At 43.1% G+C, this 1,153,433-nt stretch overlaps 3 protein-coding genes across 9 annotated transcripts; 2 read left to right on the top strand and 1 right to left on the bottom strand.

The window, feature by feature from the left end:
- Positions 1-236,709: 236,709 nt before the first annotated feature.
- KCND2 (potassium voltage-gated channel subfamily D member 2) lies at positions 236,710-760,557 on the top strand. Of its 2 annotated transcripts, XM_068272712.1 has the most exons (7): positions 236,710-237,980; positions 672,015-672,177; positions 680,493-680,579; positions 714,564-714,647; positions 716,901-716,960; positions 756,360-756,607; positions 759,725-760,557. In XM_068272712.1, exons 1-7 carry the CDS (start codon positions 236,866-236,868, stop codon positions 759,900-759,902), a joined length of 1,935 nt encoding a protein of 644 aa, XP_068128813.1. In that variant the 5' UTR covers positions 236,710-236,865; the 3' UTR covers positions 759,903-760,557. The 2 variants fall into 2 exon arrangements, with proteins under 2 accessions (XP_068128813.1, XP_068128814.1); XM_068272713.1 differs by lacking the exon at positions 716,901-716,960.
- A 45,763-nt stretch (positions 760,558-806,320) lies between these two features.
- On the bottom strand, positions 806,321-1,116,816 carry TSPAN12 (tetraspanin 12). 6 transcript variants are annotated; one of them, XM_068276411.1, is made up of 12 exons: positions 1,116,723-1,116,816; positions 1,062,485-1,062,621; positions 1,062,318-1,062,395; positions 1,054,126-1,054,392; positions 1,048,584-1,048,700; positions 984,749-984,889; positions 955,711-955,793; positions 949,429-949,564; positions 892,387-892,461; positions 866,450-866,557; positions 834,539-834,682; positions 806,321-817,051 (listed from the first exon to the last, which is right to left on the bottom strand). In XM_068276411.1, the coding sequence occupies exons 6-12, from the start codon at positions 984,812-984,814 to the stop codon at positions 816,749-816,751; spliced, it is 915 nt and encodes a 304-aa protein (XP_068132512.1). In that variant the 5' UTR covers positions 984,815-984,889; positions 1,048,584-1,048,700; positions 1,054,126-1,054,392; positions 1,062,318-1,062,395; positions 1,062,485-1,062,621; positions 1,116,723-1,116,816; the 3' UTR covers positions 806,321-816,748. The 6 variants fall into 6 exon arrangements, with proteins under 6 accessions (XP_068132512.1, XP_068132513.1, XP_068132511.1 ...); XM_068276412.1 differs by lacking the exons at positions 1,048,584-1,048,700; positions 1,054,126-1,054,392; XM_068276410.1 differs by lacking the exons at positions 1,048,584-1,048,700; positions 1,054,126-1,054,392; positions 1,062,318-1,062,395; positions 1,062,485-1,062,621; positions 1,116,723-1,116,816 and adding an exon at positions 991,502-991,675.
- ING3 (inhibitor of growth family member 3) lies at positions 1,116,318-1,151,317 on the top strand. Its single transcript, XM_068276409.1, has 12 exons — positions 1,116,318-1,116,470; positions 1,116,605-1,116,676; positions 1,125,746-1,125,846; positions 1,132,572-1,132,637; positions 1,134,009-1,134,105; positions 1,142,677-1,142,748; positions 1,142,824-1,142,943; positions 1,143,802-1,143,968; positions 1,144,122-1,144,312; positions 1,146,735-1,146,930; positions 1,149,545-1,149,583; positions 1,151,139-1,151,317. The coding sequence occupies exons 1-12, from the start codon at positions 1,116,443-1,116,445 to the stop codon at positions 1,151,253-1,151,255; spliced, it is 1,266 nt and encodes a 421-aa protein (XP_068132510.1). The 5' UTR covers positions 1,116,318-1,116,442; the 3' UTR covers positions 1,151,256-1,151,317.
- Positions 1,151,318-1,153,433: the final 2,116 nt, after the last annotated feature.

Here is a 1,153,433-nt window from a genome sequence, read left to right as displayed (position 1 = left end):
AACCGAAACTGGCCTGCAAACCATCATTAGGCAGAAATTGCAGATGTCAATGTCAGTATACATGTAAGGCTTGGTGGTGTATTCTCCACAGTCAGCATGCAACGCATGAGCTGGCGTCGAGGAGGTACACACACCAGCACAAGGAAACAGGCTATCCCTAGTATAGTGGAGGGGAGGACTGACTCCAATAGGAAATTGTGGCGCACAGAGCCAGTGCAGATCTGACAGCCACAAACAATGCTTTCGTTATAACGTCTCAGCGCAAAGTAGCGCTGAGCGCATAAACCAGAACTGAGGAGATCAGGACAGGTAGACAGAATGAACGCTTGCTAGCTAGCGGCTACTTAGCGACAGCAAGCGTCCAAGACCAGACAGACTGGAATGAGGCAGCCAATGCGTTGCGGCGATGGCGTGCCTCACAAAGACAGGACAGGATAGTCAGGTAATAGCAGGATCGAGATAGATGAACGTAACACAGATAAATATACAATAAGTATGTTTTCCTAGCGTATTACAATTACAGCTATCAATGAAACTATTTGTAACGTCTGACTAACATATGTATATATCGGCAATGAACCGATATATGACATAAGCAGGAACGCTGACTAGGACTGGAGTAATACAGGGAACATGACTCAGAAGGATTCGCTATCTCTTCGCAGAGATGAACGCAATCCACAAACAGTAACAGAACAGGATTCAGAAGGATTCGTTATCTCTTCACAGAGATGAACGCAATCCACAAACAGGAACAGAACAGGATTCAGAAGGATTCGTTATCTCTTCGCAGAGATGAACGCAATCCACAAACAGGACCAGGAACAGGATTCAGAAGGATTCGTTATCTCCTCGCAGAGATGAACGCATTCCACGAACAGGACCAGGAGCAGTGTAACTACCTCAGCACGGGTGGTCACGGTACGCGCAACCTACCAAAACGTGCTGGAAAGCTGACTAACTGCACACAGGATATAAACAGTTCATGTACGTATACCTCAGCGACACTGATGTATCAACGTAACACAAATACAAGGAAAATAATAAACGTGCTGGTATGCATATATATGGGCAATGAACCAATATATGATGCAAAACCAGCAAAGTATCTTTAGAACAAGAAACACGATCGGGGCTGAAGCGACAGCAAGACTGGCTTACACTGAAGCTATGAAAACCCAAGGAAACCCTGCAGGAAGCAGATCTTTATACTGAGGTCATCCAATGGGAGCAGACATGCAGATTCCCACACAGGTGAATGATAATCAGTCACAAGCTGACAGCAGGGAAAGGCAGACAAAGCTATGCAGCTTGCATGGAAATAGATCAGAACTGCCTGAGCTGCAGCACTACTGCTTCCAGCAATACCTGCTGCAGCAGCGATCATTACAGTACCCCCGCCCTTAAAAGCGGATTCCAGACGCTTTTCAAAACTGAAATTCCCAACAAAACAGTCTGACTGATAATTCATGATGACCGGGACAGCCCGGCAAGACCGAATTCCAGAATCAGTCCCCACAAGACTGGACCCATCAGAACCAGAACCTATAGAACCATGTCCATCAGTACTACAAGCCCCAGTGTGACACCCATCAGAACCATGATTTCCAGAAGAAAGCCCTCCGAAACTCCCTGAGCGATACCCACCGCCTTCCAGGAACCGTTCAGAAACGCCAAAGCCTTTGCAATGCCCACCGGTACTGTCTTTACCAACACAAAACCCACTGTTGAACCAGTCCAAGGCACCAGGACAAGTTTTCTCAGAGACCTCCCAGAACACCTTGAAGCTCCAAAGAGATCCCCATAGGTCAGAATGCCCCTTAGGCTCACATGGAGAACTATCAAGAACCCCTATGGAACCTAGGGCAATTCCCGAGTCAGGGCCACAAGGACAAACGTCAATATCAGGGCTTTCAGGGACCAGAACCATCTCTGGGCATGCAGGCAGACTGGCAACATCAGAACATGTTCCCACTAAGGAAGCATCAGAGCACGCTAACACCTTAAACACACTTGGGCATTCTGGCACACAAAGAACATCTGGGCACACTGGCACAAGAGAAACCTCTGGGCATGTCAAGGAACTGTGAGCCTCAGGGTCAGCCAAGACAGGACCAAAACCAGGACTGGCCAAAAAAAAATCATCATGACTAGACTTCGCAACTACTGGATTTTTACACGAGAATGCAGGATCAGACTTAGATGTCGCTGATTCCAGCAAAGTCAGTAACAAATCAGATTCAGGGGCACTAACAAGACAGGACAAATCTTCTGATGTATGCACTGAACCAGATAGGGACTCCACAACTACCTCTGGACTAGACAGAGACTCATCTAATACACTGGATTGGAGCTCATGAGGCGCTGCAGAACAAGTCAGTATTGCAGCAGCCCCCACTGGACTAGGCAAAACTGAGGAATTCCCTGGACAGGAAGGGGACTCTGGAACCTCTGCCACAGCGGCCAGAGAACCAGAATCTTTCAGGATACAGGGCTGGGTTTCAGGAACACTCATCAGACCGGACTGAAATTCTGAGATTTCTATTATTTTGACCAGAGAATCAGAATTATCCATGTTACAGGGCAAGACTTCTGAAACATTCAGAGGACAGGGCTGGAGTTCCTCGGCTGTTACAACACTGGAGAGGGACTCAACATTAGTTAAATCAGACTGTGTACAGGGCAAGGTATCTAACACAATTGCTGACGAGGACAATATTTCAATGGCTTCTGCTTTGCTGGGCAGAAATTCACCAAGTTTTATTAGAGCAGACTGTAATTCCAAAACAGCTGCTAGACAAGTGAATATTACTGCAACACCAACTGAGGTAAGCAGTGCCTCAGACCCTTCTGCTAGAGGGTTTGAAATATCCAAAGTACTGGGTGAAGCATAAGACTCTGCGACCACAGCTTCACTGGACAGGATCACTGAACAGTCCATATTGCAGGGCAAAACCATGGAAGCACCTGCTGGACAGCATAATGATTCTGTGACCTGAGTTTCATTTGAGAGATCTACTGCACAATTCATGGTACAGGGCAAATTTACTGGAAGATTTTCTGTACAAGGTAATAATTCTGCGATTTCAGGTTCACATAGCAGATGCTCTGAGCTATTCATGAAACTAGAGCGAGGTGTAGAAACAGGAAGATCAAGACACAATGTTTGCGCATCTGAATCACCATTCATTTGTAAAATTGGAAAATTCAGATGCCGGGGTTCTGATGTTTCTAGACAGGATTGCTGGGACTCGGAAACAGATGTAGTGCATCTATTGGCATCTGCTGAATCAGACAGGAGTTGAACTTTATTAACACAGGTAATTTCTGCAGAAGTGTTTGCAGAGACAGGCAAGATTTTTCTGGTGTCTGTTTCACTGAACAAAGAGTCATGAGTACTGGCTAGGCTGGACTCGGAAGTCAGCAGGACCTCTGGATTCTCTGCTGAGAAATTTGCGCAGGGCAAGGTTAAGAATGTATCAGTGGCTTCTGTTTTACTGGTAAGTAACACTGAGTTATCCATGGTACAGGGTGGAATTGCAGGAACTTCAATTTCACACAGAAAGAGCTCCGAATCACCTGCTGAATCAGCCAAAGGTGCTGAAGCAGGCGGGTCAGAATGCCAAATTTGCGAATTCGGAGTCACATAAAAATCATCCAAAATCAGTTCCCACACATCAATCAATGGAGCCACAAAGTCATACTCACACACACCAGTTTTTATTAGGTTATAGGCAGACTTAATGCATGCATTCAATACTAATTCACTTTTTCACTGTAAAATTGACAAAATGAACTTGAATCATTCTTCCATTCATTGACCAGAGCTTCCATCTCTCCTTTCTCAAATGGAGGATTCCAAGCATACTTAACAGGCAGATCATGGTTTGCAGATATGATTGTAGCAGGGACATATATTGGGTTAATTAGCAGGTGATTGGCAGATTCCTTATTCCTAAGAATCTCCAATACCTGTAGCAAGTGCTGAACTGTAGTGTATGCAAACTTTCCTTGCTTCACAAATAAGTTGATTTGTTCAATACTCTGTAATATATCCTCATAATCATACTCAGATAATTCTTTTAAACAAAAATCTTTATTTTCCCTAGCCAGGGAGGAAAGTTCATTAGTAGTTTCATAAGTCCATTTAACTCCCCTGAAAGACAATTGCATTTCATTATCTGTTAATGGCAGAATCTCATTATAGGTCTCAGTCGCTAAGGATAACGACTCTGCAGATCGGACACGTTTCTTAGAGCGTTTGCGTTTGGCCTTAGACCCTGCTGTTTTTGGTGATTTATTCAAGGCTGCAGGAAAATTATCAGTAACACTTTCTGCTTGCTGAACATTTTTGCAAGCAATTGAAGGAGTAGCTGATTGGCCTGCTGCCAGGAGTTCATTAAGAGGAAAAGGCAATGGATCTATGCGCAACCAGTTATGGATCACAAACGCTAGAAATTCCAGCGGTCTCTCTTTCAAATCGGAATGATTGAGAACATCAAATGCCCACTGGAATAATTCCCCTTTAAACAAAATATAACTTAGTTGGAGTGCCCAGGTTGAAACAGGAGTTGCTTGGAGATCAGGATTGGTCAGGAACCTGGCACATACAGAGAAAAACTCATTTTCTGTTTCAGAGCTAAGTTCTTCAAATTTCTTAAAGGAACAGGAACCATAATTAACAGTGTCATACTTTCTGGGAATCCCCCCCACAATGGGGATTGGTAATGGGGTTTTCATAATGTAAGGCTTGGTGGTGTATTCTCCACAGTCAGCATGCAACGCATGAGCTGGCGTGGAGGAGGTACACACACCAGCACAAGGAAACAGGCTATCCCTAGTATAGTGGAGGGGAGGACTGACTCCAATAGGAGATTGTGGCGCACAGAGCCGGTGCAGATCTGACAGCCACAAACAATGCTTTCGTTATAACGTCTCAGCGCAAAGTAGCGCTGAGCGCATAAACCAGAACTGAGGAGATCAGGACAGGTAGACAGAATGAACGCTTGCTAGCTAGCGGCTACTTAGCGACAGCAAGCGTCCAAGACCAGACAGACTGGAATGAGGCAGCCAATGCGTTGCGGCGATGGCGTGCCTCACAAAGACAGGACAGGATAGTCAGGTAATAGCAGGATCGAGATAGATGAACGTAACACAGATAAATATACAATAAGTATGTTTTCCTAGCGTATTACAATTACAGCTATCAATGAAACTATTTGTAACGTCTGACTAACATATGTATATATCGGCAATGAACCGATATATGACATAAGCAGGAACGCTGACTAGGACTGGAGTAATACAGGGAACAGGACTCAGAAGGATTCGCTATCTCTTCGCAGAGATGAACGCAATCCACAAACAGTAACAGAACAGGATTCAGAAGGATTCGTTATCTCTTCGCAGAGATGAACGCAATCCACAAACAGGAACAGAACAGGATTCAGAAGGATTCGTTATCTCTTCGCAGAGATGAACGCAATCCACAAACAGGACCAGGAACAGGATTCAGAAGGATTTGTTATCTCCTCGCAGAGATGAACGCAATCCACGAACAGGACCAGGAGCAGTGTAACTACCTCAGCACGGGTGGTCACGGTACGCGCAACCTACCAAAACGTGCTGGAAAGCTGACTAACTGCACACAGGATATAAACAGTTCATGTACGTATACATCACCGACACTGATGTATCAACGTAACACAAATACAAGGAAAATAATAAACGTGCTGGTATGCATATATTTGGGCAATGAACCAATATATGATGCAAAACCAGCAAAGTATCTTTAGAACAAGAAACACGATCGGGGCTGAAGCGACAGCAAGACTGGCTTACACTGAAGCTATGAAAACCCAAGGAAACCCTGCAGGAAGCAGATCTTTATACTGAGGTCATCCAATGGGAGCAGACATGCAGATTCGCACACAGGTGAATGATAATCAGTCACAAGCTGACAGCAGGGAAAGGCAGACAAAGCTATGCAGCTTGCATGGAAATAGATCAGAACTGCCTGAGCTGCAGCACTACTGCTTCCAGCAATACCTGCTGCAGCAGCGATCATTACAATACATTGGTATATACATACATACATACCAAGGCATGAGCAGCACAAACCAAATTTTATGCAATGCATGCACACAGCACTGGAGATCCCCAGTCTCCATAACAAATATAAAAATACAAAGGGGCTGCAGCACACAACAGGAAAACAGTGACAGGGGCTCTTGGTTATGCTTTAACGTGCTTAAGCTCATCAACTGCGCCAAAGTGTCCCCAAACTCACCAGGAGCTCTCTGTGCTTCAGGCATACACACAGCTCAGAACAGCTCACTAGAAGAATTTAATATATAATAAAAAGCAGCTTGATTAAAATGAAATGGCAGCTTTCAGAGCAGATAAACTGTACTTTGGAAACCTGTAATTTGTAAACAGACAATATTATTTGTGCACAAACACAAATATGATAACTATATTAGTAATAAAAAATAGGAAGACACATTTTTATTAAATGATATGTCAGAGTTTTGACCACTTTAACGATAATATTTTCCAGCTAAGAGCAATAACCCAAAGTACCAAACAAAGTGAGACATAGTAAACCCTTCTCTATGATCATGGTACAGTATTTGGTGCAAAGGTAAGACCTGTATAGGGGAGAGTGAGACCTGCTTTGAAGGAAGTCTCTCAAGGTTAACTTTTAGTTGAGCTCATTAAGCTTACCCACAAAATGTGGATGATGAGCCCTTTATTTGACATCCCCTAAAACATAACAGTAAAACTTGCAGAAATATTTTATGCAGTTTGTCCAGCATGCAGTACCACTGAGTAAAGACTTTAAGCATAGTATCACTCAAAGCTGCCCTTTTAGATGCTTTTTTCATGTTAACATTGATCTCATGCCACTGAGCAAGATCCATCTCAAGCCACAGTTCAGACTCCCAATCCGACATGCTTTTAGTTTTAGTCTCCACCATTATTCCCTTAATATAGGTATAAAGAAGAGAGATAATACTTCTAGGAGGTTACTCAGAAGAGATACAGGCTCTCATGGAAGGTACGATTAGATGTAATATGATGGGAAGAGTGCTTTAAGCAAAAGTGTCTAATATGACAATACCAGTAATGTTCTGTAAATGGAACCTGCCTATTAAACCTAATGAGCAAAACGTCTAAAAACGTATCACCGATCCACAAGTTATTTGATCAATCACCAATGAAAACTTGAGCTATCCAGGAAAACCAGTGGGGAACTCTGCATGTCCTATAAAGGAGAGTTTAGGGGCCAGTGCAGATTTAAATTGAAATTTACCTTAGTATTTGCGGTACATCTGGAGCGAGTCTTCCATTATAACGTTCAGATTTTAATATGTTTAATACTGTATATGAAGAATTTAGATAAGGGAGGGTCTGTATATTGTAAGGTTAACTGATAGGGCTTCGAATTGGATCCAAGAAATTTTCAATTCAGGTTTAAACCAATGCAAGGTGTGAGCTAGACTAGCATCTAGCAAATAAGACCATAGATGAGTTGCTGTCACCTTTCCCTTTGCAATCGCTCTACAGAGGTGGATCGGGACTCCCTGTGACGTCACGACGTCGATGACGTCACGACGTCGATGACGTCACGACGTTCGTCGCCATGGCGACGGGGAAGCCCTCAAGGCAAGCCCTCAAGCCCTCAAGGCTTTCCTTATGGGCAAGCGCCGCCTGTGGCGATCAGACGCTACGGGGGGATGCCGCAGGGGGGGAAGCATGTAGCTAGCGCTAGGCTAGCTACATGCGAAAAAAAAAAAAAAGTTGAAAAAACCTACCGCCATACCGCAAGGGAGGTTAAAGAAGATCTGTGGTGAATTTACAGCACATTAAAATAAATTGTGGGGGGCGTGGTCAACATGGCGACCTGAGCAGACGTGCTGTGAGGAGCTCCGCTGCCTGGCTTTATTTCTTGCTACCCATACTGCTTGAACACAGCTAAATACCTCCCCAAACACACTTCATAGTGTCGGCGATATCCTTGACTGCAAACTGGAGGACTGGTCTGCTCCACCGCCGGAGGGCTCTGCGGAAACTGGCTCTGCCTCCCCCGACCCGGACGTTGCAGCAGGCCCTATCCGGGACAAGCAAGCACCAGCGCGTTACCATTCGTACGAAGCTCCAGCTATGTCTCAACTTTCCAAGCAGAATAAGGAGAAAGGGGACAAAACCAAACATCCTGAGCAGTCACTACCTACTCCCTCTGCAGCCAAATCGAAGGGCAAAGACGACATAGAAGCGGATCCCAATATGGCGGATGATGAGCAGGCGCCGCTTCCACCATATGTGAATACCATCATGGAAGCTATACAATCCTGCCAAACGGCCCTTACCTTAAAAATAGATCACCTAGATGCAGGCATGGGTCTGCTCCGACAAGATATGTCTACTATCCGAGATAGAATGAGCACAGTGGAAAGGCGCACCTCAGACACGGAGGATACGGTACGCGCACATGGCGCGGATATCCCAATAATGCAGCGCAGCATTAAAAGCCTAGAGGAGAAAGCTGTGGACTCCGAAAATAGGAATCGGCGGAATAACCTCCGTCTCCTCGGCCTTCCGGAGGGCAGCGAATGTAAAGATGTGCCCGACTTCGTAGAAAAGCTACTGAGACGTCTTCTTCCCGAAGATACCTTTTCCTCATTATTTGTCATAGAACGGGCCCATAGAGTCACCAACAAGAGGAACCCGCCGGGCGCACCACCTCGTGCTCTTATTTTCAAGGTTCTCAATTATAGAGACCGGGACAGCATTCTGGCAGCTGCAAGGAGGGTTGGAGACCTGCTATTTGAAAACCAGCGTCTAATGCTATTTCCAGATTTTACTGCCGAAACGCAGAAACAACGCCGATCCTATGCACAGGTCAAAACCAAGCTACGTGACCATAACATATCGTATGCTATGATGTTCCCGGCAAAGCTTAGGGTCGAGTACGAAGGAGAAACCAAATTCTTTGAAACGCTCGGAGCTGCCCAAGCCTGGATATAGACTTTGCCTGCCATCTAATCGGCCTCTCCTCTTCTGCTATTAACTGTGAGTAAGGTGCCTTCAAGATGCTGCTTACCTTTACTTCAGAGCCCCGTAGCCTATGGCCTTCTATATACTGACTGTTCTCCCCCAATAAGCCATTATAGTATTTACATCCTGTGCCTTCTCCCTTCTGGGGGTCAATCCTTCTGCTATATTCTGTCTGGCCAGGGGCGTAGCAATAGGGGGTGCAGAGGTAGCGACCGCATCGGGGCCCTTGGCCCAAAGGGGCCCCGAGGGGCCCTCCATCAACTACAGTATTAGCTTCCTATTGGTCCTGTGCTTATAATAATCACTTCTATGGATACTTTGGATAGTGGTAAACATTAACAAACTGTTCCCCATCCCCTTCTTGCACCTCTGACACTGTAGTTGCCATTGGCAGGTTTTGGTGCGCCCTATCAATTGCTATGTATAGAGTGCTTGGGGGGCCCCACTGTAAAACTTGCATCGGGGCCCAGAGCTCCTTAGCTACGCCACTTTGTCTGGCCCTCATGGCTCAGTATTGGTACAACTATATGGTATCCGGCTCAAGAAACTTTTCACGTTCTTCCCTTGTTTATATTTTTCTTTTTTCTCTTCGATCTGCAGTTTTGAGGACAAAATGTGTGTTTTGGGACTTTTGTGATTCCCTTTGTGACAGCCTGCTAGTTTTGCCTGCTCATATGTCCACATTAAGTATATAACATTTGGTCCTATACATGTATATTTACATATCTGATTTTACCTGCCTCCTGTTGTTTAATAAGTACTCCTTAGCTCTGAACTGTCTCCTACATACTCACTGTAGCTATGCTGTTGGTATAATAAGGCTGCCGATGTTATATTACTACTGATGTGCCCTTACTATCAACAAAATCCTTCTTACTATTGTCATGGCATATAGGTGCTTTGCTCTGTGCACTGCTCCGGGCTGATATTTTTGAGACACATTTAGTTTTTATAGTATGATCGACAATGTAGACTGACATGGTCACTCATTATGTTAACTTAATTCTCCCCAATAATTGTTCGCGCGCGCGCCATTTCTCATAACGGCCTTTCACTTAACCGCCCACATACTTTCCTTGCTAGACCTATGCCCCGCCCGCATCCTTTCGGTCCCATCAGCCTGGTGCAATGCTGTCAGTAATGTGATGGATTATATATGTCCGTATTGGGTACATCTCTGTATGGGGTGCAGTGAGATACAACTAGTGAGGAGATATAGGTGCACAGCGTTCCACGCTGGTGTACAACACGAATATATATACCTCTGTTCAAAATGCAGTAGATTTCAATAATCTTGTGGATCAAGGGCCTTGCCTGCACTCCTCAACACTCCTTAATGCTGTCCAAACTATATGAGTGCCATTTACCGGAGTAACACTCGCCCCGCCCCTCTCTCTCTGGTCAGGATTTTATGTTTCCCAGGGAAACCGCACAAAGACCCTGTAAACAATACTGTGTATTGGTGTCGTTTTTTAATATATCACGTTGTAGTGTGGATTGTGTCGCTGACAGCATGCCTAGCATTACTATTTACCCAACATCCAGGTTTGGAATATCGCCACACCTCTATAAGGATTGCGTTTGGTATATTTAAACTACTCGATATTCTACAAAGATCTCCTTCTACTACCATGACGTTGCTATGTGCTACTTGTTCATATGATATGGCTGTCCGCGACGCAAGACACTTGGGGAATATGACAGACTGTGTCCTGCTACTATTGTTAAGTCTATGAGGAATGGGAGCTGTGAAGGAACATATAATTCCTCCTTGATGCTGTGGGGCTGCACTGGTGGGGTATGGCCAGCGGGGGTCACTATGTAATGTAAAATATATAGAGGGCAAAATGCTGGAAGTGCAGAACGAATGTAATTACCCTGTTTCACTGTTGGCAATCTGACACAATAATTCTTATTAATTCAATAATTCTTTAATTAATCCTAATGGATCAACTGGTTATTATTCTATATGTAATGGTTTCAGAACCAGCTTACGTCAACATGCTAAAGGTCTCATCCCAGAGTTCTTATTAGCACTTTCAGACCACATAAGGAATAATACCTTAGCTCTCTATGCCCCAAATTCCGCACAGATTTGACTGCTCACTGTCGGTACTTGCCGGTGCAGCCGCTCTCCTCCTCTATCCCATCTTGCAGCAATAAGATATTTAACTGCAGGTACATGATATAAATAACCTGAGTGCAATCTATACTTAATATGAGGTTCAGATATTAGGTGGGGGTATGGCACTTTACTGGCGGGCTTGTTCACTCAATGTTTCGTATTGTTCAAACACGTTTAAGAATGTACCCCCGTCTCACTTGGTGACGGGTGCCCGGGTAGCGGCCCTCCTCACTCAGTCCGCTTCCCCTCAGAGGTGACTAGTTTAGTTTAGTAGGAACTACATTAATCTGTGTGTGGTTCAGTTACCTCTGCAACCGTTGGTGTCAGTTAGGGTGCAGACATTCTCTTCCAGATGGTTATGGTAAGAGGTGTAGGGTGGGGGGTTCTTGGGGTTTTGTTTCTGTCTCTTTCTCTGTCCTCCTCTCTTTCTGACTCTGGACTCTTCCCCCGGACAGGTCCTGTTTGCTTATTGCTCACACTACTTGATGGATATATACGTAAAATGTTTCTACATATAGTATCAGCACTAATTTTATTAAATGGACACACTTAAGTGTATTTGTTGGAACACAAGGGGATTGGGCTCAAAAATTAAAAGATCCTTAGTCTTTAACTACTTAAAACAATACACGCCGCATATTTGTATTTTACTGGAAACGCACTTGATAGGTAACAAGGTTTTAGCACTTAGGCGTCCATGGGTATCACAACACTACCACTCCACGTTTTCTTCTTATTCTAGAGGAGTCTCAATACTTATCCACAAATCTGTCCCGATACGGATCTTAGACTCATGTTGTGATGAACAGGGACGCTTCGTTCTACTCAATTTTGAACTTTACGGTCTTGAATATATCTTAGCAGGCCTATACGTACCTCCGCCAGTCAACAAACAACTTCTCTATGATGTTGTAGCTAAATCCTCCAGGTGGCATGGTGACAGACTTATCATAATGGGTGATTTTAACCTCACCATGGATCCTCTGTTAGACAGAACTAGTGGCTCTGCTAGAGACGGTTGTGACCTTAAGACCTGGGCTGAGGGGAACCATTTGCAGGACCTGTGGAGATGGAAACACCCTAACAGCAAGGACTATACCTGCTTTTCCTTGGCACATCGTTCTATGTCCCGTATAGACTTAGCCTTTGCTACTCCTTCTATATTAGCCCAAGTACTTGCCATAGAGATGCTTCCCTCAGGCATATCTGACCATGCTCCCATCTCACTTACATTAGTGATCTCTACCAAACCTAAGGATAGATTATGGAGAATTTCCCGATTTTACATTAATGAACCACACATCCAGCCACAAATCTCTTATGCTTTACGCAACTACTGGGAGGTTAACACGGGGTCAGCCTCTGAAATCACTATTTGGGATGCAGGTAAAGCGGTTGTTAGAGGGCAGTATATGACAGAACTTAAAGCATTTAAAGCTAATGCTAGAGCACATGTATTAAGCCTTGAAAATCAAGCTAGAGAGGCTGAGAGTATTTTTACACAGGATAACTCCTCCGACAACTGGAGATCCTGGAAACAACTGATTAGGCAATGGAGACTCGCTCAAATATCTTTAACCAAAAGTGCCCTCTTGCATCAAACACAACGCATATTTGAATACGGTGACAAAAATAGCAAACTATTAGCCTGGCTCTCTAAAGACTCAAGTGCCCCTTCAGCTATTCCAACTATTCTTGATGGCAATAATATTTTATTGGTGGACCCTGAACATATAAATAACGCTTTTAAGACCTTTTATAAGACCCTGTATTCAACCAGAGCCCGATATACCAATGAGGAACTAGGTAACTACTTGAACAATATAGATATACCGTCCCTGTCTGAACAAAACAGCTCAGCTCTTGATCAGCCTATTTCTATCGAAGAAGTCCAGGATGCCATAACAGATCTCAAACCTAATAAGACCCCAGGTTCTGATGGTCTCCCTTCTGAATTTTATCAATGTTACTCTGATCTTTTAGCCCCCAAATTATGTTCACTATTTAACACTGTGTTAGAGGGTCGCCCCTTACCGGAGTCATTCTCAGAAGCAATTATAATTCTCATTCCCAAGCCTGGGAAGGATCCGACACAATGCGGCTCATATAGGCCAATTTCATTACTCAATACTGACGCCAAAATTCTAGCAAAGATCCTTGCTAATAGAATTAAGCCAATTATAACCACGCTAATACATGGCGATCAATCTGGCTTTATGCCTAATAAAGGCACACAGACATTAATCTGCGTAGGCTTTTTACTCATATTTCTTTGGCCTCCTCGGTGTCCGACCACAGGGTGGTCGCCTCGCTGGACACCGAGAAGGCCTTCGATTCAGTCGAGTGGCCCTATTTGTGGGAGATCCTGAGCAGGTTTGGCTTCGGCACCAAGTATATTAAATGGATTCAGGCCCTATACCTGTCGCCTAAGGCTAGAATACGCACAGGAAACACTATCTTAAAACCCTTTCAATTATACCGGGGTACCCGCCAGGGATGCCCACTCTCCCCATACCTTTTTGCTCTGGCAATTGAGCCCATGGCCATCCTTATTCGTGATTCTGGTCGAGTCCAGGGCATTCAAGTAGGTAGTATCGAGGAAAGAATATCGCTATATGCGGATGATACCCTGTTATATTTAAATGATCCAGAAAAAGCCTTAGTATCAGCCCTTGATATTATCACAACGTTTGGCTCGTTCTCCGGACTCAGGATCAACCAGGATAAGTCTGTCATCATGCCCCTGGATAATTCTCAACCCCAACCCTTAGGATGCCCATTACAATGGGTTTCTCAGTTTAAATACTTGGGGATACTGGTAACTAGCTGTGTTCAGGACTATTTTCACCTCAATATCAAGCCAGTTGTAAATGCCTTTCGTAGGAAATCCCAGACCTGGAAACGATTACCACTCTCCCTTATCGGGAAAATAAATATATTTAAAATGATTTTTCTACCAAAGTTTCTCTATGTTATACGTAACTCACCAATCTTAATTTCCAAAAAGTTTTTTTAAAAATCTTCACTCCTTAATATCTACATTTATTTGAGCAGGACAGGTCCCAAAAATTGCTCTTAATACCCTACAATTGTCTACAGATCAAGGTGGTCTTGCCCTTCCCAACATGCAATTATATTATTATGCTGCAATTTTGGTCACAGCTCGTTGGTGGTTCGCCCAAGACAGTTACAATCCCGCAGTCGTGACTGAGGCGGCCCGCCTGGGATCCTATGAAAGGCTCACTGTGCTACCATACAGAGGCACCACAAATGATGAACGCTGCACAGCACCTATGCAAACAGTATGTAAGGTCTGGGCAGAGGCAAACAAATTTATTGGAGCTGGTGAGCATATCTCGCCATACACTCCTATCTGGGAGAACCCTAACTTACCTCACTTTACTCAAATCCCTGACCCTAGGGTGTGGGCTAAAGCAGGAATTAAAAATTTACAGCATATTACTCATGATGGATTATTGATACCATTCAACGACCTGAAACAAATGTTTCCCATCACGAACAGGATGTTTTTTCGCTATCTACAGATCCGACATGCCTTTTCGACACAATTTCCTAATGGTGCTCCTGACCTTGTACTTACCGACCTTGAAAGTATTCTGCTAACACAACACCTTGAGAAGCCCCTATCAGTTATCTATTCAGCTTTATTAGCTAAAAATAATGGGAAAATACTCCGGTGTCAAGAAAAATGGAATCTTGATATCACAGGCTTGGATGATACTGATTGGGAAGATATACTAGAGGACTTTGTGAAAACTCCTATCTCAGCTAGGGATAGATTAATTCAGGTCAAATTTCTTCATAGAACTTATCTTACCCCTGTGCGAATGCATACTATATGTGATTCCAATAGTGTAATTTGCCAAAAATGCTCTTCCGAAAATGGCACCTTTCTGCACATGTTCTGGGGGTGTAGTAAAATCCAGTCCTTTTGGACCAATGTTTTTACTATTATTAATGAAATTCTGGAATCTCACTATGAAATGACTCCTGCTCTGGTATTACTGGGCTTATTTGAAGATCAGACATGCAGTAAATCTGTACAATATCTAGTCCGTATGTTATGCTTCTATGCACGCAAAGAAATACTAAGGGTTTGGAAAGGTAATACTCTACCATCTATTAGCTATTGGAAGCGCACCATTAATAATGCCCTCCCTTTGTATCAGATGACATATAAAAATCGCAACTGCCCACAACGCTTTACTAAAATATGGGCACCATGGTACAATAAAGTTACAACGGCCGGTACCGTTATGGAGCAATAATTCGCAGTAATCCTGCACTATGTCGTTTGGGAATGTGAACTGTGAGCACGTTTATGAGTTGTCCGGGGTTGGGCTCAGAGTCTCCTCTTTCCCTTTCTTTCTTTCTTTCCTTCCTTTCTCTATTTTCTTTATATTTATTCCCCCTTTCTTCGCTCAACTTCCTCCTCTCTTCAGGCGTTGCTCTCCTACACCATATACTTATGCTATAATGTTATATATTCATGGCGCAAAGGCCAGATCTGTGCTTCTCACTCTTAACTTGGCCTGGTGGCGTCACCTTATACGTATATAATATAATATACTGCATTATGTTAATAACTTCTTGTATTTTTGCGGATATGACACTGGGAATGTGTTACTTAACTAACTGTAGTCTCCTACCTGTAGGGGCACAACGCTACCTTTCTCTGTAATGTGTTTTTGTGTTTTTAAAAATAAAATTGATCTGTTAAAAAAAAAAAAAAAAAAAATTGTATAGAGAAAAGGGCTGCTACACATGCACTCACAGAGCAATGGGAGCAGAGAGTCTTGACCAACATCAGATTGCACACAAAGAAAATCCCGCTGCACCAATGAGTAAGGTGAAAAATTGAAAAAATCTTTATTCCAAATCCAGCATCTCTGCATACAGGTAAAAGGCTCATGCGTATCGGAGCAGGAATGGCTCCTTAATCATAGCTCTTAATCATGAGCTATGATTAAAGAGCCATTCCTGCCACATTAAAATAAACATATTACTGTTTCCCCCATTATTCCCCCTATTCTTTTCTCCTATTTTTGCCGCTCCCCGCTGCCAATAAATAACTTAATTAATAAAATATAATTTTTAAACCTTTGGGCAAGATGGCTGCAATTTAAAGTGCTTCCAGGTCAGTACACAGTCTCCCTGTATGGTTGTGCACAAGAGATGAGCTGAGCTGAAGCCACAAGAGGCAGATCTCCCTCCCCCTGCTGTCTGGAGCTTGCAAAAAGGTCAGGGATGACTCATCAGATGACGTGCAGCAGGGGGAGGGGGAGGCCAATAGCAGGGAGGAACAGCTGCTAGACTGTCTGCCACTTCCTGCAGCACAATATTTGTCTAACTAGACGAATAATTAGAAAGGAGTAGGAGAGAGACAGCACAGCTGTTTCTACATGAGACAGGGAAAAAAAAGATTAGTACTTATGAAAGGAACATATCTCTTCATTTAAATTGCATTTTTAAAAAGGGCCACAGAACCCCTTTAAACAATTCCAGTTGCCTGGCAGCCCTGCTGGTCTATTTCGCTGCAGTAGTTTCTGAATCATATCAGGAAACAAGTATGCAGATAATCTTGTCAGATCTGACAATAATGTCAGAAATACCTTATATTCTACATGCTTGTTCAGAGTCTATGGCTAAAAGTATTAGAGGCAGAGGATCAGCCAGGCTGCCCAGCAATTGGTATTGTTTAAAAGTAATGAAATGTGGCAGCCCCCATATCCCTCTCATTACAGTTGTCAGTGAATGCCTTTATTCAATTTAATGGTCAAAGATAGGGGCTCTAGTGCTATAGCAAAAGGAAGGGGTGAAAGGGGATACCCCAGACGGAAACCTCGGCCTAGTTGAATGTGATCATACCCCAGGAAGCTCCATGCAAGTTATAGGATTATTCATACTCAATCACTACACCTGTTATGAATGTAACATATCCTGAATAGATGAGTTCAACCTTTTTAGATATGTTCTAGGCCTCAGTGGCATTGCAGTATTATTGACAAAAGTTAGCTTCCTAACTATACAGTACATGTTTTCAGTGTCTACAAAGAACACATTGTACATGTGTGCTCGTGTACTGTGTGTAAAATGAAGCAGACATAGCGTGTCTCTCTTCCTCCTGTGTCAGAATGTCAGACAGGCATATCCAGTAACCTTAAGTTCACTATTCACAAAGCCCTTTAAATTATCAGCACTGTTATTCAGAGATACATTTTCCACTGAGCTCCATCAGTTCTTAGCCTATTTCTTATCTTAATTTGATTCATTGCCTGGTGGCAGTCATGCATAGTCTGAAAAATTAGCTGTTTTCTTCACAATACTTTTGGGTGACAGAGGGATTACCTTTGTTTAGTCTCACATTTCGGAGTCTAGACAAGGCAAGTCTACTATGTTTCAACAATGCTAATATTAATAATGCATTATCTTTGGATCATTACCTATATGACTTAAACATTAAAACAGGCTGTTCACCCTATCAGACAATGCACTCCTGAGAAATCAATATAGTATTTCACCTGTAAAGGCATCAGTGTTTTGATCTCAGTCGTTGATGTACAATATAAACAAAGGCTGATGACACCTTTGCTGAAGTGGCTTTCCTGCATTAACGCCATGCACAAGTTACAGAAGCCCATTACAAATCACCATAACCACTATGCCCAATTATGAGACGTGTAAAGTGCACAGCCATGAATTAGGCTTGCAAAGAAAAATATATGCTGCAGTTAATTTGTTTTATAGTAATTGTGTTAGGCGCCTTTGATCAAATACAAAATGTGATTAACATTTTCCTGACCTAGTGAGGGTAAGGAAACCCTTATAAATGGAGTTAGGTGACCAGTGAGAAATATTAATCATTTACCAACCAATTTAAAACTTGGTACAGTACGCGTATCATATCTGTGGCTGTCAATATACACAACAAGAAAATAAAAATAAGGTGTGGGTTTCACAGGTCCACAATCCGCAACAATGGGATTTAAAAAAACTCAGATTTTTATTCTAAGCCTAAAATTTGCCAGTAGGTGTAATAAATAAATAAATAAATATAAAAGTCCATGTGTCAACATAGTCAATATCAAAGATTAGCCTGACGCGTGTTTCACAGCCTTTTAACTGGCCGCTTCTTCAGAGGCGAAGTGCTAACATTTCTGGGGTTGTGGCAACAGGTGTTAAATACATAGCATGTATAATAAATTGTACATCTAGGATTTGATATGCATCAGGCATCCTTTTTGTCTGGTCAGACCATAAGTAAATACAGTACAATGTCGGCCAAAATTGGTCACTGAGTAGGCGTATGAAAGCCCAAAATAAGCATGGGATTAGAAATAGCTAAGGACCATCAGAGCGTAGATGGCTGAATAATCACTCTTCTGACTTTCTGGCATTGCTGAATAGAATACCAAATTTATTGTACCCTGTCAATATATGCTTTAAAGTGCCCATTCAGCAACCTCCACCTGCCTAGTGCCAATACTGACCTTCCAATCAGTCTGAAGCCATGATAGGCTATAAGTTAGATGGAAGGCATGGCTTCAGCTGACCAGTGACACACCTTACTGAATGCCCATGTGACACAATGGGCTCAATTCACCAAACTTCTCATAAATGACTTATTTATCACCTTATTAATAAAAAATAACCTTTCAGCACATTTACAAGCAAAATAATCATTCAAAGTAAGTTGTTTCTGATTAACTTAATTTCAGTATTACTTTTTTTACCTTAATTTTATTATATTTTTGCTCTTTTGGAGCTTAAAAATGTGATATAGATAAGGTGAAAACTGAGGAAAACAGGGTGAAAATCTTTGTGAATCATACCCAATGAGAGCTATTTCAACCTGACTGAGCCAAAACCTACCTATATATTTTAGAAAGCAGTCAGGCGTTCAGGAATATTTTTAACAAACAATAAAGAGTTGTTTATTGTTACGGACAGACATGTAAAGGCTGGTTTTTAGACTGACCTACTTAGGAGATTGTAAGCTAGAAAAAAGGAATTTATAGAGTCAAAGAATAGGTGTAAGAAAAAATGCTTTTTCCACAATGTCACTTTACGGGACTATGACCCTTTCCAAATATGTGTACTGCATTGTGTTTTGTTCTAAAATCTGCAACATGGAAAGGTTTATGATGAGAAACACCTTGGTGTGGGTCAGGGAAATAAAAGATTTTTTTATATTTCATTTCTTATAAGATGACATACAAATGTGTGTGTTTTGTTGTTTGGAAGTGCTCTCAGGTGCACTCTGGGAAGAAAAGAAAATAATGAAAAAGATGCCAGTTTCATTTTAGATTGGCAATTACATCACTTGGAAGTTCACTATTGGTATTGCTATTGGTGTCGGTACTAATGTAAACAGCTAATGGAGTAAAGGAGTAAATGCTTTGCTTTATCAACTAAGAGAATAACAATGTTTAGAATTATTTATACAACTTTATCATAAAAATAGATTTGCCATCTTGAATTAGTACTTTTAAAGGCTACTTCCAGTATTTTTTTGTTAAGTTTTAGTGTAAAAAGGGTTAGAGATTTTTTTTTCTCTTTTTGAGTGGTGAAGAAAGGAGGGGCATAGAAAATAAGCGGTGATAAACTTACCTGTAGATACCTGACTGAAGGAAAATGGGCTTGTTTGTTTTGGTAAACAGAACACTTTTCACTTCTTCTAGGTTTTATACAAGCCAAATTTTGGGCGACTATAACAAATTGGCCTAACTGATATACATGGATTATCTAGCTTCCACAGCATTTCTAAACTTGCTACACATTTTGAATAGCTCAGATTCTAGTATACAGGCATTTATAGGTTTTTGTAACTCTGGCACTTCTAACAAAATTAGAAGTTTTATGTTTAATGGCAATGTATGTAAAATATTTGATGCATGCAACTATTAAATAAGAATATTATGGATATTAGAGAAAAGGATAAAAATCCTCTAAGTAGCACCAGCAACATTGAATCAAAATATATTTATAGATCATTAAAAAAATTCATTCATTTTTGAAAGCATTGATTCATGGAAGCAAACATATTGTTTACAGCCTGTACTTAAATGGGCTTATCTGCCATCTCTGCCATTGGCAGTCATGCGACACAAGGGATATCAAATTACAACTAGTGATTAGACACAAATGAGGGGGAAATACACAGGCTAAACTCTTTAAATATATATAGGGGGCATTTCTGTTATGTTTCCCTTGTGTCCTGTGCAAGCGTTCAGGTTCACTTTAACCTCCTTGCCGGTTATCCCGAACTCAATTCGGGGTAACCTGCGCAGGAGGATTTCTCAGGCCCCGCTGGGCTGATTTGCAGAATTTTTTTTTTGTTACAAGCAGCTAGCACTTTGCTAGCTGCTTGTAACTTCCGATCGCCGCCGCTCGCCGCCGATCCGCCACAATCCGCCGCACCGAGTCGCTCCCCCCCGCCCCAGACCCCTGCGCTGCCTGGCCAATCAGTGCCAGGCAGCGTTGTGGGGCGGATCAGGATTCCCTATGATGTCCCGACGTCCATGACGTCGGTGACGTCATCCCGCCCCATCGCCATGGCGACCGGGGAAGCCCTGCAGGAAATCCCGTTCTGAACGGGATTTCCTGCTTACTTTGATCGCCGAAGGCGATCGGAGTGGGTGGGGGGATGCCGCCGCTCAGCGGCTATCATGTAGTGAGCCCTAGGCTCGCTACATGATTTAAAAAAAAAACTAAAAAAAAAAACTCCTGCGCTGCCTCCTTGCCGGAGGAATTGAACCAGCAAGGAGGTTAACAAGCATTTCACAACTCAAGGTTGCTTCATCAGAGGCTGAAATATTCAATTCCACTTCACAACCAGCATCCCATTAAACCCCAACCCTATGTGGGGTTAAGATAAATGTCTCATCCTGTATGTGAACAGTATGAGGTGCCTGTGTGCACCAATTTGAGATGGAACCTCGCGTGCCACTATTCTCTGCTACCTTGTACCAGAAGTAACTGCATTCCAAGTTTTCTATTCATGATTAAATAAAGATTTTTAGAAGACATATGTGATAAGAAGAGGTGGTCAATTACGTACTGATAATTCCATCTTAATGCAACTTGTCTTGGCTAATCCTAATTTGCTAGGATGTGCATTTGATCGGCCCAAAGTTAAACTGCAACATCATCATCATTATGTCATTAACCATTTCTAGTGATCAGCTCCAGATCACTAAGTTATCTACAATCCAGTCATGTTAGGATAGAGTGAGGCTTGGATTCTGGACTGGAGCACTTGCAGTGTCAATAGGGAGGACGGAGTTCTGTTCTATCCAGAAATCTGTCCATAATTCTGCCATTGAAATATGATTGGTACAGTTATATTAAAATATTCAGAGTACTTACATATTATAGATAGTTAGCTAAACTAAACATCACATTTTTGTTGTTTTTATTTCCATATGCTTAAGTACTGTAGTTTTCCATGTTAGAACTTTTTCTTTTTAATCACAAAGCATGTACAACTGCTGTGTTCATCTGACACCAGTCTTCCTGCAAGAGAATCATAGGCACATCTGAAACTTGTCTCAAATAAGCAGCCGATCAGATGACATTTTGTAACCAAAGCTAGACAACCTTGACACTGAACTGTGAGAAAGTATAAATGGTTACAGTCTGACAATGGACCTTTATTCTATCTAATTAGTAATACATTGATGTTAATTTATACTGCAAGCATAAATGAGAACATCTGTTTGGTTTATCAGATGATCATGTAACCTCTTATCAGGCTGCCTACTGTATATTAAGGATGCCAGGTTATCATCTATAACCTTTTTGGTGGCTCTAATTGGCTAAAGAAGAAAACAGGGAAATAAAAATGACTTGTGGCTGATTTATTAAATGGTGATGCAGTCATTATTAACTCTATTTAGTTAATAATGCAAATATTTTTTCATTAGTGGAATAATGTATAATTCCACTGTGTTTTTGAGGGATTAATAAGCAATCCAGTTACTAAGAGATCTCTCACTGAAACGGAAAAATCAAAGCAAATATATTGCAGAACAGCAAAATCATATAAATGAGATGGGATTAATTAGAAACAGTTATGGAAACACAACAGTTGCCATAAGATGTTAAAGAAAGAAATTAGTCAGCTGGATCAGTGGTTCATTTCAATCACCAAATGTTCCCTCGGGGCTCATCAGCTCATCCAAGCACCAGCAACATGTAATAATTAGCTTTTACTGGCATCCCACATGTTACAGCCCACTCCCTACACATTCTACTGTAATGAAGAAGCCTACATGGTGGGTACTGTGACCACTGACCAATGGATAAATATGAGCCTCAACCCATTAGATGTGTGACCTGCATTGAAATAGTGCACCTTATCTGGAAATAGTTTGACTTGCAGAAGGTATTAGCATGCTCCACAGTTCCCAGAGAGCTAGCTGGTTTCTAGACTGTTTATCATTGTTCAAGGATAACACAACTGACACAATGAGAAAGATATGAATGTGGACTTGTGGGTAACTGTATGCACATGGTTCTTTGCATATCAAAGGGCTATGAACCCCAAATTTCACCTAGGGTATTTTTAGATCATTTCCTGCTTGGAATCTAAATAGACCCTGGATGGAAGTTCAGAAAGTAGACCAAACTGGCAACCACACTTTGTTTGTAGTCTATGAATGTGCTGTTAGTTTTTAATTTTAGAAGTGCCCAGATGTTTCCAATTAAAGGGTGTTATTTGAAAGTACCAAACACTGGGAATCTGGAGTGCCACATACATAAAATGACCCGTTGCAGGTAGAAATGCTTTGGGCAGACTTCGGATATCATGTACCTCAAAATAACAGAAATGCTAGGCTATTCCGTATTCATATTCCCTTATATGTAAAAGCTGGTTGTACCAACTGCTTACATGTACTTTCATGTACCTTTGAGGAATTCTAGCCTACTGTCTATTGCAGAACTGCAATACAGTGTCACGTCACTTTAGGCATACCATACAATTTTAATTTATTTTTTTTTCAGTTGTAAAACAAGCATTGATTTTACTATTGGACAGCATTGCTTTTTGTCTTGAAGGAAGCATGTTTAATTATATAAGCAGAAGATAGTTCTTAGAATATTCTGCTGGAATATTTGGTTATGGCTATTGGCTAGGATAAGCAGTTTAGGTAGGCAGGAAACACTTTGAAAGAATAACCTTGTTACAAGTCTCTATATGGATAATAATAATGGCTTTCACTGCGGTTGAGCAATGATTAATTTATCTCAAATTTTTCCTCATCTCTTTAGGAATGTCTTTTGATGGTAACAAAGCTTTCTTATAGAATCTTTATAGGAGGATCCGAAATATAGTTAGGTTTACATTCAACAGGGCTTGCTGCATTGAAAAATCTCTGTTTTCTACAAGTTGCATCCAATTATTAATTTTGTTCCTTTAACTGCAACGGAGCGGCTGCTAAAACCTTTTTGTTTTCATTTTGGTCAGTGTGTGAAAGTGTTGAATTGTGAGGTTTTTGCTCTGACTTCCTCTTCTTGATTATCCTGTCATCACAACCAGAAACAAGGAAAATTGTATCCGTAAAGACACATTATTTCATATTATTTTATCTAATTACTTAGTTCCTCTTACCTGTCATTGGATAATAAGAAGATATGATAAAAAAAAATCTGACATAGATTTTTCCTCATGACACATGTTGCCTGGATTTCCACTATGAAGCTAATAAAATAATCATTTAAAACCTTTGTTATTTGAGTTCCCTTTGTCAAAACAGAAACCAAAGGCTGATACACATCACACAGCTGTGCCATGTAGCTCAGCCATTCTCTTGGCAGCTTGACATTGATTTGCCATACACATTCATAGAACAGAGTGGGGTTTAAAGAAAAACTGAAGTGAGAGGTATATGGAGGCTTCCATAGTCATTTCCTTTTAATCAATACTAGTTGCCCGGCAGCCTTGCTGGTCTATTTGGCTGCTGTAGAGTCTAATCAACACCAGAAACAAGCATGCAACTAATCTTGTCAGATCTGACAATAATGTCAGAAACACCTGACATGCTGCATGCATGTTCAGGGTCTATGGCTAAAAGCGTTGGAGGCAGAGGATCAGCAGGACAGCCAGGCAACTGGTATTGCTTGAAAGGAAATAAATATGGCTGCCTCCATTTGCTTCTCACTACAGTTGTCCTTTAAGCAGCAGCTTGTTTAGAAACATCTTTCAAAAGCAGCATTTCCACGCAGCACCATCTTTGATGCAAGTGTATTCCTTTTATTTTTAGTTCAGTTGCCAGCTGTGCATTTGTTAATAACACGGCTAAGTGTTGAGAAATGTGTAGTACCATGTTTTACCCAATGGTGGCACTGTTTTCACTTTATGTTGAATATAATTTCTTATGGGCACTAGCAGGTGCAGGTGCAGTTTCCGGCTCTTGCTTAACCGCTTCTGCCGCTCGGACGTGAAGCTTACGTCCGGGCGGCTGCTCTGCTGAAGTGCCGTGCTTCGGCATGATCCCGCGCGCGATCGCGGGCGCGCCCCCGTGGTGTCCCCCGGTAGCCCTGGGATCAGTGATCGGGAACAGAAAAACCGAAGCGCTCTTACAAGAGGCTTCAGTTTTTCTGCCCAGAAAAATGTCTGCATCCCCCTTGTACTTCTGCTTAGCGAGAAGTACAAGGAGGGAAAACAAGAATGAAGGTGGCCATCTTGCGGCCAAATAGCAAAACTACATCTACATATTTTTTACATTAAAATTTACACATATTACAACATTAAAAATTAACTGTTTATGTCCCACACCAAAATATTACCCAAATAAAATTTTTAATGAAAAAAAAAATCACAATTTAAAAAAAAAAAAGACATAAATAGTTACCTAAGGGTCTGAACTTTTTAAATATGCATTTGAAGGGGGTATACTACAAACATTTTTTAAATTATAAGCTTGTAAATAGTGATGGACGCAAAACGGAAACAATGCACCTTTATTTCCAAATAAAATATTGGCGCCATGCATTGTGATAGGGACAAAATTTAAATGGTATAATAACTGAGACAAACAGCCAAATAAAATACATAGGTTTTAATTATGGTAGCGTGGATTATTTTAAAGCTATAATGACCGAAAACTGAGAAATAATGAATTTTTTCCATTTTTTTCTTATTAATCCTGTTAAAATGCATTTATAAACAAATAATTCTTAGCAAAATGTACCACCCAAAGAAAGCCTAATTAGTGGCGGAAAAAACAAGATATAGATCAATAAATTGTGAAAAGTAGTGATAAAGGTATTAGCGAATGAATGGGAGGTGAAAATTGCTCTGATGCATAAGGTGAAAAATCCCAGCAGGCTGAAATGTTTAAAGAGAACCCGAGGTGGGGTTCTGACAATGCGATCCACATACAGAGGCTGGGTCTGCCTATACTGCCCAGCCTCTGTTGCTATTTTAATCCCCCCTAAGCCCTCCCTGCGCTCTGCTATCCCCCATAAATCACAGTTTATCAGATTATTCATTTGAATAATCTGATATATTCAATCAGATTATTCAGATGAAAAAAGAGAAAGCTGATAGGCCCAACTGAACCTGAACAGTTGCATTATTGACCGTTTCCTTAACCTTTTGAGGACCGACACAAGTAAAGCCGCACTTGTGGCTGCTCTAGGCTGATGTAGCGTAGGATTTACGCCACCCACCATTTTTGATCCCGACACGATCATGAGTAACTGAGAGGGGAGATTAAGCTGTCATATGGCAGCTGACATCTCCCCTTACAGACCAGTAGCCATCGCATATAGCTCCTGGTCACGTGATCACTAAGATCGCCAGCAGATCGTAGTGATCCCTGTTACTGATGCGGCGGTAGGGGGGGGGGGGAGAAGAGGATCTACTCACCTTCCTGCCATTCTCCCGATGATCGGCGCTCCCCTCCACTCTGGCCGGCATCACCGGTTGCTCTGATGTAAGTGCCGGGACCCGGCGTGGTGTCGTCATCAAGCCACGACCCGAAACTTAGTGTCAGTATGAGCGGGGATGCCAGCCAGAGTGGAGGGGTCCACAACGGCTCATCACTGGAGCCTGAGAGGTGAGTAAAGGCTGCTGCATACAGGGGGGACACCTGGCCAAACAGAGGACACGCTGCCCAGCTAGTCACAGTGGGGTGCAGGCTGCCTGACCCCCCCCCTCATGCAAAATTGCCTGGTCCTTAAGGGGGGGTTAGGCAGCCAGTCCCCGAATGGTTAAAGAACGGATTGTTCTGTTTTGTATAATTCTTCATAGATATGATCATAACTGGTGGATATATGATTGCAAGTTGGATTCTTTAGTGGTATGGATGAATTAAATACAATCTCTTTTTACAATCTGAATGATCTTATTGAAAAATACGATTGTTCACTAAAAATTTGACCATTAATGGGCCTCTTAAAGTTACATGTCATTCTAACCTCCTCTCCTCCTGTTCTGAATCTCTGGCCGCATATCCCATAACCTGTTTCCTTACTCTGACCAGCCTTGTTTCTGCACTGCTCATCATAGGTTGTACCCTGAATCATTATCACTGTATAAAGTGTCTATATATTACTGCATTTAGTTATCACTAGGGATGATCAATGACATACAGATGTTTACGAGTTGATGCAAAGTTATGCAAATATCTATGCAAATATATGCAGCTTGAAAATGGACCAAACAGTTTCAAATTGGGTTCGAATTGATTGGTCCATTTTCAAACTGCCTATATTTGCATAAAAAAATGCATGGATTTGGAATTATTTGCATCTCATTGATCATCCCTAGTTCATCCCTAGCATGATAGTTACTGTTTACAGAGAGGCTGTACTTGTGGTGATGCTTTGTCATTTAACTATTGCTTGCTTTGTCTCATTCCAGCTCCTGCACATCTGCATTATTTCACCTATTTCTGTGTCTGAGGTTTTCTGTATATCTTGAAATGCAATCTAAATTCGCTCCTAAAAATAAGATCATTGCTTCATTCAGTTAAAACAACAAGATCAGGCAGCTATAATCTTGTGTCTATGGATAATTAAACAAAAACAAGCTAACACTTATATTCCGAGTCAATACTCAAAGAAAGGCACAGTAAGACAGCAAGTTCATTGTTGCAACCTCAAGATATTTCTTCCAACTTCATTCAGGCATGACTTGATGTAATGCATTCTCTTCTTTACAATGCTACTGTTTACTCATCTAGGAGCCTTAGGTGAAGTGTTCACCTCTTTTAAAGTTGACATTTTGGAGGTACAAATACATTTTGCATGGACTGATGGTTAATAACCTTTACTCAAATGTCCTGTTGTTTATTTAATATGAAAAGCCTTAGCCCTTGAATGTGCGCTTACTATATTTTTTTACATACACATAACTTTTTGGAGCTGGTATATAACATAGGTCTTAAATTCCAATGATTCTAACCTTTCATTAATAATGTGAATCGACACAGTTCATCAATTTTTACAAACTGAGGGGTATGTCACTGCCTTTCTTAGGTCAAAAGTGTAAAATTCTTCTAGTGGTATTCAAACAATATTTTCCAGCATGTGCCCTATGTCTTTAGGCAAGTGTCAAATGCATAGTCACTATGCCATAGTGGTAGTAGATTTTTTTTTCTTTATCAGTGCTCTATTCCATCTTTTAGAATATGAATTGTGATCAGCCTGCCAGCTGCGAACAGAGCTGGCAGGCTGTTAAAAAAGCCATTTAACATTTGTACAGTGCTGCGATCTAGCGCAGCGCTGTACTAGGAAGAGGGTCCCTTGGCTGTTCCTGTGATTGGCTCTCAATCTAATCCCTTTCATAGGCCGATGCCTATGAGAGGATATTGTAGTGATTGGATCTCAGGAGGAGGGATGAAATAAAAAAAAAAAAATAGCAGTTTTTATTAAGAGAAAAAAAATAACAATAACGACTATGTGGTCAGGGGGGATACCAGAAGGGCCTAATCTCCCAAATCTATACACTACTCATTACCAAATCGGGATCCTGGATATCAGACCACCATTACATGACAAAATGGTCAACCTCACTTTCTACAGTGATATCTATGGAAGACTGGGAAGAGATTTGGGAAAATGCCAAACATTCTTCCATATGCACACAAATTAAGGAGAATATTTACAAAATTATTTACCGCTGGTACCTCACCCCTGAAAAATTATCAAAAATTTACCCGGGTACATAAGATTTGTGTTGGAGAGGCTGTAATAACAAAGGCACTTTAGAACACATATTCTGGAACTGCCCCTGTCTACTCCCTTTTTGGAATGGAGTTCAGGAACTCATTATCTCCACAACTGGTGTTACAGTCCCAATAGACCCTCTATATATGATACTAGGCAAACCAATCCCAGAAGTGAATAGACATGTGAATCGCCTAATCACCCATATACTAACTGCCTCTAGGCTAACTATTGCCTCAGCCTGGAAAAACATTGCCCCTCCAAACATCTCTGAAGTCATCCTCAAAGTCAACTGGACTAGGTCCATGGAGCAACTTACAGCCTCACTCAGGGACAATGAACGCAATTTTCATAAAATCTGGGATTCATGGCCCTATACATCACCTATTTATCACCCCCCTTGACCACATAAAATTGTCTTCCTTAACCTACCAACATTAGGCCTTTACCTACCTACCTACTTGCCCAAGCTGTCCAATACCTCTCAAAAGTATTGGCTAACCTTTGTGAAACTATGCAACTCCATACACAGGACCACTATTTTTTCTATTCCTGCTCTATACCTGGTTATCTCTCTTTACCCCTTTCCTTTCCTCACTACTCCTACATATACCTTTCTAACTGCTCTTCTTAATTACAACTTAATACTACTCTGGACGCAGGTCTACTCAGATACTTCAACTGTTTGATTTTTCTGTGGTTATAAGAAAGTAGATATACTAAGCTTGTTGTCTTTACCCTTTTGTCTAGTAACAACATAAGGATCCCTCCGCCTATAATCCAACTATGAGATGTCTGTACCGTCTGTAAACATAATATTGCTCATCCATATGTTTTACTTGACCTTTGAACTGTGTCCATTGATCCTCCTGAAATTCCTTTTGATTGTTGTTTTTTTCTTTAAAACTTATTAAAAACAGTATAACAAAAAAAAATAATGACAACAGTGCCCAAGTGTATGCACCTGCCTTATTTTATTTAAACAATTATTGCGCACTTTCGGTAAATCCAATAAACTTCATTTCACTTCTCAAAAAAACAAACAAAAAAAACCCAAAAACAATAAAATGAAAGAAAAATTGGCATCGCAGCAGCAATCAGATCCCACTATCAGAAAACCCTGTTGGTAGGAAGAAAAGGAGGTAAAATTCATTTGGCTGTTAAGTTGTATGGCCGAGTAATAAACTGTTAAAGCTGCAGAGTGCTGAATTCTTAAACATCGCCTGGTCACTAGGGGGATGTAAACCTGTGGTCCTCAAGAGGATATAAAACAATTAAACACAGCTTAAAATGGAGACTCACCTCTCCTGAAGAAAAAGTCAATGGTGACTTGATTTAAACTAGATTATTTATTTATACCAAAAAACAAGGGCATGACAATGCATTTTGCGGGCTTTACCCGCTTCCTCAGGTCAGTGATACCTAAAAGCAAGTAATGGTTGAGTAGAAAACAAGAGTGGAGGTGCATGCAATTTAATTGTAGTGTGTTGCATGTGGTGGTGCATAATAAGTGTGTATGGTGTGTACTGAAAACTATGACACAGAATGCCACCAACATAATGTCAAGTAAAACATATAACTGCAACTTGACCCCCAAATATATGTGTATAACCTAATAGTGAGCCATTCACCACCAGCAGACATAAACATGGAGATGGTTAGCAGCACCTGGTTATCGCTTACTGGGGGCATGATTCCAGCACATGTGTGAGACAAAAGTTCATGTGATTTGTGTCAAGATGCCCCTTTTCATTCTGGTAGCCAAAAGTTGTTGTAGGAATAGGTACGTTGCATATGTACTTTCCCCATTCCTCTCAGTGTTGTGTTGTTTTTACCTTGTCCCTTTTTCTTTTTACTCTTTCCTTATATTTATTTTTTTGTTATCTAACATTATTGTGAATGATTTTCCTTTCATGCTGTTATCCAGTGCTATTCACAGGGGCGCTTCTAGCCATCTTGGCACTCCAGGCGAGAAAACCTGTGGTGCCCCTCCCCCACCCCCCATGGTGACCTGACATGCTCCCCCATCCTCCCCCTTGTGGTTCCTCCCTATGAAAATAATCGTGATGCGGCTGCGTTTCACTGGAAAATAATCGTAATTCAGCTGCCACCCTGCTCTGCATGCCACAGACCCCGCGGGCTGAGTCTTAGGTTTGAACATTGGTTAGGGCAAAACCTGCATGGAGTTACTATCTTCCCCAGGAATTCATTTAGGCACTTCATATTCCCCAACATCCCTAAAACACACAACTGGTTTCTCCCAAAACAATCCTATATTGAAAATATTAGACTTTAACTATGGTGGGATTAGATTGTGAGCTCCTCTGAGGACAGTCAGTAACATGACTATGTACTCTGTAATGTGCTGCAGAAGATGTCAGTGCTATATAAATACATAATAATAATATGGTAGGACATTAGACTATGCCTATGGTAGGATTAGAGTGTGAGCTCCTCTGAGGACAGTCAGTGACATGACTATGTACTCTGTAATGTGCTGCAGAGGATGTCAGTGCTATATAAATACATAATAATATGGTAGGACATTAGGCTATGACTATGGTGGGATCAGATTGTGAGCTCCTCTGAGGACAGTCAGTAACATGACTATGTACTCTGTAATGTGCTGCAGAAGATGTCAGTGCTATATAAATACATAATAATAATATGGTAGGACATTAAACTGTGACTATGGTAGGATTAGAGTGTGAGCTCCTCTGAGGACAGTCAGTGACATGACTATGTACTCTGTAATGTGCTGCAGAAGATGTCAGTGCTATATAAATACATAATATTAATATGGTAGGACATTACACTATGACTATGGTAGGATTAGAGTGTGAGCTCCTCTGAGGACAGTCAGTGACATGACTAGGTACTCTGTAATGTGCTGCAGGAGATGTCACTGCTATATAAATACATAATAATAATATGGTAGGACATTACACTATGACTATGGTGCGATTAGATTGTGAGCTCCTCTGAGGACAGTCAGTAACATGACTATGTACTCTGTAATGTGCTGCAGGAGATGTCAGTGCTACATAAATACATAATATTAATATGGTAGGACATTACACTATGACTATGGTAGGATTAGAGCGTGAGCTCCTCTGAGGACAGTCAGTGACATGACTATGTACTCTGTAATGTGCTGCAGGAGATGTCAGTGCTATATAAATACATAATAATAATATGGTAGGACATTGCACTATGACTATGGTGCGATTAGATTGTGAGCTCCTCTGAGGACAGTCAGTAACATGACTATGTACTCTATAATGTGCTGCAGAAGATGTCAGTTCTATATAAATACATAATAATAATAATAATAATATGGTAGGACATTAGACTATGCCTATGGTAGGATTAGAGTATGAGCTCCTCTGAGGACAGTCAGTGACATGACTATGTACTCTGTAATGTGCTGCAGAAGATGTCAGTGCTATATAAATACATACTAATAATATGGTAGGGCATTAGATTATGACTATGGTAGGATTAGAGTGTGAGCTCCTCTGAGGACAGTCAGTGACATGACTATGTACTCTGTAATGTGCTGCCGAGGATGTCAGTGCTATATAAATACATAATAATAATATGGTAGGACATTAGGCTATGACTATGGTAAAATTAGATTGTGAGTTCCTCTGAGGACAGTCAGTGACATGACTATGTACTCTGTAAAGTGCTGCAGAAGATGTCAGTGCTATAACAAAACTTAATTATCACTTGTATATGAACAATTATCCATTATTGTACCTTTGTAAGAACCTTATAAACCATTGTGAGATCTACAATTACCAGCATTTCTTTGTGAAGATGAACTATAATTCCATACATGACACATACATAATCACAGTAGGACATGATGGTACCTGTAGTTCCCCAGTGTGCACTGCAGTCTATGATTTGGTCAAAGAATAGGCAGCCTGATCAGCATCTTATACAGCAAGTCACTCTATTCACATCCTGACCTCTGATGACCTGGTCTCCTGCTGTGCTTCCCCCTCCCTGAGCTGCAGCCAGAATTTAACCTTTTGTGTGCTCAATCAGTGACTAAAGCTTTTCATTTAGCTAGCAGTCCTGCTATTCACACATTACCTTATCAGTCTGGAAGCCATCACATTCAGGTGATCGGGTCTGGTGAGGATATAAAAATGTCCCTAGTGCTGCAAAGTCAGTGCCCAGTAACGTAACTGTCTGGGGATTGATTTTCGCTAGCTGGAGCTCTGCACTCCTGGCATGTCTTTCATGCCTTGTTATTACCTCCTCCAACAGACATGCTCTTCTGCTGTGTTTACGTTTCCTCTTTGGCACAGGGAGGGGCGGGAGCCTCCAGCAGTCACACAGACACTCTAGATCTGGAGATAACACCAACATTAGGGAATGCCATACAAAGTGTTGTAGACAAAAGTTTGTAGATTCCTTATTTGAGGCTGAGCAGTAGAGGCTTTCATTAGAACTTTTTATCTCCGTTCCCTGAGTTTTCAGCCTCTAAGGACAGGAAAAATAAACTTTTTTTCCCTCAAAGCCAAGCCGCCCTGCAATAAATCTGGCGCTCTAGGCAATTAGCTGGTCAGCTGGTCTCTAGGAGCACCTCTGGCTATTCAAATTTCAGTTTATAAAATGCTGTACTTTGGTGGGTTTTGGCCAACCAGTACCTGTTTATTTTATTACTTTCCAAGCTGTCACTTTGTTTACCTCTAACAGACCGCCTCCATGCCATGGTAGTCAATCAGTGCTTCCATAGAGGAGCCAGGTAGGGGAACCTGCTGGCAGTGCGCTATTTATGGTATCCCCATAGGGCAGAGGTCAGGAACCTTTTTGGCTGAGAGAGCCATAAACGCCACATATTTTAAAATGTATTTCCCTGAGAGACATACAATATGTTTCAAACTGGGACAGTGTGCATGCGCAGCAGAAACTGGGACAGTGTGCATGCGCAGCAGAAACTGGGACAGTGTGCATGTGCAGCAGAGGGCTGTCCTTGTTGCCATGGTGTTGTGTATACAGCTCATTCACCAGGTAGCGGAAGTGTCAGACACGTCTTCAGCTTCTCTTGGGTTTCAGCAACATCAGCAATTTCCCAGAGAGCCAGACAGGCAGGGCCGGATTTACACTTTTCACCACCCTAGGCCCAACTTTCATCAAGTGCCCCTTGCATGTCTAAATAGGACTTGCACATACAGTAGCAGAGCATATGATTAAATACATCACAGAACATGAGATGGTGATGCGGTGGGCTGTGGTAAGTATATTTTCAGAGATCACAATCCAAATAAGTAAACTTATTCACATTGCTTAAAATGGTCCCAAATCAATAATACATTTCTTTTTACTAGGCAAGTCATAATAGCTTACTAATAGCTCTCCCAAATGACCACACTTTTATTGAATTTACTATTTTGCTAGTAGCCCAAAGTAAAACTAAACTTCAGGTAGGAAAGATGGCCAGTAAAATCAATGTCTGTGACTAACGGAAAACTGCACCACAAAGGATGTTGAGGAGCAATTAGTGAGTATTGGAGGATTCCAAAATGAGGTATCAGCAAAATATTTCACTGCTGTTACACTGTGAAAGGTTTAATGCATACCTTAATGAAAATGTCCCCCAAAGTTTTCAAATTTAAAAAAAGTGGGAGGCATTTAAAACACACTTCCAGACATACCCCCTTGTCACACTATATTAAGATAGCATGCATAAAATGCATGGGTTGGTAATTCTAACCATGCTGGTCCTTTTTTGCTCACTGCTTCATATTAGCATCTGGAAATAAGCAACTTCAGTTTAGAGGATGGAATTAAAGTAAACCTGCAGTGAGAACACTAACGGCAGATTTGATACTTACCTTTGTTATAGAGGAAAGGTTGTGGATAGCATAGAGCCTCTGTCTGGCCTGTCATTCTAGCGCTGTCCTCTGGTAAAGCTATTCATGACATTCGGTGGAACAGCTCTCCGGAACTACTTGTGTCCCTGATTAGGTCCAAGGATGAGCGCAACCCTCTGCACATGTGCAAGTCCAGCCCTGCACATGTGCAAGACCAGCCCCGCACATGGGCAGTGGTGATGCCCTCGTCCTCTGAACTAATCTGGGACAGAACTAGTTCCAAAAATCTATTCGGTGGAATACCTCTAACGGAGAATGTTGCTGGAATGATGAGCTGGACGGAGGAATGGGAAGGCTCTATGTTATTCAGAGCATTCCGTATACTTCAGTAAGTATAAAGCCTGAAGCACTTTTTCTCACTTCAGATTAGGCTCTAAAAATGTTTTGAGTAGTTAGAGACATATTTACAGTACATAGATCTGCACATAAGTCCTGGAAGAGACACATATGAGACAGAAAGACAAAGGATTTGGTTCCAAAAAAGGGACAGCTGGGACTTGTGTTCCCTTACAAAAAACTTTTAAAGTGAACTGAGCAACTAAATTATCTGTAATAATAATAATTCTATTATTTTATATAGCGCCTTTCTCCTGTCGGACTCAAAGCGCTTGTGAGGCAGCCACCAGAGTGCACTCAGTAGGCAGTAGCAGTGTTAGCCTTACCCAAAAACTCCTTACTGCATAGGTGCTGACTTACTAAATAGGAAAAGCCAAGTTTTGAACCCTAGTCTCCTATGTCAGAGGCAGAGGTCTTAAAGACAACTATTGCGAGAGGTATGCGGAGGCTGCCAAATTTATTTCCTTTTAAGCAATGCCAGTTGCTTGGCTGTCCTGCTGATCCTCTGCCTCTAATACTTTTAGCCATAGACCCTAAACAAGCATGCAGCAGATCAGGTGCTCTGACTTAAGTCTGAATGGATTAGCTGCATGCTTGTTTAAGTTGGGTGATTCAGACACTATTGCAGTCAAAGAGAACAAGACAGCCAGGCAACTGGTATTGTTTAAAAGGAAATAAACATGGCAGTCTCCACATACCTCTCGCTACGGTTGTTCTTTGATCATTACACTATCCAGACACTTAATAAACACTAACCAACTCTTGTACCTATGGGATCCACCATCTTCTCCACAGACTGACCGCACAGTGCTGCATTTTCTTTTTCCCAGCAAAGTCAATTGTGTGTGCCTGCTGCATTGCATGCTGGGAGATGTAGTCTTTGGATGCAAGAACATCTCTAGACTCACAACCAAGGACTACATCTCCCAGCACGCATTGCGGTGCGTGTACACCATTGCTGGGAAAATTAAAATGTATCACTGTGGGGTCAGTCTGTGGAAAAGAATGAAGATCTCATAGGAAGAACAGGCCAGCGAACAAACCCTAAATAATCCATTAGTTTTGGAAGTTCAAAAACAGATAGCAAACACTAGTTTTGCAATATAACACACACAACATTGTTTTATAACATAATTGTAGAAAAAAAAATCCCATAGTTTTGCAGACTCACAAGCATGGACTATGACACTGGCAGCAAGTGGTGACCTGAACACTGCATGTCAGGCAGACACAGCCAGCTGCTTCCCTTCCCCCGTGGCAGCGTGTACTGGATGCTCAGCAATGTGTGCTATGAGGGTGCAGACACAGAGCAGCCTTCCTGTCAGATGCTATGTGAGAAGAGAAAAGGAGACGGCCCGGGACTTCAAGAGAATGTTTGGTGGGAGAAGAAGAGGACTGACACTGTGCAATAAAGGCAGAGCTGCACTCCAGAACAGCAATAAAGCCAGAAAAAATTCATCACCTTAACAGAGCAGCTGTTCTACAACTTCCAATCTTTGCTCGCTGACTGTGACGGTCATCCTCTCTCTTTCATCTCCCGCCCTGCTATCAGCCCCTCCCTCAGTGTCAGAGTGGAGGCAAGGGGCGGAACGAACACACTGCATGCATGAGAGACCCGAGGAAGAAGAGGACAGCACTGCATAGATTAGGCAATTATTGAACAGCTGTAACATCGCCCCAGCTGAAGCCCCGCCCTAGTCCTGGGCCTCCTAGGCCTGCCCACAAATCCGGCCATGCAGACAGGAGAAATACCAGCTAACAGCTTGTACTTTGATTGGCCCCTATTGGGCCAATCAAAGTGCGGAGATCTCATCCTACAAAGTCAGTGGACCTGACAGGGTCCAGAGTGGGACAATTGAAGCAGCTGTTCCTTTTGGGGGGAGTGCAAGTAAGTTAGCAGTGCACGGTACAGCAGTAGCGTGCCTACTTTGAAAATTTCACTTGCGATGCCACAATAAGCTGCACTGCTTGAGCAGTGTAGCTTAGTGAATCAACCCCTACTGATTTGTCTGTGAGACAGATGTAGCTATCAAAAGAGCCACACCTGGCTCCCGAGCCATAGGTTGCCTACCCCTGCCATAGGAGATATCAGAGACTGACCACATTTGATGGTATTTTCAAACCCAAACGTTTGTTATTTTGTTTGTTTTTTTCTTTCTTTCTTTCTTATTCTTTTTTTTTCCTTTTAGCACTTAGCTCTAACAATTGATATCAGAAGGCGCCACTTTTCCTGTGAGAGGTTGGTTGGAATTCATGGGCAGTCATGTTTGCTGTCCCCTTAAAAAACACTATTTTTCCCTTTAATAACTCCAATGCTTTTGACTTTGCAAAAATCAAAATTTTATCTATAGATTTTCATGAAATCATTTGTAAAATGAATCTGGGCAATTTCACCCATCTTTTCTCGGAGTGTTCACAGCAGTTTCTAGAGAAAATGGTTGTTTCTAATGTGTGACCTGGATGACAGATCTACACGGAAGCCTAATGCTTTCAACATTTTTCATCTCAGCATGAGCTTTTGTCAGCCTTTTCTTGGCCAGCAAATGTAGTCAAAATCCAATTTTCTTCACCCTGTCTGTCTCTCCATCTCTCTCTCTCTCTCTCCCTCTCACCGGAGACACAGGGAGGGAGAGTGCTGCAAACAAAGCACGCATTTCACTTAAACCTATTTCACTGTCCTCTGTTTTCTTCTAAAGTGAACCTAAAGCCAAGGAAAAAAAATAAGATTAACTCACCTGGGACTTCCCTCAGCCCCCTGCAGCCGATCGGTGCCCTCGCAGCCCCGCTCCGATGGTCCAGGACCCGCCGGCGAACACTTCCGGTTTGGCCATCACCGGCCGACAGGCATGGGAACGCGAGTGATTGTTCGCGTTCCCAGCCTGCATATCACCCCCTATGCTGCTATTGCGGCCTCACTCGCGTTCCCATGCCTGTCGGCCGATGACGGCCAAACCGGAAGTGTTCGCCGGCGGGTCCTGGACCATTGGAGCGGGGCTGCGAGGGCACCGATCGGCTGCAGGGGGCTGAGGGAAGTCCCAGGTGAGTTAATCTCATTTTTTTTCCTTGGCTTTAGGTTCACTTTAAATCTACTATTTGGCATACAAAAATTTTTTTTAATGAAATGTCAGGGCTGCATCAGCAAAGAAGCTTGTCTTTAACATGATAGGTGGTTAAGAAACCAATTAACCGTTGAATATAACACAGCAAACTTTTCTATCACATCATTATTAAACTCCTTTGCATGGAAGAAATGTGTAGCCTTCTATATAGATACTCATGTATTAAAATAAATTCCAAGTGCAAATAATCCAACATTATGCCAGCTTACTAGTGATTATTTCCCATAATATGGTTCTATTATCCATAAACTGTATCCTCACAGTTCTCTTTTTGTGTATCTTTCAGATATGCTATTGCTTACAGCTTTGGTGTTAATGCTTACATTTCCTGTTGTTTCTTACATCTGCACATTGCTGAAGCCTATGCACATTTTATGGATTTTTGTTCATTATATATAGTGGAATAATTAAACTTCTGTATCTGAAGTGAGAGGAATATGGAGGATGCCATCTTCATTCTCTAAAAAAACAATGTCAGTTGCCTGACTTCTGTAATGATGTGCTGCTTCTTACACTTAAAGAGAAACTCCGACCAAGAATTGAACTTTATCCCAATCAGTAGCTGATACCCCCTTTTACATGAGAAATCTATTCCTTTTTTACAAACAGACCATCAGAGGGCGCTCTATGGCTGATATTGTGATGAAACCCCTCCCACAAAGAAATTCTGAGTATGTACTCTGTGAATCTTGCTGCATTGTGGGAAATAGCTGTTTACAGCTGTTTCCAACTGCCAAAAAAGCATGCAGCAGCTACATCACCTGCCAACAGTAAAAATGTCACCATGTAATAAATGTCAGAATGTAAATCAGGGATTTAAAAGATTTGACAATGGGCAAACACTGACGAAATCATTTATACATAATTATTGTAAAAATGAAGCACTTTTTTTATTACATTATTTTCACTGGAGTTCCTCTTTAAACTAGTACCGACTGCACTGGCTGCATGCTTGTTGCAGGTGTGTGACTCAAACACAACTAAAGCCAAAAGCTCAGCATGACAGCCAGGTAACTGGCATTGTTTATAAGGGAAGTGTGAGCAACAGAAAACACACACACAGAGACTTCACCCCATGAGTCTCTCTCTCATATCTAGCAGTACAACCAAGGAAGGTGTCACCAATAAAACTTTGTATGAACACAAAAATAAAATAAAAACCCACTGGAGCTTAACCCCCTACTGGACAACATATTCCATTTATTGATGTTATCTAGCTGATTTACAGACACAATATACAAACACATGGTGTAACTTAAAGTATAATGGCTTAAAGGAAGTAGGAGTGCAATGTTTCTGCCTCCTCGCCCACATTGTGGCACCCCATATAGACAGGCTGTTGAAGTACGGGAAAGTGATGCCACCATGTGGTCAGAGGGAGACAGATGGGGGTGGAGGTGGCCTCTACATCTATTACAAGCTCCAGTGACTATGCAGTCTTGTTTGCATGGAGCTTACAACTAGAGGATATTCCACCATGCAAACAGGGAAGAGAACACTGTTGCAACTGTCAGTTATTACAGTCATATGCCCTTATTTAATTCATTTTTTTTCTCCTGAGTTTTCACCTAGGTGATATTTTCACATTGTGTCAATAAAATGCCATTTAAGCCTCCAGCAAGCAAGAAAATACTCCGAATAATTTTCACGGTATTTGCTCACCTACTTTTTGGTACTTTTCAGTTGCAGAGTGCTGGAAAGTTAACAAAAGGTGAAAAAATATCTCCTAGGAGAAAACTTAGGAGAAAGAGTAAATTGAATAAGGGCCAATGTGTTACATGGGGTCATGTTTATTTTAGTAAGTTTAGTAAGTTTAACCTCACTAGAAGCATTTGGTCCTATCATGCCAGAAAATTAGAGATTAAGGTGGTCAAACATTTATCACAGATAATCGTACAACTACAAAATCCTATATAATAATAGGCAACTGTCTATAGGCGTACAGCAGGGACAGTTGTCTCTGTGTAGCTGGGTCCGTGCTTTTTGCTACTGCGCATGTGCGCAGCACGGATCCAGCCACACAGAGACAGGAGGACAGGGATGGGGCCAGGGAGCCAGGCGGGCATGTGAGCGGGCAGCCGGGTGTGCGGCGGGTGCGCACGCACGTGTGCGGTGGGTGCGCGCGTGCGCAGTACATGCGGCGGGCGGCAGCGAAAAACACCGACCCTAGACACAGACCTCAAATGGGCTTGGGTCTGCTAGTATAATATAAAACCATGAAATCCTGTGTACATTTTTATAAATGATTATGGGCCTGATCCAATTAACTTTTTCATCTTTTGTTTAAAGTACCTTTTCAGCACTCTACAATTAGAAAAGTGCCAGAAAGTAGTGAAAAAGTATTGTGAACATTTTTCTTAATATTTTCTTGCATGCTGACGGCTTCAAAGGCATTTTATTGCTAAGGTATGAAAATATCACCTAGGAGAAAACTTGGAGAAAAAGTAAATTGGATCGGGCTTAATGTGTGTTTAAAATGGTTTAAAGTGTTTGTGCATTTTCCAGAATAACAAGTTTTTTGCTTGTCTTTGAAATGAAACAAATTCCCTCTCCAGATGGATTTCAGACACTCAATTTGGCCACTCCAAGCTCCGTGTACTTTCTATAGTGACAGGAAATCTAAATTAGATTGAAAAGCAGGGCAGCAGTGTTGCGTAGCATGGAGCACTACAAAGGCACAAAGAGCAGGGTTCCCAATAAATAGTAAATCTGAGGGTGCACTGTAGGGTATCAGTCTTTATTCCCCAAATGGTAATTTAGACAGGAAGCATGGATTGTTGGTCAGATTGAGCCATTATTTGCTTATAAATGGCCAGCCTCAGAATCCCCTCTACGCTTGCCTGCATTTAAGGTATTATAGAAAGTTGGCTTTTTCTTGCTTTAATGTACCTTTTAAAATCAAATCCTATTAGAAGCTTCTACTGAAATACAGTCTTCGAGCAATTTGGATTTCAGCAGCAGAAACTGTAAGCAATTTCAGAGCTAGTAAACCATATCACTGAATATGAGGAAATAAGAGAAGTAGATATTCAATTAAATCTTGACAAAACCTCTAAAGCCTTAACAGGTATTCTTGCAATAAAATGTATTATTATGCCTTTCAATATCTTAGCTTTCATTTTGTTAAGCCCGAGTATTTACAATACATTAACTACTGCATTATAGTTAAGGCATAGTTTACATTCATTTAATGGAATATTATTTTGAATTAATCTTGGCTAAAGTTTTGGTAAAGTTCCATGATACCGTAGTTTCTGTAAAATAAAAAAAAAGAAATCTGCCTGCTGCAGTAGTTCATAGATTCTCAGGGACTGATAGCTGCCTGCTTACATCTAAGACACTCTCTCTTTAGTTACCTGGGTATGAAGGGGGAAGAGTATAGTTCTGTCCTCTGAAATCATGCCTACCTACTGATGGACATGTCATCAGGCTTCATATTGAGGCTAGGTCCCCACTACACTGAATTGCCAATGTGAACAGCTCCAGCAGTTCCGATGTATGGTCTGCTGTGTCCATCCACTTCTGTCTGGTATTTACTGGTGTCTGTCAAACAGCAAGAAAGACCATAGCGGACATGTCCATGTTTCCCCTTGGTGTCTGGAAAATGTGTAAAGGAAGGGACTTTGGACTCTGCTACTGCAATGGAGACTGTGGGTGAGTCCAAATTGGACAGGTCTGAATGGATCCTATAAATAAAATTTCAATCAAAATAAACAGAGGTGCCAATGGATGGATCTAAGGGTGGACTTACCTCTCCACAGGAATGATACTAACAGTTATTTTCATGATGTTTATTCAAAAATAAATCAAATTCCAACACAAGGCACAATATTGGCTTTTTGGAGATACTCTTGTTTTGAAATTTGCCTGATGAAGCTGGGTCACCCAGTGAAATGCACTGCACTTTGTCAGGTATCAATCTTTTTGAATAAACGTTGTGAAAACCACTTAGTGGCAACTGTCTGGATGGTAAGTCCATCCTTACCTCCCAATTTTACATAGTTGTAATTATCTTTTATTCGTTGATCCCTGATCTTAATTTTCAAATGCTGGTGCAGGGTTTTTCCCTTGTTTAGCACCACAGAAAGTGACTTTTTAAGCCTGAATGGCATTGAGCTTATTTTCCCCACCTTCCTGTACAGTCGTGACCTATTGTGGTGGCCCTATTTTTGTGAGTATAATTTGCTCTTCTCTAACATCTACTTGCATTTGAGATACTACACTATATTGGATCTCCGTTTTACCTGTATTTGTTTTTCTATAGATAAAATAGTATCTGTCGATGAGTCCATTTTGATTGTTGGTGTAAATTGCAGAAAATGGTCTGTATTTGGGCGTACAAATGTTCTGGCCATCTGTAATTTGGATGCAAGGAGAAGCTGAGAGATAGCTCTCCCTGCCCTAAGTAATCTTGGGGGAATATAACAAATACATTCCCCTACTGATTACCTAATTTGTCCTTTGGGCCACGTAATTTGTGGTCTGGCTATTGCCTTCACCCGAATTGCAGTAATTGTGTAGCAATTCCGCTAGCACTGCTGTAGCCGTAATTAACATAACAGTCTATGGTGGTGCCAAAATTAGGCGCAGTGTGGTGAAAATATCTGACTCATGTACACCTTGTGTGAGGTGTAAGAATGCTACTGGGGATTGCAGAGGATAAAATGAGGGTCACACAATCTTTTTTATTTTGCAAATGCCAAAATGTTTTTTATTATAAAAATTTATAGTACTGAATGTGCATAGTGTACTGTATAAAGTGCATTAACCTCGGTTTTAAGAATTATTGCTTCATATGGCAAGGGCATATAAAAAGATCATTTTACTTTTACCCATCCTGCTGCTATGGTCCTACTCATATTAGATGTGGTGGCTGGGTGTATTATTATGGTTTTCCTGTGCAACAGTCCAGTGCAGACCTTAAGATCCATCGGACACCTTCAGAACCATTTGTCTTTTTAGAAGAAGATACAATCTAGAAAAAAATATAACGTCCGTGGCTTTGCATACTCTGCAGTATCTCTACAAATGCACATCAAACCTACATTTCTTTAGACACATTTTATTTTAACATACAAAGGTTTACAATACATCAAGATGCAATACAAGACAATATTTATTCATTTACAGTTGCTTTACAAGGTTGCAGAGAATGTTTTGCTATCAAACATTAGACTCAAATAATATGACTCTTCTGTCTTCATTTCACAATGACTTTGGCTAAAAGCCTTAGTTTTTTTCTCTGGGATTTGTGATGGTTGCTAAGGATGCATTGAGGAGTGTCATTATTCACATAATTTTTATATTTGATGCAGTTGTTCCAGAGAAAAGTTCTTTGGATAAGTCCGTTTCAAGATCCAGAGAGCTATGATTAAAGTAAGAAGTGTGAGTTTCTTCCTCTGCATAGCTCTATCAGCTGATGCATCTCCGCCCTCTACTTCCTCTTGTGGAATACAAGGAGGAGGTGGGCACAGTCAGCTTTTGGCTTACAGAAAAGGAATAGCTGGTGCCCCCACCCCCTCAGCTCTTTCCCTGACTACCTTCTGTAAGTGAAGTTTGGAAAGAAGAAGGATTTTGGAGATCTCCCAGACTTGCCATTCTCTCAAACACCAACAGAAAACCTAGGTGAAAGGTTAAACACCACATTTAGGCATAGAGAGTTGGATGGTTGTGCTGCATGGGCAATGTGTAAGAGAGCAACCCTCTCATTTGCTAAGCTACAAGTAAACAGATGACTGCTCTCCTACATGCCACCACCCAGCCTGACCTTCTAGCTCTCTATACTTAAAAGTGGTATTTAACCTTTCACCTGGGTTTCCTGTTGGTTCATTTAACTAATTGCTCAGAAACATTCCAGCTGAGGACTCTGATTGGTCAACTATGGCAACTCTGATGTAGTATTACCCAAATAAGCTGTGCAAATGTTTGCAGCTTGATAATGAACCAATCAAAAGCCACCATGGCGCAATTCGATTAGTCCATTATCAAGCTGCATACATTTGCATACACATATTGCATAATCATATTTCAGCTCTGAATTATTTGCATGTCATTGACCATCCCTATAAACCAGCAGTTCTGTATTAAGAGAGGCAAAGCCACATGATCTGCATACTTCTACCTACTCTCCTGAAGTGATGTATTATGGGTATTACATTTCAGACAAGTGGAAGTGGTCTTTTTGATTGTAAGCTCACAAGGGCAGGGCTCTCTTAGGGCCTGTTCACACTTAATATCGCAGAACGTTTTGCGGGAGTGATTTTCCCGCGATTAGCACGGAAAAATCACTGGACACTGAGGCGGTTTTGCTATGCACGCTAATCACGATCGCTAATCGCGGAACGCTCGTCGCCGGCAAACCGCTGCATGCAGCACTGTTGCGGTTATCGCTTACCGCAACCTCGGCAGTGAGAACACTGCCACTCGCTACATTGTGTAGTGGTTCTTGCAGAACCACTAGCGGTTTGCCGTGAGCGGGAATCGCGCGATTCACGCTCAGGTGAGAACGGGCCCTTACCCTTTTGCGTCTTGGAACTTGTTATTCATTTTGTGTCTTGGAATTTGTTATACATTTTATCAATCATGTTAAATTTGCCACAGTAATTACCAATTGTGTATTTAGTATCAGTGTCTACAGTACATTTGTTGTACTATATACAGTACCATTGTCTGTATTATTATGTAACCCATGTTAGTTTCTTACTTTGATCAGTACCACAGAATATGTTAGTGCTTTGTAAATTATTAATAATAATAATAATAATAATAATAACATACAATCACTTTTGTTTTAAGAAGAAATACATTTTATGGGAATGTTTTGAACGAACATAAGAAGAGATTGCCCAGAAAAATCTTATTTCTCAGTTCTGGAATTAATCCATAGCATTTTCAAATTGCAATACACTGCACTCTGAATCAAAATGAACATCTTTTAACCAAACGCAGAAACATCTGTATAACTCAATAAACAAAACAAGGAAGATCACCGCTTCGTATCTCTAATGATTTTAGGAATTATGAGACTGTGATGGGTTTGAGGCTCAGTTATTAAATCATTGTAATGCAGAATGAATACTGATGATATTGAAGGTGTCCTCTATATTGCATATAACTGGATTTGCATATTTTCTCTGCAGATAATTGCTTTACAATGTAATATCAAGTCCTGAAATTTCTGGTGAAATCTGTTTCAGATAAGTGCATTTAAATGTAAAACTAAAGGGAATTTTACTTTTCAGCACTTTAGTACTGAAGTTTTCTACTTAGTTCATTGTCTCCATTTGATACAAGTGATTTGTAATTCACAGCTCCTTTGTTGTGCTGGGAAATCTTATTAAACCAGTTGTGGATGAGAGAAAGGAAGACATAACAGCTCACTGTATTGCTGTTTTCGATCTTGCACTTATTTCCATCTAATTATTTTGGATGCTAAAGTCATAATGTAAGCAATTCCAATCAAATAACTAAGGAAAAAAAAGGAAAACTAGCACCATCAGCTTTGTTCTTTCAGATGCCATTTATTGTTAGCGTGCAGGATGTAAATGCAGATCTGATTTACTTACATTTTCAAGAGCTAAATAGCAGGTTATCCTTCCTGCAAACCTGGTCTGGATTTATTAAGCACATAGTGGTTAGATCTCTCGCCTTGCAGTGCTGGGTCACCGGTTCAAATTCCAGTTAGGACTCTATCTGCACAAAGTTTGTATGTTCTCCCCGTGTCTGGGCAGTCCAGGTAGGTAACTGGGAGGGAAGAGGTAACCCACAAAATTGGAAGCTCTGTGTTCAACAAAAAAACAGTTAACCTAATGTCGGTATTTTTTTTCCTTGAGGTAAGAAATATTTCTACTATTTCTTTGATCATCCATATTCCAATTTTGGGGGCACCTCTTCACCAGCTGCATATACAGCTGTGCCTTGCCAGCAGTTATCTTTCCCAACAAAAAACATTAGCAGACCACCCCTTACCATGACCCAATGATTGCTCAGCCATTGCTTTGGTGAAGGGGGTGGAAAAGAAGGAGCAGGGAGCCCGTACATCTATCAGACCTGATGTTTCCCAATGAGTGAGTGGTGCAAGGTGGAAAGCAGTAAGATGAGCAATATCAGATAGGCACTGGTCATTTACCACATCTAATAATGTATGGCCAGTACAATATAGGCCTGCTTTAGACATAGTGATATATTTCAGAAAATATAAATTCTTAGGCAAGCAAAATCATTGTAATAGTTGCTTTTCTGATCAAAATTACATTTTAAACCTGCCACATACTGCAAATGATTTATTTTATGATAATCTAAAGGTTCACTTGCTATTGATTGTTTTAGGAGTGTGTCTTATCATTACTGAACAAAAGCGTTAGATCAGGCAACATCTTCAAATAGACATCTACATATCAAATAATGGACAACTGAGTTATATTTTATGGCTTATTTTGCTATTTCATAAGTAAAGAGAAACTCCTTTCCTGAAACTTTCCTGCAGAAATGGACTTCAGTGACCTTGTCAGAATATTGACTCTTCCTCACTTTACAAACATTTGTTTTATTTTTTGCCAACTTTTCTGTCCCTGCTGGAGAGATAGCCACTTTGTGTCAGGGCAGGAAGTTCTCCTGGATAGGTACACAGACAGCCATAAAAAAACATTTCTACATTATTCACAAGATATTTTTTTTCTGTATCTTGGATTTGAGTAGTTCATCAAAATCACATCAATGACAATACACAGAAATATTTAAAATTTCTGACAGTAAGGTATGAAATCGACTAATAATATATTTACATGAGATGTTCTGGTTAGATTTACATAACTGAAATCAATCAGACCACAAACCACAGACCACACAGGAGCAAAGCGATGATCAATTAGAAACATCTCTCTGTTCTCAAAACCAGCTGTGACCAGTGACCACAATGTCCATAGAGTTCAAATGAAATGGTTTCCCAAACAATGCTGGCCATGCATGTTTCACTTATGCCTGTTCAATAACACTTTCAGTCTCATACAATTATTGCATCTATGCAACTTGAAACGTCTACTTTAAGAATAATAGAATTATTGTGAGATGTTTCTTTACATCAAAATTTGATCATAATAACAAATTAGCAAACTGGAAAATTTAGAGCAAATTAATATCACTGATCTAGTAAGAAACTTCAGATGATTATTAGAAGTTATTCTGTGTTTTAAAACTGATCTAAGAAGACTGCATTAAAATCTATGTGGGGCAGACAAACATTTTCCCATGAAAATGTCATGAATTCTGCAGAAATAATAACACTTTTCACATTACTACATTTATAAAAATGGGGATCATCTGAAGAAGAGCTCCGCTTTTTAGCATAACCACCAAGTTTGCCGTACCAATGCTTTACCACTTTTTACTGGAGCTTTAGTGACAACCAATTTAAAAAGTGGCAGTGGGACATAATCACCACTTAATATGGGGTCCACAGTGCTTGCCATAGTGTTAAATGTAGCTGGGAACAAAGGAGAATGGTGATGGTTGTCTCAAACCTTCTTTGCCACATTTACCACAGATCAATACTTTTGAAATCAGTGGTATCTGGCAGCATTAAATGCCAGTAGATCAGGCATGGGCAAACTTGGCCCTCCAGCTATTACAAAACTACAAGTCCCACAATGCATTTTCCTTTATGAGTCATGACTGGGGCTATCAGACTCCTGCATTGCATTGTGGGACTTGTAGTTCCTAAACAGCTAGAGGGCCTAGTTTGCCCATGCCTGCAGTAGATTGTACAACATCACTACTTTTCAAATAATGTTCACAGCTAGGACTAATGGTCACAAGTGGAAAATGGTTGTTTTGCCATTAGTGGTACATGTCAATGGAGCTTCTGATTATCATTTTAAGGTAATTACTGAACGCTTTTTTTCTTCACCATTTGAAGCCTGATCAGCATTCAACAAAAATCAAAACCTGTTATTTTATGTATGGTGTAATATAAAGTATGTAAAAGTATGGTGTAATAATTCCATAACTGCTGCACAGCAAGCTCTCCCAGCTACACATACCTGAATCCATCTGCAAATGGATAACCGATTTCTTAATTGACAGAAGACAGCGTGTTAGACTTGGTAAACTCACATCAAGCTCTCTGACAGTCAGTACTGGTGCACCCCAGGGCTGTGTGCTTTCCCCACTGCTGTACTCACTTTACACCAATGACTGCATCTCCACAGATCCATCTGTTAAGGTTCTCAAGTTTGCAGACGACGCAACAGTTGATGGTCTTATACAAAACGGGGATGAGTCTGCATACAGGCATGTGGTGGGACAGCTTTCCTCCTGGTGCAGCAACAACAACTTGGAACTAAATGCTCTAAAAACTATGGAGATGATAATAGACTTTAGCAGATCTTCCCCCCCAGCACCTCCCCTTAACCATAAATGGATCCACAATAACCCAAGTAGAGTCATTCAAGTTTCTTGGGTCCACGATCTCAAACGACTTAAAATGGGACAACAACACTGCCAGTAGTCTGCCACTATTGTCAAGAAAGCGCAACAGAGAATGTACCATCTACGGCAGCTGAAAAAATTTGGCCTACCTCAAAATCTAATGGTGCAGTTCTACACTGCAATCATCGAATCCACCATAACATCATCTATGACTGTATGGTTCGGCTCCTGCTCAGCATTAGAAAAGGGGAGGCTGCAGCGCATCATCCGATCAGCAGAAAGGATAATTGGCTGTAACTTACCTTCCCTGCAGGATCTTTACGCTAGTAGGTGCAGAAAGAGAGCAACCAAAATTGCCTCTGACCCCTCTCACCCAGCTCACCCCATCTTCCAGCGCATGCCTTCAGGAGTAAGATTCCGGTCAATCGCTACCAAAACCTCTAGACACAGGAACAGCTTTTTTCCTCATTCGGTAGCCATACTTAATGCTGAACCACGTTAGAGCTGCTAGGACTGAAAGTAATCAGCACAGAACTAAACATGAACAATTCTCACATTGCTTATGACCACTATACTTATAATGTCCTTAACTTGTAATATGCACACTGTCTGTCCTTGTATTGTTTTTGTTTGTGTTTGTTAAGCAACTGCCAAGACAAATTCCTTGTAGGTGCAAACTTACTTGGCGAAAATAAATTGATTCTTATTCTGATTCTAATAATAGTGGCAATGCGGCAAAAACGTAGCAATCTTGGTTCAGGTCAATTCTCTTTATAGAGCCTACATGTAGCCAGAATAAGCAAGAAGGTCAAGTGATTGTAAATCAGGCGCGTAGCTAGAGGGGGTCGGGGTAGGACAAGTGCTCCCGGGTGCCGGGTCCCCAAGGGCGCCCAGCTGAGCTGCAGTGGATTTTTTTTTGGGAGGGGAGCAGCGCAGTGGAGGGAAAGCTATGGGCACAGTGGGGAAGGGCGGACGTCTCCCCCCCCCTTCCCTCACCTTAGGGGGCTCTCCCTCACTCGCTCTCCCCTCCAGAAGTAATGTCCGGGTGGCTGGCGCAGCGGGCGGGATTTACCTCCGTCTCACTCCAGTGCCGGAAGTTCGGGTGCCGCAGCTGCTGCCCTGGTCTGGACCAGACCAGAGTAGTGGCAAATCCATTCCGCACTGCGACGAGACGGAGGTACATTCCGCCGCTGCCAGCCACCCGGACATTACTTCTGGAGGGGAGAGCGAGCGAGGGAGAGCCCCCTAAGGTGAGGGAAGGGGGGAGACGTCCGCCCTTCCCGACTGTGCCCATAGCTTTCCCTCCACTGCGCTGCTCCCCTCCTGCTGGGGGGACACCTGGCTACCTATTCTGGGACATATACCCCTGACTACATATACTGGGACATATACCCCTGCCTACATGTACTGGGCACATATACCCCTGCCTACATATACTGCGCACATATACACCTGCCTACATATACTGGGCACATATACCCCTGACTACAAATACTGGGCACATATACCCCTGGCTACATACACTGGGGACATATACCCCTGGCTACATATACTGGGCACATATACACCTGCCTACATATAAGTGGGCACATATACCCCTGACTACATATACTGGGCACATATACCCCTGTCTACATATACTGGGCACATATACCTCTGGCTACATATACTGCGCACATATACACCTGCCTACATATACTGGGCACATATACCCCTGACTACAAATACTGGGCACATATACCCCTGGCTACATACACTGGGGACATATACCCCTGGCTACATATACTGGGCACATATACACCTGCCTACATATAAGTGGGCACATATACCCCTGACTACATATACTGGGCACATATACCCCTGTCTACATATACTGGGCACATATACCTCTGGCTACATATACTGCGCACATATACACCTGCCTACATATACTGGGCACATATACCCCTGACTACAAATACTGGGCACATATACCCCTGGCTACATACACTGGGGACATATACCCCTGGCTACATATACTGGGCATATATACACCTGCCTACATATAAGTGGGCACATATACCCCTGACTACATATACTGGGCACATATACCCCTGGCTACATATACTGGGCACATATACCTCTGGCTACATATACTGGGCACATATACCTCTGGCTACATATACTGGGGACCTATACCTCTGGCTACATATACTGGGCACATATACCTCTGGCTACATATACTGGGAACATATACCCCTGGCTACATATACTGGGGACATATACTCCTGGCTACATATACTGGGCACATATGCCTCTGGCTACATATACTGGGGACATATACCCCTGCCTACTTATACTGGGCACATATACCCCTGGCTATGTATACTGGGCACATATACCTCTGGCTACATATACTGGGCACATATACCTCTGGCTACATATACTGGGGACATATACCTCTGGCTACATATACTGGGCACATATACCTCTGGCTACATATACTGGGAACATATACCCCTGGCTACATATACTGGGGACATATACCCTGACTACATATACTGGGGACATATACCCCGGCTACATATACTGGGCACATATACCCCTGCCTACATATATTGGGGACATATACACCTGCCTACATATACCCCTGCCTACATATACTGGGCACATATACCCCTGACTACATATACTGGGCACATATTATACCCCTGGCTACATATACTGGGCACATATACCCCTGGCTACATATACTGGGCACATATACACCTGCCTACATATACTGGGCACATATACACCTGCCTACATATACTGGGACATATACCCCTGCCTACATATACTGGGCACATATACCCCTGCCTACATATACTGGGCACATATACCCCTGCCTACATATACTGGGCACATATACACCTGCCTACATATACTGGGACATGTACCCCTGCCTACATATACTGGGCACATATACCCCTGCCTACATATACTGGGCACATATACCCCTGCCTACATATACTGGGGACATATACACCTGCCTACAAATACCCCTGCCTAAATATACACCTGCCTACATATACCCCTCACTACATATACTGGGCACATATTATACCCCTGGCTACATATACTGGGCACATATACCCCTGGCTACATATACTGGGCACATATACCCCTGGCTACATATACTGGGGACATATACATCTGGCTACATATACTGGGCACATATACCCCTGCCTACATATACTAGGCACATATATCCCTGCCTACATATACTGGGCACATATACCCCTGCCTACATATACTGGGCACATATACATCTGCCTACATATACTGGGACATATACCCCTGCCTACATATACTGGGCACATATACCCCTGACTACATATACTGGGCACATATACCCCTGACTACATATACTAGGCACATATACCCCTGTCTATGTATACTGGGCACATATACCCCTGCCTACATATACTGGGGACATATACACCTGCCTACATATACCCCTGCCTACATATACTGGGCACATATACACCTGACTACATATACTGGGCACATATTATACCCCTGGCTACATATAATGGGCACATATACCCCTGGCTACATATACTGGGCACATATAACCCTGACTACATATACTGGCCACATATACACCTGGCTTCATATACTGGGCACATATACCCCTGGCTACCTGTTCTGTAGACAGCTCTACCCCTGGCTAGCTGTTCTGGGGACATCTATACCGCTGGCCACCTATTCTGGGGACATCTATACTGCTGACCACCTATTCTGGGGACACCTATAGACCTGGGGCTACCTATTTTTGGGGAACCACTGCTGTTAGATTGAGTGTATTTTGGGGAACTACTGCCAGGTGAGAGGTGTCTACCATATTAAGGGGGCATTCTGCCTATTTATATGAAATGCTGTCTATTTATGTGCCTCATGACTGCTACATTTGTCTTGTTGGGGGCCTCATGGTTACTGAATTTGTCTTGTTGGGGGCCTCATAATTTTTTGGGGGCCTCATGATCGCTGAATTTGTCTTGTTGGGGGCCTCATGATTGCTGAATTTGTCTTGTTGGGGGCCTCATGGTTACTGAATTTGTCTTGTTGGGGGCCTCATGATTTGTTGGGGGCCTCATGATCGCTGAATTTGTCTTGTTGGGGGCCTCATAATTGCTGAATTTGTCTTGTTGGGGGCCTCATGATTGCTAAATTTGTCTTGTTGGGGGCCTCATGATTGCTGAGTGGGTCATGTTGGGGGCCTCATGATTGCTTATGATTGTTGAATTTGTCTTGATGGGGGGGGGGGGGCTCATGATAGCTTAATTTGTCTTGGAACATGCTGGAAGGTGCATACTGAGGGAGGGTGGGTGAGTGTGAGCCTGCTAACTTCCTGCACATTTGGCTCCACCCATAACCACGCCCACATTTATTATGTGGCCACGCCCCTTTTGGCGCGGAGCGCATTAATAGTCTTTGTCCGCGGGCGCTGAAAGCCCTAGCTATGCCTCTGTTGTAAATGTTACAGCAGCCTTGTGTTAAGCTGAAAAAAAAAACAAAAATCTGTTAAACTATAGGTTTTCTACACGGCACTTCCTATCAGATTTTTCTTTACAGTTAAAAGTAAAAATGTGCAATAAAATATACATTTTGTATGAAAGAGCTCTGTTTGCTTAATATTATCCACCATTCTCAGACATATACTGTATATGACTAATGTCAAGTGCACAAATAAAAGTACTAATGTACTGCAATAGCGGATTACTACTATTGAAACACTTTAATAGTATACCATGAAAGTGGACATTATCATTGAATTCAATGAAATACAAAATACACACTAATTCAGGGAATAACTGCCACTACCTCTGTTTTCTGAGACAGAGAAACTCACTAACTGGCTGTGAAGAAACGCGGAAAAGCCGCCTCATGGACGCAAGATGAGGCGGCTGTGTCCGCGGCTGGCATAGCGGAACGCGGAGAAACGCATAGGCCTGCTTCTCTCAGTAAGACAGGATGCGGAGGAAACGCCGCACGCTTAGACAGCGTGGCGGCAGATTCCGCCTCCCATACAGCAACAACATTACAACACATGACTGGTGTGGCTGGGACTGATAGTCCACACTGGTTTAGGAGGACGCGTCCACGCGCAGAGAGGCAGGGCCTTTATGGCAGTCAGAGGAGGGTCAGCTGACCAGGCCGGTCAGCTGACAACTGCAACAACTTTCATTGGTCCAGCACTTAAGGGAGGTGCTGGAGAGCATTGGTGTATATATACTGGGTGCTGGTCATTCCTCTGGTGTCTGGCGTTGCGATCACTACGTGGTAGCACTCAGGCCTTGTCTGTATCTGTGTTCTAGCATAGTTTCCAAAGGTGTTGACGATCACGGACCTCACACCTTAGCATTAGGAATATTGAACTGTATTGTAACGATTGTGGAACTTTCTCCGTGATCAGCGCACAACGCGTGCGCTGACACGGCGGAAATCCTCCACAAGCGTATAATTGCAGGAACCCAGCAAAAGGTGCTACGCACCCATAGAGGAAAATTCCTGTCGGCAGATGGCGCTGAGGAGTGCAGAGGAACCAATCCTCTGTACCTTCACAAATGCCAGACAGGAATTGTACGAAGCGCAGAACACAATCACAAGGGAAGCGATTGCGAATGAGAATGAGCAAAGGGACAGGTTGTATGTGTGTGCGCCAATCTAGTCGCCACCCTGCGACAGCGCACACACAACAGCAGATACAAAACAGAAACGCAACCGCAAGAAAGGCGATTGCCAAAAGTGACACAAGGCAGATCAGAACAGAATACGAGGATAGCAAAGGCACAGCAAATCATACAATAAGGAGATACGGAAAATAACAAACGCTAACTGAACGCCAACACCGCACTCATTCGCAACAGTGCACGCATTCATGCGCGGTCTCCACGTGATAAGCACAATAGAGACAAGCACGCCTAACTAACCATCGACAGACAAACATGTAACAGAGGACGTGAGCGCTTGCTTAATGGTTACCTCACCGAGCCTCCAGCAAGCGTTCGTAGCTGACAAGACAGACACACGAAAATAAGGACAAGCGAGAGATAGGATCCACAGCTCTAGCGAAAGTGGCTAGCGCGATCCAAGAAGACAGAACAGAAGGATCCACAGCGCTAGCGCAAGATGCTAGTGCGATCCAGGTACAGAGTAGCAGAACAGAAGGATCCACAGCACTAGCGCTAGGCGAGTGTGATCCAGACAGACAGAGTAGCAGAACAGAAGGATCCACAGCACTAGTGAAGGTGGCTAGCGTGATCCAAGGAGACAGAACAGAAGGATCCACAGTGCTAGCGCAAGATGCTAGTGCGATCCAAGTGAGACAGATCAGAAGAGATAGCTGGTAGCAACCGCTGCACCAGCTATACTCCAAGAACAGAGATCAGAACCATTTCCTGTCAACCACCGTTGGGACAGGACAATAGCAACAGAACAAACAAACAGATAAGCAATCCTAACTGCACTAAGGAAACCTGCCAAGTGCAGTTTTCCAGGAATTACTCTAAGCTGATCTTCAAACAGAGAGTAAGGCTGACACCCCTCCACGAGTGTTACACAGGACTAAATCCTTATGATCACCGCCGCATTGTGGGAAACACATAGTACTTATAGTACACGCCTCCAATGAATGTGGCCAGGCAATTTGAATGACAACGTACGCAAATTCCTCAGCAAGCACAAGCTGCAAAACTGACAGAAGCTCTCCTTTCCAGAGTCCTGCAGCATGCAAACCTAAACAATGGTCAAAAAGCTGCCTGCCTGCACAGGCAGCTGAGCAGATCATTACAGTACCCCCCCCCCCCCCCCTCCAAGGTCGAATTCCAGACGACCCTCAAAACTGCTATTAGCAAAAGACTCTAACCGAAGACTCATGAAGGTCCACCCGAAACCGACCTCATCGGAAACAGAAGCCACCGAAACATGCCCATCAGCACTACAAGTCTCAGCGTAACACCCATCAGGACTGTGGATACTAGAAAAGAAGCCATCGACACCCTCCAGACAATACCCACCACCTTCCAAGGAGCGTCCGAAAATACCAAATCTGCCACAAAACCTGTTCGAAGTGTCTCTTTCAAAACAAAAGCCGCTGTTGATCGTATTCAGGGTACCAAGCAAAACTTCTCTCGGAATCTCCCAGAATGCCTTGAAGCTCCGCAGAGATTCCAAGAAGCCAGAACACTCACCAGACTCACATGGAGAGCTACCAAGCACCCCCATGGAACCTATGACAGTTCCAGATTCAGAATGAGCAGGACACCCATCAAGATCAGGACTTTCAGGGACCACTTCTGGGCATGCAAGCAGGCAGGTTAAATCAGAACATGTCTCCACCGAGGAAGCATCTGAATACACTGGTAACCGAGGCACACTTGGGCTTTCTGGGTCACAGAGCACACTGGGGTACACCAGCACAGGAGAAACCTCAGGACACGTCGGGGAACTGCCAACCTCAGAGTCCGGCATGACCAGACCAAAAGCAGGACCGGGCAGAAAATCATCACGAGTAGAGGTCACAGGTACTGGTATTTCAAAAGAAGACTCGGTCTCAGGCTTAGAGATCACAATGACTGTAATGGTATCTGACAGAAATTCATCATTGACTACCCATGGCTGAAGCTCCACCAGAGCTGAAAAGGTAGCCAGCAAGGCAGCAATGCCTACGGAAGAGGGCAACACCTCAGAAGGACTTGGGGGGCAGGAGACATCTCCTACAAGTTCTGCACCCTTTGGGAGGAACTCGCAGACCTCCAGAACATCAAACAAGACCTCAGGAACATCATTTTCCAGGTTTTCTAAGAAGGATTCTGAACTATCCATGTTACAGGGCTGAGCATTAAATACCTCCTGCAGGCAGGGCAGATGTCCCAGGAATGGTTCCACCATAACCTGAGACTGAACTTCATCATAATTAGCGGGATGTACAAGAATATTTACTGGAACACACACTGACTCCCTAACTTCATTCTCACTGTACCCAGAACTCTGTGTGGCAGTCAAACTAGCTTGTAACTCCAAAACTGCAGAAAAACAGGTGAGTATAGTGGCAATACCTAGACGAGCCTCTAGGGACACTGCAGGGGATTCTAAGTAAGGCCACATTGACTCATCCAGAGTACAGGGTGCAGAATCAGCACTTCCCTCAGAGCAAGAAAGGGGCTCACAAACGTCAGTGTGAAAGGAAAACATGTTTTCATTCATGGTACAGGGCAGGTTCAGAGAAAGCGTCTCTGAATAAGGTAAAGAAGGTTCAGCATCAGATTCGCAAAACCGAAGCGCTGTCTCACTCTTAGATTCGGCTAACAATGTCGAATCCGAGGAACCAGAACGCAAAACCTGCGAATCAAAATTCACTTTAGGTTGTGAAACTGACGCTTCCATAGCGCAAACCTCCGCGATCTGCGGAGCAGACTGCAAGGCATCTAGGACCGAAACACTGGAGCAATTGTCCCCAGGCAACGGGCCCTTACAGGTGTGAACAGGGTGAGACAGAGACTCATCTGTAGAAGAAATAGCGACATCAACAGGATAAACTTTATTAGGCATATTAATTTTACTTTTGACGCTGCATAGTCGAGAAATTTTCCCCATAGCAGGGTCACAGACGGAAGATCTCAAAGGTCTGTTTCTAAATGACAAAGGATCCCACACCTCCTTGAGGAAACCTGCAGACTCATGCCGATCACAATCTGCAGGAACATCCGAGAAACAGGCATCAGATCGCACAGATTCAAACTGCACACTGTCAGGAGCGAATCCTTCAGAATTCGCACAGGAATCAACCACAGCGGCACACTCATTCATTTCAGATTGCACAAAGTCAAGACTCACATGCTTTACCCCAGAAAGGCAGGAACAATCATCCGAGAACGATGTCTTTTTATTGGAATCAATCGGTTGGTGTGTGTGCAACTCATCCAAAATGGTTTGCCAAACATAGATCACCAGATCCACATCATTCTTGTCACATTCATCGGAATCAATCAGAAGGTACATAGAATCGAGACAATTATTCAAGACATCTTCGCTTTTTGCGATGTAAAAATCGCAAAAGGCTTTCCAATCAAAATCGAATTCCTCCAGCAAGGCCCCAACATCCCAGGAAGCAAATGGGGGTTCAAACAGGCCAGTATCCAGATAATCTCCATAGGGGTGGAGTTCAGGAACAAGAACAGATTTTTTAACTGCTTTAATATAGTGTGCGATCCTACCTATAGCAGGATCCACATAAGCTTTGGATTGGGGCAAAAAAGCCGGAGACGGAACAACATCATTATAAACATCAATAGGGAGTGTTTTATTCCGATGCTTGCGTTTTTTAGTTTTTCTCTTTTTAGCCACTTTGCATGTCTGCTGTTTAAAACCTGAAGTGGCAACAGACACATTGAACTGATTGTCATACTGAAAAGTTTTGCATGGAAGGGAAAGATCAGCTGACTTATCAGCAGCTACACATTCAATCAGAGCAGGTGGTAAGCCAGGCAGTTTAAACCAGTGAGAGAATATCACTGCAAGCAACTGATACAGATGAGATTACCATTCCAAGAATTGTTTTTTAGCACATCATATGCCCAGGTGAACAAATCGTCTTTTAAGAGCACATAGGCAAACTGAAGAGCCGACGTAGACGGATCAGTAATCTGAAAGGTGGGATTCAGACAAAACCTCACACATTCAGAAAGAAATACCGCTTTGGTCTCTGAGTTTAGCCTTTTAAAGCTCTTAAAGACACAGGACCCAAACTCGACAAAATCGTACAAATCAGAAATTCCGTCTACACTGGGGTTTTGAGTTGGGCTGGTCATACTGTAACGATTGTGGAACTTTCTCCGTGATCAGCGCACCACGCGTGCGCTGACACGGCGGAAATCCTCCACAAGCGTATAATTGTAGGAACCCAGCAAAAGGTGCTACGCACCCGTAGAGGGAAATTCCTGTCGGCAGATGGCGCTGAGGAGTGCAGAGGAACCAATCCTCTGTACCTCCACAAATGCCAGACAGGAATTGTAAGAAGCGCAGAACGCAATCGCAAGTGAAGCGATTGCGAATGAGAACGAGCAAAGGGACAGGTTGTATGTGTGTGCGCCAATCTAGTCGCCACCCCGCGGCAGCGCACACACAACAGCAGATACGAAACAGAAACGCAACCGCAAGAAAGGCGATTGCCAAAAGTGACACAAGGCAGATCAGAACAGAATACGAGGATAGCAAAGGCACAGCAAATCATACAATAAGGAGATACGGAAAATAACAAACGCTAACTGAACGCCAACACCGCACTCATTCGCAACAGTGCACGCGTTCATGCGCGGTCTCCATGTGATAAGCACAATAGAGACAAGCACGCCTAACTAACCATCGACAGACAAACATGTAACAGAGGACGCGAGTGCTTGCTTAACGGTTACCTCACCGAGCCTCCAGCAAGCGTTCGTAGCTGACAAGACAGACACACGAAAACAAGGACAAGCGAGAGATAGGATCCACAGCACTAGCGAAAGTGGCTAGCGCGATCCGAAGAAGACAGAACAGAAGGATCCACAGCGCTAGCGCAAGATGCTAGTGCGATCCAGGTACAGAGTAGCAGAACAGAAGGATCCACAGCACTAGCGCTAGGCGAGTGCGATCCAGACAGACAGAGTAGCAGAACAGAAGGATCCACAGCACTAGTGAAAGTGGCTAGCGCGATCCAGGTACAGAGTAGCAGAACAGAAGGATCCACAGCACTAGCGGAAAGTGGCTAGTGCGATCCAAGGAGACAGAACAGAAGGATCCACAGCGCTAGCGCAAGATTCTAGTGCGATCCAAGTGAGACAGATCAGAAGAGATAGCTGGTAGCAACTGCTGCACCAGCTATACTCCAAGAACAGAGATCAGAACCATTTCCTGTCGACCACCGTTGGGACAGGACAATAGCAACAGAACAAACAAACAGATAAGCAATCCTAACTGCACTAAGGAAACCTGCCTAGTGCAGTTTTCCAGGAATTAATCTAAGCTGATCTTCAAACAGAGAGTAAGGCTGACACCCCTCCACGAGTGTTACACAGGACTAAATCCTTATGATCACCCCCGCATTGTGGGAAACACATAGTACTTAAAGTACACGCCTCCAATGAATGTGGCCAGGCAATTTGCATGACAACGTATGCCAATTCCTCAGCAAGCACAAGCTGCAAAACTGACAGAAGCTCTCCTTTCCAGAGTCCTGCAGCATGCAAACCTAAACAATGGTCAAAAAGCTGCCTGCCTGCACAGGCAGCTGAGCAGATCATTACATGTATTATTTGTTATGACCTTCTGCCTGCCTGACTATCCTCCTGAACTCTGATTATGTACCTTGCTATTTCTGATATCCTGTTGCCAAACTCTGCTCGTTCCTGGACTCTGTATTTGCCTCCTGATTCTGTACCCTGCTATTCTGATACTCCGTTGCCAAACTCTGCCTGTTCATTGGATTCCGTATCTGTCTCCTGATTCTGTACTTTATCTGTCTGTGTGTTTACGACCTGGCTTGCCCGACCTTGAGAACTAGCCTTACTGTCAGAGGCAGTTCCCAGATCTGTTAGTGACATCCTCCCTCTGGTGTCACTCACACTCTGTCCTTCCTACCTTCAGCCTAGCTCCTCCCCCCGGGAGAGTCTAGGCCTACGGACGGAACATTCCTTTTGTGTACTCAAAGTATTACTGTTGCATTAACACTCACTCGTTACTCAGGTGTCCAGAGGTTAGAATATATATCTGATTATCGGTGATACTGCAGATCACCAATAATCGGGTATATTCTGCATTCTCGGTGATACTGCAGTTCACCGGTAATCAGACCCTCTCTGTGTTACACCGATCATTACACTGGCTATTTCTCGACCTGCAAATAAAACGGTTAAAACACGCTGTATTCTGTCTAGATATCAACAATAGTAGTGACTCCTCAGAGACCTGAGTTCAGTTTCTGTGTATGCTGAATAATAGGGTAGCGGAACAGTGAATGACTTCACGGGCAATATAAATAATTCATATATACAGACAATTATTAAAATCAACAATTATTGAAACAGTAACATGCCACCGTATCCAGAGAAGTCCTCCTCAGATGGGAACCCCTGGTCAGCCCCAAGCCTGCATAGTGCTCTGCCCTGTGGGATACTTTCACCACCCACGCCAAATTCCTTGTCTCCAAGCGGGCACCGAACAAACGCCGCTGCCACAGAGGTAGGAGGGCGGGGGCCCAGGCCCGACTCAAAAGAAAAGGTCTGCGCACTCCCGTCCCTGCCATCATATTAGCCAACGTCTGCTCACTCCCAAACAAACTGGACAAGCTGCTCCTCCTACTAGGCAGCAAACCCCGGATCGGCAAAAACACCCCTGTTCTCTGTTTTATCAAGACCTGGCTGGGTGACAGCACCCCCGACAACTCCCTACATGTACCGGGCTATAACCTTCTCAGAGCTGACCGTGATGTAGCCCTCTCTGGAAAAACGAGAGGGGGGGGGGGCATCTGCTTCTACATCAACACCTCCTGGTGCTCTAACATTACCACTCTCAACAAAACCTGCACCCCTGATGTCGGGTTTCTAGCCATCAACTGCAGGCCTCAATACTCCCCCAGAGAATTATCTTCCCTTGTCCTCATCGGAGTCTACATCCCTCCCGACGCATGCTCCAGGACTGCCTTGCAAACCCTCAGGGACTGTATCTCGGGGTGGGAAACTGCCCTTCCGGAGGCCCAGTTTATCATCCTGGGTGACTTTAACAAGATGAACCTGCGACATGAGATGCCCCGATACAAGCAGAACATAACCTGCCCTACCAGAAACTGCAACACCCTGGACCACTGCTACACGGTCCACAAGAACGCTTACAAGGCCTCCCAGGGTGCCCCCCTGGGAAACTCTGACCACAACACAGTCCACCTGATTCTCACTTGCAGGAGGCTCCTGGAGACCTCAAAGCCCACCATCAAAACAACCAAAAAATGTACAGCCGAGGCAAAAATGGAGCTGCAAGCTTGCTTTGACACCACCGACTGGTCGACCCTCGAGACACCCTCCCTTGATGAATGGGCCGAAAATGTCACCTCCTACATTCGCTTCTGTGAGGAAACGTGCATCCCATCCAAGACTTTCAGGGTCTTCCCCAATAACAAGCCCTGGTTCAACAACAAGCTCCGCCGGCTTCGGAAATGCAAGGAGGAAGCGCACAGGTCTGGTTCACCTGAGGAGTACAGGGAGGCCAGGTACACCCTGAAGAGAAAGCTGCGATCAGCAAAGAGGGCTTACTCCGAGAAGCTGGGGCTCTGCCTCCAGTCTACCAACACACGGGAGGCTTGGAAGGACCTGAGGGCGGCCACGAACTTCAAACCCATTCCTCAACCGGTGACCCCAAGTCTTCGACTAGCAGAGGAGCTCAATGAGTTCTACTGCAGGTTCGAGTGACAACCCACCCAGCTTGCGGACCGTACAGCCACTGACCCCCCCTTGGGTGAATCTGGCACCCTGGCTCCTGCTGCCGTCCATGAAACCGAGGTACTCCGGCTCCTCCGCAAGCTGAATCCCAGGAAGTTTTCTGGCCCAGACGGAGTGTCGTCAATCTGCCTGAGAAACTGTGCCGATCAGTTAGCCCCCGTGCTCTCCTCCTTATTCAAGCAGTAACTATCAGATGGCATAGTCCCCTCCTGTTTTAAGAGGTCTAAAATTGTACCAGTCCCAAAAAACAGGCAGCACTGAGCACAACAACTTCCGACCGGTGGCCCTAACCTCTAACATCATGAAGCTGCTGGAGTGACTGGTCCTTGCCCACCTGAAAAGGTTCACGGACGCCCACCTTGACCCACTCCAATTTGCATATAGGGCAAACAGATCTGTGGAGGACGCCATCATTGCCAGCTTGGCGTATGTCACAGAGCACCTAGACAACCCTGCTTCCTATGCTAGGCTACTGTTCCTAGACTTTAGCTCAGCGTTCAACACGATCTGCCTAGACATCCTGCTCACAAACCTGACGCAGCTTGGGGTGGATCCCACCCTCCTGGCATGGATCAGGCACTTCCTGACGAACAGAACGCAATAGGTGAGGCTGGGAAACTGCTACTCCAGCGTAAGAATCACCAACACTGGGGCTCCAGAAGGCTGTGTACTGTCACCGCTATTGTTCTCCCTCTATACCAACCACTGCATATCATCCGCGGACTCTGTAAAAGTCATCAAATTTGCGGACGATACCACTATCATTGGCCTAATTGGCAGCAACGGGAAACACAAATACCGCAGCGAAGTCGAGAGAATCTGCAACTGGTGTGAAGACAACAACCTTGTACTCAACACAGCAAAGACGGTTGAACTAGTCGTAGACTTCAGGAGGAACCCTCCCCCCCTCCCACCTGTCCTCATTGGGGGAACAGAAGTCTCAAGGGTGTCATCGGTACGGTTCCTCGGCACGACTCTCACAAATGACCTGAAATGGGTGCAGAATACCACCAAAGTTCAGAAGAAGTCGCAGCAGAGGTTATTCTTCCTGCGCCAGCTGAAGCGCTTCGGCATGCCCCAGAAACTGCTAACAAGTTTCTACACTGCCACCATAGAGTCCATCCTCTGCTCCTCAGTCATTGTCTGGTACGCGGGCGCAACGGCCAGTGACAAGCACAAACTTCAGAGAGTCATAACGGATGCAGAAAAGATCATCGGGTCTTCTCTTCCAACCCTTGATCTCCTCCACTCCGCTAGGATGATAAGGAGAGCCACCATGATCTCCCGAGACCCCTCCCACCCAGGCAGTCGCTACTTCGAGCTCCTCCCGTTGGGCCGCCGCTACAGGTCCTTAACATCCAAAACCACCAAGCGGGACAACTCCTTCTTCCCCCAAGCGGTTCGGCTGCTTAACTCCAACCCTCCCCCGACAAGGCCCGTCCACTAGCTTGCCCTGGCGGGGTCGGGCAGCTAGCTTTTGCCCGTTTGCCTGCCTGGTCCCCACTGCCCGGGCCACTGTCGCTGTCTTTATCACCACTGTATCATCACTACCCATGCACTGTCAGTAGCAGCTCTATTGGACTTACTGTTGCCTCAGAACTGTTTCACCTGAAAGCACATCTATATCACTACTGCATTTCTGTACTTGTATCATTGTTAACTGTGTGTTTGCGCAACTGTCCTCTGTCCTCATACTATGTCTATGAAATGTGTACCACAACCGATTCCGAGTATAGCTCTGCTGTACTTGGCGAAATAAAGTGATTCTGATTCTGAAGTAGGTGCCTCCAGTATAGGTTAGATAGGTAGGCGCCCCACAGTATAGATTAGATAGGTAGGTGCCCTGCAGTATACATTAGATAGGTAGGTGCCCTGCAGTATAGATTAGATAGGAGCCTGCAGTATAGATTAGATAGGTAGGTGCCCTGCAGTATAGATTAGACAGGTAGGTGCTCTGCAGTATAGATTAGACAGGTAGGTGCCCTGGCCTGCAGTACAGATTAGATAGGTAGGTACCCTGCAGTATAGATTAGATAGGTACCTGCAGTATAGATTAGTTAGGTAGGTACCCCGCAGTATATATTAGATAGGTGCCTTCAGTATAGATTAGATAGGCAGGTGCTCTGCAGTACAGATTAGATAGGTGTCTGCAGTATAAATTAGATAGATAGGTGCCAGCCTGCAGTATAGATTAGATAGGAAGGTGGCTGCAGTATAGATTAGATAGGTAGGTGCCTGCAGTATAGATTAGATAGGTAGGTGCCAGCCTGCAGTATAGATTAGATAGGTGCCTGCAGTATAGATTAGATAGGTAGGTGCCCTGCAGTACAGATTAGATAGGTGCCTGCAGTATAAATTAGATAGATAGGTGCCAGCCTGCAGTATAGATTAGATAGGTGCCTGCAGTATAGATTAGATAGGTAGGTGCCTGCAGTATAGATTAGATAGGTGCCTGCAGTATAGATTAGATAGGTAGGTGCCTGCAGTATAGATTAGATAGGTGCCTGCAGTATAGATTAGATAGGTAGGTGCCCTGCAGTACAGATTAGATAGGTGCCTGCAGTATAAATTAGATAGATAGGTGCCAGCCTGCAGTATAGATTAGATAGGAAGGTGGCTGCAGTATAGATTAGATAGGTAGGTGCCTGCAGTATAGATTAGATAGGTAGGTGCCAGCCTGCAGTATAGATTAGATAGGTGCCTGCAGTATAGATTAGATAGGTAGGTGCCCTGCGGTACAGATTAGATAGGTGCCTGCAGTATAAATTAGATAGATAGGTGCCAGCCTGCAGTATAGATTAGATAGGTGCCTGCAGTATAGATTAGATAGGTAGGTGCCTGCAGTATAGATTAGATAGGTGCCTGCAGTATAGATTAGATAGGTAGGTGCCTGCAGTATAGATTAGATAGGTGCCTGCAGTATAGATTAGATAGGTAGGTGCCCTGCAGTACAGATTAGATAGGTGCCTGCAGTATAAATTAGATAGATAGGTGCCAGCCTGCAGTATAGATTAGATAGGTAGGTGCCTGCAGTATAGATTAGATAGGTACCTGCAGTATAGATTAGATAGGTAGGTGCCTGCAGCATAGATTAGATAGGTGCCTGCAGTATAGATTAGATAGGAAGGTGCCTGCAGTATAGATTAGATAGGTGCCTGCAGTATAGATTAGATAGATAGGTGCCAGCCTGCAGTATAGATTAGATATATGCCAGCCTGCAGTATAGATTAGATAGGAAAGTGCCTGCAGTATAGATTAGATAGGTGCCTGCAGTATAGATTAGATAGGTAGGTGCCCCGCAGTACAGGTTAGATATGAACGTGGCTGCAGCGGTAGGGAGAGCGGGCATAGTAGTTAAAACTCACATGTCTTCCTCCGATCCTCACAGCTACCATCTATTTCCTCTCCCAGCATCTGTGTATTGGTAACAGCGCCCCCTGTGGTGACATGCGGTCATGTCATCATAGGGGGCACTGGTAGAGGAAATAGATGGTAGCTGTGAGGATGGTAGCTGTGAGGATCGGAGGAAGACACGTGATTTTTAACTACTATGCCCGCTCTCCCCACAGGTGCAGAGGGTGCGGGGCCTCTTCAGGTGCGGGGCCTGGGGCGATTGCCCCACTTGCCACTCCAAAGGCCGGCTCTGTTTGCTATATTTATTTCATTATTTGTGTCATTTTATTTGCAGCTGCTACAATTTACACAAAATACCAGTTATTTTGATCAAGCCAAATAAGGGTTATATCTTTGCTGGTTATATCTTTTTAATATTGCACCTACAAAAATCATTATGAATGTCATTTATATCTTTGTCAATAAATGCAGCTTCAACCATCACAGAGAATACCTACCAGTTATTTCTTTATAAAATTGTGGTTACAACGGTCTCACTGAATATGACAGCTACAATGATCACGCCTAATACTGCTTATATCATTTTCAGCTACAACAATCTCACTGAATACCATGGTTAAGGTTAGGCATCATTATGGGGGGGTTAAGGCTAGGTGCCAGAGGAATTAAGGTTAAGGTTAGGATTAGAGTTATATTCTAATAGCAGCTACATCCAGTGCCCTTTGTAAAAAGAATCATACTCATTGGCTACAAACAAAAGCCCTTTCAAACAAATTCATGTTTATCGCTATAACCAGCACCCTTTTATATATAAAATCATGTTTATCGACTACATCTGACGCCCTTTTATAAATGCAATCACATTCATCAGCTAAATCCAGTGCCCTTTTAGAACTGAAAACACGCTTATCGGTTACATCTGTTAACTTTTCCAGGCACCCTTTGTACATGTACACTAGGTACCACGGGGTGGGGGTGCGGGGTTAATAGTTAGGCACCACCGGGGGGGTGTTAGGTTAAGGTTAGGCATAGGTAGGGGGAGGGTTAAGGGTCAGTTCTGTGTGGATTAGGATTAGGTTAAATCATAGTAAAATATTAGTAAAGATTACCAATATTTTACTATCTGTATTAAATAGTAGAACATCTGTAATTTTACCGATATTCTACTATCGCCAATCCCCTGCACCTTTTTTTCCAGGTGTCTTTATTGTATGGATGCCTCGTGGTTACTTACTTAAGAGTACAGCATCAGCAGCCATGTGACACCCATGGATACATTGTAATCACACATTTGTAAGAGCGTCACAAGCCTGGAAAACAATGTAATTCCAGGAAGAAATGGTTCTGAAAATAGAATTTTATGTACCAATAAAGAACTAGTAACATAATATATTCAGTCATGGCACACCTATTATTATCTAAATGCTTTTCTGTGTTCACCTGGAATTGAGTTTTAGTAGATTTTTATTGATAATCCATGCAGTCTTTGTTTCTTGAATCATGTAACATTGTTTTAGCTTTCTCTATTTTAAAATGTCTGTGTAAAAATCAACAAAAGGTATTTAGAAACAAATTCCTATTGAGGTTTTAAAGTCAGTGATTATTTTAATGGAGTCATAATGTTTCAGTTTTAAAATTCATTGTTTACATTAGCATAGTAAAAAGCAATTGATGACTTGAAGCATAAGTCTATTATACAATTATATTGAATATAAGGTTTTTTTTTTTAAACCGTGACTTTGCACTACTTATTTCTAAGCTGAGAACTTTATGAAGGAACACAGACCATTGACTGCAAAGGGTTCATTTATGTGTGTAACAACATCATTCAGGACAAAAGCTAAAGAACCACTTATTTTTTTCTGGCCTCTTAGACATAAAAACAATTTCATCACTGGGGTTGATCTAAGATGGAACATATGTTTTCAGCTAGAAATTTCTGAAGAACAGTGGTTACAAATAATAGCTAAACTAAATTGCACAGCGGAGAATTGATGAGAAAAGACCTTCAAAATGCAGTCTTTCAGATGTACCAACTCCAAACAATGCATCCCTTAGGACATAATAACCTTTCTTTGCTGTTCACATTTTGAACCTATTTTTCTTTGCACAGTTCTGAGCATAATAAGCAGATTGCGACAATGACTTTAAAACTGTGTGCTCTACTTTCTGGTAACTGCAGGAGAAGCCTATATTACTTTCTTTCTTTGTGTCTATCTTTAGAGTCAGCACAACATATTTATATTCATACTAGTATTCTGAAGTGTTGAATTTGTGTATTTTTATAGCGTTTGTAGATTGTATCATAATGTTAAATGATGAATTATATTTACTCTGTGTGTTTCAACATATCTCAGGATGGGCAAAGACCTGCTGGTCACAGTTTAGTAAGATGGAGAAAGAGTGCAAGTACAAGAAAAGCACACGTTTGCATAATTGTTATCAACGTCATCTCATGGAGATCAGTCCAAGGAAGGAACACAATAACTAAAGACTCATACACATGTATGAGGACTGTCCCCAGCAGGGATCCCTCAGCTGACAGCATGGAGCAGAGGCTGTACAGACACATCACTAGCCAACAGGCTAGCAATGAATTCTGCTGCTATGCAAGGGGAGGAGGGTCGATGGAGCAGCACATCATGGAGTGACACACAACAGGCAGGATGAGTGTGGAAAACAACAGTCGATCCACCATGCAGTTCATTTGCTAATTTGCTAATGGAGATGAAGATCTGCTACACACACAATAGATTTTTAGTAGAGGTGGCCAGTCAGAGAGAAACCTCTAGCATGTATACAAAACTTAAAGGGATTCTGTAGGGGGAACCTGAGGAGAAAAACCGCCACTTACCTGAGGCTTCTATCTGCCCCATGTAGAAGTAATGTCCCACGCCGTCCTCCTCCAATCCGCCGTTCCCCGCCGCCAGCAACGGGCAATTATTTGTCTGACATAGCCGAATAATGCGTGCTGCTGTTCGCATCATCAGAAGCTTACTGCGCAGGTGCAGTGCAAAGTCTTCTTGTACTGTGCCCGAGCAGTAAGCTTCTGATGACGCGGGCGGAAGTGAGCAGGCCACGGCTAAGGCCATGCAGGAGCAGTTGGACGGCGCGCCGCGCTAGAACGGGGCCGGCAGCTTGGAACTGCGGATCGGAGGAGGACGGCATGGGACATTACTGTTACAGGGGGCTGATAGAAGGCCCAGGTAAGTGGCAGTTTTTATCCTCAGCCCCCCCCCCCCACAGAACCCCTTTAAGTTTCAGGTGGTCAGGTGGACTACTCTTAAGGGGTAAATTCTCAGTGCTGCCTGTTCTTGATGTACATATTGCACTGCAAGGCAATACCAAATTGCCTCATCCTATACATATATTAAAGGTAATTCCAACACTGTAGATCTGGAGTAAAACTGCTTACATCACTTATTCACACCTTCCTGATGGTCCATTTGTGCTGCAAATGAGCAATGACTGGAAAGTATAATGGTAAAAGACATACTACCTTTGACACAACAGATACAGTTTGAATCCTGGCGGAGCTGGAACCTAAGGAATTCTTGGACAGGACTTCCTAATGTTCCAGAGTAGCCTACTGACTGAGTGTGAGTGTGCATTTAGTGGCTGCAGCTCTTTGTGTCCCATAGCAGAAAAAGTAATGGTGTTTAGACTTATAGGTCCATATGCAATTCACTTTTTCACATGAGTTTTCTCCTAAGAGACAATTTTTCATCTTCGATTTAAAATAACTTTCCAGCACTTTTCAACACAAAAAGTACCAAAAAGTAGGTTAAAGGGTAATGTCAAAATTATATTTTCTTGCTTTCTGGTGGCTCAAAAAGGCATTTTATTGACAAGTTTATAAATATCACCTGGGTGAAAACTCAAGAGAAAAAGTTAATTGCATATGGTCCATAACATCCTTTACTTATACACACACAGAGAGACTTCTGAGCATGATGAGCAATTTCACACACATCTAGCTATAATATCTATAATATCTTTGTAAATCTTATTCCAAGCATGTTGACTTGATGGATGGATGACTAGTTATGATGTCACTGGCTCAGACCTTTTCCATGGTCAATGCCCCTTGAATGTGACACCATCCATGTAAGAAGGATGCCCCAGGGTGACCTACTGTGAGTGTCTATAGTGATTGAAGCTTTCAAAGTATTTTGAGTCTAACAGGAGAGTGAATAGTGCTATGCAAGTATAAATGCTTAGACTTAAAGCCAGCTTTATTTACAACAGATGTTAACACACATACATTTACATTTTACACTTATCCTACTATGCTACAATCTGTGCACTCGTATCCTTGTTAGGGCTACATCCCTATAGAATGCAAAACTGTAAAGTACTGCAGTACTTCTAGGCAGGGATCACACTTGTCAAAATGGCATGCCTTTTCCCCATGCGACTTAGCATTTGTACTTAAAGTGGACCTCCAGTGAATACCACATAAGTTACAGTCAACTGCTGTGTCTTTTTGTAAATCACCTTCGAGACTGTGCACTGGCTTCATGCACATAGCCCCGCCCCTCACTGAAAAAAACTCAATTTGTTTTTCCAGCTACAGAAAATAATATTTTAGTGTGTGAGTGTTGGGGGAGCGAGGGTTTACTCACCGGAAGTTGACAGGCATGCAGGCCTGGGGGTGATTTACAAAAAGAAGACATGGCAGGTGATTATAACTTTATAGAAGACGAGAACCCAGAAAATTTGTGATATTTAATACAGGTATGCTTTAAAAACAATGTAGGTCAATGCGATTTTTCACACCTAAATGCAAATTTGGCATGTGAGAAAAGAAAACTCAGAGCAGAGCAGGATAATTTCCCATTGACAATCATTAGCTACTATAAAACAGAAGAAATTAAATAATCAGCACCAACACACTAATAAAATAGATTGTAGCTGAGGAAAGACATATTGTCCAAAATCCAGAGTAGATCAGTAGAAAATGTCAGTGCAGATCCAATATAAAAGTTCAAATATACCTCAGTTCACTGGCATATCACAATTCCCCACTTGCATCAGTTTAAAAGTGACATCCACCACCACCAGTAAAAAGATCAAGCCTTACCAAGCACAAACAACTCACCTTATAAGGTTGTTTAATGAGCACAGGAATAATCTTCACAGGCAATGGAATACTCTCCAATCCTTTCAGTAAGGAATATAAAAGGATCACAATGATGTAATAGCATGACCACATCAAAAAGCTGTTGTCTCAAATGTAGCCATAAAAAACATAAGGGCAGTATCTCAGTGTAAGCTGCTTTTATTGTATGGCATTAAAATAACAAGTAAAACCGTCAAGAAGTAAAAAGTATTAGACACTTACATACGGGGCCTAAGCACTGGGTACCCAGAATTAAATAGTGTGTTTGTATGATAGCCCACAGTGAAAAAGAAGTCAATGGAGCTCATTGTCTACTTCCCAACCGGTTTCGCAAGATTGCATCTTCAGGGGAAGGGGATGGGCTCAAAGGAGCAAAATAATCTTTTTTTCTTTTCCGCTATTTGTCAATCCAGATTATAAACAAGGAAAAGGGGCATTTAAAAGTTAACTGTAGAATTGATATAAAATGGGAAATCCACACTAATTGATATTATATGCAGATGTTTAAAGGGTACCTGAAGTCAGAAAAAAGTCTTCCCACACCTCCCTCCCCTGTAACCCTTGTTACAATATTCAACATTGTCAAATATTGTTCGTGGCCATTCTCCCCTCTGTGTGCAAGCGTAGCTGCACAGCACAGTATTGCCCACGCCTACGCAGTAGCATGGAGCCGTTCTTGTACTGTTTTTATCCATGCAGAAGCCGCTCTGTGCTACTGCACAGGTGCAAACCTTACTGGAGCCTGTGCAGTAAAACTATACTCCCCTCCATAAATGAATTAAAGAGGAACTTCAGCCTAAACAAACATACTGTCATTAAGTTACATTAGTTATGTTAATTAAAATAGATAGGTAATATAATCTCTTACCCACCCTGTTTTAAAAGAACAGGCGGCAAATGTTTAATTTCATGAGGGCAGCCATCTTTTTGGATGGAAGGAGGTGACAGGGAGAATGAGACACAGTTCCAACTGTCCTGTGTGCTGATCACCCCTTGGTAATAATATATTTGGGAGTGAGCTTTTTTACAGGCAAAAGAGAAAAACCTTTAAGTCCTTTTTAGGGTGATCCACTTCACCCACAGTAGAATTTGTATGCATAGAAAGGACCATAAAAAACAAACAAATTGCAACAGTCTTAAGGTACAAAAAAAATCACAAAAAATCTTTATTTGACATAAATACACGGTATTTCCATAAAAATCTCTGTAAGGAGCTCCTTATTTGAATAGAAGTATCCAAAAACAGGGATAGAGTTAGCAATCTATGCTTAATACATTCAATTTTGGGCAACGACACGCTCGTTTCGGGCACACAAACGCCCTTCATCAGGCCACTGTATAAAGCACAATCTAAAAAAGAACAAAAGGTATGCATTAAAACCATTAACATAATGTAATAAAGATTCTGGCACCTTACAGTAGATACCACCGAAAATAGAAAGAAGTGTGTGGTGTGCATTGCACCAAGGCCCCAAATAAGGGGTCTTCACACCACTAGAAAATACAGGGTAAGTGTGAGGAAAAATAGGCAAAATAAGGGGTCAGAAAGCATTCAAAGGGCAGATGTGGCACATCTCACATTGACCGGTGAATACTGTTCAGGCCACTCAGTCACCAAAGCAAAAAGTTCTCTGTGATAGCAACAATCACACTGGGCCGGTAAATATTGGTCCAGATGTCGCACCTATTTTAGAAAAGGAGTGTATGCCAAACAGAATGAAGTACAGCAGTACAGTAGAATAGATATATAATAAATTGAGAACAAACCTATAGACCCTGTGGATAAAACATGGTAGGAGCATCAAAGAAAAAATGGACAAACCATCTGCACCAACCAGATGGGAACTGCACCTAATAGGGAACAGAGGATGTTAAGAGGCCCTACCAATGTCTGCAAACAGAACCCAATGCACCACAATAAATAATATAAATCCCAGGTCCTGTCAAAAAGCCACTAAGTAGTATGACTACTAGCAGTACAGCCATATATAGCACTATAACACAGCAGTATACAACGTGAGTCCCAGGTCCTAACATAAAGACACTAGACAGCATAGCTGTTGGCCCATAGAGTAAGAGGTCACAGCCCCTGATTCCATCCAAACAATTCCCATACAAAAATGACAGTTACCATAAATAATGACAATTCACTTAGAAAGGCCATATCCAGCATCAAAATATTATAATGGACCGCTTAATAAATTTCAACACAAGGTCTAGCAAGAAGCAGGGTCTATATACTCCTTAAATTTAGACATCATGGCTAACCAAAAAAGACACTGCGTATACAACCACTATGGCCTCAATTCACGGAGCTTTATCAAACACTTTATCAAACGTTTGATAATTTACCTCATGGGTAAAATCTAATTTTGAATTCACTAAGGTGTAATAGATTTATCAAATGTTTTATCGATGAAATGATCAATAAATCTATAACACCTTAGTGAATTCAAAATTAGATTTTACCCATGAGGAAAATTATCAAACGTTTGATAAAGTGTTTGATAAAGCTTTGTGAATTGAGGCCAATATCTATAAGGTAAATCCATAGCGACATAAAGAAGCCATACTTACAATCCAGATGGTCTGCAAATATTCAGCCTGCTATAGTAGGAGTGCAGTAAAGAATGGCGTCCATCCTGTTTAAATACGCGCTCCCGGCGTCTCATCTGAGATCCTGCGCATGTCAGGAAGTCTTTGGGGCCGTCCTAGAAGTCATTGGATGCGCCCAGCGTGTTCGTAACCAGGCTGGAGCGCAAACCCGGAAGTCCGCATCAGCAAACTGGAAGTCCGCGTCGGCATTGGCCTAGGTGGAAGGCGCTGTGCCAATCAGGAGAGATCCTTCCGGGTTTTCATAATCGCGCCTAGCGTGTATTTATAACCACGCTAGAGCGCAGGTCCCATGTTAACTACAAGGATGACGCCGATAGCGTCATCACTTCTGGCCATACAGTGAAGAGTGTGCGTCCAGCGTAACCACGCTGGAACGCACAATACCAGAAATAGAGGCCCCTCGGTGTATATGAATAACAAAATGCTGAGGAAAAAGAAGGTAATGCCTATTCAATATAGAGCATAAGATCTATTGTAGACAAAAAATACATCTATTAAATATAAATATAGATCTATCAGTACCATTGAGTTTATTACAGACAGAAGGTAGTGCAGGGTGGGGACCCCCAACATTCCACATACCTTTCAGTGATGTTCCCCCATGTCCATCAAAAACAGGGAATGTACTCTTAAAGGGACGAGGCCTATGGTCAAAAGAAGGAGGAAAAAAAGAAGTAAATAAACCCTGCTATAATATTATCTGTGGAAATCGGTAACTCACTTTCAATTTCAATAAAAAATCTCTTTAAGAAAAAACCCAACAACATTCTGGCTAATTTGAAAGCTGGTTCCTAGATACCCACATAAGAGATATGGGTAGAGGTAGAGGCATGTACTACAGGCCTTTGGTGGAGTGTTGGAGCTGAAAAGACCACTTAGGATAAGTGTACCTTATAAGTATATATACAGTACATATATATATATATAGAGAGAGAGAGAGAGAGAGAGAGAGAGAGAGAGAGAGAGAGAGAGAGAGAGAGAGAGAGAGAGAAAGAGAGAGAGAGAGAGAGAGAGAGAGAGAGAGGGGGAGCGCGCATTTGAAAATGTACCTAGAATCCAGAAACTCATATTGCAGAATGAAGTACTTTTTGCCAGCATTCCTATATACCTAATCTGATAATTTTACGTGTACAAATTATTTTAAACTAGATTGTGATAATACATTTAAAATTACTTATCCAAGGAAAATGAAAGGACTGACCTGCAACCTTTGTGCTGGCATTTTCAATCAATAATGCACATCTTGGTATTAGCAGACATGAAAATCATTAGCTATAAAAATGCATAATTTGCCCACAGCAAAAGATAAATTGAATACTGCTGCTTTCTGCTGAAATAATGTAGACATCGTTCAAGAATTTACTTTTAAATATAAAACTTGAGTGACTGTGCACAGTAAATCTATGGCTAAGACAGAAGTATAGCAAAGTAAAGTGAGCAAGTATTTAAAGTGTACCCGAGGCAGAGCGGGGGGGGGGTAGATGGGGCATATAGGCATGTTCCCTGCTGTAAGACATGCCTCGGTGTCCTCTCTGCCCCCCCTGCTCTCTGTCCCCGTGTCCCCGCCCCCAAATCCACCAAGCTTGTTGGTAGACTAACAGGGGTAGGGGCATCCCTTACAGGTGAGGCACTCTTGGAAAATGCCCCCTCTGGCAATAGGAACACAGCTTCCCCAGCTCTCAATAGCCCTACACTGCCTCTCCCCCATCCCTTCCTTGCCTCACCCCTGCCTTTCTGTGCTCTGTGATGAGAAACACAGAGCCAGAGCTGCAGCATCGTGACCATGGCCATATTTTTCCTGCAAAACAAAACAGTGGATTGGGATCGTCAGGGAGCGACGGTACTGTACAGTACCTGATTCAGCTAGCTTTTTTTTAAACAATTCTTTGCTGTCTTGAGCTCACTTTAAACAGCCATCCTCAATAACTGGCATCACAGTTTCTTATTCCATTCCAATCCCTGAAACACTCCACCAAGTCTTACTTTAATGTAAGCCAGAATCATATTTTCAAACATTAATTTAGCATAAGGCAGAATACTATACAGCCTTTCCACCTTCTCCACAGATCTCACTTAATAAATGAGGCTGAAGGCAACCATGAAAGATTATGTTACATCAGGATTTCCAGGTAAGTACAGTACCCTTAGAAACGCCTTCCTTTTACACAGTGGGCTAGCTCACAGTCAGGTGAAGTCTGTAGAAAATATCCACCTCCTTTTCTATCCACCCGACTATGAACTGCCCATGGGAGGAAGCATGATCAGATTAGTAGGAAGAGTGGGTATGCTCAGTGTTCTCCAGTGAACTTCCACAATGGGAAGCTCTGATCTGACAGGATTTTTTGCAGCTTTGTTGTTTAGGAGGACTGCAGAGGTTGCACCCAGACCTAAACACCTTATGCACTAAACAAATAAGTGTACTTTCATTAGGAATAATCATATCTACCCATGCAGCTAAGAACTTTTTGTAAAAAAAAATAAAAAAACAACAACTTTATTCTGCCTCAACTACACACACTTGACAATGTGATGCCATCTCGATCCTCTGTACTTATACAGAGGCTACAACAAGCTCATGTTGCGGTGACAAAGCTAATGTTAAGTACTTAAAGTGTAGACTTCAAGTAATATACATATAATGTAGATTTCAAGTATACCAATATGAATTATCAGTAAATTGTGAATACCAATAATTTAATGTCAGCTTTGCAATATTCCTTTTGTGGGTATTTCCAGTACTTTCCCCCATCAATTATCTCTCACTACGCTATCCCATTCTTCTTTCTGATACCAAACCCCCAACCTTCTCCCACAATCCCCTCCCTACTCCTAACTCCAATTACAATCCCAATATGAACCTCTTCTGAGGTCTAACCTTCCCCTAAAGTAAACTGTTTCTCAAAAACCAACCCAACACTCTTAACCTTAGTCTTTAGATATAAGGTTCACCTACCGTATCCCTAAACCCATCCCTCTTAAAATGGCTCCCAACCCTAACCAATTCTTATCATCTACAGTCTTTACTCCCAACACAAAATCTATGCACTAGGCACCAAAAGCATGTTATACTTTACAGTGCTGACTATTGGCTACAGTGTATCATTTGGGTAGTGGTGCATGGCTGTTGTATAGCCAATTTCTTTACTTACAGCTATATAATAGCCGAGCTTAGACACCCAGATAATACGCTGTAGTTGATAGCTGTCACTTAACCATATAGTAGCCAAGAGTCGGCACAGACCTATAAAGATAATAAAAAAGCACTCCTCAAAGGCAAGAATAACACCCTAGCAGACGATAGCAGGCAATGTGCATAACACAATTGGCTGCTATGTCACTATATCCACTGCCCTGCATTTTGTTGGACTAGACACAGACTGAAAATGCATGAGCAAGAGTTCAATGCCTTGCTATGGGCCAGTTTGTAAGGGTAGGAACACACTAGGTAGAATCACATGTTTTTTCCATAGCACATAGTGAAAAACGCATATGCAATTCTGCCTAGTGTGTTCCTACCCTAAAAGTTTTTTCTTACAAACTCTGTGGTAATCTGAGCACACTAGAGGTGAAAAGGAATGGCTCTTTTTTATTATTGTGTGTGTGTGGGTTTAGTTTTCCCATTTTGTGGGGTGGAGGGAGGGCTGTTTGTGGAAAATGTATTATTTACTCTTATTACTTATTTTCGCAATGCTTTCTTGTTAGATTAACAGAGCTAAGTAAATCCTAGCTGTCTTAAGGCCCATACCCACTGCACAATTTCCACAATGATTTTTCTGACGACCGGTGATTTTTTGAGCGATGAGCCATCGTTTCCACGATCTCACAACGTGGGTACAGGTGCGCCATCACGCAAACATCATTTAGCGTCATGCGACAATAATGACCATCACGATGGATGGCAAAGTAACACGATTGCTTAACTTACCATTCGTGCCAGTCGTGTAACCTCGTGTAGCGCCGCGTGACATTGTCCACAGGAAGATTGATCATCATGGGGGACGTCCATGGATCCATCTTCTTGGGTCGTTGCGGTGAGTGTGTAGCTTTAGATTTACTTAAAAACTAATGTTTATCCTTATTGGTTTGATGTGACTTTAAAACTCCCTGCCACACAGTCTGCTTAATTCTTTATTCCAAATCGGTTTTGTAGGATCACTTATGAGTTCTGGCCAGGTGAAGCCTTCATAAATCCGTCCCTTTACATTTTTACATTTTTTCTAAATATCTCCATACCAAAATGTTATAATTGATTTTATAATGAATTTCTTTGCATTTATATTTCTTACCTTGGCACAAATTAATTCACTAGAAAATACATCTTAATTGTAATGAATAAACCGTTAGATTTAGATTTAAATACTTGACATTTTGACCTCTAACCAAACTGTATTTTCTCTAAGTGATTCAAAACTGCCAGTGCGCATTTCCAGCTGAGCTACTCTTACACTATTGGCCAGATGGCTATAGAATCTAAATACTTTGCCTTTAAAGATGAATGTGGATATTGCTCCAAAGGAACACCAGCTTCCTAACTGCTGTTTATAAATCTATTTAAATTTCACCAAGCAAAACAAATATAGAGAAAAACTATAAATAGTATCCCATAACGGCTGAACCTGAGTCATAAATGTGTAATAAATTTCAAGTAGCACTAAAAAGTCTTCCATTTGGGGATGCTTGAGTAATTACTTGTCTTATTTACTGTGCTGTGCTTAATTCCACAAGAGATAGCAGCAATTTATATAAGATATCATAAAAGCAGATTAAATAAGGCAAACTACTGAAATAAACTTACAAATTTAAGGTAAAAAGGAAAGTCCAATACACTAAAGTATCTCCTATTTTTAATCTGAAATAGCAGGCTTCTGTACATTACCCCACACAGTATTAATTTATTCACATTTGCAGTTCCTTTTTTCGAAACAAAATGCCATAAATATCATTGCTCATGTTGTCCACTCCAGATTTACCAAGCCAAACAAAAACAAAGATGTAAATAGACACTGATTATGTTTGTGTTTTGTACTACATTATATGGGGAGTCGTAAGGAAGACTAATGTTCTACTAATGTTGTATACAAACAGGCTTGCATTGGCTCAGGTCAATTTGAAACAATTGAGTTTGGTCGTGAACCTCTGTTTTTTTTCCGTGTGTGTGTGTGTGTGTGTGTGTGCGCGCATACTGTATATATATATATATATATATATATATATATATATATATATATATACTGTATTTTTAGGAATATAAGACGCACTTTTTCTTCCCCAAAACTGGGGGGAAAAAGTGGGTGCGTCTTATATTCTAAAGGTGCGGTATTTTGGCCCCCATGATATACTTACCGGATCCTGCCGCCGCAATCCTCTTCTCCTGTGGTAATCCAAGGGTCCCAGCTGTCATCCGAGGGTCCCAGCCGCCATCCAGGACCATGCTTGTTTAGTATTCCAGCCGCCGGCTCCTCTTCGCTGCAGTTCCCGTAGGCAGACTGCAGCCTTTCTGTGTAGCCTCTCTGCCGATCCGCCGACATCCTCCATAGTTACGGCGTCTTCTTCCTGGTTACAGTGCCCTCTACTCTGTGACGAGCGGCGCACGTGTAACGCATGACGTCAGGCGCACGTGTACCGCTCGTCACACAGTAGGGGGCACTGTAACCAGGAAGAAGACGCCGTAACTATGGAGGATGTTGGCAGATCGGCAGCGTGGGTACACAGCTAAGCTGCAGTGGAGGATGCATGGAGGATGTCTGCGCATCAGCAACAAGATTGATGCCCAGAAGAAGTCGCTTCTGCTGCAAATTGCGACGTCATCTGGTGCGGGTGGTGCTCGGTCTTTCCTCCTTTCCCTCATTCGGTAAAAGCCTTTACTTTAATCACGGCAGCCTGGGGTTGCTCTTTTGCTCACACAGTTTATTCCTTTGATGTGGGTAACGTTCGTTTTCCGATTCCTCCTTTCTCACGCTGTGAGGTCTGTTCATTTCACACTCAGCAGCCTTGGGCTGCTTTCTTCATTGCACAGTGTCACTATTTTTTGTACAGCAGAAGGAAATGGCAGCGCTTCCAAACAGACGCTGCACCTGAATTGACTACCTGCACAAGTATGCAGAGCTATTTGTTGGTTTGGATTGCCATTACTTTACGGTTTCTCTTCTATGCACTTTATTTTTGGTACCTTTGCTTTAAATTGCACATTAGCACGCTTTGCACTTTTGGTTTTTCCATTTTACTGGACTTATCAACTGAATATTTATTGTTATTTATTTTGCACTGGCTCTTTGTGCATTATTGTTCAGGTATATGTCAGGATGAGACGCCCGTGCACCATAGACACACCTAGGTTTATGGTAGTTTATTTTTTAATTTTCCAGATTTTTGCCCTCTAAAACTAGGTGCGTCTTATATGCCGGAGCGTCTTATATTCCGAAAAATACGGTATATATATATATAAATATATATATCTATCTATATATATATCTATCTATATATATATATATATATATATATATTTCAAATATATTGTACATTGCTATAAAAAATATAGATTAATTAATTCATCTCTGTACCTATTATATTTTTGAATTGTGTGAAGTTACCTTTAGTACTTGAAGAAAACCTATACACACATGAACCATAAAAACGATTAATACAATATCTAGTGCCACAGACGTACTTTGGCACCTGATTTAGGATTTTAGGCAATCTACCACATAAGCAGCAGCTGGATAGTGTACTGGTTAATGCTGTTGCCTTTGGTGTAGGGTTCAATCTTTAACCAGGGTTTGAAACCCGACTCAAGCCAAATGTAAAACAGTAAGGAGTATTTGAGCAAAGCTCCCTAATACTCCTGGTTGCCTGTGGAGGGTGCCATTAATTAGACTGCAACTCTAAGGCAACTTTAGTCTAATCAGCAGAAAAGCATGATATACATGTTATATATCTTGTCGTCATAAGGAAGGGATCAGAAATATACAAGGCAAGAGTTCACAGCACAGATTTAATCTCTACTGAAGAAATGTAAGCAGATTTTTTTTTCTTTTTCTTTTTACAAAACAAAGTAAAAGAAGAGATAAGCAAAAGAGAGGAAACATGATCCTCTTACACTGTCAGTGTGGTATAGAAAAAGTGGCTCATGCAGTATGAGAGGAATCATGTTTACCACTGGTGTGCAGAGCTAGAGGGGTATTTTTTATTCCCTTAGTTGAAGACACACCACTTCTTTCCTTATATAATCCGAGCATTTGTATAGATTTTTTCTCCTGTCAGACTCAAAGCGCTCAAGATACCCAAGTTTATCCAGACCGCTTAGGGCCCTTTTTCACACTGAAAATCCCTGCCAAATCCCCACCATTTTGCTGCAGCTCCATTTGGAATTCTTATGAAGGATCGATGCTTGTTCCCCGAACAAGAATTGCAAATGCAATTATGCAAAATTTTGCAACAATTTTCAGTATGAAACATAGTGTCACATAGTGTTTTTCTCTGCTATTTCTGTATTATAATACCGTATGCTACTGATGTTAAAGGCTCGACATCTCAGCACTCATACCTCCTACACACTCCAAATTTTGAGTGTAGGGTGTGGACCCCCAAATGACTTCTGTTCCAAATTGCAGCCCCCTAACTTGCTGGTTGCCAAGATAGGGCATATCGATGCTTGTGAACTAATGGGGCTTGGGGGATGTAATATGAGTGCTAAGATATCCAGCCTTTAATATCAGAATATGCAAATCGGGAATAAGGTGCATGTGATGTCATTACCCACAAGGCTCTGCATCAGTATGCTGAATGTTAAATTTCATTTCCTGCAGGACTTATTCCCCCTATGAGAACTAGGTTTTCCCGGATAAACTTGCCATTATCTTCACACTGGTGGTGAGATCATTTCCACGTTACAGATCCTCTTTAATCTAACCAGTACAAAAAAAAAGCTTATGTATACCTTACATTTTTCATGGAAACTAGGTCCCACAAGCATAATAAATGTCATCAAACTTCTAGCTTCACATCAAAAATAATCCTATTAATGAAGTACAATAGAAATGCATGTTTGGCACTCAGTAAAAATGACCAGGGGATGATCTGCCGTGCCGTCAGATCATCCCCTGGTCACCCGACCCTTACACACCCCATCACGATCTTCAACTTCAGGTTTGATGATTCATGCATATGTTGAACAAAAAACTGTTTGTTCCATAAACGTGGCTTAAGGCATGAATAAAGCAGTTAAAGAGGCAGTTCCTGGACTACCTTGATGTACTATAATCCTATTAATGCCAGTTGATTCCAACCGGAATGTGTGCCAATCAGAGCATTCTACCCATGGTAAAAATATGAATAAATACACAATGCAATGCTGCTATGAACTAAATTGTAAATGCTTTATAATTATTTGTTCCCAATGCTAATCATTTTGCTACAATGGTTATTGGGTGTGTCACAAGATAGCAGAGTGGTTTTTGATGGACTGTGAACTAGTTACATTTGGGTTTTACTGTTAAAGTAGGTAAGTGTGACTGGCATAAACAATTCTCTGATGGTGCTCAAGTTGTCTTCCTTTGCCTTGTGTTAGATTCAAAAACATTTATTGTAATCAATAATAGTCATACAAGGTAGACATGTGATACACTTTTAGCTACATCAGTATGCGTTTGGGTAACAACAGTATACATTGTTAAAATCCTGGTTCCATATAATAGGAATCAAAATATGCCTAGATATGTTCATTTGAATCTAATCTTCATTTATATAAAGCTTAACATTGATTTTTTTGATCTAAAAAAATCCCAGCAGGAGATCAATCACAACGTACAATTACATAGCACAAATGAACGCATGATAAGGACAACCATGGATCATGTTCACTATATTGAAAGAGACGTAGCTTAACATCATCATTTTATTTTCACACTAAACCATAAAGAAAGTATAGCCTAATCCGGTTCCTGTTACAGTATCAGTCCTGCAACGCCCCTAGAACAATTATGTTCCAGCCAAGGGGGTACATGCTATTTAGGCATCGGACAGTTGGGTGCAGGGTGAACCAAATGATGGCTCTCCCTGCTGCCGCAAAACTCCCCGGTGGCGTTAAATATTATGCCTCCTCTGAGTTTTAGCAACTTGGAGGGATATGTAAATCGGAGTCTGCCGATTGCTGGATACCTAAATTATTCTTACGCAGGGCCCTCAGCATAGCATTGCTGCTATGACGATGCCCAGCTTCAGAGCTCTGCACTGAGTGCCACATGCCAAAATGAACTGCTTCATAGCTAAGGTCTCCAGACTATCTTGAAATGTGCAGTGTTTTTAGTGCATCTAAGTACTGACTTTGTGCTTGTTGTAACACATTATTTCAACATAATGGGCCTGATTCACAAAGCGGTGTAAACTTTTTCGCGGACTTTTGCGCGCACAATTTGCCACGATTCGCGCGATCGCAGACTTTTGCGCGCGCAATTTGCGGCAAATTGCACGCGCAAAAGTCCGCGATCGCGCGGATCGCGGCAAATTATGCGCGCAAAAGTCCGCGAAAAAGTTTGCACCGCTTTGTGAATCAGGCCCAATGTCTTACTTTATGTAAAATGGCAATACATTTACACACAAAGGATGGTAAGAAAGCATCATTTAATAACAGTGTTCAGTATACAAAGGTAATCCCCAAAATAAAGAGGAACTGAAGACCAACATCACTGCTGCATTCCAGACTATAACTGCCTAGATGCGACTGCCTTAAGCGTTGCACAAAATTCTATTGTTTCTGCTTGTTCAATGCAGGGGGAGGATGGCCTGCTCTCTCGCTTCACACTTTATACTATTACTAGCCGACCCGTGGCGTAGCATACGCGGCATAAGAGGGTAGAGGGCAGGAAGGGGGTATTGGGCACAGCGGCGGGGAGGGGGTTGGACCCCCCCTGCTTAAGCACAGTAGCAGCCACCACTGTTAGTAAGAGGCAGCGGGCGGGGATGACTCACCTCTTCCATGTTCCATCGTGCGTTCCACTGTCATCACTTCCTGCAATGCCGCACACTGTATTGGTGTAATTTGCCTTTTTAAAACAGAAGGAAATCTGCAATAATTCAGCTATAAGTGAACATTTGTGGTTACCCACAATGCACTGCTAAGTATGCAAATTACCCCTTTTCCCCCTTGGTAAGCTAAGCAAGCATATAGCTTTAAATTTTACACAGTCATATCAAACCCACATGTAAGACAGCCAGTTTCAGACTTTTAGTCCTCATCAGTACATGGCAGGGATTGATGTGGCTGTATGAGATATGGATTGGACAAGTACAACAGAGTAACCAAGCAGCTTAGGGTGACTCAAACCTCTCAGAATGTATAGGGGGATAAAAGGGACCAAAAAGCACTCCTACTAAAAAAAGCAAAGCTTGGTGTAATTTGCCTTCCTAAAACAGAAGCAAATATGCAATAATTCAGCTATAAATGAACGTTTTTGATACCCATAAAACACTGCTACTAAATATGCAAATAATTCCTTTTCACCCTTAATAAGCCAAGCAAGCATCCAGAACCACTGGTGTATAGCAATCCTATAGCTTTAAATTTTACACAGTCATATCAAACCCAGATATGACAGCTGGTTTCAGACTTTTGATCCTCATCTGTACATGGCAAGGATTGATATGGCTGAATGAGATAGGGCTTGGACCAGTACAACAGAGTAACCAAGCAGCTTAGGGTGACCCAAACCACTCGGAATGTATATGGGGATAAAAGGGACCAAAAAGACCTCCTACTAAAAAAAGCAAAGCTTGGTGTAATTTGCCTTCCTAAAACAGAAGTAAATATGCAATAATTCAGCTATAAGTGAACATTTGTCGTTACCCACAATGCACTGCTACTAAATATGCAAATAATTCCTTTTCACTCTTAGCAAGCCAAGCAAGCATCCAGAACCACTCATGTATAGCAAGCCTATAGCTTTTTGAATTTTGGACAGCCATATAAAATCCAGATGTGACAGCCTGTTTCAGACTTTTGGTCCTCATCTGTAGTGTACATGGCAAGGATTGATATGGCTGTATGAGATAGGGCTTGGACCAGTACAACAGAGTAACCAAGCAGCTCTGGGTGACCCACACCACTCGGAATGTATAGGTGGATAAAAGGGACCAAAAAGACCTACTAAAAAAGAAATCAAAGCTTGGTGTAATTTGCCTTCTTAAAACAGAAGAAATTCTGCAATAATTCAGCTATAAGTGAACATTTGCGATTACCCACAATGCACAGCTACTAAATATGCAAATTATTCCTTTTCACCCTTGGTAAGTCAAGCAAACCCATAGCTTTAAGTTTTACACAGTCACAGCAAACCCACATGTGATAGCCTATTTCAGATGTTTGGTCTGCATCAGTACATAGCAGGGATTGATATGGCTGTATGAGATAGGGCTTGGACCAGTACAACAGAGTAACCAAGCTGCTCAGGGTGACCCAAACTACTAAGAATGTATAAGAGTATAAAATAGACCAAAAAGCCCTCCTACTAAAAAAAACCAAAGCTTGGTGTAATTTTCCTTCTTAAAACAGAAGCAAATCTTCAATAATTCAGCTATAAGTGAACATTTGTGGTTACCCACAATGCACTGCTACTGAATATGCAAATTATCCCTCTTTGCCCTTAGTTTGATATGACACTACTTCTTTTTCTTGCTTGGACCAGCCCCTTCTTCTTGCTTGGACCGGCCCTGGGGGCAGGGCGCTACTTCTTCTTCTTGCTTGAAGGTTGAGGCATTTACTCTATTATATATATAGATTCAGCAGGGAACAGGCTTTATAAAAGCAGAAATTTCTAAAACATTGCCACTATGCTATTGTCTTCTGGCACCTTGACCTTTGTATAAAGCTGTATTTCCATTTTTTCATGTCATCATCAAAACATAATTGTAAATTTCATCTGGTTATAGTCTTACACATTTTTATCTTCACATTTCATGAACAATTGTTTTCAAAGCAAAGTGAATAATTGTTTTTGACATTTTAAAAGTGGACATCTAAATAATAGTTACCACCCTCTTTCATCCTGTTCCCGCCACAATATAACCGAATGAAGAAAAAACGTAAAACTCAACTAAACCCAACATTCAACAAAACACATTCTCAAAGCAATTGTGTTGATTTATGTAAATGATTTCCTTAAGAGCTAAATAGTTTACATTGAAAAACTCATGCTATAGCTCTCCTTGCATGCAGCTGTGCATCTATTTATGTAGGTTGAATTTTCATGGAATTGTTACTGAGGTCTTTTATCAAATCCGAATGCTGCCTCTTTGAAGTACCATATTTTTTGGACCATAAGACGCTCCGGACCATAAGACACACCTAGGTTTAGGGGATAAAAACCAGGGGAAAAAATACTAAACCTGGTGCATCCATGGTGCAGGGGCATCTTATGGATCTTCTCCCCTCCCCAATTAATATGCCCCCCTTGTACCTCCTGTGTCCCTGTGTCCCCTAAGTGTACCATTAGTGTCTCCCTTGTGTCCTCCTCTGTCCCTGTGTCTTCATATGTGCTCCTTGTGTCCACTTAAATGCCCCTGTGTACTCTTATGTGCCCCGTGTCATCTAAAGTGCTCTCTGTGTCCTCTTAAGTGCCCACCATGTTCACTAAAGTGCCCCCCTGTGTGCTTTTAGGTGCCCATGTGTGCTTTTAGGTGCCCCGTGTGTTCTTAGTTGCCCCCTGTGTGTTCTTAAGTGCCCCTTGTACTCATATGTCCCCCTGTGATACTTCTTCTTACCTCTTCTGTCTCAGGCACCTGTGGGGGTTTTGCAGTCTGTGGAGGGGCTTGCAGGATCGTAATCTGTTTATGTTATCCCGCGGCTGTCCCGGCCCTCTGTATAGGTGTGTTTCTGCCCCCAAATGCCGCCCCCCGCCCGGGTCCTCCTCTGCCCTGTCCCCTCTGACGCCGTGGCTTACCGCTGGATGATAGCGATGAACAGCGGTAATCCTCGATGTTAACAGCCGCCGGGCACGATGCAGAAGCCTCTCTGCCTTCACTTCCACTTACATCACCAAAGCAGAAGTTAAGGCAGAGAGGCTTCCGCATCATGCCCGGATTACCCAGCGGCTGTTAACACCAAGGATTACCGTTGTTCATCGCTATCATCCTGCGGTAAGCCGCAGCCTTCCCACTCTCCACATAACCTTTAGAGAGGCGGGGAAAGGAATCAGAGGGGACCGGGCAGAGGAGGACCCGGGCGGGGGGCAGCGTTTGGGGGCGGGAACACACCTATACAGAGGGCCGGGACTGCCGCGGGATAACATGAACAGATTACAATCCTGCAAGCCCCTCCACAGACTGCAAACCCCCATAGGTGCCTTAGATAGATGGGAGGACAGAACAGCCACAGGAACTCGAGATTTTAAGGCGGGGACAACTTGTGCTGGACAGAATTTGCAACATTCGGACCATAAGACGCAGACACTTTCCCCCCCCCCCCATGTTTGGGGAAGAAAAAGTGTGTCTTATGGTCCACAAATATGGTGGATCTTCCAAGTGCAGTGAGCATTGTCAAAAGACAAAGATAACATTTATATTGCGCTTTTCTCCTGGCGGACTCAAAACACCAGAGCTGCAGCCACTAGGATGCGCTCTATAAGCAGTCAGCTCCCACTCAGAGTAAATTTAACTAACCATGAATTCTTCTACAGCAGTCTGATTTGTGTAAAGATGACTAGAATGTTCGTCCAGTTGGGCTTAAGTGGTTAAGGTGCATACATATACACAATCACTGTCACATGCAGGAATTAATCCCTCAATCCCTCAGATGACAGTTTGGGGCTGAGTGCTGTACAGATGCATTGTTAACATACAGGCTAGTGATTTGTTAAAGAGAAGGGAGGAGGGGTAACAGCTAGGCACTTGACAAAGTAGCTTCTGCTGGGCAGTGTGGAGAGGGGAACAATGCGCTTAGAGGTCAGCTGGGCATCAATTCTACAAAAGTCCTGGAATGCCAGATCTTTATGCAGCTTCGGAAGAAAAATGAGCACTAGATCCTCAGCTGAGATGATCCTTGATGGCCACCTCAGCTGAGTGTCATTTAGCTTGTGTTTCTAGCTTTCATTTGATCTGAATGAAAAAACATTGCTGATAACAAAAATGCATTGAAAAGTTACTTCTCTTTGCTTGTAGCTGAATGAAGCAGGTTGCATGTCACACTGAAGTGGATTCTATGCAGTCTTTAAAGTTATGAGAGCACATGGAGGTTATATATATATATATATATATATATATATATATATATATATATATATATATATATATATATATATTATTGCTACTACACATATATAATTACTTATCCCAGAAGTTTATTTTCAGTTGCTTTTATAGAACACTATGACAAAAATAAAAGATCTTAAGTCACATTGCAATAAATATTCATCAATTCGATCAATATTCGATCAATATCAGTATTCAACCAATTGATCAAATACACATCTGTGGGCTCTTGGGAAGCTGTGGACCACTCGTGTCCCCGAGTGCTTCCGAAGATGGGCAGCTCCATACCGCACATGCATAAGTGCTCATGGTAATTCTTGTTCTCTATACATTAATTATGTACATTGTTTCATTATGCGTACAAGCCATATTAACATCCAAACAATCCATCGTTTGTCCTGATAACAGCCAAAGTATCCTAAAAAGCTATTGGCAAATTTGTATCTTTTAACCTCCTTAGCAGTAACCCCAAGCCTGACTCAGGGTAGCTGCCGGGAGATCTATGCAGAGCATAACGCACAGCGGGCATTTCAACTCATCTCCCCTGGCATCCAGCCGATGGCAGCCATTCTTCTTCCTGCCTTTGGAGGCTCTGGATCCCTCTGGTGAGATCACGTCTGTCGTCATGATGATAGCCAGTAGTCTCACTATGGGGTTACAGCATCACCCAGAGGACGGAGGGAAAACTGCAGAGCTGGATCCCAGGAAGGTAAGTAAGTGCAGGGGCTGCTGCAGTCTCTCTGGGGGTATGATTTTTTTCTTGCTTTTTGGGTCTAAAAGCACATGAAAAAAATTGTACCGCTTTTAGACCCTAAAATCAGGAAGGAATCATACCGCTACATAGAAGTACTCTAAATCAATGGCTGTGTTATCACAGCTGGCATACAGAAACATAAAGAAATGGCTTCCATGGCTCAGTCCATTTCCCTCAAGAATTGTCTTACTTTTTTGATATTTGGAACTATCTTTTTTAAATAAGACTTGTCAGATTTCACCTTAAAGAGTAACTGTCAGGCTGCAGAAGCTAATTTAAACCTCTATTCTCCTGTGTTAAACAGTTTAGAAGGAAGCCCAAAAGCAATTAGTGAAGATAAAAATCTCAGTTACCTTTGATGTGTGCTTATCAGCAAGTCTGTTATTCTTAAGAAGACGCAAGCCGCATATTACTGCAAAGCATTCTGGGGCTCTCCCCTCGGCTGCTAATGAGACCTTACAGCAGCTTGTAATCGCGTAGCACTGATAAATCTCAGGCAGACTACACTGCAGGAGTCAGCTATTGTTCCTAGCCACATGGCTCATTAATATTCACTGCACACTGTGTTATTTAGTACAAGCTTATCTGTGATCAGGAAGCAGGCAGGACATGACGACACATTTGACAGAAAAACATGGAGCCTGCCATGAGCTGTCAGGAGCATCTATCTCTGCATATACTATATACAAATTCTGTGAAGTACAAACGTGGACAGTGAAATGCATATGTAATGTAAGTACAGCCAATCTTTAGCTACTGATATATGTGTTTATTTTCTCTGAGACCTTATACCTAACAGCTCCTCTTTAAGCTAAAATCGAGAAAAAAACTCAAATCTTTGCTTGACTTTCTGGCTACAAATGATGCATTGCAAACCCATTCTTTTAATACTGGTGTAATACCAGTCATTCACTTTCATCCCATCCTAAGAAAAAAGAGAGAAACTGATTTCTACAATGGCTTTTGAAAGGAAGATAATTACACAGCTTAAACTTTGCTTTGCTTTAAAATATAGTTTATATTTCATCATTTTATGGTCCATATTTACAGCATTCTACCATTTAATTTTGTTTCCATAGCCTCATGATGACTCATTCGGAAGATTCTCATATAAAAGGTTGCACTCTGGAATTTATATGAAGCACATCATCTACAAATCTGTTAACATTCTATCTTTTCTCCTGAAATTGAAATTCTTTATTGGAGTTAGAAAAGCTGTGGTATTCTGAAAGTTCCCCATGTACTGTCGGTTGGATATAGCAATAAATTAATAATCTCCCTGTGGAGTCAAATGAACACTCTCTAAATATCATTCTATCTTCTCTCTGAACAATAAAGATTGAATGAGAATGGTACGTGTTTCCATTGTTCATTCATAATGCTGAAATGTACATTGTGTAAAATAGTATTATACAAGCTAAACTGCGGGATCCATTTGGCATGCTGTGTTCTTATGGCACATTTACTATGTGTGAACAACATTTCCTAAACTTGAGGATGACTAGGAACAGTTTAAAATTCAAACAATGCAATTATGCAATCAAGTCAATGTACTGATTTGGGGAAACAAAATCCATGAGTAATATATTGTGATAGAGATTCTTTTTTGAGCATATTTTTTATTTAGGTAAGTGTAGGATACATCTAATTTCTGTCTTCCATTAGCAGAAAATGTACATATCTATCTATCCATCTATCTATCCATCCATCCATCTATCTCTTTCGGATATACAGTATATATATATATATATATATATATATATATATATATATATATATATGTATATATTGTAACATCCGTAAAGATGGCGGCTGCGGGCAGGCAGGATGCCTCCGCAGCCGCCTTGCCTTGTCACTCAGGGGCTCTGCCTGTACCTCTGGCATCTAGTACGCCGAGGACAGGTCTGTCTTTTACACATGGAGCTGCTGTATGGTGCGGGAGCGCGCGGAGACAGGACCTTTATGCGGGGAGGAACGTCAGCTGACCAGCTGGTCGACTGACGTCAGAGGTGACTCACGGCGCTCCGGATTGGCTGATTGGAGTGGGCGCAGCCGTGGGGTCTCCTCTGCTTCAAAAACCTTCGTTGTTCACTCGCAACTTGTCTGCTGTTGTGAATACTTATGTGCTAGCACTCATACCTTAGATAGTATCCGGTGTGCTTTGATCTGGGAGGAAACCAGGGATTTCACACAAGACTAGGATATTATTATACTGTATATTGATATATTGTGTATGACTCTTGCTACCATCTGACTCTGCTCTTTGATTACCGTTCCTGTACTTCTGCCTATCTGACTCTGTTACTGAACCCTGCCTGATACCTTACCATTCTCTTGCCTGTCAATTCTGTGCTGTGTCTGCCCGCTCGTTACTGACCTTTGCCTGTCTGACCTCTCTACTCACCAGTAGTATTGGGCGAACACCTGGATGTTCGGGTTCGGGAAAGTTCGCCGAACATGGTCACAATGTTCGGCATGTTCGGGCCGAACCCCGAATTCCTCGAACATCCCGCTTTTGGGGGCCCTATGGGGTCGCAGGCATAAGGGGGGAGCATGCCCCGATCGCGGGGGGGGGGGGGCGGAAATTCCCCCCACCCCCTCCGCTAGCGCTCCCCCCTCTGTCCGCTTCCCCATACAAAAGTTTCAGGAAGTACCGGTCCGGTGGTAGTGGGTGGCTGGCAGTGGGCGGCACTGTGAAGTGAGTGACTGAGGAGGAGGAGTCCGGAGAGTGACGCGTTGAGGGAGGCCGGGCAGCGGGCGGTTCAGCAGTAGTACGGTACTACTGCTGAACCGCCCGCTGCCCGGCCTCCCTCAACGCGTCACTCTCCGGACTCCTCCTCCTCAGTCACTCACTTCACAGTGCCGCCCACTGCCAGCCACCCACTACCACCGGACCGGTACTTCCTGAAACTTTTGTATGGGGAAGCGGGCAGAGGGGGGAGCGCTAGCGGAGGGGGTGGGGGGAATTTCCGACCCCCCCCCCCCCGCGATCGGGGCATGCTCCCCCCTTATGCCTGCGACCCCATAGGGGGGCAGTATTCGGCCGAACAGGGCCCTGTTCGGCCGAACAGGGGCCCTGTTCGGCCCTGTTCGGCGGCCATTTAGTAGTTCGGGCGAACCCGAACTTAAAAGGCCGAACACCATCAGGTGTTCGGCCGAACGCGAACATCACCCGAACAGGGTGATGTTCTGCAGAACCCGAACAGTGGCGAACACTGTTCGCCCAACACTACTCACCAGTGAGCCCTTGTCACTGGTGAGGTGCTCTTCTGACAGAACCCACCAGCTCCTCTGGTGAGGTACAGCCAAACTGTCAGTTATTGTTACTGTTAGTACTCGCCAGCTCCTCTGGTGAAGAGAAGTCTAACTAATCAGTTACTGTGTTCTTATTATACCCACCAGCTCCTCTGGTGAGGTTCTGCCACTCATTCTGTTACTGTTGCACCAAGCATTACATATCTTGTTGGTCATTTGCTATACTTGTATTATTGGTAATACTGCAGATCACCACATAATCAGGTATAACGTCTGTATTATTGGTGATTCTGCAGACCACAAATAATCAGACATCGGTGCAGACCAGAAAAAATGTCTATGGATATACTGTGCAATCATGTCGAGATTCTGATCTCGGCCGTTAACCACTTGACGCTTGCGGTTAACACCCAGCAGTCTTGGATAGGTCAATTATCTGAGGAGGTGCGCATCAGTCAAGCACTAGATGCATCAGTATTATCCCCTCTAGTCTCTGAGCTCAGAATGCCTTTCCCGGAAAGGTTTTCTGGACATAGGGCCGATTTTCGGAACTTTAAAAATTGGTGCCTATCTTACTTTGAGTTATGTCCGGATACACCAGGATCTGAAAGTCCCAGAGTGGTATTTATTAAATCATTATTATCTGGAGATTTGCAGTCTTGGGCCTATAGTCTCCCAGTTAACCATGCAGACTTAGAATCTGTCCAGGAATTTTTTAAAGCAATTGCTGTTATTTACAATGATTTAATTATAACTGCAGAAAGGAAACTCAAGACCCTTAGACAGAGATATAATACTGTTGAAACTTACGCCACTGAGTTTAGAAGATGGGCAGTATCAACTAGATGAGGGCAGTATGATTTACTTGACTGTTTTGTATCAGGGTTATCAGATGCAGTTGTTGAGTTAATGTTAGCTCATCCGGAGCCCAGGACTTTGGATGAAGCAATTTCTTTAGCCATTAGGATTGATCGGCAAGTCCGATACCACAAGCAGACCCGCAGTAAAGACTCAAAGAGACTCCCCGTTAAGACTTGTTATGCTCTTTCTCCTTCTCAGGGGGAGCCGATGCAAGTTCCTCAGGGTAGACTCTCTAAAGAGCAGAGACGGGTGCATGGGGTAGAGACAGAGTGTGTGGTCCCAAACAGTCACATTAAGGCAGAGGACTTATGTCGTTCTGTGATAATCTGCAACGTCACTCTAGGTGACCCAGGTTGACCTGTAGGGGATAGTCGCTTACTCCTTCCTTGCTCACTATGTGGGAAGATCAGGTTCAGACCACTCAAGCCTTTATAGACTCAGGCTCTGCGGCCAATTTTATGGATTATGATTTCGCAGTAAAGTTTGGCTTCCCTCTCACGTCTCTGGAACCTCAGCTCGTTGTCACTGCAGTGGATGATTCACCACTGCAGGGGAAGCGATCTCTCTCTCAAACTCCTGTATTGTTATGTCGGATTGGGGTTCTGCATAAAGAACAAATACAATTTCTGGTCATTAAGATGATTACCTCCACTGTGATACTTGGTATGCCATGGCTCCAGGAGCACTCTCCTCAGATCGACTGGGCTTCCGGACAGTTTTTATCATGGTCCCCTTATTGTCAGCATCATTGTTTGGAGAAAGTAAAGATATGTGCTACCAAGGTTCAAGTGGAGGGGTTGACTACTCACTATTTTGAATTTGCTGATGTGTTTTGCCCTAAGGCTGCAGACAAGCTTCCTCCTCATCGGGATTTTGACTGTCCCATTGAGTTGAGATCAGGTTGCATGACCCCTAGGGGTCATTTATATAATCTTTCCAGACCTGAGAAACTTGCCATGCAGGAATACATTAAAGAAAATTTGGCCAAAGGTTTCATCCGTCCTTCTAGGTCCCCAGACGGGGCAGGTTTCTTTTTCGTACAGAAAAAGGATGGTGGCCTACGACCATGCATAGACTACAGAGGTCTGAATAAGATTACGATAAAGAATCGTTACCCTCTCCCTCTGATTGATGATTTGTTCGCTCAGATTACCGATGCTGGTGTTTTTACCAAGCTCGATCTCCGAGGGGCATACAATCTGATCCGCATAAGAGAGGGTTACGAGTGGGAAACGGCATTCAACACGCCTGACGGGCACTATGAGTATCGTGTCATGCCCTTCGGGTTGTGCAACGCACCCGCCGTCTTCCAAGAGCTCATTAATGAGGTTTTCAGAGAAGTCCTCGGGCGATTTGTTCTCGTGTATTTAGATGATATACTCATTTTTTCATCCAATTTGTCGGAACACAGAAAACATGTGAAGTACGTTTTGAAAAAATTGAGACAGAACTCTCTATATGCCAAGATTGAGAAATGTCTTTTCGAAGTTTCAGAGGTTCCTTTTTTGGGGTACATTATCTCCACCTCGGGATTATCTATGGACCCAAAAAAGGTATCAGCGGTCCTGGAGTAGCCACAGCCTTTGGGGTTGAAAGCACTTCAACGATTCTTAGGTTTTGCCAATTACTACAGGAGGTTCATTAGGGGGTTTTCTTCCGTGATTTCACCCCTTACGGAGCTTACTAAGAAGGGAGCCGATACTTACAATTGGTCATCAAAGGCACAAGCTGCCTTTTCTTCACTAAAGCAATTGTTTTGCTCCGCCCCTATTCTGAGGCATGTGGATGTGTCCCTTCCATTCATAGTAGAAGTGGACGCCTCAGAAGTAGGGGTGGGGGCTGTACTGTCTCGGCACTCCGGGCTTTAGGGCAGGTTGCACCTGTGTGCATTCTTCTCCCGGAAATTTTCTCCCGCCAAGATAAATTATGACATTGGGAATCGAGAATTGTGGCCATCAAACTCGCGTTTGAGGAGTGGCGACACTGGCTTGAAGGTGCTGAACATACTATTACAGTCTATACTGATCACAAAAATTTAGAATATATTGAAGGCGCAAAGCGACTCAATCCCAGACAGGCCCGCTGGTCTTTATTCTTTGCTAGATTCAGGTTGATTATAACGTATAGGCCAGGTAATAAAAATATTAAAGCTGATGCTTTGTCTAGATGTTTTGAGCCTGAGACAGTACAGCCCGTCACTCCGGCAGGCATCCTGCCCGAGAAAGTGGTCCTTGCTACTGCAATAATTCGGGAGAATTCAGACTCCACTTTTCAAAGTCAGCAGAAAGATAAGAGACAGTCTGAAGAATGGCATGTGGTACCCAGTGACGTCATGTGGGCCCTGCCGTCCAGAATGAGAAGGTGTAACGATCAGTGTCAGCAAGAACAGATTTTCTGATTATTGGTGATCTGCAGTATCACCAATTATACAGATGTTACACCTGATTATGTGGTGATCTGCAAAATCACCAATAATGCAAGTATAGCAAGACACAGGACACCCAGGTGTAAGATAAGTGTTTGGTGCAACAGTAAATATAATTAGAGATACCCACTAACCCAGAGGAGCTGGTAGAAGGAGGTATCTCTAAAGAACACTGTAATCAGTACTCCAGCAGGCTGGAGAGACAGATGAGTTAGTGATAGGTTCATCCGAGGAGCGGGTGATGCACAGTAAGACAATGTATACTGATCACTCGTGGAGCGAGTGATTCAGACTGTACTGCAGCAGGTGATCCCCTGAGGGGCTAGAGATCCAAACAGAACCGTAGTAACTAGTCACCTGAGGAGCAGGTGATTAAGACTGTACTGCAGCTATCAACCTGAGGAGCAGGTGATTCAGACTATACTGCAGCTATCAACCTGAAGAGCAGGTGATAACTAAACTGAGAACTGAGAAGCTCACTGGTGAGGGCAGAAGAGTCAGACAAGCAGGTTCGGTAACACACGGACAGATACAGTACAAAGGCAGAAGACGGAATCAGAGTGAGGGATAAGCTAAGTCGGCAACTGGATCAGATAGGCAAAGGCACAGGATCACAAGACAGAAGAGTAGTCAAGGCTAGCGGAGGGTCATAACAAATAATACAATTCAATTAGTACTTTAAGCTATCAACAGAATCTGGCTAAGTGTGGATTCCCAGCTCCTGCTGGTTCTAGCACACTTTCGGATCTGACTAAGGGTCTGAGTGCTAACACGTAGCATATGCAACAGCAGACAAGGAACAACTGACAGGCATGTCCTATATATACTGGGAGCACTCCTTAGCACTGCCCCAGTCACTCAGCCAATCAGGATCAGTGTTGGAGTCAGCTGACCGGCTGATCATCTGACTCCCCTTCTGCTTGCATAAAGATTCTGTCTGTGCGCACGCGTGCGTGCGTAGACCTCAGTCTATGTGCGACTGAGGGACCAGGCAAAGTTCCATCATGTGACAGCGCGGCGAAGGACGCTGGCTGAGACACGGGGACAGACGCAATGCCACTCAGCGCTGCGGCGGCCTCCTCCTCGTTCACCATAGCTCCAGGCACAATTCCATCATGTACTCGCGCGGCGGAAACCGCCGGCTGAGACGCGGAGATAGCCGCCATGCCGCTCCCTGTTGCAGTGGCATCTCCGCTATGCATTACAGAAGGGTTAAAACTTCTCATACGTGTCCAGTTAAGAATGTGGTACAGGGGGATCCCTCTCCCGCCCTCCCCAGGATGTTGGATACAGAAATATCTAGGGAAGGGATGCTGGACAGACCTGATGAGACGTGTCCGGAGTCCACGCCTCGAGGGGGGGGGGGTACTGTAACATCTGTAAAGATGGCGGCTGCGGGCATTCAGGATGCCTCCGCAGCCACCTTGCCTTGCCACTCAGGTGCTTTGCCCGTACCTCTGGCGTCTAGTACACCGAGGACGGGTCTATCTTTTACACATGGAGCTGCTGTATGGCGCGGACGCGCGCGGAGACAGGACCTTTATGCGGGGAGGAACGTCAGCTGACCAGCTGGTCGGCTGACGTCAGAGGTGACTCACGGCGCTCCGGATTGGCTGATTGGAGTGGGCTGATTGGAGTGGGCTCTCCCACCGTGGGGTCTCCTCTGCTTCAAAAGCCTTCGTTGTTCACTCGCAACTTGTCTGCTGTTGCGAATACTTATGTGCTAGCGCTCAGACCTTAGATAGTATCTGGTGTGATTTGATCTGGGAGGAAACCAGGGATTTCACACAAGACTAGGATATTATTATACTGTATATTGATATATTGTGTATGACTCTTGCTACCATCTGACTCTGCTCTTTGATTACCGTTCCTGTACTTCTGCCTATCTGACTCTGTTACTGAACCCTGCCTGATACCTTACCATTCTCTTGCCTGTCAATTCTGTGCTGTGTCTGCCCGCTCGTTACTGACCTTTGCCTGTCTGACCTCTCTACTCACCAGTAGTATTGGGCGAACACCTGGATGTTCGGGTTCGGGAAAGTTCGCCGAACATGGTCACAATGTTCGGCATGTTAGGGCCGAACCCCGAATTCCTCGAACATCCCGCTTTTGGGGGCCCTATGGGGTCGCAGGCATAAGGGGGGAGCATGCCCCGATCGCGGGGGGGGGGTCGGAAATTCCCCCCACCCCCTCCGCTAGCGCTCCCCCCTCTGTCCGCTTCCCCATACAAAAGTTTCAGGAAGTACCGGTCCGGTGGTAGTGGGTGGCTGGCAGTGGGCGGCACTGTGAAGTGAGTGACTGAGGAGGAGGAGTCCGGAGAGTGACGCGTTGAGGGAGGCCGGGCAGCGGGCGGTTCAGCAGTCTTTGATTACCATTCCTGTACTTCTGCCTATCTGACTCTGTTATTGAACCCTGCCTGATACCTTACCATTCTCTTGCCTGTCGATTCTGTACTGTGTCTGCCCGCTCGTTACTGACCTTTGCCTGTCTGACCTCTCTACTCACCAGTGAGCCCTTGTCACTGGTGAGGTGCTCTTCTGACAGAACCCACCTGCTCCTCTGGTAAGGTACAGCCAAACTGTCAGTTATTGTTACTGTTAGTACTCGCCAGCTCCTCTGGTGAGGTGAAGTCTAACTAATCAGTTACTGTGTTCTTATTATACCCACCAGCTCCTCTGGTGAGGTTCTGCCACTCATTCTGTTACTGTTGCACCAAGCATTACATATCTTGTTGGTCATTTGCTATACTTGTATTATTGGTGATACTGCAGATCACCACATAATCAGGTATAACGTCTGTATTATTGGTGATTCTGCAGATCACAAATAATCAGACATCTGTGTGCTACACCAATATTCGTTACATATATATATATATATATATATATATATATATATACACATATATATATATGTATACAGTGCTGCCCATAATTATTCATATCCCTGGCAAATTTTGACTTAAAGTTACTTTTATTCAACCGACAAGTAATTTTTTGACGGGAAATGACAGGTGTCTCCCAAAAGATAATAGGGCGATGTACAAGAGGCATTATTGTGGAAAAAAAATTCTCAGCTTTTATTTACATTTGAGCAAAAAGTGTCCAGTTCAAAATTATTCATGCCCTTCATAAACTGTCACTTTCTGTGGGAAAATCCAAAGTTCTATACCATTCCATATAGTCCAAGCTGTTCTAAAGCAGCCTAATTACCCTTAATAATTGGGAACAGCTGTTGTAATCAACTCAACAGGTGAAAAACAGCAGCTCTCTGCAGTTGGTTTGTGGACCGTTTGTGGACCGTCATGGCTAAGACAAAGGAGCTCAGTGAGCACCTGCAGCTGCACATTTTGGCTGCTCACAAGTTAGTAAAGGGCTACAAGGCCATTTCTAAATGTTTTCAAGTTCTAGTGGCTACAGTGCAAGGTATTATTAAAAAATACAAGGGGCTTGATTCACAAAGCGGTGCTAACCTACTTAGCACGTCTAAAGTCTTTAGACGTGCTAACCAGGGTGCTAAGTAGGTTAGCACCGGATTTCTCAATTGATTAACTTACTTAGCAGCCTGGTTAGCACGTCAAAAGACTTTAGACGTGCTAAGTAGGTTAGCACCGCATAGTGAATCAAGCCCAAGATGTTCCGCACTGTTGAAAATCAGGACGTGGTTGGAAGCCAAAAGTGACACCTGTGCTGGCCAGGAGGATAGTGAGAGAGGTGAAAAAGAATCCAATGATCACCACCAAAGCCATCCTGGTGAGTCTGGGCTCTGCTGGTGGCAATGTCTCAAGGCAAACAATCCAATGGACACTGCACACTGCTGGGTTCCAAGGATGCAGGCCAAGGAGCATTCTTTCTCCAGATAAGGCACACAAAAGTTCGCTTGGCCTTTGCAATTGCTCATCTGGACAAAGAAGAAAACTTCCGGTCTTTTGTGTTATGGTCATGTGAAACAAAAAAATTGAATTGTTTGGTCACAATGGTGTTTCCTTCATTTGGCGTAAAAAAGGAGAAGCCTTCAGTCCAAAAAACACTATTCCCACTGTCAAACATGGTAGTGGGAACCTATGCTTTGGGGGTGTTTTTCAGCCAATGTACCAGGGAACCTAATCACAGTAAACAGCACCATGAAAAAAGAGCAATACATGAGGATTCTCAACAACATCATCATAAGGCAGTCTGCAGAGAAACCTGGCCTTGGCCAACAGTGGACATTTCAGCATGACAATGACCCCAAACACACTGCAAAAGAGGTGAAGAAGTGGTTAGCAGACAACAATATTAATGTTTTGGACTGCCCAGTCAGAGTCCTGACTTGAATACAATTGAAAATCAGTGGAAGGAGCTAAATATCAGGGTGATGGCAGAGGACCCTCCAACCTGAAAGATTTGGAGCTCATTGAGAAAGATGAATGGGCAAAAATACCTGTGGAGACATGCAAAAAGCTAGTCTGCAATTATAGGAAGTGTTTGTTTGCTATAATAGCCAATAAAGGCTTTTCTATTGATTATTGAGAAGGGTATGAATAATCTTGGACAGGACAGTTTTTTCTCAAATGTAAATAAAAGCTGAGAAATGTTTTTCCCACACTAATGCCTCTTGTACATCGTCTTAATATCTTTTGGGAGACACCTATATAATTTCCCGTCAAAAAATTACTAGCTGGTTGAATAAAATTAACAGAGCAAAGAAAAGCCACAGACACTATCTCCCTGACAGGATCCAGGCATTGTCCATACCTATCAGCCATACTTTTGGATGCCCTGTAGTATGCTCTTTTAAGGGTAACAGACATCAATGGTATGTTTTGGAACGGCTGTTTCTTTCTCAAGCATGTCAGTACCTTAACCACTTGAGGACCTAGGGCTTTCTACCCCTTAAAGAGAAACTCCGACCAAGAATTGAACTTTATCCCAATCAGTAGCTGATACCCACTTTTACATGAAAAATATAATGATTTTCACAAACAGACCATCAGGGGGCGCTGTATGACTGATTTTGTGCTGAAACCCCTCCCACAAGAGGCTCTGGTACCGTACGGTACTCTGGGCAAACTGCCACAATGTAACAATGACACACACAGGAAATGGCTGTTTATAGCTGTCTGTTAAAGCCAGAACAGCTACATAATCTGCCCACAGTAACAATGTCACCATGTAATACATGTCAGAATGTGAATCTAGGAGAGGAAAGATTTTACAATGAGCAAACTCTGACTAAATCATGTATACATAATTATTGTAAAAATTAAGCAACTTTTTATATTAAATTATTTTCACTGGAGTTCCTCTTTAAGGACCGGCCGCTTTTTTTCCATTCAGACCACTGCAGCTTTCACGGTTTATTGCTCGCTCATACAACCTACCACCTAAATGAATTTTGGCTCCTTTTCTTCTCACTAATAAAGCTTTCTTTTGCTGCTATTTGATTGCTCCTGCGATTTTTACTTTTTATTATATTCACCAAAAAAGACATGAATTTTGGCAAAAAAATGATTTTTTTAACTTTCTGTGCTGACAGTTTTCAAATAAAGTAAAATTTCTGTATACATGCAGCGCGAAAAATGTGGACAAACATGTTTTGGATAAAAAAAAACCCATTCAGCGTATATTTATTGGTTTGGGTAAAAGTTATAGCGTTTACAAACTATGGTGCAAAAAGTGAATTTTCCCATTTTCAAGCATCTATGACTTTTCTGACCCCCTGTCATGTTTCATGAGGGGCTAGAATTCCAGGATAGTATAAATACCCCCCAAATGACCCCATTTTGGAAAGAAGACATCCCAAAGTATTCACTGAGAGGCATAGTGAGTTCATAGAAGATATTAATTTTTGTCACAAGTAAGCGGAAAATGACACTTTGTAACAAAAAAAAAAAAAAAAAAAGTTTCCATTTCTTCTAACTTACGACAAAAAAAAATGAAATCTGCCACAGACTCACCATGCCCCTCTCTGAATACCTTGAAGGGTCTACTTTCCAAAATGGGGTCATTTGTGGGGTGTGTTTACTGTCCTGACATTTTGGGGGGTGCTAAATTGTAAGCACCCCTGTAAAGCCTAAAGGTGCTCATTGGACTTTGGACCCCTTACCGCAGTTAGGCTGCAAAAAAGTGCCACACATGTGGTATTGTCGTACTCAGGAGAAGTAGTACAATGTGTTTTGAGGTGTATTTTTGCACATACCCATGCTGGGTGGGAGAAATATCTCTGTAAATGACATTTTTTTATTTTTTTTTACACACAATTGTCCATTTACAGAGTTATTTCTCCCACCCAGCATGGGTATGTGTAAAAATACACCCCAAAACACATTGTACTACTTCTCCCGAGTACGGCGATACCACATGTGTGGCACTTTTTTGCACCCTAACTGCGCTAAAGGGCCCAAAGTCCAATGAGCACCTTTAGGCTTTCACAGGTCATTTTGCGGAATTTGATTTCCAGACTACTCCTCACGGTTTAGGGCCCCTAAAATGCCAGGGCAGTATAGGAACCCCACAAATGACCCCATTTTAGAAAGAAGAGACCCCAAGGTATTCCGTTAGTAGCATAGCGAGTTCATAGAAGATTTTATTTTTTGTCAAAAGTTAGCGGAAAATTGATTTTTATTGTTTTTTTCACAAAGTGTCATTTTCCACTAACTTGTGACAAAAAATAAAATCTTCTATGAACTCACCATACTCCTAACGGAATACCTTGGGGTGTCTTCTTTCTAAAATGGGGTCACTTGTGGGGTTCCTATACTGCCCTGGCATTTTAGGGGCCCTAAACCGTGAGGAGTAGTCTGGAAATCAAATTCCGCAAAATGACCTGTGAAAGCCTAAAGGTGCTCATTGGACTTTGGGCCCTTTAGCGCAGTTAGGGTGCAAAAAAGTGCCACACATGTGGTATCGCCGTACTCGGGAGAAGTAGTACAATGTGTTTTGGGGTGTATTTTTACACATACCCATGCTGGGTGGGAGAAATACCTCTGTAAATGACAATCTTTTGATTTTTTTACACACAATTGTCCATTTACAGAGATATTTCTCCCACCCAGCATGGGTATGTGTAAAAATTCACCACAAAACACATTGTACTACTTCTCCCGAGTACGGTGATACCACATGTGTGGCACTTTTTTGCACCCTAACTGCGCTAAAGGGCCCAAAGTCCAATGAGCACCTTTAGGCTTTCACAGGTCATTTTGCGGAATTTGATTTCCAGACTACTCCTCACGGTTTAGGGCCCCTAAAATGCCAGGGCAGTATAGGAACCCCACAAATGACCCTATTTTAGAAAGAAGACACCCCAAGGTATTCCGTTAGGAGTATGGTGAGTTCATAGAAGATTTTATTTTTTGTCACAAGTTAGTGGAAAATGACACTTTGTGAAAAAAACAATAAAAATCAATTTTTCGCTAACTTTTGACAAAAAATAAAATCTTCTATGAACTCACCATACTCCTAACGGAATACCTTGGGGTGTCTTCTTTCTAAAATGGGGTCATTTGTGGGGTTCCTATACTGCCCTGGCATTTTAGGGGCCCTAAGCCGTGAGGAGGAGTCTGGAAATCAAATTCCGCAAAATGACCTGTGAAATCCTAAAGGTGCTCATTGGACTTTGGGCCCTGTAGCGCAGTTAGGGTGCAAAAAAGTGCCACACATGTGGTATCGCCGTACTCGGGAGAAGTAGTACAATGTGTTTTGGGGTGTATTTTTACACATACCCATGCTGGGTGGGAGAAATAACTCTGTAAATGGACAATTGTGTGTAAAAAAATCAAAAGATTGTCATTTACAGAGGTATTTCTCCCACCCAGCATGGGTATGTGTAAAAATACACCCCAAAACACATTGTACTACTTCTCCCGAGTACGGCGATACCACATGTGTGGCACTTTTTTGCACCCTAACTGCTCTAAGGGGCCCAGAGTCCAATGAGTACCTTTAGGCTTTACAGGGGTGCTCACAATTTAGCACCCCGCCCACTTGCCAGGACAGTTAACAAACCCCACAAATGACCCCATTTTGGAAAGAATACACAACAAGGTATTCCATGAGGGTAATGGTGAGGTCATTGAAAATTTTATTTTTTGTCACAAGTAAACGGAAAATGACACTTTGTTAAAAAAATAAATAAAAAAAAATTCTGCTAACTTGTGACAAAAACTAAAATCTTTTATGAACTCACCGTGCACCTCACATAATACTTTAGGGTGTCCTCTTTCCAAAATGGGGTCATTTGTGGAGTCTGTCCTGGCATTTTAGGGTCTCTGCAATCATTACATGTATGGCCAGTATTAGGAGTTTCTGCTATACTCCTTATATTGGGTATACAAGTAATGCACTCTGGGCTGAAAGGAAAAATGAACGGCAAACATACCTTGCTCCACATCAATGGCAGTGATAACCTCAGGAGAGAGACACCCCGTGCCACCCTGCACTCAGGGTGAGCCACCAACTTATGTGACTGGGCCTCAGAACTTTAGTATACAGCATTATGCCTGTAGGATACAGCAATATGCCTGCCAATAGAGATGACTCTGTGTGGCATTAAAGCATCATCATAGGCCCAAATCACATATAAACCGGGGGTGTCCACACTCAAGGGAAATTCAAACATGCCGTCTTATATCGCCAACCCAGGACAGATCAGCAATATCAAGCATGGAAACCGATCCTTCTTCCCACTTTTATGCTTACCCGTTTGGTCTTCAAGCTTACCTCTCCTCTCCCTGCGACAATGTGCGAAAGACCACCGAGTGTGTGCCTACTCCTGTGTCTGGAGTTCCCTAGGTTCTAATAGTGTACCTGCTCGTGGTACCTCTCAAAACACTGCCCTACGCATAGGCCAGGCTGGTCAGGACAGCGGGGACAATAATAAACGGTGTCACTCCTTGTTCCAGCCCTGCTGCAGACACGGCAACGTTTTCTTCGGATGCGTTGACCTGGGGCACACGGAAGCTGATAGGCGTAATGCCTTCCATGCAGTCGGCTAGTTGCATCTGGGGGGGGGGCCCTGGCACCACCTGGATACAGGATGTCCAGAATGATCTGTTCCTGAAATTGGAGGAAAGATCCAGTTCTCCCAGCCTTACTGTAGAGAACAAAGCTGTTGTAAACCGCCAATTGAATCAGATAAAAAGACACTTTCTTATACCAGCGTCTTGTTTTCCGGGTAACTAAATAGGGCGCTAACCTCTGGTCATTGAAGTCCACCCCTCCCATGTTGACATTATATTCGTGGACGACAAGGGGCTTTTCAATGACCGCAGTTGCCCGTTGAATTTGGACAGTCGTGTCTGTGTGAATGGTGGACAGAAAGTAAACGTCCCTCTTGTCCCTCCATTTCACCGCGAGCAGGTCTTCAGTACGCAAGGCGGCCCTCTGCCCCCGTTCAAGTCTGGTGGTAACGAGCCGTTGGGGGAAGCCCTGGCGACTAGGCCGCGCAGTGCCACAGCATCGGATTCCTTCTAACTTTAAGTGCTGAAAGAGGGCCACACTTGTGTAATAATTGTCCACAAAAAGATGGTACCCCTTCTGGAACAAGGGTGACACCAAGTCCCACACAACCTTTCCACTGCTCCCCAGGTAGTCAGGGCATCCGACCGGCTCCAATTTTGAGTCTTTTCCCTCATAGACCCTAAAACGACATGTATAGCCTGTGGCCCTTTCACAGAGCTTATACAGTTTCACCCCATAGCGGGCGCGCTTGCTTGGGATGTACTGTTTGATGCCAAGGCGCCCGGTAAAGCGTAAGAGGGACTCGTCTACGCAGATGTTCTGTTCAGGGATATAAGCATCTGCAAATGTTGAGGACAGGTGGTCTATGAGGGGCCGAATTTTGTGGAGCCGGTCATAAGCAGGGTCTCCCCTTTGATGACAGGTTTTGTCGTCGTTGAAGTGCAGGAAGCGCAGGATGGACTCAAATCGTGTCCTGGACATGGCAGCAGGGTACAAGGGAACATGATGTACTGGGTTCGTAGACCAATACGCCCGCAATACATTTTGTTTCATTAGTCCCAAGTGAAGGATAAGGGCCAAAAAGATTTTAATGTCGGAAACTTGGACTGGTTTCCACCCGAAAGGCTGGGCATACATGCTCTCCGGGTGCTCGGTGATGAATTGTGTGGCTTTACGATTGGTCTCAACCACAATTAAGTCCAGGAGAACCTGGGTGATGAACAGCTGCAAAAAGTCTAGGGCCGTTCCTAGATGAGCTGTCGCCACCTGGACTCCAGACTGGGCGGTGAAAGGGGGCACTACGGGTGCGGCGGAATCAGGGGATTGCCAATCTGGTTGTGCCAGCACCTCTGGGAGTCTATGGGTACTACGGGCCCGTCTTCTTCTTGGTGGCTGCGACGGGGGTACTACTGCACTTGCCACCGTACCAGTTTCCACTTCCATGCTGACGCTCACCACTTCGCCAGGGTCTACGGAAGCACTGGCACTAAGTCCAGGAGATGCTGCGCTGCTGGTGCCTGCCTCACCAAGAAAACTATCAACAGCACTAGCACCACCCTGCTGCCCTTGAGGCGGATCCTGCGCCACCTGCGGTCTAACGACTTGGGGTCTGGTACGCCTGGCTCTAGCCGGGACCATAGCCTCGTCATCAGTATCGGTCAGGGAACCACTGCTTTCTACAGGTTCAAATTCGGACCCGGAAGATTCGACGGATGATTCTTCCCAAAAGAACTCATCCGACTGGTCCATGTACCTGTATACCTCGTCATCGGAAAGCCCCCTTCTTGCCATTTTGGATTGCTAAATTTATGGGGTTTTCCTCCGAGACTACCCAGAAAAAAAGAGCACCTACCTAGCAAAAAGGGAGTATTTGAGAGGTATTGGGGTTGGTGGGAAGTGGGGTCTCAGAGGCAATCAAACAATCACGGGACAATCAAATACAATTACAGCACAATCGACTCCAATCACAGCCCAATCAAATCTGATGCACTCGGAAGGTGATGGGGGGAGGGTGGGATTGGGTGTGGCGGGAAGTGGGGTCTCAGGCAATCAAACAATCACGGGGCAATCGAAGTCGATCACGGGACAATCAAATACAATTACAGCACAATCGACTCCAATCACAGCACAAGCAAATCTGATGCACTCGGAAGGTGATGGGGGGAGGGTGGGATTGGGTGTGGCGGGAAGTGGGGTCTCAGGCAATCAAACAATCACGGGGCAATCGAAGTCGATCACGGGACAATCAAATACAATTACAGCACAATCGACTCCAATCACAGCACAAGCAAATCTGATGCACTCGGAAGGTGGTGGTTGAAGGTGGTGGGGGGGAGGGTGGGGTTGGGTGTGGTGGGGGGGAGGGTGGGGTTGGGTGTGGCGGGAAGTGGGGTCTCAGGCAATCAAACAATCACGGGGCAATCGAAGCCGATCACGGGACAATCAAATACAATTACAGCACAATTGAATACAAGCGCAGCACAATCGAATACAAGCGCAGCACAGTCAAATACAATGCACTTGGACGGTGATTAGGGGGGGGGTCTGAGGGCGATTTGAGGGGGTGGGGGGTTGATCAGGAGCCTGCACGGGGCAGACTGAGTCCTGATCTGATGAGAGGCAGACACAGGGGGTTACTGATCAAAGATCAGTTAGTGATTGCTGGGGAGGACAGATGTAAACAAACAGCAGGGGATGTAATCAGAAGGGGGGTATGAGGGCAATCGAGGGCCTGGGCAGGTGATCGGTTACCCCCGCGGGGCAGTTAGGGTCTGCTCTGATGGGTGGGGGTGCTGAGGGCTGATGGACAGGTGATAGACAGGTGATCAGAGGGGGATCAGAGGGGGATCAGAGGGTAATGTAGCTGTATACAGATGTATACAGTATACAGGGGGGTAGTCTGGGATGGGGTGTGGGGTGATCTAAAGGTAGGGGGGGGGGATCAGGGGTGACTAGGAGGCAGTTAGGGACCTAAACTAAGGGGCAGCGTCGCTAGTTAGTGGCAGGTGGGGGGGTGGGGGTTTTACAGGGGTGCAAGGGTGCTAGGCAGGGGTCTGCTGGGGTGATCAGGGGGGGTAGGAAGGCTGGGGTGGGTGATCAGGGAGGCTGAGGGCAAAAAAAAACAGTGTGTTTGTATCACTTACAAGTGCTTCCTCCTCGCTGGTGGTCTCTGCAACAATGAGACCACGAGGCGAGGAGGAAGCACGTATAAGGCACTTTGTTTACCTAACAAAGTGCCTTATACGCATTGATTGGCTGCATTTGCGGATTCCTCCGCTCGCCGGCTCTGCTAAGTGGCCGGCGAGCGGAGACAAAATGCTACTGTAACGATCCCGGGCGGAGGATCGCGTCACGGATGACGCGATCGCTCCGCCCATGCCCTTTAATGGACTGCCGCCTCTGTGGGTGAGGCCGTCCTGAAGGGCTCCACTTCCCCACCGCCCCTGTGTAGTGGGCGGTCGGGAAGTGGTTAAGGCTAGATGCACAGCGGTCAATGAGTGTAAGTTTCAGTGGGGACTGGACATAGACTTTGATACAAAGCCTGCATGCAGCAAGTTAGAACAGTTACAATGCAGTCCTGTGAACAGCGCCATAGAGTTGTATGTAGGGTGGCCACTTGCAGAACCCCAAAAAGGAGGACATCACACCCTGAAAAGGAGGACATCGTACCGAGGACAGTGGCGCACAATAGTCCACATGGTGGAGGGCCGGCCGACCACAAAATGCAGTCTTATTGGCAGCATATTTCCCCACAAATGCAATGAGATTGGCAACAGATTTCCCCACAAATGCAATCTTATTGGCATGGCAGCAGATTTCTCCACAAATGCAACGAGAATTGGCAACAGATTTCCCCACAAATGCAATCTTATTGGCATGGCAGCAGATTTCTCCACAAATGCAACGAGAATTGGCAACAGATTTCCCCACAAATGCAATCTTATTGGCAGGCTGGCAGGCAGCACAGCAATTCCCTCACCTGAGTCTCTCTCTGGCTGGGTCTGGGTGGAAGCCTGGAGGGAGGAGGATATAGGCAGTGGCTCTGCCTCGCCCTCTGGAGTGGAGTGGAGGAGGATGTCGGACGGTCGGTCGGGCGGCGGCGGCACTAACACACTGCTGTGCAGCCTGGGCCTGGCTTTCTCGGGTCGGGTGACGGGTCGGGTGGGCGGCCACAGCACTCAAACACTGAGCTGGATTGGCTGCGTGCGTGCGTAAGCGCGTATTTATTGGCTGCGCCTGTGCGTCAGCTCCTCCCCCGCCAAGCGTCGTGACTGAGGTCAGGTGGGCTGGCTGCCTGTCTCCCGATTGGGCTGCGCCGACGTCTACGTGTGACGTCAGGCACAGCCACAGAAGCGGGCAGGGGGACGGCGGAAAGGAGGACATCTGCCTGTCCGTCCTTGCCTTGCGCCGGACGGAGGACCAGGGGTCCAAAAACCGGACTGTCCGGCGCAAATCCGGACGGATGGCCACCCTAGTTGTATGGGAAGTGAGTTGACATGCTGAAGTATTCTGCAACACAAATAAGCTCTGTGAACTAGCTCTGACTAACAACTTGCATCTGTCTAGTATTTATACATCGGGCCAGCGGTCAATAACGACCTCCTCCAATAGAATGAGATTATTGCCTTCATCCAATCAGAAAAAAAGTAAAAAAAGAGAATCAGGGTGGACCTGATGACAAACTATTAGGGATGGGACGAATCCACAATTTTTTCGAATCCGAATCCGAATCTGAAAAGGTTCTCGAATATCTCGAACCTTTCGAATCCCGAATCTAACGAATCCTGCACATTGTGCGATCCGTGGTATAGTTGCCCGCAGTATAGGTAGCGAGGTAAAGGTGCCTTCAGTATAGCTAGCTAGGTAGGGGTGCCTTCAATATTGGTAGCTTTAAGTATAGGTAGCAAGGTATAGGGGCCTGCAGTATAGGTAGAAAGGTATATGGGCCTTCAGTATAGGTAGCAGGGTATATGGGCCTTCAGTATAGGTAGCAGGGTATATGGGCCTTCAGTATAGGTAACAGGGTATATAGAGGCCTTAATTATAGGTAGGTATGTAGGTAGGTATAGGGGCCTTTAGGTAGGTAAAGGGACCTTCAGTATAGGTAGCAGGTTATAGGGCCTTAAGTATAGGTAGGTATGTAGGTAGGTATAGGGGCCTTTAGGTAGGTAGGTATAGGGGCCTTTAGGTAGGTAGGTAGGTAGGTAGGTAGGTAGGTAGGTACGTATAGGGGGCCTTTAGGTAGGTATAGTGGCCTTTAGGTAGGTATAGTGGCCTGTAGGTAGGTAGGTATAATGGCCAGTAGGTAGGTAGGTATAGTGTCCTGTAGGTAGGTAGGTAGTTAAAGGGACCTTCAGTATAGGTAGCAGGGTATAGGGCCTTAAGTATAGGTAGGTATGTAGGTAGGTAAGTATAGGGGCCTTTAGGTAGGTAGGTATAGGGGCCTTTAGGTAGGTAGGCACGTATAGGGGGCCTTTAAGTAGGTAGGTAGGTATAGAGGCCTGTAGGTAGGTATAGGGGCCTTTAGGTAGGTAGGTAGGTAGGTAGGTAGGTACGTATAGGGGCCTTTAGGTAGGTAGGTAGGTATAGGGGCCTTTAGGTAGGTAGGTAGGTAGGTAGGTACGTATAGGGGGCCTTTAGGTAGGTATAGTGGCCTGTAGGTAGGTAGGTATAGTGGCCAGTAGGTAGGTATAGTGTCCTGTAGGTAGGTAGGTAGTTAAAGGGACCTTCAGTATAGGTAGCAGGGTATAGGGCCTTAAGTATAGGTAGGTATGTAGGTATAGGGGCCTTTAGGTAGGTAGGTAGGTATAGGGGCCTTTAGGTAGGTAGGTAGGTAGGTAGGTAGGTAGGTATAGGGGCCTTTAGGTAGGTAGGCACGTATAGGGGGCCTTTAGGTAGGTATAGGGGCCTTTAGGTAGGTAGGTAGGTAGGTAGGTATAGGGGCCTTTAGGTAGGTAGGCACGTATAGGGGCCTTTAGGTAGGTATAGTGGCCTGTAGGTAGGTAGGTATAGTGGCCAGTAGGTAGGTATAGTGTCCTGTAGGTAGGTAGGTAGTTAAAGGGACCTTCAGTATAGGTAGCAGGGTATAGGGCCTTAAGTATAGGTAGGTATGTAGGTATAGGGGCCTTTAGGTAGGTAGGTAGGTATAGGGGCCTTTAGGTAGGTAGGTAGGTAGGTAGGTAGGTAGGTATAGGGGCCTTTAGGTAGGTAGGCACGTATAGGGGGCCTTTAGGTAGGTATAGGGGCCTTTAGGTAGGTAGGTAGGTAGGTAGGTATAGGGGCCTTTAGGTAGGTAGGCACGTATAGGGGCCTTTAGGTAGGTATAGGGGCCTTTAGGTAGGTAGGTAGGTACATATAGGGGGCTTTTAGGTAGGTATAGGGGCCTGTAGGTAGGTAGGTATAGTGGTAGGTAGGTAGGTAGGTACGTATCCTTTAGGTAGGTATAGGGGCCTGTAGGTAGGTAGGTATAGTGGCCGGTAGGTACGTATAGGGGGCCTTTAGGTAGGTATAGGGGTAGGTAGGTAGGTAGGTAGGTAGGTGTCGCTCCCCCCCGTGCCTCCTCCCCCCCGTGCCTCCTCCGCTCACCCCCACGGCCTCCTCCGTCCCCCGTGCCTCCTCGCTCACCCCTGCATAAGTATCAACTCACCTGTCCAGTGGAGCGCAGAGCGGCAGACCTCGTCATTACTTCTCGGTTCCCTCTAGTGGCCGGACCGGCTTTTACTGATGACGTCATTGTAAAAGCCGTCACTAGAGGGAACCAGGAAGTGAGCGAGAGGTCTGCCGCTCTGCGCTCCACTGGACAGGTGAGTTGATACAATGTATGCGGGCGGGCGGAGGAGGCATGGGGCGGGCGGAGGAGGACGAGTGCGAGCGGCAGATGCGCGGCGATGCAGCGTCGGGATTCGGCGGATTCGCAAAGTGGAAAATGGCGTCGGGATTCGAATCCACGAATCTCGAATATTTACCAATATTCGAGGGATTTGTGGATTCGCCGGATTCGTCGTCCCATCCCTACAAACTATGCATGAGGTCCTCACCACAAGCTGACATGGCTTTATGGGAGGCGACCAGGATCTGAGAGTTGCTGAGATAAACATGGGTACATATAGAACCAAGCCTAGTTAGCACTTGCCTGTGTTCACTTTTTATTTTTGGCATTGGGATTTTGGGAGGAAAATGAAGTGCTCAGAGGAAACCCACACAGACACAGGGAGAACATACAAACTCCATGCAGCTGGTGTCCTGGCTATGGTTTCGAACTCGGCGCCCAGCGCTGCAGGGAAAGAGTGCTATCGACATTACTCCCATAGTAAACAAGCTAAAGTGTGTGCTGACCCTTGACCTAAGTGATTTTTAAACTATTCCCTTGTTTCCTACAGCTTCTAGTTTGGATATCACTTTTGTAATCCAGTGAAGTAGAAGACTCCTAGATATCACTTTTGATTGTCTCTTCTGCTTTTCCTTATAAAGCTCATATTGGCTCTTTAGCTATTGTGTGAACAAAGGCCCTGACCTGCTAATGTTTGAGAACACTGAGGAACATAAGTAATCTAGCAAACCCGGACTACTGTTTTAAAAATTGACTGCTATTAGGAGGCATAAGTCTGCAACTCGCAGTAAGAACATATCAGATCATCCTGAGGATTGCTGAAAAATTAATTAAATATCAGGCATGCTATTTTAGTCATGTGGAGCACAAAGTGGTTTAATACATCCAGGTAGTTCTGGATTTATTACAAAAAGTTCATATTACAGGTCCATGTATGCTACGGCAATTACACCTATTAGTAATCTTTCTGTTGATCTGATGTGACCCAAGTAAGGGTTGCCCACCACAAAGCAGACAGTTAAAAAAAATGCAGTCCATATTCACTGCATCACAGTCTCTCCTCTGCTCTCCAAAACCTTAGTAAACGGGGGTCATTCAGCCAAATGCCTGTTTTTTGGCAGCTATTTTAAAACAGAGATAAAAGAAGTGATGTAAGTATGTTCTATTATTGCTCAGGACTTAATATAAACCTAAAGCGAAAGAAAATAGATACTAACTTCCCTATGGAGAGGGAAGGCTCTGGATAGCATAGAGTCTTCTCCGCCCTTCTCCATCCCATTGTTCCAGCGTCATCTTCTGGTAAAATTCTTCAAACTGCTAGGTCGAATACCTCTTTTTCCTTCCGGGGCAGCTTTCGTTAGCACTTGTGGACCGTATTGCATAAGCACAAGCCCGGGCTCACACATGCGCTATCTTCGGAAACACTGGGGGCTGTGAGTACTTCTGCAGGCTACCCAGGAGGGACAAAGAGGTATTTGGTTACTGAACTTCACCCTGGTGGCACTGGAATGATGGGACAGATTGAGGACCGGAAAGCGATGCGCTGTGCCTTTAGCCCAGCGGCATCATGACCCCAGGCGAGTTCTCACGAACTCCCAAGTGTAGTGGGGTAGATAAGGGGTTAATGTTAGGGGCGGGAGAGCTAGCTGAGTGAGAGGGCTATGGTGCTGGAGCTAGCTCAGTGCAGGAAGTTAGGAGGGGCTTCTGGGGGTTGGTCTCAACCTCCGTGGTTGGCAGTCTGAGCAAACGTGAGTTTGCTCTGCTGCCTGGGTTAGCTTAGGTTAGTTTATTTTCCATAGTGTAGGGTTCAGGATGGCCGAGCAGGACTTAGCGGACATGGCGCGCCGCTTACAGGCTGCTGTGGCTCAGATGGGTGAAGGCTGGCTGCAGGGATTGTTTGCAGCCGCCGCTGCTGAAGGAGATGGAGGCGGGGCAGCGAGCGGGCGGCCTAAAAGAACCCGCAAGTCAACTGAGCGGCTCTCCCCATTACCGCCGGTGTCCAGGCAGAGGCAGGGGGAGAGGCCAGCATTGGTGCAGGCTGGCGGAAGCAGTGGCGGGAGTCCAGCAGGAGGCCGGGTAAGTGTTCAGGTGACAGGGGGGAACAGGGCACAGAACACCGCCGTTCAGGCGGGCAAAAAGGGGGCAGGAAAGGGAAGAAGAAAGGCGCCCAACATTGCGGCCGCTCCCAAAATGGCGCCCGGGAACAGAGCAGCGCGAGGGGAGCAGCTCCAGGATTGCAGGGCGGGCAGGCTGTGGGTGGGATAGCACAGGGGGCTCTCTGGCAGGGCAATGGCTGGCAGTGTGGCTGCATAGGATCCAGGCAGTGTGGGGGGTGGGACAGCTCATTTGGCTGCTGTAGGATCTGTGGCCCTGCAGGCAGCCAGCTTTCAACAGGGGATGACAGGGGGACAAGCAGTTTGGTCAGATGGGGCTGGGAAAGGGGGGTTGGTAGTGGGGGGTCAGCTGGGCCCAATACCCTTAACAGGAGGGGTGGTAAACCCACAGGCAGTACAACTGGGGGGTTGTCAACAGGTGCATCAGGGCAGTGGCCGGCGCTGGGGGGCCTTTTTATGTTGGCCCAAGGTTCAGGGGGACTTTTTCTTCAGCCAGTAGGGGCAGAGGCAGGGGCAGGAGTGTCAGCACCTCTTTTTAACAGGGGAGGCCCGGGGGCGGAGGCTTTATGGGAGCTGGAGGGCTCAAAGTGGTAGGGGGCGGGGTTGATGGGTGGGGTTCAGGTGACTGCTGGGGGGGAGCAGGGATTCTACGGACACCAGTGCTGGTCCTGTCGTTTCTCTTCCACAGGTGGATTTCACAGGTGCAGGACGTGGAAGGATGCCAATACCCTCCGCGGCACTGGGCCCACCTTCTTCCTTGGATTCCGTGAGCAGCGGATCTGGGGTTTCGGTTTCGGTTTTGGCATCAGGCGGCAGGACAAACACACCTGCGCGTCAAGCTGGTGAGTTACCACTTTCTACTTTGAACATGACACAGGGGTCAGAGGGCTTGGGTCCTGACCTGGGGGGACAAGGGGTACAAGATTTGCTTCAGGGTGTTCGCTCCATTTTAGAATGTATGGGGGCGAGGAATGCTACATCAATGGAGGGAAGTGGGTCCCTGGAGTCGGTTTGGGGTGTGGAGGCACCAGTGGTTGCCAATACTGGGGGGATGTTTCCTCGCAGGTCACCGCTGGTTCAGGATCAGGGGAGGTTGGCGAGGAGGCAGCAGAGGCGTCCCTGGCTGGGGATGGGGCTGGTAAGTCGGGAAAGGCAGTTCCGAATCGATTTCTGATTTAGCGAAGGGGCATGCGAATACCTGTTATGAAGGCCCCTTGGGATCCCATCTGAAGCAAGAGGTACGGGCTAAAATTTGGAGGAGGGAGTATTGAGAATTTGGATATTTTTACTTTGTTACCTCTGGAGCGTTTTAACATCGACAGATGGGTTAAGGGAATGGAACATAGGAAGAAGGAGGATGAGGACCGTAGGAAGTTTCGTCTTATATCTAGGACTTTTGGCAACTAGCTGCAGGCGTATACGATCATGGCCAGTTTTATCGAGGAAAAGTCACCGGAGAAATGTTCAGCATTATTTGGCTACTTAGACACGATATGGGAGGCGCACTGGGTGTATGGGGGTATGTCCTGGCTACGCTATGACGAGCAATTTCGTCAGCGTATGTCCATGCAACCTGATCTGGATTGGGGGCATAAAGACATTGGGATTTGGCTGAGGAAATGAACTCGAGAGGGGGGCTGTACACCAATGCACCTACATTACAGCTCTTTCCAGTGGCCCCGGCCTCAGCTAGTGCTGGGGCCTCCAGCCCGGGGAGACGTGGGGTGTGCTGGGCTTACAATGAATTGCAGTGTAAATTTGCGGGGGGCTGTAGATTTAAAGGGGAACTGAAGAGAGAGGTATATGGAGGCTGTCATGCTTATTTCCTTTTAATCAATACCAGTTGCCTGGCAGCCCTGCTGGTCTATTTCTCTGCAGTAGTATCTGATTAAAACCAGAAACAAGCATGCAGCTAGTCTTGTCAGATCAGACTTATAAGTCTGAACCACTGAAACACCTGATCTGCTGCATGCTTGTTCAGGGGCTATGGCTAATAGTATTAGAGGCAGAGGATCAGCAGGGCTGCCAGGCAACTGGTATTGTCTAAACGGAAATAAACATGACAGCCTCCATATACCTCTCTCTTCAGTTCCCCTTTAAACAAGAATGTTCCTTCTGCAGTGGTAGCCACCCAGCCTTTAAATGTTTATGCAAGTCCAGAGGCTCGGGCCCCCAGAGGCGGCCAGGAGATGGTACTGGTAAAAGGGAAGGTGCCGGTGAGGGTAGAAGTGATGGCCCCGTGGCTAGATCGATACAGTGACAAGGGGGCTGCAGACACTTTGAGGCGAGGGTTTTTAGAGGGGTTCAGGATACCATCGGCCACTCCCGGGGCTATAGTTTGTATCAAAAATTTGAAATTGGCCAGGGAACATGTGGCGGTGGTCAGGGATAAGGTTAAGAAGGAAGTGGGACTGGGGCGGATGTTTGGTCCCTTTTCGGCACCCCCGGTTTCAGGTTTAATGGTATCACCTTTGGGGGTGGTTCCTAAGAAAGAACCGGGCAAGTTCAGGATGATTCATCACCTGTCCTACCCAAAAGGGGGATCTGTGAATGATTGATCGAGAACTGTCATCAGTGCACTATACGTCTTTTAATACTGCCCTGGACATGGTGCGGCAGGCAGGGCAGGGGGCGTTGATGGTTAAGACAGATATTGAGTCTGCCTTCCGCCTGCTGCCCGTCCATCCGGAGAGCATGAGGCTGCTTGGCTGCTTTTTTGAAGGGGGTTTTTATATTGATGACTGTCTGCCGATGGGGTGTTCCATTTCATGCTCACTGTTCGAGATGTTTAGTTCCTTTCTGGAGTGTGTTGTCAAGCAGAGAACGGGGGTCATGGCCATCAGTCATTACTTGGACAATTTATTTTGTGTTGGGCCGGGGGGTTCGTGAGTGTGTGAGCTGGCGCTGCGGTGTATGCTGGAGGCTTTTAAGGACTTTGGGGTGCCGGTGGCGGAAGAAAAAACGGAGGGCCCAGCGTCGGTTAAGAAGTTTTTGGGCATAAAGATCGACACGGTTGAACGGGTGTGCAGGCTCCCTCAAGACAAGCTAGAGGGACTGCTGGGGGACATTATGAGAGCGCTGGGGGCGCGTAAGGTGATGCTGAAGCACCTGTAGTTGCTATTGGGCAAGCTCAATTTCACTTGCTGGGCGCTGCCTATGGGGAGGATTTTTTCACGGCAATTGTCCTTGGCTACATGCGGGGTGACTGAACCACATCATTTCATTAGGCTTACTCGCGAACACAGAGCAGCCTAGGAGGTTTGGAGGGAATTTTTAGGTCAGTACAATGGTCTAGCTAACTGGCTGGATCCATGGAGAGACATGGAGAGTATGGAGTTAATTATGCGTCGTGATCCATTGGTTTTGTCGCCTTTTTGGGGGGAAGGTGTTGCGTGCAGCGATGGCCCTCGGAGTGGTTACAGGGAGAAATTGAATCTGGCTTTCTTAGAAGTTTTTCCGTTATGGGTCGCAGTGGAGATTTGGGGACATGAATTGTCTAAGAAGGCAGTTCGTTTCAATATGTTAGTTTAAGCGATTAATTCCCTCACGGTGTCATCAGTCCCGGTAATCAAGGTGTTGCGGCCTTTTTTTTTAGCCTGTTTGAAGTTCAACATTCATTTCAGAGCTGTGCCTGAACATGTGCCAGGTGTTAACAACGAGATTGCTGATGCGTTACCTCATTTCCAGTGGGACCGTTTCTGGAGCCTGGCACTGGAGGCACGATGGACGGGGGAACTGTGCCCAGCGTTTGTATGGAACATTCTGTAGGGTTGATGTGGTCTTGGATTCAGAAGTCGGTGGCTCCAAGGACCTGGACGGCTTACAACAAAGTATGGGCTGAATGGTTTGCGTGGCAGCAGCAGTGGTCATTACACGACTCTGAAGGGGTCTCTCCATGTACGTTGGACAAAAAGGTCGCAGCATTGGCTTTTTTGGCAAAATTGCACAGGTGGGTAGATTTCACTAAAGGGTTTGTTGTGCAGCAGGCTTTAAAGGGCTGGAGAAAGGCGCATAGGTCAGTGGAAAAACGGCGGCCGGTTACGTGGGATATTTTACGGGGTCTTTTTCGGGAACTCCCGGGGGTGTGTGTCGGAAGATGAGGTTGTTCTTTTCAGGATGGCGTTTGCGTTAGCTTTTTATGCAGCATTGCGGGTTGGCGAGCTTGTACGTGCATCTAAAAGAGGGAATGGGGGTTTGAATAGGGACAACGTGTGGGAGCACCAGGAGGTTTTGTTCGTGAGGGTTCAACGGTCCAAGACGGATGAGTCGGGCAAGGGGGCACAGCTGGCCTTGTTCCTGTGGCATGGAGAGGATGTGGTATGGAGGAGTTATTTAGCAGTTTGGGGTGGGAGGGCTTGTTTAGTGTAGAATATTTAGCGGGTGCGTGAGTGTATAAGGCTGCTGGGTCAAGCAATGCACTGTGCCTTTAGCCCAGCGGCATCATGACCCCAGGCGAGTTCTCACAAACTCCCTGTGAGAAAACGCGGAAAAGCCGCCGCGTGTGCTCAGAACAAGGCAGCTGATTCCGCATCCAACGCGGCGGTTTGCACGCATAGGCCTACATCTGCCAGTATGGCTGAACGCGGAGAAACCGCCGCATGCCCTGATAGCGGTGCGGCTGGTTCCGTGTCCAGCGCGGCGGGTGGTACGCAAGACATGTCTGGTGTGGCTGGGACTGATAGTCCACACAGGCTCAGAAGGACGCGCTCGCGCGCTGAGAGGCAGAACTTTTATGACAGCCAGAAGGGAGTCAGCTGACCAAACCGGTCAGCTGACGATTCAACCAGTTCCCATTGGTCCAGCACTTAGGGGAAGAGCGCTGGGCTATATATACTGGGTGCTGGTCATTCACTGGTGGTCTGCCATTGCGATCACTACGTGGAAGCACTCAGACCTTATTGTCAGAATCTGTGTTATCATTCTGTTATACTTCAGACTAGTTCCAGGGTGCTGATGATCAAGGACCTCACACCCAAGATTAGGGAATTGTGTTATCATTCTGTTATACTTCAGACTAGTTCCAGGGTGTTGATGATCAAGGACCTCACACCCAAGATTAGAGACGTGTGTTACCATTCTGTTATACTTCAGACTAGTTCCAGGGTGTTGATGATCACGGACCTCACACCCAAGACTAGGGACTCGTGTTACCATTCTGTTATATGTCAGACTAGTTCCAGGGTGTTGATGATCACGGAGCTCACACCCAAGACTAGGCATTGTTGATTATCTGATATGACTTTCTGCTTTCCTGACCACTCTTCTGTTCACTGATTCGGTACTTCGCTATATCTGATACTCTGTTGCCAAACCCTGCTTGCCTCAGGATTACCGAATCAGTCTCCTGTCTTTGTACTTTGTATGTCCGTGTGTTGCCGACCTGGCTTGTCCGACCTTGAGAGCTATCTCCTCAGTTAAGAGATAGTTCACAGATCAGTCAGTGACATCCTCCTATTAGTGTCACTCACGCTCTGGTCCTTTCCTCTCCCAGTCTGACTCCTCCCTGCGGGAGATTCTCAGGCTGCTGAAAGGTACTCATACTCTAGCAGTATTCCTTACTGCCTTAGTACCTGTCCTCCTGATATTGTTCTCAAAGTATTACTGTTGTACCAAACACTCATATCTCTCAGTTGTCCAGAGGTTAGTAATATATCTGATTATCGGTGATACTGCAGATCATCAATAATCAGGTATATATCTGTATTTTTGGTGATACTGCAGATCACCAATAGTCAGATCGTCTCTGTGTTACACCGATCGTTACACTCCCAAGTCTAGTGGGGAAGATAAGGGGTTAATGTTAGGGGCGGGAGAGCTAGCTGAGTGACAGGGCTATGGGGGCTGGAGCTAGCTTAGTTCAGGAAGTTAGGAGGGGCTTCGGAGGTTGGTCACAACCTCCGTGGATGGCAGTCTGAGTAAACGTCCCACCCACCTGCCCTTTAGTTTAATATATAGTAAGGTTGGGAAGGGGTTGGCTGTTTTTTTTTGTTTTTCAGTTAGAGCCAAAGGTTTGTCGCCTTTTCGGGTGGTGGGAGACAAGCGTTTGCTAGGTGGGAGTAAGTTTACCCGGGTTAGGCAGGCCATTGTGGTCAGAGCTTTTAGTAATTGTTTTCTTCTCTTTTAGATGTCACAGCTACGGCGGCGGTTCCCTTCTGCTGGGAAGGGTGGCAAGTAAGACTGAGGGGTCTAAATGCTAATTGGGGTTTTGAACGAAATAAATGGACGATTTGGAAAAATTAAGGTACGGGGTTATTTTGTTATTTAAAGGAGGAGCATGGCATGTAAGCCCACGGAACTCCCGGGCCAGGTAACACGGCTGGGAGTTTGGTTGTATGCACAAGTGGATGGTCACAATTTTTGGGGTGCCCTCGGTCGCCACCCTAGTAGAAGTGGGGGATGAAGATTGGATTCTTCGAGCACTTTATTTGATGATTGCTATTTAAATTGTATTTAAACTGTTCATTGGTTAATGTTATTTGTTGATGTGTTCAGCTGTGTCCGACTATTAAAGTGTCCCTCCAAATGACATCATAGAGTTTCTAGTATTCATTTAGTATGTGGGTGTAGTGGAGAATGGTCGGTCATGGCTGCTATATATAAAAAAAAAAAAATGGGTTCTTTGTTGGGAAGAAATATTTGTGGGAGGAGGGGTTGTTTAGTGTAAGGATATTTAGTGGGTGCGTGAGTGTATAAGGCTGCTGGGTCATGGCTCTATGCTTTCCAGAGCCTTCACTCTTCATAGGTAAGTATCTAACTATATCAGCTTCAATCCAGCACAGCTCTTTTATGCAAATCATCTTTATTGTATCACAAATATAAAAAAGTTACATTAAAATGCTGCATAAGTGGCCACTTGTGCATAATTTTTAATGTAACTTTTTTATACTTGTGATACAATAAAGAGGATTTTTGTAAAAGACCTGTGCTAAATTGAAGCTGATAATACATCTAGTCCCACTGATACACAGGCAAAGCCGTGCACACTCAAATACCCTGGTCATTTGAGTGCTGCCCCATTCTCTGTTTGGACGACTAGTATTATTATTAGTTATTGGATTTATATAGTGCCAACATATTATGCAGCACTGTCAAATACATAGAAATACAGACAATGATAACAGGGGTGACCTACAGCACAATCCAGGTAATAGACAATAGATGCAACAATACAGCTAATAAGCAATAAGATACCTAATACAATACAGGGAGTAATAACATGCCTGATCATACACTGGAGTGGTAGTGCTAATAAAGAAGTTCACATATCTTGGGTAGGGTGTACATCAAGTATGATACACAAGGGGAGAGGGCCCTGCCAAAGGCTTACAATCTAGAGGGAAAGGTGGTGACATGAAAGGAGGGGGGTGCATCAAGATGTTCTCAGCAGAGAGAGAGTTAGGACAGCATCAAAGGCGCGGTAAGCCTCCTTGAAGAAGTGAGTTTTGAGTGTTTTTTTGAAGGTGGTGAAGGAGGAGGCAAGCCTGACGGGCAGTGAAAGAGAGTTCCACAGGATGGGGCAGTTCTAGTGAAGTCCTGTAGTCGTACGTGGGAGTGCAAGATGCGAGGGGTGGTTAGGAGGAGGTTGTTGGAGGAGCAAAGTGGGCGGCCAGGTGTGTATCTGCTGACCAGGTCAGAGATGTAGGTCGGACAGGACTTGTGTATAGATTTGTATGCCAAACATAGGACGCTTCAGCTTCAATTCGCTTCAGCTGATTCTGAAGCGAATTGGAAAGCAGTGAAGGGATTAAGCATAGGGGAGTCGTGGAGCCAGAGTGGTGGGAGGAGTAGATTAGTCTGGCTGCTGCGTTCATGATGGATTGTAGGGGGGAATGCGATTTTGAGGAAGGCCTGACAGGAGAGTGTTGCAGTAGTCCAGGCGGGAGATGATGAGGGCATGGGCAAGGAGTTTGGCAGTGTCTGGTATCAGGAAAGGCTGGATCTTGGAGATGTTGCGTAAATGGGAATTGCAGGCCTTAGCAATGGTTTGGATGTGGGGGTTGAAGGAGAGGGCCGAGTCCAGGGTGACACCCAGGCAGCGGGCTTGTGTGGTTGTGACTGGGGCGGGAAGATTAGGAGTTCAGTCTTATCCAGGTTTAACTTCAGGAACCTGGCAGAAATCCAAGATGAGATAGCTGAGAGGCAGGATTATACCTTCTCCATGGTGGTGGTCGAGAGGTCCATGGTGTGGAGGTAGATCTTTGTGTTATCTGCATATAGGTGATAGTTGAAGCCCAGAGAGGAGATATGTTTGCCGATGGAGGCGGTGTGAATTGAGAACAGCAGGAGACCAAAAACAGAGCCTTGGGGACCACAGCTTAAAGGGGGGTGGTGGTTGAGGAGGAACCATTGAAGGAGGTATTAAAGGAGTGATTAGAACCATGGCGGAGAACCATGCTAGGGCATGGTCTTGGATACCCACAGATTGCAGGGATTGGAGAAGCAGGGAAATATCAACAGTGTCAAATGCTGATGAGAGGTCTAGGAGGAGGAGGATGGTGTATTTTCCTTCGGCCTTGGCGAGCGTGAGGTCATTGACGACCTTGGTAAGTGAGTCTTGGTGGAGTGGGCTGGCCGAAATCCTGACTGTGGGGGTTAAACTGAGAGTTGGAGCCAAGGTAATGGGTCGTACGTTAGTGGACTAGACGCTCCAGGAGTTTAGATGCAAAAGGGGGGAGTGAAATAGGGCGGTAGCTGGATGGGAGTGAAGGGTCTAGTGAGGGTTTTGTTCAGTAGGGGACATGGCCGTCGCTAAAAGTAAGGCAAAAGGGGAAGCTGCCCCTAGGCCCCAGAGTCCCTGGGGGCCCCCTTTGCCAGCCAAAGAAGATGTTCTGGCTGTAGCAGCCGCCGGATGCTTTGGCCGGCTGCTGCCTGCTCAGGGTGTGTGGTCTGCCAGGGCTGGATGCCGTTGTGGGCGATAATGGTAATGTGAGTCGGGGAGCGGAGGGCACACATAACTGATTACTCCGGGTGTCCTGGTTCCTTGGCTGGCTGTGTTACATACACACAGCCAGTCATAGTGCAGCACCCCCATGTGATGCAGGCATAAACGTCACAGCTGTGCGTCCATGCCTGTGAGGAGGGAAACATGCTGTTAGTGCTGGCTGCGGCTGGAAGGAATCCAATGTGCCTGCCTGTACTGGTGAGTCAGGCTAATTCCTCTCTCTCTCCGTTTTGGTGGGGGGTGGGAGGGAGGGTTTTCAAAAGAAGCTGATAACTTGTTACAAAGTGTCACTTCTGCTGCCACTCGCATTCCATTAACCCCTTCCGAGCTACACGGAGCTCTGTCTCTTCTAATGCATTCCATTAACCCTTCCAGCAGTTGTGGGGGCTCTAATAATGATTTTCTGTCTGTGCTACATGATACAGTGCATACCTTTAACCCATCCAGTGCTGCACTGGACTATATACATTATATACTGTCTGTGCTGCATCTTACACATTCCATTAACCCTGCCAGTGCTTGCTGGAGCTCTATTGATTGCATACCATTGCTTCTACATTCCATTAACCCTTCCAGTTCTGAATAGGTTACATACTGTCTCTGCTGCAAACTGTGCATTCCATTAAAGTGAAACGTAAGCCAGAAAAAAAAATGAGTTTTACTCACCTGGGGCTTCTACCAGCTAGTGTTGAGCGAACAGTGTTCGCCACTGTTCCGGTTCTGCAGAACATCACCCTGTTCGGGTGATGTTCGAGTTCGGCCGAACACCTAATGGTGTTCGGCCAAACTGTTCAGCCATATGGCCGAACTAAGAGCGCATGGCCGAACGTTCCCCGAACGTTCGGCTAGCGCTGTGATTGGCCGAACGTGTCACGTGGTTCGGACCCGAATGCTCTCTGATTGGCCGAACGGGTCATGTGGTTCGGGTAAATAAATACCCGGTCCACGTCATTTCTCCGCCATTTGTCTGTGGGTTTAGCTTTGGGTAGGCAGGCAGGGTAGTTCTCTCTCCAGCCAGGCTAGCCAGGGTCCCCCGGTCATTGTGTCGCTGCTGGGAATAGTAGTACACCGCTCACCCACACTATATAGCATTGTGTTTACTGCCACTCTGTGTCTCTCTGCTGGGAACAGTAGTACACCGCTCACCCTGTATAGCATTGTGCTCTGTGTCGCTGCTGGGAATAGTAGTACACCGCTCACCCACACTATATAGCATTGTGTTTACTGCCACTCTGTGTGTCTGCTGGGAATAGTAGTACACCGCTCAGCCACACTATATAGCATTGTGTTTACTGCCACTCTGTGTGTCTGCTGGGAACAGTAGTACACCGCTCACCCTGTATAGCATTGTGCTCTGTGTCGCTGCTGGGAATAGCAGTACACCGCTCAGCCACACTATATAGCATTGTGTTTACTGCCACTCTGTGTGTCTGCTGGGAACAGTAGTACACCGCTCACCCTGTATAGCATTGTGCTCTGTGTCGCTGCTGGGAATAGTAGTACACCGCTCACCCACACTATATAGCATTGTGTTTACTGCCACTTTGTGTGTCTGCTGGGAATAGTAGTACACCGCTCAGCCACACTATATAGCATTGTGTTTACTGCCACTCTGTGTGTCTGCTGGGAATAGTAGTACACTGCTCAGCCACACTATATAGCATTGTGTTTACTGCCACTCTGTGTGTCTGCTGGGAATAGTAGTACACCGCTCAGCCACACTATATAGCATTGTGTTTACTGCCACTCTGTGTGTCTGCTGGGAACAGTAGTACACCGCTCACCCTGTATAGCATTGTGCTCTGTGTCGCTGCTGGGAATAGTAGTACACCGCTCACCCACACTATATAGCATTGTGTTTACTGCCACTCTGTGTGTCTGCTGGGAATAGTAGTACACCGCTCAGCCACACTATATAGCATTGTGTTTATTGCCACTCTGTGTGTCTGCTGGGAACAGTAGTACACCGCTCACCCTGTATAGCATTGTGCTCTGTGTCGCTGCTGGGAATAGTAGTACACCGCTCACCCACACTATATAGCATTGTGTTTACTGCCACTCTGTGTGTCTGCTGGGAATAGTAGTACACCGCTCAGCCACACTATATAGCATTGTGTTTACTGCCACTCTGTGTGTCTGCTGGGAACAGTAGTACACCGCTCACCCTGTATAGCATTGTGCTCTGTGTCGCTGCTGGGAATAGTAGTACACCGCTCACCCACACTATATAGCATTGAGTTTACTGCCACTCTGTGTGTCTGCTGGGAACAGTAGTACACCGCTCAGCCACACTTTATAGCATTGTGTTTACTGCCACTCTGTGTGTCTGCTGGGAACAGTAGTACACCGCTCACCCTGTATAGCATTGTGCTCTGTGTCGCTGCTGGGAATAGTAGTACACCGCTCACCCACACTATATAGCATTGAGTTTACTGCCACTCTGTGTGTCTGCTGGGAACAGTAGTACACCGCTCACCCTGTATAGCATTGTGCTCTGTGTCGCTGCTGGGAATAGTAGTACACCGCTCACCCACACTATATAGCATTGTATTTACTGCCACTCTGTGTGTCTGCTGGGAATAGTAGTACACCGCTTAGCCGCACTATATAGCATTGTGTTTACTGCCACTCTGTGTCTCTGCTGGGAACAGTAGTACACCGCTCACCCGCCACTGTATAGCATTTCTGTACTGCCACTGTCAGTCAGCGTGTACTTTTACGGATAAGTGAAATGAAGAAGAGATTCTGTGAAAGAGGGAGGGGCAAGGGAAGAGGTGTTTCCCCTGACGGTTCACGTACAGGCCACAGTGGAGCACCGAAGAAAACCCACTCAAAACCGCCCATGTTGTCCAGGAAATCAACCCTCACAAATCCAAAAGAACAGGACCAGATAATTAATTGGATGACCTCTCAAGCGTCCAGCAGTGGGTTAAGCAGCACCAGCACATCACGCACGAGGTCCGAGTCCTCAGCCAGTTACAAGGAGCCAGTGGGCACAAAGCTGACACAACCGGCAGTGACACCACGCACACAACTGCCAAATAACCAGTCCGAAGAATTTCCTCAGGACACAATGGGGTATTCGCAGGAGCTATTCCCAGCCCAACAAACTTCCACCTTTCAAAGGTCAATGGAACAGCCAGAAATTTTGTGCCCGGATTCACAACCATTGACTGTGGGAAATGCACCGCGCACTGAAATGCAAGGCGAGTCCGAGGAGGACTCGGAAACCCAAATCCCAGAGCAAGTTGGGCAGGAGGGGTTTCAATTGCAGGAGGTCGGCCGAGAAGATCTTGAAGACGACGTTGGAGTGTGCTGCGCAGAGGTTGTTGTGGGGAGCTCTACTCCACGGCGGTGGCCCACAATCACATATGACGAGTTTGAGGAGATGGAAGAGGAGGAGGGTATGGACAATGTTGACAGAGACCCAGATTTTTTATGTGAAGGAGAACATCGCCGTCATAGCAGCAGCACAGATGAGTCTGTTGAAGAACCCACTGCTGCACGAGTTCGCCTTGTGCCACAAGGTAGGCGGCGCGAAATTTCAGGCACCACAAGCGTGGAAGTTCAAGTGAGACAAAAAAGAGGCGCAAACAGATATCGCCAGCAAGGCAGGTGCTCCAAAGTCTGGCCTTTCTTTGAAGACTGCAGTGAGGATGGTACCATGGTGATTTGCAAGGTGTGCAAGACCCGCCTGAGCAGGGGGAAACATATTAACAACCTCTCCACCACCAGCATGACCCGCCACATGGTATCCAAACATCCCACTCTGTGGCCGCCAGGACAGGGTACCAGCAGCAACACTGCCTCCCTTGGGGTCACCAGACTCACCACCAGACCCTCCTCAGCAGCAGCAGTAGCCCAGCCATTGCGTGGTTCACAACAACATTCACAAACATTAGACGACGCTGACACTGTCACTTTCCGGAATAGTGCTCTTGAGGTCTCCCAGTCATCAAACACAACAACCAACAGCCGTTCAGTGTGCAGCCCTACGGTTCAGTTGTCTGTCTCGGAGATGCTTGAGCGCAAGAGGAAACTGCCAGCAAATGACCCCCGGGCCGTGGCACTAACAGCCAGCATAGCCAAGCTTCTGGCCTGCGAAATGCTGCCATATCGAGTGGTGGAGACAAACAGCTTCAAGGGCATGATGTCAGTGGCCATCCCACGTTACGTGGTTCCCAGCCGCTACCACTTTGCGCGCTCTGCAGTGCCTGAGTTGCATGAGCACGTGGTCAGCAAAATAACCCGAAGCTTGAAGAATGCCATTGCCTGCAAGGTTCACCTCACCACTGACACCTGGACGAGTGCGTTCGGCCAGGGTCGATACATCTCCCTTACCGCGCACTGGGTGAACCTTGTGGAGCCTGGCAGCGATTCCTCACCTGCTATGGCGCGGGTGTTGCCCACTCCGTAAACAGCTGCACCGCCGTCCCTCCCACTGGATAACAACAGCAGCACCTACCTCTCTGACTCCTTCTCCTCCAATGCATCTCAAAGCTGTACCTCATCCGGAAACGCTTACCCAGCAGCAGTCGGATCATGGAAGCAGTGCAGCACAGCTGTTGGCATGCATCAGCAAGCGTTGCTGAAGCTGATCTGCCTTGGGGATAAGCAGCACACAGGGGAGGAAATTTGGAGGGGAATAAAGGAACAGACGGATTTGTGGCTGGCACCGCTGGACCTGAAACCGGGCATGGTTGTGTGTGATAATGGGAGTAATCTCATTCGCGCTTTAAGGTTGGCTAAGCTGACACACATCCCTTGCCTGGCGCACGTGATGAACCTAGTAGTTCAGCGGTTCCTGAGGACATACCCAGGCGTGGCCGATCTTCTGTTGAAGGTGCGACGAGTGGCCAAACATTGCAGAAATTCCAGTACTGCTTCGGGGGCACTCGCCAAGATGCAGGAGCGCTTCAATCTCCCCCACCATCGCTTGCTGTGTGATGTCCCTACGCGCTGGAATTCTACGCTGCGCATGCTAGCCCGCTTTTGCGAGCAGAAGAGTGCAGTGGTCCAGTACATGACGGCGCAGTACCGAGGCGCATCCGGACAGCTGCCAAGCTTCTGTGGATCCGATTGGGCCAACATGTTGGACCTCTGCCAAGTCCTCCAAAATTTTGAGCTATCCACGTTGCTTGTGAGCAGTGACAACTCTTCAGTCAGCATTACCATACCACTGCTGTGTTTACTGAAGAAGTCAATGTTGAAAATCAAGGAAACAGCTGTCATGATGCAACTGGGGGAATCTGAAGGAGAAAACGATCAGCGTGATGGTACCAACATCAGGCCATCCGCCTCAGGAAACGCTGGCCCCAGCAGCTATGACGAAGAAGAGGAGGAGGAACAGCTGGAGTTGGAGCAGGAATTTCATGCCACCACTGACGTGGGCCAGAGCGGTGCACGTTGGACTTCCACAATTCAGCGCGAATGGTCAGCAGAAGCAGACCAGGAAGAAGGTGACGACTATGATGCATCACAACAACTATCACAACGCTCACAAGAGGATGATGAGGATTCTGGCAGGACTCTGACACACATGGCTCAATTCATGCTAGACTGCATTGAACGCGACCCACGCATTGTGCGCATTCTGGACAACACCAATTACTGGGTTTATACCCTTCTGGATCCACAGTACAAACACAATATTCCAAAACTGCTTGAAGAAAGAGTCAGACAGGTCAAAATGGAAGAATACCAGCAGGCCCTTGTGGAGACTTTAGAGAGGAGATTGACATCCTCCCCCTCCTCTAGCCAGTTGTACGCCGACAGACTGACTTCCGCAAACCCAGGACGACCAGGAGGGCAGCAAACAACACAAGCCGCAGCTAGTGCCCAAAAGGGAATGGTATCGGCAGTGTGCTTGGAGTGGGAAAATTTTCTGACACCCATGCAGCAGCAGCCCACAGAACAGCAAGCATGCAGATCCACCTCCAACACCGATCGCCTGGAGAAGATGGTCAAGGACTACATGTCAGATGGCGTAGCTGTGCTGAACAATCCATCTGCACCCTTCAACTATTGGGTATCGAAGCTAGACACCTGGCACGAACTGGCAATGTACGCAATAGAGGTGCTGGCTTGCCCGACAGCCAGCGTTATGTCGGAACGCTGTTTCAGTGCTGCCGGAGGCATCGTCACAGATCGGCGTATCCACCTCTCCACAGAAAATGCAGACCGTCTGACTCAAATTAAAATAAATCAATCCTGGATTGGAAACGACTATGCAACACTCCTGGACCCCAACCAAGTAACATGAACAATGACCATCTGTAATGGGTTAGCGTTTCCGGTCCCTGTTTATTGAACCTCTTATCTGTATTACATTTATGACTGCATGGCGGCAAAAAGCATGCTATCCGCACGCTTCTTGTCCTCATGCAAGGCCTGGGTTGTTGTGTCTGAAAGCGTGGCCTTCTCCTCCTGTGCCTCCTCCTGTTCCATCACGTGTGCTGCTGCTGGGTTAGCGTTGCCGGTCCCCGTTTATGGAACCTCTTATCTTTCTTACATTTATGACTGCATGGCGGCAAAATGCATGCTATCCGCACGCTTCTTCTTGTCCTCATGCAAGGCCTGGGTTGTTGTGTCTGAAAGCGTGGCCTTCTCCTCCTGCGCCTCCTCCTGTTCCATCACGTGTGCTGCTGCTGGGTTAGCGTTGCCGGTCCCTGTTTATGGAACCTCTTATCTTTATTACATTTATGACTGCATGGCGGCAAAAAGCATGCTATCCGCACGCTTCTTCTTGTCCTCATGCAAGGCCTGGGTTGTTGTGTCTGAAAGCGTGGCCTTCTCCTCCTGCGCCTCCTCCTGTTCCATCACGTGTGCTGCTGCTGGGTTAGCGTTGCCGGTCCCTGTTTATGGAACCTCTTATTTTTATTACATTTATGACTGCATGGCGGCAAAAAGCATGCTATCCGCACGCTTCTTCTTGTCCTCATGCAAGGCCTGGGTTGTTGTGTCTCAAAGCGTGGCCTTCTCCTCCTGCGCCTCCTCCTGTTCCATCACGTGTGCTGCTGCTGGGTTAGCGTTGCCGGTCCCTGTTTATGGAACCTCTTATCTTTATTACATTTATGACTGCATGGCGGCAAAAAGCATGCTATCCGCACGCTTCTTCTTGTCCTTATGCAAGGCCTGGGTTGTTGTGTCTCAAAGCGTGGCCTTCTCCTCCTGCGCCTCCTCCTGTTCCATCACGTGTGCTGCTGCTGGGTTAGCGTTGCCGGTCCTGTTTATGGAACCTCTTATCTTTATTACATTTATGACTGCATGGCGGCAAAAAGCATGCTATCCGCACGCTTCTTCTTGTCCTCATGCAAGGCCTGGGTTGTTGTGTCTGAAAGCGTGGCCTTCTCCTGCGCCTCCTCCTGTTCCATCACTTGTGCTGCTGCTGGGTTAGCGTTGCCGGTCCCTGTTTATGGAACCTCTTATCTTTATTACATTTATGACTGCATGGCGGCAAAAAGCATGCTATCCGCACGCTTCTTGTCCTCATGCAAGGCCTGGGTTGTTGTGTCTGAAAGCGTGGCCTTTCTCGTCCTGCGCCTCCTCCTGTTCCATCACGTGTGCTGCTGCTGGGTTAGCGTTGCCGATCCCTGTTTATGGAACCTCTTATCTTTATTACATTTATGACTGCATGGCGGCAAAAAGCATGCTATCCGCACGCTTCTTCTTGTCCTCATGCAAGGCCTGGGTTGTTGTGTCTCAAAGCGTGGCCTTCTCCTCCTGCGCCTCCTCCTGTTCCATCACGTGTGCTGCTGCTGGGTTAGCGTTGCCGGTCCCTGTTTATGGAACCTCTTATTTTTATTACATTTATGACTGCATGGCGGCAAAAAGCATGCTATCCGCACGCTTCTTCTTGTCCTCATGCAAGGCCTGGGTTGTTGTGTCTGAAAGCGTGGCCTTCTCCTCCTGCGCCTCCTCCTGTTCCATCACGTGTGCTGCTGCTGGGTTAGCGTTGCCGGTCCCTGTTTATGGAACCTCTTATCTTTATTACATTTATGACTGCATGGCGGCAAAAAGCATGCTATCCGCACGCTTCTTGTCCTCATGCAAGGCCTGGGTTGTTGTGTCTGAAAGCGTGGCCTTCTCCTCCTGCGCCTCCTCCTGTTCCATCACGTGTGCTGCTGCTGGGTTAGCGTTGCCGGTCCCTGTTTATGGAACCTCTTATCTTTATTACATTTATGACTGCATGGCGGCAAAAAGCATGCTATCCGCACGCTTCTTCTTGTCCTCATGCAAGGCCTGTGTTGTTGTGTCTCAAAGCGTGGCCTTCTCCTCCTGCTCCTCCTCCTGTTCCATCACGTGTGCTGCTGCTGGGTTAGCGTTGCCGGTCCCTGTTTATGGAACCTCTTATCTTTATTACATTTATGACTGCATGGCGGCAAAATGCATGCTACCTGTGCAAAGAAAACAGACATTTCCCGCATTAAAAAGACAGTTTTCCCTTTGAAACTTTAAAATCGATTTTCTCAAAAACTATAAGCTCTTTTTGCTAAAAAATTTTTTTCCTCTTGTACCCACTCCCAAGGTGCAAATACCCTGTAAATTTGGGGTATGTAGCATGTAAGGAGGCTTTACAAAGCACGAAAGTTTGGGTCCCCATTGACTTCCATTATGTTCAGAGTTCGGCGCGAACACCCGAACATCGCGGCCATGTTCGGCGAACGTTCGCGAACCCGAACATCCAGGGGTTCGCCCAACACTACTACCAGCCTACTGCAGCAGTCCTGTGCCCTCGCAGGCACTCACTAATCCTCTGGTCCCCCGCTGCCAGCTAGCTTCGTTTTTGCCGACAGGCCCGTCAGGACTGGCCATGCGTAGCAGTTTCCGCATTCCCGACTACAATTAGCGCTATTGCGGGCCGCAACGCTTACAAAAATACGCGTTGCTGCATATCTACGCGTTCGTAATGAGGCAACGTGTATTTTAGCGCTAATTGCAGTCGGGAAAAGCTACGCGTGGACGTGCCTGTCGGCAAAAACGAAACTAGCTGGCAGCGGGGGACCAGAGGATTAGTGAGTGGCTGCGAGGGCCCAGGACTGCTGCAGGGGGCTGGTAGAAGCCCCAGGTGAGTAAAACTCATTTTTTCTTTACTGGGTTAAGTGTCCCTTTAAAGGTAATATTCAGACTGTTTAAAGAAAAAAAGTCTACTTACCCGGGTCTTCCTCCAGCCCCTGGCAGCCGCTATGTCCCATGCCGCAGCTCCGCTCTAAGCTGCTGGCTCCCGGTCCGCTCCGGTGCAGAGGTCAATCTCACCAGGTCGTCCTCTACTGCACCTGCGTGAGGGCTGCTGTCAATCAAGTCCATGTTGTCTGGAGTGTACTGCGCAGGCTCAGTATTTCTGCGCAGTACACTCCGGACAACGTGGACTTGATTGACAGCGGCCCTCGTGCAGGCGCAGTAGAGGATGACCTGGCGAGGTCAGACTCTGCATCGGAGCGGATCAGGAGCCAGCAGCTTAGAGCAGAGCTGTGGCATGAGACATAGCGGCTGCCAGGGGCTGGAGGAAGCCACGGGTAAGTAGATTTTTTTTCTTTAAACATCCTGGAAATTACCTTTAACCTCCCTGGCATTCAATTGTGATAAAAAAAAATTTAAAACTTTTTTTTCCTGTAACTTGCCAAAATGTGTCAAGCAAGGGTCTAGTATACAGTGCAGGAGAGTATTGATGTGTATGCACGTTTATACTGATCACAGCATGTTTTTATGGACGGATAGATCTGTCCATACCGCAGCCCATTAAAGGAGGCTCTAAATATATGACTTGCTAAAGTGTAGTCTTCTGCATGGGTCTGTCTGTGTCTCTGTGAAAAGAATCTTTCCACCTTGGCTCCCCTGCAGTGGACTTTGTTGGGGGGGGTTGATGGCAGGGGGCCCCTTAGATTAAGTGTTGCCCTGGGGCCCCACTGTAGCTTTGTAGGGGAAATACAGTGGCCTGATTGAAGTCAGAGGGGAATGTGCCCGTGGAGAGGGAGAGTTTAAAAAGAGAGGTGAGGAGGACTGGAGCCAGAACAGGTAAGTGTGGACAGAGGCATTTGGATGGCACAGAGTCTAGGGGGATGGAGGTGGCAGGAAAAGTGGCTAGGAGGCAGATGACTTCATTCTCTGTGACAGGAGTGAAGGCGGTGAGTGGTGGGTGGGGTGGAGGAAAGGGATGCGGGGGGGGGGGAGTGGTGGAGTGGAAGAAGGAGATTTCTCGTCGGATGCTGGCTATTTTGACGGTAAAGTGGGTGGACAGATCAGTGGCTGAGGAGGCGGAGGTGGGGGTACGAGTAGTGGGGCTAAGAGGGAGTTGAAGGTGGCGAAGAGGCACTGAGGGCTGAAGGCTTGGGATCTGATCAGGGCAACAAAGTAATTTTTTTGGCATCAGTTAATGCAGAGTAGAACAGCTGCAGGTTGGCTTTGTACTCCAATAGGTCGGAGTTGAGGTGGGATTTCCTCCATTTGCGTTCATAGGCTTGTGTTTGTTTCTGGAGGTTACGAGTGTGTGTGTGTTGTGCCAGGGCTGGAGGCTGATGGGACGGCTGGGGCAGAATATGGGTGGCAGATGGGTGGAGCAGCAATGTCTAGGGCTGTTGAAAGGGCCTGGTTTTATTGGGCAACAGCATGGTTTGGGCAGGTAAGGTTGGGCAGAGTGGATGCAAGGGAGTGGAGGGAGTTGGCAAGTGCAGTAGGGTGTAGGTTACTCAGATCTCTCTGCCAACGACCTGACGGTGGTGGCAGGTGGGGAGAGCAGGATAGGCAGATGTGAAAGTGAGAAGTTGATGGTCGTAGAGGGGAAAGGTGTGATGTTCAGGGCGGCGGATTTTGAGAGAATGAGGTCGAGAGTGCAACCATTGTGGTGGGTGGGGGAATTGGTGTGTTGGGAGACACCAAGGTAACTAGTTAGAGAGAGTAGTTAAGAGGCAGCGGGGGAGTAGGGATTGTCCGTGGGAATGTTGAAGTCCCCAAGGATGATGGTGGGGAGGTCAGAGGAGAGGATGTGTGGGAGCCAAGAGGCTAGGTTTCCCAGGAATTGTGTAGTGGAGGTGGATGGGGGGGCAGTAAAGGGCTGCGATGACTGCTGGAAGGTGATGGTAGAGGCGGATAACATGGGTCTCAAAGGAGGTAACGTTTAAGGAGGGGGAGGAAAGTGCAGGATGGGGAGAGGAGCAGACTCGCCCCTCCCCAGACCTGTTGTCTGGTCTGGGGGTGTGACTAAGGTGAAGGCCCCCATAGGAGAGGGCCCCTGCTGCAGCAAAGTCAGAGGGGGTGAGCCATGTCTCTGTGAGGGCAAGGAGAGTGAGGGAATTGGAGAGGAAAAGGTTGTGGATTTCAGTGAGTTTATTGCGGACTGATCTAGCCTTCCAGAGGCCACAGGAGAGAGGGATGGTGTGGTGTGAGAGGTCTGGATGAGAATGAGGGAGGAGAGAGAGTGAATGTGGGTGTGGGAAGGATTTGTGAGGGAGATGGAGAGGAGTTTAGGGCGGGGGATGCAGGGGGTCAGTGATAGAGTGGTGTGGGTGTTGCAAGGGGGTGGAGGGCAGAGTGGGAGGCTAGGATAGAGTGGGATGGGGTTGGCAGGCGAGGGCATGGGGTGGGATGTGAGCAGGTGGTGGAGGCGCAGTGGGGGGCTTGAATTAGATAAGGTGACTTTAGTGAGGAATATGTGGTGAAGGAGCGGGTGGAGGAAGAGCATATTGTAATATGGAGGTAGAGTATGGGGAGGAAAAGGAGTGCAGAAAGGTGGAGGAGACATAGAGTTTGAGAATAGGGAAGGATAGTTTGTGTATATATTTTTTCTTTGCTTCAGGTTTATTTCCAGCATGAGTACACTAATACTTTAAAGTTCTTATCATTAATAATTACTAGATAAAACCCAAGGGGAATTAATTTCCAGTATTTTAGTAAGACATTTAGATAGTTAATTACATGATCACCATAACCATATAAAATTTGGTACGTCTGCAAATTAAATAAATGTTGAATTTTCTGGAAACATTTATATTGAATGACAGGCTGAATGACAAATGATATATCAGCAGCAACTCCTGATTATTTTCCATTTGCAATTTAGAACTTTGGCAAGTTTAATTCATCACTCTGGGTGATCTCTGCTTAGATAATGCCGGCTTTGTCTTTCTAACCAACCAAGTACTTCACACTTTGAGTGTAATAAACAATGTCTGTTAAACTCACACTGCCATAGTCTGCTGTCAGGATTACACTTTTATGATAAAATCCCTGCCTTAAACTAACACATTATTCTGCTCAGAAAGTCATTCATCAAAAACTGCTAAAGGTTAACAAGGACATTTTTCAAATTCAAATCAATTAAGGTTTAGCTCACTTTTTAGCTTTTTGTTAGCTGCCGGTGTTACTCTTTTGAATAATAAGACTTCACACATACAGGCTGATTTACTAAGCGTTTTCACAGCAGGAAAGGAATGGAAAATATTGTAATTAAGTTATTCAGTAAACTTGGCTTGGATTTAATAAAAATTGCCTGCTGTGAAGTGGTAAAAGCTCATAACTCTTGCCTGTATCATATCAGACCATTGTGAGGCTTATTGAAAACTAGAAAAGTCTTAACTCACTTTAAAAGCAGCAGTGGAGTATTGTGCCGTGATACCAGTAAAAGAAAGACATTTTGAATCATACCATTTGTTGGCTTACTTAGAAGTAAAAGGAGTAAGCTTTTGGCTATGAAGCCTTCTTCAGACTTGATTCCTGTATACTGACATCTTTTAGAACACACAGCTTATATACACTAGATATTAAAATGAGATACATTGTTTTGCAAACATAAAACAGAAGTTTACCTTCTAAAAACAAAAGGCACCCGCGATCACCCAGGCTGGAGTGAGCCCTGAGGTGTCCCTCAATGCCCAGACAATCAACCAATCCCAGTTAGGACTCGACCCTCAATGGATAATCATCCAAAAGTTTTTATTGCATAATACTTGCGGTGGTACAAAGCATAAAAAATACTGTTTTTTATGCTTTGTACCACCACAAGTATTATGCAATAAAAACTTTTGGATGATTATCCATTGAGGGTTGAGTCCTAACTGGGATTAGTTGATTGTCTGGACATTTGAAGGGAGGATTGATGGACTCCCCACCATAACTATTATTCCCAGAGGTGGGCATATACACTTTGTGATACAGTGTCACACAATGTACCACCGCCGAACATGCAAATCATCTCCCTGCTATCCCCGACAGCCAAACACTGGCTAAATCTGTAACTCTGCCATCTTGGTGTTTCAAGTCCTACCCCGTAGAGCTATATCAATTCTCTTACTTTAAAATCAATGTATGTGTCTTCATTCCTGCTTTAAAACATAACTTCAGAGACTTCTGGTTGCGGTGCCCAGGAGAAAGGACCGATGTAGCAGCTCTCCGCAAGTAAGGCGGTACTCTCTCCTCCACTCTGCCCGATATTGACCACCCTTGTGAAACCTTGGCGAAACCTGTGGAGGGCTCTAGGTGCAGGGAGAGCCGGCAAATGGATCTGTACCTCACCCGATCTTTGGCTAAAGGCGAGAGCAGCCAGACCACGAGAGAGACTAAGATTAGAGATGGGCCGAACAGTTCGCCAGTGAATGGTTCCAGGCGAACTTTGGGTGGTTCGCGATCGCCGGCGAAGGCAAACATTTGCGGAAGTTCGGTTCGCCCCCATTATGCTCAATTATGGTCAACTTTGACCCTCTACATCACAGTCAGCAGGCACATTGTCGCCAATCAGACTACACTCACTCCTGGATCCCCCCTTATAAAAGGCAAGGTTCTCTGGCCGTTTTACTCACTCGTCTGCCTATAGTAATTATTTTACAGCAAGGCCCTAATGACACTTTCTCTTAAGAGGCTATGACCACCGATTGGCCCATGTGGTAAAGCAAGGTGTAAAAAATAAAGTACACCTAGCAGAGGATGGAAGACAAGATTCTCCTCCGGAGGAGGAAGGAGGGGAGGGGAATTACACTTCCTGATAGATGTATACACATGTAAGATGTTGTAAAGCAGTTTAGGCCTGCAATTCAACATTCAATGTGATTTCTGACCTTAAAACAGTTTTTTGCATAAAATCTAGATTTTTTATTGAGACTTTTGAGGTGTATCCCACTCAAGCATGTCTCCGTCCAGGTATTAGACCCCTTGAAACATCTTTTCCATCATTTTTCTAGCCAGCATAATTTTTTCTAAATTTTCAAGTTCGCCTCTCCATTGAAGTCTATTGCGGTTTGCGAAATTTTGCCCGAACCGACCTTTTGCGGTAGGTTCGCGAACCTAAAATCTGAGGTTCGACCCATCTCTAACTAAGATGGCGGAGAAAGATGAAGGCGAAAAGAGCAAGGAATCGGAGCAGGACTGGCCAGAAGCTTCACCTGAGATGACAGCTTCACTGCAGGTAGACTATGAAAGGCTAGCAAAGTCGATGGTGAATACGCTATCCCCCGATCTTACTGCAATTATAGAAAAGTCTATCTGCAGCACTATTGGAGACTTTACTGCAGAACTCTCCTCCTGTGTGCGCACGGTGACAAATGCAGAGCAAAGGATCTCTGCCTGCGAAGATGAGATTGGTAAAATTAATATGAGATTAAAAGACATCATTAGACAAAACTCTGACTATGCTGAGAAATTAAAGGATCTTGAGAATAGATCTAGATTAAATAATCTACAAATTGTAGGAGTGGCAGAATCTGTTACCTCGGGTCCATTAAAGGAACTTTGTGAATGTACCTTATCACAATTATTGAGACTGCCCGGTAAATGTAAACTAGAATGGGCTTACAGGATAGGTCCCCCAAGAGGTGGTAAAATGGATGCCAGACCCAGAGCCACGATACAGCAAGAAAGCTGCCATTTTGGGGGTGTACAAAGCCATGAGAAATAAATTGATTTATAATGGGTCGCAGTTGTTACTATTCCAAGACTTCTCTGCTAATGTGACTCAAAAAAGAAAATTGTTCAGCCCAGTTTGCTCAGAATTTTATGAACGTTATATCAGATTTGCATTATTATACCCGGCTATTTTGAAAGTGATGGATTGAGATAACAAACCACATTTGTTCAAGTCACCAGAGGATGCACGGGCATATTTTAAGGAATTGCAGGTTAGAGGAAGCTCTAACAGGAGCGGGCCAACAGACAGCAGATTCAAGAACAGCGCCGACGGCAAAATGGAGCTCACAATTCGATCACTAACGACCAGGAGCCAGATGAGTGACAAACTTGAGTCTATCTTGGCCAAATCTAGAGGGGGAGGTCTGACTTTATATACGTTTCATTTTCACCTTTTTATGGCGGAGTTAGGTGTGGAGGGAAAGTTGCTGGGAGGATAGGTGGTGGTCCTAATGGGAAGAAGAGGAGTCACAAACTAGATGGGGACATATGTTTTCCATGGATGGACAAAACGATGGTACTGTTCTACTTGTTTTTTTTCTTATGGTCCTGTTGACCGTGGTATTATTTCTGTTGCAGTGGGAGTGGCGGATCTGTCATGTTCACTGAACTTAAATGTATGTCTAATACAGGTTTGCTTAGTTTATTGTAACGTAGCCCTTTATTCTCATTATATATCTCAGGTATGGTACACATAGTAATGTGGAATGTGAAGGGGCTGAGGTGTCAAGGTAAAAGATCTATGATATTGAAACATTTAAAGTTATTAAAAGCAGATATTGCTCTATTACAGGAGTCTCATCTATCTGAAGCCCAATATATGTACATTAAAAAGCTCTAAGTCAAAATATGTATGGGATCTCCAGCTGTAGGGCGTAAAGCAGGAGTTTTGACTTTAATTAGCAAAAAATTAGACTGCAAAGTTATATCTCATACATGTGATGATGATGGGCGATTGTGTATAATGGTTTTGAAAATCGGTGGGAACATTATGACACTTGTGAATCTATATGGCATTGGTCCAAATCAAGATAATAACCAAATTCTATCAATCCCTAAGTTCAAACCTAATACAAGGGGGCTTACTCTAATTTAATAGTTGGTGGGGATTTTAACTGTGTAGCTAATATTGCTGAAGGTAGACACCTTAAAAATCCGCCCACAACTCAACCAGGAAAGAGAGACAGGATGATAGCTGACCTATTGAGAATACATCAATTGACTGATGTAAGGAGGCACCTGCACCCTGATGACAGAGACTTTATACACTATTCTCTGGTTCACCTTACAATGTCCTGTATAGATTATTTGTTGATAGACCATTCCAGTTTTACCTGTTCAGTGCACCTACGTGACCGCACACAGTGTTATTTTATATATCAGTAACTGCATACCTGTTCAGGGTACCTGTGTGTGTGACAGCTTCACATTTGTAATACTAGCCCATGCATACCTGTTCACTGCACCTGTGTGACCACACGCTGTTTTATATACCAGTCCGTGCATACCTGTTACCTGCACCTATGCGACAGCTGCACATTGTATTGTAATACCAGTCACTGCATACAAGTCACTGCACCTGTGACACTGCACATTGTATTAGTCAAGTCAGTACATACCTTTCACTTCATCCCCCCGATATGGACAAAACAACAGGCAGAGCCAGAGGCAGACCCAGAGGCAGGCCACCCGGCAGGTCTGTTCAAGGTCGTGCTGACGTGATTTTGTGCAGCCCTGGACCAAAGTACAGTGCCATTAACTCACAAGATTGTCAGGACGTGGTTGACTATTTAACACAGAACACCTCATCTTCAGCAGCCACCAGCGCTATTCCAAGCACCACATCCGCTACATTTGACACATAGGAGTTATTATTTGGTGGGGAATTCACTGATTCACAGCCATTATTGTTACAACAAGATGAAGGCGCTAAGCAAGTTACACCACCTCATATGTCTGAGTTAGGCGACACTATGGACGTAAGGTGTGAGGAGGAGGATGATGAAGTACCTGCAGTTGGTGCAGTTTTGGAGGTGTCTGATACAAGTGAAGCTGGGGAGGATGATTATGATGATGATGATGATTATTATGATATGGATGTCACGTGGGTTCCCAATAGAGGAGATGAACAGAGGGACAGTTCAGAGGGGGAGTCAGAGAGGAGTAGGAGGAGACCAGTTGCTGAAAGAAGCAGGGGGAGCTCGTTGTCAGAAACAGCTGGTGGCAGTGTCCGGCCAACATGCCCTTCAACGTCAGCTGCTGACGCCACCATAATGCCATCACCCCAGGGCTCAGTGGTGTGGAAATTTTTTTGTGAGTCTGCCTCAGATGAGAACAATGCCATCTGTTCTCTCTGCCACCAAAAATTGAGTCGTAGAAAGGCCAACACCCGTGTAGGGACAACTGCCTTACGAAGGCACATGGAGAAAAGGCACAAACTGCAACGGGAAGACCACCTGAGGAAAAGCAGCACACAAAAGCAAAGCCACCCTCCTTCTCCTCTTTCTCCTTCAGGTGCATCATCTTCAGCCGCTTTCTCCCTTGCACCTTCACAGCCACCCTCCTTCACTCTGCCTCTCACCTTGAGCAGTTCCTGCTCCTCTGCCCACAGCAGCAGTCAGGTGTCCATGAGGGAAATCTTTGAGCAGAAGAAGCCAATGTCTGCCAGTCACCCCCTTGCCCGGCGTCTGACAGCTGGCTTGATGGAACTGTTAGCTCGCCAGCTGTTACCATACAAGCTGGTGGACTCTGAGCCCTTCCGAAAATGTGTGGCCATTGAGACACCGCAGTGGAAGATACCAGGCCGCAATTATTTTTCAAAACAGGCGATACCCAAACTGTACCATGAAGTTGAAAGACAAGTGGTGTCATCCTTGGCACACAGCGTTGGGTCAAGGGTCCATCTGACCATGGATGCCTTGTCTGCCAAGCATAGTCAGGGCAGGTACATTACTTACACAGCCCATTGGGTCAACCTGGTGACCGCTGGAAAGCAGGGAGTACGTGGCGTCACAGCGGACCTAGTTGTGACACCTCCATGGCTTGCAGGCAGGCCTGCAGCCACCTCCTCTCCTTCTCCTCCTACTCCTCCTGCTACATCCTCTTCTCTGTCATCCTCCTCCTCCTCCTTGGCTGAGTGGCAGTGCTACTCTACTGGTGCTGCGATCTCCTCTCCAGCTACACAGCCCCAGCTCCCCAGGGCCTATGCTGCATGCCAGGTACAACAGTGTCACGCCATATTAGACATGTCTTGCCTCAAAGCGGAGAGTCAAACTGAAGCAGCTCTCCTGGTTGCTCTTAACAAACAGGTGGATCAGTGGCTGACGCCGCTCCAACTGGAGATCGGCAACTAGGTGTGTGACAATGGCAGCAATCTTGTTTCGGCTTTGAATTTGGGAAGGTTGACACATGTACCCTGCATGGCACATGTGCTGAATCTAATAATCCAGAGATTTGTGTGTAAGTTCCCAGGCTTGCAGGATGTCCTGAAGCAGTGCAGGAAGGTGTGTGGGCATTTCAGGCGGTCTTACACGGCCATGGCATGCTTGGCCAATATTCAGCAGAGAAACAACTTGCCGGTGAGGCTCTTGATTTGCAATAGCCCGACTCGCTGGAATTCAACGCTCCTGATGTTTAATCGCCTGCTACAACAGGAGAAAGCCGTCAACCAGTATCTCTACAACTACAGTACAAGGACATGCTCTGGGGAGATGGGGATGTTCTGGCCGAAGTACTGGACACTCATGCGAAATGCCTGCAGGCTCATGTGGTCATTTGAGGAGGTGACAAACATGGTGAGTCGCAGGAAAAGCGTAATCAGCGACTTGATCTCATATGCTTTCTTCCTGGAACGTGCCGTGCATAGAGTGGTGGACCAAGCTGTGGAGGAGCGTGAACAGGAAAAGTTCCAGGAGGAAGCGTTGTGGGATCAATTCTCATCAGAACCAGATGTTTCCTCAACACCTGCGGCAGCACAGAGGGGGGAGGAGGAGGAAGAGTCGTGTGGGAAGGAGGAGTCAGACTCGGATGATGAGGAAGGTGTTTCTTTGGAGGAGGAGGTGGCGGCAGAAGAACTACCCTCAGCAGGCGTCGCAGGGGGCTTGTGCTGCTCAAAGTTCCCGTGGTATTGTGTGTGGCGGGGAGAGGAGGAGGACTTACCTGACGTCACTGAGGAAGAGCAAGAGGAGATGGATAGTACGTCTGCATCCAACTTTGTGCAGATCGCAGCTTTCATGCTGTCCAGCCTGTTGAGGGACCTCCCGTATAAAAAAACTCAAGGGGAATGACCTGTACTGGGTGGCCACGCTACTAGACCCTCGGTATAAGCACAAAGTGGCGGAGATGTTACCAACTCACCTGAAGGCAGAAAGGATGCAGCACTTGCAGAACAAGCTGGCTACTATGATTTACAGTGCATTTAAAGGAGATGTCACAGCACATCGGAATACAGGTACCACTGCCAGTAATTCTTCTCCCATGTCCACGCAGGCAAAGACAGGACGCTTCAGCGATCTCATGGGGATGTCGGACATGCGGACATTCTTTAGTCCAACTCCTTGCCTTCGCCCTTCCGGATCCACCCTTCACCAATGCCTTGACCGGCAGGTAGCCGACTACCTGTCCTTGAGTCTGGATGTAGACGATGAACCCTTGGACTACTGGGCGCGCAGGCTTGACCTGTGGCCAGAGCTGTCACAATTTGCCATCCGACTTCTGTCTTGCCCTGCCTCAAGCTGTCAGAAAGGACCTTCAGTGCATCTGGAGGCATTGTCACTGAGAACAGAAGTCGTCTAGGTCAAAAAAGTGTTCAGTACCTCACCTTTATCAAAGTGAATGAGGCATGGATCCCGGAGGGCTACTGTCCGCCCGGAGACTAAGTCAGTCCTCACACACAGCATCTCTGCCTGCACGCCGTGTGACTGCCTGCCCCAAGACTAAGTCGATCCCCACGCAGCATCTCTGCCTGCAGCCTGCAGGCTGCTTGACTGCCTTCTCCGCCACCACCAACAGGGTCCAGGACTCCAGACGGATTCCGGAATTTTTTGACACTCTATAAACAGAAAAACAGCAATTTAACCATGTAACCCGCATAACCCGCCTGTGAAGAAAGTAAAGATATTCGTTAGGCCCTAGACATAAAATGCAGAAATAGCAGGACTTATACATTTTTAGCTGTAATTGTCATGTTAATAAACTAAGCAGGTGTTCCGATTAAGCTAATCAGACTAAAGTAATATCGGCAATAAGTCTGACAGGCAACGTGTTGAGAAGATAATAATATAGCAAATAAAAAAAAAAAAAAAAAAACATCCCACACAGACCAACTTGGGGTGGGGAACTGAGGCATAGTGTGTGCAGAAAAGAATCGTTATCAAACCTTTGACAGGGAGTAAACCGGGATTAGAATCTAAGGCAGATCCAGGTAAGAGGTATAGGTCAACAAAGGGATTGCAATGGGCAGGAGACCCTGTAAACCTCGCAGAGTTCAGTCATCCTCAGATTGGTCTTGGTTCTGGTCACTAGCTTGAGTTTGTTTAGGCCTGGCGTCCTCTTCCTGGCCTGTTTGGGATTGGGTCATCTCAGAGTTGCAGCTTTGAGAGGTGGTGGCAGAGTCCAGTCCCGGGATCAGGCAGATACCTTCCCATGGAGGGATCTTCAGAGTGGGTAGGCCCAAATCTGAACAGAATTCCCCAAGTCCAGCCGAGTTGCGGAGTAAAAACATCTTGCCATTAGTAAAGACTGACAGAGCGAACGGGAATCTCCAGCGGTAGGTTAGGCCTTTATCTTTTAAAGCTTTTAGCAGCAGTTGGAGAGCTCTCCTTTTAGATAGAGTAATAAGAGATAGGTCCTGGTACAGATGGATAGGATGATCATTAAACAGGATCTCTTCCTGGGTTCTGGAAGCACCGGCGTACCTACCGGGGATGCGACTCCCTCAGCCGCAGGGGGGCCCGGGGCTGCTCTGGGGCCCGCTCACTGTGCGTGGGGGTAGCGCTGCTCTGGACCCCCCAGCAAGGTGCTCAACTGGCCGCAGCGTCCAATAGACGCTGCGCCAGTTCATTCCCCGCAGCCCCGCTCCAGCAGCCTGCATAGTCTCTGGCAGGCAGAGCAGGGCTACGGCAAGATGGCCGCCGAAGAAGCCCTACACTGGAGACTATTTGTGTCTCTAGTACAGAGCTTCGGCAGCCATCTTGCCGTAGCCCTGCACTCTGCCTGTCAGCACGGGAGATGTGCTGCAGGAGGACTCGGGGAGCTGCGAGCCAGATGCCGGGAGAGGAGACGACTTCTGTCAGGTAAGTGAATTGTTTTTTTTTCACAGGTGCATTTTTTTTTCTAGTGTCTGCTGCCTACATTGTGATTTTCAGGTGTCTGCTGCACACATTATGATTTTCTGGTGTCTGCTGCCTACATTGTGATTTTCAGGTGTCTGCTGCACACATTATGATTTTCTGGTGTCTGCTGCCTACATTGTGATTTTCAGGTGTCTGCTGCCCACATTACGATTTTCTGGTCACTGCTGCCCACATTGCGATTTTCTGGTGTCTGCTGCCCACATTACGATTGTCTGGTGAATGCTGTCCACGTTACAATTTTCTGGTGACTGCTGCTTACGTTACGATTTTCTGGTGACTGGTGCCCACATTACGATTTTCTGGTGAACTCTGCCCACATTACGATTTTCTGGTGAACTCTGCCCACATTATGATTTTCTAAAGGCCCACATTACGATTTTCTGGTGAACTCTGCCCACATTACGATTTTCTGGCCCACATTACGATTGTCTGGTAAAATGCTGCCCACTTTACAATTAATTTACAGTGAAACGCTGCCCCATTACGATTATTTGGCACCTATGGGGGGGGGGGGGCCCATCCAAATATTTGCAGGGGGGCCCAGTGATTTCTAGTTACGCCCCTGTCTGGAAGCCTGCATGATTTCCTCCTTAAGAGGAAAAGATTCTAGGCAACAGATAATGTCTCTCGGTTTCTCAGATTCAATATTGCGGGGTTTCAAGGCTCTGTGAGCTCTGACAAAGTTTATCTCATCTTCCGGAGGCCTTTCGAGTAAATCATTAAAGATGGCCGACAGCGCCTTTTTAATGCTCTCAGCCGCTACCGATTCTGGCACTCCTCTCACCCTAATGTTATTTCTTCTGCCCCTATTATCAAGATCTTCCAGGTGTGTAGAGTGAGCAGAAAGCAGGGCATTGTGTGACACAGCTGTCTGGTGGAGGACGGAAATCTGCGCATCTCTTTTGGTGCCCGCAGCTTCTAGTGTGTGCATGCGTCCACCTAGGGCTACCACTTCAGTGCGGACTTCCGCAATGGCGGCGTGTAATGAAGATTTGATATCTTCTGCCATCGCCCGGATATCAGCGAGGGTCGGAGGCTGTTGTTGGTGTTCACCCACCTTTGAGCCGTGAGGAGGAGAGGTCTCGGAGGCAGAAGGAGCGGCTTTGGCGTCTTTCTCCTTCGCCGGCGCCATCTTGGCTGGCTGAGTTGCGCTTTTCTGAGATCTAAAGATCTCCGGAACGACTCTTCCTTGTTGCGACGTAGGAAGTTTGGAGTCTGTGAGGGAGCACTGGGAGCTTCTGGTGCTTCTCATAGCAGTTGGGGGCCAAAACGAAGCTTAGAAATACAGCTACAGACGGGTTCTGCGCGGGAGCTCTGGTTCAGGCAGCCATCTCCTTACGGCGTCAAGCCACGCCCGGATTCCGGAATTTTTAAAGGGAAGGTTCAGGGATGCTGTGAAAAAAATAAAAATCCAAATCCACTTACCTGGGGCTTCCTCCAGCCTGTGGCAGGCAGGAGGTGCCCTCGTTGCGGCTCCGCAGGCTCCCGGTCTCCTCCGGTGGCGCGCCCGACCTGGCCAGGCCGGCTGCCAGGTCGGGCTCTTCTGCGCTCCAATGTGCGGCTCACTGGTGCGCGCTGATGTCATCGGACGTCCTCCGGGCTGTACTGCGCAGGCTCAGAACTACTGAGCCTGCGCAGAACAGCCCGGAGGACGTCCGATGACGTCAGCGCGCACCAGTGAGCCGCACATTGGAGCGCAGAAGAGCCCGATCTGGCAGCCGGCCTGGCCAGGTCGGGCGCGCCACCGGAGGAGACCGGGAGCCTGCGGAGCCGCGACGAGGGCACCTCCTGCCTGCCACGGGCTGGAGGAAGCCCCAGGTAAGTGGATTTGGATTTTTGTTTTTTTCTCAGCATCCCTGAACCTTCTCTTTAAGGTCGCTATAATAATTTTTCTGGTGCGTGTACATGCCTGCCTAATTTTTCTGGCTTCACTGTGGCTGCAACAACAAATCAAAAGGCATATACATGAAGGCTTGCATATCACAATGAAGCAATGACCACCGGCTATATGAGTGTCTCGGGGGTGGGGGGGGCTTGGGCACTGAAGCAATGACCGCCGGCTATATGAGTGTCTCGGTGGGGGGGGGCACACCTAAGATAATAAGGTCGTTGCTTCATTGTGGGCAGGCCAAATTCAATCAGCTGGACAGTCACTGTTGTTCTGTCATTGAGCTACCTCAGCCCAGCAACCATATGGGCTTGAAAACCGATATCGCCTGCACTCTCGCCATGGTGCGCAACAGTCCAGCACGGCTGTCACTACACAAACAGGTGTTTGCAGGGCGTTACACAGTGAGTTTGGTCTGTCAGTGTGAAGCAGTACACTAATTACACTACCTCATTGATGTATACACATGCCAGATGTTTTAAAGCACTTTAGGCCTCCAATTTAGCAATAAAATGTGATTTCTGCCTTTAAAACGCTGCTGTGCGTCAAATCCAGATTTTTCCCAGGGACTTTTGGCATGTATCCCACTCCGCCATGCCCCCGTCCAGGTGTTAGACCCCTTGAAACGTCTTTTCCATCATTTTTGTGGCCAGCATAAATGTTTCTAGTTTTCAAAGTTCGCCTCCCCATTGAAGTCTATTAGCGGTTCGCAAGTTCGCGCGAACTTTTGCGGAAGTTCGCGTTCGAGGTTCGCGAACCAAAAATCGAAGGTTGGAGCCATCTCTATATCTGGTTATATTTTAATCCTCCTTGCACTAAATTCTTGAATACACCTTACTCAGCTGAGTACTTCTTGCGTCATTCAGCTTCATACCTCTCTGTCCATCTTACCTCATTACCCCAAATCCCTCTCTGTTGGTTTTTCCTAATTATTCTTCTGTCCTTTCTGTGCCTACTGCTAGTGCTTACTGCTTAAGGTGCGTACACACATGCGACTATAGTCGTTTGTAACGATCGTTCCCCGATCTTTACCAACGACGATCGTTACAAAAAACGAACCAACGACTATTAAGGCAAACGACGAACGAGTCAAATCGCTACAAAACAAAGTTCTGTCTTGGCGGATTTTTACCACCGACGATCGTTAGCAAAAGTGGTACATCGTTGGAAACGATCGTTCGTACCAGGCTGGACATGCGCATTTCACTTTTTCTCCAAGGAACTTTACAATTTTATGCGCAGGCGCAATAAGTGCTTTTACGTGGTGTAACGTTCGTTCTAACGATGTGATCGTTACACACTTTTTACAACTAACTTTACTTCGGTCGTTCTTTCGTCAATTAAAAGATCGTTCGTCGTTGACAACGAACGATCGTTGTCGCATGTGTGTACGTAGCATTAGACATACCTCAGTCCTCTCTGTACCATTTACCTCATTTGACATCGCTTCTCTGTACACCAAATGCCTTTTTATACCTTAGCTATGTATCAGAGCTAATTATATCACAAGTGTCTCTTTACTGGATTATAGAGGTGGTCAATGAGATGCAAATAATTCCAAGTTGATGCAAATTTAAATTTTTGTTTTGCTATTTTTTAATGCTAATGTAATGCGAATATGCAATGCTTTTGATCTGTGCCTGGAGATGTTAGCTGTCAAATGGCAGCTGAATCTATGTACACAACTGTAGCAGGCACGCAGGGCACAAAAAATTCACGTCCTATCAGCATAGGTAATAGTTAATAAGTAAGAAAGATAGAGATTTAATTTGATTTAATTTGCAGCAGTACTCAAGTGATTAAACACATATGATTGAGCCTGCTTGAAAATATTCCTAGCAGTGGTTTTGGTATTCCAGATATACTGTTATATGCCTTGTAGTCTGATATTGGTATGGGAGCAAGAATGTTTTGCTTCTTGTCCTCATGGAGATAGATTTAGGAATCTGAAAGCTTTTTTTTTTGTCTTTAATATTATTCACTATGTGCTTTTCAGCTAGGTTATATTTTAGCAGAATGCAAGCACAGCTCATTTTTATTCAATTAGGGAAAACCTGTTAATTTTTTTTTTTCAGATGAAGAACTGCAGAGGGGAAATCAAATATGTTTTTGTATATTGGATATGTCCGTCTGTGCATTATAATTACCAATTCCAATTTTAATTAGGAAATTCAAAGTGACTCATTGAGTTTACAAAAGGGCTATGAAGAGAATCAATCTAGCGCCCAGAGAAAATTGAAGTAATTATTAAAAGCAAAAAAAGTATGAGGTTTATTAGAAGTAATCTTCTGTTGATTTCAATTTGAGAATTAGGTTTTGCTTTGCATTCAGTACTGGTTTACAGCTGCTTCCTTGTAGCCTTTTTATGTAAGGATGTATTAGTGGAACTTGGCTGTCTACCTGCAATGCTCTGTATAGTTTTTTTATGCATTAGCCCTACTAGTGTGCTTGTGTGCTATGTGCTTGTCTGTGTGTGTTTCTCTGTGTGTGTCTGCACAGTAGTGTGTTTCATGTATGGAAGGAATGTTTAATCACGTCATATGTAGGGGGTAATGTGTATTGCATTTCATGTGACGGATGTAACATTTGGCAAATATGATGAGTCGGAGGTAGCGTTTGTCACATTTCATGTGTCAGAGGTATCGTTTGCAGAACGGTGGCGTAGTGGTTAGCGCTCTCGCCTTGCAACGCTGGGCCCCTGGTTCGAATCCCAGCCAGGTCAACATCTGCAAGGAGTTTGTATGTTCTCCCCGTGTCTGTGTGGGTATCCTCCGGGCCCTCCGGTTTCCTCCCACATCCCAAAAACATACAGATAAGTCAATTGGCTTCCCCCCTAAATTGTCCCTGGACTACAATACATACACTACACAATATAGACATATACACAAAGAAGGTGGCGCTACACAATTCCGCTGTATAAGCATAAACCACAAAAAAGATAATAGCAGTAAAAAGTCCACATCTGCAGAGGGGTGAGAGTATGATAACTTCTTAGCTGCCTCTATCCTCCACCAGCACCCGGTGAACAGAAACTCACCAGAAACAAAGACCGTCACTCAGGTCTAATAGCGCTTTGGGACACTCCAGGCCGTCCTCCACCACACCGATCTGCTGTAGGTCACCACCAGATGCCAGACTCTTCCCTTCACATTAGATGCCGATCTCCATATAGGAATTACCTCAAAGCAAATGCCTCATATAGTGTAAAACCAATGACATTTATTTGTATATAAAAAAAGATTTGCACTCAAAAATTCCGTTCTTTAAAATACAGCGCAGAATTTTTTATACGGGCTCTCCCCCGTTTTGGTGGGCCCCGGCTGGCACTTGTAGTCCTTCTGCTGAAGTGGCATGCACTACCAAAGTTCCTCAGCTTAGGATGCCGCTCTGCCCTCGTGGTTCAGCTGTTTCCGCATCAGTGACCCCGCCTTACATGTTTCGTCATTGCTGACTCATCAGAAGCAGATCGGTGTGGTGGGGGATGGCCCGGAGTGTCCCAAAGCGCTATTAGACCTGAGTGAAGGTCTTTGTTTCTGATGAGTGTCTGTTCACCGGGTGCTGGTGGAGGATAGAGGCAGCTAAGAAGTTATCATACTCTCACCCCTCTGCAGATGTGGACTTTTTACTGCTATTATCTTTTTTGTAGTTTATGCTCATACAGTGGAATTGTGTAGCGCCACCTTCTTTGTGTGTATCAGGTTTTATAGGAAAGAAGGGGCTGCTCCAATTGTGTTGTGGACTCTGAAGTGAATCCATGTGGGAAGTGGTGTAGCGCTATACTCCTTATACATAGGACAATATAGACATATGTCTATGGTAGGGACTAGATTGTGAGCTCCTCCGAGGGACAGTTAGTGACAAGACTATATATTCTGTACAGTGCTGCGAAAGATGTTGGCGCTATATAAATACTAAATAATAATAATAATAATAATGATAATTTCATGTGTCAGAGCTAATGTTTGCCACATTCCATGTATCGGAGGTAACATTTGCCCCATTTCATGTGTCGTTTGCTACATTTCATGTATCATAGGTAACATTTGTCACATTTCATGTGGCGGAGACTCAGAGGTATTGTTTGCCACAGGCAGTAGTGGTGTCAAGCTGTGGGCACAGTTCAGCACCACTGTGTGAATGGTCCTTAAAGTTAATTGCAAAGTACTAAAATCATATATAGCCATACAGAAATGTTCAGTCAAAACTAAAGAACTTGAAGAACATCAAAACTTCTGATGGATTTTTTAAGATTTTAGAAAAACTGTAGTAGAAACAAAATACTCTAAGCTAAGTAAACTGCTTCTTTCCCAATCTGAATCACTTCTCTGGTCCCATTCACAATACAGGGAATCACAAATTACTCAGATTTGAAAAGTATTTTCAACTTTTGTCAGGAGTATTCATTGCTGCCTCTCTATGGACATCTTGTCAGCTCTACAGTCAGCTGATAAGTGTTCTGAAAGCACTCCAGCTTGTTGATTACCAGACCCTGAACTACTGACCTGCTCCACAGTGTTAACCCTAGACCCGCTAAAGGAAAATGTTTTCATTGTCTGATTCTAGGGCTCTAGCTGTCAGAACTGTACAATCCTTTAACATATTCAGCAGCAATATGGTAGAGATCAAGGCCACATTGTTATGCTCTTGCAATAAGTAGTACGGGAAGAATGCTGTCAAAAGCTTGTCACTCAGTATGCAAAAAGGTAGAATATTTTGAATTAGTATGATACAATTTCTTGGCTAATGTTAAAGATTCAAAGGATAAGCATTCAGCACATAGTGGACACCTCTTGAATATATATATATATATATATATATATATATATATATATATATATATATATATATATATATATATATATATATATATATATATATATATATACAGTATATATCCAATTTAAGGTCTCATCCAAATTGAAAACGTTTTGCTTTAAGTGATGGCTAATACAAAAAACAAATTTGAGCTAAAAAAAAAAAAAGTATTAGTGATAATTGCACTTGTTTCTGTAGTCAAGTAGCCTAGGTTCTCCAAAAGCAATTCAAACAATAGTTTGCAAAAGAGGTGTAGCATTGGAAAGCTGTGCACTATATGTCCATCTTCCAAGCAATAATAACACATAGAAGTGGTAAAACTGCTGCCAGGCAGATACAGTAAGTCACAATCTTATTGAAACAGTTTCCCTCGAGTACTGCCTTAGATGAGGAAAGTGCTTCCAAAAGGGGCAGTGGTAATAAAAGTCTAAGTATAGAAAAAATATAGTTCTCCATGAGGTTTATGCACTCTATTAAATGATATTGTATTTTAACTATTGATACTATTAACTATTAATACTTTAAATTCATAATTGTCCACTTTATGAATAATAAAATCCTTGTATTGAAGCTCATATTTTCAAACATTCAATAACAATCTTCAAACACCATCTCAGACACAAATGCTCTCCTAGATCTATGCAGATCATTTACATCTTTCTGTAAGCTCCTTTATCAGCTAATGTCAAATAAATCACATGCAAAAAAACCTGATTCAAAGCGCAGACGCTCTCCACTTCCTGCACAACAAATCTCCAAATCTCTTGTTTTGTGCTACAGGGTGCTTAATAGGGAATTAATATGGCACCCTACATATCTCTGGTTATAGGGCCACTTGAAGAAATAGAAATGAAAAAAAAGAAGAAATCATCTTTCATGGGTCACTGTTGAAATCCCAGGATCCTTGAAGATGGGTATAGGCAGGTGTGCTTGTCTAATCATACAAAGCAAAGCATCATACAGTTCTTTTGGGGTACTAGTAAAGCAGGTATATCAGAGTGGAGAAATAATGCAGAACCCCTGATCTCTATGCTCATTCTGGGCAGAGGCGTGAGTATAGGAGGAACCTACCCTGCGGGATCTCCCCCTAGTGGGGGTCACTCACAAACGTCTTATCCTGCCTCCTTTCGATACAGGGGCTGCCCCTCTAGATCTAGTGCTGTTGTGGCCAATGGCCATACTTGTTATGAGTGCTGGTTACATGCTGGTCACACCTGTTTTACAATTCATAGTGGGGCCTTCTGGTCATGTGGGTCACTATGGGGAAAGGGGTTTTAAGAACCGGGGAATGACGACACACAGGAAGCAGGGAGACTTGCCGCTTCCCGATTGGTTGAAGCAGAGTGTGCGTCACTTCCGGGGGCGGAGCCTATGTGCCGGAACGCCGCGGTCGCGAGCCTGGGGGCGTTGCGAACTGCCGAGAGGTGGTAAGTGAGGCTATTTAATGCTGTACATCACTTAGGTCTAATTGTTCCTTATACTTTGCCTCTGAAGAAGCTTTCTTAGCGAAACAGCTGTCAGGCATCCCCTCACCCCCACTGTATACCCCGCTGTGTCTGTACACCGTGGATTAAAGGTACCTTCTTTTCTACTGCAGCAGTGCCTCGGCTCTCTTCACTTCACATGATTTAGCACCTTACCAGGGGTGCCCCGAGGAGGCCAAGCATGCCCCCATGAAACGTGGAGCCGCATAAACAGGGCTCCAAGCCCTCTCACTGCTCAGAGACCATGTAACTGCACCCCGGGGGGGAGATAGGTAACTATCCTTGGGGAGACGGCTGTGAGTGGCTCCTCCTGGCACTGGCCATGCTTGGGGGGGTCGCCTGCACTTCTCAATCTCCCCCCCCTTCCCGGGTGCAGCTACAGGGTCTCTGAACAGTGAGAGGGCTTGGAGACCTGTTTATGCTGCTCTCCGTTTCATGGGGGCGGGGGCTCTTCCGGGGCACCCTTGACAAGGTGCTAAATCTTGCGCTGACTATTCCTCGCAGGGCTAAATTTTGCGGTGTAATTAGTAAGACCCTTCATATTCAGGCAAGCAAAAGCAAATGCGAGTTTGCATGAGCAATGCCTCTTGCATAAGCCAATTAGGCCAAATTTGCAAGAGTAGATATGTCAGGTTTCACTTTGTGTTTGATGCACACATCCTTCTGTGTTGAAAAGTATACATTGTTTAAAAGGAAATAATTACAGCAGTCTCTATATACCTCTCACTACAAAAACACTTTAATTATAAAAAAGCAATATTTACTTTTATATATTTTTATGTGAACATTAATAAGTCTTTCCAGTAAATCATTTTATTTCATACACTTCAGCTTATTACATTTAATTACCTCTAAAATCATTATCTGCTTTTTAGCATTGACAAGAAAAGTAATAGCAATTGTGCTACTTTGCCATGAGCACAAACTTTCTCTTTATTTAACAATGGGCTCTAGCAATGCTACTTGATGCCTGGTGAGAAAATGGCAGTATATACATGTAAAGGCATGCTGTGCACATGTGCTGTAATCTAAGACTTGGACTTGGACATTTTTGTCATGGCTTTGTAATAATACATAAGAGCAGAGACACAATATTGATTAATATTTATATTTTCTTGTTTTGCAGTGTTCTCAACTTGGATTTAAATTAACAATATGAGAAAAACACAGCAAAAGCACCGTACCAGATTGCATGTAGAGATATAGTAAAAAATAAGGGAATAACAAAAAAGCTAATGAAAATCAGTGATTGAGGTGCATGAGAAAGAATAATACATTTAAAGAAATGTATAGTATATAGGATAATATATCCTGAATTTTCAGTTACTGATTTGTGCATACTGGACCAGAGATGGGCCGAACGGTTCGCCGGCGAACGGTTACAGGCGAACCTTGGGTGGTTCGCCTTCGCCGGGGAAGGCGAACTTTCCCGGAAGTTCGATTCGCCCCATAATGCTCTATGAGGGTCAACTTTGACCCTCTGCATCACAGTCAGCAGGCACATTGTAGCCAATCCGGCTACAGTTAGCCTTGGATGCCCACCCCCCCTTATATAAGGCAGGCTCCGGCAGCCATTAGCCTCACTCGTGTGCCTGCTAGAGACAGACTAGGGACAGCTGCTGCAGACTTGTTCTCCTAGGGACAGATTAGTCAGGCTCTTGCCTTCTTAGCTTGCTCCTAGATGAATCTTATTGCTGTAATAGCACACCAGAACAGCTCTTTTCAAAGCTAATCCTGCTCGTGTGATAATTTTTTTTTCCTGTGTTTGAAACTGACACTTGTGTTGCTTAGACAGAATTGCTAATTCATACTGTGTGTCCCACTGCCAGCAGCAGCAGCAGCACATTCAGTGACTACCTGTGTGTGTGACACTTGTGTTGCTTAGACAGCATTGCTAATTCATACTGTGTGTGTCCCACTGCCAGCAGCCCAGCAGCAGCAGCACATTCAGTGACTACCTCTGTGTGTGACAGGGAGCTGCACATTGTACTACTCAGTACTGCATTTACCTACTACTAGTACCTGTTGTGTTTAGTTAACCCACCTCATCACTGCATACACCTACGTTTGTGTTGAGTGAACCCACCTCGCTGCACATAACTACCTTTTGTGTTAAGTGAACTCGCCTCACTGCATATAACTACCTTTGTGTTGAGTGAACTCACCTCACTGCATATCTACCTTTTGTGTTTAGTGAACTCACCTCACTACATATAACTACTCACCTGACTGCATCTAACTACCTTTTGTGTTGAGTGAACTCACCTCACTGCATATCTACCTTTTGTGTTCAGGGAACCCACCTCACTGCATATACCTACCTTTGGGTTGAGTGAACTCACCTCTGTGCATATAACTACCTTTTGTGTTCAGTGAACTCACCTCACTGCATACCTACCTTTTGTGTTGAGTGAACTTACCTTACTGCATATAACTACCTTAGTGTTGAGTGAACTCACCTCTCACTGCATATCTACCTTTTGTGTTCAGTGAACCCACCTCACTGCATCTACCTACCTTTGTGTTGAGTGAACTCACCTCACTGCATATCTACCTTTTGTGTTCAGTGAACCCACCTCACTGGATCTACCTACCTTTGTGTTCAGTGAACTCACCTCACTGCATCTACCTACCTTTGGGTTGAGTGAACTCACCTCACTGCATATAACTACCTCTGTGTTGAGTGAACTCACCTCTGTGCATATAACTACCTTTTGTGTTCAGTGAACTCACCTCACTGCATATCTACCTTTTGTGTTGAGTGAACTTACCTCACTGCATATAACTACCTTTGTGTTGAGTGAACTCACCTCACTGCATATCTACCTTTTGTGTTCAGTGAACCCAAAAGGCATGTACATGTGCCCATCCCCCTTCGTGATCATTACCTTGCTGCGATGAAGGGGCTTGCGTATCACAATAAAACAATGACCGCCGGCTATAGGAGTGTCTCGGGTGGGGGTGGCACACCAAAGATAATAAGGTCGTTGCTTCATTGTGGTCAGACCAAATTTGATCAGCTGGACAGTCACTGTACTGTCATTCAGCTACATCAGCCGGGCGACCATATGGGCTGTAAAGCCACCGTCACCTGCACTCTCGTCATGGTGCGCACCAGTCCAGCACAGCCGTCACTACACAAACGGCTGTTTGCAGTCACTGCATACCTTTCACTGCATCTGTGACTGCACATTGTATTATACCTGGCAGTCAGTGCATACCTTGCACTTGAATGGGTGGCAGACTTGCCCTCAATAACGGTTTAAGGATTTAAAGTTGATTCATTACAATTAGGGCCTCAAAAAGTCCTCCTGAGTCCTCTATTGTTATTTTTGGTCACTACCTCGGGGCGGGCATTCCTGCCTGCTGCCCTCCTTGCCTGGATGTGTGTTGGTAGCTGTTTGTTAGGCTACAACTCTGGACCGGAATCGCACCTGGAAGGGTTCCCCCGCCATTAGCTATGGTCAGTGGTCACAATGGCAGACTTGACCTCCATAACAGATTCTCGCCGGAGACCAACCTGGTGAATCGCAGTGAAGGCACCATCAGACTTGCCCTCCATAACGGATTCCCGTTAACCTCTTGACGACCAGCTAACGCCGATTGGCGTAAACTGGTCGTCTGAGGGTTTCCATGGAAACGGCCGCTCGAGCGGCCTTTCCATGTCCGTTCACGGAGGGTGTCTCCGTGAACAGCCGGAGAGCTGCCGATCGTGGCTTGCCGGCAAAATGTAAACACGCGGGGAAGAAATCAGCGCCGTAAGGCAGATCAGCGATCCCCGGCCTCTGATTGGCCGGGGATCGCCGGCCTATGATAGGCTGAAGCCTATCCTTCAATGCGCAGGATGGATATCCGTCCTGCGCAGCTCACAGGGGGAGGGAGAGGGAGGGAGAGGGACGGAACGCAGAGAACGCTGCAGAGGGGGGCTTTGAAGAGCCCCCCCCGCAAAGCGCAGCAAGCCGGCAGCGATCAGACCCCCCCAGCAGGACATCCCCCTAGTGGGGAAAAAAGGGGGTAAGTCTGATCGCCCTGGCATAATCCTGATCTGTGCTGCGGGCTGGAGAGCCCACGCAGCACAGATCAGACAGAAATCCACTGGTCGTCAAGTGGTTAAAGGATTTAAAGTCAATTCATTTAGAAAACAGCAGGGCCTCCCGAGTCCCGTATTGTTATTTTTGGTCACTACCTCAGGGCGGACATGCCTGCTTGCTGCCCTCCTTGCCTGGATGTGTGCTGATAGCTGTTTCTTAGGCTCCAACTCCGGAACGCAATAGAAACCGGATTCCCCGGCCATTACCCGTGGTCAGTCACCATGGTACTGAGACTAAAGTACCATCTACAGTTTCACACAATTGAAAAAAATGGCAAACTTGCCCTCCATAAAACATTCTTGGCAAATGCTTTCGACTTGGTTTGTCTTCCGCTGAGTCAAGGGTCCATCTGACCACAGATGCCTGGTCTGCAAAGCACGGTCAGGGAAGGTACAGCATGGGTCTCAGCAGGCTCCCACTTCGGGCCGGAATCCAACCTTGATTCCCCGGCCATTACCCATGGTGACAATGGCAGACTTGCCCTCCATAACGGATTCCCGTTAAAGGACTTAAAGTCAATTAATTTCGAAAACAGCAGGGCCTCCCGAGTCCCGTATTGTTATTTTTGGTCACTACCTCGGGGTGGGCATGCCTGCTGCCCTCCTTGCAATGGATGTGTGGTGGTAGCCGACCGTTTGTGACTGGAATCACACCAGGGAGGGTTCCCCCGCCATTACTATTGGTCACAATGGCAGACTTGTCCTCCATAATAGATTCTCGTTGCAGGTACTGAACAGCAAGTAGAAAATGTAATGTAAAAAAAAAAAGATGTAAGCTTTAACAATGGTAGAAAAAGAACCATCGAAAGTTGATAAGGCAGACAGACATTACCTAACCAGACATCACTGAGTGAGGAAGAGCAATCCTCACCATGGTGCGCAGTAGTCCAGCACGGCCGTCACTACACAAACAACTGTTTGCGGTGCATTACACAGTGAGTTTGGTGTGTCAGTGTGCAGCAGTACTCTAATTACACTCCCTGATTGATGTATACACATGCAAGATGTTTTAAAGCACGTTAGGCCTGCAATTTAGCATTCAATGTGATTTCTGCCCCTAAAACGCTGCTTTGCGTTCAATCCAGATTTTTCCCCGGGACTTTTGGCGTCTATCCCGCTCCGCCATGCCCCCCTCCAGATGTTAGACCCCTTGAAACATCATTTCCATCAGTTTTGTGGCCAGCATAATTTTTTCTATTTTTCAAAGTTCGCCTCCCCATTGAAGTCTATGGCGGTTCGCGAACTTTTTCGCGAACTGAACCTTCCGCGGAAGTTCACAAACCCGATTCGCAAACCTAAAATCGGAGGTTCGGCCCATCACTATACTGGACGTGCAGTGAGAATAACCAGATTACATTTAAACAAGCCAATCCTGATAGTATGGTGAAAAACGGCAGAGGATACTGTAAGCAAACAGCAAAGTGAAGAGGAAACCGTGCGACATAAAAGTAATATCGCAGTGCCTCCATAAGAAGCAGGCGTACCTGCGACGTGCACCAAGGCGCTCTGGGGAACCATTGGCAAGCTCGTCTGTAAGTAATCTTCCCTTACTCTTATCTCACACTAATTCCTATTCACTTTGCTGTTTGCTTACAGTATTCTTTGGCATTTTTTACCATACTTTTAGTATTGGTTTGTTTACATGTAATCCGGTTATTCTCAAGACACACAAGTAGTACTTCCTGCATTTCTTCTAAATCATTAAGCCTCCCCATTCCCAAAATGTACCATAGTTACATTTATTGGCTTCTTGTTGTTTAGACTGCTAGAAAAACATTAAATTGTATATTGGGTCCCCCAAGTATTATTTTATATTTTACCAGAGTTACTCTTTAACTGGGTACCATGTAAAGCAAATCTACAGGTGTCCATGTAAAAATTCGGTAATGTGGGTGCAAAGTATTAAAGTTATTTTAATGTATATTGAGATTCAAATAATAGTTAAGCATAATAAATTACTTTTATGGTTGCTGTCTAATGCTACACTTCCTCCCTACCATAGGCTCTCACACCAACCCTCACTATCTACACCTAACACTAACCCCCCTATCTACACCTAACATTAACCCCCTATCTATGCCCAACTCTAAATCCTCCTACCTACACCTAAAACTAATCATGAGCACCGCACCAATGCTTCTCCATTACAGCCAATAACAGGAGTGGGCTATAGATATATATACTGTTATTGATGCACTCTTACAATCTGGAAGTCAACTATACAGTAGCTACACCCTTGTGCCAATGTTCACACCCACTGCATTATAGCACAATTTTGGCTATATGATAGGATGATAGGAACCAGCAAATTCTGTTGCCGGAATTCACGGATTCCATCAGTGTTAAATTCCGTCGCTATGAAAATTCCGCCGGGTCCGCTTTAAGCATGCTACTTTTTCTATTGGATTGATCATAATGGTACATGCTAGGCTGGCTTTAGCATGTAGTGTGGTTGGTGGTCTAGGGTGGTAAGTCAGATACCTACTACACACTGAGACCTGGGGTCAATTCCTGGCCAAGGTATGTAAGCTGGCTTTTGAAAAAGTACAAATCCTTAACGTGGACCCAAATTAAAAATACAAGATTTCAGAAATAAAATCTATTTTCTAAATTATAATAATAAATAGCAGTCTTTTTTCAGCTGCATGATTACAAATATAAAATATTTTACATTTATTGGAGGAAACCCTCCCTTCCTTTCAAATTGCCTGGACAAAATCAGGCAAACTGGTGAAGTAGGTGGTGTCCGGCAATGGAGTAATTGCTAATGGCTGCCCCCAGTATAATCCTAGTTATGAAAAGAGAAGGGTAAAAAGCATGCACTGAAATGCTCATACGCTTGAAGGAGTATTTATTTATCTTTGTATGTGTCAGAGTGGTGCAACTAAATATTTTTAATTTAAAAAAATGTTTGGTTTGGGTCCACTTTAAGCATGCTACTTTTTCTATTGGATTGATCATAATGGTACATGCTAGGCTGGCTTTAGCATGTAGTGTGGTTGGTGGTCTAGGGGGTAAGACAGATACCTACTACACACTGGGACCTGGGTTCAATTTCCAGCCATGGTATGTAAGCTGGCTTTTGAAAAACTGCAATTCCCTACAAGATGATGAATGATACAAGAGGATGGATGAGTGAAAGAGTGAGAGTTTTGTGTTTTCTCGGAAAAAAAAACATTACCACGGAATTCCGTTTGAGAGGTGTGGCAATTCCGTTCCGACTGCCGGAATCAGAATTGACCTAATTCCGTCCGGAATCACGGAATTAACAATTCCGCGGAATCCAGCGAGCATTAATAGCTAAACCCCGCCATCAAAATTATGCACTTGGCATGTTATAGCTGCAAAATATCAAATGCAATTAATAGTGGCACCCACATTTTGTGGGCCACCATCCTTCTCACGCTTCTTGGCCTGTAGACAATATGGTAACAGCAGTTACTATAGTTATCTAAGCTTTTCAATTGTGGGCACTTTTTCCTTAGTTTTCTATTTTTGTTATAACTAGGATGTGAACAAGCAAAGTGTGTAACAAAAAGAAAACCAAACCTAAAGTGGAACACTTGATAAGAAAGTTTTCAGTTTAGTTTTCGATTTAGCTCTGTACATTGTGTTAATGGCAAATCTTATTTAAGCTTGCTTACATGGAAGCCAATAAAACATATGTATGCAAAGAGACAAAGTGGAGGGTGAACATTCGCCTGGAACAAAAAAACACAGAGACCCCGGGAGTCCAAATGGTGCAGAATGTCACAAATGATAGAAGAATCAAAAAAATATAAACAGAGGGTACTCACAAAGGGAGGTTGCAAAGGGGCAGCCAACTACTTCAGTCAGGTGGAGAGATCAATAAACCCGACTCAACCCAGGGGTCCAGGCTAGCCGGAGATGGTCGCGCTCTTCGAGAAAAAGCCCCTAGGGGCCCATAAACAGGGTCCCAGTGCATCCCCTACCTTAAGCTGAGGGGGCATACAATGCACAATAGGATAAAAATGCACCCAGAAAATGACAAAATGAATAAGTTTGAGGTAGCGTTCCTCAATGAGAGCTCCTAACACAGTGAGGCACTTGATTTGGCCTGAGGAAGTGGGCAGGGACCGACAAAATGCATTTGCCAGTGCTATTAAAGTTTATTTGTATATGAATTTGTCTTCATTGAGGTAAGCCACTTCAAACCTTATTTATTTTATTGTTTTAATTTTTTTTTATCATTTTCTGGGTGTATTTTAACCCTGTGTGTGCATATGTATGCAAAACACAGTTATGATAATGGTTGCTAACAGAGACTGATTAAAAGGCAACTGAAGCAAGAGGGATATGGAGGCTGAAATATTTATTTCCTTTCTAACATACACATTGCCTGGCTATCCTGCTGATCCTCTGCCTCTAATACTTTTAGCCATAGACCCTGAACAAGCATGCAGCAGATCAGGTGTGTCTGACATTATTGTCAAATCTGACAAGATTATCTGCATGCCTGTTTCTGGTGTGATTCAGACACTTCAGCAGCCAAATAGATCAGCAGGGCTGCCAGGCAACTGGTATTGTTTAAAAGGAAATAAATATGGCAGCCTCCATATTCTTCTCACTTCAGTTACCCTTTAAGAGGATCCAATTTTGCTGACAGTCACTAATCCTGGACCGGAATAGACTACTGGACTACTACCAGAGTCATTCCTCTAGGTTCCAGGTTGGCAAAGAAGTGCAATATCAGTTTCCATCTATTTTACTAATTTATAGCAAAGTTAATTTTGTTTTGTTTTTTGTTGAATATTAGCTTTCTAGTTTGGGTCTGAAAAGTATTTTATTGATGGTATAAAAATGTCCTGTTAGAAAACCCAGGAGAAAAGGTTATTGAATGTGTGCTGTGGAATCCCAGTCATGCCCTATGTCATCAAGATGCACAACTAGAAAAATCAATTTGTTGGCATGTGTTTCCCTGGTGCCTGTGGAAATAGCAGTCCAAAGAAAGGTCACACATTAATTGTGTGAGAGTCGACACACAGTGATCAAAAATTAGTTCTGTCAATACTCTCCCTACCACAGAAGCCAACAAGCCTAACTCCCAATCCCATAGGATCGTGGTCTGCAAATGGAGACTCATCAAGGAACTCGTTTTTAATGCTGGTAGACCTCAGTCACCTGTCTTTACTACTTCCAGCTCCCAGCAGTAATATGGGAAGGTTATACACTATGGCCTCGATTCATAAAAGTGCTGTCGAGCGGGGAAAGACGAGCGGTGAAACACCGCTGTCGGTATTTCCGCCTTCAGGGTGGTAATTCATAAAAATTTTGCTACTTGTGACAGGCGTGCGGAGATATTCCGCTGTAGGCAGGCGTTAGGCTGTCGGGAGACATGCGGAAACAGGAGAAGCAGGCAGAGTCCCTCCGTGCGGTGTTCTCTCTGCAGCTGCTTGGGAGGTCTGTCCCATTCACTGCACTGTATTCCGCACGCTTCTCACCACATCAGAGGTAGCGGTAATACCCGTCCGCATACCGCTACCTCTAATCTTTATGAATTGACACTTGTTACTTTTGCTATGATAATCACCGAGCAAGGCGGTGATTGATCACTCTGCTCGCGAATGTCGGCTTTTCATGCGGAAAAAGCCTTTATGAATACATATTTTGCTGTGTGGTCGGTAAAGTGAGCGGTTTTCTGCATTTCCGAATGCGGGATTGCTTTATGAATCGAGGCCAATGTGTCCACTCCCCAACCTTCAAAGAGGTCTTTTCCAGGACTTTTATCCATTTTCGAAGGCCAAAAGGTTTTACCATTGTGAGGGATCAGCTGCAAATGGTGAGTACTCAGCGGGAGATAGCAGCACAGACAGGTGTAGTTTCCCAAACAAACCAGAGTTTATTGGACAGCAGGCTTCTTAAACAGCAGTCTTTTGGCAGTTTGTAAAGTACAGTTCAAATGAAAAACAAAACGGCCAGTCCAGGCCAGCAGCTTACATTCAGCTTTCAATATCAGGAATACCCCAAACTCCACGTGCAGCCTGTACTTTCTCTCCAGAGCAAACTAGCTTCCTGAAACCAAACGTGAAGTCTTTCCCAGCAGACTCTCAGACCTTGCTGGTCACACCCTCTCTCTCTCCTCCTACTCCAGCCTTTCAAAGCTGCTCTGTTAACCCTGTGTGAGCCTTCTCCAGCAGAAGCCCACATACACAGAGCAATCGATCCACCCAGGATCTGGCGACCAGATGCGCCCGCCCACTCTGCATCTGGTCAGCTCCGGACCCAAGTAAGGTTTTTAACATCTGTTCATGTGACAGACAGCCAAAACCTTTTCTTCCGGAGCTGCTACTGGATGTAGCGTCTGATCCCAGGTGGAATGTACTTCCCATCCAACACAACCTGGGACAAATCGATTACCTCCTGGGTATCGACTTTGTCACATACTCCTGCCCTCTGTTCGATCCCGTGGGATCGGACACAGTCTGCGGCAAGACAGAATGCCCTTGATAGAGCATCTGCATTGCCATGCAGTCTTCCAGCTCTGTGCTCCACAGAAAAATTAAAGGGCTGTAATGCCAGAAACCAGCGCGTTACCCTTGCATTTTTCTCTTTGTTTTGAGACATCCATGTGAGAGGAGCATGGTCGGTAATGAGGCGAAAGCGACGGCCTAAGAGATAGTACCGCAGAGCCTCGAGTGCTCACTTGATGGCCAGACACTCCCGCTCCACGATACTATATCTTTCTTCGGCTGCGGTCAGCCTTCGACTCAGATACTCAACTGGGTGCTCCTCTCCATTGATGATTTGGGATAGGACTGCTCCTAACCCCACAGCTGAAGCATCTGTCTGTACCAGAAACTCTTTTTTAAAATCAGGCGTGATCAAGACTGGACCCCTGCACAATGCCTCCTTAAGACCTTGAAAGGCTTCTTCAGCCTCCTGTCCCCATGCACCCATGGAGGAACTTTTCCCTTTTGTGAGGTTTGTAATGTGAGTGGTCAAAGTGGCAAAATTTGGAATGAACCTCCTATAATAGCCCACCAAACCTAAGAAGGTCCTGACCTGCTTTTTCGTGGTAGGCCTAGGCCAGTCCCTTATGGCCTCCACTTTCTGCACTTGGGGCTTAATCAGACCTCTCCCAATTGTGTACCCCAGGTAACGAGCCTCCTCCAACCCTACTGCACACTTCTTGGGGTTCGCTGTCAGCCCCGCCTTTCTAATGGCATCCAGGACCGCCTGGACTTTCGGAAGGTGGCTTTCCCAATCTGTACTGAAGACGACCACGTCGTCCAAATAAGCCGCAGCATACCGCTGATGCGGCCTGAGGATCTTGTCCATCATCCTTTGAAAGGTGGCTGGGGCCCCTTGCAACCCAAACGGCATCCTGACATACTGAAACATCCCTTGGGGAGTCGAAAAGGCTGTCTTCTCCTTGGCTGATTCAGATAAGGGCACCTGCCAATATCCCCGGGTCAGATCTAAGGTGGTGACATATCTTGCGGGGCCCAGCCTTTCGACTAACTCATTTACCCTTGGCATAGGGTAGGCATCAAATTTTGACTCCTCATTCAATTTTCTGAAGTCATTACAGAAACGAATGGATCCGTCAGGCTTCGGAACTAGAACTATGGGGCTATTCCATTCGCTGTTGGACTCCTCAATAACCCCCAGTTCCAGCATCCTTTCTACTTCCCCTGCTATGGCCTGTCTGCGAGCTTCAGGTATTCTATAAGGTTTAAGGCGGACCTGTACATGGGGCTCAGTCACAACATCATGCCTGATGACTTGGGTACAACCCGGAAGTTCCGAGAACACCTCTCGATTCCGTAAGAGGAACTCTCGGACCTCCCGTTTCTGTGAAACAGACAGCGCCTCAGCCACCTGTATCAGCTCTATTCCACCCTTGGTGGATTCTTGAGTAACCTGGGAAGCTGCAAGGGCCACCCTCTCTTTCCAGGGTTTCAGTAAATTCACATGGTATATCTGTTCTGGCTTCCTCCGGCCAGGTTGGTAAACTCGGTAATTCACCTCCCCGACCTTTTCAATAATCTCATATGGTCCTTGCCACTTAGCCAAAAACTTGCTTTCAACCGTGGGAACCAACACCAGGACCCGGTCCCCAGGACTGAAAGCTCGCACCTTTGCTGACTTATTATAAACACGAGACTGCGCCTCCTGGGCATGTTGCAAATGCTCTCTGACTAAAGGCATCACTGCTGCAATCCTATCTTGCATACCAGACACATGTTCAACAATACTTCTGTAGGGGGTGGCCTCTTGCTCCCAGGTTTCTTTGGCTATATCCAGGATTCCCCGTGGGCATCGCCCATACAACAACTCAAACAGCGAAAAACCTGTGGAAGACTGAGGGACCTCCCGAATTGCAAACATTAAGTAGGGCAAAAGGCAATCCCAATCTTTGCCATCCTTGTCCACTACTTTCTTTAACATATTTTTTAAGGTTTTGTTGAATCTTTCCACAAGCCCGTCCGTTTGAGGGTGGTACATAGTGTTGGGCGAACAGTGTTCGCCACTGTTCGGGTTCTGCAGAACATCACCCTGTTCGGGTGATGTTCGAGTTCGGCCGAACACCTGATGGTGTTCGGCCTTTTAAGTTTGGGTTCGCCCCGAACTACTAAATGGCCGCGAACAGGGCCGAACAGGGCCCCTGTTCGGCCGAACAGGGCCCTGTTCGGCCGAATACTGCCCCCCTATGGGGTCGCAGGCATAAGGGGGGAGCATGCCCCAATCGCGGGGGGGGGGTCGGAAATTCCCCCCACCCCCTCTGCTAGCGCTCCCCCCTCTGCCCGCTACCCCATACAAAAGTTTAATGAAGTAAAACAGTACCGGTCTGGTGGTAGTGGGTGGCTGGCAGTGGGCGGCACTGTTTAGTGAGTGACTGAGGAGGAGGAGTCTGGAGAGTGACGCGTTGAGGGAGGCCGGGCAGCGGGCGGTTCAGCAGTAGTACCGTACTACTGCTGAACCGCCCGCTGCCCGGCCTCCCTCAACGCGTCACTCTCCGGACTCCTCCTCCTCAGTCACTCACTAAACAGTGCCGCCCACTGCCAGCCACCCACTACCACCAGACCGGTACTGTTTTACTTCATTAAACTTTTGTATGGGGAAGCGAGTGGAGGGGGTGGGGGGAATTTCTGACCCCCCCGCGATCGGGGCATGCTCCCCCCTTATGCCTGCGACCCCATAGGGCCCCCAAAAGCGGGATGTTCGGGGTTCGGGGTTCGGCCCGAACATGCCGAACATCGCGGCCATGTTCGGCGAACTTTCCCGAACCCGAACATCCAGGTGTTCGCCCAACACTAGTGGTACACTGAAGTACGAATCTGATCGATCTTCATCAGTTTACACACTTCTTTCATCAATTTAGACATAAATGGGGTACCCTGGTCTGTCAAAATCTCCTTTGGCAAACCTAATCTGGTGAACATGTGGAACAACTCACGTGCAATCACTTTAGACGACGTATTTCTCAGGGGAACCGCTTCTGGGTAGCGAGTGGCATAGTCCACTACCACCAGAATGTATTGGTGACCGCGCGCTGATCGAATCAATGGCCCCACTAGGTCCATGGCTATCCTTTCGAAGGGAACTTCGATAATGGGCAAGGGGATGAGCGGACTTCGAAAATGGGGAGCCGGAGCACATCTTTGGCATTCGGGACAGGATTCACAGTAAGCTTTTACATCTCCATGTACCCCAGGCCAAAAGAATCGCTGCAGGACTAGGTCCCTAGTTTTTTCGGTACCCAAATGTCCCCCCAGGGCATGTTTGTGTGCTAGGTCTAGGACCAATGTGCGATATGACTTGGGGACCACGAGTAGTGTTGGGCGAACAGTGTTCGCCACTGTTCGGGTTCTGCAGAACATCACCCTGTTCGGGTGATGTTCGAGTTCGGCTGAACACCTGACGGTGCTCGGCCAAACCGTTCGGCCACATGGCCGAACTAAGAGCGCATGGCCGAACGTTCCCCGAACGTTCGACTAGCGCTGTGATTGGCCGAACGGGTCAAGTGGTTCGGGCCCGAACGCGCTCTGATTGGCCGAACGGTCACGTGGTTCGGGTAAATAAATACCCGAACCACGTCATATCTCCGCCATTTCTCTGTGGGTTTAGCTTTGGGTAGGCAGGCAGGGTAGTTCGCTCTCCAGTCACGCTAGCCAGGGTCCCCCCAGTCATTGTGTGTCGCTGCTGGGAACAGTAGTACACCGCTCGCTCAGCCACACTATATATATAGCATTGTTTACTGCCACTGTGTACCTCGCTCAGCCACGCTATATATAGCATTGTGTTTTCTGACACTCTGTGTACACGGCTTAGCCTGACTATATAGCATTGTGTGTACTGCCACTGTGCACCTCGCTCAGCCACGCTATATATAGCATTGTGTTTTCTGACACTCTGTGTACACGGCTTAGCCTGACTATATAGCATTGTGTGTACTGCCACTGTGCACCTCGCTCAGCCACGCTATATATAGCATTGTGTTTACTGCCACTCTGTGTACACCGCTCAGCCAGACTATATACCATTGTTTACTGACACTCTGTGTACACCGCTCAGCCAGACTATATACCATTGTTTACTGACACTCTGTGTACACGGCTCAGCCTGACTATATAGCATTGTGTGTACTGCCACTGTGCACCTCGCTCAGCCACGCTATATATAGCATTGTGTTTACTGCCACTCTGTGTACACGGCTTAGCCTGACTATATAGCATTGTGTGTACTGCCACTGTGCACCTCGCTCAGCCACGCTATATATAGCATTGTGTTTACTGCCACTCTGTGTACACGGCTTAGCCTGACTATATAGCATTGTGTGTACTGCCACTGTGCACCTCGCTCAGCCACGCTATATATAGCATTGTGTTTACTGCCACTCTGTGTACACCGCTCAGCCAGACTATATACCATTGTTTACTGACACTCTGTGTACACCGCTCAGCCAGACTATATACCATTGTTTACTGACACTCTGTGTACACGGCTCAGCCTGACTATATTGCATTGTGTGTACTGCCACTGTGTACCTCGCTCAGCCACGCTATATATAGCATTGTTTACTGACACTCTGTGTACACCGCTCAGCCAGACTATATAGCATTGTGTGTACTGCCACTCTGTGTACACGGCTCAGCCAGACTATATATCATTGTGTGTACTGCCACTCTGTGTACACCGCTCAGCCAGACTATATAGCATTGTGTGTACTGCCACTCTGTGTACACCGCTCAGCCAGACTATATACCATTGTTTACTGACACTCTGTGTACACCGCTCAGCCAGACTATATACCATTGTTTACTGACACTGTGTGTACACCGCTCAGCCAGACTATATAGCATTGTGTGTACTGCCACTGTGTACCTCGCTCAGCCACGCTATATATAGCATTGTTTACTGACAGTCTGTGTACACGGCTCAGCCAGACTATATAGAATTGTGTACTGCCACTCTGTGTACACCGCTCTGCCAGACTATATAGCATTGTGTGTACTGCCACTCTGTGTACACCGCTCAGCCAGACTATATAGCATTGTGTTTACTTCCACTCTGTGTCTGCTGGGCCTGGGAACAGTAGTACACCGCTCACCTACCACTGTATAGCATTGTGCTCTGTGTCGCTGCTGGGAATAGTGGTACACCGCTCACCCGCCACTGTATAGCATTGTGCTCTGTGTCGCTGCTGGGAATAGTGGTACTGTATAGCATTTCTGTACTGCCACTGTACTGCTGCCAGTCAGCGTGTACTGTAAGGATAAGTGAAATGAGGAAGAAATCCGGTGAAAGAGGAAGGGGCAAGGGAAGAGGTGTTTCCCCTGACGGTTCACATACAGGCCACAGGGGAGCACCCAAGAAAACCCACTCAATACCGCCCATGTTGTCCAGGACAACAACCCTCACAGATCCAAAAGAACAGGACCAGATAATTACTTGGATGACCTCTCAAGCGTCCAGCAGTGGGTTAAGCAGCACCAGCACATCACGCACGAGGTCCGAGTCCTCAGCCAGTTACAAGGAGCCAGTGGGCACAAAGCTGACACAACCGGCAGCGACACCACGCACACAACTGCCAGATAACCAGTCCGATGAATTACCTCAGGACACAATGGGGTATTCGCAGGAGCTATTCCCAGCCCAACAAACTTCCACCTTTCAAAGGTCAATGGAGGAACAGCCAGAAATGTTGTGCCCGGATTCACAACCATTAACTGTGGGAAATGCACCGCGCACTGAAATACAAGGCGAGTCCGAGGAGGACTCGGAAACCCAAATCCCAGAGCAAGTTGGGCAGGAGGGGTTGCAATTGCAGGAGGTCGGCCGACAAGATCTGGAAGACGACGTTGGAGTGAGCTGCGCAGAGGTTGTTCTGGGGAGCTCTACTCCACGGCGGCGGCCCCCCACAATGACAAATGACGAGTTTGAGGAGATGGAAGAGGAGGGTATGGACAATGTGGACATAGACCCAGATTTTGTTTGTGAACAAGAACATCGCCGTCGTAGCAGCAGCACAGATGAGTCTGTTGAAGAACCCACTGCTGCACGAATTCGCCTTGTGCCACAAGGTAGGCGGCGCGCAATTTCAGGCACCACAAGCGTGGAAGTTCAAGTGAGAGGCAAAAGAGGAGCAAACAGAAATCGCCAGCAAGGAGGCAGGTGCTCCAAAGTCTGGGCTTTCTTTGAAGACTGCACTGAGGATGTTACCATGGCGATTTGCAAGGTGTGCAAGACCCGCCTGAGCAGGGGGAAAAGTATTAACAACCTCTCCACCACCAGCATGAGCCGCCACATGCTATCCAAACATCCCACTCTGTGGGCAAACGCGGCAGGACAGGGTACCAGCAACACTGCCTCCCTTGGGTTCACCAGACTCACCACCAGACCCGCCTCAGCAGCAGCAGTAGCCCAGCCATTGCGTGGTTCATAACATTCACAAACATCAGACGACGCTGACACTGTCACTTTCCGGAGTAGTGCTCTTGAGGTCTCCCAGTGTTCATCAAACACAACAACCAACAGCCCTTCCGTGTGCAGCGCTACGGTTCAGTTGTCTGTGTCGGAGATGTTTGAGCGCAAGAGGAAATTGCCAGCAAATGACCCCCGGGCCGTGGCAGTAACAGCCAGCATAGCCAAGCTTCTGGCCTGCGAAATGCTGCCATATCGAGTGGTGGAGACAAACAGCTTCAAGGGCATGATGTCAGTGGCCATCCCACGTTACGTGGTTCCCAGCCGCTACCACTTTGCGCGCTCTGCAGTGCCTGAGTTGCATGAGCACGTGGTCAGCAAAATAACCCGAAGCTTGAAGAATGCCGTTGCCTGCAAGGTTCACCTCACCACTGACACTTGGACGAGTGCGTTCGGACAGGGTCGATACATCTCCCTTACCGCGCACTGGGTGAACCTTGTGGAGCCTGGCAGCGATTCCTCACCTGCTACGGCGCGGGTGTTGCCCACGCCACAAACAGCTGCACCGCCGTCCCTCCCACTGGATAACAACAGCAGCACCTACCTCTCTGACTCCTTCTCCTCCAACGCATCTCAAAGCTGTACCTCATCCGGAAACGCTAACCCAGCAGCAGTAGGATCGTGGAAGCAGTGCAGCACAGCTGTTGGCATGCGTCAGCAAGCGTTGCTGAAGCTGATCTGCCTTGGGGATAAGCAGCACACAGGGGAGGAAATTTGGAAGGGAATAAAGGAACAGACGGATTTGTGGCTGGCACCGCTGGACCTGAAACCGGGCATGGTTGTGTGTGATAATGGGAGTAATCTCATTCGCGCTTTAAGGTTGGCTAAGCTGACACACATCCCTTGCCTGGCGCACGTGATGAACCTAGTAGTTCAGCGGTTCCTGAGGACATACCCAGGCGTGGCCGATCTTCTGTTGAAGGTGCGTCGAGTGGCCAAACATTGTAGAAATTCCAGTACTGCTTCGGGGGCACTCGCCAAGATGCAGGAGCGCTTCAATCTCCCCCACCATCGCTTGCTGTGTGATGTCCCTACGCGCTGGAATTCTACGCTGCACATGCTAGCACGCTTTTGCGAGCAGAAGAGTGCAGTGGTCCAGTACATGACGGCGCAGTACCAAGGCGCATCCGGACAGCTGCCAAGCTTCTGTGGATCTGATTGGGCCAACATGTTGGACCTCTGCCAAGTCCTCCAAAATTTTGAGCAATCCACGTTGCTTATGAGCAGTGACAACTCTTCAGTCAGCATTACCATACCACTGCTGTGTTTACTGAAGAGGTCAATGTTGAAAATCAAGGAAACAGCTGTCATGATGCAACTGGGGGAATCTGAAGGAGAAAACGATCAGCGTGATGGTACCAACATCAGGCCATCCGCCTCAGGGAACGCTGGCCCCAGCAGCTATGACGAAGAAGAGGAGGAGGAACAGCTGGAGTTGGAACAGGAATTTCATGCCACCACTGACGAGGGCCAGAGCGGTGCACGTTGGACTTCCACAATTCAGCGCGAATGGTCAGCAGAAGCAGACCAGGAGGAAGGTGATGACTATGATGCATCACAACAACTATCACAACGCTCACAAGAGAATGATGAGGATTCTGGTAGGACTCTGGCACACATGGCTCAATTCATGCTAGACTGCATTGAACGCGACCCACGCATTGTGCGCATTCTGGACAACACCAATTACTGGGTTTATACCCTTCTGGATCCACGGTACAAACACAATGTTCCAAAACTGCTTGAAGAAAGAGTCAGACAGGTCAAAATGGAAGAATACCAGCAGGCCCTTGTGGAGACTTTAGAGAGGAGATTGACATCCTCCCCCTCCTCTAGCCAGTTGTACGCCGACAGACTGACTTCCGCAAACCCAGGACGACCAGGAGGGCAGCAAACAACGCAAGCCGCAGCTAGTGCCCAAAAGGGAATGGTATCGGCAGTGTCCTTGGAGTGGGAAAATTTTCTGACACCCATGCAGCAGCAGCCCACTGAACAGCAAGCGTGCAGATCCACCTCCAACACCGATCGCCTGGAGAAGATGGTCAAGGACTACATGTCAGATGACGTAGCTGTGTCGAACAATCCATCTGCACCCTTCAACTATTGGGTATCGAAGCTAGACACCTGGCACGAACTGGCAATGTACGCAATAGAGGTGCTGGCTTGCCCGGCAGCCAGCGTTATGTCGGAACGCTGTTTCAGTGCTGCCGGAGGCATCGTCACAGATCGGCGTATCCGCCTCTCCACAGAAAATGCAGACCGTCTGACTCAAATTAAAATGAATCAATCCTGGATTGGAAATGACTACGCAACACTCCAGGACCCCAACCAAGTAATATGACCAATGAACATCAGGGATGGTGTAGCGTTTCCGGTCCCTGTTTATTGAACCTCTCATCTGTATTACATTTATGACTGCATGGCGGCAAAAAGCATTGCTGCTATATCCGCACGCTTTTTGTCCTCATGCAAGGCCTGGGTTGTTGTGTCTCAAAAAGCATGGCCTTCTCCTCCTGCGCCTCCTCCTGTTCCATCACGTCTGCTGCTGCTGGGTTAGCGTTGCCGCGTGGTCCCTGTTTATTGAACCACTTATCTTTATTACATTTATGACTGCATGGCGGTACAAAGCATGCTATCCGCACGCTTTTTGTCCTCATGCAAGGCCTGGGTTGTTGTGTCTCAAAAAGCATGGCCTTCTCCTCCTGTGCCTGCTCCTGTTCCATCACGTGTGCTGCTGCTGCTGCTGGGTTAGCGTTGCCGGTCCCTGTTTATGGAACCTCTTATATGTATTACATGTATGACTGCATGGCGGTACAAAGCATGCTATCCGCACGCTTTTTGTCTTCATGCAAGGCCTGGGTTGTTGTGTCTCACAAAGCGTGGCCTTCTCCTCCTGCGCCTCCTCCTGTTCCATCACGTCTGCTGCTGCTGGGTTAGCGTTGCCGCGTGGTCCCTGTTTATTGAACCACTTATCTTTATTACATTTATGACTGCATGGCGGTACAAAGCATGCTATCCGCACGCTTCTTGTCCTCATGCAAGGCCTGGGTTGTTGTGTCTCACAAAGCGTGGCCTTCTCCTCCTGCGCCTCCTCCTGTTCCATCACGTCTGCTGCTGCTGGGTTAGCGTTGCCGCGTGGTCCCTGTTTATTGAACCACTTATCTTTATTACATTTATGACTGCATGGCGGTACCTCATGCAAGGCCTGGGTTGTTGTGTCTCACAAAGCGTGGCCTTCTCCTCCTGCGCCTCCTCCTGTTCCATCACGTCTGCTGCTGCTGGGTTAGCGTTGCCGCGTGGTCCCTGTTTATTGAACCACTTATCTTTATTACATTTATGACTGCATGGCGGTACAAAGCATGCTATCCGCACGCTTCTTGTCCTCATGCAAGGCCTGGGTTGTTGTGTCTCATAAAGCGTGGCCTTCTCCTCCTGCGCCTCCTCCTGTTCCATCACGTCTGCTGCTGCTGCTGGGTTAGCGTTGCCGCGTGGTCCCTGTTTATTGAACCACTTATCTTTATTACATTTATGACTGCATGGCGGTACAAAGCATGCTATCCGCACGCTTCTTGTCCTCATGCAAGGCCTGGGTTGTTGTGTCTCACAAAGCGTGGCCTTCACCTCCTGCGCCTCCTCCTGTTCCATCACGTCTGCTGCTGCTGGGTTAGCGTTGCCGCGTGGTCCCTGTTTATTGAACCACTTATCTTTATTACATTTATGACTGCATGGCGGTACAAAGCATGCTATCCGCACGCTTCTTGTCCTCATGCAAGGCCTGGGTTGTTGTGTCTCACAAAGCGTGGCCTTCTCCTCCTGCGCCACCCTCCTCCTGTTCCATCACGTGTGCTGCTGCTGGGTTAGCGTTACCGGTCCCTTTTCCTGGAACCTCTTATATGTATTACATTTATGACTGCATGCCGACAAAAAGCATGTTACCTGTGCAAAGAAAACAGACATTTCCCGCATTTAAAAGACAGTTTTCCCTTTGAAACTTTAAAATCGATTTTCTCAAAAATTATAAGCTCTTTTTGCTAAAAAATTTTTCCTCTTGTACCCACTCCCAAGGTATGTAGCATGTAAGGAGGCTTTACAAAGCACAAAAGTTCGGGTCCCCATTGACTTCCATTATGTTCGGAGTTCGGGTCGAACACCCGAACATCGCGGCCATGTTCGGCCTGTTCGGCCCGAACCCGAACATCTAGATGTTCGCCCAACACTAACCACGAGTTGTTCCACAACCTCACCCTGAAGTTTACAAACCTGGTACAGCAAGTCTGATTGTACCGCCAAATGAGGAAATGCTTTCTCAGCCCCGACCACTTGGGGTTCACCGTTCAACACCTTGACATTTTCCCACGCTTTTGCCAGCGTAGGATCCCTTAGCTGGGCCGTCCCAAAGTTATCCAGAGAAACCTCCAGCTCTGGTAGGACCGAGCCCTCAGAGGTCTCCGGGGATAACTCAGAGTCCCCAGCAAACACCTCCAAGGGAGAAAACATTTCATTACCATCAATGTCTGTATTATTTTTAGATTCCAGCTCTCTTGAGCCTCCACAGTTATCCCCTTCCCACAAGTTCCAGAACAGTGGAAAGTCCCTCCCCAGAATGACACTATGTGCCAAGTTCGGGCTCACCACTATTTCCTTAGTGGCAGGTCCACAGTTTGTTTCAATGGTGAGAAGGGCGGTGGGGTATTGTTTAGAGTCCCCATGAACACATTGTACTGTGACCCGACGATTCCCCAGCCAGGCCGGGTCCACTAAACTGGAATGCACCAGGGTCACCAAGCTACCAAAGTCTAAGAGAGCCTGGACAGTTTTTCCAGCAATTTTTACCACCGCCAGATGAGAGTCACAGCTTGCGATATACACAGGTCGTGCAAACAAGGACCTGCGACGAGTGTAATCGCACTCCATGGGTTCAACTGCCTGAGGACAGTTAGCAGCAATATGTCCCCACTCTTTACATTGCCAACATTGTACCGGGGATCGACTTCTTACCATTGTGCCTGGTCGACCTCGGCCTGCAGAGCTTGGCTCACTGACCACACCCCCCACAAAGTCAGCTTTTGTCTTACCAGTTCCCTGGGGTGCTGCCAGTCTCCGGGTAGCTGAGCGCTGTCCTGTGGCCCAAGCCAGAGTCCTCTGCAGCCAGATAATGTTCCAGCAGCGCAATGAGTTCATCAGCTGACTGTGGATCTGCATGACTCACCCACCTTCGCAAAGCCGGCAGTAGGGAGCGCAAGAAGCGGTCAATGGTAACTCTTTCTACGACCTCCGGAGCTGTTAACTTCTCAGGTTCCAACCACTTCTTTACCAAGTGGATTAGATCGTGCATCTGGGACCTTGGAGAGCATCCGGCTGAATAGGACCACTGGTAAACACGCTGGGCTTGCACAGCCGGGGTGACACCAAGTCTACGCAGGATCTCCTCCTTCAGCTTGTCGTGGTCTTTAGCATCCTCTAGGGCAAGGTCGAAGTAGGCCTTTTGAGCATCCCCAGTCAGGAATGGCGCTACCAATCCTGCCCATTGCGTTTTAGGCCAGGCTTCCCTCTCCGCTGTCCTCTCAAAGGTATGGAGGAACGCCTCGACGTCATCATGAGGAGTCAGCTTCTGCAAGAAGTGGCTTGCGCGGATGGTGCCTCCACTGCCAGGTACAAGCAGCTGTCCCTCTTGGTTCCGAGCCACAAGTTGTTGCACCAACTCACTCACTGCTTTCCTGTCAGCCTCAGCAGTCTGACGATCGGCCTCCGCAGCTGTAGCCAGACTCTCACACAGGGCCACCGCTTGCTGCTGTACTGCCTCTGTATGTTGTTGCAGGGCTGTGTTCGTTTTCCGCTGCTCAGCATTAGCCTGTTGCAAGGCCGCATTCGCCAACACCAGCTGCTTCACCATTTCATCCATGCTGCTGTTCAAACTTTTAAATCTTGCGCCAAACACACTGTCGCTGTAGGCATGCTAAGTTGCCCGCATCCGAGCACCAATTGTGAGGGATCAGCTGCAAATGGTGAGTACTCAGCGGGAGATAGCAGCACAGACAGGTGTAGTTTCCAAAACAAACCAGAGTTTATTGGACAGCAGGCTTCTTAAACAGCAGTCTTTTGGCAGTTTGTAAAGTACAGTTCAAATGAAAAACAAAACAGCCAGTCCAGGCCAGCAGCTTACATTCAGCTTTCAATATCAGGAATACCCCAAACTCCACGTGCAGCCTGCACTTTCTCTCCAGAGCAAACTAGCTTCCTGAAACCAAACGTGAAGTCTTTCCCAGCAGACTCTCAGACCTTGCTGGTCACACCCTCTCTCTCTCCTCCTACTCCAGCCTTTCAAAGCTGCTCTGTTAACCCTGTGTGAGCCTTCTCCAGCAGAAGCCCACATACACAGAGCAATCGATCCACCCAGGATGTGGCGACCAGATGCGCCCGCCCACTCCGCATCTGGTCAGCTCCGGACCCAAGTAAGGTTTTTAACCTCTGTCCATGTGACAGACAGCCAAAACCTTTTCTTCCGGAGCTGCTACTGGATGTAGCGTCTGATCCCAGGTGGAATGTACCTCCCATCCAACACAACCTGGGACAAATCGATTACCTCCTGGGTATCGACTTTGTCACACCATGTAAACAATCCCAACACAAAGAGCAGATGATTAAACCTTCATATGTTCCATCAGATGTTATTAGTAAGTAAAAGTGATGGTAAAACATAAAATACTTGCTAATTAATGCAAGACGCCTTACAAATAAAATTAAGGAACTTAAAGAACATCTATCAAAGAAACAGTTTTTCTGTAAAACCCACATTCCTATAGAGATTTTAACCAGCAACATTAAAATGCTTTTCAGAGGTCTCTCAGCACAGCCTGAGTGAAAGAAATTAGCTTTGTTTACCCAGCTGAATGTAACAATTGTGTTGGCATCAGGGGGAGAGGAGGCAAAGCTGTAATATGTAGCTAGGTTACACTTCTCCGTGGCTGTAAACTGTTTACATTAGACTTCGTGGCAGAGAGAAAGACACACACAGACAGGCACGCATACAGAGCTGCGTGTGATGATTATTTACACACATTTGAAGCTACATTTCTCCTTTCTATAATTCTGAATTCTTTTCCTTACAGTTTTACAGCTAGTGATGGCTGTCTCTGTGTGTTGGGTGTCCTGGGTACAGTCCTCCCAATAATGCCCACAGTGACTGCTCTCTGTAATTTTTTCTTCACACAAATGAAAAGATGAAAAAAAGCCCTTGTATTGCTATTTGCTAGTAATTACTGGAAATATATGTGGCATTTAGAATTTTAGCTAACTTTGATAATTGTCCTTTAAGTTGCTGAAGAGAGATGAAGACTATGATATAATAGAATATTGTATGATATGGTAAGATATACAGATGGATCATAGATTTGACTAAAAGGTAAATTTGTTAGGATATGGTGCATTTAGAAAAGACAGATTAAACAGAAAAGGTGGATGGATTTGTCTCATTATTAAAACTTCATTCTCACCTGTTATGAACAATGAAGGGGCTGACGAGAGAGTCTGTGTTTGGTTAAAAATTGATACTGGAAGTAAGAAATATCATTTGCTTATAGGGGCATGTTACAAGCCACCATATATAAATGACACTGATGTAGTACCATTACTGAAGAACAAAGGCTTTTTCTCGATGCTCCCATGTTTGAGGTAGTTAGTAAGGTAGTTTTAAGGCAGTTAATAAATTGGTAAAAAGGAAAAGCCCTGGCCCAGAAGGCTTCCCAGCCTAATTGCATAAGTGGGAATTGTATACTGTAGGAATGCATTTGCGCTTTTTCTGATGATTCATAAAAATGTTTTTATTAATTTTTTTTATGAAAACATGGACATTGCAAGAAAATCGCATAGCAGCATGTTTGGGAGGCAGTTTTGTTGTACTCCGATCCTTTTAGTAGAAGACCAAATGCTCATAAAATGCAGCAGGTTGGATGTTTGCACTTGGGTCTTGTCAGATCGCACTAATGTTAACGTATCAATGTGATTTACATTATGTTGGTATCCTTGCTTTTTGAGCATTGCAAATTATTTGAAAATAATGTTCAGTGGAAAATGAGCCAAACACAAGCACTTTTAAATAAAATCAAGAAACAGTATATAAGGCATCTGGATAATATGGCATCACCCCAGGGTAATAAAGTAATTGAGCTAGTTATTGATAGGCCACTTAACCTTATTTTCGGTGACTCTTTCAAGTGGCAGCCAAATAAAAATTGTAATACTGGCCAGGCACGTCGCTAGTCAAAAAGATTTACAACACGTGCCACAAACTTTTTGTGGGGTTCCCCGAATGTCCCTGTGATGATCGCTGCTGCAGCAGCTGTTGCTGGAAGTAGTAGTGCTGCAGCTCAGGCAGTTCTGATCTATTTCCATGCAAGCTGCATAGCTTTGTCTGTCTTTCCCTGCTGTCAGCTTGTGACTGATTATCATTCACCTGTGTGGGAATCTGCATGTCTGCTCCCATTGGATGACCTCAGTATAAAGATCTGCTTCCTGCAGGGTTTCCTTGGGTTTTCATAGCTTCAGTTTAAGCCCGTCTTGCTGTCGCTTCAGCCCCCGATCGTGTTTCTTGTTCTAAAGATACTTTGCTGGTTTTGCATCATATATTGGTTCATTGCCAATATATATGCATACCAGCACGTTTATTATTTTCCTTGTATTCGTGTTACGTTGATACATCAGTGTCGCTGATATATACGTACACGAACTGTTTATTTCCTGTGTTCAGTTAGTCAGTTTTCCAGCACGTTTTGGTAGTTTGCGCGTACCGTGAGCACCCGTGCTGAGCTAGTTATCCTGTTCCTGGTCCTGTTTGTGGATTGCGTTCATCTCTGCGAAGAGATAACGAATCCTTCTGAATCCTGTTCTGTTACTGTTTGTGGATTGCGTTCATCTCTGCGAAGAGATAGCGAATCCTTCTGAGTCCTGTTCCCTGTATTACTCCAGTCCTAGTCAGCGTTCCTGCTTATGTCATATATCGGTTCATTGCCGATATATACATATGTTAGTCAGACGTTACAAATAGTTTCATTGATAGCTGTAATTGTAATACGCTAGGAAAACATACTTATTGTATATTTATCTGTGTTACGTTCATCTATCTCGATACTGCTATTTCCTGACTATCCTGTCCTGTCTTTGTGAGGCACTCCATCGCCGCAACGCATTGGCTGCCTCATTCCAGTCTGTCTGGTTTTGGACGCTTGCTGTCGCTAAGTAGCCGCTAGCTAGCAAGCGTTCATTCTGTCTACCTGTCCTGATCTCCTCAGTTCTGGTTTATGCGCTCAGCGCTACTTTGCGCTGAGACGTTATAACGAAAGCATTGTTTGTGGCTGTCAGATCTGCACCGGCTCTGTGCGCCACAATCTCCTATTGGAGTCAGTCCTCCCCTCCACTATACTAGGGATAGCCTGTTTCTTTGTGCTAGTGTGTGTACCTCCTCCACGTCAGCTCATGCGTTGCATGCTGACTGTGGAGAATACACCACCAAGCCTTACATTATGAAAACCCCATTACCAATCCCCATTGTGGGGGGGATTCCCAGAAAGTATGACACAGTTAATTATGGTTCCTGTTCCTTTAAGAAATTTGAAGAACTTAACCCTGAAACAGAAAATGAGTTTTTCTCTGAATGTGCCAGGTTCCTGGCCAATCCCGATCTCCAAGCGACTCCTGTTTCAACCTGGGCACTCCAGCTAGTTTATATTTTGTTTAAAGGGCAATTGCTTCAGTGGGCATGTGATGTTCTCAATCATTCCGATTTGAATGAGAGACCGCTGGAATTTCTAGCGTTTGTGATCCATAACTGGTTGCGCATAGATCCATTGCCTTTTCCTCTAAATGAACTCCTGGCAGCAGGCCAATCAGCTGCTCCTTCAATTGTTTGCAAAAATGATCAGCAAGCAGAGAGTGTTCCTGATAATTTTCCTGCAGCCTTGAATAAATCACCAAAAACAGCAGGGAAAACAGCAGGGTCTAAGGCAAAACGCAAACGTTCTAAGAAACGTGTCCGATCTGCAGAGTCGTTATCCTTAGCGACTGAGACCTATAATGAGATTCTGCCATTAACAGATAATGAAATGCAATTGTCTTTCAGGGGAGTTAAATGGACTTATGAAACTATTAATGAACTTTCATCACTGGCTAGGGAAAATAAAGATTTTTGTTTAAAAGAATTATCTGAGTATGATTATGAGGAGATATTACAGAGTATTGAACAAATCAACTTATTTGTGAAGCAAGGAAAGTTTGCATACACTACAGTTCAACACTTGCTACAGGTATTAGAGATTCTTAAGAATAAGGAATCTGCCAATCACCTGCTAATTAACCCAATATATGTCCCTGCCACAATCATATCTGCAAACTGTGATCTGCCTGTTAAGTATGCTTGGAATCCTCCATTTGAGAAAGGAGAGATGGAAGCCCTGGTCAATGAATGGAAGAATGATTCAAGTTCATTTTGTCAATTTTACAGTGCAAAAAGTGAATTAGTATTGAATGCATGCATTAAGTCTGCCTATAACCTAATAAAAACTGGTGTGTGTGGGTATGACTTTGTGGCTCCATTGATCGATGTGTGGAAAATGATTTTGGATGATTTTTATGTGATTCAATCAGTTGATACCATTGAAGACACACTGTCAATTGGAGACTGTCCCACTTCTCCAGTTACTGAGTCCCTGCCATGTCTTGTGAATGTTCCTGTAACTCCACCCTGTACCATGGATAACTCAGTGTTACTTCCCAGTAAAACAGAAGCCACTGATACTTTCTTAACTTTGCCCTGCACAAATTTCTCAGCAGAGAATCCAGAGGTCCTGCTGACTTCTGAGTCCAGCCTAGCCAGTACTCATGAGTCTTTGTTCAGTGAAACAGACACCAGAAAAATCTTGCCTGTCTCTGCAAACACTTCTGCAGAAATTACCCGTGTTAATAAAGTTCAACTCCTGTCTGATCCAGCAGATGCCAATAGATGCACTACATCAGTTTCCGAGTCCCAGCAATCCTGTCCAGAAACCTCAGAACCCCAGCATCTGAATTTTCCAATTTTACAATTGAATGGTGATTCAGATGCGCAAACATTGTGTCTTGATTTTCCTGTTTCTACACCTCGCTCTAGGTTCGTGAATAGCTCAGAGCATCTGCTCTGTGAACCTGAAATCGCAGAATTATTACCTTGTTCAGAAAATGTTCCAATAAATTTGCCCTGTACCATGAATTGTGCAGTAGATCTCTCCAATGAAACTCAGGTCACAGAATCATTATGCTGTCCAGCAGGTGCTTCCATGGTTTTGCCCTGCAATATGGACTGTTCAGTGATCCTGTCCAGTGAAGCTGTGGTCGCAGAGTCTTATGCTTCACCCAGTACTTTGGATATTTCAAACCCTCTAGCAGAAGGGTCTGAGGCACTGCTTACCTCAGTTGGTGTTGCAGTAATATTCACTTGTCTAGCAGCTGTTTTGGAATTACAGTCTGCTCTAATAAAACTTGGTGAATTTCTGCCCAGCAAAGCAGAAGCCATTGAAATATTGTCCTCGTCAGCAATTGTGTTAGATACCTTGCCCTGTACACAGTCTGATTTAACCAATGTTGAGTCCCTCTCCAGTGTTGTAACAGCCAAGGAACTCCAGCCCTGTCCTCTGAATGTTTCAGAAGTCTTGCCCTGTAACATGGATAATTCTGATTCTCTGGTCAAAATAATAGAAATCTCAGAATTTCAGTCCGGTCTGATGAGTGTTCCTGAAACCCAGCCCTGTATCCTGAAAGATTCTGGTTCTCTGGCCGCTGTGGCAGAGGTTCCAGAGTCCCCTTCCTGTCCAGGGAATTCCTCAGTTTTGCCTAGTCCAGTGGGGGCTGCTGCAATACTGACTTGTTCTGCAGCGCCTCATGAGCTCCAATCCAGTGTATTAAATGAGTCTCTGTCCAGTCCAGAGGTAGTTGTGGAGTCCCTATCTGGTTCAGTGCATACATCAGAAGATTTGTCCTGTCTTGTTAGTGCCCCTGAATCTGATTTGTTACTGACTTTGCTGGAACCAGCGACATCTAAGTCTGATCCAGCATTCTCGTGTAAAAGTCCAGTAGTTGCGAAGTTTAGTCATGATGATTTTTTTTTGGCCAGTCCTGGTTTTGGTCCTGTCTTGGCTGACCCTGAGGCTCACAGTTCCTTGACATGCCCAGAGGTTTCTCTTGTGCCGGTGTGCCCAGATGTTCCTGGTGCCAGAATGCCCAAGTGTGTTTAAGGTGTTAGCGTGCTCTGATGCTTCCTTAGTGGGAACACGTTCTGATGTTGCCAGTCTGCCTGCATGCCCAGAGATGGTTCTGGTCCCTGAAAGCCCTGATATTGATGTTTGTCCTTGTGGCCCTGACTCGGGAATTGCCCTAGGTTCCATAGGGGTTCTTGATAGTTCTCCATGTGAGCCTAAGGGGCATTCTGACCTATGGGGATCTCTTTGGAGCTTCAAGGTGTTCTGGGAGGTCTCTGAGAAAACTTGTCCTGGTGCCTTGGACTGGTTCAACAGTGGGTTTTGTGTTGGTAAAGACAGTACCGGTGGGCATTGCAAAGGCTTTGGCGTTTCTGAACGGTTCCTGGAAGGCGGTGGGTATCGCTCAGGGAATTTCGGAGGGCTTTCTTCTGGAAATCATGGTTCTGATGGGTGTCACATTGGGGCTTGTAGTACTGATGGGCATGGTTCTGTAGGTTCTGGTTCTGATGGGTCCAGTCTTGTGGGGACTGATTCTGGAATTCGGTCTTGCCGGGCTGTCCCGGTCATCATGAATTATCAGTCGGACTGTTTTGTTGGGAATTTCAGTTTTGAAAAGCGACTGGAATCCGCTTTTAAGGGCGGGGGTACTGTGACGATCGCTGCTGCAGCAGCTGTTGCTGGAAGTAGTAGTGCTGCAGCTCAGGCAGTTCTGATCTATTTCCATGCAAGCTGCATAGCTTTGTCTGTCTTTCCCTGCTGTCAGCTTGTGACTGATTATCATTCACCTGTGTGGGAATCTGCATGTCTGCTCCCATTGGATGACCTCAGTATAAAGATCTGCTTCCTGCAGGGTTTCCTTGGGTTTTCATAGCTTCAGTTTAAGCCCGTCTTGCTGTCGCTTCAGCCCCCGATCGTGTTTCTTGTTCTAAAGATACTTTGCTGGTTTTGCATCATATATTGGTTCATTGCCAATATATATGCATACCAGCACGTTTATTATTTTCCTTGTATTCGTGTTACGTTGATACATCAGTGTCGCTGATATATACGTACACGAACTGTTTATTTCCTGTGTTCAGTTAGTCAGTTTTCCAGCACGTTTTGGTAGTTTGCGCGTACCGTGAGCACCCGTGCTGAGCTAGTTATCCTGTTCCTGGTCCTGTTTGTGGATTGCGTTCATCTCTGCGAAGAGATAACGAATCCTTCTGAATCCTGTTCTGTTACTGTTTGTGGATTGCGTTCATCTCTGCGAAGAGATAGCGAATCCTTCTGAGTCCTGTTCCCTGTATTACTCCAGTCCTAGTCAGCGTTCCTGCTTATGTCATATATCGGTTCATTGCCAATATATACATATGTTAGTCAGACGTTACAAATAGTTTCATTGATAGCTGTAATTGTAATACGCTAGGAAAACATACTTATTGTATATTTATCTGTGTTACGTTCATCTATCTCGATACTGCTATTTCCTGACTATCCTGTCCTGTTTTTGTGAGGCACGCCATCGCCGCAACGCATTGGCTGCCTCATTCCAGTCATTAGCGTTTTTTTCTGGATTGGACCCGGAACGTATACTGTACACACAGAATGGCTGTGAAGGGATCCAATGTTAACCTAAGGATCCATTCACATGCATCCATTGGTACGGATACGTTCCGTACGTTCCGGTCCACGGATCTAAAAAGTGCTGCAGGCCCTAATTTTCCAGACCATTCTGCCTAGCGGTACAGATCCAGACAAAAAATACTGCAGCATTGGGGCAATGGGAAATGGAATATTTCTTCACACTAGTGAAGAAACGGACCGTTCCACAGGGGATGGAGGCATGGGCCGACGCGAATCTAGTGACGGAAGGGTGAGGGGAGGGTGTAGCAGCCAGGCGGGTGGGTGAGGGAGGGTTTATACATACCTTATTTTCAGTAGTAGCCGGCGGTAGAGGTTTCCGTCTTCTCCCGTGTCATGTGACTACATGACGCGTCATGTGACTAGTCACATGACATGCTGTGTAGTCACAGCGGAAGAAGAGGAAGCCAGGCCATGGATTGAGCCATCCGGATCCGGTGAAGCGGAGACCGGATCCGCTCACTGGATCCTTTTGGCTCAGAATGCCAATGTGAACCGGGCCTTAGGTCCGGGGATCGGAACGTATGAAACGTATCTTTACCAACGACGCATGTGAATGGATCCAAAGGTTAACATTGGATCCATTCATATCCGTTCCGTTTTTACAGTATACGTTCCGGTTCCGATCAGCAAAAAACGCTAATGTGAACCGGGCCTTAGGCTCCCTGTACACTGCGTGCGATTCCGATTTTAATCGTTGTTTACATGTGATTCCGATTTTTAATCGTTACTGCATGCTGCGTTTTTTCAGCATTTTTCTGTTGATAGCATTTAGGGAAAATCGGAATTTCAAATCGGAATCGCAAATCGGATTTGCTGGGTGCCTGTCCTTGACTGTCCTTTGCCTGTCCTTGACTTTGCATTTGCCTGTTGATTTAGCCCAATATCAGACTATCTATTTCTGGCATTCTTGACTCTTCTTGCTGTCTATATACTAAGTGCATATCCAGCTGCATGCATATAACAATTGCATTTATAATCCTACTCCAGTCCTAAATAGTTATTTTTTCAGGAATTTTATTCAATGGTAAACATCTACCTTTACATTTTGTCTGTCTTATGTAAATTAGAGCAGTTTTTAAAAATGTTTTTTAGCTCTCACACAGGCAAATCTTGAACTTCTGAACTGTTTCCTGCACACAGAGATGTTTCTTAGCCACAAAGAGTTCTATCACCAGTTCAAACTTCTGTTGAGTGGAGCACAGACAGAGCACACTAAGGACATCGCAGCCTGCAGCTTTGGAAGTCTGTGCTGCACAAAGTAGTTGGTGAAAGGACTCTTGACCAGGTAATGTACTATCTGACATCAACTTACCAGGGAGGCTTATACAAGCTCCGCCACGTATGCTTCAGGCAGGGAACACACTTGACAGTTTTCGTATGCGTTTTCTGCACAGAAAAACTGAGAACTCATGTTAGTCAATGGGCTAGTTTACACCTAATGTGTTATTTGCGCGCAGAAAAAATACTGACATTCTGCATCATGATTCTTATGCAGGAGAACGGAGCAATAGCATATGTGGTCAGTAAAAGAGCCAGGCTCTTCTACTGACCACATATGCTATTGCTCCGTTGTTATTGCCTGATGACGCGGGATCAAACTTGCGAAACGCGTTGCATATTTGGAGTTCATAAATAAAATATATTGACTGTGTTTACTACAGTCGTTGTGTGTCTACTTGGAGGAGGTAAGTCCACCACTACCTCCTCTATTTACCAAGAATTTGTTTTTTAAGCTCATTTAGCTTCTTTTATCCTTTTGGCGCCTCTGTTCTCCTGCATAATATTTAGTCCACCCTGGGTGGAGGGTTGAACCCCCTTTTTCTCATCTACAGAGAGCGACTTCTTATTCCTGAGTGGGGTCAGGAAAATATCCCCACCTGCCTTTACAGTGGTTGCCTAATGGTAACCCTGGTTTGTGATATTATAATATAAATAATTTGACTCACGTTGAACCCATTAGGGTAAAAAGTGCTGGAATCTATTTTATCTATGGTTTTTGACATTTTGGTCACTCTTTTATTGAGGTAGTTACCATATATCACCATGTGCAAGCACTACTCATTATATTTATTACCCACATCTTCTTTTCAGAAACACAAATATGGTAAGAGTTACTTATCCTTATTCTATGCTCACTATGGAGTCTAAGAATATATTGACTTCTTTGACTCCATGGATATGGAAGTCAAATGACACTTTAAACAATAATAGGATACCAAAGCAAAAGCACAAATTCTTAAGAAGTTTTTAAACTCACTGCACTAGCTGCCTCATCAAATAATGAACTATGGTCCACCCATAAAGTTTGCTTTGATGTGAATTTATCAGCATAGGGCACAAAGTCAAAATCCTTAGCATGCAAAAAATATCAGAGCTTACACATCAATTTCAGCAACTAGAGAGACAAAATAAAAATGTTCCTCTCCCCAGAGAAGTTAACTCAAATAAAAGAAATAAGACACCAATTATTTATTTTAACAATCCAGGCAGAGGAAAAATTGCTGAGCCGTAGCAGAGTTATATTTTATGGTTCCTCTAGTAAAGCATCCACAATGTTTGCCTGAAGACTCAAGTTTTCAGATGACACCCACAATATATATCAAATACAAACTCATTCAGGATGATACACCACTTGTCCAAAACAAAAACGTCAGACTCTTCACGATTTTATTCAATACCTATAGAAGAAATCATATAAAAAAAGATAACATTTAAAGGGGTTCTTTACATCTTTCTAAAACTTAAAAAAAAGTTTCAGCATTACAGTAGAACCTTGTTTTCAGAGCCATTTCAAGACACAAGCCCCCCCGGGGGCAAAGTCAAACCTGGGGTCCGCCATGCCTTCAGCTAAATATTATTATTGTATTGTAAAGTGACCTTTTTAACAAAACTTTATAACATCTTGGCAGGTAAATAAATCTGGAATTTGGAGAGCATTAAATAGAGACCCATCTATGTATGTATTTTATGAATATTGAATACTTACCAAGAGAAGATATTTTAGATTAACACCTCTATTAACACTTCCTATTTCCCCAGAACAATTAGGATTTATATACTCACACCAACTTATAGGAAGAGATTTTCATTTCCCTATTAAACTAACACACTGAAAGAGCTTGTAATACATTCTTACAAGAGCATACAGCTAGTGCTTCAGACAATTATGGTTTTGCAGATCCTTTTTGAAGTTAACAGCTTTATAAGCACAATCTACAGCCAAAGTTAAGCACTTTTCGCAGTTTCCTTTGACAATTACAATCAAGGCTGCTTGCTTTCTTCTCTGTTTGTGTTGGCCAAACAGCTGTTAAAAAAAGAAATACAGCTAAATTGAAATATGAAAAGCTACCAATACAAAACCACTACATTCAAATCATGCTTATAAACTAACAGTCTTTTACCTTTTCTTGCTAATCCTCTACTGAGCTTCCTGGACCTGAGTCTCACTGGTCTCATCTAGAAATCAGGCTTTAAAAAAAAAAATCAGTTGACACTATTTACCAAACTATTGAACTTTTCCTTATCACTAACATAGGTTATTCCTTCATCCTTAACAGGCCTGCAGTTCTTTTCTTTACCTGTGGTAGTACCTGAATTGTGAACTGTTTGGAACTTTCACCACCTGCCAGCAGATGTCTTTCTGCTATTTGCAACCCTTAGCAGACACACCTGCATATCCCCTATTTATAGACTGGATTTCCACCCGCCAAGTGCTAAACAATCCTGTAGCCTTCCCTGAGTGCTGCTGAACAATAGTTCCTATGCCATTGCACCTTTTCCTGACACATACAGTATTAGGCCCGGTTCACAGTAGCGTTCTGAGCCAAAAGGATCCGATGAGCGGATCCAGTCTCTGCTTCACCGGATCCGGATGGCTCAGTCCATGGCCCAGTTCACATAGTGAAAACGGATTTGATCAATGATTGATCGGATCCGTTTTCACTCAGCAAATACATACCTAATCTTCCGTAGCAGTCGACAGTAGAGGCTTCCTCTTCTTCCACTATGACTACACAGCGCATCATGTGACTAGTCACATGACACGTCAAGTAGTCACATGACGCAGAAGAAGATGGAAGCCTCTACCGCCGGCTTCTATGGAAGATTAGGTATATATAAACCCTCCCTCACCCACCCGCCTGGCTGCTGCACCCTCCCCTCACCCTCCCGTCGTTAGATTTGCATCGGCACATGCTCCCCATCCCCTGCTATTGTGAAGAAATGTTCCGTTTTACATTGCCCCAATGCTGCTGCATTTTTTGTCTGGATCCATTCCGCTGGGCAGAAAATTAGGGCCTGCAGCAATTTTTAGGCTCGGTACACATTAGCGTTTTTTTTCTGGATTGGACCCGGAACGTATACTGTACAAACGGAATGGCTGTGAAGGGATCCAATGTTAACCTAAGGATCCATTCACATGCATCCATTGGTACGGATACGTTCCGTACGTTCCGGTCCACGGATCTACAAAGTGCTGCAGGCCCAAATTTTCCAGACCATTCTGCCTAGCGGTACAGATCCAGACAAAAAATACTGCAGCATTGGGGCAATGGGAAATGGAATATTTCTTCACACTAGTGAAGAAACGGACCGTTCCACAGGGGATGGAGGCATGGGCCGACGCGAATCTAGTGACGGGAGGGTGAGGGGAGGGTGTAGCAGCCAGGCGGGTGGGTGAGGGAGGGTTTATACATACCTTATTTTCAGTAGTAGCCGGCGGTAGAGGTTTCCGTCTTCTCCCGTGTCATGTGACTACATGACGCGTCATGTGACTAGTCACATGACATGCTGTGTAGTCACAGCGGAAGAAGAGGAAGCCAGGCCATGGATTGAGCCATCCGGATCCGGTGAAGCGGAGACCGGATCCGCTCACTGGATCCTTTTGGCTCAGAATGCCAATGTGAACCGGGCCTTAGGTCCGGGGATCGGAACGTATGAAACGTATCTTTACCAACGACGCATGTGAATGGATCCAAAGGTTAACATTGGATCCATTCATATCCGTTCCGTTTTTACAGTATACGTTCCGGTTCCGATCAGCAAAAAACGCTAATGTGAACCGGGCCTTAGGCTCCCTGTACACTGCGTGCGATTCCGATTTTAATCGTTGTTTACATGTGATTCCGATTTTTAATCGTTACTGCATGCTGCGTTTTTTCAGCATTTTTCTGTTGATAGCATTTAGGGAAAATCGGAATTTCAAATCGGAATCGCAAATCGGATTTGCTGGGTGCCTGTCCTTGACTGTCCTTTGCCTGTCCTTGACTTTGCATTTGCCTGTTGATTTAGCCCAATATCAGACTATCTATTTCTGGCATTCTTGACTCTTCTTGCTGTCTATATACTAAGTGCATATCCAGCTGCATGCATATAACAATTGCATTTATAATCCTACTCCAGTCCTAAATAGTTATTTTTTCAGGAATTTTATTCAATGGTAAACATCTACCTTTACATTTTGTCTGTCTTATGTAAATTAGAGCAGTTTTTAAAAATGTTTTTTAGCTCTCACACAGGCAAATCTTGAACTTCTGAACTGTTTCCTGCACACAGAGATGTTTCTTAGCCACAAAGAGTTCTATCACCAGTTCAAACTTCTGTTGAGTGGAGCACAGACAGAGCACACTAAGGACATCGCAGCCTGCAGCTTTGGAAGTCTGTGCTGCACAAAGTAGTTGGTGAAAGGACTCTTGACCAGGTAATGTACTATCTGACATCAACTTACCAGGGAGGCTTATACAAGCTCCGCCACGTATGCTTCAGGCAGGGAACACACTTGACAGTTTTCGTATGCGTTTTCTGCACAGAAAAACTGAGAACTCATGTTAGTCAATGGGCTAGTTTACACCTAATGTGTTATTTGCGCGCAGAAAAAATACTGACATTCTGCATCATGATTCTTATGCAGGAGAACGGAGCAATAGCATATGTGGTCAGTAAAAGAGCCAGGCTCTTCTACTGACCACATATGCTATTGCTCCGTTGTTATTGCCTGATGACGCGGGATCAAACTTGCGAAACGCGTTGCATATTTGGAGTTCATAAATAAAATATATTGACTGTGTTTACTACAGTCGTTGTGTGTCTACTTGGAGGAGGTAAGTCCACCACTACCTCCTCTATTTACCAAGAATTTGTTTTTTAAGCTCATTTAGCTTCTTTTATCCTTTTGGCGCCTCTGTTCTCCTGCATAATATTTAGTCCACCCTGGGTGGAGGGTTGAACCCCCTTTTTCTCATCTACAGAGAGCGACTTCTTATTCCTGAGTGGGGTCAGGAAAATATCCCCACCTGCCTTTACAGTGGTTGCCTAATGGTAACCCTGGTTTGTGAGTATTAATATTTACTCTATCTAGTAACCATTTACCAGTACATATTACACTATTGGGGCTCTTGGTGTTCCTTGTTTGCATCATGATTCTGCACATTTTGTCAGTTTTCTGTATCAATAACATTAGCTGCTGTGAAAAAATTTGCACGTTTTTCTGCATAGAAACACACTTGGTGTGCAGAAAACATACGCAGAAAAATGCGTGCAGAAAACTAAAAGACAAGTGTGTTCCCTGCCTCAAGGTACCAGAAAAAAAAATTCTGATTAAAGCTGTGATTTATAATATACTATTGGCTTTCTAACTAGAACTATGTTCTGTAACTTCGAAATCAAAAGCACAAGATGATTTTATATAAATAAAAAAATATCTAAAATAGCAGTAATGCCATTTAAATAATATTCTTCTGATTTGTCCTCTGTATAAGGAAAATAATTATCCAGACAGAAATTTTAGATGTAAAAGTTGAAAATGGGTAGTCATTTATTCTGCAAGTTATTCTGATATATAATTATTCTTAAAGAAAAGCAGCAACGGTGGAAAATGTGACTTAGCGTGTAGAGTTAGAAGAAATAATGATGGACTGTACTCTTCTATACCCTGAAGACTTAATTTATATGAATATAGTACGTCGCTATGGAGATCCACACTTCCCAATTTGTGACTTTAAATGATACAGGATTTATTCCTAAGCAGTTCTGAGATACAAAAGATGTGATTAGTTGCAAATGCATTAAAATGGTTAATTTAGTAGCCGTGCTGCTGTTACTCTTTGTCTCTTATTAAGTAACGACCTTAACTGGGTTTTAGTGGCACAACAGCCATTCTTGGAGTATTTTGCATAACAGATTTTTTTTTTTTCATAGGATAAAAGAGGAACTGCATCCAATACATGCTAAAATAAAGCCATCATACGTAATTGTAATGATCCGCTCAGCTGGATGCACTGGCAGACAGCTGTTTGACCATTCCTCTAGTCTGTGGGCTGCAGGTCTCTGCAAGAGAGACCTGTTTTTCCATTACAAGTTTCTGGTCTGTTCTGCTGCTATGGAATTTTCATACACTCGTTATGCAAATCCCTTACCTGCCTCCTTTGATGACTGGCAGTATAAAGAGCCATGTTTCCCAGAGTCCTTTGCTGGTCATAAGAGTTAGTTCCTGTGTAACACTCGCCTGGAGTGTCAGCCTTGCTCTTTGTTTGAAGATTAGCCTAGAGTAATTCCTGGAACTGCACTAGGCAGTTTCTCTAGTGCAGTTAGGATTGCATATCTGTTTTGTTTGTTTGTTGCGATTGTTCTGTCCCAGCGGTGGTCGACAGGAAGTCGTTCTGATCTTTGTTCTTGGAGTCTAGCTGGAGCAGCGGTTGCTACCAGCTATCTCCTCTATCTGTCTTGCCTGGATCACACTCGCCAAGCGCTAGTGCTGTGGATCCTATCTCTCACTTATTCCTGTCTTTGTGTATCTGTCTTGTCTGCTACGAACGCTTGCTGGAGGCTCGGTGAGGTAACCGTTAAGCAAGCGCTCGCGTCCTCTGTTTCATGTTTGTCTGTCGGTGGTTAGTTAGGCGTGCTTGTCTCTGTTGTGCTTATCACGCGGGGACCGCGCATAAATGCGTGCACTGTTGCGAATGAGTGCGGTGTTCGTGTTTAGTTAGCGTTTGTTATTTTCCTTATCTCCTCATTGTATGATTTGCTGTGCCTTTGCTACTCTCGTGCTCTGCCTTGCTGTAGCCTTGTGTCACCTCTGGCAATCGCCTCTCTCGCGATTGCGTTCCTACTTCATATCTGCTGTTGTGTATGCACCGTTGCGGGTTGGCGACTAGTTTGGTGCACACACATACAATCTGTCCCTGTACTCATTCTCTTTCGCAATCGCTTCTCTTGCGATTGCGTTCTTACTTGGTTTCCTTTGTTGTATGTCCGCCGTCGCAGGGTGGCGGCTAGATTGGTGGACATACATACATCCCTCATCTGTGCTTATTCAGTCTTGTGTCGCTGTTAGCAATCGTCATCTCTGGCGATTGCCTTCTCTCCTGTTCTTCATGGTTGTGTGTGCACTGTCACGGGTTGGCGACTAGATTGGTGCACACACATACCCTCTGTCGCTTTGCTCTCTCTCCTTCAGGGCTATTTTGCCCTGCGTTTCTTCCCTTCGTGCAATTCCTGTCTTGCGTCTGTGGCAGGGCAGAGGAGCTGTTCCTCTGCACTCCACAGCTCCACCTGCCGACAGGAATTTCCCTCTACAGGTGCATTGCACCTTTTGCTGGGTTCCCTCAAAATTACACGCTTGTGGAGGATTTCCGCAGTGTCAGCGGACGTCTTGTGCGCTGATCACGGAGAGAATTCCACAATCGTTACAGTAATCTATTGAAAGCAAGATGCATAAAGCAATGAAAAAGAAGTTCTGTTCAGTTGACATTTACCAGTAACCTGTTTTCCTAAAACACAAAGAATAGAGTCTACTTCCTGTCAGCTGTTTCGCTACAGAGACCAAATGAAACATTTGTCTTCCCATCACTGTGAATTGTACAGATGTTAGGTAGTATCTGAAACAATAACTGTAGGGCAGACACTGCGGTAGCAGCTAAAGCAAGCTAACGCTGTGCAATCATTACAGAGAGGGAACATTGTGTTATGCAATAAATATTTCACATTGTGCTTTGGGTCTATTTCAGCTAGATGACATTTTCCTTACCTTGTACACCATTCAAGTTACTGTGAAATTTAATGATAGAAGCAATAATATTCCAGCGTCTAAAAAAATCCATGCGCCGGTGCATATCATTTAGTGTCCATTCACATGTGTAGGCTCCACAGGCACTATTTTTAGGTTCAAGCCCCCACACTTAAATAGTGCTAAGAAGACATGAACCCTGGTTTTTAATATAATATGCATGTAAAATGCACAGAAAATGCACATACATTTAAAACACAAAGATATGAAAAAGGTGACCCTTTGACTCTTCCATAAATATGGATGAATGAGATGATTCCACAAAACTGATTCCACAGAGAAATAGGTGTTCTAGGTATGGTGGGTATTCAGATGAATATTTAATTACACCATGAACTGCATTCCAAGTGGAGTTGCATACTGAGGCTGTTACCTTAAAGTGAACCTCCGAACTAAAAATCGACTCAGCAGCACTGAAAAGGCCTGGTGTTTCTTTAACAGTTTCACAGCATCAGAACTTTGTTTCTCTTATCCAAGCCTCATTTTTAGCTGCACAGAAGAAAACTGCCCGGGCTTTTTTCCCCTGATGCTGTGCAAAGCATGATGGGATTTCTGATGTTGTTGCTCTCGTTCTGCTGTTTTGGTGCAAATTTTTTTTTTTTACATTTTGAATTTGACATTTGAAGCCTAGCGTGTGCAGCTGGGAGGGGTTATCAGGTCACAGGACAGTTGGAACTGTGTCTCCTGCTCCTTGTCACCTCCTTTGTCACCTCCTTTCAACCAAAAAGATGGCTGCCCCCATGACAAAGATGGCAGCCCCCATAAATCACAAACATTTGCCTGTTCTTTTAAAACAGGGTGGGTAAAAAATTATATTACCTATCTATTCTAATTAACATAACTAATGTAACTTAATGACAGTATGTTTGTTTAGGCTGAAGTTCCCCTTTAAAGAGGAATACCAGTTAAAATAATGTAATAAAAAAGTGCTTTATTTTTACAATAATTATGTATAAATGATTTAGTCAGTGTTTGCCCATTGTAAAATCTTTTAAATGCCTGATTTACATTCTGACATTTATTACATGGTGACATTTTTACTGTTGGCAGGTGATGTAGCTGCTGCATGGTTTTTGGGCAGTTGGAAACAGCTGTAAACAGCTATTTCCCACAATGCAGCAAGGTTCCCAGACAGGAAACTGCCAGGAGTACGTACTCAAGAGTTTCTTGTGGGAGGGGTTTCACCACAATATCAATCATACAGCGCCCCTGATGGTCTGTTTGTGAAAAGGAATAGATTTCTCATGTAAAAGGGGGTATGAGCTACTGATTGGGATAAAGTTCAATTCTTGGTCGGAGTTTCTCTTTTAGTTACCGTTTAGATACTCGGATACAAGTCAACCCTGTGTATAAGTCGACCCCAATATTTGACCCTCATAAGCTGGAATTTTTCAATCACTCATGTATAAGTCTATCCAGCAAAGTTAATGGCTGCACATGGGGATTAATGGATGCATTGCATAAAGTATTGTAGTCATTAACCTCTCCTGAAACCCCAAGTACAGCCAATAACTCCTCCAGGACACACATTCAGCCATTAACCCTCTTCCTGTAGCTCCCTCTTCCCCTCCACCATCACCAAACACATGCTGCCTGCAACTTCCCCATACCCATGCTGCTTGTACAGTAATTCCTCCTTTCCTCCCACCCACCATCACTCAAAGGGGTCGCTGTCTCCATTTCACCCCTCCTTCCCACCATCACCAAAACACTTGGTGCCTGTAATTCACCCCTCCCTCCCACCCACCATCACCCAAAGGGAGCCCCTGTCTCCATTTCCCACCTCCCTCCCACCATCACCCAAGCACTTGATGCCTGTGTAATTCATCTCAAAGGGGGCTGCCTGTCTCCAATTCCTCTTCGCTCTGTGTAATCCTGTGAAAAGTGATTCCTGCAGTGACAAGCTGTCAACCACCCTCTGTGTGCGCAGCTGCCTTTCTTTTCCCTTCACTCACTCTGGTCTCCTTGCTTTAGCGTAGCACCGTCTTCTGACATCGGGAGGCGGGGCTATGATAAAGCACTGAGACAAGCGCAAGTGAAGGAAGAAGAGGACGCTGCGAACGCTGTTGGAAGGGAGGTGATGGCTACCGCTGCGGGAATCACTTTGCCTAAGATTACACAGAGTGAGGAGGACATTGAGACGGATGGCTCCCTTTGGGTGATGGTGGGTGGGAGGGGGGAAAGCACACTGGCATATTAGCTATAAGTTGGGAAATGTAGGACTACTCATGTATAAGTCCCCCCCCCCCCTCCCCCCTACACTTTTATACTTTGAGTCAGTCCTAAATTTCTCGACTTTTAGCTGAGTATATACGGTATGTGAGTCCAAACTGTCAATCAATGTTTTCAAGCATCACATTTCTGACATCATAAACAGTACTAAAGGAATAGGGCAAGTAACATCAACCGACAATACAATGTCAATAAGAATATATGTGCAGAAGGACTCATAAAAATATAGTCAAATTGAAAAAAGAAAAGAAGATCTTGTAAAGATACCACACCGCTCACTGTAGTAATGAATATAGACTATTATTAAGTTATTAATACCAAAAATTAGAATAATAACAATGAAAAACAAGGTACATGAGGATCAGCAGAATAGTCATAATATAAATATGTGATAATGATAATAATATATCTACCAAATAATCCCCCAACCTGAAAAGAGGCTATCCTGGTGGCAAGATAAGCAGAATACAATATAACAATATAGTGTATGGTAGTAGAGCTTCCAATAAAGTGCAATAAAATAAAATAAAAGTGGATATAGTGCATAATAAGGCAAAGTGTGCACTGAGTCACAAACCAAAAGACCAGGTTGATGAAGTAGAAAAAGTGTGCAATAAAAATGTGAATTGAACACCAATGGTGACCAAATGACAAATGGTAAAGCACGTGATGTGCAGATTTATTTGTCTTTGGTTTGCAGTATATTTTGTTTCTCATGTAAATTATTTGCAGGTTTAGCTATGCTTGACAAATGTTGCAGATTGTTGCAATGGGTTGTCCAAGTAAAATATAAGTTATATAAAAAATGTTTTTTTCTTTATTACAAATAATGTGTCCTTTATCGTTGGCCAACAAGCACATCCACCTATATAATAGGATATTACTGTGTCAAAAATATAAACAAAACGTTTAAAAATTTCTAAACGTATCAAAATTATGTGCCACCTGCTATATGTGCTGGTACCTATCACAAGAAACATTTTAAAATATTTCAATGTATCCAAAGATGATAGTTTTACTATGCTTAACAATTTGATGTGTGCAGTTTTTCTCTTATGCATCTTTCTCTTTATTATGTTATAACATTGAAGTTTTTTTTTTCTTCCGCCATAGGCTAGTATTGTTTCTCCACCAGAAAAAAATTAAAGAGGCTCAGGTGGCATTTTAAAAACTTTATAGCAGTTTCCTGTTTGTAAACTGTCAAAGGGTACATAAAAATGGATAGTGAAATATGCCAACCTAAACAAAGCGATTATTTTGAAAGTACAGCACTTTTTTACTGACAAAGTTGTGTACAGGTTTTACATCACAGTCTGTGAGGCAAACATTTCTGCTAATCGAGCTTGTTCCTGTTTACTAATGAAACAGCACTGTACTAGTTTTCAAAATGAAGTGGTTACCTTAAAGTTGTTATTTCTTTTGAGAGCACTGGCATGTTTCTTGAAATTAGCAGAAATGTTTGCCCCTTATGCTGGAAATACACGGTTCGTTTCTGCCGTGCATTTCTGCTCTCGGTCGTTTTTGCCGCTCGATTCTGCAGTCTATTCTCTTACCTTCCTCTCATTTTTCTTATCTTTTTCCATTCATTTCAATCAGAAATGAAGCGGCAAACGTATCGAAAGGGAGATCGGACATGTCGAAAATTATCTATCGAACCATCTAATCAGCTAAAAAAATGAACCATGTATTCCCAGCATTAGATTGTAAGCCTTTGGCAGGATCCTCCCTTCTCTAGTGTATGCTATATGATTATGTGCTCCTTTCCTATGACCACCTCATACTTGTAGCCCAAATTGCATGATCATGTATTTTGTACCGTTTGCCTTCTATAACTTTGTCCTATGTTGCATAACCTTATATAGTTATATAGTTATTTGGGTTGAAAAAAGACATACGTCCATCGAGTTCAACCAGAGAACAAAGTACAACACCAGCCTGCTCCCTCACATATCCCTGTTGATCCAGAGGAAGGTGAAAAACCCTTACAAGGCATGGTCCAATTAGCCCCAAAAGGGACAAAAATTCCTTCCTGACTCCAGATGGCAATCAGATAAAATCCCTAGATCAACATCATTAGGCATTACCTAGTAATTGCAGACATGGATGTCTTTCAATGAAAGGAAAGCATCTAAGCCCCCTTTAAATGCAAGTATAGAGTTTGCCATAACTACTTCCTGTGGCAATGCATTCCACATCTTAATCACTCTTACTGTAAAGAACCCTTTCCTAAATAAATGGCTTAAACGTTTTTCCTCCATGCGCAGATCATGTCCTCTAGTCCTTTGAGAAGACCTAGGGACAAAAAGCTCATCCGCCAAGCTTTTATATTGCCCTCTGATGTATTTATACATGTTAATTAGATCCCCTCTAAGTCTTTTCTCTAGATTAAATAAACCCAGTTTATCTAACCTTTCTTGGTAAGTGAGACCTTCCATCCCATGTATCAATTTTGTTGCTCGTCTCTGCACCTGCTCTAAAACTGCAATATCTTTCCTGTAATGTGGTGCCCAGAACTGAATTCCATATTCCAGATGTGGCCTTACTAGAGAGTTAAACAGGGGCAATATTATGCTAGCATCTCGAGGTTTTATTTCCCTTTTAATGCATCCCAAAATTTTGTTAGCTTTAGCTGCAGAGGCTTGGCATTGAGTGCGATTATTTAACTTGTTGTGGATGAGTACTCCTAAGTTCTTCTCCAAGTTTGATGTCCCCAACTGTATCCCATTTATTTTGTATGCTGCTAGACCATTGGTACGACCAAAATGCATAACTTTACATTTTTTAACTTTTTTTTGAATTTCATCTGCCATTTATGTTCCCATATAGCCATCCTATCCAGATCATGTTGCAATATGTCCCTATCTTCCTGAGAGTTGATGATTCTGCACAATTTTGTATCATCTGCAAAAATAGCAACACTGGTCACTACTGAATCTACTAGGTCATTAATAAATAAATTGAAGAGCACTGGACCCAGTACAGACCCCTGTGGGACCCCACTGCTAACAGTCTCCCATTTTGAGTATGATCCATTGACCACAACTCTTTGTTTTCTGTCCATTAGCCAGTTCCCTATCCATGCACACAGACTCTACCCCAGTCCTTGCATCCTCAACTTTTGCACCAGACTTTGTGGGGAACAGTATCGAAGGTCTTTTCAAAGTCCAAGCATATCACATCTACAGCATTCCCAAAATCCACATTAGCGTTCACTACCTCATAAAAGCTGAGCATGTTAGTCAAACAGGACCTGTCTTTAGTAAACCCATGTTGATGCTAAGAAATAAGATTGTTTTCTACTATGAAGTCATGTATAGTATCTCTTAGTAACCCCTCAAATAGTTTGCATATAACTGATGTTAAGCTCGCAGGTCTATAATTTCCTGGATCTGATTTTTTGCCCTTCTTAAATAATGGGAAAACGTGGGCTGTACACCAATCCACTGGGACTCTGCCAGTTGAAAGAGGGTCACAAAAGATAAGATAAAGGGGTTTATCTATAACTGAACTTAATTCCCTTAGGACCCGAGGATACATGCCATCCGGGCCAGGTGCCTTGTCTATTTTTAATTTATTTTGTCTTGCCTTCACTTCTTCCTGCGTTAAGTATTTAAAGAGAAACTCCAATCTAGAATTGAACTTTATCCCAATCAGTAGCTGATACCCCAATGTGCATGAGAAATATAATGATTTTCACAAACAGACCATCAGAGAGGTAAGGCAGAGTTATTAAATGCTTTCTTTGCTTCTGTCTTCACAAGGGAAACATCACAGTTGCAAATTATAGAGGCAGAAGAGTCTCAATCTTCCAACTGTAATATTAAAGAGGAACTCCAGTGAAAATAATGTAGTAAAAAAAGTGCTTCATTTTTTACCATAATTATGTATAAATGATTTAGTCTGTGTTTGCTCATTGTAAAATCTTTCCTCTCCCAGATTCACATTCTGACATGTATTACATGGTGACATTGTTACTGTGGGCAGGTTATGTAGCTGCTCCTAGCTGTTTTGGCTGTTAGAGACAGCTGTAAACAGCTAATTCCTGTCTGTGAACATTGTTACATTGTGGCAGTTTGCCCAGAGTACCGTGGTACTCAGAGCTTCTTGTGGGAGGGGTTTCAGCACAAAATCAGTCATACAGCGCCCCCTGATGGTCTGTTTGTGAAAATCATTATATATCTCATGTAAAAGGGGGTATCAGCTACTGATTGGGATAAAGTTCAAATCTAGGTTGGAGTTTCTCTTTAAGACTAGGTTCACAGTGAGAGTTGAGTTGCGTTCCCTGTAACAGCAGTAAAGCAATGGAATTTAAAAGCATCGCTGCACATTATCCACCGGTTGTGCTGCATACAGTGAAACATACAGTCAATGAAAAGTATGCTTCACTGCACTGTTAACATGGGCATTGTGATACCGAAATCCATCAGACTACAGGGCAAAGGCTGCACTTTGAACATCACAATGCGGCCGTTACAACACACCACAATGGCCCACTGTGAACCTAGCCTAAAGATGGACCCCCAGAGTTCATTTTTTGTTTTTTTTATTATTATTAATTTTTTAGATAAGAAAAAGGTTGATTTACCAGGGTTGGAGAACAGCAGAAATGGTCGCAGAAATGCAACTATTTTTAGCTTGAATGCTAATTCAATGTAAATTGTATGCAGCTTGGCTTATTTGCATCTCATTGACCATCTTTAGACAACAATGGATAACAATTGCAGTAAGTCCTCTTTTCCATAGACAGTTAAACTGTGTGCTCAGCAAGCAGTTACCAGGCAGCAGTGAGCAGTTATCAGGAAGCAGCAAGCAGTTTCCAGGCAGCAGCAGGCAGTTGTGAGAGTTTGAGAGGCATCTCACTGCCTATCAACAGTCCATGGAAAAGAGGCCTTATGCAGTTGACCTGCTATGTGTAAAAGGTTTTGGCCATTGATATGATCATATAAGAAAATAGTGGTGGTTCTTAAAAGTAAATTAACCTATTTCGGACCAAAGTCTTTGGTCCCTTTAAGGACCAGAGGCTTTTTTTTGTTCCTCATTTCCTGATCATTGTGATTGGCTCACAGTGATCAGGAATCAGGAGGTCAGGAGCCAATGAAAATTGCTCCTGACCGATGCATGGAACTCCTAAGTCTTTAGACAGCAGAAATCTGTGCCAGCGGGGAGGCACTATTGCATCCCTTGCTCGGGAACCACCGGCGTTAAAACAATGCTGCATCAGGCTTAGGCAGCCTCAAGTGTGGCGTAGTTGTTTTAACTATCAGTGGTCTGGAGTCATTTAATGGGAGGGTGAGTACAGTTGTGCACAGTTATACAGTATCTGCCGTTGCTTCTTTGTGTATCTCTCTGTTTATCAGTTTGTCTCTGTTTATCTCTATCATATCACATCTATGATAGAATTTATAAAACTAGGATTCAGCAGAGATGTGCAGTGATAGTGCAGAGTGGAGGGGAAATAAACATTATTATTATTATTATTATGTATTTATATAGCGCCGACATCTTCCGCAGTGCTGTACAGAGTATGTATAGTCCTGTCACTAACTGTCCCTCAGTAGCTCACAATCTAGTCACTACCATAGTCATATGTCTATGTATGTATTGTGTAGTGCATGTATATTTTAGTCTAGGGCCAATTAAGGGGAAGCCAAATTAACTTAACTGTATATTTTTGGGATGTGGGAGGAAACCGGAGTGCCTGGAGGAAACTAACACAGACACGGAGAGAACATACAAACTCCTTGCATACATATAGAAGCATTAAAATATACACTATTTAAAGTGGATCCGAGGTGAACTTTTACACATTGCGTAATTGTGTTCCTTTCCTAATGTTTATAGGGCATTCCTCAAGCCAAATAGTTTTTTGTTTTTGTTTTAATACTCTAATTCCCTATAAACTAAAAAAGCCTCACCCACAGGTTTTCAGAGAGCCTTGGCAGTAGCAAGGGCTCATGGGAGCTCAGTCTGGGCAGGAGGAGGGGGAGGTGTTACTAGCCATTGATTTCAGAGGCAGAGGGGGGGAGGGAGGAGGAGAGGGGATTAGGCTGATGGCCCAAGATGCAGATAAGCCTGCCACTGTGTAATGTTTACAAACATCATGGCTGCTGCCATTGTATCACATGAATAAATAATCATATTCTATTAAAACTGTTTGAAGCTAGATTTGCTGTGTAAACCATCTAAACTTTAGATAAGATATATAGACAAGTTACTTGTTATAGTTAGTTTTTCATCTCGGATCCGCTTTAAGCAGTGATAACTGATAAACTGATAAAACAACAAAGCACTTAAAGCGGATCCGAGATGAAAAACTAACTATAACAAATAACTTGTCTAACGTTTTGCTAGTTTACACAGCATATCTAGCTGCAAACAGCTTTAAAAGTGTATGATTATTTATTGCTGTGGTACAATGGGCTTGATTCATAAAGCATTTGGACGAGCACAACAGCTTCGGACGTGCAAACTAGGGTGCTAAGTAGTTTGCACATCTAAAGCTGTTACAGATCACGCGCAAAGTTTAGCGCTGCACGGTGCGCGCGAAACATCGCACCGTTCACGTGCTGAATACGCTTAGCATGCGAACAGTGTAATGTTTCGCGCGCACCATGTGACATTTCACACACACCGCGCAGCGCTAAAATTTGCATGCGCAAACTTTTGTGCATGTATTAGTGCGCAAAGTGGCCATTTTTCGCGTCCTAAGTGCCTTTTCACTGGCATGCTAACACTTAGCACCCTTTAGTGAATCAAGGCAAATGAGGGCAGCCAGGTTCTGTTTGTTACATTGTCACAGGCCTGAGGGCTGGAGATGCTATTAGCATGCCTGTGTGTAAATTTAGTCCCCTCTCCTTCTCCCTCCTTCCCTCTGCCTCTGAAATCAATGGCTAGTAACCTTATCCTCCTCTTGCCTGGACTGAGCTCGCATAAGCCCCTGCTAGCTGGGACTGAGTGCCAAGGCTCTCTGAAAAGCTGTGGACTAGGCTTGTTTAGTTTATAAGGAATTAGAGTGTTAAACAAAACAAAACAAGTATTTGGCTTGAGGAATGCCCTATAAACTATATGAAAGGAACACAATTATGCAATAAGTAAAAGTTTATCTCGGATCCACTTTAAACAATAATCAATCAAACCCAAAGTAAGGGCAGGATCACATTGCAAGCTCATCTCTAATCACCAGTGAGTTGAAAAGTGCTTGCTTATGTAATGTGTGTAATCACATTGCTCAGGTGAGAATGCACATAGCCTTACATTAGGAAGAGCTTTTTTTAATCACTGGTGCTTAGAGTAGAGCTGGTACTGTGAACCAGCAGTAACTGTTGCATTTCATGGTTAAAGTGTATTTACCTTGATTTTTTTTCTTCTTCCTCTGCCTTTAAATAGTCCAATTATAGAATATCTGACAAATACTTGCAACAGATTGCATTCATAGTTATTAGCTAATGTGAAAAGTGCATGTCAAAACCTGGGCTGGACTGTGATGTGTGATCCACACAGGGTGCCATACATGCATCCAAAGAAGAGGTCACCAGCCCCATCCTAAACGTTTTCATGATGCCGCCTTCTGCTTAACAGGAGCTACAAACATTCTTTTTGAAAAGCTGTCTACCTGCTGAGCCCAGCTCTTAAAGCTGTGGCGAGCTTTTCTTTCATTTTCGACATTGCTCTTTAATTGCTCCATAAAACATCCCTTACTCAATGTGATCTGATTTGCTCTATGCCAGCACTTAACAGACTGTCAGTGTGAACCAGTGTGAAGCTGCTGGAAGCCAGCAGTACAGAGGAAAATGCGAGCATAGTCACGCGCTGCACTGGAAGCAGGGTTAGCAGGTGGCTGGATTTTAAGAGGTGAAGTTTTGTGTCCCATGGGGAAGCATCGCTGTTGCACAGTTCAGTGTGACCTGACAGTTGTCATTTAGTCTGAAAAAATGCTGTATACAAAGAATGCTTTCAAAAATGGAGGTGTTAAAGGGCCACTATCGCAAAACAATAGTATGTTTCTTCCAGAGTAAAATGAGCTATAAATGACTTTTCTCCTATGTTGCTCTCACTTACAGTAGGTAGTAGAAATCAGTCAGTACTGACAGGTTTTGGGCTAGCCCATATATTCCTGGGGGATTCTCACCATGGCCTTTATTCTTTATAAAGATACTCCCTGAAAATTGGATTTATACAAAGATGCTGGCCAGCCTCCCTGCTCCAAGTACACTTTTTTGGCAGTTGGACAGAGCTACCTGCCATTCACTAAGTGCTTTTGAAAGTAACGAAAATTCTGAGAACCCACTATGAGGAGATGGGCTAGTCCAAAACCTGTAGGTGACAGCAACATAGGAAAAAAGTTATTTATGTCTCACTTTACTCTGAAAGAAATGAGCTTCGTATTTGTATGTGTTTACATGTATTTAAAATGGTTTGTTTTTCATTATAGTGGTCATTTAATCATTTATTTTCATCAATTAACAAAATGCAGTGAATGAACAAAAGAGAAATCTACCATATTTTTTGGTGTATAAGACGCTCCTGAATATAAGATGCACCTAAGTTTAGAGGGCAAAAAACAGGGGAAGAATATATATATTTAATAAACCTGGTGCATCCATGTTCCAGGAGATGTTCTCCCCAAGTCATTGTCCTCCTGTGTCCCTTTTTGTCCCTCTGTGTCCTTCTTTGCTCCTTCTGTGTAGCCCACTGTGCCCCCTTCTGTCCCCCTGTGTCCTCCTGTTTGTCCAACTGTGTCCTTCTTTGCCCCCTTATATCTCCCTGTGTCCTCCTCCGGTCCCTTGGTGTATCCCCCTATGACCTCCTTTGCCACTGTGTGTCTTTTTCTGTTCCCCCGTGTTGTCCTTCAGTCCCCCATGTGCCCCCTCATGTTTTCCTGTGTCATCCTCCAGTCCCCATCCCCCCCCCCTCCACTCCCCATGTGTAAAAACAATAGTGGCAGTGCGGCTCACCTCATCCAGCAATTTTAGTGGCAAGCGCAGACCTCTCATCTCATAATTTTTTGAATTGGTAACAATAAACTAATAATACTTATATTTCTGAAAGCATCCTTTATTTACAGAATTTTTTCACACCTGCTTGAGACTTTTGCACAGTACTGTATAAATGAAATGAAATGCATTGCAGGAGTAAGAGCAGCACAGTGTAATTTCAGTAAATGCATAATATGAATCATAACCTAAAGAACACACAATTTCTGAATCTGAATATAACACGTGGCAATTGAGAAACCTATCGGGAGGAGATGACTTTCTCCATGTGTTAGAATCATAACCTAGGCAGTCTCTGACTGCATTTTAGATAGGGTTCATCTGATCTAGGAACTATTTCTCGTAACCGCACAAAAAAACTATTTTAGTCTCTCCCTGCAGCAATACACATTTCATACCAGTGGCGGTAATCTTCGTCAGTAAGCTCTTCCTCTCCCCAGTGTCTGCCATTGTACGTCCCTCCATTCCTCAATACAAGGAGTCGTAAGCTGCTGGATCACACATAAGAAAACACAGCAGTGCAAGTGGAGGTACAAGCTGATCAGATGGCTTTTGATGATTATCTGTAGTGCCCAAAGGAACTGACATAAACACAAAAATATCATGCAAATGCCTTGCAGATGCTGTCCCTGCTGTGCACTATACCCATATAACCCGTCTGCCTTCACGTTTCAGTAACAAAAATATATATATTCAATCCTGCAAAGTATTTTGTTATCAGGTTATTCCTGTTCAAGCAAGAAACTTGAAAGCACATTAACAGACCTGTGACTCCAGACACCTTCTCACAAGGGCTATGATGGAAAAGATCTTTCATTATATAGCTCACTTCAACTTTTCATATTTAAGCCCCTGCTCCTTTTATTGTTAGTTGTTGCTCTACCTTTGTGGATTGCGTGCATATATAGGCACAGATGATGGCTTTGAAGGCTGTATGCTAACATGTTTATTCCTGGGGGTTATGGCACACTTTTACTCCAGTCTGCCTAAGCAGCTGAATATTCCTCATCGGGCCCTTGACAGATGACAGGACATGTAGTAACGTCCACCATAATTACATTAGTCATAAAATTACTGATGATATTGGAAATGGCTTGTATAATCTCCCTTCTGTGGAGAAATGGTGTGTGCTTTTTATCTACCGGCAAATTACATTTTATCTAAAACTCAAATTTAGTACTTAAACTTGGAAAAATAGTTGTCATGTTAATATCATTCTGCAATAGCAAAAGCGGCCTCAGACGTTTGTTATCATCCAAACAAGACTGCAATTATAAGGGAGCTTTCATCAGAGCTGTAAAATGTTGATGAGTTCCTCTGCATATTGTCAACTTCCCTCATCACAAAGCAATATTGTGTCTGGCAAATATCCAAGTCCTCAGTGACAAGTGTACACTTCTGGGTTCAGCTGTGTGTCAGGCGCTGCCTCCTGGAAATTCAGACTTAGCAGTTTCGACGCTCGCGAATTACAGCCGTACGTGTCCTTGTTTTAAGTTTCCTTATTTATAAACCAGGAATAAATAAATGTATTCTATTTTTGCCAAGTGAAAAATTAGCATCTATGGACACAAAGTTTTTCTCCTGTCCGCTCTCTCACCTCTAAGGTAAACATATAGCATATTTGGTGGAAAACAACATTTTTTTAAATTATTATTAAATAAAATCACAGTTATGTGCCCATAAAAGACCTCATGTCCAGTGTATATAAGCTGTGTGTTTTATCATCTTGTTAATATACAGGAACAAAGTCTGAAGAAGGCTTATTAGCCGAAAGCTTACTTTTTATTTGCCTATAAGTTAGCCAATTAATGGTATCATCCTGATTCAAAACTTCTTGCTTTTAGAAGACCTCAGCAAAGCTCTTTTGTGCATTTTTCTAGTTCTAAAATGAAAAGGCTGTCAGTAGGAGGTGTGTCTGTGGTAGGGTTCGCAGTTAGGGCCCGTTCTAGCAGGTGATTATGGCTAATCATCGAAGCTCTAGCGATTTTTAAAATGCTAACGCAATACTAACTAATGGTAGTGATCTCACTGCTGCTATTGCCGTTGATCACGGGCGATTTGCAATTAGCGGCAATCGCAAAACGAGGTGCCTGCAGCATTTTTCCTTTATTCTAGAGCAATCATGATACAGCGCTTAAAAAGCTATAATTGTGATCGTCCAAAATCACCCACTCTTAGCGCTGCCGTTTTGTGCTTTTAAGTGAGAATGGGCCCTTAGAACCTCCCTCCAAGAGTGGACAACATCGCTAACCACATGATCCGTGCAAGGGAAAGTGAATTAACGGGCACCTGAAGTGAGAGGAATATGGAGGGGGCTGTATTGGTTTCCTATCAAACAAATACAAGTTACCTGACTGTCCTGCTGATCCATTTGGCTGCAGTAGTGTGTGAATCACACACCTGAAACAAGCATGCAGCTTATCCAGTCTGACCTCAGTCAGAAACAGCTGATCTACATGCTTGTTCAGGGTCTATATCTAAATGCAATAACAAAAACAATCTTGCTCTCAAAAACATTTTCAAAAATGTTTCACTTTAGTTTGTCAATGCTATTAGTTTTCCTCTGCTCCTTTTTATTTTGCTCTGTAATCCAGTACAGTATAAGACTGAGCTTAAATAGTTAATGATTGTTTATTAACTAAAGGTGCATACACATGTTTTACTTAATGTGGCCAAGGTGGCCGTCTGTGGCTGCCTAAGCTGAGAACTGAACATGTGTACAGGTGTTCCCCCGGAATGCTGGATCTTTAAATGACAGCGACCCCCTGAGTGCACTTTTCCCCTCCTTACCCCTCTCCCCAAAAGCCACTCTATCATTCATCTTGCACCCTCATCCCTCCCCACAGAAACAGACACATCATTCTGGTATAGCAGAACGTGTCCTCTGTGTCCCTATTCGCGCAGGAAAAAACTGTGCATGTGACTGTTATTAACTAAGGGAAAAATTGTTAAAAAGTAACTGTTAATCCAACTGATGTAACCTCCTTTATCTTGTGTACCTTCTAAAACTCCTAAACAGTGGCATACCTAGGGAATTGGACACCCGCTGCTGATAATTTACAGACACCCCCCCTCCCCCCACACACACACACACACACACACACACACACAAAACAACCATTTAAAAAAAAAAAAAAATTATAGGAGGGTTGACTTGTTGAGGCGCCAAGTGTATCGCTGCAAATTTTGGGGCATTTTGAGGGAAAAGGAGTCAGGATGTGGACGAAGCTAACAGTTATGAAACTCTGTACTCTATATAGTGCAGCAGGAGATGTCAGTGCTATACAAATACACAATAATAATATGGTAGGACATTAGACTATGACTATGGTATGATTAGATTATGAGCTCCTCTGAAGACAGTCAGAAAAGGCGGACATACAAAATATGGGGATTGTGGAAAAGTGAGGGAAAAACACAAACAGGTCCGGGAGCCCAATCTGGTGCAATATCGTTAGTTGGTATGTGTATGAAAAAAAGGCAAAAGAGTATATACTCACAAACGTGGGTTGCAGCAAGGCAACCACTTGTATTCACAGGTGGAGAAAAACCGTCCCCACTCGGTCTTTTGCTTCCAAGACGGTCGCTGCTCCTGATAAAAACGATTTTTTCATCGAGAAGCTCGACTAGATCACCCTCGATATAGGGTATATATGAGGGAAAGCAACTATGTTCTATACCCTCTACAGGCACTTGTACTGATCTGAGGAAGCAGCTGTGAGCCGAGAAACGCGTTGTCAAAGTGCACCAATAATAAAAAACCGAATGCTTAACCGTAAACTTCGACTTGCTTTTATATTCTGCCAAACATCTATGAGGTAGGACAATTTTATTATCCCATACTTTATAGTGATTGGATTAGTTACCACTTGATATCTCGATATAGTACTATTTTATACCATGATGCTACATAGACCGGGCGCCTCCTACCCACTCTAGACAAAATAGAGGGATGCATAGGAGGGGGGATAAAGAGGTAGAGGCACAAGACAGAGAGCCTTGTGGGAGAGAAGAAATGGAAGGACTGCAGATATCACCAGTGCTGTTTGGCAGGGACATGCTGTTAAAAGCAGCCACTAAAATTTGAAAAGAGGAAAGAGTCATGGGGGAAGACAGCAGGGTGGGAGGGGGAGCTGGAAAAAGAGATACGATTACCTGCAACTCTGCAATCAAGCTAATCTAAATTGCCTGGAGCTTGCTTTTCTGCTTACAACACAAGTCGACTGTCAGCACCTGTATCACAGGCTTCTGCAACAGCAGACTGCCCTGCATTATTGATTACTTACTCTGATCAGGAAAAATAATCTATAGTCTAGGGTACTCTGGTATTACAGCAGCCAGTGCACATGACTACTAATGACAGGCGCAACTTCTGAAGAACTAACCACATCCTGACACCTCTCCCTGCTAATGTCCCAGCTGCAGCACAGCAATCATTCTCTCTACTCACTCATTCTCTCTGCACATTTATTCACTGCAGGCTGTGTGTAGAGAGCGAAAAAAGGTACCAGGTGGAAGAACAAAGTGACTGAGCACCACAGCGGCACCCCTAGCCATGGCTACACCCGTTGCTGTGAGCACCCGCAGCTTTACGGTAGGTACGCCACTGCTCCTAAAAGATGTACAGCTTTATTGTGACAGCGCTTACCAAGTACCCCTGTTGTGGGTAACATCAACTTTGAAATCCTTGACATCCTCGACATACATTTGTTAGGTGTGTTTCATAATTGTGTATGAATGCTTTCCAAACATTCCATGGGCTCGATTCACAAAGCGGTGCTAACCCAGTTAGAGATTTAGGCATGATAACCATTGCACCACGCTGGTGAAAAGCCAGTTTAGGCGTGATAAGTTTAGGTGTGATAAGTTTAGGCAAGCTAAGTTTAGATAAGTGTAGATAGCGTGCAAAGTCCCACACACAAAGCAGCGCCATTAAACTCTATGCGAAGTGCACCAGACTTTGCTAGCGCAAAACTTTTGATCAGCTGTGCACTGCGGTGCTAATGCAGTTGGTGCTTAAACTTATCATGCCTAAACTTATCCCACCTAAACTTATCATGCCTAAACTTATCACACCTAAACTTATCCCACCTAAACTTATCATGCCTAAACTGAGTTTAGGCGTGATAAAGGGCTTTTCACCAGCGTGCTAACTGTTAGCACCGCTTTGTGAATCAGGCCCCATGTTTGTTAACTTAACAGAATACTTATTCATATTTGCTTTGGTATAATTTATATTTCTTTAATCTCAAAACGTATGATAATGAATTGACTGAAACAAGTTCACCCAAGCACAAGTACCGCTGGGATGCATGCACCATATACTAACAAGGAAACATTCTTAGATGCTTTTCCATTATCCGCATGCCATTTCCTGTGTCACACGGATTGAAAATAAATGATGAAGCAACGTATTTATTTACAAAGGCAACACTATAAGTTAACATTTTTAAATTAACTTTTAGGGAGCCACATAGAGGAAAAAGAGGAACAGAAAGCTATAGGCATTAGAAATGAAGGATTATTATTATTATAAATTACTCATTTATAATTATAAAGTGTAAGAGTGGGGACAGTTCTATAAAGAACAACTTTAGGAAATCCTTGCCTCTTGTTACCAAAAACCTGTATTTTATGGATGACTGTGTCAGATTTCCCAGCTGACAGCTGATGGCACGCATGAAATGTGAGCAGCCCAAATCTTGGCTCCTTGTGGTTGTTCTTCCTAGTTTAGTTCATGGCTTAGTGCTGTGAATTTCATGTGTGCGTGAAGCAGCACTGGCTCCTAACAGACTACAGAAAAGACCTTAGCGGACATAGGCTAAATACATTTTTTATCATTTATTTTCACTCTGCTATATAAACAACCGACACAGGAAGTGGCATCTAAATATTGTATCAGTAACCTTAGTGGACCCAAATTAAAAATACAAGATTTCAGAAATAAAATCTATTTTCTAAATTATAATAATAAATAGCAGCCTTTTTTCAGCTGCATGATGACTAATATAAAATATTTTACATTTATTGGAGGAACCCCTCCCTTCCTTTCATATTGCCGGGACAGAATCCGGCAGATTGGTGGAGGAGATAAAAAACAAAAACAAAACACAGGCTGCTACTGATGATGTCACAGGGGAGGTGATCTCAGCTTGTGTGATATTTCACATAGGCGACGCCCCTGTGAGGGAGGGTAGCTGATGACTAACACACCCATGACCTATAACCTCCTACTAAGCTCAGAAGTAATGGCTGCCACCTGTATAACCCTAGTTATGAAAAGAGAAGGGTGAAAAGCATGCACTGAAATGCTCATAGGCTTAAAGGAGTGTTTATTTATTTTTGTATGTGTCAGAGTGGTGCAACTAAATATTTTGAAGTAAAAAAATGTTTGGTTTGGGTCCGCTTTAATATGGGGTTACAAATGTTTTGACTACCGGTCTTGTACAATTGTTGCTGTGCTCTGAAACTCTGACATAACATTCAATAAAAATGTGTTTTCCTACTTTTTATTACTCATACAGTTATCATATTTGCTTTTGTGCACACATAATATTGTCTGTCTACAAATTAGAAGTTTTGTGTTGTGAAGTGTAGTTTTTCTTACCCTGAAATCTGGCATTTTATTCTTTTTCTATTATAACTGTGTAACGATTGTGGAATTCTCTCCGTGATCAGCGCACAAGACATGTGCGCTGACACTGCAGAAATCCTCCACAAACGTATAATTTGCGGAAACCCAGCAGAAGGTGCAATGCACCTGTAGAGGGAAATTCCTGTCGACAGGGGGAGCTGTGGAGTGCAGAGGAACAGCTCCCCTGCCCTATCACACACGCCAGACAGGAATTGCACGAAGGGACGGAACGCAATCGCAAGAGAGGCGATTGAGAATGAGCACAGAGACAGATTGTATGTGTGTGCACCAAACTAGTCGCCAACCAGCGACGGTGCACACACCACAGCAGATATGAAGTAGGAACGCGATCGCGAGAGGTGCGATCGCCAGACGTGACACAAGGTTACAGCAAGGCAGAGCACGAGAGTAGCAAAGGCACAGCAAATCATACAATGAGGAGATACGGAAAATAACAAACGCTAGCTAAACGCGAACCCCGCACTCATTCGCAACAGTGCACGCGTTTATGCGCGGTCTCCACGTGATAAGCACAATAGAGACAAACACGCCTAACTAACCACCGACAGACAAACATGAAACAGAGGACGCGAGCGCTTGCTTAACGGTTACCTCACCGAGCCTCCAGCAAGCGTTCGTAGCAGACAAGACAGACACATGAAAACATGAATAAGCGAACAATAGGATCCACAGCACTAGCGAAAGTGGCTAGCGCGATCCAGGAAGACAGAACAGAAGGACCCACAGCACTAGCGCAGGATGCTAGTGCGATCCAGGTACAGAGTAGCAGAACAGAAGGATCCACAGCACTAGCGCAGGATGCTAGTGCGATCCAGGTACAGAGTAGCAGAACAGAAGGATCCACAGCACTAGCGCAGGATGCTAGTGCGATCCAGGTACAGAGTAGCAGAACAGAAGGATCCACAGCACTAGCGCAGGATGCTAGTGCGATCCAGGTACAGAGTAGCAGAAAAGAAGGATCCACAGCACTAGCGCAAGATGCTAGTGCGATCCAGGGAAACAGATCAGAAGGGGCTACCAGTAACAACCGCTGTTCCGGTTAGCACCCAGACACACAGAACGATTTCCTGTCGACCACCGCTGGGACAGGACAATCGCAACAGACAAACAAAACAGATAAGCAATCCTAACTGCACTAAGGAAACCTGCCCAGTGCAGTTTCCAGGGATTACTCTAAGCTGATATTCAAACAATGAGCAAGGCTGACACTCTCCAGAGTGTTTCACAGGAGGAATCCTTATGACCAGCGAAGGTCTGTGATATCACATGGTATATATAGAGCAGGCCTACAAGGGATGTGGCTAGGCAATTTGCATGACAAACGTATGCAAATTCCTCAGCAACAGCAAGCTGAAAAACTGACAAAAGGTCTCTCTTCCAGAGACCTGCAGAATGCAGACCTGAACAATGGTCAAAAAGCTGAGCAGATCATTACAGTACCCCCCCCTCCAGGGTCGAATTCCAGACGACCCTTAAAACTGCTATTAGCAAAAGACTCCAACCGCAGACTCATGAAGGTCGGGACAGCCCGACAAGGTCCAATTCCAGAGTCAGTCCACCCGAAACCGACCTCATCGGAAGCAGAAGCCACCGAAACATGCCCATCAGTACTGCAAGTCTCAGTGTAACACCCATCAGGACTGTGAATGCCAGAGAAGAAGCCATTGACACCCTCCAGACCATACTCACCACCTTCCAAGGAGCGTCCAAAGACACCATACCTGCCACAATACCTGTTCGAAGTGTCTCTTTCAAAACAAAACCCACTGTTGATCTTATCCAGGGTACCAAGCAAAATTTCTCCCGGAATCTCCCAAAACCCTTTGGAGCCCTGCAGAGATCCCAAGAGGCCAGAACGCTCACCAGACTCACATGGAGAACCGCCAAGAACCCCTATGGAACCAATGATTATTCTGGATTCAGAATTATCCAGACACCCATCAAGATCAGGACTTTCCGGGACCACTTCTGGGCATGCGACCAGGCAGGCCATATCAGAGCATGTCTCCACTGAGGAAGCATCTGAGTATGCTGGTAACCGAGGCACACTTGGGCTTTCTAGGTCACAGAGCACACTGGGGTACACCAGCACAGGAGAAACCTCAGGACATGTTGGGGAACTACCAACCTCAGAGTCCGATACGAGGAAACCAAAACCAGGACCGGGCATAAATTCATCACGAGTAGGGGCCACAGGCACTGGTCTTTCAAAAGAAGACTCGGACTAAAATTCAGAAATTTCTGTGACTGCAAAATCATCATTGACTACACAGGCGTGAAGCTCCATCAGAGCTGCAAAGGTAGTCAGCACAACAGCAATGCCTACTGAAGTGGGCAACTCCTCAGAAAGACTTGGGGGGCAGGAGACATCTCCTACAAGTTCTGCACCCTTTGGGAGGAACTCGGAGGTCTCCAGGCAATCAGACAAGACCTCAGGAACATCATTTTTCAAGTATTCTGAGAAGGATTCTGAACTATCCATGTTACAGGGCAAAACTGGAACTTTATTTTGTGAACAGGGCAGATGTCCCAGGGAAGGTTCCACCATAAACTGAGACTGAATTTCATCATCATGAGCGGAACGTACATGAATATTTACTGGAACACACACTGACTCCCTAACTTTAATCTCGCTGCACCCAGAATTCTGCGTAGCAGTCAAACTAGCTTGCAACTCCAAAACTGCAGGAAAACAGGTGAGTATAGTGGCAATACCTAGACGAGCCTCTAGGGACACTGCAGGAGACTCTAAACAAGGCCATCTTAACTCATCCAGAGTACAGGGTGCAGAATCAGCATTTTCCTCAGAACAAGAAAGGGACTCACAAATGTGATTGGACATCATATTGTTATTCATGGAACAGGGCAGGCTCAGAGAAACTTTCTCTAGACTCAGCCAAGATGTTTCAGAGTCAGATTCGCAAAACCGAAGCGCTGTCTCACTCTTAGATTCGGCTAACAATGTCAAATCCGAGGAGCCAGAACGCAAAACCTGCGAATCAAAAATCGCTTTAGGTTGTGAAACTGATGCTTCCATAGCGCAAACTTCCGCGATCTGCGGGGCAGACTGTAAGGTGTTCAGGACAGAAACACTGGAGTAATTGTCACCAGGCAACGGGCCCTTACAGGGGTGAGACAAAGACGCATCTGCAGTAGAAATAGCGACAACATCAGGAAAAACTTTATTAGACATATTAATTTTACTTTTGATGCTGCAAAATTTAGGAATTTTCCCCATGGCAGGATCACAGATGGAAGATCTTAAAGATCTGTCTCTAAATGACAAGGGGTCCCACATATCCTTGAGAAAACTGGCACATTCATGCTGATCACAATCTGCAGAAACATCAGAGAAACAGGCATCAGATCGCACAGATTTAAACTGCACGCAGTCAGGAGAGAATCCTCCAGGATTCACACAGGAATCAACCACAGTGGCGCACCCACTCACTTCAGATCGCACAATGTCACGACTCACATGCTTTGTCCCCGAAAGGCAGGAACAATCATCCGACAACGATGTCTCTTTATTGGAATCAATTGGTTGGTGTGTGTGCAACTCATCCAAAATCGTCTGCCATACATAAATCATCAGATCCACATCACCCTTGTCACATTCATCGGAATCAATCAATAGGTACATAGAATCGAGACAATCATTCAAGACATATTCGCTTTTTGCGATGTAAAAATCGCAAAAGGCTTTCCAATCAAAATCAAATTCCTCCATCAAGGCCCCAATGTCCCATGAGGCAAATGGAGGTTCAAAAAGGCCAGTATCCAGATAATCTCCATATGGGTGGAGTTCAGGAACAAGAACAGATTTTTTAACTGCTTTAATATAGTGTGCGATCCTACCTATAGTAGGATCCACATAAGCTTTGGATTGAGGCAAAAAACCAGGAGACAGATCAACATCATGGTAAACATCATTATCATACTGAATGGTTTTGCATGGAAGGGAAAGATCAGCTGACTTATCAGCAGCTACACATTCAATCAGAGCAGGTGGTAAGCCAGGCAGTCCAAACCAGTGAGAGAATATCACTGCAAGAAACTGATACAGATTATCATTCCAAGAATTGTTTTTTAGCACATCATACGCCCAGGTGAACAAATTGTCTTTTAAGAGCACATAGGCAAACTGAAGAGCCGACGTAGACGGATCAGCACTCTGAAAGGTGGGATCCAGGCAAAACCTCACACATTCAGAGAGAAATTCCGCTTTGGTCTCTGAGTTTAGCCTTTTAAAGCTCTTAAAGACACAGGACCCATACTCGACAAAATCGTACAAATCATAAATTCCCTCTACACTGGGAATTTTGGTTGGGCTGGTCATACTGTAACGATTGTGGAATTCTCTCCGTGATCAGCGCACAAGACATGTGCGCTGACACTGCAGAAATCCTCCACAAACATATAATTTGCGGAAACCCAGCAAAAGGTGCAATGCACCTGTAGAGGGAAATTCCTGTTTACAGGGGGAGCTGTGGAGTGCAGAGGAACAGCTCCTCTGCCCTACCACACACGCCAGACAGGAATTGCATGAAGGGACGGAACGCAATCGCAAGAGAGGCGATTGAGAATGAGCACAGAGACAGATTGTATGTGTGTGCACCAAACTAGTCGCCAACCCACGATGGTGCACACACCACAGCAGATATGAAGTAGGAACGCGATCGCGAGAGGTGCGATCGCCAGACGTGACACAAGGTTACAGCAAGGCAGAGCACGAGAGTAGCAAAGGCACAGCAAATCATACAATGAGGAGATACGGAAAATAACAAACGCTAGCTAAACGCGAACACCGCACTCATTTGCAACAGTGCACGCGTTTATGCGCGGTCTCCACGTGATAAGCACAATAGAGACAAACACGCCTAACTAACCACCGACAGACAAACATGAAACAGAGGACGCGAGCGCTTGCTTAACGGTTACCTCACCGAGCCTCCAGCAAGCGTTCGTAGCAGACAAGACAGACACATGAAAACATGAATAAGCGAACAATAGGATCCACAGCACTAGCGAAAGTGGCTAGCGCGATCCAGGAAGACAGAACAGAAGGACCCACAGCACTAGCGCAGGATGCTAGTGCGATCCAGGTACAGAGTAGCAGAACAGAAGGATCCACAGCACTAGCGCAGGATGCTAGTGCGATCCAGTACAGAGTAGCAGAACAGAAGGATCCACAGCACTAGCACAGGATGCTAGTGCGATCCAGGTACAGAGTAGCAGAAAAGAAGGATCCACAGCACTAGCGCAAGATGCTAGTGCGATCCAGGGAAACAGATCAGAAGGGGCTACCAGTAACAACCGCTGTTCCGGTTAGCACCCAGACACACAGAACGATTTCCTGTCGACCACCGCTGGGACAGGACAATCGCAACAGACAAACAAAACAGATAAGCAATCCTAACTGCACTAAGGAAACCTGCCCAGTGCAGTTTCCAGGGATTACTCTAAGCTGATATTCAAACAATGAGCAAGGCTGACACTCTCCAGAGTGTTTCACAGGAGGAATCCTTATGACCAGCGAAGGTCTGTGATATCACATGGTATATATAGAGCAGGCCTACAAGGTATGTGGCTAGGCAATTTGCATGACAAACGTATGCAAATTCCTCAGCAACAGCAAGCTGAAAAACTGACAAAAGGTCTCTCTTCCAGAGACCTGCAGAATGCAGACCTGAACAATGGTCAAAAAGCTGAGCAGATCATTACAGTACCCCCCCCCCCCCCTCCAGGGTCGAATTCCAGACGACCCTTAAAACTGCTATTAGCAAAAGACTCCAACCGCAGACTCATGAAGGTCGGGACAGCCCGACAAGGTCCAATTCCAGAGTCAGTCCACCCGAAACCGACCTCATCGGAAGCAGAAGCCACCGAAACATGCCCATCAGTACTGCAAGTCTCAGTGTAACACCCATCAGGACTGTGAATGCCAGAGAAGAAGCCATTGACACCCTCCAGACCATACTCACCACCTTCCAAGGAGCGTCCAAAGACACCATACCTGCCACAATACCTGTTCGAAGTGTCTCTTTCAAAACAAAACCCACTGTTGATCTTATCCAGGGTACCAAGCAAAATTTCTCCCGGAATCTCCCAAAACCCTTTGGAGCCCTGCAGAGATCCCAAGAGGCCAGAACGCTCACCAGACTCACATGGAGAACCGCCAAGAACCCCTATGGAACCAATGATTATTCTGGATTCAGAATTACCCAGACACCCATCAAGATCAGGACTTTCCGGGACCACTTCTGGGCATGCGACCAGGCAGGCCATATCAGAGCATGTCTCCACTGAGGAAGCATCTGAGTATGCTGGTAACCGAGGCACACTTGGGCTTTCTAGGTCACAGAGCACACTGGGGTACACCAGCACAGGAGAAACCTCAGGACATGTTGGGGAACTACCAACCTCAGAGTCCGATACGAGGAAACCAAAACCAGGACCGGGCATAAATTCATCACGAGTAGGGGCCACAGGCACTGGTCTTTCAAAAGAAGACTCGGACTAAAATTCAGAAATTTCTGTGACTGCAAAATCATCATTGACTACACAGGCGTGAAGCTCCATCAGAGCTGCAAAGGTAGTCAGCACAACAGCAATGCCTACTGAAGTGGGCAACTCCTCAGAAAGACTTGGGGGGCAGGAGACATCTCCTACAAGTTCTGCACCCTTTGGGAGGAACTCGGAGGTCTCCAGGCAATCAGACAAGACCTCAGGAACATCATTTTTCAAGTATTCTGAGAAGGATTCTGAACTATCCATGTTACAGGGCAAAACTGGAACTTTATTTTGTGAACAGGGCAGATGTCCCAGGGAAGGTTCCACCATAAACTGAGACTGAATTTCATCATCATGAGCGGAACGTACATGAATATTTACTGGAACACACACTGACTCCCTAACTTTAATCTCGCTGCACCCAGAATTCTGCGTAGCAGTCAAACTAGCTTGCAACTCCAAAACTGCAGGAAAACAGGTGAGTATAGTGGCAATACCTAGACGAGCCTCTAGGGACACTGCAGGAGACTCTAAACAAGGCCATCTTAACTCATCCAGAGTACAGGGTGCAGAATCAGCATTTTCCTCAGAACAAGAAAGGGACTCACAAATGTGATTGGACATCATATTGTTATTCATGGAACAGGGCAGGCTCAGAGAAACTTTCTCTAGACCCAGCCAAGATGTTTCAGAGTCAGATTCGCAAAACCGAAGCGCTGTCTCACTCTTAGATTCGGCTAACAATGTCAAATCCGAGGAGCCAGAACGCAAAACCTGCGAATCAAAAATCGCTTTAGGTTGTGAAACTGATGCTTCCATAGCGCAAACTTCCGCGATCTGCGGGGCAGACTATAAGGTGTTCAGGACAGAAACACTGGAGTAATTGTCACCAGGCAACGGGCCCTTACAGGTGTGAACAGGGTGAGACAAAGACGCATCTGCAGTAGAAATAGCGACAACATCAGGAAAAACTTTATTAGACATATTAATTTTACTTTTGATGCTGCAACATTTAGGAATTTTCCCCATGGCAGGATCACAGATGGAAGATCTTAAAGATCTGTCTCTAAATGACAAGGGGTCCCACATATCCTTGAGAAAACTGGCACATTCATGCTGATCACAATCTGCAGAAACATCAGAGAAACAGGCATCAGATCGCACAGATTTAAACTGCACGCAGTCAGGAGAGAATCCTCCAGGATTCGCACAGGAATCAACCACAGTGGCGCACCCACTCACTTCAGATCGCACAATGTCACGACTCACATGCTTTACCCCCGAAAGGCAGGAACAATCATCCGACAACGATGTCTCTTTATTGGAATCAATTGGTTGGTGTGTGTGCAACTCATCCAAAATCGTCTGCCATACATAAATCATCAGATCCACATCACCCTCGTCACATTCATCGGAATCAATCAATAGGTACATAGAATCGAGACAATCATTCAAGACATCTTCGCTTTTTGCGATGTAAAAATCGCAAAAGGCTTTCCAATCAAAATCAAATTCCTCCATCAAGGCCCCAATGTCCCATGAGGCAAATGGAGGTTCAAAAAGGCCAGTATCCAGATAATCTCCATATGGGTGGAGTTCAGGAACAAGAACAGATTTTTTAACTGCTTTAATATAGTGTGCGATCCTACCTATAGTAGGATCCACATAAGCTTTGGATTGAGGCAAAAAACCAGGAGACAGATCAACATCATGGTAAACATCATTATCATACTGAATGGTTTTGCATGGAAGGGAAAGATCAGCTGACTTATCAGCAGCTACACATTCAATCAGAGCAGGTGGTAAGCCAGGCAGTCCAAACCAGTGAGAGAATATCACTGCAAGAAACTGATACAGATTATCATTCCAAGAATTGTTTTTTAGCACATCATACGCCCAGGTGAACAAATTGTCTTTTAAGAGCACATAGGCAAACTGAAGAGCCGACGTAGACGGATCAGCACTCTGAAAGGTGGGATCCAGGCAAAACCTCACACATTCAGAGAGAAATTCCGCTTTGGTCTCTGAGTTTAGCCTTTTAAAGCTCTTAAAGACACAGGACCCATACTCGACAAAATCGTACAAATCATAAATTCCCTCTACACTGGGAATTTTGGTTGGGCTGGTCATACTGTAACGATTGTGGAATTCTCTCCGTGATCAGCGCACAAGACATGTGCGCTGACACTGCAGAAATCCTCCACAAACGTATAATTTGCGGAAACCCAGCAAAAGGTGCAGTGCACCTGTAGAGGGAAATTCCTGTTTACAGGGGGAGCTGTGGAGTGCAGAGGAACAGCTCCTCTGCCCTACCACACACGCCAGACAGGAATTGCATGAAGGGACGGAACGCAATCGCAAGAGAGGCGATTGAGAATGAGCACAGAGACAGATTGTATGTGTGTGCACCAAACTAGTCGCCAACCCACGATGGTGCACACACCACAGCAGATATGAAGTAGGAATGCGATCGCGAGAGGTGCGATCGCCAGACGTGACACAAGGTTACAGCAAGGCAGAGCACGAGAGTAGCAAAGGCACAGCAAATCATACAATGAGGAGATACGGAAAATAACAAACGCTAGCTAAACGCGAACACCGCACTCATTTGCAACAGTGCACGCGTTTATGCGCGGTCTCCACGTGATAAGCACAATAGAGACAAACACGCCTAACTAACCACCGACAGACAAACATGAAACAGAGGACGCGAGCGCTTGCTTAACGGTTACCTCGCCGAGCCTCCAGCAAGCGTTCGTAGCAGACAAGACAGACACACGAAAACATGAATAAGCGAACAATAGGATCCACAGCACTAGCGAAAGTGGCTAGCGCGTTCCAGGAAGACAGAACAGAAGGACCCACAGCACTAGCGCAGGATGCTAGTGCGATCCAGGTACAGTTGCAGAACAGAAGGATCCACAGCAATAGCGCCGGATGCTAGTGCGATCCAGGTACAGAGTAGCAGAACAGAAGGATCCACAGCAATAGCGCAGGATGCTAGTGCGATCCAGGTACAGAGTAGCAGAACAGAAGGATCCACAGCACTAGCGCAGGATGCTAGTGCGATCCAGGTACAGAGTAGCAGAACAGAAGGATCCACAGCACTAGCGCAAGATGCTAGTGCGATCCAGGGAAACAGATCAGAAGGGGCTACCAGTAACAACCGCTGTTCCGGTTAGCACCCAGACACACAGAACGATTTCCTGTCGACCACCGCCGGGACAGGACAATCGCAACAGACAAACAAAACAGATAAGCAATCCTAACTGCACTAAGGAAACCTGCCCAGTGCAGTTTCCAGGGATTACTCTAAGCTGATATTCAAACAATGAGCAAGGCTGACACTCTCCAGAGTGTTTCACAGGAGGAATCCTTATGACCAGCGAAGGTCTGTGATATCACATGGTATATATAGAGCAGGCCTACAAGGGATGTGGCTAGGCAATTTGCATGACAAACGTATGCAAATTCCTCAGCAACAGCAAGCTGAAAAACTGACAAAAGGTCTCTCTTCCAGAGACCTGCAGAATGCAGACCTGAACAATGGTCAAAAAGCTGCCTGCCTGCACAGGCAGCTGAGCAGATCATTACAAACTGCTTTTTATTATATATTAGCTGATGGCCTTGCAAATTTTGATTGGTTTTGTAGGCTCCACCCACTTTTCTGAATATTAATCCCAGTCACCCAGTGATCATCTGTGCAAAGTTTGAGAATGCTGCCATTAACAGTGTAAGAATGGCGGCAGTTTACATTTTCCCATTGAAATCTGTATTTGTCTCCGCCCAATTTTTGGTTATGGGGATAAAAAGTATCCTATGTGTTATATCAGGTAATGTACTATGTGTGTGCCAAATTTCATTCAAATCCGTTCAGCCATTGTTGCGTGATTGAGTAACAAACATCCAAACTTTTCAGTTTATAATACTAGTAGGATTAAAATCTTCTAATAAGCTATTCTGAATTATGTGTGTGCCTGAAGCAGAGGCAGTTTCTCAGAGAGTGTTTGTTTACATTCCAGCGTTTATACATTTGTGTTTAACACGTAAAAAAGATACTGTTATCTCCAGTTTGGATGTGGATTTGAAGCTGAATAGCAGAAGAAAGTGCTTTGTTTAACCATTTCAGTGATGTCCTGTTAGAATTTTTTTCTGGGATAGTAGCTTTCAAGCTGTGAGGAATATTTTAGAGCAAAGTAGAAATGCTGGCTTTCAGACCACTTTAAAGGACTTCTGAGGACTTCTGGAGTTTAGCATCCCATCTCCCCACCACAAGCACCATTCAGGTGCAATTATAATGCAAATGCAGCCAATTTACAGTGTTTACAACACCAAACATGCTGCCACTTGACACATGTTGGAGTAACTCCACGGCAGGAAAACTGCAACATGTCGTGTATGTCGAAGCACAGCCACACTCAGATATGACTTCCTAGAGGGCCATCTGTCCACTGCTGGTATCGAGCACTAACAAGCATCCGGCCAGTGCACAAGTGTATTTGACAGGCAGTGTATTCACCACCTTCAACTGCCCGTCTGAAAGAGGACTTAGGTGTAGTGTCGAGTCAGGCACTAGGTAAGTCTAAAGGCTGGCTACTGCTGCACCTGGTAGCAAAGCTTTTAAAATCATTTTTCCACTAATCAATTATCTAATCAGACCCCTTGAGCCACTTGTACACAGGTGTACACATTAACTAATACTTTAAAATTAATTTGTTATTTGAATAAAATGCAGTGTAATATGTTGCCTGCAAGCATCATACACCATGTTCCAAATTATTATGGAAGTTGTGTTTAAGTGTCATAAAGATTAAATATTGTATTTTTTAATTAAACTCATGGATGGTATTGTATCTCAGGTCTCTTTCAATCACTGAAATCAATCTGGGACACCTGTGATAATTAGTTTGTCAGGTAAGCCCAATTAAAAGAAGCACTTTTAAGGAAAAATATAATGATCAACGGAGATGCAAAGCCTTGGAACAACAGATACTCCAATCATTTTGCCTGAGGAAGCTTGTTTCTTTAACAAAACACGTCGCAATTGGAGTCTTTTTTTTGAATGTGAATATAAGTTGTTTTATCAAACTAGACTTATTGAGTCTGACTAATACCTCCCTTTTAATCAGCAATTAGTGTATTTTATCCTATGTTTTATCCCCAGTTTCTACACTATAGAGTGCGCCTTCTTAACCTCATTGGGCCAGATCTTATCTCCGCACCTGCCTATAAAGTGATCGCCTTTGTGGTAAGCCATGTTTGTGAGTATTATTCTTTTTAAGCCTATGTTCAATGTTACCTATTAATAATACATACTATACTATATTGGGCTCTCAGTTTCTTGACCCCAATTTTTGTTCTAATTCTAAAGTAGGATGGTCCTCATTATTAAGAAGACCACCATTTCCAAGCAATATGAAAAAAGAAAAAAGAAGAAGGATCTCTCTGCTGCCGAAAAGCATGAAATAGTTGAATGCCTTGGACAAGATATGAAAACCTTAGATATTTAAAGAAAACTTAAGCGTGATCATTTTACTGTTAAAAAAATTGTGGCGAACTCAGAGCACACATGGGTTCATGCAGATAAAGGAAAAGTGAGACAGGTTTCTGCCAGACAAATACATCGGATTAAGAGAGTGGATGCTAAAATGCCATTATAAAGCAGCAAACAGATATTTGAAGCTGCTGGTGCCTCTGGAGCCCTAAACATTAATGTGCAGGATCCTCTAGAGAATTGCAGCTATACATAAACCTTATATTTGGCCATCCTAACCAGCTTTTACAAGCAGAAATGGCTAAAGTGGGCCCAGATCTACATGAAGACAGTCCTATTTACTGGCGAGTGCCATGCAACCCTGGAAGGTCCAGATGGATGGAGTGCTGCAACATCAGCAAAGAGGTGAAAAACTCATGTTTTGAGTCGGAATCAGGGGGAGAGAGTTGGCCAGTCCCTTTAGGGTCCCTGAAGGTGTGAAAATGACCTCTGAAAAGTATGTGGAGTTTCTAACTGACCACTTTCTTTCATGGTACAAAAACAAAAACCAAGCTTTCTGTGACTAAAATATCTCCATGAATGACAATGCAACATCTCATGCTGCAAGGAATGATCGTTGGCTGCTATCTGCATAAAAGGAGAGAAACTCATAATGTGGTGCCCATCCTCCCTGGACCTCAATCGTATTGAGAAACTTCGGAGCATCCTCAAGCAAAATTTCTATAAGGGTGGGAGCCAGTTTACATCCAAACTGCAGCCCTGGGAGGCTATTCTGACATTCTGCAAAGAAATTCAAGCAGAAACTCTACAAAAACTCACACATTTAATGGATGCAAGAATTGTGAAGCTGCTATCAAATAAGGGGTCATATATTAAGGTAATCTTGATTGAAATAGCTTTTGGTCGCAGTAAATATTGACTTCCTTATGCTGCAAATTCAACAAATCACCATTTTCAGCTCTTTACAACCTATAAAATGTTTTAAAACGCTGTTGTGCAGGCACGTGCACCGGGGGGTGCTCTAGGTGCCCAGGCACCCCCTTTTTAAAACCTTCAAAAAAAGGCCCCTCTCGCCGCGCAAAATAAGCTCCGCCCCGACTGTGCTAAGCCCCGCCCATCCGCTGGAAGCCCCGCCCCGCCTGGGACACTTTCCAGTGAAGAGGCTCAGACAGGAATCCTAGTGTGGCATAGTGTGGCATACTGACCTCCCCCTCCACCTAGGACCCATACTGACCTCTACCTCCCCCAGCACCCATAGTGTCCTCTCCCTCCACCTAGTTCCCAGTGACCACTCCCTCCCCTAGCACTCACAGTGACCTCTCCCTCCACCTAGGACCCATACTGAACTCTCCCTCCCCAGTACCCACAGTGACATCTCCCTTCACTAGCACTCACAGCGACCTCTCCCTCCACCTAGGACCCATACTGACCTCTCCCTCCCCAGTACCCACAGTGACATCTCCCTTCACCTAGCACCCACAGTGACCTCTCCCTCCATCTAGCACCCACAGTGACCTCTCTCGACTCTTACCCAGCACCCACAGTGACCTTTCCCTCCATCTAGCACCCACAGTGACCTCTCCCTCCACCTAGCACCCACAGTGACCTCTCCCTCCACCTAGGACCCATAGTGACCTCTCCCTCCCCAGCACCCACAGTGACCTCTCCCTCTACCTAGCACCCACAGTGACCTCTCCCTCCCCCAGCACCCACAGTGACCTCTCCCTTTACCTAGCACCCGCAGTGACCTCTCCCTCCCCAGCTCTAGCAGTGATCCTGCCTACCCCAGCACCCACACTGACCTATCCTTCCCCCAGCACCCACACTGATTTTCCCTCCCCCAGTGGCTATCCTCCTGTCCTCTGCAGCACCCTCAGGGACATCCCATCCCAAAAGCAGCACCTACAGTGACCTCTCCCATTGCCAGCGCCCACAGTGGCCTCTCCCAACACCCAGCATCAACTCCATCCTCCAGTAACCACACTGACTTCTCCCAGCACCCACAGTGGCCTATCCTTCCCCCAGCACCCTCACTGACCTCTACCTCCCTTAGCAGCAACTATGCCATTCATAGCAGCACCCATAGTGACAAGACAAGACAAGACACATAACATTTATATTGCGCTTTTCTCCTGGCGGACTAAAAGCGCCAGAGCTGCAGCCACTAGGGCGCGCTCTATAGGCAGTAGCAGTGTTAGAGAAACTTGCCTAAGGTCTCCTACTGAATAGGTGCTGGCTTACTGAACAGGCAGAGCCGAGATTCAAACCCTGGTCTCCTGTGTCAGAGGCAGAGCCCTTAACCATTACACCATCCACCCCCTGCACCCACAATGACCTCTACCTCCCGAGACCCACAGTGATCTCCCCCAAAGAACCCACAGTGACCTCCCTTTCCTCCAGCACCCATACTGACCTCTACCTTCCACAGCACCCACAGTTACTTCTCCCCCCAGCACCGACAATGACCTACCCTTCCCCCATCAACCACACTGACCTCTACCTCCCCCAGCAATCACACTGACCTCTACCTACCCTAGCAGCAACTATGCTATTCATATCAGTACCCACAGTGACCTCCCACCCCCTGCACCCACAACAATCCCACCAATATTCAGCACCCATATTACACTCAACCAGTAACCCCCACTATAGCAAGCACCCAGTACTTGCACCAAGCACCCTGCACCCAATACTCACATCCGGCCTCAATATGGCACTTAGTACTTGCATCAAACAGCCACATGACACCCAATACCTGCACCCCTTCACCCTATAGCTGGCACCCAGTACTCACACCTACATGGCACATTACTTGCACCCAGCTCCGACATGTCACTCACTACTCACACCTGCAAACAGCCTCCACATGGCACCCACTCACATAACCAGTACTAGCACCCGAAGTACCTGCACTCAGAACCCACGTGACACACAATGCCCACCCAGAGCTAGCACCCAGTGCAGGCATGGCACCAACTATTTGCACCTATGTGATACCCAGTGCCTGCACCCAACACCCACATGTTTCAGCTGCAGCAGTTCCAGTTGCACTAAGCCTCCACTTGGTGCCCAGCACCCATACCAAGCACTCACATATGACATCCAGTACTTGCACCCAGAACTCACAAGGGACTGAGTAGCTGCAATCAACACCTACATGATGGTTGATACACACCCATACAGCCAGAATCCACATGACACCCTGTGCCAGTACCCAGAACCCACATGGCACCCAGCATCTGCCTTTAGCACCCACATGACAACAAATACCCCTAGCCAGCACCCATCACCCATATGTCACCATATACTCACTCCCAGTACCCACTTGGCACTCAGTATTTGCACCTAAGACCCACATACCCCCATAATCAACAACCACATGGCACAGTACTCACACATCACCGAGTTCCAAAGCCATTACATGCACCTAGTACCCGTCCATGGCCAGCACTCAAATAGCACCCAGTACCCATCCTTGGTCGAACCCATATGAGACTCAGTACTCTCCCATGGCACACATCCAGACCACACATGGCACTCCCTACTCACTCATGTCCAACACTCACATGGCTCCCTGTACCAATTAGCACTCACATGGCACCCACTATTGTTTATCACCATCTGCTACTCATTCAGCACCCAATACTGCATAGCACCCACTGCAAATAAACACCCAATACAAACTGGACCTTGGTACCCACAGCAGCTTGACACAGACTTTACTTTGGCATCTCGGCACCCACTGCAACTTAGCAAAAGTGAACCTTTGCGTCTTACCATCTACTGCATCTGGGCACCCACTGCACCTTGGCACTTACTGCAGTTTTGCATCTACTAATGCTTAGCAACCACTGCATATTGGTAACCTTTTCTTTGCCTGAAAAGAGGTTTGGGTGCTGATCAAGAGGGTCAGAGGTCCCAGTAATGAAAGGTGAGTCCGTGCCTCCACTGTGGGCTCCACTGTGCCCACTCTAACCCACTAACAGTGGGCGCCTATCACTGCTGATTTGAGGGTGGTAGCACCAAAAGAGTTGGTTGGAAGGAGACACAAAGTCTGCCTGATACTGCTATAAAGGTGTGTGTGGGGGGGGGGGGGGAGGGGGAGGTAAGACTGCCTTATGCTTTCTGGAGAGGGGGTATTACATACACAATTTAGCACGATTTATCGATTTCAAATTTGAGCACCACACCCTTGAGGATCCTCTGCACGGCCCTGCCCCTTCCTGCAGCACCCACACTGACCTCTACTTTTCCCATCAGCCACCCCTTCCCCTCATAGCTGGCACCCAGTACTCACACTCATATGACACCAAGAATCTGCACCCAGGCGTAAAATTGCACCCAGTACTCACACCTGCACACAACCCCCACTATCTGCACCAAGCACCCACTTAACCCGCACCCAAAGTACCTGCATTCAAAACCCATGTGATGCCCAAAGCCCACCCATAGCCAGCACCCAGTACAGGCATGGCGCCAAGTATTCGCACCCATGTCACATCCAGTACCTGTTTCCAGCACCCACATGACATCGAGTACATGCATCCAAATCTTACATGGCACTAAGTATTTGCAATTAACACCCGCATGACACTCGATACCCAACCATAGCCAGAACCCACATGACACTCAGCACTTACACCCAGAACTCACATGGCACTAAGTACTTGCAATCAACACCCGCATGGCACTCGATACACAACCATAGCCAGAACCCACATGACACTCAGTACTTACACCCAGAACCCACATGGCACCCATCATCTGCATTCAGCAGCATGACAATCAATACCCCCCTAGCCAGAAACGAGGAGGGGGGGGGCACGCAGGGGAAGGCATTGCCAGGCCCCTTTTTTAAATTTGAGCACCCCCCACTTAAGGACCCTCTGCACGGCCCTGCTGTTGTGCATAATAATTTGGAACAGTAAATTTTACGCTTTTTATTGTTGCATGACCTGATTACCAGGTTCACAAATTCCCGGGCGCCTTTATTCTGTGGTCACATAGTGTAAGCAGTGGCTGTATAATGTATTGCTTAAAAGCACCACCTCTGATCTAGGAGATCAGGGTTTAAACCCTTGCTGAAGCCAATACCTATTCAGTAAGGAGCCCTTGAGTAACTCCCTAACACTGCAGGGTGGTCTATTTAGCATGCTCTCTCAAGCGCTTTGAGTCCAACAGGAGAAAAGCGCTATACAAATGTTAGCATTATTATTCTTATTATTATTCATTCTATGTATGCACAGCTTCCATCTGAATACTGTATGCAGTTGTGCTGGAGCCCAGCCCAACTGTATTGCAGAATTCTGTGAGTCAAAACTAATTGCATCCTATTTACGTACTTTATACTTTCCTAAAGCACATACAATTCTCAAAAAACATTTCTCTAAAAAAATTATACTAACACCAATCTGACTGTGCAAGCTAGGGATGCTCATTCGGATTCCGCGGAAATGCAATTTCCGCATCGAAATTCAGAAATCGGTAATACAAGTGCGGTAGGTGGATTTTCGCGGAAATGGTCAATTGCACATAGAAGTATCATTACAACATCACTACATTTTCATGAAACCTAAAGTACATTGCACATATGAAAATATACACTGGATCAGAGGCCATGACTTACCTCTTCCTGATAAATATGAATGGGCAAGTGTACCCAGGCCATGCACAGCATCCCCTCCTTCATGGCTGTTGCCTAGGCAGCACTGATTAAGCAATCAACACCCTTTTGTGCTGGATTATAACGTTGTGGCCAATCACAAGCCTGAATTTCCTCTGATTAGGCAGTGATTGCTTAATCAGATCCACTCAAGAGGCAGCAACAAAGAACGCACTGAAATGCTCATTGGGTGACCAGAGGCCTTAGACTGGTAGCACACCTTTTTTTAACTACTGCTATGGGGTCTCTTTTTCTTTTATATGTCAGCTGATTTGACGTTACCATGGATCTATGGTGATTGTAGGGGATTCATAACACAAACAGGCGTTTTAAAGACCCCAGTTGGCATTCCTTGAAAATTGGGTGAATCATAAGTTCTTAGAGAGATTAATGTATGTCATATTTTAAGATAAATCTACTTGCTGAAATATGTATTGGAATGGTGAGCATAGCAGCCTTAAAGGTTAAGTAGCTCATAAAACATATAAACCTTACTCACAAACCTATTTGCATAGCAATACAAGGATACTTAATACAAATGTATCTGAAGGCAGAAAAAATATTTCAAGAATGATTGAAGGTCATTGAGGCTCTCATCTGAGAAAATAGTCACAAAATCTATAGGAAGCGTGATGAGTGGAGCATTGTCATTATTATTATGGAATGTGCAAGTGATGGCAGCCAACACACAAAGCATACTCTTCACCTCACAGGCATGAGTAATGGAGCACATTACATAGCTAAAATGTCAGTGCATGTTTTGTGTGTGTGTGGAGATGGCCATTAAGATGCTAACATCTTTCAGCTGATGCTAGTTGTTTGTACATGTATGTACAGTTTTATAGATTTGGACACATCATATACAATAGCTGATAGTTTTTATTGGTCTGATTTCAAGCTGCCTCAACATGAACATACATTTAGCATCAACTCAAAGTATTTAGCAACTCATTAACCATCTCATTGCATCTCTTTGTGTGTACCTAATCAGCAAAGACCTTGAAAGTACCTCCTTAATATCTTGGATATTCTTCTCCAGCCATCAAAACAGCTTTGTCTCTTTAAAGAGACTCTGTAAAAGTGTCAGCCTTATTTCTTCTATCCTATAAGTTCCTATATCTGTTCTAATGTGGTTTGGATTACTGCAGCCTTCTGTAGTTGCACAGTCTCTGTAATTTATCTAACTTCTTTACTTTGTCAGGCTTTGTCGACACAGAGAGGAATCTACTGCCTCTGCTGTGATAGGGAGACGTTATGTATGCCCTCTGCACGCCCCCTGCAGGCTCTGTGTGTGTGCTTTGTTTATCCTTCACAGACAGGTCTCTGCTCTCTGTTTCAGCTTGTCATGCTGAGAAACTGTGAGAATCCCTGACAGGAGTGCAGATAATTCACAATGTAATAAAAACTTGTAGTATACTGTGACATGATATATATATATACACATACATCACTTCCTGGTTAGCGGCCATGTTTTTGTTTGTAAACACTACCTAAAACTGGCGATTAAAAGCCAGGATTGCAGCTGGAAACGACAAAGAGGGATCCAGGAGATCACAGTGACTTGATTGGTATGTTTTTTTATTGTACAAATCGGACAGTACAGATTATCTTTAAAGTAAGGACTCCATAAGATGTGTGAAGGTGTCATGTGGGTGTGCATGAAAAAAGGGTCTGGAAGAGCCCACAGTAGAAAATGGGTAAAATTGATGGACTACTTTAAAACCGGTCAAATTTTTGCTACTTTCTGGAAGTGACAGCATAATAAGAGAAAAGCAATTTAATATGTGTTTTACTCTCAGACAAATGTGTGTATTGTGTGTACATAATTTACATTTTACAATTTTTCATGATAGGGTTCCTTAAAAGTAAATGGGAACCTAAAAAAACAACAACAACCAGATACTTACCTAAGGAGAGGGAAGGCTCTGGGTCTGATAAAGTATTCCCGCTCCTCTCACAGTCCATGCATTCCAGTGCTGGCTTCCCCGGTAGCAGTAGTCAACTAATTTGTAAAATACTACTCTCTGTCACCGAATGAGGGGCCCGTCTTCAGAAGTTCTCGGGCTCCTGAAGACGGGCCCCTCCGTACTGGGCCTACAGTAGCGCACTCTTGCGCATTTTTTAAGATTTCCATTAGCTTTAACTACCAGGGAACCACACAGCAGAACTGAACACCAACATTTTGAGCAGGCCATTAGGTCTAATCAAACAAAGAGCTATGTCCAGTGATAAGGTTAATCAGAGCAATTAAGAAGCAGCTAGGGTTAAAACCATGTTTTTGGATAATCCGATCAAAGGGTGATTGCTCAAAATGCAGAAATACTTTTGTTTTGCATAGCAGAGGTGTTACCACTACAAGTGTGGCCAGCATGACCCACCAGACAGCTGCAGGGACTGATACCCCTATTTTTATGCCTCTGATGCCTAGGGCACCAAAACTGCTAGAAACACCCAAGCTTGTCTTAATATTTAATCAATTACTGGCATTAACCAAGAGTAAATTCTAGCCTCAGCCAGCAACTACCATTTCGCGCCGTATAAGACGCTCCGGCATATAAGACGCACCCAGGTTTAGAGGGCAAAAACCAGGGAAAAAAAATATAAACTAAACCTGGTGCGTCCATATTTCAGGAGCGTCTTGTACATGACCTCCCCCAAATGGTGCCCTCCTGTGTCCCCATGTCTCCCCCAGGTGTCCTCCTGTCACCCCCAGTTGTCCTCCTGTACCCCCATGTGTCAGTGCTGTACCCCCAAGTGTCCTCCTGTCCCTCCCAAGTGTCCTCCTGTCCCCCCCAAGTGTCCTCCCAAGTGTCCTCCTGTACCCCCAAGTGTCCTGTCCCCCCAAGTATCCTGTCCCCCCAAGTGTCCTCCTGTCCTACCCAAGTGTCCTCCTGTACCCTCCAAGTGTCCTCCTGCCCCCCCAAGTGTCCTCCCAAATGTGCTCCTGTCCCCCCCCCCAAGTGTCCTCCTGTCCCCCCCCCAAGTGTCCTCCTGTCCCCCCCAAGTGTCCTCCTGTCCCCCCAAGTGTCCTGTCTCCCCAAATGTCCTCCTGTACCCCCCAAGTGTCCTCCTGTACCCCCAAGTGTCCTCCTGCCCCCCCAAGTGTCCCCCAGTGTCCTCCCAAATGTCCTCCTGTCCCCCCCAAGTGTCTTCCCAAAGTGCTCCTGGCCCCCCGAGTGTCCTCCCGAGTGCCCTCCTCACTGTGTATCCCACTGTGAGTCCCCCCCCCCCTGTCGCTGGGTCCCCCCCTCTGTCGCTGGGTCCCCCCCCTGTGTCGCCGGGTCCCCCCCTCTGTGAGAAGCGGCAGCGTCAGAAGCTTACCTCCTCCATCTTGCCCGCGGCGACTGAAGGCCTCCGGCACCTGTGGGCGGCTTCCTCTAGTGCCGGCTTGTAATGACGCGTCATTGATGACGCGTCATTACAAGCCGGCACTAGAGGAAGCCGCCCACAGGAGCCGGAGGTCTTCAATCGCCGCGGGCAAGATGGAGGAGGTAAGCTTCTGACGCTGCCGCTTCTCACACAGGGGGACCCGGCGACACAGGGGGGGGTGACCCGGCGACACAGGGGGAGGTGGAGACAAGCGGGGAGGACTCACAGCGGCAAGGCAGGGAATACCCGATGGCGTCGGGTCGGCGGTTTGTATCGGCGGGCGTCCGTAAGTCGGGGATTCCCTGCCTTTGCCGTATAAGACGCAGGGACTTTTTCTCCCCATTTTTTGGGGAGAAAAAGTGCGTCTTATACGGCGGAAAATACGGTAAATGTCTCTCGGCAGGGCTTATTTATACAGCTGGTCATATTATTCAGTGGTTAAATTGTCCTTTTTAGCTTTGGATGCAGTGGCAAAGGGTTAGAACACCTCTAACTGCACTTGTTTAAGGCCCGGTTCACTGTGTAACACAAAGAGAATGCAGAAGTGGTGCAGAAGTGGTGTAGCAGTGGCACACTTATGTTCTGCATTGCATTGTACTAGATGTGACAGGCTGGTTCAAAGGGAGCATCCAGCGCATACATAAAGTAAAGGCATCTGGAAAAATGGGTGCAGGGGATTGCCGCTAGTAGAATGTTGCTAAAATTAGCAATATTCTACTGATGGATTGTGATTGTAAATATTTTAAAATATTACCAATATTTTACTATGACTAAACCTAACAGTAATTTCACATAGAATTCTCCCTCTACTGGTTCCTAACCCTAAGACTCACTATGGTGGTGCCTAAAACTTAAGATCACCCCCTCGCGTTTTTACCTAAACCTAAAACTACCCCGGTGGTGCCTAACCCTAAGAACCCCCCTGGCAGTGCCGAACCCTAAGACCCCCCCTGGTGGTACCTACCCTACACCCCCACTGTGGCACCTAACTCTACCCCACCTCCCAAACCTTAATCCCCCCCAATGCAAAATAGCAAGATGCGGCAAAGTAGTTACAATTGGATGCACGCAGGCACCCAATAGAATTGTGGGCGCCAGGGGTTTGTGGAAATGCCGCGATTTGCATTTCCGCAAACCCCGGCACCCGCAAATCCATCAGGAGTCTCCAGGTGTGGAAATTTGCTCTGCTTACCGGTAATCAGGCGCCTCCATGCACCCAAATGTAACTTCTTTGCATCACTATAAAAGCCATGATTTGCTGCAAAAACGATACATTTAATATGCACCTGCAGGGTCCTGATAGTGCCCGCCACCATGTGCCCAAATTTCTGTTGGTTCGTCGAAAATCACAGCTTTTATACTAGGTGCCTATGGTGGCGCAGTTTTTACCATAAGGATCCCTGCACCCTTTTTACCTGATTTGGTATCCAGCTTGCTCAGACATGTAACAATAACGACAATAAAAATGCAAATTAGATGCTAATACATTTTTTAGTATCTAAAATTAAGATTATTTCCCGGAGTCTGAGTTTCTAAAAATAAAAGCTTTTGGCTAGAGTTCCAATTTAAATACGAGTCTGGTTTCTACAGATTTGCTGATCATTATTAGACATCACTATGTATCATACTGAATACGCCCTTGAGCTTTAAAAAAAAGAAAATATGATCTGAGTTGTGTAAAGAATTCTAAATAACTATTTTTTTGTTTAATAAAAACACACACAGCTTATAAATAAGACAACAATAGATGTTTTTCGGTCCAGTTCTATCAACAGTAAACAGCACATGCCTAGAGGCACAGACGGCCAGTCCACTTGTTGCGCTCTTTCCCCAAACTTGCCAGTAGTGAGGAATGCTGAGCGTGAGCTGCTCGGCTGCTTTACCCTGCTGCCCCATCTAGCGGCCGCTCTGCCAGCACACTGCGTGCTACTACCGTATTCCCAGACAGTTATCAGTCTGAAGGCGAGGCGCATCATTCTGAAAGATAGCAACACATAAACCACGCAGCTGAAAAAAGTGGGCGTCTAAAATCCAAGCTGCTGTAACATTCCATTTCCTACAGCAAGCAGAGAGGGGACTTGGCTGCAGTGCTTTGTACAGAGACAGCCCTCTGCAAAGCATGGCTACAGCGTGCTCTAACATGCATCCTATCTGTAGCAGCGCCAACATATATAATAAAGTCAAGATAGTGCTTATACTATCCTCTCCTCCTCTCTGATCCCCTCCTGCATCATTCAGCCAGAGCATGTCTCATTTGCAGAGAGCATCCATCACTTTCCCTCTGCAGCTCGCAGAGCAGTAAACTCAGTAACCAGCCAGGAATATCCTCGGATTCTAACAGAAGTAGCAGCCAGGATGCCATAAATAAGATAATATAGACAATAAATGGGTTGCTATGGTGACTATCAGTAAAAGCCGCATGATCCACGCCTAGAAGCTAGAATAAACGAGTCTAATAGTAATAGAAGTATGCAGCGATAAGGGACACAGTCAGAGAGTCACTACGATCCTAGTAGCAGGCAGCAGCGAGCCTGTGATGCTGCTGAGTCTGACAAGCAGACAGGAGGCATATCAGGGAGAAGAGACAGGAGGCATATCAGGGAGAAGAGGAAGCACTACAGTGGCTGCTGCTGCACTCCGAGTGACATGCATAAAAAGGCAGAGAGTGAGGACCTAGCTGGAGGAAAACGTGCTTTCTCCCCCTGGCTTGCTTTTTGCTGAGCTAGCTGTAATGAAGAGGAATTGAGGTGCTTTGAACCCTGTTGCTAAGCCTGTCCCGCTATATGCCTCTTCCTGGAAAGAGCTGCTACTGCTACAGAGGATACTGCAGCAGCTGTGATATTAACGTGATGCTGCTGCCAATATTGCCACTGCCAGAGATAAATATTCTCTGACAAAGGAAATTATTTACTGACATCTTGAAAATACAGCTCTTATGCCAGAATATATATATATATTTTTTTTTGTGGGAAATGTGTTTTTAGTTTAAAAATGTAACAAAGGAAGATAAGTAATGGCATTGCAATAGTACAGCTGTAACATCCACTTAGTGTAGTCTTTTGCTATAAATAGAACAATTATTATTATTTTGCATTTATTTAGTGCTGGCATCTTCAGCAGCACTTTACATAGTATATAGTCTTGTCACTAACTGTCTCTAGAGTTGCTCACAATCTAATCCCTACTATAGTCATATGTCCATAACAGTCTATGGTTAGTGTTTAGTGGGAAAGCCAATTAACGTATCTGTTTTTGGGATGTGGTAGGAAACCATAGTGCTTGGAGGAAACCCACACAGACATGGGGAGAACATACAAACTCCTTGCAGATAGTGCTCTGGCAGGGATTTGAACTGAGGATCTGATGCTGTAAGGTGAGAGAGAAGCATGGCCGCACTGCCCATGTGTGAGTATGACTGCGCTTGCGCAGTGGCTTGAAGCAGCTCACCAGTACTGGATTCATGCTACTGCAAAGGAGTGGCTGTATTTGCACATGTGCAGTAGGGCTGAACTTATATGCAGAAGTGAGTTTCCTATAAGGAATAGTATAAGCTGCAACAACGGGCTCAGTTTAATGGTATAATTGTCAATAACCTCCGTTTTATCAATATAATTAAAAAAATTTCACTTTCAAAACTTCTCAAATGCAGAACATTAAATCATTTCATTTAAAATGTTGGAGAAAAAAAGTAAAGTACACTTCATCACCATAAGAGAGTAGATAAGTGGTGCTGTAGTGGATAGCACAATCACCTTGCAGCACCAGGTCCCGGTTCAAATCCCAACCAGAAAAATATCTGCGTGGAATTTGTGTGCTATCCCCATGTCTGTATGGGTTTCCACCGGCACTCTTAGTTTCACCTCCATCACAAAAACATACATATAAGTTAATTGGCTTCCCGTTTAAATCGGTCATGGACTCTGTTGAACATGTGACTATGACATTGACTGGATTGTGAGTCCCTCTGTGGGACAGCTAATGACAAAACTATATACTCTGCAAAGGGCTGAGGAAGATGATGACACTACATAAATACTAAATAATAATGTCTGAGGAAAATGTGTGACATTCAACCAGACAAAAAGTCTAATCATAGTGATATTTCAAACACTGTGATTAATAATTCACATACTAAGGGCTAAAATAGATCTAAATACTGTTCAGCAATGTAGGTTCTTTTTTGACGATTGTGAAATAATCGTGTTAATATCAATAAGGTGGCAGTTTACAATTGATATGGGATCAAATACTTTACAATCATTTACACAGAAGAAAAATTGAATACTCTTTGTACTTCCTTGTCAATTATACGGCAAACTTGGCTGCTGGTTTGTGAGAATCTTACTCGTCACTTTTGGGTGCTCATCCCTACTAGCAATACACAGGTAGATTATGGTCTGATATGTCTAGCCAATCAATTCCGGTTCGATGAGAATTGGATGGGATAGTGATCAATTTCTAACATGCAAGACAAGTTCAATTCTTAGTGTGCAGCAGTGCTGAGCTGCTCGATTCAGTGCAAAAAACAATTGAACCCAGACCACTAATAGGCAAACGCACGGGGGGATTACATCTGCCCAGAATCCCCTCTCAGACCAGGGCCAGTGCAGTGTCTGGGGATGGGGGGACAGGCACAAGTTAAGACACCACAATATCTACAGGCATCCTGCAGCTCACAGCACTGCCCCCTTTCTTTCCCTGCTACAACTGACTTTGTATGGAGCAGCATCGTGTGTACAGAGCATGGAGCAGGAGTGTGTGTACAGAGCATGGAGCAGCAGTGTGTGTACAGAGCATGGAGCAGCAGCTTGTGTACAGAGCATGGAGCAGCAGCGTGTGTTCAGAGCATGGAGCAGCAGCTTGTGTACAGAGCATGGAGCAGCAGTGTGTGTCCAGAGCAGAGTCGTATCTAGAGGGGTGAAGGTGTGGCTCATGCCATGGGTGCCACACAACCATGGGCGCCATGCCTGCTCTTGTGCTGTGCCCAATGTCTGCGCCCATGACGCCCCATAATTTAGACCTCAGATCAGATTCTGTTATCTGGGGAACATTGCTACTAAATGTATGTATATAGGGCACACTTGGCTTATTGTTAGAAAAGAGGACAGAGAGGGAATAGGAAGAGATATTTCCAAAAAAGTAACTCCAGCAGTATCCTGAGCCAAAAACTACAGGCAACCATAACACATGTATGAGGTAAATGATTCTGTTTCTAGAGGAGAAGGGGGAAATGACTGGGGGGGGGGGGGGGAGAGGCAATATAAAAATATAAATGTTTGCCATAGGCTATATATTACCCAGATATGCCCCTGGTCCAGAGCATGGAGCAGCAGTGTGTGTACAGAGAATGGAGCAGCAGTGTAAACTTAACAGAGTCAGGTATGAGCACAGCTATGTGCCCTGCTGTGTGAATGCTTCACTTTCCCCTTCATTAGCAATGTCCTCATTATCTGTATCCAAACTGCTCCTGATCGATCCCATTGTCCGTCAGTCAGAGGGGAAATTGCATTATGTGTACCCAGCATGATGTCCTACCATATTATTATACTGTATTGTGCGTGGCTGAGGGAGAACTTTCAGGAATACCCCCCTTTAAAATCTTGGATTTGCCCTGCCACTCTTAGAGATTTCCGATCACAATTTTGCTTGATAAACAGCACAAATCAATCAAAACTCAATAGATTGGACATGTAGGAGCAATAGTTTACTGGCACATTTAGCCTAAGTTCACAGTGGGACATTTGCAGTTGCACCTTATAAAGTCTTATAACGCTGCTTACCGCTCTGCAATGATAAGTCTATGCGACGTTTAAAGTGTGGTGTTAGTGTTGTGTTGTAAATGTTGCGTTATGGTAAAGCACTGCCTTACTTCTAAACTCACAAATTAACAGATACAGGGAAGCATACTTTTCAATACCTGTATGCTTCACTGTACCTACTGTATGTGATGTTACCGCTGTGTTAATGTGCATTACGACTTTTTTGTTGCGTTGTGTTGTAATTTTGCGTTGCAATGTTAAGATCGTATCACAACGCAGCGTCCCGCGTGAACTTAGCCTGCATCAAAGTTATTGAAATTGCCACAAATTGCTTTAGGCTAAGTGGTGTTGCAGTGCAACCTAACAGAGGCATTTTAGCACATGCCTATGCGGTATATCTATGTAATGTCTTCTACCTGTCTAACTTTTTAGGCATGTCTAACTCAGGGGTGGTAAAATAAAATCTAATTTAGTTCAGAAATGACTGGAGCTAATTGTAGACATCACAAAAAGAACTGCAAGGCTTTTGAGCAGAGCAGATTGTCTAAATGATGATGCTACCATGGAAGAAAAGTTAACTACAGATGTGCCTGCTTGGCATCATTCAATCTTTCCTTGCTAGAAAGCTACACCTGTGTGGACAGGTCATAGTCTAGTCATTGCAGCCCCCAGCCTGTGTCTAGCTGGGAAAAAAGGGAGGGGGAGGCTCGAGATCACTCTACAAGCTGAGCTAAAGTGAAAGGAGGAGGGGAGGGGGAGGAGGTAGGAGGGAGAGAAACACAGTGTGTCTCTGTGCGCGTGTAATTCCTTATCTCTGTAGTAGAGCATTGCTGCAGCAAGCTTGTTTTTACGGACCCTATGAGTTACTTACGGACCACACAGACAGGGGAAATAAATCACTTTATTTACGGACTGTCCATAAATTTACTGACGGTTGGCAACACTGGCTACTGCTGTGGATTCTTTATACTTGTTGCTGAGCTTCTGTCCAGCTCAGCCTGGATTGCTTTCCAGCCAGGGTTGTGAATTGCACTTATTTGGCTCCATATGCAAGGATGCTCTGGTGCTCCAGGCTTCCTGCAACTGGCCACCTGCTTCACCCTCGCAGAGGTACGTAGCTTTCCTGCATAAACATTCCATTTGGATGAATTGGTGCAGTTCTTGCATGCAAGCCTCTGTGCACCTGGACAAGTCATGATAACATTTCTAAGCAGAAACTACAGGAAAGGGATGGCATCCGGGATTGTGCCGAGGAACTTAGTGGTCATGTAATTGTGTTAGACATTCACGATACAGATGGATTTCCTATAGTATAAGGACAAGGCATAGGCATGTGTGAAGTGACTGCCACTGTGAGACTTAAGAGACAAGAGCTAGGTGACAGAATATTGCATGCAGACAGCGCAGATCTTTCACCGTTGCTGATGTACAGTAGCTGAGAGAGGTGCAGCTAAGCCAGCAACACATGGTATGCTTCATCCTATATTGCATAATGAGCATCCTACAGACTACTCCTGCCTAAAACAAGGGGATACAGATGAGGACGTGGAACTTCCCAGCAATTATCTGATCAAACAGCATCTGTAGCACCATCTTTTGGAGCAAACTTTGAGAAGTATTTGCCAAGCAGTGCAACACAGTAGACTTAGAACTCCCTTAGAATTTGACATCCCAGATAAAGAACTGCGAGCAATCACTCACCGCAAATATGGCTGCAGGAGTGGCAGCATGGCTCCCTTTTGCACGGGCTGCTGCTATTGGCTGGATGCCAGTGGCTTCAGCTCCTATGCCACCGCCACCAAGAGGTGAGAGAAAGAGGTCCCAAGACACCTTGATTGTGCTAAATGTTAGTGGATCACGCTTTCAGACATGGCGGAACACGCTAGAACGTTACCCAGATACTTTGCTTGGCAGCACAGAAAAAGACTTCTTCTTCAATCAGGACACTGGCGAGTATTTCTTTGATAGAGACCCAGACATTTTCCGCAATATTCTAAACTTTTACCGTACAGGTAAACTTCACTACCCTCGCCATGAATGCATCGCAGCGTACGATGAAGAGTTGGCTTTCTTTGGTATTATCCCAGAAATTATTGGTGACTGTTGTTATGAGGAGTACAAGGACCGCCGAAGGGAGAATGCAGAGAGACTATTGGATGACGCGGACAGTGAAAATTCGGCAGAGGGGCCGCTGCCCCCTATGTCCCTTCGTCAGAAAATGTGGCGAGCTTTTGAGAATCCACATACCAGTACACTAGCCTTGGTGTTTTACTATGTGACTGGCTTCTTCATTGCTGTTTCAGTCATTGCCAATGTAGTGGAGACAGTACCATGTGGTACGATGCCAGGCTCCATGCGGGAATTACCCTGTGGGGAACGTTATCTTGTGGCTTTCTCCTGTTTGGATACGGCATGTGTCATGATATTTACACTGGAGTACTTGTTACGATTGATGGCTGCACCCAGTCGCTACCGCTTTGCCCGAAGTGTCATGAGCATAATTGATGTGGTGGCAATCATGCCTTACTACATAGGTCTTGTGATGACAAACAATGAGGAGGTTAGTGGGGCATTTGTTACACTGAGGGTGTTTCGCGTATTTCGTATCTTTAAATTTTCCCGCCACTCGCAAGGCCTACGGATCTTGGGCTATACACTTAAGAGCTGTGCCTCAGAGCTGGGCTTTCTGCTATTCTCCCTTACCATGGCTATCATTATCTTTGCTACAGTAATGTTTTATGCTGAAAAGGGATCTATGAACAGCAGATTCACTAGTATACCCGCGGCATTCTGGTACACCATCGTCACCATGACAACATTGGGGTAAGTCTCACCCTTTGGAATGTGTGGATCTGGTTTCTGTACTATGGCATTGAAATTATTTATTTATTAATGGATGTCTTTAAAATAGGCCAACATGGCTTTGGGAAGGTTTTTAATAACTTAAAGTACTGTATTCTGTAATCTCTATCCCTGTTTTGTTTTAATTGTAAATCACTTATCCTCAACATGACTCCACCCATGTCATACATCTGATTCCATTGGCTGTGTGGCAAACGTAGATATTTATTATGAAAAGAAGTTGACATGCGCATAAGGCCAAGAATGAACTGGCAGTGGTGCATCGATAGGTGATGCAGAGGTTCCGACTGTACGAGGGCTCCTGAACCACAGATGCCCACCAAAGACCCTACTTCAACCGTCCTGAATTAGCTCTTTATTGGTGCTATGCTGGTAATGATGACTTCTGTGTGTGCTTTGAATAGCGGAATAATCAACAAATTTCTCCTCTGTCCGCTTACAGTTCTATGTCCCATGTAACGATTTTTATGTATAACGTATCCTTAAAGGGAAACCCAAGGTAAGAGGGAAGTGGAGGCTGCCATTTTTATTTCCTTTTAAACAATACCAGTTGCCTAGCAGTCCTCCTGATCCTCTTCTTCTAATAGTTTTAGCCATAAACCCTAAACAAGCATGCAGCACATGAGGTACACTGACTCAGCTGACTCAGATTTTACTGGATTAGCCATATGCCAGTTCCAGGGTTTTGACTCTACTACATGCTACACTTCATATGCCAGAAGATCAAGAGGGCTGCCAGGCAACTGGCATTGTTTACAAGGCAATAAATATGTCAGCCTCCATATCTCTCTCCCCGTGGGTTCCCTTTAAGGGGGCCCAATGTAAAACTTGCACTAGGGCCCAGAACTCCTTAGCTATGCCGCTGTTTATTGGTTGAGTACTTGTCCAAACAACATAGAATTGCTGTTTTCTTTCTTATGCATATATATTTCTGTAAAAGTGAGTACAAGTAACCATCAAATATCATAATCATTCTTACCATTCAGGTTTGTATGGTTTGCAGATAATACTGTAATAACAGTTTAACAAACTCTGATCTATGATGCTCGTCATTCAGGCACAGCACGAGTGTATGGCTGCGTGCTTTGCTTATGAGAAACTAGATGTGGTTTGATATAACCCCTGTTTTATTTGTTAAGCTCATAGAGTCAATTACTACTAAATACAGGCTGGCCACCTGCAGAATGCAGTGCATTGTTGAGCATTGATATAAAGTGCGCTGTTTTACATCGAGCCTTTTATTGATGCACAGAGGAGGCTTTTTACAGCAGCCTTCCTTCCGGAGGTTATTCACATGCAAAGTGACAGTGCTTTTTTTCTGATAAACTTGTTCATTGTGATTGACAGCTGAGTAGACAGGCATTATAGAGCTCTCAAAGTACTCATTGAGTGCTGATATAAAGGGAATCCAGCAGACCCCTTAGTAATTACTTATTAAGTAAAAGGAAATAAGGTATCTGATGAATTGCACTGAGTTTTATTTCTGTAGGAAGCTAAGGGAAGACTTATCTCAGACAAGGTGTAGAGCCCACAGGAAACAAAGAGTCTCCTTCTTTTTCCAGACTTTACTGGGAGCAGAGCTGGATTTATACTTGTGTTCCCAAGGCCAACTTTCTCCTGTTGACTGCCTTCCATGTTCAGCCTTCCCTTCCTTTCTAAGAAACACAGCTGTCCCTTCTGTTGGAAACATCATCCCCATTTGCGGAAACATCTCTCCGTCCACTTGCAGCTGCACGTTCTATGTGCATCCTGCATGGACAGCAGCCCCTCTCTTCCATAAGCAGCCCCAGCTCCAACTTCTGGACTTTCTTTGCTAATTTTATTACTATTTTTAACATGGTTTTTCAGGCTACAGCAACCCTCCTCCATGTTCAATTCTCCCCTTCCCCTGCACCAAACAGAATTAGCTTCCTTAACACCAGCCCATTGGCGATGGTAAGCAGGCGCTCGTGCGCATGCATGCACGTGTACTTGCACGCCCGCTTCCCCGGTGCACCCGCGGGCATATTTTCATCATCTGCTAATGCAAAACGATAGTTTTAAAGCATCTGTTTTGCACTGAAAAGTGCAAAAACTGGACATTTTAAAACATCCATTTTGCATTAGCCATGCAAGGTGCCCATTAACAAAACAATATTTTCATCAGATGTGATCATTGGATTAGATTTGCAGGATTGAAAGTAATCAGAAGGTAATTACCAATTGTTCACATAAACCGGACTTTTACTCTTCAGAAACGATTGCAAAATACAACATTTCCATCATTAGCATTTTCTATTCCATTTGACCATAGAATTATTTTACATTGATTTTCTCCACATACTGCATGGTTTTCTGTAAAAATCTGATCGAAATATTGCATCTGTGGAAAATGGGTACCTTAAGCCTGTGTGTCCTTGGCAGAAGTCTGCTTGGAGAAAGGTGTAACCTGGTTTCCATAGACAGTTTCAAAAAGTTCATAAGTGGCTTAAGGCTTTGTTCACACATAAATCTGCAAATTTCTGGCCCATTCCTGTCCTGTCAGTTTTGCATCAGTTTTCTACTGCTATTCCATAGCTAGGGCAACACAACTAAGTCATGCATTATACAAACATTTTGCTCAGCTACACTTGAGCAACTGTTTCTATGGCACAGGGAGGATGGCTTGACATATGTTGGAGCGGGATCACTGGGATCGAATCTGCTGTCACATCGTTCCCGCTACACGCTAAATTTCGATCTATTTCGTCCGATCCCGTCGATTGCTCCGTGTGGAAAATTACCGCCGATCGCCCGCGGGTAGGGAGCGCGTCGCTAACGGCGTTCGAGTGCCCGACGACCGACGCAATAGAGCGGCAATACATTACCTGCGCCGCCGGCGCGACTGCCCCGGTCACTGCTGCTCCGTCTCCACTCTGGTCTGGTCTCCGGGTCCGGCATGCTTCACTTCCTCCTGCCCGGCAGGAAGTTTAAACAGTAGAGGGCACTCTACAGTTTAAACTTCCTGCCGGGCAGGAGGAAGTGAAGCATCCCGGACCCGGAGACCAGACTAGAGCAGAGACGGAGCGGTGACCGGGGGCAATCGCGCCGGCGCAGCAGGTAATGTGATTGTGAACGGTTTTAGGCTGAAATCGGTTCACAATTTGTTTGCAGTAAAGGTAGCCATACGATCCCTCTCTGATCAGATTCGATCAGAGAGGGATCTATCTGTTGGTCGAATCTGATGGCAAATCGACCAGTGTATGGCTATCTTAAGGCTACACACTGGTCAGTTGAATGCAGGCCCATAGAATTGTATGGTCAGTGAGTTGACATGACCAACTCACTGTTGTTTGCCAGATCTAACCTGTGGATTAATCTGCCCAACTATCAGGCAGGTTAGAAGGTGTGTACAAGTCTTTTGAACAACTTTATTGTTTTTGAAAGTGGACATGTTGTGAAGTTTGTCATTTAGCTTGCACATATAGAATTTAAAGGGAACCAGAGATGAACGTAGACCTAGAAAATGAAAAAGCTTTTATACATACCTGGGGCTTCCTCCAGCCCCATACGCGCTGATCGATCCCACGCCGCCGTCCTCCACTGCCTGCATCTACGAGAACCGGCTCCCGACGCTGATGTCATCGGAGCCAGGCTACGCAGGAGAAGTGCGCCCTCTACGTATCTCTCCATACACTGCTGCAGAGATACGCAAAGAGCGCACTTCCCTTACGCTCAGACTGACTCCGACTGACGGCAGAGCGGGGAGCCGGTTCTCTTAGCTGCGGGCAGCGGAGGACGGCGGCATGGGATTGATCAGCGCATATGGGGCTAGAGGAAGCCCCAGGTATGTATAAAATGTTTTTCATGTTCAGCTCTGAGTCCCTTTAAGTGAGTTGGTTGTTTAGTTGGTTGGCGTGTGTGTACGTACTTGTCAGGTAAACAACTTGTTATGTGGTTGGTCAGGTTGTGCTATTGGTTGTGCATTAAGTTGAACATATGTATGAGCCTTTAGCTAGCTAGGATGGAGTTGCTTATCTGATTAATCTGTTATCAAAGTAGCCGGATAGCACCATAAGCTTTCTTCTGTTAACACCCCCTAGGCCAGGAGCTGACTTCACCAGTGGGCATGATGTTTGCTGGGGGTTGTATAGTTTGCTGGACCCTTTTGTAACACATCTTACACTGCACAATGGCTTAGGGCAGTGTTCCCCAACCCTGTCCTCAAGGCCCACCAACAGTGCATGTTTTCTGGAAATCCACAGAGGTAATTAATCAGCTCTGCGGAGACACTAATGACCTCACCTGTGAATGTTTGTGGTTTCCTGCAAAACATGTACTGTTGGTGGGCCTTGAGGACAGGGTTGGGGAACTCTGGCTTAGGGCACTGTTAACTAGAACACAAAATACACTGCTTTCTGTAGAATAAATGTGAAATGATCTCTAGTCCACATCTTAGTGCTTTTTCCAGTTCACCTGCTTAGTAATTTACAAAGTCATGGGATAGGCATGAGAGCTAGGAGTGCTATTGTACTTAAAATAAAGTTCTCTAATTAATAATGCAATATGCCTCATAAAGTGCAAGCTGCTTTTGTTTACACTACAAAAAATTGAGTCATTAGCACACACTCATTGTTTATAGATACTGTAGTGTGAACACTTCAAAAGAATGATGACAATGAGCATGAGAAGTCAACCATCATGTACTAAATAAGTGGAATGACAAGCTTTTAGTAAAAAAGTGGAATAAAATAAAAAGAGATGTACAGTGTATTGTTGCCCAGGGCCTCAATTTAGGACATTTTAAGTACCATTGGGTATGACCAAAAATGGCTGCGTTTCTGTTATTGTATATTCCTCTACCGGCATTATAGAATCAGACTATAATGTTGATAAGTGCGGAGCAGTGGTGTAGTAAATGGCACTCTGCTTGCTGTGCTTGGATCCCCAGTTCAGATTAGGGCCATGATGCAATCTGCAGGGAGTCTGTATGTTCTCCATGTGTTATGTGGGTTTACTCTGGGTACTCTGATTTCCACCCACATCCCAAAACCCTACAGATAAATAAGTTGGCCTCCCATTGGTTATAGACTAAAGTAGGAACATAAGACAATAACTGGCTGGGGTAGGGATTAGATTGTGAGCTCATCTGAGGGACGTTTAGTGGCCTGACTATATGCTCTATGTAAAAGCGCTGCAGAAGATGTCAGTGCTATATAAATACATAGTAATAAGGAAGTAGTCAGAATATTTCAGGATATCAAGAAGATACCAATGACAGGTAGATTTTGGCAGACCAACAAATAAGATCAGATATTTATTTTCCTTGCTGATAAATTATTATTATTTTCAAGGGAAAACGCTTTCCCAAGATGTCAGTAGCTGTTTTTTTTTATCCTTACATCTGGCTATGTCAGGATATCTATGGCCAACTTCAGCTCTATGACACATGATTCTGATGATGTTTTATCTGGCAGGATGAATGGCATTGCAGCTTAACACATTCATGATTAAATTATAATTGCACAGCAGTTTTCGGTTAACAGCTGATAAAATGTGACTTGTATGAAAAATATATGGGCATAAATATTTACATGGGTAAATGGGCATCATAATGTGTAATTGTATTTGTCATGTGAGAGATGGATATTGAGATCAGTGCTATCATGAATCATCATGCTCATAATCAATTTTACTTGACATGAAACACAAGTTCAGTGGATTTGTTTTGTAAGTGCAAATTTAAAGGGAACCTAAACTGAGAAAGATAATGATTTTCCTTTTAAAATAATACCAGTTGCCTGACTCTCCTGCTCATCCTGTGTCTCTAATATGTTTAGCCACAGCCCCTGAACAAGCATGCAGATCAGGTGCTCTGACTGAAGTCAGACTGGATTAGCTGCATGCTTGTTTCAGGTGTGTGATTCAGCCACTACTGCAGCAAATAGATCAGCAGAACTGCCAGGCAGCTGGTATTGTTTAAAAGGAAACATCCTTACCCCTCTCAATTAAAGCTACGTACAGACATGCGATAACGATCGTTCGTAAGCAACGACGAACGATCAATTAAGGAGAGAAATGAAAAGGTCGTTAGTAAAGAGGTGTTGAAAGTGGGAAACGATCAGATCGTTTCCGAACGAACGATGCGGAAGTGACGAACGTATGATACAGCGCATCTAGTATGCTAAACGTTATTCAGATCAATGAACCCGGAACGAACGTCATTGTTAATGGCCAGTAGGAAAGAGGAAGTTGCGTACATATATATATATATATATATATATATATATATATATATATATATATACACACACAGGGAGAGAGAGATATAGATAGATATATCTCTATCTATGTCAACATATATCTATATATCTCTATACATCTATCTACATCTATATATATATATATATATATCTATATACATCTCTCTGTCTCTCTCTCTCTGTCTGCGCATGTACGGTACTTAACGAACGATCGTTTTTGTAACGATCAGCATACACACGTACTTTTGCTAACGATCGTCGTTACAAAAAATCCGCCAGGACGGATTTCCAGTTTGCAACGACTTCAGTCGCTGATCGTTACCCTTAACGATCGTTAGCGGTTATTTTGTAACGATCGTCGTTATAAACGATCGTTAGTCGTTCGTTACCAACGACTTTAGTCGCATGTCTGTATGCCCCTTAAGGTTCCATTTAACTATTTCTGACTCTCTACATTATGTACGGGAAAATGTAATTTTCACACAAAAAAAACCTCTACAATTACCACACAAGACGGTTCGCAATTAAATGTCTTTATTTGTTACTTTTCCAATTCAGTGTGTGGAGATATATATATATATATATATATATATATATATATAAATAAATATATATATATATATATATATATATATATATATATATATATATATATATATATATATATATATATAATATGTATTGAAAGCTGTCAAAAGGCTGTGGTTCAAATTTTGGAAACCATGCCAACTGTGCACTGTTTGTATACAAAATTTCCCAGACCTGCTTTCTCTCTGTCTGTTTCATTAGCTTACTGCTTTACCAGAAGTATTAGGAAAGTAAGGAGTAAAATTTCAGGCATTTCATGTCTATGGCCCAGTGCACACCGATCGGTTTTGGATGCGATCCGCCGGCCGCATCTGCCTGTAAAACCGCTTGGCTAATGTATTTCAATGGGATGGTGCACACCGGCAGTTTGAGGTTTGTAGCAAACCGCAAACGTGCCTCCTGCTGCACGTTGGCGATTTGCAGAAGCGTTTCTGCTTCAATGTAAAGTATAGAAAAAACGCAAACCGCTCTAAAAAACGCTAGATCAGAGCGGTTTTCCAGGAGTTTTTGTTACAGAAGCTGTTCAGTAACAACTTTTACTGTAACAGTATTAGTAATCTGCTACCCAAAAACGCTCCCAAAACCGCTAGGTATGTTTAGAAATCCTCTCTAAACATACCTAGAATCGCTCTGAAATCAGCTCCAAAAACCGCTAGCGTTTTGTGGATCTGCTAGCGGTTTTGGTGTGCACTTGGCCTGTATCATACAGTTCAAAATAACCCACTCAGAGGACTGCCCTCGCCTCCTCACCTGACTTGTAATGAAACTAGTCCTAAGTTTAACTGAACTCAGGTGGTTGTAATCAGGATGGTGATGCAGAGACCAGAAGTTGAGTATGATGCACCATATGGAGCTAGGGATAGCATATGCCATTTTTCTTTAATGAATGATGAAATGGTGTAGGTTTTTCCTGTGTTCAAATTCATGTGACATTTTAAGGTTCCTAAAAATAGTGCGAGTTGGTAATAATTAGACTTAAGTTGGGATCGATGTTGAGTCTCGCTACATGTCGATACTGTACCAGGATGGTTGAAGAGCATTAACCTCGCAGGCGTTATTGACGGTTATGCACATCAATACTCTCCTGCACTGTATACTAGACCCTTGCTTGACACATTTTGGCAAGTTACAGGAAAAAAAAGTTAATGAAAATGAATTGGGTCACTTTTTGCACAGAAATCCTGGGGAAATTGAACGTCAGGGAGGTTAAGGGTTTTTTGCGAAAAAAAAAATGCCTTTATGTATTTTATGTATTTTTTTTTTAAAGTACAGTATTGCCCAAATGAGGGCACACATTATTAGGTGTGTACAAGCATTTCAACTCTCTTACGATGCTTTATTTTTGGTGATGCATTTTTATAGGCAGATGCTGGGTACATTGATGGGGGCTGCATGCCTCCATTTGGGTGGTAGAAGCACTGGATGGTTTATACCTTGGATTCATATTCGTGTTGGATCAACTTATTGTTATAGTTGATGTACTGGTGATGTGGAGGCGTAGTATGATAAAGGTGACTTTATTTACTGATGAGCTCAAATCTATTCATCTCAATGTAAGAATGAACTATACCTGAAGTGAAAGAACTTTTGTTTTTATGTTTAATTTTTTCTAAATGTGGATATATTTTAACTACATCCTGCCATCTGAAGCTAATAGTGCCAGTTGTCCTGCAGGTGCACTACTCCTGCACCAGCACACACACAGAGTACACAAAGAACATAGTTCACCAAACGCTGTTGCAGCAAGAAGCTGCATTGAAGCTTTAGGAGGTAACACGTTTTTCAGACAGAGCCATTTATCTCTGCCCAAAACATGTTGTGTGGCCCTGTGTTCAGTTTGTAATTTTGTTTATCTACTATGATACTCTTGGTAAAAGGAACGGTTAATAAGGTATAGTCCAGTTGCCTGTGTGTGGTATGTAAAAATGTGAAAGATGCGATGTGCGTTAAATCTTTTATCAACCATAGTTCAATTGAGTTATGTATACGATCAGCTGCCAGAGTGATGAGAGGTACCTTGGAAAGATAAAAAGGACACTGAAGATTCTGATTTTAGATTACCTTCATGATATTAAAAATAGTAACATTAAGAGCCCACTTGCATGCACTTCATTGACAGTCTAACTTTAAAAAGAACCTGAGGCAGTTACTTGGGGGGCAGATGGGACACAGAAGCATGTTCTCTGCCCCACAACGCTGCTCTCTGCACCCCCACTGCCTCGTTATAGCCCCCCAAAATTAGTGACAATATTTGTCGCTATTTTGTAGGGTAAATACAGGAGAGGGATTTCCTGCTCAAAATGCCCGGTAGGGGCGTTCCTGCAGGGTTTCCGGAGCTGCCATCGGGCAGCTCTCTCTCCCTGGTCATGCCACCTGTTGCTCCCCCACCTCCCTGCATGCTGGAAGAGAGAGATCTCTCTTGTTCCAGCATTGTGACCCAGAGGTCACAAAAGTGAAAGTGGGCCAGTGCAGCCCACAGGAGCAGCAGAGAGCAGCAGTTTTGGCGGCTACCTGATCTGCTCAGCCCCCCGAATCAGGTAGCATATATTTTTTTTTTGTATGAGCCCACCTGAGGCTCTATTTAAGTTTAAAGGTATTTATAGATTGAATCCTCCTCCAAAATAAAAGTTGCTTAATTTCCCCTTGCGAATAGCTCTACTGCTACTGTTAACTACCAGGTAAAATGTTACCATATTATGATCGCTATTTCCTGAGTGTGCTCCAGTGGAATAGAGCAGGGAGTTCACCACACCACCACCCAGCTACAGATGGCCTTAACAGCTGACCTGATCTCAACTAAAAAGGAAAAGAAAAATCAAACTTTTAAGGTTTCTTCACTAGCCGCCTTACATACTTCCTTGTGTAGTTTGTGTTCTGAAGAAATCTCTGATCTACTCTGTTATTCCTGTGCTTCCTACTAGCCGATATGCAGACACACCAATGTCATCATCTGACCCCTACACCTACACAGAGGTTTGAGCACAGTCCTATTGTAGGAGATATTGACCACAACTGTCAAAATATTTGACTCCTGTCTGTGATGGGTGACCTGTGTTGCTTTACAGATAGATCAGTTTACTAATCAGCCAACAGGGAGAATTAAGGCAGCATGTTTTTTACTATTCTTTTTTTTATTCCATAAGAGTGTAGGTTAGCATTGAGGTTTCATTCAGACTATAACCGCAAATTGTGGAAATGCATTAGGACTGACAGCACATCTTAATCAATAGGCTTTTCCATATTATATGTGGTTCCATTTGCATATGAAAAAGTGACAGCTTGCTGCATTTTTCTTACAGTTTTAAATTCAGTGTATAGTCAAGTGCCTGGAAATATGTCTACTTAAATGTGTACAAATTGGTTAAAAAAGTGCATAAATTGTGTGCATTTTCATAACTGATAAGTGTGAGTGTAGCCTACTTCTTGTGGTTTTCTCTTTTTGCTAGTGAAGGTAGATGTGCCTTCATTCATTAAAGCACACTTTGCCATTTGTCTGTTTTCTTATTTATAATCTTAAGATTTTCTGCTTCATGTTTGTGGGGGGATAGGAAGCATGTGGCTCTGTGTCCTGCATTTTCCTTCCTCCTTCCTCTCTGCATCTGATGTTAGTAGCATGAAAGACACCCCTGAGTGTTCACCTAGCTGAATAAGATCCATAACCCTTCTTGTTTCATTAGACACTTGTCTTCCTTTTATGAATCCTACTTGGTCTTCCTTGACTTGGTAGGGAATGACACTGCTCAGCCTATTTGCTGGCAGTTTAGCATATCATTTGATATCTGTATTCAATAAAGACATAGGTAATTAAAGGTTAGGGGGGGATCTTTTCCTCCTTTTTCTCTATGGTGACTGTATAAGCTTGTAACATTTATTTAGAAGCTATTACTTCATGTCTTATATGGGTAATAATTTATTAAGATATAGCATCCATACTAGAATAATTTAGACTCTTTTTCTACAGACCTTTTGACACTCTTTGGATTGAACAAAGATTGAACAAAAATAGGTACTCATCATTTTCTTACACACATAATGAAAACAATATTAGGTAGAACAGATAACTACTTATCACTACTAACACATAAGGGCCCATATGCAATTAACTTTTTCACCTGAGTTTTCTCCTGGGAGATATTTCATCTTGATTTGCAAAAACTTTCCAGCACTTTTCAACTAAAAAAGTACCAAAAAGTAGGCGAAAAGTACTATCAACATTTTTTTAAAATATTTTCTTGCTTTCTGATGGTTTAAAAGGCATTTTATTGACATGTTTAAAAATAACACCTAGGAGAAAACTCAGGAAAAAAAAGTGAATTGCATATGGGCCAAGGTAACTAGCACAGCTTGGAAAATCTATAAGCAAAAAATAAATAGTGAAGGCTAGACAAACATGCCCATACAATGGCTACAATTCCTTATACTGGATTTAAAATAGCTCCCTGGTTCAAACAGGACTTAAGTATTTTCATCAACTCCTTGAACCGGAGAAAGTAAAATCCTCTCAAGTACAATTTCACCAAACACACATTTTTTAATTAGTCTGTCATTTTATTAAATCTCTCTTGATAAATAACGTATCTATTCATAAAGGGATAATACATCTGTCTCCCTGCAGTTTAAAGAGTTTGAAGGACTCTTTTCACTATAATACACACTGAACATTTCAAATGTTTCCAAAACATGTTTTTTGAAGAAATGGGAGAAAGAAATCCACAGGGAATACTCTGACAAGCAAGGTTTTTTTATTCCTTAACTAACCTTTCTTACTGTATTAGTCACCGGTAATTGAGTCAGAAATTTTTAATGAGATGGTACTACCATGGGCGACGGTACACTGGGGCACGCTGGGGCATTGCCCCAGGCCCAGGAATCACTGTGCCCCCCCCCCCCAAGTGCCCCCCCCTCCCTGCTCAGTGGTGAGGATATCTGTAAAGGACAAGGGGGAAAAGGAAGGGAAGGGGGAGAGCGCACTCAATAGACAATTTGAGAAAACTGTTATCCAACCGTGGAATAATCTCACCTGAGATTCTTGCCGATTAGCCCATATGGGTTGGTCGGCTGAAGAGCTTTTGTCCCACTCAGAACCGGGGACCAGGTCTTTCCAGCGATCTTCCTCTACAAGATGTACTGGCACATATGCTACTCCGTCCACTAAACGACGACGAAAGTGGACTATTTGGCAAGAGTCTCAGGTGAGATTATTCCACGGTTGCCTAACCAGTTTTCTCAAATTGTCTATTGAGTGCGCTCTTCCCCTCCCCTTCCTTTTCCCCCTTGTCCTTTACAAATGTCTTCACCACCCAGAGTGGCTTTTAAAGGAGCAGCACCAACTAACATACTTTGTCTATACTTTACATCGGTATTGCCAAGATCGCTCCCTCTGTCGAGTACAGAGGTCAAACAACCCTTCCCCCCCCCCCCCCCCCTGCTCAGTAACACACAGTTAAATGTTTTCAGGCTCCAGCAGCATTCACTGAACAGGATAGGGTCTGCAAAAAACTTTCCATGTAGGCATTATAGAAACCAAGGGTCTTAAATATTTGCCATAAATACCTCACAATCCTTGCTAGATCACTTGTATCTATTAATGTATCTAGATGACACTTACATTTGCAAACAAATCTCTCTACCTCCTTCTGATTGTATGTTCTAACATTGTCAGTCAACAGGAATAGAGTCTAAAGAAGGCTAGCTGAAAGATTACTGTTTTAGCTTTAAATTAGCCAATAAAGTAGAGCTTGTATTTTACAGAAAGGAAGTTTTGAATCGGGATAGCAAGTAAAAATTAAAGGATGCCAGCAAACTAGCCAAGTACATCTGTATGTAACTTTTCTTCAGTAATAGCACCATCATTTGGACAATCTGCTCGGCTCAAAAGCCTCTAAGTTCTGTTTGTGATGTTTACATTTGGTTCCTATCATTGCTAAACTAGTTAGCCTTAATTTTATCACCTGTATTTGGCAAAAAATATCTAAAGCTCGCCATACTAACATAACATTGATTTTGATCACTCAAATGGGCCCCACCAGCCAGCCATCATGTCCCCACAAAAAAAATGGAGCTTAATCCACCACTGGGTATTACACACCTTGGAAATTGTCTTTAATATCTGATACACAATCAGATAGGGCTAGAGAAATTGCTCTCAAAAATGTACACTTATACACATCTGATGGAGTTGTCCTTATATTAAAAGGGTATGGCAACAGTATTTTAGCTTTATTATTAAAATCTGAGGAACAGTGAGAGTGAGTAAAGATGAAAATGGTTATAACACTTTTCAGTATAAACCTTAACTCACTTATAGAACCACACAGATGTTATTTGCTAGCAACAAAGTGTGCCATTTTATGACATGGGAATGTTGCAAAGGTTCCGATTTTTAGAAGAAATTATTCAGATAAAAGGCCAAATTCATCAATAGTGTACGAGAGGAAAATTTTAGACGATTTCTAGAAATCATGCAGAACTGTCTCAGACATTTTAAGAAGGTGCGATTACCTTCTAAAATTGTTCTAAAGCAGGAGAAGATAAGAATTCTCAGAATTGGTGCAGTCTGTGAGAGAATCCTCTGAGTGAGGTAAGATGTACTGTGGCAGCTTTAATACAGAAAAAGGAGACTCACAATAGTATTTAAATGGGAAAACAACAGTGGCCAGAGATCTTCTTAGGGTAGAATGCACTGGATAATGTCAATCAGTCCAGATACTCCTGTTTTCATAAAAATATATCATAGTATAGTTGCTGTTTGTGAAAGAGAACTTTAATTCAGGTATTTTTGGAATTCAACTTATATAGTACAAGCTGACAGTGCATCCCCCAGTGTAGCAGCTTTGCACAAGTTTTAGAAGTGATATCAACCACTTCTTATCTTTTCAACAGATTTGAACTGGTTTTGTACTGTTCTAGCTGTAGGACATTTTCTAAAAATTCATGCAAAAGTAGCGAAACTCTTCTTATTATGTAAGTAGAGAATTTACTCTCAGATTACAATACTCATCAAATGTAGAAAATAATGAGAAAAAAACTATCGTAATTGCTTTGATGACTCTGGCCCAGTGAACTTATCTTTAAATGTGAGCGAATATTTGCCAACCTTTATAGTAATGTGGACCAATTCTACAAGAAATGGGAAATTTGAGATAAGGTTTAATAAAAATCAACTATGTTGCAGATTCTTGTTGAATTTGTTGAATTGGACTCATAAAGTTATGATGGTGTGAGAATCCGCTCAGCTGCCTGCGCAGGCAGGCAGCCTTTTGACCATTGTTTAGGTTTGCATGCTGCAGGACTCTGGAAAGGAGACCTTCTGTCAGTTTTGCAGCTTGTGTTGCTGAGGAATTTGCATACATTAGTCATGCAAATCCCTTACCTGCCTTCTTTTGATGACTGGCACTATAAAAGCATTCTGCTCCCAGAATGCTTTGCTGGACATTTCCCTTTCATGGTCTGTTCCTGATGGACACTCCTGGAGTGTCAGCCATTCTCGTTTGTTAAAGTTATCTTAGTGTAATTCGTGGGAATGCACTAGGCAGTTTCCCTAGTGCAGTTAGGATTGCATTATCTGTTTTGCCTGTTCCGTCTGTCATGTGTTTGGATCGCACAAGCCCTAGCGTTAGAGGAGGTGGATCCTTCTGGTCTGAATCTGGGAGTTAACCTTGGCTGCGGTCGCTATCGGTTACTCCTTCTGTCTGTCGTGTGCTTGGATCACACTGCTCTGGCGGAAGAGCAGTGGGTCTTTTCTCAAACTTGGTTCGCACTGGCTCTGACAGTAAGAGCAGTGGTTCCTGTGTGACCTTTTCCTGTTGTTTGTTTGTCTGTTTGTTTACGCTTGCTGGTGCCTGCGGTAAGGCAACCGTGTAGCAAGCGTGTCTGTGTGGTGTCTGTCTTGTTTTGGTTAGTTAGGGCAGCACGCTTGTCCCCGGGTGCTTAACGCGAAGGGACCGTGCGTAAACGCGTTCACTATTGCGAATGAGTGCGGTGGACGCGTTTAGCTAGCGTTTGTTATTTTTCTTATCTTCTCATTGTGTGATTTTCTGTGCCTTTGCTACCCTTGTGCGCTGTCCTGCTCTGTCTTGTGTCTCTATCGGCAATCGCCAATCTTGCGATTGCGTTCCCACTTTGTTTCCGCTGTTGTGTGTTCACTGTCGCTGGGTGGCGGCTAGTTTGGTGCACACACATACATCCTGTCCCTGTGCTCTTTCTCTTTAAGGGCTCTTCAGCCCCGTTTGTCGGGTTATGTACAATTCCCATCTGGCATCTGTGGCTGTGCAGCGGTGGTGTTCGCCTGCTCTCCACAGCGCCATCTGCCGGTGGGAATTGCCCTCTGCGGGTGCATAGCACCTAGCCTGGGTTTCCCAAAATTATACGCTGGTGGAGGGTTTTCGTTGTGTCAGTGCGCGTCTTGTGCGCTGACCACGAAAATGACCCCGCCACCGTTACAGATGGATACATATTTTGCTGTTAATTATGTAAGTTGTTAAAAGGCATAGGTAGCAGATTGAAATTACTTATATTCATTGATTTTTCTCCTTTCTTTTTCATTGGAGAAGTTTTCTTTTCTTTCTTTTTTCTTTTTTAGCTAGAGAACTAAGTTATACAGTTGTTTTTTCTCTTTTGTTTTAAATAATAAAAGCACATAGAATTCCATACTATAGACTTATGATATAATATAGAAGAGTGCTTGTTTGGTTGAAAATGGTCATATGTTGAAATCTGTACACATAAAATAATGTCTCTGTGTAACGCAAAATACCACTTATTAAAATGTTTGAAAAACACAAACAAAGGATTTAAACACATGGTCACTTTAAATGTGACTGAATAACTTCACTGCTACAAACAGGTTATAAGACTAGCTACTTTGTGCATCAGTTCTGAGCGTCAAGAACAAAGTAGCATTTACATAAGGCTGTGCAACCTACAGAGCCGCATTCAGTCTTTTCTGCATCGCTGAACAGGCATTAATCATAGTTTTTCATGTATACAGTAGAACTGCTCCACCTTCTAAACTTGCAGAGTTCTGTACAGACATGTATGCTGTCAGAGCAGCACTGATGCGCTTTTCTGCAAGTTACAGAGTACGCTCAGATTTGATCTTATTTTAAATGCACATTGCCCTTTACATTAGCGGAAGCTTTTTACTCTGTGATAGGAAGATTATATCTGTGCTAGACTCTGTAATTTCCAGAAGCTGGAGCAGCACCACTGTATCAATGATTAATGCTCCCTTAGCCATTGAGGGAAGAGTGAAGGCACCGAGCCGTAAAGCTGCCCGTGACGATGGAATAAAGTTAATTTGGAGATAGAAAGTTCTGATAATCACGTAGATCGAACTTCAGCTTTATGAATCTCAAAGCTTTCTGTCCCCTCTCTCTTCTGTATGCAGCCAGGTCTTGCACTGTACAGATTGTTCCACCTGCTTACCTCTTTCCTTCTGTACAACAGTACACTTCCAAAATTTACCAAACTGAGTACATCACTCACTTGCAGTGACACGATGCCATCAGAATATAAGAATATATAATGTTTGTAATAATACATAATGAGTGTCATGCTTTTTGTTTGTAGTGGTGTCATGAGAGTTTTATAAGTAGGATTTGACTGAATTATGCTGTGCTGAGCTTAACTGTTTGATATTTCATTCTGTAGCGAATACATTTTTTTCATAGTAAAAATTCCAAACATTTTGAGGTGACACGAGGGCTGGATTACTGATGTATGTACTGATATATGTTTTTATTTCCCATATGCACATGGCATTAGGTATGTGTCGATCTCATACTGGAGGTTCTCTTTAAAACAAAACTGACATGCAATCTTTTATGCTACTGTGAATGAGGGATACTCATTTCAGACTTATTAGATGTGGTGACTGGCATTCCTCTTCAATTTTTTTTACACTTACAGTATGATGATGGCAAATTTGCATTCATTGAAAATGCAGAAAGATTTGTGCGGTGCATATCGGTATACGTACATTGAAAGTATCTTGCTGTTAGCTGCTACCTTGTTCCTCTAAATCATTGGTTCCAGCAGAAATGAATTTCCATGTTTAATCTTTTAATAAAGGTACTGAGGAGGGAATAGTAGGGATTAAATGCTTTGACTTGATAAACATAAACAGGAAGATAACATTTTGTCCAGCTGATAGCTGGCTCATGGCTCCTTTTACTCCATTTCCTGTTGCAATAAAAGTTTAACTGTATTGGAAAAAAAGCTGTCCAATAAAGCTCTATCCCTATCCCAGCCCCACCCACATGAGACATTCTAGAAGCAGGTAAGCCTCCTCCATCCACTGAGAGAGAGGTATTTTTTAGAGAAACAGCAGCACATCCTATCTCTGCATATCTGCCAGGTGAGTTAAAGGGGTTCTTTCGCGAACAAAAGTAGGCAGTTAAAAAATGTGACAGATGACAGGTTTTGGACCAGTCCAACTTTTTAAGGGGGATTCTCGGGGCTTTCTTTGTTTTCAACAGCATTTCCTGAACAGCAGTTTAACTGCCAAAATAGCAAGATACCAGCCGGCCTCCCTAATCACTTGCACACTATTATGTCAGTTAGATTTTGCAACTGTTGTGCCTACTTTTTTCGCGAAAGAACCCCTTTAAAGCTGCTATAGTTAAATCATCAGTATAACTGCCAGAGTATGTTTACAGAGATTAGAACAACGTGGGTTTGATGTCCTAATGTAAAGAATGGTAAATAGTTGGTAGTGTCTCCTACTCCAAAATAAAAACATAGCAAAACAGAGCAAGGACTGCTAATGAAGGTATCAACATATCACATAGGTATATTATAAGTTCCTACACCTCTGTACACTCATCCATGTTTATCTTAGAGACTTTTACCCCACTTCAGGTTTACTTTAAGGTTAGACATCAGTAAGATGTTAATATTATGGCAGAAGTTAAAGTTAGGTGTCAGGAAAAGGTTAACATTAAGGCAGAAAGTTAGGGTTAAGTTTAAGGATGGGTTTAACAGTAAAGAGCAGCAGAGTATGCTTAGGCTTCTGGTATGCTAGGATGACTGGGAGGAGCGCCAAAATCAATAATTACAATGGCATTGCAAAACCAAAATACTTGAGTCCTGGTAAGCCCTAAGCTGGTCCTGAACTAAAAGGGGCCTTAAGGAGCAATGGTTGCTCTTGTTTGCTGTTAACACAATTTTCTAATTACAGTTTAACAAGCTCCCTGTAAAGAACAGTTGTGTTCTGGCTACCCATAAAACTGGACACATTAAGTGAGAGTTTCACATATCCAGTCTTTGAAGTAAAAGAAACCTTAGACATGACGCTTTGCTCAACTCTACTGGCTGATAATGACCAGTTTAGTCAAGCATAAGCCCTGTGTTAATTGCCTACCACACTTCAAGAACAATTGATAATCAGGCAAGACTTGATCTGCAGGAGAATATTTTTTTTTTCCCATCTCGCCTATATGGTAATTTCAGCCAACACTGAGAGGGTGATTTACTACTGCTGCGTATACATTGATAGCTTGTCATGGGGAAAAGATCCTCAGATTTATTGCTTAAGAGGGCCTGCGAGTGTGTTGCCAGAGGCATGGGATGTCATTTCAGGGATTCACAAAGTGATTCTTGGACGTTGTTACAGAGCTGTAAGTTTAGGTGACAGCTGCAGTGATTGCCAGCTAATAGCTGGGGATGCTGCTATTTAAAAGTGTTCTTTGTCAGGGAAAGTGTTGTCATCATCATCCTTGCAGATTAGGTGGTGAGAAAGACAAGCCCAGTGATTGTGAGGCTTGACCATCTAACCAGCCCACATGGCTTTTGCAGCATAGCTGAACTGATCTAAAAAGTTGCTAACACCATATACTGGTTTGTATCCTTAGTTACAGATACCTCTGTAGAAGTGTCAATTTCCCCCAGTTCCCCCTGTACTGGGCCCAGCCCTGCTAGTAGATCCCCCCAACTGGATCCTAGTCATCCAGGTCGATGCATGAGCTCTTGTGAACTGGGCATGTGCAAGTTCACAAACTACTCATACCCAGTGCACAGGAATGAATGCATCTAAACTGGACACGTGGAGCTCTCTACCCCATGCCCAAAGATTGCAAGTGCTCATGCATCAGCATTTGTTTTCAGTGAGCATGCATGGAAGAGAACTGTGCAGGCCCAGTTTAGATGCTCCCTACACACCATCTAGGGCAATTCATGGTCAAGTGTCAGGAGAAGAGACGCTAGACCAATGGAAGGGGGGGACATAGATGGAAATGTTAGGTAGGTGATAATATAAACCAGTGTATATGGTTTGCAATGTTTTAGATTCCATTTTAAAATTGCTTTAGCATTAGAGGATACATTGCAATCCAGAATTATTTGCATCTCATTGATGATTTTTAGCTACCAGTAGTAGAGCTGTAGTCTGAAAAACAAAAAGAAGCTACAACTCCCCTGTATCCGTATATTTCTAACTGCATCTCCCCAATGGCAGGGCAGCTGAAGAAACGGGTGTGTTTTCTTTTTTTCAGATTTTCTGAGAGTCTGTCAGACTAAAATGCTTAAATAATAGGTCATAGGCATATATATGAGTATGGGTAGATCAAGAGGAGAAAGCTGAATGCAGTCTTAACCTTGACTGGATGCAATGCACTTTAATTTTTTTTTTTGTCTTATTTAATAAAGATCACAGAAAGGTTTGTAATGAGCATGCTGCTGTTTTAGAGGCATTATATGTTGCTTAGGAAAATTAGATACAACTTTAAAAATAAAATCAATGTGCCAAAATCCTTTTCTACTTATCAGGCAAAAAAAAGACATATTTTGGGCCAAGTGCCCATCAGCAAATGTAAAAAAAAAATTGGCAGATGCAGTTGTAGGTAAAAGCTGCCTGAAGTGATCACTTTTTGTAAAATGCTTTGTAATGGTGAAAATGTGCATTAATGAGTAAGATAAAATAAGAGGTGGGCAGCTCTCATGCAGGTTGCTCAAATGACATGTTATACATTATACACCACTGTCTAATCTGAGAGGGATATGTTACAAGCCATTACTGTCACAATTACAATCCAGTGTAGCAGTAGATACTGTGTCAGTGTATAGGTCTTTCTGATAAGCAGAAAGCACACATACATTTATTTTCATGATACACGAGGACCTGTACACCTGCAGCATCATCCATATACTGTATGTATTGTCCAGGGATTTATACATAGAAATGGACATTTCAGTGTATTGTGCAGTATTGTGATTACATTCTTAAATCAGAACTATAGTGAAACCGAGAAAAAAATCCAGCCCGTAATAATGATATACAGTGAAATGATTATCTTTCTATTCCAATATGCAACCAGCTAAGCATTCCTTAAATTTACAGTAAACTTTGCCAACATAGCAACAGTGCTCCATCCTTGGTCCCAAAGTAATTTATTGCACAAAGCAGTCAATGAGCTTGATTCACTAAAGGTACCATGCACAAACAGCGAGGGTTAATATTAGCAAATGAACGCTATGCGTGGTCCTGTCAGCATAGCGTGCACTCTTAACTTACGTGTGATCCTTCCTACTGCTGTGCGATGTGCTGGTAGCGAGACCACGATATTTCACTAGCGCAGCCGCTAATAGGGTAATTAATTAATAGCTGCTGCGCTAGTGAAGTATCATGGTCGCGCTCCCAGCACATCATGCGGCAGTAGGAAGGACCGTGCGTAAGTTAAGAGTGCACGCTACACTGATAGGACTGCGCATAGCATGCGCTCGGTGTATCTTTAGTGAATCAAGCTCTTTGTTCCTTATTTTCACCACCTACACTAATGCACTGACTAGAAGCAAACATTGACATTTTCACCTGTACATTTTAATTGGACATATGTCGGTAGAAGAATATGTTTTATGCGCACCTAAAAACAAACTAAGCGAGCTTCAGAGACAAAAAACAAAAGACCGAGAGCCCAAATGGTGTGGTATTTCAAGGCAATATAGACACAATTTAATCGAAACAGATTTATACTCACAAACATGGGTTGCCCCTAGGCAACCACTCCATATGCAGGTGGGGAGAATTAGAACCTGACCCCACTCAGGTATAAGATGTCGCTCTCTGTATAGAAAATTAGGAAAAATCCTTGCCACCACAGGTGGACTGCATTCTGATTAGGATAAGGACCAGAGGCGCCAAAAAGAGTAAAACAATACTACGTTAAAAAAAACTTGGGGGGAGACGTACTCACCACCCTTTCAACAGACCAAAAGCCAATGGAAACCACAATATTTGGTCAAAAAATTCAACAATTTATTAGTACTCCCAGGTGCTACGCGTTTCACGGGATTATCCCGCTTCCTCAGGCAATCAGACAGGAGCACAAGCTACAAAAGATACAAAACAATAACATACATAAATAAAGGACCCCAAATGCTTGTAATAATTTAAATAATTCAACACAAGAGTCAAAGCTTCACAGAATAAGGTGCAAATCATAGTGCAAGCATGTAGCTTAAATACATGATCATTGGAAATCATTTGAACATCAGTATAGACAAGTGTTCCAAAGATACACCTTCAAAGCATCAAAAGCACCTACATCTGCTTTGAAGGTGTATCTTTGGAACACTTGTCTATACTGATGTTCAAATGATGTCCAATGATCATGTATTTAAGCTACATGCTTGCACTATGATTTGCACCTTATTCTGTGAAGCTTTGACTCTTGTGTTGAATTATTTACATTATTACAAGCATTTGGGGTCCTTTATTTATGTATGTTATTGTTTTGTATCTTTTGTAGCTTGTGCTCCTGTCTGATTGCCTGAGGAAGCGGGATAATCCCGTGAAACGCGTAGCACCTGGGAGTACTAATAAATTGTTGAATTTTTTGACCAAATATTGTGGTTTCCATTGGCTTTTGGTCTGTTGAAAGGGTGGTGAGTACGTCTCCCCCCAAGTTTTTTTTAACGTAGTATTGTTTTACTCTTTTTGGCGCCTCTGGTCCTTATCCTAATCAAACTAAGCGAGCTGCACACTGAAAAATATCATCAATGTTCTGCTGTTGCGGTGCACTAATATAAACTTACAGAGGACCAGCTAATGTCATGCTGTAGAAAATCTTGCTTTTGGCAATGTTCCTCCTACCTTGTGGGAATGTTTGGGTAATATCAGACCATAGATTTCTGACTATTTAAAGATACCTTTTTCCTCCTGTTAGGTGCCTGCATGTAGCTTTAGTCACCATCAAATTCAGCCAGGACAGTTTCTAGGATAAATTGCACCCAGGGCGAGGCTATAAAAATTGTGACACCCCCCCACCCCCGTGGACTAGCGAACCCTAACTCTTTTTAAGGACAGTCACTCAGCCACAGGTCACAAGCAGATCTGCCTACTTACTAGTGACCAGCCGCCCATCCAGGAGGAAGCAGGGACCAGGAAAACACACAGGCGAAAAGATCCTGGAAAGCTGACCCCTCCATGGGCGACGCGCACTGACAGCCTGCAGTACCGCTACAGGACATCAGGTGTTATCACGCAGTGGTTACGTGATGATGACCTGACGTCTGACGCAGGCAGCCTAGGAGGAGTCAAAGAAGGTGATCACGCTGGTAATCTTCTTTTTCCTTTTGGCTGCACCGCGTATCACTAGCTCCCTAGCGGTTATGTCCTTTTGCCTGCGCCCTCCTTCTTCTACTTGCCAGTCTGTGCCCAGGGCGGTCGCCCTGCCTGCACTGCCCAAGAAACGGCCCTGAATTCACCAACCTAATATTAATACTTACAATGATGGTCTGATATGAAGCAGGTATTTTTGGTACACTGACACCTGTCCCTTCTCAGCGCCTCCATAGACCACAACGTAATTTTGTAAATTTGTCTTTGGTGAGGGCTCTCAACCATAAGATGGCCGAGCTCACAAAGTGGTGCGGGGAGCTGCAGGGATGGGTGCATGGATTGGTAATACATTTGGCTAGAGTGTTGCCAAATTCATATAGCGGCGATATGGTAAGTTAGTGAGAAGAGATAGGAATGAAGTTTGGTTGTAATATAGCAGTGGTTTTAAGGAGGATGCGTTATGGCTCTGGTAAGAAAGGTTAGTGTTTGGCATGGAGAGGGGTAGATCAGTGTTAGGAGTGGAGAGGGAGGCTAGTGTTAGAAGTGAAGAAGGGAAGGTTAGTGTTAGAATAGGAGTAAGAGTTTGTGGCGATATTATTATCATAAATATTCTGCGCCAAACTTCCTAGCATCTACAGCATATGTACACAGTCACATTTTACCCAGACAAACTTCGTTAAATGTTTGCTTACTGACACCAGACAATTTTTTATTATGGTAAATCCAGTTATGCTTTAAAAAAATCCTCTATGTCCTATAATCTTATCTATTCCAGAAGAACCTTAATAAATAAGGTTTTCAGTTTGATTCTAAAATATATGCAGCAAAATGTTAGGTTTTATTGCAAGAAACCAAGATTAGCAGCACCACTCTTGAAGAAATAACTCTTTATTGAGACACGTAATGAAAATCACGTCAGTAAAAATGGACTTAGACAAAGGTTTTATTGCAGGAATTTAGGGTCCTGAATTTTTTGAAGCAAATATTGTCATTTTCATTTTTTGTCTATGTACATCTGTGAATGACTAGAAAAAGACAATCACTGGGCATCTCCCAAAAACATAAAAAATCTCAGTTAATGACAGACATAAAAAAAGATCTGTGAATTTAATGAGCTTGTCTAGGTTTATTTGAAGGCCACAAAGGGCCAAGTCTAGGGTTTAAGCACTTCTATGAGTAGTTATGATTGATCTGACTGTTGCTTAAACTGCGCAAAATGGCGCAGGGAAATTTGGGCGCACCATGTGCTGCCATAGGCTGTAATGTGAATTATGGCTATAGTGGCGCTCCGACAGTAATTTGGGCGCCATCAGTAATTTGGGCGGGTGAGTGCACTGCGCATGCGTATGATGTCTTCCGCATGACGTAATGCCATCATGCACAGAGCGCTCCCAGACATGGGCACGCACTTTAGGGCGCACGCAGCCTGGCCAGCGCCTGCGCAGTAGTGCCAGACTCCAGCAACCAGGAAGAGGCTTCCGGAGGGGCATTTAGGTAAACTGTGGGGGCAGAGAGGAGAATGTTTCTCTAGGTTTTCATATCTGGTATCCTTTAAAGACACTTGTTTATATTTGTGAAAAAAAAATCTATGTACCACCTTCTGATGTTCAAATGTACTTACTGTATGCTGCGCATTCTAACATTTTGTCAGGTTACAGGAATGGGGTGCTTTTCCACTAGCAGTGCTTTGTGATCCGATTTTGATCGCTAGCAGATCGCAAAAGGCTAGATACTAACTAAACTTATGGAAACCACACATGGATGTTTCCATTAGTGCGATGCATTTGCAATTACATTTTTCGCGCCACAACCCAGCAATTCAAAAATCATTTCCTGCCTGTTTCTTTCTCCCATTGCAAATAGCAAACCCCCTGCAATCACCCCATATACCCGCTAGATCACGGCAGAATCACGGTGGAAAATGGGAAACAGCGTGATCATGATCCTCAGTGGAAAGCAGCTTGTTACAGGTGTAGGAGTAGCCATACTGCTTGCTATTACTGTTATTGTAGCGTGTACTGTAATTGTGACGTTGCTATAACTAAGGTTGGGTCATGACATATTAGCACTTTGTAGCAGAGATTTTCAGCTAGCTCCATTACATTTATACACAACCTGGTATTGAGTCATAAGTTTGCCGCACATATCAGAAAAAACATTTGCAGGAAAGTTTCTCAGGGATGTTGTAGCTGCCACACTTATACCACATAGCCCTATCTGCTTTTTAAGTTTAAATTGGACCTCTATTGTAAATTCCAAAGTGAAAAAAAAAATCCAGAATGAAACTTATTTTGACTGTTCACCCTCTTTTTTTACCCAATGCAGCAACAGCTGACTACTTCATTAATCAACAGGGAATCATTGTGGCAGGTTTGGAATGCAACATACTTTGGCTGGAATTGCACTACTTCTCTCTTCACCTCTCTTCTGAAATAGGATGGCTCAGTGGCACAGGTAGAAGCAGAGTACCCTTCAGGCCATATCTGATGACACAATCTCATAGCAGTCTTTGCAAAGGCAGAAAACTGCCAGAAAGAGGGCATGGCTATGCAACAAAACCTGGATTCAATGGCACAAGTGGTCAGTTTTTATACATGTTTTTCCTTCTACTCTGTTATAACTTCTGCTGCTGTAATTATAAAGTGGGCATTTTACGAAGATCCAATTTAACAAACATAAGGTCTTGCAATCGGAGTGTCGGCCCACTTGTCCATATTTGATGTCTGGTCATGGCAGCACAAGAAGGCTGTACCTGTCTATACAATCTACACACACTACTTTCAATCCAGCAAATAATTAAGCGTAAAATACCCTTCAATACTGTGTAAAGCTGTTTAAAGCAGATCTTCGGACTAAATGAAAAATCCTGCAGCCTCCCTGTAAATGAAAGCTATAAATACCCAAGGAACCTTATCCCGCGAAGTCGTCCCAAAGACCCCAACTTCCAGCGCTTGACTTCACGAAAGAAGGCTCCTCGGGTAACCATGACTTTCTTTTACAGGGAGGCTTCAGGATTTTTCATTTAGTCCGAAGATCATTTTAAGCACATTCATTTTTCTGAATGCTTTATGAATACGGGGCTGTAAGCATACCTATTTACAATTAGACAAACAGTAGTCTGAGGTTGTGGTTTTTAAATAATTGCTGTAGACACTGCTGCAAAACCTGCTCTTACGATCTCTGCTTGCTAACATCAGTTACCTTACAGAACAAACCTTTTTTACAAGCTGATTGCTTCTAAATAAATGTTGAATGGAGGATAACATAAATGAGGGCAAAAAGGCTAACACGATGTTTACTTAACAGAGAAAAAGAATGTAACTCCATAATCAGAGGCAACATTTACATACTCATGCTTTATGGACAGTATATCATGTGCTGCACTGAAGTAATCACAGTTGCTGTCCAGGGTGCTGAAATTGAGCCACACACTGTAATTTACAGTCCTTGTAATGATCATTTACAGCAAGCATTGTTTCTCTGTAATGCATGATTACAGTGACTAAATCAATGCTGTTAGAACATACCCTTGATTAAATAGTGTATAATTTAAAAACTAAGTAAATGTACAGGTCATACAAAAAAAAAAAAAAGCTTCTTCTTTTTTGTTTTACAGTAGAGACAATTCTGTACTATTTTCAGAATCAGAATCATGTTTATTTTGCCAAGTACAACAGAGTTGTACGCGGAATTGGTTTTGGCACAAGCAGGGTCGGTGATGGTACAGTCACATAAAAGTGGATACAGTAGATAGGCAATAGTTACAGAGTATATACAGTGCGTACAGGTACATGCAAATACGTACAGTAGATGCATACATATATACAGTGGTACATTGCATATATAGGCATAGAATGAAGGCATAGACAGGAAGATACATATAAGATGGACCCAGGGGAAAGACCAGGGGGGTAATCCGCTGCCATCTAGGCACTCAAAACGCTTTGTAGCGTGTACAATTTTCTTGTATTGCTTCTAAATGGAGTAAATATAAATACCTTACTAAGTTCTATGCCAAATGCATGCACATGGGTAAAAGTACTTAACAAGAAAATTCAATTCATATGTCATTTGATTACTAAGGAGAGGGTCTTTTTATGAACTCCTCAGACTGGAAATGTACTTAAAGAAGCTAAAGCTGATCTATTTCCTTATTCAGCCTAATCAATACATGCTGACTGAGGGGAGTTGAGGAATTTAAATCAAATGCCAATTCATATTAAAGATCACTTGCGTTTTAGTCATTGTACTTTTCTTTCGAAATATTGAAGGACAAAATTATGATTCCTAAAATGCCTCTGTAGAGTGGACCATTTGATGGTGTGTGTGTGTGTGTGTGTGTGTGTGTGTGTGTGTGTGTGTGTGTGTGTATGTGTGTGTCTAAATAGATTCTGTTACAGTGTACAGTCGAATCTCGTTATAGGAAACTCTGATATAGTAAACCTCTGACTAAAGTAAACTCTGTCTTCGGGTCCCAACAATGTCTCTGTATGAATATACAATGTATGATGATTCCTGATATAATAAACTTCTTCTGATATAGTAAACCACTTGGCCAGGTCCCTCGGAGTTTACTATAAAGACAATATACTGTATTAACATTTAAAGCTGAGCATATACTGTACATCCAATTACTGTTGCCTATCGGGGATCGTGAAATGATCAAATGGTGAAAATTCAAGGCCCGATGGTGCACAGATGCCTAACCTTTACGCTATGGGGGGGGGGGGGAGGGGTGGATCAGCCTCATTTGCCACTATGGAGTGGATTGCCATTGACGGGGGGGGGGGGGGTCAGAGGGTGATGAGAGGAACAATGTGATTGAGGCTGCTCAGGCCTTAACCACTTGCCGACCGTGCACTCATAACGCGCGTCAGCAAAGTGGTAGCTGCAGGACCAGCGATGCAGATCTGCGTCGCAGGCTGCAGGCTAATTAATCAGGAAACAGCTGCTCGCACGAGCGGCTGTTTCCTGTCATTTCATGGCGGGGGGCTCCGTGAATAGCCTGCGGGCTGCCGATCGCAGCTCGCAGGCTAAATGTAAACACAAGCGTAAATAATCCGCTTTGTTTACATTTTTACAACGCTGCTACAGTAGCAGCGTTGTAGTAGATCAGTGATCCCCGGCCAATCAACGGCTGTCACATGACAGCGGGGAGCCTGTTAGAGGCTGCACAGGACAGTTCCGTTCCTGTGCAGCCTCCGATCTCTCGGGCAGGGAGGGAGAAGAGGGAGAATCTTGCGGTGGAGATGGCTTTGAGGTGCCCCCCCGCCACCCACAGCATGCAGGAGCGATCAGACCCCCCCAGCACATCATCCCCCTAGTGGGATAAAAAGGGGGGGCGATCTGGTCGCTCTGCCTGTCATTTGATCTGTGCTGGGGGCTGTAGAGCCCACCCAGCACAGATCTGAAAAAACAGCGCTGGTCCTTAAGGGGGGTAAAGGCTGGGTCCTCAAGTGGTTAAAGTACACCTGAACTCTTGCACAGGACACAAGGAACACAGAGAGAAATGCACCCTGCATGTTTTTAGAGAGAAGAGCCTGTCTAATTCTCTTCATCTTCAAGTAATCACAAGTTTAATTTGATCTCTCAGCTGTATCGGCACAGAAATTTGCAGTCCTCAGCAGACACAGCTAATATGTAAACTCAGGATGTTATCCCTTTGTCTGCTTCCATGAAAGCAGGAAGTAGACGTACTGCGGATTTATTGCAGGAGTTCTGTAAACTGTAACAAAGAAATGTTTTTCTTTAAAGGTTATTATGCTGGTACTTATCTTTTAGAGCAGAGAGGAAGTTCTGGCTTCAGGTCCGCTGTAAGTGACATTAAGTGGTTGCTGTACACCTATTAGAGTAACAAACAATACTCAGCTGAAGTGGTTGTTATCGTCCATTTTGGACACATTTTTCTAGTGTGTATGTAGCTTTAAACTCATAAAAATGCATTTTTCCTTTATGCAAACAATGGCAAGAGCATACTTGCCATTTCTGTCACCCAAGGATCTGGGCTCGATCCCTAATTCGAGCTACATGATTCAGCTAGACCATACCTCGGCAATCAAGTTTATAAAATGTGGTGGACTCTTTGGCAGGTAAAACCTAGTTTTTTTACTTTATTAAAGCGGATCTGAGATGAAAAACTATAACAAGTAACTTGTAGAAGCTTTCCAGAGGTGCCAATAGAATAAAAGTCACTTAAACGAGCTTAAAACCGATGGGGCAGTGGTGGGCCTATCCCATCCATGCGGACAAAGCAAACAAAGGAAGGACTGTGGCATCAACAGTCAAACAACAATTTATTTATACTCCACAGTAAAAATAGGCAACGCGTTTCACGGGCTCAATCCCGCTTCATCAGGCCAATGAAAAAGGAGCATACAGCTTAACAGCATCAAAACCACACTGAGCGCCTCTGTCACTGAGGCAGAGGCGCTCAGTGTGGTTTTGATGCTGTTAAGCTGTATGCTCCTTTTTCATTGGCCTGATGAAGCGGGATTGAGCCCGTGAAACGCGTTGCCTATTTTTACTGTGGAGTATAAATAAATTGTTGTTTGACTGTTGATGCCACAGTCCTTCCTTTGTTTGCTTTGTCCGCATGGATGGGATAGGCCCACCACTGCCCCATCGGTTTTAAGCTCGTTTAAGTGACTTTTATTCTATTGGCGCCTCTGGAAAGCTTCTACATATTGCTAAGTCCACCCTTGGTGGAGGGTTGTACCCATCTTCTTCCCATCTACAGAGAGCGACTTTTAATCCTGAGTGGGGTCAGGTTAATCTCCCCACCTGCCTTCACAGTGGTTGCCTAATGGTAACCCTGGTTTGTGAGTATTAAATTGTTATATTACTCATTATTAATTATCATCTATACAATATCACACTATTGGGCTCTTGGTGTCCCCCCTCCCTTTATAACAAGTAACTTGTCTATACATCTTATCTAAAGTTTAGATAGTTTGCACAGCAAATCTATTTGCAAACAGCTTCAACAGTATATGATTATTTCTTCCTGTGATACAATGACAGCAGCCATGTTCTGCTTGTCACATTACACAGGAAAGCTTGCCTGCATCTCCACCCCTCAGCCTGTGAAAACTTCACACCCTACTCCTCCTCCCCTCTGCCTCTGAAATCTCTGGCTAGTAAGGCTTCTTCCTCCTGCCCAGACTGAGCTCCCATAAGCCCTTGCTACATGGCTCTCAGAGTGCCAAGGCGCTGGAGAAGCTGTGAGTGAGGCTTGTTTTTTGTATAAAACAAAGAAAAGTATTTGGCTTGAGGTATGCCCTGTAAACTATATGAAAAGAAAACGACTATGCAATAAGTAAAAGTTCTCAGATCCACATCAAACCTACAAGGATTAGTAGAATTTTGATGAAACGGTAAATCTGGGCGCCGCACAGCACAGGGGATTTGGGTGCCACCATAGGCTGTAATATGAATTATTGTTATAGTGGTGCTCACTGTTTAATTTGGGCACCGGCAACAACCGGAGCCTGAATTGTGATGAAAACAGTGTCATTTTGAAATAAAGGTGACAGGGAAGTTTGGCAATAGGACTACAGTAAGGCAATATATTAAAAAATAGGCAGAACAGTCTGTTGAGGAAGTGCCTTCATTTACCATGCGCCCAAATTTCCTGTGGCCTTTTAATATGTATGCAGGTTTTGAATTTTGAGAGAGCCACATTCTCAAGGTAATGTGCACTTTGTAGTTATAGTACCATCAGTTTGTGACTATGCCCAGTAAAGGTATGTTTCTTTTTTTTTTTAGGAAGGGGGGATATCTATCTTAGAGGAAGGGGGATGAGATAAAATTAATGGAATTGCATTTTCAGGTTTGACTCAATAGAATACCACAGAATAAGAGTATGTAAGCATTAAAATTGTTATAGCAGTTATGAAAATACAGCATGTATTCATTGTGCTAACTATATGTGTAGAGGTTAAGACAGACAAACAAACTTACACTATTTTATTATGTGTGTGAGTGTGTGTGTGTTTGTTTGTGTGTGTGTGTAGAATCTCTCTCACACACACACACACACACTGTATATTTTACAAGCAGGGTATATTTTCTGAACAGATTTTCTCTTTGAAACCAACACGCAGAGCCAGTAATGACAGTGACAGCAATTTTAGGTTCATATTATTATACAGACGTGAAAACTATAGGATGCCTGCTGAAAAAAAAGCAATATATGTTACCACCTGTTTCAAATGGCAGCGTGTCTAGAATATTCTAGTGTGACTGGAATGAAATAAATGTCTGCTTCAACAAAACTCTAAATCTAAATGGTAAAATGCCGAGATGACAATCATAATTTGGCAGAAGTGGTTTGCTTGCAGGATAAGATTGACTATTTTCAATGAATCTGATACTTTTCATTTTAAAATAGTCTCCTAAAATAAACTGTTACATAGGAAAAGATTGTGCTGTGTATGACTAGCCAACACAACTGAACCTGCAGAACATGATATACAGCATATAGCATTCCTCAAACCAGTCTGTAGAGAACTGTAGAGAAATAATGGCCCTTTTTCAATTCATTTTTTCCTCCTAAGTTTTCTCCAAGGAGATAATTTTTAATATTCTGTTTAAAATAACTCTCCAGCACTTTTCAGTTGAAAAAGTACCCAAAAGTAGGGGAAAAGGTTCTGCTTAAAAACTTGTAAGTATTTTCTTGCTTGCTGGTGGCTTAAAAGGCATTTTATTGATCAGTAAAGACAAAAGGGAAAAAAACTATTGCAGCCCCAATAGTGTATTACCGTTGACTTAACCACTATTGTTAGAAAACGTAATGTTACTCACAAGTGTGGGTTGCCGAGTCTAGGCAACCACTAATCTTGCATGCGGGGAATTTTGGCCTGTCCTCTAAGGCTAAGAAGTCACTCTCTGTAGAAGAAAGAAGGTGTTCACACCCATCCAACCAGTGGATCCAAGTATAATCGAGGTAGATACAGAGGCGCCAAAAGGATAAAAAAGGCCGTACAATACAATAATAAAATAGGGGGTCATGGATTACCTACCACCCCAGAGAAGACAAATTGCAATTGTTCAAAATTTAAACAATTTATTCTTGCTCACAAAACACATTTTAAACAATTGCAATTTGATACAGCAGGCCATACACTATGGCTATCATTCATAGAAGTGCTGTCGGAAAATGAAATCCGTGCGGGGAAACACCACTGACGGTATCTCAGCCTTCTGGGTGGTCATTCATAAAAATGTTGCCTGTTGCGGTAGGAGTGCGGAGATTTCCCGCTGTAGGCTGTCGGTAGGCATGCGGAAACAGGAGAAGCTGGCCGAGTCCCTCCATGTGGTGTTCTCTCTGCTGGTGCTTGGGAGGTCTGTCCCATTCACTTACATGTACTCCGCATGCCTATTGCTACCTCCAGGGGAGCGGTAATCCCCATCCACATACCGCCTGCGTTTCCGCATGGAATCACCGCATAATGTGGTAATTTATTGCTCTGCTCGGGAAAGTCCGCTTCGCATGCGGAAACAGCCTTTATGAATACACATTTTTCTCAGTGCTCGGTAAAGTCGGCTGTTTTTAGCATTTCCGCATGCAGAAATGCTTTATGAATGATAGCCTATGCAAATTCTTTTGCCCAGTAAAACATTTTATTAGACAAAAACATCTAATTGGGCAAGCATTGCAGTGGATATTTGGATTTGCAATTGACATTACGATCATCATTGTGATCGTAATACAGAACTGCAATGTTGGTTCTTGGTGATGTTGATTGTAATGTCAATCGCAGTGAAGATTAAAAACACAGTTATGTAGTGTATAGCTGCTTTAGATTATATAGGAAGCAGAAGTGACACATGATTATGTGATTGTTACAAGCCAGAGAATAGCACACTGATCACATGCTTCTTCATGATGACTCATTTTGGACCAAATGCATGAAGTATATGAGAGGATCATGCTTTCAGTTTCTGTGCTAGTAACCAGTCAGAGGCCCATATGCAATTAACTTTTTTTCCCCAAGTTGTCTCCTAGGAGATAATGTTTCATCTTCTATTTAAACGACCTTTTCAGAACTTAACACATGAAAAAGTACTAAAATGTAGGTGAAAAAGTACTTATTTTGAGTGTTTTCTTGCTTGCTGGTTGTTTAAAAAGCAGTTTATTTACCTTTTGAAAATATCACCTAGGAGAAAACTAAGAAGAACCAGTTAATTGCCTATGCGCCAACTTCTCATTTTCCTGTTATAAGAGCACGTCAGAAAAAGGAAGGGAGGTACTGATTCATTGCTATAAGAGGAACTGAAAATGTTCTCTTCTTACATACAGTATACATTTCCCTGATTATCTTTACTATTTACTTTTATGGCAAATTATCACACGTATGAAGCGTATGAGCATAGAATACTTTATTCTCCTCTTCTAGGAATTTGCCAGTGTTCCCTTTACATGTTTTAACAGTAACAAGAACATTGGTTGTTGGTTGTTGTACATGTATTAACAGTGACAAGAAGGGAGGAGGTGATTGGTTGCTGTACATGTATTAAAGTTGACCTGAACTCTTGCACAGGACACAAAGGAAACATAACAGAAATGCACCCTGTATGTAAAGAGTTTAGCCTGTGTAATTCCCCCCCGTGTAACAAGACTGCCTATGGCAGAGAAGCAGAGAAGCCCATTTGAAAGCACAGGCTGTAAACAATATGTCTGCTTCCATGAATCAGGAAGTAGAAACACTGCAGAATTATTTTAGGATTTGTATCAGCTGTAACAAAGAAATGTTTTTGTTTAAAGGTTATTATGCTGCTGTGTATCTTTTAAAGCAGAGAGGAGTTCTGAGTTCAGGTCCGCTTTAACAGTGTCAAGAAGGGAGGAAGTGATTGGTAGCTATACATGTTTTAACAGTAACATGAAGGGAGGTGGTGATTGGTTGCTGGAAGAAGAGAACCTGTTTATTATCACATTCTTCATAAAGTATGTGAGGCCTTATAAGCTTAAAGTCAACCTGAGATGGGCAGTGTAGAAAAAATATACATATCTGGGGCTTCCTCCAGCCCCCTCCAGGCTAATCACTCCCTGACTGTACTCTTCCACCTCCTGGTTCTTAGGCAATTCACCCTGGTAAGTCCTCTAGCCTGGGTCTTACTGATCATGCGTGGCCCGGCCGCGCAGGCCCCCCCCCCCACGATCGGAGTACTACTATGCAGGCGCAGAATGCTCCCTGCTACGGGAGAATGTCGGGGGGCACACATGGAAAGATTGCACATGTGTGACTGGACAACTTTTCGGGGTCAGTTGAAGAAAAAATATCGGAGGCGGAGGTGGACAGCGAAGGGAACGAATAGCCTGCATGGGGCAGGAGAAACCCCAGGTATGTACATTTTTTCCCCACTGCCCACCTCAGGTACCCTTTAACCATTTTAACCCATGGGTATTTTCACCTTATGAACAAGAGGAATTTTCACATTTCAATGCTCCTCCCATTCATTCCCCAATAACTTTATCACTACTTATCACAACGAAACGGCTTTCTTTGGGTGGTACATTATGCTAAGACTTATTTTATTCTAAATACATTATGATGGTAATAAGAAAAAAAAATTTAAAAATTATTATTTCTTAGTTTTCAGCCATTATAGTTTTAAAATAATACATGTTACCCTAATTAAAGTGTACCAAAGCTCAGTAAAAGGAAAAAAAATTATACATACCTGGGGCTTCCTCCAGCGCCAACCGCTTGGATTGCTCCAACGCCGGTCGGAGCCAGTCTGGCATAAGAGAAGTGCACCCTCTACGTATCTTCACTGCTGGAGAGATACGCAAAGAGCGCACTTCTCTTGCGTAGACTGGCTCCGACTGACGGAAGTGCGGGGACCCGGTACCGGAGCTGCAGATGTTGGAGGACGGTGGGGTAGGAGTGATCTGAGCAGATGGGGCTGGAGATAGCCCTAGGTATGTACACATTTTTTCCTTTTTCTGAACTCTGAGTCCCTTTAAAATCCACACATTTTATTTGGCCATTTGTCTCAGTTATTGCAATGTTAAAATTATATGCCTAGTATAATGTATAGTGACAATATTTTATTTGAAAATAAAGGTGAATTTTTTCAGTTTTAGTTACATCACTAATTTTAAGCCCATAATTTTACAATAATATGCCCTCTTGACATACATATTAAAAAAAATGTATTCCCTAAAGTCAGTAGGTGTAATTTTACTATTTGGCTACAAGATGTCCCTGCTGAGTACTTCCTATTAGCATACAATAAGGAAGTAATGTGTTGCTACATTGTAACTAGGGAAGTGAGGCAGGCATCAATGGATGCCTGCGATCACGGTGGCCTAGAGGGGAGATTAATGAATGGAAACTTTGTTCCCATTCATAAATCTAATGATCGGCTATGGTAAGTGGGAGAAATCGGCGAGTGGGAGGAAGCACAACAGCTCTATTTAAGAATGGATGCTGTTTTTGAAATAAAACTGTTCATTCTCGGCAGACATGTATGGATTGGCTCAGGCCGCACGATCGCGTGCACAGCCCCCCAAGCTGCCGCTGCGGATGTGAGACTCATGTCCCGACGGCAGAAATGGTTAATGTGTACCTGCCTTTGAAAATCTAAGGAGGCTGTCATGTCATCTCTTTCTTAAAAAAAAAAAAACTAGCTTCTTGGTGGAACTACTAAAGTGCTAAAACCTCTGGCTATAGGAATATAAACTCTGGAAAGTATGTATGTTTTTGAAACACACCACACACATACAAATAAGAGAGTTTTTGCTATATTTTATCAATACATTTTGGATAAACTGAATATTTACATCCATGATTCTTCAGCTGGTAAAAATGGTATACAGAAAATCATACAGTTTTGTATGCAGTTATGCATATCATGCACTGTATTTTTGCAAACTGTTGTGTTTATGATATTTTATGTACGGAATTACTTAGTTCCGTTTCCATGCTTGTGATTTCAAGCTTGTGTTTAATACATACGATAAAGCACTAGTAAATATATGGAAGGAATGTGCTTAGGAATGGAACATGTCTTTGTGTAAAAAATGCAATTACTCATCAGTGCTGATACAGACACTAATAGATGGATGCTGTGTAAGCTCCAAGGACTGGAGACCGTGACAGTTTTGTAGGCCATTTAATGAGTTGTAGCTTTGAGGCATGCATTGCTTTACCAAGTTGTTGAACAGATAAATAGAAAATAACCGGTTTCTTTGCAAAATTGTAAATAATATGAGACAAGGACGTCATGTGTACCGATAAGTGAAAGATATACTTGCATAAAACCAACTCTCATCTGTGAAACGTAGACAGATGCAAATGCAGAAGCAGTTTTCAGATTTGAGAGTTCTTATATACATCTATTTTTTTTAGGAGAAATGTATTGCATATATAATCATGTTGACTGGATGGTGTACTGCACATTGTGTTTTTTAGTTCTGCAGGAAGAGAGATCCTGCCAGATGTATTAATATCTATCTGCTATTAGGCTCCAGAAGTTTTCAACTCTGATCCGGCTGATTAGAATACGGATTGCTAAAAGCTTATGGATTTAGCGCTTGTATGAATGCTCCTAAAGTGAGTACTTTTTCATAAAAACCCAGCATAAGGGTTGGGACCCACTAGCACGTTTTTGGTAGCGTTTTGGGATCACCAACAATTCCCGAAAACGCTTTGCTAATGAAAGTGAGTGGTGCGGAAGCCACTAGTGTGAATGTTATTGGGGTAATCGCAATCACAGGACATGTAGCATTTTGAGCCTGTTTGTGCTCAATGCTAAGTATATAAGTGCTGCAAAATCACTTTTGCAAAGAGATTTTGCAGCGCTTTGGGGGATTCCCATTTCAATAAACTTTATAATACTCATCTGGATTACCTGTGTCCAGCTTTAGCCCTGCCACCTAAAGGAAAAGGTCATAGGCACTTCTCTGATTGGTCATAGGGAAGCACCTATCATCTCTTATTTTAGAGGGTGGGATGACAAATGGAGGTTTGACACCTGGTAAGTATAATAAAGTTTTGTTTAAAAAAAAGTGGGAATCGCTAATCGGAAGCGCTGTTCAGTTTACTGTGCAATGCTTCTAAGCATCGGGGAATCGTGAGCGCAATAAAATTCGAAATCACTGTACACAGCGCTGCAGCAATTTGAAAGCGCTGCAGCATTTCCTAGTGAGTTCCAGGCCTTAGGGTTTATTATCCTTAAAGCATTGTTTTTCAGGGTGTTTGATCGGGATAGAGTTTCAAACCCTTGCAATCTAAGGACTTGTTTTTACATTACTACACAAGTGGCCACAGGACACCTCAGTGCCAGTAAACGGGACAGCACTGCACTGCGGACCAACATACATGAAGTGGTGCAATATTTCAATGCACTGCACGGCCCATAAGTGGGAATCTATGCAATTCTGAAGTCCTTGCACACTGCATACTATGTGTTGCTTAAATTCGCACAGAAATGCATAGAGTGGAAATAAGCCCTAATTGCAGATTGCATTAGCATTTCAAGGATCATTTATGTTCCACACTGTTCTCCAACCTTTTGAGGAGGTTAGTAAATCAAGCTCACAGTGTCACGCCGAGAGTGCCATTTCTAATGTCATATTGGTATGTTCTTGAAAAAATAAGTCCATTTGCAGCTAATGGCGAAAATCTAAGATTATTGATATGTGACTCTTGCTAGCTGTGATGATTTTTTTTTTATACAGATTCATTTAGCACTCTGCTCAGAATACGCATCTTTCCTTTCTGACATATGTGCTCTAAGTGGTCGCTGCATACAGTGCTCTCTCACTGTAGTCTGCTGCTTTTGATGCACCATTCTCTAAAATCAATAGCATTAAATTAGCCATAACAAATGTGAATAGGATCACAAGGTCTAGGGAGTAGCAGCAGACAGGTCTTCACTCACTAGCATCAGACGTATTTAATAACACAGTACAAAGAGCAATGACGGCAATGTGAAAAGTTCAGTAATCAGTAGAAGCCATTCCAATTTCAGCAGTGATCACATTAATTATTATAGATTGGATGTTCAGGTAGTAACAAATTATTAAAGGTGCATTTTACTGTTCGCAGGTCCCTTTTGTAACAGGATGCATTTTCTCGTACATGTTAAATGATGGTAAATCAAGACATTGGACCTATTCAATTAACTATTCTCACGGGAGATGTTTCACACCTCATCAACAAAATACTTTTCAAGCCCCCAGCAAGCAAGAAAATTATCAAAATTATCAGAATTTGGCATTCGATTGTAACCTACGTTTAACTATTTTTTAAATTAATAAATGCTGAAAATGTATTTTGTAGATAAGATTAAAAATGTATCACCTGGGAGAAATGTTGATAGAGTAAGGAACAATGACCTTTTTTAAATTCCTTTTTTCTCCTATGTTTTTTCATAAGTCATTTAAATGCCTTTTAATGGAATACTATCGATTCACATATTTTTTTTCAATTGACACAGGAATTGTTTGGGAAGTGCTGCTAAGTACTGGTTAAGTAGCAACCTCTTTGTTTACTGTTATCAAAATACTTTCAAACTTTACTGATGCCAAAACTGATGGCTGACTGAGCCATGAGGAGAGGGGAAATTCCCCTCACACTTGATCAGTTAACTCTATGTGTAACTCTGTGTGTGAGAAAGCTCCCAACAGCTGCAGCTTCTGTGTCCTGTGTTTCTGACTGAAATGTCTGTAGAGAGCAGAGGAAATGTAACTAATTGTCACAGCTTTTCATACTGTTTTTGCTTTCAGAGTTTGATATGTTTGATATTTGCTTTCTGTAGTCTGATATGCAACTCTGGCTGTGCATTGAAGCAGACACCCCTTCTGCAATTGATTTGTCCCAATATAGCTAAATCCTACCATCAATAAATTACAACTTTTGCCTCTGATATTTAACATGAAAAGTAGGAAATTGTTTACACAGCTACTTAGACATTATTTGTACAATGTCATTTTAGAACACTTGGGTATCGATAGTATTCCTTTAAATCCACACTAGCAAGCTAGAAAATACACAGAATAATTCTAAGAGTACTTTATCACCTACTTTTTTGCACTCTTTCAATGGTGGAGTGCTCGAAAGTTATTTTGAACAGAAGATGAAAAATTATTTCCCAGGACAAAGGGGGGGAGGGGGTGATACAAACCTGGGGCTTCCTCCAGCTCCCTCCAGGTTTATCGATCCCTGGCAGTCCTCCTCCTCATTGGATCTTCCGCAATTGGCCCCGGAGGCTGGAGGAAGCACTGGCTATGTATACCCCCCCTTCCTTCGTCTCAGGTACACTTTAAGCCCCACAGACTTTTTCTCAGCCTTTTCATATTAGGTCTGATTCAGTACAGCAGAGAAATGTTTGCTGAGTGAAATGTGAGGCTTGGTTCACACAGGCTTGGTTCCTGTCCTGTAAGGCTCGGTTCACATTATGCTGTTTTCAGCCTACGTTCCGCTCCGATGAGCGGAACGCAGCAGTCACAGCAATCCTTTTCCTATGGGAAAGTTCACATTGCTATGTTTCCGTTCCATTCCGTTCCCTGCGTTCCGCTCATCGGAGCAGACGTTCCCGACATGTCGGGACCTTGCGTTACCACTCCGCTCATAGAGCGGAATGCAATCATATGGGCGGATGCGTGCTAATGTGAACCCGGCCTAAGGCTTGGTTCCTGTCCTGTCAGTTTGGCATCAGTTTTGTATGTGTTTCTGTGTTCACACATAAATCTGTACATTTCCAGTCTGGTCCTGTCCTGTCAGTTTTGTATCAGTTTTGTGTGTGCTTTTATGACCTTGTTCACACTTAAAAGGTGTACATTTCCAGTCAGGTCCAGTCCTGTCAGTTTTTGTATCAGTTTTGTATGTGTTTCTATGGCTGTGTTAGCACATAAAAAAGTGTACATTTCTGGTCCAGTCAGGTAAAACTGATAGAACACTGATGCAAAACTGACAGGACAGAACTGGACCAGACCAGAAGTGTGCAGATTTATGTGTGAATCAGGCCAAACTGATAGAAAACAGATGCAAAACTGACAGGACAGGACAGTACTGGAAACGGACTGGAAATGTGCAGATTTATGTGTGAAACAGGCCTTAGTGTGGAGAACATCAGAATCAGAATCACCTTTATTTCTCCAAGTATGCTATTAACATACCCAGAATTGTTTGTGGTTTACAGAGCAATGACAGTTGGACACAAGACAGACATAGCATTTACAATATGAGCGCTAACATAGAGACAAGCATGGAAAAGGATGGAGGCATGGGGAGCATACAATAAGGCCTAGTGCACACCAGAGCGTTTCCGCAGCGGTTTGCGATCCGCCTGCGGGAGCGGATCCGCTAGGCTAGGGTAATGTATTTCAATGGGCTGGTGCACACCAGAGCGGGAGGCGTTTTGCAGAAACGCATACTCCCGGGCTGCAGCAGATTTTAGATTGCGGATGCGTTTCTGCCTCAATGTTAAGTATAGGAAAAACGCAAACCGCTCTGAAAAACGGCACTTCAGAGCGGTTTGCCAGGCGGTTTTTGTCACAGTAGCTGTTCAGTAACAGCTTTACTGTAACAATACATGAAATCTACTATACCAAAACCGCTACACAAAACCGCAAAACGCTAGCTGAAACGCTGCAGAAAAAGAAGAAAAAGCATTTCAAAATCTGCTAGCATTTTGCGGATCTGCTAGCGGTTTTTGGTGTGCACCAGGCCTTAGAGCATAGAGCAAAACACAATAAGGCCTGGTGCACACCAAAAACCGCTAGCAGATCCGCAAAATGCTAGCAGATTTTGAAACGCTTTTTCTTATTTTTCTGCAGCGTTTCAGCTAGCGTTTTGCGGTTTTGTGTAGCGTTTTTGGTGTAGTAGATTTCATGTATTGTTACAGTAAAGCTGTTACTGAACAGCTACTGTAACAAAAAACGCCTGGCAAACCGCTCTGAAGTGCCGTTTTTCAGAGCGGTTTGCGTTTTTCCTATACTTAACATTGAGGCAGAAACGCATCCGCAATCCAAAATCTGCTGCAGCCCGGGAGTATGCGTTTCTGCAAAACGCCACCCGCTCTGGTGTGCACCACCCCATTGAAATGCATTACCCTAGCAGATCCGCACCCGCAAGCAGATCGCAAACCGCAGCGGAAACGCTCCGGTGTGCACTAGGCCTAAGAGCATGTAAAGATACCAGCATGTAAAGAGACAATTAGAGCATATTGACAATTAATAAGCTTAGAAGTTCAGCATGGGCGTCTAGGGAATGGTATTGTCCAAGGGGCTAGGTTTCTGCGGGGGGCTGACCCGGCGGCAGGGCTGGAGTTCAAAAGGAGGAATGCCTGGAAAAAAAAGGTGCTCCTGCAGTTCTGGAGGGGATGGTTCTGTAGCCTCTGCCGGGTGTGAGGGGTCATGTGAGATCCTGGTGGCCCTTATTCTCATTCTAGTAGTATGGAGGAGATCTAGAGGTGGCAGGGGGGCATCAATGATCTTTTCTGCTGTTTTAATTGGAGTTTGTACTTGTCACTGGCAGTACAACTTGGGCATCAGGTTTTGAGGCATTCTGATTTTTTTACACACACACACACACACACACACACACACACACACACACACACACACACACACACACCTGCTGATGCTACTGTACCGAGAGCTATTGCCCCCATTTTATAAAGCATTCAATTCTTTATCCAGAGACATGTTTATAGGCCTGTTTTGTTTTATTAATGGAATATTTACCCAAATAAAATGCTGCTTAAATGACTCTGTTGCCTGGTTATAATGTTTATGAAGCCAACTTTAGACATCATCATGGCATTTAAATTAAAGAGAATATAACATTTGCTCAGATGAGCCTGCTTGCATTCATTCTCAAAATAGCACAAGTTGTTGGAATGTCTGTCTAATACACGCAAAATGTATGCACTAATTATGTTGTATAAAAACATTAATTGCAAGGAGCTGCAATTTCAGATTTGGAATCCACAATGTTATGCACAGCTGTGCATAATTAGTATTCACAGTGACTCATCCATGAACCAGATAGCCATGTAATAAACTCAAGATCAAATAATGATTTGTTAACAAGCATATCAAATCTGTATTATTATTATCATCACCAGCTTTTTTTTTTTTTTTAATATTCAGAGCATATTTGTGATGCACATTTGTGAAGAAGAACAAATAATTGAAAGTCTCTTTGTATTTCCTTTCTGCTGTGCGTAGCTGTGGCCTGTGGGATTTTAGGCTGACCTGTGGCATGAGCATGCTTTCCAGTGCTTGCCAGCACTTAACTGCTCACTCAGTTGAACAGTATTAGCAGTAATGTCCCTCTCCCGTTCCTAATGGAGCGCATGAAGAGTGAGCCACCTCAGCTGTTTAGAAGGCCAGTGCTAAAGGCTTTGTTTTACTATGAACCTCTGTTCTGACTGCCTAAGCTCTTATGGCTGCAATTTACTTTGGCTGTATTTTATTTACTGTATACCATATTACTTCTGCACAACGTTCGCTTTACTGAGTGAGTCATTCAGCTTGATTCACTAAATGGTAACGCGCTCGTCAGCGCGAGTTAATTTTATTGAGCGCACACAACGCGCAGTCCTGTCAGCATAGCGTGCACTCTTAAAGTGATCCCAACTCACATGAAGAGAGGGAAGCCTCAGGATCCTATTGAGGCTTCCCTCAGTGGTCTTATGTTAATTGTCCCTGAGCCCGAAGCTCTCCTCATCAGGGCCGTGCAGCTCCTCTTCTTGCTGCGTGGCTACGCAGTGGTGCTAATGCTAGTAGTGCAAGCACTGCTGCGCATGCGCATTAGCACGAAGCCCATGGCTCCGGCTTACTGCAGTGGCAGGCTCGCACAACTACGCTACAAGAAGAGTAGCTGCATGGCCCCAATATGATTAGCGACAATGCCTTGTCCCTAATCTTAACATTGTTTGAAAGGAAATAAATATGGCAGCCTCCATATCACTCTCACCTGATGGGAACCTGTAAAAAAAAATCAAGCAGATACTTACCTAAAGATAGGGAAGGCTCTGGGTTAAATGGATCCTTCCTGCTCCTCTCAAAGATCCCTTGTTCCAGTGCTGTCTCCCCCTATAGCAGTGTTCTACTGATGGATTGAATACTGCTCTCCCTACCACCGCAGCAGGATTCGGAAGTCTTTGGAAGCCTGAGTGCTCCCAAACATGAGTGGCTCCGTACTGAGGCTGTGCATGCGCAGTATGGAGCCACCCATCTTCAGGAACACTCAGCTCCCAAAGATTTCTGAAGCCTCCTCCGGCGGGGGATTCAAACAGCGCTGCAACAAGGGGACCATGAGAGGAGTGGAAAGGCTCTCTAGGACCCAGAACCTTCCCTCTCTTTAGGTAAGTATCTGTTTGATTTTTTTTTAACAGGTTCCCATAAGCTTTAAGGAGGGGGTTAGTGTTAGTGCCAATAGTAAAAAAAAATTGGTGGTATACCATTACCAATACTTTAAATATCAGCAGTACCAAGCTCCCAGGTGAATGAGTGCCTTGCCAATGCATACCAGCAATTGCTGGGGTTGATTTATGATATTTCATAGTTCACTTACTTTTTAATTACATTTACCATGAAATGTTAACAATACTGTAACAGCAGGATTTATGACAAATGCAGGCACCATCTCAATATATTGAGTCTCATGTATATAAAAATTCTAGGAAGAAGACCTGCTTGTGATGACCATAATAAACAATATTATTCTCCATTCCTGTGTTCATATCTATATGCAACACAGTTATAGATCATGTCATGTCTGAGGCTGATGACCTCATTAATTGACCTTCCCAACAAGAATTTATTGCTGTGCAAATCCAATCTGGAACTGCTCTTCTTTTACATATACAACAGTTTGCCGTCATTAAAACACCTTAGAGAAAATGGGCTCCTGTTCAAGTGTGCTCTGGATTAACATTAGTGAGATCAGCTGCTGGCAAACAACCTGCATCCCTGTTTCCATGTACTGTCTGGAAGGTGCTGAAACCTTGATACAGGTGATCCCCTGTATAAACAGCTGAACTAGGACTCACCAGAGCTGGCTGCCAGGCAAAAAAAATGGTTAACCCTTTCAGTGCTTGTGCAGGAGGCAATTATTCCCATGTTCAAAATACACACTTTACAATTTAAGATAATTTGGTTGAACTTTTATTTTGAGCTGCTCAGAAAACATATTTTTGGGCGTATTGGCGTGAACAAGGTTATATTATTAGTGCATGTGCTTACATTGGAAAGAATTCCCTCCCCCCTTCTGTGTCAGTGGCACCAAGTAAGTCTAGGATGAAAGAAAATGAAAGTCAACAATGTATCCAGGGGTGTAACTAGAGGGGAGTAGCCTCCGCGATCCAGGGGTGTAATTAGAGGGGAGCAGCCTCCGCGATCCAGGGGTGTAACTAGAGGGGAGCAGCCTCCGCGATCCAGGGGTGTAACTAGAGGAAAGCAGCCTCCGTGATCCAGGGGTGTAACTAGAGGGGAGCAGCCTCCGCGATCCAGGGGTGTAACTAGAGGGAAGCAGCCTCCGCGATCCAGGGATGTAACTAGATGGGAGCAGCCTCCGCGATCCAGGGGTGTAACTAGAGGGGAGCAGCCTCCGCGATCTAGGGGTGTAATTAGAGGGGAGCAGCCTCCGCGATCCAGGGGTGTAACTAGAGGGGAACAGCCTCCGCGGTCCAGGGGTGTAACTAGAGGGGGGCAGCCTCCGTGATACAGGGGTGTAACTAGAGGAGAGCAGCCTCCGCGATCCAGGGGTGTAATTAGAGGGGAGCAGCCTCCGCGATCCAGGGGTGTAATTAGAGGGGAGCAGCCTCCGCGATCCAGGGGTGTAACCAGAGGGGAGCAGCCTCCACGATCCAGGGGTGTAACTAGAGGGAAGCAGCCTCCGCGATCCAGGGATGTAACTAGAGGGGAGCAGCCTCCGCGATCCAGGGGTGTAACTAGAGGGGAGCAGCCTCCGCGATCCAGGGGTGTAATTAGAGGGGAGCAGCCTCCGCGATCCAGGGGTGCAACTAGAGGGGAGCAGTCTCCGCGATCCAGGGGTGTGACTAGAAGGGAGCAGCCTCCGCGATCGAGGGGTGTAATTAGAGGGGAGCAGCCTCCGCGATCCAGGGGTGGAACTAGAGGGGAGCAGCCTCCGTGATCCAGGGGTGTAACTAGAGGGAGAGCAGCCTCAGTGACTGCAGGGGGGCCCAGAGGTGTGAGGATGCCCCAGCTACTAACCTACCCTCCCTCTGATACTCCAGATCAGGTGTTTCTGTGGCTACACATGTTATGGGAGCGAAGATTGTGATTGCCACACTTGTTTTACGATCCTTATATAATGGGCTTCCAGGCTGAGAGGGTCACCAAGGGGTTGCAAAGGAAGGTATGTGAACATTAAAGGGCTCCCATCAAAGTTTTGCAGGGGGGCCCCATGATTTGTAGTTATCCCCCTGAATGGATCTATCACTCTTACACAGTGTACAAAAATGCTGTTTCAGAAAAGATTTACTGGTACTTAAAGGACCTCTGTCGCGAAAATCGTAAAATTTTAAATATATGTAAACATATACAAATAAGAAGTGCGTTTCTTCCAGAGTAAAATAAGCCATAAACAACTTTTCTCCTATGTTGCTGTCACTTACAGTAAGTAGTAGAAATCTGACATTACAGACAGATTGTGGACTAGCCCATCTTCTCATGAGGGGGTTCTCAGGGTTTTCTTTATTTTTAAAAGCACTTAGTGAATGGCAATTGCTCCGTCCAACTGCCAAAATAGTGTGCAGCAAGCAGGGAATGTCTAAATCTTTTTTAGGGAATGTCTTTATAAAGAATAAAGGCCATGCTGAGAATCCCATATGGAGAGACTAGCCCAAAATCTGTCAGTAATGTCAGATTTCTAATACTTACTGTAAGTGACAGCAACATAGGAGAAAAGTAATTTATGGCTCATTTTACTCTGGAAAAAAATAACTTCTTATTTGTATGTGTTTTAAATTCTAAAACTTTTGCGACAGTTCCTCTTTAAAGGGACCCTGAGCAGGTGACAAAAGCAGAATTTACACTTACCTGGGGCTTCCTCCAGCCCACCGTAGGCCGCAAGGTCCCCGGTGTCCTCCTGGCTCCTTCCCTGGTCTCGGTCCCGGCTCCGGGTTACACGCCGACTTCAGCCAGAAGTCTTCAGGTCTGCTTCCCGCTGCGGATGATCGCGTCATCATACCAGCCGGTGTGAGGGTCCTGCACATGCGCCGTTCTCTAAGATTGCACTTCTCTAAGGACTCTCGCGCTGGCCGGCGTGATAATGCGTAGCTGGAGTAATGCCGCAATCGTCCGCAGTGGGAAGCAGGCCTTACTTCTTCAGGCCAAAGTCATCATGTAACTGGAGCTGGGACTGGGACCAGGAAAGGAGCCAGGAGGACGCTGGGGGACCTTGCAGCCTACGGTGGGCTGGAAGAGGCCCCAGGTAAGTGTAAATTCTGTTTTTTTTTTACTTGTTCAGGGTCCCTTTATGTCTTGCCAGGGCAGAGGTTTTGGAAACTGTGATAGCTACAATGTAAGCCCCAGTAGCATCCTAATCCCTCTGCAGTTTATCCAAAACTTAAAAAAATACAGGAACTGGAGTCTGGCTTTATTCAGCACATTGGAATTTACCTAAAAACAGTATTATGTTTTGGTAGGAGACAGTGTTCTTGATATACAGTATTGTCTCATGTTGAAGTGTGCGGGGCCATGAGCGTTGCTATAATACTTATATTATAGGTATTCAGCACTGACTGAGGCAGGTCCTCAAACAATAATGTTTTGCATATTTTATACATATAAAATTACTGGACTTATTGGGCACTTTTAAATGACTCATTACTTCACTGGTGTACGCTTCAAGTAGTCAAGCTACCAAAGACTGAAACTAAGAAACTCTGGTCTAAAAGACAGATATAGATTTTGAAAGCCCATGCACAAATTGGTGTTTACTTAATGCATAGAAGCTGATTTAAAATTCCATTACGAGACATGGATATACATTAATTTATAGTGCACGTTCAGCAATACCTATTTAGTTAGCATAATCAATTTGTACTGACAAGCTGCTTAATATTTGAGCTAATTTTATCGACCAATGTGGTATTTACCATTAGATTTACAAAAGCGGATTCTCAAGTGGGCATTTATTGTTTGATTTTATGTGCACCTTTAAAAAAATCTAGTAACAACTTAACATGTAGTGAATAAATTAGCCAAACTACAATTAAAACTGTGTGCATAAATCATCAGCCATATACTATACATATATATATGTATGTATTTCTGAAATTATATATGGAATCTGACTTTTTTGTGTGCAATCTTACAATTTTTTTGTGATATGAGGGACTGCCTAAAATATCAATTCAAAAGTATAATCACTCAGTTTACGCTTTTACTACATGAATTTGGTGAGGTTGTACAAAAAAAGATTGTATCATTAGTGCTCAGTTTTAAGGGCCATACCACCATTATCTCCAGCCACTCCCTAACACCTCACAAGCATCACAGCAGCTGTCAGCGGTTTGTTTGAGCAGTCAGTTATGGTTGTCAGCCACTTCAGTGACAAGTATGGAAGCTCAAAAGATTGACTCATTTTACTTTAATTTGGGAAACTAGATCAGTATTAGGTAGCCTTTGTGTACCTAAACCCCTCCAATCCTAGATTGTAATATTAGGTAGCCTATGTACCCCTCATCTCCTCTACTAGATAGCATTAGGTGGTTTTTGGGCCCCCTTATCACCACTAGGATAGGAGTACTAGGTAGCCTTTGTGTGCCTTCACCTCTATCCTCCCCCGAGATAGAAGTAGTATTAAATAGCCTATCCCCTTCAAAACTACGGCAGTTCTCTACCCCAAGCAGAATATGCAGCAGTGGAGCTGGGGAGTAACTCACTTGCCCCATGTTTTTCTCATTTGGCTGCTATAGTGATCCCTATCTTACTGCTTTAACTCCCATTTCTTTTTGGAACCTATTTATAGAAAGACAGATTGCTCAGTTTGCTTGCTCTGTGGATTTGTAATGTTAAAAGACCTCTACCTTTTCTCACTGCACCAGACACATTCAATATAATGAATAAATGAATATTCTAAATGTACTTTTAGGCACCTTCATTGAGTGAAGTGCCCTCTCGTGGCCACATGTGGAAAAGTTGATGTTAAGCATATCTGAATTGAGATGGCTGTGTGGAGTCTGCCATCTTTGTTACTTTTTTTTTCTATAAGGAAAGTTACCTGATTGTCATGATGGCCTTTTGACTTTAGTGGCTTCTGAGTCATACTTCTGCAATCAACATGCCTTCAGCTACATCAGATCTGTATGCTAGTTCTGGGTATGTGATTCACAAAGTATTTAAAGTGCAATTTCAGTATTTATAAAAAATAAGCTAATGCCAACTTCCATATTCATTTTACTTAAAGAGTAACTGTTAGGCAAAAAAAGCAAATTTCAATCTCTGTTCTCCTGTGTTAAACAGTTTAGAAGGTAGCTAAAAAGGCAATCATGAAGTTAAAAATCTCTCTTACTTTTTATTTGGCTGAATAGCATTCCTCTGTATTCCTAAGGTCCTAAGGAGGCCCCCAGGCCGCATAACAGATGGTGCAAAGCATTCTGGGGCTGCTTCTTCTGCCTACTGGCCTCCCTGGTCCTCCCATTAATTTCCCTATCCCGCTCTAATTCTTTAATGCAGCCTGATTGGCTGCCTTCTCTCTTCCTCCCGGTTTCCTCTCCCACCCTTCTGTGCATCAAGGTTTCCGTAGGTGAACCTGCGGAAGGATCCTCCGCAGAAACAGTCTCCCATGTCTGCCCAACCCCCCTCCCGACCTCCCGCAGAAGCAGGCTCCCATGTCTGCCCGATCCCCCGCAGAAGCAGGCTCCCATGTCTGCGTGACCCCCCTCCCGCAGAAGCAGGCTTCCATGTCTGCCTGACCCCCTACCGCAGAAGCATGCTCCGATGTCTGCCCGACCTCCCCCCCTCCCAAGGAAACAGGCGCAGATGGCTATAACGAAGCCCCCCTTAAACATGCGGATGTCTGCCCGATTCCAAAAAGCTTGCACCGAGAGAGAGAGCGGGAGCAGAGTACATGTCCACACAGCACCGCCACCACAGAGCAGCCGAGGAGTCACAGCAGGAGAGAGAGATGCACGGTGATGCACAGAGCAGGAGAGAGAATCACGAGAGGGAGAGAGAGATACACGGTCGACAGTGTTGCAGTGCATCTCTCTCTCTCCTGCTTGTGATTCTCTCTCTCCTGCTCTGTGCATCGCCGTGCATCTCTCTCTCCTGCTGTGACTCCTCGACTGCTCTGCGGTGGCAGCGATGTGTGGACATGTACTCTGCTCCCACTCTCTCTCTCTCTCGGTGCAAGCTTTTGGGAATCGGGCAGACATCCGCACATGTTTGAGGGGGGCTTTGTTATAGCCATCTGCGCCTGTTTCCTTGGGAGGGGGGGAGGTCGGGCAGAAATCGGAGCCTGTTACTGAGGGGGAGGGCAGACATGGGAGCCTGTTTCTGGGGGGGGGTCGTTATAGCCATATGCGCCTGTTTCCTTGGGGGGGTCGGGCAGAAATCGGAGCCTGTTTCTGAGGGGGAGGGCAGACATGGGAGCCTGTTTCTGGGGGGGTCGTTATAGCCATATGCGCCTGTTTCTTTGGGGGGGGGGCAGGCAGACATCCACACATGTTTGGAGGGGAAGGGGGTACGTTATAGACATCTGTGCCTGGTGGGAGTGTCTGAGGGCTGGGAGTTGGGAGGGCTAATGCATACTAAATCAGGGGGAAGAGTGGAAGCAGGGAAAGGGAGGATATTACATCACGATTGGCTTCAGACACAGACAGACAAAGATGGAACCTGTTAGGAACTGTCAGGAACATAAATCTCTGTATATACTATATAAAAATGGACTGAAATCAAAACGTGGACAGTGCAATGCATATAATGTGTAAGTACAGACAGTATTTATCTACTGATATATGTGTTTTTTGTCTTTGAGACCCTATAGCTAACAGCTCCTCTTTAAAGAGAATCTGTACTCTATTCTTACACTAAAAAGCATACTATTCTATCCCTTATTTTCTCCTGTGCCCCTCTGTGCTGTGTCTGCCACTCTATGCTGCAATCCTGGCTTGTAATTAACAGTTTTAGGCAGTGTTTACAAACAAACTAACCAGTGTGTGAGTCATAGAGAGTGTGCAGGGGGCCTGCAGAGGGTGTGTATCGCTTCTATCCAATCACAAGCAGCCCTGCACATTCCACACATTCAAGCCTTAGCCCGACAGACACGACAGAGGAAAGGAGATAAGATTTATTACAGAGACAGTGCAATTAGGAAAGGCTGCAGTAAGCCAGAGCACATTAGAACAGGCATAGGAACTTATAGGATAGAAGAACTAAGGCTGAAAAATTTGTTACAGAGTCTCTTTAAAGGACCACTCCAGTGAAAATAAAAAGCAGTTAAAAAAATCTGACCGAACCGACAGGGTTTGAACTAGTCTGATTTTCTCTATTTTCAAAGCACTTGCTTAATGACAGTTGCAAAGTCTAACTGACAAAATAGTGTGCAAGTGAATAGGGAGGCTGGCTGGTATCTTACTGTTTTGACAGTTAAACTGCCGTTCAGGAAATGCTTTTGAAAACAAAGAAAACCCTGAGAATTCCGCATGAGGAGATGGACTAAACCTGTCCAAAACCTGTGAATTCTGTCATATTTTAATTGCTTACTTTTTTCGCTAGAGTAGTCCTTTAAAAAGCTTTATTACACACTAAGCGTATTCCAAACTGTATTTAGAGTTGGTCACAAAGAGTTGATCTCTCAACAGCCCACAGTGAAGCTTAGTGGTGTCAGGTGGTCAGATATGTGCTAGCAAAGCACTGTATCATGCTAAAGGATGACTTTGCAGAATCACGTTATACAAGAGATGTGTAGATGACATGTGACAGACCCTTCTTAAGGGAGAATCCCTGTGAGTGCTGCATCATATATGGAAACCCATTTCAACAGAGCAGAGCTGAAGGTGATGGTGTATGCTGAATTTGTAAACTTTTCCTGCTTCTGGCTGCAATTCTATTCAGCCAAATGACAGCATTCGGTAACACCATATGTGTCAGTATTTGACATGGGGTGGTGTTCTCAGTCAGCAAAAAATATGACTTGTGTCATCTGAGCATGGCCATGGCCACATTCAGATGTAATTTCATAGTCCCACCTTTCCAACCCCCATGCAAAACGCCAGCAATCACCCTGCACATGCATTGGAGCAGCTGACAAGTGGTGGATTCACTCCCTTCAGTCTCCTGTGCAAAAGGGGTCTAAGTCTGTATTGTAAACATCACTTCTGTATAAATAGAAATAGAAAAATAGAAATAGAAAGCAAATGTGCAGAAATGCAAAGTTCTTAATGCTTTACCCTTTCATAAATAAGCTCCCTAATTGGCCACTAATGATCCAATCTTTTTCATCCAATCTTACCATTTATATGTAATATAAGGGACAGCCTATAGTATTCATTCAATATATTCACTCAGTTTACTCTTCTACTACATAGATTTGGTAAGATTGGATGAAAAAGATTGGATCATTAGTGGCCACCCTAAAGGTGGCCACACACCATACAATTTTTATATATCTGTTCAATTTAAGAATTGCAATACATTTTTCTGACTGATTGTAACATTTCAAAAATATGACCAATGTACCACACACCTATGTTCAATTTTTTCCTCAATTATGATAAAAATGATTGGAAACGCAGAGAAAATTGCTAGGGTGTGTATATTAATAAATTAACAATCCAACACACACCACAAAATATTAGTAGAAACTGAAGAAAAATATCTGGCATTCCGGATCGATTTAAATAGAAAAAATGGGAAATCTGATCGGATTTTTCAATCGAATGAAAAAAAAAGCTTTTGATTTTTTTGAGAGATACGATCATTTTTATTGAATTACTGTAAAATCGGATCATTTTATTGTATCGTGTGTGGCCACCTTAAGACTTCAGATGACTATATCACTGTCACAACATTCTAGTTTCACCGCTAATAACTTCTGACTGTATTTTTCTCATTGTTATGTTTCTGTTCAGATTTATGTAATGTCTGCTCTATGGCCTTATACAACGCAGGCACTCCCCTGGCTTCACAATGCTCAGTCAGTGGAACATTAGAGGACATCAGTGGAAATGCAGTGTGTGTAGCAAATCAGCATGAAGTAAATACTTCTCTAACTGCTGCTGTCTGTGGAGTCATTTAGACTCGGTAAATTCCATTGCTCCCAAGGTCAAATGTAACTTTTAAGGGTTCAGGAATGTTTGCACGCCGGCATTTAACATCTAATGTAGATCCACTGTAGAAATAGTCTTTATATGCAAAACAAAACAATCCGAGTCCAAACAAGGGACTGAGATCTAATTTGTTAAAGGATTTTTTTAAAAAAAAAACATTGAATAAATATGACAGTGACGAGTTTACCTTGCTTCTCGGTATAATTGTGCTTGGCTGTAATGTATTTAATGTTTATCTAATTGTGTTCAAGATTCATCTTGCAACAATAGGTTCCATGTCCCTCCAGCTGCTGGAACAATTTCAGGTGTCTGCTGCTGGTAAATTCCACACAGCATGCTTTAAAACTCTGTTTTGTTTTGACTTTGCACAACAGCACCTGCTTCCAGGTGTCACTTAGTCTTCCTCACCTGATACCTGAAAAGAGCACTCTTCTAAATTGAATATGGCCTTTGAAATGCAGTATCATTAATTAAAGTTTCATTGGGTTTTGTGACAGTAAAAAGGCTGGTGTTCATGGACATCTGCTACATCAACACACTGGAGGTTTTGGACTGACAATAATTTAAACTTCATATAAAAGGACTTTTTGCTTAGTCTTTAAAGCGCTGAAGCTTTTTAATGGAAACTTTAATTAAATAGCAGTTTTATGAGCTTTACCTTAATCTTTCAGCTAAGCACTAGTGAGTTGTCAATAATGATTCTCAGTTAACACATGGTATTAATAAATATTTAAAGAAAGTGGACTTATTGCTATAAATAAAGAACAACTAACAGTAAGGCTGTAGTGTACGTAAACTTACTATACATAAAGGTTAAGTAAACTAAACAGTAAGTGTAATGATCAGTGGCGTATCTGATGATCAGAATGTGCTCTATCAGAACAGTAGTCAGTATTTTATTCAGAGTGTGATCACAGGTGTATTGGTGCACAGTAATATCAGGAGTACTCCTAAAGTGATAGCCCTTAGTGGCTGGGGCTATCACTATACAGAGAGTGGTCGTACAAGCGAGGTCGGCAACGGGTCGGTCAGTAGCGGTACAGAATCATCAGGCAAATCGAAGTCGGTATACAGGCAAAGGTCGGCAGCAGATCAGATTGGCAGAAGTACAGAATCGTAAGGCAGAGAGAGTGATCAAAGGTCCAAGCAAGAAGTCATACACAGAAATATCAATACAATATAAATAACAATAATGCTAAGCTATGTGTGGATCCCCGGGGTCCTGCCGGATCAAACACACCAGGATCTGACTAAGGTCTGAGCGCTATCACTGTGAAGTATTCGCAACAACAGACTAAGAGCAAATGACAAGCAGGTACTAATATACTGTGGACCATACGAACAGCGCTGCCCAGAAGCCTAGCCAATCAGAGAGCAGGCAAGTGTCAGCTGACCACCAGGTCAGCTGACACGTCTTCTAACTGAATAAGTGCGGCAGCGATCCGCGTGCACGTGAGCCTGACGCTCACCCACAACCTCACACAGACCGGACCTCCCTCATGCCGGCAGGAGGCCCGGAGATGCCGAGACCAGATGCGGAAGCGGCGGCTGCGCCGCTATCCGCATCAGAGGCCGGCATGGCAGCCTGCATGACAGTAAGTCTGTATAAAATGCATATGTATTATTTTGTATGATGACCAGTTGCTGGGTTTCCCTTTGTGCCTGTGGTACGTGGTGATAAAGATGCAGGAAACCCCCTCCAGCAGCAAACACACCTCCACTGATATCATCTTCCAGCTTCTCCACCAATGCAGGTATGGATCCAAAATCATCAAATTTCATTTGAAATAGTGATGAACATTGAATCAATATACACTGATAACACAAGGAAGATCTGCATAATGTTATGCAGGTCTCCCTTGGGTCCACAGCTCTGACTCATTAACGCATGGGCTTCTCAAGACTGACCACAGAGGGTAGCCTATGGTATGGTACCAGGTCATTAGCAGTTCCTCCAAGCCTGCTAAGATGAGGCCTTTATAGATTTGACATGTTTTTCCAGTACATCCCACAGTTAGTCAAATAGATTCAGGATTTATATTTAGGAGGATTGAGAGCTAGAAAAAGTTGGAGGCCAAATAAAATAATTGCTTAATGAGACCAGGCTACCTTCTTCCATTGCTTCATTGACCTGTTCTGATGCCCAGCTATTGCTTGTAAGTGTTTTTGAAAACAGGTAGGAGTCAACATGGTTATACTAACTGGTCTTTGGCTACACAGCTTCATATGCAACAAGCTGCAATGTATTGTATGTGCTAACACCTTTTCCAGAAGTTCGTGCCACAGCAGTTCTCTTGTTGGATCAGACCAGACTGGCTAGCTTTTGCTCTGTGTGTGAGCCTTGGGTGCCCATGGCATGATACTGTCACCAGTTGTCCTTTCTTGAACCACTTTTGGGTGGTACTATCCACAATGAGTACAGAGAACACCCCTAAAGATCTGTTATTTTTAATGTGTAGCAAACTCAGTCTGGCCATCTTCAAAGTTGCTTTGATCCTTAAAGCGGGATTGTCACCATAAAAATAAAATTTCAACAGCAACTGGTCTGAGTGTATTAAGTGATAAAGATGCTAATCCTGCATTCAAAACTTTCAAAACTTTTTCTGGAGTTATCACATACCTTAGGAGCACTAGCCCTTTAATTGCCATTGCCATCGGCTGGCAAAACAGTTGCATGCTGGGGGTCTTTTTATCTGTAATATATTCCTCCTCTTTCCTTTATTTTCCCCTCCTTCTAATGATATAAGACAGTGCACTTCCTAGTATAGACCTCGATGGGAGTGCCTGAAGACTCTGGGAAGAGGGCAGGCAACGAATACACAATTAGCAAGAGGAGAAAAAAGAGTGAGGGACGAAATGATGTCAGGATTACCTTCATTCAAAGGTAACCAAGATGGAAACCGTCTAGAATAGGATTCTCTGCTTTTCATTTAGAAAATCCACAGGAATCATAACGTGGACAGTGCAATACATCTGTTATATAAGTAGAACTAGTATTTAATACATCTGTTATATAAGTAGAACTAGTATTTATCTACTTATATATGTGTTTTTATTTCTAGGTTAGCATGGGTGTCACTTGTTCTTTAAAGGGAACCTGAAGCGAGTAAAATTATTTAAAATAAACACATGACGTAGCTGCAAATGAATATTACACACTTACCTTATCGTCAGTTCCTCTCAGAAGCTCACTTGCTTCTTACAGTGATTATTTCCAGTTCTGACAATATTTTGTCAGAACTGAAATATACCAGTTGCTGTCAGTTATATATCAGCAGCTGTCAGTTGCAACTGAATGTGCAAGGTAATGTCCATGTTTCCCTATGGCTCAAGTGGGTGATATTACAGTTCAACAGTGTGCTGACCAGGAAGCTGTTATGGGGTAATGACCAGTTTTAAAATGGAGGACGGAGAATTCCATTGATCACAGTGACAAATGGGACACAGGAGAGAAGAAAGAGATTGAGGAGTAGACTACAGGAGGTAAGTATGACTTGTGTATGGTTATTTTTACTTTTAATTTTTAGTTCAGGTTCTCTTTAAGCTTGCCCATTTCTTCTGCTTGCAACAATCACCTTCAAAAACTAACCGTTCACCTGTTGCCTAATTGATCTTACTTCTTGACATGTGCTATAGTAAAAAGATGAATGGTCGTTGTAATTCACTATATCTTGTATAAGATATGGTATATCTTGCATAAGTATTCAATGCCTTGGACATTTTGTAGTGTTACTGCTGGAATTAGATTCACTTAATTAGAACATCCACCGTGTGGTCTAAACAGCAAGTTTAACCAGTGGTGTAGCAGTAGGTTGCAACTGACCAGAGTGGCCCACTAGGGGCCCTTTTTCATCCATCTTTTTAGCTTTTCATTGATGCTGTGCGTGTAATGAACACCTCTATGTGTGCATTGACTGGTAGTAATCCTCTGCAATCTGTTTCCTTAGTCTTATTACATGTCTGTGACACTGCAGCTGTCCTTGGGAGGTTTTGGAGCTCCATATCAATACAGTTGTTGAGGCCCTATGTAAAACTCACACTGGGGCCCCAAAACTTTGTTACACCACTGCATTTAACTATTTCAAAGACCACAAGTTTATCAAAAAAAAAAAAAAAAGATTTCTTTTTAACACATAATCATTCCATTGAGCCAGTACTTGCGATAGAATCACCTTTGTAATAAAATCTAGCTGCAAGACTTTTGAAGCCAGTCTCTCTCATCTCTTCACATCCAGGTACTGAAAGCTTTGCCCAATCTTCAATCATTACTGACCCAAATCTGATAACATGTATTAAAAAATTCAAGGGGTAGGTATGAATATGTATCCAATGATTAGATAGATAGATAGATAGATAGATAGATAGATAGATAGATAGATAGATAGATAGATAGATAGATAGATAGATAGATAGATAGATATGGCTAGAGTGGAGAATTACAATCTCAGATAGATTTTGAAGTTAAAATGGATCAGTTCCTTACTATGCCATCATCATGTCAATAGCAAGAGAATGGATGAGAATGCCTCTTACATTGTTGCAGTCATCTAACATGAGAGTATTTAGGGCTGGGCAAATGCTATGAGTCAGGTAGCCATTGTGTCTAAAGGTTTGACTGACTGACACTTCTCTATTGTGGGCTGTGTACCATTTGCTTAGATGAAAAGCAATATCTATTTGGACTAAGCTAAAAACGCCAGCATTAGAGAAGAATGGATTTTAATCTGATTGCGACACCTCTTCTGAACACAAGCCAAATGTCAGTCATGCTATATCATGATCAGTTTCTTGCCACTGCCACAGCATCACACACATTTATACTCAGCTGAATACGTGCACTAAAAAGCAATCACATTGTAATAGAAACCAGTCTCCTGCCAGATTTGACTGAGGCAGGAACCTGATAGTCGTGCATTCTATTCCTGTGTTGTGTACAGTATCTCTCGTTAAGGCTTTCACGCTGCAAATTTCAGAGGATAGATGAGGTTTCACTGTTTTCACCAAGGATATTCCGCTGGTTTCTGTATAGGTGATTTAGATGCCATCTGAATGTGAACATTCCATTTAGGATGATCCAGTAGTGATAGGAGTGGGTTACAATTGACTTTTTTTTTGTATTTAAATGTTTCCTTTATTCATAAGCATACAAACTCTGCTGGGCAGATATTCTCAGAACATAACCACCATAAAATCAGCATTATAGAATACAAAAATAATAAAGTAAGAAGTTACAGGCAAGAAAGTGCACAAACAACATTGTAATTCCAAGGGTCCTAAGCGTTCTCAAATCTTGGCAGTGTGCAAACGTTGCTTTGTAGTTAAGGACCAATTAGAGAACATCTCCATCCACATCTAAAGTGATCAATAGAAGGGAGAGGAAAGAAGTGTTGCCATTTTAAGTACATTACAGGCATAATACTAGCAATTGATGTTATATTTTAATAGAATGTTGTAATAACATATTTTAGTTTTTGCAATATAAATATGTAAAATACTTTGTACTTTCCTTGATTGCTGCTGGTCTCTATAAATACAGATTTCCAGTTGCTGCTCACTTCCTCCCCCACCCCCTAAGTCTGTATCCCACCCCCTTCAAGCTCATGAATAGCTTGGGAAGGAGGAGGAGGGTGACTGTATCACATGGCCTACAGAAAAGAAAGAGTTTGTGGAAATACCATACCAGAGGGTGTTGATAAGTTCTTGGCTTCACCCAGAAAGAGGAGAGCCAGAATTATGGAATCACGTATTTATTCAAAGTATTCTCCCCTGAGACTGGCACACTTGGTACAACATAGTTGCAACTTTTCTAGACCGTTCAAATAAAAGCTAGTTTGGTTGTGCCTTAAACTAGCTCTCAACAGCATATTTGACATCAAAAATGTCCTCAGAACATTTCCTCTTCAGGTGTTTCTTCAAGTTCAGGAACAGATATTAATCTAGAGGGGCCAGATCAGGTTAGTAGGGGGGTGTTGGATCATTTGGAAACCCAGGGTGTTCAATTTGGCAGCCACAATGTTGGCGGCATACGCAGGTGCATTCTCCTACAAAAAAGGGATCCCTTTGGTCAACTTTCCACTGTGTTTTGTCTTAATTGCCTCTGCCACCCAGTCCAGGAGGTTAGCATAACACAGTTCAGTGATACTATAGCCCTGAGGTAGGTAGTCCAACAATAGAATACCAGCTTTGTCCCAGTAAATTATGACTTCTTTACGCCGATTTCTGGGACATTGGAGGGTCTGCTTATAATTCAGTTCTATGTATTATAATAGTTTTCATCTCTTTTAGCCCCTCATAGTAACAGACAAGGGGTCATAAATGTCCCTTTCTAAATTTTTACTTGGGTGGATTAGCTTTTTAGTTAAATTAGGAGACCAAATAGCATCACAATACTATTATCCCTACCTTATCTCTTTGAGTACTGGAGGAGCGGTAAGGCCTTGGTCCTAAATATTGGTGGGGTGGGATGCAAGGGAGATGTCTGCTCCACTACCATCAATGCTAAAAAGAATGTGGGATGGTATTGTTCAAGGGGTGTGGCCTTCCTGGTTTTATGAGTGTTTCGCTTACCATTTGTGTCTGGGAAAATGTTTATAAAACATCTCTGCATTTTGTAACATGCAAAGCAAGTTGCTTACCAGTGCTGCAGATCAATTCAGTGAATGATCACTGCACTTGGAATTACATAATACATTCCTGACCTGCCATAGTGGGCATTCGTGATTCGTTTTTTGTTTGATCTGCAATGGGTATTTTTTCCCATCATTATTAACATATCACCCCATACCAGTATACTATTGTTGGTCCCCACTTGTTTTACAACTCTGCTAGTAAAATTGATGTCTTTATAATTGTGTTCGCTACCTTTCTGTGTAATAGTAACAGATGCATATTTGCTGTAAGCAAGAGATCTATTATATGTTTCTCTTTATAAGATCCTTAACTGCTTCTGCGGTAGTTAAACCTTGAAAAGGAACATTACCTATGCAATATTGATACATGTAATAAAAAAATCTTTACAGGCGAAAAAAACCCAGAGGGAGGAACTTATCAAACATTCATGATGCACACAAGTTTTTATTTACTGAATTGATTCAGCTGAGAATGCTTAGACTTCAGAGAGAACAGAACAGAGAGAGCTTTACTGGTTGTAAAGCTGAAACGAACCATTTGAGAGTACTCTTGTTTAAACTTGTAATACCAGAGAGGAATGATGAATGGTGTCTGAGAGATTCTCTGCATCTAAATGAATGCTAATATATCCACAGAAATGATGAGCTGGTACAGTCTGTATCTGATGTTGCCGGTTTTGTTGCCGTGTCTACCAGTTAGTGTTGGGCGAACACCTGGATGTTCGGGTTCGGGCCGAACAGGCCGAACATGGGCCAGATGTTCGGCATGTTCGGCCCGAACGCCGAACTCAATGGGAGTCAATGGGACCCCCGAACATGCCCATTTTGGGGGCCCCATGGGGTCGCAGGCATAAGGGGGGAGCATGCCCCGGTCGCGGGGGGGGGGTCGGAAATTCCCCCCACCCCCTCCGCTAGCGCTCCCCCCTCTGCCCGCTTCCCCATACAAAAAGTTTGAAACAAGTTCAATAGTACCTGGGCTGGTGGCACTGGCTGGCAGTGGAGTGAGGAGGAGGAGGAGTCCGAGTAGCAGAGTGACGTTGAGGCCGGGCAGCGAGCGGTTCAGCGCTAGTACCCTTGTGGTACTTCCGCCCTTTATCTGACCTCACGTCCTCTGCGTGATGACGCATACGAGGGTACGCGTGATGCGTACCCTCGTATGCAGAGGACGTGAGGTCAGAGAAAGGGCGGAAGTACCACAAGGGTACTAGCGCTGAACCGCCCGCTGCCCGGCCTCAACGTCACTCTGCTACTCGGACTCCTCCTCCTCCTCACTCCACTGCCAGCCAGTGCCACCAGCCCAGGTACTATTGAACTTGTTTCAAACTTTTTGTATGGGGAAGCGGGCAGAGGGGGGAGCGCTAGCGGAGGGGGTGGGGGGAATTTCCGACCCCCCCGCGATCGGGGCATGCTCCCCCCTTATGCCTGCGACCCCATGGGGGGCAGTATTCGGCCGAACAGGGCCCTGTTCGGCCGAACAGGGGCCCTGTTCGGCCATGCATTCAGTAGTTCGGCGAACCCCGAACAGTTTGGCCGAACACCACCAGGTGTTCGGCCGAACTCGAACATCACCCGAACAGGGTGATGTTCTGCAGAACCCGAACAGTGGCGAACACTGTTCGCCCAACACTACTACCAGTCAGTTGTCCCTATTAAAAACTGATTAAATTTATTACTGGATTCAACACTAGGCAGCATAATGAACATGATTTTTTCTGTCAGCAAAATTCTCAGAAACACTTATACAAAATTGAAACGTATGCATCTATGTAATTCTAACATCTTTTGCAGTTCTTTACAGAGGAAAGATGGCCACACACATTATAAGTTGTTTGTTTGATATTACCCCAATTTGATTAAAACGGTTGTACTGGGAAATCAATTTTTTTAGTTTTTGATCGAGAAATCTGATCGCATTTTCAGGTTTCTCAATTTTTTGAGATTGGATGTGTTGGAAAATTTAGACAACTTTACCAAAAAGTGTATTGTGTGTGATGGATTGTCAAATTGGATTCAATCAGAATAAATTATAAATTGTATGATTTAGTATATGCCAAATTTTTGTATAAACAACAAAAAGGATGGAATAATGGAAGAAAGAGTGTGTGTATGTGTATATAAAGAAAAGATGGATAATAAAAAGAAATCATTTTGTGTTTGTAGCAAAATAAAGTGTGGTAAATGCAGTTGTAAGTAGCAATGTGGTGTTCAGTGGTAATTGTAATGCTAAACAGCAATCACATGTGATATTGATAAATATAGAGATGGAAAATGGTGATGTCACAGTGGAAAATGTAGTTCTATGGAAATGCAAAATGATCAAAAGTTGATTATTGAGTGAAAGGTTACCATGCATGAGAGTTTTCTAACCAACCAACTTTTTTGCCGACATTGTGTCAAAAATTGAATTAAAAAAATTGTAAACTGTGTGGCCACTTTACAATCGATGTCACTAACTTACAATGTAATCACTACCATAGCCAAATGTATCTATAATAATTAAAGGATAATTAGAGGAATCAATTAACTTATCGGTACTTATCAGTAACTTATGAGTACATTTTCGGCATGTGGAAGGAAATTGAAGCCCCCGGAGGAAGCCTACACAAAAAAGAGAGAACATACACACTCCAGGGGACATTTCATGCCAGGATGTGAAATTATCTTCACACTTTGTGCAGACCACTGTCAACCTTATGAACAATGTTGCTTATATCTGCCTGAGCTCAAGGACATATTGCACAAATAGACCCTAAAAGTTGGGATTCAAGGGGATCTGAAATCTGAAGACCATTAAAGGAAGCTTCAGGCAATATAGAAAAGAATGAGATCTACTTACCCGAGGCTTCCTCCAGCCTCTGGCAGCCATCTTGTGCCCTCACCACAGCTCCGGTGTCCCCTCCATTGAAGATGCCGACCTCTCCAGGTCGGGATCTACTGTGCCTGCATCAGAGCAACTCGCGGTCGAACTGATGTGGTTCAGAGTGTACATATGGACTGCCAGGGGCTGGAGCAAGGTAAGTAGATCTCATTTTCTCTATATTGCCTGATGTTTCCTTTAAAGTCAATGGAGCAGACTGGTATCTGAAGGAAAAACTACAGCAGCAAAATGAACCAAAAGGGCATGTGAAGCCCAGTACATCTGAAGATTATAGTGCTGTTGAAGAAAACACAAAATATGCGCAATGCTGTGCAGGGGTGCTTTGGGGCTTTAAAGCAGATGGAGGAAAGACACAAATGCATGGGCATTCATGTTTTACATAATTATAATAGATTACATTAAGTAATCATCAAGGCCCATTAATGGGATATTAGCCACCTCTGCAGTATTGGCACCCCTGAGCATATTCCTAGTGTATATAGTAATAAGTCGGGTCCTAGTCTAAAATAATCTTTGCAACCCAGTGATAAAATTGTGCACAGCAACCTTATTTAATATTTGACATACCCAAGAAAGTAATTTGTCAGCTACTCTTATCTCCAGAGTATCTCCTTCTGCTTGGATTCGGGTCAGGCAAGGTAAACGCAATGCACAATCCCTCTAGGTAAAATCTAACAGGCATCATTACTATGTATAGCCATATAGCACTTAATATTCAAGCATCACTAATCAAACCCTTTAAGGGCTAACATCATTGCTATAATGAGCACTTCTAAGCTAGAAACTCCAGGAAAGAGGTTTTACAAGTAGAATCTCTTGCAGAGATATAAGAAGTACAATGATATACAATATGTATCCATTTTCTCTCATGCACAATGTATTAGAAAATCTTCCTTAAAAGAAACTCAAAATTAAACTTTATTAACTAACTTGCTGAATCAGTATGATGCTATTAGAAGAACAGTATTTCCCACATTTTGTTCTACTTGTGATAGGGTGAGAAAATAAATGCATGCTATAGCCAGAGCATCATTTATTACTTCTGTAATATGTGAAAAACAGAACTGTAATTATATGAAGTTAAGTATAATAAATCTATAAGGATACCAATTTTGAACCTTAATTCTGGTTTAGGGGAGCATGGTGGCATAGCGGTTACCACTCTTGCCTTGCATCGCTGGGTCACCGGTTCACATCTCAGCCAGGGCAAGGCGTTTGTATATTCTTCCTGTGTCTGCATGGGATTTCCCGGGCACTCCGCTTTTCTGGCTTCCCTCTAAAAAAAGATTGTCCCTAGACTACAGTACATTCACTATAAAATACATACATAGACATATGACTATGGTACGGATTAGATTGTGAGCCCCTCTGAGGGACAGTTAGTAACAAGACTATATATACTCTGTAAAGCTGCAGAAGATGTCGGCGCTATATAAATACTAAATAATAATAATAAATATAAATACTAAATAATAATAATAATGATAAATAGTGTCAGAAATGCTTCTTATATCTATATGATGCTGTTTATTGATATGTAATCCTGCATCCCTGTGATGTTTAGCCTTGGCTATAATTTCATGCAGCCATTTGCCCCAAAGCACTCTGAGAGATCTTAAAGGACTTACGATGCGAAGTGACAAAAAAAGTTATGTACCTCATTGCAATATTAGACCTCATGGCAGATGATCAGCTCCTTCCTTGTACTGTCTGGCGCTCTGTTTGCTTAATCCACGCTCCACTACAGCCCCCGACCCTCCCCAGGGCTGCCTTATCTCATGGTGATTATAATCGCCGCTTTAAAAATCCAGGGCCTGCGCAGCCTGCCAGCTGCTATTGTGGCTGCGCAGGTTTCCAGCCCTGTCTGCGGCCCGTCCTCACTCCAAGCGCTTTGCTATACGTCATGTGGACGTGCCCACATGATCGCCCACATGACTAATTGATGTTCAAGTCAGCCGCGCCCCCTCAGCAGACACAAACAGCGCTGAGCCAGCAGGGAACGTCCCCGATGGCTCAACGCTGCTCGTCTCTGCTTACTTTACAGAGGGAAAAAAACATTCTACAGTGATTCATTTTGCCAGCAGAAAAGATGGTGGCCTCTGTGATCAATTGAACAATGTAAATTGAGGTGAGGTAAGGTTTTGAGATGATCCAGCAATGCCAAAATCATCTCTTAGGTATTGTAAAAAAAATAGCAATTTTGTTCATTTCATTAAGTTGTATACTGTAAATTTCTCCTTCAAAACTTCTGTAGTGATGATTGAGCACTTAAATCATCAAGATTGTAAAAGAAGTAAAGCTATGAGTAGGGTTTCAAGGTGACACATTAAAACTAGATAAACATGACATGCACATACAGGTAAATCTTTACTCTAGACCAGGCCCATGTTAATACCGCACAATCAAATAATTTGCACCTATAAGCTGCAGTGTAATGGGGTAAACTAAATTAGGCTTTTATGATTGTTCTGCACTTTGTATATTAAATAGAAAGCTGCTGTTTTTATTTTATAGGTTGTCTAGCTTTAGATCTGGATCTCTTTATTACACATTTTAAGAGTGATAAATGATATATAAAGTGAGGCCTAGAATAGGAGAGAGGGAGGGCTAGAGGAGAGAGGGAAACATAAGAAAAATAAATCAGGAACAGCGAAGCAAGAAGGTAATAAGAGAAGACAATGGAGAAAGAGAATGCGCACAAAAATCAGCACACTATGATTATGCCAGGAAAGTTAAAAGTATCCTCTTTTATGCCTGTGCATGCACCCAACACTTAACTCTGTTTCTGCCAGAGGTTTCTCTGTACAGTACAGCTAACTTCAAATTAACCCTTTCTCTGCAGAGCTACTTTGCACATTATGCCATTTTTTATTGTTCAAGCACTATGAACTTTATTCTTTCACTGCCTTCACAGCTACACTACATTTTACCATTTTCTGGCTCTCCTGACCCTTTTCATTCTACCCGTTCTCTCAGGCCGCTCCAATATTTACACCTCTTTCCCCATCTCCCATTGGTGATTGATACAGCCCGGGGACCCATGTATCAGGGATCATGTAACAAGTATCCCCCACTTATAACATGTGTGGCCATAACAACATCGGATCTGGAGGATGGACTCCTGTATCAAAAAGGAAAGAAGGTAAGTAATTGGGGCACCCCACAGTTGTGGGCCTTCTATGGTTGCTCCCCCTATAGGTACACTCTTGCCTTCTGTGCTGGTGTACTTTAACTCTGTCCTAAACATAACATCCTCAAGCTATTCTAACTTGGGCTATGTTCAGTAGACACAAACTTCCTAGCAACATACAGTTGTGGGACTTCTGTGGTTGCAGGGGATGCTCCCCCTATAGGTACATCCTTGCCTTCTGTGCTGGTGTACTTTATCTCTGTCCTAAACATAACATCCTCCCGTTATTCTAACTTGGGCTATGATCAGTAGACACAAACTTCCAAGCAACATAGTATGAAAGGAAGATTGATAGTAAGACCACTTAAGGCTTAGTAAAGTCTTTACTTTTTTGTAAAAACATATGAATACATTGAGCTGTGCAGATTTCCTTAGTTTGTCTAATGCAATAGCTCCCAGCCTTTCTTTTTTCTTCTTCTTGTTCTGCAGTTTTTCCAGTATGGTATATAGTGGGCCTGAATTACTAAGGGCAGCAACAAATAGCATATCCTAATGTAGGAACCTGAGACTTATGACTTAGAAAAGTTAAGAAGTAAACTATGTTATTTTTATTGCAAGAGTGTCATATAGAAAGCACGGCATATCAGTCAGGCATCCTTTTCAAGCGATGAGTTGTCCTCAAAATTACTCTTTTGAAGGACAACCCACCCCTCTTCTTTATTGGGTATCCCCCAGGACTTTAAATTATTGATCCCTAATCTAACAAGGAGGATTCTTTGTCTGGCTTAACTAGCCTTATAGGAGAATTAAATAAAAAAAATAATATTGCTGGTGATATGATGATATAAATGAAGGAAACCTTTCATAGGAATTAACGTTCCCTTACTATGATGGGTTATGTAGTTGAATATCTAAAAATTGGGGATTTGCCATGAAACTGCAGCACATATGCTCAAAGTGCTCACTATGTAGTTGAATATTCAGAAATCTCTGATTGTACATTTTTTTTATCACTTTTATTAGTTCTAACCAAAGTTCAGTATTGTCAAGATATTTTCCCTTTGTAGAGCTGGAGAAGACTGGAAAATTGTGAAAATTAAGTGGATCAGACTCAATAAGTCTCCATCCATCCAACACAAGCCTGCAAATCCATGCATGTTTTCTCTCAAACAATATTTCATTTTGAAAGACACTCTTTCTTCAACTACAGGATCTTCTCAAAAAATTAACATATTGTGATAAAGTTCATTATTTTCTGTAATGTACTGATAAACATTAGACTTTCATATATTTTAGATTAAAATACACACAACTGAAGTAGTTCAAGCCTTTTATTGTTTAAATATTGATGATTTTGGCATACAGCTCATGAAAACCCAAATTTCCTATCTCAAAAAATTAGCATATTTCATCCGACCAATAAAAGAAAAGTGTTTTTAAAACAAAAAAAGTCAACCTTCAAATAATTATGTTCAGTTATGCACTCAATACTTGGTTGGGAATCCTTTTGCAGAAATGACTGCTTCAATGCGGCGTGGCATGGAGGCAATCAGCCTGTGGCACTTCTCAGGTGTTATGGAGGCCCAGGATGCTTCGATAGCGGCCTTAAGGTCATCCAGAGTGTTGGGTCTTGCGTCTCTCAACTTTCTCTTCACAATATCCCACAGATTCTCTATGGGGTTCAGGTCAGGAGAGTTGGCAGGCCAATTGAGCACAGTAATACCATGGTCAGTAAACCATTTAGCAGTGGTTTTGGCACTGTGAGCAGGTGCCAGGTCGTGCTGCAAAATGAAATCTTCATCTCCATAAAGCTTTTCAGCAGATGGAAGCATGAAGTGCTCCAAAATCTCCTGATAGCTAGCTGCATTGACCCTGCCCTTGATAAAACACAGTGGACCAACACCAGCAACTGACATGGCACCCCAGACCATCACTGACTGTGGGTACTTGACACTGGACTTCAGGCATTTTGGCATTTCCCTCTCCCCAGTCTTCCTTCAGACTCTGGCACCTTGATTTGCGAATGACATGTAAAAGTTGCTTTCATCCGAGAAAAGTACTTTGGACCACTGAGCAACAGTCCAGTGCTGCTTCTCTGTAGCCCAGGTCAGGCGCTTCTGCCGCTGTTTCTGGTTCAAAAGTGGGTTCATGCTTCCATCTGCTGAAAATCTTTATGGATATGAAGATTTCATTTTTCTGCATGACCTGGCACCTGCTCACAGTGCCAAAACCACTGGTGAATGGTTTACTGACCATGGTATTACTGTGCTCAATTGGCCTGCCAACTCTCCTGACCTGAACCCCATAGAGAATCTGTGGGATATTGTAAAGAGAAAGTTGAGAGACACAAGACCCAACACTCTGGATGACCTTAAGGCCGCTATCGAAGCATCCTGGGCCTCCATAACACCTGAGAAGTGCCATAGGCTGATTGCCTCCATGCCACGCAGCATTGAAGCAGTCATCTCTGCAAAAGGATTCCCGACCAAGTATTGAGTGCATAACTGAGCATAATTATTTGAAGGTTGACTTTTTTTGTTTTAAAAACACTTTTCTTTTATTGGCCAGATGAAATATGCTAATTTTTTGAGATAGGAAATTTGGGTTTTCATGAGCTGTATGCCAAAATCCTCAATATTAAAACAATAAAAGGCTTTAACTACTCCAGTTGTGTGTATTTGAAGCTAAAATATATGAAAGTCTAATGCTTATCAGTACATTACAGAAAATAATGAACTTTATCACAATATGCTAATTTTTTTAGAAGATCCTGTATAGTGTTTTTCCTCAGTGAATGTTAAATGAAACCTTTTACTTGCTTGGTTGTCATCCAATAACCTAAGCCCTAGTGGCCTAGTGGCCAAATTATTCACCTAAGAGAGGCTAGCCTTTTTATCATATTTACTAGTATCTGACATGACACATCAACTGCATATAAATAGATTTTTAGATAATTCCTTTATAAGACTTTAAGCATGACAGCTACTAGCCAGTAGGGAATCGTTTCTATCTGTAGGTTTTTTTTTATCAGATCTGTCTTAAGCTTGCCATTTTAAGAATAACACCCACATCCAAAAGTGTAAATTACTGGATGTACATCGCTGTAAAGTGAATTTCATTATTTTAGGCTCAATTAAAGAAAAAAAATCAGTCTTAAAAAAAAAAATCAGTCTTTTTCCAGTCCTAAAACAACATGTAATTTATGTATTTACTAAATATTTTAATAACATGTTTTATAGATGGAATCTCCTAAACTAATATTGCACTAATGTGAAGCATAAAGATATTAGCCAAAGATGAAGCATTCGCATATCAGGTTCTCATTAGGACTTCTGTCACCTTAAAAGAAATCTGTTTTGACTTCATCATAGTTGGATTGTAAGCACAGTTGTATTAAGGATGGGAAAAAACTCACAAAGTTATCCCCCAAGCTCATCAGACCTCCGCAAGTCTAATTTCGTTGGCTTTAAGTGCATTTCCATACATAAACTGGCAATGTCTAACCTGACTTGAAGGTTGATTGTACAAGTCTCTTCCCTAAGCACAATAGGCCTGATCTAATTCACTTTTTCTTCTAAGTTTTCTCCTGTGGGATAATTTTTCCTCTCCTATTTAAAATAACTTTTTCACTCTGCAATTGTAAAAGTACCACTATCACGCTAGGTGCTATGTGGACCAATACACAATATCAGCTGGCTGCAGTACGGTGAGCTAGGCAGAATCGGAGTCGGTAACAGGCTAGGGTCATACACGTTAGATCAGATGGCTGCAGTACAAAGGGCTAGGCAGAATCAGAGTCGGTAACAGGCTAAGGTCATACACGTTAGATCAGATGGCTGCAGTACAGAGGGCTAGGCAAGAGGGTGGTCAGTAAAGCTAAGGTCGTATCTAAGTCAGTCTGGCAGTCGCATTGAAATACAATAATGAAAGTCACATTGAAATACAATATGATTATCATGGAGTGATAAAGTGCCCAGCAAAACCAGCGTACTGATTGCTATCATGGGCATGAGCAACTGAATGAACAGAGCTTATATACAGGTGGGAAAGATCACAGACCAGCCCAGAAAAGGAACTGGCCAATAAGCAAAAGTTTCAGCAGAAAAGTGTCAGCTGACCAGTGTGTCAGCTGGCACCCACTAGACCAGCCTCCTCAACTGCTCTGGGACAGGCGCGTCCCCCTGGGGAGGCTGGAGGAACGTACATGCTGAGTCACAGCTGCAGGGGTGCTGGGGATGCCGCTGCAGAAATCGGAAGAGGAAGCTTCCTGCAGCAGCCCGGTGCTGCCTGAACCCTTGCTGAAACCATTAGCAGGTAAGAGCGTTAAAAGCACAAAGTAGGTGAAAATGTACTGTCAAAAGTATTATTTTCTTGCTTGCTGGTGGCTTAAAAGGTATTTTATTTATAAGGTGAAAATATCACCTATGAGAAAAAGTGAATTGGATCAGACCCAATGGGTTAAAAAAATCTGTGTATATCACCAAAGGTTCAAAACAACCCACAAACTAATGGTCTGCTGAAGTTTTCAGGTCTTCATGAACCTTTGGAAGGTTATACAAGAAAGACACTCTTAATTTTTTCAGAGCTGGATCCCATGTGTGTTCTGGATAAATATTAGCCCCTTTTTCTCTTGCAAATATGATCTCAAATTCCTTAACAGATGGTATAATTTCCTGCATTGATTTTCAAAGAACTTGTGGTCTCAACCTCCAACATTTTCATCCTAAGGTGGATGAGAACAGGAGACATTAAAATCTAGTGTATCATCAAAAGAAAAAAAACTGTATATATATATATATATATATATATATATATATATATATATATATATATATATATATATATATATATATATATATTCAAGACTCAAAGAGACTCTGAAGCGAGTCTAAATTTACTTTTTTAACAGGCAGTCATGTAAATCAGTATAATCCCTGCTAAAACGCTGATATCCCGCGGCAAAGCGAGGGGTCTTTACCACCCAACCCCCCCCCCCCCCCTGCAAAATCTACGACATTCTTGGTCGTGGATTTTGCTGCTCATGGAGGCAGAGCTATGAGCTGTAGCTCTGCCTCCATGCGCGTCAATCGCCTGCCCGGATCTCTGCCTCTCCCCCACCCCTCTCTGTGAAGACAGATTGAGAGGGGCGGGGAGAGGTGACGATCAGTGGGGATTGACGTGCTGAGAGGCAGAGCTACAGGGCTTAGCTCTGCCTCTTCAGGAAGTGCTCCCCCGAGCTTACAGAGGGGATTTGGGGGGTAAAGACCCCTCATTTTGCTGCGGGATAGCGGCGTTTTATCAGGGATTATACTGATTAACGTGACTGCATGTTAAAAAAGTAAATTTAGACTCGCTTCAGAGTCTCTTTAATAACTGCACAATTAATAAGTTGAAAGAATTAATTGGCAAGATTAGACACCAAAATTTTAGAGGTGATGGAAAGGATTATTAGCAAATCTAGTTCACATGTGAAGCCTAATTCTTTAAGATAAATAACAAGCACCCATATTTATCAAGAATGGGAGGAAACTTCATTATCCAGAGCTGGTGATTCAGGTGATTCAGAAGCAGAGCAAGGCTCTCATAGTTTTCTACTACACAGTGTTCATGTAACTGGAGAATTTGGAGGAGGCAGCTGCATGTTGTTGTTGTCGTTGGACTTAAATATTAAACTGATTACAAGTTTGACTCAATCTAATCCATAAAATGATTCAATTTACATTATAGCAGGACACAGATAATCTACACTTTTGGAATGTGAGTGTTATTCCCAAAAATTGTGAGTATTAGATGAACCTATCCAAAAAAACATAATGAAACAATTATCTGCTGGCTACTACCTGTCATCCTTAAAGCCACTTAAAGGGATTAACTAACAGCCAATTCATTTGTACTGGAAGGGTTACTTTGGTTGACACTAGATATGATAAACGGGCTAACTTAAGTAAATAATTTAATGCTAGGGGTTATGATATTGAGGTATATAAGTTGATGGCAAAGCAAGTAAAATGCTTGAATTATTAGTCACTGAGAGTTAAAATAAAGAATTTATATTAGAAGAAAGGATGACTTTTAGAACTGTTTTTGTCATTATATGACAGTAGTGCTGCATGGAGTTGCTACATTATGTTGAATGGGTGATGACCTTTCAAGTTTTATCAAAACCTAGTAAGGCCCCTCCTATCCAGAATGTTTTGGTCTCCTCCAGCCTTTGTGTATGAAAAAGACAAAGGCCTTGGTAGTAACTTGTTTAGATTTGATACAAAGAATACAAGTAAACAGACAATTTCTGATGACCCCAATGATTAAACAGTTTAATGCCCGAGCTGTAAAAATTGTTCAAGCATTATACACAAAGACTGCATACAAGGACTGCTATTCCTATTAAAGTTCTCTTTAATCTTCCATCACCAGCATTATATATTTTATTAAATGCCCCTGTAGGATTGGTTATGTTGGACAAACATCCCTTCCTGTTAGATTTAAGGTCAGTAAGGATAAAAGCTCTGTGATCACATTTAAACTCAATTATTTTATAAACAAAGGGTGGTGGGGAATTTGATTCCCAGCACTTTTCTGAATGTCATCATTATGTCTGCATCAGCCATTTAAAATGGTGTGTGTTTGAAAGGGTATACTGTATTGGATCCCAAAGTGGTCTTATATTATAGTGAGATCTGTGAGATAAATAGAGCACATAGAAATCTAGCAGACTAAATGGTGAGTATAATTTTAAATGTTTTTAGTAATGTTCTTACCCCTACATTTCAGCACGGTGGCGCAGTGGTTAGCGCTCTCGCCTTGCAGCGCTGGGTCCCCGGTTCGAATCCCAGCCAGGGCACTATCTGCAAAGAGTTTGTATGTTCTCTCCGTGTCTGCGTGGGTTTCCTCCGGGCTCTCCGGTTTCCTCCCACATTCCAAAAACATACAGATAAGTTAATTGGCTCCCCCTAAAATTGGCCCTAGACTACAGTACTTACACTACATAATATAGACATATGGCTATGGTAGGGACTAGATTGTGAGCTCCTTTGAGGGACAGTTAGTGACAAGACAATATATATATATATATATACACACACACACTGTACAGCGCTGCGTAATATGTCGGCGCTATATAAATACTAAATAATAATAATAATAATTTCAGATTATCCCAGTCCCAGATACATTTGTGTCACCATTTAATAGCAGACTATTAGTTCTTGTTGGAATAACTATACTGTAATACTATACTGACAGATGTCCTGGGGGTGCCAGCCATCATACTAATGTGCAGCACTCATATCTTCCTTAAGGGTATCGACTGTGGTTGTGTGCAGTCCACGCTGTTTCTCTAAACGTTAGTCCAGTCCAGTCTTGCTGAATCAATTATATCTACTTGAATTTCCTTTTTTGTTTTGTAACATTAAACATTTGGAACATTTCATTATGAAACCATGATCTTTTTATGTATCATTAGCCTCACTATTCATTGAACTCATTGCTAGGTGAAGACTCCCTCCCCACCATCTCCCTACCCCCCCCCCCCCCCGCGCTTCTCACGGGTATCAGGATCAAGTAGCATTCTGGGAAAAACCCCGCACAGGCTCCCAGAATCGCAATGCATTTTTAATGCTGGTGGTAGCCTGGGTTTGATGCAGCAACCCATTTATTAAAAATGTTAAAAAATGGTATAGGAGTAGCTAGGTAGTATTGTTTTTCTATTTATAATGCTGTGGGTGTAATATGGTCAAAGTTGCTTTTTCGTTTAGTTCCTCTTTCAGAGTTAAAGTCTACTGCTGAGTTTGATGCAGTTTTTGCTTTTTTAAATTACCTGGCTTAAAAGCACATCTTTTTTTAGATCTTTATAAAAGTAATAATTTCATAAATACGGCCTCTGTCACCTGAGCCTAGTCTCCTTTTGGAGTTTTATTAGGCTATAGATCAATGTAAAAGACTACACTGCTTCCACGCACCATTTGCAAAATGTATTGTCTGATTTGTATTCTAGTTCTACCAGTCTTTAGAGATAGGCAAAGTAACGTGACAGAAATTGCCTATGTTTCTCATTGTGAAATAGAGAAGAATATAAAAATCATTTGGATTGTCACTGTCTTTTTCACGAGAAAAAGACATACTAATGTGCTCTTATGCATCTTCTGCGGTGGGATACTAAATGTTCAAACGACTACAACTTACTTTGAGTTACATTAATCAGGTGTAGGTTTAAGTGTAACCATTAAGGGTAACAAAATAAAGGTAATTAATGACACACCTGAACTAGAAGTTCTGGGTGCAGTATGAAAGAATCAGAACCAGTCAGTGTATTACTGCTGTTCCAGTTACAGTGAATTTTGTCTTTTTTTGTACCTGTGACATCAATGTCTCCAACTTGGGTGAATGATTTTATTCAAGGAAAAAAGGGGAGTGGCATTTGCCCAAACCTGACTTTTTTCTAGTAAAGTATTAAAAGGTACCAATTGTCTGCCCTATTGCAATAATGCCTATATTTAGTTCCTATATAAACACATCTGAGACCTTACATATCTATAATCGTATAGATTCATGAAAAAAAGAAAGTAAACTCTATTTCACTATTAAAGTGAGGGGATTAAAAAAAATATATATATACATACCTGGGTCTTCCTCCTGCCCCCTCCAGGCCGATCTCTTCCTCCCCAACCCTTCTGCACCACCTGCATCCTCTGAAAATTAGCCCTGAAAGACCATCACCCGGGGTCAGGTGGTGCAGGTGCAGTCTGGCCACGTGCGCTCCTCCACCGCACTCCTGTGCCCGGGAGCGTTCTGCACTTGCCTACTGGTACAGGGGGCCGTAAATGCGAAGTACGCCCCAGACAAAAGGACTTCCTGGGCTGAATTGCAGAGGATCCAGGTGGCACAGGAGTATGGCGAGGGAGTGATGAGCCTAGAGGGGACTAAAGGAATCCCCAGGTATGTAATTTTTTTAAATCCCTCCTGTCTCAGGTTTCCTTTAATGGTATATGAGTTGACATCATAGGAAACAATCTGGTCTTTAGCAGATTCTAACATTAGTTGAATCTAACCTCAGGTGTTGAATAATATGCAGCCCATTCCACAGTGGCATTATTTATTTTTAAAAAATGAAGCTAAAATAGAGAAGTAATGTTTGAAACACGAAGTATACCCCATGATTCAATTGCTTGTTGAGCTTGTCATGTCACCTTTGCCAGTAATAACTTGAGGTAATCATTTTCTGTATGATTTTATTAGTCCCTCGTATTATAGTGATGTAATTTTGGCTGACTCTTCTTTACTGCATTGCTTTAGTAAACTGGGGTGTGCAGGCTTTCAGGAATGAAGGTCCTGCCACAGCATTTTGATTAGGTTGAACTCTAGACAGAGCTATTGCAACACCTTAATTGTTCTGGCTTTTTTTTCAGCAATTGGCCCCATTTCCATTAATATATAAACACTTTTTTTTTCATTGAAAGTGCAATCCCTATGTGCTGTTTCCACTGTATGTAAATGTTAGTATATAAAATAACTTAAAGAAGGTTGCTTTTTTTCCGGGCACTGCAAGCATTTTTTTTTTGCTTGACCAACATTATACAATCTAAGCTCATGCATAGGAGAACAAGAATTGTCAAACCCATCTACTCAAGTACCTCACGGTTCCATTCCCAGTTTTGTCTTCGCCCCATATCAAAAGTCAGTCTGCTTTAAGTGTACTCTGCTAAACTAACATTTATTAAAGTCAATGGGAATCGTGTTTTTCTTTTTTTTTTTAAAGCCAGATCCTTCCCAAGGAAAGGAAACACTCTAGGTCATACAGAGCCTTCCCTCTCCTCTTCCGGAGTCCTGGTTGCAGCGTCCGCTCCCCCGTTTAAATTCCCCACCACGGGGGGCTTTGGAAGTCTTCGGGAGCCGAGTCCTTCCGAAGACAGGCGGCTCCATACTGTGCACAAGTGAGTGCATGAGAGAGGACGCTCGCACGTGCGCAGTATGGAGTGGCCCATTTCTGAGAGCACTTGGGCTCCCAAAGACTTTCAAAGTCTGCCTTCAGCCGCAGACACTGCTATGGGGGATCCTGCGCTGGAACAGGAACTGGGAGAGAAAAGGAAAGGCTCTATAGGACCCAGAGCCTTCCCTCTTCTTAGGTAAGTATCTGGCTTTTCTTAATGGTTCCCATTGACTTTAAGAAGACATTTAATAATTAGCCCCACATTGTTGTATGATAATATTCCATTTTAAGCACTATTCATTTTTCTCCCCCTTGAGAACCCCCCTCCCCCACTAAAACAGCTTGTACATTGTATGCACTGTACACCTACCCTGTATCTGCCCTTTGCCAACCTGACCACAACTTTCTGTGCTCCCTGTAAATTCCCCCTGCATCACCCATGACTGTCTGAAAGCTTCGCTGACAAATTTGTGATCAGTACATCATGTTTATGAACGTTCTGAATAGTGTTTGTGTCCAGGAAGCAAGAGCAGCAATCTCAGAAAAAGAGGGAGCAATTATCAAACTTGTTATACGGATTAGACAAGTAGTTGTGGGCAGTAAAATGCTCACAAGGTTTCCCAGTGGAGCGTGAGAGGCAAAATTGATTAGCGAACCTCAAAAGTAGCTGTATTTGTAGAAAGCAGAAGTCATGTTGGTTCTTTAATGCTCATTTATAAAAGCTTAAGTTATTGCTGTGGGGTTTGCAGGGAGAAGGGCGAGGCAGGTGAAAGCTGACAGGGCAGCACAGTGAGGATAGTGGGTATGCTGACTGCTGGCAAAGTCAAAGCAAATGGAAACAACAGACAACTAGAAGTTTATCAGATGTTTTTAGTGGTGCATAACAATTACAATCATTAATCAGGGGAAAATTTGCTGCAGGTTTAGTAGTTTTGTTTTATAGGTTAATTTGTCCTTTAAAGAAAAAAAGGCAAAACAAGAACATTTCAAGAGTAAAGCTAACCGATTATGTAATTGCTTCTCTTGCCACCGATAAACTAGGCATTATCCCCATAAATATTGCACGCTTGTGTGGCATACCTTACCTAGTGTTTGTATAAACAATGTGTTATAAAGATTAATGATGATAAAGTGTTACGCTATGAAATAAATGTATTACATTAATGGTGAGGATCACTATTATGTGGGCAACAGAGATTTTAAAGTGTTCATTTGTTATTTTTCACAGTAGTGATTAATTTTCTTAAAAGAGACTAATATGTTCCCATTACCCATGCTACTGACAAATCCACTATGCAGAAGTAGGTAGCAGTCCCATCTATTCTCATCTGCAGGTTACAAGCACTAAGGCAACAACTGATGCATATTTGTCTTCAATAGAAGAGATGTGTTGCTAGGTTAGTAATCAGGGAGGGAGTTATATTCTATGACCTGCAAACATGAAAGGCAGGCAGTTAAACTGAATTTTCATAATGTCTCCAGGCAGAAGACCTCTAGCACATGACACAGCTGTCTTGTTTAATGCTCTGAAAGGGAAGAGACAAGACAGCACACCTAACCCACAAACATAAAGACATTTACAAATCAATGTTGGAATATAAAATAAGGATAACAGAGGGTACTTTGACTAAGCGTTACAATGGTTTGCGAACACTGTGCCCTCCCACTTATATGTTGATGTACTGCATTATGTATGAATAACGGGGGGTGCAGAACTTCACTTGACTGCATTGTTGTGTTTTATTCGGCTTATGTTGTTTGTCAGAACTGCAGCAGATTGCCTGCTGTGTTTTATGCTGTCTTCTGACTTTTTTCATTGCAAATGAATGCATGGAAACATTTAGTTGATATAACAAGAAAGGCTGTATGAAGAGCACTGAAACATTTGTATAATATCGCACGATTAGCAGGCGTTTACCCCTAATTGTTGGTGATTGCTAGCGCTTTTTAAAGCGCTAGCGCAATGTTAACCACTTTAAGACTGCGTCACGCCGATGGGCGTGAACGCGGTGGCTCCCCCAGGACCGCCTAATGCCGATCGGCGTAAAGTCCTGCGGGAGTGTTCTGCAGGGGATCGCGTGTGCCGATGTGCGTGCATCCCCTCTTGGATCACAGAGCTCTGCTCCGCCTTCAGTCTGCCAGCGGCGATCGCTGCTCAGAGACTGTTAGACGGCTAAACTGCTGTCTTTTATGGCTGTACAGTGCTGCAGTCTAAGGCAGCACTGTATTGGGGACAGCCGTGTGACACAGCTATCCCCTCCAGAGGCTCAGCGGTGATCGGCTGTCATAGGCTGAAGCAAGGGGAAAAAAACACACATTTATTACAAAAATAATAATAAAAATATTTACAATAAAATAAACAAACATCCTGGGAGCGATCTTTGCCCACCAACAGAGAGCTCTGTTGGTGGGCAGAAAAGGGGGGGGGATCACTTGTGTGCTGTGTTGTGCGGCCCTGCAGCGAGCCCTTAAAGTTGCAGCGTCTCATTTACAGAAAAATGGCCTGGTCTTTAGGAGGGTTTAACACCTGCGGTCCTCAAGTGGTTAACTATATGGCAGTGATGTCACTGCTACGATCGCCAGCGATTCACAATTAGCGCTAGACGCAATTAGCGCTACATGCACCATTTTTTCCTGATTGCAATGTATTTCAATCACGAACTGCAATCGCTCAAACAACGCATAAATGGCCAGTGATTGTTACGTGTTATTCCCATAAAAATTGCTGACGCAAAAGCACTGATCACTATCTTTTTGCGTTTGTAATTCTGAATGGGCCCTTAGGGTTTGTGTGCGCAGACCATTGAGTCCAATTTCAGGCAGTAGTTACATTCTGAGAACTGTACATACAGTATATGCCCGTTTGGCTTCCATGTACTGCTCTATGTAAAGGAGATAGGGAGGTCTCTCCAGCAGCACTCTGCTGTGTGAACTTTCTTAAAGTTCATGCAGGAACAAAACATATCAGGTGAGGTGATCTGTACTAAAAGATTGACGAAGAGTTGAAACGATCTAGGATGATTGTTTTGGCCAAGGAAAATATAAAGATCTGACTGTGCATGCACCACATGCATTTCTATAAATACTAGTTTTTTTATATTCCTTTACATGTACATTTTCACACATTTTCTGTGCACTTTTAGGAGCTCTTATAATTTTTACAGTTAATGACAGGAGCTCTATCAGAAATGTGTTACTTCGATAAAATATACACCAGAATGCAATGTGGTACAATTCTCTACCACTTTTAAAAGCAGATTGTGAGCCAGTCAAGTGAATAAAGTACTGCATTGCATTTCAAAACATAGCTTTTATTGGCATTATCTGCAGAAATGTGACCCATTATCGATGAATGCCACACTCAGTATTGCCCTGTATGGCTTTTTGTAATAAGTGACCTGGCTGGTAATGACCTGTTGTGTATAGGGTTATTTGTACAACACACACAGAATACTCTGACAAACTACTAAGATAGAACTTATAGATCCATCCACCAATTAATGCAACCTTGTACCATGACCTTATTTGTCTCTGTCTGATCCTAACGCTAGACAGTGTGCACTTTAATGTAATTCTGCTGCCTAGCTGGGAATACGCTGTAGTTCCAGCTTTTGGAGCAGCATCTACAATTGGGGCACATTTTTGGTCCATGCAGTTGTAACTGAATGTCATTTTTCTTGTTAGAATGTATTTTTCTAAGTTTTAAAGATACTTTGCAGGAAATCATTTATTTTTTAATTTGGTCCTTTTGAGATTTGTTGTTTGAAAACCCTAAATCCAAAGACTTAAATGATAACTGTGTTTGTTATGAAGAACATAGTCTCAAAAATGTCCCCCTCTGCCTCTGGAATGCCTGCACCTTGAGTTTTAAATGACGCTGTCCCTTTCTCCCTCACTAAGATGCGCTAACTCACCATGGCGTCAATTCACCAGAGGTTACCAACCTATTTATCTCTTGGGAGGTAATTTACCTACTGTGATATCTCCAAATAGCAATTCTCCAGAAGTATAGGGGAAAATATCGACAGAGAGAAATGCAAGAGATAAATGTGAGATAAGTATGAGATAAATAAGTGATAGTTAGTAGTTCGTTTTTCTCCAAATCACAATTCACCAGGGAAGAAAGGGGGTGTGGCCATTCGTTATTTTTTCATCTCTTTAGCCCCTGAATGAACCTGGAGATATCGTGGTTTTCACACAGCAGCTGCTGCTGTGGAAGATGGAGCCTTTTGAGCTTACTCTGTTAGGCCTGGTGCACACCAAAAACCGCTAGCAGATCCGCAAAATGCTCGCAGATTTTGAAACGCTTTTTATTATTTTTCTGTAACGTTTCAGCTAGCATTTTGCGGTTTTGTGAAGCGTTTTTGGTGTAGTAGATTTCATGTATTGTTACAGTAAAGCTGTTACTGAACAGCTACTGTAACAAAAACCGCCTGGCAAACCGCTCTGAAGTGCCGTTTTTCAGAGCGGTTTGCGTTTTTCCTATACTTAACACCTCCGCAATCCAAAATCTGCAGCAGCCCGGGAGTATGCGTTTCTGCAAAACGCCTCCCGCTCTGGTGTGCACCAACCCATTGAAATACATTACCCAAGCGTATCCGCAGCCGCAAGCGGATCGCAAAACGCAGCCGAACCGCTCTGGTGTGCACTAGGCCTTAGAGCTTGCTTCTATTATGAGGAGACGAAGGCGCATAAGGAGGGTCTGTTTAATCGCCCCTCGTATTTTTCGTGAGAGAACAGTTCTTGATAATTTTACTGAGACAGAGGTGGTGAAGAAGTTCAGACTCACTCGTCGTGATATGATTTATGATATGATCCGGCAGTAAAAGGCGGGAATACTCTGGTCACGTAGTGGTAAAACTCCACCTCCTACCCACAATGCTTCACTTTCAAGTTTACAGAGAGGAAAAGTATCCCATGTAAATCATTAATACCGATTACCTAACTCTCTGCTTTCTCACACTTTCCTCATGCATATCTCTCCATTATCCCCTGCTATCGAACATTTTTCTCTCTGTCCTCTCACACTGGTGAATTGACTCCAGAGTGTTAAAATACCTCATGAGATAAACTACCTACCTTTTTTCTCTTAGTAAATCCTCTCTGGTGAATTGACGCCCATCTCTAGCTATGTTATATTGGTGACAGGTTTTGTGGGACTCCATCTTCAGTCATTCTGGTATGGTTCTTGAAGGAAATACAGAACTGCATGCCATGCCACATACCCAAAACCCCCGTCATAACAAATCCAGCTCATTCATACGCCAATCCTCTGCATGGCTACGATGTTATGCCCAAAGTTGTGATTGGGGTTTGATATAGAGGCGGTTATGAAAGAATACTAAATGTAATGGGAAGTATGGCACCACCACGTATGGTTTAGATGGTACAAATGTTGCACGAGGGCCCTTTTACACTTCATGTGGTGCCTGGCATCACACAGAAATGTGGTATCCCCCTTAGAAGTAATTATAGCCCTATGGGGGTATCAAGTTAAACGTGGTGTGGCGCTGAAGTGCGTCATGCAAGGTGAGACATACGTTCATTGGAACCGTTGCGGTGCGATTGAATTACTGTCATACCGAAACAGAAAGCATCAAGTGTAAAAGGTGCCTGAGAAGTAACAATTGAAAGTAGACCATAAAAATGGATATGATTGGTCTGTATTTTGAAAAAAAGGGCTGAGCGGGAGATGGGATGGTTATGCACTTCCCCATGAGGGCTGTTCATTAAATGATTATGAATTACTGTGTTGATTGGCTGCTATAAAATGCATTGATGTGTGTAAGAAAGTTGTGAGGAGATCAGTGGATATTACTAGGTAGCTTGAAAAATGCCAGGAGCTAGTGTTGGGCGAACAGTGTTCGCCACTGTTCGGGTTCTGCAGAACATCACCCTGTTCGGGTGATGTTCGAGTTCGGCCGAACACCTGACGGTGCTCGGCCAAACCGTTCGGCCATATGGCCGAACTAAGAGCGCATGGCCGAACGTTCCCCGAACGTTCGGCTAGCGCTGTGATTGGCCGAACGGGTCACGTGGTTCGGACCCGAACGCGCTCTGATTGGCCGAACTGTCACGTGGTTCGGGTAAATAAATACCCGAACCACGTCATATCTCCGCCATTTGTCTGTGGGTTTAGCTTTGGGTAGGCAGGCAGGGTAGTTCGCGCTCCAGCCACGCTAGCCAGGGTCCCCCCCAGTCATTGTGTGTCGCTGCTGGGAATAGTAGTACACCGCTCGCTCAGCATTCTGTTTACTGCCACTCTGTGTACCTCGCTCAGCCACACTATATAGCATTCTGTTTACTGCCACTCTGTGTCTGCTGGGAATAGTAGTACACCGCTTGCTCAGCCACACTATATAGCATTCTGTTTACTGCCACTCTGTGTACCTCGCTCAGCCACACTATATAGCATTCTGTTTACTGCCACTCTGTGTCTGCTGGGAATAGTGGTACACCGCTCGCTCAGCCACACTATATAGCATTCTGTTCACTGTTCTGTGTCTGCTTGGAATAGTGGTACACCGCTCGTTCAGCCACACTATATAGCATTCTGTGTACTGTTCTGTGTCTGCTGGGAACAGTAGTACACCGCTCGTTCAGCCACACTATATAGCATTCTGTGTACTGTTCTGTGTCTGCTGGGAACAGTAGTACACCGCTCGCTCAGCCACACTATATAGCATTCTGTTCACTGTTCTGTGTCTGCTGGGAATAGTGGTACACCGCTCGCTCAGCCACACTATATAGCATTCTGTTTACTGTTCTGTGTCTGCTGGGAATAGTGGTACACCGCTCGCTCATCCACACTATATAGCATTCTGTTCACTGTTCTGTGTCTGCTGGGAATAGTGGTACACCGCTCGCTCAGCCACACTATATAGCATTCTGTTCACTGTTCTGTGTCTGCTGGGAATAGTGGTACACCGCTCGCTCAGCCACACTATATAGCATTCTGTTCACTGTTCTGTGTCTGCTGGGAATAGTGGTACACCGCTCGCTCAGCCACACTATATAGCATTCTGTTTACTGTTCTGTGTCTGCTGGGAACAGTAGTACACCGCTCGCTCAGCCAGAGTATATAGCATTGTGTTTACTGCCACTCTGTGTACACCGCTCAGCCAGACTATATACCATTGTTTACTGACACTCTGTGTACACCACTCAGCCACACTATATACCATTGTTTACTGACACTCTGTGTACACCGCTCAGCCAGACTATATACCATTGTTTACTGCCACTCTGATTCTGCTGGGAACAGTAGTACACCGCTCGCTCAGCCAGACTATATACCATTGTTTACTGACACTATATAGCAGACTATATAGCATTGTGTGTACACCGCTCAGCCAGACTATATACCATTGTTTACTGACACTCTGTGTACACCGCTCAGCCAGACTATATACCATTGTTTACTGCCACTCTGATTCTGCTGGGAACAGTAGTACACCGCTCGCTCAGCCAGACTATATAGCATTGTGTTTACTGCCACTCTGTGTACACCGCTCAGCCACACTATATAGCATTGCGTACTCTGCCAGTCAGTGTGTATATTGCTGGGATCAGTAATACTCCACTCACCGTCAACCACTATATGAGCTCAACATGAGTTCCCCAGAGACCTCCGCTGTGAGCAGCACTCCCAACAACAGCAACAGCCAACGCCCCACGCAAGCTATAACATCCACCCCAGCAGCCAGTGGTCAGCAGCAGCCCTCCCCGGAGGAGAACGTTGTGTCCATCAGTCCGTCGCCAGAGCGATTAATGAGGGCTGCCATTGAGGAGATGATGGGGCCTGATGTGGAGGAGGAGGTCTGGCTCAGGCCAGCATCCCAAGTTAATGTTGAGGACGATGAGGGGTCTGTGTCTGGGGATGTTGGGGTGGCAGAGGTGGTGGGTGGGTCAGACTCAGGAGAAGAGTTGTATGATGAGGATGATGATCGGGACCATCTGTATGTGCCTCAGAGTCCGACCCCGGAAAACATGTTGTATCGTGTGTTTAGGTACTAAAATCTGCGTTCCCTCCCAGTAGTGTTGGGCGAACAGTGTTTGCCACTGTTTGGGTTCTGCAGAACATCACCCTGTTCGGGGTGACTATATAGCAGACTATATAGCATTGTGTTTAATGCCACTCTGTGTACACGGCTCAGCCACACTATATAGCATTGTGTTTACTTCCACTCTGTGTCTGCTGGGAACAGTAGTACACCGCTCACCCGCCACTGTATAGCATTGTGCTCTGTGTCACTGCTGACAATAGTGGTACACCGCTCACCCACCACTGTATAGCATTTCTGTACTGCCACTGTACTGCTGCCAGTCAGCGTGTACTTTAAGGATAAGTGAAATGAGGAAGAAATCCGGTGAAAGAGGGAGGGGCAAGGGAAGAGGTGTTTCCCCTGACGGTTCACGTACAGGCCACAGGGGAGCACCCAAGAAAACCCACTCAATACTGCCCATGTTGTCCAGGACAACAACCCTCACAGATCCAAAAGAACAGGACCAGATAATTACTTGGATGACCTCTCAAGCGTCCAGCAGTGGGTTAAGCAGCACCAGCACATCACGCACGAGGTCCGAGTCCTCAGCCAGTTAAAGTCTGGGCTTTCTTTGAAGACTGCACTGAGGATGTTACCATGGCGATTTGCAAGGTGTGCAAGACCCGCCTGAGCAGGGGGAAAAGTATTAACAACCTCTCCACCACCAGCATGAGCCGCCACATTCTATCCAAACATCCCACTCTGTGGGCAAACGCGGCAGGACAGGGTACCACCAGCAACACTGCCTCCCTTGGGTTCACCAGACTCACCACCAGACCCGCCTCAGCAGCAGCAGTAGCCCAGCCATTGCGTGGTTCACAACATTCACAAACATCAGACGATGCTGACACTGTCACTTTCCGGACTAGTGCTCTTGAGGTCTCCCAGTGTTCATCAAACACAACAACCAACAGCCCTTCGGTGTGCAGCGCTACGGTTGAGTTGTCTGTTTCTGAGATGTTTGAGCACAAGAGGAAATTGCCAGCAAATGACCCCCGGGCCGTGGCAGTAACAGCCAGCCAGCATAGCCAAGCTTCTGGCCTGCGAAATGCTGCCATATCGAGTGGTGGAGACAAACAGCTTCAAGGGCATGATGTCAGTGGCCATCCCACGTTACGTGGTTCCCAGCCGCTACCACTTTGCGCGCTCTGCAGTGCCTGAGTTGCATGAGCACGTGGTCAGCTAAATAACCCGAAGCTTGAAGAATGCCGTTGCCTGCAAGGTTCACCTCACCACTGACACCTGGACGAGTGCGTTCGGCCAGGGTCGATACATCTCCCTTACCGCGCACTGGGTGAACCTTGTGGAGCCTGGCAGCGATTCCTCACCTGCTACGGCGCGGGTGTTGCCCACGCCGCAAACAGCTGGATAACAACAGCAGCACCTACCTCTCTGACTCCTTCTCCTCCAACGCATCTCAAAGCTGTACCTCATCCGGAAATGCTAACCCAGCACCAGCAGCAGTAGGATCGTGGAAGCAGTGCAGCACAGCTGTTGGCATGCGTCAGCAAGCGTTGCTGAAGCTGATCTGCCTTGGGGATAAGCAGCACACAGGGGAGGAAATTTGGAGGGGAATAAAGGAACAGACGGATTTGTGGCTGGCACCGCTGGACCTGAAACCGGGCATGAAGCTAGACACCTGGCACGAACTGGCAATGTACGCAATAGAGGTGCTGGCTTGCCCGGCAGCCAGCGTTATGTCGGAACGCTGTTTCAGTGCTGCCGGAGGCATCATCACAGATCGGCGTATCCGCCTCTCCACAGAAAATGCAGACCGTCTGACTCAAATTAAAATGAATCAATCCTGGATTGGAAACGACTACGCAACACTCCTGGACCCCAACCAAGTAACATGACCGATGAACATCTGGGATGGTTTAGCGTTTCCGGTCCCTGTTTATTGAACCTCTCATCTGTATTACATTTATGACTGCATGGCGGCAAAAAGCATTGCTGCTATATCCGCACGCTTTTTGTCCTCATGCAAGGCCTGGGTTGTTGTGTCTCACAAAGCGTGGCCTTCTCCTCCTGCGCCTCCTCCTGTTCCATCACGTGTGCTGCTGCTGCTGCTGGGTTACCGTTGCCGCGTGGTCCCTGTTTATTGAACCTCTTATCTTTATTACATTTATGACTACATGGCGGTACAAAGCATGCTATCCGCACGCTTTTTGTCCTCATGCAAGGCCTGGGTTGTTGTGTCTCACAAAGCGTGGCCTTCTCCTCCTGCGCCTCCTCCTGTTCCATCACGTGTGCTGCTGCTGGGTTAGCGTTGCCGCGTGGTCCCTGTTTATTGAACCACTTATCTTTATTACATTTATGACTGCATGGTGGTACAAAGCATGCTATCCGCACGCTTCTTGTCCTCATGCAAGGCCTGGGTTGTTGTGTCTCAAAGCGTGGCCTTCTCCTCCTGCGCCACCCTCCTCCTGTTCCATCACGTGTGCTGCTGCTGGGTTAGCATTACCGGTCCCTTTTCCTGGAACCTCTTATATGTATTACATTTATGACTGCATGCCGACAAAAAGCATGTTACCTGTGCAAAGAAAACAGACATTTCCCGCATTTAAAAGACAGTTTTCCCTTTGAAACTTTAAAATCGATTTTCTCAAAAACTATAAGCTCTTTTTGCTAAATTTTTTTTTCCTCTTGTACCCACTCCCAAGGTGCACATACCCTGTAAATTTGGGGTATGTAGCATATAAGGAGGCTTTACAAAGCACAAAAGTTCGGGTCCCCATTGACTTCCATTATGTTCGGAGTTCGGGTCGAACACCCGAACATCGCGGCCATGTTCGGCCTGTTCGGCCCGAACCCGAACATCTAGATGTTCGCCCAACACTACCAGGAGCCCCCAACTCCACATACAACTGTACTCCATTCACAGTACCCCCCACTACTGCAGCATTATGGTGGTTTTACCCTGGTCCCTTTTCTATAGACCACCTGCCATTGAAAGTATTATATACATTTTCCCATTTGATTTGCCTCCATTATCTGTGCCTTTATTATATGACCACACCATTACAGTGCTCAGATACTTGTGCTCCATGTGCTCTTCATTACATGTGCTGACATCCCTGTGTCCGATTATATGTACTTCAACGCTTCTCCAAATAGTATGGTATGCAGATTACTGGCAGAGAATAAATAGTTACCTTTTCCTCCTTCTCTACATCTGATCCAGTTTTGTGCCTTTTCTTTTATTTGACATTGTGGCGATGTCACACAGCAATCAGTCATGTGACTGCCAAGATTGTAAAGAGAAAAGATATATATATTTAAATCTCATGTCCCCTTTCTGAAGTCTCTGATGATGGCACAATCCCTGGATATATAGTGAGAGGTACATATGGCCACCACTGCTACACTACTCACTACAGCTTCCCCCCAGCCACCATCCAGTGCACTTCCAGTAACTATGAGGCACATGACTGGTGCTGCTTCCAGGATTTCCATAGTCAAACTGACAACAGTATCGCCCGGCAGATCAAACTTTACACTTAAAATAAGGAATTCAATTAACTCCTGAAACTACAGTAGCTGGCATGCATCTCCAATACACATGCAGTTACTAGGCGACGTCCTCCCTCGCTCAGCGCTCGTATTCTGTGCTGAGGGGGCGCGGCTGGCTTGAAGTAAAGTCAGTCATGTGGGCGGTCATGTGGTGACGCCCACATGATGTATAACTCAGTGTACAGAGTGACCATGTGCTGCGAGCAGGGCTGTAATCCTGCGCAGCCGCGTCCATTTGAACCATGCAGGCAGAGGATTTTTAAAGCGGCAATTCTAATCATCCTGAGATAAGGCGACCCTGGGCTGGCACTATCTGAATGCCACGATTGTGTGCAACAAGTAGGCAAACTAGCTGGCATCTTTGCATGGGTCCTCTAAAGGGAGTGATTTTGAAAAAAAATAAAGTCAATTTTGAGAATCCTCCATGAAGAGATGGACTAGTTAAAAACTTGTCAGAGCTATCAGATGAATAATATCTACTGTAAGGGGCAGCATCATAGGAAAATTGTTTACAGTGTATTATACACTGGCACAAATGTAAATCTTATAAATGTGTACACGTGTATTTTACAGTTTTAAACTTTTTGCGACAGTGGTCCTTTAATAATGCTGTGTGATCTCCTTCCCTTCCCTGTAAGTAATGACATGGCAGGAAGTGAGTCTTTACTTCCAATAGGGATAATGGTAGCAGTAAAATGTACTGACTGTTTCATAGTCCATCTGAAGAAAATAAATAAGCTTTTTGTATAGCCTTACTTGCCATGATAAGTGGGAAAAATCCTTGGCAATCTTACAGGTTTCTTTAGGTAGGCTGACCAGGCGTCCTCTTTTGCCCGGACAGGTCCACTTTTTATGACCTGTCCGGGCCGTCCTCCCGGATTATTGAAATGTCCGGGTGTCTGAACACAGAGGGAGCCGAGCTGCTTTGTTCAGTGTGTGAGTCAGGCACAGACTGGCCAGGGGAGAAGGGGGGCAATCTCCCCCCAGGCAGCCTTTCATTCAGTGATTTAGGGCAGGTCTGGTGTATTCAGGTTTGTTGTGGTAAGGTAATGTGAAACACAAGGCTAGCTGATAAAAGCTTGTAAATATACACAGCATGCTGCAGAGCTTGCCTGGAGGGTCCCTGGGCAAATATCTGTCTGGTCTCTCCCCATTGTTATAATGACTGCATGTGTGGATAAGGGGTTAAAAAAGTTGAAAAGTTTTTGACAGTCCCTAGACTCCAGGAGGGCTGCTTTCTGACTTGTGTGAGAGACTGGCAGAGCCTCCTGTATTCCTGCACTTCATCATAAACGCCTTTGTTAGCTTGAATTAACCCCAAAGTGTTCAGTTAAATCACTGAGATATCCAGCTTTCAGTATGGGCAAATAAATGGCAAAACGTTCAGTACAGCATGTTTAACTTGTCTTTTCTCAGCAGTTACAGTTTTAGGTTGAACAGAAGACATACTGCCATCCAGTTCAGCCAGAATACTAAATCATTGTGCTTAACTAGCATGGTTTTTAAAGTCTTCTTTGGAGTTCTTACCATGATTGTCATTTGTCACCTGCCTGTGTGATTTTATTGCATTTTGTGGGGAAATCTTCTGCGAATCTGATTGCATTTTGTGGTCGGTCGGGCGGCCGGCCCTTCACCACCATGTGGTCTGGAAAAAAAAAACGGCCCTCCATGCCCGCGAAGTTGGACAGCACACTGCTAAGGTCTTGTATATTTGGCCCCACCCATGACCACGCCCACATGCTGTTGTGATCGTCCTCTTTTTTGGAAATCAAAATATGGTCACCCTACTTTAGGTCTGCATATGATGCCTGATGTCACATTGCGCATGCCAGTGAACTGGGCAGTAGGGAGAACAAAGATGCAGCACATCACAATAGCTGCTCCTGCACAAGTCCTGGCGGCGTTCATTTCTATTCTCCCTTCAGGCCGCCATGGACCGGGGGAGAAAGACGTAATTTGGCTTTCAGCTTTAGCTGGCAGCCAAATTATGCTGTTTTGATAGTCATTTTGGCTCTGTCTTTTGACGCCGCCCACATTACTGTCAGAGCGCTACTTTATCTGTAATTCCTATTAAAGCCTATGGCAGCGCTGAAATCTCCAGTGATGCTTTTAGTTGCTTCGATGAGGAGAGGGTGGGGAGCAGCAAAGCTGGTAATATGATACTTACCATTTCTGTACATTTATAGAGGTACTATAATGGACAGCACTGAAATAGAATGGAGAATGTATTATAGGTAGCACTATTATGGGAACAATATAACGAATGCCAGTCTAACACTGAGGATAAATGTCATTGCAATGGTCTTTGACTGGCAGGACATTAGCAAACTATCAGGAGTGCAGTGAGAGGAGAAACTTGTTCTGTCACATTTCACGGGCAGTAAACACAACGGGATGGAATATATAAATAATTGTTATATGTTGGGCAAAGGTCTTGGTGTTCGCTGGAAAGTGTCAGTCCCACTGTACAGAGATACAAATGACCTTGTACACGGATTACGCTTAAGTAAGATATGTGCTTCATTAGCATATTTAGATGTGTAATTAACACGTCCATCTCCTGTCCAAATCACCTTGTCAAATAGAATATTTTTCACACCATTATACAGCTGCGGGGGTTTAGTGACTACTGCAGCCATTGGCACTGTGCAGCAGATTCTAGCTGGGGGAAGAGGAGATTTAACTAGCTTAAAAAAAAAGCCCTTTCATGAAAATATGGCATAGAGGTTAATGACAAAATGCTAATTTTGATAACTGGTATCCCGTACAGCTTCATAATATGTATCTCACTTGTTAAGTATGCTTATCATGAGAGTGTTTCATAACCATCCATCATTTAGTCATTTCCTCACTAAATGATGCTTAATACATGTGCAGTAAGTGTCAGTGACTCCTGCTCATGCATGATTTAGCTGCAGATGTGGTTTAGCCATACACCTTGGCTCTGACATCTAGCTAATAGCCACACAACCTATCCAGTGACCTAAACAAACCCATTTTTATGGTCCCCACATGTGTACTCTAATTGCCTAATCGTTTACGCTGAACATTTTTTTCCCCTCTCATGATTAACCTTTGGAATTAGAATTTTACTTTAAATGTTCTACTAAATTGGAAAGCCTCCTTTCAAATGACCCATTAATGGAATTAGTTCTTTGCCACAAGAGCCTATACACATTACAAGTGCCCACAAGAAATTCTGTACGGCCTCTCCCAGTAGGCCCATTTCCCAACCTACACAAGAAATCAACCAGTTGGAAACAACTGACTAACTACAATGTTTGCATGCAAATATGCTAATTTGTATTAGCCTCATAAACATTCATAACGCTGTCCCCGGCAGTTGAAATTGGGTAAATAGATTTTAACACTGAGCATTGCGACATTTGTTGCAGTTGCAGAAGTAAGGAAATAATAATTGTTATCATTGTGTCATTCACTTTATAACCAGTGTTGTTGCACTGGACTCCTGTATACTTGTTAAGTGTCATGTTTTGATATTTAGTATATGCTGCTTATCAGGTCTGTTCATTTAGTAGCTTTCATTTGCTTAAAGGAACACTATTAAACTAAGTGTTCTAAAATGACAATGTACAAATAATGTCTAAGTAGCTGTGTAAACATTTTCCTACTTTTCATGTTAAATATCAGAGGCAAAGGCTTTAATTTGTAGGGCTTGATTCACAAAAGAGTGCTAACTGATAGCACGGCCGTTTTCGCATGAATGTTCGCGTTTCGCGCAATCGTGAATTTTTGCACGGAACAATAAAGTTTTCACTCACAAATGATATTGAAAACATTATCGTTTCATGCAAAAATTCGCAATCACGCGAAAAGTGAAAATTCCCGTGAAAACGGCCGTGCTATCAGTTAGCACTCTTTTGTGAAGCAAGCCCATTGTGTGTAGATTTTAGCTACGTTTGGAATGTCTCATTAGCATAAGAGAATCTCTGCAGTCTGACATGCTAAGAACAGTTTAATATTGAAGCAACAAACACAATTGCTAACTCCCAGCTTGAGCAATGTCCTGCCTGTATCTGGTCAGCAGACGCCAGTCAGCCAATCAGGTGTACTATTATACACCCTTTGCCTGCTGTACCAAATCTAGCAGGAATTGCATAAATTAGCATTCAGGTGGGAGGCTTCGGTTGGACGCAGTCGTAGATTGCATCAGTTACAGGGACGCCCCGTGTAGGCACATCTCCCACACGGTCCCCTCCCTAACCACTCACCTGTCAACCGCATCCTGGAAGCTGCAAAAAAGAAATTGAAAATCACAAACACTGGTCCGCACGACAGCCGGGGGCCCCAGTCTCTCTCACTGGCTGTGGCCCCCAAACCACCATGCGATACCTAGAGGGAAGTATGTGCAAGCTCTGGATCACTCACCTCCAGGGAACTCACCCCCACTGCCTCTAAACTGAATGCTAACTGCAACAAACACAATTGCTAACTCCCAGCTAGAGCAATTTCCTGCCTTCATCTGGTCAGCAGACGCCAGTCAGCCAATCAGGTGTACTATTATACACCCTTTGCCTGCTGTACCAAATCTAGGAGGAATTGCATAAATAAGCATTCAGGTGGGAGGCTTCGGTTGGATGCAATCGTAGATTGCCTCGGTTAGTAGTAGTTCTGCGCCTGCGCAGTACCGTCCTGATGATGTCAGAGAGACCACGTGACCCACGCGGTGGAGCGCAGAAGAAGCCGACCCAGAACCCAACCTGGCAAGGTCGGCTGCGCCAGCAGAGAAGACCGGAAGCCACCGGAGCTGCGGCGAGGGCACAGGACGGCTGCCACGGGCTGGAGGAAGCCCCAGGTAAGTGGATCTTTTTTTTTTATTTATTAGCTTGGATCACTCCTTTAAGCAAAAAAATCTATTTCTTTCGTGTTACATTGCTTATAGCAGTGCTGTCCAACTGGCGGCCCGCGGGCCGCATCCGGCCCGCCAGGCCACCTGCTGCAGCCCGCTCGTGTCCCTGGGATGCAGGCATGGCTTGCGCTATCGGCGCCATGCCTGCTCCCTCGTATTGTGGCCTCCTGTGTCCCCGCTGGCCTCTCCTATGTCCCCCCGCTGCCGCTGCCTTACAGATCAGACCTCACAGATCGCGGCGACTGAGGTAAACAGAGGGCGCATGGTACCTGCACGGAGTACGTCACATGCGGAAGTGAATCATTAGTCACTTCCGCATGTGACGTTCTGCCGCGCGGGTGTCATGCGCGCGCTCTGCTTGCCGCGATCTGTGAGGTCTGATCTGTGAGGCAGCAGCGGCATCGTCAGCGGGGACACCGGAGAGGCCAGCGGGGACACCGGAGAGGCCAGCGGGGACACCGAGGTAACGGGCTCGTTACTGGTGGGGGCACCTGTCACTAGCTGGGGGGGCTCCTGACACTATCTAACTGGGGGAGGCACCTGTCACTATCTAGCTGGGGGGGGGCACCTGTCACTATCTAAGTGGGGGGCACCTGTCACTATCTAAGTGGGGGGCACCTGTCACTATCTAAGTGGGGGGCACCTGTCACTATCTAGCTCGGGGGGGGCACCTGTCACTATCTAAGTGGGGGGCACCTGTCACTATCTAAGTGGGGGGCACCTGTCACTATCTAGCTGAGGGGGGGCACCTGTCACTATCTAAGTGGGGGGCACCTGTCACTATCTAAGTGGGGGGCACCTGTCACTATCTAAGTGGGGGGCACCTGTCACTATCTAGCTGGGGGGGGGCACCTGTCACTATCTAAGTGGGGGGCACCTGTCACTATCTAAGTGGGGGGCACCTGTCACTATCTAGCTGGGGGGGGGCACCTGTCACTATCTAAGTGGGGGGCACCTGTCACTATCTAAGTGGGGGGCACCTGTCACTATCTAGCTGGGGGGGCACCTGTCACTATCTAAGTGGGGGGGGCACCTGTCACTATCTAAGTGGGGGGCACCTGTCACTATCTAAGTGAGGGGCACCTGTCACTATCTAGCTGGGGGGGTGCTCCTGTCACTATCTAGCCTGGGGGGGTGCTCCTGTCACTATCTAGCCTGGGGGGGGCTCCTGTCACTATCTAGCTGGGGGGACACCTGTCACTACCTCAACTGGGGGGACACCTGTCACCTGGCATTTCAGCCCACACATCATCCCCAATCCGGCCCAAAACACAATTGCCAGGCACAGCAGCCAGTAGAGGAGAATTTAGAAGCCAGGTGAGAGGTGTCTACCATATTAAAGGGGCATTCTGCTTATTTATGTGAAATGCTGTCTATTTATGTGCCTCATGACTGCTGAATTTGTCGTGTTGGGGGCCTCATGATTGCTGAATTTGTCTTGTTGGGGGCCTCATGATTTGTTGGGGGCATCACGATTGCTGAATTTGTCTTGTTGGGGGCCTCTAGATTGCTGAATGTGTCTTGTTGGGGGCCTCATGATTGCTAAATTTGTCTTGTTGGGGGCATCATGATTGCTGAATTTGTCTTGTTGGGGGCCTCATGATTTGTTGGGGGCCTCATGATTGCTGAATTTGTCTTGTTGGGGGTCACATGATTGCGAACTGTGAGACTATGGAAAAGCTGAATCGTCATCATGAGACAATAGCATTAAACCTACTTTTTTAGCTTTTTAAAACGGAAAATAAAACTGGGAGGTTCTAAAAAAAAAACCACATTTTTCAGGAGTAGGATGGATGAAATTGTTTATCTTCACAGTTTATTTTCAACTTGGATTTTCCATAATGTTCATGTATGAGTTAAAACGTTTGTATGTAGTTTAAATTGCTGTTGCCACTTTGCGATAAGTGACTTTTGGGTTGCAGTTTGGACACTCGGCCTCCAAAAGGTTCACCACCTAATCTAATGTCCCACATTGCTAAGTTCATGTAAATTTGTCTCCACCCGTGGCCACACCTGCATTCTGATCCATGGCCAGACCCATTTTTCGGCGCGGCGCGCATAATGGACCCCTCATGTTTTCTGGCGCGCGTAACTTCACCATTATTTTAAATTGCATTTTGTGAAAAGTGCTGCCAATCTAATTATCCTTTAATTGCATTTTTTCCGGGGGGGGGGGGGGCTCTATCAAGAACCTTCGGCCCTCCACCATGGGGTCTGAAAAAAAAATGGCCCTCCATGCCCATGAAGTTGGACAGCACTGGCTTATAGCATCCATTAAGCATAGTAATGTCAGCTCCAGTTCATGGAGCCCTGCAAAAACAACAAAAACAAAAACATTCTGTTGCTTACAGTCAGTGCCCCTGTCAGCCAGAACTTACCTTCTTTATCTACCTCTCTGCGCATCAAAGGAAAATCTCCTGATAGAGGAAGAGCACAGAGTGGCACAGGAGCAAGATAAGGCTCCAGTGGAAGTGAAAGTGAGTACATTAACCATTTCAAGCACATTTGAAAACTAAAGTTCTGTTCTTCAATGTTATTAAACAGAGGGAAATTGCATGGAGTAGAAGGAAAGATTTTACTTTTGGGTGGATTTTACTTAGTATTGTTAATAGTGACTGAAGGAATTTTGTCAGGTTCCAATAAAATACTTTTGTAATAGTTTAGGGAAGGGTTAAGTTTCCTGTTAACTTTTCCAACTGCTGTTAGCTGTTGAAGAGATTCCCCACCCCCTGTGGTGTCATTAAGAAAAAAGACAACAGTAAGGCTTGATTCACACATAAAAAGGTGTCCAGTCCTGTCAGTTTTGTATCAGTTGTGCATGTGTTTCTATGGCTGTGTTCACACATAAATCTGTACATTGCCTGTCCAGTCCTGTCAGTTTTGGATAAGTTATGCATGTGTCTATGGCTTGGTTCACACATAAAAGGTGTACAGTTCCGGTCCAGTCCTGTCCTATCAGTTTTGGATAAGTTATGTATGTGTTGCTATGGCTTGGTTTACACATAAAAGGTGTACAGTTCCGGTCCAGTCTTGTCCTGTGAGTTTTGTATCAGTTTTGTATGTGTTTCTATGCATATGTTCACACATAAAAGGTGTACAATTCTGGTCATCAGGTAAAACTGATGGAAAATTGATGCAAAACTGACAGGACAGAACTGGAATAGAGTGGACTGGAAATGTATAGGTTTATGTGTGAAGTGTAAACCAAGCCTAAAGACTATAAAGAGGTTGGCTGGTGTTACACTTGTATTTGTTCTAGAATCAGAGACATTCTAGTGCCCACCCCTATACTGTTATCATCATGCCACAAGTTTACTCCACCTTGCATTGCCTGCACTCAGTTTCAATTTGCCCCAACCTGACACACCTTCACTGATTCTCTTTCTGGAAGATGGATTTCAAGACAAGGATAACTGTAACTGGAAGCCAGCTATTAGCACCTGCTTAAGATAGCAGGTGGGCTGGGTTCCCACATAAAACGTGTACAGTTCTGTTCCTGTCCTGTCTGTATTTAGCGGTTTGCATCAGTTTTGTTGTCCGTTTTCTATGGCTGGGTTCACACATACAGTGTGTACAGTTCTATTCCGGTCCTGTCAGTTTTCATCAGTTATGTATCAGTTTTCTATGGCTAAATTCACACATACGTCTACAGTTCTGTTTCAGCCCCGTCCTGTCAGTTTTGTGTCAGTTTTCAATAGCTAGGTTCACACATACAGGCCCATATGTCAATTTACTTTTTCTCCTGAGTTTTTTTCTACAAAATCATTTTTAAACTTCTTTTTAAAATAACTTTTTAGCACTTTGCAATTGAAAAAGTAAGTAGATGCCAATGTACTATCAAAATCATTTTGAGTATTTTTTCACTTGCTGGTAGTTGAAAAAGCATTTTATTTACGACAAGTGAAAATATCAAGCCAACAATATGCCATACAGGACTCGACCCAAATAGGACTCGACCCAAATAGAGGATATTATTCCATGATGCGGAGGTACAACATAATTAACCCTTTCCAGTGAGTGTTTTATAAAACACAAGATCAAAACACTTTTGAGAGTGTTAACTTTGTTACCACTTTTTGTAGAGAGTCGGTATTGTTGAGAGACACAATCTATACGTTCTGGCCGGTGATTGAGAGCGATCCCCAACTCGCCCCGATGTTCAGGACCCCACCGAGATTCGTTTACAGGAAGGGTAAGTCCCTTGGAGATTACCTGGTAAGAGCCGATTTGGGTACACCTAGGGGGGCCACCCAGAGATTCTTTGGTACACCAAAAGTAGGGACATTCCCATGTCTGCATTGTCAGCACTGTAACAGTATCATCAGGGACCCTGAGGTGCGACATCCACGTACAGGTGCCCCCATTGCCCTTAAAGATTATGCCACGTGCGACACGAAAGGGGTGGTATATTTAGTTAAGTGCCCTTGCGGCCTTGGCTATATGGGCCAGACCACAAGGGAAATAAAAAGTAGACTCAACGAACACAAGAATAACATTCAGTGTTTGAAAAAAGTTAAGGAAGGAGAGTCAGACACTACCAAAATAGCCCCTATAGCTCGACATTTTGTCGAGTCCAGACATAACGCCAGCCAATTCAGATGGCTGATATTGGAAGTAGTCCAACCCCAAGAAGGTAGATCCCACATTAATACCCTTCTCAAATGTGAGGCCTGGTGGATGGAGCGATTGGGGACTCAATCTCCTGGTGGCCTTAACGAGGATTTTAGTCTCAGATGTTTTCATTGACAGGTATGGCCAGACTTTTCTCCCTGGAAAGGGTTAATTATTTTGTAAGCATGTGCCCGCCCCCCAATTGTTGGATGTGGTGTGTTTTCTGTTTGTCTATAACTTTGATGATTTTGTAGAGGAGTGTAAGCACTTGAGAAAGGGCTTCTGCTCGAAACGTTGTGCTATTTGCAGGGCCGGATTTACAGTTCAGGAGCCTATAGGCACAGAATTTTTGGCGCCCTAAGCTCCGTCCTCAGCACAGGCCACACCCTCTTTTTGACACGAAGAATTTTCGTCCCTCCAACCCCTAATAAGCAAGGCCAGTGTAAAGTTTAATCCCAAGAAACTATGGGGGGGAAGTGGGGGTGTTTCCTCTTTTCCACCATGTAAATAGCAGAGCACAAATAACTTTTCAAAGTCTGAGTTCTCTGCTCTCCTGTTCACTATACCCATTCAGCATGCAGCAATGTTCCTACATAGGCCCCAGTGTCACATGATATGCATTTGGGACCCTGATGGAGAAACGCAGCTGCTCCCTGAATGGCGGCAGTGAAGAAAAGACAAGAGGACCTGGAGTTGGTATTTATGCTTTGCTACTTGGATGTGGGGAAAGAGGTGGGCACCCTCAGTCATCAGGCCCCTCTGTAGTCACAGGAATAGTGGGTGCTATAAATTCATCATTGCCTGTCTGCGAGCTAGTAACACCTGCTGCTTATTAAACCTGACTGTGGCCTAGGCAACAATCCCCTCACCTGTCTTTAGAAAGTACAGGGTGGTGCATGAAAGACCAACCCAACTGCCTGTCATGAGTGTGGGTATACAACAAACGCTGGCTGGTCTGTACCTGTGCGCCTCTTTCCTGCTATTATTGAAGCCTGTATCAGCTGCATTTGCATATAAGAACGTACAGCATACAGCAGCAAATACAGGCATCACAAGCTTCAAGAAAGTCTGATTGGGCCACTCACAACTGGAATTAAGCGAGACGTGCTTGGGGACCGGCCAGTGTCTGCCCGTTAACTTGCACATGTGACAGGTAGCAGGGCCGGTCTTTTGCACCACCCTATATATAGCCCGCATGCAGCCTAGACAACCCACCCCCCCCCCCCCCATTAAGCCTACCTCCTATGGACTCTCCCCTCCCACACTAAACTGAAGAAAAAAATGGCCAGTTACTTACCTGGGGCTTCTTTCAGTCCCTGGTCCCTCACCATCATTCAGCACTGTGACGTTCCTCCGCTGTCCCTCTATGAAAGCTGGGTGGGTCGCCCAGTCGCTGGCTACCGCACATGCATGGAACTCACTTCCCTGATCGCGCACCCATAGCCGGGATCGACCCTGTGCGGGCCAGAGTGGCTGAAGGGTGCAGTGCCGAATGACAGCGAGGACCAAGAAGGACTTAAGAGGTTAGAAAAAGCCCCAGGTAAGTAACTGGCCTCTTTTTTTTTTTTTTTCTTTACAGTGAGAGGACATCCGAGGTGAACATCAAAATCTATTTTTTACTCACCTGGGGCTTCTTCCAGCCCTGAAGAGCAGTCTCAGTCCCTCACTACAGCCCGGGCCTCCTAGGTGTCCCTGTTGGCCGTCCGCAATTATGCCGACCTGCTGGCTGGTCAGATCTTCTGCGTCCACGTCATCTGGCGCATACTGCGCACAACTACTGTACGGGCGCAGTACGCGCCAGATGACATGGACATGAGGGCACAAGTGTCCGCGCAGGTGTAGAAGAGCTGACCCGCCGGCAGGTCACGATCCTTATGGCTAGCCAGCAGGGACACCTAGGAGGACAGGGTCCATGGAGAGGGACTGAGACTGCTCTTCAGGGCTGGAAGAAGCCCCAGGTGAGTAAAAAATAGATTTTAATGTTCACTTCGGAAGTACTTTAAAGTTTCCTTTAAAAACACATACACACACACTCTGAGACACACATACTGACACACACTCTGAGCCACTCACACAGAGCCACTCACACTGACATATACACACTCTGAGACACACACACACACACACACACACACACAAACACATAGGGCCTGATTCACAAAGCGGTGCTAACAGTTAGCACGCTAGTGAAAAGCCCTTTATCACGCCTAAACTCTGTTTAGGCATGATAAGTTTAGGTGTGATAAGTGTAGGTGTGATAAGTTTAGGCATAAGTTTAGGTGTGATAAGTTTTTAGGCGTGATAAGTTTAAGCACCAACTGGGTTAGCACCGCAGTGCAAAGCTGATCAAAAGTTTTGCGCTAGCAAAGTCTGGTGCACATTGCATAGAGTTTAATGGTGCTGCTTTGCGTGCGGGACTTTGCGCGCGATCTAAACTTATCTAAACTTAACATGCCTAAACTTAACATGCCTAAACTTATCATGCCTAAACTTATAATGCCTAAACTGAGTTTAGGCATGATAAAAAGGGTTATCACGCCTAAAGTCTTTAACTGGGTTATCACCGCTTTGTGAATCGAGCCCATACACTGAGGCACACATACTGACACACAATCTAAACCACTCACACAGAGCCACTGACACACACTGACACATACAAACACACTGAACCACACACACTGACACATACACACAAACACATACACTGAGACACACATACTGACACACACCCTGAGCCACTCACACTGACACATACACACTCTGACACACACACACACACACACACACACACACACACACACACACACACACACTGAGCCACACACACTGACACACAATCTAAGACACAATCTGAGATACACACAGACACACTCTGAGACACACACTGACACAGATACGTCTGAGACACACACTGACACATACATGCATTCATTCACACATACATACGCTCTCCCTCCCTGCAGACAATCCAGCAGCTAGCTAAGTGAAGTTGAAGAAATACTACACCACGTGCAGCTTTGAACTTCCTTCCCAGCGGCAGCAGGTTATGATCTCCCTCCTGGAACCACTGAAGCACGAAGCCCTTTTCAAGCTTGAAATATTCCACTCCGAATTCCAGGGAGGGAGACAACAGCATCCTCTACTACGTCTCAGCAAACATACTCGCTTACCTATCTCCCGACAGCTGAAGTCCGAAGTGTGCACGCCCTCCCCACCCCCCTCGCAGGGGTCAGATGCACTGCAGTGACTGATGATGAGCAGGAACACAGCAGGCGGATATAGAGCGGGGCAGAAGTACTGGGTGGCTGAGCGCAGTTGTAACCAGCGGGCCTATGCAGATTGACGCAAGAGCGCTGCCAATGCCATTGCGTGTAGGACAGTTGCAATTGAAAAGATAAGTGATTCACTACTACCCTGCCGCCTTTGTAGCACATGGCGCCTGTAGGCACGTGCCTACAGTGCCTAGTGGTAAATCCGGCCCTGGCTATTTGTATGTTGTACCTCCACATCATGAATTAAGCAAGTCTTTGGATAAATATCCTCTATTTGGGTCGAGTCCTGTATGGCATATTGTTGGCTTGGACTGTATTCTGGAGGAATGATGGACTTCTCACCTAACTAGGACTCCCCATAATATATTCCTACACATCCCTGAGGCTAGTGGACTAATTAGTAAGTGAAAGTATCACCCAGGAGAAAACTCAGGAGAAAAAGTTATATGCATATGGGTCTGTATGTGTATAGCAGGGCCGGTTCTAGACTTTTTGCTGCCTGAGGCAAACTTGTGAGGATGCATTCCCCCCCCCCCCACACACACACACACGCACACGATTTGGATTGATTGCACAGCACCCTCCAATTGCTTCCCCATCTCTCTTGCCTCCCCCCTCCTCACTCACTGTCAGACTCCTCAGTCCTCACACAGCACAACAAGCTGCTTTTCCCCAATGATGACCTCTTCACCTTGCCCTCCTCTTGCTTCTCCTCCTACTCTGATTGGATGCTGTTAGTGTAAACATAGTACACCCATGCTGCCCCTATAATCTTTGCGCCTGATGCAAATGTTTTACCTTGCCTCATGAGAGAATCGGCCCTGGTGTATATAGTTCTGTCAGGTAAAACTGATATAAAATTCATGCAAAACTGATGGAAACTAATAGGACTGGACAGGACAGGACTGGAACAGAGCTGTCCATCTTTTATGTGTGAGGCCAGCCTAACTATAAATTTCAATGGGAATGCAGATTTTGAATTTTATGTTGAAATGCTGTTGGAGCAAAGAAAAAAAAAGACAGTTTTCCCTTTTAGAATTTTATTGTGGAGCCCAGTCACTTATTCAGCTCCTGGATTCCCTAGTGTGTCAATGGGTTAAAAGAACACGTTGCCTGACGGGAAGCATTTAGTTATTGAAAACCGTCGTGTTTGATTTGTCGGTCAAAGTTATAAATAAAGTTAGGTGCTTTAGCGTTAATTTAATGGCTCTCTCTTCTCACTGACAGATTATGTGAATCTCCTGTACTGTTTTTGGCAATCTTTCCTAAGTCTATTACTCAAAGGCTTGTGGCCTGTTCAATAGGAAGCATTAACCTCCCTGGCGGTAAGCCCGAGCTGAGCTCGGGCTATGCCGCCGGGAGGCACCGCTCAGGCCCCGCTGGGCCGATTTGCATAATTTTTTTTTTGCTACACGCAGCTAGCACTTTGCTAGCTGCGTGTAGCATCTGATCGCCGCCGCTACCCGCCGATCCGCCGCAATTCCTCTCGCCGCGGCCGCCCCCCCCCCCCCCCCCAGACCCCGTGCGCTGCCTGGCCAATCAGTGCCAGGCAGCGCTATGGGGCAGATCGGAGTCCCCTCTGACGTCACGACGTTGATGACGTCGGTGACGTCATCCCGCCCGTCGCCATGGCGACGGGGGAAGCCCTCCAGGAGATCCCGTTCTTTGAACGGGATCTCCTGATCTCCGATCGCCGGAGGCGATCGGAGGGGCTGGGGGGATGCCGCTGAGCAGCGGCTATCATGTAGCGAGACTTTGTCTCGCTACATGAAAAAAAAAAATTAAAAAAAAAGATTTGCTGCCCCCTGGCGGATTTTTTGCAAACCGCCAGGGGGGTTAAAATGTTGTTGAACCTCAGTGGTATGATTATTATTAATTATAGATCTGTGAGAACTCAGTTTAAATAAAACATTTTCAAGGAATATTTCCTACCAGTGATATCTGTGCAACAGGTAAAAAAAACAAACAATTGTTCAAAACGGAGGTGCCAGAAAAGGATAAAATAGTTTAAAACCATTTAAAAAAGGAGAGGCAGTGGTGGACTTACCTCCCACAAGTAGATACACAATCAGTTATTCACTGAAAAATATCTTTATTAAAATAGACTCCAGTGTAATAGCAACGTGTTTCACTGGTTACATCAGGCCTCATCAGGCAGTATATGGAGCTTGTAAAGATCCAGACCAGGTATAAGTGCCTCTGGAGGTGCTCATACCTGGTGCCTCCCAGTGCACTATACATTACCTGTCCGCGGCCACTGCTTGTCATCCGCTGGCTCCCTCCATCGTCCATACACGCGCCCCACATGGTTGCATAGTAACGTGGGGCGCATGTATGAATGGCGTCAGGAGTCTGGAGCAAGCAGGAGCCGCAAACAGGTAATGTATAGAGTTCACTGGGCCCTGAGGGGCACATTAAACATTATGGGGGACAGCGTTGGGGGTTTAATTGCGCTCATCATTGGTTCCAATATCACTCACCGTTACCACCACGCACCTGATCGAGCAAGTCTGCCCTACATCTTGCAGCATATCCGACCGATTAATGCGACCAATTTCATCCCGAAATTGGTCACAGTGTCAGTCAGCCACGCACTTGGCGGCACCAATTTTCATCCAATTCTGATTATAATATAAATTGGATGGACGATCGGCCACCAAGTCGCCTGATGTATGGCCACCTTTAGCTTACCATCTGGATTGTGCAGCTTCCTTTAATGTTAATCTTCCTTTTCTATACTTCTCTATTATAATAGCAGTACACTATTGTACTGTTAGCTATAAGTAAAAGCAAGAAGTTTTGCATCGGGATGATACCATTTATTTGCTAGCTTAAAAGAATGAGAGTAATCTTTCGGCTCTCATTCTTTTAAAGTACTACTGTAGGGGGGTAGGGTGGTAGGGGGAAAAAGAGTTGAACTTACTTGGGGCTTCTAATGGTATCCCACAGACGTCCTGTGCCCATGCAGCCACTCACCAATTGCTTCAGTCCCTGCCTCCGATTCACTTCTGAAATTTCCTACTTTAAAGTCGGAAAACCACTGCTCCTGCGCAGCCATGTCCAAGCTCCCGATGACGTCTCCGGGAGTGTACTGTGCAGGCCCAGTCTGCTTCTGCGCACGGACACGGCCGTGCAGGTGCAGTGGTTTTTCAACTTTAAAGTCAGAAATTTCGTAAGTGAACCGGAGGCGCGTGGGCGCAGGACCTCTGTGGGGGACCATTATAAGTCCCACGTAAGTTCAACTATTTTTCTCCCTACCCCCTACAGTAGTCCTTTAAGTTAGCCAATAAATGGTATCATCCTGATTCAAAACTTCTTGTTGTCTCTATAATAAGGAAGAACTTAATTAAAACTTGACTTTAATCTACCCATAGTGTGGAAAACACACAATTGCAAATTGTAATTCTTTGCCTTAGTACAGCCATGCTAACTAGGTCAGAGTTCCTCAACCCTGGCCTCAAGGCCCACCAACAGTGCATGTTTTGCAGAAAACCACAAACATTCACAGGTGTGGTAATTAGAGTCTCTTAACTACCTTTGAACATGCACTGTTGGTGGGCCTTGAGGACAGGGTTGAGGAACACTGCACTTGGTAGAAGGTGATATATATATATATATATACACAGTGGTATTCGAAAGTTTGGCCAACCTTGTGAATTTTCATGATGTTCCTGTATAAATCGTTGGTTGCTACAATACAAAATGACATGAGTCAATATATTATATAGGAGACATACACAGTGATTTTTGAGAAGTGAAATGAAGTTTATTGGATCTACAGAAAGTGTGCAATAATTGTTTAACCACCCTGGTGTTCTATTAATTGGGGCCGTGCGTGGCTTTTTTTTTTTTTTTATTGATTTCCCCCCAAGTCCCCCGACACTGCCCCCCCGCGATATTTACCTGGGGGAATATGTATAAAAGAGCGGCGATCAGGGGATCAGAGCGGGCCAGCGGCGATTGAAGGGGTGATGTAGCTAGCCAAGTGCTAGCTACACCCCCTCCGAAAATTTGGTAAAATAGACCCTCCAGGGCCTGAGAAATCCACCGCGGCGGTAATGGATGAGCTGAGCTGGTCATTACCGCCAAGGTCGTTAATTAAACAAAATTAGGCAGGTGCATAAATTTGGGCACCATAAAAAGGAAATGAAATCAATATTTGCTAGATCCTCCTTTTGCAGAAATTCCAGCCTCTAAACGCTTCCTGTAGGTTCCAGTGAGAGTCTGGATTCTGGTTGAATCTAGTTTGGACCAATCCTCTTTACAAAACATGTCTAGTTCATTAAGGTTTGATGGCTTCCGAGCATGGACAGCTCTCTTTAACTCACACCACAGATTTTCAATTATATTCAGGTCTGGGGACTGAGATGGCAATTCCAGAACGATGTACTTATTCCCTGCACTGGCCACACAGCCCACAGCATTAAGGAACCACCATCATATTTTACTGTAGATAGCAGGTGTTTTTCTTGGAATGCTGTTTTCTTTTTCCTCCATGCATAACACCTCTTGTTATGCCTAAATAACTCAATTTTAGTTTCATCAGTCAACAGCACCTTATTCCAAAATGAAGCTGGCTTGTCCAAATGTGCTTTGGCATACCTCAAGTGGCTCTGTTTGTGCTGTGGCCGGAGAAAAGGCTTCCTCTGCATCACTCTCGCATACAGCATCTCCTTGTGTAAAGTGTGCCAAATGGTTCAACGATGCACAGTGACTTTATCTGCAGCAAGATGATGTTGTAGGTCTTTGGTGCTGGTCTGTGGGTTGACTCCGACTGTTCTCACCATTCATCGCTTCTGTCTATAAGAGATTTTTCTTGGTCTGACACTTCGAGCCTTAACTTGAACTGAGCATGTGGTCTTTCATTTCCTCAATATGTTCCTAACTGTGGAAACAGACAGCTGAATTCTGAGACAGCTTTCTGTATCCTTCCCCTAAACTATGATGGTGAACAATCTTTGTCTTCAGGTCATTTGAGAGTTGTTTTGAGACCCCCATGTTGCTACTCTTCAGAGAAAATTAAAAGAGAAGGGAAACTTACAACTGACCCCGCTTAAATACTCTTTCTCATAATTGAATTTCCTATGTATGTAGATCAGGAGTCACTGAGCTTACCAAGCCAATTTGAGTTCCAATAATTAGTTCTAAAGGTTTTGGAATTAATAAAATGACAACAGTGCCCAATATGCACCTGCCTAATTTTATTTAAACAATTATTGTGCACTTTCTGTAAATCCAATAACATTTTTCGTAATAAAGTAGTACATTTTCACTTCTCAAATATCGCTGTATGTGTCTTCTTTATTATATATTTAACTGACATTTTGTATCGTAACAACCAACGATTTATACAGGAAAATCATGATGATTAACAGCGTTGCCCAAACTTTTGCATCCCACTGTATGTATGTATGTATGTATGTATGTATATATATTGCAGTGATTATTGCAGCTTGGATCTCAGCAGAGTGTTCATCTTCAATATTGTTGATTTAATGACTGTCTATTCCATCATCTCCATGGTGTGTAGACTAAGTGTGAGCCTCATCATATTTGAATTTACTGCTGGCATTGCCCATTGGTCCATTGGTCTGGACCAATAGTAATACTAGGCTTCAAACTTAAATAGGCCCAACAGGAAATTCTAATAAATTCAAGTGGAGCTTATATTGAATACTTTTATCAGTCCAGAACGGGCTAACTAGAACCCCCTCGAAGACTATTAAAATATGCTAATGCCGGGGCTTTCACTGAGTTTACAGTGATAAAAGCAAGGATTGTTGCACATTCCCAAGTGTGCTACCCTAGCTTTAAGAACTACGATGTATATACCTAAAAGAATAACTGTAAGGCTATACCACTATTATCTGAAAGTATAAATCAATGTTGTATTATTTACAGTACAGTACATACATGAAATATCTCTTGACAGTATAGATCAATTATAAAAGATAATGCTGACCATATTTTCCTTTAAAATCATTGCCAAAATATATTAACAGAAATAGTAAAGTCATCCTCACTCTTATAGAGAAACCCATAAAAAATTGTAGTGCCTGAACAATAAATGAATATAATGTAAAGCAATAAATCATAAATCAATACACATAAAATACTTGAAAGCCAGTTTTTAATTTCATTTTTAATGATACCTACTTTTCCTATTTACCAGCATGGAAGTGACTGTTTGGGGTGACCTGACTGCACCATATCCCATGACGAAAATACTTTAACAAGGGGACGAGCATTGCTGTTTTTTCTTGTTTGGGATTTATAAACGATCAGTGCCAGCTCAATAAATGTGTCAGTGCTTTTAGGCACGATCCGTGTAAAAACGAATCTATGGCACAGATAATGGCAAGACATCATTTTTTCATCAGTGACCCTCTGTTCCATTAGAGTAGTCAATTCGTCGGTCCGGGAAAATTGCAGCAGACCCAAGCTTGTGGTCCGTTTGGCGGAACGTGCCGAACAGATCCATTTGAACGGACCAATGTGAACAGATCCATTGGTTCACATTGGATCTGTTTACATCCATTCATGAAGAGGAAAGTTTACTATCTTTAAAACGTTCTTAGTACTGGTGGTGGAAATTGCATGTTGCCATTATATGCATAGACATTGCAGGAAGCGGAATTAAATTAGATTTTTATAAAATGGGTAAGCTAACACCTGGGATGTGTATGTGCAGGTTAGCAAAATGACCTTGGCTGATAAATTCTATTTCAACAAATTGAGTCATTATCATTTATATAATTACATGCTTCTGAATTTCAGCCTGTTACAGCTCCATCAGTAATGTACCAGGGAAATTCAAATCAAAACCACTTGGGCAACTGTCACGAATTTTGTCTTACAGGCAGGATTTTTTTCTTTCTTTCCTAACCTCACTACATAGTATGATTAATTCCCTGAATTAGAATGTTAGCAGCATGCTGTGCTTGTAATTGTAACTGTCAATAGCTTTAGCTTAAAGCAGTGTTTCCAAAACCAATCCTGAAGGACCGCTTGCAGGTCATGCTTGCAAGCTTCTTCCCAAAATCACAGATGACATGTTTACTTAAAGTGGTATGAATGGACTTGAGTTACGATTTTACATCTGTCTCTGTTCTATTGTCATGTAGCCAGTTGGAGAATATCATCATGGTGTTGTTCTTTATGTGAAAAGCTAATAAAAACTTTTTGGAAAAAAAAAATGGTATGGATGAATACATATGTGAAGGTTATTACTACCCCGTGTGCATTAAAGTTTAGAATGTTCCCCTCCAAAAAAATAGATTTCAGTTTTAGATAATGTGGTTAGAACTTAATTTGAAGTTTTCTTGTTTCCTTGTCGTGAAGAATTTATTTCACTTCCTGTACAGACAATGACAGAGAAAGCAACAAATAAAACTTTTGCAGAAAAGTTAGAATCACTGACAATATTTTTGAAAATGTCCCTCATTACCTGTCTGCAGAATTAGCAGTTGCCAGCCCAAGGCCATTGAACCTGTAGGGGCTCCTACCTTAGAGGTGTCACTAAAAGGTGTGTGAGTGCAGTACGCACCAGGTGTCACTATCGGGGGAGGGGGGGGGGCACCTCGAATTTGCAGAGTGCACAGCACATCATAATCTCACTTGTCCAGCCAGTTTACAGATTATGGATCATCTTTTAATATTTGTGCCCTTCTGGTGCAGTCCAATGAGTCCACCATATATCGGGTCTTACAAGCAGTATAGAGTCAGGTATTCCTGCTCTTGGATTATGCCCTTATCTAATTTTTTTAGTACTGACAGCAGGATTGTATTCGTTATTGATGATTGCCATTGATTGCTGTTGCTTGATATTCTTCAGCTGCTTTATTCACAACTGCATTTTTACAGATGTAACAGGGGCAGCTATAATTATGACCTAAGTACTGTACTTAAGTTTACATTTGCCAGTGTAAAATTTTATCTGCCATTTAAAAGGCAATGTTGCCATTTTATCAAGGTCTGTCTAATATGTTCCCATTCTGCTAAATTTTCATATCTCTACATAATGTAATGTTATCAGAAATGTATTACATTCTTTTCTCCAGTTAAAGAGGCATTTAGTAGAACTTAATAAATTATTCAGTATACTCATTTTTACCTCAGCTATTCTGGTTTCAGCGTAAGAAATGTTTTTACATATTGTTGTATATTTGCAAGAAACCCCACCCTCCCAGTGATAGGTCGCCTTGCCTATGATGCCATGCAACTTACTGCCCTAAAGAACTCTGAGAGATCTTATGTTATTTCTTCAAATTCCACAGTGATTCACATTGCAGCAATAAAGATTATGTGTCACTGATTGATGAAGATTGATTATGATTTAAGAACGTAGTTCAGAGTGGACAAACATTGACCTAACAATTTATAAATGAATATTATTATTACACAAAAAAAAAAAAAAGCTGCATCAGATTTTGTTTGCCATGATGTGGAGAGGGAAGAGGGGTGACTTCTGAATCTCCACAGGGCCGAAGCAAATTCAATAAACTAGCTTTACTTACCACTCTGGCCCTTGCCGCAGCTCTGGTCTTCTCTCCCCTCCCTTTGCCTGGCTCTGAAGTATCAGCGTCTTCTGCGCATGCATGGGCGTAAGTAGCACTAGTTTATTAATTCGCCTGACATATCCTTTAAAGAGAGTCTGAAGTGAGAATAAATCTCGCTTCAGACCTCATAGATAGCAGGGGCATGTGTGCCCCTGCTAAACCGCCGCTATCCCGCGGCTTAACGGGGGTCCCTTCACCCCCAAATCCCCTCCGTAAAGCGGGGGAGCGCTTCCGCATTGGGGCAGGGCTAACCGCCTCTCCCCCGCCCCTCTCAGTCTTCCTTCACTGAGAGGGGCGGGGAGAGGCGGCGATGTGCGTCTGATAGACGCGACTGGAGGCAGGGCTGCAGCCGTTAGCCCTGCCTCCAGGAAGGGAAGATTTACGACCAAGACTACGACCAAGTCTTGCGGGGGTGGGTTTGGGGGTTAAGGGACCCCCGTTTAGCGGCGCGATAGCGGCGGTTTAGCAGGGGCACACATGCCCCTGCTAAGTATGAGCTCTGAAGCGAGATTTATTCTCGCTTCAGAGTCTCTTTAAACGTCCCTTGTGGAGGTGCAGTGTTTCACAACAATTTTATACTGTAACTGTGAAAACTTTTTCAAGATGATCTGGGTCCCGTTTCCACAGAGGAGTAAATGTACACACTTTCCTTACACTCATTTAGAGTAGAACCATTTTTAAGTAAACTATCCATGAAAGCATAGAAGGATATACATTCATGTGCCTTATGTTTATGTTCATTTTTTGTCTATTGCCAAGAAATTGGATGTATTCCAGAAAATAAAGAACATTTGGACATTTAGCAACTGTCCAGCCTGTTATGGTTGGGATTTGGAAAAGGATTTCAATGCTTTAAGCCCTCTCTCTCTTATCAGTATATTTCCAACAGAAAGAGAGCAGAGCAGTGGTGCACAAAATATTAGTCAGCCTGCAGAGTGTATCATAAATTATATTTTTATGAAGATTAATCTTGTGTCTGATGGTATTTTCTCTCAGGTTGCTGATATAATTTGAAACAGACAAATATATTCATATATACCACAGAGTGTGAGAAAATAACTGATCATTTTCTGGCTGGAAGGGCGCAGTAATGGTAAATATATGCAGATGGAGCTTAAAAGTCATTGTTGCTGCTGTTTTATGTGCATGCTAAAATTCATGTGGTCGGTTTCAAGGAACAAACACTCATTTGTGATTAAAAAAAAAATGAAAGCCTGCATGTTTTTGCATATTCATAGTGTTTGTCTGCTTTGTACCCTGCAGACAGGCACTCGCTTTACTTTGGGGGAGTTACATTAATATAGGTGCAAAAAAAAACTGGACTAAAGCGTAGCATAACATTTGGCCAGAGCAACCAATTAGAATCCTTGCTTTTTTGCCACATGAAACCTGCTTGGTTTACAGAGGGTCATTTTTTTGCCATTTGTGTTAAAAAGCAAGATTGCCCACGGACATCGCATGAAAGTTATTTTTAGCAGTCTTTGCTATGGTTTATTATGATCTAGGCGAGCAAAAATCATTATCACTTTACAAACTCATAAGTGCTGAGAGACTCACAGCATACCAGCTGTGGAAATGCAGTTCATTCAGGATACAGAATCTGTCCCTTAACTACTCCGCATCTAGCGGCTGTTTTCTCCTTATGGACAAGAGTACTTGTTGCTATGTGTTGTTGATTATTTGTTTATGATGTCTTGGCTATTTAATCAGCAATAACTTTATCACCTAAGTAATATATATATTTGGCACAAACTAGACTTTCTTTTGGCAATATTTTCTCCCATCATTTATTTTCTATGCATTTTAACTACCTAACGACTGCGTTATGGTGATGGGCGTGAACACGGCGGCAGCCTCAGGTCCACCTAACGCCAATTGTCATCAAGTCCTGGGGTGGGGTTTTGCAGGAGATCGCACTTACCAATGCCCATGCATCTCTGCTTGAATGACGGAGCTCTGCTCCGACATCAGTCTCCCAGCAGTGATCACCACTAGAAGACTGTTAGACGGCGATTTACATGGTACAGCGCTGCGATCTACCGCATCGCTGTATTGGAGACAGCCGTGTCACTCGGCTGCCCCCTGGGGAGACTCATAGAGCAATCAGCTCTCATAGGCTGATGTCTATGAGAGCTGATCACTGGGATTGGTTGCGGGAGAGGGAGGGATGGTTAGGAAAGTAAATTAAAGAAAAATTACATTTTTTACTAAAAAATAATAACAATAATATTTGTTTTAAAAAAAACCCATCTCAGCAGCGATCAGAGCCCACCAACAGAAAGCTCTGTTGGTGGGCAGAAACGGGGGGGGGAGGAAATCACTTGTGTGCTGAGTTGTACGGCCCTGCAGTTATAAAATAAAAAGTGGTTTGGTTATAGGAGAAAATGTAACTTATTTTTCATTGTAACCACCCCTTGTTTCATTCTCAATGCGTCACCTCTATTATGGTGTCACTATTACCACCCCCATTACACCATATTGTATGTTTTTTTTAGTGCCCCATTATAGTGTCTACTTTTATATAGTAACCTCCCATTTATATCACCCCCTATAGTGTCCCTTATTTTTGTGCCCCTGTACAGTGGCCCCATGTTGTGTGGCCTTTCTTGTGTTCCCTATGATGTGCACACTCTGTGCTGTGGCTTCTCTTCCTTATCCTGTTCACCGGTGGTCTTAAGTCCCCCTATGGTGGCCCTCTTCCTCCTCATGCAGAGATCATCAGTCAGAAGCATACTGAGTAAGTATCATCTCACCTCCCTGTGACAGTGACAATCAGGGTGCTTCATGCTTGTGCTTTAACTAGCCTCCTCTTGTAATGACATCATCAGGCCAGAACCCGGTATGAACAGCTGGAAAATGCTAGCTGCAGTGGGAGACACAACAGAAATGCATTTGTCAATGGAATGAAGAAAAGATGACGACATACATACCTAGCCTCACTTCCATGTTGCCAGTATCTGTGGGGGGAAGAGGAGGGGTGAGGGGAATATTGGACACTACGGAGTGCTGCCATGAGTGATGTGGTTGTTGCCCTTGCAGATGTATGGTTACATAATTCTGCCTAGACAGGTGGCAGAAAAGACATAAATATTTTGCAGTGCTACGTGGCTAAACTAAGGATTTAGTATACAAGAACATGGAAGACTGTGTGTAACTGCATACACCACAGAGAGTGTCCTATATACTGATACTAGCCCTGTAGCCTGTATAATGTCAGATAGAAGTCTACACATAAACCTACTTAGAGCAATCACAGTGAGTCAGATAGGGTATAATTACCGATCGTTTAGGGTCATAAGCTTATACTCCAGTTCCACCATACACACACCATTGTTAGTGCTATGGCAAAGCTTACCAATGTGACAGCAATATTATCAAGTCTGGGTGGAGAGAGCACTTGATCTAACCTTTTGTTTATTTAATTTTTTTTTAAGCTGGTATGAAGAAGATGAGCCTAGGTTTTTGTATTCTTCTTAAATCCAAACAAAGGTTACAAACCGTTGCCATCATACAACAGATAGCATTTTAATTTACCCAGGCCAGGTTTGCTGGATGTCCCATGTGCTCCCCTGTTTTGTTTCTGTCTTTAAGCCTCATCTACACGTGTAGATGAGGCGGCTTCCCCGCTCGCCGCGCGTGCGCCAGAATCAATACCCGCTCGATTCTCGCTCGTCCCCGCGCCGCGACGCTTATCTTCCGCTCGATTCCCTGCCATTGTCCCCTCGCGGGGAGCGAGCAGGGAATCGGCGGTGGGGAGATCCGTCCTGTCGGATCTTATCAATCGAGCCGCATCAGCAGCTCGATTGATAAGGAACATCGCCGCCGCATCTACGCGTGTAGATGTGGCTTTAGAGACCCTTTAAGGGTACCTTAACTGAGAGGGATATGGATGTTTTCTTTTAAACAATACCAGTTACTTGTCAGTCCTGCTGATCTCTTTGGCTGCGGTAGTGGCTGAATCAAACACCTGAAATAAGCATGCATCTAATCCAGTCTGACTTCAGTCAGAGCACCTGATCTGCATGCTTGTTGACGGGCTGTGGCTAAAAGAATTAGAGATACAGGATCAGCAGGAGAGTCAGGCAACTGGTATTATTTTAAAAGGAAAAATCCATATCCTTCTCAGTTTAGGTTCCCTTTAATGAATTAGACCCATTATCTCATTATGTTTCTGACAAAACAAATAACATTTTTATTTATCCATCCAAACTTTAAGCACAGCCATAACTGTGATGCTGGAACTATTTTCACAGTAGACAAGATCACAAAACTATCCAGTCGGCAAAATATGCTTTTTTAGTTAGCTTTAATAAAATGTTTCACGTTTCAGGTGGGCATTGGTAAGAGTTGAAATGTTGCTGAGATTAAACATTTCTGGACTTAATATAAGTCAAGCAGAAGACTTGAAAAGTCTTGCCTTATTTCTCGAGTTTACCAAGATTTAATAAAAGTCAGTCCAGTGCTATAATATAAAGTTTGGGTTTAAAATCTGTAGCAGCATAAGAAAAATTCATGGGAAGTTTCATATGAAATATAGATGAATGAGGGTAGTGCTGTCTGTGTTCCTGTTGTGCAACTATCTTGATCTGCTGGGTAGTAAACTTAAACAAGTCAGTGTACAGGGCAGTTTCTAGGCTAAATTGCACCCAGGGCGAGGTTGTAAAAATTGCGCCCCCTCCCCCCCCCCCACCCCGTGGACTCGAGAACCCTTACTGTTAGGAACAGAAACACAGCCACAGGTCACAAGTAGATCTGCCTGCTTTCTAGTGACCAGCCGCTCATCCAGGAGGAAGCAGGAAAACACCCAGGCGAGGAGAGCCCGGAAAGCTGACTCCTCCATGGGTGCCGCGCACTCACAGCCTGCAGTACCGCTACAAGACATCAGGTGTCATCACGTGGTGGTGACATGATGATGTCTTGACGTCTGACGCAGGCAGCCTAGGAGGAGTCAGGGAAGGTGATCGCGCTGGTAATCTTCTTTCTTCTTCCATTTGGCTGCACCGTGCATCACCAGCTCACTAGCGGTAATGTCCTTCTGCCTGCGCCCCCCTTCATCTACTTGCTGGTCTGCGCCCAGTGCGGTCGCCCTGCCCGCACTGTCCAAGAAACTGCCCTGTCAGTGTATGTTTCATTCCTTCAGTCAACATATGTCAGACAAAGCTGAATATTTCAAGTTACAGTTTCCTGTTGTTTCAATTTCAGTTTGAAGGTTGTAGCTTCTATATATTCACAAACTTAGGCAAATCTTCCTGCTGATAATTATACTTATACATCAAGTGTTTGGCATATCCAAGCATTCACTTTAATGTGACTGAGTGGTTATAGCAGACAAGGCAGGTATCACTTATCTCTAGAAAATCAGCACTAGTTCCCTGATCTATCATGTTGAGCAAAAATATAATATAATTAAAGTAAGAAAAGTAATATTGAAATGAAGTTAATCGGGAACAACTTACTTTGAGTGATTATTTTGTTTATAAATGTGCTGAATGGTTATTTTTATCAATTAGGTAAGACATTTATGAGAAGTTTTGTGACTAGAGGTGAAAGCACTCCCACAGTGTGATATCAGGGCCTTTACCCTGACAGTTTGCTGTCTGTGAACCTCGTTGCATTGTGGGAAATGATGGTTGTTTCCAAATGCTAAGCAGTAGTATCTCCCTCTGTGCATAGAACTTTGAGTACATGAACATTCCACAGAGATCACCTGGCAGAACTAAAGATGTCATCACCTGTGATACATTTCAGAATGTAAATCAGGGAGGGAAAAAAGTGTACAATGGACAAACACTGACTAAGTAATTTATAAATGACTATTGTAAAAAAAAAAAAAAAAGCAATTTTATTACAGCTTGGCCCTGGTTAGCGAACAAGATAGGGACTGTAGGTTAATTCTTAACCAGAATCTGTCTACTGTGCCATGTCTGTCCCCTGTACCTTCTCTATGCCCCCATGTGCCTCCAGTGTTAGAGGAAAATGATGGAGGGGATCGTGAATTACGGGCACCTGACAAGGTGTGGTCACCCCGTAATGCAAAGGGACATCACTGGCACATGGACATCCATGGTGAGAGTCTGCTGCCCTCACTCCAGTGGGACTCAATCGCTGTTGGCCATGGCGTTTGTGCTAGGCAGCACCCTGTGATTTAAGGTGTGCATGCCTATGAGATGCAATTTATCAAATCAATTTTGGTAAGTTCAATGTATGTGTTGCGTTTTGAATAAAAACTAACTGCATTTAATTATCAGAATGCTCCTTTCTCTTTTTCCTCTATCCTCTTTTCAAAGATTGCCTGACAGCTGAGCTTAGGCTCTGCAGGAGATTGTGACCACTTTTACAGCCTTAACCTACTGCTGATAGTGCAAGATTCAGGGGCGGATTTAGTGCAAGGCCAACCTAAGCCATGGCCTAGGGCATTACAGGAGCAAAGGCACCAAAGCAGCAGGCTAAACTGGTGCAGCATTTGCAAGCAATGCAGGGAGATCAGGTGAGTGCCTGACCATGGTACTCTACTGCTAGCCGCCTGTGCAGCAGCCACCCTGCTCTCTGTGCACGTTTGCATTGTGGCCGGCGGCTATGGACTTGGGCAGCATTGGAGACGGAAAGGAAGAGGAAGGCTCTGCCCTGGAGACTAGCAGAGAAATGAGTGACACTAATGGCTGCTGTGGTGTGAAGGAAAGCTGGCTACCTATACTGAAAGGGGGGAAGGCTTCTATAATGAAGGGGTGCGGCTGATGACAGTGGCCTTGGGCAGTTAAGAGTACAAATCTGGCCCTGGCAAGATTGCACTTTAAACTGTCCTACGGTGTCTTACTCTGTGTCGCCTGTGTTTGCTCATGCTTTCAGTGTTCCCATCCCCCCACCCCCGACAGAGTCACCTCTGTTCCCCTGTGCCCTCAGTGTACTGTAGCAAGATGTCAATTTACCAGTTTTAAACCCATTATTTCTTTGAATTTTTTAAATTGATTTTCTCAAATACTACAACACTTTTACACATGTGCTGGGACTTGCTGTGTATACAGTTTATATTTACAGGTACATCTTATTGCTTGCATGCTACATAAAGTCCCAGATTAGTCATAGTGAACACAGATTTGGCTTAAAGCACAATTAACCGATGAAAAAAAACCTTGATTTTTACTTACCTGGGGCTTTTCCAACCACCCTAGTCTTTGAGATCCCTCATTACCTCCGATGTAATGCTGTCACTCCAATTAAAGTGTCCAACTCGGCTGAGTCGCGCACTACAGCGCATACGTTGTCCCGGCCCCGGCCTTCTCGCTCCCACTCTCATAGCTGGGAGTTTTATAAATTCTCTTATATTTATCATATTTATTTAAAAATGATTTAATTATTTTTTTTCCCATTATAAAATCTTACCTCACCCTGATTTACATTTTTACATTTATCAGAGATGACAATATCTTTACTGCTGGCAAGGTAAATCACTGTAGGATGTTCCGATGTCCCAGAGGCCTGGGAAGAAGGATGCACAACATCATAGCTATCAATCATAGGTAACAATAGAAGGTTGGGGTTGCTTACTAATATATAGATACTATATCATTCTATAGTTCTGGCACTTCACATGGTTTCGAATAAACATTTCTGATGCTGAAATCAGGAAAATTAAAGGATACCGAAAATGAGAGGGATATGAAGGATGCTATATTTATTTCCATTTCAAGAATTTAAATTGCCCGTCTGTCCTTTTGATCCTCTGCCTCTAATCTTTTTAGCCATAGACCCTGAAAAAGCATGCAGATCAGATATCTGATGGATTTTCGGCATGCTTGTTTAAGGTGGGTGATTCAGACAGTACTGATACATGAAAGATCAGCAGAATACCAGACACAGGTATTGTGTAAAAGAACATAAATGTGTCAGTACCCATTTCCATCTCTCTCACTTCATGTGTCCTTTAAGGTAAAATGGTATCCTGAATAATGTATGCTCTACTATGTCATTCCAGTTACTCTTTAATTCTTTATCCACTATGAAGTCAGTGACTATAGTAGGTATATACGGTATCTCAGCACACCATCTAACAGTGCTTGCATGGATCTGTAAGAGATGTTTGTAGTGGAATGCTTATACTACAATTCCAACACTGTGGAGTCGGAAAAACATTTCCCAAGCTGTGTCATCTGTGGAGAGTGGCTCTAATAAAGGAAAGCTATAACTACACTAGATGGTGGATATCTGTCAGATTGACATGCAACATGTGGGGAGATGAGGGCACCTGTAAGGTACTAAGCAGCATTACATAGATATTCCTAATCTGTGTAAACAGACACTGACACATTTCAGGGGGTTGATCAATACACAAAGCTAATTTTTTTTTCAGCTTTTATAGTTCATTCTATAGTTCTGGTACTTCACATGGTTTCAAATATTATTAATTTCTTTACACATGGACTCCCTGTGTTGACTTAGAAATGGTTGCTGTAACCATCCCGAGTTAGTATTAAGTCCTAGCAATGCTTGATCTACCACAGTGCAGAATGTATAACAATACTTAGAAGAGAAAAAAAATTCCCTGGAAGGTTGTTTGTTAAATTTTTCCTACATTTCTTTCATTTAATATAGCCCGACTCTTGTCAAAATAGTTACGGAAGCCCTTCCCACTTCCATTTAATAGTGATATTTACTCCAGGAGCAGCTTTGTGCAGGAATTCAGCCATGACTCAGCTAACATGGTCACTGTGCATGTGTGTGTCTCACCCCTCCAAAGAAATGTTTCATCCTTGGCCATTAGATGCAGAGACTGAGTGGGCAGCGTCAGAGCCGCCACATAACCACTATCACTGTTTGATCGTTACAGGAAGCTGCTCCCGATATACCATTTCAGGGATGATTATTTAACGAGTAACCTGGAGCTTCCCTACAGTTTTTCCCAGAATTAGACTAAAGTTTACCTACCTGAAAAAATAGATAAAACATAATAGCCTCAAAGCAAAATCTACCAAGCATATTCAATTTGACATTTATAATAATTGAACATATAAGTAATGACTTAAATCCTAATTTTCTGCTGAAATAGGAAGTTTTTCTTTACTAGGAAGGAAGCTGCTACTAGTCAGTGCACAGGTCACATGTCAGGTCAAGCTGTGATAGTGTCCTATTGATTTTTCTTTCATCGCATGCCTTGTAGCAGTGCAGTGTTCATGATGTGGCATGGAAGCCTTTCTGTGCTATCTTTACTGCTGCTTGTGCTGCTGGCTTGTTTCCTTTATTACAGACATTACAAATTGAATATTCCCAGTATCTTTCCGATGCAGAATTCTAACCTTAAAAACATTTATTGTGGTCATCCTAAGTTACCACTCTGGGCCTGATCCAATTCACTTTATCTCCTAGGTTTTTTCCGAGGTGAATTTTACACATTTTATCAATAAAATGCATTTTAAGCCACCAGCATGTAAGAAAATACACAGAATAATTTTAACAGTACTTTTTCACCTACTTTTTGCTACTTTTTAAATAACAGAGCGCTGCAAAGTTATTTAAACAGAAGATGAAAAATTATCTCCTAGGAGAAAACTCTTGAGAAAAAGTGAATTAGATTAGGACCTATATTTTTTTCATTTCTTTTGTAGAGAGATTATAGAGTTTGTTTCTTTCCCTGAGTAGAATTTGTTTTTGCTCAATCTGTAATTTTATGTCGCCATTTTCTGAGCATTTATTTATCCAATCCAACCTTTCAAAGGCCATTACCAGTGAGAGATGATCTATCCTTCCTTTCAGTTCCTATGTCCCAATATCCACCACAATTTAAATCCTATGTGGCATATCCCTGATCATCCTTGGGAGACTTTGGCCCATATGCAATTAACTCTTCTACTGAGTTTTCACCTAAGTGATATTTTCACACATTGTTAATAAAATGCATTTTAAATCAGCAATAAAATACTCAAAATAATTTTCATAGTACTTTTTTACCGACTTTTTGGTACTTTTTTAATAGTAAAGTGCTGAAGTTATTTTAAAGAGAATATTGAAAATAATCTCCTAATAGAAAACTCAGGAGAAAACGTTATTTGAATAGGGGACTTTCTTATGTGTTGTTTCAGCACTCTGTTACCAGGCCCTCTGTTACCAAGAGTGCAAGGTATAGGGATTGGAGGAGTGAGGGCAGAAGAACCAACAGTACCTCACTAGGTAAGAAACAGACAAAAGGGGAATTGGCCACTCACCTAATTATTTAATTACTCACAGTTCCTACCTGGCCTTTAGCCCCACTGCAGCAGATAATAAGACAGGTGCAAAGCTGTCTAGGAAGACATCGGCTCATGCACAATCACCTTCTCCGTGCTGCTAAGAGAGAGATTAAATCTCTGTGGCCATAAATACATAACTAGAGAACTGGAGAGTCTCATGATCAATTCCTGCCTAGTTTCTCCCTGCTTAGTATGCAATTAAGTGTTAACTCCTCCAACATCTTCCTTAGTGTGTTTGTAAAAAAAATAAAAATAAAAAGATCAGTTAGAAGTGGCAGGGCGATGAGTACACATGGGTTGCAGTGGTGGCCAAAAACGGCTAATCTCTCTTCGCAGTGGAAGGAGGTGGGCCGGATTAGCTGATCTCCGGGAAGCTACTGGATGTATTTTTCTAGAAGCCAGAAGAGTACATTCAGTATACTTATTGCGTACAAATGTGGAAGAAAAGAACATTGGTACATTGCCAATTCATTCAAATTTACTATCATATGAACAAAAACATTTGAGTCTGAAGTAGGGTTTTAATTTACTACTGTCTCTTTGCACACCGTGAATTCATTATTAAAAGCTCTCAACTTTTGGCATACAGAGAAAGAGGAAATGCTGTCTGTGATTGAATACTAGTATCAATACTTGTTACTTTTATAACAGTCATCCATAGGATAAAACTTTGCTGACATCACCAGCCTCCACAATTCCTCCAAAGAAGCTCCTAAGATTGATGAGCTGTTCACTCCATCATGACCTGCATCAGCCCTTCTGGTGCTTGTTAGAATGGAAACACAATTACCGGCAGACCTAGTACAATTTCAGAGCCCTCTTCAGTACTATATAATTCCAACCCTCAGAAAATATATTGTTGGACTCATTTTTAAAGCTACTGAAATAAAAGACACAGATGAGGGCTCAAAGTGGATTTTTACTTTTATTAAGAATTTGCTGTAATATACTGTATAGCAATGCTACACAGTTAATTTTATGTTATTAAATTAATCTTTCCAGTTTAGCTTACAAATTTTCTAAAATTTACAGGAAAATCAAATGTTTATCTATTTATTTTTTAGCCATCATAACAGCACTTTTCATATATATATATATATATATATATATCAGTGTCTATAAGTTAGAGTCTGTGATATCTATCCGATAGGATGTGGTCAGTTGGAGTCTAGGGTGTATTCTAGCTCTACCAGCATCTTAATGCTGCATATGCCGCAGGAGAAGTTTCACTACAATACTTCCATTCTCGTGTGGAATTCTACTCCAGAATCACACGTCTCCGGTATAAATGTGACCCATAAGCTGGCAGAGATAACATCAATCCTTATTTCACTTACACTAACAACAAATTAGAGCATAAAAATGTTATATAATTGGTATAAGAAGGAGGCGATTACAATATACATCTAAGGCTCTTTTCCCACCTACTCTGTTGCAACACACAAAATCCAATGCAGAACCAATGATAGCGCTATGGGGCTATCACATTGCTCACAGTAGTTGTGATCGCTTCCATCAGTGCAATGCAAAAGATACTCGTCTTGTGATTCAGGACAACGTGCTGGCAGTGAGGCTTAATGTAAGCCTCACTGTATGCTCCTGCCGCACCAGTAAGGTGTAATGACACTTTTTGTAACCATTGCTGTGCGATTGAAGAACAATTACATCACGGCAGAAAGCAAGAAGTGTGAAAGAGGCCTAAGGAGTATCCATCCACAACTATTATACTCAATGGTGGGTGACTGACAGGAAATCCAACAAAAGTCCAGAAAACATTTAAGGGAACTATTGAGTTCAACATACAGTAGATCAGGGATGTCAAACCAGTCCTTTGAGGGTCAAGGTCATCACACATTTTTGACACAGCTCAAATTAATTGATGGGTCTGAATCAGAAAAGGAGTGGTCCATCAGATAGAACACATTCCACATTTAATGCTGTTCTGCTACAAATGTTTTTGTGGTAGTAGATTGTATGTTGTAAATAATCTTTTAGAACAAAGAGGAAAGGCTGAGTTTCATACCACTTTAAAGTTACATCAATCAACTATAATATGGTTCCACAAAAGCTTGTGTAATAGCAATATAATGTCCATTTTCACTGACTCTCCGTGTACACACACATTCATATTCTTAAGTAGTTTGATCTTATAAGGATCATAGTTCATAAGCTCCTACAAAGATTGAAAATGTAATTGAAATGATTAATAAATTACAACTTTTGATTAATTATTAAGGCATCTTAAAACTGATCAAAAGATCATGCCAACATTGATAAGGTATAATTTGCAGTAGTTGACATGGAAAATCTTCGTTAATTCTCACTCTCGCCTAACGTGGCCATATGACAAACTTGCTTACCAATTTTGTTAGACTCTCACTAAAGGTACACCATACCATTTTTTCTTTCGATTTTTTTAAGTTCAATTAACCACTTCACGATAGCCGCATGTACAAATGGCGGCCGGGAAGTGGAACCCGCAAGGACCGCCGCATGTACAAATGGCGGCGGTCCTTGTACGGGCATGGGCGGAGCGATCGCGTCATTCGTGACGCGATCCTCCGCCGGGGACTGGCTCCGCCCCCCTCGCGCTGTAACCCGCCAGCCGTTCGGAAGCGCCGGCGGGTTACTAGCACCCGGATCGCCGCATACAAAGTGTATAATACACTTTGTAATGTGAATTGGGGTGATCGCTCCACCGTGCCTCGACAGACAGTGCTGGACCACAGGCAGCCCGACCCAGTCAATGTAGAACAAATGGAAGGTCCGCAACGATGTCTCCACGAGTAAACTTTATTTAGGACATATCCTTAAACAGCCAAAACTGAGCAGCTGACATGTTTCGGACCAAAGTCCTTAATCATAGCTGCTTTACAGAACTTGGTGTCAGACTTAAAAAGAGGAAAGAGGAGCAATTGAGGGTGGGGCCGGAGTCGCCCCAAAAGGGGGAGGAACAAATTTCAGTTCCAACTCCACCCATGCTCCCTACCTTACCAATCTTTTAAAACATATGTAGAAAGTATATATAAGATCAGACATCAAAGTTAAAAGTTAAAAATATGTATGTATAAGGAGCAAGACCAATTTTATAGCAATCCTAGGCGATACATACTAATAACATCAAATCACACCACTGCACATTGGTACATAAGAAGGAAATGTAGAACAAATGCAACAGCCTATTTTAAAATGGTGTGACAAAGGTGAGAATCACAGAGTGGACAAACCAATCACAGGGATCCCTAACCTGTAACTAAGGCTACATCCCATCTGGCATTGAGTCCCTGGGGAGTCCTAGTTCCCAGACGGAAAATCCAAAAAGCTTCTCGTTTGCGGATCATCACCTCTATATCTCCTCCTCTTACTGGCAGAAAAATTCTCTCTATGCCCTGAAAAGAGAAGCCGGACATATCACCATGATGAACCGTGCGATAATGCTTGGCCACATTCGATATATTGGAGGTGGCCCACCCTGCCCCCAAATAATGTTCTGAGATGCGGGCCTTTAGGGGTCTGGTAGTGCACCCTACATACTGCAGAGCGCAAATGCCACAGGTCACCAGATAAATCACATTCCTGGTGTTGCAATTAATGAAGTGCTTCATCTGGGACCTGTGACCATTAGCCAGAGATTCAATGCATTTTGTCCTCCTATGCAGAACACAATAGTTGCAAGAGGGAAGGGCACATTTGAAAGAGCCCTTCATGGACAACCAGGTGGCGGAGCCGGTCCGAGAGCGGAAGAGGCTAGGAGAGAGGATACTGCCTAGTGTTGGAGCCCGTCGGCTTGCAAAACCTACACCTTTTTGTATATAGGGTCGCAAATCTTTGTCTCCCTCTAAGATAGGAAGATATTTGGTAATGACCTGTCTGACTTTCTGAAATTCCGAGCTGAAAGTCGTGACAAATATGGGCTTTTCGCCATGGTCCCGATCGGCTGCGTGACCTCGTATTAAACGTTCCCTGGGGATTGACTCGGCCTGTTTTCTACCTTCCATGATGGTCCATTTTGGATACCCCCTTTCCCGTAAACGCTGTTCCACCACCTGGAACTCCATTTCAAGAGCCGCATCTACCGAGCAATTCCGGCGCGCCCTAATGAACTCGCCCACCGGGATGGCTCGAATAGTATGCGGCGGGTGACAACTCCTCGCCTGCAAAGTGGAGTTCCCTGCACACTCCTTCCTGTAAGTCCTGGTCACAATCCCACCCACTTCAAGGTTTCCACTCAGAGATAAATCAAGATAGTTTATGGTGGTAGGATGCCAGGTATGGGTAAACTCCAGATTGCAGGAGTTGCTATTGAGATAGCACAACACTAGGCAGTATCCTCTCTCCTAGCCTCTTCCGCTCTCGGACCGGCTCCGCCACCTGGTTGTCCATGAAGGGCTCTTTCAAATGTGCCCTTCCCTCTTGCAACTATTGTGTTCTGCATAGGAGGACAAAATGCATTGAATCTCTGGATAATGGTCACAGGTCCCAGATGAAGCACTTCATTAATTGCAACACCAGGAATGTGATTTATCTGGTGACGCTGTGGCATTTGCGCTCTGCAGTATGTAGGGTGCACTATCAGACCCCTAAAGGCCCGCATCTCAGAACATTATTTGGGGGCAGGGTGGGCCACCTCCAATATATCGAATGTGGCCAAGCATTATCGCACGGTTCATCATGGTGATATGTCCGGCTTCTCTTTTCAGGGCATAGAGAGAATTTTTCTGCCAGTAAGAGGAGGAGATATAGAGGCGATGATCCGCAAACAAGAAGCTTTTTGGATTTTCCGTCTGGGAACTAGGACTCCCCAGGGACTCAATGCCAGATGGGATGTAGCCTTAGTTACAGGTTAGGGATCCCTGTGATTGGTTTGTCCACTCTGTAATTCTCACCTTTGTCACACCATTTTAAAATAGGCTGTTGCATTTGTTCTACATTTCCTTCTTATGTACCAATGTGCAGTTGTGTGATTCGATGTTATTAGCATGTATCACCTAGGATTGCTATAAAATTGGTCTTGCTCCTTATACATACATATTTTTAACTTTTAACTTTGATGTCTGATCTTATATATACTTTCTACATATGTTTTAAAAGATTGGTAAGGTAGGGAGCATGGGTGGAGTTGGAACTGAAATTTGTTCCTCCCCTTTTTGGGGCGACTCCGGCCCCACCCTCAATTGCTCCTCTTTCCTCTTTTTAAGTCTGACACCAAGTTCTGTAAAGCAGCTATGATTAAGGACTTTGGTCCGAAACATGTCAGCTGCTCAGTTTTGGCTGTTTAAGGATATGTCCTAAATAAAGTTTACTCATGGAGACATCGTTGCGGACCTTCCATTTGTTCTACTTTGTAATGTATAAGTGTCCGAGGGACCACCAGGGCAGGCTGCAGCCACCCTAGTCTGCACCCAAGCACACTGATTCCCCCCCCCCCCTGCCCCCTGATCGCCAACAGCAACCCTCAGACCCCCCCTGCCCACCCCCCAGACCACTGTTTACACTCAGTCACCCCCCTAATCACCCATCCATAACTCCCTGTCACTATCTGTCAACGCTATTTTTTTTTATGCCCTAAATTGCCCCCTGCTCCCTCCTGATCACCCCCCACCCTCAGATTCTCCCCAGACCCCCCTCCTGTGCACTGTATGCATCTATCCCCCTGATCACCTGTCAATCACCTGTCAATCACCTGTCAATCACCCGTCAATCACCCATCAATCACCCCCTGTCACTGCCACCCATCAATCAGCCCCTAACCTGCCCCTTGCGGGCAATCTGATCACCCACCCACACCAATAGATCGCCCGCAGATCTGATGTCAGATCACCTCCCAAGTGCAGTGCTTACATCTGTTCTCTACCCTAAACACCCACTAATTACCCATCAATCACCCATCAATCACCCCCTATCACCACCTGTCACTGTTACCCATCAGATCAGACCCTAATCTGCCCCTTGCGGGCACCCAATCACCCGCCTACACGCTCAGATTGCCCTCAGACCCCCCCCTTATCAATTCACCAGTGCAATATTTACATCTGTTCTTCCCTGTAATAACCCACTGATCACCTGTCAATCACCTGTCAATCACCCATCAATCACCCCCTGTCACTGCCACCCATCAATCACCCCCTGTCACTGCCACCCATCAATCAGCCCCTAACATGCCCCTTGCGGGCAATCTGATCACCCACCCACACCAATAGATCGCCCGCAGATCCGACGTCAGATCACCTCCCAAGTGCAGTGTTTACATCTGTTCTCTACCCTAAACACCCACTAATTACCCATCAATCACCCATCAATCACCCCCTATCACCACCTGTCACTGTTACCCATCAGATCAGACCCTAATCTGCCCCTTGCGGGCACCCAATCACCCGCCTACATTTTATTTTTTGTCACAAGTTAGCGGAAAATGACACTTTGTGAAAAAAAAAACAATTAAAATCAATTTCCGCTAGCTTGTGATAAAAAAAAAAAAAAATCTTCTATGAACTCACCATACTCCTAACGGAATACTTTGGGGTGTCTTCTTTCTAAAATGGGGTCATTAGTGGGGTTCTTATACTGCCCAGGCATTTTAGGGGCCCTAAACCGTGAGGAGTAGTCTTGAAACAAAAATGACCTGTGAAATCCTAAAGGTACTCATTGGACTTTGGGCCCCTTAGCGCAGTTAGGGTGCAAAAAAGTGCCACACATGTGGTATCGCCGTACTCAGGAGAAGTAGTATAATATGTTTTGGGGTGTATTTTTACACATACCCATGCTGAGTGGGAGAAATATCTCTGTAAATGGACAATTGTGTGTAAAAAAAATCAAACAATTGTCATTTGCAGAGATATTTCTCCCACCTAGCATGGGTATGTGTAAAAATACACCCCAAAACACATTATACTACTTCTCCTGAGTACGGCAATACCACATGTGTGGCACTTTTATGCAGCCTAACTGCGCTAAGGGGCCCAAAGTCCAATGAGCACCTTTAGGCTTTACAGGGGTGCTTACAATTAGCACCCCCCAAAATGCCAGGACAGTAAATACACCCCACAAATGACCCCATTTTGGAAAGTAGACACTTCAAGGTATTCAGAGAGGAGCATAGTGAGTCCGTGGCAGATTTCATTTTTTTTTTACGCAAGCTAGAAGAAATGGAAACTTTTTTTTTTCCTTTTTTTTGTCACAAAGTGTCATTTTCCGCTAACTTGTGACAAAAAATAAAATCTTCTATGAACTCACCATGCCTCTCAGTGAATACTTTGGGATGTCTTCTTTCCAAAATGGGGTCATTTGGGGGGTATTTATACTATCCGGGAATTCTAGCCCCTCGTGAAACATGACAGGTGGTCAGAAAAGTCATAGATGCTTCAAAATAGGAAAAATCACTTTTTGCACCATAGTTTGTAAACGCTATAATTTTTACCCAAACCAATCAATATAGGCTGAATGGGTTTTTTTTTAATTAAAAACATGTTTGTCCACATTTTTCGTGCTGCATGTATACAGAAATTTTACTTTATTTGAAAAATGCCAGCACAGAAAGTATAAAAAAATCATTTTTTGACAAAATTCATGTCTTTTTTGATGAATATAATAAAAAGTAAAAATCGCAGCAGCAATCAAATAGCACCAAAAGAAAGCTTTATTAGTGACAAGAAAAGGAGCCAAAATTCATTTAGGTGGTAGGTTGTAAAGAGCGAGAAATAAACCGTGAAAGCTGCAGTGGTCTGAATGGAAAAAAAGGGTCTGGTCCTTAAGGGGGGGTAAAGCCCACGGTCCTCAAGTGGTTAATATTCTTGACTGATTGTATTGTTTGAAAAGACAATTGAATCCACCACCATACACTGTTCAATTTTTTTCAAAAATGTATCAGAATTTTCCAACATGACTGATAGATCAAAAGTTTCAAAATTTGTGAAAATCCAAGCAAATTTTTCATTTGAAAAAAACAATTCCATTTCATGGTTCTATACCAGTGATGGCTAACCTTGACACTCCAGCTGTGGTAGAACTACAAGTCCCATGAGGCATTGCAATATTCTGACAGCTCTAAGCATAACTTGGGGAGGAGGAGGCATGATGGGATTTGTAGTTTTGTCACAGCTTGAGTGCCAGTGTTATCCATCACTGTTCTATACAATCAATTGTGTTTATATAAATACAGGATAATAAAAACGTATTGGGCAAATTGTGTATGGACAATTCAAGTGAGAACAGGGCAGATTCGCTGTGAGATTTGCACAACAGCTTTAGGAATTTTAACATTTCCAAGATCAAACAATTACATCCAATAACAGGCTGTTAAATTTTAGCTTGGCGACATTGAAATTCATGCTGCCCCATTTCTGTGACTGCTATTATACTGAAATGTTGTATGTACAGAAGCTGCAAGGCAAAGCAAATTACCATTGCAGAGAAAGTGCTTACAATATGTCACACTTTCATGGTATGAGTTTTAATATGTTCTTGTCAAGTTGTTGATCAGTAATGTGTTTGCTGAGCAGCACCATTTGGAAATTCTCAGGAAATCAGTTTTGCATTGCTGCATACTGGAATATTGTACGATATGACTGATTTGTTTCTAAACTGTATGATGTATATTAAAATGTTTTGTGAAGACTTGCTTACTTGTTTACAGAAAACAGGAAGGGGCGTGAGGGGAATGCAAAGGAGCAATAAATAAGTATACTTATGAAAACCCACTAATACAACCCGCAAAGGTCATGAATGCATGCCCCCAACCTTACTCCCACCACCTTCCTTTTTCCCAGCGTAAAGTGTACTTAAAAATAGAATGAACTGATTTGCAGATTTTTTTTTAAGATTTTAAAAAAAAAAAGGTTTTTCAATAATAATAAAAATCTACAGTCAAACAGAAAAACGGATTTGAGAATGCAAAATACAAAATGACATATTGCTGACAATTTAAACTCTATTTTATTCAAAAGGCAAAATAGGAAATTTTGAATCTGAAAAACGTTATTGTTTTATGACAAATCTATTCTAATTCTAAATAAGATGCCAACAATGCGTTTAAAAAAAGTTGGGGCAGAAGCAATGAATCACTGGAAAAGTTGTATAAAGCATTGAAAAAAAGCTAGTAAGTTAGGTGGCAAAAGGTCAGCCTGAGCATTTGGGGAGGGCTGTACCAATCTGTGAAATACTTAACATGGAAATAGTGCAAAGATTTGAAGATAAAATTCAGGGAGCACTAGTGGATCAGAGTCTGACTTCTGCCCCGCGCCTGCATCACTCCATATTTAAACTAGCGCTCCCTGTCTCTCTCTTAAAGGCACCCCAGATCTCAAATATCATCAGACTGGCACATATTTGACCTGAAGAAGCGGCTTACATCGTGAAATGCATTGCCCAAGTGCTTAAACAAAATTCTGGAACCTTTTTACTTAAAGCGGAATATAACCCTGCATTTTAACTTTGCTCTAAAATATTATTTACAGCATATTGTATGCAAAAAGCATTTTTTTTTTACTAGACCAGCATTGGAAGGGTTAAACACAGAGGTTTAAAGGTCCGTGGAGAGATATGCAGAAGTTCAGATAGATACATTCTATTTAGTTACATGTATCTATTGATAAATGTTACACACTCTTTGGCTGTCCTCCAAGCTCCTTTTCAGTCAGAGAGATGAGTCACATTCAACACTTAGATACATTTATGTAAACAAAATGTATCTATTTCAGCTTCGGATGCGTCTGCAGAAATCTCCAGGAACGTTAAAGCCCTGTGTAACCCTTCTAATGCTGGTCTAGTAAAAAAAAAATGCCGGTTGCCAATAATATACTGTAAATAATGTTTTAAAAAAAAGTTGAAAGGCAGGGTTATATTCCCTTTTTTTTAAGGTAGATTGAGGATTTTCTTACCTCATACTGATAACTATAATTTTACTTTTTGGGTGCCTCCTGAACTTGTTTCCTGTCTATCTTCTACACCCTACACTGGTAGGGTGGTAGGGTACTTGCCCCACAACTTGGCTGTGGGGTGAATCTTTTTGGAGCAGTGACTGAAACTTCCTTCTGAAAGGATGAGTGGGGGCGGTACTTCTCCAAATGCCTATATGAGTGGTTGCCTCTGGAAGCAACCCATATTTGTGATTATATTTCTATCATCACACCTATTTTACCCATTACCAGGCAATATTATGCCAGAGCGGGCTGTCGCTTTCCCTGTGTCTTTTTTTCTCTGCTAGTACTAATTAGGCAGCTAGTGGCTTTCATTCGCTAGCATGGATTTCAATTGTTGAGTGAGGGATGATTTGCATATTAGAAGAATTATCCCACATTCACAATGAGCAACCTCAGTGGCATATTACATTGCCTTCCCCATCTTCGTTCTTAATGCAGGATACAAAAGTACAACAGATACTACCGGGACAAATGAAGATCCATAGGTGGTTATTTTGCCCTTTGATAGAAACCGTATTTAGAGCCATTGCGTCACAGTGTCAGCTGTTTATTTTCTATGTAGTGCCAGCCCTTAAAAATATTTCCAGATATATAAAACATGTATTACAATATATATAAAAGCAGCAGACAAACCCCTTGACTCTAAAAGCCAGAAGAAATAAAACTCCTTTCCAAATTGGGCTGGTCCAAGAGAATGACCCACACTAAGAATAATATGCTATGATACCCGCACCTAAAGCATTCCTACAGTATATATATCATTTTTATTAATTTTGTAATTTAGTCTATTGATTTTGGTAGATTTAAGAATGAGTTCTATTACCATATTTTTTGGTCTGCTGTGAAGGCTGGTCTTGGTGCTGCTTACCATTATATGCTTCCTACAGATTTGAATAATTTTATTTGGCTTTCTGTCTATACAAAACAAATTGGAATATTTATGTCTATCAATATTTCTTTGTAACACTAATGGAAATCCTATGATATAATTTTGTATCCCTTACTCCTAGAAAACTAAAAGCTATTTACACTCCAGAAACAAAGATAATGATCTGTCTTTTTGCTACTTTCTACTCCAACATATTGACCGCCTGCCTTTGAGGTCTTTGTGAGTAATATCCCCTAGGAGACCTCATTAACATTTTGACATTGTTCATGTGTTCTTGTTCAAATCAATAAGCCCAAATACATATTCACAACAAGTTATTTTAAATGGATCAAAAGCCACTTGAAGATGAGGTATACAAGTCAATTTGAATGTGTTACCCTGTAGTAGGATGTGAAATGCATAACATAACTTAATAAAAGGGGATCTAATTTTTCAAATATAATCTCTGTGTAATTTAATCTTTATTCAGTCTATCTGTGTCAATCCTTAAAGGGAACCAGAGGCCCCAGAAAAAAGCTTTTATACATACCTGGGGCTTCCTCCAGCCCCATACACACGGATCGCTCCCATGCCGCTGTCCTCTGCTGCCTGGATCCGCCAGTACCGGGTCCCGTCATGGCCGCCAGTCGGCCAGTCGGCCGGCTGACGCGGCCAATAGTCCGCATCACACGGAGCTCCCTCCATGTATGTACGCGTGAGGCTGCCTACTGCGCAGCCTCAGGCGTAAGGGTATGGAGGGAGCCCCTGTGATGCGGACAATTGGGCGCGTCCGCCGGAAGTGACGGGACCCGGTACCGCCGATCCAGGAAGCGGAGGATGGCGGCGTGGGAGCGATCCAGGCTTATGGGGCTGGAAGAAGTCCCAGGCATATATAAAAGCTTCTTCTTTTTTTTTATTACGTTCCTCTCTGGTTCCCTTTATACAGTGTTTCTCAAGCCTTATCTTGAGGAATGATTTTTAGAGCACTTGTATAACCTTACAGGCAGGCCACGTGTGCTAATTAGTAACACTGTAAAAGTAGTACATAGATTAACTCACCTGTTATTCTCATAGAAGTGGTTGAAGACATGACATGCCAGTTGTTCCCTAGGGATCTTTGCTACATTGCTCTAAGGCATGCTGCAAAGCAAAAATACTTTCCAAAAACATAGAACCTGTATTGTTCTTTGTAATTTTTTTTGGTTAGTGTTAAACTTGTAATAACATCATTGAAAATCTTACGTTCGTTAGCAGCAGGAGGAGTTCTCTAGAGACTTTATCTTGCCTTCAAGAAGTTCTTGCTAACCTACTTTTGCTCATTTGACCTTTAGAGACTTCTGATACCAGGAGAACCCTTTAATTGGCGCTGTCCTTTTCTGAGCATAGGCAGATGCTGTAATCAATGGCTTCTTGTACTGAGTTTCCAATAACTTATTCAGAAACAAGGCCTTGGTTATTCTGTCTATTTATACACTGAACAGGCCACTCTGATTAGAAGATTCTCTTGCTTGTATGAGTGATACATTTGTCAGTATCTGCAACATGAAAAAGACAGATTGCAAAACAGGACTGGCAGTAATAGAATGCATGAAGTATAGTATGAACATAAGATTGTTAAGAAAAAAAAATACTGGTGTATATTCATTTTGTGGACTTTAACAAATGCTGATTTTAAGATATGTGTATGTTTATTTTTTATTTTTTTTTGAGAAGGCAAAAGAAAATGTAAGCTGGGCACCAGCCAAATACCTTTATTTCCACGTCTTTGCATACAGCAGACAAAAGGCTTGCAGAGTGTGCAATACAATCCAAGGGGGTGGGTGCGGAGTCAGGAGCAGCACTAGAGTCGTTGTGCCTTCCTACGAACTCTTGCTCATGTGCTTGATAATTGATGTTTTGGTTTAAAACATCTAAAATGTTGTTACATGTCATTTGATAAAGTACAACAGAAACAGGAAACACTAGGTAAAAACAGAAGCAAAGTGCGTATTTAAAATCTCAGCTTTAGCTCGATCATCGACAATTGTGTTCCCTAATTGATCTTCCAAAAGTCCAATATTCTCAGCCTTCTTTCTGTTTAAAGGTAGGAAGGAGGAAGCCCCAAGTAAGTGAAATTTTTGAATTTAGGTTACTGCTCAGGGTCCTTTTACATTTATATATTTACATAAATATATATTTGTACCTATAATAACTAATATTACAAAGGCTTGATAGTTCTAGTTTATATATCGAGGGGGATGGATACAAGTAATTGATGCTAACAAGTGAAGTTGCTGTGCTACACTCACGTGAATGGGCCTGCATGGTGAAAGTGATGTTTATTGGTGCAAAAGTTTGAGGGTGTTGTGCTCAAGTTAGGTTTTTAGCTAATATTCTATTGATTCTGCATTCAGATATAACATATTTGGTAAAATAGTGTATCACAGTCTTTCTAGCAATTTTTGGACAATAGTGGTTGAAAATAATGAAAATAATTACCTATCATAACTTATGAGATTTTATCCTAGCTACACAGGAAGCTGGAGAATATTTATTTATATTAATATAAATATTAAAAAGATTGTCTCTTATTACTGGGGCAAATTTGCTCTTGGGATTTCCTCTAATGATAGGCAGTCAAGCTCCCTCCACATCCCCTATTGGCCACGTCACATCCCCCATAGACCCCTATAGTAGTGGAGTTAAGTGACTCATTGGCCATAAACCCTCCTGTGTCTGCACTAGAAGTAATAGTGAGCAGCAACTTTGCCATAACTCCCCACTACAAGACAACATGATCATGTGGTTGCCTTTTCTTTCTTAAAAATTTGGTTTATTGGGGTCACATTTGACTAATAATATTTGGGCTATCTGAATAGTGGAGAGGGGAGTGGTAAGCTGGCAATTTGGGAGCCGCCAATCGGCACTAATGTTAATTCGAGGCAAGTGGATGCCCAGGCAGGAATTTTGGCGCCCAGTAAAATCTACGGTCAATAATATTGTTAACCATATACTGTATGTTATTCTTAAAGTAGTAACTTTGATATTTTCGTTTTTTTGCAGCAGGAGGGGCAGTTAAGTTTAGGTATCAGGAAGGAGCATTGCACTGGGGGGGGGGGGGTGTTAAGTTAGGCACAAGGAAGAGGCTTTGCACTGGGAGGGGGTCAAGATTAGGCGTCGGGAAGGGGAGTTTTAAGGTTAGGCATCGGGGGGGAGGGGTACTTAGGTTTAGGCTTTGAAAAGGAGGAGTTCTGTGTGAGAGTAGGGTTAGGTTTAGCTGTAATAGTAAAATATCGGTGATGTCATTACACGAATATAAAATGCTACTGATAGTCTACTACTGGCTGTATCTTGTCTTCAAAATTTCCTGATGCCTTTATTTCACGTATGCAGTGGAAGAAGGAATTAGTATTATAAACCTTGAAGATGGACAGGGGATTTTGAGAAAGTTTTTCTTTGCAGTTACAAAACCACTTATTCACAAAGCTTTTAACAATCCTAATTATAGTCCAATATGACCCAAGCAAAAGATGTAAACATTTGCCACCTATTAGTAGTTTTTATACATTTAGGCCAGGTTTGCAGTTTGCAAGGTTTCACTTACATTCACTTACATTCTCCAGTACTCTCCAGCCTGAGAAAACTTAGTAACACGGTATTTCATTTTTCTGCTTAGTAAAATATCAATGTACTTGAAATTCTTTTCAGAGCGAAACAGCAAGTTTGGGCACACCATAGGTGCCTATGTATATATCGGCAGAGTCCCCCTGAAGTGTAGCAGTGTAGGAGAAAGATAACAGTGTAATGCTGGAAATACACGGCTCAATTCTGAGCCATTTAGATGGTTCAATAGATATTTTCCGACATGTCCAATCTCCCGCTCAATCGTTTCCGCGCTCAATTCCACATTGAGAACAATGAAAAAAAGATAAGAAAAACGAGCAGAAGATAAGAGAATCGCCTGCAGAATTGAGCGGGAGAATCGAGTGTCAAAATTGAGCCGTGTATGCCCAGCATAAATCTGTAGGTAGGCATTGATAGAGGAGGATTGGTGTGAGAATTGGGGTACAGAGGGGCATAGCTGATTATTGGTAACATTAATGGTATTCTACTATAGTGGATAGTACAATATAAGTAACATTACCGAGATTGTGCAATAGAGAATAATAAAATATCAGTAAAATCACCTATATTATATTACTGCTATTTTGCACCCATTGTTCCTTGTGCCTCTTTTGCATAGATGCTTTTCAGAGTACACGTGGTTAGTCATTAGCATTTTTCCTGGTTCTTTCTGAATCCTTTGTAGTTAATTAGAGAAGTAAGTCACAAGTGAAAACCATCCATGGGGCCATATCTCCAAAGCCCTTTAGCAAGGCACCTTCTCTGCATGGGCACAGCCTACAACAGGGAGATCAGAGAGCTCCACATCAGTCAGCATTTCCCAATAGTTGGGGGTTAGCTGGAAACAGCTGTTGTATCTATCTTGATGTATTTGTGACTGGCAGTCACCATAGTATTACTCTATGCTAGTGCCAATGTGAAAGCTATAGTTCAAGGTGTCACATGTCATTTTCGACATAAATAATGCAAAACATAATATTTCCTATTATGGAAAGGAGAGGGATGAGGTCAGATGTAGTTTAACATATGCTTTCAGCTGTTGAAACTATGTCTGCTCCAAGGGAATCATGTTATGAATTTTAATATAACTGCCAGGTTATTGTGCTGTATCAGCTTTCTTTTACCAAGATTAAAATATATGTATGGAAATTGTTTCCTTTTAATATGCATTAGCTTGGTGGATTAGTATAACTGATCAGAACAGGATGAGAAATGCTCGCATATGAGAAAATAGATGCAAGGGTGTTGTATATAAATAGCACATTTTTCATTTTACTTTAAATATCTAGCTTATCTTCAAACTGCTCATAAGAGAACATTGACCTATTTGTATTAGTCTGTCAAAGACATGGAGATTGGGAATACATGCAGTATTTATGAAATGCATGTTACAATGACAAGATATAAGCAGTTCCAGAACCATTATGGCATCCTCAATGCCTCGGGAAGTCTGTGTATATGGGGCCAAGATTTATTTATTTTGTTTAAATTCTGATTGCAGATTATTTATTTTTATCGGTTTTTAACCAAAATCAATTTAGATTTGGTTTAGCGAAATAGATATCTTAGTGAGAACTACCGGAATCTGTCCTTACACCTTACATCAGTCCCTATGCCCCAAACTACCTCCGCAATCTTCACCTTCTGTGTCCTGTCCCCACTTGAACAGGAGGCAAGTAGCGTCTACCAGACTTCGGTTACACCCAGGCCTTAATGAACAAGGTATAGGGACTGAAGGCTGTAAGGCAGTGGCACCACCAGTAACCACTAAGCAATGATACAGGCAAGTAACATAGTCATGCAGTTCCAAATCATACACAGATAATGACTGTCTACAATCGTGACTGGAGACCAGGGTTTGAATCTCAGCTCACCCTGTTCAGTAAGCCAGCACCTGTTCAGTGAGGAGACCTTGGGCAAAACTCCCTAACACTGCTGCTGCCTACTGAGCACGTCCTAGTTGCTGCTGCTCTGGCGCTTTGAATCCATCAGGAGAGAAGTGCAATATATATGTTGTCATGTCTTGTATTCAATCTCGTAGTCAGCAAGCGAAAGATCAGACGGGTACAAGGAGAATTGTCAGACAGGCAATAGTCAGTCCAAGCAGCAGAGAATAGGATAGTCAGTATGCAGGCAAAGGTGCAAGCAAAATATCAGACAAGTAATAGGAAGCTTAAAGAGGAACTCCAGTGAAAGTAATGTAAAAAAAATGTGCTTTATTTTTACAATAATTATGTATAATTATGTATAAATGATTTAGTCAGTGTTTGCCCATTGTAAAATCTTTCCTGTCCCTTATTTACATTTGACATTTATCACATGATGACATTTTTATTGCTGGCATGTGATGTCAATGGAAGGAGATGCTGCTTGCTTTTTTGGCAGTTGGAAACAGCTGTAAACAGCTATTCCCACAATGCAATGAGGGTCACAGACAGGAAACTGTCAGAACCATGGTCCTGACATTACACTGTGGGTGGGGTTTCACCACAATATTAGCCATACAGACTCCTCTGATGATCCATTTGAGAAAAGGAGAAGATTTCTCAAGGGAAAGGTGGAATCAGCTACTGATTGGGATGAAGTTCAATTCTGGGTCACAGTTTCTCTTTAAGCAAGTAATGCCCAGCAGATAGCTCTACCATCTTAATTCTATCACAGGCCCTGCCACTGAGCTACTGCACCATCCAACCTTATATATTCCAGGCCTCCAATCAGGATGCCCCAGTGCAATAGTCATCCAATGGACTCAGGATAGTCAGTCACTTCCCTGTTTGTGGATGGTGACTGGAAATTGGCATTGTTTTTCTTTTTAAAACGGCTATTTAACGGATACCCAAAGTGACATGTGACATGATGAGATAGACATGTGTATGTACAGTGCCAAGCAGACAAATAACTATGCTGTTTTCCTTTTTTTTTTCTCTGCCTGAAATAGTTAAATATCAGGTATTTAAGTGGCTGACTCAGTCCTGACTCAGACAGGAAGTGACTACAATGTCACCCTCAATGATAAGAAATTCCCCTTTTTATCTCTTTCCTGCTCTCAGTCTCTCAGAAGCCATTTTCTGCTAGGAAAATGTTTTATAGTTGGAATTTCTCATCCGTGAGGGTCACACTGTAGTCACTTCCTGTCTGAGTCAGGACTGAGTCAGCCACTTACATACCTGATATTTAACTCTTTCAGACAGAGAAAGAAAAAAAAGGAAGACAGCATAGTTATTTGTGTGTTAGGCACTGTACATACACATGTCTATCGCATCATATCACATGTCGCTTCGGGTATCCTTTAAGTATACAGCACATGACACGAGGAAAATCTACCTAAGTTAAGCACAGAGGTATGTTCATACTGGCAACACATGCCTCTGTGCCTCATTCTCAAAGATCCCAACATCATTCTTTGAAAAATCAGATTTTAGTCTTAAGTCAAATTTTCAGCTAGGAATAGGGAGACCCTCTGAAAGGGAGTGGATGGGGCAGGGAATGGGAGGGTAATAGGAGGGAACATCGCTAAAAGACTACCTCTACCTGTCTAAAAATGTGATTTTAGCCAAAAGTCAAAATTTACACGGTGTGATTATGGAGATCAGGGGGAATGAAAATGGATAATGCACAGAGGTGTTTTGATCCATCATCAACATACCTTTGTGTTTACCTTATGCTTGGAATACACGGTTTATTTCTGCTGCTCGATTCTCAGCTCGTTTTTCTTATCTTTTTACATTCACTTCTATCAGAAATCGAGTGGGAAAAGATCGAATGGGAGATCGGACACGTTGGAAATGATCTATCGAGTCATCTATAGAGATGGCCCGAACGGTTCGCCGGCGAACTTCCGGGGTTCACGATCGCGGAGAACCGCGAACTTCTCCGGACGTTCGATTCGCCCCCATAGTACATCATTAGGGTCAACTTTGACCCTCTACATCACAGTCAGCAGGCACATTGTAGCCAATCAGGCTACACTCCCTCTGGAGGCCCTCCCCCCATTATAAAATTCAGGCAGCGTCAGGCATTGGACTCACTCGTGTGCCTGCAGTAATTAGAGAAGGGAGAGTTCCTGCAGACTCTCATAGGGAAAGCTTAGTTAGGCTCTTGTAGGCTTGTTAGCTTGCTCCTTGCTGATTCTTATTGCTAAAAAAGCACCCGCAACAGCTCTTTTGAGGGCTAATCTTGTTCTTGTGATCTATTTTTTTTTTTTGTGGCCCACTTGCATTATATTTATATACAGCCCTGTCAGTCAGTCACAGCTGGCCTTTGGGCCCTTAATTCCTACTGTGCCACTGCCAGGCCCAGCACATTCAGTGACTACCTGTGTGTGTGACAGGCAGCTGCACATTTGTAATCCCAATCACTGCACCTGTTCACTGTTTAGTCCACCTACCTACTTATATGAGCGCACGCATTGTTAATACCACCAGTCATTGCATCTGTTCACGGTACATGTGTGTGTGGTAGGTGCACATTTGTAATACCCAGCAGCACTGCATATACCTACCTGTTGTTCAGTGCACCCACCTACCCAGGTGAGCGCACGCAGTGTGATATTTAATACCACCAGTCACTGTATCTGTTCACGGTACGTGTGTGTGACAGGTGCACATTTGTAATACCCATCACTGCATATACCTACCTGTTGTTCAGTGCACCCACCTACCTACGTGAGCGCACGCAGTGTGATATACAACTCTGTGCATACCTGTTCACTGCACCTGTGTAACAGTACATTGTATTAGTCAAGTCAGTGCATACCTTTCACTTCATCCCCCCCAATATGGACAAAACAAAAGGTGAGCCAAAGGCAGGCCACCTGGCAGGTCTGTTTGAGGTTGCGCTGTCGTGATTTCGTGCGGCCCGCGACCAAAGTACAGTGTTCAGAAGAAACCACGTGCCATCAACCCCCAATATTGTCAGGACGTAGTTGACTATTTAACACAGAACACCTCATCTTTCTCAGCTTCCGCACGGAAGCGTGACATATCTTCCTCCTCCTGCTCTGATTCTGACACCCCACCTAACACTGTCGGCCGCCACCACCAAAGTGCCATCACCCCAGGGCTCAGCGGTGTGGACATTTTTTTGTGTGTCTGCCTCAGATGAGAGCAATGCCATCTCTACTCTCTGCCACTGACAATTGAGCCGTGGAAAGACCAAGACCCACGTAGGGACAACTTCCTTACGAAGGCACATGATTACAAAGCACAAACTGCAATGGGATGACCACCTGAGGAAAAGCAGCACACAAAAGCAAAGCCACACACCACAGTGGAAGATACCAGGCCGCAGTTTTTTTTCAAAAAAGGCGATACCTAAACTGTACCATGATGTTGAAAGGCAAGTGGTGACATCTCTGGCACACAGCGTTGGGTCAAGGGTCCATCTGACCATGGATGCCTGGTCTGCAAAGCACACTCAGGACTGCCCGAAGACTAAGTCAGTTCCCACACACAGCATCTCTGCCTGCACGCCGTGTGACTGCCTGCCCCAAGACTAAGTCGGTCCCCACACAGCATTTCTGCCTGCAGGCAGCTTGACTGCCTTCTCCGCCACCACCAACAGGGTCCAGGACTTCAGGAGGATTCCTGAATTTTTAAGGCCGCTGCTAGCAGCGGCCGCTATAATAATTTTTCTGGTGTGTGCCCATGCCTGCCTAATTTTTCTGCCTGCACTGCAGCTGCAACAACAAAACAAAAGGCATGTACATGTGTCAATTCCCCTTCATGATCGTTACATTGCCGTGGTGAAGGAGCTTGCGTACCACAATGAAGCATTGACCGCCGGCTATATGAGTGTCTCGGGGTGGGGGGCACACCCAAGATAATAAGGTCGTTGCTTCATTGTGGACAGACCAAATTCGATCAGCTGGACAATCACTGTTGTTCTGTCATTGAGCTACCTCAGCCTGGCGACCATATGGGCTTGAAAACCGCTATCGCCTGCACCCTCGCCATGGTGCGCACCAGTCCAGCATGGCCGTCACAACACAAACAGCTGTTTGCGGTGCATTACACAGTGAGTTTGGTGAGTCAGTGTGAAGCAGTACTCTAATTACACTCCCTGATTGATGTATACACATGCAAAATGTTTTAAAGCACTTTAGGCCTCCAATTTAGCATGCAATGTGATTTCTGCCTTTAAAACGCTGCTTTGCGTCAAATCCAGATTTTTCCCTGGGACTTTTGGCGTCTATCTCACTCATCCATGCAAAAACTCAGATGTTAGACCCCTTGAAATACATTTTCCATGACTTTTGTGGCCAGCATAAATGTTTCTAGTTTCCAAAGGTGGCCTCCCCATTGAAGTCTATTGCGGTTCGCGAAAGTTCGCAAGGTCGCGAACGTTTGCAGAGGTTCGCGAACCTAAAATCGGAGTTTCGGGCCATCTCTAGTCATCTATCTGCGGCAGAAATTAACTGTGTATTCCCAGCATTAAATAGCTTTTCCTGGGGGGAAAAGTGTGCTTTAAGTGGAAAATGTGTGAAGCTCTCACTTAGGTCAGAACATAGCTGGGGTTGCTGTGAGTAAATTTGTGATTTTAGGGTTGTAGTCATGTGCAGCATCCACAGAGAGATTATTTTAACCCAGGCTATTCAGAGTTTATGAAATATACATTCCTTCTGTGTGTGTTGCACATCATTGCAACAACAAAAGCTGTAATTTTTTTAATGTTTTCAGCAATTCATTACACTGTGTTCTGATAAATTCTAAGGGAGGAGGGGAGAGCAAACTTTTTCTACCTGATAACTGACGATTAAAAAAAAAAGGAAAAGGAAAAAAAAGCCCCAATTTGCTGTTGCTCTCCTTCTTCAATTTTTGTAAATCACACCCTTCTGCTTCTGCATGACATAATCGATGCAAGTCATTTCATGAACAGGCTGTTCTGTCTTTTTATTTGTTGGCTTATGGCCAACCTTATTAGCACAGTACATGTTCTAGGTGAAATGGTTATTCCAAACAAATATAAACACTTGATTTGAGTAAACACAAGGTAATTACATTGTAAACGCAAACATGTATTCACTATATTACTATTAAAAACCATGTACAGTATATTAAATTGCCTTATACTAAAGCCTTATTCACACACTACAAATGTGCCTTATTCACACTACAATAGTAAAAAAGTAGATATATAAATACATACATGTTTGTGTGCATATGTCTTTGCTATTCTGTGCACTGCAATGTGTTTCTGTGTGTGCTTTTGCACATCTGAGTATATTTGTATATGTACTGTGACGTTCTATTCTCTAAAGAAAAGGTTACAAACCATTAAAATAAAGATGTGTGCCTAAAACAGGTGCACCTGCTACAGGATTACCCTTGGACTTTCACTGGCATGGTCTGTGTAAGTGCCACTCAACAAATTGCATACTTCTGTGTGATAATAGATTGCACAGCTACACACAGCACAAGTGGGACTCATCTATGGACTTTCAAATATCCTTACAGATTGCACTCCAGGCGCAGCCCACTGAAACAGATGGCACTGCGCACAGGGCAGCATAGTGATGTCATGGATTGCGCTTTTAGCTTGGAATGTTGAGGTCCCACTCCCAGGTTGCAGTCTGGGCCAGGACACTATCTGCAGGAAGTGGGTGTGTTCTCTTCATGTCTGTATGGATTTCCTCCTGACACTCTGGTTTCCTTCCATATCCCAAAAACCTACTAATAAGTTATTTGGTTTCCCTCAAATTTGATGTTAGTCTATGATTGGAATGTTAGACTCTGTAAAGTGCTGTGGGAGATGTCAGTAGTGTATAAATACATAATAATAATCTAAGAGTGAACAAGCCCTAAGTGGTGCTATCAGCTGTGGCACTTTGTTCTGTGCTCTGCTAAAAGCCATCATGCATAAACGCAGAAGCATATGCTTGTGGCCATTTCCCATTAGAGACAGCTTTAAGCTGAAGCTCTGTTAAAATATCTTTTAAAACGTATTACTCATTCCATTTTATTGTACACTGAGATAAAGTATAAAGCATGAAAAATAAAGTTAGTTGACAGGAAGCTGAAAAAGAAGAGTTAAAGTGCTAAAACATTAGGGGAGTAATAAAGACCATGGGGATGCTCTGACAGAATGAGCTGCAGTAGAAATGTTTTTTTTTTTCTTCATTACTGGACCTTTGACACACACAGCTTTTTTTTTCTTCCCCCCCCCCTCCCTTTTATCATCAAATGTATAAAATAATATTTCAACACATAACTTTGTCTTTGTCTGGGATTTCACAATGCCCTCAGTGAAACTAGATGTTAGTAGCCCCCCGCCCCGCCCCCCCCCCCCCCCCCCCGGTATTGATGACCCTTGCTGGTGAAGATTTCCCCTAGATATTAGTATTTGAGTCAGATTAGTACTACCCAATAGTATTTGGTAGCCAGATGTGCCCCCAGTATTAACTAGTTTCTCCCACTATATGTAGCCAGATGTGCCTATATAATTATGTAACCCTCCAGTATTGGTAGCTAGATGTGCCGCCAGTACAACAGTATTGGGTAGCCCCCTCAGTATAGATAGAAGATGTGCCTCTTCTCTGTATAGGTAGCCATATGTGCCTCAGTATTAGGTAAACCCCTAGTATAGGTAGCCAGATGTGCCTCAGTATTAGGTAGACCCCTAGTATAGGTAGCCAGATGTGCCCCCTCAGTGTAAGCAGCAGATGTCCCCCAGTTTTAGGTAGGCACCCAGTATAGGCAACCAGGCCACCAGTATAGGGAGCAGATGTGCCCACCAGTCTTAAGGTAGCCAGCTGTGCTCCCAGTATTTAGTAGCCCTTTTCCCCTCTTTGTCCCCCAGTATTAAATCGTTTCCTCAAGTAAAGGTAGCAAATAAGCCTCCTCCCCAGTGCCACCACCAGTGCATAGTCACGAGCTGGAGCATGAGAGGTTACTCAACTCTCAACATTCAGCAACAGTGACTCTCTATCTAGCATTCCCTCCATTCCGACAGTAGTATTGCTCCTCATGAGATAGACCAATATGTGCCAGACGGTCACATAAGGAGTGACACCTGTAGCCATGGAGATGGAACGCTGGACGAGTGGCTGGTAGAGAGTTTCTGTCAATGGATGCCGAGAGATGAGTAACGTCTCGCTCCTGCATGGGGGAGGTAACACTCGGCTCTGACTATGTGACTCCTTAAGCAGGTCAAAGGCTGTCCCTCATTAAATATACTGTATAGTGCTGACATACAGAGTTCTGTACGTTGAAGAAATTAAGTCACTAACTGTCCTACAGGAGAGATCATATAAGTTCAAGGATATATAGTAAAAAGTATTTTTGAAGAGACAAAGAAGTTTCAAGATGATCTTAAATTTTAAACGTATTAAAAAGTTATTTTGTAAAAACAGAGTTCACAAATCTTCAAGCGAATTCATCTTTGCAAACAACATCCCATTATCAAGTACAAAAGACATATGTTGAAATATGCAATTGTTTGAAAAGGCGACAACGTCGACTTGTTTCGGAGTAACCTTCTTCAGGCCTTCACAAACAATTGTAATCTGTAACATACAGGACAATAATTGGGATGGGTACCATCTGGACAAAATCAAGCCAGGAAACACCACTTAGACTACCATTGGACACAGCACACAGGCAAGATGCACCAATGGTACCCGTCCCAATTATTGTCCTGTATATCACAGATTACTATTGTTTGTGAAGGCCTGAAGAAGGTTACTCCGAAAAAAGTCAACGTTGTCACGTTGTCACCTTTTTAAACAGTTGCATATTTCAACATATGTCTTTGGTACTTGATAATGGGATGTTGTTTGCAAAGATGAATTCGCTGGAAGATTTGTGAACTCTATTTTTACAAAATAACTTTTTGATACATTAAAATGTGAGATCATCTTGAAACTTCTTTGTGTCTTCAAAAATACTTTTACTATATATCCTTGTATATTATTGGTGTTGTGGCGCACCATTGAGGATATGGTTTTTGGTCTCCCAATTTTTCCAATTCCATAGGAGAGATCACCAATCAGGGGGCCAGATTTATCAAGAGTGTCTGAGACAAAATATTAGTAGGTTTTTAGAAATCCGTGCAGAACTGTCTCGGGCATCTTAAGAAATCATTAGATGTGTAGTGCAGATTCCTTCTAAAACTGTTCTAAAATAGGAGGAGCTCGGAGGAGTCTCTCAGACAGTGCAGTGTGTGAGGCGAATTCCTGTTTCTGAGGTAACCAACACACCTGCTGTATTGATAGCAGCAGGCTCTGAGGAGGAATTCAGCAGGGGGAGGAGCAAATCACAAATCATGTCTAGTCTGCACTTTGCAATCATGGCTAGCCTGCAGTTCTACATCTGTAGAACTGCTATCAAGCACTTCTTATTCTGCGCCAGTTTAGGGATGGATTTGCACTTTTCTTAACTGTAGTGCAGCTCTAGAAATTCATGCTACATTGCCACTATTACCTAGGATTTAAGAAGGTTCTTATTATCATGCAGAACTGTTCTCCCTGCTGGTTAGAACAGATTAAGAAGAAAAAACTGTCGGTAATGCATTAATAAATCTCTCCCAGGGTCTCTACAGTGTGATTTAGGATAGAACATAACCTTCCAGTATTATTTGGTATGTGATAGGAAACCTACACAAACATAATAACGAGAACATAACGACTTGTTTTTACCCATTAGCAGAGAGTCTTTAATAAATGTTACCCTGGTTTGTAGGATTGCTTAGGTTCTCCAGTCTTCTATTGCTTCTTAAGACCCCATGTTCTCCAGCTCAGTCAGACTCATTGCCTTTCTATGTGTACAATTTTATGTATAAAAAAAAATCATTATACCATGCTGAAAACATACATTTCTTAATTCACCAAGCTCAGTTTAGAAAACAAAAAGAAGTTAAATGAGAGGCATGTTCACAATAATTAGACTTGTAAAGGATAATGGGTACCAAATACTGGTGCATTAAATATATATGATAGTATTTGTAACGATTGCGGAATCGTCTCCGTGGTCAGCGCACCAGACGTGCGCTGACGCGGCGGATTTCCTCCACAAGCGTATAATTGAGGACACCCAGGCTAGGTGCTATGCACCTGCAGAGGGAAATTCCTGTCGGCAGGTGGAGCTGTGGAGTGCAGAGGAACAGCTCCTCTGCCCTACCACACACGCCAGACAGGAATTGTATGAAGGGAAGAAACGCAATCGCAAGAGAAGCGATTGAGAGTGAGCACAGAGACAGATTGTGTGTGTGTGCATAAAATTAGTCGCCAACCCGCGACTGTGCACACACCACAGCAGATAAGAAGCAGGAACACGATCGCGAGAGGTGCGATCGCCAGACGTGACACAAGGTTACAGCAAGGCGGAGCACGAGAGTAGCAAAGGCACAGCAAATAATACAATAAGGAGATACGGAAAATAACAAATGCTAGCTAACCGCGAACACCGCACTCATTCGCAACAGTGCACGCGGTTATGCGCGGTCTCCACGTGATAAGCACAATAGAGACAAGCACGCCTAACTAACCATTAACAGACAAACATGAAACAGAGGACGCGAGCGCTTGCTTAACGGTTACCTCACCGAGCCTCCAGCAAGCGCAGCAGACAAGACAGACACACGAAAACAGGGATAAGCGACAGAAGGATCCCCAGCGCTAGCTAAAAGTGGCTAGCGCGATCCCAGAAGACAGAACAGAAGGATCCCCAGCGCTAGCGAAAAGTAGCTAGCGTGATCCCAGGAGACAGAGTAGCAGAACAGAAGGATCCCCAGCGCTAGCGAAAAGTGGCTAGTGCGATCCCAGAAGACAGAACAGAAGGATCCCCAACGCTAGCGCTAGGGCAAGTGCGATCCAAACACACGGCAGACAGAACAGATGAGGTAGGCAGAAACAACCGCTGTTCCAACCGACACTCCAGACTCAATCAGAAGGATTCACAGCCGCTAACGCTAGGGCTTGTGCGATCCAAACACAAGACAGACGGAACAGGCAATACAGATAATACAACCTGACTGGGCTAGAAGGGGAGCCTAAAGCAACCCCCAGGAATTAACTATACTAGATAGCAATGGCTGACACTCCAGCAGTGTCCATCAGGAACAGACCATGGAAGGGAAATGTCCAGCAAAGCATTCTGAGAGCAGAATGCTTTTATAGTGCTAGTCATCAAAAGAAGGCAGGTAACGGATTTGCATGACTAATGTATGCAAATTCCTCAGCAACACAAGCTGCAGAACTGACAGAAAGTCTCTCTTAAAGAGACCTGCAGAATGCAGACGTGAACAGTGGTCAAAACGCTGCCTGTCTGCACAGGCAGCTGAGCAGATTCTCACAGTACCCCCCCCCTTCTAGGGTCGAATTCTAGACGACCCTCAAAACCGATATCTCCAAACCATTCTAACAGAAGACTCATGAAGGTCGGGGCAGCCCGACAAGGTCCAATTCCAGAGTCAGTCCACCCGAAACCGACCTCATCGGAAACAGAAGCCACCGAAACATGCCCATCAGTACTACCAGTCTCAGTATAACACCCATCAGGACTGTGAACACACAGAAATATCTAGTGAAACTAACTCTGGCTTTCTGAGTTTCGTTTCACTGCAGGGAAATTCCTCCATAGCAGTCAAACCAGACTGCAATTCCAAAATAGCAGAGAAACAGGTAACAATGGTTGCAATACCTAGACGAGCCTCTAGGGACACTGCAGGACATTTTAAACAAGGTAATATTGACTCATCCAGATTACTGGGTGGAGAGTCAGTACTTACTTCAGAATCAGACTCGCAAATGTCAATGTGAGTGGACATAATGTCTTTATTCATGATACAGGGCAGGCTCAGAGACACCTTCTCTGGACAGAGCAAAGGTGCTTCAGTATCAGGTTTACAAAACCAAAGTGCTGTCTCACTCTTAGACTCGGCTAACGATGTTGAATCCGAGGAGACAGAACGCAAAATTTGCGAATCCACAATCGCTTTAGGTTGCGAAACCGAACACTCCAAAGACAGGGATTCTGAGGTCTCCAGGCTGGATTGCTGGATCTCAGAAACGCCAGCTGACAATGTATCTTTACAAACGTCACCTGAATGACGTACACGTCATTCATTCAGAATCATTTTCCACATACAAATCAGCGGACTCACAAAGTCAAATTCACACCCCTTTTTTTCTCTTAAGGCGGAAGCATAACTTATACATGCTCTCAAGACAGATTCACTTCTGGCAATGTAGTACTCACAAAACGACTCTGAATCGTTCTCCAATTCATACACCAACGCTTCGAGCTGTTTTTTCTGGAACGGGGGCTCCCATTCACACCTGACTAGGTCTGAGCATTCATACTGAACAATGTTAGGGGAAGTTGTGACAACAACATGAGGAATCATATTAATTTTACTCTTGAAACTGCATCGTTTGGGAACTTTCCCCATAGCGAGATCATAGATGGAGGATCTTAAAGTAGTACTGAGAGAAGATCTGTTTTTACATGACAAGGGATCCCACAAATCATTGACAAAGCTGACACACTCACGCCGATCACAATCGACAGGAACATCTGAGAAACCGGCATCAGATCGCACAGATTTAACCTCTAAACAAACGGGAGAAACTCCATCAGAATTCACGCAGGTGTCCACAGTCAAGGCACACCCATTCATTTCAGGTCGCACAGTGTCCAAACTCACTTGCTTTACCCCAGAAAGACAGGAATAATCATGTGACAATGGTGTCTCTTTATTGGAAATAATTGGTTGGTGTGTGTGCAATTCGTCCAAAATAGTCTGCCACACATAAATCACCAGATCCACATCACACTCATCACATTCATCAGAATCGATCAAAAGGTACATAGAGTCGAGACAATCATTCAGGTCATCCGTGCTCTTTGCGATATAAAAATCGCAAAAGGCTTTCCAATCGAAATCAAACTCTTCCAACAAGGCCCCAATCTCCCATGAGGCAAATGGCGGTTCAAACAACCCAGTATCTAGGTAATCTCCATATGGGTTGGGGTCAGGAACGAGGACAGACTTTTTAAATGCTTTAATGTAGTGTGCGATCCTACCTATAATAGGATCCACATATGCCTTTGCCTCAGGCAATGACATCTGAACAAAATCGAAGGTTCCCTCTGCCCTGGGGATTTTGGTTGGGCTGGACATTCTGTAACGATTGCGGAATCGTCTCCGTGGTCAGCGCACCAGACGTGCGCTGACGCGGCGGATTTCCTCCACAAGCGTATAATTGAGGACACCCAGGCTAGGTGCTATGCACCTGCAGAGGGAAATTCCTGTCGGCAGGTGGAGCTGTGGAGTGCAGAGGAACAGCTCCTCTGCCCTACCACACACGCCAGACAGGAATTGTATGAAGGGAAGAAACGCAATCGCAAGAGAAGCGATTGAGAGTGAGCACAGAGACAGATTGTGTGTGTGTGCATAAAATTAGTCGCCAACCCGCGACTGTGCACACACCACAGCAGATAAGAAGCAGGAACACGATCGCGAGAGGTGCGATCGCCAGACGTGACACAAGGTTACAGCAAGGCGGAGCACGAGAGTAGCAAAGGCACAGCAAATAATACAATAAGGAGATACGGAAAATAACAAATGCTAGCTAACCGCGAACACCGCACTCATTCGCAACAGTGCACGCGGTTATGCGCGGTCTCCACGTGATAAGCACAATAGAGACAAGCACGCCTAACTAACCATTAACAGACAAACATGAAACAGAGGACGCGAGCGCTTGCTTAACGGTTACCTCACCGAGCCTCCAGCAAGCGCAGCAGACAAGACAGACACACGAAAACAGGGATAAGCGACAGAAGGATCCCCAGCGCTAGCTAAAAGTGGCTAGCGCGATCCCAGAAGACAGAACAGAAGGATCCCCAGCGCTAGCGAAAAGTAGCTAGCGTGATCCCAGGAGACAGAGTAGCAGAACAGAAGGATCCCCAGCGCTAGCGAAAAGTGGCTAGTGCGATCCCAGAAGACAGAACAGAAGGATCCCCAACGCTAGCGAAAAGTAGCTAGCGTGATCCCAGGAGACAGAACAGAAGGATCGCCAGCACTAGCGCTAGGGCAAGTGCGATCCAAACACACGGCAGACAGAACAGATGAGGTAGGCAGAAACAACCACTGTTCCAACCTACACTCCAGACTCAATCAGAAGGATCCACAGCCGCTAACGCTAGGGCTTGTGCGATCCAAACACAAGACAGACGGAACAGGCAAAACAGATAATACAACCTGACTGGGCTAGAAGGGGAGCCTAAAGCAACCCCCAGGAATTAACTATACTAGATAGCAATGGCTGACACTCCAGCAGTGTCCATCAGGAACAGACCATGGAAGGGAAATGTCCAGCAAAGCATTCTGAGAGCAGAATGCTTTTATAGTGCTAGTCATCAAAAGAAGGCAGGTAACGGATTTGCATGACTAATGTATGCAAATTCCTCAGCAACACAAGCTGCAGAACTGACAGAAAGTCTCTCTTAAAGAGACCTGCAGAATGCAGACGTGAACAGTGGTCAAAACGCTGCCTGTCTGCACAGGCAGCTGAGCAGATTCTCACAGTATTCTTGGATAAAATGATAAATGAACACATCCTTTGAATAACCACACTATGAAAGGACGAAGAACGTGCCAACGTTATCATAAATGAATAAAACGAAAGTCATCAAATGATGGGATAAAACCTATTTTTGCTTTTAGTGAAGGTCAAATAAAAAAATGTGATCGCATTTACAAAAAGGCTGATGCGTGTGAAGACTATATTGGCTTTATAGCCATGGTCATAAAAGAGACTGCTTAGATATTTCCCAGCATAGCTAACATATAAAGTAACGGGTGAAATCAATTGATCTGTCCAAGGAAATTAGTATATGGAAAGAGAAGAGATATATCATGCAATCTATGCAATTCTTGTAAATGAGAAATCCTGAATATGCCGTACATCTCACTGACTTTCATACCCCTCCTTTTTACAATAAATCTGTAGCTCACAGTATTTTCCAATGAAATTCAAGGCTGTAAATAATCGGTGGGTGGTACCGTACTGAACATTAACGTTTGATCAAAACAATTCACAGGAATCATTATTTCACAGTGATAAACAATATTTAACAGTTATTCAGGGCAAAATGATCCATAAAAGGTTTTATGTCTGAAGAAAAAAAAGACTTTGAAACCAGAAAGTAGGCAAGTACAAATCCAGAAATAAATACTGCGTGACCACATTAATAGACCATGGATTTTGTAATTCTTAAATATGGTCTAAGGGCCTGAAGACACTAGCACACTTCTGCAATGTGTATCAGTCTGGAACACTAATATGTTGCTGAAAATTGGACAGAGGCACGTTTGATCATTTTTGAATGAGCTGGAAATGTCTGTTCTAATTAGTGCTACGCAAAGGTAAAATAGATCATCACTGTGCATGTGTTTCTAAAGGCCTATACGCACTACGCTATTTTCCCAATTATTTTTCCGGCCACAGTCAATTTTTGAGTGGCGAGAGATCGTTTCCACAATCTCGCAACATGGGTACAGGCGTGCGATCACGTGAATGATGTTTAGCCGCACACAGTGATAACAACTTTCACAGCAAATAGGATCTTTAAGACTCCTTGTGACTCTGCACAAAGTACCGCAATCGATTGATTTCCCATTCCCGCTCGTCGTGTGACGTTGCGTATACCTATTGACCAGAAAATGGATCGTGGAATTCTCATCATCAGGGGGACGTCGCTGAATATATCTTCCTCCTTTGGGAGGTGAGTATATAGCTTAAGACAGCCTTGCCCAACCTACGGCCCGCGGGCCATTTGTGGCCCGCGAAGCCAGTTTCTGTGGCCCGCGCGGTGTCTGCCTGCCCGGGGAGAGGATCGGGTGGTATTGCGGTATTGCGTAGTATCAGCACTCGGCGGGACGCGCATACACCAGCGTGTGCTCGTATTCATATCAGCCTAATTCCTACTGGAGGAAGGTTCCTGGAGTAACCAATGAGCGAGGCTTTCTAACTATCCCAGCGCTACCCGGGGCTGAATACGAGTGCACGCTGGTGTATGCGCATCCCGCCGAGTGCCATACTACGCAATACCACCTGATCCTCTCCTCCTCCGCAGGACACCGCGGGCAGACACCGGGGCACACGCTGTGACAGCCCCCTCAGCCCCACACAGAGCTGACAGCCTCCTCAGCCCCACACAGAGCTGACAGCCTCCTCAGCCCCACACAGAGCTGACAGCCTCCTCAGCCAGCACACTACAGGCCACTCTGATACCATTGCTGCATTAATCTGCCCTGTGCATACACCCAGGTACCGTGCTGGACTCTGATACCATTGCTGCATTAATCTGCCCTGTGCATACACCCAGGTACCGTACTGGACTCTGATACCATTGCTCCATTCATCTGCCACAAACTTCTCATTAAAAAAATGTGCATCAAATGGTGAGTACAACAATTCTTATATTGTCGTTTTCTTTCCATTTCCAACGCCATGTTAACTGTTACTAGAAAAACGTTAAAAGTTTTACATCGAAATTTTGTATGCATGTGTTACGGCCCTCGAGATTTTTCTTGATTTGAAGTTCGGCCCTCGGGCCAAAAAAGGTTGAGCACCACTGGCTTAAGACATGTTGGTGTGTATAGATAGACAGATAGACCGCTTCAATTCCCCACAATCAATCCCTTCCACAGGGCAGCAAGAGTGAGGACCTGTGTGTCTTAAATGCCTCCGCTGCCAGCCTGTCTTTTGGAATTGACCAATAAAGAATCCTGGAATGCGGGCTTCTGTACCTGTTTTGGTAAAGTGCGTGTTCCTTTTAGAGATGGCTCAAACCTCCGATTTTCGGTTCGTGAAGCTCGAACGTTAACTTTTCGCACTTTGCGCGAACTTTTCAAACCGCAATAGGCTTCAATGGGGAGGCGAACTTCGAAAACTAGAAACATTTATGCTGGCTACAAAAGTGATGAAAAAGATGCTTCAAGGGGTCTAACATCTGAGTTTTTGCATGGATGAGTAAGATAGATGCCAAAAGTCCCCGGGGAAAAATCTGGATTTGACACACAGCAGCGTTTTAAGGGCAGAAATCACATTGCATGCTAAATTGGAGGCCTAAAGTGCTTTAAAACATCTTGCATGTGTATACATCAATCAGGGAGTGTAATTAGTGCACTACTTCAAACTGACAGACCAAACTCACTGTGTAACGCACCCCACTCAGCAGTTTGTGTAGTGACAGCCGTGCTGCTAGCAGCGGCCTTAAAAATTCAGGAATCCACCTGGAGTCCTGGACCCTGTTGGTGGCGGCGGAGAAGGCAGTCAAGCAGCCTGCAGGCAGAGATGCTGTGTGGGGAGCGACTTAGTCTTGGGGCAGGCAGTCACACGGCGTGCAGGCAGAGATGCTGTGTGTGAGGACGGACTTAGTCTTCGGGCAGGTCTGACCGTGCTTTGCAGACCACATGGTCAGATGGACCCTTGACCCAACGCTGTGTGCCAGAGATGAAACCCCTTGCCTTTCAACATCATGGTACAGTTTGGGTATCTCCTTTTTTGAGAAATAATTGCGGCCTGGTATCTTGCACTGCAGTGTGCGGCTTTGCTTTTGTGTGCTGCTTTTCCTCAGGTGGTCATCCCATTGCAGTTTGTGCTTTGTCATCATGTGCCTTCGCAAGGAAGTTGTCCCTACGCAGGTCTTGGTCTTTCCACGGCTCAATTTTTGGTGGCAGAGAGTACAGATAGCATTGCTCTCATCTGAGGCAGACACGCAAAAAAATTTCCACACCGCTGAGCCCTAGGGTGATGGCACTTTGGTGGTGGCGGCCGACTGAGTGTTAAGTGGGGGGCCAGAATCAGAGCAGGAGGAGGAAGATAAGTCATGGTTCCATGCGGAAGCTGAGGAAGATGAGGTGTTCTGTGGTAAATAGTCAACTACGTCCTGACAATCTTGGGGGTTGATGGCACGCGCCTTCTGAACACTGTACTTTGGTCCAGGGCCGCACGAAATCACGACAGCACAACCTTGAACAGACCTGCTGGGTGGCCTGCCTCTACTTGTTTTGCCCATATTGGGGGGATGAAGTGAAAGGTATGTACTGACTTGACTAATACAATGTGCAGTCACACAGGTGCAGTGAACAGGCATGTAGTGACTGGTATCAATACAATGTGCAGCTGTCACACACACAGGTACTGTGAACAGGTGCAGTGACTGGTGGTATATAACACTGCGTGCACTCACGTAGGTAGGTGTACTGAACAGGTGGGTATGCAGTGATTGGTATTACAAATGTGCAGCTGTCACACACACAGGTACCGCGAACAGGTGCAGTGACTGACTGGTATGTAACACTGTGTGCGCTCATGTAGGTAGGTAGGTGCACTGAGCAGGTGGGTATGCAGTGATTGGTATTACAAATGTGCAGCTGTCACACACACAGGTACTGTGAACAGGTGCAGCGACTGACTAGTATATAACACTGTATGCGCTCACGTAGGTAGCTAGGTGAACTGAACAGGTGGGTATGCAGTGATTGTTATTACAGTAGGTAGTAGGTAGTAGAAATCTGACAGAAGCGACAGGTTTTGGACTAGTCCATCTCTTCATAGGGGATTTTTTAGCAAGGCTTTTATTCTTTATAAAGAGATTCCCTAAAAAAGATTTAAACAATTATGCTGGCCAGCTTCCCTGCTCGCTACACAATTTTTTGCCAGTGGGACAGAGCAACTGCCATTCACTAAGTGCTTTTGAAAATAAGTAAATCCCTGAGAATCCCCCATAAAGCGTTGGTCTAGTCCAAAACCTGTCGCTTCTGTCAGATTTCTACTCGCCATAGTGCCCCTTTAAATGAGATTAAACAATTAAAGGTGCCAATTTAGGTACTTTTGCCAGTTTTAGTTTATTTAACAACAGTTACATACAAACCATATTTGCCCACGTTTGTATGTTTATAGTTTACTATTTTCACTGTTCTATTAAATAATGTACCATAATACAAAATTAAACTGAAATACAAATGTTTAATATTTCCAACTGAAATCATGGTTTACTTTAGTGTGTGAGATTCAGCCCTGCAGCAAAGTGTAATTAAACTCTGCTAACTATGTAATGAGTGAGTGCTGAGCATTCCTAATACAGAGAGGCTTGTGAGGCAAAGGCAATTTGCTCCCCAGAGTTAATCTCACCTTTGGCGCTTTTGTTTTGCTGTCTGGTATTTTAGACTTTTAAACTTTTCAATCTCATAACTGCAAAAGGCTATTTAATTAGATGAAATATGCACATCAATACAAACAGCTTGTTTTACTATTTATGGGATTGGAGAAGGAAATCCTATAGTTGGCAATGTTTATTCTTCTGTTTGTAATAGCATGCAAGGTTGTTTTATCATTCTTTATGACATTTTCATAAAATGTCCCTGCAAGCTCAGTCGTAAAACAACTCAGTACTGTACTATTATTAAGGATGAGGGGCTCCTCCCCACCTGTGTGTGCACCCGTGAAGGTGAACATAGCATTATAGGAGAACCCTGACATCACACTGTGGGAGGGGTTTCACCACAATATCAACCATACAGATCTCTCTGATGATCCGTTTGAGAAAAGGAAAAGATTTCTCATGGGAAAGGGGGATTAGGATGAAGTTCAATCCTTGGTTATGGTTTCTCTTTAAAGCTTCATAATACGGACTTTAACTACCTAAAGACCGCCCCACGCCAATGTGTGTGGACGCAGCGGCAGCCCCAGGACCGCCTAACGCCAATTGGCGTCAAGTCCTGGGGCTCTGATTTGCATGAGATCGCGCGCAGGATGCGCACCCATCTCTTGCTTGGGGGCAGAGCTCTGCCCCCTCTTCAGTCTCCAAGCGGTGATTGCCGCTCGGAAGACTGTTAGACGGGTGAAACCCTGTCTTTCTGTTAGTGCAGTGCTGCGATCAGCAGCAGCGCTATACTGGGGACAGCCGTGCGACACGGCTGTCCCCCTGGGGAACAAGAGAGCGATCGGCTCTCATAGGCTGAAGCCTATGACAGCCGATCGCGTCATTGGCTGGCTGGGAGGAGGGAGGGAGTGAGCAGGGGGACGGCACAAACAAAAGCAGTATATTTTATTAAAAAAACTGCATAAATATTTATATTAAAAAAAACAAACACGAGGGCGATCAGACCCCACCAACAGAGAGCTCTGTTGGTGGGGAGAAAAGGGAGGGGGGGAATCACTTGTGTGCTGAGTTGTACAGGCCTGCAGCTATGCCTTAAAGCTGCAGTGGCCCATTTGGTAAAAATTACCCTGGTCTTGAGGGGGGTTTACCACTGCAGTCCTCAAGTGGTTAAGATAATGTATCTCCTTGTTTTGTATCAGTTTTACAGTATCTTATTGTGCCTACCTACATACTGTAACTCTCATGGTTAATATGGAAGAGAAGCTTTTTCTTTTGATTCAGTTGCCTGTAAAACTCATAACCGGGTATAAATCCATCTACAGTATTTATTGTTTCTGAAACTGTCTGTCAAGTATTACAGGAGGGATGACAACGTTCCAGAGAAGTAGTCTGACTGTACTGTAGATTTGACCGTTTGGAAAATATTACAAACTAATACCTTTTTGAAGAAAAAATACCGGCCGAACATTTCTCTTTTGCAATAGGCAGGTGAAATACAAAAATATCATTTTAAAGAAAAAATGTGCTTTGAACTTAGTAGCTTGTTATGGGATATAAAGTGACATTCAAGGTCAGTGTCAGTGTATGGATAGTCTAGTCACCCTCTCTGTCTTCTTTTGAGAGTAAGCTGCCCAGCTCTTTTGTCAGTTTCAAGAGTTCCGGGGGGGGGGGGGGGTGTTATATAAACACTAGAGAAGAGCTTGCAAAAATAAGTTTTGTGGGTTTTTTTGCGAGTGTTAATTGAGTGTTTGCAAATGTTTTGCAATCATGCAATCATGGGAATTTTTTCAAAGATGCATCCCTTGCTACACTGTTGACTTCAGTCAATTTTTGTGCAAACTCTCACCTTTGTGAAAATGTTGGTAAATTGAACATGGACATATTTGCTCATCACTAGTCTTGCATACGTTGGCATTTCTAAGCAGATGTATTCTAACATAATATCTCTACATATTTTCGGTTTGGCAATACATTTGCCTTCTGCAGCAGTTTTAGAATGGTACAAATCTAATATTATGAAGAAATGCAGGTTTCGGTCCCATATAGGTGGACTTACCTCCTCAAATGATGGACAATCGAGATTGTTCAAATCGCAAATAACAATTTATTTTGGCACTCCGCAACGCGTTTCGCAGGTATAACACGCTTCATCAGGCAAGGAGTACAAGCTAAAAATCAAGCATACAAACCATAAACAATATACAATAAACAAAACACGACCCTAAGAGCTTGCCATCATAATACAAAAAGTAAAAATGACATATGTCTGTCACAGAAGGGGCGATCTGCTGTGACAGGAGACGTGTAAATACCAAGGGCCTGATTTACCAAAGTTAGTGATGATTGCAAAAAACGCTTAGCGCGAAAAAATCGCGCCAAGCGTTAGCAAATCAGGCCCCATGTGTAATGAGGAATGCGACCAAAGTAGTAGACTTTCGCGCTAAGCGTTTTTTGCACGCGCATACATTTGCGCGCGCTGCGTTTGCGCGGGGTGCGTCTTCTTGGATGCGCGGGGCCCAATACGGGTCTATGGGCTTTGCGTGTCCGGGGCGGCGCATTGCGTCGGGGCGCCCGCGATAGCTCTCGCGGTTGTTTGGAGGAGCAAAGAAACAATTAGACATGCAAAGCGGCTTATCGTCCTTTGGTAAATCAGGCCCTTGGTATTATACCTGTACTCCTCCTTTTTAGTTGTTTTTAGATCATTTTAACCTGCCTGGCGCCTCTGTCCAAATTTGCACAGTATATAGTCCACCTTGGGTGGAGGGGACTGTCCCCTTCTTTCTATCTACAGAGAGCGACTTCTTAAACCTGAGTGGGGTCAGGTTCTAATACTCCCCACCTGCATTTCAAGTGGTTGCCTATGTGGTAACCCGTGTTTGTGAGTATATCCACATCTGTTAATTATTTCGCCAACAATTGTTAGACTTACTGCACTATATTGGGCTCTCGGTTTTTCTTTTTGTTTTAAGTGTTTCGGTCCCATATGATCATACTGTTCATCAGTTTTGTTCAGACACTCACTAGATTACTCCTGTAATTCTAGACAATACAATGAGTTAGTGATGATTGTATAGTGATTTATAAATATGCACAAGACACAAAAAAGCGAGTGAACCCTGCCCTTGCAAGCTTACAATTAAAAGTACAAATTACCATACAATATAAACCTGGGAAGCACTGATTGGTCCACCAAAAAAAAATAATATAGGAGGGTATCCTGACATTTTGTATGAACAGCAACAGTTCTATGTACAGTATAGTGTAACGGTAAGAGGTTACATGGAGAACTTTGCAAAGGTCCTTGTTCTAGTGGTGCAGATCATATGGCGATGGAAGTATTTCTAGGATCCCAAGAAATTAGAGCTCAACAAAACTACACTACCCAACAGAACTATTGCAACTGACTGGCTGCATTCTGCTTGCCTAATATAATTCTCTCAAAAAATGAAGGCTAATCAGTTATGCACATCTTGACCAAAATGCCAATTGAAATTTAAACAGGAAAGATGATAGTTGACTAAGGCTCAACACACACCTGAAACTTAATGGACAAGCAACCGCACAACATGATCAGCCGCACAACAAGTACAGACACACACTGATCAACTAAACAACCAACTCATTTAAATATATACATACTGTGTGCCCACCAACATGTCTGCATTCAAAAACAATGAGTTGTTCAAGCTACTTGTACACACGTGGCAAACCTGCACAATAGCTGGGCAAGTTGATCCTCCGGTTGAATAGGGCAAACCGCCTGTTATCAGTTGGATGTCTTGTCTTTTGCCAGAATGCACATGCTCAACTATCATCCAACAGACCAAGCTTAGATGATAACTGGGCGGAATAGTTGCACATGTGTTCAAGCCTTAGTGCACATGGTGAGCAGCAAAGGATTGACTGCTATTGGAGAAGTAAAAGGTAGGGGGCCGTTATCAGAGGTAGGGAAGAAGACCTTCCTCTCCCTCCAGGCCCACCAGCAGCAGTGAGATGTTCCCACAGTACTTATTTTGTACAGATTTTCATATTGATTCTTCTTGTTGCATCTCATGAACTGCTTATCAGTTCAGCATTTTGCTTTTCTTTAGTGTAACCCTGTTAATGCTTTTTTTTTTCATTATAAGCTCATATTATGTTGCATATTTTCCTATAGATTCACTTTGCAGAAAGCTTTTTGCACATGATTAGACGATTGCAGTGAATATGAATTACCTTATTTGCACTTAATCTATAGTAAGTCACCTCTAAGGCGGTTAGAGAGAGCTCTTCTATACTCAGGTTGGGAGTGTGGAGAAGATATTATCTCAAAAGCTTACATTTTTCATCTTTTGAGATAGCCAATAAATTGTATCATCTTCCTAAACCTTTTGATTTATAGTAAAGTGTTTAACAGGTTTAGAAAGGTGATTAATGAGGGGCGCTGCTTCCGTATCAGTGATATATTGGGGTTGTCAATCCGTTGACAATACTGTATTTTCCCCACCTATAACCATCTTCCTCCTGCTGCTTACCTACACTACATAAAAAGGTCTCTATATAAAATCACTTGAAGGTGCGCTGGACATATATGGTGCTATACTGCCCCTGATTTAATGCGGGTATGCTAGATCTAAAGAGGACACTTACGGTAATATTTTTGCAATCAATAAAATATTTTATCAAAGGGAGATGCTATATTGAGCACTAAAACGCTATCATATACTTAAACATGATTCACTTGCACTCCTATACACTCACTCTAGAGCATACTGGTTCCCTTTTAAAAATAATGAAAACATTGTATATATCAAAAATAGAATGACAATAAAAAATATGTATTAAAAAATATAAAACATTTCATATATGTATAAGTATCACGAAGGGTGCCTTCTCATAGTCTGTATCCCAGACCCTCCTCACAATATGTATATATATATGTATCTCGATGACAGTTCCAGTGGGTATATATCATCCAGAAGGTCCCTTTTATCTCTGGTCTTATTAAGATAAAATCATATACTCTCACCAGCCTATTGGTCCTGGAGCCGTCCTTCCCGGAGGGATACGTCCTGAGTATAAGTGAGTCTCTTTACAACACCCTCGGTGTCTCGGGTGTTCTCCTCGCTGTATGTGCCAAACTGCAGCTCTCACAGTCGTGGATATTCCGCTGCTGCCCAACTTTGCCGACTCCGGATGGCTTCTGGACTTCCGATCCCCAGTGATGAGGTCACTTCCCTTAGTGCATCTCACTGTGCTGAGCAAAGCAGCTTGATGCATTCAAAGTCATTAAAGAGACTCTGAAGTCTCGTTTTTTTACCTTGTTTTTTCATATAATCCTGTTGTACATGAATGTCCCACTAGATTCGCCAAATCCCCTTGGCAGATGAATGATTTATTCCTGTGTAATAGACCAGCAAAGTTCTACGACTTTGCTGGTCGCAGATTGTGCTGCCCTGGCTCGCTTTCTGGAGAGGCTGAGCTTTGAGCTGTAGCTCAGCCTCTCCGCAATCAATCTCCGCGGATCTCTGCCTACTCCCCGCCCCTCTCAGTGAAGGAAGACTGAGAGGGGCGGGGGAGAGGCGGCGATCAGTGGGGATTGACTGTGGAGGAGGCAGAGCTACAGCTCAGAGCTCTACTCCTCCAGGAAATAAAGCCCTGTGAAGCTGGGATGTTTGCAGGGCTGTTACACAGGAATAAATTATTTATCTGCCGCGAATCTAGTGGGACATTCGTGTACAACAGGGTTATATGAAAAAACAAGGTAAAAAAACGAGACTTCAGAGTCTCTTTAAGAGAAAAAAAAGAAAGTTAGAATTATGAAAGAGGATGGGTTTATTTTATTTATTTATTTATTTATTGCAACAGATGGTTTAAATACATTTAGTATAAAATATTAAGGGCTGATTTGAAAAAGCATATTTCTATCCTTGTATGTTTGAAATTTTTAAGTAGATGATCATGGATTGTATTTCTTACAAGAAAAAATATAGCTATTTTTGTGAGGTTGTAAAAAATGTCTATCAAAGACATGTATTTTTCCTCCTAAGAGATCATTTTTCATCTTGTTTTAAAATAATTTTTCATCACTCTGCAATTGAAAATGTACTAAAAGTAGGTGAAAAAAAAGACTGTCAAAATTAGCCTGAGTATTCTCTTGCTTGCTGGTGGCTTAAAAGGCACTTTATTGATAAGGTGTGAAAATATCACCTATGAGAAAACTCAGGAGAAAAAAATAGTTGCATATGGGGCTATATATCTAAAATGTGATGTGATGCATTTACACCAGAGGTACTAACACTGCTTTGTGGTTGTAGTGATATAAATTACAATGCCCCAGGACTCTGGAGCAATGGAACAGTGGAAACATTTTCTGTAGAGTGTTCAGCCATGCTCCACTATCTTGCCATCAGAAAGTCAAATCAGTGTTTGGTAACTGCTTGGATAATACTTGTCTCTCTGCATAGTACTAACTGTAAAGTTTAATGGTAGAGAATTTCTGATTGGCAGTTGCTTTTCCTGGTTTCACTAACTCCTTAAAGAGAAACTCCGACCAAGAATTGAACTTTATCCCAATCAGTAGCTGATACCCACTTTTACATGAAAAATATAATGATTTTCACAAACAGACCATCAGGGGGCGCTGTATGACTGATTTTGTGCTGAAACCCCTCCCACAAGAGGCTCTGGTACCGTACGGTACTCTGGGCAAACTGCCACAATGTAACAATGACACACACAGGAAATGGCTGTTTATAGCTGTCTGTTAAAGCCAGAACAGCTACATAATCTGCCCACAGTAACAATGTCACCATGTAATACATGTCAGAATGTGAATCTGGGAGAGGAAAGATTTTACAATGAGCAAACACTGACTAAATCATGTATACATAATTATTGTAAAAATTAAGCACCTTTTTATATTAAATTATTTTCACTGGAGTTCCTCTTTAAATGACAACTGAAGTTAGAAAAATATTGAGGCTGCCATATTATTTCCTTTTAAACAATACCAGTTGCCTGGCAGCCATGCTGATCTATTTGGCTGCAGTGGTGTCTAAACCATACCTAAAACAAGCATGTTGTCAATCTTGTCAGATCTGACAATAATGTCAGAAACACCTGATCTGCTGCATGCTTGTTCAGGGTCTACGGCTAAAAGTATAAGAGGCAGAGGATCAGCAGGAAAGCCAGGCAACTGTTATTGCTTAAAAGGAATCAAATATGGCAGCCTCCATATACAGTGGGATGCGAACGTTTGGGCAACCTTGTTAATTGTCATGATTTTCCTGTATAAATCGTTGGTTGTAACAATACAAAGTGTGCAATAATTGTTTAAATAAAATTAAATAAAATTAGGCAGGGGTCATTTTATTGATTCCAAAACCTTTAGAGCTAATTATTGGAACTCATATTGGCTTGGTAAGCTCAGTGACCCATGACCTACATACACAGGTGAATCCAATTATGGGAAAGAGTATTTAAGGGGGTCAATTGTAAGTTTCCCTCCTCTTTTAATTTTCTCTAAAGGTTAGCAACACAGGGTCTCAAAACAACTCTCAAATGACCTGAAGAGAAAGCTTGTTCACCATCATAGTTTAAAGGAAGGATGCAGAAAGCTGTCTCAGAGATTTCAGTTGTCTGTTTCCACATTTAGGAACATATTGAGGAAACGGAAGACCACGGGCTCAGTTCAAGTTAAAGGGATACTATCGATTTACATGTGTTTTTTAACCTCAGTTTGAGAGAGTTGCTGAAGTGCTGGTAAATAATGATGTATACATTTTATTTGCTTATCTTTTTTGTTTACTGTAACAAATTCCTTTCACTCTAAACTGACGGCACTGTCTGCTCATTTCTGACGGGAGAGTTAATGAGGGGAGTTTCCCTCACAGTGTAGTTATCTCTGTGTAACTGTGTGTCAGAGAGCTCTCAAAAGAAGCTGCATGTTTATAAGCTGTCTGCAAGAGAGCAGAGGAAATGTAGCTTGTTTTGAATGTGTAACTTGTCTGTGACAGCACAGCTTTTCATATATTTTTTGGCTTTCAGGAAAAAATACTGTGTAGTGTGATATGCAAAAAACAACACTGGCTGTGCGTTGAAACAGACACCCCTTTGCGACTGATTTGTCCCAATAGAGCTAAACCCTGCACACAGTTAATTAAAGCTTTTGCCTCTGATATTTAACATGAAAAATAGGAAAATGTTTACACAGCTACTTAGACATTATTTGTACATTGCCATTTTATAACACTTGGGTATTGATAGTATTCCTTTAAGTTTGAAGTGGCAGATCAAGAAAAAGCTCAAATAAACAAATGGTGAAAACAGTCAAGTCAACCCACAGACCAGCACCAAAGACCTACAACATCATCTTGCTGCAGATGGAGTCGCTGTGCATCGTTGAACCATTAGGCGCACTGTACACAAGGAGCTGCTGTATGCAAGAGTGATGCAGAGGCAGCCTTTTTGCCGCCCACAGTACAAACAGAGCCGATTGAGCAAGCCCGTTTCTAGGGCCATGCAGGCCGTGTGGCCGCCCTGAGCGTTGAGGGAGGGGGGGCCATGTTCCAATCACCAGTCACTAGCCGCTGGTCTCTCCTGCATAGCCACAAATACACATTATACTTCCTGTTTAGCAGGAAGTAAAGTGTGTATCAGCGGCTCTGCTGAGGGGGAGACCAGCGGCTATTGACCGGCAATTGGAACGCAGGCAGGTGAGTTGCGCTCTACATTGCTTCCTGCTGCGCATTACTCTGCATCAGAGGTGGGAACACGAAGGGCGGCCCGGGAGAGGAAGGGAGGGAGAGGTCGGGCTGCTCTCCCCGTGGCTGACTACCCCCTCCATTATGGGGGGAGGAGGGTACCTACCTATGTAGCCTATACTGGGGACAGCTACCTATCTAACCTATACTGGGGGTACTTACCTATCTAGCTTATACTGGGGGCAGCTACCTATCTATCCTATACTGGGGAACCTACCTATCTAACCTATACTGGGGGAAGCTACCTATCTAACCTATACTGGGGGCACCTACCTATCTAGCCTATACTGGGGGAACTTACCTATCTAACCTATACTGGGGCAGCTACCTATCTAACCTATACTGGGGGCACCTACCTATCCTATACTGGGGGGCACCTACCTATCTAACTTATAATGCATGCACCTACCTATCTAACCTATACTGGGGCAGCTACCTATCTAACCTATACTGGGAGTACCTACCTATATAACCTATACTGGGGGCAGCTAACTAGCTAGCCTATACTGGGGGCAACTATTCTGGCTACCTATATTGGAGGCAACCACCTAGCTATCCTATACTGGGGACACCTACTTATCTAATCTGTACTGGGGGCTCCTACCTATCTAGCCTATACTGGGGGCACCTACCTATCCAACTTATACTGGGGGCACCTACCTATCCAACTTATACTGGGGCACCTACCTATCTAACCTGTACTGGGGCACCTACCTATCTAACCTATATTGGGGCAGCTACCTATCTAGCCTATACTAGGGGCACCTAACTGGGGATACCTACCTATCTAGCCTATACTGCAGGCACTTACATAGCTAACCTATACTGGGGGTGCCTACCTAGCTAGCCTATACTGGGGTTAACTATTCTGGCTACCTATATTGGAGGCACCCACCTAGCTAACCTGTACTGGGGGCACATACCTATCTAACCTATAGCGGGGACACTTGACTATCTAACCTATACTGGGGCAACTATACTGACTAACCTATTCTTGGGGGACCTATAGCTGGCTACCTATACCGGGACACCTATGCCTGGCTACCTATACTGGGGGGACTTAGAGCTGGCTACCTATACTGAGTGCAACTAGACCTGGCTAACCTATACTGCAGGCACCTATACCTGGCTCCATGGGGGGGGGGTCACACTTTTTACACCCTCGCTCTGGGTGTATTTTTTTGCCTAGAAACTGCCCTGCGATTGAGGTATGATAAAGCACATTTGAACAAGCCAGCTTCATTTTGGAATAAGGTGCTGTAGACTGATGAAACTAAAATTGATAAAATTGAGTTATGTGGGCATAACAAGGGGCATTATGCATGGAGGAAAAAGAACACAGCATTAAAAGAAAAACATCTGCTGCCTACAGTAAAATGTGGTGGTTCCGTCATGCTGTGGGGCTGTGTGGCCAGTGCAGGGACTGGGAATCTTGTCAAAGTTGAAGGATGCATGGATTCCACTCAATATCAGCAGATTCTGGAGACCAATGTCCAGGAATCAATGACAAAGCTGAAGCTGCGCTGGGGCTGGATCTTTCAACAAGACAACAACCCTAGACACTGCTCAAAATCCACTAAGGCATTCATGCAGAGGAACAAGTACAACATTCTAGAATGGCCATCTCAGTCCCCAGACCTGAATATAATTGAAAATTTGTGGTGTGAGTTAAAGAGAGCTGTCCATGCTCGGAAGCCATCAAACCTGAATGAACTAGAGATGATTTGTAAAGAGGAATGGTCCAAAATACCTTCAACCGGAATCCAGACTCTCATTGGAACCTACAGGAAGCGTTTAGAGCAAAGGTGTCCACACTTTTTAAGCTTGTGAGCTACTTTTAAAAATTAGCAAGTCAAAGTGATCTACCTATGTACAATTTTAGGAGCACCCTTCCATATACAGAATGGAAAATGTAGTGTGGTCGGGATCTACCATGAAGGCCTTCGCAGTCTACCGGTAGATCGCGATCTCCCTAATGGGCACCCCTGGTTTAGAGGCTGTAATTTCTGCAAAAGGAGGATCTACTAAATATTGATTTCATTTCTTTTTTGTGTGGACCAAATGTTTGCACCTGCCTAATTTTGTTTAAAACAATTATTGCACACTTTCTGTAAATCCAATAAACTTCATTTTACTTCTCAAATATCAGTGTGTGTGTCTCCTATATGATATATTTAACTGACATTTTTTATTGTAACAACCATCGATTTATACATGGAAATCATGACAATTAACAAGGTTGCCCAAACTTTCGTATCCCACTGTACCTCTCATTTCAAATGTGCTTTAAATCCCAGTGTAGAGAGTTGCATGCTCCCAACAGTTTAGGGTAGGACATTTTTGTTGTACTCTCCAATACTCCGATTTACAGAGCAAGGTCCATGGAGACATTATTTACGGAGTATGAAATGGAATGATCTGTTGTGTTTGCACAGATCTAGGACCTTAACACCATTGTACACATTTAGGTTGAATTGGTGCACCAACTTTAGATCAGTCCCTATATCCCAGCATCAGCACCAGATATGAAGTATACCTTTGTATCTCATTGAAAAAAATCTGAAATAAATACATAAAGGTTTCATGTTTGTATGTTTACACATACTTCTGCCCACAAGGTGGCTATTAATGATATTCTCAGACACATCCCTGACCAAAGATACTGTATAAGTCTTCTGGACGCTGACAGAAAGAATAGATGGGATCAGCTGACAAAATATTGGCCTTAACCTCCTTGCCAGTTATCCCGAGCTCAGCTCGGGGTAACCTGCGGAGGAGGATTTCTCAGGCCCCGCTGGGCCGATTTCTATCAAATAAAAAGGAGCATACGCAGCCGGCACTTTGCCAGCCGCGTGTGCTACCTGATCGCCGCCGCAGCGCGGCGATCCGCCGCGTGCACCAGTGAAAGAGGGTCCCCCCAGCCGCCCGATCCCAGCGCAGCCGGAACAAACAGTTCCGGCCAGCGCTAAAGGCTGGATCGGAGGCGGCAGACGTCAGGACGTCGGCTGACGTCCATGACGTCACTCCGCTCGTCGCCATGGCGACAAGGAAAGTAAAACAAGGAAGGCCGCTCATTGCGGCCTTACTTGTTACTTCCAATCGCCGGAGGCGATCAGAAGTGTGCATACGGAGCGCCCTCTAGTGGGCTTTCATGCAGCCAACTTTCAGTTGGCTGCATGAAATAGTTTTTTTTTATTTAAAAAAAACCCTCCCGCAGACGCCCTGGCGATCTTAACAGAACGCCAGGGAGGTTAATGTGCAAGTCATGTTTAAAAAATAATTTCTTTTTGGCCAGAAGCTATAAAATAATCTAAAGAGAATCTGAACTGAATTGTATGAAGTTGCATAAGGTTGCTATATTGCATAGTTTTTACTAATAAGAGTGCTACATCTTTCTTTCTGTCACTATTTAGTAATTCACACACTTTATAAGCCTTTACCCGGTGCTCTCCCTATTGCTTAAAGGACACCCGAGGTGACTATAAACTAATGAAATAAATGATTGTATCTATTTTGCTTCTCCTAAAAAGGACTTTTTAAGATATTCCACAGTTTTATTTTATGTTTAAATCTACTTTTAACTGTTTTATTGTTTTTGCTCAATGACACATTCATTGAAGTATGACAGAGCTACAATCTATGAACTATTGAACATTTTTATCTCTTTCCTTCTCTTAGAAGCCATTTTCTGCTAGTAAAATGTTTTATAGTTTGAATTTCTTATCAGTGAGGGTCACATTGTAGTCACTTCCTGACTGAGTCAGGAGTGAGTCAGCCACTTAAATAACTGATATTTAACTCGTTCAGGCAGAGAAGGAAAAAAAGGAACACAATAGTTATTTGTGTGCTAGCCACTGTACATACCCATGTCTATCTCATCATGTCACATGTCACCTCGGGTATCCTTTAAAACACTTCAACACAAATGGTAGAAAGGACATGTTGGAATAATATACAGCTGACTAAATGAACTTTCACTTGTTTATGGATTAACATATCCTTCCTATTTGGGGAGATTTTAATCAAGACCAACCACAACAATGTATAATGGTTCTCTATAAATGATCAGATGATCAGTAGGATCTTTGCTTTAAATATGTTATTCTGTCTCAATGCAGTGATTTGCAGGATTATCCAATCTACACAGACACAGCAAAATGAATCACAGCAACATTGATAATACTTATCTCCTTGCTTTTATAGTTTTCCCATTTACCATCCAGTTGTTTCCTAGTGAAACAAAGTAATTTGTTGTAAGTGACTGTCTACCTGCATCTATGAGTATCTCAAAGCGACTATGAATTAAACTTTCCTTTTCCTGAGACTATCGCTGCCAGGATATACTGTATACCTAAATAATGTCATTTTACTTGTGCACAACATTCCTTTCTATTCAGAGTTGCAGAAATTTTTGTTACCTCTCTTGCATTGGGCTTCCTTCTTGCTTTTTGAAAATGTTGAAATTACCATATCTGTAGAGGTGATCTTCCATAATATACACAATATTTAACAGCTGATCTAATGTTATAGCTGCCTTTGGGTGCTCAATTGTTTCTGAAACACCACAATTCTTAGTTCTAGAATTGCAATGGAGCATCCCAACCACACCTTCCCATGGCATTACACCCTTCCTCCTTAATTGTCCTGGTGTAGTCAAAGCACACCGCTCACCCACTAACAGCAATTGTTGTTCTGCGTACCTGGCTGTTGGAAGCCACAGCCTCATGATTTGCCCTATCTTCCATGTTCTCCTCCCCTCTTCATTAAACTGTACATACAGTTCAACTATAGCTATTCGACTATAGCATTGCATCAGTGTTTGTGCCTGAACTGTTGCTTTAACGATCACAGTACAATTGCTAAGGGTGATAGTTATTGTGCGTGTATATGCACCCCAATGCTCTTTACTTCCCTGATGACCTCAGCATTGGGGTAGAGGGAAAAGGAAACTTGTATTAATAGATGGAGAACATCAGCCAAACCCTTTGTGGAGCGGTCTTAAGGTATGTACACACATCCAACTTTTTCGAACAACTTGACATCCAACTTGTCATTTGAAGGACAAGTTAGATGTGTGTACGCGCTGTCGAGCCACTGATAACAGCCGGTTTGCCCAATCCTCTTAGCGGATCCATTGGACCAACTGTCGTTCAAACGACTGTTAGGTCCGTACATGTGTACAAACGACTCTTAGTCATTTGTCCAACATTCAAACAACAAATCGTTTGATCAGTCATTTAATCTAATCTATTGTTCTATCCAGTCCATTGTCCATTATCAAGTTGGTTCAATGACATGTAAATTAGGTAAATTAGCATATCAGCCACTTTGTTAGTCATGATGTCTGAATGACTTGCTGTTTGCACTACAAGTTGTTCAAACAACAAGTCGGACGACAAGTTGTTTGAAAAAGTTGGACGTGTGTATGCACCTTTATGGTTGTAACCACATTCCTAGTCCACTAGCTCTCCTAACAGACATTTGTTTGCACTTGTTGAGTATAGCAAGGCTAAGGGAGACTTCACTGAAAAAATGGCCTCTCTAGTGAAGGGAACCGGTGGCAAGCAAACAAAGGTTACTGTTTGGAACCACATTTGTTAGCAATATACCGGTAGTTATTGCGTTTAAGTATGCTTTAACTCATGTGCTGGAAATAATGTTGCTGAAGTCATAGATAATAAGCCGCGCTGTCTAGCTGACATTGTGTATTTTTCAGCTTCAAATGTTTTTTCTTGTGATGTTCCTTACATAGAATTCAGGCCTATTATTTCTTGATGTTAGAAGCTCCATTCATTCATATAACGGCATTGTCTGAGTAACTGCACAGGTGTGAAAATCTGTTTTGCTTTAAAATCCTTTCTTCTTGCATTAAAATAATTGCTACTATGCCATTTGTGTCCTTACATAACTTTCTTCATTGTTAAAACTGTCCTTCATTGAAGTGCGCGTAGCTGCCTTTGCTTTTAAGATATATTTTTTTGTCTGTCTAAACTTTAGATGGTATGTTATCTATAACATATTAATTCGGCATTCATTTGCATTTGAAAGGCTCACAGATGTGTCCTCACAATGTCTCTTTGGAATAAAACTAGGGCACTGGCGGTGACTAGCTTCTGAAAAGCATATCCAAATAGAGGACTCATAAAAAAAGCCTGATCCAAAAGAGAGATGATTGCAAAATCAATAGATCTTCCCAGTGGTGAGATAGAAGCATAAAACCCCATGGAGACCATTCCTGTTTTACATTTTAAACATCAGAGTCGATTCTAGGAAGGGCTTTTTCATTATTAGATTTATTTATCTTTATAACTGGGATGTTAGTTATTCCCCAGTGGTAACTTTAGTTTAACATCAAATGCAGAACAAGATTAATCATGTTGTTGCTCCGTAACAAAGAGTCTAAGTCCAATTTAGCATTTTTTTCCCTTCCTCACTAATTGAAGTAGTGACAGCACTGATATTTAAAGCTTTCATGCAACAGCCCTGTTCAATTATGCAGTAAAGCTCACATTTTCTTACTAAGTATTTTAGAGAAGCTAGTGGTATCTATAGTTTGTTTTGGAATGCAAAAGAACAAAGTGACAGATACAATTATTTTGTTAATGGCTCTTCATAATAAAAGAAAACCCTTGTGCCTCTTAATAATTATCAGAGGCATGCAAAATTATTGAGTTTTTTTTCTCATTTCCTAGTGTTGTAATTGTTTGTCATCAGAGAAATTGCATGCTACAGCCTGCCCATCACATGCATGTCTGCCTATTTTATCTTTTTACATTCATAGTTGAGAGGGCTACAAATAGGGAGCCATTCATGGACGGAAGGGGGGGGGGGGGGAGGCTGCCACTCAAGGAATCTGTATATAAAATAGGGGGACTGCTGCACATGGAAGCTGGACATGGCTGAGGGGGCGGCACCTAGAATGGGAAGGGGGCTGGTGCTTTATACATAAATAATAATCATCATCATCAGCTGCTATTTAGGGAAGAAGGGGCTACATGTGTAAGATCCACAACAAGCTGGTGTAGGGGAGGTAAAAGTGTAAATTCAGACTTGACTTAAACCTGTAGTTAAACAAGAAAAGTTTTCACTGAAATCATGAAAGTGACCCTGAGCAGTGGCTAAAAAATGAATTCGGGACATACCTGCTGTTCAGGAAATGCTGTTGAAAACAAAGAAAACCCTGAGAATCCCCATGAGGAAATGGATAGTGGTCCTTTAAAGAGAACCTGTAACAAAAAAAAGTTCCCCTGGGGGGTACTCACCTAGGGAGGGAGAAGCCTCAGGGTCCCAATGAGGCTTCCCACTACCCTTTAGCTGCAGGCAGTGCAGCGCTGGCTCCCCTGAAGTGGCCTGGAATCCTCCCTCGACAAGCCTGACAAGCGACCTAATTTATTTACCTTTCCGGGCTCCAGCAGGGGCGCTGTTGCGGCCCTCCGCATGGAGATAGGCGAAAATAGCAGATCTCTGTCGGGTCCGCTCTACTGCGCAGGCACAGGAGACTTGCGTCTGCGCAGTAGAGCGGCCTGACAGCGATCAGCTATTTCCGCCTATCTCCGAGCGGAGAGCCAATACTGCGCCTGCGCTGGAGCCAGGAAGGTAAATATTTACATCTCTGCTGTTCGGGGAGCTTTATTGCCGCCGCCGTGGGACTGAGGAGGACGGTGGAAGCCTCAATAGGATCCGGAGGCTTCCCCCACCTGAGGTGAGGATCCCCAGGGGAGTTTTTTTTCATTACAGGTTTTCTTTAAGTAAAAAAAAAAAGATTTTAACTTACCTGGGGCTTCTTCCAGCCCTCTGGACTCCTACTGTGCCCACAACCAGGGCCAGATTTGTACTCTTTACTGCCCTAGGCCACTGTCACCAGCCGCCCCCCCCCCCCCCTTCAGAAAGTAACAAGGTGACCCCTACCCCTTCCCACTAGTATAGGTAGCCTGATTACCCCCCCAGTATAGGTAGCCAGATGACTCCTCCCCCTTTCCCTCCAGTATAGGTAACCAGATGACCCCTCCCCCTTCCCTCTAGTATATGTAGTCAGATGACTCCTACCCCCTTTCCCTCCAGTATAGGTAGCCAGATGACTCTCTTGATCCCTGACCCCCCCCCCCCCTTCAGTGTAGGTAGCCAGTTCGCCTTCACAACGCAGCAGCCTTCTGTGTCACTCATTTCTCCGCTCATCTCCAGTGCAGAAGCTTCTTCTTCCTTACCGTTTCCAATGCTGCCCAAGTCCATAGCCGCCGGCCACAATGCAAACGTGCACAGAGAGCAAGGTGGCTGCTGCACAGGCAGCTAGCAGGAGAGTGCCATGGTCAGGCACTCGCCTGAGCTCCCTGCATTGCATTTGCAAGCTTTCAAATGCTGCACCAGTTTAGCCTGCTGCTTTGGTGCCCTTCCTTCTGTAGTGCCCTAGGCCATGGCCTAGGTTGGCCTAGGCCTAAATCCGGCCCTGCCCACAACGTCCTCCTGCTCCCCACTGGCCAGCGGCAGCAACCCCTGCAAAGAGTCCAGAGGGCTAAAAGAAGACCCAGGTAAGTTACAATCTTTGGAGGGGGGGGGGGGGGCCTTAAAGAGAACCTGAACTGAAAATTACAAGTCAAAATAAACATACTGTAAATGCGTCATACTTACCTCTTGTGTAGTCTACTTCACAATCTTTTTCTCCTCTCCTGCGTCCTGTTTGTCCACTGTGATCAATGAAATTATCTGTCCTCCATCTTGAAAATGGCCATTACCCCATAGCAGCTTCCTGGTCAGCACACTGTTAAACTGTAATATCGACCACTTGAGCCATAGGAAAACATAGACATTACCTTGCACATTCAGTTGTAACTGACAGCAGCTGATATATAACTGACAGCAACTGGTATATTTCATTAATATGTATATTAACTAGTTATAAATAAAGCACATTCAGGTTTTAAGGACTTATTAGTTATATTTTTTTAAAATCTGCATGGGCTACTTTACATTGTTATAAGGATGATAGCTTATGGTCATTAGTGTTGAACAGAACATTTTTCTAATGCACACATCTGCACTAGCCCAGCTTGCGAATGGCTTACTAGTACCGGCAATTGATAAATGCTAGCTTCCAATTAGTTACGTAAACATATTCAATGAGTCTTGCCTGACTCACTACAGTGTTGGCATGGTGTAGAGATGCCTGCCATGGCTTTTCTGTGAAGCAAGGATGATGATGGGCAGTTTCCAGCAGGTAGGGTGGGCAAGAAATCAATGGGGTCGGGCATCATTGTTGCTAAAGATCAGGTGCAATGGACCTTTCCATTATATTGGTAAAACACCTAGCTTTTTGGCCAAAATGAAGAGTCATCTGGGGTTTGTACGTAGCTTTAGGCAATGTCCCGATACTATATCAGCAGCTAGTGCCTTCCATTTGCTAAAATATCTTCCAGTTTTATAATCAGTGGAGATCTGCATGTTGGGACAACTCTTATTACTAATGGTCAGTAGCAGAGTTGGCTAATAAATAAAGCAATTAAAGAGGTGGGGAGGCACCCCCTTATTAGCCATATGATGACCTCCTCTCCTTCCCTACAACATAAAAAACTTCCTTTTTGAAAAACCACTCATCTACTCAGCCTAGCTCCTAATGCCGCAGATGGCTTTTTACTAGTCTGCCACTTTTGCACTCAGTAAAACCTCCCTTATAGCACAGTATGTGGTTAGCCCTATCCCCTACGCCAACTTTTGACCTGCTGTTAACATAAACCAGTCAGAGGCTGGCATAGTGTAAATCACCACATCACACAGATAAAAGCAAGGAGTTTTGAATCAGGATGATACCACTTATTAGTTAACCTATGTTGGCTAACACAGCACAACATTCTACAGCTATCACACAGATAAAAGGATGTTTTAACTGCTTGCCAACCGCGTCACGCCAATGGGCGTGGCCGCAGCGGCAGCCTGAGGACCAGCTAACGCCGATTGGCGTAAAGTCCTGGGGCAGCAGTTTGCAGGAGATCGCACGCAGGCTGCGCACGCATCTCCTGCTTGGAGGGTGGAGCGGAGCTCCGTCTTCAGTCTCCGAGCGGCGATCGCCGCTCGGAAGACTGTTACACGGTGAAACCGCCGTGTATTTACATGTACAGCGTTGCGATCAGCAGCAGCGCTGTACTGGGGACAGCCGTGTCACACGGCTGTCCCCTAGGGGGACAAGAGAGCGATCGGCTTTCATAGGCAGAAGCCTATGACAGCCAATCCCCATAATTGGCTGGCTGGTGGGAGGGAGGGAGGGATAGATTTTAAAGAAACAGTTTTTAAAAAACAAACAAACAAACAAACAATAATGTTTATTGAAAAAAAATAAACATGGGGGGGAGCGATCAGACCCCACCAACAGAAAGCTCTGTTGGTGGGGAGAAAGGGGGGGGGAATCACTTGTGTGGAGAGTTGTACGGCCCTGCAGCTTGGCCTTAAAGCTGCAGTGGCCAATTTCACTGAAATTAGCCAGGTCACTAGGGGTGTTTAACACCATGGTCCTCAAGATGTTAAAGTGATGAGGGCTATGGAAGCTGCCAAAGTTATTTCCTTTTAAATAATGCTGTCTTGCTGATGCTGTTCCTCTAATACTTTTAGCCATTGACCCAGATCAAGTACGCAAATCAGATGATCTGACTAAAGCCTTACCACATCAGCAATGTGAAGCCAAAAAGATCAGAACAGCCAGGAAACTAGTATTTTTAAAAGGAAATAAACATGTCAGACTCCGTACCCCATTTAATATAGGGTCACCTTAATGTACACTGGTGCAGCAGGACAGAAAATAAGAGAAAAGCCATTTCTTGCATTAGTAGCTATGTTCAGTAGGTGAATGGCTTTTTCAGTAGGAATCTTCTGCAACACATAAAGAAGACAGAGACAGAACTGTTGTTGTGCTGTTTTGTGTCAAAGTGGGTTTAGAAATGTGTAGTAATCATAATAATGTGTGGTGTGGACCATGTGTTTGGGTTTTGTGAGACTATTAGTTTTAATAGTATGGATTATAAATTGGCAAGCACTATGCCAATTATATATCCAATTTAATGACGTTTTTATTGACACCTCTAGCAGTTGAAAGGTCATCATTTAGCATATGTACAGACGTGCTGTCTTGTGGCTATTTTATAGCCTGAAAACCGAGAAAGAGTGGATTTGACTGGTGTATACTTCCCAAAACAGCTCCATTCGTTTTCAGTACACCACCATCAATATTATAATTTAACATTTAGCTTAACTGCTTTGTTCTTTATTTTATTTCATTCCGTTGGTCCAGTGACCTCTTCGCCACCTTTTCCCAAGCAAATACAATATTTAATAGTGGCCTGCAATAGTTATTGCTATAGTTGAAATCTGAAAAGGCCAGTGGCTTAGTTTATAGTTCTACCAACTTTAAAACACTGTGTTCTGGAAAATTAATCTCTTTACAGTGTTATTGAGGCCTTCATGCTTTTTCTGCTTTGTTCATTTATTGAAAAATGTGTTTTGTTACTTTAGGTATTACTAGCCGCAACAAATTATGGCATTCTTTATATTCACCTTTATATTATATCTACGTTCCTGGAGGAGTACAGTGCTTGGTACTTGGGTGAGAAAATGAAGGATGGGGCTTTTTAGGGGATTTTCATAATATCTATATATAAATCATCAATTATACCAATATAATCATCTAACAGTATTTTTATTATTTCTATGCACAGACAGCTTGTCAATACCAGATTCTACTGGTGCTTTCCATATTCAAGGAGTATACACATGTACATCTTCCAGTGCGGTGTATGCGATTACGTGCACAATATGCCTGGACAGAGTTCTATACATTGAGGAAACTAATCAAACTAATCAAACAGTGTAGAAGAGGCTAAATATGCACCGCTACCCACAAAAGGAAGGACATCCCCTATAGGACTACATTTTAAAAAACGTGCCCACAGCATAAGGAACCTGAAAATTACCATTCTACGGGGAAATTTTAAATCTGGGAAAGAATGGCAGACATTTGAATGCAAGTCCATAAAAAAGTTTCATATTTTTAACTAAGGCTTGAACAGAAATCCTGAGTTCATGATTACATATGAATCTTAACACCATTCGGCCTGTGTCCTAACAGACTTGTGCAGATAGACTGGCTGATTTTTTAACACTTCTGAATCTATATATTGCCTATTGGTGCTCTCTGGCTGAGACCAAAAGCTTTGTACTCTCCACCCAAAGGGTCCATCGATGTTTCCTTGATTATAGTCGTTAAGCGACACTTCTTCCTGCTTGTGATGTCACGCGACTACACAATGGTCATGAACGGGAAGTAAGCGATCGTGGCACTTGCACGGAGTCGTCTTGAATCTTAACAATCCGATCCGCTGTGTCTGTTACTTCAAGATGCGCAATCACCAAAGGGAACAACATCGTTTAACATGCTTATGTTAAACGATATTCCCCAATGTCGGGTAACATTGCCGCAAATATCGCCACGTGGGTACTTACCTTTAGTTAAAAGAAAGGAAAAACACACAATCGAGAGTCCCCAATAGTGTGTTATTGATGATAAAGGAATGCCAAAGTAGCAGCAAATAGAAATATACTCGCAAGTATGGGTTGCCGGGTTCAGGCAACCACTCAAAGCACTTTTGGGGATATTAGGCCTGTCCCCACTCAGGCTAAAAAGTCGCTTTCTGTAGAAGGAAAGAACATCACCCATCTACCAGGCGGAAAACAATAATTGCAATGGAAACAGAGGCGCCAGCAGAGTAAAAATTGATCATAGGTAAACACAGATAAAAGTTGGGTAGCAAGCGTGGACTTACCTCCCCAGAGGCGCTGTACTTGGCTACACAACTTCTGAGTTACTCCTATCTGTATTATTGCCTGACGAAGCTGGTTAGAGACCCACGAAACATGTTGCATTTGTTCTGGAGTACAAATTAAATCTTGTTTAAACCATACATAGTGGTTGTGTTTGGTTTTGGGGAGGTAAGTCCACCCTTGCCCCCCAACTTTTATCTGTTTTTACCTATGATCAATTTTTTTTGCTGGTTCCTCTGTTTCCATTGCACTTACCTTTAGTTTTTTATTGTTTGTTTTCACTTGTATTGGGTTCAATAAACGTAAGCTCCTATGAGGTCTTTTACATTTCAAAGGAGCTAAGGCTGTGTGACATGGTGTCAGATTGCTGAATAAGTCTATGGAATCATAAATAAGTTTCTGTATGTTACATTCACTTTTGTAACAAATGTCAATTCTAGGTAATTTTGCATTTCATCTAAAGACATTTTTTGTAGTTTTAAATCTACTATTATATTAAAGGAGAGTATATGAAACAGTAGATGCTGTGCATAAAAGGTAATAGCTGCTGCAATCTGAATACCCTATTGTAGGCTGGTGAATGCATACTACATTTAGGTCCTAGATGAAAAAAAATAAATGCATATGTGACTAAATGTAGTATGCCTTCACCAGCCTACAACAGGGTATTCAGATTGCAGCAGCAATTACTTTTTATGCACAGCATCTACTGTTTCATATTCTCTCCTTTAATGTAACTATATTTTTATTATATTTAATGTAACTATATAGCTATGTAAACTGGTTTGTTTTTCCTAGAGGAAAAACAAGAAGAACGGACACAACAGTCGAAGAACAGCCACACTTTCAGCAATCAAAATAAGCACAAAAGCTAACTGCAAGTTTCTCCTAGGCGATTATTTCACAACTTGTAAATAAAATGCATTTAAAAGCAAGCAAGACAATGCTCAAAATAATTTTGATAGTACTTTTTCAACTACTTTTTGGTATTTGCAATTAAAACAGTACCAAAAAGTAGTTGAAAAAGAACTATCAAAATTATTTTGAGCATTGTCTTGCTTGCTTTTAAATGCATTTTATTTACAAGTTGTGAAATAATCGCCTAGGAGAAACTTGTGGTTAGCTTTTGTGCTTACTTTGATTGCTGAAAGTGTGGCTGTTCTTCGACTGTTGTGTCCGTTCTTCTTGTTTTTCCTCTAGGAAAAACAAATCAGTTTACATAGCTATATAGTAAAACACAAGCATGTAGTAGCACTAGCAAATACATTCTCAGCTCATAATTGGCTGTTTAAAAATGGTTCCTAAATGCAAAACAAGATATTTAGAGTGACCTTTGTTCCCTTTACTCCGCATATTCTCACCTTCTGCCTGCTTGTTATAGAGGAATTCTTATCATTATGTCAAACTGAAAATCTTCTTGTGAGACAACTGTCAGTGTCAGTATCCATGGATTTCCCCTATGAATAGTAATATTTAAAAAGGTCTGCTTGGTAACTGACCCTCTTGCTTGACCGTGAGAAGCACAAACTCTCACACATACCTGCAACATGCAGAGTGTAATACACGAGTGTGAAAACAAAACAATTCCTCACACTGTCAATTATTTAAAAAAGAAAATATATAGTTTTAAAATAGGCTGTATGCATTTACTTGGACCATGTGATGAAAAGAACCAGAATTGCAGATACATTATTACACTTCACAGAATGGAATACATTGGTATATTAGGTCTGTAATATTAATATGCATCTATACATAGAATACCATGGGGACTAAGCAATGACCCTGGACCTTTCCACCTTCTTCTGGAGCTAAGGTAATTGGAGCATGTCTGTCATTTTGTCATCCTGAAATACTATTTTTGCGCATTTGCTTTTAGCAGTATCATCAAGATCCATTGGCTACAAAAATGATAACTCCATCATATTCTTTTTTTTTTCTTAGAAGTGGCCTGACATTTTCACTAGTCACTTTCTAACATGCAAGGTAAATCTTATTTTATTTAATAGGTAGATAGATACATGAATAGACAGATAGCGATAGATAGACAGATAGATAGATTTGGTGTTGGCATTTGTACTAGGAACTAGGAGGGGGAGGTTAATTTTAGGCACTTGAAGGGGGGGGACAAGTGTTAGATATTAGGTGGGGGGGTAAGTTTTGGGCACTAGGAGAGGGCTTACTGATAGGCATTGGGTTGGGGGATTAGTTGATTCCAGTAATGCCTTTAATGACTAACTGCACAAAGTTTATTGCAAGCATTTGAAACATTACGTTTCTTCTTTAGGCATTTTACAGAACTGGATCAGAACTGTCATATTTGCAAATCCATTCCTATATGATTGAATTTTTTACAAATTTTAACTTGCAATCTTGCCACGTGTTTATTGCATTTATTATATTGCAAAGGGGAAAAAAATGGAAAAAATTACATAGAACTGTGTTTGGCATTTGATTTTTTTTGTTTTGCACTCCCATTAATTTTACTTCACATTCATTTGAGGGGGGGGGGGGGGGGATATTCATAACGAGAACAGCAATGGAAATGGCACTCCGAAGTGGCTACTTCTTAGCGTGAGGTAGAGATGGTACTTGAGAGGGGAAGAAAAATGTATGTTTAACTATTCCAGCTGCACAGATGTAAGTCTCACGTCCGCAGCGGGTTCTGTTACAGCCGCAGGGACATAAGGGTCACGTGCAGTTTTCGGGGCTACGCATGTGATCGTATGGGCAGAAGCCCGCAATCCCGACGGTCCCGGCGACAGGGGATTGGTGGCAGGGGACAATAGTCCACTGAGCCAATCTGTACTTGTCTGGCGAGAATGATCAGAGTTTTTGTTCAAAAACAGTGATAATTCTCAAATGGTGCTGCTGTGTTCCCTCCCACTCACTCTTTCACACCGCTCCCGCTGTCGATTGTTAGATTAATGAATGGGAACTTTGTTCACATTCATGCTTCTCCCCTCTAGGTCCCCGTGATTACCGGCATCAATGAGATGCCAGTGCCACTTTTGAAGTAACACAGCAATGCATTACTTCCTGTTTAGCGTACTTATTGTACGCAATAGAAAATAATGCATGAAGACATCTTGTGGCAGAATAGTAAAATTACACCTACAGACATTAAATAAAATATTGTCACCATACATTGTACTAAGTGCTAGGAATATAATTTAAATGTTACAATAACCGGGACAAATGGGCAAATAAAATGTGTGGGTTTTATCCACAGTTTTACGTTTTATTTTAAAACTATAATGGCCAAAAACTGATAAATAATTAATTTTTTCATTTTGTTTCCTTATTATTCCCATTAAAATGCATTTAGAATAAAATAATACTTAGTATAATGTACCTCCCAAAGAAAGCCTAATTGGTGGTGAAAAAAACAAGGTATTGATCATTTTGTTGTGATAAGTAGTGATAAAGTTATTGGGGAATGAAAGGGAGAAGCGCTGAAATGTGGAAATTCCTCTCGTCCATAAGGTAAAAACAACCTGTGGGCTGAAGTGGTTAGAGGGGTTTTAAAGAAAAATTAGAAGAGCCATTTGCTATTATTCTATATGTGTTCTTAGACAGGAAGTCATCTGTTTTTGGGAAAGTATCACGCTGTATATTATTATAATTATTATTTTTGTTATTATTATTTATTGTATTTATAAAGTGTCAACATATTACGCAGTGCTGGACAATAAATAGGGATACATACAATGTAAACAAGAGGTGACAGACAGAGAGGTAGCAAACAGTTATACAACATAGCACAAGGTTATAAATGCAAACGGTATAAGATGCTTGATCATGTGATTTTACAGAGACCCAGCAATTCAAGTTCGAGTTTGTCCATGGGAAGGGTGTCATAGCTGGGGTTGCAAGATCAAGAAGGACACACTAAGGGGGGGGGGGGGGGCTGGAGGGAAGGAGACCCTGCCAAGGGCTTACAATCTTAAAGTGGATCGTAGGTGAACTTTTACTCATTGCATAATTGTGTTCCTTTCCTATTGTTTACAGGGCATTCCTCAAGCCAAATACTTTTTTGTTTTTGTTTTAATACTCTAAGTCCCTATAAACTAAATAAACCACACCCACAGGTTTTCAGAGAGCCTTGGCAGTAGCAAGGGCTCATGGGAGCTCAGTCTGGGCAGGAGGAGGAGGTGTTACTAGCCATTGATTTCAGAGGCAGAGGGGAGGAGGGAGGAGGGGGAATTAGTTTTTTTTTAACAGGCTGAGTGCTCAAGATACAGATAAGCCTGCCTCTGTGTAATGTTTACAAACAACATGGCTGCTGTCATTGTATCACAGGAAGAAATAATAATTTTCTATTAAAGCTGTTTGCAGCTAGATATGCTGTTTAAACTATCTAAACTTTAGATAAGATATATACACAAGTTACCTGTTATAGTTAGTTTTTCATCTTGGTTCCACTTTAAGTATAATGCCATTAGTACTTTACTACTGAAGTGTATTTTTGCCTTTCATTTATGTGAGAAATTTATTATAAGCTATCTTAAATAAACAATCTCGAATAATAGGTAACAGCCTTGTAATCGACTGGATACATTTTGCTCAATGTGAATTTTGAAGCTGTAAACGACTAGATAAAATCCGTCATTAACTACTGGAAACTGTTTTGTTTTTTTACAGTGATTTATGCCTCAGTCATCACAAATTCCCATACACATACCTTCCAAACTAAAAGAATTTTGGAAATCAAACTACATTTGTTTCGCTTAGAGACTCGCACATTTATTAAATACGTTTCAGGAGTCGAATAAGCTGTGAAATATGCTGAAACTTGAAGTTGAGTTTATGAAGAAAAATGGTAAAAGTACTGTTTGAGCTACATTATGCTGTGAGTGAGTTGCAATATGTTTGCTGGCTAAAAGTTGTCACTTCACATAAAGCAACTTTAAATTCTTTTTGCTGTGAAATGGTGTAAACACACTTTGAAATGCTTCTCATTATTTAATATTTGGTTTGATGGTTTGCCAACGGTACACAAAGCAATGGACATTTCAGCAAAGGCATTTTGCAAATCTAAAGCAAAATCTAGTTATAGTAGGAATTGCTGTGATTTCTAGTGCTTTTACTTTCCCCCGTGAATATATTTTAGAAATCTTTTCTAGTACGATGCTGTCACAGTTTGTTTTTGTCAAAGAAAAAATGTACTTTTCTTATGGAAGCAATATAAATAACAGGATTTTACTCTTTGCATACAAGGTTAAAAGTTTCACACACTCTACATTAAAATATTTGAGGAGTTTTTTTCTGCAGAACAGAGGACTCTATTTACTAAGTTCTCCAGGCTGAAGATCATTAGAGATCAGAACTAATCCGGATAACTTTGCTGAATTTATTAAAAGTATCTGTAATTAGATAGTAGAAGCTTGCAATCCTTTCTCAGGTCATTGGATCATAGTGACAACAGCATAAAGATTACTGAATTGTATGGCAGCAGTCGCGTAGGTGCACCCACTGTAAAAACTTTAGTTCACCCTGGATTTATGTTTAAAAACATTCTTTCTGCAGATCTGAGCTACTGAGAAGTTTTTGTTTTTAAAGTGGCTACAGTTTAGGCTAGATGTATATAACCGACAAAACCACAAATCGAACAAGGCAAATCCTAATAGCAATCAGGTTGATAAGTCCTGATGAAGATGGCCAGTTCAATAGAAACATGTAGGCACTGAGCCACTCCCAAAATGATTCTACACAGCAGGGATATTACCATTCTGATGCTTGTATGTATGAGGTTAGCAGACAGCAATGTTTTCTGCAATACCTCCTCATTTTATCAGCTGGAGGTAACTGATGGGATTGGGAAGAAATAGGTGAGAGTTGCCAGCCAGAGCCATATCAATGTAAGATCTCATAAGTTTCCCATTTAAAGAATGGTAAGCTGGTATATGCAACCTGTCCTGAGGAGGGTGATAAGTGGATTTGCACCACTGTTTGGCTTATGTTTTTACCACATGCACAGTGGAACTTATATTGTGGATAATGTCCTACTGATGAGAAATGGACTAGATGAACTAAAAGGAATATTTTTTTTCTTGTGAAGGCATTTATAGCAAGCTATAACACAAGTATTTTTTTTCTTGGAATAATTTATATGACATAGACCATTTTTTGTGTATCCTCGACTTATATAAAGGGACTTTACTTGAATGTGTGATGGTGTGTTTGGTAAAGAGATTTTCCTGTTCATCATATCTAAATATAATTAATGATAATTTTGAATGAAATGCTACTTTGAATAGACTGAAGTGGAAGTATGCCAGCTTTTTGAAATGCATTTCCTGCACTAAAATAGTAAAAAAATGTGCGTTTAGTTTTCGTTTTTCCTAATGTTATGGTATGAAGGATTTTGTATGTGAAGTCCTATAATTGTGGAGTACAGATGTGATATACTTTCACCTGGTACTACACACAACACCTGGTACTACTCACAACATACTCATCTATGGCAGTTTGTGCTACATTTTACATTTAAATAGGCCTCCTCCAACTGGAATTGCTCATAAAGGGTGCAGATCAACTTATTTATGAACATATTAATGCCAATTACTAAATTTTTAGATCAGAAATATGCTTGTAAGAAAAAAATCAAGACCTCTCTGATGTGTGGGAGAATAATGACTAAAAACAGGGTTTTGTTGTGATCAAGAAAGGTAGTAATTCTTGTATAATAGTTGATATCATTTAAAAACATTAAATACCAGCAAGGGGTACAGTATAATGTTTAACATAGCTATAGTAACATACAAAATCTTTGCTAGTTACGATGTAGTAACATATTAAATATTTGCTAGTTACAGTGAAAATGCTCTTGGTGCATCACTCAATATTTTTAAATACACATGCTGCACTGCTCGTATTGTGAGAAAGCATGACATGGATGGTGACATATAGGGAATTATGAACATGCATGTAAGCAATACCTACCAGAGTGTTTTCCCTTTTTGGGGAGCATAGCATCCTCCCCTCCCTGATACGGCCACTTTTCTGAAGCTTAGTTCCAGTCAGCCCTAGCTTCTCAAACCAAAGTACATACGAAAAGCACTGGCACCAAAAATGCAGCAGGGATGGATCACGCCACACCTGGGCTTACCTGCAGCATGCTCCAATGACATCCACGTTTGCAATCCAAAACGATGATAGAGAGATGGGCACATCTGCATAAAAACCCTTTATTGTGGCTGGGTGGACACAGTGGTTACATTAGTGGGGGCCCTAGCTTCTATAGGCTAATTTAATCAGCATGTGTACAAGTAGCCTGTGCGTCCAAGCAATAGCAGCTGCAAGCATTGCTTAGGCATCTGAGAGTGAAAATAACCACACACCCCACTTTGCTACTAAAAATTGGGATAGAAACTATGAGATTAGCAGGGCAATGCGGAACTAGTCGCCAACACTAACCCTGCTGAAAATATGTTTAATGTAATCATTTTTAATGTAAAACAATGACATGGCTAAATAGCTGTAAATTGTGTTGTGCAATAAATTAATTGTCCTGGTAATGTTCATTATATTTTTCAGTTAGGATAAAAGGAAAGTTACAGCCATTATTGAAGTTTACTAGGGTGGAGTGGCCAAGTGCTCAGCAATCTTTGTTTGCAGCATTTAAGTCTAAGATTCAAGTACCAGCCAGGTCTCTACCTTCATTCACGTTTACTGCATGATTCACAAAAAAACAATTCCTAGGATGTGGTAGGGAATGGATATTAAACCATGAGCTCTGCTAAGGGGTAGTTAGTGATGTGACATGTTCAGTGTTCTCAGCAAAAGCATTGAGGAAAAGTGCTGTTCTACACAAATGCATAATAATAATAATTTTCATAACACTTTGATTGTGGTACTTTTTATTCAGAGGTCTGGGACAATTTTATTCCTCTTTTTCAGTTAGTCTGTATGTAAGAGATTGTTAAGTATAGTAGAGCAGCTTACAGTTCCAAGTCTATAATTTTCTGGTTTGTCTGCTAGGTTCTTATAAGTAAGGCACTGGCTATGTTCCAATCCTTCAATACTACAGCACTTATAAGCAAACTATTAATTATTTTGACAGTTCCTTTAAGGTCTTGGATAAATCCCTATCATTCAGGAAAGCTTCCTGATCAGCTTTCACTTGAGCATAGCTAGCTGGTTCATATCACTTATATGCAGTACATGTTAATACATTGTCTGTTTCCTATACCATAAATCCCCAATAAAGTGATGATTTGTCAAATACCTTATGTGAAGCTCCCACACTGCATTACCGATTTACCCTATCATGACCAGGGCTTATACACATTTTGCAGACCAGAGCATTTTTCCCCTGAATTTTGGACCTTAAAGGACCACTATCGCGAAAATCATAAAATTTAAAATACATATAAACTCATACAAATAAGAAGTACGTTTCTTCTAGAGTAAAGGAGATCGCAAAGGCCACCAACAGACCAGCCCAACTATTCCGCACAATTGATAGACTATGTAATCCATCCTGTCTAAAACCCACTATAACTCCCTCAAAGGAGCTATGTGAGAAATTTGCTTGCTACTTTGCTGACAAAGTATCTTCTATTCGGTTCGGTCTCTTATTCAGTCCACAGCACCCAAGACTCATGGAACTAATGGAAATAGCTGCAAAAACAACCTAACACCCTGGACTGACTTCAAAAGTATTAGTGAGGAAGAGATCTCAGACATCCTCTGTCGTCTCCGCCAGACAACCTGCGACCTGGACCCTGGACCAACTAAACATATGCTGAAATGCCCTGACCTGCTTGGTCCTGCATTTCACAAAATAGTAAATTGCTCTCTGCAAGCAGGGAGGTCTCCTACCTCTCTAAAAGAAGGAATCATCAAGCCCCTTCTTAAAAAACCTTCCATGGATCCAGATGCTATGAGCAGCTACAGACCTGTCTCCAACCTCCCCTTCTTAGGTAAAGTTATTGAAAAGGCTGTCTATCTGCAACTTGAAACCAGGCTGTCAGTAAACAACATCCTGGACCCTCTACAATCTGGCTTTAAGAAACACCACAGCTGTGAAACAGCCCTCATCCAAGTCTGCAACGATCTGCTCATGGCAAGGGACAGAGGGGAATGTTGGATCTCTCAGCGGCTTTTGATACAGTTGACCATGAAATCCTGCTTAACAGACTGCAGGAGTACTGTGGCATCAGTGGATCAGTCCTCCAGTGGTTCAGATCATTCCTGACTGACAGAACACAGAGAGTATCCCTAGGACCTATAATGTCCAAACCTGCACCTCTACAATTCGGAGTGCCGCAAGGATCAATCCTATCCCCTCTGCTGTTTGCAATCTACATGTTGCCACTCGGTACACTTATCCAACGACATGGCCTGACGTACCATTGCTACGCCGATGACACACAGCTATACCTGTCCTTCAAACCTGGTGGAACAGACCCTACCCCAAAAATAAACTCTTGCTTAGCTGAGCTTCAGGCATGGATGAATGATAACTGGTTGAAACTGAATGCTGACAAAACTGAGGTCCTGTTTGTCCAAAGCCAGTGCTCACCATCAAAACAGCTCTATCCTAAAGCAACACCAATTAGGATTGGGAATTCAGACATAAACAGCTCCAACCTTGTGCGCAGCCTTGGCGTACTAATCGATGGGGAATTGAGTTTCAGAAACCAAATTTAATCTGTAGTTAAATCTTCCTTCTTTCATCTGAAGATCATCGCAAAGATTAAACATCTGATTCCCCCAGAGGATCTTCCAACTCTAGTCCACGCCTTCATCACATCACGGCTGGACTACTGCAATGCCCTTTATGCTGGCCTCCCCAAAAAGGACCTGCGTCGCCTGCAATTAGTGCAGAATGCTGCTGCCAGATTGCTAACAAACCAGCCTCGCCACTGTCACATTACACCGATCCTTCGCTCACTGCACTGGCTACCAGTAGAATGGAGAATACTCTTCAAGATTGGACTGCTGACATTCAAATCTCTGCACAATCTGGGCCCTGGATACATGAAGGACTTTCTGAAGCCGCACCACACCTCTCACAACCTCAGATCAGCAAGTTCTATAAACTTGGTCACTCCCAGAGTGCACCTCAAAAAATCTGGAGACAGAGCCTTCTGTCATGCTGCCCCTACTCTTTGGAACTCCCTACCACACCCAGTAAAGACAGCACCATCCCTGGAGCTATTCAAATCCAGACTGAAAAGCCACCTGTTTAGCCTGGCATTTCCAGATTTATAAAATTCTTCCTCTGTACCACGATGGTCGGAGCCATGCTTATGCGCTTTGAGTCCCACGGGAGAAAAGCGCTTTACAAATGTTATTTGTTGTTGTTGTTATAAATTATTTTTCAATTATGTTGCTGTCACGTACAGTAGGTAGTAGAAATCTGACACCACCGAGAGGTTTTGAACTAGTCTATCTCATCATGGGGGATGCTCAGCAAGGCTTTTATTTTTTATAAAGACATTCCCTGAAAAGGATTTATACAATGATGCTGGCCAGCCTCCCTGCTTGCTGTATACTTGTTTGGCAGTTGGGCAGAGCAACTGCCATTCACTAAGTGCTTTTGAAAATAAACAAAACCCTGAGAATCCCCCATAAGGAGATGGGCTCGTCCAAAACCTGTCCGTTCTGCCAGTTTCTGCTACCTACTGTATATGACAGCAATATAGGAGAAAAGTAATTTACGGCTCATTTTACTCTGGAAGAAATATATTTCTTATTTGTATGTGTTTACATGTATTTTAAATGTTATGATTTTCGTGATAGTGGTCCCTTAATTATGCAGGAACAGCTTGCTTTAAAAGGAACCAAACATCTTTATTTACTGGAGTAATTATTTTGTCTAAAAAAGAGACTCCAAAAGCAAAAATAAATAATATTAAAGCACGACTTCAGACAATTTTTTTTCATTCTTATTAAACATTATTTTATATAATTTAGGCAAGTGCCTTTGTATGCCTTAATCCCCTCTTTCTTGTCCTGGGCATAAAACAGCTGGATCCAGAAAACAGGCATTTCAGCAGTGAAAATATCTCTGGCCATTGGTGTTCATTCATTTTAATGGAGCAATAAAGACAGTTGAGCCAAAACCTCCTTAGTGCCTGTTCTCATCAGCAAAGCAGAAGGTTTGAAGATTACACAATAGTTACCGTATTTTTCGGACCATAAGACGCTCCAGACCATAAGACACACCTAGGTTTAGAGGGCAAAAATCAGGGGAAAAAAGAATACCAAACCTGGGGCATCCATGGTGCAGGGGCATCTTGTGGATCTTCTTCTCCCCTCAATTATTATGTCCCCCTTGTACCTCTTGTGTCCCCTTTGTTCCTTTAGTGTCTCCCTCTCTCCCCCCCTTGTGCCTTCCTCTGTCTCCCTGTGTGATTTATGTCTCCTGTGTCCTCTTAAATGCCCCCATCTGTCCTCTTAAGTGCCCTGTATCTTCTTGCGTGCCCCCTGTTTACTCACATGAGCCCCCTGTGTCCTCACATGTGCCCCCTGTGTCCTCACATGTGCCCCCTGTGTCCTCACATGTGCCCCCTGTGTCCTCACATGTGCCCCCTGTGTCCTCACATGTGCTCATATGTGCCCCCTGTGTCCTCACATGTGCCCCCTGTGTCCTCACATGTGCCCCCTGTGTCCTCACATGTGCTCATATGTGCCCCCTGTGTCCTCACATGTGCCCCCTGTGTCCTCACATGTGCCCCCTGTGTCCTCACATGTGCTGCCTGTATCCTCACATGTGCCCCCTGTGTCCTCACACGTGCTCATATGTGCCCCCTGTGTCCTCACATGTGCCCCCTGTGTTCTCACATGTGCCCCCTGTGTCCTCACATGTGCCCCCTGTGTCCTCACATGTGCTCATATGTGCCCCCTGTGTCCTCACATGTGCCCCCTGTGTCCTCACATGTGCCCCCTGTGTCCTCACATGTGCTCACATGTGCCCCCTGTGTCCTCATATGTTCCCCCCACATGCCCCGTGTCTTCAGTTGTCCCCCGTGTCCTCTTATGTTCCAGCCTGTGTCCCCGGGCAATTACCTCTAAGAGGTCACGTTTCCATGTGTAATCTTGTACCCGCTCGTAGCCCGCTGACTCATCCCCCTCCAGCTCCTGTCCCCGTGGATCTGGTCGGCGCTGTGCAGGCTGGGGCTTACCGCTAAGTGACGGTACAGTGCGGTGATGTGAAGCGGAAAGCCGCCGGGTGGTCCATGCGTGCAGCCGATCCTCTCTCGCCCTTCACTTCCGCGTTGGTGACGTATGCAGAAGTGAAGGGCGAGAGAGGATCGGCTGCACGCATGGACCACCCGGCGGCTTTCCACTTCACATCGCCGCACTGTACCATCACTTAGCGGTAAGCCCCATCCTGCACAGCGCCGACCAGATCCACGGGGACAGGATCCGGAGGGGGACGAGTCAGCGGGCTACAAGTGGGCACAAGATTACACATGGAAACGCGACCTCTTAGAGGTAATTGCCCGGGGACACAGGCTGGAACATAAGAGGACACGGGGACAACTGAAGACACGGGGTATGTGGGGGGAACATGCAAAGTAGTGCAACTACTGCGGGGACATAGGCGGGGACATTACACATAAGGTGTTTGCCGCGGGGACACATAAGAGCGCCAGGAAATTAAGTTACAGTGCGGGCATTTCTACTTGGCATCTAGCATCCGGACCATAAGACGCAGGCACTTTTCCCCCCCCCCATGTTTGGGGGAGAAAAAGTGCGTCTTATGGTCCAAAAAATACGGTAATATAATTTAGGCCCTGTTTATTTTGGATGACTCCAACAAGTCCAGAGCTAACAGACAAAAACTATACATAGATCACTGAATGTTTGCTATGGCCCCCGTGATCTCACTGCAGTGGTTAAGATAGCATCACTGAAGAGGAAAAATCACCCAGGTGCTTTTACTAATGCACAATGACCTTATATAAATAAAGTGCCTGTTCACATATACGTAGTCAAGCCACATTGCTACGATAACAACAGCCCTCTGGTGCCCTGGATATACACCCAATGAACTAATCCAGGTGTTGCACACAGATTTCAATGTTATTTCAGGTGAAATGTCACTCACGTTGCTAAAGTATCAACTATGGGTGTCATAGGGAAAATCACAATTTATTAGATGTTAAAATGGTATGGGCTTCAGCTACTGGGCCAAGTGGCAGCATTTTGGATACGATGCAGTTTGTAAACTGTTGTGGTTAAAGTTGCACAGGAGTACTGACATTAGGCTTGCACTGACTGGCAGAGGGTTGCCTTCTCCTATGTGTAATGTATTGAACCCCACTCCCTTGCCTCCAAAATCCCCAGAATGAGTCCCCAGTACGAATGAAAAAAAATCATTGTACAGTAGAGTTCCAGTTATCCGGGACTCTACCAACCAGCAGTCTCAACCAACTGGCTATTAGGGGCCTTTCTCACTTTTCAGAGCAGTGTGCAGTGTAAACCACTTAAAAAAGCTCTGTGCACCAGTCCTGCTCCATTCTACAGTTGCCTGCTGCTCTGCTGCATCCTCGTATGGTTCCTCATGTTTCACCTGACCCACATTGGCCCCATGCATGACATATATCAAGCATCAGGCAACCCCTGCCTGTGATGCTTACTATACACATAACCAATTTCAGAGTGTTGCAGCAGGTGCCTCTGAATTTAATGGCTTGAAAAAGCCCACATAACATAGCTAAACTACTGTACTTGTTTATGTATATTATTAGTACATCAGACTGGCTAAAAGCTCTTACAGAAGCTTCCAAAAATACTCTGGAATGAAAACTCTTAACGCAAACCAATGCAGTTAATGTGGATACCAATACTTTATCTTCATCTGGGTGGCACCATAGGGTAGTGCTCAATGTACAGCTGCAGCACTTCACTAACTTCACTACAGAAAAGTTGAATGCTGGCTCACAATTCATTCACTATATTCAGTAGCCTGCACTTGGCTGTATAATAGCCAAAAGCCAGTGCATAAATCAAGTACATAATAAAGGAATCAATGAAAAGTGAGCATTGGTTAAAAGGATACTTAAGTGAAAATAAAAAATGATTTTTACTCACTTGGGGCTTCCCTCAGCCCCCTGCAGCTGTTCGGTGCCCTCACAGCCCCGCTCCGATCCTTCTCTTCCCGCCGGCGGCTACTTCCGGGTTTGGCGACAGCCACCGACAGGCTGGGAACGCGAGTGATTCTTCGCGTTCCCAGCCACAATATATCGCCCCCTATGCTGCTATTGCGGCAAGAAGGCAATAGCAGCATAGGGGGCGATATATTGTGGCTGGGAACGTGAAGAATCACTCGCATTCCCAGCCTGTCGGCGGCTGTCGCCGAACACAGAAGTAGCCTCCGGCGGAGACAGAAGGATCGGAGCAAGGCTGCGAGGGCACCGGACAGCTGCAGGGGGCTGAGGGAAGCCCCAGGTGAGTAAAAATCATTTTTTTATTTTCACTTAAGTATCCCTTTAAGGTTAGGCATTATTTTATAGGGTTAGTCTTAGGGGAGGTTAGGATTAGGGGGTTATAATTAGGTTTTCTGTAAGAAAGACTCAGGTCTTTGCTTTAGGTAAGTTAGGTAAGGACAGTTAGTATTAGGCGGGGGGGGGGGAGGAGGAGGGGGTTAGCATTAGAATAACATAACAAAAGCCCAACTAAAGTATCATCACTAAGGGGAATATCGGAAAGTACACTTTACTAATATTATACTGTAGCTACTGCACAGCACCCAAGATAACAGGTGCCTATAAAAAACATACACACTATAAACTAGAAAGTTACATTTGTTTTATTTTTGCAGCAGCTTAATGAGCAGTGATGAGCGAAAATGCAAATATTCTTTTCGCCAAAAATTACGCCCGAATATTTTAGCGTTTATTTTCACCTAAATTGCACAGCCCCCTTACAAGCTAGAATCACCAAATTAGCAGAGCATGTTAAGGAGAACAGTGGGTATAAGGAGAAAAAATAATTTTTCAAAAAGACCTTATAATTTTGGAGAAAATCAATTTTAAAGTTACGATAGGAAAAAAGTATACATTTATGTTATTTTTTTTTGTTAAACGCCTCAATATACATAGTGATTTGAATAAAAAAAATTATTATATGAACTGCACGTGTCAGTATTATTATAGTGCCAGGGGAGCAGCGGCTCGGTCAGAGTGACCATCTCCCCCATAAGTCAGGTCCAGGAGAAGCAGGCAATGTACACATCCCATAAAATGACAATGGTGGGGGGAGCAGCAGCTCGATCAAAGTGTCCATTACCCCCATAAGTCAGGAGAAGCAGGCAGTGTACATATCCCGTAAATTGACAGTGGCGGGGGGGGCTCAGCAGCTTGGTCTGTGTGACCATCACCCGCATAAGTCAGGAGAAGCTAGCAGTGTACAAATAAAAAAAAACATCGGCTTGGACACAGCAACCATGCTTGAGGCCCCATTCACACTAGAGCATTTTGCCGGTGATTTCGGCAAAATGCTCAAACGCTAGTGCTTTTGAAAGCACTAGTGTATTGAAACCCTATGGGCCCGTTCTTACTTGGGCGATTTACTCTAATCGCCAAAATCGCGAAACACAAACACGTCGCCTGCACCATTTTCCGGCGATTTCCCGGCGATCACGTTTCAGTGCTATAGAAGCGCTAAACGCGATCGTGGAAAAATCCCCGCAGTGTTCAGTGATTTTTCTGCTGAAAAATCACTCACACAGGTTTTGCGCTTTCAAGTGTGAATGGAGCCTGAAGGACAGCTGTAGTGGGGGAAATGGAGGCTGCCAAATGTAATTCTTTTAAAACAAAACCAGTTGCTTGGCAGCCCTGCAGGTCTATTTGGCTGCAGTAGTATTTGAATCAAACCAGAAACAAGCATGCAGCTAATCTTGTCAGAAATCTGACACAAATATTAGAAACACCTGATCTGCTGCATGCTTGTTCAGGGTCTACGGCTAAAAGTATTAATGGTAGAGTATCAGCAAGATAGCCAGGGAACTGGTATTGCTAAAAAGGAAATAAACATGGCAGCCTCCATATACCTCTCAATACAGTTGTCCTTAAAGGACAACTGTAGCAAGATGAATATGGAGGCTGTCATATTTATTTTCTTTGAAACAATACCAGATGCCTGGCTATCTTCCTAATCCTCTGCCTCTAATACTTTTATCCATAGACCCGGAACAAGCATGCAGCAGATCAGGTGTTTCTGACATTATTTTCAGATCTGACAAGATTAGCTGCATGTATGTTTCTGGTGTGATTCAGACACTACTGCAGCCACATTGATCTGCAGGACAGCCGAGCAACTGGTATTGCTTAAATGGAAATAAGTATGGCAGCCTCCATATACCTCTCACTACAGTTCTCCTTTAAAAAATATTTTTGTTTTAGAATACAACTACAAACCAGCCTGCTGTAGCTTGTATTTGTGGAGATTTTCAAACCACAAACACACAGTAGACTGCAAATAAATGAGCAGTAGCTAGCTGTGGCGTAGCTAAGAAGCTGTGGGCCCAGTGCAAGTTTTGCATTGGGGCCCTCCAAGCTCTCTATGCATAACAATTGATACGCCACACCAAAACCAAACGAGGACAACCACAGTGTCAGAGGTGCAAGAAAGGGATGGGAAACAGCGTGTTAATGATCACTGCTATTCTAATCATCTGTAGAAGTGAATATTATCAGCATAGGACCAATAAAGAGCTAATACTGTGGTTGAGGGTGGGCCCCTCTATCCCAAGGGCCCCGATGCGGTTGCTACCTCTGCACCCCCTATTGCTACGCCCCTGGTTGCTAGCTAAGCTCTCTCTACTCCTATCACATCCACTAACTCTTCCCAACAGAGGCTGGTGTGTCAGAGAGCTAGTCTTCTCAGGGGGCTGTCTGTTGTCTGATTGGTTGTAGTTATATGGTTCCTGAGTCAATTCTGCAGCTAAGAATCATGGGAGACCTAATATGGGGAGAGAAGACATTACTTCCTATCACATTTCGAATTTTCATGCTAAGCACATGTCAAATATAGCAGTTATTTTTTTAAATGAAGTATTTGGGCCAAAATATGGCACCAACCTTCCCTTTAAATTTCGCTATTGGGCAAAAATGCGAAAATTAAAGCTAATTTTCGCGAAAAATTCGGCGAAAGCGAAAACGGGACTTTCGATGCGAAAATTACTTTGGTGAAAATTCGCAAGCAACACTGTTAATGAGTTGTACTTTGGTTAGGTACACTGTGTAAAGCCCTCTATTTTTTATGCCAAGCAAGATGTGGAACCTGACTGCAGATGGTAACCCATAGTTTCTTTAGATTACCACATTTATCAGAACTGTTTAAAAGGAACTTGGATTACTTTGAACTCCACAACAAGTGGGCACCTTCAAATCATTGTGTAACATAAAACTATGTTCAGGTCCTGTTTTCTGCCTAGAATTGCTCACGGCAATGTGCTGCAGCTACGAAACACATCATACATTCATATTTGACAAAACCAAGGTCAGACACACTGTGAAAAGGGAAAGAGGACTATAAGCTATGATAATTTAAACATCTGATTAAAATATATTTTTGTAACAGTACAGCACTTCCCTGCTGAATTTCTAAAAAGTCGATTCTTGTAACAACAAGGTGTCCGGAACCTTAGAGAGCAGGTTGTGACAGGATAAGGTGATTTATTGGTCATAATAAATCCAGCTCTGATGTCTGTAAAACAGAAGAAAAGCATACTTTATGTTCATAAGCCTTTCATCCTGGACTGAACTTAAAATCAGCTAAGTGCAGTTTAGAGGCAACACTGTGTGCAAATAAGTGAATAGATACCTAGCACTCTGCCTGGCCTGGCTCTGGCTATTTTAATAATATCTAAAACGGTAGGGCTTTCAGGTCTGGAACAACGATGGGGAGAAGTTTTGTCCAGGATTGCTATTGCATGCTAAAAACATCATAAACTATATCCCCAAATGATTTCTGTCCCTGTAGACATATCCAGCCCTGCTTTGTATTAGAAAATCACAGCCGAGGTGCACGGAGAGATAAACAGACCAAGCAGCATGACAGAGGACTGCTGTTTATCAGAGGTAGGGGGTCCATTGACTGACTGGGATCTATTGTGACTCTGTATCTTATACTTAAATGGTACTTAACCTTAGTTAATGGTACAAACCATTTATATGTTACTCAACATAACGCGTTTAACAGTGTAAGTGCAGAGGTGACTGCGAGTCATAAGTAGAACTTAACTTTATGCACAGCCTGTCAGGATGAGGCAAAACAATTAATTTATGCTGGCAGGTTGTAAGCATGTTAAGTGTCAGAGATGGATAGATAGCAGGCATGTAATGAGGTCATACTGTTGCATTTGCACATTCTCATTAGAGCACAGCCAATAGTTTGACATTTGTCTTGACTTATTTGCAGGCAATCTTTTAAGTGTTCATTTGCTGAGTGTTTGAATTAACGAACTTCACACGCACACAAGAGGTTCAACCACATGACAGATTTTAATTGTTTGCTAGAATGTCATGTTTAACCCTTTGTTGACAACTCTCTGCTAACAGACAGCCACCTTCTAAGCCAAATGCACATTTTCTTGTGGTTTCCTCCTGGATAATGCGGGGAACACATGGTTCTTTTTTTGAGCCATTTAGATGGCTCGATAGATCATTTCTGACTTGTCCGATCTCCCGCTCAATCGTTTCGCCACTCGATTTGTGATAGCAGTGAATGGAAAAAGATAAGAAAAATGAGCGGAAGATAAGAGAATCGACTGCAGAATCGAGCAGCAAAATGATCGAACAAGAGAATCGAGCAGCAAAAACGAGCCGTGTATGCTCAGCATTACAAGTTTACAAGTAGTACAACAGGACCACTAAAGGAGGACATCACACTGGGCCGTTTCATAACTGATGTAGCAGATTACAGTATCATTTGTAAAGACTAGGTAATATAAGGACACCTGTGAAATGATAGTGTGGATGCAAAGCTCAAATCAGTTTAAGATCTCTTGACCAAAACCATCTTGAAAAACTCTGAGATCAATACATGATTTTCTCTTTAAAAGTAAAAAAGGGTGAAGCAGTGATCAGGTTGCAAAAAGTTGAATTCAGTACTGTGAACAGTTATGAGCAATATTTTTCTTATTATCCGCTGATGTGACTGATTTGACCACTGTTATATCCTTGTTTTAATGGGAAGATAAGAACAGTTCCCACTTCCCAGTTTCCTAGTTAGTTATAATGATTTGACACTACAAAAAGGCTTTGTTGAAGTTGACATTTTTTTTCCTTTTATTACTTGGAAAATTCTTTAGTTTTTTTAACTTTACTTTACTGTGATGTGAGACACATCTGAATCCCTCTAGCCATCCCATTCACGGCTATAGGGAATTGGATGCCTGGCGCGTTTAACTGAAGCATGGTATCTAATTTGTTTCACATATCCAAATTGGATGACATCCTATTGATTTCAATGGGCTGTGATTACCAATCCAATTTTGCATGCATGGAAATGGGCCCTTAAGGTTTTGGCAATGATTTAACACTTGGGCTGTGGGCTGTGATTTTAATGTCTGCTGAAACAGGCTGCCCCATCATTGTAGTAGCCTGGCTTTGATGAGGGAAGGGTACATACACCTCTCATCCTGTCTTTGGGGAAGGGTATGGAAGTTACAAGTATAGCCTTTGCACCGTGGTTGGGTTGTCATAGTGAGCACAGCTAACCTGCGGCTCAGTCTCTGCCCTATCCTTCCTTCTGGGAAATGTGTGGCCCACGGATGGTGATAGTGTCTGGGCAGCAGAGAGGAGTTCATGATGAGGAGGAGCAACACAGCTGCTAAGAGATTCTGAAAGCTGAGGATCCCTTTCTGTTGAGTACTTGGGGGAGTTTGATGGAATTTTATATAAGTCTTTAAACATAATGGAATATTTTTTGGGGGAACAGACAAGATAATTTTTGGATTATTAGTTCAGTTATTTTCCAAGAGTATACTGTTATAATGTAATAAAAGTAAATATGTAATGAACACATCAATTTGTGCCATACAAAAACACTAAGTAATTAAAAGTACAGTGGAACATATGATCTTCAGTATTGTAGCATACAGCTGTGGTTATTCATGTATGCATTTCTGTACATAGCTGAAAATTTTGCAAATGGGATACAGCGAATAGTATAGTCACTTTTTCTAAAACTAAATCTGAGTTTTAGTCATGCTCTCATTTAGGTCTTTCTTTCATAAATATTGCTATAGTACTAGAATGCCAGCAGTTGTAGTATTATAGTGACACATTCCTCTGTAAATTATTATCATTTAAGCACATTTTGGTTAGCGTGGTCATGCATTAGGATCTCTGGCAAGTTGTTGATCTTGTCTTTGTCAGTACTGCATGCACCTCCTGTCCTGGTGACATGTGACATGCAGGGATCTAATGTGAACTTTTGAGTGTCATATGGGCTTATAATTGAGGGACACCAAGTGCAGGAAGGGCAACCTGACAGGTGATGCAACTCTTCTTCATTCAAAAAGAAAACAAACATGGCTGTCACTGTCACTACCATTTTCTTTTCTTGTGATGCCTGTCATTGATAGACACCCATGGGACACAGGCAGCAATTAAATTTGATGTAGGCTCTAACTCGTTTCCATTCCAACTTTACCATTCCATCCAAAATGAAATAGATGTTCTGGAGTTGATTTCTCAGAATAAGGATAATATGGTGTGTATGAAAACAAGCACCTATCTGTTCTCCATTTATTTCCATTTCCACTTCATATGTAGATTTTTATTTATTTTTTTTGCTTTAATGATCAGCTTAGTGTATTACAGTATTTTATCAAAGTGAGATAAGTAACTGACTACAACAGGGGTGCCTCTAGCCATTTTGTCACTCCAGGCAAGAAAACCTGTGCCCCCCCCCCCCCCCCTCACCCCAATGACAATAATCGTAATGCGGCAGCGTTTCACCAGGAAATAACCGTAATGCGGCAATGTTTCACCACAAAATAACTGTAAAACGACAGTGTTTCACCAGAAAATACATTTAAGAAAGAAAGTTTATGTAAGGAAAAAGGCACACAGGGGACATAGGGAGTCACAGGGGGACAGAAGGAGGCACGAAGGTCGGAAGAAGTTAGAGGACAGAAGGAGGCACAAGGGGACAGAAAGAGGCACACAGAGGGGCATAATGAGGCACAATGGGGGACAAAAGAAGGCACAATGGGGGGCAAAAAGAGACACAAAAGAGGACAGAAGGAGGCACAGGTGGACAGAAGGAGGTACACAGAGGGGCAGCGGGAGGTACAGGGGGACAGGAGAAGGCATGATGGCCAGAAGGAGGCACAAAAAAGGACAGAAGCAGGGACTGAAGGAGGCCCACAGGGGGACAGAAGGAGGCACAAAGTGGGGCCAGAAGGAGGCACAAAGTGGGGCTGGAGGCGGCACAATGGGGACAGATTGAGGCACAAAGGGGGACAAAAGGAGGCACAGGAGGAAAGAAGGAGGCACAGGAGGACTGAAGGAGGCATACGGGACAGAAGGAGGCACAATGGGGGACAAAAAAAAGCACAAAGGGGAGCATAAGGAAGCACAGGGAGACAGTAGGAGGCACAAAGGAGGACAGAAGTATGCACAAAGGGGGACAGAAGTAGGCACAAAAGGGGACAGAAGATGGCAGACGGCGATGTAAGGAGGCACAGAGAGACAAAAAGAGGCAGAGGGGGACAGAAAGAGACACAGGGAGACAAAGTGGCACAGAAGGAGGCACAGGGGGACAGAGGAAGGCACAGTGGACAGAGGTGGCACATGGAGACAGAAGCAGGCACAAAGGGAGACAGAAGGAGGCAGAGTGGGAATGAAAGAGGAACGGGGGCAGAGGTAGCACAAGGGGACAAATAAAGGCAAAGGGGCATAAGGAGGCACAGGGGGACAGAAGGAGGCACAAAGGGGAAAAGAAGGAGGCAGAGGTGGCACAGGGGGACTGAAGGAGGCACATGGAGACAGAAGGAGGCACAAAGGGACAGCAGGAAAAACAGAGGGTCAGACATTGTACAAGGAACTGAAGGAGGCACAAGGAGACAAAAGGAGGCACAAAAGGGACAGAAGGAGGCACAAAAGGGGAAAGAAGGATGCACAAGGCACACAGGTGGCAGCTGCCTCCAACTTACGCTAAGTAGATGTAGCAGAAGCAAGTAATAGAACACCCATGGGGCGGGGTTTAGTACAGGGGTGGGGTCTAATTTGGTGCAGGGATTAATCCAGCAACATGGCACCCCCAGGACCAATGGCACTCCAGGCAATGGCCTGTACTGCCTATGCCTAGAGGCTCCCCTGGCTCCCCTATACTTACATTTATTAAAGTAGAAAATCCATTAATGTATGATCTTGAGTACTAATTTACTATGTGCAGTCCTTGGTGTCACTATCTAGAACAATATTAACTATGTCGGCTCAGCTGCAGTATTACATGTATAATGTTATTATTCTTATTTTGCATTTAACATTTGCATCTGTCAGCATCTTCTTTGGGGCTGTACAACCGAGAATAGAGTGCATTTAGTTGTATACATTTATAATGATGGGGTACTACACAGTTAAGTAGGTCGGCTAATAAATTGTACAAAGAAGTTAAAAAAATGTACCCACATTAGCCCACAGCAATGGGGCACACTAAAGAGCCCTGCCATTTTGAACTTACTATATAGTGTAAGGGGTTATGGAATGTGCACAAGTGTGGTTGATTAGAGTGTCCTAGGTAAGATACCTCTGTGTGTTGTCCATCCCTCTCTTCGTTTCCCTTGGTCTCCATAATCACTCCTTTAGATTTTGGGGTAAAATCAGTTTTCTAAAAACAGCAAATTTGTGCGCCTGCTTGGAAATTTGGATACCACTGTAGAACCCAGGAGGTGAACAAAGCACAGAGGTATGTGGATACAGCATGAACATACTGTACCTTTGTGCTTGTCTTAGCTTGTCTTAGCTAGCTTGGGTCAGGTATTCTTAAAGGAATACTATCGCTGTATGCATTTATTTTTAAATGCTGTATGTTGTAGCACACATTAGGGCAAGTACTAGGAGCAATTTGATTCCTCACACAGCTGTTCCTCTCAGCTGTAAAATCCTCCGTCAGATTTGGCGTCAGTGTTGGATACAAAATGTATCTAATACTGAGCTCCCAGAGGGCTAGACCATGTCTCTGCACAGGGGAGTTGCTATCAACTCTTTAGTTTATAGTTTAATTATCACCTTGCTGAAAGAATCTTGTTGATATGGTGGTAAGGGGTTAAAGATTCTAGCAATGTGTGTTTATTATCTTAGCTTCTCTTTACTGATAAAGATACTAATAATGCTAATTGTAGACAGTGGTCTGCCCCTCTCAGCAGCTTGTAAAGTGGATGCAGCCTGGAGTGAATGCCTCAAGCAGGCAGCCAGTCTGAGTGTAAACACAGACTCCTGGTATAGCTAGTTATATTCCAGCAATATTCCAGCTCATTTAGTTACCTGTTACCACCTCAGATCAGCCTACTTCTCATGTCTGCTGCATGCTGTGAGTGACACAGTGAAATATATTTGTGAGCTGTGTGACAGAGTAACCAAGCAGCTCAGGGTGACCCAAACTACTATGAGCTGTGTGAGAAATGAATTTTTAAGCAGGGATAGCGAGAGAGAGACCTGGGTGAATACATAAAGTGCCCCTAGCACTAGTGGTAATGTGTACACTAATATAGAGTATTAAAAAAAAAGTCGTTTCAATCGATAGTATTCCTTTAATTAAAAGGAGTGAGAGAAAGGAAAAAAAACAACTATGAGGTAGGTTGAAGATTTTAGAAGCATGTACTGTCTAGCCAAAGAGCCACTGAACAACTTTTACCTACTGTCCAGTGCCTGTGACAAAATGAGAGAGCCTATATAGGCTGTTGTCTTAGGCAAACATACAGTCAGTGAAATCCCATTCAGTTCTAATATATTATTACATGCAAATCAGATGGACAGTGAGCAGTTCCCCTAAGCTGGATGAAATCTGTAGGAACTTAGTTTCATAATTCTCTAACTTGCAGAGTTTTGGATCCACATATTCAAGGCTTGAGTCTTGCTATGCTTAGTCTTCAGTATCTGGTTTTGGTTTACGTGCTTCAATATAAGTCTGACCTAGGCGTCCTTATATCTTACTAAAGAAAACGTTGTCCACTGTAATATTTGATTCCTCACATCATAGTACAGGAAATGTATGAACAGTGAATACCCATTTAATAATAATATAGTGGGTAAAAAAAAGAAAATCGGCAAAGAAGAGTGGGTTGACACTGTTGTTAGGCCGTTCTCATTGTAAACTATTTGCTTGAGCTGTCTATTCTGTGTCATTATTGGACTAGCTGATGATGATCTCCCAGGCAACCTACAATTCTGTCAAAATGCTCAGCTCATCTTCCTGTGCTGAGATAATTGCAGGCTGCATTCAGGAAAAGGTGTCTCAGTAGGCTACCTTTGGTAAAACAATCTGTTCTCCTTTGCAAGACTATGAGAGGAATCTAATTCTCCTCCCAAACCATTTTATACAAGCTATGGACTGCAAGAGGATGTGTCAGCACCAAGTAGCAGACCTTGTGTTACACACAGTGCATGTGGTGTGAAAAGTGATTGTCGATAAATAAAGAGTTCTAATTGTTACTATCTCCAAGCCAGTGGTGCAGTCTAAAATATCTTTATTTCAGTTTTTATTTCCCCATATTAGCTTATATGACATCATCACAGCAATTGGATGTGTTAACTTTCAGTGCAGATTCAACTTTCATAATAAAATTGGCATAAACAAGTTGTTTGACAGACAGTAATCTTGAATATCACCTGTGTTGTATCCTTAGCAACAGAACTATATTCCCTGTGTTTGAAATACTGTTGCCATGAGACTGTCCAAAAACATCTACCTTGCTGCAAGAGTAATTAGTTGTACAGGCGGAGCCTTTATTACTCACTCACCACCTGTCAACTGAACCCATTCACCTGCTAGCTGCTTGCTAGCGCTGGGCACGGGTGGTGGACAGGTGGCACTCCCTGTGGAGTGGCATCTGAGCATGGTGGGTGCCGTCCTCAGACACAGCATGAGACAATTTTTTTACTATCAGGTAATGCCACTGCATGTAAAGTGTGCCATGTGTGGTGCTACCAAATGCTGCTATTCAGCTGACAGTAGAATGGCAGCTGAATGGCGCTTGTGCCCAGAAGCCAGGCAGCTGAACTGCCCGGCAAATGAGCAGTTCAGACACCCATTGAAAAGAAGTCTAAGAAGAAATGTGGAATGATTGTGTTTTATATGCATGTGTCCCTTACAATATTTACCCTTACAATATTTAGGGTAAAAAAAAATGTACATATATTTTTCACTGTTTTTTTTTTAACAGTTTCCAAATAATGCATGTTGCAGATATATAATATACTAAAATTGTAAATGCATGCAATAGTTAAACATTCTTATGTTCTGCTTTATGTCAGTGTGTCTAAATGATAAAACATTAGTATAATAGCATATATCAACCCCCTACCAGTCTTCACTACATAAAAGAATCATTGTTTTTTAGAAAGGATAAAAGATTTCTCATAAGGCAGAATTCTTATTATTTCAATTATTTCCCATGGCATCAGACTACACTGGCCTGGTTATAGTAAATGTAAAGTAAGTAAATATGTAAAATTGTCAGAAATAAAGTATTTCATTTTATTGTGCAAGTGCAGAGGAAAACATTATAATCATCAGTTTATTATTACTGTATATATCTGTAGTGATTTCTTTGTGTATTATTCTACAAAGATTTGAACTATATAAATCGTTTTACATGCCCCAACTGTGCATCTAGAACTACTGGAATATGGCATAGATACAGTTTCAAAGTGCCTAGAATAATGGTACATCAATAAACTGTTCTGTGGGTAGGGCAACAACATATTAAAGTGGGCATGAGCTCTTGCAAAGAACAAACTGAAAAGTGTTCATTTCTCATAGAAATGCTGTACAAATTAGCTGCACTGAGCTGTATTTGTTTATTTAGCTACAGTTGAGTGTAATAAGTGTGTAATCAGTAGGCATGACTCACAGCACCTTGGTGTTAGCTGTACAGGAAAAGACGGTACATTTTCAGGGCTTTTTGGAGGATTTCTGTGCATTGTAACAAAATATTTTTTTCCCATGATTGTTTTCTTACTGTGCCTAATATTTTAGAGCATAGAGGAAGTTCTGAGCTCAGATCAACGTTAAGGAAGAAAAAAATCTAACCCCAAAACAACAAACTTGAAATAATAATGCACACATTTTTTTTGTTAAAAGGGCTACCCCACACACAATGTAGGCTCTTTTAATAAAATTTATTGCATTATCATTTCAAGCTAATTGTTTTGGGGTTAGATATTTTTCTACCTTAATATGACATAAATTATAATCTTAAAGGGAAACTGAGGTGAGAGGGATATGGAGGCTGACACGTTTATTTTCTTTTAAAGAGGAGCTGCCAGCCATACTATCTCAGAAGAAAACACATATATAAGTAGATTAATACTTGCTCTACTTACATAACATATGTATTGCACTGTCCATGTTTTGATTTTAGTGATTTTTCTACAGTAAAAAAACAGAAAATCCTTCTTAGCATTTCCCATTTTAAGTGTGGCTGTTTTGAAGCCAATCATGATGTCATTTCCTGCCCTACTCTCCTCTGCCTGATTTGCCCGCCCTTCACTATAGAAAGTGCATTGTCTCAGCATGAGAAATATTGGCCAATCAGAGAGGAACAGAGGTGTGGGAGGGGAACAGGAGGGAAAGAGGCTTCAGGCTGCATTAGTTAAGTCTGAGGGAAAATAGAGAAGAAAAAAAGGACAACCCAGCATGCCCTGCAACTTCATTTTTGTGTACCAAATTTTGTGTGTACCAAATAAGAGTCAGGTAAACTGGGGAATGATCATTTATCAACAAGAAAAGTAATAGTGATTTTAACTTTTAAATTGCCTGGTTAGCATCCTTATTACTTGTTTACTAGATAAAAATAAAGAGTTGATTTTTTATTTTATGCCGACAGTTACACTTTAAACAATTCACATTGCCTGGCTGTCCTGCTGATCCTCTGTCTCTAATATTAGCCATAGACCCTGAACAAGCATGCAGATCTAAATCTGGCAAGATGAACTGCATGCCTGCTTCAGGTGTGTGATGCCGACCCTACTGACCAGGAAACTGGTATAGTCTTAAAGGAAATAAATATGGCAGCTTCCATACGTCTCACACCTCCGGTTTCTTTTTAACCTCTCCAGCGGTATTGACAGATATACACGTCAATACAAAAAATGCTGTGAACAGTATTGACGTGCATATACGTCAATACTCATCTGCACTGTTTACTAGACCTTTGCTTGACACATTTTGGCAAGTTACAGGAAAAAAAAAGGTTATGAAAATTAATTTGATCACCTTTTGCACAGAAATCCTGGGGAAATTGAATGCTAGGGAGGTTTTTAATAGCACTGTGGAAAAACAAACAAACAGTAAAATGTAAAATATGTATGTACACACAAATATAATAAGTACATTTGTCCCTAAGTTAAATGCACTGTATATGACTTTATTTTGTATGTAGCCATATGAACTGGTACATCTCCTCATGGGTGATTCTTAAGACAGGGATTGTTAATCGCAAAATTAGTTGGATGCATGTCAGAAGTAAAAATAACAGTACTTAAAGTCCAATAAAAACTTTCTAAAACATTCTCTAGATCCTTCAAAATTACTTTAGAAATGCATGTGAGAAACAAACACCTTAGTCTTAAGATCCATTAAAAACTTAAGAAATATGACTCTGGAGAAAGCAACTCCTGCATAAAAAAGGAATGGCAAGAGTCAAGAACCCTCTAAAGTAAAGCTTACAGTTTTAACACAGATAAGAAAAAGCTTACATATTTGCTGCTGCAGCTCACCACAGTCTTTTTACTATGGCCAGAAATGGAATACAAGAATAGACTTTTTGGAAAACTGCATTTTTCTATCTTGGTCAGTGTTTTATCTCTGTTTCTCTATACAAACTGTACAAGGTGGACCTTTTTATCTTACAGGGAATATGGAAGAGTAAAATGTTTCATAATTGCGTAATCAATTATTGGATGACAGGCGTCGTTTCATAGCTACATTCTCTGCCTATCACTTGCAGTATGAAATTAGCATGTCATTTTCATTAGTCCCCAGTTGATCATTTAGATAATAGTCCAGAAAATGATGTAAAGAGAAGACAGTTTAATCTTCTTTACAGCATTTCATATTGAGCATCACATAGCATATGTCACGTTTCCTATAGAATAAAATTGCTGCAACAAAACAAAGCAAAATCAGTAAAGGTGCCCATACACTCGTCAGATTGGCAGCAGATAGATAAGAAATGCATCTGATGATCTATCTGATGCGTTTTTAGAACATTTTTTACCAGGATGGAATTCCAATAGATTTCAGTTTGAAATCTATTGGAATTCTATCTGATGGCATTTTTTTGCAATCAGATTTCCATTAAGGCAAATGCAAACTGATAAGCAATCTCATCAGATCGACCTAAATTTTCCATCCTGCCAGCTCGATGGAAATCCATCGAAATCGATCGAAATCGGCCATCGATCGGTCGATTGGCCAACCGATTTGCAAACGATCAATCGATCGATCGATCGGGATCGATCGGTCGGCCAGAAAATCGGCTGAGTGTATGGGCCCCTTAACTCACCTTATAATCTGAAGCATGTAGGTATATACTACAAACGGTCAATATAGGTGGGTGGAATAAAAAGGCTGCCTGTGTCTCAGGAACATTGTTGTTTTCCTGTAAAATACCTTTTCCTAAGCTGCCTTTGATATGAAGATCAAAATAATAGAACAATTTAATGCTAATTCCCATGTGACTTGTATTTCGTCGAAATTCTCTGTGCGGTGATTGCATGGTCTAGTTAACAGATACATCCTCACCTCTTCTCTGATTGTTGCAAAGTTATTAAGGACCCAATCACTTGCAGAATATAACTGATGAAAAGTCATGATGGTTATAGAAATGATAATTTTTATTAGAAGGATGGTAGCATTCAAAAATTGGCAACTGTATCCACAGTGAGGTACACAATTGTAAAACAATAACAAAAAAGGCCATAATTGGCATGATTAAAATCAAACTAATTATGCCAGAAAATCAGAGTAGTCTGCTTTCCACCATGGGCAAAATGTTCCATGCTGGTCCCTGAACTGTTCTTAGTTTTAATAACATGGGCATTTCCTCTCATACAAGGCCACTCAATTGTATTATTTTGATTGACAATGCATTTAAAAACTCAACAAGGGATTTCTGGCAGAAGAGCACTTCATATAAATGCAAACCATTGGCAATACACTATATATTAGTACAAAGTAAAAAAACAACAAAAAAACAGTTCAATTAATCACAAAGTACCGGATATTGTACCACACAACACTGAATAATCAGTATGAGAAAAAAAATGGCATATGCAAGCAAAACATGAGTTTCTACGTTTAACCACTTGCCGACCGCACACTCATAACGTGCGTCGGCAAAGTGGCAGCTGCAGGACCAGCGACGCAGTACTGCGTCGCCAGCTGCAGCCTAATTAATCAGGAAGCAGCCGCTCGTACGAGCGGCTGCTTCCTGTCAAATCACGGCGGGGGGCTCCGTGAATAGCCTGCGAGCCGCCATCGGAAATAATCCGCTTTGTTTACATTTGTACGGCGCTGCTGCGCAGCAGCGCCGTAAGGCAGATCGGCGATCCCCGGCCAATCAGCGGCCGGGGATCGCCGCCATGTGACAGGGGACGTCCTGTCACTGGCTGCACAGGACGGATAGCCGTCCTGTGCAGCCCCGATCACCGGGGGAGGCAGCAGGTAGGAGAGGGAGGGGGGAATTTCGCCGCGGAGGGGGGCTTTGAGGTGCCCCCCCCGCCACCCACAGCAGGCAGGAGAGATCAGACCCCCCCAGCACATCATCCCCATAGGGGGGAAAAAAGGGGGGCAATCTGATCTCCCTGCCTGCACCCTGATCTGTGCTGGGGGCTGCAGAGCCCACCCAGCACAGATCAATCAAACCAGCGCTGGTCCTTAAGGGGGGGGTAAAGGGTGGGTCCTCAAGTGGTTAATAGCATGAGTGAATGGATTAGAAGTTCCACAGTGAATTCAATTGCCTTGAAGTGATTTCTGTAAACAATAAGTCATCAACTGATCGTAAACTAGTTGTGCCGCCTGAGGCAGTATATCTATGCCCTGCAGGACTTCATCTTAAGTGCCAGGGGTATAGATTTACGTACCTCGCCAGGATCGCCCTTAGTGGTGAACAGGTTTAACTAATTAGCTGCACACCTAAATAAAAAATAAATAAAAATAAAATTATATATATATATATATATATATATATATATATATATATATATATATATATATATATATAATTAAAGAAAATCACAGAAAGGTACATACCTTTGATATAACCAATATCATTAAAACACAGATGGCAAGGACTGAGTGGTGGAAATCTGTGATGGAGCGGAGTAAAGTGAGAGCAGAGTGCTGCCACTGTTCACAGCACCTGAGCCCCTGCCAACTATTCTGACGTCATAGTTCCTTACATGCCTTTTCAGCTACTGGGTCCTGTAAATGCAATTTAGCACAGATTAATTTTATTGTTGAATACATATGTGCATGTTCAGGGGCCCATCTTGACTTATTTGTTTTTCAGTGTTCACCAATCACAATCTTTAGTCTGTTTTTGGTCTTACATAGTAAATCATGCAGATTTACTCACACCCAATTTGGCTGGTTGATTTATGGGGTTTATCATTGTGATAGAAACTGGTGGGCTCTGCTTAGTTTTTCCGTTTTGAGTACCGTAATTTAAATTTATATTGAACTTTTCTCCTGGAGGACTCAAAGCACCTGAGCTGCAGTCTTGCCCTGGGAGTCTTACCTTAGGTCTCCTACTGAATAGGTGCTTACTGAATGGCTTACTGAACAGGAAGAGCCAACATTTGAACCCAGGCCTCCTGTGTCAGAGGAAGAGCCCTTAAAGATACATTGAAGTGAAAAAAATATGATATAATAATTTGTATGTGTTGTACAGCTAAGGAATAAAACATTAGGAGCAGAGACATAAGTCCAATATTGTTTCCAGTATAGGAAGAGTTAAGAAGTTCCAGTTGTTATCTATGCAAAAGAGCCATTGAGCTACACAACTTTCAAAGTCGCAGAGACAAGGGCGTAGGGCCCGTGGTCGCAGCGGTCGCCTTGGCGACCGGGCCCGGCTCCTGAGGAGGCGGGGGAGGGGCCCGGGGGGCCCATCTCCGTTTGGAGGGCCATGCGCCCGTTCGCGCTGGTAGGAGGGAGCCGCAGCCGCGGGGAGGGCAGCCCGACCTCTTCCTCCCTTCCTCTCCCCGGGGCCCCCCCTCAGATGCAGAGTAAGCGGCTAACGGAAGCGCTATAGGCAGAACTCACCTCCCTGCGTTCCACTCGCCGCTGATCTCCTCTCTGGCTGGCTCTGCATAGATGTTGTTACACACGCAGCTTCCGGCTAAACAGGAAGCTGCGTGTGTAAGCATCTATGCAGAGCCAGCCAGAGAGGAGATCAGCGGCGATTGGAACCAGGGACGGAGGTGAGTTCTGCCTATAGCGCTTCCGTTAGCCGCTTACTCTGCATCTGAGGGGGGGCCCCGGGGAGAGGAAGGGAGGGAGAGGTCGGGCTGCCCTCCCCGCGGCTGCGGCCCCCCCCCTCCATTATGGGGACGGGCAGCTACCTAATCTATCCTGGGGGGCAGCTACCTAATCTATCCTGGGGGGCACCTACCTAATCTAACCTATACTGGGGGGCAGCTACCTAATCTATCCTGGGGGGCACCTACCTAATCTAACCTAATCCTGGGGGGCAGCTACCTAATCTAACCTATACTGGGGGGCACCTACCTAATCTATCCTGGGGGCAGCTACCTAATCTATCCTGGGGGGCACCTACCTAATCTAACCTAATCCTGGGGGGCAGCTACCTAATCTAACTTATACTGGGGGGCACCTACCTAATCTATCCTGGGGGGCAGCTACCTAATCTATTCTGGGGGGCAGCTACCTAATCTAACCTATACTGGGAGGCACCTACCTAATCTATCCTGGGGGCAGCTACCTAATCTATCCTGGGGGGCAGCTACCTAATCTAACCTAATCCTGGGGGGCAGCTACCTAATCTAACCTATACTGGGGGGCACCTACCTAATCTATCCTGGGGGCAGCTACCTAATCTATCCTGGGGGGCACCTACCTAATCTAACCTAATCCTGGGGGGCAGCTACCTAATCTAACCTATACTGGGGGGCACCTACCTAATCTATCCTGGGGGGCAGCTACCTAATCTATTCTGGGGGGCAGCTACCTAATCTAACCTATACTGGGAGGCACCTACCTAATCTATCCTGGGGGCACCTACCTAATCTATCCTGGGGGCAGCTACCTAATCTATCCTGGGGGGCACCTACCTAATCTAACCTAATCCTGGGGGGCAGCTACCTAATCTAACCTATACTGGGGGGCACCTACCTAATCTATCCTGGGGGGCAGCTACCTAATCTATTCTGGGGGGCAGCTACCTAATCTAACCTATACTGGGAGGCACCTACCTAATCTATCCTGGGGGCAGCTACCTAATCTATCCTGGAGGGCAGCTACCTAATCTAACCTAATCCTGGGGGGCAGCTACCTAATCTATCCTGGGGGGCAGCTACCTAATCTAACCTAATCCTGGAGGGCAGCTACCTAATCTATCCTGGGGGGCACCTACCTATTCTAACCTAATCCTGGGGGGCAGCTATCTAATCTATCCTGGGGGGCAGCTACCTAATCTATCCTGGGGGGCAGCTACCTAATCTATCCTGGGGGGAAGCTACCTAATCTATCCTGGGGGCAGCTACCTCATCTAACCTATACTGGGGGGCACCTACCTAATCTATCCTGGGGGCAGCTACCTAATCTATCCTGGGGGGCAGCTACCTAATCTAACCTATACTGGGGGGCAGCTACCTAATCTAACCTATACTAGGGGGCACCGACCTAATCTAATTTATACTGGGGGCACCTACCTATCTAACCTATACTGGGGGCACTTACTTATCTAACCTGTATTGGGGGCACCTAGCTAGCCTATACAGGTGGCAACTAAACTGGCTACCTATATTGGAGGCACCTACCTAACTAACCTATACTGGGGGCACCTACCTATCTAACCTACGCTGGGGGCAACTATTCTGGCTACCTATATTAGAGGCACCCACCTAGCTAACCTGTACTGGGGGCACCTATCTATCTAACTTTAGAAATTATGCAAGCTGTGACAGCGCTCCTCTTTCCTTATAGTGCAACCTGCAAGATCAAAATCTCAACATAGTGCATTACTGCAAGATTAAAATTCATCCACTCAGAACACCCAGTGCAAATCGTGTTTCACTCGTGAGTCAATCTTTGTGCGATCAGTCATGCGCCCCTTATAAATTACAGGCTCACCAGATGTTAGCCACCTCAGTTCTCAGGTGGGTCTTGCGCATAATTCAATGTTACCACTCAGGCACTTTAAAATTTCCAATGGCTTTAATCCGCTGTTTTCCACTTAAAAAATCACAATAAAATAGACATAGTGTAAAACCCTAAAAACAATTGGCCAATGCCCTGCGCTATATCGCACTCACATGAGTAAATATTTCAAAAGCATATCAGGCTACAGAGAGCCTTACGGTGTCACCTCCACAGTGGTTCCGGCGTCCCGTTTCCACTACGGCGCATCCGCTGTATGTAATGCTCCCGGCCGGCTCTCGAATCCCCGTCTGCTACCAGTGACGTCAGGCGCTCCAGGCTCCGCCTTACGCGTTTCGTCCGCAAGGACTCATCAGAGGCTGACGTCACTGGAGCGTCCGACGTCTTTTGTATCCAAAGTTTCCTACGCTGAACCACCGCGACCCCTCGGTCGCCCTGGCCGCGTCATTGGTTTCTCTCTGCTGGAACGCATACTCGGCGGCCATTTTCACGCATGCCTGAAAGGAAGCTTAAATGCTTCCATAGAAGCTGTTCACGGATCCGTATCTGTTTCATGCAATGGGTCTCTGGTGCCCTCCATAATGGATTTACACCCTCTAGTGGCTCTCCCTGGTATCAATTAGTTTTACTCAGGCTAAATTCTACACCTCCTCTCACTGAATATATTAAACTTCAACCAATTTCTCCTAGATAGTTTCCTAAAGCCCCTTACTGGCCACCAGCAACCCCCTTGCATGAAAACCTTTTCACATGGAAGTGTCCCCTTGGCCTCTCAATTAGTTACCTTCAATTGTCAATCAGTGCTAGTTTTCTAATGCATGACTATCGCATCTCTATTAAACAACATTATATTTGCAACTGTGCCCTTAAATGCCCTCGTTTACATGTGTACCATCCCCAGATGGTCACCCACGGGGGAGAAGCCTGCAGCCAAGGGCTGTTAATCCCTGTGCCCCTAAATCCATATACCCCAACATACCCCTTTTACATGTCTTAGTGCATGTGCCCCTCTCCTAGTGTATTCTAACACTGCAGGATTCTCAGCACACTGTTATATTATTGCTATAATACCCCATCTACCCTATAATTTCTTCACCTTACCCAGATCCTATTACCTGGGAATTTTTTACAAATCATTGGTTATAAAACAGTTTAAATCAAATTCCACGTTCAAACCCCCCGGTGTCATACTTTTTAAATTATATATCCACCGTCCCTCTGCTTGTGATATATCCCTCACTAAACTGGATCCTCTCCACCTCTTGACATGGGCCTCTATTCCCATAAATTTTAAGCCTGTGGGGTTACATCCATGCACCAAACGAAAATGGTTTGACACACTATGTGTTGCCAAACCCTTCTTTATGTTGGCTACATGCTCCCCAATCCTTTTATGTAATTTTCTAGTCGTCCGGCCTACATATTCCATGTCACAGGGGCATTTCAACAGATATATTACCCCTGTTGTATTGCATGTGATACACTGTTTTAGTGTCATCACTTGTCCAGTGTTATTTGCCGTGAAGGTTATTCCTCTTTGAGGCATGGCCTCTTTGCATCCTCTACACTTACGACATGGAAAGAAGCCTTTTTGGCCAAGCATGTCCCCTGTTTTTACTTGGGGTGGGTTCACAAAGCTTGGTACTAATTTAGATTTCAAATTGGGGGCTCTTTTGTATATAAACCCTGGTCTCTCAGGTATGACCTTTTTCAAGCTCCCATCCAGTTGCAGGATGTTCCAATGCTTCCTGATTATGTTTTCTACGTCCTTATATTGGCCATTATAGTTTAATAACATGTCAAACTCCCTATTTCTCTGAGTTTGTTGCTCTTTATGTTTTGTTATCAACAAATCCTTCCTATTCATATTTGCCACCTGCTCCACTTGTGTATTGAGGGCATCTTGGTCATACCCCTTCTCTATAAATCTTTGCACTATGATTTGGCTCTGGCTCCTAAAGGTTTCAATCTCAGAGCAATTTCGCCTTATCCGCATTAGTTGTCCCTTGGGGATGTTTTCAAGCCACTTTCTATGGTGGCAACTTCCTAGTGGGATATACCCATTTTTATCCGTGGTTTTGAAAAAAGTTTCTGTACTTAGAACATTATCTTTTTTCTTTATGACCAAGTCTAGAAATTCCACCTGGTCATATGATTTATTAAAAGAGATTTTAACGGAGTTCCAATGATTGTTTATTTTATTGCAAAAACTCTCTAGGAGCTCTTCTGGTCCCCTCCATATGAAAAATAGGTCGTCAATGAACCGATTCCATGTAACCACATACTGCGCTCCCTCTATTGATAAGAGCTGTTGTTCCCATTTGGCCATATATATGTTAGCCACTGACGGTGCAAATTTTGCCCCCATGGCACATCCAGTTTGTTGGACATAGAATACATTTTCGTACCAGAAATAATTGTGCTCCAATGCATATCTGAGAAGTTCCATAATGAACTCTATTTGTTTAATTCTTAGATCCCCCTGTTGCACCAAAGCCTCTTCCACAGCTTGCATCCCATCCTGATGTGGAATGACAGTATATAGGGACGTAACGTCCCCTGTTACTAATATGTCATCTTTTTCCATCCCTACATCTTTTATTTTTTGCAGTAGATGTTTCGTGTCTTTCAATAAGTAAGGTAATTGCCCCACAATAGTTTGGAGGAATATATCAATGTATTCCCCCACCCTTTGGGTGAGCGACCCCACCCCACTCACAATGGGTCTGCCTGGGGGATTCTGTGTGTCTTTATGAATCTTAGGATTACAATAAATGACCGGTATTCGCGGATTAGTAGGCAATAGATACCGCAGTTCATTGGTGGAAATTATAGTTTCCTTTTCCCCTTGTATCAATATATTTTTTAGGTCTTTTTTATATTCAAATGTGGGGTCCTTTTTCAGCCTTTTGTAAGTTGACTCATCACCCAAGAGTCTCAGCATCTCTTTGTTATATTGCTGGGAATTCATTATCACCAATCCCCCCCCCTTATCAGCTGGTTTTAATATTAAATCCTTGTTTTCCGCTAATTCAAGGACCTGCTGATTAATCTGGCTGGAGTTTTTTAGCTTTCTTATCTCCAGTTTCTCCAAATCTTGGAGTATGGCCCGCTTAAACGTATCAATAGTACTTTCCTTGGAGGAATCCTGTGGATTGAACAGAGATCTGTTTTTCAGATTTGTATGGACATATTTTTGGGGAATGACATTAATTCTAGTATTAGGACCCTCCCGATTCAAAAAATATTTCTTCTGTGTAAGTCTCCTAGCATATTTGTTAATGTCCAAATATGTTCCAAACTTGTTTAACCTGTTTGGAGGTGCATAATTCAGTCCCTTGTCCAAGAGTTTCAATTGTGGTTTGGTAAGTTGGACACCACTTATGTTAAATATTCCCCCAGTTTTTATTTCCTTCTTCTTTTGTTGCTCTCTCCTTCCACCCCTTGTCCCTCTCCTGTTCTTTTTTCTCCCCCCTCCCACTCCTCTTCTTGGTACATATATGGGTGTTTCCATCTGGTTCTTTGACTCATCCCTAAAAAACGATCATTATATTCATTTAAACTGTCATATCTATTAGATATGGGGATTCCTTCATAATTCTGCTCATAATTTCTATTCCCTTCATGTGTGGGACCTTCCCCTTTCCTTTGCCTCAGGTTATAGAAATTTTCACCAAACCTCCCACGATTATGTGGATACTTAGGGGGGATTAACTTTTTGGGGGTTCTATATGTCTTGGCATGGCCTTTACTTGGTGACCCCCCCCATGCTCCATATTGAATTTCCCCCTCATAGTCTTCCCATTCATTCTCAACATCATCCTCCTGAGGGGCATCTCTTTCCTCCTCTGGGTTTGGGTGTCTCTCCCGGGTATCTTGGCTGGCCCTTTCTTGGGGCTTTGATGCTTTATTACCTCCTGTATCTTTTGTACCGCCCTCCGCTCCTTGTATATTTTGCGTTTTTATACCTGGACCATTTTGCCACTTATAAGCTGTGTTTTGTTTATATTCCCCCCAATCCCTGAGAAATCTCTTCTGTCTAATTTCTATAATTTCTTGCTCATTTTTTATTAATTTACCCGTGAGTTCCTCCATATGTTTTTTGTATATATCCTTTTCTTTAAATGGCTCCATGGCTACTTTCAACTGGTCAATCTCACCCTCTAATCTTTCTAGTCTAGATTGTTTTCGTTTTGCCAAGATTTTTAATAAATTTACCCCACTTTGATTTAAGAATTCCCCCATCTCTTTATCATTTGCTTCATTATTTTCCCCATCATTAATGAGGAGATCCCATCTATATCTTTTGTGGACTATATCCTCCTCTATGTATCTATTGAGACTGGCGTGCTCCCACCAGGCCACCTGTTCCTTTAACATAAGATTGTGCAGACTTCTGAAATTCCCCTCCAGGCTTTCTGTTCTAGCTTTAGTTGGATCCTTAGAAAAAATACCTGCTACATTTAGAGATGACCTGTTTCTTAATGAAAATGCGTCCATGATCTCTTTATGTTACCCCTGCCCACCTATTACTGCAGAGTCTCACAGTTTCCGCTCCCCCTAACACAAGACACTACAATATCACAATTTTTACAATTTTTCAATGGGGGCTGCAATCAATGGATCGTGGATTTATCCTCACAACAATTATAATGATACAGACTGCGCCCACCGTAAGTCAACCACAGAAAAGTCTTTTAAATGTCCTCTATCAACCAAACCAGAGTGTTCGCTATCAAAATCCACCGGATTGTCTTTAGAAATTATGCAAGCTGTGACAGCGCTCCTCTTTCCTTATAGTGCAACCTGCAAGATCAAAATCTCAACATAGTGCATTACTGCAAGATTAAAATTCATCCACTCAGAACACCCAGTGCAAATCGTGTTTCACTCGTGAGTCAATCTTTGTGCGATCAGTCATGCGCCCCTTATAAATTACAGGCTCACCAGATGTTAGCCACCTCAGTTCTCAGGTGGGTCTTGCGCATAATTCAATGTTACCACTCAGGCACTTTAAAATTTCCAATGGCTTTAATCCGCTGTTTTCCACTTAAAAAATCACAATAAAATAGACATAGTGTAAAACCCTAAAAACAATTGGCCAATGCCCTGCGCTATATCGCACTCACATGAGTAAATATTTCAAAAGCATATCAGGCTACAGAGAGCCTTACGGTGTCACCTCCACAGTGGTTCCGGCGTCCCGTTTCCACTACGGCGCATCCGCTGTATGTAATGCTCCCGGCCGGCTCTCGAATCCCCGTCTGCTACCAGTGACGTCAGGCGCTCCAGGCTCCGCCTTACGCGTTTCGTCCGCAAGGACTCATCAGAGGCTGACGTCACTGGAGCGTCCGACGTCTTTTGTATCCAAAGTTTCCTACGCTGAACCACCGCGACCCCTCGGTCGCCCTGGCCGCGTCATTGGTTTCTCTCTGCTGGAACGCATACTCGGCGGCCATTTTCACGCATGCCTGAAAGGAAGCTTAAATGCTTCCATAGAAGCTGTTCACGGATCCGTATCTGTTTCATGCAATGGGTCTCTGGTGCCCTCCATAATGGATTTACACCCTCTAGTGGCTCTCCCTGGTATCAATTAGTTTTACTCAGGCTAAATTCTACACCTCCTCTCACTGAATATATTAAACTTCAACCAATTTCTCCTAGATAGTTTCCTAAAGCCCCTTACTGGCCACCAGCAACCCCCTTGCATGAAAACCTTTTCACATGGAAGTGTCCCCTTGGCCTCTCAATTAGTTACCTTCAATTGTCAATCAGTGCTAGTTTTCTAATGCATGACTATCGCATCTCTATTAAACAACATTATATTTGCAACTGTGCCCTTAAATGCCCTCGTTTACATGTGTACCATCCCCAGATGGTCACCCACGGGGGAGAAGCCTGCAGCCAAGGGCTGTTAATCCCTGTGCCCCTAAATCCATATACCCCAACATACCCCTTTTACATGTCTTAGTGCATGTGCCCCTCTCCTAGTGTATTCTAACACTGCAGGATTCTCAGCACACTGTTATATTATTGCTATAATGCAATAATGCATCGTTTGGTGCATGGATGTAACCCCACAGGCTTAAAATTTATGGGAATAGAGGCCCATGTCAAGAGGTGGAGAGGATCCAGTTTTAGTGAGGGATATATCACAAGCAGAGGGACGGTGGATATATAATTTAAAAAGTATGACACCGGGGGGTTTGAACGTGGAATTTGATTTAAACTGTTTTATAACCAATGATTTGTAAAAAATTCCCAGGTAATAGGATCTGGGTAAGGTGAAGAAATTATAGGGTAGATGGGGTATTATAGCAATAATATAACAGTGTGCTGAGAATCCTGCAGTGTTAGAATACACTAGGAGAGGGGCACATGCACTAAGACATGTAAAAGGGGTATGTTGGGGTATATGGATTTAGGGGCACAGGGATTAACAGCCCTTGGCTGCAGGCTTCTCCCCCGTGGGTGACCATCTGGGGATGGTACACATGTAAACGAGGGCATTTAAGGGCACAGTTGCAAATATAATGTTGTTTAATAGAGATGCGATAGTCATGCATTAGAAAACTAGCACTGATTGACAATTGAAGGTAACTAATTGAGAGGCCAAGGGGACACTTCCATGTGAAAAGGTTTTCATGCAAGGGGGTTGCTGGTGGCCAGTAAGGGGCTTTAGGAAACTATCTAGGAGAAATTGGTTGAAGTTTAATATATTCAGTGAGAGGAGGTGTAGAATTTAGCCTGAGTAAAACTAATTGATACCAGGGAGAGCCACTAGAGGGTGTAAATCCATTATGGAGGGCACCAGAGACCCATTGCATGAAACAGATACGGATCCGTGAACAGCTTCTATGGAAGCATTTAAGCTTCCTTTCAGGCATGCGTGAAAATGGCCGCCGAGTATGCGTTCCAGCAGAGAGAAACCAATGACGCGGCCAGGGCGACCGAGGGGTCGCGGTGGTTCAGCGTAGGAAACTTTGGATACAAAAGACGTCGGACGCTCCAGTGACGTCAGCCTCTGATGAGTCCTTGCGGACGAAACGCGTAAGGCGGAGCCTGGAGCGCCTGACGTCACTGGTAGCAGACGGGGATTCGAGAGCCGGCCGGGAGCATTACATACAGCGGATGCGCCGTAGTGGAAACGGGACGCCGGAACCACTGTGGAGGTGACACCGTAAGGCTCTCTGTAGCCTGATATGCTTTTGAAATATTTACTCATGTGAGTGCGATATAGCGCAGGGCATTGGCCAATTGTTTTTAGGGTTTTACACTATGTCTATTTTATTGTGATTTTTTAAGTGGAAAACAGCGGATTAAAGCCATTGGAAATTTTAAAGTGCCTGAGTGGTAACATTGAATTATGCGCAAGACCCACCTGAGAACTGAGGTGGCTAACATCTGGTGAGCCTGTAATTTATAAGGGGCGCATGACTGATCGCACAAAGATTGACTCACGAGTGAAACACGATTTGCACTGGGTGTTCTGAGTGGATGAATTTTAATCTTGCAGTAATGCACTATGTTGAGATTTTGATCTTGCAGGTTGCACTATAAGGAAAGAGGAGCGCTGTCACAGCTTGCATAATTTCTAAAGACAATCCGGTGGATTTTGATAGCGAACACTCTGGTTTGGTTGATAGAGGACATTTAAAAGACTTTTCTGTGGTTGACTTACGGTGGGCGCAGTCTGTATCATTATAATTGTTGTGAGGATAAATCCACGATCCATTGATTGCAGCCCCCATTGAAAAATTGTAAAAATTGTGATATTGTAGTGTCTTGTGTTAGGGGGAGCGGAAACTGTGAGACTCTGCAGTAATAGGTGGGCAGGGGTAACATAAAGAGATCATGGACGCATTTTCATTAAGAAACAGGTCATCTCTAAATGTAGCAGGTATTTTTTCTAAGGATCCAACTAAAGCTAGAACAGAAAGCCTGGAGGGGAATTTCAGAAGTCTGCACAATCTTATGTTAAAGGAACAGGTGGCCTGGTGGGAGCACGCCAGTCTCAATAGATACATAGAGGAGGATATAGTCCCCAAAAGATATAGATGGGATCTCCTCATTAATGATGGGGAAAATAATGAAGCAAATGATAAAGAGATGGGGGAATTCTTAAATCAAAGTGGGGTAAATTTATTAAAAATCTTGGCAAAACGAAAACAATCTAGACTAGAAAGATTAGAGGGTGAGATTGACCAGTTGAAAGTAGCCATGGAGCCATTTAAAGAAAAGGATATATACAAAAAACATATGGAGGAACTCACGGGTAAATTAATAAAAAATGAGCAAGAAATTATAGAAATTAGACAGAAGAGATTTCTCAGGGATTGGGGGGAATATAAACAAAACACAGCTTATAAGTGGCAAAATGGTCCAGGTATAAAAACGCAAAATATACAAGGAGCGGAGGGCGGTACAAAAGATACAGGAGGTAATAAAGCATCAAAGCCCCAAGAAAGGGCCAGCCAAGATACCCGGGAGAGACACCCAAACCCAGAGGAGGAAAGAGATGCCCCTCAGGAGGATGATGTTGAGAATGAATGGGAAGACTATGAGGGGGAAATTCAATATGGAGCATGGGGGGGGTCACCAAGTAAAGGCCATGCCAAGACATATAGAACCCCCAAAAAGTTAATCCCCCCTAAGTATCCACATAATCGTGGGAGGTTTGGTGAAAATTTCTATAACCTGAGGCAAAGGAAAGGGGAAGGTCCCACACATGAAGGGAATAGAAATTATGAGCAGAATTATGAAGGAATCCCCATATCTAATAGATATGACAGTTTAAATGAATATAATGATCGTTTTTTAGGGATGAGTCAAAGAACCAGATGGAAACACCCATATATGTACCAAGAAGAGGAGTGGGAGGGGGGAGAAAAAAGAACAGGAGAGGGACAAGGGGTGGAAGGAGAGAGCAACAAAAGAAGAAGGAAATAAGAAATAAAAACTGGGGGAATATTTAACATAAGTGGTGTCCAACTTACCAAACCACAATTGAAACTCTTGGACAAGGGACTGAATTATGCACCTCCAAACAGGTTAAACAAGTTTGGAACATATTTGGACATTAACAAATATGCTAGGAGACTTACACAGAAGAAATATTTTTTGAATCGGGAGGGTCCTAATACTAGAATTAATGTCATTCCCCAAAAATATGTCCATACAAATCTGAAAAACAGATCTCTGTTCAATCCACAGGATTCCTCCAAGGAAAGTACTATTGATACGTTTAAGCGGGCCATACTCCAAGATTTGGAGAAACTGGAGATAAGAAAGCTAAAAAACTCCAGCCAGATTAATCAGCAGGTCCTTGAATTAGCGGAAAACAAGGATTTAATATTAAAACCAGCTGATAAGGGGGGGGGATTGGTGATAATGAATTCCCAGCAATATAACAAAGAGATGCTGAGACTCTTGGGTGATGAGTCAACTTACAAAAGGCTGAAAAAGGACCCCACATTTGAATATAAAAAAGACCTAAAAAATATATTGATACAAGGGGAAAAGGAAACTATAATTTCCACCAATGAACTGCGGTATCTATTGCCTACTAATCCGCGAATACCGGTCATTTATTGTAATCCTAAGATTCATAAAGACACACAGAATCCCCCAGGCAGACCCATTGTGAGTGGGGTGGGGTCGCTCACCCAAAGGGTGGGGGAATACATTGATATATTCCTCCAAACTATTGTGGGGCAATTACCTTACTTATTGAAAGACACGAAACATCTACTGCAAAAAATAAAAGATGTAGGGATGGAAAAAGATGACATATTAGTAACAGGGGACGTTACGTCCCTATATACTGTCATTCCACATCAGGATGGGATGCAAGCTGTGGAAGAGGCTTTGGTGCAACAGGGGGATCTAAGAATTAAACAAATAGAGTTCATTATGGAACTTCTCAGATATGCATTGGAGCACAATTATTTCTGGTACGAAAATGTATTCTATGTCCAACAAACTGGATGTGCCATGGGGGCAAAATTTGCACCGTCAGTGGCTAACATATATATGGCCAAATGGGAACAACAGCTCTTATCAATAGAGGGAGCGCAGTATGTGGTTACATGGAATCGGTTCATTGACGACCTATTTTTCATATGGAGGGGACCAGAAGAGCTCCTAGAGAGTTTTTGCAATAAAATAAACAATCATTGGAACTCCGTTAAAATCTCTTTTAATAAATCATATGACCAGGTGGAATTTCTAGACTTGGTCATAAAGAAAAAAGATAATGTTCTAAGTACAGAAACTTTTTTCAAAACCACGGATAAAAATGGGTATATCCCACTAGGAAGTTGCCACCATAGAAAGTGGCTTGAAAACATCCCCAAGGGACAACTAATGCGGATAAGGTGAAATTGCTCTGAGATTGAAACCTTTAGGAGCCAGAGCCAAATCATAGTGCAAAGATTTATAGAGAAGGGGTATGACCAAGATGCCCTCAATACACAAGTGGAGCAGGTGGCAAATATGAATAGGAAGGATTTGTTGATAACAAAACATAAAGAGCAACAAACTCAGAGAAATAGGGAGTTTGACATGTTATTAAACTATAATGGCCAATATAAGGACGTAGAAAACATAATCAGGAAGCATTGGAACATCCTGCAACTGGATGGGAGCTTGAAAAAGGTCATACCTGAGAGACCAGGGTTTATATACAAAAGAGCCCCCAATTTGAAATCTAAATTAGTACCAAGCTTTGTGAACCCACCCCAAGTAAAAACAGGGGACATGCTTGGCCAAAAAGGCTTCTTTCCATGTCGTAAGTGTAGAGGATGCAAAGAGGCCATGCCTCAAAGAGGAATAACCTTCACGGCAAATAACACTGGACAAGTGATGACACTAAAACAGTGTATCACATGCAATACAACAGGGGTAATATATCTGTTTAAATGCCCCTGTGACATGGAATATGTAGGCCGGACGACTAGAAAATTACATAAAAGGATTGGGGAGCATGTAGCCAACATAAAGAAGGGTTTGGCAACACATAGTGTGTCAAACCATTTTCGTTTGGTGCATGGATGTAACCCCACAGGCTTAAAATTTATGGGAATAGAGGCCCATGTCAAGAGGTGGAGAGGATCCAGTTTAGTGAGGGATATATCACAAGCAGAGGGACGGTGGATATATAATTTAAAAAGTATGACACCGGGGGGTTTGAACGTGGAATTTGATTTAAACTGTTTTATAACCAATGATTTGTAAAAAATTCCCAGGTAATAGGATCTGGGTAAGGTGAAGAAATTATAGGGTAGATGGGGTATTATAGCAATAATATAACAGTGTGCTGAGAATCCTGCAGTGTTAGAATACACTAGGAGAGGGGCACATGCACTAAGACATGTAAAAGGGGTATGTTGGGGTATATGGATTTAGGGGCACAGGGATTAACAGCCCTTGGCTGCAGGCTTCTCCCCCGTGGGTGACCATCTGGGGATGGTACACATGTAAACGAGGGCATTTAAGGGCACAGTTGCAAATATAATGTTGTTTAATAGAGATGCGATAGTCATGCATTAGAAAACTAGCACTGATTGACAATTGAAGGTAACTAATTGAGAGGCCAAGGGGACACTTCCATGTGAAAAGGTTTTCATGCAAGGGGGTTGCTGGTGGCCAGTAAGGGGCTTTAGGAAACTATCTAGGAGAAATTGGTTGAAGTTTAATATATTCAGTGAGAGGAGGTGTAGAATTTAGCCTGAGTAAAACTAATTGATACCAGGGAGAGCCACTAGAGGGTGTAAATCCATTATGGAGGGCACCAGAGACCCATTGCATGAAACAGATACGGATCCGTGAACAGCTTCTATGGAAGCATTTAAGCTTCCTTTCAGGCATGCGTGAAAATGGCCGCCGAGTATGCGTTCCAGCAGAGAGAAACCAATGACGCGGCCAGGGCGACCGAGGGGTCGCGGTGGTTCAGCGTAGGAAACTTTGGATACAAAAGACGTCGGACGCTCCAGTGACGTCAGCCTCTGATGAGTCCTTGCGGACGAAACGCGTAAGGCGGAGCCTGGAGCGCCTGACGTCACTGGTAGCAGACGGGGATTCGAGAGCCGGCCGGGAGCATTACATACAGCGGATGCGCCGTAGTGGAAACGGGACGCCGGAACCACTGTGGAGGTGACACCGTAAGGCTCTCTGTAGCCTGATATGCTTTTGAAATATTTACTCATGTGAGTGCGATATAGCGCAGGGCATTGGCCAATTGTTTTTAGGGTTTTACACTATGTCTATTTTATTGTGATTTTTTAAGTGGAAAACAGCGGATTAAAGCCATTGGAAATTTTAAAGTGCCTGAGTGGTAACATTGAATTATGCGCAAGACCCACCTGAGAACTGAGGTGGCTAACATCTGGTGAGCCTGTAATTTATAAGGGGCGCATGACTGATCGCACAAAGATTGACTCACGAGTGAAACACGATTTGCACTGGGTGTTCTGAGTGGATGAATTTTAATCTTGCAGTAATGCACTATGTTGAGATTTTGATCTTGCAGGTTGCACTATAAGGAAAGAGGAGCGCTGTCACAGCTTGCATAATTTCTAAAGACAATCCGGTGGATTTTGATAGCGAACACTCTGGTTTGGTTGATAGAGGACATTTAAAAGACTTTTCTGTGGTTGACTTACGGTGGGCGCAGTCTGTATCATTATAAATATCTATCTAACTTATACCGGCGGCGCCTGCCTATCTCACCTATACCGGGGGCAACTATACTGGCTTACCTATGCCTGACTACCTATACTGGGGGTACCTATAGCTGGCTATAGGGATTTTGATATGTGTGTGCATCCGTCGGGTGTTGTCGGGGGAGGGGGGGCTGTTGTTGCCGGGGGGGGGGGGGGCCCACATCCAGATTCCGCATCGGGGCCCAGAGGTTTGTAGCTACGCCACTGCGCAGAGAGGTCTGTCCTCTGAAGGTTTCTATCTCAAGTGTCTGGCACTGTATTGTATTTTTCCTGCAGAGCACAGGTCAAAAGTTCACTTGCCTGCTCTGTAAAATTGTTTAGAATGCTGAGTAATGTGTAAACTGCCAATATTTGAGAATGATGCAAAGTTATAAAAAAAAGAAAAAAAAAACTATATAACTGAAAATAAAAATATGAGTATTTTCTTTGCTACTAATGTTCTAGTAATTATCCGTACTACACAACCAATTCATTATATCATAATTTTTTTTTTCACTTCAGTGTCTTTTTAACCAGTACACTGTTCAGCCACTATCTTTATTCATAGTAATTTTACAGTGCCACACAAACTGTTTAAGGTCAGCTGTTTGTCACAGTGAAAGAATAGGTTGTGCCCCTTTCCAGACCCTCCCTGACTACCTTACGTGGGTAATAATGGGATAGTGGAAACTCAGAACTATTGACATCCACCTGGATTTGAGCCTAGTTAGGCCAATTTGTTCAATAAGTGCCACAGTAAAAAGCACAACGTTTTGGTTTATCCAACCTTCCTCAAGTGCTTGGTCAGATAGACCGAATTGTTGTGCTTTTAACTGTGACACTTATTCAATAAATTGATGTAACTAGGCCCAAATCCCCAGCCGCTTCTTTCATTTGATCTGAAATTTCTAGCTTTGGTGGATCCGGGTGTTGACTGGCTTGACTCGCCTGGTATTTCATAATTTTCAGGTTACAGCACTGAAGATCCTTTGTATAACTGCAAAAATGTTTTCAGGCATCAGGAACATTTTAATTTCACAAATATCATTAGCCATAAATTGATATCAGTTAACATTTATTTTAGTTTGCATGATTTGTTTGAAACATGTGGTAACAATGACTACTATCTTTATCACAATAGTAATGTCTATGAGTCACAATAGCACCTAATTATATTTTAATAGGTTGTCAGGATTTGTCAAAAGATTGTTTAATGTATTTAAACACAAACTGACAGTTTCAATTCATTTGCAAATTGTACTGAAAAAAAGAGGCAAATTTTAGGTATGAGCATTTTTGTCTCTTTAGGATTTTTCCGTCTCTCAGCAGAAATGCAGATGATGAATGTGGGGGAAAGGCTTCATCACTCCTTGAGTTTAAACGTTACTGCTTAGTTTTGATGATCAGTGCAGTTATGTTAATCGAAAATACATACTTAAAAGAATTTTCATCCTCTAAAGCATTCTTTCGTTTCAGTAATATAATATTTTAACAATCTGTACGCAGTAGGCTTCTCAATAAATTATTGAAGTCATTTTTCACATCACCAACATTGTGTATCTCTACATGAGGAGAAACAACAAAAGATTTTTGTTTTGCAAATAGAGAGACTATAAAGTGTTGTGAATTCCTTGATTTTTAGTTGTTACCGTACTACAAGATGAGCGAAAGTCATCTTAGGTATCGGGTCACTCAGGCTTAGTGATGCTCAAATACCCCTTTTTAAAATTCGAGTTTGGTCGAATTCGAATAGTAAATTATTCAAGGTCAGTCGAATATTCGAGTCGAATAATTTTTACTATTCGATTCGACCTCGGACTTCGAGCTCACTATTCGAGTCGGTATTCGAGCTAACTATTCGAGCTGACTATTCGAATTGGCCTTAAATAGCTTCCAACACTTGTTTTGAGGGTGAATGATGCAAGAAACATCTTTTTTTCCAAGTAACAACAGCAAGTGATTATGTGGGGATGTTCCTTTAAAAAAAAATGTGGAAAGAGAAGTTGTGTCCTTAATTTTGTTCAGTAGTGTTACTGTATATACTTGTTCTTCTTCTTCTTTATCTTTCTTCTTCTTCTTCTCGATCTTCTTCTTCTATATCTTCTTCTTCTTCTTCTATATTGTCTTCTTCATCATCTTCTTCTTCTTCATCTTCTTCTTCTTCTTCTTCTTCTTCATCTTCTTCTTCTTCATCTTCATCTTCTTCTTCTTCTTCATCTTCTTCATCTTCTTCTTCTTCTTCTTCTTCATCTTCATCTTCTTCTTCTTCTTCTTCTTCTTCTTCTTCTTCTTCTTCTTCTTCTTCTTCTTCTTCTTCTTCTTCTTCTTCTTCTTCTTCTTCTTCTTCTTCTTCTTCATCATCTTCTTCTTCTTCTTCTTCTTCTTCTTCTTCATCTTCTTCATCTTCTTCATCATCTTCTTCATCTTCTTCTTCTTCTTCTTCATCTTCTTCTTCTTCTTCATCTTCTTCTTCTTCATCTTCTTCATCTTCTTCATCTTCTTCTTCTTTTTCATCTTCTTCTTCATCATCTTCTTCATCTTCTTCTTCATCTTCTTCTTCATCTTCATCTTCTCCTTCTTTTTCAATATCGTCTTCTTCTTCTTCACGTATTTCTCTTTTCAATTTTTTTTTTAAAGAAATGCAGCTATTTTTGAGCGTAACAAATAGCTGGTGGGCGCACGCATGTTGGAAGCGCCATTGTATGTGCTCCCTGGCAGTGGAAACACAAAGACAGCAGGAGGTAAATTCAGCAGCAGGAGGAGGAGGATGAGTGTGTGGCAGCAGGCAGTCAATGAGGCAGGCAGCTCGCCGTGACATAATAGCCCTGGTACCTAGCGGTGATACCAGGGCTGTAAATAAACACAACAGGAGGTCCCAGACAGCGGTCGTGCAGCCCACATTGTGTCCAATACACAACTGGGACAACACAGTTTTCAACCCGGGCACCTCAGAAAAATTAAACCTTTTTTTTTTTTTAATGGTTTGTTTGGTTTTGGTTTTGCAACCAATATAGCTATTGTTTGACGTAATAGCTGGTGGCAGAGTGGCAGCAGAAGGTAATTCTGTGTACCCTGGCAGTGGGAAACACAGACAGACAGCAGCAGCAGGAGGAGGAATGGAGGAGTAGGCGAGCAGCTATTGTTTGACGTAATAGCTGGTGGCAGAGTGGCAGCAGAAGGTAAATCATCTGTGTACCCTGGCAGTGGGAAACACAGACAGACAGCAGCAGCAGGAGGAGGAATGGAGGAGTAGGCGAGCAGCTATTGTTTGACGTAATAGCTGGTGGCAGAGTGGCAGCAGAAGGTAAATCATCTGTGTACCCTGGCAGTGGGAAACACAGACAGACAGCAGCAGCAGCAGCAGGAGGAGGTATGGAGGAGCAGTGTGAGTGTGGCAGCAGGTAGGCAGCGTGACATAATAGCCCTGGTACCTAGCGGTGATACCAGGGCTGTAAATAAACACAACAGGAGGTCCCAGACAGCGGTCGTGCAGCCCACATTGTGTCCAATACACAACTGGGACAACACAGTTTTCAACCCGGGCACCTCAGAAAAATTAAACCTTTTTTTTTTTTTTAATGGTTTGTTTGGTTTTGGTTTTGCAACCAATATAGCTATTGTTTGACGTAATAGCTGGTGGCAGAGTGGCAGCAGAAGGTAATTCTGTGTACCCTGGCAGTGGGAAACACAGACAGACAGCAGCAGCAGGAGGAGGAATGGAGGAGTAGGCGAGCAGCTATTGTTTGACGTAATAGCTGGTGGCAGAGTGGCAGCAGAAGGTAATTCTGTGTACCCTGGCAGTGGGAAACACAGACAGACAGCAGCAGCAGGAGGAGGAATGGAGGAGTAGGCGAGCAGCTATTGTTTGACGTAATAGCTGGTGGCAGAGTGGCAGCAGAAGGTAAATCATCTGTGTACCCTGGCAGTGGGAAACACAGACAGACAGCAGCAGCAGCAGCAGGAGGAGGTATGGAGGAGTAGTGTGAGTGTGGCAGCAGGTAGGCAGCGTGACATAATAGCCCTGGTACCTAGCGGTGATACCAGGGCTGTAAATAAACACAACAGGAGGTCCCAGACAGCGGTCGTGCAGCCCACATTGTGTCCAATACACAACTGGGACAACACAGTTTTCAACCCGGGCACCTCAGAAAAATTAAACCTTTTTTTTTTTTTTTTTTAATGGTTTGTTTGGTTTTGGTTTTGCAACCAATATAGCTATTGTTTGACGTAATAGCTGGTGGCAGAGTGGCAGCAGAAGAAGGTAATTCTGTGTACCCTGGCAGTGGGAAACACAGACAGACAGCAACAGCAGCAGGAGGAATGGAGGAGTAATGTGAGCAGCTATTGTTTGACGTAATAGCTGGTGGCAGAGTGGCAGCAGAAGGTAAATCATCTGTGTAGTGTACCCTGGCAGTGGGAAACACAGACAGACAGCAGCAGCAGCAGCAGGAGGAGGTATGGAGGAGTAGTGTGAGTGTGGCAGCAGGTAGGCAGCGTGACATAATAGCCCTGGTACCTAGCGGTGATACCAGGGCTGTAAATAAACACAACAGGAGGTCCCAGACAGCGGTTGTGCAGCCCACATTGTGTCCAATACACAACTGGGACAACACAGTTTTCAACCCGGGCACCTCAGAAAAATTAAACCTTTTTTTTTTTTTTATGGTTTTTTGGTTTTTGGTTTTGCAACCAATATAGCTATTGTTTGACGTAATAGCTGGTGGCAGAGTGGCAGCAGAAGACGGTAATTCTGTGTACCCTGGCAGTGGGAAACACAGACAGACAGCAGAAGGGCAGTACACAGCAGCCCACTGTAGGTGTAAAATGTGTGGCTGCAGGCGACGTAATAGTCAAAGTGAACCAGGCTGGCTTAGTGAGCAGGAGCCAGGAGGTGGTAAAGGGTGGTAAGTAGTGTTGGGCGAACAGTGTTCGCCACTGTTCGGGTTCTGCAGAACATCACCCTGTTCGGGTGATGTTCGAGTTCGGCCGAACACCTGGTGGTGTTCGGCCAAACTGTTCGGGGTTCGCCCGAACTGCAGAATGCATGGCCGAACATGGCCGAACAGGGCCCCTGTTCGGCCGAACAGGGCCCTGTTCGGCCGAATACTGCCCCCCTATGCCCCCTATGGGGTCGCAGGCATAAGGGGGGAGCATGCCCCGATCGCGGGGGGGGGGGGTCGGAAATTCCCCCCACCCCCTCCGCTAGCGCTCCCCCCTCTGCCCGCTTCCCCATACAAAAAGTTTGAAACAAGTTCAATAGTACCTGGCTGGTGGCACTGGCTGGCAGTGGAGTGAGGAGGAGTCCGAGTAGCAGAGTGACGTTGAGGCCGGGCAGTGGGCGGTTCAGCGCTAGTACCCTTGTGGTACTTCCGCCCTTTCTCTGACCTCACGTCCTCTGCATACGAGGGTACGCATCACGCGTACCCTCGTATGCGTCATCACGCAGAGGACGTGAGGTCAGAGAAAGGGCGGAAGTACCACAAGGGTACTAGCGCTGAACCGCCCGCTGCCCGGCCTCAACGTCACTCTGCTACTCGGACTCCTCCTCCTCCTCACTCCACTGCCAGCCAGTGCCACCAGCCAGGTACTATTGAACTTGTTTCAAACTTTTTGCATGGAGAAGCGGGCAGAGGGGGGAGCGCTAGCGGAGGGGGTGGGGGGAATTTCCGACCCCCCCCCCGCGACCGGGGCATGCTCCCCCCTTATGCCTGCGACCCCATAGGGCCCCCAAAATGGGCATGTTCGGGGGTCCCATTGACTCCCATTGAGTTCGGCGTTCGGGCCGAACATGCCGAACATCTGGCCCATGTTCGGCCTGTTCGGCCCGAACCCGAACATCCAGGTGTTCGCCCAACACTAGTGGTAAGGCACATTAGCGATGGTTCCGGCAGCCAGTTCATGTCCCCCTCTCGCCGACAACAGGGGCCAGGAACTCGCCTTCCACCCACGCCTGGTTCATCTTGAGAAACGTCAGTCTGTCCACAGACTTGTGAGACAGACGTGAGCGTTTCTCGGTGACCACGCCACCAGCTGCACTGAAGCAGCGCTCGGACAGCACGCTGGAAGGGGGGCAGGACAGCACTTCCAGGGCGTACTGTGCCAGCTCGCTCCAGATCTCCATGCGCTTGACCCAATACTCCATGGGATCAACAGGGGCATCGCTGTCAAGCCCGCTGTACGACCCCATGTAGTCAGCCACCATGCGGGTCAGGCGCTGGCTGTGACCGGAGGAGGATGCTGCTGCATGCATCTCCTCTCTAGTCACTGCTGCCGGAGCCTCTACAGTCCTGTAGAGCTCGTGGCTGAGAGACAGCAGGTCTGTGGGGCGCTTGCTGCTGCTGGATGCAGGCACCTGCTGCTGCCTCTGTGCTGGCTGCTGGACAGTGGGGGTGGAAGGCTGGGGGAAGGCTTCCTCCAAGCGCTCAACAAGGGCCTGCTGCAAGCTCCTTATTTGTTGCGCTGGGTCTCCTCCTGCAGGCGGCAGGAACTGGCTCAACTTCCCCTTGAGGCGTGGGTCCAACATCATGCTGATCCAGATGTCCTCCCTCTGCTTCATCTGGATCACCCTGGGGTCCCTGCGCAGGCACGTCAGCATGTGCGCTGCCATTGGGAAGAGGCGGGCCACGTCTGCTGGCACATCGACGTCAGTGCTGTCCTCATCCTCCTCCTCTGCCGCCTCATCCTCTCTCCACCCCCGCACCAACTCAGCTGCGCTGTGCTGATCCCCCTCATCAGCAGCCAGGTCAGGGACCTCCACCAAGTCCTCCTCCTCCTCCCCCTCAGAGGTGGACTGCGCAGCTGGTTGCCGCTCCTGCTGGTCCAAGGCTGCCGCTCCCTGTTCCAGCAAAGCATCGAGGGCCCTGTTCAGCAGAGAAACCAGGGGCACCCACTCGCAGACCATAGCATGGTCCCTGCTCACCATGTTTGTGGCCTGCAGGAAGGGAGCCAGCACTAAGCACACCTGCTGCATGTGCCTCCAGTCATCATCGGGGACGATGGACGGGATGTTGCTGGTCTTGTCCCTTCTCTGAGCTGCGGAAACAGTGGCCAGGGCAAGGTACTGTTTGACAGCGTGCCTCTGTTCAACCAGATGCTCCAACATCGCCAGGGTGGAGTTCCAGCGAGTCGGAACGTCAAGGATCAGCCGATGGCGTGGCAGATCCAGCTCCTTTTGCACGTCTTCCAGGCTCGCACAGGCTGCAGCCGAGCGCCGGAAGTGACGCACAACATTCCTTGCCGTTTCCAGCAGTTCGCCCATCCCCTGGTAGGTGCGCAGGAACTTCTGCACCACCAGGTTCAGCACGTGGGCAAGACAGGGGATGTGGGTCAGGTTTCCCCTGTCTATTGCGGCAACCAGATTGGCCCCATTGTCGGCCACCACCTCTCCGACTCTGAGGCCTCTGGGGGTCAGCCAAATCCTCTCCTGCTCCTGGAGTTTGGCCAACACATGGGTTGCCGTCAGCTTGGTCTTCCCAAGGCTGACCAAGTGCAGCAGCGCTTGGCAGTGGCGGGCCTTCACGCTGCTGCTGAGGTGGGGGGTTTGGCCAGGTGTGCCGGAGGATGGCAGAGGATCGGAGGAACCTGCTGCAGTTCCCCTGAGCCTGCGGGGTGGCACCACCCACTGTGTTGCTGCTGCTGCTGTGCCCGCTGCTGCTCTCCCATCCTCACCCCCTTCCACCAAGCTGACCCAGTGGACAGTGAAGGACAGGTAGCGGCCTGTCCCGAAGCGGCTGCTCCAGGAGTCCATGGTGACGTGGACCCTTTCACCAACCGCGTGCTCCAGCCCTCGCTCCACATTGGCCATCACAAAGCGGTGCAGTGCAGGAATGGCCTTGCGGGCAAAGAAGTGTCTGCTGGGGAGCTGCCAGTCTGGGGCTGCGCAAGCAAGCAGCGCACGAATGTCGCTCCCCTCCTGCACGAGCGTGTACGGCAGGAGTTGGGAGCACATGGCCCGTGCCAGCAAGCCGTTCAGCTGCCGCACGCGACGGCTGCTGGGAGGCAGAGCCCTAACCACCCCCTGGAAGGACTCGCTCAAAAGGCTCTGGCGTGGCCTTTTGCTGACACGGGAATCAGTAGACACAGCAGAGGAGGCCACTGAGGACTGGCTGCCAGAACAGGCCTCAGTGTCGGCGGCAGGAGTTGCAGAGGGGGGAGGAGCAGTGCGTTTCCGCACTCCTGCTGGTGCTGCTGGAGGAGCAGGAGGGCGGGTGGCTGCTGTTGCTGCTGCTGCTGCTGAAGGCTGTGCAGTGATGGGTGTGGTGCCACTGCCAGCAGCAGATGCCTTCAGCCTCTGGAACTCCTCATGCTGGTGGAAATGTTTAGCCGCAAGGTGGTTGATGAGCGAGCTGGTGCTGAACTTTAAGGGGTCTGCACCTCTGCTCAACTTCCGCTGACAGTGGTTGCAAGTGGCGTACTTGCTGTACACAGTGGGCATGGTGAAAAACCGCCAGATTGGTGACAGAAACTTCCCCCTACGGCATGGAAGCGCTGCTGCCTGTCTCCCTGTGGTGGTTGGGGGGGGGGCTTGGGTGCGGCTGGTGGTGGTACTGGCTGATGCTGCTGCTGCTGCTGCTGAGCCTGAGACACCAGCAGGCTGTGGGACGCTGCCAATGCTTGCAATGATGCGCCTCCTTGCAAGGCCCACAAGCGCATCCTCCTCCTCCTCCTCAGAGCTGCTGAGGACGACATCCCCTGGAGGTGGTGGCACCCAGTCTCTGTCTGTCACCGGGTCATCATCATCCTCCCCCTCCTGAAACATGTCCTGCTGGGATGAGGACCCCCCAAACTCCTCTCCTGATGCATGGATGGGCTGCTTGACTGTCGCCACAGTCTTGCTGTCCAATCCCTCATCCCCCAAAGTGCCCATCAGCATCTCCTCCTCAAGATCGCCAACAACAGCAGACAATTTACTCATGATGCCTGGGGTCAAAAGACTGCTGAATGACAGGTCGGCGAGTGACGGTGAACTGGCCTCCTCCCCAGACCCTGCTGGGCGGCTGCTGCGAACAGGGGTGGTGGTGGTGGTGGTGGTGGTGGTGAGGGTGGAGGCCTCGGATGCAGAGCTGATGGCGGGCTGCTCATCCTCCGTCATGAGTTGCACCACAGTGTCTGCATCCTTTTCCTCAATGGGACGTTTCCGACCCGGCTGGAGGAAAATGGGAGCAGGTGCTACACGCTGCTGCTGCTGTGTCTCTGCAGCGTGAGTTGCAGATGCTCCTGCTGGGCGGCGCCCAAGGCGTCCACGGCCAGTGGCTATGGGAGGAATGTTAGCCACTGACGCTGCTGCTGCTGCTGCGGAACTGTGCATGGTGGCGCGCCCACGGCCGCGGCTTGCCACAATGCTGCTCCCTCTCCTCCTGATTCCCTTGCTGCCCTTCCCCTTGCCCAAACCGCGCTGGCTGCCACTTCCAGACATCTTAAATGTTTTGGGCGTATAGACAAAAGTTTTGTAAAAGGGCGGGTGAAAAGTGGGGTACTTTAATGGAGTGGGTTGGTTGGTGAGGTGACTGAGTGAGTGTCCCCTAGTACAGTAAGTAAGTAGTAACAGTCAGGAAGTACAACTAGCAGTTACAATAATCAGTAGTAATCACAAGTAAATTTAGTGTGTGTACACTCAGACAGTGAGTGCACGCACGCAGGAGCTAGTAGCCTATGGACAGTGACTGAGTGTCCTAGACTCCTAGTACAGTAAGAGTAAGTAGTAACAGTAAGTAGAACTAACTAATTACGATAATCAATCAGCGATCAGAAGGAAATAGAGTGTGTGTTGTGTGTGTACACTCAGACAGTGAGTGCACGCACGCAGGAGCTAGTAGCCTATGGACAGTGACTGAGTGTCCTAGACTCCTAGTACAGTAAGAGTAAGTAGTAACAGTAAGTAGAACTAACTAATTACGATAATCAATCAGCGATCAGAAGGAAATAGAGTGTGTGTTGTGTGTGTACACTCAGACAGTGAGTGCATGCACGCAGGAGCTAGTAGCCTATGAACACAGTGACTGAGTGTCCTAGACTCCTAGTACAGTAAGAGTAAGTAGTAACAGTAAGTAGAACTAACTAATTACAATAATCAATCAGCGATCAGAAGGAAATGGAGTGTGGGTGTGTGTACACTCAGACAGTGAGTGCACGCACGCAGGAGCTAGTAGCCTATGAACACAGTGACTGAGTGTCCTAGACTCCTAGTACAGTAAGAGTAAGTAGTAACAGTAAGTAGAACTAACTAATTACAATAATCAATCAGCGATCAGAAGGAAATGGAGTGTGGGTGTGTGTACACTCAGACAGTGAGTGCACGCACGCAGGAGCTAGTAGCCTATGAACACAGTGACTGAGTGTCCTAGACTCCTAGTACAGTAAGAGTAAGTAGTAACAGTAAGTAGAACTAACTAATTACAATAATCAATCAGCGATCAGAAGGAAATGGAGTGTGGGTGTGTGTACACTCAGACAGTGAGTGCACGCACGCAGGAGCTAGTAGCCTATGAACACAGTGACTGAGTGTCCTAGACTCCTAGTACAGTAAGAGTAAGTAGTAACAGTAAGTAGAACTAACTAATTACAATAATCAATCAGCGATCAGAAGGAAATGGAGTGTGGGTGTGTGTACACTCAGACAGTGAGTGCACGCACGCAGGAGCTAGTAGCCTATGAACACAGTGACTGAGTGTCCTAGACTCCTAGTACAGTAAGAGTAAGTAGTAACAGTAAGTAGAACTAACTAATTACAATAATCAATCAGCGATCAGAAGGAAATAGAGTGTGGGTGGTGTGTGTACACTCAGACAGTGAGTGCACGCACGCAGGAGCTAGTAGCCTATGAACACAGTGATTGAGTGTCCTAGACTCCTAGTACAGTAAGAGTAAGTAGTAACAGTAAGTAGAACTAACTAATTACGATAATCAATCAGCGATCAGAAGGAAATAGAGTGTGTGTTGTGTGTGTACACTCAGACAGTGAGTGCACGCACGCAGGAGCTAGTAGCCTATGAACACAGTGACTGAGTGTCCTAGACTCCTAGTACAGTAAGAGTAAGTAGTAACAGTAAGTAGAACTAACTAATTACAATAATCAATCAGCGATCAGAAGGAAATGGAGTGTGGGTGTGTGTACACTCAGACAGTGAGTGCACGCACGCAGGAGCTAGTAGCCTATGAACACAGTGACTGAGTGTCCTAGACTCCTAGTACAGTAAGAGTAAGTAGTAACAGTAAGTAGAACTAACTAATTACAATAATCAATCAGCGATCAGAAGGAAATAGAGTGTGGGTGGTGTGTGTACACTCAGACAGTGAGTGACCGCACGCAGGAGCTAGTAGCCTATGGACAGTGACTGAGTGTCCTAGACTCCTAGTACAGTAAGAGTAAGTAGTAACAGTAAGTACAACTAACTAATTACAATAATCAATCAGCGATCAGAAGGAAATGGAGTGTGGGTGTGTGTACACTCAGACAGTGAGTGCACGCACGCAGGAGCTAGTAGCCTATGAACACAGTGACTGAGTGTCCTAGACTCCTAGTACAGTAAGAGTAAGTAGTAACAGTAAGTAGAACTAACTAATTACAATAATCAATCAGCGATCAGAAGGAAATAGAGTGTGGGTGGTGTGTGTACACTCAGACAGTGAGTGACCGCACGCAGGAGCTAGTAGCCTATGGACAGTGACTGAGTGTCCTAGACTCCTAGTACAGTAAGAGTAAGTAGTAACAGTAAGTACAACTAACTAATTACGATAATCAATCAGCGATCAGAAGGAAATGGAGTGTGGGTGTGTGTACACTCAGACAGTGAGTGCACGCACGCAGGAGCTAGTAGCCTATGGACAGTGACTGAGTGTCCTAGACTCCTAGTACAGTAAGAGTAAGTAGTAACAGTAAGTAGAACTAACTAATTACTATAATCAATCAGCGATCAGAAGGAAATAGAGTGTGTGTTGTGTGTGTACACTCAGACAGTGAGTGCAGTGCGCACACGCAGGAGCTAGTAGCCTATATGAACAGTGACAGTGAGTGTCCCTACGGGTACAGTAAGAGTAAGTAGTAAGTAAGTACAACTAACTAACGATAATCTATCAGTAATCAGAAGGAAATAGAGTGTGTGTACACACAGACAGTGAGTGAGTGCACACACGCAGGAGCTAGCTAGTAGCCTATAAACAGTGACAGTCAGTGAGTGTCCTACTCCTAGTACAGTATAACTACAATACTATTAGTAAAGGACAGCAGAAATACTGGTATAGATGAGAGAAATAAACAGAGGACAGCTGCCCACAGAGGCAAGGCCCCCCTGAGGCCTAAACCTGTAAGCTTGCAGCAGCTGCCTGTCTCTAATGTAACACACAAGCTACTAACTAAAATACAATGTCTATCTAACTAACAACAATATAGGTGTATATGGCAGGTGTAGGTGAGCAAAAACGCTAGGTAAATGATCACAATAGAGCACTTGCTAAGCCAAAGCACAAAGGAGCAACTCTCTCTCTGTACAAGTCTCAGGCAAGCATGGAGAAACGGAACATGGCGGCCGCTATTTATAGGGTAGGGGCTGGCCAGGGTCCCCCTCTGTGATTGGCTGCCGTCAGAGGGCCTGGGAGCCCTCTGATTGGCTCTAAGGACATCAATCTGGGCTATGACGCTATTCGAGCTCGGTACCGAGCTCGAATAGCGCCGGGTTGCTCGAATAGCTCGAATAGTGAATGGGCTATTCGAGTGTACTCGGATAGCCCATTCGAATAGCTCCAGCTATTCGGAGCTCGAATACCGAGCTCGAATAGCTGAAAAAGAGCTCGAATATTCGAGCTACTCGAATATTCGAGCTCTGCTGAGCACCACTGCAGGCTTCAACAGGGCTGGGGAACATTGGAAGTCCTAAATGAACCCGCAGACCTGACTTATCTTCTTGGTTTTGCTTGAAAATTAAGTTCTTGCTTTAGGCATGTCTATGTGACTGTAGTACCACTCCAACAAGTTCTTTGATCACTCATTCAGCAACACTTACTAGGATCTGATATGTGCCAGAAGAGAGTCGCAAACCATTTGCGCCAACTAGGCAATCATTTTCATTTAGTTCAAGCCAGGTTTGCAGGATCACTTACTTTATGGTCTCCAACTCTAAAGAACATTATCAAAGCCAAAGTATATTCCAAATGAAATGAGGAAAAGAGTCTGCTAAATTCTGCAAATAAGCTGAAAGTTCAACTTTACACTGTGCTATTCCAGTTCAGAAACTATTGATGAATTATCTGACAACGTATCAATCCTTGAAGCTGACATGTATTATCAGTAATCATTACACTTCCAAATCTAATGAGGCCATTGCAAAGTTTTTGTTCAGCCCAGGGGAGTTGACACTCATTGTAAGAGAGAAAACTGCCTGGTCAAATTTCACATCATTCTACTTAAGACAATAAATTGATTTGTGTTTTAATGACGCATGCTTATTGCACAACAAATCCACTCAACACATGTAATATTATGTTTGTGTATTTCATTGGTTGTGATAGATCCTTGACTAACTATGGAAATGTTAGCTACTAAGGGTAAATTAAAAAGCCAGATTCCCTTTCTGAAACTTATTTATATCATTTGAAACTTTCAACCTTGCAAATGAATTTTGCATTTGTGAAAATCATTATGACAAGTGACCCATTAATGAATATTGCATGGGTGTATTTGGGCTCCCCCTGCCTCTGCTGCCATTGGATCTATTATGATATGGAGTCAGGCCCCTCAGATTAAATAATTTGATCCCCACTGGCACAATGCTGCACCGTGTAATCAGGCTGGCATGTCTGCATTGGAAGGCGGAGCTACAGCATGTGAACCACTGCCAGTCCCCTACTAATAGACGGGTCACCGCACTGGCTTCTCCAGGCACATTACAAAGAGGTCACCCACATCTTTCCTGCACACTGGATGAAAAAGTAAGTGCTGAGGGGAGGATGGCATGGGGATCTCAAAATTGATATTGGAAAAGGTTAAACATGTAGCTCTACAGTGGTCAATCAGACCATTTAACATGTATAATCATATTTGTAACAAGACTGCTACACTCAAGCTATGTGCATGGCTTTCCTCCTTAAGGGCTGATTCACATTACAAGAGCTTTTTAAGCGCTAGTGAATAGAAAAGCTGTTGTTAATGCAATGCTATAGGTTTTTTTTCAAAATCACATTGCTACAGTGTGAACACTCACATAGGATAACATTAGCAGGAGCTTTTAAAATCACAAAGCGCTCAGAAAAGCTCTTGTAGTGTGAACAAGCCCTTAAAGCGGATCCGAGATGAAAAACTAAATATAACAAGTGACTTGTCTATATATCTTATCTAAAGTTTAGATAGTTTACACAGCAAATCTATCTTCAAACCGCTTCAACAGTATATTAATATTTTTTCCTGTGATACAATGGGAGCAGACATGTTTTCTGCTTGTCACTATTACACAATTACACACAGGCAAGCTTATCTGTATCTAGGCATGCTAATCTGCATATTCTGTGAAAACTCCACTCTTATCTCCTCCATTACGCAGGAAACTGATCTGTATCTGCACTGCAGCTCACAGATTGTGAAAACTCTGCCTCTGAAGTCTATAGCTAGTAACACCTTTTTCACCTGCCTAGACTGAAATCCCACAATCCCTTGCAAGCGCCAAGGCACTATGGAGAAGCTGTGGGTGTGGCTTGATTCGTTTATAGGAAATTAGAGTATTAAAACAAAACAAAACAAGTATTTGGCTTGAGGAGTGCCCTATAAACTATATGTAAGGAACACAATTATGCAAGGAGTAAAAGTTCATCTCGGATCCACTTTAAGTGACTTCTTAGTGTTTTTTTATAAACCATGGACATGAATGAGATGTAAAAAAGCTTTGCACTACATTCTGACAGACCAGCACCACCAGTCAAACATTTGATTTGTATCTTTTGCCTATAAATATGCATTCATTAAGAGGACACCTCAAGGTCATCTGAACATAGAAACTTTCACTCAGACCGTCAGATTATTTATGCATTGGCACCAGTTAATTAATAGCTAAAGATGACTTAAAGGGTTTGTTTGTCAATATTATCACCAGATCTGAAAAATATTTAAAATTTTTATGTATTTATTTTTTACTTTTCTTTCCTTTCACATAAAACTCTAGCAGATCCCTGCAAGCTACACAGGTGGCTGTCTGTTTTCCAGCTTGAATTGTAAAATAAAATGCCTGATTTACCGTAGTCTATGCTGTTTTGTTCGTCTGTCTATGCATATCATTTAGTTTAAACTGCAAGATTATTACATTAAATTCCACCTTCTAAAAAAATAGTTTCAACTGATATCTGGGCAGGTTGTTTTGTAATTTTATGTTATGAAAAATCATTTTTTTCTATTGTAGTTTTTAGCCAGTGTAAAAGTATACAAAATTGGTCAGAATCTTCATTAAAATATTTTGCAACAATAAAATCTGTACTTTTTAAACAGAGTAACTGTAGTCAAAATAACATTATGAATAAAATTGCTAATTTTTTTACAGTAATAATTTTTACATTATTTAGACAGTGTTTGCCCATTGTAAAATCTTTCCTCTACCTGATTTACTTTCTCAAATTTATCACAAACATCAACATCTTAAGTACTGGAAGGTGATCTCTGCAGAATGTTTGTTTACTGAGAGTTCTAAAGCCAATAGAAAAGGTCTCTTTTTGGGGGGGAGGGTCCATATAATAGCCTAGGCTAAGCATCAGTGGGAGGGCAGGGCTACATACCAATAGACATCTATAGGAACTGTTTCTGAAGCTAAAACCTGGATATTTCATGTAAAAGTGAGTATCGTGAATAATTTACTGCATTCTACTATATGTTGTTACTGTTCAGTACTCCTCAGTTCAGTTACTCCTCAGTGGTTCTCCTGTCCTTGTATGAGTCTTTAAAGTCGACTTCCAGGAATAAATGTTTTTAAAGCAAATCTGAAGTGAAACGATCACTTCTGGTTTTAGACTTTCAGTACTTACTGTATGTAGAGGAAAGGCTCTGGAAACCATAGAGCCTTTCCAGTCCTCGCTCCGTTCCGCCGTTCCTGTGCTGTCCCGAGTGGAAGCAACTGCTTTTTCTAGGACCTGCTAGGTCAAATAACTGTTTGGCACTCCATGCATCCATGCAGCACATGAATAAGCTAAGATGAGCCCATGTGCAGTATGGATGCACTCATCTACAGAACAACTCAGGGATACAAGTAGTTCTGAAGGCTGCACCAGAAGGGCCAAAGAGCTATTCAATCTAGCAGGTCAAATATCTTCCACCACAGGGACGACGACAAGATGGATCAGAAAGGCTCTGCGGTATTCAGAGCCTTCACTCTACATAGATATGTGTAAAAACTGAAATTAATTTTTCACTTCAGAGTCCCTTTAACTAACCCCCCCAACTAACCTAACAATGTACATATATATATCCTACTATTGATCAGGGACTTAATCTGATAGTAGAATATCAGTAAGTTTTACCAATATTTTACTATCACTAAACTTAACCCTTTCTCATTTGAACCTTCTCTTTATCAATGGCGAACCCTAACTTCCCCTCCCTCCCCCATCGCAGTATCTGGCAATATTTAGCACCCAACCCTACCTTATTCTCAAACTAACCTTCCCTATATGGATGCCTAACACTAACCTACCCCTAACCCTGCCACAATCTCCACTGAGATCAGCAGCATCTCCTTAACTGCTAAAAATACTCCCTCTAATATTTTTGCCACCAATCATTGCTGCGACAATGGGGGTTTAATGTGACAGGTTCTGGATTACAAGCACCATGCAAACATCAAATGTCAATCAAATTGCCACTGCTGATTCATGATGACTCCTGCCATGTGGCGCAAGATAAGTGGATGTGGGAGTGGAGGTGGGTGCATGGGCGCTAAAAGAACCTAATGACAGCTTTTTTGCAGCTCTGTAGGATGCTTGGTCACATTGTTGTCCCCAGCTAATTATATTTATTGGGAGCTGCAGGTACCTAAATTGCCCTCTGGTAATTAACATTGCGGTCTATGCTTTGATAACATTGGCACTGGCTTTTTCTTCCACCCCCTCTCCAATTCTCACCTATGGGAGTTTAGTGGTCATGTCTCTCAACCATCAGGGTGGACACTGGATAGCTACAATCCTCAAAACCACTTCAGCTCTGATCAGCACTGACCCTCCCACAGACATCCCAGCAATCCTCGTCCAATCAGACATTGCTACCAGACCTTCCCCTTTTCTGCCACCACAGAAAAGTTAGACGCTACAGTTATTGTAGGAATAGCTTTTAACTTATAAAATATATTTGGTATATAGTCAGCAATATATTCAAATACATTAGTGCAGATGTTAGTAACACATAGAAATTAATCACTTTGCTGAAGTCAGATTGTTAACTGAACTTGTGTTTTGCCTCTTATCCCAGTGTTTTGCTCTTTTTTGAATAAACCAAATGGGGTTTTCAAAATACATTTTTTCTTTTATTCTTTTTTTTTTATAATCTAATTATGTTATTTTCTAGTGTGAAGACTATAAATGCTATCATCCATGAAAGTGTGGAGAAGAATAATACCTTGGACATATCATGGCTCTTTCTTTGCTAGAGAATATCATTTTGAATTATTCCGCAGGCAAGTCATAGGATTCTAAGTATATCAACAGGCATCTGTCAGAGCATTAAACGTTTTTTGAATATGCTCTGATTTTCAAGAATTCTGTGTTGTGATTGCTGTGAATAATTGGAGCCTTATTAGCCTAAAGAGAACCCATGTTCTGTGCCAAGCTGTCTAGATAGAATAAAACTGAAGTTGTTGCTTTTTTTCAAACTGTGGATTGATGTATGTTTGCACTTAAAGTGAAGTTCCACTTGTTTTGAATACAAGGCAAATTCCTCAGGTCAGCTCTTTGAAGATTTTAACCACTTCACCACTCATTAGTTTTACCCCCTGACCACCAGAGCAATTTTCACCTTTCAGCACTCCTTCCATTCATTCGTCTATAACGTTATCGTTACTTATCGCAATGACATGAACTATATCTTGTTTTTTCCGCCACCAATTAGGCTTTCTTTAGGTGGGACATTATGCCAAGAATTATTTTATTCTAAATGTGTTTTAATGGGAAAATAGGAAAACATTTGGGAAAAAATGTATTATTTTTCAGTTTTCGGCCATTATAGTTTTTAAATAATGCATGCTACTGTAATTAAAACTCATGAAATGTATTTGCCCTTTTGTCCTGGTTATAAAACCGTTTAAATTATGTCCCTATCACAATGTTTGGCGCCAATATTTTATTTGGAAATAAAGGTGCATTTTTTTCAGTTTTGCGTCCATCCCTAATTACAAACCCATAGTTTATAAAGTAACAGTGTTGTACCCTCCTGACATAAATATTTAAAAAGTTCAGTCCCTGAGGTAACTATTTATGTATTTTTTTTTATTGTACATTTAAAAAAAAATTGAATTAAAAAAAAAAAAAAATTGGGAGTGTGGGAGGTAATGAGTTAATTTTTTGTGTAAAAGTAATTTATTTGTATGTGAAAAATGTTTAGGGTGTAGTTTTACTATTTGGCCACAAGATGGCCACAGTAACTTTTTGTTTAATGCGACCTCCAAGAGTCCTTCCGGACTCTTGGAGGAAGTACTAGGAGGCTGGGTAAGTGTTTTTCTTTTTCACAATGATCGCGCTGCTCATCGGAGAGCAGCGGATCATTGCGGGGCTTAGATCAACGAACGGGAATGGATTTTCCCGTTCATTGATCTCCGGGCGAGCGGCGTGTTTACGAGCGGCGGGCGGCGTGTTTACGAGCGGGAGCGCGAGCAGCGGCGGGAGTGAGCAAAGTACGGATGGAAAAAGGGACGGAGAAATCCGTACGGGCGGGGGTAAAGTAGTTAAGGAATATCCATAGAACCTTACATGAAAGTACATTGTATTCAAAGCTCTTTACCATACAATCTTACCAGCTTAGCAGCAAGTGCTGCTAGGAAAAAAAAGTATCTGCTGGCTCCAACAAGTCCTGGTGTTTGGTATGTTCCTTTCTTTTTCTGTAGCCCAGTATTGACCCTTCCTGCCCATGCCTTTAAATTAAACCTGAGATGAAATGAGGGAAAAGTTTTATACATACTTGGGGCTTCCTCCAGCCCCCTCCACGCAGATCGCTCCCTAGCAGCCATCTAAAGCCTTCTGGATCCTCCGGTAGGAGCCCTATTATCTTCAGCCAGTCGGACGTACTGCACATGCGTGGCCTGGCTGTGTGCAAGTTCCAATAAAGAAACTTGCATTATGTTCATATGCAAACACATTTTATCTCCAGGGCTAATTCTAACTACAGAATCTGAGTTTACTAATTAGAGTGCTTAAACAATACCTTTGTATGAACTAAAAAAATCATGTAATTTTATCACAAATTCACAAATTCAAGGAGGCAGTGTTAGGTATGGTGGGTGTGGTAGCTGCTTTGTACCCCTTGTATTGCATCATCCCACTGTTCTTATTGCAAGTCTAGTTATGTATTCTTCTGCTACAGTGGAGGAGAGCTATGCTCATGTTCAAGACTTGGACGGTTCTAGCCAGCATGGGGCCCTAGGCAAAAATGACATGCCCTAGCACCCCCAATTCCCAAATGTATTGCAGCATTAGGTGCTCAAGCCTCCTCCCCAAGATAGTAGTATAAAGTGGTCCATTTGTACCTCCCCCGCACCAATGAGCTTGTCTCATGGGCACCTGCAGAGTACTCCCAGCAGAGCAAGCTCACCTGTCTGGTCAGCAGGCTCCCTCCTTAAGTCTGTGTCCTTCTGTCTTCATCTTCACAGGCACATCACCTCCATAACTCAGTGGCATCTACATACTCATGTACTTTTCCCGAACATCCAGCTATGGCCTACTCTTGGCAACAGGCCCACTTTAGATAAATTTGCAACACTTTTTATATATTAGGCCCATTATAAGTAAATGTGTGCTTTATCAAAGGTATCTTCACATTTATGCTACAAAGCCTAAGACTACATTTTATGATGCCCATCTTGAGCCTATAAGTTCTTATTTGCATTGGGAAAGGCTAAGAGCAATGTTAGTCTCTGAAATGGATATTAGGTACATCTTAACTCCTTTCACACTAGAGCATCGGGGTACTCTCCCCCAATGCAGTGGCCATTAACCTCTATGAGATAGAACACGCAAAGGAAGTGCTTCGATTGACGCAAACTTTGCAGTACAAGCAGTACAGCACAGCACACGATTGCATTGGAGTCAATAGGTAGCGGTACAATGCACATGCGCATATCGATGAAGTTGTGTGGCGCATTTCCTGTCCGAAAGTGTGCATGTGACTGAGGGGTTAGACGTAAGTGACGACTGATATCACTTGCACACATGTTCAGGGGGCATGAGGTTTACCTGAAAGCACTATCTGCCGCAGGGAAATATCTACATGCAATGGTGTGGTGTGATGCGCTGTGGTAGGCTCTTCTGCTATTCGCAAAACTGCACCACACTAACGAGTCTAAGGAGAATTACAGGTTTACTGTGGCTATTGCATTACAATGTCAGAGAAGTAATTGGGGTCAGATTAATTACATTTACCATAATTACCATATGTTTCAGAAATTGATTTATTTGAGATGAGGAGTGTCCTTTTGACCAACCATTTATAACCATGTATATATGATAAAAACTTGCTTGAATAACTACTTACAGCTCTAAAATAAATGCACATCGATGCTCCCTGTAAACATATGCTGCATAACTAAAAGCAGGAGAGGCTTTTCCCCAAAAAATGCGTATATTTGCATTTCATCCTAATTTACCGCTAAATGCTTGTTCAGTAAGAAGGAATGAAATGCCTTAATGGTCATTTGGCCATTTATCGAGGAAAGTGTGGTCACTCTGCCATCTGACCTGTCGAACGTCTAACAGTAATATATTATAGCTGTTACTTCCATCTCTATATTAAAGTAATTCTTGTTAATACTCATGTCCAAATTGAAACCTAAGATTTCCTTGCGCTAAGACACACAACTGCATAAAATAGGCAGTGTAGTGTCAGTAACACCATGTGTGCTGTTCAAATAATCAAGCTTGGACAGAGTCTATGCTAGGATGCAAAAATGATGTGCTTTTTCAAATAGAGAAGCAACATCAGGCATGAACAAAGGCAATACAGCACCTTCCTTCCTGCTTTAGAAATAGTAACGTAGAGATCACTCAGCATAGACTAAATAGTTGAAGATATGGCTAGGTGGAGATTCAGAGATCTTAATTTTTTCTTCTAGGTGACCACATTAAAAGTTAAATGTAATTATAACTTCAAACTTGACTTGCAAACCCACAATACTTCTTTTTGCCATTTAGAAAATCTGCAAAGTTTTGGATTGGTTGATACATTTAGAGAATATATATCTGTGTAGCTTATTGAATGACTAGAACATATGTGCATCTTAGCACATAAAGCATCTTTGGTGGAGTAAAGGGCTCAGGAAATGTGTGCACATCAAGATATTAAGAATGTAAGCATCAGGTCATGAAGCTTGGAAGGAAGAAGGATGTGTGTAAGGCTGGTGAGGGGATTTGAAGGTGGCTGAGCATCAGGCATTTGAAAATATTAAAAAAGTAAAAGTGCTAAAAGCTGTAGAAATTAGGAAGTGGGTGGAAGTGAGGCAGATTAGATGAGTAAAAGGCAGATGTAAGTCATGGAGGTGCGTGTATGCATTGAACAGATGAATGCACTGGTTGGGAATTGTATTCAACAGGTGAATGAATTAAATAGTGAGCAGGTGTCAGAGAGGGCAATGGATTAGGTGGTGGGTAGCCATCAGGTAGATGAGGATATCATGACATGACTGGAGGTGAGGCAAGGGCAAAAGGTATTGGGAGGATGCCAGTCAGATGAAATAATGTATCACATCATCATTTCACCTGATTGTATCCTTCCTAATACATTTGTCCTTGCCTTACCTCCAATCATGTCACGGTGGGCCATCATGCAGAAGCGGGAACTAGACGTTAGGTGAGGTAAGGCAGATGAGGGTATTAGGAGGTGGGTTGAGATAAGATGGGTGATAGGGATGGTAGTTGAGTTACTATCACTTAGGTGAGGACATTAGGAGAGTAGTGGGGGTTGGATGGTGGTAAGGCAGGTGAGAGAATGTAGTGGTAGGTGGTATTAAGAAAAAGAAAAGATTGACGGGGTAAAGAGTTAATGTGGGTGGATAGGAGATAGTTGGTTATCAGTCAAGTGAGAAAATGTAGGTGCATATGCATCAGGAAGGTGAGAGCATTATAATGAGTGTGGTTAGATGAGGCGGTAAAAAGGTTGGTGGGAGTGAGACAGTTATTGGTATTCGGAAATATATTTGTAGTTGTGACAATTTGTCTGTACTGTGGCGGTGGCCACTTTTGTGTTGGCCTCGCTGAGTGCTAGCAAGTGCCAGGTTGGTGCACAGGAGCAGCTGACAGGTTGGTGAATATACCGCCTTCAGCCTCCCTTGTGAAAGAGGCATTATAGATCATTTCTTAAAGGTTATTTTGGTTACAATCTTTAGTAAGCTCCCCTCAGTGCTGAGTGGAAATGATATTAGTCAGTGTAATAAGAAGTTCCTGAGTTATTTTTATTTTCACAGCAATCATCACAAATTGTAACGCAACAGAGTTTTATCATTATTTTTCTTCTTTAATGGATACTTTTTCCATTCAGTCTTTTTAATATAACTAGTTACGAAAAGTGCATCATTAGCATTTTTTTGCTGTTTTACTTCTGGCATTTCGGTAGAAACTGAGCCATAAAGAAGGTGAGAAAATAGGATTATGGAAATAGAGCAGAATTTCCAATTATATATTTCTATTGGCAACCAGACACATATGTGGTATTAATTTAACAGACTTCAAACACCTGTTCATGAATTTTTCCTCCCAGCTATTTTCTGACTTTAGGATGCCTCTTGCAATACTATTAATACTTTCTGTTCTATTGGATAAATCTGCACAATATCCGTCTCAAAAATATAGAAACTTCTATTACTAAAAGTGCTAACTTTAGATTTTGGTCTTGGGCTGTATGATGCATCACTTTTCTTTATAACAGCAAAAGATCTAATAACGTGAATCTCTGTAATTTTAGCTGCATGCAGAGTGCAATTGTTAGTCTTGTTTTACAGGCAAAATGATGTCACATTCAAGTAGCACAAGTTGGAGATATTTAATAAAGCAATGTGGCAAAGCTTTACTTGCCCATAATAACATTGCACTTAGATACTTGTAGGAATTACTGCCTTTTGCTACCCCAGAATAGCCTGCACAGCACATTGTTGTCTATGTTGTGACTTCACCCATCCCTGAAGCCGATTGGAGTTTGTACAATGGGACACAGCACTAAGCTTCCACACCAGAGGCAGGACTCAACTGAATGGTAACCTGCCCATTGCTCAAATTGCATTCTCAGTGTGTTAAACATTGGTAAGATAGGCTCATCGCTGTGCCCAGTTTTAAGCTTTCATGTCCAGCACAGCTTTAGAGTGTGCATGGCTCTCATGCTGTAGGTAGAAACTCTCCAATGAAGAAACAAACCCTAACTGACCCACTGCTTCAAAATCCCCCAATATTTTATTTTAAACCTAACCCTATGCACACACTAGCCCTCCTTCTATCAATGCCTAACCACCTCAACTGATGCCTGTTTAACCCTAACTATCCCCACCCCCCAATGCCTAACCCTAATTGACACTCCTCTACCACGATCCACAGCGATGTTTGCACCACCTTCACGGTTAAAATTACTCTCGCCTCTGCTATTTGTTGGGCAACCGTAGCGCCCAAATTCTCCTCTAGACACTGCTATAGCCACAATTAATATTGCAATCTATGCATTGCCCATTTTACCATAGTGCCGTCTGCACCCAAATTAACTGTTTCAACAAAAAATAACTTTTAGAACTATTACCTTGAAAAAAAACATAGCTTGATTTGAACATATGAATTGGGCCCAGTAATATGTCTATGGTAATTTAATGTTCATTATGTAACTATCATACAGGTTCAAGCAATTTTAAGGAATTTAATGGCCATATTACCTCAGATTTTTTTATGTTTGAATCCAAAGACTTTTAGAAAGTAGGAACTAAATTATAATATGGGCAGCACGGTGGCGTAGTGGTTAGCGCTCTTGCCTTGCAAGCGATGGGTCCCCGGTTCGAATCCCATCCAGGTCAACATCTGCAAGGAGTTTGTATGTTCTCCCCGTGTCTGCGTGGGTTTCCTCCGGGTACTCCGGTTTCCTCCCACACCCCCAAAAACATACAGATAGGTTAATTGGCATCCCCCAAAATTGGTCCTAGACCACGATACATACACCACACTAGACATATGACTATGGTAGGGATTAGATTGTGAGCTCCTCTGAGGGACAGTTAGTGACAAGACAATATACTCTATAAAGTGCTGCGGAAGATGTCGGCGCTATATAAATACTAAATAATAATATTTAATAATAATAATTCAGTTTTTACTTAGACCCACAGTCTGGTCATTGACTGAGTTTACCACATTTGTCTTTGTCTTAAAGAAGATCTTCATCCAATACTATGAAGGGGTGTAGTTACAGGGTCATGCCTTGGTTATAGTTGGGCAGTGGAAGCAGAAAGTAGTAGAGGTGTCTTTATTCAGAGCTTACAGCAACGTGTAGTTACGTTGCCAAACAGCTAAATCAGGAGAGAAAATATTAGTGAGAATGAGTGAAGCAAGAAAGTCTGAGAATAGGGTCTGCTTTAAATTGCAGAGGTATCTTTATGGAAGTCTAAGACAAGTTGGGAAGGGGGGGAGCCAAAACAAGATAAAGACACATTAGGGATAAGAAACTTGTGGTTATAGATGGAAAACACCAAGTTGTGGCAGTAGGTGAGGGTGAAAAATGTAAAGGGAACAAGATGCAGAGTTTGCCTATATATGGTATGTAATGCAGGGGTCGAGTGGGGCGTGGACGCGGGTGAACGGCGTTCACTTACTATTTCCGCAGCATGGACGCCGTCCACCCTGGCGTGTGGAAGGGAGCAGCGCAGAGAAGAGGGAGAGCTGTGTGGACGGTGGAGAAGGGGGGCCATCCCCCCCTTTCCCTCACCTTAGGGTGCTCTCCCTCCCTTGCTGTCCCCTCCAGAAGTAACGTGCGGGCAGCCGGCAGCGGGCGGGACTTACCTCTCCTCATTCCAGCGGCGGATCTGCGTGCCGCTGCTCTGGTCTGGACCAGACCAGACTTGCGGCAGTGGAGTGCTCGCGCCGGAACGAGGAGAGGTAAGTCCCGCCCGCTGCCGGCTGCCCGCACGTTACTTGTGGAGGGGATAGCGAGGGAGGGAGAGCACCCTAAGGTGAGGGAAGGGGGGGAGATGGCCCCCTCTTCTCCACCGGCCACACAGCTCTCCCTCTTCTCTGCTCCCCTCCTGCTGGGGGGACACCTGACTACCTATTCTGGGGAAATATACCCCTGCCTACATATATACTGGGCACATATACCCTTTGACTACATATACTGGGCACATATACCCCCTGACTACATATACTGGGCACATATACCCCCTGACTACATATACTGGGCACATATACCCCTGGCTATATATACTGGGGCACATATACCCCTACCTACATATATACTGGGCACATATACCCCCTGATTACATATCCTGGGCACATATACCCCCTGACTACATATACTGGGCACATATACCCTTTGACTACATATACTGGGCACATATACCCCCTGACTACATATACTGGGCACATATACCCCTGGCTATATATACTGGGGCACATATACTCCTACCTACATATATACTGGGCACATATACCCCCTGATTACATATCCTGGGCACATATACCCCCTGACTACATATACTGGGCACATATACCACCTGACTACATATACTGGGCACATATACCCCTGGCTATAAATACTGGGGCACATATACCCCTGACTACATATACTGGGCACATATACCCCTGGCTATATATACTGGGGCACATATACCCCTGCCTACATATACTGGGCACATATACCCCCTGACTACATATACTGGGCACATATACCCCTTGACTAGATATACTGGGCACATATACCCCTTGACTACATATACTGGGCACATATACCTCCTGACTACATATACTGGGCACATATACCCCTAGCTATATATACTGGGCACATATACCCCTGACTACATATACTGGGCACATATACCCCCTGACTACATATACTGGGCACATATACCCCTGGCTATATATACTGGGCACATATACCCCTGCCTACATATATACTGGGCACATATACCCCTGGCTATATATACTGGGCACATATACCCCTGCCTACATATATACTGGGCACATATACCCCCTGACTACATATACTGGGCACATATACCACCTGACTACATATAATGGGCACATATACTCCCTGACTACATATACTGGGCACATATTCCCCTGGCTATATATACTGGGGCACATATACCCCTGACTACATGTATACTGGGCACATATACCCCTGCCAACACATACTGGGGACACATACTCCTGGCTACATATACTGGGCACATATACCCCTGGCTTCATATACTGGACACCTATACCTTTGGCTACATATACTGGGGACTACTAAACCCCTGACTACATATACTGGGCACATATACCCCTGGCTACATATACTAGGCAACTATACCTCTGGCTACATATACTGGGGACTACTATACTCATGGCTACTTATACTGGGGACACCTATAGACCTGGCTACCTATGCTGGGGGTACCTATTTTGGGGGAACAGCTGTCAGATTATCTGCATTTTTGTGGAACCGCTGTTATGTATTTTGGGGAACAGCTGCCAAATTATGTGTATGTTAGGGGAATGGCTGCTGCCAGATTACGTGTATTTTGGGGAACTGCTGCCAGATTGTGTATGTTTGGGGGACCACTACTGCCAGATTATATGTCTTTTCGGTGTTACGTGTATTTTGGGTCATCCGCTGCCAGGTTTCGCGTATTTTGGGGAACTGCTTCCAAATTATGTGTATGTTGGGGGAACTGCTGCTGCCACATTGTCTATTTTAGGGGAACCACTTCCATATTATCTGTATTTTGGAGGAACTTCTACCAGATTATGTGTCTTTTTGGTGAAATGCTGTCAGATTACATCTTTTTTTGGGGGATACACTACGGCAGAGCTCAAACTTCCTCGGCAGACCTTTTACATCATTGCTAAGGTCATGTATATTTGGCCCCACCCATAACCACGCCCACGTTATGCTTGACCAAGCCCATGTTATGCTTGACCACGCCCATTTTTGGCGCAGGGGTTTTCCAAGTGAGTCTACTCACTTCTTTTCCCAGGACTAGACTCCTGATGTAATGGCTATAATGGTATGTAAGGCTGTGTATGTTTTACATTAGACTAAAGAATCTGAAGAGAGAAAGCAATTTGGATGAGACAAGGTGGATAGGAGTCACCATGGATTGAGGCAGAAAAGTAATGGGAGAGAATAAGTGGGGACCAAGAAGCAAAGTTTTCACAGATTGGAAGAAGGGGAAAGAGGTTAGTAGACAGCATCACATCTGAAGCTACCAGGTAGCTAAGTCAAGCTTCTAGTATTTGATTTCTCTTATCAGGACATTTTTATCTATAGCACAAGTACTACCACCTTATGTTTGCCATATACTGGTACTTTTCCGTAAGTTTGATGAAGATTCAACAATCCAGTCTCCTGAAGCGATGCATCATAATAGCCTGCAATTTTGATTTTAAAAGGTAGTTATGTCATTTAAAGTGCTTTTAGAGCAATGCTTTTAGGTTTCATTGTAGCCTTATTGTGTATAAAGGGTTTAGATTGGTTTTAACAAAGTTTACCTTGTTTTACCTGGGTACACGGAGTACAAAAACTAATTTAACAAATTGAGTCGCTGAAAATCAGAGAAAGAAAAAAACAGTTTGATTCAAGCTTTGTTAATCTAAGAATGCAAGTAAACTGATTAAAATGTCAATGTTATTGTTACATATATTTGCTTCTGAGTAGGATGTAATTTGTTTTGATCATAAAAAACAATCACAGTGAGTCATTGTGATTTGTCTGTACTGTGTGACATCATAAGGAAAATTTTGAGTAATTAAGTAATGTGTAATTTTTTGTTGCATGCACAAGGAATTGACATTCATTCCTGAATAAGTTGATTTGTGCTGAAATTGCAGTAAAGCTAGTATTTTTTACTTTTAGCTAATCATCATCATCAGTTTTTTGCAATTTATTTATTTTTTTTGCTGATAAGGTACAGCATTAGGAATAGTGGTCAAAGTATGTTTAAATATGTGCTGTAAATAGCCATAAACATATCAAACAGTATACATTTGAAATGATTTTTATAATAATAACACTAAGCAGATTTTAGAAACAGAATATTCTGATTTTGTTTTTGTTTCATTTATTTTTATCATATTAGACTGAAAACATTCTGTACAACATTTGCATAGAAATGTTACAGTTAATATGTCTTTTAGATTTTTTTTGTACTATACAATTTTTTGTTTAACACTAAAAGTGAATTTTTACGCAGGTTGGTGTAGATTGACTGAATTTACAATGCTTGTTTATCATGTTACACTTTGATTGGAGTTAATTGTTGGTTGGTTTTAATTATACATCACAGGCATTGTACTGGAGAAAATCCAAAGATTGGATCATCTTGGAGTGTAATTTACTGAAACAGTTTCCGGGCAAAATGCCACACTAAAGTACATTTGATACAATTGCAATTAAAAAACAGGAGATTTCTTACAATATTTTAACCTGGAATAGAAAAGACTGTTACATGATACTTATTACTTTGGTTGGTTTCACTTCTCTGTCGTACAATAAATCTTTTTTTTTTTTGTTCACTATTTGCCATTAGAGATGAGTAATGGGATCTGCACAGATCAAGATCATACAGAGATAGGCCTGATTTGGGGAAGGGGATGTTGCTGAATATTAGCCATTCAGGCATTCATTTTGCTGGACCTGGACATAGGCTTTTTATATAAAGCTGTTGTGTCATGCCCTTACCCTTGCGGATTAAGCACGCAGTTCTATTTTTAGGGTTAAAACTCATTTGGTTGTTTTTTTTAAATGTTGCTATTTTTGTCAATACCTGCTATCCATATATTTCATCTGTATCATATCAGGTCTTAAACCAAATTGGTTTAGTTATGTATCCTTGCTCTCCATAAATCTGTAAAAGTAGAGAGTGGAGAAAGGCTCCCATGAACATTTTGATACAGTACAAGGCTGTTAATATTGTTTCCCAACTGGACCTAGAGATTGATATGTGGAATCAATGACAGTGTCAGGGAACAGACATGCGGTAAACATGGATTTTTGAGGTACAGGGTTGTCTGTAACACCTTATAAGGCAGTGTAACCAATTAACAACCAATGTAATGTAATGGCCATCGGACGATTGTACTAAAGGGTAAGATGTAAATTATTGCACCCACCTTTTCCGCCTGCTTTATCATCAGGTCAGACCTCCCTCCCACACACCCTCACTCCTCTTACTGCAGTTTTTCATACAGCAGTATGTTCTGCTAACCTTCCATCTTGCATCATTGGATTTTCCACTGCCAATAAAGCAAGCTTGAAGCTTTAGACAAGTGCCCTAGATAGGTTATTTTGTAGTGATGTTGACTCCTGTGGATTTACAAATAGTAATGAACATGTCCTCAGAAGGTGCACACAACAGAATCAAGGTGGGAAGTTGTTATTTTACGTGATAGTTGCCTTTAATGTACACAAATTTTCTCTCATGTCCTCTAAGTGACCGGCTCCCTAGTTTTCCCTCTTCTTTGTTTGACTTGAAGAATTAGATGTACTCATGCCCTTTTGGTAAATAGCAATAGTGTAAACTAGGATCTTCTAGTATGATATTCAGTGCTATATTAATAATTAAATAGAAATTAGCAGTAATATGTACGTTCATTATTTTTGGGAATACAGCAACATAAAAAAAAAAAAACATGAGAAAAGCAAACAATCTTACTTTAAAGAGATACTGTAGGGGGGTCGGGGGAAAATGAGCTGAACTTACCCGAGGCTTCTAATGGTCCCCCGCAGACATCCTGTGTTGGCGCAGCCACTCGCCAATGCTCCGGCCCCGCCTCCAGTTCACTTCTGGAATTTCTGACTTTAAAGTCAGAAAACTACTGCGCCTGCGTTGCCATGTCCTCGCTCCCGCTGATGTCACCAGGAGTGTACTGCGCAGACACAGACCATACTGGGCCTGCGCTGTGCGCTCTTGATGACATCAGCGGGATCGAGGACACGGCAACGCAGGCGCAGTGGTTTTCTGACTTTAAAGTCAGAAATTCCAGAAGTGAACTGGAGGCGGGGCCGGAGCAGCGGTGAGTGGCTGCGCCAACACAGGATGTCTGCGGGGGACCGTTAGAAGCCCCGGGTAAGTTCAACTCATTTTCCCCTGACCCACCTACAGTATCCCTTTAAGGGCTCCAGATGGGTTAAACATTGATGTTTTATGTTCCTGCCTCACTATTTTGTGTTAATCAGTCCAGTGTTACTTTAAAAGCAACTGAGAGCTGTGTATTAAGGTTGAATAACAAAAGTTCAAGCTTTCTTATGAATCACAAATGAGATTTATGACACCCCATAGTGATACATAATTAGATCCATTATTGGGAGATGCTGAGCTTAGAACAAATATAGCAGCCCCTCTCAGAACAACTGGCTAATTAGAGCATGGTTCAAAGTCAACTAAGGCCTCCTTTCTAGTGTATTTTTTGAAAACCGATAATTGTGTTCAATTTACCACTGAGCACTGTTACTCTATAATATTCACCAGTGCAGCCTATATTGCAATTGGTCATACAGTTTTATGTCTTCTTAATTTAATGTGTAATCAAGTGAAATCAATCTACAATACAACCCTGGGATTTTAAAATGTTACTGTATGACCGAGTCATGATGACATTTATCCTAAGTGTCACACACTTAGCCAGAGCTTCTCTCCGAAATGGAATGATCTGTTAATAAGTGTGAATGTAATTCCTTAAACCTTATATCACCTACATCTTATCTTAAAAGGCAGACTATTAGATCACCCAGTGTGTGTGAACCCAGGCTTTAAAAGAAATGCATGACTAATCCTCGATCTGTGCATCACAGTTTATAAACAGCATTAACTATTTTTCTAATCGTTACAAAAGTTAAAAAGATATATGCATGATAAAAATAAATTTTCAATCCATGAGTGAGATTTAAAGTGGACCCAAATTAAAAATACAAGATTTCAGAAATAAAATCCATTTTCTAACTTATAATAATAAATAGCGGCCTTTTTTCAGCTGCATGATGGCAAAATATAAAATATTTTACATTTATTGGAGGAACCCCTCCCTTCCTTTCATACAGAAAAACATAATCTGGCAGACTGGTGGAGGAGATAAAAAAACAAAAACAAAACACAGGTCATTACTGATGATGTCACAGGGGAGGTGATCTCAACTTGTGTAAGATTTCACATAGATGACGCCCCTGTGAGGGAGGGTAGTTGATGACAAACACACCCATGATCTAAAACCTCATACTAAACTCAGAAGTAATGGCTGCCACCTGTATAACCCTAGTTATGAAAAGAGAAGGGTCAAAAGCATGCACTGAAATGCTCATAGGCTTGAAGGAGTGTTTATTTATCTTTGTATGTGTCAGAGTGGTGCAACTAAATATTTAGAATTAAAAAAATGTTTGGTTTGGCTCCGCTTTAAGGTAGCCATGCAACAGATCATGGCAACCATACTGACCATCGGATAGATCCCTCTCTGATTGAATACGATCATAGAGGGATCTATTACATGTCCATACACTGCAGACAAATGTCCAATAGATTTCAGCATGAAATCTAGTAGCATGTCTATTAGCATTTTCTCCCAACTAATCTGTGTATAAATGCATCAAAAATTCTGTACTCTTGTTTTCAACAGTAACTCAATAAAAAACACTGCATCAGCAATGTAATAAATTGCACACCACTACATACAAAGCACAGGTAAAGAAACACAGTACCAGACATTCAGGTCCATTAAGTTAAAAAGATATGAGTAGGATAATATATGCTAAATGCAATACAGCTGTCACCTAAAATTCAGTAAAGGTTCAAATCCAAGCAAATTTATCACACTCTTTCACATCACCATGATCTTGATTCATAAGTGAGTAGTTTGAATTTATTAGGTTTCTATACATAAATCATAAGAGGATTTACCATATGTTTTTGGAGAAAAAAAATGGGGAGAAAAAGTCCCCGCGTCTTATAGACCGAATACAGGGAGTCCCTGACTTATGATCATTCGCCATTAGGAACTGCAGACCAGCCGCATGTCGGGCACTCCCTGCACTCCCATTGTCCCCCTTTGTGTCTGCCTCCATGTCTCTTTTTATGTCTGCCTCCGTGTCCCCCAGTGTCTGCCTCTGTGTCCCCCAGAGTCTGCTCCCTGTGTGTGCTGTAATTAACAGCAGTAGCCACCCTTACCACTCACTGAGGAACACTGAATGACACTGGGGGACAGTAGGAAGACACTGGGGGACAGGAGGTGGACACTGGATGATACTGGGGGACAGGAGGAGGACACTGGGTGACACTGAGGGACAGGAGGAGGACACTGAGTGATACTGAGGGACAGGAGGAGGACACTAGGGGACAGGAGGAGGACACTGGATGATACTGGGGGACAGGAGGAGGACACTAGGTGACAGGAGGAGGACACTGGGGACACTGGATGACACTGGGGACAGGTGGAGGACAATTAACATACTAGGACTTGTAGTAAAGTGCAAAACTCAGGTGTTTTAGCTTCTGCTAGGTTCACAGTGGTCAGTTGCATAAAGCACGCATTATAATGAGTGTGAACTGAAATGGAGACTTGACATAGACTTTAATACAAAAGCTGCATGTAGCGAGTTAGAATGACGTGATCAGTTACAATGCAGTACTGTGAACAGGCCCATAGAATTGCATGGGCAGTGAATTGATCTGAAAAATTATTCTGCACTAAAACTGAGCATTGTGAACTAGGTTTTCAACATTAAAGGACCACTACAACAAAAAAAGTAAGCAGTTAAAATCTGACAAAACTGACAGGTTTTGCCCTAGTCCATCTCCTCGTGGGGGATTTTCAGGGTTTTCTTTGTTTTCAAAAGCATTTTCTGAATGGCAGTTGCTAAGTCTAACTGCCTCAATAGTGCGGAAGTGAGTAGTGAATAGGGAGGCTGTTGGGCAATTAGAAAACCCTGAGAATCCCCAATGGGGTCCAAAACTTGTCAGCTCTATCAGATTTCAACAGCTTACTTTTTCACTATAGTGGTCCTTTAAGGATGAGATTCATTTGAGTAGACTTTCAAGGCTGAAATGGATGGGTAGGATAACTGAAGAGATGAATTTGTGATGGCTCAGGCCAGCTTCGGTGGCCGCACTGCACCGCCAAAAACAGGCCTTCGGGGAGTACCGCATTAGCACGTGGTAATCCCCGTCTGGCATCCGGCCATGCAGGAATTGGCGCTCACTTCCTGTTCGGCAATTGATGACCTGTGCGGAAGTGTATTGTTGGGGCAGTATTTTTAAATACACGCACGTTGCCATAGACTTGCATGACTTCCGGTCCGACGCAGATTGCCACAGGTCACCGTAGGAGCCCCACGGTAACGTTGGTATAGAAGTACGTTAGAACACTTCCAGCACAGCATACCGCAATGTGAGGAGTGAGAACTCTACCCTTAGAATTTCATTAGGCTGCTTTGGGCTGTGGTAAATATACTGCACCCCCTCAGTGTGAAAAGGCCCTAGGAGAAGCAGATGCTGATAGGAAAGCTTAGTCTGCTTGTCCATGAAGTCACTTAAAGCAGACCTGAACTCAGAACCTCCTCTCTGCTCTAAAAGATACACAACAGCATAATAACCTTTAAACAAAAAAAAAAAAACATTTCTTTGTTACAGCTGATACAAATCCTAAAATAAATCTGTACTGTTTCTACTTCCTAACTCATGGAAGCAGATATATTGTTAACAGCCTGTGCTTTCAAATGAGCTTATCTGCCATCTCTGCCGTGGCACTCATGTGACATGGGAGAGATCAAATTACAAGTTGTGATTAGACACACATGAGGGGGAATTAAAAAGGCTAAACTTTCTAAATACACCCTGTATGTATTTAGAAAGTTTAGCCTTTTTAATTCCCCCTCATGTGTGTCTAATCACAACTTTATCTGTTTTCCTTCTCATTTGCAAGAGTTCAGGTCCACTTTAAGGCCTAGTAATTAAGATTTTTCCAAACTGAAAAACTTTTGCTCCTAAACACTAGTGATGGGCGAACATCCAGATGTTCGGGTTCGGCAGGGTTCGGCCGAACATGCCCCCGATATTCGGCATGTTCGGGCCGAACCCCGAACCCAACCTGAACATGTCCCTTTGGGGCCCCTATAGGGTCCCAGCATAAAGGGAGAGCATGCCCCGAGCGCGGGGGGAGGGGGGGGCGGAAATGCACCCCACCCCTCCCCGCTAAGCTCTCCCTTCTGCTGGACCCTATAAAATTAAATCTAAGTCCCCCGAAGGTACCTTGCAGGCTGGCAGGAGAAGGGCAGGAAGCGGGCAGCCAGAGAGCATAGGCGCTAGTACCATCTGATACTTCCGCCCTCTCTCTGACGCACTTCCTGTTTACATTTGTAAGTCACGTCAAGAGAGAGCAGAAGTACAGCGATGACGCGTACAAGGGTACGCGTCATCTACATGATGACACGTACCCTCGTATGCGTCATCGCGGTACTCCTGCTGTCTCTTGACGCGACTTACAAAAGTAAACAGGAAGTGCGTCAGAGAGAGGGCGGAAGTACCAGATGGCACTAGCGCCTATGCTCTCCAGCTGCCCGCTTCCTGCCCTCCTCCTGCCAGCCTGCAAGGTACCTTCGGGGGACTTAGATTTAATTTTATAGGGTCCAGCAGAAGGGAGAGCTTAGCGGGGAGGGGTGGGGGGCATTTCCAACCCCCCCCCCCGCGCTCGGGGCATGCTCTCCCTTTATGCTGGGACCCTATAGGGGGCTATGTTCGGCCGAACAAAGAAGGCCTGTTTGGGTTCGGGCAGCATGGCCGAGCACCATCCCGAACACCATGAGGTGTTCGGGGGGTGCCGAACCGAACCCGAACAGGCCAAAATCCGGGCGAACCCGAACAGTGGCGAACACGGTTCGCCCATCACTACTAAACACCTGTACTACACCAGTATTTATTGTTTTTTTAGTTAGTTAGCTTGTATTTTGATTTTAGTCAGTGTGACAGTCAGATTCAGAGTCAGTTCTGCAGCTGCTAGGCTAGGCTAAGGCCTGTGCACAGGCTGGGCCTGCTGCCAGCCTTAGCTACAGTGTAGCTTGTAGGTTATCAGGGATTAGATTACTGTACTTCTACTAGTCTTATTTTGTGTGTAGTTAGTTGTTAGAGAGAGTACTACTACTGTGTTAGCTTCATTTACTACAGATAGTTACTGCAGTGCTGCTGTTAGAGTCAGTCAGTTTGTGACAGATAGACAGTTAGTGTGTGCTCCTGTCACTCTGTCAGTTGAAGTTCTACTAGTACTACTACAACTAGTCTACTACTACCAGTTATATATAGTTGATTTGTATTGAGTTAGCTTACTTTTATTGCAGTGCTGTTACAGTGTGACAGATAGACAGACAGTTAGTGTGTCAGTGTGTGCTACTCTGCTGTCATTCCATTAGTTGAAGTTCTACTACTGCTACTATCTACTAGTACTACTGATTTGAATAAAGTACAAGTACCCCACTTCATTTGGGTACATATAGAGTTGTACTATGTCTGCTGGCACTGCCAGTCGGGGGAGGGGCAGCATGAAAAGCAAGGACAAGAGGAGAGGGAGCAGCATTACCGCTACCGTTGGCAGGTCTGCCGCGTCAGTGTCCATTCCGCCGCTAGCCACTGGCTGTGGACGCACTGGATGCCCAGCTGTTAGAGGGAGTCACATTGCAGAGGTGCAGCAGCGCGTAGTGGCCATTTTCCAGCAGGGTCGATGGCGCACATTGGAGGAGAAAGACGCCGAGCCTGTGATGGAGCTGATGGTGGATGAGCAGGCCACCACCAGTGGTACAACAGAGATCTCTACCCATCACACAGAACAAATCTTCTGCTGCCAGTCTGCCAATGTCACCAGCTATTACGCCACTACAATAGCTGTATTTTGTTGGAAAAAAAACCTGTTTAATGTTTTTGAGATGTCTGGGCTGAAAACTGTGATGTCCCAGTTGTGCATTGGACACAATGTGGGCTGCATGACCGCTGTCTGGAACCTCCTAATTTACAGCCATTTCGATTCGAATCCAGATATCTGGATTTATCCAGATTTTTTACTATCTGGATCTGGAACTGGAACAACCCAGATATCAAAAAGAGGTATCCAGATATCTGGATTTATCCAGATTTTTTACTATCTGGATCTGGAACAACCCAGATATCAAAAAGAGGTATCCGAGCACCACTACTAGTATCAGACTATGGTTTAAATACTAGGGAATTAGAAGTTGTGTGACTGTAGTCCTATGCAGAGATCTGAAGTGAGAACTGGTGTTAATAAAGCCATGACAGTCTGACTTAATTAAAATACATTTCTGCTGTTGGATTAATGCTAATTCAGTAACCCCACTACAGTTCAATGTGTGCCAGGTAAGGCTTGCAAAGTTTTTTTGTTACCAAATAACAGAGAAGGCAAAATGTACAGAATCATTTTGGCTGTTTGGTAATCTCTAATTAAGGATAATCTTTGTAAGGCTTAAAAAGTTTCTACTAAAAGACTTAACAGAACTATTCAATCTGGAAATAATCACCGATTTAAAAAAAAAAAACACAATTACTTTCTATATCTGTCCTGCAGCTGAGCAAATAAGAATCCTTGTTAAATTCAGGCCTCATTCACAGTGGGACATTGCGTTGTAGCGACGTTAAAGTCACAACACAGCATTACAACGCAACGCAATAAAAAGGTGGTAACGCATATTAACATTGCGTCACCGTCGCATACAGTAGGTACAGTAAATCATACAGGCAATGAAAAGTATGCTTTTCTGTACCGGGTAAACTGTGCATTTAGAGGTAACGCACTGCGTTACCATAACACTACACGTTACAATGCGATGCCAACGTCACACTGTAAACGTCCCATAGGATTAGCATTGCAGTGCGGTAAGCTGCGTTATAAGAGTTTATAAGGCAGCTCCGCAACGTCCCACTGTGAATGATGCCTCCCTGTACATTTTTTTTATCTTTGCTTCATTAAATTACTATACATATTAATTATTAATTTTCTGGTACTGTAAAGTAAAATGCAGCAAGTATCGATATTCATAAACCAATGATTGTGTTTTTTTTTCATTTCCTTATTCCCATTGCTTCTACTTGGTATTAATTTATTAGATCCATATTTCATATTTGTCTATGGTAAAATATTTAGTGGACCAGTGAATGCTCACATCATTTATTGACATTATTGTTTGTGGGGTATGTGGTTACCTATGTTTCCCGAGTGAAGTGAAAAAAAAAAACTAGCTTTGACATTTGTGCAAGAATCAGATGACTTTCACCAAAGCAGTATATTTTAACTGACCTTTTTCCTGGCAGTTAATGCAGAAAAACTGTGAAAACTAATGAGCAGAAAAACTGAATGTATAAAATTGAAATACTGTGCAAGACAAATATTAAACTTTGAACAAAGTACTGAATTTTTAAAGTTTGGAAATATATGCGTATTTGCCATTTTAAAAGTCCAAAACTACTTGCATGGCTCGATACCAAGATCTGAAGGTGTTTCCAAAGCAGTTTATCAGATCCTTTTGTTTTCAGCTTTACCTAGAAAAAAAGTCAGTTGCAACATAATGGTTATAGAGTCATTTTTTTTTAAAGTATACGTATCTATTAACATTTCAGTAAATCCACACAAAATTGCAAATTTCAGAATGGCTGGATGAATATTAGAATATAATTGCCCCCTTTTACTGCAAAGAAATGTACAGGTTATACTTTGTTGTAGAGAAGTTTTTCCAAGACACTGCAGTTACTGATGTGTGGTAGGAATTGTTCTTTCATGGTTTGCAGTTACTATGATGACTTACCTTAATGTTTTGAAAGTTTAAATTATTGAATAACTAATGCAAAAGATTGGAGAAGCAATCCTTTAAAATATTTGACTGCCTGCTTTTGGAGCTGCAGTCAAGTGGTGCACGCATGATGGGAATGTCCTAGAATGTGTCATATTTGAATACACACATACCAGATCATTTACACAAACCTGGGAGAGGTGATATCCAAAACCCTACTTGCTCAAAATGCCTCAAGGTATTCTAATAACTCACATTTTTACTGCAGTAATGCAGATGTTGGCAGCTAATTGGAAAACCAATATAATATGCTTTGATGAGGTCAAGCTACTGGCCAGACACTATGTTTGTATTTTTTTTTTATTTTATTTTTTTTGGGGGGGGGAGCTGAGAGGGAGCCCACTAACATTTTACTTTTATTTCCATTTTTATTTATATTTTACTTTTGTTTACTTTTGCTAATTCCATAAAATTAGATAAGCACAATAAGTGGGAATAATCTTGATGGAGCTGTCCAGATCCTTAAGTATTAGAGCCCACGTGTGTCACTATTTGTGCAATAAAATTAAGCCTTGAATTTTGGGGGTTAGTTGCTTTCAGGACACAGGCAGCACTTCGCAATTCATATGCTTCGTTTGTCTTTGTTTTTCTACTTCTTAGTTTTAAAACGTAACCATACATGATATAACATCATTAAGCATTGTGAGTCATCGTTTAGTTAAGGTTAAATTCAATTTGTTTTCTTTATTTAGTTTTTATCTATATATATCTTGGTGCAAATTTTCTACTAGGCATATGCAAGTAACCTTTTCTTTCATGGCAGAGTCAATAACATCTCATTTAAATACATTCTGCAATGTAGAAAAGGTTACAGACAAAAATGTATAAAAAAGATGACATTTTACCGTGTTGCCAGAAACTTCATTGCTTCTTTTATGAACAAAAGAACAATGTGGAGGTTCACATATTCAAAATACAAAACATGTTTTAAAAATACATGAGAGCTTGAATGCAACACAAATGATTTGGGATTCAGTACAAGTTCAGTTGAACACGAAATGAAATTAAATTTCACCTTACATTAATTTTTAAAGGTCACACAAAAAGCTTTTCTGCTGCATGAACTGTGCCAACATTATTTAAATATCTTCAAAGGATTTGATTTGTTAGAATAAAATAGCTGTGTAAGAAGGAATATATAAAGCCCCCAAAACGCCCTGAATAGACTGCCAAATTTTCAGTGATATTTTAAACTTAGATACGCATCTCCCGTCAGTTTTCAAACCTGTAAGAGCAAGAAAATCATCACAATCACTTAGAGGAACCACAAATAACAGATGCCAAAAGACATATCCGAATGTTATCTTTTGTATTACCTCTTATTTCACATACCCTTTGCCATTTGTAATCATTCCTCTCAGTAATAGTGCTTTTAAAGGGAATCTGAAGTGAAAAAAAAAAGTATGATATAACAATTTGTATGTAGTACAGCTAAGAAATAGAACATTAGTAGCACAGATATGAGTCTCATTTTGTTTCCAGTAAGTGAAGAGTTAAGAAACTTCAGTTGTTATCTATAAAAAAAAGCATCTCCGAGCTTTCCAACCAACTTAGTCAGAGAGCTCAGAGAAGATAGCACTTTTTTTCTGAAGCATTTATCTTAACCTGCCTTTCACTGTTTCTTGTTTGTTTAAGGTTTTACTGCGTGAAAGTTCATAAGGTCATTAGCTCTGCTCTGTTTCATAGTTTAAAATACAGAGTGTAGCTTGTAAACTGCAAATATTAGAGAATGATGCAATGTTATAAAAACAAAGCTATATAACTGAAAATAAAGATATGAGACTATTTTCTTTGCTATTAATGTTCTATTAATCATGTGTACTACACATACAATCATTACTTTTTTTACGCTTCAGTGTCACTTTAAACAACTAAAATTACCATGCTGTTCAACCAGTACTGCATTGTTAGCTTTATGAGAATAAATATAAATATGCTAACACTTCCATCACATTAAAAGAGAACGCCCCCTAATTAATTTCTGTTATTATAGTTATTTTCAACTTTTTTAAGTTTCTATGAATCCCGTTCTAGGTGGGAACTGGTATAGGAATTGAATGGGTTGACAATAGAACAGAAAACTCTCACTCCAGTATTAGCTTAATGTCACCTGTTTTGTTTGTTAAATCTGTGTAATTTAGAATTGTAGTCTTATTGAAATCACATTTTTATTCACTATCACTAATAGTTACCCTAAGGCCCGGTTCACATTCGTGTTCGCTGTCCGGATTCGCCTGATTGGATCCGGACCGTATACTGTACAAACGGAACGTACGTTCCGCATAGCAATGTAAAGTCTATGCGGACATTCACACGCGTCCGTTCTGTACAGAACGGAGCCGGATCGGATCCGGACACTTTTCCAACATGCGCTATTTTTCGGGTCCGGTCATCCGGCCAACGCACCCGGTCCGGATCCTGACCCGAACATGCGGCCATGCTGTGCGATGAGAAACGTATGTTTCTCATCACACTGGCAATAGGACTGGATGCTTCCAGCACCGGTCCTATGCCACTTGGGGGGCCCGGACTACACGCCGGTATCCCCCATGCTTGCGGTGCCTTTCTGGCACTGCAATGTATCTAGTTCCGGCTACTTTATTGTAGCCGGAACTGATACATTCCTGATCCGCAACTGGTGGCAACTTGTGGCCACCGCAGAGACCCGTATGGTCTCTTTGCGGCCCCCGGACCCCGGACACTTGCAGACTCGAACTGCAAGTGTGAACGGGGCCTAACCGTTATAGGATAGCTGAGTTCCTTGCTTCTCTCTTCAACTTTTGTTTTTAATAGTAGTATTCATTAAATGAAGTAAGGTTAAGGCATGTTGCTTGGAAGGAAAGCTTTGGCAAGTATGGACAAGATACTAAAGGATAGAGATGTCAATTTGCAAACATAGATCAGGATAGGTATGGTCTTCTCAGTAGTAACTTATGGCTGTTAAAGTTGGACTATACATAAGCTCATGCATAGAAACATTGATGCTTTTGAACTGTGGGTGTGAAGAAAGCCATTGAGAGTTCCTTGGACTGCTAGAAGATCTAAACAGTTAACACTTAAGTGTTGGTCAAGTGTTAGTCTTTACTAGAAGGGCTGATACTACTATTAAAACTGAAACACTATGGTCACATATTGAGAAGACAAGATTTTTGGGAGAAATCCTTGGTGCTTGGAAAAATTGAGGAAAAAAAAGAAGAGGCCGACAGTGGCTAAAGGGGCCTATACACTGGTTGATTTCAGCCAAAATCAATCGATCGATTTGTGGCCAATTTTGATCAATTTTGATTGATTTGATCTATCTGACAGGATGGAAAATCTATGTCGATCTGCTGCTGGCAGCAGATCGATGTCCCATAGAGTTGCATTGGATGTAATGGTCTAATAATGCATTTAGATTGATTTCCAATATATTTGCAATAGATTTCCTTCTGAAATCTATTGGAAATCTGTTCCTAGTGTGTGGCACACATCAGATAGATTCCTGTCAGATTCGACTTGACAGGCATCTGACAGAAATCTATCTGACGTTCAAATCTGCTGCAAATCTATAAGTGTATGGCCACCTTAAAACGGATAGATGGCATATGTAAAGCTATGAACATGCCTATGTGACAGCTGAAAGAAGCAGTGATTGACAGAGACATCTGTCGTGCAGAAGTACATATGCTCATGAAGAGTTGGAGTAGACTGAAAGAACACAACTCCTGACCCTAATTTTGTAATTGAAAGTGTAATTACAACATAATCCAGTGCTTTCAATGTATTAGCTGTGATTCATAAGACATTTACTAATGATAAACCTTTCATATGACAGGAAAATAACTGATGACTGGTTCAAGGTAATTTTTTCAATGCATTTTGGTTGAAATCCAAGTATTGAGGGACATGTGTGCTGAACTGCAGCTGGAATCTGTGAATTAACGTTTTGATTTGATGCACTGATTCTGCTGGATTTTATTTTGTTTGTTAGTTTTTTACTGAAGACTGACTACACTTTGCACTAGACTAACTACACTTTGCAGTGATGATTGGAGTTAAATAATATTTTTGTTCAATGAACTAACAGAAGATAATAATAATAATAATAATAATCCGAACATTTGTATAGCGCTTTTCTCCTGATGGACTCAAAGCGCTCAAGAGCTGCAGCCACTGGGACGCACTCAAGAGGCCATCCTGCAGTGTTAGGGAGTCTTGCCCTTGAACTCCTTACTGAATAGGTACTTGACCTAACCAGGATTCGAACCCTGGTCTCCCATGTCAAAGGCAGAGCCCTTAACCAGTACACTATCTAGCCCATTCTTTCCAGAATAATGTATGGTGTTGCATGGACTCTGAAATTTCCATCTCATGCTGCCGTTTGAGTTGAGTGTGAACTATGTTACCTTACTCCCACCTTACACCCGCAAGTTATAGCTTATTCTTCTCACTCTGCCTTCTGCCATCATGCAAACGTAGCCCCACTTATGTATATTTCTGGCACACTTTGCTCTCGAAGGGGCAATCGTGATAAATGAGAAGCCAAATAGAAAAAGTTTATTTTTAAGCTGGATTTTCTACCATGTAATAAGCTCCTTTCATTAAACATAGATTTACTGTAAAATGGTATTATTTAGAATATTGTTATCTAGGGGGTTTCATATTCTTGTCCAGAGATAAGTATCCCGAGGATGACAAGGATTTACAGCACTATTCAGAATAACAATACATGTTTTTTGTTTTTTGTGTATGACCTTCAGCTTATCTACCAGATAAAGTTTGGAAATAAATCAGCTTTGGTTTATGTTACTCTGCTGCCCTGCTACTTTCAATGTTTGGGCAATATTGTCAGAATAAGAATTATGGTGTGTTGTCAAATGTTTTCACTTTCTTTCACAGTTTGATTTGTATTTGTTTTTTATGTGATTCATATAACACAGTCTGCATCAGTCATTCTCCACTTGCACTGTAGATACCTTAAATTTCCTTAGCTCTCCTCTATTTGCTGTTACTTTTTCATAGAAGTGAGTCTTGGATAATGGACATTTCATTTATTGAAGTTCTCACACATCTTCAACAGGCAGATTTAAGGGTGCCAATTTCCATCTTTTCTAAGTCAAACAAATGGTATTGAGATGCCCTTGAGGTATTTCTACTGCATTGACATTCTGGGGGTTGAAATCTGTAAAGATAAATTTTTTTTGCAAAATAGTTACATACGTTTACCAAAAGTAACATACAGCACTGCATCACATCTTGTCTATGCTTCCTATGCTTCCTAGTATCTAAATCAAATTTAGTCAGTCATTAAAAATAACAATCAAATAGATATAGTCTATGTGTCTCAGTCAAGTATCATAAATGAGTTGGGGAGGCAAAAGGCTACCATTGCTTTTATTGTTTACTATTGTATTGGTAGTTCTTGTTTTAACGCAATACAAATTATATTTTTTTCTGAGTGTTCTTTTACAATTTGTGAAATGATTAGTGTGACACCCACCGCACTCTGAAATTGTGGACAAATTTTAGCAAACATATTGCCCTTGTTATTGATTCGACTATATGTCACAAGAAATATGGCACCCGTGATGGTCTAGCATCTATGGTATTAAAGAGGTAGTGTAGTGAAAATGTAATGAATAAAATTACTTTTTTTTACATTATTTATAATTTTTTTAATCAGTGTTTGCCCTTTGCAAAAGCTTTTCTCACCCTGATTTCTGATGTATTTCTGATGCTGAAACCAGGAGAATAAACGTAAAAGTGGGTATCCTGGTTAATTTACTGCATGTTACTATATATTACTACACTATCTCTTCAGTGCCTATATTTTCCTGTAGATATGAAGTTTATTGGCATAGTCAAAATTTGTTGTGTATTACCTAATGCTATATACATGTTATTTTGAAATGCTAGTGGAGTGTAGAGATGGCATGAACGGTTCGCCGGCGAGCGGTTCCCGGCAAACTTTCATGGTTCGTGTCCGCGAAGAACCGCAAACTTTTCCGGAAGTTCGATTCGCCCCCATAGTGCATCATTAGGGTCAACTTTGACCCTTTACATCACAGTCAGCTGGCACATTGTAGCCAATCAGGCTACACTCCCTCCTGAAGCCCCCCCCCCACCCTTATAAAAGGCAGGCAGCATCAGGCATTGGACTCACTCATGTGCCTGCAGTAATTAGAGAAGGGAGAGCTGCTGTGCAGAGACCTATAGGGAAAGCTTAGTTAGGCACTTGTAGGCTTCTTAGCTTGCTCCTTGCTAAAAAAAAAAAAACCCTCAGCAGCTCTTTTGAGAGCTAATCTTGTTCTTGTGATCTATTTTTTTCTGTGTGTGTGTGTGTCCCACAGACACTTGTGTTGCATAGACAGCCTTGGTAATTCCTACTGTGTGTGCCACTGCCAGGCCCAGCACATTCAGTGCCTACCTGTGTGTGTGACAGGTGCATATTGTAATACCCATCACTGCATATACCTACCTGTTGTTCACTTCAGTGCACCTACCTACCTACGGGAGTGCACACAGTGTCGCTGTGCCTGTCCGGTACCTGTCTGTGTGTGACAGGTGCACATTGTAATACCCATCACTGCATATACCTAACTGTTGTTCACAGTGCACCCACCAAGCTACGTGAGCGCACGCAGTGTCACTGTGCCTGTCCGGTACCTGTCTATGTGTGACAGGTGCACATCATAATACCCATCACTGCATATACCTACCTGTTGTTCACAGTGCACCCACCCACCTACGTGAGCACACGCAGTGTCACTGTGCCTGTCCGGTACCTGTCTGTGTGTGACAGGTGCACATTATAATACCCATCACTTAATATACCTACCTGTTGTTCACTTCAGTGCACCCACCCACCTACGTGAGTGCACGCAGTGTCACTGTGCCTGTCTGGTACCTGTCTGTGTGTGACAGGTGCACATTATATTACCCATCACTGCATATACCTACTTTTTGTTCACTTCAGTGGAAGTGCACCCACCTACCTACATGAGCGCACGCAGTGTGATATTTAATTCCACCAGTCACTGTACCTGTTCATGGTATGTGTGTGTGACAGGTGCACATTTGTAATACCCATCACTGCATATACCTACCTGTTGTTCAGTGCACCCACCTACCTACATGAGCGCACACATTGGGATATTTAATACCACCAGTCACTGTACCTGTTCAGGGTATGTGTGTGTGACAGGTGCACATTTGTATTACCCATCACTGCATATACCTACCTGTTGTGTTCATTGCACCCACCTACCTACGTGAGTGCACGCAGTGTGATATACCACTCCGTGCATACAGTGTGATATACCACTCCGTGCATACCTGTTAACTGCACCAGTGTGACTGCACATTGTATTAGTCAAGTCAGTGCATACCTTTCACTTCATCCCCCCGATATGGACAAAACGGACAAAACAGGTAGAGGCAGAAGTAGAGGCAGACCCAGAGGAAGGCCACCCGGGATGGTCTATGTGAGGTTGTGCTGATGTGATTTTGTGTGGCCCTGGACCAAAGTACAGTGCTCAGAAGAAGGCACGTCCCATCAACACGTCCCCCTGGTCTGCCAAGCACGGTCAGGGCAGGTACATTACTTACACAGCCCATTGGGTCAACCTGGTGACTGCTGGCAAGCAGGGAGTACGTGGCTGTGCAGCGGACCTAGTGACACCTCCACGGCTTGCAGGCAGGCCTGCTGCCAACTCCTCTCCTCCTGCTACATCCTCTTTGCTGTCGTCCTTCTTCTCCTTGGCTGAGTGGCAGTTCCACCTTACTGGTGCTGCGATCTCCTCTCCATCTACACAGCCCCAGCCCCTGTATAAAAAAACTGAAGAGGAATGAGCTGTACTGGGTAGCCACGCTACTAGACCCTCGGTATAGGCGCAAATTGGCGGAGATGTTTCCAAATCACCAGAAGGCAGAAAGGATGCAGCACTTGCAGAACAAGCTGGCAACTATGCTTTACAATGCGTTTAAGGGTGATTTCCCAGCACAACGCAATAAAGGTACCACTGCCAGTAATCCTCTCCCATGAGAGACAGTCTGCAGCAGCTTGCCCTTCTCTAATTACTGCAGGCACACGAGTGAGTGTAATGGCCGGCGCTCCCTGCCTTATATATGGGGGGAGTGGCTCCAGGAGTGAGTGTAGCCTGATTGGCTACAATGTGCCTGCTGACTGTGATGTAGAGGGTCAAAGTTGACCATAATGGAGCATTATGGGGATGAACCGAACTTCCGGGAAACACCCAAAGTTTGCCTGGAACCGTTCGCCGGCGAACCATTTGGGGCCATCTCTACTCAGAGACTTCAGGGGGCTGGAGGAAGCCCCAGGCAAGTAAATCTGCAGTATTTTTTTATCCTTATGTATCCTTTAAGCCATGTAGATCTTCATGGTATCTACTCAACCAGTAACTAAGTTCATGTGCCCTCAAATTAAATTGAGTGGCATATGCTCAGCAGTATCTCCTATATCCTTAATACAATTTTCATGACTACTGTTTATGCCCTCCTTCAGCTAAATAACACCTTTTTTTGAGATAGCACTGGTTGCTATTTAGTTAGGAGCTATCGGGTACTGCAGTGCTGTATGTAAGGTTGCAAGCTTCTTTAAGTTCAGATGGAATTGTCTTTGAGTTGGAACAATGCTGCAATAGCTGGAAGCCGAATTACATCATTCCCCACTATCCACGTGGACCTAGAGGGGGAATAATATTTAACGCCGCTGGGAACTTGTGCAGCAGCAGGATGAGCCATACTGGCTGTATCCTGCGCCCAAGTCTCCCGGCGGCGAATTCTCTCGGATGCTTGGAGTTGCCCTCCACCCCAACCCTAGGGCCCTGGGGCTGGACTCCCTCTATAATTCATTCTAGCTGTACTACACATACAATTCATTATTTCATAAGTTTATTTTCACTTCAGATTCCCTTTAACGTATCCCTGAACATGAAACTGAAGTACCTACTTTTGGGTCTCTTGGATCTCTCTTTGTCAAAAACGCAAAGTACAACAATACAATCCTTACTATTCTTTGTTAATTATAACTTATTGCAATTATGATAAACGTCCGGCCAAGTAGGACTGAATTACTTATGTGCACAAAGATTAAGGACCTGTTTCCACTATGTGCAAATTTGCAATGCGAATTTTTTGCATTGAAAATGTAACCAATGAATGTCAATGGAGTAATTTCCGTTGAATGTGCATTTTCGCATGCGGTACCATGCAGAAAAAATATGGATGGCATGTTGCCGATTTCTGGACCACACTTCTGTTTCTCACGTAATGATTGTAAGACGCATACAAAAATGTGCATTAAAATTCCCATTAAAACACGAAAATTAGCATACAGGAAAAACATATGCAAAATGTAATATCCTAGTGGAAATATTTTTACTAAGAGGGTGTATCAGAATAGGAAGAGTGCACAAAAGTCTTATAAAACATTGAATCAATTAATCTTCTTCTGTAACTTTATTTTGGTTATTCTCACAGTTTTAGGATGTCTGTATGGCTACACATGGACCAAATGTTTGGGCTGTTTAGATTATAACAATGTTAAGACAATGTGGGCTGTCAACCTGCAGTGCCAATTTCCTCATCATTTGTGAGGAAGGTGAATTGTTCCTTCTGTATATTGAACTGTAAAACTCAACAATGCAAACTTTAAAAAATAAAATAAAGAATATGTACTTGTCTGGTATATTTTGACCCATTTTTGGCATCCAGCTATAATCCTTGTTTTTTACTTGGTTCTATTTTTACATTTGCACAAATCAGTTATATAAACAGAGGCCCAAGCAAAATCCACTGAATGCAAACTAGTTGGTGGAAAGAATAATCTTTTGCATGCTGGCGTTACACACTATCAGTTATTTAGAAGAGAAAAACTGCATATGTTTTTTTATATCAGTGAAATGCAGGTCACTGCTATCAATTTCCACCACACTCTATTGGTGGAGATTATTTATGGTCTTTTTCTCACAATGTAATTGATTTGAGATGCAATCAAGATGTTGCATTTTTTCCCATGCTATTCATATTGTGCTATGTCACATTCTTTTCTCTGAGTCTAATAAATCTTGTTATGTACACATGTACCCGCAACTCCTTGCAAAATGTCCAGGAACAAAAATGGCTAAGGTATATAGAAAGAGTGATCAAAACCTATTTTATATTCAATTTACAGCGGGACAGAACTCAGCACTCACAGGGTGACTCCATCCAAAACGTTTTATTTTAGTTTTGAATAGGCTGAAGATTTTATACGCGCTTTTGATGATCTGTGCCACCATTGAGGACATTTTTCCTTACTTGACAGGAAGTTTATGAAAAATTTTTTTTATGAAAACATTTGGAATGAAGCCCCTTTTCCGCTATCAGCGTTTTGCAGATCACAAAACGCTAGATATAGTCAAACTAATGTAATCCATTGGCGAATATTTCCATTTGCGACATTATTTTTCCCCAATTGCAACCACCGTCTTGCTGCATTTTTGCTGCACAAAGCTTCTATACAAACTGCAAAGCAATAGTTTCACTAGGTGATTTCATAGTGATTTGGCAATCCAAATTATTTACCCATTGGGTTTGTTTTATCGCCTAATGGAAATTGGAAAAGCACTGCAATTGCGCCATACACCTGACAGGTCACAGTGGAACCCTGGCAGAATTGTGGGAGTGGAAACCGAAAGAAACACAATCACATTGCAGCTTCTTACTGGCAAAGGTGTACGTATATGTACACTGCCGGTGAGCTGGACGCAGACTGAACCAAATGACAGTTCACCCTGCTGCCGCTGAAATCCCTGGCAGCGTAAAATACTATTCCCCCTATGAGTCGTCGCAACTCGGAGGGAGAAGTATTTCCGGGTCCGGCACTCACTGAAGCCCCAAATTACCCTTACGTGCCCCATGCAGTATAACATTACTGCTATGAGCATCGTGCACTGAAACCGCCTGTTTCATGGAAAAGGGCCCTGAAAAAATCTGAGAGATAATTTCCTTCTTCATACTGCTAAAAAAAAGCATTTGTCTGACGTTCCACTAACTTGAATCATAAAGGCATTTTTGTTTCTGTTGCTTCTTCATCTGTCCACGTTATTGCAGCTTAAATATTACAGAAGGCTCATGTTGATCTCTGAATATTCTATGCTCCCACATCCTCCTATTTGATGTTAAGACAAAATCTGCTTTTCTCTCCAGCTTGTTATTGACAATGTGAGAGCACTGTAGTGCATCATTTGATTGGAAAATTAGTACAAAGCATACATTTCCTGTATTATTCATGGTATTGTTTCAGAAGCAGTGATTCAGATACTGTGGAGTGGCTTTTGAGAAGCAGATGTGTTATCCTTTCATACAGTTTTCATTAGCAGGCTAGATAAGATAAGACCAATGTTATCCAACCGGGGATTGTATAATATTTCCTCTTGAATGTTGGTGTAAATTGAAAAACATGCCTCTGTAATCAAATAATCCTTTACATGGTTTTATCCATTAAGGTTATTCTTATGTGAATACTAAATGAAGGCATCCAATCTAACATCTGCTGAAAGCAAACTTGAAAGTTGCTGAAAGCAAAGTTGAAAGGAAAATGTAAGGTACCATTGTGGACTTATATTAAATATGGTACTTGCCTTGCAGTTGTGCTGGTCCTCTTTAACCTCTTTGCATCCAGACCTTGTTTCCCCCTTATGAACCAGAGCAGTTTTTACATTTTAGACATGTCCCTATTTAATTAGCTATAACTTTATCCCTTCTTATGACACCTAAATGAAATATATATTGTTTTTTTCATGACAAACTAGGCTTTCATTGTATGGCATTTTTTCCCTTAAATAATTCTGTTTTCTATGCATTTTAACTGGAAAAAGAGGGAAACATAGAAAAAACACATTATTTCTCAGTTTACCTATTCCAGTTTAAAAATAAAAAGCACTACTGTAGATAAAAAAACACAATTTTTTTCGGCTATTTCTACCATTTATCACAAAACTTAGATTAGGTTCCTGTCACAATTTATGGTGAAGATATTTGTTTCTGAAATAATGCTACAGTGTGTATTTTTCACTATGAACTGAGAATATAAAAGTATTTTTAATGGTAAAAATCAATCTTATTGTTTCAAGGAACATATATTCCTTTTCACCAATTAGTGCTGCATCAGAGTGCCAGAGGCTTTGCACAGGAACAAGCCCAATCGTTCACAGCTGTGCTTCAGCTACAATACATATATTTCTCAAAAGCTGCCCCCACTCTCTGGAACACCCTTCCACCACCCATCAGACTTGCTCCCTCTTTCAACTCATTCAAGCAAGCCCTCAAAACCCACCTCTTTATGATGGCCTACCCACCTTACTACCACACAGTAACTCTCTACTAAATATTTAAAAGCCCCACCTAGTGTTTCCACCCCACCCTTTAGATTGTAAGCCTCTGGCAGGGTCCTCCATTCCCTAGTGTAATCTACAGGATCATGTACTCCTGTCCTATGACAGCCTGTACTTGTATTACTGGGCCTACCTAACCAGCCCATATTGCATGATCATGTATTTTGTACAATTTGCATGTATAACTTTGTTCTATGTTGTATAACCTTGTTATGTCTGTCATCCTTATATCATTGTATATATTTATTGTCCAGCGCTGCGTAATATGTTGGCGCTTTATAAATTCAATAAATAATAATAATATATTTACATCCTCGTGGCTTAGATGAAGTCACAGAGGACATAGATTTCTGTAGTGGTGGATAAAGTGGTTAATACCTTGTGAATCATTAACTGTAGTGACTACAGAAGCCAGTGCATCAGCATGACAGCCAATCAGCATGAAAACAAAAGAAAAAAAATGGCAGCCATGACTTTGTTCTTATTGCAGTTAATGAAGTCCTGTGATCTCGTATAAATGGATACTAATAAAATGTTTGATAAAATCTGATTAAGTAGTTCCCCTTGATAACCACCGTTTGGCACCAGCGATCCAATGACTGCAATTTGTATCTCACCAAGCATAGTTCATACAGCTGCAGCTTGTTCTCCAAGTCAGTCAATATTTATATTTATTGCATCCGTCTGCATGAGTTCACAATGCACAGTGTTCAGCCTGGTTACAAAGGCTGCGAGGCAGAAAACACAGATAAGCAGAATGTACATCAGCTCTAAATTATTATTATTATGTTTTTATATAGCACCAGCATATTCCGCAGCACTTTACACAGGACAATAAGATGACAAGGGGAACGTAGGTGCAACCAAAAAATGTACAGCTGAATTTCAAGCAGCACAAGTATTGCAACAAAAACAGTAAACATTAAGAGGGTGACCCTGCCCTTGCGAGCTTACAATCTAAAGGTTAGTGGGAGGACACTAAATAGCTAAGTCAATACAATTTTTCCCAACCTATAAACTATGGCTACCTCTTTTATACAGAAAACTTTCCAGCTTCACAAGTGTTAAGTAGGCCCACCCTACTAAAGGGGGGCTGTGGGTATGGGCCAGCTGTCCATCACATCAGGAGCTTTCTATTGGCTTCCATGAGAATGTGACAGACAGCATGCCTACTTCCGGTCCGAGAACACCAAGTCATATTTGGTTTCTTCCAGGTTTCTGGGAAGCTTATGCTGATTTTTTCATGCTTTTATTGTTTAAACTTCTAGTCCCTGACAGTGCCAGGAATGATGTTTCCTTAGAATACGTCTTAAGGGAGAACTCTGAATATAGTCTTCTTCTGAAAACCTGGTTCTTAAAGTAACTAAAGGTCTAATGAAAGATGACCAGCACCGGCTGTTTCTTTAAGAAAGCGGGATTTTATTCACTCCAAGTATGAATAAATATAGCTCCGGACGCCGTTTCGAACGGGAACACCGTTCTTTGTCAAGTGAATAGCTATTCACTTGACAAAGAACGGTGTTCCCGTTCGAAACGGCGTCCGTTGTGTGGGCGGACCTGGCTGCAATGGGGGCTTCTTCTACTGCCATGTAGGACCCTTCCTATTTGCATGCATCTAAGAGCTTTCTACATTGGAGCTATAAGTACATCTTGAATATCTTTGGATGTCTGGAGCTATATTTATTCATACTTGGAGTGAATAAAATCCCGCTTTCTTAAAGAAACAGCCGGTGCTGGTCATCTTTCATTGGACTACATTAAGTTGGTGTCAGCCGCACTGACTAGACCGTGCACGGCTTACGGGCGGTTTTGGTGTGCTGTCTAAGAAGATTGAGAGAGAGTAACTAAAGGTCTTAAATTGCAAGAGCCTTGCAGATTCTTAGTATTCACTTATACCATACTGGAATAAATGTACAATGAAACATACAATAGGTACATAGAAAAATACTATTGCACCTGAGCTCTTTAATGCTTACACTTCTTTAATATAAAAAATGACTTAAAATATAGTATCATAAATGTACATATAAAAATGAGTATCCACAAGCACGCAATGGTTCCTCAGACCAACGATAGAACTCCCAGTTCTTGCAAACCTATTCAAAACAATAACGAGGCTTATTGAGGACTTTTTGTGCTATTAGGCACTAATTGCGTATTTTTATAATATTCATATGTTTTGATGGATTTTATATTTGATCTATGAAGTTCATGAACTCCAATGTGTTATCAAGTTGCCAATAAGGACACTAAGGACGGCCTCAGTATTATTCTATGTATTGCTGGTACTATTGATGGGCTAAGGAACACTACCCCATTTCTTTTTGCAGCCTAATTATAATTCAATTTACACTGTACTGCTTAGCGCTGCAATCTTTTATATGAGAATATACAATAGGTACACTAAACTACATTAAAGGAAGATACCATTGTTGACTTTCTTTTGAAAATGCTACCAGCTCTCTGGCTGTTGTGCTGATCCACTGCCCCTAGTACCTTCTGATTAACCAACCCTGGGCAATTACACAAATCACTTATTGCGACTCCATTTTTGCTCCATTTTTTCCACTTTTTGTAGGCATTTAATTCATGTTACTGAAGCCAAAAGATAGGTAAACTGTGAAAGAAACTGGCATATCTTAAAACAGAAAAAATAGAAACCTTCATATTTCTCTCAGTACATGAACTCTTTAATTAGCATTCAGTACTAATGTAGCCATTTTGGTCATATGGCTTTCTGCCAATCAGATAGTTAGGCTACTTCACTTTATCAAAGATTTTTGGTGATGGAAAGGAGTCTCTGTGCTAGATAAATCAATAGATATGTAAAGTATATGGACTTAGAGGCTTCAGTGTAAAATTAACCCTCCTGGCGGTTTGCTAAAAATCCGCCAGGGGGCAGCAAATCCGTTTTAAAAAAAAAATAAATTTCTTTTTCATGTAGCGATCGGAGATCAGGAGATCTTTGAACGGGATCTCCTGGAGGGCTTCCCCCGTGGCGACGGGCGGGATGATGTCACCGATGTCATCGACGTTGTGACGTCAAAGGGGACTCCGATCCACCCCACAGCGCTGCCTGGCACTGATTGGCCAGGCAGCGCACGGGGTCTGGGGGGGAGCGGCCGCGGCGCGACGAATAGCGGCAGATTGGCGGGTAGTGGCGGCGATCGCATTGCACACGCAGCTAGCAAAGTGCTAGCTGCGTGTAGCAAAAAAAAAATTATGCAAATCGGCCCAGCGGGGCCTGAGCGGTGCTTTCCGGTGGCATAGCCCGTGCTCAGCACGGGCTTACCGCCAGGAAGGTTAATCTACAAAAAACGGATTAGAGATAAACAGGCCCATTGAATTACATTGGTCGTACGTTCTAATGTCAAATGTGCATGCTTTTTCCTGCATGCAGCTTCACAAGTGTTAACCGTGACTAGGGATGATCATTGAAATGAAAATATTTATGTAAATTTGTATGTAAATTTATGCAGCTCAAAATGAGCCAACCAATTTAAACCTGGGTGGGACTTGATTGGTCTATTTACAAGATGAATACATTTGCATACAAATTTACATAATCCTGCATGAGCTCGGAAATATTTGCATCTTATTGATCATCCCTAACCCTAACTGAAGATGTGTTTTAGCAGTCCTCAATGGCAAAAAGTCTATACACAGACAAGACAAAAGTAGGCTGCATAAAATATTATTTTTTGATCTGTGTAATCTTCTAGGAAAATAGACAACCAAAATACACAAGCAACATAAAAGAACTGCCTGATTCAGTAGACATTTCTCCTGAGTTTTTTCCAGGGGAAGTTTTCTCATCTTATTTAAAAAATGCATTTTCAGAGCTTTGCAGGTAAGAAGTATAAAAAGATAGGAAGAAAAGAAATATTTGATACTTTGATGCACACAGCAATGTTACTGGTACTAGAAGTAGGGGGCAGAGCACATTACCCTATTAGCGCAATGTGCTTTGGAGGTTATGTGCACGTTACTATGGTAGCCAGTATTACACTTGTGGCGTACTGAGTGTTACCATAGCAGCACTCATAGGGGTGTGCCCGCTGCCATTGCTGCCCGCTGCTGTTCTCTTTGTGCATCAGGCACATTTAACTTTTATGTTGGATATTTTAGCTTATGCACTTTTTGTTTGATGGGCGCTAAAAATATCCTTTATTTATATTTGTAAGATATAAAACCTCTTCTGTGAAAAATTAGAGAAGAAAATAACTGAACCAGGGGCCAACAAAAATGAACTGCAGTCTATCTGCATGTAGGGTGCTTGATGATTGTCATTTGTACATACATTTTTTATTTTTTAATCAATTGAGCTGTGGCAGTTTTTAAGTGTGTAGGTAAATTTATTTAATGAAGTCAAGACATTTTTAATACCGAGAAACCATGAAGATGTCATCCTTCCGTAGCCAGTCAGACATGATGGAAATAAATGCACAAGATGTCGTTGAAGTGCTAAGTGATTGTTAAACGCCTTTAACCTGCGTTACTTGAGCATAACATTCTTGATGTGGAAAAATAAATAAATTTCAGCAAGGGAAATCTTTTGTCCCTAATGGGCAAATTAGCTTCTTGTATGTGCTGTTCATCTGGATGTGAAACACCTGGAGGGGCAAATTCTGACATGTTTATTTGTTACACTTTTTATAACATTTTAGAGCTGCAAGGCTTTGCTTTGAAATGAAATCAATCTTACATAAATGTTTAAAAACCTGAATAATCTTTGCGTTGACCTAGCAATGCTATCCGTGCCAGTGCTGGATATTACAGGTTTTTATGTGCACATTTGCACAGCATAATTACAAATAATAGGGAATTATAGTTATGCGGCAGTTATAGTTACATAGATGTATCACAGTGGTATTGCTATTTTGCATTTTGCACTTGGCACTCTCACTGTGATACTGGTTGCCAGTTCGGTGCATTCAGACACCTGGAAGTTTAACAGAATTTGCCTAGTTATTATTGTTCATGCAGAGTCCATATCATAAACATTTGCTACACGGCTAACAGCACAATTAGATATGTTGGAAAATTTATGAGCAGAGATAGTTGCTCATCTTTTGTGTTGTGAACTATAAATCTTTGGAATTGTTCCCTGGAAGCTATGCTACACAGGTGGAACTTTTTCATTTTTGAAAAGTTTCCAGCATTTATCATGATAACAAATGTTCCAGGCTAGTTCTCCTTCATTTTAATATTTTCCTTGCCCCAGAGTATCAGCAGCTACGCACAGAATAAGTGTGATGGGAGCCACCGCCAGTGGTGTTGGAGAGAAGATTTCCTATTATACGGTTTGCAAGAGCAAAGCAAAAATGTATTATCTGTAAAAGTACATTTTATTCATTTGTGCATTTATAATAGGACATCTATCGGGAAAAATATATTTTTTTCTAACTGTATATATTTGTATATTATTATGAAGTACACAAAACTTTGTTTAAAAAAAGTTCTGGCTCCATTACTTACAGTAATTTTATTGCATTTCCAGTGGAAATAATCAAACCACTAGGGATGGTTAAAAGCTGTTTAGATAAACTGCTTCATAATTTATTACATTTATGATGTTATAAGTATCTTGAAAAATATGTTCACCAGTTGTTAACATTTGGGGGGGGGGGGGAATAATTACTGTTCCTAAGAACCTTGAACTTTAAGGACCTTCACCTCCTCATCCCAGAAATGTGATTATTGATAGGCACTGCAGTTGTATGATACAGGGGTTTGAGGAGATGTTTTCCATGGTGCACATCTAGCTCTCTGCATAGCCTTGTAGTGATCTATTCCTCTCTTAGTCATCTTTAAGGCTAAGATGAGAGGCAACTGTGCGACACAGAATCTCCTCTCCCCTTCATGCAGTGCATTTGCAATGTCCATCATTAATCAATCTGTTGGGAGAGGGAGGTAAGGGTCCATATAAAGTTCACAGTCCTCTGAAATAGAGGTTCTCCTACTACAAAAGAATAGTTTATATAAGGGATTTTGCAGTCTTCTCGACATAAATGCCAAAAATATATAGATGGTGAGCCTACATTTTTTTCCAGAATTGATTGGAGCATCTGTTCAGTTGGATACTGCCATATGCTGTAGCTGGCAACAAAGATGAAGGACACTGACTATCAATTATGATTAGTAGCTAAGTTTAGCTGTTTTTCTAATATTAGTGTTTGGAGGATAGGGTAGTGGAGGTTTATAAGATTTATGAGTTAAATTAGGGTTAGGTGCCAGGAAGGGGTTCACCTTGGGTAAGAAGGTCATAGTTAGGAATCTGGAAGCCCCAGCTCAAGCCAGTATGTAAAACAGTAAAGAGTCTTTGGCAAGGCTCCCTAGTGATCCTGGTTGCCCATGGAGCATGCCCTAAGTGGCTGTAGCCCTGAAGCACTTTGAGTCCACCAGGACAAAAGCACGATGTAAATGTTATGTGTCTTGTCTTGTGTCTACTTTATTGCTGTGGGGGAAGATTAAGGTTAGGAATTAGGAAGGGTTTCACTTTGGGGCAGGTTAGAGTTTGGAGTCAGGGAGAGGATAATTAAGGATTAGACAATCAACAGACAGGATTGACAGAAATTACAAAAGAAAAGCCACAAAGCCGATAACAGAATCCAGGCAATGACACTTAAATATTGCTATCATCAGTCTCAGGTGGTGCCCAACACAAGTGGTACAACAAACATATGCACTGTCTTTAACCGGTTCAGCACCACAGTGTCGAAAACCTCATGCATCCGAGCAACGTTCACCTCCCATTCATTCGCCAATAACTTTATTGCTACTTATCACAATTAATTGATCTGTATCTTGTTTTTTCCGCCACTAATTAGGCTTTTTTTGGGTAGTACATTTTGCTAAGAATTATTTTTTTCTAAATCAATTTTAACAGGAAGATTAAGAAAGAAATGAAAAAAAATCATTATTTCTCAGTTTTTGGCCCTTATAGTTTGAAATTACTATACGCTACCGTAATTAAAACTCATGTATTTTATTTGCTCATCTGTCCAGGTTATTACACCATTTAAGTGATGTCACTATCACAATTCACGGCGCCGATATTTTATTTAGAAGTAAAGGTGCATTTTTTCAATTTGTGTCCATCACTATTTATAAGCTTATAATTTAAAATAATATAATAACATACTCTCTTGACATGCATATTTAAAAATATCAGACCCTTGGGTAACTATTTATGTTGTTTTTGTTTTTTTTTATTGTATTTTTTTAATTTATTTTTTTATAAAAAAAATGTATTTGGGTAATTTGTGGTGTGGGAGGGAAACAGCTAATTTTACATGTAAAATAATTTAATTGCTTAATAAAAAAATGTATGTGGGTGCATCCAGGAACTAAAAAGAAGAAGGTGAAGTTTCCTGGGACAGAAATACAGCGCTCTCTGAATAGAAAGCGTCAGTATTTCTCCGGGGGACTTAGATCGGTGAATGGGCGTGGCGGCAGCAGAGCCTATCTGGACGAGTAAGTTCGTCCAGAAAGGCCGAACTGGTTAAAGTACAAAATCATTTCATGCTTAGTTGCATAGTAAGTTTGGTTAACTTTGTGTGTATTCTCCAAATAGTTCTAAAAATGAACAAGCACTCTTGTTAATTGAAATGTGTTCTCTATACAAAAAGCATGCTTGTAGTTCACAGCAAGTCAGTGGGATGCAAAAACACAATCTACTCCCAAAAACTTCACTGGCACTGGTAGTTCTACATCAATATGGACAGGTGCACAGCTGCATCCAAGCATGGAATTTTGGAACTGACATTTTCTATAATTTTATTTATTTTTTGCTTTTTGGACTGTTAGTATAAAAACACAGAAACACACAGTGCTGGGGATTTACTAAATTAGACAGTCAATGTTGGGAAGGGAAAATATGTGGTTTTTTTTGTTTTTTGTTCAAACATAATCCTGTTCAGTGATTTTTTTTTATTTTCACAATCCCAAAGCATGATTACATGTTTTGAACTGAATACATCTCAACCTCACACCACACTTTGGAGTTAATAAAGTACTCCTCTGCACTGCAGTATTTACTTGCTCAGAATTGTCAAAAACAGCTTCAGGGTAATTTATGATTTAAAATGTAGAATTCAATTAACTCGAATGGCTGGTGTGAACATTGGCTAGGGCTTAAAAAACTATATATATATATATATATATATATATATATATATATATATATATATATATATACATATATATATACACTCAGAAAATCCGTCCCGCATAAATATTGGTATCTTAGAAAGTATACAGTAACTGGAACATAATCAATGTCTAAGTCAAACACACACCATCTTTGGTTATTTTTGACCCCATTTTATATTATATATATTTTATATAATCTGGCAGGCAGCACGGTGGCATAATGGTCAGCACACTCACACTCACCTTTTAGCACTGCATCCCTGGTTTGGAACACTATCTTCACGGAGTTTGTATGTTATTTCCATCTGCATGGGTTTCCTCCAGCAGTCCAATTCCCTCCCACAACCCAAAAGCATAAAGATACGTTAATTGGCTTCCCCCTAAATTGGCCCTAGACTATGATACATACACTACACGATACATGCATAGACATAGGACGATGGTAGGGATTCGATTGTCAGCTCTTCTGAGGGGCAGTTAAAGAAAACCTGTAACGACAAAATGTTCCCCTGGGGGGTACTCACCTCAGTAGGAGGAAGCCTCCGGATCCTATCGAGGCTTCCCCCATCCTCCTGTGTCTAACGGCGGTCTCGCTCTGGCTCTCCGAACAGCGGGGATGTAAATATTTACCTTCCCGGCTCCAGCGCAGGCGCAGTATCGGCTCTCTGCTCTAAGATAGGCGGAAATAGCTTATCGCTGTCGGCCCGGTCTACTGCGCAGGCATAAGTCTCCTGCGACCTGCGTATTAGAGCTGACCTGACAGAGATCGGCTATTTTCACCTATCTCCGTGCAACAGCGCCGCCGTTGGAGCCAGGGAAGGTAAATATAGCAAGCCAGTCAGGCTTGTCGAGCGTGGATTGCAGGAGACTTTGGGGGAGCCAGCATTGGGACCCTGAGGCTTCCCCCTACCGAGGTGAGTACCCCCCAGGGGAACTTTTTTTTGTTACAGAGATTCTTTGAGGGACAAGAATATATACTGCGTACAGCGCTGCGGACGATATCAGCACTATATAAAAGTCAAATAATAATATTATGTCCAGTCTTTATTTCATCAGTTTTGGTACAAGTTCACTAAAATTTTCAAGGTTTTAGCTGCACTTAGTTTATATATATAACTACAGATATTAAGTGTATTGTCAGATATTAAGTGTATTTCTTCAAAATTTTAAATTTTAGCAAATTACCTCAACCAGTAATTTCAAAATGGGTGGATCCTGTTTACTTGCAGCTGACGCTTGTGTTAGCATTAATACTAGTAGTGATAACTCATGAGGAGAAAACTGATAACACAAGATTAGATACAACATTTTTATTACACTTTTAGGATAGGAAAAAAGAGAAAAAGTAATTCTATTTCAACACAATGGCCTCAATTCACTAAGCTTTATCAAGCGCTCTATCGAACGTTTGATAATTTACCTCATGGGTAAAATCAAATTTTGAATTCAATAAGATGTAATATATTTAGTGAATATTTTATCGATAAAATGTTCAATAGATCTATAACACTTTAGTGAATTCAAAATTAGATTTTACCCATGAGGTAAATTATCAAACGTTTGATAAAGTGTTTGATAAAGCTTAGTGAATTGAGGCCAATGTGTTTACATACCAAAAAAAAATTCACAAAACACGTTCTGACTGAAAAGCAACGAGGAAAAAAGGAATTGTTTGGGAAGTGCTGCTAAGTACTGGTGTATTCATTTTAGTAGCAACTTCTTTGTTTACTGTTAGCAAAATACATTCAAACTTTACTGACGCCAAAACTGACCGCTGACTGAGCCATGAGGAGAGGGGAAATTCCCCTCACACTTAATCAGTGAACTCTATGTGTAGCTCTGTGTGTGACAGAGAAAGAGAGCTCCCAACAGCTGCAACTCCTGTGTCCTGTGTTTCTGACTGAAGTGTCTGAAGAGAGCAGAGGAAATGTAACTAATTCTCACAGCTTTTTCATACTGTTTTTGCTTTCAGAGTTTGATATGTTTGATATTTGCTTTCTGTAGTCTGATATGCAACTCTGGCTGTGCATTGAAGCAGACACCCCTTCTGCAATTGATTTGTCCCAATATAGCTAAATCCTACCCTCAATAAAATTACAGCTTTTGCCTCTGATATTTAACATGAAAAGTAGGAAAATGTTTACACAGCTACTTAGACATTATTTGCACACTGTCATTTTAGAACACTTGGGTATCGATAGTATTCCTTTAAAGATTTGATGTATCCCATGCTCTTATACCTTAATTTGTTTCATTGTGGTCACTTAGTGTACTTCTTATGTGAGTTATTAGTATTCTGTTTTAGCCTCCAGTCCCAGAGGGCAAATGCAAAAGAGTGACCCTTAGAATCTAGATTTCAACTAGTAAGGGAGCAATCCCAAGGCTTTCCCCTCCAAAACCTTTTAAAATGTATTTACATGCTCTTATTCTGCTTTCATTTTAGGACGTTTTAATGTCATAGTTGTAAGTGCCTGTTTGCACTGACCGCAGTACAGAATGGTGCACACCGTTCCATTCCACCTGTTACTTGCCACTGCCCGCGTTTCTCTCTTCAGTGACTTGGCATTGGTTACACTACCTCTGATGTATCAAAATTTATCTGCATGCATTTTCGAGCTGTGGGGATGGATGGCTCCTTTTACTTGTACTGAACAAGGCCATTCTGCTCCATACTCCACCACTTGTCTGGTCTAAAAATTCTAATAAAATATGTGCAGCTGAAACAGTTTATTGCTGGAAAATTGGTAAACAGTTTATTTATCATTTGGATACACATGGAATAATGTCCTGTGCTTTAACCAATTAGGAAGGACAGTGATTAGAATGAAATTCACAGTTTATATCCTTTAAAAAAATTGCACCTGCAAAGAATAGATAAGTCAGTCACATTCTCAGCGTTTAAAAATTCTCAAGGAAAGTAATCAGAAACTGACTGGAGAGGCACTTTAGAAAAGTCTTCTCCAGTTAATAGCATTTGGAGGGCTCTTCTTTGCTGGCACTTTTGTTTTTACTCTGGATCGAATGTGATGTTCTGCTAAATTGCAAAATAGTTTCTAGTGCAAAAAAAAACATATTTGATTAGACATTTATCAAGCACAGGTGCACCAAAATCAGATGCGTTCTGGTGATCATACAAATGCCAATCTAATCATTCAATCTATCATTACGTACTTCGGTCACCCCAAAACAATATTTGATGATATACACACAGTTCAATCAATATTTTCTACCAGTGTCAATCAAGTTTTGAACAATGTATTAATCATTCCATGTCAAATCATAATTTCAATTTTGATTGATAGCTGTCCAAATTCAACTGATTGTTATCAGGGGCGTAACTAGAGGAGAGCAGCCCTTGTGATCACAGGCGGGCCCAGAGGTGTGGGGGGCCTAAACTACTAACCTTCCCTTCCTCCGATACAGGGCATTATACTTCAGATCAGGTTTTTTGTGGCTTTACTTAAGGGTATGAAGATCATAATGGCCACACTTGTTTTATGACCTTTGTGAGATGGGCCCCTAAGCCGCAAAGGGCACCAAGAGGAGGCAAGGGAAGTGGTGTCAACATTGGGGGGCTCATCAAAGATTTGCTGGGGGGCCACATGGATTGTAGTTATGCCACTGAGTTGAGTTAAACAACTGCATTATTTTGCATACTGCATATTGTGAGTGAGATTGATACTAAAGAAAGCAGTGTTTTGTTCAGTTTGGACAAGTTTTATTCTGAAGCATTACATTTTCTGAGCAACTGAGGAGAAAAGATTATGAATCAAAATGCACTGTTACATGATGTCTGGCCCACGCTGCTCCTGTTTTGTACCCCTTGCTGTACAAAACAATTGATCTCTCTCGAGTGTCTAGGTAGTGAAAATCTTTTTTTCAAGCCTTTAGTTCTTGTCCAAAACTATTTGAGAAAATATATACATATATTTTTTGTACTTGTCTGGGCTTAAAGAAATAAATATTAAACATTATGCTGAAGTATACATTTGAATTTATCTCTAGCCTAGAAGCAAGTTAATAAATAATTCAGAACCAAATCTCTGCCATCCCGAGAAAATATTACAAACTGAATTTGAACAATGTATTGAATGATGTGAGTTACTGAGAGAAAGTAGAACCATAAATTAATCAGTTGAGTTAAAAACAAAGTCAATCATTCTGAGATCCTGAAGCACAAACTGTTCCACTAAAACATATTGATTTTATTTTTCATGTATGTTTCAACATTGAGAAAACAGCAATAGAAGAAATATGTTGTTTGGAGTTTGCTTTGTACTTGTGGACATCCAGCTAGACAAGGTAATGTCATGTATCGGCAGTGGCTCTTGTGTTCTGCATTCATTGATTCTTCCTTTCAGAACAGTCAGAGTAGACGTAACATTACAGCACAGTCCATGTGGAGATGCCAAAAACATTGGCCGTCTAAAATAATTTACATTATTGATGTGAGTTTGTATGTCTGCTACTAGATAGAGCAACAATCATTGATTTAACCACTTCACCTCGAAGGATTGTTTCCCTTAAAAAAAAAACAGAGCAGTTTTCACCTGTCAGCGCTCCTTCCATTCATTCACCTATAACTTTATTACTACTTATCGCAACGAAACAATCTATATCTTGGGTTTTTTTCGCCACTGATTAGGCTTTCTTTGGGGGGGGGGTTTACTTTTTGCTAAGTTTATCGTAAGAGAAACAGAGGCGCCAGCAGGATAAAAGGTAATAAAAATTTTAAAATTTGCTGGGAGGCAGTGGTGGACTTACCTCCGGAAGGCAGACTCAAAATACTGTCTGAATTAAACAAATAAATTTATTATTGGTACCCCAAGAGGCAACGCGTTTCGCAGGCACAGCCCGCTTCATCAGGCAATAAGATAGGGGACAAACAGTAGCTCGTCAGTAGCACGAATGGCACCTCTGTTTGTCCCCTATCTTATTGCCTGATGAAGCAGGCTGTGCCTGCGAAACGCGTTGCACCTTTTGGGGTACCAATAATAAATTTATTTGTTTAATTCAGACAGTATTTTGAGTCTGCCTTCCGGAGGTAAGTCCACCACTGCCTCCCAGCAAATTTTAAAATTTTTATTACCTTTTATCCTGCTGGCGCCTCTGTTTCTCTTACGATAATACTGTGTCCACCCCTGGTGGAGGGGTGACCTACCCCTACTTTCCTGATTTACAGAGAGCGACATCTTAATTCTGAGTGAGGACAGGTCTAATCTCCTCACCTGCATCTACAGTGGTTGCCTAAGAGGTAACCCATGTTTGTGAGTATATTCATCTCACACTTACATTTATCCACTGTTTCCAACACATACTACACTATATTGGGCTCTCGGTGTCTCCTATTTATACTTTTTGCTAAGAATTATTTTTATTCGAACTCGGTTTTAACGGAAATAATAAGAAGCAAAGTTGAAAAAAATCATTATTTCTGTTTTCGGCCATTATAGTTTTAAAATAAAACATGCTACCGTAATTAAAACCCACACATTGTATTTGCCCATTTGTCCCGGCGCCAATATTTTAGTTAGAAATAAAGGTGCATTTTTTCAGTTTTGCGTCTATCCCTAATTACAAGCCCATAATTTATAAAGTAATTGTAGTATACAGTCTTTATATACATATTGTATGTAAATGTTCAGTCCCTAAGGTACCTATTTATGTATTTTTTTTATTACAGAGAAAGCAAATGATAATTTGCATATTCAGCAGTGATGCATTGTGGGAGACATCATAGGCTCACTCCAACCTGAATTATTGCAAATTCCTTCTGTTTTAAGAAGGCAGACTAGTGTTTTGCTTAACATTTTAGTAAGAGGGCTTTTGGTCCTTTGTAACCCCTTACACACTCCAATGAATTCTGGGTCACCATGAGCTTGCTGGGTAGTCTGAAACTAAAAGAGAAATACAGACATAAACAGTGATTTTTCTTTAAACATATACTCCTGACATCTTCCTACAAGTCAAACTCTGAATGATGTTGCCTGCAGTGCCATCAAATTTGACCCACAAGTCCCTTTCCCCACTTGCATTATGTTTGATCTTTGAGCACCTGCCAGGCTGCTAATAGGAAGGGCTAATGCTGAGCATTAAAACTATAAGGAGAGAGGTAGGGGCTGCATAGAGGATAGAGATGTGAGGGGCTATTTGTTGGGGGAGAGATATGAGGGGCTGCATGGATGGGGAGAGATGTGAGGGGCTGCATGGATGGGGAGAGATGTGAGGGGCTATTTGTACGGGGAGAGATATGAGGGGCTGCATGGATGGGGAGAGATGTGAGGGGCTGCATGGAGGAGGATAGATGTAAGGGGCTGCATGGACTGCATGGAGGGGGAGAGATGTGAGGGGCTGCATGGAGGAGGAGAGCTGTAAGGGGCTGCATGGAGGGGGAGAGATATGAGGGGCTGCATGGAGGGGGAGAGATATGAAAAGCTTTGTGGAGATGAAGATTTCATTTTTCAGCACGACCTGGCACCTGCTCACAGTGCCAAAACCACTGGTAAATGGTTTACTGACCATGGTATCACTGTGCTCAATTGGCCTGCCAACTCTCCTGACCTGAACCCCATAGAGAATCTGTGGGATATTGTGAAGTGAAAGTTGAGAGACGCAAGACCCAACACTCTGGATGAGCTTTAGGCCGCTATCGAAGCATCCTGGGCCTCCATAACACCTGAGCAGTGGCACAGGCTGATTGCCTCCATGCCACGCCGCATTGAAGCAGTCATTTCTGCAAAAGGATTCCCGACCAAGTATTGAGTGCATAACTGAACATAATTATTTGAAGGTTGACTTTTTTTGTTTTAAAAACACTTTTCTTTTATTGGTCGGATGAAATATGCTAATTTTTTGAGATAGGAAATTTGGGTTTTCATGAGCTGTGTGCCAAAATCATCAATATTAAAACAATAAAAGGCTTGAACTACTTCAGTTGTGTGTATTTGAATCTAAAATATATGAAAGTCTAATGTTTATCAGTACATTACAGAAAATAATGAACTTTATCACAATATGCTAATTTTTTTTAGAAGATCCTGTATGTATATATATATATATATATTTATTTATTTAGTTATGTATGTAAGACCAAAAAACTTCCTACTGAGGAAGAGAGGAAAAGAGGAATGTTATTCCAAAAGATGAATTATCCCTGTAAAAAAGGGGACAGTTGAGATGTACACTTTATTTTTGCTTAAAGGGAACCTGAAGTGAGATGTATGTGGCGACTAGGGATGATCAATGAGATGCATATTTTTCCGAAATCATGCAATTTTTTATGCAAATATATGCAGTTTGAAAATGGACCAATCAATTTAAACCCAGGTTTAAATTGATTGGTCCATTTTCAAGCTGCGTATATTTGCATACAAATTTGCATACATTTGCATAAACTTGGGACAATTTGCATATCTGTGATCATCTCTAGTGGCGACATAGTTCTTTAATTTCAAACAATACCAGGTGCCTGGCTTTTCTGCTGATCCTCTGCCTCTAATACAGTACTTATCCCAGTACTTATCAGCAGGACTGCCATACAACTGGTGTTGTTTAAAAGGACATAAAAGTGGTAGCCTCCACATCCTTTTCCGGATCCTTTTAATTGATCAACTGCTCAGGAAACTGTGAGATCAAAACCACTGCACATGGAGATGTGTATGCATAGAAAATGATATATGTTAGCAGATCTTTGAGACCTTCTAACTGCTATTTGCAGCCAACAATACCCTATGCTCAGTAAAAATAGTCCCAACATCTCCCAGTGTATTTTATTGCTGCTTTGAGTTAGCAGGCATCGCCATGGTCTCCACTGATCTTGCTGCTGTCTGTTTAGGTAATGTGGATAGTAACCACACCTGTGTATACAGGACATCATCATCTAAGAATCAAAATAAATCTATTGAATTCACACCGCTTGAAAATGACTAGTAGGGCAGCGAAGCAAATAACATTACCTCATGCAACAGAGACTGCCAGGCAGCCACTTGTGTATCTGATTTCTCATCAGCAGTAGTTATTTGTCTCTTTCATGCCAATTACAATAGGTTTGCTGAGAAACAGACTGTTTGCAAAAAAAAATACACACGAAAAAAAATTCACATAGGAGAAACATGTACCTGTTAGAAAGAATGACTTAACGGGAAAAAGGAGATAAACAGAGCTTAACCATATATGTGCTTATCAAACATGCTCTTTTTGTCATATTAACTTGTGTCAGGTATTAGAGGTTAGAAAGACAAACTGACTACAAGAAAAATGGATCAGAATAATACTCATTATCATTATCTGATTTACTATCCGGCAGGATGGGGCTGTACAATGAGGAGGTGGGTTGTAGAAAAAAAGCAGATAGATTCCCTGTTGGATGAGTTGAGCAGCAATTTCATTTGTACAGTTCTGGAGAGGATCAAGGAAAGAAATAGGGCCTAGACAGGCATCAAAAAGGCTAAAAACAGAAGTAACCTCTCAGTTCCCCAGGGCCAGAGGCATCCATCATGGTGTTCCAAGCCCAAGATCATGTCTAAGCAGTGAGATGTTAATGAGACATAAAATCTGGGGAGGAAGAGATCCAGGGAATTTGTTTTCAGTGCCCCTTAAAGTTGTAGCAAGCTGTTCCATGGATTTAGTCCAGGTAATTTTAAGCATGATCTTGGGCAATGCTGGTGGGGCCACATCCTTCCATCGAAAAGCAATAGCTAACTGAGTGGCCATCAAAATATGTGTGACCAGATGCATGGTATGCTTGTTAAAATCTGGAAGGGGTTTGCCCAGCAACATAATGAGTGGCTCTAGGGGAACAGAACAGCCAGAAACTGTCAGAATGAGACGTTGAACTTCAACCATAGGGGTAAGATCAATGGGCAGCACCAAAACATGTGTACCAGAGTACCTTTATTGCAGCATCCCCTCTAACAAAGGTCAGGGGTATCAGGGTATATTTTAGACAGTGTGTAAGGAAACGCGGAAAAGCCGGGTTTGCACGCAGCAGTGTGCGTCTGGTGTGACTAGGTCTGTTAGTTCACACAGATTCAGGAATACGCGCGCGCGCGCTGAGAGGCAGAACATTTATGACAGCCAAGGAAGGATCAGCTGACCAAGCGGGTCAGCTGACCTCAGAGCAAGTGACTATTGGTCAATCACTGATGGGTGGCGCCGGAGAGCGCTGCTCTATATATAGTTACTGTTGCTCAGTCTCAAATTGTCTGCCGTTGCGAACACTACGTGAAAGCACTTAGACCTTAGTCAGATCCTACAGTGTGTTTGAACCAGGAGGAGCTGGGAATTCACACTGAGCCAGATTACTTCTGTTTATCATTGTGTTATTATTCAGACTAGTTCCAGGGTGTCGAGACCATGGACCTCACACCCAAGATTAGGGAACTTGTGTTATCATTGTGCTATTATTCAGACTAGTTCCAGGGTGTCGAGACCACGGACCTCACACCCAAGACTAGGGATACTGTGTACCATCTTAGTATACCCCAGACTAGTTCCAGGGTGAAGAGACCACGGACCTCGCACCCAAGACTAGACACTGTTTGATATCTGTTATGACCTACTGCTTTCCTGACTATCCCTCTGCTCTCTGATTCGGTACCTACGCATATATGATTGTCTGTTGCCAACCCTGCCTGCCTTGGATGCCGAATCAGCTTACTGCTTACTGTCTCTGTACCTTATCTGTCTGTGTGTTGCCGACCTGGCTTGCCCGACCTCGAGAGCTATCTCTCTCCTTTTAGAGATAGTCTCCAGACCTGCTAGTGACATCCACCTTCAGGTGTCACTCACTCACAGGTCCCTCCTACCTTCAGTCTGGGACTCTACCCCTTTGGAGGTCTCAGGCTGCTGGAAGGCTCTTGTACTTTTCAAAAGACAGTATCGCCCATACTGCCAAAAAACCACCTGCTCCTCGGGTTGTTTTACTCAAAGTCATTACTGTTGCACCAAACACTCACACTATTTAGGTGTCCAGAGGTTAGTTATACTTGGATTATCGGTGATTCTGCAGATCACCAATAATCAGATTCTCTCTGTGTGCTGACACCGATCATTACACAGTGCTTATGGAATTAAATACCATCAATACAGAATGTCATATGTATTTTCTTGTATTTGTACATACACTGAGGAGTGTTTAGCATTTTCCCAGATATCCTCAGTAGATATGGCATCAGAAGAGCTTTTCACATTTTGACATATAAGGGTGAGTTGAGGTCACACAGTACCTGACTTGCTATGTAGCAGAGTATATATTTGGATAATAAGATCTTTTTGATTTCCCCTATGATCACACAGATATTCAAAAGAGGTGAGGGAGGAGATAAATGTGGCCTCCCTCCGGCTTCTCCGTTCTTTGCTACCCCCTCCCAAGTAATATGGCCGGCCGCGCTCTTCTGCACATGCACGGCTTATCCATGCACACACCCCCGTTGTGCTCCCGCAGCCAGGAGTGTTCTGCACCTGCACAGTAGTGCTGCCATATAGACCCCCTTCACCCTTATATTTTGCCTCCTCTCCCTACATTCCAAAGCCTTATGTGCCATGCAAAGAGTATAGTATGCTGCAAAGTGATTGGTAGGAGATGAATCAGCGTGATCAGGCTGGTCGGCACCATCTTGGATCCCGGGAGAGTGGACAAAGCGATCCATGGCGCCCGTCTGAGGAGCTGTTTTGCCGCTTCCTTTTGCAGACATCTGAGGCAGGAGGGAACTGGCAACAAGTCCCCGTAAGAGTCGCACTGTGGAAGCTGTGTGTGGTTAAACAGTGGAAACAATGGGCCGGAAGCTCTGTTCCTAAGTGGCCATCTTAGATCCCCTATGCATGCACCTAGTAAGTATCTATTTTTTAATCTAATTTTCACTTCAGGTACACTTTAAATGAAGGTAAATCTTAGGCTATACACCAGTCCATTGGCACTGTACCACTTGCAAGAGAGTCACAAAAGTAATTTGTCAATAACAAAACTTAGTGCTCTTAATACACTAATGTTTTTGTATTCCTTTCACTAAAGATTTCCTTTAGTGCATCAGTTACACACATGGGGAATCCAAACTGAGAGAAAACTCTAAAGGGGTGAATATCCTATCCTGAAATTGAGTTAGTAGCTACTTCATGAACACAATTGAGTACATTATTAAACAGAAGTGTATTTTATTTCACTTTTTGAGTTCTAGCTCTTCCCGATGTAGTTTTTCAGATGTTGTAGATATTTTGGTGAAATAGTTTAAATTTACAGCAGTTTAATGTGTGATTATACAGGTCAATACGTTCTTGTCTACCATATTGATTAATCCTGTGGCTTTACTACTTATGGGGTCAGTGACCTGGAACAACTATGCATCTTGAGATTTCAGTCTTTTCTGGCAGAATGCCTGGGTCAATGGCTTACTGGAGGGGATTTACAGAATGGCATGCAAAATAAACAGCAATGGAGTAAACTTGTGTTCACATCAGGCATTTAAAGAAAAGAAGGGAAATCAATATGGAAGATGTCTGTAATGATCTGCTCTGCTGTCTGCACAGGCAGACAGCTTTTTGACCATTTGTTAGGTCTGAGTGCTGCAGGTCCCTGGAAAAGAGACCTGTCTCCACTCTGCAAGTTGCAGAGTTGCTGTTCTGGTGATGAATTTGCATCCACTTTTTATGCAAATTGCTTAGCTGCTTCCTCTGATGGCTTGCAGTATAAATACCATTTCCTCCCAGAATTCCTTACTGGTCATGATGGTTTGTTCCTGCTAACTTACCTGGAGTCTCAGCCCTTTGCTTACTGTTTGCTTATATTGCTATCTTAGAGTAGTTCCTTGGGAGTGCCCTAGCATTCCTGTTAGCATAGTCAGGTTGTTTGTTACCTGTATTGCTTTGTACTGTCTATCTGTTGCGATTGTCTTGTCGCCAGCGGCGGTCGACTGGAAATCGTTCTGTCTGTTGGGATCACATTCGCCCTAGTGGTAGAGGCAGTGGTCCCTTCTGTACTCTGTCTGGGAGTGTAGCCAGAGCAGCGGTTGCTACTGGTTTCTCCATCTGTCTGTCTGTTTGGATCGCATTCGCCCTAGCGGTAGAGGCGGTGGTTCCTTCTGTATTCTGCCTTAGGAGTGTAGCCAGAGCAGGGGTTGCTACTGGCTGCTGTATCTGTCTGTCTGTGTGGAACGAACTCCTCGGTGAGGTAACCGTTTAGCAAGCGTTCACGTTCCCTTTTGTTTTTCGTGCTTCTTTGGTTAGTCAGGGTTGGTACACTTTGTCGCTATTGCGCTTCTCGTGTGGCGACCTTGCCGCGCACGCGCTTTGTCGCTATTGCGCTTAACGTGTGGTGACCGCGTTTAGTTAGTCCTGTCTGCTCCTGTGTGTTGGATTACTGTTTGTTATCAGTTCTGTCTTTATTCTGTTCCTTTGCTCTGCATTACTCAGTCTGGTGTCGCTATTAGCAATCGCCATTCTTGCGATTGCGTTCCCACTTGGTTTTCATTGTTGTCTGTTCACCGTCGCCGGGTGGTGACTAGATTGGTAGACACACATACATTCTGTCTCTGTGCTCTCTCTCTCTCTCTCTCTCTCTTTCTCCAAGGGCTATCTTGCCCTATATTGCTTCACCTCGTACAATTCCCATCTGGCATCTGTGGCAGTGCAGAGGGTTTATTCCTCTGCACTCCACAGCTCCATCTGCTGGTGGGAATTTCCCTCTACAGGTGCATAGCACCATAGCTGGGTTCTGTTATTTTATACGCTTGTGGAGGATTTCCGCAGTGTCAGCGAGCATCTTGTGCGCTGGCCGCTGAAATAATTCCTCAATCGTTACAATGTCTACTTTATTCACTCTTAAACATGTTAGCTGCCTGACTGTCAAGCTGGCCTTATGACTTCTGTTGATTTGGGAGAAAAAAAATACATAGAACAAGCATGACGTTGGTAGACAAAGGCTAATAGCAAACCAGTGTCCAACCTGATACAGTGTCTACTGAGGTTAAGACAGCATTCTCTGCAGACTTATCACCTTTATAAGTACTTGTTTTAGTTTGTTTTTTAAGTCTGTAAAATATGGGGGCATTTATTTTATCTACCCAAACTTCTTGTTATGGAAGTGCAAGCAGTGACCATAGCCACACCTATGTCCACACACATCACCATACTTCCATCTTTGTACTGGAGCATTGGTTGTCCTAAAGGTAGATGGCTGGTCATATGCTTGTACTCACCTGGGTAGGGGCATTGCTTTGTGGGACATGCTTCATTGGCCCATCTGACTATTAGATAGTCTGCTCCAATGCAGAGACTGATATTTGGCATAGAGGGAGATCAGGTGGCGTGGCAACAACAACCCTATTATCTGTTACATGGGTTACATAGTTACTTGGGTTGAAAAAAGAAATACGTCCATCGAGTTCAACCATGGAACATTCCTGTTTAGTTCTAAGAACTAAACAGGAATACTTAGCAAATATCATGGGGGAAAATATTTTTTTCTTATTTCAACCAAATAGAGACAAAAGTGCATACAAATGTTTGCATTATTATGCAGAAGGTAATTGAATACTGATATTATGGTGCTTATATAATGACACACAGCCTAACCCTTGTTGTCGCCCCCCTCCTTTGCATTCTCTGCTATCCTTTGTTTTTTTAGCTCTCTGAAACCTTACTGTATGTACAGAGCTACACACAGTGACACATATGTTATTTACTAGTTCTAGCTGAAACTCTGATTGTCATGTCCCTCCACACTATACATTATTTTTGCGGCTGCCCTCGGCTCCAGGCATGTTAAATTTCTATTTTAAAACTTGCATAAATACCCAAGATATCCGCGACCCTGGGAGAGTACTTCAGGGGCATAGCAGTGTTATTACAGACGTGCACGAGAGGACATCAACCTTGGGCATGCACTATATGCCCTCTCATGCGCAGCTCTCTTGTGGTCCTTCCTGAGAGACGCAAATAGGGTCAACTGCTCCAATGAATAGCGCGCACACGTAGGAAATGATGTCAGGGATGATGTGCAGTCTGTGGGCGTAAGTAGGCAGAGTGGGGGTAGAACAGCGGCAACAGCTGTGCCTCTTCCTTTAGTTTTAATATTCAACTTTTAGGACAAAAAAAATTAGCAGAGAGAATCCTGGACAAATCGGCAAATGAAAGAGAAGGACACCTACACATATTGGTATGTCTGAATTAAAGTAGCACACCTAAATAGGAGTTTTTTAATTGAAAAAAAAATTGATGCAGTTCTACTTTAAGGCCATGAACTTTTTGTAAATTGGTTCTGTTATTCCTAGTTACGCCTCTACTTTAAAGAAAACCTGAACTGAAAATTAAAAGTCAAAATAAACATACACAAGTCATACTTACTTTCCATGTAGTCTACTCCTCAGTGTCTTTCTCCTGTCCCGCGTCCTGTTTGTTCACTATGATCAAGGGAATTTTCCGTCCTCCATTTTGAAAATGGCCATTACCCATAACAGCTTTCTGGTCAGCACACAGTTAAACTGTAACATCGCCCACTTGAGCCATAGGGAAACATGGACATTACCTGGTACATCAGTTTTCCTCTCAGCTATAACTGACAGCAACTGATATTTTACTGACAGCAACTGATATATTTCAGATCTGACAAAATGTTGTCAGAACTGGAAGGGATAATTGTCAGAAGAAAATGGTGAGCTTCTGAGAGGAACTGATGGCAAGGTAACTACGTAATGTTCATTTGAAGTTACCTCATGTATTTATTTTAAATATTTTTACTCAGTACAGGTTCTCTTTAAGCTTTCTTATTTTTTCATTCTGTGGGTAAGAGTTTGTAAAACTATGTTTTATTATTATTATTTTGTAGCCACCATTTAAATCATCCCAATTAGTGTTTAATAAGCTATGACAAAACATGCTACATTTCTCATATGTTCCTGAACAATTTCTTAACAGGGGCTTGATATATTGATGTTAACCAGAATCATTTCAGTTGTCACTACTTGACAATGTACTGTCTAGAATTCTGTATAATTTTTTAGGTCAAACAACTTCAGCAAGTGAGCAGGCAGTAAATTTGTAATTTGTTACTGCTGTAAGGACAAAATGGGCTACTGCTTAATTGAGGATTCACTTTCAAGTCAAACATTTTCACCTCACTAAGCTCAGAACATGTACTATAAAATCGTAAGTCATTTTCCTACAGCCTGTGAACATCAATCGTTTTTTTTTTTGTTTTTTTTTTTTAATTTTAGGTAATATCCCAGAAATGTCTTTTCAGAGAATAGTTGAAATGGATTTTTTGAGCCATTTGCCAGTAGTGTTTCTTGTTTTTCTACCACTTTTGGGGGAGACTTTAATGTAGTAATGTAACGAGATTGTTGCAATGGGACTGGGTAAAAACATGCAGCCACTAATGCATGTAGTTATGTTTTCAAGCATAACAACTGTTGCTTGAAGCCTGTACTGAATTAGAGTAGTAGTAAATGAATAGCAGCCAGTGGCATGGAATGTCAAGAAGACATGGTACCAGCTTCTATGTATTAGTTCATTTAGAAAATGGGCCTAATCTTTAAAAATCATGGAAATCGGAAATCAGTAAAAGACAAGAGTGATGCATGTGACTCATGCTGGCAGATTTGGAACTTACCGTGTGTTTTCAGCCATCACTGCTTTTCCTGTTTTGTTCAGTTTGTTAAGCCTATTGTATGGAACGTATCATGATCCACAAAGCACAATGTTCTATGCATTGCACATAAACCATTTTTGCACTATTTTATATTTCCTGGCCCCCTGGATTGTGTAATGCTGTTTTTATACTCTAATCTCAGGTGCTGCTGGCCTAAGCGAACAAGTACAGTATGATTCTGCAACCAGAAATAACATTTAATTGTTTAATTCTGACAACATCCCTGTCTTTTGTTTTGCCTTCTCCAAATAAGATACATTACCAGGAGGCCCTGTATTAAATAGGTTACATAAATTAAGTAGAGTACATTAATCCCAGTTCACTAGTTGAAATGGTTCTGGGTAAATTGCAGATTTGTGTATGTTTTGTTTTGCTGTTGTTATTGTCCTTTCTGGTGCTCATTGCTCAATATATGTGTAACTTTGCTTGGTTACTGTGCTGCTAACTTTTAGATTTCTCATTAGACTCTTGTGATGAAATAGGATGTACAGTATATTCTTGTAGTTGTCATGTATTTGTTTGCATCGTTCCAGAAGAATATCAACAATAAAAGATAAGGAACGCTTAGCTATTTAGTGATTGTTTTACCCAAATGCATGGTGAGCTGTTCTGCGACAATACAACAACTTGAAAACATGAGGATCACAGGCTACTACATATAACAATAATCACTTTATTGACACAATCGATCAAAAACCCCTACAAAAATCCCTGTTAAAAACAGACACACGGCTATGTAAAGTAACCTTCCATGTCACACACACCAATCACAATTGGCCAATGTCAGTCCAATGACTATATGTCCTCATCAGGACTTCAGTTGTAATGGTCGACTAACGGCTCAAAAGACTACGTAATGGTCGACTAACGGCTCAAAAGGACTACGGCTGTGTTACAACAAGCTCTGGAATGCTGAATCACAGTTCCATGAACCTTGCAATTTGCGAAGATGACAAGAGCGCACATAAAGTTTGTACATAAGGAGCTCTGCCCGCAGGGGCTCTCTCCACCTGCACTGCTCCCTGCACACAAGTCCCCGCTGTCATGCGGTTTGGACTTGATTCCATGCTGTGCATACTAGCTCTCTCCCATGCAGGCTCAGAACGGAGGGGGAGTGAGAGTGAGGGGTATGTTAGACACCTCCGTGTGTCTGTTTTTAACAGGGATTTTTGTAGGTGTTTTTGATCAATTGTGTCAATAAAGTGATTATTGTTATATGTAGAAGTCTGTGGTCCTCATGTTTTCAAATAGTTACAGAAGAAACAGATCACAGAAAGGTAACGTTTAGATTTTTAGTTTCATATTAAAAGTTCAGGTAGTAACCCCAGGAATTTGATTTTACCTGATCATGCATAAAATGAAAATACTTCTGTATGGGCAGTGATATGTTCTTAAATGGTTTAAATAAAACCATGTCTGACCAGTAAAGAAGGTCATCTATTAAATATTACTGGGCAAATTATATATTTGTCTTTTGGAATATATTATGTGCATGAATAATGCTTTGTTCGGTCATCTGGAGATTTATCTAAACTCTCTGTATGATTTCTTGCATTTACTGCACTGTATCTGTGCTCAGATGATTAACCGAATTGCCTGCTCATTTGGGGTCATGATAAGGTCAGTGTCTGGTATAAAGGAAATCTGTCCACATATAGAGCACATCATCCTTTGAGCTTCCTTTCGTTTTATTGATAATGTTATTATGACTCTAACACAAAGTAACAATGCCCACTTAATCTTAATTCCAAGGAAACAAATTGGAGGCCTTGCTATAGTTGGAAGAGCTTTTTACTGTCAACAAATAGAAGTGAGTTCCCAGCCACAAAAAGAAGACCTAACCATGTTCAGTTGGATTACATAGCAGATGGCATGTAGATGATATATACTATAGCTGAACAGTTATGGCGCATGACAATATTTTCTGAATACCTGCTGAGTAAATTTAGGGGGCAGTTTATAACATTAAGCAAAGTAAGCAGTTTTGCGTTTATAAAGCAGTGATATGTATTATTGCTGGCAGAAGTGCCCTGCTTAAAGCGGACCTAAAGTGGAAAAATTATTTCCACACTGTCAGCACAGTCCACAGGAGCTATAATAGAGTTATAATAGAGTTGCATGAATAAATGTTTAACCACTTTACCCCCACGCGTACGGATTTCTCGGCCCCTTTTTTCCCTCCTAAAAAACCAGGGACGGAGAAATCCGTACCTTCCGCGCTACCGCCGCTGTCCGCGCTCCCGCTGCTCGTGCGAGCGCACCCGCCGCTCGTGCACGCCGCCGTCCGCTCGCCCGGAGATCAATGAACGGGAAAATCCATTCCCGTTCGTTGATCTAAGCCCCCGCAATGATCTGCTGCTTCTTTCAGAAACAGCGAGATCATTGTGATTTGGCCAGCCTCCTACTGCTTCCTGTAAGCGTCCTTCCGGACGCTTACAGGTCGCATGTAAACAAACACTCTGTGGCCATCTTGTGGCCAAATAGTAAACTACACCCTAAAAGCATTTTACATATACAAACATTACATTTACACAATAAATTAACTCATTACCTCCCACACTCCCCAATTTTTATTTTATTTTTTGTAATTAAAAAAAAAAAAAATACAATAAAAAAAAACATAAATAGTTACCTTAGGGACTGAACTTTTTAAATATTTATGTCAAGAGGGTATAACACTGTTACTTTATAAACTGCGGGCTTGTAATTAGGGATGGATGCAAAACTGAAAAAAATGCACCTTTATTTCCAAATAAAATATTGTCGCCAAACATTGTGATAGGGACATAATTTAAATGGTTTTATAACCGGGACAAATGGGTTAATACATTTCATGGGTTTTAATTACAGTAGCATGCTTTATTTAAAAACTATAATGGCCGAAAACTGAAAAATAATAATTTTTTCCCACATTTTTTCCTATTTCCCCATTAAAACACATTTAGAATAAAATAATTCTTGGCATAATGTCCCACCTAAAGAAAGCCTAATTGGTGGCGAAAAAAACAAGATATAGTTCATTTCATTGGGATAAGTAATAATAAAGTTATAGACGAATGAATGGAAGGCGCGCTGAAAGGTGAAAATTGCTCTGGTGGTCAGGGGGTAAAACCCCTCAGTGGTGAAGTGGTTAAAAACTGACCTTTTGTTCCAGAAAATACAGGTTTTTCTGTTTAGCCAGGCCCCCTTCTGAAAATCTGCCACAACTGTTTTCTGCCATTGTAAAGACCATAGAAGGGTGAGAGGTAGCTCGTAGATCGGCCCAGGTAGGTTGTGTGCCACTGAGCCAGTCAATCAAAGAGAGGAAGGGTGAAGAGAAAAGGAGTGTAGTCCTAACTACAGCATTCTTAGTGACAGATGCACAGTGGCAAAGCAGGTGGTTTTGGCACCAAGCACTGGCCGTGTGGCACCTGAGTTGGGCGCTGCTGTAGCAGTAATGCCATAGTCCACAGCCCATGCTCAGGTAATTTGGGGTTTCAGCGATCGACGGAACTACTTCTCCCTCTGAGTTGCTTACTTTTAATTTTGTTTACTTGTTTACTTTTAATTTTGGGCCTGGAAACATATTCAAAGCCAGCAATGCAGTTTCATACCTGACTATTTTGTTTAGCTGACATAGGATCTGAAAATAAACAAAAACATCATGTGAAACTTATATCTGAATGATGTGTTGATGTGATATACCACTTAAATTGCCCACTAAGAGCAGAAATCCAATTTTACAACAAACCAGTGCTTCTAATGCAGACCTTTATATTCACTTTAAAAATGCAAATATATTGTTTACTTGTAGAATAAGACATTTTGGGGTTTCTAATGATTATAGTGAAAGCGTCTTCCATTACAGGAATGTTGTGGTACAGTGTGGTGGTCAGGGGTACTTCAACAATTATTGCTGCTTCTGTTGTGAATATGTCACCTGCCTTCACCTCACATCCCCTTATCCCAAATGTATACATTTGGAGGTAAGCAGACGTATCAGTGTTATATCATTACTTATTAATGTGTGCTATTGATGTGTCTTGTTTGTGTTACCATAAGACATTTTATATGTTTTCTATACGTTTATAGAAATATAAAAAGTTCTTTCAACCAGCATAAGATACGTTTTATTCAAAACACCATGTAATACACAACAATGTAATAAAAAATTAGTAAAATAAATTGAATCCAAAAATGACACATAAATAGCCTATGTCAGCTACCTGAACTCCTCAACTAGCGTAACATAATGATTGTTTTCAATGTTTAAAGGATATCAGATAAAAAAAAAACGTTGACTCCAAAAGAGTACATACAATCATCTGCTCTGGCATCTAGTCCAGAACTGCATCCTACAGTCCCAGTGCAAGGCTCTGTTTCTCTCCACAATCCTTCCTATACTATACTCTGACCACCAGTAGTGGAGACCTTTGAATCGGAAATACTATCTACTGCGCGTGCGCAGTTAAATTCTGGGTGCTGCTTTTGCCACACTCCCGTCTTCACCTGATCTGGATGCAGTATCGCCTCTCCTCTTGGTTACCCTTACCCTCTAACAACGTGAAAGAAATATTAAAGGCATAATAAAGATTTTCAGTTCGTTTTGCTGCTTGAAAGTCTAAGCAGCACGTAGTCAAATACAATTGAAATGAATAAAAACCCTATCACAGTATAAGCTGTTCTAAAACCGGTATTAGCTTCTGTCTAAGCAACAATAAACAAGAAGATCTTATAAAGATTATCACATAATTAGTGGAAACGTTAAATGGGCATTACTTTAGCACCTTTCTCCTGTTATTTAGATAGCTTAATATTAACTTATCAACTCAAGCTGGACTTGCACAGGCTGATAAAGGTAATGACATAGCTGATTACAGTACTGCTCACTGAATGGCTAAGCTAAGCAACAGTTGTAATGGAGCCAATCTAAACACAGCTTGTGATGCTAACAATCTAAACAGCTCATTTTAAATTTATCTTGCAGAGAGACTTTCTAAATTGTCAGAGACATTATTTCTATATTATTCTATAGTTCCCATTTTATCAGAATAAAACATTTAAAGTGGTAATCCCATTACTTCAGAAGTCTAGTTACATTTATTTTTGGTGAGATTTTGTAGTCTTCACAATTTATTGAAACAGATTCAGGTCATTCATGGATAGGCTATTAGTAAATTAAGTTTTCTGTTTAATGTCAAATGTAAGGTCATTGATCTTGGCCATGTTTATGGCATAGCACCATATAAAGTAAATTAAATAGATGGGATTTGTGGTACGGGCCCATATGCTTTTTCTCCTGAGATAATTGTACAACTTTTTTAAATACATTTTCAGAACTCTGCAATTGAAAAAGTACCCAAAAATAGGTGAAAACACACAATTAAAATTATTTTTAGTATTTTCTCGCTTGAGGTTTTCAAGGCATTTTATTGACAAGGGCCCATATGCAATTGATTTTTTCCTCCTGAGTTTTCTCCAAGGAGATCATTTTTCATTTTCTATTTAGAATAGCTTTTTAGCATTTTGCAATGTAAAAAGTACCAAAAAGTAGGGGGGAAGTACTATTAGAACTATTTTAGATATTTTCTTGCTTGCTGATGGTTTACATGCATTCTACTGACTAATGCAACAAGGGCTATCCCTCATCACTGCTCCTGTTTACCGTATTTTCCGCCATATAAGACGCACTTTTTCTCCCCCCAGAATGGGGAGAAAAAGTCCCTGCGTCTTATACAGCAAATGCAGAGAATCCACGACTTATGAACGCCTGCAGATACGAACCGCCGCCACGTTGGGGATTCCCTCCACTGGCTCCCTGTGTGGTCCGCTCCCCCTTCCCCGTGTAAATAGTCTGGTGGGCGGCATGTATGTATAGAGTGGCCCCCAGATCACTGCCTGGCTCCCCATGCGTCAGCTTGCCCAATCTCCTCTCCCCGCATCTGTGCGCTCACCCCCGCTGATGTGTCCACACTCACCCCCCCCGCTGATGTCCACCCACCCCCCACTGCTGCTGATGTCCGCTCACCCCCTGCCTGATGTGTCAGCTCACCCCCCCCCCCCCCCGCGCTGATGTGTCAGCTCACCCCCCGCTGCCGCTGATGTCCGCTCACCCCCCGCTGCCGCTGATGTCCGCTAACCCCCCGCCTTATGTGTACGCTCACCCCCCGCGCTGATGTGTCTGCTCACCCCCCCCCCCCCCCCCGCTGCCGCTGATGTCCGCTCACCCCCACTGCCGCTGATGTCCGCTCACCCCCGCTGATGTGTCTGCTCCCCGCCGGGTGTCAGGCTCAGCATGGCGGCAGTCTTACTCACTTTAGCTGCTCTCCAGGAATGCAGACCTGGTCTCCTCTCTCGCCGCCCCTCTAGTGATGGCTTCTATGATGCGCGTAATTGATAAAGCCATCACTAGAGGGGTGACGAGAGGAGACCAGGTCTGCATTCCCGGAGAGCAGCTAAAGTGAGTAAGACTGCCGCTATGCTGAGCCTGACACCCGGCAGGGAGCAGACACTTCAGCGAGGGGTGAGCGGACATCAGCGGCAGCGGGGGGTGAGCGGACATCAGCACGGGGGGGTGGGTGAGCGGACATCAGCGGCAGCGGGTGGCGAGCGGACATAAGCAGCAGTGGGGGGTGAGAGGACATCAGCGTGGGGGGGGGGGGGTGAGCAGACCTCAGCGGCAGCAGGGGGTGAGCAGACATCAGCGCAGGGGGGGTGGTGAGCGGACATCAGCGGAAGCGGGGAGTGAGCGCACAGATGCGGGGAGAGGAGATTGGGCAAGCTGACGCATGTGGAGCCAGGCAGTGATCTCGGGGGCCACTCTATACATACATGCCGCCCGCCAGACTATTTACACTGGGAGGGGGGAGCGGACCACACAGGGAGCTGGGGTCATTATGCTGTTGCTGATCTTTTAGAGCAGAGAGGAAGTTTTGAGCTCAGATTGCTGCACCATTTCTCTGGGAAGACTGAAGGGCTAGAATATGGACAATGTCAGTCCGAGGCTGGGCTTCCCTGCCTGCTGGTGCACAAACTAAGAGGGGATCCTACGTGACACTGCTGTATTACCAGGGGAGTTTCCTATTCTGACGTCACTCGCAGTCAGTACATAACACCATTCTGCAAGATCCAGGACATGGGGGCATCTGAGAGCACATGGGGACACCTATTGCAACACTGGGGACACCTATGGGCTCATGGGGGACACTGGTACCACCTAAGGGCACATGGGGACACCTGAGGACTACACTGAGGACACCTAAGGGCATATGGAGGACACTGAGGGCACATATTATACACTTGGGGGCCACACTGGGAATACCTAAGGGCTCATATGGGCCACACTGGGAACACCCAAGGGCACACGGGGGACACCTGAGGACACCTAAGGGCACATGGGAGACACTGAGGACACATACGTGACACCTAAGGGGGCAACACTGAGGGCACATGGGGGACACTGAGGGCACATGGGGACACTGACAGCACATGGGGGACTCCTGAGGACATTAATTGGGGTAGAACACCTACAAGACGCTCCTGGAATATAGATGCGCCAGGTTTACTATGAATTCTTTTTTTTCCCTGGTTTTTGCCCTCAAAACCTGGGTGCGTCTTATATTCCGGAGCGTCTTATACGGCGAAAAATACGGGTATCTTCCTTATGGAACCACTTACATCCCAGATCAGAGCGTCTCAAAAATCAAGGGACTACAGGTATCGAACAGACAGTATAAAATAGAATGCCCTTTATACTACTCTTAACCAACCAGTTAATTTACCTTCCTAATCTATATCAGACTCTCAAAATATTTGGAAGACACTCCAGTTCAAAAAATAATTATTCTAAGTCAAGGGCCATGAATACAACAGGTAGTGCACTCCTTGCACTATCTTTAGTATACATAGGACCTTCAACAAAAATAGGTAAAAATAAACTGAGTAGATAAAAATAATGAGAAAGAGACTGAAGTGACAGTCTCGATACAAATGATCTGGGGGAATTCTGGACGGATAATTCCTTGATCCTTGGTCAGTGCAAGCCTGCTCAAAACCAGTTATAAACTGCTAATGTAGTGGTACTTACTTAAAGAGGAACTCCAGTGAAAATAATGTAATAAAAAAGTGCTTCATTTTTACAATAATTATGTATAAATGAGTTAGTCAGTGTTTGTCCATTGTAAAATCTTTTAAAGCCCTGATTTACATGCTGACATTTATCACATGGTGACATTTTTACTGCTGGCAGGTGATGTAGCTGCTGCTTGCTTTTTTGGCAGTTGGAAACAGCTGTAAACAGCTATTTTCCACAATGCAACAAGGTTCACAGACAGGAAAGTGCCAGGACCATGGTCCTCAGAGTTTCTTGTGGGAGGGGTTTCACCACAATATCAGCCATACAGAGCCCCCTGATGATCCGTTTGTGAAAAGGAATGGATTTCGCATGTAAAAGGGGGTATCAGCTACTGATTGGGATGAAGTTCAATTCTTAATGATGGTTTCTCTTTAAATTCAGCTAGCCAGATTGCTTTACGGGGCTTGCTTTAGGCATCCTGGAACACTTGAAGTAAAGCATTTAATAAATTCAAGAACAGATTGGGATTTCATTATATTGTTATTTGTATACCTGTGTTACTCCCTTGTTTGACTTTGAAAATTAAAAAAAAAACTATTGAAACTAAACTTAATGAAATACAGTTGTGAAAATCAGACTTGCAGAATGACTTTGGGGTAGCCTGTATAGTGTTGCAACTGCTTATTTTACGTACTGGGTAATGCCAATAGTAACAATATTGATGGTATATAGTTACCAATATTGTACTATAAGGTAATTATAACTGACCTCCCCCCACCCTATCCCCTCACTTTATGGAACACTCATGCCTACCCATAATCATTTCATCTAACCTCCATCACCTAATGCTAACTCTCCTACACCTTCACCTAACCTTAACCTTATTTCCCATCAGCAAGGCATTTGGCTATACAATGGGCAAGGCCTGGCTATGTGATTCCCAATAGCTGAGCACTGGATATGGCTGGTGATCTGCTACATTGCAGCTGAGTGCTGGTACTCAAACTAACCACTACAGGGCTGCTCAAGTCCAAAACCGGGAAACATCCGGATAGTTCTATCCGGATATCTCCCAGTAAACCTGTGCGGGGGTCAATCTTACCTGTCTGACGTCTTCTTCGGTCTGTCCCTCAGCACCTCTCACGATGCGCTCCAAGCGGCGGTCACGTGATTACTAACACTTCCTCCTTCCGGGTTGAAGGAGGAAGTGTTTGTAATCACGTGACACGTGTGGAGCGCATCGTGGGAGGTGCCGAGGGATGACCAAAGAAGATGTCAGACCGGTAAGATTGACCCCCTCCGCACAGGTTTACTGGGAGATATCCGGATAGCAACTATCCGGATGTCTCCCGGTTTTGGATTTGAGCAGCCCTACTAACCACTCTGCACTAATAGCCAACACTTGGCTACACTGTAGCAGAGCACTAGTTATAAAACACAAAATAAGCATCTGGCAACCCGTAGTCACAAATATACCATACATTATAATCTGTGGTGACGCCTAGGGTAGCTGTCAAGTGGTATACTGAAGTCACCAGTTATAAATTGGGGTATTGGTGAGCAATAAGTCAAGTAACCCTACTCAATATCAAGTAGCTTCAGTTCAAGAAAGGAACATTAGGGATGCATAAAAAGGGAAGTAAAGATATGACATAAGGTCTTACTTACAAAGAAATGCTAGACCGATAGAGCTAATTTAGCTTGAAAAGGAGACACAATGGAAATTATACAATTAATACCAATAAATACATTGAAAGGATCTACAAAATCTTGACCTGTGTATGGAGAAACGATTTACCACTTCTTTAGAAAAGGCTTTTTAGATTAAGATAGCCTATTTTACTACATAATGTAGTTATGACATATTCTGTATTTTGCATTTAACATGTGCATGCAGGGCCGGATTTGTATTTTTTACCACCCTAGGCCACTGTCACCAGCCGCCCCCCTTCAGTATAGGTAGCGAGATGACCCCTCCCACCTTCCCTCTAATATAGGTAGCCAGATGACCCCCCAGTATAGGTAGCCAGATTACCCTCCCCCCTTTCCCTCCAGTATAGGTAGCCAAATTACCCTTCCCTCTAGTACATGTAGCCAGATGACTCCTCCCCACCTTTCCCTCCAGTATAGGTAGCCAGATGACTCCCTTAATCCCTCCTTTTACTACCCTCCCACCTTTCAGTATAGGTAGCCAGCTCACCTTCACACTGCAGCAGCCATCAGTGTCACTCATTTCTCTGCTTTTCTCCAGTGCAGAAGCTCTTCCTCTTCTTTTCTGTCTCCAATGCTGCCCAAGTCCATAGCCGCTGCCCACAATGCAAACGTACACAGAGAACAAGGTTGCCACAGCACAGGTGGCTAGCAGCAGAGTACCACGGTCAGGCACTTGCTCGATCTCCCTGCATTGCAGAATTTGCAAGCTTGCAAATGCTGCACCAGTTTAGCCTGCTGCTTTGGTGCCCTTCCTCCTGTGGTGCCCTAGGCCATGGCCTAGGTGGCCTTGGCCTAAATCCGGCCCTGTGTGCATGGATGTTCTTCTTACTTACCTTCTTTTTTCTTGTGCCTTTTTCTTAACCACTTCACCCCAAAGCGGTTTTTACCGTAATGGAGAAGAGCGATTTTCACCTTTTAGTGCTCATCCCTTTCATTTGCCAATAGCTTAATCACTACTAATCACAATGAAATGATCTATATCTTGTTTTTTCCACCACCGATTAGGCTTTTTGGGGTTTGATATTTGTTTTCAGTAATTACTTTATTTTCTATGCATTTTAAAGTGAAAAACAAGGAAAAAATTAAAAAATTCACTATTTCTCCAATTTCATCTACTATAGTTTTAATATAAACTCTGCTACTGTACATAAAACTCACACATTTTATCTGCCTATTTGTCCTGGTTATCACAAATTTAATTATGTCCCTAGAACAAAGTATGGTGACAATATATTATTTGGAAAGAAAGGTGTATTTTTTCTATGGTGTTTTTTTTTCTCACTAATTTCACGTGCATGCGCACGGGAATGCATGTGCACGTGCATGGGAACGCACATGCGGGAGCACGCATGTGCATGCGCACAGCGGCAGCAGCACTGTTTGACTGATAAAAACATCCTGGAGCCATTAAGAGGCTCTAGCAGAACGTTTTTATAAGTCTGGTTGTCATTAAGTGGTTAAAGTAAAGAGATGCTGAAGAAATTTATCTTGATGGGCATACAATTTTTTTCAGTCTGTATAACTAAAATGTAATATGTATAATAGTGCAGCATACAGAACCATACGTGCTCAATAATTTCCAAAGACAGCAAAGTATTTAAAGATTTTGTTTATTTTTAACTCTCACTAATACTCCTTGACTCAGAAATAGAAATTAATACTTAGTTAAATATACTTTTTTTCCTTAAAGTGTTAATTAACATTACAATCACACAGATATTGCAGTAGCAATGCTTCAATTGTGTTTTAGTGAAAATAACTTCTGAAATTCAAAAATCTCATGTGTACTACCATTTATATGAAGTTGTGAGAAAGCTTTTGGTTTTTTTTTTAGCTTATTTGGGTTTCCGTGGTGAAAGAGACCTTAGTACCAGACACTGTTTCCAAATGGTTTTCTAAGACTACAAGATATGCTTCTACACGTGTTCAGATATTTATTTTGTAAGCAGTGCTTCAGCAGTGCAGAGTAGCAAGGCGGTATTGTCCAGGCCTTTCCATAGGAAAATATTAAGCCTTTTTTTTTTTTTTTTTTTTGTCAGGTTAAAGTTACATAACCTACCAAGGACAACCCTATAATAGATGCTACAAAATCAACAATCCTAATCAGAATACACTCTGCATTCAACTATCTACACTGCTTATTTTCGAGATGGACATCAGTGTAAAAATAGTGCTGTACTCTTAAATGTAAACAGCCAAAAGACATACCTTTTGTTATATTGCATTCCTTTTGAATTATTTACTCCCACAAACGTAATATTTTATTGAATATATTTTCTTTGTTTCTTTCTCTCTGCTCCCTATGCTGTCTCATGTATTGACATGAATGGCAATCTGCATTGATTCAACACTTATAAATGTTTTTCTTAGATGTTTTCCAATCATACCAAGTAGTTTATACAAAGTACTCTATAGGAACTGTGCCTTCTGTTATTTGTATCTGTTTTTTTTGGAAACACAATGGCATATAGCTAATATTACTCTCTTTTGTCAACATTTATCTGCCTCTCACTGAAGTGGTTAAGATCTAGCTACGATCTTGAAGTGCTGGGAAGTTGCAGCCATTGATCAATGTTGCTGACAACAGATGGCCTCAATTATAGATTCAACAAGATAGAGGAACCTTAACAACTCTGTCGGTTGACCTCGTATACATCATACATTTTTATAGCGTCAGTGGCTGATTTTAGTGAAAGTGCATGGACTGACTTTGGAGAGCTAACAGCAGATTTAATGTGATCATTCTTTGCTGAATTTTCCAAAGTTTCCATTTCTGTAATCACTGTTATTTATTGCTTTCTACATAAAAGAAAGTGCTATTTAGGTTTCAAAATGTAACTTTAGCTGAGGTTTGAAGGATTATTGGAAGACCATAACAATAAATATGATTCGTTACCTTTAATCTTCAGCGCTGGAATTTAGGTCCATAAATTGGAAGGCTTTTGCTACATACAAAAAGACTGTCAGTTCATCTCTTAGCTGCAAAAAAAAGTATACATTTCATCACTTTATTTTATGAGTCCTAATCACAGGTTTGGAAATTTCAAAACTTGAGATTGAAAGAAGGGCTTTGATTTTTTTTTTACTCATAAAATGTGTTCCGAGAGATTTGTATTTGGATTTTAAAGTTTTACATGTTAAGGCGATTATGGATTATTACCAGAGTAGAGAACATTGAGTCTGTGCTTTATCAAGTAAAAGTTAATTTGGATGCACCTGTCCTGGAGGAGTAGAGAAAATATATGTGGCCTATAGTCCGGCAGGGTAAGCTGCAGGTTTACAGTAATAGCTTCCTTTAGGAAATGATAAATTGATCACTATGGTTGAGTGAACTAATCCTGAAGGACAGGAGGTTAATCCTGCTGTCATTAGAAGAGGTTTGCCCCACAATTTTCAGAGCGATTGTAAAGTGATTTAAGCTTTTATCCAACCTTGGAAACCCAGTTTCACTTCTCACACCTATTCCTTCTTCACCCAAGTGTAACTAACATGAGGACACATTTGGTGACTGTTTTCTGGAAAGTGTGGCTATATAGCTAAAACTATTGTACCATCATCCCCTTTTCATTTATGGCCTATAATGTCCGAGTATTTATTAATAATTAGTTACCAACCATAGCAGGGGTATGTGATATTTTTTCCTTTAGGTACAATGCATGCCTGAGGATCCTGATAGCATTACAGTTTTGTGGACAGGGAGGATAGGTTGTTTAGTTTATAAGATTCCTCAATCAAAGCTTAAAGCCTCATCTGCACGCGTAGATGAGGCTCTGATCCGGCGGCTCGATTAGCCGCCGGATCGCCTCTTCCGTGTTTTCTCCAGCTTTGTCTATGGTAGTATTGCCAAAAAATAGTAATAATTCTGCTTCATTAGCTTACAAGCCCTGGCAATGTTTTCAGACCACAGATAGCTCTGAAATTATCATTTTCTCTTAACTATCCTTAATAATAGCTGTCTACCTGTGCATGTATACTGCCTTGAACTCTCAAATACCAATGACACTCTTTCTAACCTTTAAAGTAGATCTGAACTCAGAACATCCTCTCTGCTCTAAAATATACACAACAGCATAGTAACAGCTGATACAAATCATAAAATAAATCTGCACTGTATCTACTTCCTGATTCATGGAAGCAGACATATTGATAACATCCTGTGCTTTCATTTGCGTTTATCTGCCATCTCTTTCATGGCAGTCAGCTGACCCAGGGGAGTGATCAAATTACAACTTGTGATAAGGCACAAATGAGAGGGAATTAAACATGCTAAACTCTCTACATACAGGGTGCATTGCTCTATGTTTTCCTTCTGTCCTGTGCTAGATTTCAGGTCCACTAAGCATTATCTTGCCACTGAGATGTAACCATGACTCTGTGTTGTCATGTTAGTGTGCTGTAGCTATGTGATATGGTCTCACAGAAAAAAATCTGTCTAATGTAGTAAAACAAGAAGACAACATTCATTAGGATTTTGTATGCCATTCTATATGTCAACAAGATTCTTAGAGGGGTGATAATTTATCCTGGCAATGGGTTTACTGTCAGCTTTGGTTATCTATTGAAGGTATATTGACCACACCAATGTTTGCTTTTTTAGTCAAATGTATGATATTTGATTTACTCGTCTAGCTAATAATTTGTACACCATATTTATCTCAATCACTCAATAAGTTCAATCATGCAATGGCCCCAATATGCAAGTAACTTTGGCCCATATGCAATTGCCTTTTACACCTAAGTTTTCTCCTAAGTGATATTTTCACAACTTGTCACAAAATGTCTTTTAAGCCACTAACAAGCAAGAAAATACTCAAAATAAATTTGATAGTACTTTTTCACCAACTTTTGGGTACTTTTTCAATTGTAAAATGCTGAAAATTTAGTTTAAAGAGAAGATGAAAACTATCTCCTAGGAGATAACTCAGGTGAAAAAGTTAATTGCATATGGCCCTTTTTCTCCTGAGTTTTCTCCTAGGTGATATTTTTAAACTTGTCCGTAAAATGTCTTTTAAGCCACCAGAAAGCAAGAACATACTCAAACAGTACTTTTTGGTACTTTTTCAGTTGAAAGGTGCTGGAAAGTTATTTTAAATATTAGATGAAAATGTATGTCCAAGGAGAAAACTCAGGAGAAAAAGTTAATTGCATATGGACCAATCAGTCAGTTTACTGAAAAGAAACAGGTACCAGCCCAGCACTAAAACCACTTATTTTGCATCATGAACTCCTGTATCAGCATCAGTTTCAACAATGCTACATGCTCCATTAAGTTGCAAATGAGTCTGAAAAGATTTTAAGGTAGCATAATTTTTATGGAGGAACAGCTATTCCTTAATGCATATTAGGCCTATATCTACTTATGAGGGTGAAAAACAAAAGAAAACATTTTTATAGGTATCTTTTAATAAGTTAGAGAATGAAGGGAAAATTCTTTGAAGAGTAAATCATATAGAACTTTGGCTTATTATCTGAAAATGTCTCTTCCCTAAATGGCTATTCTATACTTTGTTTCATATAAACATAAGTTCAAATGCTTGCCATTTTATTAGAACATAAAATGGAACAGGAGTTGTTTCATAGTTTATTTGTAAAGCAAATAAATCTGTTCTTTTTACAGTGTTTTTTTATGGATTTTAAACTTGGTTATCTACATATGCCTTAAGTGCGTATAAACATGTTTTGATGAAATTTGTTGTCTTATACTAGCTTGCAAGTTAATGTGTACTTACCCTTGATAGTAACAGCTATTTCTTTCTAAAACTTACCACTCTTTCCAATATATTATTTTAATTTGACTGCACACTGGAATATTTTAAAAAGCATTACATATTATGCAATTTTGCATAATAATTTCCCATGACACATGACCCTCTAGACTAATTTTCCTACCCCATTTCTAATCTTCTTAATTACTTGTCAAGCAGTATATTAATTCAGGTGCATGTGGCTATATAATTTACTAAAACATAGTTAAAATAATTAGTTCTGGCTTAACATAAATACAGTTGATCGCTTGGTGTTCTAATATTGTGCAATCAGTTAGCTAATAGTATTGAAATTAAACACCCAATTAACTTACATGAAGCAGTAACATGAGCATGGTTATTAGTATTCAAACTCTCATGCATGATTACTCTACTGTTAAGTGGAATGTGGAATATGTTAATTTTAGAAAACGTTATATACCAAATTAATATAAATATTAATATAATAATAGAAGTAATGCTAAGTAACATCACTTGAGGCCCAAAACAAAATCATCATTCTATTCAAATTAAGTACTTTGTAGCGATCTTTTATCACAGATTTTCTAATATGTAACTGATAAAAAAAAATTACAATTTGACACAAAAAGCATTCAATTTGTGCTCTTATCAAGTTCTTTAAAAACCATAATCTTAACTGAAAACACTTGAAAGGACTGTACAGTGTTTTTTATTTTAATATATACAGTAAGTACTTATGGTGTTTTAGATAAAAAAATAAAAACACTTAAAGGTTTTTGTTTTGTTTTGATTTTTTTATTTTGGAGCACATCTCTACTGGGTGAGGAATTCTTTTTACAGTAATAATAGCTCTAAAATCATAACATTAAAGACTACATACATGGTAAACGAAAACCAGAATCATTAGTTCTGTTATCTTATCTTTATTACAATACTTCTGTAACGCTTGGTGGTGTATTCTCCACAGTCAGCATGCAACGCATGAGCTGGCGTGGAGGAGGTACACACACTAGCACCAGGAAACAGGCTATCCCTAGTATAGTGGAGGGGAGGACTGACTCCAATAGGAGATTGTGGCGCACAGAGCCGGTGCAGATCTGACAGCCACAAACAATGCTTACGTTATAACGTCTCAGCGCAAAGTAGCGCTGAGCGCACAAACCAGAACTGAGGAGATCAGGACAGGTAGACAGAATGAACGCTTGCCAGCTAGCGGCTACTTAGCAACAGCAAGCGTCCAAAACCAGACAGACTGGAATGAGGCAGCCAATGCGATGCGGCGATGGCGTGCCTCACAAAGACAGGACAGGACAGTCAGAAAATAGCAGGATTAAGATAGATGAACGTAACACAGATAAATATACAATAAGTATGTTTTCCTAGCGTATTACAATTACAGCTATCAATGAAACTATTTGTAACTTCTGACTAACATATGTATATATCGGCAATGAACCGATATATGACATAAGCAGGAACGCTGACTAGGACTGGAGTAATACAGGGGACAGGACTCAGAAGGATTCGCTATTTCTTCGCAGAGATGAACGCAATCCACAAACGGTAACAGAACAGGATTCAGAAGGATTCGTTATCTCTTCGCAGAGATGAACGCAATCCACAAACAGTAACAGAACAGGATTCAGAAGGATTCGTTATCTCTTCGCAGAGCTGAACGCAATCCACAAACAGAACCAGGAGCAGGGTAACTACCTCAGCACGGGTGGTCACGGTACGCGCAACCTACCAAAACGTACTGGAAAGCTGACTAACTGCACACAGGATATAAACAGTTCGTGTACGTATACATCAGCGACACTGATGTATTAACGTAACACAAATACAAGGAAAATAATAAACGTGCTGGTATGCATATATATTGGCAATGAACCAATATATGATGCAAAGACCAGCAAAGTATCTTTATAACAAGAAACACGATCGGGGGCTAAAGCGACAGCAAGACAGGCTTAAGCTGAAGCTATGAAAACCCAAGGAAACCCTGCAGGAAGCAGATCTTAATACTGAGGTCATCCAATGGGAGCAGACATGCAGATTCCCACACAGGTGAATGATAATCAGTCACAAGCTGACAGCAGGGAAAGACAGACAAAGCTATGCAACTTGCATGGAAATAGATCAGAACTGCCTGAGCTGCAGCACTACTACTTCCAGTAATAGCTGCTGCAGCAGCGATCATTACAACTTCCAATTAAGGCCTTTTACAAATTACTAAGCTTACCAGTAAAACTTAATACTTGTTGCATTACCTTATTGAACTCAGTCCTGACTTTTTGTCCCGCAGTATAGTTCGTCATTGTTAGCTAGCATGTAAATTGTATATTTAGTCTAATTTGTCTCAAATTGCATAATTTCAGGATGCCACCATTGCTGCCTTGCATTTTCAGATCTGCTTTTCTGCTTTATAACCAGTGTTCAAGAAGTTTTTTTCCCCAAACAATGGATGGATTGCATCATGTGCATATGACAATTATTACACAACTGCTTTATGCATGATCTAATAGATTATATAGCACCAGTAGCATTACAAGAAATCCATTTTCACAATTAAAATATTATTTTAGAACAGAAAATGTGTCACTTGCTGTACCCAGTCTTCTGTTCATCACATTCTTGCATATGAACTAGATGAAATATTGGCTGTTTGTGCCTGTCAATGGCATAATGTACAGTGAGCATGCATGAAGATATTGCTCAGAAGGTGAAGTCATGGGTAAAATAGTAAGTGGTATTACACCCTGCTTTACTGTTGTATTCCTGAAAATTACTTATTGCCATATTTATTTTTGTGTATTTTTGAATATTGCTTCCCACCACTTTAGTAGCTTTGAAGGATGTAATTTTCCTCTGTAACTAGCATTCTAAGTATCTAATTCGTTGGGCACTTATATACATATAGCTACAAAGGAAAATAACATGTATTTTAGCATCCATTATCCCAGAGATTGGTGATTACCAGTGGTTCTCTCGACATAATTCCCAGAGACATTAATTTTAATGAAAAGCCAATGAGCTACACAAGGAGAATTGCAATGATAAAAATAATGCATTTATTTAGTTGCAGCCCATGGTGATTGGAATCACTGCCCTGCTTGGCCAGCTGCTATCCCTGCCAGGGCGTAGATTTCAATCAGTCACAATGTGCGGCCTCATCGTTTTTGTTGTTCACACTGCTGTTCTGTCACTGCAGCTAACTCGCTCTTCATGCTGGCAGCAGAGCGCTGTATCTCGGTCAGGAGGCAATTTCATTGGCTCTTGACCCCGTGATTACTGAGAGCCAAAAACAGTGATCATGGATCCATTTTTAGAAAACAAAAGTCTCTGGTCCTTAAGGGGCCTTAAGGGGCCAGAGACTGCCAGTATTATCCAGTTCAGCCTTCAGTCTTCTTTCACCTTATGCATCCGAGCAATTTTCACCTCCCATTTATTCGCCAATAACTTTATCACTACTTAACATAATGAATTGATCTATATTTAGCTTTTTCTGCCACCAATTAGGCTTTCTTTGGGTGGTACATTTTGCTAAAAAAAAACAAAAAAACAGGAATATTAAGAAAAAAATGGAAAAAAATCATAATTTCTCAGTTTTCGGCCAGTATAGCTTTAAAATAATACAATCTACCATAATTAAAACCCACATATTTTATTTGCCCTGTTATTACACCATTTAAATTATGTCCCTGTCACAATGTATGGTGCCAATATTTTATTTGGAAATAAAGGTTTGTTTTTTCAGTTTTGCGTCCATCACTATTTACAAGCTTACAATTAAAAAATAATAGTAATCTACACTCTTGACATGCATATTAACCACTTAAGCCTATCTGGACGAGTATTTTTGTCCAGAGAGGCACAGCTAAAGGCAAACTGGATGAGAATCCTCGTCCAGTTTTCAAACAGCGGTACCGCCGGGTTGCACGGGCCGCAGCCCGTGCACCCCAGCGGTTTTCCATGCCGGTGATTGGGGAGGAGAAAGAAAGCTTCTCTGAACCAATCGCAATGCCTGTGATGAAAGGACATGACCTCAATCAGAGGTCATGTCCATTCATAAAAATGTAACTTTTTTTTTTACTTTGTTAACATTATAACACTGCCTTGAAAACCAAGTAGTGTTTATCGCCATCTAGTGGCAAAAAGTGAAATTACCCTGCACAGATTTTGTATTAAAAAACAAACAAACCAGTAAATACCTACCACATAGATATAAAAAAAGATAAGTCTCTAAGGCAACTATTAATGGATTTTTCTTTTTGTAATATTTTAAATTTGCTTGGTAACTGGGGGAGGTGGGAGGGGGTTTTGGAAGTGATTTAATTATATTAGTTTTAGTAGATAAGGGCTTACAATTGATGGAACACAAAAATAAACCACAGGAAAAAAATACACCTTTATTTCCAAATATTATATTGTTGCCATACATTGTACTAGGAACATAATTTAAATGTTGTGATAGCTGGGACTAATGGGCAAATGCAATGGGTGGGTTTTATTTATAGTAGCATTGCTTATTTTAAAACTATAGGGGGTGGAATTGGAGAAATAGTGTATTTTTCTTTTTTTGTGTGTGTATTTGCCTTCAAAATGCATAGAAAATAAAGTAATTACTGAAAACAATTAAAGCTCACAAAAACTTTAATTTGTGGCGAAAAAACCAAGATATAGATCATTTACATGTGATGAGTAGTGATAAAGTTATTGGGAAATGAATGGGAGGAGTGCTGACAGGGGGAAATTGCTTTTGTCCTGAAGGTGAAAACACCTGTGGGCTGAAGTGGTTAAAAAAGTTCAGACCATTAGTTAACTATTTGTTGTTTTTTCTTATTGTAACATTTTTCTTTAAATTAAAATTTTTATTTTGGTATTTTTTGGGAGTGTGGGAGGTAAACAGTAACTTTTAAATGTAATTGTGTGTTTAATTAAAAAAAAATGTATGTAGATGTAGTTTTACTATTGGCCACAAAATAGCCTCAGTCAAAAATGTTTTCCTGTAAGTGAGCGCTCTCACTTACAGGAAGTGAAGGGAGGACGTGAAACTTTTTTTTTCTTTAGAAAGATCTCGGCTTCTAATAGAAGCCATTGGTCTTTCTAATGGGGACTTAGATCAATGAATGGGAACTGCGGCATGGGAGCACGTGGACGTGCGCGTGATCGGCCACGGGAACGTGCAGCAGCGTGGCAGCACCCTTTTTGGACGTAGCAGCAATGACCAAACGGCTAAAGTGGTTAAAGTGGTTAAAAATAAAGAAAACAAATCTGAAGATGAGAAATTGTTTTGGTAAAAGAGAAAAAAAAAGATTGTTCCAATCCCTCTTTTATCCATAATTTCCATAATTTCACTTTCCAAGTGAAATTGCCTTAAATTGTTCAAACAGGTAGAAAATTAAGTGCTTTACATGTTTTATTGATGCCTACATATTCATCACAAGCTTTGTGCTTTGCCAACACATCTCAAACATCAGCCTTTCACTTCCTGAGCATGTGTACAGGCAAGCATCTTCCCGCTGGATCTTAAATAAGCTTTTCATTTGTGAGGCATTATCTAGTAAACATAAAAATAAAAATTAAGTTGAAGTAGTGTGATGCCTGATACTATTCAGGAAGGGTATGTACACGTGTTTGGGTTCAGGTTTAATTCCTTATGGCAGCATTATTTTATTTTAAATACTTTGTTGAACAGTTGATTCATCTAGAAAAACAACATTTAAAATAATAATAATAATTGTATTCATTTTAACTTAAATACATTGCTATTTTATGTTTTATGAACACAATCACAGGTGAGCAGTAATGCTTACAAAATCATATTATAGAATACTGGGGATACCCCTAATTAGTGCTAACATTACAGGGTTGGGCAAGTAAAGCATGGTCCAGTGTTCATCGTGGAGCAGATATGCTACATTTACTTTTGTTTGGTTCTGATCCAGTTCTATATAATGCCTGATGAAGAAACGTAATGTTTCAAAAGCTTGCAATAATCCATGTACATGTATTCATTAAAGATATGACTTAAATCAAAGTTTGTTGGTTTGATGTTTGTATATTATAGGGTTAGGCAACAGATAATGGGCCTGATGCTATTCCAGGTGATAAGTAGCTTGCAGATGCGAGCTACTTATCACCTTGTCATCGCACGAGGATTACCGGCAAATCATATTGCCAGTTTCACTCGTGCGATGGGCGATCGTTAGGGAGCATTACTCAGGCGAAAGCCTGAGCGATGCTCCCTATTCCCGGGCGATGGGGAGCGAGGTTTACCCTGTGGTGCTGTCCATCAGCACCACGGCCTCGCTCCCCACACATGCGCACAACCCGCCGAACATCCGCCGCCATCTTCCGCCGCTGCATCTGGGGGTCTCCTTTAATACCCCCAGATGCAGCAGCGATGTCGTGCGTTAGCATCTTTAGACCTGCTTTTTGCAGGTCTAAGCTAACGCTCATGTCTGCCGGGAAGCATCGCTTCCCGGAGGCATGCAAAGTGTAATAGGATAGGGTGTAAGGAACTTGCTGGGCGATAATATCGCCCAAGCGAGTTCTTTTAGCACCCTGCCTAGGGCTAAATGCAATTGGATCAGGCGACTTTATAGTTGCCTGATTATCGGACTCACCAGCGTTTAACACTGGCGAGTCTGACAATTGCATCAGGCCCGTTGGCTTGCTAGGTTTGTGGGAAAATGATTTTAGTCAAATTAAAGTGAACCTGACCTCAGAACTCCTCTCTGCTCTAAAAGATAAACAACAGCACAATAACCTTTAAAAAAACATGTATTTGTTACAGCTGATGTAAATCCTAAAATACATTTGCACAGTTTTTACTTCCTGATTCATGGAAGCAGACATATTGTTTATAGCCTGTGCTTTCAAATTGGCTTATTATTATTATTATTATTATTTATATAGCTCCGACATATTACGCAGCGCTGTACAGTGTATATATATATATCTTGTAAGCTTATCTGCTTATCTGTCACAGGCAGTCATGTGACACAGGGAAGGATCAAATTACAACTTGTGATTAGACACAAATAAGGGGGAATTAAACAGGATAAACTCTCTAAACACATTCAGGGTGCATTTCTCTACGTTTTCCTTCTGTCCTGTGCAAGAGTTCAGGTCCACTTTAACTAAACTAAAGGTAAAATGAAACTGACACATTTTAAGTATTTAAAAAGCAATAGCATTAAGCAACAAAGTAACATCAAACATTACCAAAGCTGAGAAAATTGATACAATTCAAAAGGGGCTGAAGTGGATAAAATGAATTTAAAACATTAGTGTTCACATGGGCATCAAATAGTATATAAAACTTGACCTGGAAATTGAAAAAAAAAATCTACAGTATGTAACATATAAGCTTAATGCTGTTAATGCTAATGAGGCACACAATGAGGTTGATGTATGCCTCTTTCACATGGGAGGCTAAACTGTATGTTTTTCAGGCAGTTCAGGCTGCCAGCCATGAGCTTCTTGCTGCTGCAATTTTATGCAGCCAAATGACAGCAGTTGTAGCCCTACATGTCATGGGCCTCAATTCACTAAGCAGTTTAGACTAGTCTACGGATGGTTTTTAGTCTACTGATGGTTTGGTCAGTTGAATCAAAGGGGAATTCACTATTACCGAATGTTTTAGACCTGTTTTTAGACCTGGTCTAAAATGTTTGGTAAAGCATGGGAAATGATCAAAAGATGCAATTTACAAACGAGTAGCTTTGACTGGCATCCTTCTCCTTTGATGAGCTCTCCTCTGGATACAATTAAACTCCTGCATAATTAATTCAAAAGGTTCCATCCTCACACCTAAAATACCTCACAGAATTACTTAACTGACAGATATCAGCTGGTCTAATCTGTCAGAAAAAGTGGGCGTGTTTACTCGTTTGCCTTTGTGAATTACATCTGTTGATCATTTCCCCTGCTTTACTGACCTAATTACTGATTGTTTTAGACCATGTCTAAAAACAGTTCTAAAACATTACACCAAACCATCAGTAGACAAAAAAACCATCTGTAGACTAGTCTAAACTGCTTAGTGAATTGAGGCCATTGTTTGATAAGTTATGATGTTACCCAGGGGTAAAAAATAGTGGCATGTCGTGTCTAGGCATTGCCATGGCTGTGCTCCAATGTGGCTCTATATGGGGGACACCTCTCTACTGCCCATGCTGAGTGCTGTCAAGCAACAGCCCAATATGTGGTAACAGCTGACAGGTGGTTAAGTCACCGCCTCCAGCCTCCCTAGCTTAGGCAAGAGATTGCACATTGATCCCTCACTTTAGTGCTGCTCAGATCACCTAAGCTTTAGACAAGCAGCAGCAGGGATGCAAAAACACAAGCTGAACTGGAAAACTGAGCAGATGTGTGCATATTTCCCTACTAAGTTGCTGACAATTGTGTTATATTAATGTGTATAACTTTATATTGGTCGGTGACCTTTTTGACATACCTATTAGCAAACGTAGTGTGTGAAAAACGTGGGGCTCTACCAACTATACCAATATACTGTACATGGTCCATGAGATTGGAGGGCAGTCTGCAAATGGGGCCATCAACCCTCCTCCCCCTTTGTAAATTATCCTCATATAATATGTTCAAATAGCTTATACCCCCTTTATGCTGGAGTGAAGAGGTGAGGATACCTTCCCTTATACAATAGAGGTAGGCTGTAGCAGGACTTATACTGGAGTCGTTTTAATAATCAAGGGATCCCCAAATGGCTGACTCCCTCCCAGGTGAATAGGTCCAGGGAATCATGTTTAACCACCCTACCTATGTCTAGAAAGTAATTAAAAGAAACTTGATTTAACATGAAACACAGCAATTAAATGGTTCTTAAAATAATACTTCAGTATGTTGTTCTTATGTACTATTCTAGTTTCAACTGTTTCCTTCTTTCTTCCTCTGTATATTTCGGTGTACTGTTTGATTTTTGCCCTTCTATTCTATACAGCAGACCCATTCCCTGCTTTCTGCCCCAGAAAATAATAAGAAATATGAATTGTTATTTTAATACATATTTAATTGTTTTGTTTCATTTCAAAAAGATTTACTTCTACCACTTCCAAATAAATAGATAGGTGGTAAAAAAGTACCTCCTTTGATTATTTACTTAAGAGGTGTAGACATGAAGGGGTTCCCTTACAATTAAAAGAGAAGGTAGTTGTTTCACCTTTCCCAAGTTGGCTCCTTGTCCATAATACTGAACAAAGGAAATGTGCTGCCCTTGTACGGCAGATTGTGTATTCTTCTTCCATTGTATAGACCATACGAGTTGGTATAGCTAAGGAAGCAGAGCCCCAAGTATATAACCTTCTAGGGGACCAAGGTGTTAAAGGGGTTTGGAAAGTGATGGTAGGACGTGGTCCATGGTCATTTTTGTTAAATTTCTAATTAAAACTTTTAAACATTTTGTTTCAAAAAATATTTTAACACTTGTTAAGCACTTGTATGATATTTACTTTATTGGCCTCATGACAGGCACGTCATGTTGAATTTAAGATACATTTGCATACACCAACTTTCAGCATATGCACCTTAACAGTACTGTTGAACATCACCCTCAGTAAATTAACTGCTCATCTTACCACTAAAGCACAGTATGTATTCAGAGCACTAGCGTAGGTGTGACCATAAAAAAGATATCAGAAAGTAGTCTTCAGTCACATTGAGCTAGTGCTATTAAAGGGTACCCAAAGTGTAAAACGGCATAATAAACTAAACTTGGGTATGTGTACAGTCTCTGGTGTGATTTACCTTCTTAAAACAGAGGGAAATTTGCAATAATTCAGCTTTGCAGCCTTGCAAAAATTTACAAAAATTTACTTCTGTTTTAAGAAGGCAAATCACACCAAGCATTGCTTATTAGTAGGAGGGCTTGTTGGTTTCTTTTAGCCCCCCATACATTTCTCGTGGTTTGGGTCACTCCGAGCTGCTTGGTAACTCTGTTGTACAGTCTCTGAATATGAATCTGTAAGCCAGAAGATAAGGAACTGGAAGATAAATCTTTATTGACTTGACATGATAGATGGCCATACACAACCCCACTGATTCTCCTGATCAGTCAGATTTTAAATGTACATCTTCCATGTACAATCCTGAAGTAGATCACAAAGTATTTGTATTGACACTAAACTAAATATACTACTATACTTGAGTACAGGGACGGATTTACCATAAGGCACTGTAGGCCTACAGGCGCCTTTAAATAAGATAGGCGGATCTCCTCCCCCCTATTTACCCTTCCTGGTGTGCAGTCTGCAGAAACTAAGCGCCTCGCATGGTATAAGAGGTGGAGCCCTGTGCCATGTCCCAGTGTTAGGATGCCCATCAGGTCTCCCCTCCGGATGTCCTCTTCTCTGCAGCAACAGTTCTGTCCCCACCGTTAGCCGCAGCACCAGACATCCCATTACGCAGCCTGAATCATGTGCTCAAGTTCAGAAGCATCAACTCAGGAGTGACGAACATGGCCAGATTTCTGTGCCAGGAGGGCTTGGGGGTCTGGCTCCCTAGAGCCCACACAGCTCCGCACATGATCTGGAGACGGCTGTGCACAGGAAAGAGGGCAGAGCTGTTCGGCCCTCAGTCTATAGCAGGCAGCACATGGATAGAAGTTGAAACCCTGCAAGCCTCACTCACCTCCATCCCCTCCTTCCTGCTCCAGATATCGGCAGCATTAGCGGAGCTGAGGACAAGTAACAGCGTCAGGTCAGCTGCTCTATGATTTACAGTAGATATGTGTATGATGGTGCATACGCTGTCTCCCGTGATACTCACTGCCTTATTCTGATCAGCGTATATGCTGATCAGGATGATTAATCAATAGCGCAGACAGTGCAGTTTTGCAGAGCTCAGTGATGCACATTGTCACATGCTGCTGCCTTCTGTTAATTGATGTCTATAGTGAGGGGGAGCAGAGACAGGCACTGTGTGAGCTCCGCACAAGTTAGATCAGAAGATAACTTGCATGCTTCCTGGTCTCCCCTCTCTCCCCCTCCCATCATGTGGCTTACTGTTTGGCTCTGCATCTCCAGGCAGAGGGTTATGGTGGCAGGATTTCTCTCAACATGTCCCTGCCAAATATAGCTGGTGAGATATCTCCTCTTCCCCTTAGTCTGTCTCCCCTGTTCCTCTACTTCTTTAATCCCTCTTCTATATTTTCTCCCTTGCGTTCTCTCTTTCCTGGTCCCCTCTTATGTTTCCCATACTTCTCACTCACACATCTCTCTATGTCCCCCCCCCCCCATCCTTTACCCTTTTGTCCATTGTCATTGTCTCTAATCAGCCCCCCAACCTCAATAAAAAGAAGGGAAAAATGTAAATATTCTACTGTATGCAGCATTGATCCCACTGGCTTCTTTTCCCACTTCCTGCAATTGCGGCGTATATCCTCTGGGAACAGAGAGCAGTTGTGAGAAGAATCGCACTAGCCGAGAAAAAAATAGGCACGCACTAGTGGGAAATGACCATCGCAATTTACACGTAAATCACGGTGCTCTAGTGATAGGCAAACAGCTGCGATCCGCTTTCTCAAGCGTATCGCAGCTAGTGAAAAAGGGCCCTAATTCCTACCATAGTCATTGCCTAATTCCCTACCTACTATAGTATGTATTTATATAGCACTGACATCAGCACTTTACAGAATACATAGTCATGTCACTGACTGACCTCAGTGGAGTTCACAATCTAATCCCTACCACAGTCATAGTCTAATGTCCTTCCATATTATTATTGTGTATTTATATAGCACTGACATCTTCTGCAGCACTTTACAAAGCACATAGTCATGTCACTGACTGACCTCAGATGAGCTCACAATCTAATTCTACCATAGTCCTAGACTTATGTCCTACCATATTATTATTATTATTATTATTATTATTATTATTATTATTATTATTATTATTATTATTATGTATTTATATATCACTGGCATCTTCTGCAGCACTTTACAGAGTACATAATCATATAGTTTGACTGTCCTCAGAGGAGCTCACTCAGGAATAATTTTTATCTTCCACAGCACTTTACAGAGTATATAGTCATACCACTGCATGTCCTCAGAGGAGGTTACAATCTAATCCTACCATAATCATAGTCTAAGGTCTATTTTAGGGGGAGCCACAATCTAATCCTATCATAGTCATAGGATAATGTACTATCATATTATTATTATTATGTATTTATCTAGTGCTGACATCGACAGCACTTTACAGAGTACATAGTCATGTCACTGACTGTCCTCAAAGAAGCTCACAATATAATCCCTACCCTAGTCATAGTCTAATGTCCCACCATATTATGTATTTATATAGCTCTGACATCCTCTGCAGTATGTTAGAGTACATAGTCATGTGACTGTCCTAAATCAATTTAATCTGATCACTAACCCTAACCTGGTACTTAATTTTATCCATTTTCCCATAACTGGACATAGGTGCACATAGTGGACCTTGGGCAGGAAAAAAATACAAATACGGCCCTGGTGGGGTTTTTATTTAATAGGTAAAGGGGTGTGGCTTGTGCTGAGGGGCGGGACTTAGGCTGCCAGAACTTCTGTGCCTATAGACTCCTGAGCTGTAAATCCAGCCCTGCTTGAGTAACTACTAAGAGATTAAACAAAATTGCCAATAGCTTCTCTGATTGGGGCACAGGTACCTCTTGCAACCCTCAGTCTATGTATTCACAGTTCCCATTGCTGTAAGGCAGACTCTGAAGCAGCAGTTAAAATGTAAAACATAATTTTACAGTTAAACATACATAACAGAAAGAGAACATATAACTTCCAGGTCTTGACATTGATTTTACGGGTGAACCATTGCTGTTTGCATTAATTTATAACTACAAATTCCATAGGAATATTGATGCATAATAAAATCTTTGCATAGTATCCTTGCAATTTCTTGTTCTAATACTGATTTGGATCAGTATACATTCTTGGTTTTGACAGCAATCTGGTATAGTTCACTAAATATTGTATTGTATACTGTAATGGTAGGCCCTATTTGAATTGAAACAATTAAATTAGAAAAAAAAATCTGGGCTTTCTATGATAAAGCTTGTTAAATCAATATCCTCTTGTATGCATCATCATCCTAAAAATGTGTCATGCATACATATTAAGGAGGTCTTCTTTTAACAATGTTAGAGAGTTAACCATGTGCAGAAATGATCTTCACTCCTTTGCATATGTTACCTTGGTTCAGTTTGGCAGCAGTTTACCCAAATGTGTTCCAATGATAAGGTTTATCATTATTCAGGAGTCATATTTACAATCCCACTGTAATAAAAGGGGGGCAGCAAAAAATACATGGAAAGAGTAAAGACAGATGCAAGATCATCAAGAAAACGAAAGTATTACCCATACCTAGTGGTAGAATGTCCTTGAATGGTTTTATATAAAATGTATGCAAGGGAATGCTACAGAGCAGTGAGAGCACAGGCAGAAAACGCTGAGTGGGATCTTCATCACTGCAATAATACGAATAATACTTTTGGCAGGACTCAGAGGCAGAAGATGGCTACTAAAGGTGGTCCAGGCAAGGAGAACCATTGAAACAGTAATAGGGTCAGATTTACCCATGGTATAGATTATTAAATGAACCTTAATCTAGCGTTTCAATGTTAAATAAAAGGAGCTTTGCCCTTACCCATGGTGGAGGAATCTACGGCTTGAATAAGTCACTGGACTGAGACAGTTTCTTAATTTTCTTGTTCTAATGTTTGCCCATTGTAAATAGCCTCTGATTAAAAGTTGTTATGTAAAAATAGTGGGGCTCCCTTAAACAAATGACTTCTTGATTCTTAAGAACATAAGGTAGAACTCTACAGTGAATCATTTTATTTGAGCTCAAACTAGAACTGTTCTTCTATACTGATATAAAATACCATTTTACTTTGGTTTGAAAAATGTTTCATTAAAATCAAAAACTGTTCAGTGGCAGTTGAAATGTTTTCAGAACAACTTCCCACAATAAAAACTTAATGCAACTTAAGATTTATCATTGCAGTTTTCAATAATATTTTAACCTTGTGTGATGCCAACATACAAAATATTTCCTTTTTTATCACTGCAGTAGTAATGTTTCAGAAAAAATATTTTTCTATTTCCTACTTAAAAGCGACATCTTACTTACATATGTCACAAATAGACGTAATGCAAATAGAAATGAATAGCAACAGAAATGGGGCAAATGTTGCATACTGATCCAAATCAAATGAACATGCTATAATTGCAAGCTTGTGATTTGAGCAGTATACAAAATATGAAAGCTTGTTAACAAGTGAACTTTGCAGTATGAAGTTTACAGTAATAACATACACTCCTAAATGATTTACTATATTAGATGTTTGATTTCATAAAAGCATTCTGAATACTTTATAAATACTAGAACCATTTCAATTTATATTATTGATCAGAAAGGCCATTTCTATTCAGACTGACGGTGGCTATGCTGGTAGCATGTTTCCTATAGATTTTTACTGTATGGAGTAGTACAACCCTAGTGGCTGGCATGTGAAGGGATGTTAAAAGATGCACAGGAAAACCTAGGCAAGTGATGAATATCAATCAGATATTGAATGTTTATCACATCTAAATCCCATCTAATAGTATATGGTGGGAATAGTATATCAGTGGGCATAGATAGATTAATACAGTAGACGGATGGATAGATAGATAGATAGATAGATAGATAGATAGATAGATAGATAGATAGATAGATAGATAGATAGATAGATAGTAGGGATGGTCATTACGATGCAAATCATTCCCAACTGACTCAGAATTATTCTCATTTTTATGCAAATGTATGCAACTTCAAAATGGACCAGTAGACTTTTACCCCAGTGGGATTTGATTGGTACATATTCAAGCTGCATACATTTGCACCTGAAATTTGCACACTTGGAACTTGGAATTATTTGCATTACATTGACCATCCCAGATAGATAGATAGATTGATAGATAGATAGATAGATAGATAGATAATTCACTGACAGGTTTCTTGCAATGCAGAGGATATTTTAAGGCCAGTGTATGTGAAAATAGAAATGGATTATGAGGTATATATATATATATATATATATATATATATATATATATATATATATATATATATATATACACTCACCTAAAAGATTATTAGGAACACCTGTTCAATTTCTCATTAATACAATTATCTAATCAACCAATCAGGTGGCAGTTGCTGCAATGCATTTAGGGGTGTGGTCCTGGTCAAGACAGTCTCCTGAACTCCAAACTGAATGTCAGAATGGGAAAGCGTGGCATGGTTGTTGGTGCCAGATGGGCCGGTCTGAGTATTTAACAATCTGCTCAGTTACTGGGATTTTCACGCACAACCATTTCTAGGGTTTACAAAGAATGGTGTGAGAAGGGAAAAACATCCAGTATGTGGCAGTCCTGTGGGCAAAAATACCGTGTTGATGCTAGAGGTCAGAGGAGAATGGGCCGACTGATTCAAACTGATAGAAGAGCAACGCTGACTGAAATAACCACTCGTTACAACCGAGGTATGCAGCAAAGCATTTGTGAAGCCACAACATGCACAACCTTGAGGCAGATGGGCAACAACAGCAGAAGACCCCACCGGGTACCACTCATCGTTCTCCACTACAAATAGGAAAAAGAGGCTACAGTTTGCACAAGCTCAACCAAATTTGACAGTTGAAGACTGGAAAAATGTTGCCTGGTCTGATGAGTCTTGATAGAGTCAGAATTTGGCGTAAACAGAATGAGAACATGGATCTATCATGCCTTGTTACCACTGTGCAGAATGGTGGTGGTGTAATGGTGTGGGGCATGTTTGTTTTCTCTGCACACTTTAGGCCCCTTAGTGCCAATTGGGCATCGTTAAATGCCACGGGCTACCTGAGCATTGTTTCTGACCATGTCCATCCCTTCATGACCGCCATGTACCCATCCTCTGATGGCTACATCCAGCAGGATAATGCACCATGTCACAAAGCTCGAATCATTTCAAATTGGTTTCTTGAACATGACAATAAGTTCAATGTACTAAAATGGCCCCCACAGTCACCAGATCTCAACCCAATAGAGCATCTTTGGGATATGTTGGAACGGGAGCTTGTTACCCTGGATGTGCATCCCACAAATCTCCATCAACTGCAAGATGCTATCCTATTAATATGAGCCAACATTTCTAAAGAGCACCTTGTTGAATCAATGCCACATAGAATTAAAGGAACTCCGAGCAGTGCCTGTGGGTATGCCTTTAAGCATACCCACAAGTAATCAATTATATCCTCACACCTACCGGCATGATGTTTGTAATTCCCCCTGGGTTCGTTGTATTTTATTGCATTGTGCTGAATGGAGCTGCCGACACTGGGGAAAGTGTCGTCCTGTGTAATACAATGCCGAATAAGGAATCCAAGATGGCGGGCGTGATTTCGATCACGAAAATAGCGAAAATGAAAAGGCGTAGGGCGGTTTGTATATTAATGGAAAGAGGAGAAAGAGAGCTTCAAAATGGTATGCATCTTTCCATAGTTACTGCACTGCTCGGAGTCCCTTTAAGGCAGTTCTGAAGGCGAAAGGGGGTCAAACACTGTATTAGTATGGTTTTCCTAATAATACTTTAGGTGAGTGTGTGTGTATATATATATATATATTCATCACTGGTGGACTGCATGCCAAACACTGTTGTCGGCTAACTGAAACCATTTCCGTTTCAACTAAGCATAAGGAGTTTAGTCAGTTTTAGCAGTATTAAATTGTTTATGGGTTTTGATCTGCTTAAGATAGTCTTTTGAATCTATACTGAATTAAAAAGAGTGAACGCAGCTTGTGTTTGCAAGAAATAAATCAATAGGTGTTAATGCGAGAAGCCTGACATGCAAGTGTTTGCAAGAGTAAAGTAAAGCCTATTAAATGCAAATTATTAACTAAAATTTATGGTAATGTGAGAAAATATAAAATATTGATAAAGTGGATGAAGAACAATGAGCAGTCTGTGTACATTTTTAAGTTATGTTTGATCAGTATCCTACACATTATTGCTTAGCTTTGTACATTATTGATGCATGAGGTTGCTTTTGTTTTGTGTCGAACATTTGGTGAGTAGACCTTAATCACCTTTATTGCTGTGTTCTTGGTGATTTAAAGCCCATACAGCATCCATGTTTTATTGCTAATGCCATCTTTATCTTTTATTGAAAACTAGATATAAAGTTGGTTTCCCACTACACGTTTTCACTGCTTTTAAACCCCAGAAAGCACGTATCCTAACCAATTCCCATGCCTGAAAATGCTTTATAGTTTATTTATTTCAGGCACATTGGTGTCATGCATTCCTGTATAATGTTTTTTTCAAGGAGTACTTTCATAATATATCAAGCTGACAGTAAGGATTGATCCTTTATGGTTAAATGGAAAGGGCAAGAAGTCAGTATTGTTTTCAACCTACAGAATGTACTTAAATCTTTTCAAGGTGTTTGGGTCTGCTTTTGTCAAACTTTTCTTCAACTAACCATAAAATCTTTACTTCATCACAAACACAAGAAGAATCTGAAAATGTGTGATTGTATTTTTGAAATACTCAATAAAAAAAAATACACACAAAAAAAAACATGTAGGCAACTTTAGTAAAATCATTATATCAGAAGTTGCTTGTTTACTTGAGTTTGTCAGATTAATTCTTATTCAGTTGCAGGACACCTGGTACACACTGACAAATGGTGTCAAAGACCCTCTCCCCTGTTGTGGGATGGTTGTTTAAGTTTAACATAGGTCACTTTCACCCCACTTTTCACCCAGTTTTATTTTCTTTTTAAAAGGTGCACATCACCATCCTCTGCAGTGTGTCCATTCTGCTAAAGATTTAGGTAGATTGCAAACAGTGTTGCTCGACAATTTTGAGTGATTTTCACATCGCTAAATGGCATTTTTTATTTCAAGAAAATGTTTGCATAAATACATTGTATTTATGCAATATCGCAAAAATACATGAAAACATAATTTTTACCATGAAAACGCAAAAATCGTTATTTTTACTGTGGAAACGCAAAAAAAAATGTGTTTAACGCAAAAAATGAGAAAAATCACAAACCTAGTACAAAATGATTTTTAATGGCATTTTCGTTCGAAAGTGGAATTTAACATTATTTTCGCAATAATGTATGCAAAAAGGATCTCTGCATTTTCGCTCATCACTGATTGCAAATTGCTAAAGTATGGAGCTGGCCTTCCAGTATTGTGCCAATGCCATTACTCAGGGTTTTCTGGACATCCCAATGTACACATCTGTGCTTTACTTGTACATAAGACTGTATGCACCAAGTTGGAGCAGCATATGTGGAGGACTGCGAGAATGGTTACAAACAATCCACAGATCTCCTCCAATGTGCTAAGGAAAAAGGTGCAAATAATTTAAGTGTAGTTTCCTCTTAACCTGTTCACCACTAAGGGTTTTTTCCCCTTATGGACCAGAGCAATTTTCATCTTTCAGCACTCATTCATTCTCCAATAACTTTACCGAAAACTGACAACTCACCGAAAGAAAGGAGTACCAGGGAAATGTACATACACCACTGTAGTCCTTTTGGATAACCCTATGGGCACGTTAAAAAGCGTGTAACTTTTTTACTTTAATTCATTAAAAACTAATGAAATAGATGGAATCCCAGTCAGACCAGACACTAGCCTTATTTAACCAAATAGCTGTTGTTTCTCTCTGTGGTCTGCACCCCTGCAGAGCTGCAGCATTAAACAATTGGTGGAGCAAATGAGTGACAGAGCGTGACCAATCAGTACATAGAGGCACAGGGCAGAGTAAGGCTCAAACCCCTTAAAGGGCCAGCCCCTGAAAGGCAAGTGGAAAGAGATGATGGTAGGGGGCGGAGCCGCGGCCAAGCTCAATGTTATTTGCAGTAGCCACCAGCGGGCCAAGTTTTATTGAGCTGCAGGCCAAATTTTGCCCACAGGCCAGAGTTTGACACCTATGGTATATAACTAATTAAAAGTCCTTATTTGCAAGAGTAACCATAATATACCTTCATGACATACATATTGAAAAGGTTCCTAACGTAACTATTTATGTAATTTTTTTAAAATTTCTTTCAATTGTCACTTTTTTAATTACAAGTAGTTTTTTTTTTTTTTGGGGGGGGGGGGGGTGGTTCCTGAAGGGGGGGAGGGTAAAGGGTTAGATAACGGAAGATTTTACTTATTTTTATGTATGAGATGTAATTTTATTATTTTGCTACTAGATGTCCCCCCACTTTATATTACACAAGGAACAGTTAGTGTGTGCATTTGTGTACTTTACTTTCACTTCCAATGACCACAAGCATCTCATTAATGCTCCTGATCATTGATCATAGGCCTTTTGATCAGTGAATGGGAACATGCATTCTTGTTCACCTATCAGTGTACTAATGGGTGGTGACCTGAACACGCGTGGGAGCATGTGGGGGCGTGCGCAGGAGCGCATGCAGTGGCAATCGCAGTGAGATACATATATCTACACCCCTGGTGCTAAGATGAAGTCTCCGAGGGTGTAGATATACTGTACTATTTTCATTAAATATTCAATAAATATTTCTCATAGAAATCACAAAAGTGTCTTGTGACATGTCTTGTTATTGGCAAATTGGTATAAAAAAAACCTGTTAACTGTGTTTAGAAGAATGTAGTTTGATGAAATGCTTGGTAATCATGAATGTTGCCATGCAAGTCAGGAGCAGGATTCTGTGGAAATGTACTATATTAAAGTCAAGTCCACAAAAATGTTGCCTAATGTCAAGGGCAAGGGGTTCAGTGGACTGATAAGAGCACCCAGTGAAAAATTCACATACATGCTTTTTTCCCGGGCTCGCATCTCATCAAACTCTGCAGTTCCACTAAACAAAACAGGAACTACAGTTAAAGTATCCTGGTGTGCTTTCCAGTGGTTCATTTTTTGGAGCAATAATAATCTTCAGAATAAAAATGTATTCCTTTTGGGGTGTCTGGCAGTAAGGGGGACTTCCAGGTTTCAAAATAGATCTGGCACAGTACTCACCTTCATACTCATATGAATGGGTGTTTAAGGTGTGGATGAACTGGTTCTACTATCCCGACAATACCAGCCTGCATTGGGAATAAGGGGTTAAAAAATGAGAAGGGGCTTTGTTGTGTTTACTTTTTATTGAAAACAATATTATCTTATTTTTCTGCTAAATGCAAATGCAAACAACCCAAAAAATTCTATGCTTAAAAGTGCATTTAAATGTACCTCAGCACATTCCAAACCGCATCTAAATAAACACATTGCATTTTTGTATTTTTGTATTTTTTTTATTTGAACAACATGCCTGTAGTGTATCCTAACTTGAGAATGCTTCCAATCAGTTGTACACTATCAGAGCGAACACATACTTTCACAGTCACATGCATCCTGGTTTACAGGTTAGCAACCCAAACTTCATTCTGAACAATTGTGCATTCACAAACTTCTGTGCCCAGCCACTGTCTACTTTCTCTTGCAGGGGTGGATCTAACTAGTATTATCAAAATAGTCAGAGACTATTCTCGGTGGTAGCAAGAGCTCTCTCCTTTGTTATATTGTGCAGCTTTTTATTTTGAACTATTCAAACTTATTTTATGTGATAAAGAAAAAAACCCAGCATATTTCACCTATTGTCTAAAAAGATGTGCATATTCTTGACAAACATTCTTGACGCTGCAGAGTGCTTAGTGATTTTGCCACACAAGTCATGCCTGGCTGGTGGTTTGCTTTTAACATATATTTATAACTGAAGTACAGTAGGGAGGCACCTTGAATTGAACCATCAACCCTTACTAATATGCCAGTGATTTGTTGCTGGGTATTGGCCCAGAATAACACTGTGCTGTGAAAGAGTACGCTAGGTTTCCCAGTAAAGAAAAGCATAAATTATTAATCAATGAAAATGAATAATTTACAGTGACAGGTTCTGACCTTGGTAAACCTGGTCACAACCTATACCACCACTGTTGAAATCTGTCCATGAGAATTAGATTTCCAAAGCAAATTTTCAGGAGTGTCAGCAGAGATTAATAGAAGTTGTATACACATTATGAAAAGCTGCGGGTGGTAGAAACACTTCAACTAGGATGTTGTATAATCATCGACATACAAAAATAAAAAGGTGAAAAAACAGATCAATTTGGAGTATTTGGCAGCAAGGGCTTGCTAGAACCCAGTATAAGCAACATTTCATTAAAAGGCATCTGTATTGATTTCCATAGAATTTGCATGTCATTATATTGCACGGCAGGAAAGGTTATATGTCTACAATTACGACACGTAATTGAAATTTGTGACCTTCATTAGTTTTGTGAACTTCGGAATATTCTTCTTCTTTGTTTTTCAATACAGGCCTAATGGAAGGAAATAAATCCACTACCTGTTTTCACCTGAATTCCTCTGACCTAAATACTTGTCTGTCAAAAAAGTAGCAGGAACATTTATTTGCCACAGGTTCAAGTTTATACATTTTGTAATATTTTTTGTGAAAAGAGAGAACGTTTAAGGCCGTATTTCTTTTTTTATGCTAATGTTTTGAGAAAAATGCATGTTACTTTTCAACAAACCTTTTTTTCTGCATGATAAATATACATAGTTCACATACTTTTTTTTACTGCATTATGTAAATGTAACGTGTGTTTCTTGCTGTATGTATTATATATAATTATAAACAAAAATAAGTAATCAGCAGTGTTGAACTGAGCTAGAACAAGTAGAAAGTGCTATTGTAAGTGGCTGTATTGTCCTGTAGAAAATTAAAACTGGTCCCTGCTTCACATTACTCTCTGATAAAGCATAGGAAATGCATCATTACCTCAACATTTGTGCCCTCAAACCTCATCATTTCATTTTATCACAAAGAACAGAATTCTCTCCAGAACAGTAAATAACCAAAATTGTATAAAATAGTGCAAATCAACCAGTGTGGGGCTGATGATAGATAATGCATTGAAGTGCCTAGACGCATCTTAGCAAACTGTACTATTTTAAGTGTTGATGCTCTTTGAATTAAAAGATTTTCAATATGTTTTCTCCATCAAATGGGAGCATGTGTTTTGAGTGCATGTAATTGAAGAATTAAACAAATGATCATAAAAGACAACATACATCAGTATTATTATAAAAAAAATATTTAATAATAATACTTTCTTCACAGAAAACAAATACATAATATACCTGGATGCTAACCACACAATCAGAATTGTATGCCTTTGTGGTTAGCATCCAGGTATAGTACTTCTTGAATTCCGTTCAACTATATCCTACATTAGAATTATCCAGATTTTCTAGGTGAGGTAGCCATGCACTGTTATGCCAAGTGTTCCCAGTCATCAGGTTCACAATTAACTTCCATGCAGAACATGGTCAAAGTGTATCCAACATGCCAACAAAGCACTCCACAAACAGAAGGACATTGAAAAACACTTTCAAGATGCTTGTAAAATACTTCCTAATTGATAGCTAATCGCTCCAATATTTAAGCTGGGGATGCTTAAAGCTAATAGCAAAACATTAGAGTGGTTGATGACCACTGAGCATTGCAGGTGGAAGTTAATTGACAGCTGCCAATCATGCCATTTCTTAAACACTGCAGTCTGTCTCATTGTGGAATTAGTTTACTATTCAAAATATAACAATTGGTAAGTAGTTCCATGCTTGCCAACATGACAATTTATTATTTAGGCCTTCCATTATAATGACCACAGCCCAACAGTCTGACAAACACAGTCATAGTTTCAATCTCCCTACCAGGTCTTGTCCTGATGATTACTCATTTTTCCTAATTCCTCCATGGCAGCACACGTGGGTAGTTGCTCTGCCCCTACTACCTGAACTTCCCACAGTTCCTACATATTTTATACCTGCAGGAAAGTGGGCAGCTCAGACAAAGCACAAATCTTTTTTGTTATGAAATGTTGTGTCTAAAATCCTCAAGTAATGCAAATTTCAATTGATTAATTAATACGTTTGCAGTGGGTAAATTAACTAGCAGCTAGTGGTTATGATGATCTAATTTTTTTTACCTTGGTCAATAGAGATTTCCATGTCAGGGAATGTTTTGCTTATCACTAGATTAGAGTACCCCAAACATCACTGATCATTATGATAAGTGTCACACAGCATCTGTGAGTCAGGATGAATGCTCCACTGGGTGACACATATAAATTCAAGTAAGCGCTTGATGATGTGGACAGGGAAAATATCTTGAAAATAATGAAAATGTGTCCCTATTGGAGCTATATGAATCTTCTGTACATCTTACAGATCTGCCTACTTATCTACTGGTTTACATGGTTCCCAAGTCTGCAAAGGGGAGATGTTGTGTAGTTTAAAGAAAACATAAGGTTTAACACCGGAGCAAAGCAGTTGAAAAGGAAAAGTTTTATTTAACAAATCTTGTGGAAGACTGCAAATTCTGGAGGCTGCTGTGAAAAGCTAACCCAACTGTTTAATCAGACTGCTAGATAGCGTATTTTCCTTCCTATTCCAATTTTAGTCCCTGAAGTGTATTAAGCTGACATTTCCCTAGAATGAACCTTCCTTGGTTTGTAGCATTTCTGAATAGGAAGTGCTGATTAAAGCAAACTTCTCTCAAACCCTGGCAATAAACCATATAATATAAATACAGAATGAAAGCTAGCTTCAGCGACAACTTATTATTATTATTATTATTATTATTATTATTATTATTTACTTTGGTATTGCTTTAAAGCATGCTAACATTTTGTAAATCAGTTCTCATATGTTCAAATTTGTGTCATTTTAGGAGGTAGGGACTTAATATCATTTAGGCTGCATTGGTAATTTGGATTTAGTTCTTGGGGATGGGGGCAAGGGGGGTGTCACAGGAGCCCTAGTGGTCAGACTGCGAAATGCCTTCCAAACGGTGCCAGCGCACGGATCGTGCGAACTCTGGTCGCAGTCAATGCGTAGGAACCGTTGGGAACTGGCTGCAGACAAACCAGAAGGGAGCCTGTGGGGTTACGGAAATACAACTTACACACTATTTCAGGGTATATCAGCCACCACCACTGGTATGGGCCAGTGGACCCTACCGACAGACTGACTGACTGATCCTGCAAATAAAATGGTTAAAACACGCTGTATTCTGTCTAGATATCAACAATAGTAGTAGCGTCTCTCCAGAGACCTGGGATCAGTTTCTGTGTATGGCTGAAAAGCAGGGTAGCGGCCAGTGAATGACTTTGATAAAGTCTTTTATTCACGGCAATATAAATAATTAATATATACAGACAATTATTAAAATCAACAATTATTAAAACAGTAATAGCCAGTATGAAATAAAAAAAAGGAGAAAATACTTAGGGTTTGTGGAAATATGTCCGAAAACTTGTAGAGTTCCTTTTGTTCAGTTTCAGCAAAGTTTAAAATCCAAGCAAAATGGAAAACATACTTTGTTTCAGTTCAGACAAGATGTCCGATCAAGATGGCGCTAGCCATGTGTCCTTTGTTTCAGTTCAGACAAGATGGTCGATCAAGATGGCCACTAGCCATGTGTCCTCTGGCTAGCCCCAGACAGCTCTCATATAGATGGAATGTGGAGGACTGAAGGAGTGGTCCCTTGCAAACACTTTTGAACAATGCCCACCTTTGGGTGGGGCCTCAAGTACAGCCCAGGGGTTGGACAAGGGCGGTGAGCTCCCTGGAGGGGTGCTCTATGCCCACCAAATATGACATTTGCCATATCACGGCTTACGCTTTCCGCACACACATGACCATCACATATTCATATTTCTCAGACTAGGCCAGTTCATATGATACCAAACTTGGGCATGTTTGCATGCCCGGTTAAAAAACGGTCGAATCCCCCGAGTTCTGGTTATGCCAGTGGCCCCAATTTAATATCAAAATACTCACAAGATCCGGACCAGCAGAATGATATAACTTTCACATTTCTCACCTGAACGGTATTGCTTAAACATGCTCAAAATCCTAAACTCCATGCTTTCTTATTCTGCCTATATGGCTCCGGCCAGTCTGGGGGGGAAAGCAGGTTTTGAATAGCCCTCTGCTGGGATTAGCTTCCTGAAGGCAAGGGTTTGTTCCTGCTCATTAGCATATCAAAAGAGCCATCCTGCAGTTAAGCTGATGCTATCTCTCTGCTGAGAAAAGACTGTAGATGCTCCTACACAATCAATCCAGATTCTATTGATCTGAAGCGCAATCAATGCAGAGAGTCGAGTGCAATCGCTTTTTCTTCACGGGCGGTTCCAGGACGCGTCTGCGGCCCCGCAACCGTCCGTGACGGGGGGGGGGGGGGGATGAATTACTCAATCAGCTAGCAAATCCCAAAGTTGAGGTTGATGGGAGACAAAGACCATATCAATTGTATCTGCATTTTTCTTGAGTTCATGGGTGGAGAGTGTACATAAAAAATGTGGGCATCCAGAAAAGCTGATAGTATTTAACAATATTTTACTATTAAAATTTAAAATGATAGTAAAATATCGGTATTACATACTGATATTTTACTACAACTAAACATCAGCCTATTCTCACACTGAACCTTCCCTCTACTAATGCCTACACTTAATCACCCCCCAAGGCTAACCTTAACCACCCACCCATCGCAGCTAACCTTAACCATCCCCCCACCCTAACTCTCCAACTGTTCCCACTGCCATAATAAAAAGAACCCCCTGCCAGCAAAATGCCCTCCATGGCTAACCCTAACTACCCACCCTCATGGCTAACCTTAACCATCCCCACCACCACAATAAAAAGCACTTTCATTTTCTGGGTGCACTAATTTCTCCTCCTTACAGATAATTCAATGGGAGTCTATGGTGGTGCCCAAATTTTTGCCACTAGTGGGCACCCACATTTCCTGTCTATGGGTGGAAATGCTCAAAAGTATAACAAGTATTAGAATTGTTAAGAAAGAAAGGAAGAGGTTGTCTTACATTTCCTTATGAAAAAGCTAGTCATATAATAGCTTATAGAAAGTTTTATTGTGCAATGAAAATACTACGCGTGTCACAGGTTTACAAGGCATGCCAGGCAAAATGGCTTATTGACTGGAAGAAGCCGGGTAAACCTGTGAATTTTTGCCTGGTGTGCCTTGGGTTGGCTGCACTGTGCAAGGAATCAGCACCTCTACTAGGAACTCGTTACTTTCACAATGCACACACTGCAGCTACCAGGTACAAATTGACCAGAATAAACACGGTAAACCTGTGAAACATGTTTTATTTCCATTGTGCAATAAAACTTTCTATAAGTCATTATGCGACTGACTCTTTCATCAGGCGAGGAAAGCCATCCTCTTTCTCTCCTTTTTAACACAGGGTGTATGGCTAAAAGCACAAGAGTTAGAGTGGATCCGAGATGAAAAACTAATTATAACAAGTATCTTGTCTATACATCTTATCTAAAGTTTAGAGAGTTTACACAGCAAATCTAGCTGCAAACAGCTTCAACAGTATATGATTATTTCTTCCTGTGATACAATGAGAGCAGCCATTTTCTGCTTGTCATCACACAGGCAAGCTGCTCTGCATTTCCACCCCTCAGCCTGTAAAAACTCCACTCCTCTCTCCTCCCCGCTCTGCCCCCTTGCCTCTGACATCTCTGGCTGGCAATGCCTCTTTCTCCTCCCTAGACTGAGCTCCCATGAGCACTTGCTACATGGGACTCAGAATCCCTAGGCACTGGAGGAGATGTGGGCGAAGTTTGTTTAGCTTTGTAGGGAATTAGGGTATTAAAACAAACAAAAAAAGGGTTTGGCTTGAAGAATGCCCTATAAACTATATGTAAGGGGCACAATTATGAAATGTGTAAACGTCTATCTCTGATTCACTTTAAGGTATCAGAAGGATAGATGGGCAAGTGGTATCATTTAAAAATAAATAAATATGAGAGCCTACATATCCCTTTCATTTCAGGTGTCCTTTAAGGCAATCTTAGATTTTTGTATCTCTCTTGAAGCTTGTAAGAGTACAACCTGTGATTCTCTGTGCCTTTAATCATTAATAACTTGTTTCTTTGATATTTACATACCGGTTCGATAGATATGGCCACATAAAATGTTTCCATTTATCCTGTTAAATCAGCTGAATCTTTTCAGACTTTGGCATTAACCTGAAAAAGACTAATCCCTTAATGCTGTATCTGGATGTCGACACTTCTTTGAACTTTTGTAATGATCCTTTAAATCAAGTTTCAGTAATCGTTAGATTCCTATTTTATTTAGAGCAGCGTCTTTACGCTCTCATCCTTGAGGCCTCCCCACAGGCCAGATTTTTAGAACGGCCAAATCAAATTACTTTACTTTAAACATAATTAGATTTGAGTGTATGCAAATTGGTGTCTCACAGAGATGCACTTAAGACCTGGCCTGCCTTGACACCCTAGGGCATTCAATTGACAAAATGTGCAGCATTTAGTAAAAGGATTCTACAGTACTTTACTTGTTAGGAGGTAGCTGAATCCATTTATATCAAATTTGTTGCTGTTCCCAGGGTTCTTCACTTTTCACGCGTGAATAAGCATCCTAAAAGCACAGACAATGCAATACAAAAATGACATCCCATTCAGCATTCATTGTTTGTAGCAATGTAGATAAATGATAGGCCTTGCACTTGACAAATACTGTTTACTGTTTCTCTTTGCTAAGCAACTTGTTGGTAGCTCCTGCCTCTGTTTGTTTGACGCTTTCTTTTTTTTCGAAATAAAGAAATCATTCAGTTTTAGAAAGTAAGTGGCGCGTGGAGAAATCATGCAAAATTGCTATTGCTTTGCATGAAGCATCATTTAAAGATGTTTTTGAAGCAATTTTTAGTATGATATTTACTTTTACTGAGTTTAGTTATAACAGGGATATGGTGGCTGCCATATTTATTTCCTTTTTTTAACAATACCAGCTGCCTGGCATCTTGCTGATCTTGTATGCATCAGTAGTATGTGAATAACATACCTGAAACATAAATGCAGTAAATCCAGTCAAAGTTCAGTCAAGCATCTGATCTGCATGACTGTTCAGGGTCTATGGCTAAAAGTATTACAGGCAGAGCATCAGAAGGACAGCCAGGCAATGTGTATTGATTAAAAGGAAAGAAATATGCCAGCTTCCATATCCCTTTCACTTCAGGTGTCATCTAAGCAAGTCAGTATTAAATATAACCTATGGATTTGTTACATTTACCACCAGAATGCAGCAGGCTGAGCCCCAGAAACTCCAAGCTGAAAAGTAGAATAATGTAGTTAATGGCTGCTGTGAGATCAGACTACCTGACAATGCAGAATACTGACTAATTTATCTCAGGGAATATTCAGTTTTCTATCCACCAAAAGCATTATTAGAGCTGGAAAAGAAGAGAGGAGGCAGGCACTTCTGCTGTCTGGCAATGTACATTTTATTCAATCAGTTGTCCAATGTACAGCAACCAATGAGCAGCAAAGAGGTGAGCAGCAGGTGGGTGACTGTTGGGGATATATTTGAGCAGCATCCTATATGACATTTATAATGGATGCAAACTGAAATGACAAGATAATTTTAAGAACTTTAACCACTTACTGCACCTTGTGCAGTGTATGTACGCCCTGGGAAACTTCAGCTGAAGTCCCAGGGACGTAGATATTGCCACTGCGCACTCCCGATAGCTTCCATGCGTGTTCTCACAACCGATCGTTAGATGGGAGATGAATGAATGGGAACGCAGTTCCTGTTCATTAATCTAAGTCCCTGTGTGAATGATCGCCATTCCCCAGTTTCTCTGGCTCTTATTTGGTACATCTGCCACACAAAGGAAGTTGCAGGGCATGCTGGGTTTTCTTTTTTTTTATTCTTTACTTTCCCCTCAGATTTAACTAATGCAACCTGATTGTCTGGAGCCTCTTTCCCTCCTGTTTTCCCCTCCCACACCTCTGTTCCTCTCTGATTGGCCAATATTTCTCAATGCACTTTCTACTGCAGACCTGGGTGGGAGTGTCTGAAGATGGGCAATGATACACAGACAAAGTAAGGGAGGAAATTATGTCAGGATTGGCTTCAAGATAGACACAGACAAAATGAAAATCCTAAGAAGGATTTTATCTTTTTTTACTATAGAAAAATCACTAAAATCAAAATGTGGACAGTGCAATATATATGTTATAAAAGTAGAGCAAGTATTTATCTACTTACTGTATATATGTGTTTTTTTTTCCTGAGAGTGCCAGCTCCACTTTAACATTACTAATGGCAACTTGAAGGCTTTCTACAACCAACTTGAGGGAAAGTATGAAGTGTATTCTATTTTCAAAGCTGACTGGCTGCTACAATCTTAAAGAGAACCTGTACTGAGTAAAATTATTTAAAATAAACACATGAGGTAACTTCAAATGAACATTACATAGTTACCTTGCCATCAGTTCCTCTCAGAAGCTCACCATTTTCTTCTTACAGTGATCCCTTCCAGTTCTGACAACATTTTGTCAGAACTGAAATATATCAGTTGCTGTCAGTTATATATCAGTTGCAGTCAGTTACAGCTGAGAGGAGAACTGATGAGTCTATGTTTCCCTATGGCTCAAGTCGGCGATATTACAGTTTAACTGTGTGCAGACCAGGAAGCTGTTATGGGGTAATGGCCATTTTCAAAATGGAGGACGGAGAATTCCATTGATCACAGTGGACAAACAGGACGCAGGAGAGGAAAAATAGATTGAGGAGTAGACTACACAGGAGGTAAGTATGACTTGTGTATGTTTATTTTGTCTTTATATTTTCAGTTCAGGTTTTCTTTAAACAACCTTTCCAGGAAGTATGTAAAAAAACTTTTACAACCCGGACCTGATAGTTCTTCAGATTTCTTAATAATAACATCTCTTGGTGGACTTCCAACTAACCGACTAACACCGCTCAATTCTGTACTGAACTCTGCTGCTCGACTCATTCATCTCTCCTCTCGCTCTTCCTCTGCTGACCCTCTCTGTCAAGCTCTTCACTGGCTACCAATAAATGAGAGGATTCAGTTCAAACTCTTAACCATAACCTACAAAGCTCTCCACAATCTCTCTCCCCTGTACATCTCCTCACTAGTCTCCAGATACCAACCCAACCGCAATCTCAGATCTGCGCACGAGCTTCTTCTGTCCTCTTCTACAATTACCTCCTCACATTCACGTGTACAAGACTTCTCACGTGCCTCACCCCTCCTCTGGAATGCCCTTCCACAACACATCCGCCACTCTCCCACCTTTGAAATCTTTAAACGCTCCCTCAAAACCCACCTTTTCCGACAAGCATATTCTCTAGCTTAGGCCATGCATCCACTAAATAACCTAATTACGCACTGCCTGTACATATACTGTATACTTCCCCCACCTCTTGTTTCCACCCCATTCCTTTAGATTGTAAGCTCGCAAGGGCAGGGCTCTCACCCTTTTGTGTCATGGAATGTTATTAATTCAATTGCTTGCACACTGTTAGAAATTTATACATTTTAGTCATCCTGTTAAATCAAATTGTAATCAGCAGTGCTGTATCTTGTATCAGTGTTCATATTTTCATGTATATCATTGTCTGTATCATTATGTATCCCTTGTTTGTTTTCTTACATTGTACAGCGCCACGGAATATGTTGGCGCTTTATAAATAAATAATAATAATAATAATAATAATCATAATAAAAACAAAACTTTGTTTAAAGTACTTATCGGGAAACTAAATCCACAGTAATAGGCTTGCAGAAACACTATACTATAGAGCAATCAAGTCTTTAGAAGAAGAAAACAGCATCACCACCTACCTCATTTTGAGGCTCGTTGGACACAGGGCAATTTATTGCCAGTGTGTTTGCAGTTTTGAGTTGGTGGGACCCTCATAAATTGCTCAGTTCCACAAGCATACATGGGGATGATAGAGGTTTGAGTCATGTAACAGCAGTTTTCAGGTTAGGACTTTTAGCACTAAATTATGCACCTGCATTTAAAAAGCTATACTTATTGAAAGGTAAGAAAAAGACACCGAGAGCCCAATATGGTGTAGTATGCTTAGGACAATAGTGAATAATGTAATGTGAGAAGGTTATACTCACAAACAAGGGTTACCGCTGAGGCAACCACTGTGAATGCAGGTGAGGAGATTAGACCTGTCCTCACTCAGGGTTAAGAAGTCGCTCTCCGTAGATAGAAGAAAGGTAGCGGTGGGTCCCCCTTCCACCAGGGGTGGACACTAAAATGACTTTGATGAACAGAGGCGCCAGCAGAATAAAAACAATAATTAAAAGTTTTAAAATATGCTGGGGAGGCAGTGGTGGACTTACCTCCGAAAGCAGACTAGACTACTTGTCTGACATAAATAAACACTTTATTAGTACCCCAATAGATGCAACGCGTTTCGCAGGACCAAGCCCGCTTCATCAGGCAATAAAACAGGGGACAAAACAGTAGCTCTCAGGTAGCACATATAGCGCCTCTGTGACCCAAAGTCACTTATTGAAAGAGATGAATTTCACATTTTAAATTTAAAATTATATTCTTGCTCAGAGTTCAGCATTAACCCTGAACTGAAAATGAAAAGTAAAAATAACCATACACAGGTCATACTTAACTCCTGTGTAGTCTACTCCTCAATCTCTTTCTCCTCTCCTGCATCCTGTTTGTCCACTAATATCAATGGAATTCTCCGTCCTCCACTTTAAAAATGGCCATTACCCCATAACAGCTTCCTGGACAGCACACTGTTAAACTGTTAAACCCACTTGAGCCATAGGGAAACATGGACATTAGGGCCCGTTTCTACTAGGAGCGATGCGGCTGCATAGCCGCATTGCACCGCGGGAGTATTGAAACACATGCGGAAGTGATGCGGCCGGCGGCGGAAGTGATGCGATGCGGCTACGTAGCCGCATTTGCATCATTTAGTAGTGGAAACCCGCCCTTACCTTGCACATTAAGTTGTAACTGACAGTTGCTGATATTTTTCAGTTCTGACAATATATTGTCAGAACTGGAAGGGATCACTGTAAAAAGAAAATGGTGAACTTCTGAGAGGGACTGACAGTGAGGTTAGTATGTAATATTCATTTGCAGCTACATCATGTGTTTATTTTAAATAATTTTACTCGCTTCAGGTTCCCTTTAAGGATCACTGTCGTGAAAATCTTAAAATTTAAAATATATATAAACACACTGGCCTCAATTCACTAAGCTTTATCAAACACTTTATCGAACGTTTGATAATTTACCTCATGAGTAAAATCTGATTTTGAATTGACTAAGGTGTTACAGATTTATCAAATTTTTTATCGATAAAATGTTTAATAAATCTATAACTCCTTAGTGATTTCAAAATCAGATTTTACTCATGAGGTAAATTATCAAACGTTTGATAAAGTGTTTGATAAAGCTTAGTGAACTGAGGCCAATCAAATAAGAAGTATGTTTCATAAAGTGTAAAATGAGCCACAAATTGCAGTTCTTCTATGCTGCTGGCACAGTAAGCAGTAGACATCTGACACTACCGATAGGTTTTGGGCTAGTCCATCTCTCCATAGGAGATTCTCAGCATGGCCTTTAAATCTTTTTCAGGAGTGTCTTTATAAAAAAAAATACAATGATGTTGGTCAGCCTCCCTGATCACCGTACACTTTTTTGGTAGTTGGACGGAGCAACTGCCATTCACTACATGCTTTTGAAAATAAAGAAATCCCTGAGAATTCCCCATGAGGAGATGGGCTAGTCCAAAACCTGTCAGATTTGTTAGATTCCCTACTACTTACTGTAAGTGACAGCCACATAGAAGAATAGGAGAAAGTAATGTATTGCTCATTTTAGTCTGGGTGAAATGCATTTCTTATCTGTATATGTTTACATATATTTTAACCTCTTGCCGACCGCGTCACGCCGGTGGGCGTGGCCGCGGCGGCAGCCCCAGGACTGCCTAACGCCAATTGGCGTAAAGTCCTGGGGCTCTGTTTTGCAGGAGATCGCGCGCAGGCTGCGCGCGCATCTCCTGCTTGGGGGGCGGAGCTCTGCCCCGCCTTCAGTCTCCGAGCGGCTATTGCCGCTCGGGAGACTGTTAGACGGCGCTATCGCCGTCTATTTACTCTGTGCAGCGCTGCGATCAGCAGCAGCGCTGCACTGGGGACAGCCATGTGACACGGCTGTCACCCTGGGGGACAAGAGAGCGATCGGCTCTCATAGGCAGAAGCCTATGACAGCCGATCGCCGTAATTGGCCGGCTGTGGGGAGGGAGGGAGCGAGGGAGGGAAGGGATTTAAAGGAAAAGGTTTTTTTTTTTTTAAAAAGCGGCAACACAAACATTTATTAAAAAAAAAATAAACATGGGGGGAGCGATCAGACCCCACCAACAGAGAGCTCTGTTGGTGGGAAGAAAAGGGGGGGGGGAATCACTCGTGTGCTATGTTGTGCGGCCCTGCAGCTTGGCCTTAAAGCTGCAGTGGCCTTTTAAACTAAAAATTGCCTGGTCACTAGGGGGGTTTAGCCCTGCAGTCCTCAAGAGGTTAAAGAGACACTGAAGCGAAACAAAAATTATGATATAATGGTTGTGTAGTAAGGATAATTACTAGAACATTAGTATCAAAGAAAATATTCTCATATTTTTATTTTCAGTTATATAGAGTTTTTTATAACATTGCACCATTTTCTAATATTTGCAGTTTACACACCACCACACAGCATTCCAAAACATTTTACAGAGCAGGCAAATTAAAGAGGAACTGTAACCTCCTTCACTACTCACTGCCTGTGAGTACATCATGTCCACTTTATAGGTATTTCCTCTCATTGAAGTAAGATTTAAGAGTATTTTTCACTTTAAGGCTGAGGCCCCGCCCACCAGTTGGCTCCCATCCGCGGATGTATATTAATTAGCCCTACTCTGCAGTGCCTTATGGGTAGTGACATTTAGAAACGTCTCAAGAAGCTACTGGTGTTTTTTTTTGTTTTTGTTTTTTAGTAAACTGACAGCTGTGCAGCTTTGACTGCACGAGCTGATCACACACACACACTGATCCTTTCTGTGAGGCTTTGAACAGGGGCACCTCCAGGCTCCCAGCAGGACAAGCTTCTGCTTTGGGCCTCACTTAGAGAAGGGCCTCGGGACCTCCCTGACCTCACACACTGTCACAGCGACAAGTTACTCCTTCTCTGGCTGTGATCTGGGGGGAACTGCTGCTTGCTTACACATCAGGGCTGGTGGGGCAGCAGGCAGCATCTCTAATCTTTACAGCTGGCCTGGCCTGGTGTGCTCAAAGTCCTTGAAGGTGGCCGCTGGATCCTTGGCTAAGCCCCGCCCCCAGCAGTGTGCAGTAGCATACTTTTGTTGTTCACTAAGGCCAGAGTCCCCGGCATTGGGTGAGAGAGTTCCTGATCCTCCCACCTGCAGGCTCAGTCCTAACTGGCTGCTGTTCCTCCCTAGAGTTCTCTGAATGGAGTCCTCCACAGCCTTGGCTGCACTTTCGGAGCCAAGGAAAAGAGGCAGCCAGGCAAGAGGAGGAGAAGTAGTACTGTGAGAGTGTGTGTGAGTGAATCAATGTGTGTCTGCAGTGGATGTATGTGTGTACAGTGCGTGCATTTGTGTGCGCTGGCAGGTGCAGAGAGCCCAGTCAGCACCCTACCAATTTAATACTAAAAATTGCACAAAAAAGCTCCGCCCCCCACCCGCGGGAAGCTCTGCCCATTTCCTGGACCACTTAGGGAGTGGAGAGGTGTCCCATTAGGAATTCGAAGGTACCCTGACAAGACAAACCTCCAGACTCAGGTCACCTGTCCAATGCTCAAATTTGCCCCAGGAAACGTCCTGGCCTCCAGACTCTTCGGCCCAATGGTCCCACTTTTGCTGGGATACGTCCTGGATTCGGGGTCCCCGTCCTGGGTTGATTAGCGTCCTGGGTCATTGGCTGCGTGCCCCAGCCTCCTCCACCCTGCCCCGGTCTCTTCCACCCTCCGATCAGCCCTCCTCCACCTCCCAATCATCTCTCCAGCTCAGGATACAACACAACATCCCACGTACCTGTCTGACAGCCCCCCATGCTGTTTGATTGTGTGTCACGCTGACTAGGTTAGCAGCAGCCAGGCCATGAGGGGACGGAGCCATTGGGATAGAGAAGAAAATGCTGGGGCACCCTTCCAGCAAGCCAGGTCAAGAAGCAAGACAAAGAGGAAGGTGAGGACCCCATACCCAGTGTCACCCTTCCCACTAAATGTTACTACCCCACCACCCAGTGTTACCCTCGCCACTCAGTGTCTTCTTCCTCCTTCACACAATGTCACCCTCCCTACTTGGTGTCACCCTCTTCCCCACCCAGTGTCACTCTCCCCACTAAGTGCCATCCTCCCCACCCAGTGTTACCCAGCTACTCACTTAGTGTCCCCCTCCTCCCCTCCCACACAGTGTCACCCTCCGTACTCAGTGTTACCCTCTTCCCCACTAAGTGTTACCCTCCTCCCTACCCATTGTCCTCTTCACCCACCCAGTGTTACCTTCTTCACCCACCCAGTGTTCCCCTCCCCCCACCCAGCGTCACCCTCCCCACTCAGTGTCATCCTCCCCCTATTCTGTGTTCACCCTCCTCCTCACCCAGTGTCACCCTCCCAGAAGCACCTAGTGTTGTCTTACCATTCCACTCAGCAGTTCCAACCCACCCCACCCAGTGGGGGGAGCATTTAATGCATTGATGTCAGGTAATATTTTCTGCATTTAAAATATGTAGGGTAATGTACAGTTTTTTGTATTCCACATGTGTCAGAGATACCATTTGTCACATTTCATGTTTGCTGCATTTCATGTTTGGGAGGCAACATTTACTGCATTTCAACATGTGGGAGGTAATGTTTATCGCCATTCCTGTTTGCTACATTTAATGTACTGGCGGCAACAGTGGTTGCATTTCAAGTGTCAGAGGTAAAAGTGGTTGCATTTCAAGTGTTGTAGGTAACGGTGGTTGCATTTCAAGTGTCGGAGGTAATAGTGGTTGCATTTCAAGTGTCGGAGGTAATAATGGTTGCATTTCAAGTGTTGTAAGGTAACAGTGGTTGCATTTCAAGTGTTGGAAGGTAACAGTGGTTGCATTTCAAGTGTTGGAAGGTAACAATTGTTAAATTTCAAGTGTTGGAAGGTAACGGTTGTTAAATTTCAAGTGTCGGAAGGTAACGGTTATTGAATTCAGCCCACACGTGGTGATTATCGTCTTCCTCCCAGGCATCGTCGCATTGGTAACAGCTCCCCCTGTGATGACGTAGCGGCATGTCATCACTGGGGGCGCTATTATTAACGCATGCTGCCAGGGAAGAAGAAGATAGTCGCCGCATGTGGGCTGAAGAAAGGCAAGTTGTTACTGCCCGCTCTCTCCCGCTGCTGCAGCTCTACTGGAGACACCTATTCCTATACTGGAGGCACCTATACTGGGGGAAACTATACTTGCTACCTATACTGGATGCACCTATACTGGGGGCAACTATACTAGCCACCTATATTAGAGGCACCTACATGGCTAGCCATTTAGTATTTATATAGTGTCAACATCTTCCGCAGTGCTGTACAGAGTATATTGTCTTGTCACTTAACTGTCCCTCAGAGGGACTCACAATATAATCCCTACTATAGTCATATCTCTATGTATGTATCGTGTAGTGTATGTATCATAGTCTAGGGCCAATTTAAGGGAAGCCAATTAACTATCTGTTTTTTGGAATGTGGGAGGAAACTGCAGTGCCTGGAGGAGGCCCACGCAGGGGGAGAACATACAAATGTGTAGATAGTACCCTAGCTGGGATTCGAACCGGGGACCCAGCGGTGCAAGGCAAGAGAGCTACCTATTATGCCACAATGCTGTCCTAACCTATACTGGGGGCACCTATAGTTGCCTACCTATACTGGGGGGGGGATACCTATAGCTAGCTACCTATACTGGGGGCATCAGTAGTTGGGCAGCTTGGATGTTGGTCGCTAGATCTCGAAGTGGCAAGATTTAAGTTTCTGGCCGACCTTGAAAAGGACCGTAGAGTTTGGATTTGGCACATTTTCCCAGACTGGACAAGAAAAGTGTCCAGTAAAAGCCTTTGAGAACCAACACTGTCCGATCTCACTAGGCTTGTCGCAGCATCCGTGTAGCCCATTTCGCACGGATCCCGTCGCCACCTTGATGTAATACTTGCTTGTCCTGCCACCCGTCGCCACCGCTCGGTCCCTGCAAAACAGACCGTAGGCCAGGGGATTTCCATTGCACTGCAAAATACCAATAGGAATGCTCAGCAACAGGGAGAATTCTCATTGGTTCAGCCTTCGGGCTATTGAAGGGACTGAGCAGCGACGGTGAGACAGGTGAGTCGCGATGGGTATGGGCCGACGTGATAGACACAGCAGACATGGAATGGGCAGCGGTATTTGTTGCATGTGGATGCGCTCGTGGATGTGCTTACCGTTTCCGTTCTGCTTCTGCTCCAATGTGAACTGAGCCTTACTCCTCTATTCCCTTTCATCGTAATAAAACATAAATTTTCATTTAAAATGAAATTTTCTCTTACCTGGGGCTCCCTCCAGCCCAGCGTAGGCCGCAAAGTCCCCCGGCGTCCTCCTGGCTCCTCTCCCAGTCCCGACTAGCAGCTCAATTATTGTACAACTTCGGCCTGAAGTCACCAGGGCTGCTTCCCGCTTTGCCTATACGCGTCATCACACCGGCCGGCATTAGAGTCCTGAACATACACAGTTCTTTTATATTGAACCGTGTATGCGCAGGCGCAGGACTCTCACGCCGGCCAGCGTGGTGATGCATCGTCGGCCAGCGTGTCAGCGTGATGACACGTATAGGCAAAGTGGCCCTGACAACTTCAGGCCGAAGTCGTACAATAACCGAGCCAGGACCAAGAAAGGAGCCAGGAGGATGTTGGGGGACCTGGCGGCCTACGGTGGGCTGGAGGAAGCCCCAGGTAATTAGCAATATAATTTTTAATGACTGCTCAGGGTCCCTTTAATTTACCCTGCAACCTTTACTGAAATTGCTTTACACCCACCCATCCATTGCTTTACATACAGTATATAAACAATATCAGATTAGCCATCGACATCAATTGCACATGCACTACACTTTTCATACTATCACTTCTACCTTCTTTCTCCTACTCTATTCAGCTACAACATTCCTGTTCACTACTCAGCATCTGCAGCTCATCCCTGTCTGCTTCTCTTTACACATGTGCATATTACACTTCCTGGGCTTCTGCAAATGTCAGTTAGAATAATAAAAAAAAAAGGTTGGGAGAGGAGGGTGTAACAACCTTCACTGTGGGCGTGTTTTCAACTGCTGGGGTAAAGAGAAAAAAACTTGTTAATCCTGCCTATGGCATTTTTACAGCACCTGACTGTCGAGGTTTAGGAGATTCATTGGTCAGTTCTTCTTATCTATACACCTAGATCACTCTAATATACTGCTTTTAAGGAATCTTTTTTTCTTCTTACAGTTCCTCTTTATTGACCTGTCCTCTGGAGAGAAAAAGAAAATACAGTGACTGACAGTTGAGATAGAAGCTTCAGAAGACAGAGCTCTCTGCGACTTTGAAAGTCATGGAGCTCAATGGCTCTTTTGCATAGATAACAATTGGAGTTTCTTAACTCTTCCTGTACTGGAAACAATATTAGACTTATGTCTCTGCTCCTAATGTTTTATTTCTTAGCTGAACTACACATACAAATACAAATTATATTATGATATCTTTTTGCTTCAGTGCCTCTTTAAATTGTAAGATTTTTGTGACAGTGGTCCTTTAAAATCATAAACACATATAAAATGGGATAGGATGCCATCGATGCCATTGCTGGGTAATGTGTCTCTGATTATCTTTGAGAGGTGTTCCAGCATTAACCACTTATCTTTTTAAAGACAGTTTATCTATGTCCTGCAGGACTTCAGTTCCTGCCCAGGCTGGAAAAAGCCAGCTGCTCGCTCCCGGGCTCGCTCCCGTGCGCATTCTCATTGACATCCATTAGTGCACAGATCAGTGAATGGGAACACAGTTTGCATTCATTGATCTAAGTGCCTGTGATCAATGACCACTGGCATTAATGAGAAAAGGTGGCTATTGATAAAATGAAAGTAACATGTATACGCATTGCTTACTGTTTGTGAACTAACAGTAGATTTCATAGATTTGTAAGGCTCTGATTTGCTGGTCAGGATCATGCGTTAACCACTTCCCGACCGCCTAACGCACAGAGGCGGCCGGGAAGTGGAGCCCTTAAGGACCGGCTCACCCACAGAGGCGGCGGTCCATTTAAGGGCATGGGCGGAGCGATCGCGTCATCCGTGACGCGATCCTCCGCCGGCGCCTGTCACCGCTCGCTCGCCGCAACATCCCGCCGGCTATACGGAAGCGCCGGCGGGATGTTAACCCCGCGATCGCCGCATACAAAGTGTATAATACACTTTGTAATGTTTACAAAGTGTATTATACAGGCTGCCTCCTGCCCTGGTGATCCCAGTGTCCGAGGGACCACCAGGGCAGGCTGCAGCCACCCTAGTCTGCACCCAAGCACACTGATTTCTCCCCCCCCTGCCCCAGATCGCCCACAGCACCCATCAGACCCCCCCCTGCACACCCCCCAGACCCCTGTTTGCACCCAATCACCCCCCTAATCACCCATCAATCACTCCCTGTCACTATCTGTCAACGCTATTTTTTTTTATCCCCCCCCCCGTGCTCCCTGCCCCCTCCTGATCACCCCCCACCCCTCAGATTCTCCCCAGACCCCCCCCCCAGACCACCCCCCCCTGTTTACTGTATGCATCTATCCCCCTGATCACCTGTCAATCACCTGTCAATCACCCGTCAATCACCCGTCAATCACCCGTCAATCACCCCCTGTCACTGCCACCCATCAATCAGCCCCTAACCTGCCCCTTGCGGGCAATCTGATCACCCCCCCACACCAATAGATCGCCCACAGATCCGACATCAGATCACCTCCCAAATCCATTGTTTACATCTATTCTCTCCTCTAAACACCCACTAATTACCCATCAATCACCCATCAATCACCCCCTATCACCACCTGTCACTGTTACCTATCAGATCAGACCCTAATCTGCCCCTTGCGGGCACCCAATCACCCGCCTACACGCTCAGATTGCCCTCAGACCCCCCCTTATCAATTCGCCAGTGCATTAATTACATCTGTTCTTCCCTGTAATAACCCACTGATCACCTGTCAATCACCTGCCAATCACCTATCACCCATCAATCACCCCCTGTCACCCCCTGTCACTGCCACCCATCAATCAGCCCCTAACCTGCCCCTTGCGGGCAATCTGATCACCCACCCACACCATTAGATCGCCCGCAAACCCGCCGTCAGATTACCTCCCAAATGTATCGTTTACATCTGTTATCTTCTCTAAACACCCACTAATTACCCATCAATCACCCATCAATCACCCCCTATCACCACCTGTCACTGTTACCCATCAGATCAGACCCTAATCTGCCCCTTGCGGGCACCCAATCGCCCGCCTACACGCTCAGATTGCCCTCAGACCCCCCCTTATCAATTCGCCAGTGCAATATTTACATCTGTCCTTCCCTGTAATAACCCACTGATCACCTGTCAATCACCTGCCAATCACCTATCACCCATCAATCACCCCCTGTCACTGCCACCCAACAATCAGCCCCTAACCTGCCCCTTGCGGGCAAACTGATCACCCACCCACACCAATAGATCGCCCGCAGATCCGACATCAGATCACCACCCAAGCGCAGTGTTTCCATCTATTCTCTCCTCTAAACACCCACTAATTACCCATCAATCACCCATCAATCACCCCCTATCACCACCTGTCACTGTTACCCATCAGATCAGACCCTAATCTGCCCCTTGCGGGCACCCAATCGCCCGCCTACACGCTCAGATTGCCCTCAGACCCCCCCTTATCAATTCGCCAGTGCAATATTTACATCTGTTCTCCCCTGTAATAACCCACTGATTACCTGTCAATCACCTATCAATCACCCATCAATCACCACCTGTCACTGCCACCCATCAATCACCCCCTGTCACTGCCACCCATCAATCAGCCCCTAACCTGCCCCTTGCGGGCAAACTGAACACCCACCCACACCAATAGATCGCCCGCAGATCCGACATCAGATCACCACCCAAGCGCAGTGTTTCCATCTATTCTCTACCCTAAACACCCACTAATTACCCATCAATCACCCCCTGTCACTGCTACCTATCAGATTAGACCCTTATCTGCCCCTAGGGCACTCAATCACCCGCCCACACCCTCAGAATGCCCTCAGACCCCAGCCCTGATCACCTCGCCAGTGCATTGCTTGCATCTATTCCCCCCTCTAATCACACCTTGAGACACCCATCAATCACCTACTGTCACCCCCTAGCACACCTACCCATCAGATCAGGCCCCAATTTGCCCCGTGTGGGCTCCTGATCACTCGGCCAAACCCTCAGACCCCCTTCCGATCACCTCCCCAGTGCATTGATTGCATCTATTTTCCCCTCTAACCACCCCCTGAGACACCCATCAATCACCTCCTGTCACCCCCCTAGCACTCCTATCCATCAGATCAGGCCCAATACAACCTGTCATCTAAAAGGCCACCCTGCTTATGACCGGTTCCACAAAATTCGCCCCCTCATAGACCACCTGTCATCAAAATTTGCAGATGCTTATACCCCTGAACAGTCATTTTGAGACATTTGGTTTCCAGACTACTCACGGTTTTGGGCCTGTAAAATGCCAGGGCGGTATAGGAACCCCACAAGTGACCCCATTTTAGAAAAAAAAGACACCCCAAGGTATTCTGTTAGGTGTATGACGAGTTCATAGAAGATTTTATTTTTTGTCAAAAGTTAGCGGAAATTAATTTTTATTGGTTTTTTTTCACAAAGTGTCATTTTTCACTAACTTGTGACAAAAAATAAAATCTTCTATGAACTCGCCATACACCTAACGGAATACCTTGGGGTGTCTTCTTTCTAAAATGGGGTCACTTGTGGGGTTCCTATACTGCCCTGGCATTTTAGGGGCCCTAAACCGCGAGGAGTAGTCTAGAAAACAAATGCTTCAAAATGACCTGTGAATAGGACGTTGGGCCCCTTAGCGCACCTAGGCTGCAAAAAAGTGTCACACATGTGGTACCGCCGTACTCAGGAAAAGTAGTATAATGTGTTTTGGGGTGTATTTTTACACATACCCATGCTGAGTGGGAGAAATATCTCTGTAAATGGACAATTGTGTGTAAAACAAATTAACAAATTGTCATTTACAGAGATATTTCTCCCACCCAGCATGGGTATGTGTAAAAATACACCCCAAAACACATTATACTACTTCTCCTGAGTACGGCAATACCACATGTGTGGCACTTTTTTGCAGCCTAACTGCGCTAAGGGGTCCAAAGTCCAATGAGCACCTTTAGGCTTTACAGGGGTGCTTACAATTTAGCACCCCCCAAAATGTCAGGACAGTAAACACACCCCACAAATGATCCCATTTTGGAAAGTAGACCCTTCAAGGTATTCAGAGAGGGGCATGGTGAGTCCGTGGCAGATTTCATTTTTTTTTGTCGCAAGTTAGAAGAAATGGAAACTTTTTTTTTTTTTTTTTTTTCTCACAAAGTGTCATTTTCCGCTTACTTGTGACAAAAAATAATATCTTCTATGAACTCACTATGCCTCTCAGTGAATACTTTGGGATGTCTTCTTTCCAAAATGGGGTCATTTGGGGGGTATTTATACTATCCTGGAATTCTAGCCCCTCATGAAACATGACAGGGGGTCAGAAAAGTCAGAGATGCTTGAAAATGGGAAAATTCACTTTTTGCACCATAGTTTGTAAACGCTATAACTTTTACCCAAACCAATAAATATACAATGAATGGGTTTTTTTTATCAAAAACATGTTTGTCCACATTTTTCGCGCTGCATGTATACAGAAATTTTACTTTATTTGAAAAATGTCAGCACAGAAAGTTAAAAAAATCATTTTTTTGCCAAAATTCATGTCTTTTTTGATGAATATAATAAAAAGTAAAAATCGCAGGAGCAATCAAATAGCCCCAAAAGAAAGCTGTATTAGTGACAAGAAAAGTAGCCAAAATTCATTTAGGTGGTAGGTTGTATGAGCGAGCAATAAACCGTGAAAGCTGCAGTGGTCTGAATGGAAAAAAAGTGGCCGGTCCTTAAGGGGTAGAAAGCCCTAGGTCCTCAAGTGGTTAAACCATGAAGTCATCACAGCAAATCAGAACCTTACAAATCTCTCAGCTGATCAATTGGATCATGTTTCACCATGAGTTCTCCTAAGCATTGCCATCCCTAGTGATTACAGTAATGATTGTGTTTTCCCCCTCAACAAAATATGGATATCACTTTGAGGATGGAGCATAAGCTTCATGTCTTCTTTCCTAGACCTGCAGTCAAAAGCGTAAGAGTAAGGCAGGGAACACACTTGTGTTTCAGTTTTCTGTATGCATTTTCCTGCATGCGTTTTCTGTACACCAAGTGTGTTTATATACAGAAAATCGCATGCGTTTTTTCACAGCAGCTAATGTCATTGATAGAGAAAACTGACAAAATGTGCAGAATTATCATGCAGAAAGTCCGTTTTTTTTCTGCGCACGAAAAGCGCATTAAGTGTGAACCAGCCCATTGGTTAACATGAGATCTCAGTTTTTATGTGTAGACACGGAAAAAGCCTAGTGTGTTCCCTGCCTAAAGAAACCGGATAGAATTCACTGTTTAAATGAATGACAGTGATGCATACGCAATACGCTCCATCCCCCTGTTGTCATCTGTTCCTACATCGTTAATCTAATAAGGAATAATCACACTTTCTTACTGAGTCAGTGACATACTGCTGATTAATAGCAGGGCTTATATTCTCACCCCATAATGATTTGAACTGTTGTCATTGACATGAAAAAGGGAATTCCCAGGAGTTTTCTCCCTTTCATATCAAAGGTCAGAATCAAGAGGAGGGGAGCTGGGTGGTCTTATCCACATATCTCTAATTGTGATATCAATCTCAGTTTTTCTGAGAAGCAGAATGGCTGTACAATACTGAACTACGCAGTAGATCCTTAGAAATGTGTCTTATTGAAGTGGGGAATGTGATGATAACTAGCACAAATGACTAAGACTTGCCAGGAAATAATCTCCCGCTTTTCTAATATGCAGAATGATTAAGAGTTAATCCAAAGTATTGTAAAAATCTGTTATCCCCACCATAAGGCTTTTATTGCAAGGCTCACAGTCTACATTTCGCTTATTTAAGAAAGCTAATAACAGGATGTAAGAGACTAAATACAGCCTTGCGATGAAAGCCTCTCTGTACAGCATAGCTAGTGTACACTTAGCCATTCCAACCCCTTTTAATTATGAAAAAAGTAAGACTTTTTCAACTAAAATAAAGAAACATAATAACACTATCTCAACATCGCGTAACTGTTATGTACATTTATATAACATCATCTATAAGATGATAGCGGGAAAATCATTAATTTTACACATTAGTGCTTATAAAATAAAGATGTGCTGAGTGCAGAAACTTATGTATACAGATACTGTAAATTAGTAAAAAAAAAATATTGTGCACCAAGTTCAGATTCCCTCAGCTACTTTCCAACAAGAGACACTGGCTATGTGTCCCAAGCAGTGCAAATTGTAGCTATGTGGGATGCTTGTTGTATAGATACCACCCCAATTTTTCTAGCAGGCATTTATGTGCAGTTAAGTAGTCAATGAAGAACATATAAGATTTTGGAATCAATGAACTGCTCATTCAAGAGCCATTTGAACTCCTTACTTGTTTGTAGTTCGTAGTAGTTTTTTTAAATAACCTTACATTTCAAAAGGACTTTTGTAGCACTTGCATAAGCAATTTTACAGCAAAAGAAGAGTAAGATTATTGTGGAGATTTCCATTGCTGATTTCATTCTCCCTGGCATTATGGTTATTTCCAGATTTAGGGTCTAAAAGTCGTGCAATTTTTTCACAAGCTTTTAGTCCCTTAAAACAAGAAAAAAAAACATACCACAGAGAAATCTGCAGCAGCTCCTGCATAAAACTCAGTCAAGCATGGTATTACCGCTCTGAGCTGCGGATTTCCATCCTGAGCCTAACTCAGGATTACCACTAAGGAGTTTAAAGGGATTCAGAGCTCCCGAAAACAAAAACATTTATACATACCTGGGGCTTCCTCCAGCCCCATCAGCTTGGATCGCTCTCACGCCACCGCCCTCCTGTCTGCAGCTCCAGTACCAGGTCCCCGCACTTCCGTCAGTCGGAGCTAGTCTGACGTAAGGAAAGTGCGCCCTCTATGTATCTCTCCAGCAGCTGCTGGAGAGATATGCAAAGAGCGTACGTCTCCTGCACAGGCTGTAGCCGATTGACGGAAGTGTAGGGACCCGGTATCAGAGCTTCAGAAATCGGAGGACAGCGGTGTGGGAGCGATCCAAGCTGATGGGGCTGGAGGAAGCTTCAGGTATGTATAAATTTTTTTGTTTTCGGGAGGACTGGTACACTTTAACCACTTGAGGACCCACCCTTTACCCCCCCTTAAGGACCAGCGCTGGTTTGATTGATCTGTGCTGGGTGGGCTCTGCAGCCCCCAGCACAGATCAGGGTGCAGGCAGGGAGATCAGATTGCCCCCCTTTTTTCCCCCCTATGGGGATGATGTGCTGGGGGGGTCTGATCTCACCTGCCTGCTGTGGGTGGCGGGGGGGGGCACCTCAAAGCCCCCCTCCGTGGCGAAATCCTCCCCCTCCCTCTCCTACCTGGCCCCCTCCTGGAGATCCGGCTGCACAGGACGCTATCCGTCCTGTGCAGCCAGTGACAGGCTGTCTCCTGTCACATGGCGGCGATCCCCGGCCGCTGATTGGCCGGGGATCGCCGATCTGCCTTACGGCGCTGCTGCGCAGCAGCGCCGTACAAATGTAAACAAAGCGGATTATTTCCGCTTGTGTTTACATCTAGCCTGCGAGCCGCCATCGGCGGCCCGCAGGCTATTCACGGAGCCCCCCGCCGTGATTTGACAGGAAGCAGCCGCTCGTACGAGCGGCTGCTTCCTGATTAATTAGGCTGCAGCTGGCGACGCAGTACTGCGTCGCTGGTCCTGCAGCTGCCACTTTGCCGACGCACGTTATGAGTGTGCGGTCGGCAAGTGGTTAAAGTAAGCCAAAGGAGAACCTAATATAAAAAACAGGTACTTACCTAAGAAGTGGGAAGCTTCTGGATCCTCTAGAGGCTTCCCGTGTCCTCCAGAAGACCACTGCAGCTGCCCAGGACCCCCATGAAGATCATAACTGTGCGCCTCCTCCAAGCATGGCCACACCTTCGCAGTAGCACAGAGCTGCTTATGCATGAGTGGGTCCAGCTTACTGCATAGTCTTGTGCAGGTTCAGAATGGCCAAGCTTGTGCATGAAGATGAGTGCAGTTTGCAATCACACATTCAACAAGCTCTTGTCAGATTTCTTTCAGGGGACCATGCGCAGCAACAGTGGGGACCAGGAGTGCATGGGAAGCTTCTTCCGGATCCAGAGGCTTCCCTCTTCCTAGGTGAGTATCTGTTTTTTACATTAGATTTGCCTCGGGAACACTTTAAAAAACAATACTATGTACCCGGCTGTATACCCGCCCTTGATTGGGAGGGTGTCTCTTAAAACATATATAAGAGAGCAGGCTGGCGTCCCAGACCTCTACAGAGGCGCTTAGCCAGGTTTTTCACTCGACTTTGATAAGTTAACTTTTGTACTTTTTATTTCAGCCGCACTTTATTGAAAAGTGTTTTTTATTAGTCCACAAATTGCTTCTTATCTCTTCACTCATACAGATATTTCTAGTTACCTAATCTAGTCTGATATTGTCAACACCCCTATACACATATCTTTTTTATTGCCAGCAATGTTTTTTCATGTGTTTCATTGTGTTTGATATCTTAAATTTGCTGTATAAACTGTCATTTGCACTGTCACTTTTATAATGTTATAATGTAGTACTGGCAATCTTGCAGTAATCATTGATATCTGCATATGTATCCAGATCAACATTGTTACCTTTAAAGATGATGCATTATGTGACTATGACTTGCATATTGTTTTTACATGACTTTACATGAGGTCATGTAAAACCTCATGGTGAGTCCACCAACTTCCCCCTTTTTAAACGGTTTTTAATTTCTTTTATTCTACTTGGTGCCTCTATGTTACTTCTCTACCAATTGTCTAGTCCAACCTTGGTGGAGGGGTGTATCCCCATACCTTCCTGTCTACAGAGAGCGACTTCTTATACCTGAGCGGGGTCAGGTCATAATTCTCCCCGCCTGCCTATCCAGTGGTTGCCTTTGTGGTAACCCACGTTTGTGAGTATATAACCATTTCCTTGTTCATCTGACCAATTGTCACAGAGATACTACACTATATTGGGCTCTCGGTTTCTTTTTTTTTTTTTTTGTCTCTTTCAAGCCGGCTGTATATAAGGTTACAGCTCGGGTGTTCTGACTTCATGGGCTACATTCTAGGTCCAGTTGTGTATCCCAGCCACTTCAAGAGACAGGTCAGCTTGGTATTGACAAGGAAGCCAGCATTTTTGAAAACGGGATGGTAAAGGCCGTCTCCACATAGTACTCACTGTCTGCTGTAATATTAGAACTTGCTTTAAGGTTAACGTTTGCTTTAGAAATAGATATAATGGCAAACAGTAATAAATATAATGACAAATAGTTTAATAATGTGGTACTATTCAGTTCAGATATAGATTTTCATAACACAGTTTGTAACCTAATGAGCAGTTACTGACCCATTAAGGTTGTCACGTGAATTTCTGCTTCTCAGAAGGGAATGGTGGAAAGTCTTCCAACAGCGATTAGAATGAAAAGGAAATTGAAACAATGAACCTCCATATTTCACTGTGCATGGGTCCTGCAAACTCTGAAATAATAACATTCATTTTTACTTGCATATTATCACAGTGCTCTAACATTTCTTTGTATAGAATGGCCCATAATGACCTTTACATAGTAATATCTGAAGTAGACCATTACTGGGGAACATACTGAATGGGGAACCTGAATGGCCTCTTGTTTAAAATATTATGTAATTATAATCATTTTCACCCTTTCTTCCTATTACCTTCTCACTGCAAAATCACTTGAGAGCATTTCATATGAAAATGCTGCCATTTCGGTAAGAAAAATGTATTTCTCAGCCACGATATTAGAGTTTTAATCTCTTGTCTTATGGTCTAATTCCCTTCAGGTTATAAAGTCACCATGATTTAGTTTACTTAATCTGAAGAAATAGTTTAGCTAAAACGAAATCAGTTTTTTGGGGGATTGTGAGTCCTCTGAGATCAAAAGAGACATTTTGATTACATTATTAATTAAGAAAGTGCATCAAAATGTAAAATCTTCTGTGCTTGAAAGGTTGGGTACTCAGAGTGCCAGCATAGCTACCTTTCCTGAGCTAAGCCTAAGGCTTTAAAGGGAACCAGAGAGGATGACACATACATACCTGGGGCTTCCTCCAGCCCCATACGCACGGATCGATCCCACGCCGCCGTCCTCCGCTGCCTGGATCTGCCGCTACCGATACAGATACGCATGTGGTTGCCTACTGCGCAGCCGCATGCGTACGTGTATGGAGGGAGCCCCTGTGATGCGGAGAATTGGCCGCGTCCGCCGGAAGTGACGGGCCCGGTACCGGCGGATCCAGGAAGCTGAGGATGGCAGCGTGGGAGTGATTCAGGCTTATGGGGCTGGAAGAAGCCCCAGGTATGTATGAAATCTTTTCCTTTTTTCACCCCCCGTTCCTCTCTGGTTCCCTTTAATTCTGTTCACCACTCCAGAGAACTGACTCTGTAATATTCCTAGAGAAACATTGTGTATCCTACATACTGCTGTAGATGCATTGTGTTTCCCCCATGTGCTGGGAGAAGACTATGACATGGCTCACCTGCCTTCTTTGCATTCCATAACACATGTAATCTTGGCCTATTCTTGTTCTTCTTATGTACAGAAAAGACAGGTGTTAGCAAGTAATTTGATAATGCTGGGATATTTTGAAAGCGCTACAATCACCAATGAAAATCAGCATCTTTTAAAGAGGCATTATAGTAAAAATAAATACATTTAAAACAAAGTAATAATTAAAATCAAAATAAGAACACAATCAATGATAATATTGAAATAATAATAATAATAATATTACTCTACTTGTGGGGTAGTCCATTTTGTAATATAGAGGGTTAAAAACTGCCTTTTTTCCAGAATGAACAATTTCCCCTGTGAGGCTATGGAAGCAAAAGTGGAACATTCCAATCATTTCCACAGCTCACAGGGACAATAGAGGAAGCAACACCCTACTAAGCTACACTTCCTGTATGGCAGTTTAGTATCTTGAGGCAGTTATTTATGTAGTAGAGAAAACTTCCTTTTGCATAATGCTAATACTGCTAAAACCTACTGTTGCATAATGTAATCCTCCAAAAGTCCTTTGGGAAGAGTAATTACAAACGATACTTTTTTATAACATTGTGATTGATTGCATTTTGAATTTTGAATTCTAAAATATGAAAATCTTAAACTTAAATCATTTCACTATGGTGCCCCAACAATGTTGCTTTTATTAAACGACTGTTCACACACAGGCATTTGAAAAGTTCTAACCATAAAAAATTGCCATCCTTGTGAAGCATTTTAAAACATTTTAGAGCAGTGGGGAGGTCCACGGGAGGAAATGGAAGCACTGAAAAAAGCTTTACAATGTGTAAACAAGGCTGACATTTTAAAACTCAGTTTCAGGAAAATGCAAAAAAAAAAAAAATGCTAAGCATTTCAGATTTGTTCACACGTGGTAATTTCCAACTGTTTCCAACTGACTTTTCATGTAATAACCATTCAGCAACTTCTGCTGTTTCAATATGAATCAGGCCAGAGCTGCAATCTTTACCATATAATAGTAAATGGTTTCTGGAGGAAGTCTCTAGAGACACCTTGGTAAACAAGGACCATAGGGCTTATTTATTAAATCTGGAGAACAGTGGCAAGGCTAAGGCAAGGACCACACATATGGAAATCAAGCACATTTCCCCGCACAATAAATTAAAAATTATCCACAGAGTACCATGGTCATTTACCGGTGTTACCGCTGACATAAATGAAGTCCCTAACTAAGATATCCAGAAACCTAGAACAGATTTTTCAGGGTGTCTGCTATAAGGTGGCAAATGTTTGTGAGACTCACATTGGTGAATATATTATATTCACTATCTTCATATAGTGTTATTAATGAAAGGCCTTATGTGCTCTTATTTTAAAAGTTTTAGTGCTAGTTCTGCTAGATTGAGTGGATTGCAGCATAGATTAATGGAATAATACAAATAACTATGTTTGGCTATGCTAATTTGCAGTGGCCATGATAATGGACTTTCAAGATCACATCTAAAATTGATGTATTATTTTAGGTCACAACACTTATTGCCTTCATTGGCCTCAATTCTCTAATTAGACTAGTCTACTGATGGTCTTTAGTCTAATATTTAGAGCTGGCCTAAAACATTTGGTAATTAGGTCGATAAAGCAGGGAAAATGATCAAAAGATGCAATTCACAAAGGCAAACGAGGAGTAACCACGCCCACTTTTTCTGACAGAGTTTAGACCAGCGGATTACTGTTGGTAAAGTAATTCTGTGAGGTATTTTAGATGTGCGGATGGAACCTTTTGAATTAATTGCATGTCAGTCATCATAGCTACGCATTTGTGAATTGCATCTTTTGATAATTTCCCCTGCTTTACTGACCTAATTACCAAATGTTTTAGACCAGGTCTAAAAACAGGTCTAAAACATTCGGTAGTTATCAGTGAATTCCCTCTTGATGCAACTGATTTACACCAAACCATCAGTAGACTAAAACCTTCAGTAGACTAGTCTAAACTGCTTAGTGAATTGAGGCCATTGAGAGAGATATGGAGACTGCCATGTAAACAATTCCAGTTGCCTAGCTGTCCTGTTGATCTTTCTGTCTTCAATTGTGTCTGAATAACACACCTGAAACAAGAATGTGTTTAGTGTAGTCAGACTTTAGCCAGGCCAGCTAATCCACATACTTGTTCTGGGCTAAAAGTATATGCTGCAGAGGATCAACAGGACTGTCAAGCAACTGATATTGTTCATAAGAAAATAAATAAAGCAGCCTCCGTATTCCTCTCAGTACAAGGTAGCTTTAAAGAGACACTCAAGAGGAAAGAAAATTATGATATAATGATTTGTATGTGTAGTACAGCTAAGAAATAAAACATTAGTAGCAGAGACATAAGTCTAATACTGTTTGCAGTACAGGAAGAGTTAAGAAACTCCAGTTGTTATCTATGCAAAAGAGCAAAAGCCGCAGAGAGCTCTGTCTTCTGAAGCTTATTATCTCAAGTGTCTGTCATTGTATTGTTTTTTCTTCTGCAGAGGACAGTCCAAAGTTTACTAGCCTGCTCTGTAAAATCATTTAGAATGCTGAGTAGTGTGTAAACTGCAAATATTAGAGAATGATGCAATGTTGTAAAAAAAAAATTATATTACTGAAAATAAAAATATGAGAATATTTTCTTTTCTTCTAATGTTCTAGTAATTATCCATACTAAACAACAAATTCATTATATCATAATCTTTTTTTTCGCTTCAGTGTCTCTTTAAGCCAATCATATACCATGTAATGCTCACCAGAGACAACAAATGTTTGATAGCGTGCAGAATAGAAATTGATTAGAGCTATCATTTTACCACCTTGCACTACTTGGTTTCAGTCAGCATAACTATTAGCTTTATCCCGCTTGGTGCAGGACAAAAGTATGCAGCCACTGATCACCACAGCACCTAGTTCATGCAAAGTATAAAGCCTGACCCTGTACAATTGAAATCAGTTGACTGGGAAGCTAACAATCTACTGTCAAAACCACAGTCGTAGTGGGAATCCACTAACCAACATGTTTTGTGATGAAAGCCAAATACTTAGAGGAAACCCAGGTAAACATGGGAAAAAGATACAAACTCCATACAGAGAGACTCCTCACTGAAATGTAAACATGGGATCCTAATGATGCAAGACAAGAGTGCTATCGACTACACCACTGTACGCTCCCAATTTAATGTTTTAATCAAAACAAACACCTATGTTAATTGATTGAAATCATCTACTAGTACTAGTCAGTGGCTGGATAGTGTATTGGTTAAGGGCTCTGTCTTTGACACAGGAGACCAGGGTTCGAATCTTGGCTCTTCCTGTTCACTAAGCCAGCACCTATTCAGTAGAAGACCTTGGACAAGACTCCCTAATACTGCCTATAGAGTGCGCCCTAGTGGCTGTAGCTCTGACGCTTTGAGTCTGCCAGGAGCAAAGTGCGATATAAATGTTATTAGTCTTGTCTAGTATATACCAAGTTATAGGGCATAGGGTAAGGCTTCAAAACAAAATAGATAGTCTATACCTGTAGACCTATTTATAAAAGATCACTAAAGACTGAGATGTCACTCATACTAACAAAGGCTAGCTTCCTATCTATCTCTAGAGCAGAGTTGTATCTGTGTGCACCTGAAAGATGGTGAATGCTATCCAGGTCAGTGGGGCTGCAGGCAAGCTTGCAATCAGCAGTAGCCACAGAGCTCACTGAAGTAGCTTATCCTTAATTAGTCCCCAGTCATCTGTTATGGTCATTTTTGTTGAATGAGTGACCGGGATACTCTCCCACTGTCTCACTTATAAGCTGCTGATCCACTTAAACTAATGCGGGGTTGGGAAGTCACAGGAACAGAGTTGCTGCAAATCTTAACAGTGTTCATCCACTGCAAAGAAACATCTTTTTTTTCTTTTTTATATACATACTGATGTTACTTTCTCTCAACGGAGATGATGCATACAGAGGCAATTTATTGCTGCTTTACAAATAGACCTTTTAGAGCTCTGTATAAACACTCAGATTCCATGAAGATTTCTTTTTACTTTTTTTTTCTGATTGTCATTTCATAGCATTGTGAGAAAAGCAGCATGAAACTGGTTACTGACTGGTTGCTATAGCAGCTTCTCAAACTTTGTTATGATTTACTTTTTTCCATATTTTTATAAAGTGGCCTCTCAGGTGTAGCAAGAAGGATATGGCTAGACAGAGGATTAGGGGTAGCCTTAAAGTGAATGGTAAAGGCTTAGGATTATATTTTGAATCATTGTGACAGCTTGAAATAAGCAAGTAAATAAAATTGCACTCCACAGGAAGCAGAATGTGCCAAATAAAATCTACATGTTTTGTGGCAGAAAACATTCTAATGGAACACATTATATTCTCAGTAGGTGCACATTAAACGGCTACTTCAGAGTTCCATGTTGGGGTGGGAGGTGGGGTGCAGAGCTTAAACAATAGCTGGCCAGAGATATCAGCTGGAAACATAAGAAGGCCAGTGACACCAGTAACTCCTATTTGCTGAAGCACAGTTGATGCAGCTTACTAGAAAGAAAGAAGCAGGGAGAGGATCCCAAGAAATAGGAAAGTGACTGTAGTAGGCCAAGGCAACAATAGTTGGATTAACAGATATCTAAATAATTAGGTCATTTTGAAAGACAGAACTTAAATTGTGGTTAGTTTTGTGACTAGATAAGAAAAGCTCATTCCCTTGGAGCTGATTCTTTCACATAATAAAGTGTATATTTCTGCTTCATGCACAAAACCTATTGTGAAAGCCCCCTCTAATTCCATTATGTAGTGATTCTGCAGATAAAAAGGCACATGTGCATTTACTGTCCATTCCTGAATGTTTCCAGGAGCCACTACAATGTCCTGCAGCAAATAAAATGCTGCCAGGCGTCATTTCAGGTCTTTTACCCAACTGAGTGCTCCCAAATGTCATTGTGAAAGTGTTTCATTTTTCAATAAAGTTACAGAAGATTCCTGTATGACAAAATGTAAAGAAATAATGTGAGGTCCTGTCTATATACTAGACCACATACAATGGTCAATAACAAAGCTGCATGTCTTTCATTACTGATGTGAATCTTGAAAGAGGGTGGAGCTAAGACTCTACACACACACACACACACCACACAACACACAACACACACACACACGCACACACACACACCACCAGCACCATCACCACCACCACCACCACCACCACAATGCTGACATGCTTTGTGTCCATGCAAAGGAAGTGGGGTAATAGTAAGAGGTAAATACAGAGATAAACACTTTTACTAACATAAAAGGCTGAGATCCAAGTCAAGTGTCATATTGCATTTCTCTATAATGAGTGTCCTGCAATGTAATTCATGTTCTTTTCTCAAAACTTTGACAAAAGATGCCCTAATGCTAGGTACACACCGTGCAATTTTCTGATGCATTTTCTGTTAGATTTAGCTGCCAGATTTTTTTCCAAAATGTTGGAAAAAATCTATCTGGCAGGTAAATCTAACAGAAAATTGTATGGTGTGTACCTAGCTAAGGTACATGTGTCGCTACACCAACATTGAATCCCGGCTGCAGTGTCTGCAAATCCAGGTTTAGGTAATGATGTCAGCCTGGATTTCTGCTACCTACTGGATTGTAGCTGGAATCAGTACTACACCTTTTGCAGAAAGGGGCTTTTAACATAGATGAGTGGTCCTGGTGGTAGGAACACCTGATTATCACCTCCCCTTTTGTATGGTTTTAACCTGAAGCCCGATCACTAGGCTGCAAGCTACCAATCAATTTGTTGGTGCCTAGGCTAAGAACATTTTTGAGTGATATGACATTGTCTCAAGTTTATTAATACATTTTTATGTTTTATGTTACTGAGGGGTCCATAAACCCCCTAATGTTGTTGTTCATAATTTATTTTTTTTATATGGGTGATTGGAGCAGTCAGCAGCAAGCCCAACTGAATGACCACAAATTGTACTTTTAAAAATGGAAACATTGTGATTTGCTACTTATTTCATATCTAAACCACTGGCTGATCAGAACAACACTATTCTAATAGTTCCTAATACTAATACTGAATAATACTAAAACACAACTGCATTTGCAGCTGCAGCCACATCCTCCTCATCCATATGACCATAAGCCAGTGTCAACATCGGAGAAGAGGGTGATTTGTACCTATGTGTGTGTGCCAGGGTACATGGTCACATCCTACAAAGACCCACCTAAAAGTTCACCAGTATTTGCATCAGGGCAAAGTCTGGTGGGAAAGCAAGGAGTTTGGTTATGACTATGTTCCTACTCATTTGTTTGACTATATGCCAGTCACTATTCCTTCGGAGAAGCTGATGTATGGTCTGCATTTCCCAAAAATATAAAAAGTTCATAGACAGCATGCTTATAGCAATCCCCGCATTGAGCATTAATATCCTCTATAATAAAACCCCTGTGTCCCTGCGTCACGCTGTCCCTGTGTAGCTGGGTCCGTGCTTTTTGCTACTGCGCATGTTTGCAGCACGGGCCCAGCCTCAGAGAGACAGGAGGACGGGGCCAAGGAGCCGGGCGGGCATGTGAGCTGGCTGGCTGTGCAGCGGGTGCACGGCGGGTGCGTACGCATGCTACGGGTGCACGCATGCGCAGTAACAGGCAGCGGGTGGTGGTGAGAAAACACAGACCTAGATCCCATTTTTAAACGGGCTTGGGTCTGCTAGTCTACATATAAAGCATATGTATACAACAATAGTTCCTCCTGCTTGTCAGATTGCAGAACATTACATTGTATGCAATAAGCATACCGTTTGACAGGCAACCACACACAGGTATAAAAGAGGAGACTATTCCTTCCTTCCTTGTTGCTTTCTTAGGTAATTTTACTGTCGATAGAATATGAAGAACTGTTTTTTTTTTTCCCTCTTACATGTCGCTCTTGGCATAATGTGGAGTATACACGTATCAGTTTTTTGTTTTCTTTTAGGAAATTTCTTTCAGTTAATTCAATTTACGATAAACGTTTTATGAAACTCAAAAGTGTTTCCTAAGCAACGTGGGTAAACAGGACAGTGTTTGGGAGTGGCGGTACTTACACTAATCCTGATGACTGAATGCTGCGGTTTTTCAACGATAGATGTTGCTGCTTTTTTTTTTTGTTGAGATATAAGATGATGTATTTTGTCTTGTGAAAGCCAGTGTTCTTTTTATTCATAGAAGAATCAGTGTCACTGTTTGCCTTTTACTTACATCTACGTTCACTAGAATCAGCAAAGCTGAGATACACAAGTGTGAGGTATTAGTTTTGTCCATATGGAATATAAGCTGGCAGAATAGCGGGGGCAGGAGATCAGGTTACTGATGGGATCATCGTATTTGTTGAACATCTTTAGCAGCAAACTGAAAACTTCTATTATGTGAAGAAGTCTTCCCTCTAACAAAGGTTCTCTTGTGGTACAAGCGTTCTTATTGGAAAAAATAGCTCAGCACATAACAATAAACACTCAACATTGTTGGTATTTAAAATAATGAATCATATTGCTAGCTCTTACCTCTCGGCCTGACATGCTGTAAACAGTAAGAGGAGAACGAGAAATGTCAAAAACTATATATACACTTTTGTTAGGTTCAAAACATCTGAACCACTCCCTATATGTTCAAAGATGTTGGTACAATAGTATAAGGATAAGTGCCTGAGCCAACTGACGCAGTTGTGTCCGCTTTTCAGTTACACATCAATGTTACAGATGCTGAAAAGCAGACAGAAGCGGCTACAACTGCGTTAGTGAGCTCAGGCCCTAATCAATTATTGAAGTGTTTGGACTACAGTATTTTCAAAATGATTTGCTTATTATTTCCTTTGTGGCACTCTAATGGTGGCCACTAATGATCCAATCTTTTTCATCCAATCTTACCAAATCTATGTAGTATAAGGGTAAAGTAAGTGAATATACTAAATGGATACTTCAGGCAGTTACCTTATATTACATAGAAATGGTAAGATTGGATGAAAAAGATTGGATCATTAGTGGCCAACTTCAGACTATGTACACACATTAGCATTTTGTCACTGGAAACCTTCATTCAAAACTGTTTCTGTAGAAATTCAGCTAACGCTTCTTGTCAAACAGAATGCTGTTTGGCGCCCTGTCCAATGGCTGGGAGAAAACAAGTCTACTGAGTATTATTCAAGTCAACAAATTGCTGAGATGTCCGAGCGTGTAGGGTAAAATACAACTTCATAAACTGAGCATGGCAAGACACTGCTGGAATGTAGACAAAGCAGTTTGATTAAGATATAAAACTGGAGTGTGAGTAGAACTCATTAACTACAGTACTTGCCGACCATGTCACGTCAACGGGCGTGGCCGCGGTGGCAGCCCCAGGACCGTCTAACGCCGATTAGCGTAAGGTCCTGGGGGCCTGTCTTGCAGGAAATCTCACGCGCTGATGCGCGGGCATCCCTGCTTGGATTGCAGTCTCCCAGTGGCGATCGCCATCTATAAACATAGTACAGCGCTACAATCTAAGGCAGCGCTGTACTGGGGACAGCTGTGTGACACGGCTGTTCCCCTGGGACACAGTAGAGTGATCGGTTCTCATAGGCTGACGCCTGTGACAGCCGAACGCCGTGATTGGCTGGCTGGGGGGAGGGAGGTTTTTAAAAAATAACTAAATAAATAGTAACATTTATTAAACAAAAAAAAAGAACATAAATATTTATAAAAAAAATAAACACTGGGGGTGCGATCAGACTCCACCAACAGAAAGCTCTGTTGGTGGGGAGAAAAGGGGGAAGAATCACTTGTATGCTAAGTAATCACTTGTGTGCTGAGTAGTACAGTGCTACGATATAAGGCAGCGCTGTACTGGGGACACCTTTGTGACACGGCTGCCCCCTGGGACACAGGAGAGTGATCGGCTCTCATAGGCTGAAGCCTATGACAGCCGATCGCCGTGATTGGCTGGCTGGGGGGAGGGAGGTTTTTTTAAATAATTATTAAATAAACAAATAGTAAAATTTATTTTAAAAAAAGAACATAAATATTTATAAAAAAAATAAACACTGGGGGTGCGATCAGACCCCACCAACAGAAATCTCTGTTGGTGGGGAGAAAAGGGGGGGGGGGGGAATCACTTGTGTGCTGGGTTGTGCGACCCTGCAGCGAGGCCTTAAAGTTGCAGTGGCCAATTTACCAAAAAATGGCCTGGTCTTTAGGGGGGCTAACACTGCGGTCCTCAAGTGGTTAATGTTCACATAATTTATTGAACAATATCACCAGAATTAGATTGTATTTTGGTTGGATTATGATGTCTGTAGAACAGTATACCTTATACTTCATCAGGCAAATAGCCAGGGGCGTTGCTAGGGTCCTAGGAGATCCGTGGCACCCATGGGGCACCAAGGAAAGAGAACCAGCGGTGCGCGCAGCTCGCCGCGGCAAATTATGGGCGTGGCCATTCAGAAAGTGGGCGCGTTCGTGGGTGGGGCCAAATGTACATGAACTTAAGCAGCAGACTAATTTAAAGATAAAGAGCCTGTCCAGCAAAATGTTGGATGGAGCCCTCTATGCTTTAAGTAGATAGTTTACTATTAGTATAGGCATAGAGAAAAGATGCATACACACATTTAATTTTGATTGGTCAATCACTGACCAATTTTACTACCTCCATGTAGTATGAGAGCCAACAGATTTTAAACACTATGAACAAAGCTGAACTCTCATAATACCTAGAAGTAGTAAAATTGGCTAATCAAAATTGTATGTGTGTACAAGGCTTTACAGATAATACTGTACATACAATACAGCTGGTTTACAATCAGTAAAGGCACAAAGTAAAGCCTGGTACACACCATGCAATTTCCCGTCAGATAGATGGGTCGAATAAATAATTTCCAACAGGTCCGATCTAATTTCCGATAGTTTTTCTGATCAATTTCCATAGAAGTGATCAGAAAATCAATCAGAAATCTGAGCGGATGTGTCGGAAAATATCTGTTGACCCATTTATCTGATGGGAAATTGCATGGTGTGTACCAGACATAACAGCTTATAATGTACATACTAGAGGCAGCAAAGATCAGCACACACTGCAGATAGTTTACTATCAGTACAAGCACAGAGTAACAGCTTATACTGTACATATTGGGGTCATTGGGGAAATGAACAGCACACACTACAGCAAGTTAAGTATAGGCACAGAGTAACAGCTAATGCTGTACATACAAAAGGTAGCAGGGAGTACAGGCACAGAGTAACAGCTTATACTATACTGTACATACTGTAGTACTGTAGGCAGCAGAGATCAACCCATACTGCAGTTAATTTACTATCAGTATAGGCACAGAGTGACAGCTTATACTGTACATACTGGAGTTAACAGGGATCAGAACACACTGCAGCTAATTTACTATCAGTACATGCACAGAGTAACAGCATATACTGTACATACTGGACGTAGCAGAGATTAACACACACTGCAGCTAGTTTACTATCAGTACAGTAACAGCATACACTATACATACTGAAGGTAGCAGGGATCAGCCCACACTTTGGCAAGTTCACACTCAGTACAGGCACAGAGTAACAGAATATACTGTACATACTAGAGGTAGCAGAGATCAGCACACACTGCAGCTAGTTTACTATCCGTACAGGCACAGAGTAACAGCTTACGCTGTATATACTAAAGGTAGTGGAGATCAGCCCACATTTCAAAGAGTTTATTATCAGTACAGGCACAGATAATAAGCTTTAGCAGGGGCTATATCACTACTTTTCATGTGGTAAATCAGGTTCAGAAAGGTAAATACTTACCCGCCTTGATTACCTTAATTAATCAGCTATTCTAGTGGCAGGCTGGTAGTGATCGGACGATGCTATTGGCAGGCTGGTAGTGATCGGTCGATGCTATTGGCAGGCTGATAGTGATCGGCTGATGCTGGTGGCAGGCTGATCGTGATCAGTAGATTCTATTAGAAGGTAAATAGTGATTAATAGATTTTAGGGGTAATCAGATAGTGATAGGCAGGCAGTAGGAAACAAATGACAGTAGTAAGTAAATGCTGACAAGTAGTGGGTGACAGACATGCAGTAGGTGCTAGGAGCTAGAGCTCCTCTAGAGTGTGAGCTCCTCTGAGGACAGTCAGTGACATGACTATGTACTCTGTAATGTGCTGCAGAAGATGTCAGTGCTATATAAATACATAATAATAATAATACGGTAGGACATTAGGCTATGACTATGGTAGGAGTAGAGTGTGAGCTCCTCTGAGGACAGCCAGTGACATGACTATGTACTCTGTAATGTGCTGCAGAAGATGTCAGTGCTATATAAATACATAATAATAATAATATGGTAGGACATTAGACTATGACTATGGTAGGGATTATATTGTGAGCTCCTCTGAGGTCAGCCAGTGACATGACTATGTACTCTATGAAGCGCTGCAGAAGATGTCTGTGCTATATAAATACATAACAATAATACTATGGTAGTACATTAGAGTATGACTATGGTAGGATTAGATTGTGAGCTCCTCTGAGGACAGCCAGTGACATGGCTATGTGGTATGTACAGTGCTATATAAATACAAAATAATAATAATATGGAAGGACATTAGACTATGGCTATGGTAGGGATAATATATTGGGGCTCCTCTGAGGACATTGAGCGGCATGACTATGTACTCTATTAAGTGCTGCAGGAGATGTCAGTGCAGAGGACAGGGCACACACACACACACACACACACACACACACACACACACACACACACACACACACACGCACACAACATACAACATACACGCAGGAGAGGGGCAAAAACAGAAACACACACACACAGGACAGAGCACAGCCACAGAGAGAGACAAACACACACAGAAAGGAGCATACACACATGGGGACAGATGGAGGCACACAACACACATTCAAAGTTAACTTTCCATACTACACACACTCTCTCTCAGCACAACATACACAAGAGAAGGGAGGGGGAGGGCAGAGGGGAGAGAGACACTAGAAAGGAAACAAGCCAGCCAGAGTACATTACCTCCTCCCCCTGATTAGCTGCTGCATGCTCCGTGTGGCTGGCTCTGGCTGTGAGTCTGTTCTCCGTTTCCACCCCTTCGTCAGTCTTCAGCTTGCTCCAGGATCCTCCAGAGTCTTCAGTGTGTGCTGAGAAGTGCAGGTGCAGATTCAGCTCTCATCGGGAAACACTGCTGCTTCAGTGGTCAATGTTGGAGGTGACAGGGAGAAGGGGTGGAGCAGCTGGGTTGGCGCTGGCCAATGCTGAAGGGGAGAAGAGAGCGGCAGAGAGCATCTTAGCAACAGACGCTGCTGCTTCCTTTCGGGGGATTGAAGTGCCAAACATGGCACAGGTTCATGGCAGAGGTTCGTGGCACAGTGGTCGGAGATCCGTAGCACGTGCCTCGGACCTTTAGCCCTAGCGACGCCTCTGCAAATAGCTGTTTTCAGCATCTGTTCACAGAGTTTCTGGCCGTTGCTGCTTGGTCAACAGGTTATGACAGTGCTGGGGAATCTCCTTACTGTGCTATTGGGAACTCTGCATAAAATGAGCAATGTCCCTTCACTGCCAATCACACACAAAGGGAAATTTGCCTATTGAATGAGCCAAAGATTGTTATCAGAAGTGCTCTGACACACTAGCTCGGTTGAGGTGGCCATTTGTGGTCACCTTGTCTGAGAATCCAGTGTGTGTACAGGTGTCCCTCAGGGCCATTCAAAAATCAAGAAGATCAGATCATTAAATGACACAACTCCTGAGTGAATTTTTCTCCTATTTACACCTTCTGCCAGAAGTTGCTCTGCCATTTGCTACACAATAGTCTTTCCTTCCCTCCAAGAGATGGGACACGGCTGTGGGCGGATGCGGCCATGCGAGAATCTGCAGCATGCTGCAGATTCTCAGATCGCTCCGCACAACATGTATGCAGTGGAAACAGTTCCATTGCCGTGCATGTGTTTCAGCATACCTGCGGTGCGATGCACCTATGTAGCTGCATCGCACCGCTTCTAGTGAAAACGGCCCTTAGTCTCTGTGCAGCCTATTTTTTTTTTTCACTGAAATCTTTTTATTGATTGGAAAAGATCCTGAGGTTATACACTTAGGGATCCACATAAAAATCAATAGAGTGTTAAACATAATTGACTTCCTTGTGCACACAATTCAACCAGCATTCTTCACTTTATTTATAAAGAGACAGTAGCATGTCAGGTGAATTAAAAGAAGTGTGCGCAAAGGAGCAAATTAACTACATCACCTTCATCATTTACTTAATAGCAGCCTACAAAAAGTAATTTGAAGGCTTCTGCAAATTAACAACTCAATTGCTATGGCTGGCCACAAAAGGTTACTTCCCCTCTATCACTTATTCACATATTGATGAATACAAACAAATGTCTTTCAAAGAAACATAAAGTATGTTTCAAGAATGTTAAAGATGCCAGAGATGCTTTACTTGTACATCTAGATTGCCTAAGTGGAGATTGGTCAATGACACACATGTTCATGCGTTCATAAAATAATCCTTTTTCGACCTACCTTACTGGTCTATTTTTTTAAGGTAAGTCCATCACTTATCCTACTTTTTAACTATTTTTAATTATTGTATATCTTCTGGTGTCTCGTGCTATCAGTTAGAGATGCTACTAGCCACCCAAATAGTGAAGGTGTGGAAAATAGGTACCAAGAAGAATAAACTATCTGGGCTTTCATTAATGCAAGGTATAATCCTTGAAAAGAAGTGTAATTTGTACTTGATGAGCTGCAGGTGGCTTTCTGCACTACTTTAACAACATTTGTGAAAACATGTCTTAAAAATAAACAGGACGTGATTAAGTGAATATATGGAATCAATGCGGCTATCACTACATGATTGACAACATGAGTGGTAACAACTTAAAGAGAAACTCCGACCAAGAATTGAACTTTATCCCAATCAGTAGCTGATACCCCCTTTTACATGAGAAATCTATTCCTTTTTGCAAACAGACCATCAGCGGGCGCTGTATGACTAATATTGTGGTGAAACCCCTCCCACAAGAAACTCTGAGTAACATGGTACTCCTGGCAGTTTCCTGTCTGTGAACCTTGTTGCATTGTGGGAAATAGCTGTTTACAGCTGTTTTCAACTGCCAAAAAAGCATGCAGCAGCTACATCACCTGCCAACAAATCAGGGATTGAAAATATTTTACAATGGGCAAACACTGACTAAATCATTTATACATAATTACTGTAAAAATGAAGCACTTTTTGTATTATATTATTTTCACTGGAGTTCCTCTTTAAGCTATCACTGCTCTGTTGCCAATTGTAGAGTGTGAAGAAAGCATGAAGTAGAGACAAAGGCCTCAATTCACGGAGCTTTATCAAACACTTTATCAAACGTTTGATAATTTTCCTCATGGGTAAAATCTAATTTTGAATTCACTAAGGTGTTATAGATTAATTGATCATTTCATCGATAAAACATTTGATAAATCTATAACACCTTAGTGAATTCAAAATTAGATTTTACCCATGACGAAAATTATCAAACGTTTGATAAAGTGTTTGATAAAGCTCCGTGAATTGAGGCCAAAGTAAGCAATGTGTGTCCTCTGCACACATTGTACACTTATACCTTATGTTGTTACTTTGTAATTAAAATTGTGTGGGATGATATTTGTCTAAAGTGTGCAGTTGCATTGACCTTGACTCTATGAACCACTGTAATTTCATTTTCTGTATACTATGGGGATCAAAATTGTTTTGCAGTTTAGATATTTGTTGTTAACAGCAGAGTTAGTTAAATGGGCAAACAGCAATCAAGCATTCCTATTTGCTACTGTACAATATGTAAACAGATACATAACTCTTTTTACTGTAGTGTTGACATCAGCATTTAAGTTGATAAAGAATTTCTGCATCTTGAATTAAGTGGAGGCATGAATACTTACTGCTTAATTGCTTGTAAATTGTAATTCTTTTTGTCAGCAGTTTTCACTGACATTGCAGTCATTTGGATGTGTTTATCAAGTGCACCAAAATGTGAAATGTGAGCAGTTAATGCTTTGTCAGTCTTTCCAACATGATACCAATTTAAATAACAATCTTCATAGTAAAATCTATGTGACAAGTTCCATAGTCATTGTGGACTATGGAAAATGAAGTAACAGAAAACCATACGATTATAGAGCTGTGAAAAACCTTTGTTTTGTTGGATGTACACTGTTTGTCACGACAAATGATAATGGATTAGAGACTGTTTTTATGTTTCCAGGACACACCACTGCAATTATAGGGTTAGAATAGGTTATTTAGAATAGATCAGAATTTTGCAGAGTGGAGATGTAAACACATTTACTGCCATCAATAGTTTCATGCTGAACACAAATCGAATGCAGTTTACGTACTATTTAGCACAGAATGAGCAATATAAAGGCGTTATTTAGGCCACGCAATGGTGTCATATTCTCCTGTGGTTTTTTTCAGTTTATTTATAGTGTACAGCTTTGTTTCGCCTAAAGGCCACCATTGAATTTTAAAAAATAATAGACGTTACAGCCAATAAGAACATCAAATCTAATGAAAATCTATTAAAAGCAAAGGTCCTCTTGATCAATGTTTGATCATTTCTACTTTTTTTTAATTTTTATTGGCAGGTGAAGAAGGGGGCAATGCATAGTTGTGAAAACACTCTATGGTCTTTTTGCATTATGTATGTGAACTTTCACCATTTTAACTATTGCATTACTTAACAACTTGAGGACTGTAGTGTTAAACCCCCATAAAGACCAGCCTGTTTTTTCCCTAATTGGCCACTGCAGCTTTAAGGCCAAGCTGCAGAACCGCACAACACAGCACAAGAGTGATCCCCCCCCCCCTTTTTCCCCCCACCAACAGAGAGATCTGACCGCTCGACATTTGTTTATTTTTTTTATATATATAAATATTTATTTCCTTTTTTTTATAAAAATAGCTTTTTTTATTTTCTTTTCCCCTGCTCCCTCCCTCCCTCCCTCCCACTGCCAGCCAATCAGGGTGATCAACTGTCATAAGCTTCAGCCTATGACAGCCAATCACTGTCCAGCCTATGGAGGGGACAGCCATGTCACACGGCTGTCCCCAGTACAGCGCTGCTGCCGATTGCAGTGCTGTACATGTAAATAGACGGCGATTACGCCGTCTAACAGTCGCTTCCCGAGAAGGAGATGCGCGCAGCCTGCACGTGATCTCCTGCAGTAGCCTGCTCCAGGACCTGACGCCAATTGGCGTTCGGCGGTCCTGGGGCTGCCGCCACGTCCACGCCCATTGGCGTGTGGCAGTCTTTAGGTAGTTAAATTGGACATGGACTCTTGCACTGGACAGAAGGAAAACATAGAGAAATGTGCCCTGTATGTATTTAGAGAGTTTAGCCTGTCTAATTCCCCCTCATGTGTGACTAATCACAAATTGTAATATGAGCTCTCACCTGTGTCTGCTCCCTACCATGGCAGAGAAGCTTATTTGAAAGGACAGGATGTTAACAATATGTCTGCTTCCATGAAAGCAGGAAGTAGATACACTGCTGAATTATTGCAGGATTTGTAGCAGCTGTATTACATGTTTTTCTTTAAAAATTATTATGCTGTTGCATCTTTTTTAGAGCAGAGAGGAAGCTCTGAGTTCAAGTCTGCATAATAAAATGGGGTTTATTTTACAGGCTATATCCAGCTTTACATTGTATGCTTATTCAAAGTAAGGTTTGACAAATAAGTTTGCAAAATCTACATAAAATTTTAGGATCACCATTCTTTAGTCCAGTCCTCTTTCCTGATCCACTTGTTTCTGGTTTTCTATATTTTGTTTATAAGAGGAAGAGGTTCATACAGGTGGGAAAATGTATCCTTTTATTCAGTGATCAGATTATTTCTACCACTATGACTCTCTAAGAAGTTCACTGATTCTAGGGTTAGAATTCCAATAGGGTATTAGCTTTATATCAAACTGGCACATGTTGATTACTGCAGCTAATGCAGTGCGACAAGGACATACCACTTATTGCACCAGTAAGAAAAATGTAACTTTTGTCCTCTGACTGCTTTCATTCATGTTCCATAGAGGCAGTCATCTGGCTGAATACATGTCTGACAAACGCAGCAGTCTTCTTACAATACAACATCATGCTGAACAGACACTTTACTGGTATGAAGCTGGTATGCAGTATGTCATTCAGACAATGGCAGTCTGCACTAGACAGCATTTAACTCTAGATATAGATGCAATAAAGAGGATAACTACACATTTTAAAATACATTAGAAAAGAAAATTGCTAGTTGAGTTTTTTTTTTTTTTTATGGCTTGTTTATCTTTTACCTGAAGAGAGAGAAAAACATAACCTATTGGCTGTGATTCAGAAGCCACTTACAGCTGCAGGAACATCTGGACACTTCCTGACTCCCTGCATATATGGCATGACACTAAGGTCAGGAGATTTAATGAAGAAGAAAAACGTTGAATTTCATTACATGAGTGGCACCATCAGCATTAAAGGGGACCTGAAGCAAGAAGTATAGGAAGGCTGCCATATGTATTTCCTTTTAAGCAATACCAGTTGCCTGTCAGTACTGCTATTCTTTCTGCCAGGCAAATGGAATTGTTTAAAAGGAAATAAATATGGCCGCCCCCATATAGCTCTCACTTCAGGTGCCCTTTAAGTGCACTTTCCTTCCTTCCTTTCCAAATATATGAATGACTTTACCAAGGCAGGGAGTTTATTTCTGTAGACCGAGCTTAGTCCTCCTGCTATGGCAGTAATATATAGATAGCTCAGAGTCTTAGTCACAGTCACACTAATATATACCGATAGCTCTTCTGAAATGTACTTGTAAATTTGACAGTAACTTGAAAATTAAATTAATATGTGCTTACAATGCTAGCACTCATAGTTTTCCTAGACCTGTTTTGTCAAGATGTAGTTATAAATGTAAAACGCACTGTAACGCACTGTGGACCAATGGATTGCAATGTGTAAATCCTTGCTAGTAGCCATCATCAAAGAGCCTGGATCCAAATATCCCTGAGGAGAATTTGTTACATTAAGAGTTGTGTGTGGGTGGAAATGTATGTGATGCCAGCCAATAGTTCTGAGCACTCTGATATTTGTCTGTAAAAGCCTGATTTAGCTGTTAGAAGACATAGCTTTATTTATATATATAAAAAAAATATATAGACATCAGTGATTCCTCTTTTCATTACTCTGAAGTTATGCATTATAAGTGTTCTTCTTGGTGATGTACTTGGCACACCTTTATCAGTAGGGAGTCTTTCCTTATTTTAGGCCCACTTTAACCACTTAAGGACCTCAGTGTTAAATCCCCCTAAAGACCAGGCCATTTTGCACTAAATTGGCCACTGCGGCGTGAAGGCTAAGCTGCAGGGCCACTCGACAGAGCGCACAAGTGATCCCCCCCCCCTTTTCTCCCCACCATCAGAGCTCTCTGTTGGTAGGGTCTGATCGCCCCCCCCCCCCAATGTTTGTTTGTTTATTTGTTTGTTTGTGTGTTGTTGTTTTTTAGTAAAAATAAGTGTTTTTTTTATACTGTAACCCCCCTCCCTCCACCCCGCCAGCCAATCCCCGTGATCAGCTGTCATAGGCTTCAGCCTATGACAGCCGATCACCTCTGTGTCTCAGGAGGGGACAGCTGTGTCACACCGGCGGTTACACCGTCTAATAGTCTCCCGAGCGGCAATCACCATTCAGAGACTGAAGGCGGAGCTCCGCTCTGCCCACCAAGCAGAAGATGCACGCGCACCCTGCGCGCGATCTCCTGCAAAACAGAGCCCCGGGACTTTACGCTGATCCGCATTAGGCGGTCCTGGGACTGCTGCCACTGCCACACCCATCGGCGTGACGCGGTCGGCTAGTAGTTAAAGAAGACCTGAACTCAGAACTTCCTCTCTGCTCTAGAAGATAAGCAACATAATAACCTTAACAGAAAAAATCTCTTTGTCACTAGTGCTGGGCTCACAAGTAATATTCACAAGTGCTTACTCGTGATTCAAATGAGGCTTAATTGCTGTAGGTGTGCGGCTGGATGATAAAGGGTTATTTACCCATACTGCTGCCATCCTGCCTGCGCTTAAAACAGCTTGCACGCGTCCTATTGGTCGCGTTGCAAGCCTCACTACCTGCACATCCTACTTCAAGCCGGAAGGAGGAAGTGCGCGGTGGTGAGGCTTGCGAGGCATCCAATAGGACACGTGCAAGTTGTTTGAAGCACAGGCAGGCAGTTTGTTACAACTGATAGAGATCCTGCAATAAATCTGCAGTGTGTCTACTTCCTCCTTTTATGGAAGCAGACATAGGATTAACATCCTGTGTTTACAAACTAGCTGTTCTGCCGATGCAGCCAGCTGACAGCTGAGAGATCAACTTACAGTTGTGATTATTCACAGATGAGGAGTAAGTAGACAGGCTAAACTCTCTAAATGCATACAGGGCACATTTCTTTGATTTCCTTCTGTCCTGTGCAAGAGTTCAGGTCCACTACAAGAACATAAAACATTAAACATACCTGTTTATTGTGTACCATAACTATTATAGTTTGTATCCAAAGAACCATATCCAATTTGTATCTTCTCCATATGACGGCCAACACAGGCTGAAACAGCTGCTTACATGTTTGTGTTTGATTACATTCCATAAGCCTACTGTCCTCCCTCTACAAAGAGACTGATTTCATAACAAAATAGTGCAGTAGTAACTGTTCACTGAGATCTTGGGAGATTACCATGGCCAGGGCAGGTTCTAAGGTTTTGCTGCCTGAGGCAAACATTGTGGGGACAACACAGCATAACCACCTCATTGTGCAGCTACTTCACTTCCACCATTGCCCCCATGTTATCACTGCCCCCCCCCTAATAACCTCCACATGCAGCAAATCATTACCCCCAACTCCCTCCAGTGTGGTCAGTCCTCCCATAGCCTAGACATCATTGGTGTTTAGTGGTGGGCCTCAGAATGCACAGTGCCCCAAGCCCCTTCATTATTTATTGGTGGTGCTCAGCTCACTGCTTAGTGTGTAAAGAGGTACTACTGTGCACTTTTTCAATTGCAGAGTACTGGAAAGTTGTTTTAAACAGAAGATGAAAAAGTATCTCCTTGGAGAAAACTTGAATTGGATTGGGCCCTCTTTCTGTACTCCTGGTCGCCAGTCCCTGTCCACTCACTGAGTATGGCTGCCTCAGGCACCATGACCCTCTGATGCCCCAAGCCGTGATGGTGTGAATACTAGACTGAAATGCAAATGTGCAGAACTGTCTTGCACACATCTAACACACTTGCATATTCAGACCATGGAGAGAGGCATCACCTGGGCCAGTAGAGGACAGACACAACTTACTACTCACCCTCCTGAATCTCGCTGTAAGCGCCTGTGTCACCCCCTGTCAGTGGCGGTGGGACAATACCTCATCCGTAGGCCATGTCCTTCAGACTCCACCTCCTCCATACCTCCTGTTGCTTTCTGTGGTCCTTCTCCAGCCAGATGGTGAATAGTAGCACATGGACACCATCTCCTCTTCTTCCACCCTGCTGATGCTGCTCCCCCTTCACGGCATCTCTTTCCAACATCCTCACTATCCTGGGCAGTTAGACGCTTTATGCTTCTGGTGCTGCTCCCGAAAGTCTGCTGCCCTGAATCACATGATTCAGGTTGCTTCATGTTAGGGCCAGCTCTGACCATGGCACAGTTCCACATTATCTTGGTTGGTTGGTTTTCTTATTTAATAAAAAGCTTTTGTGTGTTCTTAGTTTCCAGTGGATCACCACCATGTTTTGAGAGGAATATCATAAACTGCAAACTATGCATTTTGATTAAAAGACTATGGGCGGAATTTTCTAAAAAATGTTATGGGGACATAAGAAATCCTGCAAACCTGGCCTGGATTTATTAAAAGTTGTCTTCTATTAGGTAGCAAAGTTTGGATCCCTTGCATAAGTGACATTGAAACACAGAGTAGGTTGCTGAGAAGTTAGTGAATTCGGGATTGTATGCTTGCAGACAAATGCACTCACCCTCAGAGATAACTTTAAAAAAAATCCAGGATAGGTTAAATTATTAATACATTTATACGGAAATATAACTACAGTTCCACAACTGCTCCAGTCCTGTTTGTAATATGTTCTCAGATCTGCATTTTGTTAGACCAGAGAGATGACTTAAATAAACAGCTCAAATGTTGCACTTATTGTCTATGGGCCAGTTTGTACTTCTCCATTCCATTTTTCACTTTTGTGTTCCACTGTATTAAAGTTCCAGAGCATAAGACTCTTAGAAACGTAGGCTGCATATGACAGGTACATTTAAGTTAAGGTTAATAACCTCAGCAAAATGAGAAAGGGTTCAGCAATTAGCTCCTCTCATAGCAAGCATGCAGTAAAGCAATTGCTGATGATTCAGTGTTATTAAATGATAATTATCATAGAATACACTATGACATCGGTCATAAACATGGCTCCTGCTCCAGACAGCTCTACCTCAGCCACTGATACTAGTTATGTGTAGTATAGTGGTGACAATTATCACTACGTGTGTGGAGTAGTGTTGGGCGAACATCTGGGTGTTCGGGTTCGGTGTGGTTCGGCCGAACATGCCCTTGATGTTCGGCATGTTCGAGCCGAACCCCGAACCCAACCCGAACATGTCCCTTTGGGGCCCCTATAGGGTCCCAGCATAAAGGGAGAGCATGCCCCGAGCGCGGGGGGGGGGGGGGTCGGAAATGCCCCCCATCCCTCCCCGCTAAGCTCTCCCTTCTGCCGGTACCCTATAATTAAATTTAAGTGCCCAAAAGTACCTGAGGAGGAGGAGGGCAGGAAGAGGGAAGCCGAAGTTCTGGTGCTTCCGCCCTCTCTTGACGCACTTCCTGTTTACATTTGAAGTCGCGTCAAGAGGGCGCAGAAGTACTGCGATGACGCGAACGAGGGTACGCGTCATCTACATGATGACACGTACCCTCGTACTCGTTATTGCGGTACTTCTGCGCACTCTTGACGCGACTTCAAAAGTAAACAGGAAGTGCGTCAAGAGAGGGCGGAACTACCAGATGGTACTAGCGCCCAAGAACTCCGGCTTCCCTCTTCCTGCCCTCCTCCTCAGGTACTTTTGGGCACTTAAATTTAATTATAGGGTACCGGCAGAAGGGAGAGCTTAGCGGGGAGGGGTGGGGGGCATTTCCGACCCCCCCCCCGCGCTCGGGGCATGCTCTCCCTTTATGCTGGGACCCTATAGGGGGCTATGTTCGGCCGGACACGGCTGTGTTCGGCCGAACAAAGAAGGCCTGTTCGGGTTCGGGCACCATGAGGTGTTCGGGGGGTGCCGAACCGAACCCGAACAGGCCAAAATCCGGGCGAACCTGAACAGTGGTGAACACTGTTCGCCCATCACTAGTGTGGAGCTGTTTACATGATCACCTAAGGCAGAGTGTAACCAACAAACCCCATAGTAGAAGAGACACATCTGAGAACGATCTAAAAAATAGGGCAACAAATTGGACTTTTTTAATGAATACTACCAGTATGTAAAGTATGCATATTGGCCTCAATTCAAAAAGAAGTTTAGACTAGTCTATTGATGGTTTTAGTCTACTGATGGTTTGGTGTAAACCAGCAATGAGCTGCATCAAACGGGAATTCACCAATAATTACCAAATGTTTTAGACCTCGTTTTAGACCTGGTCTAAAACATTCAGTAATTAGGTCTAATTACTGTACAAGGTCTAAAGATACGAGTAGCTATGACTGACATCCTTCTCCTCTGACGAGCTCTCCTCTGGATACAATTAAACTCCTGCATAATTAATTAAAAAAGCTCCATCCTCATGTCTAAAATACCTCACAGAAGTACTTTACCAACAGAAATCAGCTGGTCTAATCTCTGTCAGAAAAAGTGGGCGTTGTTACTCCTTGTTTGCCTTTGTGAATTGTGTAATTCAATACTGAATGTTTTAGACCAGGTCTAAAAACAGGTCTAAAATATTATAATAGCAAATATATCGGCGCCATTTTACAACCTTATAATTTGGGTTGTTGTGAGCTGGTAAGCCTTTTCTTCTTTTGATATTTGGAGGACACCTACCTCTGAGCATTTGATATATTGTGGTGAAGAATTTATCATTCCCTACATACAATGACTTTCTAAACCTGTGCTGACCTTTGATGTAGGTCTAAAACATTCAGTAATTATTAGTGAATTCCCTTTTGATGCGATTGATTTACACCAAACCATCAGTAGACTAAAACTATCAGTAGACTAGTCTAAACTGTTTAGTGAATTGAGGCCATTGATAATGATTAGCATTATACCACCAATGAACATAACTGTAGGTGTGTGTGTGTGTTGTGTTGTATTTTGGGGAGATAAGCTCATTGGTGGTATAGTGTAATTCCCTACATTACCTCTCTATTGCTAGCAGGAATAAGCAAGAATAGGGTGTGTGTAGTAGGTTGCAGAAGTCAGTACTTGAAAGAGATAGAGGGGTAATAGAGGGAATGGCACTATACCACAAATGAGCCTATCTCCAGCAAGAATATGGTGTGGTGTGTAGCAGTGTTGTGGAAGGGGGAGATAGAAGGGTACTAGAGGCAGAACTGGAGAAGGAGGCAAGATTAGAAAGTTTGGCTATACTTGAAAAGTTGTTGAGACACCAGTGCAATATTTGCACTCTAACCTGTGGTTATCTAGCTACACCACTGATAATGAGAGCACATTGTTTTTTGTACTGTACAAAATACACTGACCTCCAGATATAATACATGTACCGGTATATATGACCTTGGCTCAACTTATGTAAATAATATATAAAGTATTACATACTGCAGCATTTCTGATTAACAATGAATCACTCTCAATGTGCAATATATTAAAAATTCATTTATGGTGTCTGTCTGCTAAAAAGGCTAATAGTGTTCCTATGGCAACCTATTGTTGGGATAAATTCAAAGAATGGAGCAGTTCTGTCCCTTTTGTTATGCAGCCTGTATATGTACATAATACCACTTTTAAATCTTTTCAGCTACAGTTCTACTTCTGTTCTCATGCAAGACACCTTGTTCAATTAACTGAAGACCATTTTGATTATTTTTTTCTGAACTCTTTAGAAAGTAATATAAAGTATTTTAAACTTACCTGATGGTCAAAATATAATTGAACTTCTTTAGCAATTAATGTACTGCACAAGCAGATTTCTCGCAGTGGGTAAGCTTGGGAAAATCATAAAATTGTTGTCAATAGAAGAAATTTTCACAAACATTACGTTTAAGTTTTACATAATACAAATCTTTGGAAAAAAACTGAATTTTTCAAAAACTGTACTTTTCACAGCAGTGTAATTTTACAGTCTATCTCACTGGCAGTGGCACTTTGCTTTCTCCCTCTCTGACATTTTGCTTTTTTCCTCTCTAAGACTTTGCTCTCTCCTTCTCTGACACTTGACTTTGCATCCTCTCTCTGTGACACTTTGCAGTCTCTCTTTTAGGGCAGTTTCTAGGCTAAATTGCACCAGAGACGAGGGTGTAAAAATTGTGAACCCCCGCCCCCGTGGATCCAGATATAGGTGCCCGCAGTATAGGTTGGCCAGGTCTAGTTGCACCTTCTATAGGTAGCCAGCTATAGGCCCCCCAGTATACATAGCCAGGCATAGGTGACCCCTGTATAGGTAGCCAGTATAATTGCCCCCAGTATAGGTTAGCCAGGTAGGTGCCTCCAGTATAGGTAGCCAGTATAGTTGACCCCAGGATAGGTTAGATAGGCAAGTGCCCCAGTATAGGTTAGATAGATAGGTGTTCGCAGTATAGTTTAGCTAGGTGGCTGCCTCCAATATAGGTAGCCAATATTGTTGCCCCCAGTATAGGTTAGATAAGTAAGTTCCCCCATTATAGGTTAGATAGGTAGGTGCCTCCAGTATAGGTAGCCAGTATAGTTGCTCCCAATATAGGTTAGATAGGCAGGTGCCCCGGTATCGGTTAGATAGGTAGATGTCTGCAGTATAGGTTAGCTACGCGGCTGCCTCCAATATAGGTAGCCAGTATAGTTGGCCCAGCATAGGTTAGATAGGTAGCTGCCCCCATTATATGTTAGATAGGTGGGTGCCTCCAATATAGGTAGTCAATATAGTTGCCCCCAGTATAGGTTAGCTAGGTAAGTGCCTGCAGTACAGGTTAGATAGGTAGATGCCCACAGTATAGGTTAGATAGGTACGTGCCCGCAGTATAGGTTAGATAAGAAGGTGCCCACAGTATAAGTTAGATAAGTAAGTGCCCCCAGTATAGGTTAGATAGGTAGGTGCCCACAGTATAGGTTAGATAGGAAGGTGCCCCAGTATAGGTTAGATAGGTAGGTAGGTGCCCCCAGTATAGGTTAGATAGGTTGGAGCCCCCAGTATATGTTAGATAGGTAGCTGACCCCTTTGGGTGATGGAGGGGGGAGCTGCAGCCTTGCTGGGACTCAACTGTGGGCAGGGCGTCCTTACTTCTCCCTCATAGCCACTGATGCACGCTCTACTTCCTGTTAATCAGGAAGTAGATCGTGTATCAGCAGTTATGCAAAGGAGACCAGCAGCTAAGTGAGCGGCAATTGTAATGAGCAGGAAGGGGAGTTGCTCAATATACCAAGCTTCCTTGTGCTTACTCTGCAGTGAAGGGGGGAGCACAGAGGGCGGCCCCGGGGAGAGGAAGGGAAGGAGAAGTCGGGCTGCTCTCCCCATGGCTGAGTCCCAGTGTGGCCGTGGCTCCCCCCTCCATCACTGCACCCACCCTCCCACCACCGCTCAGGGCAGTCAGGCAGGTGCTTGGCCCGCCCCTGGAAATGGCACTTTTCTTTCACCTTCCCTTACACTTTGCATACTCTTTCTCTCTTGACACTTTGTATTCTCTCTCTCTCTCTCTCTCTCTTGAACTTTGCTTTCTCCCTCTCTGACACTTGGCATACTCTCTTTCCCTGACACTTTGCATTCTCTCTCTCTGACACTTTGCATTCTCTCTTCCTCTCTCTCTCTCTCTCTCTCTCACACACACACACACACACACACTGCATTCTCTCTCTCTGACACTTTGCATTCTCTCTCTCTCTCTTTCTCCCGCTATGACACTTTGCTTTCTCCTTCTCTGATACTTTGCATGCTCTCTCTGTGACAATTTACAGTCTCTCTCTCTCTCTGGTAGTGGCACTTTGCTTTCTCTTTCTCTGATGCTTTTATTTCTCCTTCTCTGACACTTTGCATTCTCTTGCTCTCTGACACGTTGTATTCTTTCTCTCTGACACTTTGTATTCTCTCTTTCTCTCTCTTTCTTTCTGGCACTTTGCTTTTTCCATCTCTGACACTTTGCATTTTCTCTCTCTCTCTCTGACACTTTGTATGCTCTCTCACTCTGACACTTTGTACTCTCTCTCTCTCTGACACTTTGTATTCTCTCTCTCTCTCTCTCTGACACTTTGTATTCTCTCTCTCTCTCTCTCTCTGACACTTTGTATTCTCTCTCTCTCTCTCTCTCTGACACTTTGCATACTCTCTCTCTCTCTGCATTCTCTCTCTGACACTTTGTATTAACATGGGGGGGGATTGTGGGAATGAGGGAAGGATATGGGTATACAGTCCATAGGAGTGTGGAGGATGTAATGGATGGTATGGGGGGATGAGATATATAGTCCATAGGGGAGGGGGGTATAGGTATACAGTCCATAGGGGAGGGGAGTATGGGGTTATACAGTCCATGTGGCATCATGTTCCTCTCAGTTGGTGGCAGGCAGTGATATATCGGGCTGCTATTTGCACAGTTTTTTCCTCTTTCCCAAGTAGGATATAGAGGTTCCTCTCCTCATCTGTGGAGGTGAAATCTTGGATGTGGGTGGAGAGTCTCTGGAAGTGGGCGGTCCTCAACGGTGTATATTTGCTGCAGTGTAGCATTAAGTGGGCCTCATCCTCCAGGACCCCCTGGTCACATTGCCTGCACAGTCTCTCCTCCCAGTGGTTTCCATGTCTGTCTGTGTCGCCCTGTCTCTATCTCCAGGTTGTGGGCGCTCAGACGATACAGGCTCAAGGCCTGTCTGTCTTTGTGGAGGTGTAGCGTCTCCAGATATGAAGCCATTGTGTACTCCCTCTGTAGTGATTGGTAGACAGTGAGTTTCTGGGAGTTCTTTATGTCACTTCTCCATTCCTCTAGGTATCGGTCCTTGCAGCTTTCTGTCTCTGACACTATGCATACTTTCTCTCTGACACTTTACATTCTCTCTCTCTGACACTTTGTATTTTCTCTCTCTCACTCTCTCTCAGGCACTTTGATTTTCTCTCTCTCACTCTCTCTCAGGCACATTGATTTCTCCTGTTCTGACACTTTGCATGCTCTCTCTCTCATCTCACACTCTCTCTCTGGCAATTGGTACATTCTCTCTCCTCTCTGACATTTTGCACTCTCTCTCTCTCTCTCTCTCTCTCTCTCTCTCTCTCATTTTGTGCATTCACTCTACCTGTCTGATACTTTGCATTGTCTCTCTTTGACTATTTGTGCATCCACTCTCCCGCTGACACTTCTGAATTACCCGCTAGGTTTCACTCTACAGTACAGTATAGCAAGCTCTTACATTTATTAGAAACAACTGAGCTAAGCTTGGTATGGGAGACATATTGGTATTGGTATATATATATATATATATATATATATATATATATATATATATATATATATATATATATATATATATATATATATATATACAGTGGTGTGAAAAACTATTTGCCCCCTTCCTGCTTTCTTATGTTTTGCATGTTTGTCACACTTAAATGTTTCTGCTCATCAAAAACCGTTAACTATTAGTCAAAGATAACATAATTGAACACAAAATGCAGTTTTAAATGATGGTTTTTAATATTTAGTGAGGAAAAAAACTGCAAATCTACATGGCCATGTGTGAAAAAGTGATTGCCCCACCTTGTTAAAAAATAACTTAACTGTGGTTTATCACACCTGAGTTCAATTTCTGTAGTCACCCCCAGGCCTGATTGCTGCCACACCAGTTTCAATCAAGAAATCACTTAAATAGGAGCTGACACAGAGAAGTAGACCAAAAGCACCTCAAAAGCTAGACATCATGCCAAGATCCAAAGAAATTCAGGAACAAATGAGAACAAAAGTACTGTAATTGAGATCTATCAGTCTGGTAAAGGTTATAAAGCCATTTCTAAAGGGTTGGGACTCCAGCGAACCACAGTGAGAGCCATTATCCACAAATGGCAAAAACATGGAACAGTGATGAACCTTCCCAGGAGTGGCCGGCCGACCAATATTACCCAGAGAAAACTCATTCGAGAGGCCACAAAAGACCCCAGGACAACATCTAAAGAACTGCAGGCCTCACTTGCCTCAATTAAGTTCAATGTTCACGACTCCACCATAAGAAAGAGACAGGGCAAAAATGGCCTGCATGGCAGATATCCAAGGCGCAAACCACTTTTAAGCAAAAAGAACATTAAGGCTCGTCTCAATTTTGCTAAAAAAACATCTCAATGATTGCCAAGACTTTTGTGAAAATACCTTGTGGACCGACGAGACAAAAGTTGAACTTTTTGGAAGGTACGTGTCCTGTTACATCTGGCATAGAAGTAACACAGCATTTCAGCAAAAGAACATCATACCAAGAGTAAAATATGGTGGTGGTAGTGTGATGGTCTGGGGTTGTTTTGCTGCTTCAGGACCTGGAAGGCTTGCTGTGATAGATGGAACCATGAATTCTACTGTCTACCAAAAAATCCTGAAGGAGAATGTACGGCCATCTGTTCGTCAACTCAAGCTGAAGCGATCTTGGGTGCTGCAGCAGGACAATGACCCAAAACACACCAGCAAATCCACCTCTGAATGGCTGAAGAAAAACAAAATGAAGACTTTGGAGTGGCCTAGTCAAAGTCCTGACCTGAATCCTATTGAGATGTTGTGGCATGACCTTAAAAATGTGGTTCATGCTAGAGAACCCTCAAATAAAGCTGAATTACAACAATTCTGCAAAGATGAGTGGGCCAAAATTCCTCCAGAGCGCTGTAAAAGACTTGTTGCAAGTTATCGCAAACGCGTGATTGCAGTTATTGCTGCTAAGGGTGGCCTAACCACTTATTAGGTTCAGGGGGCAATTTCTTTTTCACACAGCTCCATGTAGGTTTTGAGTTTTTTTTCTTGCTAAATAATAAAAACCATCATTTAAAACTGCATTTTGTGTTCAATTATGAGCAGAAACATTTAAGTGTGACAAACATGCAAAAGAATAAGAAATCAGGAAGGGGGCAAATAGTTTTTCACACCACTGTGTGTATATATATATATATATATATATATATATATATATATATATATATATATATATATATATATATATATATATATATATATATATATATATATATATACACACACACTGTTATAGCTGTCTGTTGTGGGGCAGCAAGGCAAAAAGGTGAGTGGGTGTGAGTCCTGGATGCCAGCTGAGTGGTTTACAAGGAGTCACTAAGGAGTGTTTTGAATGCATGGTGTGATAAAGAAGTGTCCATATAGTATGCTATATTCTTTTGTATTGGTTGACGTTGAGGTACCAAGGATTTCTTTGCACTAAGAAGTGGAATTTAACTGCCAGTAAAAGAACACATGAGAATGCAAGCTCCAACACTTGAACTTTGATTCATGCACACATTGTGCTGAGTTATTTAGGACTGCGAACCGCATATATTTAGATAAGCTGTTTTCACTATTGATTCATTTATGTGATTTATGTCCTGTATAAAAAAAGAGTGTGCCTTACTTTGTTTAATAAATTGTTTGTATAGAAGATGATGACACACACAACCTCCCTTTGCCATCTATTAAATGGTGGAAATGGCTGTTACAGCCAGTAATATCCCAGTCCTATTCGGGCCATCGGTGAGATTGAGCTTACTGTGGGGGTGATGTAGTGAGATGTTGCAGCATTGCTGGTTCAGTGGTGGGCTTCATGTGGCTTCCAAAGATGAGATATATGCATACGCACAAAGTTCACATAAATGAACTAACTCCATATAAACATTTAGCCGGTGCTTTCAGGTTTTTTTTTTACATAGATTAGCTGAAGCTTATGGCTTTCACTAGGGCCATCATTTGCTGTACTGCCAATATGCTTGGTGCTTGGAGAAAAATAAGATAACATGATTACTGCTTTATTTAACTGAAGGTAAATATTTGGGACATCTTTTCTGATTTTGCAGTATTATAAAATGTCCTTGGGATTAAAAAAAAAAATCATATGTTAATAAAGCAGTATTCATCTCTTAATCGTGTTTTCTCGCTAATGCGCTCATTAGATTTTCCAGGCAGACTCTTGTGATTACAAACATGTGACAGTTGGACATCATTTAAGATTTAAAAAGAGGACATCTGTGCTAACATTGCATAACGATATCATTGTACTTTACAGTACATGGCATTTTATGGCTTTGGATTTGAAAAGCTAAATCCCTTGTGGTGTTTAAATGATATTTCTCAGCTGTCCACCCATCATTTGTCAATTCATACATTGGGGGCGGATAATATTTTTACAGAAAGTCAGCATTTGTGCTAAGAGTTGCTGTCCACGCTTTGCATTGCCCAACTTTAAAATGAAAAGCTGTCACACGTTATAAAACACAGCTTTATCAATCATACATTTGTCTGTTATATCAATTATGTATTTGTCAGAAAAGCACAGATCAGCTGTAGCACAATGACCTAGATTAGAGATACCAGGCCAGATTATTGTAAATCAAAGTGCTGACATTGGATAAAATATTGAGGTTGCCACAAAAAAAAAAAAACAAAACATTTTTTAGGGTTACTTTAATGTTTGTTTCATCATTTGTTTTTTTGCTAATATCACTTTATTTCATAATTCAAAAAAAGCTGAAAAAACGGATACGTGCCGTTATTTAGTGTCATGATTCATGACAGCTTTTTCAGCTGTACCTTCCTGCAGATTGGCTTTTTTTATAGACTGTATGATAAATACAAAAAGAAAGTGCACTTTTGTCAGTTGTCAGTTATGCAATTTTATTTAAAATAAAGTTACCTTTTCAATCGGCAGCCATGTAAGGCTTTTCAAAAGTGACAATAAACTCTTCCGTTTCCACTTTTGCACAGGGAAATGCTGCCTATCTCTTCAAAGGTTTGCTGTCCAGATTGCACTGTGATGCAAATCTGGACGGCATGCTGCAGTTTTCTGCAGCACACCCCCGAATCCCTATAGCTGTGCATGGTGTAAGAAGCGATCTTATGGATCAGATTCTTGCAATGTAGAATCCCCTATTAGTGTTAGTGAACTATAGTTTAGTCAGAGACTTTATATACAGAATTTCTCTTTAAGAGAACATTTCTAGAAGCACAATACTAAGGCTCCCTGCACACTGCATGTGATTCCGATTCTGATTTTTAATCGTTACTGGATGCTGCATTTTTTCCTCCATTTTTCTGTTAATTGCATTCAGGGAAAATCGGAATTGCAAATTCTAAACGGAATCGGAATTGCAAAACGGATTTGCAGTGTGCAGGGAGCCTAAGGGTGAGGAACTGTTTTGTTTGTGTTCCAGAAGGCTAGAAAGCAACATATCAGCTCACATCCAGACGGTCAGGGCTGGGCCGAGGCAGAGGCGAGAGAGGCTCCAGCCTCCAGCCTCAGGGTGCAGTGTAGGAGGGGGCGCACAACTCACTCAGCTATCATTCCCCTATTGTGTTTGAAGCAAAGATAGATAAGAAAATGGGATGCATGGCAGTGAATGCAAGCCAGATAACTAGAGATTAAGGTGTCGGGCCCTGAGGCGCCTCTTAGTCTAATAGCAATGTGCGACAGCTGGGGTGGGAGGGATGGAAGGTCGCACTTGGGTGTCTCAGCCTTGGGTGCTGGAAGACCTTGTCCCGCCTCTGCAGACGGTAACAAGGTAAACATATGGAGAGTACATAAAACAATTACATTCCTGGTATTTTGGGTACAAGACACCAGAAGCTCCAATTCTGGTATAGATCACAGTAAATACTGTGTGTCACTCCAACACATGCTCTGACCAGCCAATGCCAGGCCTAGCATGTGATGGACAGCGAACTCCAGCCCCTAGGGGTGGGATCCCGAGTTAACCCTTGACTGGCTGTTTATAAGAAGCAACCAGTCCGGAAGGACTGTACTTCACTTTTCTCTCTACTTTCCACTACATCTTAGCATTACTTCACTTTGGGCCATATGCAATTCACTTTTTCGCCTGAGTTTTCTCCTAGGTTATATTTTCACAACTTGTAAATAAAATACCTTTTAAACCACCAACAAGCAACCAAATACTCAAAATAATTTTGACAGTACTTTTTCACCTACTTTCTGGTACTTTTTCCATTGTAAAGTGCTAAAAAGTTATTTAAAATCGAAGATGAAAAATTATCTCTTAGGAGAAAACTCAGGAGAAAAGGTGAATTGCATATGGCCCTTTGTACGTATGGTCTTAGGGTAACGTAACAGAGACGCTGTCGCTAGGATTGGATCCAAGATGCCATGAAAAGCAAGTTTGAACTTCAGATCCGTGCTTTGCTGAGGCACCCTTAAAGAGGTATGCCTGCATTCCATTTCTGATATATACCTGCATTGTCAAATAAATCTACTTCAATATTTGAAGACTACTGTAGTCTATCTCCATGGTCTGCTACTGCTGTAACAAATGTCAAGGTATCGCTGTTCCAGTGATATGGTGCTGAACGGTTTGTAACCCTTAGCAACTACCAATTACATTTTAACACATTGCACGTCTATGCGTTTCGGGATGCAGCTTAGCAGCATCAGTATGGATGCCGCAGCCGAACTGGAAATAGACCCTTATTGCTTTTCTTAACAGCCTTGGCAGCAGTACTCTCTGCACATTGCCAGTAATATGGTGTCTATGAGACTCTCCACAAGCCCCCATCTTCTGCTGGATAAATTAGTTCCTCAGGGCAAGAGGCTTTGCTGTTTTCAACATTTGATAAAACATTACAACTCTTACACCTCTGTTATATTGATATATTTAGCAGGCAAGCATTGCTGCCATAGATAGCTGGGAATTATTTTGTGATTTCACATACACCATCTTGGACTACATGCATGCAGTTTTATTGGAAATGGGCAAACACCAGTTTTTGGCTTTTGTACCTTTACATTATTGTAGTGAATCGACCAATTTCAATATAATGCCATTGAGATTTTTCTAAATGTATTCCAAATCAACCACGTGCAAAACCTGAGCAAATTCCACTTCCCGGTATTTCCTGCACCAATATTTCTGAACCAGGGATTATGAGGAGTGATGCAGGCCAAGTTTTCTTTATTATAAACCCATAATCTGCAGTCCCTTACAGGCATATTACATTTCTACTGTAACTTATGAAAACCCAAAGGTGCCTTGTTCCAAAGCAGGATGCTAGGGTGAACGGATTTAGCCATTTCAACCTGCAGAAAAATCCATTTAAATTGAGATCATTTAGAGGTCAAAGCAATAACCTGTTTAAGATGACTAGCATGATAATAAGGTATATAATCCTGACCCTGCTAGGGCATCACACTCCTTGGAGCCAGCAGAATTTTTCATGAGATTCTGTGGGATTTTCTTTGCCAAATAAATCTGTTCAAAATAGATTGCATCCTTAATTCCGCTCTTGGACCCATTACTGGTAGAGTGGAAAAAAGATTTATGTCGTTTTAGGTAATATCTTTATCTTGCTGCTTAACCAAGAGATGGAGTATTCAGCCAAGTTATGTAGAAAAACAAACACGTTTAAAATTCTGTGGATATAGGCTAAAACAGCCCTAGGTAAAATACATTTCTAGATACATTATCTTAAGTGGTTTCAGTTTATATGCATAGTGTATGAATAGCAAGCTTTCAGGAGAGGCTGTGGACCTATTATTATTATTATTATTTACCATATATGATATCTTCCACAGCACTTAAAGGGATACTGTAGGGAGGTCGGGGGAAAATGAGCTGAACTTACCCGGGGCTTCTAATGGTCGCCCGCAGACATCCTATGCCCGCGCAGCCACTCACCGATGCTCTGGCCCCGCCTCCGGTTCACTTCTGGAATTTCTGACTTTAAAGTCAGAAAACCACTGCGCCTGCATTGCCGTGTCCTCGATCCCGTTGATGTCATCAAGAGCGCACAGCGCAGGCCCAGTATGGCCTGTGTCTGCGCAGTACACTCCTGGAGACATCAGCGGGAGCGAGGACACGGCAACGCAGGCGCAGTGGTTTTCTGACTTTAAAGTCAGAAATTCCAGAAGTGAACTGGAGGCGGGGCCGGAGCATCGGTGACTGGCTGCACGGACACAGGATGTCTGCGGGGGACCATTAGAAGACCCGGGTAAGTTCAGCTCATTTTCCCCCGACCCCCTTACAGTATCCAGAAAAAAAAAGTCACTAACGTCCCTCAAAGGGGCGCACAATCTAATCTCTATCATAGTCATATATATGACAATCTCGCCAATGTATTTAAAATCTTATGAAAAAATAAGTTGATGTGAATGGATGGGAAGTCAATTAACTTAACTGTATATTTTGGGATGTGGGAGGAAACTGGAGTGCCCAGAGGAAACCCACACAGACGCAAGGAGAACATACAAGCTCTGTGCAGATAGTGATCTGGCTGGGATTTAAACCAGGGCCCAAGCACTACAATGCTATCCACTACACCACTGTGCTACCCATACCTAACAGAATGTGCAGGAAATGACTTAGGGCCCTTTTCCACTAGCAATCGCTATCGTTCGCGCTAAACGCTAGCGATTGCTGAATTGCAAGTGCAGGAAACTTCCCGGAGATTGCGTTCACGATTTTGCTATGCAATGCACTGCATAGCAAAATCGCGGCAAAGATCGCTCCGCGGTGCGATCGTGTTTGAGTAAAAAACGAATCGCGGTAGTGGAAATTACCTACCACGATTCCTATGTTAAAAAGCAAACCGTAGCGATTTCAAAATCACTAGCGGTTTGCGATTTTGCGATTCAGCATCGCAAACGCCGCTAGTGGAAAAGGGCCCTTAGGCGATGCTGAATCGCAAAATCGCAAACCGCTAGTGATTTTGAAATCGCTACGGTTTGCTTTTTAACATAAGAATCGCGGTAGGTAATTTCCACTAACGCGATTCATTTTTGACTCAAACGCGATCGCACCGCAGAGCGATCTTTGCCGCGATTTTGCTATGCAGTGCATTGCATAGTAAAATCGTGAACGCAATCGCCGGGAAGTTTCCTGCACTTGCGATTCAGCAATCGCTAGCGTTTAGCGCGAACGCTAGCGATTGCTAGTGGAAAAGGGCCCTTACTGTTATTAATTCTAAACCCTGACAATCTTCCCAATGTATTTAAAATCTTATAAAGTTAGCGAAATGGGAATGGATGACTGTCAGTAAAATATTCTCAGAAACTAGTGAACATTTATATTTAATTTGAACTACATGAATCCCTCCCTTACATGTCGAGACCCACATTCCTCAAAAAGAAGACTTGTATGCAAGTGACCACACTACGGGCTTGATTCACTAAAGCGTGATAACTCAGTTATCACGTGTAAAGGCTTTGCTCGCGCAAAGCATTTTGCACGCAAACAGTTTCCACTGTATGCATGTTAAGTTTTATCGCACGAACATCATGACGCTTCGCGCGCTAAGTGCGGAATGCCATTGCAAGCTATGGCGCTTCACACAATCATAAGATAGACTTTGGCAATGAAATCAGCTATAGTGCTTACATTAACATGTGAGTTAATGTAATACGGCGCACGCAAAGTTTATCGCGTAATGTACTGTATACAGTAAAAAATCATTATCTACATACCGTTGTCGTGATCTGCAATGACTTCACGTGATAATGTTCAGCGCTGCGTAATATGTTGGCGCTTTATAAATACAATAAATAAATAAATAATAAATAATGATAGCACGTGATGACGATATTTTGCGCGCGAAGCGTAACTCTGTTCACGCGAAGTCATACCTTTGCGCGCTCAAACATTTGTGCACATATCACGTGCAAAGTGGCTTATCACTGTCGTGCTAAATGTTAGCACGCTTTAGTAAAACAAGCCCTACATCTCATGCACCTTGTAGTCAGATTTTTCTGATGGTGGAGACAGGAAACCCGTGACTTTGAGCAATAAATTTGCCTGAAGCTGATTTAAGATCTGCAGAAGAAGCTCCTTTGATGACTGGAGATGCTGATTAGTTAGAGGCCCATCTAGCAGTAGATGGCAACTCTGGATCAAGAGGCAGGATGGTCAGCAGCCAGGAAGAAGTTGTCAATTAAGCAATAAAATGGCCAGTTAAAGAAAACCTGAACTGAAAATTAAAAGTCAAAATAAGCATACACAAGTCATACTTACCTCCTGTGTAGTCTACTCCTCAGTGTCTTTCTCCTCTCCCGCGTCCTGTTTGTTCACTGTGATCAAGGAAATTTTCCGTCCTCCATTTTGAAAAATGGCCATTACCCATAACAGCTTTCTGGTTAGCACACAGTTAAACTGTAACATCGCCCACTTGAGCCATAGGGAAACATGGACATTACCTGGTACATCAGTTTTCCTCTCAGCTATAACTGACAGCAACTGATATTTTACTGACAGCAACTGATATTTTATTGACAGCAACTGATATATTTCAGATCTGACAAAATATTGTCAGAACTGGAAGGGATTATTGTCAGAAGAAAATGGTGAGCTTCTGAGAGGAACTGATGGCAAGATAAATATGCAATGTTCATTTGAAGTTACCTCATGTGTTTATTTTAAATATTTTTACTCAGTACAGGTTCTCTTTAAGGTGCAAGGGTGAGTGGGCAGATAGTCAGCAATGGTAAATCAAGAGCAGAGAAAGCATGTGCAAGGTTATCAAGCAGTAAACAATCACAAAAATTAATAATAACAAAAATAAGTATTGGTCAGAAGAGCTGAATAACAGAACACTGGATACTAGTAATCACTAAGGTTACAGTATATACCAGTAGTCCATTTGGTGCAGGCACAATATAAAGCACAGACAGGCCCAAAGGCACATGCCCAGATGCCACACCTGGCTGCATGGAGCTACAGTTGATGTTTGTTATCTATTTCCAGCACTGCTGTCTTTTTGGATTTGTCAAGTATTCCTTGCCAAGCTCACCGTTAGGCCAAGTCTGTGTGTTCTTTATTTGATAATCCAACCTTTGTAAAAGCTTCTTGCACTAAGCAGTGTTGTTCCTCCTATGACAGCCTTGAGGCTGATAGAACTCCACATCCCTAGTCAGGTAAGTCTATGATACCCCCAGAATGAATGCTGGTCTATGATGTCCTCTGCAAGGAATATTTAGCCCCGGCAGGCAATGTCACACTTCTCAATCACAATAGAATTATTGGACTGTTTGTGCACTCCCAGCAGCTAGTTTGTATATCTCAGTCACTGGGGAAATTTTTCCTGAGAAGAATAAGCCAATATGTTCTGTGAATATGCAGTTTTTTTTCTACAACAAATGACAGTGAATTCCCATCTCCCATCATGACAAAAGATCAAGACAGTAACACTCATACACAGATTTCTCAGATGCTCATTTCTCAGCTAAGGGAAGAACTGAAAGCATGAAACTGCAATGCGGGAATAAATGTAAGTGCAAGATTGAATATTAAATGTTTCTATGAAGCATCACATTCCCAAGATTGAATATTAAATGTTTCTATGAAGGATCACATTCTCTTCAACGTGTTACAGAATGGTCACATGATTACTCACTGTAATGTCTCCCTGTGCTGTGACATCTGTGCACAGTGTGATATTATGCTGGTCAAGGACAGTGCCTCTGTCCCACCCCCATCTATGGAGATGAATGGGACACTGTCATTGTGATAAAGCTCCTGTAGCACCTGTTTTGCAGGTTTGGGGAGAAAAATGATGAGGACAATGGTTGTTATCACTACCCTTATTTGACAGTTACCTTTTGTCTGGTCCTGTAATGTGCATGAACGTCTCGGGGTAAAGGGATTTTTTTTTTAAATATCAGCGTTCGAGCATAAAGAGTAACCTAATACTGAGATGGTAATTGAAAGCAATATAAATGTAATTCATGTCTAATTTATGGAAACTGTTGCTATGATAACACTTCCACTCTAATTGTATTGCTTAGCAATGAACTTCCTCAGCACTTAAACATCTAATGAAAATATTAATGTCTTCTTGTTTGCTAGTATGAAATTCATACACTACAACCTTCTCAGTTTTATAATGTGAAATGTAAGAGAGCGAACTTAACTATAAATGCATCAGCTATAAATAAAATAGTATAAAAATAGGGGAGATAAAATGCAGCATTGATATGTGATGATGAACAAATGAAGAACGTGAATAAAGATTACTAATTATTCAAAAAGTTATTTTGAGAAACACTAACATAAGGAGAGAGATAATAAGAGTAATATGGGGAAAATGATAATCAGCAAGCATGGCATACAACCACAAAAGCTAATTTACAATGAGAAGTGCAAAGATAGCAGGAGCAAAATGTAATTAGTTGCCCAGAGCAAGCAGTGACAAAACCTGGGGCTGATTTATCAAAAAAGGTGGAAACAATATTAGAGTTAAAGTGTTGCATCTGCCCAGATTCACCAATCAGAATCACTGGGGCAAATTCAATGACTACCGGTAAAGTGTGTGCATACAGACAGCACAGGGCATGTACTTTACAGTTTAAAGAGAAACTCCAACCAAGAATTGAACTTTATCCCAATCAGTAGCTGATACCTCCTTTTACATGAGAAATAGAATGATTTTCGCAAACAGACCATCAGGGGGCGCTGTGTGACTGATTTTGTGCTGAAACCACTCCCACTAGAGGCTCTGAATACCGCGGTACTCCTGGTAAACTGCCACAATGTAACAATGTTCACAGACAGGAAATGGCTGTTTAGAGCTGTCTAACAGCCAGAACAGCTAGAAACAGCTACATAACATGCCCACAGTAACAATGTCACCATGTAATACATGTCAGAATGTGAGTCTGGGAGAGGAAAGATTTTACAATGAGCAAACACTGACTAAATCATTTATACATAATTATGGTAAAAATGAAGCACTTTTTTATTACATTATTTTCACTGGAGTTCCTCTTTAAAGGATACCCGAGGTGACATGTGACATGATGAGATAGACATGGGTATGTACAGCGCCTAGCACACAAATAACTGTGCTGTGTTCTTTTTTTTCTTTCTCTGCCTGAAAGAGTTAAAGGGAACCTTAACTGAGAGGGATATGGATGTTTCCTTTTAACCAATACCGGTTGCCTAGCAGCTCTGTTTGTTTATTGGTTGCAGTAGTGGCTGAGTCACACCAGAAACAAACATGCAGCTAATCCAGTCAGAGCACCTGATCTGCAGGCTTGTTGAGTGACTGTGGCTAAAAGTATTAGAGACACAGGATCAGCAGAAGAGTCAGGGAACTGGTATTATTTTAAAAGAAAAAATCCATATCCTTCTCAGTTTAGGTTCCCTTTAACCACTTTCCGACCGCCTAACGCACAGAGGCGGCCGGGAAGTGGAGCCCTGAAGGACCGGCTCACCCACAGAGGTGGCGGTCCTTCTAAGGGCATGGGTGGAGCGATCGCGTCATCCGTGACGCGATCCTCCGCCGGCGCCTGTCACCGCTCGCCCGCCGCAACATCCCGCCGGCTATACGGAAGCGCCGGCGGGATGTTAACCCTGCGATCGCCGCATACAAAGTGTATAATACACTTTGTAATGTTTACAAGGTGTATTATACAGGCTGCCTCCTGCCCTGGTGGTCCCAGTGTCCGAGGGACCACCAGGGCAGGCTGCAGCCACCCTAGTCTGCACCCAAGCATACTGATTTCTCCCCCCCTGCCCCAGATCGCCCACAGCACCCATCAGACCCCCCCCTGCCCACCCCCCAGACCCCTGTTTGCACCCAATCACCCCCCTAATCACCCATCAATCACTCCCTGTCAACGCTATTTTTTTTTTATCCCCCCCTTGCTCCCTGCCCCCTCCTGATCACCCCCACCCCTCAGATTCTCCCCAGACCTCCCTCCCAGACCACCACCCCCCTGTTTACTGTATGCATCTATCCCCCTGATCACCTGTCAATCACCTGTCAATCACCCGTCAATCACCCGTCAATCACCCCCTGTCACTGCCACCCATCAATCAGCCCCTAACCTGCCCCTTGCGGGCAATCTGATCACCCCCCCACACCAATAGATCGCCCACAGATCCGACATCAGATCACCTCCCAAATCCATTGTTTACATCTATTCTCTCCTCTAAACACCCACTAATTACCCATCAATCACCCCCTATCACCACCTGTCACTTTTACCTATCAGATCAGACCCTAATCTGCCCCTTGCGGGCACCCAATCACTCGCCCACACGCTCAGATTGCCCTCTGACCCCCCCTTATCAATTCACCAGTGCATTAATTACATCTGTTCTTCCCTGTAATAACCCACTGATCACCTGTCAATCACCTGCCAATCACCTATCACCCATCAATCACCCCCTGTCACCCCCTGTCACTGCCACCCATCAATCAACCCCTAACCTGCCCGTTGCGGGCAATCTGATCACCCACCCACACCATTAGATCGCCCGCAAACCCGCCGTCAGATTACCTCCCAAATGTATCGTTTACATCTGTTATCTTCTCTAAACACCCACTAATTACCCATCAATCACCCATCAATCACCCCCTATCACCACCTGTCACTGTTACCTATCAGATCAGACCCTAATCTGCCCCTTGCGGGCACCCAATCACCCGCCTACACGCTCAGATTGCCCTCAGACCCCCCCTTATCAATTCACCAGTGCAATATTTACATCTGTCCTTCCCTGTAATAACCCACTGATCACCTGTCAATCACCTGCCAATCACCTATCACCCATCAATCACCCCCTGTCACTGCCACCCATCAATCACCCCCTGTCACTGCCACCCATCAATCACCCGCTGTCACTGCCACCCATCAATCAGCCCCTAACCTGCCCCTTGCGGGCAAACTGATCACCCACCCACACCAATAGATCGCCCGCAGATTCGACATCAGATCACCACCCAAGCGCAGTGTTTCCATCTATTCTCTACCCTAAACACCCACTAATTACCCATCAATCACCCCCTGTCACTGCTACCTATCAGATTAGACCCCTATCTGCCCCTAGGGCACTCAATCACCCGCCCACACCCTCAGAATGCCCTCAGACCCCAGCCCTGATCACCTCGCCAGTGCATTGCTTGCATCTATTCCCCCCTCTAATCACACCTTGAGACACCCATCAATCACCTCCTGTCACCCCCTAGCACACCTACCCATCAGATCAGGCCCCAATTTGCCCCGTGTGGGCTCCTGATCACTCGGCCAAACCCTCAGATCCCCCTCAGACCCCCTTCTGATCACCTCCCCAGTGCATTGATTGCATCTATTTTCCCCTCTAACCACCCCCTGAGACACCCATCAATCACCTCCTGTCACCCCCCTAGCACTCCTATCCATCAGATCAGGCCCAATACAACCTGTCATCTAAAAGGCCACCCTGCTTATGACCGGTTCCACAAAATTCGCCCCCTCATAGACCACCTGTCATCAACATTTGCAGATGCTCATACCCCTGAACAGTCATTTTGAGACATTTGGTTTCCAGACTACTCACGGTTTTGGGCCTGTAAAATGCCAGGGCGGTATAGGAACCCCACAAGTGACCCCATTTTAGAAAAAAAGACACCCCAAGGTATTCTGTTAGGTGTATGACGAGTTCATAGAAGATTTTATTTTTTGTCAAAAGTTAGCGGAAATTAATTTTTATTGGTTTTTTTTCACAAAGTGTCATTTTTCACTAACTTGTGACAAAAAATAAAATCTTCTATGAACTCGCCATACACCTAACGGAATACCTTGGGGTGTCTTCTTTCTAAAATGGGGTCACTTGTGGGGTTCCTATACTGCCCTGGCATTTTACGGGCCCTAAACCGCGAGGAGTAGTCTAGAAAACAAATGCCTCAAAATGACCTGTGAATAGGACGTTGGGCCCCTTAGCGCACCTAGGCTGCAAAAAAGTGTCACACATGTGGTACCGCCGTACTCAGGAAAAGTAGTATAATGTGTTTTGGGGTGTATTTTTACACATACCCATGCTGGGTGGGAGAAATTTCTATGTAAATGGACAATTGTGTGTAAAAAAAATCAAACAATTGTCATTTACAGAGATATTTCTCCCACTTAGCATGGGTATGTGTAAAAATACACCCCAAAACGCATTATACTACTTCTCCTGAGTACGGCGGTACCACGTGTGGCACTTCCTAAGTACGCTAAGGGGCCCAAAGTCCAATGAGTACCTTTAGGATTTCACAGGTCATTTTGCGACATTTGGTTTCAAGACTACTCCTCACGGTTTAGGGCCCCTAAAATGCCAGGGCAGTATAGGAACCCCACAAATGACCCCATTCTAGAAAGAAGACACCCAAAGGTATTCCGTACGGAGTATGGTGAGTTCATAGAAGATTTTATTTTTTGTCACAAGTTAGCGGAAAATGACACTTTGTGAAAAAAAACTATTAAAATCAATTTCCGCTAACTTGTGACAAAAAAATAAAAACTTCTATGAACTCACCATACTCCTAACGGAATACCTTGGGGTGTCTTCTTTCTAAAATGGGGTCATTAGTGGGGTTCCTATACTGCCCTGGCATTTTAGGGGCCCTAAACCGCGAGGAGTAGTCTTGAAACAAAAATGACCTGTGAAATCCTAAAGGTACTCATTGGACTTTGGGCCCCTTAGTGCAGTTAGGGTGCAAAAAAGTGCCACACATGTGGTATCGCCGTACTCGGGAGAAGTAGTATAATGTGTTTTGGGGTGTATTTTTACACATACCCATGCTGGGTGGGAGAAATACCTCTGTAAATGACAATCTTTTGATTTTTTTACACACAATTGTCCATTTACAGAGGTATTTCTCCCACCCAGCATGGGTATGTGTAAAAATACACCCCAAAACACATTGTACTACTTCTCCCGAGTATGGCGATACCACATGTGTGGCACTTTTTTGCACCCTAACTGCGCTAAAGGGCCCAAAGTCCAATGAGTACCTTTAGGATTTCACAGGTCATTTTGAGAAATTTCGTTTCAAAACTACTCACGGTTTAGGGCCCCTAAAATGCCAGGGCAGTATAGGAACCCCACAAATGACCCCATTTTAGAAAGAAGACACCCCAAGGTATTCCGTTAATAGTATGGCGAGTTCATAGAAGATTTTATTTTTTGTCACGGGTTAGCGGAAATTGATTTTAATTGTGTTTTTTCACAAAGTGTCATTTTCCGCTAACTTTTGACAAAAAATAAAATCTTCTATGAACTCGCCATACTATTAACGGAATACCTTGGGGTGTCTTCTTTCTAAAATGGGGTCATTTGTGGGGTTCCTATACTGCCCTGGCATTTTAGGGGCCCTAAACCGTGAGGAGTAGTCTTGAAACGAAATTTCTCAAAATGACCTGTGAAATCCTAAAGGTACTCATTGGACTTTGGACCCTTTAGCACAGTTAGGGTGCAAAAAAGTGCCACACATGTGGTATCGCCGTACTCAGGAGAAGTAGTATAATGCGTTTTGTGGTGTATTTTTACACATACCCATGCTGAGTGGGAGACAGATCTCTGTAAATGGACAATTGTGTGTAAAAAAAATTAACAAATTCATTTACAGAGATATTTCTCCCACCCAGCATGGGTATGTGTAAAAATACACCCCAAAACACATTATACTACTTCTCCTGAGTATGGCAATACCACATGTGTGGCACTTTTTTGCAGCCTAACTGCGCTAAGGGGTCCAAAGTCCAATGAGCACCTTTAGGCTTTACAGGGGTGCTTACAATTTAGCACCCCCCAAAATGTCAGGACAGTAAACACACCCCACAGATGACCCCATTTTGGAAAGTAGACCCTTCAAGGTATTCAGAGAGGGGCATGGTGAGTCCGTGGCAGATTTCATTTTTTTTTTTTGTCGCAAGTTAGAAGAAATGGAAACTTTTTTTTTTTTTTTTTTTTCTCACAAAGTGTCATTTTCCGCTTACTTGTGACAAAAAATAATATCTTCTATGAACTCACTATGCCTCTCAGTGAATACTTTGGGATGTCTTCTTTCCAAAATGGGGTCATTTGGGGGGTATTTATACTATCCTGGAATTCTAGCCCCTCATGAAACATGACAGGGGGTCAGAAAAGTCAGAGATGCTTGAAAATGGTAAAATTCACTTTTTGCACCATAGTTTGTAAACGCTATAACTTTTACCCAAACCAATAAATATACACTGAATGGGTTTTTTTTATCAAAAACATGTTTGTCCACATTTTTCGCGCTGCATGTATACAGAAATTTTACTTTATTTGAAAAATGTCAGCACAGAAAGTTAAAAAAATCATTTTTTTGCCAAAATTCATGTCTTTTTTGATGAATATAATAAAAAGTAAAAATCGCAGGAGCAATCAAATAGCACCAAAAGAAAGCTTTATTAGCGACAAGAAAAGGAGCCAAAATTCATTTAGGTGGTAGGTTGTATGAGCGAGCAATAAACCGTGAAAGCTGCAGTGGTCTGAATGAAAAAAAAGTGGCCGGTCCTTAAAGGGAAGGTCCAAGCAAAAAAAAAAAAATGAGTTTCACTTACCTGGGGCTTCTACCAGCCCCATGCAGCCATCCTGTGCCCTCGTAGTCACTCACTGCTGCTCCAGTCCCCCGCTGGGAGCTTTCTGACCTCGGAGGTCAGGGCCGAATTGCGTACATTTTTACACATTTCCGCTAGTGCAGGAACATTAACGCATACATTTTTACGCGTTAGTGGTGCAACGCGTACATTTTTGTTCCTGCACTAGCTGGAATGCGTAAAAATGTATGCAATGTGGCCCTGACCTCCGAGGTCAGAAAGCTGCCAGCGGGGGACTGGAGCAGCAGTGAGTGACTACAAGGGCACAGGATGGCTACATGGGGCTGGTAGAAGCCCCAGGTAAGTAAAACTCATTTTTTTTTTTTTGCTTGAACCTTCCCTTTAAGGGGTAGAAAGCCCTAGGTCCTCAAGTGGTTAAACATCAGGTATGTAAGTGGCAGTTCCAGTCTGGGTCAGGACTGAGTCAGACTAGAGTGTGACCCTCACTGATAAGAAATTACAACTATAAAACACTAGAAAATGGCTTCTGAGACCAGGAAATAGATAAAAAGAGTTAATAGTTCATAGATTTTAGCTCCGGCATACTGCAATGAATGTGTCATTGAGCAAAAACAATAAAACAGTAAAAACTTGAAAAGTAGATTTAAATATAAATAAAATTGTGGGATATCGTAAAAAGCCATTTTTAGGAGAAGGAAGAGAGATACAATTATTTATTTCATTAGTTTATTTTCACCTCGGGTGTCCTTTAATAGTAAAGCCCCTATACATGTTAGAACCACCAAATTTGTTAAGTCTGAGTAGGAGAACAGTGGCAAAAGTGGAGGCAGTCTGTGGCCTCTGGTCAGCTATCACCATGGAGACCACCTTGCTGGCTAGCAGTGGCAGCATCTGCTGGGTGGAGTGCATTAGCAATGCTACCCAAAACTGCACATCCAAGTAGGGATGGCAATGCTTAGGAGAACGTATGGAGAAGCATGTGATCAGTTTGATTAGCTGATAGATTTGTAAGGTTCTGATTCACTATGATGACTTTCTGGATTAACACATGATCATGACCAGCAAATCAGAGCCTTACAAATCTATCTGCTAATTAAACTGCTCACATGCTTCTCCATGAGTTCTCCTAAGCATTGCCATCCATACATACAAGTAGCATCAATGGAGTACTGATACTGAAAGGTGGTGGCTGCTGCAGCAGCAGGTGGAGGCACTGGCGACTGCTTGTGCAACGCTATCCAACACTCCAGTGTTTTAAACAGTAAAACACATGAATGTACATTTATTTTTTACTATCTCCTGAGCATCTGCCTTCCACTCAGATCTGCATATATGAATAAAGTTGATTAGTTTTACAGGTGTAACTAACAAGGGAACAGCTCCCTGTCAAGTTGTAGAGGTCCTGGAGTTGGGGATAACCTCTGACCCTCCTGATATACAGTATATCCCCTCCCTCTACATGAGTGTAGGGTCATAGTGAATGATCAGAAAAGCATGATGTTCCTTTTAGTTGCCTGTTACCTTGCATACGGTAGTTGAAAATAGATTTGACCGATAAATAATTCTTTGTGTGCATAATACTGAAACAGCTATGAAACATAACAGCTATCTCGGGGCACTCAGATGGATGTAGCCATTGCTTGGCTGCTAGATGCATTGGCAGTAAGATTGCATGTGATGTCACAACCTTAGGACTAGAACACACCCTGGCTGCTTCATTACGTGTCGGTTCACACAGTATTTTGCTTTGTGCCAGATTCCTTTTCAAATGTGATAGATTTTCATAGCAGTGTGCAATCTTACTGCCAATGCATCTAGCAGCCAGTTTTTCATTTTTAAGATGGAAAATGAAAAGGATATGCTTCACTGCATGTGATGTCACAACCTTAGGACTAGAACACACCCTGGCTGCTTCATTACGTGTCGGTTCACACAGTATTTTGCTTTGTGCCAGATTCCTTTTCAAATGTGATAGATTTTCATATCCTTTTCATTTTCCATCTTAAAAATGAAAAACTGTGTGCTAGTCATTCAATCCACAAAGGTTTATGACACCCAGGTAATTTCAGTGATATCATTTTAATCGCTCACTGAGCACAATATCCAGCTCAGTGTACACATTATTTAGTAATCTCGACATTCTGCCTTGTACATTCTTGAAGCCTGAGGCTTTCTGAGACACAACCTGCTCAGTGTTATGGGAGGCTGGCACAGCATAAGATGACAATAAAATATTCTTCTGGGGGATAATTTAGCATTGTGATCTATTTCTCAGTTGAGTAAATATAACAATGTTTTATGCAAATTCACATGCTACTTCCAATCATTTCCTTCAGCATTTTATCCATCAAAGGATAGGAGTGTGTGCACTGGTTCATCTGTATACAAATAACGTTTTATTATGGCCTTATAGCTGATACTGCTAAGGAAATGGATTAACATAAAAAAAAAAAATATCCTCTTTATTTCCAGAGTACATCAGTTTTCTAAATGGTGGCACTACGTAAACTTGCTATATTATTTATTGCTTTAGCGCACTAATTCATTGCTTTCCACATGTCTGTGAGTGTACCTGTGGGCAGTCATAGTATAGTTGGCCAGTGATTGGTATGGGCTGGGTTGCCAAGGAAGGCTTGATTCACTAAGACAAATAGCATGCCTTATCAGAGATAACACGCCTTATCATAGTTAACATGCCTTATCAGAGTAGCATAGATAGTGCTACGAACCTGCAGGGGCTCAGGGCAGGACGAGTGGAGCTCTCATCATTGCCAATTAGCAGACATCAGTTTGCTATGCTACTCTAATAAGGCATGTTAACTTTGATAAGGCGTGTTATCTCTGATAAGGCGTGCTAATTTTGATAAGGTATGCTATTTGTCTTTGTGAATCAAGCCCTAAATGTTAAATTTGTTTTATATAAAAGCATCATAGCAACCTCCCAACCAATATTTAACTACCTTTGATCTAGTAATGAAAGATGGGCCAACATTGGCTCCTGACCCTATGAGCCAATCACAGTGATCACCGAGCCAAGTGTCTGGAAAAGGTTAAATTGCATGATATAGATAGGGATGTAGGAAAGCAGATTATTTATGCCTCCTAGGGCTAGTGCATGCTTTGTAAAACAGTTATGTCTTCCTTTTCAAAAACATTGCTAAAGACAACTTTTTTCCCCTTAGTTTTATTCCACATGGAAATGGTCATTCTGTTCATATGATGTTGATTCAGTATATTGCTATGACATTATAGGTAGCACATTTTACTTCAAGAGTTCCAAATCTATACGAAGTCATAACATATTACCCACAACAAATAGTGCTATGCAGACTGATAACATGTAGTAGATAAAGAAAACTTTTGAAAGTATATGTCTTGTCTTTAAACCTCTGATTGAGCCTCCAGTAGGCCACATACTATGGATGTGAACAATATACAACAAAGTGTTGCTCTTCTTAAGACTTGACCCAGCCATAACAACTGTCCACCCGGGTGTACACTTGCTTTCTTGTGTACTCTCCATTATGATTCACTAATGACTTCTAGTCTATCTGATCTCCAGTTCAACATTACAGTAGGTGTGCATATGTCCGATGAGCTTAACGTGTACCCAGGGGCGTATCTGGGTAATAAAGAGCCTATGGCAAACTCTAAAATTGTGCCCCATCCCTCTCCAAAGTGAGAGCCCCTGTAATGGATTGCGGAGACACCGCCGCGCGGTCTGACAGCGAGGCGGCTGGAGCCGCGTTCAGACCGGCGGTTTCTCCGCAGCAGTGGCAGCAGCAGCGTGCGCCTGTGTTGTCTGAGCCTAGTAGTGCACACAGATGGAGAGCTACGCGCGCGCGCTAACAGGCAAGCCCTTTATGCCAATAGGAGAGGGATCAGCTGATCTGGATGATCAGCTGATCCTAGCGCAGGAGGTGATTGGCTGAAGGGGTCTGGGGTCGAGCGCTCTACTATATATACTTCTTCCCTGTCAGTTGCCGGTTGTCTGCCGTTGCAAATGCTTACGTGTTAGCACTCAGACCATAGTCAGATCCTTCAGTGTGGTTGAACCAGGTGGACCTGGGAATCCACACTTAGCCAGATTACTGTGTTATATTGTGTTATACTCCAGACTAGTTCCAGGGTGTTGAGACCACGGACCTCACACCCAAGACTAGGGATACTGTGTTATATTGTGTTATACTCCAGACTAGTTCCAGGGTGTTGAGACCACGGACCTCACACCCAAGACTAGGGATACTGTGTTATATTGTGTTATACTCCAGACTAGTTCCAGGGTGTTGAGACCACGGACCTCACACCCAAGACTAGGGATACTGTGCTATATTGTGTTATACTCCAGACTAGTTCCAGGGTGTTGAGACCACGGACCTCACACCCAAGACTAGGGATACTGTGTTAATATTGTGTTATTCTTAGACCAGTTCCTGGGTGTTGAGACACACGGACCTCACACTCTAGACTAGGCCTATGCTTGATAACTGTTATGACCTATTGCTCTCCTGACCTTCCTTCTGCTCTCTGATTTTGTACCTACGCATATCTGATTACTTGTTGCCAACCCTGCCTGTCCTTGGTTACTGTATCAGTCTTCTGTCTCTGTACCTTATCTGTTTGTGTGTTACCGACCTGGCCTGGACGACCTCTCTTACTGTCTGCAGAGACTCCCTGTCTCTTAAAGGGACCTCTCTGCAATCCAGTCAGGGACTCCATCTCTTAGGTGTCCTTTGACTGCAGTAGAGTCTGATTCCCAGCAGTCAGGGAATCACTGGCTCAATTAGTGTCACACCAAACACTTACACTTTTGTCAGGTGTCCAGAGGTTAGTTATACTTGTATTATCGGTAATTCTGCAGATCACCAATAATCAGGTATATATCTGTATTCTTGGTGATACTGCAGATCACCAATAATCAGATTCTCTCTGTGTGCCGACACCAATCGTTACAGCCCCCTTCCACTCTAAAAATAGCATCCTTTCTCACGTACATATGTTATGGTTGCCTGTGTATTTCAGCTAGGGATATTGCTGAAGTTACTTTTTTGTAAATACCTCTTTTTATTCCATCTGTGTCCTCTTTTCTAACACTAAGCCAATACGTAAATTAAATAGCCATGTTCCACAGATACCAGAATTAATCTGAGGTCTGAGTGATGGAGAGGCATGGGGCAGGCACAGCGGCGCAGCACAGGGGCAGGCATGGGGCGGAGCATTGGGGCAGGCATGGCGCCCATGATGCTGTGACGCCCATGGCAGGAGCCATGCCTGCACACCTCTACTGTAGATATGCCTCTGCATGTACCAGAGGTGAACCTTGGGTACAAAAATAAATACCTAAGAATAGGGAAGCCTCTGGATTATATAGAGGCTTCCCATCCTCTTATCCCCTTCGCTGAGCAGGGCCACCCTAAGATTACCGACAAGGGCTTCCCTCTCCTTAGGCAAGTATTTACTTTTTTTAGGTTTTTGACACCATTGGGTTCTCTTTAAAAAAATGCTATTTTCAGAGTTTTGGTTTATAATTTAGTACATAGTTGTTGTTGTTGGAAACCCATTTTAGCTTCTTTCCACTTGTCACATTAGTAGAAATCCTAAGCAGTATTGATGTCTGTGTTAACTTTTCTCTGTAACCACAGGGCAGTATTCAAGTTATTAAAATCTTTGACATAATGTGCAATGGCTTATTTTTTACACAGAGCTTGTAAGAGTGATGGCCCTTAAGTTAACCAGGGGATATCACTTATCCAATTATGGATCATGCAGAAGATATATATCCCACTGCAACATAGCCAAGTGCTGCACGTTCATACTTTTCTGGAGTCTGATAGTTTGGTCACACGCAATACATTTTAAATGCTATTTCTGGAACTGTAATTCTGATTTTTCTATCATTTAAATTTAAGAGACATAAACAAAGTTAAAAGCACAGCGCTGATATAATCTATAAAGGTAAAAAGAAGAACATAAATTGGCTTGCTCAGGTTAATATAGTTGGCACCTTCCCTGAGGATTTTATGATGACATAACTCCTAATGGAACATGACAGATGCCATTGTTAATCATGTCACCATCAGCATTACACTGAAAAGTAAAATACAGTATTGTTACATCTCTGATCATTAATCTCAAACGGCTTCTGTAAAGGAACACAAGTATTTAAGTTGTCATGTATCCAATATATTTTATACGTTCTACATTTCCATTTCTGTACTGCATCTTCTAAAGCCCTGGGTAAAACTATCTAAGGTGTAGCTGTACAGGTGTACAGCTGATTAGGAGGGAAATGACATGTCATAGTGAGAGAGTGCCAAGTAGAGTAATGGACCAGTGTGGTTAAAATTAATTTTAACTAAGAAATTTGATTATCCTGCACTTCCCCATCAGATCCAGAATTGTTCATATTAGAGCACTATCACTTTAATTTCCTGGTAAGTTTTGGTTCCCACTTGGGCCTACAATTGGTCCAGTTCACGGAGCAGACCACAATGGATGATGGACATGTCAATGGATCCTACGTTAAATGTGGGATCCATTCAGACCTGAGCTATCATGTCTGTTCTGTCTGGGGTCCGTTGCAGTAATGGGATGCAAAGTCCTGACCTGCTTGACTTTTCCAGAACTAGAAAGAAGTTGGACATGGCATAACAGCCATTCTACATGGGTTCCATGGATGGTGACAGTGTATGATCTGGCACTGAACACTGTATTTTCAACCATGCCTAACTCTGTACATCAGGTTACATATTTTAAAGAATGTATGAAAAGAAGATTTTGTTAGTAAGTGTATGTTACTTCATAATGTAAAATTCAGCAGTTACTGTCTAGGAGGTGGGGAATCTGTGCACATCAGTATCCCATGGATGCTGGCTTCAGCTAATAGACACTCATTCTGTAACTATGCACACAGAGATAGCTTTTGTTGTGCAAAAAAAACTTTGTGGTTGAATGGAGAAGAGAAAACCACAGCTTGGCTATATGTGTCAGCTACTCATTGTAGTCAAAGTTGGGAAGAAAATGAAAATGAGCAGCTGATGTTATGTCTTTTTACTTGGAGCGGGAGCATCCTATGCATGACTTCAAATTATTTTATCTTCCATTATGAAAAAAATGTCATTCACAAGTAATTGCCATGTCCATTTAAACTGATCTGGCAGGATAGTTTGAATGGATATCATTCATTTGTAAGAAAAGAAGAAGGAAGCATGGAGGTTGTCATCTTGCTTAGCATAGAATACATTTGCCGATCATGTGATATGACTCAAAAGTGACTTCACTGGCTGCCTACTTTTTATACTGTAGTTGCAGGACTCACAAGACTGCCAAAGGTTTAATGATCAACATGATGGCCAAGCAATTTGCATTTTTTTAAGTCACAAAGATGGTAGTTTGCATTTACAGGACAACTGCTGTCATAAGAATACAAAGGCTGCCATATTTATTTCCTTTTAAACAATACCTGTTGCCTGGAAGCCCATCTGATCTATTGGCTGCAGTAGTGTTTGAATAACACCAGAAACAAGCATGTGGCTAATCTAGTCAGATCTGACAATAATGTCAGAAACACCTGATCTGCTGCATGCTTGTTCAGGGTCTTTGGCTAAAAGTAGTAGAGCCAGAGGATCAGCAGGATAGCCAGGTAACTGGCATTGCTTAAAGGGAAATAAATATGGAAGCCTCCATATCCCTCTTATTACAGTTGTCCTTTAAAATTAAAATGCCCCCCTACTTCACAGTATGTTAGGTATTGCAGTTAAAGTAAACATAATGGCCCATATCCTATTAACTTTTCTGCTGAGGAAGTTTTTATAAACCTCACCAATAAAATACCTTTAAAGCTTCCAGTATGCAAAAAAATACTCAAAATAAGTATGATATTATGTTATTCCATACTTTGTAGTACTTTGCTTAGTGCTGAAAATGTATTCTTAAAATTATCCCCTGGAAAAAACTCTGGGGAAAAAGTTAATTGGATAAGGGCCCATATAATTTAGCCACCAACTTAGCTGGGTCAGACTTAGTGGCGTAGCAATAGGGGATGCAAAGGTAGCGACCATACCAGGGCCCATGGACCAGAGGGGCCCACTAGGGGCACACCTTCAATTGCTTTATTTGCTCTTTATTGGTGCTAATCTGGTAATGATCACCTTTATATGTGCTTTGATTAGTTGTAGCTATTAATAGACTGTTCCCCTCTTCCTGATTACACCTCCTTGACACTTCAGTTGTCCTTGGCAGGTTTTGGTGCTCAATATCAATTTTTATGAATAGGGCGCTTGAGGGGGCCCAATGTAAAGCTTGCACTGGGGCCCAGAGTGCATAAGCTATGCTACTGCTCAGACTGGTCACTGTTCATCAGTGCTGCATTTATACAGGTTCACCACTTCTGATACAGGTTCATATTCTGTACATATTCCACAAAAGGTCTACCAAAAGTTTATACTTGAGGTCAGGGGCGCCTCTGGCCATTTTGTCACTCCAGGCAAGGAAACCTGTGGCGCCCCCCCCCCCCCCTCCATGAAAATATTCGCAATGCGGCAATATTCGCAATACTACGAGCCGCCGATCTACTGGCTCTATACCGCTGTGTCCAATTGTAAAAATGTACTACTTGATTGTACTTTTGGTACATTTTTGCCATGGATTGATTGAAATTCTGATCGATGTGGTGGTTGATAATTGCCATATTCGATCATTTTGAAAGAATCTGTCTGTAAAAATGAATGCATGTATTGACAGCTATAGGCTAGGGTTACTAATAATAAGATTGGGTGATTCAATTGTAAGGGTAAGATTGGGTGGAAAAGTAGAGAGTAACAAGGAACATTTATAATTACCTTTCTCCTGGCAGACTCAGTGCTGACTTGCTCAGTAGGCAGTAGCAGTGTTAGGGAGTCTTGCCCAAGGTCTCCTACTGAATAGGTGCTGAGTAGGAAGAAGTAGAGATTTGAACCCAGGTTGCCTGTGCCAGAGGCAGAGCCCTTAACAATTACACTATCCAGAGAGAGGCAGATGAAACACACCACAGCCAAGAGCAAAGAGGACTATGTGGAAAAATGGAGGCGTGAAATAAAACAGTCACAAAAGCTAACCATATACCAGTCTCTACAAAGAGAATATAAAATGGCCCCATACCTGGAAAAGCTCCAAAACTCTCAAGAGAGGAAGATCCTGAGTGTCTACAGATTGAGTGCTCACAACCTCGAAATAGAGTCTGGGAGACAAAGACAGACGTACAAACCCAGGGAGGAGAGACTATGCCAACACTGTGAGCAGAAGACCCTTGAAGATGAAAGCCACTTCCTGCTGCACTGCCCCAAATATACTGCAACCAGGGACACTTACTTTAAGAAATTGTTGGAACTATTCCCAGACTTTCTCACACTAGAAGATGAGAGAAAAACATATATCCTACTAGGAGAAGAGGAATCCACAGTGACAATCGCTGCACACTATGTCACAGCATGCCACAGACTGAGAAGAGGAAACCACAGTGACAATCGCTGCACACTATGTCACAGCATGCCACAGACTGAGAGGAGCATAACGGAACTGTAAACCTAAAAAATGTCCACAGACTGCTTAGCCATTGTCCCCCTACCCCACCCCCTCCCATGTCCCACTTTTCTCCTTGCTTTGGCAATACCTGTAATTAATATTGGTCATGCCAATAAAGCTATCTTTGATTTGATTTGAGAGGAGGAAAAGACAGCCAGCACTAGGGGAGGGGGGGGGGGGAGGAGGAGTGGAGAGAGACTGAGAATAGCCTGACATGGAGCAGAGAACTTATCTGTATTGCAGCCACATAACACAGAGGCGCCTTGCCTGTAATGTGACTCCTGTCCTGCCTGTCTCTCACACAAGTCAGAAAGCAGCCCTCCTGGAGTCTAGGGACTGTTGAAAACTTTTCAACCTGTGTAATACCTTATCTAGCTGACCACATGCAGTCTTTACAATGATGAGAAAGCAGACAGAGTTTTTTTCTAAGGACACTGTAGGAGGCAAGCCTCTCTTCTGCATCATGCTGTGTACATTTACCAGCTTGCCATCAAATTGTACATTTATTTCCCTCAACCAGCCTAGTGCTTCACATTGCCTTATATATTGTGCACATGATTTTAGGTGCTGTGGTGGTGGGCTGAACAGGGAGTAAGCACATAATTGTAGGTGCTGGGGGGAAGTGATGTTCTGGGAGGGAGTGAACACATGATTGAGGCCTGGAACTCACGACAAAACGCTATGGCTAATCGCAATCGCTAGCGTTTTGTATGAGCGGTTTGTAAGCGATTTCATGAGCATTTTCGGTAGCGATTTTAAAAAGTGTAATCAATATGCCAGCGGTTATGTAGCGATTAACTTCAAAATGCTAGCAAAATTGCTCTGTGCAGGATTTGATGAGCGATTATGCCAGCGTTTATATACTTTACATTGCAAAAACGCTAACCGCTAAAAAATGCATGTCCTGAGTTTTGCGATTTGGTAATCGCAGTCGCTCCAATGGAATTTGGCCCATCCACTAACATTAGATGAGCATTTAGGGAAATCGCTAGCGGTTTGAATTGCTCCGTAAACGCTCCGAAAATCGCTCTAGTGTGTTCCAGCCCTCAGGGTGCTAAGGACCAGGAAAATTAATTAGGGCCCATTTCCACCAGCAACCACAAACACACTGCATTGCGATCGCACAAGCTGCCTTTTCCACTTGCCGCATTCGCGCCATATTAGCGTCGGTAATGGAGCACAATGAGGTTTGCGCAAGCCGGCAATCTGCGTTCTGGGAAAAAATGCCACGCACTACTGGGAAAAGAGCACACCGCAATAGACATGTAAAGTGTAATGTAAATCAGCAAAATGGCTGTAATTCACTATTTGAAGCAGATTGCAAGTGGGAAAGGATATGATTTCCATAAAACTATAAATATCGTTTTGAAATGTAAGTCATAAAACGATAAATATCATTTTGAAATGTGTTGAATATGGGTTTTGCTGTGTGTGCGTGTGTGTGTGTGTGCGTGTGTGTGTGTAGGGAGCTTATAATTGAGGACGCTGATAGGCTGGGGAGTGAGTAAGCAAATAACTGGTGGTGCAGAGAGAGCAAGGGCAAACTGTATGCTACCTGGTGTAAAGTGAATGCTGGAGGGTGGTTAAAGCTAAGTGAAGGAGCTGGGCTGAGGGGATTTGTGACTAGGCTGTGTGTTTATGCAGGGAGATGGGGCAGTAGGCACAGCATGTGAGCAGATGGGAGATAGCACACTGACTCCGTAGATCATAGCCGTTTGGAGGATGTTATAGTGTAGTACCTGGCAGCCTTCTATCCATAGTCCATGCTGGCTAGAGAATGCAGCATTTAAAACTCCCGGCTAATCCTCTCTCAGCTCTGACATGGACAGCGCTGCTAGTTACAAGCAGCTAATTACAAGCTGATCCTCTCTGTCTCCACTCTCCAGTGTTGTTCAGGGAGGGGGGGCTGGGCGAATGAGTCACTGGCTGCTAGCACTAGCAGGCTTCTGGGAAGAAGCCTGGAAGTGTAACTGAAAAGAAACCTCTTCTTCTGCAAATGCAGGAAAAAAAGTGTCCTTGTGCTACTCACATCTGCCTGGCTCTTCTTCGCCCTCCCCCTCCCAGCGCCCTGGCAATGGCATGCCCTGCAAGGCCATAAAAACGGACTTGATAAGGAGAGGCAGGCAGGACAGGAGTCACTCAGACACACTCAAGATCCCTCTAGAGATAACACTAACATTAGGGAATGCCATACAAAGTGTTGTAGACAAAAGGTTTGTAGATACCTTATTTGAGGCTGAGCAGTAGAGGCTTTCGTTAGAACTTTTTATCCCCGTTCCCTACGTTTTCAGTCTCTAAGGACAGGAACAATAAACATTTTTTCCCTCAAAGCGCCTGCCATAAATCTGGCGCTCTAGGCAATTAGCTGGTCAGCTGGTCTCTAGAAGCGCCTCTGCTTGAGGTGTATTTTAGCGTGGAATACTCACAGTTTCAAATACCCTTCATTAGGTTCATCATTGGATAAATGAAAACACACCCGTCAGCTGGCTTATATTAACAAACACACCATGGGCATGTATTTAGAGCTGCTTAAAGGCTGGAACCCACTGCAAATCCTAAATCGCTCTCAAAAATGCGACTTTTTTAAGAGAGATTTTGCCACCAAAAACAGCAATTGTCTGAGCAATTTCAGGGAATGCGATTTTGTACCCTGCATTTCCTGAATGATATTGCTTTGAAAATGCTGCAGACGCTGCGATTGCAACTTCAGCAAATCACAATTGATCCCGTGGAATCACTGCCATAGCGAAATACCACTTTTGGATTCACCAGCAATGTCTTTTTTTTTTCTTTTTAATTGAAACTCAGCGTACCCATGGTACTACACCCAAGAGAATTAGCTTCAGTGAAGCACTCCCATGTTTGGGTATGGTTTGCATTATAGTTTGATTTTTTTTATTACTGTTTTATTAATAATCCACAAACAAATAATCACAAAAGGAAAATGTACGGATTACGTACAGAACATAAAAAGAAAGTATATATAATCGTATTGATAGATCTTTTTTTTCCTCTCTCTCATTCATCCACAATGTCTTGAAAATGCAAATCATGTCCAAAAATGTTCTAGTGGGCCTCAGTTAACCGAATTTTGTCATTCACACCACCATGTAATGTTTCCCTCCTTTGATGCATTCTGCGGAGAAATGCAAAGAAATATTGATACTTACCTGCACTTACCTTACCTTGTCTGCAGCAGTTGAGTTCTCACTGCTCCTCTCCCCCTGGTGCGTATCAGTCACATGACGGAGTTAAATGATAAGCATCAGGTATATAAGTGATATAAGAGTTTAACTTAACTTAGCAAATTTGTTGGTACCCTGACACAATTTTTTTTGTTTCATATGCAATAAACAATGATGTGTGCTAAATACTTTTGTTGTTTTTAAGTTATTTCTGAGAGAACCGAGTTCTTATTTTTTCATTGCTAAATACTGACAAGAGTAATTATCACTCATCATTGTTAACTGCATATTAAACAAAAATCAGACTTGTTTTAGAGTTTTGATTCAGCTGAACTAATCTTTGTAGGACAGCCAATTTTATGTTTTTCACACCTGCTTTGCTTTACTCAATGACATATCGACAGCATGCAGGTATATATATTGCTTTCATTTAATCACATTTTGGATCTGTAACAATCTTAAACTAATCTGAAAGCTGTACACAGAATATTTATTTGCGTTATTGTTCTTAGTATCATCAAGGTGTGGACACTGTCTACCTTGAGGAGAGACTTTTCTTCTGCCTTTGGTCTATTTTAGTGAAGTACTACCTTTTTACAAAAGAAAATCCTCTCTTGCTCAGTAATACACCATTCATTGCAAGGACTGATGTAAATCTTCCTCTTGCGAATAGTGCAGATCTTGAGACCTCCTAACTAGGGATGATCAATGAGATACAAAAAATAAAAACTTACATTTAAATGTTGTGAATTATATGCAGCTTGAAATTGGGTCAGACTATCTGTCATTTTTTTTTTTGTCCAAGTTCAAGCTGGATAACATTCCCAACCCTAAGCTTTGCTGACATGTCCTGGATCTCATGGCCCAGTGCACACCAAAAACCTCTAGCTGATCTGCAAAACGCTAGCGGTTTTTGAAGCAGATTTCAGAGCGATTCTAGGCATGTTTTCTAAACATAACTAGCTTTGTTTGGAGCGTTTTTGTGTAGCACATTTCAAATATTGTTACAGTAAAGCTGTTACTGAACAGCTTCTGTAACAAAAACGCCTGGAAAACCGCTCTGATCTAGCCTTTTTCAGAGCGGTTTTCCACTTTCCTATACTTTAACATTGAGGCAGAAACGCCTCAGACATCTAAACAATGCTGCAGCCCCCAAGTTTGCGTTTGTGGAAAAAATTAGCCGCTCACTTTCATAAGTCAAGCGGTTTTCCCCATGCAAGCGTTTTAAAAAATGCTCCAGAACTGCTCTGGTGTGCACCAGCCCATAGGTGGACTGGCACTGCATTTCTCCAGGCTTGCAGAAGAATGTCATGCATCTGGATAACTGGAGGAGAGGATGAGTACACTCCACTAAAACCGTTTACACTCATTTTGTAATATTGATCAAAGGTTATATTACTGCCAAATAATGTTGGAAACTGCCATTGCATCCTATAAAATATTGAAAACCACTATAATAATTTTTCACCAACAAAACATTTTGAAGAGATATAAGTTACAACCATTATTTGTATCCATTAGTCAATCTGACATAACCTCATGGAGTTCATTAAGCTGTGTACAATTTTCTTCACATAAATCTAACATCTATTTACACATGTTAGATGGCACCCATACGGGGTCATCCTGGCCAAGAGTCTAGTGTGTGTACAGGTGCCCCCTGCGGTTGCTTACAGAACTGGCACACTGCAGCTTTAAGCTACTTCGATGACCATGACCATTAAACCGATCTATTGTCTACTGCACCTTTGTCCTACCTCCCCATAGCAACAGTACACATTGCTCTGCATTACCAAGGCAACACATCTGTGTAGCACTTATTTTCCGAAGCGTCACCTACAGGCATAAGCCTGACGGTGACACAAATAGTGCATGCACCTATAAGGTCTGGCTTACTAAAGATTAGATGTGCACAACTGATGAGTGCTACATTTACGGTACACAAAAATATGTGTGCCCATATTTGTACATCACCAATTCTCTGAGCCATAGCCACCCATTACTATGTTCTGACATGATTCAGGATATGAGGTGATGCTGCTTTGTAATCAATGAATGTGGTATAGAAGGTCTTTCACACATCAATACAGCACTTAATACTTTTAATAGCCATATCTACATTTTTTTATCCAATTTTTGCTTGCCATGCATCATTAGCTATCACCAGAACACAGCTATCTCTTTTTAATAAACAGGACAATGAAACTCAGTGCAATTAGTGTACTAGGATGGAACTGAGCAAGAGCTATAAGTAATTTCTATGGGGAAAATACAGTATTTTAGGGTAATTAACTTTAATAAAATAAGATGTATTTAGTAAGCGTAAAAAGGAAGCACAGAAAAATATTGCAGTTGTTCTTTCTGAAAGGTACATAAAGTCCAGAGTTACGGCCTAAGTCGTGATTAGCTTGTTACCTAAGTTATTCTATCATTCTGCAGAGTAGAGGAATAAAGGAACACTTTATAATACTAGAAGCAACACAAGAACACTTTATAATACTAGAAGCAACACAAGATGTATTTGTTGACATCATAGTGCACTTGTTAGTAGATGTATCTTCAGAAACTTGGGCACCTGTTATCCAGTCTTATAGGTATGCAGTACAACGCTTCATACAGACAGGAAGATTCACTCCTGTAAATAATCATTACTGAACAACAGTTTTAGGGATGATCTCTGTACATAAATTGTACTCTGCTATAGATAAGGAACCTGTTCTCTGCTATAAAGAGTGGTGGGGAGATGCTGAGCTAGCTGTGCCCATGGTGGTAAAAACTATGTGCTCGTACAGTGCCTATATAAATGCTACAGTTATTTGTTATGAATAAGTATCCATTTACAAGAGTTATTGCATAGGGTAGAGGAAGGTTAGTTTTAGTTGCTAGGGTTAAAGTTTAAGAGGAACTTTACAGGATATAACTATCTTGCTTGTTTTTAACAATATTTATTTATAAATTATGTAGTTAGTGTTTGCCCACTATAAAATCTTTCCTGTCCCTGATTTGCTTTCTGAAATTTAATACAGGTGACATTTTTACTACCTGCAAGAAGCATCGCTACAGAATGCTTGTTTACTGCGTGTTCCAAAGTCATCAGAAATAACACCTAGACTCCCAGAAGGGAGGATAATTCTGCATAATACACAGCCTAGGCTAAACATCACTGGGTGGGCGGAGTTACATACTAATATACAGCAATATGTAGCTATAGGAAGTGTTTTTGATGCTGAAACCGGGATAATAAATGTAAAAGTGGGCATCCAGAGCAATTTACCACCTTCTACTATATGTCAATGGAATTCCTGTTTAGGGTTAGATAATGGAAGAAGTTAGTGTTAGGCATCAGGAAGGGATTAAAGTGAACCCGAGGTGAGAGTGATATGGAGGCTGCCATATTTATTTCCTTTCAAACAATACTAGTTGCCTGGCAGTCCTGCTGATGTATTTGGCTGCAGAAGCGAACTGAATTACACCAGAAACAAGCATGCAGCTAATCTTGTCAGTTCTGACAATAATGTGAGAAACCCCTGACCTGCTGCATGCTTGTTCAGGGTCTATGGTTGAAAGAATTAGAGGCAGAGGACCAGCAGGGCAGCCAGGCAACTGGTATTGCTTAAAAAGGAATACATATGGCAGCCTCCATATTATTCTCACCTAGGGTTCCCTTTAATGTTAAGGACAGAAGTAAAGGACAGGCATAAAGAAGGAGTTAGTGTTAAGTGACAGGCAGTATTGAGCATCAGCAATAGTATTTAGCGATAAGAAGTACACAGTGATCAGCAAACTTTGTTTTCCAGCTGTTAAGGAACTACAAGTCCCACAATGCATTTGCCTTTATGAATCATGACTGTGGCTGGCAGACTCCTGCAATGCTGCAATGCATTGTGGGACTTGTAGTTCCTTAAGAGCTGGAGAGCCAAGTTTGCAGATCAGTGGGGGATATACAGTACATCAAAACTGTAATTAAAAACAGCACCACAAATCAAAATGACCAGAATATCTGTAAACACATTACCAAAGCACTCACACTGAACCTCGTTGTACTGTAGAATCATACATAATATCAGAATCTCTGCTAGTTTGCCTAAAGTACTGCAATCTTAAGGGTGCGTGGGCTACAATGATTAATTCTTAGTTAAATATTCCTTAATACATAGGTATTTATTTATAAATGGCATAGAAGCAAACAATAAATATGTATGCAAAATGTGATAATGAAAATGAGGCTGAAACTTTTACAGAGTCATTAAAAGTTTCATTGAAGCAGTTAAAATGTTTAAAAAACAGTTTAAATAGCTGCATGACAAGCTGAAATAATGGTAAGCGTTTACTAAAGCACAGGGCTCAGTGAAAGGTCATGTGGTTTGATTTAGAGCAGTTGTGTAAGAAGAAAAGAAATAAATGTTTCAGTCATTTAGTATCTATTGTTCTATAACAATAATAATTGTAATGCTAATTAAAAAGATTACTGCTTTCAAAATGCGTGTCATATCTGTTTCTGGTGCAGTTGAATCAAATATAATATCGCACATAATGCCGGAATATGTAAAAGACTGACTTAAAATATCTGGCATTGTTTGGAGGCTTATCGTCAACAATATCAATTTAGTTTAATCGAATCTCATTGTGTAAAAAGTGAAATCAGGACAAATGGTTCCTGTGCAAATGTATAAATAGTAGGCAAGTTTAAATGTGTCAAAGATATAAAATATTTGCATTTAAAGGAGGCGTAAACATTCGCAAGGGAACAATTTATAAAGTGTATTAGCTATGTGATATTATATTTTTATCAAGATAAGACAAGACAAATAACAATTTTATTGCGCTTTTCTCCTGGCGGGCTTAAAGCCCCAGAGCTGCAGCCACTAGGATGTGCTCTATAGGCAGTAGCAGTGTTAGAGAGACTTGACCAAGGTCTCCTACTCAATAGCTCAATAGGTGCTGGCTTACTGAACAGGGAGAGCCAAGATTTGACCCCTGGTCTCGTGTATTAGAGGCAGAGCCCTTTACACTCTCCAGCCACAAAGATAAGAAAATACACTTCTCTTATGCATCATCATTTTCACAGAATAACATCACCACCCTTTGGGTGTTAAAGGGTTGAACTACAAAAGAACTTGTGTTTGAGCAACAGTAAGGCCCCTTTTCAACAGAAGCTGAAATAGGCTGAAAGCAGTGAGTTTTGACATCATGACGCTGTTCAGTCCCGCTCCTCCCCATACCGGAGAATATGAGAGCTGTGCAGGGAGGCTGCAGCCATCGCTGGAACAAGGCTTGGTGAGTAAAGCTGCTGAATCAGGAGGGGGGGGGATAGGGTGGCCACATATACTAGACCCCCTATTTGCCCTACATTGTACTATAGCCCCTACACCTATTTAATTTATGCTGAATGACTGCTGTGCCTAGCTAGCCTATACCGGTGGACACCTGTACCTACCCAGCCTATACTGGGTGATACCTGTACCTACCTAGCCTATACTGGGGGACACCTGTACCTACCTAACCTATACTGGGTGACACCGGTACCTACCTATCCTATACTGGGGGACACCTGTACTTACCTAGCCTATTCTGGGGGACACCTGTACCTAACTAGCCTATTCTGGGAGACACCTGTACCTACCTAGCCTATACTAGGGGACACCTGTCCCTACTTAGCCTATACTGGGTGACACCTGTACCTACCTAGCCTATACTGGGGGACACCTGTACCTACCTAGCCTATACTGGGTGACACCGGTACCTACCTATCCTATACTGGGGGACACCTGTACTTACCTAGCCTATTCTGGGGGACACCTGTACCTAACTAGCCTATTCTGGGAGACACCTGTACCTACCTAGCCTATACTAGAGGACACCTGTCCCTACTTAGCCTATACTGGGCTACACTTGTACCTACCTAGCCTATACAGGGGACACCTGTACCTCCCTAGCCTATACTGGAGGACACCTGTACCTACCCAGCCTATATTGGGTGATACCTGTACCTACCTAGCCTATACTGGGGGACACCTGAACCTACCTAGCCTATACTGGCTGACACCTGTTCCTACCTAGCCTATACTGGGGGACACCTGTACTTACCTAACCTATTCTGGGGGACACCTGTACCTAACTAGCCTATTCTGGGAGACACCTGTACCCACCTAGCCTATACTAGGGGACACCTGTCCCTACCTAGCCTATACTGGGTGACACCTGTACCTACCTAGCCTATACTGGGCTACACTTGTACCTACCTAGCCTATACAGGGGACACCTGTACCTACCTAGCCTATACTGGAGGACACCTGTACCTACCCAGCCTATATTGGGTGATACCTGTTACCTGTACCTTTCAAGCTTTTAGTATACTCAGAGCACAGGTAGCCAGAGAGGCACTAATTATAGGTAGCAAGAGAGTGCCCCTCCCTCCTCAGTATATGTAGCCAAACAGTGCCTGCACTAGTATAGGTAGTCTGAGAGTATTATCTGCGTGTGCCCCCCCCCCCCCCCCCCCCCCAAGACACTCATATAGCAGCGGGAATTGTTTCATTGTGATACACAAGCCCCTTCACTGCGGCAAGGTAATGATCATGAAGGGGAATTGGCACATGCACATGCCTTTTGTTTTGTTGTTGCAGCTGCAGTGCAGCCAGAAAAATTAGGCAGGCATGTACACGCACCAGAAAAATTATTATAGCGGCCGCTGCTAGCAGCGGCCTTAAAAATTCAGGAATCCACCCGGAGTCATGGGCCCTGTTGGTGTTGATGGAGAAGGCAGTCAACCGGCCTGTGGGCAGAGATGCTGTGTGGGGAGCGACTTAGTCTTGGGGCAGGCAGTCACACGATGTGCAGGCAGAGATGCTGTGTGTGGGGACTGACTTAGTCTTTGGGCAGGCCTGAGCGTGCTTTGCAGACCAGGCATCCGTGGTCAGATGGACCCTTGACCCAACGCTGTGTGCCAGAGATGTCACCACTTGCCTTTCAACATAACGGTACAGTTTAGGTATCACCTTTTTTGAGAAAAAATTGCGGCCTGGTATCTTCCACTGTGGTGTGTGGCTTTGCTTTTGTGTGCTGCTTTTCCTCAGGTGGTCATCCCATTGCAGTTTGTGCTTTGTAATCATGTGCCTTCGTAAGGTAGTTGTCCCTACGCGAGTCTTGGTCTTTCCACGGCTCAATTTTCGGTGGCAGAGAGTACAGATGGCATTGCTCTCATCTGAGGCAGACACACACAAAAATTTCCACAATGCTGAGCCCTGGGGTGATGGCACTTTGGTGGTGGCGGCAGACTGAGTGTTAAGTGGGGTGCCAGAATCAGAGCAGGATGAGGAAGATATGTCACGCATCCATGCGGAAGCTGAGAAAGATGAGGTGTTCTGTGTTAAGTAGTCAACTACGTCCTGACAATATTGGGGGTTGATGGAACGTGCCTTCTTCTGAACACTGTACTTTGGTCGAGGGCCGCACGAAATCAGGACAGTGTGACCTCGAACAGACCTGCCAGGTGGCCTGCCTCTGCCTTTTGTTTTGTTCATATTGGGGGGATGAAGTGAAAGGTATGCACTGACTTGACTAATACAATGTGCAGTCACACAGGTGCAGTAAACAGGTATGCTTGGAGTGGTATATCACACTGTGTGCACTCACGTAGGTAGGTGGGTGCACTGAACACAACAGGTAGGTATATGCAGTGATGGGTATTGCAATGTGCACCTGTCACACACAGACAGATACCGGACAGGCACAGTGACAATGCGTGCGCTCACGTAGGGAGGTGGGTGCACTGACTGAAGTGAACAACAGGTAGGTATATGCAGTGACGGGTATTACAATGTGCACCTGTCACACACACAGGTAGTCACTGAATGTGCTGGGCCTGGCAGTGGCACACACAGTAGGAATTACCAAGGCTGTCTATGCAACACAAGTGTCAGTGGGACACACACACGCGCGCACACACACACACACACACACACACACACACACACACACACACACACACACACACACACACACACACACACACGATCAGAAGAACAAGATTAGTTCTCAAAAGAGCTGTTGAGGGGTGCTTTTTTAGCAATAAGAATCAGCAAGGAGCAAGCTAAGAAGCCTACAAGAGCCTAACTAAGCTTTTCCTATGAGAGTCTGCACAGCTTTCCCTTCTCTAATTAATGCAGGCACACAAATGAGTCCAATGCCTGACGCTGCCTGCCTTTTATAAGGGGGGGGGCTCCAGGAGGGAGTGTAGCCTAATTGGCTACAATGTGCCTGCTGACTGTGATGTAGAGGGTTGAACCGAACTTCCGGAAAAGTTTGCAGTTCTCCGCAACCACAGAAGTTCGCCGTTCGGGCCATCTCTACCCAACACTCCCCCCCCCCAGTATAGAGACAGAGCACTTAGGAGCATAGGATGAAGATGGGAAGATGTAGCTGGATCATGGGGAGGTGAGTTGTATACTTCTTTGGTGCACTCTCTGCATATGCCCGGCCTCATGGTTTCTCTGAGTGTGGCTCAAGGTTTACTGCTTTAGGTACTGGAAATTGACTCAGAGCCACACTCGAGATTACCGCCGGGGAGGTTGATAGGCAATAAATGTAATGCAAAGAAAGCACCATTGATTTCTTTTCTGTGTCAAAATTGGAAAAGGGGGATTGTTTGGGCCATTTTTTTCTTTATATTTGTGAAAAAATCAGCAAGATCAAGGTACTGTTATCCATCATCGCGGCACTCCCCTAAAAGTTTGGAAATAGAAATGGTCTGGGCATACAGAGTTCTAAAAGTTTTAAAGGTTTGGACTTGAGATGCTGAAAGTATGTTAAATGTTATAATTTAAAAAAAATGATTTTTTTGGGAGTTACAACTGCTTGTTTGTAAGGTTAAAGAAAAGCATGGAGAACTAAAAAAAAGTGAAACATTAATTTGTAATATTTCTCCAATCCCCCAATATATATTTCTCCAATCCCCCAATATTATTTTTCAATTATTAGTTGTATGCAACTTAAAATATTAAAACACTAAATACTACAGTCCCTGTAGGAATGTTGGAACTAATTTGCTCTTCATTTTGCTTAAGTATCACAATTATTTATGTTAACATTAGATAATATTTCAAATATGCAAACATAAAGAAAATCTGAACGTATACTTACAAAACCCTCTGCTATGAAATTGGGAGGTAGAACAATTTTTTTCCCCATCAAAGAATACACTTAATGACACCCATTAGATCTTCATGGCTACTATGCCAGGAAATGGCAAGACATGTTACTCATGATCGTGCCTGCAAACATCTTTTAAAATACAACAAAACAAAAATGCCTTGTAGCACTCTTCATAATCATTCATTTTTCTCTTTTGAAAGCTGCAAAGAGCTGTACTTTGTAGGGCAGCATGTAAATATCTAACATGGTTCATTTTACTTTTAGTACAAAGCAAATAACAGTAATTTCTACACATTTCCCACAATGATTTTAATATTCCTCTTTGCAATATTCATATGTTTAATACACACACACACACACATATTATTATGTCCACATGAGTTACAAACAGTGGCTTAGCTAAGGAGCTGTGGGCCCCAGTGTGAGTTTTACATTGGCCCCCCAAGCTCTCTGTACATAACAATTGATACGGCACACCAAAACCTGCCAAGGACATCTAGAGTGTCAGAGGTGCAAGAAGGGGATGGGGAACAGTTTGTTAATGATTACTGCTATTCAAAGCATCTATAGAAGTGATTATTACCAGCACAGGACCAATAAAGAGCTAATACTGGGGTTGAGGGAGGGCCCTCTGGCCCAAGGGCCCTGGTGCGGTTGATACCTCTGCACCCCCTATTGCTACTCCACTGGTTACAAACAGTAATAGAAGTGAGAGCAAGGGTTGGTTGTACATGCTGAACCAAAGAAGCATAAGCTTGACTGAGATCTAAATTGAAAGTGAAAGCTATTTTTTCATTTCAGTGACTACAAGACAAAACATTTGTGCTCATCAGACTTCCTTGTTAAAATATGATATGCTCAATAACGTTTCTGCTAAGTATGTCAGCTCGCCATGTAGTTTAAAAGAGTGACAGGGACCTGGCCTACATTATTTTGAAAGTTCTTCACCATCTAAGGAAGCTGGAAGAGCTCCTACAAATACAAAGTTGCCAATCTAGGCTTTGTAATCCATATGATTATAAGTAAATTAAGCTATAAGGGACATATAAAATGGGTTACATAACAGATATACGTTTGCTGTTTTTATTTCATCCTGTGAGCCCTCCTAAAGCTCTAAACGGCATGCATACAATCAGCCATCATAGAGTTAAAGCACTACTAAACTCACCTAACCTGCCTACAGAAGAGAAAGACAGTGGTGGAGGGAGGAGGGGTTGATAGCTGTAAGAGTTGCAAAGCATTGTTGGACTAGTCAGAACAAGCCCAACCCGAAAGTTGTGCCATAAAAGAACAATTAGGATTATGCTGGGTTTCAGTGTAGACAGAACAGGTGTAAGAAGAACATGGCTATGCAGGCACGGAAGGGATTGACTAAAGTATGAGTAAGCAAGTGAAGAAGATTTCATTTATAAGTTGGCTGTTCAACCAGAAAACAGTTTATCAGGAAGCTAAACAAACATGAGAAATTTTAACTGCAGTCCAGATTCTAGCCCTTCACGTTATAGTTCCCCTGTAATAGTACTCATTCATTTTATTACTCCCAATTAAAGTGCCTGCTTTCAATCTTTCCAATATAGTACATCCCCTCCCATTATTACGCATCTAATTAAAGTGCTTACACTTATAGTGCCATCCTTACAAAACCCACATTATAGTATAACCCCATTATAATGATGCTCATTACCCTGCTCTCCAAATATACAGCCCCACTCGCCTATTATAATTTCCACTTCTATAGCTTTACCCGGTCATAGAGCCTTCCCATTATAGCATTCTTCTAAGATTCTAACCATTATATTGAGTCACTATTATGGTGCCCATTACATAGGTTTTCCTTTATAGAGGCCCACAATGTTTTGTGGTGGCCAACTTCAGAAATGAAAAGATAGCATGTGTAGTAAGTGTTACGGCTACCTGCCCTTTAGTCCTTTTCTCCCACTGATGTGCTCAGCCTCTTGCCTCCAGAGCTGGTCAATTACTGCTGATCCACTGCAGAAGATTACAGTTATGTTCTGTTACTACACATTATTATTATATGCATTTTTATAGATCTGCAATTTTCCCCAGCACTTCATCAAGTATATTAAAATATGCATGTCACTAACATCCTCAGAGGAGCTCATATGGTAATCCCTACCATACTCACAGATTAATATTACCACCATACCCTAAGGCAAAACATTGGGGAAAAGAGGGGCGGGATTAGATCATTTAACAGTATATTTTCGGGATGTGGGAGGACACTGGCATACACACAGGAAGAACATATAAACTTACCATCATACTGGGAACTGATCACAAGTGGCAAGAAATCAGCTTGGAACTCCAGGAGAGTATTAAGGTACAGGTAATTATAGTGTTTACCACTCCCTCCATCCACAGAATCAGGAATTGAAACAGTGGTCCATCAACTTACTCAAGAATTGTTTACTCTTTATACACCTCAGATTAGCAAGCTGCAAAGAGCAAGCAGCCCTTGAGAAAGCGCATTGCCTAACATAGAAAGTCCAACCATGCAGAACGCTAAGGTCTACCTACACTTCAAGAAGAATGGTGTCTTCTGAGGGTGGTGTTGTGCACATTTTGGGAAGAAAAGAAATATGATCCACAAGAGCAGTGAAAAGGGACATCTAAAACAAACTGAAACAAACATCCCTAAGGGCCCTTTTCCACTACAGCGTTTGCGATTGCTTAATCGCAAAACCGCAAACCGCTAGTGATTTGTCAAATCGCTACAGTTTGCTTTTAGCATAGGAATCGCGGTAGGTCATTTCCACTACCGCGATTCGTTTTTGACCGGATCGCGATCGCGCGGCGGAGCGATTATTGCCGCGATTTTGCTATGCAGTGCATAGCATAGCAAAATCGCGGCCGCGAACGTCGGGGAATCGCCGGTAATTGCGATTCAGCAATCGCTAGCGTTCAGCGTGAACGCTAGCGATTGCTAGTGGAAAAGGGCCCTAAGAAGTGTGTGTGTGTGGGGTGGGGGGGGGGGGGGGAGGGCTGAGCTTTGACAGCATTTATCATCAGCATTTTACCATCCATGAAACCCGAACAACTGAAATCCAAACCATGGTTTCATACTAGGCTTTAATTTTTATTTCCTGGCATATGCAAATTATTGGTACATAGAAAAATCTAGATATTTCTTCCTTGACTTGGTAAAGTTTCATATATTTGTGACAACATTTATTAAAACAAATGGTGTTCATTTAATTTACCTTTTTTTCTTTTTCTATGGCTGTTCTCAGTACAAAGTAGTGACATTCTTGTCAAACAACTTCCGGCATCAGCAATACTTGTGTTGCCCAGAATTTTTTGGCTGCTTTAGGAAACTTAATCTAGTTGTCAGTCATTCTCTCCTCTAAGTAGAAAAGGGAATGAGCCATTCAATGATCGTATCTCATCTGAGTAAGGAAGAAATACAGCTCCAATTCCCAGCAGTGTGCAGGTCATCTCTTCTTATTCTTGGTGTGATATCTGACTAATCCTAGAACTGTATGCAGAGTCATATTTTATATACATGAAGTTTGTGTACAAACACAATGCATATATCAGTTTCTGCTACTTCAGTTGATTTAAACAAAGTAATAAAATGAAGATGATATCGTCTGCCCATATGTTATGTAGACTATACAGATTTTTTGATGAAAACATGAAAGACATCAGGAGGTGACAAGTCCTAAAATAACACTTCAGAAAAAATATATTCTTTAAACTTACATTTAAACAAAGACGCAGTAACATAAGTGAAGTCTGAGCTTTGGAGCAGTCATAATTAGCAATCTGTGTCGATTCTCTGCAGTTGAAACATAATCATCTAGAAATGGTGCATTATGCCATCTGGTGGACATTTTCACGTTCATGCATATTACTTACACTGATAATGCAAATCAATGAACATTTTAGTTTAAAAAAAATGCAATAAACTGAGTCAGTTTAAGGTCATTGGTCACAGCCTGGAAGAGTTCTGCAGTATAATTTTCAATTATTTCAATTACCTTATTTATAGCTTTTTAGAAAAATATAGCCTACATCCTTTGCCTGTAATATCATAGCGCTATTGGCAGAGGCATCAAAAATGCAAACTGCAATTCTTTCCTTCACATGCCTGTCTAAAGGGTTCATAAAGCTATGTTTTCACTTTTGCTTTAGGTTTAGTACTAGTCAATTTTTAAAAGTATGCTAACGTATTTAATCAGGAAAATATGAAATATTACAAATTAAAACGTAACATTTTTCCTAGAGGAAAATGTTGCACCCACTGGCTTGATTTTCAAAGTTTGTGAGTTCAAGAAAGGTCTTATTCTGATTTCATGAGGTAGAGATTAACCACTTCAGCCCACAGGGTCGTTCATTTCTTGGATCTGAGCAACTTTCACCTCCCATTCATTTGCCAATAACTTTATCACTACTCATCACAATGGATTGATCTATATCTTGTTTTTTCCACCACCAATTAGGCTTTCTTTGGGTGATACATTTTGCTAAGAATTATTTTATTTTAAATCTATTTTAACAGGAATATTAGGAAAGAAATGGAAAAAAAATCATTATTTCTCAGTTTTTGGCCAATATAGTTTGAAATTAATACATGCTACCGTAATTAAAACCCATGTATTTTATTTGCCCATTTGTCCCGCTTATTACACCATTTAAATTATGTCCCTAACACAATGTATGGCATCAATATTTTATTTGGAAATAAAGTGCATTTTTCCAATTTTGCGTCCATCACTATTTACAAGCTCATAATTTAAAAAAATATATTAATATACTCCTTTGACATGCATATTTAAAAAGTTCTGACCCTTAGGTAACTATTTATGTTTTGTTTTGTTTTTTAATTGTAATTTTTTTTATTAATAAAAATGTTATTTGGGTAATTTTTGGTGTGGGTGGAAAACAGCTAATTTTAAATATATTTATTTAATGAAAAATGGATGTGGGTGTAGTTTTACTATTTGGCCACAAGATGGCCACAGTCAAAAAGTCCTGGAAGCGTACGATCACGCTTCCAGGAACATGAATGAGGATGGGAATTTCTCTTTAACTCAGAAAAACTGTCGTTTTTTTGTGTGGGGCTTCGATCAATGAATAGGAGCTATAATCTCATTCAGTGATTGCTGGGCTAACGGCTGACGGTGGGAGCGCACGTGGCCGGCGGGAGTGCACGCAGCATATCTGGACGTTAATGTTCATCCAGATAGGCTTAAGTGATTAAAGAGAATCTAAAGTGAAAATAAATGTATGATATTACAATTTGTATGTATAGCATAGCTAAGAAATAGAACATTAGTAGCAAATATATGGGACTTGTATTGTTTTCAGTATAGGAAGAGTTAAAAAAATTTCAGTTATCTATGCAAAAGAGCTTAGCTGAGCTCTCCGGCTAATTTAGTCAGCAGTGCTCTTTTCTGAAGCACTTATCTCAACCTGTCTCACTGTTTCTTGTTTGTTCAAGGTTTTACTGCAGAGGTAATGCCCCTTTGAACTTTCCTTCTCTGTTTCATAGTATAAAATACAGAGTATAGTTTGTAAACTGCAAATATTAGAGAATGATGCAATGTTATAAAAAAAAAGCTATATAACTGAAAATAAAAATATGAGACAATTTTCTTTGCTACTAATGTCCTATGAGTGTACTACACATACAATTTATTATATCATACGTTTTTTTTTTCTCGCTTCAGTGTCACTTTAAGGCTCATACACACATCCAAACAATCTGTCCAACTATTATCTAAACTTGGTCTGTTGGAATGGAAGACAGTTGGGAGTGTGTACGCCTGGCAAACAACAAGACAACCAACTGATAACAGGTGGTTTGCCAGATCCATCCAGTGAATCAACTGCACAACTATCTCTCAGGTTGGCCACAAGTGTACAAGTTGTTTGATCAACCTTGTTGTTTTTGAATGGGGACATGTTGTGCAGTTTGTAGTTTAGCTTGTGTATTTAAGTGAGTTAGTTGGTTAGCGTGTGTGTACGTACTTGTCATGTAAACATCTTGTTGTGTGGTTCGTTGTGCATTATGTTGGATGTGTGTATGAGCCTTAAAGAGACTCTGACGCAAACAAAAATTGCTATTTTTATCTGGTAGTTCACTTAAGTAGTCTCAGTAGATGTAAACCGCCGCATCCCCAAGCCAAAATGAGGGGTTTATACCCCCAAATCCCGGGGTAAACATACACAACTTTCTTGGTCGTGGATTTTGCTGCCCGGGAAGGCAGAGCTTTGAGCTGCAGCTGTGCGGATCTCCGCCTCTCCCCGCCCCTCTCTGTGAAGGAAGACTGAGAAGGGCGGGGAGAGGAGGCGATCCGCGGCGATTGACATCAGTAGAGGCAGAGCTACAGCAGAAAACTCTGCCTCTTTTAGGAAGCACTGCCCCGGGGATTTTGGGGGTCTAAAGCCCTCACTACTGAGAGTGCTGAAACAAACTACTAGGTAAAAATAGCAATTTTTGTTCGCTTCAGTCTCTCTTTAACAGGGTCTGCAGATCTGGTGCTTAGGCTTTTATTGTGTTAAGAAACTGTTTACTGCAACAGTAAAGCCTTGTACACATGTACAATGCAAGTTGCCCAGAAGGAATGGAGAATCAGTCCCAAGGGCAGCAATGCAGATGTATATGGCAACTGTACAGATGCATCACTAGCCTCTAGGCCAGTGATGTGTTCTGTTGCTATGCATGGGGGAGGAGGGCTGATTGGATGGCACACAAGGAGTGGACAGGGTGAGGGGAACAATGCTCTCTGTCAGCACTGTCCGTCCACCGTGCTGATCGTTGTCTGAGGTGCCAGGGTCACTGTACTCATGCTAGATTCTGGGGAGAGGCAGTCGTTTTCAGCCACTTCAGCAAACTTTCATACAGCATGTGTATGAGGCTTAAAGCAAGACGTATTTCCTTTTCACAAAATGTTACAATGTCAAACCAGCAGCTGGAGCAACAAAAGGAGAAAAAAAAATGTTTACTTCTAATATTTTATTTATCCCTAATTAAAGAAAATAAATATTTTTGAAAAGTGCATTTTTTAAAAACTATACAAAGTAAATCAGCAAATATGAAAAAAAAAACTGCAAATTCACTTTAAGCTGGTTTAGTTTGTTGAAAAATGGGTATGTGCCATGATAATAACTTATTTAGTCTTGAATTTAATTGATAAACCGGTAGATTGATGTAATTGATAAAACTGATTTTGAGTAGTTTTTCCATCCATACCATAGTCAGGACCGACAGTAAATCTGCATGGATAGAGTAGGGGATTGATGGGTGGGTACTAGAGACAATCTATTGTCGTGCAAGAATTTTCCCTTTACAGAGAATTAATGGGAGAGAACCCCATTTATTTATCAGGTTATTAATATGAATTACTCTGACTGGTTGATTATGATCACGTGACTAGGTTTCATTTTTGCTTTGTGTGTAGGCTGATCATAGCCAGCCAGTCAGAGAAGCATAAACTGATCATCTTATAAATCAGTATGTGCTTCTCTGTGAATTTCACTCTCTTTACATGTAGAAATTCTCAAAGGAGGACCACATAGAAGTGGCTTATTGGTCAAGAAACAAGTACTGCTTGGCTGACAGAGCCACTATAAGATAATGTATGGCTACCTCCACTCACTGGTGTAACTATAGCCCCTGAAACCCCTGTGGTCGCGGGGGGGCAACAGCTGGGGGGAGACAGGAAGGGGCCCGGGAGCTGGGGGTGGTCCTATACATAATTAATTCAGAGCAGGCAGCACAGTGAAGCGTTATACGGACCTGTTCCTGGCATGATACATGTCTCCTCCATTTTGAAAGTGCCGTCACTGCCGTGCAGCTAGCTAATCATCATGCAGCTTCAGTCCTAGTATGGTAATTGGCTGGATGCATATCACTTGCACAATGAACAGAGAATGCCTGCTTTGCATTAATTATGTACAGGACTGGGCCTCTTAGCTCCCGGCCTACTCCCCAACGACCATGATGAAGGTTGGGGGGATGGGCTTGGCCAACAGACCTCTGCCCGGGGAAAGGGCGGCCCTGTGTATTCATGCCCCTGCCTTCACTGTCATCAAACACATTCTGATTTCTATTTTCTAACTTGCAAATTAAAAAAGTAAGCCTACCTTTAGTTATGTAGTAATTCTGTTAGGTGTCAAAAGTTTACGACCATTTCCTGGGTCATATCAGACTAAATCAAAGGCTACTGAAGTTTAGTGAATTAGTAATTGTACAGTTAGCCACAATAAGGATCATTTCTATGAAATTCCTGGCTGCTCTGGCTCCCTTAAATAGGTTTATTTGAAGGTACATGCATGCAACAGCCAGCCACTAGTCTTCCAGCAACCCTTGGTGAGGTTTAATAAGAACCAGGGGATAATTATAGGCTTAAGACACCTATCAGCGCACAATTTTTAATAAACGCAAGCCATGTTTGCAGGATTACTTATGTTCTCTAATATTTTCCAGCATAATAAAAATGGGCACGGTGTGTCTTTAAACCTTAAAAAAAAATACACACGTTTGTCCTTTTATACTTTAACCCTGACACAAATGGTCAGCATGCTGTAAGTGTGGAGTTTGTCATTAAATTCATGAACTGAAAATCTATTACCTGGGAATGAGCAATATACTTATTTATAGACTTCTCTTATTAGAAATGTGTTTACGATTGTACTTGTCTAATAAACTTGAACCCTGTGACATTGTAAAGATGCTTGAAAATAAAGCACAAAGCATAATTATTCCTGCTGCATAAATCTGTCACCCCTCTCCAAATGGAACATTTGGCAGTACATGTTTTGCTTTCTGTTCTGTGCTTTTCTAATCACACTGGAAGGCTGGTTACCATCCCAATGATTTAACTTGTTGTTTTGATAATGGTTATCATGCTTGTTGATGAATACTGTGTTAATAGATGACTTCATTTGGTCAAGCTTGCATGTGAGCTTTATATTTGATTGTTTGCTTTGCAGGTATGGTGATATGGTTCCAAAGACAATAGCTGGGAAAATTTTTGGCTCCATCTGCTCCCTGAGTGGTGTCTTGGTGATTGCGTTACCGGTGCCTGTAATAGTTTCCAATTTTAGCCGGATCTACCATCAGAATCAACGAGCAGACAAACGCAGAGCGCAAAAGGTAAAGAGATAAAATTCCTCTGAACAGCCTTGAGTCAATCTACATGCACAGTGCAAACTGAGACACACGTATAACAGAAATGAAATGCAGAAGTACAAGGTTTGGCAGCAGTGTGTGTGGCAGAAGATACATAAAAATAGCAACCAATGTTTGGAAGGTTTATTTACACACAAAGGTCTCTCGGAAGAAAGCATGCCACAATTTTCATCTGATGTCATAAATTTCTCAGACCTTTCCGCTGCTTAATCATTCCAATAAAAAGATTTTTTTTTTAAATTAGATGAATTAGGTGTTGTAACTATTGGTTCTGCTGAATTTGGAAATAATGTCTGTTGTTACTAAGTTAAAGAGAAACTGTAATGACACACAGTAAATGTAATAGATTCTTCAGGATACACATTTTTTACATGAAGTATCTTAGTTTCAGCATCAGAATGTATGTACCTATATCTATACATTGCTGTACATTGGTATGTAACCTGGCCCTCCCAGTAATTGCTTAACCTAGGCTGTAATGTCACACAGTCTTCTGCCCCAGAGCTTTCTGGGAGATCAGGTGTTGTTCCTTCTCCCTTCCCAACACACAAACATTCCACAGTGATGCATCTTGACAGCAGTAAAGATGTTGCTACCTGTGATAAATTGAAGATTTTACAATGGCCTAACACTGACTAATTAATTTATAAACAAATATTGTAAAAATAAGAACTTTTATTAATTAAGATAAATTGAGTAAAGCTCCTATTTAAGATTTGTAAACTGATGGGTTCATGGGTGACAGAATTAGGAGCATGTAAGCTGTAGCTTCTGGAAGCCTGTAGTCTGAAAAGAGGGAGTGTTTTTCACCTGCAGTTGAGATACATTTGACTGATGTGTACTTTAGATGCCTTTCCCAAGCACATACATTGTGCTTTCATTAAGTTCTAGAGTCAGGACATTCACAAAAGAACTTCAAATGCAGCGTAATAGTAACACAATGCTCAATTTAGAAAAACACATCAGCAATGCAAAACTTGTTGTCAACAGCATGTATGAACACAGGCAGCCATTGTTTAACCATTCAAAATGAAAATATTGCGTTCAATCAAATCTGTCCAAAGTGCTTCCAAAAAGCATGTCAGATGTAAAATACAAATACCAGCTTGCAAAAGCCCTTTCATTTGCTAAGTATCAAAAAGCCTTAAAGTGTTTCTTTATAAGACCTATAAATATAAGAGCAGAGTCTTGTATTGTGTTATCTAGTATCAAGTAAAGCAAAAATCTTGGAACCATCAGCAGAATACTTTTGTAAGGGAGGGACAATGGTTGAAACCAGTAATAATGTTGGTTTCTTTTCAAGTCCCAGGTCAGGCACAAATATTTTCCTAGATCAGTTTAGACACGCAGCCGCAGAGCATGTTTATGTCTGTCTATAACCTTCTTGATTAGCTGATATCCAATAAAACATTTGTAAAATACCTGGTCAGGAGACCAGACCATGACTACTTTCTGCATCACTGTCTGTCTGTACTGTAGGCTGCCATCATCTTAGACAGATTGAGACTGTGCTAACCCATCTGTACTCAAAGCCGTGGAGGTGATGCAATCCAAGCCCCAAGAGCAGCATACATTTAAAAATGGTGCGGCGAACAAATAGCACAGGGTGATGCCTTCCTTCCTAAGAAAGAAGTGAAGGAGATGGGACCGCCAGGGACCAAGTAATGTATACTAAAGCCCTCTGCCTTAAAGCCCCCTGCCTGTCTCACACTAAACCTTACCATTCCTAAATCTAACTAATGTACCCCCGCTGCGCTGTCTGCACCTGTATTATTGCCACCTTAGGCAATAGTACAAAAGTACAAACACCAATTAGCAGCAAGAAGTTTAAACTATGCTGCCCGATAAATAACGGGCCCGCCCGCTATTTATCGAGCGCCATAATTTAACCTTTCTTGCCGCTAATCGTGGTTTGTACTATTGCCGCCTATGGTGGAGCCATTTTTATAGGTGCTCGTCTTGCGCCATTTTTTCCTGCTCTCCCAGGAGCAGCCACAACCAAAGAGCTCAAAATTCACTCACTGCACTCTGTTGCTTCTGATACACAACATAAAGAATATAACTTTCAAGCACTTACCAGTACTCTGAATACTAAATAATTGTGTGACTGGAGATGGACTTTGTCTGTTTTCTTAAATAAAACTTGCAATTTATAAAGAAGCCCCTTTTGCTTCTCTGACACCCATAGTGACCAACTCGGGAGATTGAAAATATTTATAATGTTAGATCTTTTTATCCTTTATTTTGACAGACTTGACAGCAGACCCAAAACAGATTTTCTATGGGCAGGCTAACATTAATCTGTTCATCTGCATTTTCTTTTGGAAAAACTCTGTTGCCCTACAAATATTTCCAGATAGCCAGAAAGTACAGGACATAATACAATTCAATGATAAAACAGGGTAATCAGTTGGTGTCCATTGTAACAGAGGCATAGATGATAGGACCTTCCTGTTTCCTGCCATCTTGGAACATTGGCATGAGGAGGAAAGATATAAAATACTAAACAGTTTTTCTGCAGCATTTGAAAAAAAATATCCATGTGGCAGTTTTTTAATTGTCTAACTTGCTTGACAAAGCCCAATGCGGGTATTAAAATGCTTCCACAGATCCCAAAAATCCATGGTAAAGAAAGCAAAACTTGTCAGGACTTTTACAAAAAATCATCATCTCCAACAACATACTGCTGTTCTCACCAACATTTTTAAGCAAAAAAGAAACTTGATCACCACAGGAAATAGCTGCGGGTGGTACAGGATGGTACAGGATTTTGTCATCAATCTGTTAAAACTGATAGAAAAAAATGCATGTATCATTGGCTAAAAATGGATGGAAATGGAGGACCAAAACAGAAACTAGCAAATTACTGAGGAGTAATTCTCATACACAAATACATGTTCACAACAACAATAATCCATACAAATAACTAAAAATCAATAGAATGAAGTTTAAACTCAAGAGCATTTCCAGTGTAAAACTAAAAGAAACTGGTTTCTTTCAGTACTGTGTTTGGCTGTAAAACTTTTTGAAACTCATCCTTCATCAACCCTTTAATATCAAAGAACCTTGATTATTACAATCACACTTCTATTGCTGACGAAAAGCTGTAGGAGCAATTGTCAAGTACATAATGGAACTCGGTCTGTCCTCTTCCACTGCACAGGCTGCATACACTGCACACAAACATTTGTGAATGGTTATCACGTTTTTTTTCTCCACAACTGAAAAGTAAAACAATGCGGGACAATACTTTATGAGCAAAGTCTACATGCCATACTGTGAATGTAAGGTGCATGAAAATGCTCATAAGCTTCTATAAGTTCCCTCTCTCCCCTCCAAAATATAATACCTGTAGTGCTGTGGGGGGGGGGGGGGGTGTCATTATCCCCCCAGAAGATCTACCAACTTTAGTTCATGCCTTCATTACCTCCTGACTGGACTACTGCAATGCTCTCTACACTGGCCTTCCAAAAAAGGTCTTGTACTGCCTACAGCTGATACAGAATACTGCTGCCAGACTGCTAACCAACCAACCCCGTCACTGCCACATAACGCCAGTCCTGCACTCCCTTCACTGGCTATCTATAGAATGGAGGGTTCTATTCAAGATCAGCCTACTGCCATTTAAATCCCTGAATAATCTGGGCCCTGGATACATGAAAGATATGTTGCAGCTGCGTAGCAATCCCCGCATTCTCAGATCCACAGGTTCTAATAATCTAGTCATACCCAGAGTCCACTTGGAAACTTTTGGTCCCAGAGCCTTCTGTCATGCTGTCCCTACTTTTTGGAACTCCTTACCTCAACAGATCAGGACAGCTCCATCCCTGGACGTGTTTAAATCAAGACTGAGAACCCACCTGTTCAATTTGGCATTTGCAGAAATATAACTTTTGTTGTGTGAATACTTCATCCTACTACCAATTACTGAATCTGAGAGAGCCTAAGCGCTTTGAGTCCTATGGGAGAAAAGCGCTATAGAAATGTTATTGTATTGTATTGTATTATGTAGTGTGTAAAAATCAAATTTCCAGTAGGGAAAGTTCTAATTATTCTTGCTCTAAATGGCTAGATTTTTTAAAATACAAGTATCACTATTGTTTGTAATTATTAGCTGATGGAATGAATATCTCTCTCTCTGAACCTGTCGAGCACTGTAGTAGGACAAAAGTATAAAGCAGACATGCTGCTTAGTACAGAAGAGAGGTAGTTACATACTGATTCAGACCACTTCCAAAGCTTCTGGATGAGGAGCACTACATCACACAGGTTAATGTTGTTATTCCTCTTTAATCACTAGTAAGTCAGTTAGGTGGCACATATTTTGGTATAAAAAAGTGTTGAGACAGGCAGGGAACCTGGAAGGAGAAGGAAGCACCCTTAGGCAGTCAAACCACTTCTCCTGTAAGAAAAGGAATTCTGCAGGATTTATTTATTTTTATTTTAGGTTTACAGAAGTTCTAGGTAGCAGAGGACATTGACTATTTTCAGCATGCCTGATTTTAGGCTTTAAAAAAAGATTTTCTTATATATAGAATTGTGGCAGCGGCAACTGACTACATTTCAATGCTGGTAGTCTACATTAGTTTCATCTGCGAACACCTCACAACAATGGTAAAGCCGAGTTACAATGTATTACAGGGATAAAATGAACAATTACTTTCTCACTTTTAACTAGAATCTCCGGCACTGAGCTAATACATCAGCTGTATGAGCGACTGGGGAGTAATTTATGAACAGATCAATTTGCCTTTCAGAAAAACCAGATGTCAAAGTGCGAACAGTTCATTCTCCATTTTAAGTGAAAGGCATATATGAAATAGAGAAGAAATTGAACTCCACAAAAAAAAAAAAGAAAGAAAGAAAGAAAGAAATTGCCTGACATTTCAAGAGAATATCCTCCTAATTAATTTTGCTATATCAATTTACTTCACTATGGGATTGAGGTGTGAGGAATTTTACAGCACACATCTTCAGATGCAGGGCTTAATTAATGTAGATTTCTCTATTACCTATAACACTTCATTATCAGTTTGCTGTTGCTCAGTTTGAAATATATTTTGTAATTAATGTGGGCACAAGGTACAGGTCTTAATGAAATATCAAGCCCCCGACCAAAAGGTAATTACATTGATTTGGCAACAGCTGAATGTAGGTAAATCACGTAAAATGATGATGCAATGATGATGCAATAATACTACTCCTATTTATAACAACAACAAGAACAATAATAGTTAAGTCTTGTCATAGAGATCATTGGCTGTCTCTGGCCTGGATATGAATTGTGTAGATACAGATAAGCCCTATTTTGAATATGGGACAGCAAAATTCAGTCTAGTGTAAGTGTAGTATTACAAATTTAGATTTTTGTTTTGTAGCTCTCTTCGCGGAAGAGATATAGGAGACAAAAAAAAGAAAAAGAAAGAAATAACGGGGACTTGATTTTGATTACTTTGAGACAAACTGTGATTGCAGATTGGCAGCTTCATGCTTGATGTACTGAATTAGGTCAACTTAACCCAAAGCCTTTTTGTGGAAGGCCATCAATATAACAATATCAAAGTAGGAATTACTTCCTTTACTCTATTACCAGAACTGGAGGCACATGCAATTCTGATTATAGCCAGCATTTAGGGCTGACGGTAGCTGCAGAAGCTGATAACCACGGAAAAGTTATTTTTGCTTGATGCAGTGAAGTAGATATATTTTCACACAGCTAAGTGATAAAAGCCACATGGTTCTTGGTATGGGGGATGCTCAGTCTGAAAAATAAATTCCCCCTTACAAAATTCTCTTGTCTAAGGGGCTCACTCCCAAGTTGGTGCTCAGCAGGATATGTGGAGTCAAGTCTTCTTAAAGCAACGTATGGTGACTTGAAGCCCCTATTAATAAGAGATATCTTCCCTCCTCCCAGGAGGACGAGTAATGGGATACATTGATTACCTAGTCCCACTAGGACTTACATGTAAAAAAAGCACTGACTCCTATAAAACGCCGCCATAATCCACATCTTCCAATATGTCCCTATCATTGTAATCCTCTGAGGTCTCTTTAACCACTTGAGGACCCACCCTTTACCCCCCCTTAAGGACCAGCGTTATTGTTTGTGATCTGTGCTGGGTGGGCTCTGCAGCCCCCAGCACAGATCATGTTTCATGCAGAGCGATCAGATCGCCCCCCTTTTTTCCCACCTATGGGGATGGTGTGCAGGGGGGGTCTGATCGCTCTGGTGGACAGGCTTGTTGCGGGGGGGGCACCTCAAAGCCCCCCTCCGCGGCGAAATTCCACCCTCCCTCTCCTACCTGCTCATCCCCGGTGATCAGGGCTGCACAGGACGCTATCCGTCCTGTGCAGCCAGTGACAGGCTGTGCCCTGTCACATGGCGGCGATCCCCGGCCGCTGATTGGCCGGGGATCGCCGATCTGCCTTACGGCGCTGCTGCGCAGCAGCGCCGTACAATGTAAACAAAGCGGATTATTTCCGCTTGTGTTTACATTTAGCCTGCGAGCCGCGATCGGCGGCCCGCAGGCTATTCACGGAGCCCCCCGCCATGAATTGACAGGAAGCAGCCGCTCGCGCGAGTGGCTGCTTCCTGATTAATTAGCCTGCAGCCGGCGACGCAGAACTGCGTCGCTGGTCCTGCAGCTGCCACTTTGCCGACGCACAGTATAAGCGTGCGGTCGGCAAGTGGTTATTATATTGATTGAATACCCTGATGACCATCGACATTGTCGCACATCTGACCAATGAGAATCCTCAGCACAAAAGACTTCTCACTGCTCCTGATCAATAGACAAATGGGGAGCCTTGGGGGAGACATAAAGGAGCTTTTGTTGGTTATCAGTCTGTGGCACAGCACATCAAAACAATGGTATTGGAGGCTTTCTTCTGTGCCAGCAAGGCAGTAACAATGAAATGAATGTCCCCCACCTCACCCACTACGCATGACTGGATTAGGATGGTCAACTTTTTCCTACCTTATGATGACTTATCTATGTCCACTGAGGTTGTCTGTTAAAATATAATAATAATTAAGATTGAGAAATTTGGAAAGGTAACTATAACAATTTCTGAGACCAAAGCCCATTGTACTAGTACTAGATCAGGGCTGGTGCTTCCATAGGGTCAAACCGGGCAATTGCCCAGGGCCCCAAGCTCCTTAGGGGTGCCATAAGTCAGGGATTGTAAAGGTCACATGTTTACTGTCAGTACAGTATGAAAATGTAAGCCGTCCCACACATTTTTGTCTAGGGCCCTATTTTACCACAAACCATCCCTGACTTAAACTTCCCCTTCCATCAGTCCTAACTCGATGGTAAGGTAATACCAAAGGGAAGCATAGTCTTATAGTCTCATAGATTATACCAACAATTACATGTTATCTGTTATACAGTTAATGGATCTTAAGTAAATGTGCTGTAATAAATTTGAATTTGCATTTACACTATCTTACACTATTTATTATTGTTAATTCATAATGAATATTTTTTTTAACAATCCCATGCCAGCATCCTCTAGACATTGACTGAAAATTCCCTATAGAACTGTCTGCCATCTCCCAGAGCAGGGAGTTTCTCAGCTATAGCAACACCTGCACTCATCAGTTTGCAGCAGGGCTAGCTAAACTCCCTGCCATGGAGGTCCATCACTCAGCGTAGTGCAGAGTGTGTAGATATGTGGCAGGGGGGCTCTTCAGTGACGTTCAAAGTGGATATTGGCAAGGGATCATTACCAGTAATTAAAGTTATTTATTATTGATAATGAATAGCAAAGTAGTTTTAAACTATGTCTTCACATGTTTTCACTTTTCATTCCTTGTGGGAATGGGTGAAAATGTACCCCCCTTGATATTAAAGGGGCTTCCAGATTCTACCTCCTCCTACCACCACATACATAGCAATAGTTGCACCACCAGAAGTGTGCTCAGTTAATTGGGGAAGGTGTAACCCCTCCCTCCCAAAGAGTACCCATCTAATGTACCATGTATGCTGATCTCACTCAGGAGGTGGAGCTTCACGCTGCAGGGCTCCAACATCCCTGGGTAACACTGGTCTGCATGCGGTTAAAGAGTTAACTGTGCTTGGGAGAGGGGGCATGTTGCCTCTAGTGACCCAAACATATGTATCAAATGATGATGATAGCACGTTAGAGGCTTTGAAATGAACCAAACAATGTTTGAATGAATTATTAGAAAAATAATAATGGTCTGTGCCTGTTGTAATGGATGCATTAACTATTATTGGTGGAAATATAATATTTGTTATTTAATTGTTTCACAGAAAGCAAGACTTGCAAGAATTCGGGTGGCAAAGAGTGGAAGCGCCAATGCTTATTTACAAAGCAAACGTAATGGTTTACTAAATGAGGTAAGTTTCAGTTTTATCTCTTCTTTTCTACTGTTCGTACTATGAGAATGTACATATACAGCCACACAAAATGGCTTTCTGAAACATCAACATCAAATGTTCTCTGCCTCAAGCACATCACAGCCTAAATCCTGAATACAATAGAATAATTGAATGCAGAAGTAACTACAAGAGTGGTAAACATCCATAATTGATTACTGAAGGCAGTAATTTAGCTTAGCAACTGTGATATATAGTATGTGTCGGGAGTAAACTGCATTTCTGGTAACTGAGACCATTAAAGCTAGTAGTTTTGAGAAATAAACAAGCCGGTACCTACAGGTAAATAGATCTGCTTGTTGACCTCTACTTGATACTGATAATAAATGAAGGTAGATAATTATCCTTGGGCAAACACTAAGGGTTTACATGAATACCTTCCTTGAAAACAAAAGTCAAAGATAATTTAAAAAAAAATAAAAAATAAAATGTCATCATGATTATTCCATTATAATCTAGAATTTTGTGGGTAGCCCTTGACTAGATTACACTACCCATCAGGTATTAGTTATCTCGTTCTTGCATTATGTAGGCCTCTTTCAGATGGTAGGTTGAACTGCGCACTTTTCAGACAGTTCAGTTTTTTGGGTGCTGGCCATGAGCGCCATTGGGGTGCAATTAACATGCAGCCGAATGGCAGTATTTGTAACACCACGCATGTCAGCACTTGACTCATGGTGCCATTACTCGGTGGTAGAGAACCGCAACATGTTATGTCTGAGCACGGTTGCAGCCGCGCTCAGTTGTGACTCCATGGGGGGCACCTGTTCACCAAGCATTAACAAGTGTCGATGCAAGAGAAAAGCTGACAGGGGGTGCATTCACAGCCTTCAGCTGTCCGTATAAAAGAACCCTTACGTATGTATAAAGATACTCAGTAAGAACACTTGTTAACATTAAGACAACCAAACTTCCTTAACAGTGATCTTCTCTTCTTTTAAACTGCTCCCCCATCTCCCTCACTGCAGTGCTACATCCAATTCTAAACTGTTGCTTGGTCCTGTCTCCTCCTGCCCCCACAGTATATTCCTGACCCACCATCCCCCTTGTAATAGAGGGTAACAGGGTGGATGTTCAGGATGGGCTGACTCAGGAGTGAAATCATCACTGGCTAGTTCACAAGATTCACAAGATTTTTGCCGAACTTCCAATTAGTCAACAAGAATCTTGATCTTGGCGGACCCAAAAGAAACATTTTTTTAATTCAAAATATTTTAGTTGCACCACTCTGACAAATATAAAGATAAATAAACACTCCTTCAAGCCTATGAGCATTTCAGCGCATGCTTTTCACCCTTCTCTTTTCATGACTAGGAATATACAGGTGGCAGCCATTACTTCTGAGCTTAGTAGGAGGTTTTAGATCATGGGTGTGTTTGTCATCAGTTACCCTCCCTCACAGGGGCGTCCTATATGTGAAATATCACACAAGCTGAGATCACCTCCCCTGTGACATCATCAGTAGCAGCCTATGTTTTGTTTTTGTTTTTTATCTTCTTCACCAGTCTGCCGGATTCTGTCCCGGCAATATGAAAGGATCAGAGGGGTTCCTCCAAAAAATGTAAAATATTTTATATTTGTAATCATGCAGCTGAAAAAAGGCTGCTATTTATTATTATATGTTAGAAAATAGATTTTATTTTTGAAATCTTGTATTTTTAATTTGGGTCCACTTTAATTGAACAAAACTATCATGAAGCAATGTAAAACGATCAACAAATTACATCTTTCAATCCATAATATGAACTAAAAATGATCAAAAGATTGTAGTAACATGGATAAGGTATAATTTACTGCCCTGTACATGAAAAATTCTAATGAATCCTTATTCTCACCTAAAGCTGTGTCATAGTGAACTTTACTACTGATTTCAAGAGCATGTCACTAACCAAGATTAGGGCCATTTTGTTGACCAATTCTAAAAATGTTGCTTGCTCATTTCTAGGGCTGACAGTGTGGTGATGTTTATGCATGCATGCACCACAGGGATCAGTCAGGCCACAATGGAAGCCAGGAAAGAGGTGCTCAGGCCACTAAATGGCTAAACTAAAGGAGTGCACCATGACTGCTCAGATGCAGCCTTACTGTCTAATTAGTCTTTCCCCAGGTTGCTACATACTCTGTCTTTCCCCCAAAATAACTTCTTTTTACTATAAAAAGGAGAAGATTATTTGGCTTGGACATTAACTGTGATAAGAATTGCTGTGAAAAAATTGTCTTTGTCTAAACAATGAGAGAGTGTTTTGACATGGGAACAGCAGCCAAATTAAGCTTAAAGTCGACCTGAACTCTGCACTGGACAGAAGGAAAACAGAGAAATGCACCCTGTATGTATTTAGAGAGTTTAGTCTGTCTAATTCCGCCTCATGTGTGTCTAATCACAAGTTGTAATTTGATCTCTCCCCTGTGTCAGCTGACTGCCATGGCAGATAAGCTCATTTGAAAGCACCGGATGTTAACAATATGTCTGCTTCCATAAAAGCAGGAAGTAGAAACACTGCAGATCTATTGCAGGATTTGTATCAGCTGTAACGAATAAATGTTTTCTTTAACCACTTGAGGACCACAGTGTTAAACCCCTCTGAAGACCAGGCCATTTTTCCCTAAATTGGCCACTGCAGCTGTGAGGCCTTGCTGCAGTGCCGCACAACTCAGCACACAAGTGACCCCCCCCCCTTTTCTCCCCACCAACAGAACTCTCAGTTGGTGGGGTCTGATTGCTCCCCCAATGTTTTTTTTTATATAAATATTTATGTTAATATTTTTTAAATCAATTTACCTATTTTTTCCCTGAACTCCCTCCCTCCCCCCAGCCAGCCAATGACGGCGATCGGCTGTCATGGGTTTCAGTCTATGAGAGCCGATCGCTCTCCTGTGTCCCAGGGGGACAGCCATGCCACAGGGCTGTCCCCAGTACAGTGCTGCTGTAGATCACAGCGCTGTACAATGTTTATAGAGGTTTAGCCGTCTAACAGTCTCCGAGTGGGGATCGCCGCTGGGAGACCGAAGGCGGAGAAGAGCTCCGCCTTCTAAGCAGAGATGTGCGTGCAGAGATGCACACACAGAGATGCGCGTCGGCATGTGCGATTTCCTGCTAGCCCCATTGAAAGCCGTTCACGCTAATTGGCGTGGAGCAGTCCTGGTGCTGCCGCCACGTTCACGCCACTTGGCATGGAGCGGTCGGCAAGTAGTTAAAGGTTATTATGCTGTTGCGTATCTTTTAGAGCAGAGAGGAAGTTCTGAATTCAGGTCTGCTTTAAAAAAAAAAAAGTTAAATTATGTTAGACATAGGACAATGTTTCAACAGGTCATGCCCCCAAAACTGATGAGCAAGGTTTTCTTCACTTGCTCATGTTATAATTTACAAAGGGCCTACCGTATATACTCGTGTATAAGCCGACCCGTGTATAAGCCGACCCCCCCAACTTTTGCCTAAAAAAACCGTGGGAAAAATGATTGACTCGTGTATAAGCCGGGGAGGGAATGCAAAGGTCTAAGGTCATTGTTCCATTTGCCATACACTACACAACAAGCACCCAATCCAGCATATGTGGCATGGTTTAGGAGGATATGCGGCCATTACTGTGCCCCTGCTCCCCTTCCAAAGCAAAACGGAAATTATAGTTGTGTGCGTCTCGGCCAAAGTATCCCACTCTACTACATAGTGCTGTGTGATTAGGGCACATATGTAGCCAACTAGCCATGACTGTGTCCCCATCCCCTCTCCAGGGCAGAGCAGTATGTAAACAAAACATGCATTTTAGCCAAAGTATCCCCCTCTACACAATGATGAATGTATAGGGCACATATGCAGACATGACTGTCCTGTCCCCTCTCCAAAGCAGAGCAGTAGGTATGTAAATAAATCATGCATTCTAGCCAGAGTATCCCCCTCTACACAATGATTAATCAACAGGGCACATATGTAGCCATGAGGGTTTCCCCTGCCCCCCTCCAGAGCGGAATGGTATTTAAATGACAGCAGTGTCCCCCGAGTGCCTCCCCTGCATACGTACTGTGGTGTAGCCGCACTGACAGTGTCGGCTGTGTCTCCCCCTTCCCCTGTCAGAGCAGAGCGGCATGTAAATATCAGCAGTGTGCTGATCCGAATGCCGCTCTCCCTGTGTGCAAAGTTAAAAGCAGCGGTGCGGGCTTCCTCCACTTACTTTCTAAAGTCCGTCCGTGCTGCGGGGATTCCCCTATAGCAGGTCTGATGCCGGCTCATCTCTATGACGCCATCTAGTGACGCTTCTGTCATAGAGATGAGCCGGCATCAGACCTGCTATAAAGGAATCCCCGCAGCATGGACAGACTTTAGAAAGTAAGTGGAGGAAGCCCGTGCTTTTAACTTTGCACACAGGGAGAGCGGCATTCGGATCAGCACACTGCTGATATTTACATGCCGCTCTGCTCTGACGGGGGAAGGGGGAGACACAGCCGACACTGTCAGTGCGGCTAAACCACAGTACGTATGCAGGGGAGGCACTCGGTGGACACCGCTGTCATTTAAATACTATTCCGCTGTGGAGGGGGGCAGGGGAAACCCTCATGGCTACATATGTGCCCTGTTGATTAATCATTGTGTAAAGGGGGATACTGCGGAGGGGACATTGGAATGGTGCCCCGTGTATAAGCCGACCCCCCCCCCCCCACTTTTGGACCACTTTTTTGGTCCGAAAAATTCGGCTTATACACGAGTATATACGGTATATTCCAAATTTAGATCTGTCCTGTTAGAGAAGGTGATTGAGGGTTTTTGATAAAATTGTGCAGTAAAGCTAAATACCAAACTACAAACAGGCACAACACACACAGTGCTGCTTCATTTCATGCCTTACTCTGAAAACTGAGTCAGTAGAGCCTTTGATGTAATTAAAGGTTCTCCTGATTGAGACTGCAGTGAACCAAGGCTGAAATGTGAACTGGAGCAGTACTGGATGAAATAAGCCCAGTGCTTAGATGCGTAACAAGCTTCACTGTACTGTTTTAAAGGGAACCTGAGGTGAGAGGGATTTGGAGGCTGACATATTTATTTCCTTTCGAACAATACCAGTTGCCTTGCAGTTCTGCTAATCTTTCTGGCTTCAATAGTGTTTGAATCACAAACCTGAAATAAGCATGCAGCGAATCTAGTCAGACGTCCCTCACTCAGAGCACCTGATATGCATGCTTGTTCAGGGTATATGGCTAAAAGCAGGGCCGGATTTGTACTTTTTAGCACCCAAGGCCGACTATCAACAGCCACCCCATGAACAACAGCATCCTAATCCCCCCCCCTCCCCCAACACACTCACACACACACTTCCAAAAATACACATATATTTTCCCAGCAAACATACAGGGCTCGATTCACAAAGCGGTGCTAACCCAGTTAGAGACTTTAGGCGTGATAACCATTGGACCACGCTGGTGAAAAGCCAGATCCGAGGCTGCACAGGAACGGATCTGTCCTGTGCAGCCTCTAACAGGCTCCTGCCTGTCATGTGACAGCGATCCCCGGCCGCTGATTGGCCGGGGATCGCTGATCTGGTACAACGCTGCTACTGTTAGCAGCGTTGTACGGATGTAAACAAAGCGGATTATTTCCGCTTGCGTTTACATTTAGCCTGCGAGCCGCGATCGGCGGCCCGCAGGCTATTCACGGAGCCTCCCGACGTGAATTGACAGGAAGCAGCCACTCGCGCGAGCGGCTGCTTCCTGATTAATTAGCTTGCAGCCGACGACGCAGAACTGCGTCGCTGGTCCTGCAGCTGCCACTTTGCCGACGCGCGGTATGAGTGCGCGGTCGGCAAGTGGTTAAACTTATCATGCCTAAATTCATCATGCCTAAACTTATTATGCCTAAACTTATTATGCCTAAACTGAGTTTAGGCATGATAAGGGGCTTTTCACCAGGGTGCTAACTGTTAGCACCGCTTTGTGAATCAAGCCTATTGTATGAAAACTAAAGCAACACTGACACTCGCATTTGACAATCAGTAATCACCACCACATATTAAATGTAGCATTGACCCTGCCACATAAAAAGCAATAATCTCTGTTCCCCCTCAAAGAGCAGGCAATTCCCCACAATCATTGGAGTCCGGGGCTTGAGAAATGCTGGATTACACTGTAAACTCCTCTGATGACACCTAATGACATAACAGAAAGGATTAGATTGCAAGCTCTTCTAATGGCAGGAATTAAATTGTCAACACCTCTGAGGACAGCTAATGACATGACCCTACTACTACTACTACTACTACTAATGACATGATGGCAGGGATTAAATTGTTAACTACTCTGAGGACAGGGAGTGACATCACATGACGGAAGTTAGTGACATGATGTCAGGAATTCAATTGTAAGCTCCTCTGAAGACTGTTAGTGACATGATGTCAGGAATTAGATTGCAAGCTCCTCTGAGGTTAGTGACGTGATAGTAGAAATTAGCAGTTGACAGCAGAACTGTAACTGTGGAAGTGACATAGCAGTGTGGAGCATTTTGTAAAGGAGGCAGCCCCTTACTGAGTTCACCCCTGCCTGCACAGTAACAGCCTGAGCCCCCAGCACACTCATCCCCCTTGCTCACACCTGGTAGTGGGCAGTCAGTGCACTTAAACAAAAAATGAATACCATGCACCAGATATTTTCATGTATACCTCAAATGTCACCCTGTCTCTCTCCTCTCCCGGCATGCTGCTGCAACTCTAAGCCCCACTGGTTGCACTCTCACACAGTCACCAGGCACCTGCAGACAGTTTCAATTCATGGCTGAGGTCATGGTGACACCACTCCCCCTATGCCTGCTCCCTGGGGTTTCTCTGGCCTATCCATTAGCCCCAGAGATGCAGCAAGACCTTCCCAGCCATCACACAGCACTTAGTCCCATTGATATGACCTCGCAAGTCTTGCTCTCTACACCGCTGATAAGTTAGAGTGGTGGGAACTGCATAGGATAACAGGTGCAGCAGAAAAAAAAGCCAAAAACAATACATTCATTAAGTAACACAACCAACTTAGCACTGGGTCACAAAGCTGACTGGTAATATCAATTGTTATTATATAAAACATACCTAATTAAACTTCAAACCTAAATAGGATAATACATTACGTGCTTACCAACTCCAGAATACTAAAAACAATGTGCAACAAAATGCTACGTTATAAAGCGTGAGTCCCCTGGACAGATTATAGGACCAACACAACAAAAATACCCAGGCAATCATTCATTCATGTGCCAGGCTAACTGGTCAGCTGTTGGAGGGCCCCCATAACATTCACTACAAAAGTATTCAATCCAGCAGTCCTTTCAAAGGCAAATAAAAAAGACAAGGCAGCATAGTTCATAGGAGAGGCACAGGCAATTTGGGGTTAATCTCACCACTCCAGCGGCAGCCCAGGATCAAAGCATTCTAGCAAGATAACAATCTCCTCTTGGTCATTCAGATTCCTGCTTCCCTGTGTTCTTCCACGTTGCTAGTCAAACATCGCGTCGGGCGCATCACGTGAAGGGAAGTCAGTCCCACGCAGAGATACACTATCCTCCTCCTGCGTGCATGGATCTGCAATCAGCTTAGCTGCCTGTGCTTACAGAGACCTGCAACTTTCATCCCCAGTGGCTGCCAGAATGTGTGAGCCAGCTGTCCATAGCCACCCACTATGTAGAGATTAAGCAGGGTGGCTGCGAACCTGGTAAGCCTGCTAACGCGTAAGAGATGTATCATCTGCTTGTTGCGGATAGTGCAGCAGCTGGCAGAAATAGGCTACCGGGTTCTTCTCAACCTCTGTGAATTTTTGGCAGGTTAATTGCCAGTAGAGCCTGCGGCTCACAGCCCGCCCCTTGCAACCAGGCGCCCTAGGCACTGGCCTAGGTGCCTTTCCAGAAATCTGGTCATGGCTAAAAATATTAGAGGCAGAGGATCAGTTGAACGGCCAGGCAATTTTTATGTTTTAAAAGGAAATAAATATGGCAGCCTCCACATCCCTCTCACCTCACATTCATTTTTTGTTTTTGTTATTCAATTTGAATAATTCAAAGTGTTGTGCACGATACCACAGCACATCTATTTTTCAGCACACAGACAAAGAAAAAAAAAAAAAGCACATTAACAAAGGGCTTCAATCTTCTGAAACACACAGTACAATGTGTGAAGAAACATTAATGAGTGCACAGCAACCAGTCAGCAATCAGAAGAATCAAAGGCAAGAACCTGAACACTAAATACCCATTATGCTAAGATAAAAAGAAATTCCATCCCCCATATACAGAAATTCCATCCCCCATATACAGCAGGTTTTACTCATGCAAGAAAATGAAACACTAACATTGTAAGTAATGGCAAATCATTTCTAAATTATTTAGGAAGACACCTTTATTCTTAATATTTAAATTGTAAAGAATCATTTTAAACAAAGTGTCTGCTCACCAGTTTGTTTTGCATAATTTGATTTGCAGAGAACTAAACATAATATATACATTTCAACAGAAGGAAATATGTATTTAAAATATAAAGGATATAAAAATTACATAGTGTGAGAAAATATTTTTCAAAAAGTACTAAAGTAAATAGTTTTTGAGAAAATCAATTTTAAAGTTTCAAAGGAAGTTTCAAAGGAAACAAGTATACATGTAAATGCGGTAAATACATTAACTGTCAATTACTGCATTTACATGAATACTATTTTTCTTTGAAATTTTAAAATCAATTTTCTCAAAAACTTTAAGGTCGTTTTGAAAAAAAAATATTCCCCTTGTTCCCACTGTTCTACTTAACATATCCAGCAAATTTGGTGTTTAGATCATGTAAGGGGGCTTTGCTATTAACCGCAAAAGTCGGCAGGTTTTCAGGTTATAATCACGATTGTGATCATGAGGATTTGGACCACGATCACGAGTGCATTAAAAACTGAATCCGTGACCGAGAGGCGATCACAAATTCGGAATCCGACCTCGTGATCAGGAAAAACAGCTCGTGATCACGGGTTACCCATGATCACAAGGAGAGCAACATTGTTTGGTGCCCACCCCGTTGGTTAAATTATGCACCATTATAGTTCACAATAGTGTTGGGCGAACAGTGTTCGCCACTGTTCGGGTTCTGCAGAACATCACCCTGTTCGGGTGATGTTCGAGTTCGGCCGAACACCTGACGGTGCTCGGCCAAACCGTTCGGCCATATGGCCGAACTAAGAGCGCATGGCCGAACGTTCCCCGAACGTTCGGCTAGCGCTGTGATTGGCCGAACGGGTCACGTGGTTCGGACCCGAACGCGCTCTGATTGGCCGAACTGTCACGTGGTTCGGGTAAATAAATACCCGAACCACGTCATATCTCCGCCATTTGTCTGTGGGTTTAGCTTTGGGTAGGCAGGCAGGGTAGTTCGCGCTCCAGCCACGCTAGCCAGGGTCCCCCCTGTCATTGTGTCACTGCTGGGAACAGTAGTACACCGCTTGCTCAGCCACACTATATAGCATTCTGTTTACTGCCACTCTGTGTACCTCGCTCAGCCACACTATATAGCATTCTGTTTACTGCCACTCTGTGTCTGCTGGGAATAGTAGTACACCGCTTGCTCAGCCACACTATATAGCATTCTGTTTACTGCCACTCTGTGTACCTCGCTCAGCCACACTATATAGCATTCTGTTTACTGCCACTCTGTGTCTGCTGGGAATAGTGGTACACCGCTCGCTCAGCCACACTATATAGCATTCTGTTCACTGTTCTGTGTCTGCTTGGAATAGTGGTACACCGCTCGCTCAGCCACACTATATAGCATTCTGTTTACTGTTCTGTGTCTGCTGGGAATAGTGGTACACCGCTCGCTCAGCCACACTATATAGCATTCTGTTTACTGTTCTGTGTCTGCTGGGAATAGTGGTACACCGCTCGCTCAGCCACACTATATAGCATTCTGTTCACTGTTCTGTGTCTGCTGGGAATAGTGGTACACCGCTCGCTCAGCCACACTATATAGCATTCTGTTCACTGTTCTGTGTCTGCTGGGAATAGTGGTACACCGCTCGCTCAGCCACACTATATAGCATTCTGTTTACTGTTCTGTGTCTGCTGGGAATAGTGGTACACCGCTCGCTCAGCCACACTATATAGCATTCTGTTTACTGTTCTGTGTCTGCTGGGAACAGTAGTACACCGCTCGCTCAGCCAGAGTATATAGCATTGTGTTTACTGCCACTCTGTGTACACCGCTCAGCCAGACTATATACCATTGTTTACTGACACTCTGTGTACACCGCTCAGCCAGACTATATACCATTGTTTACTGACACTCTGTGTACACCGCTCAGCCAGACTATATACCATTGTTTACTGCCACTCTGATTCTGCTGGGAACAGTAGTACACCGCTCGCTCAGCCAGACTATATACCATTGTTTACTGACACTCTGTGTACACCGCTCAGCCAGACTATATACCATTGTTTACTGCCACTCTGATTCTGCTGGGAACAGTAGTACACCGCTCGCTCAGCCAGACTATATACCATTGTTTACTGACACTATATAGCAGACTATATAGCATTGTGTGTACACCGCTCAGCCAGACTATATACCATTGTTTACTGACACTCTGTGTACACCGCTCAGCCAGACTATATACCATTGTTTACTGCCACTCTGATTCTGCTGGGAACAGTAGTACACCGCTCGCTCAGCCAGACTATATACCATTGTTTACTGACACTATATAGCAGACTATATAGCATTGTGTGTACACCGCTCAGCCAGACTATATACCATTGTTTACTGACACTCTGTGTACACCGCTCAGCCAGACTATATACCATTGTTTACTGCCACTCTGATTCTGCTGGGAACAGTAGTACACCGCTCGCTCAGCCAGACTATATACCATTGTTTACTGACACTCTGTGTACACCGCTCAGCCAGACTATATACCATTGTTTACTGCCACTCTGATTCTGCTGGGAACAGTAGTACACCGCTCGCTCAGCCAGACTATATACCATTGTTTACTGACACTATATAGCAGACTATATAGCATTGTGTGTACACCGCTCAGCCAGACTATATACCATTGTTTACTGACACTCTGTGTACACCGCTCAGCCAGACTATATACCATTGTTTACTGCCACTCTGATTCTGCTGGGAACAGTAGTACACCGCTCGCTCAGCCAGACTATATACCATTGTTTACTGACACTATATAGCAGACTATATAGCATTGTGTGTACACCGCTCAGCCAGACTATATACCATTGTTTACTGACACTCTGTGTACACCGCTCAGCCAGACTATATACCATTGTTTACTGCCACTCTGATTCTGCTGGGAACAGTAGTACACCCTCGCTCAGCCAGACTATATACCATTGTTTACTGACACTCTGTGTACACCGCTCAGCCAGACTATATACCATTGTTTACTGCCACTCTGATTCTGCTGGGAACAGTAGTACACCGCTCGCTCAGCCAGACTATATACCATTGTTTACTGACACTATATAGCAGACTATATAGCATTGTGTGTACACCGCTCAGCCAGACTATATACCATTGTTTACTGACACTCTGTGTACACCGCTCAGCCAGACTATATACCATTGTTTACTGCCACTCTGATTCTGCTGGGAACAGTAGTACACCGCTCGCTCAGCCAGACTATATACCATTGTTTACTGACACTATATAGCAGACTATATAGCATTGTGTGTACACCGCTCAGCCAGACTATATACCATTGTTTACTGACACTCTGTGTACACCGCTCAGCCAGACTATATACCATTGTTTACTGCCACTCTGATTCTGCTGGGAACAGTAGTACACCGCTCGCTCAGCCAGACTATATACCATTGTTTACTGACACTCTGTGTACACCGCTCAGCCAGACTATATACCATTGTTTACTGCCACTCTGATTCTGCTGGGAACAGTAGTACACCGCTCGCTCAGCCAGACTATATAGCATTGTGTTTACTGCCACTCTGTGTACACCGCTCAGCCACACTATATAGCATTGCGTACTCTGCCAGTCAGTGTGTATATTGCTGGGATCAGTAATACTCCACTCACCGTCAACCACTATATGAGCTCAACATGAGTTCCCCAGAGACCTCCGCTGTGAGCAGCACTCCCAACAACAGCAACAGCCAACGCCCCACGCAAGCTATAACATCCACCCCAGCAGCCAGTGGTCAGCAGCAGCCCTCCCCGGAGGAGAACGTTGTGTCCATCAGTCCGTCACCAGAGCGATTAATGAGGGCTGCCATTGAGGAGATGATGGGGCCTGATGTGGAGGAGGAGGTCTGGCTCAGGCCAGCATCCCAAGTTAATGTTGAGGACGATGAGGGGTCTGTGTCTGGGGATGTTGGGGTGGCAGAGGTGGTGGGTGGGTCAGACTCAGGAGAAGAGTTGTATGATGAGGATGATGATCGGGACCATCTGTATGTGCCTCAGAGTCCGACCCCGGAAAACATGTTGTATCGTGTGTTTAGGTACTAAAATCTGCGTTCCCTCCCAGTAGTGTTGGGCGAACAGTGTTTGCCACTGTTCGGGTTCTGCAGAACATCACCCTGTTCGGGGTGACTATATAGCAGACTATATAGCATTGTGTTTAATGCCACTCTGTGTACACGGCTCAGCCACACTATATAGCATTGTGTTTACTTCCACTCTGTGTCTGCTGGGAACAGTAGTACACCGCTCACCCGCCACTGTATAGCATTGTGCTCTGTGTCACTGCTGACAATAGTGGTACACCGCTCACCCACCACTGTATAGCATTTCTGTACTGCCACTGTACTGCTGCCAGTCAGCGTGTACTTTAAGGATAAGTGAAATGAGGAAGAAATCCGGTGAAAGAGGGAGGGGCAAGGGAAGAGGTGTTTCCCCTGACGGTTCACGTACAGGCCACAGGGGAGCACCCAAGAAAACCCACTCAATACTGCCCATGTTGTCCAGGACAACAACCCTCACAGATCCAAAAGAACAGGACCAGATAATTACTTGGATGACCTCTCAAGCGTCCAGCAGTGGGTTAAGCAGCACCAGCACATCACGCACGAGGTCCGAGTCCTCAGCCAGTTAAAGTCTGGGCTTTCTTTGAAGACTGCACTGAGGATGTTACCATGGCGATTTGCAAGGTGTGCAAGACCCGCCTGAGCAGGGGGAAAAGTATTAACAACCTCTCCACCACCAGCATGAGCCGCCACATTCTATCCAAACATCCCACTCTGTGGGCAAACGCGGCAGGACAGGGTACCACCAGCAACACTGCCTCCCTTGGGTTCACCAGACTCACCACCAGACCCGCCTCAGCAGCAGCAGTAGCCCAGCCATTGCGTGGTTCACAACATTCACAAACATCAGACGATGCTGACACTGTCACTTTCCGGACTAGTGCTCTTGAGGTCTCCCAGTGTTCATCAAACACAACAACCAACAGCCCTTCGGTGTGCAGCGCTACGGTTGAGTTGTCTGTCTCTGAGATGTTTGAGCACAAGAGGAAATTGCCAGCAAATGACCCCCGGGCCGTGGCAGTAACAGCCAGCCAGCATAGCCAAGCTTCTGGCCTGCGAAATGCTGCCATATCGAGTGGTGGAGACAAACAGCTTCAAGGGCATGATGTCAGTGGCCATCCCACGTTACGTGGTTCCCAGCCGCTACCACTTTGCGCGCTCTGCAGTGCCTGAGTTGCATGAGCACGTGGTCAGCTAAATAACCCGAAGCTTGAAGAATGCCGTTGCCTGCAAGGTTCACCTCACCACTGACACCTGGACGAGTGCGTTCGGCCAGGGTCGATACATCTCCCTTACCGCGCACTGGGTGAACCTTGTGGAGCCTGGCAGCGATTCCTCACCTGCTACGGCGCGGGTGTTGCCCACGCCGCAAACAGCTGGATAACAACAGCAGCACCTACCTCTCTGACTCCTTCTCCTCCAACGCATCTCAAAGCTGTACCTCATCCGGAAATGCTAACCCAGCACCAGCAGCAGTAGGATCGTGGAAGCAGTGCAGCACAGCTGTTGGCATGCGTCAGCAAGCGTTGCTGAAGCTGATCTGCCTTGGGGATAAGCAGCACACAGGGGAGGAAATTTGGAGGGGAATAAAGGAACAGACGGATTTGTGGCTGGCACCGCTGGACCTGAAACCGGGCATGAAGCTAGACACCTGGCACGAACTGGCAATGTACACAATAGAGGTGCTGGCTTGCCCGGCAGCCACCGTTATGTCGGAACGCTGTTTCAGTGCTGCCGGAGGCATCATCACAGATCGGCGTATCCGCCTCTCCACAGAAAATGCAGACCGTCTGACTCAAATTAAAATGAATCAATCCTGGATTGGAAACGACTACGCAACACTCCTGGACCCCAACCAAGTAACATGACCGATGAACATCTGGGATGGTTTAGCGTTTCCGGTCCCTGTTTATTGAACCTCTCATCTGTATTACATTTATGACTGCATGGCGGCAAAAAGCATTGCTGCTATATCCGCACGCTTTTTGTCCTCATGCAAGGCCTGGGTTGTTGTGTCTCACAAAGCGTGGCCTTCTCCTCCTGCGCCTCCTCCTGTTCCATCACGTGTGCTGCTGCTGCTGCTGCTGCTGCTGGGTTACCGTTGCCGGTCCCTGTTTATGGAACCTCTTATCTTTATTACATTTATGACTACATGGCGGTACAAAGCATGCTATCCGCACGCTTTTTGTCCTCATGCAAGGCCTGGGTTGTTGTGTCTCACAAAGCGTGGCCTTCTCCTCCTGCGCCTCCTCCTGTTCCATCACGTGTGCTGCTGCTGCTGCTGCTGCTGCTGGGTTACCGTTGCCGGTCCCTGTTTATGGAACCTCTTATCTTTATTACATTTATGACTACATGGCGGTACAAAGCATGCTATCCGCACGCTTTTTGTCCTCATGCAAGGCCTGGGTTGTTGTGTCTCACAAAGCGTGGCCTTCTCCTCCTGCGCCTCCTCCTGTTCCATCACGTGTGCTGCTGCTGCTGCTGCTGCTGCTGGGTTACCGTTGCCGGTCCCTGTTTATGGAACCTCTTATCTTTATTACATTTATGACTACATGGCGGTACAAAGCATGCTATCCGCACGCTTTTTGTCCTCATGCAAGGCCTGGGTTGTTGTGTCTCACAAAGCGTGGCCTTCTCCTCCTGCGCCTCCTCCTGTTCCATCACGTGTGCTGCTGCTGGGTTAGCGTTGCCGCGTGGTCCCTGTTTATTGAACCACTTATCTTTATTACATTTATGACTGCATGGTGGTACAAAGCATGCTATCCGCACGCTTCTTGTCCTCATGCAAGGCCTGGGTTGTTGTGTCTCAAAGCGTGGCCTTCTCCTCCTGCGCCACCCTCCTCCTGTTCCATCACGTGTGCTGCTGCTGGGTTAGCATTACCGGTCCCTTTTCCTGGAACCTCTTATATGTATTACATTTATGACTGCATGCCGACAAAAAGCATGTTACCTGTGCAAAGAAAACAGACATTTCCCGCATTTAAAAGACAGTTTTCCCTTTGAAACTTTAAAATCGATTTTCTCAAAAACTATAAGCTCTTTTTGCTAAAAAAATTTTTCCTCTTGTACCCACTCCCAAGGTGCACATACCCTGTAAATTTGGGGTGTGTAGCATGTAAGGAGGCTTTACAAACCACAAAAGTTCGGGTCCCCATTGACTTCCATTATGTTCGGAGTTCGGGTCGAACACCCGAACATCGCGGCCATGTTCGGCCTGTTCGGCCCGAACCCGAACATCTAGATGTTCGCCCAACACTAGTTCACAATGCAATTTGTGGCTATTAAGAAAAATAGGCACAAGGTTTTGCCTATCATATACCCAAACCTTCAGATACGCCCGCAGCAGGTGGATGGAGTGCATTATCAATACCAAGCATTGGCAAGTATCTGTAGCCTAACTCCAAATTTCAGCAATCACTTGTTTAACGCGTGCTGGCTTTTGGCTATTGTATGTAACGATCGGTGAAGCACAGAGAGGTCTGATTACCGGTGATCTGCAGTATCACAGGAAATACAGACGTATACCAGATTATATGTGATCTGCAGTATCACCGATAATCCAATATACTAGCTAACCTCTGTTCACCTGAGTAGAGTGTTGTGATTGGTGCAACAGCAATACAGAGGACAAACCTCAGTGCAGCAAGGAGGACTGCACAGATTCCTTCCGCAGGTCTGAGCTCTCCAAGACGGGAGGAGTCAGACTGACAGTAGGAAGGACAGACTGGAAGTAACCTTCAGGAGGAAGGATTACTAACAGAGCGAGGAACCGCCTCTAACAATAAGGTCGGTTCTCGAGGTCGGACAAGCCAGGTCGTACACACACGGACAGATAAGGTACAAGATCAGGAGGCAAAGGCGGAGTCAAAGTACAGGCAGGGTTCAGCAACGGGGTATCAGATATATCGGGGTACAAAATCAGGAGGCAGAAGCAGAGTCAAGGAACGAGCCGGGGTTCGGCAACAGAGTATCAGATATAACGAGGTACAAGGTCAGAGTTCAGGAGGATAGTCGAGGCAGGCAAAGGTCATAACAGATAATCACAATCAAACTAGTACTTTAAGCTATCAACAGAATCTAGCTTAGTGTAGGATTACAGCTCCAGCTGGTCCCGGCACACTAACGGATCTGACTACGGATCTGGGTGCTCCCACGTATGTGATCGCAACGCCAGACAAGAGATGAGTGAACAGCCAGCAGTATATATACCACAGATGTCCCCCAGCACCTCCCTAATTGCTGGACCAATGGGGAGTGGAGCTAGAGTCAGCTGACCTGCCTGGTCAGCTGACTCCCTCCTGGGTGTAATAAATCTTGTCTGAGTGTGCGCGCGCGCATCACTCTGAACCTTGAGGGACTACGTGTCCCAGCCACCACAGCCCCGCTCTGCGGTGTCTCCGCAGCGGGGACATGCGTGCTAACCGCCGTGTCCAACGCGGCGGTTTCGCCACGCTCCGCAACCTGTTGCACGGAGGCAGCCGCCTCATGATGCGAGGAGGCGGCTGCCTCTCCGTGCGAGTGACTGCTGTGTGTGGAAGGAGCCGCCTGCCGCTGGCTCATGGTGGCGACTCCTCCGCGTTTTCTCACAGTACCCCCTGACCCCCTGAGGAGTGGACTCCGGACAGCTCCTTCCAGGTTTTTCTGGATGTACAGCATGAAATTCTCTCACTAACTCGTCCGCATGCATGCGGTTTCCAGGTACCCATTGCCTCTCCTCAATGCCGTACCCCTTCCAATGTACGAGATACTGCACCGAGTTTTGTACAGTACGTGAATCTATGATCTTTTCCACCTCATACTCGGGTTGGGCATCGACTAAGACAGGAGGAGGAGGAGTGGGACCCACCTGGACTGCGGGTTTGAGAAGTGATACGTGGAAAGACCTTACTCCGCGCATGCTGGTGGGAAGATCAACGGTATATGTGACATTGTTGATCCTCCTAGTAACTGGAAATGGACCCACGAACCTGGGACCAAGTTTGTCAGAGGGTTGTTTCAGGGTCAGGTGACGGGTTGACACCCAAACCAAATCTCCTGGTTGGAATTTCCACTCTAACGAGCGTCTCTTGTCAGCCTGACCTTTCTGACTCTGGAAAGCTTTTACAAGGTTATTCTTGATGGTCCACCACATGTCCTTAAATGACCTTAGCCACGTCTCCAAGGCTGGGAACGGAGTGGCCGCAACTGGCAATGGGGAGAATTTAGGCAGTTTACCTGTCACAATCTGAAATGGACAGAAACCTGAGGACGAACTCTTTAAGTTATTGTGGGCAAATTCTGCATAAGGTAAATATTTAACCCAATCACTCTGTGCCTCGGCAACGTAGCATCTCAAACATTGTTCTAACGACTGGTTGACCCTCTCCGTCTGGCCATTTGTCTGTGGGTGGTACCCCGAGGAAAATGACAATTTCATGCCCATTTGGTGACAGAATGCCTTCCAAAATTTCGAAACAAACTGAACTCCCCGATCGGATACTATGTCTTCTGGAATGCCATGCAGTCTAAAGACATGGATGATAAATAAATCGGCCAGTTCCTGAGCCGAGGGGAGTCCTTTTAGAGGCACGAAATGGGCCATCTTACTAAAACGGTCGACCACCACCCAAATAACTGACATGCCTTCAGATCTCGGAAGCTCTCCCACGAAATCCATGGACAAGTGGGTCCATGGTTCACTCGGGGTGGGCAAAGGCTGCAAAGTACCTACAGATGCCAGCCGGGAGGGCTTGCTTTTTGCGCACACCGCACATTCCCTGACAAACTCTTTGCAGTCAGCGGCTAGCGAAGGCCACCATGCACATCTGGCCACAAGATCCTGCGTTCTAGACGCTCCCGGATGTCCCGCGTTCTTATGGGAATGAACCATCTCCAAGATCTGGAGACGGAATGGTAACGGAACAAATAATACCCCGTCTGGTTTCCCGTCTGGGATATCCTGCTGAAAAGGACTCAAAGTCTCTTTCCAGTCCTCCCAAGTCTCGGTGGCGGCTAACACCACACTTCGTGGGACAATGGTCTCAGGAACAGAGGGCTGTGCTGTCTCCGGCTCAAAACACCTAGAAAGTGCGTCTGCCTTGGTATTCTTACTACCTGGCGTATACGTGATCAAAAATGTAAATCTCGAGAAAAATAGTGACCATCGAGCCTGCCTTGGGCTTAACCTTTTAGCCCCCTTGATGTATTCCAGGTTTTTGTGATCGGTATAAACCGTGATAGTGTGCTCAGCTCCCTCTAGCCAATGACGCCACTCTTCGAAGGCCAATTTGATGGCTAGGAGCTCCCTGTTGCCTATGTCGTAGTTTCTCTCTGCCGGAGAGAACCTTCGGGAAAAATAGGCACACGGGTGTAGTCTACCCTGGAGACCAGAACGCTGGGACAGCACAGCCCCCACCCAGATCTCCGAGGCGTCTACCTCAACAATAAACGGAAAAGAAGTGTCCACGTGCCTGAGTATGGGTGCTGAGCAGAACAATCCTTTTAACTTAGAAAAAGCCTGTAAGGCCTCGGGAGACCAATGAGTGGTGTCTGCCCCTTTTTTAGTAAGGCTAGTGAGAGGGGCGACTACTGTGGAGTACCCCTTAATAAACCTTCTATAATAGTTCGCAAACCCCAAGAACCGTTGCAATGATTTTAACTCCACCGGCTGCGGCCACTCCAGGACCGCGGAGACCTTGGCAGGGTCCATAGACAAACCTGAGGTGGAGATTATATACCCCAGAAAGGCAACCGACGTGACCTCAAAAATACATTTCTCGAGTTTGGCGTATAACAGATTCTGCCTCAGTTTGTCTAATACCATCCTGACATGGGTTCTGTGTTCCGGGAGGTTGTTAGAAAAAATGAGAATGTCGTCTAGATAGACTAAAACGAACTTTCCCAATACCTCCCGAAAAACCTCATTGATGTGTTCCTGGAAGACGGCCGGGGCATTACACAAACCGAAGGGCATCACCCTATACTCGTAGTGCCCATCAGGGGTATTGAAGGCCGTCTTCCATTCATCGCCCTTCCTTATACGCACCAGGTTGTATGCCCCCCGTAAATCCAGCTTTGAAAATATCCTAGCCCCAGTGACCTGTGTGAACAAATCGTCTATGAGTGGTAATGGGTAGCGATTTTTCACTGTGATTTTATTGAGGCCACGATAATCGATGCAAGGCCGTAAACTCCCGTCTTTCTTTTTAACAAAAAAGAAGCCTGCCCCAGCGGGGGACCGGGACGGCCTGATGAAGCCCTTTGCCAAGTTCTCACGGATGTACTCCTGCATGGCTAGTTTCTCGGGGCCAGACAAGTTATACAGGTGGCCTCGAGGAGGCATACAACCGGAACGAAGGTCAATGGGACAGTCAAATGGGCGATGCGGGGGTAATTTATCCGCGGCCTTGGGACAAAACACATCGGCATAATCTGAGTATTGTTCCGGTATACCTTCCACCTGTACCTTAGTTAGACCTAATGTCAGTCTCCCCAAACACTGCTGGAAACAATGAGGTGACCATGCTGTCAACTGTCCTGTGGCCCAGTCTATCTGCGGGGAATGAACCTGCAACCAAGGCATACCTAGGATAATAGTGGAGGTGGACATGTGTAAAACAAAAAATTGTAACTGCTCCCCGTGCAATACCCCTATGGTGAGCTTCACAAGCGGAGTCTGTGACAGGGGATGATTCCGCTGCAAAGGGGAATCGTCAACTGCCGTGACCTGAATGGGGGGTCTCACGGGAGAGAGTGGTAGACCCAACTCCTGAGCAAATTCAAAGTTCATAAAGTTAGCCGCTGAGCCGGAGTCAATAAAAGCTTCAGTGGCAACAGACTTATCATCCCATGTGACCGTACAAGGGAGAAGTAATTTTTTCTCTTTAAGGGGTGAGGTTTGTGTGCCTAGGGTGTCACCCCCCACTACTCCTAGGCAGACCCGTTTCCCGCCCTGTTAGGGCAGTTTCGCACCCTATGCCCTGCCTCTGCACAGTATAGGCACAGTTGTTCCGTCATCCTCCGCCTTCGCTCCACCTGGGTCAATTTTGATCGACCAATTTGCATCGGCTCTGGTGGAGGCAAGGCCGGGAAGGGTGAGACAGGCGGAGATGCTGTTACAGAGGATGCAGCAACCGGTGCCGCGTACGAAGTCACCCTGACACGGTGACTGCCCCTGGCCTGCCTCTGATGGCGTAGCCTGCGATCTACTCGAATGGCCGATGATATGGCCTCATCAACTGTCTTGGGCTCGGGTATGGTTAACATTAACCAGTTCGGCCTATCTGGACGAGCTTCCTCGTCCAGATAGGCACTGCTGCTGCCGCCGCCTCGTGCGCGCGATCGGGCGCGCCCCCGCGCGCGCTCCCACTGCCCGCCGCTAGCCCCCCGATCAGTGAATGGGAATATAATTCCCATTCACCGATCTATCTTCCCCGCAGAAATACCGACGCTTTCTCTCCAGAGAGCGCGGTATTTCTGCCCCCAGGAAACATTTCCCCTGCTTTTAAGTTCCTAGATGCGAAATCGTTCGCATCTAGGACTTTTTTCACTGTGGCCATCTTGTGGCCGAATAGTAAACTGCACCACAATTCATTTTTAATAAAAAAAAATATATATTTTACATTTAAAATTAACAGTTTCCCTCCCACACCAAAAATTACCCACATACACTTTTTTTATTAAAAATAAAAATAAAAATACAATAAAAAAAAAACAAAAACAACATTAATAGTTACCCAAGGGCCTGAACTTTTTAAATATGCATGTCAAGAGAATATGTTATTATATTATTTAAAATTATAAGCTTATAAATAGTGATGGACGCAAATTGAAAAAATGCACCTTTATTTCTAAATGAAATATCGGCACCATAAATTGTGATAGGGACATCGTTTAAATGGTGTAATAAGCGGGACAGATGGGCAAATAAAATACATGAGTTTTAATTACGCTAGCGTATATTAATTTCAAACTATAATGGCCAAAAACTGAGAAATAATGAATTTTTTTCATTTCTTTCTTAATCTTCCTGTTAAAATAGATTTAGAAAAAAATAATTCTTAGCAAAATGTAGCACCCAAAGAAAGCCTAATTAGTGGCGGAAAAACAAGATATAGATCAATTAATTGTGATAAGTAGCAATAAAGTTATAGGCGAATGAATGGGAGGTGAACGTTGCTCGGATGCATGAGATTTTCGGACTGCGGTGCTGAACCGGTTAAGTTGGAGACCTCCTCCGACAACCCAGACAAAAAATAATCCATTAAGGCGAAGTTATCAAATCTAGAGGTGACTGACCACCTACGGAACTCCGCCGCATAATCCTCGACCGAACCTCTGCCTTGCCGCAAAAGTTTGAGCTTCCGCTCTGAGGACGCAGCAAGGTCAGGGTCGTCGTAGATTATGGCCATGGCCTTAAAGAATTCCTCTACCGAGGTCAGAGCGGTATCGGTAGAAGGCAGATTATATGCCCAGGACTGGGAGTCCCCAGTCAACAACGTTTTAATAAAGATGACCCGTTGGGTCTCAGTCCCCGAGGATCGGGGTCTCAACTCGAAATACGACAACACTCTACTCCTGAAATTCCGGAAGTCAGATTTGTGGCCGGAAAATTTGTCAGGTACAGGCATACGTATGTCGTCACTAGGAGGGGATCGCACTGCATCAACTGACATCTGGAGGGTTCGCACTGAGCCTGATAAGGCATCAATTAAGGCTTTGTGCTGGCCCAGTGCTTGATGGATACTGTCCACCGAAGTGGCAAGCGCAGTCAGAGGATCAGCGCGTTCCATCTGTCTTTTGGTCTGGCGTTCTGTAACGATCGGTGAAGCACAGAGAGGTCTGATTACCGGTGATCTGCAGTATCACAGGAAATACAGACGTATACCAGATTATATGTGATCTGCAGTATCACCGATAATCCAATATACTAGCTAACCTCTGTTCACCTGAGTAGAGTGTTGTGATTGGTGCAACAGTAATACAGAGGACAAGCCTCAGTGCAGCAAGGAGGACTGCACAGATTCCTTCCGCAGGTCTGAGCTCTCCAAGACGGGAGGAGTCAGACTGACAGTAGGAAGGACAGACTGGAAGTAACCTTCAGGAGGAAGGATTACTAACAGAGCGAGGAACCGCCTCTAACAATAAGGTCGGTTCTCGAGGTCGGACAAGCCAGGTCGTACACACACGGACAGATAAGGTACAAGATCAGGAGGCAAAGGCGGAGTCAAAGTACAGGCAAGGTTCAGCAACAGGGTATCAGATATATCAGGGTACAAAATCAGGAGGCAGAAGCAGAGTCAAGGAACGAGCCGGGGTTCGGCAACAGAGTATCAGATATAACGAGGTACAAGGTCAGAGTTCAGGAGGATAGTCGAGGCAGGCAAAGGTCATAACAGATAATCACAATCAAACTAGTACTTTAAGCTATCAACAGAATCTAGCTTAGTGTAGGATTACAGCTCCAGCTGGTCCCGGCACACTAACGGATCTGACTACGGATCTGGGTGCTCCCACGTATGTGATCGCAACGCCAGACAAGAGATGAGTGAACAGCCAGCAGTATATATACCACAGATGTCCCCCAGCACCTCCCTAATTGCTGGACCAGAATAAACATACATATATCCAGGCACATCGCCTCTAGTTAGGACATTAAATAAATTATCAGGGAAAGGGAGGTGCTGAAGGGGGTGTGGCTAGAAAGCAGCAAAAATCTATTAACCCTTCGCACACTCACATGCAAATGTTCACACAATTGCATTCACAGATTCACTCATCCAGGCACAACTGTTATCCCTACAGCTAAATTAAAAGCCAGGGTTTTAGTTCACAGAAGAATGCATTCTTATGCTTAATCACCTATACTGCGCAGAAGTACCCAGGTAAACATAGGTGTCCTAACTCTGGCCCTGTAACATGCATCATTGACCCTTGTGGCTAGGGTCCAATTCGGTGCACTCCCCCTTCCCCTGTATGTTTGTCAGCATGCAGACAGCTTATGCTGGTGTATGCGCATTGTGCACATGGACACATAACATTAGCTCCCTTGTGCGATTGGTAAGATGCACTGTCTTTCCCAGGAGAGGAAGTTAGGATGTGTGCTCCTAATCCATTGATAGGTTTGATGCAATGAATGTGTTTGCATGTCTGCACTATGCATGTTACAGGGCCAGAGTTAGGACACCTATGTTTACCTGGGTACTTCTGCGCAGTATAGGTGATTAAGCATAAGAATGCATTCTTCTGTGAACTAAAACCCTGGCTTTTAATTTAGCTGTAGGGATAACAGTTGTGCCTGGATGAGTGAATCTGTGAATGCAATTGTGTGAACATTTGCATGTGAGTGTGCGAAGGGTTAATAGATTTTTGCTGTTTTCTAGCCACACCCCCTTCAGCACCTCCCTTTCCCTGATAATTTATTTAATGTCCTAACTAGAGGCGATGTGCCTGGATATATGTATGTTTATTCTTATCATTGACCCTTGTGGCTAGGGTCCAATTCGGTGCACTCCCCCTTCCCCTGTATGTTTGTCAGCATGCAGACAGCTTATGCTGGTGTATGCGCATTGTGCACATGGACACATAACATTAGCTCCCTTGTGCGATTGGTAAGATGCACTGTCTTTCCCAGGAGAGGAAGTTAGGATGTGTGCTCCTAATCCATTGATAGGTTTGATGCAATGAATGTGTTTGCATGTCTGCACTATGCATGTTACAGGGCCAGAGTTAGGACACCTATGTTTACCTGGGTACTTCTGCGCAGTATAGGTGATTAAGCATAAGAATGCATTCTTCTGTGAACTAAAACCCTGGCTTTTAATTTAGCTGTAGGGATAACAGTTGTGCCTGGATGAGTGAATCTGTGAATGCAATTGTGTGAACATTTGCATGTGAGTGTGTGAAGGGTTAATAGATTTTTGCTGTTTTCTAGCCACACCCCCTTCAGCACCTCCCTTTCCCTGATAATTTATTTAATGTCCTAACTAGAGGCGATGTGCCTGGATATATGTATGTTTATTCTTATCATTGACCCTTGTGGCTAGGGTCCAATTCGGTGCACTCCCCCTTCCCCTGTATGTTTGTCAGCATGCAGACAGCTTATGCTGGTGTATGCGCATTGTGCACATGGACACATAACATTAGCTCCCTAGTGCGATTGGTAAGATGCACTGTCTTTCCCAGGAGAGGAAGTTAGGATGTGTGCTCCTAATCCATTGATAGGTTTGATGCAATGAATGTGTTTGCATGTCTGCACTATGCATGTTACAGGGCCAGAGTTAGGACACCTATGTTTACCTGGGTACTTCTGTGCAGTATAGGTGATTAAGCATAAGAATGCATTCTTCTGTGAACTAAAACCCTGGCTTTTAATTTAGCTGTAGGGATAACAGTTGTGCCTGGATGAGTGAATCTGTGAATGCAATTGTGTGAACATTTGCATGTGAGTGTGCGAAGGGTTAATAGATTTTTGCTGTTTTCTAGCCACACCCCCTTCAGCACCTCCCTTTCCCTGATAATTTATTTAATGTCCTAACTAGAGGCGATGTGCCTGGATATATGTATGTTTATTCTTATCATTGACCCTTGTGGCTAGGGTCCAATTCGGTGCACTCCCCCTTCCCCTGTATGTTTGTCAGCATGCAGACAGCTTATGCTGGTGTATGCGCATTGTGCACATGGACACATAACATTAGCTCCCTTGTGCGATTGGTAAGATGCACTGTCTTTCCCAGGAGAGGAAGTTAGGATGTGTGCTCCTAATCCATTGATAGGTTTGATGCAATGAATGTGTTTGCATGTCTGCACTATGCATGTTACAGGGCCAGAGTTAGGACACCTATGTTTATCTGGGTACTTCTGCGCAGTATTGGTGATTAAGCATAAGAATGCATTCTTCTGTGAACTAAAACCCTGGCTTTTAATTTAGCTGTAGGGATAACAGTTGTGCCTGGATGAGTGAATCTGTGAATGCAATTGTGTGAACATTTGCATGTGAGTGTGCGAAGGGTTAATAGATTTTTGCTGTTTTCTAGCCACACCCCCTTCAGCACCTCCCTTTCCCTGATAATTTATTTAATGTCCTAACTAGAGGCGATGTGCCTGGATATATGTATGTTTATTCTTATCATTGACCCTTGTGGCTAGGGTCCAATTCGGTGCACTCCCCCTTCCCCTGTATGTTTGTCAGCATGCAGACAGCTTATGCTGGTGTATGCGCATTGTGCACATGGACACATAACATTAGCTCCCCTGTGCGATTGGTAAGATGCACTGTCTTTCCCAGGAGAGGAAGTTAGGATGTGTGCTCCTAATCCATTGATAGGTTTGATGCAATGAATGTGTTTGCATGTCTGCACTATGCATGTTACAGGGCCAGAGTTAGGACACCTATGTTTACCTGGGTACTTCTGCGCAGTATAGGTGATTAAGCATAAGAATGCATTCTTCTGTGAACTAAAACCCTGGCTTTTAATTTAGCTGTAGGGATAACAGTTGTGCCTGGATGAGTGAATCTGTGAATGCAATTGTGTGAACATTTGCATGTGAGTGTGCGAAGGGTTAATAGATTTTAATTGCTGGACCAATGGGGAGTGGAGCTAGAGTCAGCTGACCTGCCTGGTCAGCTGACTCCCTCCTGGGTGTAATAAATCTTGTCGCGCGCGCGTCACTCTGAACCTTGAGGGACTACGTGTCCCAGCCACCACAGCCCCGCTCTGCGGTGTCTCCGCAGCGGGGACATGCGTGCTAACCGCCGCATCCAACGCGGCGGTTTCGCCACGCTCCGCAACCTGTTGCACGGAGGCAGCCGCCTCATGATGCGAGGAGGCGGCTGCCTCTCCGTGCGAGTGACTGCTGTGTGCGGAAGGAGCCGCCTGCCGCTGGCTCATGGCGGTGGCTCCTCCGCGTTTTCTCACATTGTATAGCTACTGTTATCAGCAACAGCAGTCACACAAATAACAAGTTCTGGTATTACATGTACTCTTATGTACATCCATTGATGCCATCGATAACACATAAATGGCTTCCAATGATATTGTTTGAGTAAAGAAACCTGTAAAGGTTATATGGCTTTAAACAACTGTAGAAATGTAAAAGGCCCCACCTCCTAGTATGTAGGGTTCATCAATAAGAAAAGGTCTCTGGCAGTCTTTGCACCACTGATCATACAATACCAGTGCAGTAATGTACAAAACAACGTATTTAATCAATTACCTCTGAATAATGGCAAAGCAACCAAACTCACCCATACCGATAGGGTTTCAGGAGAACTCTGTAAATAAAATGACACAGGTCAAAAGAGAATACGCTTAATGAAGTTGAACAAAATATCTGAGTAAACTTCACAATCATGGCTTTGTCACTGCAAACAGATATTACATGAGCCTATTGTCCAAATACAGATGCATATAGGTAAAATCAAAATGTCTGGCCACCAGAAAAGTGCAGCACTGTTAAATAACTGTATTAGAGATGACGAAGCAACACAAGATGTAGTGTAAATCAATAATTATCAATATCAACTATTAACTACAATATGGAAAGTAGGGTGAGTCAGCAAAGGTCCGGCTACATGATATACTGACGTAAGTGCACAGGAACAGAGGCAATAGAGAGCTGGATAAATGAGTGATGAGAAATATCTACCCAGCTAAACCGAATACCACAGACATTCATAGAGTGCGGTCAATAAAATAATGTGTAGAGAAGAATCTGAATTGAACTTCCAGAACAGCATTAACAACAACAACAAAAAGACAAACAACCAGAGACCCTGGGAGCCTCTATAATGTAGGGAGAGGGAGATCAAAGTATTTGATTTGTTGTTTTTTTGACCACAGCTATTTGCTGATGGGTTCAACAAATGTGAGAAATTATTTTATTGGCACCTGGATGGAAAAAAAACATGATTGGCAGGTTATTTGACTGCAATATTCATTTAATTTAGAATATTTTGCATTGGGTGTTTTACATTCAGAATGTATGCACCTGTCTTGCTGGTACCTTGATAAGTACCGTACTCACCAGAGTGCCCAGAGTGGCAGCCTTAAATAACTAAATGAAGTCTTTCAATGTTAGAATGTAAAGACAGATTCCTCTCATTTCACCTCTTACTGTGCTCCAATTTGCAGTCACTGCATCATCTGCAGGGTGTTCAGGGGAATTCAGCTCAGCTGAAAAGCAGATGTTTGATGACTTCTTTCAAGAATATTACCATGGCTAATGTTGATTTTCAATCAGTAGTGGAACCAATGTATGTATGTTAAATATTCATGTGTTTGATTATATCTACAGGTATCTATGCTCAGGGCTGATTTGCGGCATTAGCAAATAGCTACCATAGTAATAGCATATTATTTAGCCATGTTCTTTAGAAGCTGCATGGATGACACATTTTACACAAATGCATAGCACAGTATTCCTGTAATGAGGTATATATGACTGCTGGCTTGGCTTTAATAGCACACAAGAAGACAGTGATCACAGTACACAGCAGGACTTGTGATATGAACAAACGCCTTCTTTGCCTGCATGGACACCAACCGTTTAACCATGTATCGGATAAAGAATGCCTAAACCAGCTTGAGCCATATTGGCTAGGCACATTTATTAACATCCAGCCAGTTTAAGTTCATTTTTAACACCCAGCCAGGTAAAGTTAATCTTAAGCAATATACTATTTCCCTGTGAATCCTTGTAGCTGTATTGATTACAGTTTTAATACTGCCTATAATTGGAGCTGCAGATTTTGCCACTGTGTTTTAGCTGATTGCTTTGACAGCCCCCTCATCATTCACTTAACCCTAACTTCTTCCTTGATGGAAATCCCTATCCTGACTAGGGAAGGGGAGAGGGGAGATACAGTTCGTTGTTAGGATTAGGGATGATCAGTGAGATGCAAATATTTCCAAGTTGATGCTAATTTCTTATGCAAATATATGCAGATTCAAAATGGACCAATCAATTTAAACCTAGGTTTAAATTGATATGCCCATTTGAAGCGTTATATGAATTATACCACTAAGCTGTTTGTCATCAATGAATGTTTGCAAATCAAGGTCATTCATTAACAGAACCCCTAGCAATTCCTTTTCAAACACTATTTTATGTAGTGTATCTAATAATATGAATTTACATAATAAAAAAAGTTTGCATACAGGAATTACAGAAAGATCCAGCACTGATCAAACACTTGATTATACACAGTATAGCCCAAAAGAGAAATAGTAACAGAAACAGGTCGAGAGGTTTTCATTTCTGCTTTTAACCTTTGACTTGTGGCAGAAGGTTGTTATGGTTTTTATGTCTGTACAGGTGAGCCTTTTTTATAGGCATGTTCCATAAAATGTTTGCAATATATAATCTAATAATAGAACATCAATGTAAAGAATGGAAAACTCCCACGCTCTTGCAAAATCTGAAAGACTCTTTATTTGGCTAGATGTCCTTTGAGCAATAATAAACACATTTATCATGATGTACTCTTGTCATTTTAGTAATAATACAGTATAATTCTTACATAAAAATATAATATAGTCAGTTGATTTCCACGTGTATTCTGTTTTCAAATGTCTTTCTATAGGACTTGGATGGATATAGAGAAACGAGAAAAGTCATGTTCTTATTAACCATCAGCTGTCATTTAGTTGTAAACCATGTGGAATATAACATTTTACTAGTATTTCTGTTCAAGTTTTTAAATCCAATTCAGGTTTCATTCCATTGATATATAGTAGTGCACAACTGGTTTATAATTCAGCAATTTATTGTCCCCAACATGACACAGGAACTGCCTCCCTTTCCACTGTAGGGTTATCCTTAGTTCACCTAGACCCTTATTCAGGTATGCAGCCTAAGTGACCTGGAAAGTCTGCACACTCCAGTGTGTCAGCCAAGCAGGTTTATTGTAGATAGGAGTACTTCTCCCCTCAGTAAACCTGCTTGGTTAAAATATTACAGTGTGCAGACGTATCTATATTGTGCTGCTTGGAGGGACGCAAATGCCAGTGTCCTAGGGCTATGCACCTCTGGTTCATGGGAATCTTCCCAATCTGGGCTGTGCTATCTGTTCATCCCACACAAAGCGGTGGTAGTCTTCAGAATTGGCAAATAACCGACTCCACTCCTTTTCCACTGATTTCAGTGGTGCTCAGATTAATGTCTTGGGTTACTGTCGATTTTCAGCCTGTTCAGACAAAGTGAAGAAAAACGTAACATGGACATGTTAAAGGAACACTTTGTCTTACTGAAATAATGCAATCAGTTATGAGTTCTATAATCCAGGATAATCATAATGTTCTAAAAAGCACACTAAATTCATCACCTCCTTTGGTGTTCATTAGAGGCACCAAGAACTTAACCTAATTGTGGGTTCTTGTAGTCATCAACCACTCATGACAACCCTAGCTGAAATTATGAATAAGCCAGAAGAATTTCTATTGCATAGTCTTTGGTCACTTTGGCTGTGCGATGTCTGTCAAGAATGTGCTGGTAGCCCAACTACATGTAAGCCCAATCTCTTATAAACTTAATATACCACCAGCTGCTTTATAGCCTTGACAAAGACATGATAAACATAGTACAGCTGGTGATGACCCACTAGTGACAGGAAAATTCTGGTAATGTGCAAATCACCATTGACTCAGAAAAGCGGAAGCAAATGAAAATCCCTAGCTACAGATCCGTTTGTTGCCAACTGTGTTAATCTCATGCCAACATGTTGATCATTAGCTTGTGACTTTTATTTACTAGCATACACACACTCATACCACCCATGTATACAATCATACCAGAAGAGGCAATAACAAGAGGGAATGAAATAAGGTAATGGCTAACATGTAGTAATGTAACAATGAGTACCACCTCAATATCATGCAAAAAAAGAAAGATGTGAATCAGTGTGTAATTTAATCATATTATATGCTTATTTGAACAGGTGAGTTTAAATGGTACACATTAATGTTTTAGGGTTTGAAACATGATGAATGTTATTAAGAGAATTCCAGAGATTCCTAAGAGGGGAAAAGGCTCATGGGAAATATTAGATCACACAGGGAACACAAGATGGAGTGAAAAGCCCACTGTCTGCCCTGCTTTATATTTTCCTGTGGTGGGATCTCTTCTCATTGGTTACTAGGGTTTGATGTTCATCTTGGGAGCAAATCATTTGCTCAACAGATACCCATTCTGTACATCACTATTGCATTTTTTGCCACCGTATTGCACCGTATTGCCCCCAAATTGTCCCGTGCTCGTTAAGTGAGAAAATTACACATAGTTAATAACTGGGCAAGAAAGGCCAGATTTGCTGTAAGATCAGACTTACAAATCTCACTATCATATCTCTGGTCAGGGAAGTTGATACATAAAGAGGATTATTGTATTGATACACAATGCCAAAATCAACTGGTAATAAGATCAAGAACATACCCCAGAAGTTACATGAAAACAGTAAAAACTCAAAATGTAAGGTCTAACACAAACTATGCAAGAGCTTCAGAGTAAATATCTCAAATGTATAAATGTGAAGATTCTACTTTCTTCAGAAAATCTGAAAGCTTCCATCTGGATACATGGTTCCCACATTTGTTTTGCATGAAAATCTTAGACTGCATACAGTTATATTATGTGATTCTACTATTTTCTTTCTGTAATTTTCAGGAGAAATATGTGGTTAAATGTAAATTCATTCATCATCAAATATAAGAAGATGATTCTCTAAAAATACATTTTGTTTTTGACAGGAACTGCATGATTACAAAATTGTCTATTGCATCTTGGTATTTCTTACAGTTTTAAAGTGAGTTACATAGCTTGATTAAAAACAGTCTACACTGCTTCCTGGCATCTGTCTGCTTGCTTTAAAGAAAGTTTGTGTTATTAAAGAACACCTGAAGTGAGAGGGATATGGAGGGTGACATGTGTATTTAATTTTAAACAATACCAGTCCTGCATATCCCCTGCCTCTAATACATTTAGCCATAGACCCTGAACAAGCATGCAGATTGGGTGTTTCTGACAAAAATCAGACAAGATTAGCTGCATGCTTGTTTGAAAAGTGTGATTCAGACACTACTGAAATCAGAATGATCAGCCGGACTGCCAGGTAACTGACAAGACAAATAACATTTATATTGTGCTTTTCTCCTGGCCAACTCAAAGCGCTTTAGCTGCGGCCACTAGGCGGCGCTCAGTAGGCAGTGGCAGTGTTAGGAAGTTTAGCCTAAGGACTCCTTACTGAATAAGTGTTGGCTTACTGAACAGGAAGAGCCAAGATTCAAATCCTGGTCTCCTGTCTCAGAGGCAGAACTCTGGTATTGTTTGCACTGATATTGTTCAAAAAGGAAATACATATGGCAGCCTCCATATACCTCTCACTTCAGGTTGCCTTTAAGTAAACAAAAATTAGTTTGAATTGTTTTGGTATGGTATAGTGTATTAACCACTTCACAACTGAGGGGTTTTACCCCTTGAGCACCAGAGCAATTTTTACCTTTCAGCGCTCCTTCCATTCATTAATCTATAACTTTATTATTAATTAAATGAACTATATCTTGTTTTTTTCGCCACCAATTAGGCTTTCTTTAGGTGGGACATTATGCCAAGAATTATTTTATTCTAAATGTGTTTTAATGGGAAAATAGGAAAAAAATCATTATAGTTTTTAAATAATGCATGCTACTGTAATTAATATCCATGAAATGTATTTGCCCATTTGTCCCGGTTATTACACCATTTAAATTATGTCCCTATCACAATGTTTGGCGCCAATATTTTATTTGGAAATAAAGGTGCATTTTTTTCAGTTTTGCATCCATCCCTACTTACAATCTCATAGTTATAAAGTAACAGTGTTTTACCCTCTTGACATAAATATTTAAAGAGTTCAGTCCCTAAGGTAACTATTTATGTTTTTTTTTTGAATTGTAATTTTTTTTTGTTTTTATTACAAAAAATAAATAAATTGAGGAGTGTGGAAGGTAATGAGTTAACTTATAGTGTAAAAGTATGTATTTGTATATGAAAAATGTTTTGGATGTAGTTTTACTATTTGGCCACAAGATGGCCACAGTAATTTTTTGTGCATGCGTCCTGTAAGCGTCGGAAGTACGCTTACAGGACGTTCAATGAGGCTGGGAAACTTTTTTTTTTCACACTGATCGCACTGCTTCTCATAGAAGCAGCCGATCATTGCTGGGGGGCTGAGAGCAATGAACAGGAATGGATTTTCCCTCCGGTGAGCGTCCCGGGCGTACGGGAGCACGCACACGAGCGAGCGGGAGCGCGGACAGCGGCGGTAGCGGCGGGAGGTGCGTATATCTACACTACTGGTGGGAAAAGGGTGTTAAAAGGAGCGTAGATATATGCACCCGTGGTGGTAAAGTGGTGAATGGTAATTCCCAAAAAATAAAAATACATTTTATGGATAAAGCTACACCCTTTAATGACTATTACTTAAATTACTTAATGATGAACTTAACTGAATGTAACGTAATGATTAAAATTGCTTATATATTTTACAATATTAGTTTATAAATTATTTAGTCATTTGTTAGTGTTTGTCCATTGTAAAATTGTTACTCTCCCTGTTTTACATTCTTAAATTTATCCCAAGTTGTTACATTTTTACAGCTGGCAAGGAACATCACTGCAAAATCTTTGTTGTGTGTTCCAAAGTGAGCAGAAACCATATCTGGTCTTTCAGACTACTCTGGGGCAGAAGGCTGCATAACTAAATAGCGTAGGCTAAGCATCACTGGGAGGATGGGATTACCTCTACCAATATTCAGCAGTATAAACTGTAGATATAGAAAGTGTATTGATGCCAAAACCAGGATAATAAATGTCAAATTGGGAATCCTGAATAATGTATTATATTTTACTATATATTATTGAGGTGCCTCCTTAATAATACAATTTACCAAGGAGCTTCCTTAGTCATATTAATAGATGATTAGGCTTTAAAGAATACAGAACCCAATTGCAATGTTTAGTAGAATAAATGATAAAAATGCTAAAATATTTATAGAATAAAAAATAAAGTAATGAATGTTTTACGAAGGCCTCAAATGTGCTTTACTAGGCTTGTCTGCAAATGCTGTGCTGGTAAAAGAAAAAAAATATTTTGAATATATTAGAGCTACACAAGCTACTTTGTAATATTATGCCATTAAATATCACCTTTACTTTTCAGTCTCCAGCCAACTATGCTTTTTCAGAAATGGTAGATGATTCAAAATATGCGTGCTGCTTTTAAGCCAGGACAGTGTACCCAATTAGAACTTACTGCTTAAGGTATTTGAACAATTCATCTTAGGAAGGATTTTTTTCTGTCCACAAAAAGTTGAGATATCATTTAAACTGAGCTTGAACTTTCTGTTGCTACAAATGCACAACAACAGCAATAATCATCTAACGGTAAATTGAAAAACCAAGGGAAAGAAACATTTTTTTAATGTGTACATTTTTTTTATTTACAGGCCTCTGGTGTAGATCAAATCAAAGTTGGGTCTACATTTGCAACACAGCACCATCACCTGCTGCATTGCCTGGAGAAGACCACGGTAGGAAAAATGTACAATGTTTTCTCTTGTGAAGAATGGGATAACAATACATTCATATTAGCTTCACAACAGTGGAATAGGAATTGAAGAAATACATGGCAATTACTGCATGTCATATTTTTGATGTTGCTTTCCTTTTCCTGGATACCTGGTTATTAGTCTTCTTTCATAACATAACCTGCCTCAAATGTGCATTTTTCTCCACCTGCTTACTCATTAACTGAGAGACAAGCTAACCTGGTATTTGATCATTTGTATTTGCTGCCCAGTGCCTTCAAAATCAAAGAAACAACTGAGAAATAGGGACTGCTACAGAAGTCATATATAATGAACATGAACAAGGCATTTCACTTTGGTAAAACCAAGACACAGATTACAATCCAAAAATGTTCAGTGTTAAATAGTGGACTAGCACAAGTTAAATTATATTGTTGTTTTGATGTATTAATAGGTGGTTAAAGAATTTCACTTACCTGGACAGTTCCAGTCTGGAGGTCCTGTGTGGTTATATGCCATTTTTGGACCATGTTGTTTTACTGCCACTGCCACCTGTCCTATCGAGCCATATGAAATCTTCAGTTTTAATCTATTGCAGGCATAGTTATAATTACATGATTAAGGACTCCATAGTCTGAAACGCATTGGCTCTTGAGCCATGTTATGGTTTCTGTATTTTTGGATCTGATCTTATGATATAGAGTATTTGCAGTCTACACAGCGAGTGCAGAGCCTCCATTTTCCATATTTACAGTATACTCATTTTCTGTCTACTGGATTTCTAGGAGCTGAGAAGACAGGAGTCTTATTGCCATGGTAACAAACATCATCAGTTATTTTATAGATCACTTTAAAGAGGAACTCCAGTGAAAATAATGTAGTAGAAAAAGTGCTTCATTTTTTACCATAATTATGTATAAATGATTTAGTCAGTGTTTGCTCATTGTAAAATCTTTCCTCTCCCAGATTCACATTCTTACATGTATTACATGGTGACATTTTTACTGTGGGCAGGTTATGTAGCTGCTCCTAGCTGTTTTGGCTGTTAGAGACAGCTGTAAGCAGCTAATTCCTGTCTGTGAACATTGTTACATTGTGGCAGTTTGCCCAGAGTACCGCGGTACTCAGAGCTTCTTGTGGGAGGGGTTTCAGCACAAAATCAGTCATACAGCACCCCCTGATGGTCTGTTTGTGAAAAGCATTATATTTCTCATGTAAAAGGGGGTATCAGCTACTGATTGGGATAAAGTTCAATTCTAGGTTGGAGTTTCTCTTTAAGCATCATACAGCAATCTGACTTCCATCCCCTGATGTTTGTATAAGTGTATCCTATCCTCTGCAGCTAGATCTTTTTCAGTTGGCTGTAGTGGATCTTTGTGTCTGATTGCTAATATATTCACCCGCAGAGACCTGCAACAGAAGAATCCCCCCCCCCCCCCCTATAAGTCTTTGAATGCAGCTTGGACTAGAGATATGCATGCACAGTGATATTCTCCCCAACTATTACCTTACTGTATTATCTTAATACCTGTTTTTAGCTTTACTCTTGTGGCCTGACTCTAACTGAAGCCATTATACTTGTCCCTTCACTATATGCTTGAATGATTGGGGAGCTCAACGTGTCAATTCAAAAAATGTATACTGATATGTGACCCAACTGTGCTACACGCTTGTGTTATACTACAGTAGTGACAAAAAGAGAAGCTTTTATTAGCCTACACACATGATTTTGGTCTTCTAAAGAGTTGTGATTGAAACTATCCAGCTAAGTGAAATGGGATTATCACCTTAAATGCAATAAGTTAGAGATATTTCATTATTATTATTTGCACAAGCTGACCAGAAAATTGCGACGTTATAGAAATTACTTAGAAAAAAATCATTGCCTCATAATATTGCAGCGAGTAAAGAAAGTAAATAACTACATCAAACAGGAACACAAATTCAATCTTATCTGTGATGAAAAGGTAAGCCTTTCCTCTCTGCTTCCCAATATATTACAGCACACACTTACCTTGTCATGAAGCTGATTCTGTATAATTGGGATATACAAGTAATCAGTACATTGATTTTCTTGGCTGAGATATGGCCTCTCTAGGGAAAAAAAAGACTTTCATGATTTTCCTTTTCAGCGGCATTACTACAGGGAAATATAATATTAGGAACTGTACTTCTCTCTCTCTCATTTTGTTCTGTCTCTGTCATCTAAATAATCTCCATTTCCCTTATTTTTTCCTGTCATCACATTATATGTAGGGGTTATCTCATGTTGTGGATGAGCCCATCCTACCACTAGGTCCTTCACCCAACATCCAGGTACCATTTCAATGTTTCTTCTGATTGTGGATGATTATGAGGGGCACCTTTCTTTAATGGATAAGAACTTCCAAAACTGTCACTTCAGTTTCCACTAGACACCCAGGGGATGCAAACACTACCCACTGACTTTTTCTGTTTATCAAAGTAAGCAATAAGATCTCCATCAAAGCTCTTGCACTGCCTTCATGCTGGGGCCTGTAAGCCAGTGAAGGGTTTATTACATGTCATGATGTATTCTCTGCAATGTAGAAGATGCTCTGCAAGAGTATGAGTCTACCTCTGAATATCAGATGCCCCCCACATAGCAGCAACAGAGGAGCAGAATGGAATTCTCTAAAATGATGTAAAGACAGTGGGTAGTGTAGAGTGTATCCACTCAGAGCTGAAATTTCAGTTTTGGATGGGCTTATCCTTTAATATGATTACAATGTTAATTATATTATTGGGCTTATTGTATGCTTATTGTATGTAGAAAAATGTTTGTATTTGACTGAAACATTTCAAAGGTACCCCTATTCTGAAACAATCAGCCATTTCGTTTCTGTGTTTGTACGTGGTGACAGTGTGTGAAGAGATATAAATCTGTTATAACCATGCAAGGTCAGTCTGCTACACCTTGTTTTACATGTATGAAATTGGACCATGTTTTATGTCATTCAATGTTGTGGTCATTATAAAGGGAACAGTTCAGCAACAGATCAAAGGGCCTCAAGTATAAAAAGTTTTCTAAAGAAAAATTATTTGGTTGCTCATATGAACCATTTATTTTCTTATAGACATTTTTCATTTTTGCGCTTTTTATACATATTGCCCAAAATGCATCTGTTTTCATGTACCATTTGCTATTCATCTAATGTCATAGTTTGTAAGTTGACTTTAATCAATTAATATTTCTAAATATGAGCTATTGTGAATATTATGTTTTTAATCATTCTGCTGGAAATGCTAAAAAGCTTTCAAGTGGCATTTTGTGGCTATTCTACGTAAAATGTTAGTGCCTAAAAACATAAACATAGTAAGCTTTAATGGAGTACTGTAAGCCTGAAAAGAAAAAAGAGTTTAACTTATCTGGGGCTTCTACTGGTCCCCAGCAGACATCCTGTGCCCACGTCGGGACAAAAACTATCCTCCTGTTCCCCACTGCACATGACGCTTTTGGCAACATGAGCCGCAGTGAGGACGCACGTGGCCAGGGCCATGCAGGTACAGTGGCTTGCGAAATTAAAGACATTAAAGTCGCAAAAACCGGAAGCGAACTGCGGCGGGAAATAAGAGGATTGTTTTGTCCCGGCGCGGGCAAAGGATGTCTGCGGGTGACCGGTAGAAGCCCCAGGTACGTTAAACTCTTTTTTTCTTTATGGGCTTACATTACTCATTTAAATACCAATGACACTGAACTTTATGGGTGACTTACTAGCAACTGAATATACAGGAGTGCGATGCATTTTTTTTTACAGTTGCTACTGACATTTATAAGAGCAAATATATTCAATATATTCCTAATTTTGAGAGGAGCAGGAGTTGAAATGCTTGGACTAACAATTTCAGGTAGATTGGAATAACTATCTATCTATTGTAAAAAAAAAATATATAAATATATATATTTATTTATTTTTGAAAAAAATAAATCACCCTATAATATTTTTAATTTTTCTATATAAAATGTGTACATTGCAGCCTGTATGAGATGTACATTTTTGGCTGACTTAAAGAGAACCCGAGGTGTGGTTGAAGAATGTGATCTGAATACAGAGGCTGGATCTGCCTATACAGCCCAGCCTCTGTTGGTATTCCAAACCCCCCTAATGTCCCCCTGCACTCTGAAATCAGACATAGATCACAGCCGCGCTGTGCGGCTGTGTTTACATCTGTAGTGTCAGTCTCGGCTGCTCCCCCGCCTCCTGCAGAGCTCCGGTCCCTGCCCCCCTCCCTTCCCTCTAATCAGCGAGGAGGGAAGGGAGGCAGGCGGGGACCAGAGTTCTGCAAGAGGTGGGGAGAGCAGCAGACTGACACTATAGAGAAAAACACAGCCGCTGCGACATGCTGTGTGTCGACAGCACGGCTGTGATTTATTAAGGATTGCAGAGTGCAGGGGGACCTTAGGGGGGTTTGGAATACCAACAGAGGCTGGGCTGTATAGGCAGATCCAGCCTCACTATGCAGATCACATTGTTCAAACCCAGCTCGGGTTCTCTTTAAATAGACTTTCTTATCTAAATTGTACCATGTAGCAAAATATCTCTCTGTAAACAATGCAGCATTAAAATTCTCAGCCAACACCTGATTGATTTCTACCTCTTCATCCTCAAAGGAAAATCATTTTTTAATCAAGAAAAAAGAGGGGGTGGGAGATAAAGCAGAGTGTTAACAAAAGCAGACATAAGGCAGAGACTGATCAAGTGGTATACAAAGAAATATAAAAGAGAAGTTACATATTAAGGAAAAACAGTTTTTCGCTCTGCGCTGCTGCATGTTTGTTGCTTTGTAAGTCAGAACCACGGAAGCGTATTAGGCGTTAAGAACAGATACATTAATAGAAGTATTTTAAATAACAGATTTTCATAATAAGAATGTTGTTTAAATGTTTTCTAAGCATTAAACCATATATGTCTTGGAGATGATGGGTTTTATACGAGAACCTGTCACTAAATTGAAATGCTGTTTCCATAATAAAAGTACTATGTCCCTGTTTTAAAGGATCACTGTTGTGAAAAATTGTAAAAAATAAAAATACAGTACATATTTATAAGGCGTACATTTCTCCCAGAGTATAGTGCATCATAAATTACTTTTTCTTCTATATTGCTGTCAATTACAGACTTGACAGGTTTTGGACTAGTTCATCTCCTCATTTTCGATTTTCAGTATTTTTTTAATCTTTAGGACCCCTGGAAAGGACTTCCCTACCTGCTTGCATGCTATTTTAGCAGTTGAACCAAGCTTTTGAAAAACCCTAAGATTCCCCCTTGAGGAGACAGACTAGTCCAAAACCTGTCAAATCTGTCAGGTTTTTCCTGCCTACTGTAAGTTACAACAAGATAGGAAAAAAGTAATTCATTGTGAATTTTGCTCTATAGCAAATGCACATGTTATACATATTATACACACAGGAATCTCTGGGCCCCCTTGCACAACTTTTGGATGGGGCCCCCTCCGAAAGCAGGAAATTTGACCACCACCATAGCCACCCATAGTAATATTGCGAATGGAAATGTAGGTACCTGCTACGCTTGAAATTTTAATCTATAACCAATGAAGGCGACCAAAATTTAACGGGGTTAGCCATCAGCTGAGGGAAGAGGGGCGGGGTGGGGTGGGGGGGTTGGGTGTAGGGCTGGGGTTAGGTATCAGCGCAGCAAAAGTTCTCTGTGAGAGTTAGGGTTAGCTGTAGTAAAATATCGGCAACGTTACCAAAGACCTCAGCTGAGTTTCATCTAGTGTGTAAACGAGATAAACAGAGGAACACCAAGAGCCCCAATAGTGTAGTATGTATTGACAAAGGGGATAATGACAAAGAGTAATAGTTGTTATACTCACAAGCATGGGTCACCAATAGGCAACCACTGTAAAGGCAGGTGGGGAGATTATCCTGACCCCACTCAGGAATAAGAAGTCGCTCTCTGTAGATAGTAGAAAAGGGTCGCAACCCTCCACCAAGGGTGGATACAATATTATATAAGAGAGAACAGAGGCGCCAAAAGGATAAAAGGGGTTTTAAAAGAGCTTAAAAGCCAAAAATTTGGTAATTAGAGGAGGCAGTGGTGGACTTACCACCTCCAAGCAGACACAACGCGACTGTACATTCAGTCTATTTATTAACGAACTCCAGATAAAACAAAGCAACGCGTTTCACCGGTCAGCGCCCGCTTCCTCAGGTAATAGAAAAAGGAGTTACAGCATCTAGCAAAACAAACAACACTCGGCATCTCTGTTAGGTGGTTAGGTGGGGCTTTCCTACCTGAACCATATTACCCCACAATGTCCATTAGAAATCTAACAAGTTTTTTCATTGTTTAACACACTTTAGCTGATGCTTTCCCCTTATTCGAGAAGAGTGAAAAAACAGAACCAGGAAACTATAAAACTGTAAGCCTAACATTAGTTGAGTGTAAGTTACTTAAAGGTATCCTAAGAGATGTTATACAAAATTACGTAGCACAAAATAATCAAATTTAGTTCAACAGGATGCGTTTAATAAAGACAGATACTATCTCACAAACATGATCAGCTTTTATGGAGTGGTGAGTGAAAATTTTGATTTTGGGAAGCACTAGGTTTAGTATACTTGGACTATACAAAAGGTTTTTGGTATTGTCCCCACAATAGCCTGGTGTGAAAGTTGAGGATACAGGGACTAGGAGCAGATGTGTGTATGTGGATAGAGAACTGGTTAAGGGACAGAAAGCAAAAAGTGGTGGTAAATGGATCATACTCAAAATGACAAACTGTTAGCAGTAGGGTACCACAGGGGTCAGTACAGGGGCCAGCTCCCATATTTATTTTCTTGTATTCAATACCAGTTGCCACAGGCTATCCTGCTGATCCTCTGCCTCTAATACTTTTATTCATAAACCCTAAACCAGCACACAGCAGATCAGGTGTTTCTGTGTTAAGCTTGGAGGTGTATTCTCCACAGTCAGCATGCAACACATAAGCTGACGTGAAGGAGGTACACACACCAGCACAAGGAATCAGGATATCCCCAGTTTAGTGGAGGAGAGGACTGACTCCAATAGGAGATTGTGGTGCACAGAGCCGGTGCAGATCCGAACAGCCACAAACAATACTTTCGTGATAACGTCTCAGCGCAAAGTAGCGCTGAGCGCATAAACCAGGACTGAGGAGATCAGGACAGGTTGACAGAATGAACGCTTGCTTAACTAGCCACTACTTAGTGACAGCAAGCGTCCACAACAAGACAGACTGGAATGAGGCAGCCAATGCGTTGAAGCGATGGCGTGCCTCACAAAGACAGGACATTATAGTCAGGAAATAGAATGATCAAGATAGATGAACGTAACACAGACAAATATACAATAAGTATGTTTTCCTAGCGTATTACAATTACAGCTATCAATGAAACTATTTGTAACGTCTGACTAACATATGTATATATCGGCAATGAACCGATATATGACATAAGCAGGAACACTGACTAGTACTGGAGCAATACAGGGAACAGGACTCAGAAGGATTCGCTATCTCTTCGCAGAGATGAACGCAATCCACAAACAGAACCAGGAGCAGGATACTAACTCAGCACGGGTGATCACGATATGCGCAAACTACCAAAACGTGCTGGAAGGCTGACTAACTGAACACAGGAAATAAACATGTAAGGAGACAAAAACAAAAACGGGAGCCCCCAATAGTGTATTATTGGTGATGGGATGGATATAGTAAGTTGAGAAAGGATGTATACTCACAAACATGGGTTGCCAAGGATCAGGCAACCACTTATATCGCAGGTGGGGATATTGGACCTGTCCCCACTCAGGTTAAAAAGTCGCTCTCTGTAGTAGGAAAAAAGTGGGCGTACACACCCATCCACCAGGTGGATAACAATATGTAATAGACAACAGAGGCGCCAGTAGGATAAAATGAGAAACCGTATTAAAATCAATAAAATAAAGGGGGGCAAGGGTGGACTTACCTCCCCAAAATAACACAACCACTGTGATCAAATGGTAAAAACATTTAATCTGTACTCCAACCATAAAGAACAATTGCAACGCATTTCGCGGGTCTCAAGCCCGCTTCCTCAGGCAAAAACACAAAAGACAAGGAGCAGCTTTACGTTGTGTATTGACAATACACAACGTAAAGCTGCTCCTTGTCTTTTGTGTTTTTGCCTGAGGAAGCGGGCTTAATTATATATTGTGTCAATTGGATAAGTCCCCAATAAAGTTTCATTGTTTTGAGATATGAGTCATGATCTTATATTATTATGGTCTTGATACTGGGCTTCTTTTCTCATATACAACACTGATGTATCAACGTAACACGAATACAAGGAAAATAACAAAATGTGCAAGTATGCGTATATATTGGCGATGAACCAATATATGACACAAGACAAGCAGAGTAACAACTTCTAGAACAAGAGCAGAACTAGGAGGACTCGCTGACCCCTTCGCAGGAGTCAGCGCAGTCCACACGGACTAGGAACGAGGTGGGGCACGAGCAGAGTAACAGACAGAATCTGAGACTATGGTAGCCCATGAAGCATTGCAGGAAGCAGTTCTTTATACTGAGGTCATCCAATGGGAGCAGACCTGCAGATTCCCACACAAGTGAATGGTAATTAATCACAGGCTGACAGCAGGAAAAGGCAGACAATGATATGCAGCCTGCAGGAAAGGGATTGCCACTCCATTGCAGCAGACAATGTTTGTTTACACAAAAGCATATTAAACTGTCATTAACTTCAGAGCGACTGCAGATGGAATCAGCAACTAGTTTAAGTGCAAACCAAACTATGCAAGCAAATGCATGTAATGACATCAGAACTGCTTGGGTTGCAATACCACTGCAGCCAGCAGTAAACGCTGCAGAAGCGATCATAACAGTACCCCCCCTCCCCCCCTTAAACGCGGCCTCTGGACGCCTATAAAAACTGACATATTTCTCCTGAACCACCCAAACCAAAAAATCAGAAGTGGAAAATCCAGCAAACTGATCTGACTGAAAATTCATGAAGGTCGGAACAGCCCGACAAAACCAAATTCCTGAATCAGTCTCACCAAAACTAGACCAATTGGAACCAGAACCTACCGAACCATGCCCGTCAGCACTACAAGCCTCAGTGTGATACCCATCAGAACCACGACTTCCAGAAAAAAAGCCCCCAGAAACTCTCTGAGCGATACCCACCGCCTTCCAGGGACTGTCCAAAAACGCCAAAGCCTTTGCAATGCCCACCGGAACTGTCCTTACCAACACAAAACCCACTGTTGAACCAGTCCAAGGTACCAGGACAAGTTTCCTCAGAGATCTCCCAGAACACTTGGAAGCTCCAAAGAGATCCCCACAGGTTAGAACGCCCCTTAGGCTCACATGGAGAACTATCAAGAACCCATATGGAACCCAGGGTAACTCCAGAGTCAGGGTCACAAGGACATACATCAAGATCAGGGCTTTTAGGGACCAGAACCATCTCCGGGCATGCAGGCCAACCGGCAACATCAGAACATGTCTCCACTAGGGAAGCATGTGAGCACGCTAACACAGACACACTTGGGCACTCTGGCATACGAAGCACATCTGGGCACACCGACACAAGAGAGACTTCTGGGCATGTCAAGGAACTGCGAACCTCAAAGTCAGTCAAGACAGGACCGAAACCAGGACTGGGCAAAAAAAAATCATCATGACCAGACTTCACAGTTACTGGATTCTCACTAAAAAATGCAGGATCAGACTTAGATGTCTCTGATTCCAGCAAGGTTATTAACAAATCATGTTCAGGGGCATTTACAAGACAGGACAAATCTTCTGATGTATGCACCGAACTAGACAGGGTTCCCATAACTTCTTCTGGACTAGACAGAGACTCATCAAATACACTGGATTGGAGCTCATGAAGGGCTGCAAAACAAGTCAGTATTGCAGCAATCCCCACTGAACTAGGCAAAACTGAGGAACTCACTGGACAGGAAGGGGACTCTGGAACTACTGCCACACCGGACAGAAAACCAGAATTTTCCAGGATACAGGGCTGGGTTTCAGAAACACTCATTAACCCGGACTGAAATTCTGAGATTTCTATTATTTTTTCCAGCGAGTCAGAATTATCCATGTTACAGGGCAATACTTCTGAAACATTCAGAGGACAGGGCTGAAGTTCCCTGACTACTGTGATATCAGAGAGGGACTCAACATCTTTAGCTAAATCAGACTGTGTACAGGGCAAGGTATCAAAAACGCTTGCTGACAGAGACAATGTTTCAATAGCTTCTGCTTCACTGGGCAGAGATTCATCAAGTTTTATTAGAGCAGACTGTAATTCCAAAACAGCTGCTAAACAAGTGAATACTACTGCAACACCCACTGAAGTAAGCAGTGCCTCAGACTCCTCTACTAGAGGATCTGAAGTATCCAAAGTACTGGGTGAAGCATAAGACTCTGCGACCACAGCTTCACTGGACAGGATCACTGAACAGGCCATATCGCAGGGCAAAACCATGGAAGCACCTGCTGGACAGCATAATGATTCTGTGACCTGAGCTTCATTGGGAAGATCTACTGCACAATTCATGGTACAGGGCAAATTTACTTGAACATTTTCTGAACAAGGTAATAATTCTACGATTTCAGGTTCACATAGCAGATGCTCTGAGCTATTCACGAAACTAGAGCGAGGTGTAGAGACAGGAAGATCAAGACACAATGTTTGTGCATCTGAAGCACTATTCAATTGTAAAATTGGGAAATTCAGATGCTGGGGTTCTGAGGTTTCTAGACAGGATTGCTGGGACTCAGAAACTAATGTAGTGCATCTATTGGCATCTGCTGGATCAGACAGGAGTTGAACTTTATTAACACAGGTAAATTCTTCAGAAGTGTTTGCAGAGGCAGGCAAAGATTTTCTAATGTCTGTTTCACTGAACAAAGACTCATGAGTACTGGCTAGGCTGGACTCAGAAGTCAGCAGGACCTCTGGGTCCTCTGCTGAGAAATTTGTGCAGGGCAAGGTTAAGGAAGTATTAGTAATTTCTGTCTTACTGGGAAGTAACACTGAGTTATCCATGGTACAGGGTGGAATTACAGGAACTTCAATTTCACACAAAAGGAGCTCTGAATCACTCGCTGAATCAGCCAAAGGTGCTGAAGCAGGCGAGTCCTCAGGAACTGAGGAAGTGGAACAATCTCCAATTGACAGTGTGTCTTCCCTGGTATCAACTGATTGAATCGCATAAAAAATCGTCCAAAATCATTCTCCACACATCGATCAATGGAGCCACAAAGTCATACCCACACACACCAGTCTTTATTAGGTTATAAGCCGGCTTAATGCATGCATTCAATACTAATTCACTTTTTGCACTGTAAAACTGACAAAATGAACTTGCATCTTTCTTCCATTCATAGACCAGGGCTTCCATCTCTCCTTTCTCAAATGGAGGATCCCATGCATATTTAACAGCTGAGCATTCAGGTTGATCACAGTTTGCAAATGTGTTTGTGGCAGAAACATACATTGGGTTATTTAGCAGGCGATTGGCCGATTTCTTATTCCTAAGGATCTCCAATACCTGTAGCAAGTGTTGAACTGTAGTGTATGCAAATTTCCCTTGCTGCACGAATAAATTGATCTGTTCAATACTCTGTAATATATCTTCATAATCATATTCAGATAATTCATTTAAACAAGAACTCTTATTTTCCCTGGCTAGCAATGAAAGTTCATTAGTAGTTTCACAGGTCCATTTGACTCCCCTGAATGGTGACTGAATTTCATTATCTGCTAATGGCGGAGTCTCATTACAGATCTGATGCGCAGTCGCTAAGGGCAACGACTCCGCTGATTGTAACGCTTTTCTTTTGGAGCGTTTACGTTTGGCTTTAGACCCTGCTGCCTTAGGTGATTTATTCAAAGCAGAAGAAAAGTTATCAGAACAATTATCTGCTTGCTGATTATCTTTGTAAGCAGTAGAAGGAGCAGCTGATTGACAAGCTGCCAGGAGCTTATCAAAAGGGCTAGGCAAATCGGTTTTGCGCAGCCAGTTATGGATCACAAACGCTAGAAATTCCAGCGGTCTCTCTTTTAAATTGGTATGATCCAAGACATCGTAGGCCCACTAAAACAATCTTCCCTTAAATAAAACATAAACTAGCTGGGGGGCCCACGTTGAAACAGGAGTAGCCTGGAGCTCGGGATTGGCCAGGAAGCTGGTACATTCAGAAAAAAACTCATTTTCTGTTTCAGAATTAAGTTTCTCAAATTTCTTAAAGGAACAGGAACCATAACAAACAGTGTCATTTTTGCTGGGACCCCCCCCCCCCCACAATGGGGATTGGTAATGGGGCTACCATAATGTTAAGCTTGGAGGTGTATTCTCCACAGTCAGCATGCAACACATAAGCTGACGTGAAGGAGGTACACACACCAGCACAAGGAATCAGGATATCCCCAGTTTAGTGGAGGAGAGGACTGACTCCAATAGGAGATTGTGGTGCACAGAGCCGGTGCAGATCCGAACAGCCACAAACAATACTTTCGTGATAACGTCTCAGCGCAAAGTAGCGCTGAGCGCATAAACCAGGACTGAGGAGATCAGGACAGGTTGACAGAATGAACGCTTGCTTAACTAGCCACTACTTAGTGACAGCAAGCGTCCACAACAAGGCAGACTGGAATGAGGCAGCCAATGCGTTGCAGCGATGGCGTGCCTCACAAAGACAGGACAGGATAGTCAGGAAATAGAATGATCAAGATAGATGAACGTAACACAGACAAATATACAATAAGTATGTTTTCCTAGCGTATTACAATTACAGCTATCAATGAAACTATTTGTAACGTCTGACTAACATATGTATATATCGGCAATGAACCGATATATGACAGAAGCAGGAACACTGACTAGTACTGGAGCAATACAGGGAACAGGACTCAGAAGGATTCGCTATCTCTTCGCAGAGATGAACGCAATCCACAAACAGAACCAGGAGCAGGATACTAACTCAGCACGGGTGATCACGATACGCGCAAACTACCAAAACGTGCTGGAAGGCTGACTAACTGAACACAGGAAATAAACAGTTCGTGTACGTATATATCAGCGACACTGAAGTATCAACGTAACACGAATACAAGGAAAATAACAAAATGCGCAAGTATGCGTATATATTGGCGATGAACCAATATATGACACAAGACAAGCAAAGTAACAACTTCTAGAACAAGAGCAGAACTAGGAGGACTCGCTGACCCCTTCGCAGGAGTCAGCGCAGTCCACACGGACTAGGAACGAGGTGGGGCACGAGCAGAGTAACAGACAGAATCTGAGACTATGGTAGCCCATGAAGCATTGCAGGAAGCAGTTCTTTATACTGAGGTCATCCAATGGGAGCAGACCTGCAGATTCCCACACAAGTGAATGGTAATTAATCACAGGCTGACAGCAGGAAAAGGCAGACAATGATATGCAGCCTGCAGGAAAGGGATTGCCACTCCATTGCAGCAGACAATGTTTGTTTACACAAAAGCATATTAAACTGTCATTAACTTCAGAGCGACTGCAGATGGAATCAGCAACTAGTTTAAGTGCAAACCAAACTATGCAAGCAAATGCATGTAATGACATCAGAACTGCTTGGGTTGCAATTCCACTGCAGCCAGCAGTAAACGCTGCAGAAGCGATCATAACATTCTGCCATTTTTGTAAAATCTGACAAGATTAGATGCATTCTTGTTTCTGCTGTGATTCTGACACTACTGCAGCCAAAATAATCAGTAGGGCTGTCAGGCAACTGGTATTGTTTAAAAGGAAATAAATATGGCAGCCATATACTCCTCGCTTCAGGTTCCCCTAAAGGTGAAAAATAGGTAGCAAGAGATAGTTGATGAGATAAGTTGTGTGAACCAACAACTATGTATGCTAAATAGTATGTCACTTACATTAAAAAAAATTGAAAACAGGACAGTGCTTAGAAAACATTTTATGAACATCATTGTTATTATAATAAACGTGTGTGCTATTTATTATTAACAGGCATGTTCACTTTTTGGGCCTTTTCCATTAAATGTGCAAATGCAAAGCAGGTCTAAAAGCCTTATTTTATAGGCAGATATCTTATATTATTTTATTTTCAGTGGCGTGCTCGGCAGGACAATGAATTTCATACCTCTCTGTTGTTATTCCCTTGCTATTATAGCGTGAATCTTCATTTTTTTCTGTGTATATATGCATACCTTATCAAAGTTAATGAAACTAATTGACATTTAGTTGGTTGACACAGACAACTGTTGTCTCTCCTCTAACAAAGTGATGATGAATATATTTTTAAATTAAATACTATTTTACACTTACAACTTTAAAAGACGTCAAACTGGTATTGACTTCCAACTTGCTCTGGGGGATAGATAATAGCCTCATTTCATAAGTTTCCATACAGATCAACTGTACTGGAATTTCATCAGTAATTTAATTAATAAACTGCTGAATCAGGTAAGTCATCAAAAGATGAAAGAACATGAAAAATACACATGATATAATTCAAGCCTACAACAGTCTTGTCCTAAAACAGCTGAAACACAGACATATTTCTCTGCATACTGAATGTAATACTTGCTTGGATGGATGGATAGCTATGCAAGTCTATTTAACTATATGTTATATGTAATAGATGTTATTTGATTGTTTGTCAACTCAACAATTACCCTATAATCTATATGAACACATTTACATAGCAGATGTAGGCTTTTTCCTACACTGCTTGGGGTTGTTTATCGCTATTTGTAGCTAGTGTGACTACTAATTGTAGGAACTGCAACATCGCCGTAAGCAAGAGAGCATTTAAACAAAAATATGCATGGATGTCAAAAACAAAATGTTCATGCGTGAAGGTGATATTATTGTTATTATTACTTTAGATTTATATGGCACCAACATCTTCCATGGCACTGTACAGTCTGCACCATAGAGAATACACATTATAGATAGTTACAAAGCAACGGGGTACAAATAATCCTGAATAGGTCAGCTACTACATTGTACACCGTGGTGGAAAATATGTACACTTATTAGCAGTAATACAAATCATAAGGTCAAAGAGGGGCTATGCCCATTTCTGCTTATATTCTAAGGGGTTGAGAGACAGAGTAATAAGTAAGAGAAAGCTGTATGGCCAATGGCCAGTAAGAGTGTGTTAGTTTAGGCTTGACTGAAGGCTGCACATATATATATATATATATATATATATATATATATATATATATATATATATATATATATATATATATATATATATATATGCATCCCATTTGGTGTTCATACCATTGGGGGATTGGGTTCTGATTTGAAAAATCCAGAACATCTCCCTTTTAAGAAGTCTTTGAAAATCACACCTTGTACTGAGCGCTTAAAGGTGAGAAAAGCATGGAGGCAGCCATATTTATTTCGTTTTAAACAATAACAGTTGCCTGGCAGCCCTGCTGATCTATTTGGCTGCAGTAGCGATTGAATAACACCAGAAATAAGTATGCAGCTAATGTTGTCAGATCTGACAATAATGTTAGAAACACCTGACCTGCTGCATGCTTGTTCAGGGTCAATGGCTAAAAGTATTAGGCAAAAGATCTGCAGGATGGCCAGGCAACTGGTATTGTTTAACAGGAAATAAATATGGCAGCTTCAATATAACTCTCCTTACAGCTGTCCTTTCAAGTGCTCTACTCCCTGAAATGTGAAAGTACTCATATAATTTGCATGACAACTCCAGAAATGTTTAGCAATTGCAAATATGTTATCAGTGGTCTATTGAGGGCCTCTGTAGTCTGATGTCCTGCTTCTGCAAATAAAGACAATTGTATGCACTCTCTTTGGATCAAGCACTAAATGTACTGTACATATTTGTTAAGAGCAGCAGCCTGCATTTACTGTAATCACTTGGCTCCCCAGTCCCCAGTCACCAGTTGTTGAGATGTCAGACACTAGGAACATTGGAACAGGAGTCATAGCTGTTGTGGCCAGGCCCATGCTTTAGAAGGGGCCATTTAGGGCCTTGAATTGCAGAGTCAGCAGCACAGCATACTGATTCACCAGCTTGCTGGTGCGATCCTCCCTCCTCCATGGCTCCCATGCTACAGCCGTATATCTGCTCATGAGACCTGCTGCCATGTCACATCAGTTTGTACATGCTGGCAAGAACAGAGAGTGAAGCAGTTCATTATGGCACCCTGGTATCCCTTATCAGCTATCCCATAGACCACAATGTTAATTGTGGATATGGGGCACCAAGGAAGTAGATCACCACTTACTTGTTCTCTATTTTTGAAAATCTGACTGCCATTATTACTGTATTTTTCAGACTATAAGACATTTCGGACTACAATATGCACCTAGGTTTAGAGGGAAAAAATCAGGGGGAAAAACCTACTAAACCTAATGCGTCTGTGCATAGTGCAGGGGTGTCTTATGGACCTTTCTTCCCCCCAAACTGTCTCTAAGCTACTCTATCTATACTACACTGACCAGCTACACTACACTAATCCCTACTGCACCTACCAGTTACACTACACACAACACTACAATAATCCCTGCTACCCTACCAACTAAGCTACACAGTAATGCACTACACTACAGTACACTAAACACTACACTGCACTACACTTTAATGCACTAACACTTAACTAAGGCCCCATTTACAGGTAATAAGTTGCTCTCAGTTATAACTGAAAAGTTTTCAAAGTAATGCCCATGTTTCCCAATGGCTCAGTTCAGATAATACACATTTTAACTGAAAGATGTTTCATAATGCACTGCTATGGAAAAAAAATGCATACCAACTGATTACGTGTAAATGGGGCCTTATACCACACTACACTACATTAACACTTCAATACTACACCTGATCCTGCTGCCGGGTTCCTCTCCCCCTCGCTCCAGCAGCTGCAAAAACGATCTTCACCTCCTGTAGCTGCCGATCACTGCAGCCCTCTGCCACCTCCACTACACACCTCCGGATCCTTTGTTTCTCATGGCTTCCTCCTTACTTCCTGCCCAGTGCCCTGGCACATACGCTGCACATCATGGTTGACCCCAGCGGCGCTCATACGCTGGGGTCAACCATGACTTTTGGTGCATGTGCCAGGGAACTACTGAGCAGGAAGTATGGAGGCCACAAGGAATGGAAAAAAGGCCACAAGGAACGGAGGACCAGGAGGTGTATAGCATTGGCGACAGGTGGCTGCAGCGATTGGCAGCTACAGGAGAAGAGTGTGGTGTTTACAGTGGCTAGTGTGAGATGTAGAGGAGCATGGCGACAGGATGGGCAAGTGCTTCTCTGTGCACTCTGCACCCATGTTTGCCATATCTTCTAAGTATAAGAAGCACCCACTTTTTATAAAATATAAGAAGGACCCACTTCCCCGAGTTTTGGGGATGAAAAAGTGAGCCTTATATTCTGAAAATATGGTATATTGGCACATGTAGACAGGGTGATCAAATTTTGTCCCTAGCATACCATACTTAATTGAAAATGGCAATTAGGAGCATGCTTCACTTGAATGGAGCAAGTGATAACCAACAACAACTGTTACTTCTCACCAGAAAAAGTAGCTACAAGCAGCACATTGCCTTTCATTTCAGCCATGTACTACTGCATTTTAACCACTTCACAACTGACGGGGTTTTACCCCTTGAGCACCAGAGCAATTTTCACCTTTCAGCGCTTATTCCATTCATTGCCAATAACTTTATCACTACTTATCACAATTCAATAATTAATATATTGGGTTTTTTTTCACCACCGATTAGGCTTTCTTTGGGTTGTACATTATGCCAAGAATTATTTTATTCTAAATGTATTTTTAACAGGAAAATAAGAAAAAAATGGGGAAAAAATCATTATTTTTCAGATTTCCACCATTATAGTTTTTAAATAATGCCTGCTACCATAATTAAAATCCACATACTTTATTTGCCCATTTGTACTGGTTATTACACTGTTTAAAATATGTCCCTATCACAATTTCTGGCGCCAATATTTTATTTGGAAGTAAAGGTGCATTTTTTTCAGTTTTGCATTGATCACTATTTACAAGCCCATAATGAAAAAATTAACAGTAATATACCCTCTTGACATACATATTAAAAAAAAAGTTCAGTCCCTATATGTATGTTTTTAATGGTCATTTTTTTTTATTATACAAAAAAAAATGTTTTGGTACCTTGGGGAGAGTGTGGGAGGGAAGGGGTTAATTCTAATTGTGAAAAAGTCTTTTAATTAGAAAAAAGTTTGTTGATGTAATTTTACTATTTGGCCACAAGATGTCCTCAGTAAAAAAAATGTTTAATGTGTCCTGTAAGCGTACTATGTACTGGGGATGGGAAACTTTTTTTCAGAATGATCGCGTGGCTTCTGACAGAAGCCACCAATCATTGCTACAGGGACTTCAATGAATGGGAACTGTGTGATCTCCGGGCAAAGGGGCGGCCACATGAACGAGCCAGGGAGCGTGCCCATGAATGAGCGGGAGCATAGACAGCGGCGGTGGGTATATGTATATCTACTCTACTGTACGGGGGTAGCAAAGTGGTTATGATTGTAGTGCACAACAAACTTACAAGCTGGTTGCTTGAAACAAACATCCTTGTCATCCATTTTCAATCATGGTGTCTGTCACTTTAAAAATGAGGTAAGCTATTTGGTGATCAAGGCTGATCATCACTCTATAAATAAATAAATCTGCACAAAGGTATAGTACAATACTTTACTGGAAACTGGCTATCCTGCACCGTATAAAGGTGGCGGTCATTTAAGCTGATCAACACTCGTATAAATTTGATAGTCATAAAAGCTAAAAAGCTAGAAAGATAAAAAAAAAAGAAAACAATAAAAAAAAGAAAAAAAACTTACCCATTTTGACTACATTTATTTTGTGTATGTGTGTTTTGACATTTTTGCTTTCCTAAGCATTCTTGAATTAGCAGACATTGCAATCATAATTTCTTATGAAATTTTTTTCAGTAATGTATGTTCAATTCAGTGCTTCAGTCTTTTTTTAGTACACATTTCACGTTCCCAAGCATTAGCTGGAAATGGGTTTATAAACTAATTTCAAACTCATTTAACTACAGTTTCCAGATCTACATGATAATTGAGGAAATTAGTTTAGAAATAACTCAGTATCATCATAGCTCAGTATGTTTAATATGCCCACAAAACAGTAAATAATAGCTGAATTCTAAGTTGATTGATTGTCTGAACTTTAAACATGAAAAGTAACTCCCTAGTGAAAAGAAACACTGTTTGTCATGTTTCCATCTCACATCATATATGCCACAGATGCGGCTGAGAAACTAACAGTACTATTCAGTGTAGAGTATGTGTGTTGATAGATGGATAGATGGATGGATGGATGGATGGATGGATGGATGGATGGATGGATGGAGGGATGGATGGAGGGAGGGAGGGAGGGATGGAGGGATGGATGGATGGATGGATGGATGGATGGATGGAGGGAGGGAGGGAGGGATGGGTGGATGGATGGATGGATGGATAGATAGATGGATAGATAGATACATAGATAGATAGATAGATAGATAGATAGATAGATAGATAGATAGATAGAGGGTGCTTTTTACCTTTTGTGACAGGCACAATGCAAAGGTACGCTTGAAAATGAAGATTGAAAACCGAGAGCCCAATATAGTGTAGTGTTTAAAATTATTCAGCAAATCAAGGTAAAAACAACAAGGGTTGTACTCACAAACATGGGTTACCACACAGGTAACCACTAGCAGAGCAGGTGGAACGAATTAGAACCTGACCCCACTCACATTTAAAGAGACACTGAAGCGAAAAAAAATATATGATATAATGAATTGGTTGTGTACTATGAATAATTACTAGAAGATTAGCAGCAAAGAAAATATTCTCATATTTTTATTTTCAGGTATATAGTGTTTTTTTCTAACATTGCATCATTCTATATTATGTGCAGATTACACAACACTCAGCATTCAAAATGAGTCTTTCAGAGCAGTCTGTGAAGTAATGAACTCTCCTCTAGCAGAGGAAAAGTAAACAGTTCAATTACAGTTGAGATAATAAAAGTCAGATAACAGCCCTCTCCACGACTAACTTAGTCGGAGAGCTTAATAGCTTTTTTGCATAGAGATAACAACTGGAGTTTCTCAACTCTTCCTGTACTGGAAACAATTAGACTGATGTATCTGATCTTAATGTTTTATTTCTTAGCTGTACTACACATACAAATCATAATATCATCATTTTTTTTTCGCTTCAGTGTCTCTTTAACCACTTGCCGACCGCGCACTCATACCGCGCGTCGGCAAAGTGGCAGCTGCAGGACCAGCGACGCAGTATTGCGTCGCCAGCTGCAGGCTGATTAATCAGGAAGCAGCCGCTCGGGCGAGCGGCTGCTTCCTGTCAATTCACGGTGACGGGCTCCGTGAATAGCCTGCGGGCCGCCGATGGCGGCTCGCAGGCTAAATGTAAGCACAAGCGGAAATAATCCGCTTTGTTTACATTTGTACGGCGCTGCTGCGCAGCAGCGCCGTAAGGCAGATCGGCGATCCCCGGCCAATCAGCGGCCGGGGATCGCCGCCATGTGACAGGGGACGTCCCGTCACTGGCTGCACAGGACGGATAGCGTCCTGTGCAGCCCTGATCTCGGGGGGGGAGCAGGTAGGAGAGGGAGGGGGGAATTTCGCCGCGGAGGGGGGCTTTGAGCTGCCCCCCCCCGCCAGCCACATTCAGGCATGAGAGATCGGACCCCCCCAGCACATCATCCCCCTAGTGGGGAAAAAAGGGGGGTGATCTGATCTCTCTGATTGCTACATGATCTGTGCTGGGGGCTGCAGAGCCCACCCAGCACAGATCACTCAGCACAGCGTTGGTCCTTAAGGGGGGGTAAAGGGTGGGTCCTCAAGTGGTTAAGAAGTTGCTCTCTGTAGTAGGAGAAATATGGGGATATACCCCTCCACCAAGGGTGGACTAGACTCAATACAAAATATACAAAGGCGCCAACAAGAATAAAAACATCTAAAAAATGTTTAAAAGGGGGACGTTAACGGTGGACTTATCTCCCTTGCAGATTAACAGACTGAAAGCCATTATTTTAAACAAAATAACATTTATTTTGCAAGGGAGGTAAGCCCACAGTTAACTTCCCCTTTTTAAACGGTTTTAGACGTTTTTATTTTTGTTGGCACCTCTGTACAACATTTTGTATACAATGCAAAGGTAGTCTTTTGTGATTCACAAACACCAGTGTTTGTGTTTTGTTTACAATAGAAAATAGACATAACAATAGAAAAAACAGGTAATAAAACATAAAAACGTTGTCATCAGATGGGTTACTAACTGTAACTTAAAGATGACAATCCTCTCTACAAGGCACAAACCTATAATTTTTTCCCAAATCAACATCAACAACTGAAAAAACACAAGACAATATTTTGCTACACCAAAGGAAAGCCCCGGAATGACCAACCGGACAGAGGAACAGGGAGGCTCTATACAACCCAGAGCCTTTCTTCTTACTTAGGTAAGTATCAAACCAGAAATTAGCTTTTTCACTTCAGGTTGGTAAAATTTATAGAGATTTTTATTTCTGAATGCATTTATTAGTCGTGACTCTTGTATTTTGTGTTTTCAATGTATATAATTTATTATAAAAATGCTTTAGACACAAGTCTTCCCTACCCTTCCCTACCCTGCTATTTAGCAGTGTAAAGGCCTAGCACTCTTATCTCCCAGCAGAGTTCCAGGTTCACTTACTAGACGCTACTCTCTACTATGAAAAGTTTATATGTTGTTCTTGGTTTTTGTGAAATATTTGGTTGATTCACTGGCTTCACTCTAAGAAATTGTAGATGGGCCATGGCAGGGGTGGCTTACTGAATTTACGATCAGTGGATTCTGGTTTCCTCAGCTTCCCATATGCTTTGAGTTCTACAGATGTGAAATGCTTTAAAATATTAGGGCAAAAGGGGGCGCTTGTACAGCAACTGCAAGTCTGCCACATGGATGTCAGTGCTTAAATGTTGCTTATGGTGTTTTTTGTTTTCATTGCAAAAACTCTAACATTTTGATTACAATCTGAAAAATAATATAAAATATAAAATACTTTACTAAAAAATACATTTAGAATTAAAAAAACCTAAACGTCCAGGGCTGGCTATTTATCAGTCAATTATTGTTACTATTGTCACCTATGGTGGCAGGGTGGTTTATGAGGTGTTAAGGTTAGGCACCATGGGGAGTGGGTTAAGGTTAGGCACAGAGGTTGTTTAAATTTAGGCACTGGGGGGTGGTTAAGGTTAGGGAGCACCATGGGGATCTTAGGGTTAGGCATAGGTGGAGGGAGGGTGAGAGTAGGGTTAGGTCATAGTAAAATATCAGTAAAGATTACCAATATTTTACTATAGGAATTAAGTAGTAAAATATCAGTACCTTTACCAACATTCTGTTAGCTGCAGTTATTTTTTACCAGGCGCTATTTTCATAGGTATGTCTACCTACTTTATATACCTGACATGACTGTATAAGCACATGTTGCAGTGGAAACCTGGTTAAATGTTACTACACACTTGATATATGGAGTTGCCAGTGCTGGATTTGTGATTTTTTTGTGTTGCAGTTTCACACAGTTCAAATCCATGCAGAGATACTGACCTGTGAAATGGACTCTGATTTAGCATATGTACACCATACCCATGGAGTTATTGATAACATTTGGAAGATTCTGCATGGAGAATAGTGATAGATAGGTGCATGCTAGTGTAGATGGATATGCTGGAATGCTTGTTCCACAGCTGGCTTTGTGGTTCATAGTGGTGCACAGAGATGCTATTTGGATTTCATGGGGTGTAGAGCTTTAAGGTTTGGCAGGCTGTTTGATAGTATTCGACACTTTATTAAAGAGGCATGTGAACTAAGACACTTGTGGTACAAAACTATTTGTACTTTTTTGTGTTAATTTTATGATGCAAAAAACACATAAAAGTCTAGGAATAAATACTCATGTTGTTAGTAGCAAATAAATGCATACTTATTTATATGTGATCAGCATTTGAACAGCTATTAAATAAATCACTGGACTTTTACTGTATATTTCATTATAAACTACCCTGGTGTGTCACTTTGAATGTAACTTGAATCAACATACATTATTTCCTGTCACATTCATACTGACAGTCATCAAAAGTCAAAGTAGTCTGTTCTTTTAGAAGCCAGGCCAGCTGCCGCTGTCTTTGCTTTGTATTTGAAAGCCCACCAAATCAGTAGTCAGGAGCGTACAAACCTCTCTTTATCATCACACTGAATGAATCTATGTTGTCCTTCACTATACAATCTTTTGGCAAGTAAGGTTGTTTAGAACAAAAGGCATTCATCAGCCAATCAGCGCATGAGAACGCAAATCCTAAAACACATAAAGACTAATATTAAAGTATATAAATCATTGCAATCAACCAGCACGGGTTTAAAAGAACCGTACAACCAATCAGTCTTTTAAAACCTCACATTATTTTATACAGAAAAAAAAAACTCCATACAGCAATAATTTTATCTTTTTGTTGCAAGTGTCCTTCAGTTGGAAAGAAAACATTCCTCTTTCCTATTTGTGAACAAATAACTTTTTCTTGAAAGAGTTTACTTAAATTGGTTGACATAGACATAATGTCTATGTGTATGGCGCAATAAGAACAGCTATTCAAAAAATAAAAGACAGTGCAAAGTTGTTTGTGTATTTTTAATAGCAGAAAACGAATACAGACCCAGCTGCACCATTGTGTTTCAGAATAATTCTAATTTCAAGGATATGTTTTGCTTTTCTGTGCCACTCCCATGCAGTTATACTTAATAGTGTTTGTCATTGTTGAAGGCAATCTGTTCACAGCTGTTAGATACTTTTTGGGTATCCATCAACACATCAGAGGCAGCTATCATTCCAAGTCCAGTTTCACTGATCACTGAAGTCTAATGCACAGCAGATGCAGACCTCCCAAACATTAGCGAATCTTGTGTGCTGCAACATTAAGTGAATTCAAATGAGGCATAGATGGAAAATCACTCAGATTTTTAAAACCAGATTTAATGTAGAAATTGCGTTTCTAATGTGTTTGTATATATGTGGCTTGAAAAGTGGTAGCGGTTTATGTAAATGATCATTAGTTATTGGAGGAAGAAATTTTATATTTCGCATCCTACAGTATTTGTGTTGAAACTTGTCTCCCAAATTATGTATAATTACAAATCATGAGACTAATCTAACTGGAGCAGAACAAGGGCCTTGTGTAAATCTGCAGGCTTTACTGAATATATTTTAGATCAGTTGAAATAAATATATATTTTCATGTGTGTCTTGATATTGGTAAAGCATTAAAAGAAAGTAATTACAGTTTAGTAATGACCTAACACCATAAACCCTGGTATCATAGTAAATCATGGATAGTCAGCCCTTCTCTGTAAACAAGTCCCATTAAATATGCCATGCTAGGTTATGCTTGGTTACAAAGCGGTAGAGCTCACCCTAGCCTTCATGCACTGAAAATACCCAGTCAGTTATTTCTTTTTTCCAGGGAGCACAGGCTGCAGTAAATGTGGCTTGAGTTTAAATTTGTTGAATTGCCACCTACAGATGCCAACATACACTCATCTTTTTCTCCTGATCACCCCAGAACCCAGAGTACATAATATACAGCTTTGTTACATCTGCCCTAGCTGTTGCCACAGTCAAGCTTCTGCTGAGTTCAGGTTAGTCCTGGTGTTGGCTGGACCTACTTGTTTGGAATCCCAGCTATACCCCTCCTTCACATCTGCCATGCCTCTTCACAGGAGCGTAGCAATAGGGGGTGCAGAGGTAGCGACTGCATCAGGGCCCTTGGGGCAGAGGGGCCCCGAAGGGCCCACCCTCAATTGCAGTATTAGCTCTCTATTGGTCCTGTGCTCATAATAATCACTTCTATAGATACTTTGAACATTGGTAATCATTAACAAGCTAGTCCCCATCCCCTTCTTGCACCTCTGACACTGTAGTTGCCATTGGCAGGTTTTGGTCCGCCGTATCAATTGTTATGTATAGAGTGCTTGGGGGGCCCCATTGTAAAACTTGCATCGGGGCCCACAGCTCCTTAGCTACGCCACTGCCTCTTCATGCTCCTCCATCTACCCTTTCCATACCACTTCCATTTATCCATGCATCCCTCTTGTCTCCTGATGATGTTTACAGCTAGCCTTTACACCACTAATGAAGACAGGAAGTGCTGAGATCGAAAGGGGGGAAAAAGTTGGTCGCTAAGTCCATAAACTGGTTCTCATCTTACCTAAGGGACTCTCTAGGGTTTAGTGTTGCCCTGTTTAACAAATAGTGCTGCTGAAGTTGTAAGACCTCCTAATTAGCAACCTTACAACCAGACTGATGCGCAGTGACCTACTACAGTCACTGCAGTCCCATTAATTATGTAAATCTTGTGTACCTTCTGAAATTGCGCACAAGTTCCCCACCCCCACCCCACCCCTTAGATTTATATTCAGAATCTTTATTCACAAAGTGTAACAATTATCACATCTGGAATTATTTGTGGTACATATAGCATTGGTAATAGTGGAAATTAACAGACAGTTGATAACAAACAATGAGACCATTTAGACAGACATGCAGACAATGGGCATGGGGTCAGTAGAGCAATAGATTCCATAGAGGCTGGTGGGTAGAGGCTAGAGGATTTTGCCAGGGATTGGGCTTGAGGTCAGGAGAAGGACTGCTTGGGGGAAGAAGGTGGTGTTCCGGTGCCTGGAGTTTTGGTGAGGATGATTAGAGATACACGCAGCTACCACTGCCAATTACTGTACATGGAGGTGAGTGGAAGAGGACAGGCGGACAAATAGACACACAGGGACAAATGGAAGACAAACCGGGGACACAAGGTGACAAACGGGGGAAATGGGAAGAAACAGAGGACACAGGGACTAGTGTTGGGCGAACATCTAGATGTTCGGGTTCGGGCCGAACAGGCCGAACATGGCCGCGATGTTCGGGTGTTCGACCCGAACTCCGAACATAATGGAAGTCAATGGGGACCCGAACTTTTGTGGTTTGTAAAGCCTCCTTACATGCTACATACCCCAAATTTACAGGGTATGTGCACCTTGGGAGTGGGTACAAGAGGAAAAAAAATTTAGCAAAAAGAGCTTATAGTTTTTGAGAAAATCGATTTTAAAGTTTCAAAGGGAAAACTGTCTTTTAAATGCGGGAAATGTCTGTTTTCTTTGCACAGGTAACATGCTTTTTGTCGGCATGCAGTCATAAATGTAATACATATAAGAGGTTCCAGGAAAAGGGACCGGTAATGCTAACCCAGCAGCAGCACACGTGATGGAACAGGAGGAGGGTGGCGCAGGAGGAGAAGGCCACGCTTTGAGACACAACAACCCAGGCCTTGCATGAGGACAAGAAGCGTGCGGATAGCATGCTTTGTACCACCATGCAGTCATAAATGTAATAAAGATAAGTGGTTCAATAAACAGGGACCACGCGGCAACGCTAACCCAGCAGCAGCACACGTGATGGAACAGGAGGAGGCGCAGGAGGAGAAGGCCACGCTTTGTGAGACACAACAACCCAGGCCTTGCATGAGGACAAAAAGCGTGCGGATAGCATGCTTTGTACCGCCATGTAGTCATAAATGTAATAAAGATAAGAGGTTCAATAAACAGGGACCACGCGGCAACGGTAACCCAGCAGCAGCAGCAGCAGCAGCAGCACACGTGATGGAACAGGAGGAGGCGCAGGATGAGAAGGCCACGCTTTGTGAGACACAACAACCCAGGCCTTGCATGAGGACAAAAAGCGTGCGGATAGCATGCTTTGTACCGCCATGTAGTCATAAATGTAATAAAGATAAGAGGTTCAATAAACAGGGACCACGCGGCAACGGTAACCCAGCAGCAGCAGCAGCAGCAGCAGCACACGTGATGGAACAGGAGGAGGCGCAGGAGGAGAAGGCCACGCTTTGTGAGACACAACAACCCAGGCCTTGCATGAGGACAAAAAGCGTGCGGATAGCATGCTTTGTACCGCCATGTAGTCATAAATGTAATAAAGATAAGAGGTTCAATAAACAGGGACCACGCGGCAACGGTAACCCAGCAGCAGCAGCAGCAGCAGCAGCACACGTGATGGAACAGGAGGAGGCGCAGGAGGAGAAGGCCACGCTTTGTGAGACACAACAACCCAGGCCTTGCATGAGGACAAAAAGCGTGCGGATAGCATGCTTTGTACCGCCATGTAGTCATAAATGTAATAAAGATAAGAGGTTCCATAAACAGGGACCGGCAACGGTAACCCAGCAGCAGCAGCAGCAGCAGCAGCAGCAGCACACGTGATGGAACAGGAGGAGGCGCAGGAGGAGAAGGCCACGCTTTGTGAGACACAACAACCCAGGCCTTGCATGAGGACAAAAAGCGTGCGGATATAGCAGCAATGCTTTTTGCCGCCATGCAGTCATAAATGTAATACAGATGAGAGGTTCAATAAACAGGGACCGGAAACGCTAAACCATCCCAGATGTTCATCGGTCATGTTACTTGGTTGGGGTCCAGGAGTGTTGCGTAGTCGTTTCCAATCCAGGATTGATTCATTTTAATTTGAGTCAGACGGTCTGCATTTTCTGTGGAGAGGCGGATACGCCGATCTGTGATGATGCCTCCGGCAGCACTGAAACAGCGTTCCGACATAACGCTGGCTGCCGGGCAAGCCAGCACCTCTATTGCGTACATTGCCAGTTCGTGCCAGGTGTCTAGCTTCATGCCCGGTTTCAGGTCCAGCGGTGCCAGCCACAAATCCGTCTGTTCCTTTATTCCCCTCCAAATTTCCTCCCCTGTGTGCTGCTTATCCCCAAGGCAGATCAGCTTCAGCAACGCTTGCTGACGCATGCCAACAGCTGTGCTGCACTGCTTCCACGATCCTACTGCTGCTGGTGCTGGGTTAGCATTTCCGGATGAGGTACAGCTTTGAGATGCGTTGGAGGAGAAGGAGTCAGAGAGGTAGGTGCTGCTGTTGTTATCCAGCTGTTTGCGGCGTGGGCAACACCCGCGCTGTAGCAGGTGAGGAATCGCTGCCAGGCTCCACAAGGTTCACCCAGTGCGCGGTAAGGGAGATGTATCGACCCTGGCCGAACGCACTCGTCCAGGTGTCAGTGGTGAGGTGAACCTTGCAGGCAACGGCATTCTTCAAGCTTCGGGTTATTTAGCTGACCACGTGCTCATGCAACTCAGGCACTGCAGAGCGCGCAAAGTGGTAGCGGCTGGGAACCACGTAACGTGGGATGGCCACTGACATCATGCCCTTGAAGCTGTTTGTCTCCACCACTCGATATGGCAGCATTTCGCAGGCCAGAAGCTTGGCTATGCTGGCTGGCTGTTACTGCCACGGCCCGGGGGTCATTTGCTGGCAATTTCCTCTTGTGCTCAAACATCTCAGAGACAGACAACTCAACCGTAGCGCTGCACACCGAAGGGCTGTTGGTTGTTGTGTTTGATGAACACTGGGAGACCTCAAGAGCACTAGTCCGGAAAGTGACAGTGTCAGCATCGTCTGATGTTTGTGAATGTTGTGAACCACGCAATGGCTGGGCTACTGCTGCTGCTGAGGCGGGTCTGGTGGTGAGTCTGGTGAACCCAAGGGAGGCAGTGTTGCTGGTGGTACCCTGTCCTGCCGCGTTTGCCCACAGAGTGGGATGTTTGGATAGAATGTGGCGGCTCATGCTGGTGGTGGAGAGGTTGTTAATACTTTTCCCCCTGCTCAGGCGGGTCTTGCACACCTTGCAAATCGCCATGGTAACATCCTCAGTGCAGTCTTCAAAGAAAGCCCAGACTTTAACTGGCTGAGGACTCGGACCTCGTGCGTGATGTGCTGGTGCTGCTTAACCCACTGCTGGACGCTTGAGAGGTCATCCAAGTAATTATCTGGTCCTGTTCTTTTGGATCTGTGAGGGTTGTTGTCCTGGACAACATGGGCAGTATTGAGTGGGTTTTCTTGGGTGCTCCCCTGTGGCCTGTACGTGAACCGTCAGGGGAAACACCTCTTCCCTTGCCCCTCCCTCTTTCACCGGATTTCTTCCTCATTTCACTTATCCTTAAAGTACACGCTGACTGGCAGCAGTACAGTGGCAGTACAGAAATGCTATACAGTGGTGGGTGAGCGGTGTACCACTATTGTCAGCAGTGACACAGAGCACAATGCTATACAGTGGCGGGTGAGCGGTGTACTACTGTTCCCAGCAGACACAGAGTGGAAGTAAACACAATGCTATATAGTGTGACTGAGCCGTGTACACAGAGTGGCATTAAACACAATGCTATATAGTCTGCTATATAGTCACCCCGAACAGGGTGATGTTCTGCAGAACCCGAACAGTGGCAAACACTGTTCGCCCAACACTACTGGGAGGGAACGCAGATTTTAGTACCTAAACACACGATACAACATGTTTTCCGGGGTCGGACTCTGAGGCACATACAGATGGTCCCGATCATCATCCTCATCATACAACTCTTCTCCTGAGTCTGACCCACCCACCACCTCTGCCACCCCAACATCCCCAGACACAGACCCCTCATCGTCCTCAACATTAACTTGGGATGCTGGCCTGAGCCAGACCTCCTCCTCCACATCAGGCCCCATCATCTCCTCAATGGCAGCCCTCATTAATCGCTCTGGCGACGGACTGATGGACACAACGTTCTCCTCCGGGGAGGGCTGCTGCTGACCACTGGCTGCTGGGGTGGATGTTATAGCTTGCGTGGGGCGTTGGCTGTTGCTGTTGTTGGGAGTGCTGCTCACAGCGGAGGTCTCTGGGGAACTCATGTTGAGCTCATATAGTGGTTGACGGTGAGTGGAGTATTACTGATCCCAGCAATATACACACTGACTGGCAGAGTACGCAATGCTATATAGTGTGGCTGAGCGGTGTACACAGAGTGGCAGTAAACACAATGCTATATAGTCTGGCTGAGCGAGCGGTGTACTACTGTTCCCAGCAGAATCAGAGTGGCAGTAAACAATGGTATATAGTCTGGCTGAGCGGTGTACACAGAGTGTCAGTAAACAATGGTATATAGTCTGGCTGAGCGGTGTACACAGAGTGGCAGTAAACACAATGCTATATAGTCTGGCTGAGCGAGCGGTGTACTACTGTTCCCAGCAGAATCAGAGTGGCAGTAAACAATGGTATATAGTCTGGCTGAGCGGTGTACACAGAGTGTCAGTAAACAATGGTATATAGTCTGGCTGAGCGGTGTACACAGAGTGTCAGTAAACAATGGTATATAGTCTGGCTGAGCGGTGTACACAGAGTGGCAGTAAACACAATGCTATATACTCTGGCTGAGCGAGCGGTGTACTACTGTTCCCAGCAGACACAGAACAGTGAACAGAATGCTATATAGTGTGGCTGAGCGAGCGGTGTACCACTATTCCCAGCAGACACAGAACAGTGAACAGAATGCTATATAGTGTGGCTGAGCGGGCGGTGTACCACTATTCCCAGCAGACACAGAACAGTGAACAGAATGCTATATAGTGTGGCTGAGCGGGCGGTGTACCACTATTCCCAGCAGACACAGAACAGTGAACAGAATGCTATATAGTGTGGATGAGCGAGCGGTGTACCACTATTCCCAGCAGACACAGAACAGTAAACAGAATGCTATATAGTGTGGCTGAGCGAGCGGTGTACCACTATTCCCAGCAGACACAGAGTGGCAGTAAACAGAATGCTATATAGTGTGGCTGAGCGAGGTACACAGAGTGGCAGTAAACAGAATGCTATATAGTGTGGCTGAGCAAGCGGTGTACTACTATTCCCAGCAGACACAGAGTGGCAGTAAACAGAATGCTATATAGTGTGGCTGAGCGAGGTACACAGAGTGGCAGTAAACAGAATGCTATATAGTGTGGCTGAGCAAGCGGTGTACTACTGTTCCCAGCAGTGACACAATGACAGGGGGGACCCTGGCTAGCGTGGCTGGAGCGCGAACTACCCTGCCTGCCTACCCAAAGCTAAACCCACAGACAAATGGCGGAGATATGACGTGGTTCGGGTATTTATTTACCCGAACCACGTGACCGTTCGGCCAATCAGAGCGCGTTCGGGTCCGAACCACGTGACCCGTTCGGCCAATCACAGCGCTAGCCGAACGTTCGGGGAACGTTCGGCCATGCGCTCTTAGTTCGGCCATATGGCCGAACGGTTTGGCCGAGCACCGTCAGGTGTTCGGCCGAACTCGAACATCACCCGAACAGGGTGATGTTCTGCAGAACCCGAACAGTGGCGAACACTGTTCGCCCAACACTAACAGGGACACACAAAGGGGAACAGAGGCAGACAAATGGGGGACACAGGAGGAAACAGAAGGACACAAAGGGGCACATAGGCAGACACATGGGGACACAAAGGGGCACAGAGGTGGACGTATGCGGGATACAGAAGGGCACAAAGGGGCACAGAGGCCAACGCATTGAGGACACAAGGGGCACAGAGGACACGGGGAAACAAAAGAGGTACAAGGGGGGCATAATAATTGGGGTAAAAACCTCCACAAGATGCCCCTGCTCTAAACCTAGGGGTGTCTTATGGTCAGGAGCGTCTTATAGTCCGAAAAATACAGTACATCCATGTAACCATGGCAACAGTCTACCATATCATTATAAGAGATGGTTCAAGATTTTTATTACTCTACTTATATAACTAATTCAAACTAAATATTTATCTTCCTCAGCGAGAAAACTTTCAGCTTTCTCCCAGGTTTCATTTACAAGGGGAATGGAGTATGCAGAATTGAGGGAATGCCAGAAATCTTCTTTTACAAACCTGATCCTGTACAGCAGATAAACCTGGTTACTATAGAACCCTGTGTCTTCAGAGCTGCACATATACAATCTTGCAATCTTGCTAGTTTTTTTCATTTACAAAAGTGGAAACACCCTTTAAAAATACCTTTTGTGACAAAAGAAAAAAAAACATTTTACAGTTATCCAAACATTCCGTAGAAGGCATTCTGGTACACTTAGTTATTTTGTGGGATAATAAATCTGCAGAGCTTTCATGTTTCTCATTCCAGGCACTGCTTACACATAATAAAACTGTGTTTACATGTAGGCGTTCCGCTATTTAGTTGAAAGAAAAAACTAACATAAGAACATCACTTTACTTCAGTTACTCATACTGGCAGTGCTTATAAGAAGTAGTCACTCTTTTTCAGGCTTTCACATTATATTGTTATAGAACATTGAATCACAATGGATTAAATAGAACTAGTCTTTCATGTCAAAGAGACAATAAAATGCTGTTAAGTGATGTAAACTGATTGCAAAGAAAGAATACAATGTACCTGAATTCATGAGCATCTTCTCCTCTTAATATGACCCACCTTAATCATCCCTGAGGCAGCCAATTCTTTTCCAAAGTTACAAAATAGATGTGGCTTTTATATAGTCAAGGAATTAAAAGATGTACCATAAATACACTTTTTTGGAACGTTCAGCCTCTGTTGAGTCAATATCATACTATAACCTACCATAAAGACAAAAGAACACTCCAGTCAACTCTATGAAAAGGTGATTGAAGATCATTATTTAGGATGATTGGTAGACATTTTAACTCACTGAATACTCCTGGAGTACAGCTAGATCAGCCCATAAAAAAGGAAAAATAAGAGAATGGCAAAGCTGTAAATGTGCTAAGAGAAGAGCATACATCCAAACTGAGTGACAGTGCTACAAGAAGACTGTTGAAGGAGGTCATCAAGAGACCAAAAACAAATTTGAAGGTGTTACAAAGCTCCCGTCACTAGTTATTATTATTTTTAGTATTTATATAACACCAACATCTTCTGCAGTGCTGTACAGAGTATATTGTTTTGTCACTTAAATATCCCTCAGAGGGGCTCACAATCCCTACCATAGTCATATGTCTATGTCTGTATCGGGTAGTGTATGTATCATAGTCTAGGGCCAATTTTAGAGGGAAGCCAAATAACTTATCTGTATGTTTTTGGGATGTGGGAGGAAACCCAGAGTGCCTGGAGGAAACTCACACAGACATGGGGAGAACATAGAAACTCCATGCATATAGTGCCTGGCTGAGATTCGAACCAGGGATCTTGCAATGCAAGAGGGCAAACCTCTATGCAATCATGATAAAGCTTTCTGTGTTGTAAAGATAGCCAAAGTTAACTGTAAAGGCCTGTACCCACCACGCAATTTCCCCAACGGTTTTTACGACAATCTGCAATTTTTTGAGCAAAGAGCAATCGTTTCCGTGATCTTGCGATGTGGGTACAAGTGTGATGTGGGTACAGGTGCACGATCACCCAAATACTGTTTAGCATTAAGCAAGGATCACGACCATCACAGTGAATCAGATCTTTATGATTCCCAACGACTCCGGTCATGGAATCTCTTGTAGTGCTGCGTGATGTCTCCCACAGGAAGATGCATGGGGGGCTGCTCGTCGTTGGAAGATGTTGTTGGATCCATATACCTGGTTTGTTACGGTGAGTATGTAGCTTAACTCATGGGACAGATCACCGGCTGTTTGTCAGAAAGAGCATGTGGACATAAGCTCTCCAAGGCATTATTATTTTAGACATTTAAATGTCTTTTCTGCTAAATTTTAAGTAGTATTACATCCAACTGAACATGAAAAAAGAGGCACTGTGCTTGTTTTCCTAATGTAAATCAATATCAATAAAATCTTGTAAATTATTCACAACAACAACTAGATAAAGCCTCTTGAGAACCTTTCACATAACTTGGAAAGCCTAACCTGGCTAATTATTCAGCTGAAAGGAAATAGGAGCTGTGGTTTTCAAAGGTGTTAGCAGGTGAAGTGCATGTGCCTAAACACACACGTTCTCTGAGATAAAGGCTGTTGAACAAGCACAGTAAAAGCAGCCAGACCAATCTCCAAAATGCCAGGGGAATTGGCAGCCTGGGAAGCTGGACTGAATGAGCAGGGAGTATGCTACATAAAAAGCTATAAAAGTTAGTAAACCCCAACTATTATATTACTCATTTTGTGCACATGCATCATATTTATGCATATGATTAGCAGAACAATATTTCCCATCATATACCATAATTTCCATATTAGGACAAATAAATACAGCAGATTCTTCATAACTGTAACGATTGGTGTCAGCACACAGAGAGAATCTGATTGTTGATGATCTGCAGAATCATCACCAATACAGATGTATATTCGATTATGGATGATCTGCAGAATCACCAATAATACAAGTATGACTAACCTCTGGACATCTAATGAGTGAATGTATTTGATGAACTGGAGGCTATCTCCCGAGGAGCGGGAGATATAAGAGACTCGGCCAAGAGCCACCTGAGGGGCAGGTGGCCCTGGGCAGTGCAGAAACTATCTCTTGATAGTGAGGACCTGATAACCAGGGATAACAGTATTAGATGGTGAACTGTACTGCAGCCAGAGAAAGGGACCACTGGCTGCTAAGAGGCCAGTCTCTGAGGAGCGGGAGTCCTGGTTGCAGCTGACACCTGATGGAATGGTGTCACTGATAATACTGATAGACCGAGCACTTAAGGGAGAGTGACAGCTAGGATAGTCGGGCAGGCCAGGTCGACAACACGCGAGCAGATGAGGTACAGAGACAGAAGACTGATTCGGTAACCGGTACAGGCAGGGTCTGGCAACAGGTAGACAGACATGCAGAGGTACCGAATCAGAAGGCAAAAGAAAGGTCGACAGAGCAAATAGTCATAACATATAAATATAACAGAGTCCTAGACTGGGGTGTGAGCTCCTTGATCTCGACACCCGGGGACTAGTCCAGAGTATAACACAGCAATGACTCAGTATCCCTAAGCTTGGGTGTGAGGTCCGTGGTCTCAACACCCTGGAACTAATCTAAAGTAACACAATCGTATTCTGGCTAAGTATGAGTTCCCAGGTCCTCCTGGTTCTAACACACTGTGGGATCTGACTGGTCTGAGTGCTCACACATAAGTATTCGCAACAGCAGACAACCAGCAACTGACCGGCAAGAAGTATATATAGAGCAGCGCTCCTCAGCGCCGCCCAGCCCCACTTAGCCAATCACCTACTACGCTGGGATCAGCTGATCGTCCTGATCAGCTGATCCCTCTCCTATTGTCATAAAGGTCCTGCCTCCTAGCGCACGCGCGCTCGTAGCTCTCCATCTGTGTGCACTACTAGGCTCAGACACACCAGACGCATGCTGCTGTGCGGAAACCGCCGGTCTGAATGCGGAGACAGCCACCCCGCTGCCAGACCACGCGGCGGTGTCTCTGCAATCCATTACAATAACTGCCATAGATTAAATAAATGGAATGCTATTGAGTTCAAATTTAACAAATATACATTTTTCAAAAAATATTTGTGACAAAATTAAAGCTGAATAGTAAATAGGTGAAAAGCTCTAAAAAGTGCCTCCAATATTATTGTTTATCAGTTATTTGCATGAAAACATAATACATGCTGAGTAATTGTGCTTTTATATATGCCTCTGTACAAGTATGTGCAGAGCCAGGACAAGGTCCTCCAGCACCCAAGGCTGAGACACCAAAGTGCGCCCCTCCATCCCTCCCACCCCAGGCATCACACACTGATTGCTACTAGACTAAGAGGCGCCACAGGGCCTCCAACCCCCCCCCCCCCCTCCCCCCACACACACATATACACACACACACCTTAATCTCTAGTTATCTGGCTTACAGTCACTGCCATGTATCCCCTTTTTCTTAGTTCTCTCTGCTTAGGGATATTATAGCTGAATGAGTTGTGTGCTCCTACACTGGGCACTGAGGCTGTGGTCCATTTCTTGCCTCTGCCAGGCCCTAAGTATGAGTGTAGGAGTATTTTTTCATTTCAGTACTGCTACTTGTGGACATGCAGCAATATAGAAGGTAGGGGAAGGGAAATTATAGTGGGGGAGTCAGGGTGCCCTGTTTGTGGACACAGTAGAAGTGAGTGGGTAGGTACTACAGGATTTATGTGTAAAGCAGAAAATATTTAAATTTATATTTACCAGTATACTAGAATATTTAAAATTGAAGAAATTGGGGATTCCAGACTTTCAATTACAACTGCACCGGGTAGCACTGTTAAATATGTAGTCTAAATACAATAAAACAAAACACATAAAGGTAGATGACCAGAACCAGTGCAGAGGAGAGGATTCCCAATTCAAGTATTCTGATTGGTCACTCTGAGCTTTACTTTTTCACCAATATATCCTGCACAGATTTTGATAAATCTACCCCAATGTCAAGAAGAATAGTAATAGCTATGAAATATATTCAGTACTCATTAGTTAGACTTGCTTTAGAGAGTCACCAGAAACATATGTTTATATATTATGGCTTTACTTTTTTTCTACTAGGTTTCTTACTAATTGTGCATTATAAATTAATTAATATTATCATTTATGGCTTATTTTTTTAATGAATGTACATTCTCTGGTAGGTAAATTAATGACATCATTGTATTTGTGAAATAATATATATGGCATCTGTATACAGATATAAATAGGATTTTTAAATGCTATTTATATAGATGCAGACCCAGAAACGTATTTACAATGCATAACACTGAAGTATTACCTGCAGGCAGCGATGCATCTAAAAATAAGAGCACAGATGTGAACAAGTTTGTCATGTTAAGGAATCTCATTTCTGTTTATCAGATTATAATCATGGAATTTATTAGCTGTGTTTACTGGGACTTTCACATTAACCTTCTGCCGCCCGCGTCACGCCAGTAGGCGTGGCCGCGGCGGCAGCCCCAGGACCGCCTAACGCCAATTGGCGTAAAGTCCTGGGGCTCTGTTTAGCATGAGATGCGCGCGCATGGTGCGCGCGCATCTCATGCTCGGAGAGCGGAGCTCCGCCCCGCCTTCAGTCTCCGAGCGGCTATTGCCGCTCGGGAGACTGTTAGACGGCGATGAAGCCGTCTATTTACTAGGTGCAGCGCTGCGATGAGCAGCAACGCTGCACTGGGGACAGCCGTGTCACACGGCTGTCCCCATGGGGGACAAGAGAGCGATCGGCTCTCATAGGCAGAAGCCTATGACAGCCGATCGCCATAATTGGCTGGCTGTGGGGAGGGAAGAAATTTAAAGAAACAGGGTTTTTTAAAGAAAAACAACAAACAATAATATTTATTTAAAAAAAAATAAAAAAGGGGGGAGCGATCAGACCCCACCAACAGAGAGCTCTGATGGTGGGGAGAAAAGGGGGGGGGGGGGGGAATCACTTCTGTGCTGAGTTGTGCGGCCCTGCAGCTTGGCCTTAAAGCTGCAGTGGCCAATTTTGCTAAAAATGGCCTGGTCACTAGGAGGGTTTAGCCCTGCAGTCCTCAAGTGGTTAAATAGATAATAGTAGCCCAGGGTACTTTTTAATAAGTAAAAATGGAAATAGTTAAAATGTATTCATTAAAAACCATACACATGACACAAAACTGCCAATTTACTGTAGATCTGTATACACTGCTACAATAACGTATATTATTTGTGCTTCACCATAGACTAGGGTATCTAATGGTTGTTAGTGTTATAAAGCATGCAAACATCAAAAACTAAAGTATACTGGTTGCTGAGGACTGGAGGAATATCAAACAGAGACATTTTTTGCTAAGCCTCTGAACGTGTCAATGCAACAGTGTGGCCACTGTGAAGGAAATTCTCCAAGACCACACTTAGGATCAAGTTAAGATGATTGATTGCTCATATAGGCAAGATACAACTGTCCCTCTATTGGTTCTAGACATCATGACCCGTGCAGTAGGGCTGCTCACACAATATCTAGCTTGAGGTTTCAGATACTTTACTGTCTCTGCTGGCAATAACCTAACTTTATATAGAGAATATTTCCTGACTTAACTCAGCCCTTTGGACCTTGATTTGTTGTCTGAACAACTGGGCTTGACCTTTATTACCATGTCCAATAGGTAGGCTGGGTGTAGTCTCACAGACTATTTTTAACAAGTAAAAGGAAATAACATGTCTCAAAGCCATGCCTACAAAGGGTGGGGGCTAGTTTAGTTGAGGTAAAACAGAGACAGATTATTAAAACACATACATTACTATAATACCAAATTAAACTTACTTTAAATAGACACTGAAGTGGAAAAAAAAATGATATAATGAATTGGTTGTGTAGTATGGATAACTATTAGAACATTAGTTGCAAAGAAAATATTCTCATATTTTTATTTCCAATTATATAGTGTTTGTATAGCATTGCACCATTCTTTAATATTTGCAGTTTACACACTACTCAGCATTCAAAATGATTTTACAGAGCAGGCCAGTGAACTTTAGAACTGTCCTCTGGAGAGAAAAAGAAAATACAGTGGCTGACAGTTGAGATAACAAGCTTCAGAAGACGAGCTCTCTGCGACTTTGGAGCTCAGTGGCTCTTTTGCATAGATAACAACTGGAGTTTCTTAACTCTTCCTGTACTGGAAACAATATTAGACTTATGTCCTCCTAATGTTTTATTTCTTAGCTATACTACACATACAAATCACTATATCATTCTTTTCAGTGTCTTTTGCCAGGACACTGTGAATGAAAATACTTATTGGGACAGGGAACAGATGAGACCCGGAAGACAATGAGCAGCAAGAAGAGTAGAAATAACTACTTTGGCACCCCAGGCTTTTGTCTTAAAAGCACACCTGAAGTGTGCCAAAACATTTAAGACATTTCTCATTTTAAATTAAGACGCATGATGTTTTGTATGTTGTCAGTTTTCTATTAAATTGGGACTCCAGTCAAAATTTTAAAAAGGCATGTCATACACATGTTTAGTTAACATATTGTTGTACCTTTGCTCATATTTTCCTGCAGAAGTTACTGAACAAAATATAGCTACACTGTTTTGGCATAACAACAGGAGTTGGTTACTGTGAATGTATGTCTTATGTTGTCACTCCAGCAGCTCTCTAAACTGCTGTCAGGATTTAGTGATGTCAGTTAGGTATTAGCAGTTAGCAATCAGTGCTAGGAAGCGAAGTACTGTGTTCAATTGACAGTACGTACCAGCGGAAGTATCAGCCCCATTCATTAGCACTGCTGATAGTATAGCACAGTGCAGCTAGAAAAAAAAAATGTCAAAGAAATTTAAAGTGGATCCGAGATGAACTTTTACTCATTGCATAATTGTGTTTCTTTCCTATTGTTTATAGGGCATTCCACAAGCCAAATACTTTTTTGTTTTTGTTTTAATACTCTAATTCCCTATAAACTAAACAAGCCACACCAACAGGTTTTCAGAGAGCCAAGGCACTTTCAGACAGTAGCAAAGGCTCATGGGAGCTCAGTCTGGGCAGGACAACATGGCTGCTGTCATTGTATCACAGGAAGAAATAATCATATTCTATTAAAGCTGTTTTCAGCTAGATTTTCTGTGTAAACTATCTAAACTTTAGATAAGATATATAGACAAGTTACTTGTTATAGTTAGTTTTTCATCTCGGATCCGCTTTAAGGTATCTGCAGGCCTAAGTTTTAAGGGGATTCTGACGTTGTATGAAGCATATGAATCCACTAATATATCCTGCCATTTTATTATTTATTAGAAGTACTGTTGCCATTTCTTACCCTGTAAAAGTCTTCTTCTACCTAAAAAAGCCAACTGAAAACTGTGCTGAAATTCTATCACAGCATGATCTGCCCAGTTTCATCCTCACCCCTCCAATCTGATGGCATGCTGTCTGCTCTCTGTGCGAAGAGACAAGACAGCTTCTCTATGTATTCAAGACTCATCACAAGGAAGGGGATTAGTCATCAGGTAGCTGTACCAGCAGAAGGTAAACTTTTACAGGGAAGATAGCAACTACTCCAGAAGATAGCAACCACTCTTTAAGGATATATCAGTGGAGTCCTATACTTTGCTAGCTACATGTAAATTGCAATCGCTGCCGCTCCGCGCCGATCCGCCGCGCCACCTCCCACAGACCCCTTGCGCAGCCTGGCCTATCAGCGCCAGGCAGCGCTAAGGGGTGGATCGGGACTCCCCCGTGCGCCGTGACGTGGATGATGTCATCCCGATCATCGCCATGGCAACGGGGGAAGCCAAACAGGAAATCCCATTCTGAACGGGATTTCCTGTTTGCTCTGATCGCCGGAGGCGATCGGAAGGGGAGGGGGATGCGCTGCCCTCTGGCGGTTTTAATAGCCAGGGAGGTTAAAAGATTTAACAGTCTCGTCTCTATGATCCCCACCCCGTGTCACACAAGGCTAGAGAGAGCATCATAGCAACGAGACTGCTATGGACTTCACTTATGGAGGAGTCTTGGCGGTGGTGGCCCGGAAGTAAGAAGCTGCACCACTTTGCTATGCCTGCGGAAAGTCTAGGAGGGACAGAGAGACACAAACTGGACACTTCAAAGCTGCCAGACATTATTGTCTGGTGGCACGCTGGGGGGTAACACGGCCACCTGATTGTAAAAATAAACCACATCACTTTACATAAGTCTGTGGAGACACTCCGGGGGAAATGCAGTAGGCACTTCAAAGCTGCCAAACATTCTTGTTTGGTGGCATGCTGGGGGGTAACACGGCCACCTGATTGTACCTGCAGCACTGAGCACATGAGTGGGGGAGGGGGGTCATGCAGCAGGCATCAGATAGCTTTTTCTTTTACATTGTGATGGGTGCTGCTGCTGCACTCGGAGTTCACTACCTGGGGGGTCATGCAGCCTTCAAAGCATAGCTTTATCTTTTACCATATACTGTATTGTAGTGGGGGTTGCATCAGGAGGGGGAGGCATGAATAACTATCCTGAAGTCCATAAATGCACCCTCCTTCCTCATCTTTTGCCAAAGCCTGCAATAAATTCAGCACAGTGGAGCACTCCTTTAGCATTTTTCTGAGTCTTGGATTATCATTTCCATCTGCACCAGTCCAGCATTTCTTACCCTCGACTTATATGCGGGTCAATCATTTTTTATGTGGTTTTTTTTTGGGGGGGGGGGCTTATATGCGAGTATATACAGTATTCACAGTGACAACATTATGCTTTTCAATGCAGTAGTCTATGTAGTGTGTGGAAAAAAGCAGCAAGTTGTTTTTTTTGTTTTGTTACACGCACAAAGCATGCTAGACATGCACCCAGCCCATTGATTTACAGTGGCTGTTAGATCCATTGCTTTTTTTTATGTAACAGGCAGAAAAATTAGCACAATGTGAATGGGGCCTTTAACACCTGTTGGCAAAAAAATAAAATCTTTTCTTTCTTCCATTCAATAATTTACATTACATATTGTCTCCAAAACATGTTTTAGATTGTTTTAATGTAATGCTACACAAAGAAAACTATTCAGCCTTTTGTATATATGTGGGTTTAGCTTATGGCATGTACTAACTGTATGTATTGATATATGGGTTTCGTATAAATTATTCAATGTCATGTTACTCCTGTAGATTGGTGGAAAAAAGTAATAGAGTTATAACATTTTATAAAATACAAATTAAAGTGTTAAAACAATGACATTGCAACAGTTGGATATTGTAAGATAAAAATATTTTTAATTGAGAACTGACTTTCATGTTTTTGTATTTTCGTGTTTAGCTGTAATGTTTTATTCTGTATGATTGGTGAATAATGCATGGTTGTTTCTTTTTATGGTCTACTCTAGAATCATGAATTTGTAGATGAACAGACCTATGAAGACAACTGCATGGAGGTGTCCACTATAAATAAAGCAAGGAAACACAGTCCTTCCATGTCCTCGCAACAGGATGGACGCAGCTTTTGTTGTGGTAGACGGAATAAAAAGAATCAGCGTATTCCAAATGCTAATATTACATGCAGCCACCATGGGAGCCTTCAGGAGCTCAGTGCTATACAGATCCAGCACATGGAGAGAACTCCATTTTCTAACAGGTCATGTTCCACTGTCTCTTATTCCAAGTCATATACGCTTACATTTTTGTATAAATAATACTAAATAGGGTATACATTGGGCAGTGCTCACTAGTGATCATCAATAACATGCAAGAAATTCAAGGTTGATGCAGGATTAGGCCTCGTTCACATTGGGTGCACTGAAAAATGTGTAAAAGAACATGATAAAAACTGCAGGCTCTTGTGCACGCTTTAGTGCGCTTTTCAGTGCAATGCAGTGCGTTTTTATAAGCATGTTTTGCTTATTGTAGCAGTAGCAGTTGTCAATAAAGCTTTGTTTTCATATGTATTTTTTTTCCAAATAGGAGTAAAAAAACGCATGCGTTTCTATGCGCTTGTATGCACTAAAAAAAGCGCACCCATTCACTTGCATTGATGTGCATTTTAGAGCTCAACACACAGAAATGTATGCAACACTACGTTTTTGTAATGCAGCTCAGCGCAGCGCACAGATGTGAACCAGGCTCATTAAATTACATGGGAAAATCAATACCTTGCAGAACGCACAGGGCAATGCGCTGTGAAAAGTGCACAGAAATGATTCTAATGTGAACGAGGCCTTATGCAAATGTATACATCTCAAAAATGGACCAATCTTATGAAGGCGTGGTGAGAATCCTTTGGTGCATTTTCAAGCTAAATATATTTCCACAATCCTGCATCAACTCAGAATAAGTTGCATCTCATCGACCATTGCTAGCGCTCATTCAAAAGCTGGACAGTCTGATCAACACACGTACAGTCAAGTGTCAGTGCATCCATTCCCAGGTCATTGTATAAATTGTGGGATTGCATAATTAAGCTGGAAACACTAGGGGAGGGCCCTGCCAGAGGCTTATAATCTAAAGGGTGGGGGTAGAGACATCAGCTGCATTCAGTCTGCAAGTTTTGAAGAAACCAACATCTAGTGGCTATGCTACAGGGATATCTACTGGGATGCTAAAAAAAATAATTCACATAAGTCCTCAAGCAAAACATTTAACAGTTATCACCTACCCAGATGCATTTAATGGACCAAAAAATGTAAACACATTATAGGCCCCTTCCATTACTTTTTTATGGAACTGTGCATTCAACTTTTGGTAAAAGGGGTGAACATCTCAGTAACAATATCAATTGAATGTGTTACAACATACTGTAGTCTTGGCACTTATTTGTCAGGAAACTGTTAAGCAGGAATTGAAAGGTTCAGCATTAGGTTTTTGGACTCTATTATGCATGCACCTGATAGATTTATACACACAATACAGTTTTGCTTTGCTGAATACTGTCTTGGGAATCCAGGTGTTGTGCCAGTCAAAAAAGAACAAATCTTAAATATTAATGTGCTTAATTAGCACATTAATAGCACTGGCCACAACATTATTATGCTAATGAGACCATCGTTGTTATGCCAATAGAGGATGCACATTTCTGTGTGAAAAGGGCAAGATTTTGTACATCCAAACTCAAATAACATTTTTATGCCTTCCATTATGTAGCCACCAGCACTGCATAATATTTTTTATAAAGATTAGTGCTTATTAGCATATAATTTGACACCCTCACTGGCAGGTGGTGACCTGAGCAACTTTTTATTATGATGACCCTATAGTAAAGAGGTCCCCACACTCTGATCTTATGGGAATAATTATACTTGGGCTACTGCCTCTATTTATTGTTCCTCCATGTACAAAGTCCAGCACATGAGTAGTTTACTTCAAAGAATCACATGGGCACCAGAAACCAGCAGTATTAATTGATTGCACACAAGTGTTCACTGATAGCAATACAGCATTGCACAAAGTGCATCACCCAGCCAGGTAGTTGCACACACAGAGACCACTCGGCCAATTCACAGAGAATAATGCAAATGTTAACAACTCTTTTTTGGCGAGACAGTTCATCTTTAGGAACTAGATCTCTGTCCTTCATTCATCCCACATGGTGGCAACAAAGCCACTCCCTCTCCTCTCCTTGTCTAAATTTTAGTTTATAAAATGTTATGTTCTTAATTAACAGTAAATGCCTACCTTTTATTTGTGATTCCACAGCAATCTCCGCTTGACCTTGGTTAAAGAGCACCCAATATATGCCCACAACCACCACACAACTGCTGCATTGTAATTGGAGGTTCTTTAATTAAGATTTATGAGGACACTGGCATGGGATCATTGGTGGGGTACCCCCAGTTTGAGTATTGTTCTGGAGGCAAAATCCCATGCTGACAGGCTCCAAATTCCCTTAGGAACATGGCCCTACATAGGCCCAGGGAGTCAACTGTGCTTGGAAATAGGAATCCCACAATGTCAGTTCCCTCAAACATTGAAGTAAATCTGTTCTGTCAGTTTGAAGTTGATAAGTTTCCCCAACTGAATGAAGCATGGGGAAGCTAATGAGCCACAAACTGCCATACATGGATGTGCTCACGAGTAGTGAGCCACTCGAAATTTGTCATTAAAATGAAGCTTAATTTCCTAAGGTGTGCAGCTGAGAGATGAGGGGTTACTTTCCCAGAACTCTGCCGGCTTCTATGCGCATCACATATCACATGTGGCCTATGGGAATCGTTGCAAGACTCACTAGCGTGCACTTCCTCCTTCAAGCCAGAAGGAGGAAGTGCACACTAGGGAGTCCAACACGTCCAATAGGCCACGTGCGATACGTGATGTGCATAGAAGCCGGTGGAATTCTGGGAAAGTAACCCCTCATCTCTCAGCCGCACACCTGAGGCAATTAAGCCTCATTTTAATGCCAAATTTGAGTAGCTCACTACTCGTGAGCACATCCCTGCTGCCACAATCTGATCTTTTTACTGGGTTTAAAAATGTGTTGGTAGCAATAGCATGTTTGGGGGCGTTACAATTTACTTGAAGAGTTGCCATAAACTTCAACACTTCAAACGGAAAGTTGAACCAAAACCCTAGAAATCCAAAACGCAATCCAATTTTTGCAATTTTTCTCATTTCTGTTGGTGAATGATGATTATATTGGTAAGCAGAACATGCAGCCACTGCAAACCATAAAGGTTGAATGAGCTTGGGCTTGAGAAAACACGTGTTATGCTCAACTACACATTTGCATATTTAAATGACATTTTTTATGTCTCTTTTACAGCCGTTCCAGTTTAAATGCCAAAGTGGAAGAAACCTTCAAACTAAACTGTGAGCCTTCCTATATCACTACAGCAGTAATAAGCATCCCATCCCCACCAGTTACCAGCCCAGAGGATGATGGTAGACCGCAGTCCCCTCGCTTTTCACAAAGGAACATTGTAAGAGTGTCAGCACTATAAGAATCACTCAAGGGGGGTGGTTTTTTTTAGAATACATGAACATAAAAGCTGCAAATAGCTCAGAAGGAAATGAAAAGCGTCAAAACATCTCAAGTTTTTCAGATAGTAAATTATTTGCATACTAATGAGTTAAAAAAAACAACAACAACCAACCAATTTGACTAATGCAATGGGATGCATTGCAGATCTTCCAATTGAGTATCTGTGTGACTACTTACATGAGCACAATGAAAGATTGCCCATTGAATTTCTACTTTTTTTTTTCTTTCCTTTCGAAAATTCAACACTTTTATATGGAAATAAAAAAATAAAGCCTAAAAGGAACACTTTTGGAGTAGTAAAAAAACAGCATTATGGCAATGGAAACATTGTGATTATGCATTCCCTGGAGGGAATATTGAACATTTCCACAGAGTAATGAGTATGAAAGAACATGCAAAGCAAGTATATTTGTACTTATTTAAATGACATCGGTAATGCATGCAGCTATTCTTCTGAGCAGGGATGTCAGATAACCGAGGCAGTTTTCAACAAACATTACTTTAGTAAAAAGGCCTTTTCAGTGCTCTCACAACAACTGGATGAATAATGTTTACAGTTACCAAACAAAGGGGGGAAAGAATTTTAGAAAAAGAACAGTATTTATAAAATCACCACTGGGTTACATTATGTGTTGTACATATATACTGTTTTTTTTTGTTTTTTGTTTTTTTCTTTTTTTGGATTACGTTGTTTTATTGTTGGGTTATCTTGTTTTTGCAACAACTGCAATAACTGTGTGTTTGTTACAGCAGAAGTCTATATTTATTTTCTAACTCTTAACATCCAGCTGATAAAAGTATGTTTTGACAGAGGAAAATAATGGCGCATACAGACTGATTGTATTTTCTTCTGTTGCTTTGCATTTATTGAAGAAAACTTTGAGCAAGGGTAATAGCTATATTAGCTCAGTGGTATTTTTTCTATCTGAAAGATTTTTAAAGAACTCTCAGTCTGAAAACTGCATGATAACTGATTGTAATTGGTCTGGAATGCTTGCGACGTTCTTCTTATTTTGTTGTGCTGGTGGTGTCGATATTGATGTTAACATAAAAATAAAAACATACTATATGTTTGGGATACAATCATTGTAAAGGAAGGGCCCTTCATCATCAAGCGACATGTGTTTACTACAGTCATTGCAACTTCAGAATGTGAATGTATTTGTGTTTTATGTTCAGATGTAAGCTATGCACACCCTTTCAAAGAACTGTCACCCAAAACAATCATTAGTGGTCATATCAATCAGAAATTTGAAAACAAGTGCTGTACAGACATTGCTCTTGGCTCCCAGCCAAGAAGCGTGTTCTGTTCTGTGAAGATGGCAGGAGGACGATGAGCGTTTGGCATCCTGTCGTGAGGAATAAAATAAGTTTATAATAGCAGCTGTGTTAAGGTGGCCACACACGATAAAATAAAATGATCCAATTTTATGGCAATTCGATAAAAATGATCAATTGGTTGTCCTGGAAAAAGGAAAGCTTTTTATTTTCATTTGAGCGAGAAATCCAATCAGGAGTGGTGGATTTTTCAAATAATTTTTTATGAAAATTGAAATGGTGTAGGTTAGATTGTCAATATATTATTGTATAGACCTACTCATTTTTTTCAGAGCTCTCATTATTTTATTTTATTTTATTTTCATGAGGGAATTTTCATTTTTTCATGGGGAATAATTAAACACTTGTGTGGTACATTGGTCAGATTTTTTTAAATGGTACAATTAATCAGAAAAATTAATTGTAATTTTTGAATTGAAAAAGAAATGTATACAATTACACAGTGTGTAGCCACCTTAAGAGGCAACCACCTTTCTCATTTGCTAAGAGGGAGGCCAGCGACATCAGAGGACAGCTTTACATGATCAAGATTTTCAGCCGAGATCACCACGAACAATTCTTCTGGCCAAGGAAAATCTAAAACATCTACATATCTTCATTTAACAAGATAATCAGAATTCATCTTTTCCAAAGCTTATAATTATAACCAATTCTGATTGGTTGCTAGGGATGGCAGTGTTCTGGCCATCATCATCGCTCTTCAGATGTCATATTGAACAATGTCCGTGTCATATCAATGTTGTAAATGAAAGTTTTTAAAAGACAAGTGAAACCTGTTGTTAAATTAGAAATCTGACTTTGCATAGACAGCAAGATTGTACTACCAATTTCCTCTCAGGACCTGAAATGAGTGCTGCAGCATGCTGCCCACCACTTGTCCTTGTCTTAATTAGCAATGTCACCGTTCTTGTTTTGAATACCTAGTCATTTGGAATAATTCTCTGTGGTCAAAAGTATTGAATTAATTAGAAAAGGCACAATCAGGTTTATTGAATATGTTAGATATGTAGTAAACCATAACAATTAGCATTCATCTTTCACTGATCTGTCAACCTTAAATAGAAGCATGATTGGTTGCTATAGATGCCTTACTAAATAAAGGATGCACAGGCGAAAAAGCAGCCTGGTGAAAAACGATCAATACTTCCCAATCAGAATATTGACTAGGGAGTACAATTAAATAACAACTTTTCACCTCCACCAGATTTCAGCAGAACATTGAGCGAGATAAACAACTCTGCAGTTGTTTATCCCTCTCAGTACAATACAAGACTAAGCTCCTGCAAATCAGCCCATCGTCTGATGTATAAAGATGTACCCACTCCTGATCATAGTATGGCCGAAATTGAGGGTTGTAACATAATATGCCGGACCAGCTAGAGTGGGTACCATTTCCAATGTACTGTACCTGTTCCTCACGGTTATAGTTATGCATCCATTACCTGCCATTTATTATGTAGGTGCAGAATGTCCAACAGGATATTGTAAATGGACATACCTGTATCTGGCAAGAAAGGACTGTGTTAATGGCTCCATAGGAAAGCATGCATCCATTCTTCATGCTCATTGGTTCCCTAGCGCTCACTCTGGAAACTGCTCCAGCAACACACCTACTGTGACCCGGTTATGATGGCAATGAAGTAATTTTAGACAATATCAACTACAATGATCAAATTTGCCTGAAAGCAGTCATTGCAACTGAACTACGTATAGCAGCTTAAAGCAGCCAAACACCTTGTATCAGGGTTGTGCAACCTTTGTGCAGTCAGACCATATTTGTGATTTGCATAGTGTTTGCATCTTTTCTTCAAAATGAATTGGACAGACCTTAATAAAGCAAACCTGAACTGAAAATAAAGGCATGAAATAATTATATATTTAGTATTGGTGGTAAATAGAACTTTCCTGCAGGCTCACATTTTTACTTTCAGTGTAAGAGTTATAGAGAACTTTCCTGCAGGCTCACATTTTTACTTTCAGTGTAAGAGTTATAGTTCCAATGTGAAGTGTAAACATCAGCCATTCTGCTTTATCCAGCACCCAGGAAGAGAGATTTAATTACCATTTAAATTTTTCAGCATTAATTAGTCATTACAAGCAGGGGCGTAACTAGGCCCCACCGGGCCCCCCTGCAGATTTTCTGAGCGGGCCCCCCCCGGGGCCCGCTCGCGGCCGTTTTGTGGGTGCTGGAGGGGTGGCAGCATGAGGGGAAAGCCTTGCCCACAGTCGGCGGGGAGAGGGGTAGTTCCCCCCTCTCCCTCACCTCGGGGCTCTCCCCTCTGCGCTCCCCTCCAGCTCGTAAGTGTCTGTGGGGCTGTGGTGGGCAGCAAGCGGCGGGCAGATACATACCTGCTTCCGTGCGTTCCATCGGAGACTTCTCCCTCTAGCGGCTGACGTCACTTCCGGAAGTGACGTCAGCCGCTAGAGGGAGAAGTCTCCGATGGAACGCACGGAAGCAGGTATGTATCTGCCCGCCGCTCGCTGCCCACCACAGCCCCACAGACACTTACGAGCTGGAGGGGAGCGCAGAGGGGAGAGCCCCGAGGTGAGGGAGAGGGGGGAACTACCCCTCTCCCCGCCGACTGTGGGCAAGGCTTTCCCCTCATGCTGCCACCCCTCCAGCACCCACAAAACGGCCCCGAGCGGGCCCCAGGGGGGGGGGCCGGGCCCCCCCGCGGGCGCAGGGGCTGCAGGGCCTATTCCTACGCCCCTGATTACAAGTATTTGTTCAGACAGGTAAATGTATTTTGCGTTATATTTACTTTTCAGGAAAGCCCTGGCTGCATTCAATTTGACTGCCTCATTTGCACAGATGAGGACTGGTCTATTAACTCTTGCAATGCAAAAAACTAAAAAGCCATCATAGGCAAGCTGTAAGTAGGATGGATAAGTACTACATGTATCCAGGTTTATCTGATCATGTAACATGTCAGTTAAGGTACACTTTAAATGCATTGTTTGAGATTTGAATGAGATCTTTTCGAGTAGTATAAACTTGTATTTGTAGGTACTTTTCTGTTCAGTCAGTCTCATTAGGATCAAAAAGTATAGCATTCTCTTGAAAGAGAGCATAGATTTTATATATTTTATTCAGTTAATATGATAATGGGGGATATTCATTAACCCCCTTGGCGGTATGAAACATTCCGCCAGGGGGCAGCGCAGCAGTTTTTTTTTATTTTTTTTTTTTTAAATCATGTGCTGCTCAGCGGCATCCCCCCGCCCGCTTCGATCGCCTTCGGCGATCTCCGATCAGGAAATCCCGTTCAAAGAACGGGACGACGGGACGTCATTGGGACTCCAGATCCACCCCTCGGCGCTGCCTGGCACTGATTGGCCAGGCAGCGCACGGGGTCTGGGGGGGGGCCGCGCGCCGCAACGAATAGCGGCGATCGGGCGCGCGGCGGCGGTGATCGGGGTGCTGGCGCAGCTAGCAAAGTGCTAGCTGCGCCCAGCAAAAAAAAAATTATTTAAATCGGCCCAGCAGGGCCTGAGCAGCACCCTCCTTAGCGGTAACCCCGTGTGTGACACGGAGTTACCGCTAAGGAGGTTAAAAGGGCAGTAAAATTGCCATGCACAGGCAGTCCTTGGCAATTTAACTGGTACTTATGCCACTGATATAAAATGCCCTATGCAATTAGTACAACCTGCGTTACCTAGGTAATGCGTACATTCCTAGTGTGACATGCGTTACCAGTAAAATTGCCATGCACTGCCAATGAGACATAATACAAAAATACTCTGGGGATGGGAGTGGTTTCATATATATGTTAAAAATGAATACGACAACCTCTCATGATGTGCTGTATGATGTTTTGATTATCTGTAGTGTAAATGAAAAAGGACCTGCTTCTGGAGCTCATTAACATTAAAACTGCTTCTGCCCTGGTGACTTTCATAAAATAAACACTCGGCAAATAAGCAGGCTGACCCGCAGGCTTCCAGCATGTCTGTATTATTCTGGGCACATAATGAAACATCGAGCCAATAACTTATAACTATATCTACTAGGATGAATACTAGCACTTACCAGAAGTACTTTAAGGGATGGGAATAGTGTGGATGGGAAGCTAAGAGGACATCCTTGTGCAGACATACCCTGTAGTACAGTAGAAGTCTATTAATTTGAGCGTACAGCGACAGAATCACACCAAACCACAATGGCCTCAATTCACTAAGCTTATCTCCTGTCTTTAATAATGTTTCTAGAGTTATCACCATGGTGATAAGGCATGCAGTATTCAGGAAATATTTTACCTCAGGCAAACCTAAAGTTAACTCTTCAATCCTTAAAATAACTCCAGAATTCTAAAGTTAAAGACAGGCTGTTAATTAACTGCATGTGAAAATAACTACAGAGGAGGTAACTTAACTACAGAGGAGGTAACTTAAGGAATAAAGAGATAAGATAACTCTTTCACTGTGCCATGGTAAGTTTTCCCTTGCCTTATTATCTCTAACAGGATCTTAGTGAATTGAGGCCATTGTCTGCACAATGCAACACAGCACCGGCCCGTAGATCACAAAACTGAACAAAAAAGGCATCAAGCGATAGCAACACTCAAAAAACAAACCACAAATTATTTCTCCTTGAATGATATTTCATATTGTCAAACATGCAGAAGTGAGGAACCCAGTGGATTATATAATACAATATTTGCCAGAGAAAGAGCCCATGAGACTCCAGCTGAGAAGTTTCCGCTGTGTGCTAAACCCAGACCACTGTCGGTGGGGGTCGTGAACTGCAGAAATAGGGACCACCATACTTAGCATGGTAGAATATTGCCTAACTGGTTCCGGACCAACGCAGTTGAAATCTACGTCCTGTATTTGGCTGCGTGGATCTGACAGGACGTAGATTTCAACACTCGTTGCAGCGCGGTTCTGCCGCTCCTGCCAATTGCGCCGCTGTCTCCCCACAGCAGATCACTCGCCCTGCCGTCTATTTGATGGCAGAGCTGTGTGTGCCAGTCAGGAGCCGATTTCATTGGCTCCTGACCCTGTCATCACTGTAAGCCAATCCCATTGGCTTACATTGATTGACAGCGTCAGGAGCCAATGAAAGAGGCTCCTGAACGGTGCACAGTGCTCTGTCGACATAGCTCTGCTGTCATAGGAACGGCAGAGAGAGCAACCTAGGGTGGAGATAAAACAGCGTGACCGACGGGTGATTGCCGCGATTTGTCAGTAAGCGCCGTTTTACCGTGCCAGCAGTCTCTGGTCCTTAAGGGGGCAGAGACTTCTGGTACAGAAGTACTTAAGATGTGGAATGTAAACATTTCAATGTTTGTTTTTTTCACCCACTAGATCTGCAAAAAGCCAAATTTATGAATGTAAAGAAGTGGATAAAACTTGATGCCCTCCGGTATACTTTGGTTTACCTGGTCCTCCTCATAGCAATGAAAGATGGCTCTGTTATTTCTATGAAAATCTGCTACTGCTGATGAGTGGTTGAACGCTAACTGAAATAGATGATAATGCTATTCAATGGCCATTCTACTTCTGTCCAGCTGCTCTAATTGTATGTTTTTTCCCTGTCTTTATATATATATATATATATATATATATATATATATATATATATATATATATATATATATATATTTTCTTTCTTTATGCAGAAACCACTGTTGCTAGTGTAATTATCTGACTTGTTGTCTTTCATTTAGCAGTTATATGTCACGCTTCTTAGCATGACAGTGCAGTATTATCGTAATGTGCTGTGTATAAATGAGTCAGCAGGGACTGTTCAGAAGATACCAGGCATAAGCTTTTACTGTTTAGTTACATTTAACCTAATGTAGTAAACACAAAAGGAAAAACTATGTGCCATTTGTTGTCGCCTACAACCCATTTTTTATTTGACCAAAAGTCAATCCTCCACAGAGAAGACAGACTGCAGGAAATAAACCCTAAACTCTCTTTCTTATGCTGCCATCAGCCATTAAATCTGAAGCAAACTTATACAAAATGGAAACTTCCCGTTTGTAGAAAAGATGCGAAACCTGCATTCTTATCTACAGTGCTGCCCATAATTATTCATACCCTTGGCAAATTTTGACTTAGTTACTTTTATTCAACCAGCAAGTAATTTCTGGATGGAAAATGACATAGGTGTCTACCAAAAGATAATAAGATGATGTACAAAAGTCTCCGTTTTTATTTACATTTGAGCAAAAAGTGTTTAGACCAAAATTATCCATGCTCTTCACAAACTGTCACAGTCTGTGGGAAAATCCAAAGTTCTATACCATTCCAAATAGTCCAAGCTGTACTAAAGCATCCCAGTTACCCTGATTAATTGGGAACAGCTGTTTTAATCAATTCAACAGATGAAAAACAGCAGCTCTCTGCACTTGGTTTGTGGACAGTCATGGCTAAGACAAAGGAGCACAGTGAGGACCTGCGGCTGCGCGTTGTGGCTGCTCACAAGTCAGGAAAGGGCTATAAGGCCATTTCTAAATGTTTTCAAGTTGCAGTGGCTAAAGTGCAAAGTATTATGGTCGGAAGCCAAAAGTTACACTTGTGCTGGCTAGGAAGATAGTGAGAGAGGTGAAAAAGAATCCATGGATCACCACCAAGGCCATACTGGTGAATCTGGGCTCTGCTGGTGGCAATGTTTTAAGGCAGACAATCCAACAGACATTGCAGACTGCTGGGTTCCACATATGCAAACCAAGGAGGACGCCACTTCTCCAGATAAGGCACATAAAAGCTCGCTTAGTCTTTGCAAATGGTCATCTGAACAAAGAAGAAGACTTCTGTGTTATGGTCAGATGAAACAAAAAGCATTTGAGTGCTATAATAGCCAATAAAGGCTTTTGATTATTGAGAAGGATATAATTGATTTTGGACTGGACATTTTTTGCTCAAATGTAAATAAAAGCTGAGAAATATTTTTTTTTCCCACAATAATGCCTCTTGTACATCGTCTTATCTTTTGGAAGACACCTATTTCATTTACCGTCAAAAAATTACTTGCTGGTTGAATAAAATTAACTTTAAGTCAAAATTTGCCAGTGGTATGGTATGGTATGGTAATAATTATAGGCAGCACTGTATACTGGTGGCAAGAGACCAGGGATACTTTTGCACTACAGAGTTTAAGGAACTGTCTTATAAGGGTCTTCACATTTGGTGTGCCTGATTAGGTGTGTGAAATACTTAATGTACAAGGAACAGGGCAAATGCAATATCAGCAGATACAGGATCACAGTTACCAACAAGACTGTTTCTGTATCAACATATATTCCTGAAGCTGTGCCACTAATGATCTTCAAGTTACAGTGCTCAAAGGGAATCTTAAATCATATTGAGAAGCAGTGGAAGCTGAATCAAATTTTAGTTATGAGTCTAGGACTCTGGATATTAGCTTAAAAGCAGTATATGTATGTTTCATTGTGATATTAACTGAAATAAAAGTCTATTAACTATTGTACAAGGAATTGTATACTCTATGCACCATTCATTAACCCTTTCAGTACCAGCTGGCTCTGGCCCCTTAAGGACCAAAGACTTTTTTCACAGAATTTGTGCTGTTTTCACTGTGATTTGCGCACAGTGATCTAAGTATCGGGAGCCAATGAATCTGGCACCAAACTGGCATACAGACCTCACGCTGTCATTAGGACAGCTGAGTGGACAAAGTGCAGGACCGTGAGAGCTACAAATGATTGAAATCTATGCCCTGGCAGGGATAACAGGCAGTAAGCAATTGACAAATTGGACAAACCAGCAACAGCTTCCCATGGAATTGTGATTGTGCATCTCTCATTTTATATCTCCAGCTAATCTATATCTGTATAGCCTATTTTTTTACAACAATCCAATGCCAATCACAGGTCAGGAAACTACGTTTTTGAGTTTTATTTTTTATTGAACGGACTTTTACTGCCAAGCTGTGCTGCAGATTTTGGCACCTGTATGCACAATCCCTTAAAATATTTTTTCTTTTATTATTAGCTACACTCTGCCCTTTTCCTAGAATAGAGGTTATGCTTTTACATACCATTACATACAGGAAGTCAACTAATCCAACTGGCTTGCATACAAATTAGGTCATGCTTAGTTAACAATAGGCACGCCTTTGTTATAATGTAATAATTATGTTACACTCCTCCTCATGCCTGCAACGACAAAACAAATCATGATTTCTGACGCATATACAAGAAGCAATATGCTAAAGGAAAAGAGAGAAAAACTAGTTGCAGTGTTTTTTAATGCTTTATGAATAAAACATTCCTAGAAACACTTCAGATGTTAATGTTCTGTGCTTATCCTAGCAGCTCAGGTGTAAGATATCCTAAACAGGTGCAGAGAGACATGTTTGCAGTCAGGTGCAAAGGAAAGACCATTGGTTATTATCCCAGGACTGCTCTCTTACAACATCAGCAGTAAGCATATTTGCTTAATTTTCCAGGACAGGAGCTAAAGTACATAAGAAATGTTCTTACTCTTTACGTAGTTGTTGAAGTGGAACTTCAGGAAATAAACTAAAATTGAACTTACAGAGAGAAAGAAAACAACATTTTCAACTTACATTTGTTGTATCGCGAATGCTAGTATAAATAAAATATGGAGATGTAGAACTTTTTCAATTCCTACATGCTACATCCTATACTAATACTTAGTCCTTTTCACTCCTTTGCAGAAGTCCATTTGTTTGGTATGACTGTGAAGTGTTAAGTAGGTGTCTACTGCATTGTTATATTTTTTTGCCCCACTTGAACTTCTTCCAGCTACTGAAACTATAGGAAAGCAAATAAGGCAGTGGGCTTGTCAATCACAGTCCTTGGTCCACTTTTATACTTTGCACAAGTCTACTCACCTGATATGACTGTCATGTTCAGTAATTGTCCACTGCATTTCCGGAATTTCTACCACACCATTTTTAGCCACTGGAACCATAGGAATGCTAAGAGGATAGATAGCAGGTCTGTCAATCATAGCTGCTCAGTAGTCCAAGTCAAGATACTCATATTTTTGTTGTAGTCGTCTACTTGTTGTGTCTGTGAGATGTTCAATTAGTGTCCACTGCCTTTCAGAACTTTCTTCCCCACCAATTCCAGCCACTGGAACAATAGGAGAGTTAAGAGGGTAGCAGGCTTGTTAGTCAAAGCTGCAAATGACTACTTGCAAGGTATAGCTGTGAGCTGTTCAGTATGTATCCACTGCATTGTCAGGACCCTCTGACCCACAACCTTCAGCAACTTAAATTATGGGAAGGGTTGTAAACGTGTCCATTAAAGATTTGCAAAGAGCTTATTATCAGAAGGGGGGACATGTTACAGTAGTGCCAAGGGAGATCTGTAAAAGAAAGAAGATGCCTTAATTGCAGAAGTTCTGCTTTAAGCTTAATATAGCATATCTTGTCATTAGATGTAATGATACAACACATTGATCAAAGATCACAGACTAAGAACCAGCATGTTCTGTTTAGTGCCATAGTAAAAACTGGATCCATATTCCCAAACTAAACCTTTTTATTATCCAATACGTTTTGAACACATAACAACAGTATAACAAAGTGTCCAGGCATTATGTTTAAGGCTATATAAAGTAGATCATGAACGAACAGATTACTATTATTTTTTATTATCTAATATTTATACAGCACCGACATCTTCCGCAGCTCTGTACAGAATTATTGTTTTGCCACTTAAAGCGGATCCGGGATGAAAAACTAACTATAACAAGTAACTTGTCTATATATATTATCTAAAGTTTAGATAGTGTACACAGCAAATCTAGCTGCAAACAGATTTAATAGAATATGGTTATTTCTTCCTGTGATACAATGACAGCAGCCATGTTGTTTGTAAACATTACACAGAGGCAGGCTTATCTGCATCTTGAGCACTCAGCCTGTGAAAACCTAATCCCCTCTCCTCCCTCCTCCCCTCTGCCTCTGAAATCAATGGCTAGTGACACTTCCCCCTCCTCCTGCCCAGACTGAGCTCCCATGAGCCCTTGCAACTGCCAAGGCTCTCTGAATGCCTGTGGGCGTGGCTTGTTTAGTTTGTAGGGAATTAGAGTATCAAAACAAAAACAAAAAAGTATTTGGCTTGAGGAATGCCCTATAAACAATAGGAAAGGAACACAATTATGCAATGAGTAAAAGTTCACCTCGGATCCACTTTAACTGTCCCTCAGAGGGGTTCGCAATCTAATCCCTACCATAGTCATATGTCTATGAATGTAATGTGTAGTTTATGTATCTTAGTCTAGGACACTGAAAGGCAGGAGTGCTAACCACTACGCCATTGTGCTGCCCCTATGTCACTGTTGGGTTGGGATATTATTCAGGCAGTTCAGAAGGAGTTTAGAAAATTACAATTCTATTTAAATATACAAACTACAACTTTGAGCTCATAGTACATGCTTTTGTATAAACATGAGTTTTCTAAAGCTCAGCATTTTCGACATTGGCATTCCACTGCTCCCTACAATAAGTGAGGTCTGCAATGCCATTACTGAAGTTTTTCATTTTGCAAATATATTAGGCTCCACCTATTTGTAAAAAAAATATTGGTACTTTTTAAATATTGTGCTTTTTAAAGTAGTTTACCGGATGTTCATGTGTTAAAATGCAGCATGATGGCCCAGATGAGGATATTGCCCTTATTTGAATCTGTTTGTGTGGATTTGTCTTTGTAACTGTTAAATGTGACAAAATGCTTTTTGTCATATGTGACTTACTGTATACACATCTATTTGCTGCACTTTAGGAAGTTAATTGTATTTAGTTGAATATAGTATGTACACAGCTATTTTGCCAGAATACAGGAATGATATATAGGATGCCTGAATAGAAGATTGCCAAGGCAAATATTTTATTCATGATCTGGGAGACAGGTGGTCAGCAGAGCCTGTGTTTTAAAATGCAGGTTATCTGTAGTCATATAATAACAGACATAAAAACATTCTGTCATGAAAGACTATAAAACCTTACAATTGGGAGTGGTACCAAATGTAAAGTGTTATTTAAAGTGACACTGAAGCAAAAAACAAAAGTTATGATATAATGAATTGTATGTATAGTACTGATAATTAATAGAACATTAGTAGCAAATAAAAGTCACATGCTTTATTTTCAGATATATAGCTTTTTTTAATAACATTGCATAATTCTGTCATATTTGCAATTACAAGCCACACTCTGTATTTTAAACTATAAAACAAGCAGAGCTAATGATCCTTTCAACTTCCCTGCAGTAAAAATCTTATCTAAATCTGTCTCTGTTTCTTTGATGTATAAGTGCTCCAGAAAAAACAATGTAGGCAACCCAAGTTGGGTTTGTGAGCTCAGAGAAGCTCTATTGCATAGATAACAACTGAAGTTTCTTAACTCTTCCTGTACTGGGAACAATATTAGAATCATTTATTTGCTACTAGTGCTCTATTTCTTAGCTGTACTACACATACATTCATTATGTCATGAGTTTATTTTCGCTTCAGTGTCACTTTAACAGTTGGGATTTGTATAGAGTGGAAGCTGGGCAAACTTAAAGTTGGAAAAGTGTTGTTTGTTCATACATATATTTTGTTTACCCTGTTATGTAATCATCCAGCCCTGCAGACATATTGCATACTCTGTATTTGTTTACAGTGAAGTGGAAATTAGATTACCCGTATATACTCGAATATAAGCCGACCCGAGTATAAGCCAACCCCCAATTTTTAACTAAAAAAACAGGGGGAAATGATTGACCCAAGTATAAGCCAGGGGGTAGGAATTACAGAAGTTATACTCTCCACAATACTGCCTGTAAGCCTTATATGATTATACAAAGCCGTAATATAATAAAAAAAAAATACTGCTAGAAATGCACCCTATATGTATTTAGAGAGTTTAGCCTGTGTAATCTCCCCCCCATTTGTGTCTAATCACAAGTTGTAATTTGATCCCTCCTCTATGTCTCCTGACTGCCACAGCGGATAAGCTCATTTGAAAGCACAGGATGTTAATATTTCTGCTTCCAAGAAAGCAGAAAGTAGAAACAGTGCAGATTTATTGCAGGATTTGTATCAGCTGTAACCCAAAAAAGTTTTTCTGCAAAGGTTATTATGCTGAAGTGTAACTTTTAGAGCAGAGAGTAAAGTTCTGAGTTCAGGTCCGCTTTAATATGACACCCCCCTCCCCGAGTGCCCCTGCCATATGCAGAGTGCAGCAGTGACTCCCGAGTGCCCCTTCTGCCATATGCCGCGAGGCAACGTGTAAAATGTTCCCGGCGTGATATATGGCATGTGGCCGCCTCCCTCCCTGAGTCAAGTGCTGCCTCCGCCATATGCCAGCAGAGTGTGTTCCAGCGGGGACACAATGCCGATAATTACTATTGCTCCGCTCTGCCGGGGAAGATTTGGAGACTCTAGTTGGGAGGTTTGGAGACTCGGGGGGGGGGGGGATTCACATGTCATCACGCCGGGACACTTTACACATCACCTCACTTTTCACAATTTTACTGTCAGTACTCTGTTAGCATATGGCGGAGGCAGCACTTGGGGGGGTCACTACTGTACTGAGCACATGCCGGGGGGCACTCAGGGCGTTTTAGGACTCAAGTATAAGTCAAGACCCCCACTTTTGGGTCAATTTTTTGTATAAGCCGCTAGTATAATATCGGTAAAATTACAGATGTATATACTATATTTTGCTCTGCATTAAGCTTATAATATACATTTGTTAGACTTTGTAATCTAGGCACAAAAGAGTTGCAGATAGCTATTCCCTGTGCTCCCTTTCTCACTTATCTGAAAGTCTGATAAGAAAATTCCAGTCAATAAAGGAACAGCACACTCTGCGCAAGGGGCATGAAATGGAGTTGATAGTATCCTACAAGGTGAGGCTTCATTTGCATTATCACTACATTCATAGAGTGATCAAATCCTTCCACACACTGTACACAGATTTGCAAGATTTCAGCATGTCTATTGAAAATCTGTGCAGCCGCTCAATGCCTGTCCAGATCTCCCTCAACTATGTGTGCCCTTCCCCCAGGGCCGTGCAGAGTGTTTTGGCGGCAGAGCTTACACTCACCTATTCAAGTGTCATATTTCCATCGCTGTCTCTTCTCTCCATTGCCTGTGTCTCATGAAAACACTAGAGGCCCAGTGGTATGTATCTTACATGACCACATGCATGCCAGGCCTCAAGTGTTTGGCCTCTTGTCTGTGTCACAGGACACAGGTGATGGAGAAAAGAGACAGGGAGCGGTGATGCAGAGATGACATGTGCTGGTATACAGGTGAGTGTAAGCTCCAATGCACTCGCAACCCACTGCCGATCGAGCGATATCTTTTATCTGGTGCAATCGACACCATGGCCCATATGCAATTCATTTTTTCTCCTGAGTTTTCTCCTAGGAAATACATTTTCATCTTCTATTTAAAATAACTTTTTAGCACTTTTCAACTAAAAAAATTACCAAAAGTAAATAAAAATAAAAATTATTTTGAGTATTTTCTTGCTTTCTGGTGGCTTAAAAGGCATTTTATTGACAAATTTAAAAATATCACCTAGGAGAAAACTCCTGAGAAAAAGTGAATTGCATATGGGCCCATGGATTTCAGCAGAAAGTCGATTGATTGGACATCGTTTGCAGCATAGTTTCAAGCAGATTCGATCACAATGATCGAACTTGACAGATATTGATGGGAAAAATGGTTAAGTGCATGGCCACCTCTATTCGTTTGCTGCTGGATTGCAAACACAAAGGCCCATATGCAATCTCTTTTTCACCTGAGTTTTCTCCTGGGTGATATTTTTAAATTTGTCAAAATGCAATTTAAGCCATCAGAAAGCAAGAAAATGCTCAAAATAATTTTAATAGTCTTTTTTCATTTACTTTTTGGTACTTTTTTAGTTGAAAAGTGCTGGAAAGTTATTTTAATTTGAAGATAAAAAATTATCTCCTAGGAGAAAACTCAGGTGAAAAAGTGAATTGCATATGGGCCTAAGTCGTATATACTTTACTTTATACACAGCAGCACTGTCTGCTAAAATGTTTTAGCTTTTGTCCAGAGATAGGTTTTAAATGAACAAAATAAGTTCCAAAACTAATTATCAGTTTATTTTTGCAATTGATGTACATGGTCATATAGGCTTGACAACATGAAATCACATACTCTGGTAAGGCTTCAGGATGCTTGTCATTTTTGGTGGCCTCTAAGTTACCATTGGCACCAGCGATCAAATGACTGCACTTCGTCTCTTATCAGTTTGGATATTCACGCAGCTTTAGCAGATTGATGTAGACCATGGGCGCTCATCAGTTAAGGAATGTATTGGCCTACCAGAAATACAAGGTGTTCATGTTGTCTGTCCTCTTAGTTACAGCAGCAAAGCAAGAATATGAATATCATTGCAGCTGTGGCATTGGTGTATAGAATAGAACAGAAGGTTTGTCTTAAAAGGACTCACAAGGTGACATGTGACATGATGAGACAGACATGGGTATATACAGTGCCTAGTACACAAATAACTAGGCTGTGTTCCTTTTTTTCTTTCTCTGCCTGAAAAAGTAAAAAATCAGGAATGTAAGTGGCAGTTCCTGTACGGGTCGGGACCAGGTCGGACTCTAGCGTAGCCCTCACTGAAGAGGAATTGCAGCCATAAAACATTTTTGTGTCAGTAAATGGCTTCTAAGAGCAGGAAAGAGATAAAAAAGTTCAATAGTTCATATATTTTAGCCCTGGCAAATGTCAATTAATGCGTCATTGAGAAAAAGCCATGAAACAGTAAAAGCTTAAAAAGTTGATTGAAATATAAAATAAAACTGCGGGATGACTTTAAAAGTAATTTTTAGAAGGAGAAGGACAGATACAATTGTTTATTTAATTTTTTTTTCCGCCTCGGATGTCCTTTAAAGAGGAACTCCAATGAAAATAATGTAATAAAGTGCTTAATTTTACAATAATTATGTATTAAGGATTTAGTCAGTGTTTGCTCATTGTAAAATCTTTAATCTCCCTGATTTACATTCAGACATTTATCATATGGAGATATTTTTACTGTTGGCAGGTGATGTCACTGGAAGGAGATGCTGCTAGCTTTTTTGGCAATTGGAAACAACTGTTGTTTCCCACAATGCAACAAGGCTCCCACCGTGTGATGTCACGACCTCAGAGCTGAGAGGCGCTGACATCACACTGTGGGAGGGGTTTCACCACAAAATAACAGAGCCCCATGATGATCCGTATGAGAAAAGGAATAGATTTCTCATGGGAAAAGGGAGTATCATCAGCTACTGATAGGGATGAAGTTCAATTCTTGGTTACGGTTTCTCTTTAATACGTTACTGTCCTCTTTTCTGTGACACTGTTTGCTTAAAAGGCATTTTGTGAATACAAAATTAAAGCACTTCCAGAGCAAAGACTTTTACTGACTAAAAGCTCCCTTTATAATATCAGAAATTTATGGCCAGAAAAAAATGAAATGGACTTAGCTTATTTTCTGTAGTGCAAAGTGAAGTTTATTAAGGACAGGAAAGTAAATAAATCATCATTTGTGCTCCACTGTCCAAGCAGTACACTTTAATTTACAATTCCCCCTCACAGGGCCCCATCTGCTGTATAATGAATTACAATTACCAGTACTTAATAACAAAGTTATTCTGAACCTAAAACGTACTACTGCTATCACACACATTTAGCTGTTTGCATGCTGCTTAGTTGCACAGTTGCAGGTGCAGGTATCCTGCAACATACATCAAAAAAGGACGCCCGGAAATGAGGGCACCCAGAAAAAGAAAAGCCGATAGTAGAATATCAGCAAATTTACTGATATTCTACTACTGAAATGGAAAAAAAAAGATATTAAATACCGCTATTTTACTACAGCTAAACCTAAGACTTTTCTCACACTGAATCCTTCCACTAGCAATGCATAACCTTAACCACCATCCCATGACTTAACTTAACCACCCACCCCCTATGGCTAACCTTAATCCTTCCCCCCATAGCTAACCTAAAACTGTCACCGCCCCCACAAAAGAACAAAGGCAAAAATTTTAATTTTCGGGCACTGCCATAGGGGCCCATTAAATGATCAGCAAGCATAGGAAATCTGGGTGGTCAATGGACCCCTTTGGCAGTGCTGAAACTTCAGCCGCTAAAAGGCACCCAAATTTCCAATTTTTGTCCTGCCTACATTAAGACAAGACTAAGGTTTTAACTATTGGAGCATATAGAAAATTCTGATAAAGGATGTTGATAAAAATCAATAAATCTTAGGAGTCCCATCTCTGAATAAAAATACACAACCAGCCATGATTGGCCTACATTTATAAACATATACCTGCAAGAAGGGAATACAGATTGACATTAGTTTCACTTCACTATGCTACCAATGCAGTGTTTAAAATCTTCAAACTGAGTTTATCCCAGACTATGCCATGAGAGCCTTTTGTTACACAGCAGCCATATCCCAATGCGGTATATGATGTGGAAGCTTTTCAATAATGGCCCGAAAATACAACTTCTACCATTTCAATATTCTCAGAATGTATCATCTGGAGGGCTCTTCAGATTCTGTTCAGACAATTCTCTCCAAAGCTATGAAATTGTAATAGCCACACAGACCATCCCCAGACATCATAGAATGAAAACAAGACGCAGCTGCACATGTGCTCATCTCTATGCTTTGTATGCTAATCATGTCAGTTTCTGGCTCATCCTTCAAAATAAATATTGTTATATGCAAGATTGTGTTGATTTTGTTGTAAGAACAAAAATGTTACAAAGGCTAAACGTACTGTAGCAGTTTCCCATCTTGCGGCCAGTACTAGCTATGTGCACTAAAGGTGCACAAATAAGAGGTTTATAAATGTCCATTTTGCAGAAAGGGGTTAAATTCAAGTTGACCTAGAGCATAACGCTTAGGCCTGGGCCCCACTAGAATGTTTTCAGCCGCGATTTCTCCTTTTGAGGAATCTCCAGCGATTTGCAAACTGCTAGGCTAATGCAAGTCCATGGCAGTGATTCCACGGGAATGATTTGCTGAAATCGTGGTGCTTGCAGCATTTAGAGCAATTCATTTCAGGGAATACAAGATCCAAAATCACATTCCCTGGAATCGTTTCGGAAATCGCTCTGTGTTTATTGCAAAGATCGCTATAAAATGCTATCGATTTTGATTTCTAAGTCCCAGCCGTAACTAACTAACATAACTCGCCAAACCTTTCTATCTCCATTCTAGCAAAACATACTTGTTGGAACGGATGTTCCTAGCAACTGCTTCAATGTATCTTTCTGCCCAATCAGAAAGGAGAAAGAATCACTGCTAGTTGGCTAATTTACACACTCTCTTTACTTATCTTAACTGCTTTGGAGAGGTCGGGTTTAATTTGAAAAGTGAACTCATTTTTTAGTGAGGCACAGCTGTTTCCTATTTCGAGAAACTGTCAGCAGAAATGTCTTAGGGCTTGTTCACACTTCGAGCGATTTCGCTTTTTTAAGTGCTGGCGATTTTAAAAATCACCTTAAAAGTGCTTCTGCAATTTTGCTCTAAGTGAGTGTTCTCACATGAGCGATGATCTTTCTATCCAATCACAAACGCGGGTCCTGCACCATTTTCTGAGAGTTTGCAATTCGATAGAGAGCGATTTTCCGAGCGCTTTTAATGAATAAATCCATTGTATTTATACATTTCCGGGGCACTGGTGTCAGGGAGTCAAAAAAACATAGCTTTCAAAATCACTCAATAAATGGCTCAGCGCTTGCGATAGCGCTGGTGATTTATAATGTGAGCAAGGCCTTAATCAGCTTCCTAAGTTTACTGTAGAATACCCAGAGAGCTCATGGCGATCCAAAACCAGTAGGAAAGTATAAGGGGCTAAAAGAGACTGAAAAGCCATCTTACTAAAAAGCAATGCTGAATATATTTTCCCTTCTTAAAACAGAAGATATTTGTGATAATTCAGCTTTATAAGAAACTCCAACCAAGGATTGAACTTTATCCCAGTCAGTAGCCGAGAAATCTATTCCTTTTCATAAACAGACCATCATGGGGCGCTGTATGACTGATATTGTGGTGAAACCCCTCCTACAAGAAGCACTGAGTACCGAGGTACTTCTGGCAGTTTCCTGTCTGTGAACCCTGTTACATTGTGGGAAATAGCTGTTTACAGCCATTTCCAACTGCCAAAACAGCAAGCAGCAGCTAAATCACTTGCCAGCAGTAAAAATGTCACCATGTAATACATGTCAGAATATAAATCAGGGATTTACCGTAAAATATTTTATAATGGGCAAACACTGACTAAATCATTTATACATAATTATTGTAAAAATGAAGCACTTTTTTTATTACATTATTTTCACTGGAGTTCCTCTTTAAGTGAGCAACTGTGGTTTCCCATAATGCACCACTGAATAAGCAAATAATTTCTTTAGTGCCTTGAAGCCAGGCTCACATTCAAAACCGCTGGTGTATAGCAAGCTTATAAATTTTACAAAGCCATATTAACCCAACATGAGTTTATTATACTCATCTCATTTTCACACTTCAAAGCTAGTGTTATACATGAAAAAACAACCTAAGTGCTTTGTAAACTGACAGCAGTGAACACAGAAAGAACACATTTATTAGAATAGACAGCATTAGAATAGACAGCATTAGACACCATTCAAAGGGAGGGTGGTGGAGTGGTGTGTGATGGTAGACAGGAGCTTGTGTGCTTTTTAGAGATGGGACAAATCCCAAATTTCCTCAAATCAGAATCCAAAAAAGATTTCTGATTTTCTCAAATCCTTCGATTCTCGAAACTAATGAATCCTGTACATAAGAATTGTTTGATCCATGTAAGAAAAGTTACATAGTCCAACCAGAAAGAAAAACAAAACACCATCATGAACCTGCACATATGCCAGGCCCTCATTAAATGCAGATATAGAGTTTGCCATAACCACTTCCTGAGGTAAGATATTCCAGATTTTAACCACTCACACTGTGACGGACTTCTTTCTAAATAGATGGCAAAAACTATTTCTTCCATACGCAGATCATGTCCCCTTGTCTGTACAACCATGGGGACAAAAAGCTGACCTGTCTAGCTTATATATCGCCCTCTGATGTATTTATACATGTTAATCAGGTCACCTCTCAGTCAACTCTTTTCCAATTTAAATAAGCCCAGTTTGTCCAACCTTTCTTGGTAAGTGAGCTCTTCCATCCCTCTGATTAATTTAGTTGCCCGTCTCTGTACCCATTCTAGAAGTTCAATGTCTTTTCTATAGTGTTGCACCCAAAACTGTATCGCATACCCCAAAAATAGGTAGACTAAGTCTAACTGCTATTCTTAGACGGATCATACAATTCTTATGTACAGAATTCGTTACATTTGAGATTCAAAGAATTCAAAAAAATGTAAAATCTTTTTGGATTTGGATTTTAGGAAAATTGTGATTTGTCCCATCTCTAATTACATACATGTTTTCGCTGTAGCAAGCATGTGATTGTTAGTATTTGCTCTGAGTTTATTTTAATATCCATGTGAATACTGAAGTAGCAGCGCCTTTTAACCTAACTGGAGTTGAAGATTGGGAAATACCCAGGATAGTGAGCAACTAAGCACAGCCTTATTACCCTCGCCCACAACATTCCAGCAGTGCTCCTCCTCTATGGCCTATTTCTGTCTTGTTGTCCCTTCACGTACACACAAGCATTATGATACCACTGCTTGCAGCATGCTCCAATGCGACTAGTCAAGGGGCATTTTTTCTCCACCAAACAATACTTGGTCTCTGTATTCACTTACTTTGCCTTACTCAGTAACTTGCCAGCAGCATGCAGGTATACATAAGATACATGCTTTTTATTTATTTAATCACTTTTCAAGAGGCTTTAAAGAACAAGCGACACCCATGCTAACCTAGAAATAAAAAACACATATATAAGTAGATAAATACTACTTCTACTTACATAACAGATGTATTGTGTTATCCACGTACTGATTCCTGTGAATTTTTATAAAGTAAAAGCAGAAAATCCTATTGTAGGCAGTGGCCATCTTGCCAAGCTAATGCTGACATAATATCCTCCCTGACTCTTGTTTTCTCCCCCTCCCTTCTCTTGCTCATTGTGTATTCATTAGCTGCCCTCCTCCCAGAGTCTTCAGACACTCCTACTGAGGAACTACACTGTCTTATCCTCCAATCGCTGAGTCACCTCAGCCTTGCTTGTAAACACAAGTGAGCAGACCTGTTTCAGATAAGAAAGCTAGGCAGGGAAATAAATGGAAGAGGAGGAATATATTATAGATAAAAAGAACTCCCAGCATTCAACTCTTTGGCACTGTTTGGCACTAGGATCAGTGCTCATAAAGTATGTGATAACTCCAGCAGAAAAAGTTTTGCAAGTTTTTAATGCAGGATTAGCATCTTTATCACTTAACACACTCAGACTAGTTGCTGTTGAAATTTGATTTTTATGGTGACAATACCGCTTTAAACAGATTTGCAGTAAACTGTAAGGGTAACAACAAATGTGTTAACATCGATACATACTATTTAAGTAATAGTAAAGTGCAGATTCATGAAGGTACAATGACTCTGCTAGATCATGAAGGTACAATGACTCTGCTAGATCATTTTCTAAGGTGGCCGCACACCATACAGTTTTTTAAATATTTGTTCAATTCAAGAATAGCAATCTTTTTTTTGTCTGATTGTAACAATTCAAAAATATGACCAGTGTACCACATACATATGTTAAATTTTCCCCCAATCATAAATAAAGTAATTGAAAGCTCAGAAAAAAATTGATTGGAAGTGTACATCAAGTAATTGATAATCCATCTCACACCATACAATTCTTGATAAAGTTGGTCTAAAATTCCCAACATGACAAATTTCCACAAATCAAAAAAAAAGAAGAAGGGAAATTTGGTTGGATTTATCGATGGAAAACAAAGAAAAGTTCTTGATTTTTCGGGATAACCAATCAAAATTATCGAATTGGTGACAAATTGGATCTTTTAATTGTATGGTGTGTGGCCACCTTAAGTGTTTAATTCTTTAATTCCATAAATTAGTTATTTAGCAAGTTTACTAGGACTAAATTAGATCTGCTTTAATTTCGCTGATATGTTGATCTAGGGCCTTTGTGGCTTGTCCACCAGTTTAATGCATAGACAGATTTTATATGAACTATAAAAACAGGCAAATAGTAAACAGAAAGATGAGCAAAGATCTTCACTAGTGTTGTCAGGTGGCAACCATATTTGAAATGAAGTAGCCTATGGCATTTCCTGTATCATGAATTAGTGATTAAAATCCTGTACATCAGTGATACATATCACCTTGCCCATTGTACTGTAACATAGTAAGAGAACAGAGGCACCAGCAGGATAAAAGGTGATAAAAATTCTAAAAATTGCTGGGAGGCAGTGGTGGACTTACCTCCGGAAAGCAGACACGAAAAACTGTCTGAATTTATATAAACACATTTATTTAAAGGTACCTCAAGGACAGAGGCTATTGGCGAATTTCTGTTTGTCTCCCACTTTATTGCCTGATGATCACGGACTGTGCCTGCGAAACGCGTTGCATCCTTGGTGTACCTTTAAATAAATGTATTCATGTAAATTCAGAGTCTTTTGTGTCTGCTTTCTGGAGGTAAGTCCACCACTGCCTCCCAGCAATTTTTAGAATTTGTATCACCTTTTATCCTGCTAGCGCCTCTGTTCTCTTACTATGACACTGTGTCCACCCCTGGTGGAGGGGTGACCTACCCCTTTCTTTCCGATCTACAGAGAGCGACATCTTAATCCTGAGTGAGGACAGGTCTAATCTCCTCACCTGCATATACAATGGTTGCCTGGAGGTAACCCATTTTTGTGAGTATCTACATCTCACGATTTAACTTTTCACTTGTTTTTAACATACTACACTATATTGGGCTCTAGGTTTCTTCATTTTTATTATTGTACTGTAACAGTTCAGGTTTAACCCAGTGATATTTCAGGGCATTTATCAACTTATCAATTTCACCTCAAGGGCTGTTGCATCAAGTATGCGATCAATATCTGACTGGTAGCAATCCTTTACCTGGGTACCACCGCACATCACTCAATATTTCAACAGATGTCAGCAGATATCTAATGGAATGTTGATCTGATACCGCTAGCTTTGTACAGTCTGATGCAGAGCAAAGCTATGGGAAGCATTGATTGTGCTGGTTCATTAACAGTTGCAAGCATTGAGGTTTTTTGTCTCTTCTGTGGTCCCCAAACTTCTTCAGTTTTTTTTAAACAACTCATAACTAGGCCGCTATTATGCAAAATATATGACAGGTGTCAGTATGATGAATCAGAATGTAAGTTTAAGATTACCAGAGGTTATTTAAAGCAATCATTATAAATGACAACAGTAATTAAAAACATCCCTTTCTGGTAGTTTAGTTCTGATTTTATCTGTACTTTTATTGTAGATGTGTTTTAAGAAGCACATTTAATTTACTTGTTCTTATACCATTAAGAATAATGAAATGTATAGCAAAGTGACAGGTATCCAGAAAAAGACATTCTAGGTATGATGGGAGCTTTACTATGCTTTGTGCCGAGAACAGTCACATTCTGTATTAAGATTTCAGTGATTCAACTGCAGCTCAGATGAGTCTTACACTATGATTATATTATTTGGTTAGTATGAGTAAGGGTAAGTAAGAAAAGCGAATGGAAAGTCTAAGACGTGCCATACTTAAAAAAAAAAAAGCCACAATTTAAAAAGAGGATATCAGCAGAACCAAAAGCTTCATCAAGGCAAAGGTACAAGGGTGGCAAAATGTCAGATCAAAGTCAGTTATTGATATTATTGCTCTATACAATGCCTGCATAATCCATGGTGCTGAACACGTAAATATTTTACAAGCACTGCATGAACAAACAATGGCATTATTGACCACACTGGTATATAAGTGCATATAAATGGGGGGGGGTCTACAAATACAGCAATACCAAGATACAATAAGGCAAATGGCTCTGGTCATACAAGCTTAAATTCTACAGAAATAAGGGTGTACACAGAAGGTATTGGGGAAAGAGGTGGGGCAGTAAGCTATAAATGAAATAGAATAATGTTATTCATGCATTGCTGGTTAGAACTGTAAGCAGTAATAGTTCAGTAATTAGCTAGCATGGCCTAGGACAGTTAATAAGCTTGCTTGAAAAAAAAAAGGTACATTTTTAGGTAACATTTAACCATTGCCAAAATGGACATCATCAAACTGATTTAGAGAGGGGGTTCCACATGAGGGGAGAGGAACATGAGAAATCCTGGAGGCAGGAGAAGAAAGGTGTGGCTAGGGTGATGAGAGGAGGAGATCACTGGCAGAGTGTAGGATGTGTTTAGAAATGTATCTGGAAATAAGTGTAGCAATGTATGTGGGAGGCAGATTGGAGAGACCTTTTTAGGAAAGATAATCTTTGACTGTACCCTATGTTTGATGGGCAACTATTGGTGGGATTGACAGAGAGGATTAGCAATTGAGGAAATAAAGTAGAGATGGATGAGTTTAGCACCAGAGTTCAGGACTGCAAGAGGTGCCAGATAATTCATTTCACAGACCAAGATGTATAGTCAGAAAATGATTATTTAAATTAGAATAAATACATTAGAGCCAGATACAGGCCAGAATGATGGCAGGCAGCAATCACTGAATGGTCAGGAGCTAGAACTATGGTAGTGATAGAAACCAAGGAAACCATCAGAATTTTCCTAGAATTTTTCAGCAGATTTACTGTCGGATCGATTTTTCGATCATTTTTCTAATCGATTTCCATTCATTTTTATGAGAAATCGATCAGAAAAACAATAGAAAATAAGATCGGACCTGTCGATAATGATCTATCAAACCATCTATCTGCCAAAAAATCTCATTGTGTATTCCTAGCATTAGGGGAGCATTACTCAGGTGAAAGCCTAAGCGATGCTCCCATATCCTGGGCAATGGGAAGCAAGGTTTTGTGCAGTGGTGCTGTCCTTCAGCACCATGGCACTGCTGCCTCACTTCCAGGGAGTGCACCAAATGTCCACTGCGAGAGCCAGCAGGGTCCCAACTACTTACCAATGTCCACCGCAGTATGCCAGGAACTGCTGGCATCGTCGCCTCCTGGGCGCTGTGCTCTGCCTCCTGAATCCCCTGGCAGATGAGGACCCTTCAATCAAGATTTAAAGAAGAAGAATAAGGAAGAAAGAAGAAATAACTAATGGATGAAATAACTAAAGGGGAAGAAGGAAGAAAGAAGTAAAGGTAGAAAGAACTGACATATGAAAAACAGAAGAATAAAGAAAAAGTGTTTTTTCACACCTAATAAAGTTAATTTTTACTTTTATTCAATAAAAAGGTATAAGGTCAAACATTTACCCTCTATACCTATTTACCTGGAAGGGGCAGGACATCTGGGCATCCCCTTATCAAAGGGGACTACAAGATGTGAGCTAGAATGGCTAGCATGGCGGAGCCCCACGCAGCAAACTTTTTAAAAATTCGGCACAGCCCCTCCACTCTAAGCCTTTATTAACCCCTTTATTAAGATTGCCCAAGCAAGTTTTTTTTTAACAACCTGCCCAGGGCTAAATGCAATTGAATCAGGCAACAATATTGTCACCTTATTATTGCACCCACCAGCATTTAACTCTGGAGAGTCTAACCATTCCATAAGGCCCAGTTTGCTTTGAGATACTGCTTACACTAATGATGCATAATACTTCCCTCACTATCCTATAGAAGAGACTTGCTCAGCCAGGTAGAGTGTTTCTGTATGCACAGCAGTAGAAAGAATACTTGGGAGTTAGCGGGGTTAGCATGCCTGACTGCTCTTGACCATCTGTTTCCTGGAGTGCTCATATTTGACTGCATCGGGGCACAAATACACAGAAGGCGGGAACTGGGGAGGTGATGGGACTGATGACAGAAAAATACACATACTGTATGTATTTTTTCTTTCAATATCCAGTTAAATTTTTTTAAATCACTGTTAGTTCTACTGTTCCTTTAAAGCCTCAGCAACAGAATTTTGCATTCCAATCAGATTTCATATTGATTACACGAGTAGAAAGAACAACTAGTTCTTAGCAGTAAAAGAACAAGTTTCAGTATCAAAGTTGGCTGTGAGGCACTTCGGCATGAAGTCGGATTAGTAATAACACAGTGTTTTAAACCCAGCGATTCTTGTACTGTGGCTAACAGACAGTGACTGACTGAGACCAAAATGTGTTAAAACTCATTTCATTCCGTTTTCTCCTGCTGTCATTCTATTTGTATCAGTGCTTTAGGCTTATACCATGTGGCTCTAATCTCTGAACCCACCAAGTATAGGCTGTGTTCAGTTCATGCGTCTATATTTATTCTTCATTAATTTACACAAGTGGCTTTTATTTAATAAGCAGCATGCAAGTGCAAAAATATTAAGGAATACGATCACCAAAATAAACAGAAGGTGCAAACTATTTATATTTAGCTAATATATTTGTAATTTAGTGCTTGCAAGGCCTTTTATAGAAAACTATTAGTGCAGAGACATGTTAACATATAAGTAAGGTTGTGGAGTAGGTCCAAAACCTTTTTTTCTCTCAAAATAACAAAAGCTGCTTTAGGTAATAATTTGAATAACTACCAATAGCAGCCTTTCTTCTTAGGCATGCCACAGCAATGGGTCATACCAATACAAAACTAGAAGCTGTGAGTGTAACATCCAGCTCTGCATAGCTCTGATCTACATGTACACATTAAAGCTATTAGCTAAAGCAACTTTTATCATTTTGACAAAAGCCTGTAATATATAATAGTTCCTAAAGAGAAACCGTTACCATGAATTGAACTTCATCCCAATCAGTAGCCGATACCCCCTTTTTACATGAGAAACCTATTCCTTTTCACAAACGGATCATCAGGGGGCACTGTATAGCTGATATTGTGGCGAAACCCCTCCCACAAGAAACTCTGAGGACCGTGGTCCTGGCAGATTCCTTTCTCTGAACCTTGTTGCATTGTGGGAAATAGCTGTTTACAGCTGTTTCCAACTGCCAAAAAAGCAAGCAGCAGCTACATTACCTGCAAGCAGTAAAATGACACCATGTGATAAATGACAGAATGTAAATCAGGGATTTAAAAGATTTTACAATGGGCAAACACTGACTAAATCATCTATACATAATTATTGTAAAAATGAAGCGCTTTTTTATTACATTATTTTCACTGGAGTTCCTCTTAAATGTGCCCATGTGCTGAAAAGGGTGGTTATATGTATACATACTAAATGACTGATAACTGTCCCCATGCCATATATGTCAAAGGAAAAGAACCAGAAAGCTGATGAATGCCTGCACCATTTACAGTAGAGAAAATGTTATTTATCATCAAACCACAGAAAACATAATAAAATAGGTGAAATAATCCTTTAAAAGTTAAAAGCAATTAAAAACACAGAATTATACAAAGCAGGGATGTGTGAAATTATAGCTATCAAAGCCCACAATCAGTGGTAATAATAAGCTCCTCACTAAATATCTCCTAAATAATAATAACATAATCTCTAGTACTCATGACGTTGTTCTGCCAACAAGTATAAATACTTAGTCTGCTGTGACTATAGTCATATGAAAAATTATATATTCAGGTACAAGAGCTGTTTATTTTTATTGCACCGATAAAAAGTACCTTGTGCAAAAAGTGTGCATTTACATCCACCAATAGAATATGTGTCTAAAGGAGCTGCTAGTGAAATCTAGGTATCTAGTGAGTGGAAGGACAAGACATGCTGCCACTGCAGAGTAGCCCGGTCTGACTCGTGGCCTAAAAATACTTTTTGATATAAGGGCAAGTATTATTATTATTATTGAATTATAAAGTGGCAACAAATCGCGTGGCGCTGTACAAAGTAAGAAACAAACATGGGGTACAAAACAATACAGACAATAGTGTATACCAATATACAAAATACAGAATTGGTAGTTACAGTGACAAAAACAACATGCTTAATATATAACAAATTCCAAGACACAAAAGGGTGAAAGTCCTGCCCTTGTGAGTTTTCAATCCAAAAGAATGGGGGGACCTAGTTATCTACAATAAGTGGACAAACATTGAGGCAAACAGCGTTGTGTTGCTAGGGCAACACAAGTATGCTCATCCATAAATAATAATAAAAGTATCCTTAATTCAGTAGTATACTGTATAAGGGTTACAGGTACAGGAAACTCCTTCAATATAAATGTATGTTTAAAAGTAAATTGTTAGGGAAGGAATCTGCAATTTTTCTTGGGTCAACTGATAACTGCCCAGCCCTAATGTAGAACCTGTAACTGAATCAAATTATAATTAAGAAGAATTGAGAATTAAATAAAATTACAAAACTTAGCATCATTTCCACAGTCATGTGAAGGAAGAGAACTGAGAGAAGAAACCCAAAGTGTCACTTGCTATGTGAGCAAGTCTATGTTAATTAGGGATTTCTGTTGCAGTTAAATAATGGTAGCCATGTTAGCGCACTTAAAGCAGGAGTTTCACCATAAAAATCTAATTTCAACAGCAACTGGTCTGAGTGTATTAAGAGATAAAGATGCTTATCCTGCATTCAAAACTTTTTCTGCTGTTATGATTTGGAGTTATCACATACTTAAAGAGCACTGGCCCTTTAGTAGTCAGTGCCAAACAGTTGCATGCTGGGGGTTCTTTTTATTCATAATACATTCCTCCTCTTTCCTTTATTTCCATTCCTAGCAGCTTATCTGAAACCTGATCCCCTGCTCACTTGTATTTAGAAGCAAGGCTGAGGTGACTTAGCGATTGGAGGGGAAAAGAAAAAAAAAGTTAAGGGAAGAATGACATCAGTATTTAGCCTCAGCTGTAGGCAAAAGGCAGGGCCCCCACCAGGAACAGAATTCGCTTAATTTACTATATAAAATTCACTGAAATCAAAACGTGGACAGTACAATATATGTGTTATGTAAGTAGATCAAGTATTTATCTACTTATATATGTGTTTTTTTTCCCTGGCATATTATGGCTAATCCTACTGCTTTAAAGCATAAGTAATATTGGGTGATATTTATACTAACTAAATCCTATTTAGTTCTGTTTCCTTATACTAACATCTTCACATTAAAGCGGAATATAACCCTGCATTTCAACTTTGCTCTAAAACATTATTTACAGCATATTATATGCAACCAGCATTTTTTTTATTAGACCAGCATTGGAAGGGTTAAACACAGAGGTTTAAAGTTCCGTGGAGAGATATGCAGAAGTTCAGATAGATACATTTAACTAAATAGAATGTAACAAGTGATAAATGTTACACACTCTTTGGCTGTCCTCCAGCTCCTTCTCAGTCAGAGAGAGTGAGTCACATTCAACACTTAGATACATTTATGTAAACAAAATGTATCTATGTAAGCTTCGGATGCGTCTGCAGTTCTCTCCAGGAACTTTAAAGCTCTGTGTAACCCTTCCAATGCTGGTCTAGTAAAAAAAAATGCTGGTTGCATAATAATATACTGTAAATAATGTTTTAGAGCAAAGTTGAAATGCAGGGATATATTCCGCTTTATGTGCTAGAATTTGTTCTTACACATAGTTGATGTGACTCAGAATGGCTTAGCATCTGAGGAAGGAGGTATAATCAAAAAAACTAAGAAATACTAGAGTATCACGAGTATTGAAAAGTAAACTACATTTCTAATGCTGTAAAAACCTAAAACCACATCTAAAAACAACAGTTGTATCTTTTATTCCTTTACTTTGTCCTGTTACAAACCAAAATAACAAAAAATGACTATAGAATCATCAATCTGTTCAAAGGTTACTTTTGCAGAATCCAGGCTTGTGCAATCAATAGTACACAAACTAAAATGCAAGACACAATAATCTATAGAAACCAGTCAGAATTTGCTTTCCTGAACCAGATGTAAATTAGATGGATACTGCACGGTTGCTATAAGCATGAAAATAATGAATTAATGTTATGAGCATAATTAACATTTTTTTCGCACTATAAAAAAGTTTGACAAAGTTTTACTCGTCAAAATATAAAAAGTTACAACTCAGTAGCTGAAACTCAAAGCAGGAACCTGTGCTGTAGACATCCAGTAAAGCCTGGATATGCAGAAAAATGTTTGTGCTGTGGGTATGTGCATGACTGCAGTAACTTGGTAACATGCCTACAAATGTATTAGGCTCGGTTCACGAGCCTAAAATAGCTTACGTTCCGCTCCGATGAGCGGAACGCAGCAGCGGAAGAAATGCTTTCCCGATGGTAAAGTTCGCATTGCTATGTTCCGCTCCCTGCGTTCCGTGCGTCGGAGCGGGCATTCCCGACCTCCACGATCCTTCCGCTCTGCTTCACGGAGCGGAACTCAGCGCAGAAGCAGGTTGGCTCAATGTGAACCGAGCCTTAGCCTTTCCTCAGTTCCCCACTATGTTCTATTATGAGCCAAGTGAGATTTGCAATGTTTTGCTACATAGCAGACAGCTTTTAAAATTTCCAGTTCAGATTTTCTTTATAAAGCCTACTATCCAGTAATCTACACTTTACTGCAACCTTACTGAATGAACTCCCCTGGTTCTGAAAAACAGTGACATGATATTGAGAACTGTACAAGCCATTCACACAGCCATAGCAGCAATGCAAGATTCATAAATGTATATACTGTACATTTTTACTGACTTACAGCCATGCAAATATGCCTCAGTAGTGAATGACCACTTCTCTAAATAAGTAGTTGAATTTGAAAGTTTTAGTCTGGAACACAAGAAGGCAAGAGACAAAGCATTATAATAAGTTGTGCAACTGGGAATGGTTCGTCATCCTCCTATTGTCATATGAATGACTACATGAGCATTTGTGCCTTTAGCCCAGAGCAATCAGTACTGCTAGAAAACACTGTTGAAAGCAAGGCAAACATTTTAGAGGAGCCAGCAGTAACTCTTACCTTTACTGACTATACCGAGGAAGGCAAAAGAGGGATACAATCTTCTTGTAAAACATGAGTTATAAGACCTCTAGGTAAAAAGCAAAAGCAAATAGAGAGTAGGCACTTTCTAATCATTACTCCTTATATTTGTATGTGCTTTAATTTATTTTGCTTTAATTGTAGTTTATTGGGACAATCTACTTGTGACTACAAAACAGATTCCTCTACTATCAACTATCATTGGATGTTATGTTATTTCATTAATATTGCTTTAGAGAGAAATATATTTAAGATGACAATTGTATTCATTTATAATATGTTTTTATGTAGCATCAACATATTATGCATTGCTTTACAGAGTAAATTGAACAATTCCCATGACTTAGTGTCCTAAATGAGGCAATTGATCTCATGACCTTAACAGACTAAGTAACCAATTTTTAGTGGAAGCCAATTAGCCTGCTATTATCATTTTGGGTGCTGGGAGAAAACCTATGTAGAAACAGGGAGAACGCATACATGCCACGCAGATAGTATTCCTGGTGGGAGCCAATGAAATTGGCTCCTGACCCGCTCACAGAACTCTGCCCTCATATTGATGGCAGAGCGAGTGAGTTGCGGTGGGGATAAAGCAGCAGGAGCGGCATAACTGCGCAACGGCGATGTTGAAGTCTATGTCTTGCAGCCACAAGCAGGATGTAGATTTCAACCACGCTGGTCCAGAAGCATTTAAGCGACCTTGAGGAAAAGCTGTTTTCACAACACTAGATTATTTCCCAAAACAGCCCTAAGTGGCCACCACAGCCGAGTTTGATCTTGCATGTGCACGTAGCTAGTGTCCCATAGGTGATGCAAATGCATGACACTAAACGGGCATTGACAAGAGATTACTAGTGCCTTCTGATACAGGCAAGAGCTCTGTTGCTTTCACCTCCTCCTATCGGGAGGTAGGGTGAAACCCAGAGTCCCCTGTTAAATCCTACATATGGGTTACCAAGTACAATGCAAGCTCTGATAACGTTTTTGGGCTAGACTGGGGTGCTTTTCAGGGGTTTTCTGCAATTTGCTGATTGCAAAGCGGTATGACAATGTAACCCTATGTGAGCATTCTCACTGCAGCATTTTTGGAGCAATCACTATGCATTTCTTGTTCCTCAAACAGAATTACAAAACGCATTTGGCTAAAAATCATAGTCGCTAGGCGATTGCAACTGTGAGTGTGAATCAGCTTAACAGTGATCTCTTCCTACTATGGCCTTGATTCATAAACCGCAGTGCGATAAAAAAATCTTGTCGGGAAAATACCGCACTCGGTATTTTCCCGGTCTGTGTGCTAATTCATAAAGATTTCCCCAGCTGCCCTTGGAGGTCGGTAAATTACCGCAGCCCATTGAGCGGTAGAGTAGAGCAGTGTCTCGATTCTCTCTTTGCCCTGCAGAAATGAATCACACAGATGGCTCTCTCTGGCTCTCTCCACTGATGACTCAGACAGATGAGTCACACAGTCTTTCCCTGCCTGCAGAAATGATTCACACAGATGGCTCTCTCCACTGATGACTCAGACAGATGAGTCACACAGTCTTTCCCTGCCTGCAGAAATGATTCACACAGACGGCTCTCTCCACTGATGACTCAGACAGATGAGTCGCACAGTCTTTCCCTGCCTGCAGAAATGATTCACACAGAGGGCTCTCTGGCTCTCTCCACTGATGACTCAAACAGACTTCGGCTCTCTGCACTTTTGCATTCATCAGAGCTGTCAGAGCTGTCGGTAACTTGTTATACCCTCACTAGAGGTGTCGGTAACTACCGCCAGGCTTACCGCTTGTTGAAGGCTTTATGAATTGACATTTGCCGACAATTTACTGACATGTGTTGTCGGTAACTGCAGCCAAGTCGGTAATTTATCTCCCTGGTTGGTAATGTCAGTTTTTCATGCGGTAACAGCCTTTATGAATTGACATTTTGCTAAGTGGTCGGTAAAGTCTGCTGTTTTCAGCATTACCGCATGAGGTAATGCTTTATGAATCGAGGCCTATGCAGCAGAAAGGGGAGATAAAGGAGGTTCAGGAAAGGAACCTGGTGACACAAGCTGTGAAATTTAAGTAGATACATGAAAATTTAAAACATTCCTTTTGCATTAAAATATAAACATGTACAAAAAATATCAACTATGACATTAAGCTCAGTTGCCGATGTTGCTTTTTTGTAGCAGGAAGCTGTTAAATAAAAAGCGTCACAGTGTTTAATGTAACAATACTACCCGGTTAACCATAACTATATGCAGCAGGTTATCTTCATTGCTGTTTTTCTGTTTTTCCTTTGGGCATTTCATATGCTTTAAATGTTGTTTTGGTCGTGAATGACAAATGATTGTAGACAATTCTTTATTAAAATGTAAATTAAATGTAATTATTTCTGTGCTTCATCTAAAGCAACCAATCTTATTGTTTTGTGAATTTTTTCCTTTGAAATTCAGACAGAGAAAGCAAGCATAATGTGAACACTATGCTGACAGAATAGACTATGAAGAACCTTTAAATAAAACATGCATGTTAAAAAAGGGACAAAAACTTCTATGCTAGATACAATTTAATTCATTGCCTACCATTTGTATCATCTTAAAGAAACTGAATGTTTCAATTGTCGAAATACAAATTTATGATTAAAGTTTTACTCTGAGAATAATTTTACAATAAAATAAAAACAATGGAAGACTGGTGTGTTGTCTGACTTGTAGAACACATTTGCAAATGACTGGGCTTGTAAGGGAAAGATTGCACTGCAGCAAGAGGATCATTTTAAAGAACAAAGACTTGGTTGCATTTGCATAGTGAATGATGGAAAGTGTTGGTGCTGCTCAAGTGAAGATTAGCAAATCAGAGCCAGCAGTTCAATGCATTTGGCAAATGGTTGAACGTGTTCTTAATTAAATTGCTAAAACTGAAAAAAAAAAGAAAATATCGAAAAAAGTGTGCTACAACTCCTGAACATACAGTAGAAAGTATGGTACATACAGTTATTTTTTTCTTTTTGTGTAAAGAATGATTTAAATTTTCACTGTAGAGCAACTTTTACATATAGTACTAAGGTCTTTTTCTATAGTTTCCTGTTTATAGATTGACCTAAGCTACCTACAGCAAAGTAAAACTGTAATCTCATTTAATGCATTTAGACAAAGATACGGATTTTGTGAGTCAACTAGGACTTTTAAAGTGACACTGAAGGAAAAAAAAACGTATGATATAATGAATGATATGTACAATACAATACAATACAATACAATGAATTGTATATGTAGTATGGATAATGAATAGAACATTAGTAGCAAAGAAAAACGTCCTATATTTTTATTTTCAGTTATATAGCTTTTTTTTTTTTGTAATAACAGCATCATTCTGTCAAATTTGCTGTTTACAGACACTCTATTTTAAACTATAAATCAAAGCAGAGCTAATGACTATTTGAACTTCCCTGCAGTAAAACCTTATCTGAAGTAGAGATGTCGCGAACCTCCGATTTTCGGTTCGCGAACTTCCGCGGAAGGTTCGGTTCGCGGAAAAGTTTGCGAACCGCAATAGACTTCAATGGGGATGCGAACTTTCAAAAATAGAAAAAATTATGCTGGCCACAAAAGTGATGGAAAAGATGTTTCAAGGGGTCTAACACCTGGAGGGGGGCATGGTGGAGTGGGATACATGCCCAAAGTTCCGGGGAAAAATCTGGATTTGACGCAAAGCAGCATTTTAAGGGCAGAAATCACATTGAATGCTAAATTGCAGGCCTAAAGTGCTTTAAAACGTCTTGCATGGGTATACATCAATCAGGGAGTGTAATTAGAGTTCTGCTACACACTGACACACCAAACTCACTGTGTAACGCAGCGCAAACAGCTGTTTGCGTAGTGACGGCCGTACTGGACTGGTGTGCACCGTGGCCAGAGTGTAGGCCGTGGCGTTTTTCAAGCCCATATGGTCGCCGGGCTGTGGTAGCTCAATGACAGAACAACAGTGACTGTCCAGCTGATCAAATTTGGTCTGACCACAATGAAGCAACGACCTTATTATCTTTTGTGTGCCACCCCCACCCGAAACACTCAAATAGCCGGCGGTCATTGCTTCATTGTGATGCGCAAGCCCCTTCACCGCGGCAAGGTAATGATCATGAAGGGGGATGGGCACATGTACATGCCTTTTGTTTTGTTGTTGCAGCCGCCCGCAGTGCAGCCAGAAAAATTAGGCAGGCATGTACATGCACCAGAAAAATTAGTGTAGCGGCCGCTGCTAGCAGCGGCCTTAAAAATTCAGGAATCCGCCTAGAGTCCTGGACCCTGTTGGTGGTGGCGGAGAAGGCAGTCAAGCGGCCTGCAGGCAGAGATGCTGTGTGTGGGGACTGACTTAGTCTTCGGTCGTGCAGTAGCCCTCCGGGATCCATTCCTCATTCATCTTGATAAAGGTCAGGTACTGAACACTCTCGTGACTTAGGCGACTTCTCTTCTCAGTAACTATGCCTCCAGCTGCACTGAAGGTCCTTTCTGACAGGACGCTTGCAGCAGGGCAAGAGAGAAGTTGTATGGCAAATTGGGACAGCTCTGGCCACAGGTCAAGCCTGCGCAACCAGTAGTCCAAGGGTACATCGTCGCTTTTCGCAGAGTCTACATCCACACTCAAGGCCAGCTAGTCGGCTACCTGCCGCTCCAGGCGTTGTTGGAGGGTGGATCCGGAAGGATTATGGCGAGGAGTTGGACTAAAGAACGTCCGCATGTCCGACATCACCCTGAGATCGCTGGAGCGTCCTGTCCTTGCCTGCGTGGACTTGGGAGGAGGAGAGTTACTGCCAGTGGTACCTTGATTGCGTTTTGCAGTCACATCACCCTTAAATGCATTGTAAAGCATCATCGACAGCTTGTTCTGCAAGTGCTGCATCCTTTCCGCCTTTTGTTGAGTTGCTAAGAGGTCTGCCACTTTGTGCCTGTACCGAGGGTCTAGTAGCGTGGCCACCCAATACAGGTCATTCATCTTGAGTTTTTTGATACGGGGTCCCTGAACAGGCTGGACAACAGGCTGGACAACCATTTGCTGGGGCTGTGTAGCTGGAGAGGAGATCGTGGCACCAGCGAAGGAGGAGGAGGAGGATGACGATGGCGAAGCGGTGGTAGCAGGTGGAGAGGAGGTGGCTGGAGGCCTGCCTGCAAGCCGTGGAGGTGTGACAAGTCGGTCTGCTGCGCAGCCACGTACTCCCTGCTTGCTGCCATCGGTCACCAGGTTGACCCAATGGGCTGTGTATGTAATGTAGTGGCCCTGCCCGTGCTTGGCAGACCAGGCATCCGTGGTCAGGTGGACCCTTGACCCAATGCTGTGTGCCAGAGATGACACCACTTGCCTCTCAACTGCACGGTAGAGTTTGGGTATGGCCTTTTGTGAAAAATAATTGCGGCCTGGTATCTTCCACTGCGGTGTACCAATGGCCACAAACTTACGGAAAGCCTCCGACTCCACCAGCTTGTATGGTAATAGCTGGCGAGCTAATAGTTCCGCCACGCCAGCTGTCAGACGCCAGCAAGAGGGTGACTGGCAGACATTTGCTTCTTCCGCTCAAATACTTCCTTCACGGACAGCTGGGTACTGCTGTGGGCAGAGGAGAAGGAACCGCTCAAGGGAAGAGACGGTGTGGAGGAGGGTGGCTGTGAAGGTGCAAGGGAGAAAGTGGATGAAGACGATGCACCTGAAGGAGGAAGAGGAGAAGGAGGGTGGCTTGTCTTTTGAGGGGTGCTGCTTTTCCTCAGGTGTTCTTGCCACAGCTGTTTGTGCCTTCTCTCCAGGTGCCTTCGTAAGGCACTTGTCCTTACGTGAGAGTTGGCCTTTCCACGGCTCAATTTTTGCTGGCAGAGGCAACAGATGGCTTTGCTCCGATCTGAGATACACACGTGAAAAAATTTCCAAACCGCTGAGCCCCCCTGGACTGATGGCGCTACGGTGGCATCAGCAGCTGACGTTGAAGGGCATGTGTGCTGGCTGGCCATAGCTGGCGATACATGGTGCCGGACACTGCCTCCAGCTGTTTCTGAGGACGAGCTCCCTCTGCTTCTATCATGGAGTCGTCTCCTCCTACTCCTCTCTGACTCCTCCTCTGAACTGTCCCCCTGGTCATCTCCTCTACCGGGAACATATGTGGTATCCGTATAATCGTCATCATAATCGTCCTGGCCAGCTGTGCTTTCTTCAGACACCTCCTCAAGTGCACCAACTTCAGGTGGTCCACCATCATCCCCATCCACACACGTTACGTCCATATTATCGCCACCTAACTCAGAAGTATGAGGTGGTGTACCTGCGCCTTCTTGTTGTTGTGGCAGTAGTGGCTGGGAATCAGTGATTTCACCACCACCACCAAATAACTCCTGCGAAGTGTCAAATGCAGCGGATGTGGTGCTTGTTGTAGTGCTGGTGGCTGCGGGAGATGAGGTGTTCTGTGTTAAAAACTCAATCACCTCCTCATGATTTTGGGAAGTGATGGCACGTGCCTTCTTCTGAGCACTGTATTTTGGGGCAGGTCCGCACGAAATCAGAGAAACACCACCTCGCACAGACCTGCCGGTGCCTGGTGGCCTTCCTCTGGGCCTGCCTCTACCTCTTCCTCTACCTGGTTTGTCCATTTTGTCCATCTCGGGGGGATGCTAGCTATATGCAGTGAGGTGGGTTCTCACTCAACACAACCGGTAGTTAGATGTAGTGAGGTGGCCAGGTGGGTTCTCACTCAACACAACAGGTATTTAGATGCAGTGAGCTGGGTTCACTCAACACAACGCTAGGTATATGCAGTGATGAGGTGGGTTGAGTATACACAACAGGTACTGGGTAGTTAGATGCAGTGAGCTGGGTTCACTGAACAGTGAAGGTACTTAAGATGCAGTGAGGTGGGTTCTCACTCAATACAACCGGTAGTTAGATGCAGTGAGGTGGCCAGGTGGGTTCTCACCCAACACAACAGGTATTTAGATGCAGTGAGCTGGGTTCACTTAACACAACGCTAGGTATATGCAGTGATGAGGTGGGTTAAGTATACACAACAGGTACTGGGTAGTTAGATGTAGTGAGCTGGGTTCACTGAACAGTAAAGGTACTTAAGATGCAGTGCGGTGGGTTCTCACTCAACACAACCGGTAGTTAGATGCAGTGAGGTGGCCAGGTGGGTTCTCACCCAACACAACAGGTATTTAGATGCAGTGAGCTGGGTTCACTCAACACAACGCTAGGTATATGCAGTGATGAGGTGGGTTTAGTATACACAACAGGTACTGGGTAGTTAGATGCAGTGAGCTGGGTTCACTGAACAGTGAAGGTACTTAAGATGCAGTGAGGTGGGTTCTCACTCAACACAACCGGTAGTTAGATGCAGTGAGGTGGCCAGGTGGGTTCTCACTCAACACAACAGGTATTTAGATGCAGTGAGCTGGGTTCACTCAACACAAAGCTAGGTATATGCAGTTATGAGGTGGGTTAAGTATACACAACAGGTACTGGGTATATGCAGTACTGGGTAGTACAATGTGCAGCTCCCTGTCACACACACAGGTAGTCACTGAATGTACTGGGCTGCTGGCAGTGGCACACACACTATCAATTAGCAATGCTGTGCATGCAACAAAAGTGTCAGTTTGACACACAGAAAAAAAAAAAAAGTACAGGATGAGCTCTGACAAGAGCTGTTGCTGGGTGCTATAAAAACAATAACAATCAGCCAGGAGCAAGCTAAGCAGCCAAGAGCCTAACTAATCTGTCCCTAGAAGAACAAGTCTGCAGCAGCTCTCCCTAGTCTGTCTAATAGCAGGCAGACGAGTGACTGTAATGGCCGCCGGAGGCTGCCTTATATAAGGGGGGTGGGGCTCCAGGGCTTAGTGTAGCCTGAATGGCTACAATGTGCCTGCTCACTGTGATGCAGAGGGTCAAAGTTGACCCTCATAGTGCATTATGGGGCGAATCAAACTTCCGCCTGGTGCAGGCGAACGCGAACCCCCGAAGTTCGCCTGGAACCGTTCGCCGGCGAACCGTTCGCTACACCTCTAATCTGAAGCTGTCTCTCACTGTTTCTTTGATGTTACGTATAAGTAAGTTGAGTCGAGGAGTTCACAAAAGCTCATTTGCATAGATAACAATTGAAGTTTCTTACAGAGACTCTGTAACAAAATTGTCAGCCTTATTTCTTCTATCCTAGAAGTTCCTATGCCTCTTCTAATGTGGTCTGGATTACTGCAGCCTTTCCTAGTTGCACAGTGGCTGTATTATCTCTGTTATATAATCTAATCTTTCCTCTGACGACTTTGTCGAGCTCAGGCACTCAGGCTGGAGTATGCTGCTCTACTTGTGATAGGATAGAAGCTATGCACACCTTCTCGACGATCCTGCAGGCTCTGTGTGAGTCACAGACTGAGCTCCTCTCAGCCTATCACATGCCATGTCTTTTGTTTGTAAACACTGCCTAAATCTTGCAATTACAAGCCAGGATCGCAGCAGGGAGTGGCAGAAACAGCACAGAGTGGCCCAGGAGAACATAATGAATAGAATGGTATGCTTTTTATTGTACGAATTTTAAAGTACAGATTCTCTTTAATTCTTCCTGTTTTGGAAAACAATATGATATGATTTTTTTTGCTACTAATGTTGTAGTACACATACAATTCATTATATCATATTTTTTTTGCTTCAGTGTCACTTTAAAGCTGCCTGCCTTTTATCAAGTGCACATACGGCTCACACAATGTGTAGCATTACCTAAGAGCATTAAAGTCCAACTACAAGCACACATTTTAAACACCATGTAACAGTTTAATAAGTGTGGTTAAACATTATTTTTTGTGTTAAAATTCTTCAGTAAAAAATAATGTCTTAAAATGTTGATTACATGACATGAACAGAAACTGAGTTCAAGTAGTCAGTTTCAAGCTTTGTGGATGTGACTGCTGCTTAGATTCCATCATACTGATGTTCAGACTGGAAGGAGGCAGGTACTGATGATCTCTTTGAGAAGATTGTAACGTAGAGCAATGGCAGCCTGTGGTGTAGCAGATGACCACTGACCAGATTCTATATTGTTGACCAGTTATGTGACATGAGTTTAATCAAAGAGGCTATACACAGATTGAATAAGCCCTGTAAAAGACTACCTTGCAAAAGATAAGCTCTGGATATGATGCTAAGCATGTGCATTCAACTTCCTCTGTTGATCATGGCAAGGCCTGTTCTGAGTGGAACCTGTCCTGCTAAATCGCTGTATGGTCTCAGCCACCACACTGGAGCTTATTTTCATGGTGTTGGCAATCTTCCCATAGCCTAGGCAATCTTTATGCATTAAGACCCTCAGAGAGAGTTCCGGGCCATGAGGTGTCATGTTAAAACATCCAGTGACTAGTATGAGTGAGTGTGAGAGCACAAAATGTAACACGTCTGCTCCCCACTCACACCTGAGAGCTTGTAACACAAATATGACCCTGAAGAGGTAAAGACCCTTATTCAACTCACTTGTTCTACTAAGATTTCTCCTAGGAAATAATGTAATTAAAATACTTTTCAACACTCTGCAATTCAAAAACTACCAAAAATTAGGTGAAAATGTTCTTTAGAATTATTTTTTTCTCTCATTTGCTGGTGGTTTAAAAGGAATTTTGTTGATACGATGTGAAAATATCACCTAGGAGAAAAGGTGAATTGAATAATATGATTTGGCTTGGACAAACATACAGTATATTCTGGCGTATAAGTCTACTTTTTAACCCTTGAAAATCTTCTGAAAAATTGGGGGTCATCTTATACGCTGGGTGTCATTGATGCTGGGTGATACGCCCTATCCTGTTACCGCCTCTCAGATCTCGCTGCTGAGGACTGTAGTGAAGCGCTGCAGGTGCACTTGTGCGAGATCTGAGAGGCAATGAAGGAGGTAAATAGGATACATGGCCGGGCCAGACAGGTGAAAGAGGCATGTTTTATGGGCACAGAGCGATCTATTCTTCTATACCTCTCTAATAAACAGGGAGACAGTGAGAGCTGACCAATCCACTTAGGGAGAGGGAGAGTTGACCAATCCAACCAGTCAATCCCCTGTATAGTGTTATATACTGGGTACCACATACAGAACAGCACCAGTATCTGTTCATACATAGCACCAGTATATGATTTTTTTTTTATTTGGTGTGCGTTGGAAGAAGGGAAGTCTTATACTGCCAGTATATCCCAAACTCTATATTTTAATTGGAATAGTTGGGGGGTCGTCTTATACGCCCAGTTGTCTTATATGCTGGAATATATTGATGTATACGGAGAGGGGATAGTTGGGGGGAATCTCAATACCCAGTTTACAGCACTTATGTGGGGTCATCTATACCACTGAAACCAGTCTAATTTTCCCCCATCTTTGAGATATATCTTCTCAGCCCTGAAGGTGCAGCATTGCATCACAGCTAGTGACGCTGCACCCCATTCATCTCCACAACCAAAAGGAGAGGGCGTCACACATCTCTTTTGGAATGGTAAGTTACAAGCCTTGAAAGAACTATATTGTTTGAAGGCATTCAAATATGCTGTCTGCAAGGCACATAGCTGCTTCATGTGTTTCTTAATTAGCATAAGGAGCAAGACAAGTTACCTATTATACCTAGTTAAGCTAGTAGGACACTGTATGCTATATTGCTATAGCAACTTGCATTTGTTTTTATATATGGTTTTAAATAAACTGGGGTTAGGGTGCACTGCAATTGTCATTTCTCTAATACATTTCTGAAATGCTAAAATAAGTCATTTTTTTTACTTTCCATGGTGGTACCCTTCATATGATTGTATGTTACAAGAAGATACAGGATTGGGAGTAAGCATTCTGGAGTAGTTGCATGAACACCAACAAGCAACATAAGGCATAGCGAGTAGTTTATTTAATCATCAAATAACATATGGGCAGAGGAAGGGCAGAGGAGGGGGGAGAAGTTAGGTTGTTTAGTGGTCCCAGAGTTCAGCATTAAACTATTTCTACTTACTAATATTGCCTTCCCAAGTTCTCATGCATGAAGTATCAAGAATCAAAACGATGGTAATGAAAATATATATACCGTATTTTTCGGAATATAAGACGCACTTTTTCTTCCCCAAAACTAGAGGGAAAAAGTGGGTGCGTCTTATATTCTAAAGGTACGGTATTTGGGCCCCAAAACATACTTACCGGTTCCTGCAGCCGCGATCCTGTCCTCCTCCGTCTGACTGCCGCCATCCAAGGGTCATCCGAGGGTCCCAGCTGTGGTCATCTGAGGGTCCCAGCCATCCCATCCAGAATCCCGGCTCTTCAGTGTCCCAGTCGCCAGATCGTCTTCACTGCAGACAGCAGCCATGCGGTAATCACGCGCTGCTGCCTCGCCGACATCCTCCATGGTAACGGCGTCCTCTTCCTAGTTACGGTGCCCCCTTCTGTGTGACGAGCGGCGCATGTGCGCCGGGTCACGCATGACTTCAGGCGCACGTGCGCCGGGGTCACGCATGACGTCAGGCGCACATGCGCTGCTCGTCACACAGAAGGGGGCACCGTAACTAGGAAGAGGATGCCGTTACCATGGAGGATGTCGGCGAGGCAGCAGCGCGTGATTACCGCATGGCTGCTGTCTGCAGTGAAGACGATCTTTCGACTGGGACACTGAAGAGCCGGGATTCTGGATGGGATGGCTGGGACCCTCAGATGACCACAGTTGGGACCCTCAGATGACCCTTGGAAGTCGGCAGTCAGGCGGAGGAGGACAGGATCGCGGCAGCAGGATCAGGTGAGATGCTGCAGGGGCAAAGTGTAGTGTAGTTTGTGTTGGGTGCAGGATTTAGTTAGTGTAGTGTAGTGTAGTTTGGGTTGGCTGCAGGGGTTAGTTAGTGAAGTGTAGTGTAGTAGTGTAGTGTAGTTTGGGTTTCTACAGGGGTTACTTAGTGAAGTGTAGTGTAGTTTGGGTTGGCTGCAGGGGTTAGTTCGTGTAGTGTAGTGTAGTGTAGTTGGTGGGGGCAGCAGGGGTAAGTGAAGTGTAGTGTAGCAGGATTTAGTGTAGATGAGCAGTTCAGCTTAGATAGAGACAGTTTTGGGGGGTTTAAAGGTCCATAAGATACCCCTGCAACATAGACGCACCTAGGTTTAGGTTTTTTTTTTTTCCTGATTTTTGCCTTCTAAATCTAGGTGCGTCTTATATGCCGGAGCGTCTTATATTCCGCAAAATACGGTAATACAAATACAAAAAAATCAAGTTAATAGTTGTAACAACCAACACATTTATTTTCAGGAGAAATTTTCACAAGTTGGAGGACAAGAAAATATTCTTAAACATTAATATATTACAGATAGAATACTGTAAAAAATAATATACATTTCATAAAATATCAGAAAAAAATAAAATTATTACATGAATGACCATTTTAAAGTCTAAATATACATATATTTATACATATATTAAATCCATGCATCAAACAATCCAGATTTCAAATCTAGATTTATCCTGCAGTAGACATTTTTGTAATATAAATGTATTGTAATGTGTAACTCTGCCTTTTGCTGCCGTAAAGCAAGTATTAACTGATTATGTTTGTGAAGACATAATTCCATAGTGCCTTAATGAGATTGTACACATTATTCTTGATGTCAGTATGCCAGTGCACCCCACACAGTTAACATTATGCTATCAAGTCAAGGTGCAGTCAGGCTACTTAGGTTGCAAACAAAGCACAGCAGAAACTCCTTATTTGAAAAAAAAAAATCATAGGTATTTGCTTAAATTCAGTAGCTCAGAACCAACTGCCTGACCTAACAGCTCCATCTGCTGGTTCTAAATGATATGAGTTAAATTTTCATATATAAAAACAGAACGGTCACGGTAGCAGTATATCTCAAAGCTTCTTGAACAGCAATCCATTCATGAGGCCACGTGTGCCCCTCTCCATTGTTTTTGCTACCGACTGGTGGAATTGACAGCTTGGACTACCTCAGCAGTGTGGTGGCTTTGATAGTACCAAGATATTGTGTAGAGGAGAGGCATACTGCTCTGCCACTGATACTTGGAAATGAATATCCATGAACACTCAACGCTGCGACTTTGGCATTGATCTCCCTTTTGTTACTGGAGGATTTAATGGCTTCAACACCATCGCCAAGGTAGAGTGTTATGATGATAAGAAGGATGAGTGGCATAAATCACAGAAGATGGAAATCTACCGAAGCACCCTCAGCTGTTGTGTTATTCCTGGCCTTTCCAACATTCGGGACTATGTTGCTGATCGAAACAGTGCTCACAGAAGGGAAGTTCCATCAACTTAATTCGTTCATTGTATGCTAACAGCACAACACCACTTTTCATAAATGCCAAATTCTTTCAACTTTCCTTTCTGACAATAAATCAGTCTTAACAACGCTGAACGTTATGACCCAGAGACCAACCAGTGGACTTTAATTACACTGATGCATGAATGAAGGAGTGCTGCAAGTGCAACTACACTGAAAAACAAGATTCACATATGTGGCGGATATAATCGCAATGAATGCTTATACACTGCAGAAATTTAAACCCTGTAACAAACCAAGGGACCCAGATTGCACGCATGAGAATCAAGCGCAGAGGCGTCGGAGTAATTGCCTATAAAGATATGCGATTGGTGGCTCTGATAGTACCAAGATATTACGTATTGGAGAGGCATACTGCTCAGCCACTGATACTTGGAAATTAATATCCATGAACACTCGACGCTGCGACTTCAGCATTGAGGTGTTGGCGGATCTCCCTTTTGTTACCGGGGGATTCAATGGCTTCAAAACCACCGCCAAGGTAGAGTGTTATGATGATGAGTGGCATAAATAACAGAAGATGCAAATGTACCGCAGCACCCTCAGCTGTTGTGTTATTCCTGGCCTTTCCAACATTCGGGACTATGTTGCTGATCGAAACAGTGCTCACAGAAGGGAAGTTCCATCAACTTCATCTGCTCATTGTATGCTAACAGCACAACACCACTTTTCATAAATGCCAAATACTTCCAACTTTCCTTTCTGACAATAAATCAGTTAAAGACTCAAAAAATGTTCATATATAAAATGTCATATTTATCTCAAAGGCAAAAATGTAAAACAATATTATTAATACTGAATACATTTAATAAGCACTTTAGAACCCCCTTAAAATAACCTGGCATTTCCTTCACCAAAACAGAGGGATCTCAGTATTTTATAGCGTACACTTACTACATACCATAGATGTTATTTTAATATCTGTGGCCATTGCCTCAAGATATATAAAAAATAATAATTGTTCAGTCTTGTCAAGTCCAAAAATGGCAAATCACTAAGCTTCTGTTACCTGCATTAATTGTTCCAGTTGCTGCTCAGCCGATTATGTAACTGTTTTTAAACCTATTGCAAACAGCAAGTTTTTTTTACACTAGTCTACTTTAGGGGACCCAGCAGAAAACTGCTAGGGAAATTCAATCGGTGGTTGGTGCCTTCTCAAACTGTTAGGTTTCCATTAAGTTGTAGACCACACTATTTGGCCAATCATAATGCTTTGAGCTGTAAGAGGATAATGTGATTTGAGAATGGTTTCCTGCTGGATAAAGTAGATAAGTGCAGTTGTTTTTCACAGCAAAATGTTCTATCATTCTTGGCAGCCTTACCAGTCTTTCTGCAGTACTTGTATAAAAAATTGAGTATGCAGAAAGTACACATGCAAAAATCTCCTTCCTGGTTTAAAGAGTAGAACCCCATATTTCACTATAACTGAATTTGCACTAACTTATCAGCATGTGACTGAAACAAAGGCTAAGTTATAGTTAGGAAGACAGGCTGGGTCATGAACATGTCCTGTGAAGCTTGGTACATCACTAATTGACAGTGTGGCTTTATAGCACATACTTACATAGCCTGCTTGCTCACCTATGAGCCAGCCTCTGTTCGTAGGCAGCTACAAGTACTCTGGAAAAATACTAATTGTAGTAGTAGCACTGTATGATGATCACCATACCAGGTTTGAGTATGAACATGCACTCAAATACGAAAAATCTTAAAAATCTTAACATTTTAACTGGGCACAATGGAATTTTGAAAAAACTATTTAAACATAGCAGCACAAAACTAATATTGAACTTTATTTATGAAGTTGTTTATTATGGTAACCCATCTCATACAAATGAACAATAAAAAGGTTTTGAAAGGTAGAATTATCCTTGAAAAATGTACTTACAGTACAATTATCTGCCCCCCCCCCCCAATAAAAAAAGAAGAAAGAAAAACCTAAAACAAAGAAACTGGAATGCCTACCTAAATTGCTAGATTGCCTGCCTAAAATGTTAGAGTTGTACCCACTGTGACATGGTGCCTCTCCGATCCATGCTAGCAGTAGTAAGCAATAGTGATCCTACTAGTCAGGGTAGAGATGACAACATCACAACTATTGATTGCTATTCATGATCCCACCCACTGCCAATTGAAACCTATTTCCTGTCTACTTTTTTTCCCTTTAGTAGACAAAAAGCTATATCACAATTAAGTACTGATGTGGCAGTAGGCCAAAATGGCTATATCTTTGTACCTGGATATCCTACGTAGTTTATATGTTCATGCACTTTGAGGGGGCAATCAGATAACCATATTTATGTGGGTAAGTATATTAAGAATAGTTATCCTTAAAATCTCCTCTAATAAGGCAGTGCAAGGATCGGTTTTGATGCACAAAGTGCAAACATTTTGAAGGGCCAATAAGAATTTATTTTTCATCAATTCTGAGCAGTGAGAACTAGAAAAATTGTGACAGCTAAAGGTTAAAACACTTTGCATTCTGCACTCAAAATTATTTAATAAGCCTATTATTTCAACTTGAGCTTCTGTAGGAAGAATGCATTTCCATGATGTTATTTAAAATGACATCACAATTTTCTTGCCACACATTCTTGCTCATATTTAATTTTATAGATAAGTTACTCATTATACTAAAGTAATTATTTGCTATCTATAATCAATCCTTTTTTCTGCATCCACTCAGCTATAGTACATCTGACATTTAGTGAATACAATGCCATTCCATTACATGCTTTGAACAGCAGCAATAAATTAGTTTTACATCATATTACAGCAGTTAACCCATGGATTGTCAGCATCATTCTTTAATACACGTTTATAAAATGCCTAATATGGAGGCCTCAACAGCATATTATCAAACGTATTAATTAAGAAATCATCTGAATTTAGTACTCTACACAGAATATACAATAAAATGTAATGAATCTCTGTAAGAAAATATGTAAAGCTTTAGAGACTCACTATTAGATTTTTATACTTTACTTATCTATCAATATGTACATCCTGTTTGCATTACACATGCTGTGCTGCAGTTCAGCACGATCCACAACAAATTACAATTTTAAGTTGTAGTGTTTTTTGGGGGAAGGTTTCAATAAATGTACTGTATTGTGATTTGCAGGAAGGTATGGCAAGACACATTTTAATGCATTATGCTGTGCACATAATGAATAATGAAAGCCAGTACTGTACAGGAAAGCAATGTTCACAGCTTTTTCTTCTAGTATTGCTCACAGCCACCTGCACTGCATAGTGTGAATGGGCACAGTGCTGCATATATGTTTGTGCAATTTTTCTGACTAAAAAGTACTTTTCACTTTTAATCTGCAGCCAGATATGATTACTTTTTTTTGTAAAATGACGACCAACTTTATTTTCTAGTTTGGAGTTTGTACTATGGGTTATACTAGTTTTCAGTACAGGCAAAGAGCCGGAAGTTGCTTGTTTTCCAGACCTGCAGAAACTGAGTAAGAAGGCAGGAAGCTCTGACATTGCTAGTCTTGACAGTGTCTGTGCTAATCAATATGAAGCTAAGCAAAGAAATTCAAATGTATAAGGTAAGTAGTCTGAAATAATGTGTGGCATTAATCCTAGCAGTTTGTAAAGTTAACTTGAAGAGATTATTTTTTCTCAGTAAAAGTGGAATTTCACTTTAAAACAGAACTATAATCTAAGCCTAAGGCCCCTTGCACACTACATGCGATTCTGATTTTGATGCGATTTTGTTTTTCTTCTTTTGATACCATCCAGGGAAAATCGGAATCGGAAATCGAAATCGCAAATTGGATTTGTAGTGTGCAAGGGGCCTTAAAGATTCTGCTATATGTACGACCTTATAAAATAGTGTAAAAGAGAAATGTATTGTTTGTCACACCTATATAATAGTAATAATTTGTGAAATAATGTAACCCAAAGGAAACAAAATTCATCTTACTGAAGGCAGTGCAGGGAAAGGTGGATTTGACTTCATAGATTACATTTTTGAAAAGATTTCAAACAAAATGTCCACCCTCTGAATACAAACATCTTTGCCAGATCCTCATGCTTTGAAATATTTTGTTAGTCAATGCCTCTGCGCATTGTCCGTTTTCTACAAAAGCATCTTATAAGCCCCAAAAAACATGAAACACTCTAATGTGGAAACGCTCACATCCAAAGCTTTATCCCTTCCACTATCTCATGTGATTCTGGTCACAGATTAGTGGACATTAGTTTAGGACAGTGGACCAATGCGAGCAATATAGTGAGGGAGGAAGCGGTAGGTACAATTTAAAATTCTGGCCTTAACCTCATTCCATAAACAGTTGGACACAGGTTAATTTAAAGATTCTCTTGGAAAGTTGTAATTTACATAACAGAACATCCCAGGTTTTGAGTCTCCTGTGGTGCTTCCACACACAACTAGCAGAGTGTGTAAACACCTATGTGTACATTAACTAGAGCAGAATAAACATTACTTTCCAATGAAGAGAGGTCATGGAGATGATGCCAAAGAATCTGAACGTTCACTCAGAGGCAGTCTGGTATTCATAACAATCTTTTGTAACAAATTAATGTTTATTGCTCAGCGCTTAACAGGGAGCTCTCCATAGCCTGTGAGCACCAGTGCCGGTGGATATCTGTATGTACATCACAAAAGGGAACTATACTAATGAGCAGCATGTTAGGTAGTTTTTCCTACACTATTTTCTGATTTTCCTTGTCATGGTCACGTTTTGCTTGTCCCTGAATCTTGACCGTACTGCATAACAATCTATTTCACCTATGGTTAAATCTATTTGTTAGGAAAACCAATTAAATGTTATTTTACAGTAAACTGATCAGTGCAAAATAGTGACTGCTGGCTACTGCTCATTGCTGTTTGCCTTATTAAATATAAATATTCCCTTCTTTTAGAGAACAGATGGAAGGTACAAAAAACACTGGTTATTGATTTTTAGTGGCTGACTATAAATAAGCAGAAAATAGCCTTCCTCTCCAACATTGTTAGCAGAGACGGCAAGAGTCTGTTTCAACAAAACCTGTGGGTACACATAAAACAGATGTTATTAGTTAAATATCTCATTAAATATTGAAGTTAGTTATAGCACATAAGGATCATCCAGCACATCTAAGATGTTTGGTATTAATGCCACTGCAATGGGTAAAACTGGTTATGCTACAGGGAAGAGTATGCGCCAATAAATGTACTCTGTCCTAATGTAAGCTCATAAATATTTAAGTTTACTATGAAATATATATTACTAATACATACTAAATCATATTTACCATAAAAATCTTTTGAAATCCAGTTTGAATTTTAACATACAAACTCCCTAAATAAAATAAATGTCTTACAGTATATAAAATAGAATTATACCCACAGCTTGAATATATGGCCTTTTCTATGTTGTATACCACAGAGAGTTGTTGCGGATCATACTAGTGATTTGTTATAGGTGAAGTGTAGTGATGCGAAGTGAGCCAGAGTTAAAATCCAGTCATTATGTGTCTTAATCATTTCTTAATTACTCTGGATATGACTGGTTGTTTGTGACGTATTAAATGGTCTTTAGTTCAATCTCCCCTTAATAAATATTTACAGTGTTAATTAAAAACCCCTGTAGGCATCGCAGATACAGTAGTATAGCTCTTAGACTCTTAAGGATTCCGTAACCACACGTCACATTCCTATATTAGAAAGGGAAATGTATTGTACAAAATTGCAAAACATCATGAGGTAGGAATCATATCTGCTGTACAATTCAAAGAATGGAACACAGATGAAGGATTATATCAGCTCTGTTCTATAAGAGAAGAACTAAGGACAAGGTTTGACAAGGATTTTCAGTATATCTAGCCGAATGGATGATCACTGTGGATCTATAGTATGTGTGGCTGAAAGATTAATTCACTAGACTGCTCAGGGATCCTTTATGCATTCATAGCTTGCTGTCTTCCAGTCCACACTCAGTGGAGTTGCTTTGCTCTCGTCACCTCTCTGGTCACTAAAGAGAATTATACAGTCAGTATTGGACTTTAAAATATAAGAGGTTATACCATGGTGACCATCATCTGAGGCTGTAAAGTAAGAATCTGGTACATCTTAAAATACTGTTCAGTGATTGCCCACTATCGATCCGTAAAGTAAAACTCAAAAGGCAACTACCTTACTTTAGTCCATCTGACAGCTGGAAATGACAGCATTCTAATTACTTAAGCTATACTAAGCCACTTAAAGGGGAACTGAAGAGAGAGGTATATGGAGGCTGTCATGTTTATTTCCTTTTAGACAATACCAGTTGCCTGGCAGCCCTGCTGATCCTCTGCCTCTAATACTATTAGCCATAGCCCCTGAACAAGCATGCAGCAGCTCAGGTGTTTCAGTGGTTCAGACTTATAAGTCTGATCTGACAAGACTAGCTGCATGCTTGTTTCTGGTTTTAATCAGATACTACTGCAGAGAAATAGACCAGCAGGGCTGCCAGGCAACTGGTATTGATTAAAAGGAAATAAACATGACAGCCTCCATATACCTCTCTCTTCAGTTCCCCTTTGACCTCCAGTTTCAAAATCATTGAATTGCAAAAAAATGAAGCTAGACCATTTTGGATCAACAAGGATGGTAATTAAACCATAGAGAAGCACTCAATGGATGCATCTGGCCAAAAAGAAGAAGAGACGGACTTTTGACTTCTAATGACAGCACATGAAGTTCAGTAGAATATGATGTACCACCTTTGACACAGGAGACCATGGTTCGAATCCTGGCTAGAGCCAGTTACCTATTCAGTAAGAAGTTTGGTGGGCAAGATACTCAAAATCTAAAACTCCAGGATGGCCTACTGAGTGTGTCCTTAGTGGCTGCAGCTCTAAAACGCTTTAAATCAGATAAGAGAAAGGAGCTATAAAATGTTAACATTATTATAGTGTGTTGGCCCTGGGAGGTTAACTAGTGAACTGCTAAATTGGTAGCAGTTCAAAAGAAGAAAAGGTATAACTTAAAATAAAAAAGCTCAACTGGCTGATTTTGAAAGCTGAATCTACAGTTTATAAAAATCCTTAGGCAAATGCTTTTGTAAATATTTCCATTGCTCACTAACCAGGACTGTCATTCAGAGACATTTAGGTAAAGGGACGCTAATACTGCGCCACAAAGAATGACAGTGGAAATCTGATGGGCTGTTGCTTCAGTACTAATGTTCTCATAGACGAGATCCATTTTATTTTATGCTAAGTAAGATATAACTTTTTATAGGTATTTGATTTTCCAGCTTAGGAGGAATGTGCCTCTGGCAGTGATAAATGAAAGTGGAAGAAATCAAAACAATTTGACACATTAGCAAGTAAGGTTAAGGTGCTGTAAAATTCATGAAAGGTATCAATTTAAAAATGTGCTTTTCTAGCAATTTACATATGCAATCTGGAACATGATTTCCCTCAAGACAGATCAAGCACTGATTTCTCTAATATGGCTAGTGATGTTTTCTATTAAATAAAGCATGTTCTTATAACTGCCTCTCAGTTACACATGTATCAGTATATATAAATTTAGGTCTAAGATAAAACTTAAAGGTTATCTGCACTTTACCAAAATAGCTTACCTAAATAGGGACACACAAAAAAATACTTAAATCTTTATAGTTACTGTACATCAGCTAGACGGATGTAAGGCTTGAGGGGACATATATGCTAAATGTTCTCTTGCAGAATAATTTCTTTCAAAATTAGGTTAAACTCATATGATATGTATGATTCATTATAATATGTTTGAAGTGGATCTGACCTAAAAAATGTGTTCTCATTAGCTATTAAACTGGGTCAAACATTAAACAGTCGTTGGACATACTCAGGTCTTGAGGTCATCGATAACACCCATTTTACATTACTTTATAACCTCTTCCTCTTTTAGAAAACTCCAGGTGAAAATTAAAGTTAAGCTCTGGGAAAAATGAAACTGTACCAATAGAAATTCATCCCTGCAGGGGGAAGACACTGAGGTCACTCCACTCAAAAACAGCATCCTGCAGATAACAGGTTTTATCTTGGTGATTCATGTTACAAATGGCCACCACCAACTCTACTTCAACTAACTGGTCCTCCCATTTTGCAGTCTAAGATAAAATCAGAAGGTAGTGATTCTATAAGTCAAAGCACAAACCACAAGAGACAGACTGCTAGCAAGGAATTGCTGGAATGCAGCTATGCTACAGTTGAAATGGTAACTCCAGGGAAAATGTAAAAGTAAAGTTCTATCCCATATTTGTATAAAGTGAAATGCAGATATTACTGTACCATTGCGAATGTGTAATTTCTTGTATTTTCCTGCAGAATCAGCTGAAAAAAATTCAGTATGGTCACACTTCCCATAGTGGGATGACAATGGAAGTTAGTTACTGTGATTTTCCTTCTTCCATTATTAGTGAGATACAGCCGTTAACTGTCACCCTAAAAAGGACCCATAATGACTCATAGCATAACTTAAAAAAAAAATCTGGATGTCAGCTTCTATGTTAATTATCCTGGTTTCAGCATCAGAAATGCTTCTATATATTACTGAATATTTGGTGCATAACCTAAACCCGATGTCACACAGCCTTCTGCCCCAGTGCACTCTGGGAGATCAACTGACATTTCTCCTCACTACAATGGGGGAGGGGGATATCCCATAGTGATTCACTTTGCCAGCAGTTAAGATGATGGCATCCCAGATGTAATAATGTAAATCAGGGTAAGGTGCGGATTTACAGTGGGAAGACATTGAATCACAATCAGGATATTCAAGACTAATTGAAGTGCTCCTGATCTCAGAAATATTTTTACAACCAGAAGCTATGATTGAATTGCCCCACAAAATCACTACTGCACATACCTATTGTTTACACATTTCATGCTGTTTTTAGTGAAACTAATTTTTTAAAGTCAAGCTTCATAGTATGATACTGGCAATGCAGACTAACTGCCTGACCTTGCTGTGCCCCTATAGTGTACAAGATAATGTAACTATACAGATAATGTATTTTCACAACTTGCAGAAGGCACAAAATCTTCACAAAACAGAAACATAATGCTCTCCAGCAAGATGAGAGAACAGTGTGCAAATGCTGTTATTTTGGTACAAAACATAACAGACTTTATCAAGTGAAGAAAGTCGAGTTCATGCTTGCTTTAACATATCTAAGGCTACTAAAACTTTAACAGCTAAGTAGAGCCAGAATTTAACAAGGTGCATAATAACTGACTAACAGTATACTGTGTACTGTAGGTGCAAAACGCTGAACAAAATGTCTTTTTTTTTCATGGATCCAACATGCTTAGATCTGAAATTTAACTTACTTCCCATTCTCTCTGGGTTTAGTTGCTGGCCAGGAGAGTCAGGCATAACCATGCAAAACACAAAGTTGGTAGAACATTATATGTTAAACTACTTTTGGGAGTTGGGACTCATAGTTAACAGGAAGTAGGTGCAGGACCCCATTCTCCTACCTTTGAAAGAAAGGCTCTAGAGCACAGTTTCCCAATCCTGTCTTTAAGGCCCACCAACAGTGCATATATTGCAGGAAACCACAAGCATTTGGAGGTGGTATAATTAGCGTCTCAGCAGAGGTAATTGACTTGGCTAATTCTGTGGATTTCCACAAAGCATGCACTGCTGGTGGGGCTTGAGGGCAGGGTTGTGGGACACTGCTCTAGAGGTCTTATGTATGCATGCAAAGGTAAAAAGATACACCACAAGGGATTTTTTTCTTTTTCAACTTGAAATGTTCATTCAACACGATTGCCTTCAGAATTTGTCTTGCCCAATTTTGAATTTAATAGAGGTCTAAAGTAAAACTAATCAGAAGATGGTCAAAAATATGCATGAGGGATTTTCTAGATAACTGAAGTTCCTCTTTAATGGTGTGCCTTCCTCACTAGTGGTCAGAGAAGTATGTTGCTCCACTGTATGCTGAGACACTGTTGACATTTGTCAGTGGCAATGCAAACTGCTTTTATGGATGTCAAGGGAGCAACAACATATAAACATATAATTTAATGTTGCTGCATTCTGTGAATTCCTTATCAGCATGGTCAAGGATTATTCAGACAATAACCTGTATGTTATGCGATATAACCTGCATAATGGGAGTTACTTGTAAGTAGATGTTGTAAAGGCCATCAATTACATAAAGCACTACTTCAGCATCATAGGAGTTTTGTTGTGTAGAACAATATAACATCAAGATATTAGGTGATCGAGTCTATAGTTTACTATTATTAATGACATAAGTATTGCATTTTCCCATAGGTACATACACTACAATTTTGCTTTGTTCTCTTCAATAAACACTTCATTTAGATCTGATGAAGAAATACATACAATATTTTGTGCATGTCTAATCACCTATAGGCCCTTCTTCAATTTACTTTTCTGCTAAGTTTTCTCCTATGAGATTTTTTTTTATCTTCTGTTTAAAATAACTTTTCAGCACTCTGCTTTTAGAAAATGTAGTAAAAAGTGGGTGAAAAAGTACTGTCAAAATAATTCCGGTATTTATTTTTTTTGCTGGTGACATAAAAAGCATTTTATTGATAAGGTGTAAAAATATCACCTAGGAGAAATCATAGGAGAAAAAATGAATTGAATAAGGTTGGATTAACAGTGGTCAGTTGCATAAAACATGCATTAAAATGTGTGTGAACTGCAATGGAGACTGGACTAAGCCTGCTTGCAGCGAGATAGGATAACACGAACAGTTACAATGCAGTACTGTGAACAGGCTCATGGAATTGCATGGGCAGTGTGTTGACATGTAAAATTATTCTGCAACACAACTGAGCACTGTGAACTAGGCTTAAGGTCCATAATCCTTTATTTAATCTCCATTTTTCAATTCAAATCAAATAGCCTCTGCTAGCTACACATTTAGAACAAAACAGGACAAAGGTGACTAATGAAGCTATCTGAGAAAGGGTCCTCCTTTCTAACGAATGTCTCTACCCCATAAACAAGATGGTTAAAAAAAATTGCTGCATGGATAACGCAGAGATGTAGAAGTAGAATTACCTCATATAGTACAATAGCCATGATTCAATAAACTCTTCTCCAGCATTTCTTTTCACAGGACCTTTTACTCTTCTTAACATTAAAATAACGTTTCATTACCTGGAAATTACTAAAAAGTAATAGCAAGCATTTTGATTGGAGCATTCCACTGGCCTCACTTTTAGCTAAATGTGTAATTGCATTAATGACATACTGTTAGGTCCATAAATATTTGGACAGAGACAACTTTTTTTCTAATTTTGGTTCTGTACATCACCACAATGAATTTTAAACGGAACAACTCAGATACAGCTGAAGTGCAGTTGTTTCATTTAAAATTAATTGGGTAATGTACAGAACCAAAATTAGAAAAAAGTTATCTCTGTACAAATATTTATTGACCTAACTGTAGGCCTCATTCAATTATCTTTTCTCCTGAGCTTTCTCATAGGATATATTTCACACCTCACCAATAAAATACCTTCTAAACCCTCAGCAACAAGTAAATACTCAAAATAAGCGTCTTTTGTTTTACCTCCTTTTAGTAATGTATACATTAGGTACTGAAAATTATTTTGTAGGTTATATGAAAAATTATCACCTGTGAGAAAACTGAGGAGAAAGATGAATTGAATATGGGCTATGGTCTGAGCATTGGAACCTTTGACAGTCTAACATGTTTCATAGACTGTACAGGATACCACACTATGAAAACACTATGAAATGCAGAGATGGTGTATTTTTGAAGGCGGGGAAGGGAAGTCATACAGCCCATTCTTACATTCCTTACTCTCTGTAATGCAGCCACACATTTAGCTAAAATGGGAATACGAATAGGCTCTCTTTTCCATTGCTTTTAGTGACAGCGTCCGTTGAGCTCAGATAAACTCATTCATTTTGATCAGTCAATGGTAACAGTAAGTATAGCAAATATTTAATAATACATTCAGAATACTGTCTGACTATTTGGCAGGTGAGCGACCAGACTTGTGCCAATAAATGCTACGATCAGCGGTTATCAGTCACTGGCTTGCTAAATCACTTTCATCATTTTATCAGTGTGCATTTCAGTCAGTTAATTACCCGTCTCCATTCCTTGTAGCAAAATGCATTCCATAAATAAATATAACCACAAATTCTACGGAAGAACAAAACTAGTGAAACTAATGTTGCACCTACACAGCAAACATGAATGTGCCTATTAGTCACAATTCGTCCATTTCAAGGTATGTTTTTAGTCCATTGGCAGTAGTCCTTTGATCAGAAGTTCTTGAGAGGTTTGGCTGTAATGTCTCCCCTGGGTGACAGAAGTGCTGTGCACCTTCCAAGTTCAGAGGCAGGATTTGATCTGTTTTGGGATCTTTCCGATCATAATACAGAGCCCACAGTAACGTAATGGTGAGAATCATTGCTAGAATCTGAGTAACACCAATAGAGATTCCTAGAAACCGCAAAACCTGTAACTGTTTAGATCCACGCAGGAAGCTATACATTTTTCTGCTGCAGCCCTAGGGAAAAAAACAAACAAATCACTTTAATTGCTCATCAGATTTATGCTTTCAGTTGTCTTCAAACTGATAGCTAGCCCATATTTGTAGAAAGTAAAACTGTCAAGAATAACACAGAGACAACTTGGCATATATTTTGAATTTATTGAATTGTATACTTTTTATGAGCTTTTTATCTATTTATTGAGTTTTTTATAGTAATCAGCTGAAATTGATTGACCTTTTGCTGTTACTCAATTTTTTGCCCCTCTTTTTCAATCCTAACTCATTGCAGTGGGGGGGGGGGGGGTGACTGTGATGTATGTGTGTTGGAGGAAATAGGGCCTAAAGGGGCAGATGCCAATTGATGATTCACTGCCATAATTAATAATAAAATGTAATATACTTTTATCCTTTAGCACTGTGGATTTTTTGATTCAAACAGATCTATGCACAAATGGATGTGCACATAGTTCCAGCCCCTGGGTGGGTTGTACTGAGGTATGCCCAACGAGCACAGATGTCTCCCTCACAACCCCCCTCCCCTCCTGCCCCTGTGACTGCCGCATGTCAGCACGCATGTGCGCACGTTCACCCGTGCACAGGCCTGCCCCGGCCCCCTGGCCCCGTCCTCCTCCTGTCCCGACAGCTGTCCGTGCTACACATGCGCAGTAGTGCAAACGCACGGACACAGGTGCAGGGGACAAAGAGATACTTACTGATTATCATATAGGATAAATTATGTCAATTTCTGATATGATGCATAGTAAGCAATATTATTAGCCTCTCCTTTGGGTAATGTAGCTTTTGAGTTTTCTTTTTCTTTTGTTTTATATTCAGAAGCCCTATTTCACTACATGTAGTAAGCTTATTCTTGTAAATCTTTTCCATGTTATTACACATGGCTATGTAATGTGTACCCAACCACATGATATCAGGAGCTGGAGGGCAGAGGCATGTATGTAACAGCATATAGTGTGCACCTGAAGGAAAAAGCAGAGGAGATAAGAAGCAAGGCTGAAAGAGGAAAATATAGTGCTCCACTGCACTACTCCACAACATGGTGAGGGGGTGTCGGGGAGCTGAAGGAGGCAGAGGTTATGGTGTATGGCGTATGAATGGTGGGAAGCACTATATTGGCCAAGCTTGGGGGGTACACATTGGATCCTAAGAAGGGGCACCATGCCTTGATCATAGTGCAGTGCATGATATATAGTGTTGGTGTTTGAATCTGCGATCCTGCATTTAGAAACCCCAATTATGCCAAACACCGCACTTCTGCACCCAAGCTAATGGGCAGGGTCATGGGGATGCAGTTCACACTGCCCTTCACATGACTTTGATGCTTCCTCCTTCCAAGCTGGAAGGAGGAAGCATTTGAGTCATGTGAAACACTTAAGAATCCTCCCTGTGACCGTGCTCACTAGCTTTGGTGCTGAAGTGCGGTGTTTGGCATAATTCTGATTTCCAAACACAGGATCCCAAATCCGAACACCAACATTATTGATATAGTGACTGAAGCTCTCGGATTTTGTGAAAAGCCAAATGAAGCGCTAGACTTTGTGAGTAGCCAAATGTTTATGTTTGTAATCTAATCTTAGTAAAAAGACTTTTCACCACCAAAGCCATTCTTACGTTTGTCTTTTGTCTTGATTCTGAGGCAATTTCTGGAAGCTTTCAAAAAATGAAAAACTGAGAGCAGAAGACTTACTATGTTGTTTTTCTTCTTTGCACAATGACATGTGAATACCCTCTTCAGCATATTAGAGAGACCTTTCTGACAGATCGCACCCAAAGTAATAGCAAAACCTCTGTCTACAGGTGCATACAATAATGCACAGGTGCAGAGTCTATCAAACCTAATAGGCATCACATAAAGTGAACATGTAGTTAGAGAAATATAGAGGCTGCCATGTGCTACTTGTAAAAAAATGACATGAGCCTACTGTCTTGCTGATCTTTAGTCAGCAGCTTAAGACATACTCATGGATCAAGTATGAAGTTGGGGTAGTCATTATTAATTCAGATTACCTAAACTGCATTCTTATTCCTGGTCTGTGGTTCAAAAAGCATCAACGGCAAATGATCAACACAGTAGCCAGGTAAACACCAGTTAAAAAAAAACAGGTTAAAGGTTGCAGCCTTGACACACTCTTCTCACTACAGGGTCACCTTAGAGCAGTAATCATTTGTACTACAATTGCAAACACTGCATGCTTCCCATGCACTATACATGGCTTGTGCCTTGCATTGCCACACATTCTGAGAAGGGACTGTGACCTTTTTCCATTTGTATGAACTAAATATTTATACTGTAGGACAAAACATATAATGAAAAAAATATTCTGCAATCCATTCTGTCTATTTATGCACACTAGGCTGCAGAAGCCATAAGGGATATGAGTGGAACAATTCAAATATTAAATTCAATCCTGCAAGTACTTGTTTGTAAATGAAGAGAAAGACCTAAGCTTCCAGAGTCCTACCAGGAATGGATTTTCTATATTAGTTCCATTATTCTGTTATCCCATAAAGTCACTGCTGCAAGGAATGTAGATACTTATTGTATTATAAATTTACGCATGTCACCTATTTGTTTGCAGCTTGGAAAAATTTAGTATATAAACACACAAGGGTTCTTAATCTGTATTGCCCTGTAGTATTACATTTCTTCCATCATAATATGCTCAGGACTTTTGTTGCCTTATCTATAATTAAATCTTAACATTCACAGATGAGTATACTATAACATAACGTCTTGCATTCTTAAGTATAACTGAAACTACTAATAATGCTGGTGGCACAAACTGTAGAATATTTGAAACACTGTTCAAACCACTGAAAAGATAATTAGCTAAAAGCTTCAGTGCAACTGAGCAGGGGAAATCTATCTTAACAAAAGACATCATATATACAGAACTAATTTCATGGACTACACAACAGCAGTGCTTTGAATTGAAGCATAACGCAAGATGACTATATATTGTAAACCCAAAAGATTTTCTGGAAAGGAGCTTAGAGTATGGCAAGATTAGGTCTGAGGAATTCAAAGATCTCAATACGCATTAAATGCAGTTTTATAAAGCCAAAGGTTTTATAGGTTTTATTGTATAATGCAAAACTAAAACATACATAAAAATCTGCAATGTGTAAAAAAAAAAATCTGACAGTATCATTCATACATCTCTGTTTGATACTCAATACTAATGGAATTTTTTTTATATTGTGCATTTTTATGAATATTTTTTGTTTTGTGATACACAGTAAAACCTTTTTTATATAACCACATTTAATGGCAATGAGGTACTCAAATTCCCTACAGTTCATCTTATAGTACTCCAAGTACTCCAAGCTCCTTCTTAGAAAAACCTTTAGACTTGCAATACAGAGTATATTCAGGGGTTAGACTGTTTCTATTGTGTCTTGTTTTGTTCCTTTGTAATACTTTTGTAATTTTCATAATAGTTTCATTTTAATTAAAGTGGACCTGAACTCAGAACTCCTCTCTGCTGTAAAATACACAACAGCATAATAACCTTTAAACAAAAAACATTTCTTTGTTACAGCTGATACAAATCCTAAAATACATCTGCACAGTCTCTACTTCCTGATCCATGGAAGTAGGCATATTGTTTACAGCCTGTACTTTAAAATGGGCTGATCTGTAATCTCTGCCATAGGCAGTCATGTGACACAGGGGGGAGGATCAGTCAAACTAGTGATTAGACACAAATGAGGGGGAATTAAACAGGCTAAACTCTTTAAATACATACAGGGTGCATTTTCCTTGTGTGCTGTGCAAGAGTTCAGGTCCAAGAGAGACAGAACATCAACAAAAAATCCAGAAAAAAACACATTGCATAAAAGTTATAAATTGATTTGCATGTCATTGAGATAAATAAGTATTTGATCCCCTACAACCCTGATAGAATTCTGGTTCCTACGGATTGTAACCCATGGATATCCTATATAATAATTTGCCTGTGTCTCTGCGTCCCACGTCTCTGTGTCAGTGCTTTTGCGCTACTGCGCATGTGCCGCACTGACAGCCGTTGGGACAGGACGAGGACGGGCCAGGGGGCCCAGTGGGCACGTGCACGCATGCGGCTGTGACAGACCTAGATCCCATTTTGAAGAGAGCTTAGGTCGACTAGTATTATATAACCAATTAGTCAGTTGATCATCTTATCAGTTTATCAATTATAGATACTTTCAAATCATTATGTGCAAAAAACAAAACCTGTCCACAGAATCAATTTCTTCTGTTACAACTTCTCCATCCCCATGGGCAAGATCAAAGAATTGTCAAAAGGACATTTGCGACAAGATTGTAGACCTGCACAATGCTGATATGGGCTAAAAGACCATTAGCAAGAAGCTTGGTAAGAAGGTGAAAACTGTTGGAGTGATTATTCAGTAAAGGAGGAACTATAAAATAATCATCAATCACCCTTGGGGTCTGGAGCTTCAAACAAGATCCATATGGGGTGAGGACGATCATGAGAAACTACATGGGAGGAGCTTGTTAATGATCTAAAGGCAGCTGGGACCACAGTCACAAGGAACACCATTGATAACACACTACAGTGCAATGGATTGAAATCTTTCAGCACCCCTAAGGTCCCCCTGCGAAAGAAGACAAACTTAAATTGCCAGTGAAAATCTAAATGATACAGAGAAGGCTTGGGAGAAAGTGTTATGGTCAGATTAGAATAAAATCAAGCATTTTGGCATCAACGCAAGCTGCTACATTTATGAAATACTAATTATGACCCACAGGACACCATTCCCACAGTCAAGCATGGAGGCAGATACATTTTACTTTGAGGCCAATTTTCTGCAAAGTGCACAGAATTACTTAATCGTCATAAGGGGCTAATGGATGGGACCATGTTTTGTAATAACTTGGAAAAGAACCTCCTTCCCTCAACCAGGACACTGGACATAGGTCATAGATGGGTCTTCCAGGATAACAAGAACCCAAAAATTACTACCAAGGTAACTAAGGAGTGGCTAAAGAAGAAGTGCATTAAGGACATGAAGTGGCCTTTCCAGGCTCCATTGCTCAATTCTATATTTAAATGTGTGGAAGGAGCTGTAGCTTCAAGTTGACAAACTAAAGGATTTAGAGAGTATCTGCAAAGAGGAGTCCAAAATTCCTCTTGAGATATGTGGAGACCTAGGGCCATATGCAATTCACTTTTTCACCTAAGTTTTCTCCTAGGAGATAATTTTTAATTTTCTGTTTAAAAACTTTTCAGCACTTTGCAATTGAAAAAAATAACCAAAGTAGGTGAAAAAGTACTGTCAACATTATTCAGTGTATTTTCTTGCATCATGGTGGCTTATTGTGAAGGTATAAAAATATCAACTTGGAGAAAACCTAGTGGCTAACTACATGAAACGTCTTACCGCTGTGCTTGTCAACAATGGCTTCTCCACCAAGTACTAAAGCATATTTTCCATAAGCAGTTGAACTGTGTGATCAGCAAGCAGTTAACAGTTACCAGGCAGCAGCAAGCAGTTGTGAAAGTTTGAGAGGCATTTCCCCGCCTATCAACTGCACATGGAAAAGAGGCCTTAGTCATGTTTTGCTCGGGATAAAAACCATATTTCCCTAAAAGACATGCAAATTAATTCATAACTTTTGCCTAATGTGTTTTTTTTTCTGGACTGATATTGATATTGGATTAATTGATTGATTTATTGATTGATGTACGTACTGTCTCTCTCTCAAAAAAGCAAACTACCATAAAAATGACAAATGTTAATTTTTTTTGGGCAATCTTACAAATTTAACAGGGTATCAATTAAGGATTTCCCACACAGTTCATAAAAGATACAATCAGTTGTTACTAATCTAGACCTTATGATTGTTTAAGAAAAGTGAGGAGAAAAGAAGGGAAACTGAAGGAAAGGGGAAGAGAGGATGAAAAATACAGAAAATAAACTTTGCAAGTTGCAACAAAACCAAAAACAAAGGCCAATGATTAATTTTAGTCTAGGGATCCAACCCCTCTCTATGGCATACATAAAATAAAGATAGTCATTTAATACATTTTTTATGACACTGCTCTGTAACAACCTGTAGTAGCTAACACATTTACACTCAACTAAATCTCCCTATTTGGTGTAAGATTGAATTAGTCCCAACTCCTTGCCTCTTGACAGAAGCCCTGGGCCTCACTTCTCTTCTTACAGCAGGGGAACATGCCTATCAAGATGTTTTGATAAGTAAAAGTTAGATGAATGACTCAGTAGTTTAAAGGACATTCATTTAAACATTCATTATGCAAATGCATTAATTTATGTATAGTTAGGTGCTAAATGAATACAAACTTTGCTCACATTTTTCAATCTTTTTTTGAATTTGGAGAAACGTGAAGGCCGCAAAACACCTAAAAGGTGTTAAAGGCACCAGAAACGTTTTCTGAATTAACCGCAAAGTCTTAAAAATCTTGATTTTTGATACAAAGCAAGCGACTGTGGCAATAAATAATTCTCAAGAGTTTCTAACTAATTCAAGATATGTATTTGTCTGTGTATGTTCTTCTCGCACTTCCACAAAATATGCAGTTGTGTACCTGAGGATCTTGCACATCTCCTGCAAGCATAAGGGATGCTGGGGAACATCTTATGTATGTAGTGAAGCAGGACATCTATACTAATTTGGCTAAGGTGAGAGGAGCAATTTGTATGTTAACCACTTCACAGCTCCAGTACAGTATATCTACTCCCCTGCAGACTTCATCTAACCGCCCAGGGGAGTAAATATACGTACTCCCGCTGCTACCACTGCTGAAAGCGCTCCCGCTTATTTGTGCGCTCGTTCATGTTGCCATCTGCCCGCCAGGAGATCAATGAATGAGAAAGCAATTCCTAATCATTGATATAAGTCCCCGTAGCAATTATCGGTGCCTTTTATGAGAAGCTGCACGATCATTCTAGTAAATAAAAGTTTCCCATCTTCAGTACACTTCCTGTGGGCATACATATTTCGCTTACAGGACATATAACAAAAAAAAGACTGAGGCCATCTTGTGGCCAAATAGTAAAACTACATCTAAAAGTACTTTTTTTAAATGCAAAGACCTGTTTTTACATTTTAAATTAACCCCTAACCTCCCACACTCCCCAATAGTTACCAACATTTATTTTTTTTGTAAAAAAAATACAATGAAATAAATTTACAATTATAAAAAATGCATTAATATTTTTCTTAGGGACTGAACTTTTTTAATATGTATGTCAAGACGGTATAATACTGTTACTTTATAAATTATGGGCTTTTTATTAATGATGGATGCAAAACTGAAAAAAAGGCATCTTTATTTCCTAATAAAATATTGGCACCAGACATTGTGATAGGGACATCATTTAAATAGTGTAATAACCGGTACAAATGGGCACATTAATTACGTGGATTTTAATTATGGTAGCATGCATTATTTAAAAATTATAATGGCCGAAAACTGAAAAATAAGGATTTTTTTCCAATTTTTTTCTTATTTTTCCATTAAAAAACATTTATAATAAAAAAAAATTCTTGGCATAATGTACCACCCAAAGTAAGCCTAATTAGTGATAAAAAAACACATTTAACACATTTCATTCTGATAAGTAGAGATAAAGTTATCGGCAAATGAATGGAAGGAGCTGAAAGGTGAAAATTGCTTGGATGCTGAAGGGGTAAAACCCCTCAGTTGTGAAGTGGTTAAGATGTTTTTCCATTCCTGGAACTTAAAGGTTCTCAAAGTCTTCTGTAAATATTCTCTCAAACCTGTTTCTCTCAGCAGCCCATACATTTTTAGAAAACTAAGTGGCCTGGCTTAAACGGTTCTGTGCAAAGTGCCTCAAAAGAGAAGAACTTTATTAAATAGCTATCTGCCAGGTATAGGGCATTGCAGGAGCTACTAAACTGTCTCCAGATAAGCCCCTTACCTAGTCCTAAAAGCCTTCTAATAGATAAAAGAATGTAGAACCTGCTAAGAATATATGTCTTTACTGAGGCCAAGAGTTCTTGTGGAACAAAAATAAAAGACTGTGGTGTACTGCAGCAGGAATCAAAGGATTGTCAAAGACAAGAGTCAGAGGGTTTTAGATTGAAGAAATATCAGCATACCAAAAAAAGTTAAGTAAATTCTCTCCTTTCAGTCCCAAATTCTGAGAAATCTATTAGATGGGATGCACTTGGCTTTACTTGCATGAAAGTGACAGTCAAGTTCACCATGTGGTCATGCTAGGTAAAAGTGAGGGCAAAACGATCGTACATTGCCACCTTATCAACATTAGCATGTTAATTTCACAATCCACAAAAAAGAGCAATGTTCAGTGATTCCATCCCTATTATTGATTGAAAGACTTGATTAATCATTTTACTTTAATTTATGATTGATTAGTCTAATGAAATATGCAAGTTCTGTCAAATTGATTCTCTAAGAAACCCAGTAAAAAACACATTGCTGCATGATTTCTCCTGAATACATTTTGTTCTGCAAAATAAAGCAGAATTTTGCAGAACATTCACTGTTTGTGTGTGTTTAGGTTTCTCAGGTAATCAGTTCTATATAACATTTAAAGTATGGCATTTTCTGTACCTCTGTACAGTGTGATATCAGTCTAGCGTGCATTAGGCTCCAGCAAGCTTTTATGATACAGGAATCTCCAGTAAGACATTTCAGCAACAGAAATCTCATTCTGGTCTACATTTTCTACCCACCAAACACAGTGGGAATTTGATGAACTGCAGCAAAACTGAACAGTAATCCTAAGAGATTTATCTTCAGTCTGCTTAGTACTGGTCTCCATTATTTGCTTTGGGAATCCAGGGAATAACATTATTTTTACACAGTTTACCAATGCAAAACCTTGGAATGTTGATAGTAACTTTAAAATGAACCAAATACAATTTAACACAAAAAAACATATTTTCAGAACTGGAACCATGTACAACAACATTAACATGTTATTTAGTTTTATTGTTGGTGAGTTGTATACCAGTTGATCTTAGTCAGTGCTACATGTATCCCTGGGGCAGGTTTTTCAGGGCACATGGTTGGATGAAATAATGTCCAATTGATGATTATCTTAAAATTTCCATAAACAGCAAATGGAATGACTTGAGTTATGTAAAGACATAAGCTTGCTTAGAAACCATTTTGTACATACCATGTACAAGAGATACTAATGCTTACTTACACATACTTGCATCCTATAGGGGCTACTTGTGAGATGCAAAGGGATAATTTCAAAAACCACTGCTGTATAATGGTATACTTTACAATAAACTTCCAACATAATGTTCTGGACAACACTGAAAGCTTAATGCAATGTCTAGGAATGTTAAAATTCAGACTCCAGTAGAAAGATAAAACAAAAGTCCTATTTGATAAATCAGTTACCGTATTTTTCGCCGTATAAGACGCTCCGGAATATAAGACGCACCCAGGTTTAGAGGGCAAAAACCAGGAAAAAAAAAATGTATGCTAAACCTGGTGTGTCTATATACTGGAGCGTCTTGTATATGTTCTCCCCCAATTAATGTCCTCCATGTGACCTCAGTTGTCCCCCATGTGCCCTCAGGGGTCCCCAGTGTGGTCCTCCTGTGTCCTTAGGTGTCCCCATATGTCCGCAGTGTGGTCCCCCTTTGTCCTTAGGTGTCCTCGGGCGTCCGCAGTGTGGTCCTTAGCTGTGCCCCATGTGCCCATAGCTGTGCCCCAGGTGTCCATAGCTGTCCTCCAGGTGTCCATAGCTGTCCCCCAGGTGTCCATAGCTGTCCCCCAGGTGTCCATAGCTGTCCCCCAGGTGTCCATAGCTGTGCCCCAGGTGCCCATATCTGTGCCCCAGGTGCCCATAGCTGTGCCCCAGGTGCCCATAGCTGTGCCCAAGGTGCCCATAGCTGTGCCCCAGGTGCCCATAGCTGTCCCCCAGGTGTCCATAGCTGTGCCCTAGGTGTCCATAGCTGTCCCCGCTACATGTGTGGTCTGCTCTCCGTACGGTAATGTCTGCAGGGGCATGTATGTATGTGCCGCCCCTGTGTTCCTGGCTCCCCCCATGTGGTGCGCAGACTCGTTCCCCTGCCTGATTGTCCGTTCCCGCATAGGTGCACTCACGTCCCCGCAATTGTACTCTACCCTCCCCGCTCGTTTCTGCTACCCTCCCCGCTCGTGTGCGCTGCCCCCATGTCAGCATAGCAGCCGCAGTCTTACTATGCCAGCGGCTCCCGGGATCGCAGACCTGGTCTTCTGTCTTGCCGCTCTAGTGATGGCTTCTGCAATACGCGTCATCAGCAGAAGCCATCACTAGAGCGGCAAGACAGAAGACCAGGTCTGCGATCCCGGGAGCCGCTGGCATAGTAAGACTGCGGCTGCTATGCTGACATGGGGGCAGCGCACACGAGCGGGGAGGGTAGCAGAAACGAGCGGGGAGGGTAGAGTACAATTGCGGGGACGTGAGTGCACCTATGCGGGAACGGACAATCAGGCAGGGGAACGAGTCTGCGCACCACATGGGGGGAGCCAGGAACACAGGGGCGGCACATACATACATGCCCCTGCAGACATTACCGTACGGAGAGCAGACCACACATGTAGCTAAATGCAGGGAATCCCCGACGTGGCGGCGGTTAGTATCGGCGGGTGTTCTTAAGTCGGGGATTCCCTGCATTTGCCGTATAAGACGCAGGGACTTTTTCTCCCCATTTTTGGGGGAGAAAAAGTGCGTCTTATACGGCGAAAAATACGGTAAGTTCTGCAGTTGTTCAGGCTTGAAGAAAATAAGGCTCACAACACCTGTATGGCAAAGGGTTGATAATGTACTGTAGACTAGTAACATAAATGCAACTGAAATTGTACATGTTACCAAAGAATAAGCTACACTGTCAACATTTATTTCTCATATTTAACGAGCGACAAATTAATCACAAAGAACAAATCATTTTGTCTCTGAAAGATCTCACACTTTAAATTATCCTTACCACATATGCAAACACGGTAATGTCAGTTTGAATAAATGTTAATTAAACTGCTAGTAAGGTCTTGGATCATGAGAGGAAGTGACTTTGGAGGATGCCTAATAAAACAGAGGAAAACATAAGTCGATGGACTATGGCCTCAATTCACTAAGATCATGCTAGCGATAATAAGGCAAGAGAAAACTTACCTCCACACGTGAGAGAGTTATCTTACCTCTTCATTCCTTAAGTTATCTCTCCTGTAGTTAATTTACCTCCTCTGTAGTTAATTGACCTCCTCTGTAGTTAATTGACCTCCTCTATAGTTTTTTTTTACATGCAGCTAATTAACAGCCTGTCTTTAACTCTGGAGTTATTTTAAGGATTGGAGAGTTAATTTAAAGACAGAAAAGTTAACTTTAGGCTTGCCTGAGGTAAAATGTTTCCTGAATACTACATGCCTTATCACCATGGTAACAACTCTAGAAGAGTTATTAAAGACAGGAGATAAGTTTAGTGAATTGAGGCCATTGTGTCCTTGCCTTGGTGATATTTATGATTCTGGATGGTGGTATTTATGGTATTTAGTAATGAATTTCACTGAGTGCAATATTATTGATTGGGAAGGTTGAAGTAGTGAGTTTGTAAACTGCTAGAGTTCCAAAACCTGAAAATGCACCTGGGTGTACACAAAGTTACTTGAAAGAATATTTGATGTGTTCAAGACAAGGAAATATAATGTTCAGCATTTGCATGTGAAGATTTCACAATGTCAGCAACTGGAAAGCAACTTAGAAAATATTATACTGTATGATTGTTTTTCTTAACTGGAGCTCTTATTCAGAGTTGCTTTTTTTTTTTCTTTTAACAGACAAATATTATTCTTTTTGGTAGTTTTCTAAACTGTGGCCATAATTAAAGGGCAACTGAAGCGAGAAGCATATGGAGGCTGCTATACAGGGAGTGCAGAATTATTAGGCAAATGAGTATTTTGACCACATCATCCTCTTTATGCATGTTGTCTTACTCCAAGCTGTATAGGCTCAAAAGCCTACTACCAATTAAGCATATTAGGTGATGTGCATCTCTGTAATGAGAAGGGGTGTGGTCTAATGACATCAACACCCTATATTAGGTGTGCATAATTATTAGGCAACTTCCTTTCCTTTGGCAAAATGGGTCAAAAGAAGGACTTGACAGGCTCAGAAAAGTCAAAAATAGTGAGATATCTTGCAGAGGGATGCAGCACTCTTAAAATTGCAAAGCTTCTGAAGCGTGATCATCGAACAATCAAGCATTTCATTCAAAATAGTCAACAGGGTCGCAAGAAGCGTGTGGAAAACCCAAGGCGCAAAATAACTGCCCATGAACTGAGAAAAGTCAAGCGTGCAGCTGCCAAGATGAAACTTGCCACCAGTTTGGCCATATTTCAGAGCTGCAACATTACTGGAGTGCCCAAAAGCACAAGGTGTGCAATACTCAGAGACATGGCCAAGGTAAGAAAGGCTGAAAGACGACCACCACTGAACAAGACACACAAGCTGAAACGTCAAGACTGGGCCAAGAAATATTTTAAGACTGATTTTTCTAAGGTTTTATGGACTGATGAAATGAGAGTGAGTCTTGATGGGCCAGATGGATGGGCCCGTGGCTGGATTGGTAAAGGGCAGAGAGCTCCAGTCCGACTCAGACGCCAGCAAGGTGGAGGTGGAGTACTGGTATCATCAAATATGAGCTTGTGGGGCCTTTTCGGGTTGAGGATGGAGTCAAGCTCAACTCCCAGTCCTACTGCCAGTTTCTGGAAGACACCTTCTTGAAGCAGTGGAACAGGAAGAAGTCTGCATCCTTCAAGAAAAACATGATTTTCAGGCAGGACAATGCTCCATCACACGCGTCCAAGTACTCCACAGCGTGGCTGGCAAGAAAGGGTATAAAAGAAGAAAAACTAATGACATGGCCTCCATGTTCACCAGATCTGAACCCCATTGAGAACCTGTGGTTTAACATAAAATGTGAGATTTACAAGGAGGGAAAACAGTACACCTCTCTGAACAGTGTCTGGGAGGCTGTGGTTGCTGCTGCACGCAATGTTGATGGTGAACAGATCAAACACTGACAGAATCCATGGATGGCAGGCTTTTGAGTGTCCTTGCAAAGAAAGGTGGCTATATTGGTCACTGATTTGTTTTTGTTTTGTTTTTGAATGTCAGAAATGCATATTTGTGAATGTTGAGATGTTATATTGGTTTCACTGGTAAAAATAAATAATTGAAATGGGTATATATTTGTTTTTTGTTAAGTTGCCTAATAATTATGCACAGTAATAGTCACCTGCACACACAGATATCCCCCTAAAATAGCTAAAACTAAACACAAACTAAAAACTACTTTCAAAAATATTCATGTAATGAACAACGTGGCAACTGCGGCGAACAGCACCACTGCTGCAGCTGCCTCCGTGCCTCTGCCCGTCCTCCCGGCGTCTAGGACAGAACGTTCATTGTCTCAAGGGGTCACCGTCTCGTGCGGGCGCATGCACAGACGGGACCTTTATGCTAGGAGGAGGCTCGTCAGCTGACCTGCTGGTCGGCTGACATCAGAGGAGTCTCATGGCGCCCAGGATTGGCTGACTGCAGGGGGCGTGCCAGTGAGGTCTCCTCTGCTTCTTAAAGAGACTCCGTAACAAAAATTACATCCTGTTTTTTATCATCCTACAAGTTCCAAAAGCTATTCTAATGTGTTCTGGCTTACTGCAGCACTTTGTACTATCACAGTCTCTGTAATAAATCAACTTATCTCTCTCTTGTCAGACTTGTCAGCCTGTGTCTGGAAGGCTGCCAAGTTCTTCAGTGTTGTGGTTCTGCTATGCACTCCCCCTTCCAGGCCCCTCTATGCACACTGCCTATGTGTTATTTAGATTAGAGCAGCTTCTCTCTTCTCTCTTATCTTTTACAAGCTGGATAAATCGTCCTCTGAGCTGGCTGGGCTTTCACATAGTGAGGAATTACAGACAAGGGCAAAGCTGTTTGCAGGAAGAAAAGAGCAGCCTGAAACTTCAGTGCATGAGAGATGCAGGGGGAAAGAAACACACAAATGATCTCTTGAAATTCAAAAGGAAGGCTGTATACAGCCTGCTTGTGTATGGATGTATTTTCTATGTGTGGACATACTGTACATCAACCTACTTCCTGTTTTGGTGGCCATTTTGTTTGTTTATAAACAAACATTTTAAAACTGTTTTTAACCACTTTTAATGCGGCGGGGAGCGGCGAAATTGTGACAGAGGGTAATAGGAGATGTCCCCTAACACACTGGTATGTTTACTTTTGTGTGATTTTAACAATACAGATTCTCTTTAAGCCTCCGGGCTTCATTCGGAAACTGTCTGCTGTTGTGAATACTTCAGTGTTAGCGCTCAGACCTTAGACTAGATCCCAGGTGTTGAAACCAAGGACTTCACACCTAGACTAGGATATTACTATATTGTTATTGATTATTTGTGTATAAGTCTGGCTATACTCTGACCTTGCATCTGCTCATTGATTTTGTACTTCTGCCTATCTGACTTGTTGCTGAACCTCTGCCTGTTTACCCGTTATCCTTTGCCTCACGATTCTGTTCCGATACTAACCTCTCTGTTGCCGAACTTAGCCTGTCTGACCACTCTGCCCTCACCAGTGGGCCTAGCCTCTGGTGAGGGATTTCTAGCATAGAATCACCTGCTCCTCAGGTGATCATTAGTTGCCGTACTGTTTGTCAATCCTGCTCCTCAGGTGTTCACTAGCCTGCAGTACAGTCTTAATCACCTGCTCCTCAGGTGATCACTAGTCGCAGTATTGTTTGTACTCCTGCTCCTCAGGTGTTCACTAGCCTGCAGTACCGTCTTAATCACCTGGTCCTCAGGTGATCACTAGGCTGCAGTACAGTCTGAATCACCCGCTCCTCGGGAGATTCTCTCTCTTCAGTATCAGTATCTCCAGCTTGCTGGGGCTTGTACGCTATTATACAGTCAGTGTACTGATTGTACCTCACCAGCCCCTCTGGTGAGGTCTCGCCAAACTATTATATTACGGTTGCACCAAGCACTACACTCTTAGCACCCTTTTGGCTATACTAGTATTATTGGTGATTCTGCAGATCACCACATAATCAGGTATAGTGTCTGCATTATTGGTGATTCTGCAGATCACCATATAATCAGACATCTGAGTTGCTACACCCAACCGTTACAATTCAGCTTTGATATTAATGAGTTTTTTGGGTTCATTGAGAACATGGTTGTTGTTCAATAATAAAATTATTCCTCAAAAATACAACTTGCCTAATAATTCTGCACTCCCTGTATTTATTTCCTTTTAAGCAATACCAGTTGCCAGGCTGTCCTGCTGATCCTCTGCCTCTAATACTTTTAGCCATAAACCCTGAACAAGCATGCAGCAGATCAGGCGTTTCTGACATTATTGTCAGATTTGACAAGATTAACTGCATGCTGGTTCCTGGTGTTATTCATCCATTACTGCAGCCAAATAGCTAAAAATAAATGACAGCCTCCATATTCTTTTCACTTCAGTAGTCCTTTAAGTGCAATTTTCATTCACCCATCTGGATCTGATAGAAGTGACATTCTTGCACCTGTGCAAACTGAAATAAAGTTTTTACTAAAAATGTTTTTAGTCAGGGGAAAAAAGTCAAAGATTCTGACAAAGTATGGACAAGTGTGAAAAAAAAGCTCCATAAAAGTTATCAATCAACATACTGTAACCTCATCTGTCAAAGCACAACTTAAGCTGTGAAACAATCCCAAGTAGCTATTTGTGTACTTTTCCATAAAATATAAGCCAGAGTTCTGTGACAAGCCTGAATTATTGTTTTTACATTTAGCTTGTAGTGTGCTTCCCTGTTGAATATATCACCAGGGGTGTGAAAGAAGCCAGAAAATTAATGACTAACAAGTAACTGATTGTGTGCTTATTTGCTTCTCTTAGGCTGTAGATATATTATGAGCACGTTCTGAGAGCTTTTCTGAGCATCAGAGCATTGTGATCATTAAAAAAAAAAACAAAAAAACGCTCCCATTGAGTTTCATTAACATCACTCAAAATTGCCACGATCACAAATTTTTGAAATTCTTTTGTGTTCCCCTGTGTCCTCATTTTTCCTGTACCCTCCTTCATTCCCTTTTGTATCCTTGTTTGTCCCGTGCCCTCCTTAGTCCCCCTTTGTATTTTCCTTTGCCCCCCTTTGTGCCCTCCTTTTTCCCCTGTGCCCTCCTCTGTGTCCTCCTATGTCCGGTGTCCTCCTTTAAATGCAAAGTTAAAAGCAGCAGAAGCTGATTACATGTCTCATGATCCTGGGAGTCAGCAGCAATTAGAGTCCTCTCCTTTCCCTCATCCTTCCCCCTAGTGCCAGCCGTGTGTAATGATGCAATCAGGAAAAGCCAGCACTAGGAGAAGAGTGAGGGCGAGGAGAAGATGCTGATCGCCACAGAAGCCCTTGGATCTGGTAAAAAAGGTGTTTGGCAGGAGAAACAGAATATGGACACAAGATTTAAAGGGCAGCCGCATCACCATTGGGGTGCCACGGTATGCAGTTTGAGAGGCTCTAATCTGTATCTGTTAAAAATGTCATACAGTGTATGGGTAGCGACAAGAGTCTGGATCAGGGGAAAGGAGAGTTGATAACTTAGTGTTGTAATAGTTTGGGTGGTTGGGTCAGGGTATGTCTAGCAGGGAGGTAGTTTTAAACATATTGAACTATGCCCTGATGTTTTGCAGCAAAAGTTCCTTGCGTCGGGCAATCTGAACAGAAATTCTACAAATTGATGAAGGTTTGTTTTGTTTATTGTTTATATGTTCTCATGTATTCTGCTTCAAGGGACATAACAAAGACGGCAGATTATTCTCCCATTTCTGGAGGATATATGCCTTGGTTATTAAACAGAACTACACAAACATATTTTCTCCATAAATGCATTATTCTAACTCAGGCCTGAAATAAAAGATAAACTTTTGACTGCTAAGGGCATATCCACAGTTTCCTTGGCTACATGTTGTTCCAAATAGGCCCCCATGTTTCATAGAAACAGTCAAGCCCAGGAGTACAGGAATACATCGAGCTTACACATGCTGTAAACAACAGCAGCATAAACTGACACCAATATTTATAGTGACAAAAGCAAATAATCATTTAATTAGAAGGCAAACGTATGTTCTTTTTTTTACCTCTATATCATCTGTTGCACTGTCAGAACAGGTCAGCATGCTGTTATTCCCCTATGATTTTCTTATTATTATTTATCAGGTAGTGCTACAGGTATAATACTTTGATGTAAACGCGATACAGAGTTAATGTTCACTAGAGCCTAATTACAAATATAATAAAATCCTTTAATAAATAAATCTCATTTATAAGTAATCCTCACTATACATAACATAAGTGTAGTTGATGTATCTGTTTTTTTTTCCACATAAACATAGCAGGCAGCCTGTTATTTCATTCTGTTTTGTAGGCCATATGAACATATGCTGAAAATATTAATCATTGGTGGCATTGCCTACCTCCTGATACAGATCACTGAGATCTCCATGGTGTGCTTGTTTGGAACATCCTGGGTATTCTTTCACACAACAGGAATCAGGAGGCCAATCCATCTCTGTCATCTCCAGCCAGTCAGTCAGATACACCACGCCACAGCACCTGAACTGTTAAAATCAATGCAAGAATTCATTTATCTCTCACATAATTGTTCTGTACAGAAAAGAACTGCGAACAGACGTACACCCTCAAGACACAAAAGCTTTTCATATATTGACAAAAGCTTTCTGCATAACGGTAATATTACTTGTGAGTAATGCACACTCATACACTAAAATGAAATAAACAAGTTTTGATCAAACCGAACGTGTATTAAATAAAGGTAGAATCAGACTGCAGATTTCTTTATATGAAACCACTTATAATGTTAATTTAAAATGGAAGATAACATAAGAAACATGGGATCAAGGTTTCAGTTCATTGTTCTCTTCTTATATAACTAAAGCTGAATTTCAGGGAAACATAAAAATTATCTATTTTATCTATTCGTGTATTGGATAAGAAAGCATGAAATGTATTGTTAGAATATTAAATAGAATAACCAGCTTCCACTAATCCCTAAATGGCACTTATGAGCCTGGGAAACGGTGTAGCAGTACATTGCTGCCAGTCTTACGCCACATTCACACTTTAAATTTTTATTGCCACTCTGGTGCCAGACTTGTAACCTGAAGGGGCGATTTTTTTTCCTCCTGTAAAATGAGTTGTTTTAGCATAATTAGGTTTGTCCTTTTCCACATGTGCTCCATTTCTTCTAGGACAAGTGTCTCTCAACTGAAAGTACAGAATGTACCCTTTTAAAAATGGCAATGCACCCCCTGATGTGCATTACTTTATCTCAAGTCCTCTTGACACTTAGAATTTATACATAATTTGCTAATAAATATATATGTAAACAACTGAACTGAGAGGGATATAGAGGCTACCATATTTATTTCATTTTAAAGAATACCAGTTGCCTGGCATCCTGCTTATCTTTCATGCATCAGTAGTGTCTGAAAACACACCTGAAACAAGCATGCATCAAATACAGCCAAACTTAAGTCAAATATCTGATCCGCATGCTGGTTCAGGGTCTATGGCTAAAATTATTAAAGGTTGAGGATCATCAGGACAGCCAAGCAAAGTGCACTATTTAAAAAGAAAGAAATACGGCAGCCTCCATATCCCCTATCAGGTCAGTTGTCCTTTAAGGCTTTTAAAGTACCCTTGACCTTGTTTATAAATAAAACAATTTTAGTGCTTTTATATTATCTGTGCTGTGACATAAGAGTCATCCCCCCCCCCCCCCCCCCGTCCTCAGCTCTGCTCAGCTGTGGTGCAGAGCTCACTGATGGGCGGAGAGGAAGTGTCAGTACTTACTCCTCTCTGCTCGTCATCGGGAATGTCCCCTCCACTCACCGCTATTAGTTTCTATCTGCACAGCGCGCTTATTGGAGACCACATGCTATTGGACTGATGTTACGGTATGTCTTTTCTCCAGTCCATGGGCTGCTTCATGTACATGTTCTTTTTTAACTGTTGTGTGGCATGGTTAATCCCCACTTTAATAGTACACTCACAGGCACTGGGTACTCCCATATTAGTCATCTACCACTGTTAAACTTCCAGACACTGATCTACCAATCAGTATAGGTAGGTGTATCAGCTGACAGTAATGATGCCTCTCATAGGGCCTGATCCAATTTACTTTTTTACTTAAGTTTTCTCCTGAGCTATATTTTCATATCTGATCTATAAAATGCCTTTTAAGCCACCAGCAAGCAAATAAATACTTTTAATTTTGCCAGTACTTTTTCACCTGTTTTTGGTACTTTTACAATTGCAGAATACTGAAAAGTTATTTTAAACAGAACATGAAAACTTATCTCCTAGGAGAAAACTTAGGAGAAAAAGTGAATTGGATCAGGCCCATAGTCTCATGAATAATCATGGATATTGAGTTAAAGGAAAGTTAAAAGGAAAATGTCTTCTGCTGGGATCAAGCCCATCTATTGAATGTTATATGTTCATTGTTTGAACAGATAGATACATACAAAAATAAGACTTATAGATAAACACATTGACCATTCTTACCTCAGGGGGTTTAAACAGCCAGGTTTGGGTGTCATCGAGCATATATATATATATATATATATATATATATATATATATATATATATATATATACACACATTTGACATATACATTTGTAATGCCGACAAAGTGAAAATCGGGCCACTGCTGATCAAGCACACAAAGTGAGACCAGGCATTCAGCTCACACTCTGCCTCTTCACGTATAAATTTGCTGGAATTACATTATGGCCTTAATTCACTAAGATCATGCTGGAGATAGTAAGGCAAAAGAAAACTTACCACTACACATCAATCTTGCCTTATTAAGGTGTAGAGATAAGTTTTCACAGTGACAGAGTTATCTTATCACTTCAGTCCTTAAGTTACCTCCTCTGTAGTTATTTTCACATGCAGTTAATTAACAGCCTGTCTTTAACTTTAGAATTCTGTAGTTATTTAAGGAATGAAGAGTTAACTTAAGACATCTCTCCTTAGCTTAAAGACAGAAGAGTTAACTTTAGGTTTGCCTGAGGTAAAATGTTTCCTGAATACTACATGCCTTATCACCATGGTGATAACACTAGAAACAGCTCAGAAACGTTATTAAAGTGGATCCGAGATAAACTTTTACTCATTGCATAATTGTGTTCCTTTCATATAGTTTTCCTTTTGTTTTAATACTCTAATCCCCTATAAACTAAACAAGCCTTGCCCACAGCTTTTCAGAGTGCCGTGGCATTTTCAGACAGTAGCAAGGGCTTATGAGAGCTCACTCTGGGCAGGAGGAGGGGGAGATGTTACTAGCCAGAGATTTCAGAGGCAGAGGGGAGGAGAAGAGGCTATCAGCTTGCCTGTGTAATGTTTACAAACAACATGGCTTCCCTCATTGTATAACAGGAAGAAATAATCATTTTCTGTTGAAGCTGTTTGCAGCTAGATTTGCTGTGTAAACTATCTAAACTTTAGATAAGATATATACACAAGTTACTTGTTATAGTTAGTTTTTCATCTCGGATCTGCTTTAACCACTTAACGACCGCCCACTGCACAGGGGCGGTCGGAGAGTGGATGCCGCAAGGACCAGCTCATGTGCAGAGGCGGCGGTCCTTGTATGGGCATAGGCGGAGAGATCGCGTCATCCGTGACGCGATCCTCCGCCGGGGATCGATGGCCGGGGATTTAGCCTCCAGCCCGCCGGCCAATTAGCAGCTCCGGCAGGCGGAGGAATACAGATATCCGACATTTAAAGCGTATAAAGCACTTTGTTAGGTAAACAAAGTGCTTTATACACGCTTCCTCCTCGCCTCGTGGTCTCATTGTTCCAGAGACCACCAGCGAGGAGGAAGCAGTAGTGAGTATGCACCACACATTTTTTTTACACACACCTCCCCCCCTGATCGCCCACAGCACCCTTCAGACCCCCCCCCCTGCCCACCTCCCAGGACACTGATTGCACCCAATCACCCCCCTAATCACCCATCAATCACTCCCTGTCACTATCTGTAAACACTATTTTTTTTATACCCTAAACTGCCCCCTGCTCCCTTCTGATCACGACCCCCCCCCCCTGTGTACTGTATGCTTCTATACCCCTGTAATAACCCACTGATCACCTGTCAATCACCCATCAGTCACCCCCTGTCACTGCCACCCATCAATCAGCCCCTAACCTGCCCCTTGCGGGCAATCTGATCACCCACCCACACCAATAGATAGCCCGCAGATCCGACATCAGATCACCTCCCAAGTGCAGTGTTTACATCTGTTCTCTCCTCTAAACACCCACTAATTACCCATCAATCACCCCCTATCACCACCTGTCACTATTACCCATCAGATTAGACCCTAATCTGCCCCTTGCGGGCACCCAATCACCCGCCCACACGCTCAGATTGCCCTCAGACCCCCCTTATCAATTCGCCAGTGCATTATTTACATCTGTTCTTCCCTGTAATAACCCACTGATCACCTGTCAATCACCTATCAATCACCTATCAATAACCCCATCACTACCACCCATCAATCACCCCCTGTCACTGCCACCCATCAATCAGCCCCTAACCTGCCCCTTGCGGGCAATCTGATCACCCGCCCGCAGATCCGACGTCAGACCACCTCCGAAGTGCAGTGTTTACGTCTGTTCTCTACCCTAAACACCCACTAATTACCCATAAATCACCCCCTATCACCACCTGTCACTGTTACCGATCAGATTAGACCCTAATCTGCCCCTTGCAGGCACCCAATCACCCGCCCACACGCTCAGATTGCCCTCAGACCCCAGCCCTGATCACCTCGCCAGTGCATTGCTTGCATCTATTCCCCCCTCTAATCACACCTTGAGACACCCATCAATCACCTCCTGTCACCCCCTAGCACACCTACCTATCAGATCAGGCCCTAATTTGCCCCGTGTGGGCTCCTGATCACTCGGCCAAACCCTCAGATCCCCCTCAGACCCCCTTCCGATCACCTCCCCAGTGCATTGATTGCATCTATTTTCCCCTCTAACCACCCCCTGAGACACCCATCAATCACCTCCTGTCACCCCCCTAGCACTCCTATCCATCAGATCAGGCCCAACACAACCTGTCATCTAAAAGGCCACCTTGCTTATGACCGGTTCCACAAAATTCGCCCCCTCATAGACCACCTGTCATCAAAATTTTGAGACATTTGGTTTCCAGACTACTCACGGTTTTGGGCCCGTAAAATGCCAGGGCGGTATAGGAACCCCACAAGTGACCCCGTTTTAGAAAAAAAGACACCCCAAGGTATTCTGTTAGGTGTATGACGAGTTCATAGAAGATTTTATTTTTTGTCACAAGTTAGCGGAAATTGATTTTTATTGTTTTTTTTTCACAAAGTGTCATTTTTCACTAACTTGTGACAAAAAATAAAATCTTCTATGAACTCACCATACACCTAACGGAATACCTTGGGGTGTCTTCTTTCTAAAATGGGGTCACTTGTGGGGTTCCTATACTGCCCTGGCATTTTAGGGGCCCTAAATCGTGAGGAGTAGTCTAGAAAACAAATGCCTCAAAATGACCTGTGGATAGGACGTTGGGCCCCTTAGCACACCTAGGCTGCAAAAAAGTGTCACACATGTGGTATCGCCGTACTCAGGACAAGTAGTATAATGTGTTTTGGGGTGTATTTTTACACATGCCCATGCTGGGTGGGAGAAATCTCTCTGTAAATGGACAATTGTGTGTAAAACAAATAAAAAAATTGTCATTTACAGAGATATTTCTCCTACCCAGCATGGGTATGTGTAAAAATACACCACAAAACACATTATACTACTTCTCCTGAGTACGGCAATACCACATGTGGCACTTTTTTACACCCTAAGTGCGCTAAGGGGCCCAAAGTCCAATGAGTACCTTTAGGATTTCACAGGTCATTTTGCGACATTTGGTTTCAAGACTACTCCTCACGGTTTAGGGCCCCTAAAATGCCAGGGCAGTATAGGAACCCCACAAATGACTCCATTCTAGAAATAAGACACCCCAAGGTATTCCGTTAGGAGTATGGTGAGTTCATAGAAGATTTTATTTTTTGTCACAAGTTAGCGGAAAATGACACTTTGTGAAAAAAAACAATCAAAATCAATTTCCGCTAACTTGTGACAAAAAATAAAATCTTCTATGAACTCACCATACTCCTAACGGAATACCTTGGGGTGTCTTATTTCTAAAATGGGGTCATTAGTGGGGTTCCTATACTGCCCTGGCATTTTAGGGGCCCTAAACCGTGTGGAGTAGTCTTGAAACAAAAACGACCTGTGAAATCCTAAAGGTACTCATTGGACTTTGGGCCCCTTAGCGCAGTTAGGGTGCAAAAAAGTGGTATCGCCGTACTCAGAAGAAGTAGTATAATGTGTTTTGGGGTGTATTTTTACACATACCCATGCTGAGTGGGAGAAATATCTCTGTAAATGGACAATTGTGTGTAAAAAAAATCAAACAGTTGTCATTTACAGAGATATTTCTCCCACCCAGTATGGGTATGTGTAAAAATACACCCCAAAACACATTATACTACTGCTCCTGAGTACGGCAATACCACATGTGTGGCACTTTTTTGCAGCCTAACTGCGCTAAGGGGCCCAAAGTCCAATGAGCACCTTTAGGCTTTACAGGGGTGCTTACAATTAGGCACCCCCAAAAATGCCAGGACAGTAAACACACCCCACAAATGACCCCATTTTGGAAAGTAGACGCTTCAAGGTATTCAGAGAGGAGCATAGTGAGTCCGTGGTAGATTTCATTTTTTTTGTCGCAAGTTAATACACCTGGAACCTTGGTGAATGCCAACCTCCAAGTCACACGTACGTCAGTCACCCTCTGGTGCTTAGATTCTAAAAAGGCCTCTGTGATATGTCTACTAAAGTCCTCTACCTGCATGGCACAGCAACCTCTTGGGTTTACAAAACATTGTAGTACCGCTGAGGGTACTTAAGTTGAGTTGAGGATTTGAATTTGTCATAAATTATTTTATAATAGATGGTTTTGGGATAAAAAAAATAGTAAATCATATGTCAGTAATAGTAGAACTGTTACTTTGTGCCTAGTGCCATCTATCTGGCAAAGTAAATAGCCAATGAAATGAACAAATTGATGGCTTCAAGCAAGCAAAACTTGATTTTTTGGGGACTACAGACTAAGAAGGATGATGACACCCAATTACTGGATAGACAGTGATGATGAGGTACACAATTTAATGGAAGTGGAGTTATACTTAAGGATGTGCCCTGAGAAACAGGACCTAATGTACTTTGGTGACGGCAGAAGACTCAAGTGCCTGCAGTCAGGAAAGAAAGTGTCAGAAAGAAACTGTGATACAATAAATCATTATGCAGTACAGATATTTATTTACATGCAAGTGTGATAAATCTTCATCAAAATCACAGTTATAAAGCATGTCTTCATTTGTCAATGTCTTGAATCTGATGTTTAATTTACTATAATTACCGGAAATGCCTCCAAACCTAAAACCCTTTGAAAGTAAGTAGATTAATCTACTGCTAGCACTGCGCTCATGCTATAATTGAAAATTTGTATCTCATTGTTTTATGATTTAAATTCTTTTACAAACATACATTAGGGTAGGGGCTAGTGGAACAATTGGAGTTATGCAAACCATTTATTAAGCATGTCTTGTGCATAAAACACAATCGCTCTAGCTCAGTGACTAATATATGGACAGTGAGCTATGACTCACAAAGCAGTCATTCATATACCATGGTTTTCCTAGGTAATATGCAAATCCCATTATGCAAAAAATATATACACAATCCATATTCATATTTTTAATTATGCTTACCATAAAACAAAACTGTATTGCTTTTTCTTGTATCATAATTACAGAGTCTGCAAAATTATTAGCATTAGAGCATAACCATGAAAAGTCATTAGAAATAACAACAGAAAAAGAAAAGAAAAGAAATGAAAGTGCATTTATCTATTGTTTGATGGATGATGTATTATTGTAGTGCTGACAGCCTGATACAGTGGCTTGCAAAAGTATTCGGCCCCCTTGAAATTTTCCACATTTTGTCACATTACTGCCACAAACATGAATCAGTTTTATTGGAATTCCACATGAAAGACCAACACAAAGTGGTGTACACATGAGAAGTGGAACGAAAATCATACATGATTCCAAATTTTGTTTACAAATAAATAACTGCAAAGTGGTGTGTGCATAATTATTTGGCCCCCTTTGATCTGAGTGCAGTCAGTTGCCTATAGACATTGCCTGATGAGTGATAATGACTAAGGCCCGGTTCACACTTGCGGTTCTCTGCCAAATGGACCGGATGACCTGACCGGATCCGGACCGGAACCGTACGGTTCTGATCCGGATCCGATCCGGATCCGGTCAGGTTGCATCAGGTGTTCATCAGGATGCGATCCGGATCCGTTTGGCAAAAGTTAGTACAAACCAAATAAAAATGTTGGGGTCTGGGAGGTCAGCAGAAGGGGGACCTGTGGAATCAGGCCCTCCGCTGTTTAGCACTCACCTCCACCTCCGACATGCTGCCAACATCTCCAGCTCGTTTAAAGTCACTGCTGCTCCACTCCAAAATGCTTGCCCATGTGTCCCCATCCAAAATCGCCGCAACAATCCGCATAGGAAGTGGGGTAGAACATCCGGATTTTTAGCCAGTGTGTTGTACGCTCTCCGGTTCTCATAGCTTTGTATTGGCCGGATGGTGCAGTCCGGCTCCGCCCCGGATACGGCTGCCGGAGGAGCCGGACCAAAAAATAGCGCATGTTGGAACGGACGCCGGAGTCCGGATCCGGATCCGGTCCAGGTCCGGCTCCGGTCCGGCAGAACGGACGCATGTGAACGGACGCATAGGCTTTCATTGCTATGCCGTGCGTCCGTTCCGTCCGTTCTGCAAGCGGTCCGGCTCCGGCACGGCGATTCCGGACGGCCACCGCTAATGTGAACCGGGCCTAAGGCCCGGTTCACACTTGCGGTTCTCTGCCAAACGGACCGGATGACCTGACCGGATCCGGACCGGATCGGAACCGTACGGTTCTGATCCGGATCCGATCCGGATCCGGTCAGGTTGCATCAGGTGTTCATCAGGATGCGATCCGGATCCGTTTGGCAAAAGTTAGTACAAACCAAATAAAAATGTTGGGGTCTGGGAGGTCAGCAGAAGGGGGACCTGTGGAATCAGGCCCTCCGCTGTTTAGCACTCACCTCCACCTCCGACATGCTGCCAACATCTCCAGCTCGTTTAAAGTCACTGCTGCTCCACTCCAAAATGCTTGCCCATGTGTCCCCATCCAAAATCGCCGCAACAATCCGCATAGGAAGTGGGGTAGAACATCCGGATTTTTAGCCAGTGTGTTGTGCGCTCTCCGGTTCTCATAGCTTTGTATTGGCCGGATGGTGCAGTCCGGCTCCGCCCCGGATACGGCTGCCGGAGGAGCCGGACCAAAAAATAGCGCATGTTGGAACGGACGCCGGAGTCCGGATCCGGTCCGGATCCGGTCCGGCAGAACGGACGCATGTGAACGGACGCATAGGCTTTCATTGCTATGCCGTGCGTCCGTTCTGCAAGCGGTCCGGCTCCGGCACGGCGATTCCGGACGGCCACCGCTAATGTGAACCGGGCCTAAGGCCCGGTTCACACTTGCGGTTCTCTGCCAAACGGACCGGATGACCTGACCGGATCCGGACCGGATCGGAACCGTACGGTTCTGATCCGGATCCGATCCGGATCCGGTCAGGTTGCATCAGGTGTTCATCAGGATGCGATCCGGATCCGTTTGGCAAAAGTTAGTACAAACCAAATAAAAATGTTGGGGTCTGGGAGGTCAGCAGAAGGGGGACCTGTGGAATCAGGCCCTCCGCTGTTTAGCACTCACCTCCACCTCCGACATGCTGCCAACATCTCCAGCTCGTTTAAAGTCACTGCTGCTCCACTCCAAAATGCTTGCCCATGTGTCCCCATCCAAAATCGCCGCAACAATCCGCATAGGAAGTGGGGTAGAACATCCGGATTTTTAGCCAGTGTGTTGTGCGCTCTCCGGTTCTCATAGCTTTGTATTGGCCGGATGGTGCAGTCCGGCTCCGCCCCGGATACGGCTGCCGGAGGAGCCGGACCAAAAAATAGCGCATGTTGGAACGGACGCCGGAGTCCGGATCCGGTCCGGATCCGGTCCGGCAGAACGGACGCATGTGAACGGACGCATAGGCTTTCATTGCTATGCCGTGCGTCCGTTCCGTCCGTTCTGCAAGCGGTCCGGCTCCGGCACGGCGATTCCGGACGGCCACCGCTAATGTGAACCGGGCCTAAGGCTGCTTACACACAGGGACATTACAGGCGCACGTTAGTGCAGCCTGTAACGCTCCCCCAACGTACAGCAATGTAACACAAGTGGGCTGTTCACACTGCCCACGTTGCGTTACATGTAACGCTGCACGTTCTTCCGAAAGTGCAGCATGCTACGGCGTTACAGCGGCTTAAGCCGTGTTAGACTGTTTGCACATACTCAGTCATGTTGGGGAGGAGTGGAGAGCGGCTAATTAATATTCACTGCATGTTGTGACGTGCAGTGTTTACTTCCTGGTGCGGCCACTCTGTGCGGCGATTGGCCGGCGGGACCACGTGATGCCGCATGCCTCCAAGAGTACGCATCACGGACGCCAGAGTGAGCTGCACAACGCGGCTCACTCTGACGTCCACATCGAAGAGCACCAGGCCTTGCGTTAGGTGCACGTTATGCTCCCTTAACATAGCACCTAACGCAGCATCTTGGTGTGCAAGTAGCCTAAATAGAGTGCACCTGTGTGTAATCTAATGTCAGTACAAATACAGCTGCTCTGTGATGGCCTCAGAGGTTGTCTAAGAGAATATTGGGAGCAACAACACCGTGAAGTCCAAAGAACACACAAGGCTCAAAAAGGGTGCAAACATGTATCTTGTTTAGAAGAGCGCCAATCTGTAGTCGCTATTTGTAGCTGCTATTTTCTATGTGCAGCTGCTATTTCTCACTGCTATTTGTAACTGCTTTTTATAGTCACAATTCGGGTGCCCTTTTACACAAGATGTCGTGGTTAGGGTTAGGTGGGTGTAAAAGGTTAGTCACCCACGGGGGAGAGGGAATTAATATTTACCAAAAATATTCGGTAAATATTACCAATATTTTACCACGAATGTATTCGAATATCTGTAAAGCTACCAATATTCCACTACCGCTATCCTGCGTACTTTTAAACGGGGTCCTTTTTCAAATATATGCCTGAAAAAAACGTTGTTTTTCTCCCATTGATTTCAATGCCCTCTTATTTCTGCCACACAGTAGACTTTAAATACATACATATAATACAGTGATGTGAAAAACTATTTGCCCCCTTCCTGATTTCTTATTCTTTTGCATGTTTGTCACACTTAAATGTTTCTGCTCATCAAAAACCATTAACTATTAGTCAAAGATAACATAATTGAACACAAAATGCAGTTTTAAATGATGGTTTTTATTATTTAGTGAGAAAAAAAACTCCAAATCTACATGGCCCTGTGTGAAAAAATGATTGCCCCCCCCCCCCCTTGTTAAAAAATAACTTAACTGTGGTTTATCACACCTGAGTTCAATTTCTGTAGTCATTCCCAGGCCTGATTACTGCCACACCTGTTTCAATCAAGAAATCACTTAAATAGGAGCTATCTGACACAGAGAAGTAGACCAAAAGCACCTCAAAAGCTAGACATCATGCCAAGATCCAAAGAAATTCAGGAACAAATGAGAACAAAAATAATTGAGATCTATGAGTCTGGTAAAGGTTATAAAGCCATTTCTAAAGCTTTGGGACTCCAGCGAACCACAGTGAGAGCCATTATCCACAAATGGCAAAAACATGGAACAGTGATGAACCTTCCCAGGAGTGGCCGCCCGACCAAAATTACCCCAAGAGCACAGAGAAAACTCATCTGAGAGGCCACAAAAGACCCCAGGACAACATCTAAAGAACTGCAGGCCTCACTTGCCTCAATTAAGGTCAGTGTTCACGACTCCACCATAAGAATGAGAGTGGGCAAAAACGGCCTGCATGGCAGATATCCAAGGCGCAAACCACTTTTAAGCAAAAAGGACATTAAGGCTCGTCTCAATTTTGCTAAAAAAAATCTCAATGATTGCCAAGACTTTTAGGAAAATACCTTGTGGACGGACGAGACAAAAGTTGAACTTTTTGGAAGGTGCGTGTCCCGTTACATCTGGCGTACAAGTAACACAGCATTTCAGCAAGAGAACATCATACCAACATTAAAATATGGTGGTGGTAGTGTGATGGTCTGGGGTTGTTTTGTTGCTTCAGGACCTGGAAGGCTTGCTGTGATAGATGAAACCATGAATTCTACTGTCGACCAAAAATTCCTGAAGGAGAATGTCCGGCCATCTGTTCGTCAACTCAAGCTAAAGCGATCTTGGGTGCTGCAGCAGGACAATGACCCAAAACACACCAGCAAATCCACCTCTGAATGGCTGAAGAAAAACAAAATGAAGACTTTGGAGTGGCCTAGTCAAAAGTCCTGACCTGAATCCTATTGAGATGTTGTGGCATGACCTTAAAAAGGCGGTTCATGCTAGAAAACCCTCAAATAAAGCTGAATTACAACAATTCTGCAAAGATGAGTGGGCCAAAACTCCTCCAGAGCGCTGTAAAAGACTTGTTGCAAGTTATCGCAAACACTTGATTGCAGTTATTGCTGCTAAGGGTGGCCCAACCAGTTATTAGGTTCAGGGGGCAATTTCTTTTTCACACAGGGCCATGTAGGTTTTAAGTGTTTTTTTCTCACTAAATAATAAAAACCATCATTTAAAACTGAATTTTGTGTTCAATTATGTTATCTTTGACTAATAGTTAACGGTTTTTGATGAGCAGAAACATTTAAGTGTGACAAACATGCAAAAGAATAAGAAATCAGGAAGGGGCAAATAGTTTTTCACATTATTGTATATACTTACTAGTAGACCTAAGCCCTTTTATAACGGGCTCTAGGTCTGTGTTGGAACGCCCCCTCCCTCCCCACTCCTCCCCTGTGACCGCTGCCAGTGTGCGCACAGCCGCCACGCGCACACACGCGTGCTCACCCAACGCACGTGCACACGCTCGCCCGGTGGCCCCCTGGCCCATCTTGTTTCCTGTCCAAAGGGTGTTTCTGCGGCACAAGTGCAGTAGCACAAATGCAGGGACACAGACACGGGATGCAGAGACACATGGGTTTTAGTATAGAGGATAACATAGTGTCCAGAATTGGAAAGCAAATTAGAGACTCTTTCATGGATACAATGACATAAAACCTACAAAACTCCTTGACTGTTACATCGGAAAGGGAGTTCCTAAGACCTGAATGTCATGGATATTTGTCCTTGTCCATGCCACTAAGACAAATCACCAGGACATTCTCCACTTTATTTAGTATAGTCAGTCAGTGGCTTATGTCACCAGCCACACTCTGCTAAATACAGTCACTTGAAAAAAAAAGATGCTGCCTATTTAGTTTCTATTGTTAGCTACAAGTTGTTCCCTGAAAGCCATTTGTCCCTAAATAGACTCGTATTGTCATTAGCAATTCCAGCAACAGATCACTCTGAAATGCTAACCTTTATCTCATAGTGACAAATTGCTAAGATAAAATTGCTTGTGTGACATTGGTCTACCAAGGGTTAGTGCTTCATAACACCTGTGAATAATAATAAAAACTTCCATCTCTGAAGGTAACATTTACTAGGTGAAAGCACACAGTTTAGGACACGGAGCACGTCACGAAACATAAAAGATCTGCATTCTTACATATGTTACAGCAAGCTAAGCATTACAAATGAGGAACCACATCTTGCCATCAGGCCAGTTTTGATTTATTTGAATGCGTTACTCTGGAGCTGACAAATCAATGAAGAAGCAGGAAATGCTTAAATTAACAGGAAGCCTGTGAAACAATGGATTTCTTTAACACTCTGACAAGGCCAGCAGAGTGATAGACACTGTACAGTTTTCTTTCTTCCGGTATTCACGCATATATTACAATTTTTGACATCTTTCCCCTGTGCACTTCCTTGTGAAGAAACTGGGTTAGATGCATACAGCAATTCTGCAGAACTTTTAGAAAGAACATGTAGACTGCAGTTGCAGGTTGTCAAGTCATTCATGCTAGCTAAGGGTTGTTGGTAGGATAAACAAGATAACTTTTAGTGGCTAATCGAAAAAGTTTCACAATGGAAGCATACAGGGAGCTAGTTCTATTCTATAGGCATACTTGCAAAAAAATGTAAATTTTAAAATAAATACATATAAATGTAGATTTCTCCCAGAGAATGCAACTGCCAATGTAGTGTGCAAATGAGTAGGGAAGGGCTTTCAGCATGCAAAATGCTGTACCACAGAGTAGGTAATAGAGTCCACCCCTGGAGGCAGCACTCCACACTGCGCTCAATCACTTTGATACTTTCTCATTCAGGAGTAAGTGAATGAGGACAGAGTAATGGAGCACAGTTCGGAGCACTGCTGCCAGGGATAACTTCTCCCATGCGCCGCATCTGAAAGAAGGGGTGTCCACAATTACTCATTTACCATCTAGCATATGACAACCCCAACAAATGTATAAAGGATTATTACAACCTCCATGTAAGTGGGACGCCTCTATGGTAGTCCCATTTCTCACAAATATTTTTGTTTCTGATAGTATATACAGCATAGCAACCATGGAAATCATACTAGTCTCATATGGTTGGTATCCACCCAGAGATGGAATATATACGGTAGCTCTGGATATAGGGAGTTCATGATTGAATACCTGAACAATAGTGCAATTGAATATAGTTGAAAATGTATAATGTACATAATATAGATTACATTACATCCATAAAATATGTATCATCTTCATAAGATGCATGAGGCGCATGTATAGACATAATGCACACCTTTGTGAAAAGAATGAGGAGTGCTCTATGAAAAGCAGAAAATAATTATTTTTTTCTCAGAGATGATAAATAGCACTTCAGTTGATAATAGTAGTTGGTAATGATATCAGAATTCAGAATATAGTCATACCTGAGTATATAATTTAACAGGAAAGACACTCATCCAGCTGAATGGTTTACATTCCTCTTCAGTGGGGAATAATTCCCCCTTATTTTCTCTCCCTCATAAGGGACTCCTATTATTCACATTGAGTGGCTTGTGTATCTGCATATGCATCCAGCTCCTATAAAAGCATGATATATGTTTTCTATGGAATTTAATATTTGGTATAAATATCTTTTTTCAACTGCACAATGGATTTTTCAGTTGCAATATTGTTCTTCTACTGCTTCATGAGCATGACATATGGAGCTCTACAGAACAGATTTGTCAATAAGGCAGCACAATTAAAGAAACATAACTACATTAGGCCAATATATGTACTACGGTTGATATACTGTATGCTCTACCAAGATCATGACTGGCACATAGGGTGATTGAATTCACATTTTGTAATGTTACTTGCGAGCAATGGTTTAAAGTCGTAGTGTACTTATCATGGTAAAGTGCTTAAAATAACATTTTATCTAAATGGCAAATTTAATAATGATTATATCTGGGGCCCTTTTTAACAGGAGACATTTTTATATGCACACCTAAAACAAGGCCAGTAATATGCATAATACTGCAAGCTAGTGTACTATGCATCTACTAAAAGACTAGGAGCTCATAAACCTCCTCTCAAAAGGCATGAGGGTACATCAAAATTAATCTTACAACAATTAAAACATTTTATTATTATTATTATGTTTTATTTACATAGCGCCAACATATTCTGCAGCGCTTTACAAAGCAAAATAAGATGACAAGGGGAACATAGATACACTAACAAAATGTACAACAGAGTTCCAAGCAGCACAAATATTGTGACAAAAACAGTAAACATTAGGAGGACCCTGCCCTTGCGAGCTTACAATCTAGTGGGTAGTGGGGGACACATTAGGTAAGGGGGTGGAGGATGGATGAGGCAGTGGCCCTTTGCCTCTGATTACATTGTGTCAGATAAGTAAATAAGGGCTATAGAATGCTATAAGCTTGTCTGAAAAGGTGTGTTTTAAGAGTGCGTTTGAAGATGTCCAGGTTTGGAGCATGACGTACAGGCTGTGGAAAAGAGTTCCAGATAAGGGATGATGCTCGTGTAAAGTCTTGGATGCGAGCATGAGAGGAGGTGATAAGCTTAGAGGCCAGGAGAATATCTTGGGAGGAGCGGAGGTTGCGGGAGGGACAATATCTTGAGATTAGTGATGAGATGTATGGAGGGCACAACTCATGGAGGGCTTTGTATGTTAGAGTCAGGAGTTGGATCCTCTGGGTAATGGGTAACCAGTGGAGAGAACGGCACAGTGGGGCTGCATCGGAAGAGCATTGAGGTGAATGAGGCAGGCCGCTGAATTAAGAAGGGATTGGAGAGGTGCTAGGCTTTTTTTTTGGTAGACCACAGAGCAGGGTGTTGCAGAAGTCTAGGCGGGAGATGATTAAGGCATGTACAAGCATTTTGGTGGCCTCTTGTGTGAGGAAGGATGGATACGGAATATATTTTTGAGCTGGAAATAGCAGGTGGTGGTTAATGCACTGGTGTGAATATGATGCACTGGTGTGAATATGATGCAAGTGGGCTTACCTATAATAGTGCCTTGAGTAAAAATGGGTGCGATATAATGGTAATAGAATATGGGTAATTTTACCCATATTCTATTATCCACTATAGTAAAGTATTGGTAATTTCACTGATATTTTACTATGTCCCAATCTAACCTTATTCTCAAACAGAACTCTCCCTCTTGATGCCTAACATCAACTAATCTCCCCAGGAGGTGCCTAACACTAAAACTCCCCTGGTAGGTGGGTGCCCACTCCACGCCTAATCCTAGGTGGGTGACTAACCTTTACCCCCCCCCCCCACCCCCATGACTAACTCTAGGTGAGCGCCTAACCTAAAATCCCTCTGTCATGCATAACCCTAAAGCCCCCTTCCGACCGGCTCTGCCATAGGTAACCGTGAAAAACTAGGCTCCCAAATGTAACGGCAGATATTGTGCCTAAATTTACATGACCTGTGTGGGGAGTATATTGTACATTTACCTGAGCTTTTTTGAACCACCTTACGACTGCCTAATGCCAATTGGCGATCGCAAGGTGTCTACCCCAGGACCGCCTAACGCTGATTGGTGTCAAGTTCTGGGGGAGTGTTTTGCAGGAGTGCGCATCCTCGCTTGAGTGACGGAGCTCCACTCCATCAACAGTCTGCCAGCCGCAATTGCAGCTAGCAGACTGAATAGAAAAGAAATGGCATTTTTGTTTTCCTTGTACAGGGCTGTGATCTATGCCTTGCTGTACAGGGAACAGCCGTGTCACTCGGCTGTCCCCTGGAGCGGCTCACTGTGTGATCCCCCTCTCATAGGCTGATGACTATGAGAGAGGATCGCTCTGATTGGCCATCATTAAGAGGAAAAAATAAACAAAAAATAGTTACATTTATTTTAAAAAATTAACAAATAAATTAATGGAAAAAAAAATACTGATGCCACCCACGATTAGAGCCCACCAACAGAAAGCTAGAAAGCTCTGTTGGTGGACAGAAAGGGGGGAGGGGATTCATTTGCATGCAAAGTTGTATGGCTCTGTAGCACACAGTTAAAGCTGCAGAGCACTAAATTGTAAAAAATAGCCTGTGGTCCTTAAGTGGTTAAAGCACTATATTTCCCCTAGGAGGAGCTTTATGGTATACCGATAAGTGAAAAAAAAAAAGCTGAAAATTATTTTAGGATCAGTGCTATAGAAATACGTTAAAAACCTGTTTTACTAAGGTTTTAGCTTTCTGATCTATGGTTTTGTGTATTTTTTTAGCACAGTAACAATGTAAAAGTTAGATACTAAAGCGTGTGTGTGAACTAAATAGCAATTTATTAATAGGTTAAATAGGTGGATAGGGATTAGCTTGGAGACTGAATATACTCAGAAAATAATTCTACTTAGTTGATAATCAGAATTGGGCCTTAAACTATGAAACAATTTAACCATTGTCACCCAAAATGATTGTTAGGCTCCCTGCACACTGCATGCAATTCCGATTCTGATTTTTAATCGGTTTTTTACATGCGATTCCGATTTTTAATTTTTACTGCATGCTGCATTTTTTTCTGCGTTTTTCTGTTGATAGCATTTAGGGAAAATCGGAATTGCAAATCGGAATCAAAATCAGAAATCGGATTTGCATTGTGCAGGGAGCCTTAGACAGGGTAGATGACTGTGCAGGAGCCAAACAGAGTGTCCTGCTACATGGGGTTGGAAGGGGGGTGGACACTTGAACATAACTCCAGAACTTCCTTTGAAATTTCATGTAGAGCAAAAGGCGGTGATCTGGGGAAACCTGTCTACATCTTAGATTTGTGTTTTGGCTGAGAAAAATCTAAAGTATTTAAACTTTAAATTATAGATCCACTTTAAATTATAGCTGGAGCCTAGGAGGCTAGTATGAGGTAGTGCACTGCTACATTTGTATATATCACTTTAAATTACAGTTAAAGCAATTTAGAGATGTTAAAGTTCTCAAGCTTTACTTAGCTAACAGAAAGATGTTAGTGTATGTCAGCCTGTATTTAGTTCTGACTACTCTGTTGAAAATGGTAATGTAATATGTTACAAAGTAAAGCATGCTATAAAATAGTAATTCAACACATAGTAATTCAACACATACAGCTGAAAACAAGGCAGAATATTTGATTTGACACATGCTGTTGCAGTCAAGACAGAATAATTGACATGATATGTGCTGCTACAAACAGGACAAGATATTTGATTTGATACTTATCACTACAAACAGGACAACATATTTGTCACATGAGGAATGAATCACCCTGACATGTAACACACATTTCAATGATTTTTGAAGAAAAAATAAAGCCAAAGTTTGTAAAATGTAATAAAAAAACATTGGTTAAAGGGGAAAAAACACATTGGGAGTGAGTTATGGTGTGATGTGTGGTGTGAAAAAGATTGACGTTTCACTGTGCTTACTTTAAATATCCAGTCATGTGCAGAGTGGTTCAAATATTTTGCATTCTAACAGAAAAACTATGTATTAGCTTAGGGTGCCACTTGCTTCACGGGACACTACAGAACCAGGCCAAGAATATTGATCTTTATGGAATACCTACACATAAAGGCTACTTTTTCAAATAAATAGGTTTGTTGATTTTTTATTTTTTTTACAAAAAAAAGCAAAGGGCAATTATATAAAGACATCATCATAAATATTTATGTTGGAGTTAACAAAAGAATCAGTAGGACAGACCAACAACATAACCATTTATAACAGATACTTTGTAACAGTCCTAGAATGCTAGTTCAATAGAACTGACCCAAGGAACACATAAATATTACAGTGATTTCATTACAGTGACTGTGTACCCCACCTGACAATCGTACTAGGGGTTTGTCATGGAGTACATATTGTGGCACCATTGCATGAGCTGGGCACAAGTAATTTAAATTACCAATATTTTACTATGCATAACCTGGCACCAATCCTAACCTTAAAGGATACCCGAACTGAAATGTGACATAATGAGATACACATGGGTATCTACAGTGCCTAGCACACAAATAACTATGCTGTGTTCCTTTTTTTCTTTCTCTGCCTGAAAGAGTGAAATATCAGGTATGTAAGTGGCTGACTCAGTCCTGACTCAGACAGGAAGTGACTACAGTGTGACCCTCACTGATAAGAAATTCCCCTTTTTTACCTCTTTCTTGCTCTCAGAAGCCATTTTCTGCTAGGAAAGTGTTTTATAGTTGGAATTTCTTATCAGTGAGGGTCACACTGTAGTCACTTTCTGTCAGGACTGAGTCAGCCACTTGCATGCCTTATATTTAACTCTTTCAGGCAGAGAAAGAAAAAAAGGAACACAGCATAGTTATTTGTGTGCTAGGCACTGTACATACACATGTCTATCTCATTATGTCACATTTCAGTTTGGGTATCCTTTAACCTTTGGGTCTAAGTGACTAACCACCCCATGGGTGCCTCTACCTAATCACCACACCTGTCTAACCTCCTCTGTAAGTGTCTAAAAAAGGACCCCTATACCTACCCCCCCCCCCCCATTGGTGCCTAACACTAACCCAGAAATTGAATGCCCAAACGACCATTAAATACTTTGAAGTAGCCTGTGGGCTACTGGCTTCAGGCTACTACTCACATTGGGCGCCCAAATGACCGGCTGCGCACCTGATTACTGAAAATGAACATAGGCGTCTATTAAACACCTGCCGATTGTGGCGCCTATTGACCTGATCCGTTTGTGATATGCTTTCAGTTTTGGGTGTGTGATCTGCATTTTGTCAGGTGACAACTGTATGTGATAACAATCTGGCAACAGTGGTACTGACATTTCTACATGCAGCCAAACAAGTTCTTTGCTCCTCAAAAACACATTTATGTGGGGTGTGAGCTCTAAACACCAATGATATATACGGTATGATATACATTCTGGAGACTATGTAACTTTATTCTAATTTAATAAGGAAAACTTAGCATAAGCAAGTAATCAGAATTTACAAGTTATTCTCACAATGCAGATTACGAAAAGCCAATAGAAAGTGCAAATTCAAAAGTTGTTTCAAATAGTTGAGATGAATTATATGAATATACTAGTGCAGTGTTTCAGCAGCAGTGTGGAATCGATGGTATGGTGCAGTGGATAACAGCACTCACACCTTGCAGCGCTGGATCCCTAGTTTGATCCAGGCAGGGCACTATCTGCATTGAGTTTGTATGTTTTCCCTGTGACTGCGCAAGTTTCCTCCAGTCGCTAAAGTTTCCTCTCACATCCCAAAACCATATAGATAAGTTAATCTGCTACCCCTAAATTGGTCCTGGACTAAAAGTGGATTTATGAGTATGGTAGGGATTAGATTGGGAGCTCCTCTGAGGTACAGTTAGAGACAAGACTGTATATGCACTGTAAAGTGCTGGCGCTATATCAATACAAAATAGTAATAAAAGATGTACTGTCTAGGGCATCAAAATCTTCACAAATGACTAAACTGTCAGACTCATGACTCAGGGAAATTATTATAAATGTTCATTAAATATGTAAACAGTCATTTTACATTACACAGATGTAATAAATACATTTGTCATATCACATCATTTTTACTGCAGAATAGCATTGTGAGCTATGCAATTGCTATTCCAATAAACAGGAGCTTCAAAACATCTGCTGAGTCAACATAAGCTTTTCCCCCTGTGATGGTGAGACAGTTTTTTTTAATAAAATTGTAAATTCACTGGTCAGTGAGGAAAGATTTTTTAAATCTCGCGTAACCAAAATGGGCCATTTGGGGCCTGCTGCTATAAAAAGTAGAAAGTTACATGTTGCGATATAACCATTAGCCTTTTATTAATCACTTACCACTACAGGGTTTTTTCACCTTACGGACCATAGCAATTTTCACTCTTCACTGCTTCTCCCATTCATTTGCTATTAACTTTATAACTAATTGTTACACCAAAATTATCTATATCTTGTTTTCTTGCCACCAATTAGACATTTTGGGGGTGATTTTTTTGTAAGTACTTTATTTTCTAGGCATTTTCTAAGCATTTTAAAGGAAAAAAATAAGGGAAAAAATACACCATTTCTCAATTTTCATCCATATAGTTTTAAAATAAACAGCGCCATTGTAGATGAAACCCACACATTGTATTTGCCCATTTGCCCTGATTATTGCAACATTTAAATTATGTTACTGGTACAATGTATTTTTTTCATCACTGTACCTTATCAATAACTACAAACCCTGATTTACAAAGATAACAGTAATATACTCTCATAGCATACATACGGTATTTAAAAAGCTAAGTCCCTAAGGTAATTACTTGTGTATTTTTAATGCTATAACTTTGTTTTGTTTTTGTGTTTTAAGGTGGCAGGGAGGAGGTAGAAGGTTATTTAGTATATTGTAGGTATAGGAAATTTATTGTGGTGTATATTTTGGGAGGTCACTAGATGTCCCCACACATTTTAATGTCTAGTTAGAATGCAGAATCAATGTGTTTCAGCTAACAGGAAGTGATCATTGATTTTGTTTACAATGAATAATCTCTGTTTCTGGCTGGAACAATTAATATTCATTGATTATACACTTTTATTGGCTTTGGGAACATATGTTCCCATTCATCAATTAGCGATCGGGCGGGTGACATCGTAAACGTGCACAGGAGCTGCGCGGGCAGTGGGCCATTGCAGCGCAGTATGTATATCTATATACCAAGAGTTAAGATGAAGTCTGACGGGGCATAGATATATCATACTGAATTAGGTAACTGGTTAATAGACCAGAGTTTATATTGTGCACATCTGCAATGTGCAGTTCAGCAACATAGGGGCCTAGCTACCTTTTTGACCAAAGTCCTGTGACATCTGTTTTATATATCTTTGCCCAAGGTCCACAAGACCTTGGGCAAGATATGCTTAATCCACCTGACAGGCCCATTGTGGCAGGGTAAATTCCATCTTTGGTCCCATAGCAAGATACCTTGAGTGGATTTTTAGACCTATGGTTGTGACACATACTATGAACAGTGTCAGGGGACAGCGATGGGGTCGAACGTTGTATTTTGTTCTCTGGTTGAACTCGATGGACGTATGTCTTTTTTCAACCAAAATAACTATGCATAACTATGTATAACGTAGCCAAAAAAAGCACAGAAAAAAATAAAGCAAAAAAAAAATAAATCATGAATTTGTCCCACCTTTTATTAATTGTGTTTTGTCTTTAATTAACCACTTGAGGGCCGCAGTGTTAACCACCCCTAAAGACCAGGCCATTTTCAGTTAAATAGGCCACTGCAGCTTTAAGGCCAAGCTGCAGGGCCACACAACACAGCACACAAGTGTTCCCCCTCTTTTCTTCCCACCAACAGAGCTCTCTGTTTGTGGGGTCTGATCGCCCCCCAGTTGTTTGTTTTTTCACAAATATTTATTCTTATTTATTTTTAATAAATATACGTTTTTGGTTTTTTTTTCATTTTCCCCTCTCCCTCCTGCCCACCCGCCGCCAGCCAATTATGGCGATCGGCTGTCATAGGCTTCAGCCTATGAGAGCAGATCATTCTCGGGTGCCCCACGGGGACAGCCGTGTCACACGGCTGTCCCCAGTACAGCGCTACTGCGGATCACATCGCTGTACAAAGTAATTAGATGGCGCTTTCGCCGTCTAACAGTCTCCCGAGCAGCGATCGCTGCTCGGAGACTGAAGGCGGGGCAGAGCTTTGCCTTCCGAGCAGGAGATGCGCGCGCAGCCTGCGCACGATCTCCTGCTAGCCCCATAGACGACCGTTCATGCCAATCAGCGTGAAGCGGTCCTGGGGCTGCCACACTGCTCACGCCAATTGGCGTGGAGCAGTTGCCAAGTAGTTAATGTAACACACATTTGTTTAGGTGGCAACGGCCCATGGTTTCATGTATTGCTGTCCCCATGCTACATAGCAGCTGCCATGATAGCTGAAGTTGAGCAGGTTTCTAAGTCTCCCACACAGCGTTGTTCTTCCACCCAGCCCTGACGTTGCAGGAGGAATCTGGTGCATGGATGGTTACCGAGTGATGCTGTCTTATACTTGCCTGTCTTCCAGTTTGGATGGGCCCCCCTTGTTGCAACTGTGCACCCCATTTGATAAAGGAGCAGCTCATGATCACTCCCTGTATTTTCACACTTCTGCATGGCTGTGCACAGCAGTTGGGGACTGGGCCATTCTGGGCATGTGTACTAGAGATGTGCCACTTATGCATGGGTGGTTCTTCTTAAGTATGAATGCCCAGAAAACTCCTGGCCATGGCTACTGTTTACAGCTTGGCTGGAGCAGAAAATTACAGGGAGTGTGAGTGGACAAAGCATGTTTCCAGTTGTAACCACGAATGGTAGGCAAAGTGGCACAATGGAGGAGACCCTATCCAAACTAGAGGACAGGTAAGTAAAAGGCATACGTGAAAAAAGGCACCTGAAAAAAAGGGTGCAGGGGCTTGCCACTAGTAGAATATCATTATAATTAGCAATATTTTACTGCTGGATTCTGATAGTAAAATATTGGTAATATATACTGATATTTTACTATGGATAAACCTAACCCTACTCTCTAACAGAACACTCCCTCTACCAATGAATCCCCTCTGGTGGGACCTAACCCTCCCCCTCCTCCCCCCCTTGAACCTTTCCCTTATGCCCCGGTGGTGCCTAACCCTAAACAGCCCCCAGTTGCCTGGTCCTTAACCCCCCACCACAGAGCCGCAATTTTCAATAGCGGGACTACTAGGTGCCTGCTATTTTATCAGAAGCCATCTTGCACCCAACTTTACCACCACTGCCAAAAATAGGGCCTTTTGATGCTTACCCCACCGTGGTGTCGCCTACCCCCCACCCCAATGGGATTGAGTTTGGGTGCAGGGAGGAGCCTGATAAAATAGCAGGCGTCAAATTTTGCATAGCGTGCAGAGCCTCCAAATTTCCTTCCATTGTGGCAAATCATGGCTTTTATAATGGGGGACTTTGGTGTCGCCCTTTTTTCCAAGGTGCCCATGTTGCTCTTTTTTCCTGTTTTACGAAGTAAAAGGATCCCATACTACACATGCAGGAATGTGTAGTTTTGTAGATACAGTGACAGTTCGGGTGCCCTTTAAATCCCAAATAAATATATTGGATTCCAGGAAAGTGTATGTAAATTTATAAATACAATTTTCATCTCATCAGTTTATTTTCTCTTTAGGTTCACTTAAACAATTTTACATGGAGCAAGATAGGCCAAGTCAACAAAGATCTGCCAAGTACATTTTAGACAAGTGGACTTGTCTAAAGTAAAACATCAATGAATACCTCACAGGATTTTCAATATTAGTGGAATTAAGACACCTGGTGAATCTATTTATGGAAAATGAAAAATTCAGGAGGCAAATTTTTTACAGTAGGATAGGGAATAATTGGGATTTAAAGCAGAGGAAAAAAGTTAAAGAACTAAACAATTAATAAAGCTTTTATTATTATGAAGAGCACTCATTTATCCAGAATCCAGCACCAGTCGGCTCTGGCAACACTACCCACAATTCTGGTCCGTAGTAAAGCACTCAGCGTTCCCAATGGCATAGCAACTGGCCAGAAAGCAAATGCAGCATTCCCAGTTGCTTGGCAGCTGGATGGAAAAAGACAGCAACAGTGGATCATCAGAATGTCGTGAGGAGGAATTGCACAGCCTGTGCTTTAAAATAGACTGCACTACTAACTATGCCTGCAAGTAAATAAAGATTACAATAGAGCATATTCTGCCAGAGTGACAGCATGAGCATGGCGCCAGGTAACATACACTTGGCTGCACCTTTGGGACATGACTAAGCTGCAATCTACTCAGTGACAAAACTTTAACAAAAAGAGTTCTGCATGCCAAAGTTAACTTAGTTAGTTCAGTAGTGGTGAAACTAAGAATCTAGAACTCTGTACTATCAGTTACACCACATGCTTGGCAAAAAAAAAAATGGGGGCATCTTACAAAGGTTCTCCTAAACTGGAAGGATATTGAAAACAAGTATCCTGCATACCTGACCTGGATTTTTAAAAAGCTGTTTATTAGGTGGGATGACTTTGCAATTATTCTCTGGATCATATACAGTGGGATGCGAAAGTTTGGGTAACCTTGGTAATCGTCATGATTTTCCTGTATAAATAGTTGGTTGTTACAATAAAAAATGTCAGTTAAATATATCATATAGGAGATATGATATTTGAGAAGTGAAATGAAGTTTATTGGATTTACAGAAAGTGCGCAATAATTGTTTAAATACAATTAGGCAGGTGCATACATTTGGGCACTGTTGTTATTTTATTGATTCCAAAACCTTTAGTACTAATTATTGGCTTGGTAAGCTCAGTGACCCCTGACCTACATACAGAGGCAAATCCAATTATGAGAAAGAGTATTTAAGGGGGTCAATTGTAAGTGTCCCTCCTTTTTTTATTTTCTCTGAGGAGTAGCAACATGGAGGTCTCAAAACAACTCTCAAATAACCTGAAGACAAAGATTGTTCACTATCATGGTTTAGGGGAAGGTTACAGAAAGCTGTCTCAGAGATTTCAGCTGTGTTTCCACATTTAGGAACATATTGAGGAAATGGAAGACCACAGGCTCAGTTCAAGTTACGGCTTGAAGTGGCAGACCAAGAATAATCTCGGATAAACAGAAGTGACGAATGGTGAGAACAGTCAGAGTCAACCCACATACCAGCACCAAAGACCTACAACAAAACAAACGAGCAGACATATCTATGTAACAAATGTCACTATAGACACCATAATAGGTTTCAAAATAATGGGAGAAAAGGTCACCAACCTCAATCAATAAACTGAAACAGAAAAAAAAAAGACTACAGGTCCCCTTTATAAATATATAAATATCACAGACAACCTAGGGCAGATATGTATATGAAGTTCAGGGCACACACATGTCTATGCAAAAATCTTTATTGATTACCAGCTACAAAAATAAAACCAATTAAAAACAAAAGCAACCAAACCTGGGCCAAAGGCCCCTAAATAACAAGTCTAATCTCTGAGCCCTGTGCTGATTATAAAGAGTGGACTAATGACTCGCCTGGGTGTTTCTGTGGTTAAAATATTAGCAGGGTCTCAAATAAATATAAAGTAACTATAAACTAAAGATATTGCACCGCAGAAATCCTTCCCTAGAGAGGCATACACTTCAAATATTATTTGTACAATCACCCAAAAATTTTGCTAAAAGTTAAAGTGTCAGTGCTAAACCACGATTTATATATGCCAACTGTGCTCAAAAGTTCATATTCATCATATGCAAACACAAATAAATAACAATGAGGTAGTGAAAAATAGGAATACTGAGGAAGAAACCTATAGAAAATAGCAGCAGGTTGAGGAAGATGGCAATAACCAGCACGCCAATGAGGTAGATAAGTGTGAAAGAAGTGAAGTAGATAGCAGCAAAGTTCGGGAGAAAATAGCACAAGGCTCACCTAATAAGATCAGTGAATAGACACAGGAATGGCCGCAGCAGCGCTACCCAGCACCGTCCTACTAGTTCCACCAAAGCTGCAAAGGGACAATTTTGAAGAGGAGCTGGCGCAGTTTATATTAATCTCATAGACGCGGCCGCGTCATCGGCTCGACCCCACGTGCCGTCATACGTCAGCACGGGAGGCCAGCCATGCATCAATTTGGAAAGCATAGAAGGTAAATGAGACGCATCAAGTAATGTATATTTACCATCTAGTGGGCAAACCCGATAATACATGTGACGTTTATATTAGAATACATATACATATGGAGTGTATAAAAAAACTTTTTTGTTGTACATATATGATATAAAAGTTGATACGGTAATATCTTCAAGACACAACTATAGTCTCTATTATACATTACACTATAAATATTCATGTAAATAAATCTTCATAATCATAGATTTTTAGTACAAAGTGTCCCTAAGTATAGTCTACATAAAAAAAGTCATATTTTTATCAAGGGCAAATATCCAGAACATAAGGACAGTATTCCACATCCAGACAAAGAGGTCATTCATCCCAAAGTATCCAAAGTGATCCAGAATTTCGGTCAGGCCATAAAGAATATATCTCAATTGGTCCTAAATGTAAGCAGAAAAAGGAGAACATATAAGAGCACGGAATGCTCCTCCCCTTCTTCTTTTTGATGTAGGTGGAAGATATGAGTATGGGGTGCCCACCTGTTTAGTTTATAACCTATGATGATTACTTATATGTTCTCCTTTTTCTGCTTAAATTTAGGACCATTTGAGATATATTCTTTATGGCCTGACCTAAATTCTGGATCACTTTGGATACTTTGGGATGAATTACCTCTTTGTCTGGATGCGGAATACTGTCCTTATGTGCTGGATAAGGACGACGTATATATAAGAGAACATATACATATGGAGTGTATAAAAAACTTTTTTGTTGTACATATATGATATAAAAGTTGATACAGTAATAATTTCAAGACACAACTATATTCTCTATTATACATTACAATATACATATTCATGTAAATAAATCTTCATAATCATAGATTTTTAGTACAAAGTGTCCCTAAGTATAGTCTACATAAAAAACTTCATATTTTTATCAAGGGCAATTATCCAGAACATAAGGACAGTATTCCACATCCAGACAAAGAGGTCATTCATCCCAAAGTATCCAAAGTGATCCAGAATTTAGGTCAGGCCTTAGGGACACTTTGTACTAAAAATCTATGATTATGAAGATTTATTTACATGAATATTTATATTGTAATGTATAATAGAGAATATAGTTGTGTCTTGAAGATATTACTGTATCAACTTTTTTGTTAGCATTATAACATTCTTACTTTTGATCACATTATACAAAACACATAACAATTTTTAGCGCGTAGACGCGGCAATCAGCAGCAGGAGACTATAGTATAATATACCATGGTATTAAATTTAGGACCTCAAAACAGTGATGCAAAGTATATCTACCTTTTGGCATTACCAAGCTACACATTTCTTATTTCTATGTGTCTGAGGGATCCAATATCTGGTCACCTAACTGCTTACAGTCTTTATTACCGCCCTGAAAAGAGCGAAACAATGGTAAAAACAAGAAACTGTCCCACCAAAGATCCCGTGATAGTGCATTACTGATACCTCTTGGTTGTATTAGTCTGTTTTAGTTGTTTTAGTTCTTGGCAAAATTAGTATTAGTATTAGGGGGTCTATTTTCCTCTTGAGCTAGTTTGGGATGGACATAATAAGTGTTGTTTCAGTCATGTTATATTTACTCCTCAATATTTTTTCTAATTGCAGATTATAGTTAGTAGTTTGTGTTATTTGGGCAAGTGAAGGAACCTCTGAGCTTTTCCACTGGCTACATATGAGGTATCTAGTTGAGGCTAATATGTGGAAGAATAGCAGCCTATAATTCAGAGGGATGAGATCGAGGCCTATGTTCAGTAAGGCTAACTGAGGCGCTAGGGTGAAAGAAAGAAAGAAGTTTTTAAGATTTTAGCTAGAAGGTTTTGGACGGCTGTCCAAGTATGAGTGAGTTTGGGGCATTCCCAGAGAATGTGAAGTAGGGTTCCTGTTAGGCCACAGCCTCTCCAGCATAATTTCGTTACTGAGGCGTCAAAATAGGCCAATTTACGAGGTGTTAGGTAGCTTTTTAGGAAGATTTTTTTGGAGGGACTCCCAGTGTGATATGCAGAGTGAATATCTGGAGGCTAGTTTTAGTGCAGTACGCATTTCCTCTCAGGATATTTGTTTGTGTAAGTCATATGACCATACGTTTAGATATCTGTTGAGTCGTACGTCGTAGTTTTTAGTGAGTTCTTGATAGCATATCGATATTCTGTATCAACTTTTTATATCATATATGTACAACAAAAAAGTTTTCTTATACACTCCATATGTATATGTATTCTTTAGGATACTTTGTTCTTTGTTTTAATCTTTGTTCATCTATAATCTTGCAATTCCTCTTTTCTCCATAAGATGGTGGTTGATTTCTCTATAAACTCTTCTTACTGCTTCTAATATAAACTTCGCATGTATTATCAGGTTTGCCCACTAAATGGCGAATATACGTTCCTTGATGGATCTCATTTAACTTCTATGCGTTCCAATTGACGCATGGCTGGCCTCCCATGCTGACGTAAGACGGTACGTGGGGTCGAGCCAATGATGCGGCCGCGTCTATGAGATTAATATAAACTGCGCCAGCTCCCCTTCAAAATTGTTCCTTTGCAGCTTTGGCGGAACTAGTAGGACGGTGCTGGGTAGTGCTGCTGCGGCCATTCCTGTGTCTATTCACCGATCTTATTAGGTGAGCCTTGTGCTATTTTCTCCCGAACTTTGCTGCTATCTACTTCACTTCTTTCACACTTATCTACCTCATTGGCGTGTTGGTTATCGCCATCTTCCTCAACCTGCTGCTATTTTCTATAAGTTTCTACCTCACTATTCCTATTTTTCACTACCTCATTGTTATTTATTTGTCTTTGCATATGATGATTATGAACTTTTGAGCACAGTTGGCATATATAAATTGTGGTTTAGCACTGACACTTTAACTTTTAGCAAGGATTTCTGCGGTGGAGTCTCTAGTTTACAGTTACTTTATATTTATTTGAGACACTGCTAATATTTTAACCACAGAAACACCCAGGCGAGTCATTAGTCCACTCTTTATAATCAGCACAGGGCTCAGAGATTAGACTTGTTATTTAGGGGTCTTTGGCCCAGGTTTCACTGCTTTTGTTTTTAACTGGTTTTATTTTTGTAGCTGGTAATCAATAAAGATTTTTGCATAGACATATGTGTCCTGAACTTCATATACATATCTGCCCTAGGTTGTCTGTGATATTTATATATTTATAAGGGGGACCTGTAGTCTTTTTTTTTTGTTTCTGTTCCAAAGACCTACAACATCATCTTGCTGCAAATGGAGTCACTGTCCATCGTTCAACCATTCGGCGCACTTTATACAAGGAGACGCTGTATGCGAAAGTAAGGCAAAGGGAGTATTTTCTCACCCCACAGCACAAACAGAGATGCTTGAGGTAAGGTAAAGCACATTTGGACAAGCCAACTTAATTTTGGATTAAGGTGCTGTGGACTGATGAAACAAAAAATGAGTTATTTGGGCATAACAAGGGGTGTTATGCATGGAGGAAAAACAACACAGCATTCCAAGAAACACCTGCTACCTACAGTAAAATATGGTGGTGGTTCCATCATGCTGTGGGGCTGTGTGGCCAGTGCAGGGACTGGGAATCTTGGCAAAGTTGAGGGACACATGGATTCCACTCAGTATCAGCAGATTCTGGAGACCAATGCCCAGGAATCAGTGACAAAGCTGAAGCTGTGCCGAGGCTGGATCTTTCAATAAGACAACAACCCTAAACACTGCTCAAAATCCACTAAGGCATTCATGCAGAGGAACAAGTACAACGTTCTGGAATGGCCTGAATATAATTGAAAATCTGTGGTGTGAGTTAAGCCCCATCTACACGATACGATTCTTTGTGCGATTCGATTACGATTCTATTTACGATCTGATTAAATCTGACATATCCGATCGGGATTCGATTCGATTCAATTCGATTTGCCATTGTTTTGCAATGGCAAATCGAACTGAACGGAAATGTTGGATTTAATCGGATTGCAAATAGAATCGTAATAGAATCGCACAAAGAATCGTATCGTGTAGATTGGGCTTTAAAGAGAGCTGCCCATGCTCAGAAGTCATCAAACCTGAATGAACTACAGATGTTTTGTAAAGAGGAATGGTCCAAAATACCTTCAACCAGAATCCAGACTCTCATTGGAACCTACATGAAGCGTTTAGAGGCTGTAATTTCTGCAAAAGGAAGATCTACTAAATATTGATTTCATTTCTTTTTTGTGGTGCCCAAATTTATGCACCTGCTTAATTTTAATTAAACAATTATTGCACACTTTCTGTAAATCCAACAAACCTCATTTCACTTCTCAAATATCACTGTGTGTGTCTCCTATATATTTAACTGACATTTTGTATCGGAACAACCAACGATTTATACAGGAAATTCATGCCAATTAACAAGGTTGCCCAAACTTTCGCATCCCACTGTAGTAGTGGGTAGTGGATAGTGGGTTTGCAGATTAATAAGCAGCTGCACAGGTGATATTGCATGTATGTACTCATAGAGAGAACTTAAATTAATTCCAGGATGTCCTAAATAATAAAAGAAAGTTAACTTCTTATCCTTACAGCAATCCCAAAAATATTGCAATGTGTCCCAGGCGATCGCTTCTAACTCTTACCACTTAACAGCACACAAATAAAAGAATCAAATCTAGGTTTGCAGGATAACTTATGTTCTAATGTTTTACAGCCCTGGTGTTTTACAGCCTCTCTATATAAAAATGTCCAGGATCCTCAATGTCAGTGCTTCCCAGACCTGTCCACTGTCCAGCACATTTATTGTGGATAGCTTCATAGCCATCTCCTGCGTATTTGAGGTTACAAGTTTGGAAAACACTACATAATTTGATAGCCTTTATATAACTGCTTATTATACATTATAAGCTATTGGTATCTGTTGTCAGTTTGTCTGTGGAGTGTTTTATGCCAAAACGGCTTACATCCTCTGCATTAACCCAGTACAGGTTCTCTTTGCACTTCCCGTTCTGTTCCTTTGCTTGGCATTTTTAAACAGGGTACTTACCTCCCTTTGAAAGAAATTCCAAGAATTAGTCAGCCACTGATATCTGGGTAGACCATAATTTGGCATTCTGGATTTCAAGCTAATCATATCAGACCACTGAATTACTGCCTGAAATACAAAAAATAAAGATTGCGTGACATTTCCTCTTTTTACACTTATTTCTTCAGAAAACACGAATGTGAAATGGAACATGACATTGTGACAAAAACCTCAAATATGGAAAATAATTACAGTTTAGGTTGAAGAGTTTTTATGACAAGTAGTGATCAAACCATTTTATTATTAGTGATTATGAGGGAATAAAAGAGACGGGTTCGTCGGTCTTATTCATTAAATGGAAATGAAAAGTGATAATGGAGCAGATTCTTTTCTATGATAACTAGCATGATCTTTTTGCAGTTATCAGAAATAATCTTTCCTTTTCTATTTGAGTTCTAAACTTTATCTGTTAAATAGAATCGGTGAGTAAGAAGTAGTGATGAATTGCTAAGTCCCTCCCTATGCCTAATGCTAAGAATTTTAAATGAAAGGTGCTTTTAAGATAAATGTGAACCTTCCCCACTGCCTTTCCATAGAAGCAAATCTGTGCTGTTCTCCACTGCATAAGGCTTCTGCTGCCAGTTTAAAGAAAGGTGGAGTACAATTTTGGAATGGATCTCATCATATGAGTATGAATACATGTGAATAAAACATATGGTATTTCTTTTTACCTTTCTAATAGACAATGGCCTGATTCACATACTGCCAGTAATATTACATATAGTACAGTACCAGTAATATTACCATGATGCACTGCTTGCGCACAATAATATTAGGGGCAGTAAGTGAATCTGGCCCAATGATCTGTGTTATTTGCACGATATACGGTTATAGTATGAGAAGAGTCCCAAATGCCAAGCACTCTAAGATAGCTTTAAGAGCCATAACCACAAGGTTATGAAAACCCTGCCACAGTTTATTATTATTAAAACATGGCCAGATCTCTAAAAGAAGAACTCCAACATCCCCAAGGTTGCACAAGAAGCCCTTGACAAAGGTAAATATAGTTGTGTCTTACTCAAGTGTCACAATTATTAGGTCTCCTTGTTTTCTTTAGGCATCATCTTATTTTATTTAAAAAACACCTGAACTGTAAGCAAACCTTCTTTCAGCCCCCCTTCATAGTTCAGCAGATTCTTCGGCATCCTCTCGGACCTCCATTAACACTGAAATTCCTAGAGCTCCACTGCGAATGTGCTGGCCCGTCTCTGCATATGGATAGGAGTGTGTATGCGCAGTCAGCATAACTGGAGCTCCCTTTGCAGGCTTTTCGGGGCTCACAGCAGGAGAATAGAGGGGACCCAGAGGGACCTGCCGGACTATGGAGAGTTGGAAGAGGCCCCAGGTAAGGTAAAATCCAAATCTTTATTTCCGGTTCAGCTTTAAAGGGAATCTGAAGTGAAAATAATCTAATAATATAATGAATTGTATGTGTAGTACAGCAAAGAAATAGAACATTAGTAGCAAATATATGAGTCTTATATTGTTTCCAATACAGGAAGAATTAAGAAACTTCACTTATCTATGCAAAAGAGCTTCTCTGAGCTCCCTGAGCCCGACTAATTAAATCAGAGAGCAATGCTATTTTCTGAAGCACTTATACATCAAAGAAACAGTGAAAGACAACTTCAGATACGATTCTACTCTTCTGTTTCATAGTTTAAAATGTGGTTTGTAAACTGAAAATATTAGAGAATGATGCAATGTTATTAAAAAAAAGCTGTATAACTGAAAATAAAAATATGAGACTCCTCTTTTTATTTTATTTGCACTATGAGAAAATTGAATATTAGCTTTTAGGAGTGTCGCTACCTTCTTCAGATCACAAGAATTAGTACAGGTACAGACAAGAACTTCAAATACTTGCATGCTTTTACATACTTAGCTATGGACTGATTCACACACTGCAAGAGTTTTTTAAGCACTAGTGATTTTAAAAGCACTTTCTAATTCAATGTTATGGAGGATTTTTACTAAATCACATTGCGCCAGTGAGAACACACAAATAGCATTACATTAGCAAGAGCTTTTAAAATCACAAAGTACTCAGAAAAAGCTCTTGTAGCGTGAACCAGCCCTAACTCAGGGACAGAATTTACTCACAAAGAACAGTTTAAACATTTGGAATAGTAACAATAAGAACAGAAAGAGAAAATTCAAAACACTGCATAATAACTAGATTATTATTACTGTTATTTTTAATAGTTGCAGTAATAGCACAGCAGTAGCTGCAGTATTATTATTAATGTTATATTGCAGAATAGGTGACAAAGAATATTAGACCCATACAGGCTCGGATTTACATGACAGGAGCCTATAGGCACAGATGTCCTGGTACCCCAGACTTCACTCTCCATGGACCTACAATCCTTCGCTGAACCGCACTGCAAGTGTGCTGGCTGTCCCAGCAATCACTTCTCCCTTCGTTCTCTTGCCCATCATAGAAAGCTATAGGTGGCCCTTACTATTAGGTAGCCAGAGCTATCATCAGCATTAAGCAGCTAGAGGTGCCCCCAAGTATTGTGTAGCTAGAAGTACCCCAGCTTAACCTCCTTAGCGGTATGGACCGGAGGGTGCCGCTCAGGCCCTGCTGTGCCGATTTGCTTCAAATAAAAAGGTGCACACGCAGCCGGCACTTTGCCAGCCGCATGTGCTACCTGATCGCCGCCGCTCTGCGGCGATCCGCCGCGAGCAGCGGCGAAAGAGGGCCCCCCCAGCCGCCCGAGCCCTGCGCAGCCGGACCAATCAGTTCCGGCCAGCGTTAAGGGCTGGATCGGAGGAGGCTGACGTCAGGACGTCGGCTGACGTCCATGACGTCACTCCGCTCGTCGCCATGGCGACGAGAAAAGCAAAACAAGGAGGGCCGCTCATTGCGGCCCTTCTTGTTACTTCTGATCGCCGGAGGCCATCAGAAGTACGTGGCAGGAGCGCCCTCTAGTGGGCTTTCATGCAGCCAACTGAAGTTGGCTGCATGTAATAGATTTTTTTTTTATAAAAAAAAACAACCCTACCACAGACGCCCTGGCGATCTTAATAGAACGCCAGGGTGGTTAAGGAAGATCTGGTCAGTAGAATGGCGAGATCAGGGTGAGTAACTTCTCATTTACACTCTGCTCAGGACTCTGCATAGGTAAGAAGGGAAGGAAGCACTTGGGAAGGGGAGTGAGCTGCCTTTCCATCATCAGGTGCCTGTAGGCACGTGCCTACCGTGGCTTATGGTAAATCCAGCCCTGGAACCATAACAAGTTGCCAAAATCAAGACAAATAACTTTTAAAATTTTATAAAATGCCTGGAGAAAAATAAACTCATACAAAAGCTTGTTTCAGTTGCCCGACATTGCCCTGTATCAAACCACCAGTTGTTATGCATTAATAAATTAATTGTCCATTTTGTTTTCTTCAATATAAAGTGACAGGAGGATCACAAACAGCGATCCTTTTTCACTTCTAATTGAATCAGCCTCATACATTGCATTGTTCTTCGCAGAGCTTTTCTCACCTGGAAACTCAGAAAATGCCTTCCAGGCATTGTGTTGCACACAGGAGACTGTGCTACAAGCCCTCAACTCTTCTTGCAGCTCCAGGTTTTACAGGAAAGACATGTGATCTGCTCATTTAAGCTTCTCTGTGTCCCATCACAATAGAAACTATTTCACACCTGTGCTGCACCGAGTTCCAGATATTTATTACAGGTGTCATATTTAAACGGTGAATATACGATCTACGTGCAGAAAAACCATACTGCTATTATGTAAGATGTTTCCCGCTCACTGCAAGATATTTAGCTATAACCAGGAATTCAATAAGTTGCAGATAGTGGGATTCAGTAATGAATAACTTAGTAGATACACGGTAATCTGTACGATGGCATTTATTTTGTATATGATAGAGTTGGTATACAGAGATAATACCTGCCTTGGCTTTATTGAATAATGTTTCTCACTGGGAAAATATTCCTCATTTTCTGCGGTGTCACAACAACAAAAGAACTACCATAGTTCTGACTCATGCACTATCCGAGAGGATACTTGGTATATGAGTCTCGACATGTTTCACCTAAACGGCTTTTTCACAGAGTGCTATGGTGTGGGGGCGACTGTGTGTAAACACCTAGTAGGCGTCGGTGCTTCCATGGCAACGTACGTGCACTGAACGGCCGCCGCACTGTATGATGCGAGCGGCGGCCGAGTTGCCATAGGAACGCACAATGCGGAAGTTGCGCAGATACGACCCGGAAGTGCTCCGGTGAGATAGCCGCTGGGGTCGCGCGGGGTATGAACATGCACGGTACGGGGCACCTACGCGCCGAGCATCCAGATACACAGGACGCGTGAGGGCCCCGCAAATAGGTATGCAATACTAGTGTGGACACACCCAGTGGGTGCCCCTACATCAAACCTCCAGTATTTAAACTCGCACCTGACGAGGTGCTTCAGCTCTGACTGGGGCTATTGCGGGGGGACATTGTGGTGGTGGGGGTAGCACTAAGCATTGTATATATGTATAGCACTCTGTGAAAAAGCCGTTTAGGTGAAACATGTCGAGAGTCATATACCAAGCACTTTGTAAATAGGCACTCTCACTGTATATATATATGTTCCTCCTTTGTTGTGGGCTGAGTATGTACGAGACCTCAGGGCTCCTCTGGTAGGCATATGCTCATCAGCAGACCGGAGTAGCCTGTACAACTCCCCACAAGTGCATTTACAGGTTCCTACAATTGAATGGAATAGCTACACCACACCTCATAGGTGTGGGGGATGAGCAAGGACCTCCATTTATATTTGTATTCAGCCTCTACACAGAGGCTGTAGCAGTATAGATATACGCCCCAACCTGTGCATGTGATATCATTAAGTATCCAGCATTTTTGAACTGACTTTTACGCTAAGCTTATTGCTTAATTAGATATACCCATAGGGCTGGTCCCATGGACTAAGTGTATGATAGTTCTGACTCAAACAGCAATAAAAGCATGCTTGAACAGAATAGGGAAACGTTAGAGTCTCTTTCAAATGTTTACTGGACTCTGTGGATCCGATTCACTTTGTTGCTTAAGTTTTCTCCTTGGCGATAGTTTCACATCTTATCAATCAAATACCTTTTAAAGGGATCCTGAGCAGCTCTTAAAAATAAAAATCTGTTCTTGAAACATTGAACATTGAGTGTGTATGACGCTTACGGCGACAGGCACGTGATCAAGGCGGGTGCTCGGGTGGGCTGCTAATGCGCAATTGCTCACAACTTCGGCCAAAGGGGCTACGGGGAGGAAGCCCCAGGTGAGTGCAGATTTTCATTTTTAAGAGCTGCTCAGGATCCCTTTAAGCCTACTTTTTTTGCAGAGTGCTGAAAAGTCATTTTAAACAAAAGATGAAAAATTATCTCCCAGGAGAAAACGTAAAGGGCTATATGCAATTCACTTTTTCACCTGAGTTTTCTCCTAGGAGATAATTTTTAATCTTTCCATTACTTTTCAACTAAAAAAAGTACCAAAAACTAGGGGAAAAATTACTATCAACATTATTTTGAGTATGTTCTTTCTTTCTGGTGGTTTAAAAGGCATTTTATTGACAAGTTTAAAAATATCACCTAGGAGAAAACTCAGGAGAAAACTCAGGAGAAAAAGTGAATTGCATATGGGCCAAAGTGTATTGGATTTGGCTCTGTGCCCACTCCCCTACTCCTTGTATGTTATTGCATACAGAAAGCAACACTCTCCAGTAAAACTGATGGAGGGGGTTTATCCAAAGAAAGACAAAGTTCCCTGAGTGGATTTATTTTTTTCCAGTGCTATGAGTTGTAGATCTTGGTAGTCCATAGCAAGACCAGGCACTTGCTTAATTCATGTAAAAGCCACAACACGTATGGATAGCGCAGCTTGTAAGCAACACATTTAGCACAGCATATATTACTAATAAGCATTGCTGGAAAGATGGCAGCAGGTTTTCTTTTTAGGAATCAAGAGTGTTTTCGTAACTGCTTTACACTGGTAGTATATAGTTCTTCCCAGAACAGGCAGATACAATATGATATACTGTAAGCAGGATCCAAAATATTTAGAGGCAATGTCAACAATGCAGTAATGGGATCTATCCAGCTATTTCCAGAAAACAGAAGCATATATAGCGTATACTAGGAGAAACAAGCTCATGTCTGCAAACACTGAAACGGGCTCCACAGCAGCTAAGAGCTAACATACAAGAAAGACGTATGCAATAGTTCTTAGCGATTGCACTGGATACCAGTTACTACTAAGCAACATACCATAATTCAAAGACTTCTACCAGCAGTTTCTCCTTTGCTGTAGCCTGAAGTGGTTACCAGTAATCACACTGGCATCAAAGGGTTGGGGCAAGAAGAATCATCTCACACATAAAGATTGTTTACTCTTTAACACTTTGGAAACTGGAAGTTGGTGCATAACTGCTTAATAAGTATAATCAGTGTGCTGTATCTTAAATGAAGAATGTGCGCTCAGCAATCAGCCTGCATTTACTGAACACTTTAATTTATTATCTGCTCCCGTTTACCACTAGACATCCCTGTTGGAAGAAAGACTAAAGGTGGCCACACATCAGGTGACTTGGCGGCCGATCGACCGTCCAATTCGAGTGTTATAATTGAATTGGATGAAAATTGGTGCCGCTAAGTGCATGCCCAACAGACAATGCGACCAATTTCGGGACGAAAATTGGTCGCATTCTCGATCCCACATGCTGCAAGATGTTGCTTGACCGGGTGCGCGGCGGTAACGGCGTGCAATTTCCCGACAATCGACGAGACGCTGTCCCCTAATGTGAATCACCCCTCCCGTGCAAATGTATATATTGCCTCTCCGTGGCCTCCGCTTGTCCCCCGCTGGCTTCCGGAATTCCGTCTATGCATACACGCACGCCCCACCTGGTTTCCTAGTAAGGGTGCCCATGTGACGTCACACACGCGCGCCCTTGCTAGGGCATGCGTGTATGCATAGACGGAATCCTGGAAGCCAGGCTTGCAGTGTTTTGGTCAGATGTTTTTACTCAGTTATTATATTTCATTAGGTTAGGTTCACACTGGCACTAAAAACGGTCCGTTTAGTGGAACTTAATGGACTGGATCCTAATGGAGGTGAATAGGTCATATGTTAATTAATAGGATCCATTCACCAAGTTCCGCTGACTGACCGCAAGTTTGGGGAGGCTGTGATAAATCTGGAGTGACGGATGTGCCGTATTGACCGTGCGCTAACGAAACGGAGGGTCACAGATAAAAAACTGATCAGACCAGATAACTCCTTGCAGGATTGCACCATGTCTTAAAAAATGGTATTATTCAGATGCACCGTAACAGGGAGTACTGTGGCAGCTGCCGGCTTCCCTAACCTCTTCCTCTGCTTTCTATACTCCGCACCCCATTATAACTATCTGTGTCTTGAATCTATAGTATTCCTAAAGTATAGATAACCAAAAGGCCATCCAGTCTCTGCAGTGGAGCAGAATTACAATAGAATTATAACTGCAATATTAATTAGAGGGCAATTTGTGGTTTGTTTAATATAATTACATTTAGGAGTGTTTATCCTTGAAAGGTAACCTACTGCAAGAGAAGGCACACGGCCATTAATCTGCAGCAACCTGCACATTACAGAGCAGAGAACAATCTTTATATGGTTCCGTAGCCTGCTCCATGTTAGCCTGTCAATCATATTGCTGCTTTTTTTAGTATTTGCAGTAAGGGTTTATACCCTCGGCTTACACTTGAGTCAATCATTTATTCCCACTTTTTTTAGGGAAAAGTTGGGGGGTCGGCTTATACTCTGGTCGGCTTATACTCGAGTATATACGGTATGTTACAGACCTAGTTCAGGCTTACTTTTGTTTAAGTATATTGTTTAACCACTTTGTCCTCCTTGACGTATAAAAACGTCAAGGAGGACAGGCGCGCTCCCGCGCGCTCCAGCGGCCGATCGCGCGCGTGCACGCGCACTCCCGGCCGCGGAGTCGGTAGCCACGGAATCAATGTATCGGGCTGGGGAGCCCGATCATTGATTCCTCTCCCCCGCTGAAAAAGCGACAGCTTCTCTCGGAAGCTTCGCTCTTTCTGAAGCTGTGTCCCTCTAAGCGTACATTGTACGCTTAGAGTGACGTCATGTAAAAAAAATCGAGATTGCCATCTTGTGGCCAAAAAGTAAAACTACATGTAAATGCCCAAAAACATTACAATACACCAATATTTCCCCAAATAAAACACTTTTAAAACCCACCCTCCCAAAAATGCCCACATAAAATGTTTAATAAAAAAAAACAAAAAAAACATTACTATAAAAAAAACAAAAACACATAAATATTTACCTAAGGGTCTAAACTTTTTAAATATCTATGTAAAGATGAAATATTTATCTCTATTTTTTTTATAAGCTTGTAAATAGTGATGTATGCAAAACGGAAAAAATGCTCTTTTATTTCCAAATAAAATATTGTCGCGATACATTGTGATAGGGACATAATTTAAATGGTGAAATAACCGTGACAAATGGGCAATAACAATACGTGGGTTTTAATTATGGAGGCATGTATTATTTTAAAACTATAATGGCCGAAAACTGACAAATAATGAATTTTTTCATTTTTTTCTTATTCTTCCTGTTAAAATCCTTTTACAGTAAAGTGGCTCTTAGCAAAATGTACCCCTCAAAGAAAGCCTAATTGGTGGCGGAAAAAACAAGATATAGATCAGTTCATTGTGATAAGTAGTGATAAAGTTATAGGCTAATGAATGGGAGGTGAACATTGCTCGGATGCATAAGCTGAAAACGACTTAGACGTTAAGTGGTTAAAAATGTAATACATGCATACAGAATTGCACATAAATAATTTTTTGGATTATTCCTTTTTGATTACCTGACTTGCAAGGTTAAAAAAACTGCCTTCCTCAGCTTATGAAACGGACTTCCTGAACTTATGCCAGATGCTGCTTACCCAACAAAACATTCTTTATTTTGATCCAAACTCCAACTCTCATTACTTCATTATCCACATGAGGTGGTCCAGGAGAAGCTGGGAGGGGCACTAGATAGTGTTACACACTAAAGACTGAGGAGTTCAATTAACCCTGAGAGAGCTGCTCACTAACCGGGGAACTCACAGCTTAATTTTTCTCAATGGATCTTTGGCCGCATGATGCATTTTTACAAAAGGAATTTTTCTGGCACGGCTGTTTCAAATATGAAGATTGCACGAGTAATGGCATAGTCCTATATTTACCTTTAATAGGAATTAAAATCCTAGAGTATGAATTAAGGCTTTAAAAGACACCCGAGGTAAAAATAAACTAACAAAATAAACAATTGTATCTATCCTCCTTCTCCTAAAAATGACTTTTTAACTACCTGAAGACCGCTCCACACCGATGGGCGTGGCCGCGGTGGCAGCCCCAGGACCGCCTAACGCCAATTGGCATCAGGTCCTGGAGCCGGCTATTGAAGGAGATTGTGCGCAGGTTGCGCGTGCATCTCCTTCTCGGGGGCGGAGCTCCGCCCCATCTTCAGTCTCCGAGCGGCTATTGCCGCGTGATCGCCTTATATTTACACAGTACAGTGCTGCGATCAGCAGCAGCGCTGTACTGGGGACAGCCGTGTGACACGGCTATCCCCCTGGGGCACAAAAGAGCGATCAGCAGTGATAAGCTGAAGCCTATCACAGCCGATCGCTGTGATAGGCTGGCTGGGGGAGGGAGGGAGGCTGGCTGGGGGAGGCAGCAGAAACATTTATTTTTTAAATAAAAAGACAATGTAAATATTTATATTAAAAAAAATAAAGAACTGGGGGGGGGGGGGGGGAATCAGACCCCACCAACAGCTCTGTTGGTAGGGAGAAAAGGGGGGGGGGGGGTAATCACTACTGTGCTGTGTTGTGCGACCCTAAAGCTTGGCCTTAAAGCTGCAGTGGCCCTTTTAGTAAAAATATAGCCTGGTCTTTAGGGGGGTTTAGCACTGTGGTCCTGAAGTGGCTAAGATATTCCACTGTTTTATTTTATATTTAAATCTACTTTTTAAGTTTTTACTGTTATTGTTTTTGCTCAATGACACATTCATTGAAGTATGCCAGAGCTAAAATCTATTAACTGCTGACCCTTTGTATCTCTTTCCTGCTCTCAGAAGCCATTTTCTGCTAGGAAAGTGTTTAATAGTTGTAATTTCTTATCAGTGAGGGTCACACTGTAGTCTGACCCAGTCCTGACTCAGACAGGAACTGCCTACTTAATTAACTCTTTCAGGCCCAGTGCACACCAAAAACCTGTAGCAGATCTGCAAAACGCTAGAGGTTTTTGAAGCAGATTTCAGAGCGATTCTAGGCATGTTTAGAGAGGTTCTCTAAACATGCCTAGCATTTTTGGGAGCGTTTTTGTGTAGCAGATTACAAATATTGTTACAGTAAAGCTGTTACTGAACAGCTACTGCAACAAAAACGCCTGGAAACCGCTCTGATCTAGCGTTTTTCAGAGTTGTTTTCCACTTTCCTATTCTTTAACATTGAGGCAGAAACGCCTCAGAAATCCAAAAAATGCTGCAGCCCGGGAGTTTGCGTTTCTGGAAAAAACGAGCCGCTCTGGTGTGCACCATCCCATTCACTTTCATTAGCCAAGCGGTTTTCCCCCTGCCAGCGTTTTAAAAAAAGCTCCAGAACCGCTCCGGTGTGCACCAGCCCTCAGGCAGAGAAAAAAAAAAGGAACACAGCATAGTTATCTGTGTGCTAGGCACTGTACATACACAGTTCTATCTCATCATGTCACATGTCACCTCGGGTAGCCTTTAAATAGAGATGCGGTTGAATTACAAATTGATATACACCACCAGCCTTGTGTTTACAATGTGATGACATACATCCGGTGTTGAGGCAGGTCATGGCAGTGGCTGTAGTGTGGTGACATTGATTTAGGTATGTGGCCAAAGCCCTTACAATTTTCTTATAGTAAATAAAAAAAGATTTTGCCTTACAGCACAAGGAAAACAGAAAAGTGTGGCATGCTGGTTTCAGATTGCTCACACAGCGTGTTTTTTCATTTTATGCCATCTCCCATTAAAGATACTCGTCCTTCTGCAGTCACTGAATTTGAACCTAATAATATACCACTACACAAATAAGGGGCCACAATATAAATGTTTTGTGCATATGTGAACAATACTGATCTATTCTATACTGCTGTTGGGGAAAAAAGGTCCTGTCCTTTGTGAACCTCATTAAATAACATATTTTCCTTGCTGTTTCCAGACAATTTCCTATCAGCAATGTGTGAGTAACAGAGTAAGCAAATACTGTTTGACTTGGCATAACAACTGATGCAAATGGAACTAGAAACGGCTTGCATGTTACAAGACAAGCTATGGTCTGCAGCAAATAGATAAAATGCTGGAAAGGCTATTGTGTAATAGTTTCACAACATAAACAAGTAGGACTGCATCCATACATTATACAAATTATGACTGTTATGACAAGATGTTCACAATGCTTTTGTCTTTGGAAGATTTGTCTATGTATAGCAATTATCTACTAGTAACAATGTATTTTGCTAAAATTCTTATAAATGTTAATATTTTGATAATGCTAAAATGGCCATATTCAGTCATCACTATTCAGAATAACATTCAAGTTACTATTATTGATTAACATAGCACAAGACTCTTCCATTGCATTGTACAGTAGAATACATGGTATACCAATAATAAATAACCATTTCATTGTATCCTTTGTGTAACTGGCAGCCAGTGAAGGGACTGACAGAGGAGGACAGGGCTGGAGAAGAGTGAGGAGAGGCAGATAAGTCGAGCAGCAGAGTTCATGATGGACAGTTAGCGGAGCCACAGAGCAGGGAGTTGCAATAGTCTACTCGTGAAATAATCAGGGCATGCACCGGAAGTTTGGAAGTGTCCTATGTGAGAAAAGGGCAGATGCGAGAGATGTTTTTAGGTGGGGCAACAAGAGGAGGATAGTTTGTCAATGTGTGGTTTGAATGAGCCTGGGGGACAGATGCTATTGAAGGGCCATCAACAGAAATAGTGATGTCAGGCAGGGGAATTGCATTGTGAGGTGGGAAGATTACCATTTTAGTCTTGTCCATACCAAGTTTTAGATAGTAAGAGGAAATGAAGGAAGAGACTGCACTATCACAGTCAGGGACACGAGCTGTTAAGCCCCATACACACGCTCAACAGCGGTCTTTTATGCAGCACAATCATCAAACAACTTTTGCTGTGAAACAAGTTGAAACAACCCAAAAAAATAGGCCGTGCGAGAATCTGCAGCATGCTGCAGATTCCCGGATCGCTCCGCACAACATGCACGCAGTGGAAACTCTTCCATTGGCGTGCATGTGTTTCAGCATACACGCGGTGCGATGTGGCTATGTAGCCGCATCGCACCGCTCCTAGTGGAAACGGGCCCTAAAAGACATTCAAACAACAAGTCATTTGATCAGTCATTTGATCTGGTCCATTGTTCTGTCCAGTCCATTGACCATTCAAACAACATGTAAATTAGCTGTAATTGGCATTTTAAACGTTTTGTGGTCTGTGTGTAAAAGGAGTCTGAAAGTCATTCAAACCAGTCGTTTGAACGACAGTTTGGCAAATGTACGAACGATCGTTAGACTGATAGCAGCAGTTTTGACTGATTCGCTTGGCGATCCGTGGACTAACTGTGGTTGAAATGACAGTTAGGTCCGTACATGTGTACAAACAACTTGTTGTTTAAAAAGTCTATTAGTTTGACACTAAGGGCCTGTTTCCATTACAAAGCGATGCAAATGCGGCTACCTATATATGCGAATGGGCGGGACAAGTCATTCAAATGTCTGGTTTTTACGACAATTGGGCATAAAATCAGTCGTGTGTACACACCTTTAGAGCAGGGGTCTCAAACTCGCTGCCCGCGGGCCATTTGCAGCCCTCGATACAATATTTTGTGGCCCTCGCTGGCAAAAGCTTCCTTATAGTTCTCTTCAGTGCTCCCAAGTAATCCGCCGCATCCCCGCCGCTAAACGGGGGCAATCCGCTGGCATTTCCTGGAAGGGGCAGAGCTTTCAGCTTCAGCTCTGCCCCTCCTGACGTCAATCGCCGCACGGATCGCCGCCTCTCCCCGCCTCTCTCTGTGAAGGTAGAGTGAGAGGGGCGGGCAGAGGCGGTGATGCGCCGCGATTGTGAAATTCCTTATGCGGCCCAGCCTCATCCTGACTTTGCCTCCTGCGGCCCCCAGAGTTTGAGACCCCTGCTTTAGAGTATCCAAGTCAGGAGCTGAAAAGTAGATTTTGGTATCATCAGTGAATAGGCGATACTGGAAGCCAAAGGAACTGATGCGCTGACCAAGACCATAAGTGTAGCGTAACGATTGGTGTCAGCACGCAAAGGGAATCTGATTATTGGGGATCTGCAGTATCACCAAGAATGCAGATATATACCTGATTATTGATGATCTGCAGAATCACCAATGATACAGATATATTGCTAACCTCTGGACACCTATAGGTATGTAAGTGTTTGGTGTAACAGTAGTACTTTGAGTAATGCACCTGCTGAGCAGGTGATCATAGGCAGTAAAGGAATACTGCTCTTGAGGGCACAGGAACCTTCCAGCAGCCTGAGACTCTCCAAGGGGTGGAGTCAGGCTGGAGATAGGAAGGACCAGAGAGTGAGTGACACCTGAGGGTGGATGTCACTATCTGATCTGGAGACTATCTCTTAAAGCAGGGGTCCCCAACCACCGGGCCGCGGCCCACTGCCGGTCCGTGGGCAGTTTCCAGCTGGGCCGCGGCGGGTCTGGCCGCTCGCCCCCCCCCCCTCCCTCCGCGGCAGCCGCCGCTTGCTCTTCTTTAATCCCCAGTGGCCCCTCTCCTCCACGCTCGGCTCTATCGGCTATAACAGCAGCGAGACCCGCAGCTGCTAAGGAGGAAGGAGACAGGAGAGTGGTTACCATAGTAACGGCGTATATCGCCGTCACAGGAAGTAGCTCTCCTGCTTACTTCCTCCTTAGCAGCCGCGGGTTTCGCTGCTGTTATAGCCGATAGAGCCGAGCGTGGAGGAGAGGGGCCACTGGGGATTATAAAAGAGCAAGCGGCCGCCAGCTCATAAGGTAACAGGAGCGGCGGCCGCAGAGGGAGGGGGGCATTCAATGCTATACTGGGGCAGCTATACTAACTATAGAGGGGCAGCTATACTAGCTATACTAACTATACAGGGGCAGCTATACTAACTATACAGGGGCAGCTATACTTACTATACACAGGCAGCTATACTAACTATACAGAGGCAGCTATACTAACTATACAGGGGCAGCTATACTAACTATACAGGGGCAGCTATACTTACTATACAGGGGCAGCTATACTTACTATACAGGGGCAGCTATACTTACTATACAGGGGCAGCTATACTTACTATACAGGGGCAGCTATACTAACTATACAGGGGCAGCTATACTAACTATACAGGGGCAGCTATACTAACTATACAGGGGCAGCTATACTAACTATACAGGGGCAGCTATACTAACTATACAGGGGCAGCTATACTTACTATACAGGGGCAGCTATACTTACTATACAGGGGCAGCTATACTTACTATACAGGGGCAGCTATACTTACTATACAGGGGCAGCTATACTAACTATACAGGGGCAGCTATACTAACTATACTGGGGCAGCTATACTAACTATACAGGGGCAGCTATACTAACTATACAGGGGCAGCTATACTTACTATACAGGGACAGCTATACTTACTATACAGGGGCAGCTATACTTACTATACAGGGGCAGCTATACTAACTATACAGGGGCAGCTATACTAACTATAATGGGGCAGCTATACTAACTATACTGGGGCAGCTATACTAACTATACAGGGGCAGCTATACTTACTATACAGGGGCAGCTATACTAACTATACAGGGGCAGCTATACTAACTATACAGAGGCAGCTATACTAACTATACAGGGGCAGCTATACTAACTATACTGGGGCAGCTATACTAACTATACAGGGGCAGCTATACTTACTATACAGGGGCAGCTATACTAACTATACAGGGGCAGCTATACTAACTATACAGGGGCAGCTATACTAACTATACAGGGGCAGCTATACTAACTATACAGGGGCAGCTATACTAACTATACAGGGGCAGCTATACTAACTATACAGGGGCAGCTATACTAACTATACAGGGGCAGCTATACAGGGGCAGCTATACTAACTATACAGGGGCAGCTATACTAACTATACAGGGGCAGCTATACTAACTATACAGGGGCAGCTATACTAACTATACAGGGGCAGCTATACTTACTATACAGGGGCAGCTATACTAACTATACAGAGGCAGCTATACTAACTATACAGGGGCAGCTATACTAACTATACTGGGGCAGCTATACTAACTATACAGGGGCAGCTATACTTACTATACAGGGGCAGCTATACTAACTATACAGGGGCAGCTATACTAACTATACAGGGGCAGCTATACTAACTATACAGGGGCAGCTATACAGGGGCAGCTATACTAACTATACAGGGGCAGCTATACAGGGGCAGCTATACTAACTATACAGGGGCAGCTATACTAACTATACAGGGGCAGCTATACAGGGGCAGCTATACTAACTATACAGGGGCAGCTATACTAACTATACAGGGGCAGCTATACTAACTATACAGGGGCAGCTATACTAACTATACAGAGGCAGCTATACTAACTATACAGGGGCAGCTATACTAACTATACTGGGGCAGCTATACTAACTATACAGGGGCAGCTATACTTACTATACAGGGGCAGCTATACTAACTATACAGGGGCAGCTATACTAACTATACAGGGGCAGCTATACTAACTATACTGGGGCAGCTATACTAACTATACTGGGGCAGCTATACTAACTATACTGGGGCAGCTATACTAACTATACTGGGGCAGCTATACTAACTATACTGGGGCAGCTATACTAACTATACAGGGGCAGCTATACTAACTATACAGGGGTAGCTATACTAACTATACAGGGGTAGCTATACTAACTATACTGGGGCAGCTATACTAGCTATACTGGGCTAACTATAATAGCTGCATAGGTGTAACTATACTAGTTATACTGGGCTAACTATACTAGCTATACTGGGGTAACTACTAGCTATATATGGGTAACTATACTTGGGTACTATACTAGGGCAACTGTGCTCCTTATACAGGGGCAACTTTATTAGCTACCTATACTGGGGGCAAATATACCTAGATACTACCTACTTAACTATACACTCCAAATCTGGGGGGGGGGGGCTCCTGCCACTCCAATTGGGGGGCTGCTTTTGCCGCTAACCCTGCCCCCCTCTTCCGGGCCCCAGAGAAAAGTTTGTTCTGGATACCGGTCCCCGGGCTGAAAAAGGTTGGGGACCCCTGTCTTAAAGGACTTACGAGGCGAACTGGCCCCAAAAAGTTAAATACCTGTATGAAATATCAATGCACAGAGGGCGGCGTCCGCGCCCTCCGTGCCGTTCCGCCGGGTCCCCGCATCTCAATGTGCCCCCCCGGCCGGTCCCGACCCCACAGCCCGGGTCGGGCTCTCCTTACTCCAGTAAGATGGCCGCCGGAACTGGCCGCGGCTGCGCAGTCCGCATATGCGCGAGCTCTAGGGCCTCCCCCTCGATCCACGATATAGGCCGTCTCCTGTTGCGTGGATCGGGGGGAAGGCCCTAGAGCTGCGCAGCCGCACTCGCGCATATGTGGACTGCACAGCCGTGGCCAGCTCCGGCGGCCATCTTACTGGAGGAAGGAGAGCCCGACCCAGGCTGTGGGGTAGAGATGCGAAGTTCGGATCTTTTCAATGATCCGGATGATTCGAATCGGATCATTGAAAAGATCCGGATCTTTGATCCGAATCTCAGATCATTTTACAAGGGAAGCATTCGGGGGGTGAAATGGCAAGCAGGACAGGAGAAGGGGAGGGGGGGTGGACACACCGAGAAGGGGAGAAGATGGACAGAGGTCAGGGAGTGGACAGAGAAGGGAGGAGGGACGAGCAGAGAGCAGAAATGTTTGTTTGCACACAATACCCACATGCTGCAATCAAATGCTTTACATATATTTCACCTATATGTTCATCTGTATACTCCCAACTCCCATTCCCCAAAGCATTCCCAGAAGTAAAGTGCAGCTGTTTAGAGCAGTGCAGGAGGATCATATTGCACTGCAATTACAGTGCCTGCCCTGTCCTAGCCCAGCATGCTGCCTGTAACGTTACTAAGCTGTGCCAAAAGTTTCCAATGTGTTCACTGTGCACAACTACGGAACAGACAGCCTATAATGAGCAGCACGTTATAGCCAGTATGTGTGCTCTACACATATCTGGCAGTGGCACCCTTGTCCCCTCTCCCAACTACCTGTCCCTGCAAGGCTGGCTCCCCTCCAACTGAGCGATCCATCTCCGCTCTGCTTCCAGGACCCCGGTGCCCGCTGAGAGAGGGGGCATTTTGATGATCCGGATGAGTCGACTCACAAAATAGATTCGGATCAAAGATCCGAATCGTTCATGATCCGGACAACACTACTGTGGGGTCGGGACCAGCCGGGGGGGCACATTGAGATGCGGGGACCCAGCGGAACGGCACGGAGGGCGCGGACGGCGCCCTCCGTGCATTGATATTTCATACAGGTATTTAACTTTTTGGGGCCAGTTCGCCTCGTAAGTCCTTTAAGAGGAGAGATAGCTCTCGAGGTCGGGCACGCCTGGTCGGCAACACACGGACAGATAAAGTACAAAGACAGAAGGCTGATTCGGTATCCAAGGCAAGTAGGGTCTGGCAACGGAATATCAGATATGCGAGGTACCAAATCAGAGATCAAAGGGATAGTCAGGAAAGCAATAAGTCATAACAGATATCAACAATGCCTAGTCTGGGTGTGAGGTCCTTGGTCTCTACACCCCTGGAACTAGTCTGATGGATAACAGATAGATAACGCAAGTTCCCTAGTCTGGGTGTGAGGTCCGTGGTCTCTACACCCTGGAACTAGTCTGAAGTATAACAGATGGTTAACACAAGTTCCCTAGTCTGGGTGTGAGGTCCGTGGTCTCTACACCCTGGAACTAGTCTGAAGTATAACAGATAGATAACACAAGTTCCCTAGTCTGGGTGTGAGGTCCGTGGTCTCTACACCCTGGAACTAGTCTGAAGTATAACAGATAGATAACACAAGTGCCCTAGTCTGGGTGTGAGGTCCGTGGTCTCTACACCCTGGAACTAATCTAAGCATAGACAGAATAACAGTACAAGTAATCGGGCTCAGTGTGAATTCCCAGGTCCTCCTGGTTCAAACACACTGTTGGATCTGACTAAGGTCTGAGTGCTTCCACGTAGTGTTCGCAACGCCAGACAACCTGAGACTGGCCAGCAGTAACTATATATGGAGTAGTGCTCTCCGGCACCACCCCTAATTGATCAACCTATAGTAAGCTTGATCGGCATGATCAGCTGACCTCTCCTTGCCCCGTATAAGAGCTCTGCCACTCAGCGCGCGCGCGTATTCCTAAGCCTGTGTGCACTAACAGACTCAGCCACACCAGACACACGCTGCCGCGTGCAAACCGTCGCGCCGGACGCGGAACCATCCGCCCTACTGTTACATGCGGCGGCTTTTCCGCGTTCTGCCCTGTTACCAGACGCACGTTTCCGCGTGCAAACCGCCGCATTGGACGCGGAATCAGCCGCCTCCTCAGCAGGACACGCGTTTTAAGAGACTATCTCTTAAAGCAGGGGTCCCCAACCACCGGGCCGCGGCCCACTGCCGGTCCGTGGGCAGTTTCCAGCTGGGCCGCGGCGGGTCTGGCCGCTCGCCCCCCCCCCCTCCCTCCGCGGCAGCCGCCGCTTGCTCTTCTTTAATCCCCAGTGGCCCCTCTCCTCCACGCTCGGCTCTATCGGCTATAACAGCAGCGAGACCCACAGCTTCTAAGGAGGAAGGAGACAGGAGAGTGGTTACCATAGTAACGGCGTATATCGCCGTCACAGGAAGTAGCTCTCCTGCTTACTTCCTCCTTAGCAGCCGCGGGTTTCGCTGCTGTTATAGCCGATAGAGCCGAGCGTGGAGGAGAGGGGCCACTGGGGATTATAAAAGAGCAAGCGGCCGCCAGCTCATAAGGTAACAGGAGCGGCGGCCGCAGAGGGAGGGGGGCATTCAATGCTATACTGGGGCAGCTATACTAACTATAGAGGGGCAGCTATACTAGCTATACTAACTATACAGGGGCAGCTATACTAACTATACAGGGGCAGCTATACTTACTATACAGGGGCAGCTATACTAACTATACAGAGGCAGCTATACTAACTATACAGGGGCAGCTATACTAACTATACAGGGGCAGCTATACTTACTATACAGGGGCAGCTATACTTACTATACAGGGGCAGCTATACTTACTATACAGGGGCAGCTATACTAACTATACAGAGGCAGCTATACTAACTATACAGGGGCAGCTATACTAACTATACAGGGGCAGCTATACTTACTATACAGGGGCAGCTATACTTACTATACAGGGGCAGCTATACCTACTATACAGGGGCAGCTATACTAACTATACAGAGGCAGCTATACTAACTATACAGGGGCAGCTATACTAACTATACAGGGGCAGCTATACTAACTATACAGGGGCAGCTATACTAACTATACAGGGGCAGCTATACTAACTATACAGGGGCAGCTATACTAACTATACAGGGGCAGCTATACTTACTATACAGGGGCAGCTATACTTACTATACAGGGGCAGCTATACTAACTATACAGGGGCAGCTATACTAACTATACAGGGGCAGCTATACAGGGGCAGCTATACTAACTATACAGGGGCAGCTATACTAACTATACAGGGGCAGCTATACTAACTATACAGGGGCAGCTATACTAACTATACAGGGGCAGCTATACAGGGGCAGCTATACTAACTATACAGGGGCAGCTATACTAACTATACAGGGGCAGCTATACTTACTATACAGGGGCAGCTATACTAACTATACAGGGGCAGCTATACTAACTATACAGGGGCAGCTATACTAACTATACAGGGGCAGCTATACAGGGGCAGCTATACTAACTATACTGGGGCAGCTATACTAACTATACAGGGGCAGCTATACTTACTATACAGGGGCAGCTATACTAACTATACAGGGGCAGCTATACTAACTATACAGGGGCAGCTATACTTACTATACAGGGGCAGCTATACTAACTATACAGGGGCAGCTATACTAACTATACAGGGGCAGCTATACTAACTATACAAGGGCAGCTATACAGGGGCAGCTATACTAACTATACAGGGGCAGCTATACTAACTATACAGGGGCAGCTATACTAACTATACAGGGGCAGCTATACTAACTATACAGGGGCAGCTATACTTACTATACAGGGGCAGCTATACTAACTATACAGAGGCAGCTATACTAACTATACAGGGGCAGCTATACTAACTATACTGGGGCAGCTATACTAACTATACAGGGGCAGCTATACTTACTATACAGGGGCAGCTATACTAACTATACAGGGGCAGCTATACTAACTATACAGGGGCAGCTATACTAACTATACAGGGGCAGCTATACAGGGGCAGCTATACTAACTATACAGGGGCAGCTATACAGGGGCAGCTATACTAACTATACAGGGGCAGCTATACTAACTATACAGGGGCAGCTATACTAACTATACAGGGGCAGCTATACTAACTAACTATGATCCGGATGAGTCGACTCACAAAATAGATTCGGATCAAAGATCCGAATCGTTCATGATCCGGACAACACTACTGTGGGGTCGGGACCGGCCGGGGGGGGCACATTGAGATGCGGGGACCCAGCGGAACGGCACGGAGGGCGCGGACGGCGCCCTCCGTGCATTGATATTTCATACAGGTATTTAACTTTTTGGGGCCAGTTCGCCTCGTAAGTCCTTTAAGAGGAGAGATAGCTCTCGAGGTCGGGCACGCCTGGTCGGCAACACACGGACAGATAAAGTACAAAGACAGAAGGCTGATTCGGTATCCAAGGCAAGTAGGGTCTGGCAACGGAATATCAGATATGCGAGGTACCAAATCAGAGATCAAAGGGATAGTCAGGAAAGCAATAAGTCATAACAGATATCAACAATGCCTAGTCTGGGTGTGAGGTCCTTGGTCTCTACACCCCTGGAACTAGTCTGATGGATAACAGATAGATAACGCAAGTTCCCTAGTCTGGGTGTGAGGTCCATGGTCTCTACACCCTGGAACTAGTCTGAAGTATAACAGATGGTTAACACAAGTTCCCTAGTCTGGGTGTGAGGTCCATGGTCTCTACACCCTGGAACTAGTCTGAAGTATAACATGGTTCAAACACACTGTTGGATCTGACTAAGGTCTGAGTGCTTCCACGTAGTGTTCGCAACGCCAGACAACCTGAGACTGGCCAGCAGTAACTATATATGGAGTAGTGCTCTCCGGCACCACCCCTAATTGATCAACCTATAGTAAGCTTGATCGGCATGATCAGCTGACCTCTCCTTGCCCCGTATAAGAGCTCTGCCACTCAGCGCGCGCGCGTATTCCTAAGCCTGTGTGCACTAACAGACTCAGCCACACCAGACACACGCTGCCGCGTGCAAACCGTCGCGCCGGATGCGGAACCATCCGCCCTACTGTTACATGCGGCGGCTTTTCCGCGTTCTGCCCTGTTACCAGACGCACGTTTCCGCGTGCAAACCGCCGCATTGGACGCGGAATCAGCCGCCTCCTCAGCAGGACACGCGTTTTTTTTCCGCGTTCTCTCACATGTAGATAAAGAAAAGGAGAGGTCTGAGGACTCCTATTATAACAATACTTATAATAACATCATTATACCTATCATTAAACCAGAGTACCAAATGTCTTCATAATAATTTCTGTAACATGACAAAAGCTATTAACCACTTCACAACTGAGCAGAGCTGGGACAAGGTCCTCCAGCACCCAAGGCTGAGACACCAAAGTGTGCCCCTCCATCCCTCCCACCCCAGCCATCACACAATGATTGCTATTATACTAAGAGGCACACCAGGGCCCCCAACCCCCCCTCCTTCCCAACACCTTTATCTCTATTTATCTTGCTTACAGTCACTGCAAGTTGTCCCCTTTTCTTATTTCTCTCTGCTTCAAACACAATAGAAGAATGAAAGCTAAGTGAGTTGTGCGCCCCCTCCTACACTGCGCCCTGAGGCTGGAGCCTCTCTCGCCTCTGCCTCGGCCCTGCAACTGAGGGGATTTACCCCTTGAGCACCAGAGCAATTTTCACCTTTCAGCGCTCCTACCATTAATTCGTCTATAACTTTATCATTACTTATCACAATGAAATGAACTATATCTTGTTCTTTCACCACCAATTAGGCTTTCTTTAGGTGGGACATTATGCCAAGAATTATTTTATTCTAAATGTGTTTTAATGGGAAAATAGGAAAAAATGTGGGAAAAAAATTATTATTTTTCAGTTTTCGGCCTTTATAGTTTTTAAATAATGCATGCTACTGTAATTAAAATCCATGAAATGTATTTGCCCTTTTGTCCCGGTTATAAAACCGTTTAAATTATGTCCCTATCACAATGTTTGGCGCCAATATTTTATTTGGAATTAAAGGTGCATTTTTTTCTGTTTTGCGTCCATCCCTAATTACAAGCCCATAGTTTATAAAGTAACAGTGTTATACCCTCTTGACATAAATATTTAAAAAGTTCAGTCCCTAAGGTAAGTAATTATGTATTTTTTTTTATTGTATTTTTTTTTTTAATTACAAAAAAGAAAAAATCGGGGAGTGTAGGAGGTAATGAGTTAATTTTTAGTGTAAAACTAATGTATTTGTATATGAAAAATGCTTTAGGGTGTAGTTTTACTATTTGGCCACAAGATGGCCACAGTAACTTTTTGTTTATGCGACCTGCAAGCGTACAGGAAGTACGCTTGCAGGAAGGGTTAGGAGGCTGGGACACTGTTTTTTCTCACAATGATCGCTGCTTCTCGTAGAAGCAGCTGATCATTGCGGGGGGCAGAGATCAACGAACGGGAAAGGTTTTTCCCGTTCATTGATCTCCGGGCAAGCGGGTGGCGGCGTGCACGAGCGCATGGGCGCGCGGACTTGCGAGTGGGAGTGCGGACAGCGGCGGGAGCGGCGTCAGGTACGGATTTCTTCGTCCCTTGGTGTTAACAGGGTGGAAAAAGGGACGGAGAAATTCGTACCGCTGGGGGTAAAGTAGTTAAACCTTATAGGATAGTTGAGGGCTACTTAACAATAAAATAGTGATCATGCAGCAGCTGACGCCCATGGGGTAATCCTGGCTGCCCAGAGTGTATTATAAAATAAAAAGCTCATGCTGAAGTTGAGTGCACAGGACAATCACACATACATTAATTCACTGACCTTTCAGTTACCCTCATTATGGTCCAATATAATAATAATCCAGTTGCAGACAATGTTTAAGAAGCTCAGGTCAGGTTTGCATATTCTCAAGCTGGCTTAAAGGACAACTGAAGTGAGCGGGATATGGAGGCTGCCATATTTATTTCTTTTAAGGGATACCAGATGTCTGGCAGTCCTTCTGATCATCTGTCTCTAATACTTTTAGCCCTAGACCCTGAACAAGCATGCAGATCAGCTGTTTCTGACATTGACAGATCCGACAAGATTAGCTTCAGGCAATTGGTATTGTTTAAAGAGACTCCGTAACAAAAATTGCATCCTGTTTTTTATCATCCTACATGTTCCAAAAGCTATTCTAATGTGTTCTGGCTAACTGCAGCACTTTCTACTATGACAGTCTCTGTAATAAATCAATGTATCTTTCCCCTGTCAGACTTGTCGGCCTGTGTCTGGAAGGCTGCCAAGTTCTTCAGTGTTGTGGTTCTGCTATGAACTCACCCTTTCTGGCCCCTCTATGCACACTGCCTGAGTGCCTGTGTGTTATTTAGATAAGAGAGAAGAGAGAAGCTGCTCTAATCAGCTGGATAAATCGTCCTCTGAGCTGGCTGGGCTTTCACATACTGAGGAATTACAAACAAGGGCAAAGCTGTTTGCAAGAAGAAAAGAGCAGCCTGAAACTTCAGTGCATGGGGGAAAGAAACACACAAATGATCTCTTGAGATTCAAAAGGAATGCTGTATACAGCCTGCTTATGTATGGATGTATTTTCTATGTGTGGACATACTGTACATCAACTTCATGTTTTGGTGGCCATTTTGTTTGTTTACAAACAAACTTTTTAAAACTGTTTTTAACCACTTTTAATGCGGCGAGGAGCAGCGAAATTGTGACAGAGGGTAATAGGAGATGTCCCCTAACGCACTGGTATGTTTACTTTTGAGCGATTTTAACAATACAGATTCTCTTTAAAAGGAAATAAATATGGCAGCCTCCACATTTTTCTCCCTTCAGTCATCCAAATCAAGTAGCAATTATAAACCAGTAAGGTATATGTTCATGATGTAGTGGGGTGCTCTTGCCACCAGGTGGTGCCAGAGTGTGCCTGCAGTCAGTGAATCAGCAAAAGGATTACAGATTGCTCAGCAAGCTCATGGTGAACAGGAACTCCAAAGAGTGCGTAAGGGGCTAAAAAGAACCAAAAAGCCCTCTTACTATTCAATCGGTAACAATCGGTAACTCTGGATGTTTCAAGTCCGACCCCAGAGAGCCACATTAATCCATGCCATGCACTGATGAGGACCAACCAGTCTGAAACAGTTTGTATGCAGGTTGGATTATTATGGCTCTGTACAATTAACAGGCTGGCACATCATTGCATCCCAGCAATTTAATAGATTAAATTTGAGTTTCCCATTTTAAATGAATGATTGGACTCCCTACAAATATTTTCTTCTTCACCATTTTCCTGTTCCAAATATAATTTCTCATGGAGTCTAAACATCCTCCACCTCACCCACCAGAAGTGGGCCAATGGCAAGCAAACCATTTTTATGGATATGCTTCTGTATCAATCATGTGGATACAAAAAAAAAGCCAGGTGGGCTGCAGGTGAAAGTCAGGGCCCAGGCTGAACGTAATCATGAATCATGTAATGCTGCCTGAGTTTTAGGAAAGCTAAGGCATAAGGAAAAAGGTGATTACCATGGGATGAAATTCTCAAACGGATTGGAGTTCTTAAAATCCTTTAATGAAAAATGTAATACTGCATAAGTGCGTCTAGTTTCTGCAAAGTAAATAAAGCCTTGGTGTGAGCTCCAAAGCAATGTGAGCTACAGCCTGATTAGCTTGCGGGCTTCAGGCAACAGATGTCTCTCGTGAGACTTATCCAGCAGTACATCAAAGAGCAGTGAAACCGACTACATCTATTGCACAGGGTATTCAGTGTCTGAAAAGTCAAGAAAAGGAAGTACACAGTCACACTCAACAATCAGTGGGATCCCACAGCATTCACCTCTCGGGCAATGACATCTACTAGAAGTGTCGAATGGATGGATTTTTATTTATTTCCTATATTTTTACAACACCAATAAATTCCATGGTGTTTTACAGAGCACACAGAAGCCATCACATCAGCCTTAAGTGTGCCCTGGAGAAGCAAAGAATCTCTGTCTCTTCCTCACGCTACACCAACAGAAACATCATCATGAAGAATTTATTAGCTAGAAGAGTCTTTGATGCTTGCAATTTTATTATAATTTGAGTGCATGATAGTTAGTATTACTAATGAGGGGAGCCATGCATTAAAATAGCTACAAGAACAGATGATACCTACTACCTTAATTGCTTTATATTGTACAGTTTGGCCTTATAAGGCAGGCATCACTAGAGATTTTATACATATTGGATTATGTGAACCAGAATATTTTTATTACCGTGATTTCCTGTTCATATGTCCAGACTCCACATGCTAACTCAATGCAGAAAATTACCAACAGGCTTCCAAAATACTGCAGAAGAGAAAAATACATAATTAGGGCATTTGTCAGCATGAGCTAGGGCCTTGTCTGTAATGTCAAATAAGTAATCTAGTAATCCTTACTAATACATACATATATATATATATATATATATATTAGATTGAATTACATATAAGCAAGCATAGATGATATATTAAATGTTGTTTGTAAGTGCCTTATCTGCAAATAAACTATATATAACAATGCTTTTGAACAACTACACAGGCAAAGATATGATACGTTCTCCACTTTATTACTCTTTTATACATGCAGATGTTTTATTAAAGACATTTGCATTAGTTAGAGCCTTACTTTTATGCCTCCAGGATGACTGATTCCTGGGGAAGTTCAGTACGGGGTTTCAGCAATGCAGATCTTGTACCCTGCCTCTTGTGACTTAACCACTTGATGACCCACCCTTTACCCCCCCTTAAGGACCAGTGCTGTTTTTAGTGATCTGTGCTGGGTGGGCTCTACAGCCCCCAGCACAGATCAGGGTGCAGGCAGAGAGATCAGATTGCCCCCCTTTTTCCCCCCTATGGGGATGATGTGCAGGGGGGGTCTGATCTCTTCTGCCTGCGTGTGGCTGGCGGGGGGGCACCTCAAAGCCCCCCTCCGCGGCGAAATTCCCCCCTCGCTCTCCTACCTGCTCCCCCCCCCGGAGATCGGGGCTGCACAGGACGCTATCCGTCCTGTGCAGCCAGTGACAGGACGTCCCCTGTCACATGGCGGCGATCCCCGGCCGCTGATTGGCCGGGGATCGCCGATCTGCCTTACGGCGCTGCTGCGCAGCAGCGCCGTACAAATGTAAACAAAGCGGATTATTTCCGCTTATGTTTACATTTAGCCTGCGAGCCGCCATCGGCGGCCCGCAGGCTATTCACGGAGCCCCCCGCCGTGATTTGACAGGAAGCAGCCGCTCGCGCGAGCGGCTGCTTCCTGATTAATCAGCCTGCAGCTGGCGACGCAGTACTGCGTCGCTGGTCCTGCAGCTGCCACTTTGCCGACGCACGGTATAAGCGTGCGGTCGGCAAGTGGTTAAAGGGCAACTTAAGTGAGAAGAATATGGAGGCTGCCATATTTATTCCTTTTAAACAATGCCAGTTGCCTGGCAGCCCTGCTGATCTATTTTAGCTAGACTAGTGTCTGAATAACACCAGAAACAAGCATGCAGCTAATCTTGACAGATCTGACAATAACGTCAGAAACACCTGATCTGTTGCATAGTTATTCAGGGTCTATGGCTAAAATTAATAGCGGCAGAGGATCAGCAGGACAGGCAGGCAACTGGTATTGCATAAAAGGAAATAAATATTCCAGCCTTTATTTCCCTCTCACTTCAGTTGTCCTTTAGGTCTCTGCACTGGTGACGAAATTTTGAGATGATGCAAACTCTGTATGCAATTCTTGCAGCTTGAAAATTGACCAATTAAATTCCACCTTGCAAGACGCGATTAAACCCCTTTCACACTACCTCAATCTGCATACAACGTGGAATCATTTTCATTTTACTGTGAACCCCTATCCACTACCAAGTAGTACAAATACGGGAGAACATATTTAGGCTGTATTTCGTTTTAGGCCTTATACGCACACTAGAATTCATGACAAGTGGATGTAAAAAATGCATGAGGACTTATTCACAGTGGGACGTTGTGCTGTAATGTGATGTTAAAATCATGTTAAAAAATTAAGTCACGTACATTAACGCTACATTACTGTTGCATACAGTAGGTACAGTAAAGCATACAGGCAATGAAAACTATGCTTTCCTATACCTGGTAATGTGTGCGTTTAGAGGTAGCGCACTGCAAGCAGTGCGTTACCATAATGCTAAACGTTACAATGTGACGCTAACGTCCTACTGTTAATGTCCCACAGGATTAGCATTGCAGTGCGATAAGCTGCATTATAACGCAGCTATAGACTTTATATAGCTCTACAATGTCACACTGTGAATGTAGCCTGAATGTTTACATGCGTTTTACATGGTTGTATGAACACAGCAATGCATTTCAGAATCTGTTTTTGCAAGTTATGATGTGTATTTTTATATTTTGAGCAGTCAGTTTTACAGAGGAATATTGGTAATCACTGCAGATTTAAAAACATGTCCCCAACAGCAGCAAGATCTCCTTGAGGGATCCTCATTGTGTCTAGTTCAGTCTACTACTTTGATATTTTCTCATGATTACTACCAAGTTTTGTGAAAGTATGTTTCAAGATGAAATTTGCAATCACTTCCTGTTAATGCAATCTCCATTGCTTGACTGTTTTTCATGGAGTAATTGTTTGCCTTGGCACAGACTTAAGTAACCAATGTTCCTAATCTTGCTTCTTAAATTATAGTGTTTATTAAGAATGGCACACGGAAATTAGAACCCATCAATTGTTTTTGGTCTGTGTAATCATAATAATTTTTCCAAAAACACAAATGGGAATTAATCCAATAAACTATAATAATCTACACATTAACAAGCAGTAGTGTACTAAAAAGAGAAGAAACCATTAATAAAGAAACCAGAAACCATTAATAAAAGCAAACATGGGAGTAATGAACGATTACATTATACCTGAGTATGACTTACTATTATTTATCATTACATAGTCTTTCCCCATCTCATCATACCTCCGCCGTTTGCTTGTAAATTTCATTAAACAAAGTATAAATGGGGCTAAAGCAAATTCCAGACACTCTCTGTTTAGAAGAAGCACCACAAACGCACTCCTAATTTATAGGAGTCAGTTGTTTGTCAGACAGCATAGGCATAAAATCAAGCAAGAAGATTATGTTAAAAAAATCTCAGAAACAAATATTTACACAAAGTTTAAGACCATGCAGTTGTGTGCCAATTAATGATTAATGTGTCATATTTTCAGCTTGTTTCATCAAAGCAACTCCTAGATTTCATCCAATAAAAGCTGTATAGCCAATACTGTTAGGATTGTCACTTTAGGTATTGCTTTACTGCAGTACTGCTACCAGCCGGTATGCAGACAGGACTGCCACTGGCACTTCTTGTGACTCTAGCAGTTGTTAAATTTGGTATGAGACCCTAAGAATAAAGGGGCCCATACACCTAACGATTTTCCCGCCAATATACAGCAAATTCGATCACGAATCTGCTATGAAATCATCGCGCAAATGCTGACAGAACAATCGATTTCCATCCGAAATAAATAGTTCCCGTTGATCCGTCCGTGTGGAAGATTTTACTCGATCGCCGGCGGGTCGGGAGTGCGTCGATAGCGGTGTTCGAATGCCCGATGACCGACGCAATACAGTGGAGATACATTGCCTGTTCCGGCCGGCGCGACTCCCCCGGTCTCCAATGTCTTCTTCTCCGCTCCGGGCTGCAGCTTCACTGAACTTCCTGTCCCGGCAGCAGGTTTAAACAGTAGAGCGCCCTCTACTGTTTAAACTTCCCCTGGACAGTAAGTTCAGAGAAAAAGCAAGCCAGCTGGACCGGAGACCAGCGCGGAGAAGAAGACAGCTGAGACCGGGGGACTCGCGCCGGCCAGATCAGGTAATGAATAGCTGGCGGGTAGGCGGCGGAGGCAGCTCCACATATTGTGATCGGTTTAATGCTGAAATCGATTCACAATCTGTTTGCAGTAAAGACAGCCATACGATCCCTGTCTGATCAGATTCGATCAGTAAAATGTAATTACTGACACACTGCAGTTTCACGTTTTCAATAGTGTCTTTATCAGTGATTTCACCCTCACCCCCCTTCCACATTGATAACCTATGTCCAACAAATCCCCTTAAGGCGGGATTGTCACCATAAAAATCAAATTTCAACAGCAACTGGTCTGAGTGAATTAAGTGATAAAGATGCTAATCCTGCATTCAAAAATTTCAAAACTCTTTCTACTGTTATGGTTTGGAGTTATCACATACCTTAGGAGCACTGGCCCTTTAATAGCCATTGTCATTCAGTTGCATGCTGGGGGGTTCTTTTTATCTATAATATATTCCTCCTCTTCCATTTCCCTGCTTAGCTGCCTATTTATTTATTTATTGTATTTATAAAGCACCAACATATTACGCAGCGCTGGACATTAATTTAGGTTACAGACAAAATATAGGGGTGACAAACAGCAATATGACAATACAGGAATACAAGAAAACCAGATCACACAGCACAGTGTGAGTACAAGGTAATGCTTAGTCAGTCACTGGAGGGGAGCATGGAGATTAGGCAAGTTAGGTTCACTCAAATGCATAGCATGGGTGCACAGTAATGGAGGTGCAAGATCAGGTAGGACACAAAAGGAGGAGGACCCTACCCAAAGGCTTACAATCTCGAGGGAGAGGTAGGGACACAAGAGGTAGGGGACCAGAGTTCAGCTTTGGGTTTAGAGCAATTGTGAGGGATTGTAGGCCAGAGTGAAAAGGTGAGTTTTGAGGGCCTTCTTGAAGGTGTTGAAGGAGGGGGCTGCCCTAATGGGTGGAAGTAGGGAGTTCCATAGTGTTGGAGCGGCTCTTGAGAAGTCTTGGAGGCGTGCATGGGACTGGGTGATGCGGGGGACGGTCAGGCGAAGTTCATTGGAGAAGCGGAGTGAGCAGCTTGGTGTGTATCTCTGAGTAAGATCAGAAATGTAGGTTGGACAGGTTTTGTGGGCGGATTTGTAGGTCAGACACAATATCTTGAATCTGATTCTGGACTGGATAGGAAGCCAGTGGAGGGATTCACGGAGGGGAGCCGCCCTGGTGGAGCGATGGGAGGAGTGGATAATTCTGGCTGCTGCATTCATGATGGACTGCAGTGGGGCTATTCGAGTCATAGGGAGACCAGACAGAAGGGCATTGCAGTAGTCGAGGCGGGAAATTATGAGGGCATGGATGAGGAGTTTGGTGGTGGCAGAGGTCAGGAAAGGGCGAATCTTACAGATGTTACGAAGGTGGAAGTTGCAGGATTTTGTGAGGTTTTGGATGTGGGGAGTGAAGGAGAGTGCGGAGTCCAGGGTGCTTGAGAGGTAGGGCGAATGGTAGTGTGGTTAACAGTGACCTGCACATCTGGGAGGTCCATGGATGACCGGGGTGGGAAAAATTCAGTTTTGTCTAGATTTAGTTTCAGGAACCTAGCGGACATCCAGGAGGAGATGGCAGATAGGCAGGAGGAGACCTTGTCCATGGTAGTGGTGGATATGTCAGGGGTGTGGAGGTAGATTTGGGTGTCATCTGCATACAGATGATAGTTAAAACCCATGGAGGAGATAACCTTGCCAATGGAGGAACTGTAGGGGGCCAAGGACCGAGCCTCGGGGGACTCCCACTGAGAGGTGGTTGGGGGTGGACGAGGACTCATTGAAGGAGGTCGTGAAGGAGCGGTTGGAGAGGTAGGATGAAAGCCAGGTCAGGGCGAGATCGTGAATGCCCATGGATTGGAGGGACTGGAGGAGTAGGGGATGATCTACTGTATCAAAAGCTGCTGAAAGGTCAAGGAGGAGGAGAATGGAGTGTTTACCTTCAGCTTTAGCTAAGACAAGGTCATTGACCACTTTGGTGAGAGCCGTTTCGGTTGAGTGGGCAGGCCGAAATCCAGATTGCAGTGGGTAGGCAATCCATTTGGAGTATACCAATAAATGTTATTTAATTGAATAGACAGTTTCTAGTGTCTGCTTACAGAAGGTAAGTCCACCACTGCCTCCAAAGCACTTTTAAACGTTTTACCAATTTGATTTCATCCTGTTGGCGCCTCTGTTCTTCCCTACGTAACAATTATTATCTGCCCTTGGTGGAGGGGATACCCCTTCTTTTCCTATCTACAGAGAGCAACTTCTTAATCCTTAGTGAGGACAGGGCAATCTCCTCACTTGCCTATACAGTGGTTGCCTGGAGGTAACCCTGGTTTGTGAGTATAAACTTGTACTCTTTCTCACATTCCCTAATACTGTCAATACATACTACACTATATTGGGCTCTCGGTTTCTCTTTTCTACATATATGAAAAATATAAGGCTCCAGTGAGCAGTTGCAAAAATGTAGCCTGATCTTCTTTGTCACTTAGTCACATAAATGGAAAGGTCAGAATTTTTCGTCAAGATAAAACACATATCTAAATCTGTCTAGTGCTAAAAGTCCAGGTTGGTGGTGGTTTTGAATGTAATAGAATGCCAGATTTGTAGAAATCTGAAAAATTTGAGAGATCATCATGAGAAATCATGTCAAGAGTACTTTGAAAGAAATGTTTCCTTATTGTGGAACCCATGCCACATTAAAAAATTCAGTCTCTCTTGAGGGCAAAAGTAGACTCTATTCAGAATTCAGCATACATTTTCTAGTAAGTGTATATACTGTATATTGCAAGCATTATAGCAAACTTTATGACACATCCATACTTGAAGCTTTCAGGAAACACTACAGCAGAGCTAAGGACACTGCCGGGGATGCCATGCAGTAGTAAGCTTGCATTTTAACCTAAAGCTCTATGTACAGGTTTGGCTAAGGTATGACGTGTGCTGCATGAGAAGCGGATATGGTTTCGTAAGAATCATGCCTACAAATTCAATACTGGCTTAATCTGTCTGTAGAAATTGGCAATCATGTCTGGCTGCTGACTGAAATGGAAAGGTCATTTTCATAATACCAGCTAAATAAAGATTTGAATAACAATTATATATTGTATTAGTTTAAATGAAACTGGAGTTTACTTTGAAAAGTAATCCATATATTTGTTAACCTGACAGATCCTATTCTAGTATGTTAAAAAAAACAAAAGCAAAGAAGAGCAATACTAAAACTGCTTATATAAACAGTGCACCTTAGGTCAGAAAGGAACGCAGTGGACTGCAGAAAGTGTGGCAGATTTATCTAATCTGATAAAAACAGCATAAAACAAACATAAAACTATATTTCCCAACTGTAGGTAAAGTTTAAGGCACTTAAATATGAATGACCCTACCTAGCTGCTTACTGGCCTTCTTAGCTCTCCTGAAACTCACCCGCTTTTACGAGGGCAAAAGTTTTATATTGTCTTATTGCTCTGAGTATTCTCCATACGCCATCTTGATTAAAATAAATTAGAAGAGATTCTGGGAGATCTGAATAATATACAGTGTAATACATTTTACATTTCATGTTGCTTAATAATTTACTTTACAGTTTTAGGCCATGTTCAAAGTGGTGCGTTGCGGTGCAACAGGCGCATTTTACAGTGGTTTGCCGCAATGCACCACCCGCACGACTTTCACAGTTCCACGGTTGCAGTATAATGGTGCCAGGCATTGCAATGCACTGCATGTAGTGCGTTGCCGCAAAATGGGTGCGTTAACAGTGACAGTGATGTATACTTCTTACTGACTGTATGCTTCACTGTATGCAAATCAATGTGCGGTTAACATACGTCAACTCTTTCTCATTCCCCACTGTAAACCTGGCCTTAGTGGTTGATATATGCAAAGCTTGCCAGTAACCCCAAGTTCATTTCCAACACTCAGGCTGAAAGAAACTTGAAGAGCAATGAATGGAGAAGGTATCATTGCCGACATCTTTTTAATAAATGCTACTTGGATGCCTGAAGTCTTTCTCTGCTCATAATTCCTTCTGAGTAACTAAACATGCAGGTATGCAGCGGTTCTGATTCCACTGGCTACAAACATGTTCCGGGGCGGTGACCAAACCTACCAAAGCCAAAAGGTCACTCTGTTTGTCACAAAGCCAGATTTTCGATAAGGAATAAAGATACAATCTTTCAAATTCCTCTCACTTCCAACATATTAACAAAATCCCCAAACCTGACTGAGTGATTGAGCTGAACACAGAGTAAATGAGCCACTAAGGCTGAACCTTTAGTTTTCTTTTTAACTGCACATAAACTTGGAAAAGGTTAGAACCTCTTTGAAAATTAACAACCATAAGAGTTCCCACTAGGGAGCTCTTAATGTTACTGATTTCTATAGCACCAGCATCTTCCATAGTGCTGTAAAATATGCAGTACATAGTACACACAGTTGTATGAACATCCTTGTAAATGTTTCACTTCCATTTCAGGAATGTATATGTTAAGTCTCTAAAAAATAAATGATAAAAGTGGTACCTTTAAAGGGACCCTGAGCAGGTGATAAAACAGAATTTACACTCTCTACAATTGAACCACGCATGCGCAGGACTCTCACATCGGATGGCGTGATGACGTGTAGCCAGCTGGTGTTATGGCACAATCCGCGTAATCGGGAAGTAGACCGGACTACGTCAGGCCGAAGTCGTCCTGTATCCATAGCCGGGTCCGGGACCAGGGAAAGAGCCAGGAAGTCAGCATGGCCTTTATTCTTTATAAAGACATTCCCTGAAAAAAAATTATACAGAGATGCTGGCTAGCCTCCGTGCTCACTGCACACTTTTTTGGCAGTTGGACGGAGCAACTGCCATTCACTAAGTACTTTTAAAAATAAAAAAAACCTGAAAACCCCCATGAGAAGATGGGCTAGTCCAAAATCTGTTGGTAATGTCAGATTTCTACTACTTACTATAAGTGACAGCAACATAGGAGAAAAGTAATTTATGGATCATTTTACTCTGGAAGGAATGTACTTCTTAATTGTATATGTTTGCATGTATTTTACATTTTAAGATTTTCGTGACAGAGGTACTTTAAATCCTTCCTGATGCATAACCCAAAGCCTTCATGGTTTCGAACCCTAAACTTCCCGCAATGTAAACAACCTATGGATGCCTAAACCACCTACCCCCAACACACAGTCCTTCCTAACACCTAAACCTAACAATTATTGTGAAAACTAGCCTCCCTTTACCCCATTTTTATAACAATATAATAAATCCCTTATTTGTAGCTATAACATTTTACTGCATAAATGAGCACCAACTATTGCCTATGAACTTGCACTGTAGACAATAATCAGAACTAAGCTATACTAGGACTGAGCCCCCAACTGTAACAGTTTGAACTAAAGAGCAGCATATTAAAGAATATATGCATTGACTTAATTGTGTGGCCCAACTGAACAGGCACAGCAATCAGTTTTTTTGTGTTCTCATAATTACAGAAGAAAGAGACTAGCATTATGGAACAATTACCCAGTTAAATTGTATCATTTTTACATTTCTTTTTTTTCCTTTTTAAAAATGTATTTCGCTCAGCTAATAAGGTACAAAACACATTTCTCAGCTCAGGTAACTGGAGGAAATCTCCCCAAAAGGAGGAGGCACCTCATTTCTGACACCTAACAGATGATCCATTAGAAGATTTATCCACAGATAATTCTCCATTGGCAACTATAGGATTTTAGTATTGAATCTCAGTGTGATGATTGGTGAAAACAATAAAAATCCAAAGGCTGAACAAATTAATGAAATATACCATATTTTAGTTTGTTTTGTTAAATTACCCACTTTTCTAACAAAAAATATACATAGCCTTCTATAACTAGCTTTATATTGCAGTGCTGTGTGTTTAGATTGTAACAGACTTCAGAACGTTTTTCCAGACGAATTTCTATAATGCCCTTCCTTCTCTATTACTCACAGGACCTGGCATGGCACAGTAACTCCATTAAGTATTGATGCTGTGGGGTTATAGCTGTAGGATGTTGTTGTTTCACTAGAAACCAAGACTTTGTACTACAAGACATAGAGCATTGTGTTTGCACATGAGAATCACAAGGGAATGCTGCATGAAATATGCAGTGTTTTGAGAGGAATAAAACACAATGGAAGACAGGGCAGAAAACAACAGTCCATCTTTTACTGAAAATAAAAATATTTGTGGACTACCAACAAGATGTAGCAGTCTTTCCTTGGGCTCTCAACACATGGTCTGGTATATGTTCCTGATAGTACATTACCTCCAACATTTGGCTTATATAGAGGTTTGGTACCTTGTGCTTCTGATCATTCGAAGTGATTGTGAAGACCCAAGGAGGACATTTTTATATTCTGAAAAATCTCTTTTGACAGCTTATCATTCTGTTTTTACAGGGAAAGGGAATGAGGTTCCCATCAAATGTTCACTACTGCCATCATTGGCTATATGTAGGATTTTTATTAGCACGGTCAATATGGAGCTCATTTGGGAATTGTACGAAAGCTGCGGCTCCTCCTTTTCTGGTGATGCATACAAATCAGTAAAGTGAACTACACTCACTATCATAAATAAAATAAGAAACATTCATTCTTTCTACTAGCATGTATATCAGTGCTAACAAAAATGGCGCCATTTGCACAAGTCATGTGGTTTTGCTGCTGCTTTGCACTTTCATAGATATGGGGCTCCAGTTACTTAGTTAGGGCGCAGGAGCTGGGCTATGATATAGCTGGGTGCACGGTTTGGTAATAAGTTTGGCTACAGAAAAACAGAACCTGGATAGCAGCAGGAACAGGCACACAGATCAATGATGAGTTGAGCTACGGATAGCTGCAGGGAGGAGACTTTAGTGTAAGGGGGTAGAAACAGGTTTTAGCTATAGTATAACTAAGCCTGGAGGGTTAGTGTTAGGCGAAGAGGTTGCAGGGAGGTACCATAATGATAGGTGTGGAGAGGGTGATTTGGGTTAGGAGTGGAAATATTACTGATATCTTAACTATCAATACTATCTCGCTCCTAATTTCACAGACACACACACACACACACACACACACACACACACACACACACACACACACACATAATAAAGGTACGTTCATTTGCAATGTGAATGGGCTTTAACCAATGAATGTGCAGTGTGGGGGTTAGCTGGGTTGAAAAGTTTGTTAAAGTACCCATTCCACTAAGCAGATGCTGACAAAAAATCCACTGGAATTGCTTAGTTGTTTGTATTAGTGACATTAGTTTGCCAATATTTTAATTTACATACACTAGCATGCGGCACTGCAACATTTCATATAGATTCAATACTAAGTAAACACATCAAAGAATAAGATGGGCTATTGGGTGCGCACTGTCCATGAAAACACAACATATAAACAGAAAAAAGTGATCATGTTTATATGCCAAAATATTTATTAGAAAATATCAAAATAACCAAATATTCAACCCATCACGGACCTTCCGTCTGTAAATATTAAATTACAAAAACTATACAGGATCTTCTCAAAAAATTAGCATATTGTGAGCATATTGTGATAAAGTTCATTATTTTCTGTAATGTACTGATAAACATTAGACTTTCATATATTTTAGATTCATTACACTACAAACTAGTTCAAGCCTTTATTGTTTTAATATTGATGATTTTGGCATACAGCTCATGAAAACTCAAAATTCCTATCTCAAAAAATTAGCATATTTCATCCGACCAATAAAAGAAAAGTGTTTTTAAAACAAAAAAAGTCAACCTTCAAATAATTATGTTCAGATTCCAAACATTTTTTACAAATAAATAACTGCAAAGTGGTGTGTGCATAATTATTCGGCCCCTCTTTGATCTAAGTGCAGTCAGTTGCCTATAGACATTGCCTGATGAGTGCTAATGACTAAATAGAGTGCACCTGTGTGTAATCTAATGTCAGTACAAATACAGCTGCTCTGTGAGGGCCTCAGAGGTTGTCTAAGAGAATATTGGGAGCAGCAACACCGTGAAGTCCAAAGAACACACAAGACAGTTCAGGGATAAAGTTATTGAGAAATTTAAAGCAAGCTTAGGCTAAAAAAAGATTTCCAAAGCCCTGAACATCCTACGGAGCATTGATCAAGCGATCATTCAGAAATGGAAGGAGTATGGCACAACTGTAAACCTACCAAGACAAGGCCATCCACCTAAAATCACAGGCTGAACAAGGAGAGCGCTGGTCAGAAATGCAGTCAAGAGGCCCATGGTGACTCTGGACGAGCTGCAGAGATCTACAGCTCAGGTGGGAGACTCTGTCCATAGGACAACTATTAGTCATGCACTGTACAAAGTTGGCCTTTATGGAAGAGTGGCAAGAAGAAAGGCATTGTTAACAGAAAGCATAAGAAGTCCCGTTTGCAGTTTGCCACAAGTCATGTGGGGGACACAGCAAACATGTGGAAGAAGGTGCTCTGGTCAGATGAGACCAAAATAGAACTTTTTGGCCAAAATGCAAAACGCTATGTGTGGCAGAAAACTAACACTGCACATCACTCTGAACACACCATCCCCACTGTCAAATATGGTGGTGGCAGTATCATGCATCTCTTCAGCAGGGACAAGGAAGCTGGTCAGAGTTGATGGGAAGATGGATGGAGCCAAATACAGGGCAAACTTGGAAGAAAACCTCTTGGAGACTGCAAAAGACTTGAGACTGGGGCGGAGGTTCACCTTCCAGCAGGACAATGATCTTAAACATAAAGCCAGGGCAACAATGGAAAGGCTTAAAACAAAACATATCTATGTGTTAGAATGGCCCAGTCAAAGTCTAGATCTAAATCCAATCGAGAATCTGTGGCAAGATCTAAAAAAATGCTGTTCACAAATGCAGTCGATCTAATCTGACTGAGCTGGAGCTGTTTTGCAAAGAAGAATGGGCATGGATTTCAGTCTCTAGATGTGCAAAGCTGGTAGAGACGTACCCTAAAAGACTGCTAGCTGTAATTGCAGCAAAAGGTGGTTCTACAAAGTATTGACTCAGGGGGCCGAATAATTCCGCACACCCTACTTTGCAGTTAATTATTTGTAAAAAATGTTTGGAATGATGTATGATTTTCGATCCACTTCTCACATGTACTCCACTTTGTATTGGTCTTTCACGTGGAATTCCAATAAAATTGATGCATGTTTGTGGCAATTAATGTGACAAAATGTGGAAAACTTCAAGGGGGCCGAATACTTTTGCAACCCACTGTAGTTTAGGCATGATAAATAGCACTTGCGCAGAAAGTCCCGCACGCAAAACCTTGTGCGCGCACAGCGCGGTGCATGCGTAACGTTGCATCGCACTGCGACAAAAATGGCGCACCCCATGCGCCTATAAGGCGCATCGGGTGCACACTTTTTGTCACACTGCGTTGCGACATTCAACGCGCACAACTTTGCGCGCGATGTGATTTTAAAAAAACTGTGCTAACCTACTTAGCACCCTGGTTAACATGCCCAAAGTCTTTAGGTGTGATAAGTAGGTTAGCACCGCTTTGTGAATCGAGGCCTTTATATTATATATTTTGTCCCACTGGTGTAACAATAGGGCCTGCTGCCCCTTCCCCCGCGGGGAGGCCCGGGCTCCCCTCGGGGCCGCTTGGGGCCATTTTGGGGGGCTGGAGGGGACGCAGCATGAGGGGAAAGCCATGCTGCACTTTGGCGGGGAGGGGTTACGGTCCCCCCCCCCCCCCTCACCTCGGACTCTCCCCTCTGCGCTCCCCTCCAGCATTGAATAGTTTGTGTATGCAGGCGGCGGGCAGCGGCAGATACATACCTTCTGTGGACCTTTCTCCCTCTAGTATTTCTGCAGGGGGGCCCGGTGGGACCTTGTTACACCCCCGTTTTGTCCCTTTGCCTCCATTGGGCCCATAGATCAGGGTCACCCTTCATTGATCGGCCAAGGTGTAAAAATCTTGTCACACTCACATGAGTCCTCTTACCATCCTCTCTATACAGAAGAACTTGCTGCACTGGATGAAAGCCGAGGATATCTGTACAATGATTGGGGAAAACCTGTCACCAGAAACAACCTGGTTTGAGCAACAGAAATTCAAAATATGTTTGTAGTATTCCGCTCTTATCCATTATCAAAGCTCAACAACTCATCAGCTACACATAAGGTCTAAGGCATTTCATGAATATGAGAGCGCTTGCCAACCACCATCAACGGCATGACCATCCTCTATAATAACTCCTAACTGTCCCTGCGTCATTCTCCTCCTGGCTGTGTGTCGGTGGTTTTTTGCTACTGCGCATGTGTAGCCGACAGGAGGAGGACGGGGACAGAGAGCGCGGGCAGCCATTGGTGCGTGTGGCGGGGAGCGTGACCAAGCGGCCGAGCAGTGGGGAGCTTGGCCGTGCATCCGGACGTCATAGCCCTAGCCCCCTTATCTAATGGGCGGGCTAAATGACTAGTCATTATATATAGTGCAAAGCTGCTGCTGGCTTGCAGTTAATTCTGGTGTTCACACTTTCTCTCTCTGTAGTGAAACTAATAACAGAATTATTTTTAACTGCTGAGAAACAGGGGAGGGCTGCAGCAGTAGCAAAGCTAAGTTCAGAACATTTATGTGTATAGCAATAAATAGAAATTTGTTATAAAATGTGCATATGGTAAATGGTACCATTTCTTCATAAGTAATATTTTGGTTAACTGGTGGTGCTTTTTAAACCTGCAATGTGAAAGTGGTTGCCATCATTATAAAAGCACCTGTATTTGATGGCTGAACTTGCAGATAGCATTATGTATATGACATTTTATGACCTACAGATCTCCCAGTACATGGCCAAGTTCCTCTTGTTACTTTTCATGCAGCAATTTCCTCTCCCACCCCACTGAATGCCATTGATGATCAAAAGATCTATTATTTAGTAACATGCTGATTGGCAGTGTATTAATATGCAGATATACTGAACTGCTTCCTCCCACTGACAACTAATGCTTTCAGACCTGCAAAGGGCACATTTCTTTCTTGCTAATGCACATCGCTTTTATGCAGGTTTGCTGTGTGAGAATAGAATTCACAGGACAAGGTTATCAGTAGGCAATATTGGTTACAATCGTTAGGAAATGCTCAATGATTCACATCTCTGCTCTTTTCCCTTCATTCAGCGCAACATGACATTTTAGAATTTGAAGATGTGCAGAGCTGTAATTGCTGCCCTAGAGAGAAATGGATAATTCCAAAGGAGACACAGATTTTCCTTTGGCACCAATTTATCAAGCTCCCCATGCTAAGGCCACAGAATGTGTGTGATTAAGTACTTTGAATATTGGTCTACAGATAAAAGTACAATTTTATTACAGAAGTTGACCCAGGAATTGCTAAATACATATATCACATAAATGTATTATGCGTAATGTGATTCTGCAAGTTGATGAGTTTATTTATCAGATTATTTGTACTCTGTAGCATGTTTTGATAAGTTTAATTAAACAGTAAACAGTGTATATTAGGGTATAAATCTGTTTTTATAATCTGTACTGATTTTATGTAAAATTTTATATAAATTGCATCCTTTTCCAAAATCTATTATTATAGGCTTTTAAAGTGCACCCAAAGTGAGAGTGATATGGAGGCTGCCATATTTGTGTTTTCTTTTAACCACTTTATCCACCACCACAGTATATCTACGTCCTCTGTGACTTTATCTAAGCCACGAGTCAGTAGATATACGTCTTCTAGCAGAAGCAGTGCTGTGCAGGATTGGGCTTGCTCCTGTGCACATTTCTGGCACTGTCTGATGCAGCACTAATTGGTGAACGGGAATATAGGTTTCCTGAGCTAATGAGATTGATTTTTACCATTAAAAATACTTTTATTTTCTCAGTTCATAGTGAAAAATACACTCTGTAGCATTATTTCAGAATCAAATATCTTCACCATAAATTGTGACAGGAACATAATCTATGTTTTGTGATAAGCGGTAAGAATAGCCAAACAAAATTTGTGTTTTATATCTACAGTAGCACTTTTCATTTTTAAACTGGAATTGGTAAAACTGAGAAATAATGCGTTTTTTCTATTTTTTCCTTGTTTTTCCATTAAAATTCATAGAAAACAAAAAATTGTTCAAGGGAAAACATGGAATACAATGAAAGCCTAGTTTGTCTTGAAAAAAAAAACAATATACAGTGGGTTGCAAAAGTATTCGGCCCCCTTGAAGTTTTCCACATTTTGTCACATTACTGCCACAAACATGCATCAATTTTATTGGAATTCCACGTGAAAGACCAATACAAAGTGGTGTACACATGAGAAGTTGATCGAAAATCATACATCATTCCAAACATTTTTTACAAATAAATAACTGCAAAGTGGGGTGTGCGTAATTATTCGGCCCCTTAAATCAATACTTTGTAGAACCACCTTTTGCTGCAATTACAGCTGCCAGTCATGTTCTACCAGCTTTGCACATCTAGAGACTGAAATCCTTGCCCATTCTTCTTTGCAAAACAGTTCCAGCTCAGTCAGATTAGATGGACAGCGTTTGTGAACAGCAGTTTTCAGATCTTGCCACAGATTCTCGATTGGATTTAGATCTGGACTTTGACTGGGCCATTCTAACACATAGATATGTTTTGTTTTAAACCTTTCCATTGTTGCCCTGGCTTTATGTTTAGGGTCATTGTCCTGCTGGAAGGTGAACCTCCGCCCCAGTCTCAAGTCTTTTGCAGTCTCCAAGAGGTTTTCTTCCAAGTTTGCCCTGTATTTGGCTCCATCCATCTTCCCATCAACTCTGACTAGCTTCCCTGTCCCTGCTGAAGAGATGCACCCCCTGAGCATGATGCTGCCACCACCATATTTGACAGTGGGGATGGTGTGTTCAGAGTGATGTGCAGTGTTAGTTTTCTGCCACACATAGCATTTTGCCCAAAAAGTTCCATTTTGGTCTCATCTGACCAGAGCACCTTCTTCCACATGGTTGCTGTGTCCCCCACATGGCTTGTGGCAAACTGCAAACGGGACTTCTTATGCTTTCTGTTAACAATGCCTTTCTTCTTGCCACTCTTCCATAAAGGCCAACTTTGTACAGTGCATGACTAATAGTTGTCCTATGGACAGAGTCTCCCACCTGAGCTGTAGATCTCTGCAGCTCGTCCAGAGTCACCATGGGCCTCTTGACTGCATTTCTGATCAGCGCTTTCCTTGTTCAGCCTGTGAGTTTAGGTGGATGGCCTTGTCTTGGTAGGTTTACAGTTGTGCCATACTCCTTCCATTTCTGAATGATCGCTTGAACAGTGCTCCGTGGGATGTTCAAGGCTTTGGAAATCTTTTTGTAGCCTAAACCTGCTTTAAATTTCTCAATAACTTGATCCCTGACCTGTCTTGTGTGTTCTTTGGACTTCGCGGTGTTGTTGCTCCCAATATTCTCTTAGACAACCTCTGAGGCCTTCACAGAGCAGCTGTATTTGTACTGACATTAGACTACACACAGGTGCACTCTATTTAGTCATTAGCACTCATCAGGCAATGTCTATAGGCAACTGACTGCACTCAGATCAAAGGGGGCCAAATAATTATGCACACACCACTTTGCAGTTATTTATTTGTAAAAAAAATGTTTGGAATCATGTATGATTTTCGTTCCACTTCTCACATGTACACCACTTTGTGTTGGTCTTTCATGTGGAATTCCAATAAAATTGATTCAGGTTTGTGGCAGTAATATGTCAAAATGTGGAAAACTTCAAGGAGGCCGAATACTTTTGCAAGCCAATGTATATTTCATTTCTGTGTTATAAGTAGGGATAAAGTTATTACTGATTAACCTCCTTGGCGGTCTGATTCTTTCCAGATTTTAGGGTCTAAAAGCGGTGCAATTTTTTTTCACTCTTTCAGACCCTAAAACCTGAAAAAAATCATTCTGGCAGGGAGATCTGCAGCAAAATAAAAAAAAAATGTACCTTCCTGGGCTCCTGTGCTGCAGTTTTCTGCAGTAGTGTCAGAGTAACACCAGAAGCAAGCATGCAGTTAATATTGTCAGATCTGACAATAATGTCAGAAACACCTGATCTGCTGCATGCTTGTTCAGGGTCTATGGCTTAAAGTATTAGAGACAGTCGGCAACTGGTATTGCTTAAAGCGGACCCAAACCAAACATTTTTTTTAATTCAAAATATTTAGTTGCACCACTCTGACACATACAAAGGTAAATAAACAATCCTTCAAGCCTATGAGCATTTCAGTGCATGCTTTTCACCTTTCTCTTTTCATAACTAGGGTTATACTGGGGGCAGCCATTAGCAATTCCTCCATTGCCGGACACCATCTACTCCACCAGTTTGCCGGATTTTGTCCCGGCAATTTGAAAGGAAGGGAGAAGTTCCTGCAATAAATGTAAAATATTTTATATTTGTCATCATGCAGCTGAAAAAAAGGCTGCCATTTATTATTATAATTTTGAAAATAGATTTTATTTTTGAAATCTTGTATTTTTAATTTGGGTCCACTTTAAAAGGAAATTAATATGGTAGCGTCTATATAACTCTCACCTTGGGTTCACTTTAATAATTATCTATCCAAGGGGTGTGATGTACGTTAATGAAGCAAATATTTTCTTTAAACAATATCTGGTGACTTGTGAATGCATATGCAGCAGCCAGGAGGAATCTGTCATCTCACTAACAGCGGACTGTAATGAAAGGCAGCTATTGCAGTTAAGAATATGGAGAGCTACAGAGGAGAGATTAGATCAATCACAGGTAGGTTTGTGTAAAAGGGTAAGCTGGTATCTTAGACAAGACAAATAACATTTATATCGCGCTTTTCTCCTGGCGGACTCAAAGCACCAGAGCTGCAGCCACAAGGACGCAGTAAGCATTAGCAGTGTTAGGGAGACTTGCCTAAGGTCTCCTACTGAATAGGTGCTGGCTTACTGAACAGGCAAAGTTGAGATTCGAACCCTGGTCTCCCTTAACCATTACACCATCCAGCCACCCCTTAGACCATCCAGCCACCCCCTAGAAATGCATAGAGATGAACTGATATCTTCAGAATTAATACTGAAATCCAGCATGTAAATGCAGAATGGTTTGAATAACCCATTTATTACCATAACAGTGAACAGCATTTTAATGTATTCTAAATGTTTGACAAAGACAGTTAAGGCACTATGATTACTCTTCCTTCAGGCGTGCGTTTAATAAAAGCCACAAGTAAATCTTAGTATTGCATTTAGTAGTACATCGATAATATTTCCGCAATTCTACAAGCAGCTATCCTATTGCTTGACCCACTGAGGTAAGTTATCTTATACTTTATGCTTGCAGTTTATATTAATCCATTTTGTGTCCATATAAAGCTCTATATGCTGTCTAGGAATAGACCGTGGCCTATACCCAACTCTACCATGTAATGTTTCACTTTGAGACATACAATATGAACCCTCTAATCTGTGAGCCTTAAAGGGAAGGTCCAAGCAAAAAAAAAAAATGAGTTTCACTTACCTGGGGCTTCTACCAGCCCCATGTAGCCATCCTGTGCCCTCGTAGTCACTCACTGCTGCTCCAGTCCCCCGCTGGCAGCTTTCTGACCTCGGAGGTCAGGGCCGCATTGCATACATTTTTACGCATTCCAGCTAGTGCAGGAACAAAAATGTATGCGTTGCACCACTAACGCGTAAAAATGTATATGTTAATGTTCCTGCACTAGCGGGAATGCGTAAAAATGTACGCAATGCGACCCTGACCTCCGAGGTCAGAAAGCTGCCAGCGGGGGACTGGAGCAGCAGTGAGTGACTATGAAGGCACAGGATGGCTACATGGGGCTGGTAGAAGCCCCAGGTAAGTGAAACTCATTTTTTTTTTTGCTTGGACCTTCCCTTTAAGCCTTAGCTATTTGATTTCTGACATCTAAGCTTGTTCGCATGGCCCTGTGTTTATGTGGGCCGAAAATGTTTTTTTGTAGTAATGCTTTATGTAGCAATTATTTTATGTGCTTTCTACCAATTATCTGCTGCGCCGATTGTTGCAATTCTGTGGGTAGTTATTTTGTGTATATTTTGTTTTTATTCCAGTTGTGCTCCCATTTTTGCCTGAGGAAGCGGGTCACGCCCGCGAAAAGCATCGCATTTGTGGAGCTGAATAAATTATTTGTCAATTCTTTTTTATCGAGACTCGAGTGAGTTTTCTTTTTTTGTAAGAGGGAGGTAAGTCCACCCTAACATCACCCTCTGCTTTTAAGTGGTTTTTAAAACGTTTTACTCTACTCTGGCACCTCCGTATACCGAGTTTTTGCTGATCTTCTAGTCCACCCTGGATGGAGGGGTGCATCCCCATCTACTATCTACAGAGAGCGACTTCTTAACCTGAGTGGGGTCAGGTTCTAATGCTCCCCACCTGCATTTAAAGTGGTTGCCTATGAGTGACCCGTGTTTGTGAGTATATACACATAAAATTGTATTGAACTCTTCATTTTACCTGACAATACTGCACCATATTATGCTCTCAATTCTCTTCTTGTTTTTAAACTATCCTGGATAGTACAATATCAGTAATTTTACCTATATTGTACTGGTGGATTTTTCGGACAGTTATCAGTAATTTTACTGTTTTTCTACTAGCGGCTATTCCAGATAATACAACTGGCCTCAATTCACTTAGCTTAACTCCTGTCTTTAATAACTCTTCTGAGCTGTTTTACAGTTATCACCATGGTGATATAATTGTGATAACTGTAAAACAGCTCTGAAGAGTTATTAAAGACAGTAGTTAAGCTTAGTGAATTGAGGCCATTAATATCAGTCATTTTACCTATATTCTACTGGTGGGTATTCCGGATAGTAAAAATATAGTCACACTAACCCAGTGATCTGCAAACTTGGCTCCCCAGCTGTTAGGGAACTACAAGTCCCACAATGCATTGCGGGAGTCTGACACTTGTCACAGTCATGATTCACAAAGGCAAATGATTTGTGGGACTTGTAGTTCCTTAACAGCTGGAGAACCAAGTTTGCAGATCACTGCACTAACCTATTACACACTATATATTTCTAATACTAACCTCCCAACATCTATGCCTAACACTAACCTTCCCCTTACCTATGCCAAACACTAATGCCAATATCTTTGTAACGGTATACTGTATATTACCATTGGATTATATTGTTGCACCCAACTAAGGCTGTGCCTACGATATTCTGTAACCTAAAAATTTGTATTTTTCCAGATCCTATTTTGAGGCATGGTTTCTTAGTTTTACACTAGCATGATTATTCAGTTAACGTGACTCATGCACCAATAACCATCATTTTATTTTTAAAATACTAGTGAAATATTATGGGTGATATGGTGGTATAGTGAACAGCATTCTCACATCTAGAGTTTGTCTACAATGTAACAATCTTCTCCACCGCTATAGATGCCTATGGCAATGCCCATTTTTCCAGGCCATGATCATGCCTTCACCTAAAAAACATCTCCTGCATCTGACCTTTTCTCTCACAGGACACTAACAAACTTCTGGTGCATGCCCTAATTATTTAATGACTAGACTAGAGCAACCCCCTGCTCTGCGCCCTCCCTGCCAACCGTTTAGCCCCGCTACAGTCAATCAGGAATGACTCATCCACCTCTTTTCCTGCTTTTCCGGCCCTATCCCACTCTGTCAGTCCCTTTACTGGCTGCCAGTTACACAAAGGATACAATTTAAAATCCTTACTCTCGCCTACGTAGCTCTCCACAACCCAGCTCCTAATTTTCTCAATATTAAGCCTAGTCACTCAGTGACCAACTGTGCAAAGTTTGAGAACCCTACCATAAACAGTGTAAGAATGGCTGCAGTTTACATTTTCCCAGTGAAATTTGTATTTGTCTGTGTCCATTGATGCCCCGGCATTGCCTGGGTATGTATTTGGCTGGTGTTGGCTGTGCCCACTTTTTCTAACCCTAACACACAATTGCTCAATTACTCAGTGACAAAGTTTGTGAGCTTTGCGGTCTAGGGCATCAATAATATGCATTGAAATGAAACAAATCTGATTAGCTGTTTGTGGATCGACCCCCTTTTCTGAATTTGAACCCCAGTCGCCCAATGACCAACTGTACCAGGTTTGAGGCTTGTGCCATTAACAGTGCAAAAATGGCAGCAATTAAATATTCCCCTTGAAAATCAATAGGTGAATTTTGATTGGCTTGTGCAGGCTCCACCTTTTCTGAATATTAATCCAAGTCACCCAGTGACCAACTGTGCAAAGTTTGAGAACCCTACCATAAACAGTGTAAGAATGGTTGCAGTTTACATTTTTCCAGTGAAATTTGTATTTGTCTCCTCCCACTTTTTGGTTATGGGGATAAAAAGTATCCTATAGGTTATTCCAGGTAATGTACTATGTGTGTGCCAAATGTCATTCAAATCCGTTAAGCCATTGTTGCGTGATTGAACATCCATCCAAACTTTCGCATTTATAATATTAGTGAGACTAGCTCAGGCATGGGCAAACTCGGCCCTCCAGCTGTTACGGAACTACAAGTCCCACAATGCATTTGCCTTTATGAGTCATGACTGTGGCTGTCAGACTCCTGCAATGCATTGTGGGACTTGTAGTTCCTTAACAGCTGGAGGGCCAAGTGTGCCCATGCCTGGACTAGCTGATAGCGCGGCGTTGCCTGGGTATGTATTTGGCTGGTGTTGGCTCTGCCCACTTTTTTCTAGCCCTAACACACCATTACTCAATGACCTAGTAGCAAAAATGGCAGCATTTAAATATTCCCCTTGAAAATCAATAGGTGAATTTTGATTGGCTTTTGTAGGCTCCACCCACTTTTCTGATTATTAATCCTATCGTGGAAAATTAATTTCTTATCTAATATTAATCCTATCTTAGAAAATGAATTTCCTATCTAAATCAACACATTTCCAGATACCATCCTACAAGCAATCTCCGCTCTACTAACAATATCTTTCTGTCTTCTTCCCTGGTCACCTCTTCTCACACCCACTTATAAGACTTCTCTTGATCCTCTCCTCTCCTCTGGAACACTCTCCCTCAACACATCCGCCACTCACTCACACTTACTCTTTTTAGGCGCAATTTGAAAACTCACCTCTTCAGGCAAGCATACTGTCCTACATAGGACACTTCAGCCAACCATTTCTACTATCTCATACACAGCTTCCATTTACCTACAGTCCTATCTCTTAAACCTTTAGACTGCAAGGCCTTTTGGCCAGGCTCTCTACCCCTTTTGTCTCTCAATGCTGTGTAATGTGTTTGAATACCTCCCACCTCTCTGTGTAAAAATCTGTAGTTGATTAGTTCACTGCATCAGCAGTAATCCATCAAAATCTTGTATTAACTGTTGTATTGTTTATTTTGTATTGTTATACCAAAGAAGATGCTGGCACTAAATAAATCAATAATAATAATAATATTATCTGCCTCATGGAAAGAAATAGATTGTGAGCTCCTCTGAATGGCAGCTAGCGACACGACTATGTACTATTATTATTTAGTATTTATTTAGCGCTAAAATCTTACACAGCGCTGTACAGAGTATATTGTCTTGTCACTTAACTGTCCCTCAGAGGGACTCACAATCTAATCCCTGCCATAGTCAGATGTCTATGTACAGTATGTATCGTGTAGTGTATGTATCGTAGTCTTGGGCCAATTTTAGGAGGAAGCCATTTAACTTATCTGTATGTTTTTGGGATGTGGGAGGAAACTTGAGTGCCTGTAGGAAACCCACGCAGACATAGGAAGAACATTCAAACTCCTTGCAGATGTTGCCCTGGTTGGGATTTGAACCTGGGGCCCAGTGCTGCAAAGCGAGAGCGCTAACCACTACACCACCGTGCTGCATATTGTACTATGTAAACTAATGTGGAAGCAGGGGTCGAGTGGGGGGTGGACGCGGGTGAACGGCGTCCACTTACTATTTCTTCAGCGTGGACGCCGTCCACCCTAGCGTGTGGAGGGGAGCAGCGCAGAGAAGAAGGAGAGCTGTGTGGACGGTGGAGAAGGGGCCATCTCTCCCCCCCCCCTCCCTCACCTTAGGGTGCTCTCCCTCCCTTGCTGTCCCCTCCAGAAGTAACGTGCGGGCAGCCGGCAGGACTTACCTCTCCTCGTTCCGGCGCCGGATCTGCGTGCCGCTGCTCTGGATCAGACCAGACTTGCGGCAGTGGAGTGCTCGCGCAGGAACGAGGAGAGGTAAGTCCCGCCGGCTGCCGGCATGTTACTTCTGGAGGGGACAGCGAGGGAGGGAGAGCACCCTAAGGTGAGGGAGGGGGGGATATATACTGGGCACATATACCCCCTGATTACATATACTGGGCACATATACCCCCTGACTACATATACTGGGCACATATACCCCCTGACTACATATACTGGGCACATATACCCCCTGAATACATATACTGGGGACATATACCCCTGGCTATATATACTGGGGCACATATACCCCTGACGACATATACTGGGCACATATACCCCCTGACTACATATACTGGGCACATATACCCCTGGCTATATATACTGGGCGCATATACCCCTGACTACATATACTGGGCACATATACCGCCTGACTACATATACTGGGCACATATACCCCTGGCTATATATACGGGGCACATATACCCCTGCCTACATATATACTGGGCACATGTACCCCTGCCTACATATACTGGGACATATACCCCTGACTACATATACTGGGCACATATACCCCTGGCTATATATACTAGGCACATATACCTCTGGCTACATATACTGGGACATATACCCCTGGCTACATATACTGGGGACACATATACCCCCTGACTACATATACTGGGGACACATACCCCTGGCTACATATACTGGGCACATATACCCCTGGATACATATACTGGACATCTATACCTCTGGCTACATATACTGGGGACTACTAAACCCCTGACTACATATGCTGGGCACATATACCCCTGGCTACATATACTAGGCCACTATACCTCTGGCTACATATACTGGGGACTACTATACTCATGGCTACTTATACTGGGGACACCTATAGACCTGGCTACCTATGCTGGGGGTACCTATTTTGGGGGAACTGCTGTCAGATTATCTGCATTTTTGTGGAACTGCTGTTGTGTTTTTTGGGGAACAGCTGCCAGATTATGTGTTTGTTAGGGGAACGGCTGCTGCCAGATTACGTGTATTTTGGGGAACTGCTGCCAGATTTTGTATGTTTGGGGGACCACTACTGCCAGATTATGTCTTTTTGGTGTTACGTGTATTTTGGGTGATCCGCTGCCAGGTTTTGCGTATTTTGGGGAACTGCTTCCAAATTCTGTGTATGTTGGGGGAACTGCTGCTGCCACATTGTCTATTTTGGGGGAACCACTTCCATATTATCTGTATTTTGGAGGAACTTCTACCAGATTATGTGTCTTTTTGGTGAAATGCTGTCAGATTACATCTATTTTTAAGGGTCACACTACGGCAGAGCTCAAACTTCCTCGGCAGAATTTTTACTTCACTGCTAAGGTCATGTATATTTGGCCCCACCCATGACCACGCCCATGGTATGCTTGGCCACGCCCATTTTTTCCCACGTGAGTCCACTCACTTCATTTCCCAGGACTAGACCCCTGTGTGGAAGGTATGCTGTAGTGCTATATTAATGCAGAAGGATAACAACGAAAGATAAGCCATTAAAAGGTACATATATTAGAGTGATTAAACTTGAGTTAATTCATATTTATAAAAAAGCTACAGTACATACTGTGCTAAACATACATTTGATGCATCCAAACTATGCGGGGAGGTTTAGTCGTAAGTTAATGCACATATCAGGCTACCCTTCTTATAGACTGCACAGAAATAACATCTTATTTCTGCATCTGTTTCTGGCCCTGTTTGTGTTGCAAATCCATCAAAAGTCATTTAAAACCCATAATAGAAACAAGTGACTATGCACAATGCACAGTCAGGGCAAATCCACTGCCATTGCAAACCAGAAGCTACAAAATTAGCTATTTATTTGAATTGTAAATGCATCTGTGAATCAATATAAACACATGGATAATTGTCCCTTTGCATGTTCTGTTTAGGGAGGTTAAACAACAGCTGAAATATGGTAATGTATACAGGATCTGTATTCACAAACGATACATTATCTAAAAAAGTAAACAGAATGGAATCAACTGGAAATTATGCAAAATATTACTATTATTAGGAATGTAATAATTATATAATCTTTATAACAAATATAAATGAATACAGGGAGGGCATGATATTCTAATTGGTCTACCCAGCAGACATGAATGTGTTTCTCCAATCACCAGGGGCTACTTTTGCTGAAAACAAAGGAACTTAAGTTAGGGGTCACTCATCTACAAAAATGCTAGGCAATGCTATATGAGCTTTCTACATTCACTGAATGCTTATTACCTGCTGAAACAATGTAGCTGGACAAAGTCAGTAGCAGACTGGTCATAGGATTTCTCAGCTTATTTTACTGAACCTGATACTGTGGAGCTTAGCTGTTAAACAAATAGTGCATACAGCCTAAAGGTGCGTACACACGCACTACGTCCGCCGACGGGTCCGTCAGACCCTCCCGCTGGGCGGACTTTCAGGCGACAGTAGCGCGTGTGTACGCACTGTCGGCGGACTGATAAGGCTGTTTCTGCTGGTGTTGGTCCACTGTGTTTTATCAAGGGCAGAGTCAATGCAGCTAGCTATCAGGAGATTTTGGAGTACTTCATGCTTCCATTTGCTAAAAAGCTTTATGGTGATGAAGATTTCATTTTTCAGCACGACCTGGCACCTACTCACAGTGCCAAAACCACTGGTAAATGGTCTACTGACCATGGTATTACTGTGCTCAATTGGCCTGCCAACTCTCCTGACCTGAACCCCATAGAGAATCTGTGGGATATTGTGAAGCGAAAGTAGAGAGACGCAAGACCCAACACTCTGGATGAGCTTAAGGCCGCTATCGAAGCATCATGTGCCTCCATAACACCTGAGCAGTGCCACAGGCTGATTGCCTCCATGCCATGCCGCATTGAAACAGTCATTTCTGCAAAAGGATTCCCGACCAAGTATTGAGTGCATACCTGAACATAATTATTTGAAGGTTGACTTTTTTGTTTTAAAAACACTTTTCTTTTATTGGTCGGATGAAATATGCTAATTTTTTGAGATAGGAATTTTGGGTTTTCATGAGCTGTATGCCAAAATCATCAATATTAAAACAATAAAAGGCTAGAACTACTTCAGTTGTGTGTATTTTAATCTAAAATATATGAAAGTCTAATGTTTATCAGTACATTACAGAAAATAATGAACTTTATCACAATATGCTAATTTTTTGAGAAGATCCTATATATATATATATATATATATATATATATTATCCCAACAGTTAGGCCCCTTTTACACTTTATCAGTTGGTGTGCGTTAGTACGCATCAGTGCGCGTTAGTACACGTTTTTTCCATAGCAGTGTATTGGGAAGAAGATTTCAGTTAAAACGCGTTAAATGTAAAAGGTGCCATAGGAAAATATTCGGTGCGGTGCTAACCTACTTAGCACGTCTAAAGTCTTTAGACGTGCTAACCAGGGTGCTAAGTAGGTTAGCACCGGTTTTCTCAATCAGATCGTGCGCTAAGTACCGCGCGCAAAGTCCTATAGGCTTCCTATAGGCTTTAGTGGGCACTTCGCACGGAGCGCCCTGCACTCTGTGCAGTGCACGCGCAAAACTTTGTGTGCGGTACTTTGCGCACGATCACTACTTATCACATTTAAACTGAGTTTAGACATGCTAAGGGCCAGTGCTAAAGTTGGCACCGTTTTGTAAATCAAGCCCCATGTGTGCTTATGATTATATAGAGGCGTGTGTATCGTAACACTGATAATGAGCTGGGTGCAGGGTGCTGCTGAAATTCCAGGTGGCGTTAAACACTATTCCCCCTCAGAGTCGTAGCAACTTGAGGGGAGAAGTAATTTGGGTCTGGCAATCACCGAAACCCAGCTAACACGGTGTGCTGAGAAGACCTGCTTCATATAAAGAGGGCCAATAAAAGTAAAACAGCAGGCTGCTACCTATGCAGCTTAATTCAGAGGGCACAATGACAATCAGAACAATTTTTTATGAACTCATTCCATTGATATTTCACACCAACACAGCTGGTGGGCAGTTGTTTGCTTCTCCTATGACCTAAAGTATATTCTACATACAGCTTAACTATCATTGTTACATTATCTAAATTATACAGTAGGGCAACCAATCAGATATCATATTATTATAGTCATCACAAAGCGTGTTGACTTTTCTTTCCTTGTCACGATTTACTGAGCTATGGACATTATCACCGTTCTCTGCAAGGCTGTAGTAAATATGACTGATTATTGTGCACAGCCAATGTCCTTGACCATTTCCTGTAATGTGAAAACAGAGCTTTCTTTAGCAAAACTAACACCCACAATATATGTGGCTTCATTCTAAACAAAGCACAGTGAGTACGCGCAGAATGTCAAGACAGTAAAGTAGAAATGCTTTTGCTTTTTAATGACCTGCTTTCCATATTACACAGCGTTTAGCTGCAGACATTTAGACTAGAATGAACTGTAGTGGCCTTCACTACACTTGCATTGCTGCACTCCACCCCTAATGACTGATACACTGCTGACTTCCTTCACAGATTAGAAGACCTCTGGAGAAAGAAATTATGTCTCATTATAGTACATATCTTGTTACAGTTAATGCGTAACTAGACATTCATTGCTAACTGTTAACCCTTCTTTCTTTATCTGTGAATTACATACATTGGAATTTCAACTGTGCACAGTCTTTCCCTTGTAATGTTCTCTGTGTTCAGAGAAATAGGAAATTACTATCAGCACAAAGCTAGGCATAGCACACAGCAACATGCTGCTAGCGCCGTGTAGAAAATACTTTGACATAAATCAACTGTATAAGGCAAACAGCAATTAAAGTGTTATAGAGGGTGTGATTATTCTGGAACTTGCAGTACAGCAGTTGTAAACTTGTGCCTATATTTATTGTTAAGCACCTGTTCTGATTTATCTTCCACGCCAGTACTCTGTAGACAGGAGCCACTTCTGAATTGTTTACATGGACAAACATAGATTCATTCAGCAGTGCTGGGAAAACTTCATAAAAGGTAAATCACCACATCTTCAAAATACTCAAAATACTGCAACTGCAAAGCCAAATGTTACACAAAGAATCTAAACTTCTAAAAATTACACTTGTCTCTTAAAATCAGTTTTGGACATGAGACTACCGATTTCAACAACCTGTGTATGATTATAAACACCCATCTTGTTTTTTATGTATTTATTAGGACTAAGGAACATTTACATACCACCCTCTCTTATTGCGTTTTTACCCTTTTACGCCTTTTTTTGGGTGCCACTCATGTTGTTTTATCCCCACTGTTATATTTATGTGCATTTCTAGGTTTGTTTTATAATTTTGTTATCTTCTCCAAAGTGAAACAGAAATGAATTCAGGAAGAGTGACACACCTGTGCTCACCCAGGCTTGTCACGGGATCAGCTAATCACCTTCTCACCTGATCAGCAACAACTAATCAATCAGAGAGCTACAGTCAGAGGTTTTCTCTGATTGGCTGTGCATTGAAACTCAGGGACTTGGGCTAGTATGCAGCTGATTCTCATTTCCCAGTGCTGTCAGAACAGCAGCAATAGAGAAAACACCTGAAGCCCACCGAAGATGAATGGGCTCCCAGTACAAAAACCTGCACTGTAGCCTGTTAATCTACTATTTACTCACAGGGGCTAAAAATGTCTCCATGACAAAGTAATATAGGACAGGGGAATGTAATGTGTGTATTATTTTGTTTAAAAATAAACATTTCTGTGCAAAGTGTGTACAACAAGCTATGTAATACTGAATCACATTGTTGTATATGTGTTTATGCACATGCAGACATTACGATATGCACATTTTCAACAGCAGTTCAATGTAATTTAAAGAAAAGCCACAAATAATGCATTGTAAAGGCAGCCTCAGAGGTGAATCAGCCAATGGATTGACATGAGCTGTCAGCTTGAAGTCTTTCCAAATGTGGAAGAATGAAAATAAAAAAAATCTAGTGTAAATTAAGGAAGTGCAAATTAATAAACAAGCCTTTTGCCAGGAGGATCTTTTTAACCAGTTCCGGACGGCGATGATTGAAATCTACGCCCTGTTTGGAGGTTGTTATTCCTTCCAGGGCGTAGATTATACCTCACCGCCACCGCACGCTCTCATTGCTCCCTCCGACCTCGTCATTGTCTCCAGCCGCAGCTCACTCACCCTGCTGTCGGTATGACAGCAGAGCTCCGCAAGCCGTTCAGGAGCCAATGTAATTGACATCAATGTGAGCGAATCCCATTGGTTTACAGTGTTTACACGGTCAGGAGCCATTGAAATCAGCTCCTCAACGAGTCACAGAGTCACAGAGACAGCAGAGTGGGTGGCCTAAGGGCAACAGGTGTGTGGAGTGTACGGCAGTAGCGGCAATTCACTGCATCAATTTGTCGGAATGTGGCAGTTTTTTATGCCAGCAGTCTCTGGTCCGTAAGGGGGCAAAGACAGCTGGTACTGATGGGGCTAAGGAAGCACTAGTATTTTACGGATTCTATTAGGCAGGGATCAGACTTATTAAAATTTGCATGCAAATTGCGAATGTGCTAAAATGCATTTGCATTTCATGAAAGTCAATAGAGAATTGCACTTCTGCTAAAATACTCAAAATTGCGCTCAGGTTTTTAAAAGTCCTACATTTTGCAGCATAAATTTGCGCATCACATGAAAATTCTCATGTAATTTTATTAGCTGTGAATAAAATGCACCTGAAATGTTTAATACAGATGCAAATTTTAGCTTTAAAAATGCTTGCAACAGTTTTTTTTGCAATGACAAGTGTGAACTCTGCTTTACAGGTGAAAGAGAGCATTCATCAGTAAGGCAATGTCTTCTGGGGCATAGCTTTCCACCTACAGTCATACAAGATGCCCGTTTCCATGGTGGGCTCCTGGCAAAACAGGGTGGAGTTCATAGAAGAAAGTAAGGTGAATTACAAGAGATTTGTATAATATATCCAATATATGAATCTTATTTTACCTTCAGAAACACTAACTAGAAATAATGCATATTAAAGCACAAGTGCTGCCTTTTTCTGGCATTTACAGAGCCAGTCCAACAATCATTTAGAAGAATGAAATACCCACATACTGAGTAAAGAACTGAGAAAACAGTGGTAAAGGCTATATACAATTTAACCTCTCAGTAAAGATGTTTGTACAGTCCTCCAAACATCTTACGGTTATCAATAAACTGCCAGGTGTCGTTCAGGCATAATCCATATACAGTATAACACATGCCGAGAACACACCAGAGATCATTGCTCACACCAATCTCATCTGCCAAAGTGTTTCTGCTTTGAAATTGGAGGGTTCAGAAGTATTTCCGCTGATAAACATTTCTCTATATTGGCATGAGGCTTTGGAGCCAGAACACACCATCTATACAAAGAAGTAATGGACACAGTAATGTAGCTTTACACAAATGTGATAATTGTGTCAAACACCATAGCAGATATACATGGTGAAAAGTAAAATTCCAGACTTAAAAGTTTGTTATAACTGTATCAATGCAGCATAGTTGTTTTTAAAATGTAAGGTTATTAAAAAGTAAAGATTCCACTACTGGTTAGGACCTATTTGAGAAATTTGCCCTCTTCTTCACAGACAAGGGGCCATATGCAATTCGAGGAGATAAGAAGCTGAAAACATGCGAGCTTCTTATCTCCTCACATCGCTCAGGATTTACCGGCAAATTCAATTGCCAGTTTCACCTGAGCGATGTCCTTGCGTAAAGAAGCATAACTCAGGCGAATACTAGGTATTCGCTGAGCGATGCTCCTGTGTGGCCAGCGATGTGGAGCGAGGCATTTGTGCCGGGGAGCTGTCCTTCAGCACCACAGCAATGCAGCCTCGCTCCCCGGGAGATGCGCGCATCGTCGCAAGGCTGTTACCCGCCGCCCGTCGCCTCCTGCCGCTCGTCGCTGCTGGGAAATTCAGAAAAAACATACCTCCATCGTTCCGGCTCACCGCATGTCCCACGCCGCTCCTCCGCTCATCTCTGTCTCTGTGAGTGTTAGAGCCCGGCAAAGCATCTTTGAGTCTCCCGCCAGGGCTCCCCATTCATCCACTAGGTGGCCCAATGAGAATCATCCTGATTCTAATTGGACCAATGAGAATCAGGATGATTCTCATTGGGCCACCTAGTGGATGAATGGGGAGCCCCGGCGGGAGACTCAAAGATGCTTTGCCGGGCTCCAATACTCACAGAGACAGAGATGAGCGGAGGAGCGGCGTGGGACATGCGGCGAGCCGGAACGATGGAGGTATGTTTTTTGTTACATTTTAAATAGGTAAGGAGTCAAAACTGACTCCTTTACCTATTTAAATCACTGGCATCTGGGGTTTCCTTAGTAAAGGAAGCTCCCAGATGCCAAAAACAAGACACCGGCGATAGGTCTTTTCGCCTGCTCAGAGCAGGTGAAAAGTTAGCACCTATGTTTGGCGGGAAGCATCGCTTCCCGGGAGGTGCAAAATGCAATTGCATAGGGGGAAAGGAACTTGCTGGGCGATTATATCGCCCAAGCGAGTTCTTTTCCGCCCTGGGGGGTGTTAAATGCAATTGCATTAGGCGACCTTGCTGACGCCTATTTTAAGAACTCGCCAGCACTTAGCGCTGGCGAGTTTGGTAATTGCATAGGGCCCAAAGTCTCATCTACTCGGTCTGCTATCAAATCCGCAACACTGAAAGCCTATGCAGAGCCTCATAATGGATGCTGTAACAACCTACCACCATAGTTTGGTAACAAAATACCACCAGCAACCTAGACCCTGGCCCAACACAGTTCATGTTGAAATGCCCTGATCTGTTTAGGCCAGCATTTCACAAGATAGTCAACTGTTCCTTGCAAGAAGGGACATTTCCTAACTGTCTGAAAGAAGCAATCATCAGGCCACTATTCAAGAAGAAACCATCCCTAGATCCGGATATTCTGAGCAACTATAGACCTGTTTCCAACCTCCCTTTTCTGGGAAAAGCTATTGAGATAGCTGCATACCTCCAACTTGAAACCAGGCTTTCAAAAACAACATCTCTGACCACTTACAATCTGGCTTCAAGAAGCACCACAGCTGTGAAACAGCCCTTGTCCAGATCTGCAATTACCTGCTCATGGCTAGGGACAGAGGCGAGTGTTCCATCCTGATCCTGCTTGATCTTTCAGCAGCTTTTTATACAGTTGACCATGAAATCTTGCTTTACAGGCTGCAAGAGTATTGTGGCATTGATGGTTTAGTCCTCCAATGGTTCTCTTCCTTCCTGGCTGGCAGAACACAAAGGGTAGCCTTGGGGCCTTTCCAGTCAAACCCTGTACCACTAAAATATGGTGTTTCCCAGGGCTCAATACTATCCCCTTTGTTGTTTACCATATACATGCTGCTACTGGGGAAAATCATCCAAAAACATGGCCTGACATACCACTGCTATGCCGATGATACCCAGCTTTATATCAGAGTAACCAAGCAGCTCAAGGTGACCCAAAACCACAAGGAAAATATGGGGTAGAGTTCCCCAACCCTGTCCTCAAGGCCCACCAACAGTACATGTTTTGCAGGAAACCACAAACATACACAGGTGAGGTAATCAGTGTCTCAGCAGAGCTGATCTGCCACAAAACATGCACTGTTGCTGGGCCTTGAGGACAGGGTTGGGGAACACTGGTACTATAGGGGACTAAAAGAGACCAAAAAGAGATCCTATTAACCACTTCCCGACCGCCCACTACACAGGGGCGGCGGGGAAGTGGAGCCCTGCAGGACGGCCTCACCCACAGAGGCGGCGGTCCATTTAAGGGCATGGGCGGAGCGATCGCGTCATCCGTGACGCGATCCTCCGCCGGCGCCTGTCACCGCTCGCTCGCCGCAACATCCCGCCGGCTATACGGAAGCGCCGGCGGGATGTTAACCCCGCGATCGCCGCATACAAAGTGTATAATACACTTTGTAATGTTTACAAAGTGTATTATACATGCTGCCTCCTGCCCTGGTGGTCCCAGTGTCCGAGGGACCACCAGGGCAGGCTGCAGCCACCCTAGTCTGCACCCAAGCACACTGATTTCTCCCCCCCCTGCCCCAGATCGCCCACAGCACCCATCAGACCCCCCCCCCTGCCCACCCCCCAGACCCCTGTTTGCACCCAATCACCCCCCTAATCACCCATCAATCACTCCCTGTCACTATCTGTCAACGCTATTTTTTTTTATCCCCCCCCCCTGCTCCCTGCCCCCTCCTGATCACCCCCCACCCCTCAGATTCTCCCCAGACCCCCCCCCCCCAGACCACCCCCCCCTGTTTACTGTATGCATCTATCCCCCTGATCACCTGTCAATCACCTGTCAATCACCCGTCAATCACCCATCAATCACCCGTCAATCACCCCCTGTCACTGCCACCCATCAATCAGCCCCTAACCAGCCCCTTGCGGGCAATCTGATCACCCCCCCACACCAATAGATCGCCCACAGATCCGACATCAGATCACCTCCCAAATCCATTGTTTACATCTATTCTCTCCTCTAAACACCCACTAATTACCCATCAATCACCCATCAATCACCCCCTATCACCACTTGTCACTTTTACCTATCAGATCAGACCCTAATCTGCCCCTTGCGGGCACCCAATCACCCGCCCACACGCTCAGATTGCCCTCTGACCCCCCCTTATCAATTCACCAGTGCATTAATTACATCTGTTCTTCCCTGTAATAACCCACTGATCACCTGTCAATCACCTGCCAATCACCTATCACCCATCAATCACCCCCTGTCACTGCCACCCATCAATCAGCCCCTAACCTGCCCCTTGCGGGCAATCTGATCACCCACCCACACCATTAGATCGCCCGCAAACCCGCCGTCAGATTACCTCCCAAATGTATCGTTTACATCTGTTATCTTCTCTAAACACCCACTAATTACCCATCAATCACCCCCTATCACCACCTGTCACTGTTACCTATCAGATCAGACCCTAATCTGCCCCTTGCGGGCACCCAATCACCCGCTCACACGCTCAGATTGCCCTCTGACCCCCCCTTATCAATTCACCAGTGCATTAATTACATCTGTTCTTCCCTGTAATAACCCACTGATCACCTGTCAATCACCTGCCAATCACCTATCACCCATCAATCACCCCCTGTCACCCCCTGTCACTGCCACCCATCAATCAGCCCCTAACCTGCCCCTTGCGGGCAATCTGATCACCCACCCACACCATTAGATCGCCCGCAAACCCGCCGTCAGATTACCTCCCAAATGTATCGTTTACATCTGTTATCTTCTCTAAACACCCACTAATTACCCATCAATTACCCCCTATCACCACCTGTCACTGTTACCTATCAGATCAGACCCTAATCTGCCCCTTGCGGGCACCCAATCACCCGCCCACACGCTCAGATTGCCCTCAGACCCCCCCCCCCCCCTTATCAATTCGCCAGTGCATTAATTACATCTGTCCTTCCCTGTAATAACCCACTGATCACCTGTCAATCACCTGCCAATCACCTATCACCCATCAATCACCCCCTGTCACTGCCACCCAACAATCAGCCCCTAACCTGCCCCTTGCGGGCAATCTGATCACCCACCCACACCAATAGATCGCCCGCAGATCCGACATCAGATCACCACCCAAGCGCAGTGTTTCCATCTATTCTCTCCTCTAAACACCCACTAATTACCCATCAATCACCCATCAATCACTCCCTATCACCACCTGTCACTGTTACCTATCAGATCAGACCCTAATCTGCCCCTTGCGGGCACCCAATCGCCCGCCTACACGCTCAGATTGCCCTCAGACCCCCCCTTATCAATTCGCCAGTGCAATATTTACATCTGTTCTCCCCTGTAATAACCCACTGATTACCTGTCAATCACCTATCAATCACCCATCAATCACCCCCTGTCACTGCCACCCATCAATCACCCCCTGTCACTGCCACCCATCAATCACCCGCTGTCACTGCCACCCATCAATCAGCCCCTAACCTGCCCCTTGCGGGCAAACTGATCACCCACCCACACCAATAGATCGCCCGCAGATCCGACATCAGATCACCACCCAAGCGCAGTGTTTCCATCTATTCTCTACCCTAAACACCCACTAATTACCCATCAATCACCCCCTGTCACTGCTACCTATCAGATTAGACCCCTATCTGCCCCTAGGGCACTCAATCACCCGCCCACACCCTCAGAATGCCCTCAGACCCCAGCCCTGATCACCTCGCCAGTGCATTGCTTGCATCCATTCCCCCCTCTAATCACACCTTGAGACACCCATCAATCACCTCCTGTCACCCCCTAGCACACCTACCCATCAGATCAGGCCCCAATTTGCCCCGTGTGGGCTCCTGATCACTCGGCCAAACCCTCAGACCCCCTTCCGATCACCTCCCCAGTGCATGGATTGCATCTATTTTCCCCTCTAACCACCCCCTGAGACACCCATCAATCACCTCCTGTCACCCCCCTAGCACTCCTATCCATCAGATCAGGCCCAATACAACCTGTCATCTAAAAGGCCACCCTGCTTATGACCGGTTCCACAAAATTCGCCCCCTCATAGACCACCTGTCATCAAAATTTGCAGATGCTTATACCCCTGAACAGTCATTTTGAGACATTTGGTTTCCAGACTACTCACGGTTTTGGGCCTGTAAAATGCCAGGGCGGTATAGGAACCCCACAAGTGACCCCATTTTAGAAAAAAAAGACACCCCAAGGTATTATGTTAGGTGTATGACGAGTTCATAGAAGATTTAATTTTTTGTCAAAAGTTAGCGGAAATTAATTTTTATTGGTTTTTTTTCACAAAGTGTCATTTTTCACTAACTTGTGACAAAAAATAAAATCTTCTATGAACTCGCCATACACCTAACGGAATACCTTGGGGTGTCTTCTTTCTAAAATGGGGTCACTTGTGGGGTTCCTATACTGCCCTGGCATTTTAGGGGCCCTAAACCGCGAGGAGTAGTCTAGAAAACAAATGCTTCAAAATGACCTGTGAATAGGACGTTGGGCCCCTTAGCGCACCTAGGCTGCAAAAAAGTGTCACACATGTGGTACCGCCGTACTCAGGAAAAGTAGTATAATGTGTTTTGGGGTGTATTTTTACACATACCCATGCTGGGTGGGAGAAATTTCTATGTAAATGGACAATTGTGTGTAAAAAAATCAAACAATTGTCATTTACAGAGATATTTCTCCCACTTAGCATGGGTATGTGTAAAAATACACCCCAAAACGCATTATACTACTTCTCCTGAGTACAGCGGTACCACATGTGTGGCACTTTTTTACACCCTAAGTACGCTAAGGGGCCCAAAGTCCAATGAGTACCTTTAGGATTTCACAGGTCATTTTGCGACATTTGGTTTCAAGACTACTCCTCACGGTTTAGGGCTTCTAAAATGCCAGGGCAGTATAGGAACCCCACAAATGACCCCATTCTAGAAAGAAGACACCCAAAGGTATTCCGTACGGAGTATGGTGAGTTCATAGAAGATTTTATTTTTTGTCACAAGTTAGCGGAAAATGACACTTTGTGAAAAAAAAACTATTAAAATCAATTTCCGCTAACTTGTGACAAAAAAATAAAAACTTCTATGAACTCACCATACTCCTAACGGAATACCTTGGGGTGTCTTCTTTCTAAAATGGGGTCATTAGTGGGGTTCCTATACTGCCCTGGCATTTTAGGGGCCCTAAACCGTGAGGAGTAGTCTTGAAACAAAAATGACCTGTGAAATCCTAAAGGTACTCATTGGACTTTGGGCCCCTTAGTGCAGTTAGGGTGCAAAAAAGTGCCACACATGTGGTATCGCCGTACTCGGGAGAAGTAGTACAATGTGTTTTGGGGTGTATTTTTACACATACCCATGCTGGGTGGGAGAAATACCTCTGTAAATGACAATCTTTTGATTTTTTTACACACAATTGTCCATTTACAGAGGTATTTCTCCCACCCAGCATGGGTATGTGTAAAAATACACCCCAAAACACATTGTACTACTTCTCCCGAGTATGGCGATACCACATGTGTGGCACTTTTTTGCACCCTAACTGCGCTAAAGGGCCCAAAGTCCAATGAGTACCTTTAGGATTTCACAGGTCATTTTGCGACATTTGGTTTCAAGACTACTCCTCACGGTTTAGGGCCCCTAAAATGCCAGGGCAGTATAGGAACCCCACAAATGACCCCATTTTAGAAAGAAGACACCCCAAGGTATTCCGTTAGGAGTATGGCGAGTTCATAGAAGATTTTATTTTTTGTCAAAAGTTAGCGGAAATTGATTTTAATTGTGTTTTTTCACAAAGTGTCATTTTCCGCTAACTTGTGACAAAAAATAAAATCTTCTATGAACGCGCCATACTACTAACGGAATACCTTGGGGTGTCTTCTTTCTAAAATGGGGTCATTTGTGGGGTTCCTATACTGCCCTGGCATTTTAGGGGCCCTAAACCGTGAGGAGTAGTCTTGAAACGAAATTTCTCAAAATGACCTGTGAAATCCTAAAGGTACTCATTGGACTTTGGGCCCTTTAGCGCAGTTAGGGTGCAAAAAAGTGCCACACATGTGGTATCGCCGTACTCAGGAGAAGTAGTATAATGTGTTTTGTGGTGTATTTTTACACATACCCATGCTGAGTGGGAGAAATATCTCTGTAAATGGACAATTGTGTGTAAAAAAAATTAACAAATTGTCATTTACAGAGATATTTCTCCCACCCAGCATGGGTATGTGTAAAAATACACCCCAAAACACATTATACTACTTCTCCTGAGTACGGCAATACCACATGTGTGGCACTTTTTTGCAGCCTAACTGCGCTAAGGGGTCCAAAGTCCAATGAGCACCTTTAGGCTTTACAGGGGTGCTTACAATTTAGCACCCCCCAAAATGTCAGGACAGTAAACACACCCCACAAATGATCCCATTTTGGAAAGTAGACCCTTCAAGGTATTCAGAGAGGGGCATGGTGAGTCCGTGGCAGATTTCATTTTTTTTTGTCGCAAGTTAGAAGAAATGGAAACTTTTTTTTTTTTTTTTTTTCCTCACAAAGTGTCATTTTCCGCTTACTTGTGACAAAAAATAATATCTTCTATGAACTCACTATGCCTCTCAGTGAATACTTTGGGATGTCTTCTTTCCAAAATGGGGTCATTTGGGGGGTATTTATACTATCCTGGAATTCTAGCCCCTCATGAAACATGACAGGGGGTCAGAAAAGTCAGAGATGCTTGAAAATGGGAAAATTCACTTTTGGCACCATAGTTTGTAAACGCTATAACTTTTACCCAAACCAATAAATATACACTGAATGGTTTTTTTTTTATCAAAAACATGTTTGTCCACATTTTTCGCGCTGCATGTATACAGAAATTTTACTTTATTTGAAAACTGTCAGCACAGAAAGTTAAAAAAATCATTTTTTTGCCAAAATTCATGTCTTTTTTGATGAATATAATAAAAAGTAAAAATCGCAGGAGCAATCAAATAGCATCAAAAGAAAGCTTTATTAGTGACAAGAAAAGGAGCCAAAATTCATTTAGGTGGTAGGTTGTATGAGCGAGCAATAAACCGTGAAAGCTGCAGTGGTCTGAATGGAAAAAAAGTGGCCGGTCCTTAAGGGGGGTAAAGCCCTAGGTCCTCAAGTGGTTAAAAAGCAATGCTTAGTGTGGTTTGCCTTCTTAAAACAGAATTCAAGCTTTATAAGTCATTCAAACCCAACATGATCCCAAAAATAAACACATGCTAATAAGTTATACAGGAATGTCTATAATAGGTGTGCTAACTGTATTGCTACCATACCAACAAAAGGCAATTTTCAACAAAATTTCCACGTATGTGAAAAAAAAATAATCACAGCTCAATCTGTTCTGCCTTGAGTAATAAACTAATAGATGTTTGCAATTAGTCCTAGGGATGTTCTCACTAGGTAGACTAGTTACACACTACATCACACCAACAAAAGGTAAATTTTTAATAAAAATATCCATGTATGTGAAAAAAACAGCAAATCCCACTCTACCTTAAATAAATCAGCTGATATTAAGTTTTATAATAAATTAACTCCTATGGTTATAAGCTTTTTAAGCTTCCTACGCAACATACATTTTCCTGGTCTTCCAAATAGATCCAGATTGTCACAACAAACTAGTAAAAGTACTATCCCAATAATCCTTTGTATATCTCTTCATACTTCAACCATTTGCTGTTACATATATAAACATGGGAGTTCGCTGAGAGGATGAATCAAAACCTCTGCTCGAACAACTCACGATCTGTCTGGAAGGGACTAAAGGCTGCTACTAACTATAAGCCCCCCCCCTGCCCCCCCCCACACACACACACAACATGCGCCATCCAGCATTGAGCTAGCAGAGAAACTCAGCAAATTCTACTTTAGGTTTGAGGACCACGCGGCACCTGCAGGTCATCAGCTGCTACCCTCCTCCACCCTGGCCCCGGAGGAATGTGCCCTGAGCCTAAGCTGACCCCTTCCAGCTGTGTGTGAGACCGAGGTTATGCGCTACCTGGCAACACTGAATGCCAGGAAAGCACTCTGGTCCGGATGGCGTCTCTCCAGCCTGCTTGAGGACCTGCTCACGACAACTAGCTCCCATCCTAACGGCCATCTTCAACAAGTCACTTCAGGAGGGCAGAGTCCCTGCATGCTTCAAGAGGTCCACCATCATCCCTGTCCCCAAAAAGCAAGGAGTCTCTGACCTGAACAATTACAGGCCTGTGGCCCTAACATCTGTTATCATGAAGACCCTTGAAAGAGTGGCCCTCTCTCTCCTGAAACTCTCCACCATGCCTCTTCTGGACCCCCTTCAGTTTGCGTACAGGGCCAACAGGTCCACGGATGATGCCATAAATATCTGCCTGGAGTACATCAGCGATAACCTGAACAGATCAGACTAGTATGCCAGAATTCTCCTCCTGGACTTCAGTTCAGCTTTTAACACCATATGCCCACGCTTACTTCAGGAGGATCTGGCAGAACTGGGGGTCCACTCAACTCTTTGCCTTTGGATTATGGACTTCCTAACCAACAGGTCGCAAATAGTCAAGCTGGGAGACATCTCCTCAAAACCAAGGACTACTAACACAGGTGCGCCGCAAGCCTGTGTCCTGTCGCCGATGCTGTTCTCCCTGTACACGAATGACTGTAGGTCTACAGCAGACTCCGTCTAGGTCATCAAATTTGCTGATGACACCACCATTGTCGGCCTTGTCACAAACAACGACGAGCAGGCCTATCGCCAGCAGGTTGACAGAATATGTCACTGGTGCAAGGAGAACAGATTGGTCCTCAGCACGGCCAAAACTGGAGAGATGATCATAGACTTTAGAAAGAATGGCCCCAAACCACTTCCAATCCACATTGACAGCACTGAGGTAGCAAGAGGTCCCTGTGTTCGCCTCTTGGGCACTACTATCTCCAATGACCTGAGCTGGAAGGCCAACACCAGCTCCACCCTGGTGAAAGCTCAGAAAAGGCTCTTCTTCCTCCGCCAGCTGAAGAAGTTCGGTATGGCCAAAAAGGTTCTGACAAGATTCTACACTGCCACCACTGAATCTGTCCTCTGCTTGTCTATTCTGGTCTGGTATGCTGGCTCCTCTGCCAGCGACAGATGCAAATTACAGAGGGTTATCAGAACAGCAGAGAAAATCATTGGGAAACCTCTCCCTCCACTCGACCTCTTATACGTCACAAGACTGCGCTCTAGAGCGCTGAGGATCACAAGTGATCCATCTCACCCAGGCCACCGCTACTTTAGCAGGCTTCCATCAGGCCGAAGGTTTCAGGTCATTGCCACCAAGACCGAAAGGCACAGGAACTCCTTCTTCCCCTTCGCTGTCAACCTCTTAAACTCCTCCTAAACTACAGTCACGTACCCCCACTCCACTAGGGTCCCCCTGAACTGCAACTGAAGAGACCTGAAGCTGGAAAACTATACTGTATCTACTATGTCACCACCTCTTTTGCTGTCTAATGTACACGGTCTGTCTTGCTGTCCAGTGTCCGCGGTCTGTTAGTGTTAATGTCTTATTGTGCTATTATCTATTGTCTTATTGTGGTATTATCCATTGTCTTGCTTTGCTCCTGAGTTTGTACGTGCCAAATCCAATTCCGGGCATGACCCACTCATGCTTGGCGAAATAAATGATTCTGATTCTGATGGCTAATAGTACTCGTTGTAGCAATAAAAGGAGACAGACAGCAACCTTGGATCCTTACAAAAGGTTCAAAGTTCAGATTCAAAGTAAAAGGACAGTCCAACTCCTGCCTACCAGTTTTTTTTTGCAAAGGGGAGAAGTGATTAAATGCATATAAAGCAAAGATGAACTTATCTGTGTAAATTCACTTATCCTTTAATATAATGATAAGGAAAGGGTACACAAGCATTATACTCTGAAACAATATTTTAGAAATTATCTTCCATAGAAATGCATCTGCACAACAGTTATCAGGCTCCCTCCCCCCCCCCCCCCCCCCCATCCCCTACCTGCACAAGTCTACCAGAGATTGTATGTGAAGTTTGATTGTAATGCACACAGCCTGTATCATTGTTCACATGGATGAATAAATTGTACGGTGAGCAGTGCCGACCATTTCCTCCTTTTGCTATTACTATATATACAGTGATGTGAAAAACTATTTGCCCCCTTCCTGATTTCTTATTCTTTTGCATGTTTGTCACACTTAAATGTTTCTGCTCATCAAAAACCGTTAACTATTAGTCAAAGATAACATAATTGAACACAAAATGCAGTTTTAAATGATGGTTTTTATGGTTTAGTGAGAAAAAACCCCTCAAAACCTATATGGCCCTGTGTGAAAAAGAAATTGCCCCCTGAACCTAATAACTGGTTGGGCCACCCTTAGCAGCAATAACTGCAATCAAGCGTTTGCGATAACTTGCAACGAGTCTTTTACAGCGCTCTGGAGGAATTTTGGCCCCCTCATCTTTGCAGAATTGCTGCAATTCAGCTTTATTTGGGGGTTTTCTAGCATGAACCGCCTTTTTAAGGTCATGCCACAACATCTCAATAGGATTCAGGTCAGGACTTTGACTAGGCCACTCCAAAGTCTTCATTTTGTTTTTCTTCAGCCATTCAGAGGTGGATTTGCTGGTGTGTTTTGGGTCATTGTCCTGCTGCAGCACCCAAGATCGCTTCAGCTTGAGTTGACGAACAGATGGCCGGACATTCTCCTTCAGGATTTTTTGGTAGACAGTAGAATTCATGGTTCCATCTATCACAGCAAGCCTTCCAGGTCCTGAAGCAAAAACCCCAGACCATCACACTACCACCACATTTTACTGTTGGTATGATGTTATTTTGCTGAAATGCTGTGTTACTTCTACGCCAGATGTAACGGGACACGCACCTTCCAAAAAGTTTAACTTTTGTCTCGTCGGTCCACAAGGTATTTTCCCAAAAGTCTTGGCAATCATTGAGATGTTTTTAGCAAAATTGAGACGAGTCTTAATGTCCTTTTTGCTTAAAAGTGGTTTGCGCCTTGGATTTCTGCCATGCAGGCCGTTTTTGCCCAGTCTCTTTCTTATGGTGGAGTCGTGAACACTGACCTTAATTGAGGCAAGTGAGGCCTGCAGCTCTTTAGATGTTGTCCTGGGGTCTTTTGTGGCCTCTCGGATGAGTTTTCTCTGCGCTGTTGGGGTAATTTTGGTCGGCTGGCCACTCTTGGGAAGGTTCATCACTGTTCCATGTTTTTGCCATTTGTGGATAATGGCTCTCACTGTGGTTCGCTGGAGTCCCAAAGCTTTAGAATGACTACCAGACTGATAGATCTTAATTACTTTTGTTCTCATTTGTTCCTGAATTTCTTTGGATCTTGGCATGATGTCTAGCTTTTGAGATGCTTTTGGTCTACTTCTCTGTGTCAGATAGCTCCTATTTAAGTGATTTCTTGATTGAAACAGGTGTGGCAGTAATCAGGCCTGGGGGTGACTACAGAAATTAAACTCAGGTGTGATAAACCACAGTTAAGTTATTTTTTAACAAGGGGGGCAAACAATTTTTCACACAGGGCCATGTAGATTTGGAGTTTTTTTTCTCACTAAATAATAAAAACCATCATTAAAAACTGCATTTTGTGTTCAATTATGTTATCTTTGACTAATAGTTAACGGTTTTTGATGAGCAGAAACATTTAAGTGTGACAAACATGCAAAAGAATAAGAAATCAGGAAGGGGGCAAATAGTTTTTCACATCACTGTATACTCACACTACTGGTCTGAGAACGCACACAGTACCTACAGGACTGAGTTGATGTGGCTTGCTTCTCCCCTCTCTATTACCCTATGTCCACAGGCTGCAGTCTTAACGTCCTTTTGTCTTTCCTGTATTTTTTTTACATTTGCGCTTATGGTTACAATGGGTTATAAGCATGCACTAAATATGAAAGATGGGCATACATAGCCCTAACCACAAATTATCTGAGGCCCTGTATGTTTTTTTTTTGTTTAGCACAGTAAATCATTTCTATAACATACTGCTAAAATGTAATATATAGTGACACTATGTATTTATAACAGACATTTTGCTTCTTAAAGCAGAAGGTATTTGCGATTATTTAGGTTGGAGTATTATGTGGCTCTGCATAGGAAGAAAAAAGAAAAACAGTAAAGTAAGTGCTTAAATAATAGCTAATGGCAATGTTTTTCTAAAAGCAGAAATGGAATTCTTCTCCCGCATTTGCTTTTTTTTTTTTTTTTAATCTAATGTATGCACATAAAAGCAAGTTTAAAAGGTACATAGCAGATTTCCTATTTCAAGGGATGCTGTAGATAGCGACATAGCGTGATGCTTTTTTACCTTAATGTTTAAAGGAGTTATCAGGCAAAAAAAAAATGAGTTTCACTTACCTGGGGCTTCTACCATCCCCATGCAGCCATCCTGTGCCCTCGCAATCACTCACTGCTGCTCCAGCCTCCTGCCGCCAGCCTCCCACCGCCAGCTAGTTTTTTTTGACAAGCAACTGGTATTATTTAATAAGGAAAAATCCATATCCTTCTCAGTTTAGGTTCCCTTTAAGAACACTGTGTTGAAACAGTAGAAAATAGTCTTAGCAAACGTTGCTTTTACGGAATGGGAAGAAAATCATTTTAATTAAGCAATAATACATAATGAATGTGCCTCAGTAAATTTACAAAAATATATTAGTAATATGTGTTACTTGGATATGCTGGTGACCTGTATTGTTCCATGAACCAAATCTTATTTAACACTTGGAGTTTCTTTTATATCCAGATGCAATTGTGTTTGTCCATTCTAGTTCACTTTCATTTGAATGGAAGGCTGGGATAATGACATTTGATGTAGGCAGGTGTTGTGCTTGCTTCAATGTACAGATTCTATTTCCCAGGGAGACAGGTTTCATTTCATTATAGCCACAGCTTATTATAATACACTGATTAGGACACAGTGGAAAGCCTGCAAAGCCGGTTTATCCCTGTTCATTTTTTGCAGGCTGTACATGCAGACACCATGAACAAAATGCTCCAAAAATATATTAATTCCTATGGAAAATAAGGGTTCCGCTTCTCACATCCTATTGCATCAAAAATGCTGTTTCCTATTGCATCATGAATCTGTTTCCTAGATATGTAAATAAAGCAAAAGTTGCAAAATTGTAATTATATTCTGAAATAATTTTTAGCTGAAATCACAGAAACCAAAATTAAATATTGATCATTTATGCACAATGCAGGCAGACAATTGACAGCGCTCAAGGCTGCACCTGAAATGAAAATCAACAGAGGCATGCAGAGCCCCACTGGGGCTAAATACATGCCTTGAAAGCATCCGCTAGCTTCCTCCAATTGGAAGCTAAGCCGCGACCCAGGAATTACTCCTAGGTCTCAGAGTAGAGATCCAACAGGCAGCCTATTGGGCCAATCAAAGTGCGGGGATCTCGTTCTACAAAGTCACTGGACCTGAAAGGTCCTGAGTGGGACAATTGGAGCAGCTGTTTGTTTTTGGATAGCACGAGTAAGGTAGTAGTGCATGCTACAGCAGCAGTTTGCACTACTTTGAAAATTATACTTGCACTGCCACACTAAAGTTGCGCTGCTTGAGCAGTGTAGCGTAGTGAATCAACCCCTACTGATTTGTCTGTGAGCCAGAAGTATCCATCAAAAGAGCCACATCTGGCTCCCGAGCCACAGGTTCCTTACCCCTGGTCTAGTGTGTGCAGCAGAGCAATGTGGGGAGCAGCATCAGCATTGCCTTCACTTTCCTTCGGCTTTAGTGTTCTCCAGTCTTGGCTTTGGTTTAGTCACAGCAGCTGTGATCGCTGTGGCAACATCTGAATGTCACTGGTGGTATGGCAGGTAATTCTGTTACCATGCAGCTCATTCTGCAACATTCAAATATTCCATACATTTCACAGACAACCGTAAAAAGAGTATTCCTACACTCTTTATGGTCTAAATACTGAAACTGTGATCCGATTCATTACTGAACATCCATAGCACATGCAGGAAGTACATGAGTAATGTAACAATGAGGAGGGTGCCTGCGATTTCTCAGAGGAAAGAGGAAGCCAGATAACACAAAATATAAATTAGTTCTTATCTGCACAAAATAAATTAATGTAATGATGTGTCTGGGCAAAGGTCACCAAAGCTCAGCAAAGGAAGCTTAACACAGCTGCCTAATCTCTGTTCTGCAGAATGACATTTGCCAACTCTATAACTCCAGATAATCCTTCAGAAATACACAAAAATATCTAGCCAGCTCTGTTCCCAGTCTGCTTTTTACACATCTGCCAAACCGCTACATAAGATTAAACCTGAGCATGTCTACACTGCAATGGTTCTATTTCATCTACTGCATGACACAAACATTGAATTTTGCAGTGACTATCATAAGGCTCTCACATAACCACTGTGCATGGAAGAGCTCTCATTACCTGCTTATATCTGACTACAGCCTTGAGTAGTAATAAGTGTCAAAACAATAAAGACTCTGAAGGCACTAGGCCTCCTGCAGTAGCAAACAATGAAGCCCTAATAGAATTTACACAGCATCACAGTTTTCAACCTTGAAACCAATACAACGTAGTTCTGATGTTATGTAAAATGTTTGCACAGCTATATCAGTTCTGCACTGCTAGACTGTTGCTAAAATAATTATTATTCCGCTGTAAAGCACCAATATATTCTTCAATGCTGTACAATAAATTAGTACAGTGTATGTATTTAAAATACAAGACAGAATCTCGAAAACATGGTAAAGGAGGATAAGAATCAGGTTCTCTGTCTCTTGGTTTACCACAAGGTTATAAGACCCCTTCTCTTCTCCATCTGAGCCCATGCCTTGAGGAAAGTCATACACTCATTCAGTCTTCTTTATCAGTTCTAAGCTGAGAACGCCCAACAGTCTACCTGCTGATTCTACTTTCATGAGACTGGGACCTTTTGGCCTGGGGGGAAAACACAACCTAGAGGCCCTTTTACGTTATCCCCAGCCCAAATGCATACCCCAGTCCAAATAAATATCTATTATTGTGTGCAAATGTATGTAGTGTACATTTTAATGTTACATTAACTACATTAATTAGTTCCTGCAAAAAGGATGTTTGAAAAGTATTCTGAAGGAGGAAGGATGGGAATACAATACACCTGTGGGTGCTGTGGCAAAGGGGGGGGGGGGGGGGGTGTTAGCTGCCAATGAGTGGCTCAGGAAGCATGGATTCATCCTGGCTGCTGGTAGTGGTGTGATGGTGTGGAAGATATATTCTTACCACACTCTAGGCTTCTTAGTACCACCTGGCCAATGTTTACATGCCACAGCATACCTGAATGTTGTTGCTGACCATGCCTATCCCTTCATGACCAAAGTGTACCTGATGGCTTCTGAAGGCTACCAGCAGGATGAGATCTCCCTTTAGTCAGTGGCACCACTAGCTACTTAATACTGAGGTTTCTCTTGCTACCTAATGCTAATGGACACCTCTAGCTACTTAATATTGAGGGTACCTCGAGCTACCTAATACTAAGGGGCACCGGTAGCTACCTATGATGGGCAAGGGAAGTAAGGGAGAAGTGACAGCTGGGCCAGCCAGCACACTTGTGGTGCGGTTTGGTGGGGGTTTGTAGGTTTATGGAGGGTGAAGTCTAGGGTGTCAGGACATCCGTGCCTATAGGCTCTTGTGATGTAAATCTGGGCCTGTTGCTTGGTCACTTGCCCAGGCTGCCCGAATGGTACCTCTGGCCCTGGTGTTAGGTGTAGCAGTGGGAAAGTTAGTGTTAGAAGAAGCGGTAGTGAGTAGCAGCAGTACAAGAGTCAGTGTTAGAAATAATGGCAGCGAGTAGTGGTAGTAGGAGGGTTACTGTTAGGTGTAGCAGCAGTGAGACTAGGTGCAGCGGCAGTGAGGCTGGTATTAGGTGTAGCAGCTGAGAGGTTAGGTGTAGCAGCTGAGAGGTTAGTGGTAGGTGTAGCGGCGGTAAGGTTGGTGTAAAGTGTGACGGTGGTGAGTTTTGGTGACAGAGGTTATTGCTAGGTGAGGCGGCAGTGAGGTGGCAGTGAAGTTAGAGTTATGTGCGGCGGCAGTGAGGTTAATGTTAGGTGCAGCATCAGTGAGGTGTTTTCGCAGTGAGGTTAGCATTGGGTGCAGCGGCAGTAAGGTTGGTTTTAGGTACGGTGCCACGAAGTGTGGCGGCAGTGAGGTTAGTACTAGGTGAGGTGGCCGTGAGGTTAGTGCTAGGTGTGTCGATGGTGAGGTTAGCGCTATGTGAGGTGGCAGTGATATAAGAGCTAGGTGCGGCCGCAGTGAGATTAGTGTTAGGTGCTGCAGCAGTGAGGTTGGTGAAAGGTGCGGCGCCACTGAGGTGTGGCGGCAGTGAGATTAGTGCTGGGTAAGGCGGCAGTGAAGTTACTGCTAGGTGCAGAAGTGGTGAGGTTAGTGGAAGGTGTGGCAGCAGTGAGGTTAGTGTTAGGTGCGGTGGCAGCGAGGTGGGTAGCGGCAGTGAGGTTAGCACTAGGTGAGGCGGCAGTGAGGTTAACCTTAGGTGCGGCAGCAGTGAAGTTAGGGTTAGGTGCGGTGTTGGTGAGGTTAGCGTTAGGTGCTGCAGTGAGATTAGCATTAGGTGCGGCAGCGAGATTATCGTTAGGTTCGGGGAGGTTAGGTGTGGTGGTGAGATTAGCGATGAGATTAGTGTTCGGTGAAAATTTGAAATTACTAATAGGTGCGGAGGTAAAATCACCATTAGGTGCGGAGGTAAAATTACCATTAGGTGCTGTAGCGGTGAGGTTAGCATGAGGTGTGGCAGTAAGATTAGAGTTAGGTGCGGTGGTGGTAAAGTTAGCGTTAGGTGCGGTGGTGAAGTTAGTGTAAAGTGTGGCGGTGAGGTTAGCGTCAGGTGCGGCGGTGAGGTTAGCGTCAGGTGAAGAAGTGAGGTTAGCGTCAGGCGCTGCAGTGAGCTTAGCGTCAGGCGCTGCGGTGAGCTTAGCGTCTGGCGCTGCGGTGAGGTTAGCGTCAGGCGCAGCGGTGAGGTTAGCGTCAGGCGCAGCGGTGAGGTTAGCGTCAGGCGCTGCGGTGAGGTTAGCGTCAGGTGCGGCGGTGAGGTCAGCGTCAGGTGCTGCGGTGAGGTTAGCGTCATGTGTGGCGGTGAGGTTAGCGTCAGGTGCTGCGGTGGGGTTAGCGTCAGGTGCAGCGGTGAGGTTAGCGTCAGGTGCAGCGGTGAGGTTAGCGCTAGGTGCAACCCCCCCCCCCCCCCCCGTATAGGCAGCCATAGAACTTGATATAAGAAGACAGGGAAATCACACAGGGTAAGTACCAAAGAGCCCACCACCCACAGTAAGCCAGGGAGCCTCCTGCCAGTTTATGTAGTGATAAAGAAGGAGACAGGAGCCAGGGAGACCTCCAATGCAGTTTGTAGGGGAGAGGAGGGTGATAAATCTCACTCACCATTCCAGACTTCTGCATTTGCAGGAAAGAATTCCAAAGTTTGGGGGCGGAGCTTCGCGGCAATTTGGGGGCGGGGCTTCACGGCAATTTGGGGGCGGAGCTTTACCGTGAATTTGGCGGTGGTTCCTGGGTTCCCTGCAATTCCCCCAGCACAGTGTGCATCTTCACACTGGGGGTGGAGTTCGGAAGCCAGCCAATGACCAAACTCAAGGCAGGCTCGGGGAGGAGCAGGAGCTCTCTCACCCAATGCCCTGGACAGTAGCCCGACATGGATGAAGAGCTACTGCTGGGGGCGGGGCTTTAGATCCAGCGGCCACAGCACTGCAAAAGTAAATTATGACAGCACAAATAGTGCTGTGCAGCCGGCCCTGGATGCCTGAGGAGGCGGCGGCCCGGGGGAATCCGCCCCCCCCCCCCCCGTCCTCCCGGGCCAGTCCGCCTCTGCATCCCCCGTGTCCTCAATCGTACTGTAGTAAAACAGAATGTGTTATCATTTCACTGTCTCTTTCTGCTTCCCTGCGTGTAGTCACTAAATATAGAGAACACCCCAATAATCTGGGAATTCGTAATGACTTGCCACCACATGCATGAGAAGGATGCACTTGAAACAAAAAGAAAAACCGAGAGCCCAATATAGTGCAGTAAGTCTAACAATTGTTGGCGAAATAATTAACAGATGTGGATATACTCACAAACACGGGTTACCACATAGGCAACCACTTGAAATAGGTGGGGAGTATTAGAACCTGACCCCACTCAGGTTTAAGAAGTCGCTCTCTGTAGATAGAAAGAAGGGGACAGTCCCCTCCACCCAAGGTGGACTATATACATGCATGAGAAGGAGGATGAGCAAATGTGAAGGAAGTACCATGGTAGTTTTATTTGGTGGGAGGGATTCGGAAAGTCTAGTGTCAGGGGGGTGGGGGGGGGGGGAGGTAGAGAGGGAGTGAGTGTGCAGGGGGCCTTATCACAGTTTTGAATGGGGCCCAGGGGTGCTGTTATGTGTACATGTAATTAAAAATGTGGTTGCAAGGTGAAGTTGAAAAACAGCTCACCCTGCTCCTGCAAATGTTCTGGCGGTGTTAATTACTATTCCCCCTCCAGGCCAGTGTGGACTGTGGGGTAAGATGTAATTCGGCTGCCAGCCACTGCTGCCAGATGAATTATGCTGTTTTTATCCTAATTTGGGCTCCGTCTCTTGACAGCATCCAACTTACTGCCTGAGTGCCTCTTATAGCCATTATATCCCATAGCGTTTAATGGCGGCGCCTGGTGCGCCCAAGTTTCCAGTGTCATTTTTGCCTCATTCGCTGTTATGCCCCTAGTAGACTGTGTTTCATGAGCCATAAATCGCTGCCTACTTCGTTATACCAAGTATTTGTTGCTTGTAATTGACAAGTATGCAAATACAGATATACTTAATGCATGGTACTATGAATAACATTAAATATCAAATAAGACTGTTATCTCCATACAACATAGAAATCAAACCTCCATCTGGAATAGGATTATCCAGGGCAGTATTTAGCATCAGACACTTGAGGGCCAGTGCCTATGGGTGCACAACAAGTGAAGAGGGGGGTGGGGAGCACTTTAACGTTCTTATAGGAGGTGTGAAGTGCTTAATGCTGTGAGGCAAGAAGCTTGCTGTGTCCTGGCCTCACCTTTCTCAGTGGGAGTGCAGATAATAACTTCTATAGAGCAAGTGACATCACAGGCCACAAGGAGGTTATTATCAGAGCTTCCTTTGAGAGCAAAAGAAAAACACAGGCAGTATTGCTTCCTGCCATATGCTCTGCATGCAAGCACAGAGCCTGGCTGGCGCATTATACCTCCACAATGTTGACCTTTGCTTGTACTCTCAGACCAGTCCTGGTTCTCTATATGCCTGGAGGGGAAGTGCTATAATTTAGGGGGGGGTCCTATGCAGCGCAACTACTAAATACAACACTGAACAGCTATCATTCACATCTACCTAGTGAAAAAAATAATTGATACTACATCTGAGATGCTACAGTGTAGCCACATTTCTCAAAACATTGTAATGGTGAGTAAAATGTACATAGAAACAGAAAGTAATGATGATAACAAATCATGTAAACCTTATACTTCATTGCAAGCATTAGAACAATTGCAAATGTTGAAACTGAGAAAATGATATGCTCATTCTGAATTAATCAGGATGAAAGGTAACCGGCATAATTACAGTTAACTTAGTTATGCTTCCTACACATTCTTGATTGAAGTGTATACGAGCTGAAGCTCGGGTACAAAATTAGATACTTACCTAAAGAGAGGGAAGTCTCAGGAGGCTTCCCTCTTTATGCTAATGTCCCCCACCGCTGAGCGCAGCCCCCCCCCCCCTGAAGATTATCGATACTGCATTTTTGCTGATCATATTGGGACAGCGCAGCTCCTCCTGCAGTGTGGCCACTCAGTAGCCACATGAGCCCATCCGTGCCTGCGCAGTAAGCCAGAGCCGCTCGTTTACTACTGAGCATGCATAAGTGGGCACGCTCGTAACTGAGTACAGCCCCGTTCTGGAGGGGAGCCCCGCTCAGCGACGGGGGACAACAGAGTAGCGAGGGAAGCCTCTATAGGATCCTGAGGCTTCCCTTTTTTAAGGTAAGTATCTGATTTTTAAGTCGGCTGCGGTAGCCAATAACTAATCGTGTGTACAGTGGCCCCTCAACAGTGACTCCCAACCCACAAGCGATCCACTTGGCAGATCAACTCACCCCCTCGATCAACTATTCCTTTGAAGACACCACTGCCCTGCCTGCTGTGTGACATCAAGTACACACGCCCCTCCGATGTACCTCCTTAAATGCCACCCATATGTGGAATGTTTTAGAATGTGAGGGTAAAAATTGGTGCATCCTGGAGAGTGAGGTGGTGGATTTTAGCACTGACTTAGTAATATACAGTGGGATGCTAAAGTTTGGGCAACCTTGTAAATTGTCATGATTTTCCTGTATAAATCGTTGGTTGTTACAATAAAAAATGTCCTCAGCACCTTATTCCAAAATGAAGCTGGCTTGTCCAAATGTGGTTTAGCATACCTCAAGTGGCTCTGTTTGTGCTGTGGGTGGAGAAATGGCTTCCTCTGCATCACTCTCGCAATCTCTCCTTGTGTAAAGTGCGCCGAATGGTTGAACAATGCACAGTGACTCCATCTGCAGCAAGATGATGTTGCAGGTCTTTGGTAGTGGTCTGTGGGTAGACTCTGACTTTTCTAACCATTCGTCGCTTCTGTTTATCCGAGATTTTTTCTTGGTCTGCCACTTCAAGCCTTAACAGCTGAAATCTCTAAGACAGCTCTCTGTATCCTTCCCCTAAACCATGATAGTGAACAATCTTTGTCTTCAGATCATTTGAGAGTTGTTTTGAGACCCCCATGCCGCTACTCTTCAGAGAAAATTAAAAGAGGAGGGAAACTTACAATTGATCCCCTTAAATACTCTTTATCATAATTGGATTCACCTGTATGTAGGTCAGGGGTCACTGAGCTTACCAAGCCAATTTGAGTTCCAATAATTAGTTCTAAAGGTTTTGGAATCAATAAAATGACAAATGTATGCACTTGCCGAATTTTATTTAAGCACTTTCTGTAAATCCAATAAACTTAATTTCACTTCTCAAATATCACTGTGTGTGTCTCCTATATGATATATTTAACTGACATTTTTTATCGTAACAACCAACGATTTATACAGGAAAATCATGACAATTAACAAGGTTGCCCAAACGTTCGCATCCCACTGTAGCTGAACATGTACATGTACTACAGAGAAGTTTTTTTCAACACCAAGATGAGGGGTTCATTATACAATATTATCATATGATACATACAGAATTTTCCTTGTCTAATTAGAATAAGTAAAAACGTTAGACTTGTGTTGCTAAAGGCTCCACAGTAAGTTTTCCTTTCAAGCACTTTCATACATAATTCTCTCAGTGTAGGCATGACCCAAACATCGCTGAATTCATACAGTAAATTTCAAGTTTGCAAATGTCACGTTGGCCATATTGGCTATAAAATAAAGAGCAGATGAAAAGATAAAACCCAGTTCTTTGGCAAGTAACATTATTAGTGGCTCATTAACAATGTGCACCATCTGCATAGTGAAGAATGTTAGATATCAGAAGCTACAGAAATCCTATTTATTTAAAGATCTGTATGTCTTTTCATATCAATAATAACTTTCGGTGTAATCAATATTGTGATTTCTAGCTACTGTACTTTAAGTGCATTGCCTATGCCCAAGTACACACAGAGTGTGATTAACTGTTATCACATATATTGGGGAAAAAATCCAAGCAAAGTTTCATTAATTAAAACAGGCTGTGTGCAGGTACCCACTCACCAGCATACAAGAACTGCAAAAGCACATTGGGTATTCACTGTGTAAACCCCAGCCATAGCTGTGCTCCTGGCAATAGCAGCATGGATGACCAGCTGGTGGTGATGCCACTTTTTATGCATTCAAAAACACTAAGGGATCACTAAACTTCCACCTCTTTCATACAATTAGAGACAAAGGGTTCATCACCAACTTATGCCCCAAAATTAGATGGGGTGATACAAATAAGGGGCTTGTGGTACCCCTTAATGTCAATGGACAAATATCCACCCCACTTCGATAATTAGGTAAAAGCAATCTTATTCTAATGGGATTCCAGTGGCATAGTGGTTGGCAATCATGTAATGAGTCCCTCGTTTGATTCTGGGTCAGAACACTATCTGCATAGAGTTTGTTTGTCCTACCCGTGTTTTCTCTAGCCACTTCGGTGTACTTCCACATCCCAAAAATATACAGATAAGTTAGCTAGCTTCCCCAGCCAAAATTGGCCTGCAACTATGTTGACCACATGACTTTGGTAGGGATTATATTGTGAGATCCTCTAAGCGACAGTTCGTGACAAGACTATATACTCTGTAAAGTGCTGCAAAAGATGTCAGCACTATATAAATACAAAAATAATTCCTCACCTCCACAGACAAACTAGGCACACTGCCCTATTGCATCATTGCTCTACATCTACATATACAGTTTATTTGTGAATATACACACACACACACACACACACACACACACACACACACACACACACACACACACACACACACACACACACACACGGCCAGCTGCAGCAGGATAGCAGGATTACATACAGAGATTGAAGGGATGGGATAGTGGGAACATGATTTCTGCAAACAGGACTAATGACTGCATGCTAGTCGACAAGACACCAGAAGAGTACTGAATACAATGAAGATGAAGTCATACAGCAATCACAAAAAGAGGTGCATCAAATATGGGATCCTGGAGAAGAATTTCTAGCAAATGGTAAAATCACAAGTGGCTACCTACTCCAAATGTACCCATTTACGCTAAATAGGTAATAGGTCTGCTGAGAGACCCTTTTTATATATATTTTGAGGGGGATGTTTATTTGGTTGCCCACTTACTAGAAGAGACACAAGATGCCATGATAAGATCACTCATAATATTCCACCTCCTTTCTGGGCACACAAATGTGGGGATGAGACTTTGGGAACCCCTTAATGTGAAAAATGTAAAAACCTGCAGGCTCCGCCTTCCTTGCCGGCAAACACACAAGGCCTTGAGGATTCATATTTTTTTTATAAAGCCCACTGCGCCTTTTGTGTTAATGTGTGAGCAAAGTGTTTTGAAAAAGTGATTACTGGGAATCACATAGCCCAGCTCTAGTACATTTATTTAAAAAAAAAATGGTCCACCAAGCAATGTAATATATGTGAAATATAGGAAAATGTGAAACTAAAAATGCCCCTGGGGAGCAAAAATGTGGAAGCTAAGCATATAAACATGCAATCAGCATCTCCAGTCACTGTACTGGGGCAATACTGATGTTTGATCTGTATCTCAGGACATCCACAGTAACTGATTTCTGAATTCTCGCTACCTTTGTCCCGATGCAACACAATACATTATTGGAAATGGTAATGTACTACTTTGAACATCACTTAAGAGATGAAAAATGTAGACTATGGCCCATATGCAATTCATTTTTCTCCTGAGTTTTCTCCTAGGTGATATTTTTACACATTGGCCTCGATTCATGAAGTGTTACTGAACGCTTACCGAATGCTTTATCGAGCGTTCGGTAATTTAGCGCAAGCATGTAGCGGAAGTTAGTATTAATGAATGACATCGAATGTCAATATCGTGCGTGTGGTGTTCTGGTGGTAATTGTGCGGTAAATTTTCCTAAACTAGTATTCAAGAAGCAGAAAGGGGGCGTGTCAGGGCGGTAAATTCCGAGTGCAATATCGCTTGCACTGCCCTGTCGTTATTTATGGTTTCTGCTGTCTGTGTATTTAACAGGAACCTGACCTGAGTAAAATGATTTGAAATAAATGCATTATGTAGCTGCAAATTAATTTAAAATATTATATCCTTACCACGCTGTCAGTTCCTCTCAGAAACGCACCATTTTCTTCTTACAGTGATTCCTTCCAGTTCTGACAAGATTGCTGCCAGTTATATATCAGCTGCTGTCAGTAACAACTGAATGTGCAAGGTAATGCCCATGTTTCCCTGTGGCTCAAGTGGCCAATATTAAACTTTAACAGTGTGCTGACCAGGAAGCTGTTATGGGGTAATGGCCATTTTTTTTTTAATGACGTGCTTATGTTTATTTTCTCTTTTCATTTTCAGTTCAGGTTCTCTTTAAATTGCCCACAATGCACCTTCCTTACCCACAATGCACTTTGAAAATGGCTTGTATTAGCTAAAAGATCGCTAGTGTTGATATTTACTGCACGCTTACCGCATCATTACCGAACACTAGCGATCTTTTAACGAACAAGTACTGACAACTAAAAAAAAATGCTGAATACTACTAAGCATTCGGTAATTATGGCATGTGGTAAATTAACTAACAGCAAATTTTTACCGCAAACTGTTTAATGAATTGAGGCCATTGTCAATAAAATGTCTTTTGAGGCAACAAGCAAGCAAGACATACTCAAAATAGTTTTCACAGAACCTTTTCACTTACTTTTAGATACATTTTTAGTTGCAAAGTGCTGAAAAGTTATTTTAAAGAGAAGATGAAAAAATATCTCCTAGGTGAAAACTCAGGAGAAAAGAGAAATTGCATGCGGGCCAATATCTCATTAAAAAGTTCTGTTAATATGACACAGATATTTTCATTGTTAAAGAATCTCACTAGGAAAAAGAATGTGTCCAGTGATGTATAGGCAGACTGCTCACTGACAACACCCATTCTCTGTGAGTTGTCTGCCATCAATGGACAACATACTGCTGGGGAAGCAAATGAAACTTACCCATGCAAGAAGAATCAAGTTGCTCTTCACTGTTCCACAGTACCCTAACATGCCCACAATGATCAGGAAACAGCAGACAGCAACCATCACTGGGTGGAAGACAGGGAAGTAGATGAGAAGAACAGCATCCTCCACCCTAAGTAAATACAAGTTGAAATGTTAGGTTAGTTCAGAAGTTCAAATATATACATGAACTTACCAATTCAAAAGCCTGGGATGCACCACACAATTTTCACTTCAGATGATATTTGAACAAGTGATCAGATCAATATTAAGATCGGAAATCAATCAGTAGCTGAACACACTTTGTGTGTTTTTTTGCATGAATACAAATAAATTAAAGGTGCTTCAATGAAGATCGATATTTTGGTCAAATGGCAGTCGATATACCAGGTTGTTTTGGGGATGTAGTGGGAAGCTGCATCACCCAAAGGAAACAAAGTGGACAAATTGGGAGCCCCGCAGAAGCTTCAAAAATGCTTTTGCCAGGGCTCCAGAGTTAGAAGGCTAAGAGGGCAGCATCAGCAGCAGTCAGAGGTTGCTGCAGGTGATGCAGAGTGATGGGAACAATGCTGCCAGCAAAGCCTGGCATGCAGCATGGACGTTGGTTAAGTAGCAGGCAGCATTGCTCTTCTAGCGACTGACAGTGGTGGATACATGCACAACTTCTGGGGGAGTGAGGCAGCAGTACTGTGGTGATGAAAGACAGCTCCACAGCTCAGATACCTTGCTCCACATCACTTGGCATCACACAGGACACAGGAGCATTTAATCAGACGATTAGCTATTATTCACCCGACTTATGCTCTTTATGCATGAACGTCACACTGGTGAAGCTGGCAATTTAATTTGCTGGTAAATTGTAAAGTGATATGAGGTGGTCATAAGAAGCTTGCACATTTTGAGCTTCTTATCACCTGGAATTGGCCCAAGAAGTGTACTATGGCCCCACTCTAGAGCCCATTTCGGGGTGGAGGCTCTTGATTCCTATACATGAACACAAGACAAGAGTGTGGATACTTAAACTGACAAAACATTTACAATAAATCAGCAACAGCATTTGAAGCATGAATCTGCACAAAAATGAGAAGTGATCAATGGCGCAACTCATTTTCTGTATCGTGAGAAACAGGACAAGGAGACTCAGCTATAGTATTTCAGACACAGGCAGCTCCTGTTCTGAGTTATCTGTCCTTCAGGAACCTGAAGACATTCTCTGGAGAAGGAATGCTACAAAGAAGTATGTAACACAGCAGATAAAGCTTTTTTATTTATTTATTTTCTGCACTATGGGGTTTTATTGAATTTCTACTGCCTGCAAAGTATGCGAGCATGTGGTAAGGAATGCATAATACATCAAAGAACATCGATGTGAATCTGATATGCTACTGTGTATTCCTCATGGCGATATGAAAGCCTGACATAAGGTCAGCTCAGCAAACCGTTTAATATTATACAACACTGTTCCTGGTCACAGTTCACAGGGTGGTCACAGGGCTGTAAATGCCACACAAACATAACAGAAACAATCTTCATTTCAGTATATTAGTTTAACACTAAAATAACATATTTTTTGATTGGTCACATATTAAGTATTACAAATTAATTTTCATCTCTTGAAAGTATCACCTGTGCCTTTACCTGGTAATATATTTGTGAGCAGAAGACATACTTCACTTTACTGGTGCAGTAAAAACATTTCTCAGGCAGGGTTCACACTTATTAAAATTCACATGGGTTTTGCAAATGTGCAAACATGCATTTGTCGCACATCCAATGAAAGTCAATGGAGAACTGCACTACTTCTAAAATTCGTGTTTTCGTGTTCACATTTTTGCATGCATGAAAAGAATGTACGGTACTTCTGAATTTCCATTGACCTTCATTAGCTGTCCTGAAAAACTGCAAGCGCAAATTTGAATGCAAAATTTGTTTAAAAATGCATGCGAAAAGTTGTTAATTTTTCCATAATGATAGGTATGAACCCTGCACACACAAGCCTGATGATTGATATGCATACCACACAACATAAAACTGTTGCTTCATCAAGTAAACAGCCAATGTCTTCCTAATATCAACTGTTCACCTGATTTACACTGTTCAAGATTTCATCAGATTTCAGAAGAAATCTTGTAGGAGTATTAACTGGAGCATTGCCTCCAATATCTCTGCACTGCTTAGCGCTCTGTCACACTAGGCTAGGTGTGCACAAAAGTGATTTCATGCACACATTCCCTACACTCGGCAGTGTCCATTTTAGTGTGAACATCTGTGACTCCAACACGATGAACCAATTGACAATCTCATGCGTGGTGCAATGAACCACCTAATCTCATGTGTGGTGCGATAAAGTGTTTCCAGGTGCATTACATCGCAAACGTACAGGAACACTTTCTAAATTGTGAACAGTAACATGAAACTCAATGGACTTTGATGTTACCATGCCTGTCGCACACAATGTGCAGTGCATCATAACTGACGGCATTGCATGTAGTGTGAAAGAGCCAGCCATGGATCACACACTTCTGCTGCCTGAGATCCCCAAGCTCCCGCTCTATGCCAACAGAAAAATGAACCATGTTTCCCAATCCATGTCTGAACAATAAATAATGTGAAAGTCAATGGCAAAAAGCATTCAAACATTTGTATTCAATCTAATGTTTTTTTTAGTGAATAATGTATAGGTACATTTAAAGGGAATCTGAAGAAAAGATAAACTTCTGATATAATGACTTTTGTATGTGTAGTACAGATAAGAAATAGAACAGTAGTAGCAAAGAAAAAAAGTCTCATATTGTTTCTAGTACAGGAAGAGTTAAGAAACTTCACTTGTTATCTATGCAAAAGAGATTATCTGAGCTCTCCAAGTAATTTAGACAAAGAGCACTGCTATTTTCTGAAGCACTTATACATCAAAGAAACAATGAAAGACAACTTCAGATAAGATTTTACTGCAGAGAAGTTCAAGGGGTCATTAGCTCTGCTCTGTTTCATAGTTTAACCATTTCAGCCCGCGGGGATTGTTCACCTTATGCATCAGCGCAATGTTCACCTCCCATTAATTCGCTAATAACTTTATCACTACTTATCACAATGTATTGATCTACAGCTTGTTTTTTCCGCCACTAATTAGGCTTTCTTTGGGTGGTACATTTTGCTAAGAATTATTTATTTATAAATTCATTTTAACAGGATTAATAAGAAAAAAATGGAAAAAAATCGTTATTTCTCAGTTTTCGGCCATTATAGCTTTAAAATAATCCACGCTACCATAATTAAAACCTATGTATTTTATTTGCCCGTATGTCTCGGTTATTATACCATTTAAATTTTGTCCCTATCACAATGTATGGCGCCAATATTTTATTTGGAAATAAAGGTGCATTGTTTCCGTGTTGCGTCCATCACTATTTACAAGCTTATAATTTAAAAAATGTTTGTAGTATACCCACTTCAAATGCATATTTAAAAAGTTCAGACCCTTAGGTAGCTATTTATGGTTTTTTTTTTGTTTTTTGTTTTTTAATTGTATTTTTTTCTTTTTTTTCATGAAAAATTTTATTTGGGTAATATTTTGGTGTGGGACATAAACAGGGCATTTTTAATCTTGTAAAATGTTTAGAGTGTAATGTAAAAAAATGTGTAGATGTAGTTTTACTATTTGGCCACAAGATGGCCACCTTCATTTTGTTTTCCCTCCTTGTACTTCTCGCTAAGCAGAAGTACAAGGGGGATGCGGAAATTGTTCCGGGCAGAAGAACTGAAGCCTCACGGGTGAGCGCTTCGGATTTTCTGCGGGGGAAAGGGATCAGTGATCGGGAACCATGTTCCCTTTCACTGATCCCAGGGCTAGCGGTGGACACCACGGGGACACGGGGGCGCGCCCGCGATCGCGCGCGGGAGAGCGCCGAACAGCAGGAGCGCAGCATGGACGTGAGCTTCACGTCTGGGCGGCTGAAATGGTTAAAATGCAGAGTGTAATTTGTAAACGGCAAATATTAAAGAATAATGCTATGATATTAAAAAAAGCTATATAACTGCAAATAAAAAAATGAGACTTTTCTTTGATACTAATGTTCTATTAAGTATTTGTACTACAATTCATTATTATTTATACCATAAGGTTTTTTCGTTTCAGTGTTACTTTAACAGGGTCCTCCTGTTCTGTAATTATTATACTGAAGCAAAATAAAGTCTTTCCTGTACTCACACAACTTTCTATTTAAAACAACAAGTATTTGTAATATATTTCATATTTTCCAGATTAATACTAAAGCCAATAAATAAAATAGTAAAAGAACTCCATATATTCCTGTTTACAACAAGCAGCAGGGATAAAAATAGGGAAAAAAATAATAGTATTAGACAATTGCCAGCTGAAGAAATTCCAGTAAACAAATGAAAACAAAGCATATGGTAAAAAGATAACAGCTGTAACGTAAATGTAACTAGAGATCATTTATCATTAAAAAAAAAAAAAAAAATTACACGCGTTGGCACTGTTTCAGAAAACATCTTTGGTGCCTTTAAAGGACCTCTGTCGCAAAAATCTTAACATACTAAATACATGTAAACATATACAAATAAGAAGTATGTTTCTTCAGAGTAAAATGAGCCATAAATTACTTTTCTCCTATGTTGCTGTCACTTACAGTAAGTAGTAGAAATCTGACATTACCGGCAGATTTTGGACTAGCCCCTCTTCTCGTGGGGAGTTCCTCAGGGTTTTCTTTTTTTTAAAAAAGCACTTAGTGAATGGCAGTTAATCCGTCCAACTGCCAAAATAGTGTGCAGCGAGCAGGGAGGCTGGTCAACATCTTTGTATAAATCTTTTTCAGGGAGTGTCTGTATAAAGACTAATGGCCATGCTGAGAATCCCGTATGGAGAGATGGACTAGCCCAAAACCTGTCAGTAATGTCAGATTTCTACTACTTACTGTAAGTGACAGCAACATAGGAGAAAAGTAATGTATGGCTCATTTTACTCTGGGAGAAATGTACTTCTTATTTGTATGTGTTTTAAATTTCAAGATTTTTGCGACAGTTCCTCTTTAACATCTGATTTATTTCATTTTGTAATGGATTTTGCTGACCTCACTTTAGTTCAAAATCTAAAAACACCACATTTTACGTTGTTTTAGTGCATAAATATATGCATAAATTAATGTGTATGCATAAAGTGTGAATACATTAATGTGTATGCATATATTGTGCATACATCATCAGGTATTATCAAATGATATATGAAAGCTTTTTATCTTCCTCAGCGTGCCATAACATATGAACTTCCCCATAGGGTCTCATTAGGCTGCGGTAGCAGTGCGGCAATTCACCGGAATGCGCCAGTGTCGAAGGGCCCCGAGGGTCTGGCTGGAGAAAATGGCAAACCACATACAGGTGGTGGTGGTGGTGGTGGTGGGGAAGGGGGGGGGGGGGTCTAGGAAGCAGCCTTCTCCAATTACGTAAAAAAACTTTAATGCCTAAATATATACATCTGGATGCTTTTCCCCGAACAAATTCAGGTACAAGATTGCATTCCCCTGCATTCTTGAAGGGTAGCGCACACCGATGGATAGCTCTCTTGTCTTGCAGCTCTAGAGTCCCAGTTTCAATTCATGGGCAGGACATTATATGCATGAAGTCAGTACAATCTTTATTTGTCTTTTACATAGCATTCCTCAAGGCATTCCGGTTTCCTCCAGTGTCCCAAAATCATGCCAAAAAGTGTAGACAACAGCTTACAAGCAGGCCGTGAAATTTGTGCTGAAGGAATCTTAGTCAAATATTTTTAAAGAATTCACATCATTTCAAACTTCTGAAATATTGCTACTGTATTTAGGAAACAAGTTGAGTTTGTGTGAGCCGTTTATTATTAACTATTTTTATTGGCAATGGAATCCAGTTAAACTTGAGGCACTTGTTATTTTGTTGCACTACTATACGGAATAACTTGAGGTTATTAAACGCATGGTTTGGAAGCTGCAATTAGACACAGTCAATTAGTCTGCATGTTAGAAATAGCGGAAAAGTAAACAGAAAACAATTTTCAGCATCACGGATGACGGCGGACGATCAAAGGAACTGGACTGTCACAGTGCAATTTCTAACTACTGTACAAAAGCCAGTTTAAGCTAAGCGTAAAATATGTCAAGCAGACTTTGCCCGAACTAAACTGTTCAATATGCTAAATAAAAGAAAACACAACAGCTTCCTTCAGCATTGAAATTATTCTGGTACTTTCCTTCTTTTGAGGCTTCTGAATAGATGATTAAAAGAGCTCACCTTGTTTCCGCAGTCAGCGTAAGTATATTGTTTATGTAATCCCTCATCCATGCGGAAACTCCCAACACGCATATCGACATCAGCTAAAATAAACAGAGATGATGTTATTAACATGCACAGTGACACATAAAGACAAACAACTGTGAGCAGCAGTGCTACTGGCATTGCAATGTATTCCCACTGGGTAATCTCACACTTATCATTTGTAGGCTATGTCTACCATACCTATTATACTTACAGCATAAAGAAACACGGATCTATTATAGCAAAGATCGTTTAACTGCAGGAAAAAAAAATTCCCAGCAGGGAATACTTTTTGTTTAAGATCCTGGGAACGTTTTGAGTCTATATTGTAAAGAATAAATGCCCAGATGGGAATTCTATGCACTATATACATACATAAAGTTTACTGTATACACATTTCATGCATAAACTGTATACAAAAAAATGAATCCAGAAGAGATATTTTTGTTCTTCTGGGTAAGCTACATAGCACATAGGAGCTATGATTTATGTGGCTCCTGAATTACTAATCTTGAGAGTGCACTGACACCACATGTAAAGATCATCATTATGTAAAGTGTGTAGTGCCCACTACACAAATAACATAACTCGCTTTGTACATGTCACATACGCATTGTTGGTATAATATGCGTCATTGGCTGACCTAATACGCCTTATGCCAGCAACATGTTCAGTGTGTGCGTAACACCAGTTAGGGCCCTTTTACACTTAAAGAGAAACTCCGACCAAGAATTGAAGCAAATGAACAGAGGTGCCAAAAGAATAAAACAATAATATAAACATTTTAAAACATGGACGCGGCCGAGGTGGATATACCCACTTCTTCTTCTCTGACGACAGAGGCGCTTAATGCAGACCTGGACCTATACTGCCATATGCTCCTATCTTAATTGCCTGAAGAAGTGGGGTCACGCCCGCGAAACGCGCTGTGAAATCGTGGAGTGTATAAATACATTTTTACTTGTGTTATAATACACACCTGTCTTCTAAAGTGTCCTTTGGAGCGGCCAGATATCCACCTCGGCCGCGTCCGTGTTTAAAAATGTTTATATTATTGTTTTATTCTTTTGGCGCCTCTGTTCACTTGCTTCGATTATCTTTCCACCCTGGTGGAGGGGCGGAGAACGTTTTACATTTCCTTCCTATCTACAGAGAGTGACTTTTTATTCCTGAGTAGGGACAGGCTCATTCTCCCTACCTGCTGTTATAGTGGTTGCCTAAGAGGTAACCCTGACTTGTGAGTATTCTATACTTACCCTCCTTACTCCTCCCTTGTGACTAGACATACTACACTATATTGGGCTCTCGGTGTCCCTGTGTTCTTTTTCTCGTTCCGACCAAGAATTGAACTTTATCCCAATCAGTAGCTGATACCCCCTTTTACATGAGAAATCTATTCCTTTTCACAAACAGACCATCAGGGGGCACTGTATGACTGATATTGTGGTGAAACCCCTCCCACAAGAAACTATGAGGACCGTGGTACTCCTGGCAGTTTCCTGTCTGTGAACCTTGTTGCATTGTGGGAAATAGCCGTTCATGGCTGTTTCCAACTGCCAAAAAAGCATGCAGCAGCTACATCACCTGCCAACAGTAAAAATGTCACTATGTAATAAATGTCAGAATGTAAATCAGGGATTTAAAAGATTTTACAATGGGCAAACACTGACTAAATCATTTATACATAATTATTGTAAAAATGAAGCACTTTTTTATTACATTATTTTCACTGGAGTTCCTCTTTAATGCGTTGGTATGCGTTAGTGTGTATTGGTATGCGTTTTTTCCATAGCAGTGCATTGTGAAAACAGATTTCAGTTAAAATGTGTACAGTGGGAACTGAGCCATAGTAAAACATGAGCATTACTTTAAAAATCAGTTTTCTTTCAGTTATAACTAAGAGCACCTGATTAAAGAGAGCCCGAGGCGGGCTCAAAATATGAAAAAAATAGCTGAGCGAATCAGGTAGCCGCAAAAAACACCACTCCCTGACGCTCCCGTGGGTCGCAATGGCGGGCGTTTGGAACAGGGAATTCCTCTCCCCATGTGCTTACCTCTGAGTTAGCGACAAGTCTTGTCGCTAAACTTGGGGGGCTATAGCGTGGTGGTGGGGGGCAGAGAGCGGCGGTTGGGGGACACAGAGCCATGTTATTAGGCAGAGGACATGCCTCTGTGTCCCATCTGCCCCCCGAAGATCCACCTCGGGTTCTTTTTAAGTGTAAAAGGGGCCTTACGCTATTCGTGTGATGCCTGCTAAACTTTAGCATGCTGTAATCTAGTGAATAGGGGCTATGGTCACAGGTGACACTTGCCTTGGTTTCTTAGTATTTACAGCAGAACTTACTGTTAAACCTTACTGTTTGTTTTCAAAATAATGGAGAAAGCTTATAACCCTGGCTGGGATTTCAGTGCTTTCTGTCCCCATACTAGAGAGATTGCCCTCTGTTAAGATTGAGCTACACTAAGCCTGAACAGTTCCTTAAAGGGAAACTGAAGTAAGAGGAATATGGAGGCTGCCAATCTCATTCTCTTCTAAACAATACCTGTGCCCTGGCTGTAAAGCTAAGCTTCTTGTTTTAGTTGTTTTGGAGTCGCACACCTGCAACAAGCATGCAGTCAGTGGAGTCAGATCAGAGTCAAAGCATCTGATCTGAATGCTCAATATGGGCCAGTGACCTAGGGCCCATTTCCACCTTCACAAATTCTTCAGAAGGGTTGGGGTTTGTTTTGGATGGAATGCTATATTTAAATGCATTGGCATCCGAATCCCTCTAGCCATGCATGCTAGAGGGATTCAGATAAGTCTTGCATCACAGATGTGTTGGCATTGAGTCTCGCCATATGCATCTCACTGACGCATGCCGTGCACAGTGGAAACAGGCCCTTAAAGAATTAAAGGTAGAGTATTCGTACAGAAGGCAGGCAACTGGCATTGTTTACAGAATGAAGATGGCAGCCTCCAAATTCCTCTCACTTCACTTCAGATACTCTTTAAGCACAGTAAAATGTACTGACAAGAGGTTTATTGGACACTTCGGCGATCAGCTTAAATGAAAGTCTATGTTGCAGCATTGTTGAAATTGGGATTTGGAAACTTATATTCCATGTGACATTTAGATCCCTTTAAAACAGACTTAAAGTGTACCTGAGATGGGCCAGGAGAGAAAATGTATACATATCTGGAGCTTCAACCAGTCCCCTCTGGCCTGATCGCTCCCTCACCGTCTTCGGCCGCTTTCTTGTTTTGTCCACAATCGGCCCCAGTAAGTTGTCCAGTCGGCGAGCTCCCCCATCGTGCACCTGTGACTGGGAGTGTTCTACGCCTCCACTGTAGACTGAGCAGGTGCAAAACACTTCCAGTGATGGTGGAGCGATGGGGGGGGGGGGGGGGAATGCACGGCCAGACTGCGCCTGGACCGACTGGCCCCAACTGGACAACTTACCAGGGCTGATTGTGGATGAACAAGGAGGTGGTGGAGGATGGTGCCGAGGGAGTGATTAGATGGAGGGGGCTGGAGGAAGCCCCAGGTATGTATACATTTTCTCTCCTGCCCCACCTCAGGTACACTTTAAAACAGTTCAGAAGGGTATAATGATGAATTAGGTAATCATTCTTAATGGCCAGATGCATAATATGAAGCATGTTTTCCACATCTCTAGTCTATGCTCTTCATCCTTTATTTCTTAAGGAAATCACCTCCTCTTACTCATTTAGATTATATAGCGCAACCTTTAGAACTACTAATTTTATCACCTATTTAATATGGTATAAAAGTTTTTGTCTGTTTACGTCTGTGTTTGCTGCTTGGAAAATTATGTAGCAGTTGAGGATTATCTACATTTTAAAAACAAAATAATTTATTACTAAAGTCAAAGAGTATAGATAGCTTAAGAGGCCAATACCAAGGATGCTACAAATCAGCTTTTGCTTACAAGGACAATTGGATGGTAAGCTCATAAAGGGAAGGTTTGTCTCCCCTAGCGCTTCCTATAGTTATTATAGGGTTTTGGGGGGTTTGTATAGTGTATACCACCTCAGTATTATGCACCCATGCTTGTGTCTTGCCGACAACAGTATTACAGAGGATGATGACTTACATACCGTATATTCCGGCGTATAAGACGACCCCCCAAATTTTCAAGTTAAAATATAGTTTGGGATATACTCGCCGTATAGGACTACCCTCTTCCAACGCACACCAAATAAAAAAAAAAAAAAAAAAACATAATATACTGGTGCTATGGATGAATAAATACTGGTGCTGTACTGTATGCGGTACCCAGTATATAACAGTATATAGGTGATTGGCTGGTTGGATTGGTCAACTCTCCCTCTCCCTAAGTGGATTGGTCAGCTCTCCCTGTTTATCAGAGCGGTATGGAAGAATAGAGCGCGCTGTGTCCATAAAACACACCTCTTTCACCTGTCGGGCCCGCCCTTGTATCCTATTTAGCTCCTTCTCCACCTCTCCACCTCTCAGATCTCGCACATGTGCGCCTGCACCGCTTCACTACAGTCCTCAGCAGCGAGATCTGAGAGGAGGTAACAGGATAGGGCAGGCCAGACTGGTGAAGGTGGTGTGTTTTATGGGCACAGCACAATCCCTTTCTTCCATACACTGGGCATCCCAGAACTTGCTGCGTGAGTGATGAGCTCCCCCCAGCATATGCGGCGACCGCCGAATCTCCAGCACCCGGTAATAAATCATCAGCATGTTGCATATGCACATCACGTATCAGCATCACGTAAACATCGACATGTCCCGTATGCGCATCATGTATCAGCATCAAGTATAACCCGGCATCAAAGACACCCGGCGTATAAGACGACCCCCGACTTTCAAGGGTTAAAAAGTAGTCTTATATGCCAGAATATACAATAATAGTAATAATACAGGCAGAGCAAAGAAATATATAATACCATTAAAAAATAGTAAGGACAAGCAGCAGACAGGTGAGGTTATAATCGGATGAACAGGTCCCGACTGGAGGCAGACAAGATAATGTTAACAGGAAATAAGGAATCAGGTTGAGTTTTCAGTAACCTGAGAACTAAGTTACATTAGCTAAACATCTGCATTACTCAGACACCCCGCTGACCTGAGCCTCCTTAAATAGTTTGAATTATTTTGCCAGCTGGGAAAAACGGAACGTGCAGTTTTGATATGACAGCAAGCAGTATGTCTCTACAGACACAATTACAATTACAAAAGCAGCAAGAGGACCAGTAAACCAAGGGTGATCAAAGCAGGAGTCAGTATGAGAAGCACCCACACAGAAGCAGAGGACATGCAAAAATCCTGTAGGGGTCCTGCAGGGCCAGCAACAAGAGCTGCAAAGATTAGTAGGAATGGCAAACCAGGCAAATGCCTAGGGTCCTACCTGCACAAATGTAGACCACATCGCTATTGTTAGCACACTGTGTCTTATAGAATTCTTACACACAATTGTTAGTTTAATTAATGTGGACCTGAATTCAGAACTTCCTCTTTGCTCTAAAAGATTAGCTAATAACCTTTACAGAAAAACCATTTCCTTGTTATAGCTTATAGAGCTCCTACAGAGATGCTGTGGTGTGGTTACTTCCTGGTATCCTGGGAGCACAGAAAGGGTTAACCTCCCGTGTTTACATATTAGCTCACAACTCGGCAGACACTTGACAGCTCAAATTACACTAGCTCATTACTTGCTGAGAAGGGTTAATTAGTCAGGCTGTTCTCTATAAACATACACACACGATGGACATGGTGGATTTCTCTACGTTTTCCTTCTCTCCTGTGCAAGAGTTCAGGTCCACTATAAGAAAAGAATGTATAGTAATTTTAACATCTACATGGGTGTTGCTGATAAGCAAAACAAAGGACTCCTCCATAACATAACGATGATATGATAGGCTACCTAAGGTAAGCACAGACATATCTTTACATATCTTTATAGTGGATGCACATACCGATATACATTGTCTATTCCCATCCTTTCCCCCCAGGTCTCCTTAATCACTCCTTGAAATTTTTGACTTCTGACTAAAGTACAATTTTCAGACAGGAAGAGGCAGATTTGAAACTATGTTCATGCCTATTGCCCACCCATTGCCTGTGAGAGAGTGTATACAGGTATGTGGATCCAGCATAAACATGCCCCTGTGTTTACTTTAAATAGTTTAGCCTTGGGTTTGGAATAATTCATTCGTACTGTATTCTATAAGAGGGTATGTAATGGGAAGCAGAAAATTTGGGCACCTGCAGCTAATAAACAATTTGGGCACCCCATAGGCGCTAATGTAAATTGGGCACCCAAAGCGGAAATTTGGGTGCCCGAGTAATAGCGTGCGCCAGCCAGTCAAACCGACATCTTGGGTTTTGGAAAAAAAAAAATCACTTTTGAAAATGATAGTTTAGTTGTTATTGTGCTTGTATTGTTTGTACATATTTTTTAACAAAACAAAGATTTATTTCAGATATTCTCTGTGAGGAGAGTGCAAGTCTCCTCACTGGATGTACATTAATCTGCCGGTGCTCTGACTGATAGACCGTGTGCACTTCAAGATCTAGAGTTGAGGGAGTACAAATGTTTTAGGTGCATCAGGTATACACTTATTTTGGGAAACAATCGCAGTTATGCATATTGCCTGTCAAATGGTTATTGGTATCTGTAAAATGAATAAATGTACGTTATGAACTTCCTATTCCCAAGATTGAATAGAAGGATGGATGGAGAACAAATATGCCATATAAAGTGCCATATAAGGTGCCTGTAGATATAGTGCAGCATTAGCTGACTGCAGGGGAAACCCGCACCCCAGTGTAATCTACTTGAATATATGCACTCTGCCTGCTTTCATAGCCTCTGACCCGATCCATGACTACTGCTATAAGGCCAGCACAAATGCACTTTTAATAACTCATGCAGCCACCACAAATCACATTGCTAGTCAGTGACCTAATTCTGCTTAAAGGGGCACTATGGTGAAAAATTGTGAAATTTTAAAGATGTGCAAACATAGACAAATAAGAAGTACGTTTTTTCCTGAGTAAAATGAGCCATAAGTTACTTTTCTCATATGTTGCTGTCACAGTAGGTAGTAGAAATCTGACAGAAGCGGTTTTGGACTAGTCCATCTCTTCATAGGGGATCCTCAGCAAGGCTTTTATTCTTTATAAAGATATTCCCTAAAAAGGATTTAAACAATGATGCTGGCCAGCTTCCCTGCTCTCTACACAGTTTTTGGCAGTTGGACAGAGCAACTGCCATTCATTAAGTGCTTTTGAAAATAAATAAATCCCTGAGAATCCCCCATGAAGAGATTTGACTAGTCCAAAACCTGTCGCTTCTGTCAGATTTCTACTACCTCTAGAAGTGACAGCAACATAGGAGAAAAGTAATTTATGGCTGATTTTACTCTGGAAGAAATGTACTTCTTATTTGTATATGTTTGCACGTTTTAAATGTTACAATTTTTCGCCATAGTGCCCCTTTAAGAAGACAACAGTGAGATACCATAACAGAAATGAATCCAGAATGAGTTACTGTGTTCATTCATTCAACATACACCATTATAAGAACTGACTGAAGACAAGAACGGCCCTATGTACATGCCTATCTCCATGCCGTCCACATCATCCTCACAAAAGACAATAAAATGTTTGCTTGTACAGATCACAACACAGATTTAATTTCCTAGTTTAGCATTACCTAGCATAGTAATTCAAGCCTATTTGCATTTCTGTTTGAAGATGATGGCTGAGGGTCATTCACTGAGAAAGTCTTGCCAATAAATACTGACACTGCCTGCTGTATAAACTGTCCTCCTTTGTGCAAATATATGTATTTCATAAATCAATTTTACTACTTGCTTGAGAATACACATTTGTTTGTAAGAGATGAAGGTGGAGAATCACGTCAAAGCCTGTGCAGATTTAGTAGCAGGAAGGCCATCAGGATTTATGATGTCAGACGTTTAGCACACAACATAGTTGTGTGAAGGTTTAGCGAAATTGCTTCAGGCAGCTATACAAGGGAAGTACAGCCAGTATTTACAGCAAAGACATGATTTGACGACAATATCTATTGGTCTGTCTGTCTGTCTCAAAGCATTGATCTAGTACTACGATACCAATGGTGGACATGCTGTCTGTGCGAGTGACAAAGGTCCCAAGAAGCAATGGTGGACCTGTTCTTCTGACAAAAGAAAGGAGACACAACAGAAAATCCAGAGCCTGATTACCATTCCACTGGCATATGAGCAGTGCTATTGGCAATGATTTGTTTGAAGCAGGTGGGGGCTGTGAGGAGACGTTTTGCACCGTGCAAAACAAATAGCATTTCAAAGCAGGTATAGAAAGCATGTGGACACTTGAGTTCTGTTAAACAGCCCCCTGAGAAGAGAAAGCTAATGTCTTGGCAAAAATTAGCCACTTGCAGGAGCAACAGAGTTCATGAATAAATTGACTAATCTGTATTTCTTCCCACGGATCCCCTGGAGTTTGTGTTTGCGCCTGGAGTAAACACATTAGGGAAATGAGAGAAAAAATCTGAGTGAAAGTGGGGCAGCTGACCACAGCAATCAAGTTTCATAATTCAGAATAAGATAAAAGGAATCTTGCTGTGAGAAACAGCTTCACTTTCAATCTAGTTTTCTTTTTGTTTAGGTTGTTTTGGTTTTTATTATTATTTATTATCATAATTTAGATTATTGTCTACAAACAACAAGGATATCTTCAACTGCTGCATAAAGTGGGATTGTCAGCCACAAAATCAAATTCCATTTACCCATAATAAACAATAGTTTATTATGTAGTCTACATGCAGTCTGCATTGCAAGCATTGTAATATAATTGTAAATGTTTCTGCTGCAATGAATCTCAGTCAGACCGGCTCCATTGTGGTACATTGCAGGGGAGAAGGAAGCTGGTTATCTCCCCTCCCACATTCCAGCTCCTCACTGATTGGCTGGGGACAGTTCAGTGTGGCAGGAGGCTGAGAAGGGAAATACACCTCACCCCTCTGCAGAAGCTGCTGAAATACGATCTAAGCTGTGCTCACATGTGTTTACAAAGCAAGCTAGATATGACAGTGCAGGTTCTAGGAGAAAAAAAGTAAGGGAGGAAATGACATCAGGATTGGCTTCAGTCAGAGGCCGTAAAGAAGGAAAATGCTTCCTCTTTATTTACTACATCAAATTCACTGAAATCAACAGGTGGATAGTACAATACATATGTTAAGTATAACAAGTATTTATCTACAAATATATGTGTTCTTATCCTGGGATAGTATGGCTGTCGCTGATGCTTTAACAGATCCACTGCATGACAACTTTTAATATCATAGAGGTCATGCTTCTGAGAGATGCAACACAAAGCAAACATCTAACTGAGCAACATGAAGAATATGAAGCCATCTGCATTTTCTCGAAAAAGAGTCACACATCAGCAGGATTCAATGCGATCTTCACAGAGAGTAGTGGAGGAAGAGTAGCAGCCAGGGCCGGCCTTAGGTTTCACAGCGCCCTGAGCGACCCAGATTTTGGTGCCCCCCCCCATTCATTCTCTTCGCATGTGAGCGCACCACACACATACACTAATGGGGGGGGGGGCTTAGTAGTGTGTAGGTAGATAGGTAGGTGCCCCCAGTACAGGTTAGATAGGTAAGAACCTGCAACATAGGTTAGATAGGTAGCTGCCCCAGTATAGATTAGATAGGTAGATGCCCCCAGTATAGATTAGATAGGTAGCTGCCCCCAGTATAGGTTAGATAGGTAGGTGCCCCCAGTATAGATTAGATAAGTAGCTGCCCCCCAGTATAGATTAGATAGGTAGGTGCCCCCCTGTATAGATTAGATAGGTAACTGCCCCCAGTGTAGATTAGATAGGTAGCTGCCCCCAGTGTAGATTAGATAGGTAGCTGCCCCCAGTATAGGTTAGATAGGTAGCTGCCCCCAGTATAGATTAGATAGCTGCCCCCAGTATAGGTTAGATAGGTAGCTGCCCCCAGTATAGGTTAGAGAGGTAGCTGCCCCCAGTATAGGTTAGATAGGTAGGTGCCCCCCAGTATAGGTTAGATAGGTAGCTGCCCCCAGTATAGATTAGATAGGTAGCTGCCCCCAGTATAGGTTAGATAGGTAGGTGCCCCCAGTATAGGTTAGATAGGTAGCTGTCCCCAGTATAGATTAGATAGCTGCCCCAGTATAGGTTAGATAGGTAGCTGTCCCCAGTATAGGTTAGATAGGTAGGTGCCCCCCAGTATAGGTTAGATAGGTAGCTGCCCCCAGTATAGATTAGATAGCTGCCCCCAGTATAGGTTAGATAGGTAGCTGCCCCCAGTATAGGTTAGATAGGTAGGTGCCCCCCAGTATAGGTTAGATAGGTAGCTGCCCCCAGTATAGGTTAGATAGGTAGCTGCCCCCAGTATAGGTTAGATAGGTAGCTGCCCCCAGTATAGATTAGATAGGTAGCTGCCCCCAGTATAGGTTAGATAGGTAGCTGCCCCCAGTATAGATTAGATAGGTAGCTGCCCCCAGTATAGGTTAGATAGGTAGCTGCCCCCAGTATAGGTTAGATAGGTAGCTGCCCCCAGTATAGGTTAGATAGGTAGGTGCCCCCCAGTATAGGTTAGATAGGTAGCTGCCCCCAGTATAGATTAGATAGGTAGCTGCCCCAGTATAGGTTAGATAGGTAGGTGCCCCCAGTATAGGTTAGATAGGTAGCTGCCCCCAGTATAGATTAGATAGCTGCCCCCAGTATAGGTTAGATAGGTAGCTGTTCCCAGTATAGGTTAGATAGGTAGGTGCCCCCCAGTATAGGTTAGATAGGTAGCTGCCCCCAGTATAGATTAGATAGGTAGCTGCCCCCAGTATAGGTTAGATAGGTAGGTGCCCCCAGTATAGGTTAGATAGGTAGCTGCCCCCAGTATAGATGAAATAGCTGCCCCCAGTATAGGTTAGATAGGTAGCTGCCCCCAGTATAGGTTAGATAGGTAGGTGCCCCCCAGTATAGGTTAGATAGGTAGCTGCCCCCAGTATAGATTAGATAGGTAGCTGCCCCCAGTATAGGTTAGATAGGTAGCTGCCCCCAGTATAGATTAGATAGGTAGCTGCCCCCAGTATAGGGTAGGTAGGTAGGTAGGTAGGTGCCCCCCCCCCCTCATAGTGGAGGGGGGAGCTGCGGGGAGGGCAGCCCGACCTCTCCCTCCCTTCCTCTCCGGGCCACCCTCTGTGCTCCCCCCTCCGATGCAGACTGCAGCTGAAAGAACTCACCTCCCTGGTTCCGATCGCCGGCGCCTCTCACTTGCCGCTGGTCTACTCTCTTCTACATAGTTTACCGATACTCACTAAACTTCCTGTTAAGCAGGAAGTTTAGTGTGCATCAGTAACTAATGTAGAAGATACCAGCGGCAAGTGAGAGGCGCCGGCGATCGGAACCAGGGAGGTGAGTTCTTTCTGCTGAAGTCTGCATCGGAGGGGGGAGCACAGAGGGTGGCCCGGAGAGGAAGGGAGGGAGAGGTCGGGCTGCCCTCCCCGCGGCTCCCCCCTCCATCACGGCGCACGCACATCACCCCCAGCAGCGGCACCAGGGGGCGGAGCGGGAGTACCCAGCCGGGGCCGCAGCGGCAGCATCGATATTAAAACACGCAGCCAGGGGAGAGGAGCGCCCCCTGGAAGCCGGCGCCCTGAGCGATCGCACCGGTCGCTCAGGTCAAAGGCCGGCTCTGGTAGCAGCACTCAAACAGCAAGACACCCTATAGGGAAGCTGTGGCTATTTGTTCTATCTGCGTATGTGATTGACAAAAGGCACTTGTAAGGAGCATGTGCACAACACAGACAATCTAGGCTTCAGTTGCATGATGGAGTAAGAATTGGTGAAAGGTTATGACGCACTACCACCTAGGTGCTGCTGGTGTAACAGTAGTTCTCAAACCACCTCTGTTAGTGACTGATCCCTTCATAGACCTGAAAACTCACTGGGCATACTAATGTAAGTGACCAAGCTTTATTATTACAGATAAAAGCAAGATGCCACATGATGAAATTGATTCTTGAAGATAAGTTAAAATAAAAGAACAAGTAGATCTTATAATTAAGTAATAACTAGCAAGTCATTCCCCTCCAAAACCAAAAAGAAGGCTGCCAAGGTGCTAGGCAAGTTGGGGAACAACTCTACAAGGAATGCAAATACAGGCGTAAAACAAAATGTGTACAATAAATGAAATGGCTGTTCTAAAACTACTGTAGCTGCAGTTTTGCCAGTTTAACTGTGATCCAACAACCTTGACCAGCCATGGCTGGTTCTGCTTCAGAGTAAAGTTACAGTAAGTAAATGTATGGGTAGGTTAAAGAGCTCCCCAGGAGGGATATGAGTACAGGTTAAAAAGCAGGGTAAGTAAAGCAGAATGATCACAGTTACATTTTTTAAACAAGGGTTTTTAGTGGTGCTTTTTGATGCATTAAATGGGACTCATGCCCACTTCTTTAGATATCATGGCTAGTGGCTGTTCCTAAATAGGTAGGTAAAAGTGCCATGGATTACATAGAGGCCCTCATACCTATTGGGGATCAGCACAATACCTGAAGTCCTGCAAATTGCATTGAAAAGTGCCAATATAAAAACCTATATAATTACATTAATTTACTGTGATAATTCTGTGAGGCAAGGGCTCCACTTACTCTCCTTTTCTCTTGTATTATTATCACTCTCGGGAGCCTCCATAACCCACCACTCAAGTTTACATTATCATTAGTAGTGCAGTTTTAGTTTCCCCTTCAGTTGGTTCCCCCCTCTTTGCCACCTGCAGGCTGGAGTGCAACTGGTAGTATAGAGACCTGAGTGGGTGACAGGCTTTCTCCACATGCTAGATACCAAGCTGCAACCACCCAATGTGAGCAGTATTCTTATTACTGTGCTTACCAGATTCCCTTCTGCTACATTTAGCTGGCTCCTGCTTCCCGCAAGTTCTCTTCTAAGATCTAAGAGAATTTTTTGTGATATTTTGACTATATGACTTTATATTTCTGATAATAAACATCTTTATAAACACACTTCTGACCAATACTATACAGTACTCACTCATATGCTCACTAAAACCCTGCAAAAGGCCTGGACTGTCTTATTCATTCACTTAATGGTGCATTTTTTACATGGTCTCGTGCCCTATAGCAGAATTCTGTTTCTAAAATTCCAGCATCATGAACACACAGAAACTCCTCTGCACTGAAATGGCACTTTTTGGGACTTGGAAGGGTAATGACTTAAAGAGACACTGAAGCGAAAAAAAAATTATGATATTATGATTTGTATGTGTAGCACAGCTAAGAAATAAAACATTAAGATCAGATACATCAATGTAATTGTTTCCAGTACAGGAAGAGTTAAGAAACTCCAGTTGTTATCTCTATGCAAAAAAGCCATTAATCTCTACGACTTTCAAAGTCGTGGAGAGGGCTGTCTTCTGACTTGTATTATCTCAACTGTAAGTGAACAGTTTTCTTTTTATCTGCAAGAGGAGAGGTCATTAGTTCACAGACTGCTCTGAAATAATCATTTTGAATGCAGAGTGTTGTGTAATCTGCACATATTAGAGAATGATGCAATGTTAGAAAACACACTATATACCTGAAAATAAAAATATGAGAATATTTTCTTTGCTGCTAATCCTCTAGTAATTATTCATAGTACACAATCAATTCATTATATCATATTTTTTTTTCCGCTTCAGTGTCTCTTTAACTTGATTAATTAGTCATCACCCTTCAATATCTGATCAGCCACACTGAACCAAGTTCTGGTTCAGCATTCCAGCTTTCCAGTGCCCTCTGTAGTTTAACTTAGCCTTCTAGTATCCTCTATAAGTTATTCCAAAATTCTAAAGCCCCCTATGGTATATGGCAGCATTTCAGTATCCCCGATAGAGTATGACAATACTCTATACAGCATTCTCTGTGGTGAATTTCAGCATTCTGGTGCTGGGGCGTATCTGGGTAATACAGAGCCCGTGTCAAACACTGAAATTGAGCCCCATCCAGCCCATCAGAGCCCCCTTCCCCTCTAAAAACAGCATCCCTTCTTGCATACAAGTGTTATGGTTGCCTGTGTTTTTTTTGGCTCAGGATATTGCCGAAGTCACTTCTTTGGAAATATCTTTTCTTATTTCCTCTCTGTCCTCTTTTCTAACTAAGCGAAGTGCGCCCTGCATACATAAGTAGCCATGTTCCCCAGATAACAGAATTCATTTGATCTGGGGTCTGAGTGACGTGGAGGCACGGAGGCAGGCATGGTGGTGCAACACAGAGGCAATAATGTCGCCCTTGGTGCTGTGGCGCCCATGGCATGAGCCATACCTGCACCCCTCTAGATACACATCTGTTTTGGTGTAACCTGTAGTGTAATCCAGCTCTCCAGTTAGTGTATTCTAGAATTCTAGTTTCCCCTGTAAAGTTGTCTGGCTTCGTAGTGTCCCTATAAGTGTATACTAGATTTCTAGTGTCTCCTGTAATGTATTTCAGGTTTCCAGTCTAATCAGAAGTGTATTCTGGTTTTCCATTGTCTTATTTTTAGGGCAGCTTTCTAGTCTCCCATTTAGAAGTATTTATCATAATGTTAGAGTCCCACATAGAGTACTTAGATTTACAATGTCTTCTGTAGAATTTGAAGAAGGATGGAGGCCCCCAAAAATAAATATCGCTCAGATTATACGTTATAAAGACATAAATAAATACATGAGGTATCTTACCTCTCCAGATGAACCAACCCAGAAAAACAAGGGTTTAGATCAGGTAAGGATTATTCAAGCACAATTAAAAAAAAGACAAAGCGTTTCTCGGGTCTTTGCCTACTTCCTCAGGTCTATAAAGTGCCTTAAAGAGAACCTGTACTGAGTAAAAATATTTAAAATAAACACATGAGGCAACTTCAAATGAACATTACATAGTTACCTTGCCATAAGTTCCTCTCAGAAGCTCACCATTTTCTTCTGACAATAATCCCTTCCAGTTCTGACAACATTTTGTCAGATCTGAAATATATCAGTTGCTGTCAGTAAAATATCAGTTGCTGTCAGTTATAGCTGAGAGGAAAACTGATGTACCATGTAATGTCCATGTTTCCCTATGGCTCAAGTGGGCGATGTTACAGTTTAAAGAGACACTGAAGCGAAAAAAAATATATGATATAATGAATTGGTTGTGTACTATGAATAATTACTAGAAGATTAGCAGCAAAGAAAATATTCTCATATTTTTATTTTCAGGTATATAGTGTTTTTTTCTAACATTGCATCACTCTATAATATGTGCAGATTACACAACACTCAGCATTCAAAATGAGTCTTTCAGAGCAGTCTGTGAAGTAATGACCTCTCCTCTAGCAGAGGAAAAGTAAACAGTTCAATTACAGTTGAGATAATAAAAGTCAGATAACAGCCCTCTCCACGACTAAGTTAGTCGGAGAGCTTAATAGCTTTTTTGCATAGAGATAACAACTGGAGTTTCTCAACTCTTCCTGTACTGGAAACAATTAGACTGATGTATCTGATCTTAATGTTTTTTTTCTTAGCTGTACTACACATACAAATCATAATATCATCATTTTTTTTTCGCTTCATTGTCTCTTTAACTGTGTGCTGACCAGAAAGCTGTTATGGGTAATGGCCATTTTCAAAATGGAGGACGGAAAATTCCCTTGATCACAGTGAACAAACAGGAAGCAGGACAGGAGAAAGACACTGAGGAGTAGACTACATGGAAGGTAAGTATGACTTTCGTATGCTTATTTTGACTTTTAATTTTCGGTACAGGTTTTCTTTAAGGAATTCAGAGCACACCCTGGGCTCCAAGTATAGTACTGTAGTATACTGCAGAATTCCATCATCCACAGGGGAAGGGGGTACATGCCGTTTTGCCTAGGACACCAGAAAGGTCAGTAGTGGTCTTTGCTCAGGCTATTTTGTCTTAAGGAATAGTCTTAAGCAATAGAAAGGTCTGGTTAGTACAATCCTATATAGTGAGTCTGACAGCACATTTACTTTTTTCATTACCTAAACAGTTTGCTTTTCCTGCCTAAATAACAGCTTCCCTACTTTTCATTCACTTTATGTTCAGCAATGTGTAGCATTCTTCTTTACTTCTGAGAAAAAGGCTGATGCCCTGCTGATTACACAGTAATCACTACATTTCCTTTACAAATAAAATACATCTTAAACTAGTGGATATCTCTACACCTCTAGGTTCAGATTAACCAATGCCTTTCACAAAAAAGATAAACATATAAGAGGCGAGTCAATAAAATCACATCGATTTCCTATTCTTTTGTTCACTTTGTAATGACTTCATTGGAAGGCAGTAAAACCATTGTAAAGAAAATGGGATTAATCTGTGGCTGGGCGAATTGTCTCCAATGTACACAAAGCTCCACATAACGTTCAGCAAGCACTGCAAGTTAGACATATTCTTACTGTTATGAGCCAAACCAGACGTGAAGAAACACTACCACAAATTACACGCAAACAACCTTAAAAGTGATATGCCAGGCATGAGACACTGAACAGGGCCAGTCTGGGAGAGTAATGTATACAACTATTAGGAAAGACACAGGCAGAAACAGATTCCAGTGTCTCAGGAGGAAAATATTCTTTTAATTCTATAAAGCTATCATGTAATGAGATAAACATTTCAGCCATCAGTCTCAATTGTGCATGGTACAATGACATAGTTATGTGGAAAATGGCTATTTGTTTGGAATATTTATTTATATATTAGAGCTCGCACAGAAGCTCCAAGATGGAATTCTATGTGACCTTTAATAGAATATGCATGTCACCGTAAGACCAGCATTGACTATTGTAGATTCCACAATGGAACACTCTTATTAAAGTATAGTTAGGAAAACTTGTAGGAGGTGCTCAGAATATAACTAACTTTAAATCATAGGATGTAGAAGCAATTCGATCTTACCTACATCAATGAACAAACCACATGGGTAGAAATAATGTTAATGATGCACAAAAAAGGACAATGCGTTTCACGGGTCCTGGCCCGCTTCTTCAGGTCAACAACAAAGTGCCCAAGTAAACAGAAGTTGCGGGTATGTGCGCCTCTTTTAACAAATCTTATTAAACTTTTTTAAATATATATATATATATATATATATATATATATATCCGCAGTGGCTCTCCCACCCCTGACCATGCTAAAACGACTATGTGCAGAGCAGCACTTTAGAAAAATTCTGCCTAGCAACTAGAAATTATGATGTGTGATCCCATTTAGATCTATTAATCGGCCAATGGGGATATAGTATAGTCAGTGCCTAGTGCATTCCGTAGCTTGGAGCAATTTAAACTGAAGAACGGACCCTCATTTCTTTGCTTGGTTTGACCTGATATTGTAATCCACACAGTATCAATAAAACCTTAAAAGCACAAACTCATAGCATGCTCAATGACTCCCAGTGCCGGGTGCAATAAACAAAAATAATTCTTTATCTAAATTAGTGTATCTCTACTTCTAGCAAACTCCCTAAATGTTTGGCATATCTCTTAAAAACAAACCTTTTTCTTATATAATCTAAGGTGCGATTGATGTTTATAGGTCCTTTAACTGTTCTTACAAGATGCACCATGCTTGATGAGTAAAAAAAAATCCCCTTAGTTTGAAAGGAAATACGAATATGTATGCCATTAGAGTACATTGTGTTCTGAAGGTAGAATGCATTAGCTGAAGCAAAACAGTTTCAGTAAGTCCTAGTATGAAAGACCTTTACCCCTGCACAAAATGATTTCAGGGAGATGAGGGAGATGTCCTCATCAACTTATATTCACAGGATGACATTAGTGCACATAAAGCATGTGTACACAAAATAACAGTAATATGATAAATACAATGAAGACAGATTTGATCCAAATTTTCAGTACCTGTGCTGTTTTAAGAAGGCAAATTTTTATTCAGCAATGGGTATTTAAAAAATTGAATGAAGGTCAAATGAGCTCAGCTGTACAATGTACAAGGAAAGACTGCTCATATGAACTAAGGGTAGGATCACATTTATACATCAGCTAACACACTGGTATCACCTTGTGCCTACAAATGCACACAATGCTCTTAAAAGGCTTGATGAAATGTTTTGCCTCTGGACCCAAATAAAGTAATGCTACTCTACATTTGTGCCAGTCAGTAAGAATACATTTGTCATGTAAAATTATTTTTTAGACTATATTTTCAAGTGTCCATGTGCTGTTCTTTGTGACTGCTGCCCAGTACTTCCAGCCTCTGCAGCCTCTCTTATGAACTCTATGTGCTATTTTAGATGCTACTAGAATGTATTCAGTGGGTTTTGTTTTGTTTTCCTTCCCTAGTAGGTAGGATAAAAGCAGACCCTCTGTTGTCTGTCCTACTATACAACTTAGGCACTGTCCAGCTCACAGCAATGCAAATTTTGTCCAGCTTTATATGTACAATAATACTATCCAAGCCAGCTGCTGAGTGTATGTGTGTGTTTCCAGCCACACACACACCCTCCCGCGCCTTCTCCGATTGGCCACAGCGCTGACTGGATGGCACATATAATGTACATGGCGTGCAAAATCTGGTGAGATGCCCTGCACAGCGTAGCATACAAAACCTAGTATTATAATACTGTACTCTACTAAAGTGTACCTACAATATCTTAAAATGCGGCTCCGATATTCATTTTAGCCTTGTTTTAATCACTTCACATCTAGAGGTAGTTTTCAGTTTATGAACCAGACCCGTTTTGACTACTACTTCTGACAGCAGTAAGGTCAGGGTAGGGAAATAGTGTAAACAAATTGTAGAACTAAAGAGATTTAGTACAGTTCCATAACAGCTGACTACAGTAGACAGGATGTGTATGACTGTAGAGTATATATCCTCTTTAAATAAAACCCTGTGTCCCTGCGTGTGCTGTCTCTGTGTAGCTGGTCCGTGCTTTTTGCTACTGCGCATGTGCGCAGCACGGACCCAGCCTCACAGAGACAAAAGGACGGGGCCTTAGAGACGGGCGGGTGTGTGAGGGGGCGGCCGGGTGTGCGGCGAGTGTGCCCGTGCAGTAACATGCGGCATGTGGCGGCGAGAAACATACCCTAGAGCCTGTTTTTAAATGGGCTTGGGTCTACTAGTATGAAATAATAGTAGAAAATCTAGATATGATGCACTGTATATTTACAAATATTTATGAATCAGACAGAATATATAAAGGGTGTCACTGTTTTTATGTAGTGTGTACTGTAGAAATTGAATGTGTGTGTGTGTGTGTAGGTGTGTGTGTGTGTGTAGGTGTGTGTGTGTGTGTGTGTGTGTGTGTGTGTGTGTGTGTGTGTGTGTGTGTGTGTGTGTGTATATACACACTTACTGTATATATGATGAGATATATACAGTATATATATATATATATATATATATATATATACCGTATATTCCGGCGTATAAGACGACTGGGCGTATAAGACGACCCCTCAACTTTTCCAGTTAAAATATAGAGTTTGGGATATACTTGCTGTATAAGACTACCCCTCTTTCAATGCACACCAAATAAAATACAAAAAAACTCACATACTGGTGCTATGTATGAACAGATACTGGTGCTGTACTGTATGTGGTGCCAAGTATATAACAGTATATAGGCAATTGACTGGTTGGATTGGTCAACTCTCCCTAAGCGGATTGGTCAGCTCTCCCTGCTTATCAGAGCAGTATGGAAGAATAGATTGCGCTGTGCCCATAAAATACGCCTCTATCACCTTTCTGGCCCCGCCCTTGCATCCTATTTACCACCTCCTCTGCCTCTCAGATCTCGCACGTGCGCCTGTCGGTGACAGGAGAGGGCGTATCACCTGGCATCAATAATACCCGGCGTATAAGACGACCCCTCACTTTTCAGATGATTTTCAAGGGTTAAAAACTAGTCTTATACGCAGGAATATACTGTATATATATATCTCATCAGGAAAGGTAGACTCTTAATTTCTATTCTATTATTTTTAAGGGAAAAATACACTATTTTGCACTTTTTGCCTAATATAGTTTTAACGTTTAAATTCAATAATTCTTATTATAAGGACCCAATGCAGTTCCAGCAGATTGTACATCAACAGATTTGGAAAGACAGTATATCACAAACGCATGGCACAACATGGGGCAAAGGTTAGGAGTAAAAAGTAAACATGAGAAGATAAGAAGTTATGAACTCCACTCAGCTCGACCCTGTAAAACAGAGTTTTGCTTTAAAGCAGAAAGTATTTGCTATTATTTAGGTTGAAGTGAGCTTATGGTGTCTCACAATGCTTCACCACTGAATATGCAAACATGTTTGTTGCTAGATCAGGGAGGGGTGACATGCTACCTACGTTAGCATGCTGCCAAAGCTTATCTCTGCTGTGAAAGGGGAAGATGGGACTGACATCAGGGTCCCTGGGAGAAATGAGCACAGGTACATGCTAGCACACATGCTATGTGACAACTACAGAATATTCACATTGTATAAGCCATCAGATTTGGTATACAATTATGCACATCAGTCTGTTGCTGCCAATGAGCACAATGTGTGTGTGTGTGTGCTAGCATGTGCTTTTGCTAAGGCTATGTTTATGCTTAGGATGCATGCACAATCATGTACAGTGTATCCAGAGGGGATACACTGTGCCCCATCTCATTATCTGGTTCACATTACTCACCGCTGTACATCAGGCATTTCACTGCTGCCAGCGTCGCCGCCATTCAAGTCCCCCTCACACTACTCACGTGTTTTAAATCGCCATTTGGGTCCTCCATGCATGCTGACACTGCTGCTGGGCTCTGGGACAAGAACTGGTAGGCTCGGAGCCCTGGCAGAAACAAGGGCTACCATTGGCCAGAGCAATGGGATTCTACCTTACAACATGGAGAATTCACATTGGTTCACCACTGAAAATCCTCCCTGGTGCTATGGAGGATTCCCATTGGTATTTTGCACTGCAGTGATAGCCCTGATTCTGCTCCAATAGTGGCACTTGACACGAAGCCCAGCAGCGGTCAGAAGTGTGGAGGGCCCGAATACCCGCAGAGAAGACACAGAATACAGGTGCATTGATCTGGAATGGAGGGAGAAAACAGCCTACTGGGAACAGACACTGTCCATTCCCATATGCTTGCATAGGCTCTTTGAGTATCTGCTAGGTATGCAAGCTCCAGAAAAATCTTGCCGTCGGGATTGTGCATTCCGCTACAGCTCTGTTACAATATGCAAGTGAAAATTGGTCCTATGTTCATAGGATCTTTTTACACATACGCTTCCATCCTGCTGCATCGTAGCATCTTTTTGTCAAGTGTGTCTTATTGTTCCCAGCAACCTTAAAGAGATACTGTACTGAAAGTAACACAAATTCCTTTTGTATACAATTTTTATGTATAAATTAGTCTGCGTTTGGCCAAAATCTTTCCTCATCCTGATTTACATTCTGAAAATATTAGGCCCAGTTCACATTAGCTTTAAACAGCGGGCCGGAAGCGAAATGGATACTGTACAAATGGAATGGATGAGAATGGATCCAATGTTAACCAATGGAACAGTCCACATCCGCCCGCTCAAACGGATCCGTTCCGTATGTTCCGCTGGATGGACCGCAACTTTGCTGTAGCTCCAATTTCTCCGGACCGCTGAGCCTAGGGGACCGGAAATGGAAGATGAAGCCCTGCATTGGGGGCAATGAGAAAACGAAATGTTTCTTCGCACTAGTGAAGAAAGGACCATTCGGAGGGCGAATCCACTGGGGGTGGGGGTCTGGGGGGATGTGGGAACACTCCATTGGGAGTGGGGGTCTGGGGAGGATGTGGGGATGCTCCACTGGGAGTGGGGGTATGAGGGTATGTGGGGAACCTCCATTGGGGGCTTCCAGGCTTCCGTCTGTTGCATCCCACGTCACGTCATGTGACTATTATTATTATTTATATAGCGCCAACATATTCCACAGCACTTTACAAAGCACAAAGTGCTGAAGGTTGAAGGAGTAAGTGTGGTAGTTATGTGACGCCACTTGAGTTGCAAGGAGCAACAGAAGCCTGGTAAGTTAACCCTCCCTCACCTGCCCGCTCAGGTGCACGGATTAAAGTGAAAATAGAGCCGATCGATTGGTGATCAGATCCTTTAGCCAGTGTGAACCAAGCCTAACGGATCCGGTGAAGTGGAAACCCAATCCACATTACCTGATCCGTTTGGCTTTAAAATCTAATGTGTACCAAGCCTAAGTTATACTGCACTACAAAAAGTGATACTGCACTAGGCACGACTCAGCCTAGGTTGTTATATTAGGAACAAGAACAGAGGCGCCAGAAGAGTAAAAACAGGCTTTAAAATTGTAAAAAATGCTTGGGAGGCAGTGGTGGACTTACTTCCTATAAGCAGACACTAGAAACTGTCAATTAATGAAACAAGTAATTTATTGGCATATTCCACAAAAGGTTGCAACGCGTTTCGCAGGTAGTCACCCGCTACCTCACGCAATTGAGAATAGGGGAGCATACAACAGCAATAGGTCCCCGAAAACGCCAGGCGCCTTGTTCCTGGTTCTGTAACCACCCTTGGTGGAGGGGGATCCCCCCTTTTTCCTTTCTACAGAGAGTGCCTTCTTATTCCTGAGTGGGGTCAGGACAATCTCCCCACCTGCCTATACAGTGGTTGCCTTGGAGGTAACCCTGGCTTGTGAGTATATATTTCTTGTACTATTCATATAATCCACTTTTCAGTACTTACTACACTATATTGGCCTCTCAGTGTCATTTCTATACATATAGGTTATTATATTGAGCTATGCACACTCAGCCTAGGTTGTTATACTGCACTAGGCATACTCAGGCTAGGTTGTTATACTGCACTAGGCACACTCAGCCTAGGTTGTTATACTGCACTAGGCACACTCAGGCTAGGTTGTTATATTGCGCTAGGCACACTCAGCCTAGGTTGTTATACTGCAAGAGGCACACTCAGCCTAGGTTGTTATACTGCACTAGGCACACTCAGCCTAGGTTATGGGCACTTTATACAAAAGCTCAGTTTCAAAATCTATGCAACTTTAGTCTACAACTGGGACTACATACTATGTATGAATAGACATTGGTACATTTCTGTAACCAGGCTGACATAAAATGTTACTTGTAAAAATTTTATAAATACTACTTGAAGTTTGGACCATTGCAATCCTATCAACAGTGTCATCCTTTTAAAGCTTAGGGCAGATAGCTTGTGCCAAATGTCTATGGTCTGCCATCCTCTATATCTCTGTGAGAATCTGCTCAGCTGCCTGCGCAGGCAGGCAGCCTTTTGACCATTGTTTAGGTTTGCATGCTGCAGGACTCTGGAACAGAGACCTGTCTTTCCATTGCAAGTTCTGGTCTGTTCTCTTGCTGGGGAATTTGCATACATTCGTTATGCAAATCCCCTACCTGCCTTCTTTGATGACTGGCACTATAAGAGCTGTATGTTTCCCAGAAGGCTTTGCTGGTCATTTCCTTTCCATGGTCTGTTCCTGATGGACACTGCTGGAGTGTCAGCCATTGCTATCTAGTATAGTTAATTCCTGGGGGTTGCTTTAGGCTCCCCTCCTAGCCCAGTCAGGTTGTATTATCTGTATTGCCTGTTCTGTCTTGTCTTGCCTGTTGCCATTGTCCTGTCCCAATGGTGGTCGACAGGAAATGGTTATGATCTCTGTTCTTGGAGTATAGCTGGTGCAGCGGTTGCTACCAGCTATCTCTTCTGTTCTGTCTCCTGGGATCGCGCTAGCTACTTTTCGCTAGCGCTGGGGATCCTTCTGTTCTGTCTCCTGGGATCGCACTAGCTACTTTTCGCTAGCGCTGGGGAACCTTCTGTTCTGTCTTCTAAGATCGCGCTAGCTACTTTTCGCTAGCGCTGGGGATCCTTCTGTTCTGTCTTCTGGGATCGCGCTAGCTACTTTTCGCTAGCGCTGGGGATCCTTCTGTTCTGCTACTCTGTACCTGGATCACGCTAGCCACTTTTCGCTAGTGCTGTGGATCCTATCTCTCGTTTGTCCCTGTTTTCGTGTGTCTGTCTTGTCCGCTACACTTGCTGGAGGCTCGGTGAGGTAACCGTTAAGCAAGCGCTCGCGTCCTCTGTTTCATGTTTGTCTGTTAATGGTTAGTTAGGCGTGCTTGTCTCTATTGTGCTTATCACGTGGAGATCGCGCATAACCGCGTGCACTGTTGCGAATGAGTGCGGTGTTCGCGGTTAGCTAGCGTTTGTTATTTCCCGTATCTCCTCATTGTATTATTTGCTGTGCCTTTGCTAACCTCGTATTCTGTCCTGATCTGCCTTGTGTCACGTCTGGCGATCGCACCTCTCGCGATCGCGTTCCTATTTCATATCTGCTGTTGTGTGCGCGGTCGCGGGGTGGCGACTGGATTGGCGCACACACATACAACCTGTCCCTTTGCTCGTTCTCATTCGCAATCGCCTCTCTTGCGATTGCGTTCTGCGCTTCGTACAATTCCTGTCTGGCATTTGTGGAGGTACAGAGGATTGGTTCCTCTGCACTCCTCAGCGCCATCTGCCGACAGGAATTTCCCTCTACAGGTGCGTAGCACCTTTTGCTGGGTGCCTGCAAATATACGCTTGTGGAGGATTTCCGCCGTGTCAGCGCACGCGTTGTGCGCTGATCACGGAGAAAGTTCCACAATCGTTACAATCTCCAAATGCAAAGAGTTCAGGAGGAAGCGATATAAAGTCTTGTGTACCAGCCCTTCACTCTCTGCCACTGGAATAACACATACAGACTCAGCTGTCAAATACAAACAAGATAAAATGAAGATTACAGAGAAAAACATTATCTTTTGACACAGATAAATACACTACTGCAAATCTCAAACAAATAGCATTGCAGAAATGATTATATATTAAGTAACCAGACAATAGAGCTGTGTCTAGAAATGTAAATTATTGTTGGTTTCAGTGTGTTTATCTTCCCAAAGTTCAGGGTTAAACAAGTGCAATTCAGATAAAATAAATTGCAAACTAGAAGCACTGGAACAGTGATATCCTTACTCCCAATAAAAAATGCATGTAATTTATAAGATATATTAGGTACATGAAGCCTGTTTAGCAATCTTCCATATGGATTTATGTAGATGTATTAAGCTATTGGCATATTAGTGCACCCATCATACTGATAAGCTAGAGCTTTCAAAACAGTAGATGGCAGTCACAAAAAGTTGTTTGCATGTAGAGGCTAAAGCAGTGGTCAGATGAATGTAAGCCTACTGCACTAGGGAAACCTCAATATATTGTTCCTCTGTTTTTGCAGGAATATACACACTCCCAAGCAGAGAAACATGCAAAAGATCCAGATGAAGGTGTATTGGGGTGTATTCACTAATTGTTACAGCGTGCTGACAGTGCACATGAAAATTAGCGAGAGGCACACAAATCGTGTGACTCACTGTAACTCTGGCTGTGATGCATGCTATGAAGTGTACACTGAATATACGATAATCAAGGTCAGATCGCCAACTGAGGTCATACACAAAGTAAGAGATATGCGGTACACAGGGACTGAGGCAGAGCAAGGTCAATAACAAACTAAGATCATACACTGGTAATCAGATGGCAAAAGTACAGTAGGTTAAGACAGGTGCGAAAACGTTATACAGGCCGAAGTCATACACATAGGTCAGATGTCAGTCGTATTGAAAGGCTCAAACAGGAGCAAAGTCAGGGACAGGCCGAGTCATACACAGATACCAGATGGCAGTAATACAGAGGGGCTAAGCAGATTTGAGGTCAAGAGGCAGGTAAAGGTCGATACACAGAACAATATACAATATTACAATAATACAATACTGACTGACTAAGTAGTAAAGCAAAGTCCAGCGCTCAGAGAACTGAAAGCTATAACGGGCCACGAGTAACTGAATGTCCAGGGTTTATATAGCAGGAATAGAGCACAGACCAAGCCCACAGGAAAATCAGACCAATCAGCAACATCCCTGCAGTAAGTGTCAGCTGACCGCAGGAATCAGCTGACACACTTCAGACACGCCTCCTTGACCTATAAAGGCAGTTCTGAGCTGTGCGCGTACACCCAGAGAGACTGCCAGAAACAACACGTTGACCCATATCTACAGGGGAGCCGGGGATGCAAACATGCTGACTCAAGTCTACAGGGGAGTCGGGGATGCGACCGACCAAAGAGGAAGAGGAAGCTTCCTCCAGAGACAACACCAGGTAAGTTTGTTACACTCACATGATAAGCACAACATGTAAGTTGATTCTATAACATGGTGATTACTAGCTGATCTGGTCATCTATGACATACAGTATATATTGGGCTCTATTTACAAAACTTCTCATAAATGACTTATTTATCCCCTAATTGATAACAATCACCTTTCAGCACATTTACAAGCAAAATAATAATTCAAAGTAAGTTGTTCCTGATAATTTCAATATTACTTTTCTTGCCTTAACTATATTTTTGCTCTTTGGGAGCTTAAAAATGTAACATAGCTAAGGTGAAAACAAAGGAAAACAGGTGAAAAAGCTTTGTGAATCATACTCATGTGTGTGTAACATGAGTTATGCCATTTGGGTAATGCATGTAACACACTTTATATAACACCCGCTTCTCTTCATGTGAACATTCAGAACACTGTGACAATTAGTAAATAAACCTCTATATTGCATTATCATGGTTGAAGCATGCAGGGCCGGTTCTCTCATGAGGCAAGGTGAAACATTTGCATTAGGCACAGAGATTACAAGGGGCAGCGTGTTTGTACTGTGTTCACACTAATAGCATGCAGTCAGGGTAGGAGGACAAGCGAGAGGAGATCGAGCAAGGTGAAGAAGTCATCATTGGGGAAAAACAGCTTGTTGTGCTGTGTGAGGAGTCTGCAAGTGAGTGAGGAGGGGGAGGCAGGAGAGCAGCAGTGTTTTATTTGACTTGCACAGCAGAAGGTGGCACTGATGTCCTGAATGAGGAGCAATGGAGGACGGCTAACTGGCTGAGGGTGAGCAGAATATTTGTCACAGACTTGCAGCTATCCAGCCAGTGTGTTATTGCGTTGAGCTGCAGCATGTCACTCACATTTCAAGTTATTGCATATGCTTTCTTGCTGACAGAGAACATTAAATAAAGCAGTGTAAATTGTTGGGTGCTGTTCGATCATTCCAAACCAGGAAAGGGGAGGGGGGCAGGGCACATCATCATAAGCTTGCCTCAGGCAGTAAAAAGTCTAGAACTGGCCTGGGACGCATGGTAGCATTACAATGCTATACGCAAGTACCTATCATTACAGTATCAGATCCACCAATGTCAAAGTACAATCCTGCGAAAGTATCTGGCCGTGTCTGTTCTTTTTGCACTAAACCTTTTTTTCAGTATCTGCTAAATATCTGTAGCTACTCAGAGGGGCCTATTATAAAAGGACTGTTTAAGCCGGAAACTGTGAGTTTGCCCTCCCTAGCCACCGCACCTTTCATATTTTCAGTTGTGGTATCCTTTAATATACCTTAGTGGTGATCCACAAGAACCGCTTTGCAAATGCTATTCAAGTCAACAGAGTCAGGGCTTATGCTGGGAATACACGGGTCGATTCTGGCGCTCAATTCTGCGCCCGATCATTTTGCCCGCTCGATTCTCTTATCTTCCGCTCATTTTTCTTATCTTTTTTCAATTAACTTCAATGGTGAATAGAGTGGCAAAACGATCGAACGGTGATCGGACATGTCGGAAATTATCTATCAAGCCATCTTAATGGCTCAGAATCGAGCCGTGTATTCCCAGCATAAAACCCACTAGAAGCCTTTTCTAAGGGCTAACGATTTGAAAAAGATCTTGCTAATGCAATGCTATGGGTGATTTTTATATAATCACATTGCTCAAGTGGGATCACACCCATAGCATTACATTAGCAAGAGCTTTTTAAATCACAAAGCGCTCAGAAAAGCGTTCCTAGTGGGTTCCAGGCCTTAATGCTATTCAACTCAACTCATTGAGAAACCAGTTCCCAGGACACTTTCCATGACATGTGACTTGTTACAGCCAACATTCTCCACTGCAGCCAGGCAAGAATCGCTTCACCAGCGTTTCACGCAGCATGCACAGGGGTAGTGGCTTTAGGATTACTTTACACTGGCATTTGATATCAATTTGACATCAACTTGAACCCAGTTTCACATCAGTTTAAAGGGAAGGTTCAGGGACGCCTTGAAAAAAATAAAAATCCATATCCACTTACCTGGGGCTTCCTCCAGCCCGTGGCAGGCAGGAGGTGCCCTCGCCGCCGCTCCAGAGGCTCCCGGTCGTCTTCGGTGGCCGACCCGACCTGGCCAGGCCGGCTGCCAGGTCGGGCTCTTCTGCGCTCCAAGGACGGGCTCTTCTGCGTCCCACGCGGGCGCGCTGACGTCATCAGACGTCCTCCGGGCTGTACTGCGCAGGCGCAGTAGGCCCTTGAATATACAACAGGTTTTTTTTGTCATCCATTTATCCCATGCTAATTATCAGTACTTGATGCTAAGAAATATTTGATGTAATCAGACTCCAATATAATGTACTCTCCCAGGCTATGATTACCCGTCATCAAGTTTCCCTTTCAAACACTTACACACTGCTTACCACCTTCAAGTGTATGTTATCCAGAAGGCAGGGCAGAGCCTGCGTATCAGTTTCACATACAGTAATTAATAATTCTAGCTATGGCTATATAAACATGACTGTGTCCATTTAGGAGCATGATGAAAGAAACACACTGCTTCTTTAATACCGGGGCAGTTATTTATCACCTTCTCCTCTTGATAAAGGAGACGAAAGCTGGCACAAGAACTGGCACATGCGGCAGCAGCGTATGCTGATCAAAGGAGCTAACAGAAGACAACCCTTAGATCTTTGGAAAATACATAGTAATCCTGTTAAATGAATGCATGCTTAGCTGTGCCCTTTGGTGCTTTCTCTCTCGGCCAGCTGTAACTCGAGTAGAGGCATTGCCACCTGCTTGACAGACTGGAACTGCTTGGCCCTCTTGACTCACCCAGAAAAGTAAATTGAGGGCGTAGAGCAGACAGCGTAGGCACTTCACAGAGTCCTCTCTGGCCATTGTGCAATCTCGCAGGAGAAAGCCCCATCCTTTCACCACTTCATCCTCTCCAGGGACCACTGTCGTTTAGCGGCACTTCAAAAGGAAAAAAGGAGGAAAGGTATCAACTTACAAACAGTTTTAATAAAAGCAAATCCTAGTACAGGCATAAGTACATCTTGTAGCACGTAAAAGGCTAATGATACACAATTGTACACTAATATTGTGGACCTTTTAACACCACTTCAGTTTCATAATCATTATCTAATTTGTACACCTATCTTCTTTATTATTAAAAATTATTATTATTATTATTACTATATGTATGATGCATTTGTGTTTGCGTGTCCAAACTAATCTGAGCTATCTTATAATGTAGACATAACAGCCTACTACAAAATAAAGGTCACAAGAGTAGTAGATCGCAATTGGTTGGCACTAGATGCACAGACCAGCAGATCCTAGGGGCAGCAGGTGTGTATTGCTGTGCCTCCAGATAAACAGATCAGATATACATCAGGAAAGAGGTTACAATGAAATCCGGGCACCAGACAGCAGTGAATGCTAATTACACCTTTAATACATCCCCAGGAAATTCCATACGGTAATACAGTGGAGGCCTAACACAGTGGAGGCCTAACGGGTTTTTTTTTCTTCTTTTCCCTCCCTGGTTCCTGTTCCCTTCCCACCACTTCTCTTGTCCTGCTTTCTCTAATTCTATATACCCAATTTGTAGAGTTATGGAGAAGCTGCTATCCCCTGCATCTCCTTGGGTTAGAGTGAAGCATATCTACATTTTAAACTATGCTTCACCCGACGTAAGACCCCCTCAAGTTGGCATGGATATCAGTGCATCTCGATATGGTGACTGCACTTATGGGTTGGTAGAAACAGCAAACCCTCCTCCTGCTTCAGATTAGATGAGGTTAGGTTTTGTTTTGGTCCCATCCGAGGGTTGGTCCTTGGTAAGTGTAAGTCAAGCAGCAAGTTCCGCTAGGTAGTGGGTAATGTAACCTTGAACATGCAAACAGAATCTATAATGTAATTCCCAAGAAGCAGGCTGTTTTTACTTTGTTTCTGATTGTTAACTTTTATGATGGACTTAGGATATTCAATGATTGCTTTGCTTCATTGTTTTTAATTGTACTTTCTCTGTGTGTGTATTTATGTTTTTCAGGCACGCCGCGCCCTTCAGGGCCAATTGCCTAGGAAACGGAAAGCTGGTCCACCCCCTCATCAATACCGCTGGCTGTACAGAAAAAGGGATGTGACGTTTGAGTCAGCGGACTCCACTACAGACCAATCAGGCAGTGCCTGTGAGACGTCCCCGAAAGGGTGACGTCAGAACTCCTCGGCAAACCAGCGGCTCGGGGCGGCGCTTGACACTGGGCGCGCGCTCGTCGGTGGGGCGGGTCAGGAAGTGCGGTAAGCCCGATCTCCTTTCTATCTGGATATGTATTTAAACTGACTCTGTGATTATGTTATTTGTAATTGTTGCCTCTGAAGAAGCAGGTTTTCCTGTGAAACGGCTGTTAGGCCTCCACTGTATTACAGTATGGAATTTCCTGGGGATGTATTAAAGGTGTAATTAGCATTCACTGCTGGTTGGTGCCCGGATTTCATTGTAACCTCTTTTCTGATGTATATGTTACGGCCAGAACCCGAAGTCTGGCCACTTCGGGTTCTGGCCGGTCAAAACGAGAAGTGGCCGGCTGATGCGGCCAATGTGCAAAATGTACCCGTATTTCGGACTTTGGCCGGCCAGAACTCGTTGTGGCTGTATGTGGCCGGCCAAGTCCCGAAGTCCTGCTCCCTCGGTTCTCCCCCCCCCCCCCCCCCCCGCTGCCTGCACTAATCAAACCTCAGATCAGGGCGACCGGACCGGAGAGGCGGGGAGAGGCAAAGCGCACAAGTCACCCGCAGGACGTGAACACTTCAGTGCGGAAGCGCCTGTCATTTGGCACTTCCACATGTGAAGTGTACAGGTCCGGGCGGGTAGCGTGCGCGCTGCTCTGCCTCTCTCCGCTTCTCCCCGCCTCTTCGGTCGCCCTGATCTGAGGTCTGTGAGTAGTGCAGGCAACTCTCCCGGCCATGCAAAGCGCACACTAAAGGCGCCCCCCCAGCCAATCAAAGCACACAAAAAGCGCCCCCCCCCCAAAGCCATGCAAAGCACCTCCCAGCAATGCAAGTGCCCAGTGAAGCCCCCCCCAGCGATGCAAAGTGCGCAGCCCTCCACCCCCCCCCCCAGCCATGCAAGCACCCCCAGCAATGCAAAGTTCCCAGTGAAGCCCCCCAGCCATGAAAATCACCTAGTGAAGCACCCCAGCCATGCAAAGTGCGCAGCCCCCCCCAGCCATGCAAAGCACCCAGCGAAGCCACCCCCCCAGCCATGCAAAGCACCTAGTGAAGCACCCCAGTCATGCAAAGTGCGCAGCTCTCCCCCCCCCCAGCCATGCAAGCACCCCCAGCAATGCAAAGTGCCCAGTGAAGCCCCCCCAGCCATGCAAAGTGCGCAGCCCCCCTACTTCCCCCCCCCCCCACGCTGCAAAGCGCCCAGCGAGCCCCCCCCCCCAGCCATGCAAAGCACCCCCAGCCATGCAAAGCACCCAGAAAAGCCCCCAGCCATGCAAAGCACCTAGTGAAGCACCCCAGCCATGCAAAGTGCGCAGCCCCCCTACTTCCCCCCCCCCACGCTGCAAAGCGCCCAGCGAGCCCCCCCCCCCAGCCATGCAAAGCACCCCCAGCCATGCAAAGCACCCAGAAAAGCCCCCAGCCATGCAAAGCGCCCAGAGAAGCGCACCCAGCCATGACTAATCACCACTGTAATTTGATCTCTCCCCTGTGTCACTCGACTGCCACGGCAGAGCAGCTAATTTTAAAGCGCAGAATGATAACAAATTTGTATGCTTCCGTTTTTTTTCCTGTGAAGGTTATTATGCTGTTGTGCATCTTTCAGAGCAGAGAGGAAGTTCCGAGTGCCATTCATGGTGACCGGACCCCCGCGATGTTCAGGGATTTGTGCGTTTTGGACTTTGGCCGACTGACTTTGGCCGTTTCTAGAACTGGCCGGCCAATGTCAGAAATTCCCAGCATTTTGGACTTTGGCCGACGTCAAATCGGCCAGTTCTAGAAACGGCCGGCCAATTCTAGAATTGGCCGATTTCTGGTTTTGGCCGTAACATATACAAAATAAAGGTGCCCATACATTACTACATTTTTCTGTTCCATCGACCCTTCGAGTCAATAATTTTATCGCATCGGCGGAGAATAGATTATGCTCCATTCTGCTCAATGGATGGAAATTGGCTAATATATGCCCGAATCCATTGAGCAGGTCGGAAAATATTGATCAATCATAAAGGAATCAGCTAACATTCACATGATTTCAATCGGCACAAAATAGTTTTTTGGTTTCAGAGCAGAGAGGCACAACATCGTTCAAATGGGTTAGTGAAGAAAGATTGCCAGAATCTCGCTTGCAGATTGTGGGCCACTAGTCAATCCACTTTCGATCAATCACACTGTTTTCAATCGCCCAATAAAGTCAAGTGCTTAATCTTTCTAAAGTCAAGTGCTTAATCTTGTAGGAGCAGCTGTACAGAAACGGACAGATTTGCTAAAGTTCTCCTGAGCTATACATTGATGATGAACTAAGGTGAGCTTGCAAATCTGTCCAAATGCATCAGAAGCCATCAGCTACATGTATGTGGATATGTCCTCCGGTTCCAGGGGCTTCACTCTGCTTTTTCGAGACCCTGACCCTCTCAGTCTTGAAAAAGTGGGGGTGATGCCTGCAGAACTGTTGGACATATCCCCCCTGATATTGCTGACACCCTCCTCAGCCTGATCGCAATTTGTATTGCTGGGTGATGTATAACCTTCTATCCCACTTAAAGGAAACCAGAGGCGACCGATACTTACCTTTTTAGGGCTGGTTCAGACGGACGTTTGGAGGCGTCGCGTTCGTTGGCGTTGCGTTCGTGATGCGTTCAGGCTTTCAGCAGCGTTCGCATTGCGTTCGGATGCGGTCGCATTTTTCTTCCCCTAGAGGGACATTACCCGTCGCGGTTAACCGCCCCTGGAAGCAACATGTAGCTTCCAGGGGCTCCTTGAACGCCAGTGAAAATCGGGACCCGAACGCCGCGTTTGTGCAAACGCGCGTAAAAGCTTGGTACAAACGCTCCCATTCACTTGAATGGGAGCGTTTAACGCCAAGCCCCGAACGCTGGCAGCAAACGCTCTGCAAACGTCCGTCTGAACCAGCCCTAATACATACCTGGGGCTTCCTCCAGTACCATGGGCACGGATCGCTCCCACTCCGCCATCCCCCCACTGCCTGCAGCTGAGGTACCAGGTCCCGTAACTTCCTCCAGTCACGGCCAGTCTGCACAAGAGGAAGTGCACTCTTTATGTATCTCTCCAGCAGCTGCTGGTGATCACTTTTTTATAGGTATGTATTTTATTGGTTTAATATCCTGAATGTAGTTTCATGATTGCACATTTAACACTTTATTGTATGCATATAACCGAATTGCACAACTGAACCCGGGTTCACACTGTGACACACTATCTTATTTGATAGTCGCGCAGGTGAATGATTCATTAGATAACAGGTATACTGACTACAGATTTATTTATACTATATTTCAACATTATAAATAGATAGATCAGTGTCTGAGGTTTGTTTTTAATGTTTTTATCCTGAAGTTTTCATTTGGAATACAAATTTATACAATTAAAGCGGGTCCCAAACCAAACATTTGTTTAATTCAAAATATTTAGTTGCACCACTCTGACACATACAAAGATAAATAAACACTCCTTCAAGCCTATGAGCATTTCAGTGACTGCCTTTCACCCTTCTCTTTTCATAACTAGGGTTATACTGGGGGCAGCCATTAGCAACTCCTCCATTGCACACATGAACACATGCTAAACCTATGTGCCTGGCGTTGCATTTATTAAGGGCATTGTTCCCTTGCTCACCTCACCTGCTCACAGAAGGCATCAGTAACCTGGAGGCTAGCAGTGCATCTGTACAGCCTCAACCCCTGCTGGGTGACAGTCCTTGTACATGTGTTTGAGGCTTTAGACCTTGTACATATGAACAAGGTCTGTGGCCAATCTTTCGGGCAACCGATCTGTCCGATATATTTTTTGATTGATAAATGATCTGACAAGAGTACCAAAGTACACATGTATACGATGGCTCTCTCATACAACTTTTTACATTAAACAAGTTCTATCAGGTGTTGAGCTAACACATTTTCACAAATGAATGCCATGTTATGTGCAGGACAGATTGATATTTACCATCTTTAAAGGATACCTTAGCGCAACCTAAAATGAAAAATGGAGGCACAGGCATGTTTAGTGGACTCTCCTCATACCCACCACTCCCCTCCAGTACAGCTTACTGACCACCCGAACGTACTTCCTGGTCAGGGATGACTGCCCCAGTGCTGCCTTGTGATGCGCATCCTTGTTTGTACAGCCCAAAGTGCTCTGCGCAGGCGCACTACTTAGTTGTGACACAACAACGTAGTGCGCCTGCGCAGAGCGCTCCCAGCCGCAGGGGTGTGCAAACAAGGACACGCATCCGTGGGCAGCGCCTGCGCAGTCAGCCCTGACCAGGAAGTAAGTTCAGGGGGTCAGTAGGCTGTACTGGAGGGGGATAGAGGAGAATTTTTAATTTTAATTTGCGTATAGGTATCCTTGAAAGGCTGATACATACGATCCAGTTTTAATGTCAGATTGTGAAAGGAATCGAATATCAGATCAGCACTGCACAAAATCAATCCCTTTCACTATCAGTAGATCGGCAGAAATTATCGATCAATCCGTCAATCTGATGGGAAATTGCATCATGTGCACCAAACATTGACCATCGAAACAGATTAGCGCGTTCCTTTCCAATAGGGCAGTAGAAAAAGAATTCACTGCCCATGAAACAGCACCTCCAATCATTTTGATCACATTGTTCATCAACCGCCTATCATCAAGTTGTTGACTACATAATAATAAGGAATGATTAACAAAATCAGCAAGTGCACCTACAAAATAACATTAGTGTTAACAAAGCTTTGCAAACTAATCCACTTCTACAGCTCAGAGAATGGAGAAAACTGTCAAAGAGCTAGTAAAGGAAAATGACCCCACATGATAAGGTGACTTAGCACATATTAGTCTAGTCTGTGTCTTGCTACTGCTGATACTAGTGCTGCTGCTGTGACTGTAGCAAAGACAAAGACAGTGAGCAGACAGTGTTCGGCTCCTATATGTGAGCACATTACCTGGCTGCCCTGCTTGCCTGTGAGCACGTTACCTGGCCCCGTCGGCACAAAGATCCTCATACTGTGGCTGTCGCTGACAAAGTGTAGTGACTGGATAGAGCTGCGCTGGGAATGTGAGAGTACATGGGCTGTACACAGTTTTGGAATGCTAGATTCTCCAGCCAGGGGCTGTGACCTGCAGCCATTTGTGTCTATGCAGCTGTGTGTCAGAAGAGGAGCAGACACTTCCAGTCTTCACTGAACACTCATTCATTAGACATACGTGCAGCACACAGAGTAAGCCATCAGAATACAAGCGCTGCATTGATACAATTGTAGCTGTCATTACCCCTGCTGCGGCTGCTAATAATTATTAGTGACAGCTTTCAGCCATGCTCCCCAGAGCTTTCACTAACTTTCTGACAGCTCCACTTACATGATGTTGCAGTCATTGCTTCTGCAGAACCGTCCGGGCTCTGGGAAGATTGATAAAAGTTTCGTCGTGTAGTAACAGGCACATTTCTAGCCTATGAAGCGAAGAGGGTCCCAGCAGTGCTCTTCCTGTAGCCGAGGATCCCCCTGTGCTTTGCAAAGCTCTCAGCTGCTCTGCCTTCTGCCAAAAACAGTTCTAGCAGGGAAAAAGTATCCTAGGCATGCGCAGAGCGGCTCCAGGACTCATTGTTGGTTCCTACAAGATATTTGATAACCTTAGCACACTGCTAGGAATAACTCACCCTGAATTCATCATTAGAAACTATTCTCACAGTATTATCTTCAGTTGAATGCATGGCAATACAGACACGATTTTCAGAAACTTCTAAACCTGTTTTAGAAATGTTATTAAAGTGTTAAAGGGAACCTGAACCGAGAAAAAGTATTTAAAATAAGCACATGATGTACCTGCAAATGAATATTGCACTCTAACCACCATCAGTTCCTCTCAGAAGCTCACCATTTTCTTCTTACAATTCCTTACAGTTCTGACAGAGCTGAAATATATTAGTCGCTGCCAGTTTAGAACTAAAAGGACAACTGATGTGCAAGGTAATGTCCGTGTTTCCCTATGGTGGGCAATATTACAGTTTAAAGGGGAACTGAAGAGAGAGGTATATGGAGGCTGTCATGTTTATTTCCTTTTAATCAATACCAGTTGCCTGGCAGCCCTGCTGGTCTATTTCTCTGCAGTAGTATCTGATTAAAACCAGAAACAAGCATGCAGCTAGTCTTGTCAGATCAGACTTATAAGTCTGAACCACTGAAACACCTGATCTGCTGCATGCTTGTTCAGGGGCTATGGCTAATAGTATTAGAGGCAGAGGATCAGCAGGGCTGCAAAGCAACTGGTATTGTCTAAAAGGAAATAAACATGACAGCCTCCATATACTTCTCTCTTCAGTTCCCCTTTAACAGTGTGCTGACCAGGAAGCTGTTATGGGGTAATGGTCATTGATCATATAGAGTTCCATTGATCACAGTGGACAAACAGGACGAAGGAGAGGAGAAAGAGAATAAGGAGTACACTACAAGGAGTACTACTACACTACTTATTTGATGTGTCTATGTTTGACTTTTAATTTTTTAGTTAAGGTTTGCTTTAAACATTTGTATTTAATGTTATCATAATGTTACTGATTTTACTTTTTGCTTACAATAAAAAAGAATGCTAGTGTAATTAAAACACATTTATCCTGTCAATCACAGCATTTAACCACTTCACCTCCAAGGATTTTCCCCCTTAAAAAAACAGAGCAATTTTCACCTGTCAGCGCTTTTTCCATCCATTCACCTATAACTTTATTACTACTTTTCACAACGAAACAATCTATATCTATCCTTTTTTGCCACCAATTAGGCTTTCTTTGACTGTACTTTTTGCTAAGAATTATTTTATTCTGTGTTTTAACAGGAAAAATAAGAAAAAAAATTGAAAAAACAATTATTTTTCAGTTGTTGGCCATTATAGTTTTAAAATAATACATATTACATGCTACCGAGCCCACCTTTTTGTGGCCCATTTGTCCCAGTTATTGCAACGTTTAAAAATGTTCCCTAGTACAATGTTTGATGCCAATGTAACGATTGTGGAACTTTCTCCGTGATCAGCGCACAACGCGTGCGCTGATACGGCGGAAATCCTCCACAAGCGTATATTTGCAGGCACCCAGCAAAAGGTGCTACGCACCCGTAGAGGGAAATTCCTGTCGGCAGATGGCGCTGGGGAGTGCAGAGGAACCAATCCTCTGTACCTCCACAAATGCCAGACAGGAATTGTACGAAGCGCAGAACGCAATCGCAAGAGAGGCGATTGCGAATGAGAACGAGCAAAGGGACAGATAGTATGTGTGTGCGCCAATCTAGTCGCCACCCCGCGACCGCGCACACACAACAGCAGATACGAAACAGAAACGCAACCGCAAGAAAGGCGATTGCCAGAAGTGACACAAGGCAGATCAGAACAGAATACGAGGATAGCAAAGGCACAGCAAATCATACAATGAGGAGATGCGGAAAATAACAAATGCTAGCTAACCGCGAACACCGCACTCATTCGCAACAGTGCACGCGGTTATGCGCGGTCTCCATGTGATAAGCACAATAGAGACAAGCACGCCTAACTAACCATCGACAGACAAACATAAAACAGAGGACGCGAACGCTTGCTTAACGGTTACCTCATCGAGCCTCCAGCAAGCGGTCGTAGCAGACAAGACAGACACACGAAAACAGGGACAAGCGAGAGATAGGATCCACAGCACTAGCGAAAAGTGGCTAGCGCGATCCAGGAAGACAGAACAGAAGGATCCACAGCGCTAGCGAAAAGTGGCTAGCGCGATCCCAGGAGACAGAACAGAAGGATCCACAGCGCTAGCGAAAAGTGGCTAGCGCGATCCCAGGAGACAGAACAGAAGGATCCACAGTGCTAGCGAAAAGTGGCTAGCGCGATCCCAGGAGACAGAACAGAAGGATTCACAGCGCTAGCAAAAGTGGCTAGCGCAATCCAAGTGCGACAGATCAGAAGAGATAGCTGGTAGCAACCGCTGTACCAGCTATACTCCAAGAACAGAGATCAGAACCATTTCCTGTCGACCACCACTGGGACAGGACAATAACGACAGAACAAACAAACAGATAAGCAATCCTAACTGCACTAAGGAAACCTGCCTAGTGCAGTTTTCCAGGAATTACTCTAAGCTGATCTTCAAACAAAGAGAATGGCTGACACTCTCCAGAGTGTTTCACAGGAAGACTCCTTATGACCAGCGAAGCATTGTGGGAAAGACATAGTACTTATAGTACACGCCTCCAATGAATGTGGCCAGGCAATTTGCATGACAACGTATGCAAATTCCTCTGCAAGCACAAGCTGCAAAACTGACAGAAGCTCTTCCTTCCAGAGTCCTGCAGCATGCAAACCCAAACAATGGTCAAAAAGCTGCCTGCCTGCACAGGCAGCCGAGCAGATCATCACAGTACCCCCCCCCCTCCAGGGTCGAATTCCAGACGACCCTCAAAACTGCTATTAGCAAAAGACTCCAACCGAAGACTCATGAAGGTCGGGACAGCCCGACAAGGTCCAATTCCAGAGTCAGTCCACCCGAAACCGACCTCATCGGAAACAGAAGCCACCGAAACATGCCCATCAGCACTACAAGTCTCAGCGTAACACCCATCAGGACTGTGGATACCAGAGAAGAAGCCATCGACACCCTCCAGACAATACCCACCACCTTCCAAGGAGCGTCCGAAAATACCAAACTTGCCACAATACCTGTTCGAAGTGTCCCTTACAACACAAAAGCCACCGGTGATCTTATCCAGGGTACCAAGCAAAATTTCTCTCGGAATCTCCCAGAACCTTTTGAAGCTCAACAGAGAGCCCAAGAGGGCAGAACAATCACCAGGCTCACATGGAGAATTAGCAAGAACCCCCATGGAACCAATGACAATTCCGGATTCAGAATTACGAGGACACCGATCAAGATCAAGACTTTCAGGGACCACTTCTGGACATGCAAGCAGGCAGGCTAAATCAGAACATGTCTCCACCAAGGAAAACAGAAGCCACCGAAACATGCCCATCAGCACTACAAGTCTCAGCGTAACACCCATCAGGACTGTGGATACCAGAGAAGAAGCCATCGACACCCTCCACACAATACCCACCACCTTCCAAGGAGCGTCCGAAAATACCAAACTTGCCACAATACCTGTTCGAAGTGTCCCTTACAACACAAAAGCCACCGGTGATCTTATCCAGGGTACCAAGCAAAATTTCTCCCGGAATCTCCCAGAACCTTTTGAAGCTCCACAGAGAGCCCAAGAGGGCAGAACAATCACCAGGCTCACATGGAGAATTACCAAGAACCCCCATGGAACCAATGACAATTCCGGATTCAGAATTACGAGGACACCCTTCAAGATCAAGACTTTCAGGGACCACTTCTGGACATGCAAGCAGGCAGGCTAAATCAGAACATGTCTCCACCAAGGAAGCATCTGAGTACGCTGGTAACCGAGGCACACTTGGGCTTTCTGGGTCACAGAGCACACTGGGGTACACCAGCACAGGAGAAACCTCAGGACATGTCGGGGAACTGCCAACCTCAGAGTCCGGCACGACCAGACCAAAACCAGGACCGGGCAGAAAATCATCACGAGTAGAGGTCACAGGTACTGGACTTTCAAAAGAAGACTCGATCTCAGGCTTAGAGATCTCAATGACTGTAATGGTATCTGACAGAAATTCATCATTGACTACCCATGACTGAAGCTCCACCAGAGCTGAAAAGGTAGCCAGCAAGGCAGCAATGCCCACGGAAGAGGGCAACACCTCAGAAGGACTTGGGGGGCAGGAGACATCTCCTACAAGTTCTGCACCCTTTGGGAGGAACTCGGAGACCTCCAGAACATCAAACAAGACCTCAGGAACATCATTTTCCAGGTTTTCTAAGAAGGATTCTGAACTATCCATGTTACAGGGCAAAACTGGAACTTTATTTTGTGGACAGGGCAGATGTCCCAGGAATGGTTCCACCATAACCTGAGACTGGATCTCATCATCATTAGGGGAATGTACAGGTATATTTACTGGAACACACACTGACTCCCTAACTTCATTCTCACTGTACCCAGAATTCTGTGTGGCAGTCAAACTAGCTTGTAACTCCAAAACTGCAGAAAAACAGGTGAGTATAGTGGCAATACCTAGACGAGCCTCTAGGGACACTGCAGGGGATTCTAAGCAAGGCCACATTGACTCATCCAGAGTACAGGGTGCAGAATCAGCACTTCCCTCAGAGCAAGAAAGGGGCTCACAAACGTCAGTGTGAAAGGAAAACATATTTTCATTCATGGTACAGGGCAGGTTCAGAGAAAACGTCTCTGAACAAGGCAAAGAAGGTTCAGCATCAGATTCGCAAAACCGAAGCGCTGTCTCACTCTTAGATTCGGCTAACAATGTCGAATCCGAGGAGTCAGAACGCAAAACCTGCGAATCAAAAATCACTTTAGGTTGTGAAACTGACGCTTCCATAGCGCAAACCTCCGCGATCTGCGGAGCAGACTGTAAGGTGTTCAGCACAGAAACACTGGAGCAACTGTCACCAGGCAACGGGCCCTTACAGGTGTGAACAGGGTGAGACAGAGACTCATTAGCAGAAGAAATAGCGACATCAACAGGATAAACTTTATTAGGCATATTAATTTTACTTTTGACGCTGCATAGTCGAGAAATTTTCCCCATAGCAGGGTCACAGACGGAAGATCTCAAAGATCTGTTTCTAAATGACAAAGGATCCCACACATCCTTGAGGAAACCGGCAGACTCATGCCGATCACAATCTGCAGGAACATCCGAGAAACAGGCATCAGATCGCACAGATTCAAACTGCACACTGTCAGGAGCGAATCCTTCAGGATTCGCACAGGAATCAACCACAGCGGCACACTCATTCATTTCAGATTGCACAAAGTCAAGACTCACATGCTTTACCCCAGAAAGGCAGGAACAATCATCCGACAACGATGTCTCTTTATTGGAATCAATTGGTTGGTGTGTGTGCAACTCATCCAAAATCGTCTGCCACACATAAATCACCAGATCCACATCATCCTTGTCACATTCATCGGAATCAATCAGAAGGTACATTGAATCGAGACAAGCATTCAAGACATTTTCGCTTTTTGCGATGTAAAAATCGCAAAAGGCTTTCCAATCAAAATCGAATTCTTCCAGCAAGGCCCCAACATCCCAGGAAGCAAATGGGGGTTCAAACAGGCCAGTATCCAGATAATCTCCATATGGGTGGAGTTCAGGAACAAGAACAGATTTTTTAACTGGTTTAATATATTGTGCGATCCTACCTATAGCAGGATCCACATAAGCTTTGGATTGGGGCAAAAAACCTGGAGATTGAGCAACATCATCATACACATCATTAGGGAGTGTTTTATTCCGATGCTTGCGTTTTTTAGTTTTTCTCCTTTTAGCCACTTTGCATGTCTGCTGTTTAAAACCTGAAGTGGCAACAGACACATTGCACTGATTGTCATACTGAAAAGTTTTGCATGGAAGGGAAAGATCAGCTGACTTATCAGCAGCTACACATTCAATCAGAGCAGGTGGTAAGCCAGGCAGTTTAAACCAGTGAGAGAATATCACTGCAAGCAACTGATACAGATTATCATTCCAAGAATTGATTTTTAGCACATCATATGCCCAGGTGAACAAATCGTCTTTTAAGAGCACATAGGCAAACAGAAGAGCCGATATGGACGGATCAGAAATCTGAAAGGTGGGATTCAGACAAAACCTCACACATTCAGAAAGAAATTCCGCCTTGGTCTCTGAATTTAGCCTTTTAAAGCTCTTAAAGACACAGGACCAAAACTCGACAAAATCGTACAAATCAGAAATTCCGTCTACATTGGGGTTTTGGGTTGGGCTGGTCATACTGTAACGATTGTGGAACTTTCTCCATGATCAGCGCACTGATACGGCGGAAATCCTCCACAAGCGTATATTTGCAGGCACCCAGCAAAAGGTGCTACGCACCCGTAGAGGGAAATTCCTGTCGGCAGATGGCGCTGGGGAGTGCAGAGAAACCAATCCTCTGTACCTCCACAAATGCCAGACAGGAATTGTACGAAGCGCAGAACGCAATCGCAAGATAGGCGATTGCGAATGAGAACGAGCAAAGGGACAGATAGTATGTGTGTGCGCCAATCTAGTCGCCACCCCGCGACCGCGCACACACAACAGCAGATACGAAACAGAAACGCAACCGCAAGAAAGGCGATTGCCAGAAGTGACACAAGGCAGATCAGAACAGAATACGAGGATAGCAAAGGCACAGCAAATCATACAAAGAGGAGATGCGGAAAATAACAAACGCTAGCTAACCGCGAACACCGCACTCATTCGCAACAGTGCACGCGGTTGTGCGCGGTCTCCACGTGATAAGCACAATAGAGACAAGCACGCCTAACTAACCATCGACAGACAAACATGAAACAGAGGACGCGAACGCTTGCTTAACGGTTACCTCACCGAGCCTCCAGCAAGCGGTCGTAGCAGACAAGACAGACACACGAAAACAGGGACAAGCGAAAGATAGGATCCACAGCACTAGCGAAAAGTGGCTAGCGTGATCCAGGAAGACAGAACAGAAGGATCCACAGCGCTAGCGAAAAGTGGCTAGCGCGATCCCAGGAGACAGAACAGAAGGATCCACAGCGCTAGCGAAAAGTGGATAGCGCGATCCCAGGAGACAGAACAGAAGGATCCACAGCGCTAGCGAAAAGTGGCTAGCGCGATCCCAGGAGACAGAACAGAAGGATCCACAGCGCTAGCGAAAAGTGGCTAGCGCGATCCCAGGAGACAGAACAGAAGGATCCACAGCGCTAGCGAAAGTGGCTAGCGCAATCCAAGTGCGACAGATCAGAAGAGATAGCTGGTAGCAACCGCTGCACCAGCTATACTCCAAGAACAGAGATCAGAACCATTTCCTGTCGACCACCGCTGGGACAGGACAATAGCGACAGAACAAACAAACAGATAAGCAATCCTAACTGCACTAAGGAAACCTGCCTAGTGCAGTTTTCCAGGAATTACTCTAAGCTGATCTTCAAACAAAGAGCATGGCTGACACTCTCCAGAGTGTTTCACAGGAAGACTCCTTATGACCAGCGAAGCATTGTGGGAAAGACATAGTACTTATAGTATACGCCTCCAATAAATGTGGCCAGGCAATTTGCATGACAACGTATGCAAATTCCTCTGCAAGCACAAGCTGCAAAACTGACAGAAGCTCTTCCTTCCAGAGTCCTGCAGCATGCAAACCCAAACAATGGTCAAAAAGCTGCCTGCCTGCACAGGCAGCCGAGCAGATCATCACAGCCAATATTTTATTTGGAATAAACATGCATTGTATCAGTTTTGCATCCATCACTAATTACAAGCTCTTAAATTATATTGTATAATTTTATATTTTTTTTTATTACAAAATTTTTTTGGGGGTAATGTGTGGGAGGTAAGGGATTCATTTTAAATGTAAAAAAATGTTAATGAAAAAAAATGTTTGTAGATGTAATTTTACTATTTGGCCACAAGATGTCCTCACGCATAACTTTCCTGTACTACGCAAACAGGAAGTAATGCGTGGACATGCAAGTATCAGTTCTTGTAAATGACGGCGTCATCTCATTGATGGCGGCAGTCATTCACACGGGGACTTAGATCAATGAATGGGAACTGTGTTCCCATTCATTGATCTCCCTACTAACGATCGGCGGCGAGAATGAGCATGGGAACGAGAGCGGGAGCGCATGTCGGCAAGGGACGTAGTAGATACATCCCTGTGCGGTGTTGTGGAATTTTGCAGGGACGTAGTTACTGGTCCCGGGGGAGTGGAAGTGGTTAACAATGTTGCAGCTAGTGTTGGGCGAACAGTGTTCGCCACTGTTCGGGTTCTGCAGAACATCACCCTGTTCGGGTGATGTTCGCGTTCGGCCGAACACCTGGTGGTGTTCGGCCAAACTGTTCGGGTTCGCCCGAACGGCTCATTGCCTGGCCGAACAGGGCCCCTGTTCGGCACGAACAGGGCCCTGTTCGCCCGAATACTGGCCCCCTATGGGGTCGCAGGCATAAGGGGGGAGCATGCCCCGATCGCGGGGGGGGTCGGAAATTCCCCCCACCCCCTCCGCTAGCGCTCCCCCCTCTGCCCGCTTCCCCATTCAAAAGTTAGGAAGTGAAACTGTACCTGTGCGGCCGGTAGTGGGTGACTGGCAGTGGGCGGCACTATGGAGAGACTGAGGAGGAGGAGGAGTCCGGAGAGTGACGCGTTGAGGGAGGCCGGGCAGTGGGCGGATCAGCAGTAGTACGGTACTACTGCTGATCCGCCCGCTGCCCGGCCTCCCTCAACGCGTCACTCTCCGGACTCCTCCTCCTCCTCAGTCTCTCCATAGTGCCGCCCACTGCCAGTCACCCACTACCGGCCGCACAGGTACAGTTTCACTTCCTAACTTTTGAATGGGGAAGCGGGCAGAGGGGGGAGCGCTAGCGGAGGGGGTGGGGGGAATTTCCGACCCCCCCCCGCGATCGGGGCATGCTCCCCCCTTATGCCTGCGACCCCATAGGGCCCCCAAAAGCGGGATGTTCGGGGAGTTCGGGGTTCGGCCCGAACATGCCGAACATTGCGGCCATGTTCGGCGAACTTTCCCGAACCCGAACATCCAGGTGTTCGCCCAACACTAGTTGCAGCTATTGGTGATTTTTTTTTTCCAAATTAAAGGTATATTTTCAGTTTTAAAAATGGGAAATAAGGAGGTTAATTGGTCATTTAATCTTGTAAGGGGCATGGTCTTGAGGCCTGTAAGGCCTGTACACACTGATGACTAATGTCACCCGTTGGGGATTGTGACTACACGCTGTTGTTATGCGGGAAGGTGGACAGGCAAGGGAGCTGCACAAACGTGACATCATGCAACGGGCAGGACAAGTGTGAAGGCAAAGTAATAGGTCCTCACGCAGCTACGTTGATCTGCCTAGCAGAGCCGCAATCACTTGTCGGGGTCCATGGTGCACACGTCGGATTATCAGCTGAGTTATTGCCCGCCTCAGTCGACTTTAATCATGCGTGTATGCGGCTTTAAAACTAGGGGTTATAAGAGAAGGCAAAACAATGGGCTATATAGCCACATGTTCAGCTCCCATTCTATCCCCTCTATTACGGTGCACCTCATACAAGCCACCTATAGGAAGGCATGTCCATTACAGTGTCCCTGTTATAGAATTCCCCTATTATGGTGGCCCCAACATTTATAGTGCTTCTATTGATTGTGTGCCTCATATAGACTGTCCTCCATATAGTCATTCATTTATAGTGTCTCCCATTCTAATGCCTTCAAATTACAATGCCCCACATATAGTGACCTCCTTTATATTTACTCCAATATATATTGCTTACTTTTTAGTTCCTGATATATACAGCCTCCAAAAAGTGCATCCCATGTGCCACCTGCAGATATTTGCAAGTGGAAGCAGTACTGACAGTATTATATCCACCTCTACAAGTTCCTGTGTTGTTGGTCACAGCGTTCTTATCCTAATGGTGGCCACTAATGATCCAATCTTTTTCATCCAATCCTACCATTTCTATGTAATATAAGGGAACTGCCAACATTATCCATCCAATATATTCACTCAATTTACCCTCATACTACATAGATTTGGTAAGATTGGATGAAAAAGATTGGATCATTAGTGGCCACCATTAGTCTTCCTGCACTAAATAGATTGATTCCCAGCTTTGTGATGTAATAATAATGGTATGCCTAGTACACACAATGAGATTTTCAGGCCGATTTCCTGCCAGATCGATTATTATCAACATGTCCAATCTGATTTCGATTGATTTCACTTCTATGGAAAATCGATTGGAAAATCAATCGAAATCAGATCGGACATTTTGACAATAATTGATCTGGTAGGAAATCTGCCTGAAAATCTCTACCCAATACAGTCCTATTTGCAAATCTCTGAAGGATGGGGGTAGCGGCCATCAGAAAGGCTTCCTTCTTTAATTCAGGACCAGAACAATTTGCTCCGCCCATTCATTTCTCATTAACCACTTGCCGACCGCCTACTTCATATTGGCGGCGGCAAAGTGGCAGCTCCAGGACCACGTAACGCAGATTGGCGTCAGGTCCTGGGGCACTCTCTGGCCGGGGATCGCGCGCTGGGATGCGCGCGCATCCACCGGCAATAGGCTCCGCCCACCCGCGACGTCAACCCGCCGGCCAATCGGAAGCGCCGGCGGGTTGTTAACCCCGCGATCGCCGCTACAAAGTGTATAATACACTTTGTAATGTATACAAAGTGTATTATACAGGCTGCCTCCTGCCCTGGTGGTCCCAGTGTCCGAGGGACCACCAGGGCAGGCTGCAGCCACCCTAGTCTGCACCCAAACACACTGATCTGCCCCCCCCTGCCCCCTGATCGCCCACAGTACCCCTCAGACCCCCCCCTGCCCACCCCCCAGACCACCATTTGCACACAATCACCCCCCTAATCACCCATCAATCACTCCCTGTCACTATCTGTCAACGCTATTTTTTTTTTAGTCCCTAAACTGCCCCCTGCTCCCTCCTGATCACCCCCCCACCCCTCAGATTCTCCCCAGACCCCCCCAGACCCTCCCCCCCCCCTGTGTACTGTATGCATCTATCCCCCCTGATCAACTGTCAATCACCTGTCAATCACCTGTCAATCACCTGTCAATCACCCGTCAATCACCCCCTGTCACTGCCACCCATCAATCAGCCCCTAACCTGCCCCTTGCGGGCAATCTGATCACCCACCCACACCAATAGATCGCCCGCAGATCCGACATCAGATCACCTCCCAAATCCATCGTTTACATCTATTCTCTCCTCTAAACACCCACTAATTACCCATCAATCACCCATCAATCACCCCCTATCACCACCTGTCACTGTTACCCATCAGATTAGACCCTTGCGGGCACCCAATCGCCCGCCCACACACTCAGATTGCCCTCAACCCCCCCCCCCCCTTATCGATTCGCCAGTGCATTATTTACATCCGTTCTTCCCTGTAATAACCCACTGATCACCTGTCAATCACCCCCTGTCACTGCCACCCATCAATCACCCCCTGTCACTGCCACCCATCAATCAGCCCCTAACCTGCCCCTTGCGGGCAATCTGATCACCCACCCACACCAATAGATCGCCCGCAGATCCGACATCAGATCACCTCCCAAATCCATCGTTTACATCTATTCTCTCCTCTAAACACCCACTAATTACCCATCAATCACCCCCTATCACCACCTGTCACTGTTACCCATCAGATTAGACCCTTGCGGGCACCCAATCGCCCGCCCACACGCTCAGATTGCCCTCAAACCCCCCCTTATCGATTCGCCAGTGCATTATTTACATCCGTTCTTCCCTGTAATAACCCACTGATCACCTGTCAATCACCCCCTGTCACTGCCACCCATCAATCACCCCCTGTCACTGCCACCCATCAATCAGCCCCTAACCTGCCCCTTGCGGGCAATCTGATCACCCACCCACACCAATAGATCGCCCGCAGATCCGACATCAGATCACCTCCCAAATCCATCGTTTACATCTATTCTCTCCTCTAAACACCCACTAATTACCCATCAATCACCCCCTATCACCACCTGTCACTGTTACCCATCAGATTAGACCCTTGCGGGCACCCAATCGCCCGCCCACACGCTCAGATTGCCCTCAAACCCCCCCTTATCGATTCGCCAGTGCATTATTTACATCCGTTCTTCCCTGTAATAACCCACTGATCACCTGTCAATCACCCCCTGTCACTGCCACCCATCAATCACCCCCTGTCACTGCCACCCATCAATCAGCCCCTAACCTGCCCCTTGCGGGCAATCTGATCACCCACCCACACCAATAGATCGCCCGCAGATCCGACATCAGATCACCTCCCAAATCCATCGTTTACATCTATTCTCTCCTCTAAACACCCACTAATTACCCATCAATCACCCCCTATCACCACCTGTCACTGTTACCCATCAGATTAGACCCTAATCTGCCCCTTGCGGGCACCCAATCACCCGCCCACACGCTCAGATCGCCCTCAGACCCCCCCCTTATCAATTCGCCAGTGCAATATTTACATCTGTTATTCCCTGTAATAACCCACTGATCACCTGTCAATCACCCATCAATCACCCCCTGTCACTGCCACCCATCAATCACCCCCTGTCACTGCCACCCATCAATCAGCCCCTAACCTGCCCCTTGCGGGCAATCTGATCACCCACCCACACCAATAGATCGCCCGCAGATCCGACATCAGATCACCTCCCAAGTGCAGTGTTTACATCTCTTCTCTCCTCTAAACACCCACTAATTACCCATCAATCACCCCCTATCACCACCTGTCACTGTTACCCATCAGATTAGACCCTAATCTGCCCCTTGCGGGCACCCAATCACCCGCCCACACCTCAGAACGCCCTCAGACCCCAGCCCTGATCACCTCGCTAGTGCATTGCTTGCATCTATTTCCCCCCTCTAATCACACCTTGAGACACCCATAAATCACCTCCTGTCACCCCCTAGCACACCTACCCATCAGATCAGGCCCTAATTTGCCCCGTGTGGGCTCCTGATCACTCGGCCAAACCCTCAGATCCCCCTCAGACCCCCTTCCGATCACCTCCCCAGTGCATTGATTGCATCTATTTTCCCCTCTAACCGCCCCCTGAGACACCCATCAATCACCTCCTGTCACCCCCCTAGCACTCCTATCCATCAGATCAGGCCCAATACATCCTGTCATCTAAGAGGCCACCCTGCTTATGACCGTTTCCACAAAATTTGCCCTCTCATAGACCACCTGTCATCAAAATTTGCAGATGCTTATACCCCTGAACAGTCATTTTGAGAAATTTGGTTTCCAGACTACTCACAGTTTTGGGCCCGTAAAATGCCAGGGCAGTATAGGAACCCCACAAGTGACCCCATTTTAGAAAGAAGACACCCCAAGGTATTCTGTTAGGTGTATGATGAGTTCATAGAAGATTTTATTTTTTGTCAAAAGTTAGCGGAAATTGGATTTTTATTGTTTTTTTCACAAAGTGTCATTTTCCGCTAACTTGTGACAAAAAAAAAATCTTCTATGAACTCACCATACCCCTAACGGAATACCTTGGGGTGTCTTCATTCTAAAATGGGGTCACTTGTGGGGTTCCTATACTGCCCTGGCATTTTAGGGGCCCTAAACCGTGAGGAGTAGTCTAGAATCCAAATGCCTCAAAATGACCTGTGAATAGGACGTTAGGCCCCTTAGCGCACCTAGGTTGCAAAAAAGTGTCACACATGTGGTATCGCCGTACTCAGAAGAAGTAGTATAATGTGTTTTGAGGTGTATTTTTATACATACCCATGCTGGGTGGGAGAAATCTCTCTGTAAATGGACAATTGTGTGTAAAAAAAATCAAATAATTGTCATTTACAGAGATATTTCTCCCACCTAGCATCTGTATGTGTAAAAATACACCCCAAAACACATTATACTACTTCTCCTGAGTACGGCGGTACCACATGTGTGGCACTTTCTTGCACCCTAAGTGCGCTAAGGGGCCCAAAGTCCAATGAGTACCTTTAGGATTTCACAGGTCATTTTGCGACATTTGGTTTCAAGACTACTCCTCACGGTTTAGGGCCCCTAAAATGCCAGGGCAGTATAGGAACCCCACAAATGACCCCATTTTAGAAAGAAGACACCCCAAGGTATTCCGTTAGGAGTATGGTGAGTTCATAGAAGATTTTATTTTTGTCACAAGTTAGCAGAAAATGACACTTTGTGAAAAAAAACAATTAAAATCAATTTCCGCTAACTTGTGACAAAAAAAAAAATCTTCTATGAACTCACCATCCTCCTAATGGAATACCTTGGGGTGTCTTCTTTCTAAAATGGGGTAATTTGTGGGATTCCTATACTGTCCTGGCATTTTAGGGGCCCTAAACCGTGAGGAGCAGTCTTGAAACGAAATTTCTCAAAATGACCTGTGAAATCCTAAAGGTACTCATTGGACTTTGGGCCCCTTAGCGCAGTTAGGGTGCAAAAAAGTGCCACACATGTGGTATCGCCGTACTCAGGAGAAGTAGTATAATGTGTTTTGGGGTGTATTTTTCCACATACCCATGCTGAGTGGGAGAAATATCTCTATAAATTGACAATTGTGTGTTAAAAAAAGAAAACAATTGTCATTTACGGAGATATTTCTCCCACCCAGCATGGGTATGTGTAAAAATACACCCCAAAACACATTATACTACTTCTCCTGAGTACGGCAATACCACATGTGTGGCACTTTTTTGCAGCCTAACTGCGCTAAGGGGCCCAAAGTCCAATGAGCATCTTTAGGCTTTACAGGGGTGCTTACAATTAGGCACCCCCCAAAATGCCAGGACAGTGAACACACCCCACAAATGACCCCATTTTGGAAAGTAGACACTTCAAGGTATTCAGAGAGTAGCATAGTGAGTCCGTGGCAGATTTCATTTTTTTTTGTCGCAAGTTAGAAGAAATGGAAACTTTTTTTTTTTTTTTTTTTGTTACAAAGTGTCATTTTCCGCTAACTTGTGACAAAAAATAAAATCTTCTATGAACTCACCATGCCTCTCACTGAATACTTTGGGATGTCTTCTTTCCAAAATGGGGTCATTTGGGGTGGATTTGTACTATCCTGGAATTTTAGCCCCTCATGAAACCTGACAGGTGCGCAGAAAAGTCAGAGATGCTTGAAAATGGGAAAATTCACTTTTGGCACCATAGTTTGTAAACGCTATAACTTTTACCCAATCCAATAAATATACACTGAATGGGTTTTTTTTTTATCAAAGACATGTAGCAGAATAACTTTCGCGCTCAAATGTATAGGAAATTTTACTTTATTTGAAAAATGTCAGCACAGAAAGTTAAAAAAGTCATTTTTTTGTCAAAATTCATGTCTTTTTTGATGAATATAATAAAAACTAAAACTCGCAGCAGCAATCAAATAGCACCGAAAGAAAGCTGTATTAGTGACAAGAAAAGGAGGTAGAATTCATTTAGGTGGTAGGTTGTATGACTGAGCAATAAACCGTGAAAGCTGCAGTGATCCGAATGGAAAAAAAGGCTCTGGTCCTTAAGGGGTTTTATGACTGCAGTCCTTAAGTGGTTAAAGGGACTCCGCGCAGTGCAGAAACTATGGGAAGACGCATATCATTTTAAAGCTCTCTTTCTCCTCTTTCCAATGATATATAAACCGCTGCCCTACGCCTTTTAGTTTTCAATCGCGAAAATAGAGAAAACTAAAAGGCGTAGGGCGACGATTTAGGTGTCGCCAGAAAGAGGAGAAAGAGAGCTTTAAAATGATATCCATCTTTCCATAGTTACATTGTATTACACAGGGCGACTTTTTCTAAAAGTCAGCAGCTCCATTCAGCAGAAAAAGTCGCCCTGTGTAATACAATGTAACTATGGAAAGATGGATATCATTTTAAAGCTCGCTTTCTCCTCTTTCTGCCGTCACCCTACGCCTTTTAGTTTTCTCTATTTTTTCGATCAAAATCACGGCCGCAGCAATTTCATTCGCAAAAATATTTATATATCATTGGAAAGAGGAGAAAGAGAGCTTTAAAATGATATGCATCTTTCCATAGTTTCTGCCCTGCTCGGAGTCTCTTTAACTTGCATAGACTAATAGCTACGCCCGTTGAGCAATAAGTGGATAATCCACTTAAAATCCCTGGGGAAAAATGAACACAGTCACATGTTAGCATACACCATGTTTATCAATAGCTGCTGACCTACGTTTAGAGCTCTGAGATTTAAAGTGAACCTTAAGCCAGAAAAAAAAATGAGTTTTACTCATCTGGGGCTTCTACCAGCCCCCTGCAGCAGTCCTGTGCCCTCGCAGCCACTCACTCATCCTCTGGTCCCCCGCTGCCAGCTAGTTTCGTTTTTGCGGACAGGCCCATCAGGACTGGCCATGCGTAGCTTTTTCCGCATTCCCTACTGTAATTAGCGCTATTGCGAGCCGCAACACGTACAAAAATACGCGTTGTCGCATTTCTATGTGTGCGTAATGCGGCAACGCGTATTTTTGTACGCGCTTCGGCCCGCAATAGCGCTAATTACAGTCGGGAATGCAGAAAAAGCTACGCGTGGCCAGTCCTGACGGGCCTGTCGGCAAAAACGAAACTGGCTGGCAGCGGGGGACCAGAGGATGAGTGAGTGACTGCGAGGGCACAGGACTGCCGCAGGGGGCTGGTAGAAGCCCCAGGTGAGTAAAACTCATTTTTTTTTCCTGGCTTAAGTGTCCCTTTAAGTGAAGTCTCAGATAACATACCGTAAATATATTATACATGGGCCAATATTTAGTTAGTTTGCAAATTAATAATGTCTATCCTCTTTTTTGTTGGAAAATCAATATAATGGCAGGTACAAAGGTGGTCAAAAACAGCCTCATCCTATCACTGACTCCTCAGTCTGATGCAGGGGTATTTATAGACTTTTTACTGCCTGTGGAGAGCTTTAAAACAATGCTCTTTCATTGGTGAGTTTCACTGTGTCTGTGAAGTTGTTAGCATTACTCTCCAGTCTTTTTCTGGTCCTGTCCCCCTTTGTAAGTAAGTTGCTAGCAAGAGAGAGGCAGAAGTAGAACTAATTCTTCAGTGCCTGCCAGGTCTCGCTCAGTGAACTTAGGGCCCTTTCACACGGGCATCTGGCAATAGTCAGCTGCTCTCCTGCTCTGGTTGGGCACTTGTTAGAGCCTGGTACTGGCGCTGTACAGATATAGCCTACCCCCCCCCCCCCCCCCATGGAGTGAGATCTGAGCGTGGGCGTAGCCATGCTCAGAATCGACATGTCCTGGTTCTCTGCCATCCAGTAACACCAGCGCTTGTCAACGCTTGACACGCGTGGTGTTATAACCGTTGCAATTCGGATACATTTTAATTGCTCCTGAATTGCACTGGGGGGGGGCGGCAGACAGGAAACAGAACTGCTTGGCAAACGTGCAGTTTAGCTGTTCATCTGAAAGGGGCTTTAGTTTTGAAGGAATGTAATGCCTGGTACACACCATGCAATCTCCTGTCAGATAGAAAGGTCGGAATGATAATTTCCAACAGGTCTGAGCTTCAATCATTTTCTTGAACACTTCTATACAATATAGATCAGAAAAAACAATACAGCATTCCCTGGCAGCAAAGTGAGCTCATAGTGGGCACTAATGAAACAATGTTACAGTAGAGTCTAAAGGTGCCAATACACTTACTCGATTTCCCGCCGATAGACAGCAGATTCGATCACTGTGATCTAATCTGCTGTGAAATCGATGCGCAAACGCTGACCAATCGACTGATTTCTGTTCGAAATCAATCGATCCCGTCGATCTGCCCACTAGGAAAATTTCGCTCGATCGCCGGCGGGTCGAGAGTGTGATAGCGGCGTTCGAATGTCCGACGACCGACACTAGTGGCAATATATTACCTGTTTCGCCGGCGCGTGTCCCCGCTGTCCCTTCTCCGCACTGGGCTCCGGCTGGCTTCACTTGCTTCCTGTAGGGGGAAGTTTAAACAGTAGAGCTCCCTCTACTATTTAAACTTCCCCCGACAGGAAGTAAAGTGAAGCTGAAGCCCAGAGCGGAGAAGAGACAGCGGAGACCGGGGACTCGCGCCGGCCGGATCAGGTAATGTGTGCAGGGGGCGGCGGCAGCTCCACAGATTGTGAATCGATTTCATAGTGAAATCGATTCAAAATCTGTTTGCAGTGTAGGCAGCCAATAGATCCCTCTTTGATCAGATTAGATCACAGAGGGATCTATCTGCTGGTTGATCTGGTGGCAATCGACCAGTGTATGACTGCCTTATCCGGCACTGACCGGGATCGGCTGTGGATCAGCGTGCTTTCTGGTTTCTAAAGACTCAATGTTAAAAATATGCCTAGCTAATACTGTACTTTACCCCACTCTATATACATACCATAAACTCTGTATTAAATGTTAAAATACAGTAAAATAAAATATATTAATCTCGAGGAGATGTGGAACCAAGTCTTTATTTCCGTATTTATTAGCACGCGGTAATCCTTGCCTGGCATCCGGCAAAGCAGGAAGTGACACTCAATTCCTGTTTGGCATTCGAGGACGTGCAGGGAAGCGTATTGTTAAAACACGCTTCTGCACATGTGCGACGCTGAAAACTGCAGTGGGTTTTTTAAAGACACGGGCATCGCCATAGACTTACATGACTTCCAGTCTGACGCAGATCACCGCAGGAGCCGCACGGTAACATAAGTATGAAAGCATGTTTGAGCACGTCCGCCGCAGCGTACCGCAACTTGGGAAGTGTGAACTCCCCCACAGACTTTCATTAGGCTGCGGTGGGGTGCGGTAAACTTACTGCACCACCTCAGTATGAAAGGCCCCTAAAGCACAGCAGGGTCCACTAGACAGCCTAAGAAGCTGACCTGCACCACTGTGAGTACTGCCGGCGATTTGTGCTGGTTGGATGAGTTCTGGGTAACTGGGTCTCTACTGTATTTAGCTTATTACAACATGAAAGGAAAAAGCTTAAGTGGAGTTTTATTCAGATTTACTTTATGATTAAGGCTGATATTGTTACAATTGTGAGCTCAAGACATACCATACTTAAAATTCCCATAACCCACATTTTTTTTCTGGTTAGCAGATATCAGTTATTAGATTCACACTTTAAAATATCCAGAGCAAAAAAATAATAAAAAATGAAGTTGCCATTTCGAAAAGTTATTGTTGATTTTTTTTTATATAACCTGTATGACTTCACACTGTGTCTGGACATATCATAATAGGAAAGCCTCTTCTGCTTGTCTAAGTTATATGATGCATATTTTCTATTTATAACCATTGCGATGAACAGAATTAAACTGCTTTTCCTGTGGAGCCTCATCCTGTGACAGTTTTTTACAGTATGAGTATTTTTCTGCAGACACTGAAATCCATTTCCTTCAGATTTATGCCGAATGGCTTTAGGAAGCTCCTATCACATTTTTGACAGTCATCAAATATTTGGTTAAAAATACAATGGGTGTAGCAGCAAAACAGTTCAGCTTGTATTCACGCAATTGGCATTTTAAAGGAACATTTGTGTGTTCATTTTCACATTAGAAATACAGCTAATACATGACTGGGCAGGGCCCATCCGGGCGGACTTTCCCGATTACCTGAAATAAAGCCGTGACACCCAATTGGAGTTTAAAGGCCACAGCTTTAATACAGATTTAACATAATACAATCTAGAAGAAAAACAAAAGACATTTTGATTAACATGCATTAACAATTAGAGAAACTTGTATAACCGCGCTCTGACAGGTCCCGTGACAATGCCCTCCCTCATCATAAGGGTCCATATGCCAACCACCGGCTTTCAATCCACATTTGATTTGCCACTGAACCTGCCAGTGACAACCATTAAACTTTATGCCACTGCACCTCCCCAGTGACAAGAATGGTGCCATTAACCCGTCGATGACCCACCCTAAAGCCACCCGGATTAATGACCCATGAAACCATTGCCATTACGTTCCTTCTTGGCACTCATGTATCATAACCAGCACTATGCACTCCTAGCATAAAATGCCTTATTTCATTCACTAAGCTCGGTGTGTACTTCTCGTTTCAATGTTATCCAGGCCGGCATTGTCATGGACCCGCCACGGCATTCGTCCCTGCCCCTTCAGGGACGAATGCCCGCCCTCAGCAAGAGCGCGGCTTCTTGGGCTTCTCTCAGCCCAAAAAAGAAAATATCATTCCCAGACCGCTTAGGTGAACCCCGTCCCGGTCAAAATGTCCCTCCCCGGCTCTCCAATAGCCTGTGCCGAATGGCTATGAACCGCCCCACCCCCCCCCCGTTTTGACTATGAACTTTGATACGGCTCTGTTGACTCTTTGTCTGGAACGGTTTAAGACTGTTTCCTAGACGGGTGGGCGCTAGTTGGATTTCTGGATCATTTCGGACCATATGATGGTTGTTCCCGGAAACTTCTGTCGGATGCTCCGCAGCAGTTCCTTTATCTCCAGCATTAGGAGATGCAATGGACTATTCCCCACATCGTTTCCCCCTATGTGTATTATGGTGATGTCGGGGTGGGCCTCTGTTTTTGCCAGCTGTGTGATCTTTTTTTTCAGCCTCTCTATCATTGCCCCCGGAAAACCAAACCGGTGTACCTTCAGATCCCCTCGTACCTGCCCTAGCGAGTGACCCCTTTCTTGCAGCCACGCCCGTCGTTCCGCCCGTGTTATGAATGAGTGTCCCATGATCCACACCCTACACTTCAGCTGACCTAAGATAGAAAGGGGACAGAGGTGAAAAGGAGGCAGAGACATGCATTAACAAGTTTTTTTGATATGTCATCGAGCGATACATGCATTGCTTATTCGGTAGGGGGTATGCCCGATCCCCCGCAGCTAGCGCTCTGCCGGGTGTGGAGCCTTCGTATCCCCCTTACTTTAGCTCTGCCAAGTGTGGTTATGCTTGCACCGTATGCCCTCCGCTCTGCAACCCGCCCCTGCAGCTATTGCTCTGCCAGGTTCAGGGGCATATGGGAGAGTAAAGAGTTGGCTGCGTGCCGCGGGTCGAACCCCTCTTGTCCTGCAGTTAATGCTCTGCCAGGCGTGGAGAGGTTTTTTTTTTTTTTGTAGTTGTTGTGACCCTAGCCCACTTCCTGCAGCTAGCGCTCTGCCAGGTGTGGGCGAACATACGTCTGAAACCTGCGAGACTCCCATCTTCCAATTTTTTTTATCCATTTCATCGGTCAAACCCCAGGGTGCGGCCTGTGTTGCTGCGCCAATACAAAAGGAGTGTGAGCCATACTCGGCCAGGTTGAGGCCTATGCTTACCAGCGCGTGGCGTAATAATGCCGTGAATTGAAATCTGGACATTGCCGACCCGTCCCTGTGTAGTAAGGGCCCCGACTGACTGCCTCTGTAGAGCACCAGATTCTTGTATGATCGCACCGGACAAGAGGCCTGCCCAGCTGTCTCCCTTAACCGTATGGTGACTCCCTTCGCTCCTTGATCTGTTTTAGATTTATTGATACGCACCCAGATAGCCCCTTGCGACAGATATATGTCCCGCATCTGCAGGCCCCCCTTTTCCTGTCTGAGGGCTTACTAACTCCCCCATGCGCAAGGCTCCATGGAAGGCCAACGTAAAAGGCCAGGTGGAAGAGGGCGAATTCGTACACGTCGCGGCAGATCCAAGTTAACGCCCTTAGTATCTCAACTAAATGATGGGTCGCTGCTTGTCTGACGTTGGCTTTGGGGAGTTCCGCTTAAAACCCTTGACCATCTGCCTTACTATGAAACCCTTTGTTTGGTCTGGCTCGCCCCTCAACTTGAACAGGAAGGCTAGGGCTGCTAATGCCTTATCGACCGCGGCGCCGGAGGGTGCGCTGTCACACAGGTTAACTAGGAAGTACGCTATGAGCTCCTCCCTGTCCTCCCCCCCCCCCCCCCCGTCTCGCGGCGCTAGTGCTCCTACCAGCTCTTCCCACCATCTCCATACACTTGAATAAGCGGCCCATGTGGCTGGTGCTAGGGAGTGCCTTACCCAACCCGCCACTCGTCCGAGACAATATTCCATAGCTGTGGTGGCATTATTGTCTGTGTCGCCTCTGCCTCTGGCGCCAGTTTCCGGAACCGCTCCAGCTGCAAACGAGAGAGTGCGTCAGCGACCCCGTTATCCACCCCTGGGATATGTACTGCCTTGAAGGCGATGTTATGCTGGAGGCAGAGTAAGACAAACTGTCGAATAAGGTTAACCACTGGCGGCGAGGATGTTGTCAGTTGGTTGACCGCGAAGACTACCGCCATATTGTCGGTTCTGAAAATCACTGAACTATTCGCTAGTTTCTCGTGCCAGACTGTCACCGCTACCACCAGTGGGAAAAATTCTAGGAATGCCAAGTTTCTTGTGAGTGGGGACTGGTGCCAGCTCTGTGGCCAGCTGTGGCTAACCCATGGGCCCCTGAAATAGGCCCCGAACCCGGAGGCCCCCGCTGCGTCCGTAAAAAGCTGAATGTCCTGATTACTGCACCAATCCTGGGGCCATAAGGTTCTGCCATTGTAGTTGGCAAGGAAAGTTTTCCACACCTGCAGGTCCTCCTGAGTGTGCCTTAAGAGCCTGATGTGATGGTGAGGTTTTTGTACCCCGGCTGTGGAAAGGGAGAGGCATCTGCAAAAAATCCTACCCATCGGCATAATCCTACAAGCAAAATTCAATTTCCCCAGTAAGGATTGTAGTTTCCGCAATGTTAGTTTTTTAACGGCTAGGGCCCTGTTAATGGTTGCCAGCAAGTCGGTCATCTTGTCCTGTGGGAGCCTGTATTCCATTACCTCCGAGTCCAGCTCAATTCCTAGGAATTTCAACCTGGTGGTAGGGCCCTCTGTCTTGTCGCTAGCTAGGGGGACCCCGAACATCTCAAAGACTTTTACCAGCGTCCGCATGACAGTCATGCATTCTGTCGTACCTCCCGACCCCACGCATAGAAAATCGTCGAGGTAATGTACCACCCCTTTGAATCCGCTCTCCCTTTTTACTACCCACTCGAGGAAAGTACTGAAAGCCTCGAAATGTGCGCAGGAGATCGAACAGCCCATAGGCAGACACCTGTCCACGTAGTACAGCCCTTGAAATCTTTAACCCAGGAGGTGCTGGCTGTCCTTGTGGACCGGTAACAGCCGGAAGGCCGACTCTATGTCTACTTTGCCCATTAGGGCTCCTCGACCTCTGCTTCGCACCAGTGCGACCGCCCTGTCAAAGGAAGTATAATGCACTCTGGCGATGCCCGCATCAATGCCATCGTTCACTGAGCCCCCCACAGGGTGGGATAGGTGCTGGATTAAGCAAAACTTTCCTGCCTCTTTTTTTGGTACGACCCCTAGGGGGGATATTCGCAAGTCTGGCGTTGGGGGGACTTTGAATTGGCCTGCCATTCTGCCTGCGACTAGTTCTTTCGCGATTTTTTGAGCAACCACCTGAGGGTATTGGTAGGCCGACTTGAGGTTCTTGCATAGTGTTTTGGGGTTGTCTGTCGTGCACGGTATTCAGAAACCATCCCGTAAACCGTGCAAGATTAAGTCGGCCTGTGCCCTGAGAGGGTAGCTATTTAGTCATGGCAGCATTGCCGTGACGTTCACTGGTGTGTCCCCTTTTTCCAGGACCTGGCTCGGGTTTAGTTCCGTGGGAGGGGCGGTTTTTTTTGTAACACTTGGCCTCTGAGTGCCCTGCGACTCCGCAGTGAGAGCATTCATGCTTGAATTTGCATGTGTTTCCCCACTTGCAGGAGCCGTTATTGAAATTCCAACACGAGCCCTTTTTCTGCTGGGTTGGCTGGGGGCTCAACCCGCGGGTGCTGGGCCGAAAGGAGCTGCCGCCCCCTGGCGATTGTGTGGTCACCCTTGCAGTTGTCATTAGGGTGGTCCACAGCGTTATGTCCCTATGGTCCCAGTTCAGGGAGGGGTGCACCGACATACGCTGCCTGAATTGTTCGTCGTAGCGCAACCATGCGAGTCCCCCAAAACTGCGATATGCCTGGGATATCCCGTTGCAGTAGCAGAACAGGGCCGAGCATTGTCTGGCCTCGACGGTCGTCTGATCCTTGGCGGGGACTGCGGGACTGCTGCTTGTGAGAACCTGCGGGGGGAACAACAAGGAGGAGACTCCCTCGGACCAGCTGTTAGCTGGCCGTCCGTCCAACCGGTCCGGTGAACGGCCTGCCGTTCCCTATGGGCCCGCCTGCTTACCTCCTATTGCTGCTGGCCCTCGGCGTCCGTGTTCCCTCGGTGCCTTCGATTCTCTGCATTTGCGCTGTGCCATGCCCATTTTGCCGCTCTGCGGTGGCTCGTTTCCCCCTCGCTAACCGGGGACCTGGACCGGTACCGCTGCAGGGCCAGGGTATTTCCCCCCCCCCCTGGGTTTGAGGGGGTGAGCCGGCCGTAGGGGTGGGAAGAAACCCCCTCTTCTGCTGAGGACCCCTCTCCGGACAGGCCTGCCTGGTGGGGGGAGTGGGGAGGTGGATAGGCAAAAGCAACGGATTGCCGTCGGTGATTGGAGGCTCTGCGGGCTGGAGATGGTGGGATGGGGGCTTCAGAGTCTGAGCTCTCCCCCCCGAGGAGCTTCCTGAGGGGGGTAGCTCGGAACAGCTATGGTGGCTGCCATTGTTCCGGCGGCAGCCATTTTTATGAAGCCACTGCACTTCAAAAAGGCCCAAAAAAAAATGCCCGCTACCGCCGCTCGCAAACGCGGTCAGCACCTTCCCCACTGCCCGGGCAACCATCCGACCACATCAGCAGCCCACCCCAACACCCCCCCACGGGGGGTGCGCCTGCCCGGCCTCCGCCCCCTGCCCCTTTTCCAGCCCAGCAGCCAGGGCTGGGGGCAGAGGCAGGGCTGGCGCACCCCCCCCCCCCGGGTAGGGGGGTGTTGGGGAGGGCTGCTGATGTGGTTGGATGGTTGCCTGGGCGGTGGGGAAGGTGCTGGCTGCGTTTGTGAGTGGCGGCAGCCATTTTTTTTGGGTCCTCTTTGAAGTGCGGTGGCCATTTTTGTGGGGTCTTTTAGAAGTGCGGCGGCCATTTTCTTGTGGCCACTGGGCGCCGCCATTTTCTGAAGGGCCGGCGATGGGAAGAGGGGAGAGGGCGGCGTCCGATGGAGGCTGGCTAGGAGGGGGCGGGATGGATGCATCCCGGCGGCGGCTGCGCCTGGACGGATTTCCGCTCGCCCGGGCGCAGGGGATGAATGGAGGGGTCTGGAGGATTGTTGCTCCTTCTCCGGATCGGAAGGGGGGACCTGGAGCTGCTGCCTGGGAAGGACCTGTGCCTGGTGCGCCTGGCTGGATGGGGATCAGTGGTCTGGACCTCGGAGGTACCCCCTCTCCCTCCTGGTGAGGACCAGGACGGGCTGAAATGGACTGGAGGCCTCCTGGCTCTGCGAGGGACTGGATCCGCCCGGCTGGATGTAGGTAGGCTGCCCAAATGTGCTCTGATCCAGTCCTCGCTCTGATCAGCCGGGAGAGCCCTTAGCCTGTCCAGCAGGGATTGAAGTGAGGGGTCCATCGGGGATGGATCTGGTGCTACCCTCTGGGAAAAAGGGGGGGGCCTGGGAGGAAAGTATGGGCCTGGGGAAGGAGTTGGAGATGTGGGCCTGGAGCTGCCAGAGGCCTGGGGACCTAGTGTGAAGGGATGGACCTGGGGAAGAAGCTCCGCTCTGGGGCTGAGGCCGCCCGAGGAGTGCGGGTGGAGGGAAGGGATGTGCCGGGGCCTGGATGGCCTAGGGGGAAGTGAGATGAGCTGCCTGGGGGAGGGGGTTTTGTAACATTCACCAGTCTCTGGCTCCAGCGAGAGTTTGCTGTATCCTATTCAGGTGAAAGAGGGAAAAAACGTCCAGCCTCTGCCTTTTAATGCATGGGGGAAGATACCCCTCAGGCACTCCACCTTTCAATCACACATGAGGGACTGGTTGTGTTGGGTCAGTCCGTCCCAGGGCCCGCCCCGTCATGCCCCTGCTCGTTTTAGCTCCGCCGACCTCTCAGGTTACTTGCTGGGCACATTGCTGCAGTTTGCTTATTGACTAGTACAGTACAGCCACTCTTGATCTTGGCACTAATGGTCAGTGTGGGTTCTCCCAGCGTGCGGAAGAAGCTACGGTTTTTCACCAGAGCACCCCGGAAAGGATGATGGGCTGCCACTCCTAGTGGGTGACAGACTTTTCTGCCTTGTATCTACCAGGTAGTGACCCCAGGATCACCCCCCAAAGACAGATAGAACAGGGGCATCTAAGCTGAAAGTGCAAGTGTGGGGCGGGCAGTTTCGGTGCCTACTATTTTATTGGGCATTTTTTACAACACATCTCTTGCACTTTTCAACTGATAGGGTTAGACATTGGCGTGGGGTAGAGGGTTAAGATTAGGCACCACCAAGGGGGTAGTTAAGGTTAAACACCACAGGGGGACGTAAGTTAGGTAATAGTCAACACCGGGGGGGGTTAAGGTTAGGCACCACCACGGAGAGGTCTTAGGGTTAGGCATCGGTAGTGGAAGGGTTCTGTGTGAGAATAGGGCTAGGTCATAGTAAAGTATCGTATATTTTACCGATATTTTACCATATAAATTAATTAGTAGAAATGTTACCAGTAGTGGTAATTTTATCAAAATTCTGCCATCGGCTATTTCCTGCCCCTTTTCAATGGACACCTTTTTTAAATGTATACATCAGACTAGCTTTGTGTTGTACCATGCCCTGTGAGCTGTTTAATCATTCATATAAAATCTGTGTGCTTGGCAGCGATCTTGCCTCTCTCCAAGCCTAGTTTGCCTGTGCCTAAAAATGGCCCTGCAACAAACTGATCAGTTGATAGTCACACCATGCATCATTATGTTGCAACATTTTGCAAACTAGGGAATTGACCAAGATGTCGGCGCACAAGACAGGAACTCTGATAGATATTAGTGTCTATAACAAGAAGGAAACAATGCAGTACAGACTGCAAAGGAGAAAACTTGTTGGAAAGAATTGTTGATAACAAGGAGTCTTGCTGAAACATTAGTGGAATAACAAAAGAGTGAAAGTGTTTTGTAATTAATCTATGACAATTTCTTATAAACATGTTATACTGCAGCTGAGTGTACCTGACAGTAGTTGCATGGCCAATTTAACATATACTTTTTAATAGCCCCTCTTACATCTTCTTCTTAGTAGCAGACAACTACAAACACTTTAATTCCCTCAGCATGCTTATAACCAGTGCTTAGGCTGGCATCGAGATGGGCAGTTAGGAAAATTCAAAACAAAAAGGCAAAAGGTCAAGGTCACCCCCAGCAGGCCTAAAAAACAAATCACAGTCTCCAAATGTCATTATAAACACGATTAGTTCTACTTATTTACATTTTAAGGCCTTTCCACACTGAAAAACGAAACTGCAATGCAATCGCACTCCAAAACAATTGTGATTTTAGCATGCAATTTTTCTACTTTTTGCAATTTGCTTTTATTGAAAACAGTAGAAAATGCAGGAAAAATGCAACAGGTCATGCATTTGCCTTTTTGAAAAAAAATAAATCAAATATCACTCAGTGTACAAGGGTTATCACGATTTTCTATTTTCCAGCCCGCATAAGAGAGCACAACATGGGGCCAAATCAGAAACGCTACAGTATATGTGAATGTACTTTAAGAGGAACACTATGGGGGCTATAAAATAGGAGGCCACTGTATTTGGAGGCACTATAATGTGGGAACAGTTTAATGGGGCACTAAAAAAAGAAGATACATGGAAAGGGAGCATGTAATAGGGCCACCATAATAGGGGTGATGCAATCAGAACAAAACATTGGGCTATTACAATAAAAATACTGTTTGGACACCTCCCAAAACCATGCCAACTTATGAGACCACTTTCCCTACATAATAAAATCACCAATTACCCTCTCTATTAACCTCTTATTCCCTATTTATATCATTAACCACTTCACAAATGAGGGGTTTTACCCCTGGAGCACCAGAGCAATTTTCACCTTTCAGCGCTCCTTCCATTAATTCGTCTATAACTTTATCATTACTTATCGCAATGAAATGAACTATATCTTGTTTTTTTCGCCACCAATTAGGCTTTGTTTAGATGGGACACTATGCCAAGAATTATTTTATTCTAAATGTGTTTTAATGGGAAAATAGGAAAAAATGTGGGAAAAAAATCATTATTTTTCAGTTTTTCGGCCATTATAGTTTTTAAATAATGCATGCTACTGTAATTAAAATCCATGAAATTGATTTGCCCATTTGTCCCGGTTATTACACCATTTAAATTATGTCCCTATCACAATGTTTAGTGCCAATATTTTATCTGGAAATAAAGGTGCATTTTTTTCAGTTTTGCGTCCATCCCTAATTACAAGCCCATAATTTATAAAGTAACATTGTTATACCCTCTTGACATAAATATTTAAAGAGTTCAGTCCCTAAGGTAACTATTTATGTATTTTTTTAATTGTAATTTTTTTTCTTTTTATTACAAAAAAAAATAATTGGGGAGTGTGGCAGTTAATGAGTTAATTTATAATGTAAAAGAATGTATTTGTATATGAAAAATATTTTTGACTGTAGTTTTACTTTTTGGCCACAAGATGGCCACAGTAATTTTTTGTAATTGCGTCCTGTAAGCGTAGGAAGTACGCTTACAGGAAGTTCAGTGAGGCTGGGAAACTTTTTTTTTTCACAATAATCGCGCAGCTTCTCATAGAAGCAGCCGATCATTGCTGGGGGGCGTAGGGCAACAAAAGGGAACAGTTTTTCCCGTTCATTGATCTCCGGATGAGCAGGCGGCGGCGTGCACGAGCGCGGGAGTGCGCGCACGAGCGAGTGGGAGCACGGTCAGCGGCGGTAGCGGCGGGGGGGTGCGTGTATCTACGCTCCTGGTGGGGAAAGGATGATAAAAGGAGCGTAGATACACGCACCCGTAGTGGTAAAGTGGTTAAAATGTTTTTTATATAATTCAAAAAAAATTTTAAGAAAAATATATGGTACCTTTATTTTAAAGGGAACTCGAGGTGAGAGGGATATGGAGGCTGCCATATTTATTTTCTTTTAAACAGTACCAGGCAGTTCTCCTGATCCTCTGCCTGTAATACTTTTAGCCATAGACCCCTAACAAGCATGCAGCAGATCAGGTACTCTGTCTACAGGATTTTCCCTCAGACACTACTTATGCCAGAAGATCAGCAGCACTGCCAGGCAACTGGAATAGTTTACAAGGAAATAAATATGGCAGCCTCCATATCCCTCTAACATTGTGTTCCCTTTCAAATCAAATATTATCGCCATACATTGTACCCGCAATAAAAATGTACTGTAGGATGAATAGCTTGATACAAATTGTGCCACTTTGGTGACACAATTGTAGCAGCACTTGTGTTTTACCTTTGGACACTTAATTTGGGATTCAGCTATTGCTAGTACCAAATTACAGTGATTTGACAAGAAATTGCCAATGCACTGCTATAGCCGTTATTAATATTATGGTCTATGGAGCCGCTGCATTATTTGCCGAGATGACCTGACTTGCTATCTTGTCCCTAAAATATATATATATATATATATATATATATACACACACACACACACACACACACACACACACACACACACACACACACACACACACACACACACACACACACACACACACACACACACACACACATACACACACACATACACACACTGGCATACAAGCCAAATTCTTTGGTCAAAAAAGTGTCCTAAAAATATGTGGGGGGTGGTTTATATACAAGTCATGTGTGAGGGTGTGAGGGGATAGTTACCTATCCCCGTTCCAGGCAGCATCTCCCATGCAGCTCTCCTTGCCAGATATCCAGGTTTCACTTTCTTTTCATCCTGGGGAGCCACTTCCTGTTTCCCTTGCAGTTCCATACTCAGCCAGTAAATAGATGTCAGCGGCAAGTACAAAGCTGCAAGGGAGATGAGAAGATGGCTGCCCAGAGACCAGAAGACACTGAAGCCTGGATCTGTAGCAAGTACAGAACTGCAGGGGTGATGGGAAGTTGAGCAATGAGGAGAAGTAGCTATAAGTACACTTCACAGCACTCTGCATCACATACACTCTGCATCACATACATATTCTGCATCATGACATACGTACACTGCATCATCACAAACCATACTGTAACGATCTGCTCAGCTGGCTGCACGGGTAGACAGCTGTTTGGCCATTCTTTAGGTCTGCGAGCTGCAGGTCTCTGGAAAAGAGACCTGTCTCTGCCTTGCAAGTTTCAGAGTTGTTCTGCTGAGGCATTTGCATACACTTGTCAAGCAAATTGCCTAGCTGCCTCCTTTGAAGGCTGGCAGTATAAATACCATGTTCTCCCAGAATCCTTTGCTGGTCATTTCCATGGTTTGTTACTGATGAACTCTCCTAGAATATCAGCCCTGTTTGTTTGTTAAAGTTTATCTTAGAGTAATTCCTTGAGACTGCACTAGGCAGCTCTTCTAGTGCAGTCAGGTTGCATTATCTGTTTTGCCTGTGTTGTCTCTCTGCTGCGATTGTCCTGTCGCCAGCGGCTGTCGACAGGAAATCGTTCTGTCTGTCTGGGAGTGTAGGCCAGAGCTGCGGTTGCTACTGGCTTCTCCATCTGTCTGGATCGCACTTGCCCTAGTGGTAGTGGCAGTGCCTCCTTCTGTATTCTGTCTGTCTGGGAGTGTAGGCCAGAGCTGCGGTTGCTACTAGCTGCTCCATCTGTCTGGATCGCACTCGCCCTAGTGGTAGTGGCAGTGCCTCCTTCTGTATTCTGCCTCAGGGGTGCTAACCAGAGCAGCGGTTGCTACTGGTAGCCCCATCTGTTTGTCTGTCTGGATCGCACTAGCGGTAGCAGCGGTGGAAAAGCTTTGTCATTTTTCAGCACGACCTGGCACCTGCTCACAGTGCCAAAACCACTGGTAAATGGTTTACTGACCATGGTATTACTGTGCTCAATTGGCCTGCCAACTCTCCTGACCTGAACCCCATAGAGAATCTGTGGGATATTGTGAAGAGAAAGTTGAGAGACGCAAGACCCAACACTCTGGATGAGCTTAAGGCCGCTATTGAAGCATCCTGGGCCTCCATAACACCTGAGCTGTGCCACGGGCTGATTGCCTCCATGCCACGCCGCATTGAAGCAGTCATTTCTGCAAAAGGATTCCCGACCAAGTATTGAGTGCATAACTGAACATAATTATTTGAAGGTTGACTTTTTTTGTTTTAAAAACACTTTTCTTTTATTGGATGGATGAAATATGCTAATTTTTTGAGATAGGAAATTTGGGTTTTCATGAGCTGTATGCCAAAATCATCAATATTAAAACAATAAAAGGCTTGAACTACTTCAGTTGTGTGTATTTGATCTAAAATATATGAAAGTCTAATGTTTATCAGTACATTACAGAAAATAATGAACTTTATCACAATATGCTAATTTTTTTAGAAGATCCTGTACATACACTCTTCAAGTATGCTTCACTCTGCATCATGTGCACCACACTCTGCACTACATACAGGGGGGAGGGGGGTCGGAGGTTGGCTTATTCGCGGGTCACACATTATTAGGTTGGGGGTTTTTTTCAGGAGCAAAAGTTGTGGGGTCGACCTATAAACAGGATTATCATTATTCTAAATAATGTGTTATTACTGATTAAAAAAGGACACAGATAAACCATCAAGACTACTCTGCTCATCGAGACTACTCTGCTCATGAAAGCAACTTCTGCTCATGAAAGCAACTTGTGGAGAAGTTAAAAACAAATTACGGTACGCTTTTTTTAAGCATTTGCATATAATAATTTATGCTAGGTTTGCCTGAAGTGCACAAGAACAATATTTTTGCCAGCAGATTATTGAAAGTGATTTGTGCATTTTACAGTAAATACGTAGTATAATGTAGGGAAATCCCCTACATACAGTGTAAATTATTTCTTCATAATTGATGAACAGAGCTATCATATTCTAAATGGCTTTAAAAGACATCTCTAAATGGAAAGATAATTGAAATGAAAGTCATAAAAAATCCAAGAAGACCTGTAAGTACTGCTCATTTGTTAATGAATTTTCTTTGATGTGTTTTAAATTGAAATTATGTAATAATAAAATTTTTACTTCAATCCCCTGCTGCTACACTGACACATAATTCTAAGTTATGTGTTGAAAACTGATATTGTGGTGGTAACACTACTCAAATAATGTGCATCCACATAACACATTAGAAAAGCAAAGTTCAATCAAATTAGGCAGGCACTAAGTTTGGTGAACTGGGATAATGTACTACAAGGGAAGGACACTGAAGGGAAATGGCAAGCTTTTAAACGTATTCTCAATCAATATTGTAGTATGTTTATCCCATATGGAAACAAAATGTCTAGGAATAAAAAAAGGCCTCTATGGATGAATAGAAAGGTTAGGGATAAAATGAAGAGGAAAAAGAATGCCTATAAGGTCCTAAAACAGGAGGGGACTGAGGCTGCACTAAGCAATTATCAGGAGTGCAATAAAAATTGTAAAAAAGAAATTAGGCTGGCAAAGATCGAAGCTGAAAATCAAATCGCTAGGGATATCAAATCTAACCCAAAAAAGTTTTACAAGTACATCAACTCTAAAAAAATAAAGGTTGACTGTATAGGAATCCTAAAGGATGAGGGTGGGAACTCAATGGTGGATGACCAAGGTAAGGCAGAGTTATTAAATGCTTTCTTTGCTTCTGTCTTCACAAAGGAAACAGCACTGTTGCAAATTACAGAGGCAGAAGAGTCTCAATCTTCTAACTGTAATATTAAATACTTAACGCAGGAAGAAGTAAAGGCAAGACTAAATAAATTAAAAATAGACAAGGCACCTGGCCCGGATGGCATGCATCCTCGGGTCCTAAGAGAATTAAGTTCAGTTATAGCTAAGCCCCTTTATCTTATCTTTTGTGACTCTTTTGCAACTAGCAGAGTCCCAGTGGATTGGCATACAGCCCATGTTTTCCCATTATTTAAGAAGGGCAAAAAATCTGATCCAGGAAATTATAGACCTGTAAGCTTAACATCAGTTGTATGCAAACTATTTGAGGGGTTACTAAGAGATACTATACATGACTTCATAGTAGAAAATAATCTTATTTCTCAGCATCAACATGGGTTTACTAAAGACAGGTCCTGTTTGACTAACATGCTCAGCTTTTATGAGGTAGTGAATGCTAATATGGATATTGGGAATGCTGTAGATGTGATATACTTGGACTTTGCAAAGGCCTTCGACACTGTTCCCCACAGAAGTCTGGTGCAAAAGTTGAGGATGCAAGGACTGGGAAAAAAGTTTGTGTGCATGGATAGGGAACTGGCTAATGGACAGAAAACAAAGAGTTGTGGTCAATGGATCGTACTCAAAATGGGAGACTGTTAGCAGTGGGGTCCCACAGGGGTCTGTACTGGGTCCAGTGCTCTTCAAGAGACGAGCTACAAAATTGATACGTGGGATGGAAGGTCTTGCTTACCAAGAAAGGTTAGATAAACTGGGTTTATTTAGTCTAGAGAAAAGACGCCTTAGAGGAGATCTAATTAACATGTATAAATACATCAGAGGGCAATATAATAGCTTGGCGGATGAGCTTTTTGTCCCTAGGCCTTCTCAAAGGACTAGAGGACATGAGATGCGCATGGAGGAAAAACGTTTTAGCCATTTATTTAGGAAAGGGTTCTTTACAGTAAGAGTGATTAAGATGTGGAATGCATTGCCACAGGAAGTCGTTATGGCAAACTCTATACCTGCATTTAAAGGGGGCTTAGATGCTTTCCTTGCGTTGAAAGACATCCATGGCTACACTTACTAGGTTATGCCTAATGATGTTGATCCAGGGATTTTATCTGATTGCCATCTGGAGTCAGGAAGGAATTTTTCCCTTTTGGGGCTAATTGGACCATGCCTTGTGGGGGTTTTTTCGCCTTCTTCTGGATCAACAGTGGTAAGGCTGGAGTTGTACTTTGTACTGGTTGAACTCGATGGACGTATGTCTTTTTTCAACCAAAATAACTATGTAACTATGTAACTATGTAACACCAGCAGAGGGCTCCCTCCCTAGTTAGAAAGCTTTGCTTCAGGTTTCCAATCATTGTCTGCTCCAAACATTAAGAGGTTATGAATCCCATTTTACACCCAAGGATAGATAGTTGTCTGTACCAGGATAAATTCACACACTGCTGGGCATATTTTATTGCATATTAATAGTTTCACAGACCATTCCTTAATCCAAATTATACAAAGAAAATAGAAAATGCAATCTGACAATCTACCCAAGAAGGCAATCTTAATCCAATCTACAAACGCAGCAAAGGTATAGCCTATATGTACCAGGAATGTGGCCTGACAAGGGCCAGGACTCGATCTCTCGGGCAACAGTGCAGGGCCAAGGCTATGCAGGCATGTCCCTAGCCTCTAGCACATTCTGTTGCTATGTGTGTGTATGTGGCGGCTAGTAGTGATGGGCCGAACCTCCGATTTTATGTTTCCCGAACCGGGTCCGCAAACTTCCGCGGAAGGTTCGGTTCGCGGAAAAGTTTGCGAACTGCAATAGACTTCAATGGGGAGGCAAACTTTGAAAAATAGAAAAAATTATGCTGGCCCCAACAGTGATGGAAAAGATGTTTCAAGGGGTCTAACACCTGGAGGGGGGCATGGATGAGTGGGATACATGCCAAAAGTCCCGGGGAAAAATCTGGATGTGAAGCAAAACATCGGAAATAATTAGATTTCAAACAAAGGTTAAGCAATCCCTTCACAAAAGGGACATTCAAGTCAGGACGAGTTTTTGATTCCAACGATCTAGTAACCGACTCCAATGCCTCTATGTGTGGTATACTGGTATATAGACTGACCAAGTCTAGGCTCAGTGATTTTTTCCTAATGGAGGCTCTTGAAGAAGGATGTATATCTAATGAGCTTAAATCCGTGTTGTGCAGAGATCAGTTTAAAGTGCCAGTGATGTATATCTTACCGAAAGTACATAAAAGTGTTTCCCACCCACCGGGTCGCCCAATCGTTTCGGCACCGAATTCTCTGCTGGAACCATTGGGGATCTATATAGACAGTCTCCTCCAGCCTATTGTTAAAGATAACCCTTTGTGTTTAAAAGATACCACCCATTTTTTGAACTGTTTGGATGAGGTGAAAACTGAAAAGGTTAAATATCTAGTGAGCCTAGACTTGGTCAGTCTATATACCAGTATACCACACATAGAGGCATTGGAGTCGGTTACTAGATCATTGGAATCAAAAACTCGTCCTGACTTGAATGTCCCTTTTGTGAAGGGATTGCTTAACCTTTGTTTGAAATCTAATTATTTCCGAGTGAAACAGGATTTTTTTCTGCAGATTAGGGGAGTACCAATGGGGGCCCCGTATGCACCAATACTGGCTAATATTTTTATGGCGGAATTTGAATCTAAATACATCTTGGGCAATGCAAAGTTTAAGGATTTCGGCACAGGATATTGTCGTTTTATCGATGATCTATTTTTTTGCTGGGAAGGATCGGACACCTCATTGAAGGAATTTTTTTATGAGCTTAATCAGTGTCATGCAAGCATTAAGTTTTCCCTTGAATTTCATGCACGAGTACTGCACTTTCTAGACGTGAATATCCGGTTTGATGGGCTATTTTTTGCAACTGATGTATACAGGAAGGAGACTGACAGAAACAATGCGTTGCTTGCAACTAGCTGTCATCCTCCATCTATGATACGCGGACTCCCAAAAAGCCAATTCATACGTGCAAGGAGAATTACATCAAATGATGCAGCGTATCATAAACAAGCTAATATGCTGGTAGAAAATTATAGCGCGAGAGGTTATGAACGGGAGGCTTTGTTAAAGACTGCACAAGAGGTTGGTTCGCTTGATAGAAGGGAGCTTAGGAAAAAAGTGATTAAAAACCAATACACTAGGGATATCCAGTTTATCTCCACGTTTGACAACCATGCACAATTAGTCAGGAGGAGTATCCTGGATAATTGGACATTGATAAAAGTTGATCCTGTGTTGTCAAAAATCTTCCCCACACCGCCATCTTTTGTCTATCGGAGAGGAAAAAATGTTCGGGACATGCTAGTGTGGGCAGATGTTAGGAAAAATACCATACAGAAGAGAACTTTTTTGCCCAAAAAAATGGGGACTTTCCCGTGTATGAACTGTCAGAACTGCTCTAGTATTATCAAGGGTGATCATATCAGACATCCTTTGAAGGGTACTAACAAAGACAAAAACAAAAGACCGAGAGCCCAAATGGTGCAGTATTTCAAACCAGGAGAAATACAATAAATTAAATTAGATTTATACTCACAAACATGGGTTGCCCCTAGGCAACCACTCCATATGCGGGTGGGGAGAATTAGAACCTGACCCCACTCAGGTGTAAGATGTCGCTCTCTGTAGAACAAATTAGGAAAAATCCTTGCCACCAGCGGTGGACTGCATTCTGATTGGGATACGGACCAGAGGCGCCAAAAAGAGTAAAAACAATACTAGGTTTAAAAACGTGGGGGGAGCAGTACTCACCACCCTCTCAACAGACCAAAAGCCAATAGAACCAACAATCTTTGGTCAAAAATCAACAATTTATTACTACTCCCAGGTGCTACGCGTTTCACGGGATTATCCCGCTTCCTCAGGCAATCAAACAGGAGTACAAGCAGTTGGGGGTCTGGAACGCACTATAGCGCCTCAAAATCTTGAGATTTTGAGGCGCTATAGTGCGTTCCAGACCCCCAACTGCTTGTACTCCTGTTTGATTGCCTGAGGAAGCGGGATAATCCCGTGAAACGCGTAGCACCTGGGAGTAGTAATAAATTGTTGATTTTTGACCAAAGATTGTTGGTTCTATTGGCTTTTGGTCTGTTGAGAGGGTGGTGAGTACTGCTCCCCCCACGTTTTTAAACCTAGTATTGTTTTTACTCTTTTTGGCGCCTCTGGTCCGTATCCCAATTTGAAGGGTACTAAGATAGATATTAAAGGGAATTTTTCATGTGTAATATTTTTTTAAATGCCCCTGTGGGGTTGGGTATGTAGGACAGACTTCTAGAGCAGTTTGTGTAAGAATTAATGAACACCGTAGTAATATCAGACTGTATAGGAAATATGCTAATAATCCTGATAAAAAATTGACTCCCCTGTAGGAAAACATTACTACGAGTGTGGACATAATGTCAGTGATCTGCGCTGGTGTGTCCTGGAAAAAGTTTACACGAATGAAGGTGGAAATGGTGAAACTACGCTACTCAGAAGGGAAAGCAGGTGGATAGATAAGTTAAGTACGCTTACACCAAATGGACTTAATGAGGACTTTAGCCTCAAATGCTTTCTGTGAAACTGTCCCTTTAATTGCTAATGTCTCTCTTTACCTAATGAACCTACTAAGTGTGTGCCCGCCCTTGATGGGTGTGTTTTAACTTTTATATATGTGAGTGATTTTTGTATTTGGTAACACATGATAAAGGCCGTTGGGCCGAAACGTCGTGTTGTCTGCTACTATGGTGCTAATAAAGCCAAAGCTATAATTGCAAAATCCAGGTTGAGACCCAGTTACTTCCTTTTTTCGTGTGGTGGTGGCGGAGAAGGCAGTCAAGCGGGAAAAAGTACGGCAACTAACTCACTGTTACATGCTGACAGTTTTCATGCTAAAAGCGTGACAGAAGCGATACCATACGGTCAATATCTCAGATTGAAACGAAATAACACTGTAGAGGAGGATTTTCAGAAACAGGGGAATGATCTTACCGTTAGATTTAAAAAGAGGGGTTATAGTGGAAGAATATTGAAACAAGCCAAAGAACGAGCAGATTCACAAGATCGTAAATCCTCGATAGATCGAAAATTTAAAACACGATCAGGAGATGATAAAATGTCACTGCTCTTTGATTTCTCCCCTATGGCAGATCAAATTAGGAAGTCCATCTACAAAAACTGGCCCATTCTCCGACAGGATCAATCTTTGGCCGCATGTATTGGAGAATCACCTAGAGTCACTTTTAGAAGAGCCCCCACACTAGGGAGTATATTAACCATTAGCGAGTTTGTGTCACCTAGAGCCACCACATGGCTAGATAGAACGTTACCTAAGGGGAACTATCGTTGTGGCCATTGTAAATTTTGTAAGCAGATGCTAACATTGAAAAACATCCAGGTGGGAAAAGAAAGGATTGTAGTGAGGGACGTTTTTACTTGCCAATCTGAATACATAGTTTATGTTATGTTCTGCCAATGTGGCAAATACTATATTGGCCAGACTACCAGACCTATGAGAGTAAGGATACGCGAACATATCGTGTCCATCAGAACCGGAAAGGGCTGCACCCGCTTCATTAGTCATATGAGGAACTTCCATGCTGCAGAAGGCAAGGGAATAAAATTTGCTGGGTTGATAAAAGTGGAGAACCCACGTAGGGGTGGGGACCGTGACAAATTACTCTTGAGAGAGGAAACCAAACTCATCTTAAGGACTGAGGCGATGGGCCCCTTGGGGATGAATGATAAAATAGGGATGGCTAGTACTTTAGATCCCTAAAACCGATTTGAGACATGTATTTTTCTTCCCCCCTTTTATATAAGATGTAATGCTATGATGTAACTTTCCTGTAAGATGTGAGCGATGGTGGTATAGATCTTGATATTGTATGTTGTCCCTGGATTTTTGTGTCATGCTCCGTCTTTTATGTATCCATGAGTGCAGCGTTGCTACCCCCCTACACGCGCTAAATTTGCACGGGGGAATTGGTTTGCCAACCGATTTTGGTAACCTATGGTAGCTCTGCCTGCAGATCATGGAGGTGCTGACGGCTGTCACATAATCTGATGGGACTTATTCACTCATCCTAGTTCCCGTTGTCCTCAATTCCCTATCTTAACATGAGTGGTTTTTATAAATTTGGTACTACCCATATGCCCAGTAACCGCTGCTGAGTGTCCATTATATGTTTTTAATTATCTTATTCACTATTAATTGAGTCACTGTCACTTTAAACACTAAATTGACACTGCCCGATCACGCAGGGTTGGCCAATTCGACAGCGCAGACATGATCGCTGGGTTCTCTTGCTATAACCCGCCTTCTTGCGCCAAAGATATGACATTTTTAACCAGGACTATGAGATGTTAAAATATTTCTCATTTTCCGTTTATTGTCCAATATCGGGGGGTTTCTTATTATTGCAGTACCCCTACGGACTTACACTACACGTGAACCTTTGCCTGTTGGTTTATGGGTAATGTAGTGTCTATGGGCACGTCCTTTTGGACGCATTCTTTGGCCGCATGACGCCTGACGCTGCCTTACGTGGCTGCCCCTGCAACTCCAATCACGGATAGGGCGACCGTTCCGGAAGGGGCGGAGTCTACCTCCGTCATAATCCGGAATTAGCCGCCCTCCGTATTCAGGTGGAACGCAGCGTGACCAAGTGTCTCCGTGACACGAAACGGCCGTCGCTCTCCGCCATCCACACCTGCCGCCCACCTCCTCCACCATCATCGCTCCACACCATGGTATGTTAATTGTTTGACTGCTACACAGAGTCCCATGTGTTGTTTTTCCTCATTGCTGCAATTAAACACGGATGTTTCAAGACGGAAGGTGCACGCATTTTCCTTCCTTATCAACACGATTTGATACTTCTGTCTCTATACCATAGCGGAGCACACGGAGCACAAGGACAGAGTTGGAAGCGGTGAGAGTGACATTTGCTTATTTTCTTTTCCTTCCACTGTACACATGAATAGGAGTGCCGCACTATTTTTCCTTCTACCATAGCAACAAAGCCAAAGCTATAATTGCAAAATCCAGGTTGAGACCCAGTTACTTCCTTTTTTACTGTGTTGGTGGCGGAGAAGGCAGTCAAGCGGCCTGCAGGCAGAGATGCTGTGTGTGGGGACTGACTTAGTCTTCGCTCGTGCAATAGCCCTCAGGGATCCATGCCTCATTCATTTTGATAAAGGTCAGGTACTGAACACTGTCATGACTTAGGCGACTTCTCTTCTCAGTGACAATGCCTCAAGCTGCACTGAAGGTCCTTTCTGACAGGACGCTTGCGGCAGGGCAAGAGAGAAGTTGTATGGCAAATTGGGACAGCTCTGGCCACAGGTCAAGCATGCGCAACCAGTAGAGCAAGGGTTCATCGTCGCTGCTCGCAGTCGCAGTGTGTACATCCACACTTAAGGCCAGGTAGTCGGCTACCTGCCGGTTCAGTTGTTGGTGGAGGGTGGATCCCGAAGGGCTACTGTGAGGCGTTGGACTAAAGAATGTCCACATGTCCGACATCACCCCGAGATCGGTGGAGCGTCCTGTCCTTGCCTGCGTGGACTGGTGAGGAGGGGGAGGAATACTGCCAGTGGTACCTTTATTGCGTTGTACTGTCACATCACCCTTAAATGCATTGTAAAGCATCATTGACAGCTTGTTCTGCAAGTGCTGCATCCTTTCCGCCTTGTGTTGAGTTGCTAACAGGTCTGCCACTTTGTGCCTGTACCGAGGGTCTAGTAGCGTGGCCACCCAGTACAGGTCATTCACCTTGCGTTTTTTGATACGGGGGTCCCTCAACAGGCTGGACAACATGAAAGAGGCCATCTGCACAAAGTCGGATCCAGACATACTCTCCATCTCCTCTTGCTCTTCCACAGTGACGTCACGCAACTCCTCTTCCTCCCCCCAGCCACGAACAATACCACGGGAACGTGGAGCAGCAGAAGCCCCCTGTGACAGCTGCTGCGGTTGTTCTTCTGCCGCTGCCGCCTCTTCCTCCTCCACAGAAACACCTTCCTCATAATCATCCGAGTCTGACTCCTCTCCTTCCCCACATGACTCCTCTTCTTTCTCCTCCTCCCCCCTCTGTGGTGCCGCAGGTGTTGAGGAAACCTGTGGTTCGGCTGAAAATTGGTCCCACGACTGCTCCTGCCGTAGCTGTTCCTGTTCCCACTCCTCCATAGCTTCATCCACCACTCTACGCACGGCACGCTCCAGGAAGTAAGCGTAGGGGATCAAGTCGCTGATGGTGCCTTCAGCGTGACTCACCAGGTTGGTCACCTCCTCAAACGGCCGCATGGTCCTGCATGCATTTCGCATCAGTGTCCAGCTGTTGGGCCACAACATCCCCAACTTCCCAGATTGTGTCCTTCTACTGTAGTTGTACAGGTACTGGGTGACGGCTTTCTCCTGGTCTAGCAGGGGAGAGAACATGAGCAGAGTGGAATTCCAGTGAGTCGGGCTATCGCATATCAAGCGTCTCACCGGCAAGTTGTTTTTCCGCTGAATGTCCGCAAAGCGTGCCATGGCCGTATAAGACCGCCTGAAATGCCCACACAACTTCCTGGTCTGCTTCAGGACGTCCTCTAAGCCTGGGTACTTTGAGACAAATCTTTGCACGACCAGATTCAGCACATGTGCCATGCAGGGTACATGTGTCAACTTTCCCAAATTCAAAGCAGAAAGGAGATTGCTGCCGTTGTCACACACCACGTTGCCGATCTCCAGCTGGTGCGGGGTCAGCCATTGCTCCACCTGTTTGTTAAGAGCAGCCAGGAGAGCTGCTCCAGTGTGACTCTCCGCTTTGAGGCAAGACATGTCTAAAATTGCGTGACACCGTCGTACCTGGCATGCAGCGTAGGCTCTGGGGAGATGGGGCTGTGTAGCTGGAGAGGAAGAGGAGATGGCAGCACCGCTAGAGTTCAACTGACACTCAGCTGAGGAGGAGGAGGTTGACAGCGAAGAGGATGTGGCTGGAGGAGAAGGAGAGGAGGTGGTAGGAGGCCTGCCTGTAAGCCGTGGAGGTGTGACAAGTCGGTCCGCTGAACAGCCACGTACTCCCTGCTTGCTGCCATCGGTCACCAGGTTGACCCAATGGGCTGTGTACGTAATGTAGCGGCCCTGCCCATGCTTGGCAGACCAGGCATCCGTGATTAGGTGGACCCTTGACCCAACGCTCTTCGCAATAGATGACACCACTTTCCTCTGAACTGCACGGTACAGTTTGGGTATGGCCTTTCGTGAAAAATAAGTGCGGCCTGGTATCTTCCACTGCGATGTCCCAATGGCCACAAATTTACGGAAAGCCTCTGACTCCACCAGCTTGTATGGTAATAGCTGGCGAGCTAATAGTTCCGCCACACCAGCTGTCAGACGCCGGGCAAGAGGGTGACTGACCGAAATTGGCTTCTTCCGCTCAAAGACTTCCTTCACGGAAACCTGGCTACTGCTGTGGGCAGAGGAGCAGGAACCGCTCAAGGGCAGAGGCGGTGTGAAGGAGGGTGGCTGTGAAGGTTCAAGGGAGAAAGCGAATGAAGATGATGCACCTGAAGGAGGAAGAGGAGAAGGAGGGTGGCTTGTCTTTTGAGGGGTGCTGCTTTTCCTCAGGTGTTCTTCCCATAGCTGTTTGTGCCTTCTCTCCAGGTGCCTTCGTAAGGCACTTGTCCCTACGTGAGAGTTGGGCTTTCCACGGCTCAATTTTTGCTGGCAGAGACAACAGATGGCTTTGCTCCGATCTGAGACACACACGTTAAAAAATTTCCAAACCGCTGAGCCCCCCTGGGGTGATGGCGCTACGGTGGCATCAGCAGCTGACGTTGAAGGGCATGTTGGCTGGCTAGCCATAGCTGGCGATACATGGCGCCGGATACTGCCCCCAGCTGTTTCTGAGGACGAGCTCCCTCTGCTTCTATCATGGAATCGTCTCCTCCTACTCCTCTCTGGCTCCCCCTCTGAACTGTCCCCCTGGTCATCTCCTCTATTGGGAACATACGTGGCATCCGTATAATCATCATCATAATCCTCCTGCCCAGCTTCACTTTCCTCAGACAACTCCACAACTGCACCAACTTCAGGTGGTTCATCATGCCCCTCCTCACACATTACGTCCATACTATCGCCACCTAACTCAGACGTATGAGGTGGTGTACCTGCGCCTTCTTCTTGTTGTTGCAGTAGGGGCTGTGAATCAGTGATTTCACCACCACCACCACCAAATAACTCCTGCGAAGTGCCAAATGCAGCGGATGTGGTGCTTGTACTAGCGCTGGTAGCACTGGCTGCGGGAGATGAGGTCTTCTGTGTTAAATACTCAAGCACGTCCCCACAATTTTGGGAAGTGATGGCACGTGCCTTCTTCTGAGCACTGTACTTTGGTCCAGGTCCGCACGAAATCACAGCAACACCACCTCGCACAGACCTGCCAGTGCCAGGTGGCTTTCCTCTGGGTCTTCCTCTACCTGGTTTATCCATTTTGTCCATCTCGGGGGGGAAGCTAGGTATATGCAGTGAGGTGAGTTCACTCAACAGAAAAGGTAGATATGCAGTGAGGTGAGTTCACTCAACCCAAAGGTAGCTATATATGCAGTGAGGTGAGTTCACTCAACCCAAAGGTAGTTATATATGCAGTGAGGTGAGTTCACTGAACACAAAAGGTAGCTATGTGCAGTGAGGTGAGTTCACTCAAACCAAAGGTAGTTATATATGCAGTGAGGTGAGTTCACTCAACCCAAAGGTAGTTATATATGCAGTGAGGTGAGTTCACTCAACCCAAAGGTAGTTATATATGCAGTGAGGTGAGTTCACTCAACCCAAAGGTAGTTATATATGCAGTGAGGTGAGTTTACTGAACACAAAGGGTAGCTATGTGCAGTGAGGTGAATTCACTCAACCCAAAGGTAGTTATATATGCAGTGAGGTGAGTTCACTGAACACAACAGGTAGTTAGATGCAGTCAGCTGAGTTCACTCAACACAAACGTAGTTATATGCAGTGAGGTGAGTTCACTCAACAGAAAAGGTAGATATGCAGTGAGGTGAGTTCACTCAACCCAAAGGTAGTTATATATGCAGTGAGGTGAGTTCACTGAACACAACAGGTAGCTATGTGCAGTGAGGTGAGTGCACACAACCCAAAGGTAGTTATATATGCAGTGAGGTGAGTTCACTGAACACAACAGGTAGCTATGTGCAGTGAGGTGAGTTCACTAAACCCAAAGGTAGTTATATATGCAGTGAGGTGAGTTCACTGAACACAACAGGTAGTTAGATGCAGTCAGCTGAGTTCACTCAACACAAAGGTAGTTATATGCAGTGAGGTGAGTTCACTCTACAGAAAAGGTAGATATGCAGTGAGGTGAGTTCACTCAACTTAAAAGGTAGTTATATGCAGTGACGCAAGTTCACTCAACACAAAAGGTAGTTATGTGCAGCGAGGTGGGTTCACTCAACACAAACGTAGGTGTATGCAGTGATGAGGTGGGTTAACTAAACACAACAGGTACTAGTAGTAGGTAAATGCAGTACTGGGTAGGTAGTACAATGTGCAGCTCCCTGTCACACACACACAGGTGTCACTGAATGTGCTGCTGAATGCTGGTGGGCTGCTGGAGGTGGGACACACACATTATGAATAAGCAATGCTGTCTAAGCAACACAAGTGTCTCACACACACAGGTAGTAGTCACTGAATGTGCTGCTGCTGCTGGCAGTGGGACACACAGTATGAATTAGCAATGCTGTCTAAAAAACACAAGTGTCAGTTTCAAACACGGAAAAAAAAAATTGATCACACGAGCAGGATGAGCTCTGAAAAGAGCTTTTCTGGGGCGCTATTATAGCAATAAGATTCAGCTAAGCAAGCTAAGAAGGCAAGAGCCTGACTAATCTGTCCCTAGGAGAACAAGTCTGCAGCAGCTGTCCCTATTCTGTCTCTAGCAGGCACACGAGTGAGGCTAATGGCCACCGGAGCCTGCCTTATATAAGGGGGGGTGGGGCTCCAGGGCTTAGTATAGCCGGATTGGCTACAAGGCGCCTGCTGACTGTGATGCAGAGGGTCAAAGTTGACCCTCATAGAGCATTATGGGGCGAATCGAACTTCCAGGAAAGTTCGCCTTCGCTGGCGAAGGCGAACCACCCGATGTTCGCCTGGAACAGTTCGCCGGCGAACCGTTCGGCCCATCTCTAGCGGCTAGTGGTGCAGCGCACAAGAAGTGTCACAGAGTCATTGGGGGGAATAGATAATGTCCTTGATCAGAAATTGGTTGAGTTGATTGGCCAGATTGATGACTTGTCATTGCGTTGAGGGGAATTTGGGACTGTTAGAACACATGCTAGATTCTTAGAAGGGGCTGTCATTATTGGTAACCTTGGCTGAATTTAATCTAGCATGTGTTTGTAAATTAGGACGATGGCAATTTTGTATGGTATAGCATTCTTTTCCAAGTCAACTTACAGAAACAATGTGACCCCTTTGACCCAATGGTGTGTACAGTAAATAGACTGGTGGAGGATTATGAGATCAATTGTGTAACCTAACTGTGTGTGCTCAAAGTAAGCTAATGCAAGACACCACCACTTCTCAAGCATGTTAAAAGAATACACCCAGCAAGCTGACAAGACACCAAAGGATACTCACTTCATTCAAGCAATATGCAACCAGAGGGTTTGAGATTCATCAAGACTTCATCAAGCAAGCTGAAAGAAGAAATCTATCAGCTGTACAGGCACCACTCTACAGTCAAGATGCACACGACCTTGTGCACTTTTGTGCATGTCTCTCAGTGATAGGGGTTCTTGGTTAAAGGACTCACAAGGCGACGATGAAAATCTATTTTTACTCACTGGCGGCTTCTTGCAGCCCCTAGCAGCCATTTCAGTCCTGCACTGCAGCTCCGGTCCTCCTCGGTGTCCCACTGGCCGTCCACAGTAGTAGTGCGGTAAAAAATTGATTTTCATTGTCGCCTCTTGAGTCCTTTAACATTATCCCTGATATGTTTTAAAATATAAAAATATCATTTCTTGCTTGCAAATCCCCCTATATCAACTTGCTGAGCGACCCATAAAGGAGCTACTTACCACTCACAATGGAGTATCACAATACAAAGATGCAGTGATAACATGGCAGTAATCAAAAGATTACATTATTTTTTGCTAACCTCCATACAATGTGGTATCCAGCATCCACAGCGACTAATGCTTGGCTTAGAGATACAGCTGGCACTGATTTTTGGCCTGAGGAAGTAAGTCCTGTGTACTCACAAAATGCAAGGTCGCAGTGCACAATAAAATTTCCAGATATCACTTTGTTCTTTGTGTCATCTTTGAGGTAAGCCTCATTTATTTATTTTATTGGTTTTAATACATTTTACCACATTGGGTGCCTCTTTCTCCACATTATCTTCTCACCTCCATTTGAAGGTGGTAACCCTGCCAACATATTTGTGCTGTGTATATGGTTACCCCCCTTTTTTTAAGAGTGTGATTACACATAGAGAGACCCAGATACCTGTGTGGAGACGGTTGTACTCTCCACCTGCCTTATTGGTTGGTTGCCCCTATTGCAACCTTATTTTGTGTGTACCAATTCTCAAGCCGCCTATTTTTCAATACAGTCTAACGTACTATTCCATCTTGGTTCCCGATGTCTTTGCGTTTTCTTTCTGAGGTACAGAAGAATATGATGATATTTATAAAATATCCCTGCCAGGTTTACATTTTTAAAAACACACGATTGGTTCGCACGATGGCCAGGGGCCCGGACCTCTCTCACTGGCCAGGGCCCCAAGGCCAATATGCGATACCTGGAGGGGAGTGCAGGTGGGCCTGGACCTCTCACACCCAGGCTCTGGACCTCTCACATCCAGAAAACCCACCAACACTGCCTCCATACTGAATGCTAAATTTAACACACACAAGCAATAGAACACAGCAGTACATGCATCCAGCTACATTTAAGTGGTCAGCAGGTGCTCGTCAGCCAATCAGGATGCACTGTCATACACCCTTTACCTGCCATACCACATCTAGCAGTCATTAGCATTCAGGTGGGAGGTTCAGTTGGACGCCATCGCAAGATTGCGTCGCTAGCAGGACCGCCCCGTGCAGGCATCCCTCCCACAGGGGTCCCTCCCTAACCGCTCACCTGTCCACCATGTCCTAGAGCTGAAAGAAAATGTTTAAAAACACACAATTGGTTCGCACGATGGCCAGGGGCCCCGGACCTCTCTCACTGGCCGGGGCCCCAAGGCCAATATGCGATACCTGGAGGGGAGTGCAGGTGGGCCTGGACCTCTCACACCCAGGCTCTGGACCTCTCACATCCAGAGAGGTCCAGAGCCTGGATGTGAGAGGTCCAGGCCCACCTGCACTGCAGCCTGGATGTGAGAGGTCCAGAGCCTGGGTGTGAGAGGTCCAGGCCCACCTGCACTCCCCTCCAGGTATCGCATATTGGCCTTGGGGCCCCGGCCAGTGAGAGAGGTCCGGGGCCCCTGGCCATCGTGCGAGCCAATCGTGTGTTTTTAAACGTTTTCTTTCAGCTCTAGGACATGGCGGACAGGTGAGCGGTTAGGGAGGGACCCCTGTGGGAGGGATGCCTGCACGGGGTGGTCCTGCTAGCGACACAATCTTGCGATGGCATCCAACTGAAGCCTCCCACCTGAATGCTAATGGCTGCTAGATGTGGTATGGCAGGTAAAGGGTGCATCCTGATTGGCTGAAGAGCACCTGCTGACCACTTAAATGTAGCTGGATGCATGTACTGCTGTGTTCTATTGCTTGTGTGTGTTAGGTTTACATTTTTGTAATTTTTTTTTTTTTTTTTGCTAAATTGTTGTGTTTTTTTGTTTTGTTAAATAGCGCTGCCCTCTAACTCCAAATCACCATTAACCCCCTGAACTCCATGGAGGCTAGTGAAACCCAGGTTATTCTGAGCACACTTTTGTAGCTTCGTAAGTAAATTCACAATGCCATCAAAATGGTATCACTAGCCATCATATTGCAGGCAACCATATGGCTGGTAATAGATAATGTACACACAAGTACACTTAAATGCTCAGAGCTTTTCTAATGTATTTATATAGCAACATATCAATGCTGCATTCAATCTAGGTAACCAGTAATAAAGCACTTTGAAGACCTAGGCCTGCTGTCTCAGAATAAAATCCATCCCTCCAATTCAATTTTAAACTTATTTTAAGCTCCTGCTGGGGGTCTCCATTGGTCCATGGTCTGGACCTATGAAAATCATGATTTTCAGTGGTCTACTAAACTGACTAATGAAAATCCTTTGCAGGGAGTATTCTCATTGATCTAGACTACCGACCAATGGGGAGCCCCAGCGGGAGTTTCAAAGATGCTTTACCAGGGCTCACAGTATTACAAGGAGACTGGGTGCCAATGAGATGTTACAAAGCTGTTGATGTTTGGCGGCGCTGAGGGGATAAGTAGGAACAGGGGGTGCCTGGAGAAAAAGCATTGTAGGGGCGGGGACCTAAGGAGCAGTGGGTAGCAATGATGAGCTGCAGTAGTCCAGCTGTCAGTCAGGAGGATTCTTCAATCAAGATTTACAAGAGAAGAAAGAAGTAAAAGAAGAAAACAGTGATTGATGGAAAACAGAAGAATATATAAGGATTTTTTATTCCCTACTAATGTTTGTTGTTCTATTCTTAAAGGAAACCTGAGATCTCATTAATGGGTATATTTATACTTACCTGGGGCTTTCTCAAGCCCCATGAGGTAAATAGGCTTCCTGCTATCCTCCCCGGCCGCATCATTGCTTTGTAATCCCTGACAGTAATCTGGCCCGCATACAATTGACCGGATTACCGGGGGAGACTACAAGGCACAGATCGGCTGGGGAGGACGGCAAGGGAGCCCACACAACTTCTGGGGCTGAAGGAAGCCCAAGGTAAGTATAAATACACTTATTAACAAGATCTAGGGACTTTAACACTAAATAGGTATAATGCCAAAAGTGACCCTCTAGTCTCCATTTACCTGGAAGGAGCCTGTCATCTGGGAGTCCACTTATTAAAGTTCCATAGGTATCACAATACTCAAGTATTTAATTATTGAATGGTTACTTTTGACCCTCAAATCTTTCCATTCCCTGATGTCAGTTTGTTCTGAAACTCACTTTTACCTTTATTTATTCGGAAATTCTAACCATCTTCCCATGTCCTGCAAAATGTTAAATAACTTAGGAACTTCAACCTCTAGGTACAATGTGGTAGAAGACCCTAGGGAGAGCCATATATCAAGTGATTGATATGCAATAGAGGAATAAAAGGCAGCCAGTTCTATAAGAAAAATTACAGTCAAGATTTGTCACGCTGCTCCAACAGATTGGTCACACCATTTTAACTTTTAAGAACAAAACCCTGTTAAGAACCTGAAATAGTTAATACCCTTAATTTCACTACCTCTGGAGCCTTATTACATAATTGTGCCAACAGGAAGCTGTGTGGCCTAGCGGTCAGATATCTCTTTCTGATATTAGGAGCGCAGACAAATCTTTTAATTTGCTAATAAACTGAGGAGGATGCTTTTTGCTGAAAATTGTATGGGCACCTTTAGGGTAAAAGAATCATAGACATTGGCGGTTACCAGCTGAGCCCTGGGTGTGGGGGATTTAAGTTTCTATAAAGGTGGCACTATTTTGGGACAAAACCAGGTGCAATAAACTATAGGAACACTAGAGAATTGTATTGTATTGTATGGCAGGCTAATTCTCCTTTATTCTGTATGTATCAATTAATGCTCTGATGCATTGTGACGTACTCATTGTGTTTGGATATTAATATTTTAGAAATGTTTAAAATTGAAAAGATCATTTAGATAAAGTGGAGATGCTTTGACAACGTTCCAATGAAAAAAAAAATGTTTAACATAAGATGCAAGTTCTGAGACTTTTGTTGGCGTTAACATCATCTAACTTGTCATTACATGTCATATGATATCTGCAATAATAGCACAAGAGAAAAAAATATAAACAGTATTTTCCTCAAGCACTTCAATGATGTTTAATTACACATTATTGCTTCCATTTTTCTTACAGCTGTCCCAGCATATGTTGTCCACTGTCCAGACAGAAAATGTGAATCAAATAAATGGTTGTCACATCTGAGCACACAGTAGCTACTTAAATAGGAGCCAAGTAGATTACTTTACATTCCTAAGAAGAACTGTTATGTTTAGTATGCCTGGTACCCCCATGATTTTGCTGAAATTAAACCTTGTAAAGATTATAAGTAACCTGAGCCCCCATGGCACTTATCCCAGAGATCAAATTAACACTCCTATATATGAAAGTGAATAACAATACTAACTTTGTGTACAACCTTCACTTGCTTACATTTAGTCTAGTTATACAACTTAGTAAATCTTTCAACAGGAGTAAAAGTTTAACATCATGTGACTGCCTCATGGTTCTTTATCTAATCTTGGTGTGCTGAACATTTTGGAATCCTTACGGCAATTAAGTGGCTGCTAACCACTATCATCAAGCTTCAATCTAATGCCGATTTGATGGTGTGCCATTGTTATCTTCGGACGCTGTTGACCTTTCCATTAAAGGAAGAGGCGTTACCCAGAAGTGGATCTTCGCCCACACCCCCTTGAGGGGAGTGCAGGATTTCGCTGCCTAGTACCCAGCCAGGTCACTTCTGGGATAACCTCAGCAAGTGGTCAGGAGAACAGCGACGCTAATATGTGAGAAGGAAGAGACGTAGTCAGACAATAGCCAGAGGTCCGGGGCAGGAGAGAGCAGCGTAGTTGGGTCACAGGACAGAGGTCGGGGCAGGCGGCAATCAGGCAAAACGAGGTACAATCCAGGAGTCGGGGCAGGCGGCAATCAGGAGAGGTCGGGGTCACAAGCCAAGGGTCAAATCCAGGAGTCAGTTTAGTAAGCTAATCAACAGAGTTTCCACGGGGCTTACGCCAAGCTGTCAGAACGAGCAGCACTAGAGTAATGGCCAGTGCTGCCTTAATACAAGATTTTGGCGCCGAAATGAACGCCCTGCGCATGCGCACTGCGCGCACAATGCTTCACACGTGCGCGCGCACAATGCTTCACACGTGCACGCGCACAGGCGGGCACAAACGTCCGCGCGCACAAAGCCAAAACAGTTTGCGCGCATGCGCACACCGTGGAACGCCGCCAACCAGGAAGTCCAAACACAACATCCAAGGACCCCCTGTGCGTGTGCACCCCGGAAATGACACTAGACCGACGCAGGGACCTGAGATGGTGAGTGTGACAGCCATGTTACCTTTGTTTCAAGACTTTTCTGTCCTAAGAGACCATCAAACTCTTAGCACATGCTCTCATTATCTCTTGCTTTGACAACTGCAACACCCTCCTATCTGTTATTACATTAACTACACTCTCACCTACACAATCTATCATAAATGCCTCAATTAGACTCATCTACAGATTACCACACATCACCTGCATTTCCTCTCTGCTAATGTCTGCACTGGCTTTCATGTCACCACTGACTCACATTTAACCTGGTTCGCTTTGCCCTACATCATTTTCTAGTTCCTATTCCACCTATATTTCCAACCCTAAAATACATAATGCACCTCTTACTTCCATTCCACTCCTCCAGTGACCAACTAATGATTTCTCTAGAGCTGCCACTCACTAAAATTGCTTGTACCGTTAACACATTTAAACAGACCCATAAAACCACTTCAAAGCATACATTTAATAAAGGTGCATGGTAAAAAGGTTGGGAGATAATGCCAGTAGTAGTATATTGGTAATTTTACAGATATTCCACTATCACCAATAGCATAATATCGGTAGGGTTACTGATATTCTCCTGTCTGCCCATCTTATACTATTCTCTCATGATCCATCCCCACATCTATGCCTAACAATAACCTACCCCCTACCTACACCTAACACTAACCTACCACCTACTTACACCCAGGGCCGGCCCGCCCATGAGGCGGGGTGAGGCGGGTTCCTCAGGCGGCAGGAAGTGGAGGGGCGGCACCAGATGAAGTGACTGCGTAGACGAGAGAGAGAGTGCAGGCTGCAGTGCAGACTCTGCAGTGAAGTCCGGCTGCTCCTGTGTGGTGCCCGACCGTGCCTCCGACCCCGTGCCTGCACACACCCTGAGTGACTGACCCTCCCTCTCCTCCGGCTCCGCCAAGACCGCCCAGACTGTCTGTGTTCTGGCTGAGTCACCCGCCCCGCCGCCCCCCATTAGGCTGTGCACCGCCGGGACCGCCCGCCCGCTGCCCTGGGCGCAGAAGAAGGGGGGGGCGCTGTGATAGCGGGGGGAGCCAGAGCCGCGGTGAGGGCAGCCCGACCTCTCCCTCCCTCTCCCCGGGCCGCCCTCCATGCTCCCCCCTCGGACTGCAGGCAGCAGAGTTAGCGCGCAGGGAAGCGCTGCTGTACACAGTTGTTACTGACCTCCATGGATCCGATCGCCGCTCCCGCCCTGCTGGTCTCCTCTCTGCCTAGCCGCTGATACACACGCGGCTGCTTCCTGTGTAAACAGGACGCAGCGTGTGTAATGTATCAGCGGCTACATTGCAGAGAGGAGACCAGCAGGGCGGGAGCGGCGATCGGATCCAGGGAGGTTAGTAACAACTGTGTACAGCAGCACTTCCCTGCGCGCTAACTCTGCTGCCTGCAGTCCGAGGGGGGAGCATGGAGGGTGGCCCGGGGAGAGGGAGGGAGAGGTCGGGCTGCCCTCACCGCGGCTCTGGCTCCCCCTTCCGCCATTATGAGGGGGCACCTACCTACTTAACCTATACTGGGCAAGCTACCTATCTATCCTATACTGGGGGGCACCTACCTAATCTAACCTGTTTTGGGAGCAGCTACCTATCTATCCTATACTGGGGGGCACCTACCTAATCTAACCTGTACTGGGGGCAGCTACCTATCTATCCTATACTGGGGGGCACCTACCTAATCTAACCTGTACTGGGGGGCAGCTACCTATCTATCCTATACTGGGGGCAGCTACCTATCTATCCTGTACTGGGGGGCACCTACCTAATCTAACCTGTACTGGGGGCAGCTACCTATCTATCCTATACTGGGGGGCACCTACCTAATCTAACCTGTACTGGGGGGCAGCTACCTATCTAACCTATACTGGGGGGCAGCTACCTATCTAACCTATACTGGGGGCAGCTACCTATCTAACCTATGCTGGGAGGCAGCTACCTATCTAACCTATGCTGGGGGGCAGCTACCTGTCTAACCTATGCTGGGGGGCAGCTACCTATCTAATGTATACTGGGGGCACCTACCTAATCTAACCTATACTGGGGGCACCTACCTAATCTAACCTATACTGAGGGGCAGCGACCTAATCTAGCCTATACTGGGGGGAAGCTACCTATCTAACCTATACTGGGGGCACTTATCTAACCTGTATTGGGGGCACCTACCTACCTAGCTAGCCTATACAGGTGGCAACTATACTGGCTACCTATACTGGGGGCACCTACCTAACTAACCTATACTGAGGGTACCTACCTATCTAACCTATGCTGGGGGCAACTATACTGGCTACCTATATTGGAGGCCCCTACCTAGCTAACCTGTACTGGGGGCACCTACTTATCCAACTTATACAAGGGGGGGGGGGGTGCCTGCCTATCTAACATGTACTGGGGGCAACTATACTGGCTACCTATACTGGAGGCAACTACCTGGCTAACCTATACTGGGGGCAACTTGCTCACCTATGCCTGGCCACCTATACTCGGGGGGGACCTATAGCTGGCTACCTATACCGGGCGGGCGCAATTTTTACACCCTTGCCCTGGGTGCATTTTAGCCTAGAAACTGCACTGTTGCCGCCGGCCTCCGAGTCCGACGACTCCAAACTCTGCGGCCTCTCCTGTCTCCTCCAAGGCTGCACGCTGGTGACGCTGCCTAGTGCCTAAGCCTGCTGATTTGATGGTGGCGGCTGCCGCCCGCTATGCTGCTCTGGCTGCGGCTGATTGTCACGGTCAGTCACTGAGCAGCGAGCGCCACCGACGTGACCGTGACGATGATGATGATGAGGCTGGCTGGCTGCCGCCGGCCGCCGCTTACTGGCCCAGCGCGAGATCCCTCAGATCCGAGATGGAGCATGCCCGCCGCAGACCGCAGCCGTCTGTCCCCTGCCAGTGCAGGATGCATGCTGGATGCGGATGCCCGCCCTTCGCTGCCGCCAGACCCGGTGGGAGACCGAATCCCCGGTGAGTCAGTCACTCACTTTGCTGCGTCACTCAGGCTTTCCTTCACGGACACGGTCGGTTGTGTGGGGGATGTAATGTTATGTAGAAGTATTGGGGGGGGCGCCTTTACGATCTTTGCCTCAGGCAGCAGAAAGTCCAGGACCGGCCCTGCTTACACCTAACACTAACCTACCCCTATCTTAGCTGAACAATACCTCCCCCCCCCCCATCTATGCCTAAAAAAACTCACCTCTCTCTTGGGCAGTGACACCTCCAGTCACTACGGAGTGGCACTTGCTCCCCCAGAGCCTCAAATGCAGCCACAGTTGTCCAACACCAAAGTTGAGCAAAAAAGTAGTGGAACTTTCCTGCCGCTATCTCCTCCTTGGGTGCCACCAACACACAAATTACCTGCTGTTGCCAGTAACTCTCTTATTTAGTATAGACACCTATAATAGCACCCATTTCTCTGGCTGCAAGTCGTGCCTTTTTAACCTGTTCCCACTTAAAAATTGCCTGGTCCATCTTTCTCACCCTCTTCATCACCAATTAGCCACTGACATTACTCCTACCTACTAAATACCATATTCCTAACTCCTACATTGTTAGCTTGATTGAGCAGGGTCCCCTTCTCCAAAAAAACTGTTTGTAATTGTTGTGTATCTAAATGTATCATTTGCATATCCTATTTATTATAATAGGTTCACACTTTAAAAGATAATAGTAATAATTCACATTTTGCTTCCTTTAAACACAGTCATTCTTGTTGGGTTTAACCGCATGATTCTGTTCTGTCAGTCATCATTCTTTTATATAACCTTCCTTTTAACAACCTGCTGTGATTGATAACTAATCTCAATTTTATTTTGGCATGTTAATACACGCAGGTGTTATTGTGAATTTTATATAAATATTTAAACACTAACACAATTTAAATTTTTATGAATAAGGAGATAATACAAGTGATTTTCCCTGTACCCAGTTTTTCAAACCACTCAAAGCAAACATTTCTTAGCAAATAATGGAGGCTCCAAGGGTGTTTTCATGTGCAGTGTAACACGTCCTAAAATTACATTGTATTGTTCACAATTATATTTATGGAAAGCTCCCTAGCAATTGTTATTCCCCTGTACATACAGAATAATACAATGCACTACCCTCTGATAATGTAGAAGGCAATGCATGAAATGCACAAAAGGGTATAAAATTATATACTGCAGGATAAACATGGTGTATGTGTGGTTATTATGCATGCAACTCTCGTTTGAATGAATGCTCGGACTCTAATGTTATCTCAGAAAAATAAACCCCTTCCTCTCCAAGCCAAAAATGAGTCTCATTTGAGCATTGAAGAAGATGGTGTGCCAAAGACCAAATATGTGTTTGGAAAGTCAAATTGAGCATGTTGTTGCGTTTCACATCTCTACTATAAATATACAAAGTGTTGGGCTCCGGATCTGTCATGCCTGGGGTAGTAAGAAATCATATGTACCAGCTGTTACCAAATCAAAGAAGAAAAAAAAATATATATATAATTCTCAAAATTAGTCATATGGTTGATCAAATAAAGCTATAACACATCACCCTATGAGATTGCAAGCTACAACGAGAATAGGACTGTGGGTTAGGACCTAACTCAGGGCTGGTGGGAGCATAACCGATATAGTTAGTTCAATGAAAAAAAAAAAAGAAGTGCCAACAAGAACTGGAAAAAAAAGCACTACAGAATTCTAAGCATACATGAGTGTTTCTCAAACCTGTCCTCGTGACTATCCAATGGTGCATGTTTTGTAGGCAACCTCACCTATGCACAGGTGGAGTAATTGGTGTCTCAGCTAGGTGGATTCCAGGTAAATAAGACACTAATAACCCCACCTGTGCATAGGTGAGGTTGCCTGCAAAACATACACCATTGGGGAGTCACGAGGACAGGTTTGAGAAATACTGGCATACATAAAGAAATAACTGTCTAACTGATACATAATGATGATTTACACCTCACACAGATTAAAACCAAATGGAGCAGAAGTGCCATTACTGATTTTTCATTTGGTACTTGGGTCCAATAAAAAAACTTAAAATCGAAAATGATATGCTGCATAAAGTCATACAAACAAGCATAGTATGCACATTAATAGAAGCCTGCATGAAGACAGGCCTGATTACAATACGTATGATTCAAGTCTTTCATTGTTTACTGAGGAACCAATTTTAGTCACCTTTATGCTGGGTACACACAATGCTATTACCCATCTGACTGATGGGAATTTCTGTCGTGTCAGATCTGCTCCCTTTCAATTACAGGATGGATTTTCCAAAGTTATCACTGGAAAAATCGATCCCGTTATCAGTCAGGAACAGTTTGGACATGTACACACGATGTAACTTCCTGACAGACTACCAAATGGACAGCAAATTGCATCATGTGTACCCAGCATTATGCTGCCAAGTTAAGAGGTGTAGAGGTTGTTTATTGGGTATATCTGTTGATTTATTCAATCTATGATATAGATATTGGAATGACAAATGTTACTACGTTTTCAAAGTGCATTATGTGACATTTCATGATGCTCCTTTAAGCTGCTTTTGAAGTTTCTCCCTTTTTATTTACTTTTATATGCATCTATAACATCTCCATTCATGCTTTTATTTATGTGCATAATTTGTTTGAGCATATGAGCTTCATTATAATGTTAACTGTCACAGCCAGGCTGGTTCTAGATTTTTTGCTGCCTGAGGCAAACTTGTGAGGATGCGCCCGCCCCTCCGCCCCCATTTTTGGAATGATTGCACAGCACCCAAGAATTTACTCTGCTTCATTTAATGTCTCTCACATGACATGCATCAGCTCAACACACTAGCACACTGGCTGGCTGTGAGTCTGTGACAAACACACTGCTCACCCTCAGCCACTCCGTTCCTCCTCAGTCAGGCAGGGCCGGGCCGAGGCATAGGCTGGAGAGGCTCCAGCCTCAGGGCGCAGTGTAGGAGGGGGCGCACAATTCATTCGGCTGTCATTCCTAATTGTGTATGAAGCAGAAAGAAATAAGAATATGGGATACATAGCAGTGACTACAAGCCAGATAACTAGATATAAAGGTGTTGTGGAGGTTGTGGGCCCTGTGGCCCTCTTAGTCTAACAGCAATCAGTGAGTGACAGCTGGGGTGGGAGGGGCGCACTTTGGTGTCTCAGCCTTGGGTGCTGGAGGACCTTGTCTCTGCTCTGCAGTCAGGACAGCAGTGTCACCACCTTCCTTCTGCTGTGCAAGTCAAATGACACACTGCTGCATTCCCCTCCCCTTCACTCACTGTCAGACTCCTCACACAGCACAGAATGCTGCTTTTCCCCAATGATGACCTCTTCACCTTGCTCTCCTCTCACTTCTCCTCCTACTCTGACTGCATGCTATTAGTGTCAACACAGTACAAACATGCTGCCCCTGTAATTTCTGCACCTTATGCAAATGTTTCACCTTGCTTCATGAGAGAACCGGCCCTGGTCACAGCTTTGCAAGTGTCATCAAGCTGTATTCTTAAAAGACACATGTCGAGTCCTAGCGCAAGTTAGGAGTTTTTCTTGTAGATGTCTTATTGGACTTCAATGTCGATTGAGAAAATAGTGGTGTCGCTTCTGCTATGTTTAGTTTTACTTATTTTTGTTAAATAGGGATAGGGTTACTTCATATCAGTTACACAGTTATGGTTTAGTAAAGAATTTTTAGGCTGATGCTTAGGCGTATGTGCTTTATACTGTACCAGTTTTTGTGGGGGCATCTTTTTCCTTAATTAAGACTTTACTGTCATATTTCAAAATGCACCTAAGGGAATACAGGGAATCCCAGAGAATGCTGCAAATCCTTCTGCAATGTCTATTATTAACAGCTTTCACCACTACACTGAACATGAGTACTGCAAGCTGGGATGTGTCTCACAGCCAAGTTCAAGCCTTTGCCTGGGCCAGACATAAGAAGTAGACACTCCTTATAGTCTCTCTTAGCAAACTATTTATAATGAGTCAGTCGTGCAGAACAAAGGATTCACATTTCTTAGCCTATTTTGAAATCCTTATACCAATCTGCAAGACAGAAACCTCTAATTATTTAACAAAGGATTAAGAAGGAGCCAAACAAAATATATCCTGGCAGTTAAACAGTGCATTATTTATAAGGAGTACTAAATCAGACTGCTGACTTAAATAAAATAACATCCATAACAACATTTTCCTTCCACTTATCCTTCTGGCGTTTGAATGAATAGTAGCTGGCCAGCCAGACTTTTCTAGGCTACCTGTTTTAGCTCTTGGCGCACACAAACAATAATAACAGGTTACTTAACTCTTTACAACACTTCATAACAGGGCCGGTTCTCTCATGAAGCAAGTTGAAACTAATAGCATCTGTGTCAAAAGGAGTAGGCAGACCAAGAGACTGCGCACATCTACCTCTTAGCACGAACACTTGGTATGGAGCTCTTCCTTTCAACACGTGTGTATGGATTTCCACCCTGTGCAATAGATCTATCAGAAGTAGCTGTCAGTTGCACATCTGCAAGAGTGCCAGGGATGCCAGCAGGAAATTCAGGAAAACTCAGTCTCTCAGTGAAACTAGCAAGACAGGAAGTCAGTGTGATAGTCTGCTGCACAGGTAAATTCATGACAATAAGTATTATAAAAGTTAGTGCTGTATCAATAGGGACATAGCTGAAATGCCAAAATTGTCATGAACCTAAAGGGGTATAAACATTTCATCAACCTGCTTTGCAAGAAAAAGGTCATTGTTATAATTTTAACCAAATAAAATAGCAAGATCATGCATTTATTATTTCTCTAGGGAATTAGTGAGTACAGGGAAGGAGGTCCTATCAAAGATGTGCAATACCAGAATTAGTGTTCCTTATCTCTTTTGGGATTGGTGGAGGACGGTCGTGCTCAAGATCATGCTTATTGTGACTAGTAGTCAGCAGAGGCTGTAGGCAGGACTGATAGTCATGGCATAGGGTCAACAGGCAATTCAGTAGTGTCTGATGGCACAGGTAGCAAGGGCCTGCAATGCTAAGTGCAACTTTAGCTTATTAAGAGAAAATAGTTAACTGACAGACAGAAGTTGTTTCTCAACCGCTCTTTGTACGAGAGCTAGTGAAAACTTCCCGAGCAATTAAAAATCAATTATCTGCTGAAGTCTATCTGGACGTGTATTCGTTCCCATAGGCACTTACAGGGGATCGATTGCTGAAGGGGAACAAGTGTCTCCACAAGCCAACTGAAGCCCTTGTAAATGAATCAACACACATTAAATCAAAAATTATTTTTCCTTTAAAATGCTTAGAAAGAAAAATAATTACTAAAGCAAATATCACTACTAAAAATCCTAAGTAGTGGCAAAAAAAAAGATATAGATCATTTAGGCGTGATGAGTAGGGATAAAGTTATTGGCGAATGAATGGTACGAGAGCTACACAGGAAAACTGCTTCCATCCTTACAGTAAAAATAACGTACAGGCTGAAGTGGTTAATACTGTATAATCTTCTGGGAACCATAATGATCTACTGACAATGCCCTTGGAAATATCAGGATAATTAATGTTATGGTGTAGCATGGCTGTGACTTTCCTCTACTGCTTAAAGGGACACTTAAGTCAAACAAAAAAAATGAGTTTTACTCACCTGGGGCCTCCAATAGCCCGCTGCAGCTGTCCGGTGCCCTCGCCATCTCCCTCCGATCCTCCTGGCCCCGCCGGCAGCCACTTCCTGTTTCGGTGACAGGAGCTGACAGGCTGGGGACGCGAGTGATTCTTCCACAATATTGCCATCTATGCTGCTATAGCATATATCATACACCATATAGCAGCATAGAGGGTGCTAATGTGTCTGGGAATGCGAAAAATCACTCGTGTCCCCAGCCTGTCAGCTCCTGTCACCGAAACAGGAAGTGGCTGCTGGTGGGGCCAGGAGGATCGGAGGGAGACGGCGAGGGCACCGGACAGCTGCAGGGGGCTATTGGAAGCCCTAGGTGAGTAAAACTCATTTTTTTTCTTTGACTTAAGTGTCCCTTTAAAGAGGAGCTGTTAGGTATAGGGTCTCAGAGAAAATAAACACATATATCAGTAGCTAAACATTGGCTGTACTTACATTACATATGCATTTCACTGTCCACGTTTGGATTTCACAGAATCTTTATATAGTATTTGCAGAGAATGATGCTCCTGACAGCTCATGGCAGGTTCCATGTTTGTCTGTCTCCTATGAAGCCAAATGTGTCGTCATGTCCTGCCTGCTTCCTGATGAATCACTCACACAAAAGATCGGTAATGTAAAACACTACTGTGCAGTGAATATTAATTAGCCATGTGGCTAGGAACAATAGCGGACTCCTGCAGTGTACTCTGCCGGGAGTTTTTTCAGTGCTGTGGGCTGCTGCTTTTGTAACACGAGCCCTGTAACTTATCACTAGCAGCCGAGGGGAGGGCCCCAGAATGCTTTGCTGTATGGTATGCGGCTCTCGGCTTCTTAAGAGCTTGGGTCTAACATCCTTGCTGATAAGCACACATCAAAACGAAGAGAGATTTTTAACTTAAGTATTGCCTTTTTGGCTTCCTTCTAAACTGTTTAACACAGGAGAATAGAGGTTTAAATTAGCTTTTGCAGCCTGACAGTTACTTTTTAAAGTTTGTACCTGTGGGCTGGCAGTGCTACTGATGGAGCAAATGCTGCTGTAAATGGCCAGGAGTATTCGGAGTATTGCACCAATGATAACATTAGTCCACTCCATTACAATTAACACATTACTACATGGTCGATTTCAGTTTGGTACTTATGCTGCAGTGGAGTGGCAGGATTTTACTGACAGGGTTGTGTGGAGTATGGTCATCTGTAAAATGACCAATCTTAAATCATCATAGGGAACTTTTCTACAATCCCAGCACCCTTTAGAGCACAAAGTGTGGTAATTGGTGAAATGGTGTTGTTTTGTTGATGATTATATCTGAAATAAAGGTGCAATTCCGGTCAGTACACAAAGGGCCAGGCCTTGTGTGCCTGCAGGTCAAGGGTGGCACCTGATCATGAAAAAGATCTCCATACATGTAAAAGATGATGTAGCAAAGGTGGAGCAATACACTAGTACCTAATGGGCAAGGGAGTCATTGATGAAACTGAGGCAATGCAGTAAATAGATGTTGCACATGGAAGAGTGTGCTGAAAATAGAAGAGGGGGCCAATGCTGCACTAGTGGGGGAGTCAGTACACACTTGGCCTATAGTGTAAAGTAAAACAAACATGACTCCATCTGAAACATACAAGTTAAAATACATACAAGTTAAAAAGGATATAGTGAAAAATCAGAGTAAAAAAGTGTTGTATGCTAAAGCTTGGTACACACCTTCAATTATGATTGGTAAATTTTACCACCTCCATGTAGCACAAGGCCCAACATATTTTTTAATACTATGAGCAGACTATGTAGGTAAACGCTCATACTACAAGGAGGTTTTAAATTGGTCAGTGATTGGCCAATCAAAGCTGAAGGTGTGTAGCAGGCTTCACTCATATTGTTAATGCTATTAACGTTGAGTTGTGTCCACTGGCGTAACAATAGGGGATGCGACCCCCGCCGTCGCGGGGGGCCCTGGGCCCTCCTAGGGCCCGCACAGGGATTTTTGGGGGGCAGGAGGGGTCACAGCATAAGAGGAGAGTGTGGCAGATCGGTGGGGAGGGGGGACATCCCCCCCTCACCTCAGGCTCTCCTCTCAGCGCTCCCCTACTGCAATCATTGGTGGCAGCGGGCAGCAGCAGCGGCGGCAGGATAACACATTACCTCCTTCTCGCTGGAGGTCTTCCGTTCTCTAAGTGCTTCATGCAACTTCCTGTGTAAACAGGAAGTTGCACTTAGAGAACAGAAGACCTCCAGCGAGAAGGAGGTAATGTGCCACCAATGATTTCAGGAGGGGAGCGCTGAGAGGAGAGCCCGAGTTGAGGGAGGGGGGGAATGTCCCCCCTCCCCACCGATCTGCCACACTCTCCTCTTATGCTGTGACCTCTCCTGCCCGCCAAAAGTCCCTGTGCGGGCCCGGGGAGGGGGGGAGGGTTTGCAGGGGGGCCCAGGGATTTCTAGGTACGCCCCTGGTTGTGTCTGCTGCTGACAATGACATAGGACACAAAACACTATGGGCTATGTTAGTGGATACAGGGCACTTACAGTGTGCCTACATTTGTCTACAGTTTATAACCTACCGTAGCAGCACATGGTAGGTGTACTGCAGTGGGGTTTTTTTAGCAGTTATGATTCATGTCCTTACAAGACAGTCTTTATGCTTACTAGAAAAAAATCCTAAATTATAGTAATAAGTTCATTCGACTGAAGTATGCATAAATCAACACAAATATACTTAGCTCATGAGGTGTTTTAAAGTCAATCTGTGAGTCAATAGACAACAAAATCAGATCCTCACCTCCAGATGCTGAAACATCAGGATTCTAATGGGGCTTCCCCTATCCTCCACAGGCAGCCAGATCCAAAGATGGATTAGATGTAATGGGGTCCTAGGCAAGGTAGTTGATTTGGTGACCCCTTGTGGTCTTTTTGCTAAGCTGAAGAGAGGTCAGAGAAGGTGACTGGTGGGTCCCCTGACCAGGGCCGGGCCGAGGCATAGGCTGGAGAGGCTCCAGCCTCAGGGCGCAGTGTAGCAGGGGGCGCACAATTCATTCACCTGTCATTCCTAATTGTGTTTGAAGCAGAAAGAAATAAGAAAAGGGGATACATAGCAGTGACTGCAAGCCAGATAACTAGATATTAAGGTGTTGGGGAGGTTGTGGACCCTGTGGCCCTCTTAGTCTAATAGCAATCAGTGTGTGACGGCTGGGGTGGGAGGGATGGAGGGGCGCACTTTGGTGTCTCAGCCATGGGTGCTGGAGGACTTTGTCCCAGCTCTGCCCCTGACAACCACTGGGCCCCGGCACCTGCCGAGTAGAGATGGGCGAACCTCCGATTTTTGGTTTGCGAACTTTCGTGGAAGGTTCGGTCCGCGCGAACTTTAGCGAACCGCAATAGACTTCAATGGGGAGGCGAACTTTGAAAACTAGAAACATTTATGCTGGCCACAAAAGTGATGGAAAAGATGTTTCAAGGGGTCTTACACCTGGAGGGGGGCATGGATGAGTGGGATAGATGTCAAAAGTCCCGGGGAAAAATCTGGATTTGACGCAAAGCAGCGTTTTAAGGGCAGAAATCACCTGCAGCCTGATTCACAAAGCGGTGATAACTCAGTTATCACGCCTAAAAGACTTTAGGCATGATAACCTTTGCACCGCTGAGTTAGCACCGCTTTGTGCTGATTATCGCGCGCAAAGTCCCGCGCGCAAACGCGCACACAAAGTCCCATAGGCCTTAATGGGCACTGCACGCGAAGCGCGGTGCGCTGCGCGCGCGCAAAACTTTGCGCCCGGGAAATTCGCGCGAGTTTCTTCTTATCATGCCTAAACTGAGTTTAGGCGTGATAAAGGGCTTTTCACTGGCGTGCAAACACTTTGCACCGCTTTGTGAATCAGGCCCATTGAATGCTAAATTGCAGGCCTAACGTGCTTTAAAACATCTTGCATGTGTATACATCAATCAGGGAGTGTAATTAGTGTACTGCTTCACACTGACACACCAAACTCACTGTGTAACACACCGCAAACAGCTGTTTGCGTAGTGACCGCCGTGCTGGACTGGTGCGCAACATGGCGAGATTGCTCTCTCAGTGATATCAGGTAATGTCTGACTGCCATCAACTTTCGATGGTTCTTTTTCTACCATTGTTAGAGCTTAGCTTACATCTATTTTTTGTTTTTATTACATTTTCTACTTGCTGTTCAGCACCTACAACGAGAATCTGTTATGGAGGGCAAGTCTGCCATTGTCACCACGGGTAATGGCCGGGGAATCAAAGTTCGATTCCGGTCCAAAGTGGGAGCCTGCTGAGACCCATGCTGTACCTGCCCTGACCGTGCTTTGCAGACCAGGCATCTGTGGTCAGATGGACCCTTGACCCAGCGGTAGACAAACCAACTCGAAAGCATTTGCCAAGAATGTTTTATGGAGGGCAAGTCTGCCATTCATTCAACTGTGTGAAACTTTCGATGGTACTAGTTTCTCATTACCATGGTGACTGACCTCGGGTAATGGCCGGGGAATCCGGTTTCTATTCCGTTCCGGATTTGGAGCCTAAGAAATGGCTACCACCACACATCCAGGCAAGGACGGCAGCAGGCATGGCTTTCGAGGACTTGCTGTATTTGGAATGAATTAACTTTAAATCCTTTAACGAGAATCTGTTATGGAGGGCAAGTCTGATGGTGCCTTCACTGTGATTCACCAGGTTGGTCTCCTCCTCAAGGAGGCGAGAATATTTTATGGAGGGCAAGTCTGCCATTGTGAGTGACCACAGGTAATAGCCGAGAAATCCTGGTTGTATTTCGGTCCGGAGTTGGAGCCTAAGAAACGGCTACCACCACACATCCAGGCAAGGAAGGCAGCAAGCATGGCATGCCCGCCCCGAGGTAGTGACCAAAAATAACAATACGGGAGGACTTTCGAGGGCTTGCTGTATTTGAAATGAATTAACTTTAAATCCTTTACGAGAATCTATTATGGCGGACAAAGATGACACCACTTGCCTTTCACGAGAATCTGTTCTGGAGGGCAAGTCTGACATCCATTCAAGTGAAAGGTATGCACTGACTGCCAGGTATAATACAATGTGCAGTCACAGATGCAGTGAAAGGTATGCAGTGACTGCAAACAGCCGTTTGTGTAGTGACGGCCGTGCTGGACTGGTGCGCACCATGACGAGAGTGCAGGTGATGGTGGCTTTACAGCCCGGCTGATGTAGCTGAATGACAGAAAAGTGACTGTCCAGCTGATCACATTTGGTCTGACCACAATGAAGCAACAACCTTATTATCTTTGGTGTGCCAACCCCCCAGACACTCATATAGCCGGCGGTCATTGCTTCATTGTGATATGCAAGCCCCTTCACCGCGGCAAGGTAATAATCACGAAGGGGGATGGGGACATGGACATGCCTTTTGTTTTGTTGTTGCAGCTGCCCGCAGTACATCCAGAAAAATTAGGCAGGCATGTAGACCCCCCAGAAAAATTATTATAGCGTCCGCTGCTAGCAGCGGCCTAAAAAATTCAGGAATCTGCCTGGAGTCCTGGACCCTGTTGGTGGTGGCGGAGAAGGCAGTCAAGCGGCCGGCGGGCAGAGGTGCTGTGTGGGGAGCGACTTAGTCTTGGGGCAGGTAGCCAGTCACACGGCGTGCAGGCAGAGATTCTGTGTGTGGGGACTGACTTAGTCTTTTTGCGGGCAGTAGCCCTCCGGGATCCATGAATCATTCATTTTGATAAAGGTGAGGTACTGAACACTGTTGTGACTTAGGCGACTTCTCTTCTCAGTGACAATGCCTCCAGCTGCACTGAAGGTCCTTTCTGACAGGATGCTTGCGGCAGGGCAAGACAGAAGTTGGATGGCAAATTGGGACAGCTTTGGCCACAGGTCAAGCCTGCGCACCAAGTAGTCCAAGGGTTCATCATTGCTGCTCACAGTGTCTACATCCACACTTAAGGCCAGGTAGTTGGCTACCTGCCGGTCCAGGCGTTGGTGGAGGGTGGATCCCGAAGGGCTACGGCAAGGCTTTGGACTAAAGAATGTCTGCATGTCCGACATCACCATGAGATCGCTGGAGTGTCCTGTCCTTGCTTGCGTGGAAATGGGAGGAGGATTACTGACAGTGGTACCTTTATTGTGTTGTACTGTGACATCACCCTTAAACGCATTGTAAAGCATAGTTGACAACTTGTTCTGCACGTGCTGCATCCTTTTCGCCTTCAGGTGAGTTGGTAATAGGTCCGCCACTTTGTGCCTGTACCGAGGGTCTAATAGGCCACCCAGTACAGGTCATTCCCCTTGAGTTTTTTTTTATACGGGGGTCTCTCAACAGGCTGGACAGCATGAAAGAAGCCATCTGCACAAAGTCGGATCCAGACGTACTATCCATCTCCTCTTGCTCTTCCTGAGTGTCATTACGCATGTCCTCTTCCTCCCCCCAGCCACGAACAATACCACGGGAGGGTGGAGCAGCACAAGTCCCCTGTGACGCCTGCTGCGGTTGTTCTTCTGCCGCCGCCTCTTCCTCCTCCACAGAAACAACTTCCTCATCATCCGAGTCTGACTCCTCTTCTTCCCCACACGACTCCTCTTCTTCCTTCTCCTCCTCCTCCCCCTTCTGTGCTGCCGCAGGTGTTGAGGAAACACCTGGTTCCGATGAAAATTGCTCCCACGACTCTTCCTGCCGTAACTGTTCCTGTTCACGCTCCTCCACAGCTTGATCCACCACTCAACGCATGGCACGCTCCAGGAAGTAAGCGTAAGGGATCAAGTCGCTGATGGTGCCTTCAGTGCGACTCACCAGGTTGGTCACCTACTCAAACGGCCGCATGAGCCTGCATGCATTTCGCATCAGTGTCCAGTTCGGTGGCCAGAACATCCCCATCTTCCCAGATTGTGTCCTTATACTGTAATTGTACAGGTACTGGGTGACGGCTTTCTCCTGGTCAAGCAGGAGAGAGAACACGAGCAGGGTCGAATTCCAGCGAGTCGGGCTATCGCATATCAAGCGTCTCACTGGCAAGTTGTTTCTCCGCTGACTGTCCGCAAAGCGTGCCATGGCCGTGTAAGACCGCCTGAAATGCCCACACAACTTCCTGGCCTGCTTCAGGACGCCCTCTAAACCTGGGTACTTTGACACAAATCTTTGAATGACCAGATTCAGCACATGTGCCATGCAGGGTACATGTGTCAGCTTTCCCAAATTCAAAGCGGAAAGGAGATTGCTGCTGTTGTCACACACCACGTTGCGATCTCCAGCTGGTGCAGGGTCAGCCAGTGCTCCACCTGTTTGTTAAGAGCAGCCAGGAGAGCTGGTCCAGTGTGACTCTCCGCTTTAAGGCAAGACATGTCTAAGATGGCGTGACACCGTCGTACCTGGCATGCAGCATAGGCTCTGGGGAGATGGGGCTGTGTAGCAGGAGAGGAGATGGCAGCACCACTAAAGTTGAACTGCCACTCAGTCAAGGAGGAGGAGGACGACGGCAGCGAAGAGGATGTAGCAGGAGGAGTAGTTGGTCCGCTGCGCAGCTACGTACTCCCTGCTTGCCATCTTTCACCAGGTTGACCCAATGGTCTGTGTAAGTAATGTAGCGGCCCTGACCATGCTTGGCAGACCAGGCATCCGTGGTCAGGTGGACCCTTGACCCAACGCTCTTCGCCAGAGATGACACCACTTGCCTCTGAACTTCACGGTACAGTTTGGGTATCGCCTTTCTAGAAAAATAAGTGCGGCCTGGTATCTTCCACTGCGGTGTCCCAATGGCCACAAATTTACGGAAAGCCTCAGACTCCACCTGCTTGTATGGTAACAGCTGGCGAGCTAATAGTTCTGCCACGCCAGCTGTCAGACGGCGGGCAAGGGGGTGACTGGCAGAAATTGACTTCTTCTGCTCAAAGATTTCCTTCACGGACACCTGGCTGCTGTGGGCAGAGGAGCAGGAACCGCTCAAGCGCAGAGGCGGAGTGGAGGAGGGTGGCTGTGAAGGTGCAAGGGAGAAAGCGGCTGAACATGCTGCACCTAAAGGAGGAAGAGGAGAAGGAGGGTGGCTTTTCTTTTGTGTGGTTTTGCTCAGGTGTTCTTCCCATTGCTGTTTGTGCCTTTTCTCCACGTGCCTTCGTAAGGCACTTGTTCCTACGTGAGTGTAGGCCTTTCCACGGCTCAATTTTTGGAGACAGAGAGAACAGACGGCTTTACTCCGATCTAAGGCAGACACATCAAAAAATTTCCACACCGCTGAGCCACCCTGGGGTGATGGCACTATGTTGGCCTCAGAGTCAGCAGCTGACGTTGAAGGGCATGTTGGCTGGCTGTCCATAGCTGGCGATACATGGCACCGGACACTCCCACCAGCTGTTTATGAGGACGAGCTCCCCCTGCTTCTTTCAGGAACTCGTCTCCTCCTACTCCTCTCTGGCTCCCCCTCCGAACTGTCCCCCTGTTCATCTCTTCTATTGGGAACATACGTGGCATCCGTATAATCGTCATCATAATCATCCTGCCCAGCTTCGCTTTCCTCAGACACCTTCAAAACTGCACCAACAGGAGGTACTTCATCATCATCATCCTCCTCCATTACGTCCATACTGTCGCTTAACTCACCCATATGAGGTGGTGTAACTTGCTTAGCGCCTTCATAATGTTGTAGCAGTAGTGGCTGTGAATCAGTGATTTCAACACCAAATAACTCCTGCGAAGTGTCAAATGCAGCGGATGTGGTGCTTGTAGTAGCGCTGGTGGCTGCGGCAGATGAGGTGTTCTGTGTTATATAGCCAACCACGTCCTGACAATTTTGGAAGGTGATGGCACGTGCCTTCTTCTGAGCACCGTACTTTGGGCCAGGGCCGCACGAAATCACATCAACACGACCACACACACACCTGCCAGGTGGCCTTCCTCTGGGTCTGCCGCTACCTCTTCCGCGACCTGGTTGTCCATTTTGTCCATATTGGGGGGGGGGGCACTGATTTGATTAATACAATGTGCAGTCACACTGGTGCAGCAGTTAACAGGTATGCACGGAGTGGTATATCATACTGCGTGCACTCACGTAGGTAGGTGGGTTCACTGAACCCGACAGCTAGGTAGGTATATGCAGTAATGGGTATTACAATGTGCAGCTGCCTATCACGCACACAGGTACAGTAGTCGCTGAATGTGCTGGGCCTGGGCTGGCAGTGGCACTGCACACAGTATGAATTATAACAGCTGTCTATACAACACAAGTGCAGTAATAATGGGTATTAAACAATGTGCAGCTGACACAGGTGTGTGATTGTGATTGGCCTGGGCTGGCACTGGCACACAGTATGAATTACAAAAGCTGTCTATACAACACAAGTGCAGTAATAATGGGTATTACACAATGTGCAGCTGACACAGTTGTGTTATTGTGATTGGCCTGGGCTGGCACTGGCACACAGTATGAATTACAAAAGCTGTCTATACAACACAAGTGCAATAATAATGGGTATTACACAATGTGCAGCTGACACAGGTGCGCGATTGTGATTGGCCTGGGCTGGCACTGGCACACAGTATGAATTACAAAAGCTGTCTATACAACACAAGTGCAATAATAATGGGTATTAAACAATGTGCAGCTGACACAGGTGTGTGATTGTGATTGGCCTGGGTTGGCACTGGCACACAGTATGAATTACAAAAGCTGTCTATACAACACAAGTGCAGTAATAATGGGTATTACACAATGTGCAGCTGACACAGTTGTGTGATTGTGATTGGCCTGGGCTGGCACTGGCACACAGTATGAATTACAAAAGCTGTCTATACAACACAAGTGCAATAATAATGGGTATTACACAATGTGCAGCTGACACAGGTGCGCGATTGTGATTGGCCTGGGCTGGCACTTGCACACAGTATGAATTACAAAAGCTGTCTATACAACACAAGTGCAGTAATAATGGGTATTACACAATGTGCAGCTGACACAGGTGCATGATTGTGATTGGCCTGGGCTGGCACTGGCACACAGTATGAATTACAAAAGCTGTCTATACAACACAAGTGTAGTGACACACACAGAAAAAAAAAAAAAAACACAAGAACAGGATTAGTTTTGAAAAGAGCTGTTGCTGGGTGCTATTATTGCAATAAGATTCAGCCAGGAGCAAGCTAACAAGCCAAGAGCCTAACTAATCTTTCCCTAGGAGAAACAGTCTGAAGCAGCTCGCCCTACTCTCACTATTGCAGGCACACGAGTGAGTGTAATGGCCGGCGGAGCCTGCCTTTTATAAGGGGGGGGGGGGAGTGGCTCCAGGAGAGAGTGTAGCCTAATTGGCTACAATGTGCCTGCTGACTGTGATGTAGAGGGTCAAAGTTAACCCTAAGGGAGCATTATGGGGTGAATCGAACTTCCGGGAAAGTTCGCCTTTGCTTGCGAAGGCGAACCACCCAAGGTTCGCCTGGAACCGTTCGCCGGCGAACCGCTCGGCCCATCTCTACTGCCGAGCTTGCCAGGTGGACAATCCTGCTCTGACCCAATCCAGCCCACACTCCAAACACCAATGACAATAACAGTGGTGTTGTGCGCAGAAGCACTATCAAATTTCCATTTGTGCTCTGGTGGAAATATGCAAGGTCCATTGTGTACACTCTATTGTGCATTTGGCGTGTATAGTAGAGTGTATCCGATTGGCCTTGTACATTTACACTGGTGCACAGGTGGCAAGCTGCTAGTGCCGCTGAGTTCATCACACACAAGGCCTTGATGCCACACTTTGGGTAGAACAGGGCTGATGAGGGAAGTGTCTTTAAGATCCAGAGCCTTCCCTCTAACGAGGTTAGTACCCTCTACAGAAACTCTTTGCCACTTTTGGGCCACTTTCAATAATTGTAACCACAATAGGGTATACAATGTCAATGCACTACTTATAGGGACATGTGTTCTAAAATTAGATATACATGTTTAAACAAATATTTGGTAATGCTACTGTTCACTTTTTTTCTCTACAGATATATATATACTCACCAAATTCCTCACTCTCTACATCTGCAGAAGCATCTGCTCCTGTGTCTGGAAATTCTTCCCCTTCTGGAAGATCTTCAACTTAATGATCAAAAAATATGGTCGCTATTATAAAATGTATGACTTACATAATACATTCTCAGTTAATTATTAATTAATATTTTAGTTACCTTATGGTGTTACATCTAGCACTTCAACATTTTGAGAGCTTGGCCCTGGCTCATCTGCCTCTGCACTCTCTTCTCTGTCCCTTGCCTCCTGTTGTGCAGCATGCCTCTGTGACTCCTGCAGCCTTCTTCTCTTTCTTCTGTTGGTGTTTAGGAATAAAAGTTTAACATTATTGTGCCATGTATTATGTACATAATTTCATTATATAACAGGCATTAATCCAACACATCACTATTCTAGCTTTATTGTGCTTACTTGAACACAGGTATGGCACTTATACAGTAGAATTATTTTATTTATTTATTGTATTTAAAAAGCGCCAACATATTACGCAGCACTGGACATTAGTGACGGTTGTGATGGAAAGGTACAACACCGCTCACCACACCACCACTCCGGCCAGCAGCTGCACCATACGCAGCCAACCCATGCACTAACATGAAGTCTTAGGCTATGACTAAGGAGTGTTAGTGTGCTCCGATACGCGTGAGCCATTATGCAGATTTTTCAATGAAAATTGGGCTTTTAACCAGCTGGTAGAGTGGAGCTTTCTCCTTCCTTCATATTAGTTATGGTTACGGACAATATTTAGGGGTGACATACAGTAATAAGACAATACAGCAATACATGCAAACCAGATCCCGCAGCACAGTATGAGTACAGAAAGTGCTTAGTAACTGGATGGGAGGGTCAGGGATGGCCAAGGTTGGTAGATCATAAATTCTGTTTTGTCCAGGGTTAGTTTCAGGAACTTAGCGGACCATCCAGGAGGAGATGGCTAATAGGCATGAGGAGACCTTGTCCATGGTAGTGGTGGATAGGTCAGGGGTGTGGAGGTATGGATCGGGGTGTCATCTGCATACAGATGACAGTTAAAACCCATGGAGGAGATAACCTCGCCAATGAAGAATGTGTATAGGGAGAACAGTAGGGGGCCAAGGACCGAGCCTTGAGGAGCTCACACCGAGAGGTGGTTGGGGGTGGATGAGGACTCATTGAAGGAGCGGTTGGAGAGGTAGGATGAGAACCAGACCAGGGCAAGGTCATGAATGCCCATGGACTGGAGGAGTGGAGGATGGTCTACTGTGTCAAAGGCTGCTGAAAGGTCAAGGAGGAAGAAAATGGAGTATTTGCCTTCTGCATTAGCTAAGGCAAGGTCATTGACCATTTTGGTGAGAGCTTTTTCGGTTGAGTGGGCAGACTGAAATCAAGATTGCAGTGGGCCCAGTAGGGAGTTGGCATTGAGGTACTTGCTCAGGTGTCTGTGAACCAGACGCTCAAGTAGTTTTGTGGCAAAGGGGAGCAGGGAGATAGGGCGGTAGTTGGAGGGTAGCGAGGGGTTGAGGGAGGGTTTCTTGAGCAGGGGTAGTACAATGCCCTGCTTGAAGTCTGAGGGGAAGGTGTCTGTGAATGAGGTTAAAGGAGTAATGTATGGGCCCTTAGGGGAAAAGAGTTGAACTTACCTGGAGCTTCTAATGGTCCCCGCAGACATCCTGTGCCCGCGCAGCCACTCGCCGAAGCTCCAGTCCCCGCCGCCGGTTACTTCCGGAATTTGCAAAACCACTGCGCCTTACTGTGAGGCCTCCTCTTCACTCCCGCTGACGTCCCCGGGAGTGCCTGCGCAGTACGCTCCCATGACATCAGCGGGAGTGAGGAGAAGGCCGCACAGGTGTAGTGGCAAATTCTGGAAGTAACCAGCGGCGGGGACTGGAGCATCGGTGAGTGGCTGTGCAGGCACAGAAAGTCTGCCGGGGACCATTAGAAGCCCAGTTAAGTTCAACTCTTTTTTCCCTAAGGGCTCCCTACAGTACTCCTTTAAAGAGGGATGTGAGGACTGGGGCCAAAGCCAGGAAGTGAGGACAGGGTAAGTCAGAAGGGACAGGGTCAAGGTGGGAGGTAGTAGTATGGGAAGTCATCAGTAGGTGGTTGACTTCCTCAATGATAGCTGGAGTGAAGGAGGAGAGGGGAGGATAGGGTGGAGGAGGAGCTGGATGGGAGGGGATGAGGTGAGGAATGAAGGCTGGTGATTTCCTGACGGATGAAGACAATTTTGTTGGTGAAGTGGGTGGCTAAATCCGTGGCTGAGAGGGAAGAAATAGACGGTGGAGGGATGGGTTTAAGAAGGGAGTTTAAAGTGGCAGAGAGACACTGGGGGTTGGAAGCTTGAGCTCCGATTAGCTTGGTGAAGTATTCTTGCTTTGCATTGGCAAGGGCAGTGTAAAAATGCAGCAGGGTAGCCTTGTACTCTAGGAAATCTTGGTTAAGTCTAGTTTTCCTCCATTTCCGTTCAGAGGCACGTTAACCCCTCCCCCGGTCCTGTTGTCTGGTTTGGGGGTGTGACTGAGGTGAAGCCCCCATAGGAAAGAGCAGCCTCTGTCGGAGAGTCAGATGGGGTGAGCCATGTCTCAGTGAGCACAAGGATTGTGAGGGTTTTGGAGAGGATGTGGTTGGGAATGGCTGTAAGTTTGTTGCGGACAGATCTGGCATTCCAGAGACTGCAGGGTAGGGGAGCGTGTTTGTGGGTGGAATGGATGAAAATCAAGTTGGGGCAAGGATGGATGTTGAGGTTATTTGTGGACAGAGGGCTATGGGGTGTGTGAGGAAAGTGAGCAAGGGATTCTTGTCTGGCAAAGGCTGTGGCCCAGGTTTAGGTGATATATCACCAGCTGCAAGTAAGAGGAGGAGGAGAGAGTGAGCAAATGGGAATGGGATTTAAACGTTGTTGTGATATGAGCTGCTGGGGGGAGAGAGAGATTTCAGGAGAGTTAACAGTTCATGAGAAGCTGAGCAAAGTGAGGAAAGCAGAGCAGGTGAAATGAATATGGAGTGAGGTACATTGGGAAAGTGCATGTAGCTATGCTGCTTATAGAGGAGTGCAGACAGGCAGACCATAGAAGAGAGCAGAGTAAACATGAATGCCTTTATAGTAGGCTCCAAGGAACGAGAAAAAGTATATAGACACATTTGCTGGGACCTGAGGACTATTTAATACAGGTGTGTTATGATTGGCATGGGCAGATTTGAGTAAAGGCAACAAAGGGCTGGGCCTTGCCCATCTGAAGACCAAGGGGCCACCTGGACATGAAAGCGGTATTGCTGCACATGGAAGAGAAGGCTGCACATGGAATGGGAGTGATGCTGCGGAATAATAAAGAGGACACACAAACACACAACATACTTTGACTTGCCCCACCGAAAACAACATTACAACCTGGAGAATTATTATACGCTATGTGATGTTGATCAACCTTTACTGATGCAACAAATTTACATTGGTAGATGCAAAACAGTACTAATACCATAATACTGACAGTCCATGCTGCATAATGACGCACCTGAAACACTGAAATATACAATTATGCACAAACAATTACATAATGCTACACTTAGTTTGTCTTATGATCTTTCTGCGCAAAGATTCATGCCCTCTCGCAGCATCAGATCAGACCATCTTCTACTGAGATGTGGCTTGGTGCAAATCACACCAAACTTATGCTCCAGGGATGAAATGACATGGTCAAGAATCTTGTTTTTGCAGTCAAAGAGGTTGATTCACTATAACAAATAGCGTGCCTTATCAGAGTTAAAACACCTTATCAGCAAGAGCTACGAACTTATGCCTGCTAACTGGCAATGACGAGAGCTCCACTCGTCCTGCCCAGAGCCCCTGCGGGTCCAATCACTTTAAAGGACATTATTCCCTTACTTTGATTGGCCCAATAGGGTGCCTGTCACTGGACATGAAACTTGAAAGGCAGCCTATTGGGCCAATCAAAGTGCGGGGATAATGTCCTTTAAAGTGATTGGACCCACAGGGGCTCAGGGCAGGACGAGTGGAGCTCTCGTCATTGCCAATTAGCAGGCATAAGTTCGTACAGCTCGCTATGCTACTCTGATAAGGCATGTTAACTCTGATAAGGCACAATATTTGTTATAGTGAATCAACCCCAATGGCCCCTTGATATAACTCCCTCCTCTGATCTTAATGTAATTGATCAAAGATCCTGACCATTTCATCCCTGGACACTGGGGTAGCTCGTAGGATGGGACTACTGTGGAACATGTGGACATGAAGCTGTCACTGTCAGTTATCTCGTACCCTGCCCCGGCAGGTGCCGTCAGCAAAAACAGGAAGTTTCCACCCACATGCAGAAAATGATTGCACGGGTATGTACTTACCAAGATAAACATGGAACACAATACTACGCATAAACTATCTGAATCAACATTGGCATTGCACATAGGAAAAAGATACTAATTAGAAGGGCTAGTATGCATGCTCCACACAGTCATCTTATTGGTTGTGGGTACAATTAAAAAAGCTACGTAGCAGAACGTGCATTAGGTAGCACACAATAACTACTGTTTGAAATCATAAAAGTAGGTTCTCTAACTTGATCTACGTTTAAAGAGTACCTGAGCCGAAGCTCGGGTACAAAATTAGATACTTACCTAAAAAGAGGGAAGACTCAGGATCCTATTGAGGTTTCCCTCACTGGTCTGATATCCCCGTCGCTGAGCACCCCCCCAAAAAAAATTAGCGACAAGGCATTGTTGCTTATCATATCAGGGCTGCACAGCTTGTCTCCCTGTACCATGGCTGCGCAAGCCCACCAGCAGCGAAGCCTTGATACAGGAAGACGAGCTGTGTGGCCCCGATGTGGAGGGGGCAACGCTCAGCAACGGGAAAGGGGGGGCTTCAGACCAGCAATGGTACCAACAGCCTGGAAAGTCTGGACTCTTGCTGTATCTAAGGAAACCGGGCACCCCCAATTGCGTGCACACCACCCAGCAAGTAGGATATTGCTTTGCTTGTGGAGCTGCTGCCCTCCCTTGGACTGTATATATATATATATATATATATATATATATATATATATATATATTGTGACAGATATAGGGAGGATTTGGTTGGGAAAGTCCAGGACGGGTTTTATGTCTCATCCAGGTTCAGGTTTTTTTGCATCCCTGTTCCCTTGATGCAGCTCAGGTTTTGCTGCACGCATGCAGTAATGAGATGGGCTGGGTTTCCTGCAGGGGAAACCTTGATTAGAGGCAGGCTGTCAGTCTGATATAGCTTTCTGCCTGGGACTGACCTAAGCTGGGTCAGGAGAGCTGCTTGAAAAGGTGACTAAAAGACTGTTGTTTCAGTTGTGAGTTAAAAATTGCTGTAGAGAGTACTAGACTCTCTGTAGCTGTTAGACAGGGAAATACCTGTGTGTAGATTAGCAGCCTAAGTGGCAGGATTTTGTTTGATGTTTTGTTTTTGTTTTGTCATTTCACTCACCTGTAAATAGTGTGCATAGCTGTAAATAAAACTCCACGTTGCTGTTTGAAAACTATTGGAGCCTGCTGTGCCTGTGTGATATTTGTTGTGGGACTCATCCCAGGGAGCCCAGCACCCCGCTACCTACCTAATCCCTTACACGTGGTGGAGGATGCGGGCAGTTCTGTTGTGGAGACACTGTTGTGGAGGTCTGTTAAACATGGAGGAGATGTTCAAACAGTTGGTTTTGGCTAATGCAGTGCAACAGCTAGCGAATGCAGAACTGCAAAAGGCAAATGCACAGCAAATTGAACTATATGCACAGCTGGCAGAACAGCAGAATGCACAAATGTTACAGCTGGCAGAGAGGCAGAAGCAGCAGGCTATACAGAAACAGACTGAGTTGTTGGCCAGATTAATGCAGCAAATGGGACAAAATCTTTAGAGCTCAGCTACAGGGGCTGCTGTGATACCATCCATCCAGGTGAGCCGCTTGTTGCATAAAATGTCTACAGAGGATGATGCAGAGACCTATCTGACAACCTTTGAACAGACTGCCGAAAGGGAAGGCTGGCCAAAGGACAAGTGGGCAGGACTGGTAGCCCCACTGTTAATAGGAGTATCTCAAAAGGCTTACTTTGATTTGGAGTCGGAAGTGGCCAAAGATTATCAAAAATTGAAAAAGGAAATCTTGGCTCGATTGGGTGTGACTTTTGCTGTTCGAGCACAACACGTTAACTGCTGGTCTTACCAGACTGGGAAACTACGTAGATCGCAGATGTATGATCTAATCCATCTGGTAAGGAAATGGTTGCAGCCAGAATCCCTAACTGGGCCTTAGATTGTGGAGCGGGTCGTAATGGATCGCTATCTGAGGTCTCTTCCTATCGCTCTTCAGAAATGGGTGAGTCATGGAGATCTAAGCTCTGCAGATCAGCTTGTTGACTTTGTTGAATGTTACTATGCAGCCGAGAGTCTGGTTACTCCTCCTACGGGTCCCAGGTCAGTTCACTCTAACCCATGGTCCCCATGGTTAACTGGTAAGACTGCTTCAGGAAATGTGGGTGAAAAGAGTGGAAAAGGGGAACCTAGTAGTACTATGCCTTTAAAGACAGACTGGCTTATGAGGCCCGAGAGGGTTAAACCCTCTGAAAGGGTTAAAAAGATTGTATGCTATCGCTGTCACGATGAAGGGCATATTGCTGCAAATTGTCCACTGACAAGTGAATCCATGCAATGTGACTTTTCTTTTAAGGAAAATTGCCAATCTTTGTTTGCTACCATGGCGTACAGTGCATTACCAGGAAAAGAAAAACAAATGTGTACAATGATGCTGAATGGAAGTCTGGTTAATGTGTTGCTGGACTCAGGGAGTTTGGTCACACTGGTTAAAGGATACCCGAAGTGACATGTGACATGATGAGATAGACATGTGTATGTACATTGCTTAGCACACAAATAACTATGCTGTATTCCTTTTTTTCTTTCTCAGCCTGAAAGAGTTAAATATCAGGTATGTACATTACCTAGCACACAAATAACTATGCTGTATTCCTTTTTTTCTTTCTCAGCCTGAAGGAGTTAAATATCAGGTATGTAAGTGGCTGACTCAGTCCTGACTCAGACAGGAAGTGACTACAGTTTGACCCTCACTGATAATAAATTCCAACTATAAAACACTTTCGTAGCAGAAAATGGCTTCTGAGAGCAAGAAAGAGGTAAAAAGGGAAATTTCTTATCAGTGAGGGTCACATTGTAGTCACTTCCTGTCTGAGTCAGGACTGAGTCAGCCACTTACATACCTGATATTTAACTCTTTCAGGCAGAGAAAGAAAAAATGGAACACATCATAGTTATTTGTGTGCTAGGCACTGTACATACACATGTCTATCTCATCATGTCACATGTCACTTCGGGTATCCTTTAAAGAAAGTGTGTGCAACACTTGGCAGTGTATGCTCTAGGGTCAGTGCGCAATGCACACTCTGACGCAAGGGAGACACACACACAAGACGCAAGCAAGGCATAAAACTATGAACACTCGGTATAGTGCGAACGCACTGGTGGTGAAGAGGACTGACTCCAGCAGGAGATGTGGCACACAGAGCAGGCGTAGCTCCGAGCAACCACAACAACACTTAACAAAGGTTGCTCAGCGCAAAAGCAGCTCCGAGCAACCACAACAACACTTAACAAAGGTTGCTTAGCGCAAAAGCAGCGCTGAGCGTTCTTAACCAGAACTCAGAGAGAAAGGACAGGCTGACAGAATGAATGCTTGCTAATCTAGTCACTTGCCTCAGTGACAGCAAGCATTCACAAAGACAAGAGTGAGGTAACAAATAGCAACCACAGCAATGGCTACCTCGCAAGGACAGGACAGAATAGTCAGGAAATAGCAGAATCAAAAGGCCAGCAAACGTAATACATAGACAATTATACAATAGATATGATTTCCTAGCGTATTACAATTTACAGCTATCAATTAAACTACAAACGACTGACTAACATATGTATATATCGGTGATGAACCGATATATAACATAAGCAAGGAAGACTGACTAGGATCAGGAACTAACTACGGTCCCGAAGGACACACAAAAACAAGGTCTGAGACAAACGGAATGAATGCTAGCTAATCTAGTCACTGCCTCAGCGACAGCAAGCGTTCATACGTAGACAAACACACAGGAGTGAGATAGTCAATAGCAACCGCAGCTATATGACTAATCTCCAGGAACAGGACTAGAAGGATTCAGTGCTCCTCTCCAGGAGCCAGTGCAATCCACAAGGCAAGACAGACAGAATGAACGCTTGCTAATCTAGTCACTGCCACAGCGACAGCAAGCGTTCACAAACAAGACAGACTGGAATGAGGTAGCCAATTGTGACCGCAGCGATGGCTTACTTCGCAAGAACAGGACTGGAAGGATTCACTGCTCCTCCGCAGGAGTCAGTGCAACCCACACAAGGTCACACACAAACCAGGCACAGGTGCCCAGGGTAACAGCTTGGACAGGCTAAGACTGAAACTATGACGGGTGGGGAGCACAGCAGGAAGCAACTCTTTATACTCAGGTCATCAAATGGGAGTGTTTTATAAAACAGATTCTGGGATACGATCCTTTATATTGTGGAGGATCAAAGAACACAGTCCTTTTTGGGGCAATCCACCTTGCCCTTCAATACTCGTTTATACCTTTAAAAAGGACTAAATATGCTAGAATGCAATCTCAAACAGGCAAAAAAAGTCTCTGGAAAAAACTTTATTAACACACGTACAAAAAATAGAAAAAATGGTTCTTCAATATCACAATAGTAGGTCTTAAAAACACATTGGTTGGTTTGAAGCAACAATTGGTTGTAGCTTTGTGGGCATTTGAACTTCAAGGCAACGACACATGTTCGTTTCGGGCTTTTGTATAGAATTATATGTGCCCTTCGTCAGGCCGTAATACCCAATTCTATAAATAAGAACTATACATAACAACATATTAAAATCACAGAGTATGATTCATCAATAGCGAACAATACAATTTGTCGCAGAGAAGAAAACCACCACCAAGTGAGAATATTGGCATGTTTCACCAGGTTCAATCCAAGAACCTAAATGCCTAAATAGTTCCGAAATGGAGTATGTGGTATAAACAAAAAAGATTAGACCAAAAACCATAGAAATCAAGAAGTGTGTCAAGATGGAGAAGAGAACCAATAGGAATCACTTAAAAAGAGTAGATGGGGCCACCTCATGAGAACCAGTTAATATCGGTTCCCCTGTTCACAGGCCGATCCACACAGAGAACCAATAAAGACAGAAAGACCCAGGACAAATGTTTAGTATAGAGAGAAGAAAATAGTAAGGAAAAGAGTAGTGGGAAGCATGACCATCAGCAAACCTGCGTAGCTCAACCAGGGAAAAGAGACCAATCAGGCGAAGAGCCAAAAAATGGGGGGCGTCTGAACCCACCAGACGCACTAGACCTAGAACAATAAAAAAAGTACTAAGTAGCACTCCCCAAAGAAAAGAAAGAGGGTATACAGTGCTAATGCATATAGAAACATAGGGTCATCTCCCACACAGCAATCAGAGGTAAAGATAAAAAATCCTACAATACATATGGTCAAATACACATTAACCCATATAGTGCCCAGCAGATATGTATAGATAGGGACCTCTAAGGGCCCCCTGTCCTGGAAACCTATACTCCTAATTGCAACTGCAAACTACAAACCTTAAGGGGGATATTTTAAAGCAAAAATCGCATAATAGTGCATAAGGGCATAGCCCCGCAGAGAACACCACTCTGGAGCATAAAGTACACAATGTAACAAAGGTGGTAATTGGTAGGGCTCAATGTGGAGGGGCGCTCAGCTGAAAAAATGCGAAGGAGCAATACACCTGAATGTCAGCAAAAATGCACAAGAAAACAAAGTATATAGGCGAATCTTACCTTCCCAGAGGCTGTGATGAAGAGCTGCTAAACGGGAACCCAATCTGCAATGGCATGGGATGCCATTTAAATATTCCAGCAGGCAGCACTGACCTAGAACTAGAGTTGAGCTGAAATTTTCGTAATTTCGCATTACTAAAATTACGCGAAAAATTTGCGAAATTTGCGATTACGATGCGAAATTACAGTAGCGTAATTGCCATTAAAATCGTAATTGAAAATACCGTAAACGTAATTTTCAACGCGTAATTTCGCATTTCGTTCATGCCGTAATTTCGCATTAAACGCTACCGTAATTTCGCGTTAAACCGTAACGCTCCGTATAATATAAAAAAGCCGCCGACTTTAAGGGTTAATAGCAAAGCCCCCTTAAATGCTAAGAGCCTCAAATTTGGAGAATATATTAAGGAGATCAGGAGGAATAAGAGGAAAACATTTTTTTTCAAAAAGACCTTATGGTTTTTGAGAAAATCGATGTTAAAGTTTCAAAGGAAAAATGTAAACATTTAAAAACCTGCCGACTTTAACGGTTAATAGCAAAGCCTGCTTAAAGTTTAGGAACACCAAATTCCCAGGGTATATTAAGGGGATCAGTGGGAATAAGAGGAAAATTTTTTTTTTCAAAAAGACCTTATAGTTTTTGAGAAAATCGATTTTTAAGTTTCAAGGGCGAAAATGTCTTTTAAATGCAGAAAATGTCAGGTTTTTTTGCACAGGTAACAATAGTGTATTATTTTCATAGATTCCCCCAAGTGGGAAGAGTTTTACTTACTTCGTTCTGAGTGTGGGAAATATAAAAAAAAAACGATGTGGGGTCCCCCCTCCCAGACCTCTTTAACCCCTTGTCCCCCATGCAGGCTGGGATAGCCAGAATGCGGAGCACCGGCCGCGTGGTGCTCCGCACCCTGACTATACCAGCCCGCATGGTCCATGGTTTGGGGCGTCTCGGAAGGGGAGGGGCAGCCAAGCTTTCCCCTCCCCCTCCGAGCCCTTGTCCAATCCAAGGACAAGGGGCTCTTCTCCACCTCCGATGGGCGGTGGAGGTGGAGGCCGCGATTTCCTGGGGGGGAGGTTCATGGTGGAATCTGGGAGTCCCCTTTAAAAAGGGGTCCCCCAGATGCCCACCCCCCCTCCCAGGAGAAATGAGTATAGAGGTACTTGTACCCCTTACCCATTTCCTTTAAGAGTTAAAAGTAAATAAACACACAAACACTTAGAAAAAGTATTTTAATTGAACAAAAAACATAACCACGAAAAAAGTCCTTTAATATTCTTAATTAACCATTAATACTTACCTGTCCCTTTAAATAAATGATCCCTCGAAATAGCCTCGGAAATGTTCTATCAGTTACAATGTAACAAAGTTATTACAATGTAACAACTTTGTTACATTGTAACTACGCCGCACCCGACGTCACTCGCCGCCGCCGCATACGCGTCTGCGCTGCACACATTCCCGACAGAGCTCTGAGCTATATACAGGGCCGGATTTGTACTTTCCAGTGCCCTAGGCCTGCTGTCATCTAACGCCCCCCCCCCCCCGCCACCACCACCACCACTACCACTACCGAAAAACATTCTGACCAACACTGACTATCGATCATTGGTTTGAATGGGCTCATTTCAGTTGTGCTGCTCTGCCTCCCATTCAGCCAAGAATCAGTGGATGCTCTGTCTGCTCAATAATTCCTGCAATTTGTGCTCCTGCCCGAAAGTGCACAGCAGCCAATAGTGTTCTGGGTATGCATACTTGAGAAATGACGCTGATATATGTACTTGTCAAGAATGCATAACACTATACTGGCATTGGTTGCTGTGCACATCTGGGCAGGAGCAGAAAACTTGCGCAAGTGGCAAGTGGCCAAAGCATGCGCTGCTTCTTTGTCCTCTGTGCGACTGGCTGCAGTCATAGCCACAAACAGGTGACAGGGAGCGTGAGTGGCCAGAGCATGCGCTGCTTCTTTGTCCTCTGTGCGACTGGCTGCAGTCATAGCCACAAACAGGTGACAGGGAGCGCGAGTGGCCAGAGCATGCGCTGCTTCTTTGTCCTCTGTGCGACTGCCTGCAGTCATAGCCACAAACAGGTGGCAGGACAGCTCAATGGAGAGAAACAGAGAACAGGTAAGTAGCAAACATCCTGTCAATACCCACTTTGGATGTTTGGTTGTAATTAGAGCGGACCTGAACTCAGAACTTCCTCTCTGCTTCAAAAGATTCACAATAACATAATAACCTTTAAAAAAACATTTCTTTGTTACAGCTGATACAAATCCTGCAATCAATCGGCAGTGTCTACTTCCTGCTTTCATGGAAGCAGACATATTGTTAACATCCTGTGCTTTCACATTAGCTTAGATGTTGTGGCAGTCAGGGGACACAGGAGAGATCAAATTACAATGCCAGTTTAGACACAGATGAGGGGGAATTACACAGGCTCTCTAAAAAAATACAAGGTAGATTTTTCTATGTTTTCCTTCTGTCCTGTGCAAGAGTTCAGCTCCACTTTAAAGCATCTGAGTGTTATTTATTCATATTTGAAAAATCTATGTATCTCTTTTGAATGTTGAAAGTACATATGGTGGTTTGCTCTAACATATTGACAGTATACAGGAACAAAGTCTTAAAATGGCTTATTCACAGAAAGATAACTTTTTTTCTTTTAAGCCAATAAATGGTATCATCCTCATTCAAAACTCTCTGCTTTCGCTGTGGCTAAAATGGTACAATGCTTTACTGCTACAGGAAAGGAGAAGGATGCCAAACTATACAGACTAGCATAGAGGTAGTAACAGCTCAGGTGACAGTGACAGTTTAGCAATGAAAGTAAAGCAAACAGCATTTTTATTCCTCTCATAGATGGTAGGAACAGAAAATGAGTCAGGAAAGAGTTAACTGAGACCACTGCTGGCTAGGAAGAAAAAAAACCCTAAAGCCATAAATTTAAGTAGACTAGAGATAAGAAAGTGTAATTAACAGCTGCTGAGGTCAGTGTCAAAACTGTAAAGGAGAAAGTGAAGAAATTAGCAGGGTTCACTGATGTCTTTGAATGCCTGCATTAAAACTCAGCGGAACTTAGTTCTATCTGCTTTGTAATGTAAATCCCTGGTATTTCTCACATCAACTTGTATGATCATGATAAGAGGAATTGATCATCAGATGAGGTGACAGCAGATGTTGATTGAGAGAGAGACTTGCTGGAATTGGGGAACTCTGGAATTCAGCTATTAGTACAGAGCAGGGCGCTGGCTGGGACCAGAAGAGGTGATTAATTTTGACATATGACCTCTTCTCTCTCCAAGTCATGCCGCCCTTCTTATCTTATCTGATTTTATCGCTATAGGCCGTGGCCTTTGTGGCCTTTCCAGAAATCCGGCCCTGGCTATATAGCTCAGAGCTCTGAGAAGCATCTTTGTATTTTGGCTCCAAGGAGCCCCATTGGTCCTTAGCAGACCAATGGGGTTCCTTCAAATCAAAAGGAACCCCATTGGTCTGCTAAGGACCAATGGGGCTCCTTGGAGCCCAAATACAAAGATGCTTCTCAGAGCTCTGAGATATATAGCTCAGAGCTCTGTCGGGTCCGTGCAGGACGCTAAGTCCCCGCAGCTCCCGCTGTCCACCCCGCCCACATCTGTCACCCACATGTCACCCACATGTGGGTGACATGTGGGTGACATGTGGGAGAGGCGGGGAGGGCAGCGGGAGCTGCGGGGACTTAGCGTCCTGCACGGACCCGACAGAGCTCTGAGCTATATAGCTCAGAGCTCTGAGAAGCATCTTTGTATTTGGGCTCCAAGGAGCCCCATTGGTCCTTAGCAGACCAATGGGGTTCCTTTTGATTTGAAGGAACCCCATTGGTCTGCTAAGGACCAATGGGGCTCCTTGGAGCCAAAATACAAAGATGCTTCTCAGAGCTCTGAGCTATATAGCTCAGAGCTCTGTCGGGAATGTGTGCAGCGCAGACGCGTATGCGGCGGCGGCGAGTGACGTCGGGTGCGGCGTAGTTACAATGTAACAAAGTTGTTACATTGTAATAACTTTGTTACATTGTAACTGATAGAACATTTCCGAGGCTATTTCGAGGGATCATTTATTTAAAGGGACAGGTAAGTATTAATGGTTAATTAAGAATATTAAAGGACTTTTTTCGTGGTTATGTTTTTTGTTCAATTAAAATACTTTTTCTAAGTGTTTGTGTGTTTATTTACTTTTAACTCTTAAAGGAAATGGGTAAGGGGTACAAGTACCTCTATACTCATTTCTCCTGGGAGGGGGGTGGGCATCTGGGGGACCCCTTTTTAAAGGGGACTCCCAGATTCCACCATGAACCTCCCCCCCAGGAAATCGCGGCCTCCACCTCCACCGCCCATCGGAGGTGGAGAAGAGCCCCTTGTCCTTGGATTGGACAAGGGCTCGGAGGGGGAGGGGAAAGCTTGGCTGCCCCTGCCCTTCCGAGACCCCCCAATCCATGGACCATGCGGGCTGGTATAGTCAGGGTGCGGAGCCCCACGCGGCCGGTGCTCCGCATTCTGGCTATCCCAGCCTGCATGGGGGACAAGGGGTTAAAGAGGTCTGGGAGGGGGGACCCCACGTCGTTTTTTTTTTAAATATTTCCCACACTCAGAACGAAGTAAGTAAAACTCTTCCCACTTGGGGGAATCTATGAAAATAATACACTATTGTTACCTGTGCAAAAAAAAACTGACATTTTCTGCATTTAAAAGACATTTTTGCCCTTGAAACTTAAAAATCGATTTTCTCAAAAACTATAAGGTCTTTTTGAAAAAAAAATGTTTCCTCTTATTCCCACTGATCCCCTTAATATACCCTGGGAATTTGGTGTTCCTACACTTTAAGCAGGCTTTGCTATTAACCGTTAAAGTCGGCGGGCTTTTAAATGTTTACATTTTTCCTTTGAAACTTTAACATCGATTTTCTCAAAAACTATAAGGTCTTTTTGAAAAAAAAATTTTTCCTCTTATTCCTCCTGATCTCCTTAATATATTCTCCAAATTTGAGGCTCTTAGCATTTAAGGGGGCTTTGCTATTAACCCTTAAAGTCGGCGGCTACCTAACATTGATACATGCGTCAACTTTTCCGCTTCGGGAGCATGACCATACGCATTAATTTCGTAATACCAGTTGCAATGCGAAAATTACGCTTACGCGAAATTTCGCGAAATCCTTCTTCATTACAATTATGTACTTACGGCCTTAAACGTAATTACACTAATTACGCGAAATTTCGCGAAATCGTAATTACTCCATTACGCTCATCTCTACCTAGAACTACCAGCCAATCCAAAGCCCAGCAGGTACAGAGCCACCTTGGAGCGCATATCACGTCCGGGCACGGAGTCCGTGCTAAGCAAAGCGCATCTCCTGATTTGCGGAGAGCAGAAGAGGGAAGTCGCCTGCGTAAGTGACGTCAAGCGTCACATGAGCCAGTAAATCAACACTATGTGGTGTGCGGCTCGTAACCACGCTGGAGCGCAGGAGAAGGTGTGTATCTAAAGAAGTGGCCAATGGAATGACAGCTCGTAACCACGCTGGAGCGCAAGGAAGGGTATGTATGAGTTATAAACATATTCAATACATAATAGATGCTATGAAATAAGAGCAGCTAGGAAATCACCCTATAAACAAGGCAATGGCCCATAAACAGGTTTTTTGGACAATGTAAAATAATAATAATTATTAAAGGGCTCCCCAATCGGAGGAATTGCTTATAAGGAAGACAGAAAAAGATTTTTTATGGGGGACATACTAAAAGTATCTATCATAACAAGTGAAGGTATATAAGAAGACATAGTATAGATTGCTATGCTGGAGGCAACCCCATAATGAAAAATAAAGTATATACAATCTACAATTTGCCTAAGCACCGTAATAAAAAGGAGAAGTTGTCAAAATAACACAACACTTGGTATGAGCCACACATTGGCAGGGATGATCATGGATCCACAATCCGCCATAAAGATCCATGTGCAGGACGATCCTGTAGAGAAAGAAAAAGAAAACGGGATCTCTTAGAAAGCAGAAAAACCAACAAGAAAAGTTATCTACAGTGGTCTATACTCTGCATTAAGTCCAGCCGGGATTAGCGTCTGTAAAAATCTAATCCAGCGGGCCTCTTTATGTAATAAAATTGATTCTCTGTTACCACCCCTTCTAGGGGGAGGGACTATATCCAGGACACAAAATCTCAATTGATTCGCTGAATGGCCCATAGAGACAAAATGCTGGGCCACTGGGGAATCAATCTGTGACGGATCGAGCTTACGTCTCAGAGCAACATTAATTCTGGACCTGTGCTCAATAATGCGCTCCTTCACAGCTCTAGTGGTTTCCCCCACATACATCTTACCACACGGACACTTAATGCCATAAACTACATACTCAGTGTCACATGTGGCATAATGGGAAAATTTAATAGGAAAACCTTTCATAGGATGATTTAAACTATTTCCTTTAAGTACCAGTTGGCAACATGTACAATGTAAGCATGGGAACGTACCCTTGCGCACAGGTGCCAGATGTCTCTGAGTTGTCATTTTGCAAGATGACCCTTTGTTTCTATATGCCTTAGCACTGTGTACCCTCTTTCTTTTCTTTGGGGAGTGCTACTTAGTACTTTTTTTATTGTTCTAGATTTAGTGCGTCTGGTGGGTTCAGACGCCCCCCATTTTTTGGCTCTTCGCCTGATTGGTCTCTTTTCCCTGGTTGAGCTACGCAGGTTTGCTGATGGTCATGCTTCCCACTACTCTTTTCCTCACTATTTTCTTCTCTCTATACTAAACATTTGTCCTGGGTCTTTCTGTCTTTATTGGTTCTCTGTGTGGATCGGCCTGTGAACAGGGGAACCGATATTTACTGGTTCTCATGAGGTGGCCCCATCTACTCTTTTTAAGTGATTCCTATTGGTTCTCTTCTCCATCTTGACACACTTCTTGATTTCTATGGTTTTTGGTCTAATCTTTTTTGTTTATACCACATACTCCATTTCGGAACTATTTAGGCATTTACGTTCTTGGATTGAACCTGGTGAAACATGCCAATATTCTCACTTGGTGGTGGTTTTCTTCTCTGCGACAAATTGTATTGTTCGCTATTGATGAATCATACTCTGTGATTTTAATATGTTGTTATGTATTGTTCTTATTTATAGAATTGGGTATTACGGCCTGACGAAGGGCACATATAATTCTATACAAAAGCCCGAAACGAACATGTGTCGTTGCCTTGAAGTTCAAATGCCCACAAAGCTACAACCAATTGTTGCTTCAAACCAACCAATGTGTTTTTAAGACCTACTATTGTGATATTGAAGAACCATTTTTTCTATTTTTTGTACGTGTGTTAATAAAGTTTTTTCAGAGACTTTTTTTGCCTGTTTGAGTGTAATACTCACGCTTTGGCTTGGTCCCGGCGTCCTGTTCTCTCCGTGCGCACGCGCCCTGCCAGTGTTGGAATGTTGTCACTGGGTGATGGTGTGCGCGGGGCTGTGCGTGGTTGCGCAGCGTTTCACGAACGCATGCGTGGAACGCAGTGCACAACGTGCATAGGGCCTTGCGCAAGCGCCGGAAGTGACGCGTACAGGCGCGGGCGCGTACGTGTATGCGCCGGAAGTGACGCGCACAGGCGCGAGCATGTACGCGCATGTGCGGGAGTTTTGGCGCCAAGTTCTCCTATAAAAGGCCTCCCCCAGCCAGTGTTCTGTGCTGTTCGTTCTGACAGCTAGTGTGGACGCCTCTCTGGAAGAAACTTACTTGATCTGTTTTCCTGTTGACGACCCGGCTTGCCTGACCTCTCTTGATCTCCGTTCCTCTGGTTTTGACCTCGGCCTGTTCCTGGACACTTCTCTGCCTGCCGCCTGCCCTGACCTTAGCCTGCTCCTGGATACTTCTCTGCCTGCCGCCTGCCCTGACCTCAGCCTGCTCCTGGATACTTCTCTGTCTGCCGCCTGCCCTGACCTTAGCCTGCTCCTGGATACTTCTCTGCCTGCCGCCTGCCCTGACCTCAGCCTGCTCCTGGATACTTCTCTGCCTGCCACCTGCACTGACCTCAGTCTGTACCTGGATACTTCTGTGCACCTCCTATCCTGACTACGGCTTGTTTACTACACCCAGCTTCATCTCTACATTGTGGTGTCAGTTCTCCCAACCACTAGTGAGGCGATCCCAGTTGCAACCTGGTGGGCACTAGGCAGCTAAGTCCGACATCCCCGCCAGGCGGGGGTGTTCCAGCATCTCCATTAGGGAAGGTGTTGGTGAAGACCCGTGGTCACTTAGATCCGCATCTGGGTAAAACCTCATTCCCTAGTGGAAAGGTCAACTACCCCGCACCAGCAACCAGTGTCATAACAGATACGAACAGCCAAAAATGGATGCCACTGGAGATGACTCTCCCATGGACCAGCTTTGCCGACAGATTGCGGAACTACGCATCTCAGTCCAGGGAGTCCAGCAGAATTGCTTTCAGCTCCAAAATCAGCTACAGGAGATGACTACAGCCCCCGCTCCGGTTGCCGCCATCTCTTTGCCGGCCCCTGAACCTAAGATCCCTCTGCCGGCACGGTTTTCAGGAAACCGACAACAATTTAGGGTCTTCAAAGGAGCCTGCCTTCTATTTTTCTCCCTCCAGCCTCGTACCTACCCCTCTGAAGCCATTAAGGTGGGGACCATCATTTCTCTCCTTCAAGATGAGACCCTGGCTTGGGCTTTACAACTACGGGAGAATCGAGACCCAGCTTTGGACACGGTAGACAGTTTTTTCACTGCCTTATCCGAATTATATGATGATCCTGGTCGGGCTGAATCTGCCGAGGCCGCCTTGCGTGCTCTTCAGCAAGGCAGGAGACCAGTAGAGGAATATATATCTGACTTCAGACGGTGGAGTGGGGACACTCAGTGGGATGACACGGCCCTTAAAAGCCAATTCAGGCTCGGACTTAGTGAATCATTAAAGGATGAGCTTGCCCGTATAGGAATGCCCGCTACTCTCAAGGACCTGATCAAGCTAGTCATTCCCATTGATAGGCGCTTCAGAGAGAGACGGCAGGAGAAGATGGGAATTCTTCGTCCATCCTGGGGAACTGCTCCTTCAGGGTCACCCTCTACTTTATCTATGAGGGATACCTCACCTACGACACAGAATTCTGGGGGAACCAGAACCCATGCAGATTGGCCTGGCAAGGTCCTCGTTATCCTCTGAGGAAAGACAACGCTGTCGGACATCTAACCTATGCCTGTATTGTGGTGCCTCCGGCCACTTCCTCAACGCCTGCCCTGTGAGACCACCAAGTAAGAAACCCGAATCTACTAGATCTTGTTCTGAGAAAGCTGTTGGAATTAAAGCCATTTTGGACTCCGGGGCTTGCTCCTGTTTCATCGACTCTCAATTAGCCCGCCGGCTAGGACTTCCCATCCGCAACAAGAGTCAAGCTCTCCCCATCCAGTTGGCCGACGGATCCTCTATCTGTTCTGGTCCTGTCACTCAGGAAACTTCACCCCTGCTAGTTTCCATTTCCAATGGACATCAGGAGTATCTAACTTTTGATTTATTACCATCCCCTTTGTTTCCCATCATCCTTGGCATGCCTTGGTTAAGGGCTCATAACCCTGAGATTGAGTGGGTGTCTGGATTAGTTTCATTTTCCTCCAAATACTGTCAACGGTTCTGCCTCACCAACATTAGCCACCTTTTGTGCCTTCAACACGTCAATAAGGATCTGATCCCCACAGTTTATCATGATTTTTTGGATGTGTTTGATGAAAAAGCTGCCGATTCTCTCCCTCCACACCGCATTTATGACTGTCCGATTGACCTACTTCCTGGGGCAGAGATCCCGTTTGGCCGTGTCTATCCTCTGTCGGAACCTGAGATGGAAGTACTCAAGGACTACATTAAGGATAATCTTCACAAGGGCTTCATCCGTCCATCCACCTCTCCCGCAGGCGCAGGCATTTTCTTTGTAGAAAAGAAGGATGGCTCACTCCGACCTTGTATCGATTATAGGGATCTCAACAAAGTAACAGTCAAAAATCGCTATCCTCTGCCGCTGATTCCTGATCTGTTCCAGCAACTCCGTTCAGCCAAAGTATTCACCAAACTGGATCTTCGGGGCGCCTATAACTTGGTGAGAATATGTGAAGGGGATGAGTGGAAAACCGCTTTTCGCTCAAGATTTGGACATTTTGAGTACACTGTTATGCCTTTCAGGCTCTGTAATGCTCCAGCTACCTTCCAGCACCTGGTTAACGATATCTTCAGGGACTTTATTGATTCCTTCATGATCGTGTACTTAGATGATATTTTAATTTTCTCCTCCTGCCTCGAGGAACATCGGAAGCATGTACTAAAGGTTCTCAGCAGGCTACGAGTTCATGGACTTTTTGCTAAAGCCGAAAAATGTGAATTTGAAAAGACGAGTGTACAATTTTTGGGTCTCTTCATTACCCCCGAAGGAATCGCCATGGATCCCCAAAAGGTCTCAGCCATCCTAGACTGGCCAGCTCCCTCAGACAAGAAGGGGGTTCAACGCTTCATTGGGTTCGCCAATTTTTACTGCAGGTTCATCAAAGGTTTCTCTGCTATAGTAGCTCCAATCACACAGCTCACCAAAGCCCACCATACCTTTCATGGACTCCCGAGGCTCAGGCGACCTTTAACAAATTGAAAGAACTCTTTACCACAGCTCCCATTCTAAGACATTCAGATCCTACTCAGCCATACATTCTGGAAGTAGACACCTCTGAAACAGCTGCTGGGGCGATTCTCTCTCAACGATTTGGTCCTAAAGCACTGCTCCATCCAATTGCCTTCTTTTCCAAAAAGTTGACCCCAGCGGAGAGGAATTATGACATTGGCGATAGAGAGCTCTTAGCCATCAAACTAGCCCTGGAGGAATGGAGATATCTTCTTGAAGGCGCTCTTCATCCGATCTTAGTCTATACGGACCATAAAAACCTAGAATATCTACGTACAGCCAAGAGACTCCGCCCTCGACAGGCCCGCTGGGCGCTTTTCTTTTCTAGGTTTGAATTTCATATAACTTTCCGTCCTGGCTCTAAAAACAGTAAGGCAGATGCACTATCCCGTATGTTCTCTGAAAAAGGAATCACACAAGTCCCAGACACTATTCTGGCATCCAAGAACTTCTTACTGATTCAGCCTGACCTCCTCTCTCGGATTAAGCAAGTATCAAGCTCTCTTCAACCGGATCCGGTTCAAAATTTACAGTCTCAGGAGGGTTTCCTTGTACATGAAGGCAAGATTTTTGTCCCACAGGATCTCAGAGTGGAAGTCCTACAGATGTACCACGACCACAAACTTGCTGGTCATTTCGGTAACACCAAGACCTTAGAATTACTGCAAAGAAGTTTTTGGTGGCCTGAAGTGAGAAGCGATTGTTTCAACTATGTTTCTGCCTGTCCCACTTGTGCCCGGTCCAAGACAGTAAGATTCAAACCTTGGGGCCTGTTTTCTCCTTTACCAATCCCCAAACGCCCTTGGGAGATGATCACCATGGACTTTATAGTTGACTTACCTCCCTCTGCTGGCAATACGTCTATTCTAGTAATCGTTGATCGTCTGACAAAGATGGCTCATTTTATTGCACTTAAAGAGACACTGAAGCGAAAAAAAAATGATGATATTATGATTTGTATGTGTAGTACAGCTAAGAAAAAAAACATTAAGATCAGATACATCAATCTAATTGTTTCCAGTACAGGAAGAGTTGAGAAACTCCAGTTGCTATCTCTATGCAAAAAAGCTATTAAGCTCTCCGACTAACGTGGAGAGGGCTGTTATCTGACTTTTATTATCTCAACTGTAATTGAACTGTTTACTTTTCCTCTGGCAGAGGAGATGTCATTACTTCACAGACTGCTCTGAAAGACTAATTTTGAATGCTGAGTGTTGTGTAATCTGCACATATTATAGAGTGATGCATAGTTATTTTGGTTGAAAAAAGACATACGTCCATCGAGTTCAACCAGTATAAAGTACAACACCAGCCTGCTCCCTCACATATCCCTGTTGATCCAGAGGAAGGCGAAAAAACCCTTACAAGGCATGGTCCAATTAGCCTCTAAAGGGAAAAATTCCTTCCCGACTCCAGATGGCAATCAGATAAAATCCCTGGATCAACATCATTAGGCATTACCTAGTAATTGTAGCCATGGATGTCTTTCAACGCAAGGAAAGCATCTAAGCCCCCTTTAAATGCAGGTATAGAGTTTGCCATAACGACTTCCTGTGGCAATGCATTCCACATCTTAATCACTCTTACTGTAAAGAACCCTTTCCTAAATAAATGGTTAAAACGTTTTTCCTCCATGCGCAGATCATGTCCTCTAGTCCTTTGAGAAGGCCTAGGGACAAAAAGCTCATCCGCCAAGGTATTATATTGCCCTCTGATGTATTTATACATGTTAATTAGATCCCCTCTAAGGCGTCTTTTCTCTAGACTAAATAAACCCAGTTTATCTAACCTTTCTCGATAAGTGAGACCTTCCATCCCACGCATCAATTTTGTTGCTCGTATTGCAATGTTAGAAAAAACACTATATACCTGAAAATAAAAATATGAGAATATTTTCTTTGCTGCTAATCTTCTAGTAATTATTCATAGTACACAACCAATTCATTATATCATATATTTTTTTTCGCTTCAGTGTCTCTTTAAGAAGATTCCTTCTGCTATGGTTACTGCTGATGTTTTCATTAAAGAAGTTGTAAGATTACATGGTCTACCATCTGATGTAATATCTGACAGAGGCGTACAGTTTACTTCAAAGTTTTGGCAGGGTTTATGTAAACAGCTGGGGATCCATTCATCTATGTCTTCTGGATATCACCCTCAATCAAACGGGCAGACGGAAAGAACAAACCAGACATTGGAACAGTATCTCCGCTGCTTTTCCTCCTCAGCACAAGATGATTGGTCTTCATTACTACCATTAGCAGAATTCGCTTATAATAATGCTCAACATTCAGCCACCAAGCAGTCTCCTTTTTTAGCCAACTTTGGCTTCCATCCAACTATTTTTCCTCAAATTACCACAGAATCCATGGTTCCTAAAGTACAGGAGAGAGCCACCTGGCTTTCTGAAAATTTTTTGATGCTTCAGAAGAATCTTCAACAGGCGCAGGAGAGGGCTGAACAGTTTGCAGACAAAAAGAGAAGGGAGAGTCCAAGCTTTGAACCTGGAGACCAGGTGTGGTTGTCCACCACCAATTTGAAGTTACGCTGCCCCTCTAAAAAATTGGGTGCAAGATATATTGGCCCGTTTCCCATTCTAAAAAAGATTAATGAGGTGGCCTTTAAACTCTCTTTACCTGAAAATCTCCGGGTACATCCAGTTTTTCATGTATCATGTCTCAAGAAAGTAGTTACTGATTCTATTCAAGGCAGAAGTATTAGTCCTCCCGAACCAATACTTGTGGACGGTAAGGAGGAATTTGAGGTTGAAAGAATTCTGGATGCCAGAAGGAGAGGAAGATCTGTGCAATACCTTATTAAATGGCTCGGCTTTGGCCCAGAAGAGAATTCTTGGGAACCGGCACATAACGTCAATGCACCCAGGTTGGTTAAGGCGTTCCACAAGACTCATCCAGAGAAACCAGCCCCAGTGGGCATTCAGAGACTGCCCTTAAGGGGGGGGGGGGGCAATGTAATACTCACGCTTTGGCTTGGTCCCGGCGTCCTGTTCTCTCCGAGCGCACGCGCCCTGCCAGTGTTGGAATGTTGTCACTGGGTGACCACGGGGCTGTGCGTGGTTGCGCAGCGTTTCACGAACGCATGCATGGAACGCAGTGCACAACGTGCATAGGGCCTTGCGCATGCGCCGGAAGTGATGCGTACAGGCGCAGGCGCGTACGTGTATGCGCCGGAAGTGACGCGCACAGGCGCGAGCATGTATGCGCATGCGCGGGAGTTTTGGCGCCAAGTTCTCCTATAAAAGGCCTCCCCCAGCCAGTGTTCTGTGCTGTTCGTTCTGACAGCGTGTGGACGCCTCTCTGGAAGAAACTTACTTGATCTGTTTTCCTGTTGACGACCCGGCTTGCCTGAACTCTCTTGATCTCTGTTCCTCTGGTTTTGACCTCGGCCTGTTCCTGGACACTTCTCTGCCTGCCGCCTGCCCTGACCTTAGCCTGCTCCTGGATACTTCTCTGCTTGCCGCCTGCCCTGACCTCAGCCTGCTCCTGGATACTTCTCTGCCTGCCGCCTGCACTGACCTCAGTCTGTACCTGGATACTTCTGTGCACCTCCTATCCTGACTCCGGCTTGTTCACTACACCCAGCTTCATCTCTACATTGTGGTGTCAGTTCTCCCAACCACTAGTGAGGCGATCCCAGTTGCGACCTGGTGGGCACTAGGCAGCTAAGTCCGACATCCCCGCCAGGCGGGGGTGTTCCAGCATCTCCATTAGGGAAGGTGTTGGTGAATGAAGACTCGTGGTCACTTAGATCCGCATCTGGGTAAAACCTCATTCCCTAGTGGGAAGGTCAACTACCCCGCACCAGCAACCAGTGTCATAACATTGAGATTGCATTCTAGCATATTTAGTCCTCATCAAATGGGAGTGGACATGCAAATTCCCACACAGGTGAATGGTAATCAGTCACAAACTGACAGCAGGAAAAGGCAGACAAAACTATGCAACCTGCATGAAAGGAATTGCAGCTCAACTGCAACAGGCAATGTTTGAATTCACAAGAGCATCTCAAGCTGCCATGAACTGCAGAGCTATTGCAGATGGAATCAACACGTAATGTGAGTGCAAGCAAAGCTATTCAAGCAAATGCATGTAAAGAAATCAGAACTGCTTGGCTGCAGTACAACTGCAGCCAGCAGTACATGCTGCAGAAGCGATCATGACAGTGTGGTGCCTCCTATGAACTTCTAGTCTGAAAAGGTTGCGGTGGATTGTGTTCATGGAGATACTCAGGAGTATCCCACGGCAACCATGGACTTTGGAACTGTCCTGGGGGTACTTCCGCATGTAATGGGAGTGGTTCCCCATTTAATGTACAACACAATTGTGGGAAGAGATTTTCCACAGTTTTGGGAACTTGTGTACAGGGGCGTAGCTAGGGGTGGGCGGGGTAGGTCATGTGCCCCCGGGCGCTAGGTCCCTAGGGGCGCCCTGCCGTGACCTGAGGTGTTTTTTTTATATTTATTTAATTATAGTGGGAGGCCGAGGCGGGAGCGCAGAGAAGAGGGAGAGCAGTGAGCACAGCGGGGAAGGGGGGGTCATCTCCCCCCCCCCTTCCCTCACCTTGGGGCTCACCTTCTCTTTCGCTCCCCCTCCAGATATGAGCGGCGGGCGGGCGACAGGACACTTACACCCGCCCGCGACAGGACACTTACGCCCGGGGGGGCACCTATTTTGGGGGAACCACTGCCAGATTAACTGTAATTTTGTGGAACCGCTGCTGCCAGATTAAGTGTATTTTGGGGAGCAGCTGCCAGATTATATGTATGTTGGGGTAACCACTGCTGCCAGATTATGTCTATTTTGGGGGAACCATTGCCATATTATCTGTATTTTGGAGGAACCTCTGCCTAATTAAATGTATTTTTGATGAAATGCAATCAGATTACATGTATTTTGGGAGTAAACACTATGGCAGAGCTCAAACTTCCCTGGCAGACCTTTAATGGCCCATACTCACGGGCTACAATTGTCGCCGCAACACGCGTGTTGCACGGGCGCGCACCCCGAACCGTCGCTCGTCGCTGATGTCGCCAGGCGATTGGCGCGGTCAATCGCCTGGCGACAGTTGCCGCCGCAACTCCACCGCAACTATCGCTAGTCCGCGTGAGTATGCGGACTAGCGACAGCAACAAGCAGGGAATACCTTGCACTTCCGGCGAGGGGAGGATCAACAGCAACAGCTTCCGCCGCATCAGTTGCCAGGTCCCTCCGCCGTGTGTATGCGGAGGGACCTGGCGACGAGCTGTCGCCGGCCTGTCGCGCACACACTCCCGTGTGCTAGCAACAGGCCACAAATGTTGCCTGTGAGTATGGGGCATTACACCACTGCTAAGGTCATGTATATTTGGTCCCACCCATTACCACGCCCACATTCTGTTGCATGGCTATGCCCCTTTTTGCCACGGCACGTCCCCCTTAGAGGGCGCATTAATAGTCTTTGTCCCCGGGCGCTGAAAGCCCTAGCTACGCCTCTGCTTGTGTATCACCCTACCTTGTCGATAACTTATACTCCTGGGGATGGTGGTACTCCACTAAACACCTTGGACACTCCTGAGTCCCCACTTGCTGTGTTGGCAGGAGAATTGGAAGTGTCTGGAGAGTCATCTGCATCCACCAGAAATGGTGACAGTGCCACTAGGATTTGAGGGTCCGGTGGAATTTTCAGATTTAAACATACACTGTGAAAACTTTTGTTCTGAACAATTGAAAGACATTACTGGTAAAGGCCCGTGAGAATGTAATGATGATAGATGGGGAACTGGTGAACCCAGGGGACAGGTTATCCATCCCTTATTTTGTAACAAATCGAGATTTGTTGTACAGAGTGGTTCAGAAATCGAATGAAGCAATTGGTAGTACCAAAGCCTTACCGTAAAACTGTATTGGAGCTAGCACATGGGCACTTGTTGGGTGGTCATTTAGGGGCAGTGAAAACTATGGAGAGAATAGTGCAGAGGTTTTACTGGCCTGGTATTGCAAAAGAGGTTGAGAATTACTGTGCATCTGGTCCGTTTTGTCAGCTATCTGCTCTTTTGCCACATTTTCGCAGCCCCTTAGTTCCATTAGCCATCATAGAGGTGCCATTTGAAAGGATCGCCAAACCTGCATATGGAATATTGGGAAAGTCAATACATTTGGGTAAACAATCCATATGCAAAAAACCTTATTCTATATACCAGATTTATTGATGAGATTTTGGTGATTTGGGATGGAAGTGTTGAATTGTTCAATGAATTTATGATGTTTTGTAATAGGAATACATTTGGTCTCAATTTTACCAACGTAATATCAGAAGATAACATTGTTTTCCTAGTTCTTGAATTATTCACTAATGACGATAAAACTATTTGCTCAAAGACCCACTTTAAGCCCACTGCAGGCAACTCCTACTTGCATGCGTCCAGTTGTCACCATAAAAAGTGGATTTCTAACATCCCCAGCAGTCAATTTTGCCGACTCAGGAGGAACTGCACGCTTGCAACAGACTATGAACAACAGGGGCTCAGACTAACAGTAAAATGTATTGAAAAAGGATTTAAAGTCTCTCTAGTAGAGCAAGCTATGTCTGAGTATAGAAAACCCACAGAACAAAAGGAAAAAAAACTATGCTGGAGAGGTCCGGTCAAAAAGAGTTGACACCAACTTTATTACCACTTTAAACAAAGAATCAATAAAAATAAAACGGATCATAGAACAAAACTGGCCTTTAATTTGCCAAGACCCACACCTGAGAAATAATCTACCAGATAAACCCGGAGTTATTTTTAAAAAAGCGAGGTCCCTTAAAAATGCAATCGCTCCCAGCAATATAGAAAAAATAGGGACCCAACCAAGCATATTTCCCAGTATAACGGGCAACTACCATTGCAACATAAAAAGATGCGGCTGCTGTCCTTGGATCAACCATAGAACAAAGGAAATTAAAGACAATAAAAATCAGTCACACTTTAAACAGTATCATGAGAGCTCAGTAGATTCTTTAAAAATCATTGGTTTAGAAATCATTCCGAAAAGTCTGAACACAGGAATGCGTTATAAAAGACTCTGCGAAAAAGAGTCCTATTGGATTTTTAGGCTAGATTCTCTAGCCCCAAATGGACTGAATGAGGGCTTGGAAATAGCCACCTACATGTAAGATAGATAAAGATATAGCCTTTATATCTCCTTGTACTCTAGTAACTTATTGCTTGTTGTTTTTCTTGCAGTTCTTGTTTATATAAGACTAAGGAAACAGGAGGAAATAAATTATATATAAAAGTACAAATTTTATTAATGACCAAAATACAAACACATATATATCCAGTGGCGGACACAGCCAGCAGTGGGCCCCTGTGCAAAATTGTAATTGTGGGCCCCCTACGACCTGCGGCAAAATATGTGCGTGGCTACAACCTGCGGCGTGCGAAGCGCGCCGCGGCAAAAAATAGTGGACAGAACCTACGCGCCGCGGCCAAAAAAATGGGCGTGGCAATGACCGGATGAGGGCGGAGCTAACTGTAACTTAAAGCGAACCCGGGCTGAGGGTTTATTTCCTTTTAAACAATACTAGTTGCCTGGCGGCCCTGCTGATCTATTTGGCTGCAGTAATAAACTGAATTACACCAGCAACAAGCATGCAGCTAATTTTCTCAGTTCTGACAATATTGTCAGAAACCCCTGACCTGCTGCATGCTTGTTCAGGGTCTATGGTTGAAAGAATAAGAGGCAGAGGACCAGCACGGCAGCCAGGCAACTGGTATTGCTTAAAAGGAGAGAAATATGGCAGCCTCAATATTATTCTCACCTCAGGTTCCCTTGAAAAGTGCAACACAAAGACAGTGGGCCCAAGTTTTGGTGACCCTTTCCCCAGAAAATTCACATAATTGTGCAGGTTTTCTCAAGAAAATACACATCATGTCGGCAGATATGCCCAGAAAATACGTGCAATCATGTCGGCAGATATGCCCAGAAAATACGTGCAATCAAGTCGGCAGATATGCCCAGAAAATACGTGCAATCATGTAGGCAGATATGCCCAGAAAATACGTGCAATCATGTCGGCAGATATGCCCAGAAAATACGTGCAATCATGTCGGCAGATATGCCCAGAAAATACGTGCAATCAAGTCGGCAGATATGCCCAGAAAATACGTGCAATCAAGTCGGCAGATATGCCCAGAAAATACGTGCAATCAAGTCGGCAGATATGCCCAGAAAATACGTGCAATCAAGTCGGCAGATATGCCCAGAAAATACGTGCAATCAAGTCGGCAGATATGCCCAGAAAATACGTGCAAACAAGTCGGCAGATATGCCCAGAAAATACGTGCAATCAAGTCGGCAGATATGCCCAGAAAATACGTGCAAACAAGTCGGCAGATATGCCCAGAAAATACATGCAAACAAGTCGGCAGATATGCCCAGAAAATACGTGCAATCATGTCGGCAGATATGCCCAGAAAATACATGCAATGATGTCGGCAGATTTGCGCAGAAAATACATGCAATCATGTGGCAGACCTGCCCAGAACATACACCTGCTAATATAAATAAAAAAACAAAAACATTTACTCACCTGCAGCAGCAGACCTCCTGTCCCAGCCTCCATCCGGCGCGGAGCTCCCATGGGTGGTTGGGTGGATAGGTAGCCTGGTGGGTGGGTGAGTGGGTTGGTAGCCTGGTGGGTGGGTTGGTAGCCTGGTGGGTAGGTAGCCTGGTGGGTGGGTAACTAGCCCGGTAGGTAGGTAGGTAGCCTGGTGGGTGGGTGGGTAGGTAGGTAGGTAGCCTGGTGGGTGGGTTGGTAACTAGCCTGGTAGGTAGCCGGGTGGGTGGTTAGGTAGGTAGCCTGGTGGGTGGGTAGGTAGCCGGGTGGGTGGGTAGGTAGGTAGCCTGGTGGGTGGGTTGGTAACTAGCCCAGTAGGTAGCCGGGTGGGTGGTTAGGTAGGTAGCCTGGTGGGTGGGTAGGTAGCCTGGTGGGTGGGTTGGTAACTAGCCCGGTAGGTAGTCGGGTGGGTGGTTAGGTAGGTAGCCGGGTGGGTGGTTAGGTAGGTAGCCGGGTGGGTAGGTAGGTAGGTAGCCTGGTGGGTGGGTAGCCGGGTGGGTGGGTAGGTAGCCTGGTGGGTGGGTTGGTAACTAGCCCGGTAGGTAGCCGGGTGGGTGGTTAGGTAGGTAGCCAGGTGGGTGGTTAGGTAGGTAGCCGGGTGGGTAGGTAGGTAGGAAGCCTGGTGGGTGGGTAGCCTGGTGGGTGGGTGGGTAGGTAGGTAGGTAGGTAGCCGGGTGGGTGGGTAGGTAGCCTGGTGGGTGGGTTGGTAACTAGCCCGGTAGGTAGCCAGGTGGGTGGTTAGGTAGGTAGCCGGGTGGGTAGGTAGGTAGCCGGGTGGGTAGGTAGGTAGGTAGCCGGGTGGGTAGGTAGGTAGGAAGCCTGGTGGGTGGGTAGGTAGCCGGGTGGGTAGGTAGGAAGCCTGGTGGGTGGGTGGGTAGGTAGCCGGGTGGGTAGGTAGGTAGGTAGCCGGGTGGGTAGGTAGCCGGGTGGGTAGCCGGGTGGGTAGGTAGGTAGGTAGCCGGGTGGGTAGGTAGGTAGGAAGCCTGGTGGGTGGGTAGGTAGCCGGGTGGGTAGGTAGGAAGCCTGGTGGGTGGGTAGGTAGCCGGGTGGGTAGGTAGGTAGGTAGCCGGGTGGGTAGGTAGCCGGGTGGGTAGGTGGGTAGGTAGCCGGGTGGGTGGTTAGGTAGCTAGCCGGGTGGGTAGGTAGGTAGCCGGGTGGGTAGGTAGGTAGGTAGCCGGGTGGGTAGGTAGGTAGGAAGCCTGGTGGGTGGGTAGGTAGCCGGGTGGGTAGGTAGGAAGCCTGGTGGGTGGGTGGGTAGGTAGGTAGGTAGCCGGGTGGGTAGGTAGCCGGGTGGGTAGGTGGGTAGGTAGCCGGGTGGGTGGTTAGGTAGTCGGGTGGGTGGTTAGGTAGTCGGGTGGGTGGTTAGGTAGGAAGCCTGGTGGGTGGGTAGGTAGCCGGGTGGGTAGGTAGGTAGGAAGCCTGGTGGGTGGGTAGGTAGCCGGGTGGGTAGGTAGGAAGCCTGGTGGGTGGGTGGGTAGGTAGCCGGGTGGGTAGGTGGTTAGGTAGCCGGGTGGGTAGGTAGGTAGGTAGCCGGGTGGGTAGGTAGCCGGGTGGGTAGGTGGGTAGGTAGCCGGGTGGGTGGTTAGGTAGTCGGGTGGGTGGTTAGGTAGGAAGCCTGGTGGGTGGGTAGGTAGCCGGGTGGGTAGGTAGGTATGAAGCCTGGTGGGTGGTTAGGTAGTCGGGTGGGTAGGTAGGAAGCCTGGTGGGTGGGTAGGTGGTTAGGTAGCCGGGTGGGTAGCTATCCGGGTGGGGGGCCCGACTCCTATCCTCCCTCCCTTCCTCACCTCGGGGGGCCCCCTCCCGATATGCGCGGCGGGAGAGCGAGCGGCAAATGCAGGAAGTCTTCAGGGCTCTCCAGGCAGACGCTAGAGGCCCAGCCGCTTAGTCTCCAATATGTCTCCAACTGGAGACATATCGGAGACCAAGCGGCTGAGCCCTCTAGCGGATGCCTGGAGAGCCCTGAAGACTTCCTGCATTTGCCGCTCGCTCGCTCGCTCTCCCGCCGCGCATATCGGGAGGGGGGCCCCCCGAGGTTAGGGAGGGAGGGAGGATAGGAGTCGGGGCCCCCCGGGGGGAGAAAATTATAAAAAAAAAAAAATATTAAAAAAAAAAAAATACTTAATGGGCCCCTGAAGAAAACGGAACTTCAGGGGCCCTCATGCGGCGGCACGGCCTGCACGGCTGTATGTCCGCCACTGTATATATGTAAATCTATTTAAAATTGACCAGAACACACAGGTGTGCCACCATGTCTAGGCCAGATGGAAAGATGTAGGGGATCCCCTAAAGAAAATATTGATAGTGCACAATCCATCAAATATCTTAATGCAAAAAGAGGGGGAAGCGACTCCTAGCAGGTAACATTGAAACAAAAAAACCTTGGAGAAAAATATATCATTGGTTTTAAAGAGACACTGAAGCAAGACTAAATTTCGCTTCAGCTCTCATATATAGCAGGGGCACGTGTGCCCCTGCTAAAATGCCACTATCCCGCGGCTAAACGAGGGTCCCTGACCCCCCAACCCACCCCCCGCAAAAGTTGGTCGCAAAGGTTGGTCGTAGAATATGCTTCCTAGAGGCAGGGCTAACGGCTGCAGCCCTGCCTCTCAGCGCGTCTATCAGACGCGCATCGCCGCCTCTCCCCCGCCCCTCTCAGTGAAGGAAGACTGAGAGGGGCGGGGGAGAGGCGGAGATACGCGCTGACAGACGCGCATGGGGCAGGGCTGCGGCGGTTAGCCCTGCCCCAATGCGGAAGCGCTCCCCCGCATTACGGAGGGGATTTGGGGGGACAGGGACCCCCGTTAAGCCGCAGGATAGCGGCGTTTTATCAGGGGCACACGTGCCTCTACTATATATGAGGTCTGAAGCGAGATCTATTCTCGCTTCAGACTCTCTTTAAAGGCCAAGTGTCCAGGACCTAAATGGAAAAAGACATCCTAGTAAAAAGGCACAGGTGTATCAGATTCCGGCTGTGTTGCTGCAATGTTTCATTGGTTTTAAAGGCCAAGTGTCCAGGACCTAAATGGAAAAAGACATCCTAGTAGAAAAGGCACAGGTGTATCAGATTCCGGCTGTGTTGCTATAATATTTCCAGTGATTTGCAGGATCAAAAGGCTGAATAACGGCATTAAGATATTTGATGGATTGCGCACTATCAATATTTTCTTTAGGGGATCCCCTACATCTTTCCATCTGGCCTAGACATGGTGGCACACCTGTGTGTTCTGGTCAATTTTAAATAGATTTACATATATATGTGTTTGTATTTTGGTCATTAATAAAATTTGTACTTTTATATATAATTTATTTCCTCCTGTTTCCTTAGTCTTACATTGGTCATATTGAGAAGTCTCAGACTTGTGGGGGATTATCTGTGCTAAGAATTTTTAGGACCCATTTGTCTAAGTTCTTGTTTATACCTATTTTATCGATATGTGAGTGGTGAGTAATCATAGATCTTACAACTGTAGGTAATCAGTGTAACATTATATGTGTATATCAATTTATTGTAACAGTGACAATTATTTGTGTACAGTCCACTCCTTGACACTATTGAGAGGCATGTGATTCATATAAGGTCATTTTCCCTTACCCCCCCCCCCCCCCCCCCGGCCCGGGCAAATATCGATACAGTTCCAACTCTGACCGACCCAGGACGCCTGACCCCTAGTGTACCACACACCATATCCCAAATTATTGCGAATCCCATTCATCCTCCTAACCAGTATTCCATCTGAGTTATTAGTCAAAAGAACAGTTTTGAAAAGTCACTTATTCAGGTCTTGTTGCCTGTTTTAACGTTTTGGATGTCTTTTTAACCCATCCACATCCTCACCAGATTATTATAATTTAAATCCATTCGGACACCACAGTAATGCTAGTTCCTTTTATTTTCATTTTAATTTTTTATCATCATATTTATTTTTACCTGTTTAAGCCTTGTTCATACTGTTACTTTTTAAACTATCACCTTCATGACACTGAGGCTAGATATGCCATCACAAGTACTATTTACATGCAATGGCAGCTTGTAGCCACCTATCACCGGCCAGTCCCGCTGGTGTCATGACAACCCAGAAGTGCAACAAAGCCGCTTCCGCCCCGATGCTGTTACTAAGGCTACTGAGAAGCGGAGCGACGTAATTTCCGCTCTGACGTCATCACTCTGCCCCCTTCCCCGCGATCACCCTTATGCGGGCGGAAGTAAATATTTTTACGCCATCACCATGACCATTGAGAAGTGGAGCCACGTAACTTCCGCTTTGACGTCATTACCCCTCTTCCCCCCCACGATCACTCTTATCCTATGCGGGCGGAAGCAATCATTTTTTAACGTACGTGCCCAGTGCCCTAGTGTGATTTGACGAAGGCAGGGATGCCGAAACGCGTCATCACGCTAGAGGCACGAGACGAGCGAGGACACGCCCCCCACTAGTGAGAGGACTTTCCCTGAGAACAGACCCTTTGCGCCTGGCCACAGCCTGGCGGTGCCCACACTTCTGGAGGTAGGACGTGTCAATCTGCTGTTGACATTTTAACTGCAATCTTGTAAGTAATTCTTGCACTTACGCACATTAAACTTTTTATTGATTTTACACTATGGAGCGCTCCATTCATCTTTTTTAGATCCTTTGCTCGCCATGGATCTGGTAAGGCCTCTGTTAAAATCTGTCCGAGGCCATCAACATATTTTGGTTATTATGGACTATGCAACCAGATATTTAGAAGCGATCCCTTTAGTAATACCTCTGAGGCACAGACTAACCAGCAAGCTCATGGTGACCCAGAACTCATTGGGGAGTGTAAGGGACTACAATGGTCCTAAAAGCCCCCTTACTAAGATGTTAAGAAAAACAAAAGTTTGCTTTCCTAAAACAGAAAGAATTTGCGATAATTCAGGTTGGAGTGAGCTCGAGATGTCTCCCAGGCACCACTGCTGAATATATGCAAATTAACCATTGTACCCTTAGAAGCTAAACACACCTCCAGAACCGCTGGAATGCAATGATGTGTCAGCTTGTTAATATGTACAGAGCCATAATAATCCAACATGCATACAGACTGTTTCGGATTGTTTGATCCTCATCAGTGCATGGCATGGATTAATTTGGCTCTATGGAGTAGGGCTTGTAAATCCGAGAGGCACAGACTAACCAGCAAGCTCATGGTGACCCAGAACTCATTGGGGTGTGTAAGGGACTACAATGGTCCTAAAAGCCCCCTTACTACCTTACTAAGATGTTGAGAAAAACAAAAGTTTGCTTTCCTAAAACAGAAAGAATTTGCGATAATTCAGGTTGGAGTGAGCTTGAGATGTCTCCCAGTGCATCACTGCTGAATATATGCAAATTAACCATTGTACCCTTAGAAGCTAAACACACCTCCAGAACCGCTGGAATGCAATGATGTGTCAGCTTGTTAATATGTACAGAGCCATAATAATCCAACATGCATACAGTAATACCTCTGCAAAGACAATCACAAAAGAGCTGTTTCATGTGTTTAGTAGAGTGGGGATTCCCAAAGAAATTCTGACAGACCAGGGAACGCCCTTCATGTCACGTGTTACTAAAGAATTATGTAAATTACTGAAAATTTCACATCTGCGAACTTCTGTCTACCACCCACAGACGGATGGGTTGGTGGAGAGATTTAACAAAATGCTGAAAAATATGTTAAGAAAGGTTGTAGATAAAGATGGGAAAAATTGGGACTGCCTGATTCCTTATTTAATATTTGCTATTCGAGAAGTTCCTCAGTCTTGCATTGGGTTTTCTCCCTTTGAGTTGCTTTATGGGAGACAGCCCAGAGGATTGTTGGATATTGCAAAAGAAACTTGGTAGAGTGAGAAAACTCCACACAAAAGTGTTTTAGAGCATGTGGCTCAGATGCAGGATAGGATCGCCCTGGTGATGCCTATGGTAAGAGAGCATTTGGCGCAGGAGCAGTTGGCAGAGCAAAAAATTTACAATCGTGGGGCCAGAGTACGGACCTTTTCTCAAGGTGACAGGGTTTTGGTCCTGGTCCCTACGGTTGAAAGCAAATTTCTGGCTAAATGGCATGGTCCATATGAGGTCCTAGAGAGAGTTGGGGAGGTGAATTATAAAATTAGTTAGCCTGGAAGACGGAAGGTAGAGCAAATTTACCATGTGAATCTACTTAAACCATGGAAAGAAAGAGAGGCCCTGACAACAGAAACTGTCTCTATAGCTCCAGAAATGGTCCCCATTGTACCGGAGGTAAAAATAGCAGAAACCTTGTCTAGTGTTTAAAAACAAGAAATCCGTGAACTACTGTTAAAAAATAAAGAAATATTTGTAGAGTTACCGGGGCAGATCACCATTACCCAAAACGAGATTGTCACAGAGCCAGTAGAATGAGTGAGGTTAAAAACTTATAGAATCCCTGAAGCCAGGAGAGAGGAAATCAAGGAAGAAATAAATACAATGTTAGCATTGGGTGTAATTGAAGAGTCTACTAGTGATTGGTCTAGTCCCATTGTGCTGGTACCCAAGCCAGATGGAAGTTTGAGATTTTGTAATTTCAGAAAACTTAATGCTATAACGAAGTTTGATAATTACCCCATGCCGAGAATCGATGAACTTATAGATCATTTGGGTACAGCCCGATACATGACAACCCTTGACCTTACAAAAGGCTACTGGCAGATACCATTAGCCGATTCTGCTAAAGAAAAAAACACCTTTGTAACCCCATATGGCTTGTTTCATTACAAAATGATGCCTTTTGGGTTACAAAACGCACCTGCTACTTTCCAGAGAGCAATGGGTAAAATTCTTAGACCTCATCAAAAGTATGCAGCTGCCTATTTGGATGATGTCATTATCCACAGTTCTGACTGGGCATCACATTTACAAAAAGTTCAGGCAGTGTTACATTTGCTGCAAGAAGCGGGATTTACAGTCAATCCGAAAAAATGTGCCATTGGACTAGTGGAAGCCTTTTAGTTTTCGCTAGTTTCGCGATTGAAATTGCAGCGGCCGCAATTTTCGACCGCGAAAATAGAGAAAACTAAAAGGCGTAGGGCGACGATTTAGGGGTCGCCAGAAAGAAGAGCGCTTTAAAATGATATCCATCTTTCCATAGTTACATTGTATTACACAGGGCGACTTTTTCTCAAAGTCAGCAGCTCCATTCAGCAGAATGAGAGCTTTAAAATGATATGCATCTTTTCCATAGTTTCTGCACTGCTCGGAGTCCCTTTAATAGTATTTGTATGCTCACTGGATTAGGAAATGCCAAGGTTTGAACCCAGGTCTCCCATGTCAGACCCAGAGCCCCTAACCATCACACCTTCCAGCCACTGTATCAAATAAGAGTGGTTATATAAACTACATTCTATTCATCTATAAATTCATCTGGAAAACATACATAGATAGGTCAGTAGTTCCAAAGAAGGGGTATGCATTTCCAATGTAAGGAATAGTGATAACATCACCCCTAATGGTTAAAGACCAATGTGCAGAGATTCATACCCCCATAAACATACACATCACCCCTTAAAAATCGACATGTTTCAACACAATTATAATTATAGTCTTCATCAGGAAAATAAAAAAAGTGCTCAATAGTGCATTACAACAGTGACATAATGTGCAGCCCAAGTCAGAGCCAAGTCTGATTTAGGGGCTCTGTCTCTGACATGGGAGACCTGGGTTCAAACCTTGGCACTTCCTAATCCAGTGAGCATACAAATACTGGAACTATTATCTTTCATATGCACTTGACACTTCGATATGTGGGTTTTTAAAGAGGAACGCCAGTGAAAATAATGTAATAAAAAAAGTGCTTCATTTGCACAATAATTATGTATAAATTATGTATAATTATGTATAAATGATTTAGTCAGTGTTTGCCCATTGTAAAATATTTTAAATCCCTGATTTATATTCTGACATTTATCACATGGTGACATTTTTACTTCTGGCAAGTGATGTAGCTGCTGCTTGCTGTTTTGGCAGTTGGAAACAGCTGTAAACAGCTATTTCCCACAATGCAACAGGGTTCACAGACAGGAAACTGCCAAGAGTACGTACTCAGAATTTCTTTGTGGGAGGGGTTTCACCACAATATCAGCCATACAGTGCCCGCTAATGGTCTGTTTGTGAAAAGGAATAGATTTCTCATGCAAAAGGGGGTATCAGCTACTGATTGGGATAAAGTTCAATTCTTGGTCGTAGTTTCTCTTTAAATGTTTGACTGCTGTTCATTTGCAAAGATTATGCCCTCCCCTCATTGTTATGTTATATGTTGGTGGTGGGTGTGCCAGCCCATTCATATTTTGATTCTTTTAATTAACATTATTAAAAGTTATATTTTAAGTATTGTAGTTACCAGTTAGGAGGGGCTTTGTATCAGGGACTGTGGTTCAGTTCCAGTCATTTACCCAATCCTAGTTCTCTTAGTACAGTGTTGGCCAATTTAGGGGGGAAGCCAATTAACTTATCTGTATGTTTTGGGGAGGAAACCGGAGTGCCCAGAGAAAACCCACGCAGACACGGGGAGAACATACAAACTCCTTGCAGATGTTGATCTGGATGGGATTCTAACCGGCGACCCAGTGCTGCAAGGCGAGAGCGCTAACCACTACGCCACCGTGCTGCCCACCATGCCACCATGCTTGAACGTTGGTGTAGTGGTTAGTGCTCTCGCCTTGCAGTGCTGCCCTGCGTGCTTGAACGGTTATACTAATTGATGTACTATATATATATATATATATATATATATATTGTGAGCTCTCTGTTTTGTAAATTTATTTTATTATATTTTACACCTTTTTTCCATTGACAGTTCACCTCATTTGTACAATGGAGGTAGATATCTTTGCAGATGGAGATTTTCTCAGAGAATTCATTGAGCTATATAGGGCACATCCTTGCCTTTGGCAGGCAAAGTAAAAAATATACTCAAATAGGCAGCTTAAATCCAACTCATACAATGAGCTTGTTGATCTGTGCAAAACAGTATTTCCAGAGGCAACAATTAACTTTGTGAAAAACAAAATTCAAAGTTTAAGAACTGTGTTTAAAAAGAATTAAACAATCTTCAACAAAAATCTGGAGCCGGGCAGATGACGTATACAAACCAAGGCTATGGTACTTTGACCTACTTGTGTTTACAGATCCTCATCAGAAAGGGAGGTAGTCAGTGACCAAGTTAGAAAGTGAACCCACAGATTTGGAAAAAAAAATATTGAATACTATTAGCAGAATGGGCATGATTTACAAAGCTTTTTTTACCTGTTTCCCTCCGTTTTCACCTTATCTATGTTACATTTTTAAGCTTCCAAAGAGCAAAAATATAATATAATTAACCACCCTGGCGTTCAATTTCCCAAGGATTTCTGTGCAAAAAGTGTTTCAATTAATTTCCAATAATTTTCAACCTTTTTTTTTTTTTTGCAATTAATTTTTTTTTTATTGAATTTAATACAGGTTATTGTATTTAATTTAATTTTAAAAAAGTGTTTTCTGCAAGATGTTGATGACGCTGTTGTCATCAATGCCGATGACCTTGGTGTCATCAACGCCGATCAACGGTGGACATGTGATCGCCGAGGGAGAAGCAAAATCCGCCAAGGGACATGGAAGAAGACACTGGGGAAGCTATCAGAGGTACGCGACGAGGGATCAGCATGCCAATGGTGAGTATAAGACCCAGATATATAGGTAGCCAGATGTGCAGCCACGTATAATTAGCCAGATGTATAGCCAGATGTATAGGTAGCCAGATGTGCAGCCACGTATAATTGGCCAGATGTATAGCCAGATGTATAGGTAGCCAGATGTGCAGCCACGTATAATTAGCCAGATGTATAGCCAGATGTATAGGTAGCCAGATGTGCAGCCAGGTACATAGTGAGCCAGATGTGCAGCCAGGTATATAGTGAGCCAGGTGTTTAGCCAGATTTATAGGTTGCCAGATGTCCCCCCCCCATCCTAGCACACTGTGGGTAGTGATCTGTGCTACCCACAGCGTGCAGAACAAGCATCCAGCCACCCTAGGGAATCCCTGGGCAGCCAGCGGGGCAGAGAATGTGCGGGGGTTCCCCCTTGTATGTGGAGGCTATGTGGAGGGGGATCCCCCTCTGTGTAGGTGGGGGATCCCCTTCAATGATGGCTATGTGGGCGGGGGGATCCCCCTCTGTGCGGGTGGGGGGATCCCCTTCAATGATGGCTATGTGGGCGGGGGGATCCCCCTCTGTGCGGGTGGGGGGATCACCTTCAATGATGGCTATGTGGGCGGGGGGGATCCCCCTCTGTGCGGGTGGGGGGATCCCCTTCAATGATGGCTATTTGGATCCCCCTCTGTGCGGGTGGGGGATCCCCTTCAATGATGGCTATGTGGGCGGGGGGGTCTTCCTCTGTGCGGGTGGGGGGATCCCCCTTCAATGGTGGCTATTAGGGTGGCCTATCCCCCTCCAAACCCCCTCCCTTCCAATCCCCCCCCCCCCCCAGTCTCAGCCCGTTGAGTAAATGGGTGTACTCACCCGAGGGCTTTCTCCAGCGACGGCTGCAGCGCACTCCCTCCTCCATCTCTGAAGTCTCGTTACGCCGTACAGTTACATTACGAGACTTGGTGACGTCACCAAGTCTCGTAATGTAACTGTACGGAGAACGATACTTCGTGTGCCTGCAGTAATTAGTGAAGGGACAGCAGCTGGCAGACTCTCATAGGGAAAGATTAGTTAGGCTGTTATAGGCTTGTTAGCCTGTTCCTGGCTGATTGTTATTGCTAAAATAGCACCCCTCAACAGCTCTTTTGAGAACTAATGTTCCCCTGATGTGTTTTTTTTGTTGTTGTTGCCCACTGACACTGCATTATACAGCCCTATCTGTTGCAGCTGGACCTTGGTAATTGTTATTACTGTGCCAGCCAGGCCCTGCCTAACTATCTATACTGGGACTCCTACCTATGCCTACCTACCTACCTATACTAGGGCACCTACCTATGCCTACCTACCTATACTGGGACTCCTACCTATGCCTACCTACCTATACTAGGACTCCTACCTATGCCTAGCTAACTACTGGGACACCTACCTATGCCTACATACCTATACTGGGACTCCTACCTATGCCTAGCTAACTACTGGGGCACCTACCTATGCCTATCTACCTATACTGGGGCACCTACATATGCCTACCTACCTATACTGGGACTCCTACCTATGCCTAGCTAACTACTGGGGCACCTACCTATGCCTATCTACCTATACTGGGATACCTACCTATGCCTAAATACCTATACTGGGACTCCTACCTATGCCTAGCTAACTACTGGGGCACCTACCTATGCCTGTCTACCTATACTGGGACACCTACCTATACTGGGACACCTACCTATGCCTACCTACCTATACTGGGGCACCTACCTATGCCTACCTACATACAAGAAGATAATAAGGTCGTTGCTTAATTGTGGACAGACCAAATTTGATCAGCTGCACAGTCACTGTTGTTCTATCATTGAGCTACCACAGCCCGGCGACCATATGGGCTTGAACACCGCCACACCCTGCACTCTCGCCATGGTGCGCACCAGTCCAGCACGGCAGTCACTACGCAAACAGCTGCGTTACACAGTGAGTTTGGTGTGTCAGTGTAAAGCAGTACTCTAATTGCACTCCCTGATTGATGTATACACATGCACGATGTTTGAAAGCACTTTAGTCCTGCAATTTAGCATTCAATGTGATTTCTGCCCTTAAAACGCTGCTTTGCGTCAAATCCAGATTTTTCCCCGGGACTTTTGGCATCTATCCCACTCATCTATGCCCCCCTCCAGATGTTAGACCCCTTGAAACATCTTTTCCATCACTTTTGTGGCCAGCATAAATGTTTCTAGTTTTCAATGTTCGCATCCCCATTGAAGTCTATTGCGGTTCGCGAAAGTTTGCGCAAACCGAACCTTTTGCAGAAGTTCGCAAACCTAAAATCAGAGGTTCGGGCCATCTCTAGTTATTGTCTGAAAACCCGTCCCACAGTGTGATGTCAGAACCATGGTTCTGACATCACACTGTGGGAGCCTAGTTGCATTGTGTGAAATAACAGCTATTTACAGCTGTTTCCAACCTGCCAGAAAAGCAAGCAGCATCTCCTTCCACTGACATCACCTACCAGCAGTAAAAATGTCACCATGTGATAAATATCAGAATGTAAATCAGGGAGAGGAAAGATTTTACACTGGGCAAACACTGATTAAATCATCCTCTATAATAAAACCCAATTGTCCCTGCATACTGCTGTCTCTGTGTCCTTGGGTCCGTGTTTTTTGCTACTGCGCGCAGCATGGATCCAGACAGCCGTTGAGACAGGAGGATGGGGCCAGTGAGCCGGACGGGCGAGTGCATGGGCTGACGGGTGTGCATGCGCGTGCACCCCCTGTGCACGCACATGCGCACTGTTAAAAAACAGAACTAGAGCACGTTTTTAAATGGGCTTGGGTCTACTAGTTTATACATAATTATTGTAAAAAATGAAGCACTTTTTCAAAGATTTCCCCTTAACCATTTAAGGACAAAGCTAATTGAAATCTACGGCCTATTTTGATGCTGATTTGGCTGGCAGGGCGTAGATTTCATTGCTTCCTGGCAGCATGAAAAGTGTAATAGGATAGGGTGTAAAGAACTCGCTGGGTGATGATATCACCCAAGTGAATTTTTAACACCCTGTCTAGGGCTAAATGCAATTGAATCGGGTGATGTTATCGTTGCCTGATTATAGGACTCACCAGCGTTTGACGCTGGCGAACTTAACAATTGCATCAGGCCTTCACCTTTTATCACCTCCGTGTAATATGAGGGGCAACACAGTTTTAATAGTATGAACAAATCGTGTAGGTAAGCTCTAAAACTACATGGAGGTGGTAAAATTGTTCAGTAATTGTACCATATAAATGTGTATCAGGTGTCACAAAAACAACATTCAAAGAGCATCAATAATGGTTCTATAAATGCAACAGAAAAAAATATAAATAATGACCAAAAAACAGCCATATCTTTAGGTGTGCAGACAGTATTAAAAAAAAAAAGTGGAAGCAATTAGGACAGAAAAATAAACAAAGGTCAAACTATCCTGGTATTGCCAGGGCACAGCTCCAACACTACTGAAATAATAAATGTAGGCTTCTCTATTTCATTTGGCTTCAATAGTGGCATTTCTAGTTGCTGGCGGTTGCAAATTGGTCAGCACTGTAGGATTAGCCCTCAATTCAACTGGCATAATATTTCCAGTATGCACATCCTCACAGTTGACAGCTTGAATTGGCATGTATGTGCGTCCATGCTCTCGGTGGAGGAAACTGTGCAGGATACAACAACAAAAAATGCTGTCCAAAAATGCATAGACAGATGCGCACATATCATGTATGTGAAAAAATATGCAGAAAAATTGCATGTGAAATTTGCATTGATTAGTGTGAAACAGGGGGGCTTTTAGGCATAGGCAGTAAAGGCCATTGCCTGGAATGTCACTGGTTTGGGGGTCACCATGTTGCTGGATTAAGCCCCACCCCCTGACTAAGCCCTACCCCATGGTTGTTATATTACTTACTTCTGCTGCATCTGCTTAGCATAAGTTGCAGGTAGCTGCCACTGTGTCCCTCTGTGCCTTGTGCATCCTGTTTCTCCCCCTTTGTGCTTCCTTCTGTCCCTTTTGTGCCTCCTTCTGTCTTCTTGTGCCTCCTTCAGTCCCTTGTGCCATGTTTGACCCCGTTTGTCCTTCTGTCTCCCTTTATGCCTCCTTCTGTCATCATGTGCCTCCTTCAGTCCCCCTGTGCCATCTCTGCCTCTATCTGTCCCCCTGTGTCTTTTTAGTCCCCTTGTGCTACCTCTGTCCCCCCTCCTTCAGTCCCACTCTGCCTCCATCTGTCCTCCTGTGCCTCCTTCTGTCTCCCTTTGTGCCTCATTCTGTCTCCATGTGCCTCTTCAGTCCCCATGTGCCACATCTGTCCCCTGCGCCTCCTTCTGTGCCCCTTTGTGCCTTCTTCTGTCTCCCTGTGGCTCGGTCCCCCTCTACCTCCTTCTGTCTCCCTGTGCTTCCTTACATCCCCCTCTGCCTTCTTGTTCTTCTTTGTGCCTCCTACTGTCTCTAGAGATGGCTCGAACGTCCGATTTTCGGTTCGCGAACCTTAAATGCGAACCTCCGCAATAAGTTTGGTTCACATGAAGTTTCGCGAACCGCAATAGACTTCAATGGGGAGGCCAACTTTGAAAACTACAAAGATTTATGCTGGCCACAAGTGATGGAAAAGATGTTTCAAAGGGTCTAACATCTGAGTTTTTGCATGGGAGAGTGGGATACACACCAAAAGTCCCGGGGAAAAATCTGGATTTGACGCACAGCAGCGTTTTAAGGGCAGAAATCACATTGCATGCTAAATTGGAGGCCTAAAGTGCTTTAAAACACCTTGCATGTGTATACATCAATCAGGTAGTGTAATTAGTGTACTACTTCAAACTGACAGACCAAACTCACTGTGTAAGGCACCGCGCACAGCAGTTTGTGTAGTGACGGCCGTGCTGGACTGGTGCGCACCATGGCGAGAGTGCAGGCGATGGCAGCTTTCCAGCTCATATGGTCGCCGGGCTAAGGTATCTCAATGACAGAACAGTGACCGTCCAGCTGATTGAATTTGGTCTGTCCACAATGAAGCAACGACCTTATTATCTTGGGTGTAACCCCCCCCCCCCCCCCCCGAGACACTCACATAGCCGGCAGTCATTGCTTCATTGTGATACGCAAGCCCCTTCACCGCGGCAAGGTAACGATCACGAAGGGGAATTGACACATGTACATGCCTTTTGTTTTGTTGTATGCTGTGTGGGGAGCGACTTAGTCTTGGGGCAGGCAGTCACACAGCGTGCAGGCAGAGATGCTGTGTGTGAGGACTGACTTAGTCTTTGGGCAGGCCTGACCGTGCTTTGCAGACCACGTGGTCTGCAAACATCATGGTACAGTATGGGTATCACCTTTTTTGAGAGATAATTGCGGCCTGGTATCTTCCACTGCGGTGTGTGGCTTTGCTTTTGTGTGCTGCTTTTCCTCAGGTGGTCATCCCCTTGCAGTTTGTGCTTTGTGATCCTGTGCCTTCGTAAGGAAGTTGTCCCTATGCGGCTCTTGGTCTTTCCATGGCTCAATTTTTGGTGGCAGAGAGTACAGATGGCATTGCTCTCATCTGAGGCAGACACACAAAAAAATTTCCACACCGCTGAGCCCTGGGGTGATGCCACTTTGGTGGTGGCGGCCGACTGAGTGTTAAGTGGGATGCCAGAATCAGAGCAGGAGGAGGAAGATATGTCACGCTTCCGTGCGGAAGCTGAGGAAGATGAGGTGTTCTGTGTTAAATATTCAACTACGTCCTGACAATCTTGGGGGTTGATGGCACGCGCCTTCTGAACACTGTACTTTGGTCCAGGGCCACATGAAATCACGACAGCATGACCTCAAACAGACCTGCCTGTTTTGCCCATATTTGGGGGGGATGAAGTGAAAGGTATGCACTGACTTCACTAATACAATGTGCAGCCACACAGGTGCAGTGAACAGGTATGCAGTGACTGGTATCAATACAATGTGCAGCTGTCACACACACAGGTACCGTGAACAGGTGCAGCGACTGGTGGTATATAACACTGTGTGCGCTCACGTAGGTAGGTAGGTAGGTGCACTGAACAGGTGGGTATGCAGTGATTGGTATTTCAAATGTGCAGCTGTCACACACACAGGTAGTCACTGAATGTGCTGGGCCTGGCAGTGGCACAGTAGGAATTACCAATGGGCCAAGGTCCAGCAGCTGCGACTGACTGACAGGGCTTTATATGCAACACAAGTGTCTGTGGGACACACACACACACACAAAAAGAAAATAGATCACAAGGACAAGATTAGCTCTCAAAAGAGCTGTTGAGGATGAGGAGTGCTTTTTAGCAATAAGTATCAGCAAGAAGGAGCAACCTAACAAGCCTATCACAAGAGCCTAACTAAGCTTTTCCCATGTCAGCAGCCAGGTTCTCTCCCTTCTCTAATTACTGCAGCCACACGAGTGAGTGAAATGGCTAACGCTGCCTGCGTTTTATAGGGGGGGGGGGGGGGGGTCCAGGAGGGAGTGTAGCCTGATTGGCTACCCTGTGTCTGCTGACTGTGATGGAAAGGGTCAAAGTTGACCCTAATGATGTAGTACAGGGTGCGGGTCGAACTCGCATATAGTTTGCGGTTCACCGCGAACGCGAACCACCGAAGTTTGTGCGAATAAGTTTGCAGTCAAACCGTTCGGGCCATCTCTAACTGTCTCGCTGTGCCTCCTTCTGCCCCCCCTTTGTGCTTTTTTTCTGTCCCCCATTGTGCCTCTTTCATTCCCGTGTGCCTCTTTCAGTGCCGTTGTGCCTCCTTCTTTCCTCCTGTGCCTCCTTTTGTCCCCCTTTGTGCCTCAATATGTCCCCCATTGTGCCTCCTTCTGCCCCACTTTGTGCCTCCTTCTGTCCCCCGTGCCTTCTTCTGTTCTCATTTGTGTCTCATTCTGCTCTCCATTGTGCATCCTTTTGTCCCCCATTGTGCCTCCTTCTGTCCCTCTGTGCCTACTTCTGTTCTCCTTTGTGACTTCTTCTGACCCTGGTGCCTCCTTCTACCCCCCTGTGCCTCCCTATGTACCCCTGTGTGCCTTCTTCAGTCCCACTTTGTGCCTCCTTCTGTCCGCCTTTGTGCCTCATGAAGGTGGAGCCCTGCCTACGTGTATTTAACACTGCCCACATTATGTGTATTTTCTGGAGAAACGCTGCTCGCATTGAGTATTTTCTTGTGAAACGCTGCCGCATTTACGAGTATTTTTCTGGTGAAACGCTGCCGAAATAAGTGTAATTTCTCATGGTGCAACATTACGATTTTTTTCTGGTGAAGCATTGCCGCATTACGATTATTTTCTAGTGAAATGCTGCCGCATTGCGATTATTTTCTGGTAAAACGATGCTGAATTACGATTATTTTTTTGTGAAACGCTACTGTATTACGAATATTGAAGTAACAAAATGAATAGAGGCGGCCCTGGTGTGAAAGATGCCTTAGGACCTGAATACACTAGTGTGCTTCTGTCCACTGAAAAATTGACACACTAGTGTGTTCAAACTGTTTTCCTTTAAAATTTCTAAATTAATTTTCTCAAATACTAAAAGGTCTTTAGGTTGAAAAAATTGACATGCTCCCTGGATTAGCCTTAAAGTGGACCTGAACCCTTGCAAAGGACAGTATGAACGCATAAAGAAATGCACATTGTATGTATTTAGAGAGTTTAGCCTCTCTAATTCCCCCTCATCTGTAACTAATCTCAAGTTGTAATTTGATTTTTTAGCTGGCTGCCACAGCAGAGCAGGTAATTGGTAAACACAGGATGTTAACAATATGTCTGCTTCCATGAAAGCAGGAAGTGGACACACTGTAGATTTGTTGCAGGATGTAACAAATATTTTTTTTCTTTAAAAGGTTAGTATGTTGTTGCTTATCTTTTAGAGCAAAGAGGAAATTATGAGTTCAGGTCTTCTTTAAAGGACAACTGAAGTGGTAGGTATATGGAGGCTGCCATATTTATTTCCTTTTAAGCAATGCCAGTTGCCTTGCTGGTCTATTTGGCTGCAGTAGTGTCTAAATCCCACCATAAACATGCATGCAGCTAATCTTGTCAGATCTGACAATAATGTCACAAACACCTGATCTGCATATGCTTATTCAGGGACTACGGCTAAAATGATTCGAGTCAGAGGATCAGTAGGATAGTCAGGCAACTGGTATTGCTCAAAAGGAAATAAATATAGCAGCCTACATATCTCTGTCACTTCAACTGTCCTTTAACCTCCCTAGAGGTATGGATGAGCCTGACTCATCATTAAAAAATAGCTAGAATTGGTAAGGATGAGTCAGGTTCGTCCAGTAATTACAATCACTCACCTGTGGTGTCACTGTCACGTGGGATCCCTCGCCGCCACTTCGCAGCTTCCCTGCAAGTGTATTCCCGTCTTCTTCTTGGCGATCCCCGCAGCGATTTCCTCTTCATCCTCATTTCCTGTACTTCAGGGATCATGTCCACCGTAGTGTCCCTCTGATGATGCTGCGTGCACCCCTGGAGTCGGGCCTTACGCAGCGTCATCACATCAGGTGGCAAATAAAAAAAAAAGGTGGCAAATTAAAAAAGACCGCAATTTGCAAGCAGTGTGCAAAAATGCTTACTATATAAAGAAACACTTAACACCTTGTTCACAACATAAATCGCAATCGCTGATGCCAGCGTTTTGCGATTTTGTGCGCAATTTTTTTAAGCACCTACCTGCGCATTAGGGATTTTTTGTAAAGCACTTTTCTAAGTGCTTTTGCATAGCGATTCTTTTTTTTTTGGATTGCTTGCAAATTATTTTGAAATTAATTGAACCATTTTTTGCACAGAAATCCTGGGGAAATCCTGGGGAAACTGAATGCCAGTGAGGTTTATAGTTGTCCAAGGGAAGCCAAGCACTTCTCCCTTTAGCAAACATTTAATTTAGAGTAAACAAAAGTTCATTTTTTGGAATAAGGACTATAACAAGTCATCTATGGGGAGGACCACCATTACCTCCCTTTTTAAAATGTTTTTCATATATTTTAACCTAGTCCGGCGCCTCTGTTGTACAAGTATTATTTATATACTAAGTCCAACCTGGGTGGAGGGGTGTTGCCTCTTTTTACCGATCTAGAGAATGACTTCTTAACCTGAGTGGGGACAGGTTCATGATCCCCATCTGCTAACACAGTAGTTGCCTTAACCCTCCTGGTGGTAACCCCGACCTGAGCTCGGGGTAGGAAATACATGCTACTAATGGTAACCCCGAGCTCAGGTCGGGGTAGCTAAAAATAGCTGTGTGCGCTGTGCAGGAGTCCCGCGCGCCGATCGGCGCTGCTCAGCGGGACTCCTGCATCTGTCCCCCGCAATGTGGCATGTGTGTTTGGCCGCCGGGATCCCCAGATCCCCTGTAATCTAGCGGGGACCCGGCGGCCATGTGATCGGGGGTAGTGGCGGCTGGCGGCGGCAGCAAATACCTGTGTTGAGGGAGTCCCTAGCGCGATCTGCGCTCCCCAGGGACTCCTGTCCGGCTCCCCCAGCAGCATCGGCTCTCTCCTCTACACGGAAGGCTCTTCTACACGGAATTCCGGCCTCCGGGTCCCCCATCGCCCCAGAATTCTCCTATGGACCCGGCGGTCAATCAGAGCTCAGCGGCGTGACGTCGGGCGGCGTGACGTCATGGGGGTGGGCGGGAAATTTGAAAAGGATGATTTTTGATTGGCCCTAAAGTGCATTGTATTGGATACACATGTATGAATTACATGTGTATCCAATACACTGTTGCCACTTGCATCCCTGCTGTGAGCTGTGGAGCTGCTTTGATCTACTTTGATCTTTGTGATCTGCTGGATTTTTTGGATTTCCGTGTACCAACCTCTGCCTGAACTTTGACCTACGCTCTTTGCCTGCTGATTCTGACCGATATTGGATTTCTGTGTACCGACCTCTGCCTGAACTTTGACCTACGCTCTTTGCCTGCTGATTCTGACCGATATTGGATTTTTGTGTACCGACCTCTGCCTGAACTTTGACCTACGCTCTTTGCCTGCTGATTTTGCCCGATTGGATTTCCGTGTACCGACCTCTGCCTGAACTTTGACCTACGCTCTTTGCCTGCTGATTCTGACCGATATTGGATTTCCGTGTACCGACCTTTGCCTGAACTTTGACCTACGCTCTTTGCCTGCTGATTCTGCCCGATTTGGATTTCTGTGTACCGACCTCTCCCTGGATTTCGACTACTCTGCCTGCCGCCTGTACCGACCTCTGCCTGGATTTTTACTACGCTCTTCGCCTGCCACCTGCCCGTCACCTGCTATGGCGTCATCTTCAAGGCATCTCACAGCGGAAGCGCTGTTGCAGTTAGAGGACAGCGATCCGGATATGCCATCGCTGGAGGACTCCAGTGACAGTGATGCACCTGGCAACCTGTCGTCCGACAGTGAGAGTGACAGCGACTCCATCCCCAGCGACACGGAGGTCAGTGACGCATGAGTTTGGTGCCCAGTCAATACCACTCGGGCCCAGCCACGCCCCCCCCCCCGTTTCCCTTTTACTGGGGAACCCGGCCTGAAGGTTGCTTGTAAACACTGCCCCCTGGCCTACCTGCAGCTGTTCTTCAGTGACGCTGTCATTGAAAAAATCGTGGTGGAGACGAACCGCTACGCCGCGCAAGAAATTGCTACTTCACGAAGGCCCCTTTCCAGGACCAGGATGTGGAAGCCAATTACCAAGGAGGATTTGTGGCGGTTCCTTGGACTGATTAATCTGCAGGGGGTGGTGGGGAAACCCCTGCAGAAATGGTACTGGTCGACCAACAAGGTCATCGCCACCCCCTTCTTGGGCACGGTCATGTCAGAGTACCGCTTTGGACTCATTATGAAATTTCTACATTTCGCAGACAACACTGCCTTCGATGAGTCCACCCACCCTGCGCCAAAGCTAAAGAAGATATGGGAGGTTCATCAGCTGGTCATGGAAAACTTCCGCAACACCTATGTACCCCAGAGGGACATAAGTGTGGATGAAAGCTTGATGGCCTTTCAAGGGCAGACTGTCCTGGATCCAATATATCGCATCCAAGAGAGCCCGGTTTGGAGTAAAGTCCTACACTTTATGCGAGTCTGCCACCGGATACATCTGGAACAGCGTACTGTACACCGGGAAAGGGACACAGTTCAACCCTGCATTCAGCAATTACGGGCTGGCGACTTCATCCGTGCTGTCCTTGGTGGAGCCACTTTTGAATAAGGGGTATTGTTTGAAGACGGACAATTTTTATAGTTCACCTGAACTGTTTGAGTTTCTCATCAGGAACAAAACCGATGCCTACGGCACCGTTCGTCCTAACCGGCGAGAAATGCCTACTGCCTTCGCCAAGCAAAAGCTGAAATCTGGAGACATTGTGGCTTGGCAGAAGGGAAAAATGTTGGCACTCCGCTGGCGTGACAAGAGGGACGTGTGTGTGCTCAGCACTGTCCACGATGCATCCTCTGTCACCACCAGAACGCGAGGAGGGAAAGTCCTGGACAAGCCGCAAGTCATCCTGGACTACAACCATACAATGGGTGGGGTGGACCGAGCTGACCAGGCGATGACATACTACCCCGCAGTGCGGAAACAGCAGAAAAAGTACTATAAAAAAATGTTTTGTCATCTGCTGGAACAGGCATTGTGGAATGCATTCATCTTGCATAAGCAATGCAGTGAAAGGCCAGTATCACATGCTGACTTCATATGGAAACTGTGTGAAACCATATGCCTGAAGTACCAGACTTCATCATCAGATGTGCGAGTTGGGCGCCGTGCATCATATTTGGTAAATCCTGAGCGCCTCACTGGCCGCCACTTTTCTGAATACATCCCACCCACTCCAAAAAAAGCGACACCAACAAGAATGTGTGTTGTTTGCTGCAGCAAGACGGATAGCAAGGGTAAGAAAGTCCGCAAAGAAACCCGTTTTTACTGCCCGGACTGTGATGTCGGCCTGTGTTCCGTTCCATGTTTTAAGATTTACCACACACGGGAGGTGTACTAGGGATATACTGTACTAATTATTGTATATACTGTACTGATTATTGTATATATATAATCTGCTGCTTATTTGTACAGTTTTGCTATTATTTCAGTTTATTGATAAATTTATTTTTTTCAGCAAATTTGTGTTCCACTCTTTTATTTATATGTAAAATGTCTACCATGCCTTTATTCTGACATGTTTTGGTGAGTTATAACTTTTGAATCGGAGGCCCTAAAATTCTTGAAAACAATGTACCGCTTTTGACTCCTAATTCCAGACAGAAATGAACCGCCAGGAGGGTTAAAGCAGAGCCGCGATGAAAAACTAACTATAACAAGTAACTTGTATATATATCTTATCTAAAGTTTAGATAGTTTACACAGCAAATCTAGCTGCAAACAGCTTTAATAGAATATGATTGTTTCTCCCTGTGATACAATGACAGCAGCCATGTTGTTTGTAAACGTTACAGAGGCAGGCTTATCTGCATCTTGAGCAAAAAAAACCTAATCCCCCCTCCTCCTCCCTGCCTCTGAAATCTCTGGCTAGTAATACCTCCCCCTCTTCCTGCCCAGACTGAGCTCCCATGAGCCCTTGCTACTGTCTGAAAGTGCCTTGGCTCTCTGAAAACCTGTGGGCGTGGCTTGTTTAGTTTATAGGGAATTATGAGTATTAAACCAAAAACAAAAAAAGTATTTGGCTTGAGGAATGCCATATAAACAATAGGAAAGGAACACAATTATGCAATTAGTAAAAGTTCATCTCGGATCCACTTTAAGGTTCCGTACATCCACACATGCACCTTAATGCACGACCAACAGCCATGGGCGTCTGCAGAAAATTTTGGGGGGGATCGGAGTCATGTGGCGCGCGTAGTGCTGAAAAATGGGTGTGGCCATGAACCACGATGTGGGTGTGGTCACAGGTGGAGCCAAATTTACATGAACTTAGCAATAGTGGGACATTAGACTAGGGTTATGGTAGGGATTAGATTGCGAGTGCCTCCTGCACAGGTGCCCCCCAGTTTAGGTAGTGACAGGGAAACTTAAGCCATTCCCCCTGTGTGGCATTAAGCCACACCCCAGATTTTTCAGGAGGGTGTCAGTGGGTTGGAGAGGGTGACAATGGGCAGGAGGGGGGTGCCAGTAGGTAGGAGGAGGGTGCCAGTGTGTGGGGAGGGCAGTAGAAAGGCAGAGAGAGAGATACTGCAGAGACACAGCTGAGAGGGAGAGTGACAGCTGAGAGGCAGAGAGAGAGACAGCAAAGGGAGAGAGAGCAGAAAGGCAGAGAGGGACAGCAGGGGGGGGGGCAGAGAGAGAGAGCAAGAGAGAGAAAGAGACAGCAGAAAGGCAAAAAGAGAGCCAGCAAAGACAGAGAGAGCAGAAAAGCAGAGAGAGAGAGAGAGAGAGAGAGAGAGTGAGCAGAAAGGCAGAGAGAGAGAGAGACAGCAGAAAGGCAGAGAGATACAGCAGAAAAGCAGAGAGAGAGAGACAGCAGAAAGGCAGAGAGAGAGAGAGCGAGCGAGCAGAAAGAGAGAGACAGCAGAAAGACAGAGAGAGACAGCAGAAAGGCAGATAGAGACAGCAGAAAGGCAGAGAGACAGCAGAAAGGCAGAGAAAGACAGCAGGGAGGCAGAGAGAGACAGCAGGGAGGCAGAGAGAGACAGCAGGGAGGCAGAGAGAGAGAGAGGGCACAAAAAGGGAGAGACAGCAGAAAGGCAGAGAGAGAGACAGCATGACGCAGAGAGACAGCAGAAAATCAGAGAGAGCGCGCAGAAAGGCAGAGAGAGAGACAGCAGAAAGGCAGAGAGAGAGAGAGACAGCAGAGAGAGTTGAGAGGCAGAGAGAGACAGCAGTAAGGCAGAGAGAGACAGCAGAAAGAGACAGCAGAAAGGCAGAGAGAGTATAGTTGCCCCCAGTATAGTTAGTATAGTTGCCCCCAGTGTAGTTGCCCCAGTATTAGTAGTTGCCCCCAGTATAACTGGTATAGTCACCCCCAGTATAGTTGCCTCCGTATTAGTATAGTTGCCCCCAGTGTAGGTAGTATAGTTGCCCCCAGTGTAGGTAGTATAGTCGCCCCCAGTATAGCATAGTAGCCCCCAGTATGGGGGAAGCTTGTAAGGAGGGACAGTGGCAGGGAGGGGGGCAAGACCCCCTCCCCCCACCTCGGTTCCCTCCTTCTAGTGCTTCCCCTCTCCAAATTAGCAGCGGCAAACAAAATCGAGCATCAGCAGGCGGAGAGGAACTGCCCACCTTCTTCCTGCATTCCAGGCGATGGCGGGCAGCGTCATCCTCACGTGACAATGGTCTCCGACTTCTCCAACGATCACTGTGCTTCCACTAATCAGGAAGCACAGAGTGGAGAAGGCGGTGACCAGTGTCGCGTGACGATGGAGCTGCGTACCATCGCCTGGAACGCAGGAAAAAGGTTAGTAATTCCTCTCCGCCCGCTTCTGTTTGCCGCTGCTAATTTGGAGGGGGGAAGTGCCAGAAGGAGGAGCCCCAGGTGAGGGAAGTGGGGGTCTGGCCCTCCTCCCAGCCGCTGTCCCTCCTTTTGTGTTGCTTCCACCTCCTGCAGGTTTGGGTGGCTAGGGGGGCAGCAGCTGGCCAGGGGGGGGGGGGGGGTGCATGCCCCATTTTGCCCAATGTGCGGATGCCCATGCCAAAAGCCCAACTTGTTGTTTGCACAACATTGTTTGTCTCGACGGTGCCCAAATTGCTGACTGATTGCTGCTATAGCCGTAATTCCCATTGGGGCCCATGGCGGCGCTTGGTTTGCCCAAATTTACAGCACCGGTTTTGCCTGACTAAGGTTAAATTGGTCAGTTATTTGCCAAACAAAATTGAAGCTGTGCACAAGGATTTGCGGTAGGCAAATCGCATGCACTCTGAAAATTGAATCTGAGTACATGCAGATAAAAATGTAATTTATTCTATAAAATACCATGGATGATGATAGTGCTATATACATCATTAATTTAATTATAACTTTAAAAAAGGCTATAATTTCTGCCTAGCTACTGGACAATGCCACCCTTTCTCCGGCTCTGGAGAATGGAGATACACTACCAGAAACGACTACGCAGTGCGCACTGGCTGCCTTGTAAGACAGCATGGCCAATTGTATGCAGAAATACATTTCCCATCATGCTCGGCTCCTCTTCTGATTGAACGTGTCACGGCAAGAGGAAGCCAATCGCTGCAGCTGCTGACGGTCCCCCTGTACCCGCCCAGAGTGTTAGTGCTTCGGAATCGGCGCCATCTTGTCTCGGAGAAATAAACTGCTGCTGTTGTGTTGAAGGCGCCGTAAAGTGGCAAGATGTTGTACCTGGAGGACTACCTGGAGAGTGAGTGGGGTGCAGGAGCGATGTGTGGGCTCCGGGGGGCAGTGCGGGAGGGGGCTGTGGGGCTCAGACGTGGCCGAAGTGGCGCCGCCTAATAACCGCCCTCTATGTCTCTCCCTCCCCTCCTGTCTCCGCAGTGATCGAGCAACTTCCCATGGATCTGCGCGACAGGTTTACGGAAATGCGGGAGATGGACCTGCAGGTGCAGAGTACGTGACTGGCGCCTATTGTGACCACTGCACTCCAGCCGCCTACCGAATGTAGCCGGCGCTGCCTATTCGGTCACCTCATAGCGAGGAACACTGAAAGGAAACGTGTGCAGCCCCGCCATTCTGCTGCTTATGTTGTCTCCGGCACCGACAGCAGGGGGCGGCGGTGCGCTCTTTCCTTAACAACAACATCTCACGTATAAACAGTGGCTACTATATCAGTAGTGACCTCGTATGAACTTTATCAAATGAGCATGATGAACCATGTAATATGGGTCCCTTTTAATTAACATTGTCAGCAGCTCAAAAGGGACAAAAATAATAGTCCTCACAGGGTGCTGGATAGATAGAGATTAATTTATGTTTTACTGGATGAGGGGCTCATATTTGCATGGCATTAATTAGATATTCTAATACCTATATAACCAATATATCTATTGGTTAATTATTTAGCATCAGTGTCTGACTGGGAGGTGGAAAAACTGAGGAAATACACCTGCTGCTCAAGTAGCAGAAACCCTGTGTTATCTAATAGAAACCTGCAGCAAGTTTTCACTATGAGCAGCAACACATGATTACTGCTGCTTGGCCTGCAAGTGGATTTCTTCAGCTTTTCCAGCTCCCAGTCCGACACTGTTTAGCATTATCTGAATCTGTTCCCTAATTATACTTCCTGCAAAAAAAATAATTAAAAAAAAAAAACTGTTGAGGTGCTCATACACAGACATTCACCAGCAGACAATCTAATCTGCGGAAGATTGTTGTCTCAACGTGCTGCCTGATCATAACTTCAATCACAAATCGACATTACTGATCAGATAGGATGTTTTTTTTTCTCCTTGATCAGGTAGTGGTATCTATGGGTTAGGTGGGTCTAGAGCACAGGTGTCGAATTGGAGGGCCAGATCCAGCGTACATTTGAATACGGCGCTGGTAGACTTGGGCGCAGGATCCAGCTGTTAAATGGCTGGTCCTGCTTCTGCACAAGTCCGGGGCGTTTTAATTACTATTCCCCCTCCAGGCCGACATGGATAGTGGGGGAATGAAATAATTCGGCTTCCAGCGATTGCTGGAGGCCGAATTATTGTGTTTTTTAAACAACTTCGGCTCCGTCTTCTGACGGAGCCGACCTTCCTCACTGAGCGCCGCTATAGACTGATTCCTATTACAGTCTATGGCGGCGCTGGCTGCGCCCAAAGCTAGCAGCGCTGAAAAGCACTGCTCCGCAGATCCATGCCAATGTTTAGGATGGGCTGAGAAAGAGAGGAATGTGTTCTACCTGATGGCCCACACCTCTGATTCAGACCATCAATTAATTTGAGCTGTGTCAAAAATGTGTGAGGACCTCGGCCCTCGAAGGACCGCTTTGACATCCCTGGTCTAGAGCCAGTGATGTATCTCACACCACGGTAAGGCTCCTTTCAGACAGACAGCTGAACTGAATGTTTAGCTGCCTGTCTTCCTCCTGCCAGTGCAATTTGGGTAAAATTAAAATGCAGCCGAATTGCGTTTGCAACACCACGTGTTTCAAGCATTGACACGCATTGGTGGTAATAGAGGGCAGAGAACTGCAGCCATGCTCATATCTCACTCCATAGGGGGCGCCGGTACCATTAGAGCCTGACCGGTGCAGGAGAGTTGCTGACAGGCGATTACTTCACCGCTTAACAGCTGCACATGTGATAGGGCTCTAACGCTGTTCTCTCCAGGGCTCCTTGCAGAGTATTAGCACAGCGAGGCGTTCTTAAAGTGTACCAGAGACCTCATTAACTAAAGATTTGATACTTACCCAGGGCTTCCTCCCACCTCATAAACACGTCTGAGTCCCATGCCGTACTCCCGCGGTCTGCTGTTCAGCTGCGATCAACCCTGGTAACTGGCCCAGTCAGGTCCAGTTTGGGTCTTCTGTGCATGCATGGACCATCTCCCCATGCGCAGTAGACCCGGACTGACGCAACTGAGCCAGTTACCTGGGCTGATCGCGGCTGAAAGGCAGATCGGGGAGGTCAGCATGGGACTCAGACGTGTTTATGGGGCGGGAGGAAGCCCTTGGTAAGTATCAAATCTTTTTATTCAATGAGGTCTCTGGTTTACTTTAAGGTGGCCCCTAACGATACAATTTGCTGAACGATCGTTTATGAACGATTCTTGTATGAACGATCAGAAATGATAGTTTGGGACCACTAATGGACCAAACTCTTGTAACCAATCTGATTTGCGAAAATGAAATCGTCCTGAAAATTCAATCAATTTCATTAATCTGATCGGATTAGTTAGGTTTTAGTCCATTAATAATCCCAAACAATCAATTCCGATCATTCATATGAAGAATCATTTGTAAATGATTGTTCTGAATTGTATGGTTAGTGGCCACCTTAACACTTACAGCACCAACCAGAGCACTCCTACCTCTGTGTTGCCATTATCTCTTGGTTCCTGAAGTGACCCAGCGTTGTACGTGAGTGTGTGCATGTGGCCAGGTCACTGTGGGCACTTGGTGATGATGGGAGCACAGAGGAAGAGCAGAGTGTGCTGGCGGAAGAGGTGAATGTCTGATCGCTTCACTGCACTACTACTCTGCACGAGGCCCTGGGGAGAGCAGCATTGGCAGTAGGGACATCTGATCAGAGAGGGATCTATCTTTTGGGCTCATTGGGAGAAACAAATCTGCAATGTACACATTAAGTTGCCCGAGGCCTCGTTCACTTTTCAGAGCGTAGATGGCTGTGCGATCAGAACACATACACCATCTGCACTGTCATGCGTTGCTGATCCCATTCACTACACTTTGCTGAAAAATGCGTGCAGCAGTGCGCATGTAGTCTGAACATCAGACAGTGCACTGTATGCACTTCTGATGTTCTTGCGTGTTGCACATTATACGCATTGCAAACATAATGTGAACTCCAGTGAAAATAATGTAATTAAAAAAAGTGCTTCATTTTTTACAATAATTATGTATAAATGATTGTCATTGTTTGCCCATTATAAAATCTTTCCTCTCCCTGATTTACATTCTGACATTTATCACGTGACATTTTTTACTGCTGGCAGGTGATGCCAGTGGAATGAGATGCTGTTTGCTTTTTTGGCAATTGGAAACAGCTGTTAATTCCCACAATGCAGCAAGGCTCCCACAGTGTGATGTCAGAACCATGATCCTGATATCACAATGTGGGAGGGATTTCACCACAATATCACATAGAGAGCCCCCTGAAGTTTGTGAATAGGAAAAAATTTCTCATGTGAAAGGGGGTATCAGCTACTGATTGGGATGAAGTTCAGTTCTTGATTACAGTTTCTCATTAATCTCTCATTCACATTGCATTACACAATAACACAAGACTTTAGTGCATATGCACTTGGGGAGATTTGCAGTGTTTCCCCAAATGTGAATTCCTATGGGGAATCGCAGTATGTTGCTTCCGAATTTAAGTGCAAGAAAATTAAGCTTGATGCCCTCAGTATTTTTTCGGGAGAAAGCATCTAAATCCCCCATAGGCTTACATGGCAGAACTAGAGTTATGTGGATGCTTACTCATATCAGTACAAGTGGCGGCCTCCATCTTGGAGATGGATGCTGGCACAACTGGAAATGGGGCCTTAAAGAGTACCCAAGCCGAAGCTCGGGTACACCAATTCAGATACTTGCCAAAAGAGATGGAAGCCTAAATCCTATTGAGGCTTCCCTCTCTCTTCTAATGTCCCCCGTCGCTGAGCGAGGCCCCCCGAAAGATTAGCGACAATGCATTATCACTAATCACAACGGGGCTGTGCAGCTCCTATTCCTGATTCCAAGTGCTCGCAATGGACTACTGAGCCTGCATGCGCAATAGCACGGAGACACTGCATGCATAGTCTGAATTAAGCCTTATATATGGAGCATAAAAGAATGCATCACTAAGGCACTCCTGTTTTGGAAGCATAAAACCCCTTTTTTCACTGGAGGCTTAAGCAGCCCATACACTCAGCCGATTTTCTGGCCGACCGATCGATCGCGGTCGATCGATCGATCGATCGATCGCAAATCGGTTGGCCAATCGACCGATCGACGGCCGATTTCGATCGATTTCGATGGATTTCCATCGAACTAGCAGGGTGGAAAATTTAGGTCGATCTGATGAGATTGCTTATCAGTTTGCATTGGCCTTAATGGAAATCTGATGGCAAAAAAATGCCATCAGATCGAATTTCAACAGATTTCAAACTGAAATCTATTGGAATTCTATCCTGGTAAAAAATGTTCTAAAAACGCATCAGATAGATCATCAGATGCATTTCTTATCTATCTTCTGCCAATCTGACGAGTGTATGGGCACCTTTAAGGCAGTGAATTCACCGCCTGTCAGCTTCTCACGTGCACCGCTGGGCGCTCTATAGCGCTCAGCATGGGTGTTTGAAATGTTGCCTCCACATGGTGTTATGTCTGAGGGTGGTGGTTTTCGTCCCCAGATATGACATGTCAGTGTTTTGCTGCCAGGTAACACATGTACACACACTACCATTCGGCTCCATGTACTTGCAACCAGAAGGCCAAATTGCCCTACAAGCTTCCAGTTTAATCTCCTGTTGAGAAGTAGCCCAAGTGATTTAGAATATCTAACCTGAATCTATTAATTGATATAGAACAAAAGTTTGCAAATCTTTCCTGGTTCATGACTGACCATGGTAAGGACTTCTTTTCTCTACCAGGACAGGACTATCTTGATACTGATGTTTTCTTTGGTTCTTGGCCAAGGGCCGCTAAAGACCGCCTCTTCCGAGAATCTAATGCGTGTATGGCAAGCCATGATGCATCGGCGGAAGATACTGCCTGAGGATCATTTCTGCCAAATGTTGCCCATCATCACCATTGTTCTCCCTCCTTACCCTGCCATTCTGTCATACATTGCTCATAGTTCTTCCTGCCCTCCTCCATTGCAGCAGAACAGGCTAACAATGTTTCTGTACAGCATCAGGCCCCAAACTGTTTGAGGGATTGATTCCTGATCTCTGCCAGTTGACAGTGATTGCATGTGAGTACCTAACTTTAGAATGGCTGGTGGTACAAACTGAGAGGAATGCATGCAGTTCCAGTGCATTGGTGGATACTATGAATATCTCAGATCAGGCCCCACCTCAGGAGCAATGCAGTAGACAGAATTAGAAAGTGGATGTATAACAGGTTGGCCATGTTGCACTCATATCTCTGTCATCAGAACCGGACCAGGTACTTTGGGCAGCTACTACATAGGAAATAATGGCTGACTACGGTTGTTTGGGCGCTGGGGTTATTGTTAGGAATTAGGAGGATGTGATTCGTTTTAGGCACTTGAAAGGGGGTTTGGTGAAAAGCATTAGGTGGTGGGGTTAGTTTTATGCACTAGTAGGGGAGGGCTCAAGTGGGTATGGGTAAGTAGACAGTAAAATATCAGTAATGTAAGGGCCGGTTCACACAGGCACTAAACGACAGATCATTTGCTGTTGCTTGCGTAGACCCATCATTTCAGGCAAACCTGGATGTGATATGCCGTTTCCAGAATCGCTAAGCACCATAACTTCTTGTACCTCTGCTTGGGTTAAATGATGCACATCAGGAAGCAATGCCGGAAGCCACCAAAGGCCCTCTGATGCTTTTCTGCATGCTTGCAAAAAGCATTTGATTGAGAAGCTAGGCAGCTGGTTCAGGTGCCCGTCTGAAATGGCCCTAAATTACTAATAGTTTTTTTTACTAGCGGCCCCACTTCAGCGCGGCTGCAACATTTTCTCAATTAGAACACACTTCAAGATTCATGGACTGGTCTTTCAAGTGGCTATGCAGTGTAAGGAATGAGAAAACCTGCCATATTTACTACCTTTTACCTAATGCTAGTTACCCGGCTGTCCTGCCAACCCTTCTGACTATACCCCAGAAGCATGGTAAAAATACTAATGTCAGAAACACCTGATCTGTTGCATGCTTGTTCAGGTTCCATGGCTAAAAGTATTAGAGGAAAAGGATCAGAAGGGCTGCCAGGCAACTGGTATTGCTTAAAAGGAAATAAGTATGGCAGCCTCCGTATACCTCTCACGTCAGTTGCCCTTTAAATTGCAGAAACATTTATACAGCGTTGATCCATGATTAGAAAATTTTCAGCAAGAGTGGAGTAAAAGTTGGTAGACACTAGCAACTTAATGGACAACTGAAGTGAGAAGTATATGAAGACTACCATATTTATAAACAAACAGTACCAATTGCCTGGAAGTACTGCTGATCTGTTTGGCTGCAGTAGTGTCTGAATAGCACCGGAAACAAGAATGCAGCCGATCTTATCACATCTGACAGTATCAGAAGCACCTGATCTGCTGCATGCTTGTTCAGGGTCTATGGGTAAAAGTATTAGAGGCAGGCAACTGGTATTGCTTAAAAGGAAATAAATATGGCAGCCTCCATATCCCTTTCATTTCAGTTGTTTTTTAAGGCCTCTTTCAGATGTGCAGCTGAAGGCAGTTAATTCACTGCCTGTTGGCTGCTCTTGGGCAGTGCTATCGCTGGTTACCGGCGGTTGACACGTAGCCCCGCATAGTCACATCTGGCTGACGTGACATGTCTTGGTTCTCTGCCACGAAGTAGCACCACCGTGTGTCAAGCACTAACGCTCTTGGTGTTACAACTGCTGCCATTTGGCTGCATTTAAATTGCACCCGAATGGCACTCGTGCGTGGCCTCCAGTCTGAAAGAGGCCTGGGGTACTTTTACAGTGCATCAGTTGCTCTCGGTTATAACTGAAAAGACAACTGATTTTCAAAGTAATGTCCATGATTTCCTATGGCTCAGTTCGCACTATGCACATTTTAACTGAAAGCTTTTTACAATGCATTGCTGTGGAAAGTTAAAACGTATCAGATTTTCAGGGTATAGTGTAAAGGAGGCAGGGGACACAATTGACTGTTTTCGTGCGCATTTTCTGCACGGAAAAACTCCTGTTAATCGGCTGGATCACACTTAATGCATTTTTCTCGACCTGACAAAAACTGACCTCTTGCAGGATAATTCTGCACATTTTTTGTTTTCTCTATCAATTACATTAGCTGCTGTGAAAAAAACACAATTTTTTGCATCCAAGCACTCATGGGGTGCAGAAAACTGAAAGACAAGTATGTCCCCTGCCTAACTGATACAATCGGTTTTAATTGTTATAGGTGCCTTTTCAAAGTGTGTTCAGGATCATACACATGCCCAACAAGTGCACTACATGCACACGACTGCACGCACGACCTGACAAACCACACGACATGATGACCTCCACCACCTTTATGTCCACACGTCTAGACGGACAAAAGACCAACTTATTTACATAATGTGCACGATGGACTACGCATTCAAAACTAGTACAAGTCGTTTAAATGACTTGTACACACAGACCAACTGCACAATATAAGACATCTGTAGGCCAATATAGAGCTGATAGTTGGATCGGGCACAATGCATGTGATCAGTCGCTCATTAGTCGTTTGCACACCTAAATACGCCTGATTATCATCCAACACACTTAAAGAGAACCCAAGGCGGATTTTTTAAATTTTAATAGTACACAGAGGCATGTTCTGTGCACAATGACATGCCTCTGTGTACTGCTGCTGCTGCCAGTCCCCCACCCTGGGCTCTGCCGTTTCCCCTGAAAAATACCGACAGGCTAGCGACAATCTGCTTGTCACTAGCCTTCTGTTTACCTGCAGCCTGTCAACCATTGTCCTCGGCATTGCCTCCCCCATTACATGGCTCCCCTGCCACTTCCTGCCTCCGCTAGCTTCCAATTTGAAGGAAGCTAGCTAGCTTTGGATTGAAGGAAGAAGGAGGACACAGCAGAAAGACACAGAGGCATGTCATTGTGCACAGAACATGCCTCTGTGTCCTATTAAGATTTAAAAAATCCGCCTCGGGTTCTCTTTAAGTCAGATGATAATCAGGCAGTTTAGTTGGACCTGTGTATGTAGCTTAAATTTTCATCAGCAGTCAGGCATGCTGAAAAGCCATGCCCAATTGTGATTGTCATGTTTTACTGCAGGTACTGGTAGGTTCCATTAGTTCACCTTCATAAAGCAGAACACATGGCTCAGCACATAATTAAGCAGTTTGTAGAGGAAAATGCAGCCCCAACCCTACCCCTTCCTGCTGAAGCTGCAGGCGTTTAACAGCAGCCAGTGTAAACTTGGCCCTGTTCATTCTGGTGTTTGATTCAGCACAGGCTTTGAGTGACATCAATGCTGAGGATTTCTGCTCAAACTAATAGCAGTAGAGCTGTTAAAGACAATTCTTCACATAACCCGATGACAAAGCTAAGTCGGGGCTGGTGCACACCTAGAAGCACTAAGGTACTCGCAAATGCTCATCGTTTTTAGAAGTGATTTTGCCAAGCGATACTAGGCATGCGCCTAGCGATTTTCTAGTTATGCCTACCAATTTTTGGAGTGTTAGGTGTAGCGATTTTACTTTTTTTGTACAGTAGAGCTGCAAGTGTACAGCTTTTGTATTAAAAAAAAAAAAAAAAAAAAAAAAGCTTGAAAATCGCTCTATTCTAGGTTTTTTTTTTTTGTTTTTTTTTACAGCTGAGTCCAACTGCCAAAAAAGCAAGCACCATCTCCTTCCACTGACATCACCTGCCAGCAGTAAAAATGTCACCATGTGGTAAATGTCAGAATGTAAATCGGGGATAAGAAACATTTTACAATGGGCAAACACTAACTAAATCATTTATACATAATTATTAGCACTTTTTTTATTACATTACATGATTTTCACTTCTCTTTAACTTTGAGGCTGAATCGCATCAGAAATGCTACAGGACTGGCGTTTACATTTGGGAAAAAAATCACATCGCTCTGTTGTGATCCATCCCATACAAATTCAGAAAAGCTCAGAAGTGCTCTAGGTGTGCACCAGTTCTCACCATGCTTCTCATTGAATTTCTTAAAAGCAATGTGCTTTTAACACAACACACACACTATGGTTTCTTCCATCTTGTTATAGTAAACTCTCCTGGACAGTCGTATGCTTTTGATAAACAGTATTTGTATCTTGATCAATATTTATTTATGCTCATTATGCAGATGCTATGGACCAATTAGAACAGAGAGTTGGAGAGTTTTTTTCCAATGCAAAGAAGAACAAGCCTGAATGGAGGGAAGAACAAATGACTGCAATTAAAAAAGTAAGATGCTGTGAAAGACCTAAGCTACGTACACACATGCGACAACGATCGTTCGTTATCAACGACGAACAAACTTTTAATTGATGAAAGAACGACCTAAGTAAAGTTAGTTTTAAAAGGTGTGTAACGATCAGATCGTTAGAATGAACGTTACATCATGTAAAAGTAACTATTGCGCCTGCGCATAAAAATGAAAAGTTCCATGGAGAAATAGTGAAATGCGCATGTCAAGCCTAGTACGAACGATCGTTTCCAACTATGTACTACTACTATAACATGCTAAATGCGTTATTTTGGTGGTATTCATGGATTTGCTTCTAATGCTGCCATTTGTTTAAAAGTTCAGTCCAGAATTCTTTGGATACATAATTATTACTATTTTTTTCCCCGAATGTTAGCAGCCACATTTTAAAGTGGACCTGAACTCTTGCACAGGACAAAAGGAAAACCTAGAGCAATGCACCCTATAAATATTTAGAGAGTTTAGCCCGTTTAATTCCCCTTCATTTGTGTTTAATCACAATTTGTAATTTGATCTCTTTCCCGTGTCACATGACATGACATGATAACCTCATTTGAAAGCACTGGATGTTAAAAATATGTCTGCTTCCATGAATCAGTAAGTAGAAACAGTGCAGATTTATTTCAGGATGTGTATATGCTGTAACAAAGAAGGTTATTATACTGCTGTGTATCTTTTAGAGCAGAGAGGAGGTTCTGAGTTCAGGTCTGCTTTAAACCAATGTGTATGAAAAAAAATGAGATCTTGGCCACTAAAAAAAGTCAGTGCATTCTGGTTCCATAAAGTATTCTGGTACATTTCTTAACCACTTGAGGACCTAGGGCTTTCTACCCCTTAAGGACCGGCCACTTTTTTTCCATTCAGACCACTGCAGTTTTCACGGTTTATTGCTCGCTCATACAACCTACCACCTAAATGATTTTTGGCTCCTTTTCTTGTCACTAATAAAGCTTTCTTTTGGTGCTATTTGATTGTTCCTGCGATTTTTACTTTGTATTATATTCATCAAAAAAGACACGAATTTTGGCAAAAAAATGATTTTTTTAACTTTCTGTGCTGACATCTTTCAAATAAAGTAAAATTTCTGTATACATGCAGCGCGAAAAATGTGGACAAACATGTTTTTGATAAAAAAAACCCATTCAGTGTATATTTATTGGTTTGGGTAAAAGTTATAGCGTTTACAAACTATGGTGCAAAAAGTGAATTTTCCCATTTTCAAGCATCTATAACTGTTCTGACCAACTGACATGTTTTATGAGGGGCTAGAATTCCAGGATAGTATAAATACCCCCCAAATGACCCCATTTTGGAAAGAAGACATCCCAAAGTATTCACTGAGAGGCATAGTGAGTTCATAGAAGCTATTAATTTTTGTCACAAGTAAGCGGAAAATGACACTTTGTGACAAAAAAAAAAAGTTTCCATTTCTTCTAACTTGCGACAAAAAAAAAATGAAATCTGCCACGGACTCACCATGCCCCTCTCTGAATACCTTGAAGTGTCTACTTTCCAAAATGGGGTCATTTGTGGGGTGTGTTTACTGTCCTCGCATTTTGGGGGGTGCTAATTTGTAAGCACCCCTGTAAAGCCTAAAGGTGCTCATTGTACATTGGGCCCCTTAGCGCAGTTAGGCTGCAAAAAAGTGCCACACATGTGGTATTGCCGTACTCAGGAGAAGTAGTATGTTGTGTTTTGGGGTGTATTTTTACACATACCCATGCTGGGTGGGAGAAATACCTCTGTAAATGACAATCTTTTTTGATTTTTTTTTACACACAATTGTCCATTTACAGAGTTATTTCTCCCACCCAGCATGGGTATGTGTAAAAATACACCCCAAAACACATTGTACTACTTCTCCCGAGTACGGCGATACCACATGTGTGGCACTTTTTTGCACCCTAACTGCGCTAAGGGGCCCAAAGTCCAATGAGTACCTTTAGGATTTCACAGGTCATTTTGAGAAATTTAGTTTCAAGACTACTCCTCACGGTTTAGGGCCCCTAAAATGCCAGGACAGTATAGGAACCCCACAAATGACCCCATTTTAGAAAGAAGACATCCCAAGGTATTCCGTTAGTAGTACGGTGAGTTCATAGAAGATTTTATTTTTTGTCACAAGTTAGCGGAAAATGACACTTTGTGAAAAAAACCAATAAAAATCAATTTCCGCTAACTTGTGACAAAAAATAAAATCTTCTATGAACTCACTGTACTACTAACAGAATACCTTGGGGTGTCTTCTTTCTAAAATGGAGTCATTTGTGGGGTTCCTATACTGTCCTGGCATTTTAGGGGCCCTAAACCGTGAGGAGTAGTCTTGAAACAAAATTTCTCAAAATGACCTGTAATGTTAGCCATTAAAAGGTATTACTTTTACAAGACTTTGTTTTTTTCTACCTACATATCAAAATGACCTGTGAAATCCTAAAGGTACTCATTGGACTTTGGGCCCCTTAGCGCAGTTAGGGTGCAAAAAAGTGCCACACATGTGGTATCGCCGTACTCGGGAGAAGTAGTATGTTGTGTTTTGGGGTGTATTTTTACACATACCCATGCTGGGTGGGAGAAATAACTCTGTAAATGGACAATTGTGTGTAAAAAAATCAAAAGATTGTCATTTACAGAGGTATTTCTCCCACCCAGCATGGGTATGTGTAAAAATACACCCCAAAACACATTATACTACTCCTGAGTACGGCGATACCACATGTGTGACACTTTTTTGCAGCCTAGGTGCGCTAAGGGGCCCAACGTCCTAATCACAGGTCATTTTGAGGCATTTGTTTTCTAGACTACTCCTCACGGTTTAGGGCCCCTAAAATGCCAGGGCAGTATAGGAACCCCACAAGTGACCCCATTTTAGAAAGAAGACACCCCAAGGTATTCCGTTAGGTGTATGGCGAGTTCATAGAAGATTTTATTTTTTGTCACAAGTTAGTGAAAAATGACACTTTGTGAAAAAAAAAAAAAAAATCAATTTCCGCTAACTTTTGACAAAAAATAAAATCTTTCTATGAACTCGTCATACACCTAACAGAATACATTGGGGTGTCTTTTTTTCTAAAATGGGGTCACTTGTGGGCTTCCTATACCGCCCTGGCATTTTACGGGCCCAAAACCGTGAGTAGTCTGGAAACCAAATGTCTCAAAATGACTGTTCAGGGGTATAAGCATCTGAAAATTTTGATGACAGGTGGTCTTTGAGGGGGCGAATTTTGTGGAACCGGTCATATGCAGGGTGGCCTTTTAGATGACAGGTTGTATTGGGCCTGATCTGATGGATAGGAGTGCTAGGGGGTGACAGGAGGTGATTGATTGGTGTCTCAGGGGGTGGTTAGAGGGGAAAATAGATGCAATCAATGCACTGGGGAGGTGATCGGAAGGGGGTCTGAGGGGGATCTGAGGGTTTGGCCGAGTGATCAGGAGCCCACACGGGGCAAATTAGGGCCTGATCTGATGGGTAGGTGTGCTAGGGGGTGACAGGAGGTGTTTGATGGGTGTCTCAAGGTGTGATTAGAGGGGGGAATAGATGCAAGCAATGCACTGGCGAGGTGATCAGGGCTGGGGCATGAGGGCATTCTGAGGGTGTGGGCGAGTGATTGAGTGCCCTAGGGGCAGATAGGGGTCTAATCTGATAGGTAGCAGTGACAGGGGGTGATTGATGGGTAATTAGTGGGTGTTTAGGGTAGAGAACAGATATAAACACTGCACTTGGGAGGTGATCTGACGTCGGATCTGCGGGCGAACTATTGGTGTGGGTGGGTGATCAGATTGCCAGCAAGGGGCAGGTTAGGGGCTGATTGATGAGTGGCAGTGACGGGGTGATTAATGGGTGGCAGTGACAGGGGGTGATTGATGGGTGATCAGTGGTTTATTACAGGGAAGCACAGATGTAAATATTGCACTGGCGAATTGATAAGGGGGGGTCTGAGGGCAATCTGAGCGTGTAGGCGGGTGATTGGGTGCCCGCAAGGGGCAGATTAGGGTCTGATCTGATGGGTAACAGTGACAGGTGGTGATAGGGGGTGATTGATGGGTGATTGATGGGTAATCAGTGGGTGTTTAGAGGAGAGAATAGATGTAAACACTGCGCTTGGGTGCTGATCTGATGTCGGATCTGCGGGCGATCTATTGGTGTGGGTGGGTGATCAGATTGCCCGCAAGGGGCAGGTTAGGGGCTGATTGATGGGTGGCAGTGACAGGGGGTGATTGATGGGTGGCAGTGACAGGGGGTGATTGATGGGTGATTGACAGGTGATCAGTGGGTTATTACAGGGAAGGACAGATGTAAATAATGCCCTGGCGAATTGATAAGGGGGGGGGGGTCTGAGGGCAATCTGAGCGTGTAGGCGGGTGATTGGGTGCCCGCAAGGGGCAGATTAGGGTCTGATCTGATGGGTAACAGTGACAGGTGGTGATAGGGGGTGATTGATGGGTGATTGATGGGTAATTAGTGGGTGTTTAGAGGAGAGAATAGATGTAAACACTGCGCTTGGGTGCTGATCTGATGTCGGATCTGCGGGCGATCTATCGGTGTGGGTGGGTGATCAGATTGCCCGCAAGGGGCAGGTTAGAGGCTGATTGATGGGTGGCAGTGACAGGGGGTGATTGATGGGTGATTGACAGGTGATCAGGGGGGATAGATGCATACAGTACACGGGGGGGGGGGTCTGGGGAGAATCTGAGGGGTGGGGGGGTGATCAGGAGGGGGCAGGGGGGGGGAGGAAATTGCGTTGACAGATAGTGACAGGGAGTGATTGATAGGTGATTAGGGGGGTGATTGGGTGCAAACCGGGGTCTGGGGGGTGGGCAGGGGGGGGGGTCTGAGGGGTGCTGTGGGCGATCTGGGGCAGGGGGGGGGAGAAATCAGTGTGCTTGGGTGCGACATAGGGTGGCTGCAGCCTGCCCTGGTGGTCCCTCGGACACTGGGACCACCAGGGCAGGAGGCAGCCTGTATAATACACTTTGTAAACATTACAAAGTGTATTATACACTTTGTATGCGGCGATCGTCGGGTCAACATCCCGCCGGCGCTTCCGTATGGCCGGCGGGATGTTGCGGAGGATCGCGTCACGGATGACGCGATCGCTCCGCCCATGCCCCTACAAGGACCGCCGCCATTTGTCTATACGGCGGTCCTTGCGGGGTGCACTTCCCGGCCGCCATTTGTCTATACGGCGGTCGGGAAGTGGTTAAAGTGACACTGAAACAAAAAAAAAAAAGTATGATATAATGAATAAAGTCTCTCATAATTTTTCAGCGCTTTGCTGATCACCGGCGATCAGCACAGCGCTGCTACTAATGTATCCCTATGGATACATTCACACAGCAGCGTTTGCGATTTCGATCAATTACAAATGTGCTGCATGCAGCGTTTCGGGGGCGATTGCGCTGTGATTTTAGTTCTATTGAACGGGAATCACAAGCGCAAATTGCGCTGAATTGCAAGATTTTTCCCGCAAATCGCATAGCTGATCGCGGGCAAGCGGCCGAGTGTGAACCGGCCCTTATAGCTTTTCTTTATAACATTGCATCATTCTCTAATATTTGCTGTTTTTACAAACTACATTTTAAACAATGAAGCCGTGCCTAGCTAATGATCCGTTGAACTTCTCTGCAATAAAACCTTATCTGAAGTTGTCTTTCACGGTTTCTTTGATGTAAGTGCTTCAGAATATAGAATTGTAGTGAACTCCGAGAAGCGCTTTTGCATAGATAATTTAAGTTTCTTTTTTAATGTAGGTCAATAGGAGCGTTTTTAATAAAGCTCTGAGAGCCAAAAAGCACTCAGAAAATCGCTTACTTTGTTTGAGCCCTTAACTCTTTATGTACTGGAAACACTATAAGACCCATATATTTGCTACTAATCTTCTATTTCTTAGCTGTACTATACATACAATTCATTATATCATAAGTTTATTTTCACTTCAGATTCCCTTTAAAGCATACATGTCACACTTTGGCCCGTGGGCCAAATCTAGCCCTCAGAGTCATAAAACTTGGCCCCCAAGAGGTTTCCTCACTTTTGCATTATGTTTGGCCCACTCTAGACCATCAGGGAAGCTATATTGGAGGTGAAGCCCTAGAATACCAGGGAAGCCATATGGAGGAGGTAGGTGGAAAGCACTAGGGAACACTAGGTGGAATACTAGGGAACAGTATAGGGGAGGGTGGGGGCCACTAGCCACCAGGGAAATAAATAGAGGTTGGAGGTGGACATTAGATACCAGGGAACTCCATAAGGGAGAGAGGGTGGCCAGTAGACCTTGAGGTTGGCCCGCAACTTTGTCTCAGTGTTCAATTCCGGCCCACTTTGAATATGAGTTTGACACCCCTGCTTTAAAGGAAACCAGAGACGGCGATGGCTAAAGATTTGATACTTACCCGGGGCTTCCTCCAGCCCCATAAGCACGTGCGAGTCCCTCGCTGTCCTCCCGCAGTCTGTCGTTCAGCCCTGGTAACTGGCTCAGACGTGTCGGTCGGGGTTTTCTGCGGCTGCGCAGACCTTGGGAGGACAGCGAGGGACTCGGACTCTCTTTTGGGGCTGGAGGACACCCCAGGTAATTATCAACTCTTTAGCTATCGCCGTCTCTGGTACACTTTAGTGGTCATGGGTAATGTGAAAATATGCACATGTGAAGAAAGGAAATGCTATGGTTGGTTATTTTCTAACTGTATCTGGATGTATTCACTGCAGGATTATTTTAAAGCCTTAGAAGATGCCGATGAAAAAGTACAGCTAGCAAATCAAATTTATGATCTGGTAAGCACAATGACTTTTTCTGCTTGTCTTTATGGATTCACAAAACGCATTGTGAACTCTTCCTCCTATTTGTGCACCACAACCTTTAATGTGAGCAGCATTGTTGTGAAAGTGGAACTTCAGGCAAAAATACTGTTTTACCTTCAAAGGTCAATGTTGTCTACATTATAAAAGCAACAATGCCTTGTGATTTTGTAAAAACAGAATTCAGGATGAAAGTACGTTTATTGTCAAGCGCTGCTTAACATTTTGGCACTTTAGAAATACAAGGTATAAAGGTATAATAATAAGTGCTTGTTGGCGTTGTTTGCCTTGTGAATGCTGTTGTGTAAGTTTGTCACTCTCTATGCTACAGTTTTGTGAAAATTATTCAACCCCCACTGAAGTTGAGTGTTTTGGCCAGTTTGACATTGATTTTGATCATTTCGGTCATCTTGTTTACAATTAGCTGCAAGACACTTGTGTCAAGCTATGCTTCACGTTTAAAAGCGATTATAACTGGAAAAGGATGTTGTAGTAAGAATGAATGTCACTTGGGGGTTGAATAAAACTGATAATGATGTGAGCACAGAAAAGCCATTCGTGGTTATTTCATTATAAATGTTGTTATATTTGTCTGACTTACAAGTGCCTCTTTAATTTAATTGTAAACAAGATGACTGAAATGATCAACATCAATGTCAAACTGGCCAAAACACTCAATTTCAGTGGGGGTTGAATAATTTTGAACACAACTGTATGTATGTAAGTAGAGTTCATACCTGTTGACACCATTATATAATTGCACTGACTTATGGGAGACTCACTCCTACAGTGTTCTTGAAGAAGTGAAATTGCATTTTGTCAAGTTTGGGCCCGTGCACACGAAAAAGCGTTAGCATTTATATGTTAATGTGGGAAAAACTTTTTTATATATTGTTTATTTGTTATTTGTTTTACACATATTGCACACTATGCCATTAGATACTTACATAACTTGTATGCTGAAAATTTTTTCAATAAAAACTATTGTGAAAGAAAAGCGTTAGCATAATCGCAAACCCCCAGTGCTTTTTGAAATTTCCTATACTTAACATTCAGGCTGAATCGCCTCAGAAAAGCGCAGAAATGCTGCTGAACCTGCATTTGCGTTTGGGAGAAAATCACATCGCTCTGGTCTGATCCGTCCCATTCAAATACATTAGCCAAATGCTTTTCAAAGCACTAGCATTTTCAAAAACACGCAGAAGCGCTCTCGGTGTGCACCAGCGATTTGAGTTACTTATGATGTCTTAATACAGGCTGATCTAGCGTAAGTTGTGAGCCTAGCATTGTCTTTTATTTCACAGAAATTCATACATCAGTTTCTCATATGCAAGTGATTCTTTATAGGTAGATCGACATCTGAGAAAACTGGACCAGGAACTGGCAAAATTCAAGATGGAGTTAGAGGCCGATAATGCAGGCATTACTGAAATATTGGAAAGAAGTAAGTGGTAAATAAAAAGCCAGCATTTCTGCTGCTATTTTAAAAACTGAAATAAGAGTAAGGGGAGGTTCACACTTGTATGGATGTAGAACGGAAACGGTAAGCGATGCGTACCGTCTCTTATGCATCCGCATGCAACAATTTCCCCCCTTCCGTTCTGCATCTGCATCTTGCTGCACGTCTGCAGCATCGATCACGTCGACCGTATGCATCACCACTTACCTGTCCTGCAGCTGCCACTGATTGGTCCCTTCAACAGCCTGGAGACCAACAGATGCAGTGGCTCTCCATAGGCTACAGCAAGCCAAATCTCCCTAGCAACAGGGAGAATTTTCATTGGTCCAAGATAAGCCAATGAGAATTCTCCCTGTTGCTGAGAATTTCCCTTGGTCTTTGGCAGCCCAATGGATATCCCCCGGTCACCAGGCTGTTTTGAAGGGGCTTTAGGATGCACAAGTATGGCATCACAGTGGCGATGGGATGCGGCAACTAGCTTAGTGAGAACAGTGTCCGCTCTCATAGGCTTTCATTGTACACATTTTCCCGTCCGATAAAAAGGTGCCATGTTAGGACTCTGCTTTCCGCGGCATACGGATCCATGTCTTGTAACAAGTGGAAGCGCATCCTATTTTTAACATAGGATCCGCTTTCTGCGTTTTAGCTTAAAGAGAACCTGTACTGAGTAAAAATTATTTAAAATAAACACGAGGTAACTTCAAATGAACATTACATAGTTACCTTGCCATCAGTTCCTCTCAGAAGCTCACCATTTTCTGCTGACAGTTATCCCTTCCAGTTCTGACAACATTTTGTCAGATCTGAAATATATCAGTTGCTGTCAGTAAAATATTAGTTGCTGTCAGTTATAGCTGAGAGAAAAACTGATGTACCAGGTAATGTCCATGTTTCCCTATGGCTCAAGTGGGCGATGTTACAGTTTAACAGTGTGCTGACCAGAAAGCGGTTATGGGGTAATGGCCATTTTCAAAATGGAGGACGGAGAATTCCCTTCATCACAGCTGACAAATGGGACGCAGGAGAAGAGAAAGAGATTGAGGAGTAGACTACATGGAAGGTAAGTATGACTTGTGTATGCTTATTTTTACTTTTAATTTTCAGTTCAGGTTTTCTTTAAGGTCTTACAGACATGTTTTTAAAGCAAGTGTGAACCGGCCCAAAGGGTTGATTCACACATAAAATGGTGTCCAGTCCTGTCAGTTTTGTATCAGTTGTGCATGTATATCTATGGCTGTGTTCACACACAAATCTGTACATTTCTGATCTGGTTCTGTCAGTTTTGCATGTGTATCTATGGCTGTGTTCATACATAAAGCTGTTCATTTCCAGTCCAGTTCCTTCCCAAAAGGTAAAATGTATAGAAGGCTGATGCAAAACTGACAGGACAGTATTGACTGGACCAAAAATGTGCAGATTAATGTGTGGACCAAGCCTAAAGGCCTTTTTCCTCCAGTAGCACACTCTTCATGTGTGAGGCTCAAATTACTGAAGTTAAAGGGAACCCAAGGTGAAAAGAATATGGAGGCTGGTATATTTATTTCGTTTTAAACAGTCCACGTTGCCTGGCTGCCTCTAATACCAATAGCCGTAGACCCTAAACAAGCATTGCAGATCAGATGTGTCTGACTGAAATCTGACTGGATTACGGTAGCTGTATGCGTGTTTCAAGTGTGTGATTCAGATACTACTGCAGGCAACAGGCATTGTATAGAAGGAAATAAATATGGCAGCCACCATATCCCTCGCACCTCAGGTTCCTTTTAAAAGACAAGATTACTCGTCAGGCTAAGAAATAAGATTGGGGGGCACTATGTTCAGGTTTCCTTTCTAATATTCCTTTTAAAATGCTAATTTTTACTCAGGTAATGTACGGCTTGCACTGCATTTTACTGCCTGGACATGCAGAAAGAGCCCATATTTGCCCACACGTCTGTTGCTGTCCTCTGCTGAAAAATCTAACTAGTATGACATTCAGCGGGCAGCCTTACCATTTATTCAACTAATGGTACAAATTTGTATCCGAGTGGCAGCACTCTGCGCACCAAAACGCAGCACATCCGCACAATACTGATACGGTACTGCTCCGGTATAGGCCTCGATTCATAGAGCACAGTGCGGTAAATGTAAAGTGCTCGGTAAATCACTGTATTCAGTATTTTAGACACAAGTGTGTGGTAGAAATTCTGTAATTTACTGGCTTCAATAGACAGAACTCCATGCAGGGATAGCATTACAATGGTAAATTGCTTCCTGACATCCCTTTAGATGCACATGTTTTGCTATACTGTTTGTTATATTGCCTCTGCTCACTCTGAATCAGTCTATTAGTCTTTCTTAACATTTTATTTAAGATGAACTTCCAGGAGACTTTATACATGCCCTGCTTAGATGGTTTCCCTACTAGATACGCTGCATCTTCAAACAGGAACGGAAGAGGTTAAACTGCCGAAGGGAGGCAGGGAAAATTTTGTTTGTTCTGATCTCTCTGCTCACTGCCTGGGGGTAGAAAGGCGAAGACACGCCAGAAAAGGCTTTGGATCCTATCAAAATGCATCGTTACGACTTGCAGAAGACAGGGGCTGTTTCTATTGGCTTCTGCTCCTGTCAGTCATAGCTTATCCCTCTCTGCTTGTCTGAGTCACGCTGGTTTCCCACAGACTCACACAGTCTCCACTCTCATTTCGCCACACCAGAGATGTCGGTAAAATGTCAGGCTTTTACGGCATGATCTATTCTTTGTGAATTGACATTTGCTGACATTTGTTGAGGTATTTACCGCACAAGTCGGTAATTTACCTCACTTCTCTGACTTCAGTTTTTCATGCGGTAACATCCTTTATGAATTGACATTAGTGCTAGGTATAGTCAGCTGTTTTCAGCATTACCGAATGTGGTAATGCTTTATGAATCGAGGCCATAGTGTGAACTACTTTTCTGCAGTGCAGCTTACAACCATTAACATTTCTTGCACAGTCTTATGGCAAATGTACTGCACTCATGTTTTGTTGGATAAATTGATTGCAGCCATTATGTAAGCAGAATATTTGTTCCAGACTGTCATTGATGAAAGGAGAACAGAGCTGTGAAGTTTCACTGTGATTCCTTTTAACCAGTGGGAGACATTTATTCTCCTGCACAAGACTTTGAAGAGGTTACAATGAAATATCTCTGGATTGCTTTTTTATTCAATAAATAAACTGCAGTGTAAGATTTTTACATTTATTTCAATAGGTTTATCGCCAAGAAATAAAAATTTCAGAGCATTTCGAGGTTGCACATTGCTAAAGTGTTTCCTTTTTCAATTTGCAGCCAGTTATTAGGCTAAAAAGCCTTGTTTAAGCAGACATAGCTCTGCAGTGCCTAGGAACAAGTCTGCAAATAGCAAGCCAGCTGAAGGTGTTTGGCAGCTTTTGAAGTTGAATTATGGTTATGGCTATCTTTATTTGCATAGTTGTGTGGCTATGGGCATCTAACTCGCGGTTTATAGGTTCAACTTTTTTACTGACTGCTTATCTAGCCTGAACATTTGTTAAAGAGACATTCCACTTTAGTGATAATCTTGCCATATTACTTTGTATCCAGCTAAGAATTTCCTAATCTAACAGCTCAATTGGTACTTCTTTACAGCATTGGAAACAGTACTTTCTTAAGGGGCCCATACACTTACCGATTTTTCACTGTGATCGAATTGACTGTGAAATCGTTGTGCAAACACTGACCGAACGATAGATTTCTGTCCGAAATCGATCGTTCCTGTCGATCTTTACGTGCGGAAGATTTCGCTCGATCACGGGCGGGTCGGGAGTGCGTCAATAGCGGCATTCGAATGCCCGACGACCGACGCTAGCGGCAATACATTACCTGATCCGGCCGGAGCGAGCCCCTGCTGTCACCGCTGCTTCTTCTCCGCGCTGGGCTCCGAGTCCGGCAGGCTTCACTTCTGTCCTGGCAGGAAGTTTAAACAGTTGAGCGCCCTCTACTGTTTAAACTTCCCCGGACAGGAAGTACAGTGAAGCTGGAGCCCAGAGCGGAGAAGAAGACAGCGGAGACCGCTGCGGCAGCTTCACAGATGGTGAATCGATTTCATGCTGAAATAGATTCACAAACTGTTTGCAGCAGGGCTGTGGAGTCGGGCAATTTTGGGTGCCTGGAGTCGGGAAAAAATGCACCGACTCCAACTCCTAATGAATTTGTAACTGTAATTAAAATAGAAAATATGATAAAATGTTCTATTTCTCAGATAATAGTCATTAAAAATAATGTATATATACAGTATATATACAGTAATAGCTGTGCTTAGTCCACAAAAATGAAATAAACCAATCAAAATTAGTTACTTGTGCTGCTTCAATAAAGCAGTCCCCGTATTTTTAAGGTCAGACTGTGACTGTATATATGATGTGTACACAGGAATCTCTTATATATACTAAATAACATCTATGCTGTAAGAATAAAGCCTGATGTGTAGCTATGTCACTAATAGAGATGGTCAACAAGATGGAAATAATTCTGCATTGATGCTGATTTATGCAAATGTATGCACTCCCTTTGCTGATGAAATAAAATAATTTGATATGTTATTAAAATTTGGTTTGGTGATTACAAATTAAAGGGTAACTGAGACGGATGAAAAGTAAAGTTTTATACATACCTGGGGCTTCCTCCAGCCCCCTTCAGGCTAATCAGTCCCTCACTGTCCTCCACCACCCGGATCTTCTGCTATGAGTCCTGGTAATTCAGCCAGTCAGCGCTGTCCGGCCGCATGCCGCTCCCACAGCCAGGAACATTCTGCACCTGCGCAATAGTGCTGCACAGGTGTAGTATGCTCCTGGCGGCGGAGTGTGTGCATGCGCACTACGCTTGACTGGCTCAAGTACCTGGACTCATAGCAGAAGATCCAGGTGGTGGAGGAGGACAACGAGGGACTGATTATCCTAAAGGCGGCTGGAGGAAGCCCCAGGTATGTATAAAACTTTAATTTCATCTGTCTCAGGTTTACTTTGTTACACAGTAGTACTATACTCTACATATGCACTCCCCACAGAGCTGCAGGGAATCCACTGAGAATGCTGTGCACATTGAACACAGAGGTGTTGTCTGTTTACAATCTCCTTACATGCACCCACACTTGATAGATGTTCTTTGTTCCGGTTGTACCTTTTACAAGTACTCTTACCAAGGACTAGTTTTAGTCTAAAGGGAATAAATATAGTAGTCTACATATCCTTCTCACTTCAGTTGTCTTGTAAAATTCCTAAGCGTTGGCAGTTAAGAGACGAATTTCATGTTACATACTTTTAATCAACAAAATTGTAATATGCAAATTAGAGGAGTCGGAGTCGTGGAGTCGGGAGTCGGTGGAATCCTAAACTGAGGAGTCGGAGTCGGTGGATTTTTGGACCGACTCCACAGCCCTGGTTTGCAGTAAAGGCAGGCATACGATCCCTCTCTGATCATATTCGATCAAAGAGGGGTCGATCTGATGGCAAATCGACCAGTGTATGGCCACCTTTAGGCGTATAGTTTTAATGAGACTGTGCAGAAACTGCCACCTATCTGCACAGGGCAGGAGCCACTGTTACTTAGGCCCAGTGCACACCAAAACCGCTAGCAGATCGTCAAAACGCTAGCGGTTTTGGGAGCAGAGAGCAGATATTTGGCCGGGTGCACACCAAGCGGATTTTGTATGCTATCCACCAGCCGCATCAGCCAGTGAAAACGCTTGGCTATTGTATTTCGATGTGTGGTGCACACCGGCAGTTTGAGGTTTTTTTAGCAAACCACAAACGCGCAGCAGGAGGCGCGTTTGCGGCTTGGCAAAAACCTCAAACCGCCGGTGTGCACCATCCCATTGCAATACATTAGCCAAGCATTTTTCCAGGCGGATGCGGCCGGCGGATCGCTCCAAAAACCGCTCGGTGTGCACTGGGCCTTACTGTTACTTACTTTTAACACCTGAGCTGATCCATTGATTACCATTCAACCGTTTCACTTCAATATGTTCGTTTCTGTTAGCAATCTTTTATATGTGTATATAAAAACAAAGTAAGCAAGCTTAAATATTGTTTGCAATTCATCAAGATATAGAGTTGTAGTAAAATTTAATTTTCCTCCGGAAAAGTGTCATTTCTCTTGGAGTTAGCATTGTCTTTAAAGAACCAGTGACACCCATGCTAACCTACAAATAAAAAACCAGGGCTGTGGAGTCGGAGTCGTGGAGTCGGGCAATTTTGGGTGCCTGGAGTCGGGAAAAAATGCACCGACTCCTAATGAATATGTAACTGTAATTAAAATAGAAAATATGATAAAATGTTCTATTTCTCAGATAATAGTCATTAAAAATAATGTATATATACAGTAATAGCTGTGCTTAGTTCACAAAAATGAAATAAACCAATCAAAATTAGTTACTTGTGCTGCTTCAATAAAGCAGTCCCCGTATTTTTAAGGTCAGATATACATATCTGATTGTGACTGTATATATGATGTGTACACAGGAATCTCTTATATATACTAAATAACATCTATGCTGTAAGAATAAAGCCTGATGTGTAGGTATGTCACTAATAGAGATGGTCAACGAGATGGAAATAATTCTGCATTGATGCTGATTTATGCAAATGTATGCACTCCCTTTGCTGATGAAATAAAATAATTTGATATGTTATTAAAATTTGGTTTGGTGACTACAATTTAAAGGGTAACGGAGACGGATGAAAAGTAAAGTTTTTTTATACATACCTGGGGCTTCCTCCAGCCCCCTTCAGGCTAATCAGTCCCTCACTGTCCTCCACCACCCGGATCTTCTGCTATGAGTCCTGGTAATTCAGCCAGTCAGCGCTGTCCGGCCGCATGCCGCTCCCACAGCCAGGAACATTCTGCACCTGCGTAATAGTGCTGCACAGGTGTAGTATGCTCCTGGCGGCGGAGTATGTGCATGCGCACTACGCCTGACTGGCTCAAGTACCTGGACTCATAGCAGAAGATCCAGGTGGTGGAGGAGGACAACAACGAGGGACTGATTATCCTGAAGGCGGCTGGAGCCTTGGAGGAAGCCCCAGGTATGTATAAAACTTTAATTTCATCTGTCTCAGGTTTACTTTGTTACACAGTAGTACTATACTCTACATATGCACTCTCCACAGAGCTGCAGTGGATCCATTGAGAATGCTGTGCACATTGAACACAGAGGTGTTGTCTGTTTACAATCTCCTCATTCCCCTGCAGAGTACCTGCACATCATTCTTACATGTACCCACACTTACATTGCCTAGGGCCTGATAGATGTTTTTTGTTCCGGTTTGTACCTTTTACAAGTACTCTTACCAAGGACTAGTTTTAGTCTAAAGGGAATAAATATAGTAGTCTACATATCCTTCTCACTTCAGTTGTCTTGTAAAATTCCTAAGCGTTGGCAGTTAAGAGACGAATTTCATGTTACATACTTTTAATCAACAAAATTGTAATATGCAAATTAGAGGAGTCGGAGTCGGTGGAATCCTAAACTGAGGAGTCGGAGTCGGTGGATTTTTGGACCGACTCCACAGCCCTGTAAAAAACACATATATAAGTAGATAAATACTAGGTGCTACTTACATAACAGATGTATTGCACTGTCCACGTTATGATTCCTGTGAATTTTATAAAGGAAAAGCAGAGAATCCTATTCTAGACAGTTTACATCTTTGTTAACTTTGACCTCCTGACGACAATTCCTCCCTGAGGGCCCATTCACACTAAAAGTGATTTCCTGAGCGTTTTGCGATTGATTCGCGTTTTTTAAAATTGCTTCCATCCACGTTTATTAAAATCGCAGAAAAATTGCCGCAATGACATTAGCGAAAATCGCTGCTATTTTTCTGCGTTTTCACCACAATTTTAAAATACGCCAAATCAATCGCAAAATGCTCAGAAAAGCTCTTCTAGTGTGAATGGGCCCTCACTTTTTTTTTTCTCCACTTGTTAAGAGACTCCCACTTGGGTCTATACTAGGAACTGCACTGTCTTATGTCAGTAGGAGGGGAAATAAAGGGAAGAGGAGGAATATATTATAGATAAAAAAGACCCCCCCCCCCCCCAGCATGCAATTGTTTGGCAATGGCAATTAAAGGGCCAGCGCTCCTCAGGTATGTGAAAACTCCGATCCATAACAGCAGAAAAAGTTGTGAATGCAAGATTACCATCTTTATCACTAAATGCACTCAGACCAGTTGCTGTTGAAATTTGATTTCACTTTAAGTGGCTATTGGATCACTCGCACATGACCAACTGCTGAACAAAGGAATGCATTAAGATGAGAAGTGCTGTTGCTGAGCTTCATTCTGTATGCGTTCTAGCTTGCAGGCACACAAGGATGTGCAGCAAACAGCATGTAATGGCACAGAAAGATGACTCTGAAAGATGGATCTATCAGCTTGTATGGTAGAGCCCTCTTCCAAGCAGGCTTCTGCACATCCTGTAGTTTAGATGCGTTTTTGTTTTTCTTTTCTGTCTTTGGTTATTTAATTGCTTTAAAGAGGAGGTATATGAAAACCATTTTTATTGTTTTTCCAGGGTCATTAGAATTAGACACACCATCTCAACCCGTGAATAACCACCATGCTCATTCACATTCCTCCGGAGAGAGTAAGTAAAATAAGCGTTGTGTTGTCTCATCTCTAAAATACAGCAGCCATTAAAAGCAAATGCTTCTATCTACAGAGCGGAAGCACAATCCATCATCCCATCATTCTACTACAGACCATGTACCAGAGAAAAAATTCAAGTCTGAGGCGTTGTTATCAACACTTACTTCTGATGCAGCTAAAGAAAACACTCCAGGCAAGTTTTTGTTATCCACACGTAGCCATACACAGGCTAAGTACCATACATCTTTTAGAATCTGATTTAGTGATTTTTTTTTTTGATTTTTTTTTTAACATCCCGAGATGACTAGACCTTTTGGTAGCAACGTTTTGTTTATTAAGATAATACTATTCATGCTAAGAAAGTTTGAACCCTATTTTTATCTTACCGACTGGGCTCATAAGTTGTAACCGGGAGCAAACTGGGATAGTGTCATTTAGAACCCTATTTTCATTTCTTACTGACTGGGCACATAGGTTGTGACTGGCAGGAAATGGGAATAGTGAGATAAGCCAAATCTTCTCAAAAATACACTGGGCCTACCAGCTTAATAAAAAAAGACTTGCATGGAACAGTACTGCTTAGTAATCTGAGCAGATGGCTAGTGGGTCTGAATTTCCTTTTTTTTTTTTTTTTTTGTCAGTTAGATTTAACACAAGTCAGTGTCATTATATGACCATAAACGACACCCTGTTACAGATACATTTATTAGAGGTAAGCCATGGTCTGAAAATGTAATAGAGAATGAGTGATAGGTGCATCGTTGATTGCATACTGGAATACTGTTTGTGAAAAACAACTAGCATTGATGTACGTAGTAAATATAAATACACATATCTTGTGATTCGCACTGTTAGCTTTATAGATCTTTTTTTTAGTAGGAGTTTGAAATGTACAGTAGATGCAATAATCTGTTACATGGTCAATTACATGCACGTAATATACCTGCTAATAAGCTTCCACCCCTTGCTTTCATAAACTAATATCTACTAGAGCTGGTTTTCACTTGGGATGTTTTATGGAAGTGTATAATTGTGCTTTTATATTCCACAGGTTGTAGGAACAATATGTCCTCGGCCACAACTAATGTTTACAGCGTGAATTCCTCCCAGCCACTAGCATCCTATAACTTGACTTCTCTCTCTACTGGAGCTGCTGCAGGAGCTGGAGCCGGAGCCATTACCATGGCAGCTGCTCAGGCAGTGCAAGCCACAGCACAGGTACAGCTCTCACTGCAAATCTTCTATACAACATTCATTGTTTATGGCACTTGTTTATTCATGATTTGTTTATATCCTATTTGACATATGAAAAATGTTTCATGCAGAACACTATTACGGTACATATCATTTTTTCATCCTGAACATAATTAGATGAAGGAAGGAAGAAGAACCTCCAGTATGAAAGCCAGCTATGAAGCATTTAAAAATAATGACTTCCAGCTTGGGAGAGAATTCTTATCTAGAGATTCAACAAGTTATTCATCTTCAGCATTGGCTTCTACGCTAACGCAGACATTAACGTCTTCTGCGACCACGGACTCAAGAGGTGGACGAAAAAACAAGTGAGTTGAGTTTATTAAAATACATTTAAAGTGGACCCAAATTAAAAATACAAGATTTCAGAAATAAAATCTATTTTCTAAATTATAATAATAAATAGCAGCCTTTTTTTCAGCTGCATGATGACAAATATATCATATTTTACATTTATTGGAGGAACCCCTCCCTTCCTTTCATATTGCCGGGACAGAATCCGGCAGACTGGTGGAGTAGGTGGTGTCCGGCAATGGAGCAATTGCTAATGGCTGCCACCAGTATAATCCTAGTTATGAAAAGAGATGGGAGAAAAGCATGCACTGAAATGCTCATAGATTTGAAGGAGTGTTTATTTATCTTTGTGTGTGTCAGAGTGGTGCAACTAAATATTTTTAATAAAAAAAAAAAGTTTGATTTGGGTCCTCTTTAATACTAGTTAAAACAATGTTGTATGAATCCTATTTCAGTCCTGTGGCTAAATAGTGGTGTTTACACTTCATTTGTCATGATGAATCGGAGCATAAAAGCTAAAGGCTAGTCCACACGTTATTTTGGGGGCACGGTTCCTGAGTGGTTAGCAATCAACTGGCGATCCACTGTCACCACATATTCTGCAATTGGAGCACTCAAACAGGTAGTTGGGTTAGCAGTTGTACAGTCTTTCACCTGTTGCAGCAGTCTGTTGCAATCCACAAATGCTGTGCGTAGTGTAAATTAAAGGGAATCTGAAGTGAGAGGTATATGGAGGCTGCTTTTCCTTTTACAGAATGCCAGTTGCCTGGCAGACATGCTGATCTGTTTGGCTGCAGTAGTGTTTAAATCAAATGACTGAAACAAGAATGCAGCTAATCGTGTCAGATTTTTTTTAACCCCCTTGGCGGTATGAAAAATACCGCCAGGGGGCAGCGCAGCAGTTTTTTTTAAATTTTTTTTTTTTAAATCATGTAGCGAGCCGAGGGCTCGCTACATGATAGCTGCTGCTCAGTGGCATCCCCCCAGCCCCGCCGATCGCCTCCGGCGATAGGCGATCAGGAAATCCCGTTCAAAGAACGGGATTTCCTGGAGGGCTTCCCCCGTCGCCATGGCGACGGGGCGGAATGACGTCACCGACGTCAGCGACGTCGGGACGTCATTGGGAGACCCGATCCACCCCTCGGCGCTGCCTGGCACTGATTGGCCAGGCAGCGCTCGGGGTCTGGGGGGGGGGGGGGGGCGCGCGCCGCACCGGATAGCGGCGATCGGGCGCGCGGCGGCGGCGATCGGGGTGCTGGCGCAGCTAGCAAAGTGCTAGCTGCGTCCAGCAAAAAAAAAATTAAGTAAATCGGCCCAGCAGGGCCTGAGCGGCACCCTCCGGCGGCTTACCCCGTGTCACACACGGGGTTACCGCTAAGGAGGTTAAAGAAATATCTTCTGCATGTTTTTTCAAGGTCTGTAGCTAAAAGTATTAGCAGCAGAGAATCGGCAGTATAGCCAGGCAACTGGTAGTGTTAAGAATGAAATAAACATATCAGCCTCCATATGCCTCTCACTTTAGGTTCCCTTTGTCCTAATAGATTTGTATAAGAATACCATGTGAATGTGGTTGTGTTACAGTAATTGGGTGTTTACATGAAAGGAAGGCAAGCATTTATTTGGATTTTGACTGTTGTGTGATAACCATGAATGCCGTCAGGCACTTTGTACAGCTGTGCAAACACATAGGAGTTGTCCCCGGGTGATCTGAGGTGGTAGGGAGGCAATAACTGCACTACTTCCCAGCTGTGTATGCTTAAAAAAGCAGGCTGTGGTCATTTGGGCACCGGATGATGCCGCTAGTAGAAATCAGTAAAATTAGCGATATTCTACAATTGGCCACTGGCTGATAACAATAGTGGAATATTGGTATTTTTACAGATATTCTATGATCACTTTATCTAACCCTCTTCTCACTACTATTAACTTATTCCCTGCTGATATCTGCGCCACAATCTCCACCGCAAACATTGATATATTTGCCTCTTTCCGCTGCTAATACAGTAGTTTATGGAAAATTTTAGCTTTCAAGCTTCGCCACCGGCACCAAAATTGTATGCAGAGTAACAATGTAGCCACAATTAACATTGTGGTGTATGCAGCGCCTATAATACTGCCTGGACGCCGGCAGGTAATCAAATTATCTGCTTCGCCCCAGCACCCTAATCTTCATTTGTACAAATGTAAAAAATACACATTTTAAAGCTTAGGCAGTGTGACATTTTGAGATTGAATAAACTAAAATGAGAAATGTTTGCTCTCGTCTGCTTTACAAATACCTATTTAGGGCTAGGTAAAAATAACATTTTAATGAACTAGCTTGTGTATATTAGCTGTGAACACAGGCCACAGTGACATTTCTGTTTACAAAAATGCCTCTTTCTCCACTTTCCTAAATTGACTCTAGATAATACATCTCTACATTTTTTTCCCCAGGAGCACTAATAAATCTTCAAGTCAGCAGTCATCTTCCTCATCCTCCTCTTCATCATTATCATCGTGCTCCTCCTCATCGGCTTTAGCCCATGAACTGTCTCATCAACAGACAGCAGCTATTCCAGAGGCAGATTCTAATAGCCAGGTTGATTGGACATATGATCCAAACGAGCCCCGTTATTGTATCTGTAATCAGGTGAGTAATGGTTGCAAACTTTTGTCTAGTAGTAGGAAGATCTTCTGTATATAAGAATAATCTCTACACATGTTTAATATGACTACCATTCAGAAGTATGTTTGGCGTTTTGGATATAATATTGCCAAAGTAAAACTTAAACCTACTTAAAAAGATCAGTTTTTGAATCCTATCCTCATTTACTGCAAAGCAACCGCTCTATTTTGAATTAGAGTATGGTGTCGCTTAGCAACAGACGCTTTCACCATGTTGCTAAGCAGCATTATGCTTTAGAAGTGTTGCTCTCTCAGCATCTTCAAAAGCTGAGTGAAAATGAATAGTTTCCCGCCATGATAAGGTGTAATAGCTATTATTGCTAAGTAGCAGATACCATGTTATGCTTTTATACCCAGGTTCCTATTTGCTTCTGTGCATTTCCACAACCGTAATGGCTCTAAGTGTCATTTAAATGACACCTTACTGTATCTTTGTAGTTACTGAATACTTTATAGTTAATGAATGGTATTTAGTACAGCTGGTGAAGCTGCAAAGTGATAAATTCAAAACTTTGTAAATGGTCCCCTTATAGTATTGTTGAACTACACACACGCACACGTACCTGCAGAATATAGGGTAAATAATACCTGTATTGCTCTTCTTTCCTTATAATTGACAGTGCGGTGTATTGCCTAATTTTGATATTTCTTCTCCCATCTAATATGGGTGCAGCTGTACAGGCAATAGCACAAACCATGATCTGGCTGCTTGTACTAATTACATTTAAAGAGAACATGGACTTAAAATAAAAAGTCAAAATAACCATACACAGGTCATGCTTACCTCCTGTGTAGTCTATTCCTCAATCTCTTTCTCCTCTCCTGCGTCCCATTTGCCCACTGTGATCAATGGAATTCTCTGTCCTCCATTTTAGAAATGGCCATTACCCCATAACAGCTTCCTGGTCAGCACACTGTTAAACTGTAATATCATCCACTTTAACCATAGGGAAACATGGACATTACTTTGCATTCAGTTGTAACTGACAGCTGCTGATATATAACTGACAGCAACTGGTATATTTCATTTCTGACAAAATATTGTCAGAACTGGAAGGGATTACTGTAAGAAGAAAATTGTTAACTTCTGAGAGGAACGGATGATGAGCTTAGTATGTAATATTCATTTACAGCTACATCATGTGTTTATTTTAAATAATTTTACTCAGTTCAGGTTCCCTTTTAAAGATAAGTTTGTTTATTTTGAGGATGTAACTAGATTTGTTTCTTTCCCAGTTCTCTACTTTTAAAGGAACCTGAAATTATTTAAAAAAAACGTTTCACTTACCTGGTGCTTCTCCCAGCGCCCTGCAGCCATCCTGTCCTGCGCCGGTACTCAAAGGTTCTCTGCCGCGGCTAAGTTTTGTTACTGCCAACTTACAAGTCGACGGCCACTGCGCCTGCGCAGCCCTGGCTGCTCACATCCTCGTTCACGCTCTCCTAGCCGGGAGCGCCAACGAGGATGCGTGTCACCAGGGCCACGCAGCCGCAGTGAAGGGTGACTGAAGTAAGGGAAACTGAGCCGTGGCTGGGGACCGAAGGATCGTTGTGTACCAGCATGGGGCAGGATGGCTGGGAGAAGCCCCAGGTAAGTGAAACATTTTAAAATGAAAATAAGGCGGTCTAGAAGTTCTGTGGTGTTATGGTTGCTAGGCAAATTGATACTCAATGAAGTACATATGATGCTGCGACAAAAGAAATGTTTGTTTTTATGATCCTTGTTGGTTATTGTCTACTTGCACTTCAGCTGAGAAAGCATTTCCTGGGGGTGGACAGACACATCACTTGTCCTATAATCTGTCCAGGTCCTAAAAATACTTCACCTTGTAGTAATAACCATTGTTCAAAAATTGTACACTTCAGGTAGAATACAAAAAAGAAAACATTTTCTAGTACTGAAATATTATTGTTGTGGTTTACCTGATGTAGAAGAAGCAGGTTAGGCACTGCATAAATCTCTTAAAGAGGAACTCCAGTGAAAATAATTTAATATAAAAAGGTGCTTAATTTTTACAATAATTATGTATACATGATTTAGTCAGTTTGCTCATTGTAAAATCTTTCCTCTCCCAGATTCACATTCTGACATGTATTACATGGTGACATTGTTACTGTGGGCAGATTATGTAGCTGTTCTGGCTTTAACAGACAGCTATAAACAGCCATTTCCTGTGTGTGTCATTGTTACATTGTGGCAGTTTGCCCAGAGTACCGTACGGTACCAGAGCCTCTTGTGGGAGGGGTTTCAGCACAAAATCAGTCATACAGCGCCCCCTGATGGTCTGTTTGTGAAAATCATTATATTTTTCATGTAAAAGTGGGTATCAGCTACTGATTGGGATAAAGTTCAATTCTTGGTCGGAGTTTCTCTTTAACTCCTACATCTTTGCAAATACTTGATATAGTAGAGCACATTTACAGATCTGTTAGTCTGGGTTAGGGGAGGTCCTATATTACACAAGTAATGCTGCTATATTTTAGGTTTCTTGAAATTGTGTCAGATTGGAGTACCTGTGCACTTGCATGTCTGTCCACAAAGAAGTCTTCTGTACACGTATTTATTTGTGGCCTTTTTTTAGGTATCTTATGGTGAAATGGTGGGCTGTGATAACCAAGATGTAAGTATTCAAAATGTAATTCTCAAGTATGTCATTAAATGTGCTTAAAAATACACGTGGAAAAAAGAGATGTTTAGATTTTTAAATACAACCTATATAGCTTTATGAAGCTGGAAGTTGAGTATTAAGTCTGACTCTTAAACCAGAAAAAAATATCAAGTATATAATTCTGTCCACAAACTGCACAAAATCAGCATACAATTCTATAATTGGATAAAACACCCAAAGTGTAGTAAATGATAAAAACTAACACCCCAGTACAGGTATTTTTTTTGCACAAAGCACTACTTTACTAGTGTGAATCATCCAGAAAATCAAAGTGTAGCAACTAGTGAGTCTTTCACAGCCTAGTAGTACACAATGCTATCAGTAATCCATTGTAAACTGTATTTACAAATGAATGCACATATTCTTCCCAGTTGAAAGATATACAGGTGTTGTTATAATTGCACCCAGAATTCCTTCTTTACAGACACATTCTTGGTGTTGGCATCAAGGTTTATTAGCCTTTAAGGTTCATTTGTACAGGAATCTATTTGTTAAGTGGCAGTAGGTCACAGTTTTACACATTGTACTGCAGATTACAACATATTGTACAAAAAATTTGATCTGTTTACAAAAGGGCAGGCATTTTCTGTACTTGCTTACCTGATTTGGGTTTGTGATTTTGGAAATATGATACTAACTTACTAGAAGGTGAGAGAATTTCCCACCACTTTTTAATGCAATGGGCCCAATTGTTGACCAATGGTTTATTTCCAGAGAGAGCTTGCATTTATAGGTGATTAGCAAACCTTTCTGCAGCCGCGTGGCTCATTCTTCGTACTACCAGCAGTTTGTTGGTTTTGGGATATAGCACAAAGATTCATCACCAATAAAACTTCAGATTGTAGAGGGAGGATTAAACTTAGGATATGCTGTCACAGGAAGCTGAGCGACAACCACACTGGATAAATACTGCAACTGGTAACATACCATAGATCTGGGGGCAACTATTTTCAATTTTAAATGTGGCTAATTAAAATCATGATTTTGTAAGGGGACGCATCTACAGTAAACCTGCCATCAGTGGGCTAATATGCAAAGTCTTGCATAGTAAATACATCTGTGTTTTTATAAAATGTTATTTTGTAATCACAACACAGGCCAGATTTGGTCTTCATTTTGGAATCTGTGGACTCATTTGCAAGCTGTTGTCTCCATATATGTGGGAGACCATTGTGTCTGTATTATGGCTGAAGCTTACATTCTCATTCAAAGAAGTCTGCTAATCAATTGAAGACAGTAAATAATCATGAAAAGAAGTGACCTTTACTGGAAACTGAAGCAAGTTACTGTAAGAACTGTATACTATTGATTCTCAGTATATTTAGGCAAGCAAATTACAATAGACTGCTGCGTCAGTTACAAGATTGTAATAAGGAAATGGGGATCTTATTCATCTTTCAGTTGTCTGGTAGGGCTCCTGTGGCTATCTTTTTAAAATAAATGCCCACGTACAGTCCGCATTGTTGTCTTACTTTACTGAATGCAATATTCCTTGTCATTGTTTCAGTGCCCTATTGAATGGTTCCATTATGGATGTGTCGGATTATCAGAAGCTCCTAAAGGGAAATGGTATTGCCCACAGTGCACAGCGGCTATGAAAAGAAGAGGAAGCCGACATAAATAGATTCAGAAAACAGACTATACTGTACTTAAAACTTCTGAACAATACATTTTTTATAACACTGACACCTTGACCATCATTTCATGTTGTGACAGTCCATTTGCTACTTGAATTGTACAGTAGCTGGAGTATTCAAAAAGAATACTGTTCCAGCATTTAGTCATACATCTGGGATTCTGAAGTCAGATTTCCATCCGAACCTGATTTCAGTACAGAGGGTTTTTTCTGTGCATATCTTACAGATGTACCTCTAACCTGAATCACCAAGCTGTAATGTAACACAATATAAATATGTAACAGGACTTACTACTATATAAGAATTTGCAGTACATTTTAAGCTCCTTTTTTACAAACCTATATTGTTTCCTTCAGAAACAAATCTCAGCTGGCTGAAGAATACAAGCTATGTTGTTGGGCTGGCATCCATTAACAGTGGACTCACACTATTATTCTGTTATGTGAGGAATACAGTTTTGGTAATATTACTACACAAATGCTGGTGTAAACATTGGTGTAATTCCTTTCTTTTTTGTCTTGTTTTTTTACCAGATCTATTTTTTTGTGTTTCAACATAGTGGTGACATAAATAAATAAAACTCATTCCATATTTTGTTATGAATTCATGGAAAACAAATCACTGGTAATGGTTTTTTTTTATTAATTATCATAGAATTTTGATTATTGCATTCAAGTTGACAGATCCATTCGTTTTGTATACTCCATAATGGTAGAGATTTTCCCCCCAACAAAATGGATATTTCCATGTGTGGTAATGAATCTTTCTCCTCTGACCCTACAGTGTTATGCCTTACAGAAGCACATTTTTATTTTCCAGGAATTCAGAAAATGAAAAAAAAAAACTGATCAATCAAAAGCTATGATTAATGAAACAAGTTAGTTATTGCAGACAAGGGGGTTTATTCACAAAAGGCCGGTAACATTGCCCACTAAGGGGTACTGAAAATAGCAAAGCTCATTGTGCCGATAGCACAACAAGTATTACCATAGCAATGTGCGTTCACAGTATACGTGTGGTGCAGAAGAACCATAGCTAGTGCTACACTACTTCCTAACGCAAGGTACACTGTTAACGTGTGTTGCGACGGTAGTAATGCTCATTGCACTCTGGGCGCAACAAGCTTTACTATTTTCTGTATAGGGTGGAAACATTGCCGTGTGGTGGCCAATGTTACCTTCCTTTTGTGAATCAACCCCAGTAAGAGGTGAGAGAGATATGGAGACTGCCATATTTTTATTTTCCTTTTAAACAAATTATCCTGGCTGCCCCCCTGATCCTGTACCTCTAATACTTTAAACCATAGACCCTGAACAAGTATGCATATCGGGTACTTTGACTACCTGCATTGGCTAACATTAGTTTAGAGCTTTTGGAATCACCAGTGATTTCCAAGCTTTCTACAAGCACCATTATTACATATTTTTGGTATCTGTCTATGGACTCCTTCTATTACGTGTATATCTGCTGTGAAGTTATACTTTTTCATAATTTGATAATAATTCCGCAATGGAAGCCCTAGCAGCATTTAGAAAAAAACTGATGAGCATCTTCTTTTTTTTTTTTTTTTTTTTTTTTTTCTTTTGAATGAGCCTGGAGTTATGGATAGCAAGGTTAACTGTGGGGTTCAAGGTTTCTCATCACTTGTCATCTTATTATGATAGTCCGAAATATTATTTTCGCAGATTGCTTTGTTGTTAGTACATTACCCAGCGTTGGCACATCTTCAGCCATCTGCTGATACAGATGCCAAAAATTCTGTGCTGTTGCATGGTTTGCGTGTACCATCTAGCACTGATTTTGAATATTTTTCTTCAATCATCACTATCATGGTGTTGTCAGTGATTACCTTTTTGGTTTCTCCCTGGCAAACTCCTGTTTCAGGGCTGGTGCACACCGAGTGTGTTTTCTTGAATTTTTTTACAGCCACTTGCAGCTGTGGATACGCTAGGGTAATGTATTTCAATGGGATGGTTCACACCAGAGCGGGAGGCGTTTTGCTGAAACGCATACTCTTGGGCTGAGGCATTTTTTGGATTTCGGAGGCGTTTCTACCTCCAATGTAAAGTAAACGCAAACCGCTCTGAAAAACGCCAGTTCAGAGCGGTTTTGCAGGCGTTTTTGTTACAGAAGCTGTTCAATAACAGATTTACTGTAATAATCTA

The sequence above is a fragment of the Hyperolius riggenbachi genome, chromosome 3 (genome assembly GCF_040937935.1).
Source record: "Hyperolius riggenbachi isolate aHypRig1 chromosome 3, aHypRig1.pri, whole genome shotgun sequence".
Lineage (NCBI taxonomy): Eukaryota > Metazoa > Chordata > Amphibia > Anura > Hyperoliidae > Hyperolius > Hyperolius riggenbachi.
The sequence above is the reverse complement of the archived record's forward strand: the minus strand, read 5'-3'. Positions and strand labels throughout refer to the sequence as shown.

Bases quoted from the DNA above. Each gene is read 5' to 3' on its own strand.
- ING3 (XM_068276409.1), top strand. From the start codon at position 1,116,443: ATGTTGTACCTGGAGGACTACCTGGAGA. The intron at 1,134,106-1,142,676 runs GTAAGTGGTAAA...TTGTTTTTCCAG, and splicing joins TACTGAAATATTGGAAAGAA to GGTCATTAGAATTAGACACA. The intron at 1,143,969-1,144,121 runs GTACAGCTCTCA...GAACATAATTAG, and splicing joins CAGTGCAAGCCACAGCACAG to ATGAAGGAAGGAAGAAGAAC.
- KCND2 (XM_068272712.1), top strand. From the start codon at position 236,866: ATGGCTGCAGGAGTGGCAGCATGGCTCCCTTTTGCACGGGCTGCTGCT. The intron at 672,178-680,492 runs GTAAAGAGATAA...ATTGTTTCACAG, and splicing joins ACAAACGCAGAGCGCAAAAG to AAAGCAAGACTTGCAAGAAT. The intron at 716,961-756,359 runs GTACCATTTCAA...GGTCTACTCTAG, and splicing joins GTCCTTCACCCAACATCCAG to AATCATGAATTTGTAGATGA.
- TSPAN12 (XM_068276411.1), bottom strand. From the start codon at position 984,814: ATGGCCAGAGAGGACTCTGTGAAGTGCCTACGCTGTCTGCTCTACGCC. The intron at 955,794-984,748 runs GTGAGTCAAGAG...TGTTTATTTTAG, and splicing joins CCCTCAATTTACTTTTCTGG to CTGATGTCGATATGCGTGTT. The intron at 834,683-866,449 runs GTAAGTACCCTG...TGATTTTAACAG, and splicing joins GGAATTTCTTTCAAAGGGAG to TTCAGGTGCTGTGGCGTGGT.